This window comes from Anopheles funestus, chromosome 3RL (assembly GCF_943734845.2).
Source record: "Anopheles funestus chromosome 3RL, idAnoFuneDA-416_04, whole genome shotgun sequence".
Lineage (NCBI taxonomy): Eukaryota > Metazoa > Arthropoda > Insecta > Diptera > Culicidae > Anopheles > Anopheles funestus.
This window is the reverse complement of record NC_064599.1, coordinates 37164984-38110688: the sequence shown is the minus strand read 5'-3', so window position 1 is coordinate 38110688 and position 945705 is coordinate 37164984. Positions and strand designations below refer to the sequence as shown.

General features: G+C 41.2%; 24 protein-coding genes and 3 long non-coding RNA genes across 63 annotated transcripts; 13 read left to right on the top strand and 14 right to left on the bottom strand.

Moving 5' to 3' along the window:
* The first annotated feature begins 25780 nt into the window (after positions 1-25780).
* On the top strand, positions 25781-31355 carry LOC125767601 (TBC1 domain family member 9). The gene is made up of 12 exons (XM_049434357.1): positions 25781-26014; positions 26247-26422; positions 26670-27499; positions 27579-27727; positions 27799-27907; positions 27977-28645; positions 28719-28874; positions 28946-29109; positions 29184-29448; positions 29529-30246; positions 30318-30415; positions 30490-31355. Exons 1-12 carry the CDS (start codon positions 25971-25973, stop codon positions 30706-30708), a joined length of 3597 nt encoding a protein of 1198 aa, XP_049290314.1. The 5' UTR covers positions 25781-25970; the 3' UTR covers positions 30709-31355.
* A 210-nt stretch (positions 31356-31565) lies between these two features.
* LOC125767650 (polycomb group protein Pc) lies at positions 31566-38281 on the bottom strand. Its single transcript, XM_049434450.1, has 2 exons — positions 37472-38281; positions 31566-35397 (listed from the first exon to the last, which is right to left on the bottom strand). Exons 1-2 carry the CDS (start codon positions 37535-37537, stop codon positions 33976-33978), a joined length of 1488 nt encoding a protein of 495 aa, XP_049290407.1. The 5' UTR covers positions 37538-38281; the 3' UTR covers positions 31566-33975.
* A 330-nt stretch (positions 38282-38611) lies between these two features.
* Positions 38612-40839, top strand: LOC125767637 (probable tRNA (uracil-O(2)-)-methyltransferase). The gene is made up of 2 exons (XM_049434426.1): positions 38612-39089; positions 39154-40839. Exons 1-2 carry the CDS (start codon positions 38627-38629, stop codon positions 40647-40649), a joined length of 1959 nt encoding a protein of 652 aa, XP_049290383.1. The 5' UTR covers positions 38612-38626; the 3' UTR covers positions 40650-40839.
* Positions 40840-41117: 278 nt separating this feature from the next.
* Positions 41118-42596, top strand: LOC125767680 (uncharacterized). Its single transcript, XM_049434506.1, has 2 exons — positions 41118-41515; positions 41588-42596. The coding sequence occupies exons 1-2, from the start codon at positions 41299-41301 to the stop codon at positions 42373-42375; spliced, it is 1005 nt and encodes a 334-aa protein (XP_049290463.1). The 5' UTR covers positions 41118-41298; the 3' UTR covers positions 42376-42596.
* A 47-nt stretch (positions 42597-42643) lies between these two features.
* On the bottom strand, positions 42644-44758 carry LOC125767638 (trichohyalin). Its single transcript, XM_049434427.1, has 2 exons — positions 44550-44758; positions 42644-44483 (listed from the first exon to the last, which is right to left on the bottom strand). The coding sequence occupies exons 1-2, from the start codon at positions 44636-44638 to the stop codon at positions 42644-42646; spliced, it is 1929 nt and encodes a 642-aa protein (XP_049290384.1). The 5' UTR covers positions 44639-44758.
* A 327-nt stretch (positions 44759-45085) lies between these two features.
* Positions 45086-48998, top strand: LOC125767662 (isocitrate dehydrogenase [NADP] cytoplasmic). 2 transcript variants are annotated; one of them, XM_049434469.1, is made up of 2 exons: positions 45086-45242; positions 47533-48998. In XM_049434469.1, exon 2 carries the CDS (start codon positions 47548-47550, stop codon positions 48787-48789), a length of 1242 nt encoding a protein of 413 aa, XP_049290426.1. In that variant the 5' UTR covers positions 45086-45242; positions 47533-47547; the 3' UTR covers positions 48790-48998. The 2 variants fall into 2 exon arrangements, with proteins under 2 accessions (XP_049290426.1, XP_049290425.1); XM_049434468.1 differs by lacking the exon at positions 45086-45242 and adding an exon at positions 45971-46162.
* A 154-nt stretch (positions 48999-49152) lies between these two features.
* LOC125767627 (uncharacterized) lies at positions 49153-52137 on the top strand. 3 transcript variants are annotated; one of them, XM_049434412.1, is made up of 2 exons: positions 49153-49494; positions 49603-52137. In XM_049434412.1, the coding sequence occupies exon 2, from the start codon at positions 49611-49613 to the stop codon at positions 51765-51767; it is 2157 nt and encodes a 718-aa protein (XP_049290369.1). In that variant the 5' UTR covers positions 49153-49494; positions 49603-49610; the 3' UTR covers positions 51768-52137. The 3 variants fall into 3 exon arrangements, with proteins under 3 accessions (XP_049290369.1, XP_049290368.1, XP_049290367.1); XM_049434411.1 differs by having other exon boundaries at positions 49573-52137; XM_049434410.1 differs by having other exon boundaries at positions 49157-49524.
* On the bottom strand, positions 52131-53412 carry LOC125767673 (snurportin-1). The gene has a single exon (XM_049434499.1). It carries the CDS (start codon positions 53309-53311, stop codon positions 52196-52198), a length of 1116 nt encoding a protein of 371 aa, XP_049290456.1. The 5' UTR covers positions 53312-53412; the 3' UTR covers positions 52131-52195.
* A 334-nt stretch (positions 53413-53746) lies between these two features.
* Positions 53747-55611, top strand: LOC125767654 (deoxynucleotidyltransferase terminal-interacting protein 1). The gene is made up of 2 exons (XM_049434454.1): positions 53747-54199; positions 54275-55611. The coding sequence occupies exons 1-2, from the start codon at positions 53945-53947 to the stop codon at positions 55442-55444; spliced, it is 1425 nt and encodes a 474-aa protein (XP_049290411.1). The 5' UTR covers positions 53747-53944; the 3' UTR covers positions 55445-55611.
* Positions 55612-58089: 2478 nt separating this feature from the next.
* On the top strand, positions 58090-652807 carry LOC125767667 (RNA-binding protein Musashi homolog Rbp6). 13 transcript variants are annotated; one of them, XM_049434480.1, is made up of 17 exons: positions 58091-58387; positions 59937-60008; positions 60208-60607; positions 147586-147626; positions 301165-301246; positions 321382-321435; positions 321921-322005; positions 326983-327024; positions 464499-464591; positions 574291-574339; positions 615540-615622; positions 615696-615780; positions 621436-621468; positions 624006-624089; positions 645226-645291; positions 646290-646531; positions 646618-652807. In XM_049434480.1, exons 3-17 carry the CDS (start codon positions 60537-60539, stop codon positions 646684-646686), a joined length of 1179 nt encoding a protein of 392 aa, XP_049290437.1. In that variant the 5' UTR covers positions 58091-58387; positions 59937-60008; positions 60208-60536; the 3' UTR covers positions 646687-652807. The 13 variants fall into 13 exon arrangements, with proteins under 13 accessions (XP_049290438.1, XP_049290437.1, XP_049290435.1 ...); XM_049434478.1 differs by having other exon boundaries at positions 59877-60008; XM_049434475.1 differs by having other exon boundaries at positions 58091-58375; positions 59877-60607.
* Positions 186545-188377, top strand: LOC125767716 (uncharacterized). The gene is made up of 3 exons (XR_007418814.1): positions 186545-186574; positions 186630-186739; positions 188126-188377. It is a non-coding gene; the product is annotated as an uncharacterized LOC125767716 (long non-coding RNA).
* LOC125767715 (uncharacterized) lies at positions 375841-420061 on the top strand. Its single transcript, XR_007418813.1, has 3 exons — positions 375841-375966; positions 377595-378557; positions 420047-420061. It is a non-coding gene; the product is annotated as an uncharacterized LOC125767715 (long non-coding RNA).
* On the top strand, positions 536014-537864 carry LOC125767717 (uncharacterized). Its single transcript, XR_007418815.1, has 2 exons — positions 536014-536267; positions 537594-537864. It is a non-coding gene; the product is annotated as an uncharacterized LOC125767717 (long non-coding RNA).
* A 55279-nt stretch (positions 652808-708086) lies between the features above and the next one.
* On the bottom strand, positions 708087-782478 carry LOC125767607 (uncharacterized). Of its 2 annotated transcripts, none has more exons than XM_049434377.1 (10): positions 779114-782476; positions 713441-713861; positions 712843-713352; positions 712174-712404; positions 710846-710994; positions 710469-710664; positions 709560-710390; positions 709243-709472; positions 708985-709165; positions 708087-708888 (listed from the first exon to the last, which is right to left on the bottom strand). In XM_049434377.1, the coding sequence occupies exons 1-10, from the start codon at positions 779226-779228 to the stop codon at positions 708564-708566; spliced, it is 3189 nt and encodes a 1062-aa protein (XP_049290334.1). In that variant the 5' UTR covers positions 779229-782476; the 3' UTR covers positions 708087-708563. The 2 variants fall into 2 exon arrangements, with proteins under 2 accessions (XP_049290334.1, XP_049290335.1); XM_049434378.1 differs by having other exon boundaries at positions 708730-708888; positions 708990-709165; positions 779114-782478.
* LOC125767670 (toll-like receptor 6) lies at positions 729940-765510 on the bottom strand. The gene is made up of 4 exons (XM_049434490.1): positions 763628-765510; positions 753424-753700; positions 752596-753359; positions 729940-730455 (listed from the first exon to the last, which is right to left on the bottom strand). Exons 2-4 carry the CDS (start codon positions 753450-753452, stop codon positions 730091-730093), a joined length of 1158 nt encoding a protein of 385 aa, XP_049290447.1. The 5' UTR covers positions 753453-753700; positions 763628-765510; the 3' UTR covers positions 729940-730090.
* A 3463-nt stretch (positions 782479-785941) lies between the features above and the next one.
* Positions 785942-802338, bottom strand: LOC125767669 (3 beta-hydroxysteroid dehydrogenase/Delta 5-->4-isomerase). The gene is made up of 4 exons (XM_049434489.1): positions 801487-802338; positions 789845-789952; positions 789354-789767; positions 785942-787857 (listed from the first exon to the last, which is right to left on the bottom strand). Exons 1-4 carry the CDS (start codon positions 801527-801529, stop codon positions 787250-787252), a joined length of 1173 nt encoding a protein of 390 aa, XP_049290446.1. The 5' UTR covers positions 801530-802338; the 3' UTR covers positions 785942-787249.
* Positions 802339-811461: 9123 nt separating this feature from the next.
* LOC125767664 (protein rogdi) lies at positions 811462-816890 on the bottom strand. 2 transcript variants are annotated; one of them, XM_049434473.1, is made up of 5 exons: positions 816097-816890; positions 814255-814633; positions 813371-813574; positions 812795-813283; positions 811462-812245 (listed from the first exon to the last, which is right to left on the bottom strand). In XM_049434473.1, the coding sequence occupies exons 1-5, from the start codon at positions 816105-816107 to the stop codon at positions 812177-812179; spliced, it is 1152 nt and encodes a 383-aa protein (XP_049290430.1). In that variant the 5' UTR covers positions 816108-816890; the 3' UTR covers positions 811462-812176. The 2 variants fall into 2 exon arrangements, with proteins under 2 accessions (XP_049290430.1, XP_049290429.1); XM_049434472.1 differs by lacking the exon at positions 816097-816890 and adding an exon at positions 815818-816065.
* Positions 816891-819157: 2267 nt separating this feature from the next.
* On the bottom strand, positions 819158-841771 carry LOC125767590 (nuclear receptor coactivator 6). 7 transcript variants are annotated; one of them, XM_049434323.1, is made up of 13 exons: positions 841340-841771; positions 840361-841172; positions 839359-840059; positions 834357-835674; positions 831131-833311; positions 829892-831048; positions 829117-829783; positions 828438-828639; positions 828129-828366; positions 827906-828001; positions 827272-827439; positions 826396-826624; positions 819158-826309 (listed from the first exon to the last, which is right to left on the bottom strand). In XM_049434323.1, exons 4-13 carry the CDS (start codon positions 835024-835026, stop codon positions 825774-825776), a joined length of 6144 nt encoding a protein of 2047 aa, XP_049290280.1. In that variant the 5' UTR covers positions 835027-835674; positions 839359-840059; positions 840361-841172; positions 841340-841771; the 3' UTR covers positions 819158-825773. The 7 variants fall into 7 exon arrangements, with proteins under 7 accessions (XP_049290280.1, XP_049290281.1, XP_049290275.1 ...); XM_049434324.1 differs by having other exon boundaries at positions 841486-841771; XM_049434318.1 differs by lacking the exon at positions 840361-841172 and having other exon boundaries at positions 839359-840360.
* A 276-nt stretch (positions 841772-842047) lies between these two features.
* Positions 842048-843270, top strand: LOC125767689 (enoyl-CoA delta isomerase 2). Its single transcript, XM_049434514.1, has one exon. It carries the CDS (start codon positions 842428-842430, stop codon positions 843214-843216), a length of 789 nt encoding a protein of 262 aa, XP_049290471.1. The 5' UTR covers positions 842048-842427; the 3' UTR covers positions 843217-843270.
* On the bottom strand, positions 843231-844154 carry LOC125767698 (28S ribosomal protein S28, mitochondrial). Its single transcript, XM_049434527.1, has 3 exons — positions 843749-844154; positions 843559-843680; positions 843231-843490 (listed from the first exon to the last, which is right to left on the bottom strand). Exons 1-3 carry the CDS (start codon positions 844028-844030, stop codon positions 843325-843327), a joined length of 570 nt encoding a protein of 189 aa, XP_049290484.1. The 5' UTR covers positions 844031-844154; the 3' UTR covers positions 843231-843324.
* Positions 844155-844176: 22 nt separating this feature from the next.
* On the top strand, positions 844177-846525 carry LOC125767640 (regulator of nonsense transcripts 3B). Its single transcript, XM_049434430.1, has 2 exons — positions 844177-844961; positions 845019-846525. The coding sequence occupies exons 1-2, from the start codon at positions 844370-844372 to the stop codon at positions 846335-846337; spliced, it is 1911 nt and encodes a 636-aa protein (XP_049290387.1). The 5' UTR covers positions 844177-844369; the 3' UTR covers positions 846338-846525.
* A 163-nt stretch (positions 846526-846688) lies between these two features.
* On the bottom strand, positions 846689-849281 carry LOC125767620 (exocyst complex component 6). Its single transcript, XM_049434397.1, has one exon. The coding sequence runs from the start codon at positions 849164-849166 to the stop codon at positions 846866-846868; it is 2301 nt and encodes a 766-aa protein (XP_049290354.1). The 5' UTR covers positions 849167-849281; the 3' UTR covers positions 846689-846865.
* A 512-nt stretch (positions 849282-849793) lies between these two features.
* LOC125767671 (tsukushi) lies at positions 849794-856150 on the bottom strand. Of its 6 annotated transcripts, none has more exons than XM_049434493.1 (5): positions 855009-856150; positions 851962-852225; positions 850981-851124; positions 850494-850908; positions 849794-850425 (listed from the first exon to the last, which is right to left on the bottom strand). In XM_049434493.1, the coding sequence occupies exons 2-5, from the start codon at positions 852205-852207 to the stop codon at positions 850085-850087; spliced, it is 1146 nt and encodes a 381-aa protein (XP_049290450.1). In that variant the 5' UTR covers positions 852208-852225; positions 855009-856150; the 3' UTR covers positions 849794-850084. The 6 variants fall into 6 exon arrangements, with proteins under 6 accessions (XP_049290450.1, XP_049290451.1, XP_049290449.1 ...); XM_049434494.1 differs by having other exon boundaries at positions 851962-852251; positions 855415-856150; XM_049434492.1 differs by having other exon boundaries at positions 855415-856149.
* Positions 856151-856414: 264 nt separating this feature from the next.
* On the bottom strand, positions 856415-858936 carry LOC125767656 (probable hydroxyacid-oxoacid transhydrogenase, mitochondrial). Its single transcript, XM_049434458.1, has 4 exons — positions 858764-858936; positions 858624-858702; positions 857524-858558; positions 856415-857461 (listed from the first exon to the last, which is right to left on the bottom strand). The coding sequence occupies exons 1-4, from the start codon at positions 858814-858816 to the stop codon at positions 857237-857239; spliced, it is 1392 nt and encodes a 463-aa protein (XP_049290415.1). The 5' UTR covers positions 858817-858936; the 3' UTR covers positions 856415-857236.
* A 958-nt stretch (positions 858937-859894) lies between these two features.
* LOC125767604 (uncharacterized) lies at positions 859895-885530 on the bottom strand. 5 transcript variants are annotated; one of them, XM_049434371.1, is made up of 10 exons: positions 885397-885530; positions 884775-885090; positions 864840-865175; positions 864679-864764; positions 864533-864595; positions 864180-864314; positions 863706-864053; positions 862324-863625; positions 861940-862257; positions 859895-861864 (listed from the first exon to the last, which is right to left on the bottom strand). In XM_049434371.1, exons 3-10 carry the CDS (start codon positions 865159-865161, stop codon positions 861073-861075), a joined length of 3366 nt encoding a protein of 1121 aa, XP_049290328.1. In that variant the 5' UTR covers positions 865162-865175; positions 884775-885090; positions 885397-885530; the 3' UTR covers positions 859895-861072. The 5 variants fall into 5 exon arrangements, with proteins under 5 accessions (XP_049290328.1, XP_049290330.1, XP_049290331.1 ...); XM_049434373.1 differs by having other exon boundaries at positions 861949-862257; XM_049434374.1 differs by lacking the exon at positions 864533-864595.
* Positions 885531-895619: 10089 nt separating this feature from the next.
* Positions 895620-938765, top strand: LOC125767633 (protein windpipe). 4 transcript variants are annotated; one of them, XM_049434419.1, is made up of 3 exons: positions 895620-895783; positions 918701-920049; positions 934911-938765. In XM_049434419.1, the coding sequence occupies exon 3, from the start codon at positions 934942-934944 to the stop codon at positions 937072-937074; it is 2133 nt and encodes a 710-aa protein (XP_049290376.1). In that variant the 5' UTR covers positions 895620-895783; positions 918701-920049; positions 934911-934941; the 3' UTR covers positions 937075-938765. The 4 variants fall into 4 exon arrangements, with proteins under 4 accessions (XP_049290376.1, XP_049290378.1, XP_049290377.1 ...); XM_049434421.1 differs by lacking the exon at positions 895620-895783 and adding an exon at positions 916245-916268; XM_049434420.1 differs by lacking the exon at positions 895620-895783 and adding an exon at positions 916281-916420.
* Positions 938766-939257: 492 nt separating this feature from the next.
* Positions 939258-943573, bottom strand: LOC125767611 (uncharacterized). Of its 2 annotated transcripts, none has more exons than XM_049434386.1 (5): positions 942780-943573; positions 942266-942443; positions 940874-942196; positions 940534-940793; positions 939258-940465 (listed from the first exon to the last, which is right to left on the bottom strand). In XM_049434386.1, the coding sequence occupies exons 1-5, from the start codon at positions 942872-942874 to the stop codon at positions 939391-939393; spliced, it is 2931 nt and encodes a 976-aa protein (XP_049290343.1). In that variant the 5' UTR covers positions 942875-943573; the 3' UTR covers positions 939258-939390. The 2 variants fall into 2 exon arrangements, with proteins under 2 accessions (XP_049290343.1, XP_049290344.1); XM_049434387.1 differs by having other exon boundaries at positions 942982-943573.
* Positions 943574-945705: the final 2132 nt, after the last annotated feature.

The following is a 945705-nucleotide window of genomic DNA, read 5'->3' as shown; positions in this document are numbered from 1 at the left end:
GATACTCTCGTTGGGCGGGGTGGTGAGGGTGGAGCATATAAATGGGGTTGGCCATGTTGGGATGTTTACTTTTACATGGTGCTGAAAGTTCTCGCCATTAGTAGTTGGATGAATGTTAGCTACAGGCTATCAGCACATAGACGGAAACATTGTTTGTCGATTTGTTTGGAGAAGAGCCCAGAAAAGTCGGTGGTAAAAGGCATTAGGAATTCAGATCAACATTTAATTCGTTCAATTTAAGATCTTTCGATAGTAAACAAAACCTACTATACTGAGAAGTAGCGAAAGTAATATTGGCAAGATTTCTTCGAAATCGTACATTAAACTAAATCAAATTAAGTAACTGAGATAATAGAACATTTGTACATTTTTATAATACAATGCTGAACGATAACAAGATAAATAATTACTAATTATAAGTTCTGGGAAATTGTGGGGCGTGGGGGTGGTGTATGTGTTAAACGGCCACGGTTCACACGGCAGGAACGGGTATCAAATTCCATCCGGACCGTGTCCCCCGTAGCAAGGACTGACTATCTGATTACGTGGTAAAAATAAGTCTAATAAGCCAGAAATGGCCGGCGTGACCTATAAGGTCGTTAAGTCAAGAAAAAAAAGCTGTGGGAAACTGCAAAAGACATCCTTGCTCTAAAAGTTTGTTAACAAGCTTGATCGTATAAGTTGCTTAGTTTAAGCTATTCGTTGTATTACCTGATTATTTTGATTATTATGATGGTTATTGAATGGTGTAATTGGAAATGGAAGAATCCAATACAGCTTGAGACAGTATAGTCAAGCTCCATTAGATGTGCAGCTAAAACGGACTTATGATGAATTGCTGACTTTAATTTATAATAAGAAAAAGTGAAACAAATGCATATGAAGAAATGATAGAAAAGTGAATAATATTAAATAATATTTAATTAATAGAATAGCTAAACTGTTACGATGTTTAACGTTGCTTAAACGTTGTTTAACATTCACGCAGCTATTAGTTTGAGCAAAGAAATTTTTCTTTAATTTTTTCTATTTTTATAAAAAACTAAAAAATAAAAATTTATCTTTTATTAAAAAATCTTAAAACGTAAAACACGACCTCTGTAACATACATGTGCAACAATTAAATTTGTGTTCAAAAAAGAAACAAAAATAATAAACACTCGGAAATACAAACATTTTTGTTTTTAATTTTGATGCTCTGTTGTTATTAGTTACTTGTTGTGTGAACTACTTATAAAATTAGCATAATGTTATTAGATGTTTAATAATGTTAAACATGTCTTTGTTTCCTTGTTGACATTGCCCGTAAACTTTCTTATTTTTCAAATATATTATAGTTTGCTACCTTTACTCATTTTTATTTGCACAGAAAAGTTACTTCTTGAACTCTTAGCTTCCATACGCTTAAAGAGCAAAATTATTCCATCACTTACGGCCAGGGTTAAATGAAATCAAAGACAAACATAAACATATCACAGCTCCCATACCCAGAAGGCAAACACACTTCCAGCACCACCGAAAGCATCCTGCGGGTATTAAACGGATCGTTCCTTCCCCGGGGACGATATAATGGCAATTGAAAATGGAGCATTCTCATTACAGCTTCCGCTGAGTGCGACAAAACGGGCCCGAAATCCCCATGGAGACAGGCGGACAAAAGATGGGAAAACTTACGCACAAAGGACACGGTACGGTGGGCACCATTCCGGTGAGTACCGTGTGCTGCCACGATGAGTTGGGCTCGTAAGAGTGCAAAGCAATGTCTTTTTCAATTCCTTCCCTTTTTGCAAACGGCTCGGGGTGTTTGAATCCTGATCGTTCTGGCGCCGCGCCCTGTTACCGATTTGTCGGAAATTTCGTGCCTAATTATTTTAATTTTCTCAGATCATTATGCTAATGCTACCGTCTTTGGACCGTGCAACCTTCGTCGGTGGGTTGGTACGTTTTTTTCTTGATTGTATGCGTCTTTGTGTTCTGTCAAAGTCAGCACTCGAATTTCTTGCTCCACCATCTTTGGTCCCTCGCGGTGCGTCCAAAATTGACTTTTTGGGTGAAATTTGGCAAAGTGTTGACAAAATTGAGTTCGCTTTTAGGTGGAACGTAAGGTGGAATCAGAAATCATAAAAAGTATTAAAGCTTTTCCATCGGCAAATGGTGATAAAAATCTCCTAATCAAGCGATGGGCTAAGCTTAAATACATGAAACTGCATAGAACAAAGTATAGAAGAAGCTTTTATAACTTTAGATGCAAGTAAAAAAAAGAAGTCATGTGTGATTATGTTGTTCAAAACAAAGTATAAATAATTATCTTTAATTAAAATGTATTAAAAAAGGAAAAAAACATTTTTCAACATAAGTTATATTTTCTTCAACATGAGATGGCAATTGATTGGCGTCCAAATGTGTCATTATATAAATATTTTCGAAAAGGCACACAAATAGCGTTTTCCAAACCATTTCAGTGCACAATTATCAGTAATTAACACGAAAGGTATACAAGAATCGTTTCATTCGTTGCATCAAACGTACGCCATATTGTGGAACAAATCTTTATTTCCGCCAAAAAGAAAGATCATCCGCGCGAGCTGCTGTCCCAATGGCTATCAAATGTTTCCACAACATGTTCCGCTAGGACTCGCGCTCGTTCGCAGATGATTGCTGCATTTTCCTTCTGCAAAGCAAACACAGAACACAGCTGGCATGAAGCAAAAAAAAATACGAATCACACAGACAGTTGCCAATGAGCATGTTTCACCACACGAAATCACTCCAACAGCGACAATTGGGCGTCCCGCGTCACTTCGTCCCCCATCCACCAAATGGGTACGAAACAAACGTGCCACATAAATGAGCGTTCGTTTGAAATTGAACCTAAACTCGTTTGCTGTACAGGAAAGGAATGGAAGAGGAAAAGGCATGAGCTTAACCGATACACCGCCATGATAAGCCAGCAAGTCGTTCGCTTACGGAGAGGATGGTTGTGGTTTAGCGAAGGATTCCCCATTTTCCTTTGCACGGTTTTATACGCTCTCATTGCCACCACCTTCATCGACCGGACGGCTAGTTATGTGTTGTCACCTTTTTCAGATCGGCTTTGCCCGTTTTCTCTCCTGCCACCATTGAAATCCCCACGGGTATGAAACAAGAAAGAGATTTTCCGGTCCATAGTCAGCTGGTGGAAGACGACAGCACGCAAATGGCCGTGATTGTTCGGCTGCGATTATGAAGGTGTTGAAATGGAAAGGTTTGCCATTGGGTTCCGGGTTGTACTACCGGTGTGGTTGGCTTTCGAAACGATTGTAGCGCTGTGATTTGACCATATGGTGGACATTCAATCCGTACCGAAAACGATCTCCAAAGGATCCACTTGTTATGGAGTAAGGTTTTGCACAAAAATGCCATTTTACTGAGGTTTAATACTTTGGTATGGTGACAATCGAAAGTAAATAGCTTTCGAGATAACTTTTAGACACGTTAGAAGAAATATAGAAATGCGGATTCCAGCAACACAATTGCTTATCAGAAAATTAAGATAAATCAGAGAAATCAACCTAGGAAAAAGCCTAAAATGATGGTGGCTCTAGGAGTTATCCTCCTTATAAATGCCGATTTAAGCTGCGGTGATATCCATTAAAGTCTTCCAAATGTCACTTATTTTGGGGCGAAAGTCAGCATCAGTGTCAAGTCATTAGTGACAGTAACTGGATTCCATGCAGCGTAAATTCACATAAATAAAAAAGCATAAAGCACCGCTCTGTCTTGTTGGAGTGTCAAGTGCACGTTACTTGTCCTGGAGTCGCTGAAACAACGTTGTAACGCGCAAAGATTATTCGTCGCAGGGCTGTATGACTATCGGATCGACTCGCTGGCATTGCTCTTTGGAATAAACTTTGGCGCCTCTGGTCCAGTTCTTGTGATGTGCCGTGAGTTTAACGCCGTTAGGAACAGGAAATGTCGCGTTCGGCTTTTCATAATAATATTTGAATTGCGCGGCATTTTATTTGTTAAGGGTATACGAACAAAAAAACGATTGAAGGTGAGCACTGGGTCGCTGAAATTAACAATAAATTAGAAATTATGAACTAAATTTAAATACACGATAGGATGCTCACCACACCTGTTGTGGCGGTCATTTATTTTACTGTGTAGTTCATATATAGTTCTATATAGTATATAGTATATACTATGCGTATATACGCATTGAGACATGGACGATCTCGAACAATGACAAAAATACCTTGGGGCCTTTCGAGTAAATGACTCAAAGAATTTTTGGCCCCTCATATGTGGAAGGACATCAGAAGAGTTGCTACAATGATACCTGATATATCAGTAAAACGACATCGGGCGACCCGATACGAAATTATTTATACGCGACTTGAATTAATATAGAGTTGATGATGATGAATGTTTTATAGAAACAAATAATACTACAAAATCGTAAGAAAAAAATTATTCTAGACCATGCATTTGTGGAATTTAATTCGTAGTATATCTGCTACACATTTAAATATATAAGTTTCAATATTTGAAGTTTTCATCACAACGATGAATACGAAGCACGAAGCAGAAGGTAAAGCAAAACGCGGAAAATTAAATAAGCAGAAATTCAACCAAAATCCATAAAATAACAAACCAATGAATGAGAATAGAAAACCAGTCAAAATAAGCCCAGGACAATAAAACATGAAATGAACTAAATAAAATCAAGAGGACAAAGATAATAAAAATATCGAATACTCCAGAAGGATTGAAACATCTCTGCACAATAATTAAACATGAGAATTTAAAATTGAAAAATAACTTAAATACCAAAAAGGTTTATTTGAATAATATTTTTTAAGTTCCAGATTATTATAAGACCAACACAAAGGATTGGAAATACACCAAGTGATGGACGAATAATACGAAGTTCGATAAAAATATGAATTTTTACAAGACTACAACAATTATTGTTGGAAAAAAATACAAGGTCCTTTTATTACTCTTCTTGCTATCTGAATTACACAATATCGATAATTTAATAGTTCGATGTGCCCTAAATTGTTTGCCAGTCAATCCTCCAATCAAATCTGAATTTAGCTATTAAAACAACGACAAACAAACTAGCCTGAACTGAAATTTCTACCTACTAGCACTAATACTACTAAGACTACTACTAAAACCGCTACTGCACTCGATGTGCTGCTAATGAGTCTGTATTCGATCTCATAAGCAAACCCTCACACAAACGCGTTGGGTTACGATGCGGTGAGGCAATTTTCAAATTGTTTCATATTCAAATGACGTTCATTCCATTAACATTCGTTAGCTGGTGAGTTAGGTGGTGGTCATCCCCACCGCCAACCACACTGGCGTTGGTTGAGCAAAATTGATGCAGGATCCCGTCGCATGAACTTTACGCTGTTGACAAACTCGATTTGCCGCTTAGCGGTACGCATTCATACGCAAATGTACGCTGGCATTCGTTGCGCGCCACGGTGATGAATTTGATGGGAGCAAAGGAGAAGCAGCAAAGATCGAAACCCTCACCGTTTCAAAATCAATATCAAAACTCGACAAATGGCAAACAACACACCACCAGGCGTCTCCATCCGATCGCGGGAATTATTCGGGTGGGAGAATTTGCCGGGAAAAAGCTAAAAAAAAGAAGAGAGCTTGCCAGTATGTTCGAGTGCGGTAACTTCTTCACATCCGAAATCCACCTAGCGTCACACCAGCGTCACACACGTCCGTTTGATTGGTGAACGATTTGACGGGGTAAAAAGTTGGACAGGTACCAAATCCGTACACAACCATTTCCTTTTTGAAAAGCAAACTGGCCAGCAAATGTGAAGCATGTTGAGGTTTTCCAGCCGTTGGCCAAACGGTCATCACACACACAGACAGACACATACATCGCGTATCCGATGCGCGGGACAATTTTAATTAAACTTCCAAATTAAACATTAAAATCGAGCATATAATTAACTTATGCCACCAGTTCTCCCGGGGAACATCCGAGATTGACAGATTCGAATGCGTGGTCGTTGTTGTTGTTGGATGCGATGTTGGGCCGGTTGGATTCTTCTTCGTCATGTAGCGATGCAGTTGGCGCGATGGTCCCAGAAGGAGAATATCACAACCGAAGCGAAGAGCTCCCGAGGGCAACCGGAAGCGTACTCTTGGAGCGATAGAGAGAGTGTATTTGTAGATGACTGGATGAGGATGTACTTTTACGGGAGCATTAAAATTTGATGAAACTTTAATCTTCATAAAAGCGTAGTACCATCGGTTCTCGAATGGTATGGGTAAAAGCATGCATGTAAAGGTAGTTCGAGGACCGTATGGAGGGATCTAATGTAATGATGTCAAGTTCAACTTCAACAACAACGACGGGGAAGTTGTAAACAAGCGAGAGAAAATTGAACATGGCATGGTGTCACGTGATGTTGACAAGTTTTAGCAAATTCAGCCCATTTTCTCAAGGATGGTAAAGGATTTACTAAACAACCTAGCTTAATTGGCATCAATAATTTAAAATTACGAGAGGAAACAAGTTTACTCAGGCAATAATGCTATCAAGTCGTTATTATTTTTGCAGTATTAAACAAAAACTACACAATTAAGCACCGCTACAGCTGAGAAAAAAAACAGGTCAAATATTTTGTAGAGCTCCTCTCTCTTTCGTTTCTCAACAGTTTCATTTACCGCCAGCTGGTAGAACATAGTCGAACGGCTGTGCAGCACCATTGAATGTACGCTGGTTTTACGCCATGTTGAACTACTGCATTGTACATTCCCACCTTTCCAATCATACGGTGTTCGAGCGGCTTCCCAACCACATACGGGTGAATTCCTACGAGTATTGCTTTGGGTTTTTCATCTGCTTTTTTTCTGTGCATAGAAAACTATCTCAGTGCACAAAAAAGGTATGTGCAAACAGCATGTATCGTGACCTGCAGAACGCCTCGGACTAACAACTTTGAACTCAGGAGCGGTGTCTGGTGTGTGTGTATGTAGTTGGAAAATAAAATAGACAAATTGTGCACAAAATTGTTTCATTGGAAAAATTTTCTTTTTTTTACTTTTTTAAGTAGATGAACAAAACAATTATGTTGTTTATGAAAAGCATTAAATGTTACTAGTTCTACTGAGTTGTGCCGAAACAAATGTGTCCGAAATTTTAGACCCAAAAACCGTTCATCTTCAACTAGTTCAACATTTCCCTTTATATAACCCTTAATATTGCTCGTTTACTTTCCGCTTTTCATTGATACATTTGATTGGTACATCTTTCATCTCGTTTCGTTTAGCATCAAACGAAAACTTCCGACTCAAATCGAGTGATGCATTTATCTTGCACTTCGAGTTGTTTTTTTTTGGTACCAGCGAATGGATAGAATGATTGAAATTTTTCCGATCTTCTTTCATATTTGCGTCAAGCATTCGTTTACGCTAACGACCACCATCATGAATAGCAGTTCGGTTTGGGTTTTATTTCTGTGGTTTTGCTTTCTGTTTTGCTCGATTTAATATTTCTACCGGGAATGAAAGGAATGCTGTAGTACTGCTTTTGCTCATTTATTTTGAGCATCATTGGCAAAGGTTATATGTTTGTCGATCAGCAATATGAGCTGTCTAAATAAGATGGATCAATACAGAACTAGGTGTGTTATTACTTGTTAAATTGATTTTAATTGCATTTTTCTTGGGCAAATATGGTGGTTGAGGTAGGTTACTAGTGCGTAGACATGAATATTCTGTTGCACTGAATGAGAATGGAAAATTAATTGAGTTCCCAAATTTTATTGATTATTATTAATATATAATAAATAAGAACTAAGGATCAAAAACCACCTTAATATAAAGTATTGCTACAGTTAAATTATCTAATGTAGTATCGAATGAAAAAAAGCGAAAACAACTATGAATAAAATTGAGACTGACGTATAATTCACGAAGCTATTTGCCTCATCTTCTGTATCGAACGAAAATAGCTATCTTGACAGGTAAAATATTCTACCATCCAGCACAAATGCATTTAAAATGTATATCCGCCAGCCGTCACAATGTTAGGACCGGTTAGAAGAATTGTATCGACTACCGGCAGTGGCCGTTGCTGCACCGTCGTTCCCATTCTGTTCGCCACAAAATAATGATAAAACGTTGGCTGCATGAAGGTAGAGAGACCCGACACGAAAATGCACTCATTTTACGGTTCGCTGAATTATCGGTTGAATTATTTATTGAAAGTGCATTAAAACGTAATCTCACGGATACGTGTCGATACGGTTGACAGTAATAGGAATGTGCACGGTGTTTGCTGTTTGCCGAAAAGCTTTTAAAAGCTTCCCGAAAGCTTCCCTCCCGTTGCAGTCTTCCAAGGAAGGGGTGATAGGGTAGTGCGGGGTTTTTCAACGAATTTAAAACGTACCAAACGACCATTTTCTAAATTTAGCACTTTGTGTCTGCATGAAATATTAGCAATGTCACACTTCGAATGATGTGTTGAATAATTTGTTCACGGGTAAAAAGTGTCATCGAAACGCCGTTGACGTCATTTCATTGAAAATAAAAAAAATAAAAAACGGGAAATTTGGTGTGTGTTGCTTGCAGCACGCAGTTGGGTAGTGTCGTTTTAACTGACTTTCATTGCAGATCCGATACGCCTAATTGAGTTAGCGATGGGTCAGTCGATTCCGGATCGATCCCCGGAAGCTAAATGTGATAAATAATTTACTGCATTAATTGATTTTTTCCTGGCCGCATTGTGCTTCGAGGGGAAATTCCGAACGAAATGTTATTTAAATTAATTTGAAGCATTTTTGTGGGGGGAGGTTGACAATTTTATGTTAATCAATTTCGATTGCGGTTAAATTGGGAGTAAGTTGTATTGTTAATAATAATGAATAACGATGAAAAGTGGTTACGGATGCAACTATTCGGGAGAGTATTTGATGATTTTTTTATTACATTAAAGTACATTTTAGGAAAACAAAAATTCAGGGTAATAAAAAAAACTTTTTTTTTGGGCGGTAAAGGTGGCGCCCGTCCACACGGCAGGACAGGGTTTAAATCCCATCCGGACCGTCCCCCGTAGAATGAACTGACTATCCTGCTACGTGGTAAAATAAGTCTTGATACGGCCAGGCCGTTCTAACCGAGCAAAAAAAATTTTTTTCTTTTCTTGTTACCAAACGTTCCAATTTAGTAGAACCTTTTGAATACAGTGTCAAAAACAAGTACTTGTCCACGGAATTACTTCAGCATTGAAATTACCATCCTTTTGATGGAAAGCGGAAAGGAAACCCCAAAACGAGAAAAAAATCCATGCTGTTAAGAGCATTCTCAGAAACCATGAACCTTGAGAGGGAAGGACCACTTTTGTTCATTTAACGTCTGACAAATTCATAATTATCTCATAATTGATGAGAACGACCAACGTACCCGTACCCATGAGAAGGACGGGTTACACTTATGTATGTGGGAAACGTGTTGCCATGTACGTGTGTTGCCCAAGAAGTACGTGTGTGATGTTTACCACGAACACGATACAAAGCGCTTATCAACATTCACACACACTTTTCACATACCTGGAAACACTGTTTTTTTTGGCGTCGTTGTACACAGGTTGAAAGACTTGAAATTAGAAAGGTAAATAATGGTCCTGTGTAATCGTTACATGGCACGCATGCCACTTCCCCGTAGGTAGATTGTGTTTGGCACGAAGCAACGTAAATCCGTACGTGATTGTTTTATCAGATTTACTGGATTTCCTGTTCCATTACCACAAGCTTGTATGCGGAAGTGTCGTTCTTCTTTTAGAAACGGGAACTTCTTCTAGCTCTCTCTCTCTCTCTTTCTATAGAGAACTTGCTATTTTACCTTTTCCACCAAGAAGTACATCGTTTGTTGACACTACAGTCACTTTCTTTCAGCTTCTATTGCTGCTGCTGAACGCACATCCGTAACGCACTCGAATAAACACGTGTATTATCGTCATTACAACTTCTTTTCAGTTCGTTCGTTCGCGTAACCACCGCCGTGTCGGGGGAAACCGAACAAAAAAAAACGTCATACCACCAGCCCAAGAAACGATAAGTCTGATCTTCTACTGCATATTCTCGTTCCTGGTTTGACTGTTTCCCTTTTTTTCTGGCACATAAACAGGATAAAGTATTGCAAACGTAACGTAACGGGTAATAAGGTTTTATGCCAACGATGGCGTCGATTTCGTTCCTGGTTGGGGATTGTAGTGTTGGAGAATTTTACTTTCACATCGCTATTAATTCTACGCAGAGAACGCGTCCGTTGTTGTGTTAATGAAATTGCTTTCAATAAAAACCAACAACCACTCCACAGGGAAGGAAGTATTGGAAGGATATATGTATGGGTGTGTTTGTGTGGGAAAAGACGATTGTTTCTCATTGTAACATAATTATAGCTTTTTTACATGATGTTGAAACGAAACATTGGTTGGTTTGCATTTGTAAGTGAGGGGATGGTTTTGAGTGCTTATCTATTTTTATGGAACTGGAAGAGTGTATTAAGAAGGAAAGAGTGTACATTTGTTTGTTGCTGACTTACATGCTGTCTTTGTTGGATCTTTATTCTTGCCTAGTTCTAACGAACCAAGTATGAATAATGAAGATAAGAGTGATCTTGACGTTTTATGTTATGTTATGAAGTACTAGCGATATGCGAAAATGTGTTGCGATTATTTGAAATATTGTGAAAAATAATATTCCGCTGAGGAAAACGTTGTAATAACTGATGATCAATCGACTGGATGTAACCTTTAGCCTGAATCATCAATTGATTCTATGTTGTACAATGTTTTTTTTTTTCATTTATTTATTTCTTTATCTATTTTATTGTTGCATATGTCAACACCGTTAATGTTGAATTCTGTGTAAAGCTTACAAGATATTTTTTTCGAAGTACTTTTGCAAGCATTTATGACGATTTAAGGTGTCTATCGTATGATCCGTGTTGAGTATGCTGTTTGACTGTGATCGTAGCTTTTGTCTTTGAGGTTTCTGTCTTGAGAGGACTGTAACAAAACGATATGGCTTAAACTTACATAACCATCCAAACTGAAAAATCTGCCACACTTTAAGCTGGCGCTCTAAAAAATTTGAAACAATTGAAACTACGACAAAAAATATATTTTAAAAAAAGGAAAGTTAGAAAAAGGAATCAAAGGAGTGGTTGGAGGAGTGGGAAGAATTGAAAAAGAAGTTGAAAAAAGAATCATAGAACGATAAAATGAGCCTTATAAACTTAAGGTCTTTACAGTATAATATGTCGCGTATTGAAGTACCCGGGAGTCTCCAGATCAACTCCGTTGGATTCTACGACAATGAAGGTTTAGATGTTTCAAACTCCATGCAAAACCAGAAGAAGAACCACATTGAAGATTAATCAAGACATTGTAGATGTCCATTCGGAGGAAATTGATTAGAAATCAATCAAGAAACCGTTTTGATGAAAGCAATATCTACAGCAGAGCTGACTAACCAAAAGATGCAGGGAAAGTTGCGGAGAGTGAGCTAATTTTCAACTAATAATATAGGAAAAGATGTCGGGAGGTACGAAGAAATCGTTTGATACGAATAAATAGCAGATTCTGGGGTCAGCTTCTAGTTTTTGGCAATGGGAAGGAACCCACTTCCAACATCATACTTCTTGTTTTGTAGCACCACAACCTCAGGATGCCTTATTCTGACATTTTTGGCTTTCTCTGAATATTAACCTGTGAAACTGGATCAAAGTGAAAAATGATTTACTCTAAATGTATAACAAATAGATATTTCAATCGAACATGAACTACACTTAAAAAGTAAAAAAAAACCCTCTCACATCCAAATACTCGATGTTGCTCAAAGCTCAAACAAATCACATGTTGCAACAACCCATATCCATTACAACGAACGCTGCAACATAATTGAATCATACCTTAACGAATTTCACAGTACCATTACAAATTGCCCCACTTTTGCCATTGGCAAAACGATACGAACCACCGTTATCTGAACCAAATTCCACTTTCACCGTCCCCTGTGACGTTCTATTGCTGTTGTGTGGTGTTGTATAAAAAAAAAGCGTTCGCGGAAAAGCTCGCGGGAAAGCAATATCATGATTCGCTCGCAGCATAGCTTCATCCTTTCCGGATCCTATTTGAAATGGGCAAAGAAAAACAGCTTTTCGTCTTTATGCGGTGTAACGAAATCATCGTCAACACAGAGCGTTGAATTGGCATCACCTACCATGTGTGAAGGGAAACGACTTGCTTTCGGGATTCAAAAACTATCCAAAAAGATAGAAAAAAACTCGAACTTGGATATGGGTTTGGATGTTTTACAGCTGAGAGTCAGGCGTTACGTTGCATTATTTGTGCCATGACATTGGGCTTCTTCGTGGCCGTCAGGGAGGTTGTAGCCGGGTCGCTTCGCTACACGAGATTTGTACTCTTGTAAGATGCCGAGGGCGTTTTGCCATGATGCATCGCTTTTCCAATAAAAGAAGCTGTGACGCTGAGCTTGGGAAGGATTTGTCGCAAGATACACCATACTGACACGTAGGTTTGATCCTCTATCTCACGAGCTGAGTTAGTAAATGAACCAGAACTGATGCATTGTGAGACTTTTTGTAGATTTTATGTTAAAATCTGTATCAGAAAGTTGTATCTTTTAGCTTAGTTTTATACCTCTTCTAAAGCACTAAATCATTGCATTACATTTTAGAAAATGAAAAGGTAATCTGCAAAACAGTTGAGCTAAGGGGTTTTCCACAAAATCATTAAATCAAAATTTTACAATTTTGCTAAACTCACTTACTCACGCTTCAAGCGTATGTTTTCGTTTTTCATATTATACCCATTTTGTCTGGTCTGTTCCTTTTCGAACCAGTCGGTTGTTTCGGTTACGGCATCTTTCTTGCTGGGTTGGATAAAAATCTTTTCTTACGATGATTAAATTACCATACAGATGAGCCATCGCGTATCGCGCCCGGAGATAATCATCCGTAATCCCAGTAAACTGGAGGCGATCCATCGGTAAAGCTTGTCGAGATACTAATGGAAGCGAAGGGAAAGTGAACAGGTCTGCAGGACGTCTTTTTTCCTTAGGTACAGTGCAGGGGCTATCTAGAAGCCAGCTCAGCAGGAAACTCCCCAGCTGAGTTGAAATATTGGTGAAGTTGTGCAAGCTGATGGCCTTTGTGCTACCGGAACGCCACCGGAGAATTCATTTCGGCAGTAGCCGTTCGGGAAGCCTTTGGCAAAAAGGGCAAGGGAAAGCGGGTGACTACGAGTAAGTTTACGGTTCCTTTAATTTTGTTTTAATTTGCCCCTGGCTTAACGCCAGCAGCACCAAACGGAGTTCCCACTGAGCACTTTCTTGCTTACGCCACCATTTACCGAAGAAACAAAACACAAAGGATTTGGTCCCGTCTTGAAGGTGGAAAAAAGTATATAACGCATGGCACGAAAAAGGGAAGGGTAATGCCATGTGCAGTGAAGAAGCGGCCGTTTGTTGAAGGAAGTAAGCGCACGCTCTCGTAGGAATTGTTGAGAGCACCAGCTCGAAGGGTAAAGGTAGGAATAATTTTAATTTTCTCGCGCGCACATCCGGTGAGGCTTAGGTTTTATTGAATTAATCAAAAAACTTTAGGCCCCGCTACAGTTTGAAGCGTTCGTCGTGCTGCACGCCGTAAATCATTTAACGCCCAGGATGGTATGTGTACACGGTTATGCTTAATGGGTACGAGGCGTACGAAATTGTTCAGTGAATTATGTGGGACAACTGACGAGATTAACTTTTTTTTCTTTTTGCACAATTGAGCGACAGTTAGGCGTGGACGTTGGCCACGTTAAGCGGTTGGAAATGAGATTGATGAAAAAGAGGATAAAGTGGTAAGTAATTACATCTAATTTCTGTTCTATGATGTTTTTTATTTAAAATTCGGAGGTATTTTTTTGAATAGTTGTTTTCAATGTACATCGATAGCTTGTTGTTGAAATAAACAGATTAATTTTAATTGTATTATATTAGTTTTAACTTTATATATTTTTTTTGTATATTTCTATTTCTAACTCCAGACAGCGACAGCAGACAGGAAACAAAGACTTGTCGATATTGCGAAGTCTGAAGGAGACCGGACAACGGTATCGTAATTCAAGTTGGGTTGGACCTTAGCCCAATGATTTGTAAGTCTTTCATATGACATGTTCTACATGGATATTGAATGAGAGCATCCCATCCAACCATCCTCATTAAAACGGTCATAATGAGGGTTGAAGATCAACTCATATTTAGACAATAATTTGCACCATACTGCACCGGCATCATTATTGGATTTTAACTTTTAATTCCCTTAAATTTAATATTAATAAAGTCAATTAATCCTAGCTCAGTTCTTTTCTGGTCTATCGTGCTATAGATGCTGTTCCTGCTACTACTGATTCCACTAGTAATCCTGACTGACGATTGTTAGTTATTTAGGAATGTCCAACGACTGAGGACTTTGCTGTTTTATTATGAAAGTTTTTTTTTATTTTAGTACCCACTAAAATACATTAAATTCTACATAATCAATTGTTTTCACCTTTTTCTGTTATGATTATTAGACATCAGTTATGTTGATTTTTTCTGTTGTCAAAACAATTTGATCGTCAAAGTATGCAATTTTACTTCCAATGTAACTCCATGATCTTGTGTTTCAAGTTCCATGATCTGGTATCTCAAGTTCAGGTTCGATGTATCGAAGATTACGAAACGAATTTAAACTCAAGCCGGTAGTTCTCTTTACAAAGAAGAACTCTTCAAGAATCTCGCCGGTCCTGAATTGCATTTGAATGTGTTTTTTCAGGCTACTTCGAAAATTTTTTAATTGGATTCACTGATTGGACTGAATAATCAGTCACTCTCTCTTCTTGGCTTACCTCTGGACCTTGGACAACCTCTAAGATCATGCCGGCCATTTCTGGCTTACTAGGCTTATTTTTATCACGTAACGTGATAGTCAGTCCTTGCTACGAGGGGACTAGTAGTCAGTCTGTCCTATATGAATAACGGTAGACGAAATTTAGACGAAATTTAAACACAGATCACACTTGTGACGTTCATTAGTAACTACACTCTCTCTCTTCTTGGTTTTTAACGACCTTACAGGTCACGCCGGCCATTTCTGGCTTACTAGACTTATTTTTACCACGTAGCCGAATAGTCAATCCTTGCTACGGGGGGACGGTCCGGATGGGATTTGAACCCGGTCCGGCCGAGTGGACTGGCGCCGTTTATCACATGCACCACCCCGTAATTACACTATTTTATCGCATTTACATATATGAACTGTTCACATCTGTCACAAATTAAACATTTGTTTTTGTTAAGATATTTAAACATTATGTTTTTTTTTATTTATATGTATTTTATGCAATAACTGCGAAGATCTTAGCAACATAAACTATTTCTGTGTAACATCCATATCGTTTTAGTCATATTTCGTTCTGTCATCACAAAAATTGAAGAATTATTCATTCCATCAGTGTGATAGCGGGTAGTACATCCTTTTTTTCCTACCATTTTATCTCACACCGTCAGCAAACGATAAGGATAGGTATCAAGGAGCATGAGAAAGGATAACAAAACACATTCCTTCCGCTTTTGTTATTCATCTTTCTTTCGGTCTCGTCATTGGTTCATTATTTTCAATCGATTTCATTCGAACAATCAATGCCAGAGAACTGGACGTTCTTTTTCTTTTTTTTTTTGGTTGGGATGATTCCGTTCCGTTATCTTCTACGTCCGATCATTTTCCGAGGATCAAGCCACAGTGAAAATCGGCACCCAAAAAAGGAAAAAAAACCCATGCAAGCGTTCGGTAGCAAATAAAGGCAAAATGAAATCGGAACGTATAAAATCCAATCCAATTTACGGTCCATTTCCCTGACGCAAGAAAGAAGAATGTAGCATATCTCGTGAAGCTACGTACCGTAAAAAGCCCATGGGAATGTACAGGCAAAGAAAACAAAAAAAGAAATGGAAATCTGTTCCTGATCCTGATTCTGGCCACAAAATGAAACACCATGATGCATCTAACGGAAATGGCAGACATGGGAAGGTACTGTACGTCGCCTAGAAGGATTGTGTGTGTTTTTCGCAGCGATCTTGAAGACAGAGCTGCTGCTGTCCTAAAAGTAATCTCTGCAAATGTTTTCTCACTCACCTGCACCTGACGCTAGTGGCAAGTGGTGGCCTTATGAATCAACCGGACGATGGAAAACTCTTTCAAGCGAAACAATCCCCAAACCCGGCAACTACAAACCGCTTCCGTTCGTTGGTTTGTAAATATTTCACACACCAAGGGAAAAGAGTGGCAAAGAACAAATCACTGCGCACTCGAAATAGACGATGACAGGCGTACCTTTTTGCTTAATATTGCCTGAATCTCAACAATCCGGTTGCGTGTGACGTTTGTTGGCCAGTTTTATCACTCGCTGGATTTAACGCTTTGACATGGTTGTGTCCTGGTCGATTATCACTGGCTCATAAGAGAATGGAAACAAACTCAGGATGGAAGAGTTTTCTTCGGCGGACCATTTTTTACCACTTTACTTTAGGCCGGAATTCAGCTTCTTGGTTTTTTTTTTTGCTCGTCAACAGAAATCCTGGACCGTATCACACTGAAGCATTTATCACGCCGTGCGCTAGTGTTTGTGGCACCCTAAAAGGTTGTCAGTCAGTTTACTCCCTGCTGGCGACGGGTTGCGGCTCATAACTTTTCACTTTTCCTTTCATTCCGGCTCGGGGATCGTTTTTTCCCCCCACTTTTCCCTTCGTCAAAGACATGATGGGAAGTTTTATGGTGGCCAAGTTTCCTGTTTTTTTGAGTTGAGAGTTGATTTTGGGACAAATTTCTCCCTGGCGGAAAGGCGAAGACAGATATTTTCTCTTGTTTATTATCAACTGATTTTCCCGCTTGTCGAAAACGTTCGCACGCAGCTGACAGCGAGGTCAAATGGCTTATCATTATCGTGCCGTAACGTTTGACCTTTACGGGAGGGTTCGCGTAAAGGCTCAAGGCCCAGTTGCGATCCAATCGTCCTACGGGGGCTACAACCGTAATGGAATCCATTTTTCATGATGGGTCAAGCGTTTTCGTTTTTTCACTCTTTCTTACTCGTCGTAGACGAGTCACGCGAAAGTAGCTAGTAGCTTGCTCACCTTTAGTGGCCGCTTCTTGAAACACAATTATCTATTCGTCTTCACTGGCAGAATCTAAGATGGTTTCGGTTTACCCGGTGGAAGATCTAGTGTCCTTGTTCCTTTTCGGGTTGTTGAACATTTATCAAGCCAAGCAGGAAGCGAACAGTGTCCTCGAAGGACTTAAAGAACGCTTTCCAGGGTGCGGCGTTTGACTTGTCGGAGGTGATGAAACAATTTAGCAAACGCTAGCAACCAGACTTCTCATCAGGGTTTGAAGTGTTGGCAGAACAGTTGTACGGATTATGTCCAGCATAAATACAAGTTCTCCATCGTACCAAACCAACCGAAGTCACCAACCAAAGCGAATAACCGTTGGCCAATCTATTTCTACTTTTTTGTTGTTGTGTGCAACATTATAAGTGTTGACTGGTGTCTAGTTGACTGTATTGTCCCGGTAAAAGAGCTGCTCTGTTGAAAAGCTTTTGATATGGTGCGAGTTCTTTACGGTGCAGTGCATACGAAGAAAGACAAACGAAACAAAACGATGTCTGTTGGAAACAGGATTCATTAGTAATGCGTTTCATTACGCAAACGTTGAGAGACAATCTGTGCGGAGCGTAGCCATGTTCCGATGGTTCTTTGAGTAACGCAAACCTGAACAGGTGCGTGTGGCTGCGTAGGAACAGTTTTGCTCTAATGAAGCAACCGAGATGGATGAGCTTAGGAATAATTCATCATCTCGGAATGTCTAATCAGCACAATGCACAAATTAATGCCCTCTGTCAGCAGTGTTGGAAAGAACATTTTAATCATTGCGAGCTGATGGAAATGAGCGATGATAATCGAATTATTTGTAGAAGTATTGTAGAAAGTTGTACAAGTTACGATAATGAGCAAGGAAGGTATATTTAAATGTTTTTAATAGTTCAACAATAATTTTTCTTAATAAAATAAGTTTTTGAAACAAATTTATACACAACATTTATATCTATATTCGATATGGACTTAAAAAATCTGTAAATCGCTAGTTTACAGTAACGCGATTTGCATAAACATTAAAAGATTTTATGCATTGTAATGCGCATAAATTTTTGAGCATTTAAAAGATATTTGACATATTCTGGATTTTTGGTTACATGTTATAAGAATGGTATATTTTTAATGGATTATATCCATTTCTTTCCTTGATAATAAATAATCCTTTCTGGGATAACTTCATAACTAATCCTCTCTTCGCAAGCAGAATATTTCAAACAAACTCTTCTGATCTAGAATTACTGCGTCACAAAGAGCTAGAGCAAACTTAAGCACTAATTACACTATCGATAAACTCGTACATCATGCCGGATTGGGTGCATTCTATCAAAAGCTTAAAGCTTTCCTATCGTGCTGTCGAAAATCCTGAGGTCACTCCGTACATCCCAAAGGGGATAACTTTAAATCAACTGGTATTTTACTTTACATATGTCGAACCGTTTGTTAACAAGCAGCAAATATCCTCGCCAAATTCAATCCCAATCCCTTCGGCCTCCCCAAAACCCATCCAGACGAGGGTCAAGAGCTAGGCCTGAAAGGTTTTCCATTTCCTGTACAGGAGAGTGTGCGTTATTTTTTTTCGTTTTTTAGATTTGCTCCAGTGTTGGGTGTATGTGTTGTTACTCATTGGTTTATAGCCATTCTTCACGGCAATGGCTAACGGCCAGCTCATTCCTCATGGCGAAAGCCAATGCAGGCTAGATTATCGTGCGGATGAAACTGGCTAAAAGAAGGCCACACAAAAAAACGGACTCCCTCCTGTATAGTGGGGAGCACCATCATCATTACACCGAAGCGCATACGGTTTGGAAAATCTCATTTTTCGCCTGCTCCCCAAAAACCGAGAGGAATAGAACTATCTGACAGCAAAAGGGCCTTAACCTCGGCCGCCCGAGCAACGGGATCAGTTGAAGAGGAATTATCCTTCGAACAGACAACAAAGAACGTTACAACTGGTACTGCTGCTACCGGGACCGGGGTACACAGTTCTTGTGCAAGCAGTCCGAACGGATGGTCGTCGGAACACTGGAGAATTGGATGCCATTTTCTTTGCCTTCGCTTTTCCACTTTCCCCACTAATCTGATACGGTAAATTATGCTCTAACCGAAAGCGACAGAATCGATTTTCCTCGATCAACGGTTTGTCGAGCGATTGTGCGGCTGAACGGTGGATTTTTTCTCCTACGTTCGGGGGTTTTCTCCCGCTTAATTTCCTTCTTTTTTTGCATTGAACTTTATTTTGCTCGAATGCTTCGAAGCATCGAGAGTCCACTAGGTGAAGTTTTACTATCTCTCCAACTGCATTTCTCGTACCGTTTGCAACACTGATGAGGAACTAAATCTTTGCATTTCGTATTCATCCACCAGAATCTAAAGTGAGTGAAAATTCCGATCGATGCTGATCGGGTACCAACAAAACGCAAAAACCCGCTCCATATCCGTTCCGAATGCTTGATGGGTTGTGCTTTTTTCCCTTTTTCCTTGTTTTGTGCTCAATTTTGTGCATTCGAAAGAAAAATTGTCCCCCCAAAGCAGTACTTTAGGTAATGATTCTGTTTTTTTTCTTTCATTTTCTTTTAAGTTTTTCTCAACGCTTTCAGTAAAAAAAGACTCTCTTTTTGGGTTTTTTTTCTACACCCGTTCTTCCATTATACTTGATGTTTTCCTTCGTAACGAAGACGACCGTTACAGGCTGTACTGGACGTGGTGCTGCTGCTGCTGCTGCTACAACCGATGATGGTAGATCTATTTCCTTCAACCTTTTTTTTCAAACTCGTTCCACCCATTCCATTCCTAAATGAACTGATTTTAATCTTGATGTTTGCTTCCATTACTACTGCTCACTTTTATCACTCTGACACATTCTACGGGTTCACACTTTTTTTTGCTTCATAGCAAACGGACATTTGTTCTTTTCACCGAATAGGAAAAAAGAAACCAAACTTGCAACTTCCAAATTGAACTACCTACCTTAAAATAGAAACTCACAGCACGAAAGCCTCCGATGGCCATCAGAGTAAGCAAAAAAAAAAAATACATCTCCGATCCCAGGTCAAAAATTTCGCTACAAATCCCTTCAGAGTTACGGACAGAATTCGGTACGGAAATAGATAGCGCTAGGCAACCACTTTTCTTATTTTTTAAGCTTTATGTGTGTGTTTTTTTGGCGTTAAAGGATTTAATGGAAAACCCTCGTTTCGCGTTCACAAGTAATTTATTTCGCTTCAAGTATTTTTAGCACTTCCCTTTTTTTGGTGTGTTTTCCCCATTTTGTACCGACGTTTGGAGGAGAAAGTAAAGAATGATTTTCTCACCATGTACTTCATTGGTCCAATTAAAATGGAAGCGAGATAAATTGGAGTGATTTTGAAGATTCGTTTTGAAAAATTATTTAAAACAAAATGGCGTTTGTTATACTTTACATAATTTACTCAAATTTCGGTAAATAGTCAATCCTGCTATTGCATTAGGAAGCTTTATGAAAATAATTTCAGATGTAATATATTCCGAATATTTTTACCTAAATGTAATTTAGAATAAATACGATTATAAAAAAAAGAAAAAGAAAGAAAAATTTTTGTCGCAAAATTTCACAGTTTTAAACAGTTATAATTTAAAAAAAAAACCTATATAAATGTTTACGTTTATGGTTTTATATCTCCCATTTTTTCCCTCCTTCAAATATAGGATCTCTCTTTGCACAGTTTCACTTCACTTTCCATGAATCATTGAGAAATCGAACGTTTCGTGGCACGTGCTGCAAAAGCGCGTCCGAGCGTTCCAGAAATAAAACACCCCAACGGAAAACCCTCCTCACTCGATGATGCAGCGGATTCAGTTCCCTCCCAACACATTCCCTTCCCTGTGAAGTGATAAATTATTAACTGCAAGTGTTATTACGTGAGTACTGCAGGACAACAACAAAAAAATACACACAAAAAACAGAGGGAAAAACGAAGCAAAACAAACATGAATAGATAAACGCAACATGATTCGAAATGCAAGACGTATAAAAGTGAAGCTGAACGCCTTCAATATGAATTTCCCTCTAGCGGAAGTAAAATATCATCACAATGGGAATACTTTCGAAATCGATGTAGCCGAATGCTGCTCCATGGTAATGGTTTCGTGAAGTGTTAAGGTCGTAAGTATCCTCACTGGAAGTGCTACAGGTTTCACGTACATCCTTTGCCCAATTATCAAGCCACTTGTGAATGGCGCACCAACGCGGAACTATCTTTTCAATCGTGAAAAAACAACAATACTCTTCCGCAATCCTGAAATGAAATTCTCGTTACGTACAGTACGTACATATCCTTCTGGGGTTTGTCAGTACACCAACGAAAAGTGCAGCCAACAATAACTGGGAATGGAAAGAAAAAATGCACCGCAAAGCACCGAAAGTGTATAAAAGTATGGTTTTCGAAAGATGAAACAAGATCTGGGAAATCGTAAAGAGCGCTTCCTACAACATCATCATCAACAACAACAAAAGGAGGAAACAAAACAAAAAAATACAGAGATGTGAAAAACAACCAAACCGCATCAGCACAGCACCGTGCAGTGTTGCCAGATTTCGATCATTTGTTCCATTTTCTTATCCCCCGCGAGAGCTACTTGGATGGGTTTTTTTTTAAATCCTCGTTTCTCTGTTTTGTTCATCCCTTACCGGTGTGCACACCGGGTGTGACTGAGCAGGGGAATTTGTGAGCCAAACCAGTGCATGCAACTTTTCTGTTCAGCCATTTTGCTTTCCAACCAGACGCCATCGCCTTTTTTTGCGGTTCCCACGAGTGCTGTTTCCCGCGGTACAGCAGAGTGTTTGCAATCACTGTACATATATGGATGTGGGTGAGTTTTGTGTGTGCAATGCATGTGTGCTTCTTTTAAAAGCAATTGTTTCAGCACGTACTAATTGCCATTTATCACACTCATTCTCAACTGACGCTTTGCAAAGGCCTGTGCGAGATGGATGGACGGTTAAGCCGATACGAACAGAAAACCTGATGGGAGATGGGCGAGATGGGGATCCTTTTTTTTGTTTTTACTGTACTTTTAGGATTCCACACAAGCAATCGCTTATTTATCTCGGTTTACATTGAACGGCAAATGAAAACACGAACAAGGGGAATTGAAAAGCTCGTTGGTGAAGCAATGAAACAGTTGAAACAGGCAATCAATCTACCAGACACTATTTTTCACAGATACGTGCTAAAAACGAATCGAAATTTGTCTTACCGATGCGATCGAAGTAAAACCGGTGAGATCAATATCGAAAAAATTGCATGAAACTTTAAACATTTTTAAACTTATTTTTGAACTGAAAGCGAATTTATATATAAAAAAAACTCCATAATGTACATAGACCATAAGGGAAGAAAGTGTATATTCAAACAGACTGCGACATTTTTAACCACCTCATACTCTTTGCAAGGGATTACACCTTATCAAAAAAGGAAGACACTACCGGTGCTCCAGGTGTGGGTATTTCGAATAGACGGCTTGTCAATCGGATACCACATCCAAAAGGTCGTGAAGGTGTTTGTGGATGTGGAAAAACCCATCTAAATGTGCCCCGAGCAAAGCGATCAGCATAAAGCGTACGAGACAGCTGCAGGGGGAATAATATTCCGTGTAAATATTATGAATAATAAATGGATTGTTTGGGTACCTGTTTGACTAAGCAGCCGGGCAGGCACGGGCAGTGACGATGGGCAAACGCGAACACATTATTGAAGACGGCGGGTTCGCTCACATGCTGCTCACAGGAAATGAACCGGTCCAGTGTTTAGTGGCCGTCTTCAGTACGATATATACCCCGCGGTGACTTTCGAGCGTGTAGTGTATAGATCATTGCAACGAGGTCTACGAGTACTTTTCCTAATTGTGTGCCACTACAGTGAACTGGACCCGAGGACACCACCACGAAACGATTATGGAACAGAGAAACCACCGAAAGCCGAAAGTGGTTTGTGGTATGAAATTGAAATTTTACCTATCTACCCACAATTTCAAACGACTCAATAGGGGGCACCCGAAAGCTTTTGCAATTTCCGAATCAAGAAGACCTGTTTTGGGACGCGGTTTTTGTTTATTTTTTCTTTGAAAATGAAAGAAACTGTTGCATGGCATCTTAGTAAAGATTGGTAAGATTGTATTTTGAAACCAGTGTTATAAAGCCCAACATTAACCATAACTATTTTGAGGATAGACGAATGCGCAGGCCGTATTGCTATTAGAGAAATATTCATAGATTATGGGTGATGTATGTGATAAACGGCGCCGGTCCACACGACAGGACCGGGTTTCAAATCCCATATGGACCGTCCCTCCTTAGCAAGGACTAACTATCCTGCTACGTGGTAAAACAAGTCTTGATACGGTCAGGCCATTCTAACCGAGCAATCATAGATTAAGTTTCTATCTCAACGGCAAATACACCCAAAATCAGGGCTCGATTAGACTGACCGTGGAACATGGCTAAATTTCTCTCCTCTTGGCTTAACGACCTTAGAAGATCACGCCGGCCATTTCTGGTTTACTAGACTTGTTTTAACACGTAACCGGATATTCAGTCCTTGTTACACGCGGGACGGTACAAATGGGATTTGATATGCGGTCCTATCGTGTGGAACCGACCGCCTAAATCTCTATGAAGACTGATATCAGGTGATTGATTAAAATGGAACATTTTGTCCACCACTTACCTTTCAGCACCACTAGTATCCATACTTAGGATTCGGATTAGATTTACTGCTATTTCACTGTGTGCTACGACAAAACGAAGAATTAATATACACAGTAGTACACTCAATAACAAACTCTGCCAGGGTTATTGTCCTGCACCCTGTCTTCATTAAAAGAACTGATTATCGTAGGTAAGAGTAATTTAAGTAACAGTTTGTCCAGCTATAAGAAATTGTAAATTGTAAGCTGGATAGTCAGTCTTGCGTACCGTGGAACACGTCAAGACGGTGTTTGGCACCCGTTCTAACACCTAAACAAATTCGAACTCTCTGAAACACTTGCCTACACCGAACTGTAATAATATTAATCAAACATATCACTAGAAGCAATCGCTTTTCCGATAATGAAAACTTTTCCACCCGTGAACCATAATCAGCTGATTTTCGATTTCAAACACAACGGAATCCTACGAAACCGGGAAACTCCAAACCAACCCAAGCGACAGAGCAAGCGATATACGACGAGTTGAAATGTCATTTGCTCTACGGCTCACACACACATGTACATTTCAAGCGTTTAATCTATGTAGGCTGTTTGATGCGCTAACGCAACTGTAGTGTTGATGGTAGAATGCGTTCGTTTGTTCGGTACCCACAGAAATGGTACAGAAACTATTACATTTATTTAGTTTTTTCAAGTGATTTTTGTAGTAGTTGCGTTTTATCAACAATTCCTGACATAGTAGCGATCCAGATAATGGAGAAAATAAGTGCTAAATAATCAAAAGTGTGCAAAAATCATTCCGATGCGTCGGCATCGGCAAAAGTGAGAAGCACTGCATTCAAAAGATGTAATATTATTCAGGATCAAAAACGAATTCATCCAGGAATGACCAGTGTGGTGGACGAAAATGGGTACCTTCCCGAAATATATTCGCAAACCCGAAACAAATCAAGGATAACATTCATTAACGATGGTAGAAAGTGCTTGCGTATCAGAAACGGTGGTGTGTGCGTTCACAGAAAAAGAACTAAAACACACCGTCAGTACGACACGAAACAGTATTTATTTTTTTCTATGGGTTCAAGAGATACGGTTGTATTGAAAAGACAGAAGGAAAGAAAAATAAATACATATGTTTTTACATTGTTTACCGTGTAACAAAAGTGTATACAATTATTCATTATTTAATACATATCTAACATTGGCAACTAAAAACACAATCGTTACACAATGTTTGCCATTTCGAGATTCAGGTTCGGTTATATTCATCGAACCCGAAATTAGTTTCAAATTCCTGCATTGAATTCAACGTTCATTCATCTTTTGAAATAATATTGCAGCAGGCGTGCTTCTTCTTGTGTTGTGCGGTGCTCTTGCTTTGGAATATACAAACTGCTCATTTTCATCACCCCTCTCTATGAAGCAGCGTATTCAAATCAATAAATGCATTAGAACCGATATGTGGGGCCTTTGATCAAATCCAATATGAAACACAAGATAGGAATATATAGAAAAAGTTTTAGTTAGAGTTAAAAATAACATAACAGGCGTAGGTGAAGGAGAATGAGGAAGCAGAGTGAGGAGCGTGAGAGTGAGCATAAGGGGGTGGGGTGGGGATGAGTATTTTTTTTTCTCATTTCGTCAAGTTTTGATCTCGACACTATAAACGTACAATATTCGTCGAAAAAATACTTCCCTTCGACGTCGAAACGACGTCGTTTCGACGTCGGTTGCTAAGCGTTTTAAGCGTTTTTTGTCGGTTGGGAAAACAACATTCCTATCCGTTTATACGGTTCGCTCCATTACTGTACGCTCTCGTTTTGCAAATGTCACAACATCACCCACACACATGCACGCCTCGTTTGACAGTCGCTCTTTACACACGGAGAAGAACAACAAAAATGTCGAATCGCTTCACTGTTTACTAACTGTGCAATTCATGTAACTTCGCGATTGTACGTAAAATTAGCTATTTGCACATCCCGTCTATTGTTTCGCGACGCTACCGTAAACGGCCTGCACCAACAACCGTGCGGGTTCATTGGAAACAGCATGTGGATCCCACCGAGAGAATGTTCGATGCCATTCGCATTATGGTACGTATAGGTGGCTGGAAGGTGATGGTATCTCCCCTGTGGTCTGTGGCGCAGTTGCATTGCCCAGCATCAACGCTGTCCACAGGGGGGTGGATGATTCAGATTGATTATCGCACATGATGTGACTAATGTTGCTTGTGCGAAAGATAAACAATTCCTTTCTCTCGGATACTTTTACTTTGGAGATCATGTTTTTTATTTGTGACTATTTTTTTGTTGTGTTTTTTTAAAGGGTGAACGAAACAACGAAAGTTACATCCCGCTATTTCCTGTTGCAACATCGCAAAGGTCATGGGGGATTGCGAGGATTCTCCTCCATGCTGGTGGGAACGTTAGACAACGTTCTGGACACGAAACCATCCCCTTACAGAATTTTGCATTACCAGCCTTCGACGGGTTTATGCTATGGTAAGTGGAACCAGCGCATATGAGTCTGTGTGTGTATGCATGTACGTGCGGTTTAGTACGAGATGAGCTTATCAAATGTGAGCAAACCAGTCCAGACTCGAAACAAGCTAAGCGATAAGCAACAACCGTCCCCGTTTGAATGGATGTGCCTTCACCGAAGCATCCTTTCCGTCGACGTACATAAGAAGGGAAAGTCATGTCATACTTTTTTTGGTTACAATATTCCTTTTTCATTCTCTCCTCCTAGAAATTGCTGCTGACATCACACTGGAAGCGATTATGCTGGATTGGGATTGGCTAGCGAAGAACTTGTTTCGCGTAATCAACGAGATGGAAACGGAGGAAGAGATCACCAACTTTACCATCTGCAAGATCCAATCGCTACTCGCACACAGCTCCCGGCCGGCCGAAGAACAGAACGATCCAACCAGCTTTCAAGTGGCGGTGTGCAAATTTCGCGAAAAATTTCGCATGCCGGAAGATGAGAAGCTTGTCAACTACTACTACTGTAGCTACTTTCGTAAAATACCACGCCAGGGTCAGCTGTACCTGTCGCTCAATCACATCTGTTTCTACTCGTACATACTCGGGTCGGAAAGTAAACTGTGCTTCCGGTACAACGAGCTGACGGATATCAAAAAGTCGGGCAACACAATAACGGTGCGGGCGGGACAGCAGGGTAGCAAGGAGTACACGTTCGTGTTTCTCTACTCACCGGGCGAAGCGTACCAGCTGATCGAACAGCTCAGCAAGCTGACGATGCAAAAAATGATACAAGATCCGGACCGTCCGATCGTTGATCACGATCCGGTCATCCTGAAGAAGATGGAAAAGAACGTTGCACAGAAGACGCAGCTGTTGCGGGACCTTACGGCACGCCAGCAGTCGGACGAATATCGAATACACTTCCGGGTGCCAAAATCGGAGATACTGGACGGGATGATAAAGGCATCCCTGTGGGCACCGTATACGAAGAAACACGTTAATGGGGTGCTTTATCTGTCACAGAACTATCTGTGCTTCAAGAGCGATGTTTCCGCGATGGTGGCATTGGTCATACCGTTGAGCAAGATTGTTGTACGTTGATGTTTTTGTAATTTTGTAATGTTTTTTTTTTATATTACTAATTTGACCCGATTTGTCATACTTTTTACAGAGCGTTGAAAAGAACGACGATCCACACAATCGTTTTAGCAATCGGATCATAATAACCACATCGGACGGCAACATCTTTGTGCTGCAGCACATTTTGGATCGAGAATTTTTGATAAACAAAATCTCGGAATTGCTGTCCAAAACCGTCCTGTAAGTTCTTTCTGTTCTTGAAGTATTTAATTTTATTATAAATTTTTACAATTGGTCGTATTTAATTCTAGACCCGCGTCACGTGTCCACGATGATCTGGATTGGATAAAACAGGAACCCTTGATGTATCTCTACAAGGATCCAAACAATCGTGCGTTCGATGATTTACAAGCTGAAAAGGTAAGCGCATAGAAGGGGAGATTTAATTGGAGGGGATTGAGGGTTCGATGTAATTGTCTATTTTTGTAGATGAAACGCTGGGATGAACATTTTTCCCTATATGGACGAGGCATCTCTATGTTTCGAACAACCGACACAATTAACCTCGTAATCGAAGGCATTCCGGATCAGTTGCGGCGTGAAGTGTGGCTCATCTTTTCCGGTGCAGTGCACATGAAAATGATGCAACCGAACCTTTACCAGGAGCTGGTGGCGAAGGCAAAGGACCAGAGCCCGGTATCGTTTGAGGAGATCGAGCGTGATCTTCACCGATCGTTGCCGGAACATCCAGCCTTTCAGACGAGTATCGGCATCACGGCACTGCGGCGGGTACTGCAGGCGTATGCACTACGAAATCCCGAGATTGGCTACTGCCAGGCGATGAATATCGTTTCGTCCGTGTTTCTCATCTACTGCGATGAAGAGGATGCATTTTGGATACTGTGCTGCCTTTGTGAGTCACTGCTGCCCGACTATTACAACGATCGGGTGGTAGGGGCTCAGATTGATCAGGGTCTGCTGGATGAATTGATTTCCGGCCATTTACCGAACCTGCACGTAAAGCTGACCGAGCTTGGTATGATACGGATGATTTCCCTCTCCTGGTTTCTTACCATCTTTCTCAGCGTAATGCCATACGAAAGTGCCTTGCACATTATTGACTGCTTTCTGTGCGACGGGGCAAAAGTGATCTTTATTGTAAGTGAACCGTGTGTTTGCTTTTGTTGGTTTTATGTTTCGTGATTCATTTGTTCAACTTTCGCATCTACAGATAGCTTTAAAAATTCTCGAATGGAACCAGGAAAAGTTGCTGAACTGTAGTGACGATGGGGAAGCAATGCAGCTGCTGTCCAACTTTTTAATGGGCATCTTTAACGATGAAGTGCAACGGATCAAGATCGAGGACAAGGAAAAGCAGCAAATAAAGGTATGAAAGGAATTATATGAGCTAAAATTGTTTATAAACTTATCTCGTTTGTGCATTTAATCTTTTACCAGAGTCAATCGGTACAGACGCTCATCTACGAAGCATATCTAAAGTTTGGAAAGGCCATAACATCACAAAAAATCGAAGAACTGCGCAATAAACATCGCCGACTGACTGTCCATCAGCTGGAGAAAGATCTGGAAAACAGTGTGATAAAAAATTATAAAGACAATGGGTAAGGATCGATCGTGAAACACGGCGCGGTGGGAGCACACTAACAGCGAGGAACTATTGCATTTTTATTTGTAGTTATTTCGATGGCGATGAGCTGCGAATGCTGCTGTGCTACACGAAGGATGAGAAGATTAGTTTAAAAAATCGCTCGCGGCCAACCTCGGTGAATGGTGGCGAACCCGTGTACGATGTCACTGTGTTAAACGACGCAAAGAAACGGTTCCGCGACAATCGGTACGATTGCTTCCGAGTGGATTATGACACGTTTCGTAAGTTGTTCGTCGATCTTACTCCGTGGGGTCACTGTCAGAATATCGATATATCTGAAAAGCTGTTCCGGGTAGGTAGTGATGGAACTCGTATTAAGAGGAAATGATATTGTGAGCGGAATGTATATATTTTACCATTTTCATTTTTCAGCTGATGGACAAACAATCGTGTGGTTATCTCGAGTTCAAACAGCTGATCTTTGCTATTGGCATCATTTGTTCGAAGCGAGCGACGGAAAAGCTGAAATTGCTGTACATTCTTCACCTCCCACCGTTATTAACGGCCCAAGAGCTGGAATCTAGCAGCGCCGGTGAATCACGCGACTCGGACACGGAAGTGGCCACCGAAGCGGAGAGCTTCTTTAGCGACAATCCCCTCGAAACGCTCAAATCGCTACCATCCCCAATAGATATAAGTTTGGAGGCGTCGTCGGATGTGGAAAATCTGTCCCTGTCCCAGTTCAATGCCACCACACCGAACTTGTCGATGGATGATTCCCATTCGCACAACGCAGAAACATCGTCCATATTTTACGTTGAGCTGCCGGTGGCTAGTACAAGTGGTGGTGCCGGAGCAACGAGCAACGCGTCCGGGGCGAACATCGGCGAAGCAGAATCGTTCGGTTCCCGATCCGACATTAGCGATCTGGGCTTTCAGCGGTACAGCAGCCTGGATGAAACTACAAGCCGCCGGCACGAGGCACGTAGTATCAGTGGGCTGCGCATCTTTCTAGACGAACCCGATTCGAACTTTACGTACAAAACCATTCCCAACATGACACAGAAGAACTTCATCTCACTGTGGACGACGCTGCTAGAGATTTTGAACAAAGAGCGCAAAGTGACCGATCAGGAGGTGCAAACGTCTTGTAAGGATCACTCTTGTTTTGAGTTCTTGCACACTTCTATTAGTAACATTTATGCAAACGTATGCTTTTAGATAAAACACTAATATCGCTTGGAGAGGATGCTCTCGTGAGCCGGCGGGACGATAGCAACGATAGCTTCACACAGCTAGCAATGGAAGGTGCCGAAGTGGTAAGTGATGAACAAGACTGTAATTCTTCTCTGCCAAACATTTTACCGACACCACCCTTACGACTGTTTTTCAGTTTGACCCGAATGGTAACCCTTCGTCCTCCAGCTCGGAACGTACGCCGAGACACAGTTCGGCAAATGCTCCACCGGAAGCGATCTGGGAAATTTCACTCAACCAGTTCGTGGCCACCGCCATGTCTGTCGGCATTATCGAGGAACAGTTTTCGCTACCATTCTCGATCAAATCGCGTGTCGAGACGTTGCAGAAAAACCGCCGAAAGTGCAAAAGCTAGATCTGTCTCTCTTAAACCTTTCCCACGCTTCCTCTTCCCTTACGCGGCGTGTGTGTTTGTGTGTATCTCTTATCTCCCTGTGTCTCTCTTTATTCCTGCGGAGTAGAACAAATGCTAAGTTCGATCCTTACCGGCTTCCTATTTTTTCACCCCTGTAGGCAAAATGTGTTACTGTTAATGTGCGAATTGTTGCCCTAGCTGGCTGTTGGTCCTACCTTGGAATCGACAGGTGCTAATTGTTGATCATTGTGGCTAAAAGTTGTTATAGAGTAAATCGCATCGTCTTCACATGTTTGGTTAGAATGAAAATCTTTTCTGTAGTTTCATTTCATTCCTCTGCGCAGTCCTATGAAGTATTGTACCTTCTCCCGTGCTGCTCAAACAAAATGCCTTTTTTCTTTAGTTATATAAAAAAAACTCCGATTGCATAGCAAAACAGACAGCACTGTGAAGAAACTGATTGTTAGTTAGTTTACCGAATGGAAAAGGAACGTGAAACGAAGCACTAAGTACGAAATTAGCGAGCAATATTTTAAGGGGCTTTTTTCTCATTCTGTGCGGCAATCGGTTCCGCTTGGATGCGACTATTATATACACATTCTATAGGAAGCTATTTTACGAGAGTAAATCAAGTGATTATACGCGAAGATATTGTCCACTCGTTTGCTGTTTTATTCGACATCCGAATGTGTTAAAGTGAGTGAATTAACAAAAAACAAAGCTTAAGCACCAAAATTGAATCGATGCTGGAATAGTCACGAATGCCACAAACGTGATACGTCCCTTGCCGACCTAGAAGAAAGCTTCAGTTTGAATAGGAGAAAGATTAACAGAACAAAAAACGCAACAATATGACATTTCTGGATTTCCATACGCCTGTTTTAATTACTTGCTTACACTATGATAACAGTAGATGTTTTGTTTTCTTACTATCAACTACGAAAGATATTAATGCACTATTCTATAGATAGCAGAAAATGCTTTGCTTATTGTAAGGTTGTTTGTTTGTCTGTTTATTCTTTTTGCAGTTTGTTGTTTTGAGTTCCCCTTCGCGGTGCTAGTATAAATCGCACATAAATTGATCACTTTACGGTCTATCCACCGGTCATTGGATAGTTGTATTGCTCTGTTGCGGTCCATACACATGCCAGCTTACGTACACCAGCTGACGACAAGTTGCTGTACCTATCCTGAAGAGCTTGTTGTGAAGGTGTTTCCTTGCTATCCTCTAGAAAAAAGGCTAATGTGCCCGGTCTAATCAAACATACAACGAGATAAATACGCCCCCAAACGGTGCAATAATTTAAACTCAAAGCGCACGAGTAAATGCTGGGAAAATGGTGTGTTATAATAAATTAAAAGATCATACATCATACCATACAGTTTGTGACCACATTTACTTTCCGTTATTTTCCGTTGAGCATGGTGTTGTTATTTAAAAGGAGATATACAGTCAGCATGTTAAAAAAATAATATATTTTTTTAATGTTCATTCTTAGGTCGAAACGCATATGTTCAGTTTGTTTTGCCTTAATAAATCTTTCAAATCGGAACCTAAATTTTATTCGTATGTTCTGTACACAATTTACTAGTACTTGACGAGAGTTTTTGAATATTGGTGATCATTTCAGTTAAAAATTGCTTTTTCAGCTTTAGACGTTTGCTATCTGTTCATAAATTAAAATAAAAAAAAAATTCTGGCCAGCTTCCGAATGTATATCTCCCCTTAAAACGATAGCTTACAAATAAAATCTTTATTTCTGCCTCTAATGCCCAAACTAAATTCTAACAGCGAAGATCGCTGGCATATTAAATGAGTAACTCGTTAGACGATTACGATTAATAGGGTTTCAAGTTTTGGAACATTCTTGCCATTCTTCCGGAGATGGATCTAGGCGATAAATTAAGCATATGTGTAGATCCGTATTGAAGCCTCTTTAAAAAGGATTCTTCGTACGCTTGAGACCCAAACACGCATTATTCTGCGCACGCTCATATGCCCGTTTGCTATCAATAAATAATATTTTAAAAAACAAATCGCTTAGTTACTGAACAAAAACCTCATTGCAAATTTTTCAACTCAACTGACAACTTATCGCTACAAACAAGAGGAAAATGCAGTTGTTTTTTTTTACCGGAATACATTAACACCTCCAATGCGCAAAGTTACTTAAACAAAGTGAGAAATAAAAGCTCGATAGTTGTTGCACTGGATTGGTTATTCTTATGTTATTATCTAAATTATAAGCATATAGCGATAAAAAGATTCGATGGGCGAAACCAACCGAGCAATTTAATTAAAAACTACATTATCAAAATGTATGTATGGTACCTTCATTAGAGAGAATATTTTGCTGTGGAGAAAGTAAGCAACAAAATCGAATAGCAAAATAAAAAGAGAGAGGTGTGGCATGTAGGAACGGAATTTCTCATTTAAAATATATCTATTTTAACGCAGAGATTTACGAAATTTGTAAACCGTTTTACCGCATAAAATTAAAAGCATGTCCTTTCCCTTAGCACGCTTTATGCTAACACTGTCAGCAAAGCGCACGGGGAAAGGATCTGAGAATTGTGGAGGAGAATTATCCTATAGGTTCATATTTGCCATCAAAACGCATCGAATGTTGCTGGGTTTTGAGAATATTAAAAATTGTACGCTTAGCTCCACATTAGCATTAAATGTTATCCCACTTGTAGCCTCTGCCCTTGTTCTAACATCGAAAACTTCCCCTAAACGTCTATATACATGCACAAACCACACCTTACACTGTTAAAAGGAGTAACTCCATTCGAAATGGTGATGATCGTTCTGACCTAATGCAGCCCATTTCAATACCCTTAGCCGCTCTAGAAGGCTACCTTACGTTGCGTAGTATGTACATTATTTTCCCTTTATCCCTCCTGTTTTCCTGCATGGCTGCTGCTTGGCTTAGTCCACTACTGGCTGACGACCTAAAACGTTAGGCTTGTGCCCTAGCCAGATAGTAAGTGTGCTAGCAACACCATCGTGGATCACACATGGTAGCCGCCACCAATACAGAAAAAAGGTACCTATCGTTATTGTTTGATTTCCGTTTTTTTTTTGCAAATTGCAGAACTTTGGCCACATTCCCCTTTTTTTCTGGTAAAGAGCGTTATACATAGTAGAAAAAAACCATTTCCCAACATAGCCAAAAATGCATCGCTCATTTTTACAGGTACAAGGAAAATACGTAAGACGATCGACGTCATATGATGATCGTAGTAAAAATACTATCTTGCTGCTTAATTGCTTAGAAGATCACCGACTCGTGGTTGTTGCTGTTGTTGTTGTTGTTGCTGCTGCTGCTGCTGTTGTTGCTGTTGCATGTCACGCGTTTTGAAAAAACCCTCCTCCGTCTTGCACTCGCGTATGGTAACCGTCTCCAGGTTAACAGTCACATCCGTAATAAACACCTGGTTGGTCGTTTGCGCCTTCGGAAGCCAAAGACGGGGTGGAGCCGCCCGCGGCGAAAGAGTTAGATTGCTGACATGTTTGTTTATATTGTTATTGTTTATGGTTATATGCATATTGTTGTTAGTGTTGCTGTTACCGTTGGTCAGCGGAAATGCGTCGTTATGTAGTCGCGCGTTGGCACCATTAGCTGCACCGTCCTGCTGCTGCTGCGGTTGTTGCTGCTGCTGTTGCCCAGCAACCTGACCTTCTAAAGGGTTTGCTTCCTCCCTGCCGGCCGGCAGTCCGCCCGCCGCTACTGCTGCTGCACCGCCGGGAAGCGCATTGGCTTCGGCCGGTGGCGGAATGTTCGATTCGGGCCGGGAAGCGGGCGTATCGGGTGATAGCGGAGCAACCGCTTTCAGATCCAACTTGCTGAAAGTTGCACTGATCGGCGTGACGGTGGATCCGGATGCAACCGGTCCCGAACCGGACAGCGGACTTACTTCAAGCCGCTGGGCCTTCAACAGACCGCCGGGTGATTCGTCACCAGGCGAAGATGTTTTTATGGTCACACCAACTTTCCCACCCTTCGAAAGCACTTCGGCCTTTCGCTTCGTACCGATGACATCCTTATGGCTCAGCGGTTGATCATCGCTCGAGTTGGAGTTGGTGTCAAGATCGTTTCCCAGCTCGGCACGATCGGTGGATATCGAGATCTTCAAACTGGGTAGTGGTTGTACACCGCCGGATGGAACTACCGATCCACTTCCAGCAACCGATGGTGATGCACTGTCGCTTCGCTCGATCCCTGCCGTTGTCGCCGCGTGTCCCGATGCAGTTGATTTTTCTTTCGTCGATGAACTGCTGCCAATCGGACTGATGCTATTGTTTCGTTTTGTGCTTTCGGTAGTACCGGTGTTCGTGCTGCTGCTTGATACGGCACCCGCACCCGTTTCCTTTTCCTTTTTAGATCCTCCTTGGTGATGTTGTTTATCTTCACGATCTTTCCGACCGGCGCTCGATGATGGTTCCTTACGTTCGTCTTTCTTCGGCGGATCCGGCTCGGATGTCGGGCCCATTGTACTGGTCGGTTCCTCATCCTCATCCGAGTCCTCGATTATGGCCTTCTTTTTGCGCTTCGGTGTTGACGAGCCACGTATAGACTTCTCGAATATTTCTATCAAACGCTGGTCGAGAATGTTTTCCTCCGGTTCCCAGGTATTGTGCCGCTGGCTCCATCCTTTCCATTTCACCTGGTATTCTGCTTTGCCCTGTTGAATCGGAATGTAGAAAAACACGCACATTAGATTACGAAGGTACATGTCATATTTATTTTTTTGGGTGTTACGGTCTGTGGTTTATTGTCCAGTTAGTCCTCGACTAGGGTTTTACATTTTTGGTAGGCAATTCCCTCTAAGAAACAGAATTATCCCGGTCATAAGTATTTTTTTGAATAATTCTTTATCAGTACCAGATGATATTTGGTGAGGAATGGAACACAGCAAAAGGATTCCACAATCCAACGGTCGTGCTTATTCAAGAACTGACATCTAAGATCATAAGGGACAACATCTAAAGTTTTTTTTTCATTGCAAACAAGAAAAGCTAACATTTAATTTTAAATTCGAAGAAACTAGTATTTATGATAGTAACAATTCAATTAAATGCTTTGACTTCGAGTGAATGAGATTTGAAGATCTAACAGACATCAACCATTTCTATTTATTTTGTTCTTTGATTTGCTTCTTAATCGGTTTCGTTTAGCCATTCACGCATGAGTAAGTAGTTTAACTAATTCGTAATCTAAATCCCCGAACGTGAGTCAAATCGTGGATGAGTTTTAAAACCTCTTTGTGCAAATTAGAAAAAAAACTAGCTCATTGGTGGGATTTAAATCACTCATTCATTCAGCGAAGAGTATCCGGATATATGCTTCCGGATAACAACAAAAAACATATTAGGAAAAAAACCACACCATAAATAATTAATACTATATTGCATTATTGCATTACAATGTGACAAAGCAATAATAATAATATTTATTCAAAATCAGCATATACTGGTGAAAGTACTTTTTCTTTTTCAACAATTGCTAATTTGGCCTTGGCGTCGGTCAAACCATTATTTTATTGTCAATTATTGAAATGGCTGCAATTGAAAAAAAAAATACAACGTCATAAAATGAAGCATCACCACATGCAGGTGAAAAAGGTAGAAATTGCCCCATCTTGCGTGCATGTGTGTGCTGGAAAAACTAATACGCAGTATGTTATTTTTTTTTTGCTACACCGGACACACGTGTACACCCCGAGCACTTTCGTTTGGTGTCGTGCGGCTAAAAATTGTCTGCAAAAAAAGGATCCATTAAACGAAACAAAACAAACCGGCACCGCCGTTACCTTTGCCGGAGTGTATCCCTTTTTCCTTATAGTGTTACAAATGCATCAGCGGGCGGTCAAGAGGGCTGGGTTGGGACAAGAGAGACACAGGAAGGTTTTTAAAATGTGTGGGCAAACGACGACGCATCCGGCGTGTACCGGCTTCCTACAGCGTGAGGGAGAAAGCAACAAAGCACAAAACGGAGTCGCAAAAAGCTGAATACGCCGCCAGAATGTACAGGGAGATGTACACACAAGCTACACCATCGCTTCTGATGCATACTCCACAGTCACAGGGAAAACCAGTCAAGGTCAGCTGCATTCGCAGAAAAGCGGCCTAACGCTTGTATCTTGCTGTTTCTCTGTCTCTCTCTCTCTCGCTCTTTCTGCTACATACACCGGTAGTTATATATCGCTCTCTGTTCAACTATTGTAGAGCAACCCGCTGGTATTGGTCGCATGCAATTTATGCTACGCGAGTGTGATCATCGTTCGAGATCGCATCCGTTTGCGGGTGTGTGTGTTTGTGTGTATGTGTGTGAGTTAGTTTCGCACATCTTCGCCAATATCGCAGTGTGCATACGACGCGACCACCACCTGCCTACTTCGATTGTTTGCTTACGCTTAACGATACCGGCAGTGGTAAAATTATAGTAAAAATTCCCAAAAAAGAAGAAGAAGAATTGGTGCACGTTTTGGTGATGCACCTTGCGTTCGTATTCGTCATTTAGCAGAACATGAAAAAAACAGGCAACATGAAGACAAATACTTTGCCGCCATGAAACATCCGGTTCTTCAACGAACTCATTCCTTGTCTGTTCGTTACGCACACAAACATGCATACACATAGAAACGGTTGATGACGTAATGGGGATGCGATTGTAAACATTTTATGTTTCGATGCAGAACGGACGCATTTTCTTAGCAAGCCACCATGCAACCACTAGGGAGGTACCGCCATACTTACCGCACGGACGCGCTTTTTCATAATCTTCTCCGCTGCATAAACCCGATCATCACCACCGTTCTCCATCTTGTAGCTTTAGGCGTAACACAACACCAACCCTGGTTATGATGTTCTAATCCTTTTTTTTCTTTCGTCTTCTCTGTACACCTCTTAGCGGTACACTGTCACCTTTCTCTAATCCAGCACGTCCACCATAAATTGCCCGTCGGTTCGTCCCGGTGAGATTGTTCAACCTTTCTATTCGTATTCCTCTTTCGCGTACGGTGATTATTATTGCTTCACACTTAATTCCTTATTACACCTCGCTGTGGGAGCCGCTATACCAGCAGTGGAAATTTTTTGCAAACTTAAGACAACTGCACACACACACACAAACACACTCACACATACGCAACGACGATGTACAGCAACCAAAGGGGAATCTTCTTCGTATGCACTTGTGTGATGAGATTATCGATTACTTCGCCTTCACTGTTTAGTCACCTTCACAGTTTGCGAATCGGTATAACTGATCAAACGCTTTAAATATTGCATCATACAACCATTTCCCTGCGGGAAATTGAATTGCTGTTTCCCTTCGAGTCGCACTACCGCTTTGCTTTTGCAGGCTCGCTTCTGCAATATATAGGTACGGCTTGTATTCTCAGCTATACTTTAACCAAAACAAACTTATAAAATACAAAACAACTTGCACCTCGATACGATTACGGTTTACATTTTCGAATGTTTACCGATGATAATATTGCTGTGATCCGTACGGCACATTCCAGCAACTCCTCGGTCAAGCGTCTAAATTTGCGTTTTGTTACGACCCAAACAAAAACTGAACTGATGTTCTTTTTCTATCGCGACATTTAGAAAAGTGCTACAGCATGGGCTACATTCACGCACTCAGCAGATGGCTTTTGGGATAACAGGGTTGCCTGTGGGAGTGTAAGCAATGATCGCTTGGATGACAAGAGTGGAATTTGTGTTTCTTTTTGTTTGCTGTTGTTTTTCCAATAGATTTTCTTTTTGTATTGCTTATCATTGTTTCATTCAATTTATAGCAGTCATATTAATCACAAATTCTAAAAAAAAACACTGTGTTTAACCATTTTTTAGACTCAATTTTTTTCATTTGTGGCAGTGAATTTTTGACATGCTGAATTGAACATGCGGTGTTTACGTTTTCCTTTTTCCATTTGTTTACATCCCTGTTTTAGTGCAAATTGTTCCGAAATGTTCGATCACGCTATTGCTAAAGCTTGTGTTAAAAAGGATTGCCTGCAAAACTTCTGGAAAGCAATCGATATTTATCTGTTCAAAACGCACGTCATAAACAAAAAGCTGTTTGGTGTTAAAAATGTAGCAATTCTACCATTCACAAATGATTCCAAGTCGGTGGTATCGTGGGACAACGCACTAGATCAAATTGCGGAAACGAATCCCGACTGTTTTGAGGCAGAAACTCGAAAGATTCTCGTAAATCAAGGATATAAAGTACAGGAAGGACAACCAGCTAGTAGCTCCATCGATTATCTGTCGCAATACGATCATGATGGAGTGATCGTGTTCAATCGTTTATTGCCAAAAAACATCGGTGTCTTTCATCCAATCGATGTTGTTTGCTTGATCGGTAAGTGTGGAATTGTTTTCGAACCTAGAGACAGGTTTTGCATTATCTAATGATGAATTAATAGATTTTAGATCGTATCGTGTGCAGCTGCAATGCCTTCAGAAAGATAAGGTTACCAGTTTATTTCCAACATTTCCCTTCTCGCTAGAAATGTCGCAGACAGAACTTTCAATCCGTTGCCGATCTAGCGATACTACCGACGAACGATCGATTTTTTGGCTGCGGGAAGTTCTGCTAGAAAGGATGCACAAATGGATGGAATCGAGCATTCCCACTGATTCGACTGGAACGAGTACCGCTTCAATTCGATCCCTTGCTCTTGTAGACAATTTGGAGGAGTACAATTGTTTGTTTAACGAATTGAAACAAAAGTATGGTTTATCGATGGTATCCATTTGGCCGGAGTGTACCGATCCTCAGAAATTTGTCTTTGAAGACATCGCAATCGCAGCGTATTTGCTTATGCTGTGGAAAAAAGAGCGGACTGCCAACGGCACCGACAATCTCCAATCCTTCGTAGATATTGGATGCGGAAATGGGTTGCTGGTCTACATTCTCGCATCGGAAGGACACCGAGGGTACGGTATCGATTTGAGGAAACGCAAACTGTGGGATCTTTATCCAGCCGAACCGAAGATTGATTTGCGCGTTGAAACGCTCGTACCTTCGAATGCTTCCTTGTTTCCCACCATCGATTGGATCATTGGCAATCATTCGGATGAGCTGTCGCCTTGGATTCCGGTCATAGCAGCACGAAGCTCTTACAGATGTCGATTCTTTCTGCTACCCTGCTGCGCTTACGAGTTCGATGGACGTAAATATCAACGACAAAATGGTGCTCTTAGCCAGTATGGAGACTTTTTAAATTATGCTGCCGAAATTGCAGGTGTTTGTGGGTTTCACGTAGAAACCGATCGTTTACGAATACCAAGCACCAAACGAACTTGCCTGATTGGCAATAAAAGAACGTACGCTGAAACGGAATATGAACGCATTGACGATAAAATAAAAGCATTCATCAACGAGCGGTCGAAAGGAGTAGATGTGAAGGACACATTGGTGCAAACTGGAACGGAAGATAGTTGGTCGGCAAATTTCAAACCTAGGGAAAGTGTTGAAAAGGTACGAAACTGTACGAAAATCGATCGATCCGTGGTGGAGAAGATTGTTACGATTGTGTTCGAAGAACTACTTGCAAAGCGACGGGTTCCGGAAGAATTCGCCACACGTAACTGGAACGCTGGTGGAACGATCGCGTTAGAAGCATTAGTAAAAGTGATACCGCAGGAGTATTTAGTCGCTCTGAAGGCGGAATGTGGTGGGTTGCAAACGTTACTGCGGAACAATCATCAAATTTTTCGAGTGGAAAAGGGAACGGTACAACTTCGCATACCGACCAAAGTGTCGGATGTGATTGACGAGGCAGTTGTGAGAAAAATGAAGAAGGTCAAGAATTTTAAACCCGTCAATTTTAAGCAGCGGGTCTGTTGGTTTTTCACCAATCATCCGGACGGTTGCCCGTTGGTGGAGAATGAATGTAAATTTAACCATGGAAGTTGATACGGACTGGGCCTTTATCCTGTGCACGGGGTTACGGTTAGGATAGCATTTGGTATCGATCCTGTTGTATGTTGCGTGTGTTGTGTATACCACTAACTAGCGTTATGAATGAAAAAATAGTAATAAATACTAGATACACTCTAAATGCTGAAATACTTACCTCAAAGAAAAAGATCGTCGAAGACGGATTCGCCCTGTATTCCTTTACAAATTATAAAAATGAATTAAATCTGGTGATTCATGGTTCTTTTAGTAAAAAGGTTCTATTTAGTGTGACTTAAATATTTGCCACAAAGCGTAAACATGCTCCATTACTTAAATTTCCAACAAGAATATGTGTTGAAATTGTAAACCCAGATATTTCGAAAAAAAATAAAACCGTTGGATTTGAATTTTTAAATTCCCGCCGCTGCTAGCTCATGGGATTTGAGCTATCGAAACGTCAGATCTGCATCTGCATTCTGTACACGCATATAAACAATAATAATCGCGTGCCTAGTAGTGAAGTGGGGGCGAATAAATAAAGTCGCTATTTAAATACCTGTATCGTCCTGTAACGGTACAGCTCGGCTGTAAAAACTGTCCGACTAGAAGTTCGGCAACTAATTGAAAGCATGCCGGAAAGAGAAAGTATCCTGCGGAGCTTAAAATGGTCGAGTTAAAGTCGTTTGTGTTCTTCGACCTGGAGACAACGGGGTTACCTCACCTGGAACATTTCCGCACCAAAATAACCGAACTGTCCATGGTGGCTTGTGCTCGGGGCCATCTGCTAGAGTCGAGTACCGATCTACCACGCGTGACGCACAAACTATCGCTTTGCTTTAATCCATCGCGTATGATAACACTTGCATCTTCGCAATCTACAGGTAGGGTGGTGTTGCAGGGTTGGTACCTTACCGATGACCTTTAACCGAAGACTCAAACGTTTTTCCCCGTAGGGCTCTACAATGACTTGCTGGAAAAGGAATCAAGGTTCGACGAGGACGCGGGTCAGATGGTGAAGTTGTTTCTTGAACGACTTCAAAAACCCACCTGCTTAGTGGCGCACAATGGGAACAGATTTGACTTTATCCTGCTAAAGCAACACATGCTCCGGATCGGTGTAATACTGCCCACCGATTTGTACTGTGTCGATTCGCTACCGGCATTCCGTGAGATAGAGGCCGACGTGGAGAAATCCTACTACGAGCACAACGAAGGCTTAGACAGTGAAATTCCCGAGCTGGAGTATCAGGCATTACGCGTCATGGAAGAACTCGAGCAAGCTAACGATTGGCTGACGGAACGGAAAAAGATCAATGAAACCACACCGCAGAGCGGCCGTATGGAGCAAAAGTTTAAGCAAGCGCTGCGGGAGTATCTGTCGATTGTGCCGGTTACAACACAACCGTCAACACAGGAACCAGCCGATGCGTGTAATGATGATGACGGTCAAGACGGTTGTTATTCGCCCTCACGTTCTCGTAAAAGGTTGTTCGATGCATCGTTTTCCGATGATACGGAAGACGTGAAACCGTTGCCAAGCTCACAGGCTTCGAATGGCAAGAAGCGGTACAACCTCTCTGATCTATACAAACGAACTGTAGGAAAGGAGCTTACTAATGCGCACCGTGCGGAAGATGACACGGTGGCCCTGATGAACTGTGCCATTGTCCACGGTTCCCGGTTTGTTCGGTACGCGGAAGTCAATTGCGTAGCGTACGAAGAGATGAAAAGCAAATTTTAAATGTTTTTTTCCTTTGAAAGGAATTAGAAAGTCGACAATGAATTACGCAGTATGATTATTGCTTACTTATGGTAATAAGAAAACAATTATTCCATTTTTACATGAAAATACTATCGCCGGGTATTATGCAAAATTTAAATCAAATAGTGTGATTGGTTTTTTTGGTAATATATTATATTTGAATGACTCGTGTATAAATAAAAAAGGAAACAAATTGAAAACATTTTACAACAAATTGAGGGACACAAAAGAAACACTGCCCATCATGCTAATCGGATATGTTTTGCCTCTCTGTATCCCTGAAGCAAACATCCATTAGCTCCTTCATGATGGTTTCGCAGCTTTCAACGTGCTGGCGTAGAATGGTCAGCTTTCGCTGTCTTTCATCGAGCGCTTGCCGGCACCGTTCTAGTCCCTCTTCCATTAGTTGCTGCTTATCGTGGGTTAGTTTTTCGATCGCTTTCAACTTGCTTTCTAGCTCTTTGCGGACCTGTTCCATGCTTAGATCTAATTTCTTTGCCCGCTGCTGGCTGGTTTCGCGTTCGTTAACACGTTCCGCTAAAGCAACAAGTTCCCTGGCGATCGTTTCGCGCTGCTGCTGAAGCTGTTGAAGCCATTCGGTTTGTTTGGCTATTTTCGATTCTAGCGGCGAGATTTTCAACTGTACATCGGAAACCTGTTGCTCGAGGTGTACTTTCTGTTGGCTGAGACGCAGATACAGATCCCGATACTGCCGGAACACATCCGTTAGCTCCTGCTCGAGTGCCAGCAGCGTTTGTTCCAGTTCGGGATAATTACCGGACGTTAGGCTTATCTCGTTCGGGGTAAATTGAATGTCTGGTTTGACGGCGTTGGAAAAGTTGTACAGCTTGGAGTTCAGCTCAGAGGCCAAATTAATCTTTTGCTTGATCAGCCTCGACAGGGTGATCTGATGATCGGAAGATTCTTCGTCCAGACAGGCAATTGCATTACGCTTGGCCGCGATAAGGTTTCTGCTGTGTGCGATTAATGTCTGCAGATCGTCCCTTTCCTTGGTCGTCATCTGTTGGTTCGCCAGCTGTTCCTTCACTTTTTGGATGGCGTTCTCGCAATCATAGTACTGATCCTGTCGCTGATAGTATTCCTGTTCGAGACGCTCGTACTGTTTCGATAATCGTTTTGTTTCCTCCGATAGCTGCTTTACGAGACGTTGATTTTCCAGCACTTCCCGTTGCACGCCGTCAAAGCTTTGTTCGCGCGTTTTTCCCTGCGACCGATCAGCATCGATGGCTTCCAGCTGTTTCCAGATTTCCTCCGTCCTAACACGCACCTGTTCCTGTGACAATCCACCCGTTTTGTCCGCCACCAACCGGTCGACCATCGCTTCCACCTGTGCGCCAAATTCCTCCTCGCGCTTCAGATTCCACAGATGGAAGCTTTCGATGGCTGATTGAAAGAAAAACTGCGTATAGTCCGGGGATGGAAATTCGGCAGCATGATCATAGTTTGGTGCCCACTCGGACGATAGTGCTGGTGGAGCGGCAAGCTGTATCAGCCAGGAAAGCATCGTCACCACCTGATGAATTGAGTGTGGTGCACTCGGTGTTTTCAGCATCGATTTGTTCACCGTAAACGGACACTGCAGTTCTGTGATGGCTTTCATAATGTCGTCGATGAAGTTGGCCCCGATTTTATACCGACTGCCACCTATCTGCCGCAACAGGTGGGCAATGATGATGAGAAACTGTTTCATCGACATCGCCTTTATGTTGGCACGTTCGATAAACTCCTTCGGCAGGTCGGGCACGTTCGCCTGTGCCAGGTAGTCGAATACTTGGCGCGCATCTACCGGGCAGCGTTCACGTTCTATCGTGGAAGGAATTGAGAAGGGTGGGATATTTTCTGCATTCAGCACACTATGACCCATGTTTCGCAACGGCGTCCGCAATTGTGGTGTAGCACTGCTGCTGCGAGGGTTAAGGGATTTTTTCGTGGCTGTTGACGGTCCTCCCACAGGTGGCACATTAAGCCCGCGTTCTACCGATCGGGATCGACCATTTTCGCCAAACTGTCCCAAACCGGAAAGTTTGCTGGATTTACGTACAGGTTGTGCAATTCGGCTTACTCGACTGGAAAAAATGAAGAATGTCTTTGTTTTGGATGTTCATATGGAGCGTTGGACTGATTGTACTTACGATTGTGGCTTTTTCACCGATGATTGTGGGGCCGGTATATCGAATTCCTGTGTACGTCGTGGCATAGTAATACGCTTCGTAGTAGACATGGTCGCTGCGGTCCAATCAAGGAAAAGTGCAGAATAGTGAATAATTGTGTGATTATATAGACACCGAGATGCGAACGCTGCAGCGTCTTTGTAGTGTTTTCGTTTAGCTTTGAAAGTGAAGCGCTGTGTTTGAATTTACAACTGTCATAACGACCAACAGTAAACAAAACCTATTGAAAAAACTACATCAATTCCTGATTTGTGTTCTAAAACAGATTTCTATCGAGAGTTTATCAAACGATACCGAAAGCCATCCATAAAAGAGATATTCTGTGATTTTTTATGAGGTATATAATATTTTGTGAAGTATTCATTCCTATTCTAATACAAAAAAAGTAAATACATAGAGTTTAAAATCCGTTGACGATACCACTGTGCAGATGGCTCATATAATTTGACATCCCAACACGCACACACATCCAACTTCAACGATGAATGCAACAGAGACGGTGTAATTTGTGAACAACCAGAGCCGGCAATTGTAGGCAATTTCCTTGTCCAGTGTCTTGTTTGTGATTTGTAGAAGTTTAAGTCGCTAAAAACTGCAACATATTTCGTTTGGCGGATTGTGCAATTGTTTCTAAACCTAATCCAAGTAAAATAGGTAAGTGTAGGCAGGTATTTCATATCCTTAACCTAGAACGAATGGTGCCCTTATCTTTCCGATGGTGCCGAACCGAAGAAAAGTGTTTTATCACCGTGATGAATAAAACCAGCAAGCTTGAAATAATAATCTAATCAATATTTGCTACCTGAAGAGTGCAAAGTCAGTAAAATGCCGTCTCATTACATAATGGCGTCATTATTGTGGCTGCTAAAATAGTGGCTCCAAAATGAGAAGCAAAAGGATTAGGATTCCTTTTGGAATCGATTTTTCGAGAACAATGATGTTAAACTTTCAAAGGATATGATTAGTATACAATGTACAATGAGTACAATGATGTACAAATGAGTAAAAGTTCGCTAAAGCATACAATGTAACCGAACTGTAGTTGAACCACGGAAGATAGGAACAGGAGTATGTGATGATGGACTGCCTAAAACCTGCCCTTGCACAATTCGCGAATGCCGGATGCAATCTGGTTTATTTATAAATACCCTACATACATCGAACAGTATTAAACAAAACAAAAAAAAAAGAATTTAAAAACTTGATTCGTATTTCTATTGAATGTCGTTCAGCAAGATTTCAATGCTTGCTATGTTCACGCACTGTCTCCCATTCGTCCGTCGTACGTTAACTCCCCCCTTTTCTGTATTGCATGTTCGGGTAAGGAAGGGGTATAATGGTCGGAACCAAGAGGAATGTGGCGTCACAAGCGCCTCTAGAGATTGCCCAGTGGACTAACGCATTCATTCTTCGTTCAGTTCCGGTCACTAGCGGTCACGTCAGCCGGGTGTATCTTCGTGGCGTTCGAACGTTTCGCTTGATCGTGCACAAGTTGCTTTGCATATCATACCTCTCTGTAGTGCAGTGAAGTGGGCTACGTGATTTTTTTGCCGTTAGTAGAAGCATAAATTAGGGTAAGTGGAAATAATGTGCGGTAGACAAACGAGTTGACTATCCGTATCGTGTGACGTGTCAAGGTCTAAGATCAAGAGTGGTATAGGCAACTCGCTTCCCGATGAAACAAAATAGAAAGTTGGATGCTTCTATTGAAGCCATGCAAGCTTTTCTAAAATGTCCCCCGTGTAAAGTGTCCGGCAGAGATTTCTTTTTCGTGTGGATGTACATAAGCGAGGTAGCAACATCGCTGCTAGTGCGCCGGTGTGTGATAGTAATGGTGGGCAGTTAAATGATCCTACGAGCCCTCATCGTTCGCTTTTCGGAAGGGGTGTGTACTGAACCCGATCGACGAGATAATCACCCTTCCCGTGACGAGACGGTTCGAAACTGGTTTTTTTACGACCACCTGCAATCTTTTACCTATTACGTTTCCTCTTTCTTGCCATAGGGAAATGATTACGTGGTCCAACGTAAGCGTATGATCTTTGATCCTTTACTTTTTGCGAGCCGTCATGCTTTTTTCAAGCATTACCAATTATATGGTACCAAAATTGCGCTGTAAGCTTCCAAACGTTTTAAGAATTTAAAGCGTTATCATTAAGGTTAACTACAACCAGAACCGCAACCACGACTAACTCTACGCCATCTGGTCTAATCGGGCTTATCAGTCATAGTGACCATCGAGACAACGTCTTTTTGTGGTGCGATAAACATGAAGATTGTTCCTAGCACTTAACTCAAGTTGCTGCTATGACTCTGGTTGTTGCGTAGCAACGTAGATCAATTAGACAAAGTCGAGTTGCTGTGGTTCATTGCATCGTTGTCTTGGCGAACAAATGATTAGAAGAAGTCGTACGTTGATGTACATAGCACAAAATTGTGTCCATTGTTTGATTCGATCCGATTTATGATGCTGTGACCATGACTGACTTACTGGGTAGGTTGTTATGAGCAGAGATAATAAAAGCATACGATCGGCATAATCCATCGCGTGGTGCGTGCATAGAAAGATCGCTAGAAACGTCACTAAAGGCAGCCGTTGATGGTAATGAAAATTTTGTTTGGCCTTCATTTGAACGGAACGATGAAGGTTCTTGCCTTGGCCTGGAGAAGCATGGAAGTTTCTTCTAGTTGAAAAAACAAATACTCATCGTGCATTGTTAAAAAAAATTGTTGGCTTGTTTGTTACCACTTGATGGATATTTGCGCATTAGCCGACGGACTTCGTTAAAAAAAGACTAAAAAAAATGAAAAAAGAAAAGATCATTTGAAGTTTATTTAAAAATTTATCCATGCTGTTTATTTCCTTTTTGTTAACATAAACCGATCGTTGAAAGTTTAAACATCTAACAAACTGTGGCTTATCGTTGACTTTTCCATCCAACAGCAACCCTGCAACGAAATGGCGTCGAAAATTAAGGCCGGCCCAGTGGTGGACATTCTTGGTGATGAGATGACGCGCATCATCTGGGACTCGATCAAGGAGAAGCTGATCCTACCCTTCCTGGACATCGAGCTGCACACGTACGATCTGGGAATGGAACATCGGGATGCCACGAACGATCAGGTGACGATCGACTGTGCGGAAGCGGTCAAGCGCTTCAATGTCGGGATCAAGTGCGCCACCATCACGCCGGATGAAGCGCGCGTAGAAGAGTTCAAGCTGAAGCAGATGTGGCGCTCACCGAACGGTACGATCCGTAACATTCTCGGTGGTACCGTGTTCCGTGAGGCGATCATTTGCAAGAACGTGCCACGGTTGGTGCCTGGCTGGGAGAAGCCCATCATTATCGGACGCCACGCGCACGGTGATCAGTACAAAGCCACAGACTTTCTGGTGCCCGGTCCTGGAAAGCTGGAGATGAAGTTTACCCCTGCCGATGGTAGCGAACCGCAGACGTACGTTGTGAACGAGTACAAGAGCCCGGGTGTGGCAATGGGCATGTACAATCTGGATGATTCGATTCGCGACTTCGCCCATTCGTCGTTCAAGGTTGCGGTGGACCGCAAGTTCCCGCTGTACCTGAGCACCAAGAACACGATTCTGAAGAAGTACGATGGGCGGTTCAAGGACATTTTCCAGGAGATTTACGACAAGGATTATAAGAAGCAGTTCGAGGCCCTCGGCATCTGGTACGAGCATCGCCTGATCGACGATATGGTTGCGTATTGCATGAAGGCCGAGGGTGGCTTTGTGTGGGCCTGCAAAAACTACGACGGCGATGTCCAGTCGGACACGGTTGCCCAGGGTTTCGGTTCGCTCGGTCTAATGACATCGGTGCTGGTGTGCCCCGATGGACGCACGGTAGAATCGGAAGCTGCTCACGGTACCGTCACGCGGCACTACCGTCAACATCAGCAAGGCAAGGAAACTTCCACCAATCCCATTGCGTCGATTTTTGCTTGGACGCGCGGTCTGCTACACCGTGCCAAGCTAGATGATAATGCCGAGCTGAAGCGATTCGCTGAAACACTCGAAAAGGTGTGCATCGACACGATCGAGTCAGGCTTCATGACCAAAGATTTGGCCATTTGCATTAAGGGCATGGCCAATGTGAAGCGCTCGGATTACATGGAAACGTTCGAGTTTATGAGTAAGCTTGGTGATAATCTGCAGGCGGCCCTCACTCAGAGCCGGCTGTAGAGCGGTCGGAAGGACGGACAGTTGGTGCAATCTTTCGGGGTGGCAGGTATGGAATGCCACCGGTAGCATTTACCCACACACAACGCAGCGTTTTTTGGTGCATTAATTCATCCTGTCTTATTAATGTGTATTCGTGTTTAAGCAAAAGAAGAGGTGTTTTTCGCTGGTATGAGAAATAAATAAACCATTTTTGGGACATTTATAAGTAATTTATTGTATTTTCATTGCTACAACATATCATTGGGTATCATTACATCACAAGAAACAGCATTCTTTCCGTTTGAATCATTCTTACACCATTTCAGCAACCGGTAATAGGCTGCTATTTCAGCTCCATCGGGTTTGATAGGTTCAGAAACGATAAGTTAATTTTTTTTGGTTTTGTAATCTTCATTTTTGAATTTTTACTCAATCGATGACAATAGAAAACGTCACAGCAAATGTCCACGGCATCAGCACAGTGAAGCTTCCTGCAGACAACTGTCAAACCAATTGGAAAACAAAAAAAAGAGACTTGTTTAGCCAATGTGTTTCTTTGGCTAGTGGTAAGGCTAACAAAACATTATAACGCAATAATATACACGAAATAACGTAGTTGTGGTTAAGGGCCGTGCAATAGAGCAGTTCTGCACATGTTTGTGTACATATAGACTGCTGTCTAAGAATCGTGCACACTACGAGTAAATTGGTTAAACTAAGCCACAGGTAGCTACGACAAAAAGACTTGCCAGTGAGGTATGTCGTTCACGAAAAGTGGCCTCATTAGTGTGTTAACAATTGCAGCATCTACATTGCTTTAATACATACTTTTAGTAATAAAAATGGCAGATCAGCGACCAAGCACTTCTCAACAGCTACCGCGCCAGCAGCAGCAGCAGCAGCAGCAACAACAACAGCAGCAGCAAGAAAATCGTCAAGGTCGCAAACGTAGACTATCGATGAATCGGAAAAAGGGCAATAAAAAGGGTGCTCGAAAACAGGACGAAAGTGCGGAACCAACTACTAGTAAGCTCCTTCCTTCGGTCATACAAAGTTTAACTACTTGTCCCCCGGAAGGTGAAATGAGTGCGCTCATTGCTGCTCTGCAACCGTTACCCGTGGAGGTGGACACGGCGCTCAACATGGTTAAGGACGATTTGCGTCCGGTGCTTTATCTACACAACGACCAGGCCACCATATATGAGTTCGGTTCAACTAAATCGGGTCTGCTGCTGAAGGACAGTGATCTGGACTTTTACATACATTATGCGCGCGAGAAAAACAACCGTGAGGATCAGACGAAACTAATCCACATCATTTACTCGCGCATGGACAAGGATCCTAACTTTAGCAGTATGGTAAAGATACTGGGCGCGAAGGTGCCACTGCTGCGTGCAGTACACGTGCGTACGAATCTCCAGTGTGACATAAACTTTAGCAATGCGCTCGGTTGTTACAACAGCAAATTCATCCACGCCATCATGAAGTTCGATGTGCGTATCCATCAGCTCACGCTGATAGTGAAGTTTTGGGCACAGTGTGCCTACATTCTAACGCCCCAGAAGCAGATGAACTCGTACTGCCTGATCATGATGGTGATATTTTACCTGCAGACCCGTAAACTGCCCGTCATACCGTCCATCGAGGACATGCAGCAAGGCATCGCACGCGTCAACTTTGGCCCGTGGAATTTGGGCTATCCGCAGGAGATTCGTTACAAAACGTGGAACGTCAACAGCGTGCGGGGACTGCTGATGGGCTTCTTTAAGTATTATATGGAGTTTGATTTTGCCAAAAACGTTATCTCACCGTACGTTGGAAGGTTGTGTTCGCTGGAGGAGCTGGAGAAGCGGACAGTCCGTGAGCTGGCCCCGTACTATAGGGCGGTGGAACGTGAAGACTATCCGGAGTTTATTGGTGGCCCGTGCATATCGATACAGGATCCGTTTGAGCTAAATGTGAACGTTGGAAAGGTGATGCGGATGAGCGCGTTGTTCGATCAAATGAAGCTGAGTTTAATGCATGCTTACGACCATTGCCAGCGGTTTCAGAGCAAGGATTTTTCCAAGCTGCTCATAGCGCTGTTTACCGATGTGCAGCGCTGTCTCAAGAAGACGAAGGAAACAAAGGATCCCAAAGCTCCCGTACCGTCCACTTCGTCTAGTGCGAGTCCTACTGTAAAAATGATCAATGGTACGGTAGGGCCACAACCGGGACCATCCACTGGAAGTAGTGCACCAAAACCCGGCTGCTCGTACACGTGCCGGTTGCCACCGTTCGAGAACGAGCTATACCTGGTGAAGCAGATACTACAGGCACGGGATCCGGATCGCAAAATAGTCATCACGGAGGAACGGGTCAAACAGCTGTGGTTAGAATGTATGCCCGATTTTATCGTGGACATACTGCGCAAGCTGTACATGTTGCAGGTGGAATCGATCGATACACCCGGGACGGGTGAACCGTGCACCAATCGCACGTATCAGCTCACGTGCGAACGGCAGGTATTTATTGCCCGCAAGCGCATTAGCATTTCAAACGAGGCAGATTTGAAGCGCGAAATTGAAATATCCAAACTGAAGTGGGAACGAAACCATGCGTTACAGTTTAGTACGCGGGCGGAGATGGTTGTGGTTGACGGTGCGATCGAGCTGCGGGTACCGAATGATCAGCCAAAGAATGGTCCATTTCGGTTGTTTATCGATACGTGCTTTCTTGTGCACATTCGCAAATGTTTGAGGGGCTACTTTATGGTGATGCTGGCGAAGACAAAAGAAAAAGCACGACAGCCAAAGCAGCACGATCCGAACCCGGGTGTAGCGGTGGATGGATCGGTTGAAATACTGCCAGCACAATCGAATGTTTGCGAAGGGAAAGCTACGACGGTTAGCACTAATGTAGAAAAAGAAATGGATAGCTCACCGGCGTTAGCACCGCTGGAACAGCCAATGACAACTAATGGTACGGGTACGACGGTCATAACCACCCATACAAGTTAATGTACGCTATTATAGTACTTAGTTTCGTAGGATGGTTAATTGTTTATTTTTTAACCATATTTGCTTTACTTCAGTTTAGAATAGGACACAGAGGGTGAATTTTTTTTTCGTTAATCATATATTTTATATTTTGTTGTACCATCCTTTCTTTTTCTTTTACAATCCCTACATGGTAAATTACGTTAAGCACAAAAAATGTATCACTTTCTCACCGTGCCGAGGAGATATGCTTTTCGCATTAATAGTGACGATATAGCAGGAAGACAACACAAAATACGAACGCAACATGCATGGTGGTGTTGTGTGAAATGTGTGAGAAGACGTATCTTAAGCTGATAATAAATATGATTCAAGTGTTTCTTTTACAACAGTTCATTTGTTTACATTATTCTTAACTGAAACGATCTTCTCACGATCTCTTCTTAAAGTTACTCCATTTCAAGCTGTCGCATGGCATCCTCTTCCTTTGGTCGTAGATCATCATCATCGGAATCGAGTGGGGCCGCTTCCATTGCTTCCCAGAGTGTTGCATCGGGTTGATCGTCCACCGATTCGCCCGTCGTGTCCATCGTTTGGGTCGTTTTCTTGGCGCGTGGTTTGCGTTTTCGTTTCGCCTGCATACGATCGAACTCTTCGATGTATTCCGCATAGTTGCCGGTGTAGCGGGCCGGTTTGTCCGATAGATACTGTTCATTTACTAGTCCCGCCGGAAGCTTCAGCACGTCGTTCAGCATGAACGCAAACAACCACACCACTAGCGGTGTCTTCCCGTACACGTAGTGGGACTCTTTGTGATAAAATAAATAGCCATCCAGCTTCGGTGTACCATTCGCAAAGGCGGGATACTGGGACCAACAGGTTTCCAGCGCTCCGTGATGAGCTAGATCGTACGAAGGAAGTAAACTTAACCGAAACCCTTCCTTCCCGTTGGCCGTTTTCGTCTCGAACAGCTCGCCAAGACTGTGTTCGTAATATTTCGACTCGATCCATGCGAACCGAAACTGGCAATCACAGTTAACTAGATCTACCTGTGCGAGCACGAGTGCGTCAAGTATGTAAAAGGTGCGATCTTTCGCCAGGATGCAATCGAGCACGATCGCATCACGCAGCGCACGTTTCAGACGAATCGAAGCAATCGAACGGCCTCGCTTATTGAACGCTATCACTAATCTTTGGCGAAACACCAACAAACACCGTTGCCCTACGGGACACGGTCGTACAAGCCACTGCTCAAGATCGTCCGGTCGTTCGTGCATCCATTCGGACTGCTGCACCTTGTTCGCGAAAAGCTTTGATGTGATGATGCGGATCCGTTTCTTCTGTTTGGTTTGATTTTGTTGGCATTCCATCGACTCGTCCGCCGGCTGGTCCGTTTCGAGCTCTTCAAGCAAACCGGGCCGACCGGCATCCAGTTCCAGCTCGCGACATCGCTTCTGTTTGTCGAGCAAACGCTGTCGTCGTTCCTCCTGCAGGATGGCATCAGTTCGTCCATAGTTTTTGTACTGGTCAATGAATTTCGAGGCCGGTTCGTCAGTATCGGACATTCCGATGAGGGATTGGGTGATGGTGGAACAGTAATCACTACAAGGAACAGGAATTAGCGAACACAATTTGTGATTTGTTTTGATGTTGTATTTGTTTTTAGTTTAAACAGTGGGTGCAATCAAATTCTCCAGTGTGTGGCCATGTTTATTATCGGGTGACAGCAACGAATCTTTCATTTCATTAATTATCTATTTTTAGCTTGACAAATTCGCAATTTATATGTGTCGTTTCATGCCTTATGCCTTATTTTCATACATAAATGGTTTGTATTTTGTAACGAGAAGTAAATTTAGTTTCTGCAATTCCGAAGTTAATTATGGTAAGTATATGTTTGCATTTCCCATAGTGTAACAACCGAACTGACGTGAAAGTGATTCGAACTTTCAACCACCGCGTATGAACGCTTGATTTCAAGTTCATGTCATTCGGATTGCATAGCTGTAGGTGTTTTGTACGCCCCTATAGTTAGCCTAGCCAAGTAGCACCACTTCCTTCCCAACAAATTTTCACACATTTTGATTCGCTTTTCCTTCTCCCGATTAGTCCCGTGTTTTGGTAGTGTTTAAAGTTGTTGCACTGCACGTTACAAAACTAGTCCCGTAGTATTCGAAACGTTCCCGCCCAGCGTTAGCATGGTAATACAGCGCGTTTGGCGTAGTTCGGCTGCTTCTGCTTCGTCGCTCAATGTACCATCAACATCATCATCATCATCAGCTGCTGCGACGGTGGCCACTTCCGCCATTTCCTCGACGGGAACGTCCGTGGCAACAACAGTTGCAACAAGTGCCTCTGAAACTTCGTCAACAAACAGCAGCAGCACTGGTGGCGCTTCGGTAAACGCTATCGACCCAGAAGCCAGCGTCGGGTTGCAAATGGGCATGAGACAGGTACGCATGAAAACATGCCCTCCAAAAGCTTCGGATTTGTTTCATTTGAGAACGGCTTTTCTTTGCGTGTTTCAGAAGCTGAAAAATACCCTTTCCGGCGAGGCAACGTTGGAGGCATTGAAGCAACGCTACGGTACGGGCCGTTCGTTCGTAAGCCAAACGGCGAACGATGCGGCCATCAAATCGCTGGAACTTTTGCGTGCCAACATCCAGTGTTACTTCGACAAGGAAGTGGATACGATTGTGAAGAAATTCCATCAAACGTACTTTGTGCCAGCGATTCGAAATATTAAGGAAAATCTTGGCGAGGGCGCTATTTCCGATGAGGCACTCAAGAGCGTGTTCTGTTCCTTGTTGGAAAACACAAAGGCCCAATACGCAAGTCAGCTATCCTCGCCTGCAGGCAATTCGCTGTCCCGTGCCAACACTCCCGGCATGGAGCTTAGTGATTCCGATTCCAGCACCGACAATGCGCCGGCAACGGGAGCTGCCACAAGTTTACTGCACCAAGCGTTGAAACGAAAACTGCCCGAACCGAACCAGCCGGATTTGTTCAAGCGGCAGTACTTTCTGCACGGTCCTATTTTCCCGCACGCCCAGTATCAAAGTTTAACCACATCCCAAGCGAACAGTACCAGTTCCGGATCGAATATCGGAACCGGTGCTGTAGCATCACGAACAACGCACGTGTCCTTTCCAACCACCGTCATCACCCCGGAAAGCCTATTCATACTGGACTTTAAGGCAGCCCGTGTACTAGGTATTACGGACTTTCGCGATCGTCTGGCCAACAAACATCCCGAAGTGTTACGCTACTGCCCGGACACGCAGGATCGGGATTGGTTGCTGCAACAGAAACAGGTAACACCACTGAACAAGAATGGTCGATTCTTTCTGCTAGCACTGGACGATGTTAAAAAGCTCATCGAACGAAATGCGTTTGAACACGCTGTAGCTGGCCGGTCTGGTGACTTGCACGGTTTTAAGGTGACGGAGATGATTTATGCAAAAATACAAAAGCTGCTAAAAGAACTTACCGAACGGCAACGGGCAACGGATGGTTTCGAATCCCCGAAGGTACCCGCTGTTTCAACAACCAGACCACCACGTATCTCATCGCTCAGTTCCTCGCATGCGACACTGACGGCACTGCTGTCGACACCACACGCGCAGACAAGCAGTGAACCCGTAAGCAGTTCCTCTACAGTACCCAGCCTGGAGGGTGTCGAGCTAAAGCGTAGCTAAGTCTGATTCTAGTTCCTCTGTACATATCAATCGAGAAGCGCACTATGTACATTGTGGCGCGTGGCCACGTCGGTTTCTTTACGTCTACTTGATCGAATGCTGTGTTGTGTACGCTTTCGGTGTATTTTGGTGAGTTTTTCACGACTAAATATATATATATATATATATATATGTACAAATGGTGTAACGGTAACAGGGTTGACTTTCATTTCCGTAATTTGATGACTCTGCTTTGGAAGGATGATTCTTTGGTGCCATACCAATTGCATACATGTAGGCGTTTTTGAAATTTAGATCATATTCAATGAAGCGGCGAATTTATTAAATTATAGCAATAAACAAATTGAAGCTTAACGAACAAATAGTTTTAAATAAATTTCTAATATTTTAATATCAGTTAAATTTATTTAGAAATAAAAGAGCTGTAATTACATTTCCAACAGCGTTTTAGTGCATCATTGTGTTCGGGACAGACTCGAATGCCAAAAGCTTCTCAGCATGCGGAAATGATTTTGTGTTTTAAGATTTTCTCCTTCATTCCTCAACATACTCTGTCCATAAGCGCTCTACATTTTTGGAGTTAAGGTAGAGTTAAGGGAGACTTCCGACATGGAGAAGAGTAAGGAAAACTTCGCTATTTAACAGAAGAAAAGGAAAAAACAACGTACAAAACAAATCGTCTGAGAGAAAGAGAGAAGAAGAAAATTAGTTACCAAATGATGACAGGAGGCGGTGTGCGTTTATGTGGGAGATGAAAAATGAGATAGCGATAGTTGTCAGTTGGGGGTGGTGGAAAATGATGCACTTTTCGTGAGTGACCCGACCACACATTTGGCTATGTGTTGGTGAGCAAATGGAAAATGAGTGTTTCGTGTGGTGAGTGCGTTAAGGAGAAAAGTTACGATTGCACCTATTTTAGACGGGTTTCGCAAAGCATTGAAATTTAAATTCAGTCTTAATATAGGTAGTTGAATAATTAAAATTGAGAAATTAAGAAGCATAATTTTAAGAAGCATTAAGAAGCATTGGGTTTTTTTAAAAGGGGCCGGTTTTATTTAAGTAAATTTATTCTGTTTCTGTTATTTCTGTTCTGTTTCAGTAAACTTTTCAAGTGTTTCATTCATTCTCTTCATTAAGTTATTCTACTTATTCAGCTATTACATTTCTTCTTAAATGAAATAGGATATTAATGATTTTAAAAGTTTTTGAAAAATTGATTTCATTTATTCAGTTTTATTTTTATACACATATTTTTTGTGATTTTCTTTCATGAATTACTTTTCATTACCTTAATTTCCGATTCGTTCTTAACGTTTGTTTATTTAATTTACTTGCATGTACCCATGTTTTAATTTACACCTTGTTTACTACAGCCCTCCATTGAGACAAACATAGATTCACAAGTTCTCGGCTCGAAACTAGACTTAAGCTTAACGTAAACGGAACCATTCCCCGTTTCACATTCAGCTATCATTTGCTCCAATTGCATCGCTTATTTGCATGCAATTCTAGCAATAAGATGAAACAAAAACAACGCAAACCGAACGGTGCCCCCCTGCCACGGCCGCCAAACAGGCAGATGATCATCAGTCAGCAGTGCTGACTGAGTGCCCGCAGCAGTCGGTGGGACAATCAAAACAACTTCACCACTCGCAAACCATCCGTTGCGTGGGTGGTTGTAAAGGATGCACACGGGGTCGGGGTTTCTCCGCCGCCGAAAGGATGCTATAAACACCGGCAAATCTGGCCCCGAATGTACGGGAGAGCGGCAGAGCGTATTATGCCGTGAAAATCCCGGCCACTTTTAATGCCGGGCCGAATCGCGGAGAAGATGTCGGGCGCTAACACACACGTGATCGGCTGGAGCGGCTGGTAGTTGCGCAAATGCGTACTGGCTGGCTGAGTGGTGGGTTTTGTTGTGTTCGGTGTGCATCGGTATGCGCAACATACACACACGCGAGAGCCGAAACGCACAGCCGGCATTTGTTCGGTTCATGCGATGCACACGTGAGTTCTCCGGGGTGGGCCGTACGCGTACCGTACGGGTAAGCGAGATGGGAGATGGAATCCGACGTACCAAACGGGCAGATGCGCACTTATCGCGCCAGTGGTCTTGATTACGTACAGTGGTGGTAAGCAATCGGGAGTTATGCTTTAGTTGGGTTTATAGGCATTTTTTATTATTTTATTTTTTATAAAAATTAATATTCAAAATTAGAATGTTTAAGTAATAGTAAAATGTATGTAATTACCTTTAAAATATTAATTCCTACTGTCTATGAACACTGTCACAGTAAAGGACATATGCTACACTAAAGTAATTCATTACTCATGGCCTACTATTATAGCTTTCTTGTTAGCAATTGTGGGACTTATTGCGATCCAGCCTCGTACAGACCATATGAATTGCTAGTGTTTAAATATAGAAATAATTTCCAAAAAACTCATTATTAAAAAAATCTCAACAGACTTATAAGAAAACAATTGAGAAATAAAAAAAGAGCTTAGAAAAACAAACGGAATAGAAAAAAACCTCTTTTTTAAGAGTGAATAACTCAAACGACTGTGCCTAACATTACAACCATCACTGTACAACACACGGCTGTGGGATCCGAACGGTAGCTCAGTTTGCCGCGTGCGCTAGCGAGCGGACGGACTCACGCAGCAAACGTTCAGTTCATTCATCGCTTTGGTAGTTGTCGAGTGTGTACTTAGGTCGGGTCCGCTTTTCCGTCACGACGAAAATCCGTTTTCGCTCTAAAAGTCACCGTGTTTATCCGAAGTTTAGCAAAAGATAAAGAGCAAATAGCAGCAAATACAAAGAAAAAAAAATCGAATTCAACTCTCCGTTTTCGGCACGTCCAAGTGTATCTGCCGTCGAGTCAAATCCGTCAGTCGTAGTTTGACCACATACGCCTAAGAGCACTAGCGGTATATTAGTCGGTACGGTACCTACTTTTCCTTAATCGTCGCGTATCGGTAGTGACAAAATAAATAGTATACCGTGTCAGGCTTAGTGAAAGCACACGCACCAATTGCACACGAATCGTTTGTAAAAAAAAAAAAAAACACTGCGTAACCGGTTTTCCATGCGAATCGGGCTTCGCTCGCCAAGTTTTCGTGATCGTTGCCATTTGCCATTGTCCGCATCCCATTGTCCGAGTGAGAAAGGACAAGCGAAAACACCTTCTACGACGACGGCAAGTGTGTTTGTGTGCGCCGTGGTGCGGGTGATTGAGTTTAAGTTAAATAAAAATGCCGCATCGCATCGTTGCCACCGTCAAGGATGTGCTCGGTTTCGGTCGTCGTAGTGGGTTTTGCTAAAGCAGGGCGACCAAACCGAACGAAAGCGTCCGTCCCGGGGAAGGGGAGTGCCGGAATGCGTGTGTGGGTGGGTGGGTTGCGAGAGTGAACCGGTCGGGCAGCTCCTTGCAGCTTGCGGATTCGACTGTTGTGCAACGGCACAAATCAGGCAACCGTGCCTAACGTCGTTCAAAAAGCACCAGAAACTACTACCTGGAGAAGAGCTTTAAAAACATCTAAGCGAGTAGCAGAATTCACTGATGTCGAGTGCAACATTGCACCGGTTGCTATCAAAAGCTTAAAGTGGAGCGACATGAAAAAAAATCTACCCCCCCCCACACACACACACACACACACAAACTGAAAGGGTGACCGAAAACGTGGCAGGAGTCTAGCACGTGGCCTTCGGTGGAAGCTTTAATCGATTAACCGGCATACCGAAATATGTTTTCATTCACGGCAGTCAGAAGTTTTGAGGTGTTGGAAATGGAAAAGTGGAATTTATTTCGAAAGCAGCATTTTACAACGTTTGATGTTTTGTGTTTGCAATGCACTTTTCATGGTTGTTGAGGGAACAAGTGTTTTTTTTTTAAACAAATTATTATAATTTCAATTATGACGGCTTTTCACCCTATTTTATAGATATTTCATATTAAAGTTTTTTTTATTACAATAAGGAACACTAAACTTTCGGATGAATAAATTTAATAACTAAGATACATAGATAAAAACTTTTTCAAAAATTCTAATATCAGAGAAATAAAATTAAATGAAATAATTGAACTAAAAAAATGTTCCTCATAAAGGTTATTTTCAAAACGTTAATGTATTGCACGAACCGATTTTTTTCGCGTTGTCGTTTCGTAAAATTTGTATAACATTAAGGTCCAGCAGTGATCAAATACACTGCGGTTAAGATAAGAAAATTTCAAGAAGAGTATTATTTACTATAAAAAGCAAGTGTTTAAAGAATTTTTCAATTGTTGCACATGATTTCCACGGCAAAGAAAGAGCAAAAGCTGCAACCCCAAAACAAATGCATTATCAACCTTCTTGTGTTCGTGTGTTAATAGCTAAAGAAAAATAAAAAGAGTTTTATTTGTTTATGCGCCCTTTGTGAATTTTACAGGCCGTCAGGACATTATTAAAAGCAAATAATAATAGTCCCGTGCGTTTTGGCTGATTTTAGCAGTAGCGGTAGTAGCATTTCCGGTGCTTTTAGCCACGTGTGTGATCATCATCATCGGTCGCGGTTATAAAAGTGTGTATTTTGTTTTTGGTCAAAAGCAAGAAAGCTTACACGGCTCTGTTCCGAATCCTTTGGTAGATTACCGTGTATTTGTGTGTAGTGTGCGAGTGTTTATATGAGTGATTTGTCGAGCTTGAAAATTTCAGCACCCCAATATAAGTAAGCGGGTGTTAATTGTATGTGTGTGTGCATTTTTTCCACCGTGATTTAGTAGCGAGTAGAGGTAGCGGGAAAGAAATTGAAGAAAATAAGCTTAAAGAGAAATAATTAAAAATAGCCAAACCACCCGCCCCCACGGTATTACCAATCGAGTGATTAGCGAAAAGTTTTGTGTGCACTATCTCCAAATTTATAGTGCATCTGGAGAAGGTGAAGCGATAAAGGAGTGAAATACGTATCGTAAGGAAAAGCCATTTCAACGTTTGCTGTCAACCAGGAATTAATTGTCCGTGTCGTTGACGTACCGCGTGTTAAAAAAATAACCACCCAAAAAACCTTCGCCTCGTAGATTACAAGCCGAACAACCGCGCGCAAAACAATATGGAGCACCAGAATCAGGACCTCGGTGTGCACCCGGGCAACAATCAGGCTGAGGTGCCGAACGATCCAGGGTAAGTGGAGCTGGAAATTGAATCATTCTAGATCTAGAAATCTCGCTGTACCGTAATAGTGGGACAGAAGTAAAAAACGAGGTGAACAGTGGCAGAGAAAACACAAACCATTTTGAAACAGACCTTTCAGAGCGAACGGCAGGATTAAATATGGTGCACGAAGTTTGTTGTAGCTTTTATGCTGCACGTCCATATAATGTTACCCAAAAAGATGGACTGCTTCTTCTCGAGGTCTAGGCACCGTCTAAGAGGTGTAGAAGAGAGTTGAAGAATTCCGTACCAGGTTCTTGATTATTTGCTAGCAGTTCCCGGTGGAGTTCTGGTGGAGTTCTTGTTTGTATTCCACAGACTTGGTGGGGGATTGAGAAAGTCTTACCAAAAAACATAAGATCTCGTGTCGGTAAAAGATGATCGTACAACTCGTAGTGTGGTTAAGTTTGAAGCTAATTCACAGACTGATTTTATTTGGAATTTCTTGTTCCCCATTTTACTTCACAAGTGAAGTGAGATGGATTTGATATGCATTTCAAATTCATGCATTCGCTTGGAACGGGTTTTTTTTCGAGAGTTCCTGACCAATGGTAGCATCGTGAAGTAAACTCTCCCAAAGGAAGCATCTTGCCACGGGGATGTTAATTTGTACGATCAACAGCTCGATCGACGAGACGACTCATCATTTGTTTGTACAGTGCCGGATGAGCGGAACAAACTGGGGTAAAGAAACTGAACCGGTTGCCACTTGAAAGCGGGTCGAAATCGTTCTGAATCTTTTCCAAGCGATGTGGCAAAGAGGTATTGGTATTACTTGATTGCGATTGCTAACTACAACATGCGCCACTCGCTGCGGCTGTATCCCATGATCACCATACGTCACTCTTCTAGCCTGGTCACGCAACTCCACTGCAAACTGAAACGCGTCGAACGTCAACCTGGCGGAAGTGACGTGCGTGTTTTTCTCGCCCATCGTATCCTTCATCCTGCGTGCAAAATGGCAGCAACAACAAAAAAAAACCGCAAGTCCGGTAAATGTGCTCTAATTAGATATTTTTACGACACGTTGGAAAATGGAAGAACCCAATGGGTGGGTATAGACAGAGGAAGACACCGACCAAAATGCGATGTATTGGAACGCACGCAAGCTCCCGGCGACGGAGTGACTCCAACCGGTAACTAGCTCATTAGAAAGTAGTCTCTATTTTTAGGGATACAACCCAGCCTCGGTTCACGAAGATTTAGAAGGAGGAGGAGCAAAAAAAAAGAACAAATTTGGCACGTTTACTTGTTGGAAAGATCAGATGCACCTATACTGCTGCTGCTGCCGTACGATCGTACACTCTGTTCCAGGGTGACGCATTCGGGCGAGTTTGGAATCGGATTGAAGTGATCGTTTTGATGTGATGTGTGTGTGTTTCTTCTTTCTCTCAAAATATATTCCAAACATCCCCAATATCGGGATGTCGGCTACTTAACTCCATCAGCTATCGGGTCGGCCACATTTTCCACAGCAGATGCGCCGGCTAACGAGAAGCGCGTGACCTTTCTTAGCGCGTTTTTCGCGTCATGTTTTCATGTTTTACGTAACACCGCAACAAACGTGCTTCGTGCGACCGAACCGTTGTTGTCGATGTGATCACTACTGGTACGTGTGCGGAGGGGAAAGAAGAAGACGCGATCGCGTTAAGCGTGCGAGATCACATTTTGCCCGTTGGCATTTTCGGTGCTCGTCGTCGTACGTACGTACAAGGCGAAAAAGAGCACCCGCGGCCGATGATGATGTTGATGGTGGATACGGACGTCAGCCTTTTCGGTGGAAAATTGCCCGACGGATGCGCATGCGCCAATGGAGTAACTCGCGGGAAAATTCACGTTTACTTGTGGATGGTTGGTTGTGAAAATGAGAGCCCGCGTGAGTGATGATCAGTGGTTACCAGGCAACAGTCGGCTGCTGATCAGTGGATGCACAATGTTCGTCACAAAATACACATTGACACACACAGGCACATGCGCCCTGCTAGCACACAACAACTGCATCACAAATTGGCTCATGGTTGCAGTTGCAGCGAGAGCCGGCGCAGGGGACAGTAATTTCCGCAATACATACGTAGGCCTCCATGCTACGCTTACTCCACACTTTTGGTGTATTCCATTCGCTACTCACTAACGGCCGAGTAGACCTTCGGTCCAGCACAAAATGATCATAGATCATTGCATTTGTCCGCTGTAACGACAGCGCGACCTTCGGCGAGAATAAACACTGTGTGACACTGTGTTGTTGGTAATTTCGGAACTAACAGCTTACAGCCGTTTCCACCGGTTTTGTTCACCGCTGTTCCGCTGACCTTTCAGTGCAATCGTGATTTGTGCACGCGAATATTATGCTTTAATCGATGTACGAAATCTAATTTCCCAAAATATATTGCATTAGAAGGCCGCAAGGCTTGTCGCAAAGGTGGGATTGGAAACCCGATGACAGATTAATTGAGTTTTCCGGTATTGGGAACGGGGCCGGGCAAGGCTAAGTGACGCTCATTACGGCTGGATGTGATGATATGTGTGTAGGATTGAGAAGAAGTTGGAATAATATAATTAATCGACGTCATTACTTGGTGCAGTTGGTTTGGCATTAAACATTTACCTCTAATCAGCGTAAAGTGTTGTTTTTTTTTTAAATCGTTTGATGCCATTTCGTTTGCTATTTAATGGTTTAATTTGATTGTTGTATGGGCAATATTAATTAATCACCAATGCTCTCAAAGTTTAGATCAAGATCGCTCACGCTATTCTCGTTTTGTGTATAAAAAGCGAAATGAAAATAAGAAGAATGCAGTGATGTTCTGTGATTATTAAAAAAAATGATATTAGTTAAAATTTTAATGTTTATAAATAATTGAGGAATTAAAATGTGTCTTTTAAATCTAATTTTCATTGTTAGCTCAATTTTTATATTTGGTTGAATGGACTTTCCTTCTGTTTCTATATAAAATAAATGAAAAGGATTCGATATCATTTTTTTTATTTTCTTGAGGTAAACCTACTCACTAATAAAAAAAAATAAAAAAAAGTTAACTGTAAGAATAAATTATACACTTGTTAAAAATAGCAATACCAAATTAACTAAAGAAAATAAACGAATAAAAAAACATTTAAAAACCCTGTTGTAAGACACATTTCCACTTTTCCACTGGTTCCTAAACAAAACCACTAATGACCCATCTTGTGTGCCTCCACCCCCCCCGGGGGTGGTGAGGAAATTTATGCAAGCAACAAATTTGACCACAACTGATTGGTGTGCCTTTGCTGCATGCAAATAACGCCAGCACTTAACCTCCACTGTCATATGCAACGACACCATCCGCACGGCACCACACGGTCATGCACACGCCGTATGGAAATTGTTTCCCGCTTCCCGCCATTATCATTATCCGACGATTATCGTTATTACTTTGACAGTGGCAACGATGCATAACGGGATGCATCCCTCATGGTTTCCCGGTGTTGTCACGCTGCAATACGGCTTACCACAACCAAAAACACCACCGTTCGAGGGGTTGCCAAAAATCTGTGGAAAATGGTGTGGATGCTTTTCTTACCACCGCGTTGCTTGTGGTTGTGGAATCTTAAGAGTTGTTGTGCCTGTGGTTCCGCGTTTTGTAAGGAAGTGTCTTATGCAAATACATATTCCCATAACGTAACGTGTCGTTCAATTTGCATTGTCATTTCTCTGTGCAAAACCACAACGTTCGCACGGTTTGAGTATGTTGGCGGGGTGTGGTGTGGTTTTTTCCCTCTCGTTGCCACCTATTTGGTGTCGAATGACATTTTCGTGTTGTATTTTTCACATTGGCAGATGCAACATGCTGATCGAGGAACGCATCAACGCATCCAACCGTTTGAGCCCTGTTGGAAAAGAGGGACGTTGGAGGGAAGGTGTGCAGAAATGAAAGAGGGAAAAAGGGTAGCACAGAATCTGTCGTAGTAACGCATTTATTTCAACACCTTGTTCGTGAAATTCGCACGTTTAATCAATCGTGCCCGGCTAACGGCGGCCCAACTCGGCTGGCAATGGCAGTGACAACGGCCGTAAAATGGCGTCAATGCAACCGGTGCATTCACATACATACACCCATACGCTTCATAATCTCGCGAATGCACCTGTGCTATATATCTGGGATGCATTTCGCACGATGGCCTCAATATGGCCATTATTAATACTACATTACTGGTGGTGGTACCACGAAAACGATGCGATCGGCTACCATTTCGATACGATGCCAGTTGCAGCTTTTGTATCGTAGCATAATAGTGTGGATACAGGCTGCGAGATGTACATGACCACGTGCCATTGATGAGTGTGATACGCGCAAAGATCTTTGTGAGATCTCGTGATTGATGTAGGTACGCGCTAGGTTTATGCTTCTACCGCAACATGCGAAACGGTACGCGGCCCGGTACGTGGTGATGAATTATTTGCCATCGAATGTAGCAATCCCTGGCCCCAGCAGCCGGCATGGTGTGTGCGTTGCAACGATACAACTGATCAAATTAGTATCTTTCATAAATTAACCATATCGGTTTGCATGGTGGTTGCACAGCTGCAGCTGTTCTCGTGGTTGATGTGCCCGAATGTTCAATATCGTACTAATGCCTAGTGTGGTCAATTGACAAAGTCAGTTAAGCATATCTTGGAATTAGAGGGTGCAGATGTAAACATGATGTGTCCTGGAAATAAGAGTAAAGGAGTTTTATTCGTGTAAACATATTTTAGAATAATTGTCAAATTATCTCGAATTGTTAACAATCATGGTTTTATTTGGTTATTATAATGAAGTACCGGGGCGGCCCGGTGGTGCATGTAATAAACGGTGCTGGTCCACACGGTAGGAACGGGTTCAAATCCCATCCGGAACGTCCCCTCGTAGCAAGTACTGACTATCCGGCTACGTGGTAAAATAAGTCTAATAAGCCAGAAATGGCCGGCGTGACCTGTAAGGTCGTTAAAGCCAAGAAGAGAGAGAGAGAGATAATAAAGTACATATATAATTTTGTATACTTAGATTTATCGAGAGTAGTAATTTCATAAAAGTTTTAGTATAGTCCAAAGGAGAAAAGGCGGAGTTCAAAGATTAGAAGATGGGCAGTATCATTGTAGGTAGGGAATTGGTCTAAAAAACTCAAGGATATGGATTAAATCTCATCTACATCGGTACTTCGCTGTATACAAGGTGGTCAACATTGAGCTAATAGCATAAGATACTATAATTTAACAGTATATAAAACATATAAAATAAGATACAAAATTGCATACGTATGTTACTCAAAAAAGCAGTCCTTACTTTTGAGTTTGAGAACAGTAGATTTAAGCATAATAAATATTTGCCTTCCTATCCATTGGCCTATTTGTTAGGTCCTTTACACCAGTGCTCTCCAATCTTTTTATACCGCGGACCACTTTTTGTTCGACATAAGTATATCGGGGCCCACATGTGCTGTCTATGAAAGGATTTGTAATGTATGTATACTGCTGTTGAGGCGATTTTTTAAATGATACATTAGCAAAAATTATAATTGTCTGCAATCTGACACATGAAGAAGCGTAGAATGATTTCGTCACGTAAAATCGCTTGAAAGGGTAAACAAAAAGTATAAAAATAATCGGTCCAACGACCGAAAATTTCTTCCGCGAACCACTTATGCTTAAGCCTTGGACCACAAGTGGTCCGCGGACCATAGGTTGGGGACCACTGCTTTACACGACAGAATAAGTAACAATACTCGTCCGGATCGGACCATTTTTTCGTAAGGATCTACTGGGTCTATCAGTCTATCAGTCAGTCTGTCTATGTCCAACAGTCAGTCAATAGTTGTCTAGCCAATTTAGTATAATTGTGACTAAATTTAATAGTTTATGGCGTATTTAGTTCCCATTTTAGTCGTTTTTTGTACAACGTTTTGATAACTATATCTTGCCTGGTACTTCAAATCATAACTTCAAAAGCACTCAAAAAGCCTTAAAATACATTGATAAAAATACATGAAATAACCTATTTTTGAACCTAGACGACAAGTTTAGCATCTTTAACAATTACCCATCAACCAAAAAAAACCGTCTAGTCCTTCCATACTATTTCTTTTGTCTTGTCTTGTTATTCTTCGCGTAAAGTTAAACAATCTCGATGAAGTTCAATTAGCAACAAAAAAAAAATGTGATTGGTGCTAAGTCGGGCGTTTTGTTTTCTTCGAAACTCATCTTCACCTACAATTTGCGTTCGATCACAGTCTTGGCCCAATCGCTATTGCTTAGTACAACGAGAATAACCTTCAAAAGTGGAGTTCTGGGGAGGGAATCAGCAGAAGGGAAAGCTTGGCACGACTTATCAATCAAATCGGAGTGACAAATCGGTGCAGCTTCATCGCAGACTTTACCGCTCCCCGGCACCTCTCACACCGGTAACCGTTTTTAGACACACCAACACCGAGGAGTATATCGAGCACCCTCAGGCTATTTCCTCCGTGTGCCATGTGCCGTGTACAGTGTCGTGTTTTCGGTTTGCGTGTTACAACCGTCGACGGCGATGTTTCCCCGTTAACCCCGTTTTTGCGAATGCCCTGCTACGTGCGGTAAGCAACCAACCGCCAAGTTTGTTTGCTCGGTGGATTTTCAATTATTATCGGCAGGAGGTTGGGCCCACCGAGCAGAAGACGACGGTACGAGTGGGCCGGAAATGGCCAGAACCGGGTGGGATGTTGATGCTGCGGTTGATTACAATCGCAATAATTACTTTCCTTTCTGCTAAGGGACGAGACGCATCCGGCAATGCAAAAAGGGCAAGGATTGACGGATTTGCGCCTAATCAACGATTGCGACTTCTGGCGCAATGCGTCTAGGAATGAATGGTGGTTGGTGTTTCGGGTGTCCGGGTGCCGAAGTTGATTGTGTTTATCCATCAAACAGTCGATTTACTCGCTGACGGTGGATAGGTTTCGGATTGTTCGTTGTTTAGGGGCCGTTTGGAGGCACGATTGCTGAAAGATTTTGGTTGCGATGACTCAAGCATAAGGGGAAAGCTTTTGGATGAGATGGCAAGCTAATTGTTTATTGAAAGCGAAAGATTTGAATGCCTTCTTGTGAAGAATCGTTTACAGTAGACTTATTAGACGATTGTTACCATTTGCCGGTAGATGGCGCTAGTGGATTAAGTAATTAAAAATGACAGTTGTTAAACGCCATACGATAGTAAATCAAAATCCAAATTATAGTTTTTGTTTTTAAAGAAATGCTTTATCAAGATCACACTGTAACGCATCGATGTTTGTCACATCAGTCGATCGGTTCAGCAGGAAGCACGCTCACGCTAGCAATAGGGTATTCCGGCTATTTTAGGATCAGTTTGTTCTCGGTTGCTAGCAGTAGTAGCTCCGGTATTTTCAAACTTCAAGCTGTCTGTCGTGCTTCTACGATTGAGTGATTGAAAAGTGACTCGGCTTTCGGTGACTTTGGTTCGCGTTTGATTTTTGGTGCTGGGTTGGTTTTGCACAGCGGTGCGTTATTTTCGACCAGCCAGACGCGTTGAATGATCGGAAATACATTTTACAGAGAGTACGACCGATGCGAAGAGCAAAACCCCAAGAAAACCGAACGGGGCACGTAATGTGGTTCTAATGTTTCGGGCACAATGTTGTCGATTGAAGTTTATGGCTGTGGATGAAATTTGATCTACCATCGGTATCTGCGAGTTTGGGGGGTTTTGTTTCCTGTTCGGTGAGACATTTTACTTACCAAAAAAAGAAGAAGCAAGAGTTAGACACAAAAAAAGAATAGTACGCTTCAAACACATTTCTTTACTTGTCAAAGTAACTTGGCGCCAATATGATCACTACTTATGGTTTGCTTTAGCTTTTTTACAAATAAAACTTAACCGATCTTAAGTTTGTCTCTCAGCGTACGTCTTGATGACTAAATTATGTCAAATGTTTGACCCTACAGACGGTTGGGAAAGCTGCCAGTGCAACATGCATACGCTGTGTAGCAGCGTTTGTTTTAAATTACTTTTTCTTTTCGTTTCAAACAACTCAACCAATCAATGTAAAGATCGCACTCTCGCACTACGAGATGAAGACGATCGGCCTGGTGGCTGGTGAAGTATCTACCGCAAAGCAGCGAAGGTTGCTCTAACGCATCCATGCTACAACAAGCCACGTGCTAATTGCTTTGTCATGCATTTGTTAAGTGGTAGGAAGCTTATGTTTAAAAAAAACTCGTCCGGGTACTAGGCACCGTGCCATGATACACCCGATGGGGATGCGCTTGCACTGGCACAATGATGGTGAGCTGAATGAAATTGATACTTCTTCGGATGTGGCATAATGGATGCGGGCGTCGCGTTGATCAGCAACCAGCTTAGGAAGCGATGTTTCAGACAGAATCGGTTATGCTGGTTGGCCATGTATCGGTGCCGTTGTCTGTAGATAAATCAGAAGGGGGTTGATCCTTTCCGTGCGATGAAAGATCCAGTTCGGGAGTGTGTAATAATTTATTTTACCCCATCTCACAGGCACACACGGACAGACTGTAGAGTGTATAAGTGTCACATTAATTACACGATGCGATCCATTCTAATGTGTTCGTCCGTCGGTTCTTGTTCAAGTTTAAACATTCTCACAATTTAAGAGCTCAGAAAGAAACAAGGGAAAATATCTGCATGGGTTTTTTTTTACTTCTTCTTCATGCACCACAGCAAGAACTCACACGCTAGTGGAACTTCATTTCGTACACGTAATGGTTGCCAAATTACCTTCATTTTGATTTCGCATGGACCTAAATTTAAATATCGAACACACGGGGTTTCATACACATACACACACCCCAAACAGCCGAAAGTGTACCCCGAACATTGGAGCCGGTGCCGGAGCGATAAAGTTTTATTTCTTCTCGCCGAAATAAATCGGACACGCGGCAACATTGGGAAGAGTGTGTGGAAATCTCCTTCGGCACACACATACGCACCCTTTAACCGGCTTTTTTGCGGGGTTGGATACTGGTGCTGGAGTATTGGAGAGGAAATGGAGCACATTGGGTACGAGTCGAGTCGTTTCGTGCTGTTTTATTGTCTATCGATGTATCGGAAATCGGAAACAGAAGTAACGCGTGCTACGTACGTTTGCTTCTTTTTTTTTGGGGGGGTTTGTATTGCGTTGATGTGGTGGCACCGGCACGAGAAGAAGAACTCATGTACAGGCGGAAAGTCAAGAGGAGAAAAAGGATAAATCCCTTCGGAGTCTCATAAGCGGAGAAACGGAGGGAATCATCATCACGACGGCTCGGATGGAAGAAATAAAAAAGAAGACAGAAAGCAAAATGTTCTGCATAACACAAAAAAAAAATGTGAGGGCGGCTAAAGGCGACTAGCTCAGATGTCACCAATAAAAAAAAACGAAATGTAAAAAAGTCCAACAAGATGACCTCGAAGATGCCGGTACCCAAAATGCCCGGATGCTACGAACACTGACGCCGGTTTCAATGGTAGCACATTTTCTTCAAAACCCAAGCATCGTGCTACCTTTACTGCGACCATACCCGAAACCCTCTTGAGAGACACTCACCCACCTGCCTCGTACTGCTCACTAGAAACTGTGGAAGGGAAAAAAAACTCACAAGAGATCGTTGTGGGATTGCTTGGGGCTCTAACCTTTGGGGATCTGCTTGTTGTCCCTTTTGCCGGGACGGGATTGACCTGGGGATTGTTGTCTTGCTTTTGGGGTGAACTTTTTTTTTCAATCACTTCCGTTTTTGCCCACTTACTTTCGGCGGGGGACGGATAGGGTCAGCATGATATAGAGCAGTGGGTGGATTTTATTTGGGTCACGGTGAAGACATTCCGGGCCCAATGTGTCCGGGATGCTCTCGAGTCTAACCGTTAAAGGGCATCATCTGCAGCGGCACCTTCGGATGCTGGCTGGTAAGCTTCATATCCGTACAAGTCGCCGGCCGAGTGGAATCGTATTTCATCCCAAGGCACCACCGTACCGTACATGCCGATAAAATCCCTTGTGCAGCTAGTGGAAGCTTGTATTGTTCTTCCGCTTAGCGGCATTTTGTCTGGGGAGGTTATTTTTGGGGAGCTGCGGAGATAGAACGTTGCCCTGCGGTTGCTTGCACTTGGCGTATGTTTTATTTATTCTTCACTTTTCCACCGATGGTGGTGCAGTGATTCTTCTTCGGAAGCATCCGACGCAGGCTGTTGGGTGGATCGATCGAAAGGCTTGCTAGAAGGCAGTTGAGACCGGGCGTTAGCCGGGCGAAATAGTGTTGTAACAGTAGCTGTAATGACGATGGTCTCGTGCCCCGTGGGCAAGTCCCGCCACAGGCTGATAAGACGGCACCGGGCAATAGCAAAAACTGGGAAGAAACAGCGCCCAACAGCCATTTCCCGTTGATACGCAGTGGAAGGCAAGTTCGCGAAACGCCACTTGTGTGCGGTAGTGGACCAGTTGGTAGTTATTGTTATTCGGTCCTAATGGTCAAATGGCGGGTGGCACAATCAGGGCACGTTACTGCAAGGGAGGAAAGGCTGAAGCGTTTTGTTGTTACATAACAATAACAATATAAGCAGAAGCCGCTATCGAGCAGCAAGGATCGAGCTTTCGGCGTAAGTCGGGACAGTCGGGACAGGGTCGGAGAATAGCTGTTATACCATCCCAGTTGTTAAAAAGGAACGCCTGATCCGAATCCCGCATCAAGCCAGAAGTGAAGCGGATTCTTAGGGATGGTAAGTTGGGTGGCAAGTTGGGTAGTGTTGGTTGTTTTCTTCGTCTTTGCCGGAAAAGCACGCCCGGTCGGAAGTCGGTCGGATTTGAACGCTTCAGTGAAGGAGGTTTAGGTCTGGCCTTGGCCCATGCCCGTTAACACCGTATGTCACCAGCAGGAAGGAATGGTTCCTGAACGGTTTTCACTTGTTTGCCATCCTTTTGCTCATCTTGGCTTCCCCACCCCGTTAGAGCTGACTTCCCGAAGATACCTCCCGTTTGTTCCAATTACTATCACACTGAGCTTCGGTTCTCTCGTTCCTCTCTCTCTCACACACATCCACAGGCGTGCAGGCGTGAGTGCCATAAAACACCCACGATTTTTGGGACAGATTTTGCCTTTTCCTTCCGGCTTTCTTGAAGCTTTATTTTACTTCCGGCTTGTACGCACTTTAAAACGGATTTCCCATCTGTTTGGAAGCTTTTCTTTAAACTGCCCGTGATGCCGTTATTTAGCGAATGATCCGACGAATCGATGGGCAAATGGTAGAGGTTTTTTTTGGGGAAATGGAAAATGGACCACATAGACAGTAAGATATTGAAATCTGTATCAAGTGGATGGACATTATGTTTTTTATCGTTTGGTCGCGTTTGGAAACATGTTGTAAAGAAAGCTAAGCTTAATGACAAGAGTATGCATTAAATTATGGTAATTTGTACTTGAAATCTGCTGTAGATTACCTCGTTTTGAACATAATATTTAAATTGCTAGATCGTGATAACGAATAACGAGATTAAAGAACTTTAGAATGTGAGGGCAATGTTTTTAAATAATAAAATAACTGCGCAAACAGAACTCTTAAACAAGTTTTTTTTTAAATTGATTATTACTATTACGGTCATGTAGCATTATCAATTATATTCTTGCCTAACTAAAATAAAATAAAAAAGCTTTTGAATGTGCTTTTTGAAATTTTTAAACGCTAATAATGACTTAATGATCTGATTTAATGCAATTTATCACATAATTGAAATAGGGAAATCATGTCAAAGTAATGTTTATTTTTATGTAAATTTATTGGTGTAAATTATGCACTTGCATGGTTGAACAATCGTTGAAAACAAATATGACGTGATCACTATGTAAGTGAAGACTATTAAAATATTTTTTTTTTATTATGCAAGATTTTGTAACAATTAATGTACGTTGTAATCCTTCCTATGTTATTCGCGGAAACAAACATATAAATTGTTTGGTTGCTTATGATTTTTTTAATCATTTGCTTTTTTAATTTATTATGCTTTTTTCTTTAGCATGAACTCATTCAGGTTTTGTCATACGGCCTGGAATTTCTAATGGAAATGAAAAAAAAAAACTCTCGGGTGAAATGATAATAAAACCTGAAGAGTCTTATATTTAACGCCTTTGCAGTAAATGAACGAATCGCCACGCTCAGTTAGCAAAAATGCTGGTTTGCTACAGTACATAAAAGTAAATCTATTATATTTACTTAGATTAGTGCAATAACAAAAAATGCACAAAAACACTTGAAAATATCTTTAAACAAGAATAAGGTGGAATTAATAATTAATGGAGAAAAAGGTGTTATGTTCAAATTGATTTTTAAGGATAAAAGGTTGTTTAATTTGTTTCAATATTTTCAACGACCTACACATTGTAATAATGCAATTAACAAGTGATTTTTGTATGTTAATACTCTGAACAATTTTTGTATTTAACTTTTTGCCATATTAAATTGCATCCATTGCAACGAAAGCAATCTTTGCTCTGAATAAAGCTAATGGATGTAACAAGCAATGGATAAGACGCCAACCATCGTTTTTGTTTTGGACCACTCGGGAGAATAATCGGTAGGAAGAATAAAATGTGAAAAAATTACGACCTGCCAAAAGCAGGATTGGCCAACTGCGGCTGCGAAACATGCTGCCAAAAAGGTAACCTTCCCCAACCCGATGATTCGTTCCTCCCAAAAAATGGCAAACAGCCAATAACGAATGAGGCGAATGGACGATAAAAACCGACCGATTATCGAATATGATTGCCATGCGTATCGAGTTCCAACCGGGCCAGCCGGGCTTTGTGGCATGTGTTTTATGCTTCCGTGCCCTTTTTTTTCTGAGCGGATGGTGAAGCAAAACTCTCGACTGACTGGACGCGTGACAAAAACGTGAAACAAATGCAGTGCACGACCGCAAACCCCCGCGAGACTTCCCGGTCGCCATGCCGGTGGAAGCGCGTTCTTGCCCTTCTTGACTTCACGTAAGAAAAATGGCGGACTTAATTAACCGTTGCAACGTAATTTAGCCATCCGTGCCGGCGCAAAAGGATCCCGGACAGCGGTCGAAAAGGCGCGTCTATCCTTCGTGTAGCTTTGTGTTTCGCGTTTTGTGTGCCGCCTTTGCCAGCACATTGTGTCGGGTACGGTACAAGAAAATTGTACTCGCCAAGAACGCAAACGACACTGCCGACACGGGGGAAGGAAAACGCACTACGACGATCGCGTGGTGGCCACCAGCGGCGGTTCCACTTTCGTTTGCCCGGCGCTTGGAACCCGGCAGTCGATTACTTCATTAAGTTTCACTCTACTCGAAAGTGCCATTAATTTCAGGGCGCTTTCGAGCTGCCAGTTTAATATTATTAGCAATAAATTCAAATCTTTTGCCCAGTTCCCGGTTAATGAAACAATTTCATTAGCTTGAAGGGGAGGTTTTGGATTAGGGCTACGATGGTTCCGATGGTTTCTTTAACCGTGCTTCCTTAATGTTTTTGGTCGGTTCCTTCTGCCCATGTCAAGTGGCCGATTGTTGGACATTTTTTGTGAGGTTGGTGCAGAAGTTTGCTGCACCGAACGAAGAAAGTTGCGTGAATCGTAAGCACCGCGAGAGGTTTTGACGAATAGCAAAAAGGACTATTCCAAGCGGATAGATTTTTCGTACCACCTAACAGCGAGAAAGCGAGCAAGGCTTTACGCAAATAAAAGTGAAATTATGAAAATTTGCACCACACACTTCCGTTGCCCCACCGTCCGTGGGGTTGTTGTTGTAAACGGAATTGGAAGTGCGTAAAGACTATGTCCTTTACCGTGCCAGAATCGAAAGCACCCAAAGAACGGTGTGTGTTTAATCCGGTTAGCAAAATCTGGAATTTTTCTACTTCATTTGTGTTCGACATGCGAGGAAGTAGTGTGAAAGGGCCGGCGGACGATGGTTTTGCTTCCTTCGAATCCTTCGTGTTAAAACCGGTCGACCCAATTTGTATGATAAATTGTTGGAAAACGCCTTCCACCGCCTTCGGGGCAATCGTATCGAGCGGAAAACAGTTGCGTGAGTTGGGCGACCGAACGAAAGGAAGCGTATAGGTGTGCGTTTATTTGAATGAAAAATTAGGCTCCCCCCCCGATGAATGTGTGTATGTACACGTCCTTGATGGATGTTGTCACACGTTTCATTCAATAGGCCGGCGGCCTTTTCGTCACTTTCACTTTTCGGGCGAAGGGTGGAGATTTTTCCACGATGCGGAGGAACATGTGTGGATGGGGGCGAGTTTTTGCGTCCGGAATATTTATTTATCGAGTTAAGTAAAACTTTTCAACCGGTTTTGCTGCCCGGGACCACGTTGTTGGTTGTAGAATTGTGCTAGAGGACCACGTTTAGGGCATGTCATTAATGTGAACATTTAAAGCCTGGTGGTGGTGTTTTATTTTTAGCCGGAGAGCATGTTGGTTTATGTAATGAGCCTTTTCCTAGTTATCCTTTTATTAACAGTACATTGTTTCCGGTTGGAAATGGTGGTACATTTGCGGTACAATGTTTTTATAGAAATATGAATGTAACTTCTAAGATTTGAGGGTGAATTTTTTATGAGTTACTGACGATTAATTTGTTTAATAATCCTTTGTAAATCATCTTTATAATAAGTATATAAATGTTACACAATTTTAGACGGGTTTTTGATGATTTATTTTTAATTTTATTTTTATTTTTATATTTTTGCTGTTTTTAAATGCTGTATTTTTAAAATTATTTTCAACCAAATTGCAATTCTCCAGAACCTTTTACTCCTTTTTCCATTCTTTTTTTTTATAATTTTTTTTGTATCACGTGCATAACATAAGTGGAAATTTCCATTTACGGAATTGTTTTAATTTCCGTGCAGCTCGAGATACATGAATAGCAAAATGGATGGTCCGGGACCAGGTTCAAATCCCATCCGGACCGTCCCCCAGTAGCAAGGACTGACTATCCGGCTACGTGGTAAAAATAAGTCTAGTATGCCAGAAATGGCCGGCGTGACCTGGAAGGTCGTTAAAGCCAAGAAGAAGAACATAATCCGTGTACCTTAAACAGCTCTCATGCATCAAATATTGAAGACTAATATTTATTAACGAGAGAAGATATTACTGTTATCTTTAATATCCGCTTATCCGGTTACGGATAATTTATAGTAATTAATGTAAATTGTACTTAATTAGGTATAACATTTTTGATAAGAAAACAATTTTAGGAATGAAAATTAGATCTATAAACAATGCAGAAGTAAGATGGAAATAATAATATTTAATAGGTTGTAAAACAATGCTTAAACATTTGTAAAATAAAACCATGATATGTTGTAGTTTGCGCAGTGTTACTAACGTGCGTGTAAAGTGTAGCAATAATTTCTTCTAAGCAATCGTACACATATGCTTAATATGTTACAAGTTGCATCAAAAAAGGGATACGCACTGCTAATCATCACGTGATCTGTTCCCACCTTTGGAGCGCCTCGTACCGACAAATGCCAACGGAGGTAACGCAAGATGAACGGACGTAAGGTTGCTGTTTCCGCTCGAGACCGTTTGACGCCGCATGGTACCAAATTTCAATTTCTCTGCACTCAGCGTCAAAAACAATGTAATTACAGCCTCATAATATCCTCGTCGCCATATCCGAGTGCGAGTACATGCGGTACCGCTGTGTTGGTGGTGATGCTAAGGGTAAGACCATGCGACTGACATGGCTCATGGGGCTAAGGGTTGTTCGGGTTGTCGGTATGCGTGCGGTACCCTCCCCGGTGAGAAAGATGATGATAATGGTTACGGTGATAATGAAGGTAATGTTAGTGATGCTCTCGGTGCTTGCTTGACGGTGGTGATGCATATCACGTCGGTAATTAATTTTCGCTTTCACATTTCAATTTGCACCCAGTAGTGTGCACGTTTGCATCCCTCTCTCTCTGTATCTCTCTTTTTCTCTCTCCAATGGTTGGGAGGAGATGGGATCTTATTAATGGAACAGTTTTGATGGGCTTGATGGGCGCGTGAACCTTGATGGGTGAACGTTAAGGAACAGGGATTGCCACATGCCACAAGAGACGAAACCATTTTGTTGGTGATTTATTGAATGTTGCTACAAAAAAAAACATCGAGATATAAATCACTGATGAGTTGGCAAAACCGAAAAATGGGCAAAATATTTTCAATCTGAAACAAAGGCTATAATAAAACAAGGAGTACAATTTATAAAACAATTTGTTCAGGTTTTGCCTCACTTCCCACTCTAAAGCACCGGTGGTAGTTTGAATGAGCCATCCCAAATTCCAATCTCGTAGTTTGCGTATCCTTTTTTGTTTTTTTTTGCGTCCCATTCCATTTTGTTCCCGGTTCACTCTGGCCAAATAAAATCGGTCAATATTTATCGCCGAACCGTGCTGATTCTCTCAGCAATCGTGTGCTATCAGTTCATTGAAGGGAGGAAAGCAAACAAAAAAAAAAACAAAACAAGGGCAAGCGTAAAACCTCCAGCAAAGGGAAATACATTGACCGGCTGTGTGGTAACTCGATACATCATCCGAACGAACGAACGGATAGCCATGTTCCCAGGATCCGGGACAGTTGCATACGGGCGTGATGGAATTGTAAGCCCACATTCCGTTGGGATCATGAATTTCAATGAATATTATCACGTCACATCAACGCGCCCGGCACTAAGGATGAGACGCAGTGTTGCGGAGTTTTGTTTTTGTTGCGTAATGAAACGATTATGGTTACGAGTTTGTGATGGATTTTGATTGCTTTAATGGAATAGGGACGCCTCCGGGTTTCGGGTGTAGCCATTCTGCATCCAATTGATGTGCAGATGAATTTTATTTACGATCGAACCATTAAACAGCGACCAAACAGTAAAGGAATTGTCAGTTAGAGCGATGGAATCACATTTGCAGCTCATAACAAAGCATTTCAATAATTGTTGTAAACGTATTATGAACGATAAGTGTTTTTGCAATTATGATAGATAGCGAAGTACAAGGTTTTGTTTTTTGGCGAAACAAATTGCCATTTACGGGAATTGGTTTTAACTTAAAAACAATAGAACACAGATGGTAAGGAACACGTGCTTCACAGTGCGTGGTCAGTGAGTTTAGTGAGGAACCAGAAATAGCAGAGAAAGAAATAAAAAAGGTAAAATAATAAAACAATATGAGTGAGAGCAACGAAGGATAATGAAAGCGAAGGAGAAGAAAAAATTTTTGAGAAATAGGAACAAAAATAAATAAAAAATAAACTTATTTCGTAATGAGTAAAACAGAACCAAAACAACACTCAAACGAACAAGCCAAAGAAACTGTAACTTCAAGTAAGTTGGAAGGAAAAATAATCATAAAGAATGAAAAGAAATTCGATTTTTATTGCTCTTTGAATTTAAAGTAATACATTATAAACAGTATTATGAAAATAAAATTTAAAAAAAAGATCATGTTAACCACCTTGTAATGTATAAACTTACGAACAACTGCAATCGAGCAACTGCAGTTCACTTTACCGAATCTGATCCGAATTTATAATCTGGTAAGATGAAATCTTGCCTCCAAAACAAGCAAAGATTCGCCTCAACACCGAAACAGCTTCTACGGGGTTTTCCGTTTTTTGCTTTTTCTGACTAACAAGATTCGTTGCTTTTCTTTCCTTGTACGGTTCGATGCGCTTGAACTGTAAGCAGAACCCAGGCCTTGTTCGTGCGTCTGGTCTTGGTTCGGGTTCGGAAACGTAAGGCAGATTTGATGACATCGTTATTTTAAGCTATTGTATCGAATTTAAAGAGAGTTTTACAGGCGATCAAAATTTAATTCATCGCCATTAGCCTATTGGCCCCATTAAAAGCGTTCGAAACGTAGAAGGATTTTTAAACAATTTTATAAAGTATGGAAACTGATAAACTGCAGGAAAACAATGTCAATGAGTGTGATTGATTGGTACCACAAGAAGAATGTTATTATGCTTGGCGAAATGTTAAAAGTACAGGGCAATAAGGAATGGGTTTTTTACTCGACTCAAAAAGCGATCCATTTTAGCCTTGTCGACAGGTATAAATTTGTTTTCCTCATCTCTATAATGGTGAAGTCCAAGGAAATGTGTGAAGAAAACTCATTCCCAACTCCTTACCTTTGAGACGCTTACGCTTGAATGGTTTAATGAGCTTTTGCCTTTGAAGGAGCAGCACTAAATGTTTAAAGGTGGTGGAAATTTATCGAAACCAATCTTGCATGTTTTGTGTTTTTTTTCCTTCTTCATTGTTTAAAGCTGTTGCAGGCAAACGAACAACCTTAAAACAAGTGCGGTGTACCGTTTTGCGGGATGGTTGAAAGCAGCTTCGCTCATCTGTAGCGACCACTTTCATTCATCAGTGTGCTGCGCTTCCGTGATAATCGATAACTCAGTCGAAAGGAAACAATTTTATTTCGGATCGACAATGTAGAACGAAATCCAAAGTCTTTCGGTGGTTCGGCATAGTGGGACAGAAAGACAGGGAAAAGGTGGACAAATCCTGCTCGTGGGTGTCGTGCAATAATGAAGGGAAAAATGTTGAAAACAAAAAAAACTCAGGCACATACACACACACATACACCTACATAAGCACACTAACAGGTTCGCGATTTTAACACACAACCCAAATGCGCGCTGAACGGGAAACCAAAACAAGCAAAATTAAATCAGCCTTTTTGACGAATCCATCCATCCGTCCATCGCGCTGTTCATTCGTTCATCATCGAGTGTGGAGCCATGTTCGCTTCCGCTGGTGTGTTGGGACAAGGGATGAAAAATGTATGCGGTTTGGTTTGGTGCTGTGCGCGCAAAAACAAGGGAAAAATGTTAGCAAAAGGGCAACATGGTAAGAAATGTGCCATCTGGCCAGAGTGAGAGAGAGAGAGAAACATCGGTAGCGAATAAATGGAACGAAGAAAATCAAACAAGGATCCCTGCCGGTATTCGTGGCTGCTGTTCGGACGATTTAAAATGGATTAATTTGTTTTGATGTTGTCGTAAAAAAAATCCCCGAGAGAAAGAGTCAGAACGAGATGGTCGTATGCTGTGGCGGTACAGGAAAGGGTTGGACGGGTTGGTCAGCTGAGGTAAACGGTAGGAAAGGGAACGGTGGGAAAAAAGCCAAATTTTCGATTAAAGCGAACGCGATAAAATTAATGGTTCACACCGGGAGGGAAATTTTACCACCTTCAATCGATTGCAATCTAGAGCAGCGACCATCGTTCAGTAAGCTTCCGGTAGATGGTTTTTACTCGTCGTTGAATCCATATTTTTCCCGTACACGATCTACGTTGTTTTTTTTCGATTAGAACGAACGGCAAAGAAATTTCTTTGTTTCTTTTTTCTTCTATTGAAGTGTTTTTGCCCGATTGGGTAGAATTTAAACTGGTATCAAGTACCATTCAATGTGGAAGCTGATTATGTTTATTCGCGCCAGCCTTATCGATAGAAAGTGTCGATAATGTAAGAATGCAATGAATGATCTTCTTGTTTGTTTAATTAATTGTTTAGATAGTGCGAATGTTGATACGTGAAGAAAAAAAAAACATAAAAACGACACGTTAGTTCTTACCAGGATTGTATTTAAATTTATTGCAACATTATTTTGATATGTAAATATTTCGTTAGAAAAAATCATGAATTTATTCCTTTATTACTAACGACTTGTTAATACTAATAATAATAATTTCATTTTAAAAGTTTTTTTTTCTGGACATATAGAGACATTATAATTTTTTTTTCTAAGTATAAAAACATACATTATTCCTCTGAAAATCTTTTATATACCTCATAAACCTAATCTTAATCTTTTCTTACTTAATCTTTCTTACTCATTTATGTACTTACTTACTTACTTACTTACTTATTTACTTACTTATTTACTTACTTTTTTACTTACTTATTTACTCACTTACTTATTTACTTACTTACTTACTTACTTACTTATTTACTTACTTACTTACTAACTTACTTACTTACTTACGAAGTAGAAGCAGTTATTTACTTACTTACTTACTTACTTACTTAGTTTTTTCTTACTACTCGACATGTACTCGAATGGTTTGACAATATTTTCCCACTTTTGTAACTTACTTTTTCAAATTACTACTACTTCGTATTACTTACAAAATTCGTATTCAAATTACTACTACTTCGTATTACTATTAAATTGGCCAAAACCATAAAGTGCAAGGTGTTTAATTCTGTATGAAAATTCGTTAAATTGTGAACAAGTTGTGCAACAGCAATTGGTAACAAAAAGGACTAAAGACATCATCAATGTCAGCTTCCTACCAATTATACTCCAGTCATAAGAGTCTTGATGGAAATCTATTAAGCTTAACATTACTTCATCCAAACAACGAAAAGTATGTTCGAAACTGAAATTTAGTCTTCAAACCATTACCCAACTTCCTTTTCCCCAGGGCGGGGGTTTACGCTTGAAAGATGCTCCACATCCTGCATGGTCAAACACGAGCGTGATTGCATCCCCAGACCTTCGGCGTACAATTATTGACTGACGCATTACGGGAAGCAAACAAACTCCGGCACCATTGCGGTCTGTCCGGGGGTAGTTAGCTTGTACTAACATCGCACTAACTGACAATGCAAATAAACATACATACCGTTTAGGGCGCGGTGTGCGAGGTGATCGGATGCCGGCAGTAAACAGTCAAGAGGGTGGTTGTGATTTTTGCTACCCTGCCGCAGTAATGATTACCACCTCACCATCAGGGGAAAATGAAACTAATAAAGATTAGTCTTGTTCGTCTTATCAGTTCATTGCAAGCAGGTCAAAATGCTGGTATGTGCATATATGTAGGTAGCAATTATGATGTTCTGTCTTCGTCTTCATTCATACGTCTGCGTGTTCTTTAAGAACATCAAGGGAAATATTCTTGTTTAGCAATAATCAAAGCACGAATAGGTTTTTTATTAATAAGAATATGGTTTTCAAGAAAAGGATAATGTTAAATAAACACATATCGAGCCTTCTAAACGTAAACATTGTTTAATGAAATTAGCAACAGTCTTCAGCCAAAATAAAATCAAAGACTGATAAATTAAATATTACTGTGAAAATAAATCTAGTCCACAAAGATAAAACGCCATGCTTATCAAAGCAGAATGTCGTAACATGCACAACAAATGGCAAACTTATCTTTAGGAAAGGATAGTAGATAGATAAACGCGATGTGTGTTTCGTTTATTAAATTGTGTGTAATATATCGGATACAATGTAATGAAAACTTAACATTTATTGCCATTTATATTATAAGCTTCAAACAGAATGTCTTCCACTTGTGACAAAAGTTGGACATTTGAAACGTGCCGTGATGGACCGATGAACGAAAAGAACTCACTACTTCACTCATTGCCTCACTCACACACACACAGCGTGTGACGGGAACGGAAGGTTCGAAGGAATGATTTATGAACTGTTCGTTTGCGATTGTCAGTGCGCCATGTGCTGCGCCACCGGCCGCAATGTTTTAATGCGTATGTGATAAAAAAATGGAAGGTTTGGCAGTCATATCGTGCTTATCGTGCAACACCGGTACGAGGCAACGCGTCGTACACCGGACACCGGAATGGTGGGTACTGGTTCCTTCCTTCAGTTACAGATGTCGGGTTGATGCATTTTTGAAGATGTCTAACAATGGCAAACTTTCCCAGTGCCTGTGTATGATTTATGTGTAGTCTGTCTAAAGAATCTAGGGTGTGGTCCGGAAATTTTGGGCTGACAGTGTAATTAATTAACCATTTTATTCGCCATTTGCATATCGATTAGGTGTGCGCCAGGTTTTGCGGGGGGAAGGGGAGGAGGTGGAACGTGACGTACACGACCAGACACTCTGGTCTCTGGAACCGGTCGTTCACATTCCTTTCCGATACTGCACAATCTGCAGCGTCGGACGTGGTTGGCTTTGGTAAGGGAAAAGGCTCGTGGTGGGCAGACATGTAAGTTTGCCGCTTAAATGACGCAAGGGTAAACCATCCCTTATCAGCACTGCGGCTCGGTCATGATAATAATTGAAATAGAACACAGCACCGAGGTACAAAATCCGTACACATCCGCTTAGCTGGTGTGCCTATCGTCCGTTAGACACAGGAACTTGGTGGATTTTTTCCCCACATATTACCCCGTGAAAGAGAATATTTCATCGCCTGCCATATCTCACACACGGGTTACGACGAGTGTGTTTCGCCAATGCGGTTAACGAACTCCGCGAACTACTACTGAAAATGTAGAGTACGTGAGGTGGCATTGATGCTGGCAAATGTGTTTGCTGATGATTTGTTTTGTTTCCCAACAAACTCGGGATGTGTTTAGAGCGCGTCTTGGTCGCGTTGGCACACTATATTGTGCACACAGTTGCAGCCGGAAAGTCACGTGCCGACCGGCATTCGGCTGGGTGGCGAAGGAGTGCGCAATGAACGCACGAGAATCTGCGATAAGATCCCATCCACCTGAAGTACATCCGATATTATAGCGTCTCGAGCGCGCGAGCAAGATAATATCGAGTTCGGTCGAACATTGAAACATTTCCACTAGTGAGCGGCACTCGCCACAAAAAAATAAGGAAAAACGATTCTCGAGGATGAGAAATTAATAAAACTTCCATAAAAGTCGATTTCAGGAATGGGGAGCAAAATTTTAATAATCTGCTGCGCCTTGTGCAATGGTTGGTGGGGGCCTCGTTTGAGGTACGATAGCGTGAAGCAAAAATAAAAACTCCTTACGCCAAAAGTAGACTCAGACGATCCCGCCTGAGCAGAATCGAAAGCTGACGAAAAGTATGAATAAGACTCCACCTTAAGGATTGCTATCAACGCCCTGGCAGATGGTACAGACCAGTTTTCTCTAGTGAACAATGGGAGGATAAAAATGTAGATGTTGGTTAACAAAAGAAGAAAAAAAAATCCCAACACACCGAGCATCAAGCACGTGGTTGGAAGCATTGTGTATTAACGGCTTGTGGCTTGCGAGAATCGGTTTGACGGTGGTTGGATACCAAAACCGGGGAAACAAATTCAGCAGCAGTGAGTGTGGTACTGGGTGCGAAAAACACTCTACCAGCGATTGATGCAAGCTGTGAGAAAAGTGGACCAAAATTGGTACACGAGGATGTAGAGCAACGGGGTGGAAGTATGGCAAAACATTATCGGATCGTTAACGTTTATTGGGCTATTTGTACTGTAAGCAGTGCGGAAGGGGTGTTGTTCATATCCTTCCTTTTATAATGCTGCAGTTTGAAAATCTAATCGAAAATTGTATTCCACTTCCGGTTTGAAGTGTACGAGCGTTTATGCGTACGTAATAATCGTTGCTTGACGCTGGTCTTTGCTTAACGACAACGGCCGTTGATTGTTTTCCGCCCCGTCACAAAAAGGAGTGGAAAACTCGGTGTGCGGCACGCACGCACGCACGCACATGTGAACAAAGCGGGTGGGCGGCACGTCGTCCTTCGTTTAGCTATCGGGTATTTAGAGTGGTTAACAATGTATCAAAATGTGTGCCAGGGTTTTATATCCTTTAATGTGTCAATTGGTCTGGTTTTTGTGAAGGTGGCAGAGTTTGCAAAAATTCGGTTTTACATTTCATTGTTTTTAGCATTGTCTTACTTTTACTTAATTTTGAAGTAAAAAAGGAATTCTTTCGATATTCTTTTTGTTTTGTTTTCTACGGCAGTAATTCCCATCCATCTTCATCACACTCAAGGGTTAAACGATTCTGGTGCACGCCCGTACCATTTCGTATCTCCCTGTCTATGGTGTGCACGTAATTGCTACCGAGCACGTTCGTACCGGGTTTTGCCATATCGGCCTTCGCCTGCCCCACACCGTACTACTGCTACGTGGTGGACGTGAACCATCCAACCATCATCGGATGGTTTTTACCATCCCGTAACCCAAAAGCCAAATCCCATTCAGCAAATCCCTTCAGATTTTCCCGGTGCGACATTGGCCGACGGTGGAAGGGTGAATGGTGGTTTTTGGAAGCTACACGAAGTCAATTTTCAGATTCCCGGGAGACTTATTAACATCATTTAGAAAATATCACCATTTGATACGTTGTATCGTTTCCGGTTTGTTGGGTTTTAGTGTGGGGAAACGGGAAACGAAATGAGGGTGGGGTTTTTTGTGGTTTTAAATACATTTATTAAGAAGTTGTTAAATCACAATCCGAGTAATCGAATATTCTATCTCAAAGGAAAAACATTTGAAGTGAGACAAAGGGCAAAACCATGTTAGAACCTGTGATTTCATGAAAGATGTAGCTATGTTTATGTTAACTTATCATAGCCATATTTTTTATCGGGCTCGGGTTCCACACGACAGTACCGGGCATCAAATCCCATCTAGACCGTCGCCGTTGTAAGGATTGATTATTTAGCTATGTAGTAAAAATAAGTTAAATAAGCTATGGCATAACCGCAGAGGTCGTTGAGACAAGAAGAGAGAGAGAGAGAGAGAGAGAGAAAGAGATAGTGTTTGAATGTAGGAACAGAGACTTTTTAGATTTTCCATAGGTACAGCTGGGATTTACAGACAAATAACTCCACGAGTGACATGTATCTCCAGATTATTACTTCCCAGAGTATTATTTCAGAAATAATAATTAAAGATGAGCACCACGTTTTGACGTCACTCGAAAACATATGTGGATCTTTGGTTGCAGTTAATATGATTCTTCGAATCTACTGATCTACTGTTTGTATAGCTGGATCTTATCCAAAGGACTTAACACCAGAAGTATCAAAGTCAGAGGCATTGTTCTGAACGTCAGTTGGGCGTTTTATGTGGCGTTATGACATTGAATATATTGAACACCGAATTGACATTGAAGTATAAGACTCATAAACTGAAAGTGATCCTCAAATAAGTCGTCCAAAAACGATGCAGATCCATTTGTTGTTGTTGAAATATTATAGAGACTTTAAAACTCGGTAGTTTTTTTCGTCTCTCGAGAAAAAAAAAATACAATAAAAACAAAATAAAATAAAATAGATAAATACAATAACTAAACTAAAGAGATTGAATAAAAAATAAAAAAATAAAAAATAAAATAAAATAAAATAAAATAAAATAAAATAAAATAAAATAAAATAAAATAAAATAAAATAAAAACCCAATAAAGTATAAAAAATAAAATAAAATAAAATAAGGTAACGGGCTGAAACCTGGAAAGCAAGAATTACCGTCCAGTTACCTGCAGCTTGAGTTGTGCGGTAACTCGGACCATTTTCCTAAGTGACGGTAGACTAAGTTAATTTTAGTCGAATTTATCACAGGATTTAATATTTTCCTCTCTTTTGTTATGTTTTACGGATTTAAATCCTTTTGTATCCTTATTTGTTATTATTTATATTTTTTTGTCTAGTTCAGTTAGGCGGATGAATTTTAATACTTTTTTCTGAGCGGTTAGATCTGAAGAAAGTATCGTATCAATATTATCATCTAGATCACATATTTTTCTTTCGGCATTATATGCTAAACATTCCGTTAGGATATGTCGAACTGTGATTTGTACACCACAATTGGGACATGTCGGTGGAGGTTCTTTGTTTAGTCGATAGCTATGGGTCAGTCTAGTGTGGCCAATTCGCAACCTAGTTAGTAGTCTCTGGCTACTATGACATGGGTGATCTTCCCAGGGAAGTATTGATAATTTGTTTGTTCTTAACAAATTGTCCAATTCGTTTTGCCAAGATTTTTGCCATGATTTGGATAACAGAAGTTTGCATGATTTGGTAGCATCTTTTTTGATATCGGGTGATGGTTTATATTGCTGGACCTTCGGCCTTCATTTGCTAGTCTGTCGGCTACCTCATTACCAGGTATACCAACATGACTAGGAATCCAGCAGAAGGATATATTATTGAGTTTAGAGGATAGGTCTATTGCTTGTATGTGTGGATCTCTTGTACATCCGTATTCTAACGCTGTTAGAACACTGGCGCTGTCGGAGAAAATTACGTTTGGGGTGTTTTCTTCTGTATCTTCTTCAATAGCTAAACCCACAGCAATTGCTTCGGCTGAAAACACAGAGGTGTTATCTGGAAGCTTGATGGCACAGTTTGATTTTAAAGAATGAATTCCGCAACCAGCTGATTGATTGTGGATAGATCCGTCTGTATAAATTTTATAATGGTTTTGATAGTGTTTATGTATGTGATCGCAGAATGATTGAAAAAAGTGTTTTGTGTTGAGCCGTGATAGGTTACGCATAGTCCAGTCGATTTTTGGTAATGGTTGATTCCAAGGACGGCCGACTGTGCTGGGAAGTTTAAGGATTCTTGGAAGGGGTATGCCTGTTAAATTGTAGAAATCTGTATTAGCCCGTTGTACAAGGGGAACTGAATGGAGATTTTTTTCTATGCAGCGAAGTGCTGAATTAACTAAGTGTTGGGTTATTCGGTAGGCGAAAGGAAGTTGTCCACTTTCACATAGCAGTGAATTTATGGGACTCGTAATAAATGCTCCTGAGGAGTACCTCAAGGCTGTGTGATATGCAGGAGCAAGAAGTTTATTGAACCTATCTTTTTCAAGTGAAAGAATTTCAGTTCCATATAAGATTTTAGGTAACATCCAACAGTTAAGTAATCGGAGGAGAATCGACCGAGAGGCTCTTATACTACCACCTCCTAGTATTTTGAATAAATTCATGCTATATTTTGTAATTTTTTTTATGTTTTTGAAATGAGGATGGAATGAAAGGTTAGAATCAAATGTGATACCTAAAATTTTTGCTTGTCTGGTTTTTGGAATTGTTGAGTTATTGTAGGAAATGGGTATGGATTTGAATGATTTGTTCTTTTGTTTAACTGTATTAATATGAAGGATTTTGCATTTCTCTGGAGAAACTTGAAACCCTGTTAAGCTGCACCACTGTTTTATTCTATTTATCCCTAGTTGTAGTTGGTTGATGGATAATGAATTTGTGGATGCCGAAGATATAAGAACAATATCATCTGCATATATGAGAGGTGTAATGTTGGAAGGAATGAATTGGAATAATGATTGAATGCTGATTATAAAAAGGGTGGGAGATAGTATGGCACCCTGTGGAACTCCGTTTTCTAACGTATGCTGTTGTGATAGACATGATCCGATAATGACGGAAAATGTACGGTTCAGTAAGAAATTGGCAATAAATCCCGGTAAATTACCTCGAAAATCCCAGTTGTAAAGTTGTTTCAGTATTGCATGGCGCCATGTGATATCATAGGCTTTCGCAAGGTCCAAAATTGCAAGGTTAGAGTGCCAGTTCTTTTTGTTGGCATTTGACAGTAATTCCTCAAGTTTTGCAAAATAAGTTTCTGAACCATAACCTTTACGAAAGGCATGTTGGCTAGTGTGGAGTAGTTTTCTTTTCTCTAACTCATGGCATAATCTTCTGTTTACCATCCTCTCTAAGATTTTTGCTATACAATTTATCAACGATATCGGTCTAAAACTATCAACATCGTGTGGATTTCTGTTGTTTTTGGGAATTGGGATGGTGAAGCTATTTTTCCAATGATTGGGAATTTTTCCGGATTTCCAAATATTATTGTAAATTTCTAAAAGGTAATTCAAAGCGCATATTGGTAAGTGTTGTAGCAAAGGGTAACCGATTCCGTCCGGTCCAGCTGATTTACCACGACATTTCTTAAGAGCGAACTGGAGTTCTTCAATAGAGAATGGATTGTTGTATTCTATGTTACAGGGTGTGACGAAAGAAGGTGTTTTAGATTCCGATTTAGTTTTATATTTTAGGAAACTATCAGGGTAGCTATTGTTTGAGGAGATGGAACTGAAGTGTGTCGCGAAAGCATCGGCTATTTCAACAGGATTTGTTATAGGGTTTCGAGGATTTAAAATTGGGATAGTTGGTTTAGAGCCTTTCCCTCCTAGTTGTTTAACTCTTCTCCACAGTTCTTTTGATGAAATAGATGGATTCATTTCATTAACAAACTTTTCCCATGTTTGTTCCTTAGCTTGTTTGATCATGTTTTTAGCGATTTGGTTTGCTTCTTTAAATTTGGCCAAGAAAACATTTGCATTATAAGCAATGTTGCCAGTTCTGCGGTGTTTCGTTAGTTGACGGAGACATTTCCTTCTATTTTTTATTGCTAGAGCAACTTCTTTGTTCCACCAGGGTGCGAACTTTTTTGGCGGAATACCATTAGTTTTGGGAATGCTACTTTGAGCTGCTTCATGTATCAGCTCAATTAATCTAGTTTCGTTAACTGATATAGCATTCCATGGAATATTTTCAAGAAATTTATAGTATTCAACCCAGTTTGCTTCCTCATACTTCCATCTGGGTCTGTTAGAAAGTTGTAAATTATTGATTGGGATTTCATTTATTTGGACTATTATTGGAAAGTGATCACTACCATGCAGATCTTTAACGGAGAAACTAGAGAATTTTGCTGCTATTGCGGATGATATAATGCAATGGTCTATTGTTGAGCTATTTCCAGTACTTGGATCTATACGTGTAGGAAAATTATGCGTTAATGTGAGAGCTTGGTTCAGCGTTAAAATATTTTCTATATCTGTGCCACGTGAAGTGGTGATGAGACTTCCCCACTCTTTATGTTGGGCATTAAAGTCCCCTATTATTAAAATAGGAGATGGTATTTGAAAAAATATTTTCTGAAATTCGGAACTTATGTCGCAACTAGAATTAGGAGAAACATATGTGCATACTATGTGTATATTAAACGGGGTTGTTATATGTATACAAAGTGTGGGGATGTCGGTATTAATAGGCATCTGTTTAAAAGGTAATTTTTTTTTAATTCCTATAGTGATGCTATGATGTGTAATCGAGGATTTTTTTGAAAGCCAAGTATAATTATTAAGCGGAGAGTGCGTCAGGAATCTATCAGAGATGTAGGATTCTTGTAGTGTAACAATTTCCGGTTGATATTTGAAAACTAGAAGTTTGAGTTCGTCGATATTTTTGTTGAAGCTACGGATATTCCAATTCAAGATAAAATTTCTCATTGGATTTGTAACTCTGTTGTTGACGTTGTCATTGACATTGCTTTTCCTTACTGGATCCACGACGAAAGGTAAAAAGACATATTTTGTCGCAATCTTATTGGAATATTTGAGTATTGTGTGAGGTATCTAACTGTTTTTTTGCTTTTTCTTGGTTTTCTTTGTAGTGGTTAATTCTTCTTGTGTCTCTTCACTAGAGGAGCGTTGATGTTTCGGATTTGTAGTTGTATTGGTGTTGTCTGGGAGATTGTTATTTGTGATGGTGGTGTTGTCTGAAATAGTGTTACTTGTGTCAGTTATTGCAGTGCCCGAGGAGTTTACTTCAATATTTGTATCACTCTTTTTGGCGGTTAGTTGTGTGATTGTAAGTGTGAGATATGCTATTTCTGCTTGTAATTTGTTCACTGACTGTGAGAGTTGTTCTATTATCTTGTCTTTTGGATCAGGAATCTGAGCTGTGTTTAGCCTTTGTTGAACAACGCTAGCTACTGTTTCCACGTTATGTTTTTGATGGGATTGCAGAATAGTGCGTGCTTCGCGGAAAGAACAGTTGTGATCTATTTTTATTTTGATCAAATCAGTCTCCCTTTGGTAGAACGGACATTTCAGGTCAAAAGCGTTGTGCGGGTTTTTGCAGTTTAAGCAACTGATCGGGTTGGAGCAATTTTCATGGAAATCTCCTCCACAGTTCGAGCAAGCCTGATTCTTTTTGCAAAACTTTTTGGTGTGACCGAACATTAGGCAATTATTGCAACGCATAGGGCGAGGGTAGTAGATACGCGTCTTAACACGTTCCATGCCAATGTAGATGTATTCCGGTACCCTGACAGCTTGCATCGTAACTACGTACGAGTTTGTTTGTATTTGTTGTCCATTTGATTGCTTCTTGAACCGGTAAACGTCTGTTACATTATCTCCTTCCAGATATTTTTTTATTTCCTCAGTGGACATTTCTGAGATTGAACTGCATGTGAAGACAAATTTAACAGAGTTGAAGCTCGGGTGGGGTTCAATGATTATCTTTTCACCGGTCACAAGCGTATTCACTTTCTGTAGCTCAGAGAATGATTTTTCGGATCGCGTTTCTAGAATGTAGTTGTGAAGATCAACCGCATGCCCGCTTTCCACTTTTCCGTTTACCCTCTTGATTGTCTCACTGTAGATCCACGGATTTTTGGGTAGCGGTTTGCCCTCCAAGGACCGTAGGATCAGATATCTCTTTTCCCCGTACTCATTGTTTTTATCCATATATGATGGAAGAGTCCTATCTCTTTTCTCCCTCCCGCCGAGCGGGGGGAAACCAGCATTTGCTGGTGCCCCCTGCATTTTTTAGTTCCTGTTAAAACAGGCTGTGCACTACTCTATACGTTTCTTGTGTTCTCTTTAGTGTTGGTGTCTGCACCACAAAACAGTTCGATCCCGATCGCACAAACACACTTGAACTAACGTCCTCACACAGAAACACCGAATTCCAAAACTGAGTGTCACACTTTAGGACGGAAAGACAACCACTCGCGTTGACGTCTCACCAGCAACTGGATGCAGATCCATTTGGACTCCAGGGAAACGTTGGTATGCAGATTCATTTGAAAGTGTCTTCAGACTTTCATTGTAATTCTTCTTCCCTGGCGTGCTCCATGGCCTGGTCACCAATCCGTTTCTAGGAAACTCGGTCTATGGGTGTTGTCCTCAACACACGGCTGCTTTCGATCACCGACAGGTTCGACTCCACCTGATCCTACCAACGAGCTCGCTGTGCTTCTCTCCGCCACGTGCCACGGATCGCTGACGAGCACCTTCCTGGTGGAATATGGGTCCGGCATCCTCATCACGTGCCCCAACCTTACGGCTTTGACAAGTGTCATGATATCTGCACCACCAAACAGCTCACTTAGCTCGTGGTTAATTCTCCTTCTCCACACGCCCTGCTCGCATACACCGCCAAAGATAGTCCTTAGAAGCCGCCGTTCGAAAATAGCGAGTGCATTGGCATCCTCCGTTAGCAGAGTCCAGGACTCGTACCCGTAGAGGACTACCGGACGTATCAGTGTGCGATATATCGTGCATTTCGTGTGTTGCTGGAGCCTTCTGGATCGCAGGAGTTTGTGGAGCCCGTAGTAGGCATTTCCCTGAACAATACGCTTTCGGATTTCACTGCTCATGTTGTTGTCCGAAGTAACGATCGTGCCAAGGTAGCAGAACTCCTCTACCACCTTGAGATCGTCGCCGTCAACTGATACTCTGCTTCCGAGTCGGGCTTTATCACGCCTCCGTCAGTGCCTCCGACAAATAGGTACTTTGTCTTCATCGCATTGATCCTCAATCCAATTCTGTCGGCCGCGCGTTTCAGTCGGGTGTACGCAGATGTCCGTCCGATGATGTCGATCTAATCCACGAATCCAAGTAATTGGACAGAACGGGTGAAAATCGTACCCCGGATGTCGAAGCCCACGCTTCGCATGACACCTTCCAGGGCGATGTTAAACAGTAACCAGGAGAGTCCGCCCCCCTGCCTCAGATGAGATTCGAACGATTCCCCGTGCCTTCAACAGCCGTATCAGCTTCCCTGAGAATCCGTACTCCTGCATGGTGTTCCATAGTTCGGTCCGATCTACGGTGTCGTAGGCCGCTTTGAAGTTAATGAATTATGCCTTTTAATTTCAAAGTATTGTTAAAAACTATGTTGAATTTCAGTTTTGTGATATAGAACCAATGAAGTGTAGCCTCAAGCGCTAACATTCTCACTTTCCGACTTGCTACTTGGTGCTCTTAGTATTTACAAATGCAATAGTATTACTTTCCAACCGCATAGTGTAAATAACAGAACTGATTCCGAAACTCACGGCACAATGAATACACAAATACGGTATGGAAAGTATTGCTTCAAACCATTTGTTTACACAGCAGCAACATTGTACTCTTGCCGAATACCTTAAGGGCACCGGGAAAGTGCAGATTGCAACGTGGTATAAATAAAACAGTTTTTATTCTAATTTTATCAGCACGAACCTACGACGAAACTGCAACTGACCGGAGGGGGCTGCCTTATTTTCGATTGCATCGCACTCCGAACATGGAATTGAATCGGATTAATTTCTATTTTATAGCGCAGTATTATGTACTTTAATCAGATTGGAGGTTATCTCGGCATTTTGTTTCTTTCGCTCCCATTCGAACGCTTCAGACCACTTATTTTCCCTCTCAATCGGATGAAGAAGAGGAGTTGCTGGAAGGAACGCTTACGAATAGAGAAGCTCTACTAAAAAGGATGTACTAAGGCCGTTGGAGCGTGAAGTAGTAGAGAAAGAGCGATATGAATGTGCCACATACACACGTATACACATACATACACACACACGTACTGCAGCTGTTGCAGAGGCGATTGTGATGCACTTTATGCGACTACGGCTTTAGCCGCGGTGCAGTAGTAAGTTTTTAGTTGCAATTATTGCGAACATTTTCGGTACTCGATTAGTTGGTGTGCCGCGCCAGGATATGCGTTCGGCAGTTTGGCTTCATGATGCGGTTCGAACGAATTTTCCGGTGCTTCAACCACACCCGATAACCATTCCCTCACGATTATGATGCTCACACGGCTGCAATGAACCAGCAAAGGCTTCATTATTATTATATTGAACATCATTGTACCCGTTTGGATGCTATTTTTCCACCGTTCTGGCGGTAGCGGCAGTGGAACGCAACGGACAGTGATGACTATTATTGAACGGGGTTGTAGTCCGGGTTTGGTGTCTAAGGTTTGCTGCGCAAGAGTGTGTCCCGGTAGGCTTGGGTTTGGTTTTGCAGCTGGCTTAGAGCATCTGGTTTTTAATAGCAATTTCGATAACCGGCTGATAATGAAGCGGCTCGCGAAATTTATTGTCTCGTGTACACGTTCGGTTCGGACCGGCCATAAATTGGCCACTGGTCGCGTTAGGTAGTGGAGTTCGCAAATTGGATTTGGGGATTTCGCTTTCCCGTGTGCCGCGAGCTGATGCATCGAATTCAATTAGAATCGTGGTTATACGAGACCAGCACTGCAACGGTTCCACCGTGCGTTTCAGTGTGTGGAGTTTGAACATTTGTTGATAAAATCATAAGAAATATAATTTCTCATGGTTTATATCTTGGAACACGTATTTTTTTGTTGCTCAAAATCCCTAGAATCGATCATCGCTGTTTGCGTTACGATAAATGGTGATAGTTACCAGGCCCAGGTGAATCTTCTCCTTCTTCTCACTAAGTCAGACATGATGAACAAAACGCAAACCCTTAGTTGCGTGCAGCTGTTGTGCACGTCACACCTACCCGGCAGACCGTCATTCCATCACTGATAAGAAATGTGTAACAACGTTTGCGGATGATACGCACGAAGATACACTCAAAACTTCGTTCGTGCGGTTGACAAAATTGACCGGTACCAGAAAACTGTGCTCCAAGATTGTACTGCAGGTGTGTTTGTCTGTGTGCGTGCTGGAAACATAACGCACCGGTTAACCATACACCAGCCAATGCTGATGAAAATGATAGTGGTGATAAAAATGGCGTTTCACTTCACTCCTTCCCAGCTAGCTTTACTCTAGCGAACGTGTGTCTGGTACGATGGGCATGGGTTTAACATGTGTTACAAGCGTTCGTACAACAGAGACCTGGAGCCGGAAAGTAAATATTTGAACGGTTTGTTTCGGTGCTTAGGAAATAGCTGGGAGGTTTCCTTCTCGGAACAAGATAGACTTTTTTTCTCCTTCGTTCGGTTGTGCATGTCTGAGCAATTATCAAGCAGGGATTTTGGTGTTCCAGGAAAGAAATGTAACATTTCTTTTTAATTTTTAAAAATGTTTCGAATTAAGCAACATTTTTTTGCATTTGAAATCGAAATTATGTGTTCGTAATGATTCGGCTGGCAATGGAAGTGTGACCCAGGTTAGAAAAACTGATAGTTTTTTCTTAACACTTTGCGAATCATTTGAAAAAAAGTACCAGGAGTCTTGTTTTATTTTTCCCTTCGGTGCAATTATCCATCATAAAAATTAATACACTCTCCTAAAATGCCATCGTGCGATCAAGCTAGAGTAATATTGTGTCATGGTTTCAATAGTTCGAATACCAGTACCAATGACATTAATAAATATCACGTTCAATATTAATGATTTATTAATAAAAATATTAATAACTAATATAATAACAAACTCTGAATGCTTTGCAATACAGTTTCTTGAAGCACTTGGCTTACCGGATATAATTTTAGTGACTTTATTAGAACCGTAGTTGCAAAGTCTCAGACTAATCAGGACTCTCAGAGGCTAGTCACTACATATGGAACACCAAGACGGATGGCTATATATGATACAATTAAGTTAGAATGAAAGATTGTTCATTCTTCTATAGCTTCAAACTCAACACTGAAAAAAATCTAATGAAAAAATGTTTAATAATTGTTTAGTCCCAGAATGCTACTAAATTTGATAGCCATGTTACTTGTTACAATCATATCATTTGCTTCACTTTTATGGCAGTTTTGAAAAAAAAAATGTTGTCTAATAGACAAAAATAAAAAAAAAAAATTAACACGTGTTACACGTTTTTGTATATTTTGATTTGAATACAAAATGTTATCTTTGGAGTAGGAATAATTTATGATTGTTAACATACTATAATAATGTTCCGAAAAAAAATTCTCACTAACAGTAATAAAATTTAATTATGTTTTTATTTCACCATCAACGTGATGTGGCAAGGTTTTTCACATGTAAATTTACCCACTTGCTACCATTCGGTACTGGTGCAGCATATGCCCGCCTCGCGTACGATCTGTACGGTTCTACCGTCCATCCACCGTCGTCCCGGTAGATTACAATCAGTGCCACAACCACGTGATGTGATAACGTAACGCCTTTAGCGCATCTTCGCAACACGATCGTAACCGCAGACCTGGTGCCCGACCATGCCGAACAACCTCAAATATCTCTCGTTGACTCGTCTACTCGTGGTGGACTCGAACGTACTCAGCGCATCGTCTGGCCATCTAGCGGCGGTGTGGCGATGATGTCGACGGTGTTGAACAACGTTGTCATTGCTGCCGGTGCCGGTGTCGCTGTTGCTGTCACCGTGTTCCAGTGTTTATCTTGTTGGGTTTTCTGTTTGTTCACACGGCTAGCGAAGTCACACCGTTGGCTCGAGTAAACTGACTCAGTCTTGCAGTGTTTGGAGAAGGTGCTTTGCTGGGTACGAGGTTTTTTTTGCTTCCTTCTTCAGACACTGTACCGTTGTTCAGGATTGTATCTTCCTAAACAAGATAACAGACGCGAGGTATCGAAATTTCCTCCAACCTGCCCTAAAGTATAAGGCGGGAATTGTAATAAGAAGTCCAGTGAGAATTTTGAAGTAAACGCAAAACAGGAAATGCTCTTGATTCTTTCGTCACTACGACACTAAATTGTAAGGGAGTAAATTGTTAGTCATCAGTAAAAGTCGTCGGAAATAATGAGAACTGCATTTGATAGCTCACTAGCGAGGGTATGAGAATCCTCGTACACCGAGCACTCTATGACTGTCTGTCACGGAGTGTCTGTTTTTGCTGGTGACATTCCATCATATGTTCGCTTTATCTTCTTAGTCCACAGATGATCCGTTAAGACGTGTACGACTACCGGCAAATTTGTTGATCTTGTTCCATTTCTAACCGCTAAGACGAGCAAATCGTTTTGTGCGTTTTTCTTGAGCGCCGTGCAACCATCGTTCAACAAGAACTCTTGGCCCCTCGGATCTTAGTCACTGTATGTATGTGTGCGTTTGTGTGCGAAAGATTTTTTTCTGTCCCCCGTTGAGCAGTACTAACTTGTAGACGACCCCGAAAGTGCACCCGTATTAGGTGTCTGGGGTGTCTTCTTTGGACGACCAGCTCTCCGCAGATCTGGTTTACCGCAGATCGAAAGAACTTTCCCAACGAGGGACGGCCATGTCATCAAGAACCCATCAATCAAAAGTCTTTCAATCACACTTTCAAACACATTCGTTCCCCTCGTGTGACGTTTCGTTAAGGTTCGGTCACTTTTCCTTATGCGTTATCTTCGTTTCTTGGGGAAAAGTGAACCATTTTTTTGTGGCCGTTTTCCATTCTCCCAAGAGGTTTAGCCATCTTCTAGCCTTGGCCGGTCATTATTTAGCTACCGTACTGAGTTTCGGTGGACAGAAGCAAAAACTTACCGAGAGGTTACGACTTTGTACCAAAACCTGGGAAGGACACAGGCAGATGCTAATGTAATGTCCGCTTTCGATGACACACATCTTCAAAGTGGTACAGGACGGGTACGGTTCGAAGGTTTCGTCACCGTCGTCTTCTTCGCGGTGATAATGGGGTGTGGGTAAACTCGGTCGACCAGACATTCGTACATTCGCTCGCCAGACACATCACTCATTTGTTCGCGCGTTGATGTTCAACCCGGGGTCGTACGACACAAGATATGCTAACAGGGATGAACTTATCCGGTCTGTGGTGCCGTACTTTTCCGTATCGAATTTCCTCCGGTTTGACAAATATTTTCGGGCCCAAGAATGCCGCGGGAGGTATGTTCTTTCGTTTGCCTTCTTTGTAATCTGTTTTGTGAGTTTTTTTTGTTCGTACTATACCGAACATTGTCACGTCGCACAGAGAAGGGAGCGAACGAAGTCGGTGACACTGGAAATGATCGTGGTGGTATGGTGCGTTACGCTGACTTCGTGGGGATCTTCTTGCTTGAGGTAGCGGCAGTTCATGATCAGGATGTTTGTAGTGCTCAGCTTTCTTGTTTGATTTGATTTATTGAATGTTTACACACCAAAATAAATGCACCACGCGATGAATTAAGTTGTACGGAGAAAGGCGACTAATGTGTAGCTGTGAAGTGGGTATGCAGACGGTTGGTTGTGTGACAGATTTTGTGATGAAACAAAACGAGTCATTGTTGTGAGATCACAAAAAAACTTAAACGATGGGATGTGCATGTGAGAATGAATTAAAATGTTGTTGACTTTTCATCACGTGTCAATAAGTATTATAATGGAAAGCATTAATTTGATGTAAACGAGGTTAGTTTGATTGTAAAATATGAGTGTTTAAGTAGTTTTTTTTATTAATTGACGACACCATTAACACGTGGTTGTTCCTAATTGATCTGAAATAAATTAATGTTTTAATTTTAATTGTATAACATTCTTTAGTACTACCAATTTTAATATCAACGTATTAAATTGCAGAAATTATGCTGTAATTAAAAGCAAATTATTTATCACTTACTTACCCACATCAACATCAACCGCACAACACTTTCACTGCAATCGCTTTATCGACGGTGAAGATCATATCGCGATTGGCGACTTAATCGTTTGATTGCACTCTCCTATAAACGTTCAATTCCGTTTCGTTACCATCGTCACTGTTCTAAGCCGAAAATACAACATGAAGCACACATGTTATGTTTGTTTAACTATGAACCGTGGAAGGGAAAAGATTTGTAATGGATTGTTATGGCTGAACAAATACGGTGACCCACGTTCCATCCCACCCACCGGTCTGCCTTCTCCGCAACGCAAACAGCTAGAAGAGCAGTAGGAGATCTAGTGTCAAGGGCAGTCGTTGCAGTTGCAGGGTTGTGTACTGTGCACAAATTGGTCGTGTTCTGGCACGTGGCCGTAAAGTGGAGCGAAAAGTGCCCCATGTTTGCTGCAGGCGTAGATCGCAATTGAATGCAAATTTTAACGAACCAGCGGGGTTTTGTCCCAATTGAGATGGATCTTTGCACGAATTGCTGTTCTGGAGAAATAAGAACTCGACAGTGTGTCAGTATGTGAGGTAAAAGAAAAACGAGCTGTGATAGTATTATACTCCTAAAGCTATAAAATCGTCCTCACTGGCGGTTTTGCTGTAAAAGGGATTATTGAATGGCGTATGGTGATGAGCTTTGTGGTTTTGGGATATCAATTTGTACGGAGTTTTCTATGCATTCACAAGTTAGATGTTCCGTTGTTTTTTGTGATGTTTGCAAAAAAATGTAGAAATTTTATAAAATATAAAGAAACCAAAAAAAATATTAAAAATAATATAAATATTAAATGTTTAGTGTTAGTTATATTTTTTATTTAATATAAATTAAATAATTCTACCCCAAAGTTTACTGCTACAATAAAATGTTTGTTTTTCTCTTTCTTCTACAGGTATGTTTTCTCCAGTGTCCGACACAGTGGTAGAACCAAATTGCAGTAAGATTGTAACTAATTGAAACAGCACACCAAACTTCCTGTACCTTTGCGTATCAAATCCGGGATCAATTGTACACATGATAAACTGCAATTTGCATTGTTCGATGCAATGAACATTTCTTCCAAAACGAAGAAAAGGTGCCAATGCACCAACAAATTCCGATGAATGCGGGTTTGCCGCGTTTCCATTCCGAATGATCGCCAATTACAAACACCATCAGCCACCAGCGACCCAGAACGATGTCACAGTGTGTGTTTGCAAGTAAGGGGTTTTTGTACCCAGACATAACTACACTGCAGCAGCACAAAATCTCTGCATTCAAAGGTTCTTCCCGTTCGGTGGCATCTCCAAACTTACTGCAACACATTTGAGACGCATTCGGGAAAAAGCGACCACAGAGCACAGTGAGTTCTGAAACCATTTCTTCGATTGCTTCTACGGCGACTGACAAACGGCTCACGATGGTAATCGACAGAAACAAATAGCCACCTCGTAAGCACAGACGCAAATGCGGCGGGGGAAGTTTGTCTCCCGCGCCAGAACTAGGCTTTAGGTGTGTCGTAGCAAAGAGGATTGTTTTTAACTGCCATTTGAAGAGGTACTGTTCTGGAGCGTACTACACGAGGAGAAGGTACGCGTATTTCACTTCTAATGCCACCCAATTTTTTATTATCTAGCCTAGCCTTGGTTCCCTTGGGCCCGGGTGTTCTTCTTCCGCCCACGTGCACGTGAGTGCATACATTCTCCCAATGGCAGGCGTAGAAAGAAAGCGTTGGCAATTTTTGGCATACTGCTTCACAAGACCTACCACGAATGCTAGTATTGCGCTCAAAACGTACACCTTCAGCAAGGGTCACGGCTGCCTGACTAGCAACTCATCTGCCAAATCAGCAGAAGTAGCTGTCGCTCGGTGAGTGCAACGGGAGCAGAAATTTCAAATGCAGATAATATATAAAAGTTTTATTGGATTTTAAAGATCTTGTTTATTTGAGGTGGCCTGAGGTAACGGGGAGCGGAGAGTTTCCTGGAGCGGGATGGACGACGATGCAGTAGGAATGTAGCAGCACCAAACCATGCTTTGCAGTGCGTTGGCGAATGTTTTCTTTTTGATTTGTGGCCCTAGTACCGATGCAGTTTTGATGTTTTTTTTTCGTTTTGTAGTTCTGGTGTTCACGATGTGTGCCCTATGAGTTGGCAGTTTAGGCGCTTCTCGACACGGTGCCAGTGACTCCCCGTGCAGGCAAACTGCAACCATAGAATTCCTGTTTACTAGTTTCCTTGCCTACTGTTTCGAATCCGTATCCGTTTTTCGCAAAACGATTGGGACTTTTTTTTTGTGCCTCACTCGACTTTTAACCCAACGGAACAGTTCGGAAAGTGCTACTACGAACTTTTCCACTAACATCGTTCCCGTACCACGAAATGGCACCGGGTTGGTGGAACATTAGCTGTGGGTGTGTGTGTATTTTTGTTTTATTTTTCCCCTTTTTGCTCCTCAAACCAAGATAGCTCAGCCAGACAGACAGGAACAGATTGAACGGTGATTGGTATGATTTATTTCGCCCCTTTTGTGTGCTGTGGAATGGGGGATGAACTTTTATGAGCGGCCATGAAAAGGAAGTTCGTTGCACAGCGCCCCGTACAACATGGACGTCGCCAGTCAAACGGTGGAAGAATCAGCTAAGGTCAAAAGGGGACGGTTGAGGCTTTTGGTGTAGGTGGAAGCGTTTGGACTGACCCAGCAAAGTTGTGTTGTTGTTTTCTTTTTCTTGGGAAGGACTTCCGATGATAACATCGTTATTTGTAGCGCTTGCACGCGAATCTATCAGAGGGATGAGAAATGTTCCGTTCCGTCAAATGGGTTTGCTAGTTCCAAAACAACATGTTTCGCAACAACGACAAAAAAAATACGTTGCAGTGTTGTGAGAAAATTAAGGCGAAAATGAAGAGGAAAAGTCCCAAAAGATGCATACTAACATACACACAAGTTGGCGCGAGTGTAGTTGATCTCCCTATCCTACCGAGCGGTGGAGTTGATAAAGTTGACAGCAAACGTTCTTTTTTCTCAATCGTTTCGTCATGCGGACGAAAAGGGGGATAAGCTAAAAAGTTTTATTTTAGCTCATTTAAGTCACTGCGAAGGGGTTAGGGTTTAGGCTGTGTAGGCAGTGTTGTACGGAGTTGGGAAAACTTTTTTTTTGCTCCATTCGTCTCTATGGAGTTCTTGTTGTGTCTTTTTTTTGTTGGTGTGTGTGTGTGCCTAGGGCTGTACTCATTCTTAGAACTCCTTTCAGCCAGGCAATGAAGGAGCCAGTTTAAGGTCAATGTGAGTGAGCTTTTCATGCTTACCCTAAAATCGCATTTCCGGTTGTCGGGAATGTTTTTTTTCTCTCGTTCTTTTTCTACTTCGTTGATTTCCTTTCTCTACAGTTCTCACCACTTTTCCGTGTCGTGTTATGGGGCCTTGAATTCTTGGGTGTTTTTTTTCCTGGTGTGTGCTACATTTTTGGAAGTTTGATTTTGAGATGGGCAAACAGCAGGATTCAACCGGATAACCGTATCAAGCTACGAAGGAAAAAAAACGGTTTGAAGTTTTACTTGTTGTTTTTCATGCTACTACTTCCCGGCACTTTACCCAAAAAAAGGAGAAAATACCCGTGCACTGTCACGGGAGCTGCTAGAAGTCCTGCTCGATTATATACTGACACTGCAAAATAGTTTTAAATGGGATAATATTATTTCCAAGACACTGACTGGCGTGTCTTGCCCGGTGACATTCGAGGCAGCGACACTTTTGGTCACAGTTCCGATTTACGCCCGTAACGAACGGCTGGAAGCGATAGTGGCAAAGTGGAAATGCCAGCACTGGGTGTGCTATGGGCACAACCATTTATTGCAGTGCAGTCCGCTTTAGTTGGGGGGATTACTTTTTATCGTTTCCAAAACGAAGTGGCGGAAAAAGTGTGTGGGGAATCGGACGGGAGCGTCCTTTTTAAAAATCCTTCACTTCGCTATCATTTTGTCACACGTGCTTACATGGAGGACAGATAGGTAAAGAGGGGATAAAGTAGTAAAAAAAAATATGAAAGGATTATTATTGTTGTGTGAAAAGCAACCCACAGAACATAGGCTTACGCACGCACAAAATGGTTAAACAAACTACAATCAAGCAGCATAAATGGGTAGAAAGAGGACACAATCGAGTGAGCACGATTTCCAAACTTTGAAAGTGGAAATCTGCAAAAAAAAAAACACACACACACACACTAACAGACAACTCGTTTCGTTTCCGGTTTTTTGGGAAATGGACTGTGAAAATGGCAAACCATGGGGCAATCTTGTTTGGCTTCCAATGTGGCAAAACAGTAAAAAAAAGGAAGATTGTCGCGCTTTTTGGCATTCCACATGTCTAACGATGCTTCGTTGCTGTTCCGACTGGTGGTGGTCGGTGGTCTGTGGTGGTTCCAAGATCACCATTTTGCTATTTTACTAAAACAAAAAAAAAATAAAAGCGAGAAAAGGAAACAAAAATCATTTGCAGTAGTTGGGAGTGAATTCGGGTCGGCCCATCCACATCGACGACCATCAGCAGAAGGAAACTATTATCTCGTTAAAGCGTAGATAATGTCTCAGCATATAAGCAAGAAAAGTTCACCAGGCCAAAATCATGACCATCATCATCATCATCATCATCATCTGCGGTGTCATGCAGTATGTATAGTTAGCTTATGTATGTGTGTTTGCCTGTGGCTGTTAGTATTCCAACCGAATGGTGAGACTCGCGAGTCAAACGCGTCGTCGTCGTAAAGTGTTGTTCCTGTTGCATTTTCCGTTTCTGCAAGCCAAACTAGAAGCAATGTTTCATTCGGAACGTGAACAGAAAAAAATGAAATAAAAAGTTTCGTTTTAATGCGATATCATCATCATAAAGCAGGAGTGATTGTTTTTTTTCTCCGTTTCGTCTACGTTGCTTGTTAAGTGATTCAATAAAAGATGGATATGTTTCGAACGTTTCTGATAAAAGAGAAGCAAGTTTTTGTCAAAAAAAAGTTTTCTATAAGTGAAATGGTTGATGATGATAAGGATTGATTTTTTTTTCGTCAAGATTAGGTATTTTATTAGGCTATTCCATTTCGTATTTTAAAATTTAATTATTAAGCGTAATTTTACCACTTTAGGATTGCTTTATTAATGGAGACAGTGGAGTTCAATTTCTAAGACCACGTTTTTAGAAAACGCATCCATTAAGCAGTCATTAGCACCGAGGCAGTGACGTTCAGTCCAGCCTCGTGTTGGGAAGCGACAATTTCGTGCTATTAATAATAACTCCAAAAATAATTAATGACGTTGTCAAAACTCTTCGGCATTAAGATGTGGCACCTTCGCTCCCGGTAAATGCATCCAGCAAACTTAAAACGGCACATTAAATGCACATTAGATTGTGCCGAATCTGTCGTACGGTCGTGGCGTTTTGTGTGTTGGCTTTAAAGTTTTGCATAACTGGAAGGCTGGTGCTGGCCTTCGGCACCGACTGCTGTGTGCAGCTGTGGGCTTGCTGTTCTATTTAACTCTTAATGAACATCCGTTGCTTTTTCGGAAGCGTATGGCAAACAGAAGTAGTGAGTGGAGAGAGCGAAAAAAAAGAAGCCACTGTGCTTCATTATGCACCGTTATAAACTGTCGTTGATGTCGTTTCAATCTTGTTTTTATTTCTTCCTTTCTTTCGATGACTTGAAATCGAGCAAACTTGAATGAAGGCAAACAGGATGTCCAAAAAGGAAGAATAAAATAGACACTGCATTTTGCACAAGCACATCAGCTGTTGAAGCATATCTCTATCTGCTTGAACATGAGTGTGTTTATTTCTTTATGCATATATATTTGTTTTTTTTTTTTCGTTTGCCCATCTCGCGTCTAGTGGCATAGTGGAAGGCACAAAAAAAACACAAACTAGTAGCTTGAAACCCATCAGAATATGCAACAAAGTTTGGGTTAAACGGGCGACTCACTTGTTGTTGTTGTGTGCAGTTTTCACACAGGTCGGGATAAACCGTTGCGGCAGCACGCGCTCGGTGGTGGTGTCATGATCCGTTTTAGTTCGGCGACCAGCAGCTACCAGAGGTCTCGGAAAAGTATCATTATTCTTCCCTTCACATAAAACTCTCAACCACAGCAGCAACAGCAGCCGACTGGGACAACCCTTTAGCGAGAGTCGAGCAGTTGTCTAGTCGCTTCAGCAAAAGGGTTTGTGCTGCCCAAAAGGCGGGAGCGAGCGAGAGTTGCGACGTTTGTCAAAACCAACTGACGGTTGGTTGAGTGATAAATTAAAATTCACACCAGCCTTTTGGGGTTTTTTCCCCTCGAAGCGACGCTCCTCTCGAAGCGCATCTCGTGTTGATCCGTTCATGTGGACCATTTCATCAGTCTTTTAGAATTTTACCCATTGACCAGAGACTGCTTTTCGGTTCGATAGAAGGGGTTTTGAGGATCAGCAACCAACAGGCAGCATCACATGAATCACGGCATCGTAGTATTGCTGTGGTCTCTGTTCTAGTTTCCAGATTAGATAGCGGGTAGGCCCGAATAGAAAATTGGGCAACGGTTTCCAAACGATGGAGATATATTAATCAAAATATTCAAATTATACCCTTGCATGGATAGCTTCGAGCACAAAGGAGAATATGTTAGCGATACCAAACGATCTTGAACGTTGCGATGTTAATAGTTGAGGGGAAAATTTAAATGAATTTCATTTCTATTTACAAAGATTGAGTGATATAAGTAAAATTAAATAACTAATTAAAATACTTCTAAAATGTTTTATTATTTTAGGTTTGGATTATAAAACAAAAAAACAATCTTACCTTTCCAATCAGCAGGAATGGAATGTATGACATGGATCAGTGAATCATGAGTAGTCGAATATTTTTTGTGTGTTGTTCTAAATGAAATAAATAATAAAACCAACATGCGTACAACAAATATGTGAGTAATCGTCCAAATTAAAGCATTTTTTGTTTATTTATTTTATATTGAGAATTACGGTCGTATTGTCAACCTAATAGTGCTGAAAATACCTAATACCACATATACTATAGTATATGAAAGGCCCGTTGGTGTATGTGTTAAACGGCGCCGGTTCAAAACGACAAGTCTGAGGATCAAATCCACCGTAGCAAGGACTGACTATCCGGTTATGTGGTAAAAACAAATCTAGTAAACCAGAAATGGCCAGCGTGACCTTAGAGGTCGTTAAGCCAAGAAGAAGAAGATTATAATACAAGGCATTTTCTTCATTCTGTTTGCTCAGTTAGAATGGCCGTATCAAGACATTTTCTGCATTGATTTTATTATTTATTTAAATATTTAAACAATTTTAACAATTATAGTACAAGGCATTTTCTTCATTGATTTTATTATTTATTTAAATATTCAAACAATTTTTATTTGTTTTGTCCAACGTTGACGTTGATCAGCCAAGCAGTCTTAGGTGAAATTTAAAAATATTTTAGATGGGGCAAATTTTTATTAAATATCTAAATTTGCAACCATAAAAAAACCTTGACTATTGTTATAATTTTTACGAAATAATATGAAAAGTACTAAATCATAACAAACATTCAGAACAATTTCGAAAAGAAATTGTCCTCGTTAAGCAAACAGTTAAAATTGAAGGTTTTTTTTCGTATAGAAAAAGCAAAGAAAATGAAAGCTGTGACATGATTTAGCATTTTTTCCGCATTTTGGTTTGTTGTTTTCGGAACCACATCGGAAAAGAAAATCCTTTCAGCGTAGTGCTTGATAGAATTGTACGGATGTGCGGATGAGGATAAAAACAAGCACGCCGAAACAAAATAACAGGAGTAAAAAATCGCTCTACATCAGCTTGGAAACTGCAGTACGGCCAGTACGTGTGTGTATGTGTGTGCGTGTTTGATCTTTGATAAGCGCCACCGGGTGCTGCTGCATGTGTGTAGATAGACCGTCACCGACACCAACGGTGGGCTGTTTTTCTGCCCTGTTTGGTCGTTCGTTCACTTTGCCGGTCACCAGATTCGCTTTGATGTTTCCCCGACCCATCGATGGAGATGGTTCATGCCTTTCATGCGCGATGTGTGCCGAAGGTCTCTCGGGGTTTAAATGCCTACGGTGTGATGGAAGCGCTTGAGAATCCATTCATCGACCGATGGATGCAGTATGGCTACCGGTTGCCATTAGGGAGAAAAGTAGATGCATGTTGGGCTGGAAGTGTTTCTGCATGAAGGCGACGTAGTATGGGTTCAAGTTTTGCTAAAGTTCTGGTAGTGATTTTCGGTACAGCGAAGAAGCAAAAAGTCACCAAGAAACCCGTTAACTATTACGATGCGTTTACGTACGATGTGCTTTCTGACGTTTTGAGTTTGTTTGATATCGACGAGCAAATTTACTTCCCCATTTAAAAGTCCATACCGTTCGAAATGGTTTACTAACACTGTTTAGGTATCTAAGTGTCAAAAAGGCGTTCGATCCTTGTGTTTTTTGGTGTGCTCTTTGCATGCTCCTTATTCCCATCATTTATCGTAAATGAGTTGAAAACGTGAAATCATAATTTAGATCACAGACAGAATAAGCAAACACATTGCCTCCATCCAATGGTACACGAAGAAACAGGAACAATCAATTTAAAGCCTAAAAGAGAAGCATATTGTATATAACGTAAAGCACAACTGCATTAGCATAATTATATAATACACACAGCAAGACGTGCAAGTAATTCACACTTTACGCCTTATGAATATTATGCTTCACACCACGGCCCGAGCGCTTGGTATGGCAGGCGTACGACGCACATACGGCATGCCTTATCTAGGTGTGTATGCACACGCACTCTGATAAAACCAACCAGCCTCCGGAAGTGTTCCGTGCAAGGTGTGTGCCGACACCTTGCACCGTGGCGATTGCTTTTGTTGGCCGTGTTTGGCACTAATGCAATCAAGAGCGGCAACTTCCGATTGGTTGGATGATGGTGCTGTGGTGGGCGAACCTTTCCCACATCGAGCAGGGAAGTGATTTGAATATGGAGATGAAGTAGCGTACTTCGGTTGCGGGTCGTATTGTTATGGAGGGTTTTTTTAGCTTTCTTGCTGTTTGTGTTACCTTTCGTCCCTTTCCAGTCGAGCATTTGGTTTAGGGTTTCCGAGCGTATCAGCGTAAGCACCAGTACGTATAACTGCTGATGATGTTTGGTTTAGGTTTGACAAGCTTCACGCACAGCGAATGTTACTGACCCGCGAAACCTACACCTGACACAGGTGAATTATTAATGTTGTTTTTCAGTGAGAAAATTTTGTCATTTCCGGAAATGCACTGTTTTCAGCGCCAGCAGATGAAGCGTTTACGGTGATGAACTTTATTGGTTTTAGAGTTTTTCTATTTCTCCGAATTGTGATGCACCGTGTCAGTGGGAAAGTGTGACGTTCCCGCTGTTGGTAGGAAATAGATTTCCCCGAAAGGATATTGATTGGTTGGCACAATATGTTACGGTGGGGGTCAACGTGAATATAGATGGTTTTTGGGAAATTAGTTTAATGAAGGATTGATGAACTGTGGCTTATATAATTAAGTTGTCCAGGGGATGGCAACTGGTTTGCACCCGAAATGAATAAACCAAATATTCCATTTTAAATTAGTTTGATCTATTGAACCTACCTTCAATATTTCAATAGTTTCAAAAACATTCAAAAATATTGTTTTATCCATTTTAGATGGCTGAAAGTGCATTTTGTGCAAGTACTCACTTTTTAAGTTTTTTCCCCTCTCTCTCTTTCTTTGGTGTCTTGTGCATAGTTGTGCTCCATGTGCTTAGTGAGAAGTGTGGATCGTACGGTTGAAGTTTCCATCACATTTTAATGAACCAACATAAATCAATCATTTACGGATCACCATCAACGGCGGTTGTTTCTTCAGTAGTTTGAAAAGGCTTTGCTCGTTCGTTGTTCGGTGAGCGATAGAGAATCGTTACGTCGTATTTATAGTTCTCGTCGGCACGTTCAGTTGTGTTGCTTACATTTTTCACTTACCTTCTGACGACGTACTCTGTCTTTGCTATTTTGTTGTTTTTCATATTCTACGGTGCAACCAGAAGTGGAACATTTTTTTTACACTTAGAACCAGTTTTTAGGTTACACTTTCATCTTGTTTGAGCGTCAGAAACCGTTCGTTATGTATCCTCTTTGGTGTGAAGTTTTTCCATGCGATGTCAATGTTGACATGGAGGCGCATGGTGTCTTACGTGGAATGGTCTCTTAGAATATTACAAAAAACATGAGCTGTTCACTAATATGATTAAAAATATTTAAAATAAATTCTCAATTAATTTGGAAATATATTTTTGTTAAAATTATTTTATTTAACAAAGCATATAAAATTTCCTCAAACAGCACATGACACTGTCTTTTCCCCCATCGAAATCTCTAGTAAAAAAACTGTCTATTGCCAATTGTTGAACTTCATTTGCACAGCTGGCAAATGGCAACTGGTAATCATACTTCTAGGAAATATCACAACCCATTTTGAAACACTTTTCAATTAACGTTTTTGAATAATAATGAAGCAAACAGCAAAACATCCAGTAAAAAGAAGATTATTAAATTCTTCAACACCACAACTGCCTCCGGGGCTGGGCTATGTGAAGTGGGAGAGTTGGGGAGAGGAAAGGTTTCGTGCATGAATTTTAATGATCTATTCTCCTGACCAGCGGGTAAGGTAGCGATTGTACGGTGAGATGTGATTTTTTGTTGCTTGTTGTTTGTTGCTTACAACAAAAAAAAAAATGAAACAAGATTAGTCTATGCCGTTCGGATAGCTAACCCTCATTAGGCAGGGTTGCCTTTAGGGCTTTTGTATAACATTTTTTTTTCGTTCGACACGCAACAAAATCAAGAGTTTAACCCGTAATCTCGACACCCGTTTGGACAAATTGATTCAAGTGGGCTGTTTCTTCACACATTGACTGTTGGTTTGGAATTTGGTATTCCTTATGATGTACTACAACCAAAGAGGAATGTGGCTAATAGATGGGGAAAACGGGAAGAAACGGTTTTTTGTTGTATTTGATTTTTAATTGTATTATCGTTTTGAGCGATGAAGCTTAAAGTGCTTGTTGGATGAAAATTATGCCATCTTTTAAAATGAGTTGTACAGAGTATTTTATCATCTAGTCGTAGATAGTCTTTTTGTGAAAATTTAAAATTTAGTAATTAAGTTAAAATTGAGTTATTAAACATTTTAATACATTTTTTAGTAAAGATGGGAAAAGCCGTTAATTAACCAATACATATTTTTAACGTAATAAAACCATTTTTCTCCCTGGCTAATTTGTGCAATTTGAATCCATTCGTGGATTGCGTGCCGCATGTTCTATTGTACCACACGGGGCACAAGTATTTGCTACAAGCCCGTACCAGTTTTCCGACGTAATATTGTCGCTGGTTTTTGTGCAGTTTTACGGCAGGGTACACACGAAACGAGGTGGTTTAATTCATCAAGCTAGTAATTCATTGAATGCAGCAAACAACTGACCTTTGCCTGTTTCGCTTATCCCAACCCTACAGTCATACGTTCGGACTTACACACTATGACACACTTCTCACTGATTGTACCCAGTACGTAAAGGGGAAACTGGGCGTGTGTGTGTATGTGTAGTTGCGTGGGAAGTACTCTTCCTCATCTGACATTAAAACATATCTGAGAATTGAAGGGCAGATAGGGAAAAAAGGCTGTTGTCGTTCGAGCTGGCACACAACAAGAAACCGTTATCGTGGTCTCTCAACGTCTTTGTAACAAACTGTTCGGACATGGCTTTTTTTAATGTCCACTTTCCAGCTTTACAAACAATCAATCGTGAATTTTTGCTTCAACGACAACAGAACGAACGGGAAAAGACAAAAACAGCAGTAAATTCTCGATCGACCACACGCTACAAAAGCATTTTATGCATGTTTTTATTTTGACTGCCATGCCAGGTCAGCAAATAGTCACCGTGCCCCGTTTACGGTCATGGTCGAACAGGAAGTGGGTGCGTATGCGTATTTCAGCCCGCTTGGCCAGTTTTTCCCCCTTTTGCTGCGTGCCTGAAATCGGTTGGAATGTTTGTGAACAATTGGAAAATGATACAGCAATTATGTAATTATATGTTTCTTTTTTGTCGTTGCATGTGCTCTTATGGCATTCAATCCAAGCTGAGAGTAAAAAAATAAAAAAAATACGTTGATCATGTGTGCCGGAGGTCAGTACATCTCGCAGTGAATTCGTTGACGTGTAGAAATGCACTGTTTAAGGGCAGAGTTTAATTTCCGTTCGTTTTACGCATCATTTTGCACCATATTTCCTGACTAAAGCATCGCAAAAAAGGATGCACAGTTTTTCTTCTCTGTTTGTTTGCCAATTGGGAAATGTTCTCAATTTCTCACGCTGGCCGCTTCTGTTACCTGTAATGTACTCGGCTGCCTGTGTAACCTGACCTACCCTGTAACACCGGTTCATATAAACCCGTTACCCAAAACACACGGTATCTGATTTGGTTGGGGGTTTTCCATCCATTTTTCTTTTCACCAATCATATCCCCCCCTGAGGGTGCGAATACGATTGTATGTTTGTTTGTTTATTGGCAATTTTTCATCATCTACACGGAAAAGCGAATCACTCATTTTTCGTGGTCGAATTCTCGCCGACAGCTCGTAGGTTCATTGATTGTTTATGTTTGACGTACGGACTGCAAGCACCTGCCTGCCTGCATTGGACTAGACGTTTGAATCGTCGAATTATGTGATGGTTGTCCCGGTTCCACTCCACACCATCCGGTGCGCTAGATTGGATGGACCAGTTTCATTCATCGTTTGTGTTTGTCTTTTTTTTCATTGGGTCTGCGGTCAGAACATTTGTGTGTGTGAGCGTGTGGGGATTACGAAGAATGACCACAACGTTGGTTGTTTGCTGCTCGTTTATTGATGCAACGGAGCGTTAAATTTTTGTGATGAGACGAAGTAAAGTTGGGTGGGAACATTTTGCGGGGACAAACAATGTTTGTTTGCTCTCTTTGATAGGTTGAACTTTTGAACGATTTAAAGAACAATTTTAGGAATTCCCCATTGGACGGTTGAAGTTGGTGTTAATTGATTTTCCGAGATTGATAATCGTGTTACGATGCGGAAGCGACGATTGAACGAGTCGGTTAGAAACATTGTTTGTATGGAATTAATGATAAATGTATCTTTTTTTTTATAATACCTGTATTTGTTTTCAAGTTAAAATTTGCTGTTAATCATATTTCCCAACAGCTTTTCTAGTATTTTTGCCATTTTTTATTACAAGCGAGAAATTAAGTTTATTTTGTGCAAAAATTGGTAATAATGCAAATAAAAATTAAAACATAGATACGTTTGCTTGTTTGTTTGTTTGTTTGGGGAGGCCCGCGGCCCGTATTATGTGATAAACGGCACCGGTCCACACGGCAGGACTGGAATCAAATCCCATCCGGACCCGTCATCTCGTAGCATGGACTGACTATCCTGCCACTCGGTAAAATAAGTCTTAATACGGGCTGGCCGTTTTTAACAAGCAAAAAAAAAGAAAAAGTTTGTTCAATTCATAAAATTGTTTCCCAAAGCCAATTCTTTTGAAGTCTTATGATAAATATTTAATGGTCAAACAAATTGATGACCGGCGGTCTAATTTCAGAGACAAGCGATTATACGCTAGCTGGTCTTCAGTTTCGAAGCAAAAATGCTTTATTGATCGAATGATTACCCATAAACTGAGCACCAGTCATGCATCCACAAAATCAGCTTTTCTTGCTGTTGTACGTCGCCATAAAAATGTATTTATTTAGCGCGTAAATTATTTTATTTTTAAACATTTAAACATAGCAAACCTTTATCGATAAAACGTTGTATGTATTTGTTATAAATGTCACGTGGAATTTTTTGTAAACTAGTGTTAAAATTCGGACAGACATCCAGCTATCGATCGCATCTGCTTGCTCAACCAGAAGTCAAATTGAAGGAAAGCTCGCTAGACAGCGGGCAAAAGGGCAGGGAAATGAAAAGTCTGTTTCTCTTTTATAATGCAGAAAGCAATAAAGCATCGATTGAATCGATGATAATTAAATAAATCAATCATAATCAGTGTGTGCGCCGAACGCAGCACTTGTGCCGGTAGTGGCTGGAATGAGTTGGAGAAGTAGAACACGTGGTGTTCCTCTCTCTCTTTCTCTCTCTCTGTATGTGGGTGTGTGTGAGTGTATGATGAGCCCAAAGTTGGCCCACTGAAAATCATGTTGCCGGGGCAATCGATATAGGGGTAGGCTATCGATGTTTTCGAAGTTGGTCGGCCGATGGGAGTGGTTGGCGCAACGGAGGAAAAGCGAATGGTTCGGTGTTCATTAAAGTAGCAAGAGCGAAATTGCTGTACAGGCTGTGTGGGTGTGGTGGTGATGCTTGATGGCAGTTGAAGGCTAGGCGGTAGTACACTGTTCAAGAAGGGAGTCAGAATTGATTGAAAGCACATGCACACGGCGTCGTCGTCGAGGTCGTTGAGTTGTCTTCGACCGTTTTGTTGGAGGATATCTTTTTCGCAAAAGGGGGTTTTGGGCGAGAATCCGAGGAGGACATGAAACTTCTCACCGATGGACAGTGTCGGCCCGTTGTACTAGTGCCGCAAATGGTAGCATAGCCGTACCGTATGTTTTATGGGCCACATCGGGTGTATGTGTGTGTCTTTGTGTGCGTGTGTGCACATTGAAGAAGAGGCAACTTATGATGGAACATGTGTTTCGAATCGAATGTCCAGACGACGTGTAGCAGCTGCAACCGTGCCGACACTGCAACTGCAGTAGAACATCGGAAGCAAATCAGCAAAGTACATCCATTAACTGGTGCACCAGCAAAGCCGTTGCCGCGTGCGTTGCAGTACGCGATGAATGATTGGAAAGATGGGGGGAGATTTGCTGCCCCGCTTATGTCCCGCTGCAGTTGTGCAGTTGACCGGCAATCATTGTGTATACGGTCTTGCGGATGAGTTGTTTAGACCGAAACCGATTTGCGGTTTACCGTTTTCGGGGCGGGATGGGAATGCAAATGAAGCCAAGTTTGAGTTGGATGTAATTTTTGATCCATTGTTTGGCGGTGAACGGCATTCGGACGTGTATGTATCAACTGCACACAAAAGATGGTGGATTGTCGGCTAATGTTTGTAATTGCAACAATTGTTGCATCAATTGTTATTTTTATTTTTGGAATTTCTGGGAACTTTATAAAATTGTATAAGTTTGAAGATACTTTATAAAATCTTTGACTAGTGGAGAATCTTGCTTCAATGTCCAATTCAAAGAATACTTAGAATTGCCTTCCCAAAGCACTTAACAAATCTGAATTTATTTCTTAAGCACTGCGAAGAAAATAAATATAAAAGGGACGCTATTACATTTAATGCCCTACTAACTATTGACCTTTAGGGTTTGCTATTTCATCTCTCTCTTTTCTTCCAATTCTATCTGCACGCCGTTGTACCTCAAGAAAATCTCTATTAGTGGCATCTGTCAACTCCTCAGACCTCTTGCGACCCTTTTTGGGGGTGAAACAGCAATGGTAAAATTAGCATCCATCTCTGCACAACATCGTCTAAATCGCGCTAATCTACCATTTTCCCGTGAAAACCCTCAACCATCGCGAAACACTCGGTGGTGCGGTGGACAAAATATTCAACGATCAAAACGACCGCGTGACAGCACTGGAAATGGAAACACAGGCTCACCGGCATGCGTTTTTGTATGTGTGTGTGTTTGCCTGAGTTCTAATTTTGAAACCCGTACACTCATCCCCATCAGATCGGTGACTTCTAATTACTTTAATTAAATGTGCTACCTTACCGAATGAAGGAGATCCTTTCCATTCGATGGGACTTGTTTTGCCGCGTTGGGAAAGAAGCAAAGCATATGGACTTTAGAAGAGAGAAAAGTTGTTCTTTTCTTCCAATCAGCATCGACTGTTTCGTGGTGGATACATTTTGATTCATCTGTAACGCCATTCAAGCTCCAAGGAGGGTTGTGTAGGTTGTCCTCTCTCTGCGATAGGTAATTTAATTCTGGGAGCAAATTTTGAATCGAAACCAAGATTCTGAGATGCCTGAGCAGGGCGGTTTGCTGGGTTGGAGGTTTTCTGTTTTTAATTTCTCCGTAGGAAACGGTTGATGAAGTACCGAATGCTCTCATCATACTCCATTTCACCTTTCCAGCAGTTTAAGCAGCCAAGCCATTTTCAACGCCAACAGCTTGACGTGCTCTGGGGTCTTGTTAATTCTGCCCTATAATCACCGTCCCATCCAGGAGACGGGGCCGTGTATTTTGTGCTCGTTAGTCCACCCTTCAAAACGTGTGTCGCACGGCTCTGCCTGGTAGTTCTGGCACACTGGGTTAATTGATGTAAAATTACTTCGCGCTATACATTTCACCTGTTCACCGGGTCGGAGTGTTATCTTGAGACGAGTGGATTGAAACTCGTCATCCGGCAAACGTAAAAAAAGGTCTTCCGGAAGCTGTAGAATGCTGAAGGATGGGTCGAAACTGCCGCTATACTTACTGTTCCAAGTATTGTGTACTACGAAATGCCATCAGAGTTACGTAAAATAAGGAAAGAAAAAGAAACAGTCACGGTTGGTTTTCCAGGCACATGGCAAAGTAACACATACCCCGAAGATATGGGAATTCCTGGAGAACCTTTTTGAAAGATGTGAATTTAGCGTTTCACGCGAGAAAAGTTGTCAAAGGGTGGATATCACGTATAATCGCAGGTTTGTGTAAATAATTAAACCTTTAAGGTAATAATATCCTAGAATAAGCCACAGTTCTTAATTAAAACTACTAAAACAGCATCGAGTTACTAAAGCAGGATAATGGTTTGAACTTATCAAATTTAAATGCTCATTACAGATGGCGTTAGAATATACTAATTACCTTCGCCTATATTTGGATTACAGTTTTGGGTGAGAAAAAGGTCAAAAAATCATTTGATCCACAAGGTACACTTTAACCTTTAAGTCACAACAAGTTTAAGCCATTTTGGAGCAGTTCGGTCAAGCTTCATTGGAACATTTTCCTTAATCAATTTTAATTGGGGAAATGTAGTGTGTACCATTCCGATGTGAACGGCCACTACGTACCAAACCGATTAGATTCTGGCATACACATTAGCTTAATTTGGCTCGTTAGAGGATTTCACGTTAGGAGTTGGGTTTTTGTTCATCGTTTTTTTTGTTGGTTGCAAATGCTATATGTTGGGTGGGAGATTTCACTCGCAACAAATCCCCCATCCAGTGCACATTCTGAGCCACAGGCTCACAGGTTGAGGTAATTAAATTTAAATCTGTCACACTGTCAAATATCACCCCCACAGGCAGACATAGACACACACACACACACACGTATGGGTTAGTTCCAACTCCGAATGCGCATTCTAAAGCGGTGTGCAAGATAGGTGGAATCTCCCTCCAATTCCATTGGTATGTCAGCACCAGTACCAGGTTGGTCACGTCACGTGTCGATTGGAAGCGCTGTCCGGCAAGCAGGTTGTGTCATTCTGCGGTGGCCCGTTGATTGTCGTTTAATTATCCGCCGTGTCACGATACATTAAAACCTGATTATTTAGAATTCACGCTCTATTCGGGTGGTGTCGGTGTTGGTTTTTTTCATTTTAAAATTAGGTGTGAAGGTGCGACTGTTTTATTTGTCATATGCTCTGTCTTTTTACCAACCGTTCATTTCCTGTTTTTTGTATAAGTTTTTTGCGGCAAAGTGGAGAGTTTTAGGTGTGAACTGGATTGGAAGCAAATTTGCTACTTCCGAAACAATGCTTTCCATTTGGAAGCTTGGTTTATTTCATTGATCATGTTGGTCCAGCATTTGGAAGTTTTTTTTTTGCTATGTTGAATTAAGCTTTTTCTTTCTTGAATTTTTCCTTCTATCTTTCATTAATTTGCTGTTTGTGTGTTCGTTCATTGGATTTAAAACATCAGATAGATAGAGGTTTTCCTGTTCCGTTTTAGTCGATGTAGAGTTTTTTATTATCTAGAATCCATTTTTCTTCTTGCTACTGTGCAATCACCGACAGCAAAAAATAGAAACAAAAACCTCCAAAGGGTGAAGAAAATCTCTTTCTCTCTCCTAATCGGTACCGATAACGACCACCGGCATTCGTGCTTTCCAATCCTTCCATTTTCATACCGGCACGTGACACAATCGGCAATGTTCGCTTTTACCCAATCATTTTCTTTTTCTGGCTATGTACACTGTATGTGGAATGAGCCAAGGCTCAGCTGAGAGAACATCCATTAATTTTACACTTCCACCGGTGCTGTGGGAGGTTGAAGGCTGCACACTACGCCCAAGCAGCCGAACATTGTGGTTGAGTGCAAATTGTTCCCACAAGGATTGGAACGGTGGCAAGACATTTGGACATTTGGAGTGTGCGTTTGTAGATCAACCGAACAAGAACCACATGATGGGCCACACTGGATGGAAAGAAAACAAACAGTCAAGAGTGAAGCATTTATGTGCCTCAATTTATCTGCACTCATTATTCATCTGTTTTGAGCATTTGGCAAATGGGCATGGTCTGGTACAAAAACCAATCCTTGTTTGGCCACATTTTTTTTTATCATTGTCGGTGTCGGTTGAAGCACTTAATGCCACCACATGTGGGTAAAAATGGGCCTCTAGGGCTTTATTGTTTGTCTTTGCGTTGAGAATTTTCCTAATCATAGAAACGAGTTATTTAGTTGATTTAGGTAAAAACTATAAACAGTATAAAAAAAGATGTACTAAATGATGTATTAAAATTAGTGTACAATTTTCTACATTGAGTAGAATGTTACAAATCTTCAGAAAAGCAAGATTAAAACGACCTTCTGTCATTTGTGTGCTTTCTCCATAAAGTAAAATGCTTACTCTTTGGAGGAAAAACGCAACAGAACAGCGTGCGCCGTACTTTGTGAGCAGACGGGTGAGAAAGTGCGAAACGGAACGGCAGCCAGACATTCGAGCGCAGATTGATTGCAGCAGATTACATCGCCATGGAAGGAAAAACGGAAATGGAGATGAACGTTCGTGTGTGTGTGTGTGGGGAAGTGAATGCGTACAAGCATGGAGGACGGATTAAAGAGAAAGCTAGCTTGTGGTAGGATGTAATGTGTGTGGGTGTGGTGGAAGCAGCATTATGGGGAACGACTAGAAGACGAACGAGCCACTTGTTATTGGGAGGAACTGATACGATTGTGGGCAAAATGCGAAGGAACCCGATGTGCAATTGTACGGGAAATGACATACCGTGTCGCCTCGCCTTTCCTTTCATGCCCTGTTTGCCCTTTCCGTTATCTAGTAAGGCGGAGTGTGCTCTAGAACGTTAGAAGATTTCTTGTCGAGCGTTTCGGACGCTATTCCGACAGTGCAGCAATTCGCCATCCGCTACTGATGCATTCGCTATGCAAATGAGGAACAACTCCTGACAGTGTATACCGTTTCCCCGGGTTCCCCTTTTTCGTCTGCTTGTGTGTATATGTGTGTATTGTTCAATTCTGAGCCATCTTGTTTCCAACTCTGGATGCCAATTTGAAGTTCTTGAATTTGAACCAACGAAACGGAGACCGACTTCGAGCATGGAGTTACGAGTTCCGAGATGCTTGGAGTACACTACAGCGACTGTTGCTACTTCTTGGGTATAGTTTCACCGACAGTGGTAAATTGTAAACTGACCAGATTGCTGCTAGCAGCGCTGTTGCAAGATCTCGATCCCGAAATCTGTTCAATACACAACGGAGTCCGGAGTGACTTGGACAGCTGTGCTGGTACTGAGACAGTTTTCCATTCCCATACAAAAAAACAAAACCTCATCGCGAATTGCAAGAATTCCCTTTTTGCAGGCGTGGAACCGAACACTAGTGCCCAGACTCATTTTAGAGCGAACTCCCCTCCTCTGAGAAAACAACTTGCCACAACAGCCTTTGATTGCATCCGATGGAAGAAAGTTCAACAGTTTGGTTGTTGTTTATTTTTGCTGCTGCTGTGGCGCTCAATTCAATTCATTCCCGGCGCAGAACGTTTCCCAAGATGCGGCAATGGTGAACGGGATCGTTTTCTTTTCGATTTAATTCACTTCATCGCCCCCCGCCGGTTGGGATATTGAAGGTTATAAACATATAACCTCAGCTAATGGTCGATTCTATCGGTGCTTGAACGCAAGTACGCGTGGAGTGGCGTAGAAATAAACACACCGAATTGTGGTGGAATCCATTTGACAACATGTAAACGCCGGCAGAAGCGACCAGCGCGTGAGGGTTTGGTTGGGTGCGTTGATGAGTTGTGGAGCACTGTTTAGATCGAAGTCAGACAGGCGGGGTTCTCGTTCGTTTTTCTCCGTGCTCGAATGCTGCAAAGTGAAAACGATCTAATGACAAACCCAAAACCTCTGAAGTGGTGGAATGTTGAATGGCAGAATACCTTTCGCGATGGTCTATCGATGTTTCTCGTCAGCTGTTTCTCATTCCAAGAGACGTTTTTTTTTTGGAGGAATAAGAGACCACGAAGGATGTGGCAAGTGAAACGGTTTTTCGGTGAAGGTGTAAATTTGAACCGAACGCTTAAAGTGCTTACTTTAGTCCCGCAATTACCACACAATACCATCGCGGGGTTGGTTTGGCCGCACTGTAGCTCCACCGCACCACCGTAGCTCAAATCCTTTTTTCGAGATATTTTCGTGCTTCGCTTACCGCACGAAACGTGATACTTTTTTAACGCCGGCAGGAAAAATGTTCCTGCAACACTTCATGCCGCATGCATGGAAAACTGGTTCACTTTTTCTTGTACGCGGTTGTACGTGGAAGCGCACGGCGGAGGGAAGAGTTTGTAGGAAAAGAAAGGTGGCGGGTGATGGGTTTTATACTATACACCGGCATTCGTTTCAACATTGTTTGTAAATATTACACGCTCGTTGTGTTTTTCCCCACACTCACCCCCCACCATGGGGTGGCGGTACACCGGCCCATGTGCGTGTTTTCCGGGTGTTTCATTTTTTTTACTTCTACCCATTTTCTATCCCTTGCTTTCTTTCACTTACGTGCCCGTTTCCTTCGGGTTCGGTTTTACGAGCACCGCAGATAAGTTAATAAAAGTTAAATTACTCCTTAATATTCCACTCATTTTTCTTTTCGGTCGCATACCGCTACTACCCGGGTCGGTGCTTCACGCATTCCTCCACACGCCACTCCGATTCTCAAGTGAACGGCGATTTTCCGCCTCGTCTACGTTCGCTGGTATGGGTAAAAGAAAATGGCAGTGAGATTCTTCTATTGCCGTTTCGGGGGGTTTTCGCCTTACACTTGGTTTGTATCTTGTGCATTTTACTCTGGCGCCCGGGAAATGAGAGTTCATTCGTTTCAAGTATATTTTCTTGGTCGTACGAATTGGTTTCTTGGAAGGGAAAAGCATTACAATCATTTGGTGTGATCTGTTTGCTGGTGGTTTTAAGGGTTGAAGCTTAGTACAATGGAATATATCAGATATAATTCGATAATTTTTTTACGTATTTATTGAGTATAAAAGTATTAAGTATTTGGAGTAAGTATCTTTATAAATAAATGAATAAAATTTTATGTTTAATTTTTGTTAAACTGATAACAAATCCGATTCGTTGATTGTTTATAAATAAAAAGGAAATAATATTATATTCCTTCCTTTTTAAATTGCATTTTTCTTCGTCATGTACAATATTCGCTTACAATTTCTACTTGGAATATACTTTCAACCTACTGCCAGCTCATTTTACGAATAATCGTATTTACGTCCTGATGCTGCCATGCTTTTAAAAAGTAAATATAAATTTCAACAACACAACACTGGAAACGTTTCGAGCGAGCATTAGCGAGCTTTGATTTCTACTGTTTGCCGTTCTCTCTACCGTTGTCTACATCCATCAATCGTCTCTCTTAGATCGGATGCTCCAATGAATGTGAATGGTGGTAGCGCGATAGGAAACGAACCGCTACTATCATTTTCCAGTAAAATGCTAATAAATTTATTGATAGAAATCCATCCTACGTACAAGCGAATGGCAGGGCAAACACGGACTCGCTTCGTTCTGGATGGTTTCAGTTACCGAGTGCAGGGCCGGGGGGGTCAGCAAAGTAAAGCAAGGGAAATGGAAAGGCAAATTAAGCAGCGTTGACGATGCGCCGAAGGAAATTGGGGCGAATGAATCTTAATGGAAACTATTCTTCATAAAAGTAACGCCAAACGCTTATTGGAAGTTTTTCTGTGGGCCTGTTTTTTATTTATCTGCCTCCCCCCTGGTGCTTGCGTGGAACGACGTTGGAGGACAGATTGATTTCTTCCTCGAGCGAGTCCATTAAGATCCATCATGTTTGCTTTCGCGAGCAAATGCGAGCAATGCACGGCAACGGGCGGCGCAGATGGAACGTAACAGATGCCCCCAATATAATGATGTCCCGGGTTCCTCGGTTACCGTATTGTGTCGTATCAGTCGCCTGGCATTATCGCTGTTGCTACTACCGCCTGTTTCCCCTCCCACGCACCACATCGGGATCGGGCACTTTGGATGGGTAGCGCCCTTTGCGAAAGCACAACGGAACTACACGCGACCGTGTGCGCGGCACACAATCAGTAACGCGCAAGGAAGCGCCGTCCGCAATCTGGGTGCGTCGCCGTTGTGTTTTGATTAATTTATTGTTGATTTGTTGAATCGACACGCGGGTTTGCCGTACGGGTTGGGAAATGGTCGTGGAGCCAGTCGAATAAAATATGTCAATAATTGAACTTGCGCCAATGCGTGCGATGCGCTTCGATGATTGTTGTTATGTTTATTGAGATCAGTCACAGCACAGCGAGAACGAACCGAGGGGGGGTTTCGTGCCATGTCTACCGTCCGCACGCCAAGTGTGCTAATGGTGTTAATTTCGAAAGGAAGTGAAAGGGAAGGTTAAATTAGGGTAAGCACTGATAGCTTAAGGTTGCTGTTTTCCCTATTGGATATTGGGGTGCCCATTAGAAAGCCATCACACACAGCTATCGTGGTATATATAAAAATGTGTAAATATCTTCCCCCCTCTATGTTTCATTCTCAATTAAGCATTAGCTACAGTTTTATTTAACAAAAGCAGTGATTGGAGGGATGAGAAACCCGTTACCCCGTTACCCCGTTACCAAATGAATCAATAGCTTTTGGTGTGTTTCAAAAATTACGAAAGTTTAAAGGGGATAGTGCGCGATGTAGTTAAGTTTACCTTGGATATATTAGATAATTTACCATAATAAATTTTTATAACATAATTTTTTGCTAACAAAACGTGATTAGTTTTCATATGCCCAATATTAAAAAATCAAGACTTGTGTCACATTAAATGTCAAAAGTTCTCTTTACCTAATTTTATTTCTATTCTATTCCAAATTTAAACAAAAGCTAAAAGTCGTAGGATTTTGGTCTTAGAAACTTTTTTCCTAAAGATCAAATTTAAAACTCTGTGGAAATATTTATAAAGTCAAGCAACGATTCTAATCCTCGATTGCTCCATCTTTACCTTAAGCTAAGGCGTTCGTTTGCATGTTTGTCTGAAAGCAGAGAGAAGAAACACACATACCTACACAACTAACTGCATTTTTCGTGGCCTCTAATGCCTCTTCTCAGATCCTATTGAAGGTCGTTAAACATTAATCGAGCAAAATCAATTCAATGAAAAAAGGTCTATTTATAGTTGGCAAATGGTTCCAAGCGCACGGTACTGCCATGGTTCTGGATTCGGAAACACCCCGTTAGGCAAGGAACGCGAAGTCGTCTTCACTCGACTGCGTACTGCGTCTCTCGAAAGGCCGCGAGTGGCATGAGTTTCGTGTCCATGTTCTTCTTCACGATGGAACACCCTGGTCGGTTCGGTTAGTTGCGCCCGTTTTCTTCCGTTCATTTTCCAACGAAGACACTTGCCCGTTTGCTCCATGCGCATTTCCCAGCCTAAATTGCAAACGTAAAGGTGTGAGCGTGTCCATCATGTGTGTCTGTCTGCCGTTGGTTTTGTGAAGGAGGAATAAAATAGGGGCGAAGGAGCAAAACACGGTAAGGAATGAAATCAGAGTTCGATAAATCGATGCGCTCGCAGCACTGCCCCTAGCACAAACGCTTCTAGATAGATGATGGAATTAGCTTGCAGCGGAATCGCCTTTAGTGTAATAAAAGCAGAAGGCCCATCTTGTACGGTGCGGCCGAATGGTTGAACGACGAAGAAGACCGACTATGGGAGAAGATATTACATTTCAATCGATTTATTTCCCCACCATCCGCGAGTGCCGTTTTCTCCGCGTGGTCCCTTTTTTGCCCAAAAGTAATATCGGTCATTTTATCTGCTTTTCCACTTGGGCGCGTACGGGCGCTGCAGTGGGCAGCAATTGAATTCGAACGGCGAGTTTCTCGAGGAAATGGTTGTTCGTTTCCCTGCTCAATGCTCTAGCCCTAGGACTGTTCGCCGTTCGCCAATTTCTGGAACATTGGCCAAAAGGTACACGTGTGCACCGTCTGGCCGTGGTGCGCGGTTGGTTGCGGTAGCTTAAGATTGTGCCGCCAGAGTAAGGGTGGTGAAGTTGCTGGTCGGACCGGGGTCCGGTAATCAGGACACTTAGCTCTGTAATCCGTTTAGTAGACAGGGATAAGAGACACACTAGTGGGTAAAGTTATTTTTCCTTCCGAAGTTGCAAGTGCTTCTGCATTGTGTGCTACATGCACCGGACGGCAGTTCCACAGTTGGTGCGGAAAAGCATCCGAAGTTGCGATGGAGCTGCACCGTAGACACGAGTTTGTGATGTGGTGTCTTTGCTGTTGCAAATGGTGGCTAGGGTGCCGGTAGCAAACGGGGAAGGATTGAAGTGGAAAACTTCATGAAAGGTTAAGAAAAATCAGCTAAACTAGGATCTGAAACTCCGTCCTGTTGGGTAGGTGGGAGTTTTTTTGTGTTCTTCCGAGTTCTTTCCTGCAGGATCGATTGAGTCGCTTTTTTTTGGTTAGTTTTTTAGTTTGGGTCAGAAATGAAGCAATTTAATCGCACAGTTTATAGTTTTGCCGAGAGGATATGAGTGATCAGAAGACGAGGGGTGGTCGAAAAGGGCAGGAGCAACTTAAACGGTTAAGTGAAAGTTTTCATTGTCTTGCGAAAAGCTCACCGACCGAAAGTGTACTCCAAAGCACGTCGGAAGCAGTGCTCAGTTTTGAATTTTCCCTTCACTTCATCTGCTAATTGTTCTTCCGGAGTTGCAATTGAATTTTGCACACGGTGTTCGAATGTTATTTTGGGTGGGCAGCCAAAGTTCTAATGCGATTGAATGTATCGGTCGGAAAATAACTGCCTGATTCGATACAGCATGACAGTAGCAACGGGCTAATAATCTGAAGCCAACGATGGCGATAATGAGAATAAGAATGGACAGAATCGTTGAGACATTTTAGAAATTCAGAATTCAGAGAACATTAGAAATGATCTTTTTTTGGCTCCTATTTTGTTAAGAGTTTTAAATAAATTGTTTAACGTTTATGCTACTTTTTCGTGAAATTGTCATGAAGATCTACGATGTAATGATCGTCTGTATTTAAAACCATCAAATGGGTAAAGCTGCAGTCTAGTTGTTCGTCGTCAGTGCTAATTCTGTCACGACATATAGTGTGAAAGCACTTCGTGAGGTAAGATGAATGATTTACATATTAAGTGCAGACAGCTTTGGAAGCAAAAGAAGAAAAAACACACACTCGAAACTTAAACAAAAACTGTCGTTGATGAAGATCTTAAGCAATGAAAGGTATCACCATTTTTCCAAGGACCTAGTGCTCGAACCATCCAAGCGGTGGTAAATGGTGAAGACCTCGAAGAATGTGCACATAATTGAATTTGCATGTCAGAAGATAGTTTGCTTCATCCCCAGCATGTACCTCCACGCTTTGCCATCGCTTACAGTCACGCAAAGCTTCCCGGGACGTTCATAAGACGAAAGTGAGGCACGATTTTTGGGTATGGTTGCCATTTGATGTCTTTAAAATTTCAAGACAACCAGCTACTAGTACGACGCTAGGTATCGTCATCGGAATTTCGTTACCCGCACTGCCACGAACACTCTGACCAGACGGGAGTTATCGGGAATTGAGTGAGTGGCAGCCAAGAAACTAGTGCTGTGGTAAAATAATTTGTTTCGAGTACGAATAGGCCGCCGGGAAAAACGGAAGCTTTCTTGAGGAACTGGTTAGAGAAGGCGAGGATTTTTTGGGAGGTAATTATGGTTCGGTTGGACAAATTTTGAAGCTTTCCATGGTGCATTTCCAATGTTGAAAGAATTACATAAGAATGCGAATAATTTACAGAATAATTTATTCATGTTTTTAGGAGTTAAAAAAAGTGTTTTTTTATCAAACAAATATTTTATATTGTTCCCTGTTAGAGATTCAACTAACAACGTCTAAATCGTGATCACTTTGTGATTAAATCACAATCGCTTCATCGGATTTAAAGTATAATGTTTTAGAATAAACTAATGAAGTTAAATTGAAATTTGGTGCCGGAATTTGATAAGGTTATCTGATGGTGATATAATGACAATTGAGCTCACCGGGAAGTGTATAAAAATAAGAACCGAAGCACAAAATCCTCGGATGGGCACGTATTTTTTAAGTTGATCCCAGCTGGTCCAACGAAACGCTCAAGACGAGCACCGGTGACTGGTCATATCGGGCTCAATTTGGTACAGATTCGCCCTACAATCTGTTCTTCCTGGTTCGCTTTTTCCCGAGAGTGTTTCTTCTAACCATGAGCTGGCACCATATGCAACTTTATTTGTTCATCTATTTTCTCACCTCTTGGCCTAGGAATACACACACACACGGGGGCACGCTCTCTACATGCTGTGGAAGAAGCAACGTCGACCGGAGCTGGAAGGAAAATGATTCTATTCCATCCATCCGGGACGGTTCCCGATACAATGGTGCATCCATCGGGAACTGAAGATAACTTTTAGTTGAATAGAATAGCAAAAAGAAAATCCTCCCTACAGTGCAGCTTTGAATCATTTTACTTCAACGGTAGCACATCCTGCTTCTCCCAATTTCCATATCAACCCTTTTCGATTATACGCTTGGAAAGCTTTGCATTGAATCATTCTCATCCATTTGGGTTCGTGCATCGTGTCTCTTTCTACCGTGCATGGGTTGGTTGGCTGCTTCGTGCGCACAACCGCATAACCTGTACACAATTGCAAATTAAATTTCGTCCATCAAATTTGAAAATGGACTTTTTTTGCCATTTTTTATCTCCACGGTCACAAACGCCACGTTTCACTGTCCATCTCGTTATGCAACGGTGTGCATTCCAACACCATACCTGACGGTGGTACGACCGATGGACACCTGCCGTGGTGGATCCGGGGTTGGCTGAGGCAGGATGTCCGAGACCGTGACACTCGTGATGGTAACGGTTGTGATTGCAGTTGCACTTTTAAGCAGCACAGGTCCGCAGCTTTGAATAAATTAGACCAATGGTGATCATTGCGGTTCGCATCCGGGATGGATGAGCCATTAGTTTCTACCTTTTTTTGTTTTTTTTTTGGGAAAAAGGAAAGTGATGTGCAGATGATGGGGAAAAAAGGCTTTCATCTTTCATGGTTTATGGTGCGGGTCCGTGTTAGTGTGCCCGTGTTTCATCTTTCCATCATTTCTATTAGATCGTCCCATGTCAATTTGCAGCGATAGTGCCCATTAAAACGGGCACAATAGTTTACACTTTTGAAGCACTTACGTGAGTGTGGTTAAGCATATGGGTTTCCAAAAAAGTGGAAAGATTTTTAATTTGAAAAAAAAAAAAAAATCAAACTAAAGTATGTTTCAGTGAACACAATTAGTTCAGTATTTTTTTAAAATCCCTTTGAAGTTTAGTTGATAAAAAATTGTTAGCAATATTCTGTCATCGTGTTCGGAGAAATCAGTTTTTATTGCATCTCGAATCAAAGGGTTTGACGAATATCTGACTTTTTTCGGATTATCAATTTCAAATCAATATACCGACCGAAAATGAAGTTATAGTTAAAGCGATAAACAAAAAAACGTCTATTTTCAATATTAAACCCATTAATTTTTGAAGTCTAATGAATAGATTGAGTTAAAATTATGAGTTATGTGTTAATAAAAGAGTTTTTTTTAACCCAGCTTTTGTCATGGCGCTGTAAATTAAACTATTCTAATAATTAAAAAAGTTAAAATTTTTTTCAAGAATTTATCAACAAAAATCTCATCCACTCACTACTTTAGAATTTGGTAAAATGTAAGTTCTTCATCCTATTCTTAAACTCTGAACGCAAACAGCATATAATCCCAATATGGTAATAAAATGTAAACACGTGCTGAAACCTTTTCCCGTCAAGCGACAAGTGACCTCTACGGAGGCGGATGGAATGAAGCAGGGATGAAGGGGAAATTGGGGCAAATATTTTACCATCATCATTTATCATCCATTTCCGGGGCACCAAATTGGATGGTAAGTTTCGAAGACTTCTTCACTCTACTGCACCGCATCCGATCGATGCGTAGAAAAATCCTTTCGACAACCTTCGCTTACATCAAAACTTCAATATTTATTAATCAATCTCCTTCATAACCTACCCCGGGGTAAATATTTCCGCTCCGGGAAGCTTCCTCCTATTTCCATTCATTCTTTCCCTCCAGCCATATGACCAAAATCCGTAAGGGGCAACCAAAATCCGTAAGCCGTTTCGATCGGAAATCAGGAAGTTATTTCAGTGGGTTGCATTAGCGTCCACAAGCCTAGGATACAATTTGTTCTCCAGGAGAGTCGGCTGACAAGAGGGACAAAAGAGAAAAGAGAATGAGAGAGAGAGAGAGAGGGAGAGAGAGAAAGATCGAAAATAGTGTTACAAAATACACCGCAATGGAGCGATGGTAAAACAAGACGCGAAAAACGGACAGCCGTGTTGTGTCCTTTCGCTTTCGGGGAAAGGTTGATGTAGGCCGGCGAATCATTTCCTCACCATCTTCATTCCCGGGTAGACCCCCGCACAGCAACAGAACTGTCTCTTTTTCTGGTGTAGTTCAATTTTATTGCTTTCGCCCCTAATCCCCAACCGAGAGATTATGGACAGTATTATGGCGTTATCCGTTGCAAAATGGATGGTGCTGGGGAAAAAGCTCAGGACAAACAGTCCGAATCGATTATTCGGTGGTGAGTGCTTTCGAAATGGACAGATTTATTTTGCTGATGTACTGTGAGCTCATTCTCCCCCTTTTCCCACCGTGGGCTACGATAATTTGCGTGGTTTTTTTTCTGCATGGAGCGTTTCAGCAAATGAGAGACGGATGGGCAAAAAGGTTCATTACTTTCTTGTGTGAATTGTGAGCAGTGACATGAAGTCAGCACTTCCGTTTACATCTCTCAAACCCCTCAGGGATTAGGCGAGATTGTCTTAGCTGTTGGGTGAAGTTACTTTCATTGGAATGAAGTAGTTTTGTTTGCTGTTTAGATTTGTGTCTTATCACATCTTTCGAAAAACTGTACGCTTAGGGTGTTGGGTGATCTTTACATGATAGGGCTGGTGGTACCACATTCGAGAAATTTCTCCTTGTACGAGGAAACAATGTAAAAAAGAATCAGAATTGAAGGTTGAGGTTAAGGCATCTATAAATAGAATAAGATGCCTTATCTTTGGAAAGGAAAGTTAAAAAATTTGTTAAATATCTTGGTTTAGTGAAAGAATAGAGCTTCATTAGAGTTGTCCATATATAGCATTCAGTAACTATTCAGGTATTCACGCACATTATACTTACAATTATCCTGGGGACACTTTATTTAACAGGATCATAATTATGATTTACCATATGAAGTTGAATCGTCATTGTGCTGTCCAATTAAGCTAATATCATGCATTACTTTCTCTCAGCAATTGCTAGGAAAGGCATCCCTGTAGACGTATGTACTAATGATGGTCATCTCTGTCCTTGTTTGCAGTGAAGTTATCGTGCCGATATCTATTTACCTTTGCTTTATGATCCTGTGTGAATGGTGTCAATTTTGCGTCCTTCCACAAATCTGGCCCAATATCCCAGTCACGTCATAAGCCTGTTGTGCGTGAATCCTTCCCAGACACTTTTCCGATGTTCATTTTGACCGGTCCAGCTTCGAAAAGGGGAAGAAATTCCTCTAAAGCTGTTTTTTCTGCCCCCTTCGCAACCGGTCGTGTTGTAGCTGGGTAGGATAGAAGTGCCTAGTGTGAAGTGTGAAAATGCCAATCTTCCAGTCACCGTAACCTTGTCCGCGTGTGGGTGAGTGGGTGTAAGGAAGAATGTCCCAGCACAAACGGTTAACATAGCACCGGGAATACTTGGTGAACATTGCTGGAAGGTTTTGCAAGAGTGTACATTCGCACTGCTTCGTAACTCCGGCTATCAGTCCGGTCGGGGCAACAACATCTCTCCAGGTCCAAGTGCTGACCATTTTGCCTACACCTTCAAAAGGAATGCTTTCATGCTGTTGCCTACCTGTATTCTCACCAGGCTACGGTGTGGACCATTTCAAACCATCCAACCAACCGACCATCCATCCATCAGCATTCGATGTTGGTTGCATAAATATTATGCTTTCACTCGTACCGTCCTGACCACGCCGGAAACCTTTCGTCCTTTCATACAGAGAACACGGGACAAGTCACTACGGTACGGTATCCGTTTAGGTGGATTGTTTGTCAAACGACACCTACTGTCCCAGGGTGAAATTTTGTTCACCCCCACGAACCCCCCACGTTTTTCGCTCGGATCAGCACCGGCACAAATAGACAAGCAAATTTTGCAGATTATGCATTCCCCTTTCGGTTTTGCGCTGGCTGTAGCTAACACCGGCTAGAGGTCACACGGTGTAGTAGCTCCAGGGAGTTATTAAATACTGTTTTCATTTGCACCTTGCACAACCCGTTTGGATGCAATTGCAGTTTGCCAGTTTTTTCTCCTTTGTGTGTGCTTTACTTTCATCCGCGCTTTGTTTGTTGTCTGATTTGGACGAGGAACGTACATTAAAGTGAGGAGAAAACATCAGCAGCGTACGGATGGTGCTGAACACCGATGCTGTAGAGTGCTTGCACGTAGGCGTGTTCCATTCATCAATCAACGTACTGGCGATGATGGAAGCGTTTCTGATGTCGGCAAACTTTGCACAATTAATTTCCAATTGACGCACACACGTCCCAATTTATTGGCTGGTGATGTTGTGTACCGTTTTGTGCTGCTGATTGAACAGTATAAAGACAGACAGTTGCAAGTTTTATGTCCGGATAATGAATTAGAGATATGTCACAGTTTTGCTTACGTAAAAACAAAGGCAAAATGGCATCGGCTCTCGCATTCGTTTCTGATCGGTGCAAAATTTAGGAAATTGAATCAAAGCGGTGTAAATTTATGCTAAATACATTTCCATCAAATGTTCGCCATCGATCGAATCAATCCAATCCGCTGATCCCGGGTAGGGTTAATGCTTCCAAAATCCCCGAAAGTGCAACTCATAAATCAACCTGCTCGTGGCACACCCACACAAACACTGTCACTGGGATTCGGGGCTGTGTTGATGTATGGGGACACACACACTCGTCCCGCCTCCCTCGCTAGAGGTTAGGATCATAAGTCAATGAGGACAACCCGGGTTGAACTGGCACTCGAGAGCTGTCTGCCAAATAGCAACCGGGCGCAGAAATGTATTTACAAAATTGGCTACCGGTTGATCACGAATCCCAGCTTGGAAGCCTGAAAACGGGAATCAGGCAGTGATTATTTGTGCTGTGCACATTTGGTACACTCCAGTGGACGTTATATGCGTTATACCCGAAAGTGAGGGGAAATTGATGACAACAAATTTATGTGAACACCCGTCTCGACATACCACATAATGACATGCGTTTAGAAACGTTCCCATGTATCGATGCTTGATCGTTCGATACAAACGGGGGTTTTGCGTAGGTGCATCGTGATAATCATGTGCGAACTAGGGATGAGTTATTGCGAGATCAGTCAGGTGGGCACAACCCTTGTATGGGTTTGCCGGGATGAATTGCGAGACGTGTGTGTGCTAAATTTATTTTAATGTTGATAATTTGTTTGACGACCGCAAGCGTTCGGATGCGTCTAAATTTCAATCAATGAGTTTGCTGATGAAATTATAATATTGCTAAAGGGATAAATTGAAGAGCATTGTTGTTTGGCTAGGTATATTCAAGAGGGTTTGATGATTGATATTTAATGATAGTTTTTAAATCTTAAAAAAATTAAAAGTGATGTTAATAACAAAAATGAAATATTTGTGTGGGAAGCATGGAAAAAGAGTTTTTGAACTAGTTTTAGTTATAAATAGTTTTCTAGCATTAATTAACATGTAGCGTGTACATTAATTTGCATGTGAAAATTATTTGCTACCAGTACGGCTACACGAAACTTCCCGGACCCCGTGTGAAAGTCGTATCCATTATGTCCCTTAAATTATTGCACAAAAACGCTACACTCACTCTTGCCCAATAACTTCTCTTGCGCCCATTACGTCATATGCAGTGGAAGAGAGCAGTTAAAGCAGAATTGTTGCAAACGATCGCACACATGACAGCAACGATTATGAGGCAATTTCACTTGTCGTCATAAGTTGGTCATTTAAATCCAAACTGCTCCTAAAGGTTGCATGATCGACGATCTTCAGCTCGGCAGTGAGCCACAATGTGGCTGTGGGAAGAAAAGCGGTCGGGCCGTGTGGGAATGATTTGTTTGGAAACTATTATTTTATTTTATTTTTTACGTGATCGTTAGCGGAGCGGAGAAATATATTTAGATTGCTTCACTAAAGCATTCACACACACACGCGCGCGAAAAAACCATGCCTCCATTAGCCATTTTCTTCCTTCATCCATATGATTTCATCTAGTCGCTAAGCTCGCCGCATTGGTGCGGTGACATTTTGGCGGTAAATTTGCGAATCACCATTCAGCCCCATCAACCTGACAGCACCACACTTGGGACAACGGGGAGTGACACGAAAGGGGAGGGGTGTGACACGAAAGGGTAAAACACACGGCAAAGGACAAAAGACAAAAGGACGACAGCGCACAAGCCCGGCCGGGACGCATGTATACACATGGCTTTGGAAATGCCGCGGAATCAAGCGTGACAGAATGATATTTATGCTCGTCGATCGTTAGTCGGTTTCCTTTACATTACGGCACCGTGTAGCCGGGGAAAGCCGAGCGATAGATCTGCAAGCGGTGTACGCACCGTGTGTTTGGAACGGTTGAATGTCGATTTTTTGTTGTTGCGCCACTTGTACGCGTTCAAGTGCATTTGCTTGTGCCCGGGCCTGTCAGAATTGATTGCTATCGATGGAATATAAGCGACAGCGTGGTTGTATAATACTCACGCCATGAAGGACGGTACGTGAACTGTCTGTCTGCGTGTCTAGGTTCGATCTTTACCGCTTAGTGCGCTGCTTGTTATGCAAGGTTCAACACAATTGTGATACGCAAGAAGAAAAAAAAAGATGGCTATGTTTTTGGGGCGACGTTTGTGTAAAAAGTGCCTAACTTAGGCGAAAATAGATGACTGTTTTTTGTTTGATAATCGAACGGTAGTAAAATGCATAGAAATAGATAGTAGTAATGTGATAAAATATTATCCTTGTTATCTTTTTTATTTTGAGACATTCCGAGTGATTGTCCGTACATGTTTTGTTCAAGTAATTTTTATACAAATTTGAAATACAATTGCAGGTAAAAATTAGATTTTTAAATTATTCATTCAGCAATACGGCCAGGCCGTTGTTTATGAATAAAAAAAAAAAAATTATTCATTCGATTTATGATAAAAATCCGATAATCACGCGTTTTCCGTAATAACACTTCGATTCTTATCATTTCTAAATCTTATTTATGTTATTTATTTATTTACGATTTATTATATTTATTTATTTACTTCTTTATTAATTTCTTATTATTTATATGTGTTATGTTATTAACATTATTTGACTGATCGTGGTTGCCTTTTATACTACTTTGTAGAAAAACTTGCAATGCCATACCAATAAAAACGATAACCAGCAACAGATCGTTTCGAATGATAATGCGTTGATTCCCTGTTGATTCTTTGTGGCAAAGGATGCTAGTGACGATGGTAAAATGCTGTTCATCGCTAACGCACCCGATGAAGTGGTGGTAGGCCAAGAATGAAAAGCTAAAATTGTCACAGTTGACCTAAGCTGGTACATCAACATGTGTACTGGAGTGTGGCACCATTTATAACTTCAAGAGCGAGATTTCTTCCCCTGTAGAAACCCTTGCCTATGGGGTTACGATCAGAGAAACAGGGTCTTTGACCAGCTGTGCGGGTTTGGTGTGGTTTTTTTTCCTCACTGCCTTCCTCTGAACATACATGGTTCAAGTGGGAGAAGAAAAAAAACGCACAACATGAGGCTAAATTAATGTGGGAAATTTTATGCCACCGTCGTGTTTCTGCTACTACTTTTGCTAGTTTTTTTCGTTGTTGCTCTCGCCCGAAGCCGAATGTTCTTTTGGCTTGTCTTTTGCAAATAAACACGTGCTGTTTGGGGTCGTTTTTTTGTTATTGCTGCCCCTTTTATCATATGTAATCCACTGTCTTGTGGATGCTCTGCCGCTCCCGACCATTTCGTTGCGATGAGGTTGGGGGATTTTTTTTTCTTCTCGGGTCTCATTTCCAATTTTCCTCACGCCGTTGTTCAGTTCTTTATTGCACTACACAGAGGATTGTGGCATGTTTGTGGCAATTTGTACGACAAAAGCATACCCGTGTTTGTGTTGCATACGTTGCGAAATGCATATCCGTTCTTTTTTTCCCCCCATCGGACGCTCGTTATCAGGATCGGTTCGGAATGGTTTTGTTTCATGTCATTTTATGAGATCTTATGTCCTGTTGTTTGTTTGGTCTGTTGTAGTATGCTGAAAACTGCATGTTTAGAATATGTATTCCGTTTGAGGAGCTGTCTGATTTTTGGTACAGTGTTGTACATTGTTCACCATCTCCCGTACGTGCAAGCAGATTAACAAGTTGTTCTCCACGACTGAACGGAATCTATTAATCGTTAGGTTGTTGGGTTGTCGGTTTAAGAATTCGAAACATCGCTCTGGAGATGGTGTAATGATCGGTTTTCTACCACATGTCATGCTGGGCTGAAGGATTTTTTTCTACATACATTTCCTACTGTTTCACTACGTAGGGGAGATATCTCGTTTGCTGCTTGTTTGCGCGAAGGTTCTAAATATCTTTAAGCATCGTTAATGGATGGAACGTGCTAGGGCATGGTGACTGAGAGGTTCACATGTGTTGCATCCTAATGCAGAATATGCACTACGCATCATTGCATTCTTACCGAACGGTATACTGCTTACGTTTATCACGCGTTAATGCGAGAAGAAACATGGGACTACAGAAAAGGGAACTTTAAGAAGTGATGTAGAAAAATTCTTCGTTAGCCTAGATGTTTTAAAGCTTTGAAACAAACAAATATTTTGAATAGAATTGAAGTTGTCAGATGGAAGTAATTCATAGATGTAAACCACTGTTTATTGTTTAACATACGAGTTTAATCTTCAAAGGAAGTGAATTTCAATCTGAATTCTTGAAGTCAAATTCGATCTGATACAAATACAAGATGGATTAAATCAATTCTAGTTTGGTAAAAGTAAAATGATAAATCCAATAAACAGAAATAATATTGCGAAAGGATAAAATGAAACAGAAAAAAATATAAGTTTATATGCCTTGTTGTATCAACTTACATCGAATTCATGGTTAATATACTCCACAACAGATAAGCAACACGATTGATGAAGTACGATGATTTGTTTCGTTTTTATTTAGCGAATGTACTGACGTACTTGAAAAAAAATACTAAACCCAGCTGGGACCATCTGCTCTCGATTGAATGCTGCTATGCATGGGCAACACTTTCAATGCTTTTTCCACAAGTTTTCCCTACCACTGCCCATCCGATCGAAGGTGTGGAACGATTTATTTTTATGATGACATGCAAAGGACTGAAATAAATAACGAAACCCTGATTGTGCAAGAAAACCTAGCGGCAACAGTGGCTTCCCACAGCCAAAGATGTCAAAGGCAAGATTACACGCGCGATGAATTACACGGTGATAGCTGACAGGATAGAAAAAAAAATACTCCTGAATAATGTACTGCTACAAAGGACGGAATCATTACGCAGAAAGGTTTAGCATGTTGGGTAAGGATGCTTTACAGGCATTACCCGTCAAACGGCCACGTAAGCGGAAAATAATCGTTCCATATTTTGGGGGGATTCTTTGGTTAGGCGGGTATTAGGTGGGGCATACAAATGGCCGATATAGTATGAGAGGCATGCGATGATGAGGTTGTAAATTTTATATACACTCACTTTCTAATGTTTGTAGATTTGGAAAGGAAGACGAATCAGAGTGTATTACGATGATTGAGTGTTTTGCTGCTATTTGCATACGTGCAAGATTTGGTATGCTTTTTTTCGTTCGTTTTTTATTTTGTGTGTGTGTGTGTATGAAAGGAATGCACAATCAGCACTTTTTCCGAATACATTTCCACAACTCATGTTTGCAAAATTTCGATGGAAAACATTCCGTAAGGTAGCTTTTATTTTAATTTATACGATCTGAAGCTTACAGTATAAAGAAATGGTACAACAACTGAAAAAAAATAATACCACACTTTCCGCGGAAAACAACACTTGACGACGTAAATTAAATTTTCATCTGGTGCCGCGCTTTGACGTGACCCTCGAACGCCAGAAGGTGGAGGATAATTTATTTAATTATTCACTCGAACGCCGCACACTGCCGGCCTGGTGTACTGGGCGTGTATGTGTGGGTTTTGTGCGTTTAGTCCCCCGATGGTGATGGGGTTGTGTGACGGATTCTGGCTGGAAAGTTTCCAATTCTGTAGAAATTGCTCTGCTTCCCAAGCACCTCCTGCATCACGCAAGGATGATGACGAGAACGTCGATGAAGTGCTGGCTGCATGATTGTATGTATATACGGAGGTCGAGTTTTTGCTGTCAAGTTTTCTGACCCAATTTCGGGCAGTGGGGTAGTTTATCTTAGCACATCTCTTCCTCCCTTACGCATCGGTCAGACTTTAACCCCTTCTTCATCTGGGCGGGGGTGAATGAATGTGAGTATGCAAATGGTGCGTCGTAAGAAGGGAACATTTTCTAAATTGTATTTTGTGGAGAAGCGCAACTTTGGCATCGTGGTTTGTGATGCGATTATTTAAAAAAAATGTTGGAATAAGTTGGCAAATGTTATTGGTTTCTTTCCGTGCAAGAAAAGTGTGTTTAAAATATCTTTGGAAATTAAACTGTTTGCGTTTCGTTTGTGGAATAATAATAATAATTGCAACTGCAGTAAAATTAAAAAAGCTACATCTGCATTTTAATATAGGGTAACTGCATGAGTTGAGGAGATGATTTTCGATCTCGCGAGTTGAAATGAATTTAATGTCAGATTGTATCCAGCAGAGATATCTCCATCTAGAATGTGATGATATCGAAGAAGTTTTTTTTCTTCCTTTATATAACGTGGTCAAATGGAGTTGTCTTCATTCTGGTTTGGAAAATATTCCGGAGAGCCATCTTCAAATGTTATACAGTTCGCGTTTTAGACTTTTACATGCAGGTATTATGGTGCAGGTATTAAGGATTAAGGTGACAGCATATCGTGCAACTTATGTTTTTAAAGACTGACATAGTTTCTCTCATAAGTATGCCCATCGTCTCCTCAAAAACCGTATCTGACTTTTTGACATACGATCGTAAACGTTGCCATTTTGTAAGTTTTATCAGGGAATAAGACTTAGTTCACTAAGAGTTTAAGAATGAAAAAGTGTGGTGAATGGTGGAAAATCTATTCACTATATTATTCTTGAGCGAGATAACATGGAGATTATCAGAGAGAATAACGAAACTTACAATAAGCCAATGACAAGATCTACACTATGCAACATATTCCGTGGGGGAGGGGGGGGGGGGGTGGTATGAATGTTTTATTTTAAAGCTTCTTCTTAGAATTCCAGGTTGCATACAATAGTATAGAAACTATAAATACAGGCGACAGAATGAGTTCTTCTTGAAACCTCCCATAGTAAACCTTGTCTAACAGGATGATAATGACCAACGTTACTCCAAGAAATGGACTTCAACTTAAGTTGATGAAGATTTTTCCGCCTCTTGGACATGAAAAGCGTGGTTTATGCCGAATGGAGAATGAAGGTTTTGATGAAACTATTCAGAAAAGCATTTCCAGTACACCAAAGGTGATTGCAGCGTCTTTTAATCAACATTTAAGTGTTATTTTACTTGCTTGTTTATTCTCTTGAACTAGGGCCTTGCATTAAATAATAGTTTTATTTTTTTGTTGGCTTAACGACCTCTAAGGTCAGGCCGGCCATTTCTGGCTTACTAGACCTATTTTACAACATAGCCGGATGTACCATCTTTGACATGACGAAAAGTCTAGCAAAAAAAAAAATAGAAATCCTATCGAACTAGCTTAATCAGTATCTGGGACCAATGTTAAAATGTTCTATTGATGGATCGCCAACAGAAGTTCTTTAAACTTTGGTTTAATGACTACAGAATGAGTATGTGAGCATGGGATAAAACAAAACTTCATTAAAAGTAAGGGTTTCTATACAGGCGTGTTGAATATACAAAAAAATGTAGTAATTGAACTCTTGATATTTTACTGTGATATGAAGTGATGTGGAGAATCTTAAATTGAATGAAAGTTAATTAAACATGCGTCTAGATTACTTAAAGCATGAATCAAATAAAATTATTGCTATAAGATTCACTAAAGTGCAAAAAAATCAACGAAAATTTTGTTTTACTGGCATATTTTAGTTTTACCAAAAGTAAGCTTCTTATGGTTCCGTACCTTCCGGCGACACGTTCGCGTCAGGTATCGTCTCACCAATTTCTTGCACATTTCTCGCACATCGGTTACGGTGGTTCACGGGGTAGTGTTTGCAGACCACCATCGTTGATGGCGTACGATACGGCTTCTGAAACGCCGGAAACACAACATTAGATGAACATTTTTCGTTCGCTTCGGAAACCGACGGATTCCCTCTACCTTGCAATGCGCCCGAGCGCAGAACGGCAAAGGTTCTTTTGCCTACTTGAGACCATAACCTCCAGACAGTGGCAGGGGCAGATTAAATTGCTATAGACCCATGAAAAGTGGTGGCGCGAGTAGGGTGCAGTTGTCGCGATGTTGAAAACGGAAAACACTCCCTGGTCCTGACCGGTGCAGCAAGTGCAGGGCGCCGGGGGAAGGCAGGCATACATGAAAGGCTTTTCACTGTACGATGAATTATTTCATTCGTCCGAAGCGCAGTCGCAGCGACGAGTTCCTGTACACCGATTCATGGTACCACTTTCGGGTTTGCATATTTTACGCCGTGTTAAATCGTATGTACCGCATTGCACATTGCACGGTGCCGGGTTTTTTTTTGGGGGGGTTTGGATTGGGGTTTTATGGGATGTCAAGTGCCGGTACAGGAAATATTGAGTATTTTCGGTGGGAGGCAAATTCGTTACTAACCCGAACCGGTCGCCAACCGACCGCTTGACCTTACTTTAAATGGGCTAGATTTATGGAAAAGGGTTTTGCCCCAAGGCTCGCTAAAGTGACGCTAGACCCCACTGCAGGGAAATGGTTTCTCTTTCATTCTCGCTCGACGCAGCTTGTTTTCGACCGTTGTTTTCCAATCAATGAGCCAGAATGAGGTTTCGGGCCCGGGTATATGAAGTCATTAGGTAAACATATCCCCGTAAAACATATGCACGTACCGGACAACACTGACCCGTCCCGGTTGCTTGGCTGTATCGCTCCCCTTCATCCCACACACAAAAATTGCTTTCGTTCTTTCCGTTTAGGAACTCCGTACGCCCCCGCTAAAGGCTACGGGTACCCCACCAAATTCACGCTTGGTTGGGTGTGAAATATTTCCTGCAGCGGAATGCATTACATCCTCTTCACGGTCGTCGCGCTGACGGTAAGAGAAAATGGGGAATTTTTTGAGCAAAAATTTATGCACTTTTAAGTGAGACAAACATTGAAAACTCCCCCACCAGAGAGGATGAGACGGGGGTGGTTGTGATGGTGAGAGGTTATAGTTGGTAGGTGGCGTGTATTGGAAGGATGGAGGATGTCTACAATTAGCGATGAATTTATTTTGACATTTATGAGATGTTCACGCCATCAGGGCAAGCGAGAGTGGCATGCCGCTGCTGCTGCTGTTGTTGATGAATTTTCTTTACAATCTACTACCGGTCGATCTTTGTGGCATGCAGCAGCCAACCCGTCCGGTTTGTTGGTTTTATTTACTCATTTATTGTCAACTATGTTCTACCTTGTGGAGGTAATTTGCTGTTAATTGAGAGTGTAAAAAAGAAATTTTGAAGAGCTTTGTTTATAATAAATTATTTATTCACTGTGTTGTAAGTGAGTGCTTTGCATTCACAGCAATCTTTTATAATACTTATGATCGAACGATGTAATTTCGGTATTTCTGGCGGAGACTACAACACCATCACTCGACATATCTGTAGGCCTATTACGTTTGCTAAACTTAGGAGATGGGACGTCTGTTGTCTTTTTAATTACATATACCACAGATCGGAATCCGAGTCTAACGCACCGGATATTCCGGAGTCTAACTCATTGAATGACAAATGACTGGAGTCCGGAGTCTAACTCATTGAATGAGAGTGAGTAGATCGTACAAATCTTAGAGCATTGGGTCAAAGATCCTTCATAAACTGTTCCTAGCGAAAAGGGCTAAATCGCAAATGAAATGAGCCATTATGAACAAAACGAAACTTCAAGTTTCTAGTTAAATTGTTTAATTATTAAGATATTTAAATAAACAATACGACCAGGTCGTTCCTTATGAATAAAAAAAAGATATTTTAATAGTTTGAAGTAACCAGCAAATAACTTAAAATGATAAAGATAAAAACAAAAAAATTATAACACTACAGACTATTGAATTAGTTCATCTTATCCTGTCCTGTCAACTGTTGCATTTAGCTATTGCCTTGGAAAACACTTTAAGCTTTACGCCATCATTGTTCTAGCGCCGAACAAACCAGCGCAACATATGTACCACCCCTTGCCGAGGTTAAACCGAGACGAATCTAACTGCATGGTTCGCCAACCAACATTACATCTGAAATTGCCCATACGTAATCGGATCGTTTAGAGAAGCCACGAGTCTCATTTAAATAATAACGTCCTGGTGTGGTGCTGTAGAGTTTTGTTCCACCCCCAACCGGCGGCGCACGGGCTTAAAAAGCGAATCTCGTAACCGTCTTCAACACGACGCAAGTTAACAAAAAACGATGAATGAATTGAATGAAATGAGAAGCGAAGACGATATTCGTTAGTTGGCCCATTGTTGGTTTGCCAAGAAGATTGGCCACTGGTCGCGGAAGACAAAGTGCATCGCTGTTACGCTTACGGCCCGGAATGGTGAAACGGGAACCTAGTTTACGGATCGTCTGTACCAGATACCGGTACGGTGACGGTGAAAAGAAGCAGTGCAGCACATTAATCAGCGCCCGATCTCGGCGAAGACGTTTGAAAAAGTGGATCCAATCTTTCCGCCTTTCTTTTGTCGGGTGACGAGAACAACCGACAGCTAGCAACCCGCAACCCGATGGAGAAGGCTGGTCACTCGTATCCCATGGAGCATGCAAACATGGTTATAAATACACCCGGTACGGGCACAGGAGAGCAAGTAGTAGCGAGGTCTTAGGTTATTTGCTGCTGAACAAAACGTTGCCTCGTACAGGGTGAGGGGGTGGATGAGTGGATCGGAAGGAAAAAGGATGAGGAAATGAGGGCGTACAACTTCATTCTTGAAAATGAGGTACAGCTACATTCCGGGCGACGACGACGGGTTCGCCGACGTTGACGATGATGCCGTACCGCAGCGCTAACGAGCTGGAACCGTCGTGCGGTACAGCCGGGTGAATGTTTCTGCGAGGCACTGTTTGCAACGTGTTGACGCGTAGGTCATGGTCGCATGGGCTACAAACTCGTCGCGTGTCCCTTTAATCGTACGTTCATTTCGGTACTTTCCTCTTGTTCTTGTACCGCGGCAGGGTGGATGCGAATAATTGGGTCTCCGTCGTTCGGTCGGTGGATGGATGCTTATTTTCCCTGCATAAATAACGAACCCGGGGGAAATGTGCATATGTGTGCGAGCTGTAAAGAGAAGTGCATCGTTTTATACATATATATGTGTGCGTGTGTGTATGTATTTGTTTGTTGATTAACAGCTGTCTTTTTGGGGTAAAGTAATGCTGACACCCTGTGGCATGATGGATTTATGCACTTTTCGCTCTAAAGTTCAATGTAACATGAAGGCGAGCGAATATTATATTATGCTGAAGATCAGTTCCTCTTTATTAATAATGTTTGAGAAATATTGAAACACCTCATTTTATTTAGATTTGATAAGTTATATAAAAATTTATGTAAATTTATACAAATTTTCATTTAACACCAGAACTACCAAGGGTTTTAAGCGTTTTCGTTCGTGGTTAATTTTTAAACATTTTCGAAGAGGTGGAGTACATTTTGTAGTTTATTGCAGATCGTACTAAACAAAATATTGATTGGTTAAAAACATTTTTCAACTATCGTAGGATTGTTTAACCTCAAAAAATAATGTGATGAAAATGAAGTGTTCCAGTCCAGTTTATCACATACACCACCGGACCTCCCCGAGTAAAAGCATTTGAATAATTTTGAAATTTTCTTGGTTATTTAACGCTTAATATTATGTTTTTCATTTAAATCCATTGCACACAATAAGTTCCAGTATTTCAAAATCTGTCCTCAATCTGTCGGCGAAACATGCAGAATCTCAAAAACAGATTGTTGTAATGAACACTTAAAAGGAAATTTTTTTCAATTATAAAATTACTACTATTTTCACAAAAAGCTGATAAAAAGTCAAGTATAAGGATGTGAAGTATTCACTGTAAATTTTGTCTAAGAATAATGTTAAACACTGGTGCAGTATTCAATGTCTGATCCTAGTAAATTGTCGATAGGACATTTCATAAATATTTCAAGTCACTCAGATCCTAGGCTTTCGAGAATTTGTGGGATTTGTTCAAAATCCGTTTTTTTTATAAAAGCGCGAATTGAATTATATGTGATTTAACATGAAACGATGTGATTTAACCCGGCCGGGGGCGGCCCGGTGGTGCATGTGATAAACGGCGCCAGTCCACACGGCCGGACCGGGTTCAAGTCCCACCCGGACCGTTCCCCCGTAGCAAGGACTGACTATCCGGCTACGTGGTAAAAATAAGTCTAGTAAGCCAGAAATGGCCAGCGTGACCTGTAAGGTCGTTAAAGCCAAGAAGAAGAAGAACATGAAACGAGATTATTCCTTGGGTTGTAAATTATTCGCGAGATATTCTTTAGGCTTTGGGTTGTTCTTTGAAGACGTATAGATTTCAGTTTCTTCGCAGGAGTTCAGTTATTTTAAAATTCAAACTCTTTTTAACTAACTCCAAATTTGCAGCATTAGGATCCTTGTCTTTGCGCAGAAAACAACAAATATAAAACAACTAAAAGTCATTTGCAACACTTTCGTTGTTGTGTTTCATAAACGCAAATTAGTGTTCCTTCCTCACTCGCATAATTGATTTGCTTGGTGGTTTTTTTCTTCAATTTTCATTCCGTAACAAACGTTGATACGCTATTGGAAAATGTCCCTATCCACCATGATCACAGACCAGAACATAAAACTAACAGTGACACCTTTCCTGTACCGGTAATGGTAATAAAATTTCCGTTTTACGACACTTTTCCTAACCTTCCTTACACCAAACGGCGGTGGTGTGTACTAAATTTTCTCGCCTGGCACCAGGCCCTGTCACATAAGGTTTTGTGTGTCTTACGCTTGTCAGGTTACGTCCGTGACCGGCAGTGTTGCACTTTCGAAGCATCTCATTTGCAACATTTCTTTCCCCCGTGCATGGTTTTGGGGGGAGGCGGTTAGTTTTACCGGGTCTTGAGACACTTTGCTTTTGGGCCTGGCAACGATAAGGCAATCCGGCTGAGTAAACAGCTTTTTACGGTTATGGAATAGCGAGACATGGTGGAAATATTTTGCTGAGCTGTCGCATGATGCGTGATGATGCTAAGATACTGTTTCTCTTCTGGGATCTGTACTTGTGTTGTGTTGTGAAGTGTGATGGGTTTTCCTTTTTGGCTTGATGGATGATATAAGGAGGGGCTGTAAGAATGTCAAAAGAAGGAGTAGACAATGAGTCCAATTGATTTTTGTTTTTGAAGTTTCACACTAGACCTGAAACTAATTTAATAAAATAAGACAACAAAAGTGCAACTCATTCCGGTGAGCAGACGGTAAATCCATCAAGAACCGCACATCTATTTTGCACATGTTACACTGAATAAAACATCGGTTAGTAGTAGATATGGCCCCGTGTGCCAGTGCAAAAATTCATTCCATCAAGTGCGGTTACTAGGGTGAATGTAGTAATTTCTTTCCCTTCGTACCGGTAGTTCGCGTGGCTCCAGAACACCGACCATTGATAAGCCGCGCGTGTGTGTGTGTGTTTATCAGAATGTTCCAGTAAGCACCGAGCAAACATTGGTCAAGGATTGGTAAACATAAATTAAAAACATGTTTGCATGAGCGCGTGGAAGTGAAGTGGAACACAGAAATGAAAGAGGAAAAAACGCCAGACTATTGGACACTACCATGAAGAGTAAAATGGTACACGTGGAGGGGTTGGGTGGGGGAAGGGAAATGAGAAAAAAATACTTCAGATCGAAGCACGACACACGTGCACTCAATGTGCGGTGCATAGTTGTGCTAACCGGAAGCGTGGAAACAGAAACAAACGGCCGGTTATGTATCGCCCGTCACACCTACAGCGTGCTAAGTGTCCTGGGGTTCTGAGTACGCTGACGTTCATAGTTAGTAGTCGGCGATGCTTGAGAGATATTGCAGTCTTATCAATGCTATATATTAGGTTTTGTGTGTGTGTGTTTTTTTTTGCATCTCCTATTCTCCCTCCCAACACAAGCTTGCTAGAGTTAGTGAGCGGCCTGTCTGGAAGGGGCTGGTCCTTTCGGTCTCGGAGGGTCCTGTATTGGTAGGTGGCTGATCGGTTCAGTAAATAAAACCGATGTTTATCGATTATCCTTCCTTGTCCCCACGGTGGACGAGGATCGGGAGCAGATAGTGCCAAGGATTGTTTGGTTTGGCAAGGTATGGTTTTATTTTGCATCGTTTGTTTCCGTTTTGTGTCGTCGCACTAACAGGGAAAAGGAAAAAGCTAGGGGTCTTTTTTGGCCTTTTTTGTTGTTGCTATTCGTCTGAAATTCTCGAAGGCAATATTGAAGTATCTCACAGAGTGAGCATTTTTTTTTATTGCTACCTTGAGGTTAGTGAAGAACGTCCTGGAAGTCTGCCGGTTGTGGCAATAACTTATGCTGCCCCGTGGGTTCCTGCATTCGGAATAAGTGGCCCTTCCCATGGGTAATAGCCCACTGGCTACTTCACAGAAGTGAGATAAAAAAGCTGTAAAGTCAAACTATATGGTAAAAGAATAAATTTTACTTTGGGAAATAGCATATCGTAGGTCATTTGTGCTTTAGTACGTTAGTTTTGCATGTGATCCGTAGGACAGAGGTAAAGTGATCATCATATCATTCAACATTCAAGACGTTTTCGTAATAATTCCTACCGGTGGTGACTGGTTGTAATAAATTATCATAATACAGATTGGATGTTGACACCGGACGACGGTGTAAGAGTTGTGGCAGTTAGACCAACCATTCCTTGCCATACTGCAGACATGCAGTTTTGCATCCAGTAGGTAAATCGTTATTATTTTTGCCCTACCACCCATCTACCACACCAGCAATTGAAAGCAATAATGTGCAGTTGTTGCAAAAAACCCGACCGACCGGTGACAATTGAGCGTAATCGACCAGTTGGCATGGCTTCTGGTCTCGTACGCAAAAAAAAAACAAACCGCAACCCGTAGAAATGATGGGAGAAGTTTTGTGAAGGTGAAATTTAAATATTTATTACTCATCGTAAACTATTCCACGGGCAAGGTGCGTTGTAGCGACGGATAGCTTAGGTTTGATGCAAAAACCCCCGAAACGTGTCACACCGGTCCAGAAGGAAGGTGGTAAGTTGGTGGTAGTTGAAAAGTTGTGCGACGAATTTTTACGAATTCAGCATGAATCAATTTTCGCACAAAAGTTCTAATGGATGTACATTTAATTTGGTCTGGTGGAGTTGTTGGTTGGCACACAGTTTATACACCCGGTCGAAGCCAAAAAGAAAAGAAACACACTTTCCAAAGATAAATTGATTACGCTTGGTTTTGTTGACAGGAGGAAGAGAAGTGATTGTAAATTTATGAAGTATGACTTTTAGACTAGTGTACAGAATGTTGTTCTTTTCATATACTAACTGTCTTCTTTTTCTGCTCACGGGATTTTTCCTATTTCATAGGCGTTAGATTTATATTGTTTTATATTTCTTTTATAGTGTTTATTATATTTGTAATATATTTCTATTTATACTAAGTTATGTATTGTTAAACCCCCAATGATATTAAAAATTATGATGCGAAAAGTTTTGAAATATTCATTTGTAGGTGAAAAGGTTTGACATTAGGCTTGTTACACGGTCTCCTGTTCAAAAATTGCTGCATAAATTAACAAACGGAACAGAACGCACGGATGAACTTGATTGATCTTTTCACTCATGCTCATGGTATGGAAGCTTAAAGACTGTAGGAATTTTCTGTGGTTCTGTGGTTTGTGGGTGTTGGATGCAACTCAAACATACCAGTATCGGTCCCAGTTCAACAAAGTGACAGCACAGGAAGCACCACATCCTCGTTCGACTGCGTGTGACGGAGGTACAGAAACAAAATAATGCAACAAATGACGGCTCAGCAGGGATCGAACCGAGCCGAGCCGAACCGAGTGTGTTGAATGATTTGACACGGTCGGATGCGATCCCGGCAGGATCCGGATGCGAGTCTAACCCATAAAAGTGGCGTAGTACTTTGTGCCCATGAAGCGTTTTGGGAGGAATATTATATCGCTGTCGTCACAATTGTTGGATAGTTGGTGTCAAACACCAACTTCAAGCCACTCCAAGCCACTCGTAACTGTCAAACATTCATCATATGTTTAAAAAAAAACATGTAATATTTTTTACATTTCATTCATTTTAATTAAATAATCTGCATTATTCATTCTCGTACAGAATTGTTATAAAACATATCGTGCAATTCTTCCAAACATTTACAACTACATCATGTGGTTTTAGTAGCCACAGCTCGTTTGCTTGTAACAATCGTGACGGTAGTTTTTAATAACTACTTCACCCTCACCCTCTCTCTTCCTCTCTCTGCTTTCCACTCTCACGCTCTATCCCTCTGAACGTCAAATGCCAACGTCGCGAAATAGAATACGTGACATTCCGCTGATATGGCTTCCGACGCACTCCATATGGCAGCCGGTGGCACCCATCATCACCCATCCGTTCGTCCACCGTAGATTGTCTGGTGGCGATGGCTTAGTTTGTATTATTAACGGCTTACCATGGTAGAGCTGGAAGGATTCACCATTCGCTGGAGGTAATAGTAATGATAATAAAAAAAGGATAACCAACGAGACAGACCCCACCATGGTGTTTGCAGACATACGCAGGAAGGAGCGAGAGAGAAAATGCGCGCGTACTTCGCCTGCTGCTAAGTCATCGCAAACACGTGGTTGAAGGTTGATGCGTGTGTGTTGAGTGCGCGATAGAGAATGTTATCATTATTATTTTTCTAGCTCACTTTTCTTAGGTGCTGGAATGTTGGGAATGTTCGTGAAGCAATCCTGCTCCTCGGGAGATGATGTTTGGACTATGGTTTTTAGCGTAGCCATATTCCTTTTTTGTTGGGAGTGTTGTAAGGCGGTCTTCTATGATGGTTGACGAGCGTGGAAGAGCGATGGGAAGTTTGTAGGATGGTTTGGTATGTTTTGTATATTTTTTTCCTTTCGCTTCAATACGAATTTCCATCGCTGGCTTGTAGCGGGGGTTAGGAGAACTTGTGACACTGCATCATCCCCATCATCGTAAGGCACATCCGTCAGCGAATGAGTGGAAAGCATGCACAGCTTGTTCTCGTGCGCTAGGTTTTCGTTTATAATTCATAAATGAAATTGTATACAGTTGTCGCTCCCGTTCATCACCGTGTGTGTGTGTGTAGGTTTCAAGCATCCCGGCCGCAAGTGTATCACTCTGGCTTTTCGCGACGCGTCCCATAATATGGCCTTCGCAGGATGGCGTGTCCAGCTGTCTGCAAGCGTTAAGGCGGAAGAAGTCACGTAAAGCGGCCACCGTTCGACACTTTGAATGCTCCCCCCCATCTTGCCCCCGAAAAAGGCATTGAAAGCCGAGTCTCGGACGCTAGAGCGAATAGCCTCCAGAGTTGGCCGACTTGGGTTTGACAAATATTGCACCACATGTACCACCAAACCCTAAGCACACTTGTTTCTGCCTGGTCAGTCGACCGTTTGGTGTGATCTTTGCGTGTTTTGCATGGCAGTTTTGTCGCAGCTAGAATTTAGGAGACAGCTGTGTTTACCTCGGTGTACACGGAATACATTAACGCTGGTGTCGCATATCCACGGCCACCAGAGACGTCAAAGGCACCGTCCTCCACGTTGATTCGTGGAACGTACCAATAGAATCCCGCTAGCTAGCTGCCGGTCGATGAATAGAAGACCGTGTCCATGCGCTAGTGCAAAAGAGACACAAAGTCGAAGATAAATAGAAGTACGTTTTACGCTCGCGTCTGAATAGAGATCGTCTCGACCGTTCCGTCCATTCTAAAATAAAATAAAAAACCGCACCGAACCTTGGCCGGTGAAAGGCGTCCAAGGTGTGTATGGAAGCTAGATCATCGTCTATACTCTTTTACGGTTTTAATGAATTTTTATTGAAAACGGTGAAGCTGTGCAAGCAATGATGTCCTAGCAGGGATATTTATTCATGGGACTCGCCTGGCCCCCATGCTCTGGAGTCCTTGGAGCGCCGTCAGGGTTTAAACTTTTATTCATGCACACTTTAGTCCATCGCTTGAGAAGCTGTCGCTGTTGTTTCTTAGTCACAATTCGAGTGTACATAACATAAAACGGAAAGATGAGGGGAAAAAGCATAAACGTAAGACCGTCTACCATTCACTCAGCACAACTCTGTTTGACTTTGTCCCTTGCAGTAGAGACGACACTGGGACAGTGGGAATGTAAATGCAGCATGTTAATCAAAGACATGGATTTTTTTTTGTCGGCTTCCTCTTTTTATACCCCTGCCAGCACACAAACACACATAATCTCTACTCATTTCACTGTTAAATTACTAATGTTTTTCTGTAACCGGTTTTTGTCTTCTTCTTCTACCATCTTCTATTTACAGAAAAATGTTCATCGGCGGTCTCAGTTGGCAAACAAGTCCAGGTAAGTGGAAATTGCAGCAATTGAACCCGAATCCCTGGGCACCTCGCCCATGCCATCGGTGGTAACGGCGCGTGAGTGTGCATGCGTGCGTCGGCGTATAATGGCTAGGATGGTAATTGCAAGATTAGAAGCACCCGGTGGTGATGGCCAACGGAATCAGGTGGACGCATTCAAATGAGTCCCCGTTGGGGGCGGTTGTAGGATTAAGGGTTTGAGTGTCGTGAGTGAAATTGGCGCTGAGGAAAGTTCCGGCTCCTGGAATGGTAGACTGTGGCAGGGTGGCTTTAATCGCACCTGTGTGTATTCTTGTGATGGCCTGACTGTATATCTTCATTTTATTTACGTGCAGGGGTAACAAAACGGTTTGACCTAGGTTTGGTTCCTTTGTGGGGTGTTGTGGTTGGATGTGGCTGTGCGAAAGAATGGTTACCCTTGATGTATTTCATTCTATGATTTGTTGTTTTCATGTCAATGTGCTCTGAATTAAATTTATGCTTAAGTTTTGTAAAGAATGACACAAAAAATAGTACATTCCAAAACATTTTAAACTCTAATTTTCTTTAATTTTATGGTAAAACTGAATTGCATAGCATGGCTAAACAAACAATTGCTTTTAATAAATAATAACAAACTAATGAAAAGATCATTCAAAAGAAATGTTGTAGTAGATTAAACAACTAAAACAGGATTTAAGTTTTGCATTTTTTTACGTTATTGAATTTTCTTTAAAAATATTTTAAACAAAGTGATTCAATTTTGGTATATATAAATTGTATTTTTTCAAGATTAATTATGCGATTGTTATGTTTAGATTTTTAATGCTTTTCTATATTTTTTTTAACAATTTTTTCCACTTAAAAACAAATGTTTAAAATATGCATTAGAAATACTGGTTAAAACCACGGAGATTTAGTAAGCAAAAGTTCAACATGGAAACAGTTTGTATAAATTGTAATGCAAATGAGAAAAGGTATGAGAAAATGCGGTAGCAAAAATTTAAAACTTAGTTATGAATGATAATTTATGATATCTGTATATGACATTGATTTGAATAAATTTTATAAGTGTTTTTTTTAGATTTTCAAGTGTTCGCATTATCGAAATAATGCTGAACACTTTAAATTAATAAAAAAAAACAAAAATCATTCATTCACACTTGACTCACATGTCTAGCACGCAGATACTCGCATTGCTCGCAGGAGTCGACAAATTGCTCCGGAATTATGCTTCATCCGGTGCAAAATTGAAAATCAAGCCACATTAACATAGGCCCCTGCCAAATGAACCTCCCGAAAGGTAAATCTTGCTGTTGGAGAAAAATATTAAGACCCCATGCCACCGGCAGTATTACGGCTACAGCCACTTTACCCTTGTGGCAATGCTTGCACTTCGTATGTGAAAACGTTTGTTCTCACATCGCAAAAGTATGGAGGAAAAATCGATTCAACGAGCGCAAACAGCAAGTATGAAACCGACGAGGTAAAAACAGCTGTAGAAATCCTGGGGTGGCTTTTGCCAGGGCGCCCCACCAAAAAGGGGGGGTGTTGGAAGTAGGGTCGAAAGTATCAATCGTCTTAGCGTAAGCTCTGCCTCGAGGTTAGATACCCGCACGATTGCTTCAATCCCAACCCCGAAGAAGGTTTGGGGTGATTGTCTTGAACGGTTTTCCACCAGGTTTTCCACGGCGGTGTTTGGTAGATGGTGTGTTTTATCGATGAAAGCTCTTCAAAGACGCCGGGTGAAATCGAGCGCTCGCAGGCACGTTAGAAACTGGGACCGGGGCTGGCCCTACTCATGCCATACCCATATCGACCTAGTTTTTGGTTCGCTACCGGTGTATTTTGGTGTGCTACCTGCATCGCCCATAGTCTTGGTTGCCATTCCTTAAAGAAAACAGGACAAAAGAACAATTCAATTCACAGGTTGGTGGCTCATCGGTAAATTCACTGTTTGCAAATTTTGCACTCGGCAGGACGGTTTTTCGGTTTGGTTTGGAGGATGGTTTTTGGGAGAAGTGATGTAGATTTTTGAATATTTTATCCCTTAAACGATTCTGTCGATTTATGTAAACACCCAAAATGGCTCACGGGACCAACCATGGGCATGGTTTTTCGGGGCGGGCACTGAAGTTTCACTCTCTTTTACCTTCAAATTTTGATTTTTTGTGTAATTCTCGAAGCTACGGGAAGAAGTGTTTTCCAATCTGCACTTACGGCCTTACGCTCCGTTGTATTTTTGGGGGAGTATATTTTTTCTTCTCCAACATCCTTCTTCAAGCTTGGTTTACGGTGAAAATTGATGGATGATTGGCGAATCCAATGAAGTTTTGGGAGCATGCGAACATGTGTGTGTGTGTGCGTGTGATGTAGCAAATGAAGATTTATTTTGTAACCAACCAAGGAACGAAACTGATCACCTGCGGCTTATCGATGTTGCTGATTGGGATTTAGTCTCCCGCCGGTACATCCCCGTGGGCAAGTGAAAATTGTTCACACAATCACAATCGTGCCCCGATGGGATGACGGCGAATTTTCCATATATCAATGCAAATATTATTTTATTTACCCCCGCCTGGTGCGGATACACCGCCAAGGAGTTTAGATGGAAATGATCTTACATTTTCGGTACTTTGTGTAAATTATATGGCAACCATTTTTCCGCAGGGAATTTGATAACATATCGCTACTGATGGTGTGGAATCGATGGAAAATAAAAAATTGATCGACTCGTACCATTTCTGGCGTATGGGTCTGGCCGGTAGCTTTGATGCGATTTCACTTGAGCACTCGGTTTTAGTGGCATTATGGTGGGGCATAGTTGTTTGAAACAAGCGTCGAGAACGTGCGAAACTCTTGCTGCGCTTCGGTGGTTCATTGAACTGAGGTTCCCGATTCAGGATAACATACAGCACACACACACACAGCGCCAGCCCGAGCATACCGTACGAAACCAAACCGACCGCGACGAGTAGCGAGGCGAAATCGCTAATTTATTGCACACGGTTGCAATTCGGTTCCGTACATTATATCCTCATCGATTTCCGTACCATAAACAATGCCGCGACCAACCGCGCTCCCGGACCGTGAAAAACCGTGGCCGCTTTTCCGATGCCGTGCGGCCGTTTTAAGCATCGCTCCAAGCACTGTCGGCCCTCGGGGGGGTCTTTTGGGGAAGCATACCCAGGTTTTCCCGGTACACTCCGGTGTGTCGTACCGAAGTTGCAAGAAGCATGGCACAGAGCCGAACACAGCTCACAACCAGCGCGCGGCTGGTGCCCGTTGAGTCTGAACCTATCTGACAGCCCGCGGAATGAAAGGACTGCAACCATACTGAGGATAATAAAACTCTGCGCTCCGTTGAACAAAGGCACACACAAAAAAAAACGCAGGACAAAAAACCGTAGAGGGCCATTTTTGGTAGCGGGTGGCATGTTTTCCGCACTATTGGCGAAAAGCAGTCCCATTTGGCATATTTCGATATTGGAAAGCGTTCTCTTATGGGTTTGGTTTTTTTTTTATTTGGGGCGAAGGGTTGTACCTTTTATTTTTGTTCCTTCTTTTCGTATGTTATGCTGAATAGGTTTCATGGTTTTTTTTGTTTTGTTTTAGTTTTGTTTTTGCAAAATGGAATGTGATTTTCGAACGAGTGTATGCGAACAGTGAAGTTGGAGTACCATTTCGAAGTTGTACCAAATTCGCTTCGAAGCTAAAATCAATGCCATGTGTTTGCTTGTTTGTTTGTTCGGTGTGCAAAAAGGGGCGAACATGAACAAAAATGAAAGAAAATAAAATTCGTTATTAGTTCGGGTCGCTGCAGGACTAGTCTGCTAGAGAAGCGAGTGGATTATCACTGGTTGAGGTTTATGAAAATGTGGTTTTCAATTTTAGTTGGTTTCAGATTTCTTTCGTATGGGACACTGATAGATCGTTCTATGTACTAGGAATTTGAAAAATGGAAATTTAAATTTTCTTTTTCAATTTCTCTGTGAATTTGGATTAGTTGATTAATTTTGAAGGCTCCGATAGTAGTTTGATTTGTTTCTGGTTTGTTAATGAACTTCATGGACGTTTTTTTTTCTTCATCAAAACCTTACTGTTTTCAATCTTGTTTTCCTTACAGTTTTCCTAGCAAACAAGATGCAATGACGTTTCTATCAATGTTATCCTCACAAGTGTAACAAATTCCCGATTAGCAACAATTTAATCCATTGTGCAAATATGGCTCCAACTGGTTACCAGTGTGAAACATACCGGAAAATCTACCAGCTTACCATCTTTTGGTGTGCGAACCACCTAGCCACTACCCGTTTTCGTGAAGGTTGACCGGTTTTTCACACCAGCTCATGTGGTGCTTTCCCACATGCCCAGCCAGCCGGACTGGATTATGTCAGCCTTGTGTACACTTTGGTTACGCTATGTCAAGCTTGTATCCGGATATCCGTCAAGTGGCCGCACGGTACCATCAACCGGTGCAACCACCGATACGTTTGTGTTTTGCCATTAATATTCTTGAAACGTGCCAGCCATTCCAGGATCAATTAGTTCTCGGCCGAAGAGAAGCGAGGCGTCCGCGTGTATGCACTGTTTCGACTTATCCTTACGGTGTGTGGGCCCTCGTATTTGGGTAAAAGGATGCTCAAATTTTAATGTCCCGTGCACGATCCCAAAGTCTAGTCGCTTCAAAACGTTCCAATGCGGGAATCGTACCGTGCCCACTAATGGGTTCTTTCGCAATGTTAGCGATCACGCAATGTTAGTGATGCAAATATTTTCGCTTATCGCGCGTTAGCGGATCGTTCCGTTTGCTTCCGTGCCGCTAGGTGAGCAGCATTCGGATTCGCGAAGCGATATATTGATTACTTAATCAATCGCTCGCCACCACTAATGACCGTTTGGGAAGGGAGTCGAATTTTGCAAAAGAAGGTCTTTCGAAGGCAAACTCGCGGTTGCACAACCGGCTCGGTGAAGGTACGCTTCATCGAAAAAGGTTGGCTATTTAATCGAATGTTGGCCGTGCACGATCGCTACGCACAAGTGAGGCAAACGTTGCGTAATTTGTGCTTGTGTCCTCGGGCGGAAAATGTGCTGATACGGGAACGAACGCATCGTCCTTTACCGTCCTGACGCGGCTGTTTTATATTTCGTGTTCTGTTCTCCACTGTTGAAGTGTTTGTTGGTGCTCTTGTTCGGTCGGATTGTGCTTGCAGAAGTAAATGCAATTTTTGGGGGGTGCTACCTGATCACCGGACACGGCAGGCTGGTTGTGTAGCTTGCAACAGTAAAGGGTATTCTTTTTGGAATATAAATTAGCAGATTGCATCAGTGGCGGAAAATTAATTTTAATTTTCCCGGCTTGACAGGTCCGCCTTAAACGATTAAAGACTTATACCATACAAATATCAGATCCCTAGATTGGATAATCATTAGCGTAATGCGGCTGTTTGAGTGCTTTAGGGGTTTTTATTTTAAGGGACATACAATCGTTTAATGTGAGAGCATGTGAAAACGATTGTTGATATTATTTTCAGCTTTTTATGCTAAAAGTCTTAAGAATATACAGGGTTCTTTAATTCAAGTGATCATAGTCACTTTTGAATATCTTGGGTCAAAATTCAGCATTGAAAAATGATGGAGACAATGTCTTGTCGCGATATTCGAAGCAGGAATTATATAAAACATATTTAGTTCCAGTACGATCTAAGATACAGCTCTGAGACATGTACGTTGTTCAAATTTGACGAAGACATTTTAGGCGCGTTCGAGAATAAAATGTTCAAAAGTATGTTCGTACAACAAATTAGACTTCGCTTGGCTGGTCATGCTACTAGAAAGACACCGTACGATTCAATCCGTAGATTCAATTTACATTTTTAAAGGATTCTTAACTAAGGATTCTTGGTGTTGAAAGTCCAATTACTGGGATTGAGAGATGATCGGACTTGACCGGCTAAGGTTTGAGAAATTCTGTAGTTTGCCAAGTCATCGCAGTGGTTGTAGCAGTTCTTAAATAAGTGAGCTAACATCCAAGTGGTAAAGTGGAAAGTGTTGAGCTATAATGTTTCCAACTCTGTGGATCTCCCGGTCATCGTCTAATTTAATCTCGAGTAACTCAAGAACCGGGATGGCTTCGTAGTGTATGTGAGCGGCGTCCGTCTTACAGAGCCCCTGCGGACGCTGAGTGCCTCTAGCAGTATCTTCTTCTTTCCTTTCTTAACGACTTTCAGGTCAAGACTTCTCGAGGTTGTAATGCCACAAAGAAAAAAAAAACTTAGCAATATTTTTCGCAGTCATTTTCCTCTGATTTTCTTCATGCAGATCAAACTCGGTTGACTAAACGAATATCTTGTAGAGCGAACCTTTCGGAAATATCGAATACCTGGTCGTTTATAATCAAAATATTGACAAATTTTAACTCAATAATTTATTTTTAATGTAAAAGTTTACCATTTTTTTGTATTAGATACATAAAAGGATTGTAATATTCTTCTTCTTCTTCTTCTTCTTTGCTTAACGACCTTAAAGGTCACGCCGGCCGTTTAGGGCTTACTAGACTTTTTTTACCACGTAATATTATATGTATTGTAATTGTAATATTATCTTCAATAATAATTCAATACTTAAAGCAAGTTAAGAAAAAATAACGTTTTTCTCCGACTTTGACAGAAAATCTTCTTTAATAGAACATTTCAAGCCTTGATCACCCACATCATTTGATAAATTTATCCATTTTCTCAGCATATTTTGAAGAAAAGAAATACATTAATCCTTAGCCACTTTCATTAGCATTCAACCATAGGCATCAGAGAACAATCCGCTAATCGTTCATTAAGATACCATACAGTGAACGATTTTCATCCGCTCATCAATAGCTTTATTAAGCATTAAACCACATTTGAAAAGAGTGAACGTTTGGGGTTTAATCTTCCCTCTAGCAGTAACTATTACAGTACAGCGTTGGAAAGATTCGTCTCCATCAACTAATCCCGCGGTGACAAGCTTTTTATCCAGGAAATTGAATCCCCATTTACACGATGGCGATCATGCTAAACGAATCGTTTATCATTTCGCTTCGATGCATGGGCCTGGTGTTCGTACCATTCATCGATTTGGAAGATTTGGCATTAATTCCTCTCCCAGTTTTCCATGAGCGAATCTGTCTCCTTTCTATGTGGCACCTTCGCCGCGGTGCGCTACCCGGTTCCACCATTTAATCTCGAATGTTTTGCGGTTAAATTGTGTAATTAATGGATTGCGTTAAAAGAAGAAACGCTTAGGTCGGTAGGCTAGGGTATTCAGTGTATCAACGCAGGGTTATGCTATTCGGAAGTGAGTTTTAAAAACTCGTCACTGAAGCGTTTCGATTGGAAAGAAAGCAGTTCTTCCTAAGAGAGAGGCCATCAAATCATGGCACCATCGTTGGAGCTTTGCCGGATCAACGGTAGCCGTGGCAGGCTAATCATGCTTTTGGGCTAGAATTCCAAAAACAGCGGCCATGTTCACCATGATGGAGCACCGCAGCACAGTGAGATTGAGCGGTAATTACGTTTCGGGAGGTTAATTAACCTAAATTAATTATGTCGACGGATGGACTCGTGCTTTGTTTCGTGCTTGTTTGTATCATTAATTTTCCTCGCTACTCGAACTCGGTGGGTTTGTCATCCGGAACTGTCCTTAAATCTGTTCCGTTTGTTGATCACTTTGGTGGATCAACCGCTGATGTGTCGGCTTGTTTGTATCGCACCTCATCTGTATTGCTGTGATAAATTCTGGTTGGCGAACATCACTTTCCACAGTGTGCAGTGTAATGACGTTGCTTGATGGAATGGAAATTCGATTGCATTAATGAGAATTTCAACATGACGCATAGAGAATGTTAGTCACTAAGCATCCTGAAACAACGGATGAGAGACTGATGTGTTTGTCTTACTATTTCATTTAGACTATTACGCCTTGTGCCAGCTGACGTCATTTAGGTAAAGTTATCGTTTTCTTAAGGGCTCTCCTTTTCTAATGAGACATTAAAAATACTCAAGCTTAGTTTAATTAAAAAAAGTTACCATTCTAAAATTCCTTCTTCTTAATTAACTCTTTCCTTTGCCGTTTGGGGCAATAACTTTCTGAAACATTTATTGGTACCTATTGTGCTTGTCCCCTAGACGACATGGGACACGTTCATTTTGGTATCATTTATCTCGCGAAATCTTTGAGAAGGTATACACTATAAAGGTGCACATTCCTGAACATTTTATTCCAGGTTTTATCCTTCCCTTTAGCAATCTTCTCTAGGTATTACGGTCACAGAAATGCATATTAAAAATAAAAACAAACTTTACCCCCACGCTTGCTGGTTTGAGAAACTGTCGAAGGGGTTGGAAAATGGTATTGTGCATTTTTATCACAGATTCCACCCCACACAGCAGACGGACGCCATACAGCAAGGCGAATGAACCAGCCAGCAAGTGAAGCGTGTGCAAAGACTGTAAAGGAATGTAAATGGATGATAGTAACGAGTGCTAGCTGCGCACCCTAGTCTACGAATTGTTAAAGCATAGTTATGCAAAAACCGTAAACAAAAGGTGAACGCAATGTCACCGGATTAAACGTCCGTAGACGCACTTGTCAGCCAGTTGGAAATTCCATCACAAGTGACTTGTACCATCTTGTGCAATGTATTTATGAGCCGCTTTACTTTCAACCTGGCAAAAACCCAGCCGAACCAACCGAACCGACGGCAACCAGAACAATTCTAGCCATCCAGGAATGATTTGGTGGCGTATGTCACACTTTGGCAAATGATGGCTACGTGACGAAATGTAATTAGCACCCAAGCTAACGCATGCAGTCGCAGCCCTGTCCGCACCTGTCACGCGGTTTTTTTTTGGGCGCAAAATTCATCCATCCTTCTCCGACCTTCTGTTTTGGCACTTTTCATCCGTGGAGGTAGTGGTAGTGGTAAGGGTGGCAGCCACTAACTCCTTAGGACTGGCTTTTTTCAATTATGAAAAGTCGCGCCACGTCAACTGCACGTCGCATAAGGGTTGTGGTGGATGTGTGTGAGTTTGTGTAAAAATTGAGCCTTCCAGAGGATGGGGACCTCTGAGTGCTTTATCTTAAAAAGCGCTATCCTCGTTGGCAAACATGAAAAGCGACGTGTACTTTTCATCAACGGTTGTGTGGCGTACGTTGCTTTTGTTGGTTCTGGTAGTAAAAGAAGAAATCTTGGCTAGAGAGCTTTGAAGACCAGTTTTCTTTTTTTAAGGTCCGTTGTAAGGACCTCTGGGCAAGGAAGCAAGTGAGCTTGGGTACGACAGTGCTGCTATTATGCCCGAACACGTCATTCGGGCAGGACACGCGCGTGTGTTGCGTTTGAATCTTGCTGAGTGACAACATTGTTCCTTCGGTGCTGTAGAACCCGTTGCATCTGGCCGTGTAGCATGTACTACTACTACTACCCCATGCTTTGTATCAACCCATGAAGGGCTCGAAGAATCGAGGTAATGACGTAATGGTGTCTGAGAGTGGTGCATATATGCAACCATGTGCCCTGTGTTCCCGTCATTGGCGTTGGCGTTAAAATGTCAATGGGGAGAAAAAAACGGCAAAGAAAAGTCATCATCGGAATGAGGTGGTGAATTATGACCGTTTCGGTGGAAGAGAGTATGGGCCAATGCACCGGCAAACACACTGTGCTCGTTTGGAATGGTTGGGTAAGCGAAGATCCCCGGATCACCTACAGTACGCGTTTCGTGCCAGGAAGCATAAATGAATGTCTAATGACAGCCAGGCAAATGTGTGTATGTGTGTCTGCTTGCGCATGTGTTTGTGTGCATGTGTGTGTCGGAAAGCCTCCATTCCAGGCTGGGTTGGCTTTGGCAGTGGCACTAGCAGCACAAGGCTAGGCCTTCGCTTTCCGAGATGATTTGTTGGTGGCAACTGCAAACCGGGATCAACCTTTTACGCCTTGGTGAATCCTTTCCATTCGATGTTCGAGCTGGAACGGTGACTTGGCTGGCGATAAGCAAACGGAGAACAGAAACAGTTTGAAGGAGCAGTATCGTTTGATGGTTACACACATGTTTGCAGAGGAGTTTATGGGATGGTTTTCGTTTGGAGCAGATTTTAATTTTCTTCGAAAAGGGGATAAAATGCATGAAAAGAAAAGTTGCCCGATAGCATCGCTTGTGTAGAAATGTAGATTGGAAAGCTGCATGCGAAATGATGGGTTGTACAAGAATCGTGGAATGTCAAGTATGAGTTCTTGTACGAAAACAGGATGTTGCTCTCGAAACAATTTGAAGAAATTTTTTAAAATAAAAATAAAATTATATTTTTTTATCATTTATTTTAAAGATTGAAAACCTAAAATTTAATAACTAAACAATAATGAAAGTAATCAAAATATTTGTATTCACGCGAAAGAAGATGTTAAAAAATAAAAAATCCACATGATACATGCATTTCCTACGTGCTTAATGGTACTCTGGACGAAGAGAAACCTTTATGATTACTGCTCTTCACTGCACTCTCCACACAACTGGCTTCAATCGTACAAAATTTAATAGAACAGTTAGACACCATCATCCGATGGAGAAAAGGTAAAATTTATCATTTACATTTATGTCTAATGCGCTCTCACTAAGGGTGTCCTTTTGCACAAGCCACAGATAGGAAGTGGCGTGGTTGCCATCCACCGTCAAGCAAAACCGTTGATTCCGTTGGCAAGCAAACACCGACAAAAGCGACATGCACATGCATCTACAAAAGTCACATTTAAGCGCGTCAAGCTGCTCACGTATGCACACTCGCGTACATCAACCGCGGCAGTACCGGATAAGGACACGGCGTGCGACAAAATGCCAACATAATCGTGTACCGTACCAGCAGGGCAAGCGTTTTGTGGCGCGTCTCGGCTGTGACACACGGGTTGGGTGCGCCGGCCTTTTTGGACTAGCTAGCGTTAACGTGGATTATTATGTAGTGAGATAATGAGGGAAAAATAGATATTTCATGTCCCTCACGGTAAGTGAAACAGGCACTCGTACTGGCGGGCACTTTTCATCCTTGATGAACGTTTCGGGCGGTTCGTCTTCGTTTTCCTGAGAGTTTTCCCCCGTAGGGTTTGCTACTTTGAACGAGTGTTTATGCGCGTGCAAATTTGATTTGTGGTGGCCAAAAAGGACATGATGAACGGCGTGTTCTAGCGGTAAAGGAGTTTTTTTTACGTGCGCTTGTAAAAGACAAACGAAGAGATTGCTTATTCGTTACCTACGGAGGTGTGTAAATTAGGTGGAAAAATTTTTTAAATTAGCCTAATTTGGTACACATTGCAATGCAAATGTTAATATGTTGTTTGCATGATGTACCTGCATTTAACATACATTATGTTGCGACGTAATTTGATTTCGTCAAGGCAAAACAGATCGAATATTTGATGCATCTAATACAGTGATGTGAAACTCATTTTGGTTTGCCAACAAAAATGAATTTGCTGGCAAACTTTAAAAATATCACATCTGTGTTGTAAAACCTACCCTATTATTTACTTCAATGCAATTACATTTTCAATTTAAGCCCGCCAAAATCTGTCACTTTTTCCTTCAGTTGATTGTCCTTATGAGCAGCAAGGTCCGACACTATCTCGGCTATTGTGTTTCTGGACAGGCTTAAAATCCAAATTTAGAAGCTCGTCGCAGTCGGAAGGAAATATAACTAAACAGATGTTTGGACAAGAGCGATTCAAGAACGTGTTAGTTATGTGTAAAAAGAGTATACACACAACAAATACAAACTATTCCTCAATTTTAAAAGCTACACCTCAATTAAAGCCGGATAATAATCGATGTTCTCGTAATACCTTTGCTGGTCCTTGCAAAAACCTCCGTATGTCCGTATGTTTGACATGTCTGATCTAATGCATAAAACAGTGAAATGTATGGCTATAAGGACATAAGAAAGGAGATTTTGCTATTTCCGAAAGGTTTCTTGTCTAGTTACCTACGGGGTGATGAGTTTTATACCAAACAGATCGTACATGGAGTCTCACCCGAAAAGAAATATTTCCAGTGTGATATTTTTTCCTGTCTTAATAGGTAATTAACGAAGAAAATATAAGAAGAAAAGCCAAAATACACTTGAAAACATAAATGAAAAATACTTATCAAATCGCAACCATACATACACATTACCATTGAATGGCAACAATAAATGAGATTTAAGCGCCAAATATCAGCTTAATGAAATATTCCATCAGCAGTCACTTATCTTGGAACACTAATTTTTCGACTGTAACGTGCCAGCACGCGATCGAACGCGACGTTCGGCCGCTATCAATTGAAAGAAATGCTTTCCCCATTCGTTCCATTCGTAGATGGTGAAACAAATGAACAGAAAATGACGACTGCCGAATGTCTTTTTACCATTCTGTGCATTTTCACCACCGAAGTTCGAAGTTCATTTCCTTTCGGAGGTAATTACTTTCGACGGTTTTTTTGTTTGTTGTTTTTGGTTGGATGTAATCAACCGTATTCGTCGTTTGCGTTTTACGGTTTTATTTTAGGTTTTCTTTTCGGGGTGACTAAGAAAGTGCTAGCGAAGGCGAGTCCGGCAAAGGCAAGCGTTGGTATATCAGTTTTATGGTGTCGCTTTTCCTTAGATAATACAAATGGAATTGAAATCCCATGCACCGATGGTTGCTGCATGGTGATGGTGATTTGAAGGATCGCCAACAGCACCGGGCGGGTACGACGGAGTTTGTTGGGCACTCCCTTGAATTGCTTACACCCCACTCGGTTGTATTTTCGATTCACTGTTTCAACAGCATTTTTGTGTGTGTGTTTTGTTTTAAGTAGATGGTGCAAAAATGAGAATCTTATCGCTTTGGTGTAGTGTCTTCGGCCGTCGGTATCTTTTTACCCGGCTCGATAGCATTGCTTCTTCACCACTGCCGTTACCGGTATTGGTGTAAGCGATCGTATCGTAAATTTTTCGTACCACACTCACTGGCTGGGAGGCATCTTGGCGTGTGAAGGATCTTCCGGTGAATGACAATCCACCATCCCTGTTGGTATGGAGCGGCAACTTTGGGCAGCACGTGTCCGTGTAGGGAAGGGAAATTTAATGGGTTTGAGGCGCGAAACAATTCGAAGCATTTTTACGGTCATTCGATATCTTTTTTGCTGCTGTGAGAATGTTGTCCAAACTTCCCATCGTACCGAGCACTTCGGTCGGTTAGACAAATTTAGTGGAGCTTTTTTTTTTCTCCAGGAGTTTACTCTATGGTATCCTTCATGGATATTACGGGGAGTCTCATCTTATAGAAACGCTTCAAAGGTTGATGTTTTTACTAACAATATAAGGGTAGTGGTGATTTAATTTTCCTGTTTTACGTTTCTTTTTTATACACAATTCCATTTCTTGATAAAAACAGAATAAAAAAGCACGGTGAAAAAAGTACAACCATTCAAAGAAATCACTCTCATCATTTAATACTCCGGACGAGGGATTTAATCTGCCCGGTCTGGCGGACGATGTAAATGTCTTGGATGTAAATTGATAAATTAATCATACGCCAATTGCCAAGTGGTGGGAAAATTGAATTAGATTTTTGTCGGTAAAAAAAAAAAAAAAAAAAAAAAAAAATGGCGAATAAGGAAATGGTAAAGAGATGTAAGCAGGAACAAGTTCCAAAAAACGGAATTGCCTGGGATTGTTTTTGTTCTGGAGGGAAACAAGGGGGAAGGGAAAGATAAAAGAGAAAAATGAGAACATTTGTTAGAAAAGCGAGACGTAAACGCATGCTTTAGTATCATCTGTAAAAGCAAACAAAATTGGGGAACTTTTATAATACTAGAGCACACGCAATTGTTTGAACTGTAGGAAAACTGTAGACCACTTAGCGTTAAAGTTAAACTCATTTTCCTTGTGAAAATATCTCTTCTAAATCTTCCAATGTTTAACATTGCCCTTAACAACCTTTTGTTAAATCACTCCAAACCTTGAACGACATTGAAGCGATCGGAAAGATACGTCCGCAAACATTTGTACTTTCTTGGATAAGTCCATTATCCTAGAGCAAACATTTTCCTTTCCCAACCGGTGTCCTCGGATACGCGTCGGAACAGGCGGAACAGATCACGCTGTTATCCGTACGAAAACCGAAAGAACAACGAAAGGTGGTTCAGGTTCAGGCTGGTTGGATGGGATAAAAAATCATTTACACTCACTTTCTACTATTTGTGTGCGTGTGGTAAGGTTTCGGCTTTGGCCACTCATCCATTTTCCCATGCCGCAACCACACTTACTCTCGGTTTGCATGCTGATGGCGGGTGCGTACGATAACTAAATTCGACACAGTACATTTACATCGATTATTTCCTCTACGGCGATCTCACCGTGCAGCGAGTCTCGCCATGATTGTCGGTCGGTATCACACGCAGGACACGTGCCTGTAGATTCTGCTTGTGGTGAAGATTTATTCCATCCCATCGTAGTCCGTGCAGGGAGGAAACTGAAGGGTGAATAGCTCTTTTTCGGAGATGTGGTGTACCGGGTTATCCTAGCGGTGGACCTTTTTTACCAAACGATCGATTGTGGGAAAAATGAATCACTTCGCACAGCGATCAGAGCATTGTCCGGTGCAGGAAATTCCGACAGCGGAAACCATGGTGGTGTAAAAATCATCATCCTGTAAGTTGCCCGAGAATCACTCAATTTCAATCAAGGGATGCAAACATTCTTCCTACCGATTCCCATTTACACCGCAAGTTCCGGTTAGGGGTTGGGCAACAAATCGAAGCATGATGTTGAGGATGATGTTTTATTCTCTTCTTCTCTTTCTCTCTCTCTTTTTCCTTTTTTGTAAAATACAAAAAACCTAAACCATTTCACCCATACCATCCGAACGGAAGCATTGATTGCGTGATTCGTCGGTTTTGTTAGCACCTTGCCTTTTTCCCTACGCACGTGTTTGCACGAACAAATCTTTGGGGATGGAGCAAAGAAAAAAAAAGGACCGCTACTTGGCTGCTGCACTAGTTCGGGCCTTTTTCCAGAAATTGACTTCTCAACCATCATAGGGGCCAGCTCTAACGCAGGGTGTTGCTCTATTTCATTGCTAACGCTTCAAAATGAGCAACACGGCGGAGGGTTGGCTGGTTGCGCTAGGTACAGCGCAGATGAAGGATCGCTCTCCTTCGGCATTGCGGCACGTTTTGATAATGGATTTTCCAGCACCGTACGCTTACCGTCCGTTTAGTTCTAAGGGGTCTAAGAAAAATATTAGTGTAGTAAACGATACGAGTACGGGGTACGGTGGAAATCACGAACATATTTTTAGTAGGAAAAGATGAAGTTAAAGTTCGATGGCATACATCCCTATGCCAGCGGTCGGTTTCCCATGGTTCCTCGTTGCCGGTGCCTTTCATGAATGCTGACGTAGCGAAATGGTGTAGCAGATAAATCTCAACCACGGGTGCTTTCATCGCGAAAATGATCGTTAATAACTTATCGATGATGTTGTCGAAATGGTGTGAATCAGCGTTTATAACAACCAGTCACAGTGTGGAGCAAGAAGTCAGCCGAGTGTCATGAATAACTTTTTGCTCTTCTGCCCTCACCGGTTGGGTGAGGCTCAAATCCTCGATTCGAATGTTACACTGCCCTCCAACTGGAAGATGGGAAATGAAAAGGATCCTTCCGGTAAGAAGGTTCCGAACTAGATGCACAGGAAACGGAAGCTACCGAACGTCAGTTTTTGGGGTTAAGTTTGTTTTCCATCGTTTAGTGTCGTCTCCGTAACACGGTAACACGCTCGTATGGTCACGTCAGGGAATTATGAGCAATTACGGCACGCAAAACGGAGAGTTGCTTTCGTGTGTTGTCCGCGAATCCGAACCGGGCGGGGGAACGATATAATTTATGGGATGACCATAAAAAAGCACTTTGAAAGATTTGGATGTTATCCTCGGAAGAATTTCGACCAATGCTGGTCAGCCGGTTGCTGTGGCTGCTGTGGATATTAAACCACAGCCATGAACCATCCAACCATCGCGTCTTCAAAATGAAAAGAAATCTTTTGTTCATTTTCGCTTGCGTTACGATGGTTGGATTTCAATTTTCGGCAAAAGACGGGTACACTTACCCGGAAGAGCGAATCTTAAAGTTATCGGCCTAAGCAAAACTGGCCGTAGCTACGGCCCATCAGCATCATCGTGCCACGTACGAAACTTTGAGCAATCAAAACGGTCAGATTATCAACCAGCTTGAAATGATATATTAATCATTTGTTCCGGTACGATAGGTTTTCCGTCGTGGAGGGCCCTTTTGTTGCGTCGCCGTAGCCCAACCGATCAACTCCGAGATAATCATATCCAAGTGCAATGTGCGAAACCGAGGCGACGCACTGACACACGACCTGTTTAGGATAGTGAGATCTCTGTAATGGATGTCCCCCGGGCCGCAGCACTGAAGTGGTGGCACCGAATGCTGCATTTAATGGGACTGACTGGAATCATTTTCCAGTCCACTGTTTTTGTCATGTGTCGCCACGTCGACAGCAGCCAGGTCAGCTGGAATGGATTGGAAATAGAAGGGTGCTTCGGAACGGCCATTGGCAGTGGTAGTCAGGGTTTTGAAATTTTTGTCAAACACAAGTTGATTAGGGATGGAGGGGTAGCGGTATTTGTGGGCCGGGGATATTCTTGAAATAAGAGAAGGGTGACGATTCAATGTTCTGATCCTGACCAATCGGAACAGTTAGAGCGACGTGACGGTTTATGGCATTAATTTGGTGTGTGGGTTAGCAATGCCAATGAACGTGACGGTGAGAAATTATATTATCAGTTAATAATGTTTGTTCATGAAACATGTTACCCAGCGGTACATTTAATCCCAATAAACAGATAAACTGATTATGTACGCATTTTTCTACACCGGAAATGTAATTGAAAATGGATTAGTGCTGTACATATTGATGGATTCTGTGTTGTGATTAGCTTTAAACTGTCACCTCAGATTGAATGGTACAAAATGCAGGACTTCTTCTATTGTTTTTGAAACTGTTTGTTTTTATTCACAAAACGGGATAAGGCTCTATAACAGCGTTTAATGTGTGTGTTGTTCGTATTAAAGTTTAGTATATTTTAATCAATTTAGTGCGGTTGTCCTATGAATGAATATGTTTTATTCAAGAAAATCATGTTCTTGCCAACGAAATTCGATTGACTCACAATAACGCTATAGGATCTAGGATAGAGTCCTAGAAGCCCAACAATGGGCTTTAATAGATTTTGAATAAAGATCACCTGGCATGCAACGTTCGGCTGGATCATACTGACAAGTCTAATTGGCATGGTTTAAGTTTTTTTTTAGATTTCAATAAGTTGTATATTGATAAAATATAACATTAGTCGTCCGTTGTCTTTTTTGTGACTCTCATCATTTAGATAAGGTCATATGTGTAACTCCTATTCCGTCTTCTCTAGGGAATCTTTCTTATACATATAAGTCCCTTCTGATGATGCAATATTTTAACAGAGCAATTCGTCTTTTTTATATTAAGGAACGTTTATTTTTGGTTTAAAAAGTTTTTAATATTAGATACATAGAAATATATTTAAATCTTGTACGTAATTATCAAAAACAGTTGAAAAGCTCTAAGCAAATCTTGAAGAGCATTTGACATAAAATAAAGATTTAACTGTTGAGGTTATTAACGAAGTTTTTAATTTTACTCTGAAGAAAAAGTCAGTAAAAATGTTCTAATTCTAGAATAGTTTATTGTATGTTATTATAGCAACGTGTTGAAACGTCAAGCTCGTTCTAGACATGGCGGCATCTCTTTTATGAAAAGCTACAAAATGGAGTGAGCAAAGCTCAGAACCTTCAAAAGAAAAGCCTATTAACAGCTGTGTTTTGCACGCGCTTTTGCTGTTTTTTTTCAAACCAAGTCTGCTCTACACTCCAGACGAATTGTTGACGAAGCAAGTCGGATTATGACGCCTGCTGGAGCAGCCCTGCGGATGCTGCAATCTCCGGTTTTACCGGAAATGGGTACCATACTCACCGTGCCAGCGTTTCGCGTATACGCGCACAATGATACGGTTACGCACTTGAGTATTTTTCATGCAAAATACACCCAAAAAGAAAACGCAGGAAGAAACACTCACACACACACAGAGCGCAAAGGTAGCGAAACACTTCTTGCTGTGAAAATATTTTAGCTTTCTTCTGAATGGAATTCCTTTCGGCAGCAAACCGCCCCTCGTCACTGTGGTGCGATTCGGTTTACTACTCTACTGTACGGCGTACGGTACGATTGTGTGTATAATTTCATTAAATATTTACTCCGAAAATACACACGTTCATTACCGGCCCGCATATGCCTGGCTTGGCTGGGTTGAAGATTCAACCGTTGTGCCGTACGCGCACAAACGTCGTCTTGTTATGAACGAACGGCAAGGATTCTTTCGGCAACGGTACGAAACACCTTGAACGGTCGGACATGAATCTTACATCTCCTGTGTGCGCTTTTCAACGGCGAAGAACTTCCGAAGAACCGCTCGTGCCACAACATCCGCAGAAAAGCTCGCTTCCGAATGCTTCACTGACACAATTACTGACGGGAAATGGAGGCTAGGAAATGTGTGCGTCAGCTTGAAATTGAACGGTGTAAGTATTTTATAAATGAGCGAAAATCAATTTTACGTGTCGTAAGTGATTTGCGTCCTGGATGCGTGTAGTTTGTAAAAAAAACTGGAGATAGAAATTGAATGAAAACTTATATATCACTTGTTGAAAGTAGCATTATAACGGGGAATGAAAATATCGCATCGCAGAAACAATTTACTCTAATTTAGTTTTCTTTGCTGTTGTATACAGTTAATGCAAGTAAGTACCCACAACAGTAAACAAAAGTTTACATTCCTTTCCCAAAAAGCAAAAAAAAGCCAAAACAAGAAATTTGGGATGGAAATGTGTTGGTCGTAAAAGAAAAACTACAGAATACCTCGAGGGTAAAGTCAAAGCCACTCAAACGCAAGCGTGGTGAAACAATTGCAGCCCTCCCGAAGAAAAAGCACCTTCAATTTCCGGCATGGCATAGTTCAGCACTACTCCACCGTGTACGGTAGTGGAAAAGCAAAGTTGGAATAAAAGCGCCAGGACCTCTTCAAGATTTCCGATGCGCAGTGTACCGGTGTTTAGTTGTGTGCCCTTGCTTTAACTCGCCAAAGTCATAACAAACAAGGCCTTGGCAAGAAAAAAACGAAACAATTGAAAAGAATTGTGGCAAACGGTGGAAAGAATTGTCCTGGAAACAAATTTTACCCTACGGGCGTAAAAGAGGCGTAAGAAAAGCGGATGAAATAAACTACAAACACACACAAATGCAAACAGACAACGATGAGGCGGAACAGGATGCTTTGTCAGCCCTCTACGATCGGGATGTGACCGAGAATTACAAGAGTGCCCGCGCTCCACTTAGGTGCCAAAAGTACAGAGTGTCCGGGCGTAATGAGAATGAGATTAGTTCCACGAACCCTTCGGGCCAGACTTCTTCAGCTGGTACGGTGTGGAGCTTCTTCAGCTCCGGATGGGGGAAAAAGAAACAAAAACATATCAAGCGATGCTACAGGCCAATGTGTATGAGTCAGTGTGGATGGTAGGTAGGGTGAGATTCTTCGTTTGGAATTCGTCCGGTTGATATGAAATCTAATTAGCACCTGAGTGTTAAATCAATTAGAAATTGGAAAAAATGCACCCACTAGCTCTTATTTGATAGGTTCTCACTTAGCCGGTGTGTTCCAATTTCGGGGGTGAAGTTGTTTGTTTTCTGTCAGATAATATTATTCGTTTCTGTTCGATTGCATTTGGTTGAAATTCCAGTTAGAAAGTGTTTTCTGTTACGGAATTAGATTTATTGCATCATGTTTTTTTTAAACTACTGCCAAAAGTTTATGTGCATTTATTTGAAAATTCCCATTCCCGTCAACTCCAGCATCTTTTGTATACAATCAATCAAAGTTCCCGAAAAAGTCGTCACAACAAAGCGTTCAACGGTGCGTCCTTCTTGTGACAGATCCGGATATCGAATGTGTCTAATGTGGAAATGACTTTTAGTTTTTTCCTTACTTTTTATCAACTCCAATGCCAATTTCTCGTTCCACAAAATATGCGCGAGGGTTATACCGACCGGCACGGATGAAGATCACCAGAGAGGGTTGATTTATTTTTCTTCATTTTTTTTCGTTTCGTTGTTTCGTTTCGGGACATCACACGGAACACAGCCGAAAACTTTCCGCTACATTCGCTCGCCGGCCAGTGCTAAACACATACGGGGACAATAACGACCAGTTGCGTAGCATGCGTCATCCGATGGTTGCGAACGTATCGTAGTGCTGTAGCCGTCGTCCTGACAATCTTTTTCAAACGTCCAACCAATTTAGCCGAGTCCGCAGTTACGCATGAAGTAATCTGAAGTGCCTAGTGGTGGTAGCATTCGGATGGAAGGCGATAGGCTGACCAGAGTGAAAACAGGACGCAGTACACCGGGCCGGTGGATGATTGTTTCCGTTTCGCTTGAAATCAACCCATCAACGCGCGTGAGTGTTTCCGGTTTTTGGGGGCAGTGAAGAGATCTAACCGTCCCGATGGACCACATTTGGCCAAACACGGGAAATAGGCTGGTGTAGCGGGTTTGTTGTCGGGCGGCTTTGGGTAAACGAGACAGATGACGAACTCGTCACCAAGAGCGGCAAATGTCTCTGGTTTGATGGGGGATACTACGTGCCTCCCTTGAGAGATGGTACAGGCGCACCCGAAGGAGGTCTTGAAGGATTGGATGGTGGGAAGTTTTTGCGAAGTTTTTGGGGTGGATGCTTGCGGCATGATGAAAAGTTAGATTTCAGCTGGGCAATAGAGTGAAGGAAATTTATGAAGTTATGTTTTTTTTGCGGGAAGGTGGATATAAAAATATTGGTATTCTTTTCCATTTGTAAAAGCAAATGTCGGAAATTCTGGAAATAAATAAATTATTTAAGAGGTTTAAACAAGTTGAGTAATATAACAACAGTTTAAGAGTTTGGCATTATTGTTTTGGCGTGATGTATGAAGATTATTTTTGAACTTTAAATTTCTGCTGATTGCAAAACAAAACTCTGACGGTTTATGTATTTGATGACATTACACCACGATAACCTGGTAGAATGTTAGTAGAATCACAATACAATTAATAAGCTAAATGTATTGATGAGAGATTTTAGAGAAAGATAAAACTTCTGTTGGGATTAAAATATTGATTTATGTCATTGGCTTAGTTGAGAACTAAATTGAACGTACTAATTAAAGTCTGGTTGGTAATTAAGTGTTAGTTTTATCACTCTTTTGATCGAATGCTTTAGAATAATAAACATTATAGTTTTAAGAAGAAAGTGTTGAAAACTTTTGTATGAAATGGTTTGTTGATTCTCCAGTAAATTTATAAAGACATTTAAGGCAATACATTTGGAAAATTTACGGTAGAACGTTTAATGACAACACACAAACAAAATGCTTCCACTTTCTTGTCTATAGGAAAAACCTTGTTCCACACCACGATAAATAATCCCACCTTCGTACGCACGGATGGGGAACAGATAGCTGCAAGATATCGACATTTTCGTGACCTCATAACTTTTGCCCCAAAAGCCAGCTTGAAGGGCGTACACGACGCCGAAACATACGCAAATGTACATTTCGTGCCACGGCCAAACAGAACCACCTGCATAGCCCATCCGTATTTTTTTTTCGTCCGGAGTGTCAATGGTGAAAGAATTATGATTACGGTTGAAAGCTTTTTATTGCCCAACCCGGATGTCCGACTCGGAGTTGGCCGCACCGATCTTACGGCCTGGCACAATCTGGACGGTACTCTCGGGTGAGCTTGGATGTTTAAAAAACAGGAGAAAAGGTTGTGGGTTTGTATTTTTTTTTCTTTCCCCCAGTACAACGAAAACACACCTTCCTGATTATTGCCCGTTCGTTGGTTGAACGTTCCGGCAAGGCAGAACAGGAAGTTGGAGAATCTGCTTGAATAGCAGCAGCAGCAGCAACAGCAGCAAGCGAGCGATAGGCGCCACTAACGAAGGCAAATAAACAACGGAAAAGGACCCGTTTTGGCGTTTTGAAGAGTTCACCTGGCAACCTGGGTGCCGCGCTGTGGTTGTTAGTGCTGTTAAATTTTATGGCACATAAACATGATAAAATGGCTCGTGTGAAAATAGATTGTCACCGGATGAATGGGACGGTGGTATTTGAATGGCAACGAGGGCATAAAGAGAAGATTAGAAGAAGAGTCTGTTTTTTTTATAAAACAACTGCCGAACTGAAGAAAGTTGAATTCATTGATTAAAGTGACTCTTTCAATATTCAATGGCTTTTCCATGAAGTAGTTAAAGGTACGGGTCAAGGGAAAGCTTTTATTTTATGGTTTACTTTTGTTGAACAACCAACTGGCTCTTTTTGTGAATGGAAATCCTTTATTCAAATTATAAAACAGATCTTAACTTCCCTGGAATTATGGATGAAAGAACTACTCAGCCAGATGAATCAGTACGATCGGTACTTACAGTGAGTGAAGTGTGTTTAAAAACTCTCCTAAATTTAAAACTTGCCTCGTCGAACGCCTTCATAATGCCACTCCGCCCGGTCGGAAGTTTGATCGTAATTTTCTTTACCCGGTCCATAAGCTAGCCAACCGGTGTATGCGATTTCCCACCATGGAAAGTCTCAAGCTACCGTCGAAAGTTCTCCTGTTGGCATGGGGATGGATATAGAGACTCCCTTGGATGTTCGCTACCGTCCAGACACATTGATAGAATGTACGCTGCAGCTTGAGTGGAATTAAGGGAAAACCGGCAAACAGGCGGTAGTAGTAGTTCGATAAATTTACATCGGTAAAACTTTTGAAAATCAATAGAAATAACAAATCCCTGGGGCGCTTTTGCCATGTACTAATCCCAGTTCGGAATGATTCAGTGTGGTTTGCCGGATTGTTCGATGGGTCGCCGGTATCGTTTTGGGTAGGTAGGAAAGTTTTGTTGGAATAGTAGTGTACAATATTATTAAAACAGGATCTAACCTTCTTAAGCCGGAAGATAGAATAAAGAATGATTATAACATTATAAAGATTAGTATTGTATTCGAAGCGAGTATGGAATGCATTCCTTCCACATCAACCTAATTTAACAATGCAAGTGCATCATCTAAACTCGCAATTGAAATAATTTTCATTCCTTGCGCACATGTTTCGCTATGGCCATCCAGCTCCTCCGAGCTGTCCCGGTAAGCCTACCAACGTGCTTCTCTACCAATAGCAAACCAACACAGCATCAGCAATCGCACTTATAAAGAGATTATTTAATGAAAAGCGCACCCACCGGCACAACGGTGCGGTGCGGTGTTGCATTATCCTTCGTCTTTCTCGAGGTTTCGGTGTGTCGGGTATTCACCCGGAAGGTAGCTCCGGTACAGGACGTACCATGGGAAAAATGGAACACCTTCACCCGACGCGGTACGACGAAACGCGGTAGTGAGTAAGGCAGGAAAAGCCAATGGCGCTCATGAAAGTGTCGTTTGCTGCGTTTTGGGAATTTATCATCGTCGTCCACATCCGAAGAGTCGAACGATTCAACCCCTGTAGATGTGGATACCATGTGGTTGTGTGTGTGTGTTTTTTGTTGTGTTTAGTTAAGATAGAGCCTGCCATTTCCGGTTTCCAACAGGACGGTGTACGGTGTGACACCTTCGCTGTATATCGCTATATCGTTGAGCATATCGTTTAATCCTCGGTTGTTTTCACCATTGCACTATGGGAGTATTTTTTCCCAACCTTGCTTTTCTTTTCATACATTTGTTTTTTTCTTTTTCTTTATATTTCACTCTTGCATTCTTGTGCCCTTTTTGTGCCTTTACTTTCGCGCAGTACGAGACAACGGGCTGGAATTAAAATCACACTGAAATGAAAAGCTCACTTAGTGAACGATCTTCCGCGTGATCCTATTGGAATGGCTTCACTGGGCGTCATGCACTGGCACTGGTACTTCCAGCCGGAATTGGGAAGTGAACTTTCCCCGGAACTATCGTATGGGATGAAACGGATGCCCAGCATATGCCCGTCGGGTGAATCCTTTTTTGTTCGTCCCGAATCAGGTTAGCAGTGTGAGCGTAGCGCGTAGGAAGTGTGGAAAATAAGGTCGTAGTCATAGTGACCCGGTATCATTCATGGTGCCAGGAAACGAAAGAGACAATGGATGGGCACGTCCGGCCGGGTGATGATGATGGACTCTTCACACAAATCCATGCCGCTTGTCTGAATTCTAGGTGAATTTATTCTCACCTCCCATGTACACGGTTGACCTTCTGCCGCCTAGTTGTGTTGACTCGTTTTGTTCTATCCGGTTTTTGTGCCTATTTAAATGCTCCCCCTTTTTTGTTTTGAATTACCAGTCGCGTGTGTCGCTGGATAGTTTGTGCGGTTTTAAGGATCTCATCATGATTGGATTCATTTTTATAACCAGTCTTAGCCGCCCGGGAAAGAGATGAGATTTTAGCTAGTGTAATGTTAGTAGTTTTTCGAGGCACAATCAGATCGTCATCATGATTATTCGGCGAACAAAGCATCGAGGAAGTAAACCCGAGAGGGATTTTTAAGGATTGGAACCCCTTTTTCCCACCATCTACATACATACGTGACCCAGTTAGTGTGGGATGAGATTTTCATTTATTCATCAGCAGCACGGCTTTCCAGTCGTAGCGCCGTAGGGAGGGATGTTAAAATTGTCCTTTACTGGGTCACCAGTGAAGTTTGGACGTTTTGGAAAGTGGATGGCGATGTCGGTACCATGGTCGGTAAGTATGATGTTTGCTTATCGCTTTGAACTTTTTTGATAGCCAAAGGGACATTAGGGTGTGAAGCAGTATGTTGGTGTACTCATCTCAACACGTACGCTTTGTATGAGTTCGTTATGAGACACAGAAAAGGAAATTGGTAGGAAAGCCAACGTTGAGCTGTTCTTTGATGTTGTTCATAGATTACGGTTTTTTTGTTGCAAAAATAGTTGTCTATGATTAAATAATCCTATCGTTTTTTTGAAGATTGAAATGAAAACAAAAATGTTCTTTTGATCGATGCACTGTTTGTCGTGATCTTCTAACTTATCGACTCTATTTTTAAATTATCCGTTAGCTTGAAAATAGCAGTGTGTTTCGGCGATACCTTGATCGTTGATCGTACATTTTTTCCAGACCACTCTGAAGGTCGTACTTATTTTCATACTTATCAGGCGCTACAGCCGCTCTAAATCGTAAGCGACGTCGTCAGTCAATCAATTATTTCAACCTTTCTGGCCGATGCATCAATGCCTTCACTCCTTCTCAAGTTTGGCTTACCGCGGGTCCTCTGTACATGTGGATGACCTAAAAAGGCTTTACAAACTGGATCTTTTGATGCGATTCGAACGATATGACCAGTCCACCGAAGCCTGGCGAATCTAATTCGATATACAATAGAGAGCTCATCGAACAGCTCATAGAGCTCGTAATCGTAGTGGATCCTCCATTGTCCTTCCACACATCTGGGCCAAACATTTTTCTGAGTAGCTTGCTCTCGAACGATGCTATGAGGGTTTCGTCAGTTTTGGACAGATCATATCTCAGAGGCATATGTGAGTACTAGAAGTATGCAACTTCTATATATTCCCAGCTTCGATCGTTGTGACAGGTGTTTGTGAGGAGAAATTTCCTCAAAGTTTAGAAGGAACGGTAGGCATCTAGCACCCTTTCGCGTATTTCAACATCAATATTGTTTGAAGCTTACGTTTGTCCCGAGATAGGTGAAGTTTTGCACTTCAAAAGTGCGGTCATCTATGTATTTGTTCGTCACCTTTGCGTAGGTCAAGATTTATTAGCAGACCGATGGTGGTGCTTCTATCAATTTGGTTTTTTGCACGTTAATCTTTAACCCGAGGTTTTGCAGCCGTCTGCTTAATCCTTTGGTATGCCACATTATATCTACGTTATCAATATATACCTTGATCTGGATTGACTTATAGAAGATGGTCCTCAAAGTTCCGCCTCTGAGCCGCGGATGGTTGTCTCTAGCCCTAAAGGTTGAAGAGTAGACAAGCTAGCTCATCAACTTGGTGGTAGCAAAAGAGTTCTGAGAATTTTTTTGGTCATTGTCTTTCTTACAAGTTTGTTAAGATTGGCTGAGATATCAAAACAGTTCATCACATCGTACAACCTTGTCATTTTGCCTTGTCATATGCGGCCTTGAAATCATAGAAGAGTTTAATAGAGTGGAGCAGGATGATTTGAATAAGTATAAAGAAATAAGAGTTTTTTCCCTATTGTACGTGGTATCTTTTCACACTTGATAGCTAATGCATATGTACTACCATAAAGTGCAAGAACAGAATTTAGCCAGATCTCTACAAACAGTATATCTCTTTGATTGGTTTCGCTTAACCCCTAAAAAATGTGTATGAGGTAATGGCACACGTGGGACCCTTTCTGGCGTTGGACTGCTGTGCGTAGTAAGCAATCGCCGATAGCATGTGCTAATATAAGGAAAAGAGAGGGAAAAAACAATAACACAGCATTATCTTAAGTTTTCTGGATTGCAAAACAACCCTCAACGCATCTCCGATACTACACATTCCAATTCTGAGGACGGTCTGCGTATAAGAGCGGTCTGTATCTTCTTTGTGTCTCTGTCAGCAGACCGGTTCGTATTGCGGACTGCTCTACACGTCAGTTAAGAGGATTGTTTGGATCAGGCGAAGAATTCGCTTCCGTTCATCTCTTAACGGCATCCGCTGATGGTTGGGTCGGGTTGATAAATTCCGCTGTGCAGCGCTCGTTTGACAACACCATCCTCCATTGGCACCTGTGCTTTTGCTCATTCTTTGCCCGGACGATGTCTGACAGATCATAAAACGAGAACGTTTCGCCACAACCCATCAGAACACAGGCCTAAAAGGGGATTAGTGGAAAGTGATCGGTATTGGTTGGTGAAGCAAAAAATAAAACAAAAAGAAGCACGATACATGATGCTGAAGTGCGTATTTTAGTGGCCCACTTGAAAAAGGTGTTGGAAGTGGATGGAGCAAGGTGCAAGGAGCCAAACCACCAGCCAATAAAGTGCACACCAAGAGAAGTCTTTCAAGCATCAAGTGAAACTTGATGAAAGAAGCTCAGAAACGGAAACGAGAAAAAAGGGTAGCATATTTTTGTGTTGGTAGGAGTCCGGAAGTGGCTTCCCGGGGCTTGCCTTATGTATGTATGTGGCACATTTTTCCGATGAGGTGACATTGCTGGAAAACGATCACCGATTCGTCTCGCCAGTCAGTGTGCATGGGTGTGTGTGTTCTTTTCTGCTGGGAAAATCATTTATTGCGGATCAGCCATTATAAATCCGGTCTGAATGCATTTTCTTAAGCAGCGAGACAACCAATATACACCCGGTGGGTATATCGTCTGGTAGGGATTATCTTACGAGGATTAAACGATGTGGGGGATTTGAGAATTTTAGGATTGATTTTCTAACGATCGATAAATACCACGTATGATTTGTGTGTGTGTGTTTGTCGTAGGCTTTCACAGTGATTTTCGCGATTTTCGTTTGAGTGAAAAAGATGTTTAAATGGAGTGGAATAATGTGTATTTATTGACACATTTTAGAGTAAATCGATTTTTATACTTTTAGTTAAAATAATTAATGTAGAATAACTATTTTATGTTTTTCTGTTCAGCGTAAAATAGTTTTTTTATTTTTTGTCTCAACTAGAGATTTCGGACCGCTATTAATATTAAGATATTAAGTAAAATAACAAAAGGATTAAATTAAAGAAAGCCAAACAATGAACAGAGTTAAATTACCAATTAACGAAGTATTTTTTGTTAGTCTTAACAGCATTAAGGTTACTGAACTTGAAATTCCCTTGATATTTTCTTGGGGAAAATTGATATTTAATGTCTTTCATCTGGTTCATCTCTCATGTCTGGTTCTTTACCAGTTGAAAACAAAAAATGTCTATATCAGTTGAAGCTGTTATTTATATAAATTTGTTCGTCGAAGCCATATGAATTGTAGAAACAATCAAATCAGCATTGTGTTGAAAAGCCATATCAGTACAACGAATAATTTCAAAAAATTGTTTAAATTTTCTTATAATACTCATTTCTAACCCAAACTACCGTTTAAATTTCCACGAAAAAAAAATGCACCGACACAAATGTTTACAAAACCAACCACAAAACCATGACGCATAACGGCACCACTGTGTGCGAATTGTCCATGCTTCAGGCAAATTTTCATCGAAGCGTGGTTTGGTATCGGGTTTTTCGAAAAGTTTGTCGTTAGCATGGAATTACGGTCATCCCGACGGGAGGGCGGGCAGTCACCAACCAACCTCGATTCATGTTGTGATTCGAGCTAGTTGTCTAACTTGTCGTCATGATTTTCCAGTTCCTCTGGTCTCTTTGTTTCTAGCCATCTAGCGCGCGCATCCTTCCTGCTTCATTCCTTCCAGGACAATTTCACCTACAGAAGTATGCTACAAGCGTACAGTAAAGGTAGAGAAATGGTCTTCTTACCACACTGTTCCACCGTCCGCAGATATGGCCGGTGGAACGGACCACACCGGTTCGGGTGCGAAAGTATGTGTTGAAAAAAGGAAAATGTTTGCGTTGGTGTTTTTAGGACCACTGTGAAAGACGCGACACTGGATAAGTCGTAGCTCAGAGATCATGTTTTGTGCATAGTTTTGAAAGTCAAAGGAGAAGGAAAGTGAGTGTGTGAGGAAGAGCGGTAAAAAAACCTCGTATAATCCAAGCATAAAGCATAGTAAAAATAGTTTAATTTTTTTGTGGGTGTGTACATGGTATGAAGCCAAACAACTCAGACGAAAGGGAAAAGGGTCCCCTTTGCAAGCAAGGGAACAGCAGTTGCAAGTGGGAGAAAATAGTCGTGAAACAAAGTTAAATAAATTTTTCCATCCGACGTCGCGCGAAAAATGGCGGTTTCAATGGTGTGCAATAAAAATGAGTTTTAAAAAAGTTGACTCCCTGGTACGTTGTTGACAGTGGTGTGTGTGTGGCGTGGAAGGTTAGTTGTTGTTTGCCACACTGTGTTTTTTTTTTAATGCAGGTCCTTCCGATTCGGTTCTCTGTTTGTTTGTGTCTTTTCCGGGTTAAAAGTTCAAAACCACTGGACGTACGTTTCCTTCCCTGTTTTTCAACATTGAAGGTGTAATAAGGGCGGCTCTATGGGGTGTACTTCAAGGTTAGTTAGGATGAAATAGTATCCAGTGATGTAATTGATTTATGTTTTTTTCTCACAATTAGTTATGATTTTTTTAAGTAAAATAATATTTTTTAAATTTTTGTGTAAAGTATAAAATGTGTGACTTTTGCTAACAAAATTATCAAAAATATCCACTAAGAAATTTAAGATTTTCCTGACGCTAAAAACTTCCTTCATAAGATCACACACACACAAAAGAAAAAATCCCCCATCAAAAAAAAGCTCGCCTCCAAATGTTCGTTTGGTGCACGGAAACTAACGTCACAATCAATTACGCAACCGTTATCAGTGAAGTGTTCCAGCCGGTTCCGAACGTTAATCCAGTCCACCCAATCAAATTACCGACGACTAGACCGTGCGGTTGCCCACGGGGCCTGATGTGCTCACACACTTTCGTGATTCCATTTTTCATCAGTTCAAACTACCAACACGGCGTGGTAGCTTTGCGAAGGGAACGGCTCTTGAGGACAATTCTTCGTTTGTGGTTCCGTTCGTTTATGCCACGATTGGCAGTGGACTAACCACTACCGTTTTGGATTGTATGAACTCTAGCGATGGCATATTTTTATCTAACGTGTGTGTGTGTTTTTTCTTCTTCTTTTTTGTTCTGGTTTGCCAACCGGTTCCGGTTGACACTATCGGGCCATCGTCGGACAGAACTGGTTCGGTTTCTCACGAAACGAAAATCGCCAACATCAACAGCCGGCCCATTCTCCACTGTTCCAGAACTAACCAAGATTGATGATGTAACGCGCCGTGTATGTATGGGGATATTCAGCGAGTTGCAATCGAACCATCGTGCTTGTGTCACACGATGCTTAGTCTTACACCCAACCACACACCCGCTTAGCAGTACGAATTGTTCCACGATACATGGGTGAAGAAGCGATGGTATCTTTTACGGTGGAACCATGTATAGAATCGTCTTGCTGTTGTGAGGATTCCGCACTGTGTACGCTCCAGTGTCCTTGCAGGGTTTTGTAAGCGGGTCTGTCTGTGTCATTTTTATCAGTTCCGGTTGTATTTGTCAACGCTTAGTCTCATTTACTGGAGTGATTTTTTTCCTCCCATTTCCCATTAGAGAATGTGCAGTGAGCAAATGGAAAGCTTGTTTGGTAGAGGATTTTTTTTCAGTGCAATAAAAAAGTCTCTAGTTATTGTATTTTGTAGTAAACAATAAAACTATATTTAGAGATACAAAAAAAAAAAAAATAAAAACCCAAAGAAAATAGAAACAAATCTTTGGAAATAAAAACAAAATCATTGAAATGGTTGAGAATCTTAGTAGAGGTTTTTTTCATGTTAGAAGGATCTTAATGAAAGAGAAGAACGCGAGAGAGAAGCAAAATATTTGTCTTACAGTGATGCCTTAAACCTCACAACGAAAACTATTGTAAAAGATGTTTTGTGTTTGCCAGCTTTGATGCCTATTCATGTATTGAAATCCTTCAGCCCAGTTTTGTGTTGAAATAATAAATTTGGAAATCATCCTATCATTTTTCCGCACACCAAAGCGGTCATACCACGGCAATGACAATGCCAATGAAGCTATTTTTCATGCCTGTGTAACAAAAAAACCAAAACAAAACAGCTCATGGATTGGCTTTTCCCAGCACAGCAAAACATCCGATTGTTATCTTGGGTTGTGGAGGTTTTCCTGAAGAAGTCCGTGCCTCGTAAGCCGTACATGCACCACTCCAGTCATGCCACTCGGCATGATGCAACCCTGCCGAGAAAATGCAGCCCCACAAAGATGAAGTCGACAAGAGGGAACAAGAGAAAAAATGAGAAAAAAAATGGTAAAAAATGTACCACCGCGAAAATGTCGCACGGTGCGGTTTTTCCTCGCTTGTAATTTTGCTGATGGAAAATGAATGGTACACACGGTACAATGGGGTAGAAAAATCCCGGTACCGATGACTGCAGCATACGTTCACACGTAAACACCAACCCAAAAGGGACATTTTAGAGGGTAGGAGAAGGGGAAAAGGGTGGTGGAGGGAAGGACAAGGTACGAGGGTGAACATTCCTTAGTGGTGGATTTAGATGGCGTTCGCTTTTCCGCGATTTTTCCCATCAACCGTTGTCTGGTTCGGAAAAAGCCACACGCCGGATTGTCGTTCACGGTGAGTTCTGATCCATTGGATTTCTGATTCCCTTTCTTTGTACCGTGCGCATACCATTGTTGGTCGTTTTGTTGTTTGCGAGACCACAAACAAAAAGCTTATACGGCGTGGAGCACAAACGAGCGTAGAGTGTAGAAAGCCGAGCAGTACGGCGGATGAACAAAAAAAAAAAACCTTTCGCCTATTGTCTTCGAGAATTCCATCGCTTCTTTTACCTCTGGAAATGGCTACCCGATTACAAAAGAAAAAAAAAGCATAAACAGAAAATGAAAGAAAGAAGCAAAACAACAACAACAAAAAAACAACAACACGAACAGATGGGACAAACGGCATGAAAAACTGCATTGCAAGTAAAGGCAACAAAACAACAGGCAGCGAATTCGAATTACTGTGCGGTAAATCGTTACGATGTGCGAGGATATTTGTGTGGTGAAAAGGGGGGGGGTGGGGGGGGGAGGTAGGTAGTTTAGACCAGGGTGGAGGGAAACTTTTCACTTCCATCTTTACGACAATTTCCGGGCGGCCGAATGATGCGACATTCGGTGCCGATGATGACAAACCTTTAGGAAAAGCACACGAAACCGGGGTGTGGGCGAAAGGAAAACTTACTCTATTTCGCATCCCCCGTTGATGGTGACGGTGTTTGTGTGTAGTTACAGCCAAGGAAATGGCAAACGGGAACTAGGGCCTGAAGATGGATGGAAATAGAGAAGAAGAGAGGAAAAAAGCGAAAAGAAAAACAGACTGGAAGAAGCAATGAATGAATGGGAAAAATCATAAATTGGGTAATTTATAAACGTCGTGTCATCATTAGCGCTGCTTCCTGTATCCTGCGTGGGTTGGGTGGATGGGCTTGGACGGGAGGGTAAATGGGTGGTAATGGGCGAGTGGGTTGTCATTGTTGTTGTGTTGTGCTTTTGGCGTCAGTACGCCCAAACCGAGATAGGGCGCAAAATTCGTCCCACTATCCGTAGAAACCAGTACGAACTGGCAGGACGCGAAGGGTGGATGAAGTTTTAGTTGGTTAAAAAATGATGCCAAAATGACTTTGCAAATGTTTAGCGAAAATGGGGCGGCAGCTGCAAAAAAAAAAATTGATAAAGCTAGTTGAAGAAAGTGACGAGAAAAATGGTAGGAAAATAAAATGCTTTATAAAACTTGCCGGTCAAACGAATGGGAAGGAGGTGAGTAAAATTTGATACACATTAAGCGAGCACGTCCTCACAACCGAATGCGTATTTTCCCACAGTAACGCAATGCCAAGTGTGTCAGTAAATCGCCATTTTACCGATTGCGAGTTTGTACTCCTTGTCCAAACCGGCGATGGCTTTTTTGCTTTTTTGCCCTCCGAAACGGATGTCTGTCAGATGAAGCTTAAATTAGCTGCTATAAAGCATACCGGTGCCTAGCAATTACTCTTCATTCATTGTACACGGGCAGGTTGCGTGTAGGGAAGTGGATACCATTTCGATTCACTTTTGGGGAAAATGCTGGTCCAGTGCGGTGAAGTGAAGCTTCCGAAAAACCGCGTACATATCCCTTCAGGAGTACTTTTGCTCACACCGGCACTGGAAGGTTGTATCGGTTCTTATGGAAACGATTTCGTACCATACGTGTACATGGTTCATTTGCAATTGGCTCGACGTGTTCGGTTGATTCGGCAGTGGTTGCTGCTGTTGTTGAGTGGGTTTGGATCCGGTAAAAGGACAACCGTCGAATGTTTTGCTGTGGCTGGAAAAGGCAAATTTATTTTGAACCTCGAGCGTTGTTTTATTCGAATGGTTGTCTTTGTACAGTGTAGTGAAATTTAAGTAAGTACGGTTACGCTTTGTATAATTTTGTTAATTAGTTATTTAATAAAAGTTTTTTTTTATGAAAAAACTCCACACTAAACATTTTCTTTTAATTTAAAGAAAATTACAAAAATCTATTTTAATTCTCATCAGTAAGCAAACCGTTCCAATTCATCTAAACATATCTCTTTGCACTGTATTAGCACCGAAAAAAAACCTTTCAAGCTGCCATTGCTGCTATCATTTGCATTGCCCAGTAACTGACACAACCAACCGTAACAGTTGACACCATCGTTTTGTCTTTTCAAACGAGCTTCCGAGCCCGGGTTCCGGACAGAAAACCATCGTTGATGTGGTACGTTTGCAACCTAGATTGTCTACCGTATGGGTTAAGTAAAGTAGCTATTTGAGCGACGGTCAAGCCTTTTGCCGGTTACCGGTAACGAATGAATCTTGCTCGCCGGCGTGCCGGCGAAGTAAACTAATCACTACCGTTGTAATGGTCATTTTTCTAGTGACAGGTGTCTTATATTGCTTTCTTTTTACATTCTTTTTTTTCTCGTTACAGGTAAGGGCAAACTAAGGGTCATTTGTATTCCAGCTACGATCTACGATACATTGTAAGTTAGATACGTGTGATTTTTTTTGGCTGTGTTCATATTATAAAAATGAATAAAAATTTAAATCACTTCCGGGTGGGAAAAAAGATTCACTAAAAAAAAATCAGACAGGTGTAAAATCGTATAAATTCAAAATTTGTCGGGGCCCATAAGAAGGTAATATCCACATTTTCGGCACATACACCCGCAAATTGTTTCCTGAAAGCATAAGTTTTCCCATATGTGGCGTTTTTTTTTGGATGAAGGTTGGAAACTATCCCAACAAGAATTGCAATAAAACAAGATATTAGAGCAGCAACAACAGAAGAAAAAAAATGATAAAACGTGGACCGGAAGCTATCACGTTTTGATTATATATCAAAGGGAAAATAAAACTGCGAAGCTGAAGAGGATATTGCTCCAGATGAGGGTTTGTACACTTTCATAGGATACAAAATAGGGGTAATAGTGTGTTTTTCTTTTTGGTAATTTTTTTCCACTCTTGGAAAAAAACATATTTATGTGTTTGGCTTTGAAGTGCGTTTTGAGGTTGAGGGGTTTTTTGGATATATTTTAAAAGAAACTTATCGTACAAAAACAGAAGTTTGCTATCTTGGCAGCTTGATTTGATTATGGTTTGCGCAATAGGCGTATTAAAAAAGTTTTTATTCTCTTTTAAAGCTTTTTGGACGAGCCATCAATGCGTACGGAAAAGAACAAATAAGAAATTTTATACCCCTCGTGTGTTGTTCCTTTTTGCATAAGCATATTCTGTCATATTGCCAAATGGTAAAAATAAAAATCACACTTGTCTACTCAAATCGCACAACGCTGTGCTTCGGTTTGCGAATGTGAATATTATGGATATTTTCTACCATTACGGGCAACCCACTACCAAGCAAATATTGTTTGGAAGAATCAATATTGGAAAGGATTGGAAGGTACATTGAGTATTTGGTTGTGCGTTCATTTCTACACCCTTCACCCTGGGAACGAAAACTCAAAACAACAGCAATCGCTTTGCGCACGATGCTCTTGAGTGTGTCTTGCTCCGTGTTGATGCTTCGTTCGTACGATAGTTGCAGTCAACGAGTGGATCATTGAAAGGACACTTTGTGGCGTCCTCGATGCTATCGTTCAATACACTTTTCGGTACCGTTCGAAACCCCCGTCCGGTACGGGGACTGGCTGGATGAACGGATCCGGATGTCGCCAACATTCTTTCGCACCTGCCATAAATTTGGGGATGTAGAATATAAGTTCCCTTTTACCCTCTCCTCTTGGAGGGTTCTTTTTTTTCTTCGTTTCGATCGAAGCTAAAAGAATGGGTTATGTAGGCTATATATTTTCGGCTGAGGGTATCTTAAGCTTGGGATTTTTTTGGGAAAAGCTGGAAGAATTTTTCAATTATGAGGTAGAAGGTGTAGAGCTTCTGTATTGTTTCGTTTCTGGTGAACAGAATTAGGTTTAGTTGAAGGTACAAATGAACCGTAATAAGACAATAGTTTTAAGATGTTCAATTGGCATGTCAATAATTTATTATTATTTCAAGCTTGTTAGTCACATATTGAGAGAAACTTTATATATTTCGTATACATTGTTTTGAAGCCAATAATTTATTAAATTCTTATCTGCTCCTTTCATTAATTCTAATATTTTTTAAGCACATCACACATCAGCAGCCCTTACGGATAATGTTTTAGTTTTAAATCGATTTTAAATCGATTTTTTTAAAATTAAACTAATTAAGTTTTGTACTTGAAAATTATTTAAAACACGCGCATAAAATAACAGGTCCTTCAGGAGCAGAAATTCAAATATCTTAAAGCAGTCTTAAGTGACCAAGTGCAGATCTTCGCATGTATTATACTCAGGAAAGATACCAAAAATATCTGAATTTTTAGCTGATGGTATGTGTTAATGCGTTTTAAAAAACATTCAAATAGTCTTTAGTTAAATTCTTGATTTTAATCGCTTTTCCATAAAAGATGTTAAATTGGATTACTTCGAACATTTTAAATTTTTATAGAAACAGATCAAACATTCATCTCCATTTGAAATTGATTTTTTTTGCTCACTAGAGGAGTAAAGTCTTATAGCAAAGAAAAAGAAATGGTTTGTTTTTAAATTTGTTGAGCACCTGATCAAAACTTTTATAAGAAAGACTATGTTATCTAAAAAAAAACCGTGCGTTTGTATGGAAAACTATCAGCAGATAAGCCACCAAACGTAAAAAAGATTAATCTCAATGATCAACACTTCCTTTCCTTGTGTATTAAAATAAACCTTTACCAAAAATAATTCTAATCATAGTGAAAAATGAGCTGGTAAACCCTGTAAAGTGACCTTATTCCTTGCTCGGCACCTTTTATAGCATTTTGCTTTTGTGGTTAGCTAATGCCTTCGAATTTCATGTTCTGCTCCGTATCCGATCTTGTACTTGTACCCGATGAACAGCTTCGCGAAATTTCGGATCGATTTTTTGTTGCGATATTTACCAAACAGGTTGTAGTTTTTCGAGGTTCCAAAATGTAAAGGATTTATTCCATTTTTCTAGCCCTATTTATAAGTTTTTTCATGAGTGTTCCTATCGTGAGAGACCATCTCACTACTCACTATTTTCTCACTACTCACTTGACGAAACTAGCTTTCGTCAAATGGCCCTCTTGACGTCTACGCGTCAACATACCCAATCGGACGTTTTGAATGAACTTCGGCATAAATTTCGACCTATATTTCGTATACCGAAACGTTTTCCGCTATTTGTTCCGACAATCAGTCAGTCTCGTACAAACAGCAGGAGGACTGCAGGATTTTTGCTGTCATCGTGCGGATGTCTAGCAAAAAGCTCAATTTCAAAATTAAAGCAAAAAAGCTTGTCACAGCCGTTGCTACATTACTTTTTTTCTATGTGTGGCGGTCGATCGTCTTTTTTTCTCTTGCTTGCTCCTGCTAATTCTAGTATTTGTTCGACTCGCGAGTTCTGTTCTGCGCTGGTGTGTCTTGCATCGCGTTCGTTCGTTCGTTCTGCCTATGGCTTGTCGGTTTGTTTCGTTTTGACTAGTGGTATAGGATTTAGACCGTACTATTATTTTAAGGTTAGGGTATCCTCGCGCGATGTGCGCAAGGGTAAGTATGATTAGTCATATACTGGAGTGATATTGCCAGCTCGCCCATGTGTGTTTTCTGCAAAGATAGTAATGGTAGGAAATATCGGGAATCGAACCCAGACTTACATTTGGAGGTGGTGTTTCAGGCGTCCGCGAACCGATGGTACCAACAATTTGGCGCCAAAAGGATTGATACGGACCAGGTTTTGTTCTACGTGCAGTGCCTCGAACGAAGTACCATCAGTTGTTCTGTTATGGTTCTATTGTTGGTGATGGTTCATGCGCGATGCATCAAAATGTTGTGCGCTGATCTGAGCGATAATGTTTTTTAGGTTGGTGTATTTTGTACGAGTGTTTTTATTTTTGAACATAGAATGGTGATCCTCGCACACGGACCGTTTTTACGTAGCTTTAGTTTGGCGATTTTACAATGATATTTGTTGAATTATGTATGGGTTTGTTGTTAAAATAAACATTCCTTTTTTCGTAGGCATTCGTGACATCTAATATGCAAAGCCATACCAGAACATTATCAATCGTACATATTCTTGGCTATTGCTTGATACCGAATAGGATCATTACAGATGTCGCGAAGTACATTCATGTACAGTGCACTGTTAAATGTTTCATTGCGTTTCAATTTCTACACGCGCCTTTTATTTAAAGTGCCTGAGCATCTTTCGAACGGCATCGATTGCTGGTAAGAAGGAAACGCTAGAGAATGTTCCAGGTGTTCCATGTTACGTTCAGCTGTGTTGTGATATGTTTTGCACTTAATATTAGTTTTCCAGGAAGTGTCGCTACGGTCGCATCCTACAGAAACAGTTCGGCTCACGGGCTTAGCTGGTGCAATGCAATCCAATGCAATGAGCAATTGAATGAAAGGATCGATGGCAAATGAAATGTTGTGATCAGCAACTCTGGCCGGCAAAGACAAGCATTAGAAGAATGCTTCGAGGAACACTGGCCACGCATTCGATTTGTATTAAGAGAAATGCAAATAGAATTATTAGACATATTAAACTGATACAGCCGTTTATCTTTCACAACACAAAGAAAGCTGTAACGTGTTCCAAAATATGTTATGAAACTTAAAAAGAGCTACATTAACACATCATAGCTGTGTGTAGATATTTCAATTCACAATGACTTTCAATGTTGTTTTAATTGTATTGTTCAGTCTATTATGACTATTATTCCACAGCCATGCATACATTCCTTAAGATAAAAATATCGTTTGAATCATTGGGATCACCATGCATATGCTTCAATCCATATGATAAGACGTATACACATGATACAAATGTTGGGATAATTCTGCAGTGTGAGCATATGACGAACTAGTACTTTGGTGGCTCATTATTTCACGGTCGTATAATCAAATCGGATTCCAACGCCCAAAACGTCTATTAGCTCATAACAAAATCGTGGTAGAAAACAGCAACAGCTTCGACACATGAGCATGAGCTGTTGTTTTATTTTTGTGTGATGCCTTTGTGCATTCGCCTCTCTTAATATGAACTAATAATTATGTTAATAATAATGATTAAAATTAAGAAAGCAAATGTACAGCGATTCATCAGCGATTCTGTATACGATCCCGCGAACAACTCGGATAGCTTCGATTTGTTGTTGTAAACCAATGCATTTGTTGTTCTTGTTGGTGTTTGGAGCAGTCTGACAACCGCTCGGATTGTACACTTTTGTATCGACGGTAGAACGAGCGTGAGTACGAGCAAGAGGGCATAACGCAAGAGAAGCGAACGGCATGAGAAAACTCATCAGACACGACTCGAGCTTTCTGACCGACTCTCGCTCAGTGTAAGTGCGAGCAGGCACGGAATATTTTTTAGAGGGAGACGTTCTGTCATTTGCTCTTGACAAGTCGAAACTTTTTGCTTGGGATACTCCCCCCCATGACAGAACGTCATAAAGAAAACAAAACAAGTTACACGTGCTACTAAGCAGACGGCTTCGCAACAGGTAACAGACAAATTTTAGTTACTGGACGCGTAATTATACCTTTCGCCGTTTTCAGCTTCACTACACGCGTAAGCTGATCCTCTCCGGGATGTATTTCGACAATGCGTGCGAGGGGCCATCGGGTGATGGGAAGCGAATCGTCCACTAGGATGACCAGTCTGCCAGGTACTATCTCACTACGATTCACCACCTTGTTATCCTTCTGCATCTCCTGCAGATATTCTGTTGCCCAATGCTTCCAGAAGCGTTGAACAAGCAATTGCCAGCTCTGCAATTCGTCTAACGTGTAGGCCTTCAAGCGGGTGTAGTCGGGAACAGGCACCGCATGCATCGACGTGCCAATAAGGAAGTGCGCAGGAGTAAGCGCCGCCAGATCATTCGGGTCATCCGTCAGCGGCAACAAAGGACGCGAGTTCATTGCCGCTTCTATCTGCTGCAGAATGGTGCAGTACCCTTCATACGACAGCCTCGAACTGCCTAGGTGCCGATAGAGATGTCGTTTGGCCGTCTTTACCGCGGCTTCCCACAATCCACCGAAATGTGGGGCCTTAGGTGGGGTAAAGTGCCAAGTGATACCCAAGTCGGAACATTTGGATGCGATGACGTTTTGTAGCTGTTCGTTCTGAAACAATTCAAACAGTTCATTAAGTTCGTGTGCTGCACCCTCAAAGTTTTTCCCATTATCCGAGTGTATATCAGATGGTAATCCGCGCCGGGATGTAAACCGATGCAAAGCGGCCAAGAATCCTGCAGTGGTGAGATCGCCAACCAGCTCCAGGTGAACCGCCTTGGTTGAAAAGCACACGAACACACACAAGTAACATTTAGTGGCAGCAGCTCTCTTGTGTGTTGGTTTGAGGTAAAACGGCCCGGCGTAGTCCACTCCGGTTACGGAGAACGGCCGGCTTGGGGTGATGCGTTGGTACGGGAGTTGTCCCGTTTGTTGTTGCGTAAGCGACGGATCTTGTCGTATGCAACGAAAACAATTCCTTACTATTCCTTTCACTAGACGTCGTCCGTCGAGTGGCCAATACTCCTCTCGTATCTGGGAAAGCAATAGTCTTCCCCCGCCATGCATAAGCTTTTCGTGGTAGTGGACTGCGATGAGATGAGCTAGCTTATGGTTCTTGGGGAGCACGATGGGATGCTTAGACTGGTAAGGAAGCTGTGCAAGCTTCAAACGCCCTCCCACTCGTACTATTCCTTCTTCGTCGAGAAATGGATTCAACCGTCTTAGAGGTGAGTGTTTTCCCACGGTTTCTCCTATTTTCAGTAGTCGGATTTCCGATGAAAACTCGTCTTGCTGCGCCAGTTTGCATAGTACGATTTTCGCTGCTTCGATGAACTTGGGTGTAATCGACAATGCAGCGGAGGTAAACGGTGCTGACGGTTGCGTACGTATCTTGTGTTTTGTGTTGTGTATAAAACGTGTGCAGTATGCGATTATGCGTAACAATTTGGTATATGACGACGACAAATTGAACCAAGGGTGAATGGTATGTATATTGGCGACTGCAGCACTCACCTGACGAGTTTCCATATCCGTTTCAGTAGCCAGTGATGGATTCGAAATAGGCCAGTTAGAGGCAGGTAAAGCCAACCAATCGGGACCACAACGCCACATCGAACTTTTCAGCATCTCAGCTGCGGACATCCCTCGGGACACCAGGTCTGCAGGATTCGATGTACCGGGAATGTGCTTCCATTGTCGGGGATGCGAATAATTCTGGATCTCAGCAACACGATTCGCCACGAATGTTTTCCAGGTGTTGGGTGGAGACGCAATCCAGTTTAGCGTCACAGTTGAATCCGACCAGAAAACCGATTCGGTCGCATCGATTTTCATCGCCCGTCGAACACGATGATGCAGATGTACTGCTAGCACGGCTGCGCAAAGCTCCAATCTCGGTAACGTAACACGTGTCAGTGGAGCCACCCGAGATTTCGACGCGAGCAGAGTCACTCGTACCTGTGCCTGCTGGTCCTCACAACGAGCGTAAATACAGGCACCATATGCAACCTCTGACGCGTCTGCAAATATATGGAACTGTATTTCAGAGTTAGGTAAAAGCACATAACGTTCACTTTTGAAGTCAGCCAAATCCTTCCAGTCGTCAGTAACCGATTTCCATTTGTTGCAGATATGTGCAGGAACCGGATCATCCCACCCGATTTTCTGCAGCCACAACTCCTGCATCAGCAGTTTCGCGCGTATGATGACTGGAGCGATCAACCCAAGAGGATCAAACATTCGAGCAATGTTTGACAATATGGACCGCATGGTGATGCTGGTGGTTTCCATTGTTACCGTCGACTCGAAACACAAAACGTCGAGTTCGGGCTTCCAAGCGATGCCAAGTGCCTTTACCGTCTCGTTCGGCGCAAACTGCAGCGATGACTGTGTGCCGATGTGTTCCACTGGTAAACCGGTAAGCACGTCCAAACAGTTGGATGTCCACTTTCTGAGCTCAAACCCTCCCTTGGATAGCAACTCAGATAGCTGCTGACGAAGCTTGCGAGCTTCATCCACGCTGTTGGCTCCACCAATGAAGTCGTCAACGTAGAAATTGTGTTTCAGCGCAGGTGTAGCAAGTGGATAATCAGCACCTTCATCTTCCGCCAGCTGCAACAATGTACGAGTGGCCAAGAACGATGATGGAGACAAACCATATGTCACAGTATTCAACTCGTACAATTCAATCGGCGAATGCGGTGAGAAGCGGAAGAAGAGGCGAACCAATTTTCGATCATCGGGATGCAAAATGACTTGCCGATACATTTTTGCAATATCAGCTACAACAGCGATCTTGTAGGTACGAAAACGAAGAATGATGTCGATGAGTTCATCCTGAATTATGGGTCCAACCCGTAAAGCTTCATTCAGTGAATGTCCAGTCGACGTTTTAGCTGAGCCATCAAACACAACTCTAACCTTTGTAGTGGTACTTGATGCATTAAAAACTGGATGGTGTGGTAAATAATAAGCAGCTGTATCGTCACATTCAGTGCTTATACGAGACATGTGCCCCAGTTCCAAATACTCCTTCATGAACGTTTGATATGATTCTCGAAGTGCAGGATCGCGTTCCAATCTCCGCTCAAGAAGCTCGAAACGACGGATGGCCTGTAATCTAGAAAGGCCGAGCTTTTGATCGAAGTCAGGCTGCTTTGGTAGGCGTACAATATATCTGCCGGTGTCGTCACGTTTGGTAGTGGTCTTGTAAAGGGTTTCACAATACCGTTCATCCGGTGAGTATGCGTCATTCACCGTTAAATCTTCTAATTGCCAAAATCGTTGTAGCGACTCCTCCAAAGATGCCATACAGACGACCCTATACGAAGCGTTGGAAACGGTTTTAGGTGCAGAACTTCCAACGGACGTTGCGCCGCTCACTACCCAACCAAAGACACTATTTATCATGACGGGTAGATGAGGTGCTGGATGGAACTGAGATGCATTCTCGAAAACTGTATGGTAATGACGAGCGCCAAGAATGATGTCAACGGGGGCAGCTTTATCGAACAACGGATCTGCTAAAGCGAAACCAGGTGGTATGGTCCAATCGTTGCGGTCAATATCGCGCGTCGGAATATTCGCAATCAAATTGTCTACGATCAACAACTCGGTGTTCACCGTAAACGAACTGGATCTAGAGACAATCTGGGCGTGTACGGATTCACGTACTGTTTTTGTAGATTGCCCAGCTCCAACAATAGTAATGTTCACATTACTTTTCTTTAAACGTAGCCGATGAGCGAGTCGATCGCTTATTAGATTCGGCTGCGATGCGCTGTCCAACAGCGCTCGCGCAGGATGAGCTATTCCGAAATCATCAATAATGTTGATCAACGCAGTTTGGAGTAAGACCTGCTCGGGTGCTTGCTGCAAAGCTGCTGCAAAAGTGCGTTGTGCGTTGTTGGTGGCTGTGTGATCTCTAGTGGTGTCGGGTGTGTGGTGCGGAAGTGCAGTAGTACTAGTGGTGTTGTGTACGTAGTGCAATTTCGTGTGGTGTGCCGCATTACAGTAACGGCATTTGTGCGGCGATGGGCAATCACGAGCCCTGTGATTCTCTCGCAGACAATTCAAACATAAACGCGCGGACATGGTAAAACGGTGACGCTCCTTCGGGTCCATCCCTTCGAATTGCGGGCATTTAAAAAGATAGTGCGCGGATTTGCATAACGTACAATTTGGCGTTTCATTTGATGTCGAAGCAAAACTGGCTTGGCGTGAAAAGGACATTCTCGGTGAGTGGCTCAGGTCATGAACCTGTGACGTATGACGGTTGTTTACTAACAACGTCTCCAATACACGCATACGACGGTGAAGGAACGAAATTAAACTATCGTAACTCGGATCGGCGTTATTTGATGCGTGCTCTTCCCAATCGCGTAAGGTGATTATTGGGAGTTTAGTGCATAACAGATGCTCAAGAATGCTACCCCAAGTGTCCGTGTCTTCTCCCAAGTGCTGTAGAATCTTTTTATGCCGCTCAAATTCATCCACAAGATGGTGCAGTGTTGAAACGCTTTCCTTCTGGGCAGCAGGAATGGCAAACATTGCTTGCAAATGGCGTTTTCGCAGCAAATACTCGTTTGAGTATCGCTCGGTTAGCGTGTTCCATGCTAACTCATAATTAGCTGCACTTATGGTGATAGATTCTATCACTTGAGCCGCTTCACCTTTAACCGCGGCGCGCAAATAATGGAACTTTTGTATTGCCGGCAAATCTATGTTTGCGTGTATCAGGCACTCAAAGGTATCGCGGAATGTCAACCATTGCATATAATCTCCCGTGAATTCGGGCAGTGCAATAGTGGGTAGTTTGATGCCCTTTAACGGATTCAATCCGGTGCTCGTTTGTGGGATCGGAACTTGTTCTGATGGTAACTTAATCTGTAACTGCGATTGTACGTAGATCAGCCTATTCTCGAAATTCTCCCTTAGAGCAGCATTTTGCGCTATTTCTTCTGCAGTGGCAGCAGAATCTTCCAAACCTTGCTGAACACTTTCTAGATCAAGGCATAGCTTCTCGAACCTTTTTACACGTATTTCCACCTCTGCTTGGTCCCGTTCAGGAACGAAATCCTCCAAAAACTTCTCGTACCGCGAAAGAGACACCAACAAAATTGTCCGTCGGGACGCCAAGACAACGGGTTGCACGGGCATTGCGTAAGTGACTATGAGTGCGTGGGATTGACAGTGTTTTGCGTGCGGCGGCAAAATCAGCTGTGCGTTTCACAAAATCACGACGAATGTGATACGAAAGCAGGAAACGATGTTACGGTAACGGTGTGATGATCGAAATTCGCGATTAAAAACCAGGAGCAAGTACCATCCTGGTCACGGCACCATGAACAGCTTCGCGAAATTTCGGATCGATTTTTTGTTGCGATATTTACCAAACAGGTTGTAGTTTTTCGAGGTTCCAAAATGTAAAGGATTTATTCCATTTTTCTAGCCCTATTTATAAGTTTTTTCATGAGTGTTCCTATCGTGAGAGACCATCTCACTACTCACTATTTTCTCACTACTCACTTGACGAAACTAGCTTTCGTCAAATGGCCCTCTTGACGTCTACGCGTCAACACCCGATCTTGTACTAGTCGACGACGACAATGCTACCTTTCCGTTAGGCCGTACAGTCAGATTAGATCTTACCATTGACTTTTATCAATCAACATAATTATTAATTGATTATATTTAAAAATTAATTTAAAGAATAACTTAGTAACATTTAAATTTCAAGTTGTTGTAGTGAACTACTAATTTAGCGTCACATTACAGTGAAAATAGTTAATAGATGAAAAGTGTTGGACATCTGTTCTATTCTTTTCTGATTATTTATGAAAATGAGTGTTAATAGCATCTTTTACATACGCACAACCCTCCTGACACTTGTATTATCATTTTCTAAAAAACAAACGAAATGTTTAACAATGTACGAGAGGAGCTAGGGAACTCTCTAAGCTAAGTGTAATGTTCGAAGCAATTTGGCAATACTTTCTATCATCAGCCCTCGCCTTAGGTGGCCTTAGTTTCACACCGTGCACTTCCCACAGCGCACCAACACGTCGTGTTATAATTCCAATCGAATCGGACAGTTCATGTGGTTTCGGGAGTGTTGTTGATTGTTGGCCAAACAACACTGGGTGCTAGTGTGGTTGGAAATATTATACATCATAGCTGTCTTCTTTCGCAAGTGCAACCAGCTTCCTAGGGCACATCGGAATCGAAATCTGGCTCCGTATTTCTTACTGATTCATGAGATTCGAATGCCTTGGCGAAAGCACATCCTTGTGCCTTCTGCATTCTCGGGGACCTGCCGCAATTTGTCTTATTTGTGGAAAGTAAGATATATTTCGATTTATTTTTTTGTGCTTGCGTCTAATATTTTTCAAATACAAATTTCGGCGAGTACTTCGTTCTGCATGTACGCGTTTGAAGCTGTCCAAGATATTGGAAAATTGGCTGTATGTACATGCGGTAGTATTTGCACAACTTCTTCATCTCGGTTTTTGCTCTCGCACGAACACCGCCAGAGTAAACTTTCGACGCTGGAACCATCGCGATATCGCCACACATTTCGTAATGCATCCCATCGCCCGGTATGCGTCGGCTGAGTTGGTGTAGCGAGCGCAAAAACAAGATTTTGAAAAATGTGGCATCGGTGAGCAGTATCTTGACTGTTTGTTGCTGCGTTTTTTTGGCCGCGCATTAAATTCCCACGATCGGACCAGCTTCAGAGACAGCTTCATTCCAACTTTTAGACAGCAGTGTACAACCGTGCAAACATGACCCATGACCGAACCGCCCGAACCGACGTCTATTTGTGGAACGACAGTTTGGATACAGGGGGCCGGGTGCAACATGAAATATCTCTCCTGGGAAGGAGCTCGTGTCTACTTCACTAGATTCGCTCCGTGTGCTCTTGCAACGCCAAAGCTCACGGGACGGGATCGGGTACATATGTGAACATGCATAAAGTCAATGCGTTTTTGTTTTCTTGCACACGCCGGTACGGGTTGTTCGGGTGTGGAAAGCTGTCAGAAAAAGTTATATTGGCAATGGTTTTAGATTGAAAAGCGTCCAAACTGTGATTGCTGTTTAGCTTAAGCCGCTGGAAGGTGATGGCACACTGGAGGAGGTGCAGTCGTGATTGTATGGCGCGGATGATTGAAATAAGAAAATAAATTGCAACCGATAAGAAGGGTTTTGTGCAAGTGTGAAAGAAATCCAGGGAGAAAAGTAACGATCCAATTTATTGGAAAAGAAAATATGTTTTTCTTCTGTATTGTTGGAAGGAAAAGGATAACATTTGAAATGGGAATAATTAAAGAGAAAATGTAAAAGAAAATGGAGGTAAAGTGAGTGTATCAATTTGTTAAATTACAGGGCAATATGAGAAAGCTTTTTGAATCGTAAGAAAATTTATCTTTCCTAGGAATATTCTATTGTCTCATTAAACTTTATGTCACAAGCGATCGATTGTTGAGGCAAACTATCGTTAGAAGATATTGCAGAAGAACATGCAATGCGAATGGTCGAGAAAATTATACTTGTTTAATTGACTATGCTTGAAAAATTTAGGAATAAGCAATACGGTCAGTCTCTTCTACATGAATAAAACAATTTGAAAAATTTGTGAAAAAATAATCATAAAGCTAAATAGTCAACTATCAATATTACAGCTCGAAAAATTATCTTATTTTAATGAAATATTGAGCACAGTTAGCGTTGAAATTTATTTTTCTCAAAACAATTTCTTGTAATTCTTGAAAACCTATAAATTTGATGATTAATTTAAAATTTCCGTCAGATATTTTTTACACAATTTTACGAAAGCTTTAACCATACATACATATATATTCCATGGGTTTCCTTGTTGTTTTGTGTATTTCTGATCTGTCTACGTTTACATTAAATTATTACTTATGTAAATAAAGAGTTAGTTTTTTTTTTATATAAAACATTTTTTCCTGCACAATTCTTGTTACATGAATTTGAGACTTATTCTACTCTTACTTTAAACCTATTTAGCTATTTTAACATTAGCAAGCACTTCAGAAAATTTTTATCAATTCCATTTGAGATTTGTTCTTCTAAGATGGATATTACGTAGTTTATAAAGAGTGACATTATCTTATACCTATCTTTTTTCCTCATGTTATTTAATTCTGGTTTACATAGTTCTTTGAATGTAGGTATTACAATTGATTGTTCTTGAATTATTTCGATACATAATTTCCAGACGTTATTAATAGTGTTGCATTCCTTAAACTTGTGTTCAAGGTTTTCAAATTCTCCGCAGTGTTCGCAATTCGGGTTGTTTCGCATGCCAAAACTGAATTTGAGCTCGTTTGTAAATAGTTTTTCATTGACCATTAGATAATAACAACTCCGTTGCTTGGAATTTAATTTGCTGTTGTTTATGTTATGCCAAATTTTGTTCCATTTAAGATATGGTTGTTTTTCCTGTATTTTTGGGAGTGGAAGCGAATTTGTCAATTGTTTATAGATATCCTTAGCTGTGGATTCGTCTCGAGTTTTGGTTCTAAGATAAGCTATTTCGATTTTAATTAGGGTCAAGCATGGATAACTTGGTGGCATATCTGCGATGTTGGGTGGATTTCCAGTTATTTCGATAAATTTGGATGTGTACGACATGCTATCTATTTCTTTTATATGCCTATTTATTAATAACGATTTTAATTTTAGTTCAGGTAATAGTAAATTCAAGCCGCCTTTAGCTTTTTTAAGCGCTAATTGGTACATTTTTACACGGGGACCTCCGTCTGACCAAATATTTGACCTTTTAAATATCACGAAAATGTTTTATAACTTGTGAGGGTCTATCTTTCTTCAATTTTATTTTTAAACAATTTTAATTTTCTGTCAGCCTTAAACTAATGTTAGCTTTTGTCTTTTTTATTTGTGACATGTGCTCTTCTCTTTCAATTAATTAACCACAATTAGAAAGCAAAAATAGTAAAGTTCAATCAGTCGACTTGTGAACAGCAGGACGTTGCATAAGAGTGCAAATGTTCATACCCATGTTGCGCATGAATTATTCGCACATTCACATCATCGCAGCTACTCCATAAAATGTGTACACATGCTGGTTTTTTTCTTTGACAATGTCGGCTAGACTGTTGAGCATGCATTTCCATTTTCAGAAATAACATTATTCATAGCCTGTACACGAGTACGAACCAAGAACCATGCGAATGCACCCCCGCCCGGAAGTGGATAGTTCTTATCTCTAAGACCAACTCCGACAGGCAGAAATAGACAAACACAAATAACTTCACGATGTGTGGGAAAAATAAAAGTTTCAACTACATTTGTACATCGTGCTCATCTACGGCAGCTAAAGGAGATTAGTTTTGCATAATTGCACCATTTTGCCGATGGAGAACGACGCGGTCGATTTCCTGCGAACGCGAACCTGGGTCGGTTCCTTCCGGGTGAAGTGTATAAATCCACAACGGCGCTGTGGATTTGTGGCTCAACTGGCGGGCCAGATTTATGTTATGGGTGGAAAGTTTTCCGATAAATTTCACCCGAATTTATAAGTAAAAAGTTTTCCTAAAACCGAACCATCTTGGAACCGCATGCATGGGTGGTGTTTTGGTGGTAAAATGGACTGTTTTTTCCCGATGTTTTGCAAGATGACATGTGTTTTCCGACTGACTATTCTATCGGTACTGAACTTTGGGTAGTTTTGTCGTGGTCGAGCTTACCATGACATTTCTCCCGTGACGAGTTTTTAGTAAAAGAAGTGAACAAAACGCACATGATAATGGACACGAAGAGAACCATTTCTTGTTGGATGTGTTGACTGCATCTTAGATATTTTTTTTTTGTTTTCTTTTACCCCTCCGGACGTTGTCTTCGGTATTAACATTTAATGGAAATTTGTCTCCGATAAAGATGTCTGCAATGAAACGGTAACAGAAATAAAATAAATCTACTATGAATCAAAACGCCAGACGGCAAGTGTCGTGGGGTAGAGAAAGTTTTCTCCCTTCTCTTCCGCAAACCAATTTGAAAACGTTTTGCAAAACCGCATCAGACGTGAAGAGACAAGAAAAGATGCTCGAAAAAACAAAAATGAAAATAAACCTTCCCCCCGAGATGAAGTCAGCCGTGCGCAATGCAATGCGGAAGTAATGAAGGAGTGGGAAGGTTGTTCGGAAAGCCATCCGGATGGACCATCATTGTGGGTGGGGTGGGTGAAATTTCCGACGTCTTCGGCAATATGCCTGAAAGCTGTACACGGAAGGAGTAGAAAGGCAAGAAGCTAGTTGATGGTTTCCGGAAGACGGATGACAAATCAGAATGCAACGGATGTACCTGTAAGAGGGATAGACGAGAGTCAGGCGGCAATGTGACGGCTGAACGGTGGACAGAATTGTAAATATGATTATTTAATATTCCGCAAATAGTTGAAGAAAAGCGTCAACAACTCCGGCCTCGTAATGCCATTGCTCATACATTTGCTCACCAATTTGTGGGAAGCTCAGCGAGCTTCCTATTGTCACGCTTTGGTGTGGTTACATCGTTTGCTAGTGACAGTTGTAACTAGACAAAAAAAATAGATTTTATCCTTTAGTGTGGTACCGTGATCCCATTTGTATCGGGAGTTAAATTTGCTTGTCTCGCAGGTACAAATAATCGGTTTTCGACAAAACAAAACGTCACCTGAACCCCTTTTGGTACGGTGCGGAGAAAAGCAATCTTTTCTTTCCCGTCCCACGGCACAGCCCAGGATGGTTGTGAAAAGGTGAAAGCTCAAGATGGTTTGTTACAGAACTCGTTTATATCTGCATAGTGGTTCCTTCATCCACTTAAAAAAAAGAATCGCGGCAAGTGAGAATGGGTTAGGCAAGGTTTTGACTTGTTTTTTTCTCTCTCTTTTGTATTTGCTTAACTTCCTCCTGTGCGCACCACGGAAGCTCGGTGCTCGTGTCAAGAATGGATTTTATTCTATTTATTTACCTTCCGAGAAGCCAAAAACTGCAAAGATGATGATGATCATTGTGGCGGTGTTGGGATGGTTGACTGCTGTCAATGGCAAGGACAGATTCGTCTGCTTTCGTCGACAGAGTCGGCGCTCGGTGGGTTCTCTGGTGACATTTTCCGGCGGGTTTGAACTGGAGGTAAATGAGCACCAGGAACCTTTTGAATGCAAATAATAGGTGAAAGGGCAGCACCCGCAAGGAGCTAACCGAGCCGAGGCCTTGTTTGCGATACGATGGTGGTCGGTAACAGAAAAAAGGATTTTACTTTCCCGTTGGCTTAACGGGAACGGGTTTTAATGGTGTTTGTTGACTAGCGGGAAACAAACACAAAGACGGATTTTGGGAATTCGGAAAATGAAGGAGAGAAAGAGGGTAGAGGATTGGTAGGGGAATTTTGAAAAGAAAATTACAACATTTTCTCCATTTCTTGTTCCTTCCCGGGAAGGTTTGTGTCTTTAAATTCGTTTTGTTGAAAGGGTAATGAAATCGATAGTTGGTTGTGACAGCTTTTGGAGCATTAATTAACTTTTTTTCTTCAACATTTAGTATGTATAAGGAGTTTATTTTAAACTTCTATTAGTGTTGTTCACAAAAAAAACTATTTAAAAAAACACACTAAAAGATCATAAGCGTATGTTCTTCAATTTAAGAAAAGGAACGGCCTAAAGAAGCCAAAACTTAATCAGCAGCACTTCACCACAAACAATCTTTCGCTTTTGTCATTTTGGATCATTATCCCTTTCGAACGTCAAGTACGGTCAAGAAGGTACGAATGGATGTGGGTGATGAACAAACCAAACTAAACGTGAAAAAAAAAATTGCGGAGAAAAGAAAACACTTTCCCGCTGGCACGTTTTGTCTGCATTTTATTACTTCACTAACGCGCTCCGTAATCGTAATCTCATTTCCATCCCGGGTCCCGGGCTAACCGGATGGAAAGCGAAAGTATGACCATCGTTCAGGGCTGCGTTTGCCATCCGTTTACATTCGAGAACGGTTGAACGGATGGACTTGAAGTGGATGGTAGGTGAACGCAGCAAAAAAAAGGAAAAGAAACAGAAAATCAAAACGAGAGGATCATCTATAACAAACTGCGAAACGTCCAGCAGTGGTGATGGCCGACACACAAACTGACATTTGGTCTGTGCGTAGATTGGTTGCGAGACACCGCAACCGTGGGTTGGATGATGATGAAGGAAGCAAAAGGGACACCGTGGACATCATCATCACGATGGTCATAATCATAATTTTCAATTCCAAACCGTAGCCGTAACCGTGGAATGGATTTGGGAACACTCGATGTCTATAGGTTTACGAACGGATTGGCTAGGGGAATTGCTGCTGGATAGGTTAAGATGCTAGGGATTGAAGGGATATTTGAATGTCACATGACGGTGGCACAAAATCAAGCATCACTTTTAAAGGTCCGATTTGCGATAACCTCTACTTCCACAGGCACAGCCATAACTACGTTGCTCGAAAGTAGAGCAAGTAGAGTAAACAGCACTAACAAAAAAAAACTAACGACCTGCTAACGATCTTGGAAATGGTTTGAACCTCACCAGGAGGTCAAGTGATAGTGCCCCGAAAATTGTATCTGTGTGCTTAAAATTTTAAAGTAAAATTTGATTTTTTTTTCTTTGTGTCACTCAAAGTTCGTGCACCAGCATAACAAACTTTGTCCCTCATGAAGGCACAAAGGAGAAAAGTGTACAAAAAAAAGGAATTTAAGGCACAAATTTTTTACTTGTTTTGTTTGCGTTCCATCTCATGATGCGTATTAAATAAATATCTCTAAATGTAAAAGGAACGCCAGTGCTCACGCAGCATGAGGCATAATTTTAAGTGGAAGAAAGTTGACTGGCAGATTATTTCGTCACAAGTGGTTCCGAGAATGAGGTTTGGGGAAGACACCGAGGGACGTTCGAGATGTTATCGATGTCATGCGATTTCACCACTTCCCAGCGAATGGTTGGAAAAATATGCCTCACGCTTTACGCGTCAGTTTCTCAAGGTCCGAGGGTGATGAGGCTTTGTTGATGCTGCTGCTTGGACGAACCTTAAACGAACGCGTGTAACGTAAATCAATCAGAGCTGCCTCTCGATGCCGAGATTGATGGAGATTCGATACCGTACCCGCAGCATTGGGCTAGGTGCTTGAACGAAGCATAAGTGGATGGCTGGATGGTTTTTCGGATGATGCTCTAAGTAAAAGCCATCAGCAATCAATAGACTAGCAAATCGGATTGCGCACACGAATGCTACCCCCCCACCCAACGACTCCGCTGGTATCCATCATGTTTCGTTCCACGAAACGAAAGCGCGCCACTAAGGAGGGAAGCAATATGAATGTAGTAGGGGGCCTACAATTGTGAAGCATTTCTTACTTTCAAGGCAAAAGAAGAAATAAAATGCTCGACAACTTCATTGAAGATCCTTAAATCGGCTCAAACATCGAACGGTTTTTAAAGATTTGTTTCGCTTCGGCTCACCATTAAAGGTAGGCCGCTTTTCTTGCAAAGTGTTGGCGCCGTTTCCCTGCTGGAGAATCTTTTCCTACCTAACCGCATCCCTGTCCCGTCTCACCCGCGCGTGGGTGAGAACTTTTCCCTGGCGCACGGTTTTTTTAAATACACTTCCGAAAAGAATTCAAATATGCGCCCATTATGATGAAAACGAAAAAGTTTTCTCACTTCTTTGCCGTCGCCTGCGTCGGAGCAGATTGGAGGAGTTTTGCTTTCAGTTTTTTTCTAACCCCCCGCCATGGTGAATTGTTGAGGTTGTTGGGAGGTAGAGTTTCCCACAAAAACCGTTTGCCGTGCAAAGGCACCCACTCACACTCGCACGCACACGCCTCCCCTTGGAGCGAATGGAGATGCAGGAGTAATTTAATTAGAACTCAATTATATGATTCTTCGGTGCTGGGGAAGAAAATGTTTTTCCTCCCAGGCTCGGTATTGTGATTTTCGGGGCACAAGTTGGGTATAAAGAGAGATGACTTTACTTTTGTTAGTAAGTTTTCTTCTTTGGAAGGTGTTTTGTTGTTGTTGTTTTTGAGTGGGTAGTTTCAAGTGTTTGTATATTTGTCATGGATTTTTTTTTGGTTTTGTTTGCTTGTGACATTTTGTTGTTGAACAAAAGTAGCTTAGCCCCAGTCTAGGTGACATTTAAGGTGAAATAAGAAAGAAAGAAGAGCGTTAGAAAAGACTTAATATTGTCCATATAAGTTTTCTTTTAAGATTGATGGATGAACACTAGAAATATCGGACCAATCTTTTGGACCGCAACACTTCTTTTCTATTACTTTAATTTTTGGGGTTAGACAATCCTAAAGCAGTTGATGTATAATTTTCCAATATTCATTTTGTAGTACTGTCTCCAAATATACTGCAGCTCTTTGATTTTTTTTTTAAAAATACCTACGATTGAAAAATGCTTATAAATGTTGATAGTTCAAGTGTTAAAGCAAGCAAGATTAAACAATAAAAAAAAATCGAAACAAATAAATAATTAACAGAGAAAACAATGACATAGAAACGGTGTCGTATTTCATTATTCAAAAAAATAAATTACGAAAGCCGTACTGGGAATGAAATTTCCCCCCTATCATTAACCATCTCGAATCTAATCTGGAATAATGCTTTGGATGGTCATCAGAAACAGAATACCATCTGCATGTTACAAGAGATATATTTTCATCCATCCATTTTCACCCGAGCAACGACCAACAAACGGTGAACAGTAAGGCAACGATCACCATAAATCGTTGTCCAATAGCTTTGCAGGAAGCTTTTACTTGGTTAGGCATGTAAGAATTGTCGCCGTGGTTTTTTTTTCTTTCTCTCACTTTTATCTCTTCTGGTGAGAATTATATTTATTGACTGTGGTCCAAAAACTGGTCCACTCACCGGTTAGCCATTTGCCGGTAGAGAATGGTGTCCACGCTACTGCTGTGGCACTTTGGTGGATTTTTGCAGCATGTAGGCTCGATGCCAGGTTTCGGCACCAGCAACAGGTCAAGGAGTCTTTCACAGTAATCTGGTTTCCTGCCGGCGTTTCCCACAGGGAACGTTGGCACCAACTTTATAGATGGTAGTAAATGGGTTCAGCTTAAGGAGCAGCCTGTACGAAACAAAAATCGAGCTGTTGCCAATTGTGGTCTATTATTTGCAGGCACTTACAATAATTTATGCGAAGATGAAGCAGTGTGCCTACTCGGTGGAAGGCGTTGGCTAATTGGAGAAAAATGAGTTGAGAAACGTTTCTACGTTGAAGGAAACATATTTTCACGGTACAGAATTTTTGAACATTTTTTTGAACTTTCTTCATGTACTTGAATGTGGATGTTATACCTTTTTCCTGAGAAATAGACGCTTTACAAAAAGGACAGAGAGACGGAGAAAAAATCCCGCAGTAACTCTTCACCAACGACACGAACAAGACAATGCATTAAATATTGTTTTCTTGTAAACTTTATTTTTCATACCACGAACATCCACACGTTGTACTGACATGTACCTGTTCACGCCTGATGCAGTCACAGTTACAACTCGTGTTCAGCACTCGTCCGTACAGGTTGTGTGGAGACAACTTTTCACTTTCACAACCGCTTCGAGCGGAAGCGCACCTTGCTTCCGGTGGGAAAAATGACGCCAAAAGTTGATCGTTTCGTACGTCTCCGTACGATTTCCCAGCGTACGAAGTGACGCTACAGCACCTCACCTCATGTTTGGCCTTTAGCAACACACCGTGTGTCGATTGTCACGATTGCACCTAGGCTGGGGTAAAGCACGAGAAGCGAAACGAAAGTGGATGGCTAACCTTCGTTCCAGTTTTTCCACTTTTTGTAACAAATTGTGTTCTCCTTCTTCGACCCTTGACAACTTTCGCGAAAACTTCAAGTGGTTCTGCGCCGAAGGTGTCCCGAGCCCTGTGGTGACGAGAATCGGCCGTACGATCCTTTCGCCCCCCAAAAAGAAAACCCGGTAACGATTACTCTTCATCTCTCAGCGGGAAAGCCGAAAAATGTTACGACGAGCTTCGACGTGCGAGGTGCCGTAGTTTATCGTCTTTTGGTGGTCTGAGTAGCGGCAATATTTGTGCCTTTTGTGTGAGAAGAAAACAGCAAAGCACAAACGAATATGCTTTTCGATTTGTTGTCTTCATTTTGTTCACTTTTCTTTACCTCACACTTTTTGGTCGCGTTTTCCACTGGTCGAAAGTTTCTTGCGTTGGTTGAACGAACCGCTCTGTAGTCCACAAGGGGCAACCGGCTCTTACCTCACGTACCGTACAGACAGACAAAAGTTTACAGCTCGTGAAACAAAGTGGAAAGTTGTTTTTCCTGTCGATGGTATGAATATCATTCGGAAATGAAAACAACTTTTGTTGGCTTTTGGGTCGGTGTCAGGCGATGACGTTTTTAGCACCATTCACGGAAGCATGGATACTCACGGACAGTTCGTGGACAGTACGGAGAATGTTTCGATGCAATGGTATGAAATTGGTTCCTAAAAGTTGCATCGCAAAATTACAATGACGTGTAAAATGTGTCCAAGCTGTATTATGCATTATCCGTTAGCTTTCAACATTTGCTTCTAGCGTGAAGTTGGGGTTGTTCCATAAAAATGAAACGCTTGCAAAAGATTACAATCGCAATAAATGTGTCAGACAGCGTATGTGCGAACTGTTGAGCTGGGTTGCTTTCATTGTGCTCACATGTGTTGAATTGATCTAATAAGTAGCGTCTTGTGTGGTACCACAAGTGTTGCTTTCAATGCAAAAATTTTACTGATCAGTAGTGAATTTGGAAAATTCGGTTTCATTTCTATTCTTTATCAGGTTCGTTCTGTTGTTGATAATCTTGATCTTTGTCAGCAAATGACTTAGCTTTGTTCAGATGGTTTCAGAACGGGAACAAATATAGTACATGCACTATTGATTTTGATTGAAATACTCCAAATATAATGTAAATTAAAATTTTCCCCAAATGATGAGATGTGGAAAAATACTAGTGAAGAATCATTCCGAATTATATTTTTTAATTTAAATTACTCATTTAGTTGAATACTTGACTCTAACGCTAATGTTTGCTGACATAACATTTTTTTGGTAGGATTCGTTAGTCTCAAAATAGTTCTTAGATTTTTTTATAATATTTATAAGCTTTTCCACTCAAACCTCCTGACGCGACGATCGCAGCTGGTATTACATAAAACTTATGTAGATCATTTACTCACATACGCCTCTGAGACAAAACTGTCCAAAACTGAAGAAAACCTCTTAATTGCGTTTCGAGAGGAAGACGCTCAGAAAGATGATTTTTCCGGATGAGTGGAAGGATATGATCACGAGCTCTATGGCAGGAAGTACATGAGACCCCCACGCACTGCCCACGTCCGCAACTAGCTTCGTAAAAAGTCGAAACGTAAAACCATAAACAGTGCATATGCGGATCACAGATATAATTCCCCAATCCTCTTTCACTTCGCGATTTGTGGACGTGTCCAGAGCACGACTCAATTTTTTTGAAATTACTGTACGACTTAGAGTTTTATGGATGTTGTTGACGACAGCAGTGTATAATCAGGCCAGTAACTGACCAAAATATAAGTAAAATAAACATGGCCTAGTAAGTACGTGAAAAAGCAACATGGCCTAGTAAGTAAGTGAAAAAGCAACAAATTGTAAAACTGCTGATCGCGATCGATCAGCAGAAAATTAGTATATAAGTTATGTTAAGTTAAGAATAAAGCAACATTTCAAACGAGAACTCACTAAAGAACAGTGTTTGTTTTGTTCACCAGCCAAGTCGGACGGTTAATCCTCCTGTCTTGGTTCTTCCCAACGGATTTAGATTCGTTGCGGAAATTTTAGATGTCTCATGAGCCTCCGTGTGCACGGGGCCAGTGAGCTGTCCGATGAAGTTTATAAAGTACAACGAATTAGTCTCATTTCCCATTCGAATGGCATCGAACAACCCTACCCGAAAAGTGCTTTTAGGTCGCCGACATGGTCCACATATAGGACCATTGGTATATCCAATTTGAGATGAAGCGAAATGAAATATTGCAACATTAAACAAAATAAAAAAAATGATTTTACATGTTGAGACACAACAAATTTATGTTTGCATAAACTTGTGATCTTTCTAATGTAATTTGTCAATTATTATTCCATGATTTCGAGTTGTTGTAAAATAATGCATCTGTTCTACAATTCATGTATTCAATTGATAGCATGTTTACCATCATTGGTATGTGAAGGAGAAAGAATTGCATTCAACTAACGAGCCAAACCGAATTTACACACTTCTGCTAGATTTACTCCGGTCAATGCATTTCCCATTTCGCAATTCGTCATCGCAAAGCAATGATAGCACTTTGCACTACATCTTTACGCTTGCGGGATGTGGAAACTGGCGAAAAAAGGGGTAAAAGTCATAAAAATTGTTCTCGTAGAAAATTTATCATCCGTGCAGGAGCGCCACAGCTTACGTGCTGTGGTAAGCTGGCAATGGAAAACCTCGTTAGAGTCAGCTTTATGACGGTGGATGATACTAAAATTCAAATAACATAGCCCATTGTTTGTGACCCCAGTTACGATGCAGCTGGCCGTCTTGGTGACGAGATTGTCTTCGGTGCCGTGTAATATGTTTTCAATCTTCATTTGCTGCCCGGGTTGGATCGAACATCGTACGGAGCGTAATGAATCATTTGTGTGTAATTTCCAGCATTAGATTATGTTGTGAGGAAAGCTTATCAATCGATTAAGCAGAAATTAACAATTATCTTTCATACATCGGTTGGCTGACCTATGGCTTCACTTCGCATCACCGTACGAAGATGCTGTAAAGTATATTAGCGGGAAGGTACATAAGCTCGAAGAAACATTTTAATCGAGCATAGATTGGATAGTATACTGCACAGCACAACGCAGCTAAACGATCGAATGTGAAGACGTATTGTGGCAAACCAGGTGATGCCAGGTGCGAGAAGGGTCGAGTTTAATAACGAAGCCCACGTAACCGATCCTGATTACAGCAGAGTTCGCCATTGATAGTGAGATGATTTGCCAGATCGATTGATTTTTCTTATTTCATCCAAGTTTTTCCTTCTTCTTTGCCTTCCTCCTAACCCCATCCCGATGATATCAACGGAAGCAACGTGTGTTTGGGCTTTTATAAGAAAAGGCAAAACGAATCAAACGATCGCATCTGATCGGAAGGGAATGAATCGGCAAGCAGCGTCTTGCAAGCAACGGATGATGTAGCTGAAATAGATACGGACATTCACTATCATCACCATCGGGTGATGCGAGCACCATCGGGAACATGGTACGGTGTGATGATAGCCTTCTCATGCGCTAACCATTCATTCAGCAGTGTGCCGTGATTCACTTTCCTATCGATTGGTCGCATTCGGGCCGAGTCGTACGTGCCACTCTGCTTCAGTTTGAAGAAGTGTTGCAGGATGGCAAAGGATTTGTCCTCTCCGTGCCTTGGTTGCGTCCGCATTCTGCTCGAAAGTTCTCACGAGTTTCCCTAATGCGCTTTTGGTCCCGGGGTTCCAACGATTGACTCTTTGCTTATTGCTCACCGGCTACGGACTGGATCTTAAGGTGATGCTGGTGTTGCTTTAAAAAGAGGAAAAAAAACCCTCATTCAGTCTTCAATGATACGATGCGCTATTTATAAAGCTCATCCTCGAAGGAAAATTCTATAGCTTTCACCCAAACAACAATATGCGGTGGTTGGTAGCGTTGGTAGGTAATATCGGGATGGAACATTCATGTACGTTGATGTGGGGGAACCAGGGAAAGGGGGTCCTGAGACTTGTGGTTTGAAGCAGAAAAGGATATCAACATTCGGTACGAACACTTCGCTTATGTTCATCGTCACTGATTCTTGACGTTGATGCTGTCGTTTGGTTTCGATGTACGATGGAGACGCCTGGTAGCTTGTAAAAGGCGAAAGCTAAGCGGTGCTTACATCACCCACTTTGTAATACCGACCAATTGGGAAGCGTACCTACGTGTAGGGTTGAATTGATTATGTCGGATAATTTTGTGTGTGTTGTTTATTGTATAGTTTATAGGCAATGAAAATATGAGATATTTTTTGTATTTGAAATTATAAATTAAATTAAATATTAATATATTTAGAAGCATTTCTCAATGGTAATATGCTTCCATCAGACGAAGCATTTTATTTCTATCACAATTTGCATATTGAAATCCATCGTTCACCCGACAGACAGATGACAAATACTTCCCCATCCAGTGAGTAATAGCGAAAGATGCAGCGGTAACCACAAAGTACTGCAATATGACCGTTTCACATGGATTGCAATTTGCGTTGCATCGTTTGCACAACCACGGACATGCAGCAGCTGTGGTTCCGTTCCACACTGGAAGAAGAAAGCAGACTACTAAACGAGCTTAAACCATCGCACTTCAAAATGCACTCTTGATTGCCAGGGACGTTTCTACTGCTACTGCTACTGTTCCACCTGTCCGGATGGCCGGTGATGGTGAAACACCGCTAAGGGTGTAATTTTATTTCATTGCAATTTCGGTGGAAAATTTATGAAAATCCGAGCACCGAAAGCTCCGTCATCATAAATTTGGTTCCCACATCAATCAGAAGTTGTGGGTTACTTTTAATGCGCCCGGTTTCTACGGGGCCACATCCCCGGGCGACATTCAGGTAAGGCGAAGCTGGGAAATATGTGATGGAACTTTGAAGCCATTCAGGTTACCCATGTCCTGCCATCCGTGGCCTGTGGTCGAGAAGACCTTCCTTGCCCTATCCTCAGACAGCTACTCAGCTTTCCTGTCCTTCTGCACCTTGCACCAAGGTAACGGGCGTGCACTTACTTGGTTTGCCTTTGTGCCAAATCTGGCAGCAAATACCGCAACCATTACCAAGTCGTTGGCTGAAAGGTGCTAGTTTTGCCCATCCCTACCCAATGCCACGTTGTTTGGGATGAGTGAGTTTGCTCGGTCTGGCAAAAAAGGCGGGAACTGCCTTAACTCGAAACCTGGTGTTGTACGTGCACATGCCTACGGTGGAGATTGAGATACTCAGGTGCTAAATAATAGAGTTCTTAATCCGGTCTGCCGGTGACGATGGTGCGCCATGTCCGTGTGCCGTGCAGAGTTTTTACCGGCCGCGCGTTCTCAAGTGTACTGAAGCAGAAAAGGTCGGAAAACCACAGGTGACAAAATTATAGTAGTCCAGCAAGGTGGTTTCGGGCAAGTTTCGGGGTCAGATTGGAGCAGGGAGTGATTTTTTCCCCCCGTGTTCCCTGTATAGAGTTTAAATTAATACTTGCAACAGCTCAAGTTGCGGTATTTATCTGCTGTGCACACAAGAATTAGAATGAACATTTTATTTCTATGTGTCGATCGAAAGGCTTGTTAAAAACTTTGATTTATAAAATATCTTTCGTTTTGTTTATTTAACGCTAATTCAATCGTTACAAGGAAAATTTTAAAATATCTGCTGTTCATTTTTAACATTTAACTCTTTCGGGCAAATATTTGTTGAAATGGGCTTTTGTTGTTGAAAAACGATTATTTCGTTTACTTTTATGTTAACCCTTTCCACATCAGCTTTACTTAACGGGATGGCAAATTATGTTTTATAGTCCTTCCGAAAAAGGAAACCTTCTTCTTTATCTTTGCTGCTGCTGCTGAATGAAGATAGAAGAAGCAAACAGCAAGGTGTTTGGTAAACAAGAAGAACACAAGAGTGAAGAAAAAAAAGAAAACGTTTCCCTACCGAAATTTCCTGTACCTTTGTTAAGAATTTTTACGAGCACCTAGCGTTGGTGAATGAGGAAACCATTGTAGGAACGGTGCTTGATGGTGCTTGAGAGATACCAGCCGTGAACCTACCATCTGCCATGGGAACATAATGACCACTGAATTATGGTTTTTATCGCCTTAGGAGCGTTTTGATATTTTCAATTAAAATTTTGCCTCACTAAGCTTTTTACTGACCCGTTTAACAGGTGATGGGCCCGTGCTTGCAGGTAATATTAGCGTCAGGCAAAGGTATCGTGTTTTTGAAACGAAAATATGCTTGAATGCTATCGAATTGTTAGGAATTGTTTGGTAGGGTGATTCCATTTTATACATTGAATTCGGTAAAGAAGCACGAGGTAGCGTTCAATTTTTGTAACGAGAAGCATTCAAATCATTGCGCTTCAAATTTCATGTCGTGATTTAAAAGCACGTAAAACAGCTTGATTTTCAACGGAACAAAACTGTTTATTTTACTGTATTTTCTTTCCCTTCCCTACACTACACGGTAGCATCACCAATTAACATTGCTCAGCACATTATCGAAATTAGTTATTCCAAGCATGTTGCTTCAGTAAAACGGAGGACCCCAGCCCCAAGGGGAAGACGTTTCGCTCTCGCTCTCTACAACCGCTTGTTCCAAGATCCATAATCAAGCATGGGATAATCTGTGCGATGTAAACGATTTCAGTCATGTTTGAGCAATCGATTAACTTAATAATCATCATTCATAAACCGTACAACCGCTCCGTACACGGTCGGTATGCATGTTGCTGCTCAGGTCGGTGATGAGATTCCTTCGAGAGTAGTGGCTTCCTCTTGGTTGTTGTGATAATAGTACCGCACGGAAGTGTATTATGCTTTGTAGCTTTAAAGGTATCAAACAAGCGCATCATTAATCTCGAAAGGGAAAGTGGGAACAGTGGGGTAATTCCAGACCCATGCCAGGTATGCAATACGTTTAGCATGCGTAAATGCATCATTAAAGCAGTAAGACGCATACTGCGACGAAGGCAATGGGGTTTGCAGTGGAAGTGTTGGAAATAAACGGTGGATCTGAAACGCCGGGCGTTTGTGCGCTCATCGATAGTACAAACATAAACAATTGGTTTAACGCTCAGCTCAGTATGTTTTGGCAAATGTGTATTATCAATGGGAGATAAAATAAGGATTAGTGTTGTTCAACGTTTGCGTTTTGCTGATGCACAGGTGGATAAAAAATGCAACAAGAGCATAAATAAGCATCGATGTTGCTAGAGAGTTATTGTAACACAAACGAAAACTGATTGAACTGATTAAATGTTGATAATACTAAATTACGAACACGACTCGATATTAAAGTAATAGAAAATAGAACAAATTAATTAACTTAAATCTTTTTGAAAAAAAAAACTGAAGGATTATTATATTTCATTGGGATTACGCGAAGGAGGTTTATGGTTATGTGGAGAGGATTCGTATCTCATATTGAGTTTTTAATGAATTTATCTACTGGTTTATGATGTTATTTTTTATCTACATAAATTTTCCTCTTTCCATTTTGTGTATTAATTTTGCTTAAATTTTATATTCCTTATTTGGTATTTTTCCAATATAAATAAATCAATTATGCTTAATAAATTAAGCAAATTATGTTGAGTTTATGCAGTACGATTGAATTGAATTAATTAATGCTTCATAATGATACGCCCTCTAACTAAAATTCAGAAAACAAACCTGGTTTTTGGTCTGTATACTCATCAAATTCGAATAAAACTGTCTATATTCATTCCTTTACAAATTCCATTCCACTCTTTACGCATTGTGCATCAACATCATTCGCAATTGCGTTTAGCGCTTATCGTTACGCCGATGAATGTAAGGTTGATTTTTTTCCTCCGTTTATCAGTTGAAACTCCTACTTCGCTAGGACCATCTCGGTCGGTTGGGTGTGTGGTTTCCCTGCCCCTGGAGTATGTGTGGTGAAATTTATATGCTAATTTTTGCTAATATTGAAATGTATTATGATACGAGAGACACGAGAACGTGCTATTGCTGGTCGGCTGAAGATTGGTCGAGTGGTGCGTACTCAGGATGTGACACTCGGGAAGCTTCTCATCGTTGAAGAAGTATGTACCATTGCATGCGTGTGTGTGTGTGTGGATTTGCAGTGTGAAACACGCGCCTGTTCGGGATCGGCGCGATGATTCCGTTGGCCAGTGAAGGCAGACAACGCTCGAAAGCGAAAAGCCTCACACCGAGCCTTGAGCGAACTAACACCGGTAGGTGTCTTAGATTGGCCCCTCCGTACTCTTCACGCGCGTGTAAGAGCCGAACTGAAGCACTTTTCCTTGTTCCCGTTGTTCCATGTGTCGGTACGAATGGTTTTTCATTTTTTGCCCTTTCCTACACAATGCTGTTCAGCGCAGACGAGCGGAAGAAAGCTGACATCGACGGCAACGGCGAAGATGACGAGAGCTTTCGACTTCGCACACTCGACTCGGCATATATTGCCTTTTTCCCGGTGTCTTCTACGTTGAGGTTCTGCCAGCTTCCGGCTTCGTTCCGAGATTAAATTTACATATGCGAACAACAGCCTTCCCGGGCAGGGTTGCACTGGGCAGAACCGGCCACATTTGAATAGAAGCAACCTACCCTTCGCCATCTCGAAAAACGTTTCCCTTCGGCTGGAAGCGCCTTGCTCTTATGCTCTCGAGACATTTTTTTTCCACCTTTTTTTGTTCAACACTTCCAGCATCCCCAGCACCGCACATCGGTGAGGCGAAATAGGGCGAACAGACAGGCTGGGAAGGTGGCAAAATAATATGCTAGATTTTCAATTTGAAATTTACATTCAAAAGTTGTACCCTGCTTCAATATCCTTGGGTGGCTTCCTTCGTGTACTGTACACCAGGCAGCCAAACTCGCAGCTCAATATGTCTTGATAACTTCCGGCCTTTACATGGCTCCGCTGTGGGTTTAGTTGCAGTTGAAGATAACCTCCCGTATCTGGCTGCATATGATGCTGGGCGACAAATTTGTTTGCGGCAGCACAGCAACAAGCTGTGTGTCGGGTGTGGTGTACTATAAATATCACTTGCCATGGAAAGCTGCTCATCGATTTGTCCCTTTTGGTGCGGAAAAGGGTTGACTGTTAGTGTGACACATCATTTACATAGCTAAGGCTTTCATTTGTTGCGAATGATAATCGAGTTGCATTATAGTGAAGTTTTAGAGAAGCACTCCATAATACTGCCATTCGGTTGTATGCAAAAGTAGATGAAAGAACTTGTATAACTTTTAATGAATTAGTGGTTCAATTTTTTTTATTTATTTTGTATAAATTAATCTAAAGTTTTTTTTCCAATGATAAAAACTATAATTAATATTGTTCAATTTAAATCAAAAATACTTTGCTTTTATTTGCTTTGTTGTATTCCAAATGAGTTTTCCTCCAATATGCGTCACATTGCAGAAGAAAAGTTCAGAGCAAAGTTTGCGTTTTGACGAACGTTGAAGTTTAATTAAACGTTGTGTGCAACAACGGTCTTTGTTCAACCTCAAAAACCGCAACAATAAGCTTGACCTGAGTGTTACGCTTTTCCCAGCGGAGATGGCAGATTACGGTTTGTGTTTTCTTTACCATGATTGCTATCTATTTAATTGCGGTTAGCTCGATTGGTCACGGAAGACGCAAGAATGGTTGGAAAAGTGATGAATGATTTTAGTGATTTTAAACTATTTATTTTTAGTTGCTTTCAGGTAGAGAGAATATGCCTGTTAGTTGTGTGTTTTGTTGGGCAAAAAATATGCAAAATGGTTATATTGAATTTGTTGGATAAATCTCTTAAAATATTTTTAAAAAATATAAGCTTTTAAAATGTTAATTTCGCTGAATATACTTGTAAATATGAATGGAGTTTTTTTTATAGCTCAAAAAGTAATAAGATCTCGGTTGCACCATAACAAGAATTAAAGGAGAGTCATTTGCCTCGTTGAAACCCCGTGTCTGAGTGATGGTGTTATTTTTCTTTAGCTACTCCTAGATATACGACTCGTACGCCTTAGACAAGCCAAATTTCTCATCCCATCTCCCCACAGGAGAAACCAAGAAACCAAGCAAGAATACGCCACCATCCATGTACCGGAGGCAAGTGTAGAAATGACCCAGTATGGGCAGCGGGTAATTCCGGCGTAAACTACGCTACACGTTTCACCATCACTTACGGGCTTTCCAGAGTGCGGTTTGCTTAACTAAATACCCTTGGTGGTATAACTTTTCCATGTACCGGTTTCCCTTTTTCGTTCCCGACTTTTTCCTTTCCTGTGTGGGGGCAAAGCATGCGGCAAATCCTTGAGCCAAATCCTGAATCTCAGCTAGCTTCTCTACCACCCAGAGTAGCTCAGCAGCAGTGTTTGGGATCCGGGTTGTACGGGTGCGTTGGCTGAAGTACGGATGAGCATGGGTGAAGGTTTGGTTCGGTTGGTTGGTGGTTTTTGTTTTACATTCACCAAACACTCTCCGCGACACCCAATGCCACGCTGTAGCTTGGGTTTGGGCCGCGAGATCCTTGATACGGATATGGTTTTGTGCGAGAGTTTCGCCTACCGCTTCTTGACTAAACAATGACTGGCTTCCGGTTTCCGTTTTGCTAGCGGATGTGACTACAATGGTAGAACAGCCGTTAGTTTCGGGCCAAACATCCAGCCCGCGTAGAGATGAGGGGCACTAAAGAGGGGCACCCGACGGTAGAGATTTAGCTGGTGTCTCTTAATCGCTTTAAATTCGTTTATAATACAAACTCCACCGAGCTCGGCCAGTCGTAAAGACGGGCAGCAACACTGTGGCACAGCATCATCTTGGGAGGGTTGTTTCGTGTTTATGTGCCGAGAACAACCACGGTTTTGGGAAAGCGAACTTTCGCTTTATTTACATCTTTTGCAAGCGACCGGGAGCGAAAAACGCTACACAGGGATAATGAGGAACGGTGCGTAAAGTTCACACCGAATGTCACATTGTTTCGCATCTACCGGGCATTCGTTCGCTGTAATTGGGGTGAAGGGAGTCACAAACTTTTCCCTATTTGTGTTGCTAGGTTCATCATTTCGGGTAGTTCTTTTCTTAAGCTTAAAGAAACAAAATACCATAAGCAAATGGTGAAAATTATTTTCCCACTTCCGTTTTAAGGTGTTCTTTAGGAGTAAGTTATAAGCTTACGTGAGAGAGAAACAAATCCTTCCGATCCTAAACTCTCCGATGTACCTTTCGCCGCACAACACCTGCCAAACGGGAGACTCTCTGTTTACATAATTTTCCAGGAATTACGAGGACACACGGTTCGAGACACTGTCCTTTTCGCCTGACTGGTTGCAGGATTATTCATCTGCCTCGGTGTGAGTGAGTGCCGTCGAAAAGTGCTGAAGAGTTCCAACCCCTGTTTGGGTACTAGCGGGTGGATGGTTAAGTTCCCGTAGGGTGTTGTGCTTTTGCGCCATTCACCGCAATGCAGTGAGTGGCGTTCGGACATTTCGGGCTCTGTGTGTTTGTGGCAGTATAGACTTCTTTCCGTTGAGTGCTGGTTTGTTTTGAAACATGACCGCATCGTTTCCAGAGCAGGACGAAACGTTGAAGCACTCAAACACCGACGCACGCAAGGGGGAAAGAGCAGCATTCTGAGTAGACATGTTTACAAACACCAACCGGACCGGCACAGGCACGATGAATGCCAGATTCTTGCGAAGCGACGGGTCCTTTTCGTCGGAAAAGCGAATGAAAGTTGTGTGAGGATTGTACCACTACTATCATCCTTTTGAGGCACTCACATTTCGTGTCGGTGGTGAAGGTGTGCGAAAAACGATGTCATTTTCTCACCTTGTTAATGGGGTGGAGAGGTAATTCCAGAAGTTTGGAGATAAAGAAACAGAGAGAGAGAGAGAGAGAGAGAGAGAGAGAGAGAGAGAGATAAAGAGAAAAATCATAAGAGCTGGAGAGTGTTTTTCGTAGGGGGGAAAATACAACAATTTTCCGGTGAGTTTTTGCCTTCGGCAAAATTCATTCGAGAGGAGTGAATTTTGCAATAGCACAAGTTGGAAAATTGTTGCGAATGAAAGAACGAAAGGTGAAAGAAATTGTTCGTCCAGATTAAGGTCTAAATTACGATTTTACATTTTGAAAATATAAAGTAAAACTTGTTTCCTTTTAATCCACTTTTGGGCGTAAAACATATCTCCCGTTTTTTATCGATTTGCATGTTCCGTGTGTCGGAAAATCGGAATGATTCAAAGAGACAAATTTCTTTCACAAAAATGTTTTTTTTTCTGGGTTAACCTTTTTTCGCCCGTTCTCTAGACCCAAAATCTTGGTCTGGAATGCGTGAATGGCGAAACAGCCAGCTGGATTAGGATTGGCTATTCTTGTTCTGTTTATCCTAGCGTCTAGCTGCAGATTATTTCCGTTTCGTTTACGACCATTTCGGGATCAGAACCTAAACCGATTGCAGGACATCCGGCGTCACTCGAGCGTGTACAGAGTTTTCGCTTGGCGTAGAATCGCCAAGCTTATGGCATGTGTTTATCTTCCGTTTAATTGGATGCCCAGTTTTGCTTCGCTATGCGTTTTGAAAGAGCACCTACAATTAGGGGGCAAACGAGATTCATTTCCTGTGGGTTTGTAGCTGAATGTGATCGTTATTTAAATCGCGTAGAGAATGTAATTTTAGCTACTAGAATCCGATACAGACACTTTTTACTTTGCTTTTTTTTAGTTTATTTGAAGCAGTACATTAAGGTCGAACAATCGAAGAAATCCCACTTTGTCAGTTGCTTATCTCGTTGTTTTGCAGTTTGCCGTACAAGAAGCGGGCAAATAGAGTAAATACACTTAACCAATTCACCAGCCAAAAACGATCACCACAAGGTAAACCCCATTAACCGTGATGTTCTTTGGGAAAATAAAACGATGAACTACGCCAATGCCCGCTGACAGTGATTGAGTGTCCTACACGGTGGAGATGCCGTCTTTTGTCTTTTTGTTATGTGGAATCGTTCAGAACTAAACGTCTTTGAGGCACGCGTGTGGCACGCTTACGTGTAGTATCGAAGGGATGTCGTAAAGATTGGCTGCACTTGCCATACAGTGCGTACGCACCATTCGATGGCAAAATTCGGGCAACCATTTATTCGATTGCCGTGATGCGAGAATGAACATTAAGCAAATGGGAATGATTGGCGACAGTTTTACGGGAGAGAAATCGATTGTATAAGTAGTCCGTGGCTCATAGGAGCGGTTTTGTCTTGTGTGTCTATTTTTATGGTCAGTTGTAGTGTTTTGTTTTCCTACCAATCGGCCTCTACCTATTACGAGTACTAATAATAGTTGCTTTCCTTATTGGAAGGTTGATCTTATGATAAATAAATCTTCAAGTAGATGTATTGTAAGCAAGTTGGTTTTTAATGACAGATATTAATCTTGACAAGAAATAAAGACTTGTCAAAAGTTTTGTTTTCAACAAAATTTGTTGTTTGATGAATTGCCCTTCAAAAGAGAGTTTAAAATTACTTTAAGTTAAAACAATTTACAACCATACCTGTCCTTTTTCATCTCCAAAGAAAGTTGCTTTTCTACTGCAGATCGTTTCTACATGGTAGTAAACATCGTCACTTACTCCCATTCGTCATACTATTTGTTTCCGCTTTATCCAGTACCATCGCGTTCGGGATACTGAAAACGTTGATTTATGGAACAATTTAATTAGCGCTGCTCACCAGCGACACACTACACCTCGACGTACAGGTAGTCGACGAGACGGTTGAAGAAAGTATAGTCGGCAAACCGTCGTTGACATTTGGAGAAAACGATTTGAGGTCCTTGATCCGTCTTCACTCGCTTATGAAGTTGATGATTTATTGGCAAACATTAACCCTGGCCTGTGTGTTAGGGTCGCTTAAGCCACGGAGCCACGGATAGCCACTGGTGCTATTAATCTCGTTGAGTTATGACCGAACAGGTCGTTGATGGCAGCCCTTTGGCACTTTACATTCACTGCAGTTTGATGCACTTTCGGGGGAAAAGGTTACTTGGTGGCGAACTTGATTGGTGTGTTGTTTTAGGTTGTATGAGCATTTGTATCGAGCATAATTTAGAAGGAGAAAATTTTGTATAAATAAACTTTCTAACCTTAATTTGATTTTATTTGTCATGATTTCTTGTGCGATTCTTTTTTCCAAACTTGAATCGTTACCGTTTTGGCGCTGTGTTTAAAATTGTCTCCAATTTCATTTTGCCACCTGATTGCCCATCACTTTTGCCATCGGGAAAATCGATTGCAAATGTCCTCGTTCTGATTTTTGTGTGTTTCCCGGCCCGTGTGAAGCGGTTCTGTTGTTTTTTTTCCACCACTCTCCCACCATCGATTGGAATGCGATTTCCGCAATGAATAATCAATGAATGGAGACAATCAAAAGGTCCGGTGATATTACGGTGTACGGCATTTTGATGCGGGCCCATAGTTTCGTCAGATGGTTTTTCTTCTTCTTCTTCTTCTTTTGCTCTCGTTTGGTGAGATATAAAAAAAGGAAAAAGCAACTGAAAATTTTTCTCGCTTTATTTGCATTTTTCCGTACGATTAGCAAAACCGTTTGGAGGATTTTTCCACAATCACGGTCAGGATATTGGCACTGGTTTCAAGAGGTCACAATCGCACTTTCTTACCTGTTTCTGTGGATTTCCATGCGACCCCAAACCATTATTGTTTCCCAGCTAAATTTTGAATATTTTAAAGAAGAAAATTTTAATTGAATTCTAAAGTATCCTTGTTGGGTGTGACAGGATAGATATCTTTCAATTTTACCATTGAATGCAATCATCGGGAAGCTTTTCCATATTCATCGATTATTTAAAAACTTTGAGAAATGAGAATCCGTTCATTTGTTTTTTTTTGCTTTAAAAGTTTAAAACTGATATCCGGGGTGATGTTCCACGTTTCGCGTTTTTACCACCTGGTCCATTTTGACCACCAAACGCCTTCGATAATCACGACTGTTGATGAGAAGCAATCAGCCGACGGGCTGTGGCAGCAGAAGCACCAACACTTCGGTTCAACTTTATCCAACGGTTTGAGCTATTGTTTCCATTTTTATCTCACTTCCTGTAAATGTAACATCACCCACCTGAATACCCGGAACACCGGAATGCCGCCGGTTCCGATCGTAGCCCGAGCAGGTGCAAACGTGATGGAACAATTTTATGCAAAAACAATCAGTGTGATTCGATTAAATTGACTAATTTTAAATTGGCCATGAGTTCATCAGCCCCATTGTAGGTGCCATTGTCAATGTGCAGTCGGTGCAGACAGTCTGATAGATGGGCATTGTAAGTGGGATAACCGGAAATAGCATGGAGCCGCATAAGCGCTAACTCTTTTTTGTTGTAATTGTGTGCAAAATGGTGGAAAAAGTGTCATCCGAATAGAAATGGGAAGTGATAAAAAATCGCTTAAGGCATTCCTTTGCATTTCTTTATTCATTTATGGGAATATTTTTACGGTCAAATGAATCGATGCGGTATTGCGATGGAATTTTGTATATTAATGAAATGTGTTCGCCGTGTAGCGTTTTTGATAAAATGTTGTACATATTTATGTTTTTCTTGAATAAATCCCAAGCTATGTTATTTATTACTAAACAGATCCTAATTATTCCTTCGACTTTATAATCGATTTTTAGTTTTAAATTAAAACTGTTTTTTTTTTTCAAAATGCCTCTAAAATCACTGTGGCGATTTTCTAAACTCGTTTGCATTAAAAACCATCTCATATTGTCCTAACCTTACGAACATGAAAACAAGAGAAGTAAACAAAAAGGAAAAAACTCCAGCTTTTGTACGCAAAATCATCGCCAGATAACTAACCGCTCTTAACAGCATGTACATCCGCTGGTGGGACATTTTCTGGTTTTGCCAAATCCCACATTCACATCGGCACTTACAATGTCCAGCGTGTCCATTTCTAAACGCAAAACGGCTGGACATGCCACTCGTTGTAAACCAGACAGCAAACCAAAACAAAAAAAGAGAGTAAAACAAAAAAAGAAGGCAAAACAAAAAAAAAAGAAAGCAACAAGATATAAAATCCGACTCACAAAACGTTTTGAACATTTTGAACGGTTGACCCTGGTGCTTTTCACTTTCACAACATATTTCCGGATTCCGTAACCATAACGGGCATAGGGGGAACATCGTGAGCGACTGCGTCGGGGTTGTGTTTTTTCTTCTTTGCATATATGTATGTTTTGCTCTACTATTTTAGTGGTTAAATTTTGTTTTGCTCCCCAGCACGAGTTTGGGAGCGTGCGTTAGAGGTTTTTTTTTCATTCTTGCATTCATTTTCTAAAAACGAATGCTATCGTCAGAACATTTTCATTTAGAATCTGTTTTATGTCTCACTTGCGCTGGATTCTATGTACATGATGGCTTGCCTGTTTTTTTCAAACTCGTGCGGCTTCGCCTGCATTCATTACAGTACGGAGTGCGATAGAATAGCGAATAAAATTTTGGACAAAAAAATAAAGGAAACAGAGGCGAGCGTAGAAAAGAAAGAGGCACGTAAATAAATTCCTTGTGCATTTGCAATTCATTCGCTTTGTTTCGCACCTCACGCTTCATCTAATCCGTGCAGCGAATGTGTACGATTTTTTGTTTTGTTTTTGTTTCTGTTAGGTCAATTTAAAATGTATCCAACAGGATTTGCTTGAAATTGCACCAGCGAGTTATACGATTTTAACGAGCTTTGTGTAAGTTTTGCTTGTGTGATTGAAAGTTAACAATATTTCAAGTCTCAACTGACATGGTATTTAAACTAGGTAACACATTATTTGAAATGACTTGGACCTGAACGAGTGTTTCTTTGCTAGTTTTGCAAATATGTAATCTATTAAATGCTAAAATTCCTTCAACTTTTCTAACATAGTTTTGTTTTTCTTTCATTTCATTGCAGGTATGATCTGTTGAATAACGATAAGGGACGGATTAAGTATTATTCAAACTGAGCGGCCAAAATGTGGTAAAAGATGTAATAATTGCTGGACCTTTCGATACTAATGATTAAATTGATTAGGATATCTTTATTTTGACAAATCCACCGAAGATTGAAAACATGAATTAAATGGATAATTCAAGATTTAAATGATCACATACATAATAATTGCAAAATGAGAGCAAATGTACTTGAAATGATAACTTTTAAAGGAATTGAAATAACCGATAAATCGTATGATTAAAATAATAATTCTGGAGCTTGAATCGTATTTCAAATGAGAAGTAATATGAAAATGGAATAAGAATTTGAACTTGCACTAATCAAGTACAAAAAAAGATTTAAATTTCATTCTAAAGTGTACTCGAAGCACTGGAATAGAATTTATTATTAATCAATTTATAGATTCTGCTAAATATTTTAAAGTCTTTTATGCTTAATGAAAAAAAATCAATTTTCTTATCTTAGAAATCTTTAATTGTGATCATTATTTTTTATAAATAAAAGAGAAAGAATTAATTAGACACAGTTTTTTGTGTGGAATATTGCTTCATTATTGGCTAACTCTGTCATTTATGCACAAAAAAGGTATGTTGCAATGTTGGGTTCGTTTGTAAAGTTGTTTATTTCCTCCCACCCTGTGAAACAAAACCCGGAACAAACATTATGCCAACTCAGCAGCATTTCGTCAACCACGCGTCGCACGAGTGTATGGTAAAGCAAATAAAAGCAGAAAAAACCCATCACTAAACATAAACCCGGCAATGTATGTGTTTACTGTGAAAAATTGCGACCACTTAGCGGTTTCGGGTGCTCAAGTGTGATGCGCATGATGTGGGCGCCATTTGTTTTTCATCACCTTTTATTTTCACCCCGGGCAAAGCAGCATCGGATGGAGGCTGTAAAATGCAAACCCCCCGATCAGACTTTCCCTTTTTGCTGGTTGGTGTGTTCCTGTTGGTTACTGATTGTTTCGATTGGTATGCGGCCGTGTGTGTGAGTGTGGGAGAAGTGAGTTGGATGAACGATTAGGCTGCAGTAAGCATTCCGAGAATGCCACTGAAGTATTTCCTGGTGTTTCCACCCCATTCCATCCCGAGAGTATTTGCTGGAACACCTCTTCACAAACTGGAACGATCTGCTGACGTGCCAGAGAGTGGCTTGCGAAGAATCAACCATCTATTGACTGGATGTTTTTTTTTCTGTGTGTGTGTGTGTGTTATTGCTATTGTGGCGTAAAGGGACGTGTGTATTTGCTGTGCGACTGTTGGAGGGATAGGACAAGGACAACGGCAAATACACGTCCAAACAAAAGGGAACCACCTCTCTGCATGGGATCGAACATAAATCATACGCAGGGTGCGTGTTTGAGAAATGTTGCCTCGACCGGTTGATGTTTGAGCACTTGACTTTGGCTTAGAGAAGCAAAAACGTCGAATCGTACTAGCAGCAGAGGGAGGATAGCCACTTGTACCAGCGGAGAACTTTTGCGTTTTTCCGGTGTGCTATCTGTGTTGAAATCTTCTGTTCGGAAATAACCGAGAGGGTAACATTCGACGGGGTGGCATAGATCGAGCGTCAATATAGCCGTTGGGGTGCGAAGGATGAGGTCGAACATCTCAATTGAAATAGCTTTTAAAACCTTAAATCATTCAGGAATTGGCCGTGATTTCTTTACCTTTCTCTATGTCTCTTCCGTCCGAATGTTCCTTCATTTGGTTCTGGTCATGTAAAATGTTTCACTGGCGTACTTCGAACGTTTTCAGGGAGGTGGGTTTGGTGCAAAAATGTGAAAATCGAATTTAACCTTCATAATCAGATCGGTGATAAAAATCAACCACAAAATCTGCAACCACCACCTGGGTGGGTAGTAAACTGTAAAGCAACAGTTTTCATCAGTCCTACGAGATGACTTTTAAGGTGTGAAATTTTCCGCTTAGAAATATCTAGCGGAATGGAGTCAGAATGAGGAGACATGTCACAGACTTTCGAGGCACACCTGCTTGCCTGGGTCGTCGCATTTTCCCCGGTTCCCCTCGATCGCCGTAACCCATCCAAACCGAGGTTCAGTGCCGAGACAGTCGTACACCGCCATGCCGTGTCCTCATCATCCGTCATAATCGAATCATCTTCGAGACGACGAAACAGAAATCCAATTTAAAGCTTCCTATTGCTTTCGATTTCATTTTCGCCTGCCAGCGGCATCGCTTCATCATCGGGCGCTTCACCGGAAATGGATAGGAATGGTTTTTGGATGCTGCCGGGGTCGAACCGAAAATTACATCCTCACTTTTACAATTTTTCCTGCACCGTACACACCGTACCGTTGCAGCAGGCGCAAACGGATCTTCGGATGCGGGGCGGGTTCGAGAGCTTAAATTGAATTTCACGACAGATTTTCATTCCAGCTCAACCGTGCAGGAATTTTTCCCGCACCTGTAATTGCGAGCGACTTTGTCCGGGTGGTTGATACTTGCTTGCTCGGGTCGGGGTTTTTTTCCTGTGGGTTTGGTCGTGGTGACTGGATTGCTTCCGGGTAACCGGAGGCCGATTTCCTGCTGCAAGTCAACGGCAAGAAGGATGGCCGGTCCGGTTTCGGTTCGGCTGGACGATGATGATGGTTGGCTGGTACCTGCGTTGCTAGTGGGCTTTTCGAGCTTGATTTCCTGCAAGTGATTGATTATGATTTTATAAACACACTTGTCGTGACACGGTGCGAGTGTAAATTGGATGTCATTATGAGTGAGATTTGACGCGTCGGGGTTGGACGGATATTTTAACTGGAGTAGAGTTGGGATGATGAAATTAAAGTTGGGGTGATGAAATAAACATGAAGTTGGGAGAAATTAAATGTTGTTCTCAAAGTTTTTCAAAAAAAAAATATAAAAATATTTTAAACCATTTTCACACATGTCAAAATGTTGTACTGCAAAAAAAAATCAGATCAGAAAATAAATTGCTAAACTTATTGTGAAATCATTACATTACCAAACACTTTGCTAATCATATTTACCTTTAATGAATGTGCAACGATATCGTTTACTTTTGTCGACAAATACAAACAATCCCTCAATCGGGTTCCGTTTGTCCGCTGCAATCCTTACTCAGCATCAAAGCTTTTCCGATTACAAGCTTCAAAGCAGCGAAGTAAAAACAAACTTTCACACACACCGTAAGACGCCCGTTTTTCCTGCCTGTTTAAAAGCTTTCCCTTGTTTGTAACCTCACAACGGATTGATAAGGCATATCATTGCCCAGGGTAAGTTCGACACCTAAAAACCCCACAACCCACACACCGGGTTCGGTTTTTGACTGGTTGACTGGTTTTTGTGGCCAGTGGTTTTGATCTGCTGACATTGCTGCTGAGCATTGAGGTAGTGTTGATGTTACTCCCCCAAAAAAATAAAACTAAGTATGTAACTACATATTTGATAGTGAGCATCGGCTGGCGGGAAAAACGTAGGATATTCGGAATGGAAAGGGATTTGGATTTTATCTTCCTGTTGGAGTCGTCTGATTGCATGTCTGGTTTGTGGTTGGTGGCAGCCAGTTGAATCGATGCCGTCTGCTCATTCCGGACCACCCGATCGGGCTTTGTCGGCTTTGTTTGGCGGGTTATGCATCGTAAGGTTGGTTCGTTGTGGAACATGGTTTGTAACCCGTGCATGATCTAGCCAGGCTTCTGGCACTGTCATCGAAAATGAAGAGCTATCGTCGGCACAAACCGGGCCCATTGATTTGTCCCTTTAGCCTCTCGAAAGAGGCCCAGCCACAGCTGCCTGTAGGGACTGCACCGGAGAGCCATACCGGGAATGGGCGGAAAGAAACGAGGAAAACTTTGTAAACAATCAGTAAAAAGGATTTGAGTTCTTACATAAATATGCACTTTGCGTTTACCGGAAGTGTTTTTGTAAGGCTTTCTGGTGGCTTAGAAACAAATGCTTTACGCAAGTCAGAAAAGCGAACAATCAGCTTCTTAAGAGCTTCAGTTGTGCGCTGTGCGTGTGGTTCATTATTATCACGCAAAAACCACATCTATTGACGGAGAGTAGCAATGAGAGTCGTTGTGTCGAATGGAGTTTTGCTTATAAACACATTGCACACGCTTTGTGCAATCTTTGTGTTGATTGAAGCATATGACAGCCAAACTGATGCTTTGTACGTATACGTGTGGTTAAATCTTCCCTATCTTACGACTCCAGTCGAGGGTGCAGTACGCTAATGCCAGCATTCTAGCGCGAAATTCCATTCGTAAGGTGTGAAAAGCACGATGTGGTTCGTAATTATAATTATTGTTGTTGCAACCTTTTCCAACCTGTTTCAAATGTTTCCATTCCAGACATCGGTGCCAGGGCATTTCTGATTAAGATAATCTCTCAACACTCCATGACTCGCCGTAGCCACATTAGGTTAGACGAAATTAATGAATTGCATTGCCTAAAGGCAAGAGAGGCACGTGCCTTTTCACCTTGTGCAAAGTTATGCAGCATTTCTCCCGGCATCAAATTAAGCAAATTTTTGGTAAAGAAAACGTAACAATGTGCCGCTTGGTGGTTGCTGATTACCGATGAAACGACCCGTTGAGGTATAATTTCATCTCCGAAAATTGTGCCTTTTTTGTTTTCCTCCAGTGTACCGTTTTCTCATGTACCATAAATTAAACCTCCGCGAATGACACGCGTACACAATGCATTTTCTAACTTTTTACCAGTAATGCAAGCATTCCAGTTAAATCTTTTTCCTTTTTTTTAATTCTGATTCGAGATAGTTTGGGTAACATATTACTTTCAAATGATTTCATCCGCGAACCGGGACACCACCAACCTTCCAGCATCCACGGGTTTCGGTGGTATTGGCTTATAAAAATAGTTTTAGAAAATGTTTTCCAACACCCCCCTCAACACTCGAGGGGTGGCCCGGTACGGGTAGTTTTGGTCGGTACCCGACCAGCTCAGGACGATTTGCCACCGTTTGAAAGAAGGAGTACGACAAACGCAAGACCTCGTCGGCATCATTCTGCGTTCTTCGGCGCTGCCTTCGGCAAAGGTCGTTAGTTAAGGGGGTCCATAAATCTCATCAACACAATGAGTAAGGAATTTAATTTTCCAAACAACGTCTCAACTGCAATTGCTAACGGCAGCGGGCGTGGGTGGGGCAGGGCCATGGGTGTGTCCTGGGTGGGCGGACAGGCATAATTTCATGTGCATGGGTAAATTGTGCTGCAGTGTGGCGAAGGTAAAGATTTACCACCGGTCGTGCTTGAGTTTGGTGTCTAGAAAATGGTGGCCTTTACTCCACTTCTTGGTACTTTGATGAGCAATGGATCGGGGGCATGGAAGAATGGAAGAGGTCAAGGGGAAAAGGAACGAGTTTGCAGGTTTTCGGGCACTTGTCACGCGGCTGAATCTACCGCTCGTTTGCTGTCCAATTGCTTTTCTCGGAGCTTGCGCTCTCTTAACTACTTTGGCATAAATGATGTTCATACTGCTGCTGGAAAATGGGTGTGCTGAAGTGTTTGCAGCTTCATAATTTAAGGGAGACAATATAGTTCACCTTTCGGTAGGTGAAACTTTTCATGCATTTCTTAACTGTTTAGCAATTCGAAACTGCTGAAACAGGGGTTTTATTTGTTCTGGCTGCACTATATGCATTGCACTGTTTAGTTTTGATTGTGTTAGCATTTTAAATTGTGTTATGCTCATGTGTCTTTTTGATATATTTAACATGCTTGGTGGAAAATAAATGCCAATCGTGCTCCGCAGAAAAGCTCTTGATTGTTTCTTTTTTGTTTGTAATTTTCAATCGATAAAATAGCTTGTGATGAATTACATACCACCGATTTAAAGATGTTTTAGTATTCGGATTCAATCAGATGATAGAGTTTTTAATACACGATTCATAAAAGATATTCAGATAAAGAATAAAAAAATCTGGAATGTCATTTTTTGACTGCCATATGTCCAAAATATCTATTAATAAAAAACTGTTGAGTGTAGCAACGAGTCCTTTTCCTATCTTTCATAAATCCGCAGTATTTTTTAATGTTACGCATATTCGTATATTTGTGAACATACTGACGCCTCGACTGTATTTTTTAGAAAAAGAGTCCTGGTGTCCCTTTTTAACGTATTTTTATGATTGCTCTCTATGACCTTGCAAGCGATTGCCATCATTAATCCTTTGCGCAATTTGTCTGATACTCGCAACGATCTTTTAAACCGAATGAATTTCCACTATTCCTTCGATGCAGCCATTTCTTTGAATGATGTTTGCATGACCTCATACTGTTGGCCATTTTCAAAGACTTCATGAATTGTTTTCTCCAAATAAAATCCTTTAAATCAGCAGGCCTGACAATTTTCTTTTTGGAAATACTCTTTTTGTCTTGTTTTTAAGACTCTTACGTAGCCGAAAATTTTCTCCAGATTAATAATAAGCTGACAATTCTTGAGAATAATGCTTTCTTTAGTTTCAGTTTAAAAACTTATTTTATATTAATTTAAAATAGATTAAATTTTGTTTTTATTGTGCTATAAAAACATAAATTTACTCATATCAAGATACATTAAAAAAACATTTCATCTAAATTTTTGATGAAAAATAAAAATATTTCCTTTAACCTGGTTCTCGTTTTAAGACAAAGAGGAAATAAAAGATTGATTCAAATCCATCCACTCTAATAATACCGGTTTGCAACGTTTCATTTTAGTACGTTCTATTGGATGCATCTTATGCAAAGTAAAGTAGTTCCACTTTCTAACAGCAACTCGGTGCAATCGTTTCATTTCTTTGGAACCCGCCGTGAACATACACACACCCACTCACAAAAAAATGCCACAAAACGATATGATTTTACTTGATGGCGAGTGGAAAGACTAAACGACTTGCAAACGCGCACAAACGAATAAACGATTATTTCTATCTCGATAGAGATCATCATGTTTTCCTTTTGGAAAGTGATAGCAGTTTTTTACGTCACATTTCACAACGCTTCTAAAGCATATCATTCCAAACTAGAGTTTTTTTTTCTCTTTTGGTTTAGCAATGTTCTCCAATGCTACTATTCCCAGTTGAGTAGGAAGAATTCTCAACTTCATTGTAATAGAAAGTCCGCTCGTCGTGCTGCACTGGTTTGTGTGCGTCCTTGTAGTAAGAAGCCGTTTAGAAGGAGAACCCTTCCATTTTGCCAAGATCAAGAAAATGTAGACTGGATGAGAAACGAGCACGATGAAAGACAGCCAAGGCTGCATCTCGTTTGGAAGCTGCAACCGCCTTTGAGCCACACAGCCATTCATTCGTCGTATTTGCAACCAGTGTCGTCGATGCAAGACGAATTGGAGGAAAATACTAACCAATCTCTTCACCGTGCCGAGGAAACTTTACCGATTTTCCTTTGATTCGTATGGCGGTTCATCCGAGTGGAAAGGAGTAGATATCAGCTGCAAAGCCAAGCACTCGTAAGATATGCCTTTTTCCCCGGGAAAGACACTCAGCGCGCCAAAATCGAAACAGTTTTCCTTCTTGCCGCGCGTTCGATCTTGTGGGGTTGTGTTCTTTGGCGCGTTTTCACTTCCCTAACAATGGTAAAGGCAAAGGAAAGGTTGGTTTCTTTACCAATGCAACCAACGATATCCCTCTTTACGTGTAATGGCCCCCCTTATATTGAGGAGGAAGAACAAGAAACACAAAACGGTAGTCGTCGTCCCCTTTGCTGGAAGAGATGGCCCGGGAAAAAACGGAAATAATAATAAAAATCTCTCATGTGCACATAATACAAAGGAAGGCTAAGTTAACAAGCTCCAGTGTGTTTTTTTTTGGTTTGTTGCCTCTGCTGTACGTGAATCTAGAGCTTTAGTGCAAAGTTCGGTAGTCTTTGGGAAATTTTCACGGCACTGGGCCTGGAAAATTCAACCAGGGGTTGGATTTTTCTGTGGTAAAAGAAAAGCAAGAACTGGGGCACACTCATCCAGATGAATCCCGGGACTCTGGAATACTACTCCCTGGCGGGTAGTACGTGTAAGTGGGAAGCAACACACAATGTAAGGCCCGTTCTTTTACTACTTCTGGCAGCAGGATGTTAGACGTCTGTGTGGCTTTGCCAAACGCGGAAGTGATCGAATGCGAATCACTTTTTTTTCTTTTCATTTGAAAACTCTTATTAATGTTGAAGTTTTCTTTGATTATGTTGTAAATGTGGCCGCGGCGGGGTGATACGAAGTACAGCTTTGAGCTTCTGTCTTTGCCATTCTGTTTCTGTTCGCCTTTCTGCCACATCTCAGATAAATCGTTTCGAACGGGTTGTCTGTAATGATGGGACTAGAGTTGTATGTTGTTGTGCGCATTTGTAAGGATTTTCACTTCAACATTCTTGCAAAGCCAAGGTGTCAATGGTGCGTTCGGATGAGCGCTAGCTTGAGTGTCCTTAATCGTTGCATCTCGCTACATCAACAGGATCAAGGATATCGTAGCAATGAAACGAAACAATTATTGAACCCGGAACTCGGGTACGATACATCCGTCCGGCTTTGTGCACCTTGGCGAAGAACTAAAACCAACACACTCAATATTAGTGTCCACGAGAGGACGCTCAATTAGTGATAATAGGTGATTAGTGTTTCTCTCTAGTGCTCACCGGAGGGTTTGCTCATCGCGTAACGATGTTGTCTTGTTTTTTTTTACACCTTTCCGTATCCATTTGCCACGTGGGTACACCGCCGTGTTCGAGAAAGGAGACGTACTATTATCCTCCGCTTCCTTGGTTCAAGGGTAACCGCGCTTACAGTGAGGTAACAACAAGTTACAGACCTAACCTCAACTTTGCACCCCGTTGTCTCTTTAAAGATGGTGGCCATAAGATAAAGTCGGCAGGGTTTGGCCCTGCCGCCTCGAGATGTACGATTAATACAGTGCAAAACAGTAACAGGAAAGGAACGGTATAATACTTGCCCGAACTGCTGAGTTGGCTTCTTGCACCTGCTTTTGACGGTGGCTGCTAGTTGGTGAGCGGAAACGGGGAACCACTTGGCGGTAGCCGTGATTAATGATTTTGATAAAAAGTTTAACGATATCCCTCTCCGCCGATATTATGATCGGAAGAGTAATGGTGCGGCACTTTTTGCTATCGTACGGAAGCGTGGAGCGTGTGTAATGGGTTGGTTCTAATTTATTTTTATGTCACTTCTTCTAGAAGTAGTATCGCTTCTTCTACGGAACGGCACTGCTGAGGCACTGTTGGGAGTTTGTAGTTTGGACGCTTTAAACACAGGCACATAGTTCCTGTAATTCTTCTTAAACGAAGAGGATTCTCATTTGTTAGACATTCAATTAGGGAATGGTAAAATGTAAAGATTTAGAAGATATGTTCCGGTGAATCGTATATTTGCTGGAAAGAGGAGGATGTAATTGATTTAAAAATAAAACTTTAACAAGAAGTTCGTTTTGATTATATTTGCGTTTGGCTGTTATAGGAGTTTAAAAAAATGTCATAAAAACTCTCTTTTTAGACGGAGAAGAAATTGTGTGTTTACCTTCTAATAACGCACGGAATTATTTTTTCGTTTATTCAATTATGTAAAGAGTTGTTTTAAATTATATTATGGTTCCTTATATTAAACAAAATGTTTTTGTCCAGTGTTCCATCATAACAAATATTACTATCATGTAAATTTGAGGAACACTGAAGTAGACCAACAATCGAAATTTATTTTGTTTTTTTTTTAATATTGCGGTTTTTCAGTTCAGTTGCATTTCTTTTTTTAACTCCTCAAGATTAGTTTCGAGTTTCGTGCTTTCGAGTTTCATGCTGAACTTCTTGTGTACATCCAAATACTGCATCATGTTATGTTTTTTTTATGATTTTTTTTTGTAAAATTAGTTGTTTAGCTTATGGAACTTGCCTAAGTAATATCTATCAGAGCCTTAAAAATCCCATTTTTCCTTTTTTATGTCCTTAGCAATAAAATCTATTCATGAGTTCAAAATGTTTTTTCTATCCATGCATGAGATTTGGTTGTAAGAGTTAAAATTTAAATATAAGACTTCTAAGGACATATTAGTGAACGCTGGTAGATTATATAAGACTGTTTCTACATTTAGTTTATAAAAAATAAAAGTGAATATATGTGTATTCAACTTCGTTTGAAATAATTTATTCCAAAAGTACATTCTCACTTCATTGAATGGATGAGTTTTCGTGTTCTTACTACACAAGAAGTGGTACATATTCTGTGGATAATTTTCCTGTTTTTATTCAAAAGGATCAAATAATCAGCCCGTTATCACATCGTTCCCGATAAGCGCCGCACGCGTGCTAAAACACTTCATGCAATCTGCTACATCTAACACACAAAATGCTGCTGTGGACGGGCTGGAAAGCATCACCCAGCTAGTGGAAAATCCATTTGCAACGCAACATTCACCTTGGAAATCTGTGTCAAAATCTTGCCAGCACATTCCTGGTTGCGTAATTACCAATATTATCCCTTACCAACTGTATGCAGCGTGTTTTTAGCTCAATGTGCTTTTCTCGTGGGTTTGTTTTTTTACCTTTATCCAGCTAGCTACTACCTCCATGAGTAGGATTTTTTTCACCATGAAAAGAGCACCGAAAGAGCGTACCCAAAAAGCACCCAAAAGTGGAAAACAACCTTCAAGGAAACAACAAAATAAAGACGAAAAAATCACTCCCAAGTGGCGGTCTCGAACGTAACGAGATGGTTTGTATTTGTTTTTTTTTTGTTGGATTTAGCTTCCTCCGCTTAAAGGAAAAATCTACGTAGCTTGGCTGCGAAAGTAGTCCGATAAGATTTTAATGAAAATTTTATTCACCGACACGGTCGTCGGAATAATTAATATCACTAACCTTGCGCTCCCGGTACGCGGTACGGACGCTGCTACGCCGGACACAACCGCACAAAACAGGGAGCAGGGTTTCGTACTCGAGTCCACCATTCAGCAGGACTAGCGTGAGCAGAAGATTACAGTGCGAATGAGCAGTACGCGATAGCTTCTGGAGAAAAAGGAAAAGGGCTAAATCTGGGAATGGAAATCATTGAAGCAACAGAACAGTGTAAAGGAATCAAATTGCTTCGGCAAGGATAAAAAACATAAGCTGCCGGTTGCAACACAAGGATAATACACAGACGATCACGATCATCTCGTAGCGCAACAGAAGAACATGGGCATAGGTGTTGGTTTGTGAGTAAGAAAAAGAATCCCTTTAACAGTCTCGGCGCCACCAATCACCAGCCTACTACCCTTCGAGCCTTGATCGACAAAACCTGAGTGAGTGAAGATAGTGAAGATGTAACAAATAAACAACAAACAGGAACAAAAAGTCCCACCATACTCGCCTAGTAAAAGTACTTGCATATCATTAGCATAAGAAATAGTGCAATTTCGATGTGGTGCATTCATTTTTTTTGCAAACCACTTTTTGCACTTCTTTCTTTCACACTCTTGCGGGCGGTTTGGTTTTTGTTCGGTTGAGGCAATGTGCCACGGGAGAAAAAAAAACCCTCAACTCCAACCGCAGAATTCACAACATTGCATGGTAGTTTCTGTGTGGATTTGAGCGGATTATTATATCGTCACCATTCGCAAAATGCAATGTAATGCAACATGCAAGCTGTGGGAAGCTGTTGCACTGACTGTCTGTTCTGTTCCCTGTACTGATACCGATGGTGTTGTTGTTGTTGTTTTTGTTAGTGATGGCGCTGATGATGATGATACCGGTTAATTATGCGGTTGACGAGGTAAAAATCTCATTTGAACGGCACAATGAGTACACCTTGGTGGTGATTCCGCGTTCTCCGCTAGTTTTCTTCCCCGTGTCTGTATTACAGTTTTGTGGCAGAAGTTGGCTGCGAAGGAAAATGATAATAACACAAAAAAACCCGAGCTTACCCAGAAGCCTGTGTAAACTGTGTACAACTTTCGCATTTAGCTCAAGATAGCAGACAACCCACGGCTAGTATAGCGGCCGGTGTGGAAAATTTGTTCGCGCTGGAAAGAAAATCCAATCAGGAAAGCTTGATTTACCACCGCCCAATCCATTCTACCTTCCGGCACTGACGTTCATGGTGAAGGGTGGGTAAAATAGCTCCCTACCAGGAGCGAAAGTTTCCATCGACCATTTTCCAATATAACGGATATGGGACCGTAGAGTCCTATTACCCCCGTGTGACGGGGGCTTGTCAGCTTAAAACCGATATAGCCTATCATAATTCATCATAATTAAGCGATGATAATGGGAATTCTGATGTAGCATAAAAGCCATCCACTTTTGCAAATGGGGCCAAACCCAAAACTCAACCTGCTCCCACTGCAAAAAGGTAGGTACAACTGCACGGATTGCGATAGTATGGGGCGTTTTCGGTAAAGTGTTTCACTGTAGGGATGATGGTCAATAGTTATGCCACATTTAACCATTTCACGTGGCGGTACGCACATATGTGTATGTGTGTGTCGTAAGTGTTTGTGTTTGCATTTTACCACAAAAACTCCCATCGATTGCAACGCTCAATTCCAGTACCCACTTTGCACTAGAGGAAGTTTTTGGACACTGTCAGCGTATCCGATTTCTCATATGACCTGTCCTCCAAAACATGGTATACTCGGAAGCAAGGCAAAGGACATATTATTAGAGAGAGAGAGAGAGAGAGAGAGAAAGAAAGAGAGAGAAAGAGCGAAAAAACAATTGATTGTGTTTAAAATAAATGACAATCAGATAACACCCGGGCCACTCCAGCAAGCCGATACCCCGGGTGTGAATATGCTTGGGGAAAGGATAAGTGAAGCTACAAAATTAAATCGAGAAAGTCGGTGAAATTCGGTACACAACTTTGGGCTATTAAATTACGGTCCGGTTTAACCGCATGGATGAGGTCCACGGTGGATCTACGATGGCTGAGAGCCACGAATGAGCCCTTATCCCTAGAGGGATGGGAAACGATTTTCTCTAAAACCTGAACGGCGATGTAATCTTTTGCACAATGGTTTTATGGTTTAACACTGCCGGTGAGTGATTTCGGTGATGGTGATGTTTTACGGCAGAGTTATGAAAACCGTTTGCCAGCGTTGATTGAATTTCAAAGTTAAAATGTGCTTTTATGTAACCTTTTTATTTGTGGTTAGTAAAAGAAGTTTTCAATAAAGTGGTCATAATTCAAACTGACTGGGTTGCTTTTTTTCTAGTTTATTAATTTACTACGTATAATATGACTCTTCCGATTCCTTGTGAAAAGGTATCTCAATTCGACAGATAACAAAAAAGCACTCCACAGTGTGGTGGATTTAAATAAGCTTTTTTTTCCACCACTCAACAACGATCCATTTTTCGCAACGATTATCGATGAACCCGCAAACGCATTCACGCTGGGCCAGTATCATCGCTGAAGTGTTAAACGGTGTTCATTGATGAAAATTGCTATTGAAACCCCCTTCTTATTGAAAATGTACTTCAACCAACCCGTGATGTTAAACCTATTGCCTGTACCAATTGTTTCGATGGTTATTTCGGTGCGTATAACTGGTACGGTGTGAAGTTTAATGTTGGCATAATTTACTTACAATAAGTTTTTTAATAGACTGTGGAATACTGGAGAGTTACCTTTGTCACCGAACATGTCATGGTAGTAAACGAATAGAGAGATAAAGTGCTGGTGTAATAGTGAACGAGAGTTCTTTAGCTTTTTATATGAATTGATCGTATTTAAACTCATTATGATTGAATGTGTTAAAGTGCACATTACGAGAATGTTTATTATTAACACTCCAAAGTGTAGTTGAGCAGCTCTCTAGTAATGGTTTCGAGTGATGATGAGTAAACTTTTCTGTTTCATGAATATCTCTTTTCAAAAAATAAATACAAAAAATCCCATAATTCTTTTCCTCTTGTTTGTGTGTTTTTATTTACATTATGTTGTGCATTTGCGATATAACTCACTCTTAATCCCTGTACAAATTTTAGATAGTGCCATAACAAAAAAATAATACATTATTTTAAATCCAATTAGTTTGCAATAAGTCTTACTATCCGTGTATAAAATAGAACAAAAAACACTCTACGGTTTAAAAAAAAATTAAATGGAACATGTAAACAAAAAACGAGCAAAGCTCATGATTCATGATGATACATGAGAGTTGCAATTTTGTTTTATTAACCATTTGCTGACAATACAATAAATTAATGCAACGGCATGACCGTTCGTTTAGCCGTTTTTTGCAGGACGAAGGGTTTATTATCCTCCACAGGGTTGATTTTTTTGTAGGATTTAGTGGTTTTTTTGTGGTTTTTGGCGCTCAAAGTGAATGGTTGACTGGATGATTTTGTTCGAAGAAATTTACTTGGCTTTTGTGGGAAGTAGCTGAAACTTTGTTTGATAGATATGTTTAGTTTAAAATTTATTGCTGGCAATCGCGATAAGGGAATGCGTCTACATTGCAGCAAATATAAACAAAAATTATTGAGAAGGATTTATTTTTGGTTTTTCACAGCAATTTAATTGCACATAATTGAACGATCGTGATGACAGGTTTTGAATTCAGTTGTTCACTGTAGTGCGGAGTGATCATGCATAACGCACACTGATACACTTATAGTAATAGACACAGGATCAGCAGATCACAGCATCATTAGCCTGATATGCGTACGCCGCAGAATATTTCATGAAGTCACTAACACATAAACATCAGTTTTAGATGCGTCAAATCCGGTTTGGTTCAGTTTAGTGCAGAATGTAGAAGAGAGCACATGGGACGGTTTATTAGAAATAGTTATTCTTATTAGTGACGCGTTGTATGAAGTGTGAAGCTTTTAATTGTTATATTTATTACATTAAAGTGACGCATTCTAAGATGCTGAAGGTTTAGTAGCATGATGCTCGTTCATGTGTCTGTTACTTTACCAAGTTTTAGTGGATTATGTTAAAGATCAAGCTTCCAAGCAAGTTCCAAGCAAAGTGTTTTATTTTCATGTTCAATCCTTAGAACCACTTCGTTATCCAAGGTAAGACATTATTTGTCCCTTAAATCTATAATTGTACTACAAGCATCAAATTACAAGCAGCGAAAAAAGAGGCCACATGTACTCAAGCTTTCAATTGTGCAAGTGTATTGATGCCATTAACGATATCGCGACATGTACAACATGCATACATAGTCGTATGAACCCACAACACATATTCAATGCCGTTCGTACCACGGTCACAAATCTTGTGCCACTTGTTCGACACATTATGGCTAGTTGCGTTGTATTTTCTTGCGGCACTTTTTCCTCATTGCACTTTTTTTCGTTAGTTAACATAATTTCCTGGTTGACTTGGTGTGAATTTTTTTTCTTCTCACCATCGATCTACATTCCGTACAAGCCTTACACGCCGATGGTAAAAAAGTATTCTGTGTTCACTGATTAAAAAAGTATTATGCAAAAGAGTATTCGTACAACATGGAATCAGTTTAAAAACGCATTTGTTTTCTGCTTTCGAATTGTTCATGTAACCAGAAAACATGCAAAAACGAAACAAAAAAAAACCTGCTACAGATTGTATCGAACAACAAAGTAAATGGTGTGCAAAGAGAAGACTTCGCAGTAATTATCAAGTTTACAGCTCGGCTTTAATGTTCCTTTTTGAACAGGGAGCCATAAATGGAAGCTTCCTCTTTTGAAAAGCCATCCAACAGCAGATTACCTCTGAAGGAAATCACTTTCCCCGTTTCCACCGGCTGGCCGGGTTTACAATGCATCCACATTCCTCAGCGACTATATCAAAGGCAAGCGGATTTTTTTTTATTTCGCTCCCCATTCCTGCGCCCCCTCTCGAGCGGACCCTTATGAATTAAAGGAAGCATTAATGACGGAGGAAGTGTCCTTAAATGACAATGCGCTCGTCCTTCGGCTGACGGTGCACAGGAAGACCATATATAAACTATGACCAGGACAGGATAAAGAGGCAAAAAGTAGACCAAAGTAGCACTCCAAGAATGGACAAGCTCGGTATGAATGAAGGTACCAAAAGGAATGAGTAAGCAGTGCCTTCATCCACACACACACATTTACGTACGTACACTTGAGTTGATAGTAAAATTAATTCACTCAATCACGTTCGGTGACGTGACGGTGACGGTACAGTGCAGATCGATCGAAGAAAGAGCTGACGAATGCTAAACGCTTTCTTGGACCGGCGAAGTGCCTTGAAGCGTTGCGAGTACCGATTTTAAGGTTAGTTTTTAGAGAGGTGCAGTTAAGTGTCAAGTCTCGTTTCCTTTGCTTCTTTATTAAATAGCTTTGACGTTTTAAGCAGTACGTTGACATTATGTTTGCTTTTGAAACGATCATACTTTATTTGTGGTATACTTTTACTTTACTGTATTTAGCTTTTTAACATACTTAACTTTGGTGTGGAACTTTTGCTTTACCACTCTAAAGTATTAATTCAACATGATTGCTGAAGAAAACTAGAAGCTGGCCCGTTTTGTTTTTGTTTTGCATTCACAGTTTTAGCCCAGTGGTTTTTTTCCAACTTTTTATTGAACTGCAACCGGCATAATAAGAGCGTCCGGTGAAAGAAATCTGCTTTCAACAACCCTAAACCAACCCGTACTGTGCCAGCCAGCAAGCGAGAGAGAAACAGAGCCAACAAGGTGTCAGCGGCAATGAAATGAAATATTATTATTTTTATGATTTATGCAAATGAGCAAAACCAAACCATTCCGGGTCGGAGTTCTGGTTTTGCTAGTCCCAGCTCCATCGAGTAGGGCGATGGGAGGGGTGTTTTTTTTCTACCCCGTGCCACACGCAAAAGGGAATCATGGAGCAAGTTTTTCCCTTTGACCTCTGTACCTTTTTCGCTTGCTCTCGGGTGTTCGTTATGTGTGTGTTTTTCTTTTACCTTTGCCCCGCTTAAGTTCTTGACTTGGGAACGGTTGTGTTTTTCTTCACTGTACAGCGGGAAAGCATTATATCCATTTTGGACTGAATTAAAGTCACTTGAAACGAACGTTTCAATTTCTTGTATTTTTTGTTTAAAAAAACATGAAAAGGACAGCTGTGCTTTGGTGATGAAATGGTAATGGAACGTTTTTCTTTGCCGTATGAAGAGAAAGAGTATGCTGATGATATTACTTCTTCGGTATGAAGATGGGAAAAAAACTCCCAAACGAAAACAGAAGGTGGCAATTTGTTGGGTAAAGTGATCATGTAAATACAAATGAGAAGAAAACCTATAAGTTGAGGCCTTAGTAACATTTTGAAGCATTTTTTAATTTTTTTTGTGGGTAAAGACTTGCTCAATTACATATCTTCTTCTTCTTGGCTTAACGACCTTACAGGTCACGTCGGCCATTTCTGGCTTACTAGACTTATTTTACCACGTAGCTGGATAGTCAGTCCTTGCTACGGGGGAACGATCCGGATGGGATTTGAACCCGGTCCTGCCGTGTGGACTGGCGCCGTTTATCACATGCACCACCGGACCGTCCAATTACATATCTATAAAACAAATAAATCTAAACCCCAAATAGAGGTGCTTTATTGAAGAATAAAATTGCTCTAAATCTTTGGTAAAATCACTGTTAAACATTTCAATTGTAACCACTGAACAAGATTCATCGTTACACGAGACGATCGTTCCTTAAAACTCCTTTACCCATTGCTACCAACGGACACCATCACTAGTGGTCTATTGCATATGCAAAGCTCATTCGTATGATTGGTTGAACCATTACGGATAGTTCATCTGATTGTAGTTTTATGACCAGTCAGTCTCATTATTTCCAACCATGAACATGCGACAGAGGCTCCCATTCTGTACAGTCCACGGAGTCCGGTACTGTGGATATCCGGAACGGCACCTTTTCCATGGGATCGTATCGTATGGACAGTTGTCCCAGTGTCATCATCGGTCCCATACGTCGTCTTGCAAGACCGTCTTATCTTCCTGAAGTGTCACAATCTCGTTGAAATCTTGAAGTGAAATCGCATCATAAACATCATTCCGGGTTGTGTTTCGTTCGGGGTTTGGTTGGGCAATACGGGGTAGACTGTGCTCGTCTTCCTGTGGTGACATTTCTTACCCCAAAACCAAAATGGTAGAGAGAGAAAAGACAGAAAACGATGAAGATTGAAGCAATGGTCAAAAAAGGTTGGGGATGTGTGTGTTCTCGCTCCTTCCCATGGGCACGGTCTGTTGTCGACGTTGTGTTTTCCAAGTCCAATTTGGATTTAAGACATCCATCCGGATGCGGATGGAGCTGCTCTTGCTTTTTGCTTGCGGCACAGGGTCATAACTGTGTGTCGGCTGCCACGAGTGACAGATTCGTAAATGGACAAGGATTCAGCTGTGTGGTGAAAAATCATCTTTTCCCTTTAGTGTTTCGTACCCGCCGTCTGGCGGGGTTTTTTGTGTGTGTTTGGCCCGTTTGGCGAGCTGTTGCTTAAACCAAGTCCATTTGGTTTAAGAGACCACAAACTGTCTTTTCTGTCGGGTGCTGTTTGCTGCCGTTACTACTGCCACTACTACTGTAGTGCTGTTTGCCCCTCCGCATGCGAGTGTAATAAAAAAACGAAATTTTGTTTTATTGCGCGTGAAAATGTGATATATATTTCGCGATTATGCTGTGTACCACCCATCACCACCGCTCGTACCCCGCACTGACGGGTGTGCTCAAATATGTTTTCCTTCTTGGAGGGAACTGGCCACGAGTAGAATGGCAAACATGACAGATGGCACGGGAGATTGCATGGCAAGAAAGCGAAGAAACCTGTGAACAAAACCGACAGTTGCAGAAATTGAATTCGAACGAGCGGCCATGAATTTTCGCCGTTGGAACACTAGTGCAAGGAAAATTGAAATCGCGTGATGCTGTCAGCTGATCTGATTACGTGCAGCTTTCCAGCAACAGATGAATTTTCGTTAAAGGATGGTAGAAATTTGATGCAAATGTACGATCGTGGTATGTTTGCCGTGCGCTTTCGTGTATCATTGCACGAGTGGATGGAAAGAAAAAACAAATATTTTCTTCTGTTACGGTAAACAACGTCGCAAACTGAATATTTCACGCTACGATAAGCAATGTTCTAGAGCTCGAAAACCTTCCGCACATCTTGCCCCATCATTGCCACCCTCTTTATTGCATCCTACTGCAATGCTTAGCAGACGCCATCTATCTCCAAACGAGAGCATACAAACGTGAAATGAAAAACACCATGGTTGTGTGGTGGTTCGGTGACACGGTCTGAACCACGACAAATAGGCTACATCCGGGGGTCGCTGTGTCGTTGTGCCGGGAGTTTTCGGAGTTGCTGATGCTTGCGCCCGAAACCCGGTAGAGTTTGTTGTTGGTGACCAAGCTGTCTTGATCATGGTTCGGTGAGGTTTTTGGCCAAGTCGGGTCACAACCAGGTCCTTAGAATATTATGCTCGCAGTCGCACCGGAGAAAACCCCACGCAGCGATTGCAGTATGGCAAGAAGGCAGGTAAATGACCTATAATTATCTTGTTTGCGGTTTCACGTTTGAATTAACTCGAACCGTTACCGACGATGGTCGGTCATCGCGAATGACGTGGCTAAGGTTTGGTGCAGAGAATCGTTTAGACCGTGGGAGGCCGCACCAGCTAAGCCGGGTGTATTTTGTTTGGATCTCCGTCCATGTATGATGCTGTTGTTGAGAAGCAATTAGTTGAAAATAGTCTAAGAAATGGATGATAATCATTTGATAAAATTAATGTTTATGCTAAGTACTGTTTTTCTTCCAGCTCGCTAAGGGAATATTAAATATTAAATCATGTGTCTTTAGTCAGTGAGGTATGTTACGCATTAGAAAGATATCAAAATTGCCTTATTTTTAATGCGATTACCCTGTCGCTTGGTGGTTAACCAACCAGCCAGTGATGAATGTATACAAATTGTCTGCATATTGTGAAAGTTTCACATCTCTATCGCTTTATTTGCGACCGCTATGGTCAGAACAGTGAAAGAACTTCGATTAATTATGTTAGAATCGTTTGTTCCATCCAGGTCAACAAAAAATCAGCCACTTCGTGACGATCTTATATGATCGTGGAATATTTACGAAATTCTGGAGATGGCGAATCTATCATTTTATGCCGTGTTCCGGCTCGACGGTTTTAATGGACACAAATTAACACAAGTTGAAACAGAATACTGATGGCAATGTAGGCACTTTTTGGGCAAGTTGGCCCAAAAGCAAGTTTGATCCAAAAGAGTAGGTGTGTGTGCCAAATTTGTGCCAAAAAAGTTATCCACGTATGGAAGAGCCAATCTAAGCCATCCAAATAGAAAATTTAAAGCAGTCAAAACTTAATCCGATCGAAATGTTCTGTACTAATTAGAAGAGGACAATATCTTCTTCTTCTTGGCGTAACGATCTCTAAGGTCACGCCGACCATTCCTGGCTTACTAGCCCCGGTCCTGCTGTGTGGACTGGCACCGTTTATCACATATACCACCGCCCAAAGAGGACAATATATGCAAAACAATTTTTGGCAAAAACTACGGATTGATCAAAGACTAAGCAAACTACGATTTTAAACTACTTTTTAACTCCTATGGCTAAAGTTTCGAATAATTGGAACAAGGTGACACGGAAGCGACTGATGTAATTATTTTTTATTTTTTTCATTTCCTAATGAGTGAAAGACAACTTTGTTTGTTAAGATTTCATGTTTAGTTATTTTGTGTCATCCGTTCGAAAAAAGTACCTTTTCTAAATGCGTGTTAGTGAAGTGTTAGTAAAACGAAATAAATTTATTTGATTTTTATCATGTATTACATGTATAACTTCAATGATAATTTCATTTCAAATTGTCTATTTTCATGGTTAATATTTTTCATTTTTTATCTTTAATGTTGAATGTTTTAAACAGCTGTTTTTTTTTTTTTGCTCGGTTAGAACGGCCTGCCCGTATCAAGACTTATTTTACCACGTAGCAGGATAGTCAGTCCATGCTACGGGGAGACGGTCCGGATGTGATTTGAACCCGGTCCCTGCCGTGTGGACGGGCGCCGTTTTTCACATGCACCACCGGGCCGCCCCATTTAAACAGCTGTTATTATTCAAAATATCTTTTTGTTTCGTATGCGCCGTTTTCATCATTATGTACTTTCAACCTACCTTCGTTGTATGTTTATAATTTTTTTTCCATTTGAATGTAAGTATTGAAAAATAAGCTTTTATAACAATTCAAGATATCAAACATTTGCTTATACGTTATCGCTTTGTAAAAAAAAGTTTCAAACAATTTTGCTCCTATCTGCAACCAATGCACTCACATGAGTCCAGCTGGCTCAGCATGCATAAGTAAAAATGTTGCTACAAAAGTGTATAAATCGTCAGGCTATCGAGTTGTCGAGTCAAATCTCACGAATCAGCTGTTTCGCAACGAAGCTCGACAGCGGAACCGGAAACGTGCCAGCTTTATCATTTACTCGGCTACTTTAACTGACTAAGCTTGTTTCTTACATTTCACCCTTCGATAAAAGCGGAAGCAAAAAGCCTTTTGACCAATCGGTGTAAGCAGACGCTGATGGCGATGGGGTCGGGAAATGGGACAAACAACACAGTTCTTACTCGTATGTCCATCGATTAGTTCGGCTTTTGAACTGGACTGAAGGAAGAGAAGAACTTATTCCTTTTTTTCTCTTGTGCTGGACACTTTTTTCCGAATGTTAAAGGCACATGATTTTGGCTCGTTTTTTTTGGCTAGTTCCTCTTTCACTTGTGAGATATCTTTCGTACACAGACTTCGGTTGAGTGTGCTGTGTCGGTTTTTCTACCGAATTGTTGCACTCCTGTCTTGAAACTTCCTGGTGTCCAGTTCGATTTTGCATTCAACTGTTTTTATCTGTCCCGTTTTGGTCGGTCAGGCGTCAGTGCGAAGCAAAGTGCTTAGCATGGCTTTAATATGGATGAGCGTAAATCTAGCGTCACGATCAGTGCTGGTTTTTGTCGCACATAAATGTATTAGCAATTCTGTGTTTATTTTGTTTAGGATTCTTTTTTTTTTAGAATTTCGGCTTCTCTTTAATGTGAACGGCATTTCCAAAACCATTCAGCTGCCTAAATTTGATGTTAGAAAATTTGGAGACCTACAATAATGTGTTATTTAGTTCTAAATAAATTGTATAGTCAAAACATAACTACCACGCATTGCTGTCAGGATCACTAAAATTATGCAATCAATTTCCATTCTCGCACACACTTACTAAAGCACTACGTTGGCGGCATTCGCTACGCTTCCAATCCCTTTTTTCCCTATGAGGTGACAATTTACTTCAAATGCTTCCAATTCGAGGTAAATTATGCTTCTCCTGCACTGCACAATGCAATTGGTTGCCGGGGCCGGACGGAAAACAGAGAACGCAAATCGCACTAGAACTGATACCGTTAAAGCATGTGGAACGTGAGCGTTCCGTTACGGGGTGGTGGAAAAGAATGTGATAGCAAAAAGGAAGATTGGTAGTAAATAATGGAAATGAATTACGACGATGATGGTACAGATTTTTTGTCCAACAGTCTATTTTATTGCATGGTTCCTCTAGTTGCAACCCGCGTGCTGCTAGACACGCGTACAATCCGATGCTGCTGTCGATAAAAAAGGGAAGCAATAAAGACATGTGTGTATGTATGTGTGTTTGTGGGAGGACAAGTTGGTGGATGGAAAAATCAGGAATGGTTAGATTCCAATCACTTTGGTTCATTGTCGGAAGACATGGTGGGTGACAATTTGGACACCGTTCAGCTGATCGTCGTTTGCAAACTGTTCCCTGCTTTCCACGATACCGAGGGTGTAACGTTTCTGTTAGCTCTGATGCACAGTCATTCTGTCCGCGGGCTATCATACTATTTGTAGTAAGGGTGGGGGTTTAGGAAAAGCAAGGTGGTTTTTTTTTGTTACCGTTACTAGTGACTTTACTAATGGAAACATGTTAATTGGAGACATGGTGAACTGGGGAAATGATTGTCGCAGGAATGAGCACATTTATCACAAAAGGTTTTGCAAGTGATTGATTGCAGCAAAGACTCTTACTAAATTCAGATTTTGATTATGTTTGTGAAAGTTAATTTTATATGTTTTTAAAAATTTGTTTACTTTTGTTTACCAGGTTCAATTCTTACGACGTGTTTTTCCTATACCCAAGGAAAATCCTTTTATTTAATTATTTCCGTCTTTTTCACAACTTTTTAAAACTAATTCCAGTTTTGTACTTGCTATAATGTGAACTGTTATGCTTCTGTCAGTAAGAATAAAATAAATTGTTTGGAAAAAGTAACATTTACTGTTATAAAATCTTTAATAAACTATTAAGAAATAAGTTAAAATGTTTAAAAAATTTGAAAAAAATATTTACAAATCAATTTAGATAAATGTATAGTAGATATATCAAGTGAAATATCATGAACAAATATCAAAAACAACTAACAAAAAAGAAAGAAAAAACAAGAAAGGAAATGTTTCTACATTACCCAATTAATCTCATGTGCATTTTCCTTTTTCTCTTTCTTTTCTTTCCTCAAAGCTTATCTAGGTTTTCAAGTGCTTTGAAAACAGATAAATGGGATTGAAAATCATTTGCAATAATTTAAAATAATTTAAAAACATCGTATGGATTGAAAAGATATTAGAAAAGAAATGAAAAGGATTTATTTATTATGCATTTTTCCTTTGTAAAAATTAGTCCTTATGTATCTTGGTTTAACGTTGGCTTATGTTCCGTTTATTAAATCTGTTTTACGTGTTGTTATTCATTATGTTTTTTTCTCAAACTATTGCTCAAATTCATATAAACAATAAGTTACATAACATAATAACAATAACAATATAAAAACATATAAAAGCCTTATATTAAAAAGAAGATGTTTTGTAAAATATTTTCCAAGAAAGCTAACCATTAAAGATAAGACAGAAGCCATCAAAATTCATTAAAAAATTGAAAAAAAAAGAAAAAAAAATCTTAGAAGCTAAACATGAAATAACATAACAATACATTGTTTGCAAAGAAGATAGGAAAAGTTGCGTATACATGTGATGAATGAGCAACTAATTAACACCTTCGCCTGCACATTTACCAAGCAGCGACAATGCTTCGGTTACTCTGCATAATCATGAGCTTGTAAAGTGGAACAAAGTGCTTGTATGTTGCTAATAAATAGATGATGACCAATGAAAAAACAACATGTACCATCATTTAGTAGTGGATCGTTGCAGAAATACGTTTCCTTTGTGTATGGCGCAGTTTAACGCAAGGGTGTAATTTTGTGATGTAAATGGATTTTTTGTGTGTCATGGTTCACTTTCTTCCTAGAATAATGCCACCATAATAAGCGTCTTTTTCATCGTTCTTCCAATACTATCGACGCATCTGCAGCCTGATCATTTGGCGCTTTATTTACAATTGTGGGTTGCAAAATAATAAATTAATTACCATCATCATTATTATGCTACCCTTTTGCGTGTGCCAGCTACTCTGCTGCAATCGCTCATTTTCACGTACCCCGTACAGCAGTAAAGCGGCTGGCGGGTGAAATGATGTAGCATTCGGCTCATGTTGCTGCGTTGTGCCATTTGCATATGTGGCAGGAGCACGATTACCTACCACCTACGCTATCGCCATACGCTGCCGTTTGTACATGAACATTTTCCCGATTGTCGATAGGGGAGGCACACCGCACCGTGTAGTGGACGATATGCTTTGCTTAAGCTTTGACATGAATGGCTTTTTCCTCGCTGGCTTCCTGCAATGGCAGGCCTGGCGGAAGAATTGGGCGACAAACGGACTTTTGCCATTGTGAAAGTGTATGCAATTAATTAACGTCGAATGTCACCTGCATCGGTTTCGGGGTGCACCGATTGAGCTTGACGAGCCCGTCCGTTGACATGTGGTGTGGCTGTAGCTCGTTCCTCAATAACGTACGTGCTGCTCGTATGTAGGTAGGTACAGAGCACAAATGGCGGGTGGGCGAGAAAAAAAAACTTTCCTGTCGTGCTGGATGGCAATTGGATGGAGACCTCCTTCCGGTCGATACAGCTTTCTCGCATGTTGTGCCTAATTTTGAGAACGTGGTGATAAGTGTTTTCGTTTCTGTTTTATAATCTCACCGCACCGTTTAACTGGTGGTTTTGTAATTGATACTGTGGCCACACTGTACGGTTGCGTTGATGGTCGTTGAAAGTATTTATTTTGCAGCTACATTGAGACGTCTTTTTTCAATTTGGAACAGTAAACATAAATTTATAATAAAATAATTATAGTGAAAAAAAGAAGTATGAAAAATTTACTCTCAAACCCTGCAATTGAACAATAATCCATTTAGAAAGGATAATATTTTCCGCGAAGGATATGTCGATTACAAATACATTAGCGCAAATACACTCTTCGCTCTGTGGATCATTGGGCAAAAATTTTGCCCACTCACACAGCCAATTTGAGGCGCTAAATGGGAACGGAGATGAAAAGTCAAATGGAAATTTCCTGTTAAACAGTAGCAGCAATTTTCTTCTACCAATCTCGACTATTTCGAATGATATCCGATCTATTTCGAATGAGTTACAGCAAAGCCAGCATACACGCTGTACTGTTACTAGCTTTTTCTTCGTTTATTTTTTAGTCCCAGAAAATCGATGTACGGTAATGTTTATTTTTTGTTTCTGATACGAAGAGGAAAACCATGCTTTTTACTTTCAATTTTTTGTTTCCAATACACTGTCATAGGACATTCAATTGGACGATACACTGCAAAATGTTTCCATCCACTGACTGTGACCGATTGGGTTAAATTGAAAACGACAAAATTTTAATTGAAACGCAAATGAGCCTGACACGTTCGGGTCGGCTGGCATTCCAGGCCAGTGTGCAAAAATGTATGAGGATATGGTTTCACGAGCAAAAGGATGAATTTGTTGATTTGTTTTGATTCTTTTTTCTTGCTCTATTCAAATGATACAAGCGCCCCGGCGGGAAAGCGTATTTGCATGTACATGTTGCCCGTCAATCTAATCGGGTGGATTGTGTAGAGAAATAGAAAATCGAAGTCATGAAATGTAAAAAAATGCGACCAGGAATGTTGTGTTTCACACGAGTTAAAAAGTAGTACTTTTACAGAGCAATCCTTTCTGGAGAGGACGAATTTAGCAATATTTTTTTGTAGGGAGGATTGCAGCTAATTAATCGGAATGACGTGTCATAATTTTATTTTATTTTCTACGGAGTTTTACGGACTTTTAACTTCCTTTTCGCGATCTTGAAGTACAATTAATTTGAATGTTCTATCAATATCGATAATAGAGCGATAATCCGTTATTCATAAATAAAAAAATAAATATTTGCAAATTAAGAAATTGATATGAAAGAAAAATTAATATAAAATTACTATTTTTCATTCCAATTTCAGTATAAAGGCTTTCGCTTTATTGTTCCAGATTCTGGTTTTGTTTTTCTATTTCTTTATAGTTTTTTTGTACATAAAGACACAATAAGTAGTATCGTGTTTTTTCCTGCAACAAACGATCATCGTCATTAAAAATGAGTATTCCATTTGGCAAACTAAACCGTAGTTGTCACAACGCTTCACTACATCACACATTTTCAAACGCCTGACGGGAAGTCCTAGAAAGCCTCTTTACCAGAGCGTGGCCTCGAGTGGCAGCAAAATCGGTAGCAAAAATTTAATTTCGAACTTTAATTTCCTGTCGATTTGATGCCACAGCCACTGCAAAAGGGCGAGGGTTTTGCACTGCTCGACCAAAAAACTCGAGCATCCATCCATTCCATTTCATCGAGTCGCTTCGGGCAAGGTAACTAGGCGGCACAATTTAGAGGATGCAAAATTCTAGCTGATTTGTTTACCGTACCCGGCATGCGAAAGGAGGCTGAGGTTGAGGCTGTTGACTGGTGTGTTCCGTTTGGCACATTCGATAAATCATTTTGGAGCCGAATAGGTTCCAGGGTGAAGCAAAAGCCGGATGCAATGATGCTGATGCCAGCGAAGGAAATAAAGGGCAATACAATTTTCCCATCGGCAATCGGAAACGATCGAGCGATTAGCAATTCTCTCCCAATGGCAGTGGCTTGTTTAGCTTCACATCCGCCTCTTGTTCGCAACAGAACGGGGTCGAAGGGTTTTGAAGCATTTCTCTCCAGAATGGGTAGTAAATTATTTCGTTTCTTCACATTGTAAGACATGCGCTCCTAGTGCACGGTGCACTACCACGATCACCACCATTTGGTGTACTCCTGTTGGGTTGTGCCACCCAGTTTCTGGGTAGTAAATTTCTGTACGACATCTCAACATCAACTTCCCATGGTATGCATACACGAAGTGGCTGTGTTAGGCTTGCGGAATTGGCTTTACACAAAACCCATACCCCGGTACGGGTGCAAAAGTCAACCATGGCCCGATTATAGGAGAGAACCTGTCAAATGGTGCCTGGTGTCACCGATTGACTTGGGCAAAACTTCCGGTGGCAATAATTCAATCGAACAAATTCTGATGGAATGTTCGACGTACGGTTTCTTACGGTTGCTCGTTCGTCCGGTGAGGTGAAACGCTTTTGTGTCGACTTACAAGAAGGCAATATCTTACCAATCGTGCTCCTCGTAGCTATTGGGGCTGACGCAGTGCTGCAAAGACTAAAGACCCTGCCAGACTCTCGGTACTCGTTTTGTATTATCATCAAGCAAGCGATTCCCAATTTGGAAAGACTGACAGCGACAAGCCACCGTTGTGCTGTGTGCGAAGTGCATCGATGAGTTCTGCTCCATAGCGAGATTTTGCCATTAGCACATGGCAGACAGTGTTTTGGTTTGTTGGGGGTGGGGTGGGAAAATGTCAATGCTTGTATTTTTCCGAACAGCAGAAAAGGTCACACTAACGTCTGGCGGTTAATGGCAGGATGTATTAACGTCATTTTATTGCGCTTTTAATGGACAAGACAAGATTAGATATATTGAAAAGCACAAGTAACTGTGAGGTTTTCTTCAAAATCCCCGGGAAATAAGGGTGACAGTGCGTTTGATGCGATAATACTAAACAAAACTCCAACCCTCCAAACGGTTCGTCCAGATTTAGTGAGCAACTCTCGCAAACTCTGGGATAGTGAAATTTGCATATTAATTTACATTTCACCAAAAGCGTACCACCGTCTGGGTCAAGCGCACTGATTCCTTGAAGGTAGGATTCCTCACGCATGTCACAAAGAACCGTATGCTTCTCTTCATATCTTGTCACTCAGAGGTGGCGCTCGGTACAAAGCTTCTATTCTTCAGTGGTCCAATTATTGTTGCCGTTATTATTATTATTATTATTATTATTGGTACCAATTTGAACTTTGCACGGTTTGTCGTGCGAATCCGGAAGTGACTGGGTGTCAAACCCCATGTGGTGCTGTTTTGGTCCGTGTGCGGGTCAAGTCTCGCGCCAAGTCAATTTAATGTTTCTTCGCCGTAAAGGACCATCAACGCGCGGGTCGTCACACCGGTTGGGTTGAGTCAATATTGATAAGAGACTTGTAAACATGTCATACGCGTGGGAAGACGTAAAGGAAGACGTTACGGACGCTTGCGAGTGGTTCGGGTTGATGAGATGACGAGGTGACTATCATCAGTCGCGACCGGAACTGATGTTGGGAACGGGGCGAATGTGCGCTGTCTGGTCTTTGTACAGGTCGGGAAAGGTTTTGCGATGGTACCACCCAGGAGAAGGGAAACTATAGCCAAACTAGAGTGTTTGGCTGGAATGTTACCGGATGTTTCAATCCCTTCCTCCTTCTCTCTCTCTTTCTCTCTCTCTCTCGCTCTCAGTGCCTACACTTAGCACTAAACACTTTGCTACCCGCCGGTCGTTAATGACATCGATGTTGAAATTACATTACCATAATTTCCTGTTCGTTTCCTACCCCATAACCATGGGGTCTGCCGGTTGTCCCTTTAACTTTCCACCCTAAGTAGCACTTCCGCAGACACATGGAAACATATTGAATTGGACGTGGTGAGAATTTTGCTTCGAAAATCATCGCACATGAAAATCTGTTCCAGTCGGAATCGGTTAGATTGTGCGCGAGCTGCACACAGGTACGGATGAATTAATGCATTAGCAACGATAAATTTGTCAATTAAGCGTACACAATCATGCATCGGAGGTGGAACACGCTACTATCAATAAAGTATCTACGCATACAAACACACGCATACAAGGGACGATTAGATAGTTGATGGTTTTTTCCATTGAAGAGGAAAAACTGGACAGTCAAACTGCTCAGTGCATCAATTAGTGTAAGTTTCGTCCAGGTTTTTTGCGCATGAAAGGAGTCAATTCGATTAGTGGTTTCGGTGGTTTGAGGAGGTGCCGTTTTTTTCACACTTTAATCAGTTTATTGAATTATGTGTAGCTCATGCACGTTCGTTGAACATCGGAGATTATTCACACGCAAAACGGTAACCAAATGGTTGAATGCACACGAGCATTTGATTTGATCGTGCGCACGTGTGAAGCGGATGATGCGGATGGATGTGCATTGCATTGTAGAATCGGTTTATTTTTGTTATCAATAATCAACTGCCTGTTTGAGCATGGCTTATTATGATGCATTTACTGTAAATTGTTGGTTGATTAGGTTTCTATTTGCTACTTTCCAATGAAATTGGTTTCTTTTTTTCGATATGATGTTTATACTTTTTTATAAAGTACTTACTTCTTTATGAGAGTGTATAAACATTTCAGGGAATTAATGTTTTAATATTTAATAATTATCTTATTCCTTTACGAAGAAACACATAGTCCAAAATGTTTGTGGCATTCTAATTAGTGCCCATTATTTATGAAACAGTACTGAAAAATTTAAGTTTATGTATACTTATTCAATTACTGACACTGTTTAGATGCTTGTCCAAACTTGAAACTACTCATTACGAGGTGATTGATTGATTGATTATTTAGTTCCCATCCCAAAAAAAACCCTCGCTTTCTATTGCATCGTATCATTCTCTGCAAAATTGATTACCGTTAAATTGGAACCATTTTAAACTGTGCCCGGTGGTAGCCATGGTTTATGCAGCACTTTAAAACGGGACGTTGGTTGAATTGGGTGAAAAATTTAAACATTTGCTACCGAAAATAGTAAACCACAATGCTTCAGAGTGGCGTGTGAAAACGTCCTATCTCCATGTGAAGGTAAAGTGGGACAAAAACCCACCAAAAAAAAAAGAATTCAGCAAAAATAGAAGCAAATGGTACAGCTGCATCAATTAATGCAAAACCAAGCACCGTTTAACACGCTTAACAATATGTGCGTATGTTTTTGTGGTAGCGCAGATGATGTACATTGCCATATCACGCCTTTGCTCGGTGCGTTCTGTTCTACATTACCTTCCATGGAACATCCACTGGTAGCGATAAATACAATTTTGCTGACAAGCGACCACCAACCGAACCGGCACGACACCAGTCGATAAAAAGCGCTTCCATTTGGAAGGTGATATTAAGAGCCACCAAGCAAATCACGCCAGGTTGTTGTACAACGGCCGATAGCCCCGATCGATCCTCACCCCTGTCATGTACGCGTGTGTGTGTGTGTGTGGAAGCAAAGTGGTGCTCATGAAAATTATAAATTAATTGAAATTATCGACGAAACTAGCTGGAAACGATATAAATGAAGTGGGTTGTAATTGAATTAGTGATTTACTAGCTACATGCATCGCCTCACGACGCACGAAACGACGGGCCTGTATCGATAAGACCGGTCTGCTTAAGGTTGAAACATACATGCTATCGATACGACAGGCACACACCCTTTCCTTTGGAAGGATGGAATCCTGCAAGGAAGGCGGGAAAAGGCACCTGCCCAATTGGAGATCCTCTAACCGATATTGAAAGTCCCCGGGCTTGGGAGAAAAGTAGGCGTTGGATATAAATTTGACAGCTTGAATTACACCACCTGTCCCGTGCACTCTCGAACTGTCGACATTTGTCTGGACCGCTGGCCATGCCATCCACCACCCACCCACTGTAAAAGGGCAACAAAGCCGGGGGTAAAAACATCACCATCGAACCATCGTTTAAGGGGGCAAGGTTTCCGTAATGAGAGCGCGCTTTACTGTGCACCGAGTATGGCCGTTGTACAAGAAGCTGCACAAGAAACGATCAGCAGCCATAAGCGTAGGAATGTTCTTCTAACATCCTGCGCTCTTAACGTACCGGGCCACTTCACAGCGCCATTCGTAATTGGTACCGAAATAAGATTAGCGGTACGGGACCAACCTTCTCGTCTGGATCGGCTGGGACTAAGGAATTTTGGGACAGTGGATAGGAGGCGGCTGGAGGCGCACTATTAAACGCAGTCTCGGCAGAAAGTGGTAGTTTACCGATATCGAGGAGTTTATCGACTGTAAATTGAAGCACTATTAAGGGGAGGTGTCTTGCGGATCTGTCTGTACGAGTGCTTGACGGTGAGTTAGAGATTCTTTCATCTGCGATACGCCTGTGGTTGTTGGAAGCTTTATTTTAGTTTTCTTGATTTATAGTCGATTAGGCGGTACCAAACTGGGTGTGTTAATGTATCATATAGAATCTTTGAAACTACAAACCTGGGGTTTTGCAAAATAATTTGTGGTATATCTAAAATTAATTATCTTTTTTTGGTTTTTTAAATCATTCAATATCTTTGGTATTGTAATATTAAAAACATTTCTTAATCACTATAGAAAAAGGATAAAATTGCTCGCCTCGTATCGTCTGATACCATTTTCAAACGTAGGTTTTTGTCTTGGCTAAACGTCTTACGTTTTTGAACGGTAGCGCTCACGGCGGATAATTTTGGAAACCGCAGATGGAGCTTGTCACTGGTTGCCAACAGATGTCGCTACTAGTAATAACGTCTGGTGTTTTAAAATGGTTGGCGTTCCGTTTGAGTTGGTTTGCTGCGTAAAACTCATTTTCTTATACAAGAAAATATTTCTTCAAGATTTAAAAAAATTGTGTGTTTATAAGACAATTGTTAGGAGAGCATTTATTACAATGATTCAATTGTTCATTTGTATAGTAAACTTTTCGAGATCACCTTCAAAGAATAATTTTAGCATTATTGTTGGTGAACTTGTTGCAGAAAATTAATAAGAAATAATACCATATTTTTCAAACTTGCAATGTTTTTTTTATTGAAGACATGATACAATGTAAAACTAAATTAATATTACATTAATGGTACTTTGAATCGCAAATTAGAAGCCAAACAGTAAAGAATTACACGGAGGAAATACTTTTGCTAATAAAAATAGTTTCATAAAACAAATTTAAATCCAACTTTAGGCTAGCGAGATGACACTAAATGACGAAAGCGAGTATAAATATTATGAAATAAACTATTCAATTTTTTAACCTAAATGTCCGTTAAACTAAATTTTTTTTTCTATTTTGAATTATACTATGTGATTAATTGATTATGTGTGTAAATTGATTGTTGTTTTATAATGCATGCTTTGCGTAAATTGTTACACAATTACACCCCTTTTTACGACTTACATTTAAGAACCGGAAAGATGGTATTCAAATGGGCAAGTTGCACAAATATCTTGCCACTTTGAAGAATTGGCAACAGTTGACGATATCCTTTCTCGAATTGTGGTCGTAAAGTTTGGTTGGTGGATTAAGGAGAATTGTCATATCCCGGTGTTTCGAACTTTTTTGCACCTGGCACTGTCTTACCGTCAAGGTATCGCCTGTCTGTCACACGGATTTCGCGACCTTCTGGAATAACCGATACGGGAAAGAATTTCGGCTCGCAGCATTCCGGTGTCAAAAAGAAAACCGCCCAAGCACTTTAACTTCGAACCAAAAACCGATTGCCTACTTGCCGGTACTTTGCTAGTATTAGTTCCTGTGTCAATTTCCGCATCCGTTTCCGGAATGGTCCGGTTGGCAGAGTGTTCACCAACCCGGCGGGATGGAATCGATGGTGGTGGTTTCTGTCCCATTCATCCGCAATAATCGTACGCGCACGGTGGTACGCTTAGTGCGGGCCACTGCCTAATCGGAAGCGAAAGATCAATCAAACTTTCAAATCCACGCAATCAAAAGTTTGCGACTGTGTTTTTGTTTGCATTTGCCACACGCTGCCAACAGGGCGCTTTCCGATCCTGCTTTCCCGGTGTCGCTTACACACAGACACAAAAAATCGGGAATGCTTTTGCGCCAAAAGAGCTAACCTGGTTTTACATTTTAGTATTGAAACGAAACGATAAAAAAGCACGAGAGAGCGAGAGAGAGAGAGAGAGATACAAAAATACGGTGGAAAAATCCTGTTCAAAGAGTTTAGATGTGGTTTTTGTGTTTTGTTTCGATTTCTGTACTGTACATGTACCATTTTCTCGTTGTTTTTTTTTGAAAGCAGTCGTTACGATTGTCGAACAATATCGAAGGATATATAACGGATGTGTGTGTGTGTGTCGGTTAGGGTTAGAGTTTTGATTTTTGGCGGGAAATTGAAGAGCCACTTTCCGGTCCGATGACTTTCCGATGCGCCATCATTTAAGCTCCAATTGGTTTCGCACAACGAGAAACGAATACAAAAAACAGTCGAAGCATTGTTTTGTAAAGGATATCCGGCAGGTTCTTTAATATGCAGGACTGATCCCGATTGCGGTAGACTGTTTGGGTGTGCTATGATTATGTTAAATTGTGTTGCGGTTATTTAGGTTATTTAGAAAAATCTAAAAATGGCTAAAATAGAAATGTTTTGTGGTATTTCATGTTTTGTCATGATTTTTGCTATTAAAATGTTTATAATTACACCTTGATGCCATTGTTTTTGTATATTTGTTTTGTTGTCAGAACTTTCCTATGTTTTATTTGTTCTTTACTACTATTTGTGATTAAATCTTCGAGTAACTCAATTTTATTTCTAACTATGAAATTTTTTTACATTCATGATTCATTTATTAGTATTTTCTCACTTTTTTGTTTTGTTTGATTTGTTTTCTATATCAGTAAACTTTTTTTAAAGATATTAATTCACACATATTCTATACATTAGAACTAAGGAGTAGAAGATATCTTTGATTGAAAGTTATTAACGACTTTTTTCCTAAATCTCTGTGCTCTTTAATTTTCATAATACAAGAAATTTAGCGAAGAAATGTGACTTGTTCAAGTATTTCGGGATAGGGGCATGTGATAAACGGCACCCGTTCACACGGCAGGATCCGATTCAAATCCCATTCGGACCGCCCCCCATAGCATGGACTGACTATCCTGCTACGTGTTAAAATAAGTCTTGATACGGCCAGGCCGTTCTAACCGAGCAAAAAACCAGTATTTCGGTATATATTTTTTGAATTTGTTCTATTGCACCATTACAGAATGAATTTACCGAATACTTGTTGTGTGACTTGTTCTATAATATTTTGGCACGGTTTCAAATTTTAATAGGTTAAAACATTGTAAACTTGAGACTGGCCGTTCTTAAGAAGCAAAAAAAAAATGTAAATGGGGAAGTATGTGCACTTAAATCGTAAAATAATATTACCCTTAAAGCAATTAGAATTTGCGTGCTGATTATTTTGTCCGGCAAAGGTTTGGAACACATCCAAACCAGGTAAACAAGGTCATTCTTCGTTTTCAGGGTTTCCAGCGTGAACTAAAACCACAAACATTTTTGTTTAAAAGAAAGATGAAAAGAAATGTTTGTCCTTCGATAATGTTCCGCTTCGTATGCCGAAGCCAAAAAATCAAATGCAAATTCAATTACATCTCATTCAGGTGAAAAAGAAAACGTTCTTAAGCGATCGTTTCAGTTTTACGGTTCTGGTTCGCTGTTTTGTTTCAATCTAAAGATATTTTTTTCTATTTTAGACTTTCAAAAAAAAAACATCCCCTTTCAATTGACAGCTTCACTTTCAATGGAAACAACTTGTGTGTTCCGTAAAAGGGGGAAAATATTTACGATCGAACATTTTGCGCTTAATTCAGTTACGTCGTGCAAACAAACCAAAGCATCGAGTAGTTGCTATTCAATGGGTTTAAAAACACACTGATCAAAAGAACTCGACAGACGGTTGTTGGCTTTTTTTGTGTTACCTTTGTACCTGGTAAAAGAAAAAGGATTTTGTTGTGCAGCAGCAACAACAAACAGCACGCTTAGAAGCGCCGCTTATGAGCGCCACAGTCACGTAAGCGTTTATTCGCTTGCACGTAAAAACCGATCCCGTTGTCCACGATTTGAGGAAGTTGTAAGACTTGAAACAAAACAAAAAAAAAACCCCAGGTACGATAGAGGATACATGGTAGCTCGTAGCAGAAGGCAGGCATAGTGGTGCAATAAAACGGACGATAGCAAACAAGTGAAAATAGAAAATCAATTTTCACTTAACGTTCCACACATACTTTGCTTATGACGGGTCGGTTGATCGGTACAGGGGTTTTCGGCTAAACCATGGCATGGAAGGTGGATCATGTTGTGCTTCCCTTTGCTGCCTAACATCGTATTTAGTTGAACGGTTAGAATGTAAGTGAAGGTCTTTGTGTTTTTTTGTAGTTTCACAAAATTCACCACCTGTCTTCCGTACATTCATGTACGGTCGGTGGTGGTTTTCTTTTTATCTTTTTCACTCTTTTATTTTTAACCAAGAACGTGCTTAAGAAAGGGGTTTAAAACTGGCATCACACTAGTGTGGCTATGCTAGTGTTGAACTGTTCCAGAGTAGCATGAAAAGTGAAAAGAAAAGAATGCAAAAAGTAACTCCTGTACACGGTACTACGATGGGGCAATCATAAACATTATGTGTCGGTATAAAATTTTTATCACTTCGATTTCAATTCCACTTTTTGAAATTGAGATGCTCGTTATCCGGGTCTCAAGCCAAGGTTTGGATCTGCTGCTGCCCGGCACAAAACAGTCACCGAAGTGGGAACTGTGGGAAACAAACGTACACCGAGCTTGGTTGTGCTTTATGATATTGTAACATTTTTACTATCAATATTTGCTTCTTGGCTTGTGTTTGTCAAATGGAAAGCCGATCATTATTAGTTTAGGCGCATGAACGGTAGTGAGGCACCTTCCAGTGCGAGATTTGTTTTTACGAGAAATTATATTTTTAAAACATCACTCGACGTGTTCGGGTCGGTTTGTTTTTGCTCTATTCTCGCAGTGTTAAAGGGATATTGGACCCAGATGTGCCACCAATTGAAATCGCTCGACAGGTGCAGCAACGCAATTACCGCCTGTTTTAATATATAAACCCGTATTCCCTTTCCCATCCCTTTGGATATCCATTCGCTTTGTAAATGATCTAAATTAGGTCCGTCTTTTTATGCCCTTTTCTTGTGTACGCGCTTTCACTTTCTCAAAAGATTTCCACTTCTTTATACCCTCAGTCGGTCGTTAATAAATCAAAATTAATTTTCCTCACCCTCACTTGTTAGCGGAAAACGGTAAGGAAAATCAGCGAAGGAAGCGTAGAGACCAATTTTTATGACCCCGTTTCGAAACCCACAAAAACCTTCCATCTTCTCCTTATGCCGATTCCTTTACAGGCTGATAGAAATGAGATCCGATGAGTCGTTCTGATTAGTCGTCATCATGGATTGGAATGTTACGGTATCACTGCACGATGGGCATTTGCTGGGACAAAAGTACAACAATTAATTTTTTATTGCCACCAAATGAAACGTACATATTTAACGTCTAAGTTAACAATTAAGTATTGAAAATATTAGGTCTGTTTGTAAGTGTATAGTTTCTCAAAACGAAGCTGTTAAAGTCAAGCTTTACGTGAAGAGATCGAAGAAAAACTCAGCAAATTTTTTTTCAAATTTTTAAATGTTGTTTCTCATTATTTTTTTATGCTTATTTTATGGAAGCTTCTAAACCAATTTGAAAATAGCTGGATGTAAGCTAATTTATGAAAAAAATCTTAAAAAAATGAAGAATAGCAGTGTTATCAAACATCGATTTCATGTCGTTTTGAAAAAAAAAAACAAAACTTAGTATGATGTCCTCCCATATGACGACTTTCAAAATATTTTACGAAAGTTTACAAACTCGAATTTTGTTATACTTTTGGCTAATTAACGCCTTGTCAAACAAAATGTAGTAGACGCCAGCAAAAATATCGCCATAGATATTAATGGTTATTGTTGTTAATCTTCGTCAACTCACAAAAAAAATCGTTTGTTTCGTAAATGTTTCCAAGTCGTAAACAAGTGGTTTGAATTTGAAAGAACGTGTGAAGAATTGATTTAAAAAAAATTAACACAGGTCACGGGTACAGGTATATGTAAATGGAGTCCAGGAATACCTCTACTGAGATTAAAGTGCCACATGAGAAATTTTTTTTTGCTTGTTTTGAATTAATTATTTGAATTATTGGTCGCTTTAAAATTTAGTCGCATTTTGGGGTGAAATTGCCCAATGGGCGTTTGTAAAGTATAGGTGTGATTGCATTCAAGTCCCTAAAATCAGCAATAAAACGACTTCACCTTTATGATCATGGCGCGGAAAAATATTTCTTCTTTCGGTAAGGTCCGGTGAGATTTACGGTTTACGGTTTTAGGTCTGTATTGGCTCGTAATATTAGGCAATTTCACTATCCAAAAAACTAGTAATAAATGTAACATTCAAAATTCGTCCTAGAAGAAGCGACAAAATATTTAAATTTACTCACACCAACCCGAATGCAAAGGATATTAGCTAATTTTTATCACAAAATTTAAACGAATGCTTCATAAGCTTTCTAAAGAAGAAATAAAATTAACAACTGTTACACCAAACCAAATCTGGTTGTTTCTTGTTTCAAAAAATGGTCTACATTTTCTGCCTACAAATGAGCTCTCTAATTGCAGCGTGCTGCACGACACGAATCGGCAAAACACCATGCCGCACAGCACGCAATACGTTTTAATCATGCGAAAACATGCGTTCAAATTAAGATATCCATCAAGCGTTTCAGTCGCTGTTCTTGTGCCATTTTATTTTGCCTACTAACGGTTCGAAATGTCCCCTCTCCTTTCGGGGCCGGGGTTTTTCATATGCATATTTACCTGTCCCATTACCTTACGCGCTCAGATAAGCTGAGCACATTAACTGCATGGTACGGTTAATGGTTTCACTCGTCGCTAACCCTGCGTTTGCGTAGATTGATATCGCAAATAAACACCGTTTAAGCATCGACGAATTGACGACAAATGGTGGGATGTTTTTATGTGTATTTTTTAGTTGTTGCTTCGTCTATGTGCGCCCTCGCGTATCTGTTGGAAAAGTCACTGGATTGTCATTCGTTTCTTGTTCAGCACAAACACACACACACACACGCACGACGGGCCCACCGCTTCAGCGCTAATTGAAAATTATTTCCTACCGTAATTGGTCCCTGCGCCTTTCGTCGGCCGAGTGTCACGCGATCACTCATCTTTGATGTTGTGTTTTTTTTTTCTATTTTTGTTTCGTTCGTTTTGAGCGTTGTGTTGTTGAGTTGCAAGTGTTTTACAAATTGCATGCATGTTTTGAAATTTTGTTCGCGTGTGAGTTGATATGACGTTAGGTGTTGTTTTTTGTTCGTATCTACTTTGTAATCAGATGAAATATTATCGTTTAGCAAAGCGTGTGAAGAATTAGGTGAGAAATGCATGGATGGGTAAATGGAAAAAAATCACACAAAAACTGTCCTTTGATGTGCTCGTCAGTTGGTGGTGCTAATTGCATTGTTTCATTTAATTATTAATATGAAATTTGTATCATGGAAGTTGACAAGAATGTAGATAATTGGTTAATTGCTTTAAAATTACTTGTGTCCATTAACTTTTTATTGTAATTGTTCAAATTTGTATCCAATACTAGATAAATTGCTGCAATAGATTATAATCAAATATCAAATATTTTTGTATAATTTTGGTAGTTAATGAAAATAATTACTTGAAATCATATTGATTGGGAACTAAACACAGTTAAATTAGTAATATAAATCACCACTTTTTTAATTTTTTATTTAAGAATAAAGCATTTAATCATAAGAAGGAACGGAAGAACACAACTTTTGTCAAAGACAGTTATTTGATTAAGAAGATAAGACAGTTATTTCATTAAATTGCTACTTTAGACAGGAGATAAAAAATTCGACTGGTAATAAAAAGTTTCCAATTGAATTAAATTAATCAATCTAATTTTAATTTAACCTAAACATGCACAGATGCACTTTTGTTGAAGAATCGCATTAAGTTGATGAAATTTACTTTAATGATCTTTTTCTGTTGTTAATAACGTCAATGAAGGCTTCATCTCCCAAAAACTGAATAATTCTCCGAAAGAAAAAAAAACCTCGACACCTTGCGCTGTTAGTGTGAAAGTAAGATCGTTAAGTTGTTTAGTAATTATTCTCTCCTATTTTTGTGCATTTGCTATTGTAACAAAGCTGCCACGATCGTTACATCACATCAACCAGCAAGCAAAACCGGATGGACAGGTGGTAATTGAAGTGAAGCAGGAAATTCAATTGCTTCCAAAGGGTGCCCACGGTGTACACTCCCGAGGAATAATGGTGCACCCGGTACGTACGTTCGTTCGCTCGCTTTCCATCATCATCTCACCAGCAAACAAACGGTGAAGAGAGTAGAAAGGGGTTGAAACTGGTTGGAAAAATGGACTGGTAGGAAATGGAAAATAAAATATCCTCACCACCACTGGCCCCCAAACCACACTTAACCACACTGGGGAACTGACCGGAAGGTGCCTTTCAGGTGGCCATCGCTCAAAGCATGGATAAGAGAAGGTGGGAATGTTTCGGTTACAAGAATGGAAGAGCAAATACACGAGCTACGATTCTTATGCACGCAATCGTTTTCCTTAATGAAGTAAATGCAATGTACGGCTCACCATACACACACACACACACCCTCGAGTGGAACCTTTTTTTCACCAGTGTGGCCAGTAGCGATATTTTTGTTTCCTTCGATTATTTTCCATCCATCCCATCCCTAGTCTTCACTTCTATGCGATGAAGGTAGAGTGCGAATGGACACTCGCTATCGTCCACATCACATTCCGTCGTGTTTGGGACGGTGATGGAGGCGCCCAGTACTAAGATACCGGTTGATAAACCGGTCGTTCGTAAACCGAAAAGTGAAGTGAAAAGCAGCTCGGTGAGTTTCGTTTCGTGGTGCTGTTGTGTGCACTGGACATCATAAACTATCGGGTGTGGGTCGGTTGCCGAGGAACGAAGACTCTCGCATGGGCAGGGGTGCCGAACGCAATTAAATCATGTCCGCCACCCGGTCGTCGTCGTCGTCGACGTCGACGTCGTTTGTGCATAAATTTTCTTCCACACCGGGGAAAGGTTAACACACGTCAGCTAAAGGAATGCCGACGGTCGGTTAAACTTCCACCAAACCGAACACATCAATCAACCTCGCGGATAGTGGTAGAATTCGTGTGTAAGTAAGTGTGTAGGTGTGCTATATGTAAGCTACCGGACCTATGGAAGGGAAAAAAAACTTTTCCAACCCCAGATGACTCTGGACTGGCGGATAGCCAAAGTATAGTAAATGATTTCGCTTCGAGAAGGTGTTGGTAACAAGTGAAGTATGATTAGTTTTACTATGTTTTATAGCACAAAACGGTAAATTAAAGGGAAGTTGTCTTTGTTACTCATATTCTAAGTAAATGAACAATTGAATGTAGTACATACAATTGCTGTCATTTTGGTGTGAATGTTTCCATTTCGCTTACTAAAAGTTTTTTTTGTCTTCTCTGTGCGCTTTTGTATATTACGCAGAATGACACTATTGTTTGAAATTGTTACTCCACGGTGGTTTGAAGGAAGTTTTAATGTCAGTCTTATTTTTTGCTTTCATTTTTTCTCTATTTTTCTCTGAGTGAGGTGACTTTCTTTTTATCAGGTTGTTAGGGTGGTTTTATTCAATTCATATCGCAAGAACCGTATAGCTTGGCAAAAGTTTACTTCACGCTGTACAATACGAGAGTTGATTAGGTATTTAAGAAGGAACCCAATTTCGGAAAGGCTTTGTAATGGTAAAAAAATAAGTTCAAACAAACTAGAGAAAAATGTTAAGATTTTTACGTAAGAGAAAGGTTGCATTGGAAATTGATATCAAATTTTTAATAAAGTAAGAAATATTTCCAATATTAGTAGTTTTAGTTAATAGATATTTCTCTTTAATAGCTAAATAGTAATGGCGATTGAATGATAATTCTTAAGAGAAACTGCTGTATCAATGCAAAATAGTAAATAAATCAAGTGCAGTAGAACGTCGATTATCCGGGGGTAGATTAACCGTGCGCCTAAAATTGACAACTGTTAAACCGTGGTGAACGTTTGTAATGATGTCGGGTTAGTTGAAAGTATTTGTGACCAAACGATATATTTAAAATGTTCTTATTTTACGTTTTAAACAAAATTTTCACTGTTATTTGATAATAATTCGGTCCGGAATCATTTTTGACATCAAAAGGATTAGGCATAGAGCCTTTTTATTATTGGATAACGCTCCGTCTCATCCAGAATCAGTTTTAAACACAGACAACATGTTTTTGGTTAAATTTCTTGCACAATGTGGCATTCTATATACGCTTTATCAGGATATATAAGTGACAAAGGGAACGTTCTAGTGTATTAAACAAAACCAACAAACTATAAATTCACTTCATTACTATTGCACTAAATTGATTAATAATCATTCTGTTTTATTCAATTACATTTCTTAAACAAACCATTTTCAACTGGATTTAACACATTTCCGTTTTATCTTTCTCTCGTTACAGGTACTGTCATTCATCTCTGAAGTCAAAAACTGATATCACTCTAGTACACGAGATATAATAAGCTTTCCATTAGCTTACCGATTTCTGGCCGAGTCTTGCAGATTAAAATGAAACGTTTCAATTGAACTACCAACCATTCCCGAAATCAGAAACACACATTTAAAGCACACGATTGCGTGCAGCGGGCACATTACACGATACCTGTGCCATTTTGACATTGGAAGGTCCGCCTTTTTTGGGGGAAGGTTGTTGACTAAATGACATTTTGTGTTGTTTAATGGTGCGGTGGTCTGTACTGCTGGCAATAGGTGAGTGCTTAAACGATAAACGTTCTTCGCTTTTCCATGCAAACCGTTTGTATGGACGGTAAGGCAATTAGGACGGTTTCAAAATAAGTCTGGATGCGTATTTAATGGTGGTCATTTGCCCAGTGACTGCCCTAAGTACTCCTAGCCAGATGACTCCTACGGAGAATGTGGGGGAAAAAACTTTTGTTCAAATTCGTCAAAATATTCATCTTGAAGGCTGGTGCTGTGTGTATTTATCGTTAAATTTCATATCAAAGAACGCAAAAGTTTGCTCCAAGAGTGGCAGTAGTGGTACGCTGGTCGGTTTTGCTATCTCTTCATTAGTCTTCTTTTTGCGTATCTGTTGTGAAGTTTAAACTTCATTTACAGTCGCCCGTTGCCGATGGTGTACCGTCACATTCTAGTACGATCATTAATCAAATACGATTTACTTACCCAGTTTCAACTGCAAGCAACTGATGGTCACAAAACATGAACCGGCCTCGCGAACGGCACTCGTAGATTCCGGTTTCAACCACTCGAGCAACGTAACTGTGCCGCACTCCAATTTTCCCGTCCTCTAGCCATCCGACCGACTCCTGGGCGTGCGTACGGGCGGAAAAACTTTCAACCTCAATCCGTGTTGTTTTGTCGCACGTTTGGTTGGAACAAGCCTGCCCTAATCGCGAAACCGGGAACTGGTGAATTGAAAATTGGCCAGTAAGGAAAACCGCATAATGAGATAATGTGCGTCATCGGGAGAGGGGAGGGTGAGGACGCTTAAATTTGCATATTGAATTGCGTTTAGTGACGCAAAGTGACGCACGCCCGGGGGCATCAAATATGGTTGGCAAGTGGTTCGCGTAGTGGCAAAGTTTTAGTTAGCAGCACACCGTGTTGACCGTGCCGTTATGTGACTTGATTTGGGCGTTTCAATGGAAGGGTGAAAGAATTCCCTGTGAGGGTTTTTGGCGGGCAACGAATGAGGTCTTTAATTTTCCTTTCCCCTGCCGTGGGACAACAAAACCATTTGGGAATGGTAAATTTTCCCACACTTTGCTTCGTCACATACACACACGCACGCTGGAGGACAGAACGCGTATAGGTGGAAATTAAATATTCTAACTTTTATTTCTAATGGTACAGGCGGTCTCGACGCGGCACGTGGTCATATTTCCAGGACTCACCGGAACAAGCTTGCGGAACTGTTGTTATCGGCGTGCGTTGATTGTGGTGTTTAATTTGCCAGAACCACCACAAAAAGCATGGCCCAGGGTGACACAATATCAGCAAAAACCCAACAGAGGGGAGAGTATTGTCTCCATTTGGAGCATGAAAAAACCTTACTACAACACTGAAAAAAAAAAACAAAATGAAAGGTGAAATAGCAACGAGCAACTTATTGGTTCGTAAAAGTTTCAATTTTCATTCGCACAACTGATTTGAATAAAGCGCTATCGGTGTCCGGCCGTTGCCAATTTGCTTTCCTTTTTTTTTAGCCCGTCCTGGAGGATTTAACAAATCCCGATCCGCTGGTAGGAAAAACAGTGTTAGGGGTTTTGTTCTGATTTCGGTCCCATTGCACGTCGTCCCGCGTCCCAGGCGTGGGCTAATGATGGAAACAAATTAATGAAAAACTTCACAATGCCCTCTGGCTCTGCGTCCATTTTTTTTCCTAGCCAAAGAAACGAAAGTTCCTATCTAGATTTTGCTTCCCGAGGCTTAAACAATCTTTGCCAAGGGGAATGCCTTGAAAATGGTGTCTTCCTCATTTGCCACTCGTTGCATAATCTTTTGAAGGTTTGATTTTTGTTGTCTTACTTTTTTCCACTACCATTTCTTAGGGGGATGTTGACGCTAAAGTCAATTATCATCAAATTCATTAGAGATACTTACTCGTTTGCGAATGTTTATCGCGATCGCCGAACGGCGGGCTGGAAATCGAAAACGAACTGCAAATCTATTAGTCTGCTAAAGGGAGAGATGCAAAGTATGCAGGATTAGTGAAGTCCTCTAATCGGGGATTTTGGGATAGAAACAGCTTTGCCGACGTCACCACAAACTCGACGTGGAGTGCTAGAAACGTATCAGTGGTGAAACTTAATTAAAAATTAACAAAAATACTACTCGACAACATTCTCCATGTAAAGGAGATCAGAAGAAGAAAAAAAAAGATTCTTGGAGGCTCATCTTTATTGGGGTGAAAATTTGACAACTCTCCGCACTGATGTAATCCCGACGAGGATTGAGTTTTGTTGTGTGGGGAAAATTCTCAATTTCAATTCCAATTGCAATGGACGGAAAAAGAGGCCGAAAGATGCTCTGGCCAGTATAATCCTGTTCGGGAGAGTTAAATATAGAGGGTTAAAAGTTCTACCATAGATTTGTGTGCTATGCTTCTAGCTTTGGCTGTTTCTCAGCCAGCGAGAGAGTGCTCGGTCTAAATCGAAGATTTTATTGCGATAATTATCCACTCACGAGGTTTTGGTGTGCCGTGTTGTCCAGAAGTAATACCAGGTTTCACAAGCATTCCGTAAGCAGCAATAGCCATATTGGCTGGAAGGAAGCATCCAGCGAGACTATCTACGAGCAGTGCCATTCGTTGCTCGCGAATGCTATCATTTATCCATTTAACGAGCTAAACACTTTAATTACCACTGTTTTATTTCCGGCCCATTTTGTCCCGAGCCGTACACGGGAACTGCCTCTCCCTCTTTCTCTCTATCTCCCCATATTGGCTAGGGTGCTTGGGTTGTAGTAGCTTTTCCTTAGCTTCTGAACAAGAAGTACGCTGGACTACTAATTTTTCGTCGTATACTCCATTCGCAGTATAGTGCACGGGGAAGAGATTTCAGCTGGCAAGGTTTCACCACCATCGGGACCATCCTATCATGATATCGAATTCAAGCCGCTCGCATATCGACCAAGCTCTTCCGCAAGCCTCTCACGAGCCACCTCCTCTGATCTTCCTCTCGCAAAGGATAAAACCTTCACCGCACAAGGGGCAATAAAGAAATACCTGGTTATAACGATCATGATTATGGGGTTTTATTTCCACCATTAGGTTCGCGTCACTTGCTCCAAGGGTAACGAGCCACATGCCCAGAAGTTGTTGTTTTTGTTCTTCTCTCTCCCTTTTTCCCCTCTTTTTGCGTGAAACCACATCCGGTTCCGATAAGATGCAATGGCTGAAAAAGAAGTCAACCGATGACTGGTTTGGATGAAAACGAAAATTAGTTGATAACCACACGAGTGATGAGTGTGCGTCGTTTAGAATTTGTGGCTCGAGCAGCTTCAGATTTTGGTTGGCCTTTTTTTGTTGTTGTTGTTGGGGAGCATTACTTATTTCACCACGATACAGAGCATGTTTATGTACCACCATTAAGCGCAAGTTTAGTGAGCCTATACATAATGGATAAAGTTGTTATGTGATGTGTATGTTTCGTCCACCATTTTTTTTTTGGGGCTAGATTCTAATCACGCTATGGTACATTAAAACGAAGACTAATTTCTTACAGGCAATTTAGGCATGTTCGAGTGGAATTGTGCTGAACGAGATGTTACTTTTTGAACGCGTAACGCCGAACGTTTGAAAGCGCAAATGACATTTATGGGCCAATACGGTCAGTCCTTCCGAATGTGGAGCAGTAATTTAATTTACCCGCTTTGTCTACCCGTCATAGCCAAACGGTTTCGTACAGTCGTTAAGCTTCTTTTCAGGTGTGGCTTTAGATTTTTTTTCTCTCTTTCGTTATTGTTGCTTTGTGGTTGACGCTCATTCATGTGGACACATTTTTGCATCAGTTGCATACGGTACGGTAGTGTAGCGTGAGCCACAGTCATACACACCCGAGCCGGGTCAGTGATTTTCGGGAAGCTTGAAAATCGCTTAAAAATAACTACCCCGTCAGATTGATTAATTGAAAAGTGCGCCACACATTCCCCCGTTGACAAAACAAGGCGGTGTCCGTGAGTGTGGTTCAGTACGCTGTAGCAGCTGACGTTGTTGGTCGGCTGTATATGGGGTCTTTTATCTCTCTCTCTCTCTCTCTCTCTCTCTCGCTTTCGTCTTCTTTAATTTCCCACCATGTATGCAGTTTTGCATTTGTACGGTTTAATGGTGCGCCGAAAAGATGGCAAGTGGCCCAGTCTGGTGGTTGATTTTTGACCGTAACGGAAACTGGCACAAGTCCGATGCTGTGGACCGGCCCACGTGTCCTGTGTGAACGTAAGTGTGGGTATGTTTGGTTGGTCACATCGCGCCTTTTTCTGGATGTGTGATTTTTTTTTTGTCTTCCCTACGCTGCTCCAAAGCCATTTGCCATCTGTTTGGTTTGGTGCACCAGCATGTGCAAGTGAGCAATATTTCGTGTGATGTGTTTTATTACGTTCGTCCTGTTTTATAGGAGTGTAGTAGGATTTTTTTTGATATTTTGTTTTTGTTTCCTACCAGATTTGATTTTTTTTTTGTTCTCTCATCGTACTGAATTTTTCGGCAAGAGTGAGTGTATCGTGACACTTGCAAACTCGTGAGCTGGAAAATGGTGCAAAATTATCCGAAAATTCGTTTCCTTGCGGTCATAAATAACCTCGAACGAGATCCTTTGGCGGAGCTGTGAGGACCCTCACACACACACTGGCACGGGAAGTGACGTTTTTGTTTCCGATTTTCGAATTTGAATCGAAACATGTAGCGAGACACGGGTGGTTCACTTTTACGGGTGTCTATTATGGGGCTTGATCGTATGGGACAAGGCAACAAAAAACAAAACAAAAAAAAGCCTTACCACCAAAAACCCAGGCGCATCGTTTCGTCGTGCTGCTTGTTGTCGGTAGTCAAAACGCAACGCCTGTCCTTTTTGGCTTTAGCATGGACAAAACGAGAATCTGCTTGCCGCATCGGTCGACTGTTGGTCGTCCGGGAAAAATGAACCCTGGCCGTCAGCTCGACAGGCCACCGGGGGTGACGGTGGCCACTAACAAGCATACCCGCTCGAATGACATTCCAATAAAATTCACCTTAACGCAGGCACGCCATGCCGGTGGTGTCCATTTAGCTCGCGGCAAAGGACACACGGGTACGAACGCGAATCGCACATAACATAAAATCGAATGCACCGAATTCAGTGCAGTTCGGTAGCGAAAGGATGTGTATTTGTGACTGTGACTGGGAAACAAAACAAAAACAGCAAAAAAAAGAAACCCATTGGAAAGACGACGCATACGTATACCATCTGCACACGTGTGGGACATGACACGATCCTATAAAGAGGCCTGCCACCCTACCGGCAACATCAGTACACCGGGAGACATTATGTCTCTTTTTACAAACCCTTTTTTTCTCTCTCTCTCTCTCACCCTTTCCCGTTTCGAAACCGAAAGCGATGAAACAAAACGTAAGTAAAAAATAAAATGAAAATACAAGCGAAAACGAATACGATTAAAAATAACCATCATAATGCATAAATCATGAACCATTCGGAGCTAATTAAATTGGACGGATTTTTAAATTAAACTAATTGATATGGTTGGCGAGAAATGAGAAATAAATAACGAACGCGAAAAGCTGCTGCTCATCGTGAAGGTGACCGTCAAAAAAAAGGATCCCCTTGCACGCCATTCCATCCCCATTCCCGACCGATTGCATCGAATGTGCTGAAATTATTGATGACGGTAAAATGCATTGCCGGACAAATACCCGTAGATGGCATCGGGGTAGTTCGGAATCGGAAATAAAAATATTTCAGTCACATAAAACAAAAATCTTCTCCGTTCACCGGTCTAGTGGGCGATTTTTTTTTCATTCAAAGCCGTAGGGCATCGAATGATCTGTCTGGACTTTTGACCTCGGTCAGTCGGTATCTATCGATCGATTTGGTACCGGTTTGTAGTTTTTTTGCGAACGACTGCAATGTCCGGAAAGAGTATTTAACGCGTTTTAATGTGTTGTGTTGGGATGGGACGCAAGGAAAGGACACCGGAGTTCGCTGGAGTTTCATTGATAGTGCATGGAAACAAATCTTCTTTGGTGATTGTGATGACTATTTTTCAATCCGCCTATCCGGTAGCTGTGGTCCGCGTGGGTTGGAAATGCAATGTGCGTTGAATTATAAACTGCGCCAGTGTATGTGCGCGTCGCTTGCGAAAGCCATCAGTTTGATTGGCAAACCGCCGTTTGGCAATGGGTATAATTTTTGAGTATATTTTAATAAGCTTTAGGAGATAATAGGTTTTAATGGGGTGCAATTGATGTTTTGGTTAGCTTTTACGTGAAAGTTAAATGGAATGATTTAATTACTTATTACACGCGTTGAGGTTACAAATTTGATTTGTAACATTAGGGATTTGATTGTTTATTATTATAAATGCTATAGTTGTAGTTACATTCTAAATGTTTTTCTTTTAGCACGTATAATTCATCAATGTTTTTTTGTGAATAATTATTTTGCAATTTTTTCAGTTTGATATGAAGAGCTAATGAAAAGGGTCGGAATGAAAAGATCGGATAATTTTTATTAATGGTATTTTTATTGAAAAAATGTTATGTTTATGCGATTTTGTTCAATAAATTACCCTACAGGTACATTGGTATACATTGGAGGTGTATGTGATAAAAGGCGCCGGTACCACACCACAGGACCAGGTATTAAATCCCATCCGGACCATTCCCCTGTAGCAACCAACTATCCGGATACGTGGTAAAAATAAGTTAAGCCAGGAAGAGAGAGAAAGACATTGATAAAAAATGGTAACATTTTGTGAATAAAATTTTTGATGAAGTGCACACTTCATCTAATTCAGCATTGTTTTTAATTTGTATTTTTTCTGTGGTTATTATATTTTTCTAATGCTCAAATGCTTAATATTCAACATTGATATAGCTTAACAAAAAACGCGCTCAAAGGAAAGTAAAAGTGAAAATTAAACCAATCATTAATCAATAATATTAATAATATCACATCCTATAATATTAATTTTTAATCTTGAATAGAAAACATTCAGTAGTGTTTTTATTTAAGCTTCTATCAAAAATTCCCAATGATAAACGATTTTAAAGGGGAACACCAATATGGACACCAAGCAAAAAGAAACTAAAAGAATACCGTGCAGCACCGAAAACGAAGCAAAATTATAATCCAATTGGGAAATTGACAACTCCTCTGTTTGACAACTCCTTATGGTAAAATGCATTTTAACAAAGTTAATTAAAGTTTCAGTGATTGTTTGATAAATTTATATCTAGTATCAAAATAGCATTTATTTTTCCATTAATTAATAGATTTCCTTTTTTTAACAAGAATAATTTCTTGTCGATACTTTTTACGTAAATTTTTTTTTGGTCAATATTGCCGCCAATTCGTTTTGCTTCTTTTTAATATTGTCAACTGAAAAAAAACAGATTTCACAACAATAAAAAATCCCAAATTATTCCTACAAATACATCACTCAAAATAACTTCGTCTTGCAACAATGTTGCAGCGCCAGGGATGGCTCTATTGAATAATAAAAAGCATGCCACTACCTTTGAAAAGTTACCTCGTCCCTCGTTCCCTCTATCATCAGAGTACAAAAAAAGAAAGAAAATTCCACAGTTATGCGATTGTATTCCCATTCTTTCGAACGAGGTGATCATTAGCAATGCATCAATGGGGGGGAGAACCTGGAGGTTTCTCAGTTCGATCAATTTTTACTACCGTTCTACGGGTTAAAGACGGGACTACCTACCTGGGACATGGCGGTATGTCCACGAATTGTTTCGTTTCGTGCCCGTAGAACATAGCCCTATTGGCGGTTGCTTAATTTTGTATACCATTCCTCGGACAATATAGTAAAAGGGGTAGAGCGTATTGCGCGTACTATTAGTACTCTCTCCCGCATTTTCCAGTTCCCATTTTGTGTGCCGTTCGATGACTGGCAACCATTGTGCGGTGTTCTAAGTCATATCGTTAGTTTAGTATTTCTTTCATTCCCGATCGATCCGTCCGCCCCTTGCTGCTTGCTGCAGAGGGAGAAGAAAGTGGTGGTAGGTCAAGGGGGAGAGAGAGAGTAAGAGAAAAGGTAGAGTATTCATTCGTTTCCTACCGGTTTTTCCAGCACCGAATGTTGCAGTTTCGTTTTAATTTATTTCCCTTTGCGCCACAGTGTGCGCCCCAATTTTCCGTTTTCCCATTCCTTTACGCGATGGGTCCACCACTGCACTTCCACGCTTCTTCATGCTTTGCCGAACTCACTCACTCTTCCCTCGTCGTTTCCCACCAATTCAGTTCACCTTCAAGGTTTCCAGCCGTGCAATGATATATTTTTACCTTCAACTGCAATCGAATTCGTCCGCCTGCAGGAGACCGGATCGAAATGCGGGTGGATATGGGCGGAAACTATTCCTACCGATCGTTAGCCCGCGGAAAGGTGAGAGGAAAATGCATTTTCTTCATCTCTCACTTGTTTCTCCATTCCTTCCCTCCCCCCTCAACGGCCCGCTCTGTTGCCCATTCAAAACCGACCGAAAACCCTGCCACACGGCGGGGTCATTTGTTGTTGCCATTGTTCCGTGCCGGTCGTATGCTCTTGTTAACTATCAGTTGTTTATCGATTATTCGCTGCACCCTGCGGGAGCTTCCTTTCGGTTTTTGCGGGAAATAGATATGTAGGCTTTTCGACGAGGCATCGATGCAACGGAAACACGGGGTTTGCGCGGGGTTTTTGGGAGGTTGGATAGGAGGAAGTGTGCTGCATAGGCATGTGCAATGCAATTTGGATGTGCGATACGGGTGCATGGTTTCTGGGTGCAAGCAACATTATCAACATCAGGCATGATCATCAACGTTATTTGATGCCATCAGTCTGTCCGTTGAAATGGTTGAAAGGTGAAATGAAATTGCAACTAAATATACACATTCAAAGCACACACACAAACACACAATTTGCAGCCCCGAGGCCTATGCCATTGCTGTTGCCAGCTTTCCAACGAACGTTAGGCCAACGTTTTCTTTTTTTTAGCCGACATAACCAGGCCATGGGTGAGGCTATATTGAACCGAGGTTTAACGGTTCGAAAACGTATTTTCCATTTTACAGTAAGAATGTTTCAAAAGTGGCATAAGAAGCATTCCTTTCGATGTCAAACCGATTGTAGTGTTTTTGCATACACTCCTTCACCAGCACAGACAGTGATGTCCCTAATAACTGCAGCCCGTAAGCTATGCAGAAGCTTTCAAAAATTATGTGTCTTAAAAACGGAAAGCGGAACGAATGTATAATGCCAACACAAGCACATATTTTTCCACCAAAAATTCACTTCCGGACTGAATGATCGGTTTCGAGGCCCCAACGAGCCACCATCGCACGGTGAAAGTGATGCGTTGAAATAAATAAATAACAGCGAACATCATTCGCGCGCGCCCTTGCGAACCAAAAGGCATGGTTGATGGTTTATTTTATATCGACCATCCACTCGTGTTTCTCGCACCCTTTCCATTTCTCTTCAAAAAAAAAAAAAAAAAAAATCTTAAAAAAAATAAAATGGCACACCATTTGGATTGTGTTCCATCGCGTCAGACGAGTTGGGGGGGTATCTTCACGTACTGCCACTGTCCGATTTCTTCACCGAACGCTTCGCAAACGCGTCAATTTGGAGTTTGTTTGTTTGGTTGATTATCACTTTCGCATTGAGCCATTTTTATCGATTTTTTAAACCTTCTCTTCATTGGAGCTTATAGCTTGTTTAAATAGCGCAACCCGACAAAAAAAAGAAACCGAAGAAAAAACACAATCCGAACGAGCCGATATTTGTCATTGAATCACCGTATCTTCTGTATACGGGAATGCAATAGAAATGGATGAATAAGCGTGACGGTGGTGACGAGAAATAAAGAAAAAAAAGCTGGAAGCAAATTGAGTGAATGATGTAACAAAACAAAAAAAAAAAGAAAAAAAAGTTAAACCAATGACGAAAAAGAAATGAACGATTCGTCCATCATTCACTTAGTTTGACAATCGGAAGCACATAATTTCCTTTTTGCGCGGTGGATTCGTACCGCGATTGCGATTCATTCAGCCGTTTAAATGGATTTACAGTACAACTGTTACTTTTTCCTATCGTGTAAGCTATGAGCTTTAAGCTTTTCTGCTAGCTTGTGTTGTACTTTTAAGGTTGTTAGATGGGTTTTCAAAAGGGGAATATCACAACAAAATTCGTTTTAAATCTATAAATATTTGAAACATTTTTATTTTGCCTTAATTAATTTAGCAATGAAATAACTCAAAATGTATAAAAATGTAAAATCAGTAGTCAGTTTGACAAATAAGTGTCATTAATGCTTGTTTAATCAATTTGTTCTTTCAAGAGCTTTTCCTTTATGTTAGATTAAGTACAATTACATGATACTAACCTTTAATATTGTTATGATATTTATTGTAATTGTCTGAAATAAAACTATTTTTCTTATCTTTATTCTTAAGTATTTGTTTTTTTCTTTTTCTTTTAATAAGGCCAGGCCGTTCTATCTATCTGAATAAAAGGTATTTCTTTTTGTATAATGTTGCAGTGACATTAAAAACTGACATAAGTGACATAAAACTGAAACAGCCACCTTTCTGCGATTCTGACTTTTCTTTCTTTGTTATCCTTTGAACTCCTTTGCCTATTCTGTCCGATGACTGATTGGCTAACAAACAGCCCGGCTCGCAATGTGAAATTCATGTACCAATAAGTTAATGACATTTTCTCTAATACTACAATGCACAATACTTGCACATACTCACACACGCTAGCAAAGTTTAGTGGGTGCATTGCACAACTTTTCCCATTTTCTTTAAAATCACCCTTGTGCCTAAGCTTCTTGGTGCACAAAGTAAACCATACCTTTTGAACCGTCAACCATACGATACGGACAAGTGCATGCTGGTGGAAAAGAATGAATTTCCCATTGATATTCCTTAACTTTTGACCAACCTCCCCCGATCCTAAACCGTACAAAATGGAGTGGAGGAGGTTTTTTCGATGGGTGCAATATTGTTTCGCTCAACCAACGGTCGGTCCGGTGAGGGAAGTCAGGGAGCATGTTAAGAAAGCATACGCTGTCTACCGTACGTCAACACACGAGCTGGTAGTTAGTCATCCATCGCTACTCGAAAGTACCGAGGATTTTTTTTGGTGAAAAACTCGTCAGCACGTTGGTACGGAAATACGGTGGAAAGGATGATGGCTGTTACTGATGAAGCAATGGCGCGCAAACCTGCCACCCAAGTCTTAACGTCGGTGTTTCTCCACCCTCCTGGGCACCCGGGGTATGGAAAAGACCAAAGATCAACAAAAGAACAACATGAGTGTTGCTCAATTATTGAAGGGTAAAGTAAGTTTTCTTCATCACAAAACTATCCCTCACGAGTAACCGTGGATGGAAGAAAGGGAATGGTGACTAGCGAAAAGAAAGACCTCGACAGAGGGCTACACATATGCACCGGTTGCCAGTGCCAGTGACCATGGTACAACAGAAAACCATGCACAATAACGATGGGCCTGGTAGCAGCAGAAAGGGAAGCAACTTTCACACCCTCGGTGTAAGGGTTCGGGGTGTGCATTGCACCATCGTCCTGTGTGTGCAATCGTGTGTTACTGAACCGTACGGTTTTTGTACGAGAACACCGGAAACAACCCACACACACACACTTGATCAAGGAATGCCTCACACAAAACGGGTCGTGGTGTGAGATAGATGCCTTCGGTTGCCTTAAAAAACTCATCCGTTACTGACACATCCGTTGTTATAGCACCTACGGGAGAAGCACCAGCACTGGGCGAAAGTTCCGGCAACTTCTCTACACAATCTACCACCGAAAACTGGACAACCGAACTGGGATGGATACGTCTGTATATGGACAGACTGGGAAGAGTTTGTGAGCGAAAGAGAGAAGGTGGAAATGATTAATTGCAACATTTGGTCAAGATACAGCTCAATCTATGAAGAAGATATGTCTTCTACCGCTCGTCTCGAATGCCAACATGCCCGACCGATGGACAGATGGATGGATGGATGGATGGCAACGAGCAAAAGTTGACTGTTGGTGTCATTTGATATTCTTTGAATAAGAATGCACAAGAATGGGAAATATAGACACACCGAGATGGAAAAAAGGGAAACCGAAGAGACTCAGGGATGGAGAATTTGGAAAGTTCGCTAGTGCGAGAAACTACGAACTGGGAAGATACTCCCTGGCAAGAACCACACCATACTTCCAATGGAATGAAAATCGACCAGTAAGAGTAGAAAAGTTCGTTCAGTTTTCCTTTTTTTTGTCTCTCGAAGGGAGTGAGTATGATTGAGTACATTTTTGCATGGGAGTTTGTGAGGGTGGTTTTGCAAAAGGCATTGATTACCTTCTTTCGTGCAGTTGATTTATCCATTGACAGCATTGTCAGGGATAAACTCCTGCAGTGGCGTACCGATGGTGAAGGGTTTGGAGTGCCGCCCACTGAAGCGGCCGTATCATTGTAATTCTTTGAGGCTTTGAGGTAAATGTGTGAAGAATTACATTTTGAATGTTGCATATTGAGATACAGAGTCATCAGACAATAGGGTAGGTTTAGTTCGGTCAATGCAAAGCTAATTTATGCAGATCGAAGTTCATCAAATGAATAACATTAACAAAGGGTTTCTCTTTTCTTAGAAGAGTGCATGATATCCTTCTTCATTCATTCACAAATATTTAATCATTTGAATATTTACTGTGTAAGGCTATTATTTACAAATTTTTACAGTGTTTTTTTGTAAGATGAATTATTTTTGGAAACAATTTAAAACATAAGCAGAAATAAATTACGTACAACAATAACGGAGACACACCATTAACTAAAGCAAATGATCCGTTGCGTGAAGTTTATTTTCCCACGGTTAGTAACGCCACCAGTAAGTTCCCATCGGTACCGATGTGAAAGCAACATTTTCCTCGACGCCTAGTGGAACTAATTATGAAGATATAATACCTTTTCTGTCAAAATTAATTGGCACTCTAGAAAAACAACGATCGATACATTTTTGTGGTTAGAAACGTTTTGTGGAAACACTACAGCAACAGCGGTACGGTACAAATTGTAGGCTCGCAAATATTTACTGGTACGCCAACATTGTGACTTTTTCAAACAGAAACAGAAACAAACAGTAGCGGTAAGGAAAAACAAAAACCCCGAACCCGGGCCAGGGTTTTGCAAAACTTTGTCCCACGTGGATGATTTTTCCTGCTTTTGTTTCCACTTTTCTAGTGCGGGTTGTGGGTCCGAGAAGGGGTTTCGTCGGCACGTACGTACACACATACGATGGGCAAGTGTATCAGCCTCACGTTGGACAGATTACGCTCGCAAGTAGTTTTCGGTCGGTTTGAGGTTTAACTGATGCCTCCTCCCACCTTGAGAGTTGGTGTGGTCTTACGTTCCCGCCGTTCAAAAATGGGAAACCTTCACATCCTCCTCCAGAGCGAGGTCAGAGCAGAGATTACCGCAAAACTAAAAACCCGTTGCAAACCCCTCGCGCTGGAATGCTTTTCCCCCGCGGTTGGCCGACTGTACCAAGCATAGGTCACCTTGCAGGGCCTTTCCTTAGGGTACCTTTACACCTGCACCTTGCGTTGATGGGTGACGGGTATGGCGGTGTGGATTGTACTCGGGATGCTTGACTGCCATCCGTGGGGTTTTTATCGTTCTGTGCGGTTGTCCTGTTCGGCGAGCGTTGCCGAGACTCTTCCTTAGGGTTTCACACGCAAACGTCGTCGTCATCGTCGTGAAGGATTTTTGCATAGTCCGTGAAAATCCCCTTCGGCAAAAGTGATACCAGAGCATCGGGAGCGAATCACCTACCCCAAAAGCCCTGTTTTTTCCTCCACCTTTGCCTGGACATCATCTTTTTGGGTGCCAGGAGGGAGGGTGCCCGAGAGGTCGACCCTGGTGAAGCCCGAGCGGGCACTTCATAAAACCGACATTATGCAAATGAGTCACATGAGTGGTTGGTTGGTTAGTTTTGAGCGTAAGCAGGACCGCACTCGAGAGTTGACCAGCCGAGTATGGTGTGCATACTCACAACCCAGTGTGTGTGTATGTGTATGTGTTCCTGGTTTTTGAAACTCCTGCGAATAGAAGATGCTGTACGAGGGGACGCGACGAAGGTGTGATTTACGTAAAAAGCACCCGGCATATCCCACCAAAAAGGGCACGACGGCAGTGGCGGACAAATATGCGAAATTCTAATGCACGATCATGAAGTTATAAGCTAAGGCATCGAGAGGCAGGAATAAATTACGGATTGGATTAAGTGGTTACGGGTGGCTGATTCGCTTTTTAGAAGACCCGACCGTTTTCCGAGAACTTGGCCGGGAAGTAGCCAAGTGCAGCAGCTATATATTTTAAGGAGTTGCCTTTCGGTCCAGCAACGCACTGTTGGGGTTGAATTGATCTAAGGACGGAGAGTTTTGGGGAGAGGGATGCTTAGGTTTTTGGAGTGGCACAATAGCAGAAAGCGTAGAACTCTTCCGACGGGACTTCGGAGAGTAATTAGAACCGAAACTGCATTTATCTCGTCGTGGCCAGGACTTTTGATTTTGATTCCTTTTCCGTGCAAAACCGACTACTTTTCCACCTCCGCTTCCTGGGTGAGTTTGGTCGCATCGCAGAAGTTTTTTCTACTTTCGTTACGGTACGTCTTTTTGCACTGGCGAACCTTGGCTGGGACTGGGAAACGTTCGGATCGGCCTGAATGACGACTAATCTATGACAGCTGAGAGAGCAACTTTTTATCCGTTCACATGTGACACACAGCTGGTTGCCGGACTGGTAGCAAGTAGTGGTAGATCGTTATGGCCCCGTGGTATCCTCGATACGCTCGGAATTTGATATTCTATTGTTCGGTTTGCAGATTGCTGATTTGATTTCTTATTGATTGGCAGTAAAAACTGGCGTTCTAATTGCGCACGATTGTTGAACCTCAGGGCACCGTTTGAAAGTGTGAGGAATAGAGTTTAAAATATGGTCAACTGGGAAAGATGATAGAATCAAATGCAATAGCAATAGAAAAGTTTTTGGTTATTGTTTTAGGTAATGTTCAACTCTATTTTTGCATGCCGAAACTATTAAAAAATTGGCTTTTAATAGATGTTAAATTTAAAGTGAATATAATTATTATATCAAAGACGAGAGAATTTAAAAATTATAACAAATAGGGTTGAAAGAAACAATCATCAAAACAATGGAAAATATATTATGAAAAATAAACATACTAAATTACAAAAATTAGAAGCCTAATTTTATAAATTTCTCACTTCTGGAAAAGTTCTCATTGCCACAAACGCAGTTTTTTACGCTGACCGAAGAAAACAGAATATTAGATTCCAAAACGGTATTCCTGTGGTTGGTCAGATGTTCGTATTGTGTGAGAGGAAAAGTCATGAAAAAAATTCAAAAAAAAACAAGGTTCATCGTTGTTGTGAGGTTTTGCTTGTGGCTACGACTTTCAGATAGTTGAACGAGTCGGTTATATTTCAATGTTTAACCGATTCCGAGTATTTGTGAGTGTTTGTTTCCCGTTTTATGATTCCTATGCTCCGCGTTTGGGGGAGGAATGGGTGGTTTTCAATACACCGTGTTTCATTCACGGCCGCGGCCGTTTGGTTATGTCCGTTGTTGCGAAACTGCTTCCGATGAGCCACGGTAAAGCCACGCTGTTCCGTTTGTGACCGCGCGAAAGCAAAGGAAGAGCCACCACGAACGTGTACGGACAGTTGTGTGCAAAACGGTAAATTTTATTACTGCCGCAGCGAAAGGACAAGCTTTTATCTTCAGCAAAGATAGATTATGTTGTTCTTTTACTTCTACCGGCATGAGAGACACAAACAACGAAAAACACTATACTAACGCGAGTGTCTTTTTTGTGGATGATTTTCCCCCTACGTTCTATTTCACATACGAGAGGTTACCTCTTTGTGGTTTTGCGTTTGTGTGTGACTCTGCTTTTTTCGGTTGCGTTCAAAAACATGAAAGGTATAACGGTTAGAAATGGTGGGTGTTTTGTTTTTTTTTTGGGTTGGTTCGCTTGCTTGAACCACTTGAAATCTTTTAAACCACGTGCAGGAACGCGTGTTCCTACGTCCCCAAAGGGTGGGAAAGAATTCTTTCTTCTACACTTGCCGCCTTTATCGGTGTGTGCGGGCTCATGGGATAACGAACCGTCCGGACGTAAATAGAACAAAAATGTTACAATAAATCATACTACATAAACGAATTCGTTGTGTTTGGTGGTAGTAATCCCATGTGAAAAAAGAAAGAACGAGAGAAAGAATGAGAAAAAAAACACAACCCCCGACAGGATATCCTTCATTGCGGTGACAAAAGCTTTCGAAGCATAAAGGTGCTCGCAAGTGTCGTGTTGGATTCGTGTTTTATGTACACATTGGTGGTGTAAAATTGGGTAAAAAAACGGGGTGGTATAAGAACTATGTTGTTAGATATGCAGCGATAATAACCCTAAAGCGTTTGTTTGAAGAAGTGAGAATGGGTGAATGTATTTCATTCATAAATGTATGATTGTTTAAATGATGAAAACAAAAGCAATTGTTGCTCGAGTTATTAATTTTATTTCTTTGGAATTTTAAAGAATTTTTTCATTTATTTTAGTGAAAGAGCAATAGAGTAATAAAAAATATATTACACATGAATGGTTTCTTTTTTTGCACGAAATTTGACAATTTGTTTCTGTCATATCTTTAAGACCGGTATCACACGATGACCACTACTAGAAGCTGTGATTGGAAAGCGATGGTTTCTCGCTTATACTTCCCATATTAAAAAGTATTTAAACATCAGAACACCAAGACACCAGGAAACCTTGTTAGCAGAGCAGCAAAACAAATCCGAAAAAGATTTTCCCCCTCACCAAGACTGTGGGAAGGGAAGATCCTGACGAGGATTCTCCATTTCGACTCGAAAATGTATGCTTGGCCAGGGCCGAAAGATTCACTCACCGTTCTGCGCTCCACAAGTTTTCGGGTATGTTTTGGGAAGTGGGCGGCGATGTGTGGCGCTTTTTGGGGGGATGTGCCCAGAAACCTGCTCCCGGTTTGATCCTCTTTTAATTGAAAATATTTATTTGCTCAAAAGCACATTTTTCGGTTGTGTATAGAAAGTGTATCCTTCATCCTTCGGTGGTTCCATGATTTAAGCTCCCAAGCCGGTTGCGGGGTGGGTAGGTGCTTGAAGGCTACAAGGTACAATATTTGAGAAAGGTTGAGCCCTCCGGCAAGCTGACACTTTCCGTATTTTTGCTTCCGGCAGTAGCAGGGGATGTGCGAGTGTTTAATTGTGCTACGGAAGCATTGAGATATCTGAGAGAACGGCGGGGTGAGATATTCAGGATATATTCGGCACCAGCAAAACGCACACAACTTCATCGGACAACGCGCGAAGGGTTCGAGCAAGGGATGGGAAAGGACTTAATCCTCCTTTCCACCGTTCTTCTCCGTCGCGTGGGAGTCCTGTCCCTACCCGTCCTTGCTGTGTGATGCAATGCGTCTCATATTGTGGTCCCATTGCAATGGTTTTTGGCCAGTTGGAACATTTCATCATAATATTTCCTTGGATATTTCCCGAAAAACGCTAGACAAAACACCTGCTTCAGTTTTGAAAGAGACGCTGATAAAATGTGCTTAGGTTCGTTCAATTGTAAAACCCAACGTCATCGTGCCCGGTTCGGGCGGGCTGATAAAGCAGTACAAGTATAAGTCGTTGAACCAATTGGATGGCACATAAAAAAAAGACACACCGGTAATTTGAAGCGTGAACCGACCCTTCGCTAGAATTCCGTTTTCTGAGCCATAGCATTGAAGAGCAAAAAGAAAATGAACATATTAAAACGACCTAAAGCATCGAGGAAATGTGCTGAAAATGCGTTGTGCTATTTTCTCATCTAAAACGCATTAAATGAAATATTTTGGGTTTTTTGTTTGTCAGCGGGCCCTGGCGGTTTGGGATTTAGCTTTCCATTCTATCCACTGCCAGTTCACCAATGTGTGTGTGTGTGTGTCTGGGGGGGTCGGTTGGGGGAGGAATATTTTCTTTGCGACAGTATTCAGGGATGGTTTGCTTTACTTAACAGATAAACTTATGGCACGGTGATAAAATAGATGTGGCACAAGTGAATGACTAGTCATCTGACGTTGTTTATTCTTGAGCGATGGGTTTGGCTGCAAAGTGATCGACATTAATCAGGCACGTTAGTACTCGGTACTTTCGTTTGTGGTTTTGAGCGCAATATCAAGCGTTCTTGATAGTTTCTTAAGCTTCTTGTTCATGTAGAAACTGAATTTGTTTGTATGAGATAGTTTTGGCAACAATCCTTTGTATTTATTGTTTTTTTTTGTTTTAAATTTCACATTTCATGTTTGTTTATCTTTACATTTTAAAATTTCTTAAAACGACTACTTAATGTTGTAATTCAATTTTAATATTAAGGTTTCTTTTATTTTATATCCTTATTTTTTCATTTATTATTCTCACTACCTCTGCCATGCTTTTCTCCGTACTGCTACACAAAAATTTTGTTAAGTCAACTGTCAACTATTAATCACAAATCATTTTATTTCTTCTTTATTTATTTCTTCTCATATTCTTCTGTTTCTTTTTTATTTATTGATCGTTACTTTTATTTCTTTATGATTTTCTTCTTATCACATTTTATCTCTTTTGGGTTTTTGTTTTTTTTTTATTTCTCATGCGTTGCTTCTAAATGTCTTTCATTTATAGGTTTTCAAGTGATTTCTTCTAAATGTCTTTCATTTATAGGTTTTCAAGTGATTTCTTCTTACTACTATCTATGTTTTCAATTCAATTCAATTTTCTTTAGTATTATTATTCATTCATTTCATTTTATGAAAAAATAAATTCAAATTGGATATGAGTACTAGTTTTATATTTTGTATTAATTGTATACTACAAATTATTGTTTTTAGTTTAGCAGATAATGTTTTAAAACTAAATTTAATCAAATCCTTATATTTTGTATTAGTTTCAACATAAAGGAATTTCGCATTTTCTCATTATTCAAACCCACCTTTGTCTGCACGTTCTTATTGACGTATTGCCACATCCTAAAACGCATTAACTTCATTCTTGTACTCATTTGCTGATGCAGCGTAAAATAAAACGCTACTTAACGACTGGCTGATTTATGTTTGCGTACACATTTTACGTTGATTTGTCCCGTCGCTTACGATTGTTGCTTTCCAATCGCTGGCAGAAGTAATGGTGACACCTTACATAAATATCACGTTTTGTGGTTAATCTACCCAAAAATGATACCAATTTCCACAATCGTTAATAACCTGTTCCGAAATGGTCCCCTCCCCCTCGCGTAGTGCCCGGACTTGTCGATCAGCAAATTTCAGCGACTCCACACCGCCGGTATGCGGATGAGAAGCGAGATGCTTTGATTTGCCATACTATCTAGCACGCTAAACTAATCCCTCTTTACTACCTACCACGGTGGGGGAAGAACCATACCAACCGTAACGGCGCGATAAGCCGTGCGTGAATCACGGGATGGAAAACCATCCCTCCGGTGGGTATGGTTTGCGGCCGAGATCTTCAAAGGAACTGTAGGCTTTTATCTGCAGTCTGCAGAATATTGCTTGCCGTCGCGACGGTACGATACAACGCCCGGGCACTGGGTATACCGTCGTACCGAACGGCGATGGCACGACAATTCGTGGTGAATTATTTTATTGCGGATAACAAATTGTTTTACTGGCAAACGCGGAAGACACACGGCTCTCTACACGTCGCAGTGTCGCAATTTTGCACAAAACTGCAGACGTCGGGCAGAATCGGGACGCGTTACTGTGCGGACATATAGCAATGGGCTTGGCCTTTTTTCAGTTGTTGTCTTAAATATATGTGGTTGCTAGTTGTGCGAGGCATGAAAAAAGAAGGAGAGCAACAATTTGCTCTTTATTAGATCTACTTCAATCGCTAATGGTCCAACAATTTGGTAGAAAAAAAAACACGAACCATTAGAGTGAGATGAAGTTTCCATTAGTTTAAGTTTACTCTTTACGAATGCATTTTGCTATCCATACCGCATCCATACCGAATATCCTTCTTAACAATTTCGAAAAAATACTCAAATTTTCAATAAAAATTAAAAAAAATACTTTAATTATCAATTAAGATTCGATTGAAAAGCTTTCAGTTTTATCTTGAAAATCAATCGCTTGTTTATCACTGTAGCAGACACAGTTATTAAGTTCAGATGGTTCTCAACGGATGCTTGTTAATTAAAATCAAATCTCCTGCACTATTTATCACACGTAAAGTGCAAAAATATCGTAAACATCATGTACGGACTCGGTACGTAACCGCCCAGCATATCATCGTACCCGCCGACATCAAGGGTGTCAAGTCAAGTGCCAATCCCAGCAGTGGGTAGCTTGTACACGCGCTTCCGGACCATGCCGAGGGTTGGTTCCGACCATACCGACGTACACCAGTGACATATCGCTGTAGAAGAATTTGTCTGAAACCGGCAGCTTCCAGCTACGATGTTTTAGGTGCAACCAAGCATCAACGAGTTCACCCGTTTTCCTGACCAGTGGGTTTCGCTAGTTGCTAGTGGCTTTTGACTTGCCTTGTGCTGCTGCTAGTTGCCGTTGCCGCATCCGATGCTTATGAATATGCGAAACCACAAAGCTCTCCGCGAACGAGCTACTTCCGCCCTGGGTCAAGTGTTGTGTGCCGTTCGTTACGTCTACATGTGTGTACGATCGTGGTGGACTTAACGCTGGTCTGTAGGCCCACCGTTTCTACCGACGGTAGGTTTACACGCTTCCGTTGGCCTGGTACGCATGGATGAAAGGTTAAAATCAGAACGATTGCCGTCAGTGTACAACGAGGCCAGTGTTGTGCACCGCAGTAATAAAATCCTGCTCACGTACCACGTATGTCTTGCTTCGTTTTGTGAATCGCCGCACAATGGAATCGCTCGCGAAAAACAACACACGCACACACAACTTGGTGTCCTGGCAAGGCGTGCCACGGTGACGGATGGTTGTGGTTGTAAGTTTCACCTGCGTTAAACCGTAAGACCGGCACACTACCCGGTTAGTTTGATGGTGCAATTGCTGCAAACCGAGGGCTGGTAAAGGAATGGGGAATTACATTTTTCATTCTACTGGGCACCTTTAGGGCGATGTTCGCACCTGGCGTGCTGGCACGAGTTGCAACATTGACGCATCGTGGTACTGAGGATGGCTTTAATTAGCGACCCGAATCGTTTGCAACAAACACTTATTATGCGTTATGATAGCAAAATGCATGCCCATACACCTATTATGCTTTGTGGTGTGAATATGCTTAACCAAGCTTATGCACACGTCAGTGTGGTGCAGCTGGCACACCAGTGACTTTTAAGGGACGGAATCGAAAACCATAGAAAAAAGCAATACAATTTAAAATGGAAGAAGTACTTTCGGGTAGAATGTATGCTCAAAGTAGATGAAATGCCCAATTACAATATGAAAAAATCCCAATTAAATACTTGTACAAAATCGCCTAAAAGTATGCAATATGCGTTGCAAACAGTTTCTTTTTATTGCGCTTCATAACGAAGTTTGGTTTTCTGTTGGACAATAAGACAATTGCACCCATTGGAATATAAATACACTTCTATTTAATTGTAAGTACTTCTATATTGTAGTTTCATGCAACATTTTACCCGCAACCACAATTTCTTCCAAGAACGGCAAACGATGAAAGGTAACCAAGAATTAATAATGCTTCAAAACATTGGTACGGATTGATCGGCCTGTCACGGTTTGGTAAGCACTGTGTCAGATACATTCTACCGCAAGATATTGCCACTTGAATTTTTCTTTGATGTTGCTACAGGTACGAAACCTTGCGGGTCTGGGCAAGCCTTGGAAAGCCCGGATGCCGAATAATTGACCATTCATTTCTAACCATTTCGCACAAGTTGCATAATGACACGATCCAAGATGATTGCAGTAATTACACATCCTGTCCAGTAGCAAACATAGTGAACAGGAAGTGTTGTGTACGGGAAACGTAAGGCTGTGTATGAAAGTGAAGAAAATGGTCGTTTTGCTTTTGCAAATCTCCTCGAGCGAGTGCGTGTGTGATTGGCTTTAGCATATTGCAAACCGTACCTGTTAAGGCACTCGGTCTCTGGTGGACATGCTTAAATTTCAGGAAGTAAGCTTGAAGAAGTTTTCTCGCTTCCTTTCCCGTTTAGCCTTTTTCGGACGAGAACGATCTTCACACACACACATACATAACACGGAATTCATTCCCAGTGCTGCGTCTCGGCGTGGTTTTGATCGAGAGTTGCTTTCGGGTTCGTTAGCTACTTGCCAGCCAGCCAACCATCATCAACAACCGGATGGGCATGGTGGGTAGTGTGGACGGTAAAACAGTCTCCTAAAATGGAGAGAAAGAGAGAGAGAGAGAGTCACCAACGGGAGACCAAATGTAATTAAAATTGAATCCTAGCTCTTAACGTTTAATCTGTACCGAAACGAATCAACCCAACCGCAGGGACGCAACACGGAAGGCCCTGGAAGGCGGATTCGCAACGGGTTGGTGGCAGTGAGCTTTGATACCGTCGTTTCATCGATCCTACTCTAGCACAGCATCTCCATCTCCAGCTTCACATACTGATGCTGTCCGGAATCGGAACACCCGTCCCGTCCGTTTTCGGGTGTGGAGTTGGAGGTTGGAAGAAACTCACAATGTGTGCCATTAAAATGGAAATGGAAACATATTTAATTTCCCAGTCCCATTATGTGTTATTACTTCTTAAATAGTTTTATTGTTGTGGTGTGGCTTTCTGGGTCTGCATGCAAATCTGGGAACTTTGTCTCAGCGTTTCCGAAAGGAGTTTCTTGTTTTATGTCTTCAATGTTTTGGAGTGTGTGGGAAAGGGTTGTGGGGGTGTGTGAAGGGTGAAATAGAAAAAGCTCCTTCAGCAATCATCAATTCAGTAAGTTTTGTGTGTTCTGCTGTGTGTGACTGTTTTTAAAGAGAATTATCTCAAGTATACCGCCAGTACAAATCCGATTGAAGTAATTTTTTTTGTGTTGGCTGTTTCGTCTCTTGAAACACAATACAAATCTTTTGATGTGAACTAGTATCAATTTGTATAAAGTCCTTCTTTGGTTTCGTTTGATGAAGAAATATGATTTAATTGTGTTTTAAAAGAGCTAAGACTGCCTGCAAGGTAGGGTTAAAATTGTGTAGAAAATCACATCCCCATCACAGCACCAAATCAAACAAAGCGCATGTATTACAAGAAATTATACAAGAGGTACTTGAAATCTCCTTACCACAGCATGAACCTCTCAACTTTCTCAGTAAACTACCCGACCTGCACTGGAGCAAGCAGCAGCAGTGTTTAGCTACTTTTCCAATTGATTTTAAAGTCCCCCGAGACCATGCACGGCGGTGGTAATGTTTGTGGAAATTTACATGTCGAACTCGGTTCCCTGCCGTATAACGCTGTTGGTCTCTGTTCGGGTCGTTATGGATGGAAAGTTTTCGGGTGCCATAAATTATACTGCTGATCTCTACCCAAATCAACCGGTCACCGGCGAATGGAGTTAGAGTCGTTTTGGGGGCGCACAGCTGCAACCCACCACCCGTGTATGTGTGTGTGGTATGGCGCATTTTCTTCGGCGCATACCTCTTCAAAGGCAATTATGGTGGTGATGTTGGTGAAGTTCGGAAATGGTATGGTTCAACTCACAAAACAACTGGCCTGCTCAAAATGATTTCCATGTCCACGCGGTACCCGTTCCCCAATTCCTTTACTCCGTTTTTTCTATACGTATGCTCGCCTGGCATAGATAAAACATCCTCAATCACAATCAGAAATATTGGAAGAAGTTTTTGGTACGGACGCTTCCGAGTGGGAAAGGATCTTCCGCCCGCCCGGTACGGTCTAATTTTGTACGCCTGATGATGATTTTATTTCTTGTCAGTTGTTGGTCAACTTTCGAAGGATCAATGTGGCTGTATGTGTGTATGGGTGTGTATGGATATCTTCATACTACGGCCATGGAAATAAACCACTGCATACAAACTGACTCAAAAACACGGCTTTGCATACGATACGGTCAGTTTGGTGAATCTAATCACTTCTCTGCTCGTGATCGTTGACCATTTTTCGCTAGATTTTTGCAGTTGCAGATGCGGAACCCGCATTATGCGGGGTAAATGCGGTTGGTGGCAATGTTTAATGGCTAGCGCAAAAGCGTTCCGTCTGGTGACAGGAGTCATGTGCAGATTGGATGCTTTATAATTGGTGCTCACAAAAAGTGTTTGAAAAAGATACGACTACTGTTTTTTTTATTTTAAAGATGGCGAAGTTTACCCAAAAATGCTGTTGAAAATTTCATGCAAATTATTATCTTATTTTTTATTCTTTTATTAATTGAAGTTATTTTAATTTATTGGTAGTAAGTAATTTACTATATCCAACAACATCTTGTTTCACGTCCAAATGCAAAAGGATCGAACAGTCACTCCCCGTTGATGGAGTCAGTTGTGGTTTCTGCGAACCCTACAATCATCACAGCACGGTTCGTCCGCCATTCCACACATTCGGACCGTGCGTTAGGATACGTTAAAGATTTATCACTACAGGGAAGCACAGTCACCGGGAGTGACAGATATTTATATATCGACCCTTTTGCGCGCTTAACATTCTTCGGACGGATCTACCGTGTTGGTCAGCTCGAATGGATGGAAAGCTTCGGTAAGATCTGCACCATAATCACTACACGCGGAATAGAATCGCGGGTGAGTGGGGGTGAGCATCTAGCCGACTTTAGACATGCCTACGACGGGACTGACAATCGTACCAAATGTTTCTTCGTACATCAAAGTGTCATTCGCTGCTGTTAGTTCCTGGCAGGGTTGGGATTTTGGTCGTGTGAATTCTCAGCTGCAATGCCGTGACAGGGCTTGCTGTCTTGCAGCGTGAATTGAAATGTTGTTCACGGTTTAATGAACCCATTTCGTGCCGAATTCTGGAACGGTGGAACTGGTTTTAGGGGTGGAAAGATGTACATTTGGAACATGTTTGAAATCTTTCTAAGGCTTTATCTAAATCAAACGATGTAAATAAAATATAGTACACTTTTATGAACCTGTAATGCAACATAATACCGTAAAGAAAATGTTCGTTCCATACCCATTTTTGGTGGTAAGTTTTCCCCCGTTACTTCTTCAATCGGACTACGAAACAATGCAAAACTAATTAATATCACTATCATGCAATTCCGTACGTAAACCATTCCGGCATATATGCAAGCCGGTTAGTTTTTGGGGCTTCACGAGTGAGCTAGGAAACCTTTTGCGAGCTTTATACTAACGGCAAACGTATGACGTTGCATGGTTCTGCCGGTCGGGTATACATTTGTAAATGCACTCTTCTAGCTTGAGGCATTTTCCAAGGCACACATCCATACACATGCAATAAAGGTATGTGCCATAACTAGCGCGAACGCGTAATGTAAATGTGGTAATTGAATTCATTTAATTTCCTTCGCACAAAACTCCTGAGAAACATGAGTACAATTGCCGCAAAAGTATCGCCCGGTAGCTGTTGCTGCTTAACTTTGACGTACACAGGATCTCGAGTTTGTGTGAGGAGAAAAGCAACAACAAAAAAAGAAATAGTTTTCAAATTGTGGCAATGTTTGTAACAAAAGTGAACAACACAAAAAAAAAACAAGAGATGAGTTACACATTCCATGTAACATGATGAGGAATGCCGGTGAACATTGGGGGTGTTATTTTTGACAGACAAATGAATCAAAAACCATGCTCTGACTTTACCTTCCTCGGTACAAATAGGTGTTTTGTGTGCTTTATGCTTGCTTTTATTTGATGCAACACCATCACCTTTTGTAAATGGTGCATCGTAGCGTTCGTGTTGAATCATGCATACGTTATTCTAGCTGACTGATATGAGCATTAGTAATGAACATTATGATGTGTCAGTGTGAAACGTTCCACTGCTTTCGAGAATAATAGGGTTGTACACTAGTTTCGCTTTCCGGGCAATAATTTAAAAAACAACCGTGGGAGAATATTTTATGCTGTGCTGCTCTGTACAAATTTTGCAGAAACGTTAACCACATGCTAAAAACTTATTTTTGAAGAACATCGCTTCTCAGAACTTCGGCACGGACGGAGTCAAAATGTCAAGTGATGAATTTTTAACCATCGCAAATGATGCGCGAAGATAGCCCGCGCACCATACGGCCAAAGACGCTGGGAAAATAAATTAAGTCAAAAGTTGATGTTGATTTGTCCAACTCTCTTGTGGGGCTGTGAGTTTGTCGGCGTATGAACGTTCATCGGTACAGGATTTCACATTTATCAGCGGATCCTAGTCTGGCGGGAAATGCATTTGCCGAATCAAGGGCGAATAGGGCGGAGGGAGTAAAAACTCCCTCATCATACTACTAGTTCAACCAAGGGACGTGCCGGCAAACCACAACGCCACAAACATAACTTGTCCTCCTTTGGTCGTTGAAATGACTCACGGTCGACGCTGCGTTTCCCTTTGAACGGGTTTTCCATGTTTAGAAGGAGGGGGAGGGGGGTTGGTATTGGGCAGGGGAAGCTTTCCAGAAGGCTGGTAATTGCAATCGAGTGAAATGAGCTTTCCAACTCTTATGAATGCTGCCACGACGAATCACGGGCTGTGTTTCGTCGTTTGCTACAATCGTTCGTTTCGTTAACCTTTTTTAAACCCGTTGTGCGTCCCCCTTCCCTCCTTGTGCGATAAACTATAAACAACAAACAGCGAAATGGAACGAAATTAGAAAACACCCGAAAGTTTCACCGGCGTCCTTGTGTATAGAGATGCGCTGTTTGTTAAACATAATTTCGTTTCAAAAGAAGACAAATAGACACGAAGTGGGATGGTTTTTTGATGGTGGCCGTTGAAGGGAGTTGGCGTGGATCGTACGATTGCGAAAAGGACGGGGTTGGTTGGTGGAGATCCGAAGCGTAAGGGCCGGCTTATCATGGTTTCTTAAGCGATGTCAAGACCAGGAACCAAAAGTGAAGTTTCAAGCACCTTAATGCTTTATGCCTTCCATACGTACCATTTGTTTAAACAAAACCCCAACATCTTCTGTCACGTCAAAGTTCGTGCTCGTATTGACGATTGAAAGCGCTTGTTAACAGTGAATCCAGCATTTATCAGCATCTTTGTGATTTAAAACCAAACTGTTACGAGAACCTGTCCATTCTGATCGAGTCTTTAAAATCATGCCCCTTTCCGGTCTGTGTGAAGCCTGTTGTCGTTGTTAATTTTTGCATTAAATGCATTTTCCTAACCACAACCCGGGTGCTTTTGTCCGGCCTGTCTACCGTACCTGGTTGACCACAGAGCGTAGTTAAACGAATAAATTTTCACCACAACTCTGAACAACTCCACAATTTTCTGGTCAATCCTCGTCCCAATTCCGGGTTCCGAGAACCGAACCTGCTCCCCTCGATTCCATGCCAAGATTGTGTCTCGATTCCACAGGCAGAGCAACACACAAAAACCCGAGACAGCAAAACGGGAAGTTTGCTTTCCTCTTTCAACATGCAGCCCGTTTCCTGGGCCCTGGCTGTGAGGGAAGATGTAGTCTTGAAAATTAGTAGCGAGCTTGCACTTCGCTACAACACAAGCAAAACCGGGTTGGGTTTGAGTGAACAATTTACACTCCACTTCTACCATGCCCGGGGGCGTTGTGTCTGAGGCTGCAGGATTCACCTCAAGATTTATTATCGTCTAAATATTAAATTCTAAATACTTTGGACGTTCAACAAGGGAGTAAGAAAATGAGGGTGAATCCATGTTTGAAATCGAGACAATCTGAGATTCCTTGTTGGCAAGCTTGTATGAGAAAGCTCCCACCCCGCCGATCCCTTCTGGATTCTGGAGCCTTTTGCAGTGTGAGTGCACTAACACAAACGCATCCCAGCAGATGTACACCTTCATCGGAACCATACCGCTTGCGGAAAACTGTACTGCCCACGTGTACTGTAGAAAAGTGCAGACAATGCTGTTCCTGTCTTCCGGCCATCTCCGGTAATTAATTGTACTTTGTACAGTTTTGGAGAGTGAATGGAAGGAACGGGAAGGGTAGGTCGTTTAAATTCTCCCACCGAACAGGAAACGCTTTCTGACACAACAGACAGGCTGCGGAGGGATCTGCTACGAATCCGCAAAAGAAAAAAAAAATCCCAGGACCTTAAACAGCTGCTTGTTTCGTGAAAATGGGACTTATCGCGAAAGAAATTAAAATATTATTAAATGTACATCGTGACTAAATTTATCCGCTTTCAGCAAAATCGAATTGCGAATCATTTGCAAACGCATCACCGTTGGGTGGTGTGATATGCACCCGGCCGGGATCTTCTCGGGATAGCGCTCGGCACCAAGAGCGAACTCTCTATTGGACATCATTATCTGTGCTAAGTGCTGCTACACGTTGAAGTCGTGCGGCGAACTAAAATGCCATTAGCTTGTCGATTGTCGCCCAACGGCCAAACGCATCTTTGCGGAGCTTTTGGGTGGGAGTTCTCCGCGTGCAATGCGAAGATGAGGAATGGTAGAGCGGGCCGGTGGAAAACCAATGGTGGTGTGTATTAGCAAGTCTACAACTACATCAATTGTCACTTTGTGAGCTCATTTGTGGCCATTTGCCTAGGAACCTTGGGTCGACCAGTAGGACCCCGTTGGGTCCTCTGCTGGTGCTGCTGCTGCTGCTGCTCAGCGATCGAATGCGAATGTCTAGCGGAGAAAGGCGAAGGCTTTCACCAGGGCGTGCGTATGATGCGACAGCGTCCATATTCAATGTGGAGTGGAATTAATTTTCTCACATCCTAATTAATCACATGAAATGTGCTGAATCGGGTGACATGCATAAGTCATGATGCCGTCGCGTTCGTCGCGTTTGGAAGTTCATCGTGTACCATCGCTCATCCGACACGCAGTCCCCCCAGACTCCCCCAAAAATACTCGGAGTGGAGTTGCAGTTTTCCGTTTGGCAGGTAGGTGCACCATCACGTCCAGCGTCGGGATCGATTTTCTCCCTCTGGAGGCAAAGCCAGTCATACTGGCGTACGGCGAGTGGCCGTCGATTGAGTGCCAATTGCAATTTTAAATGGCTTCGCTTGGTGCCTAGCTTAGCGCATTCTCCCCCTCTATTGGCCTTATGCACTTTTGGGAGGTCCTGAAGTGTTATGAAGCGCTTACGCCGTTATCCCAACGGTGTCTGGATGGGATGTGATGGGTTTCTCCCACTTTTCTCCCACAGGGAGCCAGGAAGCTAATTAGCGATTGGTCAGTTAATTGATTTCGATAGCAAGGTTGTGACAGCTGAAGTGAGTTATTTCGTTACAGCTGAATCGATGGCATAAGCGATCAATTTCATATTTTGAATAAAAATGTTAGGTTAATGTAAATAGTTTGAAGTATAACACAAATCTAGAATATTGTTTGGTAATTCTTCAAAAATAAAAGTATGTTTAATTTAAAATAATAACAAAAACAATAATAATATACAATAATAATAATAACAATAACAATAATAATAAAATTATAGTTAAAATTATAGTTAAAACAAGTTTTAATTACGATTGATTGGAAAAACTAGGATATCTTGTAATATGCTCAATTAGACGTAAGTCCGTTGTCCAACATAGCATTACAAAAGTAAACAAATTCAAGTAAATAATTATTTTAGATATAAATTTTTAATAATCTTACAAAAAATACAAAAAATTAAGTAACTTTAATGAAGGAAGAAAATATTCCTTTATCTTACAATCTCGATCGTATTCCATCAATCAATCAGCGGTACGAATTTTTCTCACTAATTGTAGCACATTAATAAGCATAATGCTATCGAACAATTTGAGACCACTTTACCATTCACGACTTCATCATTATTGTTGACCGTACCACCCGCGACCGTTCATTTGCCGTTGGCCCCATGAGCTGGCCCCAAGGTTTGATTGCCCATTTTCCTCCCATTTACATTTCAACGTTGGTACGTATAAACCCCCTGGATTGCTTGCCGATAAACATCAGCTAGCAAGGGTGAACGTCACCGGAGATTGCAGCTTACCACCAACGTTCACGAACATAATACACACACACACCGTCACGACACACAGCTGGAGCCTTCCTTTATTGATTAGTCAGTACTTTTCGAATCGGATCGATTGGCGCAACTGTTTCGTTTGTGTGCGATTCCTTCTCCACCGGATGGGTTGCGTTCGCTTAATGATTGCATTCTGCTGCGATGGTAGGATTTCGCTTATCAATGTCACAGTTTCACAGCAGGTTACCGCACACGATGTGGGCATCGGTATTAGTTGCATGTTCTGTCCACCCAACCACCAAACCCGTGCCTTGAGGTTCCGCTGCTGGGACTCGTGTCAGGATGCGTTGCATATCACGCACCATGTAGGCAACCTGCTGCGGGTGTATCAACCGTGGCCGGTACCGAAAGCATGTTTGCAGACAGCGGCTATCGGGCTTCTGGGTGACGATAATGGGAAAACGTGTGCCGTAATTATATGTGCCTGGTAGCAAATAGTGACGGTAATTATGCGATGCAATATTGACAATCTATCAAAATCGGGGGTGATTAGCGAGTTGTTGTGCTTACTTACGATAGCGTAGTGCATGGTATCCTTCACCGGTCGGTGGATACATTCCAAATGATGGAGTAAGCAATAGGTATTGAGTTTCTAAAAATAAAACAATTTGATTGGTACGCGTCTTTTGGTAGATCTGTTCTGAGAAAAAAAAACGCTGGATTATGGTTGCTTCAACAGAGATTGATTTATAATGCGCAAAACTGCTAAACTTAACGTTTTAGAGATCTTTTTTTAAGTACTTTTTTTTCTTCTATAGAATAGATTCATTAAAATGTTTTATGGTTCAAAAGAAGCAGGAATTATAATTAGAATTGTTGAAGGAAAATATAATTTGATTTTTTAAATATTTTTTTAATTTGAAAATCAAAATAATACAAATTTAAATCTTATTCAATTATGAACTTAGAATTAAATAAAAGAAAATCTCAGAATAACAATCGCTTAAGTTTAACTTCAAAAAAGTTGCCCACAACTTGAAACTGAATAAGTAAAACTTAATACTAAAATTTGATATCGTGTTCTACATATTAATGTTTGTCAATCTTATAAAGTAGAAAATACCAAGTCTGCCACTGGTTGTCATCAGTAATACACATTTCTTACCTTACTTGTTTCCGAATGAACAAAATAAAAGATTCCTTCATCTGATAATCTTCGCCACATTTGCCATTGTAATAAAACACTAAGCTTTTAAATCTGTTTCAATATACCGTGCGTCATGACCATTTGTATCCTGTTCCAGCTTATCCAATGTACTCTGATTGCTCATGCACGTTTATTTCATGAATCAGCAGGTTCGTTTGAAGCGATTTGAATGGTGAAAGTGCTTCGATCAACTTCAATTACCTTCACTCATCCTGATCTCATTATTGTTCATCACCACCACCAGAAGATTGGCATGGAATGGTGGTTTTTTTCCCTCTCCTCCCTCGGTTCGTCTTAACGATACAACGGGTACAATTGATATTTACACCTACTTCAGCAATTTCAGCAACTACCCCATTTGGTAGAATCTTTCCACGAGTCGATGAAAAGCATCCGTCAGACATTTAATCTTACACGTGAAAGGTGGCAACGAATAGAGGAGTGTCTGCCGGTGCCGAGTATTTCCAGTGGAACAGTTTTGTGCGGCATTTGCCATATGACAATCCATAGGTGAAGGAACCATTGAAGGTAATGATGGCAATCGTATCAGCAGTACATTCATTTTGGGATACTTGCAATCGTTAAAGTTAACAATCCCGAACCGAAACCTCGGATGAATGGGAAACAGACGCACGCAATGTATGTGTGATGGTGACTGTATCAGTCAGATTCTGTTCGCTGTTAGGAATGGCATCGGAATGTGTACTACAGCTCATGAATTGTTTCATTGGTTTTATCGCTCGTACTGTGTGTACTGTTTTAAAGCGCAGCGAGTAATAGTTAAAGGTGAACTAGTTTTAGGGAGACTCATATGGCTTTAACAATCATAATGACTCACCATTAACTATCTACCAGGAATAGATACCACAGTCCAGCCCCGTTGTAAGCAGTTTAATCGAGACCGGGAACGCATTGATTGTTGGTCACTTCTGAGAAATGTTTGTTGTAGAAAATGCTCTCCATCTCAAGTGTCCTGATCTCCCTGAGCAGCAATCACGCATCGTCTGTCTGGTCTGGGGTAAGTAGGTTATAGGCGTACACTAGGTACCACACGCACACACGTCTAGTTCAAACAAAACATCATTATCCTTAACACAATTCGCACCACCGTCAAGAAGGATCTATGCTTGCTCATCCCAGCTTAGTTTCCCGCCACCATCGGACAATTCAAAACGATGGAAGCACGCATTCAAACACCTTCGGGTTTATTTTTTGTTGGTGCGTGTTATTGGTTGCTTCTGTTTCATTCCATCATTCAGCTCACCAGGCATGGCATCATCCATGCTTGTTGGATGATGCTGGACGACGACAGCTAATGGTCCCAGGCGATGGTGTTCTAACCGCTTCTCGAGTGTGAACGTGAACTGATAGTGAACGATTTTTTGATGCTCCTGGGAAAGTTTCGCTTTGAAGAGGGTCGGCAAAACGATGGATGATGGAAACGAAGATGGTTTGGTAGATAGAGGTTTTTTTTTAGTTCCATTTTTCCCCCTCCAAAACGAATGACTTTTACACCCAATGAATGACTTTCATCCCGTCCAATGAAAGTTTCCCGACCGGCCGGGCAATGATGACGACGTTTATCATCAAAGGCATAACAATAAAATCGTACAAAATGATCGCCTTCTTACTCCATTTCCTTCAACGGACTGACCACTCTCTATGGTCTTATTTTTCCTGCTGGTGGCAAGAGGCAAGGGCCATCATTCAGCAGCACGTTCTCGCTGGAAATAGGGTGATAGAAATTATGAGAAAAAGTAGAATAGAAACTGAAAGCCAGCGGAAGTGGGGCCTGCCTCGTTTTTACACGTTCGCCAAAGAGTACTTATGTCTTTTGCTTAAGAACTGCCGGGCCGGTATGGCCGAACGAACTCAACCAACGGGGGCACAGCTATCAGTGGCCACTGGAGACACCGATGGGATACGCAACGATTACCGAGCGACGAATGACCACTTCTGCTGACGTAGATCGGAAAAAGTAATCTCACTGGTTGAAGAGATTCTTCATACCGTCGTGCCTTCCTTTCTATATCCCGGTTTCACTTCTTGAAGCTGTGGCTGTGGTTAGAATTTCCAACCAACGCACAGATGCTGCACAGACGGACAGATGGAAACGATTCCTAACGAGGCCCATCTCGATAAGAATCCGAGAGTGATTTATCTCCGAAGACAATGGGAGACAAACTGGTTCCGTTTTTTGGAGTTGGGTGATACTCCGTCTTTGGACGGTATGGAGGAACTTCATCACCCAATCTCCCTGTTTCATGCACATACACACACACATATGTACCTCACCCTTCGTGTATCTTCAACACGAACTGGCCAAACAATAAAGCAATGTATAGGTGGTAGGAGGTTACTCTTATTAAAACTTCTAGCCGCATCAAGCCTTAGGAAGAACCTTGAAGGACAGTTCAGATTTTTTCTTCTTCTCCATGTGTGTCTATCTCCAAGCAGTATACAAGGAAACACAAATTCCTATATTTCGGTAGACTAAAGCTTTTTGAGTACTTGATTCTCTTTCTTTTGCTCCACAACAAGCAACCAATCAAACAGGGGAGCTGGGTGTGTGTAAAGTAAACTAGCTCCACTTTTGGATCTCGTAACGTCCAATTATGATGCTAAACTTCTCAAGTATATTATTTCATATCTGTCACTTAAATATGTGGTACCATTCGCTTGGTGTGCCCATCGGACAAGTGAGTTCAACTTCAAGGGTAGGATGGCCGAAAGCTACACATTTATGCGTGTCAAAGAGCATCCTGTGACAAGCGGCACACATACACGGTCCAGTGTTACCCACCGAATCGAGTGTACACCAGCTGTTACAGGCAGGGTTACAGTGCATTGTCGTTTAAGCAATGTTTAACTTCCTGTCCGAGCCAAGTGTACTCGCCTCGTATGAAAATGGGGTGTATGAAATATGAGCCTCGATCAGCTTTGTGTTTAACCGAGCACCGGACACACTCATTGTCCGTTGATATAGTAGGTACGGGAGCATAATTCTTTCTGCGTACGAGATTCAAACTGCCGGTGCATGCTATTAGCAAAATGGGAAAAGCTATCGACTAATTGTACCCAAACGATTTGTGCCCTGTTTGGGTGTGAGCGAAAAAAAACGGACCAAAAAATCATATTTTATACCGATAGAATACACTTCAATGAATTTGAAACAGTTAAGGAAGGATGCTAACTTAATTTACAATTATTTTCTTAGTTGAAATCAACTAACTGCTCTGTGACCTTATGCTTGGTCCCGGATGAGCGTAATCATGACACGAGTGAACGAATTTTCACTAATAGAAAATGAGTTCTTTTGTGCTGAATCTGTAATGGGGTACACCCACACCATACAAATGTATGAGTTCTCCCGGTTATGAGACAAGCAAAAAAAAAACACACTAACCTCCTCCCAAAACGCAAAAGGATTAATACCACCTACAAAGTATTACCGCACAAACAAAAAAGCCCATCATATCAGCGCCTGAAAGTATACTCATTGCCATTTCCCAACACAATGGCCTATTGTTAGTCGGCCTTTTGCATTCGGTGCTTTCCGTTGATAGTTTCACCTATTTTTTGTTTGTTGTGTTCTCTAGCATGTTCTTATGTGTAGCGTACACACAAACGCACACATTTGCCACTTTACGCCCGTTTTATGATACCGTTTCGGTGCCATACAGTGCAGAGATAGAGAATAGAACTCTCAGACTCGCCTCTGCCTCGGTAATTGGCTAGCCTACCTTCCTGCCGTCGCCGTGCTCCACAAAGAATGCTGGGATTAGTAATCTGGCCTGTTGGCCGATGGTGTGATGATGATGCTGATGGGGTCGATGATCATGCTACACTAACCTGAGATAGGAAAACTTTAATGAAACATAGTGAAAGTACCTATTTTTGGTTTTAAAACAATTTCTATGTTCTACCGATCCCCAGTAGAAGAATTTGATAAAAACCATTCTCTACTAAACAAAAAAAAAACATCCCACTAGCACCACATCCTTTTTCCCACTCGTTTGTGCAAGGGGTTCAAGTTAGAGAGCGGTACGAGTGTGTGGGCCGTGAGTGTAAGTTTAGTAGAACATCATCCTCTTTTTCTCTCGGTTGGGATTTTTTTTGGGGTTTCGGGTCATCTTGGACGGGTGGTGATGAGATCTTTTAAGTGAGCCTTTTTCTAGTTCAACGCTACAAAGGGATTTCCATTGGCCACAACGAGCTAATGCTCAAACCGCAGACAACGTACACACATACGAACCGCAACCTTTCAGCCTACAGAACCTTGCCGGGAATAACATGTGAGTTGCGAAGTTGGGCAAGGAAGTGGAAGCAAAAGGTGAAAGAATATTTTACATACCAGTGTAGTAGCTAGGGGTATGTGTGTAGTGTGCAGATTAAAAGACTTTGCCGCTGAAGAGATTGTGCGTTGCTGATAGTGTTTTTTATTTAAATGCTGCCAACACTTCGGAAAGCTTGGTGTCCATTTTTAATCGCCATTAGTAAAGCAGGTTGTTAAGAGACATGCTATAGAACCAGAAAAAAGGTTATGCATTTGAAGACATCATTGTGTCATTGTGTTGGTGAAGCATAAATGAAACCGAAAAATAAAAGACGCAAAAATAATGTAGCCAAATAGATATAAAACAAGAGTTACAGCGCATTTTGCGTTGATGAAGTTTTGGAGATTAGTATTCAATTCTACAGCACATGTATGTGTAATTGAACGCTATTTAAACAGATTTGTTAAGGATTTTGGTAGCTTATATTGATAGACATGATTTGTAAGGGATTAAAAATTTATAATTTGGTTACCTATTGGTAAGATCTAGGTTAAAAAAGTGGTGTTTTAGTAGAGTTCCATTAGTTTTATAATAATCGTAAATAAAAGCAGCTAGTTAAATAAAATATAGAATTTTCTTTTTAAAAATATACAGTTGTTAGAACGAACAAAACTGTCGGTTTTTGTTATTTACTAAGCATATTGCCTTAATACCTTTTCTACACGATAATACAGTGTGTAATATTCATACAAGCCAATAAATATTTTTAGCAATAAAAGAAATGGTGAAAAAAATTTCAAACGACATTTTGAATATAGGCCTGAACAATTCATTGGCCGAAAATTCGTTTATTTTTCGATTTGAATTACTATTTTAATATTCTTTCGACTGGTTTTGACTCAAATATGAAAATTTATTTTTTTGCGTGAGTTTTTAAAATGTGTGATTTCTATCATTAATTTATCAGTCAGCTTATTGCGATACAAAATATTGCATACATTGTTTTCCTACAATATAGAAAAACACAAGGACATGTTAAAAACCGATTGAAATTGATCTGAACTCGATGCAAATCAAGTTAAATGTTTTTTTTAAACAATTTATTTGAAATTATAAATTAATATTCTTCTTCTTGGCTTAACGACCTTACAGGTCACGCCGGCAATTTCTGGCTTACTAGACTTATTTTACCACGTAGCCGGGTAGTCAGTCCTTGCTACGGGGGGACGGTCCGGATGGGATTTGAACCCGGTCCGGCCGTGTGGACTGGCGCCGTTTATCACATGCACCACCGGGCCGCCCCATAAATTAATATTATTCAGCATGAATTTATGTTCAATTCATTATACACCTAAATTTTATTCTATCTCTTCAACTTTTTCTTTAAATCACATAAAACGAGTTATCTTACACACACTGTATTGTAAAAGGTCCATATAATAAACCATATCAGTTTTAGTAAACCATGTTCAAATTAAGAAAAGATCCAATTATCATTATATAACATTCTAACAAAAGAAAATTACTATCAACATTAAACCCCGATACCCGATTGGCCAATACTGTTCAATAAGACTAACGAACTCTTATGGAAAAGGCAGGAAACTATCTTCAACTATTCCGAAAGAGATTACCATTCATTTGGTTAAAAAAGGACATGGCATCTTTGTAAATCGAAAGCATGTGCTGCAACAAAACCTTCTAACGAAGAAAATGCAATTCTCTTTCAAACAACATACCTTTCCCGGTCGTTGTACGCTCGATCCCGATCCTTCCATTTTAAAAGGGGATGGCTGCTTTTTAATTGTCGCCAGTCCCTGTCTTCCCCCTCCTGAACTTTCCCACACACACAACGGCCGACCGAAAAACCTCACTTGCGTAAACGCTGTGGTCACTTGTGAAAGCTTTGTGTTGTTCTAATCTTCATTGCTAAATTTAACACCACGCTTCTGGTGGTTCTCCTTCCTTCCGCATCGCACATCGAATGTGTTGCAATTTTCTTCACCCATAATAAACGCACTTTTGCAAAGTATTCTAATTTTAATAAATCTGCTCTCCATGTGCATGAAGCCGGGCCATGGAAGGTCGGTTTTTCCTAGCCGGCAGCAGCAGTAAGTGCGGGCAGATGGGTCCGGATGACCCGTGCCTCCGCCGGTATGGTGTTACCGGTGCCACAAACGAACCCGGCTAGTGGTAGTAAAGTTTTACCCCTTTTTGCGTCTTAAGTGCACGCAAACCCTCTGGTACGGCACCGGGGGTATATCGGTCTCGGTGGGCCTTTCGTTCGTTTGAAGTTGGGAAAATATTCAAATTAATATCTTTACCATAACCGTTGCCCGTAGCTCGGCGTAGTGTTGCCACTTCCGAGTACGTTGCGTTACGGATATTCATATAACAAGGGTTGGGGGGCAATGGGATAACAGGAGAGCTGTGGGGAGGGGTGAGAGGTTGGTACAAGTTTGGCTATGTATCTTACAACCCGCACAGTATGCATGTGAAAGTGGAGAATAATTTCATTTACCCAACAAGCGTTCATGGAGCTGTTGAACGAAGAAAGGTACCCCCACGGTACTGAGCACAAACTTTACCGCAATTACCTCCTTTTGGCCGCATACGCATACCTACTTCTGCCTGCCTGGTTGCCCACACACCACAAACCTCACAGAAGATGCCTCACACAAGCTTAAGGCGTGTTAAGACAGTGGAACACAGTGGCTTTCCCAACATTTGCTTGCTTGGGCGGACAGAATTAAGTGTGTTGTGTGTGTGTGTGTGGAGGGGTGGTAATTTAATTCCTATAAAAGTAAGTGTTAAATGTTTCGAAAAGATTAATCTAGGAAAGTTTAAATGAATTAAGTAAGTTTATTTCTAATTTGAATCACGAGCCCTCTTGAATGGGACTTTTCCGGCGCTTTTCTAATGCCAGGGTTCGGGATCATCGTTCGGGATCACGGTTTCTTAATATCTCTCAATAAGTCAACCGTTCCTTCAGGGCGTGCATCCATCTTCATACCCACCCCTTCAGCCTCGGACTTGCAGATGAAATAAAGGCCAATCGTGAAACAAAAACAATCCACCTTCGTATCCCTTCACGCGCGATCCGCGTCCGAATGGTAGTTAAAATGGGGTTTCTTTTTCCCGTTGTTTTATGCTGGGTGTCCCTCTTAGCAAGAAGTGGTTGTCCAGGGGTTTTAGAAAGTTTTTGGGAAAATTCGCACGATTTCCCAATTTCCGGTTGCATTCGCTTGTTACATTGGCTTACACATTGTCACGTTTTTTTTCACCCAGCCCGTACCACTCGAGGTTTGGCCCTTCGTGAAGGAAATAAATAAGAGTACGAAATGCCGAAATGCCAACCAGGCAGATTACCATTGTCACCGACTGGACTGGATGAATGGAAGAAAATGGATTATGGCCGGCGCATATTTTCGACTGCCTTATGGGAAGGTGTTAGAATTCATAAATGTCAGGCCATTAAAAAAGTTTTATCTTTTCATGGGCACCCACCATCTTGCGCATCTACCCTTCCGAGTCTCTGCTTTGGAGTGAAGGATGTTACGTTTTGTTAACCTTTTTCCGCGATTTTACCAAGGCGCTGAGGGAAATGGTTCGCTTTTCGTGACGATATTATGTTTCGTGAGGTGTTGTTTTTATTTATTTTTTATTTTCGTTACGCTTTGTCTATCACTTCTTCACCTTAATTGAGCAACGGAAAGGTGCAGAAGAAAAGGGAGGAAAATATTTATGCTAACGAGAACATTTCAATCCATTCACGCATACCTTCGTTCCGAAATGTGAAACGGTTGTGTCACACGTGACACACGCACACCGTCCAACGGCAGTATGTTAAGAGATAAAATGGCGAATTGTATAAGTGGTTTATTAGGGTATTAAATGCAGAACCGGGACTGTGCAAAGGATAAATGTCGTCTTTACATTGTGTGAAACATAATGTGTTTTGTAAAGTTTTTCTTTTATTAATGTTTCTGGACGCATTAAAATTATCACGTTTTCTTCTTTCTTTTTCCTCTCTTACAGAAAGTTTGAGAGACTACTTTAGCAAATTTGGCGAAATCACAGAAGTTATGGTTATGAAAGATCCCACCACGAGACGATCGAGGTAAGTTTGAGTGTAAGGTTATCATTATCTAAACATCAATTGTTTACTTGTTTCGTTTATTAAAAATGCTTACAATGTTATGTTTTTTTTGTTATGTTTTACCACTTTACATTTTGAGCCAAATTAAGTTATGATTTATATGTATTTGTATTCGTAAGAATTATTCATATTATCATACTTACCACCGATGAGTGTTGCTTGTTTGTTGATATAATAATTGATAATGCTTTTGATTGGATACTCGAAATTTGAATGACTTTCCTTTGAGCAGCAATTATTCTTAGCAACTGGCGAAGAATAGTTTCAACCAACCGCTAAGATGCACCAACCCTAGCACGGTACGGCAGGTGAAATAATTAGAAAATAAAGAACTTTCACCATGGTCATAAATTTCAACCACTAATCACACTTCCCACTTCCCACGTCCAACGTTTGCCAAGTCGAGTTTGGGAGGAAAAGATTTGGAAAATTTCTTTCATTATCCCCTTTTTCTTTGGGGTTTACACCTTTGCGTTTATAAGTCTTTTGGGGGCTAATGGGTTTTCGGCTCGGATGCTGTCCTCCATTCGGTTTCCTTGCTGCCGTGTGCCTAAATGAAGCTTCCGTGTGATACGGTCCCCCGTACGACTGTGTGCGGAAAATCTCTGCTAGTAATTAACTGTTTCTCGATACCTTTTGCCCGCTAATGGGTTAGTTCCCCCTAGAGGGGATGATGAACGTGAATTATGTTTCGTGTGTAAAAATCGGAACGGAAGGTGCTTTCGCACATTCACACAGCAACACACACACACACATAGACACGCGATTGCCTGCATATACCAGCCATTGGCGAACTGTGGTCAAGCTCTTGCACAAATGGCCGGATGCTTTCATCCGGCTTAGTACCACGTTCACTATCAGCGGACTCATATTTTATGACATGTGTGAAAGGGAGGTTTATGCGACTCTGAGGAAACATTTCCGGCGTAAATTGAGGGCGACAGTGCGGTTTGTCTAAAAGTCATTTGAAGCTGTTAAAGTCTGTTTGTTTAAAAGTTTACCTATTCTAGGGGTTATATCATTCGTGTAAGCTGTCTGTACAGAGATCATAAGTTTTCATTTGTTTATGCTTTCGCGCGTCTCGGTACGAGTACGTTCCCTTTGTACTCTATTCCCAGTACACCTACAAAACAAGCCTACATATTAGGCTGTACCTTATTAAAATGAAGCGTTCTTCTACCGGGTGGGGAAAGAAGACGAATAGAAAATACACACAACGAAACAAATCTTTTTGCGCTGTAAGCTTTAAAAAAACGACAAACAAATATGGTAAGAAAACATTACCGAACCGTAATGGAGTAGCCATGCTGCTCACGTCTGAATACTGAAGCTCTGCCGATACATTGCAATTGCTTCGAAAAACAATAACAATTTGTCTTTCGATAATGATGATCTATTGTAAATGGGTTCCCCTTTTTGAAGGATTTTCTCACCAGACCCAATTTGATTATAGCCGGGCAGGAAGAGTTGTGCTGCTCAAGCAGTTAATTTATCGACTTGAAAATGGAAAAATGATGCTGCAGGCTTCGTTAGGTATTCTATTTTTTTTTTTCGTTCCGTTTGCTCAGTTTTTCAAGCAGTAGACACAAATTCGTGGGAACTCCTTTGTCATAAACATGAACTTCCGGTCGGTTCTTTAGAACAACTTAAAGAGACCCATTAATGATGTGACCAAGCAAAACTGATGCACTTCGTGGGTACTAAATACACAAAGACACAGAAAAAAACCCTTCCTTTTCCCAAGCACTTGCATGCGACGAGAAGTTTAGAATTTATCACTCTTAATTTTCTCAAAACTCGGTCCGGAGACATTTTTCTTATCAGTTTGACCGCAAGGCCAAAACGAACCTGTTCCTTCGCGTCTCGGAAACGACTCGTCTCATCGTATCGGTAGCTACGGTTTCCATGAACCATCCTGCAACTGGTTCAATTTCCTACTTAGCGATCTTTTGGTTCATTTTTTATGTCACTAGCTAGCTATAGCATCTCCCATCGCTTGAAGGCGATCCGCGACCAGGATGACTTCCTGCTTACGTCCATCCTGTCACGTAGCGGCTGGGAAAACGGAAATGGGAATTGAACTTTAACGTCCAAAAAAAGGGTTGATCCCGTGACCATGATCGGTACGCGGAATGCACTCAACTTCGATATCCCCGGTGGCCATCATGATTTCCGGCTACGGTCCCAAGTGAGAGTAATAAGGAATTGCAGCTAACGTTGGGTTTTGCTAAAAAAAAGGAGTAGGACGGCAATCTCAATTGGTTCATTACTTATCGCTAGGTTCAGGTTCATTCCAATAGTTAGACAACGGAAGTAGGAAAAGTATCATGATGGTCAATAGCAACCAGTTGGTGAGGATGGGCAGAGCAGAAACGATGGAAGAGTGCCGTACACACAGGATGGGTGACTCTGGTGCCGGGGATAGATATATGAAACGGGGCAGTTGGGAAACTTAATTCCCAACAATTTATCGATGGTCGGCCTTTAATCAGAAGTTGGGCAATAAGTTTGAGCTGATTTAGAAGAAAAGAAATGCTTTGTTTGGCGTTAGGAATAGTGAACTGAATCATTCAGTCTTTGACTAAATTGACTAAAAACAAAAAAATAATCTTTTGATTAAGAGTTTATAAACTCGAGTTAAAAAAAATTTAAGATTATTTTTTTTCAAATATTTCAGTACTAATTCATAATTTTTCATAGTGGATGTTGTGTCTGCCTTCTGATTCTTCAGAACGCTTTTATTTGAGCCAACCTCAAAATCACCCAAACAGTAGTGCAAAAAAGCGAGAAGAATTTTTTTATGCTTGTGCAAGTATTTGGAAAAATTGTTTTATTTAAGATATTTTCTCCTTGATAAGTATTCGTTTATTTCCTCTCACCAAACCATCGGTCAAGATTTTAACGCATCTTGTATGAACAATGACGTTATCGCAAAAGCTTCGATGTGGTACCTTTTTCATGACCGCTTCGATCGACAAAAAACTAAAATGTGACTGAGGTGAGTAAGTTGAAAGCTTTATCGCAGCGTAGCTATGGACAGGAAACCAAAAGAAAAAAAAAGGTGTGCGACAGGAAATTGAAAAGCAAGCGTCTGTTTCACCATTACATACTTTCTGGCAAGGTCCGTTCGATAAGGAAAGCAAAGAAATCACCGCAAGGATGCGCGATTTGACCAGCCATAAACGATTCATCTAAGTTGTTCCAGCAGCTACGTTGAAGAAATTCCCGAACGGAAGTCAAAAGTGGACGCGAATAAAACCATCTCGGCTCTGGTGTGATGGTCACGGTTACCACAACCCGTCCACTCTGTCGTCTGCCCAACAATCAGTGGACATCGAAACACAATCAAAATGTATCGCCCACGATGGACGGTGGAAAAGGAGTTGGGAAGCTGACGGCGGTAACGATGTGACACGCTGATAGCCGGGCTCCAAAAAGCTCAATGCTGCCGGTGCAGAGCGCGTAAGAAGCGAGCGAGATGGAGAAAGTTAGTAAGCCAATTGAGCAGAATTAATTGAGTGTTGGTAATGCGATAAAATTTAACGAGTTTATAGGAAGGCTAAAATATATTGAAGTGCAGGGACACGCTGTGCTGACGTCGTGTTCCGGGTTGGACTGAACTTGGCAGAACTTGGCGCTTGATGAGATCGTTGCTCGATGCAGTGTTAGTTTTTCATCAGCCTAACAAAACTGATGGGAACAGTTTTTTTGTTTTGTTTCGAAACGGTTTCAATCCTTTGGAGTAAGGGTTTTAAGGTATAATATGTTTAAAATGGAATTTTAGACGTTTAAAGCATTTCATTTTTTGGCCTCAGAATTGTGCTAAAATTTTAACTATGAATTTTATTATTAAATTATTTTTATTTTTGTTATTTTTTATTATTATTTATTGTAATATTTAATGTTTATGTTTTTGTTTTTTTATGTGTTTCATGTTAATTTTTTATTAAACATTTGCCATTAATATGGTTTAAAGAAAGTATTAAATGTGTTGTTATTAATTAATGTTTATGATTTTGTTTCTTTAAATATAATTTATTGAATTATATTATTATAATTCTTATCTTAATTTTTTATGTTCCTTTTTTTAACTGTTATAAACTGAATTTTATTATGTACATCTTACGTGGATACTTATCGTTACTTATTATAAAATTCAAAAAAATTGTGGTACGTAGTACAATCTTAGGTCTACTTTACATGTATAACATAATGTGATCCGTAAATTTTTTAGGTATTGTGAAATTCATGAGTCTTCTAACTGGTCTAATTAGGTTATCTATTTTAATGTTTGGGACTCCTACCAGTTTATACGCAGTACGTTCTATGTCCTTCCAGCTTTGTATAACTTTCGAACAGGTTACAAACTTATGTTCTGATTTTTTTTATTCCTTTCAATAGTTGTTCATTTACTTTTTTTTAAATTGCACTGAACAATTGTAAACCAGATTTCCTGATTCTTATATTTTAATTATGTGTTTTTTCTGTGTCTCATGGTAGCAGTGAATCAAGTATGTAATATACTTTTTTTTACTTTGAGGAAATGTTGATTACACCACCAAGCCGGCTGGTGCTAAATGTTTGATAAATCTAAATATTTATTGGTCCCTAATGAACCAAACTTTAAAATTGAGTTGGTTTCAAATGTTAAAGGATCTTGTTTCTTGTTTTATTTAAAATTGATATTTGCTGAAAAAGTTGAAGCTCTCTCGAAATCTACCGAAAATACCCTCCAAACGCAATTTCACAGGATATTCATATCTTTATGATAGATACTGTATTACTGATAGATGCATTACTGCAGCAAAATTACAGTTGATTGTGTTGCAGTGTCTAATCTCTGTTTAATTTTATTTAAAGTCAGTATTCGTAGCCAAATGTTATTAAAATAATAATGCACTACCAATAGTTGACGAGGAGTTGAAGAGCGATGCATAAGAGTTATACAACAAACTCCTCATTCATTGGCAAGAACATTGAGTTGAAAAGTTGGCATACACTTATTCTATACTTGTGGTTAGTATAACTCAGTATGGACATCATTTTGTGACAAATGTACAACAAAGTATCAATAAATTTTTTCTAGGTACGCTCATAATAACCGTTTTTAAGGTTTTGGTAAATTTGAAAAAGAAGAATAGTTTGGTGGAAAGTTTTACCTAAAAAATATTTTCCAATGTTTTCTCCATTCCAGTTTTTCTATTCCATTTTTTTAAAGGTAAAAATAAATAAGTTTCAATTAAACAAGGGACGAATTCTTTGTTTCGTCATTAAATAAGAGCGAGTGAAAAAATAGTTAAAAAAGAATCAACAATTATTAGATTGATGAACATACAAGATATACCTTTACACATTAATGCAAAAAAATATAGTTTTCCATCCTTTCAAGTGTTTATTGAACGCATTTTTGTATTTTGTTGCATTATATCAATGTACATGTAACAAGTTCAATTTATCACTAAAATTGTGCTAAAATATTTTCCCCAACCAAATGCCACATAAGCAATGTTAGCCGGAACCATTTATAGCCAATATTTAATCATGAATCTTGTGACAATAAAATTACCATCGACGCAAAACCTTTCAACAGCACCCAGTACCCACGCAAAAACGCATATGCATACCCATGTAAAGGAGCTGTTACGCAAAAACCCATCATTTGCACCCGTGCGTATTGTTTTGTGTTTTTTTTTGCTCTCTTCTACTCATTCTGCTTTTTAGGGAAATTACAATTTCGGATTTTTTGTGCGTACTTTTGTTTTTGCCCTATTATTCCTTTGCCTTTACGCATACCAACATGCGCTACGAGCAGGACATCATCATTCATTTCAGCATACGAATCGTTTTTCCCAGTGAGATGAGGCCCCGAGTTTACCGGGAGGTTTGTTTTAGAGCGCTTGTCCGCCCCGTACAGGGTGTGTGTGTGTGTGTGTGTGTGTGTGTGTGTGTGTGTGTGTGTATGGGCTTTTGCCACTGGATCGCGGCCGTGCATTTTATGGGTGCGTATTATTGCCAAGCTCGTTGGCCCCGAGTACTCTTGCTGCTCTTTGGGGCGGGCCGGTGCGTTACCGATCGATCCGGGTCCACAAACTGACGCTGGTGGCGTTCAAGCGCAACATAAACAAACGCTTCCGAAGAAACTCCCCCCCAGGCCAGAGTTGGCGTGCTTCATTTGCCTGCGCTTTGGGTGTGTTTTTTTTCTCTTCGTTCTTTGTTTTTCGTGCCACCGACTGTGGCACCGGCGGGCAAGCCTTTGGATCCATTTTACATGAGCGAAAGCTGCCATAAATTAACGATTAATAAAAAAGCAATAACAGCTCCCGCATGATAATGATAAAATTATTTAAATTTATTATTTCTGTGCTGCGTCGGTGTGTCTGTGCCTGGTTTTTCGTTTTTTTTACCAACGCCTCGCATTTGCTATTTTTCCAAGCCAAGGATTCACTTTTCTCGCGTTTTCTTTTTTTTTTCTTTTGTATGTTGCTTTTTCTTCGTCCTTGTTTCATGCATTTATTTGTTGAAATGGATTGAATGGGGTTTGCAGAACACGCTGACGGAGGGAGAGAGATGGGGTTGGAGGGGGTAAATGTTTTCAAAGCACTGCTTTTAACGAGCTTCACGAAACGGGGCTGGTGTTTTTATTTATCCATGTAACAAAAAGTGATACCGAAGGCAGCACTTTTCATCACGTGCCTCTCCAAGTGTTAAAGGATGATACGAAGGGTGTTGGCTTGTACCGTGCGTAGGCATTGGGAAATCCGTGATGATAGCACAGATAACAATAAACAAATCCAGAGCGTTTATGCAATGGGAAGGTGTTGTATGAATGTTAATAAGCATGCTGTAATGGATATTCAATTGTGATTTTTTTCTCTCTCTCTTCTGAATGCTGTACGTAGTTAGTCATAAAAGAACGTTGAAGAGATGGAACAGCTTCGTACTATTAATATTATTAATAATGCCTAGGGTCAGTTTATGTTAGCACCCGATAGTGCATCCGATGCCATTAATAGACTAGTTTCCTGCATAGCTATCGACGGAAATGGAGCATCTTCCGCAAGGTGGAACAAAAACATTTCACTTCGGGAAGTGCCAAAAAGGATGGCATGTTCTGTGCGGTAAAGGCAGAAAACATAAACAGCAGATAGGTTGAAACAAAAAAAAAACAAAAACAAAAAAAAAACACACACACACAGGAAATAAAAGAAGCAGCGGCAACGATGAGGAAACGTTTATAAAAAAAGGGTAATAACGGAATTTTTAAATGCCATAAACACAATCTGTGACTGTGACACATACGAATAAATGTTCAACTTGTGACCATGATGATGATCGGGCCTCTGTTCCCATAAAAATTGCACGGGAACCTCCATATCCGCGTGGCGCTTTGTCGCGCCCTGAAGGAAGCAAAAACAGTTTATTCTTACTGTTTGTGTGTTTGTTTTGGTTTTACTTTCGCTTTTGGTTTCACTTCTGCTTTCCTTTTTCAACGAACGAGTTTTAAACATTCCAACAGCTTCCGTTTTATCGGGGATGAGAAGGACACCATGAAAGGCAAATCTGGTGGTGGAAGGATTCCGGAAATGCTTTTTGGGGATGCGACTCGTACACTTTACCTCAACACGTTAGCACCACACCCGACTGAAGTCGAACCAATCGGAAGGGTGACAACACGTCGGATGGTAAGGGTAGGAGTTCCACATTTTCGGGGACAAAACCCATTAAGAGAATGAGTGAAGCGGGTAGCTGTCCTTTTTTTTTGCACACCGCATGTCAAGAACAAGTGTCATTTGCAAATGCAAAAAGTGGAGTACACTTCTTTTTCACACTGATCATGGGCAATGAGGTTTCGGTTTGGTGACAATATTTTATTATTGTGTGAGTTTTTTTTTGCCTGATGGGAATATTTTTTTCCAGCTGTACTAATCATATTTGCTAAAATAGTTGTGAATGCATTTTTACATTGCAAGGTGTCAAGGTATTTCCATTTTCATTTTTATAATTGTAAATTGGTGTCCGCCATTAATGCGGATATTTTTGTTTTTATACTTTCATTTATTTGTTTTCAGTTAAAAACAAAAAAAAAATCACTGTGATAAGAAACAAATTGAAAAAAAATCCTGTTGCGATGATAGATTTTTAGAAAGACAAGGGACAAACAAGTTTCTTAACTACTCGGATAGGCTATCTTTAATTGTGCTTCTTTTCAAGCTATAAAAACAAATAAATTGGCCAACTTTTCCAAACCTAATGAATTGTTTGAAATGATATCCTTCTGTGAGAAACACTGACCATCATTAAGGTGTTCCTCCCGTCAAATCAGCTACTAATGAGCGTCAGAGCAAAATGTCAACAGCCATTTATCCCCGATCCTGATCTTGTTTCCACGCCACCGTACTAACCTCATTATGCAATCCACCTCGTCCGACGATCAGTTACACATCCCGAACAAAAGGGGTTTTGATGGTGATGAAAGTTTTCCTCTGGAAGAAAGAATCGAATTGAAAGCGCTGGAGAGTGAATGGAAAGCAAAGAACTGTTACCAGAAGATGGCAGTTCGGTTGGTGCTGTTTCAGAGCACGAGAAAAAAAAATACAAATAAAAAGGACGAATGAAAAAAAGCAAAAATCGACCGCACTCGATTCCGGACACGTGTCAAATTTCTCCCAGGAGTATTTAAAAAATCATCATCCATCCAGCCTCCGATGCCTTGGACGCGTCACACGGTGCCGCACAAAAAACGGGGAACTTTGTGCAAAACCCCATTAACGGAAAAACTCAGTCCCAGAAACATTTTCCGACCTCGTGCCCAGCTGCGAACGGTTCTTCAACATGCTTCCACTTAGCCGTACCGGCTGAAATCTGCCAAACCACCATCATCCGACCAATGTACGACATTTAATACTCGGGGCCCGGTGATGAAAGATGTCCTTTCTTGTGAACGTTGGTGCTTCCGGGATGAAGATAACAGCGGCACAGCCAGATTGGGCAGTAAGATCAGACGACAGCGGCAAACGATGCGAAACAGACCGAATGACGGGCACCAGAAATGCGGGTTGCCGAGCGAAAGAAAAGCGCAAGTAGCTCACCGGAATAGGCAGGGATTTAAAGAGGGTCGAAGCAAATCATCAAAACGATAAAACCAAGATGGAAATTGAGGAGATAATCTCTCCCGATGACATTTTAATAAAGTGTGGAAATATTTTATTCGCCCTGAAACGACACTTTCCCGTCCCAGTTTGGCCATAAGTGTGTGTGTGTGTGTCTGTGTTTTTGTGTGACGGTGTGTTCTGGACATTGGAATGGTGGACATACAGAAGAAAAAAGAAATTTGAGAGAAGTGGCGTGCCTGGTGCTGGGCAACGTTGCTGGTATATTTCTTTGTTTCACTTTTCTTAACTGCAATGTCCATCGGAAATGGACAAAGCATTCGATTATAAGAAGAAAAAATAAAACACACAAAGAAGGAAATATTGACAAGAGAACTCTGCTTTGGTGACAACACGAATTTCAACCGATTGCAATGCGTTCATGTTCCCAGCGTAAGGAAACGATTTATTTCCATTTATCGGTTGGACCGGATTATTGCAGGGGGTTAAATGGAAACATCCTGGCAACATTCAGCAGCTTTGCGGGAGCAGGATTTAAGTGGATGAAGAACACTGTAAACTGTACTGTGACAGATGTTCAAGTTGTCATTATGATTGATATGCATTACTGAGGAATTACTTTAATTTAATAGATACGCTTCTATTGCACAGTGAAAAATGCCTGAACTTCTGAAAAGAAATGGTTTTTTAACCCAGGTTAATAGGCTTGTGGTATTTATATTGTTAATAAATATTAACTGATAAAAGTAGGTTGCCTTTAGCACATAAGAATACTGAAAAATTTGGATTTTTGACCCATTTTTCGACACATTAACACGGAAGTCATAAATTCATCAACCACCGAAACGTAATGTAATTTTCTAAGGCAACCATTTGCAACCGATACTACCGACATTGGTTGTCCTTTCTTTTTGCACGAAACATTTCAATCAAAACCTGTCAAGGCAAAAAGCAAATGATTAAACCCACAATAAATTTATTTCAGGAATAAGATGCATTTGTTTATTTTCCCTTTGCTTTGCTTACATTTTTGTTTTCCATAGTTCAAACAGAAAAAAACCTATCCATCATCGGGTCACTCGGTGTTCCGTCGTGTTAGAAAAACAGCAGCCGCAGCTTTTAAAAATCACACCACAATCCTGCAAATTTTTGAGACATTATTACCTTCTTTTACAACAATTCTCCAGCGTACAATAATTCTTTGCGCATTAAACCAATGAACTGAGGGAAGGTTTTCAACGCTGTGTCTTGAATGCGGGACGCACCGAAGAAATATTTTACAGGCGATACCATCATGCTCAAATCAGTAATCCGCTAATAATTGTGTTTTGAAAGATGTTTTTGGAATGTTAACGCGTAGAAATGTGTTTTGAGCGTGATTTAATGTTGTTTTGTGAAATTCGCTGTGGATTTTGGTTTCGTTGCAAACTTACTTTAAGAAATGGATAATTATAGGGATCGATAGGAGAAGATTTTAATTCAAATACTTAAAGGCATTATTATAGAGAATTTTTTGGTAAAGCATATATAATCCTAGCTCATCCTGGCGCTCTTGATATTTAGTAAGCATTCAATTTTGCTGGCTGCTAAAAATGGTTTTGAACAAAATTTTACTAAGAACATTTTCCTTTTGTGGTTTAAATCATACTTCCAGACACTTTTTTCATACTCGCATGCCATTAAAGTTATTTATCCAGAAAAAGGGCGCATGAATACATTTGAAATGCATTGTTTCTGATTTATCGTTTGCATAACAAAACAAAAAATTGCATCAGACAATTCGTCTGTTTCTTCTATTTCCGTTACGATGATTGAGTTTTTCCGCTTAAAATTTCCGACCCCCACCTTTATGCACCATGAATATTGTAAAACCTTCACTCCACGATCAATACCAAATCTCACCTTTCGCCATAAGCCGGAACTGAAATCACCTCCGCTAGGTGGGGAAAAGTGTTTCGAACCGTAACTTGCCACCTCGATCCTTCCCAAGGATCCGTGGCAGTTCACAGACTGGTGGGTTGAATAATTTATGCAATAAAATTTAAATGTGCTGCTTACAGTCGTTTTGGAGCGCATTATGATCGAGCTTCTTTAGAATGATTTCCATCGCAAACAGCGCACATTCATTGTAATGTGTTCGGCCAAGATTCATTTCACGGCACGGTGTGTGATGCAAAGCGCAATACGATCCTTCCTTATGTGCAAGTGAGATGTGATGGGGGAATAATTTACTGCATGCGAAGTATTCATTTTTTCCACATATTTTAGAGTGTAACGAACAAACGTTCTCACATATAATGGTGAAGGAAAAAAACATGCTTATTGGGCTTAAAAATAATATAAAATTGTATACAAAAAACTAATAAAAATAAAGCCTTTAGTAGCGAAGCTATGAAGCCACTTATTCAATGCCCAAGGTTCACCAAGATCGCTCATTTGCTCATTAATGTCAGCCATTTGTTTAATGTACGCCAAATCAAACCATTTCACCACTGCTTTAGCCATTTCTTAGTCAATTTTGGCACACTTCTTCCTCGTAGTTTCCTACCAAGGGACACATCATTCATCACACATACTAGGAGTACGAGGAACAAAAAAAAAAGTTCCATTTCCGTCCTAGTAGTGACTGATAAAAAAGCATTAAAGATGTGATTTGATGAAGAACTAGTTCATATTTTCGCGCTTTCCTCTTCGTCACACAGCCAGTCTCTGCCAGTGCATGCAAGGTTCGTTGAACAAGGTTTGGAAGATTGTGCAGTCATTTTCCAGTTAGGGAAAGCGTTGGATGAAAAAGAAAAGCAAGTCAAGAAAATCTCCACTCAGCGGGAATATGATGAGAGTGCAAATTTCATCCCATTGCTCAATCACCGTAGATGGTGTGGGTGCAGGGGACGGTGGTCGGGTGCGTCGGTATGCGTATATGTGCATTTCCCCGAACAGAACGGATAGACACGGTGGTGGTGAAAAGTCTCCTCGAAGTAGTATGAAAAATTACTCATGTTCTTACTCAGAGACTAGAGGAGACAAAAAAACGTTTAGGAGCAGGCAATACAATTTTGAGACGGAGAAAAAAAAAGAAATAAGATCTAGAGCCGAAAAGGAGACAACAGCAAAAAATGAATTTGCTAACGGAGTGACAGAGCAATAGTATTCTACTAGTTCGACTTTGGACCGGAAGTAGTTTTTGAGATGCCTTTTTTGTGTTTCGCATTGCACTTTCCTAGAGGTAACAAAAAAATGGGAATGATAGTGCCTAAACGATATCTGGCCCGGGAGGGGTTGTAGTGGCGGGCGAATCAGTCAAAAAAGATTTTTCAAACTTTATCTCAACTTTCCTAGTACTACGTACGGACGGAACTCACACAAAATGGAGGAAGCATTTTGGGCGAAGTTTAGCAAGAGAAATGGAACGACAATACGGTACAGGTAGCAATGCAGAAGAGTGATGTGTAAAGAAGGAATAAAACCCCAATCGTTTATCTCAACTGAAAGATGACGAAAAGCGCATCTAATGCATCCACGATGTCTCGAGGAGTTTAAAAAAAATGTCCATAAATGGCAGAGACAAATGGCGGTGTGTAGATAAAAGTTAATGTTTTGCTCATTTATTTCGATTAAGACCAAAGTGTCGGTTTGGCATTTTGTCTCAAACTTACGTGGTATGATTTTAGAAAAAAATGGTTTATTGTCTTCAAGTGATATGAATCATTGTTGAAAGTTGTTTTGCCAACAGGGGTATTGATTTGGTGGGGCATAATTGAATTGGTTTGGCGATATGAGAACCAAAAAGTCTCTTGCACTGCTTGAGGGAATTTATCCTTTTTATAGTAGGATGTACTGTGGTTGTTTGTGCCGGTCCGTTATCGAAGAAGCGATCAATCCAAACACGCTTGTATTTCTTAGTCTGGGCTATCATGTGCCAATCTCTGTTTGTATATTATGATAGGGAGAGAATTTTCTTTTTTTACTTTCAACAACTTAAAACATTCGACGAATAGTTGAGCTTTGCAGTGGTTTTTATTTGGCAAAGCTATTGATGAAAACTCTTGTCTGATATTTATTTTCATAGAAAGAAATACAGCAATCTGGTGTTTGTTTTTCATAGTAAAATAACTCCACATCAGTACGGAAGGCAAGAGCTTTGTTGTTTTTTCATTATGTAGATATTCTTCTAAAATAAAAGCATAATTGGCATTTTTATCTCGTTGATTTATGTTGGCATTGAAGCAACGGGAGTTTTTAATATTCTTTAAAAATGTATTTTCCATCTTTCTAACTCTACCGAGATCTCCAATAAACGCAACTGATCCCAGCGCTATGAATGCGTCATCTCAAAGTACTCTATGTGTTTTTATTAGAATTCTTAGCAAGACATCGTACAGGTTAGTATAACAGCGGGATTTCTCGATCTAAGTACCATTTTATACATCCAGGACGGCCAGGCCGTATGACTTAATAACATTTTATTGCAGTGGGCGTAATTAATCATTTCATTTTTTTAACTAAAAACTAAAAAAATAAACTCAACCAAAAAAACACCCAAATTTCTGAGTGTTGATGATTTGGATATTTGCTCAAAAGTATTTTTTTTTTTACAAATTAATTTTTCAGAAATCCTGCCGGATTATTCCGAATAGTCCATCAAATTGGTTTAAAAAAACCTTCGAGCTCATTACATTTGATATGCTACATATGCGATGCCACTGCGCGATCTGGTGGAAATGTAGCAGTCAGCACATTTCGTGTTTTTTCACGAGATTAGGTTACTTTGCGAATTGCTATGAAATCTATTTTATGATTTGTAATACTTGAAATTTGTTTCTGTCGATTATTCTTTTTATTATAATAATATCGTATTTATTAGGATTTTTTCTTCCTTAAATCGTCCGTATCAAAATGACTATTCTTTACTGTTCGGATATTCGCTACAAGTTACTGATATTTTTTCTTTTTTATAATGGTGCTTAAGTCATGTGTTCAAATTGTTTGACTAAAGCCAGCTTCAAGTGTACCACTTCGACGTACGGTTCTGATTAAGCAAATGAGCGCCGTTCTGTACAACGAAGAGAGGGAAAAACCATGCCTTCGAAACTACTACCAACAGACCTTTTCACATGGAAAATCTCCCGTCAGGCAGGGTAATGCGACGTTCTGGAGGTAAATATTAGCCCTCTAAGCGCATCGGTTACAACGGCTGGAGGATGATGGAGGTGACCCGAAAGTGGAACTCGAAGGCTGTAAGAGACCCTGTAACCATTCGACAGGATGCCCTTCGTAGCAGAGCGTGTCGCTGTGTGGGTTTGTGTTTGTGGATGTATGTATGGTACATCTTGTGCGTCTCGGGTCGGCGCTGTAAAACTGTCGACTGCAGCAGATTTTCAATGTGATATCGATTAATTAATTTAAACAGGCTGACAGCTTGCGAAGGATAAGCGTCCACCGTCGCTTTCCGCCCGGTTCTTTTCACCAACGCCGGACGCCTTTCCGGACACATCGATGAGTGGACGGGAACGAAAGAGTGTGGGAAAGAAAGCCGCAGTTTCGAGTCGAGTAAGCAGCTTCGAGTTTGGTGGTTACCGAACGGTGGAAAGCGCACGTTTGCAGAACGGATCGGAAACGCAACGGCACTTTTGCGGAGCGTAAAACAGAACACTACGTATGTGCGTTTTGCTGAGCTAGCGCCGGTTTTTGGCTCGTGTCCGCAGATTGCTGAAACAGGAGCAAACTAAAACCCAACATTAGCATTGATTGAACCCTTACAGCCAACTTCAGTGCTGCAGATCCTTGAACCGTGGTAGGGTCGAGATCCGTAGTAGGATTTCGGGAAGATGCGGGACAGTGTGGTGCGGTCTGATGATATAAACCAGGGCGGCCGATTGCGCTTGGTGATACACCGTACCGCAAAACTGGAACATCACGAGTTTCGGTGTAAAGTGAATCGTTAACACACTCGAGCAAAATGGTTCGGTGTTCGGCGGTGCGAACCAAAAGTACGACTGCAAGCTCCAGCGCCAGCTGGTGTATGATTATCGATCCATAATTAGGATGCAATAGACGATGATGCCCATTGGTTTGGTTTGGCCGGTTTGGCCGGCAAATCGTGCCGCGGGTACTAGACGAAGCTGGTAAACACTTTCGCCCAAGTGCGTTTTGGGTGAAGGAGTCGGGACCGGCAGCCTTCCGGTTTTAATATATTCCAATGAGTCATAATGACTGCACTAGGTAGGCGAACTATCGGCGATACGCGGTCGCTGTAGAAGATGTGGTAACTTTGCTTCGTGTAATTATGGTGAGAAAACGGTGCGTACGAGATCCATTGATTAACGATCAGCTGTGATATTATCCGTTCGCGTGTTTAGCTTGTCGAAGTTCCCTACACAAGGCGTAGGGTAAAGTTATGATACAATCAGAGATGGAAAGGGCAGTCCACATAGCTGCAATGTAATTTGTCAGCTTTGGTGTCGAATTAATGCTATCGATAGTACACGAACTTCTCCACAAAATTTAATCTTAGGGTTTACATACTTTTTTGAGTAATATTTAGTACTAAGATTTGTGTTCTTGTTGTTTCCTGTAACTTGCTGGTAAGTGTTGTTTGAAGGGGATATACACGCTCATCAGAACGAGAAAAGTATTTTTATAAATGTTTTAGAAAGAGCACTCCCTCACTTTTTTATATTAGAGCAAATATGCTCAAGAAACGCAGAGAAAATGTACCACAAAAAAAGAATAAGGAAATTATTTTGAAGAACACAAATATTGATCCAAAATATTACAAACATGGCAAACAATCCAAATTAAACATGTTAAATGAGTGAATAAAATGAATAATTGTCAGTATGTTTTTAGAAACTAAAATAAAACATTTAGTAATATTTGGGGGCGGTCCGGTGGTGTATGTGATCGGGTTCAAATATAAGCGTTTTTAAGCTTGGACTGTAACTTACAGTTTGGGTTGTATGCTCGGTTTTCGCCAGTCCATTATTATGTTTTTATTTATTATTTATTACGGGGTTTGTCGTACTATTGCCAACCATTTGTTGTCCGAAATTATCCTTCATATTCCAGATATTCTCAAGATAGTTTCTTGGACTACATGGAAAACAAGGCAATATTTGAATAAAATGAATGAAATACTGAAACTTGAACAGTGCTGTATTTTATTTAATATGGAAACCTTAGATTTAATGTGATCTTGTTTTGATCTTCTTTTTGAAAAAGAATACTAAAATGTAAAAGTATTACATTTGTAATTTTATTATTACGAATATAAACTATACACTAATATACTACATTTATACACTAATTATAGAAATTTTCCCAAATGAATAAACATATATGGAAAAAATCTTCAAAATAAGAAGAAAAACATTACAGGGATTACTGCTCCAGATTTGAAGATCATCTGTACTCTTCATTAACATTTGAAAATCACCTTTAGCTGACAGAACTACCATGTTATTTTGATAAAGCGTTCAACATAAACATAAACATAAATAGGAACATTTTAAAATGTTTTAAAATATTTTGTCCATACAGTTAACAATGAATCGTCACATTCAGAGTGCAACCCCCACTAACCATCGTGATTCGATCCTTCCCATGTTCGATCAAACAGATTGGCCATCACCGGTTCGCAAACACCTCACTAGATGGATCGACAGACAATTAACAGCACCGTTTTGCAGATAAAATTATCCAAATTAAAGAATGTTCTGAAAATCAACCCTAGGTTTCGTCCCGATTGGTAAGAGCAAAGACACACAGTTCTCCAATTTAAATAATTAGCATAGAAGTGAGTGAATACAAAAGGTATAGAAAAGCATAGAGCTGTAGGTGGAAAGATAGATAGATAGATAGATAGAAAAATATAGCTTGAAGAATTTGTATTTATAGGAAGTAATGATTTTTCGAAAAATAATTTTAAAATTAGCTTGTAATTGCTGTCTCCTGACTGCACCATACTGAGCAATAAAGCACCCACAAACTAGAGCCTGACGTGAGAACATTGTACAGAAAGCTGAGATAAAGCGTCATAATATTTACACGACTCGTGTCATATAAGAGCGGCAGCAAGGCATGCCACAAAGCTCACAATGTGGTTCGATTCGTTGTTTTTCTGTTATTTTGTGGGTGTGTTTTTTTTCTTCTTTATTTCTGGTCTCTATTCATCCATAAGGAAAACATTTTCCACTCCAATACACAACAGGGAGCTTAAGCCATTTCGAGCCAGTCAACTTGAAGGCTCCCGATTTTTTTTCCGATACAACGAATCCCAGCGAATGGATGACAATAGCGGGATTGAAGCTGCGCGGTAAACGAACAGTTGTTTGCCTTTTTTGCTGGGCAAGTGTGTGTGTGTATGTCCTGTGGTAAAATTGATCACTAGCAAAGAGATATGATAACACACAGCGCCACACAAAAACACCATACACACGTGTTCGGTCACCCTCAATGACTGAATATGAGCAAATGATGGAAAAATATCGCTTGATGGGTTTTCATTACCAAACGGCAGCAGCAGCTGCTCGCCGATCGTTGAATGAATATTGGTAACCACACACCATTCGTTCACTTGCTGCCAACGAAAAAAATAATGTAAAAAAAAGGCTGAGAAGCTGAGCATAAAAACGCGATAAAATGAATCGAACGTGAAAAAGGATTCTCAAACGCTGACTCTGCCTTTCAGCCCGCAGCATATCTACAGCCCTTTACCATCGTAGCTCGTTTGGTTCGTTGGCCCAAAACCGTGTGGCCTTATTTTCCATTTCCAAAGATACCACCGGGTACCGATTCACTGTTAAAATCGGTTTTCATAACTTCTTTTTTTGCCAGTTCGCTGTTGTTGATTGTGTGCAAGTCGCGAGCCCTTTTTCCACCACAAACGCCAAAGCAATTGCTACGTTTTGGGGAGTTTTTTTTGGTGTGTTCATTTACCACGAGTTTTTCTTTTGACGGACCGCTTTTTGTGTGTATGTGTGTGGCCGCTTTCCTTTTAGCCTCCCATAGCAAATAAAAAAGGCCTGCAAAACAGATCCTTACGATCGCCCACAATGACAGAGTGGAAAGTAACAAATTTTCCGTATGTTTTCCCTGCCGCATGTGTCATGTGCGGGTTCGTTCCTTCCAAAGCCACTGGAATGGTGATGAGACGCAAACGGTTTTCGAGGGGGGATTTTTTTTTCTTCTATTCAACATCAAGCTTTCTTACCGTTCCTGTTTTGTTTTGAACTGCATACCGTTCCTTCCTAGGGCGAAGGATAGCAAGAAGAAGGAAAGAAAACAACACGAACCCAATTTTATCCCATTCCACCCGCATCAACCGCAGCCCTGGAATGAAATGAGACGTCACCGAAAAACGGAAAAACTACGGCAAAATTGAGAGAAAAATTCATTATCGTCATATGATTGATGAGATTTTTCTCGACTCGTTGTTGTTGCTGCTGCTGCATCAACTTTTATCCCTTTTTTTGTGGTTGCTGTTGTTGTTCCTTTCCCGCCCTGTCCTTTCCCCCCATTCGGTGGATTCCTTGTCCGCTTGTCAATGGAAGGATATTTTACCTCATATCCCGTACTCAAAACCGCTACATGGCCCAATGGGTTTCCTTCGTTCTTCCCATCTGCAGCAGTTTATATCGCCTTCGGGTTGTGTGAGTGTGGGTAAAAGGATGCGGTTGGTCTGTAAGATTGTTCTTTATTTTCAAATATTTTTTTCATTCTTTTGAGCGATTTTTTTTTCTTCCTTTGCTAGACCGTATCTTTGCCTTCGAAAATAACCATCATCAGCGGCTCCACCGAACCGCTCGGAGGCTTAAGGGAAAGGTAGAAAACGAAGATATGCGGTACACCAACAATGATTTACGCTTACGACTCATTCGAGCATTCGTGCAGATTCGTGTGGATGATGCGATGTCCGCGTGTGTGTATGTTTGTGTATGTGCTTCATATTTTCGCGTTATTGTTGTTCCATTGTAGCATTTCTTCTGCAAGCTTTTGCTGTCTTTTTGCGCGCTTTTACCGCCTGTCTCCTTCTTCATTTTCCACCCAGCCCACCCATAACCGTCGATATCCTTTCATCTTTTTTAAACACTTGAAACGATACGAAGATCGGTTAGGTGGACTGGAGGCAAAATGAGAATTCCTTCGAACGTACCATAGAAAAAGGACGAGAGAGAGAGTGAAAAAAGACACACAGAAAACCTGCAACGAATTGGTCGAAAATCCTTGTACATTCTACTTTGTCAGGATGACGAGATAAGGAAACGTGGTTCTTTGTCGAGGAAGGAAAGTTTGGGGTGGTATCGCGCGGTGTGATATATTGTCAGGAGTTTAAATCTAATCCATGATACTTTAAATTGATTTAATGCTTTCCTGGTTCGGAGAGCGTGTATGGGTGTGTGTATGTGTGTGTATCGAGAGATTCTCATTCTTCGACCGGACGTGATGGTTGCTTCATTCATTTTGATAATTTAAGAAATTTTACGTTACCTAGATCATAGCGATTTCCTTTTTCTTGCCGCTTTACTGTACACGCGATACTATCTCTTTGTTTGTCTTTATCCCTATCCTTTGTATTAATTTTTTTTTGTTTTCATATTTTATTACTGCTAAGTGTGCAATTGCTTCATGGTTTGTCTATCAATGAGGTCGTTAGTTTTGTTAGATTCTATTAGTAATTTCAAAGCTTTAATTGTTTTTTTTAAATTATATTTCTTATTACTTTTTCTTGTTTGGCCGAGTTTTGCTTTAGTTTGATATAAGCTGATGCTAAACTAATAGTACTTTATTCTTTATTTGCTATATTTTCTTTTCTTAGTTTCATATTTTTGTTGAAATTTAAATTTTAGTGTCAAAATTTTTCTTTATTTCGAAAAGTAACTTACACATGCATAAATTTATATCAATATCATACAAAAGAACTGATAAACACATAACATTTGCTATCATGCAAAACTGGTTTGAAACGAGTACACCATTCTCTTTCAGCTCGTCTGCGATGGGATTGGCTGATTCCTCGGCTCCTCTGTACTCGCGACCAAGGTAGGTGTGCTCCATTCTTGTGTAACAAATGGTATATTTTTTCCCTCGTAGTAGCAAACCGGTACTCCACCCAGTGCAGTAGTTTTTACAAAACTTAGCGAAAAAGTAAGCCCATGAAGCAATTAATGCACAAGGAAGCTGTGTTAAGTAAATTAGAAATTTTCATTAACAGTCGATTTCAATTATCACTCGGTGAACAGGTTTCTGACATGATGTAAATAATAAAAAAATACAAATAGAGTAAAAAGAAAAAAAAACGTAATTGCATTAGGTTAATGAATTCAAAAGAAACACTAAATAAATTACTAACAAAACTACTGCTTTGACATAAAACGTCTGAGAAGCTATGACAAAAGCAGAAAAGATAGAAACATAATGAAGCTACTAACGCTTTCTAGTTTGGTCAGAATGTCTAAATGAATTAAGTCGGTTAGGGTTTTTTACACTCAATGCTTATAATTGTTGTACTCTCGTTCTCATTCCAGGGGTTTCGGCTTCATCACATTCGGCGATCCAGCCAGCGTAGACAAAGTGTTAGCACATGGTACTCATGAATTAGATGGCAAAAAGGTAAGATTCATAACTCATATCAAAAACAAAGAAGTGTAAAAAAAGAATACAGTGTTAGAAAAGTTAAAATAATATTAACTTAATATAACTTAATAATATTAACTTAACAGTGAGTAGCAATGCTTGCAACTATCTAGTTGTTGGGCTTTATTTTAGGACCAAAGTAACACAAGTTTTGGAGTCTTTTTCCTTCAATCTGATTCATTCATTAGTTTTGGAAAAATAAGTGTCCCCCATTGCAGAATTCGGCATTAGTCTTAAAATATCGCCAAGGGTTTGTTCTGCCTATCTTACTCATAAAAACTCAATCGTCAAGAGGAACTGAGGTCCAGAAGCCATTCGATGTACGACGTACGAGAGCGTACGGCAAACCACCAAACCATGGGTCTATGTGGCCACCCAAATTGCGATGTACAATGGTTAAAAATAGACGACTAACAAAACCATCTCTTCATTCAGCCATCATCCGTCACCAAACAAATCATCCTCGATTTTCTCCAGCGGAGTTCAAACATTCCATTTCACTTTGCACACTACCAAACGGGTCATAACTGCCGCCCGAGGAAATCACTCTCAATCACCATCATAAGCGGTGAATCCTTCCAACCCATAAACCCATTTCCGCATCGCAGCGCTGAAATAACAATCAAATTTTATTTTCTTTAAATTATGCTGCGAATGTGTGTGCTGCGCACTGGACGCGAACCAAACCGGCAACAGCGCGGGAAACATAAACATTATCTTCCCTTCGTCACCAAACGAACACACACGGACGTGGTGTTGGGCGGTTTTTTTTTTTGTTGGGAAAAGGCTCCCCCTTTCCATATGCCAGCTCGTTGTGATGCGTGGAGCTGTTGGCGGTGGTGAAGTTGTTTGACCATTCTATTCTTTCCGTACCGGGTCGACTTTCTATAATATAATCCACGAAATAGCCTTGCGTGTGTTTTGTGTTGGTAATGGCAGCGGGATGAGTTTATGGAAGGATGTGCGTTTGAATCGTTTGTTTTTTTGTGTGTTCCCCTCTTGTTGTTGTATTTCGTAACGGCCAAATGCTACCGTTAACGATTGCTTTATTTGTGGTGCCCAGTTTACACTTTATAGGGTGCGTTTGTGTGCGTGCCAGCGATTTTTGTTTTATTGCTTTTAGCCATTTTGCTCCATCAATGACGTTTTTCTTTATCGTTATATGGATGGGTTTTGTGCTTCTTCCTTTTCACCAGCGCGGATGGAAATTCGCGAGGACATCTTTGCCCGGTCGTTGACAGGGTGCTTTTAGGCATCCTCCACTAATCTTGAGACTTTCCGGTCCGGGGTCCGATCTACCGTCCGGTTTTGACAGTGTGGCGTTCATGCACGCGCTTTTCTAAAGCTGCTAAATCCCGAGAACAACAGGCTGATGGAAAATAAATATGCTTCCCTTTTGTACACCGCGCACTGAAGCGTCCCACGGCCCAGAGGAAACAAAACGGGGTTTCCTTTTATATTCCCGACCGCCCGGTCGGATTATGTATCAGGAGTTTAGAGAACCCAGAGAGCGTTGCCTCTGTGCGAGCATCTTTTGTTTTGTGTCTGTATTTTTTCACCCCCCCCCCCCCCCCCCCCCCCCCCCCCCCCCCCCCGCACGAACTTATTCTAACGTTGTTGTTGGATGCTAAAGTGGGCTCCGCTTAGTCCGACAATCATAAAGAACCGCTCACCGATTGGGTTGGCTTGTTTAGCAAACTCGCTTCCCGCCTTCCGACTGCTCGGGACGAATTCGTAAATGGTGCGAAGCGTGTTATGTCACCCACATGTTTATCTTACGATTTGTGTTCCTGGCCTCTTCCACCATATTCCGTACCCACGTGTGGCACTGAAAAAAAACCCTACCTCAGCCGACGCGATGGAGCCGGACATTTTTGATGGTCACAGCCGTGTACCGCGCATATATACGTGCGGGTGTGTGTGTGTGCTGGTTTCGAGCAAACATAATTCTTGTTAAATCATCTCCTGGGAGGACAATATTTTTTATTATTCATTTTAATTTCACTCTCCGGGTGTCTTGGGTTCTTTTGCTTGGGTTGCATGGACCGTTTCGAAAGGTTCCATCGTTTTGCCGATGGGTGGGTTTGTTGCTGTTGCTACTAGCATTGGCATGGAACCTTCGACAAGCAGTGTACACAGAAATCTTGTTTTATTATTTGCAAAATAGCCAAAAAATGCTGACTTCTCGTAACACGTACCGCGGCGGGTATGAATGGTTAAGTGCTGCAAAAGGTGACCGTGTATGACGTCAGCGATAGACGCTATGCAGGGGTTGCTATTGTTAACACTTTTTTACTAGTGGGGGCATACAAAAAATGTGATAAATGTCTTTTTTTTACAAAATAAACTATAAAAAGTATGTGTTGTTAATAATTGTATTCAAAAGTTTTATTCGTGTTTATATCGTCCTATAACGAAAGTAAGAATTTTTAGATATAATATATTTTAAAACGAGAATAAAATAAAATTAAATCTGATAGATTATGGGTTTTGTTTTGAATTATTTTAATTTAAATTGTTAAAAACTAAATAAAGAATCGTGTTTAGATAATTTTGCAAATGATATTCTAATGAGCATTACTACCAAGTCAGTAGTCAGTTAAGTCAGCATTATTACTTCGATATTTTTTTCGATTTTACCGTTTTGATTCGAAAAACGGATAGCATCAGATTCTCTACATAAATTTTATTTTTACTGAATGTGTCCGTATCCGGATTATTACAAAAAAAATTAATCAAACACGGCAATGCTGTCGTTTAATCGATTCAGGACGTACAGTGTTCAGCACGTTTTAATAAATTGGACCTCAAGAGATAAAGATAATAATTAGTCAAAACCTAGATAGTTGTGGTTTTAATGTACATAGTATGTGATGTTTTATCTATATCGACGATGTTTCGATGCTGTCCAGAATTTGAATCAAAATATCCGTTATATGAAGCATGATAAAACATCAACAATGTCCAGAAATTAAATCAAAATGATTTATGGTTCGTTTCTTGAAAAAAAAAATTGTTTTGTTTATTCGTTTCTTGAAAAAAAAATATTTTTTGTTGTTTAGTTTGAGATTTGCAGAGGTATGACCAATTTAATTTATTTTGATTACTTGATGTTATATGCAAAAATGCGTAAAATGTCCTAAATTTGAATCAAAACGGTAATTTTCTGATGCTTCTCAAAACCACCGAAGCTCAAAGAAAATAAAAATTCTGATTAGATAATTTTAAAAATCAATTTTGAGTGTCAAAAAAAATTGTGTAAATTTGTTTGTCTGGTTAATAAAGAGCAAGTAAATATCACCTTCCAACCCTGTAATAAATAAAAAACAGAATTATAAAAAAACAATGGTTTCAACTGTGACATTAAATGCGTTCTTTCACAGGATTCATTTTTTTGTTGTTGCTTTGAGTTGAGTGTTACATTCCAATAAAACATTTCAACTTGAGACAAATTTCCCTATCTCATGCTCTTCTTGGAAAATTTTCGCATCTGACTCTTTAATCAACCGTGTGACCGTTCCTTTTCCGTTTACTGCCGATGTATTTGACCTGTATTTTGGTTGAACATTTCTGTTTCATTTTATGTACTTTCAATCACCTGCCTGGTTTGGGGATGGATGGAACGATTGATGGATGTCTTCTCTTGGTTAAAGGTGAAACCACACAGATACACAAATACATACGTGCGGAATCATCGAATCCCGCTAAGGTCGGTTCGATGAAATTTGCATCCGAAGGGATACCGCTGGATACTGAAATAGTATGGTGTGTTTGCCTTTGCGTACGGCCACGGCACATTTCTTCCCGTCCGCTGTAGGCCTTGAATATGTAAATTTCTCGTGTTTTTTGTATGTAAATCGTTTACCGGCTCACCGGATATACATTTTTAATCGAACCGAGAGCACCGTGAGTGAGAGGTTTTTGTTTGAAGTATTTATAAGATTTACCTCACGCGTCGGTGTGTCCGTGCGGGACGCTGGAATCGTTGCGGCGGTCCCGATAGAGTTTTTGGGGTTTTGGTAGATTGTGTTTTGTGGGCCGTATGTTCCGAAGTGTTTGTGCTGGTGGGTGAAGATTTTTATGCGACTTTTATTTTGAACATCGAGAGTGTTCTAAACAATCCCAAGGGTTGATTGAGTCGTTGTAAGCGTGAAGGGTGTCCCATAAAAGAAGTCACATATATTCGGTTGCGAAGCAATACAGGATATGGATTAGCTTCGAACGAACAAGGAAAAAAACGACCGATTGATTAATAAACGCAGTCGTAGCAAAGGGATTTAAATAATTTAGATATCTAAAATCTCCCACTTTGTTCAAATATTTCCAATAAAGCATTCAAATCATTTTGAAGTATTTTACAAAAAAAACCGTTCCATGTAAAGCTGTTTGAATGCATGCAAAAATAAAAACCTGGAAACATAGACCAGCGCTAACATATTCATTCGATATGCTTCTATAAAAGTTGAATAAAAGATATTTCAAACCAGAAAAAGAATTTTTCTCTGCTCGCGTGAAACGTTTCATTAGGCGAACCCAAACCGTAAGGGTTCGTACTATCGTTTTTACATATTATTCATTTCATCACTTTCCCATCAGATGCACACGCACGGAATAGCGAACAAGAAGTGGTTTTCACTAACTCTTGTGGCTGTGCTTTGCGGTGCCTTTATTCTTTTCTCCACCTTACAATAGACGAACACTTTTTGGTTTGCCCTTTACACGCGGGTGCACGGATGAATGGTGCGAACAGAAGTGGCGAATGAAGAATATTCGTGCATTTGCATGAAAATCAGCTCATTTAAATGATTTCACTTCCCATTCGGTGCTTTATGTGGACCATCGCCGCTCGTCGTCCATCGGGTTTTTCTTGTTTAATGTTATCTCACTCCTGCTGATACGAATACCAATAACGTTCTCGTTTTTTTGTGCTATTCTCTTTCTTTTTTCTTACAGATCGATCCCAAAGTAGCATTTCCAAGGAGGGCACATCCAAAGGTAAGTAGAAATGGACCAAGGCACGTTTTTACCAGCCGCAGGAAAAACGATGTAGAGAGAAAGAGAGATAGAGAGAGAGAAAGGTGAAGAAAAAGATGAAGAATCTAGAGTACATTGCTGAATTGTGTGTTTTTTCTGGTCGGTTTGTTTATTTCGCTACTACAAATTGTTTTCCAGATGAAGCATAAGTTATTCCATAAGGCAGATACAACATTTTCGCACACAAATCACTAAACGAAATTTGCCTTTTCTTCCTTATTTTCATACATTTTTACTATGATTTTATCGAAGTCGGGTTTTATGTCATTTGATTCCATATTATTTTCAAAATCATCCCGAAATGATATTATAAGAAAATGATTTAGAACAAAAATAGGAAAAAAATAGATTTATCGTATTTATTTTATAAACCATCCTGGAACTTACTGCAGAAAAAAGGAAAAAAAAATCTCAATACGGAAGAAAAGAAAAATTAATTATCGATCGACAATGCCGTTAATTATTTTAAAAGCGGTTTCGTTCTAGCCTAGGAAATGAAATATGAGTATATAAACAAAATCGAACAAAAAATATAAATTGCATTGATAAATTTTCAGATAAGCTAGAGCTTTCTTCGAAACATAACACAGGTTAAGGTTGTTATAACAAAATCAATTCAAAACACAACATCAATTTTAGCAACTAATAGCTATACACGATAAACAGCATAACAAAACGCTTTCAATGAGCTAAAGAATTACGCTTATGTAGCTAATTTTGTCCGCTGTCTACATACCCTTCCCGCTATCATCATCGAAAACGGGAACGTGAGTGTGTCCCAAAAAATGACGAAAAGTGTCACTCGAACACTTGGCATGTCGAACATTTGCTCTCAATCAACCTTTTTCCTTTCGGCACGCTCCGGTACAGACTTTTCGTTCCCGTTCTTCACCGCACTCCAACGATCATGTCATTTCGTTCACCCTGCATCGTCCTTCTGCCATCCCAATGGCCGCGGGGCCTTCGTTGTCACCGACAGAAAGTATTTGGGTTTGCTTGCTTTACAATTTTCCCTTCTCTATGGTCGCCCCATCAGACGTGATGCTCACTCGGGAAAGGAACAAAAAAAAAACATATCAAACACAAGATTCTTTCCACCCTTAGAAATAAGGGATCTCCCCACGAACTGGCCATCTAAGTTGCATCATCAGGATTGGATAAGAATTGAAAAGCAAAGCAAGTGAAGGTTACAAATTTGTTGCAAGGAGAGCAGAAAAAAATAACCAGCATACACAAATAAGTTGAGTCCAGGAGTGGGCCACCAACTTTAGCAACATACCAGTGTGACAGCATCATCATGGGACGGTGGGTCTAAGGAAAAAGTTAACTTTGAACAAGACTTTCAACTTTACATACTCGGTTTTGAGATCGTTCCCGCTTGGTAGCCTATCTCTCTCTCTCTCCCTTCCACCCCGAACGCCTCGAGGGACCTAACTGACCAGCCAATTGGTGGGGGGAGGGCGAGAATGGCCTTTCGAAAATGTGTTTCATTCCTTTACGTCCACCAACAACGAACTGATTTCTTGTGTTGCAAGATGTTTTCCATCATATTCTACGCGGAGGGGATCAATTTTTGGATCACTCTTTTCCTTAAGGGGGAGCAGACACTAAAACGATAGGGAGTGCAAAAAAAAACCCTCGCAACATGTCACAGCGAAAGAAAGCAAGTATTACCCTCGGGAAGGGAAAAATCTGCTCACGCGAATTCAAGTGAACCTCTCGTACCCAACTTCAGCCCTGGTGACGAGGGACATCAAGGACACGATTACTTCTCATCAACAATCTAGCCTTCTAGATGCCTGCAGGGGACGAACAGTGCCATGTTTCGGTTTGTATCGGTGAAGGCGACCGCACCAAACGATGGCCTTCAACCTCTGAAGGCTGTTTGAAGCCGTATTGAAAGTGTAGTTATTGGCGCATACATACACCGTACAATTTTCTCTTACACCCGCTCCCGCCTCCGACAATGACGGAAAGACAAGGTCCGATGGTAATGGTGCTTTAGATGGGTTTTGGAACTGTTTTTTTGTTGTTGTTGGATTCTTTATCCTCTCAAAGTGAAAAGTGCTTCGAGGTACGGCGTTAAGCTGTGACACGAACCCAATTTCTTCGTGGTGCTTTGCATAGGAAGATGGTGTAGTACTCCATAGTACAGCGAACCCTGAAGCTGGACGCTGTAGGTATCGCGTTTAGGGAAAGTGGTCAAGTAAAGTTGTATAACATATTTCGGTGAAAAGAAAAAAAGTTATGTACACTGAGTGCGACGCGTTTTAATGTTAAAGCTAGAGCTACTCCATGGGGCGTTTGAAAAGAGCAAAGGGGGCAAATTTGCACTTCAATTCTTTGTAACGCAATTTTAATGGTGGTTTAAGCGATTGCGAGGGATTTCATGTAAAACAAGCGTAAAGGAGAGATACATTTTTGTCTATCCTATGGGATAGACAAGTTGGTGACAAAGTTTGTATTTTTGGTTTGCATCTTATGATTTACAAAGAAATTACTTTTTGGTTCGTTTATACGATGAGTTCCAAAGACGTGTCTAAACATCTAAATAATTGTCGTTTACTTCTTTCTGAGCGAGTAGGCGTCATGTAAATTGTTCCGTTAATGCACACCGCCTCACTATTTACACCTGCGACAAGCTTGCACCAATGTTCAGAAGCATTTCCCAGAAGCTCTCAGCACAAATGCAAACCAATAGGACTGCCAGAGTTCACACTCTGCCAGGCTAAGCCACGAGCTGGTACAGTCTGGCATGCCCGCTTACTGAGCTACCACGAATTCGCCAAACAGGACGAATATTCCACCGTATTGATCGATCGGAGAAAACCCCCGATATCCGGGCGGGTGAGCAGTAAGAACCTTCGAACTTCTGATCTCTGCCATCATAAATCATTGCTCGAACCGAATACCGTTGCTTTGTCGGAAGTTGCCACCCGGTCGCCCTGAGGCCTTTGCCTGCGGCAGCGGCATCTTCTTTTGCTCACCACCTATACCACCATGCCAGTTCATTCTGGCGGTCGTTTGATCCGCTATCATGGCGCGCATCCCGACCTCAAACATCCGCCACAGTTCCAATCTTCAATCTACCTCCCTCAACGGTACGTTTCACGTGGTGTGATCAAACAGTAACCAACCGACGGAGTTCCAACCCCCATCAAGGGGTTACTAGGGACGGTAGCAGTATCCGGGATGGAAGGAGCGGGGTTTATCGGCACCAGGTTTTTATCCTTACGAACTGGGCCGAGACAGTGAAAGGAGGATTGAATGGTTTTTCTTTCTTTTCGAATGTTTTCAAGTATGAATAAATTTATCTAATTCAATGAATTTGCGTTTCGATGCTGGTATCACAGTCGGGTCGGTTTTGTGCAAGCGGCAAACGAAGCAGAATACGGTGTGTTGCGAAACGGGAGATAGATGAGTAAAGATTTCGATTCCACCGACGATTTCCACCAACCAGAGGTGACGATCCAGGGTATTGGAGCTAGTGGGCGAATGTGTATGCGTGCAAACACGCTGGAGTTCTTTAGATGAAGAAGTATCTCTTTCCTTTCGAATGGATGCACACTGAAAGCAATCGATGCAAATGGAGAGTATACTATCATTGCTTTCACCTTTGCAAGGGTTTGAGGTTAGCCGGTGGATGCTTGTGGAATTAAGTTTGGATACACGTAAGAGCACGGATCATCCCTGGTTGAAGTATTGCGGCAGGCAATTGGGGAGTCGTTGCTTAATTTAGCGTACGTTATTGAATTGCAATATAATTGGTACATTTCTAGGTTGCTAGCAGACCCAGAGGAAAATGATTTCGGTTTAGCTTGGACTGGAGATGATTTAAATTGCGTTCAAATTGTTGCTTGATAACTGTGCTACATTATTGCAGAGGAAGGAAAACTAATCCGGAAAGGGTTTGAAAGTATATTTTTATAATTACTTTTATCTAAATATTTATGGAACATTCATCCAACAGTAATTATGTGAAATCATAATGTTTTTATACATCTTCAAAATTTTCGTATTATCTATGCGTTTCAATCAATATTATGACTTATATTAGTTGTTATTGATTAATCATAAACCACCCAACACCTGGAAATTGCCTAACAACGTAACCAAAGGAATCTCTTATCGCCTCCTTCTGAAGGCTTAATTGACCCATCCTCGAAAGTTCGTCACTGTCATGACATCACCGTTGATGATAATCCTTGTCATTAACTTTTTTTTTTGTTTTACGTCATTCCCCTGCCTTAGTTGAAGAAGTCCTCAGGCATCAGATAATAAATATAATACAAAAAACGCACACACAAACGATAGGAAAGAAAATATAAAAACTATCTATCTCCCATTGTGCAACTTTCAGCATGAAGTTGGTCATTAATTTTAATTACTACCGCGCGCACACCGGTAATAAAGATTGACAAATTAATTAATGTTTTAACTTTCCTTTTCCCAATTCCGCCCGCATTGGTTCCCAGATTAGAGCTGGCGTGTTGGTGGGTAGAGTACTACTATTGGTGCACCCACCAGGAGGAGTAAGCGGCATAAGTAGAGAAAAAAGTTAAATGAGTGTGAGGTGAGAAAATATTTTGTACCACACCCGCGACTCAGAATATTGCACACGCACCACCCGATGTGATATCTTCATTTCTGATACCGCGTTTCGCATTATGAAAGTCATCGAGTGGTGCACGTGCCCGTGTGTGTGTGAGTGTGTTTTTTTTTCTTCCTTTCATTCGCTTCTGTGTCACTGTTACCTCTTATCATTCATCATATCGTGGGTTGTTGAATAAAGAAAAAAAAAAACGAAAATGTATGTTAGTGTTTCTCCGCGATACGCGCTCGGTATGTGTGTTAGACGATGAGTTTTTGTTCCTGTTATTTCTCCTATTTTGCTAGATCTTTTCCACCGAGTTTACCTTCTTTAATTAATGTCCTCCAGTACTCCCACCAGCTCTGACGAAAGCTGCCAGGTCGTCGATCACTCATCGTGCAACGTAAATGACAACTGTCCATTATACTGAACCATCGCATGGGTACGCTAACAAGCAACCCTTAATAGGAAACCGAGCGCTATAATGATGGCCCACCGAGAGAAATAAGGACAAAATGTCGGTACAGCCTACGGGCTAATAAGCGAGTTTGTGGGTTCTGTTCCTTGTAGTACTTTTTTTTTTTGGTCCACAAATCCATAAACACTTGAAAATCGTAATGACACTTGAAGTACCTGTCAAACATAAAAAAAAACCTCAAGTCCTTGCATGATACCTATTCTGATATGGGACAGAGTTGTTCGGAGAAATACATATTACGAATCGAATCAAACAGGCATTCGAAGATGGCAACCACCTGGAAACGTTATGCTTTTCTGATAGTACAAGGATTTGCAGCAACAACAACACATCAACAAACAAAAACTCAACCGTTCACCGGAAGGCAACGTTACGGCCGAAGCACCAAAGATGCGCACATGAGAAATCATCCAACTGAGCCTATTGCTAAGGCCGGCCGTCCCGACATAACCAGAAGAAATCGAAGGATAATATATCATTCCGAAACATCGGCCAATCCACAATTGTTTTCCAAGTTCTCGACGACTTTGTCGGTTTCCACTAGCTAGCCAGGATGATCACCATTCCTTCCGGCGTCGATGGGTGTCGGGTTATTCTTATCACGATGCCGGAGGGAAATTTTGCGCAAGAAGCCAGAACGGCCGACGGATGGTTTCGGGAGGGTATCTAGGAGTGGCATCCTTCGTGCTCGTATCGGTGGAAAACCCACGGACCCCCGGTTACGGTTATTGGTAACAATTTATTAACCATTTTTGCCCCATCACAAAACCGAAAGACCGTTCTCGGGGTTTGAAAAAGAATCTTCTTGTCAGAAGCAGAAACTCGGCTCAAGTGTATGTGTGTTTTTTTTTTGGTCTTCGCATCTGATCCCATTCTCCCGGCCAGACCAGCTTGTCTCTCACAAGGCAGAAGAAAATTCGGCAAAAGAAAAAAAAAAAACAATCTGAACCAAACAAATGGAGCAAAAAGGATGTGAAGAAGTTGTATGGGTTATAGCTTGACGAGAAAGAATATACAAACCGGTCGAGCACGGGCTCGAAAACACACGTATTGAGGTCGAGCAAATTGGTGGCCATGCAGAACTGTCATGTTAGCGGAAAACTGAGAAGTCTCTCTAGCAGAGGAGAACAAAAAAAAGGTTTTCAATCGATGGAATTTGTTTTGGGAGGAAAATATCAATTGATTAATAATTTTCCATCGTTTTGAGTTCGATTTGGTGTACCGTTGAGGTGGATAGCTATCCACGCCCGGTATAAGTGGATGCTTGTTAGTATCGAGTGGATCTTGGAATGTTGGAGGTGCGTGTGTTATATCTTTGTTGGGGAGAATTACAAAATCTTTTACTCACACATTAGAAATGTGTGTGAATGTGTTTATGTCGCGATTGGAAAACCTCCTGATGTCCTGCGAAAACAAAGCATATGTTTAAAAAATATATTGAAATCCTTTAATTTAACTCTTATACTTAGTCAAAACAAGAGTGATAATCAACATCCACTTAGTCATTGAGCACACATATCAATAACACAATCTCGGCAAAAAAGAAAGAAAACATCTTCCAACGACAACGCTTCCCCGAAATGGAAGATTCACAACAACAGCAGCTCCAACATCCGACGGCTTCTAGTGTATTGGAAAGGAGATGAGTAATAGTGGGCCACGTTGAAATATTAATGCAAATATGTTTTGTTTCCCCCGGTTTCTTCCGGATTGTGCTTTTCCATTCCATCTTGGGTGGGTGTGAGACCCACACTGCCGTTTGCGGATTGTGCTGTGGATGCTAATTCCATTTATCATATCTCTTATTGGTTTTGTTGTGCCTTTCCCCAAACTCTTCCCGTCCCCCGAAGAGACTTTCCCACGTGGAGCGAACTTCCCTTGCCCATGGTGTCAGTGATCGCCTTTTCTTTCCAACAAGGCGAAGGCGAAAACCGGCACGGCCCGGTACTATTGAGCACGGTTTTTCTCCGAATGGGCCACCGCTTTTCTGCGTTACTCCTGCCGCCTTGGAAGGTTATGTTTTTGTGGCAGGATCTTCCCATGGATGTTCGTTTTTGGGGAGGTTCAGAGGGGACGCATAAGAAGGAAACTCCCCAGTGTGTGCCAAAGCGCAAATCCGAAGCCACCGGGGGAACCACGATTCGCCAAACAACCACTGGGAACGAATTCACTGGCCAATGGGTGCACGGTGGAGGCGTGGGCTCAGAAGGGGCAGAAGGTTTGCCGGATGTGCCTGGGGTTCGTGTGGCTAGGGCACTATCCATCTCACAGACCGAACGCCGGTGAATGCCTAAGCAACCGAAGCCTTTTGCCAACCTGGAATGCTTCCCGTACGCTGGCAAGACAATGATGAAAGTGCTATTAGTTTTCGTTTCTCGGGCGTGCAGTTTCCTAGTCTGGGGGCTGTATTATAAATAAATAATATGATAATTTATTAACAATACACCTATAATCATCCAGCGTTTACGGTTGCTTGGTGTGTGTGAGGCAAGGAGCTACTAAAACTAGCCCGCACTGTGCCGGGCATCCCACTACCTAGGCAGGGGCAGAGAAATGGCTCCAAAGTTTATGCCCGACAGTGAACTAGAAGAAGCGAGCACGAAGATGAAGAATGGGAATGCCGTCGAGCGTGGTGGTCTAGTGAGGCCAAATTATGCTACTTTAGTGCTGTGCCTTTGACTGGTAGCGTGCTGGCATTCGGACGGGAAGTGTTTGTTTCTGGTAAACATTCGACACGAGGTGCTCGAAAGGAAGTCAAAGCCGGAGAAACGAACGCTCTCAGCATCTGCTCGAATGTTTGGTTAAGTGTGGCGTCATTGCCCTTACTGTGTCTTTGCGTACTAGTAGTACGGACACACGAGAAGGAAAGGTAGGAATGTGTTACTTCCTTACTGTCCCACCATCTTACCGACGGCCAACGCGTCTAAGAAACCTCTTCGACTGATTTCTAGTACGGATGTGGAGTACTGTAGAGCTGCAACGAGCTGACTTACAAGGCCGGTTTAAATTTTCCAACGTGTGTAACGTGAACGGAACCATCGATTTCCGGTTTGAGCAGTGTTCTCTTCCAGAGAGGTGTACATATGTCGAATCTATAAGAAGAAGCACTGCTTCAAGGCATTGTACCGGGCACTGTTTTCTACTAATCAATACGGAAATTTCTCCCCATTAGCCCCATTTGAAGGTTACTACTATCTCAAAGAACTGGTAAGAATCTATCGATCGGTACGAAGGTATAATTCTTGCTTAGGTAAATGTCAACCCAGCTTAAATTTACAACCAAAGTCCCATTGAAATGCTTTTTCCGGGACGTGTGTATCGTGTGCAAAAGACAGTACTCTAGTCTAGGGCTGCACTTCAAATGCTTCCCAAAAATGGTTGCACAGCAGTATTGCAAGATGGGTTCAGCTGAAGTATGCACCGGAAGTGGTACTACAACCATTCGCTTGAATTAATTAATATCCCATAAGCCATCCCAGACACTAGGCACGAAGAATCACACTCTCAGTCGAAGGTATAGAATAAGAATGTTCCACAACAAAAATAAGTTCTGTTAGTAAAATTGGTCCCCTATCTTCATCACCAATACTGCTGCTGCTGCTGATGATGATGAAAACGAATGTCCAGAAGGGAAGCAGTTCATTCGTAGGCAGCTTTATTTTGAACGACAGAGAATTTAATTTTGGGCTTTCAATTTAACACACCATCAGCTTTGGTTGCAGGAAGTGTTTTTTTTTCTTTCTTTGGACAAAAGAGCATTGGAGCAGGGAAGGGGGGGGGGGCATCATTTTGTCTTAACAGCATAAATTACTTGGCTGTGTCCAAGAATTCAGCATACGGATGTGTACAGATTAAATAAAGATAACACAGTTCTGTCCGTGCCCGAGTGCATTGTTTCGCAGTGAAGTACCCCCAGCTTTAGGTATTTATTTCCTGCATGAATGTGTGCCTAGATTCGGTGTATTCTTCAGGTGCTGTTCACAGTTCTTTACTGAACAATTGTGCTTTTTTGGGGGGAGATGGGTGGGAGATGATGGTGGTGGTAGTGTCTGTTCCAAAAGCTTGAAAAGCACGTTCTCATGTACCACATACTAGTGCCGGTGTACCAATACCGAGGCACCAGCACCAACCGGATCCCGGTACGTCCCGTTGCTGGAGAATCAATTTTAATTCCATCATGTCACTAGACTAAACATGTTACTTGTACAAACTGTCTGTTATTGGACAAATTATGTGTCGCCGCACACCACCGCCACCGTCTTCGGGCCGTTGCCGGATCACTACCCATTCAAACCGTAGAATTAGTTGGCTGGCATGAGCTGCCGGCGGAAGTCCAAAATGGGGTAAATTTTCCCATAGCATTGGTGCAATGATGCTGCACCGATGTAGAGCGGCCCGGTAGGAATGGTGGCTAGCGGTGGAAAAACCATGTTGCCAACTATGGCATGCTCCAAGCATGGAAGCGGTAGGACTAGGGTGGCGCGAATGTGGAAGTTTGGCTGTACGGTTTGAAACGACCAGTAACAGTTCGATTCAGCATTTTAACGTGTCACTTTACCAATTTTTCACGGCGGAAAGGCTCCCGGGGTTTTTGGAGCCCGGTGAACGATTTAGGTGGAACGGCCGAAGCTTAAAAACATGGTTGTAAGACAAAACCAAACCATCCTGTGCGGACGGTGCGAGCACAAGAGTGTTCGTAATGCCACCAAAAACATTTTCGTTTCTGCCATACATTTTAAAAAGGGGTTTTAGAGGTGCTTTTAGTGGGCTGTGTACAGGGTAGGTTTTGTTTGCAATTCGGCTCGGTGCCGCACTGCAACATGAGTGCGTCATGTTTCGTGTACGAGTACCAGTGAAGCAGTATAAATTGAGCCATTTTACTGTGCACAAAGTGTTACTTGTGTTCGCGAAAAATCAAATACAAATTCGAATGTTTTTATTATTTTTTGTTTTTGAGAAATTTAACAATTTTTATAACTGTTTGCAGGAAAACAGTTAACTTTGTATCATCATTTATTTGTACTCTGTTCGAATCAAAAACTATTCGAGTTAGATTAAATCATCTTAGGCAACAAAACATAACCGTTCTACCTGAATAAATAATTAGCACTAGGAAAAACACTGACTATTAAACTATTTCACGATTTCTGAACAATCCCGATTGAGGGCTCTGTGGTGTCCAGGTTTTTTGTATACGGCGAAATCGGAGGGAAAGTGATATATTTTCCTCCTTTCCATTTATTTTTTATTATACGCTATATTTTCGAATACAGCGTAACTAAGCAGCAATAAATATGAACGATAAGATGTTGAAATTTTGCTATTGACTATTCTGTCATCATATAATCTGATGTTAACTTAAAAGAAAAAAATCCTTTAGTGTTCCTCCCAAGGGTATCTTATCATGATTTCGTTTTGTTTCTAAATTACGTTAAACATTGGTTTTCAGTGTTACCAATTTTTTTAGTGTAAATCGTGTCGCTTTTAGGATGGGCCTATTGGCAAAGAGACAATAACGTGGATTTTCACATGACAGAACCGCTAGAAAATCCAAAATGAATTACGCGTTACTGACTATTCTTTTTTGATCAATTCTTGCAGACATTTTTTAATTGTGTACATGAATGTTCAGATCAAGTTGCATTGCTTTCGCATCAGTATTGTGCATAAATATGTAAAATAGGTTAATTATTCTATATGTTTTTTTAAATTTTATGTTTAATGGTACCCACTATGAGAAAAAATTGAAAACCAAATTTTTGTTGAAATTTTTTATAATATCAAAATTAGTTTATTTGGTATTACTGTTAAAATATTGATTTTACATAAAATGAGCGAAAGATGATATTAATGGTTGCCATAGTAGGTAAAGACCGATCAAAATATTTTTCCTAATCCGAGCATGACTTGCATTATTTCAAAGATATCACAATATAATAAACATAGAAATAGAATCATAAAGAGATGTAATAGAATCGAACTAACATAAACAATTACATCTACAAAAGGCCAATTAAGAACTGATTGGATCAATGATATTCGGAGTATTAGGCCGATTACAAGAAATTCAATCAGGTTGGAAGTGGGGAAATAAAGTCCAAATAACAAATATATCATAGTTTTTATCTCGTTAAGGATTAAAAAAAACTATTTGGTTTAATCTAAATAATGTATTGCTTTAAACACAATTGTATTTAAAGATGCAATTCGTTCAATCATTCTTATTGCATTTTTTCTGCACTTTACAGTTGCTGTAATGCTATGAAAAAAATACACCCTGTGGAACACTACTTTCTGTACTCATAAACCTTGAGATGCAACTTACTTACATTTCCTTCACAGTACCCGTCTCGAAGCGAGAGCCTTCAGCGCAGTGCTACGAACGATAATTACCTTTGCTCATTTGTCAAATAAATAAACAACCAGGCACTTAAGTAGCATGCCGTACCGTATACCGTCAGCTTCCCACCACCGGCACCGGCCCAAGGTTATCCTTTCCGGAGCATCGTAATCGAACGGAAACCAATTGCCGCACAATGGCGTACACATCCTGCTTCGCAAAAAACCGGGCCCTCTTCCTAACCCCACCACCTTAGCATAAACAAAGCGAAAAAAAGAAAAAAAAATGCTAAAGAAAGGAGTCACACCAGGGAAGAAGACCACCACTTACGTCACCTAGCCGCTCAATTACACTAAGCAGCTGTAGGCAAAGCTGAGAGAAGAGCATCGTGTTTCGAAATGGCCGAAGCGGGGAATGGTGCACGGGTTTTATGAGCTGCAGAGGACGATATCGCATAACTTATTAAAATCTCATTACGAACAATAATCTGAATAATGTTGTTCATAAAAGAGTCGTTTTCCTTTAGTTTCATTCCGAGCGCGCCGAAAGTGATGGCGGTGGCTGTACGTTGGCGGTATGATGGCAAGACACTTTCCCGAACCGTTTCTTCAGTTTTCCTGGGTGAGAAGGGTGGTTTTTGGGGACGCTGGTGGCCATTTACTGCATGGCCATTTTCCGTTCCTGGTCTCATTTGCTACTGCTATCCGCCTCGATGCTGTGGGCGCGCTGTGTGGGCGTTGGGAATGGAAAAGTTTTCCTCCTCAACCTCTTTCTATCCACCCATTCCATAACTACTACTCCATCCCACGTCCACCCGGATACACTTGGCATGGGTTATCGTCTCGAGCGAACATCTCCACTGGCTTGGTTGCTTCAGAATGCGATATCATCGATGAGAAAACTCGAGTGGCACTGGCAACGACAACGTGACTGGCCGGATCGAACCTAGCTCGCTGTAGACGAAACAGAAATAGTAATATAAATGCAATTAATCATATTGAAATGAAACCTTTCGCTTCGGTCTGCAGTGAGGAGAAGATTTCTGTATCTGTTCTGTTTCCTTGTTTTTTTCTTCTTTTTGTTGTGTGTTTTTTTTTTGTTCTGACTACTTGTTTGTCTGCGTGCTTTCTATTATCGCTGGCACGTCTTTAGTAGGGCAAGATCTACAATGATGAGGGCGATTGGCGATGGAATGGCGGAAGGCAAACGGTTTGGATTTGTTAATGGTTTAAGTGGGTGGGCCAAGGAGTCATGATAAAACGGGAGATAAACAACGTCTCATCAAGCAAATAAGAAAATTAGATGAACCAATGTTTGTGATGTGGAGTAGAGTTTAGTATTTGAAGCTTTTTTATAGCAAATTTTGTATTTTTGAAGTGATTTAAGTTTCATTTCACTTTGTTAAATAATTCGAAACTTTTGTGTATGTTAGTTAAGTAATATGAAATATTTTTAACGAATCTATTACTTGAAGTATGTGCTAGTGTTTTATCGTACTATCACTTCGCTTTAGTTCACTAGTTTTCTCTTGCAAAGCGAAGTGGTCTCTATTTCCTACGACGTGCCATTCAATTTAACCATCCACTCAATAAGCCCACAGACAATTGAAGCTGCGGTTAACTGTGGCCGACTCCACTACCGGCTAGGGATAGGTTGAAGGCTGAACCTTCGCACCAAGTACTGGCACACGAAAAACCGGCTCCGGTGTTAATATATCAAAAAGATTGCCCGTGATTGATTTATGAACAAGCGGTTTTGGTAAACAATAATAACTACATCTGTTTTTCGCCGCTCCATCATGAAACGATCGTGGCACGGATGGAGAATATACATTCCACAGAACCGCAACACACCATGTTCAATCGATGGTTGTTGTGGGAGGCCTGTGCGCCAGAAGAGAAAGACAACGACAAAAACAAAAACCCGAAACACAGCTTCACGACTATTGCTTACCGTCGTATGAATGTTTCAACCGTACGATAGAAACAATCGACAGCCTGCTGCTGTATGGAAGTCCGCAAGCTATCTCAGCAGAAAAAAACGTGAACCACGTGTATTGGGATGCGAATATAGTAAGGCCCGGACGTGGAATGTGATGCTTCGCCAAAGCTTAGAATCGTGTGAACGAATGCCAAATGTGGATGCTAAAGGTTCGGTTCTAAGGTATGAACAAAAGCCAAAAGCATAAAAAATCGTCCTTTTCGGTCACAACAAACGCAGCGGGAAACTGTGCTGGATACGTTCTGTTCGTTGGAGCACTACATGCGTCCTTTGTAAAAGTGGGTGAATCTTTGAATGGATCTTCCTGCCAAACAGCGAGTGATCGTGTAGCACGAAGAGCAAAGACAAATAGAAATCTATGCCATTGTGTGGAACAAAATTGAAACCAAATGAATGTTTTAGTACAGGAAAATGCCTCTTATAGAACGCTGTTGTAAAATGATCATGTAAAAGGTTTAACATCATCAATATCAGAAAAACGAAAATTTAAAAAGACACTCTTCAGAGAAAGAAAAAAATATAAAAATGATTTTGTTTGCTAATACCTACATTTTTTCATCCATCAATGAACTAATTAAAGAAAGCTAATGTTAAGATATTTCTCAGGATTCTTTTGTTCTGTTCTTCCTGTATCAATATTCTGCTACTTGCTATTTTTGTGATATTCTCTTTCGAAAGCACTGTAAACTAATGTTCTGTTTAAATAAATAATTTTAACACTACTCCTGTCGATCAAGCTTTGAGTGAAATATGCACTATTACACTACATCACCTGCATTTTCTACGATGTAAATTTTTTTTTTTTTGAAAAATACTACACCAGGTAGTTGTGTGTATTCTATCCTGTCAAAACCCACTCTAAAACTCTGGCCCATGCCCATATCCATTCAATTTCGTTCCACACCCTCTATATTCCCAATTTAACAGACATCACCCGGCACGAAGAAAAACGTTTGCGTCGAAAACAAGATGCACTTCTGGTTGTTGGAAAATTTACAATTCATTGACTATCGATGCTCGGATTTTACACTTACGCGAGCGGTGGTTCGGTGGTAAGTGCATCCTAGGTCTTGCCAGCACAAAACATTCCCAGTGTTAGGAGCGACCATCATCTGGTACTCTGCACGTTCTCGGTTAGTGAGGTTTTATCCGTCCCGAAAAGCACTGTTGCGACGGTCCGAAAATCGTCGGTCGAGAAAGATTGTACCAGACGCTCAAGCCGATTTGGTGTGCACGCTGCAGCAAAATGGTCCCGAAGTACAATAGATTGCTGGAGCGTCCACCGATCATCATCATCATCATCATCATCAGTATACCGTTGGTGTCGCCTTCGTCCGTGTCGGTATCGGAGTTTGACATTGGCCAATCGAATGCAAGTGTGTTATGCAATGGCACTTACAACGATGTTCTCGTTCACGGGTACCTCGGGGGTGGTGGTTAAATTTTCAAATTTGATAAAATACCTAGCCCATCCAGTTTGAGCCGTTTCGGGCTGAGAATTGTACGTTTGCTGGTACAAAGTTGCGGGCCTAGGAATTTCTTTGCAGGCGAAGCAAACAAATCAAATCGTTTGAAGCGAACGTTTTGTGCATGATGATGATTGGCAGGGTTGTCTCGGCTCAGGTGTGTATGTGTGTTTCGTACTTGACCCATGAAAATAAGTGTGTTGGTAAACATTGTACAGCACACGACAAGCTTTGGTGCAAGTATGAAAAGAACAGATTTAATCGTAAACGATTGTGTGCTTTTAAGGATAAACTGCTTGCCGGATGATTCCCTAGTATTTATTTCTTACAAGTGAATTATCTGTCTTTTTTACAAAGTGTGAATAAATTAAAAATTATTATTCTTTTTATTCTTTATTCTTTCATTTTATTTCACTTTTTAAAAATACAAAAATATTTTAAGGGCTAACAAATAGTTACCATTTTACTACATACTACAAATAGATTTTAATCGGAACAAATTTATTTTTTTATGACTTTTTAACTTTAACGACCTCAAAGGTCACGCTGCCCGTTTCTTACTTACTAGACTTATTTTTACAGTGTATCCAGATAGTCAATCGTTGCTACGGGGCGACGGTCCGGATAGGATTTGAATCCCGGTTTTGTCGTGTGGACCGGCGCCGTTTATCACATACACCACCGGGCCGCTCCAATTTTTTTTATATTTTTTATATTTTTTTTCTATCTATTTTATTTTTTTCAATTTCATATATTTTCTAATCGAAAAGCGCTTGTTTGACGCATAATTTTGAAAATCTGGTCATATTTTATGGAAAGTCAGTTGGTTCCGCACACTTGGCATCTTTTGTAGCGCTCCCAAGCAAGGCCTGTCAAAATGACTATTTATGAAATTTTTAAATAAAGTTTGCTTTATGAAATATAAACAGAAAATATTTTTGGACGTGGGAATAAGGGTCTCCTATAATCTCCTGTTTTCATTGCATAATGATTTAATTTTTTTCAATAAAAACGATTTCTTCTTGTTCAGAAAATTACAAAAAAATTATGTCTTCAAAATTAAATAGTATTTTCAGCAATGTGAATCGTTGCATTAAAAACTTGTTTTAAAAATATTTAAAAATCACTTTTTTTGTAATGTTAAACACTAAATAAAAACATTTCCTGTCAACGAACTTCATAGATTTATATTGTTGCTAGCTTCTGAATGTTTATAACCTTTCAAGTTGTAGTAAGGATATAAAAAATTCAATATGTAAAATGCTTAGTATCTTTTATTCTTCAATTGTTATGAAACTCATAAAAAACTTAAAAAAAATGTTTTAAACTTTGTCTTTGTTCTACTGCCAACGCTGCCGTCTATCGAATATAGAGAAAAGCATGAATATTAATCAACAAAACCTAATGTGTAACATACGTATCAGTATGTAATTGCAACAACGAAAAAACATGCTGTCTATACGTTGTTTGTTTGCATATTCACACCTTACACAAACACACAACGAAGAGAAGAAAAAAACATAACAAATGTTCGTGCATCAGTCACGTGGTACGTGTGTGTTTAGAACATGGCAATAGAAAATCAATATCTTTGCGAATCAGCACGCTTTCAATAAACAGAAATCTGTTTCGATTTTTTTGTTGCTCCTGCACACCACGCTGCCCAAGGCAATCCGTGCTGCCTGGCCACCATGCTTAGGCATTGAGTTATTGACAGTGCTAACAAAATACGACCAAATTGTACCATCGAATGGGATCGATTGGCACAACACAATGTTGGCCCGGCATTGGGGGTGTAGGGGTCAGACCAAACCGGGAAGGGAGCGAGTGCAAAAATATGATTGCGATACAGCGTTTCTCGGACCAATTAGCCTGTGCGACGAAGAAAATAAACTTTGGCGCAATGATATTAAACTCCATGGAACGTCAATGTGAACACTGGTTCCTTAATTAGCCACCTCGGCAATGATATTAAAATGGCGCGCAGATCAATTGGAACACTCGTTGCGAGGCGCTGTAAAATTGACATATCTTTTTGCACCGAGGCGTTGAGGGGCCGTTTGATGGTGCAAATATTTTTCATCGGGGTTTGCCCGGGATTTGACATCTGTCAATGTGATATTGACAATATCGGAGTAACAATACATGCTAGGAAAACGGTTATATACCTTACAACGATACGCAAATATACTCGGCATTTTTTTCAATTTGCTAATATTCATAATTGTTTATAATTGTAATATTTGCTCATTAATTCAATAATTCTCATAATTGTTTACTACTGGTAATTTCAAACGGCGCCTAAATGGACCGGTGAAAAAGATATGTCAATTTTACAGCGCCTCGCAACGAGTGTTCAAATTGATCTGCGCGCCATTTTAATATCATTGCCGAGGTGGCTAATTAAGGAACCAGTGTTCACATTGACGTTCCATGGAGTTTAATATCATTGCACCAAAGTTTATTTTCTTCGCCGCACAGGCTAATTGGTCCGAGAAACGCTGTAATAAACCCATCCCAGGCTGCCGAGGGCAGAAAAAAACCCCAAGCCCTGGCAAAGGGGTCTAGCAACACGGTTTCCGGAATGTACGCAAAACAGTAAGCTGCCGGGCGGCTGGGTGATGGTTGTGTAGAGAAAAAGAGGGGAGCAAAAAACAAAAAAAGGCCAAAGCACAATCAGAACACAACCAATACATTCAGTCGGTAAGCGCGACACAAACAGTCGCCTTGCCGTAAAACGAAAACAGCAGTCCATTGCTTAGGGTACGGAAAGGTAAAATGAAAATCAGCACATCAACCACGATTGATATCGCCACATGAGAACGCCCGAAAGCAAGTTGTGTTTTTATTTTGTTTCTATTCGTGAACTATAAAAATACGTAAAACTACTGTCTGAAACAAAAAAAAAGGAATTAGAAAAATATTCACATTCATACATAAACAAAAAGGTAAAAAAGAGAAACAAACAAAACAATAGAAAACAAATCGAAAATGAAACTTTTTTTTATGTTTCACTTTAATACGCGAGACAAAAAACGTTTGCACCACACGACGACAATGACAGTGGGGCATGCACCACTGTGTAGTGGCCTCAGCGTAGCCAAAAATTCGAAAATGAAGTGTCTATCTATCAGTTGGAAAATAAACAGCCCGTTTTGTTTTGACAGCATAGGTTTTTATTGCATAAAGTCCATCTACGTATTTTGTTTCTGTTTCGCACAGACGATACGATGTTTGTGGGTTGCGATAGTGTTGGCGGGCAAGCACAAGTATATGTGCAGTTATTATTTTTACTTTACTGTACCAAAGCTCCTGTGCACGTCAAAACTAAAGAAACTCATTGGAAAACGATTCACTCGTTCGCGGGATCAGCCGGACGTTTCGTGTTTTGTGTGAATGTTTTGTGTGATTTTGTGTGAACAGCATCGTTCCATAGTTTTGCATAGTTAGAGTTGTTTTTTTTGTTATATGCAAAAAGGAAACAATCTATAGCTCGGTATGACAACAATCATAAGCTTTTCAAACAACAATGTCGCCACCATACACAACAGAGGACCGAGATATTTGTTACGCGCTTTCATCAGCTGTCGTTGCAGCTATCTGGCTATGCATGATTAATTGTGTTGTTTTGTGGTTGTTGTCGTGTTAGAGCAACCACAACTATTGATGATTTGTTTTGTGGTTTTGTTACTGTTTTGTTTTTTTTTTTATTTAGTACAGCCTTTTCTAGTTTACTATTAGGTACTAGTATTTTGAAACATATGCATCACAATATGTGATATCAAACAATGTAACGTTTAAATTTTTAATTGTAAAAAAATCATTGTTCACCTATTGTTAAAAATTTGAATGTTAGTTTGTTAAACAAACTCACAGTAATACGTCGAAAAATTTTATTTTAGTGTTTTTTCTACGAAATGCTTTCAAAGGCACTTTTTTAAATTGGGAAAACTAAAGTGGTCTTCATTTTCATCAATCATTAGATAGTGCCATTATTATACAATAGATAATAAATTTTGTCTGAAGCAGTTGCTATAGCTTTCATTTTCATATAACACTGAGTATGTATGTAATATTTATTTATATATAGAATTTCATAAAATAATTATAAATTAATATTATTTAATCGTCTAACACGACAGAACCTGGCTTCAAATCCCAACCAGATCCTTCCATAGACGATAAACGGATTTATTACGGATTGATGAATGAACAGGCTTGATTCAGTTACAATAAAATTGTCTTACAAAAAAGAAATACAAAAGTCTATGTTAAATTATCAAATGTATTTGCTAATGCTTATTGATCTATTCCATTCGGTATAATAAACTTATTTAAATTTAATCCTTTGAATCAATATTAATGATGTTAAATAACATGAGAATTTCTTCTTCTGTTTGTTGAGTGTTTGAAGACCACAAACAGAGAGCAACATAAAGTACAGCTGCAGAAAATGAAAAAATGTTCTTTTCATATTTTCAATTCTGTTTTCCCATTTCTTAGAATTGGTTAAAACATTTAATTTTTTAAATTGATTTCGTTATGATTTCAATTTCAACTGCCTAGGGACGAAATCTTTCAGTGCGATCTTGGATAATTCAATTTTCATTTTATGCATTTATAGCATTTGCATTTTATTTGTATTTTAGTATTTTCATACTATTAGATAGTTTCATTGAATCGTTTATAATAATTTAATATTTAATAATTTGATCCATTTTGCTAAGAACTATTTTTGAAATGTTTCATGATAAATTAGAATGAATCTAGTTTATCAAATTAATCTACTGCAGCTCGAGCTTCCATTGTGTTCAAAAGAGTAAAATTAAAAAAACGTGGAAACCATTGTACTTTTTTTAATAGTTCCACCTAATTTGTTTGAACAAACTCATCTTCCAGCTGATAATTTACGAGCGCTTCATATTAAACGGCAATGTCTCAATCAAACAAAAATCCCATTGCGATAAACGCTCAAACATGTTTCCTCAAACATTTACCCAAACAAACAATTCATCGTCTGTGTACACAACCACAATGAAGCAGCATATGAGCTGCACCCGAATGCACTCGGAAGCTGCATGTGAAGCAGCATCAATATATGATATCCACTGCTGAGGGCTATTAACCGACAACAAGCGTGTGTCCCGCAGCAACATCCGTTTCCCTCCACAAAAAGACTGATCCATTAGGTGGAGATGGACACACACGTGAGATGAACTCAAAAAAAAATCGTATGGGCAATCGATAGATTGGCGGTTCTATGAGGAAGTGGTTCCGAAAATAGCGTCGCATTCGAGACTAGGCAAATTGACACATAGTGTTTAATGAATAAATTGAATTGCGCCTTGGCATGGTCCCGAAATCGAGGCCTTAAACCAGCCGATGGGGTCGGTGTGTATGTATTTGCAAGGAATGGTGGATTTACGTGGCCATTCGGTTGCTCCAATCACACCACCAAACAATAAGCTTTTCAAACGTTCCCCTTTCCGGTCAATACGGAACGTCGCGGGTGACAATATGTCCTGGGCTGCCCGCATTGAACCGGTGTGTGTGTGTGTGCTTGCTGTTCCTAAAAACCTGACACCAAAACCCAGCTAGCTGGGTAGCTTTTGCAACAAAATCGGAGCACCTCAATATCCGCCTGGGCCTGTCTCACGCCAATACCATTCCTCCGTACCGAGCGAGTGTCAATCGAATCATTTTTGGCACAAAGATAATAAACGTTAAATTAAACTGTGCACCATTTGGACTGGATCCACACGTCCTGTCCCCCTCTCCTTTTCTCTAGTTCTTCCATCGTATAACCAAGGAGAAGGGGGCTTGGTGAAGGATCGATCGAACCAGATCCCAGCACCGAAAGTGCAGCAGGGGCCAGTGGTTGTCAACTCCAAAAGGTTTTGCTTCCTTCCATCGCACGGTGGAAAAGGAACTCACAGGCCCATACAAACACACACATTGTTCGGAGGTGACGGTGATGTGATTGTACTAAATTGGAAAAGCGACTGCAAATATGCGCCTCCATTCGAAAATGGGCAAATGGAGTGTCGCTGGGGCCTAGTGGAAAACCGTACAAAACGCTAAACGCGCGAGAGCGCGCGCGATGAGTCAGCAGTGCAGTGTGTGCAAGCTCGGCAAGCTTTACAGCGTATAACGCCGGCAGGCTTTTCCATCACTTATCCCATTTTCATTTATCACAACCATCCCATCCTAACCCATTGCAACGGGATAGCCGGGAGTGCACACAACACATCCTCTCATGGCACTCATGAGGATGTGAGGGATCGGTTGTCTGCTTTGAGGGGGCTGGATAGGGTTTCGCAGAAAATTGCACTGCCAGCCAGTGTGAAACGTTTCAATATTTGACAGGAAGCGACATTTTATTCAATAATTCAAACCGAAGGAAGATCGATCTGCCTGCACACGAATCCCGTATCGCTATAGTTCCGTAGCGACAAAGATAAACTATTGGTTTTGATGAAAATGATACAATTCGGCAAAAATTGAAATAAACGATCGGGAAACCTTCTGAAGGTGTGTGTGTATGTGTGTGTGTGTGTGCCAATTCCGCAAGCAATCGGATGCCGGCATTGTCCTGTCATGCTGGACCGAAACTGACTCATGGGTACGAGGGTTCACAACGCCTTCCATAAATTAAAGAATGATTGGGTGATTCTGCGACATGCGGTCTACGGTATGCACCAAACAATCGACCTAATTTGCAGCGTTTCCCATAACGGTTCCCCGCGTGCGCTCGGTTAAAATAAATATGCACCGTATGAATCGCGGCGGCTGAAGGTGAGCTTGAGCTCGGTTTTTTTTCCGTGTGTTTGCTGCTCTTGTGCTGCACTGTGGGTTTAATCTCGCACCATGGCCGGTTATGAAATTCAAATGACATTGCACCGTCAATGAACCCGCGCCTTCCATGTGGCGCATTATGCCATTTCGTGGTGGATTTTAGGTGAGTTTGGTTTTTATGATGGTGCCCTTTTAAACGTTTTCACCAGCGTTTAGATCCTTTCCTTCGAGAAGACTGATGCGGTGGTAACGGCATGGATGGCGTCGTTGTCGTTTTCCTTACGATGTGTGTCTGTACGAACCATTTCAAGCCAATGAGTTGGGAAATTTGTTGAGGAACAGTGAATGGTACCAGAAGGTTTCGGTACGAGCGCGAGGATGTGAAGCGATCGGTGGGAGAACGAAAAAACTTTTTTTTTCCTAAACTCACCTTTTCCGCTTTCCCGAATCAGCGCTGAACTGGGATAAGCAATAGGGGAAGGGAAGAGGTAGAAACTAGCAATGCAACTAGCGAAATGATATCTTCGTGCAATCGTATAAGCCGTTGTCGGTGATGAGGAAATAGACGAGAGCAATTCCGTACAATTCCGGTGGATGGTATTTTCCAAACTAAGCAGTTTTCCTTCCAAATGCGTTAGGTGAGGGGATGGGGAAGAATGGTAACGAATTCCCGTCGGAAATGGAGTTCATTTCTGTACGCTAGCTGTGCTGTGTCTCATAAACTTGAACTCGAAACGTTAAACCGAGCGCCAAAACTTTGATGCAACTGTTTCCATCCTCATGCACGACGATGACATTGAGGGAAACGCACCACACACACCCTCACACATTCACATATTGGGGGAAAAAAGTAAAAAAAAGAAGTAGATCTCATTGGACAATTTGCATAAAATGCAAACCAGGACCAAATTAGAGTTTGAATTGCAATCTGCCCCAGAAACTCGCGCGGGAGCAATCCACCGAGAAAATGCAACCCCAACCAGGAAGAAAAGGGAGGCGAGGAACAAACCTAGCATTCCTTTCCTTCATTCCACTCATGGGCATCATCTTCCTTCCTTCCCTTAGAAGATGTGTAGTGGAGAAGGGTGAAGAGACGGTTGAAGTTCAGTCTCATAAGTTGCAAGCACGCTAGGAAGGATAAGGATCTTGGTTTGTCTGTTGCTTTTGTACGGACCGAGTGGACGGTAAAGTTCTATGTCCATGTCCGAGTGGTTCTGTTCTTCTTTTTTCACGCTCTTTTCTGGATCTCTGTGTGTGTGTGTGTGGTTCTGGTTTTGAAAGGCTAAGATCTTGAGTTCATTTTTCTTTTTTCGTCTGTATCCTACCAAACAAAAGCTGCAATGTTCTCGCTGGATCGTTTCTGGCACGGTGGAGAGAGTGATAACGAGCACTTGGAACAAAACCACCGGGACGCAATCCGGGGAATCGCCTTGGATGACGGGGGTTTAAAAGTTATGCAAGATAGTGTCGCAAAATCACTTGTTTGTCGACTTTGTTACGAGGTCAGATCGCGCTAGAAGGACGACGCGTGAATCGTTTTCAGTTCTTAAAAATGCCATTATGATGCGGAGTTGGTGATTAAATTAAGCAAAAGTATGTGATATTTCTTACCCTATTATGGGACTCCCCCTAGTAGGTCCCAAAAACGAGACCAACTTCGCATTAAATTCAGGTAGTTTCATTAAACTTCTGGTTGGAAGTGGTTCCCATACACGTGAGATTTACAAGTCTGCAAACTTTCCACAAATAATTAGCCACTTAAAGATGGGTTTTTTAAAAGGCTTTCGTTTCGCAATACTTTGAGTAAAAAAAAATAAGGATCCTAAAAGTGATTTCACCAGCCAAAGCAATCCGTGCCCTTTGTATAGCTTTACACTACAGTTTGCAAAAAAAAACTTGTTACTTACGTAAATGGATTGGGATCGAAAGAATTTGCCTCGTAAAAAAATAATAAGACATTCGCGACCGTTGCGGGGAAAATGTCACGATTTTCACTTATACATGACCGGAACGTACGGGATGTGCATGTGACTCCGCTCGGGATACATGAGATAAAAAAGGGCAGGAAAACAAACGATCCCCCGGCACGTTATCTTTAGAGTCGGTTAAATTTCAATTGCGATCGAGGTAAGGATTTTTTGAGTTTTTGATATTTTTTTGTGTATACTTCACGCTGTCCCAATCTTTTCACCCAGTTCGGTCACTCTTAAAAGCAATCGCCAATTATCTGGCCCCAACGAGGTTGGCTTGCAAGATTTTAAACTTTAATCGGTTTTTCCTTTTGTTTTTCATGTGCCACAACCGATTTGTACAAAAAGGCTCGTGAAACTCACGTCGGTTGTATTTTCGCTTTATTTCTGTACAGAAAAAAAACCTTCAGCGAGCAAATTCAGAGGAGCTGAAAGCGTACAATGTTTCTTTCATTTCGTGAAAAATCCTTTCACAAAAATAAAAGATAAAAATATCGAGTCTGTAGCCACCTTGCAGCGCTGGTGGCTATTGAAAATTTCATTCGCAAATAACTTGGTCGATGGTATGGAAAGCGTTTGGTTTTTCCACTATAAAAGCATCTTTTGTGAAGGGGAAAAAATAGTAAAATTCCTTCTTGGTTGAATACGAAGAAGAAAAAAAACTTAAGTACCACGCAACATGCTTCTTTGCTTTTACTAGCAACAGAAGGAATGTCATCCGTATGAGTCTTCCCATTCCAACAAGGACACCAATCGGCAATCGGTATTTGCCGTTGAAACCGGGTGTGGCGACGTATTTCTGCACCTAAATTTCGTCAATTACCAAGAGAGTGTTTCGCTGTAATTGAAAATCTTGTAAGCCGGTGTCATACTTTATTCAGCGTGGTCGTTTAAATATTTACGTCAATGTTGCCTGTCTACCGTTCCAGGGAGGTTTTTTTGTGTGTGTGTGTGAGTCCGTTGCGCTATTTTATTATTCCGTCCGATCAAATCCTCCATTGGCTTTGGTTCGGTGTATTTTATATCCCGATTTTTTGGTTCTTACCTGTTTTTCCATCCGGTGATTTCAACGGAAGATTCGTATTCTTATGGCTTACGGGTACGAGTGTGCTTTTTGATTTCTTTCCATTTTGATTTCGGGTGCGGATGAAACAGTTCAAGAAAGTAAATAATTTCTGGGTTTTCTGTTTTTTTTTCTTCGATTCGATAGATAGCGAACGAAGTGTAGGGATTGGTACAGCAAAAGGTGTCATCATAAGAACAGGTGTCACACTACTTGTCATGACAGGTCACTGTCAAGTGGCTTTTACGGTATACTTACGTGTTGCGATGTACGCTTAACAAAGGAAAATTTATAACCGTGTGAGGTAGTTTATGTGTCCGATACAAGAAGAAAGATGGATATTGTTCAATTAGGTAAATATTTTATCATTGCAGATGTCAAAGATACGCGCCTAGAAGTATACGATGCCTGCCAGAGTGCTACATTTTTAAGGCAGCGTGTTTCAGTAAATCGAATATATTATACAGCATGGGTTCGAAAATTATTGTTTCAACAATGTTTGGTAGAAAACCTAAAGAATATTTGACGATAATAATAGCCATACGAAAATTGTTTAAAGTGTCATTCGTTTTTCCAATTAATCATTCTTTAAATCGTTGATCAAAGTTTCTTCAAGAATTTCGAAAGAATCGTACGATTAAACATATCAGACAGGCGTTAAATATACCATTTACTAGTCAACGATTTTATTTCAAAATTGCATCCCTTTTTTATTACCAGAATAATTACAAAGTTTTAATTATAACTCTCTTATTGTGCTTTAAACGTCTACCATTTACTATTATTTGAATTGTTTAAATTGGCTTATTAGTACCATCATAAAATTTCTCCTTTCTTAATAGCTCAAATTTCTATTATATTTATCTCAACGCTCATGGACACAACAAACATATTTTTGTAAAAGCTCAGAAATAAGGCTAGTCATGTCATAATGTTAATTTTGGTGGACTAAAAATATTAATTTTTTTTCTAATATGTTAATTTGCTCTTGATGACAGGGCCGGTTCAAAATATTAGCTTCTTAGGTTCTTTATAAAACTTCTTAAAAAACAGAAATTTTGAGCTGATTACGTCTCATTATTATAATTTTTTTAAACTTTCTGATGATTCGCTTGTAAATCGATATTTTGTAGGTAAATTAATGCATTTGTGTATTTATTAAAATAAAAATTAAAAATTACATTAACGCAAGCAACATATTTATAAAATATTATGCTATTAAATTTCAACATTGCATCTTGTAATAATTATGAGCACAATAGTATTAACTATTTACTAATCACTGCAATTAAACTCACCCAAAGGAACCACTTTTGTAAACAAAAGCTTAACCGGTACCGAAACTTGTCCAACAAACGTAATCCGAACGATTTGTTCCCACACTGGAACCATTTACTGTTGTACCATTTTCGTTCAGGGGTGCACTGAATGGGTTTTTAATGTATTTTTCCATTCGATTTTACCACGCATTTTTTTTCTTTTCCGCTTCCTAAGTTCCTTTTTTTCTAACAAACCAATTTTCACGAAACCATCATTAAATTCTCGACTTTCACTTCACTTCCTTTCGCCGTCGTCTGGTCGCGGTTCGGAAATTTTTGTTAAAATTAACGGACGAAAGATTTTATCGCTCATTGGTTCGTACTTTTTTTTTCGTTCGGGGTGAAAAGTGCGAAAGCATTTTTTCGCACCTAGCATCGTTTGCCCACACCATCGCGCCAGGGTATCATTTACGAGTGAAAGTACTCGAAATGTGCGATCCCTTCGGTGCAAGTTATAAATATAAACGATCCCCAAAATACGGGAAGATGCAATGCACTGGCATACACACACACAACCCATTCGCTCTTAAGAAGTTCACCTTCCGGCCCCTTGAGGGTTGGCGAATGTGCGTAGAACAACTGGGAAAACGAACAAAAAAGAAACAAAACAAAACAACAAAAAATCCATCCCACTCTTCGCGCTCAATGGTTTAACTCTAAAACGAACACTTAAAAGTCCAATGAAAAAGCAAGTTTACACGCGAAATCAAATGCGTTTTTGGGGCAAGTGGGCAAGAAAGAGATTGTGTTTTTGTTGTTGTGTGTTTTGCTTTCTATCGAGTCTAAACTGGCCACTGGGGGTGGAATAGCGTGAAGCAAACGCTAAACCCCTTTTTTCCAAACGAACGGGCAAGTCGCTAAGGGGATGATGGTAACTTCCGTTTTTATGACCGGTTCCGCACGCACCTTAGGGCCCATAAAACGAATCATTTAATTTAATTGAAAATTTTTAATGTCCCCAACATTCTCTCACAATCCGAGCATGGGTTTGGCGTATCCGTTCGAGGGAGGGGTGGTGCAAGGTTGGTGATGGTGAAAATTGTCCATTCAGGTAGAACGACTCTCCGTGGCGTCTTATCCCTAAGCAATGTGACACTTCTATTTCTTCTTAAAAGTCTCTTTTAACGGACATCCGTACATTAAGCAGGGCAAGCTTACCCGTCGTTAGTCAACAAACAAACTTCCACTTATTAGTTGCCGCTTGATGTAATACAGTGAAATTTAGTTTCTAGCACGGTGTGGTGATAAAGCGTTATCAATGTCTACAGTTAGGGAAGTGTTTAATCCTCGTTATTACATGCTCTTAAAATGGGTCCTATCCGTACCGGCCATCGATTTCATTCCCTTGATGGATGGGCACTATCACTCAAGAGATGTGAAGATCATGCTCAGATAAAAGGGAAAACTTTCCTAGCAGTGCAAACACACTTCCTTGGCCATGGTGTCGTGTTTTAGTTAGCAGAAAAGGTGCTTCAGGTGACTCACCCTGCAGACCGGGTAGGGTAATCAAACAACACTTCACACTTTAACACAGAGACGACGCAATATTAAGGTATGGTTGAAAGCAGTAGTACTTCTTCCTTGTTCAATCTATACACTACCGCTAGTTGGTGGGAAAATGTTTCTTGAAAATGTAGCCATAAGAATGAAATAGCATGGTAGCGCTTCCGGGGTTGGGTCGTATTTTTCTTCAAACCGACAGTTACAGTTTCTTCTGTTTTGCTGCTGCAAGCAAGCAAGCGGAAGAAGTGCATAGTTTTGCACCCTTCATTTTCTATTTCCCATATACCTCACGCCCTTCTCGCCCCCGGTAGCCGGTAAAAAAGAACCCACAAATGGTATCGGGGTCGGAAGGTGTGTAAATAAATTTGAAATATTTACTCAATATCGCTTCTGAGAACACCTTTCCGTGTTTCTGCTCGACTACTGCTCGAATGTTCTGCGGGTACTCGGCAGTATCTATTGCCTTTGGGGGGTGAAGAAAATGTAACGCCTTTACATTACATTGAGCACACTCTCATACCGTACTTACATACCGGGTTAGGTTAGGTTATGTTCGGCTTTCGATCCCCGGGCATGTAATATACCTCTGCCGCCCTGCCAGACGACTCCCGTTGCAGCTTGCAGCGGTTCCGATCTGGTGATGATGATGAAGAGCCAACAGTCTTATCATTCTCACCCTTTACGGAACGGGTTTCTACAATCCTCATGCAAGATGTTCCCGTCAATCTTGGGCTTCGTTCTCATCGATACCGAACCCTCACATGGGTTCAATGATGTAGAAACTACTCACCGTACCTACCTCAATCATCTAAAAATCACACGAAAATGAAGCTTTCATTCTAAGCCGCGTCTCAGAAAGGGAAGTCGTAACTGCATGTGGTGAGCTTTTCCCAATGCTTTTACCCCAACATATACTCTCGTCCTTATAGATTCTTGGTCGCGTGTTGTGATACTTCTATGTATGTGTGTGTTTGTGTGAGGAAGATAAATTTCAAGAATCCATACCAACTATTTTAGCACACGGACGTCAGTCATGGGGCGCCACGGTTTCTCAACCCCTTTCCATTTCGTGGGATTGGAAAATATTTTGTAAAAATGCAGTTGTTGCACCCGCATCAACCCGTGTATGTAAGCTGCTTCGTTTCTAGTTTTCTTTCCCATTTGTGTTTGTGTGTGTGTTAGTATGTGCGTTTTTCTTCTCATTTCTTTCCGGGAAGCATCCTTATCATTCCATCTTTTCTTAGACGAACCGAGGCGCCATAAGTGCTGAAAGATTCGCGTCCTAGTCTCGGCTCCATTTCGAAAGGGGATGTTTTTTTTTTGTTTCCTTCCTCTTCCCGAACAGCCGGTTGATTCGATTTTTCTCGCCCCATTCGTCCAACACCGGTTTACCAGAACCGATCCAGGAAATTGCATCGAGTGACAATTTATTTTGCTTTCGAATCAATTGATTCACATGAGACGCCAGCGTCTACAGGGGTGGCAAATAAGAAAAAAAAGTCCCAGCCACCTTCCAAAGATGTCCCACGGCACTGGGAGGCACATTTGGGCGCCACACGTATTACGGCGACGATGCACTTTTCAGTGATATTGGAATAAAGTTTTTGCGTGTGTATGTGAATTTCACCTTCTACTAGAAAGTTTGCTGGCGGCAAAATTTTCTTCCACCTCCCAGTTCAAGCTATGAATATGAAGCTGGAAAAGAGCCACCTCAAAAAAAACGGGGACAAAACTGATAGTTTGCGCCGAAACTACTGATCAAAGAAAGTGAGCAAGTTTGTGACTTTTACGCGATCGAACTCGACAGCGATGCGGGAGCAATGGAGCAAGCAAAAGATGGACAATGTTTTCTTTTATTATTGTTGGCGCTTTTAAAAAGTTTTACTAACTGTCAACGATTTGAGGCACGAGCTAGTTCGGGTAGTGTCTCACAGGGTTCAGTTGCTTCACCGCTGCACCGTTGTGTAGTACGCTTCAAAACAAACCCAATCACTCCTTCTGTCCGGACATTTTTGGTGCATTTTACTCACATTCCCCCCGGGGGATGGACAGCAATCACCGAAATTACTTAAATGCTCACGCTAACATGCTTTCTTGTTCGTCATGCTTTTGCTAGCGAAACAATCGCTTGGTGGACGAGAGAATGTGATTGAAAAATAAAAATAAAACACACACACACACACGTCCAGAGTATGGCTGAAATGTGATGGAAAGCTGACAGTGTAGAACAACGATCTAAACTCACTCAGGAAAACAGTAGCGAAACAACAAAATAACATTTCGCCAAAAAGAAAGTAAAAAAATATATGATCGTATCGGTACTCAGTGAGAAGGCTAGGGAATGGAAATACCGGTGAATAGTGCGGGAAGAGCACGTGACAACACAATGACTTCCGTTCCGTGCTCATAACCTCATCAACCAGCATGAAATGATGAGAAAATGGCTTCACGTGCACGTCCGAGTGGGTTTTGCCGGACCTTACCGGGGGGATTTATTCCCATCTCCACACCCTTCCAAAAAAGCCAGAACCAAACTGCATCGGGCTTGTGGCCAAACTGTCAGCCACCGGAAACTTACTGCCTTTACTGAGATGTCAGCGAAAACCAGCCAACCCTTCCCTTTCGGGGCTTTCGGAAGTGGGGAATGCTTTTCTTTTCTCTCAACCCACCCGGTCAACTCAACTTCAAAAGTTTTCACTCGTGCAACGGTCTTGCTCATCACCGACGAAACCATTTTGCTTCCGGTTCAGCTTCCAGCTACCTTTATTGCATTGGCCCGCGCACCATTCGCATAATGTACGTTTGACTCTGCCGAAGCGGAGGGTTTTTTCTGCTTGTGAGTATCATTCGGGAGAATTATTTCGGCGTACCGATGCAGCGAAACGATGGGTGAATGTGAACCCAAAAAAAAATGAGTAAGATCTGACAATGTTTCTGGCGAATGGACCTGATCGACTGAAAGAACTGTAGTAGAAAAAAACACACCCCCACCTCGCCCAAAGTACAAGAAAAACGAATAAATATACATGAAAACGATAAAAATTTCAAGCTAAAAAGAGCAAAAAACCCCTCCCCAGTAACGAACTTTTTCGATGGCGAACAACGTAAATGCCACCGGCACTGTACGAGGACGAGATATCACACGTTGTAACGTAAAACCTCGAAACCCGGGCACGGGTACGAAAACAAAATAAAACCAGTAAAGGAAACATTGCAACAAGAAAGAAAAACATCTCTGACAAGAAATGACAAGAGAATGAAACAAGGTTCACATGAAAAGCGATGAGATCGTTCAGACACACACACACAAAAACGTAAACGCTCACAAATACAATTTGTTCATTCAACCGCAGAAAATATTAAATTAAAAAGGAAACAACCGAACCGACCGGGATGACCACAGTGGGTTGGATGGATGGACAAAAGGTAAGCGACAGGAAGCGAGAAAGCCAACTGAGCCAAGTGATCCGATAATGTGCCACTTTCGCCTCGATCCATACCATTTCGTTTCTCCTTTCGTGCCTTTGGTACTCATTGAAGTCCACTGTTCTGCATGTGGCACGTGGGTTCCATAGTGGACGCGGTGGAGAGTTTCGTTTTGGGGGCTGTTTTTTTGTTGCACCTTTTCTCCTGGGTTCGTTGCAAAATTCGTGTGCTGCAGTGCGCCAGCAGTAGTGGACAGTACCCAGGTACGATTGGTCCAGGCTAGACGGTAAGCTGGGCTGCAACCCTTAATGTGAAATGCACTCAATTGTGCACCCGATCGCCATTGTTACCGACTTATGGACCGACGTGGTGCCAAACGAACCGATGGTGATGATGATGGACGGACTGGGCAAGATAATAATGAAGATGGACTTTTCTCCTGGTTTGTATGTGTGTGTGTGCGGTATACCGGTCCCGAGCATGTCCGTGGAATGAAATAAAAACAAGCGAAGAAGAAGTATTGTTTACGGATGAAAAGTTTGGAAAAATAGCGCGTTCACTTACCGCGAACGGAATGTGCGCGTGGTCGAAGCGAAAAGGGGCAAATAAAAAGGCCTCCACCGATAAGTAATTGAATAGAACCAAATGGGTTTCCTTCGGTGGGAAGGTATATATGAGATACGCGAGGTATGGTACAGAAATGATATCTGACAAAAGTTTCATTTCCTTTGTGTGCGAAAGTCTATCAATCTCTTTCCTTTTGATGGTCTATGCGAAATTGTTGGGTATGGAATTTTTTTTTCATTTATTTATATTTTTATTCATTCAATTCAGTTTTTATTCATTGGGGTTTTTTTGTAATTAGTTTACCCATTTTCAGATCCTTTTCTATTCAATTTAATTGCAGGTATGAGATTAACATAATTGTCATCTATTTATTTAAAATGCTTATAAGAATCTAAAACATATATTGTCCTTTATAATTTCGGCTATGGTGGCATCTACAACATTTTCATTAGACATAATGTGATGCACTTTTATTTAACAAAATTACCAGAGACAGGGCTTTTAGCTTTGTTTTTTGTGTACTAACATTATAGATATATTGGAGAAACTAAATATTACAATGAATTTGTCAAACCTTTTGACACAACCTGCCGTAACAACAGTAATGTTGGTTGACGAAAGAGGGCGCCACTAACGAACGTTATAAAAGAGGGACACGGGAGAAAAAAGGGCTCTCTCGTTACAACACCACGGAAAGGACAATAAATTTCGAACGCGCTTTAACTTTAATAAAACGCAGTTAGAGATATTTTCCGTATAAATCCGAAAGTTGTAACAGAATTTCTAGACCTAATGTGCGTTTAATTTCTCAAATTATTTCAATTTGAGTTTATGTAAAATAAGCAATAACTAATATCATACAATGAAATCGCTTTGTAAATGAATTAATTACTAGCCAATGATTTTAATGTGCTATTGTCTAAAAGCTATGTTATTCATAAGTCATTATTTAGTTTGCTTAATACATTCCATTGCTGAATATTCGTCAGTCAATTTATTATCGAATATTCGTCAGAAAGGTAATTAGAATAATTTTATTCTCTTATTAATCTTATTCGAGAAAATGGTTAGAACGAATGGATGATAATATTTTAATGAAATATGTGGAATATTGTTAATTACAAAATTAAAAACATTAAAAATCTGCTGATCGCTTCCGCGACATCTTGCGCCTTATAACCACAGGCTAAAAAAATTGCCTAAATATTTTCCAGTACGATTTTCCGCTGTACGAAGGAGATACCCATACTGTCACCAGTTTTCCGTTTCAGCTTCTTCAGATTGCAGAGGACGCTTAACACGATTGGATGACCAGAACCAGGTTTTCAAACGATGGATTTTCCAATCTCTGGACATGCCAGAATCTTGTAAATGTTTCCGTGATCTTATCCGGCCGACATGAAGTGTGCCACGATGGCTGGTTTTGTTGATGAATAGAACTTTACTCTTATCCGAATAGAACTGTACTCTTATATCCATAGCGGACGCCATTAAAGCTATCGAATACAGAGCTATCGAATTTGCATAGTATATTGACAACTAGTATACAGTTGGTTACTGATAGGTTGGCTACCAGGGGGCAGAATAATCACACAAAATGCTGCTATTTTTAGTGCATACGTTAGAAGCACATTCTGTGGAGAATGTCAAACGTTACTTGCACCCTATAAGAATTGATGTTTTGTTCTTTAACGCTCTTTATTTGTTGTATTTGTCAAATTGTCGTGTGCCTATCAGAATATAAAACCCATCATACGTTTTAACTACTGACCATCGAAAACATCGAAAACTTTCAATAACTATCTCAAGTTTAAAACAATAAAAAATAAAGATAAACTTCAAAGCCATAGTAAAACTAAAAACATGATAATGAATTTAAAAAATGAAACTATTTCTTATTTTTTCAATAATTTCTCAAATGTTTATCACAAATTGAAGTAAATCTTTTATAAATGGTCTTATATAATAATAATGAAAAACGTGTCTAAATAGCGTTCATAAATATTTTTTTTACAAATAAATCTTGTCCCATTCAAAACATAACGGTCATATGGCAATGAAGATGTTTACTCGTCTTTGAACACGCTATCGCTACTCTAATGACAAATGACAGCGCTGACATAATGACAAACGGCAAAATTATGCTAAACTTTTGACAGAGACCATGGTCTTGAACACAAAAAAAAAGAAACATGAGTGTGTGAGATAAAGCGAGCGCCACTAGCCAGCAACGGATTGTATGTATCCGTTCGACACATTTGACCCAGCAAAACCGGGCACAGCCTCAGACGTCGGGGTGTTTCGTGTATGCGTTCGCGTATATGTACTTGTTGGATCATCCTTCCCGAAAAGCAACCACACCCGTCCAAAGAGTTGTTTTGCTCTGTAATCTTCCCTTCGTGGTTTCACCTCTGTCCCTCTGCACTATCAGCCCGGGAAAGCCGTTTTCCCGAGCAAATACGCTCAGCATTCTGCTTTCCATTCGTCTCCCCAGGACTGGAGCCGAAGTCAATAAGAACTTGATTTTCTGTTTCGCTGTACTTTCCTTTCTGAAAGTGAAGGTTTTTTTTGGTTGTTTTGCTTGTTTGCTGATCATATACTGCCGCTTATCTTCGGCGTAAAGACGACGAGGCAAAAAGGCACTTCCCACTGTAATTCACCAATTTCGGCATCTCGGCAACGTTTCGAGAAATAGTTCACAATAATAATATATCATTTTTCCTTCGCTACAGGAAAGTTACCGATGCTGCTTTACGTATATTTTTATGCACACGAAAGTAGTATGTTGGGCTTACGAGTGTGTAGCACCAGAATGAGAGCGAAAAAAACTCCACAGCTAGGAATGGCCGCATTTTCCAAAAGCATATGTGAATGAGATCGTCATCCATAAGCTGAAATACTTTTCAGCTCACACAAACCATGGTTCGAAGGGGTTTTTTCTCGCTCTTTTTCTATTCATTCCCAGTTCGTGTCACCAATGTTTCCACCCACCCGAGTAGTTTCGCTCACCAAAACCAAAACCCAACATTCATAATGTGACATTGGAAAATTGGAAAAACCTTCCAATTGATGCGGACCGAGTTACCGCTTGATATGCGTCAACATTAGCGTTGGGCAAATGTACGACTTTGTGGGTGCGTGTGGGAAGAAAAAGCACTGGGAAAAGTGGGACAGAAAACACTGACAAAACCGGCTCCAACCGATCCTTTCGGCGCCCAGTCAACCGAAAGAAGCCAAACGAATTCGTCTCACGCTCGGTGCATTTGGGGGATGGGTGGGCGCGCGCACTGCAAAAGATGCACAGACGGTGCAAACATAAATGGGTGAATATGTCTCTTCCGCGCAAAAGACCTCAAAACTCTGGCAAAAGCAAAATAATAAGAATATCAAATACACATTCACTTTGAGCGCTGAACCATCCTTCGGAGTGTGGTTTTTTCCCCTATCGTGGCACGTTTTGCACAAAACGACCCCGGAAACGTGCGAGGAAGTTTGAGAAATCAAAATTCAAATTTAGTTTATGTTTTTTTTTTCTCTCTCTCTTTCTTCCCTTCCCGTTTTCATGTATCATTTTCCTTCAGAACCCGCAGTAGAAAATGGTACGGCACAGTGATCGCTTTCCACCGTCCCACCAAAAATGGACGAACATTTTGTTCGGTAAACTGTACTTTTGCCACTTCCACCCGAATGGGGGTTCCTTTTTTTCGGGATTTATATGCACCACTTTTCTTTATTTGACAGTGGGAAAGTATTTGCGGAAGTTGACATGTTTACTGCATATTAATAAAAATGATGTTTTCCGACTGGGTGGTCCGGAAGTTCGATCAAAAGTAAATGGTTTAATTGATGGTTGACTGGTAAGGATTGATTATGGAGTGTTCAATCACACACAGGAGTTCCGGGAACCGTTTTGGAAGAGTAATCTTCGTTCTGTTTTCGAGCGTTTTAAAAGAACGTTTATTCGCTAATGGTACATCTTCGTATGGAAAATGCATTTAATATTGCCATCCGTACCGATACACACAACCAGAGATATACTGTCTTTCATCTGTCCGGTACAGGGTGTACGTGATATGAAGAGTTAAGGCTGTGAAGCGGGCGGGAACAGCATTAGATAACATCAGCTATCAGCTTCATCCGTGATGCCATACCGGATGGACATGTACCGGTGCGCATATGACTGCTGGTGGTATTGACATTTTCCGGTTCGATTGCCATTTTGATGCGTTTTAAATTGAAGAATTTGCCACTGGTGGATACCAGTTTTCCACGATGCAAGATGGTTTATCTAGCGTATTCCTTCGTTTTGGTACATGGTAGGTGGTATGTGCAATTTGAAAGGAAAGTTTTTTTACGACATGCAATCATGTTGTAAGTAAGAAAAAAATTGCTGAAAATGTTTGAAAACATTGTGATTTTTTTTATAAAAATACTGTTAGTTTAGGTAAATAACGACAAAATAACAAGTTTGTACCATCAAGTTCAAAAGTTATGTAAGTTTATCAAAATGAAATTGAAGCATGTTGTTTAAACACTATTTAATAAAAATATAAACAATGGGGGCGGCCCGATGGTGCATGTGATAAACGGCTCCAGTCCACACGGCCGGACCGGGTTCAAATCCCATCCGGACCGTCCCCCCGTAGCAAGGACTGACTATCCGGCTACGTGGTAAAAATAACTCTAGTAAGCCAGAAATGGCCGGCGTGACCTGTAAGGTCGTTAAAAGCCAAGAAGAGAGAGAGAGATAAACAATTTAATTCAGTAGGATACAAGAATTAGGCACAGGAATTTTTTATTATATTTACGTCAATAGGGTCAAACTGAACTAGATAAGTTAGCTCCGTTCGTGGCATAAGTCGTTGAACCGATCGTTTTAACACTTCATTCGCAATTTCTTGCGATTTTTAAAGACGAATTTTTTCTACGCTTCTCGAGCCGTCGAACAAAACAATTGTTAAAAATAGTTTTTCTCCAAGAAGTACCTGACAGATGTTAATTCTGATATATGCAGATTTTGAATCACTTCAGCGAAACAAATTAGTAAAAAAGCTATTTAATGCCTTTTAATATAATCCAATAAATTTGTTATAATTTTTTTAATGTTTTTTTTTAACAACAAATTGCAAGTAAGTGGAATAAAACATACTCCTTGGTATTAAAAATGTTTGGACATCTTGCGCAGTAAAAATTACAGTAATAAACTGTTTGGGGGCGGCCCGATGGTGCATGTGATAAACTCACGCTTTTGATTATTTTCCTTCGGTATGAAAAATTTAAAATTAGTAAATAAAAATCGTAATAAATGTAAAATAAAGTTTGTATTTTTTGTATGTTTAATATTTGTAAAACGATCGCTTTAGTTTTGTTTACAAGTTTAGGTTGTGTGTCAATTATTGATCATTTAGAGCGTAGTTTTGCGTAGCAAAGTTGCTTTTAAAGCACAATCCATGAATTTATTGCCTGGTAAAACGCACTTTAAAATAATTTATTTCTGTGCGTGTGAAGATAATTGAAAACAACGTGTTTTTTTTTTCGACACAGTTACACAACACGGTAGTCGCCTAACATCAAACAAAGAGTGAAGCAAAACTATTTTCCCATCATTTCAATCCTAATACGATAGTGTGATTATGTAACTTGTTTATCGGATGAAAGTAGTCAACATCATCCTAAGCTTATAATTTATTCAATGCGATTGCTGCATTATGCTAAAACTGGAAAAACACTCCACAAGCCGCCCGTTCTCTCTCTCTTTCTCTCTCTCTTTCTCTCGCTCTCTCTCTCTCTCTTGAACCGATAACCGATGCAACTCGAACACGGTATGCATCAGCATCTGGGGTTTGCAATTATCAATTATAATTTATACCGTGTGCTTATGCATGTGCAATTTTTCTAGCCTTCGGCAGCAGCCTGTACATCATTACTAATTTACCATTTTGTTTTCCTCTTTTTTCTCTCTCCACTTTCTTACTTATTTGCATTATTTGCAGGTAGGTAAACACTCCATCCGGAACAGCGCGAACGCCCCAAACAAGCAATGCGGTGCGGTCCGGTGTAAAGTGCTTGTAATATATTGCTCACAGGACACCATCTTATCACGCTTCTATTATGCGAAATCGAACCATCACCCAGAAGGCAGAGCCGGTAATAAAATATTCCACCTCAATCGTACGGGCCATCCTAGCAGCAAACAATGATTGCTGCACACGGATGACGATAGGTTGATCTTTGGTCGGGTTCTTCAAAAAACACTGCACCACGCAGCGGAATGGGGATGTGAAGCCGGAAGTGGTTGCATCTGTATTATTTTTCCTTTCCTTTTTTTGGGGGGGTTATTTCTCAAGAACGGCACCGGAACATGCTCAAGTACCCGGTACGGGATGAACCAGCATCCCGTGTGAGTGAGGTAGTTGCCTTTTTGTTCTAAGGCCGTACAAATGTTCCGGACAATGCGTGGCTTTGTGTACGTGCTTGGTGTTGATTTTTTTTGCCTTGCTTCCTCACTTCTCGTCTTTCGTCTAGCCACCAGTATTGGGGAAAGGATGTACTCGAAAAGATATGCTCTTGAGGCACGATGCTATTCCTCGTTTTTTCGCCTTCCAGAAGCCTTGAAAGTGTTACCTAAGTCCACAAGGTTCGGTGTGGAAAGTAACTGTTTTGCGCTCACGATGACTGCTGCTACTGGCGATGATGATGATGATGGTGATGATCACGATGATCAACTTTTGAAACGTCGCTGTCTACGTCCGGAAGTGTCACCTATGATTTGATCTGGTGAGCGAGCAGTAGAAGTGCGAAAACTTCCGACACCGGAGAAGTCCTACGACAAGCAGCCGGCGACCGTCCTACTGCTCCAGCTGATAGGATAGGGACGAAGATTGCAATTTATTCTTCAAAGCCTCCAACAACGAAATACAAAAAAGATACTCTAAAACGAATGCTGCCGACCAAAGTCCAGTGAGCCATCGGTGCACCCAAGAGTGTAAGGTGGTCTCACTTTTCCGAAACCTTCACTACGGAGTACAACTTGAGATGTCGTTTTTAGTGTGGGAAATGATTGCACAAGAAAACAAGTCCCAACTTTGCCCATCCAGCAGTTCAGTGCCAGAGGGGTCGAAGGGTTGGACGCTACTGCAGCGGCTGTTCGCTTCCTGTTCGGGAGCAATTTTCAACCGTTCCGTTCTGGGAGCAACAACAGAAGCACGAAAAAGAAAAACTACACTACCCAGAACACAGGAACACGACAGTGATGCTCGATGGTGAAGCTCACACAGAAGAAGAAGCATAAAAAAAATCTTCCACACTGTGGAAATTTGCTCCCATTCCAGTGCCACGGCTCGGTGGTATAGTAATAAACGCAAGACGGGATTGGAAGTGACAAGAAGGATGGTGAAAAAAAATCAGTCCACCCAGCGCATCCCTGCGATCCAAGCGAGAAGCGAGGGCATGATGCCGGTAGTAGTGATGCCGCGTAGGAAAAAGCTTCACGTCGCTGGTACGAGAGCTGTCAATTAATTGAAGTGATTTATTATAAACTCTCACTGCTCTGCCATTTTTCCGTTTCATTTATCGAACGTCGGGATCGGTTCGTACGGCTCCAAACTGGTTTGGGGTTTGTTTCGAGCGATGGAGCATGTGGACAGTAGCGGCAAGGGGAAAAGAAGAGCAGTAGAAAAAAATACTCACACACTACGAAGCAGTGATGGAACAACTTTCTTACACGTTTTTCCGCGAAGCATCGAAAACGGAAACGGAACCCTTGAGCGAAGGATGGGCGAATACCTTCAATGTTGATTTCCATCACGGAAGCGTCACACGCTCGGCACACCGAAAATCATCGTTATTATCATCATTTAGTACAACCAGAAGGGGTGAGGTGGAGGAGCATGAGTGGAGAGGAGCGAAGGAGGATGGGTTGTCGTGTGGGTGGCGTTTGTTCCGAAAGCACTTGGGCTATCATCATCATTTTCATCACGGAAGCAAGTACACCCTTTTCGACCTCTGCTGTCCATCTGAAGACAGAGAACCTCCCTAAACCATCACCCCCAACACACGTCAGGTTTTGGAGGTGTGAGTCCACTTCACTTTCACGTCCAGCACATTTGATGGGCGCAGTGATGCTGCCACCTAAAGTTACGTTACCTGGCTTTTTGTTCCAATCTTTTCTCGGACTTCTGTTTAGTATCACTCCTTCCGTCACTTGATGGTGACCTTTTCTTCCTTTCTCTCTCTATCTCTCATTGGTATGGAAGAGGGAAAAGGGAGTGAAAAAGCAAACATAACCTCTTCACGGGTGACACTAGTCCTTTAATTAATCTCCTCCAATAATGATCTCCAAGCTATCACCATCAGCAGCTGCTGTTGACCCCTTTCAAGAAGCGACACCAAAAGCTATATCAATTCACCTCAGCACCGTTGCCAAACAAGAATGGTTTCTACATCATCGCTGACGGACATTCGTGTGTAGCGTGTTTTTCGATTTTGTGCCCTGCCCTGTCTGAATTGCAATATTTTAATTTAGCTTTTAAATCAAAAGCACAATGGAAATGATGATTTATTTTAGAGTTGTCACCTTTAAAGTTTTTATTGGGGAATTTTTGGGAAATTGTTGGAGAATTATTGGGGAATGCAGTGGTTTATTTAGTAATATGCGACTTCCTGATATACAGGAAATCTTAACTAACGCATCATTCGAAGAAATCGAATTCCTGATGACTTCACTACGGTACAATAATTGATTTCCTCAGACATAACTCAAAGTCCAAAATCGCCCACAATTCGTCATCCTTTTCTGCTCAAAGCTTTGAATTGGCAACATAATGGATATTAAAGAAACATTTGTAAATGTTTAACAAACGCACATATTACAATGTTAAGAACCTTCTCTACTTGACACACCTTTCACGATAGGGGAAGCTAAGACTGTCCAGACAATTTTAAGTGTCAGTGCTCAGTTACCCTTCTAATGCATCTGAAGTGCATTCATTTGATATTTAACTCTTTATTTGACTTACTATCGTCTTACAAATAAAATTCGTAAAATATTAGTGAGTTCTACGTTCGTTGTATACGTTATAAGTATACGTTACAACTTTTATATAAACATTACTTTCGTTTAAATAATCTTTTTCTGATTCTTTTTTGTGTAAATATATTTTTTTTACTATAAATGACTGCTTGTTAATATTTTTTAATTTTTTTTTTGTTATAACCTACATGATTTTCATGTAAAACCGATCAGAATGAAGTAAACAATTTGACATCACTTAATCACGAACAATTTATTCGGTATGTTGGAACGTATTAATCACGATCAGGAGTGAGGTAGACTGTAAAAAGAAAAAAGATAGTTTCTATCGTTTTCTCCCAAGCTAAATTTGTTAAATAATAACCATAGTTATGGAAATAACACGGTTTCTCACGGTGCAAGATATAATTATTAAGTCATCACTCTCCCGTCCCCGTTGGTGCCCCGTTGGGCAAAACCAAAAGTGTAGTCGTTGCAAACGGCTGTGACACCATTTCACATCAATTAAACACACTCGAAGCTTCGGTCGTCGGAGTGTCCGTAAAAGTCTCCCGTATATCCTGTACACGAAACAATCGTTCACCCGTGCACCCGATCCCGGATCCAGCTCCCGGTGTCCCACTGGTACAGTTTAAATATTTATTTTACAAGCAAGCAACTTTGCTACGACGGCCCACCCGTGTCGCAGCGGTTCGAGCTCGGTGTCCTCGGCGTCTCGGATTCATGGGACACCGCCTGCTTGATTTGGTAAAATAATTACAGAAAAGTTGACCTTAACATGCTCCGGTATCGTCCTGAGGGGTGGTTGCGGTAGTAGTTGTTGCTATTGTTGTGAGTTCGGGCTGTCTCCGCCAACTGTCCAACTGTGTGTGTGTGTGTGAGTGTGTCGCTCGGCATTTTGTATTCCGGTACGGTTTGACTCCGGCAGACCCTTCGCCGGTACAATTAGATCAATAAATCTCATCTGCTCCCGGCGGCTCCCGGTGTTTCCATCCACACCGTAGCTTTCCCGTAGCGCTCCCGTTTTGTTTGTTACCAACACGCGAGCCTCCATGCCTGCCGAACCTTTGCACACGCCAGGCTCAGCAGGCTTTAGCGGCATCCTTTCGGTGACCCTTTTTGAATGAGGTGGGCGGATAGGAGGCGTTTTCGAGGAAGAGTGAGAATGGAAAACGAGTAGTTTGTGCAGCAGATGATCTCCCACGTTACCTACCATGTGTCCTCGCTAGGAAAACCGACGGCCTCAATCGTAATGTGCCGAGCCTTAAAGAGGCAAGTTATCGAAAAGCAGCCCTACCCTCCCTAATGCAAAACGACTAGAAGAGCACATTCACACGAACGATGTGAAGTTCCCCCAGTTTCGGGCACGTACCAGCGACACAAAGACACACACACACACATTCCCGTGATGAGTTGGAGTAGAATGGAAGAAAATCATGGGGAATGGGGGGGGGGGATGCATGGAACCAACCAGCAAACACACACACATGCCGTTTCTAGTGACAAATGTAAATCACTTAACCATGTGACCCCTTGCCTCGATGGACGTACCGGTTTCGATGCGAAACCGCTCGAAAGCGATGGTGAACAATTGTCTAACAAAAGGCGAATCGGATGGAACGAAATTTTCCACCAATTCCGATTCAAATACCATTCGCAAATGGTTTTCCCAAAATTGCTTCGAAGCATTTCCATCACCACCAGCATTATGGCGGTGGAAAGCTTAATTTCCGGGTGTGTTGGGAGGTTGGAGAGATTTTGAAGCTTTTTTTCGATTCAGTAAACACATTGTTTTACTAACTTAGAATAATCATAACTTTAAAAATAATTTTATAACCCAAAGTCAAAGTAAATTTCCACAAAGTTTGCTTAAGTTACTGAAAGCTTTTTCCCGCGCTAGACAACAGGAAACATTACAACGGAATACTAAAACACATCATGTGACAACTGACCTCGACTGTTAGTGTCTAAAATGTTGTGTGTCTGCACGCTGTGTGACCTCGCGGACACCAATGTTCTGCTGGCAGCGAAAGAAGCGACATGACGTGAAACATTTAAATTAAATGTTGATCTGTGTAATGCTTAAATGGTAACGCGCTGGTGTTACTGTTTTCGTTGCCATACGCTCGTCGTCGGATGACTCCGACTTCCGACCAGCACACCAACGGCTCATTTGTTCTGCATTTGTTGCCAGCTGAAGCCTACGGCACCAGAAGCATCAGCACATGGTGATTGCGCGTCGACTCACTGTAACATTTATGGCGTATCAATTCGATACATTGCCCGTCGAGTTCGTTCGCGTGTTCCTTTCAGGGTTTTCTCTTCCCGCCCGGTAGCTGGCCTGGACAGCTAAAGCAGCTGTTTGAGATGTTCTTTTGGTGGAAAATGACTCACAGTGACTACCGCGCGCGCACACACACCCACAGACACGCTCCTTCCTTGCGGCGTGTTATCAGTTGAAGCTCTTGAAACTGTTGACCTAGCAAGGACGATGCGCGATACAAACATTCCAGCTTTTGGGTTTCTGTCGCTTCATTCCCAGAAGTCGGTCGATGTTGTTGGATGAAGAATTTCGGGGAAGCATTGCAACAAACCTTTGAAGGTTGGAGACTAAAAGGGGGGTGGAGGATGCACTGCAAACGAAAGGTACAGGCTTGAGTGGATTGACCATTTATGTGTACGATGATGACGACGACGGTACCCGGTGGTTGGACTGGCCGAGTTACTCCAAAACCATTCCTGTGGCCAATTCTGGTTCTTGCGAAGGGTAAATGTAGTGCATGCGAGAGCAACGAGGTCAGCACAGTAAAGAGCACAACGAGCTGCGATTGTCATGTTTGTCCATTTTATGTGTGCCATGCAAAATGCACAAATTGTGCACTGGTGCACTCTGCATGCAAAATCCTCTTCCACAAACTCTCTGGTACTGGTAGCTCTGCCAGGTGGGGGTTTTTACGAGAATGCTGTAAAATGAGGGGGAAGCGGAACCCCCGGTTGGGCCTGTGTCTGATGTGCCTTTTCGCAAATGCGATTCATTTCGCTGGACTTGCTTGTCGGACTGGTAAAGACCCAGAAACATGTGAATGCCTTCCCACTCACACAAACTGTCATAATGGTACAGAACAGTAAACCAACCTCCCCGACCAATGTCCGATGGATCTCAATCGTGTACGAAAATGGATTGTACAAGAAGGAGCAGGTTTTGTTAAGGGAAGTGACGAGCGACACACAATTGTTACAAAACCCCCTTTCGGAGTTATTCCTCCTTCCCTTCCTTATCCCCACAGTAAGGCAATGTCAAACATCGCGTCCATGTATCATATGCTTATGCACACGACAACGACGAACTCCCCACCGAACGACGACGACTTTTCGTACCCATTTTGCCAGTTGCAGATGATGGAAAGGTCTTCCATCAGGCCCTTTAACCATCATCCCTTGGAACCCGGGGGAGAAACACAGGAGCGGGACGAAGGTTACATCGTTTCATTCAGGACAATTTAATTGTAATAACGTTTCATAAACATGTAATTGTAATGGGATTATAATGCAAACCCCATTGTCTACGATGTGGTCAATTTAGCTGCACTTTGACGGTAGCATTTTTGCATCCGTTACGCCTGTAATGGTGCCGGTCGCATCATGCTGCGCTTTTCACAGCTTGATTGTTTGTAAGGTGAGTTTTTTTCCTGTCCTGCCTGTGTGAGTTTTTTGTTGTTGTTGTTTTGTTCTATGTATGCCTGTGTATTTCTAGTAAAGTTACATTGGGTTTGATACATTGAGGCAATTATTTATGTCGCGCCAGGACGCGAGCCGAACTGGATGTGCCACGTTACATTTCGCTGACACGTTCATACACGTTGGTAAGCAGGAATAAAAGTGCAACACAGCTTTTTTGAAAAATTTTTGCTTGTTTCGTTATTGTTGTTTATTATTATTTTTTTGTTGCGGACAATGTTTTCACGAACATCGCTCTTTTACATGGATATGGATATTATTAATTCGATTAAGTAATAATGGATGGTATTACAATGGAATGCTTTACGTAATAAACGATTGTGGTTTAGACAGTTGAAAGAGGTGCAAAATGAGTAATTATTGCTATTTGTAGCGATTGGTTACAATAAACAATTATTAGTAGGTGATACTCATACATATGCGTTACAACAGTCATTGTAACAAGCACAAATATGTGAAGTAGATTTTTATAACACTTGCTGATTGATGATTGAATGAACGATTGGACAAAGGAAACAGAATACAATTTGATTTGTGTTTAATTTTTTTTACTGTTTATTATCGGCTTATTTGTACCGCGTATTAGGATCGTCAGACCTTGCTAAGCGAGGTTTTATGTCAAATATTATTTATGAGTGTAAATTACTGATGCATTAATACCTAGGTTCAAATGCAATCCTTGGGTGGATACAGTCATATTTGTAAAAATCGAAAATAGTTTGTAAAATTTGGGGCAAACTTTCTAGACTTCTTTGGGTGTAGGTAAAATTATGATTAAGCGGCAAATAGCCTTCGAACTTAAATGAAAATGCAATTTTTAAATCATTCGTTACAACTCCTTAATTATAAATTAAACATGATTTAAAAGAATTTTATCGCTGAATTATAAATTTTCTAAATGTTTCAAGGGATCGAGCTCACCCGTTACGTTGAGTCTGAATCCATTGCAATATTTATGCGTGTTTCAATCATCGTAGCTATAATATTTCATTGCACTCGTCTTATTGTTGTGATATAATAGAGCAATAATTCTATATAAAAAGGGGTGCATTTAAAAAAATAATTCTTCGTGTCAATTTATGTGCCCAGAGCATTGATCTAATACCCATATCGACTAAATTCCATCAATTTTACATGTAAGACAACATCTTAGACCCTATCCAACTTATTCTTATAGTAAGTAATTAGTTGTGTAATATATTAATCTGTATAGTTGTGAAAGTTTTTAACATTGTAAATCCTATAAATGCGAACAATTTATATACCTTCAATACTATTTAATATATAAATCATTAGAGCCTGATGAGAAGTTTTTTTATTAAGAAACTCTCAGATAATTTTATGCTTACAGTGTTTGAACACCGTATCTTTCATATGTAATTTTTATTATTCTTAACGCGTTACATTAGTCTGCAGAAAAAATAATTCATTCGATTTAATAGACAATTTTATGCAACAATCTTCTCCTCTCTCCAAAAGAAGCCAATTTCAGTCATTCATAAATCCATCAAATCGGATCATTACCATTATGAAAGTTTTGCGTGAGGATTAAAAAACTTCTCTTCCATCGCTGTTTCTAGCGTGCATCGGAAATTCGTCTACGCATGCATACGACACATCCCGTCCATCCATGGTCCCTGCGACATTGAAAACGTTACGACGCAATTTCGAGCAGCAGCAGCAACACAAACCCTCATCATCAAACACCATCGGCACCGGCCAACTCCGAGGTTCTTCCGGGTTCTTTGTTTTTTTTTGTGCCATGTTGCATTCTGCACCGCGTAGCTTAAACGCATTCGGTGCATCCGACCTTTTGCACGAATGCTTGATGCATAAGCGTTCGAACCTTCCCTTTCAGGCGCATAGCATAAACACATACCGGAAGCATGTAACATACTCCCTCCTGGTCGTGGAAAAACCCCATGCTGATGTTTTGCGTGTGAGACAACACAAGCGAAGCAAGGAAAAGTGGAGCGTGGAGCGTGTCTCACGGCGTGTGTGAGGGTGTTTGCTACATTCCGAAGCTGCAATCCGCTTTGCATTCGGGTTGAACTTTTCTCACCTGTACCACCAAAATTCCGGTGGCGGTGGAGCAAATCGGTTGAGCCGTTCCCACACGCACAGGGCTTTCGTGACTTCGCGTGAGTGAAACGGCGTACCGTGAGCCCGCTTGTTCCCACCGATGGTTGCCGGCTCTCTGTCCCTGTGCCTCGAGGAAATCACGTGGAAAAGCTACTTAAGACGGCTGCATGGCAGTGCGCGTGAAGAGTGTGGCCATTTTTCAACCGATAAGGATAACGGGCACTGCACTGGCCGGAAAATGGTGTGCGAGCGAGAGCTGTACTGTTTCGTCCGGTGCGTGCCGTCGGTCGGTGCCGCCCGACGGCACACGGACGTTCGACGGCACTCGCTGGTGGTCGGGTTGTCCCGTTCGCTCTTGTAACCCGAGCGCGGGGGGGATTTTTCTTCATGCGTCCGAGGCGTTACTAGTGTGTGGGTACCGGTGGCATTGACTGTACGCGTGCGTACTGCTGTATGTGTGCGTGCTCGTACAGGGGTGTGTTTGTGGGAGGAAAATGGAAATTCGAGCAATTTTCCAACATCACTCGACTCACGTTTAGTGGACGAATTCGACAGGAACGCATTTACATTCCAACGAACGCATGCACAGGATGGGTTGAAATTTCGTCCTTTAAAGATTTGTATATTGTTGCGACGAGATGAAAAGTCTTAATTAAATATAAATCATGAAATTATTTTTCCCACATATATAAGTAAATATATTATTAAATTTTTCTCGAAAAAAAAGAAAAGAAAAACACTTTCCTTCGGGGTGTGGTGTATTTTTCCTGCTTGGGAAAATGTGTTTGCCTCACGTGTTTAATTCCACTTGCATTCCCATCATTCCTCACCAAGAAGGCAGGGAAGAATCACTGCGCCATGGTAAGGAGTTCCTTGCCACAAAACACGCTCAACAGTGCGTGTTTTAACTTGCCGTACATCGGATGCCCATACCCAAGACCTGCTGCTCCCTAGTGTGCAAGTGCGTTGTGCGCGGCACCCGTAGGGGAAATTGCGTGCATTGCGTGCGTACGTTCCGACATTCGTATTGGTGAAACATTCCACATTTCGCACGGTCAATGTTAGTGAGGCAATGATGTTTTTTTTTCTTTTCTCCATTGATGTTCAAATTCCTTTAAAAGCGATTATCTCTTGTTGTTCGGATTTCATAAATAATCGTGACGTAAAGTGGCTTAATTCTATTTCTGATAGAATTTATTTTTGACTCCTAATAAAAATTGAGGAATACATCATTTAAACGAAAAATATCACTTAAATTTTTCTGCACCTTCATTAAGCATCTCGAAAGCGAAAACATATCAAATCACCAAATCACGTACTATTTACACAAACGCTTCTGCGTCCTACCAGAATCGCAATACTCAACCTCACTGTCACAAAGTGGTCGCCTTTTTTCGGTTGTTTGCCAATGTTCCGCGAAAAAAAAATATACAGCCTATTAGAAGCAACAAACATTACTGCCACGAACCACCCAACGGTTTGCGAAAGTGTAACAAATCTGACGCGACTTCTCTGTCCATGCCCATTCCCGGTTCGGTACAGATCTATCGGTCTCTCGCCTTCAGCTGGCCGAACGGTGGCCGGTCACCACCGGTACGGATCGTGCGTTCCTTTCGGTTTTCTTCTGAACGGTAAGCAGCCACAGCTGGTCGTCCCGTTTCATCGTACAGCGTGTTGGGCCCGCAGAAGCCGTGGTGAATTTAAGCGCACTCTTACACTTCAAACTCACCACCAAGTTCGAAATCACGGTGTTTGATGGTGAGAAGAGCGTGTTTCGAAGTTCGAAAACCCACCGGTTTGTACCACCGGTTCCTTGGTGCACATGTACATTTTGCAACACCGGGGCAGCCCGATAGCTCCGGGCGTACACGGTAGTGCGTCGGCACCATCGGGCGCTGGAAAATGGACTCGCTCTCTCGCTCTCCCGGGGCAAAAGGCTTTCCCCCCAAAACCGCTCCTGTTTTTCCGCCCCACATTCGTATCCTTGGAAAAATGTTTCTAATACTAACTTCGTGTACGGTTCGGTTGTTCGGATGCATCGTTTCGGAGAACGGGAGGAAATACCAGCTTCGGGCTGGTAGGAGAATAAAAGCAACAAAAAAAACACAACTTCGATCAGTTCGGGTCGGTTTCGGCATTTTCCATCGTCGCACTTCGTGCGCTCCAACATCCGGGTTGAGGGTGGTGCAAGCAACCAAACCCGAATCCTTCCCGATCGGGAACGGGAAACAGCGGGACAGGCAGTGACAGCGCAATCCCTGTGTGTCCTGTGCATGTGTGTGTGTGTGGGTATGTGTGCACGAGGAATGTCCTGGCTCGTGCCGCTTTGGGCCATGTACAGGTTTCGTATAACCCCACTTTGTTGCTACCCTTATATTGTGGTGGGCCCTGCCCGGAACAGTTAGTACTCATCGTATCCTCCTCATTCGCTGTTTAGCGCTAGTCGAGTTTACGTCGATTAACCGTCCCCGTTGTTTGTTGATTTTATTGCCATACACATACAGGCACGAAAGTAAAGCGAAACGTGTAGAAGGTTGGCATTTCCAAAAAAAAAGATTAGGCAACGATATAGTTAGAGAATTTAGAAGAATAAAAGGAAACCTACAATTGCACGAAACATACAAATATCATACGCGCGGTTTTTGGCCACACGTCTATTTTCGCGTGTTTTGCGTGTGTAAATCCTGTACGTGAACCGCTGCCCAGTAAGACCCGCGTGACACGAAACGCACTCACGGGGGTTGTGTAGGGTTGTGTATCGGTTATTGTAGTTTCATACAGAACGTGACAGTAAGTTAATAAATCCTGTTTTTGGATTTGTTTCGTACGGTGTAAAAAAATTTTCGGAAAATCCTGTTGTTTTCCAAGATCCAAGAGAAAAAAATAGAAGAAAAACAAACGTTGTGATTTCAAGAGTTTGGTGACCTTATGTGTGTACGCGTGTGTACATTGTGAACGGATAGCCTGTGTGTTGCCATCCGTTTGTTCGTTTGTATTCCCGAGTGGGTGTTAAATCAGCAACAACCGTGCGTAGAAGGGCTTATTCGACCGTATCAGACACTTCGCTTCCGATGAGAACATAATTACACACCGTCGTGAACATTTGCGTGGAAAAATCACCAAGCAATGTCTTTAGATCGTTCTTCCGTGGCCAGACCGAACTAAGTCCTGGGATGGTGTTTCTGGAAGCAATCATTGCGTGCAAACCATTTCCCAGAAAATGATATTCTTTTTGACAAAATAAATTGGACGTTCGTCAAAAAAAAAAAAAAACAAAACAAAAAAAAACGCAGAAACCAAAAATAAAACAAACTGAAAGCAACGAAAGATCAACTTTTTGTGTGTTTGTGTACCAGAATGTGTTTGTGTGCACACGCACTGAGCCTGCACAACAGACTGTGTGCGAGGTAACCGCTGATTGCCAGTTTTTCCCGTCCCCGTTCGATCCGGTTCGTTAGTAAGTGACTGTGTGCAGGGTGTGTTAGTGTGCTGCGTACGTGTGCACCTTTTACCCCTCCGCGGCGTGGAGTGTTTCATGACAGAAAAAAAGAAAAAAAAACGATATTAGAACGAAATTTTCCTCCAAATCATGGTTCGTTTCCTTCTGCGCCACCCACAACTCCAGCGAACACGCGAAAACGATCCTTTTACTAACGAACGAAAATCCCTACGACGAGGACTTTAACTAATGTTCCGTTTCACTAGTAAATACAGCGCAATGTAACACCGTGCTGGTGCGCTTTTGACAGACCAGGAATTGAAGTCTCCGCTACACATTAAAGTTGCGTCGTGTGCAGGGACTGTGCCGGAATTAAGTTCGCTTCTCAGGTTCGGAGTGAGGCAGCGGAATTATTGCGAACAAAATGCGATTTTTTAGGAAGTGATCTGCTGTTTATTTGTTTAAATTTCATTTAAATTATTTCAAAATTAAAAAAATAATTTTTTGACTATTTCATAAAAAAATACAAAAGGCCAGGCGTCTCCATTACTATCACTTGCCATGAGAACAAATTATCAGATTTAAAATTACTTCAAAAAAATTTAAAAATATTTAAAACTAATTTTTAAAAAGAAAAATTAAGCGAAGGTTAAAATATTATTTTTTTTTAAAGACAATATTCAAATTGAATATCGATAAATCATATAAATTTTCTTTTCTAGTACAGCTAAAGTAGTCTTCGCGACGTTGTGCTAAACCACTAGAGGAAAAAAAAGTAGTTCAAAGAGTAGTCAAAAGTTGTTTGGCGTCCTGTATTTCGTGGGCCAAAAAAGGTTGGGTAAGGAAAAGTGTGCACTTTTTTCTTCAATCACTCAGCAAATATATTTGCAAAACCAAGCCGTAACGCAGCCGTTCACCGCCCGCAAAATCGGAAAGTAGCTGCCGTTAAAGTTGTTTAAAGTTTACACTGTGCGAGTGTTGCCACCAATTATTCCGCGTACCGTTCGGTTGTTTAAGTGTTGTTCGAAAGTGAAGTTAATTACGCGCGCGTAGTTTGGAAAAGAATATACCCCCGACCCACGTTAAGCAAAAGAGGCAAAAGAAGAGTCGTAATACCATTTTTTGGGGGGTATTTAAAATACCGGTAAAGCGGAAATAGAAAGAAAGAAAAGGTGTTACTGTGTATTGTGAGTGTGAGCGCTAACCTTCTTCGTAAGCCCGTTTCCCGCATCAAAGGGCTGTTCTGCTTTCCGCGTGCTGTTTTGCTGTGTCCCTACTCATAGGGCATTACACACATACACACACAATTGTGCCGTTGCCAGTTGCAGGAGAAATCGCAAGAAATCTTACAGCAACGAAAGGAAAGGAAGAAAACAACGAAAAGCCTAGCACAATCCCATCTGCTACACCGTTCCGACGACCTTACCTTCGCATCGGTAACAGGAAACTGGAGCCGGATCTACAGCGGCAAGCGACCATAACCCAACAGCACTACGCATAAGCGGCAACACTTCCTTACCGTAAAGGGAGCAGGCAAGTGTGCGAGTGTGCGATCGGGTTTTTTTGGGGAAAGGAAAATTTTCGAGGAACGACCCCGGTACGACGCAAACGGCCTCAAGATTTTCCCGTCCACAATTAAGGAAATAACGGCGCCAGTAAACTACTTCCTAACGAAAAAAGTCATTGTAAGTGAAACGGTTGCAATGCACGAACATTGCCTTATTTCTTTTACTCAAAGTGTCAAACTTTCGCTTTTGTGATATTTTGCGTTTTTTTTCGGTGTTATTTTGTACCTGTTTTAAAATTGAGCCATTTTTGTTTTTTTTTCACTACAATTTTCAACTCTATCTTGCTTTCTCTTTCTTGATGTGCGTGTGAGATGTTAAATGTGAGCTTTACAAATATTTTCGCTGCAATTTGTGAAAATGAAGATTTTTATCATATTTGTCTTACTTTTTTCTATGTCTTGTTATCAAACATGTGTCTCTTGGTACTAAATCTCAATTCTACTGTAATATATTTTAAATTAAACAATTTTTAAAATATCTTCATATACTTAAGTAGCCCTTATGAAATATCTTTCTGGGTGAAGTTTAATAAAATTCTTTAAAATATGTTACCTAAAAGCAAAGAATACCTTTCGACGGGAAACATGTCGGTTCGGTTACGGTCGCAATCGTGACGACCCTCGAAGCGAACATCGTTACGTGGGCCACGTAACTTTCCTTTCCACACTCAACCTCGTGTACCTTGGCCTCGTTGAGAAATGTGAACGACATTTTTCAAGCGACGAACTTGACGACGCGCACGACGACCAAAAAAAACAGAACTCCCGAAAAAAGTGAGCCCCATCTTTTAAAGCTGTGCAACAACGTACACGTGGACACTCACACAGGCCGTATACCTTACGGGGAAGAAGCAAAACAAAAAAAAACGCAGAACTTGCTGCTGAAAATATTCCTTCGTCTTCAGCCTTGAAGATACTTGCCTTGGGTATATTCATTCACCCAGCAGGGAATCATAACAGTGTGGTGGAGAGTGAGAAAAGGGAAGTTGAAGGAGTTGCGAGGGACGTTGTGCAGTAACGAACGCGAAGAATAACGAACGCCCCGGAATGACGGTGACATTTCCGTTTCCCCCATTGATGCCGCAAGGGGTTCCTTCCACCGGGGGAAAACCTGCTGTATCGCTGTAAAATGTCCTTTTTTGTGTCCCGTGTGTATGAGTGTGAGTGCGGGTTGCAGTTCGCACCGTGGACCATCACAGCCGGTGACTGTTGAAGTGTGTTTGGTTCGCCTTGTGGTGCTTTGCTCGATGAACCAGAAAAATCCACCACTCTCGGTGGGTGAGAGCACTCTTTACCGACCATTTTCACATCCCTCTGCCGTAAGTTTACCAACCAAACACACAACAATAGTGTGGAGTGGAGAGTTTTTGCGTCCATTTGTTGTCGCCTAAATCTTTGCGTCAGCAAATGCGAACCCTGAGTCGAAGCCGGGTTTTCTTTACTTTCAAATTTTACGAATTTCTTTACCCACAATTTAGGGGTGCAGGACAGGGGGCAAGAGGCGGTTGGGTCTCACTTCGTCTCCTGTTTGATTGTGTTAGTGAGGATATGCATTTTTTTTACTTTTCTGCTTTGTAGGAGTTTACAATTTTTCGGTTTTCGGTGATGTTCTGTATTTTTTGTTCTTCCTTTAGTACAGTTAAAACGAACCAAAATACTCAGCTGCTTTAAAGTTCGTGAGGTAACATTTGGCTCCGGCAGGGCAAACGTTTTCATCAAGTGCTTTTTTTCTTCTCTTCTTCGAATGCCTTACCCGGTTGGAGGTCGCGCCGTGCAGTTATTTCATTTGAGATCACGCTGAAAAGGGAATTGAAACGCAACCGAGTACAGCAACAACAAAAAATCAGAGAAAACTTTATGAGCTAAAGGATCGTAAAAAAATATTTCCGTTTTTTTTGGTTCGATTCCCGGTACCCCATTCATGTTGCATTCCAATGTTGAGCATTGGTGGACCAATTTTTTTCGGGGGTAGTAATCGACCACCGGCCGCAGGACCAAAACCCCGTTTCAGTTGCAGACGGAAATATTCGAACGACGAACGCACTGCATTGAAATTGCTTTTTTTTCGGTACAAGACGGGAAAAATTACGAGTTTCTTCTTTTCATTTTTCTGATCTAATTTTTCCCATCTCTCTCCATAAATTCGAGCAAAGTCCGAATGATATCCATGCTCGCTAGATGACGGTTACCGACGACGACGTCAACGATGGCCGTTCATAACTTTACCATCACAATCGGGCGACGCATCGTTTGACCAGAAGGGACCTAAAATGTTTAACGATGTCTATGTTTTATTTTTTCTTTTTTTTCGGTCAGTAGTATCAGCGCGGGTGCGATTGATTTTCTCGTTGGTGTGAAAGGGATTTGCGCATTTCAAGGCCACCCTTAGGAAGCGAATCGAAACATCCATCGAAACTCATCGATGCCCATCGAAGCCACAAGCAGGTTGATGGAAAAGTTGGGCTTGGAAAAGTTTCTTTTTTCCCAATGCCATGTACGGGGGAGGAATTTATACACACCCCAAATTGACGCTATTATATGCTGCTGCTGTTTGTGTGTTGTCCTAAAGTGATATTTCTTCACTTCACTGCCTGGAAAAAGTTGACCACAACACGGTGAGTTCGTACACAGGGCGCTGACCCCGGTATTTTTGGGGGTGAGAAATGAATACAGTAAAGGAGGGTTTACAAAAAAAGGAAACAAAAAACGACGAATAAATTACCGTTTGGAAGAGATTTTTTTTTGGTTCGTTTCGAGTTTTGTTCCAATGCAGCCACCAAGTTCCGATCCGATCACACTCCGATTAATATCGTTCGTTTGGAGTTTGGCAAAAAGTGAACCAGTACGGCAGACGGCAGACCAAAGTAAAAGGAATGGAAAACACAACAAAAACCATGGTTCCATGTACGCCCATTGCAATATTTCAAAGTAGAATTTACCCCAAAAATCGAAACAAAAACTTAAAGCGGAGGAAAAAAAACGATGAAACCCAAACTCAGCTAAACAAACAACACAGAGGGCGATAAAAAATCGGCAAACGTAACCAAAAAAAAAAAAAGAAAAAAAATCCACCCACGATACAAACAATCCGGAAATGACCTTTCAACCCCAGCGGTCTCACCAAGCGTGCCCTTTTCCCTTAACCAAAAGGGTCGATTTGAAAGATTCGTTCTAGCGTGTTTTGTGTTTGAAGTTGTTTTTTTTGCACTCTTCTCCCCTTCAAATGGCCCACATACATACACAAACATACATGTGCGTTGAGGAAGAGGAAAAAAACACACAACGATGCTACCTAAGTATGGAGAATGGAGCCTTCGGGAAAACAGGTTCGTTGCTTTGGACGATACATGCAAAACGGGTTTGACCATCATCATGATCGTAGCCATACACAAACACATATAAAGTAACAGTTATCGGGTTCAGTTTCGGCACACCTAGGGCTAGAAATGGACACACATTTAACAACGTCAACTACCCCCCCGGCCATTTGGCCCCAAACACACATAGACACAAACGCGAAGGAATTCCGTCTCGGAAACGGTCAAACGGGCGATAGATCGGCGCTTTCCGTACAGACTGGCCACACAGCTTGAAAGGCAAGAAAAATGGTTCTTTTCCGCCTCTATTACTATGTTTGCTGTTTTGCTGAATACCTCTGGTACGAAGTTTTGGAATGACATCAAAAACAAACGGTACGGAATGGCTTCCTTTAAAGGGTTCTGTAAGGAACTCGTTACGTGCACGTGTAAGTTTTGCAGTTTGCTGCCCATTTACTGTGCACACTGTCTATCCTTCTGCTAGCCTGATCAGTCATTCCGTAATCGGTTCGATCGAACAAGACGACGCCATTCTTTGCATCCGACAGCACCGTCCGTAGAAGGGAAATCGTTTTTTTTTCGTTAGCACTTGAAACGGAACTACTGATGTCACCTAAAAAGCGGAGAGTAAGGCGACTTTCTTGAAGTTACATCACAACACGGCTTTAACTGTTCGTTTAAGGATTTTTTTTTAGCTCCAAAGGAAAAGCATTCAAGATGAAAACTTCTTCGGGCAGTGAAGATTCGATCGTTCCCTGTGAGGGTAATATCAATTTTTCCAACCCTTCACGGACAGCTCCTTAGCAAGCAAAACTTTTTTGCAACACTCCTTACGGTGGAGCAGTGTTTTATGTTTTGTTTCTGTGAAAGAACTCTTCGGAAGAACTTCCTCCCATCGGTGGCTCCTGTCGAGTGCCTTGGTTGCCTGGTTAAAGATAGCTCCCGGTTTACCCATTTGCCCGTACGCCGTTCGGAGCATATTCGGTTTCACTGTGAACCAACGTGACCAGAAGTTTGCGACCTCCTGTGCGGACACGGATCGGTTGTGGTCGTTCGCTTGTTTGTAAGTGTTGTTGAAGCACTGCTACACTATTGCTTATGGGGATGTTTCGTCTTCCCAAATCCGACCACCCTGGGCAGGTTTTTGTGGGTACACGCCTGGGTTCGGGAATCGGAACGAACCGAAAGGCCATAAAGGTTTCGTGTTCGTGGTTCACATTGTTTGTCTAAAACACTGACCCCGTAGTTTTTTCCCGATACTGCAGTGAAAGGTTTCTTTGGTTTTTGCGTGTGGAAAATGTTGGGTAAGTGATTTTATCCACTTTCGGTGTAATTCAAGCGATTTACAGAAAGCACACCCAGGAAAAAGATGCTTCTGCAGAACAGCAAAAACGGACAGAAACAAAATGAACGGAAGAATTTAGGGAACTTTGGTTTTCTTTATTTGGATTTGTGTGCCAAAAAGGAAGACACGTACACCCGCATACAAACACAAAAGAATCCTCCAAAATCCTTAAGGGGTTCTACATCCAGGAAATCTCCAGAGATAAAAGTTTTGGTGCGGAAACTGGCCACCTTTTTCTGTGCACTAGACACAACAGGAAATGGATTTTTAATCTCGCTGGATTTGGACGATCGAACCCGTTTTCTGGGTGCCATGGCTTTGTGAGGGATTTCTTTCGAAGGAAGCTAAAAATACTCTCCAGGAAATGTGATAAATTTTAAACTTTTGTTTCGATTTAATAATGGATACTGCACACAGAACACGTGTTTACTCTTTTATCCTTCTGAGAAAAACATTTTTCTAAAACAAAAAGACAGGAAAACAAAAAACATTCACAAGAATATTTAATTTGAGAACGATTTTTTTCCAAGAGGATCATAGTTAATTCTCTTCTCTGAACCATTGATCTGCATTTATTGGAGGTGTGGAATTTGGTTTCAATATTTTTTTCCTACACAGACAAACAATTTAGCCTATTTTGTCATCTAAAATCCAAAAACTTTCTACGTTTTCTACTCAGTTGTGCACAGTTCTGTCTTGGATCTGGTCCACTCGTAAACTGTCCCCGTTGTGAAGGAGAAACTTTTTCAATATCGACACGACATCGATCCAGGCCCTCACACTGCCATCGTCATCATCAAGTCGACCGAACCAGAATGCATTCGGATGTAAGTGGAATCGGCTTCGAGCAGAACATTTGCGTCCAATCGATAGCGAGTTCTGGGGTTGCTTTTTTTTTCTTCAATTTCCACATTCTGTACGAAGGTTTCACAAAAAACCGAAACCTAGAACGATGACTCGAAGATATCCGAATGCCGAATGCTCGAGTGCTTTCGATGTTGCATTAAATTGAGTCTGAAAGAGCTGCCCGGCTGGTACGTATTCGGTGGGAAAATATATAGGTCAGGTGGGAAATTGAAAGGAAAAACGGCATTCTTCGAGGCATGTGAATAATTAATCCTGCAATTTCGCGTTACGAGATCCGATTCCGGCGATGATCTGGTATTTTGATGGAGTTAAGAAATTGAATTAAATTGGAAACGGAAAACGTGGGCGAAAGGTGAATGCACGGTCAATGTGAATATTCTATTTCGAATGGATTTGACGCGCTGCAATTGCTCGTTGGATGAAGAAACTGTATCATACGATTGAATATTTATTTTCTTCTAACAATTTACATTTCATCAGCGTTTTTAGAACAGCGTAAATAGAGGAAATTTCACATAAAATATAATAACTATCACTCAAATTACATTTTTTTAAAGTCATAAACAACACCTTTTTTCATGCTCCACAAAAACGCAAGCAAGCAAAATAATTATGCGGCTTGATTTCTACCTCAAATAGAACGGAAGTACCGGAACGCGTGAAATATTTCTTGCGTTAATGAACTCAAAATGAGACGGCAAATTGGCATCTGTTTGTTAGTGATAAATCGCACCAAAGCGTTGTGGTTTTTCGAGCTCATGGTGTACAAATACAAAAAAAAACAAGTAAGAAACAATCCTGCCAAGGTGTGCATGGATGTGAAGGGATGGTGGGAAAGGAGACGATACATTCAAAACCGCGACCGCGAGAAAATAGCACCCATCTAGCGCCACACTGGAGGCGAAAGTTTAACATTTCACTGTCAAAGTTGTACGATTGCAAGCGAGAAGCAGAAGCTCCCGCCTAGCCTTAAATTAGGCAACAGGGTAAAGTGAGTGGGAATCATTCAACATTTAAAAAAAAGAAAGAACCTCAGTCCTCACAAGTCCGGCAGTGAAAAGTTCGCTCATTTTGTGTCTGAGCTTGGTACCAGATTTTACCTTTCCTTCCCTGCCTAGCAAAATGCACGTGAAAATTTTGTGATTCAGTCCAAACTCATGGTGCGCACGCACACACAAACGACAAGGACAAAGACGAAATAAAAAAATCCAAACAACATTGTTTGCGTTCTACCACGAAAAAAGCCTCTTTGTAGAAAAGGATAATTAAAACCAACGACCGACAGCAATCGTCTGTCCGGTTCGGAGCAAATTCCTGAGCCCGTCCTTTTCCTGTCCCATTCGAAAATGGACGACGTATTTTTTTTTTTAGTTCTCGTTGTTGTTGCTGGCCACCTCCACTGCTTTTACTCCTTTCACTAGATGGGAACGGGATTGTTTCTCCCGCCTTCATTGTGTACCTCTCGCGGGAGCACTTTACTTTCAGTGTTCTGTCCCTTTTGTGGTGAGCGCGACGCGACGCCGAAAGAAGCGGGTGGTGGGGTAGTCTAATTTCCCTCATAAAAAATGAACACACCAAAACGAGAAGAAGAAAAAAAATCCCCACGAGCAGTATAAAACAAACGGCCAAACAACTTTACATGGACTATATTAAAGAACGATTTTAATTTTCACTCCTAATAAAACTTGCTCACCGGTGGCGAAAATGGTGGTTGGCGTGAAGAGGAAGTACAGTATAAAAAAATAGGAAAGTAAGGAGAAGAGGGATGTAGAAACTTTGCCAGAATGTGCACACAAAATGGTGATGGCAGGCTAGGAAGTGCTGCAAGCGGTGGAATGGCCATGAAGTGGAAAACGAATATCCTTCCGTCATGCTGTCGAGTGCGAAAGACATTCAGCAAAGTTGGAAAACATCCCCCATCTGGTCGGGAAGGTGAGTGAGTTGAGTAAAGGAAAAGCAGCTCGAAGAAACATGCGGAAGGAGAAATGGCCGATCCTTCACCCAAAAACAAGGCGAAGCATAGAGAATGTTCTTAAATTTGCTGAATGAAGTCTACCGGCTACCGGTTGCCCAGGGTTTCCAGGCCAGCTTTCTTACCGAAAATTTTGTGAAGCTCACCAACACACAAAGAGGCAAATCCGCGCGAAGGGCCGAAGCAGCAGGGAGAAAAGTTCGTCTCATCGTACCGATTTACCTTGCATTTCAGTTCGCTTTTGTTTTCGCCGGTAAACGAAATGGAAAGCTGGAGCCCGGAAAAAAGGGTCAGCAAATGGAGGCACTTTTTACCAATGTCCGCTCGTGGTTTACTCCTCCTCGGAAGGAAAATTTCTTAAGCCTGGAAGAAAAATAAAACAAACTCACTAACGAACCATTTCAAAGCGCGTACCCGATTCTTGGAAACATTCAGCATCATAAGGCCGATTGTGCAACTTCCTGCTCTGGAAGGTTTTCCTCCAACTTCCGCAAACGTGTCCGCGTTTCAAGTGCGGCAAATGTTTGGAGTTTGTGTCCATCGCGTGGACATTGCTCGAAAAAACCCCCCGGAATAGAGACTTAATTTTTAAGCCATAATTTTACCTTTATTCTTTTTTGTTTTCTGATACCTTTTTTTGGTTCTGCAATGTCTTTTGGTGGGAGAAAATCTCCCTTTCGTCTGTGAAAACATCTTACGCTGCATAATTCAAACGGCCACAATGAATCGCAATCTTTTTTTTTCGAAAAACCTTGGAAAACGAAGTTTTTCACCCTTTTTCTTCCACGGACCACCGGGACAGAGTTTTTAGGACCTCCCGTACGACCTTCTAGCTGCTAATGATTATGTACGGTAAAAGCGCGGTTCGTTCACGCGTTTCGTGAAATCTAATCAAATGATAAGCACTGCGAACATCGTTCGAGCACCGTTCGTTCGGCGGTCTGCCCCATCTCCGTCTTTTGCGGGTGTTGTTTTTCTGGTGACATTAAATGAATGTAATTTTGTGTGCCGTTCTGCTTCTGCTGAGGTGACACAGTTTTGATGAGCTAATTAAATGGAAACGCATCCCTCCCTTTTCCCTGGGTTTTTTGGTTTGGGATTTTTTTCCGCCCTTTACTCGAACGTGCCTTTAAAAAGGTAATATCTTTACCATTTGATGAGCTGTATACCGGTGCGAATGGGGTTGATGGAAATGGAAGTGGAAGATGAATGGAAGTTCTGGTTTGTTTGGTGATCTGTGGAAGAACAGGCTTTTTTGTTTCGTTCATCTCCAGTCTTTGCTCAGGCATGCGAGAACGTCTGTCGGAACTCGGGGCTGGAACAATATTTGTTCGCGCCTTATCACGCTAATCGTCGTGCACCGTGGTGGCCTGGTGCTAGAGAGCTACCTCACACATACAGAGACAACGAGACAACTCGCACAAATACACATACAACCATTTCATGCCCAAATCCCTGCCCAAGGACTACGTTGTAATGGGCTCTTGTGTGTCTCTCGCTCTCTTTCGCTAGTTACGGGTTGTTGCGTACCGGTGAACCGGTTCGATTCGGATCCCAACATTGGAAGATACCTTTTGAACACGGAACACGTACTAACATCAACGCATACATACAGCAAGCAAACACCCATGCGCTCGTGTAAATGCACACCAGGCCCGGTACGGCCCGTTGGAAGAAACGTCAAAGGTCCTCGCTGGTCGCCATACGGGAAGTACGGGACATCGTCCCGTGTTGGAAAATGGCCGCGAGCAACCGGCACCCGGTACACAGTCGTTTCAGCACCGCATCTCGTTCACTTCCGCATCGTTTGCTGATAGTTTAGATTAAAACCTTTCACTACCGGCGACATCATTCTGGCCAGCTATCCGTACGTAGACTGGAGCGGTCATTTGAAAGCGGCAGGCCTTGTTTGCCTTTGGTGCGCTCGCAGCACTGCAAGAACATAGTTGAAAAGCAGCCTTTTTTTGTGTGTGTGTTCTTTTTCCTCTTCCAAAGCTCTTTCTCTCTTCGCTTACTTGCATCTGGTACCGGTGGATTCCATCACTCGGATCGCTTTGAATCGATATCCCTACCATACCGCGGGAGTACGCTTCAGCAGTGAACCGTTCGCCGAGCCCGGCATTGCCTTCACGATGAGCACACGACGGGTATACCGGTGCTGACCTCCCGATGTTTCACTTCGAATCCGTTCCCGCTTTCGTGCCACGCACCTGGTAGCAGTATTGAACATTTTTCACCTGATACACCTGCTACCATCCGGACGTTCCATGTGAAGGGGGGTCTACCATCACGGGGTAGCATCCTGCGGGTTTTTTTTGCGTTCCATTTGATTTCTTTTGCGCTTCCAGGCATCGCTTCATCGTGAAAAGCGATTTTCCTCCAGCACGTTTGTGTGCACGTGTATGGTTGAAGGTGTGTGTGTGTGCGCGAACACATGCACACACAGCTAACGGCAAACGATGCCCAAACTGGCCAGTGAAAGGTACCTCTATCTCTCTATTTATTCAAACCCGTCTGTCAGGGGAAATTTAGATTTCCCGTGCCCTCGTGAGACTACCGGAGCATCCGAGTTGGTTATGGTCGGTTTCTTTACCCGGTCCTCTTTTTTTCCTCCATTCCAAACCCGCCATTGCCATTGCGCTGACTTTCGTCCTTCGATTGTTTTACACCGAGGACATGGACGCAATGGCCAACGCACACAGCCATCACGGGTATAAGAGCACGAACGTTGTTCTCAACGAGCTTGTGGGTGGATTTATTTCGTACCCTGTTTGATCCGGCACTATCCGACGTTCAGCAGATCCCGGGACATCTTTTGCCACGGAGACACGACCCTGCAGGGAAGTAATTAACTGTTTAGCACAACGTATCGAGTCCCCGCTTCGGAGGTAAACGCTTCCGGAGGGTTGCCTTACGGGGTGGACCGGTTTGTCGAACGCTTGGTAGCCGATGGAGTACGGTTGGATTTTGGAATTTTGCACGGCTGTGCGAATAGATTATGATGGTATCCAGTATCCTGGTAATACCTTCGCTAACGGTGGTACGATTGCAGTAAAACGAGTGCTGGAATTACGACACTTCGTTTCGATGTGAACATTGAACGGAGAGGTTGGTCGGTTTAGAGTCCGATCCGACCAACTGGTTTCGCAAATAGAATGCATAGAAACGTAAATAGAAATGTAAAATTCCGATCTAAATGTGGCTACAACTGCGTGTCAGGAAAAATGTCAATCAGCGCGAGAGATGGATGGTTACTCAGTCCATTGTGAATTGGGGGGGAGTTTATCTCGTTACTGTTAAAGATAGTATTGAAAAATGAATTCAAGTATCTGTATCGAGATTTACTGAAAACAGATTGTTTATTGTACAGCAAAAATTTATTATTTTTTTTTTATTCATTTTAGTCCTAATTAGTTCAAAAAGGTTTAATGATCTTCCAATTTGAATTTCATTTTGAAGAATTTTAATTTTAGGTTCAAAAATCAAAACTATTGCTAGAGTATGTTTGAATTTTTATTTAATATGTTATTATATTGAGAATTTTGAGAATTATTGAGAATTGTTTTTCTGCAATTTCATGCATTGATACTAAAGCGAACAAATCAATTCAAACCTATCCGTTATTGTCCTCCCAGAAGCTAAACAAATCCGCTCAGTCAGATAATCGATTTAAAAAAAAAGAAGAAGTTACTCGCACCCCCTCGAATAAAGCATAAAATTATCCATTGTAGACATGAAACGTGAAAAATTCTCCACTCAAAAGCATAGCTTTACCATGGTTTATCCCACCCAGTTATGTGGCTCGCTTTCTCAATCATCATTGGCAACGAAGTACCAGAAAGGCACTACATTCGCAGCAGTGTATCGGCATTGTTTATGTAATCCGATCACGAGCATGAAGTACATTTTGCTTGAGGTCAGCTTTGTGAGTTGCCGAAACCACGGCTGGTGAGGTTTATTTGTTGGTGTTGCACCATATGCTGGATTTGTTCGATTCGAATAAATAGTGAACTGAAAAAGTATAATAGTTCTTTGAAATCGGAATGTTTGCTACGTCTATTGCGCTATTGATCTTTTATGATATTTATTCTATAGATTTGCAATGAATTTTGCATTGCAAAAGTCGAATTAAAATACTTTATTTGTAGCTTAATACCGATTTGGATTATAAACCTGAGTTGAAATGTATTTGTAAATCCATTTTCATATTTTTTGTTACAACGTCTATTCGCTTCTTAAGTCGCTTACATACAGCTTTGGAATACCTTTTCTCCCCAACAACAGTAAAAAAAAAACATGAAACCAATCTGAGTTTTCACATAAATCATGTGCTTCAAATAAATCAACCTCAGCGAAGGTTTTGGCCTCAGCAAAACATGGCTGCAATTGTAGAAACTGGTTCCTGCTGAATGTTGAATTCTAAGAATACTTAGCTTCTTAAGCTTTCGATTAAATATATCGCAGCGTTTCATTTTTGACTACCTTTAACAAATCCCAACCCAGCACAATTCACAATGCTTCACTCGGCAAACGTTTCTTCCGGCTGGAAAGTGAAGCACTGGTTTGTGGTAGCTTTAACAAACCTTCAAGCGGCAACGAAACTGTGCACCAAAAAATGAGTTATTTTGGGAAGTTTCGTTCGTTCGGCAATAGGCAGCAAATAGCGAAAGCAATTACATTTTGCCGAAATTATTGCTTCGAGGTTCCACTTCCACGTTAAACCGGCAGACAGTTTTGGCTGTGTCTGAGGAAAGCAGCAAACCACTCACAAAACCACCGAACAGAGAAAGAAAGCGAGGGGAAAGGAAAAATCCACCCACCGCGCGCATACGGAAGCATTTCGGTTAAAGAGGCATGCTTTACGCGTAAGTGGCTGGTAAAAGAAGAAAGGTTTCTTTCTCTTTTTATTGCACAATTCTTTAACCTTCGCGTCTCATTTGTACTACCCAAAAAACTCACCAGCCCCCCGGGGGTTCTAGTTTCTGTCTTTTCTGCCACCCTAGGCCGAGGCGCTTATCACGAAGCATGGGGTGGAAATTCATTTTAGCTGACTTAAAGCAGTTTTTCCTTGCCACGAACGTAACGCGAATCCGAAACTCAACACCCACGATACACATGCTATACTAGGCGTCCTATTTCCTCCCTCAACTAACAAAAAAAGGGGGGAAAAGAAAAATCGAGGAAAAACTCGACCCAGACACTTTGGCTGAGATGTATTTATGCCGCTACGGTACGGTGTAAGCATGTCGTGAGGTTACAACGAGTGCGACGACATGTATGTGTAAGTATATCCGGATTGTGCCTTCATCGTCACCACCGAGCCACCACCACCACCATTTCCTCCTTCAAATGGTATCATCTTTTCAACCCCGAAGGACATGCCCCGTTCGTGGGCATCCGTGAAAAACTCGGCGAATGAGTTTTGTTTTGTGTAAGCGATTTGTATGCTCTTGGTTTTTGCTTTCCTTTCGCTTTTTTTTTTTGGTTTTGGTTAATGTTTTGTTTGCTTTCTCTCCCGTGTCGTGTAAGCAGTTTCTTCTACACGCTACACAGTCGGTGAGAATGTGGTGAGTCTCGCCTAGTCTCGTCACTTTCGGGAGGGGGTTTGCCGGGGGAAGGTGGGTGGAATGGATGGATACCACCATGTCTGGAAGATAGTGTGGAACCACGTGCGGACCGAAACATTTGTGAATTTGTGCTCCACTTTTCTTTTTTTCTTCTTTCTACTAGCGCATGAAGCTAAAGAACGCATTTAGAACGCAACAAACCAAAGGAAAATGGTACGGTTCCCATTTGTCGCTCCATGTGTGTGTGTTTTGTGGGGGTAGTTTTGTGCCAAAAGATTTTCCTTTCGACCCTTGTCGAGGTGGTAAAGTTGGGCAAGTGAAAGTTGAATGCCGTTGCAAATGGTTGTGCGTTTCGACTAGGGGCAAGAGCTCACGTTATGAGCACGCATAAGCTGCACAGGGACAGTGAAAAGGGATGAAGAAGGAAAAATCCTTTATCCCTGTGAAAACGCTTAACGAGTGCTGGTGGTATGAGCGAAAATACACACACAAACGCACGCATATCTATGAATATGAGTGTCTCATGTGTCTGGAAGAAGCATTAGCAGCGTTACGGAGGCGAATAGGCCGCAAAGCGGAAGCAAATGTGGCATTGGGAAGTTTTTTTGGGAGGGAGCAAAAGTTTTTGGTTGTGCCCGTTGTTTTACCTCTTGCTACCTCAGCTCCTCTGGAATGAGTGCTGATAGGAAAGATAACAGGGAGAGAGAGAAGGAGAGAGTAAGAGAGATAAACAAAGACATACCAAACACATGTGGAAATGGAATTCTCTGGCGATTCTAGGATGAAGCCAAACAATTGCCACACGTTCCTAGTTGTGTTTTTTTTTTTGTTGGTTGATGGAAACTTACAAACGTTGGTGGAATCCATTACGCTTACTTTGCCTCTGGTCTAACGTTTCGGGGGGAAAACCCCAAATCGCAGGAAGCGGACAAAAACGCACACACGAGTGCGCATAGATTACACGTACACGGTGTTCGGGCAAATCGCACCGACAGATAACGGAAAATTATTAGACTTCGAAAGAGAGAGAGAGACGGGGTTTGGGGGGAACCATCATTTTGAAGGGTGAGGGAAAACAGGATACGAGTTGGAGTTCGATTTTCCAACACTAACAACAAAACGAAACCACGTGGCAAATTTCGGAAAGGTTCGCTGCTTGCCTTCTTCCACCCAAAACGACGAACCTTTCTCGAAATGCGCACGCACTACATGTGTGTGTATGTATATAATTGTATTTATTTATTTTTCACCCACCTTAAAGCACATGGAGAAAGGAAAAAAACAATCACTAAACAGAAAGCCAAAAATAGGAGCTAAGGAAAAAAAACAGATTTCCACGCAATTCGGTGAAAGTAAAATAAATGGTTTCCAATTTTTCTATTTGTTTTAAATTTAATTTTTGTACCGAACATTTCTGCTTCTCCCGCCAATTTTACTTTCCTCGTTTGTTTGACAATTTCAGGTTTTTTACCTTATCAAATGTTGTTATTACTTTTGTTTAGCAGAGCACACCGGCACATTGGGCTTGATAGGATAATTGTCCTGCCCGAAGCACGCAGAATGTATGTCGACATTAGATTTGAATTTTTCGTACATTTGCGAAAGGGACTTGGAGGATTTGAGTTGTTTAGCTTTCGGAATAAAGTTTTGTGCCGCTATGAACGGGTATGAAAATGTGAGAATCTTGTTTGGTTTTTCACATTTTTTTTTAAAAGCGTTTTTCCTCCTAATTTTATTTCGCTGTCGCACCTAACGAAATTAAAAAAAAAAAAACAAACGATCTGACAGTAAAACTCATTGATTATCATCACACGAGCAGTAATGAAACAAAAAAATAGTTCGAACGAGCATTGCCCAAACCAGAACTTCGAAAATGGAAAGTATGATGCGCCATTCTCACATGTTTAGCCGGATTTAACAATTCCTAACTAGGAAGGTAAAGCTGGGAATAAATACCGAATCCGATTGTTTCTGATTAGACACACACAACACCGTGTCTGTGTACAATCCTTTTTTCGGGGGATGAAAAAACCCCCCCTTATGTTTGATATTTAAATGAGCTGTTTGTTTCACGCTACCATCATCAGTAGCAGTAGCAGCCCGTAGTACCTTTTGCCGCGAAAACCGAACCAACTGTGTGTACAAAAATAAAGCAATCATCAAAGCACGTGCCACCAATAGCACAAAATTAAGCCAAATACGAAATGGAAAGAAATCAGAAATGGATTTCCATGAAGCAAGCGATTTCTATTTTTATTGTTTGGTGAATTGTTTTGTGCCAAATAAAAAATGAGACGTTTTTCCCCCGGTGAAAATAATCATCCAAAAAGAACGAAGCGACACAACGCTTCCCGGCTTCACGTGATTGAAGAGTTTAATTTATTTTCTAAAAAAAAATACTCCCTCTAGAAAATCCAAATAAGAAAACAACAATCCTGCCCCACTGCGAAGATGGCAAAATCACATGGTACGACGGGCCTTACTTTGCTTCAGACTTTTCCTTTCTTAAATCTCGACCTTCCCGCAAAAGGCGTGGCAAAGGCGCGTTGTTAAAGTGTTGCTAGCGAAGGCCCGAAGAAAAAGGCCAAATTTCTTCATTAAAGTTGGCAGTGTGTGATCGTTGATTTTCCCTGTCCCACGTGGGCCAGCTTTCCACTGTAATCGCTCCGTTAGGCTGGCTGGTGGTTGTTTGTAATCCTTGTTGTTAAGACGGTGCCCTACATCATCACGAGACGCGCATACACATAGAAACAGAGCAAAAAGAAAAGAAAAAAATGTTGGAAAAGAGAGAACGGAACCTAAGCGCCATTTTTATATATGGATCAGTGCTGTACGAAGCGTGGGACCGCGTGTAAAAGTCAATATGTGAAAGCCGCCCCCACCCCAAGTATGGTGCGTTGCGTCGTCCTTCCATCATTTCCTGCAAACAAAACCATTCATCGCCGTTTGGCCGATGTCGAGAGTTTGAAGTACACTTTTCAAAATGCCATTCTCACATGACTGGTAATCCATCTTGCAAACCAAAGCCGCTGGTGAAGTGTAGTGTTGTAACCGCGCACATCCCGGTAGGTCCCTGCGATGGTTCACGATACAACCACTCGGGTGTGTCACCCGGCTCCTTCAATACATCGTCCCCGTCTCACATACGGTCCCGCTTTTTTCTTTACGCCGTTTCCCCGGGTTGAATAGATTGTGCACGCGCACCGTGAATGATCTGTCCGTTGGTTGGTGGAAAACGGTTCTCCATTACCGTCTATAGTCTACAGGCTCTTGGTTGGTAATGCTTTTTTATGATTTTTTCCTCCTCGCAAAACGTTGCTTGTGTTTTCAATCCGCCCAAGATTTAGCCAACCGTGCCTTGGTCGAGATGGCTCTATCAGGGCTTTGTTTCAATGGGTGTGCACAACACAAACGCACACACACACACACTCTCTGGATGGTGCGACTAAGCGCGAATAGGTTTTTGAAGAACGTACGGGCTTCTTCAACGTTCACCGTGATGGATGAGCGTTGAATGAAAGCGAAAGATGTGTGATAGCTGGTGTCCGGTTCAGTCTCTTCCTGGCGAACATCTCTAGTGGCGATTGATTTCGAGCAAACCTTCACGGGAGAGCAGATGTTGGTTCCATATTTGTGCGGACGGTTTTGTTAAAGTAATGTGGAGGGAAATTCGCTCGAAAAATAGTTCTATATACAATTATTGAAGACATAATTTGTAATAATTTCATTTATATTGAAGTTTATCGCTATATGTGTTTATTACTATGCAAGAAAATATGAGATTTTTACTAAAAACTGCTTCAGTTATTGATATGAGACACAGATCTCAAAAGTATATCACGTCATAAATTTTTTGAATATTGTTTTGGAAAGTTGATCAAATATACAAACATCAAACATGTTTAAATCATTTATAATTTCTAAATATTGTTTTATCCTATTATATAAAATTTCATAAATTTACCTAAAAGCCCGTTAACTTTTATTTACACAAGCAACAAGTACTAGACGAGAGTTATTATATTCTAGTACCTAGCTTTTTTTATTTGGAAATTTTTAATGACAATCCTTTAAATCCATGAATTGTGAATTAACCAGTTCAACCGCTAAGTTCCTATCGCATTTTCCACTTAAAAGCATTGTGATGGTTATTGGCCATTCTTGTTTGTTTTTTTTTTGCTCCCATGTTTTCAACCGCTGTAAATTAAAACTCATTCCCCAGCGAGGGTTACACTACTATCCGCTTCCTTCATCCCACCTGGCAAGCAAAAATAACCAATCAGACTGGCCAGACGGTGACCAGCGTGATGCCCGGTTGCTAGTTAAAGCTTCGCTAATCCTTGAACACCGTTCGAACACTAACGCTAACGAGAACGATCACACGATCCGTTCTGCGTGTGGTGCGCTGGTACATATCAAAGACCTTACCGAGGGCCTGGCAACCACATTTTGCGACTCAAAAAGACCGCTTCATGAAGCGCGGTACGAACGCACGCATCGTGTGCATTTGCATTCGGTTGCAAATAAGCTCGAGCTTTAGCTTGATGATGATGATGATGATGGTGACGGTGAACGGTCGTTTGCCACATCCAAATCCAACCACAAAGAATGTGGACACGAATTATGTGGCTGTGACGGTGCAGTGAAGATGGCGGAATCACACCATCTCTGGATCGCTCGACGAGCGATGAAACCCACAAAATGGGGGGTTTATAAAAGGGACAGTACCGAAACCGCGTACTACACCAACAAAAAAAACCCTTTTTCCTCGTTTTGAAAAGAATATTAAAAGGTAGATTTTGCATCTAGACGAGATTTTTCCATATCGCGAAACGATACACAGCGAGGAATGGACGCAAAAAGGAGAAAAAGAGGATGAACTTTTGTTTTCGCCGGTGTTTGCATTTCCGCTTTCGAGACCTGGATCTCTCGAGGGGTTGTACAACGGTATCCAGTCCGCTTCCGGTTGCGTTTAATAAAGCATGGCAGCATCCCTTCCGCCGTGTGCTGGGAACATACAGCAGTCTAGCGTGGTGATGCTGCTGCTACTACTTTGCAGGACATGGCCATTGACACTGACAAATCGATTAGTGTGCAGAACCACTTTGCAAAAGTGTCGCTGTGTTGGTGATGACTTGAAATCCCTCCGAACCAGGAAGTGCACCCCTACAGGCGCGCACACACCGAGTGAAACTCCGGTACAAAACGCCGGGGACCAAAACGTTTGGTGTGGGTTGCTGTGAGTGTGCGCGGGACCACCCTGGTCGAGGGTTCGTAAATAATTGCAAATTATGGAGATGTCTCCACCAAACTGCGACACACATCGCACGTCGCACTGATCGTCGGTACAAACGATGGCGACGACGTGGGAGCTTCCAATTAAATGATGTTATGCGGCTCGCAATTTCATATACATTTATGCAAGCAAACGTAAGGGCCCGCGCTACTGTTCATTCTCTCTTGTGTTCTCTCTCTCTTTCTCTCTCTCGTGCTCTGGTTTGAAGCGTCGTACAGACACCGCTCGGTCCAGACCGATTCCGAATCCCGGAGGCGACAGTTGTACGCGTTATCGCAGTGCAGTTGCGTTTTACCAAAAGTCCTCGTTTTTCCCCCCAAAAAAACAGACAGAGTTACGAGACGAATCACCCCCAGGTCCGGCAATATCACTTCCATGTGCGCACTGGTATTCGTTACTGTATGGGTGTGGGTGTGTGTACGGCTGCCCTCCCAGACGGGTCGCACTGGGATGGAAATAATTTTTCCATTTGATTCTCGTGTGTCTCCCATGCCGTGTGGAGGGTGTTCCAATTTTTATTTCCGATTTCCCAACCCGCCCGTATCGTAAGCCGTGTGCTAGCGTAAGCAGAATGTTTCCATACCATTACTGTACCACCACAACACTGCCACGAGACCGACCACAAACGCACAAACAGTCCGCGTGTGTGTGTGTCCATCGGGTGTGGTACCAGTGATTTTGATTTTCACCATTTTCGCCATCTCTGTTCTGGTTACGCTGGCCGAGATGGAGGCCTCACAATCACATTTTTCATTACTTTTGTTTGCTGCAACATTTTTCTTCAGCATCCAATTACTGCACCACGAGGTACGCGATAGGAAGGCCCCTTGTGATGGCGATATTTATACACCGCCAACAGGGCCCCAAAAGGGGGCTCGAGGAGTAGAAGCATTGGGCAGGTGGCTTGAAGCATTTATGTTTTCGCTTCTCGCTTGTGCTGTTTTGTTGAATTTGTGAATTTGTTTTTCACTGCGATGCTTTTGAAGTTGAGTGCCGAAACAATTTTTTTTTTCGGTGCCTGGTGGGTCATTAAGGTACCGAGCACCATTATCATTATCGTGTTTGATCATGGTGACCTTCGAGAGATGGATGTACGAGTTACTACCGAAGTTTGGTGGTTGACCTTTGGAGGATTTGCTGGTGCCAAGATAGGAAGGATTTATTGGTGTATGTGCTTGAGGACATTGCAAGAATTTTTAAACATTTTGTTTCTATTGTATGAAGTAGTGATGTTGAATAATAATTTTCTTTATATAAAACAAATAAAAAAAAATTAAACCTCTTTAAAATGAAGAAAGGAAATTGTCAAACTAATCTAAAAAGTCTAAAAATTTATATCATTAATTATCGCCAGCAAACCATTCAATCAAGTAACAATTTCGACTGACATTGCCACAGTGCCGATAACATCATTACAACACTTTATTAGACGCTCACAATCTTAAACGTTCGCCTTTCGTTGTGTGCCAAAAATCGTCATCAATTGCCTATTTCTCCCACACCAATCAATTCACATTGCACAGCAATCACTTTTTAGCGTGATCTATTGTTTGAATGTCAGTTTTCGAAAATGGAAATTGTTTTTGCACGCATAATTTGCACGGAAAACGCAAACCTTTCTGCTAAAGACTTGCGTGAGAGGTCGGTTTTTTGGTTGGAGGTGTTTATTAAACTTTACACGTGATATGTTGGGGCAGATATTAAAATTGTGTTTCGTGCTTCTATTTGTATCAGTCCCAGCCGGACAGGTAAGGGAATCTGGCCCATTTGCTTACCAATACAAGTATGCGCGGGTTGGTCTTTTTGTTTTCTGTACACTTCCCATGAAATATCACTTCATTCAATGTCGACAGTGTTGGTTTATGCTTAACATTTTTAACCAAAACCCCAAACCGCCCTGATGTCGTTGTGTTTTTTGGGGAGCGGTGGTCGTACCATACTCGCGAGAAAAAGTTCAATAAACTGCTATGCTGCTGAATATTCAGCGACTCCATCAACGTGACGCCTTTTCTTTTTCGTGCTCACGTGTGTGTGTGTATTTTCCTTTCTTCTTAAAGGTTCTTTCGTTTTTCGTGAAAAATCCTCTGTTGACGGCCTTGTATCGTACGTCAGTTGGCACTCGCGCGTCGCTCTTCGTACCTTCGATGGTTTTTTTTCCGTTATTCCCAACAGCACGCCAATTTTCCACCGATTCGAACGACACGCGAATTATGATGGACTATGGCAAGAGGCGAAACTCGCCCTTCAGCGATGCGTGGTATGGAGTAAGGAAAGGTCCTTGGAAAGGGGGAGGTAGGGTTTTATTTTTGCCGCTTTCGTGGCAACGAAAATTGTAGCTTCGGTACATTTTTTCCCTCTTCTTTCTTTATATTTATTTCGGTATGTTTTCCACTCGTCCTTTGGGGTACGTTTGTGGATAAGAAGACATGTGGGTGGGAGGTTGCAGAATTTCTCCTCCGGGTGACTTCGGGGAGGCGAGCTTACACCCTGCCCCCAAGAGGGGTTGATGGTTTGAGGGTGATAATGAAGTAATTTTCGAAGGAAATTGCTTTGTGAACCGCTTCAAAGAAGCGAAAAGTGCCCCGAAAGTGTGACACGAAGTAGAATGGCCTTCCGAGGCGCGAGTTCCAGACAGGGCCGGTTACGCGTTTTGGCCGGAAGTGACGGGATGGCGTGAGGATAAAACAACAGACCTTTTCTGTTGCGACTGTCCCCAGCCCTTCGTCCCCACACCCTGGGTGGAGCTGGCAGGAGTGTCGGAAGTTTTGGAGGAAGAATTTAGCGAGGATTTATTCTTTCGTTGGGTGGTTTTTAGGTTCGAATTCTTTATCTCTCCTTCCTTCCGTTATCATGTCGCAATGGCGCAACCAAGAGTTGAGGCTCTTACTGCTCTAAAGAAAATGTTGATTTTTTTCTCTCTCGTTTGTTCGCATGTTTGGCGAACAGAAGAAAATGTTGTCGAAGCGCATCAAAGACTTCATCATCATCATTGGAGCTTCTTGCTGGGAGGGCTTTTGATTGGCTTTCCCTTCCCGTTGGGATGTTTCGTGTAGGCAACGGCAAACTAGAAAGGAGGGAGACACGCTGTCTTTGGTCTGGTACTGGAAAGCACGCGGGTGAGGTCATTCACAGGCCAGCATCCAGATCGATGTGTGGATGTGGATAGCGCTCTGTTTATTTTATTTCATCGTGTCCGGTCTTTGGTTTTCCACCGGCTCTCAGTCACGAGAAACTGCTGCGCGCCACATTACAATTCTGTGCACGTAAAAAAATGCGGCACCTTTAAATCTTCCGCAACACTTCACGATACCGATCGTGGATAGGAGGCAATCGTTCAATTTCGCTTCCCCTTCCCCACCCAGCATACCCTGACCCCGTCCGGGTGTTATGTCATCGATGGGACGAAAGTACTGATCGAAAAGAGATTTTTGTTTTTCGTCCTTTCGCAGCGCGCACAACATTCGGGTGAGGAAATTCGATTTTTTTTACTGGAAAATTCAGGTCGCATCTTTGGCCGCGTACTTCACTGTCGAGTCCCGAGACCGAGCGGTATTGATTTTATTTATCGATGTCGTGCGTCACAGTGTGAAAGGGAGAAAAAATGGAGAAACAGAAAGTTCACTGTATTCACGTCCACCCGTAGGCGGAGACGATACTTCACGAGGACCTTTTCGGTCATAATACCAGTACTTGTGCGCCATGCGCCGAGAATTGATCGGTACGGGGAAGAAAATTGTCCTTTGAGGTATCTCCTTACGGGTGTGCGTTCCTTGCTTTCATTCGGAGGGTTTTTTGTTCCCCGGGAAGGGCGGCTTGAGTAAAAAAAACACATCGACTGCACCCAACACGCCATGATGGAACACCAGGCCCCAGAGTTAAGTTTTGTGGAGCGTTGTATCGGAATGAAGTTCCTTCCATAGGGTGGCAGGAAGCAGGGAAAGCCGGGAGGAAAAGTCCGAAAGTAATAAGAAATAAATCCCAGCATACCATAAATATTTATAGATTCACTTCGGGCATGCTCGACCCCGGCCGGCACTGCGGTGTTTGGTTTGGGCCCAATTGGTTGAAGGGTGCCCAACACACGATGTGTCCCTTCGTGTTCCCTCTTGGTGCTCTGGGACACAAGCAAGGAATTAAAAAAGAAACGCGCAGTACAGGAACATGATCATGCCTTGTGCCTTCCCTTAGCGTTCCCTTTTCTGTTTGTTCCCCGATACCATGGCGTAAATGTTTTCGTTCAACAATCACGCACGCGAACGCCTTTCTGACTTTCCATCTTGCGTTTGGTGGTGGATTTGAAATTAAATTGTGTGAATGTTATTCGTTTCCGTCTGTAACTAACTCCCACGTAAAAGCTACACACTGACGCAGTGTAACAAATCGTTCCTTCTTTAGTAGGGTAAAATTGGACTAAAATGTACTATGAAGAGAAAAGTAGCTTAACATGTTCCTTAATATTCGTTGAAGTCACTCTTAACTTCTACTAAAAAAAACTAATAAAAAAATAGTAACCATCATTTTTAGAAAAGTTTAGGAGAGTTAAAAAATACTAGTTTAAATTAAATTATTTATTATGTTCACCCTAAAGCATCGCATCACTGGTAACATGTTGATCGAACGAGACAAAACAGTCAATCAAAATGTCCGGATTTATGTAATTTTGCTTCTATCGGTCCGATACCTCACTATGCTATGATCCGGCATCATCATGATAATAAAACAAAGTAAAATTAAGTCAGGCAGCAGTATTTACGCTTAGCGGATACACACCACACGGTGGGCCCCATTACGTGAACAGACTTGCTGGTGAGGTCAGCTTCTCCTGCTCCACGCACTGATTATAGAACAACATCATTGAAAATGGCTCATTCGAACTCACATTTCACATTTTATACCACTCCCAATACAACCGCCAGCCAGCCGAGAACGCCCAACGAAGACGACGTCAACGGTGGCCCAACCCCCAATGCATAAGAAAGCAATAAAAAGCAATTCTCCTGCCAAAGCCACACCGGACTTTAAATGGTTTGTGGCATTTTGCGGAAGCTTGAGGTTGCACACAAGCGCGCGCTCACACCGACACACCAACCTTCGGGAAGGAACTTCCGCTTCCGGGGCAGCTTATTGCCCTGTCCGTCCGTTCGCCGGGGCGGAAGCGTAAAGTGTCGTGGCCAGGGGACGCTTTGGATCGTTCCGAGGGAAGAAACGAATGGAAAGGTTGTAATATTTTTTATTGCCCATCCGCGCACCCCTCCCCTCTCCAGAAACGGAAGGAGTTTCTTTAGCCACACGATTTTCTGACCAAAAAGGTGGCAGTCGGTGTGTGGTACAAATAAAGTCCGCGGGTAAGGCATTTTTTTTATTCGCTGGAAGAAATAATAAGAATGTCCGTTTCGACCATCGGGGTGGCAATACAAAAATTGAATGAAACGAAAAAAAGAAGGCAAAAAACAAACTCCCAAAACATTCCCCAAAATGGTCCGAATGGTTTTTGGGTTTGATTCGAAAAGCAATCGTGGTGGGTGGCCCCCGAAAAGAAAAAAAACCGTGCTCGTTGTATGTACCACGTGTAAGAAGGAAGAAATCCTGCTGCCTTGCCCTTGGTTCCTTGGTCCCCGGTCCGGCGCTGCGTGCAACCTCGCACCAAAGGGACACTTAATTCGGTGTACCGGATTTTTATGACTTTCCGAACGGTATTCGGAGTGTTTTAATTATCATAATGCACTTTGCCGTGGCTGCGGTTCTGTCGTTATTATTATTGTACAATAATATTGTTATTTTTCGCCCAGCTTTTCCCATTCTTCCCCGTACGATGTTGTGTTTCTCTCTTCGTGCTAGTTTATTTTCCGTTTTTTTTATTACACCACGATTACTGTAACACTGCCACCCTGTGGGAAGGTAAAATGCGCTGGGCTTTGTGTGATAAAGGTATTTTTTTCCTGTGTAGTACAGAACGGTTTGGCTTTCGGGTAGGGGGAAGGATTATATAAAGAATGGAAGCGTGCCATGCCGATGGATCCCGATGAAATTGTGAAGAATAGAAAGGAATGGAGTTGTTTTAATTGACAGGGAATGAAGCGGAAACATTGATAGGGGAAAATTATTCGATCAAAAAGGAACTTAGTATGAAAAGCAAATTTGATGCTAAGATGCGATTAATGTTGAGTAAATTTAAACCGAACGAGTATGATACATTTTTAAGTATTGTACTAGCTGATTTACTCTTCAAATTGAGTAACCACCGCTAGTAACCAATCGCTCCAGAACCTTTCCCGAGCGCGAGAAGTGAAAGTGAAGGCACAGATTAAGATAATTAATCATTGCTGCATAATTTACCACAAAAATTGCAACCGGAACCATGAACGTTCTTGGTTTTCATTCTTTCATCCTTCCTTGCCAGCTTCCTGAGCTCTTGTTCTCGAAAGAAGAGCAAAAAAACAAAAACGAGATATTATGGACAATTTTCATTCAAATTACACACCGAACTTCTTCTCGGCAAGCAACTGGGAAAGGAAAGCAAATTTGCCAAGAAATATGAGCCTAAGAAAGGAAAGAAAACCCTAATTCCAAGGTCGCTCAGATGAGGCAGTGGGTAGGCTTGGCTCGAAGGATGAACGATAATGTCTTAAATATTGAAATTAATTACCGCTGAACCGTAATTGTTTATTATTAATTAAAAATAAAGGAAGCGAGAAGAATAATCGCGCGCATCCGAAGTGTACCTTGGGTGTCGGCTTACGGTCAACGTATCGAATGGTTCGGTACCGCCAGTACCTTGGGATGGGAAAGTAAAATCAACCCAAAATCAGCGGCAAAAAGCGGATTTTCTTGCTATGTGTTTCTTGTTTGTCCGAGGCAGTATCAGAGCTACAGGTATACTCAAAGATATTCAACCTGTAGCCTGTAGCATAGGATAGCAACATCAGCAAGAAAAGCAATTCCCAGTACGGTCGGGAGCCTTGCAAATACCTGCACCGTTAAGCTGAACTGGAGAGCATAATCTGTATTCGCGTGAATCTTGCGTGTGTTTGCGTGGAAAATGGAGATGGTAACGTGCGAGCGGTCGTGTAGCTAAATGGGCTGAATCCTTGCGTACGGGCACGGTACGAATATACCGGACGCCGGACCGAAGCCTTCCATTAAGGGCACAACCACGCCACCATCATGCTACGATCATTAATAAGTAAAACCGTTCATATAACCGTAAAAGAGAAAACGGAGCTTACCGGAGCGAGTGAGAAAAATTGCATCCTTCCTGGTCGTTAATTTTTGCCACCTTCTGTTCATTTTTTTTTTGGTTTTTCATTCTTTTGTTGCTCCACCATCGCAGACCTTTTGTTTCACCTTATACATTGGTCCCGGATACATTTCCGTCGCCACGCGCGCGCCAAAGTTAACCGCGGTCCGTGAGAACGCACGAAGCTGCACGGTAATTTCTTTTCTCTTTGCGCACACCGGACGGACGGTTTGTAGCATGTCCCGGGTACAGCCTACCCAAAACCCACCACCCACAGTGGTGGAGGAGAGTGGTAGTATTTATTTTTCTGATTAGCTAATAGACACACGGACACCTCGGGTCCAGCGAAGGGAACGGTGGAATTACGGGGCAAATAATTGATGGCCTTAATGGAGACGAAGTGAAGCGGAGTGGGATCGGTGGGTTAGGTTTCAAGCGGTGGTCAGTAATTTGTTTTATGCGCCACATTTTGTATCGTGCATGGTGTTGCTTTAGAATCGGACAGAAAAAAGACCATCCGATTAGACATCATTTAAAATTTCCCCCCGGAATGAGCATGTTAAAAATTAACTCACAGTGCTGCGATGTGGTTTACATCATTTTCGATACTAAAATCAATCATTCGGAGATGTGTCACACTACATCTCTAAATCATCGTCAAAGAGAAATGATTCGATTTTCTATCTTGTCGGTATGGTTTTCTTTTTGTGTGTGTTGAATTTGTTAGACGTTTGCCGGACATGTTTCTCTCAATTTGTGTCCATCATTGCCACCATCATTGTCAACGCGGGCTTAGTGTGATGGTGCTGAACTTGAAGATCGGTAATTGTCATGTGGATACGACGGAAAATCCATCAGTTCAACAGAATTCCCTTCCGCCACCGCCACTGATACCATTTGCCATGATTTAGAACATTTCGGGAATGCAAAAACAACAAAAAACGTAAAGCCAAAAGAACCATGACATCGGAAGCGTTGGGAAATGACACTACATTCAATGTCAGTCAGCGTTCGCTTCGACCGATTCGTGTCCTTATCAACTCCTCCACAGATCCGCCGGCAGTGGCCCATGGATGAGTGTGAAAACTTGCCCGTGAAACGAAAAACAGGGAGAAGTCGGGAGGTGAAAAAGTGTCAGGATTTTCCAAACATTCGTACGGAATGTTTTTTTTTCGGTTTCCAAAAGCGAAAAAGCCACACCGAAATGGAGTCACCATGTCCGGCTGGCATTCCTATTTCACAAAACGGCTTGGGCAATGGGACGAGGACAGCGTGAAAAACGCGCCTAATGAAGACGTCCATTTTGTGGACGCGGTGGTGTTTTCCCTCCATGCCGCGTGGCCGCGTGTGTGTGCCGGTGTTGGATTTTCCAGAACGTTTCCCTGGCATGGGGGCCGGTTTCTGATACAGCTTAACGGACAGTTTCTTCTGCCCCGTTCCAATCATTAGTGATTACGGATCGTTAATTGTCTTTTTTCAACAGTGGCAGCTCAGCCTGGTGGAAAAGCACAATGGAAAAGATGAATTTCCTGTGCGTGAAACAGGTCTTTTTACACACGCACACGCACAAGCTTCCCATGTTCGTTTAGCCGCCCAACATGAAGCTAATGAACGTTGTATCAGGGTTTTTTTTGTTTCGTTTGGTTCCAATCCAACCACCCAATCCAAATACGATCGAAATGGGAAATTATCGTTTCGAATAATAATCAATGATAAATCGACTCGTTGGCCGAACAACCAAAGCGAGGTTTTCCTGCATTTGTGTCCAGGAATGCGGGTGAAATGATAAGGCATTCGGCTGATGGTTCACTGTTGTGTTTGTGTCCAGTATGACGCCACCATGACGATCCGGCTCTGCAGAAAGATTGATTCGTTCGATTTAGCACTCTCGTTTTTGTGATGCGCGATTGACGTTCGACGTTCTTGGAACGCATTTTCCTCGTTGAACAGTTGGGAGGTGAGGGAGAGGTTCAGTGTTTGGAATTAGATTTCCCACTTTTGCATAACACCGACATCAACCACGACGAGCCATTCTCTTTGCATGATATTTACCATACCCGGGCAAGAATCAGACCCGACCGACTGGTTGCCGAGTGGTTGGTGTCGCTTTTTTCCGCGAAATGAAGCCACTCTTAATAAGCACGGGCTTCGGCGTTAGGCAGGCAAATTAATTTAAAAACAAACGCCCAAAAATATTGGCCCCGGCCATGATGCGATGAGTCCGACGCGCTCTCTGTCCATAAATTAAACTTTTAGCACAAACTTAAAAACCAATTATGATAAAATGACTGTTTATAAATTCATGGAACAGAAAGCCTTCCTGCCTTGTGTGTAGCACAAACGTGGGCTTTGATTTCTCTTTTGTTTTACACATTTTTTTTTTGTTTTGTTTGTTTCGTAAGGAAATTTTTCACCACCTTTTACAACTCCCAACGTCAAACCGCAGGGTCAGACAGGTGAAACGGTGGTCTCTATTTTTAAATTGCTTTTCCAAAATTTTCCCATCTCCAGTGTCGCGCACAAAATAATCAATAACTCCAAGGGACGCACCCAAAACTGGGTGCACCCACCCAGTGTGCGCACGGACGCACAACCGTTGACAGCCGTCGCGACAGCGCGCGGCTTATTAGCTGCGAAAATTTACTTTTCAATTAATCTTCCAATTTGAATAATATTCTCTTTTAACCCCGGAGGGTAACCGAACCGGTGAACGGTGCCGAACGTGAAGCAGTACCGTCGTCAGCTGGTACGCACTTGTGCTCAGTGGTTCCGTGTCCGCACGAGTGCAATCGCACTTTCGTTCAAGCGTTCAAACGCTTTCGGTGTAGAGATTTTCGATTGGCTTTTTACGGAATCTATTTTGCGATATTGAAATTTCGATGCTTCCAACACTGTTTCGCCCGTGTCGGTGCATTAACCCGGGGTGGTGAATGGTGAAATTGATCGTTCATTTGTTCAATAATATGAATCGTTTCTTCGTTTTTGTACGGATAGGAACGCAAGAGGTGCTGTATATAAATGCAGACAAATAATCAACAAACGGGTGCTTCGTTTCCATCGCAAGGATCGTTTTGGTCAGCTCATAGCTAGGGAAAAAAAAGCTGGAGCTCCAACCACAGACCGGTCACACTAGAGGGCGTATCAATCAATCAACCTGCCACGGAAACTGACGATCCGAATGATTCGAAACGCGTCAAAACCTCGTTGCCCGTTCGTTTGTCAGTAGTTTCACCTTAGACAAGGTGCGTCCGGGTGTAGAAACAAAAGAAAAAAGTAATGAAAAACATTGATTTATATTTCATATTAGACTTCTTGCTGATAGAAGGATTTTTTCTCCCTCGGTTGATTTTCCGCATTCTTGCACGGTTAATGAACATAATTACAAACGTTGCCCAATTTCAGGTTTTCCCCCCGATTCGCTTATGGGGGAGCACACGGAAGGAAACCGTGTGCACCTCGCTTGGTGATTAAATAGCACGTTCTGGTGGGGTGCTTAAGCGAAAAGGGTTTCACCCGAATGCCAAGAGACGAAGGAAAAGAAAATGTCCTTCATGGCACTGTATGAAGGCGGGGGTTCGAAAGGAAAATCGCTACCGATCGAAGGACCCGAATTTGAAGCCCTTTTGGTCACCTCGTTGTTGTTGAAGGACACGATGTTGCCGTTGTTCCGGTTTCTTCTATCCATCTTTTCGCCTGATGTGTTTTTTTTTGTTGGTGTAGCATTCTTAATAGCATTCCATTTTTTATTCTCACCTAACCCAAAGTTACGCCACGCCAATGTCGCCTACGGGTGCCATAAGCACCGGGGCCATGCTGGGTGCTGAAGGTGGTGCACAAAAGTGATTAATATTGTTGTGCTCGTCCTTTCGCTGCTTTTATCAATCCGAAGCTATCAAAACCGGATTTCGCTTTGGCCGGCGAAAGAAATCTTTCGGAAAGTAAGTTTTTATACCAAACCAACCAAAACATCGCGTAGGGATAAGGAAATAGTGTCCGGGCTGGATGCCGGCAAATGTATCGCTGGGTGACCCGGGTTGGCATGTAGCAGCGAAACACGGAGGACGGATATGAAAAAAGATTAATTTAACTGTGGTGGGCTGGTGGTGCTTTTTTTGTTTGTTGGTGAATGGTCAGATCGACGGGAATGGATTGGAAGATGTATTCACCATGTGTGTGCATGTGTGACGCAGGACAACAACGTAAGAATGAAAAAAAAACACGGAAATAAAAGAAGGAAACAACGCCCTATGCGTCATCATCAGCATTTTGCCGGTTAGCCAGCATTTTCGTCCCTACGATATGAAGGTATCCTGCTGGTGCTTAGGCTGGGAGTTCCGGTGGTACGGTGGCAAATAAATTTAGCCACCAACCCCACTCACACACACACGCATGTGCGTGTGAATGCGTGTGATGGGAAAAGTGTAAGAGTGATAAATGATCCAACGCTCCTCATTAGACAATTGTGTTTGGCATCAGGGGTCGTTCTCTCGGGTCTCCAACGACGATAGCACTGATGATGATGATGACCGTAAGACGTTCCGTTGTTTTGGTACCGAACTGGGTTTCCTTTGCTATGGATTTTTTTTCAAGCAGCAAGGAAAAAAAAAAGGTTGAAAAACACCCCCAAACGGGTAACAACAACCTCCCGACAGTCCCCACAAGGACCACCACCGCCACAAACTAGCCGGGCGCGTCAAAGTAACGAATCGTTTACGCTTATGAGTCATGCCTTTAATCTTTTCTCGGTTCGCTGATTACTGGTGTATATGTGGTGGATGATGGTGTTCTTTTCTTAATGGTTTCTTAGGATGGATTTTTGCTATATATTTTTTTCTGTTCGCTCTCCATTTGTGCCTGCTTTCCGACCTTGTGTGGGAACCGAAGCGACACGAAATGTTTTACTGTGATTAAGAATAGTTTTTAAGGCACTCGCTATGAAGGGAAACGGAAGGACTTCAATCGTGGTACATACACCTACACTCTCACCAACCGGAAGTCGTCTGGTATAAGGTGATGTTTTGTGATTGTTGACCAAAAATATCGTTTGACGCACGCATGTGTGTGTTGGTGTATGATGAAAGGTTTCCTGCATGGGGTTTTAAAAGTCGCTAGAGTAATTAACTAACCCACAGCTAAACGCACCATAACGCTTAAGATATTGAGCAATGTACGGCCGGTTAAGCGTTACTTGTTCGTGCTCTTTAGCCCCTTTAACGAGGCGAGTGAAAAAAAGAAACCCATTTTCTTGAAGAGGAAAATGATTAACCCTGTGAAGAGATATTCGAGTTAAGTCTTGCTGTGGGCAGGTTTTGACTCTTCATATGGCAGTACGTATACCATGCAAGATCATGACCAGACGTCGGTCGGGTACTGTTAAAATATTTTCCCAACATGCATGTTATCATAACCGATTTTCCCTCGCTCGAAGGTGCTTATCATGGTAACACGCTCCACACTTTGGTGTTGTTTGAAATAACATTTCATGTGCGTTCACAACCGGTACGAAGCTTCACATAGAAAATGGTTATAATAGTAGCGTTGGTAGTGAATTTAATGAGCGATCTATTCGCTGCACGTTACATTGTATCGCACGGAATTGTTTAATGTCTGTTATGCTTGCTCAAATTTAAATATTTCGATTCCTGAGCTAAATAATTCAGAAACATTCAAACGCACATTTTATAGAAATTTAAAGTTCAAACTAACAAACAAATTTTCCCCACATTGGAAGCTAACCTTTAATTCACCTTAAGGGTAAAGAAACCCGTTTCCAGTTTCTCCGGTAGACTATTTATAGCTGAATATCTTCACAGACACCTCTTCCAAAGGTGTTATCATGCTAGTCAGAAAGGTGACAGCACCGGTTCGTTTATTTTATACGAAACGAATAAAGAATCCCTTTCCCAGATGAACGTTCTGCTCAGTTTTGTGACGTAAATGAGATGATTCTTGGAGACCCGAACGAGATCTCCAGGATACTAGTGGCACTGACGTCGATTAATGTTTTTTTCCTCCTTTTTCCCATTGCAAATATTATTTTTCACACCGAAAATTTTCTTTTTTTTCCTGCTGCACTTGAGCCTCGAAAACCATTGCCACCTACACGTGCGTGTGTGTGTGTGTACATGCTACATTAAAGCTCACGTGGTTGATTCGTGTGGTTGTGTTGGTTACATCCTTCTTAAAACAAACTTTTTCTTCACTGTCGTTGTGAGTGCGGTGAGGAAAAGCCTGTAGAAAGAAAACGAAATATCAAGAAAAAAAACTCTTCCCCCGCTCGGCATGGTTCAGTGCGACCGGTGCCGGTGAACCGTTTAAGATAACGAACATGTAACACATTCCAAACGATGCTACATTTTCACTCAGCTCATCATCTTGTTCGGTTAACGAAACGGACCGCACCAAGAGCAAGCAAGCAACCAAAAAAAAAAAAAAGAACCGAAACGAGGACGCTTCAGCTTTAGGTTGAATGGACCGTTCGACCAACGGCCATCCGCACATGCACATTCACTAAATCTGGCCGGATAGATTTAGCCACTGGAGCTGAAGGCAAAGCAGCATAAGCCTATTCAGAGTGAAGTAAAGTGTGTGGATACAAAACACAAAACAGAAGAAGTAGAAGAAGAAGAAGGAAAACACGTGGAGGGAGATGTGGGCAAACAAAATTGGACACTAAAGAACCGTTCTCGGAAGGCGAGAGATGTTGGGCTACAGTTATGAAAGGACGACTCGTGCAGAGAGGCCAAAAACGTAATCTCGTCGCCCGTCTCGTGCCGGAAGAAACGGCTCTCAGTTGGATGCATACAGAAAACCCTGTCCCAAAACAAAACCCAAAAAAAACAGATCCCTCTCCCACACCAACAAGCGACTCCAAATCTTTGGATCCAACCAGTATGAAGTGGAGGTCAAAACAGCAGCCCCAAAAAAACTGGAAGCCGAAAAACCATAGTGGCATGGTGTGGGATACAAAAATCCCGTTTTTCCGTAAGATATGAAGCGTTATCAATCATTGAGCTGACGGGGCGAGAACTCACTCACTTCACTAGAAACGGGGGACACTATTTCTTTGGCAGCTAGATTAGTGGACGTGAACACTGAGAGGAGCGCACCGAGGGCAAAGAGGTGTAAACCTTCTAAAGATACTCATCCTGTTTCTTGTTGCACTTGATATCCAATATAGTAGAATTTTCGACTGTACGGTTCATCATCATCATCATCATCATCATCAGGCTAAAGCGCCTTCTGCTTTTTTTCACCCAAAAAATTCCCTCTCTCCGTATAACGGCCATCCCTTACTATTCATTGGACCAGTTTGAAGGACAAGCACGGTCGAAGGGAGATGTGCGACGTGTTGTTATCGTTCCCTGCCTCGTGTCCCAAAAATTCACCCGCGTCCGCTTCAATCTTTCCGGACCGATGACCATACAGGCATACCTCGGGAACTTCCCCATTCATTTCCGTTTGCCGTGAAGGAGTTTATCAAAATTTAGAAACACTCCACACACACCGCACCGGGGCAACACTGGCTGGACGTGGTTCATCGTCCAGCCATCCGGTTCGGTCCCGTCCGGTTTTTGTATGTGGCGCTCATCATGCTGCTGCTGCTGCGGCTGCTGCGTTCCATCCATCCATCCATCCATTCTGCCTTTTAGTGTGGAGCGCCTAAAAAAAACGGAAAAGTAAAAAAAAAGCTTCGAACTCATCCTTTTGAAGCACAACACGGGCGCATCGTTTCGAAGCGGTTTATGATTTTCATGTCGAGCTGCTTTTCTTCCACCCTTTTCGTGCCACATTTCCTCAAAACTGCTCGTACTGCTTAAACAGCATCAGCCATCATCCACCGCTTACTCATCCATATTTCGCTTGTATCCGTACAGGAGGAACTTTCGCCGCTCTTAGTGGGCGCGCTGGAAGAAAGAAAAAACACGCGTGGTTATGATGAGATAAAAATATGTTCATGCTCAAAATGCCACACCAGCCCCCTCCCTCCTCCCCCTCCCCCCCCCCCCTCCCATACACACGCGTTTTCCCGATCCGGCACGTCGGTTTGTTGCGCTGCATTGCCTTCACCCCGAAAAACACAGTATCGACGAAAGACTTTGCCGGTGCCGGTGAGAGGTGAAATATGGTTTCAAGTGGTTGTAAAAACAAAGTGGCCAAACTCATATATATACACTCACACTCTCTTACGGACCGCGCGTTTGGTGGAAGCATGGTGCGCGAGATCTGCTAGCCACCGCGATGAAAAGCTGACTTGCAGAAAGTACAGGAAAAATCTGGAAACAGTCGGCCTTGCTGCCTGGACGGCACGCTGGTTGTGGTTTGTTCTGGCATACGGCACAGACTGTGCCGGAGGATGGATTTATGAACGTTGTAGCTTTATGATGGAAGTGTATGAGGAAGGTGGGTTTACTATTTTTTCCCAACACTAGATTTTGATGCCGATGCTTGGCCACTTTGGTGCGGGCTTGTCTAGGTGGTCTGCTGTCTAGCCCCGGATATTCGATGTAATGGTAACGAGACGTAAGCTGCGATGAATGAATCAGTGTAAAGGAGAGAACTTGTTGAAGCTTACCACCGCAAATCAAGTGAATGGATTGACGAACTGTCCGTGCGCATAAATTCTTCCCTGGTAGTGCTGGAAGAAAGGAAAAAAACCCAGTAAATCACCTCAAAAAGGGAAGTTCTGTTAGTGTCCTAATTTAAACACTAATCAATGTAACGGTTTCACCGTGTGCAACTTCCTATTGCTAAGTAATTGCTTATCTAACGCAATGTTTGTATCATTCAGCATGAAAAGAGATTGTCTTTGGTTAGAAGTTTTCCACTTTGCCAGTCCTTAATGTGTCCCTTTCTTCAATTTTAAGGACACTATCTGAAGCGTAGCAATCGAAGAAACTCGAACAAAAACTTCCCACTTGTAATCGGCTAAACAGGGAGAAAGTTTTCTTATACTTCTGACACTTTTCTGACACCGACTTTTCATTATTATCGGTACGACAAAGGCACCAGTAAAGTTCGAAGCTGATTGCAATCAGCATTCGAAATGTTTCTACCCCTTTTCCGATGAGGAACTAATACTCATACCATCCCCATCGCTTTTGGTTCTTACACAAACCTTGCAGCAAAATAAATGAAGCCTTGCTCTTATCAACTCTCATTTAAATCAGTCAACAATCAGTTCCAAAAAATCGAGTACCCACTCACAGGAACACTGACGATGCTTCCGATGAATCCGTTACGCTGAATGTGTCCTGGTGGTGCTTCTTTCGGTGTTGAATTATGTTTTGCGACGTACGCTTGCCGAAATACACACCGGTGTATATAATGTTGATTGTATGGTTCCGTACTGTGCCACATTTAAAGAACGGGTACTTCTTTTAAGAAGGGCACGTGTTGGAAGAGTGCTACCGATCACACCATAACCGTCGGCATCAGCATCAAACCGTATGCGGACGTGTTTCGATTGATGTTACTTTGGTGTCTGGCGACAGCCTAAGGCATCCGAAAGCATCAAAGGTATCTTCAAAGGCGTCGCACACAGTTGGAGGGAATATATTTCTTTTAACAGTTCTATCGCAAGCAAATGCAAGTCTTACCGTTCGGTGTGTGTTCTTTACTTTTATTCTTCACCCAAGAAAAGATTATACCTTAAAAGCAAAATAATACTTACGTGTTAGGAGTGGATGGTTTTTACAGGAAAATTGTACGATGCACAAGCAGTTGATTTATGGGGTGTTTTTTTAAATTTATTATTACACTTCAAGTGAAGGTTAGGATTTTGGTCGCTTCAAGGATCTATGCTTTTTTTCCTGTTCTTAGAATGTATCAGAAGATATTTACATAATCCGTGATTAAGTACCGCAAGTTCACCAAGAATTCGTAGAAGAAAATAAAGTTTACTTTAATTATCATCTCAAACCGAACCGAATGGAAGATATTTACTGGAAATGAAAATCCTTTTCTTTTCTAAAAAAGTTAAGCACATCGATACAAGGTTTGCTATCGTCCTGACCTTATTGCGTTATCTTTTCCGCATCGTTACTAAACACTGTCGTCCAGTGATTTTGCTCAATTTTCTGTACACGGTACCCAAATCCACTTTCCAAGTAGTGTGGGTGTGTGTGTGTGGTATCAGTCGTTACAGCCGAAGGGTAGTAATGGCTACGGCTTTACGATCACTCTAACGCATCCTTTTTGTAGCACCCCCAGGATGTGGAAGATTTCCGACCAAAAAAAAAAACTGGAGTCTTCTTTCAAAAGAAGGCGTCCCCCCGGTACGCTACGACACCATTGACGTTATCACACCGATGTTTAGGTGATTGCCAGTTGACAAGACCGCGGGAACGGGAAGTAACAAGGGGTTTTAGCGACTCGGCGAACCGTTGTCGATGATCCGCTTTAAAGCTAGCTGCCATTTGTAATGATTATGCTTTCGTCCATCCTTACCGCACGTCACGTTTCGGGGCCGGTGTGTTCGTTCGTGTCCCAATATTGCCGGAACCCGTCCACCTTCGCGGTGGTATACCGGCAGAGAAGGCATTAAAATTTATTCCGGATTAATAAGCGCCTTGACATAATCATTTGTCGCTGCTGGAAATGCTCATTCGCTGCTGGGGACGGTCTGTTGAGCTTGTGTACGAAATGTGGCCGTGTATGGATGCTTCTATGGCGCGTACCGTAGGGAAGGTTGGCAAATTCTGACAATGTCTTGTCTGACCTTCGAAGTTGTCGTTGCGTTGATACGCAAGGAGTAGCAACACGATGTTCTTTGATGGTGGTGATTGAGATTGCTTGGGAAGATTTAGATGCGATAGGGAAGAAGTGGTAAGTGATCGGGTGAAAGCTTAACTCCAGTTGACAGGTGTGTTTTGAGCGAAGCTCTCACACAAAAGCTGGATCGATTCTGTGCGCCCTGTCCTGGACAAACCGGGGGGGGGGGGAAGGTAATCGAACGGCGTAAATCATGTTAATCAATTGTGGCATTTTGGAGGTAGAATCCAGTTCAAGCGTGCATTCTTGATGGAGTGTATACATTCCGGTATAAACCCTCTTGGAACTCGATCGAGATGATGTCGGTGCGAAAGGATTGATGAAAGAGGGCAGTAAGAGACACGACGAGTCAGAGAGCGAGTTTTAAGCGATTATGCTGATGTGGGAAATTTCTCACGTGACTTAGCATTACGGATTCCTGCTTCTTCTTGGTGCTAGTCGGACCAAATAGCTGCACCATCTTTAAACTCGATCCTGGTGAACGTACCGGAGTGCGTATTAATGTCTGACGTGTGTAGTGTCCTGAGTCCGCTCAGGGGAATCAGTCCGGATACTGATAAGGAATTAAAGTTATCAGCCATGATCAGAAGGTGGGATTTAGCTAAGAGGACTTATCCTTCCTTATCCCGTTGTAAATGATGGGCATCTTCGAGGTGTGTGCGTGTGTGCATATGAAGCGACAATCAGGCTCAATGGTTCTCTGGTGCTTCTGGTTCGCTTCATGCTGAGTTGCAAAGGACGCCCATCATCGGCTTTCACAGCCATCTTCCGTGCGAGCGTCTTCCAGCCGGATCCAGAGTTCCGTTCTTTCCAGTTCGGTAAACCGAAATGAAGACGCGACCGAAAGCATATAGCCGTCCCGGGTACGACGGTGCATACATGTGGCCGTCTGTTGAGTTTTATGCGCTTAGATGGATTATAAAATATGATAAGACCCAACCCTGAAGCCACCATGGGTTCCGGCTCGTCCTTTCAAGACCCACCACAGACTGTAGCTGCTGCCACATTACTTGTTTTTTTGTTCACCCCAGAAACCTGATACCGAATGCATCTGATAGGTGAAAGCTAACGGATTATCTAACGATGAAAGCGCCCAAGAGTAGCGAGCTTCTCCACTTTGCTGCTCTTTAAACGGGGTTGAGGCAGCGATAGCACATATCTGTTACAGCTGCTCGATGCTGTGGAAAAGATTCATCCGTACAAAGTTTATGGGCGAAACGGTATGATGAAAGAGTTTTCCGAAGCGAATTACAATTTTCTGCCGACGATTCCTTGGTTCGCTCCCGAATGCAATGGGGGGCTTCTCGTCAAAACGCCCCCCAACTCTATTTACAGACGAACCCTTCTGTGACCCAGCAATCATGTGTGCAATAGTGGAAAGTAGTTCCTTGCGGTAAAATGGGCTTGAGTGTGAGTTTGTGTGTCTGTGTGGTTATGTTTGGGACTCGTATCCCCAAAAACCGAACCGGTTCCGGTTTTCCTGGCCGAATCCCTTTCTGTGTGATTACATCTTTGTGCGCACCATTTTCGGGTTTCATGGCCAATCCTTTCTAGTAAACCCTTCGGTTTTTTGGGAATCCATTCTTCCGGCACAGAAATGTCCTTTAAAGTAGCACGATCCTCGAGAGAGAGAGAAAAAAAAGAACACACATGTACGTCGACAACGACATGTGCCTAAATCTACACCATCCTTGCGTGTAACGTTCGATGGTGTTTGATGATGGTGAGATATATGTCAGAATTCCCACAGCGTAAAGCTTTTGCCCAATGTTCGTAATTTCAGGTATTATCTAGAACGAGCTTATCAATTATGTACCACAGTTTCGTCGCCGCTTGACAAAAGTTTGTGAAGCGATAAATTCTGATTATCGAGCGACTTGTTTCCCATCGCACCGGGTGTAAGGGTCTTTCCGGGGGCGTTGTAGTTGGGTAGCGTTTGAAGACATTTTTGGGGGCAATCCCGTGTCAGCGGTGGTAGCGAAAGTTTCTTATTGCTGGAATGTTACCGAGAAGTTTTACCATTTTATCTAGTGTAGGATTGCGGAAAGATTGTGCGGAATTAAGAGTTAAGTAAGATTGAGTTACGGTTAGAGAGTTTTTAAAGTATGCACTTTAAGCAAAAAAAAAAACCCTCCCAACTGACTAAACCTACATAATATTGTACACACGCGACAATTACCACAAGCATAAAATAAGCCAAAAATTAAACCTTTCCTCCCATGTAGGATTTTCCCACGACAGCAAACTTTTCCCTTAAAGTCACCTTTACACTCTGGCTTAATGTTTTGCATCTGCTGTACTTACTGCTGGTATGTGTTAATATGTGTTACCACGCAACTACACGTGCAGTAAAGCATCCATACTACAACCACCATTTTTGCTCATAAAAAATGAATAAGAAGAGGGAAAAAAACCTAAACTGGAAGGTTTGTCAAATTTATTGTCAAACAAACTAGGTGGGAAATGTTTGAGGGAAAAGCAAAACAAAACAAAAAAGCTTTTCACAAGCAACATAAACTGCAACGAAATTCCTCTAGTTTGGGTTAGTTATTTTGGGTTTAAGCTTTGCACAAAAACTTTCTTTGTAGGTGGATTTAAAACCAATAGCAGTAGTAGTAGTAGTAGTAGTAGTATTAGTAGTAGTTTTTATGGTGAGGTAAAGGTAGGTGCACTTGAGCGTGTGAGCGTGTGTACGGTTGCTGGAAACGCTATATGCTTATGCTGTTGTGGTTTTTCTCGGTTGAGCGAGTTAGGGAAAAAGGGTTTTCCAGCAGTTTTGCAAAGCACCATAAACCTTGGATCTGGGTTTTTGCAGCCACCGTGTGCGCTGTGTGTTTGAGCACTCTTCCAAATAGTGTTGATAGTTACGTGTGTGAGTTTTCGCATTCGTGCCCGTCAACAGTAGTGCAAAACCCAGCCCAAGGTAACCGGCAAATGAACGGATTTGGTCCGAGTGATGGTGGTGGCGAGGTAAAATTTGGTTGCCACAAAATTTTCTCCACTTTGACATTTTTGGGACATGGTACCGTTGTGTATTTAAAATGAGTCACCCGTAAACTAAAACCAAAACAAAAAATCGCTTTTCCCTTAACTTTCGATAGGTTAGTAGGAGCCATTTTTCGGAAAGGATAATGTTTTGAAATTTTAAATAGAATAATAATCTGCACATTCTGTGTGCATAGGTCGTTGCTTTGCATGAAGGTGCAGGTTTTGTGCTTACGAACGCATTGAGCCCATCGACGACGGGGTGAGATTAGAGTTCACAGGAATTCTTGTGATAGGCTTGTTTGAAGTTGCTACATGCTATTGTTGCATGGTTATGTCTACAAGTCTTAAGACTAGCCTGCCGTAAAGGGAACGATAATTTTCCATTGAAATGAGCGACTCGTAGGTTTATGAAAGGATTCAAACCAGAACTGGGGATACTGTGTTGTTAGTATGATCTCCGCACAAAAGCTTCACCACAATCTCTAACAAAAACTGCTCAGCCCAATACAGGGGCATGGATTTAGTTTTGGAAAACCGTTTGTCCAGCGATTCGATTCGATCAGGAACGATGCTCTAAAAAGGCTGCACTTTTGTTGAAAGTAAATCAGGTACAGCGAGCTGAGCTGCACAGCATGATACCCGTTGGTGGCTGAAACGATTCTTCCCCAAAATCGAACCCAGACTGGCTAGCGAGATTTTAGATTGTAAGTAAATAAACCGATGAACGTATCATCATGCTTACTTGCCGAGATGAGGGAATCGTCCACAGGTATATACTTCCACACAACCAATAATGTCACCATTGTGCGTGTGTTTCACTCAGTACGGCCGACGATGCTCAAATGGGTATTACTTCCCCATCGTTCGGAAACTGACTCGTCCAAAACGACGAACCCCGAACCAGAAGCTTGCAGCTGAACGATGCTTGATAACGAGCGAGTAACGTACCGGGACATATCGGGTCCATTGCTTCCATCCACCCATTCTACCACCACCCAAACGGGGATGGAGAACAAGAAAAACACAGGGAAAGGTACACAAAATGCCAAAACCCAACCTCGAACACGGTTGGACAGTTTTGATTATTTCATTTATCGTTCGGTCACAACAGGGATTATAAAATAGTAATTATATGGGAAACGAGCGAAACCAGCGAACGAGCGAACTCTGTAGAAGATATTACTCTGCAATGGTGACGCCACCGGTGTTCCATATATAAGGGTGTGTGTGTGCTTATGTGTGAGTGTTTCTACTTTTTGCACAACTGGAAAGCTAACCGCTGTGCTTCTTGGTGCGCCTTAGTAGCATTTGCCTGGATCAGAATAGAGAATAGAGACTGGGAACGATACTGCGCGTTGGCTGGAAGTCGTCTTCCACTCGCAATCTTATTTCTGTCCCCTTGTTACCCACCCCATGGGGGTTGGGTGTTCCCATCACAGGGTAATGATCGGTTTTTTTTGCTGCCCATTTCAATCTTGGCAACAGGTTGGTTGGTTCCAACTAGCCGGTCTTGCCCTAACCTTGAGAAATTAAACCTATCTGCTAGGCCCCCCTGCTCGGGTATGTGTACGTGCCCGCTTTTGCACTGAAGCTCTCTAGCTCTTCGTGTTTTTGGGTCTTTTTTTCTCCCTCCTTTTTTTGAAGTTGCGCTCGCCTAACTCCCGAAGGGTGTCGAAGGGCGATCTGGCCAGATACGGGGGGTCTAGGGGGTGGCTGGGTATGGGTTATAATTTAAAGATTTTATTGCTTTGCCTTCGCTACGAGAAAGTTTAGCACACCAGTCAACCAGAAAGGAAAAGATTGTTTTTTACCGACCCCAATCTCGCTTCGCACCACCCACCGACAGGTTTTGCACAAACAAAACGGCTATTGTGTACCGCCGTGTATGTGTGTTTGTTTGGAGAAGTGTCCTTGCGTGAAAAAGGAAGCGCACCTTTACCGGTTGTGTGCGCAAGGTGTTTCAATGGCATTTAGAAAAACCCTCACCGCCCCCCCCCCCCCCCCCCCCCCTTCTTCAACATTTCCCACCAACCTCACATCGGAATCAGTCTGTGGGGAGTACTTCTAACTGGCCAATATCATTAGCTTTAACTTTCTGTTGCTCACACCACGCAATCATTCGTTTATGTATGTGTGTGTATGTGTGTCTTTTCACGCCGTGCTGTATGTTCGAGACTTTATTAACTAATTAGTGTACGTTTTTTCTTCTCTTTCTCTTCTTTCTTCTACTCCTATTTTCTTCTAGGTAAGTGGTCCCTAAAGTGTGTCCCGAAGGTTCCTCTGCTTGCGGGCAAAGAAGTGTCCCACGGTTGTCGGTCGCATTGTACCCTAATCAGATCAGTAATAAAAACGGTAAGAGAGGGTATTTCACCCTCCACAGGTATTTTCTGGTGGACCGGCAACACCGCCGGACTGCTTTTGCCAAGTGTCTTTAGGGAGGCCAACACCGTACTAATTATGAAATGGTCGTTCCATTAGGAAACGAGTGTGTAGCAAACACAGCGAGTGCGTTTGTTTGCTCGTTTATTTTTTTTTTGTTTTGGATTTGTGTGGAACAATCTCGATCATGCTATTGTTGTTGGGCGTGGATGATGAATTTGCAAATAATGCTTATTACACTAACGACGCAGTGTGTTTACTTTGAATCTACATAATCATTACAACAATAATTATTTCCTAAGTTATGTATTTTTTTAAAGTAGCTGAAAGGGTTAGAGTTTTTAAAGATGTACGACCAAACAGCTAAGTTTTTTTTTCCTTTCATTAATTCATTTCATGTGGCAGACAACATCCAAAAGTAAACCCTGGCGAACGGTTCCATACTTCGTAATGAATTTTCATATTGTGTTTGTCCCTGTCACCTGGTACATGCTGACATACTTTCAGTCTCGCGCTTATCGCCTGCAACGCAGTACACAGTCGCATCCACCCAGTTCCTCCATTTATCCTGTCGCTTGGATTCCACCAGCCCTTCAAACCCTTCCCGAGCCAGGTGTACATGACACGTGCGACGGAAGTGCCGTTGCCACAACCCATGGCACTACACTATCGGCCAGAGTTTATTGATGTTTGTGTGCTTCGGCATGTCCACCATGAGCTCTCCCACACCCAAAAACCAGCCGCAAAAGATTCATGCGCGTTTGTACAGCACGCGTTGCTCTTGACGTTAATTCTATTGACACTTTAGAGATAAGCCAAGGTGGGCTGAGTTCGTTCGGACAAACCGTTGATGTTGTGTGTGTGTGTATCTGTTTGTATATCGCCAAACGCTATCGAGCAAGATAGGATAGGAGATGGGATGGGAGTGTGCACTCGTGGGAATGTTCCAAAAACGGATGCGTATAAATTGTGGAAGTTGGAAAACATAATTCTCTCCCCGTACCCTTTGCGGCGGAAGTCAACCAATGGCCATGGAGACATTTACCACTTGAAGGCAATTGCTGTATCGCTTAAGCTATTGAATGTAAGCACACTAACACGTTCGCTTAAGATCTTGCCATACTTTCCACTATCGACAAGAGGTGCCAAAAGATGTTGCGCGTTATGCCATTGGTAGATAGTATTTGTGTTTGATTAATGTGTTTGAGTGTGTTGACGTTATTGGCAACTCAAACAAAGGGCGAAGGCGTGGGAAAATTATTGCGGCGTGTTAAGTGTGTACATGTATCGGATTAATTTTGCGGTGCGTTTTCCGATTGATAGTGTACCCGTTACTTAATGTTTTTTTGCAAAATAGTAGAAAAGGATTATGTTAGATAATTTCTTTGATTTAACATTGAAAAATAAAAACTGAGTAAATTTAAATTCAATTCTTTCTTATTTTTGTGACATTACTACCTCAAGCGGTCAAGGTGTCTACAATTTCTTCTACATTATTTACCTCTTAGCAGAATAGTAAGGTTTTAAATTAAATGTTTCTTAATTTAAATTTAAAGTATAATAACTTCATCACATCTTGTTGCGGCCGTTTGGCTCGTCTGTGTCTGTCGTTCAATGATATTGTAGTTTAGTTGTAGTAGCTCATAATAGAATGCTCTCTGCTGGTCCCACCATTAATGTACAATATGTTCTTGTGACGATTATTATTTTCTTTCTTGTTTCTTGTTGATTTATTTTGTTCTATGATTTTTTCTGTGATACTGAAGAGTTTACAAATCCTCAGTCATATTCAAGGATACATCCACTCCTTTTAGGCTTTCGTCTAATAGAATCATATGTATCTTTTTTCATTCTTCTACCTTCTTCCGAAAATGATTATTCATTTTGATAGTCGTAAAACGGAGCATGGACCGATGGTTCATGAGTGTCGGAGTCCTTCTAGCTGTTGTAGCTTCAAAATTGCTCTACACACACAAAAAGTAAAAATTACCGATTCATTCATTCACCTAAAACATCCATACAAGGGTGATTATCACTGCTTAAAACGTCAACATCCCGACCGAATACACAAAAAATTAAAGAAACTTTTACCTTCCAACCGTTTAAATTCCGCGAACGCAATCTTCTTACCGCTCGTGCAATATCAAAGCACTCCAAGCACGAGGCATCAAGGCTCATTTTGAGCATAAAACTCCCATGCCCCGGGTGCCCAAAAAATATTACTTTTCCCACGTTCCAGTCGCTTGCCGCGTGTACTGCCGCGAGGCAGCGTAGGAAAGCATTTGTCAGGACGCGGTCGTTTTTTACGACTTCCCGCATCCTGCTCGGCAAAAGTCGCTAAAACCCCTTTTGCCGTGTCGGAGACAAAAGGTAGTTTAGTTTGCCATTTGGAGAGTAATTTAGGGGTTTTTTGGCGAGCGCGAGGCACACACTCGGGACACTCATTTTGGGCACGCGAGGGGTGGCGTACGCGAGCATGATAATGATGCTGAAATACGATACCGGGGTTGGTTTCGTCGGTGGCGTAGGCATAGTTTTTACCCGGTTTTGGGCAACGCTGAAACGTGCACTGAGAGGAACGAGGAAAAGCCACGAGCGGTTACTGAAGCGGAAAGCGATTTAAGCGTTTCCTTCGGCTATGGCATCTTTTGCAATGTTTTCTAGGCGCCCTCCAAAAACCAGTAGGCGGTAAACAGGTACTTACCCCTTCGTGGGGAAGGAAACTTGAGACAAGGATTCGCGCAAAACGATTCAGCATGTAGTTTCGGTTTGCCGTTCGCGGATCATTTTTCTCTCGCGGCACGAGAGAGCCCATTCCGGTACGGTTTTGTGTGAAAACGGCAAAGGGTGGTGAACCGAAATTATGCGCACAAGAAACCACGCCACCAAGCAGTGTAGTGTAGACATCTTCAGCGAAGCAAAGGGAAGACGATACATTCATACATGACCACAAGGATTTAGTGGGAGTTACGGAAGGTGCGAGTTGAGTTTCGTGGTGTGAAGATATCCAACAGTATCTTCTCACGCCCTTCCCCGACGGGTACAAAGTTATGTTTAGCCGTATACTCAACAACACTCTCCAGAGTGCCGCAGGAAGATAAGCCGCGACCACGGCCTAGACCGCTGAGTTACGGGTTTTGCGTGCATGCGTTCAAAAGGATCGCTTGCGTGGGTGCGTTACTGTACGTTTAATCGTGGGAGTTACGTGTGGGTGTGCGTCATATAACGCTCCGCGTCCGAATTCTTATCAATCTTGTTCGAGAAATTGTCGCGATTTCGTGAACAATCCCTTTTGGTTTTTTCTGTTGTCTTTTACAACATAAGAACAACTTCCAGTGCGAAAAAACACATGTTTCTTTTCTTTTGTACGACTGAGCAAAAATCGAAGACAATCGCACATACACACACACTCTTGCTACCAATGGCACATATGAGCACCCTCGAGCATTTCCGCTCACGGAAGACCTCGATACGTTTCTTGTTCGTCGCATCAAGAGGCCGCTCGTGGTTGATGATGAGCGGTACAGTATCCTCTCGAGCGGAATTGGAACGTGCCTCAAGAGCACGTGTGTATGTGTGTGTGTGTATGTAGTCTGGGTGTGGATGTAGTGGGTCGCATTTTCCAGGACGACATGTGTCACCTGGGCCGAAAGGCCGCGGCCGTGCTTTTGCATTCGAGCGCAGACAACACGAAACACCACGTCATCATTATCGCTTGCTCGTGCAAAAAGCTTTGTGCCCCACTTTGTCGCCACACATTGTGTGTATCGCCGTATGCGGTTTCAAGTGCTCTTATCCTTACCCGCACGCCTGAAGGATGCACCACTTGCGTGAAGGATCGTGCCTGGCTCTACCCTATACCGTGGTGGGCTACACAAGCACACTAACCTTGTCCGCGGTGATGCACGATAGGATGGTATGATAATGGGTTTTGCAGGAAACGGAACACGCGCATACACACACAGCCACACATGCAGGCGGTCGCGTAACAAAATGCCACAAATTTACACCAAATAGTGAAACTGAGCCACGGGAAAAAGGCCTTTTTCGCTTGAAGAAATGTTTTGTCCTTGGTTTATTTTAGCTGTGGTAGCAAGAATATTTTTCTTTTCCTATATGAATTATCCACTGTTTTTTTGTTTTGCATTATTTGTTAAGTTTTAAAATCTTTACAACGTTGTCTTATTTATTTGTTTGTTTTTTTTTTGTGTTAGTTCTGCATACAAAAGCATTTTACTTTAATTTTGTTTATACTTTCAACTGTTCTGATTTTTTGCTTGAGTTTTACAATTTTTTAGGCTAATTTAAATGTACTCATTTTTTTTTCTACCTGCGGAAAATTTTTGTTAAGTTTATCTTCAAATAGTATTTATTTTATTTTCCAATTTATTTTTTCATGTTTTGATAATTCTTTAATTAAATTTTAAGTAAATTGTGTTTTTTTTCTACTGTGTACCCTTTACGGTTTTAATTATTGTTACAGTAACGCGCCTTGTGAAACAAAATGAAACATGTGTTAATTACATCCATAACATTTTCTCACACCGAATCTGCCATTTAGCTGTTGCAACCGTACACTTTTACTTTCCTACTCCTGAGCTGCAGTTAGCGCATTTAGAAATCAGAACCCCGGGTGGGCCAAACGCCATCCAAACGGCGGGAAATGGGCTGATGCACGGTGGGGTTGGTTCGTGTCCATTTTGCAAACGCGAAATTCCAGTCCAACACTTTAACTAACACTTCCTGCACACTGACGAGTGTGCCAGCGATACTGCAAAACGTTAGCTCAAGGCAGCACCCAATTTCACGCTCCCAGCGTGAGCAGGTTAAGAATTTAAAGAATTTCTTCGCCTCGCTAAGTAAAATTCAGAACAATTATTAAAGCGTTCACGCAAAATGGCAAGCATGAAAGTGAAAGTCGCTTCACGGGGTTTTCGAAATGTGGCTCCTGCCTCGAATGCGGAAACAGATGGTGCGCTACTCAAGGGAAGTGGTAGAAGAGAAAAACTTCCTAACCAACTCATCTCGACTCCCCGCCTGACACGACTTCCTCCCTGCAGGACCACCAGATTACCAGTCGGGATGACGGTAAAAGGACCTGGAATCGTACAAAGTGTGCCGGTGTTTGCCTCATTGCCTCGTTTCGCTGAACTGGTAGAGCGTGGAAAATGAAAATTTGCTCCCGTGGCGCCCTGTCGTCATCCCTAACGCATCTCTCTTCCACGTGTCTCGCCTTTCCCCGCCCTCCTCTCCTCCCCTTCCGGCTCCCCTTCACAAGCATTCCGTGTGGTGCGTTTGGGAAAATGGGGAAAACGCTACGCTGACGCAGCTGCTCCATTCGCCCGTAACGCACCAGGTTCGCCCGGTTTTGCATGGATATTTTTAATGAATTTAGCGTAATTTCAACCAAACCATTCCTAAACGGGGTTGTGCTGTGCCAGCGAACGCAACCGCGAAACCAAAAATCCTCCAACTTTGACGTTGGTCGGAGAACGTACGCGTCGCGTTCGACATCGACAGTGTGCGGCAATGAGTTGAGTGCCCGAAACCGGAAGCGTACAACGTAACGTTTCGGAACGCGAAATGGAAGCCATGATTGCTGATAGTGTGAGAGAGAGAGAGAGAGAGAGAGAGAGAGTGTGTGTGTGTCTGTGCGTAAGCTTCACGTTTTGAAATCGCACCTTGACTGATTACGGGCTTCCTGCATCAAATACAGAATATATATTTTTTCCTCAGAAAATTGTTAGCGCATGCTAGTGCAGCTGTTCACCTTAAGCTGATTGTGGATATTTTTTTCTCTCTTTCTTCTCTGCACACCTTTGCTTGCACAGCTGCCGTCTTTTAATATCGTCTATCAAAGCATTTTTTTTGCGCAATACCACCGGGAAAGGTTGAAGCATGAAAAATGAGCATGAAATTAAACAACGCACTGGAACTGCCGACTCGTTGGGTTTTCATCCTATCTGCAATACCATTTGCACGAATCATCCACTTTTTTTCTGGTACGCAGCGTAACTGTGTACGTGTTAATGCTTTGCCACGGTTTGGTATGGATGTTATACATGATGGAAAAACTTCATCAAGCATTGCCGCCTACACAGCATGTACGGGCACGCATGTTAGGATCGTTTATTATTAATTAGAAACTTAATTGAGCTCTAAACCTGCGGCCAGACTACTACTCCTTGGGGAGTTATGTATAAACACGTAATACCTGAGATTGTAGTTAGAGAAGCGGTTATTGGAAATTGTGGAAATTAAGCTTTTTTCTTAGGATGGCTAATGTGAGTGATAAGAATTTCGATAAATGATTTCACTCTTGATTTGCATACAACATTTATTATTTATGCAAATAAACTGTATTCGTCAAAATGTAATATCCACGGAAAATCAAAAATTGTTTGTGTTATGGCTTCAACTAATGTTTCCTCTGTGTTTTGCTATTTTAAGGCTAAAAAATTTGCATCAGAAATGAAATTTAAGATTAAATTTTTATTTAGCCGAAACTAGAGAAACTAGTTTTGAGATCTTGTTCAACAAATATTTAAACAAAGTATTTTTCAAAGTTGTTAGACAAAATTTCAACATGAATTTAACCTTCTTCTTCTTGGCGTATTAGCCTCTGAAGTCATGCAGGTCATTTCTGGTCTACGAGACTTATTTTACCACGTAGTTGAATAGTCAGTACTTGCTACCAGGGGACGGTCCGGATGGGATTTGATCGCCGGTCCTGCCGAGTGGATCGGCGTCGCTATCACCAATACCACCAAGTCGCCCCACTCCAGTTAACCTTATGTTAATTACTTAAAGAAAACATTTGTGCTTGCCGATAATTGAGTTTATATTCAGTTTTTACTTAATAATTGAGTATAACAAATGCGTCAAGAGATTTGAACAATGTTAATTTATTAAATTAATATTAATTAACAAATAATTGATTTCAGTTAAATTAATTACTAAATTAGATTATTTAATTTAATTTCATTCATTTCAGTTCATTTCTGTTTGCCATTCTAATCGATTGCTTTAAGGTTTTTCCAAAACATAATTTTTCTCCATGTGTATTTCCAAGGAAACAACTTCATATTATGGGATACATAGATAGATATTTATATTTGTCTTACTGAATTGTTCATATACAAAGTTTTTTTCTTATCATGCTTATCATGAAACAAATATGTAATCAACTACCATTCAAAAAGATTCTAAAAAGATTGATCAATCGGCAATAACTCAGAACATTTCTTGTCGATAGTTCGTAAAATTGATCCAGATCTTTTAGTATGTGAAGAACTATTCAGTTCTTAGTAAAATTCTAATAGAAAAATGTTTCTCTTCCTATCACTGACATTGCCAATCTTAGCACAGTATATTCTAACCGGTTCAGAACTTCACTAAAAACACGCACACCAAAGATAAACCTCTGTTTGCATTATTCGAGTGCTAACACACGCACGATCTACTCACTTAGGGCAAAATGGGTATAGCACTACTGAAAGCGAAGTTTTCTGCACTCACTCAGCCATGCATTCTTTTGAATGCTGCTTAGCGATATCTTTTGAATGAAAGGTGCTCTTAGATGAAGCAACATCAACTACTGCCGTGCTGCCGTCCTGCCCGTGTGTCGGTGCTATTTTTCATCCACCACAAAAACGGAAAAGTTTCGTACGTTTGCTTGAACATTCAGCACTCTCAACTGCTTGCTACAAGTTCGCTTCCTTTGAATGGTAAATTTTAAACAAATAAACTATTTATTGAAATAATATTATCAAAATAAACATCCATTAACTCCAGCCATCGGTGGATAGGATGGGATGGGTTTGAGCATATCTCTATTCGGTTTCCGAAATTCTACCGCCTGAAGCTAAACTCATGCTTCTTTTTAAACCCCATTCCAACTGCTTTCTCTTTCATCTGCATTCGAGCTGTATGAAGCTGTACGTTTCATCGTGAGGCGAACATGCAAAGCAGCGGTGGAAAAACTTCACTTTTCAGGCTGATCGTTGGTAGTGTTTCGTAGGAAGATGCTTCAAACCATCGCACGTTTCTGCTGCTGCTGCTGCTGCTGCTGCTGCTCGTGCTTATCACGAACGATATAGTCTTTGTCGTCGTCGACGTTGTCGGTCTGTGCTCTTATTGATAATGACAACGCCGATGATGAACAGCTTTACCTTCTGGAAGCTGTCAGTTTGTTGGTGGAGCGCGTTGACGGTAGATGGATGATGCTTTTAAAAATACGAATAGAAAGGAAAAACTTTACATTCTACTGCAAATGGAAATGCAAGTGGCTTTTAGTGCACAGTGTGCACAAGAAACGCTTGTTTGTGTATTTTGAGACACACATAGCGTGTGTGTGGTGTATTTTACCACGGTAGAAACTAATATATTGTTGCCTTAAATACCATTTTCTCCAATCGGAAATCACATATCATCAGTAAAACGCAACTAAGAGAGCTTTAAAATTGTCCAAAAACCTGATCAACTATAGTTTGGTCTTTAAATTTCATTCATTATAATGCTGCTTTAAGATACTCCACTGCTTGACTGCTTTCCTTAGTTCATCAAAGCAGTTGGCCCTTCATTGATACGTACTCCACACAATCAAAACCAGGTCAGAATGGTACGAAATTCCTAAGCCCATTTCACAATGCTTCCTGCATCGGCGTAAGGCAATCCTTCAGCAATCACCACTAATGGTATCACTACACCAGCGCAAAGCAAGATATCAGTCACATCAGCTGAAGCGCGAAAATATCGGTTCGTTCCACCCGGATACGACCACCAACCCCCGATCGCACAACCAACTCTTGGTTCTTTTGCTGGAAATTATTGGGCGGGTTTTTTTTTTCTCCACCGTCCCAAAAACACATCCATTCCGGAGCAGAAATCGAACCATCCAGAAGTAAAGCATCAATTCCGCAAATGGAAATGTGTGCTCGTTGTGGATTTCTCGCTTTCCCACTGTGGGAAAAGGCGCGTCAAAAGAATACCTTCCTGGGAAGAATTACTGCCCAACGGGTGGCTCATTCTCCACGTTTTGCACACATTCTTGATGGGCAGAACGTGCTGGAATTGGAGGGAAAAAATCATTCACACATACACAAAACACCCACACATACATTTTCAGCTGAAAATGAAGGAAAACTTCGGCGTCCATATGTTCATCATGTGAGCCACCACAGGCTGCAGAATAAGAACCAACCATCAAAAGGATCCTCACCGTGCGCTGGGTGGAAGTGTGCTGGTGTGCAATGTACCAGGCATATATCGAAGACATATGCCCGTACCCGGTCTTTACATTTACGCCCACGGTTCCAGTTTTCTGATTTTACTCACCCGAAGCCGTGGCCGTTCCATTCAGTCATTAAATATCGATCCCTTTTATCCATTTCCCATGGCGTATCCGTTTTAGCAGTCCGTTTGTGTGTTTCATTGTGCGTCCTGCTTGTTGCCTACCGCTGCACACTTACCCGCTTTATCCATTGTCTTCCATATTTGATTGCTTTTTGGGGTCTCGGAACTCGGAACGGTGCAAGGATTTCTTCGCCAGTGTGAGTGTGTGTGTGTTTGATTTACTTCCCCAATGGAGACGCCTGGTTGTTCGTTATGGTTGCGGGAAAGGAAATCCATCCAAACGGGACGAAAACCGACACATTTTCACGCATCACTTTGTTTCGCGTGCTATGAAACCGGTGCTTGAATTGGATGGTTTGAAGGGCTTGTAGTTTGGTTGTGTGTGTGTACTTTTTGTGTATACTCGGTTTCGGATTTGCAATGTTTTCATCGGCTTTTTAATGCCGAACGTCATGCACGCCCGTTGGGGAATTGTTTCGAGCCCTAAATATAGATCTTAATTCATTGCATTTTTTTCCATCAAGAAGGGCTGCGTTTCTTTGTTATTTCCTTACAACACTGCGTAATCTAATGCATTTGCAAGAGCTTGATTGCTTTACAAAAAGGTTCGTACAAGTGGTTGGGTTTAAAATGCAAAAGATTTGTTTTTGTTGATAAAATGAAGTATTTTAACTCGTGGATCCATGTTCGGTATGGTCACATTAATAAATGCTTTCATGCTGTTAATTAAAAGGTTAAAATTTAAAGAAAGCATTTTTATGTAAACATTAACTACACTTTTGTTATACCTTCGTGACGCAAACAAACTCGGGCTTTCCGGTTTCAGGACAGGTAAAAGTGTTCGTTTGAATTAAAAAAAAGAAGCTTTTTTCACGGCACCTTCTTTCTTGCCACACATGCAAAACCCCATTTAAATAGCATTCATTTTCATTTCCTTCCCGGTAGGGGGGGTCGCATTCCGGTCCCGCTTCCGCTTACCTTCGCAAATGCAAAATCAGTTAACCTTAAAATAGCTCACGTTTTGTGACCTTACTCCACACCATAGCTCCAACTGGGTGAAGATGCCTATCGTCAAACTAAGCCGCGATTGGAGCGAAAAGATAACAACATCACTCAGCATTAAACAATTCAAGACCCATTGCTTTAGCACGGCGTATGAAAGCGAAGCGGCTTCGCGTTTATTTGCCACGCTGAAAAAGTACACATTTATACGGTGTAGCAGCAGGAAAATAGTAGAAATGGGTTTTGTTTTTGTTCAATAAAAAACGAAAACAAAAAAAAAACTTTTACTTTATAAGCCGAAAACAAAACCTGAACGTGTTGTTTTGAGGAAAAAAAGCCAATTCTAATGATTGATGTTTGGTATGGAAACTTTACAATACAAACATAACAGCTCCCATTCAAAGGTATGCCATTAGAAACATTGTTGGTTTCGGAATCCGGCATGAGGTTAGGTATTGTTCAATCATACATTCATTTTTTTCTACTTTATGTGGTTAATATACCACAGGATTTAGGCTGTAGCGCTGTGAATAGAGAGCCGATGAACAATTGATTGGTGAATGACGATTACAATTTTTTTTTTATTTTAAACTATGCCTCACAAATAACTAAAACAAAAACATTTACAATTAGTTACAAATGTTTCAATTGAAACAAGTAATGTTCGAATTAGTCGAGAAAATTAACCAAAAATATCGTTTTGTGTTTGTTTTACTCTTGTAATCATAAAGTATAGCTCCAATTCTAAAAGCTTATATAAAAATGGATATTCGAGTAATATTTTGTAGAAAACATAAAATTTTATATAAAACTTGCGCTGTAAAATTTCACTTTAAAATCGCATAATACAAATGCTGCTACATTAATCCATCATAATATCGTTGATTCATGCTGAAAAAGCACTATCGCACAATAGTACACTCTTACATCCCCGAACCAAGTGCCATTTGCTTCCGAAACAGGTGGGCCAAATCCGGAAAATCTTCCACAATCATCCATCTTGTGCGTTTTGTGCAGCGGAAATGCATCCTTTTTGCTGGTGTTGTTGCCTTTCCACCGTTCTCTATAACCACACAACACCATCAGTGCCACTGTCTGTAGCCGCCCGATGGTGCAGAAAAATGCTCTGCATCATCACCGTACAGCACTGTTCCATTCCGTCCCTCCACGCCATTTTCCGACTAGTGCGCATGCAAGAGATTGAGCGCGGGAAATGATTTATACGTGATTTTGATGAAGAAAAACAAATTTATAAATTCAGATCCAGGATGTTGGAAAACCCAACCCCACAACGACCACCGCGATGTCACTTCGTACGTTGGAAAGTCTTTTTCCACCAGACACACACACACACACCGTTGCACGTTGCAAAGTCTTATCTCGCTTTAGTACACTGTTCATTCTCGCTTATCCTGCACCATTCGCGTGGATCTTGACTAGCCCGTGACTGTATTTTCCAATTGGATTGACAAGGAATTTCCTTCGCAAGCAAAGAAAGAAAGAAAAAAAACACACCAACGAGCGAGCGTAAATAGGGCGGCGCACAGCGGAAAAACTGCATGAGTGTTTGCCCGTGTTTTTCAACCCGGGGTCAAAGTTGGGCTAGTTTGGATGCCATTCGGATTTGCCTTCCGCTTGTTATCGTTCGACATTTTTCCACATCCTCTGCCAGCGAACCTGGCCAGCGGTGGCTTGAAGAAAAGTTGTGTACCGTCCTTGGGATAATTCTCTCTGACAAGAATGTATTTTGTGTCCCTCTTTCTTGCTTCCTTGCTAACACATACACACACAGAGAAAGGACAGCCTGGGTACATCTTCTTTGCATTCTGCTAACAGTACGGTGTTGATACGTTTCTGTTCGTCTTATCATCAAACACGGCGAGGATGTGACTTCTTTCCAGCATCGTGTCAATATGATAATAACTTTTTGATTGAATTATCTTTGATTTTGAACCATTCGCTTATTGGGGTATGTGAAGGATAGAGCGGGACATTGACGGCTTCACCGGTAGCGGACGTAGGTAGCAATCGTGAATAAACAAGGGATTGTGTCACGGTGTGAACTAGGAAAACTTTACAGACAGCTGGCATACATAACAACACACGAACTGGAGTAGGTTCCTCGTAGTGCACAAGCTTTAAAGTGTTGCATGAACGGTGGTACCTTTTTTGGTAGAAAATACAGTAAAAAAAACGATGCAGATAGCTTAAAGTTATGTTTAGTATTCATATCAGGATATTGAACTGATATTATTATAGATCTTAAATTGTCGTCTCAAAGAAAGGAACTTGAAGAATTTGGTACAAAAGATTACAAAAGATTTTAATTTTTCCCCAGCACACATTAAATAGCTGCTTTGCTTTTTGAAACAAAAATGTTCCTTAACAAAACTAGTTTTGAACAAATATTTTAAAAAACTAATTTTATAACATCGGTATTGTCATTTTCTCGATAACGGCGTATGCTATCGTTACTCTCTAGTAAGGTACAAGTAAATCAACCGACCACACGTGCAAGATCATCTCGCTTTTACAATTCCCCGTTTCCTCGTTGTAACCATTCATTTTTGATTTCCGTTCTCGATGCAGCCGCCGTGCAATGCCACCATATCGTTCGTATCGACTTGCTTTAGTAAAAGTGCACACTTCTCTACCTGGCCACAGCGTACCACACAGTGAAGTGAAGACTGTAATCCTAGAAATTGCATGACTTGCGTTCCCGTCATTCAGGAAGTGATTTTTTTTCCTTCTTTTGTTCCCTCTTTTCATGCTAGACCACTTTCGTCGACGACGGACGTCCTTTGCTTTTCTCCAATGTTTGACGTTGCTGTTTGGTGCCACACGTGTCCAGACGAACAACAGTCCGGGCACTGTTCGCTCACTGCACACTCCCGCACTGATTGCATTGCTTATCTTCTGTTTCACTGAATCGTTAGAATGTATAATCGCAAAATATCGTAAATATCATCGTGCACTCAGCAATTTTTCCTGTAACTTTATCGAGCCCAGGTACGCAAGGGCTAGGGAAACTGGCTCTATTGCATGCATGACAGGAACGGGCCATAGTCACGGGCACCTTGCAGAGGCTAGAAACATGTCAGCGAAATACGCGATTTGGCAGTTCACCAATACAGCTCGAGTTGTCACCGACTCGGTGCCCTTATCATACCGAAAACCACGACCGATTTGCTGCCATTTGCTGTTTCAGCACGCATTGCAAACTGTACCACATTTGAACTACATCGATAAAGTGCATGCAATGGTGTTACAAAAAAAAAATACAACCTGCAACTACCTGTGAAAATGTCCAAGGGTACGTGAAAGCCAAGTCAATGTGTAACGTCACAAGTCCCGATGCCAAGAATTGCTCAATCTTGAATCGTATTTCTTAAAGCATTATCCCATTGCCCACTACCTCGTCGCGTCGAATCATATTAACCGACTGAGACAAACATTCCTTGGCTGTTATCTTACCTTCATTCAATTCACATCGTAAAGAAAGAGAAGAGAGCGAGAAAGAGAAAGGGAAAAAAGGACAAACATTTTCCGGCTGCTAGCAAAATGGGCACAAACGGTTGCGCTGGTTGCGGAAAAATGCATGAGTCCGGAACGTCAACGGTGTGCTGGGTTTCTGCCGGAAAAGCGATTGTCGAATGGAATGGAACTCATAACACTGCAGCTGGATGTTTCCTTGAAAACAATGGTACCTGGGAAACCGGATGTGGTTTGCAGGGAAATAAAATATTACAAATGTTTCGCTTACCTGCCTTTCGAGTGTTACGTTGTGGCCGGGATTGTCACAGTATAGGTGTGCTTTTTCACCAGGAATTTCTATGATTTGTACTGTCGATAGTCAAACGTCGTTGGTGGTTGCATCTTCGCACGATGATTTATGTTCAGTTGGATTTAGTTTTTTTCTGTAAAAAGTAATTCTATTCTTATTTATAATAATATGAAATTTTGCATAAGCATCGAAATCATTCTTTAAATAGTGTACTCCAATATCTTAAGTCATTAGTCGAAATAAAATCCTTGTGCTTTTCAATAGCGATTCGATTCGACCTTACCTTACCCTACCGGCCTTACCGATTCGATACCTTACAAACCGCCTTCCAAAATTTATTTATTCAAAACCAGTGCGGAAATGCTTTGCTTGTATAGCTGCATACCTTTACACGTCCGCACGGTAAATATCACGTCCAGTTCCAGACCTCGTAAGACGCAAACGGTTTCAAAATTCTACCGAGCTTACCCGTCACTGTAGATTCTTCCCGGGCAATCATTTGGGATGCTATTGTGGAAGAGTTTCAGCCACATTTGCAGCCATCGACTGCATTGCAAACTGCAACCCAGCGTTGGTGATGATTGCCCAAAGCTTTTAGAGGCAGTGCATTTTTCATTTGGAAGTAAAGCGAACGGCTAAAGAATTGGTACAATTTTCATTTTCAAACATACATCAATTTACCGGTTGAACCGCTGCCAGCTGTAAAGAGGAAAGAAGTCACCTTTTGTCATTTATTTCCTATGTCACCCATTTTCACACCTACTCCGCAGGATAAGGTGTCTGTAGGGAGGAGAAGTAAGTAACTGTGCGCTGTGAAGTAATATCCTGCACACACCGTTTGCTTACGTTGGTCCAAACAAACTGCCTGAGGGAACACGTCGGAATAGAAAGAGAGTGAAAAATTCGTTGTTCCGTCTGGAAGTAGAATGCTTTACACGTGGCAAACGTGGCAAACAGGATGACAGGATATTACAGCGAAAAGGCTGTACCATGCAGCACGGGTTTTCACCTGCAGCAGTAAAGTTTTGTGCCCAATGTGTGACCTTTTTGAAGTGTGATCTTGTGACTTGCACCGTGGTACAGATGTTTGCATTTGTCTCAATAGGAAAGTCATCATGGGGTCACAATGCCCATCGCTATCCGTATGAATTATGTTGACACAGCTTACCCTGCACCATATGGTAACTGCTCAAGCGTCCATGTCACTTTATTGCTTTTATTACGGGAACTTACATGTTTTAAATTAAAAATATTTATGTTATTGCTAAACATTTTAGTTTTGCTTTTACTATTTCATTCCATCCTTAACTGTTAGTTCTTTCCACAGTAGCAATTAAAGCATTCATCCCTTATACCTGGCTTAAAGTTAACAAACTCCGCCTGATTAGTTTCACAAAGCTTCTGGAGAGGAAAACAAAAAATAATTTCATTTCAACACGACAAATCTTCTCGCTCGCTCCCTGCCCCAATCAGCTTTACCCGTTTTTGTGTGTCGCTGAATCCTTCAGGAAAAGGAAATGAATTTTCAGCACGAAAACGGAAAAAGCTCAAAATCTGCCTTTTCTACCATTCGGGCTTAACTCGATGCATAATTCATGCGTGTGTACATGTTTGAGGCTCCCTGATGCCCACTTTTCGAGGGGGGGCTGTGTGTGCCTTTCATTTTAAGCAACAGCATACACACCGAAGAAGTAAAGGAAAAAAAACTCCATCCCAGAATGAAAACTACTTGTGTCCGGTGTGTTCGTTCTAACCGGCATCACACATTGGTTCGTTTCAACTTCCAAACAAGCAGATAGCACATACGTGTAAACGGGAAAGTTGTCTTAAAGGTTTGCCCAGATTCGTGTACCCGGTCGACGGAAGTCACTTCAAATATTAATGCAACCATCCCCCTTTACCATCTCCACCCCCAAAATGATGGCCCGTGCGTGTGTGTATGTGAGTGTTTCTGCCGTCGACTAAAACCGGGGCGGATCGGCTGCGAATGACCAACCAAGAAATGGGTAATGCAAGGCCAACAAGAAAAAAACAACCCACAGAAACAGTCTCCGTTCTATATATGCCGGCATTGAGCTTGCGCATGTGCGTTCTCATAAGGTGCGGCCTGGCAGCGATTTGCTGCGAGGCGGCGTATGTGTAGCCGTCCCGTACGGCTCGGTTCTCGAGAAGGTTGGGTTTTCTTCCAACGTCGGCCAAGTGGACGACAAATACGAACGACCACGACCGGCACAACCGAATATGCCACCCAAAAACTTTTCGCTTTATTGTTCATGATTTTTATAACCCCACCATACGAGTGGTGCAGGTGGGGTTGATGAAAATTGTTGGCCACCAAAAAGCTTTGTTTGTGCCCTTTGGATGTGTGTTTTTTTGTTTTGTTTTTACTTAAGCAACTTTCTGGCGAAGGTCCATTTGGTGTAATATAATATGCACTACAATAATATGCAACTCAATGCCTTCCCGTGCGGTATCCAACCGGGTGAGAAATAATTCATTCCCGAGAAAAGTTAGGACCCGGTTTGGGCTTTTGAAAGAACAGCTCTAATAAATGCGTCCATAAACGCCAAATTAGAGACGATCTTTCGATGGAAATAGAAAACGAAAAAAAAACCATAATACAACTGAAACTGTTAACTTCTCACTCTTCCCATTTAATGGACGCTGATGGTGCCTATTGTATGGGATGACCTACGGCAGTTTGCCTTGTTAGTTAGAACCCGCCTACCCACGTCGGCCACATTTTTCCTTCCCAAGCCGCACGAGGACGAACATATGACAGGTAGGCCTTACGGTTTTGAAGGACCTTTTGCATAATAGATCAAATCGTTTGCGAGCCAACCGAATCAATATTGCCGTCGGCGACACAATCGAGCTTCCCGGACTATTGCACCCGTTTCACCGTACTCACCTTTTCTCGATCGAAACCATTTTACTAAAGGGCAGGACATTCGTTGAGAAGCCCCAACCGGAAAACGATTTGAGTTCTTTTATACCCACACACACTTATGGATACAAATCCCCCCCACCTTTTTGTTGTCGTCACACACACTCTCATGTGCGTACCTTTCCAAAACGATTCACAAGAATCGTACTTTATCAGTAAAACTGGAAAAGAACTTTTGAAGCTTAGAAGCAAATAGTTCCCCGATACCGTTTGTTCCCATGGTAGGCCCCTCCACCCCTTTACCCCTCGTTACAGACCCCACTGGCAGGACATAAAATCCTTTTCACCATGGATGGATTGCGTATTGTTCGAACCGGACAAAGGATTACATGAATCAATTCCTAGAAAGGGGCTTCTGCTTTGACTAATTTATGATGTGCCTCCGGGCATGAAATCAATAAAACCACCACCAACGCCCCAAAACCTATAACGGGTAGTGGGTTGTGATTGCGGGAAGAGACAGTAGAGGCAGAAGCAGGAGAGAGGAAACCGACTCAACGGAGGTTGAGTAAATTTTTAATCGTCCTGAAACTATATGTGGCTCGTGTCTGCCAATTACAATGTAACAAACCAATTGCAAAGCGTGGTTGATTGTTACAGAATCTATCTACGGAAGTAGTAATTGTGCATGAAGAGTTCTTTATACACGGGATAGAAGGATGAATTACGTTTTAATTTTGAATAAGATTTGTACGATAGATTATTCTATTTGTTCAGTAAAATTGGGCACTGAAAATGACTTTTTCACTTCTAGTACTATTGAAGTTATGATTTTGTGTAATGGCTAGTGGATTTTATTAAAACTAGTTAATAGGCCCGGTTACATGCCCACACAACAGATCTACGTAATGCCGAGGTATGTTCTATGGAGTTTTCGTCACATCTAGTAGAAGTTTTTTTTATCATGCTGAAAATGTTCTGATATTATTACGGCTTACGTTGGCGATACTACGCTACTTACAGTGAAATCCAGCCTTAAAGACTGAACATGCCAATTTGCTTCGAACATCAGGTATATTTCATCTGCTACAACCAAAAGGAAAAATAACCTGTGAAACAATTTTTCATCAAATCGAATGATTCCTTACCCTCCACCGCGAGCCCCTAATAACTGATTTGAGAATTATTCGTTAGTTTTGAGGATTTCAAAGTTGGCCAAGGCCAATGTCAGCCCGGCCATCGTGGGTTTTAATTGCTTCTGTTCAACCATCTAAAATGTTCAATTTACTATCTTGGCTCCTTCAAAATTTCTTTACAATAGTTCTGCTACAATCGCCGAAACAGGGAAAATCCAAACATTAAAGATGTTGATGGAAGGCTTAGAAAATTCCGTTTAAGATGCACATCGGGTGTCTCCAGTTTTGGTTTCATGATGTGCCATTGCAGAATCGACCACGGAAAAGAAATATTTTCGGAGCGCATGACATGTATATTCCGTTTTCTACAACCATTAAACATAGTGAACTGTTGAATAAAATGTCTAATCAAATTCAAAAATTCCTTACCCCTTACCGACAGCAAATCAGATCTGTTTAACGCAGTATATTAATGGATGTTTTCACTGTTTTTCAAAATTTGCTGTGGTCAATGGTGGCCCGGTGGCCCGGTTGCCCGGTCCTGGCAATATTATCACCATCTTCACCAGCTATTCCTTTTCTCCTGTATGGGCATCACCATTTGCTCTCCTTCTTTTTTTAAATTCACTACAATTTGAAGAGGTCTTGGCCAGCCATTGCTTACTTTCCTTGGCTTTATTAACCCGTAGCGAGACAGTCTGACTTGCGTACGGAAGTTTAGCCCGGAAGGGATTTGATCGCCCGTTCTGTGGTGTACAAACGCCGCGCCGCTACCATTCAGCAATTCCCGCTCAGCAATTAAAAAATGACAAATCTTCGTGGAATTGCTACAAACTAATATTCTGCTGTTAAAATGTGGTTGATTTTGCTTTCTTCAACTTTTGCTTATTTTCATTTGGCCAACACACTCTGGAAACCGTACCACTTGTACCATTTGTTGAGCCAGCCTACTTTGAAATATTTAACATCGTCCTACCGTAAAATATCCTTTTGTATGATCCATTCACATTTCGAAAAGTTGAAGTAGGCTAAGATCCTGTACAACAACCAAAAACTACATCAATCTAGTGAACATGCAGGGTTTGTTGAATGAGCTTTCATATTGGGCAAATTAAAGTTTTACAACAATGCCTTAGAAAAACCGATATGCCAACACTGCAGTAACGCTGCGTTACTGCACGAGTAGAATTTGTATATAGATACTTTTTTGCTTTTAGTTTTCATTTTTATCTCTAGACAAGAGCGGTCTTACGAATATATTTTAATTCCTACGAAAAAATAAATTGTCTACACTTTAACGTCAATTTATTTTAACACTAGAACTACGAAGCATGGTTACTTTTAAAAAGCATTTCGAAGAATTACATTAAGCTACAATTCTTTTAGGATTTCGCATTATACGAAAGATGTGTAATTATTCCTCAAACGCTCCAAAACCAAATGTGAAGAAAATGAAGCAATCCAGTCAAAATGACTAAGTCGGTAGTTTCAGTGTTAACCAGCTTAACGTTGTAGTGCTATTAACTCCTTTTCTAATTGAATTTTCAATCTACATAAACGTGATACAAGAAAAAAAATAAAAAAAAACATGCAATGAAGTGAAATAATTATTCTTTAATAGGTGGATGACAGTACCATTAATATTTGTAAGCGTAACAAGAGCTTCCATTGCATACACAGCCATTCATTGGTTTTTTTTCCTGGCAAATAAATTGTTTTCGTTTAACCCTATTGGTGTTGGCATGTTCTACAAACGTTTCAAGTGCATGTTACGTGGCATCATTTAACCAATGCCAGTCGCAACCACCTTTATCATCATTAATATCCTTTTTGCGAAAGGACACAAAACATACAGCAGCAAAACATTACATATGACGCCATACGTGGATGGGCATCGCCACAAAACACATTGCTTATTTTTCGTAGGATCAAACCCAATCCTAAATCCACCTGCCCATTGGCGTGTGTTTGTGTGATGGTGGCGTTTGGTAGTGTCGAAACGAAACCGCAACATTTCAACAACTCGCTTGTTTGTTGCTGCCCAAGGTTCCAGCTGTTACAGTGTGATGTTTGGCCCGGTTTCCACACTTTCTGCCACTAGCCACTTCCAGTGCAGATCCTTTCCGAAATGTACGATTTTTTGCTGTTATTACACTCCTCTGCATTTGTTTGGCCCTGCTCCACGAGCGTCCTCACATTTGCCTTTCGGAGTGGCTGATTATGCCTCATCACGTTCGTACCGATTGGATTCGATAAGCAAAGAGTGGTCCGTCCAGGGGCAATGGCAACGAAACAAAAAAAGCCGTTTGCCAGCAGATAAAAACAAGCTAGAAAACAAACTAATAGCATCTGGTCAGGGAAGACAAGAGGGAAACGGATGAGCTTGGTTTTCGTGTTTCCTCCTGCTCTTCTTCTGGTCCTTTTTGTTTCATTCCTCTCGCCATGCCATTACTTGCACGGTGCTTTTGGATGTTTCCCAAACCCAATTGCAATGGTTGGTGCCTTTCTACCCCAAAAGCCAGCACAGCAAAGCAACAAAGTACAAAACTCTAACAGTGCTTAGGACGGATTCGGTTGCGCAATTTCTAGGGAAAAACGTAGAAGATAGAAAAAAAACCAGGACAAAACACCGAAACCTCTTGGCCACATTATGTAACACAAGCGGGCCCGCGGTCTCTTCACAACAATCGATCTAAAATTTATGATAAACTCGATAGAAGTGCACTTAAGCAAACAAATTGATTGACCTTGTTTTCGTAACCACCATCATGACCGGTTCTTCGGGGTTTGGCGCTTTCTTTGTCTCCCTCTCTGTCTCTCTGGTCGACGTGTGATTTCAAAGGCTAGCAAGAAAAAAAATCTCTAGAAACATGTTCGACTCCGTAGGACATGTTTCTGGGTGAACATTTTTATCCACACAAAAGGCCTCTTTAGCAATGGAATGGAAGACATTTTATCCCCGTGGGTTTTGTGTCAATTTTTTTTTCTCTTTTTCGTTCGGTTTTGTTCCTACCTTGCAGAGACAAACAAGCTTTCTCTGTTTCAAAGCTTTTCTTTTTCACATAACGATCCTCACAGGGTTCTGGATGCTAGAAGTGTTCCTCTTTGTGTGTATGTGGCCGAGGGCTCTTGTGGAACTCTTACTTTTCACTGGCATCAGTCCTTCAGCGATGGTCCACAGATGCTCGCTATCGAACCATCGAGAGCTGGGAATTGTTTTGCAGCGAGAAATATTGAATCGACCAGTCAGTGACACTATCCGGTTGCTCTAGCTCTTAGAATCTCTTCTTTTGGGAATGTAGGGATTCTTTTCTTTTTTTTTGGGTACTCCCTTTCTCCACTCCAGTTCACCTTCCCAAGTGATCCAATTGTGCTGTTGAAGTGCAGTGTATGCTCGACGAACCTTTTTTTGTACAGAAGCGAGCATATGTGGCCACTCTTTTGCATTGCTCTGTAGTACTGCTGTATGTTTGTGGACGTACAAAATGGAATCGAACAATTTTACCGAACAAAATTGGCTACCTGCGGCAGTTGTACTTCACCCTCTTGAGAAGGGACAAAACGAAGGACTACTATACAGCGGATGACCATATTTGAATGCTTCAGTCAAATGGAGTGGCGACTAAAAAGAAGTATGAAGAAAAGCATTGAATCACTGTAGCAAAAACAGACCAGAAGTTATTGCAAATAAGTATCCAACGTTCGGCGGCAGTAACAACCGGGGAGCGTAAGGATTTGGGCAGCGTTCTTTTGCATTGGTAGATCGGTACAGATCGGATCGGATGTTTGGTTGCTGACGATAGTGGTTTTGCACCGAGGGTTTTTGCGGGGGAACCTTTTTCCAACCACACCACCACACAAGAAATTCAAATCCATAGAAGTTTGGAAACGAGAGCTTGTAAATCCTGTGTCCTTCACCTTTCGAATCCGTAATTGGGCGTTGTCAGGGTACTGAAGCACCGGTGTGAAGATCCCTGTCCGTTAGGTAAATTGTTTTCTTTACGAATCGCTCACAATCGTTATGGGGGAGCGCATCGGTAAAGTTCTGTTACGGGTGGTTGTGTTTCCTTTCGTGTTTCGGCCCCTATCACCCTAGGACGGAAAGGTTGCAGATCGCCCTCTCCAAAATGGACGGACGCCCTTTTATCGATCGGAGGAAATCGAGTGGAAGGACCGGAAAGTAATTGGACAGCAGCTCGATACCAAATTGGGGAACGGTTTCTTGTAAAATTGAACTATTTGAGCGTGGCAAGGTACCAACGGAAAGTTGAATAATAAAGTTACACGTTAGTCACGCAACGGGTTAAGAACGAGTTGGAGCGTGTTTGTTTTGTTTACAGGCGAAGCCGTTGAAAATTAAGACGTTGAATTAATGATATTTCTTCAAAATAGGAATCGTGGGATTTCTGCGTTAAGTAATGTCAACTGTAATTTACCCGCAGACAAATGAAATGGCCATACGAAAGGTACCAAAAGGATGAATCAATTTATGGCTGGAAAATAGTCCTTTTTTATAAAGAATTATCCAAATATTACTTGTTTCTTTTATTACATTCTATTTTCAAAAATTAAGTTACAGAAAAGCATATTTGATAAATTCCATGGTACTTGAGATCTTGCATTTTTGCTCCCATTTTACATATTTTTTAAACATTGTTGATCATTTCGACTACTGAAAACTCGTTTATTCCACACTGCCATTAAAATCTTAGAAACTGCGTATCACTTTAACCTCATTTATTACACATTCAAGTGCTCACCGTACTATTTCAGTTGTTTTCTGTTGTCCTTCTCCTAGTCTTTTTCTGCTTTCCTTGGCAAAGATTGTCCAACCTCAACCGAAAATCATTACAGAAATCATAATTTCGACCGTCGACATCCGGAGACACGGGTTCAGTTTCACCTCTTATTTGTTCCGGAAAAGCCGTTTAAGAGTAGCGCGGGCTAAAGGAATTGGAATATCTCTCACACAATAAAACTTATTCCACCGAAACCAAGGTTCTCCAGGTTCTTAGCTTTCGTTTGAACTAGCTTTTGCCCCGAACATACCGCACGCTTTGCAAGCAAGGTCGGTTTTGCACCATCCGGCGATGGCCGTAAAAATTTGCATAATGAGACGACTTTTGGCTCATTCTTTGGCTTTGGTTCAGTGGCGTGCCGGTTTTTTAGAAGGATCGTTTAGCAAACCAGCGACGGGTACGGGTATGCTAAAAACGGTCTCAACTTCAATCGTACTGTCTGTGTTTTGTAATACTTTCTTAAGAAGTTTTTATGAAGCAGAAGAAAAAAAACAGGCATTACAGGTAAACATACTGTTCCGGTGAAGATTTTCTCCGTGATTAACGCACCAAAAAGGGAGACCAGTACCTCTTTTATTTTCTTGTCTTACTGTGTGAAATATTTACTTTCGCCATTGAGTACGCTCCATTTGCATCGCGGCACCGCTTGTTTCTCATTGGTCTGTATCTTGCGGAACTCGGAAAGTACTGAAGCTTTGCTGCCAACAGCAAAAGGAGTCGAAAGAAAAATTGGCACAAAAGTCTGCAATCAGAAGTTATCTTACGGCTCATGCTGGTAATCGTTGTTTTTGCGAGGATGCTGAAAATATTTTTGGCAGCCGTATTTTTTGTGTGCTCTTGGGCTTTTGTTGAGCTTTTTGTTGGGCAAGACGATGCCTGGACTGTTGTTGGAGTTTGCTCACAACTGTGCAAGCATGCAGTTAGGGGTTTTGTTTATGCTTCCACAGGCTTGAGAGGGCGTGTCTAAGTAGATAAAAATATTAGAATTGTGCTGCAAGAAATAATGAGCAAAGGTTTTAATATTTAGTGTCGACATTTTGCATTCATTATGCAAAAACTGTAATTTTTTAAATATTTCCTTGTTCCAAAAAATTGATTAACTTTATATGAATTAAAAACTGCTCTCATATAAAGCCTGCTCTTTTAATAAATCTTTGTTTTTGCTTACAAAAAATAAATAAATCTGTTAGAAAGAGTTACCGTCCACAAGATAAAAGCCACTGATCAGGCTACTTTCACAATGGTGATGTCCCATGGAACTCAAGAACGCGCACTTGTGGATTGTAAGAGATAAGAATGGCTCTGAGGAAAAGTTCAGAAGTAGAATAAAAAGGGAAAAAATATTCTACTCCCATCAAGCCGGCTAGAGGGACCAAATTTTCAGTCGCTTGACAAACCTACCGGCCTGAAGGTGCGCGTCCCGTAATGGATGATTGTGAACAGTGTCCTTGGAAGAAGGAAAAAAAAATGGCAAAAAAAAATCAAAAACTGACTACAGTCGACTCGACTAAAAAGAACGAACCGAGTGTGTTTGTGCGCGCCATGGCGCGAGTGATGATGGTGGTTGATACAATGTCTTTTAATTTATCAAGTCGTTGCAAAAAGTACTAACCGCTGGAGCAAAAAAAAAACGAGAGAAAATTTTCCCAGTACACTGGACATTGGACAGCAGCAGAGAAGTAAAGCAGCTTGAGTAGAGAAATAATGATAGTATGCAAGAAAGTTGAGTGCACAAAAAACCCAGAACCCCCTGGGAAATGGTTGGTGGTGATGGGAAATTTTGCGGTAGGTAATATAAAAAAAAGATGCACACAAAAAATATGCTTAACTTTCTTCTGCCGACAAGATGGGCAAAGGACGCTGGCACAGCAAAGTGATGGGGCATAACTCGACGTCGTGGTGAAGTAGGGACTAGATGTGCCCAGGAAGCGGAAACTCGCGAAAGGTTCCAAAGGGGATTTCCAACATTGGGTCGTTATCATATTTTGAAGATCAGTAGCACAGACCACTACCGACCTCGGGCATCTCCATCTTGGTGGAAGAAAAAAACTTTCTCTACCGGCGCGAACTGCAATGTCTAAAAGCGTGCGTGCGCTTCAGCGCGCACAAAGAATGACCGATTTGCAGCAAAATGGGAAAGATTATTAAAAAGCAGCAGCACCAGCCGGTCGGTCGGACACCGGCTAGTAATAGTAGTGAGAGAGTGAAAATCGTCCACCGCGACTTCTGGGTTTGTAGCGTCAGCGAGAATTGTGTTTTTTCTTCAGTTTTCTCCTTCCTTTACTGTTGCTTCTGTCGCTTTTCCTTCTTTACGCTTTTCCGTTTTATAACGAACGCATCGTTGTCGGTCCCTGATGGTGAGTGTTATATAAATTAAAGCGAAATCCTTATGGACTTCTAATTGAATAAGGGAACGGTGCTTCCGCTAGTTAATGCGGGAACGGGAGGATGTTTGTAGTGATGGGGATGGTTGGCAAATCTTGCTTACGATGACGCTAGTATTTGAGAATCATTTAACGATGAGTCTTAAATTTTAAGAGTGGCAAATATATTTTATGACTCGGTGATGCATCACTACGGCGTAAAGTTAAACATAGAGGATCAGGGTGTACTAGAGCTTATTTTTAAAGGTTACTATTCAAATGTTCTATGTTCGATTATTAAACTTAACAATGTTTTATTTATTTCTTAATGTATCAAATATAAAATTTAAACTTTTTTTATTAATTATGTCTATGTGGAAAATACATAATTAATAAACCATTCCTTTCCTTTCTCTCTCTCTCTTCCTCTCTTCCTTACAGGTAAGTTCCAAAGCATCACAGGATCCAAGTGATGGATTGCGTGAGTATTCACTCAGATGACTGGTGATTGATTCTATTCAAGCTTCGCTTTTATACCATTTGCACCATGTGTTTCATAAGATTCACTTTAATATTAAAATTCCTTCTAAAAGATACTGCTTAATTACTGCATTGTTGAACACTTTGTGTAACACAAATAAAATAAAATTCCATTTAAAAGAAGATTATGAAGGATAGCTTCCCGTCGTGCTAGATATTAAAATAAATATTAAACGCAGCAGAAACAAATACCTTTTGCTCGTAAGAATTCGTAACATCGTAATTATGTTGCTTCGCCTGAATAAATCCAGCGCACCAGTAGCTTTATTTTAATGATACCCGATCGGTTTCATGGGTGAGATTAGTGTAGATTTGCCTCGATCAACATTCTCCAAAACCCATCAAAAGGTAACCAACCAAGGTATCCTAAAAGGGGGAACGGGAAAAACACGGAGCTGTAACTTATACCAAAAAACCTACCATCGTATTCCATCCGAGGGCTACGAACCATCGTAAAACCAACATTCTGGCCGGAGGTATTGGTTGTGAGTACGTGTAAAATGATCCTTTTCTGTCTGTAGGTACCGCTACCGTTTCATCCACATTCTTATCCACATTCTGGCTCCTGTTTTTTTGAGGATGGCCGAGAGCACGGGACGGTATGATGAGACAAGCGATTTTATTGCCAGCCTGCGTAAGCTTTTTATATTTTCTAATTACAAACAATATTAAAATCAAAATTTAAACAATATAATGAGAAAACGCACCGGAAATGGCTGGAAGCAACTGGCACGTCACGGTATTGTAAGGGGAAGCGTCTCCTTTTTTTTTGTTTTTGGCAACCAAGGATGTGTTAGGATAAGGCATAATGATGTGAAGGAATTTGCCGGGAATCCCCCCATGGCACACCATCCAAGGTCACTCGTTACTGCGTGGGTTGGTACTGTGTTTCGGAGGCCTGTTTAAATATTCGTCTCGCTTATACAACACACCACCGTACAAAGGTGACGTTGTTGTTGTGCCTGGTGGTTGTGTCCTTTATGGGTCTTGGGTTACTCGTCTCCATTAAGGTTTCATCGGCTATGTGCGAGTGTGTGATCTGGTAACGGGTTGTGCATCCTTTCAGAAAACGCAATCGACAATCGACCAACCAAAACTGGGTGCTGGCGGGTTTGAGAGTGCCATTGCCATAAAATCTCATTTTATTACTGTGAGCAGCCACCCGGATAAGCGGCAACCGAGTCGCTCTTATCTGCGCTTTTGTCAGAAGAGTTAGTACTACGAGGTTGGGATTTTTGAATGATTTTAAATGGTAGTGGAAAGATTTAAACATAGCCGTTTTATTTGTGGCACCTCTTTAAATGTTGCTAAAATACTTTTACTCATTTTTCGATCGGTTGTGAATGATTTAAAATCTTTCGTACTCTAACGTTCAAATGGTTCCTTATAAAACTTCCACTAATGTACTGTTTAAATTTTATTCACTACAAAAAAACACAACAATGATCCCATCACAATCGGGTTTCCCTTGTCATAAAATTAAAGGATCTCGCTGTTTTTACTCTTAATCTACATTATGGACTCCTACGCTCCTTCTCGGAAAGTTCCCTGTTTTTTTTCGCTCCTATTATTACCTTCCAATGTGCTTTTGTTCTTCGAAAACAAAAGTCATCTTCCTTCCTTTCGCAAACTACACCGGCACCGGGATCCCTTTCCTTCCTGCCAGCAGTCTTTCCTACCCTTTTTTTCCCTTGTGCCGCTGATGTGTGTTTGATGGGGAGGAAATTAACGGTACAAACTCTCGCATCCCTGTCAGTCAAGCGTTGGGGACAAGTTTTCCTTTCTGCTGGTGGCTGCCGCTTTACTGCTCTGGTTTTGTGCGAAGGCAGTAAGCCGGCAAGTTAACTCTAGAACATTTGCCGGCTTTCAGGGTTGGTTGGTAGCCACGCGGTAGATACGCCAGAAGGCAACGATTTAATCGACAAAGTGTAGACAACGGGTAAAGGAGGCAAGAAAAAGGAAGGGAGAGAGAAAGCGATGAGGGGAGAGTAGAATGAGGTATGATGGAGATGGTTTTCATTGTTTTATGGGTACACTATATGCAAAATAACAATAGAAAACACCCACACGACGACTGTGAACGCGCGCGCGTACTACCCTGGGTGCGGTGTGTGATATCAAGATCACGCAAAACCGTACGCATCGTACCGGCACGCAGCATACGAAGCAACAATGGCACGAGGCAAGACGTCGAGATTGTGACGAAACGTTGGTCCTGATCCTTTGCTGTAAAGATTGAGAGAGAGAGAGAGAGAGAGAAGAAGAGAACGTAAGACACCGAGACAATAAACAATGAAATATGATTTTTGCTAAGGGAAAATTCAATTAGTTCACTAGTACTAGTGCGAGAACCTACCGTGCGTTTGATGGTGTTTGTCGTCGGTGTTTCCCAGCGTCCTCGAGGATGATGAGCTCGATGGGAAGCAACTTAGTAAGGGTGCAATGCGAGGAGCACACAGAAAAGCCGGGTGAGAAATTTTTCTTCCCTGCTTATGCTATCCTCTCGGATAAGCGTGTACGGCAGCTGGATGAAACCCGTATGAAGAACGTACCATTTGGCGGATGGGGAAGGTTTTTCAAAGTAAATTAAAATGAACCAGCTCTTCGTCCAGCACACGACGGAAGTGAAAGCTGAGAAAATTAATCTTAATGTATGTTGTATGTTCGCGTGTGGCAGCGGCCCCGCTTGTATCGTCTCGTTCCACGCTGGTGTATAATACGGTAGAACAGATCCCATATACGATGCTGGCACCGGAAGCTGCCAGAGAATGATGAAGAAACAATTAGTACTGGTAAGTACTAGGGCAGTGCGGGAGGTATCATGGTACTGTGGTGAAATACCTCAAGCAGGAGGAAAATGACTACGCTAATCAGTGTATTTGGGTAGGGATGCCGGGGCGGATACGGAGAAGCTTCGAGGTTTGGGGAAGGTTTTTGTGTGGGAAGCTTTCCAGCTGGTCGCGGAGAAGGTATTTCCGTTGATATCCACCGGCTGGTATCCGGTGACCGTACCCGTATGCTGTGGTTCTATGCTAGTACCCAGAGAAAGAGACCACGACGCACACACACACACTCACATGGTGGTGGTACGATAAAGACTCAACATACCCCGTTTTATGGTTATGGCTGGTAAAAGACGAAGAAAGCATTTCGTTGTTAAACTGTCAACTGGTCTTTCGCACACACACACACGCGCCCCGACGCATGTAATGTCCGCCATGGAAATGGTGTTAGCCTTGGAAAGTGACGATGGTTGGGGAGCGGTTGCGTTAACTAAACTTGAGTGTAACGTGATCGTAATGAGTAGAAATGTTCCACAAACTAACTCGTAAAACCGTTAGCAATTTAAGGGGATGCGTTGTTTTAACGATCGTTCTAAAGTTATGCTCATTATAATTAACATGCCGTAATTTACTGACAATTGTTTTTCAAACAGTTCTAAAATAATTAAAGTTTCAGTGTAACATCGAAAAAGGAGCTTTTAATATTTTATTTAAAGATCATTAGAGACGAGTCAGTCTCCGTTATTCGTTCGAGTATTCATTCGGTACCGAGATGAAATAACTTCGTTCCACACTAAAGATTTCACCAATCGGGAAGCTGCTCGTAATATATGATGTCCTACTGATCCCACCATATGAAGAATTTTTTTTGTGTTTTGGATATTTTACTTTGTTGTCGATTTGTGTTAAGGATTGTCATCAAACACCAAATCAAATGTTTCCATGTTATTGACAGATGTTCAATCTTTAAATATGATACCTGAAGATTAGTTTTCTTGCCCCTAAGGTATCGTTGCAAATTGTTTCTTTTTTTACCGCTTTTAACTTATTTTTCGCACCAAAGATTGATAAAAAAAAATAATAAAAAGAAAACTTTTTCTCTAACACACATACACAAAGCATGTTCAAAGTAACTTTCCCTTCAAACAACAAGACTTTCTTTTTGGACACGCTTTATTCATGAACACGCGACACGAGTACAACGGAACGAAATGCGTACCACTTTAAGGGAGGGAGAAAACGGAAAGTGAGGTTGTATACACATTATGCTTGGCTAATATTTGCACAGAATTTATGTTTAATTTTATTTGCTCATGCAAAAGCCTCCCGCCCGCCTCCCCTTTCGGGGCGGTAGAAAATGGAAGGAAAATCAGAATGAATTGGTGTACGCGTACCATACACAAAAATATTCACCCAGCACATAAACTCATGCCGACCCTCCGCCCTTTTCTCGAGTGGCGGGGTGAGAAAAGCGGTAATTTAGCGTTTTCTTTCCCCCTGCTCTAACAACGTGCACGTGGAAACCTGGTTGTAAATATGACGTGTACTGACTTGTTACGGCTGGCTTTTAAAGAGAGAGCGCTGCTACCGGCGATCGTAGTTGACGCCGTTGTTTTTATTAGAAATAAATAATAGTGAATTTATGCTCAAATTACTCATCATGATGAACACATTTGCGAAATTTCCGTTCACCATCCATCCATCCAGCTGGTGGTAAAATCGGTGCGTTGTGCCTTTTTGCTAGAATGTGCCACGAGTTTACGGCCATACTTCCGCCCGCATGATGAAAACACTTGCTGTACTGTGGTGGGAAGTAGGAATGGGGAACGGAATGAAGGGAAACCAAGAGAATGGAGCCGGGTCTTACAAGTGCCACACGACCAAGAACCGAAACCGTCAGCGAACGAACCTAGTCAGTTTGCCTGTAAGTGGTATTAGGTACAAAAGTGCTAAGACTTGTTCTAAAATATGCTGACTAAATTGATGCGAGGATGTGAGAGGGAAGGAAGAGAAATATGGGCGAAGCAGGATACGAGCAAGAGTTGTGCAAGTGAAGTATGCTACCATCGTGTGGCGTTCCGTTTTTGGAGATGCCTAAATTAATTTAATGTCGAGCAGTAGTAGCACTAGTACACCAGCGAGTACGGTTCTACGATGAACGTTAGGAAACGAATCGTCGCCTTCGTTGTTGTCGACGCAAAGCGTCATCGTCATGATCCTCTGCCGTTGGTGTGTGCAATACCCCGGTACCGGAAGTAACTGTCGGTCGGCTAGGTAAAGACAAGGCAAAAGCGGAAGAATGGTTTGGCCATTTGTGGTGCTTGTGCTTGAAATATGGTGCCAAAAACTGAACGAAGAAAAATATAATCACATCCAAGCATGTGCGCGACCCGGTTGAAGAAATGGTGACCTGAAGAAACGGAGCACATACGTCAACTAGTCAACAAGAACTCCAAGCAGCGGAAGTTTTCCTTCGTTGCGCGTTCATTGCACGGAACATTCTTTTGAAGTAAACTATGACAAAAAATACGATAAAATGAGACACTAAAGAAGCACAAAAAGAGACTTGATGAACAAAAAGAAAAAGACACCTTTTCGCACAGCACAATGTGTAACAAAAACAAAAATTGAGAGTAGCAAAACAACTCTCACATTGTGCGAAAAGTCAAGACAGATTCCAAAAGAATGTAAGAAAACTGCCTAATCATGGTTTCATCCGTCCGTGACTTACTTCATATCGGGGAGGTGTTTTTTTTGTTAGTCTGTTTATTTCTAGTAGGAAGCTTTGCTTCCTGCACGTATGATAGGCGATGACGTTCTATTGCCGCTTGGCATACGACGTGCCGTCACGGTACCACTCACACAACGCAGATCACGATGATGTATTTGGAGATAATGACCGTGTTTGGCAGGCTATCCAGCCGGTAACAAACTTAAGATGTCGATGGTGAAGAAGCTTCTGATGAAGCACGAGCCATAGGCACAACCATCGCCGGTTGGAGGGTCCACCATTCCTAAGCACCGAGGGTGCCGCCGGTGTGATTTGGATTGGAAGTCTCTGCTTAATGATGAACTGATTTCTCCTTAATCATGCCAATCGCCATTGCCATCGATGTGTGTCAAATTGAGAAACAGTAAGCCTGTCGCACCACCCCAAAAAAACGCCGCCTGTTGTCCACCCGGAATCCGTGTTGGAAATGGTAACGCTTCTAGGAAATGAAAACACGCCCTCGAGCCACACGATGAACGTGTCCCCTCGAGCCCACGGACGGTGTAAAATTCTTCTCACGCACATCATCTACCCCGATGGTGGCGTCCTTTTGCTCAGCGTAAAAACGGTGCTTACATCCTTCAGTACAAAAAGGAATCCTGTAAACGTGGGATTCATCTAATATCCCGAACAGGAAGGTGACTGCGTTGGGTAGGTGTTAGGCTTAACACTCCGAAAGAAGAAGGAAAGAAAGGAACGAAGGACACATAATTATTTGACATCGTGGATTCATTTGAAATTTAAATATGTAACTCAGGCGCGAACTTGACACGAGCCGTGAAAATTTCTCTTCACGCTTCAGTAATGGCGAATATTAAAACCGGTGAATTTAATTCCGTGTCGCGTGTTAGTGGATAGGGTAGCGCGAGTATTCTCCCCTTTTTTGGGAGGTGGTTTTACAACGTGCAGTTTAAACTCGTTTTAGAAGAATGGTGGTGGCGAGATAGGTATGTTTTTGAAGGAAAAAGTAATTAAACGAGCCATGCATACTTATATATTCTGATTAATTTCACTATAATAAGTTACAGGAAATTCTTTGTATTACGGCATGCATTGGACAGACCATGGACTTATATTAGCGCTTTTTGTCTACGAGTTATGTGTCACGTAGCCATGAAGCCAGCTGAGCATTTTTCTCACTAACGATATTCGTTCATTTGTAACAGCCACTACGAGAACAGTCAGGCAGCTGCGTTTGAAGAGTTTGAAGGGGTTTTAAGAACTTCGTGTCCACCGGATATAGTCGATTTGAATGACCTATTGTCAAACAAAAATTTAGTTCCAACTGGTCGATAATTGTCATAAACTTAGAGCGCAACTGAACTCAACTGATGGAGATCGATTGAAAATTATCGTCTGATTCGCCCAGAGGCCGAAGTAAGCGTCCAAACAATCATGAGTTACCTGTACAAGATGGACTTTGTTGAAAGTATCAGTTGAGGCAGGAAACATGTGATCAGAAGGGAAAAAGGGAACTCCAAAAAGTATGTCTTCGATTGTCAAAAAGTATGAGATCGATTGAAAGTGATCTTCTGATTCGCCCAGAGGCCGAAATAAGCGTCCAGACAGTCATGAGTTACCTGTACAAGATGGACTTTTTTGAAAAAGGGAACTCCAAAAAGTATGTCTTATTGATAAATTGATTGATGAATTAAAACCGACGAAACACGGGTTACAATGATTGACGAGACTTTTTGAACATGAGAGGGCAACGATTGGGATTAAGACAGAATACTTTACATCACCTTTCAAGACGATTAGTAACAACACTTTTCGTCCGGTTCCTGCACGACGCTATTCATAATTAAACGATGAACGAAATAGAAATGTTTCTTGCTTTGGGACTTTTGGTGATTTGTGGTACAGTCACAAAATGTCTTAGCAAATTACCATTTTTTACCAAGACCATTACCAAGACCGTCAACTCTCTATATAGCTCTTAGCTTCGACCAACGGAGCCAGAACGGAATCAAAGTAGATCGCTTGTGTCACGAAAAGTCTGAACCAAACGTAATTATTTTTCCCATCGATTAATGTTAAGATGGGGGTGCACTTTTCTAGAAGATGGATAGAAGATTAAATGGAGGATGCAAGTAAAATTTTCCTCATTTACTAATCTGTTCCTGCATTACTGTGTTCTGTAAAGTGTTCCTTGAACTACATTTCAAAATCTGGCAATTCGTGTAATGAGTGATTTCATTAAGTCGAGCTCTGAAAATTTTTCGGAAAATCGTGATTTACATTTAAATTATTATTGCCATTAATTCGGTAAAGTGCCAACGTCACGTTAGCATACTGCACTTTAGGTGCATCTCAATTCCGTTACTGCGAATCAACTTACCAAAGCTGAAACGCGTCAACACGAGATCGGCAGATTTCGGGTTGATTTTGAGTGCAAATTTCTGTTTCGCAAACGTTTCCACGTACTTTCCCAACGATTCCACCAGCTGCGCAATGCTATCGATGGTGTCGATTTGAAAGTTGTTACCATTTCATTTTCTCGCTCTCTGGTATCGCAACGGAGTCAGTGCCGCAATGTGGATAGGATTAGTGGAAATATGAACTAACTGAAGTATGAAGTGAACAGCACACATGCACACACGCCCGCGCACAGATATCGAACCTACACGTTAGTCAACTGCATCAGATCCGTGTGCCACAAATGGTTCATTCCCGTTCCTTTCCCACCTACGTGGCCACATGGTCACAATGTCGCGAACGGGATCACGCACCCAAGCACGCGAGTATGCAGAATGCAAACTGCAGCTGCAACAGCATGCATCAACGCCCCCGTGCACAAACGCTCTCCTACACACACAAACAGTCCCGAACGCAGGTCGATCACATCCAATCGAGTGTATTCGAGCTGCAATGGGTGCATATTTGTCCCAGGTACAAATGAAGAATGCAACCCGAAACTCGCACCCGGTCAACCACCGGGTTTGGTGCATAATTTATTTTCGGCCACCGTTATTTTGGCAACCGCGAATGTCCATTCGTCAGTGCGGTCGCTTTTTCATCTTGTTTCTTGTGTGGAAATTTGGAAAATTTAAATTCAGATTTCCAACAGTCCCGGCGTGTTCACGGCTAGAGCGTCAAGTTGCTGCGCATTGGATAGCAAAGAGGTGTTTTCCGATACGATGATGATGGTAACGAATGATGATAACGCTACCGTGGTACCGATGACGATAATGATGATGATGCATGCACTAAGCGAATATATGGCAACCGAATCGCGTTGGCCCTGCACCAGGCCGCGGTGGATCGGTGGACGATGGTAAGGGTAGTAAAAATCCTATATTGCAAATATCATGCATACATGCATGTGGCTGCACATGTGGATGGTAAAAACCGCGTGTACGACACACCACGTGCGAGAATGTTATTACGCACAGTGAAGGGGAGGTAACTCTGCAACCCACCACACGGAGACCCAGGATCCGTATGTACGTGCCGTAGAGTCCATTTGCAGAGGCGAAGAAAGTGATGCGATGTGATTGAGCGATGCTGCGTTTATTGCGTTCCGAGTCGTTCTACGAGCAACACGGCCCTTCATGCCAACTCATGCCTCATAACAACCAAACCCTTCCAAAAAAAAAAAAAAAAAACTAGGGAGCTGACCGTAAAGTACTCGCTACGCACTCTGCAGTTAGTTCCCGCGTGTGGAATGTGTCGCGGTTCGACGCGGAATGAGATATTTTGTTATTTATTATTAGCATTCACCGTATGAATTTTCATACAATTTCAATTTTGTTATGATTGGAAAATATGTTAATTTAAATATTTTATGTGTGCGTTACGCATACGATTGGGTGTTTGTGTGTGTACGCGTGTATTTTATTTCCCTTTCAACATGGCTTTACTTGGGTCCCTTTTTTCCCGTTTCACCAACGATCTTATTTCCTCTTTAGTTTTTGTTTTTGTTGTGTGCGTGGTGAAAACTTCAAAAACTCGTACACGGTTGAGACTGACCATAAAGCGTGGCCGCAGTGAAGCGCTTTATAGCTTGCATCAAGCAAAGTGTGGCCGATTGAATCTACTCGGTGCAAAACAGTTCGGGGTCTGCTGGTTCACAGTGGCGACAGTAACCAATCAGTTTGGTTCAGAAATTGACTCGATACACTTGTCCCTTCCCGGAAAACTCCACACCGTCCCGGTTCGGTTTTCGGTAGCCACACTGTAGTGATTTTCTTCCTATCCTCTCCCGTGGGAGTGCAAAACAGGGAATGGCAAAAAAAATTACTGAAAAACACATAACGAACCGACCGCGCAGTAGCACATTACGCATTCATTTTGCGATAATTTATTGATGAAATTTTCGATTTTTATATCGCTTTAACGGGGGAACCCTGGTTCACTGGTGGGAAATAAACAAAATATTCTTGTTGCATTCGGAGGGAGGCAATTTCAACCCCTCACGCGCACCTTCATTCCCCTTCCATCCTATCCCTGCCCCTGTGGTACGCAAAATCTGATTCTCTTTACGCCCCACAGTGAGGTTCTCGATTTAATGCTTCCAACAGGCATACGTAGGAACGGGTTTTTGGGGGGAGGGGCACCGATTGAGCAGTAAGAACAGGGTGTGGTGGTTTGGGTTCCGTGATTGAAACTCTTTACCACATCGGGAACTTATTGCCACAACCATTCCCATCCATTCCAAGGTGGGGGTTCGGTTTGTTCGGGATGGTTTATTTATTAATATTTTTACGACGCTGTCACACAGTGGAGAAAAATAGAGTGTAATTGAAGTCGAATTGCTTTGAGGAATGACCCCCACGGAATGGTGCGGAAGGGTGGGAAAATTGAGAGGGATAAATAAAATGCGAAACGGAACACACACAAAAAAAAATAAAACTACGCTGAGCTCAATCGTTTTCATCAAATTAACAAGCGGAAAATTGATACCAAGCGTGGGCTGCAATTTGACCAGTACGAAATTATGCGAACGATGTAGGTGCGTTGTATTGGGTACCTACATACACACGTAGGCACTCAGCCGGGAAATATAATGACACATAAAAAATGCAACTCCAGGCATTTTGGGAAGCGGGGGTCAATTTTCGAGGAAAGCGCTCATTTTAACATGTTCGAAACGATCGAAATTGGAAACGGAAGCGTTATGTACGGGATGTTCACAAGAAATGTGAATTATTTTGTTAAAAAAGTTTTCATTGTATAAAACCAAAATAAGAATCGTAGATAGGTTATTTTTTTGAATAATTTTAATTTTGAACAATAATGAAAAAGGTATGTTTTAAGTTATTCTTGAGCATATGTTTTAATATCGTGGTAATTTGTCATTATTGGCTTATTTGTTCGGCGCTACGATGGCAAGCACTTCGTACAACTTATTCAGATCGTAATTTCAGTGGCAATGAAGTTCTTCCAAACATAATGAAATAAAATTCCTTTCGATTAACTTTCTCTCGTATGCCGCTGAAAGTGTGTCTTTAGTTTTGGACAAAGGTTATAGTACTATAGGTCTACAGTCTCGTCTTCGACTGACACTATAGTTTTTTGAATGAAAAACTTTGCTTGAACATCAGAATAACCGACGTTATTCTGTTATTCTGTTACATTAAGTTACAGCCCGATTACCGAAGATTGGTAAAACTGTGGTACTCACCCAAAAATGTCAACCAATACGTAAACCTTACAATTTTCCAAATCTCTGAAAACTACAAGCCGTAATCTCTTAGGATATCCGCCTAACATCCCACAACATCATATGAAAAAATCGCGATTGACTTATAATAGTCACTGACGTCGAATGACCTTCTTTATTGCAGGGTTAAAGAATAGAGGACTTGTCATCTCAGTGGTCCGGACATTCGGTGGTTGTAAAGAATTCCGACAGCTTTGCATCAATCATTACTTGTCATATGACTTTGTACAGTGTTTTTCTTTGAAATCTGTTAACATGTTCAGAATTCCAAGAGAAGAGTCCAATAGTATTCGTCGTAGAAGAGTTCGTCGTATAGTATTATTCTGACTATCATATAGGGCCTTGCAATCATGATTGATTGCAGATAGATTGAAGCAGTGAAACATTTTCTGCGCCATCTTTTCCAAGATCTGTCGCATGGTGAAGATCTGTTCAATAGTTGACTTACTGTTCCGGGATCCTCTCTGATAGCTACCAACAATCTCTTCTACGAATGGGAAAAGCAGATCGTACAGTATTTTGGTACAACATATTGCTGATTGTCTAAGTGAAACAGCGTAAAGAAATAGTTGAAAGATGAAAGCAATCACTTTCGTTAATACATTTTATTTAACAAAATCATTTTTAATGTCGCCTAATAATCGATTAAAATTTGAATAAAAATAACAAAATATTTTACAAAAACATTTGTTTTTTAGCAAAAAAGCAATCAATATAGAAATTTTGAGTAATTACAACCATAAATTAGTTACGAAACGCTTGGCACGTAGTCCATACTGTCCACGAAAGCATCACAAGTCTATTTAGCCTACAATCCTCTTTAAAACAAGCCCCGTCTATTGGCCACTTGAACAAATACGCTTTCATGCACACAAACACAAAGTCCTTCAGTTCATTTAGGTTGAAATAAACTTCAAGCACATCGGTACTATCGTAGCTGCGCCATGCGCGTCAGCTTGAATTGTGAAAGTGAAAACCGGCACAATAGAACTAAAGCCGCAGCTGTAGTGTGGGGATGGCACTCATTGCGGAAGATGGAAAGCAAATCCGTGCGGTAAGATCTTCGGTCTTTTTCTTCGGTCGCTGTCTTACGCGAACGCACCACTAAAGCAGACAAACGATTTCAAGGGCTGTGAAAAATTTGTTGAAAAAACCGACCCTGCCGAAGCATGCTTAAGTATACGGAGCTGAGAGCAGATTCTTTTCGGGCGTCATTGGTAATTTTGTGCTCGAGCTGTACCGTTAGCCGGCTGCTAGTCGAAGACCTCATCCCACCGTTCATTTTGCTTTGCTTTACCAACTGCATTTACACACGGTACAACGGTGTGTCTTCATTTTATTTCATCATCCAAATCCCTAAGCATGGTATTATTATAAATACAAAATGAATTTCCACTCACCGTGCGCCGGGAGCACTAGAAGTGGATGAACGAACGAATAAGGGGGGAAAAACACCACGGACACGATCGAAACGTACATCTTCAAACCGCCTGGCAGAAACCTTCAGAAAATGGTACGGGCAAAATGTACAGAAGCGGGCACTTTCGAGAAGCCTTTCTTCGGAGCGATAGAATCCTTTCACGCGGTTTTTCAACCTCAATTGCCGCACACCCTCTTCCCCCTTTCACCCGATGTATCCGCTTTGGTTTTTGTTTCCACTTGGTTGGTGATACAGCTTTCTTAAAGCTTGTCGGATTTTCCCTTTCGCTGGTTTCGCTCGCTAAACGAAAGTGTGCCAACCATCTGCGCTCGCTTGCCCAGGGTAAATCCGGCTTTTCCCCCCGGTATAGAATCCTTCATGCCACGGGCGAGATGTTCGATTTTTCATCTTCACCCTGTACAGAGACTCTGTCTAATTTCGACTACATTTCTTACTCCCATGCGCTTGTTGCTGGTCTGGTTTGTTTCTTGTGTACGGCGCGCGAACAATCATTTTTCGGTGGTTCATCCCTTTTGTCACGTACCACGCAGGATGGCTTGGGTGGCGTTCGCTTTTCCGCCCACCCATTCCATATTGGCGACCGTCCACCATTAAGTATTCATAAAGATATTTTTTAAATTATTATTTTTCAATTTTACCCTTATAAAAAATCACATAACTATAAATATCCGATCCATCGTTTTGCCCATTTTCCGCCGGAACGGTTTGGCGGCAGCGAAGGACTAAAGTGACGGGCAGACTGTCAGGGGGGAAGAAAAAAACTCAACCACCCCGTTCACAACATCGTACGGTTCGGGGTTTTCGAAGTGCCAAAATATGTTGCCGACTGTGGGCACGTTTTTCACCTTTTCATGAATACGATAAGACCGTCGTTGTATCGATTGGTTTTGTTATAAGTTTTTTTTTCTATGTCGCTGCTAGTCTAGCTGCTATTAGGAATAAAAAAAAAACACCGTTTGCATAATAGACAAACGAGAGTGAGAGAAAATGAGAAAAAGGGAATAGATGGGTAAAGAAAAAAGGGAAACACTCTAATATCATTATTTATGATCGACACCTCGATTCAATTAACCCAATTTTAGAAGCAGCGAAGCGTCGTTAAGCGGTGAATAAAATAAATTTTCACCCAACGTCAGTAACGATTCCCACCTTCGCTAAGTACGGGGTTTTTGGGCGTGGAGTGGATTGTGATGAAATTTAAGCGTTTAGCTTTGGATGAGTATTTTAAGCTTCGGGACGGAGTTTCTTTTTGTATTTCGTTCTTTAGCATAAGCCTGTCTCCGAAACGCTTCTTGTCATGCATGTGTTAAGGTCTCCCATTTTCTCTTGTTTTATGCGATTCAACCAAATACTACCGTATACGATGGCAAGGTTTGGTCAAATGCGTACACCGAACTTCGTTTCCATGTCAGAAATGGGGTAAATGTGGCAATGAAAACCTTCTTTCTCATTGCGCGGTTGTTGGCACATTGCACATTGCTTTAGCAGCCGAAAACAGCTACACAGTTACCGGATCATCCCTGGTTCGTGGGCGACACACACGGCGGTGAGGACATCCACTTTTTGGGGGGAACATTTTGCATGCGCTACACGTCCGAAACTCAGCCCAGCCAGCGAGCATCAGCGAGCCACGTCAGCCTATACACGGCACATAACTATTTCACCATACATATGTAAATGAAAGTTATGCTCGGATGCTCTTTTCTGCCAGGCTTGCGCTCTTTTCCCAATGGTTTGTTCGTGGGTTTGGTACAGCTTTCGTTTCCATCGTCTCTTTTTTTTGTTTGGCTTTATACTTTTACTTTTTACTCATTCACTTCTACGACACTTTTGGAGATTCCTCGCCAACCAAACCGTTTGCACATCACGGGAGGATAGTTGTGTTTTGTTCTGTGTTCGTACTTGTGTTGTGGAATAAAATTTGATCTTCAACTCCTTTGGAGATACGGTCGGTAAGTACACATCACACAACGGTACGTTCGCTTGGTGCAATTTGGAACAGGTCAAGTTTTGGTTTCACTTACGCCTAAATCCTTTCGGTCGTAACCGGTTCCGGCGGCTTCGGGTCGGGCCGTGCTGCACTTTGAAATTGGATTGTTTGTTGCCACCGAAACTTGTTCGCTTCTTCCATGCCGTGGTGTGGCGTTTGCAGCTTTTGCTCTCAAATTTCATCCCTACAGACCATTTGCCCGTCCCGAAACATTACACACTCAGTGCACGTTTTTCGTTTCACTCCGAATGCGTCTCCCTCGTCGTTACCGTATGCAAATATCCGGTACGGTGGGAGTGTGAAACATAGAACCTTGCGCTGCACGTTCGGCTGAACGTAAGTCCCGCATCGAGCAAAACGTAATCTAACGCCCGAAGATAGTTTCGATGGCTTGCAGGGCTATGGAAGAACTCAACATTACGTCTAATTTTAAAATGAAAGTTGAAGTTCAATATACCTGGATATTTGCATCTGATGTTGATTGCTGGACTTGAAGCAATATTGTTGATTGAGTGTGCATAATACTATTCTTTTGGTATGGTGAAATTATTCGTTTTCTAATATTATGTTTCGTTCTCATCTTGGTTTGTTGTAATTTTTACATATTATTTTTGAATTATTTTCTTTAAATTTGCGAAGATGACAGACGTCCAAAATGGAAAATACGATTCATCTTTTCTTATTTTAAAGGACACTTTAAGCCCTGAGTATTCGATGAACAGTTTTAATAATCTAAAGATCTAAAGAAAAATAGTTTTGGAAAGCAACTCGATTGAAAAGGGAAATTAAACACAAGTTTTTGCGTATATTACTGACATCTTGTATTATCTCTTCGAAAACCATCGTTTTTAATTTTGAATTTTAGAAGAGCATTAACTCAATAAAACAATAATAAAATTTAGTGTATTCTACAAATAAAAAAGGAAATCTTTTCAAGATTCCATGCCAATTGATTTGAAGGCTCTTGGTAGTAAATTTTAAGTAATTTGTATATTTTCGTTATTTTTCGGATTATAGTTTTAATTATTGTTAACAACTATTCAAGAAAATGCAATTAAAAATATTAATTTCACGATTGAGAAATTCGTTTGCTTTCAAATATAACACGTACAAAAAGAAATTCTAGGTATTTTTAGGTAAAAAGTAAAAAACGGGAGTACAAAGTATATTATTATCTTAACACTTAGCTTATTACGGTAGGCTTTTTTGTATGTTAACTATGCCGTGATGATAATTGAAATAAATTTTTCTTCATGCTCCATCATTACGTCAAGTACGGCTTGATTGTTTCCTCGTGCAATTCGTTGCGCTAAAGTGTGCAGTGGAAATTGAACACTCGCCCTCGGTATAAACGTCCAAGAAACGGTTGCACAGCCTTCCATTAAAACACTGCCACCATCGTCCCGGGGAAAGCGTTATTGATTCCGTGACGGACAAGCGCGTCCGCGGGTCCTGATGCACCCGGCGAGCGGTTCGGCGAGCTCTGATGTAAAATTCATTCGGTAATCACGCATACCCACTTTGCATCCTTCGGGGCTACGGTGGCTCCGGGCTACGGCCGTTTTGTCAATCAGCTCCACTAATTTGCCCTCCCTGGAGTCAATTTCCTTCGCTGCATCACCTGCATTTCCCGCACCGTGCTTACCATCGCCTCCATCTGATGCCCTCCGGGAAATGGCGATCCACTTTCGGTTGTGATATTTGGCCAGAACAGATAGCGGACGGACAGCTGATTACATGTCGGTTTAATAAAATAATGCAATAATAAAGTAATGAATTAATCAAACATGGAATTGAATTTCTTGCTCTTTGGCGCTTTGGCACCGGGAATGGGAACTGGGCAACGATTCTCGGTACAATTCGAAACCTGGGCCGTAGACATGGAAGCGATAATTGTCAAGGTGATAGCCGGGAGTAATTTTCCGATTGATCCACTCGCGAGAATTGCCATTTGCGCTCGTTACCATTTCTGGTCCGTCGGCCATTCGATTCGTCGCTTCCACACCTGTCGGGTCACCAGCCACTACGGACTACGGAGGTTGGGTCTTGAGCGTGGATGTATTCGGGCTGGGAAGCGAAAGGAATCAGAGGGAGAGGATCCAATTTGCTTACAACCGTGTGCCTCGAAATACGGTGGAAATGATCAGCTCAAGGAACCAAATTTAATTATCATCTACGAAATGTCGTGAGTGTTTGCACACGATGTGTTGCACCGTTGAGAGTTGACTCGTCGCATGTAGGTATGTGCTCGATGTTTAATGGTGGCACAAAAAGGAGAAGAATCGGACAGGAAGGGATAATATTTACCACCTGGGTTACGTTAAATGTTTCCCCTTTAGTGGGGTCCCTTAGCGGGGTTGATTGAAAATTTGCTCTTACAACTTGATTTACTAATATCGTTTGTCGTAGTTCATTGTGATTAGCAGGTGTCAAATACACCGTCTTTGGGGCAATCAACGATTGCCCTTCGTGTTTGATTGGAATGCGTGTGTGACTAGCAAAGAAAAAGTCGGGAATAAAATTTGTATGTAGATGTATGTAGCTAAACAATGTGAGTAAATAATGTATCGACAATAAAGTGTTATTTTTAATACTTTGTATTGCTTTCAATTTAATTTATAACATTGACAATGTTTTAATATTTCCTTGTTTTGTTAAAAAATATTGTTTATTATTAATTTTTATTTTTTTTAAACCTTTTTCTTGATTAATATGTCTATTATTATGCACTTAAAAATCTTAAAGCACTCACTAACCTCAACGAAACTTCAGCAACTAGCGCCGGCGGTTTACCTTTTGACTAACAAGTGTGAAATAAAACGCCTCTTCTCCTTATTCACATCCGTACCAGAAGTTGAGCAAATTCTTTCCGCTGGGGGTCAAAATTTCGCGCCCTGAAAAGAAAGCTCATGTGTGGCTGTGTGTGGTTTGAGCGCTTCCTGAACGGAAGGCATTCATTTTGGATGAATTCCCATTTTTCCTCCGGTTCGTTGGTAGGGAAGGGGGGGGGCTTTTCAGTTTCGCTTCCGTGATCCGTGATTTCGTCCACTGTGCTGCCTTGTGGAGTACGACTTATCCTCCCATTTAGTGGCGAAAGGATACGGCTTTAGGCGCCGGAGACATATTGCTTCAGATTCGCTTAAATCGAATCGCTTGTCGAGGGGAATGCCAATGTTTCCGATTCATTCTGTCGGTTTCTTATTCTGCTCCTCCAATCGCTTATGGCTGTACGTTTCATTCCTTTGTAGCACATTCTCCATCGCCATATCTGTCACGATTGTTCAATAAAAATATGTTTTGTATTTATATGGTCCGGCTGGTTTTATGGGCGCTGTGCAATTGAAGATAATTTATAATCATCCCATCGACCGAATGTAACTGTACGTTCTACTTTCTTCCAGCTGAAAATGAGGGACGAAACGAAACCCATAAATAACCTGCGTGCTGCACAGATAGTAGACACAGTCAGCGGTCACAAACGTTCAGCTGTCGATGGTTCGATTTCCGTCGGAATTTACCATCATTTGTCTGCCCCATGTTGGATGGACGAAAGAAAGCAAGAAAAAAACACACAGCGCTGCCCTTTGCATTTAACGTCCCCAATCATTTAGTGACCATCAATCGTAACGCATTTCTTTCTCATTCGCTTCTCATACGCTTAGCTTTCGCTTTATTCCATCGTTTTGCTAAATTGATCGATCGATGTATCGACGGTGTGGTTCGTGAATTTGCGGCATGCAGTTGTATTTGTGGCCATTTCAATTAATATTTGTACTTTCTTGTTTTTGCCTTTACCCTCCACAGATGGTGACGAGAACGAAGAAAATATTCGTGGGCGGGCTCTCAGCGCCAACCACGCTGGAGGACGTTAAAAGCTACTTCGAACAATTTGGACCGGTAAGTACCTTACGGGCAAATAGCCATTTCTTATGATGTTTCATCATTGCGAAGCAGAAAGTAAGTCGCTTCGGTGTCGACTTTTGTCTGGTGGATTACCATGCCAGTTGGTTTTTTTTGGCAATTGCTACCAGCGTTCTAAATAGCGTTCTCCCAAAGCAAAAAACCCGGTGTCAGTTTAAGTAAATCCTTTTTCCAGTACCGGAAAACTTTTCCACTTAAGCTTTAGTGCGGTTTTAAACTTTTTCGTTGCAAGAAGTCGCTGTTTTTTGTGTTTCTGATATTGTGTTATTTTAAGCCGAAAATTTCTTTTAGTGAAGCGACCGACAGCCGTTGTAGCTGTGTACCTTCCTTCCGGGTGGGATAGAAACATTAGATAGGATAATTGCATTCCATTGCGGAACTGATGGTATACTCTGAAGGAAAAATTGTACACTTCCTTTTTCTTCCCAAAACTCGCGCTAATACACACGCCTAGAGAAGCTAGAACCCGTCGAGATCGTAATCATTATTTTCATCATCAAGTGACTCCGCACCTGCAGCATTTGGATAGATATCGGCAACTGGAGTGAAAACACGGAAACAGGTTGCTTGACATAATCCAGCCGCTGGGAAGTTGGTTGAATTTCTTCTTCTTCTTCGTTCGTTCGCTGCTTTCCCGGCCACGATGACACCCTGCATACGGTGATGCACCCTTGGATTGGTGATGTTAGCATTTATCCAATTGTCCAAACAAATTCCCTAAAGCCATTTTAAGTTTCTCTTTCTCTCGTGCTGGGTTCGAGTTCGAGATGTACTGATTCCCAAGTACTGGAGAACGGCATGGATGGCGGAAGAACTGTTGACCACGCCGTCCCGCTGAGGCCCAAAGCGCTTGGGAAAAGTCGGAAAAGTTAGTCCTGCTTCGAGAATCCGACCAGGATCAGCTTTTGACCGTGTGGTTTTATTTCATTTTCACCTTGTGTTTTTTGTTGCTGCTCCAGCACTGCTACGTGCGATCGCACACTCTGCACACGTGACACCGCGGGCAAATAGCTACACCGTACCGTTGTACCACGACAACCAAGGCAAGCTTCTCATTTCACCACACATTATGCCGAAGGCTGTTTTCCACCTTCACACCTTAGCACTGGTCTAAAGGTGGGTTTTTACTTCGTTCAAGCGTTGGCTTTTTTCCGTATCATCACACACACATATATACGTTGTTCAGGTGAGAAAAGTAAAAGGACAACACTTTATGTCTCGAGACAGCTGCGGTGGGACTGGAAGTGAAAACACAAACACAAAGTCGAACATGAACCCGAAGCAGCGAAATGGGATGAAGCGGCTAGTGCAACAGGAACAATGGAAAAAGAGAGAAAAACAAATTAAACAACCCGTAAAGTCATATCTCGGAGACCACCGGCGAACCGGTGGGGGTGTCTTTGGCTTTGGCGATCGTCCACTCGGTATGCTAAGCTCCCACCATGGGGGGTGGCAGGCTTTTCGCGAATGACAAAGTGCGGAAAACAGCTAATAGCGTTTAAGGAAACTAAAATTAAATTCATATCAGTTGAGAAAGTTTGCTTTCGCTCTGTTTGGGTGTATGTATATGCCTTGAGTAAGCTAAAAGGAATGCTCAAAGGGAATACAGTAAGCAAGGACCAAACAAAAATCAAAACAAAAAGAATACGAAAAGCAGGTACTTTGGCGTTATCTATCGCAACCATGCAAAGGGTTTAATTTTGAATTTAACGAAAAAAGTTTATGTGTGATAAAGGGAAGAAAAAAGCGTGCAAGGTAATTAGGAGATCGAGCTATAACTTTCTGTTTAGCTACAAGATTTTATGTTGTATTGTATGAAACTGAAGATAAAATTAGTTTTATCGATGTCAGTTTTATTTCAGATTGTTGTGACACGTTTTATATATGATTAATATAAAATTGCGTACAACATAACAGGGGTTTTGCTTGAAACTACAAAGGGGTTTATAAAATCTGTCACTTGTGTTGTGCATGCGCTGAATGCTTTCGGTACGAACCGACAATTCCAGTTTAATCTGGCAGTACATCACCTGGTTCTGTTTAAGATTTAAGCTCTCTAATTTAAATATTCATAGATCAAAAAGTTAAATCATATTTTAATTCTTCTCATGTTGAGGTGGAATGAGTAATAGTAAAAATAAACTTTTATTAATTTATTCTGTACCCTACGCAAACTACAATTGATTTTAAACCAAGCTTTCTCTCCTGGTATTGCCGTCACTTCAGACATTCATTTTTCCTCTGCAAAATCTCATTATCTTTACAAGAATTCAGAAATTGTAAGACTGTATCTCAAACTTCCCTGTATTTAAACTATAGACAAAGTTAAAAATTGTGATATTTAACTAATCATTACAAAAGCAAATTTAAATTTGAATGACAAATACAGTATAAAACATTGCGTATATTGTACGATACAAAAGCAATGCGTTTGAAGACATTGATTTAAAACATACAACACCAGTATGACAAAAGTTTCAATGCATCCATACAGCTGCCTTTGCATGAGCTCATAACTAAATCAATATTCTTCAAAAAGGCTCCATAGAGTCAAATCGAACACACACAGGAAAAAAACCTCTAGATTGAATTCTTTTCAAACGAGCAACGAAAGGCGTCCCCAAAGCTTAAGCAATGCAATGTTTTTCGCTTCCCCGACCAAATGTTCGCGCGATTGCACAAATCCGTTTTGTGCATGCATTCAGGAATTCTGCTGGCACGCACATTGTATGCCAGCTGATGCCGGGCTTCAGCACGACACACATCTCCGGTTGCGACCGGGTCGCAACCATAATATTGCATCCCAAGTTGTCAAGCGCAATCGTACGAAAAATGCTATACTTTAGCATTCAATCGGCAACGAAGCTGGATCATGTTTTTTGGTCGGTGGGGTAGCTAAAAACCCGGGCAGGTGCCGTAGACAAAAGCCGTACCAACTGGCAGGAACACTTGTTAGTCAGCAGTGCTTTCGAGCGTCTATTGATCCGCCCGGTTGTTGTTTGCTCAGTCTGCAACCATGTTTATTTGTTCGTTCGAGCACGGACGCCCGATTGCCTTTCTTGCACGTTTTTGCACCCGTGGATCATCATCAGTGCTTCATTGATAATGGTGCGGAATTTGATGAAGTAGAAGAAATGCTGTACAGAACCAAGCAAGCAAGCAAGCAAAGAGAAAAAAAAGTGTTGGAAACAATCGTATATACACATGTGAACTAGTGGCAAAGCATGTGCATGTGCTGGATGCAGCGACACATTGGCCAACAGTGGAAAGTGCAACGGAATTTGAACAATTTCCCATCACAATAACCAACTTTTCCTTCTGTTGGCACACTACGGTTTCCCATTCCCAATCTGCAGAGTCAAATCGCGCGCTCACTCTCACTCTCCCGGTTCTCTTTGCTTTCTAAAACGCACCCAGCCGGTCTTAAGATCGGATCGGGATCGTCTCGATTGGAAATGTGGCGTCTTCATCGTACGAAGCGAAAACATCCCGTTTCGCCCCAAAATGGAGCACCGTGGAACGTGCTCGTTTGCCCGGGATTAAATTCATGTGCAATTGATTTTCTCAATTTACACTCTATTTATCGCCCGCCTTTCATGCCTGTGTCTCTCTGTCTGCCACACTTACCGCATGCATTCGTCTTTTACTTTCACGACCATTTTCATTCTACGGGAAGGTATGGTACGGGTGGGCGAACACAACACACGGCCAGTGTGCATCACCAGCCATCCCAACATAAACCAACATAAATGGGCAATGTTCGGAACAGATTCTATGCTAGTGCCAGCTGGGTTCTTCCATTCGGTTTCGGAAACCTCGGGGACAAAACTCCCCCACATCTACCGTCGCTACCCTCTCCCTCCCTCCCCTCTTGCCCAATACCTTTTGTGGTGAAGTAAAATCCTTTCAATATATGTGCGTTTCCCCACAGTTTCGCAGTGCATGTGCAGTTTCATACACACACAGACGGCGAGCCTGCCCCGTCGTTCAAGTGTTCGATAGATTTCCACCCAAATAGCGTGGGGTTCGCCACTTTCGCTTCGGGAAACTCGCAATAGCTTTTCACTTGAGCGAAGAATGGATCAGCTTCCAGCTGCTCAGTTTTGCCCGGAGACGGTGCCAGTATAGCACGGGTATATCCACTCGATCACCATTACCATCATCGCCGTCATCATCGGGTTAGGGGTTGTCTTACCGGTACGGGGCGGTGGTGAGGTGGTGCACGTGCACATAATGCGAGTAGTGAGATGGAGAAAACACGGCGCATTAGCAAAGAAAATCGTGAACCGAACCGTTCAACGGCGGTCGATGGTTGGGCGGACTTTGGCAGAAAACGGTCCGGGATAGGATTGTCGTACGAATTTATTGCGGTTTCCCATTAGATGGTCCGGATAAAGGCAGTGCCTTCTCGTTTGACTGGCTGCTTAAGTGGGGGGTTCATTTTGTTGCTTTCGCAAACGGTGGCTTCCAGGAACCTCCTTTTTTGCATGCGGTTAAGATCGTTTCAAAATATTTCCGTTCCATCCATTGGAACATTTCTTGTAAAAGCACTATTTGAAGGAGGGAAAAAACTCCATTTACCACAGCTGCAAAGGGGTAGAAAATGCACTAGAAAAGGGATGAAAAAAGCTCACTTTTTATTTGCCTTAAAACCCACATTATCACCGTCTACATCTTTCAACAACAAACCCGCCGTGATGTCGTTTAACGGAATGTTTAATCATGCATGTAGCGTATTTAAATTACGTGACGACGAAAAAATGAATACCACACACTCATTAATTAAACCCAAAGCTATGCTCGATTGAATAAGTCGCCGCGTTACGGGTGTTATTACGATTTGATTCACCGTAAGAAAATTGCTAACAGGAGTTGATAAAACAGATGACGTTGATGGTGTTGAATTGAGATTTTAAAATGAGCGACGATTTAGAATACGCTCGAAATTGCTTTCAGAAAACAGTGCAATCTGTTTTATGTAATAAATACGCTTGACACTTTTATTAGGTGTTAATAAAAATTATCAAAGCTGAAAAAGTTCGTCTATGAAAGTAATTAAAATTCCAATGGATAGGAACAAATAATTTACATCCTCCGTTACAAGAACGAAGACATTATCGTTGAAGTATTTAAAAAAAACAATTCCTCAATTCGTAAAGTAAAGTGTGCATTCAAGAAAATGAACAACTATCTCATGCTTAGTATCACAGTATCAGTATTTTTCGTCAAACACGAGTTCTTGGGCACTGATCATTAATACACTAAGAACATTTTGTATCAAATTCGTCTCAGCACAGGATCTTCTCTACTCGATTGCATCTTCTTTGTATTTCTGAGATCATGGTACTGAGTCCCAAAACAAGAGACTCAATATATGACTCAAGACTCACCTGAAAACTCATCAAAAAATTAGTATCGTAGTGATCTTCCAGATCAGTAGACTGTCCTCAACCGCCCCTTAGCTACTTTTACATGCAAATTTCTATATTTTATAAACTGTTTTTGTAAACTTGAGAGTAACAGGTGAAAGCTCAGAAACAGAATAGACGACAGAATAGCCAGAACTGCATAGAAACAGAAAAGAGGTGATCCTCTTTTATTATGAATGTTTTCTATCTCACATACTCTACTGGTTGCGTCAAAGTGAGCTATAAAGTTCATTTTAATGCCCAATAAGGATACCAGATAATTAATTAGAGAGACTCTATCAATTGATACCTTGTTAATAACGAATAATGATGGTAGACCTCCGATAACTTCAGAACCTCGAAATCCAGTCTAGAGCCAATCCAATTAGCGGATACTATTTAATTTCTTTCGAGTTGATTTGTTGATTTGTTTTGAGTTGAGTATTTAACATTTCTTTCGAGATGATCTGTTTGTAAAAAAATCTTGCAGAACAGTTTGTTTACTCAACTAGGATAGCTAAATATTTTCTAATGTATTCACCCACCTGTCCTGTTGAAAGACAGTCAATTCGCTCTTTTATACTACAATAGTTATTCAAGTTTTTATCTTTGCAAGTTTACAATTGTACTTTACAAATATTTTTTTAACAAATAACATGTTTGCCATTTAGTCTAACCGTCAACACTTGCGAGTTGGCGTAAATGAGGCACGCTGAGATAAAAGAGCATAAGATCGCCTTTCTTACCTCAATTAATCACCAATTTTAAAACCACTTCCGGTATCATAAACATACCGATTTTACGTCACAAATCATACACAACAAGAAGCCCGGAACTTCAATGTACAATTTAATCCTCGCCTTGCCACCAAAGCAACAACTTGTCAAATGGGTCACACGCAACACAAAACGAACGGCACACAGAAACGCACGGCTGACGGCGACATGGTTGTGTTGTGATATTGAATTCTATGCGCACCGCAGCGTGCACATAAGTATTATGTTGTTTCACATCGTCGTAAACGTTGGCACAACTATTCCACTCTTCTTTTTGCGCCCGGGACGATACTTAATGTATGCAGATCGCTCTATGAATTTTGCTCAAACCGACAAACAAATCCAACTGGGGAAGGATAATATCGCGCGCGCGCGCGCCCTGCTTCTTTTGCACCAGCCATCCTTTCCCCCGGGGGACCCATTTATGGTTGTGTCTCCGGTTGCTGGCTTACTTGGTGTCAAATCACTTGGATACACACCACGAAATGGAGCACTTGCTTCAATGCTTACAATGCTTACTCCCCCCTCTGCTGTATTGCAATGCTTCCTTTCCGGGAACGGGGTTTGTTTTGGGCTGCCTTTTTTTACGAGCCGCCATTTTCGTTTCGCAATGTTGTATGATAATGTGTGAAATAATTGCAACGATTTGCGTTTTCCACATCCGTCTGCTCGGTCTCGGTTTCTTCACTTGCTCGTCCCGCGTTATGATGGGGATTTTGCTTACAGTACAAACGGTTGGGAAGTAACAAGTTTTGTTATAGCTGAAATCTTACAATCCTTTTGGCATAGTGGTACTGCTGAATCTTTACCATTCGCCGAACGCACGTACACTACGGGCTTTTATTTTTGTATTGGCTCCTTTACACATTCCTCCCTACACACTCGCCGTCCACAAGGAGATGATCCTCGTACGGAATCCTTTATTCTACGCGGTCTGTTTGTACACTTGATGGGTGGGAAATGGGTATGGGAGTGGGGGTTGTTAGAGCACGGGGCATGAAAGTGTTATGTGAACCATACGACAATGCTTCCTTGCAAAAACATAACAACAAACGTACAAGTACGCCCTAGTTCCCGTGAAACGGAGAGCAAAGTTTTGCAGTAGGAAGAAAAGTCATATGCATATGCGGGAAACTATATGCTCACACGTGTACGACGGCACACACACACACACCCACTGCTGGTCGTATTCGTACACGCACCCACTATACCACCCTCCCACAAGTCGTGGGTAGAATTGCTCCTTTCAATTCCTCCGATCGTTTGCATACTCGTCTACTACCGCGCAACTAGCTCGACATTGTCGAATGGACGTCGAACGGGTATAGTTTCTTATTTTATTTTATTGAATCATTTTATTTGCATATATTATTGCACATTTGCGTCATGCCAGATATGAGCTTCGGTATCAGAAGGAAGCATTGTGCTTTGCACCCCGACCTTCCCCATCTTCCTATCATTCTCTCTTTGTGTTGAATTCTTCCACTCTCTACATAATCCAATGTATGTGGGGTGGGCAGATGGGTGTTTTTTTGCATTTGGTTACCCTTAACTTCCAGCTTACTCGAAACTATTTGCAATGATTTCTCTGCCGCTATAGTTTTTGTCGTTTTGTGCTGTTTATGTACGTTTGTGTATGTATGTTCTAAGGCTTCTGTGTTCTATATCGCTATTGGCTTCACTCTTCATAGCACTATTACCAGACTAAGTCCTTTTGATTGGGTGGAGGTTGGGTTTTATGCAGGGTAGATGCGTACACTAGACGGTGAGGAAAGTTCAAACCATTCTCCCAGAGGGAACAAAGCAAAAACCCCTCATATCAAACCTATCGTGTTGCTTTACAGTATGCACACACACACAAAAACACACAAAGTCACATAAGGATCAAGAGGTAAAGGAATGTGAAGTAGTACTGGTTGTTCCTGCTGCACAATTGCCAACAGCGCAACATCACGCAGCGAGTGGGAAACACACATCGACCACTGTTTTATTGCCACTTGATACATTCGTTTGATGGTGTCGTATGGTTTTCGATGGACAAACCGAACGAGCTTTTGTATGCACGGGGTGAGATTTTGAAATCAATTTTTATGTTATAATTTTTTCTGCCTTCCGTCACAAGTGCATCCTTTACCGCCTTTTCTGTGGGTGACCATCAATGTTGTGAATCCATCCATTTCGTGGAAATAATCACAAGAAATAACAAATTGTTGGTGTCACTTTAAATAGTTTAACATTGAAACAAGGTTAAAACATTTAATTAGAATAGGTAAGAAAAACTGATTGAATATTTATCTAAAAGGTAGCTTGAATGAAATAAGCAATGGGATTGATTTTAAATTGATTGTTCGTCAGTTCATGGTGACGATAAAATGTAAACTAAAAGTAAAGAACATTTTCTAAAAAAATCTTCCCATATCCGTGGCCAGTCATCAGCAAATCATGGTATCCTAGGTTCTGATAAACCGAAGTTTCATTTTTTGAAACTTCGGTTCATCAAAATTAGAAAATTTAGGAAATTTTGATGCCTATCCAGTTCCAAGCATTGACTATGACTGGTCTATGGTACTTTAATTGACAAAGATTAAACAATAAGTTAATTATAGGTTTTTGAATAACAACTAAGCATATGTCAAGCAACCGAGAGCATGTTCAATTTTCATTATCTTGCTGAACAATTTAGTTAGTCCAGCTGCCATTTAATGCGATTATACCGAAGGCATTTCTTGAAAAATTTTCAAAAAGATATGGGGAATATATGAAGATATAAATATAACAAAATAAGATGTATAATTAACATAAATGTATCAATTTTGTTTTTAATTAAATTATTCATCGTTTGATACATGTAGTTATGACCAAATTTAAGGTCTGCAAAAAGAGAGCTTTGCTTTAAAATTTATCGAACAATTGATCCATTATTTTAAAGCAAATGCAGTATTGTATGGTTTGGAGGCTAGCAGGTTAGGAGATTTGGACGATATAAATATTAATCAGAAGCGCTGAAGATATTGAATCATAATAGTTTTTTTTAATTAATAAATCAAATAATATAAATAATAATTTAAGATTCGTATAAATCTGTTTGGCTTCAGTTTTATTCAACTCTTGTTTGTTATTTATTCTTAATTTTATAAGGCTTTATATCACAAATCAATCTTCAATTCGTTTGGATCGTCAACGCAAAAATGCTACAATCGTTTACTTATCCAAATTATTTACTTTAATTAAAAACGCTAATTCAAAACTATAAAATAACAAGCTTCCACAAAAGCTCTTTTTCATAAGAAAAAGTATGATTTTTTTGTTGTGTAGGTATAGATCCTAGAAACTTACTTTGTTTGCCATTAAAATTTGCCTTCGATTATAATTTTTCACTACGTTTTTCACTACGTTTCAAATATCAGCCACGACGATTGTTTCACTCCAATCATTCGATTGCGGTGCTTTCGGTGGTGTAAAGTGAACAAATGAAAAGTAATAACGAAGGATTTATCCTGTACCAGAAACTGCATCGTTTCCTCACTTTTATCCCTGTGGAGGAACGAAACTTCCACCATGAAAAAAATGAATCCAATAGCCGTTGAAAATCCTTTTTCTCGCTTACGGGCTTCCCAAAACGGGAGCTACTAAAGCGCGCTAGCTTTCCCTCCCCAAAAGTGCGATCGCACGAATGCATGACGACTATTTCATTTGGATTTTCGACCAAATTGCACGAGCTGGTCAAATATTGGTTTTCCCCACCTCGTTGTGAATCCCTTGTCCAGCATGAAGCACACTTACCATCAGGGGTTGAGAAAACGAACTGGGTGTGGGAGACAAAAAAATCGCTCACAGACGAAGTTCTGGATCGAACCATCTGATAAGCGTCTCGAAAACGTGGAATCCATCAGCGCGTGTGTTCCGATAAATGGTATTAGCTATTGAATTTTTTCCCGTCGTGTTTTCTGCGCTCCTCATTGAAACATCCGTCCATCCGAGGACTCACTCGCTGCCTGTCAGCTGCGTTATGCTGCCGATTAGTTCCACTGTTATCGAGGATTACTAACGGATGCACATAAGGATTCTGGGTCGAATGCTTGCCTTCGTCGTCAGTTTTTTCGGTTGGCGGTTTTTGCTTCATTTCTTCCACTCCTTTGTATCGACGGTATGCGCAACTACGAAGAAAAAGTTACATTAAACAATTGAAACCTCTACTAATCTGTGGACATTTTACCGTGGAAACGTTCGCGAGGAAAGGTAAAGCGAAACGACCAACGCCAGACGCCACGAACGCTGTAAGGATTCGAATTAAAAATCAATATTTGAACTGCAGGATAATTGATTCGTTGCGACTTATGGTTTGGAGATGATATTGCTAACCAGCGGCAAGATTAAATTTCATCGATAGAGCAAGCCGGATTAAAAAAGAATCTAGTTGGGTTGTGTGTATGTACAATTTTTTGTGGAGTACTTTTTAATGAAACAGGAAATTAGTGTTCAGGAAACAAGGAAAAGTGTTTCATGTATAAGGAACATTTTTTATAAACTAAACTTTTTATCTTCCTCCGCACATATGCAATATCATATGCATTTCAAAGCTTTATTGCATTCTCAAGAAAACACTATTCCAGCTACGAAATAGTTTACTTAACCTGATTTAAATTAACTTTTGCCTGCTAAATCCACACCGCGACTGGTGGATAGTCCACTTTAATGGATTATCATTTGACGACTGAGAAAAACGTTGTGGCTTATGAGAATCCTTCGTCAATTGCATCGTACGGTGCTGAAAGTATAAAAAGTATTCAAAACCCTTCAACCACTCACCACTGCCATGGTTAGCAATCATCCTGCGAGAGCGCTTGGTGCAATAGAAATATTGAAACTGTCCACCATTGAAGCTGGCAACCGTTGTACATGCTAGCCGAAGTAAAAATAAACACTGACCACTTGAGGGCAGCTCATGAATCCTGATGTCCTTCTAGGGTTATGCTGCGCGTTTCACACTTTGCCTTTACCGACGGACGGCGGGTTGGCATAAACAACTGCAAAAACGGAAAACGCAGACAGTTAACCGGCCAAGATTAAAAGCTCAAACTCTTCGGTCACCTATGGCAGGATGCAAAAAGAAAAAGGTTAGGTCAGCTTTTAGTGTAGCCCCATATGCAGACATGCAGAGAGTCAAATGATTGGAGAGAAAGAAAGAAGAAAATACGGTACAGCTTCTGTTCGGTTTGGTTTGTTTTTTTTTTTTTGTATCATGGCTAGCAACCATTCTGTTTTGCTGCCGGATGCTTCAAAGGCAAACGGGTGGCACATAAATAAGAATGTTTTTAAAATTCATAAAGCATCAGAGGTATGAATTTTTGCTACGAGACAAACAAGGTTGACAATATGATGGGGCAGCATTTGGTGTTCTTGTTTACGGGTTTGTAAAATGGAATTGGCAAAAATTAAACTACGGCAAGGATTGATGCTTTTATGTAAAATAATTTTTTTGTGGTTGATGTATGATTTTTTAAAAATGATTGCAATTTTTTACACTTAACATTAATACTAAGCAATCTAACATAGCAGTTTATTCTGAGTGAGTTTATTATTATTATGAGTTTAAAAGGATCTTCTGTTTTTTTTGTCTCCAAATGTAACCTATTTACAGTTCAACCCGCATCAGTGATAATGTGCATCAACTCGTAAAGCATCACAAATTTTACACCGTGCCATCGGTTCAGCACGTATTCAGCACGGTTAGATAGATAGTTTCCCGTTCCCCAAATTAATGGTTCAAGTTTCCACTTGCAACACTCAAGATTTTGTCTCGCTTTGACCGCATCTTTCGGTTACTCCCATCCACATCTAGTCAATGGGGAAGGTGAGCTGGCAGAAATTATGTTACCACTCGTGTAGCACTTATTCCTGTAGCTGGCATAGAAAATCCTACCGTCACACACCATCCCCATAGGCACCATCCGTTATTCGCGCGTTGAAAAGAGCAACACCCTCCCAGTGCGACACGCGCAAAAGCGCAAGCAGCATTATCCACCCTCGAAAAGCGCTACCAGAAAGCGGCACCTCCGTTTGTCGTCTCTGCTTTCCGTTACGACGCTAAGTGAGTGCCCGTGCCCCGAAAAACTTTCCCGCACAATATAATAATAGAACATAAATAAACTAAATCATTTTAATGTTTATGATCATTATAATTATTGCTTTTAAAGTATGTATAACCATTAGCGCACGTACGGACCGTTACGACCGTAACGGTGCAACGAAACCGTTCCTCCTTCTTGTTCGTCCTGGCAGAGGGAAGTAACCTTTTTTTGCCGAGCGCAGCATCTTTCGGCGAGTGAAACATTGTGCAAGAACATTCTATCAGCATCAGCGCCCTCCCCATTCTTACCGAGTGCCTAGAGCAATTTGATTTTGTACGTACGAGCGTCTATTTCGCGAGCGAACTCCCATGCTTATGGTGCCGATAATGATTGTCCCGTTGGTATGTGTGACGTGAATTGCTACCAGCTACGGTTGGTTCGTCGTAAAAAAAACGAAGCATGCAAAGGTACAAGTGTCATACTACCTACCCCCTGTACACTTTTGGTGTCGTCCAGGGCTTTAGCTTTTAGCTTAGTGGACGTAAGATATTTCGTAAATGGACATAGGACGACCGTCCCCGTCAGCAACGATAACGACAACGATCAGCAGTACCGACATGACCGCTTTTCACTACCGTCAACGTGCGGTGCTGCAACGGCATTCAGTTGAATTCAATAGCGTTAGGTGAGCTGAAAAGATAAAAGAGGATAGGTTGAATGAAGGTTTTAATTTTTTAAAACATTTTTAACATTCTCTGCTACTATTGCAGAGAAGTAAAAAACAGTTTTCGAAAGACTTAATAATTTTGAATGTGTCAGTAACTGAGAATTAAAATTGTTGGATTTTAACATCTAATGTGAAAGAAAGAAAAGATAGTTTTTGAGATTAAAAAATTCTAAAGTAATTGATGAACTTTAAAAAACTTCAAATCCAACTCTTTGAAATTATTTGCAGAATAACCATTAATAGAAAACACCTCATACGCTTTTTACATCCAGAGCTGATTAGAATAGTGTGTTATTGTAGGTAGTTGATTTTGAGTACAACAAAAGAAGAATTAATATAGGTTACTGCTTTTTTTATGAGATTTATTTTTACCTCATATCCTCAACATTCTGACGGTTATGTTTTGCCAAAATATATTTAATAATCATCTAATGAATGACTCACTTTTCCACTAATGCTCCAAGATGCAACCTTCTTCCAACAAAGCAAATTGCATCATTTTCAAAAGAAGAAAAAAAACTTCATATTACACATGACATCAAATGTATGGAACAATATCTTTCCATCGAAACAAAGAGTTCACGATGCGTTTAAAAAAACGAAACAAAACAAAAAACCTTCCAGCCATCCAGTCGTCAGGATGTCGGCAATTTCAAAAGGATGCCCCTATTTGCATTCCAACCAATTTTTTTCGTATTTAATCTTTCCCTAGGCTGATGTGCCCACTGTGAGCAAAAGCGGGAACTAACAAAACCAAAAAACTCCCCGATTCAGTTTTTTTTTCGATTTTTCACCATATCACTTTACTAAAGGGGTTTCCATGATGTGCAATGCATTCACCATTTCCGGAAGGGTCTTGCTTTTTTTTCCTTTTATTTTATTGTTGCTGGCTAGATTGGCCACTGAAATTGGATGCCTTGCATTTGCTGTCCGCTTTTATGTTCGGTTTTCCAAGAGATTTCCGACTAGGGTGCTGCAGAGTACGCACCCCGTGTACCGGGTTTCTAAGCCGTCTTGAAACGTTTCGAGTTGAATGCCACTCGGTTCTTCGTCAGTCGTCAAAGTGACGGGAAAAGCAAAGGTAGCAAAATAGCAGGAAATGCCTAGGCTTGCATCTTAACTTCAACGCAAGGTAAGAGATCAACCTGCAAGAATCTGAACGCTTCGTATGGTAGGACATTGCACAACGGCTTGCATGTAACCGCCTGTCTGCCTGCTCGGTCGGATTTTTTTTTTTACAGTTGAGCTGTTTTCGCTTTCCTGATTGAAGTAGTGGCACCCGGGGAGTGGCAGAAACGTGAATATCGTTTTCATTCTCTTTTTTGAAGGAAAATTTTCTACCTTCTCCCGGTGTTTCGCACACACGTCCGGATGCGGATAAAGACTGCTGATGTTGCATTCAAACAACTGGTTAGGTTCTAGCATTTTTTCCTTTCCCGTTTTTTGATAGCCTCCATCCCGGAAGTGTGCTGGGAGAGATTTTGATGTAATGGATGCACTGAAAGACACAGAGCGAGAAAGTGAGAAAGAAAGAAAAAAAACCTTCCCCTTGTGGGAAAGGAAGCGAAAAAGCAACGGGATAAAGGCTAAGCTTGTTACACGAATCCTCTTTTTCAAAGGTTGATTGTTTGAAGTGGATGTGAGCCAAGAGTGGGCCAACTTCACGAGACAAGCCGTGCGGTACACATGGGTGCATCGGACTACTTTTGTGGCCTTGCAAACAAACGAACAAGTGCCTCGTAAGTGCGGGAACAGTTCGGTTCGCCCGGGATCGGGCGTTATAACACAGTCTGCATATTGTTTCTTCTTCTGCCTGTCTATGTGATGTTTACTGATGATGGAGAATGTTCAACCGGCCCTTACCCTTCTGCCGCATGATGATGATCATCACCGTTGGTTGTTGCTTGACAGGGATGCTGCTACCAAGCTACCGAGACCCTTGCGATACAGAATAGGTGAACTGGTGCTGTAGGTCGAAGCTCGTCGAAAAAATGTACCACAGGTGCAGGTTCCGCGGAGAAGCGTACGTGTACGTGTCATTTTACAGTAGATTTAATTGGGAATGGTTGATGACGAGGATTGTTAAGGTTGCCACGAATGCATGTACAGATACGTGCTGTCATCGACGCTGACACAGTTTGTCTTTATCATAGGATGGGTTGGATTTTAAATTAAATCTCGTACTAGAGCACTCATTTCTGTTAGGGGAAAATGTTTGTGCAAAACGCTAGAAGCAACTCGTTGCCTCTTGAAAATCAGTTATGAGAAAAAGGTATGCATGAGCTGTTGCTATTGTAAAGAATTACTAGAACCAGGTAAATGTATTTGACATTGTTAATTTTATTACACTTACGTCCATCTACCGAAGTTGTTACAGGTTTTTTTTGTTGTTGTACGCTTGTAAGGAGTTACATCGCGCTGTAAACCTCTCGAAAGAGCTTGTTCAGGGGTTTTATGAGGCTGTTTCAATTTTCACCACTTGCCGCTCGACTTGCCACCTGTCTAGTTTGTCCAACTTGTTTTAATATGATTTAACTGGAAGCCATTCTTATCACTTCCATCCTTTAACGAGCCATTTTCATAATCCACACAGGGGACCCATCTGTTTCCACTAGCGAGGAGCAGGAGCCCTTACGAGGCACTCCCATCCAATTCGGTTCGGCAATACTTGTCCTACCGGTCGGTATCATTAAACGTAACTGCTCGTCAACAACTGCCTTACGATAAATGGGCCACTAAGGCACCGAAAAACCTTTACCACCTTCGAGAAAACCAAAATCGGTGGCGCAATGTTTTCTTTTGGCCCATTTCTCCTTGTCCTATTGTTATTTCAACGCACAGGTACCAAGTGGTTATTTCTTTTGCTAGGTGCATTAGAAACCTAAACATTGCTGCCGACGAAACCTTCCGCCGGCAAACCGAAACTGGGAGCGCAATTCCGCAAATAACCAAATCATCATCAATCCCGAAAAACGAGAGCATCATCGGCCATTAAGCTTAACGATCAATTAAAACCTGATCCGGAGCGAAGGCAAAAGGGCTACCGGCGGTGTTTGTTCGGTTGACGTGGTAGTGGTTGTTTTCTAGCCTGGAACAAAGCGACAAACAATGATGATGGTAAAGGTAGCACGGGCTATCTCTGTAAGATGCTGGCACGCATTGCGTACTACAATAATTTTGTGGACGTTTGTTAGTTTTCCTTACGCTCTTGGTTCCTTGCCTTCTTGGTTCGTCGGCTGGGGCAATTGTTGTCCGCAATATCGGCCCTAATCTGTTCCTCGTAAAAGCAACGGGCAATTTTGCCCCAAACTCCCACCTGAAGTGAAAGTGAAGTGAAATGGGCAGTTTTCTAATGAGGATCCACCATCTTCAACCTTAACGATCATTTCTGACATCATTTTCGTATTATTAGTAACATGTTGACATGTTCATTTTTTGTGTGCTAATTCTCGAGTGTTTACCATCAAAACATAACAATTTTAATTTAACACATCTTTTCCATTAATTCGAAAAATAAAATGCACAATCAACACATTCCAATATGTTTAATCATGTGAGAAAACTTTAATACGCATGAACACCATTACAGTTGGTTCAGTTTTGTAAGAACATTTTGTCTTTTGAAAAGATATCTCATAAGAAATCCTTTAAACGTATTAAGAACCATCTTATCACATGTTATGGATACCTATTCTGTAAACTCTAAACCACCTTCCCATTACAATCCACCTTCGTTAAGTGTGATGACGGTTCTGCTTAAGCGTCACATTTTAGCACTGTTGTCGCATTGTAAACATTCCCCTTTTGTGGTATCACAATGCTGTTGTTTCCGAAAATAACGAACGTCAAATTAACCGAACACTAATTTTACTGCGTCAAGCGTTACACCCGCAACCGGCATGAGGTACCAGGCGCCTCCATCAGGCGAAATCAACCACGTGAAACATAAACATCGCGAGACAAGTTATGTTTCGCTCGGTTTCTGTGTATGTGTGCCATATAGCCATCGTTTCTACACTGCATTAACCTGCTAAGCCGACTTTCTTTAATGAGACTAAAGTTTCGTACGTTTAGCAAAACACTCTTGGCCATAAATACCTGAGTGTTTGTGTGGGTATGTGTCTCTCTTACTGTGTTATAGGGTTTTTGGATGAGCCGGCAACAAGACCATAACCGTCTCTCTAAATTACCCCTTTTGTTTTGTGCGATGTGTGAACAGGTGAAAAGTTGGTTGTTTTATGTGCGACTGAATGCCGTACGGTTAGTGTGTTTGAAGAGCTACCGCTACCAAAGGAGGATAGATAAAATTGGAAGAAATTGTGAAGGAAGCGTGCTGGCTGATGAGATGCGGTCGAGATGTTGATGCCGACTAGTCGCCATTATACGCTTCCGGTGACCTCTGGTCTTGACGGGTCATCTTTCTACGTGAAGATGGCCATCAGTTTGCGTTTTCCATCCGGCAGCAGGGCGAACAGAATGTAGCTGCATGCAGAAAAGGATAATAGCACGGTAACGATGGTGAAGATCTTGAAGCTGGAAATGATTGTTATGGTGATAGTCGATGGATAAGGATAATTTTCCAACCTCACATGCGCTGTTCCCCACCACCGGACGGAGAAGGGAAAAATGGGATACGAAAATAGCTCTGCGTTCGCAGGCAGGTGGTATTTTCACAGCTAAACTAACAATCGCACAACTATCGCATCATCTCCGTGGTACGCTACTACCACAGAATCACATTGACTGAAGGATCTCGTGATGGTGTTTCTCCAAAATTTATCCACCATGCTTCTCGACCGGAAACCTTGTCCTTTATTACATTCTTATTCATTTCTCCAGCGACAAGATCAGAGGTTTCTATTTTTGCCCGTTTCGCCGTTACCAAACTCGACGTGTGTGTGTGTGTACGGGTTTTGACAAGCAACTGTACTGTAACGCTCGGTGGAAACGAATGGGACCACTTGAACAAACTGGTTCCGCCTTCACGATGTTCAAACGGGTGTAAATCTTACAACAACCTTTGCTACTACGTTCGTTAACCTATGTACATGCCTTTCATGCGGGTTACTCTTAACCAGGGGGCAGGCACTCTTACTCTCATACGAGCAAAGAGCAACAGCGCTACAAACAATTCCCGCCCGACCCTAAACCAAGCGTCTTTTCTTCAGCGGAAAACTTTCCATCAGTTCCGGGCCGGTGGGATTTGGCTTTTCTTCTTTCGATACGAATGCACGCGCGGCACAGTTCGTTCCAGTGGTACGTGGGACGCACTCACGCACTCACCTGTGCACACAGTCGCGCGAAACACAACAATCTAATTAAAATTTAGTTTGTACACGCTGTTTTCTCGACTCATAACCGTGGTGTTAGCGCTTGAGGCAGCCCAGCCCCCACACAACCCCCTCCCCGTGGCTTGGATTACTGCAGCATGGCCTCACGGCGAACAAGATCCGAAGGGAATAGCAACCCCAAAAATTAGTGCACATAGTCATTATGGTTGTAGTACCTTTGTTTGACTGCTTAGTTGCGATGACAGCGGTACCGGTTTGTACGGTTGCAGGCGCTTCAACATTCGAGAATGGCTGTAGAGAAGCGGAAAGCATTAAACATAATTATATTAATAATCGTGACAGGTTAAAAGCATGCTGTAACGCATTTTGGGCAAATAGAACGTTACCGTACGTAGGGTCCTTAGCGAGGTGTTTTGATTTTCCCAACGGAAGTGGTGGGTTTTTTTGTTGTTGTTGTTTGCGTCTTATCTTCCATGTAATAGTCGTATGTTGATGTAATGTTGGGATGGTTCTTAGAAACAAATTAAATGAACATATTCATAAATTAATAAAGCTACATGTTTAAAATATGAAAACATAACCTCAAGAATAAGAGTAACCATATTATTTTTTTACAATTTTCGAAGATTTTTCCATTCAAATGAGAAAGATTTTTTTTCTTGTTAATGTATAAAAATAAAAAAAAACTTTCATTATTGAACATTTCATTACAAGAAACGTTGAGGAAACATAATTGAGAACCTTTTGTTTTTTTTTTGGTTAATTTAAATCAGCTCAAAGTTTTTCCCAACAACAAACTTCTTAGGAGATGTACTTTAGATTGTAAATGATTCGCCCCAAATGCCAAAACTTACTAATTATGTATTTCTTTCTTCCACAGGTGAGTAATCAACTTCAATAGAACCCCCCCAAACTTGACGTGAGTAAAACAGCATTAAAACAAAACCTTCCCAACTCAAGAAGTTTGAAAACATAAAGTCATCTCACTGTAACGCAAATGACTGTTCAAGGTTTTACCTTCCCTATCCAACGTTTACATTTAAAAAAAAAGAGAAGAAGTGATTTTAAACCCTTTTCCTTTTGACGCTCTTCAACACATTATGATTTGCGCTAACAAAACCGGGCACAACACATCCAACAACACATTGCACAAGGTAACGAAGGAAATGAGTTTTACTGACTTCGCAGAAAACGCAGTTTTGGCTGTTGCAAAATGTGCTGAGCCTAGTTTTGCTGCTGGCACGCCAATGTATCTAACCCCCTCGAGGGAGGGACTTTTTTTTTAATATTTCAAGCCTTGAAACCTGCAAAACTTCGCAGTTCGACACGTCCTTCCACTTTGTGGTACCGACACAAAAACGGGGGCCCCTTCTTCTTCTGTTTTGGGAAGGCCGCTGACGTCAACCGTTCGGCAGGCGTCACTCTCCGTTTCCTTTCAGTTTTTTTTGCCCGACGTTTGGCTTGAGTCTGTGTTCGATAGGTGCACATAACAACAACTACAAAAAACCCTCCCCTTGGTGATACCCTCCGGGAACAAAAGACCAGTGAAAACGGGAGTCAAATTGGAAATTAGAATGAGAAATCAGTTTTCAGCTCAAGTCAACCGAGCGAGGGACGAGAAAATGGGAAAATTCCGGTTTTCTGAAAACACATTCTTTACCGTTTGCATCGTTTGGCAGGTTGAAATGCTGCCTTCGCTGGCTACGGCTAATATGTGTACTATAGGCCCATATTCGAAAGGTTCCACCTTTTGGATAGGTTTTTGGTGGGAAATGATGGGGAATTGGAGGAGGGCAGGAAATAGCATCGCTGCCGAAACCGAAAGGAGGAAAACCTGTCAACTTTTCACCAGTCATTCTACCAAAAAGTTGCCTCCACAGTGTACTTACTGCCTGCCTTATACTGATGTCGTCTGAACCTCGAAAGTCGTGGAAGTCGTTTCTCCTTGCTGCTTGCAGGAGTACGGTGCGTATCAATAATAACACAGTTCCGAAGTAGACGTTTTGTGTTTTTCCGAACGGAAATGATTTTAAAGCGGTGATGTTTATGCGAAGACAGCTCACACAATCATAAAAAAGTAATGCACGAAAGTTTACCGTTGAAAGCGGTAGAAGTTAGTGGAAATATTTTCCTCTATATCGTTGACTCTTTCTTGATGATTAAAGTAAGATATTTGTATGATTATTTCAATAAATAAAATCTATTACAAATATTCACATCTTGCCTCACCGGATAGTCGTATTTCATAAAGTGAAAATTGCGATCGCAACTGAAACCCATCTCAAACCTAAACGTACGAATGTGATTCGATTGCCGAAATCGTTCTCATCAACAATGGTGCACTTTTCCAGGGCAGAAAGCCTCATACCAGTACGCAACTACCAGCAAATGATTAATCGTCAGCAGTGAAATTGCTTCTCCGTGCTGTGGGCTTCAATATTTATCTTCTTAATTACCAGCGACCAAAGCAGCAGGTGGCGGGGGATGCTTTACCCACCGATGAACGGCCCTGCTTTGGAACCGTTTGCGCACTAATGTGTTTCGCTACAAAAGCGACCGATTGTCGAGAAAACCGGAGGCAAAACGGGGACTGGCGGATTGCGTTCGGTGAAAGGATTCCTGTACAGCCAACGTGAACTCGATCGAAATAAGTGTGTGCATTGAGTCGTAGGCACTGTGGGCCCGAATGTTGAATGCCTACTGTTTCCTTTTTGTCCAAGCGCACGCAGCACAAATGCCTACAGCCGAAAGCCGTGGGCGAAACGCAGATAAATCGGACCGATCAAAAAGGGAGATCCGTTTTTGGTTGAAGCTTCTTTGCTTACTTTTTCACCACCTCCTCCTGGTTCGCACTCACATCCGCTTGGCGCTTTGTGTTCCCGTTCTCGGCCGTTCGTTTTCCGATTCGTACGCTTTGCAGCGCGCTGTAAGAAAACTGGCAGCGGCATCGTTCGAGTACGGGGAAATATGGCCGAACCGGAAAAAGGCTAGAATAATGGGAAAACAGTGATGCGGAAGACGACTACCGGAGAGCGCCCTAGGGAACACATCACTTAGACGAAGGACTTCACTCATCACCGTGTAGCCGGTGTTCTGTGTTGCGTTGCGGCAATGCCGTCACCACCATCACCGGCCGGACGATGAAAAACTGTCGTCATCAAGCACTCATTAAAAGCAAATATCAATCAAGAACACATCTCGTGTTCGTTGTCTTTGCCATCTTGTATACGTGTGCGCGCATGTGTTTGTGTATGTTCTTATGGACGTTTTTTTTTTTGTTGCCTCTTCTCCTGGTGTGCCTTAGCTCTATCACTCGAGAACGGTCCCCAAACCCGCGTGAAAGGAAATCGAATTCCTCGTTGAATTTGCTCCCTTCCTTTTTTATACGCTCCGGTCCTCTTAATCTTCGGCCTGAAAACCGTGGACAGCTATATCTCTTCTGCCCTCGATATCGATTTTATCCGATCCGTCTTCGGACGATTGATTCGATGTTTCGATCCACAGTGAGGAATCCTGACACGGGTAAGGACGGGTAGCACACGGTACGGGACAAAATTTATTGAAAGCAAATTCCCGATTGTTGATAAAAAAAAAAGATTGTTGGTGGTGATTGAGTAAGGAGAGAGGTATGGTTCATATTGGGCGTATTTCTCAGATGCTTACTCTCGCACAACGGGAAATATAATCGAAAGCAAACAATTGTTGTACGATGGATTGGATTGGATGCTTTTCGGTAGAAGGTGACGGTAAAAGGCCTGGTTTTTGGTTGGATGGGAATTTTGTGCTTATTTTCCCAAAAAACCTGTGTGATGCAAATGATGAAGTTGCTTAAAGGTAGGAGCAATGATTTGTGGTTGTTTTTTTGTTTGTGGGTGATGAAAAATCCATCGAAGAAAGAAATACAACCGGAATGGTAAGCATTTTGTGTTTTGTTTTTTTTTCCTTTTTGCATGTACGATTTTGGCGAAAGGAGCTTAATTTTTCTAATCCTCAGTAAGAGTTCAAAAGTTTTCTCTTGCATCATCAAAATAATCTCGCTTATAAATCAGTTACTTTTATCGTTTACTTCGTTTTATCTACCACAAATTACCACACGTTGCAAGTTCAGCGTGTGCAGCAAAGCAAAATCCCTTTGCAGCAAGATCGCTCAAAAACCCCGGTATTATGCATAAAGTCAAATTTAATTTCAATCTATATCGTATCAAGCGGTAGTCGACGACCACGATATAACCTCAAAATTGATTGAATAATATAGCAGGGTATCATCATCGTCATCATCCTCATCATTATTACCGTGTGCCATTCGTAGTTTTCTGACAGCAAGTGTTCTCGCTCGTCGCTTCGACAAGCGTCGAGGAATACGGTAGCGACAACACGGCAGCATGCCCCCGGCACCGGTGGGCTGGGAGCTCACGGAACCACACGTACATGATACCTCGATATAGATCCGAAGCTATCCTCCCGATGGGGCAGATTTCGAATCCATATATTATGCATGAACCGAACACAGACACGGGGGCATCGTAGCGATCGTCTGCTGCCACTAGGAGCAAGTGAAGATATGTGCGAAATAAACGTCTACGACGTCTCTGTATTGGCGTACCAAACACCTAGCTAACCAAGTACTATTTCTGCTAAACTTCGTTCGGTGGGAACGCTATGGTTAGTGCTGAATACTTTGGCAAAATGTCACGCAACCGGGAGTGGTTTACCTTTTTCTTTGGCACAACATAACCGTGCAAGATTTAATGATTTTACGTGTAATTAGGTCTCATGCGTGTGATCTGTACTGAGCCGGATTTAGTAACCTTATTCTCACGTTGAGTCGAAGTAACAAAAAATACACTTAAATCATATCAAATCGTTCGTTCAAAGAATCAAAATTAAATTCTTAATCTTATCGTCATTTTTTGACTTAGACATGAATGATACTTTACCGGCATATTCTAATTCTAATTAAAATTGAAAACATTTTACTGTGCTTTACTTGGATGTTATTCCAGTTTCGTGACTGGGTTTATTGAATATGATGCACCTTTTTTGTCGAAATTTTTTTTCGAATTCAAAGGTGCATCTTATACACGGGTATCACTGTAGTAGAGAAGGAATCTTTGTTAAGTGGATCCTCTAAGACATGATTCATCATACATTGAAAAAAATGATGATATTTTTGGATGGGAATATACAAACACAAATTTCGTTTTACAAATAATTTATAGTCTATTTTTGATTTAGTATTACGGGATTAGTAGTACGGGAAAGTACAGAATTGATTTTTATTAAATAAATTTACTTATTGTTTAAGGCTTTAGTATTTGTTTGTGCGTATTTGTGCTTTATTTGCCAAAAATCAAATTTCTACTATTTTACATTATTATTTGCTTATGCAACTTGTTGCTGTAATCATTAAAATAGTTAAATTCGGTGGAATTTAACATCTGTAAAAATGTGGCCCTTACTAAAGCTACATTTTTTGTATCATAAATACAACAAGCGGTAAGATTGACAGAATGCAACCTGCTGGTCGACCACCGTTTTTGGCAAAGAAGCTGCTTTTAATACATTCCCCATTTCTTTATTTCCGTTCTAAACATCAGTGCAAGCTGGAAGCAGTCACCCTTGCCACAAGTGCCTCAAGTGTAAATGCAACCTAGCCAGTGCACACGGTGCAAAATATAACCGGCCCAAGCCCTGTATCACTTGCCACGGAACATCTCGCGAGAGAGATGCCTGAGTTTCCGGACCGTAGGTTCTGTGAGCGTTTGCAAAATTTTTATCGCCGCTTGTTGCTTGTATGGACGGGGGGTCGGGTTTAGTTCCGTTTGATTCATGGCTGGTTCGTGCTTTTGAAGAAAAATCGTCAGCAGGTTAGTGCCACGATGCCAAGACTCGAAATGAAGAGTGGAATATCATAATTTCAAATTGTTGTTGGAAGCTTTCAGAACACTTCACTACAGAAGTGTAGTTGTCGAGCATCGTGGCCATTGAAGATGATGGGGAGGGCTGGAAAAAAACGAACGAAAATAAAAGTACATACAAAATAGAACCGCGCATGTTATTCAGTGTATTTTTTTCACTATCAGCATGTAGCGTGAACCGAGTGAATGGGAGATGGACATAAAATGTGAGAGAAACTGGCAATTTAACGAAGCGTTGAGAAGTTGTTGCTGGTTAGGCGGATTTACATACGCGAGCACTGCTATACACAAAAAAGAACAAAAAATCATACACAGACAACAACAACAAAAAATGCAAAAACATAGTAAACCATTCCACCAGGCATGGTGGCAAGCGAGACCCAGACCGAGACCGAGTATAACGAGCGATGGGTAAGATTCAAAATCCCTTCAAAAGTCAGCGACTCGTGCGAATGTTGAATATTCATACTCCGTATGAATTTTTCAGTGTGAAAAATATGTTTCCTTTTGTTCTAATTTTGCAGCAGCACTTTTTTATTCCATACCGACCGAACTTTCACTTTATCTGCCATTGAAGGCTTTTGAAATCTCTTGTTATATGGTTAGTACTGGGTTTTTGTTCATCATTGTATTGCCACGTTTCCCTACATGAAAAGCCTTACTTGTAACGATGAATTTCTAAAGTATGCATACATTTTAATAAAAGCATTAATTTTGTTAGTTAGTTCGTATGTTTTAATTTTACCTATATAAACTACTGCTTATATTTAAAATTTGGTTAAAGTTTTATACCCAAAAAAGCTATTTCCATATGATGATTTTTACATATTAGAGGTTTTATCCTTCGGATTATTTATTTTACAGTTTACAGCTATTGTCACTAATTTTTTTTTCTCAGTTAGAACGGCCTAGCCGTATCAAGACTAATTTTACTACATAGCAGGATAGTCAGTCCATGCTACGGGGGGACGGTCCGGATGGGATTTGAACCCGGTCCTGCCGTGTGGACGGGCGCCATTTTTCACATGTACCACCTGGCCGTCCCTTCACTAATATTTTTTTATGTTAATTTTTTTTAGTTGGAGTCATAAGACCAAAAATGTCCACTATAATAAAATAAAGACTAGCAAAAAGTAGTACAAAATGAATATTCGAGCTTCAATTGAGTGCTTTTATTTTCCAACTGTAATTCAATTCCCAACCATTGCATTACAATAAAAGTACATAAATCCGCAATGTTCTAAATGAATGATGGAGCAGAAAATTTATCCTGTTAAACGGCACATAAAATTCTTTCGTTAGAACTTTACACTCAGAACAGGTTAGGTAGGATAGTTTGGAACGCACAGCAACGCAAGGTGTAAAGTGACGCAATATTCTCGACACTCTACTCACAGACACTCGTCTAACTCGTTCGGTTCATCCTGACACAATGCCACATGGTCAGTGTGATCTGCGCGCGGAGCAGGAAAACCAGTGGAAGCGCTAAGAGGATTTTTAGGTTTTTAGTTTCTGACCATCACTCAAAAGTTGGTGAATGTTTTGCTCTTAATTTCCAACCACCCGTGTTGCTATCCATTCAGCGAATAAACTAGCATTTGCTTCCTGTCATGGCTTCCAGTTTTTGGCAGTTACGAGCTTAGGAGATCCATGGCGAGCGGTCCGGCTTTACGACGTGGAAATACATAGTTTTGCTGTTTGGTCCCATTTTTGGTGGCTTAATATTTGATTTCTGCTTCTTCTCGTGAACTTACGCCCCTCATCACTCTGTTTACTACCTGCCGCGTACCGACGTGAACCATCCTTTTAACGAACTCGAAAAAGTATTTTCAGGAATGTGCTTCTACTTCAGGTTCCTCCCCTTCCAGGATTGGACGGAAACTTTCCGGTTCTGGATCAGGGTTTTAACTCTTAACCATCAAAGAGCATTAGATTGTGGTATTTTCTGAACCGGTTCCTTTTTATGGTTGCCCGGTGGCAGTTAGTAGCGACATTCCTTGATCCATTTGATGGCCAAGTGAATGATGTCACCCTTTTCCGCACTGGCAGTACTCTTTGCGCTCGGAAAGGGATTATTTGGGGCGTGTACATTAAGGGAGTTGTTTGGCGATAGAATTGTGCCCCAGAGGTGCGTGATTTTATTTTCCAATGATTGGGATATTATGGCAGCTGAAGAGCTTTGTGGTGTAAATGAAATAATACATCATACATTTTGGAGGGTTCTTTCAGAATACTCTTTATAATGGGCAATAATTTTTAATTTTATCAAAATTGCACTGTTGTCAATGTTGAGGAAGATTTGTTTTTGTTTAATTCAATACATCTATTTGTTACCAAGGATATCGGTTTCATTCTCTCGGCATATAGCAAGAATCAACTTTCCGACCCGATTCACTGACGTTAAACGCAATGAGGAAACTAAAGCTGATCCACTTCACAAATGGAAATGATCAATATTTGTTCTGGAAATTCGTAGTTTTTTATCGCTTTTGCTAGATATCTACAGCAATCGTTCCTTTATCCACAAAGGCTCAACTAGCGCCGCTTTGCCATGATCGTTTTGTGGGGAAATTGGGAAATTCGATTCAATTGACTTTTATGCAAGAGCTTCCTTTCTTTTTGTGTTTAAAAAAAACTCTTGACAAGTACTCCACGATCGGCTTCAACGGTCAAACAGCAAAGAAATAAAAACAATCAACAGCGAATAAAATATCACCCGCCCGTAGCGGTACATTTGATTGAGAACGAAACGTTCGTCCGCTGAGAATTGTTCGGTCGACTGTAAATTGCATCTCTTGTCTGACCCTTGCTTCAGTGCAAATGTTGCTGTATATGTAGTTTTTTTTTGCAGCTTTGTTTGTCATTGTTGATCGTTCTATATTGGCATCGTTGTGCCTGGAAGGTAAAAAAAGGCCCAACCCGTATCACAACTAATGGCGCACACTTCGACAAGCGCTTGATAATCGATGTGCAAAAGAGTATTAATCTGTTTGTTTTTTTGTTTGTGTGCGTGAACCATTCGCAATGAAAATTGGGTGTGCGTGTTGGGAAAATCCACGAACTGCAGGTTTTGGCCATATAACCGTGTGTTACCCAACGAGTGGTAAAAACTGTATTTTCCCATCAGACACCATGCTGCAGTTGGACGAGTTGAAATGAGCTGCGTATGGCGGATGTCGCAACAGCGGTAGAGTGGATCGAAATTAAATGAGTGTCTCTCGGGAAACTGCGTTAATTTTGAGATTACAATTTTCGACACCCATCCTACTACGGACGATCAGAAAGCTACCGATGTACAGGTATCCTTAATTTACGCATTATTTCATTGTCAACATAATCGACTTTGCTGTTTCGGGTGTATCGTTTTTTAAGCCATTACGGCTGGGAAAGTTCGACTACGAAGTAATCCGAGTAACAATGTGTGTAAGGTTGTTTGTTGTTCTGCAAATGCAAAAGCATTATGTGGGAAGAACTTTAATTGCATGTACGGGATATGATTCTACCACATATTCTCAGTCTAGTGAACGCTGTTAAGCTATCGAACGAGCGAAAGCTACAGTACATCCGGTAATGCTCCTCCTCCCGGTGCATTATTCCACTTAATTATGAGACAATGAGCAACATCGTTCATAACCTGCCGAGACACTACACAAAAGCTTGCTGGAGTGGAGTGGAGAATCGCTGGTAAATACGGAGTTGAATTACTGGTAATCATGCTGGCAATCGATAACCGATACCGAAATCTTAGTTCATCATTCTACCTCATCTTGTGCAGCTCTTGGCATTTGTACGCTTGAAGGTAAGGTTTGCCACTCCTAACTTTCCGAAAAGGGTAACGCATCTATCAAACCCTTTATCCCCTCCGAGGCCATGTAGCTCGAGCTACTAAGCAGACGAACAAATACCAACCCGACATTACCGAATGTATAACCGCGTGTGCAAATCACGCCATTAACCCATATTAGAAAATTATACGATTATAAGATGATCTTAATTTAGGTTGCATTATGCAGAGATAATTACGTTTTCGCCGAGCGCTTGCACGAGGTACGCGAATTTGTGCACTCAATCAACGACGGTTTGCCCGGTTGAAAATGAGCAAATGTACCCAATCGTAATCGTGTGCGAAAAGACATGTTAGCCACGCGTTCTTAACACGCGCTGCACACGATGAATTTAGAAGCTTGCAGATTCTAGTGGCGGATGGTATGGGAATTGGAATTGCAAAATTGTGCTTTATTGAATGTTAGATGCCCTACGAATGCAATAATTGTATTCACTTTTTTACTATTAATTTAACTTTCTAAACACGAAAGCTTTCTCTTACTATCTCATTTCATCAACTAATGGTAATGTGCATAGAAACTGTGAACTGTAGATATGAACAATTTACTTCATATTAATGATTTTTAATAAATTTTTATATTTTTCTCGTTACAGGTAAGCAAATAAATCCCAAATGGATATCCCTCGCATTTTGCACAACAAAAATCGTATGTATGTAACTCGAATTCAATTTGAAGGGAAAAGGATTTAGTTTTGTTCCATTTTCAAAAATCAATTCTCGCTATAGATTTCAACCTTTTTTTGCTAAAAAAAATTGGTGATGAAAATGAACAAGTTGTTTAATATAACTAACTTAAAACTTATAGATCCTATTATTTCAACCATTCTCGAGCGTGTTGTCCACACGTTACTTCCAACGCTTTATGACGACTTTTCGCATCGATCGTGCCAGTTCGAGACTGGTTCACTAATGGTTGTAAATGTTGCTTGCCTTGTCGAAAAGACATCGGACCATAAGTACAGCCAGTAGCAGCAAGCCATTCCACAGCGCGCGTGGCCAACGATATATGTTTCGTCATTATCATTATCCCGTCGACGAGATGCCCGTCTATGCACGTCGAACCAGAGTGGTACTGTTACGGAAAGTACTTCCGGATTTAGCAGATGATGCAGGCAATGGAAACCATATCAGTTAGCCGTTGTGGAACGGCTTTATTCCATGCGTCGTTGGATGCGCTCGATGCAGGCGAAAAATGTGTATTTTGCTCCTTTCGTATGTCTGCGCATGAGAACAACCGATTTGTTGTCTTCTTGCATTCGTTACTAACAGCCATTACTGGACAGAACGATGAAGAAAGATATAGCGATCTGTCTCGCAAGAGGTCGGGTCGGGGTGGGTCATTTTGAAGTGGGTTGTTTCGTACGATGAATGTACGATAATGATGCAATGTCAAAAAGGGAATTCAGGAAAAGCCATTTTCGGATGTTGTAATTTGGAACGCCTTTCAACAGCAGAAGAGGAATCGTAATGACAAAAAAAGAGCTGACCCCGATGAGTACACAAGTGGCGTCTGGTTTAAATAAAATATTTCCCTGGAGTAGTTCCTTCAAGTATAAGCCGTTTTGTTGGGCCACAATATTTCGGAATAATTAGCAGTATTTGATAGTAGCGAGAGAGAGAGCAAATATTCCTGTAAAAGAGAGAATATTCCATACTAATTTGTTTTTAGTCTATTAAAATGTGTGGATTGGCCAGCGTTGACTACAAGAGCGAGATGCTTAAATGGTATTTGTTGCTTAACATAACAGCCAAACGTTCCAAACGGTCATTAATACCGTCTGTCGTTCGAGCGAAACTTTTCTGTGTGCACGCTAAACCTTAAAGTACTGCTGAACCTTCACCACTCTCCCCAACTAATTGCATTATCCTGTTTTCAACCAGTCTGTCGTGTGCAATTTCGCTCAATTTGCAACAACACCAGCATCGGGTGTGCTGCAATCTGAATTCCAAACTTGCTCGGTTCTGCTTTCCGACACCTTGGCATCGCAATGAGATTGAATAATTTGAAAATATTCATCACCCCATCAGCCAATACCATTACCGCCGACACCTTCGAAACATCGGTTTTAAGATCGGATAAGAAACAGGTTGCCAGTTTTGGGGTGTTTCTTGGGGCTTTTTTTCGTAACTGTCTTTACCTTTTTTTCTTTCCTTTTCTTCCCCTTTAATGCCACGAAACAATTCTCAGCATTGGAAAGAAATTGAAGAGGATGAACTTTTCGGACGCCTGAATTAATTAAACAACTTTTTTTCTGTTCCCCCTGCCATACCTGTGTGTCCATACCTTGCCCTTGGTAATGCTTCAACTGAACTGGTGAAACAGTGCTTGGAATGTTTGAATTCTTCCCTCTGTCGGTACACAATCTACACAGAATCACACAGACACACGCTCTTCGTTCACCTAGCACAGTGACCAGTGTACCAGGAGGGTGAATAGCCGTAGAACATGTTCTTCCTTCCCCTATGCCATTAATGCAATGTATACAGGTTTTATTATGGCACGTAGCGAGCAAATGCTTCGGGAGCAGATTTGTTTCGGCATCTCTTGATGCGCGTAGCCTACGCAGTGCTAGAGGTTTGTTGAACGATCGGATCGAAATACAATCGTCCGAATTTGGGGGGTTTTTCGTTGGAAAGCAGAGGTTAGGTGAATGAATTTTGGCATCGTTTTCATCTAATTACACTCGTTCGTCCAATTTGTTCGCTTGTGTGCTACAATTGTTCTTCTCCCTGCCCTTGGTTGGTCGGTAGGTAAAACCTTGCTGCCAGTACGAATATCGAATACCGAACGTTTCTAAAAGAACGAACCAAGCTTATCGTCACCTTCAGCATTGATTTTCGAGTCGAGTCGTGTGCGGCTGGGTACGAATTGAGTGCGCTTAGTTTCTCGGCAACCAAACGTTCACCCGATTAAAATGGATTTTCATGTGGTCACTCGTTGGTTCGGTTCAGTCTTGTCTTTGGTGAGACCTGGTTGGATCTAGTCAAGGGAAACATTTTAACGATTTATTTAGAAATTCAGCACAGACGAATAGATGGAGGTTCAGTTTTGTGTTGCATGTGAAGCCATTATTGTGTCCCAGTGCATATAGTGAGAGGGGGGAGCAGAATCAAAATGGCATCTTGATTGCGTTAAGCGCTTTCGACTATTTGTTGATAATTACCAGAACTTAATGCATCGCTAGGAATCATGCAATGGTAGAAAAGTTGCCATATCCTATGTGGATTATTGGGAAGGAGAATTTAACCCGAATGACTACCTGAATGGTGCAGCTGTTGACAGTTATCGTAGTAATTAAGAAATTCATTAAATATTACTTAATCTAGATGCTCGGTTTTAGAATAGATTGGTTCTGAGATACTGTATTGCTTAACTACTAAATCCATTTAGGTTTATTATCAAGGAAACGTAGACCGTACATGACGCTACGCAATATACCAAAGGATATGCTAAATAAACTACTGCCCATTTTGATTTGATGCTAGTGTTCTACACTGGAAAATTTCCCCCAGAATAACATATTAAAAGCTCACCCAACAAAAAGTGTTAAAATTCGACACTTTGATGATGGCTTTTTAACGATTCAATGCTAGCTACCGAACCCCCCGAGCTATTTGTTTTCATTGTGCCTGTCCTGGGGATGATGTCCAGAAAAATGAAAAACCACATATTTTCGGACACAGTTTGGAAGCAATGATGTCTTCCTGCTTTCCCGACACCATTGTTATAGCAGGTTTTGTTGCTACATCCAGACTGCAACCCTTGTGTCAGGTTTGTGCTGGAAACATACAGCTCACTTCCCATCTTACATTACACTGCCGTATCGAGTGAAAACATCCCGAGCAGCACGGCACAAAAGGTAATTCCGGGGAAAATTGAATGTTACAGTGTCATCAAAAGTGCACTAAGTACGGATTTTAAAGCTCCCCGCACAAGCACAATTGTAAGGTCGGAATATCCGTACCGGCATGGTGAGTGAGTAAGGCGAAACCTCGTGTAATGAAACCGGGCACTGTAACAGTACGGTGTAAAGATATAAAATTACATGACACTCTTCAAAGTGGGAGATCCTGCCCTATGCTATGGGGACAGTTTGACCACAGCTCGGACGATGCACTGAAAATTGGCTACAGAAAATTAGGTGTTATCATTCCGTTACCTTACCTCGACCGAAAGCGTCAAAGGCAACACGGTGGCACGAGGTAAGCACTTCGAAACGGAACCGGTCGGTCCGGTCGGTTGGTTGTTGTCTTAAGCGAGCTTTTGTTACCGCAAAAACCTTGTCCCGTTATCACACGCTTTTCCAGCCATCGACATCCGGGCGGGTGTCACACATTGTCACCCCGGTTTGGTTGGGGTTTTCGGGCAGGTTGGGTGTTTTGGATTTTGGGCCACACTGACAGCAAACAGAGTGGTGCTTGGCTTTACGGTCGATTTGATGGCGCGTTCGCGCACGCTCTTGTTTGCGCATTTCATGTCTTGTTAATTCAATTTTGGCTGAAGCAATTTCACGACCTTGGCGTCTCCGCTCCCGGTCCAAGCAGCAATTGCTTGTGCTCTTGTGCACGCCGAACAAAGATGATGATGATGATGGCGACGGCGTTGACGGTGAAGTAAACCGTCTTTAGCTTCGTTACTGTCTCCCGGTGTGTCGTTGCGGTTCCTGCCGAACCGTGGTAGAACTGATGGACCATTGATGTGTACGTCCGAACGTCTTTGCAGCTTGAGAAACGCTACCTTTCGCCAACGGAACGGAATGGATACAGTTTATTTGCTACTCGTGCCTTGCGGCCCTCCGGTGCTGAGGACGACAACGATGTTGCAACATGCTGCTTTTAGTGGATTTCACGTCCGGCAGTGTTTGGCCCATTGCATGATCGCAACCGGTTGAGCGCAGCAACCTGAAGCGAGCATGATGTGAGGCACGGTGACCTAACCAATTTGTTCACGATGTTGTTGGCCATTGTGTGAAGACGGACACTTTGTCCACGCTCGAGCCAATGCTCAATGTCGACTCGCAATGGATGATAAAATGCTGCTCGTTGTACAGGCAGCAGCATTCGTGTGTGTCAAGTGAAAAGATTGGAACCCTAGTAAGGGAGCGAACCTAACATACAGGACGCTCAGAAAAAGCAATCATCAAAACGAATCCTTACACACTGGTCGCTGGCTGTGTGTGTCTTTCAATTGCTGATTCATTGAACCGGGCAAGAAAACGGGCAACGAATCTCGTTTTATATTGTTAGGAAACACAGCTTTTTTTTCTTTCTACCATTCATTTCCGTTCCATTTGAACGTCTGCGTTGGAGGTTTCTTGGTAAGCGGACATCCGGATGGTTTTGTGCAAGTAGCCAAATGTGCTGTGCTGCAGTTCGTGAAGGTGTTACCCAATCTCCCAATCGAATCCAAACGAATGCAATTGAACACTGACTATGCTGAGGTTAATTTTACTCACTTCCCATCACATCAAGCACTTCCTTTATCCGCTGGTTTTGGTTTGGTTGCTCTTTTTTTATTGATTTCAATCATTTTACTTCGACGCACACACTGGCCAAGGTTTTGCTGTGGTGGGTTGGGTACCGAAACGTGCGTTTACGAATATCCCCACCCACCACGTGTGTTCCAACTAGAATCGCATCAGCAAGAGAAAACGTCATGTGCGTCACGCCATCATCGACCGACCATCGGTCAACGATCGATGTCGTTTCCGATTTTATGTACTTTTTATGGTCAACCTGGGGACTTCGGTTTTAGTGGTTCTCCTGAGAACGGTGGCCCGGTAAATGGGGACCGCTTTTGCTACAAAAACCAATCGGTAACAGATTGCACACACTGGCACACTGTTACGCTTCCGCACGTTAGCACCAACTTGTCGGAATTGGTGGTAGATTTAGCATTGATTCTAGACGTTTTATTTCAAAGCGAGAAGCTGGATTTATACTATGGGGGGGCATGCAGGGCCCTGAGTGCGCCAGTGGGCATACATCTTTACGAGCACCGGCAAGTTTGCATATTGGAATTTCCTGCGTTGCTCAACTTGTCGTAAATTTGTTGCTCATTTCGAGGTCAGAATGGTACTTCTGGTGGAAACCGTTTTTGTATGTCCATATGATTAATAGTTTGTTTGTTGCAGGAATTCTTTGATATAAAAAAATGTAGCATTGCATTAATTCAATTTAATCAATTCGCAAGTCGATAATTTTAAAAATTCTCTACAATATGCATGTTGTCAGAATGAGCAACAAGCTGTCTAACAAGTAATCCCCAATATTTCGTTACCGCTGTCCATCATTTTGTATTCGCAAGATGGCAATCATCGCAGTACTTTCGTGGCTTTACAAAACCAAGATCTTAGCATGGCCACCAATCATGCTGTTTACATTTCTTTAACTGTCGTACCAAGTTCCACCAATGGTTTTGCACATGGTGGTGAATACATTCTCCTTTTTGCTGGTGCTTTAGATGGTGGTGGTGTAGAAAGGCCTCCGGAGCAACGGCGGTAGTCCGAGAAGGCGACCGGAAAGGACACGGTGGGGAAGAAAACCATTTAGCATCCGCCGCACGCAAGGATAACAAATTCTACCCTTGTAGCGTAGACCATCGTCGCCATCGACGTAATAGCGAGGAATGGCGAGGAACGAGTTCTTCCTACGCCAAACCATTGCACAATCCGAGACGCGGCACACACATAATTCGGGTGTACAGCGACTTCGTCCATCCTGCACGGTCGTTCGGACCGTCGGTTCCGGTACCGATTGGTACCTATCAACGGAAAGCCGTCCGGTGCACGGGGATGTAGGTTTTTGGGAAGAAAGAAAATATTTTCATAAGCAAAGTGGTATTAAAAGATATTATAATTTGATGCGCCACTGACAGACGGGCGGAGGGCACGTAAGCAAAAGTGGCTATTCGCATAAGCACGTGTGTGTGTTTGTACGCCCGTACGTCATAAGAGTGGAACGTTTTTTGGGGCGTGCGTATGTTCCCCACGAGTGGATGATAGCGAATGCGTGCGTGTGCGTGTTTGGATTTCCTTCCGGTAGCTTTTATCCCTTCGTGGTTTTTTTTCTTCCTTCTCTTCACCGGTACTCGTGTTTACCTTCATCGAAAACGGATCCGAAGGAATGCATGGGACGGGAAAAACGCCCTCAAGGTGAAAGGCGAAAAAGTATCAATTTCATGCCAATATCAGTATTCGACCGAAAAGTAGGTCTACCGTGTGTGGGTTCACCGAAGCGTGCGTTATTATTGCCCTTCGCCGTTCGTTTTGGAAGTTTTTTTTTCCGCCACTTTCGCTTCTTCGTTGTGGTTGGTGGTGGTGGTGGTGGTGGTGGTGGTGGTGGAGAAAAGGATAGGTTTTCCTTGAGGTAATGTTTTCGACCGAACCATAGCCCCAAAGGAGTCGCGTACGAAGAGTACGAGGAGAAACGTACTACGTAAACACTCGCATGCTGCATATGGGGATCCTCCAAGTGTTGTACTCGGAACAAGACACCCGTTACCACATTGGGAAAACAAAATATTAAACATGAAAATCGGTGAAGTACTCGCTGGAAGCAAAAAAAAAACCAAAACCGCTCGTCAGAATTTGAATGGATATATTCGTTCCGTACAAGGAATGGGCACTGAAAGTAGAAGTAGAAACGATAAGATGCTAATAAAACGCTCGAACGTCAAATTCATTCGTGTGTTCCGTTTTTTTAAGCTTGCCGAATCGAATGCCAACGAGTCAAACCAAAATACGCTGCGCTTTGAAGAATACTTTTCCTATCGTCTACCTTCTGTCGATCGTTCTGCTTTCGAAGGACTTTTGCCAGTACAAGCGAGTAAATGTTTAGGCCTCGTTATATGAATAAAACACAAACTACAGATTCTTCAGCAAAAAACACAAGAAGTTAGGCAATGGGAACAGCACAGCTTTTGGGGCCACAAGGGAAGCGGAACGATCAAATATGACTTACAGTTTTGGTACGTTTTTTTCCTTCTTTACGGCGTGAGTTGCTCTCAACCCTACAGAACCCCGGGATGGCAATTGATGTGCGGGCAATGTGTGGGCGCACGGAGCAGCAATATTTTCCCTTACTCATCTCATATAAGTGGATTAAGGAAATTTGATTTCTCAGAAACGGTAGCAAATTCGAACGCGTCGGTCAAGCATTGAGTCGTAAAGTGGAGACGTAACAAACACAGTAGCAAAGTGTATGTGTGTGTGTGTGCGTTTGGTTGGAGGATTGCGTAAAAGATTTTCACCTCGTTTGACTTTGTAATAATGTTGGCGATAGTGAGAGAAAGAGAAAAAAAAATCTCCATAAAAATAGCAATAGAAAAACCCAAAAAAAACACAGTTTAAATGTGACCTGATCCTGGGCACGAAACGAGAACCTGCTGAATTTGCTGCCCGAATTGGGTATTAAAGCCAAAACGGTCGATTGCGATGATGGAAACATTTGGTCACGAAGCTCTTGAACGGTGGACCTTCTAATTGCGCGATACGTTTGACGTTTTCTTTAACATCCTAAAGTTGCAGTTAAAAGCTAACGTTTCGTTAAAGTAAATGTGACTGTTTCGTTATCTCGAATATCCACTCGCACAGGAACCGAGCGGGCGCTTGCACCCGCAGCCACTAATCGCTTAAATCCTTGAAATGCGTTTCCCGTGCCCATTTCCCAGACCATAAGCACAAATCCGAGCTGACCGCCGGCAGTGACGCTGATAAGTCTAAGTCGGTGATGATTTTTTTTTGGTTTCATTCTCTCGTTCTCTCTCTCTCTCTCTCTCTCTCTCTATCGCTCCCTCTTTACCATCTCGGAACTGCCGCTTTAGTTCTTGGACCGTTTTTATACCGCTCCGAGAGATGTAATTATCACACTCTTAAGGTTTTTATTATTATAATTCCGCAGCAGGTCCAGCCACCTTCCAGCGACCGGAAGAGCAAAGGATACCGTAAAAAACGCCGTAGTGTGTCCCACTTCACGGCCACAACCTTGATAGGTTCGCCGAAGCTATAGCTCCAGAAAAACTGTACTCACTTCCAGTATGACGGTTGCAATGCTTTCCGTTCCAGCCCGTTTCGTTTGTTCGGCTTTTTATGAGAAATTTTACCTCCTCCAGCACTTCTGCCCTTCTTACCACCACCCTTTGAAGTTTGTGTTTGTCCTGCCCATTGGCAATTGAAGTGAAAGACGCTGTCGTTGGAAGAAGCGTGAAGGTCCAGATGGGGAGTAGATGTGCGGGTGAGAGTTTTTCGCATAAATTTAATAAGCATTTCGTCTGTATGCCCTGCAACGATGCTCTCGGTATGGATTCGCAAAGTTGCACTTGTCGAGCGCACACCGGTAACCCGACATGAGGCTGTATTCGGCTTTGGAATATCAGGATTTGGCTCCGGTTGTTTCGAAGGGGGAATTTGGTGTTTTTTTGTTAGTGCCTTTCCTTACTCGGATTTTCTCACCAAATTCGTGAGAAAACAACGTTATACTTATCCACTGCTTTGTTAGAGAAATTTGGGACGAGAAGTGGGATGAATTTCTTTTCCATTTCCCTCTGCATTTTTTCTGTCTTTGTTTTTCTCATCCTCATCCGAAGGCAAGTTCATGACGTTTATCTGCACCGAACATTTCGCAATGGCAAACCAACCGACTGGTCGGGAGTGTTTGTGTTTATCCGCCTGGTACGAGGACGTAGGACTTGCTTTCTGGAATGGCTTTTCGGCTAGTAAGTCGTCCGGCTAGGAAGTAGATTGCAATGGAGAGATTTTTTCCCCATTTGCAAACGATTGACCATCCGCAGCATTCGTACATTTCCTTGCAGCACTAACAAAGCACATGGGCGAGAGATGGCATGGATACTGCAGCTGGAACCGAGTGGAAGTGAATGGCATATACACACCAAAAAAAAAAATCCCCGAAAAGTGGCAAGAAACGTGATATTTTCTCGGCGTCTCCTCTGCAACACACAGCCGGAGATATTGCTTGTGCCGGTGTGGTCCTCGTGTTATCTGCAAATAACGAGAAGATTTTTGTTCCGTTGCTTCATTCTTTATCCATTCGATTTATCCCTTCCAAGCGGTGCACACACCGGGGGGAAGTTCTACCATCACCGTCCTGATCTGGTCTTGCTACCGATGGGGAAAGAATCTACCAAAAATACTTCTCCTTAAGACATGGGGGAAGGAAAGTGGCAACTGTAGGCGGTCGGAAGGTCGGTCGGTTGGACTGTGAAGTCCACTTGGGACGCAGTGAGAGCTCTGCTAGATGGAAAGTAAATATCGTAAAAACAATATAATCAAACCTTTAGGCTAAGAGCTCATTCTTATTTCATAAGATGCTTTGGTCGTAAGCTGTGAACACGGAACAAGGGCACAATATTTGAGGCTATAGTGTGGAGGAGAAAGAATACATTCGTACAAGGTAGTAGTTGCGTATTTCCGAATTAGGAACAAGATTTTGGCTTAGCCGATAGCAGCGTCATTGGTAAAGGTGAAATTGCTTTCGTGCATTTTGTGATTTGCTTAGATTTGCAGCAAAAGATTTGAATGTGAATATTTGTGACTGTGTTAAGATTTGAGAAACATACGTTTTACATACAAACTGTTGCGCTTCGATGGTCAACTTTGCCACTAAAAATTAGTTTGTTATCGTATTTTGGCTTTTATAAGGTTCAGTGAAATAACATCAAGTTTAACGTAAAATTCAAAAATTGCCAAGCATTTCCTAAGCGAATTATCATGTAAAAATCTCTCCAAAATTTTCATTGTCCCCAGATCTTAGCATCCAGCATCGAACAAATAAATTTAAAGCTGGAAAGCTAGAATATTTATTTTTCTACTACTGTCCAAGACTATAAAGCATAGAACATAATAGGAAATTCAAATACGAAGCAGTTATTGCATAAAAATTATCAAATCCATGCTGTCCAAATCAATTCCTTTAAAAAATTTACACACATTCGCTTTAAAAATATGCACCATGAAAGCACTTCGATGCTTTACAGACAGAGCTTGAAGAAATTCTTCAATACCAACCACACTGAAACAAAATGCCACCGTTGGCTAATGATGCTTTAAACAACAGCAAAAAACTGGCAACCTTAATAATGTCACGGACTGACGGAAAATCCCGCTCATCACTGGTGATTTATGCTGGACGACCTTTACAATCGCGACCCATCAATGCCACGAATGCAAACCATACACACACCGTCAACTCCATCCGCTTATGACCACACAACTCCCTCTCGCAGGTCAAACAGGAAGCAATTTGTTAGCAAAATCCTTTCCGTGCTTCAAAAAACCAACTTTTCCTTAATCCTTGAATGGCTTATTCGGATACGCTTGTATTACACCCAAGCGGCCACCCGTTTCGCTGGTGCCTATGATCTATGAAATGACTTAAATTAACCTCGATTGCATTCGATGTCTTCTGTGCTGCTACGGTTAGACGAGCGCATCGGTGAAAGAGACATTTTTCTTCTCCGAACGAAGAAACAAATCGAACACTGTAAAACGGGGTTCCACAAGATGTCGTTTTGCTGTTCCAACCACTTGTGTGTGTGTGTGTGTTGCTTATGACGAAGGAGCTTATGGTGGTTGACAGGAATAAAAAATCTCATCATCATCAAAGCCCGGTGTGTGGTTGTGAGGCGGTCGATTCGTCGCCTTCAGTCGACGGTTTCAACGCTGCACGCCAACCTTGTGCTGTCGAAATGTTGAACGATATTGACTTTCTCTTTGACCGTTAAGTTTTTGAAAGCCATAGAAGTCGTCGGATGGAAGGAAGGTAGTATTGCGGGGAAGGAGGAGAAATCTGGACAACAAATAAGGGAAATGGTTTGGGGGAAGAATGAAGGATCGCCTGGTAAACATTCGCCACCACCAGCTCACACACACACACACACACACACACACACACACACACACACACACACACACTCCCACACACTAATTCCGTTGAAACTGAGTCAACCGAACCCAATCCCGGACCCGAAGAAACACAAAACGTTTCCTGCTTCGCATATCAATTTCTTCCCAGTTACAACTCAATTTGTAAGTCATAAAATTTGCAGCACATCAATATATCCTTTCACTTCGCCTGGGTCTCCTGACTATCCGTCCGAGGTTCTCTCTTTCTTTCTCACTCTCTCTTCTACACTTTGTCATTCGTTCGTTCATTTGGCTTTTCCGATCGATCGTCTTACATAGTGCCCCGCATTCTCAATTCGTTGTCGAAGAGGGAGTTTTCTTGTGTTTTCTTTTTTTTGGGGCAGTACCTTTTACCCCACACTGGGTGTGCGCTTCCTTGCCACTATTCCGGCGCAGTAAAAGAATCAGCTTTCCGCACGATTTCTCAACGTACTTTGCTTCTTCGCTCGCCCACCCATTTCGTTCTGCACCATTTCAAACTTCCACCGGTCCGGTTTGTCGAAGAATATTGACTTTTTGGTCATGGCATTTTCTACCGGCGAGTTCGTTCGTTCCACTCTCCCATGCGTGTCCCTTTGCATGGCCTGCAAATTCGTGAAAGGGGTTTCCAATTTAAGCTCGTAGAATGAGAAACAAACGCACGAGCGATGGTAAGGAAAGGCGTTTGCTCTTTTAGTCTCAATAAAAAGCAAAAAAAAGGAGTGATGCGCTGGGTCATGAAACAAAAATGTACACAGAATCTTGAAGTCACTAGCGACCGGTCCATCACCCACACGCCAGCATGTTTAGAAAACTAGACTATCAAAATTCCCCACCGCACACACACACACACATACACACTGGTAACTGGTAGGAACCGCAAAATAGATAAAGGTTTTACTTCCTTTCCGTTCGTGTTTGTGTGTGCGTTGCGTGTCCGGATTGAAAATGTCGTAAAAAATTGATTGATTTATCCGTTTTCGAAGCCGCAACGCAAGAAGGGATGATATTTGTACAGAAAACCCACCGAAACGATCCGCCCGTTTGGTGGCTGACCTGCAGATTACCGATTCCTTATTGCGACCCATATTTGTACGGTTCGCTTTAACTGTACGCGATGTATGACTTGATGTGAGTCAAAAGTTTCATCGATCCACGTAATGTTTTGCTTTGTTTTGCCGTTGATTTACTGCTTTAAATGTGTGTACTGTTATTGAAGTTTGTTTTTGGAGTTTGACATTGATTCCACATTTTGATTGACGTTTTTGACGTTTTGAAATTATTTTTTTGCTTATTTTTTGTATTAATTTGTATCTTATTATTTTTAACTTGTTAAATTTAAAAAATCTTAACATTTTTACTTATTTTTTATTCGTTTTATTTGATTACATTGTAAGTATTGTTTTCTTTGTTTTTGTTACAGTTTCGATTTTTTGTGTTGTTTTTTAAATGTTTATTTATGTTTTTAATTTAGTTGTATTCTTTTATTAAATCTTCATTTTATAGTACCATAAATTTAAACTCATTCAAACATTTCTTTACACAATCTTCTAAAACTTACATTTTTATCATTTTATTAAATTTAATTCATTTGTATTTTAAATGCATTCTCTAGAACATCACGATTCCTTCACAAATAAAATGTTTGTTTTGTTTCAAAAACAAAAAAACTAACGAACAAATAAATGAAAAAGTACTCAGCTTCCGGTGATTGCCACCCCGAACACTAGCTCGTGCCGTAGAAGCATTTCAAGACACCCGTGTAACGGAAAAAAGGCACCTTAATCGTCCAACTTTCAACAATCGTTTGTCTTGAAGGAGGTCTGTCCCATCGGAAATATAGCTCGTGTTCTAGCCACGGTTACATCACACCAAATGTACTTAGCACCATTCCCAGCGCTGAACTTCCCAAAACAAAAACCTCCCAGCCCAGTATAGGCCAAAAAGTTTTTCGCACGTTTTTACCGCCCGTTATGTGTTATGGAACGCACACACACACCTTGCAGCTTGGGTAGGAAACTGCACAAAAAGTGACAGGAAGTGCAAAAGAGCGTTTTACAACTGTCTTCCCGGCATGACTCACACCACCGCGATCTCTGTCTATTTCTTCCCTTTCGTGTGTATCTATCCGGTTTTGTAGGAAGGAGGTCAAGTGCACCTACCGGATTATAGTTAGGAACCGATTTGAAATATCCACACAAACGGCAATACGGAATGGAGCTCTGCAAAACGTGGCCAAATACCGTAACCGTTCGCTTTACGCCTGGTAACCATTATTCCTTCTGGTTGGTAAACAGGCAACCGTGACTCAACCGTGTACAGGCCAAACGGTGGCGCAAGACGTGTGAACATATGCAAGAAGCATTTTCATTCGCCCTCATGTCATCACCCACCCCAAAGGAACAATCTTAAACTTCCTGTCGTTTCGGTGTTTTACGCTTTTCTAACTAAATTGTCGACTTCTTTCGGTCACATTGCAATGGCACGTGGTAGGTTGAGTAGAGACCGGAGTGGCTTCAACGGTATCAGCCCCTGCCGTGCTCTGTACAACGAAATTGTTTCAAAAATTTGTTTTATTGATAAAGTTTATGTATATTTTATTGCTGCCGTGGAAGAATGCTGAAAGGTGTATTATCGCGTTCCCGATGGATGGGTCTGTTGCGAATGCTTCGTCAAGAGGTGTTGGTGCTCCGCACGATACTCTGTGCTCTGTCGCTCGTTCACAGCGACGAAGTACGAGCTTTGGCTGACGTCCTTGAAGGCGACCAACATTTCTCTTCACTTGAACCCACCTCCGTTTTGCAAGCGGATCCTTGATGGTAAATCTTAAGGTACGTTCGGTATGGGTTGGAAGCTTTCGGCAAGCACTTTGGCGAAGAGTTATGCGATTATTTTGAAAGCCAAATGGTGAGTGATGCAGCGACGAGGTGAAGAAAAAAAGCTTCCCAACCCGTTTTCTTCGCCATCTTCGCCATCCACCAACGGTAGAAGTAGCAGATCATCTTTACTGATGTTTGCGAGTTTTTCGGCGATGCACTTTAGTATTTTGTCTGTCGGTTTAAGCAGGAGTTAAGAAATTTTCCACCCAGCTACGTGTGCAGCAAGGATCGAGTTTTGTTTAATGAAAGAGGGTTAAATTTATTTCACCTTTCCAAAAAAAAAAAAACCGCACACTTCACACCGACCGGAGACGTGGCATGGTTAGAATGCATGCGCTGGAATGCACTGGGTGGCACCAAATATTATCACCACGCGCCCGGGAATGATGTTTCGCGGGTGTGATAGATGGTTGCATAAATTTTAGTTTTTACGATCCACCAATCCAGCAATCGTGGCATCGCCAACAAGGGAGTACACAAAACGGCAACGACTTACCTTCATTTCTGTCGAGTGGAGTACCATTTCCAAAGGACTATTTATTCACGAGACCCCAGTCGTGTTCGCGTCGGCAACACAAACTGTTGGGCAGGGGTGCGTTTAATCTTGCGATGGACCCACGCGATGGTTGGAATTTATGCTGTGCTGTTTATCGTGGACACGCTACACCTCCATCTCCACTGTCTTCATTGCACACCACACTCCCCCAAAAAGCAAAGCCCATTTTCCAAATTTAATCTCACAATTGTTGTTCCAGCTTTTCTGCACGAAACCGTCCTCTGGTCCAAAACATGGAGCTGTGTTGTTTTGTGCTGCAGAGTGTGCGCTGCTTAATCTGCTTTGGATTATGCTCTGATTTCTACGGTCCAAAGCGCATAAGTAATGCCATTTTACTACTACTGGCGCACACCCTCCAGCTTTAATCTTGCCCCACTCCAAACCATTCGATGGGCGATCTTTCATCGCCAAAGGAATGAATTAATTTTTCTCCGAAGAAAAGCGTCCTCTTAAGCACCAAAAACGTACCTCCGTTTTGTACGCCAGTGTTCGGTGGGTAAATATTTAAGCTCAAGCGTACCTTCCCTTGCACTACCACTCACCAACCGGTTGTTTACGGTGAATGTTACCAAAATTTTGGGTTCGTTTTGCTTTCACTTCTGCCTTGGTCGACGCATTTCGTTCATCTTCCCCTTGTGCCAGAGGCGAGGATCAAGCTGTTTGCTGTGCAAATTCGCTTTCTTTGCACAAATCGCCTCGCAGAGATGTCTTTGAATGTGGCTGACCCTCCGCGTGTATCATACCTGGTAGAGGGCTTGTTTTTTTTTCGAAAAGTGAAACAAAATCTTAAAATTAATATATTAGCTAGGCGCTTTGCTATGAATCAACGACCGCTCGAAGTATCATATTTTTGTAGGCATATTGCTGAAATTTAACTTCTTTAAATTGAAATGTATTTTGCTCCTGATCTATAAGTAATTTCTTCTGTCTAAATAATGCATATCTGTTAAAATTTATTTAGACAATAAAAATCATCAAATATTGTGCTTTCTGTACAATTTCACGCATTTCACATTTCATCATTAAATTCATTGAAGCGTGGTTGTGTTCTTTGACGGCAACAATTCTGATTCAGCTTCCGGCATTTGAATCGTCTAACGAATGTTCAAATCCTACAATCGTAGAGACTAGTATCGTATGAATGCCAGCACCATGCTTGCTGGTGACGTGTTTACCGGCTTCGAAATAAAGTAATAAACTCAATTTATTTATGTGATTTCGTTTTTGATTACATCCACTTTCTCATACTCAATCGCACACTCGAATACAGAGAGAAATACTAATGGGAAGGGTGCATGTCCGAACATTTAGAACAATCTACTCGTAAAGTACTGTTTGGCGGAGATTGAAGTTAGGTAAATAAGAAAATAGCTCAACACTGTGAACAGAATTCGATTCGACTTCATTTAAAAAACCGCTGACAGAGAGCGTTGGTTAACAGTTACGAGTTTGTTGTTGTTTCAGGCAGATGAAACCCACGCTGTACGAGAGCAGTTATGAGAATTGTCTGTGGGGTAGAACTCACTTTATGCTTTTTTTACGCTATTGTTTATATATTTTTTGATAGTTTTATTTGATCGGAAACGGAACATAACAATACTATCTGGCTGACGTCAACTTGGAAATGGCTTATTCCGCCTGTTTTGTACGAAAGCCCACCGGTAAGATATCACTGCTGTACCGTATATTTGAAAGCACAAGCAGTGGAGGTTTTTCTGTGGTAAATTCAGAATTCTTCCGAACGAAACCCGAAACGATTGACTCCGAGGTTATTTATTGCATACGCCAAAAAATCCTTCTCGACCCGCACACTCACCCATCCAATACACCAATTCAGTTTCGTTCCGTTTGTAAGAGATCCCTGTCTTTGCTCGGAAAATGCTACTCCCTACCGCACTATATCTCGTGGGACCCTGATACCACTGGTGCGTTCCGATTCCATTTCCGTTTCCCTCAGTATCGGCATCCGATGGTTGGGTGGGGCGGTAAAGCAACCGATTGCTGTGCTGGATAAAATCCTTTTTCGTGCGTGAATTGCAGAAGCACGAACCTAGCAAAACCTAAGAAAAAGCAAAAAGGAAACAAACAAGACGCGCTTCGTACCGCCATGGCCGGGCTCGTAAATCATTTGTCAACCTGAGTACACCGTAAGCAGGCAACCTACCTGCTTTATCCATTTTTTACGTGTATTTTGTGCCCTTCCTATCTTCCGGGGTGTTGGGGTTTAGGTTGGACAGCGTTCGGTGTTTTGCTGAGGAGTGGACGAAAACGCAGGAAAGGTAAAACCGACTGTATGATTGCGGTTGCGGGCTGGAGAGAAAAAAACCTCTCCGAAACTCCGATTTCATTGCACGACCGTTGAAGAATGTGTTCTGTTTCTGATTTTGGGAACGGTTGGGCACCAATCGGTGGGAAATACGTCACGTTTTACCGATCGACAAAATATCGATTGGCCCCCGTTGGTCAGGAACACACGTACTAGGGTTGAATTGGGTGAACCGGGGGCGCGACACGGACATTCGTCGCGAATGTCCCCCATACGAATCCCACATAGGTCACCAGCGGGACTGGACTGGATGATTGCTGTCGAGGGAAAATCCTGCGTTAATCAAGTAGCAGACCACTTTAGGAAAGCTTCTGTGGATTGAAGCTTTTTTTTGTTGTTGCTTCCTCTTCTTGTTTTCATTGAAGCTAAGCACCAAAGAAAGCGAGTTGAGAGTGCGTTTGTTTGTTTCTTGATTTGTTGTTTGATTGGTGGTATGGCACTTCCATGGCGGATGGGTGAAAAAACACCACTAGCAAGGATCTTACCCACACATTAATCAAGCCACATTATCGACCGAAAAAAGAAAAGATTGCGTTGTCGTAAAAATGTGGAAGTGATTTTTGTTCACGTTGTGTTGTTTGATTGCTTTTTGGAGGTTTTGTGAGTCACTCGGCAATTTTGTAAAAAGCCCAATCCATCAATATATTCGGCGGTTTTCAGGTGGACAGTAAGTTGGTGGTAGGCTTAGAATAGATTCGTTTCCCCCCTGATATGGTTAGTGTGTACGATTGCTGGTTAACGAAAGGGCTAGGTATACCAGGAAATCAGGTAGAATGGTTATTTATTATAGCCCAAGATATGGTATGGCAGTAAACCACATGATAACCTTTTGTCTAAAATGATAGGGTTTTGTGTTAATGGTATGTGGATACTTTTTTATACCTTCCGAACTGATATGACTGATAGAAGCCATAATAATTATTCCTAACCAAGGGCTTCTTTCATTAGGTGAAAGTGTTTTTGTAGAAAGTTTCTCTACATAATATTCAGGATTTCTCTACATAATATTCTGCGCTTGAAAATGCTAGAACCATTCTTTATTACTTTATTTGTAGAATTCATTAGATTTTACAATGAAAGTGACATTAGCTTAATTTTCATGCCTTTAAAATATCTCTTTTAACACGTGCTTTATGGTTACGTCCCAAATTACATCACACAAAGACATCTTCAAAAATGCCGTGAAAGCATTCAACGGTCTGTGTTTACGATGCAGTTCTATACGGCCAGCTCAATTTTTCTCTAAAAGAGAGTAATCAGCAGTTGTATGGTATTTTATAGAAAGTTTAAGTATCCATTTGCTTATCATATCACGCGCCCTTTTCACCTTTACGTTCACGAACCGCGTTGGAAACAAAAGCCCATAAAGCAGCAGACTTTGCACTCTCGCCACAAAAAACACCATGGCCCGACCCATAGTCTCGATGTAAAGCCATAAATGTCTTATCATAAACATTCGATATTTCATTTATTGATATCTCATTCGGATTCACGACGATTCTTGACGATGCGATGGCTTGCTGGATGGTGTTTTTTTTTTCTCTTCTTTCTTTCTTTTAGGCACCCGCTCACACAAAACGTAAATTGACCTACGATAATAACTAACCGACCTGGCTTTTCAAAAAACCCTCCAAGGCGCTGGATAATGTCCAGACGCTTTTCACCACGATCTACCGTTACTTCCGACCTTTTTCTGCTGCATAGTAAAGAAGCGTTCTGAGGGTTTGAAACATAAAACAGGAACAATGCGCAAGTAAGGGGGATAAAGTTGTGCCATACCATCCCGCCAGTATTTACTGATTGGATAAGGCAACTCAACCATAAAACATAAAAGTAAAAAAAAGACAGAAAAATAATCCACTCATATCGCAAAACTCATAAATGCATCAGCGTGGAAGTTCCCTTTCCTCGATGGTGCTGAAACGAGAAGCATCCCAATGACACAGGATGGACGGTATAGAATCTTTTTTTTTTTTTTTTTTGGTGAAAAGATTCCGACCCGGTGGCATGATGGGGCACCTAACCACACCTACAATCCAATAACGATGACTCGGGAAGCTCGTTTTCAAAAGCCAAACTTATCGATAGAATCCAGCCCCAGCAGGATCTGTCCATCGTTAATGTAGCAATAAAACAATAAATTTATATTCCAGATATCCTCAAAACACGAAGGAAACGAACCCCCGGGCGATGGAAGCAAGAGCAAATGTGTGGGGATTGACGAAAGCCATGGGGTGCAAATCTGCTCACTTGTGTTTTTTGAGGGGTGGATTTTTTGTTTGCAGCTGAAAGATACCGTCGATGTGATTATAGGTTTTTCAGGCCTGTAAACGATGTTGGGGAACAGTTACAGTGCGATTAAAAGATGATAGTTGCTGTTATTTTTAAAATGAGAAACTCATCACAAAACGCATGTAATGTAAATCGTGTTTAATTTTACATCATTTACTCAACACAGAAATATTCCCTTAAAGTACGCTTTACTTTAAGCCTTCAACCAAAGTTAGTTAAACTTGCAACCATTTTACTATTCTGACATTTTAACATCCTGTTTGGCAACCGGGCACTACGAGCATCACAAAAATTATAGAAAAGAGAGAAGCAGAAAAAAAACCTTCTCATGTAGCTAATACTTTGGGTCTTACATCATCATACCCCAAAAAATCCATTCCTTCCAGGCAGCACTGCCACAGAAGTATTTGCCGTTTAAGGTTCACGGAATGTCTCTTCGTGTCGTATCGCACCGTCCTATCAGACACACCTGAGAAAAAGTTTACCTTCTTTTATGAAAATGGCATTTTTCTTTTCCGGCTTTTGCCACAGCAACTGAGAATGCATGTGTCCTGGCCGATGTTGCCTCTAGCCAACCTGGCGCCAAACGCACACATTCTTCAGCTTGCCTTGCTTTGTGCAAATGCTTCGAGGAAATGTTTTTCACTCGCCGCACATTACACGTGTATGCCTTCGCCTGGCCCTCTTAGGGTGTGTGTGTGTGTGTGCGTGGCCCTGCTTACGCGACTTCCCGGCAGGCATAGATATCACTGTATAGCCAACCGTGTTTTCTCCCCTACGCTCGGGGCACAGTTTCCGGAATGAATCAACAGAAAACGATGCGCCGAAAGGAACTACTACTCGCCCATCGTTTTCCCGGGGCCAGATAAGTACGAGGTGGAAAAACTTGTGAAAACTATACCCGATATCGCTACTCTTTTCTTCTCCCCCTTTCTCTCTTCTTTTTCTCCCTTTCCTTCACTTACTCCCTTGTGATTTCTTAGTTCCGTCGAAAGTGGACCATTGAGAAATCACAAACAAGCCACATTCGAATCGCTTGGGTGGGTGGATAAAAATAAAGCAAATCTAGACCAGTTTCTCTCGCCCTGTCTACCTTCGGGTGTTGCGGGGATGATGGTAGAGGAATTTATACGTTACGTAAAAATGGGGAAAAGATCGCAAACAAAATCGTATATCATAACTTTCCTTTCACGCAACGTACCTTCGTACGCCTTCCTGGCACGTTGTCCGTTTCCCCCATTTTTGGTGGAAGACTTTCTCAGGAATACTTTGCTGGTTTGCCACGGGATGGGATTTGGGACGAGCCTTTGGATTCTTTTTTTTTTTTTGCTTCCTGATAATATCATACGTATACGTTTGGCCACACAATCTAAAGCATCTTCCAATGGTTTGTCATTTCCTTTGGCTGTATCAGTAGGAAAAAAAGATATGGGGAAAAATAGTTCCTTAAGGCCATACGAAATCTTTTAGTGGAATTTCTTTCCTTATACAGGGCAATGTGTGTTTATAAAGCTTTAAATTTGCCTTCTCCAATCCGATCAACAACTTTGCGTTATACTAGCTAGGAAGTTGAGTCTCAGTACAATATTGTACATTTGAGATTATATTTTAGTTAATGGTAGGGTTAATGATTATGGTAACGATTTACTTTAATGCTTAAATCAAATATTTCAATCGCTTTCTAAATATTTAAACTCCCTCATCACATGATTATATCGTCTAATAATGTTTTCCTTTGTATTTTCCTCTCTTCACAGGTACGTACCACAATTTTCCACCATTTACTAATTACGTGTAAGTAAAGCTTCTCACATAACAAACCCCAACTTTAAGCAGAAGTTGATGTTATCATCGGTGCAAAAATCCGGCACAACTCTCAGCAAATCTGATCTCTTTATACCGGGAGCTTACCTTCGCGATTGGTCCAACTATACGTATCGTCTTAAGGTTACAATCTTAAAACCCCTAGTTCCTACCGAGTAAAGCTAACCCTCGTTGACATCATAACCGACCAACGAAGCGGTCACGATTGCTGGGCAATTATGATATTCCTTGCACCTTCCAACTCACCACTTTTCTGCGCCGTCCCCTGACAGACTGTTTCCAAATTTTGTAACGTGATTGTGGAAGCTGAGCGCAAAGTGCGCTGATGATACCGAGAATGCCATTGCTACTACTACCTTATGGACACTTCATAGCCATCCTGGCAAGTGGGGGATACACTTGCTGCACACCACAACCCTTTTGCTAAAATGTTTGTAGTTAGCTCTGTTGAGTGCCAGGACCGCGACCAATAATGTGATAGTGTGGTGTGCCGGTAAAGTGAAAAAGATTTTACGATTATGAGATGAAAATAGCGGAAGCTACTTTTCGACCAACCGCTTAGCAGAGGACAATTCCGTACAAGCACCTGGACAACGACATGTAACAAAAAAAAAAAGAAACAACACCAAACGGGAAAAGTATAACCTAAAGTAACGGCTTCCACCTTACTGAGGTTGTTTGTATTTTTATGTGTACTTCCCGCTAAATGGTCTCAAATCTCGTCCCCCTTTGGTGGAGCCTTTCTCTCTGCTTCTGGTTGCCGCATGTCCCAAGCATGGTGTGAGGTTTTCGACTGACAAAAAACAACCAACGGGGGGCAGTTCTCATTATGGACTTTTGGGTTCGTGCAGATGGTAGTTACTGAATATTGGGACCTATACGGTGTGTATAGGGGGTTGGTAATGTTTTGTTGCCTTCTACCGCCCTTGCAAACAAGAAGGACAGTCCGCCGTACGAAGTAATGGGTAATGGTGAGTGGAGTTTCGAATGAAACACCACAGTCATTCTGTATTCCGAGCACAAATTCATAAACTCACACAGAGATATACACGCTCAACATACACAAACCATCAAGCACACGCGTCCTCGACACGAGCAGCAACTTGTATTACGAGCGCGCATCGTTGCGGTTGAACGTACTGCTGTACGTACGAAATAGGTACCCAAAAACCGTGCTGCCATGCTTACTGTCACACTTCACTCCAGTGCCAATGATCAGGACACGTTCTGCGTGTGAGCAACGTTTCACCAACCGAGGAAGAGTTTAGTTCCATTTAGGCGAGAAAGAAGACACCCATTACTTTGCGAAGTGCAACGGAACCTTCGGGTTTTTGTGTCCTTACTTTAAAAGGTATACACACGCGGAGGGAAAAGTCTTCACGAGGGTTTTCTCCTGCAACCCACAAAAGCTTTTTGTTCACCACAAAATGAAGGGAGAAGGTGGAAGAAACAGGCGTCTTTCTTTTGTCCTTCGTGGTCAATAGTCGTGGAACGGTAGGTGCCAAAAGCAGTGAAGGAAGGTGTCACAGACGACCGCTTCTTAACCAGTGGCTATTAGAAGTAATTAGAAAATGGTGGAACGAGGTTATTTTTCGAGTGGTGTGCAAAAAAGCTTCTGAAGCTTACAAAGGATAGAAAAACTGCGGAGAAGACAAGGTATTTTCATATGGTTTCTTAAATGAAATTTTGAATTTGATTTTAATCAACACTATAAAAAAAATAGAAGCCAATTTGAATCATTTAAAAGAAATAACTAGTTAATGTTTTTTAAGATAAATTAAAAGAATATAAGTTATAAATAAAGTTAAAAAATAGCATTTTGTGAATGATGAAACATTTTCTTTTTTTGTGGCTATCGTTGTTGTAAATATAATTAGTTACTCATTTTTTCAAGACTTAATCAAACTAAAATAGCAAAAAATGTGATTGCAAATTTGATATTTAAGCAAAACAAAAATTATGTATAAAAACTGGAAACAAAATGGAGTTCAATATTGCCTACAAAAACCCTTCAAACAAACGGATTTAAAACGAAACAGATTTTTTTTAAACATGCAATCATAACTGCTGCTCACTTGTTCATCTTGGCATTGTTGTCAGCTGGAAAAGAGATAAAATCGAGTTGCCTGAAAGCGTTAAAACCAAGAAAGTAAAAAAAAAAACGCTTGTGAAAAATTGAAACGTGTTCTGGCGAAAAGAAAAATCTTGCCCATTTCCGGGTTATTGACTGAGGAAGGGAATTTCTTTGCCAGCCTGAAGCGCACACAACTACTGGCAGCCGCAAAGATAACAAGAAAATCATTAGGAAGTAAGTGGATAAAACGGATCGAAAATCTATTCTCCCTCGAGTTTTTTTCGAAATAGTTCAAACACGCCCGGACGAGCGCCACGCTGAATCGTGGCGTAATGGTCGATAAAATTTTAAAGCGGAACTATTTGAGGCTCATTTTCCGGCGACCGCAATTCCGTAAACCCTAATCGGGCACGTTTGAAAGGATCGAAGCGGGTTTTGTAGCGGAATTACTGGTGTCCGGTAGTAAATGTGCATTGTTGGTGCTCGGCGCCGGTACAGAATGTCTGCCTAAAAAGTAAAAGTTATGAAAAGAGAGTGGCCGAACAAGAAAAGAAAATGGTTAGAAAAAGTCAAATTTATTTTTCCTTTCGGGCAACCCATTTTTGTTGCCTCTCAAGTAAGCCATTCGCAGTAAGTGAAGTCGTCTCCTTATGTTCTGTTTTCCACACACACAAACATTCATTTGACTATCTATCATGTGTTTTGCCATGGTGTTATTATTTAGCCTTGAAAAATTGTCCTATCAAACTGTTTGCCTGCTGGTCTGGTTTGCACATGCAAAATTCTGCCGGCAAATTCGGGAGAAAGCACACACTTTCGTATTTTATTATTCCTTTTATCCCGAAAGCTGTGGTCAGTTGCGAACGATCGCTGCATGGAGTGCATGAAGAGCAAAACAAAGTGCTTAACATTTAAGTTTATGGGCAAGTTTATTTTATTATCGATAAATAAAGCCCTCCTCAAACGAACGAACCACAAACCGTTGTCGGTGTTTCCTTCTGATCGGGCGACGCATTTACTCTGGTCTCTGGTGTAAGGCAAGTTATCCCGTCTAGTGACCGCAACAGCAAAAAGGGGGAAAAGAAATATATGGAAAGTGCAAACAGATAGAACGAGAACGAGCAGAAAAGGAACGAAAAACCATCAAAAAGGGATGAAAATTTTATCTTCCCTGTTTGACTCTTGGCTGACGGTTGTTTGTCCTGCACTTTGTGGTGTTGTTTTACAGTCACTGTCCATGGCTTTGCTGGATGGCAGTGCTTTCGAATGTATTTATTCCTTTTTTACCCCTTTAACCGAAACCCGACTGCGGTCCGCACTGGTTTGGTCAGCTTTTCCAATCGAATGTCAATTTCTGCTCGCTTCGGTTTCGAATCCTCGGCGAGCGCACACAACACGGGAATGCAATGTTTTATTGGCATTTTTCACTAAGAACCACACCACGGTGAACTAGAATATCAGAATGGAAGGAAAAAAAGCAAAACAAACAAAAGAAGCTCAACCCAGCAGGAAATGGTCGGGTGGTTGGGTTTATGGTATCTACCCAAAACGTTCACGACTTCCCTTTGAAAGCTTCCATTTTGAAGCATCAAACCCATTTGTTCTCGTTCGTAATGGGCATGTATCACGATACGAACCGAGAGGCAGCCGGGGTCGTGTCGATAGTTTTCGTGATCATTGAAATCACCATCATCATCAGCATTATCGCCGGAGATTATTATCCTGTGATCAGGGTCGAGGGTCCCATTTTATGATCTCGGGAATGGAAGCGCACGAAAATGTGGCTTTTATTTTAAATTGCGTGTCCAGCTGGATGGTTAATTTCTGATTTTTTTTTGCTGTCTTGAACACGAAAAAGCTTAGGAAGAATTAAAATTGTTTTTAAAATGTACCTGTCCGTTCAAAAGTAAATAAGTTATTGTAATTATTTATTTTAGTTTATCCTAAAAAATTTTGCAACATGTTAAAAACGTGGTAATCAAATATTTTAGCCGTTGTAAAATAACTTGAAAAATTACTAATAATTATTTATTTTCAAAAGCTAATGAATTGATATGACACAATCGTTTTCGAAATGCATATGGGAAGTCAACTTTCTCCACACAAAAAACAACTTCATTGGTTACAATCACGACCCAGTGAAATGAATTTCAATATCGTCACATTTCTTTTTTTACACTCATAAATTGCGTCCAAATCTCCATCAACACGCCCTGCTTTGTAGAAATGCAAATTCCTCCTCACGGTTAGTACCTACTCGACAACTACTACCTTCACTTCGCTCACAGGCAGTGATCGCTAATGCTTTAAAGTGCTGCATCTTAGGTGTAGGAGTCATGGGAAGAAAAAGTAAGCAACCTCCTTTAAATCATTCCACCTTCTTCGATACGACAAAACGACGTTCGTCACTTTACCTAAGGCTAAGGTAGCGAACAACAACCAAACACATTAAAGTTTCCGTTCGAAGATCGCGTGTGAAATAGATCCGTTTGCTGAGACGCAGAATAAAACATCCCGTCATAGCGCATCGTGTGCCTGGAGTGTGTGCCCTTACCACGGGCCACTCCTTCGAAACGCAGGGCCGGAAAGCTTGGCATAAAATTTGCATAACATTGTCATGAAAATTGAAATCACAATTCTCTCAAATTTCATCGCCCTGGCGCCCTATCGGTACGATTTCGGTGGGTGCACGTTTTCATCGTTAAGCATTAGGCGCATTTTGGGGCGTTGCTGGTACGATTCGTCGAACCGTTCGTGAAAGCAACATTCCTGGTGCCTGTCGAGCCGACGAAATGGAACATCTCCATTAAAACCGTACGGAAAAAAAACTTCCGCCAGCCGTGGGACAACAACAGCATCGAGCCGGATGGTAAATAAATCGCAAAAAAGATACCATTCGCTTTCCCCATTCGAATTGCAACAACGTTCAGCTGCCCTGGCAGCGTTGGCAAGCGTAGATCACGGAACGCGTTTCGGCGTTTCGGATTGCGTGTCGTCTGTGATGCCGGTAAAGGCACGACATCACAGTCACGAAAAACGTACACGAACCAAAAAAAACGAAAGACACAACACAGTGGAAGAAAGTGAAACATGTACTTAAGGTTTCGCCTTTTTCGCTTTTCGTGTGAATTTTTAGTCCATTGCGAAAAGCAAGGATGCGGCCGCGAAGAATGTAAGGTCAATCGGTACAGATCGGACACGAGGTATGTTGCTGTACGCAGATACGACGGATCTGAAATACAACACATACTTACATTGTTGCTGGTAGGAAATTACCATCATTAGCATGCAAATTGAATTGTCACTTTTCTTTGCGCGCTGCTGCGTCGTTACGTTCGAAAGAAGAAAAAGGGAAACTGTTTCCTTTGCTCCGATTTTCGCCATCTTCAATGGTGTGCGATAACGGGGCAGATTTTTTTTTTCTTTCTTTTTGTTCATTCTTCAACGGAACGGTACTTGATGCTTGGCTGAGATTTATCACTGTGTTACGTTTGGTTGTGGCTAGACACCGCGTAACGATTTGCTCGCAAGGGCCCGTTTTTTGTACTATTAGTTGTGTTTTAAGGACTTTGAAAAGATTAAAACGTGATAAAGATTTATATTAAAACTAAAGCACTCCTTGTTGGCTGTAACGGCCTCTTAAAGTTACCTTTTTGAAGCATTCAAAAGTCACAATTACTATTATTTTATCTTTTCACTCATGAAAATCCAATTACTACATTCTGATAGCGCTTGCGATAGCAAGCAGCAGTACGAGCGGCCATGCATTAATAATGTTGAAAATTTGTCACGAATTTCTGCCAATTTTGCAGTACTCAGTAACTTACCTTCCCATGGCCCATCTACGGCATGATGGATGATTTCACGCCCCGACGTGCAGGAAGACGTCAGCGCAACAAACCGGGCCAGAAAATAGGTTTCATTATACGTTCAATTGCACTTGCGTCAGTCAGGAAACACAAGTGTACGTTTATTACCTGGCCCTACAAACGGCTAGGACACACTTCGGCGCGCTTGAAACTGCTCTAATCACGCATGGTGTTCGGTAGGAAGCTTAACCAAAGAAAAAAAAATCTCTAATGAAATTTGTTGATCTGCTATCGTGAGAAGCAAAACAAAAAAAAAGTACTGACATGCTTCTCCGCTATCTGCCACATCCCCATTCCGCGAAACGAATCGGTAAGCGCATAGAAAAAGCAGAAGCACCAGGCGCCTCCATCGCTTTTGTGGTGTATCCTCTCGAGGGATATTATCGTGTTGCCGTTGCGGGAGGATTACGCGCGTGCCTCCGCTTTCTTGGGCATGCGTGTGTGAGTAATGTGTCACGGTAGAGAAATTTTCCGTGATATGTGATGTGTTTGCTGCTGCCGCTTTGTGCGCGCCCGGTTTCGACACCGGCAAAAAAAGGAGACAACGGATCGTGCGAAATCAATTACGTACTGATTACTCGAGAGGAATGACTTAAGATGTAAGGTTCCCCGCGTATCGCTTATCGTTATTTTCAATTACGAGCATAATCGCTTTTGCCGCTTTTTCGCGCAACATCGCGGACAACGCGCTTCGTTGTCGCTTGTATGTCACGTTCGTAACGAGGGTTTTTTTTTTATTTCTCCTCTCCTTCTTCGTTTATCGCTATTTGACATTTTCTTTTCAAGATGGATGAGCGGCTTTGCTGATGGAATACGTTTTTTTGTGTTGTTTTAATTTTTTTTCTAATGCTTTTGAGGTTAAAAGGATTTTTTACATGCAAGATTATTGATGTATCAATCATTATTCGCATTACAACGTTATTTAATACTGTGACCATCGTCTGTTCAGAATTGAGTTGAAGTTTTTAATAAAATGTAGCCTTTATTTTGCTTTCAATAAGCTTTTTCAACTTTTAAATGAATGCAATAAAAAAGCAGTAATTGCAATTCTTGATTATAAAACATTGAATGTCGTGATATGTGTGCTTGCGAAAAGCCTGAATGATAGAAGAACTGTTCCTGATTTTGTAATCGGATATCAACTGATCCATTTTTTTTTGTTGTTCCTTTCACTAACCTGCTTCACAAGCAATTCTTTCTAATGTTAAGGCTCGCTATTGTCTAAAGACGGCAGCAAACGATAAACGGATCAGTACAAAACAGTTGAGCTACCGTAACCAGACCGTACTACGGCTACTGTATAAGCGGATTAGAAACAACTCACAAAAAGACGACAAAATACTTCCGAAATCAGCACCACCACTGTTCTCCTTCTCGCCGTAGTTTGTCTTTTTGTGCCTTTCATCATATACATTTTTGGCCCTTCCACTCAACACTCAACCGGGTACGATTCCTAGTGGGTAGAATGTTTCCCGTTAAACATTCCACAGAACAGTGAGAAAGCCTCCTAAGAAGGGGCATAGGCACACATACACACACAAGAAAAACAAAACCATCCACCCTCTAATACAGTTGCGTTGAACAACTAAGACGAATGCTACACACCATCAAACTCTACGTGGATTGAGGCAAGCTAACAACCAACCCGGTATGGGGAACAAAAACTTATGCAAAGCACTCGAAATGAAAAATGTCTGCGTTGAAGGCAAACTCCTCGTATCTGCGCTTCGTCCAGATTTGCATGGACGAACGGTTTTTTTTTGTCCCTCCTCGGTTCCATCGCATCCGCCTGAACAAGAGTTTCCGCCTGAACTGAGACGGGAAACATATCCACTGGCATCTTCTTTGCCTGAAATAAAACCAAAACCAAGTAAAAAACAGCAAAATTGTGCGTCAGAACCTCTATCCCGAACCTGCCAAAAACAATGGTTTGTGAAGATTTTTCTTTTCTCGCTTGCAAAACCAATGGCCGCGCATCGTAGCACAATAATAAATAGGATTATTTATGTAGGAAAGTTTCTTCGATCTGTTTTCTACTTGGCTGGTGCAGTACGTTGCGTTAGCATACTTTTTCGTGTTTTTTTTTGTTCTATGAAAAAATGAACTTTAGTCTTTATCTTTATATTTTCGATTCCACTGGCTTATGATCAATAAATAAATGTTTAAAAAAATATTTTTCAATTTTTTTAATGCATTTAAATTTACTTTATTTTTAATGTTTTTTGTTGTTAACTTCTCACATCCATTATACGGATTACATAAAATAGATATTTGTTTAAAGTAAATTGAAGAGACATATCAAATCGGACAAGGATTCCAATTCCCGTGGCGCTTCTATAACACTAATTGGGCCATAAAAAGTATTCTTTGCTTCGATTGCTTCTCACTGCAGAACCCCGCATGCAAATACTTTGCGCATATTTATTTTAATAAAAGTAGAAATACCGTTGGTTTCCATTTCATTTCTGCTTTCGGGACTTGGAGGGCATCTCGTTTCAGTTGTTTTCTCTCAGAAATGTCCTTAGCCAAGTTAACAAGTTCGCTGTACGAAACGGATGAAACGAAAGTATGCAGATATTCAAAATATGCATTGAAAGGCGCTAATTGAGCCATGCTAAGCAAAAGAAGTTTGCAATGTTTTACCGTTCCTTTTGATACAACGTTGTTATGATATTTTTACTGCATAAATTGTTACTAGTGTTTCAACAATTTCTCGTTCCTTAAGTGTCCCGGTCGCTACGCTTTCAATTGATTGTTGATAGCTGCCTGCTGGGGACCAGTCGTACTATGGAAGCTTGCCACAAAAAAGGGAAAGGTTTTCGATGAACTAGTAGCATAATGATACAAGTTAATTAATGCGCTAACCTGAAAGTCAAGTCAAGTACCTACCGTCAACTTGAAATATTGGTACGAATGAATGAATCTCCTAAAAGAAGAACGTACAAAAAAATGGAAAACTATTCAATGTCGTTCAAAAATTTGATAAGTTCAAAATGAGTGGTTTTAATTTTTCCAAATACTCTTGTACAAAGAGTCTACTAAAAAAACTAACTATTTCACCACCTTGAATCGTTTGCGCTTGTTTTACTTATCGCTGTCACAGTTAGGCGACTGCATGCAGCATCATGAAGTTTTTATGCTCCGCGCTTCAAGCGCGATAAACTGCAACCATAAGCTGCGCAACGATCGTGTGGTTTCTTTTTTTCTGCCGGATGAGATTGTTCATTCGCTCGTTAAATGCACCACCATCGACACTTTGCGCGGCTAATGATATTACTCATAAATAATCATATTATCGTAAACTTGGTTATGTACGATTTTCAGGTTGACTGGTTAACCGTTTTTGTACCGGTTTATTATTTTTTCCATAAACATTTTCACTCGAAATTCTGTAACACCTTCACACGGGACACGTGCTTTATCTCATTCAATCATTAAACTTTCTTTTTTTACGATATTTTGTATGAAAACAGACTAATTCTTTGATAATGTTACTTGAGTGTTTATAAGCTTATAAAAAATTTTTAAACTTGAGGATTACAGTATATTAATTTTAAAAAACAATTACTTTCAATTTATTTGAAAGTTTGTGTTATATTTATACTGAATATCAGTCGAATGAATGTGAATTTCATGAAAAAATTTCACTTCAACCACCAACTAATTTTTAAAGTACAAGACTCGGAACATGGTTTTGTGAGTCGCATCCGAAGGTAAAACCATGATGGGTGGTATAAATGGGGCAATAATTTCAAGTTCATCTCCTCCCGATATTCGGAATTGATGCTTTATATTAAGATAGAGCGGGAGAGAAAGAGATGTATACCGGCAGAAAGAAAATAATGCCCATGGAGGGCCAACTTGGAGTATCTTCGGAAGCTCATCCACCAGGTAGTGTCGTACGATGGGTTTTGTGTGTTGTGTAGCTGCAGTCAGGATGAACGTTTCACACCCAAACAACCGATCGATGCACACATAAATTCGCTGTCGAAGGCGTGAATGGTTGGCGGTAACATATTTATGTCATCAATGTGTGCAGAGGGAGCAGAAATTACAGTATTTATTACCTTACAGCGTCTGGAAGCACCTTAACAGGCGTGCGACACCACAATACGGAGTAAATTTAATGCATACGCTTTTTGTGTTTAAGGAATAATTAGAATGTTTATAGTTTTTTCCGAATTTTATGAAAAGGAAAATATATTTTAAATAAAAAATTTATTTCAATTTTTTTTATTAAAAAAAGGCTTCCAACATTTTCTTTAGAATGCCTGGTTACAACTCGGTATGGGAAAATGGGTAAATTTTTTTGACAAATTACATCCATAAGAATCCATACATTTTTGCATAAATAAATCTGAAAATAGAAAATAACAATGCTACGTGCTTATAAAGCTTGAATAATAATACTTGATGATAAAATTATCAAAAACATTTGTTTCGAAATGAATGGAGCACACGCACACTATCTTACCTCAGGAAACGAATCACTAAAAGGGTCAACCTCATTGAATTGAATGCCTCTAAAGTTTTGCTCTAAGTTTTCGATCACCCGATGCTTTACAACACTGCTGACCAGGATGTTTTGCGCATTCTTTTTGCTAACGCAGGAAAGATGTAAACGTAAAGGTAGTAAATCGCAGCGCATTGATAACAGAAATAGATCAGCATATTTTATCCTTTCCACTAGCCAGTCTTCCCTCGGGCAATAGATCACATTGGGGTTAAGGGTTGCTTACGGGGTAAAAGTTTCCTACAGGACAAGGGTTTCCGCAAGAAAGAAGGGATGCTTCCGAAATGCCCCAGAAGATTTCCTTTCCAGCAGACATTAATCTTTCCTTCTACCACGATACACCCAATCATTGGTAGGTGGCCTTTTTGAAGGCTGTTGTTCGATTGGAATTTAATATTTGGCTTCTTTAACAGATGTGCCGTTTGCGTCACGTTGGTATTGCAGTGAAAGGCAATCAATGGCAAAGAATCAATTTCAAAGGAATGCAAAATGAACGATGGCTCATTACCTCTAGTTCGCTTTTTTTTTAAACAAATGCATAGATATGAACAAATGCGACTGTCCAGCTCACGATGGCAGATGAGATCGATCTTCGTTAATATCAACAAAACGGAAGTTCAGTTACAGATCTACCCCGAAAAGCTAATGACGGTGATGATGATGATGCCGATGATGATGAGGAAGGGATATTGTGTAACAGGAAAATCGTAAACATTATTAATGCGAAAAAGCCGTTGCCAGTGCGTGCGGCAGGGTAAATATTTATATTTATGGTTGGGATCAGCAAAATTATTGATTTTTATGTGTTACCATTTCTACTTGTTTGTTCATATTGTTATTCCTGCCAGCAAACTCACACAAAATGTTTCCACTTCATCAAAGCAAAATTCCATACCGGTCGGTACGAAACGAAACGAAACGCCATTACAATGAAACACTGGGTCGAAGCTTTTCCAGCGGATACATACGATATGGAATACAGATTTATCATCCGTGCTTGGGTTTTTATCTTAAATCATTTAACCCGCTGCAACGAACCATCGCACAAAATATGCTACATGACAAAGATAGATGAATTATTAAAATTAATTATCACTTCAGCATCAGCAGAAAATCCACTTAAATTTTCCATCCAGCCGCTCTCTAAAACGCAACCATGATTCGAGGTCGAGTTTCGAGCACCACCACGGTATATCGGTAAATGGGACCTTAAAATATGGAAACCCATGTCCATAGGTCATCTTTCGCTCCCTCCCCGTGCTCGACCATTCAGCCCGCCCGCCTAGAACCGGTGGACTGTGAACCTGCTCGAAAGATTAATATTCACAGCTCCGTTTGCGTTGGCACCGTACCAGAAGGACACGGGCGAACGAAGGGTTTCAATTTGCGCTTGCGGTTTGCCTGAAGTCTGGCAGTCGGCACCCTACTCTCGGGGGTTGCTGGCGATCTTTTTAATGACCTGGTTCCGGTTCGGTGTAAGACGTTCAGTGTCATCGGAAAGGAAAGCTAAACCAAGAGAGAGGACCACTTTCACTGGACTAGCAAACACCTTTCGCTCGGTGGGCAGTTGGGAGTTGTGAAGTTGGTAGTACCAGCTGAGAATTCTCGACGGTTATAAAAAGGTTCCCTCTTGGGTAGGAGGTTCCTCTTCAAAGCAAAGTTGCGGAAAAGGAAAGGTTTGGTGGTAGCACCATCGTTTGTGCGAAGTGACGAAGATCACTTCGGTGCGAGCACTCGGACGAACCCTAAACAAATATCATTAACAGCAAGAGTGTTCCAGCGTAGCTGGTCCGCTCGAGCGTCCCGCAATAAGTAGCGAAATACTACGGTTATGTGATACCTTTTTTCTAAGTCTCGTTTTCCTTTTCCCAACTAAACACCCACTCTCTCTCTCTCTCTCTCTTTCTCTCTCTTCCTCTCTACGTCTCACCGTTGGCTGCGAATTCTTGAATCTTTTGCTTTGTGTCACCAATCAAGCTGATTCACCACCGATCGGACCTTCTGGTTCTGTGTTGTCCCCAGTTTTCGGTCGGTTGACACCAATCGCTACCGCCCCACAGATCCTTTTATTATACATATTTTTATGTCGCTAGTTTGTTTGGACAAGGATAAGAAATCCTCGGTACAAAGTACACACATCGCCAATGGAACCGTCAACACTGGTTCCGAGATAGGCCGAGATAGTCTTCCGTCTTGGGATGGGTATTCCGTCGTGCAAACAACGCTGCAGCTTCATGGCTGTCATGCGACATCAGCGAAGTCTTTGCTTGGGCTTGGGCGTTTGAAAATATAGTAGCAAAAAATTATATGAACGAAGCAGTAAGTACGCAGTAGCCGAGAAAGTTTAAGTCCCAAAAGTCTTTCCCGGGCTTTCAGTTGAAGCTCTTGTGAAGCTCCATCGTTTGCTCAAGAAACGGACGGGACATCGGTCGAAAACGATCGGTCACAAACGATTACGGGTGGAGTTCCATGAATGGCTTATGGGTGGTATGTTAGCATCCCTTTACCTTACTAACCTGCAGCTCACCAGAGTGCAAAGAAGTCCCTCCCCACCGCGGGTTGCACCCCATTCTACACACTCCGTATAAAATTCTGTGTTTAACTGGTCGTTAGAATGTTTGTACATGTCGTCCAGGTGAACGACGTCAACTGGGCTGGCCGGGTTTTGCAGTAATGCAGGCCGTGCTGAACGAAAAGAAAAAGGCAACGTGTGTCTAAATGGTGTGTCGTACTCCTTCCCGTCTGTAATGGTCCCCGGGGCTGGGTAAAGAAATAGAAGCATACCGAAGCCTTAGCACACACGGACATGCCTTGGTCCTCGAGTACAAAGGCTTGTTATTGTCTTGGACATGTCCGGTTCTATGGGTTTCCACTTGAAGATTGTTGTGTAGTCATCATATTATATTACCGATCCCGAACATTCATCCAACCGTTCTCTACTTCCATACAGACCTCGAGCGCCATCCCTTCTAACACACCAGGAATGCAAATATTTATTGAAATCATCGATTGAAGTCTATCCCTAATCCCTTCCATAATCGTTGGTGACAGTTTTAAGGGTAGAAACGTAAGGTGACATGCGTATCTTGTTTTCTGGTCAGGATCAACTTATTACTAGCCGGTGGCAAGCCACTTGAAACCACATTACCGTGCCGATCCATTCTCGAACCTTTTCGTAGCAGCATCTGCCAGGCATTTGAAAGTAATAATAGCCACAGCAGATGCTTAAAATATGCGCAATCGAACCAATCGTCGTTTCGCAAAAATGGGAGCCAAACCAATGGTTTAACGTTAAACGTGCTCTGAGGAATGGGAAGTGATAGCTTGTGAGGCTTATTGCGGTAGATAAATACAATTTTTTTTGTCCTTCTATACCATATTTTGCCGATAGTCGAACAACAGTTTGCAGTAAACGGGCTTGACAGGCCGGTTTTGTGAGTGGCCAGGGTTTATCGTAAAATACGAAACAAGAAAAGACTATACATTGTGACGGTCAAGTGTGGATGATAGAAACTGCTAGAGTGTTCCAATAAAATGGGATCAAATGGAAGAAAAGAATTATTTTGCAATCTTGCCCAGTACGTTGTAGACATTTCGTGGAAAAATGAACCATATGTTCGAACACTGACACGATTTACGGTCCAAAAATAAGTTCTCTTTACGTTCCAAACATGTCGCCTAGTTGATAGGAAGGCTTAATAGGTTTAGGACGATATCGAAGGTGACTGAAAATACATTAAATGACATGCACATGCAATCACCATTTGATAGGTTGTGCATCGAAACAGTTACTGGTCCGTACGTGTCATGTATACTCCAATAATAGCGTGTTGTTTAGACAACAGGTAGAGCAGTTTTTTTTCTGGGACACGAGGACACTCTCATGACGAAAATAACTGGGCACATAGTTCATGAGTTTCGGCACTGTCAAAATGACAATAATGACATGTACTAGCATGTTGAGGGTGAAATACCTTGAAAGACCTATTTGGCAAAACTTCCAGTATGGATACGTTACAATATGATATGAAATGGGAAAATTTTCGGCAAACTAAGAACTCTAAATTTACTCAAGAAGAGCAGCTTTCTTGCTTCCGTTGAAATAAAATAAATCGCTAAAACAAACTTGAAAGCTATTAAAAAAATTGAAATTACCAATAATTTTTTGAAATATGAAGGATCTAAATCATTTTTTGTTTAACACATTTCAATAATTTGACTTTGAAAGCCATGTGGTGGAACAAACAAAGACAGACTGTAAAATAGCAACACAAATTTTGAACCGAAAAAAATTCTCATATTGTTACCATTCCTTAAAAGTGCACGATGATTTCTTTGATCCGAATGTTATTCCTCATGTGGCCACGGAACGGCTCAAGGATGGGATGCTCCCCGCTTTTTTCTGCTGTCACAAACTTTCTGAAGTCAAGATGGAATTGAAATAGTTTTCCCAAGCTTCCCTTCTGCTTATGATGCTCCAGTCGGTGAGTTGCACACCTTACCTCACTTTCTCACTACTACAACTTTCGAACAGGAAGGCTTTTCTTTATGTCTCAAAATTTTCCACACGGATGGCTGCCGTCGCAAAAATTCCTCTTCCCATTTTTTGTTTAGTTTGCTCAATTTTTGCTACTGTTTCGGCTTCTCTAAGTTGTCTCTAAGTCGGCACACAACTTTGAATACCTTCTGTGAGGTATACGGCCAAGAAAACTTCATTCATTCGATGTGCGCTCACTTGCACCTCACCGAGGAAGACCGTTTTGGGGGAGCACTCACTAAACTGGGCGCAAAAACGATGCATTTGCCATGGATGCAAAAGTATAAATCCGTCAAAAGTTTATGTCTGCGTGAAACGTGAGTTGAAATGTATATATTTGTGCGGGTTTCGCTTGCCATACAGGGGCGCGAGTTGACGCCATGTTTTCGTGAGTCAGTCTGTCGGTTTGCTTTTTTGCCTGCCGTGGAGACAAACGATGAGAATGTTATCCGCTAGAGAGAAAAAGAGGAAGGGAAAACACGCGCGGAAGGGGAAAGTTTTCCACCGAGTTTTGATATTTTTCAGTTTCATCTCGCTGGCTGGTTGTACTTTTGCTCCGTTTTTTTGTCATCCCTTCATCCGTTTCATTGCTAAACTGTAGCAACTTTTGACGCTCGGAAGCCGTGCATAATTTTGCTTCCTGCTGTACATTCCCGTAAGTCAAATAGTGCATTAATGGACAAATTGGAATATAATTTCATGCATCATTTACTGTTGCGGAATTTCTTTGCCACTCTTTTATGATGTTCTCGGTTGTTTGGGCAGTGGTTGTTACTTTTGCAAACTGTTGATGACTGTTGCGCACCTGGCGGGTTTAGCGGTGGTACCACTTTCTGCTGATCGTCATACTTTATAGAAATAGCTTTCAGTTGCACTTTTCTACATTCGTATTCGTACATTTGTTGAGTAAAAATTCTTGTACAAAATAATTAATCAGCTTTATTTTTTTTTCTCTTTACAGGTAAGTTTGCTGAGCTTTAAAGAGTTAGACGACGGAAGGATTAAGAGATTGAAAATTGTCCTCAAAGTTTCGTGCGTCTATCGAACGTAAATATTATACTTGTAGTAATTCAGTTTTATGTTCCAGTAAATTATTTTATGCTTGAACAATTGAAACCCTCTTGATAGTTGAAGCATTGAAGCATATTAAGTACATCGCAAATGGAAACAATTATATACTTATAGCATTCAATTTGATGCGCACAATATGTACCCACACTCTGGCGAATGCTAAATCAATCCCTTATCTCAACCGCACTCATCGTATTACCATACCGATGTAAGATTTATGTTCCATAGTACCTATGTACATAGCTCCATTATCCATTTACCTCCCGTGTGTGTGTACGTGATGAACTCTGTACCAAATGTCGTGACAACAGTACCCGTGGGATCAGTTTACACTCCCCCCCTCTTTCGTGTGGAGCTGGTACGGGAATTGATAATAATTTTCCACCGTTCAAACGCCACACACGCACACACAGCGTTCGATAAATGAATCGAAAATGAATAGAGTTAATTGAGCAATTAGTGGAAATTTTCGTGAAATGATTAATGCAAAATGACGGATCCGCTTCACCCACCGGTGGGGTTGGGTTACTTTTACTGGGCCGAAAGGATCGATATGATTGGAATGGTTTGGTAAAGTGTAATGGACGGTTGGCCCTTTTGGTCGATGACTTCTAGAATAAGTTTTCGTCTCTCTAGAGACGTCGGTACTTGAAAATATGGTTTTTGGTCGTATTGATGGTTGCCCCGCTTGTTGGACTGCTTTGGGTGGGACGGTGAGAGACAGTTTTATTTACACACGAGAATTTCATGCTTCATTAGATACTAGTAAGTATGTTTGTAAGTTTATTTGGGATGCAGCCACGATGGGGTTAGTGCAGGGTGTAACGCAAATAGGTCATTGGATTCATTTGATTCAACTGATTTATTGACCTCACCTAACCAGGTCTGCTAAGCTAAGACATTTACTGGCATAAGCGATACATTATCGGGAAGGTGCATCTTAATCAGTAGTAAATTTCATCAGCTTCGACCACTAGCTGTAATTAAACCTTGTGGTTGACGAGTGGATTAATGTTGACAATTGCTAATGCGATGGAAACGATCGGTATCTAAATTGTAAAGAATAGTAATGGCAATTACCTAATTCAATCTAAATATTAGATCTCTTTAAGAAGAGCTATACGTTCATTTGTAAATTCTTCATTTGAAAGTTGTTGAAGATTTGAATATTTTTTATTAAGTAAGTAAAATACAGACTCCACCAAATAGATCTTTCTAACTGGTTAAAAAAGATCATCTGAAAGCTATCCTAACGCAAGCACATGTTGCGAGTCAACCAGCAATTTGCTGCACGTGCTCTAATGCATTCTGCTTCACCGTACGGTACCACCAGCAGGAAGACAATTTCCAACCCCAAGCCAAAGGGTAGTGCCTGCGAAACAAGTGGAAAAATTTCAAACACGATGCACGCTTTGGTGCATTCGTTGCGCTTGACGCTGCTATCAAACTGGTACAGTGTGCTTCCACACCGGCAACTTCCAACCCTCAGTTCCTGACTGCTCAGTTCATATGCATGCCAATTAAATATTTAAATAACATTAAACATATGTTTCAGTGTAGCGAGGAAAATTTCAATTTTTCCCAAACTGCTCACTGGTGGAAAGTGGGCAAAAGTAGCCGTAATACATTCCGTGTGCCAGTTGCGTTATAATCGGCAGGCAGGCAGGTACACTCTTTGCTCACCGCGGCACTACCTTATCGGTCTGGCTGCGGAGTGCGTTTGTGCGGAGTGGCTCGGCAGTTATTTCATAAGGTTTTGCTGCGCCGCTACCGCATCAATGCAGCATGTTGCGCACTTCCAAAGGACATTATCATTTTGGATTGGACGATGATGATGGCAACGACGCGACGCGTGTACCGTATGGCTTTTTCCTCAATTTTTGTTGCTTCTTTTCTTCCCCTTCAATGTTTAACTAGCCGTGGCTGGTACTCTTGCCACGCGCTTCGGTCCGTTTTTATTGTCATCATTGCATATCGGCCGCATATGTCGCCCTGGCACCGTTGGCATGCAAGTGTAGAACTGCACCCAAACGCTGGTGCGCTGCGTTGAATGACCTGCCAGCGCTACACGCCAGTTCCGTAAATACGCGAACTTCGTCCACCCGGGTTAATAGAGAAATTCTTCACTTTTTCCACTCAGCGACACGCTGTCACACGCTGTCGGGGATGGCTGGTGGGTTGCATTCTTTTACGTGCGGGTGGTTTTTTCGGTGGAAAGCATTTACGGCATATTGCATCCGTTTTGCAAAAGCGCTCATGCATGTGAGTTTTAGAACCGATGGTACGCTTCATTGCGCTCGTGTATTTTGAGAACCGCGTGGCGTTGCGTTATTAAAGCGACATCTCCATAAAACTTGTTTGGCGAGGAAAGAATATGGTACATCCTAATTCTAGGTATGATTAATAGCTTGTAATATTTTAAATAATTTTGTTAATCTATTTCGAATTTAAAATTTTTATCATAAACATTATTGTAAATGGCTTACAAAACTTTCAAGACATAAATTTAAAAAAGTCTCGTAGGCTGTTAGGACAATAATTTATTTTCTTTCCACAAATATTGCATTTCATGGATATAAACACTTTTCATGCTGCAATATTTGTACCCCTAAAGAAAATTGCATTCGGAGTTGTACGCCTTCCTCAAGCGAGCCGTCGTTAGAATGTTTGGTAAGAAATCGTTTCGAATGTCTCGTCTAACCCTCATCATGATGGTAGAAGCTTCGGTAATTTGTGTACTCATCACAACCAAGTCCACCGATCTGATGTGTGTATTATGCTTTACCGTGTGGTAAAGGTACGATCATCGTGTGCTATTTTACCTACTTTGAGCATTAGTATCGTGGCACAACAACCCGCAACGGTGAATTCATTCCGTACGGATTATGGCAACATTTGCCATCGTTTGTAATGGAATACGAAGGGGGACAGCAAAAACTCGTTAGAGGGAAAGCTAACGAGCGTACCGGGTTTTCGGTTGTATATTTTATTTTTGCTAAGAGTTATGCAGGGAAGGGACTGAACGGTTTGGCTTATTTTGAGGCATCGAAACTTCGCCAGAGATCAGCGCATCCTGCGCGGGAGCCGGATGTGCTCTGCAGCACACACGGTGTCCAGGTGAATGGATCGCTGTGCGAGTGCGACGAGTGCGACGTTAGCGCGTCCGCATAACAACATCCACTTATCTGTGCTTTCCGCATTCCGGTTTCCGGTTAGCAGGCGATTCGAATCCTTTACCTAACCGGCCACGCGAATTAAAAAAAAGTAAAACCTTCCTACCCAGCGGATGCAGAAGACTGATGGACAGCTTGTGGTGGAACTTGGGAGTCGCCTGTTTTTTTCTTCTTCTCTCTGGCACACCTAGCTTCAGTCCCAGTTTCCCAAAGTGCTGTGGGGAGTATTCATGTTCCTCCTCTTTTTTCTGTTGTTGTTGAAAATGAAATGATTGCGGTCCTAGGTTTGTACAGTTATAAATGGGCACGGGGTAACCATTTGGTAGGAGTTGTGTAGGGCTGGTAAGGAAAATTGGAGTGTTCGCGCTCCGTTTAGCGTAGTTCCGGTTGGCAGCCAGCGTGTGCGGCACAAATGCGCGTCCCGGTTTTGTTGGTTGAAATGAGATAAAAAAAGCACACACACTCAAACGAACGGCTTCATCTCCAGTAACAGGAAAGTGGAAAACGGCCACCACACATCGTCTGCTTTGACGTGCCATTTTGTGTACATTTGTTGCGAGCCGCCTCGGCCAAAGGAGTGCCTCCATCAGTGGAGGAGTATGTTGTGTGTGTGTGTGTGTGTTTGTGGGAAATTCAGTACCGGTACCAGATAAAAATGTACATGCATAATGAAAAACGCAAAAGAGATGTTTCGGTTCATGTTGGAAGGCACGAAAGAGGAATGTGTCCTGGTAGCTTGGAGCGGGGAAAAAATGGACGCTTTTTTCTTTATTTTGTTACCTTAAAAAAAGAAATATACGATTGGAAGGAAGCATAAATGGCACATCATACTATTTGATGTTTCATCAAAGGGTTAGCAAATGTAGAGTTCCGTTTGTGATTCAAATAATGAATAAAAAAAGAAATACTTTTTAAAATGATTATAAACAGTAAAGTTCTGGATAAAAATCATTGCGCTAGAGATGATAAAGCAAACCATATTTTAACTTTTTCTCTTTAATGAATTGCAGTATTAAGCACTGATTGAATTTAGCTACATAAAAAGCTTATTGTATTTTTCACGTGAAAAAGATCCGCGGATGATCATAACTGTAAAGCTTGTTATTGCATTACTGCATTAATCCAAACCGTACATAGCATATTCCCTAGCAATCACTTCAAACCAATCTCTTTTGCCAGCTCCTCTACCTAAGCTACCATGCCTTCTTCCTATCCCGGCCAAGCAGCATCGTGGGATGAAATTTTAATAAATTTAATTCAATTGCAACAACAAACACGCTATCGGAGACGGTTGGCGTAGCTTGCGAGGGAAAAACGAGGAAAGCGTACCTCACAATCGAGAGGCCAATAGTTGAGGCTGTCGAAATTACGTAGAAGGTTAGCCTTTTGTAAGGGAAGATTCAATTGAAATTTATTCATTTATGCCACCATCATGCCGATGGTGCACGCGTTTACCTTTGCCGGCTAGTGTCCCGGGCCGGCATCTTGTTGCTTCTTTGCGGGAAGCAGAAAAAACGCTCCACGCGTCCTAAAGCCTTTCACTATCCGACTATCCGAAGCTTGTAACATATGTGTGTCTCTATGCGAGTTCCGTACTTTTACACCCGTCCCGTTGTTTTGACATCATGCACAAGGCAGCAATAGCAAGCGAAATCAGTACGATAGAACCATCCCACAAAAGACGCTCAATGCCTCGCGTGTGTGTGTCTGTCGTCCTCACGGGTTCGCTATTTCTTGTGGCATTACGCTTCTATTGTTATTACAGCAAAATTTTACCAACCATCGACGAGCAATATTGATTTTATCCAGCCGTTGCTTCACTGTTTGCCATTGCCTTCCACCCTGCACCTGGCACACACCGTGAGGCGGAACTTCCTTCTCATCGACAAATACATCCGGGCACCAAAATTTGGTTTACCGATTTGGGCCAAGATACTTCTGTAGTTTTGCTGTCTGCTTATTGAGTACGTTTCGCTTTCTTCGGTCAGCTCGAACTAGATGCAGATGGTAAGTTGAATGCTCTGGTGGAAGATTCGTACGCTTCTCTTTCGCCCCCTAGTCTCTTTCGCCCCCCTTTTTTCGGCAGGGCGAGCGTTAGCGGATAAAGGTATTAGATAGCTTACCGCCATCTACAAAATGCTTGAAAGATACACACACACATGTACAACGGCACAACCCTCCCATCTGTCCCAAAACGCTAGCAAAACGCCGTTCGGTCGAGCGTGCGAAAGGAAAGTCAATTACAGATGGAAAATAGCCCTCACCAGTTTCCATCCCGTACTCTCCATACAATGACGTCGGTTGCATCGGTTTTGGTTCAGGGTGAATTTTTTTTTTGGTATTTGTTGCCACCATGAGGGGGGAGAGTTGCTTCCTTGAATCGAAAGATGTCGAAACATGGGAGGAAAAATACACATACACGAGCGAAGATTGGATTCTTGCCGAGTTTGAAACCGAGCGCTTGGTGCCACTAGATTTCCTCTTCGCCCCGAAGGAAATCGGGCTAAGCAGTACTTGTTGTGTTGTGGTGACGGTGATTTGGACCGAACTCTAGAGCGTGTAGTGGCAGTAAATTTATATTGCATGCTGTTGCTTTCGGCGTACGTATCGACCGACAAGAAAAGTGCGCTATTTGTTCAGCGTGAATGTGATTGAATTTTTGCATATGTGGATCCATTACGTTGTCATTTCGAATGATATTATGTGTGTGTGTGTGTATTTGTATTTGTGGAAGGAAAAGATTGTTTCGCATTGTTGCTGTATTCCAAAGAAATCTTTTTTCACAAATGCAAATTGCTATTACATCATAAATTTGCTCCTGATAATAATCTTCTTGAAAAAAGAAACAAGGAATAATTGAAAATTTAGTTAAATATCACATTTTGTAATTTAAATCCGTGACAACAATTCTATTAACTAATGATATTAAATGCAAAAATGCACATAACATGCAGCTACATACTACCATACAAAAAAACAAGAACTTATGCTATTCAAACCCATATATGTTCGGTTTCGTGTTGCTTCGGTGCTGCTGTGTAAAATTATGTTTCAAACCCTCACTCTCCCTCTGTCACTCGTCTTACTCCAACCACATGTGCTAAGGGAAGTTTTTGCAAGTTACGCCCCAAGCAGTAAACTCAAAAATCCTACCTTAACATCATTAAATTAAAAGTTGTTCAAAATGTATGAGACGATCATAAATAACGAATGATTAAATTAGCAAATCTCTGGCGCATAACGATCCGAGACCCGACTGCCTCACGTACCCATCGGTCCGTGACTTTGCACAACTCTTCTCAGCAACGTACATTTTTACGTGGAGAATGTGGAGATGATGTTTCTGCATGCCAGCCGAATTACCGAGTTACCGGGTTACATACCCGGTACCATACATACTTGAGAAGGCTTTGCTCGTTATGGTTTCATCCCCTTCGTTCCGTCGAAGTTTGTCTTGGTGGGTAGGTCGGTGGGTGAGGGAAAAATTCGGTGTAAAAGGCTGAAGCGGAAGCGATGACACCATACTTGTTAAGATTTTTGCCAACCCCTTACCTACCCTTCCATGGTCATGTGTGCCTGATCGTTCGAGCACGTGTATGTGTATTTTTTTTTGGACGAAAGGAAGCAACAGAAATTAAAAGTGCTGACTGTGAGTGCGACGTACAAGTTTCAATTTTTGTTGACATCTTTCGCTTTCGTGTTTGATTTCCTTCTTATGAAAAAAGCGGAGGGTGAGAGACAGAGAGACAGAGAGAGAGATTCATGTTAAACCCTTCTTACATGTTTGCTGATTAACACGAACACAAGACAACGCTTCAAATGCGGGTTTTTGTTCCTTTATCCAAATAAATAACTTGTTGGGAGTATTTTTAAAATGATAAAATTTTTACGGTTTTTTCTGGATCAAATAATCCACCTTTTTTCAGTTAACAATTGATAGGATTGATAGCGAGCACTATAAAAATCTTCCCTCATTCTCACATCAAACCTTCCCGGTTGGGTTGAATGTTAAAGTTTGCCCGTGCAACAACAAACCCATCATCGTTAACCTTCGATAAGGACGACGGAATAAACGATGGCGAATCCCACCAGCAATGATGCAAACCAAGCGGCGACACCAACCAACCGCGACTCGTCAGCCGCGTTTGTTACGATATTGTGAAAAAGTAATTAAAAATTGTTAATGAAAGTATGAAATTTTGATGAAGCTGTTTTCTTCTACCGCTCATTATTGGCCTCGTACCTCGTAAGTGTTTAGGGTGGCGCGAAGGTAGTTTACCCCGAAAATGGGATGGGCAACCCACTCCCCCCGGCTAGCGTCCAGGTGGGTGCCGAAGACTTAATGCTTTTAAACGAAAAAATTCAAACAAGCAAGATGGAAGACGAAGAAGTTGGACGCTTGCCAATCTGCCTTGCGGTGCAGTGACTGAAGTGGCTCTTGGAGTGTCTTATCAATGTGGCAAGATTTAAGGGATAGAAAAATGGGGGCGATTAATAGGGAGACGAGTTTGCTGCCATATCGCAACGGTTGTACTGGCTCGTTCTGTACGGTAGTTTGGATACAATTATCTGACCTGAGGACGCACACATTATACGGGGACGGTACTCTCCTTCGGTAAGTATGTGGTTAATTTCACTACCACGTTGTAAAACAGGGGATAAAATCTGTGCAATACTCTGCTTACATGCATCTAACATGAACCTCGTTTTTTTCTCGTGTTTGTCTGCCACAAAATCAGCCTCAAGCAAAACGGAAGCATTTCTCTCCTTTACACATACACACGCTTTGTACAGGACCTGGTAGTCAATTTAGAAACATTCTTCCCCAGTGACAGATTGTGGTTTGGGCACACATGCTGTTGACAAGATGGAAACATTCTGCACATATGTTCTAAACCTTCATTCAAACCGCCCCCTCCCAGACTGTCCTTCCTCTTGACCATTACCTAAAGAATAATAACCGCGTGCGGTGGAATGGTGCCATTTGACTCAACCACTTGAGGACACAAGAAAAAAATGGTGACCGGCGATTTGTGAGATCTAAAGTGCGAGCAATATGTGTTGCTGCATAATTGATAACATGCGACCATGTTGCTTTAGAAGTGGCTTTTCCCTTTTTTTTTGGTTGGGTGTGCGAGTCTCCAGTGGACATTTCATTATACCGTTCGAATGGGGTTTTCACTTTCGCTCTGACTACCACGGTTGTGTCAAAATGTGTGGCACACAAATATACACAAAACGTTAATCAAGTGGGTGGTGGTGGAAGCTCCCTTAAGGGATGCGGTGAAATGGCATCTCGTAAAAAAAGGTTAATTTTAATTATCATAAAACCGAATATGAAACAAACCGAAATGGCGCACGTTAAGGTATGTGCAAGAAAGCCAAAAATAAAAAAAGAAAGCAAGAAAAACACACAAACGAAACGGTCCAATTTAGCTTCCACGAACGCACCTTGACGATGTTCGGATGGTGCGCTTTGTTCGAAATTGACGATCAGTGTGTGTGTGTGTGCAGCGTGGGGTAAAAGCAGAAGTTTTTGCACCACTAACTACCACGCAGAATTACCCCACTAGAGTACTTCAGTCATTCGCCGCTTAATGGTTAGTAATCATTTCGCCGAAACAGAAGTCAACGCACCGCGCCACACAGCCACTGGCTGCTGACTATAAAATGAAACACTTTCACCGCGTCCAAAAATCATAGCTCATGCTGCTGTTTGGCTGCTGCTGCATCAATGCCAACAGTGTGTTTGGGTTTTATGGGCTCTGTTTCTGATTGCTCGGGCGTGCACTTCATCATCGGCAGAACTTTCGGTGCGACGTAGTGCACAAGAGGGACGACCCAAGAAACAGAACCATTCATTGTGCTTCGAGCATAAATCCACATCCACGCACACACACAATGTTGGTTTAAATCTTTCGCTGTAAAAATGAGGTCTGGAAGAGAAGGATGAGAGAGGAAGGAAGGTGGTGACACAAAGATGACAATGGTGGTGGCAATGCAAGAAAGCTCATTTTTGAATTTTTAATGCTTCATCTTCAACGCACAGGGGGTCTCTCTCCTTTTTCGGGAGCTAGTGGTGGTGGCATCCTCTAGGATATAATCTTAGAATTGTCAGACCACCGTCAGTCGTTAACTCTGTGCCGTTTGATGAGCTATCATCTGCTTGATGCGATGCGGTTTAATTGATGATCGTCGGTTACTGGCGGTTACTGTAGGTCAGAGACAGATGGAAATTAGCAGCGGTATGATGTGGCTTACTTGACGACTTTGTGGGTAATGTTAAGAGATGTAAAGTTGTACACTCTGGGGACGATTCCGAACTGCAAGAAACCGGTGACAATCGTAACTGCAAAGATGTCCGTACATTAGCATCCTAGACAATTTTTATTGTTGCATTCTTAACTTCTTTTTCCAGAGTGTACAGTTTTATAGTAGTTACTTAAACCCTAATTTAATATTCAAAGAAAATACATTTAATCTACTTTTTTTTAAATCATTTTCTATATTTTGTATAAAAGCGACAAGAATTGGATTATTCACGACACATTAATAATTTTAAAACACATGAAATATGCGATTAGTGTAGTAATTGTTCATCAGACGGTGATAATTATGTTCTTTAATCGTTGTTTAATGTAAAACCATTTTTCCTCCCATTTGTTTTGCTTATTTTCACAACATCTCGTTCCGAAACCAAAAGCTTCGATTGCTACTTAACCATTCTGCTCCTATATGCACCAGCTGCAGACGACAGCACCATTCAAACGGTCGGCTTAAACAAAGAGACAACAAAATGCAAAGAATCTTCCCATTTGCTGTCTTGTTTGTCGCACGAGTTTAATGGCAGATAACGAGCTTTACGGTTTTAAGCATCCAATACGCGAGCAACAACCAAAGCAAAATAAAACGAAAACTGCAACCAAAAAACCTCACAAAGATCTTGCTTATAGCTTCTTTGGACCTTGGAAAACACTGTGCCAGCGAAAAGAAACCATGTGAAACGATGCGGCATTGGGGAAAGTTGGACAGGGGCAGAAAATAAAAGTTGTAATTAAAAGCATGACGCTGCTTCTGCACCCGTGTCCTTATAAAGCGTTGACTGTTCATAAAAGTGATGCGACTAAGTGAGTGCCCTTCCGTCCGGTTTTTTTTTCCAGCATCCAGCAGCAATGTTGTGACTACTGCTAGCAAATCCAGCCACCAACGGCAACTTACGGAGAACGAAATTAAACATAAAATATGTTAATTTCACATGCGATTCTGATGTTGTTTCCATGTTTACTGTCGTTCTTGGAGACGGTTGATGGGGATTGGTAATGCGAGAATGGCAAGACGAAGCAAAGAAAAAAATGTGTAAATACCTTTTTGAAGCAATCTTTGCTTAATGAGAATGAGAAACATCAGTATTAGTTAAAATGTGTTCTTTTAAGGAATGTCATGTTGAGTCGTACAGTGTTGTGCTGCTTCTGTCGGCATAAGCTTGCGGTATAAAGGATATTAAACGCAACTCTAATTGTAGTTTACTTTCATTTTATTAACATTACTTATAATTATAAGCATTACCTTAATATGAACGCATATGGAGACTTAACAGATGTTACGTAATGAGCTTATTACTCCTTTTATTGAGATTTTACGCACGATTAACAAGTTTGTGTAATATTTTTGGGTTCTTAAACAATACCTTCCATTTAAGCGAAACTGAGGAATACATTATACCATCTATTTCTTTGGAACCTTTTTATTCAACATACAAAAGGAAATACTTTAACTGAAATCAAATGTAGCTTTTGCACGCCTCCATTAACACTGAGTATACTCCATTAATATACTAAGAACCGGCTCGTTCTGGTTTACAGTAATGAGTATATCTCCTCAATCTATGGTACTAGCTCTTAACGAGTTGTATGTTTTAAATGTAGTAACCTAATTTGAATACCCCTGTTTAAAGGTACATCGTTGTTTCCATCATGCCTGTTTATGTTGCGAAAAAGGAAACCCGTACCATCAACTTTTACCTCCTTTTTGCAATTGACAGGCTTTCTCGCAATTGTCAACCTTTGCACAACCTTTTTGGGGTGGTTTTTGGCCGACGCTAGTACAACCCTTACCATTCCAGGTGCCTACGGGGAACGCTGCCGACAAATTAACTTTCACCTGTGCTGCTGCATCCGTCAGGCACTGACGGCATCCAAACACACGACACAATACACTCCCGAGCCTTTCTTCCGATGCTGCTTGTTTAAGCATTCATAGCATCAGCGTAGCGACCCGTCCAGAGGCATTGCTTCTTTTGTGCCACACCGCTCTTCCATTCTGACAATAGTTTGAAATCTCGTTACTCCTTCGCAGCACCAGCGGGCTCAAGGGTTTCGTACATGTGTGGTGAAGGCGTTGTGCTCACAACCTCACCAATAGTGATGCATGTGCGTGTGTACCCGAAAGCAGAAGTAACTCCCTTTGGTTTTACCATTTCATTTCGCATCCAAACACACCCATCTCGTGGAGACACTATTGTGGGTGTAGAGTCGCGTGCCCGGGGACGTTATTTGCTAGGAATTTGACACTTACAGCCTTGCACAGACCGTACACCAGACCTACGCCACCATTCGCCACATCGCCAAAAATGTACTCTACCCCATGAGTGGAAAACTCGACCGTCAGGAAGGACGACTTTCGTGGTCGGCATTCGACTGAAATGTCTAAGGTCCCCCCTGGGGATGGGATTCCCCACTGCCTCAAGACAGCAGCGTCGGCTTGCCGAAACGCGAGTCACTCAACCAGTCAGTTAGTTTTTGGACCAGTCACTTAACGGCACCAGTCCTGTGTGGCACGTTACTATCGTTGCAGACTGGGAAATACCAGCAGGTTTATGGAACCAGTTATTGTAGATACTTTATCAAAATGAAGTCTACCAGGAGCTGGTCGCTACCAGCAAAACGAATGGCAATACGGGGCGGCACACATTATGGGGGGGGGGGGGGGGGGTTGCCTTACCTTGAATCTGTCGCGCGACACTTCGCGACGATTTTCTGAGGCTCTCCGAATGGAACAACGGGAAAAGGTAGTTCCACGCACACACACGGAATACAAGCCGTACCTTCCACAAATCATGCCTAAAGCTCACCTTTGAGCTCCCTGCTGGGAGTGTGCGACGTGTGGCAGTAAATGGCGCGCAAAAGAACGATTCCATTTCGTCGTACCCGGTCTCGGTGGAATTGCTCTAACTCTCGGAGATGTCGACGCACGGTTCCGCCGCACACGGTTGTGCCAATCTTTCATAGAGGTTTTTGGGGCGGGTGAACAAATCTTCTTCACGGTAGCACAAAACCACCGACCATCAAGCCTGCGAGTTGTGGGTAGGATAAGGTCGTTCTGTCTGAGATATGGCACCAGGACAGCTCGTTCACCGGGAGTACCAATTCGTACCATACCAAGACGTGAATTAAGCGTGTGTGTGTATGTGCATTGCGCGTAAAATCGCAAACCAGTGTACTTTCGTTTCTCCACACATTCTAGCACACAATCATATATCCTTTTTTTCTCTCCACACTCACTCACACACAGATATAGTGGTTTAATTTGATAAACGACTTGACATTTCATCTTCCCGCATACATGCAGGCAGCAGCTATTACTTGCTGTCAGTTCGCCCTGAGTAGTATTTGTAGCATGTGCAAGCACCAACCATTGCTTTATTATTGCTACGCTTTAGGTAGCCTAAACAGTGAAACCTCACCATGGAATGGTAGTAGGAAACGTACAAAATGGTAAGAATGATTTCATCGAAATTATAGTCACTTTCGTTGAATCGTTTTGTTACTTGGTAAATCGTTATTCTTGCTGGAGGATTGCAACAGTGAGCAGTTAGTGTGGGAAATTTCGGTATCATAAATAGCTGCCATAACGATATTATTTATTTCCTTACTTTAAGAACATGGGAGCAAGTGTTTTTGTTGAACGCCTCACAATGAGGTAATTAAATATTTTTCTCTAGTATGCAATTTTTCTAAAGGATATTTTTAACTATCAAAATGATTTATTAATAGTATTTTAAATGTAATAATTTCCTGTTGGTCGTCACAAGCTTACGCTTTCTACATAACTTTCAATCGTCACGATCAGCTTTGTGTTTCAAATTAACTCAAAAGCACCAACAACCGTAGCCTCTAGCCCTATGTATTAATGTTCACCGTGCTGATTTAAACCTGTGAACAGCTGAAGCACCATAATAATGAGCGATATAAATTATACGAGCTTTCGTGTATCGTGTCAGCAGGCCCCATGCTACTAGCTACTAGCAACAAAACCAATCCTTCTGCCTGTTGTTTAACGTTTGCACCTATTAGCCACATGCACATGCCAATAAAAGCATATGCGTTTTGAAAATCTAGTGTTACACAATGGCTTTGAATGGCAATGTCATGGTTGCGATGATACGCTATGACCTCAATCGGTTCCATAAAACGACACTTCAGTTTATGCAGCGCGTGACGGTAGCGATGCTTCATAAAATCCGCGAAACACTTGCCAGTGCAGCGATAAATCATACGAGCATAAATAAAGACCACCACTCCAAACAGACTAGCCGGCGTTGTTGAATACGCAGCTTTCTGCGCTTGAGTTATGTATGAATAACGCTTGCGACACGGGGTGAACCGTTTCCCAGTGTCGGCGGGCGAAGAAAACATTACGGAATATAGTAGCATGAGTATGTTTCTAGTGGCACACAATTAGATCGATTTGAAGAGGCAAACTCACAAAAGCGAATGATTAAGCATAAAGGGAACCGTTTCTAGCAAACGCTACTGCAATTGCATGGGAAGCATTTTTTTTGTTTCGATTAAGTGTTGTGCAGTCAATGAGCGATTTACACATATAAACAAGAATATTCTTTGTGTTTTTCAAGCAAAAAAATCTCCGATAGATGGATTTAACACAATAGGAAAGCTTTAAAAATTACCTTTGTTTTTCTCATTATCAATTAAAGAGCTCGAGAAAAAGCTTTACAAAGGAAATGAAATCCAAGACTAAAACATGTCAAATGATCCTGGTACGCAAATCAGCTTCGTAGAAATGCAATCCATTCTGTCAATAAGAATTCCGAATTCCATTTCAAGAACATCCTGCGTCGATTTTTTCTTTCACACAATCACACACACACTCAGATACATGCGTACTTTTTCGATTTATCTACTTATCTGGGATGGTAAAAGTAAACCAAAGGGGAGTCAAATCCCTCCCTTTCCTAAGTGGGCGAAGGAATGGACAGCTGGGCTACATTTACAACGATCTAAATAGGTCGTAAAAGAAATGTGATTTATGAGGGTTTGCCCGAAGCGAGAGGTTTCTTCCACAAGTTTGCTACCTTGGTATACGTCCCACGGTGCCGCTTTAGCTTCCGCCTTTCGTCAATAGAATTTCGAAGCGGGCGCTACTGTGCCGAAGTAGCGGTAGCCGGCCCACCTTTGGTAAAGTGTGAAAGGTCACCACCGTACCTTTTTATTGTATCGGGGCTCCGTGGGCCGAGGATTTGCTAATGGAGACGAGGATCACGGGTAAGAAGCACAATTTAGAAATGCCAATCCTTTGACCCGTACAAACCGGGAAAGGCATCGAATCGGACCCCCAATCTACACCAATTGACACCCAGTGTGTTTGGTGGTGTGTATATGTGTGTAATACGGAACGGTTTGGAAAGAAAAAGGTTTACGATTACAAATGATGCCCCATCGATGAGGGACGTTTTTTTTACCAATATTTAGCCGTTTCTTGGCCATTTCTTCAACTGCTCGAATGGCCGACCAATGACGGGTTTCGGAGGAGAGAGAGAATATTTTAATGTTGTTCGAATGCAAGACGACCATCTTGTGATACCCACCCACCTACAGCGGAGGCGGACAGGTCAAAACGAATATAAGTCACCGATACGCGAGCTTTCAGTTTTGGGTTACGGAGTAGTTTGAGTCTCGCACGATTTCAGTTGACCTCACGTCAATATCCAATTTGTTTATTTGCACCGTTCCGAACGGTGTACCGTGTTTGGTTGGGGCGCTGGTCAGGAAGGTTAAGGGGTAGTAAGATCGTACCCTTCATGTGGCTCGAAAATCAAATAACGGGTGGTAATAGATTTTCCTCTTCGAAGCACGAGCCCATTTGCCCGGTGTATGTGTGTGTGTTTTTGTTGCTATAGCACAACGGTAAGCAACACGAATGATAAAGCAGAGGAATGTCGAGAACATAATCGGGGTTTTATATAATACGGCAACCGGTGCGAAATCAATTTGGGTCGAAAGGAAATGGACCCGAATAAATCCCGTTCCCTTTTTTTCCCTTCGTTCGATAGTTTTTATGGCTGTTTTCCTTTTTTTGTGCGCGTGTGTGTGTGTATATGTATCAATCACTCAAAGGTACGCATTTGTCTGTGTTTTGCGGTGTTGCGATTGATGAATTGTTCTTTGTTGTAGTTGGCAAATGGATTTGTTTATTTTAAACCGGAAAAATAATGGGAAAAAAATATTCCCTGATGTGCTAGACATTTTATTACTTGAGCACTTTTAGCTTCATTGGACTGTTTATAGTGCTCGTTGGCTAAGTGAATGGGTGTTAAAAAATCTTCATACAATTCCTTAAAACCTCACGCAATAAACATTATCCCTATTCCAATTGGTACAAAGACGCACAGATGGGTATGGTTCATTAAAGCACACTACGAAATGAACGCTAGTGGAGGAAACGTTAGAAACGATCAGAAATTGTACAAGCTGTTTCTAGCTTGAAGCTATGACTATAAAATCGCTTTTTACGACCCGATTTTCAAGAAGCAAATAAAAAACTTTTCATGCAACAGTTGCTCCAAACTCAATCACTCCAACCGAGAGCGGAAGGATTAAATCGTGCTTAAATCCGTATGGTGTTTCGCGTACAGCAGACAGTAACAACACTAACCAGACAAAGCACTGTACAAAATCTTCAAAGTTATAGCCCACTGCGTGGTGCCTTCAGAGAGTCATCTGTTGCAAATAAATGTGCGATGTTGATGGTCTGGAAGGGTGGACTACTGCTCACCCGAGCTGCAACCGGTTGTCGATTGAATTTCCGATAAATAACCGATTTTCTCAGGCGCGTATAACCATTCCATGTATGGAATAAAGAGCGAGAAGGGGAAAAAAGTATTCCAGCAAACAACGTACAAAAAGTCGGTGCCGCAAAGATAGCTCCCGAAAGCACTCAAAATTGCCCGCAAGGGGATAATAAAGTTTTTGCTTTTACCCCCTTGGTTTTTATTTATTTTTTTCAGTTGAAGAACCAAGCGTAGAAGAGTTAAATTGAAACGAATTCGTATAGCAAAAAGAAAGTCCAGAAGCAAACAAAAAAAAATCCCCGCGACGGTCTTCGCCGTCTTGTGAAATCACCAAAGTTCTCGGGCATTGAGCCGTGCATCAGTTTTGTTCTAGCCGACTTTAACAGGAACCACAGCTGGGAATGTGATACGCTCGCGGTCAGTACCCCGGGTGTTTGCGAATGACGTTTCAAAGTGGAGTGAAAGAATTGAAGAAAAAATATAGATACACATCACGAACCACCATGCGTCTCCATCGGGAAAAAGAGTATTTGAAAAATTGCTCTTGCCCCAGCAACTGAACTTTGGTGCAAAAGTTCCGCTACACTCGCCTGATTGGCACGACGGTATGGGAAGCCGTCCAGTGTACGAGGTAAGCGAGGAAAAAAGTTGTGCTAGAAACGGAGAACGAAATAAAAAAAAAAAACTCAACACTACCTGCCCGTACCCGTTTTCCCTTTTTGGCTGCCATTTGCCGGGACAGCATTTTCCGGCCACCGACCACCAAGACCGTTTGGTACCGGCGAGCAGATGGGCCACTCACTCTTTTTTAATGATGATGGGAAGCAAAACGAGCGCACAGTGTGCAACTGAACGTGTTCATTCAGTGAATTAATTTGACAGCTCAGGTGCTTTATGATTGTAATTAGACATGCCTGGCACGTCGTCGTAGTCGTCGTCGTCGTCGTCGTCGTCGTCCTTGCCGATGATGTCCTGCTGTGTTCCGTGTTCGTACAAAAGAAGAAAGATCACCCATCGGAGGTAAGCGCCTGGCAGAAGGGGAGGAGTGCGGGTAATACCAAGTGCACGGAGACAAGTTTCCTTCCCTGTTGATGTACTATCAAGCAAACAGCGGAAATCATCTCAACCCACGGAAGAGAAAATCGTATTTTCTTCTCTGTCATTATTTATGTTGCAACACACCAACAACAACGGCCTGGGGGTTGGCAAGTGCACGGCGTGGAACCCATTTCATGTTCACCCATTTCACACGGCGAAGCTTTCGAAATGGTTCCATCCAAGATACATCATCGCACCGCTGCTCGATTGAGTCTTTCTTTCGTTTTACTTCATGATCTCATCGTCTTGGGAGAAGGGCATGTTGGTCTTTTTTTTTGTCTTCTCCACACTATAACCTGAAGCGACAGTATGGCTTGGGAAACTGGATCACTTTAAATGCAATCGTGATAGTTTATTCGATGCTAGGTAACAGCAAACAGCGTTACGCTGACGATGGTTGATAGCCCATTTGTGCAACAGGGCTACAATGATGAGCTTTTCGAAGAGAATAAAAACTGATTTTTCATTTTATTCTTATGCTACGTTAGCTAACTGTTAAACAGAATCGTGTTTGTAATGACTTATTGTAGTTCACTTGGGACAATTTTCTTAATGTGTTACATGCGCGCTTTTATGAGCCTGATCAACAGTTTTATATTAGCTTGCCTTAAAAAATACAACAGTATTAATTGTTTCAAATTGTTGATAACAGATAAGATATTTCAACAAAAATATAATAAAACACTGTGAAAAAAGATCGATCTTCACCACAAACTACCATGCGCCTCCATCGTTTGATCAATGAACAAATCCGCTCATGTAATATTCACAAACTACCATGCGCCTTCATCGATGACAGACGAACTTCGATTTTTTTATTAATTTTATAACATAATTTTTAACGAAGGCGTGTTTGTTTTCTACATAAAAAATTATATATTTTTTTGGCTTCATGACTCTACGAAGTACGATTTATGAACAAAAGAGTCCATAAGCTATTCGTAAAAACTAAAATAGTGACCATAAGAAAAAGCAGTTTCATTTATCGCTGTTCTCACTGTCCATTATTAGCTAAGTTTCTTATATATTCTTCCATCTTTAAAAGTAAAATCAATAAAGGCGTCGCTTTTCTAACCACAAAACGAAACAAATACACATAATCGAGCATCCCCAAGCGATCTTTTGACCTCTTTCCCCCTCTTGCACACATTCAGCTGGCTTTCGAGCGAGCAAACAGCATTAAATAAATTGAATAACCCATCAAACTGTCAATTAATATTTTGCCTTTTCCTCTCGGTACAAAAACCCGCAGGTCTTCGACCTGCAAGACAATCGCCGTGTAATCTGATGATAAATTGGCAGAAATAATTATTGGGCAGTGAATGGTTTCCAATAAGCAAATTATATGTCCCAGGTGAAATACACACAAACACACACACACGTTCATACATGCATTTGAAATTGAAAGGACCGGACCACCGAACTTTGGCGTACAAAATTTTCCGAAAAGGCTGTCGAGGAAGCCTTCCCAATGCCCAACCTACCCATGCATTTGCCTTCAGGCTTTTGAATAAGCTTTTCATTGAGGTTCTTTCGGAATGGTGTGGAGGGAGCTAGGGAGAGATGGGACGATCATTTTCTAGCCCTACCATTCCGTTGTCTACCGGATATTGAAATTGGCAAACGTAGTCAATAATCAGACACCGCTTGCGGAGGTCGATGTGGAATGCAATCAAGGGGGAATTTGTATACAGCTTTACGAATTATCAGTATCATCGTTCTGAGCAGCATTAGCCATACACGGGGACATCAGTGCTGATCGAGATCTCGCACCATGATCTCAAACCGATCGAACACATCAGCTCTGTTGTGGTTTGAGTGAACCCCGAATGCGATGGTGCACCCATTTTCGTCAATAATAGAATACCAATTTTCAATTATGATGTTGCCCATCGCAGAGATTTCTATGCGGGACCGTGTGCCGGGCCCGTTTCCGGACGGCTGTCTGTTGCCAGAATAAATCTCTCTGCGCTTCCCTTCCATTTGCACCGTTGGGCATAATGTGTTGGCTGGTGCCCGGTGGCGTTAGCCGGAACTTTGCAGTTGTTTCGATGTGCAAATCTGATTTTATGAAATCCGGTGGCATGAGGCTAATTTTGGTTCAGTCACAAAGGGTTAAGCACCCAATTGGCTGAGTGATGTTGCTCGCGGTTTGCTACTAGTGCTGATGCACGAATGTGCAACGTTGCGGCTCCATTGCATCCGACACCACACAACGAACTGGATGACCTCGGGAGGTAGAAGGGTGGGAAGGGATAGTGGTGCATTTTAAAATGACGGGGAGATTGGATCCGATGCACGCTGATGCATACAGAAATAAAATATCGAATGGCAACAAATTGAACTGCAATTGTCTCTAATTAAGTCGTGAACCGTGCTGATGCTTGGCATATATTCAAGGACAGGCACAATTTTTCAATAGCTCGGACAACTTTGAGCTACGTTGCAGAAAATTAATATAATCCAACTAAATTGTTGAAAGTGTATTTATGATTTATTTATTTAACGATTTCCTGTATGCCTTGTAACATTTATTGAAGGAATATTTTATTTTTATTTTGTCTTTTTTTTTTAAATCATATAGATTTCAACGAACTAGTTTATTTCTACAATTTATACTGTTGCGTTTTTTTAGTTTATTTTATTTGAATATTCGACTTGAAAAACCTCTTCATATGGCAAATATGCATGAACTAATTCATTGTAGAACCAGACAAATGTTGCAAATACAGTTGCATTCATCACAAATAAAGTTCAATATGAATTAATGCACTTTTTTATGAACCCTTTCGAAACTACCCATCGATGGATTAAATTTCTTCATCTCTTAGTGGATTCAATTGTTTTACACTCCATTACCCGGTCGTTCTTCAAGTTCTTTTTGCTGCTCTGGCTACACCTGCTGTGAATGCATCAGCAGAAGCTAACGGGTTGAAAGAAATCCATATGAGTCGCAGAAACGGTAGAGGCAAACCAAGCGACTTCGAATATATTTATAACCTTTTGTTCAAATCTGCATAGATTTATTGCGAATCCGAAAGATTCACGTACCAACTACACCGTCGAACGGTTTGCCGTCCTACGCCGTAGGGTACAACAACATTCGAGGAAAACTGTGTGGATAGTAAAACCGCGTGCTGCAATGAATCGATGGTTGGACAGGACCGTTTGCACAGTGTCGTAGATTTACGTACGACCGCGCTGGAGTTCATCGTCAGCTCGCTAAGCCAACCTAAGCTAGCTCATAACTAGACCGTAGACGGTGCAACCGTGTATGGGAAAGAGAATTGTACGCTCGATGGAAAAAGGTCACTATCTTATTCTGCAAAAGCAGAACGGGTTTAACGGCCAGAACGGGCGCAAAAATAAAACAAGCGCCAACCAAATGCGCGCCACTTTTCGCACTCGAATCGTGACAACTATCCCCCGTGGTAGGGGTTCGTAGTATTGTAGCAAACATTCACCATCCCAGCAGCAACCATCGTTTACTGTCTGTGTTAGCTTTTATATTGTCTTCCATCTTTTTGCCTTCCAAACGGGGGCTGTTTAGTTTTGTTTATGCACGAATAATATTCGCTCCATAATTCCTTCACATTGTGCAAAAATATGGGACCGCGTTTTAGAAACACAAAAGAGATATTTTTTTAAACCAATCTGTGTTGATGGAACAAGACATATGAGACTTCCTAAATATTTTTTAAAGGAGGATTTTTTAAATTGTTTGTAAAAATCCTTCATCTTTGAAACAAAACATAGATTAAATACAAAAGATGGAATGGTTAATTTGTTAGCGTTTATTGCGACGGCTGAAAGTTAAACAAAAATGAATTTTTGCAATATTCATCAATAAGGGTAGATATGCCTTTTATCGGAGTCATACGCTTATCCGGGCAGGGACGAGCTCCAATAAGCACGGATTATTGGCGTTCCACTGTCTGTAGTTATTCATTCTAGATTCTGAGGTATATTTTCTTTTGCTACGACATAATCATTTTATTTTTTTTTCAGATTTCCATCTAATTTACTTGACAACAATTCCAATTAAAAAACTAGCTAATTTTATGTGTAGTGCGAAACGTTTTCCCATTTTACCATAATGAAGTGTTGATTTTCATGCTCCATTCAACCGCAATGTAGAAATGTTGCTGTTTTTGCTTTCATTTCATCGTCAAAACAAACTGTTTATTCCGTGAATCCTTCGTCGGGGGTAATAATCTCTTCCGATGGATTCCCGGCGCCCCAGCGGATGCCCATCACGGATGAAACTTTTCACGTTTATCTTACCTCTTTTCACTCATCATCATCGTCATCATCAACAAACGATAAGCTGTAACAGTCCAATGCATAATGCCGGCATTGCCGAGGCCCGTGCCTTTCTCGCAAACCCGGCCAAACATACGGCCACTGCAAAATGGGAAAATAAATACCACGTGCACAAGCAGGTGGTATGTTCCGTATCGGCCACTAGGGGCTGTCGGTTGGTTATTCAAGCGATGTTTCAAATTTTTAACCCTGTTTGCACGCATATTTTCCAAATGGCCTGGCGCCTCCAACCGTACCGCACACCGGCACACATAGCGGTGGTCAAGAGGGAGCAAAATTTTCCAACGACGACGTCCGGCAACCATCGAAATGAATAAATAAATTATGAATTTTTATTCCCAGTAATGATAATAATTTGCATATTATATTAGCCGCTCCGTGTTCCGGTTTTATGAACATACATTCCTTCCTGTTTTCAACACCACCACCTTCTTTGTCACTCTTGCCCACCATCACACATGTGTGCGGCCACTCGCACCCTCCTGCTCGAGCTCACAACATGCTGCTGACCGCGCACTTTAGCGATGAATTTTAGAGCGTACGCGATTTTCATTCGTTAATGTTACCCTTCGCTGCGTTTTGAATCCCGGGAAAACTTCGGCTGCCCGCCCCTTCGAAGTGAGGCCCATTTTTCTCGCGGGAAAAGCAACACTCTTCCGGACCGGAACGCTCGAACCGTTTGTTAGCTCAAGTACCGCCGGCATCCTGTCGAATGTAAGGCCATTTTACGGGTAATTTCGAATTTTTCCACGATCGTCTCGTCGGTCAGGATTTATTTATCTATTTTTGTTTTTTTATTGCGCCAAAGGTTGACCATGTACTTTTGTGTCGAGAGGATTTTTGATGGTCTCGTACAACTAATGGAATGTAATGAAAGGTTGTTCATGGACCGCTCGTTCAATCAGGTCAAATATTTACCATCTGCTTCAATGTTGCATTCTTTTCTACCAGATGCAAAAGTGTAATGTTCACTTTGAGAGATAATAAGACTCATATACAAATAGAAAAATATATATTTACCATATCGAGTAACAAGAACTGGTCGCCTAGCTTTATATTTTATACAAAAAATATTTGAAAAAAAGAAATAGTATTTAGAACAGAAAAGCATATTCAATCCTAAACACAAAGCAAATCCAATATAACGATGAAATGGAGAGTTCCCAAATTGATTGATATTGATTATTTACTGCAGGTTTCAGTTAGAACAAAGAAGAAAAACCCTCCTAACAAGTTATCCAAATAGACAATACGGCTAAAAGCCCTAATAATTAAAGAGAACTTATTTATACATTTGTAATCCAATTTATTCCAATTATTTATATTCCTATACAAGTTTGAGTTCCATGAAAATTTCATTTTCTTTTTCATTGCTCGGTGCCAAAGTTGAATCATTGCCATCATAACTTTTGTATCCTATTCAAAAGCTGATTTGTCTGATTGAAAGCCGCTTATATTACTTGCTAAAAAAGGTACACAATTTTAATTCAAAGAATAACTATGTAGAAGGAAGTGCGAGATTTCATGTTTAGAGGTTCTTAATAGAACCTTCGCAAGTCAGTTTTTAAATTTGTCTCTGTATTTTGGTTTTCTTCCTCTAACACATAAACAAATCCCTAAATAAATCTTTTGAAAGACAAATCATCGTTATGATTTAAACTGACTTTTGCTGTCCCATTTTACTGGATTAATGCACACAAAAAACACATTGTGACCAATGTTGCAACATAAAGTGACGCTGACGAAAAAAAATGGCTCCCACTCACTTCCAAAATATTATTGTTCATGTTCAACGATCTGAAAACTTTTTTTGAAATTTTTGTAGATGAATGAATATCTTTTTGGTATCCCTGGGCGACATCATTATTCCTATTATCAATCAATTTCTCATTAATTTAATTTCGTAAAAGAGCTAAGCCAAAGGTAGAAGCTTATTACCGTAGTTTAGTTGAAATTGAGAATGCTTGTATTACTTAACGTTAGATTAATATTTTAGTTTGATAAACAACAGAACTTGATAATGCACTTGTTAATGAGCTCGTGGCAAATGCTCACGAATAAAACTATTTGTTTTGACTGCTTTAAACATAAATAGACATCTTCATTAAACCTTGTCTCCTCAAATATCTCACCATAAGTTAAAACGTTACAAGTACTTTCCTGCTACTGCATACGACAAGCTAATCGCAACCGGAACCCGGTGAGCGCACAAAAAAAAAGAAACGAAGCAGCAACAAAGATCCAAACTGTAAATGGAGCAAATTTCCCTTCCCACGCTTCCGATTATCTGGAGCAACTTGATTAACGTGAAGTAAACAAGCCAATAAATTACCGATCACCGTTGGCTGACTATGGTCATTACTGGTAGCATGGCACACGTCCACCGTGACAGTGTTGTCGGGTTACCATCGCTATGGTTTTCACCATGATTCCGTTTCCTGTTGCAGCGCCAGGATGGGAAAAATGTTGACGCCCGGTAAAAGTGACACATTGCGACCAAGTGAATGAACTCAACTTTTCCTATTCACTTAAACTCACCCTGTTGGTTAGTTAAGTATTGGGGGAGAGAGAGAGAGAGAGAGAGAGAGAGAGAGAAAGAGGAAGAAAAACACACGATTTCATTCCTTTTTTTGCCTCCGTTCATGCCTGGCATGAGATTCCATCAAGCTCTTGGATTGATTTTAGCATGTACAAGAACGGTTGCGTTTTTTTTCGCCTTCTTTCCCTATTAGAACAAGGTTGTAAGGTTTTCTGCAAGCAGATTACACAACAAAATGGAACACATACACCGAAAGAATCGAGCAGCATTCTGTTTAGTGCTGCTCCGGATGCTTGTGGGAAGGAAGTACAACATTTTAGCGTTCGGTTACGTTTTATCAGTTCTCGAAACCGAACCGAGGAAGCTAACAGTGATATTGGTGGTGTATGTAAAGCTAGGTTGAGCTTGAAAGCGGCAGGAAATGGAATTAGGATAATTTTATTACGAATCTCACAAGTCCAACGGACTACCGGTTGGTTGGTACCCTCATCGTTTGTACAAACGTTCCCAACCCTTAGCTGTGGTAGAAACCATCAAGCAAAAGCCAGTAAAACACGATGAAACCCAGGGAAACGATCGGAAAATTGTGCCTGTACAAATAACCGATACCTTTACGGGGTTGGGTTCTGTACCGAAGGGTGATACTAAAATACTGCAGCCAAAGCAAGAAATCGTAAGAAAGCGATGGAAAAGAACGCCAAAAACACGGCACAGCGCAATGCATGTTACCGATAGATAGCAACACTGTCAACGGGCACACAGCATCGGAGCATCGGTTCCGTCGGCACGTTCGATGAAGAAAATGTAATTGACTCCCTGATGGGTTGATTTGACTAGCGGGATATTCATCAGGATTCGTTTCGGATGTTCCCATGGGGAGCATCGTTCACCGATTCGGTCCATTCCGATGCTTCCCGGGGCAGGATGATTACCTTTGCCAAGGTGCCATTCCTGCCCCATTTTGCCATTGCTTTGTTTGATTCGTGACATTCGTTGCATGTAAACTGGGTAGTCTGATGGTATTAACCTTCGCGTCGAGTTCAGGGTTTGTGATCAATGTTTTTTTTCGCTCTCATTTTATGGAATAAGTTACAAAATAGCTTTTAAAAATGATTTTATACTTTAAATGATTATTCTGTTTTCCGAGTTAAACTATAATAGTTTTTCTTTTTCTATCTTTCTCTCTACTGCAGGTATGTACACGAAACGATCGTAAAAGGAAGGATTAAAATCATCTGCAAATCATGGTATCTGTATCATAAATATGCATTCACTCTGTCAGGAAACGATTCTCCTTAATGCACAACAAAAGCAGGAGCAACGAAGAAAAAAAACTTCCCATCACGACACAATAATATTATGATGGAAGATTAAACAACACAAACGGCGCTTTTCTTGCGCTGTCAAACGATTGACAGTTTCTTGACGGGGTTGCTTTTACCCATCCTGTTGGACAATTCCTGCAAAAGCAACAACAAAAAAACCTAGAAAAAAGCAAGAGTCTATTTTCCAGCCCACATTCACAATCGTACATACACCCAGAAACACACACACAGAGATAAAGACAGTGCGACACAACGACTGTCACTCGAAACAAACCGGATCCTCTTGACGGGTCTGCCGGAAAATCCATTTCCCTTCGCTGTCATTTGCTTGGCCGCTTCCTCCATTCGCACATACACACACACACACACACACACACACACACACACACACACACACACACACACACACACACACACACACACACACACACACACACACACCACAGGCCCACCTTTGTACGGATCTTTTTTCGGTCGAATTTCAATCCGATAATCAGACCGGTTTTCGAAGACCGACGTCAACCGACGATGTGTTTTTTTTTGTTTGGTTCTTTGGTTGCGCTTGCTGGTTTGTTCATTTCTCGAATGACCTCGTCCTTGACGTATACCGCTACCCCGCATTCTCAGCAATTCTTCTCGATTTGCAATCCGATCTGTAACCGGATGCTCGAAAAACGGCTACGATGGCCAGGCTTCGTCTGCACTGTTGTGGATCCAGGTTGTGGGTCGGCAGCAGGTCAACCGTATCGCATCCGTTCTGTCATCCCGTCCAAACTTGACACCGAACCAGCTCGAACTGCTTCGCACAGGGAAGGCGAACTCGGCTTGTGATAGAGTTGACACCACGTGCCAGAAACGATTCCACCCACCCACACAATCACACACACACACGTACACAGAAGCGTACATTTACACAGGTTTTCACTTACGGCCAAACAAAACCAATTGACCGATGGTTTTGGTGCGTATCTTCATCGCGGTTTGGTTGTCAGCCGATGGCGAAAACTTAGCCGAAAACCGCTCCGAAAACAGTGTCTGACAGACAGTGGGAGTCCCTTTGCTGTATCACTGTCGCCCCTTGTCGATTTCGAGCTGTGTGACACATCTCGTGTTCAAGCTCGGGCCCGGTCACAAATTTATCGGTTCTTGATTGGCGCGACCTGTCACTGGAGGGGTAACTAAGGCGTGGGAAGGGAAAGCAAGAGAAAATCGATGGAAAATCCTTTTCTCTTCCCTGGTGGATTCGACACGATGCGATGGCTGAAGGGGGCGTCGAGCGCTGTGCGTGCGTATGAAGGGCAAGAAATCACTTATTGTCAGGCAAGTGTTGGTGCCAGAAATCATTCCCTCGCTTTGCTTTGTTGATGTAAGATGGCTTATAAGTGTTCTTCACTAGCAGAATGAGCCCGTTCGCATGACAACTCATGTACAACGCAGAGCCAAAGAAGTATTTCGCATTACTTTTAATCATCTTTACTGTATAACTTCATGCTGAAGTTGAAGTGGATTGAAACGTCCAATTATTCATCAAAGCGCATTGCAAAGAGCCATTCTTTTTTTCGCTTGCAAACCATATTAGATTGCAACATCAAACAAGTGAACAAAGGTTTATTGGAAAACGGAAAATCACTTCACAAAAATCTTACAAAAACGCACAAAAAATTGTAACTTCTGTAGAAAAAAAAAGAAAACAGTTCCATTTATTGTACATGTTTCTATCCCCTAAACAATACCGTCAGCAATCGTCGTCTTGCTGACACCCTTCTAGTAACAAAGCAACAAAAAAAAGAAAACAACCGATGCATGTCACCATATACAGCTCGCGACAACTTTTGGTGCCGTGCGGAACGTTTGTGTGTCGGTTTGGAAATTTATTTTTCCCGCATTAGCCACCAACCACGACGGCTGTCCCGTCAAAGATTTGCTTCAAATTGAATCGTACTAGTCAAAAGGCAGACGAATAAAACGGCTGCCACGAGTTGAAAAAAAAAATGGTGCGTTGTGAGGAGCGAGCAAATGAGGCAAAGGAATTGACATGGAATAGCTAGTAACCGGGAATTCATTGCGCACGGAATTGTTACTTCAAATGTTTTGTTGCTTGCGATCGTAAAAGGATTTGGCGTGCGATTTTTTCTTCTTTTTCTATTGTTTTTTTGGTTCTTGCATATTGTAAGCGAATGGCAATACGCGTATTGTTTGTTATCAAGGGAAGCTTTTTCCTTGTTTTTTTTACCATCTTCATATGTGATATGGTGGAGTTGGATGAAGTGCGGATGGAAATTGTTTTTCATTCTCAATTTTCGGTTCCAATGGTTTCTAGCGCGAGGTAAATGGAATGCGTACGGTAAGGATATCCTAACGATATTTTTATAGCTTTGCGTCTGTGTGTATGTATGTGTGGTTTTCGTTTAAGTTTTTTACCCCATTTTTGAACGATCTAATGCGTGTCGAAAAAATGCTATTGAAAGAATGACAATTTTTGCTGCAAAGATTTTATGTTTTATTTGTTGCGATTTCTCACCACCAAAGTCAGATTTAGTGTGTGCCTGTGTGATTTTGAAGCATAATTCATTTTTGAATAAATGTTTCAGAATTACGGCAGAAGTACCCTTACTCATACTTTAAGGTTATGTTCTTTATACGTACCACATATAGCTATTTATGAAATCGTAATTTAGATGAAGGTTTGATTAAATCGACACTTGGCTCGTTACAACAATTACTTCTTCTGGTTCGTACACTTAACCGGCCGGCTACGTCCATGTGCGATGGAAAGGAATTATTAATGGATCATTTGAGTAACGAAATTGAATTCATAGCCTTACACTCCGCCTCCCCTTTCGCCACTAAAACTAACCAACGGGTAAATGAACCTATTTCCCGTAGGGGATGACACCCTGCTGGGGCTTAGGCTTACTTACCCTGCCCTGCAGTGGAGCAATGGAGGCGCCTGATGCGTCTAAATTCCCAACCATTCGGTTAGATCTCTCGGCCGGTCAGTTGAGGTTGATTGAAACCACATCAAAATGTAGTTACTAGTTTCAGTGCGGTTTCACATTTCATCTCGTCTTACCGGAGCTTACACGACATGGCCGGGCATAGGATAGGCCTACCCCATTCCACTGTATCCCATTTATCACTGCACTTACGCACCTGTCTGTGTCATGGAAGGCAAAAGGGACCATGCGGTTCACAAGATGCTGACGGATGGATCCGGTTTGCAGCATGGGCTGCCGGTGTCTACAACCGTCTCCTTCGTTGCGCTTTGGCTCGGTTTAACGGTGTTGATACCTGAGCTTTTGTACCGTGCACTTTCCTATTCGCCCTGGCAGGACGAGATTGGCTTTTTGCAAATGGGAACTGGAAAATGATTGATTGCCTGTCATCGGTGAGACTGTGTCGAAAAGAGCCTGCTGCCAGCGGGCACCAATCGTCCGTGTGCCGGCCAAACCCGTAAAGAGTGATGGTTATTCGATAGCCTTCATACCTGAAGCTCGTTTGAATAACCGCAAAACCCTGTGCCTGACTGTCCACCCAAAAAGAAGTTCGTATTTGTGTGTGTGTGTCTCGGCTTTTTTTCCAGTTTCTGTCCCAAAACCCATTGCTGACGGCAGACACGATCTGCTTCCCTTTTAAATGAACACAACGGTAGCTGCTGCAGCGAATCTGATTCCACAAAACGGCTACGAGTTGGCAAAAATGGCAAAATGCAACCATAACTTCCCGGCCCATGGCCATGCGCCACACGGGAGACGATGATGGAGTGTTTGCTCCCGATGGCATTTGCAATGGCTGGAGGCTTCAAATGGCTAAAAGGGATTTAATTAAATATTCAAATTTGTTTCATTTTATTACGACGTGTTCGAGCGCGTGTTCCGTGTGTGTTGGTCACGGGTAGGTGGATATGACTATGTCACGCACACACCAGCGCATCCGATGACATGTGAATCTGTCCTTCTCTCTGTCTTCCGTCCTTACTCCCCTCCTTCGGTGACATTCCATTCATCTTGTGTGTGTGTTTGTATGTCTCTGATGTGCATTTACATTTGAACGAAGTTAAACCACAACGCTCCTGCTCTAATACCTGAGCTCTGTTGCGCAAAGTGATGCAATGGTTTTTCTTTTCATTTCCACCTCGGAGATGATGATGCTGTACAAGTGAGTGTGAGTGACTGTGTGGTTTCGAGAGCTTTGAGGACTTTATTTTAAGGACAAGGAAATGCTCATGTCATGAAATTCTTCTCCACCCCGCCGCCCCGGGCCCAACCAAAAGCTTTTTTTGTTCTGGTTATGCCATGAAATCAATTTAAGCTTTTTTTTTGGCTACATGAGCATATAGATACACACGAGCACACGAGTGTTCAGTTGTATTTAGCGCTAGTTTTTGCATTTTTTTCCCGTACGGTACTTCCGGGTTGGGGGATTTTCCATTTATCAACAACCTTCAGCAGTAACCACAAGCTCATTCGTCCATTCGTTTGCTGCTCGTGCTGTTAACTTCCTAGGGGTTTGCTGCTGTCGTCAGAGCAATGGTTGGTCATAGTCAAAATCGTTTCTGCTTTTTTTTTGTTTTGGTCGGATTGTAGCTGACTCGTTGGCCTGATCTAATGAACTGGTATTGTTCAGCGAGCAAATGAAGAGAGCAACATACAATAGAATACAAATGGAACGATCTAATGAAATGTTCTTATCTCTTTTTATGCTACTTTTACGAAAAATCATAGAAAAAGAATTAAATCGAGGAATACAAAAAGGACTTAGAAGTGTATTGTTGGGTGTTCAAAAAACTTTCTAGTATTTTTTTAACTCTTGGCTTTATTGTGCGAGAATTGTTACATATGTTTTAATCACAAATAATAACATCAGAAAGTACAGCATTTGCTTTACTTACTTCTTCATAATTTATGTTTTGTCTTTTCAACGCTTTAAACAACGAATTACATACCAAGACAAACTATAGTCTGTTCTATGGGTTCAAGAACCAATTGAGCTTATTCACGCGTCTATTGACTGAAAGATCTACACTATCTATATCTTACACTATCTTTCAAAAAGTATAAGAACGAAACAGCAATTGTTGTGAGCGAAAATGATTGACTCGTGTTAAAGTCTGATATTATGGACGTTTTCCTGTAGTAAAATGAAAAAAAAAATGAAACGCTTCAAATGAATTATCTGGACAAAGTTTCACACATTAAATCGGTAGCAGCTCATGCACCACTGGTCCCACAATGTCTTTCTACGAGTGTATATGTTCCGAACATTACAAAATATTATCATACCCATAGAAATGCTCGAATATCATGAAGTAATCGTAAGTGATAAAAAGAAATTCCTTGCCATAGTAGACCAGTGGCGTTGGCATTTATAAAACGATGGCCTTTAGACCTTATACTGTAAACCATAAACCAAACGGTCTCCGTATTTTTTAGCTATCTTAAAAACTTTACGCAATTGTTTTACTAAAACTTCTATTCTCCTTGCTTTTGGTAATATAATTTCATTTACAACACTACCAAAATCGCTCAAAATTACTTTCAATTCAAAGCTCACACACAAGCGCATTCATTTTCGAAGCAAACACCTGTCATACCTTCATTGAAGTGCACTTCGCACAAATGAACTATATTTATTTTGCACCGTGGAACTTTTATCATCACGCATTAGGTAACCAAACGTACAGCAAGCCAGCCTCCGGCAAGAAAAAAGAACCCCTTAGCACACCTTTGAAAAATTACCCGCTTCACAATCCCCATTCAAAGTAAGTGAAACGGTTGCGTGAAAAAAGCGAAAACGCTCACCTGACAAGACTTCCAAGACCTTAACGAGAACTTAACACCATTCCGGTGGTGGGCAAAATGAACCGAGCAAAGGAAAGAAAGAAGGAAAAAGAGAGGGAAAAAAATGATACACGCCTGTTTGAAAAAGTGAACCGATCTGATCCCGACGGCCGTACCGAAATGAAATCCACTGCCGGCCTACTCGCGTTGCGCAAATACTATCGGAAGGATGAAAAATTGCATACAATTAAGATCGCACTGCTGGCTTTTCTTCTCTTGCGCCACGGCAACTGTAATGCCCGCTTTCACCATTGTAAGAGCCGCATTTTGTGCGAGCCCTTAGGATGAATTGCTCCAAATTTGCACCTGTGATAACCTTTAGCGAGCGTTTGTAAGTTATGGGCACGGCCGTTTTTCGTGCGTTTCAGCAAACCAAACCGGGAGTGAAAATTATTCACACTTACGTGCATTTTTTACGCCCTTCCAAACGTTTCCCAGACCCTCTCCATACAGAAAACCAGGAAGATTTAAATGCTTTCTTCAAAGCATGTTCTTCCCACAGCCTGGCAGAGATGGAAAGGTAACGAGATGGGAAAAAATGAACTTACAAAGAGAAACTCACTTCAAAAATTTTTAGTGATGCCATACCGTCGAGCCCCAAAAACGGTTAAGAAATGTTACTACAATTGAACGCCATTTCTCACGTACCTGCCCTGACACTGGCACTCTCGTGAAAGGCGTTATAAATTTGGCTCCATAATAAACTGAAGCTCGACTCGCACTCCGTCTGTCACGGTAAGGTTCTTCTGTCGCCACCGACCCGTATGTGTAAGCTTCCCATTTTTTCGCCTCAATCATTCGAGCACGATAGCGCGAAGCTGTGATGCATTAAAGAATTGTTCCGTGAGGTACCAAAAAAAAAAAAACAAAAACGAGCGATACTCCCCATCTTGATATGGCCACCAAAATAGGTAAGTAGTGTCACTTTGCGCAAGGATCGTATTTCCTGCGGCATCTCGTAGATTGGAGCTGGCTGGTTTTCTACCGAAACAGTGTCGTTAATTCATCGCAACCAGACAGTGCACGTGAGTGCAGTGGAAAATCTTGCGGCAATTCGGTGAAAATTTATTTACTCCACCCTCGGAACGTGCGAAACATAAGCGTTTTGCTCTTGCAGAAAAGGTGGACGAAAAACCCGAAGAGTAACATAACATCTTCACATTTCTCCAAAAAAGCAGCTCCATTATTCTCAATACAGAAAAATGGGAAAGATGAAACCCCTCGTTCTCGCACACTTACGGCACGAATGTCTTTTCTTCCTGTGGTTTTCCCCCCTTCATTTCTGCTGTCAGCTACAGCTAACGGTAAGGTAGAGCGTAAATGGAAACCGTACCTACATATTTGTGCCTGACAGTGGAAGATGGGAACAACGACTCGAATGGGAAGGTTTTATCTATCTTAAACTGTTGCCATATTTCCTACAACCCACTCCGTGGTGACCATGGACGGAAGAAAAAAAGGTGTGAAAACGACAAAATGAAATAAATTACTAGCCTTAAAATATGACATCGATATATTTTAAGTCGCATCTCGGGTTCTCTGGTTTTGACATCGGCAAACAGCAAACTACCTTTGTGTCTTTTTTTGTTTAATTTTAGAAAAAATTGTCTTTAAATATTATTTTCTCACTTCAATGTAAGGAATGAGACTTACAATAAAATAGTTTTACTTTTCATATTTTCTTTTTGAAAACCTATTAGAGAAGTTTTTCCAACGATAACAATACACGAGAAAAAAATTCACTTTGCTCAAACAAACCAGCAATGCAGCATGCACTCGATATGAAAGATGCAACTGATAAGATAGTTGGGCTAGTTTGCTGTTTTTTTTCCTCCCTTTTTGGAGCTTCTCCCACTAGTAACTCCTACCTCCATAGAAGTTATTTGAAACGGCCAACTCTGTAGGTGCCAGTTTCCACAACAACATTAATGGCTTGCTTACAATCCTACTGCATACTAGTAACACAACAAGAAAACGACTGGTACGGCAGAAAACTTTACTTCGAATGAAAAGCAAAAGAGCAAACAATAAAGAATATTGAATCTTTCTCTCTGTTTTGCCTTTTTCTGCTTTTCTGCTGGTTGAAAACCTGCAGTACCATGGATAGTGAAACTTTTCTACTCAAGAAAAGTCTAGCCAAAGGAATGACGCCATTCCCTTCTTTTGATGCCGTACCTGCCAATGATGGTCGACGATGGATGGATAGGTTTCATTCATACCTAATTGGCGACACTGATACGATGACCAATGGTGATGGTAAAATAGTTTCTTCTTGGGAAATGGATAAGTAAAGAAAAATAATTCTTACGGAAAAGATTAATTGAGGCTAAAAATATCCAATCGTTGGTTGAATTTCAATAAAAAAAATATTTAATATTATTTTATATAAATTAAAAACTAGGAAAATGTATTTTAAGTGACTTAAATATGACTAAAAAGCTTACCTTTACTAACTTACAGTTTACGTTTATTTCTTTTAGATAATACTTAACTCAACTTGTCTTTTCAATAACTTACATAAATAATATCCGAAAAATGTTTCTCTGAGTGGATTTTTTTAAGTTTAGTGATTTTGTTTATAGTATAATTCGAAGAATTTTTCCTTTTACTAACTTCTTATACATCTTATTCAACACTCTCTTTTCCCTATCGAGTAATGGGAACACCTGACTAAAACAAACCTAAATCAAAGCTTGTTCTCCCTTTCTTGAGTGGCAGTACTCACAACCAGTTTTCCATAAAACAACAACTTTTCATCTAAATTGTATAAGTTTTTAATTTTCATTCCACCGGAGCTTGCTTTCATTCATTTTGCTTTGCTGTACCATTCGCAAACCATGCAAGTTTTTTGTTCCATCTGCCAAACCAATCGGCTCCTGCAGTACCAACCATTTCACTTTGCAAAACTGACGACATTCTCGATGCTGTGTCTTTTGTTACTTGCTCAGTTTATCGTTTTTCGATTCGACAAAATAAAAAGTGCGCTGTCGCCGGTGCCGTGTGCTACACGCGATTGAGCATAAAAAGCACACAAACACAAACTTACCATTAAACAACAAAACATTTAACATGCACGCAAACGCGACAGACGGTTGTGTTAAAAATGGGTTTCTGGTGAAACAAAACAAAAAAAACAGATGGAAACAGAACGAAACCAAACGCAAGGCTCAACAGACATTGCAAACAAACAAAAAAAACAAATAACGGAAAGGAAAGTAAATGGGAAAGTTTAAATTGACTATTTAAATTCCGCTGATTAAAACAGATTTCATTCGCATAACAACTACACTGGCCGACTGACTGGCACGAAACAGCGAAACATTCCACAGCCGAGAGACACAACAAACACAAACTGGTAACACTGGCAGGACTCACCCGAACTACGAAATCGTTTCAAGAGCTTTGCGTTTCTTGCGCTGTTATTCGGTGTTTGTAGCAAGAGCAAACAGTGGGAAAAGGAAATAATTGTGAAACGGTGGAGTCCGTTAAAAAAGGAGGGGCCGCTAGTTGAAAGGACGTTTTATTAGGGCTTAGCTATGAAGGGGAAAGGAAAATATGCACGTTCAGTTGCTTTGGGTTTGGTTTATTTGCTTCAAATCACAACACGTTTTGTGCCCGTTAAAATGGAATCAAATTTGATGACCGATTTTAACTCCTTCAAGGTGGTTACCAAATTTAATACTGGTCAACGTCACCGATTAGAGGCGTATTTTAGAGAAACTGAAAAAAGGAGACAAGATGATAGGCTTTGTATTGGGATGATTTTATTTTAGATTTGTATTATATTTATTACAGCTTTAAAATTCAAAGCAATTTTTGGGGAAAAAAATATCCAAACGATTCCAACAATTTACAAGCGAGCTAAATGATTTATCCTTTACCCTGTCCGGTGCTATTCCACACTCCCAAAAGAGCGTGTTTTATTGTAGCTCTAATAAGCGATCCCAATAAAAACCTCTCTGATTTCCTGCCCTGCTGTCATGGCGCGCATCTTGGCGACCATTTATTCTATTTCCCAGAAACCTTTTTCCCCGCCGCGGGTGCGGGGTTGATCGTTTTCCCCACAATCCTTTGCCGGAACCGCGCAGTAACAGCAGCAACCGGTGCCTGCCAACACAGCCTGCAAAGATATAAATCTAACCCGACCGCTGTTGTGTCGGTTTTGCTGTGTGGAAGGGAAATTTATTTTTCATTACTGCTTCCGTTTAATGACTTTCGAATTCCAAATGAGCCCAAAATACGAATGGAATATGCTGATGATCGCCGCCAATGATGAGGGTGCTGTACGAAAAGGGAACCTACGGGACCGTGGCTTCTCTGGGTTGACCTCGAAAGAATGCCAATAGTTTTTCCACCCAGCTTCAGCTTCCAGAAGCGTGGAAGCGTTGGCCAGTGTGGCCTAAATCTCGCTCAAATGGTGGTGGATAAATTTATTGCTCCTGGGAAAACTTGTTGCATTTGATTGCTATCGTCATCTTTTGCCACGGTCGTATTCTGCTTTAGCAATGTTTTATATTGTTTGCTGCAGATGATGAAAGTCTGTCGGCGCTACCCCATATATTACAAAGCGGAAGATATTGAAAGTGCCTCTCAGAGATAGATAATGTGGCAAAACTCTTTCTTTACGCAATGTTTATTGAAATATTTTTTAAAAGAAATTGTCTTATCTTCCAAAGTCTGCTCGTGACGGTTCACGGATGGTTAATTAGATGATTTATACTGCATCCCACCCCATTATTTTCTTCCGTTCGGTTCTTGCGCTCTCTTGCTGCCATAGAAACAGAAGCCACCCTAGTGAAAGGTGCAGTTTGCAAAGATAACGTTGCCCCGCCGCCAGTAATTAAGAGCTCGAATTACCGAAAACCCATTCATTACCGAGCTAAACCAACAGAAGATAACAGGAAAAACTCCGATTGAAATGATCGGGAAATCGGGAAGCAGAAAGAATGAAGATTAGTGAATGATTAACCCAACCAGTCTGGGAACTGAACGGTAACAATATCTCTTGTCGTACCGGTAAAACTGGCGAGAAGCTTGTTCTTGTGTATCTACTCATTGCAGGATGGGTCTTACTAACACCAGATAAATATGATTTTATTGTAGGCTGAAATTAATTATATTCCAAGAAAAATCGCATCACCAAACACCGAGCCGTACTCAGGATCATTAATTAAAGTTCAGCATAATGTTGATGTCACAAAGCAAAAATGGTGCAATTAGTGATGTACCATTCGTGAAATGTGAGTTGAATATTAATCAAGATGTAATGAACAGTATTTATATTTTTACTGTGAAAATTTGTTTCAATTTCTAGCCTTGTTGACTGTATTAATTATTAAAATTATTATGTCTACATAAACTACAATCGTATTATGCGCACCAACATTACATCATGTAAATGGGAAAGGGTTCACATGACTATCCCCTGGAATGATCGTACCTTACTAAACCTAAACCGCTTTAACAATTATTATTTTAATCTGTTCGCCCATCTCGAATGCATCGCTAGTTCACGAGTTCACGATACCGTGCGTTTGAAAAGCGTGAAAACTACCTTCAAATTGCTCATCAGCGTTTGTTTCGCAACTGCCCGCCCCCACCCAGTTCACCCAAGGGAAGTTCAACCATCCCGTTCTGCCTGCATATCCTGTTCGCCTGTAGTCACAGAAACCCATCCCGGATCTCATCGGGGACCAAGATTATAATATTAAGCGTGTAACCCTTACCGAATCGGAAAAGGGCCCGACCGACCTGATTGGGTGCACACCCAGTGCACCGAACGCCATGCCTAGCAGTTAATGAACGGCCGTACTAGCGAATTTGCAAGCGCTTACCAGATTCTCGGCCTCGGCCAAAACCAAACCACGTTCCTAGCACGCTCGGTTGCGCTTCGCGGTAGCGATTATCCCGCTGTACTGCTTTTTAGAGCTTTCCTCCGTAAGGGCTCTGTTTCGACAAATTATATTTTACACTTACCAGCCCGTTTCATCGCGATGCTTCTACGCTTATCCTGTACCACCTTTTACATCCTACACATAAATAGCGACTGTGTGTGTTTGTCGGTACCCACATTTGGTACTGGTAAAGTGGATGGAAAAGGTACGTTCGGGTTAATTTTCCGCTTATCGGCAAATTATGATCGAACGGGAAAATTTGTGAATTTCCCACCATACGCGGGCGGTGGGTCCTTTCCGCCCACGTTGTAAACTTTGGCTCCCGGGAATGATACGCTTCTTAACGACCCGCACTGCCAGGATGGTCGTTTAGGGAACGGTTTTTGTTGTTGTATGATGAGAAATGCCACAAGACAAACTGGGCCCACGGTGGGGTTCCATCGTGTAGCGGTAGGTGGTAGAATGCTTTTGAGATAGGAACACAGAAAAAATATAAAACTCCCCGTTGAAGTTCACCTCGGCTAAAGCTTTTTCTATCACCATGCACACTCATCGTATGATGATAGGACGCCGGATGCACGTTGCATACATGCGCAATGCACCCATACTTACTTGTATATGTGTTATGGAGAGGCTTATAAATATGCCTCTAGGGGTATTTTAATGGAACCATCCCAAACCATCCCCAATTCCTCTTCCCCGACACACAAATTCTCTCCCACGCTCAATCCGGAAAGCCAGAACACACACTCACACACAGTATCGAGGGCAGTAAATCGATGATCCTAAGCTATCATCTGCCGGAGTATTTGCAGGCCATCCCTACGTCTACGGTGGTGCCTTCGCTTTGTGTTATTCGACCCAGAGACCCGGACGAAATGAACTTGTGCCTCGCGGGTTTGGGGTGGAAAAATAATGGAAAAAGCTCTTGGTAGACTTGGCTGCCGGGAATCGATGGTAAAATGGATTAAAATATCGTCAGCAGCTTCACTGTGTGGGGAACATGCAAGCCGTAGCAGAACGAAGGTTGTTAGATTTTCGTTACTAACTGTCTGCAGTTGGGGATACCGATCGTTTGTTTTTTTTTACTTCTGCATCCCGATTTTCCTCTCCATTTTTTTCCTCTTCAGGCTTCCTTTAATGCGCACTCATTTGCTGGCGTATTACATTCTGTTACAACACCGGAGGCCACAACTACAGGAACCGGGCGGATCCAAGCGAACGAGTCATTTTCGTATCATATTTTCACCTCACACTCGCACACACTCCCTTAGGACTGCAGCAATGCATTGAAGGGGAGAAAAAAAATGAAAGGAAAATTCAAGCAACGGTGGTTCGCGGGGTATCAACCCGTGAAGTTCAGGTTCGGTGCGGAAAATGCAGTGAATAGTATCACCTTTTTCTCCAACCGGATAGTCCTCCTGCGCTGTTGGATACCCGCGGGGGAGGAAGCAAAGATCACGCTTCCGGGAAAAATGATAAGTACTGCAAGAATGATTGCGGGAGAAAAACTCCCAGAGGCCCGAAGACCTAGAGAGTGAGGTCACCGGCTAACTTCGCATTCAAATGGTAGAAAGTTCGAGGGGAAGTAATTCTTTTTTTTGTGTTAAAGCGTGAATCCCATGCAGCGCTAACCAATTTTCCGGATGGTCCTACCGTTTCGTTCTCTCATTTTCTTTCCATCCTTGGCAGAGCAACCGCCGGGAACGGGACTTTTACGCAACGGTTCACTACCGATACCGATGTAATAGTCAGTGCGAGGGTTCACATTGCATGTGATTAGTATGTTATTGCAGTGAAAGAAAAAGAAACATTAAACGATGAACAAAACGAACGTGTGTGTGTTTGTGCGGTATCGGAAAGGGAGATACGAGCGAACCCAAAACCCGCCGGAAAGTGTGCAGCGTCCGGATAACGAGCAGTTCGTTCATTCATTTGGCACTATATGCGGTGCGAAGGGTTAAACGGTTCGGGGAATGGGAACAGGATGGTTTCCTTTTAAATCTCAACCAACCGATATTACGACCTGCGTGATTTTGTACAGTTTCATTTGTAGATATACCTACATGAATGCGTACACGAAGGGAACGAGTTGGTGTAGACTTTAAACAGGAAAATCACATTAAGTGTAATTATGTTTAAATTAGTGCAACGCTTCTCTTTGAAAGCTAATATTACACCATTTATTATAAATTGTACAAAAATTACTATTCATACTATAATACGATCAACTCCCTCACAACGAGAGAGTTTGAAAGCTGTTTTTGTATATTGAGCATAATGAAATTAGCTTTTTCAATTAACAAAATCTCCCTTTAATTTAAAACAAAAAGTACGACTTTTCATAAAATCCACCCATTAAAAATACGTTAACCAATTTGAAACATATTATCTTTTTCTATCATTTGTTTCTCTCAGTGTAAGAAGCAAAAACAAAGCCGAAGCATTCTTATTTGTTCACTCCTCTTTAAATCTACTCGAATTCTTAATGCTTATTCTCGGTGATTTTTCTGGTCCGCAAACTATTCACAGTACAAAAGTATGGAGAAAAAAGGTTTTGTACGGCCTATTTAAGGAAGCGATACGAAATGGTGGTAGAGAAGGATATAAACCCTAAATTTATAGGTCAAGAGAAGATAATCGTCCGATAATTACCAGGGACGACGGCCAGATAGGGTAAACTCCAGAGTTTGCGCTTCTCGAGCAGGAACTTCGTGTTACTCTTCAGGATTTCTTCTGCATGACAAATATAGTTTTCAAATTGCGAATGTGTTTTTGAAATGCATGTATTAAAGACATTCAGAATTGATTTTCTTATCTAAATTGTCATTTCCTGACGACACTTTGCTGGGTGTGAAGAATTGTTTTTTTTTTTGTTTTTTTTTTAAGTATTTATTCATGATAAGTTGAAAGTCTGCGGCCATTCATCAACTAACTTTGTGTCTCATTGAAATTCGTTCGTTTGTCTGAGTTGTCCTAAATTTTCTTTGTTCTTCTCATAAGCCCACAATAACGATACCAACATGTTGTTGCTTTAATCGACACATTAGACCAAAGCGCAATAAACTAACATCTAGCTGCCAGAAACGTAGCTTTAATCGCAGCTGTTTCCCACAATTCCGCCCCAAATGACGATAATTAAACGTAAAGATCTGCGCAAGATTTTACGCGCCCATATCACGTTCCTTACGTCCTTTTCCTTCCGTTTAGTTTCCCGCTTTCCCGCATTCTGTGGATATGATTGTGCGCTTAAACCGTCATGCTTCTCTGGCGCCAAAACTGTGGTCGATGCTAGCAGAATGGGTTCGAAATATGATACGACACGAACGACGCCGGTCAGCATCGTAAACGAAACCAAATGTGTTGCCCTGCGAGATGATTATGATCGTCCTGTGTTCGTCGATGTTTGTGTGTTTGTGTCAACATGTGTGCGTGTTTTCGCCTATCACTAAGGGTTTTTGTTTTCTGAACCTAGATAAAATAGAACTAAAAAAAGTGTTTTTGGTTCAACGTTTCTTCATGCAATAGCAAAATGAACTCCCTAATAAGTAATAAAAAATAGGTATATGTGCTTAACAATTGTATGACTATTGGTTCACATCGATTGTGTGTTAATTTGTGTTATATCTGCTTTTGATTTAATGGAAATTTACTTATATTAAAGTCTTAGGTAAAGTACAATTTTATCAAGCTATTTTGCTGTTCAACCAGCAACTTGAACATTAACTTGATATTTAACAATAATTTAAGCCGAAGCTGTAAATGAGTCATTAGAGCATGATTGAAATGGCTGTTAAATGTTCAAGATAATCCACCCATCTGCTTCCAACCACTCCTAGCTTCAATAAAACTAGCAACAATATGCACCGCGGTACAAACAACTGCCCGCAAAACGAACATTGAACGAGAAGTAAACTTGACGTCTTACGGAACCTCATTCCAAAGATGCTTTGGCGCTTTATTTTACAACTTTCTAAAGCTGCCACCTAAAGTAAATGAAGCAGCAATCGTAGTGGAAGCTTTCTTTCAAACGAAACTTACGCCCAACCCCGAAGCCACTTACCGGGCGCTGTTCCGTTTTAACAAAGCCCATCCACGTGCCCATCGGACGATCAGACTTCGCCTGACAGCCTGATTTCCTGTTCCGTTTAACCACAACCGGTGCTCCCGTTGGTTGGTTGGTGTGCGGTTGGTTGCCCGATGATGGGCGTTTGTTTCGGTGGTTGGCAGAAGATACTTTGACCAGGCCCCATTGGCCCAACCGTTGTTGGGTGAAAGCGTCAAGGGCGAAAGTTTACCTTGGTCGCCCCCTGGACACAGCAACGTTGAGTGGTGTTGGGAGCCGGTAGCCTGTCAAAAGCAAAAACCTCGAAAGGAAAGCATAATATTCGTTACCGTTCCCATCCATCCATCCATCCATCGAACCCATCAACGGAACGGAACCGGGCCTTTTTGTTGTACCCGATTCTCGGAACCAACCTTTCCGAAGACGCCAATCGGCAAAAACCGTGGCCGTGGCCTAACCTCAGTTTTCCCCTTTATATCTCTCTTTCTCTTTCACTCTCTCTCCCTCTCCCTCTCTCTCTCTTTTCTCTCTCTTCTATTCTTAGCCTACTGCCCACAATGTGTTTAAAGATGTTTTTTGATGATCGTCTTTTTCGCATAATTAGAAAACTTTTATTATTTATGAAATCACTTTAGGAAAATGCTTTACGAGCAAAAAGCAAACTTTTGAACGTTCGGCTTTCTGGTTCGGTGAGCGTAAGCCTTTCTCTTCCACGCCCGTTTACCATTCAACACAATTCCCGTGGCTTTTCCCGTCGTTTTGCGTATCCAGTGCTTTCATTCGTTTTCCTGTACATTCGGTTTTTCTCTCGTTTCACAAAAGCATCTTCAACAAAGTAGAGTTTCTTTTGAAATTTCTTCGGGAACAGGGTGGTGTTTTTTATTTTTTTGTTTTGCCACTTTCTTACGGGTTGTCGAAATAGTAGGAACCGGTTTAAGGCTACCGACAACGGAGTTCCTACCGGTACCCTTATGTTACGCCTGACCAACTTATCTGAAGAAGCAACCAAAGTGTTTGGCATGCTGATGCTGGCAGGGAGCCGTAAGTTTTACAAAGCAAAAGTGTTCGTCCAACTGGACCAAGGAAAAAAAACGGGTCAAAAGGGTATGCACGTGGTGTGTGCGTGTGTGGTAGGATGCTAACAATCGGATAAATTTGACCGAACCGAACGGAATATAAAATCATGGTGGCGGTTGATGCGACAGAGTGGAAAGATATTGATTTTTTCTTCCTCATTTGCCAAAATTGGTTCGAAACTTTTGTTCTCGTCAAACCACATTTCTGTGACGCATAGAGAATTTTTACTATTACCCGGTTTTAGTTACCGAAGTAAAAATGTTAAAATGCGCGTATTTGTAAAGTAAAGTAGTAAATTTAAAAACTTTTCAATAGCCTAAACTAACATTCAGCTCTCCCTGTTAAATGGAAAATATTAAAATAAACCCTTGTTTCTATCACTTTAAACTCGCACAAAACTCGCAGCGCTTTGGCAGTAATATTTGAATAAATCAGACACCTAAGCAAACATTCACTCTGACTTTAACTATGAGTCTAGGTGCACATAAAAGAACTCAAACTCTTCTCCTTCCTCTCTCATTTAGTGGTGCTACTTTACTACCAGATGAGGCAAAATTGCAATAAACCTCAAGTTGAACAACGAAAAGAACAAAGGGTTTAAGGTTGCGTTTAACCTCATCCATCTGCTCCCAACCTTGGCGAGCTATTTTCGTGACCATTCTTCAAACGGACCTTACTGTTTGTTTGTTTCTGTCGGCTCTTGTACCGCATCACTTTTCCAAGGAGAAAGCCATTCTTTCACTTTAGCTCTGTTCCACCGTAAGAAGAAAAACCTTCGCAAAAGATGATAATCTAGGTCATTGGCGTAAAGAAATGGGAAACATTCCGGATCCATCGTCTATCCCGTGGTGTCCTGCATTTGTGTGATGTAAAGTTATAAAATGCAAAGTCCGTTAGAAGTCTTTTAAGGTTCACACTTGTCTTTCTGTTCCAGGAAACATTCGATTCGAGGTGTTTTAGTGCCACATTTGACTTTTGTTATTAGTGCCAATGGGGAATTACACGTCGCAAATAGAAAGGAAAGGATTTTTTAGGTATAAGGTTATTGAATTTAGGTTTAGGTTATAAAGTTAAATGAAGAATGAGTATTCCGTAGTTTAATATCATTTAATAGAAATATTTAATAGTAGTTTATATCTAAACAAAGAATCCCAATCTCAACTAGACCATGCACCCAAACACTCAGTAAAGTAAAGACAGTAAAGTCGGCAAATAGTATGATACATAGATTAAACGAAGCAGACAGGCGTCTACAACGTTAATTAAAAAAGGAGATAAAAGTTCATACAAACAAACTAATTATATAATCATTTGATTAGTCATCCGAAGAGGTGCAAAACTAACTTTTTTTCTATTTTCCAAATTCTATTTCAGATTGAAGATGCGATGCTTATGTTTGACAAACAAACCAACCGGCACAGAGGTAAGTGAATTATTAGTACTTTATTTTATTATCGACAAATGAAAAGTCTCATGGAATGAAGATTATTTTAAAGTTATTCTTTTAAAAAAATACAAAAAGAAAAATTTTGTACAAAGAACGATTTCATTTGAGATGCAAACGGAGTACGGTACGCACTCCGTTCTGAAGAATTTGTCCCGTTTTGCAAATTCTTTCGAAAAGCAATCCGGCAGTGAAACACATGGCCAACGCATGCATCAGGCAAATGCATCCGGGTCGATGCAGATACTGCAGCCAACAACAGTTTGAGTTTGATCTGCACCGAAGCACCGGCAAACAAATCAGCACGAATTCAACCAATCGTAAACAAACAACAATAAAATCCAAGCACATCATAAACAAATGTCAACAGTGCCACCACTGCTGCCAACCCCCGCACTTTGCTAGCCAGGTGGTCGGTATACTAGCTACTACGACAAGCTCGACACACACACGTCATGCATATACCGTTTTAGCTTCATCGATAGCAGACGAAATCACAATCGGTTGCTCTTGTGCTGAAAGGCTAAGCTTTGCCATCGAAAGGCAAAAGGGGAAGAAAGGCGGTAAATTTGGGGGAGGTGAGGTAGTTGGACCCGGTTGGCTGTTTACCCATTGCACTTTCGAAGTCACGCCAACAGATGCATCTCCGTCGTCTGGCAGCCCCGAGTGCCATTCAGTGACGATGCAAATTTGTCCACCGGACAATCGAACAGCTCTGTTTACCATCATAACAACTATCATCATCGAACGGGGGACTCAGTGCCACCGTCGTCACCACAACCGCCTCGAACTTCATCATCGTTGCATCTTCGTGTTCCGTCAGCATTAACATCGTACACCAACGTTCCGGCACTTGGAAGCAAACTGTCAATCGTCATCATCGAATTTCGAGACGATGGAATGTACCGAAGGTTCTTCTTTCGTGTTGAAATCGCAATGGTACTCGACACAAATGGAACAAATGGAAAATGGTGCTCCGTTTGCGATTAGTGACGGTCGAAATGGGACACTTTAGATGCTGTAATGCTATGCTCGTTTCACTGTGTGGTTAATTTCATTGGAACTATTTTACAACTAGTTGAATAACTTACAAGTTTCATGCTCGATGCTAATAATGCGCTTCAAAAATTCTTCATATTTTAATCTTCTAAATCACTTCGCTTAAAATTTGTATCAAAAGAAATACTTTGAAAATTATAGTCACATAATTTAACAGCTTTATCATGCATACAAGATTTATACGGATAGCCGTGTGTTGCTTACCAAACCTTTTTTTCCACTCGTTCGCCTGCAGCAAAGTGAAACCATCAGTGGAATTGCATTGCTACTGCATTGATTGCAAAAATGCATTAAAAATATTGCGAATTTCATTGCTCCAGTCTATGAATCATAAATGCAGCATTTGAGATAAAAAAAAACACACACACATTTTGCGTTCAAAAGCTTTGCACAGATGCATTTCCAATCATGCTGTAGTTTTGAGGTCAGCCAACAGTTGGTCATTTGCTGTTTATTTTGTTTGATTTTTTATGTTGTTATTTTAATTTAAAAGCAACATTAAAACTGAGGTTGAATTTTGTATGTACTCTTTTGGATGATGTGTATTTTTTACCTTGCTATGTAATGTAAATGTTAAAGTGGATTGAAAAAATCAATTTGCGTGTCTGTTCATCAATCGACAATGTAAATTCCGCTACAATAAGTTGTGTTTTTTTTTGGTATTTTTTTTTCTTTTTTATGAGAATTTAATACAACTATCTTCAGCAGTTGTTTGGTTGATAATACCTATCAGCAAATGAAATTCGTCTCCATTGTGTGCCTTCAAGTCTTATTGTCGGGAATCCGAATGTGTAATCACACGAGGGAAAGCAGAAAACCAACCTTGTTATTGACACCGTATGTGACTGTGACAGACTCTGCCACTAATCACTAAGCTCTTGGCGATGGTTTGGTGACACTAAATGGAATACAATCAGACGAATGAACGAGCAAACAAGAAAAAAAAACCTCAAGCGCAATGGAAAGGAAATCGTTTCCCGTGTTACTTACCTCAGCGAACCTTAGCCAAGTTTGGTCCGAAATGAGGTTTCAGCACGAAGACACGAACACTGCTCGATTGCACTAAAGTGCGACCGAAGAATGGCACGAACAAATGGTAAGCCCTACAGCGAAAATGGTTCCGAGTGGCTAAACACCATTGATCAGAAGTGAAGCCAGAGAACATCATTCGGATGGCAGCCGTGCAACGAGTGAAATGATACAGAAAAACACAAAAAACCAATTCGGTGGGAGGAATGAGGAAAACAAGGAAACAAGGAAAAGCAGCAGTAAAATGGCGGTTTAACAACCGTTTGACCATTTGTGTCTTGGAAAGGGAAGGCTTTCCTATACTCCGATGCTCCATTTTCCCAATTTCCCACCATTCGAAGAGCCTCGTGAGGGATGTTCTAACGTGTAAAGATGTACTCACTCTCACACACATCGGCAGGAACTCTTACTTCGTACGCTTTGCGGTGACAAACTGTAACTCGGAACGAGACAGGATTAATACTGATAGAGGAGGATTTATTTAATTCTTTTTCCCCAACCTGACGGGTATCCGTAACGGTGAGAGGCCAAAAAGAAACAAAAAAAAAATCCCCCCGAAGGAAATGTGTGTTTTAGTTTAGCCCCATCCAGAAGTGGATCACTTTTTCGCAGACGACAGTCATTAGACACTGTCATTCGGTAGATGGTGGTCGAATCGGAGTACCGGAACAGATCTTAATATCAGCGGGAAATGGAAGATTGAATGGTTTTTTCGCACGTTTTATTTGTAATAGTGTGATGATGGAATAGGGGCTTCGATATTTTGTTGGTTTTTTTTAGAAAAAAAAAATACGTAAAATAAAAAAGGTAGTTTTCAAGGAATTTAAAACAATTAAATTTAATATCTGATCTTAATTTTCTTTAAAAGTTAGTGCAACGAATTAATCGATTCTATTCTAAAAAGTTTTTTTAAATAATTTTTACTTCTACTCTTTCAAACGTTTCTTGCTCTCGGGTTTCTTAACAACTATACAGAGATAAAATTGAAGGCTTCCTATTTACAGACGAATACTTGAACATTCTGGCAATCGAGCCATATTTGGAACCCACACACACACACACATCAGAAGAAAGACACATCAAGCATATTGTTTTCAATTACAATTTATTGAACTGTACAGATTATATTGTTCTTAAAGCTTCCATGGTTAACTTGCTTACTATCGTACATATTACAAACCTTCCCATTCCCATAACCTTCCGTGGTGCTTTGTAGCCGGCATTCAATTGTTGTGTGGCCGGCATCGCATCACCGAACCGGTACGAATCTCAAGCCAATAAGCGCCATCGAATAGTATTAACTTTTGCGAGTTTTCAATTATTTCTCCACCCCCTTGCCGGGTGCACTGAAGCTACACGATGCACGGCACCGGCACAAAAAAGGAAATCCTTTCCTCATTGAGAAAAGTGCCCCAAACGCCAACTTTCCCCATGTGCCAATAGTTTTCGCCTTCGCCTTTGGATATGAGTGGAAAGTCGGCTGATCTGACCTCTGTATGCGTTGCTGGTGGTGGAGACGGGTTGACAATGGTAGCGGCCGGGTACTTAAGTAATCGAACCAATTCCTCAACCCCCCTTGGGGGGAGCTCAACACAACCGGACATTTTTCCCGGCTCCCCATCCCACAAAGGATTCATACCTCAAATTATACTTTTCCGAACAAAAGGTTGCACTTCGTTCATTTCCCCCCCCCCCTCCCCCCCCCCCCCTTACCCTTATGGAGCTCGGCTCCTGTATGCTGAACTTTTGCCTTTCGAAAAACGCAACCCCGTTCCTCTCGCCCTCTCTCTTCTCCCTTTTCTTCCTCGTCCCCTAGTGAGTTGGGCTCATTTGAGATTGGATTTCAATTATAACTTTATCCTGCACTCTTTCCTTGCTGGCAAAGCGACGAAAGCGGCAACGACCATGTTTTCGGTGCATTTCACCATAGCAACCACGCCACTATAAAAGTGAGCTTCGTTAAGATCCGTTGAGGTTTTCGGGGTGGGGTGATGAATAAAAAAAAATAGAAGAAGCTTTCGATTTTCCCGTGCGACATTTCACAGAAAAGGTGGAAATCGCAACGAAAAATTAAGAAGAAAGAAAAAAAACCAACGCACTCCAAATCCATCCACCGCGTGAGTAAAACGAAGGATTTTGAAAGCATTATTATGCTTTTATCGCTTGCCAGACATGGAGCAGCCAAAGCGATAAAAGGATACGGGAACTGATAGAAAGTAAAAACCGTCTACCACAACTTACCGCTCAACTGCATTGACTTTACTTTTGGGTGGTAGAAAGCGAAAGAAAAAAAGTACAAAAAAAACCCCAATAACTTTCATTCACGATAGCTTCATCGAGAATGGATTAATAGGAAGCTTTCCCGAACACAAGCGCGTTCGGATGCATTTTCGCGAATTCGCTTTATAGTTATTCTCATTATTTTCTCGATTTCTTACTCGGTACGAGCTCAATTCGGAAGAAATTTTTAACCCGGAAAGGATACTTTTGATGAGGGAAAAATCAATTTAACTCCAGAACGGGAAACGAATCGGACATGAAGGGTACCCGAAGCACATGGGAAGGAGCATTCGCAGAAATGTTTCATTGGCTCAATGCGTTAAATTTGAAAGCAATTGTTCAATATATTTTCTAAGAAAAAAAAATATTATCACCGGAAGAAATAAAATATATACACCAGAATATGCAGTAATGCGTTAATTTATTTACTCACTATTTAACATTTCATTCGAGAATTTTTAAAATGTTATTGAAAGCATTGTTCTTACATTAAGCAACAATTGAACCTGGAAAAAAGGAAAGCAAAAAAAAAAGATTATCACTTTATTCTGCTAAAGTTCCTTTAGTTAGTATCATTGCCAGCAAGTACCACGCGTTTGATCAATTCCCTTAACAAAACAGAATATTTTGCTTCGCTTCCACTGAAAGCGTTTCCATGCGCGCAATCGGTGTCTATCAAAGAATGGAAGGCACTTGCTGGAAGAGCACTTTGCGTCATGCAGAACATGGATTGCTCTTACGGTTTTTTCTTTCTTTCTTTTCTATATTATTTTCTTCTTTCTTTCTTGCATCCTTTCTGCCGGATATCTCCCACAAACCGGCTGTTCGGTTTGCCGGTGTGGTGAAAATGCCACTCATCTCTAAAAGCATCCTCACAGTGCGATAGCGTTGAAGTGATGGTTCCCTGATTTTTTTTTTATGGTATGCCATCTATTGTTCGTACCGTGCGTTTTCCTCAAAGACAGTTGATGATTCAATCAAGCTGACGATTGGAATGGTAAAGCACCTTGAGCCATGGTTGTTGCTTTTCTTTCTGCACACAAGTCGTTTCCTTCCAGCAATAATATACCAGCAAAACCTGCCTGCCAGTTGTCAATCTATTGCTGTTAACATCTTTTTCACACCCAACGCCCAACACTTACACACACTCACGAAGGATTTTTGTGTTCCATTGGTGTGCACAATTGGGAATTGCGTTTCGTTCGGACATCATTCCGGTGACTTGTTTTGTGGATTTTTGTTGTTGCTGGTGCTGTTACCTGTGATGTCTTGCTGCAATCATGGTACGATGTATACGGCTGTGTTCATTCGACCCGGTGATGGTTCAATTAATTTTCTTTCTCCCCCTCCCCAAAAACTGATGGACAACCAGAGCGCTCGAGATGAGCCTACAAATCACATGCGAACCGATTTCACTTGCAAAGTTGCGTTTTTGGTGTTGCGACACTTGACGTACCGAGTGGACGAGATGGAGATTAAAACTCCTCACTGCTTAGGGAAGAAAATTATCACACTCAAACGTCATTTCGATATTGCTTTGCTGTGTGAGGACCACCACTAAGCTTATCGAAACGGATTGCAGAAGTATGCCCACTAGGTCAAGGAATCGTACGGATTTTGACAGTGAATTTTCGAGCGAAATTATCCTGGTAGAACCGAAGAGTCGACTATTCCCACCGATGCCAACACCGTGGTTCGCCGGAATGGGGCACAAATTGATTGATGGAAGGATGGACGGATCCAATCGATGGATGGATGCGCATTGTACCGATGAATTGACAGATGGGATATAGATGAATCCTTTCGCTTTGTGTTTGTGGGTGGCTGACAGTGTCGACCTTGGGTAGAATATTCCTCGGGGGAAATTTTGGGTGGAAAATCTCAAAAATCGAAAAACAGAAAGATAAGGATCGATATTTCTGCTGGCAAAGAGATGTTTTTTGGTTGAATAAACCAAGAGATTGTTTCAAGTTTTTATTTAATTTTGAACCATCAAAAAGATAGTAAAATAGAGAGGCTTAAAAATTATATTTAAATAATAGTTGGTATATCACTATGCAAACTTATGCATTTAATAATCAATTATTTATTTTATATTAGTTTAATATTTACAGATACGCGTTTTCAAAATCAGATTTGTTGACTATGTTAACCAAAATGACATCCAGCAAAATATTGGATAATCCGATGTAAATTATCGTAATGGTTTGGTCAGATGAGGAAAAGCAACCTTTAGGCCGTGTACCTGCATCATTTCCGGGAAATCATTTTCGAACATTGGTGCGGTTTTCCTGTTTTCCGACTTTCCTATTACGTGATTTGATTAGGAACGTTCCGTTTGTGTAACCATCAGCTCTGTAGCAATAGGAAAATAGGAAATTCTAACAATCAGCCACATACAACCACTACCTGGCAGTTGACCGGTTACGTTGCAAAACATGTTAACATGCAGAAATGTTAAACAGAAGCTTATCGAAACAGTCAGAACACGTTCATGAAAATCCAAAATCAAAACCTTGCTCCCCATCACAATTGTTCCACCCGAACCGTACATGACCGTCCTTCAATTTCTGCTCATTGTCAATTTATTTTCACTTACCCCTTTTTTGCTACGAAAATATAAAAAAAAATCTACACCCACTTCCTGTTATGCTCAAATTGAATGGAGATAATATTGGAAGCATTTGATACACACCCTTTCCCTTTCGGAGCTGAGGCCCCGATGGATGATCGGCATTCCCCAAAAATACACATCGAACATTATTTGTATTTTATCAATTTCCGAAAATTATGCGCCATTCGCCCAATCATCATCATCGTCCCTTTCCATCAAGTGGTCTGAATGGATGGCTGATGATTTTTGCTTCGCACACCGCATCGGTTCCCAATTTCGCTTGAATCGTGCCTTAATTGGTTGGGCGATAAAAAGCAGCCATTTTATGATGCAGTACCACGGCCGGCCACCTAGTGCCCTTCAGCTGATCCGCAAGCAAAACAAACGATTGCGTCCGGTTGCGTTGCTCATGTGTACGTGTGGTTGGGACAGGGTATCTGATTCATGTGATTTACTGATTAAGCTGCTTGAGGGAAAGAATATTTTTTTGTACAATTCCCTTTTGTGTGTTTGAAAATTGAAGAACAATCATTCATGGTTTGGGAAAAATTATCCACCAACAGTTATGGAATTTATTTATTTGCGTAAATTGATGAGATCATATTTATTCAGTCTTAATCGTATCTTTCTTGGAAAGATAATTCAATTTTACGACAAATTTCGTTGTAAAATTTGAGTGAATGTTTATGCGGAAATAAACATTCTTTTTTAGTTGCTCTTACTTGGCTAGTAAAGCATCTTTATTGCATTTCAATTCATGATTTTTTGAGACATTCCTTCCTAAAAAGGCACGCTATCCCGGGTTTGCTTGGCCGTAACCGAGTTTTATTGAAATCATTTTAAAAATATTGTTTATGGATTTGAGTTTGAAATCGATCGAATTGTCAACATTTGACCGTATGATCATAGAAAAGCATGAATAATTCATAATTATTCGAAATTAAATATTGCAATATACAATTCCAAATCACTTCCAAATTATCAAGCATAAAAACGACCAGCCTGTTCTACCTGAATAAATAAAAATTGTTCAAGTAGTCAATTGTTAACCTAAATCAACCACATTGCAGCTAATTGTACAGTGATTCAGCTTCGAAGCCTCTTGCTGCGTTCTCAATAGAAAAAAACGATAAATTTGAGTGTAATCCACGAACAATCGTTATTCAATTAAATATCAGCATTTTTTTTCTCTCGGTTTTATTTTACTTGAATTTCTCTCGTGTAGCAATTTTTTTGTGCGATATGTTTTACATTTACTTTCATCGTGTCCTATCACCATCCATTTATCTGCACGTTAAAAGATCTCTCCATCAGTTCGGTTTTGAGCAAGTCAATATTTTCTACAATTTATTTCACTCCACACAACCGAAAAACAAAAGGAACGTACAGTCAATATTAATGTATCACTCGATTACCTCTGGCAGATATTTGCATAATCTCGCAATTGTGCCTTTCGGTAACGAGCAACATAATAGTGACGAAACAAAACAAAAATGAACTCTACTATGTGTGATACCATGTACAGTAATTTACTTTTTTTAAACGATTTTGAGGTTCTTGTACGTGTCCTTTTGCTTAAGTCGTTTAGAACGGAAATGCTTATCTTGAAATTCATGGCCATTCGTTTAACGGCAGCTAAATTGGTCTCTAACTGCAAGCCGGGAATAATTTCAACAAAAAAACGAAACACTGTCCCAATTTTGGTGCCGTTTTCACCTCACAACTGTATCGTTACGATGGAGCTGGGTAGCTTTCCACGTAACTACTTTGTGGATTACTGCCAAGCAAATAAATGGTAATTTTGGTACTGGTGACGATTGCCCGATCCCCAATGACAACCCGCAACGGGAACCAGGGGGAAAAAGAAAGATTTGTGCCGCGATTCACTTAGTAATAAAATGGTATTGTTTGTCGGATAGGTAGAACTGAGATTGCAGCGTTGCAGACACAAAACAATGATAAAAAAATAACCGAAGGAAGGATAGATAGAGCGAAAAGTGGAAAAAGATACATATAATCACAGGACATCTTGGAAGCCACTTATCGTGGCTCATTATGCGTTACTTTGTGCCGGAGTAGCCTCAACAGGCGGGAGAAAAAGTAAAGACGACACTCCGATAGCGGTCTCGGTGTAATCACCATCATCACCCAACCGCCGAACCATATTCCATGGGAACCGAGCAAACGCCTTGAGTGTCTATGGCTGTCCGGAAAGGAAAACTGCAGCGCAACAGTGGAAAAAAAGAATCCTTTGCATTCCACTGGTGCAAAACTTACTCCCAGACACACTGGAGCAGTAGACAGGCCGTGTCGCTTCAACACCTCACAACAAACTTCGCATCCACATTGCAAACAGGCAGCATGCTCAACGCTGGGGAGACGAGGACACACTACAACAACAAAAAAACGATACTCACCATAACAATTCCGGAATTCCTTGAAGCTTCCCGCACGCCAGGAAGAACTGTTTAGCAGGATAGCTGTGGGTGACAATAAAGCAAGAAGAATGCAGTGCGAGTATCGCATAGTGCCGGCACAGTTTAGCCCGGAATCTCCCATCCCGCCAAACCCCATTTAGAGCCAATTGCAATGCCATTGGAACGTTTTTGCGAGGAAACACGAACGCGAGGGCAATGTTTGGTAGTGATGTGATGGTAATTTTACAACATTTACTGGGCGTCATTCCGCGACTTCCGGTCTTGCAGCGTGCGAATTTCCATTCCACAAACCAACCAGTTGCTTGGGGTTCGCCGTTTGGTCCTGTGTATAAAGGGGGAATTAAAACTAATTGTAAATAATAAACCTCATTTTACATGATAAGGAAGAGTTTACGGTTCGCTCTTGCGATTGGTCGGATATCTCATCCCTCTATGGCAGTGGACTAAGCAATTGAAACGAATCGCTACAACGATGTTACCAGTAAAGTTCTCCCCGTTTGTTCCCGTGTGACGATTTAATGCAAACCTTCGTTCACGAAAGTGCTACTCGAATTCCTTTAAGCGATTCGTGCTCAAAGTTGTGCTTGGGTTTAAATTTAAGCAGCAAAAAATAAACACACCCTATGTATCCTTTTTTTTGTTGCAAAGTGCCATTTCAAATTAGTTTGCTTTCTTGTTTGGTATCGACAAGAGAGAGAGAGAAAAAAGAACCAGCTTCCACATTCCAGTCACAGTCTTGCCACTAATAGTGTGCAAACGTACTAGTAATGAGATTGAGACGAGACGAGACACTGTCACCCTGGTCCGAAACAGTTGTCATTTAATATTCTGGTTCGTTAGTTTTGCCTGAAAGCAACTCCAATGTGTGTTTGTGTGTGTGAGTAAGTATAGGTATGTCCATTGGCAAAGCTCGTCCGGTGCCCTTTCACTACCGAAAAGGAAAACTATCCGTATTCCAAATTTGGAACCACACTTCTAGCTCAACTCTGGCACATAGCTTTATTTTTTTTGTTTTGTTCATCCCTTAGTATTGCGAAAGTCACAAGAAGCTAAATTTGTAGCTTTTCGGGTGTTTTCTTTTTTTCTGCTCTTCTTTATTTCACCGTTTTTGTCTGCCTTTGACGACAAGTTAGTTGAACTCGCTCGAGTGTGAATAAGTGCAACATTCTTTACTTCTCACCGTCACGTCACTTTTTTCATTCGTTCACAGCAGCATCTCGTAAGAAATGTGATCGAAAGTTGATCCCTTTTTTTGTTGGTTGTTGGATGAATGTTGCTTTTGCTGTTTTTGGTTTGGTTTTTCTTTTACTAAAGCAACATGTTTGCTTTGAACATTCCAGTCACAGATCACAGGACGGAGTGTGTGTGTCAGAGAGAGAGAGAGAATCAATATCGTTCACAGCACATACAACTAAATATTAAAACTATTACATTTGTGATTTAAATAAATGAATGAAAGATTGTTTTATTGGAGGTTTTGGACACTTAAAAAACCAAATTTTGAGAGGGAATTTCAAATACAAATTTTTTTTCTGAAAGAAACAAACTAATTCAATTAATCATTTTTAAACAAACAAATCATCATAATTGAAAACATTTTATCATTATTATTAACTAGTGCAGTAAATCTACATTTAAGTGTAGTCACCAATTATTGATAGCCTAAGCAAAGTATCAAGCTTTGTTTGGAAATGAATTATGGTGATTGTTTTTGCCATTTCATTCAAAACCAAACAAAAACCCACAAATTTAAACGTTAAAATTGTTAACTATCCATATCCATCATTTTTGTTTAAACCATCTATGTATAAGGTAATACCATGCCAATAAATCTCAAATTCTTTTCGTGAAGTAATTTAAGCATACAAATAAAATTCTTGCATTTCAAGTTTTCTTTAAAAAAGGAAAACTTCCCACAACAATCGGAAATTTATGTTACAAAGTTGCACACACAAAAAACCTGATGCTTCACGCAATATTGTTTTAGCAAATAAAAAAAAACTTCTCCATAAACTTTTGTCCACGGTGATTTCATGCCGACTAAGAAACAATGTATTATCTTAGCGGTATAGAAAACTCCAAACCATCCCCATGCCCTTGCATTTATTTTCACCTTACCTTCATTCAACTCGCTTTCAACCTGTCGATTCGAGGCACTAAATTCGTCCTCCGCACCACTAATAACTGTTACGGACAACTGGTGCGAGATGCTTTCGGAAAATTACAGCAATAAAAGCTAAAAAGAAAGCAGCACCGTGTAACCATCCGATACATACTGGAAATGGAAGCTACACGCAACGAAAACGTCGAAACACCACAAAATGAGCTACGCACACAGAAAACGCCACCTTTCGCACGGTGTACGTTGTCGCAAGTAGAGCGCAGGGATGCGGCGCATTGTCTTCGGATTCTGCTTGCGAACCATTAGCGAAAGAAGCGAAATGTGCCCGCTGACAGGAGGAAAAACAAATGAGCTTCTTTGCCGCGTTTGTATGTAAGGTTTGAGTGTACGAGAGAGGCATCACGATTCGGTTGGGCACATTCGTCGTCGTCGTCGTCGTCGCACGGTGCGATGAAATGTTGCGCATCGAAGTGGGAAGAGTGTTTCTTTTCATTTCGGGATTATTTATGGGTAATCTGGAAAAGAAATGGGATACTTTGTCTCCCTGCCTGATGGGGACATTACCAGTGGGTGGCTGGGGGTTTTAGTAGAAGCAACCCAATGAAATACAACCGGGTGTTGATCTTGAGAGCAGTTTTTACTCACCGTTGGTAAGATGAGCACCAATCCGGCAATCTACCGGTGCCGGTGTTTGAGTTCGTAAAATTATATGGATTTATTCTACTGGCCCTGTTTTTCCGAATACTTACCTGCGTACAATGCGATTGTAGTGAAGAAATCAGGGTATAATTACTCTGAAATATAATGAATCTTACTACCATCCCCAATTACTCACCTTTACCTTGATTGGACATGCTTTTTTTTTGGTCCTTCTGTGATTAATATTTGTGTCTCATTGTACCACTGGAAAATGTAACCAATAGAAGCAATTCACCCATATTGATGTGACCCTAGCTGTGATGATGTGTCGCATCGATGGGATTCAAATGTCCAGGGTGATTATAAATCATGTCAGCTGTCATGTCACGTCCGGTTTAAAAAGTGGTGTTGCAATCTAAAAAAGAAACACAAATCTAAACAGGCACAAATCTAATACCATAGTCACATCAAAAGTGACCTGAGCATGTCACAAAATGACATTTGATATACGCATTATTTTACTGATGTGGTTGGACAGTGCAAAGCTTTTACCTTTCACCATTCAATATATTGCTTTGTTTGACGCAAATGTTCGATGTTCGATAGTGCACTTTTATACATATCCATATTTGTGACGAGTCATTGGAAAAGTATTTTTTTTCTAAATAGTCGGAATCATGATATTCTAATGTGGAATTTTTGTTCATTTTTCGACACAAATATTTCTACTATCCCAAACAATTAATTGCCCTTATAATGGGGTTTTTGTTGCAGGAACTCGAAGAGGAAATTTATTCCAACGCATACCAACATTTGCTCATTTAAAGCAGACAGCAAACCGCATCAAAACCCCTCTAGCTACGAGATGTGTATTTTTCATTTCAAATTGCTATTATCTGTACGTCGTGGAACGCAGCAATGCTGCTAACTAGACAACTATTTTGAACAGACACGCTAACAGATCACACCGTTACGCGCGCAGTTTGTGGCCATTGTAGCAACCAAGAGTGGAATGTCAAAACTGCAGCAAAAAATCAACCGCCCAAACTTCCACCACCAAAAAAAAGAACATCGTTAGAAAAGACATGCTCATGTTTTAATTGCTTCAAATGTACACTTCATAAAAATGACGCAAAGGGTTGGTGATTTTTTATTTTATTTTTGCTTTGACGGTAAGGACTCATGTTTATGTCACTTGTTTTCCCAACAATGTAAATGCGGTACAACGCTGCGGAAGCATACCAACAGCACCCAGTATGCTGATACTGTCCACTGGAATGAAGAACACTTACCAAAATATAAAATTCTCAGACCCAAAAAAACAAAAACGACTGACACAACCGGAAGGTTACAAAAATTGTCTGCATATCGCTCGGTCACGATGGTCGAACGATGATTGAAGATTGGGTTTTACAAAACGAACTGACCATTTCATTGGTATTGGTTGGGGTTCATTTTTGCCACGAACAATTCATAACATGCACAACGGCTGTAACAACGGCTTGGCACCGTGACGGGTAGAGGACCACATTTTTATCAGTGAAGTCCAAACAATCAGCAGCCTGGAACGAACATACGGAAACCGTTTTCCATCCAAATGCCACTCACACTGTGTATGTGGTATGTGTTCGAACATGGTTCTCTGCCTCCCTATCTCCCTGTAGGACAGGTTGAACTATTGTGGAATGTACCAAATAAAGCTTCGCGAGCTACCGAGAGGTTCAAAAATGCACTCCATTCTGCGGTCATACACAATGGTGAAGGATTGTTAAGCTTATTTGGAACGCCGTTGACGATGTAGCCGATGCGTTGTTGCAGTTAGGAGAGTAAATTTTTAGTATTTCAAAGAATCTATCCGAAATTATGTCTTCCTCTTTCAAACCTGTTAATACCAAAATATGATTTTTCCAACAATAAATCATTGCTTTATATTAAAATTGACATATCCTTTGAAATGGTCCTTGCACCAAAATCTGTTCCATCTTAATCCGGAAAAGCTTCCCAGTTCGATAAAACTCCAGAAAAAGCGATTTCGCTTCATTCCACAGCAGTTTTTCTTCTCCGCACGAAGCAAAGCTAATGAGAGCTTAAACGGTTCTCTGCGGTCGGATGGTGATGATACAATCGTCCATATCCTTTAGCAAACTGACCAAAAATGGTCCATCCCATTTATGCATTCCCATCCGGGGGGACGTTGACGACGACAACGACAACACACTGATGCACGGTTCGTTCTTGTTGTGGCACTTTTTACTGGTCCCATTTCCCTGAAAAACAGAAAAAGCTGTACGACATTGCTAGAATTCTTGTGGCTTTGTGGTGCTTTCGTGTTTTTGTGCACTCATATTCCTGTCTCCGTGTGTGTGTGTAAGCATCCTGTTTGTGTGATGATAGCATTTAAAAGCACATTTGCTTGTCTTTTTTGGTTGTTGCATGTAGGTATGTGCTTCTCTATTTTCTTCTCCACACGCCAACTCTAGATATCTCTCCCATGCTAAGCACAGACTTGCCTTCTTTGCTATCCTGGTTTAAGAATTGTCTACCATTTCTCGAAACGTTCCACAGTGCTGGAAACATTCGGGAACCCAATCTTCGATTTGGACTGCCAGTGGAAACGAAAGCTTCCGGTGTGTAGGATGCTAGGCTAGGTTCGTTGGAGCACTTCTGCTCCTTGTTTATGGTCCCTGTGCGACGTGTAGAAAATTGTCTTGTACACATGAGAGAATTTGCTCCCGGACTCCCGAACAAACTTTGCAAATGAAACGAAAGTGAACGACAATGACAAACACACTCGTGTGAGTTTGGTTTTTACTTCACCACACCAATACCCTTCTTCTGTTTCTTCATTCTCCTCACCCTTTGAGGTAGGAAGAAAGACGATCCAAAAAGTGTGCAGCAGTTTGAGTTTGTCACTGTACGAGATGGATCAAAGGAAGGAAGGATCGATGCCGGGTGGCGTGCAAGCAGTGGAATGGCAAGGCAAAAGCAAGGGTTTATGGTTCATTTCTACCAGCAACTGAACCACACCACAACTATTTGCTGCTAGTTCTATGCCATTAAAGTAAAAAGCGCCCAATACAAATGTTATTAAAAGTCCTTTCCCGCCGAGCCTGTGTAAGACGGTGTGATAGCAGCCGAAAGCTTCCGTTTGTGTTGTACCGTTTTCATGAAGAACCAAATAAAAAAACAACAAAAAGGAGAGAAAATTTAACTTTCCTAACCACCCGGTCCCATAACAATTGCGACAATTGCATCTCTGTTGTGCAGTCACTAAAGATGCAACTGGGAGCAAATTAAAGTACCCACAAGCCGTGCCGTTTGGTGCCATAAGCTTTCGTGTTGCTGTTTACGGTGGTAAAAAGAGATCAAAGTAAGATCAGGACAGTTAAATGATCTTTTAATTCAATCGCGATTGTTGCTTCTCGCTTTTTTATTGAAAGCATATTTAAATATTTAAATGAATGCAAAATTGTACGAATATAAAAAGTTCGATCAATTTAATTTAATTAAAATCCTTAATTATTTACAAACTATTGCTATTTTAGGAAATATTGAGCTCTTTGACATTATTCCCAGGTTATTTTAAAAACTAATCGATTAGATGAAAAATCTCGATATATTTGGAAATATACAGTATTTTTCTGTAAGGTTCTAGATTGATAGATTATTTAAATAATTAGCTATTTAAAATGATTGAATTTTAATTTTGGCCAAGTATGCCCAAATTTTAAAGAGGCAACCGAAAGCGACCTGTGATACAATTTAAAGAGTTCCTGTACGCAGTACAATCATGCTTCAAATAACAATTACTCTCAAGCTGCAGATAGCTTCCGAATCACCCATGTTATTTACTTTTGGCAATCGAAACACATTATACACAATTACGTCGGAATGCTAAATATGTTGTCTCATTGGATGCCATACTGCTTTCAATATATGAAGTCTTTTGTAGCATCGTTCTAATCGTCAGAAAAATGAATGGTAAAACATCTCCTCGTTGAGCGTTGTTCGCGAGCGTTGGGTATAGTGACATTCTACTAAATGCGTCCACCCTTAGCGGCGAAACGTTTGTGTTTGAATGTAAGGGAAAATAATTTACGAAATAAATCAGTTGGAACAAGTTATTAGTACCTTCTGCTTCGCGATACGTTCGCATCGCAGGCACATGACTGGTAACACAGAAACACACACCCTCACCGATATCCGCTTCCATTCATTTGACTCCCCTTGGTTTGGCTTTGAGCGAGCTGGAAATTGGAATTTCTTATTGGACATGCTGGCAAAATCCAAATAAATAGCTACCCCCAATGAGTAACGGTTTCAATATTTCCGGATTGAGCAGGTTCAGTGGAATTTTTCGTTTTTCGCCGATGCTTAATTTGTTTGCTCCTAAAAATGGGTGATGTTGTTAGTGTATTGTTTCCTTCTTTCTTCAACCAAACAAACAAAAAAAAACACATTTTATGTTTTCTCTTTTACTTATGTTTCCCTATGGCACAATTTTCCTACCAACCGCTACAGTAATTACGCAGTACCACTCAACCTCTCGAAGTCGAAAAGCCCTACAAACGGAGCAGAAATTAGAACAGCATCCATATTTCATCTTGATTCACATCACTCTGTTTTGCCGGGGAAAGGTAGTTGCTACCAGGGGTGGTGGGTCGCGTATTCCTGTGACCGGTGGAATGCGTAACTAATGGGTGGCAAATGTCGCCAGAACGTGCATCAACTCAGATGTAGTACAACGATGACAGGATCGGTACAATCTTGGATCGCTTTCGCTTCACGGTTGGGTGGACCGTTTAACCAATAATTTACCTTCCCGCTAATCATCGCAAAACGGACACAATGCTCGTCCCTGAAATCCCTTCGCATTGCGTACTGGATGGGTGGTCATTTACCTTTCGCGAAATCGAAACCACATTCCTCACTGGAGCACGGTGGCTGGTGGTCGTACCTTTCCGCGAATCAGAGAGACGCCCACTGGGAGTGCGCGCACCATAAGTCAATGCCAGAACGGCTGGTGGTCGTCAATAAATAATCACAGCTTGATTTCAATTACCTTTACCTATCATTATTTATGTTATTAATATGTTGATAATTTATATCATCACCTCCCGCTGTGCGAGAGTCGGCCGTTTCAGTCGACCGTCATCGTATAGCATTAGCAGCGGGAGCTTACATTCGATTTCGAAACCAAAAACGATTCGGTCTGTTGTATCCTGTGTGTTTTCACTGTAGGCCATGTATGTTTACCGGTTATTAGACTATTTGAGCGGCTTTTTTTTTGTGTGTGTGCTAAGGGTCAAACAGGTGAACCAATCTTATTTTTCTTCCTCTACTTGGTACTTAGAATTCCGTGTTTTCTTATTGCAGCACGGTGAGAAAATTGATTACGGCTTTTTTCCCTCCCGGTACGCTACATGCATGTACCGAAGTTTGCCAATGTCCTCGTCGGTGTGCGATTGAAATTGTGGTCGAGCTAAATCGGTAGAAAATTTATTGTTTGCGTGTTTGTTGGGCTTTTTTCCTCCCCTGCCGATGATTTTTCCTTACGAACATAAATCGCACGGTAGGAAACATTTATGTTGGTGCCTATTTTATTGTTGCTTTTCAATGTTGGCGTAATTATCAATACAGGATTGGTCGGTTTGTTAGACGCGTTTTGGTAAGACAAGAATTATTTCTTCGAATATCCCACAATACGAAACGTGATATAAATAAGCAATGACAATTGACAATTGTTCGCCCCGTAAAAAAATCGAAAATTATATTTATTACATTTTCTCAATAAATGTCGCCTTGCGAAACAAGAAATACCTAATATTCTAACGAGTATTTCTAAAAACAGTCACATATCGAAAATCTGATTACAGATTGACGTGAACAAATTGCTTGTGTTATTTTCTTCGGGAGTTATATTCTTAAACTTAGTTGCTTTTTGTTTTATAGTCAAAATTTTTTTAGTGGAAATTTTTAGTGAAAATTTTTATCTCAACCTAAGCCGTAATCCTTCAGAACATTAATTAAACTTTTCGTTATCCTGCACAAAAACTACCAGGTGTAGGTATATTATTATAAATTCTTTATAAATTTTGTATTTTAATAATCTTTTTCACAATGTCAGTGTGTGCCATTAAAAGCGTCATTTTCTTAGATTTTACACATTTAAAATATATTTGCATTTAAATTTTTATCTATTGTAAAAGTTAAATAATTTGTTTATCTCATTAATATATGTTAATATTTTTAAAACACAGCATACAAATCTGTTTGAGATTGTGTTCTAGGAAAAAGACAAAACGTTATAAATTATATTTAATTTAATTTTGATTTTATTATTATTAATGTAATCTTTAAATTACATTTAATAATTTAAGTAAATCTTTTAAATATTGTTTTACTTTTGATTTTATTAATCATAACTTTATTCTAGGAAGATTTTTAGTTTCGTGCATGCAAAAAAACATAGTCTAGAAAACGTACTACCGGAAAGTGAAATCTTCTAAGAACTAGTGATGCTTGTTCTACCATCGAAAGCAAAACGAGTTAAAGGCGGATCCTGTTGTTTTGGGGTGTTGTTGCAGGAAATTGCGTTTGGCCAGTAAAACCAGGAAGATGAAGTTGAAATGAATCATTTTTAATGGTCGGTCTCGGGCAGTTGTGGCAATATATCCACCATCGGTACGGGATTGACGGGCCGTGGACCATTATTTCCACCACTATCCGTAACCCGCCGTTCCGGACCACTACTGGACAAGGTTCGTTTCGTTACAGAATTTAGATGACAGAATTATTGTTCTCACCGATATTTTATTTCCCTGCACAACGGCAAAGGGAAAAACACTACCCAACGTGAAATGTTGGAAACGGTCGAACGGACGGACGGGGGAAAGAGGGAACCATCATTTAGTATGGCGTGGCGTGTGGAGCGTTTCCCGAACAGGTCACGCATTTTGTGTCATATTTTAATTAATCATCAAACATGTCACATCCAGATGGAAATGCTACTGACGTGCTATCCGGGGTCGAGCGTTCCAACCATGCCGTCTCCTGTTCCACACTTCCTTCCATAAGAGTGGTTGTTGGTGGTTTTGAAACAGTGTGCACTGTGTTTGTGTGTGAATGTGATGCTTTTTTCTTCTTCTTCTCACTCACCAGAAACAGAACATTATTCTGTTTTTTTTCTATACATTGATGGGTTGTGGCGATATCTTTTGCCTTTTCTTTGGGTGCAACGTACTGGGCAGGGTTGCGTCGAGGGTACGACATTTTATCCATCTCGCTTATCGGTGTTTGCGTGCACAGACATTATTCTGTGCTGGGCAGTTTTGCGAAGGTGTCACCATTTATTGCGACCGTTTTACAATTTATCGGTGACCAATATTGACGACGAACCACTCAATGTAGATGACATTAGGATGATAAATGGGTGCATTTGCACTTATGGAACGTTGCATGCGATGTAGAAGATACAAACAAAAAACTACAAAACTGATTGCTGCTGGATCGATTGTAATAAATTTAATTTAAATGACGGGCAGTATAGCGGGCAGCATGAACGATGTCGAAACAATCAACGGTGATAAGCGCTGATTGTGTCAAAATGGATTTAGATTAAAACGTTGCATTGTCCAATTTAAGCTTCCGCTTCTGATCAACGTAGCTTTTAAAGCTTTTTCTTTATAGCTCTGCAATTTAATTAATTCTAAATGTCGTATTACAAGGAAAAAAAATATATTAAGCCACTCAAATAAGCCGTATCTGATGGGTAAGATTATTTTAGGAACAATCAAACTAAATGATGTAAGCCCACAGTAGACAAACACTTTGCGTTATTACCCATTTACAAACAGAGACGATGTTCAACACACCCGAAGGTCAAACAGAAAAATGTGTTCTGGATGATTACAGCTCCCAGTAGTGCCACTCTTTTGTTGGCACTTGACAGCTGGTACAGAGTCCGACCGACCGATAGCAAACAAAAAGCATTAGCCAGCTGTACACACACAGCTACAGAGCGCATTGCAACACCGATTGAACTGGGAGGATCATTTTTCAAAATCAAATCAAAATTGATTGAAGTCATGGCTTTCCGTTTTGCCAGAAAACGGGCAGAAGAAGTAAGGTGAAGGGATGGATAAGAATTTCCTTCCAATACCCACGCGCAAACCTTTGTCGATTGAACGAAGCACAAAAAACGACACACACTCACACTTTCTGCCGAAGAATCGAAAAAGAGCTTTCGAGCCAAATCGTAAGCTCGTTGCATTATGAACGAAACCGGATAAAGCGACCGGTTGTGGGTGAGAGTTTTGGCACAATCTGTATCCGGCATGTTCTGTCTGGATGAGATGTTCTGAATGGTAAACGAAGGAAGTAGTGGAGTCTCTATCTCTCACTCTTTCTAGGTGTAACATTTTGGTAGGGATTTATCTCCTTCCTTATCACTCGCAGCAAGTTGCTCCTCTCGTATCCAAAAGTTGCGAGTGACTTTTTGGGTGATTTTCATACGCCAGCAACTGAAACTCTTAGGACCATTATTGATGGTAAAGAAACCCAAGGAAGAGGGAGAGAAAAAAACACCACTGCACAACATATGGCATTTCGGGTGGGTGTGATCCATTCGCCCCTTCCCTCTTGTTCCCTTTCATCATTCCCACCGTAACTTACCGTTCACGTTGGCCAGGTTCCTGTTTTTCTTTTGTCGTGAAAAATGCCTGAAACCGGGTAGGATGGCAAGATTGGGTGTTGGAGCTTGCACTTTGGAAAACATTTATCTTATTCGACAGATTTTGTGGTGGAGATGGGATGAGATGCGAACCGACACCGATCGCACCCCGAAGTCCCCCCCTCGGGTGTGACGGGTCGTGATTGGAGAGTGTTTTAAAGTCAGCACGAGGATGGGGATGGTAATATGGATATTCACCCAACGGTTGCCCTTGTTTTTGTGCTTCCCGTCAGAACAGTCAAATTCACATGAAAATGCATGGCTGCTGCCGTTCCCAGCTGTCTACTGGTGACCTTTTTTCTTTTGTTTTTATTTTTTTGGGGTGGTTCGTCAAAGATTTTTGTTTAATGTGTGGCTAACATTTCATGCCTTGTGTGTGTGTGTTTTTTTTGCCGAAGTGGTGCCAAATTGATGATGATGAAATAAAATATGACGGGCGGGGTTGACTCACAGGAGATGGATCGATGGGTTAATAGATGGATGGTTAATATGTTTTGATGTGCCACTGGCAAAACACCAGTTTTTCTTCATCGCACGTTGTATAGCTGGAAGAATTTAAGTAAAAAAGAAATATTTACATGTCAAGTGAAAATGTTTTATGTTCTCTCACGAATAAACAGATGAGCAAAACACGCTCATTTTCCTTTTCTTTTTCTATAATTTCTATTTTTTGGTAAATTTATTTTTAAACTAAAGGTTTTATATATATTTTATTCTACAATCATTTTTTAAAACTACATAAAAATATTTAAAAGCACAAAGAATACGCTCATCTCTATGTAACAATACATAAATTAAACACATTTTAAAATATTTTTATTGTTGTCTTATATTATTGTCAACAAAGGCGTAAACATTTATGTTTCTAACTAATACCATTCATTTTAAATCGATGAATATCTGTTTTATAGTCAACAACCAATAAATATTGAATCCAATTTAACTGGTCTTCTTCTTTTCTAATTATATTCCAAAATGTGATTTAAAAAATCAGGCTTGGAAATGAATAGATGAAATTATCTTCTTAAAACATTTTTTTTAATACGATTCCTCAAGTCGAAACGCAAGTGGGTTTTCACACCAAAAAAAAAGACCTGTTTAATAGATCATATTTGTTGATTTGCATTTATTTTACGCTCTAGAAAATTTTTATTTTTATTTTTTTTACCTTATTTGTTAAAACAGTAATATAAATTTTACCCGTTAAATCTGTTATTTAAATGCCTTTTTAAAAATTCACAGAAATGATCATTTTCCGATTAAGAGTATGTACGTTTGCTCTATAATAATTGCATTTCAACACTTTTTACCTTTCTAGCAGGTTCAGGCGATAACCTGCATTACAAAGGAAAACCCACCTTGCTGTTTTCTGCAATCGAATCTACTTCACCGTTTGCCATCATTAGTGAAATGCATCGCAAAACACCCACGCTTAACATGCATAAATACAAGGTGTTGTTATGGACGTATTTTGTTAAGAGGGTGAAAATCTCCATGTACTAACACGCATGAATTGTGAACTAAGCATCCTCCGGTACACTTCCCCGTACCACGGAAGTAAAAAACCCAAAACAGATTTTGTATTCAACTTCAGCATCGCTTACCTTTATCATACTGGAAAAAAGGTTTAAAAAAAGTGCACACGATTTGTGCAAAAGCGTGAGTTTTGCTAAGGCAAGCATTATTCAAATTTTTACCCTGCGTTAAACCATCCCATACCCCCATCGGGTAACACGAATACGACGATGGGTTTTGCAACGATAAATCGCACGGGTTAGTGAGACTTGCCTCCTGTGCTCGTATGCCCCAGCTTCCCCTAGGGTTGACTTAAAATTATTGCCGTTTTGTTGAGCCTGGTTGCAAAGAGAGCTGAGTGTCTGATTATACGATACATCGTTTGCACTAGCATTCAAGATGCATCGCTCCTATATCACCGCTTCAGCAGCCACTGACTGCATCAAATCACGGGTTCCACCCTTCGTCCTTTTTTTTTTGCTCACAAGCACAAAAACGCAGTCGGATAAACACATGAGATGTATGTACACATGCTGTGTGTAGTTGCACTTGCAAGAGAACAACGCATGAGCTTGCACATCGCACATCGAGTGTACGACATTATCCGACTTCTTTCCCATCGAAGCGATAAAGGCGAGAGAAAGGCAAAATGTAAAAGCAAACCGGATGTAAGAACAGAACCATGAAACGAAAAAGGAACCTTCCCCACCCCACACACAGGGATCCATTCACAAAACCTCCATTCCCATAATGCTAAATGTGCCCATTGTCCAAACGGAATCTCGTGCCGGTGCCCTAGCAAGGACGATGCTGCCATTGCCTGCCAGGCCAGGCACACACTCTAATGATAATCATTTGTCGTCAACGTGATTATTATGCTGGTAGTACTACGATCGTGCTTCCGGAGTACGGCCTTTCCCCCTATCCCCTGTCGGTGTGCGCCTGTATTTATGTGTTTCGCACTAAGTTTGGGCTTTTTCTGACATGCACAAGTTCCTAACCCGACAATGACTTCCGACGGCTGTTAGTTGTTCGGTGAAAAACGCCGGCCGTTTTGTTGTGCTTAAATTACGCGTGTTGCAAGAGCATTTGGGTGTGGATAAAGATTGTGTTTTTTTGTTTGTTTGCATGTGTGTAATCTTTACAAAGGATGGAAAAGGCATTACTGACAATTGACAACAACAACAAAAAACATTATGTTGAACATTATGTTGAGTGTGATTGTATGCAAAACATTCTTAATCCATGCTGTCAGCAAGCAGTGGAATCAATTTTTAAATGCCGACTGGAAGGTGTATGTTTTAGTTTATTTTACAATCTCTTACATCATCGTTGGTATATTTTATTATTCCTGTCAGGAGCACGCCAGCGTGTTCGTATTGAAGAGGATACTACAAATAATCTCGCGCAAAGCAACTGTGTTTCAACTTTTATTTTGAACAAAACTTTCCACCGATTTCGGTTCAACTTCAGCCTGGGGCCGGCTGTACTTGCAGCTCGTCACGGTGGCCTCCGAACCCGACAACCATAATTCATCCTAATTGGGCAATGTATATTCCAGTGTCATACCGAAAAACCAGTTTCCGTTTTTCCAAATACCACGGCACCGTAACATTGCCGGTACTCGGTCCGGTATCTGTATCGGAAAAGTTTCCAGCATGTTTCCTACATGTCACCTGGCTGTATGGAATATATATATATTTTTTCCCCCAAGCCCAGCAAACGAAAAAGGATCGTTCGGGTGGCTTTATAACGGAGAAAACACACGGGGAGAGCACCCATTTTGGGCTAGTGAATGGCATTAATGTGTGTCCATTTTTGCACACGTATAGAGCGTTCAGATCCTACCATTAGCCCGGTTCAGGACGGTCAGCTCAAGGTTGTGGGAGTTTCGTCCGTAACAAAACGAATGGATTGCAACAAAACTTTGCACACTTTGTACCAATCTGCTAACGACGACGACGATAGTGGTGGATCCGGGATTAATATCCCGCCACCAAGCAAAACCTATTGCCCGAAACTTCTGACCGGGTGACGCATTGTCTCGGTCTGATGTTCATCGCAACAAAATACTACCCAACCGTTCAACCATCATATATCCTCTGCTGGCGGGCTCGTTAATGTAATTTAGAAACATTTTTATAAGATTAAATTTCATCATAATTTATGCTTTTGCCAAACGCGTGTGTTTCGTTCTGCTCGCGGATTGGTCTCGAGGATATTTCGCTGACTGGAGCTTATTTTTACCACGAAACCGAAAAACATTCCCATTCCGAAACGAGTTCTTTAGCAACATTTTTCTTCCCATTTGCCTTTCTTTTTTTTTTATTTTCGTACCAGTACGACACGTGCACATGTTTGTGTGATTGTTACCGCCGCGTGGTATACCGCTCTTTGTGTAAGTTTTTGCCGGTTGTGGGTCACCGAACCGTTGCAAGATTTATGCGCACGGGTAGAACATTCCTACCGTGGAAAATGTACCGGAAAACGATGATACTTCCATTCCGTCTCGTGGTTCCTTGTGGTTCTCAGGTACGGAATGGAGGGCAGCTACTGAGCGACACTTGCTCTAATATGATTATGAAGGATGCAAAGGTACAATGGGAATTATTGAACACAAAATGGTGGCCTGGACTGGAATGGTACTCAACTAAATGTAACCAGATGTGACTGGGTTATTAATCCTGTCGATACAGTACGATGAGACAAGCGAGAGTGTTATAGAATAAAGTACGAAAGACTTCAATTGATAGTAGGACGGAAACTTATTTGCTTTAATAACATTTTTTTCTATTTCCTTTCATTTCAGGTGAGTTTTCAATAATGCACACAGCACAAAAAGCAACTTCTCGAGGTAAACTCTCTAATTAAAATATGTTAAAATCATAATAAATACAAAATAATTGATTGGAGTAACACTACTCAATTACAAAAAAAGTTACGAGCATTTAAAAATCATAATCTGGAAAGGATAATCACATTAACCTTTCCTTCTAAACCAATTTATGTGGCTTTCCTTTGCTTCAAAAGTCAGGATTTACTTTTGACAACTCAAATCTACTGCTAACAATGAAACGTTCGACTTAACGTGGTTCTTTATTGCCTCGAGGTAACTAATTTTCAGCTTCAGCAATATCAATTTCAATCAATTGAAGCGAACGAAAACCATGACTATCCAGCCATATTCGACCTGAAACCCGTCGGTAATAACATGTGCTGCCGAAAGCATCTCTTTGGAGCATGCTTAAGACGTTTTTTTTGTTGTATTTACCTCACCCTCACAAAGGATGCGAAAGCTGCTGGCTTAATTAACGAAACGAAGATATATTCTAATCAGCTTTCCACCGCTGCGTCCCTTTTTTTATTCATACATGCTTGTGTGCTTGCATTCATCCTTTTTGCCATACATCAGCCATCTATTCAGCTTTTGTAAGAAGATTTCATCACTTACTGCGTACTGGGACGGGTCGAGGGTTTCCAGCGAAAGGAAACACGCCGGCACTTAAGAATTAATTTCTCCAAGATGCTGCTGGTTGTACACACGGCAAAGTTTGATTGACGAAACACACCGTACAGCGCAGGGTGACCAACTGAATGTGCAAACAGACACGTCTTCGCCAGTGCGCTACTACACCGGTCGATCTTAGATAATGGAAGTTGGCTGGGAAGATTTCCCGACAACAACAAAAAAAATTTAATAGGATGCCAACGATTGTCATACTCTTCGTTCAGGTGATGAGAAAGCATCCGTCTCTCGGTGTGAGAAGAAAGGAAAACACATCTCGCAAAGGAGCCAAACTTGAGATTTGTCTTTCGACTTTACACCTTCTTTTGCCCCATGATCTGTTTGTGTTTCGGCTGCGTTTTCCACCCACCGTGCGTCATAATCGCTCCAAACGCTTTTCACGCACACGAAGACGAAACAGGCGAATTTCGGACCGAATAATCTTCATCCGTACTTGTGTCGTACGGTAAACAAAAATCAAAGTTAAAAAAGATGTTCGCAAATAAAACATATCCATTTCGGTGCTGTATAACACAAGGGGGTGGAAACGATTTTTGTTCATTCTTCCCATTTCTTACCCCTCATACAATCTTGCACTAATTACATCGACTGTTCACTTTAATCTGATTCGTTTCCGCGCAACACAAATACACCGACAAACAAACAGTGATGCTGCTAGAAAAATTAACCATATCCTTACCATTTGATGTAGGCCTTTCTTCTTAATTGTCTTTTTTCTCTTTCGAAGAATTTTAACCCTGAAAAGCTTCCTTTTTTGCCTTATCTTTACTATCTCGGAATGGGAATTCTTTTACAAAAGAGGAGGAAAACCCCTTGCACGCCTAAACTCAACTTCGAGTGAGACGAGGCGCAAAGGAATGTTTATCCTTGCTTTTATGCATTGTTCAAGCATCCATTTTTGCGACGCTTTTCACCACCGACTCCGGCACCGGTTGACAAATGGAAGCGGCGTGATTATTTTTTCATGCACCAGGACAATTTTGTTGCTCTTTCAGCTCGCAGGCAAAAGATCGTAGAAAGATGATTCGCCTTATTCACTTGTTTTTTTTTTCTCTCTTTCTACTACCGAGAAACAGAGTCTTTGTGTTTGGCTCTCTGTAAATCCGCTTCCAATATGCGAAAGTTTTTTGCCAACCAGTTATGAAGGATAGCGCTGGCCGTACGTTGCCAGGTAGTGCATGCGGAGCAAACGAAATATACTTCTGCCCCTGGTACCGAATGCACACACTACTCTTTTCACTGTGAAGCACTCCCTACATGTACCAACAGGCCTTCCATTGTTGGTGGATCCATTAGTCCAATGAAAACTTTTACCTTCCGACAGTGATGCGGCAGCTGAAGGAAGGAAGAGTGTAGACTGAGGTTTGTGCTGCACGTTTTTTTGAATGTTTTTCTTATTTATTGTACATCCATCTCGTCACTATTTGATGTCAGTTGAAACCGAACTTCAAGGTATGCAAGCAGATTTATACCTTGTAACGATTGCACTACCCCTAGATACCTAAGAAAATATATAACAGAAAAGAAGAGAAAAAGTAATCTCAACGGTATGAAAAAACAAAACATTCTTTACCATAAATGACTCATCAAATAGGATAAGTGTATTAAAACGTAGACAAAAACATGCAGCAACTTACATGGAAGTTCGCGAAGTGTCATGGCGATAAAAATAAGTAAATATCTCAAAAAAGGAGCAAACAATTTTGACAAGTCATTTTTATGGGCCGACTTCACTCTATTTTCGGTCCCGTGTGAATGGTGGAAGCTCCCAAAGGTCTATAGGAGAATAGAAAAAAGAAGGAATATCGGCAAAAAAAGAGATCCCTTTTAATTACATTCGACCGAAAATATGATGATGGGAAATTAATGAACAGTTTGCCTGTTGTTATCTGTAACATCGTTTGGATCGCTGTTTGGGGTAGCAAGAGACTTAAGCTTCAAAAGTGTAAAGCATGTTGAAGATGATACAAAGTTTATCAGTTGATACGAAAATAAAAAATCATGACTCATTGTAGATTTGTGCTGGTAAAGGTTTTTTTTTATTTTCGATCTTATTTTGCAATGATTTGGTGATATTTTGATTCTATCATTTGATTAAAGTTATTTGTGTTTTTTTTAACTCTTTATATTTTTTTGTCTCGTTTAATAATTGTTTTCGTTTAATTTATAAATTAAAATTATTTTTCGTTCCTTTTAACACGTTTTTAAGTTTTTTTTTAACTGTATCAGCAGATCTTTTGTTTTTGTTTTAAGAAACATTCAAATTTGTCTCTCTTTCTTGCATAAACTTACATTGAAATCATACAAATATGCTTGTTATTTTATTTTTTTATTAAACTTTATTCTTTCAACAACATTTCATAAATGATTCCAACATATTGTATATTAAACATATTGTATATTGATTTTATTAAAATATGTTTTCAAAAAACAAACGAGCGCAAACAAATTTTACTGTACAATTATGTGCAACTTTTAAACTGAAATAATTTTAAATTTTATTCTCCCCTCAAAAAAGGCACCGATTAATCTGCCATTACCAGCGCTTCAGTTTTCCCATGTTTGCCATTTCCAAACGTTCGTCCCAAAAACGGCACTCAGGATCAATTGACAGCAATATGTCAACCTGGCAGTGAAAGCATCCGAGACAGACAGAGAGAGAGAGAGAGAGAGAGAGAGAGAGAGAGAGAGAGAGAGAGAGAAAGATGGTGAGATTTTGGTCTCACCTCAAACCATTCGACATGAAAATGAAAACAATCCAACCCCGCACGAAAACGTCCGTGTCAGAGACAGATGAAATGACGAATGTACGCAGTTTTCTCGTTTGTTTGTTTTTGTTTTCATTTTCTTGTCCCACGGTTTCCCTCCCTCCGTACCAACCAGACCACTTGCCAACAGGCCAGGCAATGGCAACTGTGCATCTCCACCACCGTGTGGTGTTGGAGAAATATTGGTGAAATCAATTTATCAACCGGAAGCTGGTTGAATTGAATTTTAAATTCAGATTCACCTAAAGTGTACCCAGACCCCGTTGACAGCAGTGTGCGAATGTGCAATAAGCTACTCCACAACATCAACATACTATTTCGCACCGAACGGGAATGGATGAGTAAGTCGGTGTTGTGGGTTTTTTGCGCTGTGAATGTCTTCCTACAACTTCAGCGAGTAAAGGGAAGCTTGCAAATGTTTGCTAAATTGCAATCGCCTTCGATTGCGTCGTCGGGCACGATGCTCATGACTCGCGGCCGGGAGAAAAAGATTGATGTACACATCAATATTCGTTCGACGGGTGTTTGAGTTGAGTAGGGATGAGTGTGGCTTTTTTTCCTCCCCTTGGCAACTTCTATTTGTTTACTGTTGTTTTGAACTCAGATCCGCGTTGACTTTCACAGCACACATCAATGTGTGTAATACTGATGAAAAGTAACAAAAAAAAAAAACGCTTTCAAGATTCACTTCCTTCCATGCCATTGGAGAAACATTAAACAGAGGACGGATTGGTTGCTCGATTTGCATTCCATACGAATACGTCACCCCGTGCATTCGTACAGTACCGGCACGTCGTTCCGTTTGGATCGTGCCTTGTGCTTATGTGTGCATTCCTCTGCAAAACTGCAAGTCGTAGCGACTGACGATTGACCGTTTCCTATTTCATCGGTCGGTGTTTTACGTCCCAGGATCATGTTGTTCTGCGTGGTGTTTCCGCGTAGCTTTTGTTTGCTTCTGGGCAAAAACCCCTGCACCTGGGCAGTGTCATACGAGGATGAAACAGTACGCCCGTTACTGGAGAAGAACTGCGCTGTTGTTGACGATGATGATGATGATGATACTTGCAAGTTTCGATTGGTTTTAACCCCGCAAGCTATCAGGCAACATCAACGCCTTTTCCGAAAGTCTCGTAAGTCTCCATCCGTCTGCGTAATGCCTGTCAGGAAAATCGTTTACGTACGTGCGCCCTTCACAGTTCATCATGGTGCCTGGCGCTGGCAACGATTGTTTCCAATCGTGTGTTGTTTCACAAGCACCGTTTCAAACCCCTTTGAGGATGGTTTTTGGACATCGAAGACATTCCTGCGGACTTGCACGTCGACATTCCAGCTAGCTGCATACGGTCCCGTACATCGGAATGCAATTGCGAAACGTTCGACGGATGGGACGTGCTTCTGCGGAGTCGCCCAAATCGTAGTTCGCGATCCTTCAAGCTACACATCTGTCAACGGTGGATATGTTACCCTGTGCATCGCTTAAGGAATGTGCTTGTCACGCTGATGAACGATAAATCATCGGCAAAAGTGTTCATTTTAGGTGCTGAGCTTCACCGAGATGAGTTTACTGGTCGTTCGATGACAGATGCAAAATTGACATCGGTCGGTGATGCCTGGTGAGGGATTGAAAATCTTACCAAAAACAGTAATACGTAGACGTGTCGGCATCGTAAGACAGATCGTGTCAAATCGGTGGTCAACGTTTTGTGCGGTGACATCAAACGGGAAACGGTGAGTTGATGATCACGGTGCGCTCGAGAGAAGATCTACATTTCGGTGCATCTCCACTTAAAAGCTGTTTTGTACCTGACAAGACCACTGAGGGTGGCATGGAATCACAGGTTATAAATGTTAACCAGTTTGCTCATATGTAGTGTTAAATGCATGTTTCGGTTCGAAAGTTTACTGTTCGGATAGTAATCAACTTGATTGTTTAGGTACTTTCATAAGCAATGACACTAAACTAAACCGATGCGAATGTACATTCGTTTTTTGCCGCACGGCTTAGTTGTGGGTACATTAATATATAACAGCCGCAGTTAGATTCATCCTTTTAATCCGGCCGCATATCCTGCAGGAAATCAACTCCCTTAAACCCGTTTCAGATTTTGTGTCCCGAAAATCCCTGCCCCAGAAACCCGGAATGCCCTGAACGCCACACCGAACGGACACTGATTGACAGCTTGATTGACTGGCTGGCTGATTGATGTTTACTGAGCAACCACATATTTTCCAACCGGAAACTTATCGCTCTATGACATGGAGGCGATTTTGGGGATTTTTTTTCCTCTTTTTTTCTGTGTGTGTGTGTGTGTCCTTCCGTACTCTTAACCGTGATCACCACCCTGCTGTGAGATGTGATCGATGGTGGAAAAGAATTCGACAGCTGAATAAAAGCATGATGTAACACTAACACGAGGTGTTTCTTATCTTTCCCTTTTGCCGTACATGCCCCCCTTTACGGGGCATGGTGGCTTGAGCTCTTACGAACTATTACTCAGCAAACCATTAGGTACGAACTTAAACTGTCAAACTCTCTTGACGTTATGTTTTCTTGTTCGATCCCGTGACATTACCATCGGCACAATGGAGCACAAGTAGGAGATTTGTGTAGTTTGAGTACTTTTTTTTCACTGCCTCAATTTGACAAGAATGAAGATGTACCACACTTTGACAAACTTTTCACTTCCAGCGCAGGTGAAGTTTGGGAGAGGGGGGAGCATTTTTTGTGTGGATTGTTGTGCTTTCTGGTATTTCTGAATTTATCATGAGCTGTGCCGCAGCCGTATTTTCCAAGCGAGAGGATATTTTCGCCACCGCAATCTGATCCAAAGAAGAGCAAATAAATTGGAAACAAATTTATTTTTAGCTACTCTTTTACTTGGCCATTGACTTCTGAATTTTTGGATCGTACAAACAAACATCTAAATATGCGTGACCGGGAGATGAAGCACGTGTTTCATTAAATTTTTCCGATCGAACGGTTCATCACTGTTATTGGCCAGATGTAGCTTCTGTTGATTGGAAAGTGAGAAATTGTTTGAAACTGATATACAATATAAGGATTTTAATCTAAAACCAAACCAAATTTTAACAATACCGACTGGGAGAAAAACAAATTGCAAGCAAAATTTTGCATTTCGCGTAAAACATCACTCGTTAATTGGGCACATACCATTGGCCGTTCGCTTCCCACGGAACGGCTTAGCTAAAGTGTCGGTCAGCGCTTCCCAGGCAATTCATCCAACTAACGAGCCGTTTAAAGCACACAACCTCAAACTCCATCATCCATTACTGGTTTCGAGCGACCGGTTCGAGATGCATGGGGAAAGATCTTACGACATGGCACAACCATCCAAAGAGGCTACCAAGGAACCGCGACAGATGTCGGCAATGACATTTTAATGCTCTTACTTCTCGTTAGCTTTTCCACCCCGGACACCATTACCCAATGCATCCCGTTTGCAGTGTCGTGAGTGCGGAAAAAGGAACCGTTTTGAATTTTTTGTCCCTACCTCCAACGGTTTCAACGGTGGCGGCAGTCTTTCTTTCCGGGACGGATTTCTAAAAGTGTGCGCACAGCAAACTTTCTCGCGTCTCGCTTTCTGGCGTGTAGGTGCTCTTAACGCTCGCCAAAATGAATGGTACTTGTTTGTGCTGTGCAAAGCACTCGCCTGGCTGGTGTGCCACCGGTGGCGCTGATGCTGTGCTGCACGAATGTTGTCGAGTAACGGGGCAAAAATATTTCCACGAATTTGCCGTTTTGGACGCGCGCCACTGTTGGTCTTTCTGCTGGCTCAGGAAATTTCTTCACGTTCCCGCACAAGTGTGCGCATGCTGCTGCTTATGTTGCCCGGTGGCCACCCCGTCACCCGGCTGCTACTGGTGCTAGCGCTGAACTTTGACTCAAACTGTCATTTGACGGATGCCCCAACTACTCGAGCGTTTCAATGGTGCGGCAAGTGATGGCGGAGCCATAAACCCCTCACCGATCCCGCGGGTCGGTCGGTACCGCGCAAGCATGAAATTATGACTACATCTGACTACCTTTCGTTCGCTTCATAAAGTAGTCGCGGCGTGGAAAAGCATAAATCTCCAAAAAATAACTACACCGAGAAGAAAACTCGAAACCGTCGCACCACCGTTTTGAGAAAATTGCACAGCATCTTAATTGTACACTTGCCTGCTTCTGTCCTGTTTTTTTTATTTTTTTTGTTTTTGCTGTTGCTAAGTTGAAAAAGTAAAATCTTTTCCCCATGTTTCGGTCTTTCGGTAAAGTGTCCCCTTCGTGGTTGCTTGCCATTTCGACGGACTGTTGTTTCACCAAAATTGCAGCGCTAAAATATTTACCACATCAACTTCCACTTCAGTCGACTCCTCGCATACGCTCTACCATTTCCACTGTCACTGGCTTACAGCGCACAAAGCTCAATAAGAAACAGCAAACTTTAACATAATCTTAAAGAACAACAGGAAAATCTGTTACATCAACAGAGGGATTCGTACAGTTGGCAGTCTCGCGTAGCATTTAGTCTCCCGAGGTGGCTGTTGATGGGAAGATGAACAAGAAAGGACATAAATAGAATAAAAGAATCTGCAACAGAAGAAATTGTAATATTTCATTTTATAGCAAGCAATGTTTGGCGAAAAATGAAACAAGTCTTTTATCAGGGCGAAAGTCTTGTTAATTGATGTGATCTAATTATTCGACGCTTGTAAATTTCAATAACGAAAAAATCCTTACTCCCATAAGAATCTCGTCGTACCACAAATCGTAAAGGAAATTATTATGAAAAAAGTTAAATAATAAGGAGTTCATCGAAATTTCAATCATAAAACATAAAATCCCTACCGAGTTCTATAAAACGGACAAAGCTTGCAATCAAATTTGAAAATTCTCAAATTATCTTACCTATTTAGATCAATTTTCAGCCGGGTTTAAGATACAGCACGTGACAAATGTTATCCTATTTGATCCATTTTCACGCTCAAATGAAAACAAGAAAAAGATCAACAGAAAAAGGCAAGTTTTATCATAATAGCAGCTCCAAACAAAAAATCCCCAATATTGTGCTGCAACAAAAAAACAAACGAAACCAAATACAGACACACGAAAGAAACCTTCAGTGCAGCACACAGTACAAGATAACACGGGAATGATAATACATCACCGTCATCCAAACACCCAGCACCAAACTCCACCCCACCGATGGGTGAAGGTTGTGGGAAACATATCACTTTTCCCCAGCACTGATGCACATCAATCGCGCTGGAAACTCATCACTCGCGTTTCCTTTCTTGCTCGCTACTTTATTTGTTTCCATTTTTCGTTTATTTTATTTTTTTTTGCTTTTGTTGCCAAACTCCCAGTACCGGCCAGAGATTCCGAACCCACGAGATGTGCGGATTTTAAATGAGCATCATCCATCGCATCATTACGGAAGAGATAGCGTTAGTTATTTTTGTTATTATGAATTTTGAGCACGCTAGACTGAATTTGAACAAAAACCCCCCACGAACGAAGCGCAACGGGAACAAAAGGATGGGTGGCCGACCCAGCTTGATACGGTTGGAATGCGCTCGGCAAAAGTTGCACAATTTAACCAATCGGCTCAGATGGTTTGATGGGGGTTAGGATGGGAGTGTGGGATGAAGGGTGGGAAAGGGATGAGTTGAATGGTGGAACAGACTGAGCATGGGGAATTTTACAGTTTGCCCCATCAGCTGGCAATGAATATGGGTGAGATATCCTTCGCCTTTTAATGGCCACTGTGCCAACGGGAATGTGAAACCTGAAACAAGATGGCTAGGAAGATTGAACGAAACAAGTTCTGACGCGTGTGTGTTTGTGTGTGTGAAAGAGGGAGAGAACCGGTACAGCGGAGCATGTTTTTGTGTGCCGTTGAAAATCTATCCCGACTCGACCTGTACGGGAATGAAAAGATGGACGGTAGATTGTAGATGGATCAAGTTTCAACCATTCGAAAAGTTTTGATGTATCTTTAAACTTAATCCTTTTCAGCATTCGGAGAAGGTGGAGTTGAGGCGTCCTTCATTCACGCAATCGTGTATGTGCGGCGCGCTGTTGGGAACCGAGCCCAGCTAAAGGGGATAGGAAAAACCCGCATGTTTTTTCATCGATTCTTCCCCACGCTAGTCCTAATGCTTTGTATGGGAAATCTTGTTCCCTTCAAACCCCACCACAGCACGCCTGGCACTCATCAGCAACCGAGTACAATACGTTGGACAGATGTATATGCTGAGAAAAAGAGAGTGAAAAGGCAAAGGGAAAGGGAAAACTTTTCAACTCCGCTTTCCGTTCATTGCTCAAGTTCAATGAAATAGATAGCGGACTTTTCAAAGGATTGCCCGAGTTTCCCGAGCGGCCGACAAAACAAACAACTCCCGTAATCATCCGAAACGGACCCCTCACTGTGTCGGCATGGGACTCACCATCAGTTTTGCAAAAACCTTCCCGAAGCACAATTGAGCGAAAGCAATCAATCGAAAATTGCTCCTACTCGAAACCGGGGGAAACCGAGCGAGCATGTTGGGCAGCATTAAACTGCCCTGACTCCCTGACAGACATGGGAGAAATTTATTACACCGTCCATCCATATAAATTGCTCCGGGCACTGTGTGCAGAAAAGCATTAGCTCACCGTGCGGCCATCTTGAAGTCCGGCCTTACCGAAGAACGCGAAGGAATGGAAGGATTATGCTCTAAAGATGGGAGTGCTTAAGGTTTTAATCCTGGTCGTGATAAAATTGTTTTGATTCACCTTCTGCATTGTTTGTGGAAAACACATCGAACCGTTATAATGATATTGTATTGACAAACAAAGATTGTTCATTACAATGATAAGTTTTACTTCGGCACAGACTGCCGTTGGATATCAAAACCGAAATCAAATTATGATCTAGCTACGGATTTTATTTGAAAAAAAATGCCTTGCCTCACTTAAATAATTTCTAGCTATTTTTAGCCGCTCTTTTTGCAAGCCAAAACAAAATCGAAACATAAACTCTTGCCAAAGTGAAACCGTTTTACGTCATTTAACATAACGCCTCGTCGAAGTCGAACGATCATTACTTGGCACTGGAAAGCAGCATGAAAAAAATGGCGAAAAACAAAAACCTACTTCCACCCGCCCTTCCTCCTCCAAACCCCAGCGCACGGAAGTAAATCTTCTTCGACAGCAACGCTACCAGGGCGCGCGCTCCGGAATCGATAGCAAATTTCAGCATCATTTAATTTTAATGATCCAATTTATTTTTTCATCCCCCGCCCTTCCAACAACAGTGCTGCCACTGTTTGTGGCTTTTGCCGGCACCGTTTGCAGGGTTCCCGAACCCAAACCCGAACGAGCGCCACGAAGCTGAAAGATGATATTTCCTGCCCCAGATGGGAAGAGGATTTTTCTTCAATCCAATGGGATGGCTTCTTATGAGTGGTGTTCCTTACCAGCTTACCAGCGGGATGGTCGATTTTTGTGTCTCTTTTCTTTCATTGCAACCAGTTTCCACTTGTCATTGATTTGTTTCTATCTGCCGGCGAAAAGTTCAGCCTTATTGCGTTTACTTGTCGGTCATTACTGTCATCGCGTATGTAGGTAGGAGCGATTCGAAGGTAATTTAAAAATTGATTATCGATGACATTGATGATTTCTGTGACATTGCTGTGAAATGGTTTATTGGGGTTTTCATAAACAATCAGTGGTGGGCTTGAATTTAATGTGCAAATGATTTGAAATAAAAACAGATACAGATACGCGGTAGCGGGTAGCGTTTGAGCAGAAGGTTAAGGAAGGTTGATAGTAGGAGTTAACCATTCAGTTATTAAAGAGAAATTGTTCTTTCAAAATGAATTATAGTTACTGCATTTGTTACATTAATATGATTGTTAGAAAAATATTTAAGAAAGCTTTGATACTCTTTTCGAAATTTTCGACACACGGTTTGTCCGAGGATCGGTAAGATTCATTTGTAGCTGTAGATATGGTTAATTAAAAACAGGAAGGAAAGAACTGTTTTGCCTTCCTACCGAATTAAGACAAATAATAACCAGCAAAATTATTATTAAAAACTACGAAAAACACGAAATTACAGTTCATCTGAATCATCCACGAAATAGATCGATGTTTAATGGAGGCGCCTGGTTGTTTTTAAAATATGAGTTCACGACAAGTCCGAAGGAGAATGGTACGTCATGGAGAAAGCTACAGCAATTTTCATCAACGTCTTTAAGATATAATTTTAACGTATCTTATCCACAAATAAATAAACCTTTAGGAACGAGATAAATAAATGATACTAAAATAACACAATTAATACCCATACATGGTAAATGGAGGCGCCTGGTATTTTATGGATACAGGATAATTCCAGTAGGACCGAAGCTTCATATGTGAGTCTTACTATTTGAAAACAGATACATATAATAAATCAAAACCAGAACAAAGACAAAATAATACTTATATTGTATGAGAAAACAAATATTAGTAAAATTGTTCTCAGAGAACAAATCCGTAAGTTACAACGTGAACCAAGAAAAACTTATCAGACTTTGCAAAAAACACAAGTTACTGTAGTTCTACAATCAAGACAGCGATTATTAACTTAGTCCTTACTTAGAATACTTGATGTATTTATGTTTTATTTCCGTGTGTAATGAGTATTCATTAAAATAATTTTAATGTTTATATTTTAAAACCTATCATAGATAATGATCCTGATTCAGTGAGCCGATAATCAATATTTTTCCTACTCTATGTCATGCCAAGCGCCCCGCACATCGAAACCTTCCACTTTCCAAACGGTGTTTCTCTTCAGTGAAATGAAAAGCAATTTTTATCCCGTTCGACAAACAGCACATAAAAATGGCATTCTCGTGCCACTAAATTTAATGACATTTGCAACACTTTCACCATGAGACAAAGAAAACTGTTTTCCCATAAGTAGTATCCTTGAAGGGGCACCACGGCAAGGAACAGCAACGGACGGAAGAACGCTTTCGAAAGAGAGCGTGCGCCTTCCCTTTTTACTTGCGCCATTTTGCCACATTTCTGTACCCATGTGCGTACCTCAAACGGCCGAGCAGTGTTGTCGATCGGACGTTGCTCGGTGGGATCCGTTTGTCTAAGTGCATAAAAATGCAAAATGCTTTTGTTCTGCACGGTTGAGTTTCATGATTTTTCTCACCATTTTCAAACGGTGAAAAGAATGACAGGAAGAGAGAAAAAAACACATTGCTAGAAGCACCCAGTCCTGGCTAGACAATTGTCTAAAAAGTAGCATGCTATTTTCTCTGTATGTTTGTGTGTGTTTGATTCTTTTTGCTATTCTGTATGCTAGAAACCATTGCATCTTACGCTTCATATTCTCATTCGATTGAAAGCATTTTGCAAGTGATGTGAATGAGTGTTTTTTTTAGTTCTTTTGTATGTATCTGTGTGCATGTTAAAGCCATTGCACAAAATAGGAACGTAGCGAATGATTCTTTTAAATTGTTTGTATTCGAAAAACGGGACCATAGCAAATGGCGACCAAAATGGACCAAATGGTGCTACATATGTACAATAAACCTATGCTTCACTGTGTGCTTGCTTCGGAAACTAACAATTTCCCACTAGCACTGCGCTTCGCTGTGCAAATGTTGGGTTTTGTATTAGAACCAGGCCGTCTGATTCATACGAGTGAGTAGGTGGATCTGCAAAAATGGTTCGCATGAATAAGTAACAAATAAGCGAAAGACCGTGAGACACACGCGCCACCGTAAAACGAAACCATGTCTGTATGTATGTGGAACGTGAATTTAAAAGCCAGAAAGAATCATCACATACGTCGAAATGAAAGCCAGTTGCGTAACGTACCACCAGCGTTCTTCGTGCCTTTCGGGTATTCTTCTGACGTATCCAGACTGGAGTGAAAAAGAGAGAGTGAGAGATAGAGCCCAGGAAGCGCTTACCTTTTCCCCTTACAAGGTGAATAAAGAATGGCGCTTGAAGCACTACCATTCGCGAGACAAACCCCTGTAAAGTGTTGGTTGCAAAGCGCGGAGGCAAAGAATCCTCTAAACATACTTTTTATTGTTGATAAAAGCAATTTTCCTTACACGACAGAGCTAAAAACATGATTCCCATGCTACCAGCAGCAGTTTGAAAGGGTTTTTTTTCCTCTTTGGTTTTGTGCTTGATTTGTTTTTCCCTCTCTTTTTGCTATTTTTCTGTGGTGCTTTCCTTTTCTTCACTACATTTTCTGAACGGGTTTCCGAAAGGCTCTTTCATATTGTGCCTGTTCAACGAATTTCAAAGTGCTCGCATGTGGGGAAGTGTATTCGACATGGTGTTATTTTTTCCTCTTTTCTTTGAAAGATTTGCACAATTTAAGCACGTCGGTGGAAGCTTTCTATAAGCTTCCTTTTGCTGGAGGGGCTGCTTGCTTTGTATGGAGTGTCATTCTGGCTTTTATCTTTTTTGAGTGCAACTTTCACACATTGCAAATAATAATTCTATTACGAAAAGAAAAAAAATGCTAATAGAAAACAGTTCAAATGTTTAACTGGTCGCTTAGGTAGAAACAAAGAAACAGGAAAGTTTATATTTATTTTCAATGTATTGATTTTCGTTTATAGAAAATTTTAAAAATCCTGTCAAATTGTCGAATATTTCCTCTTTAATGAAAGGAAATCACCTTTGTGCGGAATGTAGTATGAAAAGTATGTATCAAAGACTGATCTGTTTTTCTGTAATCATTTTCAATCTTTGAGGACAAACTATTTTTATTAATCCTATTATACGAAAATCAAAAAGCACCTGCACCTGGTCAAGATCTTTGAAATTGTGAGTACGAAATTATGTTCATCTTTCATCATAATTCGCTTATAAGTAATATACTTTATTCCAAGTATCTTATCAACACTACCATTTACTGTTCACTCGTCTATGTTTATCCATTTTCCCAAATCTACCAAAGCCGCTGAAACATAGTTGAATTACCACTTGAAGACCACCATTGCTTTTCCGGCTATAAGGAAAAGGTCACCTTTATTTAAACCACAATCATGATCACCAACCGGCCACCGGGCATCATCATTAACTTCGATCCTATTGAAATGTTCGATCGATCGACAAACAGAACATCCAGCCTGGCAGCAACAAATAAAAGATAAAATCATTCAATTCGTCTCAAATTGTTTCCCGGCTCGTGAGCCACTCGAAGTTTATCCGCGTAATTTACCTAGCCAAAAATATTCCTTTCGCGCCCAAACATAAATGTGTGTAATGAGTGATGGACGGTCCTACCGAAATAGAAGGAATTCCTGATGCAAAAAAGAAAATCGAGAAAGAGAAACAAATCCTACCCGAGTTGAGTTAGGCAAATGAGAAACAAATCAATTCAAGTGCTTTGAAATAAAACTCACACAACCACACACACACATACCCATAACTTCTGGCCTTATTCGGGAGGAACGAGGCTTCGGAGGGAGACCGGAAGAAAGTTGGACGAAAAAAAAGATCGCCCATAACACAACGATGGACCGTTGATGGGCGAAGGAATCATAAATAAAACAAGCGACATAATTTTCCCACTTTTCATTTCACCTTCTGATTCTGATTATTTCAATTCTTGCCTTCACTTTTACACCACCTCCAGCGACTAACTGCGTAGTGGTAAGAGGTTTTTACAAAGAAAAGTATAGAAAACCAACATCATTCTTTCCTGTTCGTTTTCGATGCAATGGGACATAATTTCCCAGCTCCTTCATTCGCCGTTGTAGAGTTTCTATTGTACAGCAAGAAGCACAAGCGTTTTTCCACCGAACGGACGGACGCACGGAAAGTTCCGTTACTTCGTGGCAGCTGCCGTGCCTTTTGCTATCTTAATTTATGCGCTTCCACCTAGCCACTCTGATGCTAATCGGAGGAGTCGAAGAATAAACCAACGCAACACAGAAAAAAGCCGAAACACGTTTAATTAGAGTAAGCTTTTTTCGTGATTCGTTTCCGGTGAAATAATAATCGGATTGTTTCCCGTTGCGTTTTCCCGGTACCAAGTCACCTTCGTGGTGGTGGTTCCTCGTTTCTAGCTGCGTGGTGCATAATAATGTGAACAGTGAAAATGCCGAGAAAAAATGAATAATATAAAAGTTGTTTATTGACGATTTAGCGGTACACTCACAAGTGGTCCTTGAGATTCTGAAAGAGATGGTCAAAAGATGTGATGCTTGAAAGCAATACTTTTTTGGTAATTCATTTATTAACACTTGAACTATCACAAATTTTATATATTTATTAATTAATTAATTTGGCATATTTCCCATTTCTAGTGTTAATGAACGTGAAAAAAATCTAACATTTCTACATAAAATTAAGAATACTTCCCACAAAGTCAAATGTTGAATATGATTTAATTTTATAACATTCACTAACGTTTTTTCTCTCTTTTTCTTCTTCTGCGCAGGCTTCGGATTTGTGACATTTCAGAGTGAAGATGTAGTTGACAAAGTTTGCGAAATTCACTTTCATGAAATCAATAACAAAATGGTAAGTACTGTGCCGTGAAGGTTCCTATTGAAAACAATAAAATGCAATAAATCTCGATTTCCTTCTCATTCAGGTCGAATGTAAAAAAGCACAGCCCAAAGAAGTGATGCTTCCAGCGAATCTGGCCAAAACGCGCACCGCCGGGCGTGGGACATACGGTGAGTTTGTAGTGTTGAGCGGTGCAGGTCCCTCCTCCAGCTCGCTCGGGTCGGTCGGTCCCTCGACGAGCTCCACGGTCGGCTCCACGTTGCGCTATGCCCCCTACCCATTGCCCGCCACTATAACGAGCCAGCAGGCGGCCGCGGCCGCCGCTGCTGCAGCCGCTGCCGCCGCCACAACCACCCACATCTTGCCCCTGTCTGCTGCTGCGGCTGCGGCTTCGGCCGCTACACCTTCACTACTGCAGTACGCAGCGGCAGCCGCGGCCGCTAACGCGAACAGCTCGCAGCAATCGGCCGCACTGGCGTACGAACATTCGCTCAAGCGGCTGCTGGCGGCAAACGCAGCCGCGGCTGCCAATGCACTGCGACCACATCCGGCCGCCGTAGCAGCCGCTGCAGCTGCCCATCCGGTGGCTGCAGCGGCTTCGGCTGCGGCTGCCGCACACCATCATCATCATCACCATGCAGCCCATCATCATCAACCGCGAGCCACGGCCACACTGACCTACCCGATAGGGGATCTTCTTGGGGCGCAGGGTCTTGATTTGGCCAGCATGTACCCACTGCAGGCTGCTGCCAGTCTCGGTCTCTGACAGCCAACCACCACCATCATACAGGTGCAAAGACCTCAGTAAATTGATGGTTTACCATTTTGTGCCGACGGTTTATCCCGAGGCCGTTCCATGTAGAGCAAGAAACACTGAGAACTCAACGTATTGTTTCCAGAATGCATTTGATTTCCTTTTCCAAAGAGCTTTTCAAAAACGAAAAAGACTTGCCAGTCGTAGAAAATGGATAGATTTTTTTAACATCTCAAGTAGTGGCAGTTGAACTGAGGGCAGACTCTATTTAGTGCTCATCTTCATGGGCAAAGTTTTGAACGCGCCATCTGCATTCTGTTCCGTTAATTTTTTGTCGTAGCTAAACAACCTTGATAGCACTGACTGCAAGGTGACCTCATCGAACCATTAAATGCCAAATGCTGTGACCTGACCTTCAAAATGAGACCACTGTAGTAGTGTGTAGTTTATACACGAAACCCCATTGTGGAGCTAGCCACGATTGGTGCGCTGTGTATCGGTTCTAAAGTAGTCTTCTGGCCACTTTTATAGGGCACAGAGATATTTTTTACCAACCGTAGCCCTCACCCACAGAGGGAATCATATAGTGTGACGATAAACGCGTATACAGGCAGGCGTATACAGTACAAAAACGATTTTTTATCAGCTAGGATACCAACCATGTACGTTTGTTATGGTTTTCGTTGTAGTAGCTTTGCTAGAGTAGAATTGTTACCCAAAAACAAGTGGAAAAGGCACGATGCTGATTCATTCCAACTAATTTCCAACTCTTCCGACAAAAGATTGTTCTAGTTAAGGTACTTCAAATCCTGTTCATCAAATCATCATAAACATTCTCTTCCGTGTGTCAAGGTTTCGTGTGGAAAAAGCAATAGCTGCACCGGTGTATGACCTTTATATTAAATATCTAGCACCTTCCCCGAAACGCAAGAAGAAACACACACCGCGAACGAAATGCGAATAGAATCGAATGAATGGAATCATTCGAAAGATATGCTCTCGTGGGATTTCTTCAAGATTCTTGTGAAGTTTTGTTTTCGTTTTCTTGATATTTCTTTGCTACCGTACATCCCTCTAAGTGAAGCTCTAGCACAGCTTCCTGTGGATCGCTGACTACCTATTGGATTCGTACATTGTTCGGAAAAGTTTTTTAATAAACTCAAAGGCTACCCACCTGCCCACGTGCATTGTGTCCCTCGGCAACGAGTGATCTTCTTATCACTCTCCAAGCCAATAGACAAACCATCAGCATTCTCATTAAATCTTGCCGCAAAAAGGGCATTGGCGAAAGTTTTCCTCTTCCGGTTTGGCTAACCTTTTTTTTTGGGTCAAATCTTATTGCTACCCAATGATGGTCGCGTAAAGCAGTTAGCTTAGGATCTGCTTAAGTGTTGTGTTTATTGCTTGCCATGTGGATATGGCAAAACCCAAAATCATCTCTACTTTTTCGTTTCACCTTTTTGGTAAAATGTAAGAAGAGTAGAGGAAATCACAATTAAACATTTAATCGTACAGTGTTTTTGTTATTCTTTTGAAATACTGTAAAAATTAGTCTTTAATATTTTCTTTTCGTTAATTCCTTAATTAATTCTTTTCGTTTACTAAAGGATAAAAAACTTCGTTTTATAATTTGTCCGTGGCCGTGGCTTCAACGTTATGTGATGGAAGGAAATTATAACAAATCAAAAAGTGGTCAAAACACAGAACGAACTTTACCACAATAATTAAATCCATTATCATGAGTCATCCAATTTTGTACACCAGTCGTAATAATTCATTCACCATCTACCTTTTTCCATACTGCAAAACTGATCACTCTGGTCAATTTGTTGACAAAAAGCAGTATGTCTTCCCTAATTGATGAAACACTCCGTCAACCACTACAGTTGCATATAATTTCGTTTAAAACTCGCACTCTGTTGTTACTGGAAAAAAATCAATGAATATCACATTTCAACTATTTGATATGCACTCTTGCACAAAGATTGTCTTTAGAAAGATAACAAGATAAAGCATAAAACAAAATCGAAAAATTTGTCTTCAGAACCACAAAATAACCATTTAGAAATCATTCAGTGTCGAATTAAATGATTTGTTTGTCATTATTTGTTTAGTTTCACTGTATCAGATGAATCATTCCAATGATAAAGTTTATTAAACAATAGAATAAATATTCTAAACATTGAAGCGTGAAAAATGTTTACCAGACCCAACACATTATTTGTGACCATTACATACTTTCCCTACAAGAAGTGAATAATCTCTAAAAGCAGAAAACAATAGAGGGAAAAAGATAAATGTAAAAACATGCATATCCTAAGCATAACATGAAAAGCCAATGCAACGAAACATTTACTTATAAATGAGGTATGATGTGCGTAAATTCATATATTTGTAAAACATATAATCAAAACACGATTTGCATACTCGCAGAATATCTACAAGCTTTAGGAGCGAACATTCAACATAGCTGTGAAAAGAAAAAACAGCAAATCTAGTTAAAATCACTTTTATCGATGTCAAATGCTTCCCACACACACAATGTGCTTATATAAGCATAGTATTTTAAAATGAAATCTCCCAAAATGTGATCTGTTAGATATAAGTTAAACTTTCGTGTGCAGCAAGATTTGGTTTTCTCAGTTGCAAGTAATAATTAGGATTTTTTGTTTATCCTTACTTATTTCGACTTTGTTGACTGTGACGTGTGAGATGTTTATAATGCACAAAAGTTTTTTTTTTAAATAAGTAACATACCTCCGCCGACTGCTGTAACATCATCAAACGGATAATTTTAAACATCAAAAAACCGAAACAAACTACTACAAGCAAAGAATTGCAAATCAAAGCAAACACAATCCTTGCGGGGATCTTCCACCATAGGACAATAATGCTAGTGCTTAAGTTAAACCAAAAAATCCCTAGGAAAGTATTTTATTCTTGTACCTTGATTAAGGCAAATAATTGTAGCACTTTACTACTAGCGAACTCGAGTGATTAGTGAGTAGGAATTTGTTGAGTGAGAGTGCAGCGTGAGCAATAGTTTGCAGTTTGTTACCTTGTTTGTTCTCAATCTTCGTTCCTTGCGTATCATAATTATTAGTACCGTTTCGATAATGCACCATGTGCAAATTGTTAACATTTCTCTCATCTTTTTATTGTTTTTTTTTTTACATGGGACACGTTTATATTAGAGTTCCTTTCTGTAGTGTTACTATTACAACAACTAACATCTCTACTTCTTCTTTACACAACCTAGTACGTAAGCTAAGTTTAACATACACACACGAGGTAACGTAGTGCTTGTTTGCAGAGCCATTTTGGAGAAGATTTCCGGAAAAAGTAACTAACCGTCCTGTTCGGGGCCAAGGTGAGAAGTGATGGAATGAAGAAAAAGAAGGAAAAGAAATATGTAGTTAAACAAAATGGAAGCCATAAGGTAAGTGGTAAACTAGAAGCAACAACTCCATATCACTTGTTTCGCAGTGCAGTTCTAAGCAGCAGTGTAGCGAATACCGTACCGTGTACTGGGATCATGCTGGAAGTCACTCCGGAAATCACTCCAGCAACAAGCACTAGTCGTGGCTAGACGAAAAAATCAAAAGCACATTGATTGTAAATCAACCCCGTCGGTGGTATTGATACCTTTGAAGCATCAATCCCAATTACAAGTGATACATGTGGTGTGATATAATATTAGTTTACTTCTTTAGTATATCGATACGCTTTTTTCTTCGCTAAACATCGAAACATTTAGAATAGATTTAAATAGTGTGTTTTAAGCAACAAAGTGCGTGAGTTTGACTGCATTTGAAGTTTTCTGCCATTGAATATTGTTTATACTATTCAATTGTTGACCTTACGATTCCTACATATCCGTTTTGATATTATTCATAGAGTGTTTGAGAGTAGTGTGGGAATACAATATTGGCGTTTTGATATGTGTTTTGTGCAACAACAACAAAAAACTTATAGATAGATTACAATACGACGGGTTAGACAGCTAAGACAACAACCAAATACAAATCATTAGATAAACTTAGGTAAAACATAAACAAAAAATTGTAGTAGCTGATAGCAAATCATTCTGTTTGACACTGTTTGATATTAGTAGTTTATAGCGTTTACTATACCTATTCCTTAACTTCAGAGTGTGTTTGTGTGCGTGTGCGTGGTTACATATGTGTGATAGTATCGTAACGCCCTCTAGCAGCAGCGAACATATTCAGTCCTGCGCCGCCGTCTGACCAGGGACATCATGTGGGTGAAAATGTTGGATGTGCGTGTTGATGCATAAGGCTTCAACCGAACGATTTAGCATAAAAAAGCATTAAAAAGAAATGGTTAAAAAAAGACAAAATTGTTTCCGCGCCCAAAAACCGACCACCATCGGTTCCTGAGACGATTCTCGCAATCCCATACAACGCCTAGACGTGTTCCTCTCTGTGTAAACAAAATCAAGCCGTAGTCGTTGCTGTGTTTATTTCTACTAGTTACTACCGTTTGTTTTCCGTTTCCATCCACCAAGCTCATCCCATTTGTTTCTGATCGATCCAGCCGCTCGTTCATAGTGTTCTAGATGCAGTTTTTTCCTTGTGTTTTCCGTTTGTTGTTCAAAGTTTTTTGTATACTGGATGTAGTGTCGCTTTGCTATTTTTATACCATTTTGTTTTGTTGTCAAAAAACGTTGTTTTGTTGCCAGTTTTCTTCGCCGATACGATCGATCAGCCGCCAAAACGCTTTCAACCTAAATAAGCCCGAAATTACTCAACGCCTATTACCATGCCCGGTGGAATGATCTGATTTTTAAGCCTACCCGATCTGTACCGTTGCGTAGATCGGGTAAGAAAGTGAAATGGCGATCCTACGATTAACCCATCCAAATATCGTTAAAACTCTTACGTTTTGGTTATTTTGCGACAGAATACCCAAAAACAAACAAACAAAAAACTCTTGTCCTTCTTGCAATTATGTTTCTTTTCCGTCTCGTAATCAAATTGGTAACAAAATCCCCGTTTTTCACTAGAAGGTGTCTAAACGTAGCATTTTTTTTCGTTTTCTGCATTTTTAGATTTTATGTGGTCGCTGGGGACATTACCTGATGGTAAGAAAATTTAAATTTCTCTCTTATTACTACTACCAAAAAAATAAAAACAAACAAAAACTCTTCCTACAGTACTTTTCTTCCTTCTATGCAAAACTGTTAAACGAAGTGAATTCAAAAACAAACCAAACAAAAGTAAAAGTGGTTTCGTTTTACGCGGTACAATTTGAGATAAAAAAAAACAAAGAAGCAATTGGAAAAACAAAACAAATAGCAAAAACTGAACTTGTTTATTCAAAAACTGTCTCTCAGCAAAACAACAAGCTCGTAACAAAAGACATTAGCAATTTTTGCAAAAAGAAAAACAATACATATTAGTAGATCAATTAATGGCAAAAGTTTTAATTTTTCTTACTATCAATCTATCAAAAGCTAATAAAAAAAAACAAAACAGCGAACATTTCCTTTTTGTAACTAAAATTTGTTTTTGATTATTTGTATATTTATAGTTTCATCAACATCAACCAGAAGGTGTTGTTGTACTTACAGCAACACTCACCTATATCAATCTCCTTTGTAGTCTAATGTTTTAGTTTTACTCATGAAAAGAACAATATTCATTTGAAATTAGTTTCTCTTTTTTTCAATCATATTTATCTCTACATTAAATCTTCATGTTCAATGAACGAAAGCAAATGTAAATTATCTGAAAACTATTGCATATCTCTACAAAATGCAATAATAAATCATTAAGTCGATGTGTTTATTTGGGTTCCAAACCATTCTCAGTGTGCTTTAGATGGATTATTGTTTTAGCTAACATTTAAATTATAATTCCATTAGCTTTGAATGTACCAAAGCGATGCTGCCGATCGTTCACTGTTGTTCGATCGTGGAAACACTTAAATGCAGAAATACAGTTGTTTACAGCATCGTTATTCATGTGCAAAACATTTACACTTCATTGTGTTTTAAGTTTAGCAACCAAAAACAAAAAAAAAACGAAACTGTTCTTTTCATCCGTAACTTCCACCGCAAAATGCTTGCACACTTTTCCTTACTGTTTTTCTTTTTTGTTTTGTTATATCCGGAAATGTGTTTCTACAGGACAGAAAATTACAACAATTTTGCAGATAACACACCACCACAATGTAGCTCGTTCTAAATGTTCGCTAGTTGTTTAATTTATTTTCTCTTCTTTCTTTATTTAAACATACTTATTTTTTGTTGATGTTGTTTTCTTTTTGAATAGATGTAATGATTTCGTTTAATTAACGTTTATCTTCTTGGCCATGATCCTAAACTAGAATACGTTACCAAACACCAACTGCAATACATATGTTTCGTGCTTGAAACTACAGTATCATTTTCAAACTTACAGGATGAAATCAACGAATGATTTGCCAATCGAATGAAGTGTACAAACCTTCGTTTATGTGTTGGCCAGCGTGTAAGTATGCATCAATCTGATTAGACTGAGAAAATGTTAGTTGGCAGTCACCGATTAATAGTAGCTTTAAAAGTAATGATAAAAAAAGCAAAAATAAATCAAACCCTAGAGTACTTGGGCGATATTTGGTATTCGCCACTAGCCCAAAAACTGAGAATTGTTGCGTTCGAATTTATAGCAAAAGTGTAAACAATTCATCTTTAGTGCGTCTGTACAACACCTTCTACATAAACCAGAACTTCAATACGTAGATTATAGATATCGAATATAACATTTAGCAAAAATAATTCATTAGATTCCAAAGTATAGGTGATTGAAATAAAACATGGCGTTCCGTATGGGATCCATTTAATTAGTTTACTTTTATTCCTTTCCCTACATTTTGTTTTCGTTTTTTAGTAGTATTGAACATAGTTGCCAGAAAGTAATCATCAATTATCGTGCAGAAAGCGCCGAAGTTAACGAAACGGTTTTAAGCTCACATTTATGTTCAGCTATATACATATATACAGGACCTTGACTAAAGCAAAAAAAATCCCTTTGTAAACTGATTCTAAACAGCAGTCGCAACTCTTTGTATCTGTGTATAAATAAAATGTGCAACTTTAAAAAATCTCTAAATCATCAATCGTCTAAAATCACCGCGAAAAGGAAACAAATTCCATATTTATACAAATTATGCTGTAAATGATAGTGTGCAGAATTTATACGATTTTCTTTACGCCACTTTTCGCCGTAAAGGTAATTTTCTAAGTCTTATTGAAATTGATGCATATAACATTCCGCTCGTTGATTTCATCTGTTGCCGTTTGTGCTTGTGTAAATTCGACGTCTCAGTTTTGCTAACATTGTTTTCCCTTTTTCGACTTTCCCACTTTCGATTCCATTTTGCCGATGCCTATCACAATCGGTGAAAAGAAAATATACGAAAACTGAAACTAAAAAATAATCCTTCACACTGACAATTAAATATGGAAGAAATGCTTTTACTTTCACCCACAACAAAACCAATATAAATGATTGCTAATTAATGTTTTTTCTCTCTTTCTCTCCCTCTCTCTTTCTCTTATTTCCTTTCCTCCTTTTTATCTTCTTGCTCCTTTTTTTATGTTTCATTTCCTAATTTTCCCGCCAAATAACATTACAGGTTTCCCCGCTGCCGCATACGCTGCGTACGCAGCCGGTCGTGGCTTCTCCGGCTATCCGAGCTTTGGACTACCGTACCCAACAGGTAACCTTAACTTGGCGAGTTTGCACGCACACTTAACAGGCAACCATCACTTGCACCACCACCATCACAACAATCCTTCTCATTCGTCCTCCTCTTCCGCCGGTGGAGGTAACTCGTCAACGGCTGCGGCGGCGGCTGCGGCAGCTGCTGCGGCAGCCGCCGCCGCAGCCATCCATCATCCGTTGCTTTCCTCCACCGGTGCGACCGTTTCCTCCTGCCATCCGTTACACCATCACCACCACCATCACCATCCGTTCGAACACTTGGGGCACCTGTTTTCGCACCATCACCATCCGGGTGCGGCTGCAGCAGCAGCTGCCGCAGCCGCCGCTGCAGCCACCCACCATCACTCACTGCAGTTGTGAATGCAGCCGAAAGCGCGCCCATCGACGGCGCTAGCCCTATCGGTTGCGGGCTCTGCTCGAATGCACTCTAATTCTGCCATGTCCACGTACACCTCCTCCACTACGGCTACGGTGACTCCGTCCGATGCATCTGTGGTAGAGCAAGTGGATGAAACTGACCCATCCACTGGTACGCAAGCGTCCGAAGCTACGACCGAAAACGCTTCGATTAAAAAAGAGTCCATTAGCAAAGCACTAATCGCTAAAGCTACATCAAACACCATACCGAACGAAGGGAAAAATCGCTCGGGATCTAAATGACGGGGAATGATGACGAGCGGCCCAGAAACGTGCTGTGGCATCGCCTCGTTCGATCATTGTTGCACTTGTTTTGTTTGCGATCAGCAGCATTGTTGCGACTGTTATCGCTAAATCTGTTGCAATTCGACGCACACTGATTGCCAGTTTTGCTTAAGAATATAGTATTACAATACGTCCATTTTGAGGCTTCTTAAGCCAGCGAACCTTTTGAAGTAACGTTAAATCGGCAACGCTTGTTGGAAAAAAAATTATACAAAAAATTAATAAGGACAACATTAAGTTAACATTACAACAAATTAGACAAACCAACCTTGTCCACCAAATAGTAAAGGGAAATTGCTTCTTAACGCGCAGCACAATATAATAATGTCCATTGGTCCATAGCTTAAATAAAAGTTTCTCTAATGTCTAGAAATGATAAAAATAGCTTTGAAAAATAAAAGGAGAATATTTAACAAGTTCGTTTAGTCTACAAGCTACACAAAGTACTTAAAATAGTATACCAACTCCCATTGTAAGCTACCTAGAATGTAACGTTTCCGATTCTTTCTGCAAACGAAACTTAAAGTATTTCTTCATAGCTCAGATATTATGCCAGTTTTGCTAAACTGATAAAGACTACATACATTAGTGTCACGCTTTAGAATTCTCTTCGTGTTAGCGTTGAAGCAAATGGCGCATTTAAAAATCCACATGTAACTTAGCTTGCTCTGTTGCTACATGCATAATGTGTGGTAAATTTGTAGCTGTAAAACAAACTTTCATAAAAAGAAAACATATGTCCCGCTAGGATAATATCATAGTTAGCACAATTTAGATAACAGCAAATATATCAACACTTCGTAGTAAACAATAATATTAATAAAATAAATGCCTAGTGGGTAGTAGAAAAATAATTTAGAAAAGGATCATCTGGAAAGATAGGGAAAAGGATAAAACAAATGTTAAGGAATTAAAACAATACGTCCTTTAATTAAATCGCTCATGTTTCTGGACAGACCTTTTGTTAGGAATTACGACAAAATGTCCCCTGCTAAGTTTATATACATCATGCTCACTTTTTTTTTGTTTGGGATATCCTAAACATGAAAGTCTTTGGATTTTTAAACACGCAGTGTGGTTTTGTCCCCTACAAGCATCCATCGTTGCCGTTATCTCGAAATAACACACCACTGACCACCGGTGACGCGATTATTTCGCACTTAAACAAACGCATTAGGATGACATTTGGGATTGTTTTTTGTTCGGATGGGCCTATTTCGATTGGAAGGTTGCTGTTTCTTTTTTTTTTGGTGTGCGGTAACACATTTATAATGAGGGATGATGATAGCCGACAAAATGCTGGATCATTTTGACGATGACATAATATTTTTGGCCCCGCTTACCGAAATGATTATAAATTTTCACCACTCACTCAGGTATGGCAGGGACATTTGATAGCTGAGCAAAGTAGCAACAGCAACAAAAAAATAAACTTAAAATCCCTACACGCTATCACGACTCTACCAGTCATCTGGCCACACCGTTGACAGGTATATTTTGTATTAAGTTTTGCCCGATATTTCACCCCTTTTTTGATATGGAGCAAGGGATGAATAACAGTAAAAAAAACAGTCCCACCCCGAGTTCAAAATAAACACTGCCACCACACAAAATCTATCGCACATAGAATGTCCTAGCGGTCCGATAAAGGCATTTGAGTGGGCAAGGGACGTGGTTGGTAACGTAAATATTTACATAATTCATAAAGTGATTATAATGCGCAGTGAAAAATGGCCACACACCACCATGTTTGTTTTGGCCTATGACACTTTCAGTAAATCCGATATGGCTCCTACTGGTGGGGGATATCGTGTGGGGTGTATGTGTGTGAATTGTGCCGCAAAATGTCTACAAATTATACCCGCCCTCGTATGGTTCAAGAAAGGTGTGACCTCACGATTGAAAGCTTTCAGCGAGAACGCGTATTAGTACATCCCGTTTTATCGTACCGTGAAATGGATTAAGAAATTTCTTTTCGAACATGTTCTAGAAACTCGTGAACATTGGTGAGGTGCAAATGAGCATGTCATATATTATATCATAAAACAAACATCTACACTACTTGTGCCGTGCGCGCTACACAAAGTATGGCCACGACAAACGATAGCGAGAGTGTCAAAAGGCTTGGGAAAACTAATAACAACCCTCCAGAACGCCATCCTCGTCCTTTCGTTCCCGGGCTCATGTACACGCCATTATTGTTCGCTCACACACACACACACACAGCACAAAGCATACCGGAGAGTGTGTAAAGTTTATCACCATAAATTTACATATAATAACTGACGGCATAGTTAGACCGGGATCGAGCTTTTATACACCGCTCACCGATGCTCGGTGGAATCGGTTCCATGTGGGGTTTGGCCCGATAATAAATTGAATTCCACCACGACCGGATCAAGCAAAGTTAACTTGGGCGGAATAACTCCTGCGTGGTTCCGTGAAGTGTTGAATCTTAATGCTAGTGTCAACGCTTCACAGAACGTTCGTTGTTTGTCTCATGGATAGTCGAGTAAAAAAACAAGGACACAGGCACAATGCATCCTTTCATGTCAATCATCTACCGGTGGGGTAATGACCGGGGTTGAAGAAGGTTCCCTTCATTTTGTTTATCTTCCCTCAAAGCGCTAATCGCAATTATTATCACCTGCCAAGGTTAATCAAAGTCTAGAGGTGATTTAGTTACGTGGAGAAGACATTGGTAATGGTAGGTTTTGTGTGTTAGAAAAGGATCAAATATTTTAGTCAATGCCAGTCAGCTGTTAAAACCATGCGACATGGTCTGTAACTCTCTTATGCTGGATGGAGAGATGGATTAGATTTTTTCAGAAGCGACTATAATGACTAGCTTTATCAGTTAGTCATGTTATTAAAATGATTCCGAACAATCCGATGCGTAAAATAATTTCAGCGATTTATATCCAAATTGAGATTGAGGATAGATGACGTTGTGACGATACCTTCTTAAAAGCTCAGAAGACTCGTCAAACCAGGCCAATACCGCTCGAATGTAAGTTCTAAGACAAAGTTCTCCACTATCATTTCATTAGCTGAGATCAAATCTATATAATTCAGATTTAACCTTCCACAAGGATCAAAAGTCTCTCTTACTATTGCAAGTCTCAGCTAAACTCCAACTCAAAAGTACTGTCTGTGGGAAATTACTTAACCACATCGTTCCGCATCCAACATCGGTATATGCGGTTCCACTAATGTTCACTCACCAGTACTGACCAGTCGTGCATTTAGGAAAGCTAAAAAGATTGACGACTATCGCCATCGTGTGGTAATTGAGTACGGGTAAACACCTTCACCGGTGGCCCTTGTTTTTCACCAAACGCGTTACGGTGATGATATGATTTATAGGAAAACACCTGCCCCGAATAGTCTCCGCAAAGGCCAGTTCACATCGGGTTTTGCCGTCTTCATACTACTTTACCACCTTTACCGAACCCCAATGCCAGAAATTGCATCCCGGGCGGTGTAGCTTAAGGTGTAGATTTGCATTTTAATTAGAGGTAGTTAACGCTGCTGCCCACACACCAGTAAATCGCTGAACCTCCTGGCCGATGGTTTTCCGACCGTGACGCGGTTTTGCTGAAGCGCGTACCTAGCGGGCGCTCAGTCCGCACTATCGTCTGGTGAACGCAGGCACTTCTGGAGTGTAAGTTTTCCCGACAAACGCTTTCGCGACGCGTTCAAGATACCTTGCAGCACACAATCCGTTAAGCACCAGCGACGCCTCGAAGTGGTAGGCGAAGTTTTATGAGTATTGTTAGCGAAACGATTTGGAGCCGGTTGTTCAGGTTAAGTATTTTTAATGGACTATGGAACCGACGGTACGGATAGCCGTCTTGTTCGGCTGTGTTTTGGTGAGGGTGGGGGGTCTGTAGGATGTGGCTATTCTGTGGCCCGAGCAAGCGCTAACCATCACCCGGTCGTACATGTGAGATAGTGGCTGCTTTAGTCCTCGACGTTTATAATCGTTGTTAAAATACAGGCCAAGCAAGCGGTATGTAATGGTTCCAGGAGGCAGGCAGGGGCGTTTGAAAGTGATGGGTGGAAATTTAGCAAGACCACCGGGCAAACGAGGGTCAGGAAAATTAAAACCAAAAAAAAATACAACACGAATATTGTAGTCAACCACGTCGCAAGCATGGTCGCAGCCCTTAAAAGCAGGGTAATGGGATGTTAGTTTTCATTTCAATCAGATAAGCTAATTGAGCAATTAAGCGGTCCCGTATGCAAGTGCGAGCAAATATTCCCGGTTAACAGTGGTTTTGTAAACACTATCCGGTTGTTATAACATGGATTTCATTTGTTTTTTTTTCGTCATTTTTTTTTGTTATTTTATTAACGTTTTATTTATGCAGCTATTTGTTCACTATCGCAAAGCCTCGCCGCGTATTAAATTGCGTGGCAGCAACTACAACAGTTCATTAACATAACTCTAAAGGATGTGTTGTTACAGCAACCGAAAAAAAATCAATTAACAAACGATTTTGAAATTGCTCACCCATATGAAAGCACAACGGACAGTAAAGCCATAGTAAACTTGACTGCACGGTGTCAATTTTCCAACTAATTTTTTCTCTCTATTTGGACAAAAAAAATACATTCGGTACAAATGATACAGACCGCAGACTAGTAACTACTCCCAACAAAGCGCTCCTCCTCGCAAACTAAGCTACTTTTACGAGCTGTCGTACTTTATTCGCAGCGTAGCTTTTCTTCCCTAACGAGCAACCCGAGTTCCATTACCAAACCAAAGGAACACCGCCCCGAATGAAGCCATTCCGATGCATCGCTAGCCGCCCTACCCCAGAAGCGGTAGCTTTCCAATTCCATCCCGAAACAAACACCATATTCCCACATGGAAATGGGGACCAAAAATTTCGCGTTGAATGAACCACGTACCCGACCGCGGGAATCTATTGCCCGACGAGCCTTATCTAGTGTACGACGATGACGCTGTTTGTAGCTAGAATTGCTTGTGTAATATACAACGCTTGTGCTGGTACCGGAGCACTCTTGGCAGGGCAGCAAAACCGGCAGCAGACCAGCATGAGCATATGCCATGTGTTGTTGTATGGGATGCTTCTTGTATGTTAATGTGCGTTCACCTAAATGGCTTTTATTGTTGCACAAGACAGTTATGCTGTCTGGGTAACATGGGTACGTACTATCAAACAAACCCAATGGGGCCCTCCGGATGGGTTTTTGCTTTAATTGTAAAACGGGTTTTTGTTACGAGCAGATGCGCATTCTCGCTGGATTTTTTTTTGGTTTTTTTGTTCTTGGTTGCATTTCAGTTCACCTTGATTTATCCTTTGCCGCACACTTTTACATGACCACGTGTCCTTTACAGATTGCTTAATTCTACTTTCGTGTTTCGTGTGTTCTTTAGGCGCTGTGTTTGTCTAGTTTATTAGTTTAACGTGTTTTGTTTTTCGCTTAACGTGTGTTTTTGAGTTCGTTTGTCTGATGTGTTTTCTGTTACTTTGTATTTTCGCTTTTCTTTTCCACTTATTTTTCACTATTTCTTTTCTTTCTTCTTCTTCTCTTTCTTTTTCTTCTTCTTCTTCTTTTTTACCTTTTCGTCTAACGTCTGTTCAATCGCTTCGTCACCATCGTTTCGTTCATGTGTCACGTACTACTTCTGCACCGAATTCACTTTGCGACTACGCGACGCAACAGGTGTGATGGGCGTTATGCCCGAGAACCGTATCATCATGGGTGACTATCTGAGTATGGGTCCGTCGACATCATCCTCCTGAGCACGTTGGTTGGAATTGCGGGTTGCGATTGCACTTTTTGTTACGAAAAAACAAACCATTTTTATTTTAAATCACCGATAGAGAAAAAAAACTATTTCAATCAAGATTCTTACAAAGAGGTGTTATAATTTTCACGGAGAAGATAAAAAAACACACACACAGTTTGATAAAAATAATTTAACAAAATCCCCTTTAAACACAACAACAAAAATGTCACGTAAATGATGTAATAAAAGAAAAAAATATCTTAATAAGCTTTGAAAAACAATTTTCATTAAGACAAAATGTCAATCAAATAAATAATAATTTTAATGATAAAACCAGTACTCCTTTTTGTTATTATTATTTCAATAATGTATTGGATGTTTTAAGTGTATAATTTACATATTATCAGAGCACAGCCATCCCAATGTATGTGCCATCGCAAAAATAAAAATAAACTTTCACACCATTATTATATGTACTTCGAAGTACTTTCCAATCAATAAAACAAATACACTACATCACAACGTGCACAAACACACATACAGGCACTGTCAAAGTATTAGGCTCCCGAAAACTAAAATGGCCACTAGTTGGAAAAACATTAAATTTGCCATGCACGATCTCCACTGGAAATGGTTTGGCAGGTTCACAAATAATGCTGTATTTGCAAATATATTTGCATGCGCCTGCTCACGTACCGATTTTCCACAAACATGGAAATCGGAGCTAATCCACTCACGAAATCGATAACGCAAATTAAGTCATTACGGTTGCTGGCAATTGCCAATTTGCATTTCGATCTACACTGTGTATGGTGAGCGGTCTGTATGTGTATGTTCGTTTGTGTATCCACGTGGAATGTACAGCTTGACCCCGGGAATTTAGAGTCGAGTGGCAGAGTTGAAAGAGTATGGGAGGGCAGACAGAAGGTGTTTGTTTTTTGATTCGTGCTACCACTTTTGCCCTAATCAAGTGGAAATTTGTCATTGTTTCGAACTAACAGACGGAACTAGTTTGAACGGAAGTAAAAACAAATCAAAATCAGTTCATGCAGGAGATTGGAGTGAACTTGTTTTTTTTTTCTTCTTAATTCGCTTTGTACATCTTTCAACACAAATTTACTAGATTCTACGAGCTCTTTCAATTTATCTAGTCCTTATCAGCTTTGCATGCACTATCGGGATAGTCCATGTATATTATCCTCACGCACACTGTGCAACGATGCACGTTTAATGCGTGACAAACTATCACACATCTAATGCGTGATCCGGCAGCAACCATGATAACAACCTGGGGGTCAACGCGGTTACATGGTAAAGCGGCAAGATAATTTCAAAACCCATCCAGTAAGGATGGTGGAGCCGGCGAAAGGGGTGGTGTTTGGGCGAGTAAAGTGCGAATGCATTTTAAATGATGTTTTCGGTTTGAGGGTAAATTAACATTTTCATTACAAATTCTAACATCGTGATGAATACCGGTCATCACCAGGTTGCCTTACGAAGGCGAAAATTTGCCTAACGGGTGTGCAGCTTTCGCCGCACAAGTTGTGGGTGTGTGCATGTGAGGATGCGGTTGCAGGTGAGCAATTTATCGGGACAGGCAAATGGAAGCATCCAGAGCAAGTCCAGGGGATGCTGGTGATGAGTGAATTCGTATCGGTGGTCAGGGGAATGATGCTACACATTTACGACATGAATAATAAATGATGCTGATCGAAATAATTCACCATTCGAAGCGAACAATCGTGTATCGGCCACTGGGATAGGTACAAGTGACCGGGTATGGCGTTGCCAGCCCGCATGTGAATTTTGGATTCTGCGTGAAGACATGAAACATGGAAATGGAATTAAACGTTTGCCGAGCTTGTAGCAATGATGTAGCTTCTGGAATGAATGGGTTAAATCTTTTTTTAGTTGAACAAAAAGAGAAAACTATTTTTTTTATTTGAAATTCACTAAGTGAGTGTGTGTTCATTCCGGTGGTTATGGTGGTGAAAAAATATGTTAATTTTCTTAACACTTTATAAAGTAATTATTATTGTAACGAAACGGTGCCATCCACAAGTCATTGCATTACATCTCCTTTCTCCTTCATTCCTTTTCCAAATTTCCACATTTATCATACACGGCATAAAAACACGAAAAAAAAATATACTTCGCTTCCACATTGTTGACTTTTCCACCTCGTTTCTCTGTTGTGCTGAGTAAAACAAAGCAAACTAAAAACAAAAAAAACACTACGTTAATGACTTTTCATCATGTATTTTTGTTAAGAATAATCAATCATACAAATATCATCGAAATGGAAAAAAGCATGTACTGAACATGAATCACATTTAAAATGGGAGACAAATGTACCAAACGTTTGAGTACGATTTTAGTCAGTGACAGCAAAAGAAAATAAAAATTGCAAATTTGGTTGCAATGCTTTTCACGAGATGCTTAAACAGTAAAACAGGTTTAATTTGAGAAGTCATAAGAGCATTAATGTGTGAAAATAATTTATCACTTACATCTCAAAGTTAACAGCAAAAAATTTTGTAATATTACAAAAAAGTATAAAGTACACCATGCACTTACAATGAGTAAGAAAAACAACAATTACTTGTGTTATATACACACACACGAAAAAAACCATTTCAATCTCGAAGAAAAAAATCACACAAATCAACGTAAAAAAACGTGAACGAAATATCAAACCATTTGCAAATCCGCTGGTGTGAATAAATGAAAATGATGAATAAATGAATAAATTCAAACCACACATACACATCAGCCGGTGTCGATTGCACCGAATCGGACTCCCCATGCCTTTTCCCACCCCACAGCAGTGGGTTAAAAATTTGCTGGTCAGGAGATGTTTTCACCCATTTGCTTTTTCTACAGTTTGCCAATTTTTATAATACACAAAATAAAAACACCAAAAAGACAGTGTTGGAACAGAACATTTATTTTGCAAATAAATTTTCCACATTCATTTTGCTCACGGGAGCATTGAAATAGGGACAAGAGTGGGAGATATAACAAAAAAAAACAACAACACCATCTTCCATCGGACGCATCTGGCACAACCAAAAAGACCAGCCCGGAAGCCTGGCGGTTAGCCCTTGATCATTAATGCATGACCGAAAAAAAACCGGACCTTGCCTTGCCTAAACCTTTACACACCGAATCTGACCGATTTCACCTGAACCATTTCATTGCGCATTACCGCCACCGATGCCATACACGGACGGGTTTTTCTCCCCCCTTTTTTCTCCGTGCTGCATTAATTGATCCACCATTTAGGTGATAGTAAGGTTGGGCAAACGATGCAAACCGCCCGGAAGCGTCAAGGGTGGATGGAGGAATGGATGAAAAACACCACGTTATCATGCTTTTTCCCGTATGAATATTTAATTGATTTTGACGATTCTCTTTGCTCGAAGGGTTGAAACCAGGGCTGAAGCCAGGCTTGAGCACAGCACCGCAAACACGTGCACCAAGTGCAATTCGGGAACTAATTGGGCAAAATCAAAAATTAACATGCCACTTTTTCGATGTGTTATCAGTGCGATTTTGATTTTTTGTTTTTCACTCCTATGGTGGATGTAATGTTTTAATTTTTAGCTTTTATCATCACTTTAAATTTTAATAGGAAAGGAGAAGATTTTTTAATTGTTATGTAAGCAAACAAATAAATAAGTATGATTCAGTTCTCACTTGTTAAACAGTTGATGATGTTACAGCCGGTCGAATACGATAAGAATCTTGTCGAAAAAAGTATAATTTAAATACATAAAATAGCACATATTGGGAGAATTTTCGTACCATGTTTTTCTCCAATTCATGACATTCTTTTCAATAATTAAAAATATCATCAGAAGGAGCTTCTTTTGCATCTAAAATATGTTACGAAAAAGCGTTAAATCTTTGCCAAGAAAAAACCCTGTCTAAAGCTAAGATAAATCGCATGTAATCAACTTAAAAATGCCAAAATTAACACACAACGAACACACGAATCAGATTGGCAGATAAGAACATACATAACAGCATAACGCACACTGTTAAATACAACAGCAAAACAATAAACAGTTTTTAGCGAAATTTTATATCTTGTTTAGGAAACGATGGCTTGATAGGCCCTACCTTCTGCTTACAAACTATCGCAAATGATATCAAACTCTAACAAGCAACATAAAACCACACTGTGGATGCTTAGCTAAATTTGAACAAGATTGATATGCTACATAAATAACAAAAACTCAGCAGCAAACACAGTAAAACCGAAAAAACGCACAAAATGCCAAAGTTTATGATATGAACTCAATTATCAATGTTTAACAACAACAGTTTTACCATGAGTAAAATGCACGCGCGTGCACAAATATTAAATCGTGGAAATTTATTTGCCTTTATTGCATTCTTTTTTTAACTTATCATGAAACTTTTGTTTTCATATTAAGCAGGACGTTTGAAAGATTGTTTTTTGTGTAAAAAGAACTGTAATCGACATGAGCAACATTCCAAATCTAAAGCGTGCTTTTAGACTTTTTGTTTTAAATCACCGTTAAATTCACCCATTTTCACACTCGTTGCATCATCGCTTCTCGTGCCAGATGTTAGCACTAAATTAAACTTTTGAACCCTTCCAAAGCGCCCTTTAAGATGCGTACATCAACCAAAAGCCGTACGGCTAGCGAAAGGTCTCTCCGAATGGATTCTAACAATGTTAGGCAAAGCGAGTAATTTCCTCACCGACGACAAAAACCCACGGGTGCACATTCCGGAAAGTGTCGGAACCGTTTGGCATCTTGTTCCGCCCTATCGAGGTGTGTGTGTGTGTGTGGTTTGTCTCTAAAACGTTGTCATGAATCAAATTTTGGGCACTGCTTCTCCGTTACCACCCATCAACCTCTTTTCCGTTCTAGGGTCATAGACGGGGGCTCGTTCGACAGCGAGCGAATGGCACCTTATTTGGGTTGGTTCGACTGATTACGACATGTGTCGCAAAAATGTCATTAGAGCGATGCCCGTATCCTATGCGCTATGTGCTTGTATTTTAAAGGCATGCCGCAAGATCCTTCATCAACCGTTGACTTTCCCGCTTGCTGACACCTGACCATACATTTGTGTCATTGTGAACGTTTGTATATGTGTGTGTGTGTGTTTGTGTGAGTTTCCCGATGGAGGATTTACGCTTTGACGGTACCATCGTACCCTTGTTCAAACATTGACATTCATCCTCAATCGTCCTAATTACTATCCAACTCTTTATCACCCTTGATCATTAAGGGGTTCGTTCAGCTAAGCGCATTCTAAAGCTAAAAACATACTCACACACACATACATCGTGGTGTAAGAATTCGAGTAACACATGAACATCCAACACGGTCATTTAGAGGGCCAAGGATGAGAAAATATAAGTCGTATAAGCTATTACACACAAATGTGTCCATTTATTTACCAAACAAAAAACCAAAAACAACGGACACCTTAGTGTGTCACCTTTCTGTTCTCGAAATCGCTTTTCTTTTTCCCCACACACACACAAAAACATAATAAACAAAAACCCACTTTAATCACTACATCATGCCATCTTCTCCTATAAAAATTTGACCCAGAAATGTGTCTCACTCGATGTGACATATTTAAAACAAATTTCAATGTGAAAGTAATATCTTTTTTTATCCACAAAAACAAAACAAAAAGCCTAAATATGAAATATGTTTGCCTTGGCAAAAAAGAAGCGAAGGGTTTTGCCAAAAAAAAAAACCAAAACCCCATAAGACGCAACCCTAAACATTCAAAACAAAATATCCCTTGTCATCACTAATAGCCGTAAGCAGACGTAAGTCCCTGTGGATTTTGCACTAGAACGAAGGGCGCTTTGTAACTCCGCTCCGGGAATGCAACAATAAAAACAAAAACAATATCCACGAGAGAGTCAAAACTGTCACACCCAAATTTATGCTGTCCAAGATTATTGTTGACACTTTATTTATTTATTTTTTTTTGTTTCGTGTGTCATGATTTGCAATGAAGACTACGGTCCCATATTCACCTCTTTTCACATCTTTTGCTTCGCAAATGTTCAATCTAACATGACAAGGGACTGTACACCTTCGATTATGATTACCTGCTAGCTAGCTTTATGTGTTCTTTTTTGGCCCTCTTTTATTATTTAAATTGATTTGTTTTCGCTAAAAGAATTTGTCTACGTTTTTTTTCTATCTGAATTGTTTTACAGGGAATAAAATATTAATGCAGTTGTGTCTTACCAGCTTACGCGCTAAGTATGCTTTCTTAACGATTGTTCCATTTATTTAACTTTTTACAAGGAAGTTTTATCACACCAACACGTTCTATTACACAACCTACTGTTGAGATATTGACAGCTGCGATTTTATCGCAAGATAGTTAATTTTATTCGCGCCCCATGTTTCGAGCAGCGAAATGTTTTACGCCCGCAAACACTTGCTAAAAACCAACCGACGGGGGTTCTTATGTTTGTGTGGCCTGGTTACCTAATACCCGTACCGTTCCCAATATAAATCGTTTGCCACTGCGCTTCATTACAGCATCAGGCTCAGAAGTGGTGCTGCTTATGCGAACTCACGAAGAATGTTACATAATGTGAATACGATACAAGATTTGCATTTTTTGGACAATGAAGCTGTGTGACGTGCTTTCCTTTACGGAGCGAATGAAAATGTTGCTTTCACGCCCGCTTCTTAATGTTGCACGGACGGCATCTTCACATCATGCAACTCCATTTTTGGCAGACCTTTTCTTCACTCGCTGCCTAGGGTAGCTGCTGGTATTACTTTCGATCAATGTTTACCTTCTGCTGATGCTGACGGTCGATGGACGAAAGGATCAGGATCGTGGTACCGGCAAACAACCGAACCAGTACCGGTATTGTCGGATGAGAAATATTGAATGTTACAAGAAGCGACGGTATGCCACCGACAGCAGTTCCGGTTCCCATCGTTTGCCAACTTTTCTTACAGCTCTTTTCGCTCATCTCATCAGGCGCGGTTTCCTATTCCACCAAAATCTTGTAATAGCGAACTGGTAAACGGTATCGGACCAGGCGGCGGCTGCACCAGCCTTGCGTAATTACGTTGAATTTCGATGAAATATTGATGCCACGTCTGGTACCGAAACACTTTTACTCGGGAGTGTAGGCAAAATAGGGCGAAAAGGCGTAAAGCAGTGCGGAGTGCGTTTTTCAACATTTCCCTTTTTGGCCCAATGGGGAAGATATTCGTCATTTGCTTTCGCCGAACTTTGGCTACCTAATGCCTTCGCCTAACATCTTCCAGCAACGAAAGACTTCAACTCGCGTTCAGCTCCTGGAACACCTGGAATGAAGTTTTTTTTCTTTTTCCATTTTCCTTTGCACCTTACCGGTGGTGGTGCGCCCAAGATGGAGTGTGTTACAGAAATTCCAGGAGATAAATTTTCCCGCAAACACACACACACAAGCACAACAGAAGTTCTCCCATTTCGTTACGCGATGTGCTCATCTTGTGTTCAATATTTGTGGCCCCGCGGAAACTTTTGCCACATCCATCGCCAACAGCAAGGAGCGTGGTGAACTTTTTTGGGTAATAGGCGCGGGTTGGTTTCGTTGTTGGAATCGGATTACTCGATTCGCGCCCATCAAACATTACCATCCTGCTGTGCTATTCATTGTACCAACCGCCAGGCAACACGGTGGCAAATTGTTGGGAAAAATGGTACGAAACGATCTTGTATGTGAGAGTGTGGGTTTTTTTTTCGTTCACTCGTTGACTCACCTTTTTTTACTGCTACCAACGTAAACCACCAGGCGCCTCCATTCCGTTACAGAGAGAGCAGCTTTCGATGCATGACTGCCACGTAGTAACGTTGGCTACCGCTGGATGGGTGTTTAGTTTTCTTATTTTATTATCCAAACTCATGCCCAACTTGCTAGCACATGCCCCGGTAGCGCAGCAGGAGATCATTAATATAATGAGCAAAATTGTGCACTCGTCGAGCATATTACATGATACCTGGGGAAGGCCAGGGTGGGTGATTCCTGTCAAGGGTGGCTGTAAACGATACACGGTGAAAACTAGCTTGATGAATAAAGTTGTGCGATTTATAAGATTTTTGATGAATACATTACGCAGATTTTCTTTCGATTATAGCAGCGTGAGCTTGGAAAGTGAGCCTTATCGTGTTGGATTTTTGTTGTTGTTGAAAGTTTTAAATTTGCTCCTGAATGAAACAGATCGAGTTTTGTAATGAAGCATTATTTTTAATGATCTTTTATTATCATTACTTATATGCTATAATTAATATGCTTATAATTAAGTAAACTTAACAATGTTCATGACATAACGCACAATACTCAATACAGAAAAATGCTGCTCAATTTAGTCATTTAAAGTTCTGATGGAAAAAAACGCACTCCTATTCAATCAATATTCTATGACTGTTATTTACTTTACTCTTCGCATCGAAAAAATTCTTTCAAACGTCCACTTGTTATTCATGTAGCCAAATCTCTTTTTATTTCATGTTTCGTTTATTCCATACCATTTTTGCTGGGTATACATCATTGAGAATTGCGACATCGTGTCTTTTGACGAACAAAACAACATGTGCGAGACAAGCTTGTTTATGAATTTTCATAACGTTCATTTCCGCTCCTTTAAAAAAGGGGTCTCTACAACGCTAGAAAGAAACCATTGTTTGGGTGTATCGATATGGAATTGGAAAAACGTCAATTGAACAACGATTGCGTCGAAATAGATGAACTCACTGCAGCCGAATAACGTCCACTGATACGCAAAAAAACTCGATGCAATGGCGAGCTAGTTGACAGCCAAACAAACCAAACGTCGAACAACGCATTCGGATAGTTAGCTACCTCGTCCGGCGTGATTATTTTCCGACTTTCGAAATGCTTAAAAAACCATGTTTTGAAGAAAGAAAACCGTACATGGTTGTAGAATTATAACAAAAAAAACCGAACAAACGAGCGTCACGAAAGAAAAAAAAGCAAACTTGACAGCTCACACTTTCATTGGCATACTAGGGCCAAACTAGCCAAATGTTCATCATACACAAAAGCGTACAGTGTCGGCATGTATTGATAAGTTAAAAGTAAAAAAAAAAAGAAATTGATTTTATTTTGCTTGTCAATCCAGTTGAAACCTCTCGGGCAACGTGTTTGCGTTGTTAGTTTGATGAGAAGGAAATGTTCATAAAAATGTTCGTTGTTTTTCATTTCCTGTTTTTTAGTGGTTTGAGTTAAATATAGTAGAAGAGTTCCATTGTTAGTTGGTGGCTTAAAAGAGCTGAGTTAAACATTTAATACATTTCAAATTTTAAGAAATTGATACATATTAATGTGAATAAAAATACAAACAAAAGAAAAACAAACATAAGATAAACGATGCATAATCGTAAAGCAGAAAACAGAATAACAGAAACAGGTACAAAACAGTAAAGGAAAGAAGACGATAACACAACCGAATCGGGAAACCGAAGCCAAAATCGTTCGTTAGCCGATCTGACTCTCACTAGTACCATCGATCGGAGAATATATTAGACTCGTAAGTGTAAAGTGTGCTTTCACCAAGACTGGGTTTTTCGTTTTTGTTACTAACCATAGTTAGGTGATAAAATAGATAAAGAAAAATTATAGCCCACGGCTCCTCGCTTCAGTATTTATGGATAGCGAAGCGATGCGTCTAGTGTGTGTGTGTGTGTTGGGTATAGAATTAGTTTATAGCAACAATAATTGAGCAAACAAACAAAAAAATCTGCTGGAGAGTAAAGTGCCTTAAAATGGTGTTTTTTCTTATTAGTATAGTGATGAAAAAAAATCGCAAACAATCTATATCATTCCATTGCTGTCGATGAAGTTTTCTGCGTGCTATTGTTTTTTTTAAACAAAACTCATTTCGTGCGTTTGCGTATGTTTGAAGTGTGCGTGTGTGTAAATGGTTTGGGAATTTAAGAACATTTTTTTAATTATAGTACAAATCAGAAGAAAAATTAGTCACTCGTAGACATAATTGGAAAAACTTTCCATCATTTCATTTACAATATTTATATATGTGTGCGTGCGTGTGTGTTTGGATTTTCTTCTTTACGAGTGAATTTATTCCTTTACCTAAACATACATTCATAACAAACATATCTTCAATTTTGTGAAACAAAAAAACAACTACACTTCGTAGCAGTGATTTCTGAGAGTGTGTTCTATAGAACAATCTAGATGAAACATGTATTCATTCCACTGCAAAAAACAATCAAAACATTTGCTAGCAAATATACACAGACACAACCTTTCGAACACTCTTCTAGAATAGCTCCCTTTTGTAGTGATTCAAATCCGTTTTTACTGAAATATTCCTAGAATAGCCGTTTGTTAATTATGCGTTTTGTGAACACTACTTAACACAGGCATTAGAGAGTGGTGTTACCATTTATTTGTTATTTTTTGTTTAAAAATCCTTTTAAAATTTATCGCGTTCCAAACATTTTACCCCTTACACATTCACACCACATTGTAAAACCTTATAATATTAATCAGTTGAAAGTTTTCCAAATATTTGAAACGGAAGCCGTAGTTTGTGTTTTGCAAAAGAGAGCAAATGTGTCTAATCGTATTTACCCTAGTAATAATATTGGTTCATTTCGTTCTGAGAAGACAGAAGCAAGGAAAGCGATTCATTTCTCAAACCAATGAGCGATGAGTCGTTTTACCTTCATTTCCCCTCCTTTTAAAATATACGATCGGAAGCAGAAGCAATTTGGTTAAGCTCTTCCTATATCATCTGTAGATACTTTAACATAAAAAGGTACCATTTGAGTACGGAAAACGTTTTGTCCATAGTGAATGTAGCTGCCGTTTAGCAGTAAACATACCTATTTTACCTTTCTTTTTATCGACAGTATACATATAAAGCACATAACGCCATTAGCGTAGGGAGTTTTGTTACGTTTTTTTTTAATAATGTTTTTTTCAGATTAACAACAAGCGTATATTTAGTTGGTTTTATTAACTTACAAAATAATATACTCCATTTTATGATCCCCCTGTTTTGTGTACTACGGTTTTATGTAAAGCAAAAATGATACTTACCTACATATGATACAGCCAAGTAGCTAGTAAACTTACTACATAGATTCAGAAGTTTGTTTCACCAATTCAACAAAAAAAATATGGTAACAACCATAATATCTCCTGGTGCAACAGGAATCAATGATGGGCACATTCGTTTCCTTCCAGTTGTGTTTAATGGGTGCGAAATCGATTTTTCTTCACTAACATAAGAAGAGAAAAAAACAATGCGCTTGGTAGGTGAAAACTTTCGGCAAACTATTAATATTCACCCTCTTCCGGGGGGGAAAGGTACATGATCAACCTATGGAATCTTGTTATTATCATTTTTGTTTTTTAAACAAACCAATTTACTTTACGTGGCCGAACACCTTACGCCGAACGTCAACGAAAGTCAAATATTCACGCAAATTATCTGTCCCTTCGTACCATAGTTTTATATATATTTTTTTCTTGGCAAATTTTATAATCGAAATGTCAGCACCGAAGCAACGAAGGCGGCGTAAAAACAAAAATTTCGTGACCGGTGGCAGTTGAACACGTCGCGGTGAAATGGTTTGGCACCTCGTTGACGTTACGAGTGAAATTTTAACCAAACTGGCCGTCAATTTTGATGGTGTTGATATAAACTCGGAACGGACTGTTTTTTTTTAAATAATTTTACTTCATAGTAGAAATTATACTCACCCAATTGTGTCCCTAACTAACACCAATTAAAACAAGCAAAGAAGATGCCCTTTAAATTAGGTGTCCAAGTAAGTTTTGGAAGAATAATTAGATTTCAGATGACTTTATTTAAAATAACCTATTATTGGATTAGGTTTATCACTCTCGCTGAATGAACTTCTTCGCTCAAAATCACCATGCTTTTTGATGTTTTTTTCCATCAGATTCGTCGACCTCGTTATTTGAAGTAATCCAGTAATCAAGCCATTTGTCAATGTTTTTATATGACTTTATATGACTTTTATATGACTGCTGGTCAGCCAGTAACGGGTTAGACAAAATCTACCTTCCCACCGATTCCATGTAGGTTTTCACCGATTTGGCAACAGAAGCGCTGATATTGTGCTCTTTTATCGCATAAGGCTTGGTTCAATTTCGATAGATAATTTCAGTGAAGATTAAATCCGATTTCAATTACTCATAGTAGATTACTAATATTTGTTCCCACCAATACACATTTACTATAGCAATTGTCTCAACTTGACTTATGTTGCATTGGATTCTTCAAAATTGAACTAAAATTTCTGCTAGCCCAATCCATTCCAAAACGGCCATCACTTACTTGCGCACCTAATACAAAACAACACAAAGTGTGCAAAAAATATTAAAAACCCCAAACCATTTTCCCCCCAACAACTACTGTATGGCAATTATGTTTTGCGCTGCGTTAAACTTTCTCGACCATGTTTCTTTCCAATTTGTTTTTCATTTGTAAAATCCACATCCACAACATGTTGGAAACTTTTTCGCTACTAATTTATGGCAACAAAGATAACAAAAAAAAAAATACAAGCAAACAACATAACGTCATCGTGTTTTTCCCCATTTCCCACTATGTTCGTTTTTTTTCCTTTTGGGGTAAGAAAGAGAGTAAAAACAAATCAGTGAAAATCATTCGTTAAAACTAATTTTCTCCCAGGGTTCCTGTCGTTCCTTGAACGGTCTCTCTGTTCGATATTCAAAGCACCCAAAAAACTCAACCGTAGCCAATGAGCAGTAAACGCATTACATTAAGTATATTAAAATAATTTCCCTTTTGTCGTGCATTGGCCTGGAGAGTGCTGCGCCTTCTGCACAGGCTGGTCGAACCAGCAACAGCAAACAAACACCACGAACCGCTGTGATTCTTCTTTTCGCGGTGGGTTGTGATTTGGAAGAAAATAACACCCAGCTACGTAAAATGGGGATGGAAGGCTGAGCAATCCCCGACAACAAACAAATAAGACAAAATACTACCGAACAGGCGCGGCATTCAATTGTACGGCGACTTTGGTTTTCTCTGTGCTCCTGTTGCCGTATGCAATGGCGACACATACTTTCTCGCAAGAAGAAAATAACTACGAACTGCCTTATCTTAGGTGGGGCACATACTTACACATCCACAAACAAGCGCAAGTTCAAGTGGAGCACAGTGCTGGAATGCGTGCGAGTAAGTGAGCTAACGAAACGAAAGAAAATCCCGTGGCGTAAAAAGTTTATCGGCGCCAGGAGTCTGTTTTTATTTGCCAATGTCCAAAGTATGACTTTTTTTCCTCCCGCTCTCTTACAATCTATGTTGTTCAATGATTGTGTGTTCAATTCCCACCTTCTCCTTCCCCTTGCCGTAACAATGTTTTTAACAGCATAAATAGAACGCTCTTGCGCTTGATGGCGCTCACACACAAACACGCCAAACGGGATCATCTTATTTTTCTCCCGGCAACATCGCTATGAATCGAGATGAAAACATGCCGAACGTAACGACAGCACAACAGCAGAAGCTTTTTCACCGCTGTGCAAGTTTTGCTTTTTATAGCTACCCGAGCTAATTCCGATCGTTTTCTTCTAATACGGGTTGGATGTAACCTATTGGAAAACGATTGCATCCCCGGTGAAGGCGAAATACGAAACTAATTGTTTGAGAAGTAAATGATCATAATAATTACACAACTGTTGGCGCTCTGTGCTAATGCTTCCCATTAAATCTATCACACCGACTGTGATGCACCATTAAAACACAACTGGAATAACGATACATTATACGAGTTGCTATAAATTGGCATTCTAGCGAAGCCGATGTAAATAAGTATGTTTATTGAGCTGTCGTAATAAACATGTTCAAAGTACCGTAGGCTTACGATGATAGATTACACCTTTGGCAGAGTCTGTTTTGGTTTTCCTTATAGTTTCCTCTCACTGTCTCTGTCGCTCTTTATCTGTCTCTCTTTAACTCGTCTAATCTCTCCATCGATCGATTCCGATTCGGTTTTAAGTTAGCATTATTTAGCTCTTCGGTTAAAAACAAATGAAACAGTCAAATATCATCGTATGCAGCGAAGCAAGAGAGGAAAGTTCGTAGTCTTAAACTAAAACTCAAATAAAATAAAACAACGCATCAATTAAAATTAAAACGAAGAAAGCTTATCTAAGGAAGAAGAATACAGCTACAAAACGTTACAACGAAAACAACACAGGACATACGTTAAACGCATTTGCTTTTGGGTTGGCGGGGGAAAAAAAGGTTTTCATCCCCAACCCCAAAGGGAAACACACATATCCTTTCAAACGTTTGGGAAACTGTGATTTTACAACATGTGTGTGTGTGCGCGCGCATTTGTTAAAATGTTCTTCTTTTTCTTTTAATCATTCCAATCAACACACTTAAACTCTCTTTTAGAAGTTTTGGATCGTTTTCTTTTCTTTTTGTTTTCTTACTTGAATATCATTGTTTAGCTTTGGAAAAATTGTATCTTACTTGCTTTTATTTTCTCTTGCCTCACAATGCTAAGGCTGTGTTTCTGCTCGATTACTAATGGGAACGTGTCGTTTCGTTTTCTCTGCCTTCTTTTCTTTCCCACCCCTTTTCGTCTACAGTTGACATCACCAATGGGCAATTGACACCAAACAACAACACACCGTTACTGACGCAGGCTCTTTCGGGTAGGTGTGCAATGCTGTGTGCTCGTTGCTTACTCATTTGAGAAGAATTTCGATTTTCTCTGTGTGTATTTTGTTTGTTTGTTTTTTTATCTTAAGCTTTTCATTATTTTTGAAGCTTTTAAGCGAATAATGCTCTATTTAGGTGATTAATGGTTTTGTTTGATTTTTTTTAATTTTAAAACAATCAAATAAAAAGCTGCAGTTTGATAAAGTGATTTTGTTTCCTCAACTGTTTTATATACTTACTCGTGGAATTAATCAACTTTATCGTTGATTTTGTTTTCTTAATGGAGATACTTTTTTTGTTCCATCAATTTTGTGAGAACCCATTTAAACAGAACTTTCATTACCATTGTGTTACACATTTTAAAGAAAAATATTGTATTTGGTTTAAATTGAATTATTTAAATAAAAACTAAATACATTAATCCTGTGAACAGAATTAAAAATGTTTTAAGCTCAAGGAATAACTTTGAAATCAGTTCCAAAAGAAAATATATTCTTAGAAGTTCGGAAAATGCCCAATTCATGATCATTTATTTTAATCTTTAGGCTAGGTTTAACGAGAAAATAAAGTAGGTAACAAACTAACCAATTTTGTATGCATCAAAAAGGTAAAGCAAATCTTAAAAGGAAAAAAATGGAAAAATACGAGCGTTTTTAGCTGCTCTGTAACAAATTACTAGTTTATATTTAACTAGTTATTTAACTAGTTAAAATTAAATCAGAAAGATTGAAGAAGATTAAAAACAAAGAAAAACTTAGGATTGAATAAGTGCAAGCAATATTATATTACATAATTTTGTAAGTTTCTATTATATTTATTCATATTATATTTTTGAAAAAAAAAAACTACTTGAAAGATATTTTAGTAAGTCTTTTCATATTTCAATAAGAATATGTTAGTAATTTTTGTGTTATATTCGCAAATATTCTTAAACTTTTAATGAGTCTAATTACATTAATTTTATTTTCTCGTTTTTGTTTACCATATCCAGTGATGAACAACTATCAGGCCGCTGCAGCAGCTGCCGCGCAAGGTTTTGGCCCGCCAGCATCGCCCCATACCACCACCACCCGGACCGCAGCCGGCTTCCCGAACGCCAACTCGCCCGGACCGACGATCGACATGTACAGCTCGAGCGCGGCAGACAGCGTCGGATACGTTCAAGCCACCAGCCCGCAACCATCCGGATTCCCAGCGATCGCCGTCAGCCGTGCCCCGCTAAATTACAGCCCGGTAAGTTTAGGGATGAAATTCGATTAATTGATTTTAGGTTAAAAACAACACACACACTAACACAAAAGCAACCTCACTAATATCAGGGAACTTCGTTGTACGAATCGTTCCAGGGCCAACTAATTCCAGCGGCATTCACCAATGGCTACCATTGAAACAAACTAAGCAATATTTGATCACCATCGCTAGTACTTTGGACTGGAGTTTGATAACAGTAAGCTTGTAAACCGTGAATTTTGCTGATAAACCATTAAAGCGACGTGCATGGGAAGGGCAAGAAGAGAAGGGAAGCGAACCAAAACTACAAAACGCAGCAAAATAGCAACATCCTTTTACAGAGTGTCAGTTAAAGCACCAACAGCAGCAGCAGCAGCTGGCCATCATTCTCACCCTCACCATCAATGCCATCATCAACATCTCAGCTGCCGGTGATCGTAACGACGCTAAAATGGCTGTAATCGTGTGTGCCAAGGAAGTGGTTGGATAGGAGAAGCATTAAAACATAAATTTGGTTGGATTCGGTGGCAGCAGGCAGACTCAGAAGTGCAGAGGAAGAAAAGTACGGTATGATTCTTTATATGATCGAATTGCTTTAAATATGCGGGATGCGGTTTTTTAATGCGGAATCGAAATGAATTGTTTGTTAACAATTATTTTTAAAACGGTGACATCAGTTGTTGTAAGAAATTTAGTTATATTTTCAAGTGTGCCCAGATCGTTAAGAGGATAGCAGAAAAAACAACGTTTTGGTATAAACGCTAGGTAGCTTAATGAAGGCTACAAACATTACGTTTGATTTAATGGTTGCGTAAGAGAATGTTTTAAAAATTCATACAATGCCTTATGGAAAACACTGATTTTGTTCAATATCAATCCGCGGTATAATAATAAGGCCATTCTTTTGTTTTTAGTGTTATTAAGCTAAGCAATACTTTCCTTGTGAGCGAACAAATATTATTTCATAGATTTATTGGCAGAATATTTTCCAAATGTTGTGTGACCAACCGTTGACGCTACGATTACTGTGAATGGTCGCTAAAAAAACCCCCATTTTGCGCTGTGTAGTGTTGGTGGTGGTTGTCAATTACAACATAATTCCACACTTGTTGCTAGTATAGCGTGCACAACGAAAGCAGCAAGCATAAATGAGCCCACCTTTCCCCGTTCTTGTGCCACAACAAAGCACAGAGTGGAGAAAAACGACATTGGCTTTGAGTGTGCAAACATCGTTGCAGTTTCTCATATATCTGTTTTGCTTTTAAAGCATACAATACATACAAATAAAGCTGCTACTGCTGCTAATGCTGCTGCTGCTGCTACTGGTTGCTGTTGACACGTTCGACTGTGCATTGTGTAACCCGTTTGTTGTGCCCATGCACGGTGTTTGCTTCTTTTTCTCCCTTTTAGAAGACCAAAATACCACCCTCCCATGCTTAAGGTGAAGCCTGTCATGCTGTTTTGTGTGGTCTGGGGTCGGGAGAGTAATGGGCAATCCAGAAATTAATTTAAGAAAACACACACACAAACTCACTTAACATCGAGTGAAGCGGCATGTTACAAAAATGGCAATTTTCATCAAAAAAAAAAGCAAGCAAACAGCAAATGGTATGAGAAGAATGATAATGGATAATCGAGTTGAAAATAAAATTATTAAAACAAACAACAAAACAACAAACCCAAGTTGTAGCCCAAGTTACGCGCAGAAAGGCGTGCAGAAATAAACGATATATACAACTCGATATACTAAATTGAAGAAATAAGAAAAAAGGAGAACAAAAAAAAACACACACATTATATATATATATACGTTAAGGTGAACAGAAAACTAAACTTCATTGTTTAAACTATGAGCTAAACGAAACAAACATCAACACGATTTGTTTTCAAAACCCCAAATTTGTTATTACGAATAATTACTATTTACTTAATGTCTTTTTGAATTTAAGCCAATTTAAAAAACAAATACTTAGCTAAATGAAACAAGAAGAAAAAACAAAGAACAAAGAATACTACATCATGCAAAAAAAAGGAACAAAAACAATGCAAACAAAAGTGAACAAAAAATCATCAAAAGAACCAAAAATTTACCATTTCTAAATGCAACACAAAATACAACACACCACCCTCCCTTTCAAACGACGTACACTACGCCTTCCCTTTTCCTTTTTTTTTTGTTTCCACCAACAAACAGACCACAAGCGGACCGCACTTAGTAGTGGAAATGGGAATGCACTGGTTGCACTCTCCCTGTGCGCTCCATTTGGGATGCATTGGCCCACTGCACTAGGCAGCAAGGGTAATGCAAGTGAACAAAAATTTACCATCAGTGCATCACCGTTGTACAGGCGTACCTACACGCAGACTATTTAGCAGCTACTGTAAGGATAAGCCATTTTTTATCCCAAGCAGATTGCGGGTATGTGTATGTGTGAGCAGTGACAGGCTGTGCAGTGATGCGTATTTCAACTTGACACGGAACGACACACAAAAAGAAGGAAAAAACAACATAAACGAATAAACCTACCTTCCCCTCTACTCCCTGTTGCAACCTGGTCCTTATTAAAAAAAACCAAATATTACATTGACATAACGAACACACGAATACACACTATCAATTATTGAACAATTATTACGTTTGCTACAAGCATATTAAGATTAACGTAACTTTTTTTATAATGTAAAACAAAAGGAAGCTAGTGGTCTTAGGTATAAAAATATAAATATATGAATATATATATTTATTGAAGACAAAATGAGGCGAAAAAACAAACAAAATACAAGGGCGAATGATAAAACAAAAGGAAAGCCCTTACTACACCACTATATACAGAAACACACAGGAAAACAGGATGATAAATCAGGCAGCAAGAGAAATACACACAGACAAACTTACAGGAGTGCAAGTGGGCAAGCAAGTAGTCGAGGTGCATAATCGAACGACAGAAATAACCAAACGTTACAACCCGTTTTTCAAAACTGTACACATTTGTGCAAAAAGCCACCCCGAACTTGTCAATAAAGATCGGGATGACAGTTTTGCTTTTCGTTGTATTTTTTCGATTGTTTGTTTGCATCCACTTGCACCATTTTTGCTACAAAGTGTGTGGATTGGGCCGATGTGTTCTAGCCACAGCTAAGCCGAAAAACAAAAACAAAAATTGCAACCGAACGAAAGCAAACAATGCTCGATATAAAGATATGAAATTTTACCACTTTTAATCGTCGCCGTTACTTTTTACTGTTTCTTCTTCGTTTCTATTCCTGTTTCCATTTTTGCAACACGTGTAAAAGGTGAAACAAGCAAGGTAAAAAATAATATATACAAGGACGAGAGGGGAAAAGGTTCAAAGGCAGCGCAAGCCGAACAACAACACTTTACAATAATAACAAGAAACATAACACACAAACACACAGAAAAACAAAACAAGAACACAATTATAGTAATTGAATTTTTCCCCTCCCGAAAAAAAGTCGAAAAAAGATTGATGTTTGTATGAAATAGATATGGAGAAAATATTAAGTAAAAGCCCTGGAAACGTGGATGGTGAAAACGCAATAATTGTTATATTAGTACGATGAAGAAGGTGGCAGAACATGTGCAGAAGCTAGAGCAGGAGAGCTAATATAAAAGTGCTGAATGGGACGAAAGGTGTCCGATGGGCTATAAAGTCCATAAGCTAATTAATTAAAGTATATGAAATCGAGACAGGTGGAGCAGGATAAACAGCCACATTCAGTTCGGTGGTTGATCCCCGTACTGTCTAAACTTTCAACACACACACACAAACCCTCATAGTCACTCACTGACATACTCATTGCAAGCTGGGTAAACATGGAAATACATAAAACAATTGAACGTCGACATTTGTGAGGTTCGACGATTCCCTGTGCATTCAAGTTCAGGCTATAAGATTCATATACCAATAGCAAGGATATATAGCATCGACACAAACTTCCCATTTTCACTACGAATTTGGGCAGCATTTGGGAAAGATGAAACTCTTCTACTCATAGCACGTACACACATACACACAAACGTGAACAGAAACTCAATGAAATTACACTCAAGCGGATGGGAGCGTTTCGGGGAAGTAAAAAATCACAACTTTTACACCTTTAACCGGAACAGGTAACCACACGCAAATATGCACACGATCATCACGTCACACATCGTTTCACATTGTGCGATAATAATGGCAACGCAGCAAAATATTCTCACCTTCCTCCCCCCAAAAAACCTTCTCACCATAAGCAAATTTCACGTTATTTTAAGCGAATCTTACGATACCACAAAACGATTCAACTCATGAAACTCAACCAAATTAAGAAAAAACAATGTAGGACAGGAGAAAAGAGAAGGGATACATCTTTAGTCATACATTCAAACGTAAAAAAAGAAGGAAAGAAACAGAAACAACAGCAAACCAAAAATAAACAACAACAAAAAATCACACTTGTAAAATATTATAAATATATAATTATGACGAAGTGACGGATGGAAAACGGGAAAATTAAAAGCATTAAAACAAGAAAAAGAAGAAGCGGGGAAAAATAAAAAAAAGAAAATTCATCGAGCGGATGAACGTTTAGGTTAATAGTATGGAAGGATCCCGTGCAAGGTAATAGATAAAGTAAACAGGAGAATTCAACAAAAAAACAGAAGAAGCAGAAGCAGAAACATAAATAGCAAACCAAACGATGATTAACAAAGCAAAACAGAACAAAAATTACGTGAAGGTAAAAGTAATAACAACAGCAGGATTATAAAAAATGGAAAGCAAATGGTAAAAGAATTCCCCCAAAAAAAACAACACACACACAAGCAAGCGAAGATGCAACGCGGAGGGAGAAAGAAACAAATCTTAGTTAAATATAAATTATATTAAAATTTAAATTAAATAATTGAAGGAAAAAAAGTAAAACAAATATTTAAAAATACTATGATAATAAATTACAATTATTATAAATTAATTTTTATCATAACTGAACAAAAGCAGGCACGTGCAGTTATAGATGGGCCACAAAACCGTGCAAGTAAAACACGCCCCTGCAGACAACTGTTCCGCGGGCATGTGTTGAAATGCGGAAATCTGTGCGGTCTAGGAAAGCTCTAGGGTAACTTTTTGCCAAGTCTGTCTGTCTGTCTGTCTCGTGGCGGACACAGTACTCACCCGCGCGTGAGCCTTGTTTGAGTCGGATTCTGCACGCAGCAGAATCATCATTTGCCTGGTCAAACTACCTTTTTAGAGTCCAAACCGGAAGGGTATCATACGTGGGGGGACACCAAAATACACACACACTTACACATACATATATACACACACACAAACACACCATGAGGGGCGTAACAAGGACAAGTTAAGACATAAATAAGTAAGCACCAACAAATCTGTGCCGTGTTTGTGCGATCAAGCCGAACGCATCAAGCGCATAAAAGTATCTGTTTCTCTCTCTCCCATCTGATAAGCGAATGTAAGAAAACCAAACACACACAGAAATACAGCAAGAAGAAAATAGGGAAGCAAACAACATAAGAAAACAAAACCAAAAAAACAAAAAGGTAAGAAACAAAACATTTTCTCTAACTCTAATGCTAAATAATGTAACGTTTAAAACCACATCCCAGCAAAACAAACCCAAAAACCCAAAATGAAAAATAATAACAAAAAATGGCAAACCATACCGTACCGCGCATTAAAAAAAACACTCTATACTGCAAAAAAATGCCTGATATGTGAAGGAGAAATGGGAGAACAAAAATAAACAAAAGGAAAGCAAGAAACAAACGAATAAAACGCTAAAAACCCCACAATTTTTCTTCTAACAATAACTTGCAAGAGGAAATCTATCTGAAATAAAACAACAGCTAACAAAAGGTAAAACAACAACCAAACAAACATAATACACGCATACACACACTTCCTCACATACAAACTTACGGAATGAAACAAATACAAGACGAAACAAATAACAAAATGAACAAATACAATTAACAATTGTGAATTATGATGATTATTACAATTATTGCTAGCTAGTAAAAGCAGAAAGAATCCAGATACCGCTCACAGAGGTAAAACAAAAAGGTACCATGGTACTCATGGAAAATAAGTAAAAGAAAAAAAAGGAGGAAAAAACACAAAAACAATTCGATACATGGAGATACATTTACGGGAGCGCATGCACACTTAAAACATATTCTACTTTTATTAAGCAAAAAAAAAACAAACAAAATGAAAGTAAGCAAGTCCCCACCAACCAAGCAAAACGAAAAAACAAAGTAAAACAAACAACCAAACAAAAAAATGAAATCAGAAGAAAAATACACACACCCCAACACATACATAACAAAACTCGTTCACGGTCATGTGCAAATTAGAGCGTGAGATAATGCGACTAGGGATGAAGTATAGCAGTTAAAGGTGTGACCGTGGTCTAGCTTCGGCACCAGGAAAGGACGACCAGTTGAACTCACAAACACACATACATACACAAACATACAAACAAGTGCGCGCGAGTGCGAGCCCCCGGGGCACTAGCAAAACCGCGGGGACCAGGCAAAGCAAACAAAAACAAAACAAAGTAAGAAAAAAGAAGAAGAAGAAGAAAACAAGCGGCGAAGGCGCACAGGCACGGAAATTGCGGAAACCAGGAAATCGAAGTTACAAAGTCGTAAGAGAGTACACTTTTTGGGTGGGCGAATGGCATCACAAGGTGAAAAACAAAAAAGAGCGAATAATAATCAATTTCACACACATCAAAGACAAAAAAAAACCAAAAAAAAAATTCACAACGTGTTGTTGCGTGTTTTTAATTGTTTTTTGTTTATTTGCTTTTTTGTTTGGATACGAAAGAAAGTAGCATTGGCGTCATTTAAGGGTTGCTTTCGATGTTCATCGCGGTCTGCTTCGTCTGTGGTCATCGTGATTTTCTTCTAGTTGCAAGTTTCAAATTTTACCGAGCGTTAAATAACTGGTTCCGAAGATCAAATTCGTTGTTTCGATCATTAAAGTTGTAAGGATCCGAAATGAGAGAAAGGTAAGGAATTCCTTTGAAATGTACGATATTTGTCATCTTAACGTGTTTAGTTAAGCTAAGCAGAATGGCAAATTTATATTTTTTTTATTTTTTTTTTATTTTAAGTATTATTTTAATGAAAAGAAACTCATTTCAACAAATTCCCATTAAAATACATCAATTTATAAATTTTGTAACATTTCTCAAAAAAAACTATTGTATAGCCATTCAAATTTAAAGATTTTAGAACAAAAAATTTTTTGATTATTTTTTTTTATTTAAAGCAAAATTTGAGTTAAATTAAAATTTATTTCAACAAATTCGCATTAAAATATACCAATTTTGCTACATTTCCCAACAAAATGCTTGGGCTATAGCCTTAGGAGAATTTCAAATATATAGATTTTCTTATTTTTATTATTTTTTATTCGTTTTTTTTGTTTTAAGCTTTATTGGAGTAAAAAGAAAATTATCTCAACAAATTCGCATTAAAATACATCAATTTATAATTTTTGCTAAATTTCAAAATAAAAGCTAAGGCTATAGCCTTAGAAGATTTAAAGATTTTCTTTGGCAAATGTCCACGAGATGAAATTTTTTTTCGAATTTACAGCCATTCTTCCAATTTAAAAAATAGTATTTTCATTCACAATAATTATATATAACAAGGACATACTTAAAAAAAAGACACTCGTTTTAAACATTACAATATTTAATGACACTCAAAAGATCTAATTTTTGAATTTGTATTTGTTTACCTCGTTATTGCAGCAAAATCGAGCTATCCTTACCGCCATTACAAAACGCTGTCATGGCGTCAAGTCGCGCTTCGAATAGTTTAGTTTTATATGGAGTTTCGCAAAAAAATTCTGAATCGCTTTCTCAAACCCGACAATTGCTAAGCGTTTAGTGACGGGGTAACGCGTTGCAACCGATTGCGGCCATTCCACTCTTGCGAAATTCATCCGAGCCGCACGGATAGCCGTACGGATACAATAATTTACAACTTTACAATAATAACACGAAACATAACACACAAACACACAGAAAAACAAAACAAGAACACAATTGTAGTAATTGAATTTTTCCCCTCCCGAAAAAAAAGTCGAAAAAAGATTGATGTTTGTATGAAATAGATATGGAGAAAATATTAAGTAAAAGCCCTGGAAACGTGGATGGTGAAAACGCAATAATTGTTATATTAGTACGATGAAGAAGGTGGCAGAACATGTGCAGAAGCTAGAGCAGGAGAGCTAATATAAAAGTGCTGAATGGGACGAAAGGTGTCCGATGGGCTATAAAGTCCATAAGCTAATTAATTAAAGTATATGAAATCGAGACAGGTGGAGCAGGATAAACAGCCACATTCAGTTCGGTGGTTGATCCCCGTACTGTCTAAACTTTCAACACACACACACACACCCTCATAGTCACTCACTGACATACTCATTGCAAGCTGGGTAAACATGGAAATACATAAAACAATTGAACGTCGACATTTGTGAGGTTCGACGCTTCCCTGTGCATTCAAGTTCAGGCTATAAGATTCATATACCAATAGCAAGGATATATAGCATCGACACAAACTTCCCATTTTCACTACGAATTTGGGCAGAATTTGGGAAAGATGAAACTCTTCTACTCATAGCACGTACACACATACACACAAACGTGAACAGAAACTCAATGAAATTACACTCAAGCGGATGGGAGCGTTTCGGGGAAGTAAAAAATCACAACTTTTACACCTTTAACCGGAACAGGTAACCACACGCAAATATGCACACGATCATCACGTCACACATCGTTTCACATTGTGCGATAATAATGGCAACGCAGCAAAATATTCTCACCTTCCTCCCCCCAAAAAACCTTCTCACCATAAGCAAATTTCACGTTATTTTAAGCGAATCTTACGATACCACAAAACGATTCAACTCATGAAACTCAACCAAATTAAGAAAAAAAATGTAGGACAGGAGAAAAGAGAAAGGATACATCTTTAGTCATACATTCAAACGTAAAAAAAGAAGGAAAGAAACAGAAACAACAGCAAACCAAAAATAAACAACAACAAAAAATCACACTTGTAAAATATTATAAATATATAATTATGACGAAGTGACGGATGGAAAACGGGAAAATTAAAAGCATTAAAACAAGAAAAAGAAGAAGAGGGGAAAAATAAAAAAAAGAAAATTCATCGAGCGGATGAACGTTTAGGTTAATAGTATGGAAGGATCCCGTGCAAGGTAATAGATAAAGTAAACAGGAGAATTCAACAAAAAAACAGAAGAAGCAGAAGCAGAAACATAAATAGCAAACCAAACGATGATTAACAAAGCAAAACAGAACAAAAATTACGTGAAGGTAAAAGTAATAACAACAGCAGGATTATAAAAAATGGAAAGCAAATGGTAAAAGAATTCCCCCAAAAAAAACAACACACACACAAGCAAGCGAAGATGCAACGCGGAGGGAGAAAGAAACAAATCTTAGTTAAATATAAATTATATTAAAATTTAAATTAAATAATTGAAGGAAAAAAAGTAAAACAAATATTTAAAAATACTATGATAATAAATTACAATTATTATAAATTAATTTTTATCATAACTGAACAAAAGCAGGCACGTGCAGTTATAGATGGGCCACAAAACCGTGCAAGTAAAACACGCCCCTGCAGACAACTGTTCCGCGGGCATGTGTTGAAATGCGGAAATCTGTGCGGTCTAGGAAAGCTCTAGGGTAACTTTTTGCCAAGTCTGTCTGTCTGTCTGTCTCGTGGCGGACACAGTACTCACCCGCGCGTGAGCCTTGTTTGAGTCGGATTCTGCACGCAGCAGAATCATCATTTGCCTGGTCAAACTACCTTTTTAGAGTCCAAACCGGAAGGGTATCATACGTGGGGGGACACCAAAATACACACACACTTACACATACATATATACACACACACAAACACACCATGAGGGGCGTAACAAGGACAAGTTAAGACATAAATAAGTAAGCACCAACAAATCTGTGCCGTGTTTGTGCGATCAAGCCGAACGCATCAAGCGCATAAAAGTATCTGTTTCTCTCTCTCCCATCTGATAAGCGAATGTAAGAAAACCAAACACACACAGAAATACAGCAAGAAGAAAATAGGGAAGCAAACAACATAAGAAAACAAAACCAAAAAAACAAAAAGGTAAGAAACAAAACATTTTCTCTAACTCTAATGCTAAATAATGTAACGTTTAAAACCACATCCCAGCAAAACAAACCCAAAAACCCAAAATGAAAAATAATAACAAAAAATGGCAAACCATACCGTACCGCGCATTAAAAAAAACACTCTATACTGCAAAAAAATGCCTGATATGTGAAGGAGAAATGGGAGAACAAAAATAAACAAAAGGAAAGCAAGAAACAAACGAATAAAACGCTAAAAACCCCACAATTTTTCTTCTAACAATAACTTGCAAGAGGAAATCTATCTGAAATAAAACAACAGCTAACAAAAGGTAAAACAACAACCAAACAAACATAATACACGCATACACACACTTCCTCACATACAAACTTACGGAATGAAACAAATACAAGACGAAACAAATAACAAAATGAACAAATACAATTAACAATTGTGAATTATGATGATTATTACAATTATTGCTAGCTAGTAAAAGCAGAAAGAATCCAGATACCGCTCACAGAGGTAAAACAAAAAGGTACCATGGTACTCATGGAAAATAAGTAAAAGAAAAAAAAGGAGGAAAAAACACAAAAACAATTCGATACATGGAGATACATTTACGGGAGCGCATGCACACTTAAAACATATTCTACTTTTATTAAGCAAAAAAAAAACAAACAAAATGAAAGTAAGCTAGTCCCCACCAACCAAGCAAAACGAAAAAACAAAGTAAAACAAACAACCAAACAAAAAAATGAAATCAGAAGAAAAATACACACACCCCAACACATACATAACAAAACTCGTTCACGGTCATGTGCAAATTAGAGCGTGAGATAATGCGACTAGGGATGAAGTATAGCAGTTAAAGGTGTGACCGTGGTCTAGCTTCGGCACCAGGAAAGGACGACCAGTTGAACTCACAAACACACATACATACACAAACATACAAACAAGTGCGCGCGAGTGCGAGCCCCCGGGGCACTAGCAAAACCGCGGGGACCAGGCAAAGCAAACAAAAACAAAACAAAGTAAGAAAAAAGAAGAAGAAGAAGAAAACAAGCGGCGAAGGCGCACAGGCACGGAAATTGCGGAAACCAGGAAATCGAAGTTACAAAGTCGTAAGAGAGTACACTTTTTGGGTGGGCGAATGGCATCACAAGGTGAAAAACAAAAAAGAGCGAATAATAATCAATTTCACACACATCAAAGACAAAAAAAACCAAAAAAAAAAATTCACAACGTGTTGTAGCGTGTTTTTAATTGTTTTTTGTTTATTTGCTTTTTTGTTTGGATACGAAAGAAAGTAGCATTGGCGCCATTTACGGGTTGCTTTCGATGTTCAACGCGGTCTGCTTCGTCTGTGGTCATCGTGATTTTCTTCTAGTTGCAAGTTTCAAATTTTACCGAGCGTTAAATAACTGGTTCCGAAGATCAAATTCGTTGTTTCGATCATTAAAGTTGTAAGGATCCGAAATGAGAGAAAGGTAAGGAATTCCTTTGAAATGTACGATATTTGTCATCTTAACGTGTTTAGTTAAGCTAAGCAGAAGGGCAAATTTATATTTTTTTTAATTTTTTTTTATTTTAAGTATTATTTTAATGAAAAGAAACTCATTTCAACAAATTCCCATTAAAATACATCAATTTATAAATTTTGTAACATTTCTCAAAAAAAACTATTGTATAGCCATTCAAATTTAAAGATTTTAGAACAAAAAATTTTTTGATTATTTTTTTTTTATTTAAAGCAAAATTTGAGTTAAATTAAAATTTATTTGAACAAATTCGCATTAAAATATACCAATTTTGCTACATTTCCCAACAAAATGCTTGGGCTATAGCCTTAGGAGAATTTCAAATATATAGATTTTCTTATTTTTATTATTTTTTATTCGTTTTTTTTTGTTTTAAGCTTTATTGGAGTAAAAAGAAAATTATCTCAACAAATTCGCATTAAAATACATCAATTTATAATTTTTGCTAAATTTCACAATAAAAGCTAAGGCTATAGCCTTAGAAGATTTAAAGATTTTCTTTGGCAAATGTCCACGAGATGAATTTTTTTTTTCGAATTTACAGCCATTCTTCTATTTTAAAAAATAGTATTTTCATTCACAATAATTATACATAACAAGGACGTACTTAAAAAAAAGACACTCGTTTTAAACTTTACAATATTTAATAACACTCAAAAGATCTAATTTTTGAATTTGTATTTGTTTACCTCGTTATTGCAGCAAAATCGAGCTATCCTTACCGCCATTACAAAACGCTGTCATGGCGTCAAGTCGCGCTTCGAATAGTTTAGTTTTATATGGAGTTTCGCAAAAAATGTCTGAATCGCGTTCTCAAACCCGACAATTGCTAACCGTTTAGTGACAGGGTAACGCGTTGCAACCGATTGCGGGCGTTCCACTCTTGCAAAATTCATCCGAGCCGCACGGATAGCCGTACGGATCGGATAAATATCCCAAATACCGTGCTAGCGACCGTCTCGCCCTACTTCTGCTGCCAATCCTTGGGCCGTTGATGATAAACATCAATAATATTTATTTGCCTTCACCTCCATTTACATTTTTTATTAAACTTAGTAAAAAATACCTAGGTCTGTTTCTTTTTCAATTAGCTCTTAAAGTTACTTATTGAAAATCAAAAAAGTTGTTCCCGAACTACTGAAAATATCCGAAAATAATTTGTCTCGGTTCAAATGCATTTGATTCTAGTTTTTATGATACATAAATCACATGCTTTTTCTTTGAATTCATTCAAAAGTCCCAAATTTTTTAGCAACATAATCTTGATATGTTCAAAGGTTTTTCTTTAAAATAAAGTAATGTATTTTCTAGGACACTGTACCTAATGTACTTTAAAGCGTTACTTTCCATTTTTTCTTCTTGGCTTAAGGACTTCTAAATTTATTTATCACATGCACCACCGGACCTTCCGGTAATTTGTACTATTAACGATAATTTATAGAATGGAACTACAGCACTGAAAAAAAGTTATACTTCTTTCATTATGAAACGTGTAAAAACAACTGTACCAACTTTGTTACGCTAATATTGTGTTCTAAAAATGGTGCAAATGCGATATTCAATTAACATACACTGCAAAACAACGCAACAACAACTAAAAAAAACTCTAGATCCAAATAGAATAGCTCATATGGGGATGCAGCAGGGAAGCGAACCAACGGAAAGGAAGCACACGGTAGGATGAAAACAATCTATCCCACCATGAAATTAAATTATCCAATCCAATTAGATCGATAGGTAATTGAAATTAAAATTCTTCCCCTAACCCAGCAAGGGAATTGGGAGGGAAACGCACGTAGGGTCTATTTGTTCATACAGACAACGTCGCACACATACAGTTAATAGTGGTAGACTAACAACAGCAAAAAAATGGCAAAGCAAACAAAACCTCAACACAACCCCCGGCCACTGGGCTGAATCATTCCCGCTGTGATAAAGACCGTATGGCTTTTCAATGGAAGTTGGCTGACCAACGGATGTACGGAAGGACATATCATCATGATCGAAAAATTGTGCCCATTGCACACACACACACACATACAAATGGTAACAAACACAAAAAACGCATACATTCATCCCATTTGATATGATTCACCATGAAATGGCCATTCCAATAGGGATAAAAGCCGCCAGCGCGGTGAAGGCAAAAGAAAAAAAACGCACCCGAGCCAGTTTCATCTCCACGAGCCTGTCATTGATTGACAGAAATGGGAGCGAGTTTTAGAACGAATCCAGCTACAGTCAGTCCAAAAACCAGGTCATGCAACGTAGGAAGCGAGAAGGGCAAGTAAAAAAATAAAGAGGAAAATTCTTCCAACCAACTAAAAAAAACTAAATCTCCATTTTCATTTCGAACGTTGGAAAGAGATTCCTGCACAATTGGTGTATGTATTCGTTCCACACTGTGTTTGAATTGGAAATTAGAAACTATCCGCACCGGGGAAGCACGCAAAAAGGAGTAAGCAAAAAAAAGCAAAACAAAACAAAAAAACACAACATTCTCTCCATTTCGAGCAAATTAACATAATCGCAATACGCGATCAATGATTGGTTGACAGGTTGCATTTGGCTGACGAGTAGTGGATGCCACATCAGGCTGACCATCCGAATTGATTTGATCCTTCCATTTTTGATGCTGTGCAAACTGGGAATGTAAATGAGATAGTAATTATTTTTTTAGAAAATAAACAGATAACTAACATTAAATACACTTCACAATACTGCATTAAGGAACACTTCCCAGAAACAGTGACTGTTTATCCACTGGTGTGCTAATGAGGTTTGCAAAATATTGTTTGATTCTTTAGGTTTTGAAGACTTATTGTTATATTTGCTACAGTTTCATTACTCATTATTATAAAGTTTTAAATTTAATTTTTATAAGTCGTTTTCATCACTTCGATCACTGTTGACTTTTTTTAAATAGAGAAAACGCTACCATATGCATTCTTTTCCATTTCTCTATCCAGTCATTTGCACGGTTAGCCATTCGAGCACATTTTACTTGCAAATGCATCGGCAAAAAAAAATTAAACCAAATACTTCATAGTAAAACACGAAAATGTGGATCGAAGATCGACTGGAAAAATGTGTTGATTTTGAGTGCCTCGTTTTATAGCCATTTTTCCTCCTTTTTTTAATTTGCTGTTAAAAGAATAAAACACACACACACACTCATACCTACAGTGTGAACAAAGCGCCCTGACCGGAACGGAACAATTGGAGCAATTTTATTTTTAATTAAATTTGCTTATTTCTTTCGTTCGGCTCTCTGTTGGAACACCACTCTTTTCTTTGTGCAACGAAAAGCATGCGAAAAGAGAAACATTCACCTCATCAGTAAATTTTTCTTTCCTTCGTTTTCAGTTTAAAAATAACAGAAAGCAGTTTTGCCGCTACTGCAGGCTGATGTGTCGGTATGAGACGTTTTCTCATTTGTTTTTACTTTTTATCTTCACTTAAAGGATGTTGAGCAAAAATTAAATTAAAACAAAAAACCATAAGCTTCCAATTTCTTACTTGCTCACAGCGATGATGAAACGTCATTGACATTAGACGAACTTACTGCTGCACGTTCCGATTCTGGTTCTGATCACACGTTTCGTGAAGGTGTTTCGTACAATGGAAAAGCTCTGGCGTTTTGTGACGCAATTAATGCTTTTCAAATCGAACTCTGAAGGAAAATTTTTCTCCTTTTCAAAGGAAACTATTCCACTCGATTCGCGTTCATTCTAACTCGGTAACCAATTTTTCAGTTGAACTTTTAAAATGTACTGTAATATAAATGATAGATATATTTTATTGGTTATTCAAAGATGTATTTATTACACATCGCTATATAAATTCTACTCGTGCAGTAACGCAGCGTTACTGCAGTGTTGGTATAGTTGTTTTTCTAAGCCAGTGTTGTAAAACTTTAATTTGCCCAATATGAAAGCTCAATCAACAAACCCTGCATGTTCACTAGGATTGGTTTCGTTTTTTGGTTGTTGTACAGGATCTAAGCCTACTTCAACTTATCGAAATGTTAATCGATACGATTAAATGCTCAAAACGATGGTTTACGGTAGGACGATGCTAAATATTCCTTAGCAGGCTGGCTCAACAAATGGTACAATTGGTGCGGTTTCCAGAGTGTGTTGGCCAAGTGAAAGTATTCAAGAAAGCAAAAGGAACCGGATTTTTCCACCAGAATATTGAAGCAATTGCACGAAGATTTGACATTTTTGAATTGCTGAGTGGGAATTGCAGAATGGTAGCGGAGCGGGTTTCTATACCACAGAACGGGCGATCAAATCCCATCCGGGCTAAACCTCCGTACGCAGGACAGACTGTCTCGCTACCGGTAAATAAAGTCAGGAAAGTTCAGTAATGGATGACCAATATCAGACGATATTCATCTAGGCGGAAAGGAACAGCTGGTGAAGATGGCGATGACATTAGCCGGACCGGGCCACCGGGCCGCAATTGAACACTGCCAGTTTAAAAAAAAACAGTGAAAACATCCATTAATATACTGCGTTAAGCTAAATTTGTTGTCGGTGAAGGGTAAGCAATATTGGAATTTCCTTAGACATTTTATTCAACAAGTTTCTATATTTTTTGGTTGTAGAAAACGGAATACATGTCATGCGTTCCGAAAATATTCCTTTTCCGTGGTCGATCCTACAGTGGCACATCATGAAATCAGGATTGAAGAGACGCCCAGTCTATCTCAAATGGAGTTTTCGCAGGCTTCTATCAAAATCTTTCATATTTGAATTTTCCCTGGTTTGATGATTGTAGTAGAATTATTGTGCGCAATTCTGACGGAACCAAGCCCGTTGCGCAAGAGTAAATTGAAAATCTTAGATGGTTGGAAAGAAGCAATTCAAAACCACGATGGCCGGGCTGACATTGGCCATGACCAACTTTGGAATCCTTAAAAAGAACGAATTATTCTCAAATCGGATCTCAAGTGCTCGCGGTCGACGGTAAGGTACCTTTCAATTTGATAAAAAAAATGTTTCAAATGTTCTTTTTCCCTTTGGTTGTAGCAGATGAAATTCACCTGATGTTCGAAGCAAATTGGCATGTTCTGTCATTCATATTAGAATTACACATTAGAACACAACAGCTGGTGAAGATGTTGATAATATTACTAAGACCGGGGAACCGGGCCACCGGGCCGCAATTGAACACTGCCAATTTTGAAAAACAGCGAAAACATCCATTAATATACTGAGATTAACTGATCTCATGCGTTGTCGGTAAGGGTAAGGAATGTTGGAATTTCCTTGGACATTTTATTCAACAAGTTTCTATATTTTTTGGTTGTAGAAAACAGAATACATGTCTGCGCTCAGAAAATATTCCTTTTCCGTGGTCGATCCTACAATGACACACCATGAAATCAGGATTGAAGAGACGGGCAGTGTGCCACAAATGTAGTTTTCGCAGGTTTCTAACAAAATCTTTCATACTTGCATTTTCCCTATTTTGGCGATTTTATTAGAATTATTGTGCGCAATTCTGACGGAGCCAAGTCCGTTGCTCAAATGGATAGTAAATTAGAAATTTTAGATGGTTGAAAAGAAATAATTCCACGATGGCCGGGTTGAAATTGGCCGTGACCGACTTTCGAATCAGTAAAAAGAACGTATAATTCTCAAATCGGATCGTTTCTTTTGGTTATAGCAGATGAAACACATATGATGTTCGAAGTAAATTGGCATATTCAGTCTGTAAGGCTGGATTTAACTGTAAGTATCGTAGTATCGTCAAAGTTTACCGCTGTATCGACACAACACTGGTCAAGTATTGAAAACGCTGCCCTTGATAGCTTAATAACTAACTAAGTGCTTCGTTTGGGCAACACGTTTGAGGTTACAACCCAGGCGAATCCATGCCGATAACAGGTCGCAATGATATCGCGACGCAACCTTCTACATGTGACGAAAACTCCATAGAATCGGCATTACGTAGATCTGTGGCGTAGCCCTGTAACCGGGCCTATTAACTAGTCGCTATATAAATTCTACTCGTGCAGTAACGCAGCGTTACTGCAGTGTTGGCATACCGGTTTTTCTAAGCCAGTGTTGTAAAACTTTAATTTGCCCAATATGAAAGCATAATCAACAAACCCTGCATGTTCACTAGGATTGGTTTCGTTTTTTGATTGTTGTACAAGATCTAAGCCTACTTCAACTTATTGAAATGTGAATGGATTATACCAAACGATGTTTTACGGTAGTACGATGCTAAATATGTCATAATAGGCTGGCTCAACAAATGGTACAAGTGGTACGGTTTCCAGAGTGTATTGGCCAAGTGAAAATAAGCAAAAGTTGAAGAAAGTAAAATTAACTACGTTTTAACAGCAGAATATTAGTTTGACGCAATTCCACGAAGATTTGTCATTTTTTAATTGCTGAGCGGGAATTGCTGAATGGTAGCGACGCGGGTTTGTACACCACAGAACGGGCGATCAAATCCCTTCCGGGCTAAACTTCCGTACGCAGGACAGACTGTCTCGCTACGGGTTAATAAAGCCAAGGAAAGTTAGCAATGGCTGGCCAAGACCTCTTCAAATTGTAGTGAATTTAAAAAAAGAAGAAGAGTAAATGGTGATGCCCATCCAGGAGAAAAGGAATAGCTGGTGAAGATGGTGATAATATTGCCAGGACCGGGCAACCGGGCCACCGGGCCACCATTGACCACTGTAAATTTTGAAAAACAGTGAAAACATCCATTAATATACTGCGTTAAACTGATCTTATTTGCTGTCGGTAAGGTTTTTCAATTTACTTAGACATTGTATTCAACAATTTACTATTTTTAATGGTTGTAGAAAACGGATACATGTCATGCGCTCCGAAAATATTTCTTTTCCGTGGTCGATCTTACAATGGCACATCATGAAACCAAGACGGAAAAAACCCGAAGTGCGTCTTAAACGGAATTTTCTAAGCCCTCCATCAACATCTTCAATGTTTGAATTTTCCCTATTTTGGCGATTGTAGCAGAACTATTGTAAAGAAATTCTGACGGAGCCAAGATAGTAAATTGGAAATTTTAGATGGTTGAAAAGAAGCAATTAAAAGCCACGATGGCCGTGCTGACATTGGCCTTGACCAACTTTGAAATCCTGAAAACGAACGAATTATTCTCATATCGGATATTAGGAGTTTGCGGTGAAGGGTAACGAATCATTCGATTTGATGAAAAATTGTTTTACAGGATATTTTTCCTTTTGGTTGTAACAGATGAAATTCACCTGATGTTCGAAGCAATTTGGGATATTCAGTCTATAAGGCTGGATTTCACTGTAAGTACCGTAGTATCGCCAACGTAAGCCGTAATTAAATCAGAAAATTTTCAGCTTAATAAACAAAAATCTACTAGATGTGACGAAAACTCCTTAGAACATACCTCGGCATTACGTAGATCTGTTGTGTAGGCATGTAACCTGGCCTATTAACTAGTATTTGAAAAAACAAAGAAAATTTAAATTCTGCGTACGATAAATACGATAAATACGACAAGTATGATAAAGAATAAATTTTACAAAAAAAACCGTTGCGTATTTCTTATTACACAGCCGTGCATAAAAATGAATTTTGATTTTTACAACAGGAGTAACAGGAGAGCATCCAAATAGGCTAATGAAATTAAATTACTTGTGTGTTAAAGATATGTGGCTTTCTCATGTATACTAATTCAGTACTAAACTAGTCCAGCGTAATTCACTAAAGAATTGAAATATTACAATCATGATTTTTTTTTTCATATCATAACCGAAATATAGCAAAAGAGTTAAAATTTAGTGCTTATATTAAAAGATTTTGAAAATTTTGAAATAATTTAAATATCTTAGTCGTGATTTTGTTTTATACCAAATGCGAAATATTGCATTTAAATTTAATTTATACTAACGAAGTGGTCAGGGTGCAAAAATCTGAAATTTCGAAGTAATTCAAATATTTCGTTTTCTTATTATTATCGATAGAATGCAATGTGAGATAAATTTATGATTACTTAGTGTTTAGAGTTAAAAAGTTTAGAGAGCTCCCCGACCTTTTTAATACCGCGGACCACTTTTTGTTCGACATAAATATATCGGGGCCCACATTTGCCGTCTATGAACGGACTCGTAATGTACATATACCGCTGTTACGGCGATTTTTAAAATAAAACATAACCAAAAATTATAATTGTACACAATCTGACACATCGTGAATAATTTCGTCATGTAAAAACGCTAGAGATGGTAAAAAAAGTGTTAAAATGATCGTTTCAACGAAGGAAAATTTCCTTCGTGGAGGATTTCTACTTAAGCCACTGGCAAAAGTTATTTCTTCTTATTAATTATTATTTACCATTATACTTAACAATATAATTATTTACAGTTATAATAGTAAGTAATAATAATTAATAATAGTAGATAATAGAATAATAATTAATTATTTACTATAATGTTGTATTTTTGATATACGTACATTACAACGTACCTATTTCTAAACATCACATATTTTAACAAATTCTTCTTTTCAAAATTTCTGCCAAACAAGAACCTAATTAAAATTCGGCACATTGGTATACAGGAACTACATTTGTAAATAATAAATGTAATAACTGATTAAATCTTTTCCTGCCTGAAGTGCTATGAATGATGGCTTGTTCTACACAATGGTACCAGTTCTTTTGCTTCTAAGCAACTTCTTTCCATCAGTTCGTTATGATTTAAAGCAAAATCAATATTCGTGCATTAGCGTGTCATTGCTGTCCACAGTTAATGCTTTCAAATAAAATGGATTAACGAGAATCTTTGCTTCAAACCATCCCTTTCGGCAACCTTTTACCGGAGCTCTGTCCGAATTTCTAATCAAATAAAACTCTAACTTTCGACAGCCCAAAATTTGATTCACTTCTCTAAATAGAACAATTCTTCCCCTCCCTCCATGATGTTTCACAAAAGAGTTAAAACGTTTGTCTCTCGAAAGAAGAAAAAACGATAGAGAGAGAGAGAGAGAGAGAGAGAGAGAGAGAGAGAGAACAACGAAGAGTAAGCATCAATTCGATTCGGATCAAAACTGAAAAAAGTGGCTGCCGGACCAGTTGGAATAATGTACCAGATCCGAGAACTCACAAATCAAATCAAACGCATACACGTGCGAAGGGAACTTTTTGCCACACTTGTGGTCGATCGAAAGGGGGTGAAAAAGTTTTCAAGACAACAACCCACACTGACGCACACTGTTATGGTCTCCACACGGAAACTATATGTTTATCGACGCTAAAGGTGTCTCCCTGTCTGCATAATGTGATTGCCACTGACCATTAGAAGGAGTTGAACCGGAGGGGTTTTTGGTATTGGGAGTTTGGTGGAAATTAATTGGAGATCCGGTATCAGAAATTGGATTGATGTCTGATTTTTCCGGCCCCGAACATCGAATCAATCCGAACCATCAAAGTGAACCATCAGTCACATTAGAGGATAAGGATGGGTTGGAACTATCTTCCACACACGGATCACATCAGTTTGCGGCCCTCACCTAATCCCGTTTCCCTTTGGGGATGATTCAACTACTACGTAACACTAAAATTGTGAATTTTTCACCACCTTCCTCTCTATCCTAACAAAACGTAACGCTGAATCCTCTCTCTATTATATAACCCCTTCCCTTCACTCCGTCCAGCTGTCCTGTATAAAAAAAATAAAAAAAGACTACCACTGGGACTTTTTTGTTACCATGCTGGTGGATCTTTTCGATACTTTTGATCTGCCATTATGTTAAACGATCGTATCACAGTGATTTATTGAAAATTACTCAGAAATTTTGCGTGGTTTGTATGCATTTGTAATAATGTTAAATCAATAGTTAATTAAAAGTTTGTTAACATTTCCATAATATAGAAACCATGGCCGTCCGGTGGTAAAATTCATCATTCGAAATAAGAAAAGAGCATCCCACTCTAAAGTAATATAAACTATTGCTAGGTACTGCTTTTCAATTTTCCCAGAGTTCGAGTAATCCGACGTGGGGCTGATTTAACTCCAACATTATTGACGACCGGGGGGGTTAAATCAGTTCACATTGTTGAATCAGTTTGCATGCAGCACCGAAAGTAACTCCGGAGTATTCCGTAGTACTCTGATACCAACTCTGGAGTAATTCGGGGTCAACGTCGGAGTATTTCGGAGTTATGGCTTACGGTACATATTGTGGACCGAGGGAACTTCTTTCCTTTTTAACACAATGATAAACACAGTTGATGATGTTGCTTTTGCTGATTACTAGTGATTACTATTTTTGTTGATCATGTGCCGTTAAATCCACAAGCCGCAAATTAGTTTGTGCATTGATTTTAATCGTAAATAGTGTAAAATAATTTAAACGTGTTCGTTATCCAAATTTAGGCAGACAAAGATCGTGTCTTCGTCCACCTCGTTGACCTTGTTTCGGAGCTCCTTTGTTTTGTGCTGCTTGTCCGGATCTTTCGCACACTCGAATCGTATGCAGTGGAAGATCTTCTATCAGTGCTTCTATCTGTTTCTGCAGGTGTTTACTGAACGATCATGGGGATATTTACGGAAGGAAATAGTCGAACAATACTTTAATTTTCATCTTACTTACTCCAACTATCGATCACGTGTTTCATAGCTGGATATATAACACACATGCATAAAAAACAAAAATTTGAACCATCCGTCACCTCTATGTAACAAATCGTAACGCTGACTGTAACCGCCCCAACCCCTTCCCATTGTTACGTAATATTTGAATGATCCCTTAATCTAAGAGAAAAGTCCGGTGCTTCACACGTTCTGTTTGATATTTTGACCACATACATACGCATACTCACACGGACGCAGGATGCAGTAAAGAAAACCAATACCTACCTATGCCCAATTCGACCTTTCTCTGTTGCTGCGTGTTATTAAATTTATCGATCCTTTTGTGTCACTGGTACAAAATCTCACCCCACTAAGATGGATGGTATACGGTGGCGTCATACTTCTTACACAAGTTCGATAAAGTTCACACAGCAGCGAAACAAGGGGTAGTGGTAGATCAAAAGTTTTATTGAATTTCTTGACGCTCTAATCTCTGGTAAAAATGCTCAAAAGCATCAACATCAACACAATGTCAGTGGATTGGACGGTGTGCGTTGACGGGATGGGAAAATGGCCAAAAATCGAATGACGAGAGATTGGGCGTATTTTCCACCCTTCTTACATCGGGTTTCCCGTTTTCTATCCTGCACCATCTACTGTGAATGTAAGGCAGTAAAAAAGCAGTTGATTTGAAGCGCTATGTTGTTGCGTCAGAAGTTTTGCCCCAGAAGTTGAGCTGTGTGCAAAATTGGCCGTATAAACATATCGGCTCAATTTGGTTCACTCGCGCGTTTGCTATCAGTAGTGAAGCGCAAAACGTACATACAAACACCAAATTCAAAGAACGAAAAACACCAGACACAATGATGACTTTGCGATTGATATCGAAATAAACTGAAGACGAAGTAGGAGGAAAAAACACCATCCGACAAGCGAGCCCATGCGCAAACACAAACATCTTTTCCCACGCGTAAACATGAGGCCGGTGAATAAAATGGTACGACGGCATCATTGCCAAATGATTGATGGTAAAATGATACTACTGATTTTTTTCTTCTGCTCGGTGACTTCAAACAGCGCCAGTAAGCGAGAGAAAGGGAAGTGGGAGAATGGCCAGAACGCTGGTCCGGCTACAATACTCCACATGTCCCACTGTTGATTGTTGAGTAGAACGGGAGAAAAAACAAGTTTTCAGAAGCAGCCACGGGAATATCACGAACGGTATCAATCAAAACAACAGGCACCAATTTTTGGAAAACTTTTTTCTTGATCGGAAAACTGTAGAAGAAAGTAATTTATGAAGTTGTTTGCATTTGCAAGGCTTTGCGGGAAAATTGAAGCTTTGCGTTCCGACACCTGATCGTAAACAAACAACTTCCCGATCGATCAGATCGCGGTTCTAAAACTGTATATGAAATATATATTTTAAGTCTCACTCATAGAAGTTTTCCGCAAAAAAGAAGCTTTTTGCTGCCACTTGTTTAATGATTAAAAGATTAGTTGTGGATAAAAACAACGTTTCGAATCGAGTGAAGAATCTCCAAAGCGTAGGATAAAACTGAAAAATGACTTTAGATAAAACTGAAGGCACATTATGCTTGGCGAAATACGGTAGTTTGTTCGGTAAACTGTTGTTCTAGAATTTACTTTTAGTGTCTAGCTTTAATGTACCTTAATGAGGAATATTAGATAATATATTCCACCCTTTTATCAAACACATCAACGATCGTTAAAAAAGTAAAAAAGAATAATATAAAATATGGCTATTATTTAGATAATAGACTTAAAGATATTTTGTTCAAAGAATATTCCTGAAAATAGAAATTATTTACCAAGCAATTTTTAACCATTCTTTGTTGTTGTTGTTTTGTTTAATGAAGTAATTAAAAAACGTAATATTCATAATGTTCACATCACTCGATCTATTTACTCTATCGATCGATCGCGGTGTTTGATAGTAGTCTGACACTAACCTGAGGAAATTAACCCAATGTTAGAAGCAGTGATATGCAGGATGAAAGATAGGATTTAGTTTTAACTCTTCTGAAGATCAACTGTTCTTATTACATCCCACCATAATTGCCAAAGTCCTGTAGAAATTTGACAAAAATCAACAGGAACTTCAACGAAAAGAAAGTTAGAACAATTCACCAAGCTTCATTAAGTGTAAATACACTATCGAATGCTCTGTACTGTTCGTTTATTGGTTTTTTACGGCTTTAGCAACACATAACTCAACTTCGTTATATACAGTCTCGTTGGAGCCGATACATTCCTTGAGTTTCAGTAACATCAACATTAACATAATGAATAATAAAAAATAATCATTGATCTTGATTGACAGCTAACTTCTTCTTACAGTAAGTCTAGTTTTCTATTATAAAAATACAGTTTCAGACTTATTATTGCGCCATTGGAAAGGAGATAACTATTGCAAACATCAACCCGCAATAAAAAAAGCCCAACGCCACAACCTTCATTTGATTAACTGGCGGATAATTTTCCCGTTTGATTGAGTTGCGATCATCTCACGCAATCCACCACTTCACAATCACCCACAGCCTCACTGCTAATCCGTTTTGAAGGCAATACCAGAAAAAAAAGCTCGTCTCCCTCAATCCCCGATAACGCAACAATAAGCAAATGAAGATGAAAATCACCATTCACTGTAGAGCGAGAACAAGAGCCAGATTAACTCACCCTTCACCGTTATCCTCCTTGTGAAGCTTAATACCCACAGCGCAAACAGCCACAGCAATGGCAGTACGTGAACAAACAAAAAAAAAACAACAGAGCAAATGCAATGGCCGTTCATCGGGTGGATTAATCGAAACAAAAACTATTGCTTAAGCTCAAGCCCTTCACAAGCGCCCCAGTTTCGCCGGAAACGAACACCCAAATGCAATCCAATTTCCATCAATTTGTCACTCAAATGGACTTCATTTCGATGGAGCAAGTAATGATCGGCGGGATCGTATCGGAAGCAGGAAGATTTGGTTCCAATTGGTAGCTGTTTTTTGTTTGCTTCACATTTTCCAATTTATCTATATTATTACCTTTTAAGTTGAAAATAAATGGAACCGACCATTTGTTTTATAATATCGATGTGTTTTCTTTTTTTTTTAAAACAATATCTTTCAACACAAAATTTGCAAACATATTCATAATCATTGTTTTAATGTGAAAAATGATGCTGTAATTGTACATTTCTTGTGTGAAAGATTTATTAAACCTCATATTTGTTTCTTTTCTTTAATTGGCTATTGATCTACAAACTTACGAATTTCTTTAGTTTGACTGAAACATATAGAGACATTGAAAACAATAAAAAATATTTATTTTGCTCGGTTAGAACGGCTTGGCCGTATCAAGACTTATTTTACTACGTAGTATTATAGTCAGGCCATCAATACGGCCAGGCCGTTCTATCTGAATAAAAAAAATATATATAGTCAGTTCATGCTACGGGGAGACGGTTTGGATAGGATTTCCAGTCTTGCCGTGTGGGCCGGCGCCGTTTATCACATACCGGGTCGCCCCAGAACAACGAATTCATCTGCAAAGAAGCCGAACTTCGATTCTAATTAAAAAGATTTCACTTAATATGAAGACAAAACAAATTATCAAGAGGTTTCGACGCATATTGATCTTGAGTCCCCGCATTTTATAAGCTAAGAATCAAAGTTGTTGCGTTAAATGTACACCCTTTTTATAAATTATTGCTTCATAGCAACCAATTATTGACAATGTTAAATATTTGACTTTAAGTCATAACATTTTATATCCTTATGCCATCTTAAGTATAATTTAAACTTAAGGGTGAAATATTAACATTTGCTAAAATCTAGAGTTCTGTTTTGTTCACTTATATTAAAGTAGCTGGATAGACGAAGCATTACGACAAATAAACCGATCCAATTCGATCCGATCCGAATTCTGATGAAAAGACTGGTTAAAACTGGTACTTCTTCCACTAATAAATTAGACTTATTTAATTGTTTTCAACGATTAGTAGATTAGCACACAAAAAAGAAGTTTATTAAATATTTTACTTAAAATTAATCTTTACAGCATTTTATATCACTTTGCACAGCACACAACACAAATCTTGTGCTATCCATTTCGACAATCAATCCTTGCCTGGGAACAGTGATCCAAAATTTAGAGACTTTCCTTAGACAAACCGGATAAAATAATAAACCGCTTCGTCGGATTATGATTGAAATACTTCCAAATACAAAGGATATCTTCCCTAAACTGGGGTGAACACCATCTCTCATCATTTCAAAGATCCTTATTGTACCTGTTGGTTAGCATCAACATCGCACACGGACTGTTATAGCAAAAGTTAAATCGAGAGTCTCCAGTCTGTCCAGTATTTTCCTAGGTACAGACCATGGAGCACTAGTTTGCAAAGTAGTCTAGAATATCTTATCCCTGGAGCACACTGCTGAAAGAAATATCAGTCATCGGACAAATCTCTGAAATTTCTTTTCTATCCTCTTACAGTAACATATTGTTCTAAGTAACATTAGTTTAAATAAGAAGGGTCTTCTCCATCATTTTTGTAAACTACGTCATCCGTTGTTGACACATTGTTGGAAACAAAAATGCTGTAATTGATGTGACAATCGTTAAAGTTTTTTTTTTAAACCCTGTACGACATCCGTTCGTGTTCTTCGTCTATTCTGTAAACTTCTACGTAAAATGTTATTTAAAAAGCACTTTTGTTGGAATACATGCGTACCGCTGTATTCCGACACTTGTTGTCAGCGGGACCCAGCACTCACGATCGCAGAGAGCGTACGAGGGAGAGTGAGTGTGGGATAGTAGGGCAGTGCGTGAGAGGTCAAGGATCAGTAGCAAGCTAAAAGATTAGAGAAAAGGACTAATATCTTGGCGCACGTAAACACTTGCCTAAAATACCAGAATCTAGCTCTCGTCAGCTTCTATCTCTAACAACTTTTGTTAAAAAAAAATTGAAAACCACAATTTAAATTTAAAAAAAAAATCTTAATTTCTTTGATTTGGAAATTTTGTTTTCGTGAGTATGAATTTCATTTTCGGCACATACTTTATTTTAGTGAGCAGTTAGACGAACTAGGATAGCTTATGATCTACAATATATTGTTTTTATTGCAATTGCAATTTATATATAAAATAAGTTAAACTAAAAGAAGCGAACGGACAACTGGTTATTAAAGTGTATTATTAAAGGGAAGAGAATAAAATAAACTAGTTTGATATGTACTTACAACAAACATACAAAATAAAAAAATAATTTCAACAGCTCTACAAAATATAACACAATCAATGAAGGTAATGGATGGATACTACCATAGTAGCTGAAACTACAAGAAACCATCGGAGCCTAACCAGCAGAATGTGTCCCCACGGTTAAGCGCGGATGCTGTCAAATTGAATTGCAACGTGAAAGTGGGATGTAAAACAGCATTTTTGAACTCTACCAAATTGCCAGAAATGAAATAAAAGAAAAAGAACATTATACAAAACACAGAAATTGAACAACAACATGTACCCAAATCACTCGCCACGCAGAAATAACAAAATGGAACGAGTCGAAAATGTTGTGCGAAATAGTTGACCTCTTCAAGTCACACGCACCTACCCTTCAACACTCCTCCCATCACCGCATGCCACACGACTATGCATCCACACACATACGCTTACATACATTTGCACATTCCATTATCAATGCCATTACGCTTCATTTTCCATTGCAGCATTTCACTTTTCCCCGGTACGGATGGTAATTTTTGTGTGCGCAAAACACACACAACACGCTGCTGTTGCTACCCGATCCGGCTGCAAAACACATCCCATGTTGACCGAAAAAGTGACGCCGTAATTAATTCCCTTTGACGCTACATAACTTCAATTAATCGCAAAGCTGCGCCGTGCAAAACACACCGTTGGGTACCGCGTTGAAACAGGAAGTGGTGACTAACCGGACGATGTGTAAAGCTCTCCTGAAACACACAATAGCCGCACTGTTGTGTGCGCTTTTTTCTTTGGTCGGCTTTGTTTGCTCGAATCGACAGTGTAATCATCCTTTCCATACCGAAAGCTATTGCAATTGTTACTAGTTTTTTATTTAATTTTTCGTTCATTTCCCTCATCATCTTCATTTGCATTCCCCTGTGATACGGTTTAAATGCCAAAACTGAACTTTTCTATTGATAATGTTTTTCTTTATTGTTGTAGTCATTTGTTAACTTTTATTGACGTATTTTTTTAACTTCTCGTATGATGATCAGCTTAAATTTGGGTTTAGTTTGGCAGCTCCGGCTGACTGGTATTGTTTTACTAAATTAGGCTGACGTGTGAGCTAATTCGGGACACAATAGGACAAAACATTCGGCTTAAAGGGTAGTCTGACAGCATGAACACACGTTGTTCGAATAGAAAATTGATTTAGTATTGCGTGAAAGGAGGTGTGTTTTTCATGTAATGTGAGGAATTACTTTGTTTACTTTTTTATTGAATTGTTTTAAATTTACAGTTCTTGAGATGTTGTGCAAAAATTGTATTAAATTTCGAGCCCCAGGTGGGAGAAGCTTATTGAAATTTGAAAAAAAAGATCCAGATTTCAAAATAAAGATCCAGTATTAAGAACACCACCATCGACACTGCCTCTATTTTTTTATTTTTGATTTGATTTTTTAGGGATTGAGGGGACTGGTGTAACGTATCAACGTTAAATAAAGTAAATAAAAGATGAAAAGAAAATGCAAAGTATCAAAACTCTTATTGAAAATCACAATAATCCCGAAATGATGTTCAAATGTTTAAAAAAGAATTGTTTTTAGAGACGATCTACTAAACAAAATTGTTAAATAATTCCTTTCTTGGATGATGGAGCTAGTATATTAAGTATTCTTTTTGCCTGAACGAGTTTGTAATTTTTCGTCACAGGTGAATGAAAATTCTTTAAATTAAATTAAATTAAATTTAAAAGAAAAAATATTAAAATTTTTAATGTAAAATTAATTTAATTGTAAATTATTCACTCTAGTTTTTTTTTTTTCTTCAATAAAGTAAGTGTTGTTTCAGTATGTCATTTTTAACGAAAAACATGTTTTGCTTTTCGTTGTTTTTAATTGCGTATAGCCAAATAATCTAATTTATAATTACGAACCCAAATTTAATCTATATTTGTTTATGATACGTACGTGTTGTGCTTGTAGAAAGTGTATATTGGTCAAGTGTCATTGTAATAAAATTTTATTATAATGTAAAAAATTATTTAAAAATATTATTTTGATTCCACTAGCCGTGAAATGCCATCGGAGTGCAAAAATAATCAAATATCTTACTAAGAAGGATCTAAAATCCACGAAAAGAACAGGTCTGAAGAAGGACGAAAAAAGGACTAGATTGCATAATTTGAGGAAATTGTAGAAGGTTAAAAAAACATTTTTCCTTGAATATAATGCATCAAATAATTACCGCTTTTTTCTTTTTACCCAGGTATTGTTATCAGTTATGCTATTTAGTGTTAACAGTTATTTTAAAAAACAGAAAGTCTACTTCGTGAGAAGTTTTGTTAATGTTCAAGATTCATTTTTTTATTCAGGTAGAACGGCCTGGCCGTATTGATTAAAATGTTCAAGATTCATTGGTTTCATATACATTCAAAATCGGTACATTTTTTTAAATTAATTCACTACTTTCCTAGGTTCCAAAATTCCTCAGTAATAGCCGTAACAAAATACCAGTGTAACATGCTTTAAAAAGGCGAAATATTTTCTATAAAAAAAATCCATTACATTACGTTGGCAACGAATTTGTGTGTGCTTCAGTACACACTCGATCGTTTTTGTTATTCACCCTGTAAAGACTCTTCTCATCCCATTCTCAACCGCGCAAAACACGTTCGAGGTTTCACGATCAACTAAACCTAACATCACCACATATGCGCTACATACACACACACACACATACCTCTTCAATGCACTTAAACGTATGCAAAATGGTGGAAAAATGTTAGCTGCGATTATTCATCACAAGCGATCGGGCAGGAAAAAGCTGACACTATGCATTTCCCACTGTTTTCCATTCTGCGTACATTTAGGCTTGTTTTACAAAAAAACGCATACATTTTTAACGTTCACTTCCCGTCACACACCCGTCGCCATGGAAAAGCATTAACGTTAGCAAAAGAGAAATGAACAGAACGGGAGACAAAAAAAAAACATGGACGACTGTTCGCGGCGCTGGACCGCATCGGGTCGAGCCGGTTCGCCGGTTGTAGGAAATTGAAATAATAATTGAAATGAATTTAAGCTCACACAGATGGATTAATTGCTGCTGCCACTGCCGGTGCGCGGTGTGATGGAATGTGACGTAAAGCAGCAAAACCTCATTCACCGTTCAGCCGGCAGAGCAGAGTTACTGGTATACGGATTTGCTAACACGAAACAACAAAAAAAGCTACCCAACAAATGACACACCCAACGTTAAAGTGCAAAAACAAAAGGAATACTTCGTGTTTCGCCTTCGTTGAGATTTGATTTTATATGAAACGTTTTACTTAGTTTGCACAAAAATTCAACATTTCTCACATCAAGTGAGGGGGGAAACACACACAAAAAACGTATAACAAACGCTAAACCCTCCAACCGTACCAGCCAAAGCTTAGTCCGATCGCGACAAATGATGGTCATTACACGGAACTGCTTTTATGCAGTTCCGGTGTGCGAGAAATTCATTTCGAAGCAGCAAAAACGGCAATCGCCCCTCGTACGGCAACTACCCTTCGATAGTGAATGTTAATCGAACATGGCTGAACGCGCCAGGACAGAATCGTACACGCACACGCTACCACCCCCGGCTGGCCAGCAAGGGAAGCGAAGGAAATGGAACAAATTTTTGAACTGTTTCCGGTTTTGTATCCGGTCACTCCGGAACGCACCGTTGATGGGCACCATCATGGTATTTTGAGATGGAGGAAATGAAAAATCCCTCCCAGCTCCCAACACCTTCCATCCACCGACGGTCAATTCCTTTTTACAGTGGTACATCCCAACCCGGGGACGAAACGTTTTAAAAGTCGGTACCGAAACAGTACGTACAAAATCACCGAATCAATCAAATGGGTAACGCGTTTCGGAACGCTTACGGGACGTGATTCGATTTGGGACGCGTTTTTCACTTCGGCACCTCGAAATTGGTTTAGGCGTTCGACGTTAAATCGTTCAGCAAATGGATCGCAACCGAAAACAAACACGTGTGTCGGCTACATTTTTGTGAAAGTTAACTATTTACCAAAAACGGCGCGTGATGTTGATGGTATGTATTTATTTTTCTGATTTCTAACAAATTCGCGAAAAAACGTTTTAATTATAAATTGCGAGTTTTTTTTATTTTTCTGTAATATCTGTAATACATAAATTAACAATGTTTATATGGAAGCAGTTTGTACATCGTATCAATAAGATAAATACAATTTATATATCCAATAATTTTGCATCGAAATGTAAGAAAATAAATCTTTCCTTTACTAGACATAAACTGGATCAGCCCTCGCTACAGAGAACCGGAGAGATGGGATTAGACACCCGGTCCTGTCGTGTGGAACTGGCACCGTTTAACACATACACCACCAGGCCACCCTCAATAAAAAGTCTAGGAAAGGCGATAGCGCCAGGCATATCAATATCTCTTAAGGTTGCAGTACCGGGGTGGCCCGGTGGTGCATGTGGTAAACGGCGCCAGTCCACACTACAGGACCGGGTTCAAATCCCATCCGGACCGTCCCCCCGTAGCATGGACTGACTATCCTGCTACGTGGTAAAATAAGTCTTGATACGGCCAGGCCGTTCTAACCGAGCAAAAAAAAAAAATCAAATTAAAAAAATATTTCAATCTTATCCTAATGTTAATAGCATGTTAATTGTATATGCAAGCAAAAGTAGCCATCAAAGTTTAACTAAACTAGTAAAAACAATAGCCATGGACCAATCTTGATAAAATTTGATAAAAGAAATAAACAACATTTTTGTACTTCACGTTTAATCAATATTCCTCTATCACTAAACCACTAATCCGACCGTATGCATCTGTCATATCATTCACACTATAATAAGACAAATCCTGTCATTATAACGAATTAACGTAACAGAAGATTTCCAGATTTGTTTTCCTTCCTTAATAATCTACAGCACAAAATCTGTTTTCTTTCTTGCAAATCATATCGAACTAAACCCTTTGCTAAGTAATAAGATACGATTCATTCGTAATCACGTTGTCTTACCATGCTGAGTCTCTTGACTAACACTCATATGTATCATAAATGCAACTACTGCATCTTTCCTACCTCTCTGCACATTCACCATCTACTATTTACTCGTACGCAATTTACTCGTTTATTATTTTCATCCATGATGCATCTTACCTGGAATTCATACACAGGCACATCTGCACATGCTAGTGTACCCCGATTTGTCATCATCATTCACCCACTTTGCTGATAAAAGAGACTACGGACTAAGGACAAAGCATTCGCCGAATGAACAACGGAACACAAAAGAACAGGACGTACGCCAGTTTGTGGCGACAATGTAATCAGTAAACTTCTGCCTGATTAAACCTTTTCAATAGCACTGACGAATGTGTAAAAGCGGTACGGTCCAGCAGCTTCGTCGAGCATTTGTAATGGAGAAATTTTATGGCAATTTAAAGCACGGTTGAATGTTTCTACCCAACCTCCTGCCGAGAAACAAAAAAAAAACGAAGTATCACAGCTGAAATAGCTTAGAAATGTGTATGTTTAGTGGTTGAAAGGAGAGAAATAAATTTTTGGTGGCACCGTCATGAAACATTTTTTTCTTTCCATTTCTAGTGATTGCTGTATAACCGATTCGACGTTTGAGAGAGCTTGAGTGTAGTTAAATGGTTCACAGAAGACAAAAAAAAACTAAACTCAACTAAACTAAGCACCAGTCTAAATTTATCCCACAAAGTCGTATCAGAGATGGGAAAACACCACGGTGTCCCGCAAAAGTGCACCTGTCATGTCAAATGGAGGACCTTCACTGTAGAATACCGATTCCCATCATATCAAGCAATGATGTTGTTGTGTGTGATGCCACATCTCCCTTCACCCCACATACACACACACATACACATGAAGAGCGACAAGCTTAACCGAGGTGGAAAATGGAAAAAGTTTTATTCACCCACAAACACACACCGTGTCCAGCGGCAGCTGCCCTTGCAGCGAGCAGCTTTTCCATTGCCAATCGACCAAATACAGAATGAGTTAAATTTGTCTGTGTGTGTGTCATTTTTTTCACGCTTCCCACCAGACACAACTATAAATTGGAAAGCCAAGAACTGCAGGTGCTTCTTACCATGGTTGAATGGTATTTCCGAACCGAAATAGACCAGGTGGATACGGATGAGATGAAAGTAGTCGTCAAAATTCCAACACATATTGGACAGTTAAACGGTGCCATTTTCGAGCTTACTCGCAATGAACGATGCGAGAAATAAAAAACAGGCACTATGAAAGCACCTTCTTGAATGAGTTTAGTGAGTTAATTTAGTGGCACGAACGAACAAATATAGCCAAGACTGAGAAGACTGAAGCCACAAGCAAATGAGTTTTCTTCTGAAATCGCCGACACGCGAATCAAATCCGTTAATGACCACAAGCTTCAGCAGGACGAGAGGCAATGAAACAAGACAACGCAGATGTTTGGTAGCAAATTCGGAATCAAGATGAGTTAGGGAAACAAACAAAAAGACAGCAAATAACGCACACACACACACACATACAATAACATCCCATCACTCCATTCCAGCTCAACATTCCACCTGCTCAAAGCTGATCGTCTGCCAAATTTTGCCACAGGACACACAGGTTATCGTTGCAGCCGTGTAGCCCTGGCAGAGAAAGCCACCCGACGACTGGACCAACTGGAAAAACTAGCGTCGAAAGTTTTAATTAAAAACATATTTCCATACGAATAGTGATTCCTGTCGTTTCGGGAACTTTATTATATTTTTCTCCCCTTTTTATTTTTTGCCCTTCCGAAAGTGGCGAGCCTGAACAAATGGGAACCTCCGAACGGGACAGATGCTGGCGCGGGATGAAAAACAATTGAATGTGTTTTTTTTTGTCTGTTTCACTTCTCTTTTCTTATCTTTCTATATTTGACTGTGTTTTTGTATGACAAGAAAAAAGGAAATTTAAAAGAAGAACCGAACCTTCGGACTGGTTGACTACTTGAGAAGTATCGAGCAATCACAAAGGAGTACGATTGCATCAGGTGTGATTGCGCGTTCGAGTGACCAATTGTGGTGCATCGTTTGGAACAAATGTCAGCGTGAAACAAAGAAATATCTCTACCCTAATGGAGTCTTCCTGGCGGAAAATTACAATATGTTACTGTAACATTTTCCTGGGGTTTTAATTATCTTCTTTTCTGCCTTTCGCACTATTGTGCTGATAATGGAAGAAGTGAAATGAAATATTTTTCCTTCAGAAACATTTTATTTTTTGACAGCTTTTTTGAAGAAACATTTAATGGTCTAAATGCTTCGGAAACCATTAGTAACTTATCAGATTCAACAAAAGCAATTGAGATGAAAGTACAACAATTCTCAATAAACTTTCACACAGTTTGTGCAAATTTTGTTTCCTATAATTATTAATTAATTCAAAAATGGAAGAACTACACACTTAACGTAAACAGGAATGCATACATAAATTTATCAAGACAAATTAAAACATTATACTTATTAACATTCAGTTAACAAAAATTTGTGTTAATATGAAATGATTACACTTTATTTATCAATTTGAAACCTGTCAATTTAATTAAGTAATCATTTATGTTTATTGAATCATTTAAATAATAATTCTTAATTAAAATAATTATTAATATCGCTGTTAAACTTGTTTATGTTCTGTTATTGTGTACTTACTAACTCATTTTTACTTTCCTCATTTAATTCTTTATTTATTACTTTATTTTTGTAACTATTTCCACTATGAACTTTAAATTTGTTTTTCCATAATTACCCAACGATATGATCGCTTTTTTATCTTCTCGTTGTTTTCTATTTACATTCTTCTGTTAAATTTAAATCGTAATAACACCTTCATTTTCCACAAGTTCTTTCAATGAACAACATATGAGAAGCGAGTGAGTAAAACGAAAACCCCGACCGGTGGTTAATGGGCTCGATTTAGGATGGAAAACCACAGAATACCAGAACGAAAAAGGGCCGGCACACAAAGAACAAAGCGAAACTGTCCGGAAAAGTGCATCGAAGCTTCGGTTCGTTGGTCGAAAAACTTGGCCGTAATGAAAAATGAGCGAAAACCACCAACTGATTTCTGCTTCTTTGCTCTCCCTTTTTTTACGTACTCACACACTAACCACCAAGATTCTGATGACATTTTCCGTTGCCTTGAATTTTGTTCCATTCCTTTTTTTGTCTGGCTCATCATCGTCACACAATTTTCACGTGTTTGCTTTTGTCATCCGGGTGCTTTTGTTTGACCGCTCGCTGCCACTACTGGCAGGTTGTGTGCGAAAGGATTGGGTTGCAAAAAAAGAAGCAGCAAAAAAAACAAATAAGTCAACCAATAAAAAGCTGTAGCTTAAAAGGGGTCGCACAAAAAAATATCCCCACAACCTCAAAGTACCGTGAAGTGAAGGAAAAGACGATAAAGAATGGACCCGTTGGACGATGGTCTTTGTCGATTTTTGCTCCCTTGCTTCACTGCCGGCGAACGGGTTCAACTGGTGTAGCATCACCACATTGGTTGGCAGTAAGGAATCGGGAGAAGAAAGTTGCCCAAAAAAAAAGAGGTGACTATGGTGCACTGAAAAATGTCACCGATAGCAAACTTCAGCCCCAATGATAAATAGTGTCTATTTGTTAAGATCAAGATTTTTATCCTGGCCATTTTCTCTTTTTTTCGGGTTGATTTTTGTATCATGCGGAGCTTGACTTGAATAAAAAAGTTTCAAAGAACGTGTATGTGTGTACAATTTCTCAAACATCAAAGTAGCTCTTTGTGGTAATGAGTAACTCAAGTGAGCGCACTGATCCAACTAGCCTGCATGTGACACGACCAATCTTGATGCTCTGCAAAAAACCACCAGACAAAACAGAGTAATTGCGACGGGAAACTCTCGAAAGATAAACCCGTGCTTGATGATTCTTCCATAAAGTTCACTTTATGTGCTACCGTTAAACTCTGTGTTAAGCTCGAAAAGCGAATTATTATGCTTCATCTCTAAACTCCCACAGGAACCACATCGAGCTTCAATTGTTTCGTACGCCTTCATACACATCCGTCCTTCACCGTAACCTGACAAACTGCATCGATAAGGTATCATAAAACAAAACCTCTCACAACCCTCAAAGCAAAATGAGTAACACACCTTCCCTTTTCTGGCCCTCCTTCACCCTACTCCCATTCCACTAATAGAACTTCACCAATCAATCAGACAAGAATCGATCGTTTGATGCGCTCCTCTGCGCTAACGAATCGAATTTCTTCTTGCCCGAGAGCACCGACTTTACCAGCTTCGTCTCGTATTAGTTTTGCTTGCGGCATGGCCCGGTCGGTACCATCACCTGCATAAAACAAGCCAGGATCCGAAGGGATGCCGCAGGGATGCTGATGATGGCTGAGGCAAAATAAAAGTTTTGCTAATTAACTTCATTAGAACTTTGCCTACCTTCATACAGCTCGTTGGGTGCGCCTGAACACGCTAAGGATCGGCATATGCCAAGCGGAAAGCAAAATGGTAGTAACTGTCTTTGCTTTAATGCGCGGAACGATGCAGCCTCATAAACATGTAATTATGCTTCACTACATCGAAAGTATCACACACTCACACAGTTTTGAATCGTTTGTGGAAAGTTTTAACGATTCTTGTGCAATATGTGGTAAGGAATATACTTTTCACAGCCCTTTGTTGAGCTACATTTTGACAAAAAGTAAAAGCAAGTATCGTACTAAGACTCAATTTAAAATCATTTTAAACAGTTATGAGTTTCATAGAAATAACATTTAACTGCTACACATTGCAAGTAGCTAGCAATTAGATACAGTTTGAATATTATTATGATTATAATTTTTATTTTGTTTGTGCTTGCTAAGACTTGGTTTGGTTGGCCATGCCTTATTATTAGGAGTTATTTTACCACGTAGCAGGAAAGTCAGTCCTTTTTGAAGTTTGGATATTATTGAATTGCAAGAATTCAAATATGTTCAAGTGATTCGCAAAAACTGGTCTAGCAGTTAAAAATGATACAAAACGACCTTGCAAGGCGGTCATCAATATTGAACTTAATCAGTCAATACAATTTGCCACTTCATCATCCTTTTAGAAAAAGAGTTCACAAAAATGCAAACACATCCATTTCTATTTCATTTTGTTTCTTATCTATATTATCCATTATGTCTTTATATTATCCATCCAGCGTCGGTGTGAAAGACTTAAAGTTGACTCTTCCTCCGCCTCCTACATCGACGACTCAGAAAATTGGTGTCATGCCAACGATATGATCAATCTATGGTTAATAGATCCTGTCATTTTTACGCCAGTTTTATACTCCTTACTCATATAAAAATTCTATTTTAAACGCTATCCAAAATATACACACATGCTCAAACATTTCGTTCATTTGTTCTTGTGCAAGTGTATGTAGAAACATGTTTTCATTTGTTTCATTCAATTATCTTCATTCGTTTTTTCATCGCCAATTAAAATTAATACTTTTTTATACATACGTTACATAATCACTTTAAAGACTCTTTTGAAGCCTTACAGTGGTTCTAGCGAAGAACGCAACACAATCTAATGCTTTTTTGCAGGACAGGAATGTGGAAAATACTGCTATTAAAATAGAAATAGAATAGTAAATAACAGTCTGTTTAATAGTTTAACAGTCTGTAAATAACAGTAAATAATATTTTTTACATATTTTCCATATTATGCACCTAATATTTCAATATTGTCAATGATTACAATATTTATTTCCCAAAAGGCAAAGTTCTTCTATTTTTTCATAATTTTGATTGGCATTTCTTATCTCTCACTACTAGAAAATCTAGCATATATGTATTCGCATTGGTAAATACACTATTAGATGCTAGTTTGTATTCGATATAGTTTGTCGAATATGTCTGTTATTTCCCGGCCTTACCACACCATATTGTTAAGCAGTACGGTGTACCACAGTGACCAAAAACTGTGCCATTTTCGATACATTTTTCCATCCGATAAATCTTCCCATTATCAAGAAATGGAACACCATTCACATACCCATTTTGCGCAGCTCGGGCGCAACGATGCTGGAACCATCACATGATAGTATGTATGGTACTGGGCGAGTGTTTGGAATGCTACACATAACGAAATCGGAAAGGAAATAAGATGCCTGATAAAAGGATAGTGATTACTTTTGCCGTGTCCACCGCAAGCATCCTAGCCGCGTCCTGCCACATGTTATAAAAAGCTCCAGTCTTGAAATGAAGAATGGAACAAGGTAAATATTGGTGATCTAACCCTGTTTCGTTATCTTCCTTGCTCTCGATTGCTGCTCTCTTCTTCATGTCTCAGGGGAGTCCTTGAACTCACGGGAGGACCGAGTCCAACCAGGAGACTACTTCGATGGCATCGCTCGAGCAGAACGCTTACGCTTGGCCGAGCGAGATGAGTGAGGATGCGAAAGTAGCACATCTTTTCTTATAATAATATCTATTATCCCGATTATCCTACTACAACAACAATCCCCCACGAGGATCCTGCTAAACCGGGATTTCCCCTCGAGTGAACCCAAGCAGGATGGTGGAGCCTGCTGTGAAGCTCATTACTGCTTATCGAGTAGCATGTTCATGCCTCACGTTTTCTTTGGGAATCAAGAAAACAGGTAAAAAATATGCGTCTTATTTCATACGAGATGTATCAATTCGTAAGACCCTTTGCATGAGAGGTTCCGATTGAATAATATAAGAAAAAAAAACACAGATAATAATAATTCGCTAAGCTTTAACCATGATCGTGAACGCATGAGCTCAGTTAATAACATCACAAATAAACGAAACAGTGACTCCGGAAAACCGGAATGGACAAAAACCGCCACAAATGATAATGTGGTCAGATTCATCAATGGAGATGGTGCAGGATTTGTGTGAGATGAAAGTAATGAAAAATTCACCATCGCAATTAAAAATGGCGGTAAGTTCAATTGATAGAAGCGTTAGTTTGGTTTCCCGATTCCAGGTTTACCTGACGTTTTTATTTTATTTTTGCTGTTTCGAGTTTCGGTGACTACATGTATATGTGAGTGTGTTTTAGTTAAAACCACCATGTCGACTTCCTGCCCGCCTCTCTAGGTACAGACCGAACCCATCCCAAACTATCATTGTTTCATCATTTTGTTAATGATATCCTGTACATACGCTTAACCCGGACGGATGCTTGTGGTGGATCAAAAATTTCCGTTCAAGCACTTCCCCTGCAACACACACTGGTCGTGGTGGAAAGTGGTCGTCGGTGGGACAGGAAGTTAATTTGTTTTTTTTTTCTCTCTCTCTCTCTCCCATGCACCGTACCACAACTCATCCCAATACACTCTCCACCTTTTTTAAATCGTCAACCTTCGTGACGTGACACATAAGCTGAAACGATGTTGCTCATTTGTTGGCCACTGACCCATGGTGGCCAATCACGGTACAGTGGTGCATCCTTGCTGCACAATGGATTAATTTGCGCGCCCACACACACGCATGCACGCAACAAACAACTTGAATAATAGCGGCAGCGGTAACGATTGATGGAAATTGCCATCAAAGAGAGTCACCAAAAAAAACCCGTGGAAAAAATCATTAAATAGGAGCTTTGTGCAGGTTAATCGATGGTTTTTCCTACCGCCACGCGGATTAAGGCAAACCAGACGGTTCGGTTAATGAGGAAAATGGACCCGGAACGGTGAAGGTGATTTAATTTCGGCCAACGAACCACACACACGCGCGCGTGTACGTCCACGTGCAGTGTTTGGCACAATAACGATATAACGTGGGCTTGGTTCTTTTTTTGTTGGTTTGTTCCCTCTCATATGCGTTACCTTTTTGCTGATTAAAACGTTCGCCAAATAATCATGATTTTTCCCCGGCGTTCATTTTAATAGCTTGCTGCTGTTTATTGCACTTTGCCGTTGAATATTATTGCGCACTTTGCGCCAGTTTGTGATAGTTTTATTGTACAGAGCGATCATAGATGGGGTAGAAGGAAATCGTACGATCGTCACGCGTTTCACAAACTTGCAGTTAATTCAACTTTATGCAGCGAATGATTTTATTGTTTTGGTTGGAGATAAAATGGTACGCAGCAAGAGTTTTATAGCCAGATTCAAATGAACTGCTTATAATTATAGGGAAGTTTGATATTCTACGCTTTCACAGAAAGGTTAAAATACCTCTTCATTTTTATTTAATTTCACACTATCATTCAAGGTGTTTTTTTAATGATCATAAACGTAGGATCGTAATATTTTTGTTGCATAGCTTCAGGTCTGAAATTTACTATTGTACTAATTTATAAGATAACCAAGACTTACATAATTTTGACTTACATTTGAATCCATTTCACTTCATGTATTTCTGATTGGAGCATTTATAAATTAATTTACACCTTAAGTTTCAGTTTAGTTAAGTTCTTCTTTCATTGTTTTCTATAATTTAGGGTTACTTAGCAATAAAATTATTTTTTGTAATGGGTTTGTTTAACATTCTTTATTCAATGATGTAACGTTTATTCTTAGTATTAGAAATATTTAAATATTTTATCATTTTTGTTATACAAATATGAGTGAGAAATATTTTTTTATTCATGTAGAACGGCCGTATTGCTGTGAGAGAATAATTATTTACAGAAAAAAATCACAGATAACAGAAAAATTAATTAAATTTCTAATTATCTTATCGTCCCCAAAGCATGTAGTTCATAATAGGGTGAGAGTTTGCTTTACCATGAAGATCAGTAATGTGGAGGAGCAACATTTACAGGAGCAACAGGAGGAACATTTAGAATTATTTTACGTAATTTGTTTCTCAAAGCTTAAAATTTTTGAAATTCGTTTTGTTACAAATGGGTGTGCCGTACGTTACTTAGGATCTAAAGCACAAGTTGCAAGAAAGTAATTTAATTTAGAGATCTAGCTTAGATGTTATATGTATTCCAGAAAATTCCAAATGCAACAGGATTGAATATTTATTGTTCTTGTACACTAAAAGCGCACTATTTTGGGAGTAGAAAAGGCTTTCGTGCTCTTGCCGATCATTTTTATTCCTTATTTCCTTATCCTGCTAGTCAATGACGACAGCGTCCGATCGAACGGATGATTTTTATCAACAGCATTAATAGTTTGCGAGATTTTCCTGCGAGCCTCTAGTTTCCATTTGTTGCAAAATTTACTGGATAGTTTTAAAGCGTTGTTTATAGATTTTATTACTTTTCTTGATTGTTTTGACGAAGATGTGGTAGCTAAATCTTCAGTTTAAATATGACTCATAGTTCCTTATAATTGGTTTATCTGAAATATAAATTTTTAAGGGCCAGTAATGAGAATATGAACCCTGGTGATTCCAGCTTTTCGTCAATATCTAGTTTCTGCTCTAGTGTTTGCAATATGTACTCTCTTATGTCTGTTTTCAAAGAATGTTTGAATGAATATTGTCAAATATGGTGGTTATTTGTATGCTATGAGTTTTTTTTATTATGCCTTTTTACCGTCCAACCAAGTAGTACCAAGTAGTAGTAGAACCAAGTCAGTTGATGTTATAGCTATACGAAAATTCAACTGAGATATTAAATTCAATTGAGATATTCAACCTAGTATCAATATTAAAAGCATCTTTAACGATAATAAATTAAATGATTTAGCATGATTTGAATTTAAATTTTGGAGGTGTATCATTCCAAAATCCCATAAACAGTTAAATATTTTGCAGAAGCTTTGTTCGGAAAGTCATTCAGCGTATTTTCGGGCCACTTTCTTATTTTACTGTAACGCATTATAAAATAAAAAACAAGGTTTTGTGTCACAATTTGTTGTCTAAAAGGAAGTAACATTGAAATCTCCAAAAGCAAATCTATTCATTGTATGATTGTATTGTATTTCATTGTATGAAACTTCACAACAGCAAATGAGTTATAATTATTTTGCCTAGTTTAAATTTCCTGAAAAGCTTCCATTCACTAGTCAATGCGACATTGTCTAATGGTGACGATTGGGAAGCAAATACCTTCTCTACCCCAAATACCGCACAGAACTGGCCGAGTGCAGAGTTTATTTAAATTATCTAACTAGATTCATTCATTTATTTATTGTTTACCGCATGTCAGCATATTGCATAGATGGCAGATGGAAAGCATACTTCACTCTCGATAAACTGGCTGATCAGGTTGTTGCCGTTCCCAACAAACGGCACACTATATGGTTTGTGTGCTCGAAGGTAGACACGAATGCAATGATTTATTTGTTTACTTCTTGTCCAGCATTCCGGACACATTTATGCAACTGCACCATATCAGACGGCTTTTTGTTTTTGCATTCGCCACCGGGGTAGGAGTTGAGCCGGTTGAGATAAATATAATTCTAAACATTGGAAATTTGTCGTCCACATTTGCACAACTGTTGCATCTTCATCTCGGATCAAGACGGGTGAAAACAACTGGTTGAATGGTTTAGTTTGCTGAGACTGGAGGTGAAGGAATGCTGCAAAAAAAAGTAAAATGTGCTTCGGAAAATATCGGACACTTCATCATCCAGCGTCGGGTGACGTCAGTAGGACAGAATAACCTGAGCTTGACAGAATGACATTATGCAATCCAGGTTTATTAATAATGCATTATCAAACAACACTTGACGCCCGGTTGCAACGTCCAGAAGGAGAGGCGTAAGCTTCCGAACTTGAATTAACCTTTCCCCAGTGCTCCATGGTGGCCCATCGGAGGCTTCACATGGAGGACACATGGGTCTTTCCCGCAATACAATCATCGGTTCGAAGCGATTGCGGATCGGATTCAACTTCTCTCGGCAGATTTTCGCAATGAAAATTCATCACTTTCAATTCTTCCCTGCCCCCTACCCTCCTAGATGGTACAGCCCGATTACCTTTCGTGCAAAACCGATGGAAGCATTTGCCACACCAACCAACCGCTCCAGCGTACCGGTGCAAGCAAAATCCGATATTATTTCACATAAAGCGGCAAATAAATCATTTATGATTGCATAATCTAGCTGCTGGTTGGGTCGGTAAAACCTTAAAACTACACTGCACAACCAGTGTGTGGCATGCCAAGTGTCCGGTAGAATGCCATTTCCTGTGTCCCTTACCTGTGTGCACTTCTAAACCCGCTTTTTCATCATCCCACGGAGAATGGGGGAGTTCTGTGTGTGTATGGCCAGCAGCATGCGGTGGATCTGTTCACTTCCTGCCAGGAATGCACATACATACATACACACACCAACACAACTAAAAAGCTAAAACTAACGCTTTCCACCCTCTTAAACACTTGCACACACTCCACAAACTACGGGATAACTCTATAACGCCATCATCTTTACACCCGTATTGGTAAAGTTCCATTTGCAAAGGATGGTCGATCCCTTGAGGGTTTGGAGTCTGATAGTGGTGTAAATAAATTCATTGGCCGCATCCTCCCAGTGAGATTCCGATGGTCCGGAGAGGGAAAAAAAACTGGTGGTCGAAAATACGCGCACCACTCCAATCACTTTCGGTACCGCTAGCTCCATTCCATTGAAGTTCCATTTTTCTTGCTTCCATTTTTTTTTTATTCCATTTTCTGTTTGTTGTGATATCTACGAGTGTTTTCTTTAACCACCATTCTACCCCTCTTGATAGTGTTCCAATTTCTAGTGCGAACGTGACAGTGTACCATGTATGCGGAAAGATATAAAAATCCGCTTTTTAGGCAACAGTAACAAGGAACTGTTATGAACACTCTATTAGGTATTTAAAGAGAATATTAAGTCACAATATACAAAAACAAAACAATTAGATGAAAAAATTGAAAATAAAAAAGGAAAAAGAAAAAACCTGAAAAGAAAATCATAAAGCTAAGAACACAAATAAATCATTTTAAATAATTAAACAAAACTATTATTTTATGTTTCAATCAAAATTGAAAATATTGATTTGAATAGTTTTGAAAATAGTGTTTTAAAAAACACACCTCATGCAACAATATTTAATTCAGTTGTTATTTAATATGTTTCTTATAACGATAATTCACTGTCCACTACTGAACAGTAGGAAGGTTCAAAATAGCTACAAGGAAAAAGCTCATATATTTATCCACTTTTTATTTTCCGTTAGTCTTTCCATCATTACAACGAATGTAGTATGAATCGACGAAGATTGAGATTGTTTTGCAGAGAGTTGAGTTTTGGCCAAAGATCTACGTCGTCCATTTTTGCTTCAGTTTTCGCACCCCGATTTTCGAACCTCGAATAGACACACCCAAGCAGAGGAAACATAAACATGCTATCGTTATTATTTCCACTCTCATTGATAACAACCGGACAGGTAAACGAAGCTCAAGCACGTGAAATCCATCCTGCCACCCGAGTTTGGGGCTGTGGTACGTGCTCACAACGTACAAAAACAACCCTTCGTTAGGGCTGTTCACGGATTGCCAAATGCTTCTCCACCAGCTCACCACCTCTCGGGGGAAGCGGGTTGGTGGAGAGTGCGAGAAAATATCTTTATTTGTTCATTTGCCGTATTTATGGTTTTTCACGCTCTACATCAACTCGGTCGAAAAATGGTTTCGGCCACGGGTTCGCATTCCCGGGGGTTGAGTTTACCCGTTTTGGAGGAAGTAAGATAAACAACCGGAATGCACAGTGCCAACCATCGCTACTGGGTGGCCCAGAAGCATAGGACCATTTTTCCAATGCTTTCTTTATTTGTAGCTCCATGCCTGGCGGAGCTTTTCCGGAAGGGTGTTGCTTTCACGCACGTTTTGATTTGGAGCTTCTCCTATTTTTCGTACACGGGTCGTGACAAAAAAAAAGTAAAGTACCAGCTATCCCGATATACGTATACAACCAGATAAGGGATTGCTGGTTACGATGAACCCAACGAACGAACACATCATCATCGATGAATGGTTAATAATAGTAACGGGTGCGCAAGTGTGCCATCTTTGAAGCCACAAACGCATGTTTCAAGTGAATTGAGTTTGTTCGGTTGATTGGTACCTAGGTAACACATTTCGTGGTAGGATTCGTTTATTTTGCTAACACACCCTAATTTGTAATACAAACAGAAAGAAGGAATTGTCAAGTATGTTGGCATGATGTGAACATCACAACATTAAATCATGGCTGATTATTTTTGAGCAAAATTCATGGTTTTTATGTTTAATAATTTAATTCTATTATGCTCTAAATTTTGTATTTTCATTTTTTATAATCTGGCATTCCCCTTTAATAATTTGTATACGAAAATTTTTAGTAAATTTTAAATTTTACTTATTATTATTATTTTTTATTTTTATAACTTAAGCATTATCTTTTAGTGCTGTTTTCTCAAGTACCTATAAAATAATCCAAAAAAATCATTTATTATTGGTACAAAAAAGAAATATAAAATAAAATAAATAAATGGCTAAATCTGTTTTTTTTTTTCAAATGCTTTCAACATTTCCTAGCTTCCATTTTTTGCAAAAATATTTAAACCAAAGCAACGATTTTTTCCTATACACATTCACGATTAAAAGAATGTCCAGAGTAATGACCTACGGTCTTGGAATTTAATCAACTTCCACGAACAAATGTTCAGCAGCCTATAATGGTAAGTTGTACATCACCTTAAGCTTGCCATTTTTCCTCCAGCCATAGTGATGAAAATTGTTTTTCTTTTGCAACCCCCCAAAAACCACTGCAAATTCCGTTCTATTGTTGTTTTTTGTCTTCCCGATTTTTCTATTTTCTTTATCCTGTTTTTTTTCTATCCACTGTTGTTCGTGTACAAATGCAAATGGCAGTTTACACCATCTTCTGCCTCACATTAATCTTCCAATGGTGGATGAAACTAATCGGTGAGTGATTTTAATTAAAATATAATTAATTACACCAATTCAACACACTGTGGCAACATTCTGTCAAGGCAATTCATTTATTCCTTGCCGTAAAGAACTCTTTCCTGTGTGAGAAACGAAAGCGGAAAGAAAAAAATGTAACGCGAAAACGGGGGACTGCCATTTGCTCACCGTATCGAGCTTTGCCAGTACGGATCAGGTGAATTTGCAAATAATTCTCACCATGCCGAACAAACCTTGGGAAAGACCATGCTAAACCAAGCGTGCAGGTGTGTGCGTGTGTGTTTATTTGCACCTTTAAACGCTTCCGTGGTTTTGTTTCAGCTGAGTGAAGAATTTTGATGAGCTTTCGTACGTACGCAACAATATACACGGTGAAGCTTTTGAGCTCGATGTTTTTTTTTCATGCTCCTTCTTTAACTCGCATACAATCCATTCCTGCCAAAGCCAGCTAGGGTTTGAAGTGCTTTTCGGTTTTGTTTTCTTTCTTTCGCCCTTATTTGGCTTGTAGCAGCATCACTTGCTAACACCACGTAAGAGAGCGATAGAGGAAAAATGAGTTGCGAAAATTGAAAACAACCTCATCGGGATTTTGTAGCCCTTTCAGCCGATCCAAAAGCCTTCACTCAGCGTTCGGATCAGGATACATGTTGTCTGATCTTCTTGAGCCTTTTTGCCAGTTTTGCATGCCATGGTGCGGTGGGTGTGTTTTTTTACCGTTCCCAATTTTACAGCGAGTTTTAAAATATGACCCACCTACTGAATCCTTCGAACGTGTGAGCTCTGGAGTATCAAGCCAAACCGGGCTCAAACCAATGACGTACGCCGGTTGAACGGATGATGGTAGGATAAAGAATGTGTTTCACCAAGCGCCAACCCGCTGGATTCGTTTTAATCTAAAGACTTACCCCAAAAGGTGGGAATTACTAACCACCTTTTTGGGGGAGGTAGAGGACCAAGGACACCTTGATATTATTTTGTAAAAAAAAACTCCCTCCGTATAGCCACTGACCAGCAGAAGACTAGCTCTTCGCATACACACAAAATTAAGAGCTGAAAAGAGATAGACGTTAGAAAAGTGGAAACAAACACTACAAAAGGAGATGATCAGCTCAACAAATAGGGACCAAGAAACAGGACAAAAAAAAACATACATTCACCTCCCATCGGTGTGGTTGGCTCCCGGGTTTAAAACTATACCTTGACCATCGGGTTCACTTCAAGCTAACGGTGCTACGGAACTACAGTTTTTGCCCAGCATTTTTCCCCATTAACCCAACGTACTACTCTACCATGCAGCCAAAGGCCGGTCGTTTGCTATGTAATTTCATTTTTGTAAAAATAATTGGATTTTATCCAGGATTTTGATACTGATACTTTGTGGGCTACTGCTTTCTACCACCGTATGGATGGAGCAGGTAAGTTGTTTTTCGTTTTTTTGTTGCTGTTTTTCCACTTTAGATGCATGTAATTTCCACCTTCTCAAGAGCCACATTCAATGAAGCCAATGAAATCAGGCATGCAGATCTCTTACTACCCAGACACTAGCCCCGGTAAGACTTTGGAGTCTTTCCTCCAACTTCGTTTGGACGTGATCGTGCCCGATGGTTGAAGCAGGTGAAAAGAGAATACAGACCCGTAGAAAAAAAAGTATACATTTCACCATTTATAAAACGAGACCCCTGTTTAGGTGGTTCACGATAGTCTAATTTCTATCCACGTTGATGGTACCTGTCGCTCGATCTAACTGATTCTAATTTTTCTCATTTCCCATGTCTTCATACAATCGGTATCGAAGCGGAATCATTGTCCACACACATATACAAACTCGCCGATCGAAAGCCATCTCTTTGTCCGTAATGGGCGGGACACGTGAGCTGAGCATGAAAAGGATTAATTAAAAAATACCTTTTTGCAGAATAAGCGAACCAAAAAGGCAAACGAACCGGTGCCCGGTATTTAGCGGTAAGGTGTAACGTGGAATGAAACATGTAACAGGGAGAAACATAAAACGAATGTTCGAAGTGCAAATAGTGGTCAAGGATCTAGTAACGTTCAGTGAAAGTGTGAGCAAACGAAAGATAAAAGTTAGACTAAATGTTGCAGTTTTTCTTGCGCAGATGTGTGAATGGGTCCGTTTAGCGTTCAAAAAGGTCAGCTTTACTATTTCTACAAAGAAGTATTTAAAAATTAAGATCTAATAAATCTTTGGAGTGTATATCGGATTATAAAAAATTAAAATATTCATTTCAACATGTTTGATGTAAAAGTTTATCTTTGATAATGTGTCCATCGAGATCCATGTCAGCGCAATCGAGGGCCTTAACCTGCTAGATTTAAAAAAGCTGCTGCAACTGTTTCGAGGCTTCTTAATGTTTTCCAAATCACAACAAAATCTGCTCTACAATTACACTGCTATATCAAGGTTTTTTTTTTTATTTATAACGTCTATCCGTTTATACTCCATATCCTCATCAAGCTTCATCTTGATGACTTAATCGATTCTTTCAGTTGGGAACTTTTTTCGCATAAAATGTAATTTTTATTTCTTAAGTTTATACAATTGAAACCTAAATATTGACAAGTGTCAATAATACATCCTTCAAATTCCAATACATACAAGTAAAAATAAATCGAAAAAAAAGTTGAATAGTAGTAGTTGAAGCATAAAAATCCCCAATAGTTTTACAAGTTAGTTGAACAAGAGCACATTGAAAGGAGATGCTTAAAATTGATGATTGCGGAATCATCGAAATTGATGATTATTATGTTTCAAAGTTGGAAATGATGCTCTGCAACATATTTGCGGTTGCAAAGGTTCACTACCGGTCACAGTTCAGCATACCTTTCACGAAATAATCATAAACGATAATAAGCTTCAAAAACATAACCCCCATCACATGAGCGTTTTATAAATGTCATAAACTCAATCGAGGGGGAAAAAAGGAAACTGTACAACAATTTCATTTGAAAATCATTACAACAAAAGATTCCCGTGTTCATACACCACGAACGATCTTCATCTTCATTACAACACCTATCAACAAGATCTTAATTTTGCTGACCCTATCCCCAGCAGCAGCTCGAACAGTTGTCCCAACGCATTACTTTCTATTGAAATAAAAATGTCATCCCAGTCGCTCCCCGAATCGATAGCGGATAGCGAACTTTAATTCCATCCCTATCTTTCCTTTGCCCATGCTTCAGCACCACAACACGGCTGGTGGCATAATTTTCCAATTAACCAAAGAGCTTCCCCATCCTTCCACAATCACCAACTCACCAGCGCATGGCGAATATGCTGTCCCGATAGGATGCCACATGTTAGGATAAAAGAAACGAGCAGTTTGATGGTGGTTTTCTTGCTTAACGCTTTTTTTTACTCCACATACACATACAACCGAAGATATCAATTTCATCCTTCAGCTGCAGGAGAAGAAAAAACAAATGGTGGGAAGGGATTTTAAGAGGTTTATTTAATTATTTCGATTTCGGACACTTTATCTCGAGGACAAAACCATCGTAACGGTCCTCCACTATCGACCTCCGCAGTCACCGCACCACTTGACTTGGGTTTGATTTTGTGGAGGAGGGGAGATGTTTGGGAGCCCTTTTTTCGACCTCTCTCGCTCTTTCTCTCTTTTTCTTACTCGCAGTAGATGCTTGCTTGTAAGCTTTTATGCTTTGTTTTAAATGAAATTATTCCTTCCGTTTTGATTATTTTTTTCTTTACTTAACAAAAACAAAAGTAGAAAAATGGATAAAGTTGGAATGGGAAAAAGGATACAGAGAACGATTTTAAAAAAAAAGAAACACAAAAAACCCCTTCGAACACGGAATTGCTGCGTAAGTTGACCGAATGGAGCCAAGAAAAAACCATGAATTTCAACTTTTCTAACCGGGTAACACATTCCAATGCCCCCGAGAGGATGACCCTTGTAGAACTTTTGATCAAATGAGAAGCAAAAGGGACACTGCGTATAAAACACTCTACCAGTAGGGAATATTCCCTCTACTGAGGGCGGTTGGGGTTCGTATTGATTTTTTGCCGATACATTTTTCTGATCGCGTACAGCTTCAACCTAGGCCTAGAAACTAAACTGAAGCGACAAACAAAACAGATAGCAAAATAAACAAACCGAAAAAAAGGTTAACACAACACACCGAACAGAGCAAAAAAAAAAACACTCAGCAACATCATCTAATCTCTAATGAAACGCAATTTTCCTCCTCACGATACACCGCCGTAAACCGACGATCCGCCATAAAATGCGTCACGCCGTATCGCAACAGGATGTCCACGCGGACGCAAACCTCGAACTGAACAGAACCTGTAGCGTCCTTTTTAGACTAAATAAAAATAATAAAAAAGGAGTACACCGAGTCGAAGATTTCCGATTTTCACCGCCCGCGAACCTTTCGATAAATTTACAATATTTATTCCGCTCAGCTTTCTGGGTTGGCGCACGGTCCGATTCATCTGACCGTGCTGAAAAGTTGAAGCTTGCCGAACTTCTTTCGCTGGCAGGGCCTTTCCTTTTGCCGCTTTGCCAGTGACGTTTCCATCCCCATGCCGTCAATCTGCATGGGGGAGTCAATATAAGTACAAGAAAGGGAATAGAGGGAAAAAACAACCTTACGGATTGGGTGACGATGGTGATTTGGCGAGGATCAAGGCCGTTTGCTGCTTGTACGTTAGCGCTGTTTCCCTTTAGTTGAATCTTCCTTCCGAAACAGCAGAAAGAACATTCCGCCCTGTTTGATTTCCACACCGGGCACGTATTTTTATCCTTCTTCTGTACTGTGTTTTTTTATCTGTCCTTCCGTTTTCCGGATGGATTTTCTTTTATGTTGGGGTCAGTTTCTTTCTACCGCTTCTGCCTTTCAAAACAAACAGATGCATGAGTCCGGTTCGACATTACGTTCCACGAAGTAAGGAAACACGCTTCAGATTATACCCAAGAATGGGGTTTCGTGACAGTTGGAACATTATCGAAAGCCTACCAAATGTCCGAGATGGCAGGCAGGCAGAAACCCACCGTCGTGAACCGTAAAATTATTATTATGTGCAAAAAGAGACCCCCAAAAACCGAAGAACACACGCGCCACATGAAGCTCGAACTTGAAAACAAATGGGATACCGAAAGCGGACGATAATATCAATTCGTTTTGAATTTTGTTACCTTTCTTGCCAAACTGACTTCCTTCGTGTGTGTGTTTTTTTCTTGTTGAGTCGCGAAAAAAGGCACACCATTAAAAGATGATATTAGACAGGTTTGCTATACATGTGCAGTACTTTACTAGCTTCGGTCGACATTGGACAGATTTTCTTCCTGAGCCTTGCGGAAGAATTGTTTTCCCGTAAAAATCTTCCGGTTTTCCCAACCCACCCCCAAGCAGTGTTTCGATTTTTGCGGCCTGGTTGCGCAAATTTACGACACTGTAATTGAAAACTCGGAATTTTCCCAACCACAATCTACCCGGTCGCCCATGTCTGCGCCCACTGCTGGAAGGTGTGTTGGAATTGAGACCGAAACGTATAAAACTGTCAAACCCAGAAATATCGGAGCAATCTTGAAGAAAATTTTTCCCCTCAGCTTTCCCCACCGTTGGGTGAATTGTCGACCTACAAACGATGGTCGAGGAGGTGGAGTAGGTAATTAAATAATTATTTATGCATCCTGCCTTATAGGAAGCACCTGCGTATAGCGACATTAGACGAATCCTTTTGCCGTAGCAGGACACATTCGTGGCATTTCTAGCGCAAAAGAAGAAGAAAAAATATGGAATTCTACTACCACAGAAACCGACCGGCTTTCGCTCGTCTTTGGTAAAGAAATAATTATGCAAACAACTGTTTTTAATTAAACTTTGCAATAAAACCGTAACCAGCGCTACACATCGTAAGCCTCTTGTGTGCGCCTTTTGCGCGACCACCTTCCTTTACGCATCCATGTGAGGTGGTGTTGTGTGTGTGTGTGTTTGTGTTGGTTTGTAAGCGTATGGTAATAACTTCTACCCAAAATGGAAGGTACAGCTTGACAGAAAGTTTTCCAATCGTAACCATCATCGTCGTCATCAGAATCATCAGCCAAACATTAGTTGGCGGCAGAAGAAACGGAACGGAGGAACCATGCAATAGAGCAACCCTTAAAAAAGAACCAAAACCAGAAGGAATTTGACTCCTAAATTGATATTAAAACACTGTACACGATTACAGTTGCGTGCGTGCGTACGTACACCAGTTACAATTCCTTTTGGGGCTTCCTAATCCTAATGCTACCTTCCGAATTCTAGTTCTGGTTCACTCTGATTTCCTTTTGCCAACAGATACATACACTCACTGATGACTTTTTGTTGTACAAAAAAAGGGGTTTACAAAATCAGATCCAAATATAGTTTGTCCTTTTTCCCCATTTTTACGTCGCTCTGGTCAATCAGTTCCTTATTTTTGGTATTTTAACTGGCGACATACGAGCAGAAAGTCCTTTCTCCGAGGTAATCATACAAATGGATTTCGGTTTGAAAGTTTTGAATCCATGCTGGAGAGCTTTTTTTGGAAGAGGATGAGAAGTACGGTTTGAAGCTGAGGAGGTAAGTACATTTCGCATATTCCCGGTGTGTATTGTACGTGTCGTGTGTCCAAAGAACGGTTCGTAGGGTCATCGATTTTGATCTTTTATGGCACATATTTGGTAAGTGAAATTATGCTCATGATTGTGAAGTTGGTGGGGCGTTGGAAATTTATTTCATTTTGGGATTTTGAATGCGTAATCGTTAATATTGGATGTGCCTTTTCCGGTTTATTGTGTAATGGAATTACCTAGTTTCATTCTACTGGATACCTTCAAATCTGACTAAAACTTTATCGGCATCATCGAGGCAAACAAATTTAAATGGACTATAATAGGTCCCAACTGCTATTGATACGTTCGCCAGCAGCACAAGAAATTGATGTTTGATGACCAAATGGTTTCAATAATAGTCAGAAGATCTCAAAGGGGTGAATCAAAAGAGAGACCTGGTGGTGTATGTGATAAACGGCGCCGGTTCCATACGACAGTACTGGGTGGCAAATCCCATCCGGACCTTTCTCGCGTTTCAAGGACTGACTATAGGTCTACGTGGTAATATAAATCTAATAGTCCAGAAGTGGCCAGCATGACCTTAAGGCCTCTCTGTAATCCAACAAGTAAGAAAGATAGAGGGAGAGAAAGAGGAAGAGAGAGAAAGAGAGAGAAAGATCTCGATGAATGCCTTACTTGTTTCTAAAAATACTTAATGATCCTTGCTGGTTCCATAAACGGTCTCACCCATTACTCTAGCAGATTTCATATATAAGTTAATGTTCATTAACACCTTTAATATACGTCTAAACACCATAAAAATACAAAGTTACATATACAACCAAAATTCAATTCTCTTTAAAAGGTGTCGTTTCTTATCCGATGTAAAACGTTAAAACAATGTTTCATGAAGCTTCTGAAAATATTTACCAGAAGCTCGCGTCAGACAGTAAACTGGATAAAAAAACTGTTCAATAAAAACTGCCAACAACGTATATTTTTCCATGCTTTTTTTTGGACCCTAAACCAAAAACATTAGTCCTCAACGAGAATTAATTCAAGTGACAACGGCTCACATATCAACCATCGTTTCAATTGCAGTTTGTCATGACTAATCCCATCGAACCGATCTGGCTCAAGTGCTTTCTCTCCCAGTGGAGAGATTGTGGTTTTGCAGTGAACATGAATTCAATTAGAACCGATCCGAATCACCAAACGGACGTTTCAAACATTTCAAACGAAGTAATCGATTGCTACTGCCACCGTATGAACACACTCTTAGCACAAGCCCATACCAGCGCAATCACCCAAATCACAATGGGAAGTTCTTTCAGGTGAGAGCACTATGTTTGGTGTGTTTGTGTATTGTTATGCACATTTTTATGAAATTTCTCTCATAATCGCTAAGCCTAAACCACTCACGGAGCATTAGCGAACACCACAGCTAGAGTAACTGATGCACACCCGATGAACTTGTTTGCGGTCAGCCTATCAGGACCTTCCCCGTAAATGTGTCAACTCCCATGCTGACATGTCCCATAGTCTCACGCTCACGCCGAACATCGGGAACAACAACGGGAAAAAATCGCTGTGTGCGGTTAAACAGGACAGGAACCAACCGATGGAGGTGTTCCCGATGCTGCACCGTTCAACACATCCTGTGTAGAACGCTAGAACAAGGCCACACAAACTTCCGGAACGTGGGGAAGTAGCGATAAGGCCACACACACACACACATACGAACTAATTTTCGGCCAAACCCGTGTACCGTGCTACACAGTACACCGGGAAGAGAAATGGTTTCAGTTGCTATGAATTAATGAATAAAATAATTCATTAAACAGTTTGCACCAACCGGCCACCAACGACGACCTGTGCAGCGGCTATGCTTGCCTGATGGTGCTCACTTTTGGCCGTGGGTGGTACCTGGTTAGGTACCTGAAAATACTGAGCATCTCCCGGGTGGAGTTGTGGCCAGTTACCGCAATTTGCCTGAACGGTTGTCTACCGGGACAGGGCGGGGTGATCGTGACACGAGAGAACGAGGGAGAAACACAACGCTTCCTGGTTACTCCAATGACCGGTCTCGCAACACTTGCCCTAATGTCGGTAGGCACAGGCGGTACAGCGATAATGAATCAATGACGCCAAGCTCAAATAGCACTAATTCAAAACCCGAAAACCATTCCACACGCCATCACATGCCCCCATTCGCCGATTGCGCTCGTGTTCCCGATTTCGTGGCACTTTCGCGAATGTTGTGGCCGGCATGACATCCATCTATTCCGCTTGTTCCCCACACCATTCACTTCACACCGTTTTACCGTTGCTTGTAACGTGGAAAAGCTCGCACACACCCCAAAACTTGAGCCGTTATTTAAATGGTCCATCATTAGCTGCAACTGCTTTAATTAGAAATTAAACTATTCATTCCGTCCAGCATCCGTTTCGGGCAAAAACGCACACCCGTAAGGATCTGCTGTACGATCCGTGCTCATTTATTTACCGCTGGAGCTTTTCTTTTTTTCTTGCTCACAAAACAGGAGGCTGTGGACGACCAAAGAGCTTTTTAGGTTTAGGCAAAACCGTAAGAGAGAGAGAGAGAGAGAGAGAGAGAGAGAGGGAGAGAGAAGCTAACTAATTCCCGTTTCCGTTCCATCGTGGCGGTCGGCAGTAAATTCTGGTTGTGCGCATTTGCCGTGGAAAATGTGGCCGTTCAATTAGGCAAGGTTAGAGCTGGTTTGCTGTGTCGCGAATGATGAAGTGAGTAAGGGAAAATCGTCCCAAATCGCAATGTACTGATGCAGTGAAGGGAAGCCGTTTTTTTAGAGGTACATGCGTATATGTATGTGTGTGGGAGTTCCTCTTCTTCAACTGCTAAGCATCGCGCTGGCACCATAGCGACTACGACAACGACAACGACGACGACGAATGACGGTCTGGTAATGGATGGCCATTTCATCGCTACGATTGCTGCACAAATGCAGTCACCGAAATCCTACCTCGAAATGGTGGTCGTAATGGACGGTGGCATACACCCGTTGCGAACAGCGAGTAAGTAGTAGTTTAACTAGTAGGTAGCGAGTAGGCGGGAGAGACAGAAATCATATCCATTTATCAAGCACAATTTGCAAGTTTAATGAGTTGAAATTATTCTCTCCCAGTGCCAGGAACCTGCACGGTACGGTGAGCTTCTCGGTTCTCCGTTGATGTTTCACACTGCTGTCTCCATTCGCAACTGCTCAAAGAGTCACCAGCCTTAACCAGGCATATGAGAGCAATAGAGTTAGGATCAGTTTTCTCGGTCCTAATCCTTCTGGCCGTTCTGCTCACAAAGCCTACCACCTGCATTACCTGGAAAGCGCTGGAAAACCAACTTAGCTCTTTCGTCTGTTGCCTCAGCACAGCTCACAGAACGTTGAAGATTTAATTTATAGTTTTCTCCAGTTTCAGTTTTCTAGGAGGAAGCGCCGTCCGGTGAGAGGAAGAGAAGAGTAAAAACGGTGGATCTAGAGAGTCATTCGTTGTGTCTTTGGAGGATCAAAAGATTGTCCAAAGAAAAGGGATTATGGGAGTTGGGTGAGGGGAGGGTGTAGAAACATCGTAGCCCTTGCCCGTACCTGGTTTCCCTGGGGTTTTCCAGGTGGGATTGGAGCCGACTTTGATGAGAGTACTGTTGGGGCATGGTTCGAATGATCCTTGGCAAATGCCACCCGTTTGTTCCCGTCCCGTCTCGTTTGATGGGCAATGAGTGAAGTGAAGCGCACCACTGCAAGTCGACTGTCGTGCAAGTTTCGGTGAAACAAACCGAGAACAAAGAAGTTTACGGGTCAAACACGAAATTATCTCACTCTGATTCGCTTTGCTGTGATCCGCACACCGAGTGCCTTGAGTGCCGGCGGGGTAGAGGTCTGATTTACCGACCCCTGGCGGTTCCGAATGTCTCCGGGAGCAGAGACTTCATCTTCGTCTTCGACTGTGTTCCGAGCCGGTCGGCCGATAATCCGTCAAGACATGGTGCGCATGGATCCCGTACCGATCCGGGCACGGAATTGGCAAGGAAACGAAGAACTCAACCTGTGACCTTTTCTCTTCTCTGCCACTGCACTTCCAGGGACCGACTACCGAAAATTGTCCCAGTCTTACCATCGGACCGTGTTGATTGTGCAGCTGGGCGGAAAATGATAACGATGAAAAGGAAACGAAGGATTCCTTAGCCTGGACGGTGCCGGGTCTTGATGGATCATCAACATCGTAACGTTGGCGTTCCAGTCGAAACACGTTATGGCACGTTTCTGCCGGCATCCGGTTTCTTCGGTCGGGAGCCAAAACAGAAACACACAACATCAGGATAAGTGTGGCAAGGGATGGAGCTAACGTTGTCTGGCCGGAGGTCAGACAAACCGACCATAGTTCGAGTGCAATGTTGTTCGACCGACAGCGACTGCTATCATCATGCATCGATGATAATTTAAGGACGAAAGCATTGCGTTTCTACATGGCAAGAGGGTAGAGAGGAACGTGGAAAAGGGAGCGAGAAGGGGTTTGCATATTGCGAAATGAGGTCTTTGGAGGATTCGGATTTACGATGGGGATTGAAGTGCACACAGCAGACATCTTGTTCGGTGTGCATTTCGTATTTTTGCTGCTTGGTTCTCAGCCACTGAAGCCATTGACAGGTCCGTACCGTCCAATTGCCAGCCATGGTACCTAGGAAGGAATCGCTTCGTCAAGCATGCTCTTACTTTTGAGCTTTCAAATTTTAGATCTTCCACTGCAATTAAATTAACAGTTTTTTTTTCACCAAGAGAAGCACTGGTTTTGGGGAAAAAATTACAAAAAAATGCTTAGTATGGCTGAGGTGGTTTGAAACAATTCGAGTTTGGGAATAGAAAGCAAACTTTTTGTAAAACAAATGATGACAATTTGTTATAACAAGAAATAAAACGCAAACACGAAAAAGAGAGCAGATGTCTTCGTTAGTGCTGTGTCCAAAGAAAGAAATAAATATTTCTCAAGTGAAAAAGTGATCATCATTAGATTCTGGATTAATGTCAAATAACGGCTTTTCATAGATTCAATTCATTGTGGTCCGTTGACGGCACTATTTCTCATTCCGAACAATGCAGTAAAATTGCCCATACTTTAATCCATCAAGCGTTGCAATAAGAGCTGAGGAAGATGAATTAGGGACCAAAAAAATAAGCGATCTTTATGGTATATGAGCTTGAAATGAGCCCCCCTCAAAAAGTCTTGCAGGTGTGTATGTGTTCATGAACCACTAGAGTTCTCAAGCCGGGATCAATGGCCATTGTCAGCTCTTTTTCTGTGGTTCTTTAACGTGCACAAGGAAAACTTCCCGTTTTAGGTTTTGCTACTGATTCCGCTTTGGATGATGGAAAGGCAACACTGACACATTTCCCGAGAATGAGGATCAATTTTTCCAATCTTCCAATCCGTAAAGTTGTGGCTTCGGTTGTGGTTTTTGTGGGAGAGCACTGGTTCATCTGCTACCTACGCAACAGCAAACTGCATTGCTGGAGCGTATTTCGCTCCAGAGATCTTTGACCTAACGAGTTTAGCTTGAAGAAATGAGAAAGAATGACTGATCGGAGTACATAGGGATGTGGAGTAAATGGAAGCTTTGGAGCTTAAAATGAAAATAAGACCATTTTCAAATGCATCTTTTATTTCACTCCATCAATACACTCCCATGTTCTCATGCAGGTTCAACGACGGTGGAATAGAACAGGGTTTGATTCATTTTTCCGTAATCCTACCAATCCTCACGGTTGTTCTGCATTGCTGGGTCAACTTTCGTTTGCTTCAATTTCAACCTCTATGCAACAAGAAGATAGATAGCGTATCGTCTACCTTTTGCCAATCAATTTCATAGTTAAACGATATTGCCTGTAGATTGTTATAGGGCTTTTCACAATTGGAATTCATTTTAGTAGAATGAAATTTACAGCATTTGTGTATTGAATAATCAGTGATATTTCAGTGCTAATCACGCTGGTCTTAGTTTGTTGTTCAAAGATTCCAGACTTCGAACCGGAATAAAAATTCCATTGAAATGTAAGAGGTTCCAAGCAAATATATGTGAAGCACTCGTGTAAAACTGTATACCATTTTATTATAAAAAAAATAAAATTTCAGCAAAACGATATTTGTCTTCTTTTTCTTGGTGTATCGTCCTGTACATTATGCCGATGTAGTCGAATAGTCATCAATCTTTGCAATGGGAAAAAACCCTATACCTCAGCCCCGTAGTGTCAAAAGACCGGCACCGTTATCACTAAACCATCTGAATATAATACCAAACAAGCTAGGTATCCTTTGCCAAGTTCACCTCGAAATGCATCATTTCATGTGGCCATTTTCTGCAACAACTTTTACAATTACTAAGGGACAAGGATCACTGTGCGACTGAAAATATCGGGTTTTTCTTTTGAATTTTTAATTTAGATATATACAAATATCAATAATAGTAATATAAATAAATAGACAAATATTAGAGTATAACAGTTTTTAAACATAAATAATTCGCATTTCAAGCATGTACTAAGACTTCAAACAACCGTGTTAAATATGGCGCAAGCATCGAAATCCATCTCATCATGTTTCTCATGAAGCATCTCGTAAGGCACTCACATCGCACTACACGTTTCAACATGTTTTTATTCATTAAACGAAACTTTGACTCGTGCAAAACTATCAACTTCCATGTAGTGGCGAGTGCATTACATTTGGATTTGATTTCCGTTGCAGAAACTATATCTGTTTGCTATGCAATATTCAGCATCAGGACAATGGAAGCTCAGGAACAATCTCACACTTGACTTGCGACTCACGTTACAAAAACAACCACCATCCTGCTAAGTAGGGGATTTAAGTGTGAAAGTTTAAATACGTTTTGAAGAAAGCGTATGTAACACTACCACACATCTTGCACTAAAACGTGCAGCAAAAACTTTTGTGCCCAGTGCCCAACCGTACTCCTTTTGCTGCACTATTTACAGGGATAAGAATCTAAAATCAAAGTACAGCCAAAGCTCACGGTTCAACGTGAAAGAATGAAACAAAAAAAACAAAAAAAAAACAACAAAAAACTACCCAACGTAGATCCGTGTCCAGTATGGTTGTGGTTTGCTGGAAATGAAACACACAAGCACCGAAGGATTTTCTTCTAAAGCTTCTAAAGTGAAGGAAAATCCTTAAAAGCAAACCACGAGCTGATCAAAGTAACCGAAGCTTTAGCTCCTTAGCGGAAACAGTCCGGTACACATGTGGACACTGTTTGCCAGTGAAAGAGGTCGACAAGTCGGGCATTTGCGGACAAATAGCGATTGAGCTGTTACATGGTCGGAAAAACACACCTCATATCACACAAATAGCAAATTGTTCCACCAATCGATTCCTCCGATCCTAAGCTACCCTTTTGCCGCGCTTTGGTACGCCGTAAAGCGAAGCAGCTTTATGTCAGCAGCGCCCTGGCAACATTTATTACTCGATATGATTTATTGGATTAAAAAGAAATAAATTATAAAATAGAATTCGATTTGATGCTGAATGCGGGTCGGACCCGTCCATGGGTTGTTGCTCGTGCCTGCACCTACTCGACAGTTGTTGCCGTTATAGTGTGCTGGCCGATAATCCTGACCGCTTCCAAACAACAAGCGTTATTAAATCCGTATCATTTCAAAATTATCTTCTACGGTGCATAAATTCGAATGAATTCATTGAATCAAGGTTTTTCTGATTTATGGTACGTTAATCGCTAGCTTTGCCCCTTTTTTTCCTCTTCCTCTGTTCCTGTTGGTGTCATTTGAATGCAACAAGTGTACGGTGTAGCCTGGTGGAAAAATGTGTCCCTTTTATGTTGCTGAATCATACACTGTTTTCAACATTTTCTTTTATTCTTTCTCTCGCTACACTTTTTCGAATACATATTTTTTTCATACATCTAGCTCAAGTGATTGAGACTAAGCTAGGAGTAGGGCGTTACCATAAAATGCGAAAAAAAAAATGGATTATTTTTTCCCATCCGGAATCCGGACAAACGGCCGAACCGCAACAGGGTCAACAGCAAATCGATACAAACGCGGTGCGCTTTCCACCCACACGGGCGCACTAAGAACGACGAGAAGTGCCGGAAAATCTAACCGGGAATTGGAAAATATTATTATGTGCATGGTAGCCGAATTGCGCTCGAATTTCACACCGTGCATGACTTTTATGATGCTTTGAAAAATTGCCGCTTTTGCAGACAGACACACAGGCGCGCGCGCGCCTGGGATTTGATAGTAATTCGTTACCGTTCTTTTTCCTACCGTTTGGTTTAGTTTTTCAGCCATTTTATTCACCATTTTTAGTTTCCAACATATTTCGGATATTAGAATATTTTTAATTCGATTTGTACTCCACCGGATTCACTTTTTTTTTTGCTAATGCCTATCAATTCTTTCAAGTGTCGGATTTTCAGTACCACACCCTGGAACAGTGGGACCAAAAACCTGTTTAAAAAATAGTTTAATTCCTTGAAAAAAAAGTGTCCACCAGGTGCGGATTTATATTTGCTTAAAATTCTACGCATTTATCCATCCAGGGTTGGTTGTTGCTTCGTTTATTTGGAATCTGGAATAAATTTACGTGCCATACCGACACTGACTAATGCTACCGAATAGGACCGGCGACCGGGGGACCGCAAGCGTAAAAGGTACAAAACATTTTATTCGACACGTTCGACAGCCTTACCAGCGAACCAGACCACCTACTAATGGTCACGAAATAATCAAAACCACGAACACCTGTTCCGTACCCTCCCATTCGTCTGGTATAAGCGATATTTTACAGTACATGTATAATAGTAGCGTGTATATGTATAAATATACGTATATAAAATCCATTTTCCATTAACACGGGAAAAGGGGGCAAAAAAGAAAAACTATCTCCTACACGATATTGCTTTTCAAGGATCCATCCTTTCAGGTGTGGATGTTCCTCGCTTATTGCTCGTTGCGAAACCGTTTCAACTCCTGCATGATGTTTTGCAGCAGTGGCGCCGTTGACAGTTCCGTCGATTGAAGAACACTTTGTGGTGCTGTAATGCGCGTCACCTCCATCCCACCGACCGGTCCCGATGGTGTATGGAACGGGCCGGCACTCATTGGCCGTACCATTGGTGAGTGTGTCCCACTGCTCCACGCTCCGCCACGCGTTCCTCCCGGTGTTGGTGAGACAGAACTTTCCAATCTCGTCCCATCGGCGGGCTTACGTACCGGAGCGGCCGTTACCGGGCGTATGGTGGCCGATGAAGAGCGGGATGTTTCTCTGGGGGAAAGATATCGCAAGAAACGGTACGTTTATTGAGTAAGGCAAGAAAGCCGAATGTGAAAAAGCGAATTTCGGTCCTGGTACCGAATCTACCTTACAACGACAGCTGATTTTCCTCGGTTTTCCACCGGCCGTATAACGCCGGGCAGTGGGATTGAGTTCTTCTGTTCTTCTTCCCGCTCGGGACCATCAGTGTACAGCTGGATAGCACCCTCAAGCAAACCCTCGAAACGATTTCTCGTTATCACTGGATCGCGCATGGGACTAGCTATTTCTGCAAGATTTTGAACCAAAGAAGTGTTGTAGTTAAATACCCGTATCAAACCAAGTTGGGTTGGGAGTAATTTCTACCATCCATTTCTTTTTTGTGCATCTGCCATACGATCGGTCCAACAACGCCTGGATCAGCGCCATCACTCTGAGTTCTTGCTAGGTGAACTTCCGTGTCCGTATTGTACTGACTAGTACCGGCCGTATCAAGCCTGGTAGACTTCATACCCTCAACGTACGCATCCGATTGATCAAGATGAGTCATGGTAACTGGTTCCAGCACACGGCTCAGCGGTTCTGGCACAAAGCATCTGTTTGCGAGAGGGGAAGGAATTCTAGTTTTAGATTGTCGTATATACGTACAACATTTGAGATTCTGAGATTCAAACTCAGCTTACCTTGGAAAACTTTTCACCGAAGCCATACTCAGGTACGATCCAATGCTACCGGAATCCACCGAAACGCCACCACCGCCGCACTGCTCCAGTATGCGGATCTTGTCCCGATTCAATGCTTCCACCGGCAATCCATGGCCCTCGCCATAACCTACCAGGGGCTTACGTTTCAGATAATGCTTCAGGATGACATCCGTGTTGAAGGTTTCGCTGTGCCCGTACGGGCCAGGCACCAGCTTCGGTTCACGATCGTCATACGAACGATCGCTCGGACTAGCGCTGCTGGCGGTGGTCGTCGTCAGTGGACTCCTGGGCGGTACCAGTCCCGCACCACCCTCGAACGATCCGACCCGATTCTCGCCCAAGTACTTCCGACGCCGCTTGTTTTCCTTCTTCGGCTTCTGGACCGATGCGTACACATTGTCCTGTCCACCGTGCACGGTCAGCAGCGATTGCAGATGGAACTGTTTCTGCAGCTTGTTGCTCAGATTGACTGACTTCTCGTCCAGCAGTTCATGCTGCTGCTGCTGCTGCTGTTGCTGCGAATGATGTAAATGTTGATGATGATGATGATGATGATGTTTCTGCTTGCGCTTCGGATAGTACACGGACGAATCGGACGAATAGCTCGAGGACGAGGAGGTAGGCCGTGTCATCGGTGGCAGTGGGAAATGGATCGTTGGGGAGGGTTTCTGTGCTATTAGGCTCACGTTCGCAGAGGGATCACGAGTGTAAGGAGACGGATGTCTGCTACTACCGCTTTCACCCGTTTTCAGTGCATTCAACTCCTCGGTTATCGTTCCCGGCATTACGAGTGCCTGCGTTGACTCCAATCTGCAAAATGGACACAAACATCAAATGTACCTCCGGTAAACCACGGGAATCTAATCCAATGAAATACCGTTCACTCACTTCTTCATCTCGCCAATGTGCTTCCGTTTGCCGCGTGCCAAAAGAAACAATCCAATGCACAGCACGGCAAGCAGCAGGGCAGCCACACACGACACCACAAACAGGCTTGGGTTTTGGCCGATCAACGCTATCACGTTACCGCTACCGTTCTGAGTCGACGGAATCAGCGGTGTCGCCTGGGGCTCCTTCAGATACGCTGCAAGTACGGAAAATGGGTACAAACTTCAGTACACAGCGCACCACCGAAAAAACCACGACAAACGAGTTCAAGTTCTGCGGTTTTTACGGCACCGAGGTCCTTTTTCGGTGCGTTAGGGCTTGTTTGATACTAAGCGTGACCCAGGTCAAACCTGGCCCACGCAAACTACGGTACGTACGGTCCGCTTTGAGGTAAACCATCGTTTCCAGCACGTGCTCCATCTCGTCCTGTGACATCAGCTTCATATCTTCGGCGGCCGTTGTTGCTAGCACGGGTAAGCCTCCCACAAATACTGAGTAGATTATTTCGGTTTGATTCAGCGTGTGGCTGGGACAAGATGGGAAAAATGGTCAAATAAAGGTTACCTTCGAGCATTCATGTACTGCGACGGAAATATGGTGTCCTTTTCCAGTTAGCTACGTACAGACCACAATTCAAAGTAGTTGTTTTAATACGCTTAACTTCTAACGGAGTAACTCTCCGTTAGAAGGAAAATGAGCTTCGACTAGGCCTTACGAGGTATAATTTTGATAGCCTTCAGGGAAAAAAACATACCGAATAATATATTAAATAAAAAACAATTTTCTAATTAATGATACTATTTTGAAAAATGAAATCAGTTAAATAAGAATAAAAATCAACACTAACAATGTGAAACGATAATTTAGTTACAGATCTTAGTTACAGTGGAAATCATTGAATTTTGGCAAGCCTTTTAAAGCGGCACAACAAACGTAAGTTGAGATACTCATTGAATCATTGAATGTAAGTTGTAAGAGTGTAAGTGATGTTGTTACTTTTCCTGCTTTAATTTAAAAATTTAGGAAAAGTCATAACAGGTCTTTATTGACCTGATAAATAGTGAACTTGGTAAAGAATTCAATAGGTAAAGGTTCACGGTAAAGGATCTTAATATTTATTTCATAATAAATCGTGTATGTATACTAAAAATTCAACAAGAAATTCTATAGTTGTCTCGATAGTTTCAACAGACGTCTTGAAAATCGACGTGTTTTTACCGAAATTAAGAGCATACTTTATGTGTTAACAGCTTACAAATTTAAAAACTTCATTGGAATAAACTTAGGAATTTATAAATTTTAAATAAATCTAAATAAACATAGCATAAGCGAAGTTGTTTAGAAAGTTTGATTACCCACAGTCTGAAGAAAAAGGCAATCGCTTGCTATTGTTAACAATATTTCGAAAACGATTTCAAAAATTCTCCAAACATCACTAAACAGGCATTAAAAGCTAACCTTACTGCCCTTATTTTACTGATCACCTCTGTATGGAACGGAAGCATCCAATAACAAACACTCCATCCATGCAACGGCAAAAACAAAACCCTCCAAGCAGGATCAAAAGCATATTTTTCGGTTTTTGCTCCCTCAGTGTACCTTCCTACTGTATGGCCGAGGACACTCTAGATTCCTGCCGCCTATTAGCGCTACACTGCTCGAATCCACAACCGACCACTCCGTACAACCACAAGTACGCACTTACTTCGTCATGCCCGCCGATCCACCACCACCACCGCCGCCAGCCCGGATACTTTTCGACCGATTGTTGTCCCGACCATCGTCATCCATTGACAATCGATCCTCCTCCCGCAAGTGGGTGGTATTGTGTATCAGGATCCGCACCTTCCGCCGACCGGTCGAGTATGCATCCTTGTCGTGATTGCGCCTAACCACCGTCCGGTCGGGGCCTCCATCGACGGTACCGTGCAGCGTACTGGAACGATTACCCAAATACACACAATGCTACATGTACACATGAAAGAGCACGGAAGCCATTTGTTCAAATATCGAGCAAATCGTTCGAGAGGATGCGCTCCCAAGTAGGTTAGGCCGTTTGGAGTCTTTGTCTTTCATTTCTTTTTTTTTATTTTGTGTGTTTTGTGCACCATTCACTCTACTCCTCCATGCACGCAATACGGAGAGGCTTGTTTTAAATTTTTCGATGTCAAGAGAACACCACTCGGCTATAAGCGGAATGCACTGGGACAAGGAATAGTAGGTACAACTACAACAACAAAAATCCGACACACACACACACACAAAAGAAAACAGGACATATGGCAAACAAAAGACCGGGAAACAAATCGACAACGACGGTACACGGATTGTGGGACAGTTGGGTGATTGGATCGCGGTCTCAACCGTAACATACCGTAACTGTTCTTCGGATTCTTCACCATTCCCACTTCCGCTACCAACTCCACCTGTGCCGCTACCCTCCTGTTCCTGCGGGTTGTGTCCTCCGATGACTTCCACTACCGGCGGTACCGGTAGAACGTCACTCCCCGTCCCATGGTCCACCTGCACCAACCGGACCATCTCTCCCGTGTCTCTTTTGTGCAGGATTTTCCGTCCCCGACGTTTCCGCCGCCGACGTTCCACCCGTTCGTACGCGATGACATTTCCATTCAGCAGTACACGGGTACCAGCATGGGGTGAGTACCCACCGGAAGGTAGCTCAGGTTTCTGTCCAACTGCAGCCTTTTGTTGTTGGCTTGGTAAGCCTTCTTCATCCTGGCGGGAATTTCCGTACGGTAGCACACGGCGCTTAGTACGGTGGCCGGTCCTTTCACTCTCGCCCATCGACTGTTGCTCGAGTGTATTGTTGTTGTTGTGCTGGTTGTTGCTGCTTCCGTTGATACCGAGATGTAATGCCTGTTGCCTGCATCGCACCACCCGGGAGGAAAGGAAATCTGCGTGAGTGATCTTGTCTACCGTGAAGCATCGTTCTGTCTTTTCCAGTGCCTTACCTTGCGAATGCAACCCGATACAGCTTGGCCAGTTTACCCTCCAGTGCCGGATAGTCTTGCCGTCCGTACAGCCCCCCGATGACGGTCATCAGCCAGAAGCGTCGATCCGTGGGCGTAACGTTATCGACGGTGTGGCCGTAGTCGTCTTCGTCCACCGGCTGCTGGTCCGTCTCGTCTCCCCGGATGCCGGGCACGGATGGGCAGTCGAAGATGCACAGATCATCGTACCCATCCGGGCCACCGTTGCGATCGATGTACACGGTGGCCACAACCGTGGCCGTCTTGATGATGGCATCCTCGCTGATGGGAAATCGTTCGAAGGGATTCAATACCGAGCTGGGACCATCGCCGGAACCGGTCCAAAAGAAGTCTCGGATGTCCTGATCCGTTGCCTGTAGATAGTTACCGATGATGTAGCCATCTAGCGGTGAGTGGATGAAACGATCAATTTTAAATCCGATTAGTAATTCGAACTTTAGGAAAGTTTCTTAATCAAATGTGTTATAAGATCACTAAAACAACTTACTAATATGCATTCGTGCTATTCGTTAATGCATTGCCTCTAACTGTACAGAATTTGTTTTGGGGCTAAACTACCAGTAAACAAACTCATAAAATTCCCATTTACATGCTCTTATCTTCCCCTTGAACATTCCACGTACTGGGAGCAACAACAAAAAAAAGAAACATCACGTCAAATCGCTCTCGTGAGCGCACTCTAGTAAAACGGGCCCATGATTTATTGCTCCCGAGCAATTGGAAATCGAATCAAAATAATATTAATGCATAAAGACATGAGCAGCAGTTTTGCTAACAGCGGATCCGTGTAAGATTTATGCGATTGTGCGTAGTGTTGGACGGGTGAGTTTTTGGAGTTCCGCATACCCACACCGTACGTGTAACCCACCCATTTCACCGCACTTAGCAGACAGCATTCAGCCAGCAGGGCGATCTGAATGGATCCGATAAACTAGAGCATACTGTCCTGACTAAATGGCAGGTTTCACAGGCAGGAAACATATTGCTTACAACAGCAGTAGCAAACAAACAACAATAACATGGCAGGAGCACAAGCGCGCGCGTACATAGAGCGGGTGGTGATGGAGTTTATGGGAAAGTTTTCCGCTTATTCGCAGTCAAAAACTGCGGCCCCCGCTACTTCGTCCGGATTCGCTGAACCAGCAGGAAAAACTCCCCGAACCGAGTCGGTGGTTAAGTGAAGGGATTTTCTGATCCACATCCGGACCGCCAGCTGCTTAACCGTCATCGTCGCCGACCGGGGACTTTCGTCCGGAAATTGAACGTACGGCAAATCGGGGGGCGTATCGGATAGCTGGCATACCGTGGCAACCTAAAAGTTTACCGTACGCAAGCAAGTTATGAGAAATTGCTTCGTTTTTGGACCCTATTCAGTGTGGACCGAACTGTTGTGAAACTTCCCCTAGTGGATGGTAGGCCGTCACGCAGGTAGCTCTGGCACCCGTGCCGGTAATATCAATTTACTTCCGCATTTACACCGGTTATCGATTCAACAAACAGGGCACGGGATCGAAGACGGAGCGTAATACACATCGACAGTCGAACAGAAACAAACGGCCGGTTACTTCGGCAACATTGATTCATCGGGCTCGGAGATAGTTCCGACACCCTTCAGATTATGGCAGCCACAGTACGCGTTCATAATTTATCCACTGTTTTCGTTAATCGAGTTACGGACAAATAAGCATAAGCAACAACTATCACAACCGATCGAACGATTAAGATACGCAGCAATCGACATGAGTTATCTAAAATCATTGATTAAGTGGAAATGGTTTCCCATTATCAACCGCAATCAACGGCGACTTCGAATGTCGATCAATCAGGTGTAGATTTGTAGCTAAACGATTCATTATTACTTTCGTAAATGAAGTTTAGTTCTCGTGAAGATATTCGAACATGAGGTTTCTTCTCGTTTAAGCATTCGAAGGTTTTATCATGAAATTTTGTTTTGATGAATAGTGCTTTTAGGAACTATACGAATGGAAAAATAAAGTCAATTTAAATCATCAATCAATCAAGTTAAAATTCATTCTAAACAGAAAACAGTTTGACAACATGTTCTTTCTTTGGTTTTAATTCTATGTCAATTTGGTAATTTGTGTTAAGGTCGTTGTGTATTTCAACTTCAATTCTTTCAAATGTGCATTGAAAGTTTATTGTTATAAATTATAACAATATATAAGCTAATTGTTTTAGATGTAACATTAATTTCGTTCGCCAGAGACATAATTCTTCTGCTTTGATTCCTATCCCAATTTTTCCTCTTTTATTGTTATCAGTTGTGTTGTATTAGTCTATGCATGTTTTTGTTTGTAGTGCCTTAACCAAGCCGTTGAGGAAACAGTCGCCTTCGAGAATAACACCAGAGCCGCATTTGGTACTCCCCTATTGGTACTCTCCTCCACCACCAACAAACAATAGTACAAATACGTACCATACGTATTCAATAATACTGGAAAATATGTAAAATATAGGACAAAGCAACCAACAACAAAAGCACCAAAAACAGCAATAACCACAAATCTCAGTATCACAACCGAGTACGCCTGCGATGAGGCAAAGTTCAAGGAGGAAATGTTTTGTGAAAATTGTACACTTCAGCCTCTCAACGCAGGCTAACAATAAGGCTTAATGACGTAATAGATAAAAATAAATCAATAAATAAAAAAGTCTAAACTAAAACATTTTGAAGCAGTCATATGTATTTAAGAAAAGATCATCTCTTTAGTATAATTTGTCTTATGTGTTTTGGATTTTGGGAGAAAAATTGTATCCCATTGGAATATGATTTTTTCCTATGACGAATATGATGAAATTTTCTAATGTTCGTATATTCGTAACACATTCTATGAAAACTCAAACCTCAAACCCTAAATCCGAATGAAGATGTTTAAATGCCTGCGCAATGTGATCAAGTTTATCGCAAGGAAACATTTCTGACAGTTACAAGCCTTCGATACAAATCGTAGACGCTTAGAGCATAAATACGGTCATCCCTTCCGGGGGCAATCAATCATCACGACCAATGGCGCATTCCAACTCCCCCGGACGGATCGCAAATTGCGGCAGGAATAATGGGTGAGTGTGTGTATTATGGTCCAACTTGCCACTACAGTCGGTACTTTATTTCTGCGAATGGAATCTGTTCACCCCTAACAGGTCCATGGATTTCCCGGGACGTTTCCGCACAATGTCTTCGCCATCGGATTCAATATCCGATTATATTTTATTCTTGCCCTTACTGTCTACAAAGCTCATCATCAATCGACCAATGAAAATTCTATTGGCCATATATTTGTAACATATAAATGCGTGCCACACGTACACGCACTGTCTCAGGCAGTTCTCTTTACCCACAAGCCCCTTTCCGGCTGACTGCATCCAATCCGGTGTAGATATTTCACTGAACGTAAAACACGTAAGATGAGTTGGCTAGTCTCACATCGTTCCGAAAAGGATACCGTGAAAAAAAACAACATGGGCAAATCGGTTACTCGGCTAGCAAAACGCTTAGTTTATTTCCGCTAAATTAATAATTCTCTTCCCCCCAGCAAAATCAATCGTTCAACGCTAGCGGAATGACACGGTAATACAACGTTACGTGGGGTAACGGGTATGAGACGGAATGAAAAATTGAGCCGGATGGTTTAGCAAAAAAAAAGCGTTCCCGGGCAAAACACACTTAAAATTTATCATCACCAGCCGCACGAATACAACCAAAGCGGATGATGGATTTTTCGGAAATTCCATAGAGGACACCCATGCGTAAACGATTATGAACTTTCCACCGTGTACGCTCTAAGCTCACAATATACTTTTCGATGGTTGTCCAGTGCCAGGCACAAAGCATGCTACATACATTCACCAACAAACAGTTACGTCATCTCAGTAATAAAACACTTATCTTGGGATTAAAATCTGACGACCGATTGAATTCGCACTGTTTCTTGTTCGACGCGGTTGGTGATTGAGTACGGGGTGGAAATGAAACTGTTTTAAATAGCTCACACTGGACACTTTGTGCACTAAATTAACTTCCATCGCAATTTTCATCAATCGTCCCTTCGTTGTTGCCTCACGGTGAACGTCTGGTTCGCATGATGCGATAACGACTCCATCCGTTCCCATCGACAATCGGGCCACAAGTACCAAACAAAATAACACAAAAAACAGAATTTCCTATCCGTAGTCTCATAATTCTTTGCTAGGGAAAATTCAATCGCTTTCAAATACTTCATCTTCTCCCCCATAGCTCTATTGTTGTCCCGTCGATCAAGCCGTTGCATCGGGCACAGATCCTGCAAAACATCCGATCGATTGATCAACGGGACGAAAGAGTCGATAAATTTGACGATGATTGTGTAGATGCATCCCATTTTTTTTTTTTGCTTTCTCCTCTGCATACGCTCGGATTCAAAATGATTTTTCCTCAACATTTTTCACATGCATCCACATACACATGCAGATTGGGAACATATTTGGGTCCGTGCCAACAAACAAAGAAAAAAAACCTAAAGCCACCTACTGAAGGGAATGTGTGAGCGAAAATTCGTTCCGTGATCCAATTCATCCTCGCAGGTAAGTGTGATTTAAGTGCCGCCCAATAAAATCCATCATCCCAGAACGTTCGAGCATTCTCCAACGCCTCCTGGTTTTACCTTACGTCTATGCCAAGCCTGAATCGGTATCGCTAAATGTCAGTACGTCAGGAAGCTTGTTGTTCCTGTGGGTGTGCATATTCGCACCGAAATCGAAACCGTCCAGCCAGTGTATCGGCCGATATCGATATCAAATCGGCATCACTCATCACCTGGTGACGCGGTTTTCGCTGTGACCAGTATCGTTGACAATCTACGGTACGCTGTGGAAAGTTCTCACGGCCAGCTGCTACCAAATCTGCGTGGCCTTTGCGATGAAAAGCACGTTTACAGGATAGCGTCTACGGTGGTTCGGTTTTGGACATCCATCGCTCCAAATGGTGCCAATGATCCGACGCCACCACTCACATACAAGCCTTTTGCAACCAGCCAAACCTTGCCTTCCTGCCATACACAGTGTCATCTTTGTATGTGTGTACGTTTCACGTCTAGCGGATTAATATCCGTTGCCAGGGCATCAAAATTAGATCAACGCTCGTTGAATCGAAATTTGTCAATAGACTCGACGGCAACAGTTGCCCCATTTTGCTCCTCGTATTTAGTGGATAGATGCGTGTGGTCGAACGCCATCAGCAAATACGCCGCGCCTGCAGCAAAAGTGGAAGTGACTAAAATGCCACCTTCCCTATCCCTAGCGGCATTTCGCTCGAGGGTGAGTGCACAACAGCTGTGCGACCGCTGCTGCCATGGCGCAGGGTGAGCAGCCTGTGCGTACACAATCATAGCGACCACGTGTATCAGTAGATCGCTTTATAATGGTTCATAATAACCACCCGTGTGAATGTTGTTCCTTGCATGAGCAGTACCAATGGCCAGAAGCAGCCGAAACAAATCCGAAAACGGTTGTATTGCTGTGGTTGCACGAATAAGTTGCTACAGCCAGATTGCTACAATCGGATGAGATCCATTCGAAGATCAAGTGACAACAACCTAGCCAAACTCTTTATAGAGAGTATAGTTTTTTTTGTATGTATGTATATAAAATATAAATAATTTTTTATTTACATACAAATTCTAAGAATTAATCAGTTATTCGCTTAGAAACGAAAACCTTTATTTCGCAAGTTTTATCCCATAACGAAAGAATCTTAAACCATCGATAGGCACGCGTAATAAGGTAAATTCTTTTGCCCTCGTTGACGAAATCAAAACATTGAACTAATGTCTTGATATGGAATATGCAGGAACATGAAAATATAATAATACTTATTAATATTTGTTCTGTCATATTGTCTGCCACTACAAAACTTCGATTTGCAAGCTGGAATGTTTGTAAGATCGAAGAAAGCCGACGACACGTCAAGCCATAGACATCGCTCTCATCAATGAATCTAAAATCGGTTATACAATTTAGACTTTTGGCTACAGTTTTATATGGACGCTGTGGCGATTAGAGGCCCTAAAAGGAATGGTTGGGAATGAGGAAATAAAGCCATGGAGAAAATGAGGGGGATCACTGACAGCCTCCAAAGTTCTCCAGGAATACGGTGGACGGAGAGTGGTTAAGGGCTCTTTTTAAATTTATCGTTTTTCCCAGGTCTAGGTTTTACAACAGCTTTATGCATTAGAGCAACCAAGATGAGTTTATAATCTTCAATCAACTGTATTCGTTTATTGTCCGCTTCGAGTTACAAAATATTTTTAAACGTAGAATTTATAATTTATTAAGAAATTTGAGTTTTCAAGAAGTTTGAGTTAACAAGATGCAAAATACAACTAAATACTCTACTGAACGTAATCGATTCCTAAATGCTGTTTTGCCAAGTTTTCGTTAAATTCAAACTTCTCGATTAAGGTGTTAAATCTCCTGGGTATAGAGTAATTACAATTTGGTATATTTAAAACTTGCAACACTACATTTCATTACAATCACTTATACAAACAATCTTTTGAAAGTTCATAATCATAAACAACTGTTATGAGAAACTTGATTTTTCATTAAATTAAAAGGATCCAAACGCTATCGGACGTTCTCCAAAGTGTAGGCGGATTCGATCAAATGTTCCATTCGGTACGCTTACTATCGGATTTTCATACAAATTCAATTCGACTAATATTGGAGGATATAAACTCTCGTTCAAAGGGATCGACACAATTTTGTTGTGTGACAAATCTATTATTTCTACATTATGTAGCTGTTCGAAATCTTCTGTTCCGAAACGATCTATTTGGTTTTTCGGAAGTGAAATCATCTTAGATCTTTGTGATAGTATTTTATAGAGGCAACGAGGTACACGAGTTAGATTGTTGAAGGATAAATTTAAAGTGATTACTTGTGTCCCATTCCAGTTGCAGAAATCTAATGCCTTTAAGCGGTTGTGGGATAGTATTAAATTAATTAAATCTGGATTCATTAGCATTTCAACAATTGTGTCTATCTTATTATTACTCAAATTGATTTGTGCTAATTTGTTTAAAGGCCAAAACACCTCGAAATTGATCCTCTTAAGCTCATTGTAATCCAATGATATTTCTACCAAATTTGGCATACATGAAACGTTGGATGGTCTTGGAATGTAGGTAATTTTGTTTTGGCCTATATCCAAGATTTTAAGACGTTTTAAGGTGCAGAACAAATTCAAATCAACACTTTCAATTTTGCATATTCGTATAGTGATTTCCTTAATATTGAGTAAGTTGCTCACAGTTGGAGGAATACTGCGCATTGGACTGTTTTTAATACTAAAATAACGCATAAAAATGTTTTGTTCAAAGTTAATCCGAATTATCGATGACTTGAATATTTTAACAGCAGTCACAGTGCAATCTTCCGTAAATGATGCCGTTTGTAACATGGGTGAACCTTCAATGCTAAATGTTTGAAACACTTTGCCCAACTCGATGCAAAATTGCCCATCAAATGCCGACGCTTGTAAGTTGCGTAACAAAGCACTAGAACTGTTGGCAAGTGTGAATGGTAGAAAGAAATATCCTTCCTCAGACGGGTTCCAGTTGTCGATCTTACATGTATCGATTTCAATTATTTTTCTGCAATCAAACTTGAAGCTCCCAATATGTCCCAACAGACCGGCGATGGTAACAACACTGCAATGTCACACACAGAAATTAATGAAAAATTTGCAAATATCACTCTTTACCACCTTAAATACCACAAAGGAATCAAGCAGCGTGACATCATTCGACTACAAATAGTTGCTAAAAACTGAACTTAAACCGTGAACTACTTGTTCTATTAAGCATCATTAGCTGGAGTCGATCTTTTATAGCCAGTTGGTGGTTTGACAACAATTTTAATGACTGTAAAATTGAAAAGCCGACAAACAGCAAATTACAACTCAATTTTCTTTTTTCTTTGTGTGGAAATGTGTTAAAAGGACATTAATATGTTCTATTCTATTTGCATGAATGCTAATGACAACCAGGGGTACTAAACGCTAGATGAACATTTGTCAACAATTTTTGCCAATCAATGTCAATTTTTGATTCACCAACGGTTAAGACATACGTCAGCTCAGCGGATACAAAAGCATTACTCTGGTCAAGATGAGTCCCAACTGCCCTTGGAAGTTCGTCTTTACTGTACTTTGTTTGTATGTGTTTATTGTAGTCTTGTGGAACTAAACTAAATGCTCTTCGTACATTTATCTACACCCTCGACGCCAACGTCATCATTTTTTACAAGAAGTTTACGACAGCAACATTTCACTTCCTGATTACAACGACATTGTAATGTCATTGGTTGAAAACGAAAAGGTCGCGTCTGATTAGAGAAATAGCATTCTCGCTCTGAGGAGCTCGATAAACAGTATGACGACTGCTGGGAGGCTCTCAAAGGCAATTATGTAAAATTTTACTATATCACACGAGGTATGAGTTCTCTCATCGATCGTTGTAACGTATGATCTACACTTAAAACTCGCTTACGAACGTGTGGCTTATACATACTACCCTTTTCTGAATTCAAATCTCTGATGGTTCGAGCCTGCCTGCGAACCGAAATAATCCCGAGACCTCGCAGCAACCGTTAGTGCCCAATTCTTCTTCTCGGCCTGCTCACGGTCGAGCACGTCACGAAGAAATGGCCATGTCAACAATCCGTTTCCATGAAACTTGATCTAGACGTGAAGTACTCCATCCACTGCTGCATCCGATCTCCGCAAGGTTTGACTCCACCTGATCTAGCCAACGAGCTCAATGTGCTCCTCTACGTCTCGTGGGGACGGGACGAGTACCTTACTGGTGGGACATGAGTTTGGCATCCTCATCACGTGCATTTCGCGTGTTGCTATCAAGGTAACAAAACTCCTCTACCACCTCGTCAACGTCAACTGATACTCTCCTACCGAGTCGGACTCTAACACGGTTAGGGTCTCCGGCAAGCAGCTACTTTGTCTTCGTAGCATTGATCATCAACCCAATTTTATCGACCTCGCGTTTCAGTCGGGTGTCCACGTCCCTGCGATGATTTCGGTGTCATCCGCGAAGGCGAGAAATTGAAGACAACGGGTGAAAATCGTGCCCCTGATGTCGAAGCCCGCGCTTCGGATGACACTTTCCAGTGCGATGTTAAACAGCTAACAGGAGAGTCCGTCCCCTTGGCTCAAAACCCCTATGAGATTCAAACGATTCCGACAGCATGTTCGATACTCTCACATTGCACTGCACCTCGAACATTGTGGCATTCAACATCCGTACCAGCTTCCCTGGGAATCTGTACTGCTGCATGATGTTCCATAGTTCGGTCCGATCTATGGTTTCATAGGCCACTTTGAAGGCAATGATTAGGTGGTGCGTAGGGATTTGGTGCATTAGGCACTTCTGGAGGCACTTCTGTCGTAGATTAAAGATTTGGTCGGTGGTCCACTTGCCTCCAACGCATCCAACTTGATAGCTTTCGACGCAATCTATGCCAGCCCAGATTCCACTCGTCCGGTAGTTAAAAGCTCGACCTCCAAATCTCGTTCGTCAGTTGGAGGGCGCTGAAAGTTCCTATGGCGGTTTATTCAAAACAACCCTTCTCTCGTCCGACCTGAACATTAAAATCTTCGACGACGATCTTGACGTCGTGTTGTGGGAAGCGGTCGTACTATCTCTCCAACTGCGTATAGAATATCTCCTTATCGACATCGGCGCTTCCATCGCACCTACGACCAGGAACGCTGTACCGAGTTCATCCTTTTCACCACCGCTCTGGTAGATGATGCTAACACTGCGGTAGGAGCGCTCCGTAACTCTTTTCCAACGAACCTTCTGCAGTGCTACTATACCGAAGCCTCCCTCACCTCGTCCGAACGAATGCGAGTACTTTAGGTTAGGGCAATTCGATTCTTTCCCATGAACGTGAACAAACCAGGTCGTACATTCATTAAACGATCTACTTTGAACTGAAGAACTAGCGAGAAGAACGACCTAGTAGAACAGGACGTTCTTTAATTCGACGAGTAGGTCATGCATTCATTGAACGACCTACTGTGAACTGAAGAACTGTAATACTTTGATCAAATGAACGTAGGTCCTTTGTTCTTTGCAATGAACTGAGCGAACTGTACGGATCTGATTCTTTAAGCACATTTCCAGAGAACTTCCGGGAGCTGTGAGGGATCGGCAGTTCCATGTCTCGAGTTGCGTGAGTCGGTGTCCATTAATCCGACTCGAAATTTCTTGGTATCTCTTTCCAATAATGCTGTGATTGATGTAAAAATCCTTAAAAATGCTTTGTAAACCCTGTTTTCTATTCATTGTATAAACTAGTATGAAGGATGTTTTCAATAAATAATCAACCACGAAATATAAAATTTAACAATCACGGAATAGTTCCTTTGCAACATACAATTAGGGATTCCAAAATTTCAAATCACTTTGCCGCAAAAAAACATTTATAGCGATAAATTCCATCCCAATAACGACACATTCTGAGTCCCTAGTATGCAAACACTGACCCACTGATTAATGGGTCTTGAGTTTGAGACTGTAGATTGTGTTTGAATTAGGAATTTATCCATTGCTATTCTGCCTATTTCACGAACTGTAGATCAAACTGTTTAATCAATTTTATTGCTCTTTTGTAACGACGCTATTACTACAGCGCGACGGCGCTTGTCCTAACCGTTGTTTCACCTCGTGCTAAAACGTTTTTCGCCCCTGTCACTCTTCGTGCCTATCTGTCAGTTGTGTTAGTAATGTCAATACTAGTCTGGATAGTCGAAGTCTAAATAGAGAAAATAAGCCTCTGAATACGGGAGTTTGGACAAGAGTTTGAACGAGCATAGGAGGGCAAAGCCTTTCTCATAATTTGAAGAAGAAGAAGAAGATTGTCAATGGGTTATTACCTGTGCTTCGAACCGTCACTCAGACGATACCATCGGTGATCCGCGTGAGGTGCGCAATGTTACTACCTGCGTCATCTTATCAGCTCCGGTGCGCAGCTTCACGATTCGGGTTAAAGGCCAGCGCATAGTTGGTAATAAATCATCTATCAAGATGGCTATTCTATCCCATTATACGTCGTCATTATTGCGATGTCATTGTTATCATAAGGAGACTCAAGTCTCCTAGTCGTGACGGCATCCCTGATTCTGTTTTAAAATTGTGGAAGCTAGCCTGGCTGATTCCTATCCTTACGAAAGGTAATCCTTCCGATATATCAAGATACAGCGTTATACCACTACTGTGCGCTCTATCCAAGGTTTTCGAGATCATACTCCATTCCTTCATCACTCAGCAACACGGTTTCTTTCCCAAACGCTCCACAACCTCAAACCTTTTGTGTTATACCTCTTTCCTCTGTGCAAAATTAGATTCCTTCCCTCAAGTCGATCCGACTTCAAATCCGCATTTGACCGTGTTCCGTTCCACATGGCACGGAATGAATCCCATCGCTTACTCCCCTCTCTAGTGCATGCCCATCCTTAGTAATGCCCATCACTACAGCGTCCCTATGACGTTTAGAGTTGCCACCAATTTTGGGGCAAATATAAGTGAGCGCGATCGAGGAAGGAATACCGTTGTAGTTGTATTAACGTTGTTTTCCGTTGGTTGCACGTCGTTTTCCGCGTCCGTGTTACCGCGTCCATTTCCAAGTCAGAGAAATAAAGCAAACCTAGTTAGCCTTGAACCGAAACCAAAGTGTTACAGTCCACTTTAATTTCAACTAAAACAGCAGTTCAGCTCACCCTGCCGGAATTTGAACAAACCGCATTCCCCATTCCTTATTGTTACATAAACTGTACAATATCGGTCTGAACAATTTCCTTATTCGTTTGTTTGATTCTTCCTTGATTCCTTCTCTTCCAATGCCGATTTTCCACAAAGAAGTGTCTTTAGCCGTTTGTTATTTGTTCTGTTCATTTACGATCTTTGTGATGTCTTACCCGCCGACTGTTTCCTTTGTTATGCCGACGACCTCAAAATTTTCCTCCCTATTGTTCCTTCAACGGCTGTATGTATCTCCAAAAGATTCTTGATCGCTTCTCTTGGTGTGTTCGTAATTTGCTTGTCCTGATAAATATAATGTTATCTCGTTTACCCGTTCCCGTAATCCTATAGTATAGTCCTATTGCCTTGCCAATCAGCGAGTGTCTCGTGTCACTTTAATAAAGGACCTTGCCGTTTGCTTCGACAGTGGCCTCACTTTTCGCCATCACCTCGATTCGGTCGTAAGCTCAGCTCGTCAAATTATCGGACTAGTAAAACGCATTCCCCGCGACTTTAATGACCCCCTGTGTGTCAAGGTGCTCTTTTGCTCACTGGTTAGATCGAGGCTTTAGTACTGTTCAGTAATCTGGTCTCCGACTGCAACGATTCACATCAAGCGTGTCGAACAGGTACAGAGGTCATTCACCAGATATGTTTTATGCTTACACTCTGATGAACCTTCCTCTGTCCTGCCCGACTATGAGTCCAAGTGCCGTGCTTTGGAACTTTAGAAGCCCGTCTTTCTACTGCGCAATCTTCCCTGATTACGGATCTCCTGTTGGACTGCATAGACGCCCCTGATCTGTTGTCTGCTTTTCCTCCGTACACTCCTACTCGCTCCCTCCGTTGTCAGCCCCTTTTAAATATCCCCTTATTCCACACTCCTGTTGGCCGCATCAACCCTCTGTTACGTGCCATATATGTGTTCAACTCCTCCTGCCATCTATTTGATTTTCACCTGTCTCTGTCGTCCTATCGTGCTCGTTTCCGATCCTCTCTTTAGACTACTTTTTATTTTTCCTTCTTTTCCGTGGTATCCTAAGTTCAGTATATTTTCTATAGCTATAAGTTCATGTTTGTGTAGCAATTGTTGCAGACAAGCAATTCAATAAAACCAGCTCGTTCTTTACACCCAAAGTTCAAAGTTTTTCCCGTTGTCGGAATGCATGTGTGCAGGCAAACCTCGCCGAGACGTAAATAGATGCAGCCATGAATCAGTTGGTAGTCAATACGCTTCAGATACCATGATACTGCGTAGTCGACACCAGTTACTGCAAATGGTCGACTAGGAGTTGTTCAATTGTTCACAACGGAAACAATGATACGCCTGGAGGGTGGACCAAAGACTTGGTCGAGTGTGAAGGGAGTTACATGTGATGTGTTTTGCTTTATGTGCTATATGTGTCAGTGTGTGTGAGTGTCGGTGAGTACTTGTGGGTACTGCGAGTCTTGTACTGAACCCTGAATGTACGTCTCCTTAAGGTGGTAAGTCTAAGGTGTTAAGTTAAGGTGTTGACTAAGTCCATTGTAGAGCCCCACTCGTGAAGTTATACCGCGAGGTGATCCCGTGGGTGGTGGCAGCAACACTACGTGGCCAAGGAGAGTTTTTTACAGGGTAAAAAATCCCATGTCACCGTTGGTGGTGTCTAAGAAGATTTCTCTCTCCTTGAAAAAAAAACGGGAACAATGTCGAACTATTCCTTTTACCAAGTGTCTTCCACTCAGTGGCCAATATTTCTCACGTAAGTGCGATAAGAGGAATCTTACTCCACAAGGTGAATAGATTCACATGTAAGTACTCTGCTATTCGTAGTGCAAGTGGATACTTTTTGGCAGCAATACTGGATGCTTGGCCTGATAAGGGAGTTGAGACAGTTTTAGTCGTCCTCCAACTAGCAATAGTTCGTGCTCGTCAAAGAAAGGGTTTAATCTTCTTAACGGTGAGCATTTTGCTAAAGACTTTTCTTTTTTCAGCAGTTTTATTTCAGCGTTGAATGCATCTTGCTTGAGTCAATTTGTCTTCGGCAGCAAATCTGACGACAAATATCCATTCAACCGCTGTTCCAAATTGCACCAGATGGTTCGAGTTTTCTCTTTTATGTTCACTACAAACCTTCGACATTGTGCTATGACTGGTACCAAACTGGTGGTTTCTTCTTCTTCTTGCTCGGTTAGACGGACGAAAGGATGAATAACATTCGAACCAAGGATGCACTGGTATTGTTGTCGTCATAGTGGCTGTAACTAGTCGCTTTTCCATATCTGCATCACAGATTTAAGGAGGATTCGATATTGGCCACGTGGGCTTCGATGACACCAACCAATTGGAACCATTACGCCATAGTTTGCTCTCCACGATCTTCGAAACAGACATGCCACGCAAAACAAGATCCACGAGGTTTTCCGAGCTCGTTATTTGCCTCCAAACTCCGTCACGAGTGAAATGCAGTATTTCGACCACCCGATTTGCCAAGTACGTTTTCCAAGGATTTCGGTTGTCAAGCGATTCTTTGCAACGTGATTATTGACTTCGGCCAGAACCATGACTTAGCGACGCAGAACCATGAATGCGAAGCGCTTTCCAGACTTGATCATGCAAATGTGCGACCAAAGCAGCAACCAATTCAACTCCAAACGCGGTAACGTTAATCGCTTTAGCAAAGATACGCAAGATTTAGAAGCCAATAATGATTCCCTAACGTTTCCTTTACCATCTGCACAGCGTGCGCAATCACATCCACCATACGCAGCTTCCGAGGCATCGCTAAAAGTGTGAAGTTCTAGTACCGCATTCGGTAAAAACGCCTATCGTTGAAGCACATATCCTTCCTACAACGGTATTTGCCTAGTGAACTGGTTCTACCTAACTTTCACCGGTTCCTCTAAGGGTTCATTCCATCCGCACGATACTTGTCACAAATATTGTATTAACGACTACGACATCTTCTGACAGGCCGTGGAGCACTTCTAAATGGTTAGACGTTCACTCACGCAACTCGAACTCGAAACCTCCCTTGGACATAAACTCACCGAGTTCGTTACACAACTTTACGGCCCCATCAACGCTACTAGCACCGCCGATAATGTCATGGACGTAAAAGCTTCTCCGGATAGCAGATTCGATGATGAATATCATCTTGCACCACACGGCCAGTACACAGTCCATGGTTGTGAAATCAACGTCAACGGGGCGACGTAGATGTGGCAGGTAATATACAGGTGCTGGCTGATCTCATTTCCCGATGGTACGGTCCATGTGTCCATGAATCCTTCTTTCAAGCGGACATCACGACGAAATCCTGATAGCGCTGGAATTTCTAGTCGTGTTTATTTTTGTAGTAGTAGTCCTTACAGTAGCTCTCTTCTGTTGAGGTAGAACGATTTAGGCACAATTCTTCACTTTTCCAGAAACGCTCTAACTTCTATTGAAGGGAAACCATGCATGCTGCAACAGTAATAGCTTGTCCTGAGGTTTCGCAAGATGAAGCCGCACCTTTAATGGTCTGCTCTTGCGTCACCATTAGCGATTCCAACATGCACATTCGTCTACACAGATATTTCACTAAGGAATCGTAATCGGGGTTGTCAGCTGTGGTTGCAAAATTCTTCCATTCACGCAAGGTGTCCATCGGTAGTTTTGTGGTAAGTAGATGCTCCAATAGTCCGCCCCAATGCTGAATTCGTAATTGTCGGTGCTGAGCAATATAGATTCGATTATTTGGACGGCTTCACATTTTAACGCGGCCCTTAGATATTTCTGAATTTCGGGCTCCTCCGTATTATCATTTTTAGGCCTTCGTAGGTGTTCCGGAACGGAAGCTTCAAACCCGTTAGCGCTTTAGTAGCACTGACGACAGGCAGTTTTCTTTCCAACTCCGACTCCACTCTAAAACAAATGTTCTCGTATTCAGCACGCGTTTCATGGTTGCAACTGCACATTCTTCGGTTGCATGTTCTTCCAGCTGCAACTGCATTTCGTCGAGGTCAGACCACAACTTCTTCAATCGCTCTAATCGCAATGATACTTGAGCGATATCGCGCTCTTCCACAAAGTCTTTCGCGAATTGATCATACCGTCCTAAAGACACCATCAAGCCGCGACGGTTCAAAGTCCAATTCACTTGATCGGTCATTGCGAAGAAAATGTTCCTTGAAATTTGTCGGAAATTCACGTACCCTACTACAAATTTCTCGTCTTATGTTCGCGCGCTACTCGTGGACATGTTTTATTGCGAGAAATTTGGAATTATTTGTATACGCGAATTTTCACTGTTTGCTCCTAAGTTGTGTTTTTTATTCTGCTCCTTTGTAACTACGCTTTTACAACGGCGCAATGGCGCTTGTCCTAACCGATGTTTCGCGTCGCGCTAATACGTTAATCGACCCTGCTATCCACGCAGCACCCTGCTATCCATGAAGGACTATAAAAGGAGTTGTCTTGTGTTAAAATATTTTAATAAAGACTCGAATTCCCCCTCCTTTTTCATACATGTTTATTGCGATAATTAAATCGATACGAAAATTTTAATGCTTAATGTATGGAAGGTAATATATTTATCAATTTTCAAAATCAACAATATGTAAATGCATCGTACCATGAATCCAAAATATTTTGCAGATAAAAAAATATGCAGTACTGCTCGTAAAAAAGAAATAGAAAAGTTTATTGTTTTATAATGAAAAACAGATACAGTTAGTGATTTCACAATAAAAAGATTATATTACTTATTTAAGTATTAAGATTACGCATTTATTATGACCAAACCATACAAATGCACACTTTCCCTATAATTGTTTAAATCTTGAGTCTTGATCTTAAGTAGTAACTTGACTTCATCTGGGCAGGAGTTTCCCCTAATCGTACGCGGATCCTCTCAAATGTTCCATTCGGTACACTTACTATTTGATTTTCATACAAATTCAATGCTACTAACATTGGAGGATATAAACTCTCGTTCAAAGGGATTGACACAATTTTGTTGTGTGACATATCGATCATTTCTACATTAGGTAATTGTTCGAAATCTTCTGCTTCGAAACGTTCTATTTGATTAATCCTAAGTGGAATCATCTTAGTGTTTTTTGATAATATTTTGTACAGGCAACGGGGAACACGAGTTAGATTATTGGACATTAGATTTAAACTGATTACTTGTGTACCTTGCCAGTTGCAGAAATCTAATACCTTTAAACGGTTGTAGGATAGTATTAAATTAGATTCCTTTTGATTCATCAGCTTTCCAACAATTGTGTCTATTTTATTATTTCTAAAATTGAATATCGTTACATTCGCTAAAGGCCAAAACACCTCGAAATTGATCCTCTTAAGCTCATTGTAATCCAAATCAATTGATAACAAATTTGGCATGCATGAAGCGTTGGTCAGTCTTTCAATGTAGGTAATTTTGTTTTGGCCTAAATTTAAGCTTTTAAGCCTTTTTAAGGTGCAGAATAAGTTCAAATCAACAATTTCAATTTTGCATATTCGTATGATGATTTCCCTAACATTGAGTAAGTTGCTCACAGTTGGTGGAATACTGCGCATTGGACTGCTTATAATGCTAAAATAATCCATAAAGCTGTTTCGTTCAAAGTGAAGCCGAATTATCGATGACTTGAAAATTTTAATAGCAGCCACAGTGCAATCTTTCGTAAATGATGCCGTTTTTAACATGGGCGAATCTTCAATGGTGAATGATTCAAACACATTGCCCAATTCGGTACAAAATTGCCCATCCAGTGTCGATGCTTGTAAGTTGCGTAGTGTAACACTAGAAGTGTTTTCCGGTGTATATTGTAACATGAAATAACCTTCTTCGGACGGGTTCCAGTTGTCGATCTTACATGGATCGATTTGATGTTTTTTTCTGCAATCAAACTTGAAGCACCCAATATGTCCCAACAGACCGGCGATGGTAACAACACTGAAATGTCACACACATAAATTAATGTAAAATGTCTAATATCACTTTTTTGGACCTTAAATACCACAAAGGAATTATGTAGCGTGACATCATTCGACTACAAATAATTGCTTCAACTGAGCTTAAACCGGGTAACTAGTTGTTCTGCCATGTTTCATAAGCAGTAATCGATCTTTTATAGCCAGTTCATGATTTGATAACAATGTTAATGACTGTAAAAATAAAAAGGCAGTATAACAGAAACTAATTACGGTATCTGGTTTGGCTTTGTGTGAAAATGCGAAATAAATATCATTCATTTTTTATACATTAGGTGCAGTTGATTGCAAAGAACGAACGACATATGCTCATTTGATCAAAGTACAACAGTTCTTTTGTTCACAGTAGATCGTTCAATGAATCATCCTACCCGTCGAATTTAAGAAAGTCCTGTTCTACTAGGTCATTCTTCTCGCCATCACAATTTGAGAACGCCTGGATACACATGACGTTCATTCTGTCGAAACAAAAAATTAACTGCATAAACCCCATAGCAAATGAAAAACTTGTGTGAAGAGAAAAGCGGCGCTAGGTTAGCTAAGCTCCCGGTGAAAACAGTGGATCACTGATGAATGGGGAATGAAAGAGGAGGGAAGAGATGCCAAAGCAGCGATAGACCTGACAAAAACCAGAGGAACCAAAGCTTTTGTCAACCAACAACTCTCGACTCTAGAAAGAAAAGTTATATGCTCATTTAGGCGAGACAAACGAGCGTGGGCTAACTTCGTCGTTGACAAAGGTAGAAAAAAGCCGCCGCTACCGGGGACGTTCGCCTCCTATACGACATCTTATGACACCTTAGCGGAGTAAAGATAAGTACTAATATACCTTTGAAAGCTTTAGCTGAGCCTCCAACGAGGCAGTGAAGGCAGCCATGGAGGCCTACCCTGAGGTTTTTAGAATGCTACTTCAGTGTCCTCGATCGACAGGACAATTTCCATCAATTTGGAAGAGGCAGAAGCTGGTATTGATACCAAAGCCGGGTAAACTAGCAGGCGATCCATCAGCTCTTAGACCCTTGGGACTCGTCAGCTCCCTGGCTAAGGCGACCTTGACCTTGACAGGAGATACCAATCCTTGACCGCCTGGCAGTCTATACTGCGGTAGGAGCGCTCCGTAACTCTTTTCCAGCGAACCTTCTGCAGTGCTACTATACCAAAGCCGCCCTGACCTCGTCCGAACGAATGCGAGTACTTTAGGTTTGGGCAATTCGATTCTTTCCCATGAACGTGAACGAACCAGTTTTTTTATTTAGATGAACTAAAGGCGAATCGCGGTTCTTTCGTTCACATAAAATAAACGTTCTTAAATTCGACAGGTAGGTCGTTCATTCATTAAACGACCTACGTTGAACTGGCGTTGAAGAACTGGCGAGAAGAACAACCTAGTAGAACAGGACGTTCTTTAATTCGACGAGTAGGTCATTCATTCATTGAACGACCTACTGTGAACTGAAGAACTGTAATACTTTGATCAAATGAACGTAGGTCCTTTGTTCTTTGCAATGAACTGAGCGAACTGTACGGATCTGATTCTTTAAGCACATTTCCATAGTACTTCCGGGTGCTGTGAGGGATCGGCAGTTCCATGTCTCGAGTTGCGTGAGTCGTTGTCCATTACTCCGACTCGAAATTTCTTGGTATCCTTTCGTTGCATTTGTATTGGGGGTGGTTTACAAGGCCTTTTGTCCAACCCCCTGTCTCGTAGGACAGGGACAGACCTTGGAGCACTAGTTTGCAAAGTGCCCCAGAATATCTTTTCCTTTGAGCACACTGCTGCAAGAAATAGCAGTAATCGTTCCGGACAATTCTCTAAATTTTCTTTCCCTCTTTTTGCCCGTTCTTAGTAACACTAGTTTAAGTTAGAATAGTCTTATCCATCGTTTTTGTTTATAAAATACGACATCCACTTTCCAATAATGCTGTGATTGATGTAAAAATCCTTAAAACTGCTTTGTAAACCCTGTTTTCTATTCATTTTCTAAACTAGGATGAAGGATGTTTTGATGATGATGATGATGATGATGATGATGATGATGATGATGATGATGATGATGATGATAAGTCCCACCTCTTACCCCAGACAGGTTTGAGAAGGACGGATATTGTTACTCTAATAATAAAAGCAAACAACGAGGAAGTGGTGGCATCAATAAACATTTTGAAGATTCCGCTGTGTCATTCATGCTTCCAAAACCAATGAATGGAACTGTTTCACCATATTTAAGGACAGCTGCAACTTGCATATGGCCAGTTCTGCTAATACCAACAGCTTTTAGGGCACTACCTTCCGAAGCAGGGGAATCCAATGCATCTGAAATCAGTCACGTTCAATCATCAGTGTGTGAGTCTTGCTGTGACCTCTTAGATTGTGCACACCGTGAACTCTTCACAATGAAATCAACTGTCCACTTTTCACGCGCGTGTCTCAAACTTGCGTTGTCTCATTCTATTTATTATTATTTTTTAATCAATATTTTAAAATTAAAAAATCTTATCATCATCATTAGTTCATGATGACAACTGCAGTTATACAAAACAGAGTGACATAGGACATCTACACCTATTTAGCATTACATAGTTTGTTTAACATGCACGGCACACCCACGCTTGAATTCTTATAAGATACTCGCATTCTCTTGGCAATCTGTTGTACCGTTGAATCCCCTTCAAAAACAAAGAGTTTCTAGCACTGTGAGATAGTAAGTTCGGAATCCTGGGTTCATCTGCCCTGCGTGTACAGTACCTATGCACATCAGATCCTCGAACTATTCTCTCTCCCAGATACTCCGGTAATAGGCCATTTAATAATGTCTAATAATGGCCATTAATTAATAATAATGTCTGATACACAATCCTCTGTTCTACAGACATCCATTGTAGAATATCTAGCATAACAGCAGACGATGTACGTCGACCAGAACACAATATTAACTTCATAATACGATTTTGCAATCGTTGAACCCTAATCATTTGCCCGTTATTGCCAAGGGATTTGTAGAGGTGAACTTTCCCGAAAAAATCAAGATCGTTCGCCAACCTACTAATCACTCCACACTGCTTTGCCACTTTGGTGATGACCCAGTGTATGTGAGCGTGGAACTTCAACTTGTCGTCTAAAATAACCCCCAAGTATTTAACCTGGCGGGTTCTCTCGATTCGTTCCGCATTGATAACGATAGATGGTGGGTTGTACAATCCACCGACAGACATTACCATGTAGCTGGTCTTTTTAATGTTCAATGACAGTTTTTGGTACTTTAACCACCCATCTAGAGCGTTTACATCGAGATTAAGGAGAGACTCTGCTTGTTTGATGTCTTTATGCACGATATACATAACAGTATCGTCAGCAAAAAGATTGATCTCGCAAAAAATTAAAACCTGTTTCATTTCATTGGTATACATGATAAACAAAATTGGTCCAAGACCACTTCCTTGCGGAACTCCAAGGGTGGTTTCTATAGCCTCTGATTTTGAGTTTCCAAAAAAACGTTCTCTGAGTTCTGTCTTTTAAATAATTTTCGAACCAATTGAGCTCCCTCCCCACAATACCAAAACGCTTTAGTGTTGCTAAAACTAACGGCCTTGATATTGTCTCAAATACTCGTTTAAGATCCAAGAAAATAGCAATTATCGTTTCCTTCTGTTCCATTAACCCTTTCCACCTCGCTAGAATAAGATTCAAAGCAGTTTCACAAGAGTGGCCCTGCCGATATCCTGACTGCTCGTGAATTCATAACTCGTGTCCATTCAGAAATTGTACCAATTGTTCTTTGACTACAATTTCAAGAATTTTTTCGAATATATATAGCATGTTGATGGGACGAAAATCCTCCGCATTGACAGCTCCGTTCACTTTAGGAATAGGTATTACCAATGACTCCTTCCATGTTTTAGGAAAATATCCGCTCTTTAGCGATTCATTAATCACCATAAGAAGATTTTCTCCTATTACATGGAAGCAGTTCTGAATTGTGTGAGAATTCACATTCCCATACCTGCCGTTTTAATCAGGGCCAAACAAATCGTTTTTCGAATCGAAACAAACAATCGAATTGTTTGTGTTGTTTTAGTTCTCAACAAATAACCAGGCTCGCCGACAGAACTAATTTTTTCATTTATATTTAAAACACTGTTTACAAAAAATGAGTTAAACTTGTTACTTATAATGAAATCATCCGATTCAACCAAGTTATCAAATCTAACAACAGAAACGCGTGACTGATCTGATCTTAATCATACTTTTCAGTTCTTTCCAGAGCTATTTACTGTTACCTTTGTGCTTAGATATCTCATTACAAAAGTATTCCCTACGTGTTGTTTTGAGACTCCTGCTGTATGTATTCCTAAACCTAGTATAGTCAGACCAATCGTAAGCTGAGTTTGTTCTAATAAATTGCTTGTATGCCTTGTCTCTTTCCCGTTTAGCGCATGCAAGATCCAAAGTATACCATTTACTAGTCTCTCTTGTTACGATTGTCTTCTCTTCTACCAAGGCGTTCATTGCATTTTCCAATGTATTCCATAACAAGTCGGCAGCTTCGTCCAAATTGGATGTTTCCTGCTGAAGACCTTCTGACACATTGATGCAAAGAGCATGTTTCGAGTACCTATTCCAGCATTTTACTTTTCGTTGAACTGTTTCACAGCGTTCATCGTTTATATTTAAAACAAGAGTTTCATGATCTGTTATTTTTAGTAACGGATCAGTAGCGACTTTAATGAAGTCTGTGCTACTATAAACGTGATCTATCAATGTTCTGCTCTGTCTAGCATTACGTGTGACCTCAGTTACTTTTTGTTTCATATTTACTGAATCCATCAAGCTTTTTAACTTGGCAGATTTTTCAATATTTAGACAATCAATATTGAAGTCACCGACGATTACATTTGTTCTCCTAAAATCAAAGAATCTATCCAACCAATCTTCTAAAATTTCAACAAACCTTGAGTCACTTGCACTAGGGGAATGATATAAAATCCCATAAGTTCCTACTAGTCTACCCCGAGAGACTGCTACACCAAGAAACCAATTGCCTTCCAATGATTCATTGAAAATCACTTTAATGGCAATGTCGCTTCTAGCATACACAGCAACTCTTCCTGTGTGGCGTGAATGTGACAAACACGATACCACTCTATAACCGGCTAAAGTCTGAAACACGACCCCCCCCCACTCACGGTCACCCATCTGCGTGTCAATTTTTCGTACAGGGTGGTTCGGAGACTATGCAATGTGGCCTGAATTTGATTTTTTTTACAATTACTATTAAATTGTAAGGAGGTTTTCGCATAGTGAAAAGTGATTTATTCATCGAGGAACCAAGTTCCATACGCTGTTTGTGAAACCGTCAAATTTTCCTCATTTTTAACCCAACTTTGCCCCATAGCTCCGCCGGTATCCAAGATATCGCCAAACTTTCTTCTGGCCATGGCTAGGTGGCACTTGTGGCGGCTAAAGTCTGAAACACGACCCCCCCCACTCACGGGCACTCATTTGAGTGACTTTTTTTCGTGCAGGGTGGTTCGAAATCGGTTGCGTGTTTTTGAATTATGTTTCGAGACACAGACACCTGAGGGCATGGCCGTCGAAGAAGAAAATGTAGCAATTGGTGCCATCTATCGACCACAGGTCAAAGATTGGCGATCCGTTGGAGCTTTCGCGAATAGCTCCGGCCACAGACATGGTAGCGATTAGTGGTGCATGGACGAAATCTAGCCACAAGTGCCATCTAGCCATGGCCAGAAGAAAGTTTGGCGATATCTTGGATACCGGCGGAGCTATGGGGCAAATACGGGCCAAAAATGAGGAAAATTTTACGGTTTCACAAACAGCGTATGGAACTTGGTTCCTCGATGAATAAATCACTTTTCACTATGCGAAAACCTCCTTACAATTTAATAGTAATTGTAAAAAAAAATCAAATTCAGGCCACTTTGCATAGTCTCCGAACCACCCTGTACGTAAAATTGACACGCAGATGAGTGACCGTGAGTGGGGGGGGTCGTGTTTCAGACTTTAGCCCTTGTGGCAACATTTCGTCCATGCACCACTAATCGCTACCATGTCTGTGGCCGGAGCTATTCGCGAAAGCTCCAACGGATCGCCAATCTTTGACCTGTGGTCGATAGATGGCACCAATTGCTACATTTTCTTCTTCGACGGCCATGCCCTCAGGTGTCTGCGTCTCGAAACATAATTAAAAAACACGCAACCGATTTCGAACCACCCTGCACGAAAAAAAGTCACTCAAATGAGTGCCCGTGAGTGGGGGGGATCGTGTTTCAGACTTTAGCCGGTTGAAGTCTAAAATAAAAACCCCCCAACTCACGGTCACTCACCTGAGTAACTTTTTTTCGTGCAGGGTGGTTCGCAATCGGTTGCGTGTTTTATTAATTATGTTTCGAGACACAGACACCTGAGGGCATGGCCGTCGAAGAAGAAAATGTAGCAATTGGTACCATCTATCGACTACAAATCAAAGATTTTCGATCCGTTGGATACCGCCCGAGTTATGGGGCAAAGTTGGGCCAAAAATGAGGAAAATTGCACCAAATACCCGAAAGAGTGTAACAGTTGCTTTCGCGAATAGCTCCGGCTACAGACATAGTAGCAATTAGCGGTGCGTGGACGAAATGTAGGCACAAGTGCCATCTAGCCATGGCCAGAAGAAAGATTGGCGATTCGTTGGATACCGACCAAGTTACGAGACACACTTGGGCCAAAACTGAGGAAAATTTTACGGTTTCACAAACAGCGTATGGAACTTGGTTCCTCGATTAATAAATCAGTTTTCACTACGCGAAAACCCCCTTGCAATGTATTTATAATTATAAAAAAAAATCAAATTCAGGCCACATTGCATAACCTCCGAACCACCCTGTACGAAAAATTGACAAGCAGATGAGTGACCGTGAGAGGGAGGGTCCTTATTTCAGATTTTAGCCTTTGTTTTAATTTCCAGTACTGCTCGTAAAAAAGAAAAAGAAATATAAATGAAATAGGAATAGAATGAAAAACAGATACAGTTAGTAATTCAGTAATAAAAAGATAATATACAACATCTTAATAGTAGCATTTCTCGTTTATTATGACGAAATCATGTAAATAAGTACTTTCCTCTAATTTTTAACATAAACATTTGTATTTACATAAACAATTTTTTGAAAGTAGATCATAAACAACTTTTATTAGAAACTTGACTTCATATTAAATTAAAAGTATGTTATCCCAGCAGGTGGTTCCCCTAATCGTACGCGGATCCTCTCAAATGTTCCATTCAGTATGCTTAATATTGGATTTTCATACAAACTAAATTCTACTAACATTGGAGGATATAAACTCTCGTTCAAAGGGATTGACACAATTTTGTTGTATGACATATCGATCAGTTCTACATTAGGTAACTGATCGAAATCTCCTACTTCGAAACGTTCTATTTGATTAACCTGAAGTGCAATCATCTTAGTTCTTTGTGATAATATTTTGTACAGGCAACAGGGTACACGAGTTAGATTATTGGACATTAAATTTAAAATGATTGCTTGTGCACCTTGCCAGTTGCAGAAATCTAATATCTTTAAACGGTTGTAGGATAATGTTAAATAAAATTCAAGTGGATTCATCAGCTGTCCAACAATTGTGTCTATCTTATTATTACTCATTTCAATTAGTGCCAGTTTTTGAAAAGCCCAAAACACCTCGAAATTGATCCTCTTAAGCTCATTGTAATCCAAATCAATTGATTCCAAATTTGGAATGCATGAAGCGTTGGATGGTCTTTGAATGTGGGCAATTTTGTTTTGACCTAAATTTAAGAATACTAGATTGTTTAATGCGCATAATAAGTTTAAATCAACACTTTCTATTTTGCACATTCGTATAAGGATTTTCTTCACATTGAGTAAGTTGCTCACAGTTGGTGGAATACTGCGCATTGGACTGTTTTTTATTTTAAAATCTCGAATAAAACTGTTTTGTTCGAAAGTAACTCGAAATATTGACGACTTAAATAACTCAACACCACTCACATTACAATCATGGTAGAATGATGCCGTTTTTAACATGGGCGAATCTTCAATGGTGAATGATTCAAACACATTGCCCAATTCGGTACAAAATTGCCCATCAATTGTCGATGCTTGTAAGTTGCGTAGTGTAGCACTAGAAGTGTTTTCCGGTGTATATTGTAAAATGAAATACCCTTCCTCAGACGGGTTCCAGTTGTCAATCTTACATGGATCGGATTGATGTTTTTTTCTGCAATCAAACTTGAAACTCCCAATATGTCCAAACAGACCGGCGATGGTAACAACACTGCAATGTCACACACATAAATTAATGCAATATTTCTAATAACACTCGTGTGCACCTTAAATACCACAAAGGAATTATGTAGCGTGACATCATTCGACTACAAATAATTGCTTCAACTGAGCTTAAACCGTGGACTACTTGTTCTATTAAGCATCATTAGCTGGAGTCGATCTTTTATACCCAGTTGGTGGTTTGACAACAATTTTAATGACTGTAAAATTTAAAAGCGAATTATAATTCTGTTTTTGGTTTTTCTTTGTATGGAAATGTGTTAAATGGACATTAACATGTTCTATGCAATTTGCATGAATGCTAATGACAACCAGGGGTACTAAACGCTAGATGAACATTTGTCAACAATTTTTGCCAATCAATGTCAATTTTTGATTCACCAACGGTTAAGACATACGTCAGATCAGCGGATGCAAAAGCATTACTCTGGTCAAGATGAGTCCCAACTGCCCTTGGAAGTTCGTCTTTACAGTACTTTGTTTGTATGTGTTTATTGTAGTCTTGTGGAACCAAACTAAATACTCTTCGCACATTTATCGGTCGAGCACGTCGCGAAGAAATGGCCATGTCAACAATCCGTTTCTAGGAAACTTGATCTAGACGTGAAGTACTCCATCCACGGCTGCATCCGATCTCCGCAAGGTTCGACTCCACCTGATCTAGCCAACGAGCTCAATGTGCTCCTCTACGTCTCGTGGGGACGGGACGAGTACCTTACTGGTGGGACATGAGTTTGGCATCCTCATCACGTGCATTTCGCGTGTTGCTAGCAAGGTAACAAAACTCCTCTACCACCTCGTCAACGTCAACTGATACTCTCCTACCGAGTCGGACTCTAACACGGTTAGGGTCTCCGGCAAGCAGCTACTTTGTCTTCGTAGCATTGATCATCAACCCAATTCTATCGACCTCGCGTTTCAGTCGGGTGTCCACGTCCCTGCGATGATGTCGGTGTCATCCGCGAAGGCGAGAAATTGAAGACAACGGGTGAAAATCGTGCCCCTGATGTCGAAGCCCGCGCTTCGGATGACACTTTCCAGTGCGATGTTAAACAGCTAACAGGAGAGTCCGTCCCCTTGGCTCAAAACCCCTATGAGATTCAAACGATTCCGACAGCATGTTCGATACTCTCACATTGCACTGCACCTCGAACATTGTGGCATTCAACATCCGTACCAGCTTCCCTGGGAATCTGTACTGCTGCATGATGTTCCATAGTTCGGTCCGATCTATGGTTTCATAGGCCACTTTGAAGGCAATGATTAGGTGGTGCGTAGGGATTTGGTGCATTAGGCACTTCTGGAGGCACTTCTGTCGTAGATTAAAGATTTGGTCGGTGGTCCACTTGCCTCCAACGCATCCAACTTGATAGCTTTCGACGCAATCTGTGCCAACCCAGATTCCACTCGTCCGGTAGTTAAAAGCTCGACCTCCAAATCTCGTTCGTCAGTTGGAGGGCGCTGAAAGTTCCTATGGCGGTTTATTCAAACCAACCCTTCTCTCGTCCGACCTGAACATTAAAATCTTCGACGACGATCTTGACGTCGTGTTGTGGGAAGCGGTCGTACTATCTCTCCAACTGCGTATAGAATATCTCCTTATCGACATCGGCGCTTCCATCGCACCTATGACCAGGAACGTTGTACCGAGTTCATCCTTTTCACCACCGCTCTGGTAGATGATGCTAACACTGCGGTAGGAGCGCTCCGTAACTCTTTTCCAACGAACCTTCTGCAGTGCTACTATACCGAAGCCGCCCTGACCTCGTCCGAACGAATGCGAGTACTTTAGGTTAGGGCAATTCGATTCTTTCCCATGAACGTGAACGAACCAGTTCTTTTATTTAGATGAACTAAACGTGAATCGCGGTTCTTTCGTTCACATAAAATAAACGTTCTTAAATTCGACGGGTAGGTCGTTCATTCATTAAACGACCTACGTTGAACTGAAGAACTGGCGAGAAGAACGACCTAGTAGAACAGGACGTTCTTAACACTAGAACTACCAAGCGTTTTAAGCGTTTTTCGTTTGTGGTTAATTTTTAAACAATTTCGAAGAGTTAGAGTATATTTTATTGTTTATTGCAGATCGTACTATAGAATATATATGTGAAACTCATGTTTGAACTACCTTAGAATTGTTTAACCCTAAAAAATTATGTGATGAAAATGAAGCGTTCCAGTCAAAATGACTGGTCCGGTAGTTCTAGTGTTAAATTTGACGAGTAGGTCATTCATTGATTGAACGACCTACTGTGAACTGAAGAACTGTAATACTTTGATCAAATGAACGTAGGCCGTTCGTTCTTTGCAATGAACTGAACGAACCGTACGGTTCTGATTCTTTAAGCACATTTCCAGAGTACTTCCGTGTGCTGTGAGGGATCGGCAGTTCCATGTCCCGAGTTGCGTGAGTCGGTGTCCATTAATCCGACTCGAAATTTCTTGGTATCACTTTCCAATAATGCTGTGATTGATGTAAAAATCCTTAAAAATGCTTTGTAAACCCTGTTTTCTATTCATTGTATAAACTAGTATGAAGGATGTTTTCAATAAATAATCAACCACGAAATATAAAAATTAACAATCACGGAATAGTTCCTTTGCAACATACAATTAGGGATTCCAAAATTTCAAATCACTTTGCCGCAAAAAAACATTTATAGCGATAAATTCCATCCCAATAACGACACATTCTGAGTCCCTAGTATGCAAACACTGACCCACTGATTAATGGGTCTTGAGTTTGAGACTGTAGATTGTGTTTGAATTAGGAATTTATCCGTTGCTATTCTGCCTATTTCACGAACTGTAGATCAAACTGTTTAATCAATTTTATTGCTCTTTTGTAACGACGCTATTACTACAGCGCGATGGCGCTTGTCCTAACCGTTGTTTCACCTCGCGCTAAAACATTTTTAGTCCCTGTCACTCTTCGTTCCTATCTGTCAGTTGTGTTAGTAATGTCAATTCTTAAGATATATGACTCTGGATAGTCGAAGTCTAAACAGAGAATATATGCCTCTGAATACAGGAGTTTGGACAAGAGTTTGAGCGAACATAGGAGGGCAAAGCCTTTCCCATAAAATAGAAGAAGAAGAAGATTGTCAATGGGTTATTACCTGTGCTTCGAACCGTCACTCAGACGATACCATCGGTGATACAGATATCTTAGTGCTCGGACGAACAATTTCTCCGCGTGATGTGCTCAATGTTACTACCTGCGTCATCTTATCAGCTCCGGTGCGCAGCTTCACGATTCGGGTTAAAGGCCAGCGCGTAGTTGGTAATAAATCATCTATCAAGATTGCTATTCTATCCCATTATACGTCGTCATTATTGCGATGTCGTTGTTATCATAAGGAGATTCAAGGATCCTAGTCGTGACGGCATCCCTGATTCCGTTTTAAAATTGTGGTAGCTGGCCTGGCTGATTCCTATTCTTACGAAAGGTAATCCTTCCGATATATCAAGAAACCGCGTTATTCCACTACTGTGCGCTCTATCCAAGGTTTTCGAGATCATACTCCATTCCTTCATCACTCAGCAACACGGTTTCTTTCCCAAACGCTCCACAACCTCAAACCTTTTGTGTTATACCTCTTTCCTCTGTGCAAAATTAGATTCCTTCCCTCAAGTCGATCCGACTTCAAATCCGCATTTGACCGTGTTCCGTTCCACATGGCACGGAATGAATCCCATCGCATACTCCCCTCTCTAGTGCATGCCCATCCTTAGTAATGCCCATCACTACAGCGTCCCTATGACGTTTAGAGTTGCCGCCAATGTTGGGGCAAATATAAGTGAGCGCGATCGAGGAAGGAATACCGTTGAAGTTGTATTAACGTTGTTTTCCGTTGGTTCCACGTCGTTTTCCGCGTCCGTGTTACCGCGTCCATTTCCAAGTCAGAGAAATAAAGCAAACCTAGTTAGCCTTGAACCGAAACCCAAAGTGTTACAGTCCACTTTAATTTCAACTAAAACAGCAGTTCAGCTCACCCTGCCGGAATTTGAACAACCCGCATTCCCCATTCCTTATTGTTACATAAACTGTACAATATCGGTCTGAACAATTTCCTTATTCGTTTGTTTGATTCATCCTTGATTCCTTCTCTTCCAATGCCGATTTTCCACACAGAAGTGTCTTTAGCCGTTTGTTATTTGTTCTGTTCTTTTACGATCTTTGTGATGTCTTACCCGCCGACTGTTTCCTTTGCTATGCCGACGACCTCAAAATTTTCCTCCCTATTGTTCGTTCAACGGGTGTATGTATCTCCAAAAGATTCTTGATCGCTTCTCTTCTTGGTGTGTTCGTAATTTGCTTGTCCTGATAAATAAAATGTTATCTCGTTTACCCTATCCCGTAATCCTATAGTATAGTCCTATTGCCTTGCCAATCAGCGAGTGTCTCGTGTCACTTTAATAAAGGACCTTGCCGTTTGCTTCGACAGTGGCCTCACTTTTCGCCATCACCTCGACTCGGTCGTAAGCTCAGCTCGTCAAATTATCGGACTAGTAAAGCGCATTCCCCGCGACTTTAATGACCCCCTGTGTGTCAGGGTGCTCTTCTGCTCACTGGTCAGATCGAGGCTTGAGTACTGTTCAGTAATCTGGTCTCTGGCTGCAACGATTCACATCGAGCGTGTCGAACAGGTACAGAGGTCATTCACAAGATATGTTTTATGCTTACACTCTGATGAATCTTCCTCTGTCCTGCCCGACTATGAGTCCAAGTGCCGTGCGGGCTTCTAAAGCCGCCGTTCTACTGCGCAATCTTCAATGATTACGGATCTCCTGTTGGACTGCACAGATGCCCCTGATCTGTTGTCTGCTATTCCTCCGTACACTCCTACTCGCTCCCTCCGCTGTCAGCCCCTTTTAAATATCCTCTTATTCCATACTCCTGTTGGCCGCATCAACCCTCTGTTACGTGCCATGTATGTGTTCAACTCCTCCTGCCATCTATTTGATTTTCACCTGTCTCTGTCATCCCATCGTGCTCGTTTCCGATCCTCTCTTTAGACTACTTTTTATTTTTCCTTCTTTTCCATGGTATCCTAAGTTCATTCTAGTTTCTAAGCCTAGTTTCGTTGAGTCGTTATTTCACGGTAATTAATGTTAGGGTACTTAGCTATAAGCTCATGTTTGTGTAGCAATTGTTGCAGACAAGCAATTCAATAACCAGTTCGTTCTTTACACCCAAAGTTCAAAGTTTTTCCCGTTGTCGGAATGCATGTGCGCAGGCAAACCTCGCCGAGACGTAAATAGATGCAGCCATGAATCAGTTGGTAGTCAATACGCTTCAGATACCATGATACTGCGTAGTCGACACCAGTTACTACAAATGGTTGACTAGTAGTTGTTCAATCGTGCACAACGGAAACTATGTCGAACTATTACTTTTACCAAGTGTCTTCCATCCAGTGGCCAATATTTCTCACGTAAGTGCGATAAGAGCAATCTTACTCCACAAGGTGAATAGATTCACATGTAAGTACTCTCCTATTCGTAGTGCAAGTGGATGCTTTTTGGCAGCAATACTGGATGCTTGGCCTGATAAGGGAGTTGAGACAGTTTTAGTCGTCCTCCAACTAGCAATAGTTCGTGCTCGTCAAAGAAAGGGTTTAATCTTCTTAACGGTGAGTATTTTGCTAAAGACTTTTCTTTTTTCAGCAGTTTTATTTCAGCGTTGAATGCATCTTGCTGAGTCAATTTGTCTTCGGCAGCAAATCTGACGACAAATATCCATTCAACCGCTGTTCCAAATTGCACCAGATGGTTCGAGTTTTCTATTTTATGTTCACTACAAACCTTCGACATTGTGCTATGACTGGTACCAAACTGGTGGTTTCTTCTTCTTCTTGCTCGATTAGACGGACGAAAGGACGAATAACATTCGAACCAAGGATGCACTGGTATTGTTGTCGTCATAGTGGCTGTAACTAGTCGCTTTTCCATATCTGCCTCATAGGTTTGAGAAGGATTCGATGTTGGCCATGTGGGCTTCGATGATACCAACCCATTGGAACCATTACGCTATAGTTTGCTCTCCACGATCTCCGAAACAGACATACCACGCAAAACAAGATCCACGAGGTTTTCCGAGCTCGTTATTTGCCTCCAAACTACGTCACGAGAGAAATGCTGTATTTCGACAACCCGATTTGCCGAGTACGTTTTCCAAGGATTTCGGTTGTGAAGCGATTCTTTGCAACGTGATGATTGACTCCGGCCAGAACCATGACTTAAACCATGACTTAGCGACGTCAATGCGAAACGCTTTCCAGACTCGATCATGCAAATGTGCGACCAAAGCAGCAACCAATTCAACTCCAAACGCGGTAACGTTAATCCCGTTAATTAATTAGCGGAGATACTCGAGATTTAGAAGCCAACGTTTCCTTTACCATCTGCACAGCGTGCGCAAACACATCCAACATACGCAGCTTCCGAGGCATCGCTAAAAGTGTGAAGTTCTAGTACCGCATTCGGTAAAAACGCATATCGTTGAAGCACATATCCTTCCTACAACGGTATTTGCCTAGTGAACTGATTCTACCTAACTTTCACCGGTTCCTCTAAGGGTTCGTCCCATCCGCACGATACTTGTCACAAATATTGTATTAACGACTACGACATCTTCTGACAGGCCGTGGAGCATTTCTAAATGGTTAGACGTCCACTCACGCAACTCGAACTCGAAACCTCCCTTGGACATAAACTCACCGAGTTCGTTACTTTTGTGTTCTCGTCAAAGTATTTAAAAACAAACTGACGTCACAAATTAGAATAATATCTCAACACATTTATTCCAACGTAAACTATACTACAGGACAACCACGACTTGTCGCTTTGGCGGCCGGCGATGAAGAGAGCTAAACGAACGGTGCGCAAGCCGATAACTGCCGAAGCGATACATCGTGTCCTGTCACGCAGTGACAGGACCGAGTAACGGCGTTACGCTTAGCGCCCACGGTTAATACACCCGCACACAACAACTCCCCCTTTTAAGTCAGCTGGTACGTGTCGAACCTACGAGGCATTCTTCTAGGCCTAGAAGAACGTCGTGGTAGCCGTGCCAGCTGATGGATGTTGCTGTCGATGGTCGCGAGTGCCTGCGGCGCCTGTTGCTCTGCTGGCGCTGTTAGCGATGATGCTCTCGTTGTATTCTCCTCTATTCGTGCCGGTGCTGCTAGCGATGATGCTGGCGTTTGTTGCGTCTCTGCCCGTGCCGGTGCTGCTGGCGATGATGCTGGCGCCGCTGGCTGCGTTGTGGTTGGCGGCGAAGAGCACGATGACTCACGGGACGAATGATGCGGCAAGTCCCATTCATCCAACAGGACATGAAGAGGCAGCTGCTGTTGATCCGGCTCGGCCTGATCCGATGGGTCAGCAATACGACGGCGGAGCTGATTTACGTGCCGTCGATGTCTTCGCTGGTCCGACGTAACTATCTCGTAGATTACATGGCCTACTCTGCGAACGATTCTCCCAGGAGCCCAGCTCCAAGAGTTCATCCGGAACATCTTCGCATAAATGAGGTCACCCGGCTGCCATGTACGAAAGTTGTTCGACGTCGTAGCCTCCGATGCTGCTGGAGGCCGCAATAGATGATGAATCGTTCTGCTTCTTCTTCCCAACATAATTTCAGCGGGGGTGCGTTGATCTAACACAGGATTTGGCGTGGATCGGTACGTTTGCAGAAACAGATCCAAAGACTCTTGAAGCGTTGCAGTTCCCACTCGTATTTTTCGCAACGCTCGCTTAAAGGTGTCCACGAAACGCTCAGCTTGGCCGTTCGATTGAGGATGAAACGGCGGGGTCCGGATGTGCTCGATACCGTTACGTTCGCAGAACTCCTTGAAAACTTCACTGGTGAACTGGGTTCCATTGTCGCTGATTAAAGTGACCGGCGGTCCAAACCTAGCAAATATTCCTCGCAAGATTGAAATCGTAGACGATGAGGTAATACTTGCCGTTTTTACTATTTCGGGCCACTTAGAGAAGGCATCTATTACAACCAGGAAGTAGTCACCATCCACGGGGCCAGCGTAGTCGATATGGACCCGGTGCCAAGGACCAGCTGGTTTTGGCCAGTATGATGGTGCTTCCGATCGAGGGGATTTGGCTGCAGCTTGGCACGCATCACAGGTTGCGACGCAATCGGCGATGTCGTTGTCCAATGATGGCCAGTAGACGAAACTGCGCGCGATACCTTTCATCCGCTGGATGCCCGGATGTCCTTGATGCAGCTGGGTCAAGCATCTTTTCTGCAAAACAGCAGGAACCACCACCCTCTCTCCGAAAAGAATGCACCCACCGACGGTCGTAAGTGCTTCCTTTCGGCTGTAAAAGCGGGCCAATTCCGCACCATAGGTAGTGTTTCGAGGCCAACCCGCCAGGACGTACCGACGTACTTCACGCAGTAAAGCATCGTTTTCCGTAGCAGCTGCAACTTCTCTAAAACGGATAGGGAATTGTTTTAGCGACTGTATGGCTACGGAACTTACAACCTCTTCGAGCTGGATACTCGCGATCATGTACTCCGGTTCCGGCTTTGCGTGCTTGCTGATGAGACGCGATAATAGATCTGCATTCCCGAATTTGTCCGTTGGTATGTACTCGATCTCGAAATCGTACAACTGGAGTGTTAACGCGAACCGTTGCAATCGATTAGCGGTATATACGGGAATGCCCTTTTTTGATCCAAAGATCTGCAGCAATGGCCTATGGTCGGTTTGCAGGCGGAAATGCCTGCCGAACAGCATTTTGTGGAAACGTGTTACCGCAAATATGATTGCCAGTCCCTCGCGGTCTATTTGACTGTAAGATTCTTCTGCTTTTGTTAGGGCGCGGGACGCGTGCTGCACCACCTTTATCGATCCATCCGCGAATTTATGGCTAATGGTGGCTCCAAGTCCCACGGAGGAGGCGTCCGCTGCTACTACAATTTCGGCTCTAGGGTCATAGTGCGTTAGCAGAAGGTTCGATTTTAGTATGTCTTTGAATTTGTTAAAAGATTTTTCGCACTGCTCTGTCCAAACAAATTGACCTTCGTTTACTAATAATCTGTCCAGGGGGTACCTCAAATCCCGCATCCTAGGAACAAATTTGCCGTAGTAGTTGATAGCGCCTAAAAATGAGCGAACTTCATTCACATTAGTCGGCGCAGGCAGCTTAACAATGGCTTCGATCTTCTTTGGATTTGGCCGGAGACCTGCACGGTCAATGATGTGTCCGAGGTACTCGATTTGATGCATCTTGAATGCACATTTTTCGGCCTTGATGGTAAATCCAAATTCTTTAATACGCTGAAGCACCTTGCGTAGGTTATCATCGTGATCTTTTTCAGTCTTGCCTCCGATGACAACGTCGTCCATATAACCAGACGTGTCGCGCAACCCGGCATCGCATCCATGATTTGCTGAAATGCGGCTGGTGCTATTTTTATTCCGGGAGGTAGACGATTGTACAAGTAAAGACCTCGAAGCGTGTTTATCGTCAAAAAGGGTCTGTAACGCTCCTCAATTTCGACCTGCAAGAATGCATCCGACAAATCAATCTTACTAAACACTACGCAATATGCTAGCTTCGCAAAAATATCATCTGGCAGTGGCAGCGGGTATTCATGCGGTTGCAACGCATCGTTTAACCCGGTCGAATAGTCTCCACATATTCGAATTTTGCCACTGCTTTTGCGTACAACTACAAACGGGGCCGCCCAATCTGAATAGTCGACAGGCGTTATGACATTCATCTTTACCAACCGGTCCAGTTCTTCCTCAACTATAGGCTGCATTGCGTAAGAGACCGGTCGCCTTGGACGGAAAACTGGGCTGCAATTTTCCTTAAGCTGCAGCTTGATCCGCGCTTTCTTACAAAGGCCTGTTCCACTAAACACTTCCGGAAAACTATGCTGCAACGCTTTCGGAATATTCGTATTGGTCGAAATTTTGGCGCAAAATTTGTCCATGGGAACGGAACCAAGAGCAAAACGATCTACCAAATCTGCTCCCAGTAAAAGCAAGTCCACCTGGGCCACGCGGATGATCGCCGGTTTGGTAGTATCGCATATTGTGATATCTGCTTCGAACTCGCCCAGCAGCTTCAGTCTCTCGTTAGAAGCGGATTTTGCACTCACAGTTGGCTTCACCAATGATGGCTTCCCTAAATTTTCCCATGCAGTCTGCCCTATGATGGAAATATCTGAGCCAGTGTCTAACTGCAATCGGGTGCTCACTCCATTGATGGAGATTTGTACAAATTTACGACTGGCTCGTACACTGCACACTCGCACGGTTCTGGTAAAACGCGATGGGTGGTATCTTCTTCGACCCGCACGAGGCTTTTGCTTGCGGCAGCGATCTTCTCCATGACCAGCTTCGCCGCATTTTCGACATTTCTGACTAGATTTCGGACAATCCTTCACCCAATGCATGCCACCGCATAGCCAACAAGCGTTACTTGGCTTGTCGCTCCTTGACCGGTCATCGCGATACACGCGACGCGAGCGCGATCCTTTTCCGTTCAAACTGTCATGGCTGCGCTCTCCATTTTTTACTACCAGCACACGCTCTTCCGTCCCCCCACCGATCATCGCATTTTCCTTCTTTAAATTAGAAATGCGGTTACACTCTTCGGATATCTGCTCTAATGTTATGTCAGCCCGCCGTTCAATTCGAGTTAGTATTTTGACTCGAAAGTCTTTATCGCATTCCTCTTTCAAACCGCATACAAAAATTAAGCACTTAAATTGCTCCTCGGTCAAGCGGGCTAGTTTAAAATCCTCGCACGCCCGATTCACGCGACATGCGTATTCGAGGAAATCTTCTGCTTTGGTCTTCACAAGCTGCATACATTTGTGGCGCTTACTTAAAAGCGATTCCGACTTCCCGAATAAAGATTTCAGCCGCTCTACAGTTGCCTCGAGTGTAAAATCACGCGGATTACGGGGTAGGATATAATTCACATACCTTTCGTGCTCCAATGGGCCCAGCTTCCGCAAGAGCAATCTCACCTTCGCTGCATCGTCAATCCTTGCAGCGTCCCTGCTGAACAAATCTTCGTAGCGCGAGTGCCACTTCTCGAACGTTATACCGACGTCGGTCCATGTGTCCTAGGCGGACCCTTCTTTCAAGCGGACATCACGACGAAATCCTTTTTTCAAACTTGGCTAATCGCTGATAGCGCTGGAATTTCTAGTCGTTTTTTTTTGTAGTAGTAGTCCTTACAGTAGCTGTCTTCTGTTGAGGAAGAATGATTTAGGCACAATTCTTCACTCTTCCAGAAATGCTCTAACTCCTATTGAAGGGAAACCATGAATGCTGCAACCGTAATAGCTTGTCCTGAGGTTTCGCAAGATGAAGCAGAACCTTTAATGGTCTGCTCTTGCGTCACCATTAGCGATTCCAACATGCATATTCGTCTGCACAGATATTCCACTAAGGAATCGTAATCGGGGTTGTCAGCTGTGGTTGCAAAATTCTTCCATTCACGCAAGGTGTCCATTGGTAATTTTGTGGTAAGTAGATGCCCCAATAGTCCGCCTCAATGCTGAATTGGCTCTCCAAGCTGCCCCAGCGTTTTCCTATGACGCTCGAAGTTATCCACCACCATGTGAAGGGTTATGGATGTCTCTTCCATTATAGCAGGGGTGGCAAACTACTGGAATACCGACCCTTTAACAGGTATTCATTTGAATACTGTGACACCACCGAACCCCACGCTAAATCGTAATTGTCGGTGCTGAGCAATATAGATTCGATTATTTGGACGGCTTCACCTTTTAACGCGACCCTTAGTTAGTGAAATTTCTGTACTTCGGGCTTCTCCGTATTATCATTTTTAGGCCTTCGTAGGTGTTCCGGAACGGAAGCTTCAAACCCGTTAGCGCTTTAGTAGCAATGACGACAGGCAGTTTTCTTTCCAACTCCGACTCCACTCTAAAACAAATGTTCTCGTATTCAGCACACGTTTCATGGTTGCAACTGCACATTCTTCGGTTGCATTTTCTTCCAGCTGCAACTGCACTTCTTCGAGGTCAGACCACAACTTCTTTAATCGTTCTAGATACATTTAATCGATACATTTAATCTTTAATGTATCGTTGTGTTTTTTATTCTGCTCCTTTGTAACGACGCTATTACAACAGCGCGATGGCGCTTGTCCTAACCGTTGTTAGGCGTTAGGCGAGGCGAAGCGCTAATACGTTTTTCGCCCCTGCTATCCACGCAGCACCCTGCTATCCATGAAGGACTATAAAAGGAGTTGTGTTGTGTTAAAATATTTTAATAAAGACTCGAATTCCCCCTCCTTTTTCATACATGTTTATTGCGATAATTAAATCGATACGAAAATTTTAATGCTTAATGTATGGAAGGTAGTATATTTATCAATTTTCAAATTCAACAATATGTAAATGCATCGCACCATGAATCCAAAACATTTTGCAGATAAAAAAATATGCAGTACTGCTCGTAAAACAGAAATACAAAGGTGTATTGTTTTTTAATGAAAAGCGGATACAGTTAGTGTTTTGTAATAACTAATAATATAATAAGATAAGATAATATTCCTTATTTAAGCAGTAAGATTACGCATTTATTATGACCAAACCACACAAATACACACTTTCTCTATAATTGTTTAAATCTTTAATGTTGATCTTAAGTAGTAACTTGACTTCATCTGATCAGGATTTTCCCCTAATCGTACGCAGATCCTCTCAAATGTTCCATTCGGTACACTTATTGGATTTTCATACAAATTCAATGCTTCTAACATTGGAGGATATAAACTCTCGTTCAAAGGGATTGACACAATTTTGTTGTATGACAAATCTATCATTTTTACATTAGGTATCTGTTCGAAATCTTCTCCATCGAAACGTTCAATTTGATTAATCCTAAGTGGAATCATCATAGTGTTTTTTGATAATATTTTGTAGAGGCAACGGGGTACACGAGTTAGATTATTGAACATTAGATTTAAACTGACTACTTGTGTACCTTGCCAATTGCAGAAATCTAATACCTTCAGGCGATTGTGGGATAGTATTAAATTATGTACATCTGGGTTCATCAGCTTTCCAGAAATTGTGTCAATCTTATTATTTCTAAAATTGAATTGTTTCAAATTCGCTAAAGGCCAAAACACCTCGAAATTGATCCTCTTAAGCTCATTGTAATCCAAATCAATTATTGACAAATTTGGCATGCATGAAGCGTTGGTCAATCTTTGAATGTAAGTAATTTTGTTTTGGCCTAAATTTAAGAATTCTAGATTGTTTAATGGGCAGAACGAGTTTAAATCAACACTTTCTATTTTGCACATTCGTATAAGGATTTTCCCCACATTGAGTAAGTTGCTCAAAGTTGGTGGAATACTGCGCATTGGACTGTTTTTTATTTTAAAATCTCGTATAAAACTGTTTTGTTCAAAAGTAACTCGAAATATTGACGACTTAAATAACTCAACACCACTCACATTACAATCATGGTAGAATGATGCCGTTTTTAACATGGGCGAATTTTCAATGGTGAATGATTCAAACACATTGCCCAACTCGGTGCAAAATTGCCCATCCAGTGTCGATGCTTGTAAGTTTCGTAGTGTAGCTCTAGAACTATTTTCCGGTGTATATTTTAACACGAAATACCCTTCCTCGGACGGGTTCCAGTTGTCAATCTTACATGGGTCGGATTGACGTTTTTTTCTGCAATCGAACTTGAAGCTCCCAATATGTCCCAACAGACCGGCGATGGTAACAACACTGAAATGTCACACACATAAATTAATGTAAAATGTCTAATATCACTCCTTTGGACCTTAACTACCACAAAGGAACTAGGTAGCGTGTCATCATTCGACTACAAATAGTTGCTCCAACTGAGCTTAAACCGGGTAACTAGTTGTTCTACTATGTTTCGTAAGCAGTAGTCGATCTTTTATAGGCAGTTTATGATTTGATAACAATGTTAATGACTGTAAAATTAAAAAGACAGTATAACAAAAACTAATTACGGTATCTAGTTTGGCTTTGTGTGAAAATGCGAAATAAATATCATTCATTTTTTATACATTAGGTGCAGTTGATTGCACAGAACGAACGACCTACGCTCATTTGATCAAAGTACAACAGTTCTTTAGTTTACAGTAGTTCGTTCAATGAATCGTCCTACCTGTCGAATTTAAAAAAAATCTGTTCTACTAGGTCGTTCTTCTCGCCGTCACACTTTGAGAACGCCTGGATACTTAGGACGTTCATTATGTCGAAACAAAAAATTAACTGCATAAACCCGATAGCAAATGAAAAGCTTGTATGAAGAGAAAAGCGGCGCTAGGTTAGCTAAGCTCCCGGAGAAAACAGTGGATCACTAATGAATCCTGGAGGCAAATAGAGGAGTGAAGAGATGCCAAAGCAGCGATAGACCTGACGAAAACCAGAGGAACCAAAGCTTTTGTCAACCAACAACTCTCGACTCTAGAAAGAAAAGTTATATGCTCATTTAGGCGAGACAAACGAGCGTGGGCTAACTTCGTCGTTGACCAAGGTAGAAAAAAGCCGCTGCTACCGGGGACGTTCGCAGCCTCCTATACAATATCTTTCGACGCCTTAGCGGGCCAAAGATGAGTACTAATATACCTTTGAAAGCTTTAGCTGAGCCCCCAACGATGCAGTGAAGGCAGCCATGCAGACCTACTCTGAGGTTTTTAGAATGGTACTTCAGTGTCCTCTATCGACAGGACAATTTCCATCAATTTGGAAGAGGCAGAAGCTGGTATTGATACCAAAGCCGGATAAACTAGCAGGCGATCCATCAGCTCTTAGACCCTTGGGACTCGTCGGCTCCCTGGCTAAGGCGCAGGAGATACCAATCCTTGGCCGCCTGGCAGTCTATACTGCGGTAGGAGCGCTCCGTAACTCTTTTCCAGCGAACCTTCTGCAGTGCTACTATACCGAAGCCGCCCTGACCTCGTCCGAACGAATGCGAGTACATTAGATTTGGGCAATTCGATTCTTTCCCATGAACGTGAACGAACCAGTTTTTTTATTTAGATGAACTAAACGTGAATCGCGGTTCTTTCGTTCACATAAAATAAACGTTCTTTAATTCGACGGGTAGGTCGTTCATTCATTAAACGACCTACGTTGAACTGAAGAACTGGCGAGAAGAACGACCTAGTAGAACAGGACGTTCTTAAATTTGACGAGTAGGTCATTCATTGATTGAACGACCTACTGTGAACTGAAGAACTGTAATACTTTGATCAAATGAACGTAGGCCGTTCGTTCTTTGCAATGAACTGAACGAACCGTACGGTTCTGATTCTTTAAGCACATTTCCAGAGTACTTCCGTGTGCTGTGAGGGATCGGCAGTTCCATGTCCCGAGTTGCGTGAGTCGGTGTCCATTAATCCGACTCGAAATTTCTTGGTATCACTTTCCAATAATGCTGTGATTGATGTAAAAATCCTTAAAAATGCTTTGTAAACCCTGTTTTCTATTCATTGTATAAACCAGTATCAAGGATGTTTTCAATAAATAATTGCAATCAACCACGAAATATAAAAATTAACAATCACGGAATAGTTCCTTTGCAACATACAATTAGGGATTCCAAAATTTCAAATCACTTTGCCGCAAAAAAAACATTTATAGCGATAAATTCCATCCCAATAACGACACATTCTGAGTCCCTAGTATGCAAACACTTACCCACTGATTAATGGGTCTTGAGTTTGAGACTGTAGATTGTGTTTGAATTAGGAATTTATCCATTGCTATTCTGCCTATTTCACGAACTGTAGATCGAACTGTTTAATCAATTTTATTGCTCTTTTGTAACGACGCTATTACTACAGCGTGACGGCGCTTGTCCTAACCGTTGTTTCACCTCGCGCATAAACGTTTTTCGCCCCTGTCACTCTTCGTGCCTATCTGTCAGTTGTGTTAGTAATGTCAATACTTAAGACATATGACTCTGGATAGTCGAAGTCTAAATAGAGAAAGCCTCTGAATACGGGAGTTTGGACCAGAGTTTGAGCGAGCATAGGAGGGTAAAGCCTTTCTCATAAAATAGAAGAAGAAGAAGATTGTCAATGGGTTATTACCTGTGCTTCGAACCGTCACTCAGACGATACCATCGGTGATATAGATATCTTAGTGCTCGGACGAACAATTTCTCCGCGTGAGGTGCGCAATGTTACTACCTGCGTCATCTTATCAGCTCCGGTGCGCAGCTTCACGATTCGGGTTAAAGGCCAGCGCATAGTTGGTAATAAATCATCTATCAAGATGGCTATTCTATCCGGTTATACGTCGTCATTATTGCGATGTCGTTGTTATCATAAGGAGACTCAAGTCTCCTAGTCACGACGGCATCCCTGATTCTGTTTTAAAATTGTGGTAGCTGGCCTGGCTGATTCCTATCCTTACGAAAGGTAATCCTTCCGATATATCAAGATACCGCGTTATACCACTACTGTGCGCTCTATCCAAGGTTTTCGAGATTATACTCCATTCCTTCATTACTCAGCAACACGGTTTCTTTCCCAAACCCTCCACAACCTCAAACCTTTTGTGTTATACCTCTTTCCTCTGTGCAAAATTAGATTCCTTCCCTCAAGTCGATCCGACTTCAAATCCGCATTTGACCGTGTTCCGTTCCACATGGCACGGAATGAATCCCATCCCACACTCTCCTCTCTAGTGCATGCCCATCCTTAGTAGTGCCCATCACTACAGCGTCCCTATGACGTTTAGAGTTGCCGCCAATGTTGGGGCAAATATAAGTGAGCGCGATCGAGGAAGGAATACCGTTGAAGTTGTATTAACGTTGTTTTCCGTTGGTTCCACGTCGTTTTCCGCGTCCGTGTTACCGCGTCCATTTCCAAGTCAGAGAAATAAAGCAAACCTAGTTAGCCTTGAACCGAAACCCAAAGTGTTACAGTCCACTTTAATTTCAACTAAAACAGCAGTTCAGCTCACCCTGCCGGAATTTGAACAAACCGCATTCCCCATTCCTTATTGTTACATAAACTGTACAATATCGGTCTGAACAATTTCCTTATTCGTTTGTTTGATTCTTCCTTGATTCCTTCTCTTCCAACGCCGATTTTCCACAAAGAAGTGTCTTTAGCCGTTTGTTGTTTGTTCTGTTCATTTACGATCTTTGTGATGTCTTACCCGCCGACTGTTTCCTTTGTTATGCCGACGACCTCAAAATTTTCCTCCCTATTGTTCCTTCAACGGCTGTATGTATCTCCAAAAGATTCTTGATCGCTTCTCTTCTTGGTGTGTTCGTAATTTGCTTGTCCTGATAAATATAATGTTATCTCGTTTACCCGTTCCCGTAATCCTATAGTATAGTCCTATTCCCTTGCCAATCAGCGAGTGTCACTTTAATAAAGGACCTTGCCGTTTGGTTTGACAGTGGCCTCACTTTTCGCCATCACCTCGATTCGGTCGTAAGCTCAGCTCGTCAAATTATCGGACTAAAGCGCATTTCCCGCGACTTTAATGACCCCCTGTGTGTCAGGGTGCTCTTCTGCTCACTGGTCAGATCGAGGCTTTAGTACTGTTCAGTAATCTGGTCTCCGGCTGCAACGATTCACATCAAGCGTGTCGAACAGGTACAGAGGTCATTCACAAGATATGTTTTATGCTTACACTCTGATGAACCTTCCTCTGTCCTGCCCGACTATGAGTCCAAGTGCCGTGCTTTGGAACTTTAGAAGCCCGTCTTTCTACTGCGCAATCTTCCCTGATTACGGATCTCCTGTTGGACTGCATAGATGCCCCTGATCTGTTGTCTGCTTTTCCTCCGTACACTCCTACTCGCTCCCTCCGTTGTCAGCCCCTTTTAAATATACCCTTATTCCACACTCCTGTTAGCCGCATCAACCCTCTGTTACGTGCCATATATGTGTTCAACTCCTCCTGCCATCTATTTGATTTTCACCTGTCTCTGTCGTCCTATCGTACTCGTTTCCGATCCTCTCTTTAGACTACTTTTTATTTTTCCTTCTTTTCCGTGGTATCCTAAGTTCAGTATATTTTCTATAGCTATAAGTTCATGTTTGTGTAGCAATTGTTGCAGACAAGCAATTCAATAAAACCAGCTCGTTCTTTACACCCAAAGTTCAAAGTTTTTCCCGTTGTCGGAATGCATGTGTGCAGGCAAACCTCGCCGAGACGTAAATAGATGCAGCCATGAATCAGTTGGTAGTCAATACGCTTCAGATTCCATGATACTGCGTAGTCGACACCAGTTACTGCAAATGGTCGACTAGGAGTTGTTCAATTGTTCACAACGGAAACAATGATACGCCTGGAGGGTGGACCAAAGACTTGGTCGAGTGTGAAGGGAGTTACATGTGATGTGTTTTGCTTTATGTGCTATATGTGTCAGTGTGTGTGAGTGTCGGTGAGTACTTGTGGGTACTGCGAGTCTTGTACTGAACCCTGAATGTACGTCTCGTTAAGGTGTTAAGTCTAAGGTGTTAAGTTAAGGTGTTGACTAAGTCCATTGTAGAGCCCCACTCGTGAAGTTATACCGCGAGGTGATCCCGTGGGTGGTGGCAGCAACACTACGTGGCCAAGGAGAGTTTTTTACAGGGTAAAAAATCCCATGTCACCGTTGGTGGTGTCTAAGAAGATTTCTCTCTCCTTGAAAAAAAAACGGGAACAATGTCGAACTATTCCTTTTACCAAGTGTCTTCCACTCAGTGGCCAATATTTCTCACGTAAGTGCGATAAGAGGAATCTTACTCCACAAGGTGAATAGATTCACATGTAAGTACTCTGCTATTCGTAGTGCAAGTGGATACTTTTTGGCAGCAATACTGGATGCTTGGCCTGATAAGGGAGTTGAGACAGTTTTAGTCGTTCTCCAACTAGCAATAGTTCGTGCTCGTCAAAGAAAGGGTTTAATCTTCTTAACGGTGAGTATTTTGCTAAAGACTTTTCTTTTTTCAGCAGTTTTATTTCAGCGTTGAATGCATCTTGCTTGAGTCAATTTGTCTTCGGCAGCAAATCTGACGACAAATATCCATTCAACCGCTGTTCCAAATTGCACCAGATGGTTCGAGTTTTCTATTTTATGTTCACTACAAACCTTCGACATTGTGCTATGACTGGTACCAAACTGGTGGTTTCTTCTTCTTCTTGCTCGGTTAGACGGACGAAAGGACGAATAACATTCGAACCAAGGATGCACTGATATTGTTATCGTCATAGTGGTTGTAACTAGTCGCTTTTCCATATCTGCATCACAGGTTTAAGGAGGATTCGATATTGGCCACGTGGGCTTCGATGACACCAACCAATTGGAACCATTACGCCATATTTTGCTCTCCACGATCTCCGAAACAGACATGCCACGCAAAACAAGATCCACGAGGTTTTCCGAGCTCGTTATTTGCCTCCAAACTCCGTCACGAGTGAAATGCAGTATTTCGACCCCCCGATTAGCCAAGTACGTTTTCCAAGGATTTCGGTTGTGAAGCGATTCTTTGCAACGTGATGATTAACTCCGGCCAGAACTACGACTTAAACCATGACTTAGCGACGTCAATGCGAAGCGCTTTCCAGACTCGATCATGCAAATGTGCGACCAAAGCAGGAATCAATTCAACTCCAAACGCGGTAACGTTAATCCCTTTAGCGGAGATACGCCAGATTTAGAAGCCAATAATGATTCCCTAACGTTTCCTTTACCATCTGCACAGCGTGCGCAAACACATCCACCATACGCACCTTCCGATGCATCGCTAAATATGTTAAATTCTAGTACCGCATTCGGTAAAAACGCCTATCGTTGAAGCACATATCCTTCCTACAACGGTATTTGCCTAGCGAACTGATTCCACCTAACTCTCACCGGTTCCTCTTAGGGTTCGTCCCATCCGCACGATACTTGCCACAAGTATTGCATAAGAATTTTGCCGGTTATTACTACTGGTGCTATGATCCCTAGCGGATCGAATAAACGCGCTATATCGGACAAAATACTACGCTTAGTTGGCTGATTACTATACGACATCCGAGACGCACCGAAACATAACACATCAAGCTCTGGCTCCCAGGCGATCCCGAGAGCTTTAACCGTGTCATGTGGTATAAATTCCCTGACAGATTGCGTTCCTATGAGCTCTTCTGACAACCCTTCGAGCACTTCTAAATGATTAGACGTCCACTTACGCAAGTTGAAACCTCCCCTGGACATAAGCTCACCGACTTCGTTACACAACTTTACGCCTTCATCAACGCTACTAGCACCGCCGATAACGTCATGGACGTAAAAGCTTCGCCGGATAGCAGATTCGGCCAATGAGTAAGCTTTGCCTTCATCGTCGGAAGTTGCAGCAGCGCCCGGGTAGACAAAAACGAAGATGGAGACAGCCCGCATGTCACGGTAGCAAGCTCATTCGTGTCTAGAGGTGCATCGCTGTCCCATCTAAAAAAACTCGAAAAAACAGTGATCATCTTTGCGTACCATTAGTTCCCTGTACGTTTTGGCGATATCTCCAATGTGACTCGATAAGTCCTGAACCGCAGCATGATGTTTAGGAGGTCACAGTACACAGTCCATCGTTGAGAGAATGCCCCGTTGACGTAGATGTGGCAGGTAATATACAGGTGCTGGCTGATCTCGTTTCCCGATGGTACGGTCCATGTGTCCTAGGCGAATCCTTCTTTCAAGCGGACATCACGACGAAATCCTTTTTTCAAACTAGGCTAATCGCTGATAGCGCTGGAATTTCTAGTCGTGGTTTTTTTTTGTAGTAGTAGTCCTTACAGTAGCTGTCTTCTGTTGAGGAAGAATGATTTAGGCGCAATTCTTCACTCTTCCAGAAATGCTCTAACTCTTATTGAAGGGAAACCATGCATGCTGCAACAGTAATAGCTTGTCCTGAGGTTTCGCAAGATGAAGCAGCACCTTTAATGGTCTTCTCTTGCGTCACCATTAGCGATTCCAACATGCACATTCGTCTGCACAGATATTCCACTAATGAATCGTAATCGGGGTTGTCAGCTGTGGTTGCAAAATTCTTCCATTCACGCAAGGTGTCCATCGGTAATTGCATGTGAAGGTAGGTGCATGTGAAAAACGGCGTCCGTCCACACGGCAGGGACCGCGTTCAAATCCCATCCGGACTGTCTCCCCGTAGCATGGACTGACTATCCTGCTACGTGCTAAAATAAGTCTTGATACGGCCAGGCCGTTCTAACCGAGCAAAAAAAAAAAAAAAAAAAAAGATGCTGCAGTAGTCCGCCTCAATGCTTAATTGGCTCTCCGACCTACCCCAGCGTTTTCCTATGACGCTCGAAGTTATCCACCACCATGTGAAGCGTTATGGATGTCTCTTCCATTATAGCAGGGGTGACAAACTACTGGAATGCCGACCCTTTAACAGGTATTCATTTGAATACCGTGACACCACCGAATCCCACGCTAAATCGTAATTGTCGGTGCTGAGCAATATAGATTCGATTATTTGGACGGCTTCACCTTTTAACGCGGCCCTTAGGTAGTGAAATTTCTGAATTTCGGGCTCCTCCGTATTATCATTTTTAGGCCTTCGTAGGTGTTCCGGAACGGAAGCTTCAAACCCGTTAGCGCTTTAGTAGCACTGACGACAGGCAGTTTTCTTTCCAACTCCGACTCCACTCTAAAACAAATGTTTTCGCATTCAGAACGCGTTTCATGGTTGCAACTGCACATTCTTCGGTTGCATGTTCTTCCAGCTGCAACTGCACTTCGTCGAGGTCAGACTACAACTTCTTAAATCGCTCTAATCGCAATGATACTTGAGCGATATAGCGCTCTTCCACAAAGTCCTTCGCGAATTGATCATACCGCCCTAAAGACACCATCAAGCCGCGACGCTTCAATGCCCATTTCACTTGATCGGTCATCGCGAAGAAAATGTTCGTTGAAATTTGTCGGAAATTCACGTACCCTACTACAAATTTCTAGTCTTATGTTCGCGCGCTACTCGTGGACATGTTTTATTGCGAAAAATTTGGAATTATTTGTATACGCGAATTTTCACTGTTTGCTCCTACGTTGTGTTTTTTATTCTGCCTCTTTGTATCGACGCTATTACAACAGCACGATGGCGCTTGTCCTAACCTTTGTTTCGCCTCGCGCTAATACGTTAATCGACCCTGCTATCCAAGAAGGACTATAAAAGGAGTTATGTTGTGTTAAAATATTTTAATAAAGACTCGAATTCCCCCTCCTTTTTCATACATGTTTATTGCCATATTTAAATCGATACGAAAATTTTAATGCTTAATGTATGGAAGGTAGTATATTTATCAACAATATGTAAATACATCGTACCATGAATCCAAAACATTTTGCAGATAAAAAAATATGCAGTACTGCTCGTAAAACAGAAATACAAAGGTGTATGGTTTTTTTAAATGAAAAACGGATACAGTTAGTGTTTTTACAATAATAAGATAATATTCCTTATTTAAGCAGTAAGATTACGCATTTATTACGACCAAACCATACAAATGCACACTTTCCCTATTTAAATTTTGAATGTTGATCTTAAGTAGTAACTTGACTTCATAATAAATTAAGAGCTTTTTATCTGGACAGGAGTTTCCCCTAATAGCACGCGGATCCTCTCAAATGTTCCATTCGTTACACTTACTATTGGATTTTCATACAAATTCAATTCGACTAACATTGGAGGATATAAACTCTCGTTCAAAGGGATTGACACAATTTTGTTGTACGACATATCGATCATTTCTACATTAGGTAATTGTTCGAAATCTTCTGCTTCGAAACGTTCTATTTGATTAATCCTAAGTGGAATCATCTTAGTGTTTTTTGATAATATTTTGTACAGGCAACGGGGAACACGAGTTAAATTATTGGACATTAGATTTAAACTGATTACTTGTGTACCTTGCCAGTTGCAGAAATCTAATACCTTTAAACGGTTGTAGGATAGTATTAAATTAGATTCCTTTTGATTCATCAGCTTTCCAACAATTGTGTCTATTTTATTATTTCTAAAATTGAATATTGTTACATTCGCTAAAGGCCAAAACACCTCGAAATTGATCCTCTTAAGCTCATTGTAATCCAAATCAATTGATAACAAATTTGGCATGCATGAAGCGTTGGTCAGTCTTTCAATGTAGGTAATTTTGTTTTGGCCTAAATTTAAGCTTTTAAGCCTATTTAAGGTGCAGAATAAGTTCAAATCAACACTTTCAATTTTGCATATTCGTATAGTGATTTCATACACATTGAGTAAGTTGGTTACAGTTGGTGGAATACTGCGCATTGGACTGCTTTTAATGCTAAAATAACCCATATAACTGTTTCGTTCAAAAGTAACTCGAAATATTGACGACTTAAATATCTGAAAACCACTCACATTACAATCATGGTAGAATGATGCCGTTTTTAACATGGCCGAATCTTCAATGGTGAATGATTCAAACACATTGCCCAATTCGGTACAAAATTGCCCATCCAGTGTCGATGCTTGTAAGTTACGTAGTGTAACACTAGAAGTGTTTTCCGGTGTATATTGTAACATGAAATAACCTTCTTCGGACGGGTTCCAGTTGTCGATCTTACATGGATCGATTTGATGTTTTTTTCTGCAATCAAACTTGAAGCACCCAATATGTCCCAACAGACCGGCGATGGTAACAACACTGAAATGTCACACACATAAATTAATGTAAAATGTCTAATATCACTTTTTTGGACCTTAAATACCACAAAGGAATTATGTAGCGTGTCATCATTCGGCTACAAATAGTAGCTCCAACTGAGCTTAAACCGGGTAACTAGTTGTTCTGCCATGTTTCGTAAGCAGTAATCGATCTTTTATAGCCAGTTCATGATTTGATAACAATGTTAATGACTGTAAAAATAAAAAGACAGTATAACAAAAACTAATTACGGTATCTGGTTTGGCTTTGTGTGAAAATGCGAAATAAATATCATTCATTTTTTATACATTAGGTGCAGTTGATTGCAAAGAACGAACGACATACGCTCATTTGATCAAAGTACAACAGTTCTTTCGTTCACAGTAGATCGTTCAATGAATCATCCTACCCGTCGAATTTAAGAAAGTCCTGTTCTACAAGGTCATTCTTCTCGCCGTCACACTTTGAGAACGCCTGGATACACAGGACGTTCATTCTGTCGAAACAAAAAATTAACTGCATAAACCCGATAGCAAATGAGAAGCTTGTATGAAGAGAAAAGCGGCGCTAGGTTAGCTAAGCTCCCGGTGAAAACAGTGGATCACTAATGAATCCTGGAGGCAAATAGAGGAGTGAAGAGATACCAAAGCAGCGATAGACCTGACGAAAACCAGAGGAACCAAAGCTTTTGTCAACCAACAACACTCGGCTCTAGAAAGAAAAGTTATATGCTCATTTAGGCGAGACAAACGAGCGTGGGCTAACTTCGTCGTTGACCAAGGTACAAAAAAGCCGCTGCCACCGGGACGTTCGCCTCCTATACGATATCTTGCGACGCCGAGCAAAGATGAGTACTACATAATATACCTTTGAAAGCTTTAGCTGATCAGCTAAAACGATGGTTAGAGCACTTCGAACAACTATCAAAAGTATAAAATCTTATATAGCCTCTGGAGTCGTTCGCATATCAGCTGAGCAGCTCTATGCTGACTCTATGATATCCGCTGAACTGCTGCATCGACTATTTCGTAAGACATGGTACTGTGCGACTTCTCGGGCCAACTGACTAATACTGGTACTAGTGATAGTACCCAGAAAAATTAACCTCAGTGTTTGCGATAAGTGTCTAAGTCTAAGTGTCGTTCTCAAAGTCTTATTCAAATCCAGGAGAAGATTAAAGAGACACTCCACAGACAGCAGAAGTACGTATAAACCTGGAGCAAGCCTATCAATTTCAAGATTACCTATGCATGGTGTATCTCTCTTTTCTTGGTTTAACGACCTTTAAAGTAATGCCGGCCATTTCAATCTTAGTAGACTTATTTTACCGCGTAACCGGATAGTCAGTCCTTACTACGTGGGGCGGTCGGAATATGATTTGTTACCCGGTATTGTCGTTTGGAATCGGCGTCTTTTACCAAATACACCAGCGGACCGCTCCATTTATACAATTATCAGTATCATCTAATTTATACATTTTCCTTGCAATAATTAAATCGGTACGACAATCTTTAAGCTTAATTTACTGAAGGTAGTTTATTAAATTCAATAATATGTATGTAAACGCATCGTGGACCGCACGTTCTTGTTATGATTCCAAAACATTCTTCCCATAAAAAATACCCAGTACTGTTGGAAAAACAAAAATAGAAAAACTGTTGTTGTAACGGATTCAGGCAATGTTCCTTTCCTCCAGCGAACAATGCTACTCCTTTTTTGGCCAATCACTTTCTCAATTTGATGCACATTAAAGTCCCTTTATTTATGTTACAAATACGTGAACGTGTGCCAATAACAGGCGGCGCTATCGATAGTTAGCACTGGATTTCGTCTTTCCCTACTGTCCCTGACTGATTTACACTTCTTTCCATACTGCGGTCCACGACGCTAGGATCCATTACGCATTTGTGTTAGTTGTTGTGTTAGTAGATTCGCACGTTAGATCGGAGGATCGATCATCGCACTCATATCAATAGCGCATCCACGCACACAGAATCGAGCGTTATGGCACGCGCAGAACGTAGTTAAGAGGCATTCTACCGCCAATCCTAATTGACGGAATTCTCTCTCTTCTTGGCTTTAACGACCTTACTGGTCACGCCGGACATTTCTGGCTTACTAGACTTATTTTTACCACGTAGCCGGATAGTCAGTCCATGCTACGGGGGGACGGTCCGGATGGGATTTGAACCCGATCCTGCCGTGTGGACTGGCGCCGTTTATCACATGCACCAGCGGGCCGCCCCAATTGACGGAATTACTCACATTAAATTAATTATTTTTTATATTTAATTTTTGGTACGATCGCTCTGTCAGCGACAATTGTTATTTAATGAAAAACTAAAACAGCTAATGATTTCATAATAAAAATGGGAACACCATCAGTAAATACTGATTATACATTTCTTGTGAGCGTACCGTTCAAATGCATAATTCCGAATAATTTATGCAACACTTATTCAAGAATCAAGTTTCGAACCCCTTTGCGGCATTGTCCGAAGGTAATGCAAATGCTGCATCTAACCCGGCTGTTCTAGATCAGGCGACGATGAGATCATTAAAGAACCGGGAGTACTTTATAAAAAAGTACAACGGATGGTTCTAAAAGCTAAAACTAAACCCTTGGCACCAAAGCGTCGCGGGTAAAATGGAACACTCTCCCCCGTCACCCCAAAACGTGACGCTGCTCCTTCTGCTGCTCCTCCACAAAATCCCAGGAAACAGCCCAAGAGTAAGCGATCCCCTCGGACCGATGCTCCTGTGGAATGCCTGGCTTTCTCCACAGAGCCTAGGAACTTCCCGAGAATCCCTGCCAAATCCCTTTCTGAGATCCTCCAGTCCCTCCTCATGACCCTTAACCTCCCGCAACCTTTGCAATTGATCGCTACTTGGGCCCTTCCTTACCTGAAGGGGATGATCAAGCAGTGGCTGGCTCAATGATGGTCCGATTGGACGATTAATTCTCCAATGGCTACCTTCATACAGTGGAACTGTAGAAGTTTGCTCGGAAAACTGAATTCCTTTAAAGCACTTGTAGGCGAACATAATTGCGATCTTTTCGTCCTATGTGAAACTTGGCTATCGGACGACATTACGTTAACCTTCCCGGAATATAACATAATCCGTGACGATCGAATTACCAGGGGTGGGGGAGTACTGATTGCTATAGGAAAGAGTCACACCTTCTCCAGAGTATCAACACCTAGGCAAGAAATGATGGATACTGTCGCAATACAGGCCAAAATAGGTGACCTTCACGTGGCAATTGGATATGTTTATATCCCCCCGATAGCCAACAATGAAAGTGACAAAATTGAAAAGTTCAAAGAGGATCTTGGAAATTTAGCAGTGATCTTGCCTGGTCCGCTTTTAATCCTGGGAGATTTTAACTGCCATGGAGTAGAATGGGCGAGGGGGGGGGGGGCGTTACGGATGATAACCGCGCCCCCATTATCCGAGAAATCTGCGACAGGTATACATTTTCAATTCTTAACTCAGGAGAGGCAACTAGGATATCGACCCCAAAGAGTAAGGAAAACGCACTGTACTTGTCTCTATGTCCATCAGCTATGGCCCTGGATTTACAGTCCTGTGCAGCACCCCAGCAACGAGTGACAAGACCGCTATTGGTGCACTCACTATATTCACCAGATTCACCATCAAACAATAGAACCAATATGGACAATTATCCACATGTATTCAACAACAATACGCACAAAAAGCAATAGGACTTCGAACAAATCAACCCACAACAACAATAGCATCAACAATAGCAATAACCACAAAACGCGCTATCACAACCGAGTATGCCCGGGATAAGGTAAAATACAAGGAGGAAATGCCTCGTGAAAAATGTACTTCTTCAGCTTCAGAGGCTGACAATACGGCCTAAGCCGTAATCATTACTTATAAATAAATAAATAAAAAAAATTACTTCATATTAAATTAAAAGTATAATATTGCATCCGAAGGTTTTCCACAGTTCACGAGAATCCTCTCAAATGTTCCATGCGGTACACTTATTATTGGATTTTCATACAAATTCAATTCGACTAACATTGGAGGATATAAACTCTCGTTCAAAGGGATTGACACAATTTTGTTGTACGACATATCGATCAGCTCTACATTAGGTAACCGATCGAAATCTTCTGCGTCGAAACGTTCTATTTGATTTATGTGAAGTAGAATCGCATTAGTTCTTTGTGATAGTATTTTGTACAGGCAACGGGGAACACGAGTTAGATTATTGGACATTAGATTTAAACTGATTACTTGTGTACCTTGCCAGTTGCAGAAATCTAATACCTTTAAACGGTTGTAGGATAGTATTAAATTAGATTCCTTTTGATTCATCAGCTTTCCAACAATTGTGTCTATTTTATTATTTCTAAAATTGAATATTGTTACATTCGCTAAAGGCCAAAACACCTCGAAATTGATCCTCTTAAGCTCATTGTAATCCAAATCAATTGAAAACAAATTTGGCATGCATGAAGCGTTGGTCAGTCTTTCAATGTAGGTAATTTTGTTTTGGCCTAAATTTAAGCTTTTAAGCCTATTTAAGGTGCAGAATAAGTTCAAATCAACAATTTCAATTTTGCATATTCGTATGATGATTTCCCTAACATTGAGTAAGTTGCTCACACTTGGTGGAATACTGCGCATTGGACTGCTTTTAATGCTAAAATAATCCATAAAGCTGATTCTTTCAAAGTGAAGCCGAATTATCGATGACTTAAAAATTTTAATAGCAGCCATAGTGCAATCTTTCGTAAATGATGCCGTTTTTAACATGGGCGAATCTTCAAAGGTGAATGATTCATACACTTTGCCCAACTCGGTGCAAAGTTGTCCGTCAGGTTTCGATGCTTGTAAGTTTCGTAGCTTAGCACTAGAACTGTTTTCCGGTGTATATTTTAACACGAAATAGCCTTCCTCGGACGGGTTCCAGTTGTCGATCTTACATGGATCGGATCGAAATTTTTTTCTGCAGTCAAACTTGAAGCACCCATTATGTCCAAACAGACCGACGATGGTAACAACACTGAAATACCACACACAGAAATTAATGCAATATTTCTAATATCACACGTTTGCACCTTCTTCTTCTTCTTCTTTTCTGGCCTGCTCATGGTCGAGCACGTCGCGTAGACATGGCCTGGTCGCCAATCCGTTTCCAGGAAACTCGGTCCAGGGCTGCAGTCCTCCATCCACGGCTGCATCCGATCTCCGACAGGTTCGACTCCACCTGATCCAGCCAACGAGCTCGCTGTGCTCCTCTCCGCCTCGTGCCGAACGGATCGCTGACGAGCACCTTCCTGGTGGGGCATGAGTCCGGCATCCTCATCACGTGCCCCAGCCATCGTATCCTTCCGGCTTTGACCACCGTCAGGATATCTGCACCGCCAAACAGCTCAGCTAGCTCGTGGTTCATTCTCCTTCTCCACACGCCCTGCTCGCACACACCGCCAAAGATAGTCCTTAGCACCCGCCGTTCGAAAATAGCGAGTGCATTGGCATCCTCCGTTAGCAGAGTCCAGGACTCGTACCCGTAGAGGACTACCGGACGTATCAGTGTGCGATATATCGTGCATTTCGTGTGTTGCTGGAGCCTTCTGGATCGCAGGAGTTTGTGGAGCCCGTAGTAGGCACGATTTCCCTGAACAATGCGCCTTCGGATTTCGCTGCTCATGTTGTTGTCCGAAGTTACGATCGTACCAAGGTAGCAGAACTCCTCTACCACCTCGAGATCGTCGCCGTCAACTGATACTCTGCTCCCGAGTCGGGTTCTATCACGGTCAGAGCCTCCGGCAAGCAGGTACTCTGTCTTCGTCGCATTGATCCTCAATCCAATTCTGTCGGCCTCGCGTTTCAGTCGGGTGTACGCGTCGCACACCGCCGCAGATGTCCGTCCGATGATGTCGATGTCTGTTGTCAGTGTATGTAGCCATACCGCACTGATATGGGTATGGATCCGAAGCCTCTAGAAGGATAATATAGGCACTCCATACCCTACTCCGACTCAATACGTCCCCGTCGTACAGAATGGTAACATATCTCTCCAAATATCTGAGCTTGGGTATACGGGGAAACCCAACCCCTTGGGAAGATGGGGTATATGGCTAAATTGAGCGGAGGGGGACAGCCAGCGTCTGTTCTCCATGTTAGGGGCGGCTGGATGTCCCTTCTGTCCTGGCACCCTACGGGACTTTAAACAGCTAGGTTGCGTAGGCCCTCCGACGAGACAGGGGGTTGGGGGAGAGGCCTTGCAAGCCACCCCCAATATAATTGCAACGAAAAGTAATCAAGAAATTTCGAATCGGATTAACAGATACAGACCCACGCACCGAAACAAGGACAACGATTGGAAACTCGGGACATGGAACTGCAGATCCCTCACGTTTGCAGCTTAAATACCACAAATAAATCGAGCAGCGTAACATCATTCGACTACAAACAGTAGCTCCAACTGAGCTTAAATTATGAAAATTTAGGCTCGATTAATATTCGGCTACCGAAAAATGAACTCAACGCATGAACTACGAATGAACTTGTAACCGGACAGAATAAAAAACAGTAGCAAACTGACACTCTAACGTGCAACACATCCTTTTTCTAAATATCACTCTAATTCCGATTTTCCGGTCAGTGAAATTCATACATTTATTTACGGCATACGGTTCTACTGAATATCACAAGTGTTAGTCGATCTTTTATATCCAATTGAGAGTTTGACCGAATTGTTAATCTATTATTTTAAAAAGAAAATATAATAGAGAATTGTTAATCTGCGTATTTTTATTTTTTATTGTTTGACATTTGTGTTAAAATATCATTAATATGCTATATTCTATTTGCATGAATGCTAATGACATCCAGCGGATGAATCTCCACGCTGGATGAACAATAGACCACAGGTTTTCAAATTTTCAGTCATCAATTTCCAAGATTAAGCGGATCAGCGGAAAAACATTTGCCAAATTACTTGGGCAAGATAATTGCAAAATGCCCTCGAAAATCGGTATTGTGTTATCTTTGTATGTTTTTATTGTCTGATTGGAGTTACAGAAGAGTCTTAGACATAGATGCATCCGATTGTGCAGTTGATAGACGTATCTCTTGTTCTACATAATTATATATTTTACACAAAAAATATATTAACAATTTCAAAATTGTAAAAACAGAATAATACAAAGTATGGTTTTTTCAGGATTGCACAACACATTTTATTTAGACGAGAGAAACGGATACAGTTAGTGATATTATAACAAATAAGAGAAAACACGATATTTCACTCTAAGTTTACGCATTTACTATAACCAAATCATACAAATGCACATTGCACAAAAGTTTTTAAATCACGTAAGTATTTCACTAAGCAATATTTTCAAAGTTTATCAGATTCCATACGACTCCGGACGTTCTCCAAATCGTATGCAGATCCTTTCAAATGTTCCATTTGGTACGCTTAATATTGGGTTTTCATACATATACAATTCTACTAACATTGGAGGATATAAACTCTTGTTCAAAGGGATTGAAACAATTTTGTTGTACGACATATCGATCATTTGTAAATTAGGAAGCTGTTCGAAATCTTCTACTTCGAAATGTTCTATTTGATTTCCCGGAAGTACAATCATCTTAGTTTTTGGTGATAATATATTGTAGAGGCAACGGGGAACACGATTTAGGTTGTTGAAGGATAAATTTAAAATGATTACTTTTGTACCTGACCAATTGCAGAAATCTAATACCTTCAGGCGATTGTGGGGTAGTATTAAATTAAATACATCTGGGTTCATCAGCTTTCCAGCAATTGTGTCAATCTTATTATTTCGCAAATTAATTTGTGACAGTTTTGCAAAAGGCCAAAACACCTCGAAATTTATCCTCTTAAGCTCATTGTAATCCAAATTAATTTCCATCAAATTTGGCATGCATGAAGCGTTAGATGGTCTTTGAATGTAGGTAATTTTATTTTGGCCTATATTTAAACGTTTAAGATTTTTTAAAGAGCAGAACAAGTTCAAATCAACACTTTCAATTTTGCATATTCGTATGATGATTTCATACACATCGAGTAAGTTGCTCACAGTTGGAGGAATACTGCGCATTGGACTGTATTTAATTCTAAAATATTGCAGAAAAATGTTTTGTTCGAAAGCAAGTCGAAATATTGATGATTTAAATATCTCAAACCCCGTTACATTACAATCTTTCGTAAATGATACCGTTTTTAACATGGGCGAATCTTCAATGGTGAATGATTCAAACACATTGCCCAATTCGGTGCAAAATTGACCTTCGAGTGTCGTTGCTTGTAAGTTACGTAGCGTAGCACTAGAACTGTTTTCCGGTGTATATTTTAACATGAAATACCCTTCCTCAGACGGGTTCCAGTTGTCGATCTTACATGGATCGGATTGAAGTTTTTTTCTGCAGTCAAACTTGAAGCACCCAATATGTCCAAACAGACCGACGATGGTAACAACACTGAAATACCACACACAAAAATTAATGCAATATTTCTAATATCACACGTTTGCACCTTAAATACCACAAATAAATCGAGCAGCGTAACATCATTCGACTACAAACAGTAGCTCCAACTGAGCTTAAACCGTGGAACGAAGGTCCATCTTATGATCGTGCTTTTATAGCCACGAGCGATGATTCGACACCGATGATAATGACTTAATAAATTACAGAATAACGTAAAAATACATCTGTTGTTAGACAATTCAATTTAAAAATCATTAACTTTTTACACTCGAAGACATGCGATCGAGCGTTGATAAATAAACCTTTTCCCACATCATTAAGAATTTTACTATTATGATTTGCAGCAGCCTCTAGATCATTAAATTCCAGCTTTGATTCTTCGATGTTACTTTCGGGAATCATTCTGTACGAGTCCGCAAAGTGAGCCCCAAACGCCGATTGGCTTCGGTTCATTCCTGAAAATGTGTGAAATCTTCAAACTGTTTTTCAATTTGTAGTTTCCTCTGCTGACATAGTCAGCATACCTATACCTATATCAAGAGTTTAACTTAATGTAGAGATTAACCATCCACGATAAACATATATGAGATTCAAAACAAAATGCATACACATTAATTAAACAACAACTCAAAAACTTGTCAGCATACTGTAAAATACATTCGTACATCAAACTAAATTAATTCAAAAAAATACAAAAAAAGGATTTATTTAGGCAGAACCACAAAGTGACTGTTTACTATCCATCCTATTATTTCGTACAAACCGCATGTTGGCTTGTTACATTCAATGAAAGCCTTCTCTATAAAGTGTTCAAATGACCCATCAAAAGGTTGATGGTATTTGCTTTCAACTCTACCCAAAACATACACAAAAATCATCTATTCTAACATGACCACACACATCACATTCGGTTTGGCAAGTCCAAAAAATGCTAAACTAACTACAACAAATACCCCATGTTGCAAATGAGAGCATTTCGGTGCAAACCAACACATTGTTCGATTATTGTTCTACCCTCCAACATTACCCTCGAGAGCACCGACGACTGACAAACGAAGAATAGCGCCACGCGAAATCTGCTGCTAAAAATCAGACCACTAAAAAGTCACATGAGCATCATTAGCCCTTAGCAGTAATGGGAACAACAACCATCCATCGGAACGCCACCAAAGCGGGGAATCCAAGCCTCCAGAGACCGATCATCATCTGGTGCAGTATGGAAGCAACAGCACCATCAGCAGCAGCAGCAGCAGCAGCATCAGTGACATAGCCAACAACGTCCAAGCCACAATTCAATTCCCGTATCATAATAATGCCACTCGTACCCACCCACCAACAACCACCCTCAGTCGCATTCAAATGAACACACCGGGAGAGAGATCTACAAAAGATAGGACACCCCTCACCGCGCACCGGACACGCACCTTTCCACCTCTCGTACACCGACGTGCATAAACACTAATGTTAACCCCGGCGCGACATCAACCGTGAACTACATCCAAACGAGCGGCATGCCCGTGGCCCGTTCCGACCATCATTTTTGGGAGGAAAATAGATTTGCTGTTAATTTATTTCTCGTGGCCATCGGTGGCTCCATCCATTCGGCCCACTTTTTCTCTCTCGCTTTCAGATCCGACTGGCAGATCCGCACATTTAATGCGATTGTGTCGGAAGTGATTGTCCCGGGAACCGTCACACACCGCGGGCACTCCACCAAAAACACTTTTTTTATGTGCGGAAAATTATTACTTTATTCCCGATGGTGCTTTTCGGGGAGGGAAAATTCACCAAATTTGTGAGTTTGTGTCATGTACGGTTTTTGGGGGACAAAATGATTAGCGTTTTGAAGAGTTCTCGAGAACAACTGTTGAGCCTGGGTGCGTTTGATGAGTCGCATTTTTAATTCCAACTTTAAGTATTTTTCTTATGTTCTCCTAAATCATTTAGTGAGGAAGTGTTTAACAAATGACAACAAAATATTTCTTCTCAATAGTTAATAAAATAAAAACACTGTCGAATTACAGGCAACGGATAAATTCAGTAGAATCAACTTTATTGCAGGTTTTATATCATGTATTCCATAAATTTGGAAGTATGATTGAAAAGAATAATTTAAAATTAAAATATAATACTCGAAATTTGAAAACTTTATAGATGTAATGAAAAGATGGAAACATGTTTGGCATTCACTGAACACACTATGGCACGCCAGTCAGATGCTGTGTGTTCTATGTATATGAATAACTTTTTTGCAGTAAAGACTATCTAGTAAAATAACAATTGTGTTTGTATGTAACATTCATGTTTAAAGTATTTTTTATTCTGACTAAAAGAAATCTTCTCTGATAAAATGTTGTAATGTGTAGAATGACCCCAGCACATTGCTTAGTTCGTAAACAGTTTCATAGGGAATGATGGTATTGTGTGAATAGAGTTTTGTACTGCTGAGAAATCATATTTGAAATTTTTTTGTAGCTAAATACTTTAGATAAACTATATTTTATTCTTTAAAAACGGCGAACGAACGAAATTCTGCTTAATGGATGGAAAATTTGAATTGCAAGTCCATGCCTGCAAAATACAAGACAAATTTAGTAATGAGATCAAAAATGCAGTTTAAAAGGTTGAAGTACATTTTAAACTAAAAAATTTTAATCCAAAAAAAGCACAAAAGAAAATTAACAATATATTTTAGTAAAATTACGTACAAAAACAGTTCATTGCTTAATTAACAACTAGGGAAATATAATTTTAGTTTTTTAGAGAACCAGTACCGTTGTCACTTACACCACCGGGCTAAGCCCTATCTGATTATTAGTTCTGTTTATCATACTTAATTACAATAGTGATGATAATAATTAAAATACAAATAATTTCCCCAAAAACTTTAGTAACAAATACAATAAATGAAAAATTTATAATTGATATTTTACATTCCGTTCTCAAGTATGTTTAGCGCGCATAACGCAATGTTATCTTTCGCAATCACAATTGCGCCCTTCAACAGTAATGTCCCAATGTTCTAAACAGTCCCAACATACACCAAACCATGTTTATCCTCGAACCTGCGCGTCTGCTTCAGTCAAATAATTGAATTCCACCCCGATAGTAGCAGAAAAGTATCACACACCAAACGGCAGTCCCAACCCAGTGGGCTCGCGCACTAGCATCACAATAATTCCGCTACATCAACGAGCAAACGATTAATTTCCAATCATTGGCAGTTAAGCATGCCAGCATCCATAACGCTCATTTTCAAACTCCGAATCATCCATACCCGGGTTTTGTGTCCGGCAATGTTTGGTGACCGAGGGAAGACGGTACCATTGGACGGTATTCTCGTTCATCGTACACATTTGCCAACCCAAAATGGTGCAAATAGATCACCGCAAATGTCGCAGCATCGGCATCGGTGGACCACCGGCTACACTGCACCCAGCCGGTGATTATAGGCCACAAACAGCATGAACAATTCCATTCGTTCCAGTCGGCTGCCCGGAAGCACATCACCGGCCGTAACCGAATGGCCAGTTGTTACGGCCCGGGAACCATTTGACTATTCACGCGACGGTATGTGTGTGTGTGTGTGCGTGTGTGTGTGAGTGGATTAATCGTAACCGTCCACTGAACGAAACGGCCAGTAATCATGGCTAGTGATCAGAGGCTAGGCCACTCAGCGCTTCAGTCCGTGACTCTACCGAAGGCAGGGCAAAGAGCGTCCATATTTGCATATATTCAATATATCACCCGAACCGACTGCGTTGCTGAAAATGAAATTAGAGGATGAATGTGAAACTCGACGGTAGCATCGAATACGCCACCGACTAATACGCTGCTAGACACATTATTTCGGTTGGCAAACACGGTCACACGGGCACCGTACCGGAACCGACCGTCCAAAAGCCCGATTCCATGAGGAAACTTTTGATTTAAGAAGAACCATCCCCAAATTCTCCCGGGACACACCAAAAACTCGATCTTCCGATCGGTGCGAGCTGCCGATACGGGGCACGCAACCATTCGCGACCTTTTCACCTTTTTCCCATCCGATGGGTTTGTGAGCCGGGTGGAAATGTGTCGCCATTTGCGCACGAACGCAATCCATTACCGGCGTTTTTGTTTTTCGTTTTTTTTTGCTTTAAAAGAGACAGAGAGGGAGAGAGGATGAGATGGAACAAAACAACCTTTCCTAGGTATTACGAAGGAAGACAAGAAGTCCTGAAATCTATTTTCCCTACCATTGATTCATTTGCAAACCGATACCGTTTGCACTTCCGATAACGGAGGGGGTGTTTTGGGGGAGGTGGGAAATTTGGAAGAAAAACATATTTCTTACCCATTCCCCATGCATACCGTTCAGCAACGGTAGGCAAATTCGAACCCCAAAAACCATCCGGCCCATTTTTATTCGGCAACCTTTTGCGCACATTTATGTCGCTTATTTATGGTGCGCTGTAACGAAACTCATTTTTATACGGCTCATCCATCGGTACGGTTCTTTTTTGTTTGCCGCGGTAACTGATCTAATGGTTCCCGAGGGATAGAACCAGTTCGATTCTTGGATATTCCAAATCGAAGTTTGGCCCATTGCTTCTTCGTATTGAGTGATGTTTCTTTCGATGTTTGAATTTGTTTTTTTTTTCTTTTCTTCGCAAGGTAATTTGGTGCCTCTGTAGGAAAACAAAAAAGGTTCCCCTTTACGACAGTTCACTGTACCTTCTACTGCCGTGTATTTTGTTTCCTAGTGTTGTCATCTGTATATTTCTACATCACGGACACCAAAGGCATTGAAATGAGGGACGGAACCTCATCCTCTAGGTTCTCTTCTTTCCCAAAACAAACTGAATGACTAATGTTTCTTGGCCGGATTGCCTATGAAAAGTTGTGGCAATTTGTTATACCTAAAGGTTTTACCTTTGAACTTCCTTATATAACATCAAGAACACAAGGGGGGGTGTTCTTATCCGTGTGTTTTAACGATTTATTTATTAGTTAAAAAATATAATAATACTTGCTCAATTCAAGGGTAAAAAAATATTCAATAATTCTTGTTTTCCCGTCGGTTGAAATAGATTATATAATTGTAAAATATATTATATTACATAAAATTACACTTACATAAAACATAAAAATTGGGTTTGTCAAATTTTAATTTTTTCCCCATTAGGGTTGGGCATACGTCATATTTGAATCAATCTTTTTTTTTTATTCAGGTAGAACGGCCTGGCCGTATTGATATTTGAATCAATGTTATTGTATTTTCAAAATCGATTGATTTTTTACACAATTTATGAACTCCGGTAAACAAAATTAGTTTAATTTTTAAACAATTCTTTACAAATTAAGTCGAAACTAGGCAATGTAGTAGATTTAAGATTTGTCAAAGTTCCTAAAAAATTACCCCTAGTAGTACTGTAAAAAGTAACATAATATGAAAAAAGTTTTAAATTTTCAATGCTTTATGTAAAATTACTGGCCATTCCCTCCTGAAAAAATAATATAATATAAAGCGAACTTACTATATGTAATGAATACGATATATGATATAAATAATGAAAAAAGGGTTTAAAACCGTACTAAACAAGTTTATTCTTAATGAATTAAACAACAGGAAATAAAGAAATACATGTTCGATTTTTTTTTACTTCTTAAGAACGGCCAGGTCGTACCAAGACTTATTTTACCACATAGCAGGATAGTCAGTCCATGCTACGGGGGACATGGCACGGAAGAGATTTGATACCACAATGAATGAGGATGAGACAATGAATGTCCATTGAACAATATACATTATAATAATAGTAATAAGATATAATAGATAATAACAACGAATAATATTATATAAACCATACATCCATAATGCTCCATAACAATCAACAAGCACATTGCAATTACACTCACAAACCCGAACCATCAAATGTTGTATGGAAAGATTTACTGGCAAAAAAAATCTCTTCAAAATTTCACCGTCACTAACCAATTAGTCCTTAACATCGTAGTTGCATCTGAAGATATTACGCTTCATTTATGCTGCAACCATTTATTCGTGCCCAATTGGATGCAGTTACTTCAGCTTCCTAAAAGGTGCCCAATTTGCCAAGGAAGCAAACTTCGTCCGTACGTACACACTCGCAAACAAATCACCATTCGTTAATAGAAGAAAGCAGAACAGCAGCATGAAAAACAAAGCATCAAAACACATTCTTCCTCTGTCTCTCATCTAATGCCGAGCTGACTGTCGTTGTGGTGCAGCTGCTGCTACTGTCGCTACTGGGCACTGCGCTACTAGCAGCATGAGGGGTCTGATTTGCACTTAGCTGCAGCAGCTGCATCAACAGGACAACCATGACGCGGCAAACTACAGCTCGCGCGCGCTGGACAACGCTTAATTCAATTAAGTTGTTGTTTTGCAAGCGTAATTAAGTTGTTTTGCTTCGGCGCTCCGTCCACTGTACGGATACGACTCACCGGCATTCTTCTATCCCATCTCGGTTTACCTTTCTTTCCATTCTTACTGCTGCTCCATCCAAAGAGTTTTCCCTTACCGAAACCGGTACCAACTGTCATCCGTTTATTTTGCCAGCAAAAAGGATGCTGCCGATGCTGCTACTGCTGCAAGAAGTGGTAACATTCCTGCAGTGTTGTTGTGCACGGCGTTAAAAAAAGTCGTTAGTCATTGGCGTTGACTTTCACGAAGCTGGCGCCCGAATAATGTTCCCTCTTGTTTTTTTTTTGTTTGGTGCCGTTCATCCTTAAGGTCTTACGGCACCGTTCGCTCAAGCATTTCAATTATCTTTGTCAATCAATCAGTCAGGTCCGCTTTCGGGGTTGGCGAAAAAAAAACAAAATAAAAACCCACACCCCGTAAAGTGGACAGCCACTCGCGTCTCTAGGCTCCTAATTGGCAGATGTAATGCAACGCGGAGTGATGCAGATGGCAACACACATTGGATGCATCTCGGAAAGATGCATCCGATCAAGCATCACAAAACGGACAGCGAAAAAAAAAATACGAATCGCAACATTACCATCTCGATGGGAAGTGACCGTAAAATTGCATTCCCTCGTCCTTGTGCGAGATTGTGTTTTTTTTTTGTTTATAGTAAAACATCGCACAGTAGATAGAAAAACGTAAAGACACGTTAGAGAGTGAACGAGGATTAAAAAAAACAGGATAGTATCACCCATCACCCGAGTCAGTTTCCGTGCCAGAATCGGAAGACTTCACTTTTTTTACTTTTAATGTGAAAAGAAAAAGCGAAAGCTTCGCTTTTCCGAATCGTTTGCTGGTTTTTGGGATGGAAGCGGGAAAAAATTACCTCGATTCTCGAACAGATGTGGATCACTGCTATATCCTTGGACTACTGGTACTGCCACCAAGCTTAACACTAGTCCGCCAGCCAGCAACGTCAGGTAACGAAAATTGCACTTCATTATTTCTGTTTGCCTTCCTCATCAATCCGATGAGCAGCGCATTCGACTCGCGGCAATATCTTTCCTGTTTTGAATGGTTTGGTAGTTTTGCATTCGCATGCCCACACTATCGCCACCAAACGGTTCCGGTTAATCGTTCCCGTTCGCGCTGGATTGAGTAATGGCGTACGTCATTGGCAATCTTTTCTTCGCTCAATCACTAGCTAGGCGGGATCGGCTGCACTTACGCGTCGGACCAAGAAACACAGATCCTTTCTCCGCCGGTTCGATACACGGTGCTTCACTCTACTGATCGCTACTGCAATCGATGATGCCTGCCAAAAAGCGTCAAAAGCAAGCACGGCACGGTACACACAATCGCTTCCAAAGCAAACACAACCAATAAGAGAACATCAACCCTACGGAAGGTTCGGTACGCGGCCTGTTCTCACGTTTTGTTTACACTTATCCATTTCCTTTGGCTCACTTCAAAAGGCGCCTCCGACGCGAAGCTGACGGGGTTTACCGTATCACTTAAACTTCAAACGACTCTGCTTCACTGGTCACTGGAGTTGGCGAATCTAATTAGAAGGTCACCTTTGCTGACGCTTTCAGTTGTGTTTTTGTTCACTTCTTCTCACTTCTCAACACAAACAACACAACACTAACTGTCATCGGGTAGTACCTATGTTTTCCGGCAAATCAATGCACAAAAATGTGTTCTACACGTCAAATGATCCACTAACGAACAGCAAACTCTTATCACATGTCGTGCTCGCGATTGTGCATAAACATTTTTCCAATCCACATCAAACACTTTTACATTCTTTGCGCTTTAAATTAATCAGCTAAAGTATCAAAAACATCCCCTTAGGCACAATGATCAACGCGACTCGAAAACATACTGATCTTCGCTTGGTAGAACACTTCCGAAATTTATGTCAATTCCATCATTTATCCACATTTGATGGCAAAACATTATTTCACGCTATGGTACATATCCTACAGTATGTCAGCAATCCGATCCGCTTCGTCGTAATTCAACCGTACCGGGGAGCACTTCCAACAAGACTGCCTTGTGTTTTTTTGGCCAAATGCCTATTTTCACCTGTTCCCCTCATTCATTGTAGGGGCACCCACACTCAAACACACTAACACACACGTGCACCTCTCTCACTGAGGGGTAGTTTTTCTTTAGATTTTCCAGCCCCCAACTTGCAAAGACTCCTACACCTGTGTATGTGTGCTGGAGTTGCTGGACCCTTGTGTGCGTTTTTCTTTCTATCTTCTACGTGTTTATTCACCATTCTTGTGTTGTTTAATTCCATTGTTGTCATGGAAACTGAGTCCGCATTTTAGAACTCGCTTTAGGTGGTAGTGAGGGTTGGGGACAGAGGGGGGAGTTAAAGCAAAAAAGGGGTTGATATGGTTCCCTTTGTACCGGGAGTTTAATGGACCTCATGAACGATGCACCAAACAACTCTTGCCCAATGTTCAATTGACCCGGGACAGCCGGGATCGTGTGGTGGGTGGATAGGTATGGCCACTATTGTTATGTTGCTGTGCTGTAGTTAGGCCCTACAACCGTAGGTGTGTTACCTGTGTTGTCAAGGGAACAAACAAAGCGTAGTGTACGCCTGTGGCAACACACGGTAGGTACGGCGACACATGTAAACATGTTACCCGTTACAATTCGGGGTTCGCACACTACGCACACTGCCGCACGGATCGGTACATCGGAATTAAAATGTATCGGAAGGTTAATAAACGAGGGCGGGATGGGGAAGGAAGGTGGGCTACCATGACGCCATGATTATAACTTCTCGATGACCAATTGTAGCTGGGCGGTAGCACGTGAGTGACGCAAAACATCGCCCCCCTGTTCGATGTTTTTTTTAGTACGCGAAGCAAAAATTAGTACAACTGTACTTTTTTTTGTTTTCCACGCAATGTACAATTTAAATAGGATTCCCTACCGCTTGTTTTTATCTTTTTTTTCCCACACCTGATTAAATAAGCACACATTTCACTATTTATTACACGGTGCAGGGTAAATTAGTCCGCAATATTAAATTGAACGAATTAAATCAACCGATTATATGCTACCTTGGTAGCGGTGTAAAAATTACACCCCAGCACCAGTGCAGCTTACGATCGAGTGAGGGGAAAAAAACTTAAGTTGGTACTATGTAAAAACAATTTGCACCACATCAGATGACATGAGTTGGGTGAGTGTCACACTCACTGCAAGTATGCGATAGTACACCTGAACTAATTCCATTTCATTAATTACGTTTTCCATCGGGTCCGTTATGTGACCTTTCTAACTTGTGACCGCAATCGAAAAGAAAATCCTATCACTTCCGCTGACCGATGATTTAATTTTAAATGATTAAATTATTATTTAAACAGCAGCTGAGTGCGGATAATTTTTGCTACCACCATTGTAATTGGGCACATGATGCATTGGAACGGGGGGAGAAGCTTTATAAACCTCACACATAAAACGTGTAAGCTATATGCACACAATTGAGTTGATTGGTAATTTAATTTGTGCATGGTGTGAAAAATTCCATGCCGAATAGAAAATGGTACTGATATCGTGGTGTAATTTAATTTTAGCTTTTCTTTATCTACTTCCTATGATTCATTGCTTTCGTGCCTTTATTTCTCATTATATATGATAAAGTTTGGTGTTCTCTTGTACGATCTACCGGTCGTATCATTATGCACAAAATATTTTAGCTTTACATCGTGGTTCTGTTTGGCGTCAGCTTGCTAGTCAAACTAACCTAATTCATTCCTGTTCTGACCTGCCCACTTCTGGGTGAAAGGAAGTGTGGCCCGCTGCTGTCTGTCAACTTCGGCGTGGAAAATCGGTGTCACCTAGATACGCGGAGTAAATTGCATCGAAACCCCGACCGGCAAATAAATGCAGTTGCGACCGACTCGGCACAGAAGCACACCTCGGGCCACACGCTTGCAACCGGCACTCGGTTTTTGTAATTCGAATACGATCAAATTGTGAATGGACTACTGTTGGCCGTTTGAATAGTGCATCGGAATGTTTGCAGTGCTGTTTTATTTTTCCTTTTTTTCCACCGTAGTACTATGACCGTTTGCCGAACCGGAGCGGAAATGAGGACGATAATGCAACCTTCGCATAGTTTTGCATATTTTCCACCACCAACACGGGATTGATTTCCGTGGTGATTTCATTCACCGAAAGGCAGCAATGGTTCGAATGGTTCAATGGTGGAGGGATGATCACTACCACTAATGTTAGTAATGTTGTAGAAATTTCATTCATCACCACTAGAACAATAGCTGTGAAGTGATTCTAGAAACATTACCATACCCTTACACTGTCAACATGCTTCCGGAAAACATGCCATACATGTGTGAAACACAATCACAAACATGAAGTCAACTTCAAAGCTCATTAATCGCTGCTTAACGGTGCCAATGTACCGCACAGAATTGGTATCGCTTATTAACCCCTAATGAAAGTGAATAAATGCCTACAATCAACCCATCATTTCTCATCATCATCATTCAATAGCTTTTGGCTAAATTTAAAGTTATATCTCAAGTCTTAAGCCAGGATTGATCCATCAATCATCAACCTGAATATCCGCCCGGGCGATTCAAGCGATATCTACACAACTCTCATCCGCAAACCGAACCGGTGGGAAGAATTAGAATGCAAATTAATATTATAAACCACCGCACAAATGAAGTGACTCAATTATAGTGCTCATTTACCATCATGGGTTTCGGGGTTCATAATTGTTTTTGCCTTCCCTTCCGTGGATAATTATCAACCATTGCTAAGGGCGTGGGTCATCACCTGAACTAAATGTTTTGCGTGAAGCAACGGAAATATACTTTTTTTTCTTTTGGCTTCCACATTCACTCAGAAGACTTGCTCACCTAACCACAAGATCTACCAACACCTTTTGGTTGTGTTGGGCACGGAATGCCTTCCACAGTGCCAACTCCTAAGCAATACCTAAGCGGACTTGTGGTGCGTGAAATTTTCCAATATTTAGCCACACGCGAGGGGTAAAAATGAAGATGAGGTACTAATTCATCTCCCGGACAACTTCGTGACATCATTATCGCCCGAAGATACACACGAGCGGGAAACATTGAAAGCTGGGAAGGAGATGTGGAACTCCGGGTGCTGTCTTGCGTTTATATGCGGATCTTCAAAAACCAACCTTCCATCGTTTCTCGAATATTTCAATCCAAAAATGCTCAAGTTCCTTCAAGAAACTGTCACTGTCGCGCGGTATCGCGCACGTGATGATAATAAATTCAAATCACAAAAACCACGCTACGCATGCGGCAGGCTACTGGGAGCGGATGGGCAACGGGTTTCGAAAATGGAATGGAGTTAACGGGAAGGGGTTTCCCACTCAGGAAGCACCTTCTACCGCTGCTCGAAATCTCATTATCATCATCACCATTTCGGGTGGGTCGCATCATACGAATGCAAAAAGGCTATTTTGGCTATGGTCACCGATTACCGCTCGAAGTCCCGGAAACCTTGCCCACATCTCTGTCTACCCTATATTTTCGGCAAACCGACGAACGGCGAGAAGTTTATCATAATCGGGAAACTTAATTCCAAATTAATTTGATAAATTATTTATCAACCGGCTTCATCTTTCGTTACATCTTAATGCTCCGGCAATTATAGTCAGTCATCCAGGCAACCGGTTCCAGTTATGGTAAAGCCTTCGTCACCTTGGCTAAAGTTTGTGCAATTTTTCCGCTAGAGGGCTTACGGAGGAAATCAACTTCAAGTTCTACGGTGCTGAGTTGTATTGTGTGATATCTTTCGAATTTCTCAATCGTTTCTACCGCGTTTCGCTGTACCCGTGCCATCGGCACTAGTCGGCAAACACAAACACCCGCCACAATGGTTGTTTTGGTCCATTGCAATCCATTTGATTTGTTGATGATTCAGCGTGGTAGATGATAGCTTCGCACAATCGTTCCCTATCTAGCTCTATATTGGTTTCATTTCCATTACTGGGTAAGCGGATCGCATCAACTCCGATGGAAGCTAATATTAAAGCTAAGCCACGAGTATTGCACGGAAGCGTGTTTATCGTCAACCACCATCTTAAATACACACAAATCAGTCCTTTGGAGGTACACTCAAGCGGATCGTATAGCTACGCGCGAAAGGACACCAGTACTACTAGCAGCAGTGGCGCCATCTATGAGCTGGGCCCCGAGGAACAAAATGCTGAAGTGTGAGTGTCCCTCACGCTTTGGTTTTGAAAATCGTCGTGACGCTACTAGTCACACCCAGTGGAAGTACGATGTTTATTTGTTTTCCCAACACTCAGCCACCAAACTTCGAGCGGTACCGAAGTTGGTTCTGCCTCTTGTTGCTCGCGGTCACATTGTTTTCCCATCAACACCAATACCCGGTGCCGGTATTACTGTACGCTGCAGAGCCTAGCGCCCGTTCAAAGACAAGCGAAATGATGCCATCCCATTCCGTGCTTCAGTTGTATCCTGTTTTTTTTACCGCCCATTGCTCCACCCGGTTGATCAGGAGCGGGTTTTACAGCTTTTCCGTAGCGCACCGACAGGCAACACATCGAGCAAGGCGCAAAGCAAATCGGTGCTTGTTTTTCGAATCCGCAGGCGGTTTTTTGGTTTGGTTTTTGTCACTGGTGGAAAGCTGAAAGGGGGTGGAAAACTCAACACCTCCCGACCATCCAGCCGAACGTTTGGTAAACCCGCTGCAACAGCATCACACTTTCTAGGCGTCTGAAAATCTTAATTTGTCGATTTCTCGACGCTGCACCAGCACTATCTCGACGAGCCAATCTATTCTTAAATATTTACGAGCGTATATTTATTTCCAATCCTCACTCGGAAGCAGCATTTCGGCTCTCCTTGTAGACAGTTTTTCTTCCCTCCCTTTCACAATTCATATCGGAGTTTTGTATGTCTTTCTTTTTCTCTCTGCTCCCAACTGCTCCGTATTCTATTCTTGCACGGAACCCCCCCAAAACCTCCAACACACGGTGCTGTCACGTCAACGATCCACGACGATAGGATTACTTCGTTCGATTGGCTTCCGATGGCGTTGCCTCAAGGACTGCCGAGTACCATTCTGGGTTTTCTTGGGTAGTGGAAAGATTTATTGCTTTTCAGCTACGTTGATTATTTTCCCCTTCGATGCCATCAGCACTCACAGCCACCTCGTCCCAATGTGCAGCAAGCGGCAAAATATCGAAGAAAGCCCTCTCGAAAGCTTCTTTGCACACACCCACACACACACTCGTGGCAACTGCCACTTGTTTGGGTGGGTGCCCTGGATGGATGGATGGGGCGGACGGATCTATTATTGCTTCATCTATTTAGAGCAAGATTTGGTGCTGGAAATTTTAATTCCCGCTCGTAATCTTTGCTGTCTCAGCTCCTCGGGGCTGTTTTCTGTGTGAAGATAATGGACGATGGAGCCATCCGGTCGGTTGCCGTACGGTGGTAAGGAACTCATCATTTTTCCTAAATAAATCGGTATGCAATAACAAAACCAGACTTTCCGTGGACTGTCTGTGAGATCTGCTTACGATTGGTTATTTTATACACAATGATGCGTAGAAATTAAATTTGTAATAATATAATTAAATAAAATAGCTTTTTCCTTACCTTTTCGAACCGAATTATTTCCTTCACTAATAAGCTTCAGAACGGCAGCAAAATACCAGACCAATATATTTTATTAGGAGTTACTTCCTTTGGGATCACCTTCTTTGCAGTTGATTGTGTTGTGTCTTGGTTACTACAAATATAGTAAAATTGGTACTAACTTACTAACCAGTCCTATCGCTATTGCCCCACCTGAATATTGTGTCTTAATTAAAACCTAACTAAACCCTTAACCTAAGCCACTGATAGGGTACGGAATGCTACATTTTTATTGTAATGAATTGATCTTTGAACCTCACCAAAGCAAAACAAGGACTTTCACTTTTATTTCAAGCTAAAAAAACATTGCGAAATGGGGAACAGTTTAAAACGAGAAAAAAACCGTCGTTAATTTCTTTTCCATCCATCCAAAAGCTTCCGCTAAGGGTTTTTGCCCGTCCAGCAACAACGGGATAATAATGGAGATTGGAGAAGAAATAAATAAAATGTACATTAGCATAACAAACGGCACGGATCGTACGGTGCGTCCGCGTGAGATTGTCAAAGATTATCGTGATTATTGAAGAAGGTAATTAGATTTTGAAGCGTATCGCGTCTGCATGGACGCCCTTCGGAGGGGCACCCCATCTTCCCTTACCAAATACACATTCACACACCCCCAGGCGCGCACACTTTACAGAGAACACATTCCATGTGCTATGCCAAAACAAGTTTAATTAATTTCTGTACGATCGATTTCAGCCGTCTAGGCGAGAGGAGCCTGAGCAAACGTAGCAAACCTCGTGGGTGGTTTGATGTTGAGATGGAACACCCAGCACCATGAAGGTACGAACCTAATAATCGTGAAGTTAATTTTAATTAAATGGTTTTGCAAAAGACACGAGAAAGCCTTGGCTTCATTAGGTCGCTTCCGAGAAGCGATTTGGGGTATGCGTTTGGTGCTGGCTGATTTTCCAGACAAATCAAGCGTGCACCAGGTATGCAAAGGGTAGGGAAAGAAGTGGCACGGATGGTGGCAGTGGCCCAATAGAAATAATGCAGTGAAAATACTTCCTATACATGATGGGCTCACGGATTTAGGTGAAGAAATCCTACCATCCGGTATGCTAATAGCGCGTGCCCAATGGAATGGACCCTAGTGAAGAGTGGAATAGGAAGAGCGAAAAAAAAACCTAACCTCCGGCTGGACATTTGCCCTATCGTGCAATACTGTTCGGAATCTATTTACGACCGATTTGCGTACGGTTCGGAGAAGAAGGAACAAACAAAAAAGGCTACATACATCACCACTCACGGCAGATAAGGGCCGTGAGCAGATTGATGCTATTCCTGGGAATCCGTGCTTGCGGAAGCGAATATTTTCACTTGACTTTCAGCTTCTTCAGACTGTGCGCTTGGCAGTAATCCTGATACCAACGCTCGTACCACAGTGCACTGTTTGTGACGGCTTTCTCCTCACTGTAGATCGGCTCGTAGTCCAGGTAGATCGATGCGCGGATCCGATTGAACAGCATAATGGACGACATGTACGACAGCATCCCGCACGGTGGAAACGGGAGCCGGATTTTCGCAAACGGATGCAGCGCTTTCACCAGCAGCTCGAGCAGAAACGCCAGAAAGAAGGTCAGAAACAGCGGGATCTGATAGTTGGATGGGCGCAGCTTTAGCGTATCGTTGGCGCGCGAGATCCGCTGACAGAAGCGCGTCGTATCCTCGATGCCGGACTCGTCCGTCACGAACACCGGATAGCCGGCAATGTTTTTGGCATTCTCGACCAGGGCGTCCTTCGCGCGCACCAAGCACCAGGCCGCATTGCCCGCGTAGATAATCTGCTGCTTGCCACCGGGCCCGGCCAGCTTCGGGATGCTGCCGTTAAACTTTAGTGCCACCTTCGTGATGGACGGTACGAACCGTTCGTCACACTCGCCGAACATTACCGGTGGCCGGATAGCGATGGTTTTCAGCTTCTCTGCAAGAATCAACACAGACACACAACCACATAGAGGGGCGTTTAGTGAAGATGTAGTGGGTTTTAAGGGTTGTTTATGGCATATGGTAAGAGCTTAGTAAGGAGTTGTTAGCTTTAAACGTTATGTTTAGTCGGTTTAAAGTGTTTGAGGTCCTTCCAAACATGATGCGTTTGTAAGTGTTTAAACACATTAGTGTATTGTTTCTTATTAAATTTTATACGTACTTATTTACTTACTCACAATTTATAAGGGAACTGAAAAAGTAAGCTAACATATAAAAAACTTCGCTAACTATAAAAAAGCATCGAAAGAAAATTATTTGAAATGAACGTGCTTAGCCTATTCTTATTTTCGTTTTAGTGAGTGGAAAATGTGATTATATGTTAATTGATTCTCATGTTTTTTGTTCTGTTTTTTTATAAACTAACAGCTTTGTAAAAATATGTTATCAATGTTACATAATATTGTGGGGGCGCCTGGTGATTTGATGGTAGCATCTCCGGAATCCTCATGTTCGCGCCTTTTAGATAGGCAATACGCAACACATATACATTAGTAGAGATGAAGTATAAACGCACGTATTTTTAAAGGGTAAATTTTAGCATGAAGGTTACTGGTTGTAAATTTAAAAAAATAAATCATTCACAATCAAATCATCATCGAATCATAATATTACGAGACTAAGCATACGCCATACAAATGAGTTAACACAAAATCTTTTCCATAAATCTTTCCAAATTATAAAACAAAATATAAAATATAGTCAAGAATAGCCAGGAATGGAAGTCCAAGTCCACAAGAGATCGTTAGACGAAAGGAAGCGGAAATGAAAATCCAAAATAATATTAATTAATTCAAGGTATATTATTCTTTTGTTTGGTATTAAAAAGTAAATTTTTTCACCAGGCATACAAGACGGTCAATTACCCTAGAATTATTTATTACCACCGAAAAAATGCAAAAAATAACAAAATACTTAAATGATAAAAATTGTAAATAAAAACTATCCGATGATAATTTTTTAAAATTACGATATTACTTTTAAATAACAAAACGATTTCAAGCCTTTTCTGTAATAAGTTCACTAGGAATATTAGTAAGCTTATTACAAACTATCAAAATTGTAATTAAGTTTAATTAAAAAATAAAATTACACTCGCAATTTGCACGAACCATTCAATACAGCAGGTGCGGGAATCATTCGGGCCAATAAATACATTTCTTTAGGTTTTACCTTTTTTAAAACACCTTAAAGTGCATGGGACACATCGGTATTTCAATCCCGTCAGCTATTCCAACCCGTTAATTATCATTTACCCATTTGTTGTTCTCGTTTCATAAACAACATACTTTATTGCGCAGAAATTACATTCCCATCCCCGTGAACCTTTTGGCGAAGTGAAGAAAGTGAAAGGTAATCTTAACCATCTTCCAACCGAACCCAAATTAACCTTCTCTCGCACCCCAGAATAAGGATTTCATCGCACAAACTTACCACCATTCGCAAGCAGTGTGTCGTTGGCTTCAATTGCAAAACACTCCGCCCTCCACTTGGAGGCCGCATAGCCCGGTATCTGGAACTCGCTGTCCTTTGTCGGGACCTTCGTCTTCGGTTCCGTCTGATTGCAGATGATAGTAAAGTTGGCCTTCCCAAGGTACGGTGTCATGTGGATGAGACAGTCGCTGGCAAAGACGAACCGGGGCACGCTGTACTTGCGGCACAGCTCGATCACCCGGGCCGTTCCATCCACGTTGACCCGCTGCAGCTCGTCATAGTTTGGCGGAAAGTCGAAGTTCATGTACGCGGCCAGATGAAACACGCAGTCAACGTTTTCGAATGCGTGCTCGATCGCTTTCGCGTCACAGATATCGCCGACGTACGAGACAACTTTCTTGCTCTCGGTGTGACCTTCGGAGAGGTGAAAAGAAACGGAATGAGCAGAGTGGCGATTACCGGAAGATGGCAAAGAGGGCAATGGTTCATACCGAGTCGGTTCTCGTAGGGGTTAAGGTCGACCACTCGTATTTCGCCCACCTTGCTGTCCCGCTCCTGCAGAACTCTGATCAAGTGTTGGCCGTAGAATCCGGAACCGCCTGCAAGTAAACGTGAGTATAAAAAGAAAGAATTAAGACATCGATCAACATTCAAAGATGTAAGGCATGTTAAACATCAACACTTAAGCCGGAGCCAGGAATGCTGTAAGTTGTCAGCTTTTAAAAGCTTTCTGTTGATTACCTACCAACAGACATATTTTATGTAATTAAAATTGTCACAATATGAAATGTTCATTCCACGGTCGCACATTTTGCTTTCATGGTGGTACTATTTCGCCGTAACCTTGCCTGCAGTATCTTTTTTTTACTGCTGATTGGGACTTCTCATCCTTATTGCTAGTCCGTGCTCGATGGCCTAAATTTAGGCGCCCAAAAATCATTGACCGGCAATCAACTGTCAACGCGTTCATCGCCTTTGGAACCCTTGGACGGAACCATGACGAATAATCATCCACCTACCCCATGACGGGCCCCAAACAAACAGACAAACAAAACACAAACCGATATGAAATACGGTTCCTCCAATGGGGTCAGCAAACTCTTCGCAAGCTTAAGGGCAAGACAAGCGAGACAGCGGGAGAGAGAACGAAGGATGCATCCGAATGGGGTCGAGGAAACGCTACCCTTAATTCCTTGGACGATTTTCCACCGAAAAAAATTGCTGACTGCAGGGAAATTTATCTAGCAACAAGCACGGGAAGCATCGCTGGCACCATACTGTATGGATGGGAAAAACCGCGCGGCAAAAGGCAGCACTGGGGTACGGGTTGTTTGTCGTCTGTAAACAATTTTAACGAAACACAGTGCTTCCCATTCCCATCTCTACCAAAGTGCTTAAGGTTTCACGTTGGGCACACAGAAATGTTTCGAAAAAAATCCCGCACGTCCCAAAAATGTTTGTTACTCGCACGCAGGCGACAAGCCATGGATGGCAACAGAGTCGTATAATTTTTGTCTTTGCCAATAAACTTGCTCAGCACCGAACGCAGCAAAGGATAACTTTTGTGTACAAACAAATAACAATCTTAACGGTAAATAGGAAGGTTAGCATCGGAGTTTTTAAAAAGAAATGAGGATAGAAGTTTCTGTGATGTATTGTAAAATAAAAACAACATACATTTGAAAAAGTATAAGAAGTTTTTAAAAAGTATAATAAAATGGTTTTGTCTTCATTTTATTGCCACAGTAAATGAGATTCCTCTAAAGAATCTTGAGTTCCTTAAACAGTTGTATGTTACGTTTCTTGTTGGAATGGTCCTATTCTTGATGTATTATGTTGAAAGTTCATCCTAACTCCATATCCTAACCCCTACCTAAACTAGGCAAGTTTTTTAAAAAGACAAGTCAGGCCTTAGTCTGCAATATCCCATAAACCAAACTGATGGCATGGTAAATCATCTGCAAGAATTAGGTGTTGAGTAGGATAAGGTGATCAATACAGAAACATCATTACGGACAAAGCTTCACTGATTTTGTTTAAGTTTGTTTTGTTTAAGTTATTATGTTATCTCTAGCAAAGACTAAGAGAAAATGATTAAATAAATAATAAGAGAAAATAAAGACTAAGAGAAAAGAGAAAATAAAAAAGAGAAAATAATAATAAATAGTAAGTGAAGGCTTTTTAAACCAGCATTTCCCTAACAGAACACTGTCGGAAGATATCAGGGCACAATAGAGAACGATCGACTACGACTTTAATAACAATAATTCAGTTGGCGGGTTAAACCAACAAACTTCACATTCAAGTACTATTATGAGCACGTCAAGGATGGATGATGTCCTGAAGACAATATTTAACAAAAAACTATATTTAATTTTAAGTTTATGTGTTTGTACGTTAAGGACTAGTTCAAAATTAGTTGAATGTAAAAGGTTTTGTTTACTTTTTTATGACAATTATTTTTATGATAGTATGACAAATCTTCTTCATATTACCAGATCCATTTAAATTAAATTAGAGGCATTGAGCACACTCAAAAACCAACTTCCATAAAGAATTTAATACCACATTAATCTCAACTCTTAAACTCACGAAACCATGCCTGTCTCTTCGTATGATTGAGCTACATTGAAACGATCAGTCACGATACCGGTAAAATTGGTAAAAAAATAAGCCGTTACGCAACATGTAGGATATCCTTTCGAGTGCAAAATAGACAAAAATGTACATATTTTACATTCATCAGTTTCAAGTAAGCAAAAATATAAATTATGCCTGTGCGCAATGTACTGTCTAGAAGCACTAACATGTCTGACGCTCACGATAACGATGTTCATGGCTCGGATATTGAATTTGTTGCGAATTAAATTGAAACCCCTTTCGGTGGTATTCTTCCATTTACAAGAAGAACGTATATCCATTTTTCCATAATCCAGTATCACACGCTGATATTAATAATTCCATTCGAAGCTTATGTACGGAAATCTGTGTTACATGATCTGTAGCACCAAAAATCGACACACGTGTTCAGTAAAAAGGTTTCCCAATTCTGCTCGATTTTGGGAAATGAATGAAGGTAGTTATGAAAAATATTTGGGTTTAAATAAAATTTTATGAACTGTCTGCATATGTCGATGAAATGTTCGCTAGTATGCTAAATCGTATTAATAATACTAAATGAAAAAGTGAACAAACTGCAGGTACGTAAAAAACGTCTTAAAACTACTTTCCATTAAACAAACCACAAATAGATTGTGTATGTTTTATTAAATAATTATTACACTTTATGCTCAAAATAAATGCATTGCTGATAAACTAACAATAATTTACTAACGAGTGTCATGGTTCCTTGGAAAACATACACCAATAATTATTGTTTGTAATGCGTTATTATTTTCAACACCAAATATGAAATGTAAAGATAAACATTTGAAAATATGCAAAAAAAAACATATCCAACCTCACAAGCAATAAACCAAATTTATCAATCTATGAATCAGTGCCCAATTTACTGTTCGCACTTAAAATGGTTTAATTAAGCAATGCCAATGCTCGTTTCGTCCACCACGTCCACAAAATGCACTGCGCGGTGTTTACCGATGAAGGACATTATACAACTAATAAATGTGTTTCAATATTGGTAAATAAAACCGATTTCGGAAAACTGATTTTCGGCACATGCGAAAGCGCATCCAGTTGTGGCTGCTGCAGTGGTGAATGGTCCAGTCAGCCAAATCCCCGCAGCAGGGAACTAACAGCGTAAACCCGGAAGGAAGGAAGGAAGAAAGGAGTGTGACGAATCCGATTTTATTCACCTAACTTTTCATTCGATCCTGTCCGCTAGCTACCATCCCTATTCCCGCTGCTACGAGCAAACAGCAGCATCAGTTTATCTGTGAAAGTAAACAGCAAAGCACCAGTTCACAGAAACAACATCCAGCAGCATCAGAGTGCGACACATGCGGACCTGGAAGGGTGGAAAATGCTCTGAATGCTACAGCTTCCACGACTGGTTGCGAGAGAATTTACAGAGGCGCATCAAACCGGCAAAGTACACAAACACAAGCGCCAAAGCGAAGTGAAAATGCGTTCACTTTTCCTCCGGGTGAAGGATCAAGTGGGGAACAAGGCAAGGATTCATGGATGGATGGATGGGTGTGAGAGATAGCGAAAAGGAAAAACCATTCCATCCTGTCTGCCAACCATGTCCCCAACCTCGATTCGTGGTTCGTTCTCTCAACGGTGCGTCGCCAATATTACAGATTCATTATGTTGATAGAATCATCATCATCGTTTTGATTTTGTATTTACACATAATTTGAATTTTAAATAAACCGCTCATGGAGCGACTGCTTTCGGCGGCTTCTGGTCCGATCCGGCCATCCAGCCGTTTGTCGCTTGGGGAAGCCTATAAGCCCTTCCAAACTAGTGTCTCTGCTGGGACGGCTTTTACCGTACGTACCATCATGGTTACGCGCTTTCACAGTTCCGTGTCGTACCGGAAATCTATCAACTCAAATCAACCCACAGGTTCAGTGCTCACTGCTCGATGCTAGTTACTAGGTTGAAGTGTTTCTCAGCCCAACGCAAACGACTGGCAATGTGCGCTAGCGTTCGTCGACAAGTACCGATCTTTAATCCTTTACTTGCCATACCGAATTCCGATGACAGTGACAGTGGTAAATGAGAAACTGTGAACTGAACTGTATTGCTAAGAACACAACCGGGCTTCGGGAATTGGTATGCTAATTCACATCATCGTTCGCACTTTGCCGCTGGAAAGCAATGCCATTGTTTCGGATTTTCGACTGATCATGGCGCTCGGATGGTTGTGATTTATCGCTTTCACTAAACACACGCCTAACGGAACGGTAAGAGAAAGCTATCTCGCTTCTATTAGAATTTGAAACCATATGACAGCAAGGGGACAGCAAGCGGCAAATAATAGAATGATACTTGTATCTGTTATAAGTAGCTGCTACGCTATGTAGAAGTAGCCCTGTCATGAGTGACTTCGTCCTGGGAAGGTATTGCAAGTTTTTAGATTTGGACGTAATAAACGTGTACGAGATTTGCGTATTCTTTCATGAACGGATTGATGTTGTCTGAAGGTTCAGATTCAATTCGTTTATTCTTTAGCGAATGTATGTAAAATTCGTCTCAACTTCATGGTAATTATTCCCTTAACCTGGTTCGTCTATACTTGCTATTTCATTTCTAATTGGGTTCATCAGAATTGGGTTTTAAATCCCATCAGAACCGTACCATCGTAGCAAGAACTGACTATCCGGCTACGTGGTAAAAATTAGTCTAGTAAGCCAGAAATGGCCGGCATGACCACAGAGTTAGTTAAGCCGAGAAGAGTAAGAACGAGAGACCAAAATGCATGATCTATTATTTAAGACTTATTTTGTGCGCAGTGTCTAATGTCTCGGCTTTAGGTCTAATATGCCAGCTTGTCAGCTCCACAAACCAAATATTGACTAATCTATTTACTTTTAAAATGACAGACATGAACTATTATCACGTTAAGCAAAGACTAAAAGTATCGAAATATTTTCAATGTATATATTTTAATAAAACGTTGATGCATTTTTTCTTATTCTATCTATCATTTCACATAGACTTGTTGGATCATTAAGTCACCTTTATACCAGAGTACTACAAGACTTTTAGCATGTAACAAGATCAGTACTTGACTTGACTTGATATGCACTATATTATGTATAGTAGAGTAATAGTATTATTTATTAATATCATTTGCTTTAAATTAATCAATTTTTATTTTAATCAACTCTTTGAGGTATAATAATAATTATATTTAAAAATATCTCAAATGTGATTCCGTCCTTCCAATGTCGGACATTAAAAAAAGTTTGTGTTACTAAATAAGGATTTTCTCTCATCAGTAATAAACATGCGAATAAATATTATACTGATTTAATAAAATAACCAAACTAAAGAAGGACTCGACAATTTCTATTCATCTGTTTCGCTGTTTTTCTAAACAAAAAAAAACAATGAACAAAAACTTTCTGACTTCTGTCACATTCTGTAACTATTTATCAACTTAAAGAGAGTAAAATAAAACATCGCGTAATAGAGTTGAGAAATGATTGTACTGAAGTATATCTAATAATAAAATATATATCATTATTTAAAATGGACCAGAGATGTCACTTGAAAAACTCATTCCGATTGTACATTTATCAAACTAAAGACGATTAAAAGCGGTGACAACACGCTTAATCTCTTTTTCCCTACTTTCCCTACCTCCTTTCTCCTTTCCCTTCCCCAAAACTCCTTTTCAAATCGAACTGATCGATTTTAGGAGCCGAATGCCTTCAGACCACCGTTTCCCAAACCTCAATATTATGCCGCGAATGGAAAACCGAAACGAAAAATGCAAATTTTACTTCATCCAGAACCCTACAGCACAGCACAAGCCGTGCTATTTCATCAGCGTTCTGCATTCGGAAGTAAAAACAACAACAGCAATCGCACAAATCCTTCGGAACAAGAAACAACCCGCGTAGATTGGGAAACAGGAAATACGAGCGCGGTGGCCAGTGTTTATCTTGCAGGATAGGATTTTCGCTGAATATTGAATTTAAGCTAAACGACGCTTCTGTTTCGAGCAAACGGCACACAGGATGCTACACAGCGGACACAAACCACAGGGAAAGTCAATCAAAAAAGCACACCCCAAAAATGGCTTCCACGTTCATAGGGGATGGAAAAGAGGAATTAAAAGACACATTGAGCCATTGAGGGAAGGGATATTAAAGTGATCGTGAGCGTTACTTTCCTGCTTCCACGGTGAACATGTACCCAACTGTTTGATGGAGAGTGGCATTACTTAACGGTTCAGTACAGAGCCCGGATGGTAAAAATGAAGAACCTTCTTTTTGGGAAGCTTTTTTTTATTGCGACAAAAACGGAAGCTTTTCCTTGAATCACTCTATTTATCTACCTCAAACAATCTATCTCATTCCACGTGCAGGAAAGCGGTAACACATTCTTCAGCCCGTATGTATGAGATGAGTAATGAATGTTACCGACAGCAATGAAAAAAAACACCGCCCCATGCTACTTTGGGGGTGCGACGTGTCGCTCATTCACACACACACACACTCGTGTACATCTCTCTGGTGAAAAGCTGTTAAAAATTGTAACACATAGCCGATCCTCTCTGCTCGGTGAAAAATTAGGAATTTCGTTATTAAATTTCCTCCCAGTCACGTTTTTGACTTATCAGATTTGTTCGACGACATCGACAAGCGTTTGCTGCTAGACCGGAAAGGTGTTAAATGTTCTACCGTTGATGGCATTCTTTGTGCTGAGAAAAAGAAACGGTGTAATGTGTGCGTTTACAGCAAAGGAAGATGAAGAAAGTGCTCGAAGAATGGGGAACTGGTAAAGGGGACACATCACAAAGATTTAGAAGGTATTGACAATCATACCACAACTCGGCGAATTTTCAAGCAATTTAATTTGAACTCTGTCAGCGATACTTCACTTCCAAGCCCGTTGGGATCATATTTTGAGCATTTTGTGTTTTTTTTTTTTGGTGAAAAACTTTCGCTTCTACGTGACTCTTAAAATCTGATCTGGCACATAATCAATCAATAACACGTGAAGGGTGAGAATGGCCTGAATTTATGTGTGAGCGTGTGCGTCTGTGTATCAATAACAAATGAAAAATGATTAGAAATCTTTCACATTACGTATGGTGCGCGTTCAACGTTTGTCCGTGGACGTTGAAGATCGATGTACTGGCAGGTTCACAAATTCCTTTGAATCTCGGGCTGAGTGTTGGAGACAGTACGACAGAACGGTACAAAATATGCTAAAGGATTAGGACTTTAGAATATTATTTCGCCATCTTATTCTCATGAGGTATCTATAAAATTTTAATTTAAAATTTTAATAGCAAACTTTATTTTACTCTAATAACTAATAATAATAAAACTATGGGGGCGGCCCGGTGGTGCATGTGATAAACGGCGCCAGTCCACACGGCCGGACCGGGTTCAAATCCCATCCGGACCGTCCCCCCGTAGCAAGGACTGACTATCCGGCTACGTGGTAAAAATAAGTCTAGTAAGCCAGAAATGGCCGGCGTGACCTGTAAGGTCGTTAAGCCAAGAAGAAGAATAAAACTATGAAGCAATACGGCCAGGCCGTTTCTTATGAATAAAAAAATAATAATAATCAAACAATGAGTAAATGGCGGCATCCATATGCTTTTTGAAGAGTCAGCTCTATCATTCACGCTTCAAAGAAGCTGCCAACTTAATTTCATCGAGGAGAAACGGGCCTCACTTTACTATTCCCTGACATGGCGCTCCAGAACCAATGAATGGAACTGGTTTGCCTTATTTAAGAACACGGCTGCCACTTGCATATGGCCTGTTCCTCTAATACCAGTGGTTTTAGAGTCCTATCTTCCGAAGCAGGAAAATCCAGTGCAACTGAAATCAGTATGAATCTTGATGTGACTTGTTGAATTCTTCACAATAAAATCAATTTGCCACTTTTCGCCCGCGTGACTCAAACTTGCGTTCTCATTCCAATTGTAAACAGTTATCAAACTTTAGACTAATAGTGACATTTGTAGAATATATTCTCAGTGTAGTTATTAAATTGCTAAACATTCAGAATGAAATATTCAAGTCTCTAATGAATTTAGTAAAATAAATTCACTCAAAACAAGGACAAAGATGATTTTTTAAACGAAAATTTTTAGAGTGAGCCTATGATTAGAGTGAGTATATGATGGAAATTGTGAAAAATAATATTAAAAAATTAATCGCTACTAAACATTGCATTATGTTGCAGTCAAAAGAGTCCTTAAATTAGCAAATACTCTACACCTACCAATAAATAAGTGGCTATTTCTTAAAACATATTTACTGGAGTGAAATCTGACATCAAATCTATTACTACTTAAAGCTGATCTACTTCACCAGGAAGTTGCCAAAAATAATTTCCCAGGCACTTACGTTTGCAGTGTATAGAGATTTGCAACACTATGTTTTCCACAGAAAACGAAAACATTGGAATACAAAAAAAATTGCTGAAAACTGTAGTTTCTGGTCGTGTTAGAGATCAGCTGGTTATCTGTGTATTGTTTAACGGCGATGATAATATAGTGACGAACGAATGCAAACGAAAGAATAAAACAAGCAACGAACCCTAGGAATAGTGACGGATCATCCACTACACAAACTAAGCGGCTGCGCAGTGTCCCGAAGTGACAAGAAGTTCCATAATTTGAGAGATCTTTAGGCTTTAATTTATATCTATCGACGTCTAATATACTAGCGGGTGATCCGATAATAGCTTCTTAGGCTCAGGGAGAGTTCAGCCTGCAGGTACTTCGTCAAATCGGTACCCTGAGTATGGTGGCTTCCTGCTCACCAGGTCTTTTCTTCTGAAAGGTAAGTCCCTATGAAGGCTCGATATAAAAAAAGAGTTTAATTTACATACTTCCGGTGATGAATTTAAAGGTGGGTTCCCAGAAGTTTATAATATTATAACCTCTTTATATGACATACATAAGCCGCCAATAAGCTAAACAAAACGAAGAATTACGTTATCTTTTAAATCAGACAGCTTGACAACTTGATCAGACAACATTTTTTGGTAGTAAAAAAAACGAAGTTTAAAATCTTGATGTTTACAAACTTCGATTTCATACCCCACATTCATAGCTTAGAGAGTTGTACGTTCAACTCTCTTTCCTGCAACGTATTAGACTCGCCAGGCTATGGTGGGCTGGTCATGTCTTTAGAACGATATCGGGTGACGCAGCCTGCATAATCTTTTTAGGTCGTCAACCTGAATGCAACAAGCGCCGTAGTCACAAAATTGAGATGAAGCTATGACGTTGATGGGATTAAAAAGATCAAGAAACAAAGTCGATCGTGAACAGTTTGAATTTTTATTTTTTTTTCAGCAACAAATAAACCTCGTGCCGACGTTGTAGTGCATGTTATATTTTAATAAAATCAAGAAAAGTTACGAAAAATCGGTATTTTTTACATTTTTGTAACAAATGCATAACAAACAACAAACTTTATAAATAGCGCTTCTATGCTTGCTTTGGCTATTTACACAAAGTAACAATTTTACACTATTGTTCCCACGATATGAAATTAGTTATTCCACTCAAGTACATGGAAACTGACAGCGTGGGTGGTTGAAACCAGAGATGAGCCAACTTCACTCATAAAGACACCGGAAATTAATGAGACAAGTCGCACGAAGATAAAACGCAACTTACGCCACACCTCAGTTGTGCAGATACTACGAGCAGCTATTTAAAACCAGTTTTAAACAAGAATGAAGATGCTTAATTGCAGTCGTTAAATAATATTATGCTTATGTACCGAAAGTGTTGTAGCGAGTTTAAAACAGTTTCTTTAAAATAATTACTTTACTCACTGATTTTATGATCTTTAACACAAAAACACATTTTCTTCTTAAGTTTAATACAGACCCATGTGAATTGACTTATTTTATCTGCCCACCAGAGACATGTTCGTAACCGGTTCTTTTTTTGCAGATACAATAAAAAAAAATATTTCCTTAGCATACTTCCGCATGTGCATAAAATTGGCAACCATCTATCGGTCTCCCTGGGTATTATATTACACAAGATCTACCGATCTACGGCGTCCCTTTTTAATATTCAACCGCGTCATAATATGCATAACAGTTGGTTCGAATCTTTAAGTCTCCGTTTTTCCTTCAGCAAATCTTTCTAACATTCGCCTATTCCAACCAACCAAACTTTACGTAACATTGACGGTGACTTTTTTCGAATACGGTCATCAAATCACTCACCCGGACCAAACCAGGCTTTGAAAAAAAAAGGTCAAAAAAGATATGCAACAAATCACGGAACGGTTGCGTGAAAATGAAACACATATAAAATGAAACGAAAATCAGCTATCAGCTAAGGTTAGCTCAGCGCGTTTCGTAAACAGCCTTCTCCAAAAATTCATCTCGCTCGGGCCCATGGTTTTTTGTTGATTTAGTAACACCAAACTCACACACACACACAACAGAAATCGCTTGTCCTAAGGTGGTTTTAGGCTTAAACTAGTCACTGTCGAAGCCGCTGTGGAACGCTGTTCGGTTGCGAAGAAGTGAAAGAAGCGCGATACGATTAAGAAATACACCCGAAACTTGTGATCGAATGGCCAAATCACACCGATGCTGTGTAAGAAAACGGTGCGAACGAAACAAAATGGTAAGAAAAAGAAAACACACACAGACAATCGAAAAGATTTCTTTGTGCAAGCCGCATTAACTAACCACGTTAGCGGAAGCAGGAATATTTTTAACTTTAAAACTCCACGTCCGTCCACGTGGTGACGCGAATGGGACGGCCATAGTATTGTCTGCGAGTCATATCATAGTGCACAGTGTCTCGCGATGAATGAAACTAAATATCTTACTGAGACAATTATATTGGGAAAATTTATTTCAACCACTTTTAATTGTAACCGCTTGAAGTAGTGAAAAGAACGAAGCGGTGGTTTAAATTAGCAACGCTTTGTTATACTCTTAAGTAACGATGAGATGTCCCATCATCTTACCTTCGTCACACTAAAAAGCCCTTTCGCCCTTATTTCGTTCGCAAGGTCGAACAAAACCAAGCACAACTAAATGCACTACAATTCTGTGTAAAAGCATCCCAAGGTCAACGGTGTGAGCTTATTTTCATGATTGGCAAACTACAAACATCATCACGATGTTAATATTAATAGTGCGCGAGTGATTTAAAATTGTTATTATGACAAAACTTAAACAAGCGTGGCGTCGAATTTGTTTCGACTTAAATTTGTATAGCGATGCTAATCCACCAGTTCCCCCAGTATGAATCGGTGAGGTGGTTAAGAGTCATTAATCATTTCCCTTAAGCAGCCGTTTAAATATCAAAACACCGTGAACAAAGTGAAAGATTTTGGCCATTTTTGGTTACATAAACAACTCACGTCATTGGGTTGCAGATATTGATCTGCTACAACATAAACTAAACAAAAAAAACACAATTTTATAAATAAAATAGTTTAATCTAAAGCTAATAATGCTCGTGATCGGACTGATCATCGCTACATACCCGTAACAAGCACTATTTCTTTCTTATCCATTTTCTCTGCCATTTAGGTGATAATTTTTCTTCACTTTGTATTATCACTATATGCACACTATCACACGGTACAAAAATTATCGATCGCTTATCAATTTGTACCCTCCCAGCAGGATGATACCATACACATGCATACACGGTACACACTCGTAACGATGTGGTACGTTGTTTTTGGGGGTGTTATCGATCGCCACCCTGATCAGTTCACATAACTCGTTTGACACGTCTTCACACCGCAAAGGCTATATACCCAACAACCAGCCGTAGACACACAGTTGCACAATCACACCGAGTTTGATTTTTCGTTCGTTTAATGTGGAGCAGATTGCAACAAGGTATCAACACTATTCGGACACGTTGAGGATCACTAGGCACAACAACGCGTGTGTGGGAAGATACAACAACCAATGCGGTGTAATTTTTCTTTTCTTCAAACTGTGGAAACTTTTTTGTGGAAACACACACACACACACTCAGGTAATGTTAAGAATTGCAAACGGCATCAAATTTCTGCTTGTCTAAACACAATTTTGCGCATTGATTAAACAGTGAAAACAATTCAACAATCCCGATCGGGCACGCTGTAAATTTGCTCGTCCACCACCGTTTGCTGACTGTGCTGGATTTGGAACAAAAGGCTACACTGCTATCTGCACCGTAAAACGCGTCCAAGCTACGGGCCGTCAACCGGACAACTGATCGAACGTGGTCCTACGCACCATCGCGATCGCGAAGAAGTTATACATATTATTTCGTATCCGTCCTTCTTTGTTCGCTTAGGTGCGATATATCTTCATGCTTTGGCCGAGGGTGGAGACGGTTTGGCTGAGATCGATGGTGACACGGCCACACTCACACGGACGCAATGAATAGGACGGATTACCGAGCTACCACCATGTGACTCCGACTGTGAAGCTTCTTTTGCGCTGTTATCAACAACTCCCATTCCGGTGTAAAAGGGTGAAGAAATGTAGGGCTTTCAAGGTGAGATCGTGTTCTGTTTTCTTCTTTTGTTATCCAATCCTTTCTCTCTATCTCGCTCTATCTCTCGTTTGCTCTCTATATGTTGGTTTTTTCCCACTGGTCAATGGCATTGGCCGCACCGGCACGCTAGTCTAACCAGCCACTATCTCCTACACCATACACAAAAAATTATGCAACGTTCGTTCGAATTTTCGTTGCAGACCGATCGGTCGCCGGCTCGGATCGGAAGCTTTGTGGTGAATTTTTGGAGGCTGAAGGTGGCTTTTGTTGTTGTTGCTGTCTGTTTTTTTGTGTTCTCTTTTACGTTGTTTGTGTGATACACTTTTCTTAATGGATTTACCACTTTACGCTTCTCTTCGTTTCTTTTCGTTTGTTCAAGGCGGATGTTCTGTTGTAATGATTGTTTTGTTTTCCATCTTTTTTTTGGTTTCGTTCAGTGAGATGAGTTTGTTTTGTTCGTTTGTTTGCTGCTTGTTATTGGCATTGTTTGGTGGTGGTGAGAAGATTAATCAACTTTTATCCTCATTTGCGTGGCCTTTACTTTCCTTTTTCCGTTACTTTTGTTTTTTTTCATGTCTGTATGTCGTTCTTCTGCTGTTTTTCGTTATCTACTGTCTGAATTCTTCGGTGTTTTTTTTTTGCTATGAGAGTATGAAAATGCACTGGATGTCAATTAACGCGTGATAGTTTTGTGTGTTAAGAAACAAAACAATTATTTTTAATTAAACTTGTTGGCTAATGTTGTTTATTGCGTTAATTTTTAGTAGTATGCTTTTTTTCGGATCAATTACTTAACTATTTTTAAATACGATATTTTTGTTGATATTTCACTTTCAAAACATGTCGCTTACCATTTTCTTATGTTTTTTTTTTAAATAAAATTGCTGCTTGCTCTAATAATTTTAAAATTTGATTACACATGTATTTTCTTTTATTTTGCTGCACAAATTAAGACACAATAAAAGCAAAAGAATATTCACAAATAGCAAGTTAAAACATTTCAAAATGATTAAAAAAAACAAATTAATTATCTTTACACAACTATAATTACCATTCACATAAGCACAACCGTTCGTTGCTGTTGCACTGTTAAAATAAAACACTAAACATATTGCAAATAACGTTGCTAGTCGTAATCATCATGAGTATATTTTACGTGAAAAACAACCTTTCCTTTTTACATCATCTACTATAACAACGGATAACATGCTACCTCCACCCAAAAGTGCAAGGTTAACCAGTGAGCAAATGCAGCAAATCGTTGTTAATTACTTAAATGTAGATCGATACCAAAACGTTTCAATGATCTTTTTTTTTCCTCCGCATGCCAGCACAAAACAATTCCACACCCGCGACTACTAGCGATTAGTAGACGGCTCCTCTGCTTTACCGCACATAATCCCAATCAATTTCACACACTAAATGATTGAGTTAATCATGCCACTCTAGCAATGGGCACACGCGCGACGCATTTATTAAACGTAGTACCACATTAGCCACTTCCACCAGCCGACCGGTTTGGTGATGCTTTAATTTTATCACCAAATAAATCACCTCGCCAGGGTATAACGCCGGTTGCCCGATCCATTTTATTGACCACCTTTCACACAAACTGTGTCTAATCCAATCCCATTTTGCATCATATTTTTGGAAAATTTGCATTCATCTGCACACGCACAAACAAACACGGTGTGCAGTAAAATTGATTCATCCCCGAAAATTTGGCCTTCCATTTTCAGCCTGTTCCGATGCCCGCTCCTGGGGAAATGGCCGTGCAGAAAGATGCAAAAGCGCACCGGTTATAAAATGTGCACTTCCGGCCATAAAATCGATGCAAAATAGTGATGAATTGATGAATCTACTGACCGGTGCAATTGCGCTTGCAGCATAAAAATGGTACACAAATAGTCTGTAGCTTTTAACGTCTACCGCCAGCTCGTAACACGGACGTGAAACGGAGAGACCGTTGGATTCTATTGAACTCAATCAGTGGACTCAATCGAACATGTTAATGCTGACAATAATTTTCCGAATGAAATCAATTAACACTAATTTTAATTAATTTTATCATATTTTATCGTAATTATTTATGCTCAACCCGGTACCCGTGTGTGTGTGAGGGAGAGGCCCATTTCCCTTTATTCTGCTCTTTTAATGTACCAGAACCTGCAGGACGTATCGTGCGTATCAGGTTCGCGGATACAACCCGGTTGGTTCGTACTCGAGCTTTGGTATTAATTTTAGTTGCTCGCTTATACTTCTCCCATGCAACCATTTTTGGAGCGCCTCCATATGTTATTGTGCGATTATTTTTTCCTATGCAATCTTTCATCTCGTTCCGCTTGCCTTATTTATCTTTTTATTACTATTTTCCACAAGTTTTTTTTTCAATCAATAGCACCACCCGTACATTGCAAAGTCGTTCAAAAAATGCACCGGACTGTGTTTCATTTTGTTTCCTTTGTTTGCTATCTATCAGCATTTTATTCGACTGAACGCATCCTGCACGGTGCTGTGCATCCGGTGTTTCGGTGTCATGTGTAGGGAAAGCGACACTGGCAATCGCGGTATTGATTCCCGGGGCCAATATTGATAAAGCAATCTGTCAGGTGCAAATGCTGACGTTCCATGCTTGATAGAGGTACGGTCGCATCAGTTAAAGCTAAAGCGCTGGATGAATGTTACACAGCAGCGAAAGCGCAATTTGACCTCAAAGTATAACGACTTTATTAAGGGACGGTACTGTTATTTACTGTTCTACTTTATGGTGTAATTGGAGTTCAAAAGTAAAATGAAGGTGGTAATATGGATATCCGATAATAAAGAACAATCGAAAAAGGCAAGGTTAATAACTTGTAATGATTTAAAAGCTAGGCACAAATTTTTAAAAACATCCTCTGTTATTGAGCCATTTTTATGATGTGATTGGATGAGTTGTGTATTGTATATCTATTGTAGATCATCATTGAACCACCAAAACTAGATAAGAGAGATTTGCTTAGTTTAGTCTTCGTGAACTATTCGCGGCTTATGTTTAAAGACTCAGACTTGATCTTTGCGACATATTTGCTAATTAATAAACTATCTTAAGAGTGATATGACCCAGGTATTATCCGGCCTGGACTAAAGAATTCATTAATATAACAAACCTGGTTGAATTCGTTAATAACTGCTATACACCATTCTCTTCTGGAGCTCAGATGGACAACTGTATATAGCAGTCTTATTTACAGGCAGTTTTTGATCGCGTGAACTACCGCTTGTTGATCGCTAAGCTTAACCTTCTTGGATTCTTTGCACCTCTGTTAAATTGGTTCAGTTCCTTCGTCAAAATTCCTTCGTCGTCGTCGTATTTACTACGTGCAGATTGACGACACTTCTTCATGCGAATTGGAGAGTTCTTCTGGTATTCTCCACGGTAGCAATCTGGGTCTTTTGCTGTTCTAAACGACGTTATACTGATCAATACAGAGTGAGGCTGTTTCGTCATGTGCGGTGCGTTTCCGATTGTTTTTGCCCACAACGATCAGTCGTTGCACAACGATCGTTGTTGAGACGACTGCTGCAGAAGTTCGGCACGAGACGTACAGGACCACAGCTAGCACGTTGGCTGGATCAGGTAGAGCCAAACCTGCCGGAGATAGGATGCAGACGTGGATGGAGGACTGCAGTCGTTGACCGAGTTTCCTGGAAACGGATTGGCGACCATGAGCAGGCCAAGATGAAAACGAAACAAAAAAATATACAATATCGCTAAAGGGAAGATTTGATAGTATATTTACTACATTTCGTAACTGAACTAATATAATCAGACGATTTCTTCAACAAAATCATTCGAGTAATTGAAGCTTTGTCTTTGCAGAAAAACAGTGAATACACATTACGTCGATAAGACGTCATAAAGAGTTATGCCATCGTACCTTCTAGACATTGCTTCTGTCTGATGCTTCTGATGATTATTTTCAAGTCCGAGAGCTAAGCATTCAGTCTCGTTTGTTTCACAATACCTCAGGTCTTCTGATTGGTATTTATTGATATTGGTAAGACACTGGATCAGAAAATTTTCGAAGTCGTGCTGCTGAATTCTTGAAAAATAGGCAGGTTGCTAATTCTTCTTCTTGTGTAGCACTACAAACTCAAGAGATTTGTTGGTGCGCCATTTCTAGCTTTACTTGACTTTATTTTTCCGTAGCTGGATAGTTAGTCAGGATGGGCTTTGATAGATGTTTCCGTTTACAATTTAATTCCCAATTTGTACTTTATATTCAATCCTTGAGAATATCTTCCTTCCGTAGGAATATCTTTCGTTACATTGTCTGAAACCCCAGTACCGAAACATCCGGATGTGTTGCATCGTATTTCTATTGCAATCTATTGACTAGTCAAACATCGGAGCTCCTGTTTGATGGAAGTGGTTGAATTTTACTGTAATGATAAAAATGAATTTGGCTGTACTTTTTTTCTGATAAAAAAAAAACTAGGCAAGTCTAATTGCATATGAGATAAACGGATTAAAAATCGAATTCCGAATAATCGATTATTACTGTTTTTCGTACCTGATTAGCAATTTGTTCCAGATAATTTAAATATAACCAATCATCAGAAAGGCAAACATAAATCAGATCATTCCAAACCTTAAGCCACGAGTAATGTTTGAAGAATAAATGCTTTCACTTCCCAATCAACTTAATACTTCTACGAATTTAAATACAGATTCCCCGATTACGATAAAATGACGAAAAAAAGCACACCAACATCATCATTTTTCCTGCCTTATCACCATATTGTTTGTAAATACTTATCAATTTTCTCTTACCTCAATCTCCAATCGATCGGAATCAACCACACCAACCCGTTGTTTAACAACTTTCTTTCGGCGAATTAACTCGGCGACTTTTTATTATATTTATTTTGGTTGTTGTCCCTTTTTGTTCTGCACTTGCAAATTGCATTTTAATTATCAACACGCATTAAACCCTTGACGCCGTTATGCATTTGCATTTTTTGGACCAATTTTGCCATGTTCTCACCACCGTGGTCAAGAGCCAACGAAAATGTGCGGAACGTTTCCCCGGTCTATTGTTGAACTCCAAAAAGAATTTCTTTTCAGTTGTTTTTTGTTTTGTGTGGCATTTGGATGTTCTTTTTTCTCAATCTACCCGGCAGTAAAATCCAATGACCCAAAGAAAAAATATGATTTCAACCTTCACGGTACTGGACGCACACGGGCCAGGTGGGTGCGTGGTAGTATGGTTTTCATTAACACCTGCGCCGCCAGACACCGACCAACATCATTATTATTATAATTACAGTGCGATTTTCGGTGTATCTTTAAAATCCCATTCAATCTGTGTTTGCAAAACAAAGCCCACCCGACATCCACCTCGTCCCGAGCACCATTACGACCATTATGCTGCGTCGATACTTTACATAATAAACCAAAAAAACAACGGAAGTAAAACAGTGTAAAAAAAATGTTAACCCCAACTTTCGGTGTTGCACATCATTGCGACACCACTGTTTGCCGGACTGTGCAAGGAAAAGTGGTTGACTCAACTGGAAAAGCGGAAGCCACAATGCTTAAAACACACAACTTTTACTGAATGTGCATTCACTGGTTGTATTTATGTCTCATACAGTACAATCATTAAACTTGCTTTGCTTAATAATTTTATACTTTGTACGTTGACATTAAATATATAAATAGTATGGAGCAGTCATTGCAAACAAAGACGGACGGATGATTATACTGAATGAGAAAAAAATGTGATGAAATGCAACACAGCTAAAAACAAGAAATTAATAATTATTTAAAAAAGAAACATGAAGCAAGATGTTTATTGAGAAATAAAACATATAACACATAGCAAAAGAAAATCAATGAAAAAAACAACATGAAAGACGAACACCAATAAAAAAAAAACAACGAAAAAAAACAACAGAAATCAAAGAACATATTCATGTGACATGAAAAAAGTTAGCATAATCTTTTATGCTAACTTTAATAACAAATAATAAACACTTTAATGAAACAGCAAAAGAAAAATGAGAAGAAATAAATGATTTACTTTACTAAAACACTAACCCTAAAATTTTGTTGCTTTGCTGAGATATGTTCGCCGGAATAGAATTGAAAGATGTTTTTTAATTCTTATAGAATTTAAATTGCCTCTTAATTTACTTCCATAAACCAGAACGCGTAGAGCTTCTCGATTGGTTGTGAACTTGTGATGTGATTAAAAAAAGTCACTTATCACTAGATCAAACCAGCTCGTTACAGAAGCTGAAGTTTTAATTACTGAAGGGGAAAAAACATTACTACGTACTTTGTATGCAATTACCTGCTGTACTTGCTGATAGCATATCCCATACTCACCATAATCCGATCATACTGATTCATTGTTTATTGTCTCACTTTCATCGAACACAACGAAAGCTCATGGTACGTTCACTTTCACCGTCGTGGTGAACTATTACAAAAAGGTCTTATCATCCAATCCAATTCAGAGATGATGGCCCAGTAAAGACTACCGTATAATAACGCACCATTCGATAATTGCTCTCCTCTGTTTGGGAAATGAACTTCCGAACAATGTTTCGGCTTCAATGAAAATGCGCCATTACGCTGTGAACCAACAAACAAAAACATCCAAAAAGTGACCATTAAATTAGACCGATGCACACGGGTACAATATATCACATCGTTTGCCTTTGAAGCGTGGGGAGTTGGGTTGCGTTACTATTGTGTCGCTCGGAACCACGAGTGCAAGCATATATTTGGTTCAATCAAACTTCACCCACCGTCTATCAATCGCACGCATGAACACACAAACACATTCGATATTTGTTTTGTTTTTCGTTTTTTCCCTGTTATTATTTCAATTAATTATTATTTTTGTTATCATGATCAATGCTATTGCTATTGCTAGATTCGCGGCCATTATAACACATACCGCCATATGTAACTGTTACAACTGTTACTTTCGCTGTACCTGTTCCTTACATTGTAGAATGTTCCAAATGCGGGACACATTTCCTGTTTTATCGAAGGGTTGAACGATGTTTGATAAGGGTTTTTTTTTGTTAACATTTCGATCGCCTTCTTTACAATGTTTGTCAAGCTAACACTTTTTACCTGCCAGGTAGTGCGAATTTTTTCTCTGACTTTCTTTTTCTTGACATGCATTAGCTTAATGTTGACCAATTTCTACCATATTTACGTCAGCAGTTTGTTACATTATTGTCCTTACTGTTCGCACACTTTGCTGCGAAGCTCTGTTTGCCAGTGAACGTTTGTTCAGATTCAGATAAACAGAACAAACACGCCTAGGGTGTAATGCGGGGGGTTTTTATTGCTATATACGAGAGAAACCTACACGATGCACGGTTGCCTTCTAAGGGATACTTTTCGAGAATTTGCGTGTTGTTGCTTTCTTCTCAAACTGAACTTTACAGTTTAAGATTTTATTTCACGTTTACAGAGTTTTGGGGATTGATCGTCTATGATTGGACACATATTTCAATTTCTACCTGTTTTTTTCTTTCTCTACAACCGTTTTACCATCCATCAGCATGATTTAGCTTCACGCTTGTTTGTTTCAATATACTTATCATTAGTTTGCTTTAATTTGAATATTTTAGTTATTCCAGTTTAGGATTTAATTCAACTTGGATTTAATTATACTTGGAAACAAACAACCAGAATTTTTCAAAATTCTTTGCAAAAGGTTATGTAGGATAGTATTCCGAATGATATACCTTTTTTTCTAATGTAACAAACCTGAAGCTAGTGAGGAAAATTTCCATTTTGGATTAACAGTAAGGATTAAAACGCTCTAACGCAATTGACTTTGAATCATTTGTTTTTTGCAAATTTTGTTTAAAACATATCCGTCACCCCTTGATTTGGGCTCGTTCTTACCTTAATATTTGTGCCTTAATATTTGTATACCGTCGTTTAAACATGACTAGATTTGATCGTTTAATGTTATGTTTCGAACAGGGTATTTTCATTTTTTGTATATTTATATATATAAGGGTATGAGATCTTTTCTTTACATGCCATTTTAGAAGGCAACAAATATTTCCTACAAAGCACATTCAAACGAAAGTAACAGCAGAAGCATCTGTGCTTAACTCATCGTTGCCGAGTAGTTAAGAAAGGAAAGTTTATTAAAAACAAAAGTAATAAGCAATGTCTTCCTTTTCAGTTTGGTTAGAAACAATCGAATTTGTTAGCGTTGCGGTTTACGGTTGTAAATGCTATACAATATTAACATATTTCTAAGCCATCGTTTTAAAAATCAAATGGAAAACAAAAACCATGTACGAAGTTCGGTATAACGTAAGTGTTGCATTGAATAATCGAAATAAAACACTGAAAATAATTCTTAATTTCATTTAAAAAAAACTAAACAAGTGCCATATGCCCATTACGCTCGAGCATCACTTACTGTACTAATGACTGAAAATCGAACCACAAATCCAACAAACAACTAGATAATGTCCAATGTTTGTCCTAGCTAGCTAAATTTTTGTCACGCGCTGCACTCAAAATATTAACCTCGAAAAAGCCCAACGTTTAAGCAATAACTCGTGTTTTCTCTTATTTTTTTTTGTGTTGTATTTTTAAACCATTTTTTGAGATTCAGCTAGTCCAATGACGTAAACATCAGTCATATTGTAAAACGGTGCATATATGCAGCTGCACCGTGCGGTTCTACCCTTTCGCCTAATAATATTATTAGCATTTGTTCTGGCTTTTTTGGCGTTATCACATGTTCAGTGTTGTATAATTACATCATTAACCAAACGACAAGCTGTCGCCTCTGGCGGGTAGATCGATAGCCACGGTCTCCAAAAATTCCATTTTTGTTTAATGTTCAGATTTTAATATTTCTTTTCCTCTTTATGTTTTTTTGTGTGTTTTTCTATTTGGCAAACTACTTTTTTCGGCTAGCATTTCTTTTTTTTTGTTTTGCTTAATTTTACACCTTTCAATATTTCCTGCCATATACATAAGTACAGATACGTCTTCTAAAGGTCCATGTTAGTAGGAATGGATTTTGTATGGTTTTGCGTTTCTTTACCAGGCTACAGTAACCGATGGGATGCCAATCACATTTTTTTTTGTTAGCGGAACCACCCCCTTTTTCTGGCAATACCGGTACAACACACGGTACTGAACCGATTTCTCAAACTCCCATCGTCGAACACACCCATAACGGGCCAATCAGCAAAAGTTATTCCTCCATCGAACGGGTCGCTATTCGCAAAATCATGGCACAAGGAATCGCATTTCGTGGTGAGCGAGCGTCACAGTTAAACAGTGGGTGTAATGATGCGGATTATACACCGGTGTAGCCGTAATACGATGATGCTAGCTTCGTATCTGCTTAATCTAATGCAATAACAACGGGTAGCGCTTGGGATAATAACAAACATCAAGTATCAGCGCATCAACAAACACGAGTACTCGGCAGAGAAACGGGGGTCCGATAGCGGGGGGGATGAATATTTCCGCGAGTCTTTAAGAAGAACGGTTGTTACCATATCCTGCTATCAATTTGCCATCTTAGCTGCTTAACACACCATGAACACGACGAACAAACGAAGGACGGTTTTGCTATGTCTACGATGGACATGGTATGCAACCGTTAGTTGAGTGAACGCGGCATCAGTAGGACAGAGCGGAAGGCGAACGGGAACCAACTGTGAAGTCCTTATACTGTGAGAATACTGATATCTAAAAATGGAGAGAAGAGAATAACGGTTAAAAAATAAAACTAGTGTGTGTCGTAGCACTAAACGAATGCTTTTACTAATGTACTTCCTAAGTAGCTACAATAAAATAAAATGACAATGTTACCCTTAAAACCCTCGTCATAAATAAGAATCGTTCGAACAGTAACGGCTTCCATCGATGAATCAACCGAAGATAAGAATCGATCCACAATCAGATGTCTCTATTCCCATCGGAAGCTTATCTGGCCCCAATGGATGGCTCTTATCGTATAGTTAACTAGCGCTTCAAAACAAAAATCACTGCCACACATCAAAAACCCTGTTACCTGTCGATGCAAAAAAAACGAGTAACGACGATGATGCAAAAAAACGAAACCCCGAGTGGTGAAAGACCCACCAGCAAACAGTCGCCAATTGACTTCTATTTCCCCATGTCAATCATTTGCATCTAGTGTAAATTGGTCTAATTGACGTAACTACTTATTAGCGAGACGAAGACGCGCAGCGAGGCGTGAAATGAATGAACCGAGAGTTTTCTTCAAGCGCCTACCTTATCCTTCAGCTGCTGGCACAGTTGTAACGCAACGGTAAACAGCACCAGCACCTCGTTTAACCACGGTACGGAACATTCCGCCTGGCAGGAATCAAACTTCATCGTGCCCTGAAAGTTCGTCAGCTGATAGGCAACGAAGATGAGCTTGTGGCTCTGTATGTAGAAACTGATCGCCAGATCCTCGGGCAAATTCGGTGACAGTGCTTTCATGTTTCGGCTCTTCATTAGCTCATCGATTGGCTTCTTGCGTGGCACTACCAGCGAGGTACGGCCACGCTGCAGCGCTCCCAAAATGTTGCCCAGTATGTGCAACACCTCGTCGGATGTTTTGAAATGATAAGCACTGTCGACGTTGTCGATGTGGTTGATCGCTTGCTGCAGATGGTTGGCTGCATCCTGCACTTGCTGTATCTTCCATGGATAGTCCTGGGTGATGGAGGTACGCTGAATTTGTTGTTGTTGGCGCTGTACCTTAAAGTTTATGTCCTGATAAAGCCAGAGGGAAGAAAAACGCAAATGAATGTTCCACCATCATTGCAAAACAACGCCACAATTACAGCAGCATGTACTTACCGCATGTGTTATGCTGTCCCCGGTTAGCGTGACGATACACTTTAGCTGTTCCGGTGCGGCTGTAAGCACAAACTTGTCCTGCTTCTTGCCCTCGTTACCGTACAGCGGAACCGGAAATCGGTGGGCACACTCCACCAGAATAACGTGCAGTTGCTTCAGCACCGAATGTACCTCCTCGTGCAGTACCCACTCGAATTCCACCTGCTGTGACGATTACGAACCAGCAAAGCATTACAGGAGAAGCAAAACATGAATGGCCCAGCAGGAACCAACGCCACACGGTGATCGGAGAAAAGAGTTGCAAGGGAAACGTTTGTTAATATTACATCGTTTTTCAATTACATTAACACGCTTCTGTGTCGCATGCTATCATTGCGGGAAAGGTAATTGTCTCTAGCGCCTTGACACTAACTTTCGCATTGATGGTTCCAAGAGCTGTATCAAAACATCCTTAAATTTCTTCGCAACGGACAATGATAAGCACATTGACGAGACGCGAGTGAACAACCTTGCGAGATAAAATTAGAACACTCGAGTCTAGCCAACCGTGGGGTTTGCCGCTTGGAGATAGGGTTTGTGTCAGGATCGCTAGAGCCCTACGTGATGCAGTAGGTCTCGAGCCATAAATCGATAATGACGGTACGGTTGAGCACCTTTCCAGCATGATAGCGCTCGCGCTTCAATCGCAGCGATTATGCATAATCACCAGCGATAAACGACATATTATTGGCATATCATTGACCAACTCGCGCCAAGGTGACGCCCCCCTATATTATCCCACACTACGATTCGGCGCTCGTCGTTAGCGCACTTTGCATACTGATAATGAACTTCTCCACATCTCTTCATACCGCTGCTACTGTCCATTCCGTTTGCTTGCTTACCAGATTTAGGGCTTCCTCCTTCTCGCAGTCGGCCATCTTCTGTCCTACTTTTCGCTGTGGCGGTGCCCGTCTATTGTACGGCCCACTGCTACTAACCGATCCGAAACTCGTGTTACTCTGACGAAAGCTACTAGCACGATCAAACTCTGACGTAGATCGGTTTCCTCCCGATCCGCTATTGCTACTGCCAGCGGATGGAACGAAGATTTGCTCCAGATAGCGCCACCGATGCTGACCGGACACTGAGGGGCTCGGTGTGTTCGGTATACTGCTGCTGCTGCCGGAACTGACCGTATCGAGCTGGTCCGAGAAGGTTACCTTCACTTTTTTCCCGCTCTTCCGCCGGGAGTGTGGCTTAGTGAACCAGTTCGATCCGCTGCTGTCTCGATCGAACAAAACGATCGAAAATATAGAGAAAAACGAGAAAAAAAAGCCCAATTTGCAAAGTGAGTTACATTTGCATGTTTCCTTTCACCAAATCAATTTGTGGTAATATGTTAAAAGTGTTTCTTGTAGATTCACAAAAACTCCACCTAATGCTGTTCACTTTTTTCTAGTTTTAGTTTATTTTTTCACAAGAACTATTGCATCCCTCCCAACTGATAAGTGACAATGTCACCCACTACCATGGAGGTGGCCGGACACAGATAGTGAAGCGAAAGCAAAATGTTCCACGGTGACCGCACGCTCGGTCCACAAACATAATCGACGGAACTCTGATTGGCCTTGGCCAGAAGTACGGTGGTCTATAATCCGTGAAACCCACGAAGAAATCCTAAACACGAATGCGCCCAGTTCGGATAGGAAGCTGCCTAACTGTTTGTGAACTAAATTTTCCACAACTTTTCAATAAAGAGTAACCACTCAACCTACCGTTCTTACTTTTACACACTTTCACACCGATTCTAGCTATCTTTTGCAGTAACTAAACTTTTGTAACCTTTACGTTGTGCAAGCACTTTTTCGTAAACAACTTTATTTTGACAATGCCGTCGTAAACAGTCATCGTCGGGGGGTGACGTTTATAGTGCAGAGGCGAATGCTTTTAGTGTGGATGTATGCCCGTGCACTTCTTGCACGTGCTTGAACCGCTGAGGCTGTGTTCTGTTAAATGTATTCTCTAACGACTTTTGTTTGATTTAATTATCTTTTAAAAAAGTCGTGTAGAAATGCGGGCTTATCGCTAACCGGTGTGAATAATAATATTTTAAACAACATACATTTTAAAATATAGATTTCTTTCACTAATCGTTTTTTTCAAAGTTTTGAGGAAGCCTCGAGATTTCCTAACTGTGGGATATTTTTGAAAGAAATAAAACTTTTATCAAAAATTTAATTCAGAAAAAACTTTTCAACTCTCCTTCGATCACTTCGCACCTCGCTATTATCTTTTCAATTGGACGCAACTGAACGTTATCAACCAATGGCTCACATTGAAGGGCTCATGTAAACATCATTTTTTGTGTGTTCTGCTAACCATATCTCGTTGATTTATCATTGCATCTTCTAAAATTAATAACACGAAATAAAACCACCCTTTCTCGAAGCGTATCATTTGATTACCACCGTTCCACGTTTCGTTCTCCATTGGAGCTGGTACAAAGGGGAAAGATGTTGCAACATTTCGAACCCATGTTCACGTTCTCGGCACGATCACAACGAACTTTATATTAAAGAACAATCGGTATGAGCCACTTGAGCACCACTTGAGCCAGACGAGAGTGAAAGTTAGATCCCGTACTGACCGTTGTCCACTAAGTACTGCCAACCGAGAGCAACCTTACTGGGGATAACTATGCCTAGGCAGAAATAGTTAAGCTGTTTGAATGAGAAAATACTTACAATCGCAACATTTGCTCAAGCTGTGTGTTTGCTTCGTTGGTAATTGTTTAGAGCCGAAGTTCGTCCAATGCAGAAGGAATGCTTTCACCTTTATACAGCGCACTGTACAAGTGTCGCCAATTTGCAACCAGCCCCGATCGTGAAATTCCAATACACTAGTGGTGAAGAAAACGTAAGCCAAAGAAAAATAAACCCACCCAACTGCTCTTCACAGAGATCGTCCACTGGAATTCGTTTTGACCGTTGCCCGCGTGATCAGTGGGCTCTTGTCGTGTTTTTTTTCTTTTCTTGCTTTTGACTACGCGCGACAAATTTGGTTCGATAATTATCAAAATCAACAGCACGATAAACAACAGAACATTGGAACGTGTGCTAGCGTTCGGGGGCCTTGTGGGGAACGCTAGACGTGATGATAACCGAACGGGATGGCCTCGTATTCACGCACAGCACGACACACTTTGTTTGGACACTTCGATCGTACGAATGCGACAATTGATTTGAACTACAGCACCATCAGATTGCCGCCATCGGTGTGTTTTTCAGTACCAACACACAACGCGGACTATGTGCATGTTTCTCGAGCCGGTTCCACTGATTGACTAGTTTTCGTTTTATTCATTTCCATTCCAACCATCCCCAAAGATCGACCTCCGGAGCATTTCTTCTTACTGTCTACCGTCTAAGATAACGTAACCGGTAGGGGCGACACGGTTGTAGTACGAGACACGGCCAAACGAGAAGACGTTCCCCGCCACAGCTTACCGGCATCTTTATCATCAGCTGTTGAGCTCCGACATGACTATCTTCCCGGTTCGCTGATAAGCTAACTGTTCTATTCGCCACCTTTTGAATGTGTTTGAATACGTCTTCCTTCGCTTTGCTACGTTTCGTGTTTGTCCGGAACCGAGCTAAACCATGTGATGAACATGAACGCCAGTGACCTTCGTCACCCGGTGACTCGCGGAAAGTGCATCAGGTGATGGAGCGGGACAGCTTGTTGGAATCGAGATATGCATGACACATCGATTCGTTCCGGTGGTCAGAGTTTTGCACTTAATTTAAACTGTTCATAAGATGACGTTGTTATTAGTGGCGGTTAAAATAGCATTTATGCGATTCATTCTAAATGCAAAAAAAAATCATTATGTTTGTGTAATAAAAATTTCAATGACGAGCTAAAGGCTCTATTACCAATCTGATTGCAAACAAGCCATCATTTAGACTTAACATACTATTATAATAACTTTCACCAAAATGACGTCAAAAGAGCTGATAACTTGCACCCATCGGGGGTTGAAACGGCGGCCATTACTTAATGATAACAACAGCATGAATTCAATGTTTTGTCATCCAAAAGCATTTTGATTAAATTTTTGAAATAGAACTGCAATACGTAACAAACATGTTGGACAGACAATTGAATCAATCAACAGTAAACTGCCATGATCGTATCATATACAATTGGATCATTTAGAATCGATTGGATACGATGCTGCGAAATACGCAACCGATTACGGTCTGAACGTAGAGATGCACTTGCATTTTATTTCAATAATTTTTAAAAAAATTAAACCGTTACAAAATGTGAAAAGTTTATGTTTGAATTAACTAGAGAAATTACAAAAGTTTAATTATACACAAACAAATCATATCATATTTGTATCATTTCATTGCTACAGCTTAAGCGGTTTATGGTTCAGATTTTTGTAACACTTTGGCATAATGTGTACTTTGGCACAATGTGTACACTACCAAGTACTGGGCGTCTCCAGCGAATTTATATTTTTATACAACAATCTGCACCAACTCGCCTAGTTTCGTTACATTGATAGAATCCGTAAAATTATAATTATGAACTATTGATAGAAAATCATTGGTAGTATTTGAAGGTTGTTAAGCTTCTAACTAGCTTTTTGATAAGGTTGACTTGAATGTTTCAAGAATGCGTTACATAGGGCATGCGATGAGGATGTAGAATACGTGCTCAGTGATCTTGCGAGGTGAGTTTTCTGAGTACCTCACGTCTCTTTGAGCGCCTCACGTCTATATGACCAGCTTAAAAATGACTAACCCACCGGTGCCTGATTTTAGACCGTTGTAGAATTATGATATTATCATGCAGCCTTTAAATATATTTCCACACATAAGCGGAATTCATAAATCGTGCTGAGAAATTTTCTCCCCAACGCTGTTGTTACGCATAAAGAAAGAATACAGAAATTCTCATCATCCTCTTCTAATTCGTACCACATAAAAGATTAATTCCTGTCCCTGCAGTCTGGCGAGAGTGTCCAGAGAACCAGACCCCGGAAAAGCCGTCAAGTGAAACAAGACGGAATGATCATGATTCAATTAAGGATTAGTCCTGGAGCACAGAATTCCGCTCAAAATATTTTAGGCTTGTACCCTAGCAAGCAGGAACCTTAAATTTGCACAACAAATGAGATATATAAACTGAAAAAAATAAATCTAACTTTACCTGACCTTCTAAAGGTGCCCAAAAGCTCAAAGCTTCAGTAAAACAACTAATTAACATCGCCTCATAGAGAATACACGGTCCAAGCAAAAATCTTCCATAGAATTTCTAACATGTGTCATAACAAAAAAAAATTGTATCTCTCCAACAATCACCGTTATAAGAATAAAAAGAGGTTTCATTTTAGTGCACTTTTATCTTGAAAATAAGGACGTTGTTTTAAGAAGATTTTCCCGTATTAACAACCATAAAAAGCTGTCCGTCAGTTTTGGATAGCGGCACCAATCTCGCACATGACAGAAAAATCCTACCTGGAAAGTTCCCCCGGTACAAGGTCTGCATATTAGGCTAGCATAATAAAAGAAAGTATGGTAAACCAATTATGATAGACATGAATATTTGGAGGTTGTTGCGTCAAGAAGACAGAAGAATAACGTTAGTTCCAATGCAACAGTAAAATTTGTTGTGTGACTAAACAATATTATTGAACAACTTGTTTAAAATTAAACGTTTTACTACTCACCTTTTATATCGCATCGTATAATTTCGTAATGTTACAACAGTAAAATGCACAACAAACCTGGGTTCTTTTTATAACATACTATTTTTTTGTATTAATAGTTCTTTTTTTTCTCTCTCTCTTTCTCGGTTACTATGCATCTTCCATTTCCAGCATATGGTGTTCGTTTGCTTGCACATTGTTCCTTCACCTTCGTTGTGTTATACTACACAACTCTGTCTATTTCCTCTATACCGGTTTCTACTTTACCATCTACTGACTCTTTCTGACCCTTCTTGTCTACCTGGTTCACTGTTTTTACTCTTCTTCACTGTTTCTTGCATAAACGCCACCATTAGAATGCATTCTTATGTCCAGAAATGAAGGTTTCCTCGAACAAAACAAAATGGGCGCCACACATGAAGATATTTCCCCTATTTTTGCCATTCTTTGTGTGTAGTATGTTTCTTTAAATGGGATGTTCATTTTATTTACGCACAAAAACAAAAGAACTCAAAACATTTGCTGGGAGCGTGTTATTGTTGGAGGATTCTTATGTTTGTTTGTTTGTTTGTTATACTAGTTTTGTGTTCTGTGGTACTATTTTCATAATATTTTCTAGCGCTTTGCTTTGCGGGTCTGTTACTATCGCTTTACCTGTTCCCAGGATCATTTTGATCTATCCTAATAGTGCTAAAGACTTTTGTTCGTTACACCTTCATTACCTTACGTCTTCTTAGTTTTGTTTTCCAAAGCCATAACTACGTTTTTGTTTTTTTTTTGTTTTTACTTTGTATAATGGTGTATATATAGAATATACCGTTTTACTGCTTTATTTCCCATTATGCTTTCACTTTGTTTTTACCACATTTCTTTTCTTCATTTCTATTACTAACGCATTTTAACCAGACATATTTGCAATATAATTTTGCAATTTTTATTTTTTTTGTTTAGCTTTTGCCTAGCGGGATGTTTATAAATTATACACAGTTCTCGTGATTACTGCACCTTTTTTTTTATTCATTTTACCTTCTTTTATTTATGTTTTGTTTAGTTCTCTTTGCCCACGTTATTGACTTCACGAATACGTCTTTTTTACTTGCACTTTTGAGTGTTCCTTTCTGGATTTTGTTTCTGTCCTTGATTTTGAACTAAGCATTGTTGTTGTTCTGGATTCCTTTAGCTATTAAACTAGGGCTGTGAGATGCGGAGATTCATAACGTATTTCTCCATACATTTTCCTTTTTTTATTTGTTTCAGTTCGTGTCATTCAAATGATTGATTCACTATTATAACCGGCACGCAATAATGGTTCAAAGCTTGACCATTATTCGACTGTTGAAGGAAAAAACCCAACAAATCACATGAATTACGTGGATTAGTCGTAACATTCTTTTTTTTTACTTGAAGGTCTCCGCGAGAATAGAAAAAAGCTTTACTAATAATAATTCAAAAACGAAAATCATATTTCCTTACACTTTTGCCTTTTTTATAACCTTCCCTATCTCCACAATTGTTATCACAAAGCGTGGAGTCAACGGATTTTGGGGGAGTTGCCTTTTTTTGTTACTCTCTTTTATCATCGGCCTGCAACAACATAATGTTTGATAAAAATGTCGAGGCAGGAGTTTTACTCACATTTTCCCTTTGTTAAACTTATGCTACAGCTTTGTCAGTTATCGGATAGTTAAACAGTGCCGTCTCCTACTTTCTACTATTCCTTTCAATGGTATTTTCATATCCCGATGGTGAGCAGTTCAGAGAGCCCCACTACAGTCGATATAGTAGATCATTCAAAAACGTACTTATAAACACTTACTTAGTTACGTGATAAATGAACAAAAAAAACATATGAGGCATAAAAGAAAACAAGAAAAAAATAAACAAAATACATAAATAATAGTTAAGGGTAATGATAGTTAGCTAAACTAAACACCTCACCAATGCACACAGGGTGAAAACATAAATCAACATTTTCTGCAATTGTTTCTCGCTTGAGGACAAATGGATGTGTACATACAAGCATTCGGCGTATCAGTACAGTTTGGGGGGTACGCAGCATCGTGACATGCAAACAAACGATGTACATACAGAGGAGCAATTCATCGAATGAGCCACTTGAGCGATTTGAATATTCAAAATATTGCCGGTCACGTTATATGCCTGAGTTAGAACGTGTTTGGAAACATAATGCACGTTCTCACCAATTTTTTTTTGTTTTCTTCGTTATCCTACAACTATTTACAAAACAATCCCATTGAACAACAAGATTAGAAACAAAACTAAACCAAATAATCCCACAAACAATTGATCAAAAGCACATAATGGGAAGGTAATAGAAATAGACCAAGCAAAACTGGTTCATACTTTAATCCTTAGCTTTAGTGTCATTAGTACGAAATATAGGAAGTTGCTTTTAAAGAGCAAACACACAAATAAACTTATATTTTGCAAAAATGTAGAAAATAGGAAACACAAAAAAAATCCATCTCTAATAAGACACATTCTCTCCTTCTCTCTATTTTATCCCTCCTCTTCATGTATTATCTTCACACAAACGCGCATTGCAATTATAAGCAATGCTCTTATTTTGTTAAAAAAAAACGCAAAAAAACAGAATGTTGGTTCAGAATATTCATGTCTATCGCGTGATCTTCCTTTCCCCACACCCCCACGAACCAGTTCATCATACTTATGTTTTATCACCGAAAAAAAAAACAACTCAGTCCTTCACACCTTGGTTTGTTACGATCCTACAACAACGACATTCACAGACGGTATACCCTTCTTCTAATCCCGCTTTTTTACGATTAATAAGTGCACTTATCTAAAATGTAGATTTTTGTTTTATATATTAACGCGCACAATCTGGTTGCACTTTATGCGCATATTGGTTTGGTTCGTGCTTTCGACACACATACACACTCACACACTGTTACACACCATCAATCAAACAAGGATTTTCGACTACTGGGTGTTAGTAGCTAGTACATGAGTTTGCAGCGGTATATAGAGGCCTAATGTCTGCAAGGACGCGTCTCTGGTTTGGTAGTTACAATGTTCTAATGCCGATTCCCTGTTTCTTACTGGACGCGCAACTATAATTTTCAATGTTTCGATCACACAATCTTGGTGCTTAGTAATCGGGTTTTGTTTGTTTGTTTGCTTTTGCTCTTTGCATTACACGCCTATGGAAGCAGGTCAATACTACTACTAAACCAGTTCAGTTTGTTTTTATTTTATAGCTGTGATTGTTTACGTCCTGCTGTGTTCACTGCGTACTGTGTACCTGTGCACATATCCCATCAACTGTACGGCGAGGTAGCAGCAGTCTGGCACATGTGTACTACATTTCCCGCTCATTGGTACCTGAACGATGATTTCCTTTCATATTTGGCTAGTATACTGGATTTAGTTATACCCTGCATCACATTCTAATTCTCCATTTTCGCCTCACTTCTACTATCATTTCAGTATTGCGTCTAATTATACTTCTGTTCCATGCGTCTCCCCCTTTTCATTCTGTGGATGATTTATGTTATCGTTTAAAAGTCGTTAACAATCCGCTGGTTCAAAACCTTTACACGTCTGAGAGAGTATATAGATGTTGTGTGAGTGGTCTATTTGATGTATTTCTTTATCTGTTGCTTTCAACACATAAAACCATAATGGGATTTCTATTTCTTAAAAAGCGCCCCTTTCAAAAAGTGTGTACTAGTGTTCGATGCAATCTATACCTTGGAGTGGTGGTTCGTTTTACGCATTTCTTCCGACATCGGTTTCTTCGTACATCGGTCGACAATGTAAGGTGATGTCCATTCAATACACTACAATTCGCTTTAGCAGCTCTACATCGATTGGTTTTTCTCGTTTTAGCCCCATCTCTGTTGATCGGTTTCATATGTTCTGGACGCTCTGTCTCTTGGAGGATTATATTGAGCGCTGGAAGTTAATTCGTTATACTACGGTACATGTATATAAAATCCTTATCTACATCATTAAACCGAAGATAATGATACTGACAAACAAAATTCAACAATAATTTTGTGTAATTCATTTTGCAAAATGATTATAACTGTTAGCAAAAAGCAAAACCTCAACCGTACGAAACAAACGAAATCAAACGAAAGTATAACGATGCGTGGCTATTGAATTGTTGTATGACTAGCCTTAACATATAATCCACTTCACCAGTCCCATCAATCTAAATCTAATGCCAAAGCCAAACGCAAACATACTGATGTCTAACTCCTATTTGCATGTGGTAGCGAATCGTCACCGTTCTATCGCTCCTGCTTTACAAAATACATATCGTGTTACCGTAATATGATTAACTTTATACACAGCCCTCTTTCTATTTATAAGCGTTTGCTTACTTTCGCTCCATTTCTCTGGCTCTAGTTTAGTTTATGCACATTCGCATATGCATTTGGTTGGTGACGACTCATTTCATTATTATGTGTTTCGTGTAGCTCACTACATACCTTTTATTATCCTAATATATTTTGCTTCCTTTGCATGAGTGTTCCTAATGTCCTGAATGTCCCCTTATTGATGTATTTTCTTATAATTTGTTTCAATACTAGTTACATTGCGATTGGCACAGTCGCAAACATCGGCATACAGTTGAAGGATTTTAACAGATAAAGTTCGCTAAAAAAATAGCTGAGAAATTTATCAGAAATTAACCGTATCGCCATAAGACAACCAAATGGGACCGATCGGCGACAAATTCAAGCGAGTTTATTTTTTGAGGACATTTTAATTCAGTGCAAAAATTATAGTCATACATTTTCGTTTACTACTTGATGACTATTTCATTGAATGTTTTTACAGCAATGAAAACAAAATTCATGAATAACAGCTTAAATTTAATTATTATCATCCATTTTGCATGATTCCATGTTTTGTAAGCCTTTTGAAAAGAGCAAGAAGCCAAACACGAAAACAGATAATCTGATACAAAAACCAAAAATCTCTGCAAACCTACACTACACGGATATTTTAGCGCAAGCTGCGCTCATATATCTACACCGGAGATGATACGGTTATTAAGGTGACGACATGGGTTTTTTTTACATTACATGCTTATTTTATCCCACATATTATACAGTTGCATTACTATGTACACGTTCTTCTTTGTTATGCTGACGTCCGCTTTTAAGCTGACTTTGCCGAGGCAGATGATTTCTATGAAAGCGTTTAACATTATTACTACCATAAGCGTTGGGGGAGGTATGGAGCAACACAAATGTTACGAAAGTATGATGGCTCCCTTTTCAAATTGAAACATATTTTCCTTTTTTCGCTCTCTGTGCTTGCTTTTATTAGTTGGTTTTTGTGTACGTGTGTGCATTTTTTTTAAATAGATATCAACGAGTTTAACATTGTATGCGACGTGGCGGTCCGATATTGTCCACATCAGTAAGCCGCTCTTTCTTTGCTTGTTGCATGTACATTTTTATCATTTCTTTTGTATAAACGCTTGTTACTTTTCTGAGAGTTTGGGAGGAAGCAGCTCGAGTTGAATGTTGCAGCATCAAAACACAAATCATGCTACTTCCTCCCAATCGTACAGCTGCTACTAATTGAGCGTGAGTTAATAACATCATAACGCCGCTTGCAATAACTACATCTAGACATATCTACAGGATCAGTGACTCGGCACGACTCGTTTGCAATTTTACCATGTACTACCGGACTACTTTTTCGTCTCCTATAGCCGGTAGTAGCTAACGCAATGCATTTTTTCACCTTTAACATGTTGTTTTAGTTTGTTTGCGTGTTTTACCTGCTTTAATAATTTAGCATTCTGCGTTTGCAGATGAGTCTACTTCGCCTTTGTTTTTATTAGTTGCATTTCCCTAACATGTTTTCGATACCTTTAACTCTGGCTTGCATAGTTCTATAACGAGTTCTTGTTTTTAATTGGGGACTTTACTTAATATGCTATTTTTTCTACGGAACACTGTTCCGTGAGACTACGCTACGAAAACTTTTGTATGCAAGCAAACAAATATGTATGAAAACAAAAACAAACCAACCTATACTTTCTACATTCCTGCACTATTTTTTTTCTTTAATTCGATTTTACGCCTTCGCTTGGCGACATTGATTTGTAGCTTAAGTTCGTCGACCTTTCCTTTTCAACACTCACGTTTATTCTTCTATGAAGCCACTCATTCTTCGCATCTGTTGGATAGAGAGCGTGGCAGTATTATTCGATCGCGATCAGACGTCTTTTCAAACAAAACGAAATTCCCGTCTCAGACAGATGGTAAAAAATATAGTCCGGAAATATTCGACGCAACTACATGCACAGACAGCAGTTTCCCCGCTTCTTCAGATAGTTTACTTATCCGTATGTGACTTGCACTATCCACTGCACTGGTTCCGTTACATTAACACAGAGCAGAATACACCGTACACAGAATAGCAGCTAACAACACTGTGTGCAATGAACTGCTCAAGGATCGTCAAATGTTTAAAACGTTCTGACTGTTCTTGCACACGATTTAACAACGACCTGCAGCCGTAATCACGCACAGAACTTCTTGTGTGAATTTATTTAAGCGTCCCCAAAGCTCATTGGAATAAAAACCAATCGATCGTTTCAGCACCTTTGACTGACAGATTTTCACTATCGACACTATCGACCGACAGTTCCTCCGACCGACAGTGAAATGTTTTTGTTGTTTCGTTTTACTTAGAGCTGTAATGGCCACTGTTACCCTGTCCCCCACTTCCATAATGACTTCCACCACTGTTACCGTGAACACTACCGTAGCCACTATTACCACCGTAACCGCCACCACTTGTTCCACGACCGTGATCGTTACCGTGATGATGATGTACATTTTGACGATCGCTCCTTTCGGAAGTGTTAGAGTGGGATGAGCCTCCGCGGCCACTGCCTCCTCCACCACCAGTAGCTCCACCTCCGACAATGCAATCACCACCACCACCACGGTCACTATTTGAGCCATGACTCTGGGTGTCCATTCGACGGTAGTACAACAGATACGGTACACGTGGCGCTCGAGGACGTAAAACATTGTATTCCGGTATCGGTTTCACGGTACTATCATCGTACCGAATCCAGCTGCCATAACCAGAATGATACACATCGGTAATGTAGTGTCCCTTGGACGCTTCCTTGCCATCGTGATACACCACCGCAAACAGCTTATACTGCTTCTGCTTGGCTGAATAGCTTTTACCCTTTGAGGACATCAGTTCTGCAAAACGAAAGCAATGAATGTGTAATATTATATACAATGGTAATGGAACGAAAGTAATGGTTGAACAGTAGAAGTTGACTTACTTGAATCGATCTTCAATTCTATCGGGAAGTCCAGTGTTTTTAGTATTTTGGTGCAGCCGTCCATTTTGTAGTCAAAACACTTCAAATGGAGAATCAGTACAACAGGAAGTTCCTCCAGCGTTACTTGTTGCCAAGCAGCTACTTCCTGCTTGGTTTTCGAACATGTAACACCCTCTAGTTCGTCCCGACCTACCAGCTGTTCAAGAGCTTCTTTCACAGATGCCGCTTTCTGTTAAGAAGATATAATGTATAGTAATTAGCGAAATGGTAATGCATCACGAAATTAAGTAATTAGAAAATTTATATGAATGAAGCTAAAATAAAAAAAATTATAAAACAAATTTTAATTGGGGGTCCGGTGGTGTATGTGATAAACGGCGCCGGCCCACAAGGCAGGACTGGGGTTCAAATCCCATCCGGACCCTCTCCCGGAGCATGGAATGACTATCCTGCTACGTGGTAAAATAAGTCTTGATACAGCCAGGCCGTTCTAATCGAGCAAAAAAAAAATTAATTGTTTTTTTTTAACAAGCATTTAACTAAATGCTTTTAAAATTCTTCAAAATTGGTAACATCAAACATAAAGGTTTCCAATAAAAAAAATCTAATTATAATATAACAGATAAATTTTTTAAGTATTCATTTGAGTTTAGTTTAATTTACAGGATTTAAAAATTTCTTCCTTTCATTGTTAAATTTAAAATAATCGAAACAAAAAATAATCATAAAATTGGATATAACGCACACAAAATTCGTTCATTCAATTCTATTTTTAGATTGCGAATGAATTCCAATGATTCTATTTTTAAAATGCACCATTCGAATGAACGTTCAGGATGAACACAACACGATTCTAACGAATTCATCATTACATACCTCTATATCCAAGGGAAGCGTGAAGAATGGTTGTATGTTGTACGTCGGTGGTACACCATCGCGTTGCACGCGGGATCGTAATTTGCCTCGGAAAATATCGCTTATCGGTGAACGTCCAAAATCCGTTGTACGTGTCACCGTACCCTTATTGCGATTACCGCAAATAACCTGAACAAGAAAAGTTTTATATGAGAAAACAATATTTTAATAACAAAAAATATAATATGTTTAAAATCAAAATAAAATCAATATAGTGCAGCAAACAACAACAAAAATGTCCAACGCGCAATCTTGAAATGAAACTATCAATACATATTATTATATATAACACATGGTAAGTTACATTTCTACACACTTCAACCGTGAGTGGATTTTTATTTCCCCGCCATTTTGCAACAGAAACAGATCAAAATCATCTCTGCTTCGGCCGTTACCGGTATAGAGGGGTGGCAAATATGCAGAAATAAGAATTTCTTCTCCCTTGATTCATTTTTTTTAGAAAGAGCGAAGAAGAAACAGGAGATTTGAACTCATGCTTGCCGCACGCACAAAAGTCACGACGAGACATTTTGCCACACGGCTATCGAGCTCAGTAAGAACCCTCCGCGCTATAAGCCAATTTTTACACACTTACCATCCAATCATCTGCATCTTCTTCGCCGTGAATCTCGCCGTTGGATGGTTCTTCGCCGTTCACATTTCCTTGTTCGGGTTTGTTGAATTTCATGAACTGGTAATATGCGTCAATAATAAAATTATTATTATAATAATCGTAAAGTTATTAATCTCCGCCCATTATTATCACTTCAAGAACATGAAAATAACGAAAAAGTAACTTGAAAGTATCAATAATTTACCTCTATCATTTCATCGTTAAGGCGATTTAATACACATCCTAGGAACTCTTCCGCATCTTCCTGACGTCCTTCGATTTGGAATATGTCCGAACGAATCCCATTTAGCATCTTGTAGATGACGGTCGGTTCGAACGGCGTGTCGACTTGTATTTCTGGATTTTCGTCCTTCTTGCTCTTATCACCACGCTGCGGCTTCGACCGCATAGGTAGCAGCGAAAATTCGCTCACCAACGAGCACCTGTGTTAATTGAGGAAACATCCGTTTACTATCTAAAGGCTTGTGTGTAATGTTTCTAAATTTATTCTTACATCGCGTCGATGAACGGTTTCGGATGCTTGGAATTTTTCGCAGCTGGAAGATTGCGAATCGTGCGCATTAAATGATAAAACGGTGGACAAGCCACCAGTGCCTGCAGGATTGTATTAATGTAGCAATAGTTGGATCGATTGATCAAACCACGGGGCGTTATGCTGATGCTACTATTGTCAATGCTGTATCCGCTGAGAAAATCTGAATAAAAAAATAAAAAAAAATTCTCATTTCATTGGTTTCAAGTAACAAGGAGCAACAAATATACAAAAATTGAAATAAAAAAAAACATGTTTGTTTCAACACTAATGCCACATTCCATTGATACTTCAGTTGAAAAGGGCAAACTCTCCGAGAAACGGGGTAGGTCGACGCTAGCAAGTAAACCACAAACCAATCAGAACGATTGGTCGGCGTGGCCACTCAGAAAACGTAACCTGTAATTATTCTCTCCCATTTGTGTAACGCGTATATTACTCCACGAATGACAGAGTAGTTCGCTGACTTCCAAATGGAATCTTTTTTGAAAACTGTTGTTATAACATAATTTAAAACTATATTTTTTAAGATCATTTCGTTTCGAGAGTTCGAGATTCGAACTCATAAACTAGCCTTTACAAATTACATATATAGTCACGCACTAGCACATTCGGCTATCCCGTACGTACTGCTACTTACCTCCAAATTTCAAAGAAAAATCATCCTTCTGATCTCCGATGGACGGAGCGGAAGTTGCGCCTGCTGCTGCATCAGCGGTTGATATCTTTTTCGACACGCCTGTTTGAGTGGCCTTTCCTTTGCCGGACGTCATAGCGGTTGAGCCTCCTGTGCCGCTGGATGGAGTTGAAGCCGCTGCAGATGAATAGGACATCGGGGCACTCGTTGTTAACGGCGTCTGATGGTTTCTTTCATAGGGCTGCACCTTGGCCACTGGTTTTTTCGCACTCGTTAAGGACACATCGGTACTAGACGGCGGATTATTAGCCACTCCAGGAGCCGCCGAAGCACCACCAGTCGTCGCTGTCGCTGGTCGGATTGAGGATTGCGCAAAGTTAACCGCAGAGGTTCCTGTTGCGTGATGCTGAGAAGCAGCAACAACTGCGCCTGTACTAGTAGATGTGCTACCCTGTGCGGCTGTCTGTCCAATCGTTCCCGTTGACAAAGGTGCTGAAGTTCCAGAAACTGCGGATGCTGTTCCTTGCGCTGCTGTAGAAGCCAAAACCGATGACGCAGTGGACGACAACGCGGAAGCCGCTGACGCCGACGACGATGACGATGAAGACGACGTTTGGAACAGGCTGGCCCAGGTTTTGTTGGGTTGCGGCGGCGCAGCACCGGCTGGTATCTGTGGCGGGGGCACAATTATGGGTGGTGGAATGTTTAGTGGATGATCGGGTGGCGGTATGTTTAGTGGGTGGTTAATGACAACCGGTGCTTTGGTCGCAGACTTTACCGTGTTAGTATTAGTAGAAATGGCAGATGATGTAGTAGGGGGCCTAGGTACAATTACCACATCTTGGTGGTGTTGCTTCGTCGTTTCCGCAGCTCCGACCGAGCTCGCCGTGACAGCTGCAGGTGCAGTCGTCGGACCCGTACGCTGTGGAATCGCTTCCACCTTTTTCGACTCCATCTGTGGCGGCACGACTGCAGTCTGTCCGCTGCTGGCACTGCTTACTCCGCTAATGATTGTTCCGCTCGCCGACGCGGCACTACCACTGTTTGCTGCACTCGAAGGACGCTGGTTGTGATCCGAAAACGGTTTCTGCTGTTGTGACTGTTTGCTGGAAGATAACGAAGTCGAGGAGGTGATCGATGATGATGGTGTCGCTACGGTTCCAACCAATGTTGTGAACGGCACCGGAGATGTATTTTTATTCTGATGACTGCCCGAACCGGGAAACTCCTTGTTCGGTATCGCTGAAACTGAAACCGAGGCGGTACCCTTCTTTGGTCCCACGCCGCTATTATTTACCCACCCACTTCCTGCATTAGATTGCCCTGCCGATTGCGGGGCACTACTTCGTTGTGGATTCACTCCACCACCAACCACAGACGCTGCAGTCGCCGTACGCCTTTGTTCCTGTTCCTTGAGCGAGAGTTTCTCCATTCGTTCATTGGTACCCTTCACGGATTCCATCTGTTCTGAACGACTCCGCGGTGCAGGTGCCTGTGATGCAACAGCCGCAGCATATCCTAGAATTGGTGGTGGTGGTTGTTGCTGTTGCTGCTGATGATGTTGCTGTTGGTATCCCTGATTTGGCACATTGTGTGATGCATTCGGCTGTTTGGTGACAGAAGCATTTTCTGCCCCCCGGGTCGGCATCGCCGGCGACGTCCCTTCGTTTTGTTGGGGGTTTGGTACAGTGGTGCTAACATTTACAGTGGACGGCAGTGGCGCTGGGTTCGTCATCACAACGGCATCAACGAGCTTCGGTGAGGTAGTGATGTCCGATTTACGGTTAACGCTGCTGTTGTTATTCGTATCGTTTCCGTTCGCATCAACCAGATTACTTGCAACAACTCCAGCTACTGTCGATGTTGCCATGGTTGGACCCGTCTGTTGAGTCATTGGGAAAGTTTGATTGGTGGTTGATGGTGGAGAGTCCGTCACTGCACATACAAATCAGGAAAGTATAGAGATTATTCATTAAGCCCAATGGATTAGTTTTCTGTCACACCTTACTATACTTACTATTCATAGCAGCTCCCTGCGGTGGTTGAACCTGTTGATAATGCTGCTGCTGATGGGCAGTTGGTTGTATCAGCGCGTGGTGTGATGGTGGAGGATGCGCTTGAATATACTGCGGATCAACGATGAAATTGTTGTTCATTGGTTGGGTTCCACCGTCCATTGCTGGCGACGATAAAACTCCTGATGCCGAACCGTGCTGCTGTTGATGTTGCTCCGGTGTCACCATTAACACCTCCGTAGATCCTTCCATCGGCATCGGTTGTGGAGGAGCGGCTCCAACCAGATAACCACCGCCAACCATCATCTCCTCTGGTTGTGGAACACCTCCAACGAGGTTATGTTGTGCGACCGAGGTAACCACTATCGGTGAGTGCATGGTAGATGTTGCGTTCGAACTCACCGGAATGTTGCCGTTTCCGTTGTAATCTTCAACCTGTGGCTGAGATGCTGTCCCTACATGCTGCGGTTGCGGTTGCATACCATATTCATCGGGAGCTGACATCGAAACGACTGGAGCCGGTGTCATCTGCATCGTGAAGCCGGGAACATTCGGATCCAGTACGTGACCAATTACTGGCTGTATCGTTTGTGGTGGCGGTGGACCCTGGGCTAACATACCACCCGTTGCGCCGCTACCATCATCTTCATGAACCGGCAGATATTCTCCCGTTTCGGGATGATAATCAAGCGTCATATGCGGAGGTTGTGGCCACATTGCCCCTGGGTGTACACCCGGATCATCATGACCTTGCCCCTGTCCACCATGCGGACCTCCACCGTCATCGCCTTTGCCATCGTCGTACAACTGATATTCCGACGGAATATAGGACGGATACACCAGATTGGGATAACCATGCAGAGGTGCATTATAGTACATCTGCATGTGAGGCGCGGCCATAAACAGTGGTGTACCAGTGGCATGTTGAGCCATCGGTGGCAACAAATAGAAACCACCGTGCAGGTTGCCGTACTGTGCGCCAGCGGTACCCATCATCGGTGGTGCTTCTATATGCATCAGCTCGGGCGTATGTTGCTGAGGTGGATGTGGTGGTTGTTGCTGTGACATTTGCTGCGAATGCTGACCTCCTCCACTGACGGATGCAGGAGGAGTTTGTTGCTGACCACCACCTTGACCTTGTTGGGACTGTTGCTGCTGCACCTGATGCTGCAATGAAGGCTGTCCTCCTTGATGGTGTGAGAGCGATTGCATTACACCCTGCTGTTGCTGCTGCTGTTGAAGACTCTGATGATAATTCTGGGCGTGTTGCTGCTGATGGTGGTAGGATTGCTGTTGCTGCTGTTGCTGCTGATGTATGTAGTGCGGTACGTATCCTCCTCGGGAGCGGGAATTATTTCCACCGCGATTGTTTCGTCCGCCACGTCGCATCGTTCCACGTCCCGGCATCGATACCGGTGTCGGTGGCATTAGCTGCATCTCAGGTCCGGTCCCAACATCTGCTTGCATGTAGGCTCCTTGCGGCGCAGTAGTCGTAGCTAGGTACGGTGATATCGCTGGATACCCATGAACGCTCACGTTCGCTGTTAAATTACCGACGAAAACGTTGTTCGGTACCTGAGCTGCCGTTGGTGGCAACATTTGTACCGGGTACATTCCATGCGCTCCCGGTGGGATGTAAGCTGATGCCGGAATTGGGGTGTACATGTGCTGTAGCATCTGTTGCTGGTGGGGGTTCGATACAGCAACGGTCTGTTGTTGCATTTGCTGATTGCCATTGTCTCGATCAGCGTTTCGTCCACCGGTATCGCCCGTACTGTTGACTCCACCGCCCGCACCGTTACCACCTCCGTTTCTACCACCAACATTATGCTGCTGTGGTTGGTTCGGACCTTGGCCAGGCTGCTGCTGTCCTCCTCCTGTCTGCTGTTGTTGATTGTTAGCTCCCGAACCTAACTGCTGCTGCTGCTGGTGTTGCTGCTGCTGTTGTTGTTGCTGCTGCTGCTGCTGCTGCTGCTGAAGGTGATGCGGGTTGTTGGTGTGTGGAGGCATAGTCGCAGCCGTTACTACGGAAGTCCGTGCTATGACTTCTCCTCCTCCTCCTCCTACACCGCCTGCGACGCTCGTGGTCGTCGACTGGATCGAAAAACCGATCCACTGTTCTCCACTGGCAAGCACCTTCTCCGTATCGATGACGAACGAACTACTACTGTTGCCTTCGTTTACTGCAATAGAGAGAAGCAAAAAGGTGTATTTTTAATAGTAGCACAATCAAAAACGTGCAAAAAGGCAAATGGTCAGAGAGACCGAAAGGAACACAACGGCGGGAAAATAAAAAAAACATACGCAAACAAAAACCAAAAAAAACAATAAACCAAAAAAAAAGAAAACTTGCGTACAAAGCTAATCGAAGGTAGTACAATATAAATGCGTCCACACGCATAAACAATAGTTGTGCCATTAACAAACACGACGAAAAATGTCCAATAGAATGGAGGAAAGAACAGAAATGAACAGAAAAAGAGATGAATTTATAAACCCTTAAGAAAATGAATAAATATATGGTATTTTGTGCCATTTTTTAGCCGTTTTTTTTCTTCTAACAACCCCAAAAAAGTTTGTTTTAAGCAAGTGAGTTTGCTTTATTTTATTATTTTATTTTCTTATAATAACATCGATAAAGAACGGTGTAAATATCAAATCAGTCTTTTTTATACATTTTCTCTTGTCGAGCCACATAGCAGATGCCAATTGCCAATAGCTTATAGTTTAGAGTGGTCAGAACAAAAAACAAATAAGAAAGGTGTCAGTAAAATACATTTCAGTCAGTCATTAGAAGAAAACAGATTTTTTTTATTTGATAAGTTATTAAACATTTAAGTACAAGCGTTTCAAACAATAATACATGTCGTGCAAAAATTTAACGTTACAACAATACGAGCAATAAACTGTATAATAAAATGACATTAGTCAAGCAGGTGCAATTGAACCTATGCTAGAATGACAGCGTCATTGAAAGATCGTGCTGCGTGTGTGTTTTGCCATATTAATTAGTGATTAAACCATTTTCGATATTAAGATTCTTTAAAGTGTGTAAAAGAGTAGAAAAGCTTAAATCGTAAATAAGAAGCCAGATATAAATATTCGAACATACGAACACAAGGTTATTAAAAAAACAAACAAAATATAGCAACCTGGCAAATAAATAATATCAACAACATAACGTTAATTGGATCGAATATGTCTTTTGGTTTAAGCAACAACGCTTACCGAAATTCGGCAGCGGTGGTGCTGATGTTGGCGTTGAGACGATCGATGCAGTTCGAAGTAGACCACCTACTCCTTGGGACAGAAGCGAAGCTCTGCCAACAAGTTCCACATTACCGACAGTCGAAGGAGTGGACAACAGTGCTGCTGGCTGATGCTGTGGTTGATCCAGCAACGCAAACGGACGACTCGAACTTGACACTAACGACTGTTTCCGCACGGGAACGATCATCATTCCACCAGGCTGTTGTGTTGGTGCCACTACTGGTGCTGCGTTTTCTTGTTGCGCATATTCTTTGCCGTACGAGCGAGGTTTGCCAACTCCACCAACAACGGCCGACCTGGGCAAAAAAACTACCGGCACCGGATCGAAGGCTCGTGCGTTCGGGTTTAATCCGTTCAACTGTGTCAACTCCTGGGGAAGCACTACAGGCAACGGCTCTTTCCCATCTCTTTGCTCTACCTCCTTCGGCCTATGCATCGGGGGAAAGAATGCTACGCGATGTTCGCGCACCGAACTCTGCTGACACGGCAAAGACGCTTGGGCGGAAGCATCAGACGTGGGATATAATATTCCCATCAATGCGGACGCCTCATTCTGGCCGGCATCGGTGAGGTCTAGAAACTGATAGCTGCTACCTTCTCGCGTATCGTCCTCGGTACACTTCATCATCCGTCCCGAGGATGATGAGTTGGCGGCTGTGTGACGGCTGCTTTCGTTACGCACCCTTCACGACCGCGTAAAGAACGGCGATCGACGCGACGATCCCGACGGTGACGATGGCTGTTGACGGTGTGTTCCGGTGGCGGATTCCGGCGAATGTTCATTTTCCCGATACCCTCGGCCGTGGAAGGCACCGGTCTCCGAACCCGGTCCAATCGCGTCTATTAGTTAGGAGGCGCACTTGCCTTGTTCTCTACGTTCTAATGGACTGTGTGGCTGTTCTGGACGCCACAAGCATCATCAGCTCTTTTTGCTCTCTGTACAAAAGGATCCTCTTTGAACATCCGTTTCATTCCAACACATTCGTAATCGGTACCGTTTGCCTACACGTACACATTTAAAAAAGAAACACTCACTCTAATCCACCCAGCTTAACATGATTTAACTAAACATTACAACATGATCGACTGACAACCATCGGCCATGACCAAAAACCATCGAAATGTCCCATATCGGTCGCAAAATTCGCGGCGGATGCAGATAACTTTCATAAGCATGCACACGGATATATTGTAGAGTGGTCGCGCTTCGCTATTTTATCAAATGACAAGCCGGCACTAGGAAGAAAAACATGGGGAGCTAATTTGCTTGCTTCAACTATTGGCAATCGTACATCACACGACGACAAGAGAGAAAGAGAAAGATAAAGAGAAAAAGAGAAGAAACAGTTGTTGGAAGGAAAGAAAAGAAAAGAATACAAAATTACAATTACAACATACAGCATTGAACATGAAGAAGAAAAATAAAACAGTTAAGCTTCTACTACGGACACAGGTTCGTGAATATCATCAATTATGATCTGCTCCCCAAAACATATCTTATCATTGTTCAGCTCTTCTTCGTTTAGGGTTGATAAGCAAAACAAAAACAAGATCTGTGTGAATCAGGATCCAATGAAATGTAACAAGATAACTTGGAACGATTGGTTCAAATTATTTCGTACGCAAAACATGAAATAATCACGAACTGACAATTGACAACAATTACTAAACTAAAGAAACACTTTCATAAACAACATATCAAATCATTTTATTTTAAATGATTGACAATAAGAGTAGAGGTATACAAATTTATCCATTTTTGTAATGTCTCCATTCTCAGAGAAAAACCACCAACGATGGAAGAAAAGCCGTCCAATTTTCCATTTCTTAACTGACAACAGTGTTCGAAATTCCATTGGATGCGCGCACTATAAGCAGGAAATGGAAGTGTTACCAGCAAAGGAAATCGTCATTCGTTCACTATCTTCCGCAGCTTCACTGTGGCCAATTTCCCATTGCTGTTTCGCTTTACACAAAACGATTTGCAAATGCAATTTTTCATCCAAAGGTAGACTGGATCCAACCGGTGCGGCAGTTGAAAGGTAAGGCGATATAGTCATTAAAGCTTCACACATTTAACACACTCAGGCGTTTGGGAAAGGGAATAAAAAGGACAGACGATGGGCACTTGATGCACTTATCTATATTTGGCATACGGGTATATTGAGGTCATCCCCTCATGTGGCGCATGTCGATAAAAGAGAGACAGAAAATAGGTGTAATGCAATGCGGTCCCGTAAACTGCTGATGATGTGTGTCCATAATGTTAGCATATTTTGGCTTCTTGAAAATTTGTAAGCAGTTGCCAACAATGATATCCGAAGTATCCGGAGCAACATACGAGGTTCAACGTAATCCAACTTTTAAAAAACACACATTTTGCGCTATCGGATCAATTCAGTCTACAGGCTACCACACCCTTTCGATGTTTTGAACGTCCTGAAGGATTTGCACGAACGTTGGTGGACAGTTTGGTGTCACTTTTCTAACGTGACCATCGTCCGTAGGCTGCACATGAACGATGTAAGTTCACTAGTTGATAAAATACTTAAAACATTAAGGACATCAAGAGTTTAGCAAAAAGGCCCTTTGGAAAGTTCCTTGAACGAAATTCGTTCCTTTCCTATTTTCTGCAGACTGCGTTCCTATTTTCGGCAATGCAAATAAAAGGTTTTAAACCATTTCTTGCAACGTAAATAATTTGAAATAATTTTTTAAAAACTTGTCGATTCTTATTAAGATGAGTTTGTTGATTTGAAGTAGTTAAATAAATAACTGACCATTTTGAAAATCGATTATTGAGCAGATTTTGGCATCTTTATGATGGGAGTTGAGTGAAAGGACAGAATTCCATCCGAAATGTAAATTAATTTCCATGCACTTTAAAGCCAATCTATCATAATCTTTCAAAACACAAGTGTCTGTGTAATTGTTGCGAAACTTCGTATTTAAAGGATAATAAATAGTATTTACGTTTTGAAATAATGTTAGTTCTCAATTTATCGCACAACTTGGCATGACTTAGCGGAAATAGGTAGACTACCTCATGGTACTGAATTCACTCTGCCGAGATTTTTCTCGTTATCAATGATAGCTAATACGGCTTTCTTCGAACAATTAACTTAATTGAATGACGATAACAGACGGTTATAGACATAAACATAAAACATCTTCCAACACAAGTTAATTAGGATCGTACATCTCAAAACACCGATAGGAGGCAGGATAAGCACGATTATTTGGGATTGTTTTGATTTCTTCAGAATTATGCATCAATACACAGCAGTTCAGTAAGTATTATTTTCCAATCTTTATGATAAAACCATATCTGACGGAAAGACGCATTGGAGACTTTTCTTTAAACGGTTTAAACGATGATCCACGATGACCTAATTGGCTTACTAATGGTTTTATTTTTACCACACAAATGAACGATCAGTTTTTGTCACAAGGCAACGCTTCAGAATGGATTTGATACCGGTCTTTTCGTGTGAAAATGAAATGTTATTTTGTTGGAAAATCATTTCACTCAACACCTGAAGATGATGTCTCACAAAAGTATACAATTGCATGATTTTTTATAAAAAAAACGCTTCACCCTTTTCAGTACTATAAAGGCTTTCTTTCCCTCTCATAACACTCCATATTGTGAATGAGAAGACTTAAGGCAAGACACGATCGTATATTAGACGTCATAAAATCCGTCTTTTCCGAGAAGAATCTTTTTGTAGCCTTTGCCTTTTCTTTTTGCTGTCTCCTAGCTTACCGACGACGTTGCCCGAATTTCCCATTACTGGTTAGTGTGACAAAACGCATCAAGGAATGTGAACATGCAATACCCAAAAGGCACCCGGAAAAGAGACATCGCACCGACGAAGACGTTGACGTCGAATGCTGCGGTTTTCATACTGCGGCATCTGTTTTCGCCATCCGCCACAAAACGTAAAAGAAACAAAACCGTTCGAACGGTCGGCCATCCATCGTGTCATCGGCATACACCAGTGAAGTGTTTCGTCACCGGTTCTCTGCCATCTTGATCCACGAACTGCCTGTCCTGACTGTCTGCCTTGAGGTTCCGAAAATGGTAAATGGTTCCCAAAAAAGGGAATCAACCAAGGCCTTATACAAAACCAACGGTGCCACATTGGACCCTACGATGGGCTTGGTTACTAGTATTACAGCGCAGTATGTGCCGCGAACCATAGGGTTTTCTATCTGTCATTTTCTGCCGATCTGTGATTGTCACCACGCTGTCGCCATGATGACGTTCCGGATTCCAAAGAAAAGGTTTGTGTGTGTATGTGTTTTTTTTCTTTGCTACAAGTTTTCTATCCAAACACACCGAAATTCATAGCTTTTCTTTCCGGTTTGTTTAGTGGTGTGTGTGTGCGTGTGTTTGTGTTAGCACGTGGAGCAATGTAGGGAATTGCAAGCGGAAAAACGCTTCAAAAGGCCGATACAGCAGCATCCATCTTTGTTTACCTCCCCAGTTCATGACGGAAGACTAATGTTGTGAGAAGGAAAAGAAAACATAACAGACACACACAATACTGACTCCGACCGGCAGAACGGTTCACTCTGAAGCCGGTTTTTGCATTCATTCATACACCAACACATACACACTAAGCACAACAAACTGACGTGTTTTTACAGAGCGGAAAGAAAATTGTTAAATAGAGAAATTAAGAAGATATTTATAGTAAGGGCACTGGGGAACTAGAAACGCTATGCAAAACTATAAAAAAAACATTATCTCTTGACGTTATGTAAAAACCACCATCGATGTCTCTTGCAATACCAAACAAAGAAGGACACATCTTATCAAGAACCGATAAACCTCCAACAAACGCTAACTTCAAGCACCATAAGCTACCTTCGATCGTTTGACACCGTCTTCTCTCGCGTCTACTTAGACCTAAAAACATAACCACACACATCAGAGGGACAATTGACAACTTACCGTTTTAAGCCGTTGCTCCATCGCATGGGGACAAACGGAACAGTACATCCGCCGTCCGTACGGCCGATGCAGGGTGCTGCTGCTGGCGTTGATGTTGATAATGATGGCGATGGTTAGTAGCACGATGAGCTGAAAACGATGACGAAGACATTCGTCAACACTGCAACGCTGCTGGGAGAGTTTCCTTTTCGTGTTTCTCTTCGTTAGGGTATTGGGTAGAAAGGTTTGCAAATCGAATCGATGATACTTGATGCTCCAATCAACACATTACACTGACCTATGCGGACTGCTAGCATCAAGGGCTCTGGATTACTGTGCCGTCTTCCACGATCGGCCGTTTGGCATGTGAAATGTATCAACAGCTCGATTGCACGGTTTTGATGGATGGATATGACGGACTTCAGGATAATTTTCGAAGGAACACACACAACGTGGGGTATTAGTTACGCGAAGGGGAAACGAATTTTCTCCGTCAATTTTTTTCCAATCCGTTCGAATGGGCCGTTCTGGCTGCGGAAAAGTGGTGCTACTTTTTTTTCTCTTCACTACACTACACACACTCAAACACACACACTTCACACTATCGTAACACGTACGCAACACACATACATTTATATGCACACACTATCCTGAACACGGCGAATTCACCATATGCGAAAGACTATGGGACACCACTCCTTCCGTTCGAAGTTTTCTCGAAGCTAAAAAAAACACAACATGTAGTACACCCACAACAATTCGTCCCACAGTGGAGATGGCAATTTGCGAATTTTCACACCGCTTTGGATGGATGCTCTTTCACACCCGCTTATCAATAAGGATGCTTTTTCACTTTTGAGTTGTTTTAATCAATCGAATACCGCGACGAAAACTCATTCGTAATGCTAGGAAACTAGGCTATTCGTAATTTCTTTTCCGTATGCCGCGTATGAAACGGCTTACTGCGATTGGAAAATATTTCCACAGAAGGGTTTCTTATGCCACACCATGCACACTACCAACCTGTGGAGAGAAACAGATTTCTGCGTGAGTGAGTGTGCTGCTTTATGTTACGCAGTGATCATGTCGTTCCAACTGGCACAAGGGCAACGGTACAGCCGGTGTACTTCCGGCGGGAAGAATCAAATTCGTGATGAGACACTGAGCCGCACATGGACACATTATAGTGCAAATGATCTATTTTACCCCATAGCATGACAATAACTTCCTTTACCATCGAAACAAATACACGTAAAGAACAAGAAATTCCTGTACAATTCTTTGAAAACTCCAAAAATGTGGATAAAATGGAGAATTTGCAAAAAAAAAACCTACACGTCTTCCTCTCCACTACCTATACATGCTGATCGAAACCACACACACACACACACACATACACTAACGCACGATTCCACGGGCTACTTAGGACAGAAAACGGCGAATCTATTCTCCCTAATTTGGATTACTTCTTGCTGCAACTAACTGAATTTATTTTGTGAACAAATGCAAGAAATTTCCCTTTCCCTACGGTACGCAATTCAAAGCAGTTCGCAATCGCTGGCATTCACAAAAGAGGGCCACTATCGCTATTTGACAGCTGTCTTCGCATGGCTATCTAATTAGAAGCAAATAAATGTTCCCGACCCGTCGCTCTCGCATTGCGTGCCGCTACGTGTATATGTGAATGTGTGTGTGTGTGCATTACTGCGATACTCTCGTCTTCCGTGGGGTCGTCCACTAAGGCCGAAATATGAAACCTCTTTTGCAGTAATGCGGTCTAGGCATTTCAGGAAAATCGGGAAGGATTTGTCACCGGAAAGGCGGTCGCAGACATACTGCAAAGAAGAAGAAAAACGATTCAACTTGCTTTCTCACTCGCTCGTGGCTCGTCCCCAAAACTGCCCCCACGGACGGCTCCCTTAAAGGAAAGATCTTTTCCGATTAGGCAACGACGGCGTAAAGGTCGAGCACAGAAAAGTAGGCTCCCATGTTCTTTTCCTACCCCTTTGTCGTTTCACACACGCTGACGCACGCACCGGCACATTAGCACGGTCCGTGCTGGCCAGAATCACCGTCGAACACCAGAGCGAGAAAAAAATGGGGTGGTGCACTTCTTTTCTTCTTGCTTCTTCTACTTCACACACTCACTCGCTTGCTATTTGCTGCACGAAAAGTTGAAGTCGGCTTCCTTTTTTTTCACTATACACACTTTAGCACAATCGCACTCTCCGCTGCCAAGTTAGCGGAACCGAGGAACCGCCACTCGTTGGGACACGGTTATCCGGAACAGTTTTCAACCCCGGTGGGGCCGTCACGGGTGCTTCTGGGTTTGCGAACGGTTTGCAATCCTCGGGTAGTGGAAAAAATCTGCTTTTCCTCGCTCTTCGACGAGCCGACGTCGTACCGGATGTGAAAGAGTTTGTAAAATCGATGAAACGCGAGCTGTCAAAAAGCGAGGCAACTGTCGATGTACATTCACATTCATCGAGAATATAATCGTGCAAAGCCAATCGTTGTACGTTTCGTCGATTGCGATCATGTAAAAACGAACGGTGGTCGCACGATTAGGACAAAAGCTTTCAAAACAGTTTTGTAAAAATATTTTATCATCGAACTTTTTTATTTAGATAAAGAATGAATTCGTGTTTTTGCTAAACATTCATATATTTTTCTTAATTCTTCATTATCTGCAGCCAATAATCTTAATTTAAGTATTTGATGGTGTCTTAAATTTGTGCAATTTTTAACTTTTGCGCAGGATGTGAATTCCTTTTTTGATAATTTTTCAATTTCTTGAGTATTAATTTCGACAGTATTTTCATGGCAGCATAAATAACAGCAAAGATTCCAAACTTGCCGTTTAATTTATCCTGCCCAATGTAGCACAACATATGACTATAATCCTATTCCTTCTGCATAACAAACGTTTTTGACCCTTGCCCATTGCAGACCTCCAGCACCCCCATAAAGTCAACAGGTCGTTATCGTTTCTTCGCCGTTATCAGCGTGAATTGTGGTTTTACCTCTTCAGTGCGAAAACACCACGGGTCGCGAACGACTTTAGAACAGCGATTTACAAGGAAAGTGAACATGGCCAACGCAACACAACCGGCGCATCTGAAGCTGGAACGTTTCGGAACCGTTCTACGCGTGACCATCAACAATCCGCGCAAAAAGAATGCGCTCAACAAGCAGGCATACCAGGACGTGACCGACACTCTGAACGCAGCGAACAAGGACGACGGTATTAATGTGGTTGTACTAACCGGTACCGGAGATTACTACAGCTCAGGCAACGATATGGTATCGGCAGTGGCCGACGAAGGTTCGGTCGAAGAAAAGCTTGCTCGTGGAAATGCTATTTTGCGGGATATGGTGCGTGCTTTTATTTCGTTCGACAAGCTACTGATAGCTATCATCAATGGGCCGGCAATCGGAATTGCGGCCACCACTGCACTTTTGTGCGATGTAGTGTATATGGCTGATACGGCCTACATCTATACGCCATTTACAAAGCTGGGCCTTTGTGCGGAAGGATGCTCCTCGTACACATTCCCCTTGCTGATGGGTCGAAGCAAGGCGTCGGAAATGCTCCTACTGAACCATCGGATGTCTGCACAGGAAGCGTTACAGTTTAACGTGGTCGCAGCGGTGTTGAAACGTGATGAAATGGAAAGCAAACTGTGGCCTCAGATACTGGAGTACGGAAAACTACCGATCGGATCAATTAAGGCTGGCAAGATGCTGATCAATCGCTTTCAGCGAGACAAACTTCACGAAGCGAATGATCGCGAAACGGAAGCGCTAATGGATCGTTACCAGACGGAAGAATCGATGAATGCGGTTATGGAATTTATGATGCGGAAAAGCAAAATGTAACCGAAAGTCATCTTGAAATGCAAATACAGTTTTGGGTATGGTTATGGATCGTAATATTTTCTACATCTTATGTACGTGACTGATGACTGTGTGCTTTCACTTGATCAACTACGCGTTCCGTGTTTGCTGTGACCGGGTAACGGGAGAAGAAATTAGTCCTAGCAGCTGACAGTCGGCCTCCAGCAGGGTTAGATCTTTGTTTGATCCTAAAAAGCGTGTAGACAGTTCGAGATCTTTAACCCGTAGTCGTACTCGGGCACCCCTCACGTAATCTCTGTGTAAAAGAGGTTCCAACTTTAGTGAGATAAAGGACAGGTATTTAAAAGCTCTAGTTTTACTTACTCGCCATTCTTTGTGGGACGTGTGCAGACGCAATGAAACTTCCAGCCAAAATCTATGTAAAGGTCATTCTCAACTATGTGAAATATTTTTCCCGTCACAACCTTTCCTTCCGGATCGCCAAGCTGAAAAGAAAAATAAAGCACATAATGAGATGACCATTTCCCAAACAATAAAAAGCTCTGGTGCTTACATCAACAAACTTTGAATGTCTCAGCAAGGCGGCGAACGTCTTTGGCGGTTCGTTGGGAAGTTCCGGGTTGAGTGATTCGCTGTGTTTTTGGTAAGCTTTTGCAAAACCACCAATTTTTGGGCTACCTTCAACGGAAGGTTTTCCTTCGGAAGAATCTGCTGAGGACGGTGTTGGTGGCAATCCTCCCGAACTGAATGTCCTCCACGATCCGACTCGAACCGGTGGTTGCATTAAAGCCCCACATACAGACCGCTGACTGGCGAACCGTAGTAAGTGTGCCATTGTGCACTGTTCTCACTTCTACTTTAAATACCGGCTTTTGCTGATACGGTGTTTGCGAAAGGTGGAAAAACAATTGCACGAGCTGAATGTTTTGCTCGCGCAACGAGCGGGCGGTTTGACAGATGACGTTGACGTGCTGACATTTGCGCGCTGTCAGAAGTACGAAAACAAACGCATCGTCGTCGATCTTTCTTTTTGCCGAGTTCCAGTAGCCTCGATGCGAATACGTGTGCGGGAAAAACTGAAAGCTACAAACCGATTTCTCGGCTGGTACGGTTCACGGATATCGTAACAGCCCTGGCGGTCATCGGCCGTGAGTGTACTGCTGCGGCCGGACAGATGGATAAGTCCAAGTCCACCGCCACACGCGCCACCGTATCCGGCGGTGGAGGTCGCGTTAAACCGGACAAACAATCACGCAAGGATAAGAAGGACAAGGGCGGCAAGTCGGGCGGTTCGAATAAGCGCAACAAAAAGAACAAGAAGGATGGCCCACCACTCATGACCCGGGTGGTCATTCGCCGTTTACCACCGACAATGACGCAAGCGGTGTTCTGCGAGCAAATATCGACGGATGGGAAGATGCCGAACAATGACGAGTTTTACTTTGTTGGGCCCGACTGGACCCTAGGACACAATGCATCCTGCCGGGCGTACATTAACTTTACGAATTCGGAAGACGTGTTCCGGTTTACCGATAGCTACGATGGTTACACGTTTGTCGACGCCAAGGGTATGGAACATCAAGCCGTGGTGGAGTACGCGCCATTTCAGAAACTGCCCAAAACCCGATCTCGCCGAAAGGATCCCAAATGTAATACGATCGAAACGGACACGCACTTCCTAGCGTTTCAGGAAGCCCTGGCAGCGGAAGAGCAGGAAGCGTTGCACGGGCGGGGAACGCAAGAGTTCAGCTTTAAGATAGAGCAAGGTAAGTCGGCATGAGCGTGGCCTTAAATCCGATTCATGTATGCTATGTACATTTCAGAGGAAAAAACCACGACAACACCTTTGCTCGAGTTCATCGCACAAAGGAAGCAAGAGAAGCGCGACGAAAAGCGCCGCAAGCAGGATGAAAAACGCCGAATGCGCGAAGAGGAACGGCACATGCGGAAGACGCAGATAGCAAGAGCAATGCCGGACGTTATCCGCGAAGAGGAGGTTAACGAAATAATGGAACGGACGGTTTTGTCACGTCCATCAAATACGATTCAAAATGTATCCAAATCGGGGGCAAATTTTGCCACCAAAGGGGGACCGGACGGAAAATTTAAGGATGATAAGGATAAAAAGTCCAAGAATAAGAAAGATAAAGAACGAAATCGGGACAGAAAGGGCGAGGATACGAAATTGCCACAGGAAGGAGGAAAGCCGGATGGTGATAAAAATGCGTCCAGCAAGAAGCAACAAGATCGCGATAAGGCTGGTAAAAAGCTGAAGGAAAAGCCGGGCAGAGATGAGCCCCGATTCAGGGAGCAGAACCAGCCACCGAAAGGAGAGCGAAATGAAAAATCGAAGAAGGAAAAAGCACCGGTCGGCCACGCTGGTGGGAACGGTGAACAGGCGTCAACGTCCAAGGCCAGCGTGCAACCTGCAAACGATGGTGCTGGCAAAAAAGAGGTAAAGAAGTACAGTGAGCGACGTAAAGAAACGCGCGCCCGTGCCGAAACACGGTTCGCCGAGCAGGACAACAGCAACGAGCCAAATTCCGCCAAAGACGCTCGTCCGCCGGCCACTGATAAGGTGGTGGAAGTGAAGAAAAGCATACTCACCGCCAACGTACCACCGTTTATACCGAAGGAGAAAACGACCATCCTGCTGGCCGGTCACACGTCGACGGCGACGAACATTCCCGCCGATCACAACAAGCTGGTGGAAAAGATGGCAAAAGTTGCGTTAACGGACAATGGCAAAAAGTCACCGTCACCCGATGGTGCGGACGGTTCGGTACCGGCCACAAAGCCCAAGTTGTCCGAAAAACAGAAGGAAATGCGTGAAGCACGCAAAATTCGTAATAAAGATCGTCCATCGATTGAAATCTATCAGCCCCGCAAGCGGATAGTTTCGGGTGGCACGGGCAAAAGTGAGGACGATCGTGGCCGAAGCGATTCCGACCGCCCCTCGGACAATGTATCGGCTTCGGCATCGGCAGGAGCTGCCGCTGAGTCGGGAGACGGTGCGAAAGAGCGCCGCCATAAGCTTACAAAGAAAGCGTCCGATCGGCAGCAGCGGGAACGAAAGAACGGAAGAAAGAACTCGATGGAGGCGGATAGTTGCAAGGATACAACGCCCAGCAGTGTACAGTAGGGTGAGCTTGGAAACAGTTGTAAGCCGCCGCCAGTTCAGATGCGTGCAGCATAGAATCGCCCACTCGCAAAGGTCCGGAACTATATATCGACAGTAGCAGCAAACGCGATGCTAGAGATGTTGGATGGAAAAGCAAATGGCACGGCTATTAGAAACCTTTTCCCATTTTGCTGATTGTGTTTCTTAAAACGGACGCGATGAAATGAAATAAAATGGAACACGTGAACAGTGTTTTTTTATTGTCTCGCGTGAACATCTTGAACATCTTGAACCAAGAACTGAACATCTTGAAAACTAACGATCACAAGAATTCACGGAAATTACCAATAAAACTCTACCATTTACTGAGGATTAAATAGCTTAATATTTTATTCGTATAGACGTACAGCGGAGTAAGTATGGTTTTGTTCAAATATTTAGTTCATTAGTATCGCAGTGAAGATTAGTGTACATGTACAACATAAACTTAAAACAATATTCTAAATACGCCCTCTAGCACAAACATAAGGCCTCTTTAACGGATTTGATTTAATTTTGCCTCTCTGCAAGCTGCTTCAACTGTCGCAGCACCGTTTCCAGCAGCTTCTTCTTGTCACGCTCCGACTTCGATTTCATCAACGAAAGCATCGATTTCTTGTCCGCTTCGCGCAACTTTTCCAACACCACTATAATCGTCGATGGGTGTACGAGCGAGTATCGGTTCTCGTCCTTGCCGAAATCATGCAGATACGCACTCCAATCCTCCGAGATGAGCAGATCGAGCAGTTGACGAATTTCGGCGAAATACTTGGAAAGATCACCCTCGCGCAAACCAGGCACCGGATCGGACGACGCAAACAGCTCAAACTGCATCAGATCCAGATTGATCTGGTCGAGTGCACCGCCCGAAATTTGTCGTATGTCTTCGGAAAGAATTAACTTCGAAATGGTGGTGGCGATGTGTTCGCATGCCTTCTTACAGGCGGCCTGTGCCACGCCGGGCAGAATGTAGGAGAAGCTTTGGAATGTGCTCTGCAGGAAGGCAACCATGTCCGTCACGAACGGTGATGCGTGACCGTACGATTCCGGCAGTATCCAGTCGTAGTTTTCGAGTTCTTCGAAAAACTCATCCAGCTTGCAGCACAGCTTCGTCGATACCTGCTGTTCCGCTTCCGAGCGTGCGACATGAAACATAGCCGAAGGTGTCTGAGTGACGCTCTGTACCGTGCCGGTCATTTTGCACACGAACGAATCCAGGAATGGGCCGGCCTTCTCGAGATATTGCGTGTCTATGATGATCTGTATGACTTGCATCAGCGCCAAGCTGGGGCTACGGAAAACGGCCGATAAGCATCCGCTAAAACTTCGTGTCAGAAGCAGATTGGCGGCCTTGCGAACCATGGCTGCGATCTCGTTTGGCGACAGCGTTAGCTCCTCGGAAAATTTCATACACGCGTACATGAATTCCATTGCCTGGTGGTACACCTCCGGAACCATCCGCGAGAAAGGAAACTTCTTCGGGAAGGGTTGTGCTTCTAGTTGTTCAGAATGGAACGGGAATCGTTCCAGCACTGCATCGTACTCTTCCTGATTGTGTGCCTCCAAGGGAAGGAAATCACTCTTATCCAGAATGTCACGGAATTCGTTTACCCAACGCTGCAGTAACACCTCGTTGTAGTGATCCCGCATTTCGAGCAACAGGTCCCATAACTGCGTCACGGTGTAGCCATAGTTTTTCAGCGTCGTGATACTCAACATGATCAGATTCTTGATGCGCAACAGTACGTTCGGATCGGTACAGGAAGACGACGACATGCTGAGCACATTGACCGCGCGTGATAGTGAAGACGACCACAGATCGTCCAGGTACGTTTGTGTTACGATGTCTCCCCCTGTGTTCATGACGTGATCCTCTACCACAAAGAATCCCACGATCGAGTAAATATACGTTTTGTACGCTTCCAGATTATCGTGCATGGTTTGCGGTGCTTGCAGAACCAGCTTCGCCTGATCGCGACGCTGCTTGCGATAATCTTTCTCGAAATATTCCTTATCATTTAGCACCGTGTAGATGTGCAGACAACGATAAATCGGAGAAAAATCGATCAGATCTTGCGCATTAACGTCCTCATCATCGTCACCAAAATCCGAACTGATCGGTCCACCTTGCTCTGCCAACGCCTTATACTCGGCGATGATCGTTTCCAGATCTCTCTTCTGCAGCTCCTTCGTGTGCTTCATTGCGATCTCGCCGATCTTTGGTGAAAACTTGCGTATGTTCTCCAGAAACTCCCGAAAGTCTTCCTCAGACGATTTCTTAATGTTTTCCTTCAGCTTCGGTATGGTGTCGCGCATTTGCTGCGAAAAGCGATATCCGGCCACCTTCGGCAGGTACTCACTTTCCAGCACTTCGAGCGTTTTCAGTGCCGGATAGTAACGCTTTTCGCGCACCTGCTTGAGCAGCTTGCTGTAACATTCCAATACCGGCAAACAGCTCGATAGACCCTCGATGGCACCCGCAATGTTTCCCTCTACCTTGCGTGCCTTTACCAACTCGTTACCTTTAGCGATTACCCCCGCAGATGCTTTTCCCAGGCCATCGTTCAGTGTGAGCACTTCTTGGTTAAGGCCTTGTGCCTGTGATTTCACCAGCAACAGTTCACGGATGGAATCAATAAATCCTTGATAGTACAGATTGCAGATACGCTCGATGTCTTTATCGTGCGAACGGATGCGTGATTCCAGCTGCTCGGAGATTTGATCCTGTGAGTTTCCTTCCAGAATGGTGCGAAACGTTGGTCCCCAGTAATCATCCACTGCCTCGATGTCTTGCATAGATATGTTGGCCATTTTCACTGTTAAATGAAGGGAAAATTTCACGCCGCACTACGTTTCTGCTGCGTTTCCCTGCGTGTAGGGAAGAAAATTGCGTGTGATGAGTTGTTTGTTGACAATCTTCAGTGCACATAGGGGTGCTATCGGTCATGGATTGAAACATACAGTTTTAATTTTGCGATACAAATATCAAAATGTCCTCAAGAATAATTTTAGTTTATTTTTAAAATGGCAAAAATTCTAAAATAGGACGAAAATTTCTGTTTTTATATCTTACCTTATGTAAAATTTTAAAATCAAGTTTATCATCGTTCATCATCATTGTCAACCCACTGTGCGCTTGAGGATAACGATTCTCACAGTACCTTTTTAATGTTCGCTCTAATGTTTATCGTTTGAAAATTATCTGATTATTGCATTTTTACCAATAAAAAATATGATTCGCGTGAGTCCGTCTTGCTTTGCGTTTTTGTCCAAGAAAAATATGATTGCCCTATTATAATAGTGGGCACTGTACTATCATTGCCGTCTAACAACAGCATGACTGTTGTAGTGTTCCGCAACTGTTTGCAAAAGTATCACGATTTTTTTAGTAGTAGGTAAACATTTTCTAAAACTTGCGATGTACAAAATTAAAACGAATGAAAGGTTGGCACGTTTCGTTTTATTCGGTTCCGGTCGCCATTTTTCGTTGATACATGTTTAATTATTTTACTCAAATATGTGCTATGTAGATGTAGTTTATTAACGATTAACTACTATCGATACCTAAACAGAGTTCTTAAGTTATTTCATGGCAACGTGTGTCGTTAAATCGGTGTACAGTTTGTTTCTAAATAATTCCTAACGGCTATGTACAGTGTATCTTATCAACTAATTCTTGCGGCTTCTTGCTGTTAGTCTTATGAAATGGCTTTGAAAACAGGTGCGTCACTAATCACATTCGCTCAACAGTTTATCACACTTGGCATGTTCCGTGGGCACTTCTTCCTGGGCACCCGTTTGTGGCACCATCACACGGTTAATGTTTTTCGATAGTGCTTTTTTTGGATTTCGTTTTGCTCTCAGCTTTTTCGCGTTGCGCCGATGCAAACAGAACAGTATGGTGGCGAACAGTACGATGCAGCCGGCCACCGCAGCCGATATCTTCATCCACGTCGATTTGGCTTCCGTATCGAGCTGCCGTGAATTTCGGATCTCCATACACAGATGGAAATCCGCTACCTGGCCCGCATCGATCTCTAGTCCCGCTTCGGCATTGCAGAGGTTTTGCTCTGTAAGTGGAAATGATCGCGTTAGGTAAGTAAGTTTTGACTTTCATTGAGTTCCACCGTAACCTCACCTGACGATGTTAGCGGAATGCAGTATAATGGCGGATACATAATTTTGGTTCGCCGAAGAACGAGCTCCGCCGTTAGCACCTGACAAGCGCAGATGGGAATCTGTGTGTTGTTGAGATCGACCGTTTTCAGGTTGCACATGGGCGAGAACTGGGCCAGCGTGAGTTCTTTCATCGGGTTGGAGGATATGTTCAACTGCCACAGGTCAGGAAGGACTCCAAAGTTTGGTAACCGCTGCAATCGGCAGTCCGCTAGTCCGAGTACCTGCAGCGGAGCTTTGATAGGCTTTTCAAGGTTTACTAATGTGGGTTCCAGCTCGTACAGTGCATTGTGGCTAACATAGAGGTTACGCAGGACGGGTAGCTGGAACAGTTCCAGTGGTATACTTTTCAAGGCGTTATACGAAAGATCGATGGCCTGCCAAATGGATAAAAAAGCATAACATAAACAAACTTCCCATAGGGTGATACTCTTCTCCAACCGACCTACCTCTAGGTTTGTGAGGGAACTGAAGGTATTTTCATCAATGTTTTGGATCATGTTCTCAAACAGATACAGATACTTGACCGCTCCGTAGCGGGCGAAAGATTGGACAGTTAAATCTCGGATCCGATTGTAGCTGAGATCGAATATCTGAAATGAAATAGGGGGGAATGGACAACAAGAAGCAAACATTAGTAAAATCGTGAAACGAATGATACACCGTGGAATGAACCCCATAACCAGCATCTTTTTCTACCAGGGACTAACAAACCATGCATCAAGTGGTTGCACGAAGAAAGATCTCACTCGCACTTTTCTTGATCGCGAGCTCGCATCACCACGCTATTGGGTTAATTGATTTAAATTGGTTTGTTAGTCTGTGCTCCTTATGTTGTTCCCAACTTGTACCAAGCGTGCTACGGAAGAACTGAGCCAAAATGTTGATCGAGAAACTAACAGACGAACAAAACACACAGAAACAGAGAGAGAGAGAGTGTGTGTGTGTATAAAGCTAGAATTTATGTGGTACAAGTATAACATCAATATTGGTCAAATTTACTAGTATTTGCCTAACAGAAAAAAGAGCAATCGATTTACTTTAACTCTTAATGATGCCGGATGTGTTGTGGATCACGATCCCCGGTGAAGGTGATAGAATGTTTACGATGATCTTGAAATACGAAATACTACACTAATCGTGCGGCCTTCAAATTCGTAGATTTTTGAAATTCGGGCGCCGGAATGTTGATGCTTGGTGGATTGTTGAAGCTTTTCCAACAAAAAAATAAACTCAAGTAATAAAACAATTTTAGCAGATCCACTACCATGCGCGATCGTACTGCTCTTGGAATTTCGCTGTTCGCTGTTCATATTACGGACACGACGGAGTAAATCAATTGACCCTCGAAAGGATCACCAATTGACCGGAATTATACACGCACCGGCACTAGATCCATCTATTCCCTCCGCCGGATTCACATGACTTACCTCCAGACTGGACTTGAGCGTTTGTGGAATTTCCTTCAGATTTAAATTCGCACAATTGTAGCCAACCATTTTGTACGTGCGCTCGAGCTGACATCGCTGGGTTCGATCCAATTCCGTAGGTAACGTTGCGAAGCCGTTTGCATAGCTGAGCGTTAGCATAAAGATGGCCGTCAGGGTCAGGGTCTGCTTGGTGGCGGATGATACGCCAGTTTGTGTGCGTACGATCGGATGCATTTTATGTGGCATCGTTTAAAGCTGTATAAACTGTATGAAAGAAGGTAAAACAAAAGCTGTTTAAATAGGGGTTCCATTAGAATGGGCTATATTCATTGACATCGACTGCGATGATGATCCGTCAATTGTTACATAGATGGTTTTAGAAATACTACACAGAAACGTAACGCAGCATTTGTAAACGATTTTGCACGATCATGCCTGTGTTTGTGTCGTAATTAAATGACTGTTACGTTTTAGATTAGTTCTACTCCGTACTTTGTGTGTTCTTGAGTTTATGATTGATAAGTACAACTTCACTCGTAATCATGAGATTGATAATCAGCTTTAAATGTTTGTAAAACACTCTTTGATTTGTCATAATGGGAAACGAATGTGACTTAATATTTCCTTATCTTATATTTACCAAAAACACTGACAGAAAGACTAAGTCTCATTTTATGCACCGCTCTTACACTTTCAAGCAATCCGAATCTTTCAAACGTTACGATCACACTAGTCACCCGTTAAATATAACGATCTCCAAAACTATTTCCCTTCTAGTTACAGCTTCTAGATCAGTCACCAGTTCCACTTACTGTCGACTAATCGACTTTATGGGTGTGGCTATCAACTGTCCCAATTGCCGGCGTTCTGGATTGTTGATTCCAAATGGTGAATTGTACCGTCAATCAGCTCCATCAAACAATCGATTCGATCGAAGCCAAAAAAAAATCTATGTCTATTAATGTTTTTGGGGATGGTAACGGTAACTTCACAAATCCCTTAAACGGCACTGGATAGCACGAATTCGCATCGTTTTAATTTAATTTTATGAGGTCACACACAATTAGGCGACACTAGCACACAAAAGGGATGGCTTACAGCCGAAACGATACACGGGTGTTGCCTTTATTGTGTGTTTATTGACTGTTGATTGCCGGAAGGTTTGCGTGCGCCACCAGGGGACTCCATTGCGGTTGTCGGTTAACGATATGTGTTTTGTTGTGTCTTAGGCAAAACGCTTTATTTTTTAAAAAAATGGTGTCGTAAATTTAATTCTGTTTTATATACTGTTCAAAATTGCAACACAAACGTGCAATTACTATCGCACTTGTTTCACACTGAAGAATAGCCGCTGCCTGGGAACTATCGCAAGAGAAAAAGGTTTATAATTGGTATTCTGTTTGTATTTCTGATACGATTAGATTGCATACTATCAGAGCAATTACCTCGCATGTGAACGCACTCAAGTAACAATCCGGATGCACTGCACATAATATATCCATCAAGTGGATCGCATTTTGTAGCTTTGATTGCACTGAACTAATTAAGCCATACCCAACCGGTGCAGACAACTAATTAGCACCGATGACATCAAGCATATGTTTAAACTTTACAGCTTTAATGCATCGATTTGTCTTCTCTTCTCCGTAGCACGTGCTTTCTAGTTTACTGCTCAATGGCGTGCATTTTGTTCAATGAAGCGTAAAATAACGTAACACACCGAAAAAAAAGGCCAACACTACACAACGGCACGTACGAGCGGTTTCGTGACATTCGACATTCGCGATCCTGTTAAATGCACCGGAAACGCCAATTGACTGTCGGACTGGCGGTTGCGCGCTCGGCAAACGGTCAAAAACACAATAAATATTATTAACTTCCGAATACGCGGTCCGACTACCCAATTAGTGTCGGTGTCGATCGGTTAGGAAAGTTTGGACATTAACTATACGCTGCCCCACGCTAGAACTTGTTCGCTGATGTCCGAAGGTCGAGAAAAACTGTACGATCTATTTTTCCAATGTACTCCGGCTTGCTCCACCCAGCGACCCAGACGCACTCGTGTGTCTGTGAGACGTCTGTCTGTGAAGATCAATATTTGCTGCCCCACATCATGGTTTGCGTAAACTGGGAAATTTCTCAACTTAGCGTCGCCCCAAAAAAAAGGGGGAGCATCTTCGTAACTGTGAGACTCCAGGGTGGAGAAGCGAAAAGTCGGTTAATTGATTTAATTTCGCTTAATTGAGTCAAATACGTGTGTCGATTGTTTGCGTTGGATGTGCGTTGTAGGCACACCGGGAACAGCGTCTCACGAGATGTTAGTATCGGCTAAGGCTACTAGTTACCATCACATCATCACGGTATGCTATTGTTTCGTTACGGGCGAGACGTGATACACTTCCAATGCATACAGCCACCCTCCGCCCAACGAATTAACCTTGGTCGGTAAAGTGTAGCAAAATTATGATCGACAGATGGCCGTATATCAATCACGGTAGCATGGCGATCGGATGTAGCGCATTGTGGATGAAGTAAACATGATGCAGTTTTTGAGTGTCGTTAACTATCAACAGATTGTTCTACGAATTCTAACGATCGGAAGCTGGGACACATGACAAAAGCGCTGTCATCCGCGCTGTGCTACGTGCTGTTGGAGCATAAATAATAGAGGAACAATCTTTCTAGAGTGATGATTTAACGGGTAACGGGCAGTTCGAGATAGATGGATGACAACAAAACGCGTCCACAACACACGTTCGTTTATTATCAGGAAGATAACTAGTGGCATAAATCGATCATCCATCATCGAGCGTTAGATAGTGGTGTTTTAGAGGTTTAAGAACAAGGCGACTTTAAGGTCTACCTTAGAAAGATCTCAAACTAACCTTAAAACGGATTGCAAGTGTTTTTGTTCAAACATTTACACAACTTAAAAGCAAGTATTTGTGTCTCCTTAGCTTGTCCTTGGCTAGAAGGATTCTTTTAAAAATCCCACACCATACTTCGCTGAGACGTTTCTTATCACTCAACAAATATAATCCCCGTACCTCTTGAAACGAAGATGACGCACACGGAAACACTTGAAACAATGTTCGTGAGGATGCAATTGTTACTACACAAGCACTTTTACTTCCAGTATCAAACATAACACTAGAAAGCGTGTTTCTTTTTTTTTTAAACGTCGCCTCGGCGATTGCGCAGTACACTTAAAAATTCTTCATGATCGTGTGCTCCTTCAGGGATTAGTTTTACTGCTTGGATTGGTTTTATATCACACTATAGCGCACAGGCAAGTATTTATTCTAGAACTGTCCACACTCTCTGTTAGATAGTGCTTCACTAGAAAATGTTCACCTGTTCCACCCCAAAAAAGTGTCCAAAGTTCCGATGCATCTTATCGTAGCATTCCATCCGATACTGGGTATCTATCATTCGTCACTTATAATTACTCACACTGTTTCGTTGCTTTCGTATGCTTTTTTCTTTATTTCGTTGACCGTTTTAGGAAGTCACGATAAAGCACCTTGCCCAAAAAGCTGCATACTAGCTGGCACCCTTTTCGTCTGTAGCATATCTTTACGATTTAACATTACGGTTTCCGATATGGTCCGACACTGTGTATCACCTGGAGATTTGAACACTACACGTCCCTACAGTCTTATCAGGTTTTTTAGAAGCTGAAAAGTAACTAACACTACTAGACACTCGGTCCACTTCTTGGTGATCGGGTTGCTATTGTTTGCTCCACTTCGTTTGTTACGTGCTGCTCTTTAAATCACGGTCATCATTCACGAATTGATGTTAATTAAACATCCATTTAGCATTGCACCAGGCGACAGTTACATATTTGCTTGTCGATGGACTCGATTGTACCGTGCGACAACCGTCCACTACACCGTTTGTAGCATATGTGTGACCGTACCGGACGCACTTCCAACTGAGACTGATTCAGTAACGGACCAATTCAAAATCATTCTCCCCGTGTTGACGGTTATTCGCTGCTGAGCATGCGGCGTGCGTTAGCGTATGATCTCGTGTAGGGCGTATGTTTTGTGAGCCAGTTGTGATTCGGGTAGCATCTCTTCCTCGGCTTGAACTTATCAGCTACGCTGAAGGATGATGAGCTGGATTATCTGTGTAAGACTGTTGTGTACTTCGTGGCAAAGGTACAGTGCACACAAACGAACGTGATAAGAATTGTTTCGTTACTGATGATTGTTGGTTTGAAATGGACGGAGATCGTGTTGCCGGATCGACGAGGGCCAGAGGTGTCAAATCCATCCAGAACGATCGGTACCTGCACCACCGATCAGGTAGAGAGGTACACAATTCTGTTGTGACGATCGTGACACATTTCTCCGTAGACATTCTTTTCACTGCGTTACCTGTTCCGTTAGCGATCGGTAATTCTAATTGCTTCAATACTTTCTTTCCCATTTAACTAGCCTTGAAATGAAGCCTGCTACCATTTATTAAAAAAAGAAAGTATGCTATAAATCACTTACTGCATATCTATTCTAGTGTGAGAGAATGGTACGATATTTCCAACAGTTCTCTGTTTGTCTCATTGTAAAATGTAGGTGCGGTATATGATACAACTGAAAACATTACACCCGTCCATATTGTTTTGCTGTAAAATTTAATACGTTTGCCGTAATTTACTGCATGCCGCTTTTTTCATTGTGTACCACCGAACCCCGAACTATAAGATGGCTCACTGATGTTTAGTTGTCTTCATTTGTTCGAATGTAACTATCTGTCTGCTTCCTAAATAGCGTTGGCGGTTGCAAAAATTTGTTGTTATGACGAGGTACCTGCGTAGAACCCGTGTGTGGGAAAAGGAGGAGAAAAAAAATATGACCGAAATGCTTCCGAACGCGCTTCCCCGAAGGGTAAAAACAGCAAGTGTAAATCTTTCAAACCACCAAGAGCATCCTTAAGTAAACAACAGCATCATACTCAAAACCAAAGGGGGTGTAGAAATGTGCGATCATTAGCTGATGTATGTATCATCATTACCCGTGAATTGATGCCGCAAGGGTATGACGCGAGTGTACTTCACGTAAACATCAGTCGGCATGTGCCATCATGCTGGCACGCAGAAATCATTCACGGTGTCGTGCGTGAAACAGTACCCTTCATCAAACGGACGCCAGCCTGCTGCGAACTGGTTTGCACTTCCACGCTTCTTTCGCCTCAGGAGTTGGGATAAGAAATATGAACTCGTGACACCGTTCCTCCATCAACGACTTCCGTCCTTCAGCTTCCGCTTCCTCTAGTACACGGTAAGCGACTGTTCGAACAGCCCGGCAAGATCCTCCTCCGATTGGCCACGGGGAGCTAGTTTTGTAATACGTTCCTGCGGTAGCGTTCCTTTGACGAGCGCTGGAATATCGGAGTAATTGAATCCGAGTGCCGACAAACCATTTTCGATGTTTAGCTCGTGCATGTACCGGCGTACGATATCGGCAAGAATGGCTCCTGCATCCTTACGGTGGCTCTGCAGAAAGAAAATAAGCATTAGTAATCCTTTCTTAATGTATTTTCCTTACGCCTGCAAACCTTGGATATATCTGCTCCTAGTATGCTGGCCGCCTCTAAATGCCTATCTGGACAGCTTGCTCCGGTAAACCGAAACACGGCCGGAGCCGTCATCACTACCGACAGCCCGTGTGGTATGATTGGATGGCTACCGGTGTAACCTTGTGGTACGAATTGCTTCACCAAGCCTGCAATCGGGTATGACAAACCGTGGCACAGATGCACACCCGCATTGCCAAACCCAACCCCTGCCATGGTTGATGCCAAATGCATCTGCGATCGTGCCTCAAGATCATCCGCATGAAACACGGCACGCCGGAAATGTTTACTGATGGTTTGCAATGCGAACCGGGCCCAAACGTCCGAGATGGGGTTGCTACCTTGGTACGGTGGTCTGAGCTTCGGGTTGGACGGTGCCGGTCCCCGTTCAGTGTATGGTATGGCGGTGAAACTTTCCAGCGCGTGGCAGAACACATCAAATCCGCAGTATGCGGCCACCTTTTCTGGCTGGGACAGTGTGTGCAGTGGATCGACAAGCCCTAGAATAGGTCGAAGTGCTTTGCTGGAAATTCCCGTCTTTGCATGTAGTGGTTTATGGTCGAAGATCGCAACACCGGTCGTTTCCGAACCCGTTCCAGCTGTGGTTGGTACCGCGATTAGCGGTTTCAGTGGGACAGTTACCTCCTTTGCCTGACCGATCGGAGCGTTTACATAGTCGAGAAATTCTGCTTCACGATCGGCACTGTAAAGGTTCGCTACCTTGCAGGTATCGATCGCGGAACCACCACCGATCGCTACGAATGCATCGAACTGGTGTGATCGTGCGAAATCGATCGCTGTCTGTAGGCTTTCGTTAGTCGGTTCCACGCGTACTTGATCGAACAGCACTGTCTCAATACCGGCACGGATCAATGAATCGAGTCCCGTCTTCACCGAGGCCAACTGTAGCACATTCCGATCGCTTACAACGCAAACATGTTTGGCGTTCAGGTTTTGCAAATCATGCCCTAGCTCGCGCGTTACCCCTGGTCCGTAGCGGATCGTCGAGGAAGACATCTAGCAGCGGATAAGAAGAAATGACGTCCGTTATCATAAGTAAGTCCACATGATTTAACACTCACTTCAAACGCGGTATCATTCTCAGCCGATCCGGACTGCAGGTTGACGGCGACGGGTCGCGAATGTGCTGGACAGGTACAGCTAAAGCAGAAGATGTTACTTTGGTAACTTTTGGTTGAAATATAACTATTTTTTCACCAACCTGCCACCAGATACCGTTCGCATTAGGTTCACGATTCTGCCACGGTTCCACATGGTTGTTGCGCTATCAAATGAAGAATAAAAGTATCGCCCTAAACGCTATCGCAATCTCGCGCACAATAACAACGCACTCTTCATCAACACAGCTGTTGGTTGATCGTTTGTTGGTAGACGTGAGATCGTTAAACGCAGCGTATAAAATTATGAGCTTAGGGGGTGGTCCTGCACTGTAGCGCACAGTTCCAAGTGTTTCGCAATGATATTTTTGATTAAATAAGGAATATGTTTTAATTAACTGAAAGATTTTTAAATTTCAACCAATAAAGCTTAATAATGAATGAAACTTGACACTTTGAATTAAATGGGTAATTTTGGCTTTTAAATTACATTTGAGTTGAGAATTTGCAAATAATTCTATGTGCGTATGGTACACAAGAAAAAAGGAAGAAGCATTTTAAAAATATATTTAGAAATAAGGAAGTTATTGCTTTGTAAAGACATAATATTGAAATAATAAATTAGATTTAATCACAAGCTCACCCGAGTAGAATATTTTTCATTTCGTCCTCCTCGCGCTCAGCACGGTTGCGTTACTACCCCCATCCTAAGTTCTCCAAATTATTTGGTATCCGGAACAACTAGGTGTAAGTTTGGAAGGCCTTGCTCAGGCAGACTTCTTTTCTAAAAGTTCAATTTAATGCTGCCAGCGATACTCGTGCTTGGAAATCATTTCGTCTCGGGGCTTGTTCGATATCCTTAGCAGGCAGCAATAGTAAATATTTGACAAATCACACGCCTGACATATACAAACTGGATTGTCCGTTACGGCTCATCTTTCATCTTCAACAGGATTTCCAACGTTTTGTGTGTTTTCGGGAGCTTAGCTGAACTATTTTTTCTATTGACAAGCTGCTCGGTGTCATGCTCATGACATGACCAGCAATCGTAATGGGCTGCATAACTTGTGATGATGGGAGATAACGAAAAAACGACCTTCATTGTAGTAGAACAAATGGGAGCAAAAGTGACCTTTTAAATCACGTTTTCGAACTACAAGGGTGTAGTAAGTTCGGATAGAAGGACTGATAATTAAAATAAAACAACCATTTTTTCCGGTTTGATAAAACGTATATTTCATCAAATCCTTTTTGTTGGTTTATTTTGGTAGACACCTCAATAATTTAAAAATAGCAGAATTATAAAGTAAATACACTATTGCTGCGAATTTTGGACATTTTTTGTGTTTCGCTGAAATGCAGACGGATATATTACGATACTGATCTTTTGTGTGTATGCACGTACGTATTGCGCGATTCCCTGGGATTATATCGAAATGCATATTTTTGACAGGGGGTTTTGGATGCTTTGAATGATGCTGCTAGCGGCATTAAGTAGAATACTTCCGGTGATCGAAGATGATGAGCTCTACTACGATCGGTGTGTTTCTTCCCGATGTGTTTCGAAAACAAAATGGCACTAAAACGAAGCCTGTTCTGTGGTGCATGTTTATAAATATTACCGATTCACGTTTGTTAGTTTCAGGTTGAATGTAACCAAACTTTGATCACAACGTTAGATGCGAAAAAAAATATTCTGATATGTTTGTTGTTTTCTTTTCTTGCAACCGGAACTAGGAATGTTGTTCAGATGGTGAACCAAAAACATGTAAAAAAAAGTATACATAGCACTAAACAAAACTAAGCTACCACTACACGATTGCTACCGGCGGTAAGTACGCGCACATAGTAGTATACAATAAAGGCTCCTTAAGCGGATCGATACGGGGATACGAGATGCCGTCCGTCCAACGGAGCCGTCGTCTCTTCGATCGCCGGAGGTACATTATGTTGGAATCGCAAACAAAGCTACCTTGGGCGAGTCTGCCAAGCAAGACGGATCTTCGTCTTGAGGATCAGCGCAAGGAGAAGAAAGTATTTGAAATCAATGCTGCTTCGATGGTTAGAAAGTAAGAACTTAATAAATAGAAAAAAATATCTGCATCGTTAGCTGCCCGATCTGTTATTTGCTTACTGTCCGATAAGTACATCATAGCTGTTGCCCGAGACACGCTGGTTCCCAGCTTGCTGGTTACCACTGATCGGGAAGCTCGGTGATCTTGTGTTTTGTTTAAGTATGCATTTTGTATTGTTTGCTACTGCTATAACAGACTGTATTACTGTTGCATGTTTTTTTTTACGAAATCTAAGAGCACACCACGTGTTCCTGTTGACTTTGTGCGTGGCATGTATGTGTGTGAGTGTGATCGCGCATGGAAACTCCATCTTCAAATTCCATCCTAATTTCTCACATTTACACCTGGTTGATCGGTTCGTACCGATGGACCTTCGGGTTATTCGGTGTAACAATATCTTCCGTCAGCTTTTGGTAGACGAACGAGTTCTTCGATGCAAGCAATGCCTGACGGTAGCGTTCTCCGCGTCGTTTGAAGATCAGGGCAACGATTCTAGCCACCAACATCACCATTATCAAACTGCCGATTACGATACAACCAACCATCAGTGCGACAGTGGAAAGAGCGAACATGGACGCGTTCTCCAATATGACGACTTCATCCACGTTTGTGCCCTCGTTATCATCCTCGTATTCACCATCGTCCTCATCGTCCTCATCGTTGGTGCTATGCTTGCCGGTGAGAATATCCTGTTCGATCCTCTGGATACCGTTGGCGGCATCAAGGATGTTTTCACGCTCCTGCACGTCGTCCTCCTCATCATCGTCATCTTCGTCATCATCGTCATCTTCATCTTCGCTATCCGCATCCTCATTATCATCGCTATCATTATCTACCGATTCGTTCGAGTATTCATCCAACTCGTTCTTGCTATCTACGATCTTGTTTGATTTGGCGTTCGCTTCCGCCATCACATCAGCGTCCGCGTCCTCGGTGTCTTCATCATCCTCATCATCGTAATCTTCCTCCGTTTCACTGTACGAGAGCGTATTATCTGGATCACCGTTACCGCCCTGGCAGATTTCCCAGGCAAATTGTCCCCACTGCTTCAGTGTGGCCGAGTTGTCCGTGCGCAGAACACTCATCTCAGCGTGTGTCACATGATCTTGTGCGGTATCGGCCATCGAGATCTAAAATGGATAAAAAATGTAGTCATTTTGTAAGGAACAATCTTTTTTTATAGATGTAATATCCTAACGCGTTACCTCTCTTACCTGCTTCTTTTGCAGCCAATCGATTAGCGTTGGCAACCGTTCGTTGCAGCTCAGTGAGTTGTTACGGATGTCTAGTACGCGCAGTTTAGCCATCGTTTCCAGATCCGATACAAACACCTCCGCGATCTCGTTGTACGATGCATTCAGACGCTTCAGGTTCGGAAGTACTTCCTCGCGCTTCGCCTTGACTGACGAATCGTCCCAGATGGTGCGCAGATCGCAATCACTGATGTCCAACTCGCTGAGATACTGCAGCGGGTGGAATATCTTGCTAGCAAGGCTAGACATTTGATTACCGGACAGGTTCAACTGTAAGGAACGGATGTTAGTTTTTCTTTAAAATCTTGCCGAGATTGCTATAAAAGCAACACTTACGCTGTTAAGATTGCGATTGTTCTGGAATGTCTTCTCATCCAACTCCGTGATCATGTTGTTGCTCAGATCCAAATCCATCAGCTTGCTGAGATGAGCCATAACCGGGGGCCGAATGGTTTGCAGATTGTTCCACGCCAAATTCAGTCGCGTCAGCTGTGGCATCGTCTTGAACGTGTTATCCGCCAGCTCAGAAATATCGCAGTTCGAAATGTCCATGAAATACACGTTGAACGTACCATTGTACGAGCTTTCGAAGCCTTCGTTCGGTAGACGCTTCAGTCGCGGGTTGTTGTTAATACGGATGATATCCAGCATCCTGTTTGCGATGAAGGTTTGGGCGGATATTTGCTCCAAATTGTTGTACGACAGATCGATCTGACGCAAGCTGTTCAGCGAGACGAACGCCATCGGCTTGATCTGTTCGATGTGGTTACCCTTCAGGATCAGATTGGTGAGTCCCTCCATGCCCTTGAACATTTGGTTGTTGATCGTGCGAATCTGGCAGAAGCTCACATCAAGCTTCTGAAGATCGGCCGTTACGAATTTTACATTGTTGCTGATCTTGTTGTGTTTCAGGTGCAGGATCGCTAGCGACGTCTTGGTGAAGATGTTCTTCGGCAGCTCGGCAATATTGTTCATCGAAAGGTCCAGCTCTTCGATGGTTTCCACGTTATCGAAGATTCCTTCCGGCAGGTTGCTCAGGTTATTCTCCGACAGGTTGATGTAGATAATGTTCTTAAGCTCATTGAACGCGTTCGGCTGGAGTTCCTGCAGCTTGCAGCGCGAAATGTCCAGCTCTTCCACGGTCGGTGCCTTTAGCATGTAGTCCATGTACGGAGTGTTATGATTCACGCTTTGCATAGCGCTCAAATCGTTGCCCGACAGTGTCAGCAATCGCAGCTTCGTGTTGTTCGCGAAAGTATCCGGATGGATAATATCAATGCCCGAATTGGTCAAATTAACGGAGTACAGCTCGTCCAGACCGGCAAATGCTTGCGGGCTTATGTAAACGATCGTGCAGTTGGTGATTTTGATCGAGACGACGTGGCTGAGACCAATCTTTTTGAAGAACTCCGGTCCCAGTTCGATCGGGTACTTGGGTCCTACGTCCAACACCTGCAGATCGGTGATGTGTGAGGTGAACTTTTGGGTTTCCAAATCCAAACGACTGCACGTGGCAACCATGTATGCATGCATGTTGCGCTCGCAGATACATCCCCGTGGACAGTATGTACTGTTTGACGACTCCACGTTATAGTCATCATCGTCATCATCATCGTCGTAGTAATAATATTCATCATTCTGTAGTACAAGAAAAGGAAAAGCGTGTATAAAGAAGGTGATACTAAGATATAAATTTACTTAAACGCATAAATACTTACACCCTTGTTGGTCTTGTTCTGATCCTTTATCTTCTTAACTGGTCTCGTTTTCTTCTTGGCTTCGTTGTTAACGTTGTTACCAGGCTTCTTCTTTCGCATCTTTATCGGCAATTTTTCCGTGTCCTCATCATCACCATCATCGTCATCATCATCATTATCCTCATCATCGTCATCGTCGACGTCATAGTTGTACTCAATATAGTCATACTCGTCATCGTCGTCATCTTCATCATACTGGTCACGAACATTTTGCTGGTCGACATTCTGCTTGCCAGCGGTGGTACTCTTCGGTTTCACGGTCGTGCTCGTTGCTGACGATTTGGTCGACTTCTCTGCTGGTACCGGTTTCTTGGAAATGATTGAGAATGAAAGATTTAATTAACCAATATGCACAATGGCTAGGATTTTTTAATGTAAAAGCAAATGAGAAAAAGATATGTTGGTTTCCTTTCTGGTACAATGTCGTTCACTTACAAGTGGTTGTGCCAGAACTTTGTCTACACCGGAGAAATCGATCTTTTCGTCCGATTCATCATCATCGTACTCATCGGAAGTGTCTTCGTCTTCCGTTTTGGTGGTAGGTTTAGAGGTGGTAGTTTTGGAAGGATTCTACAGAAGTGGTTTCCAACGAGGAGTAGTAGTAGTAGTAGCAGTAGAAGAAAGAAGTAAATAAGGATATTAAAGTGATGGAATTAATAGTTGCCGCTGGAGCATTGAAGAAGATAACGATGGTGATGAAGTAGACGATCAGAACAGAAAGACATTGACGATACGGCACGTTACGTCACGGTACACACAGAACACGACATGAATGGAGTGTGACTTACATCTTCATCGATGGTATGAACTTCACTGCTTAAATCCTCCACTTGATACCAATCATCAATGTCCTTCGTCAATGATGGAATAGTTTAGGTTTAATATTAACTCCCTTTAAATATTTTTTTTCCGCTAAACCAATCCGTTTACTTACCACGTTCTTGCCGTTACCCTTCAGTAGTACCTCCTCGTAACTGTCGATATCTTCGTTGATTTTTACCTTGTTGATAGGCACCGAACCTATCAGTAAAGTACGTGATAAGCAGTTAATCACTAACCTTTTTTTTGCTTTTTCTTTCGTTCACGGCTACTTACCAATGGTTGACACTTCTGGCTTAACTTGTTTGCCTTTTTGTGCATACATTGGATTCAAATCGGCTGCCTTTTTCGGTAGAATATCATCGTCCTCCTCGTCGTCATCATCGCTGTCGGTGTCGATTAGATTTTCGTCCAAATCCGGCAGCATCTTGTTGTAGTGTGGATCGTGTGCATCCGGTACGATGCGGGTGCTTTCGGCAAGCATTTTATTGAACAGTGGATCCTGCGCCTTCGGCAGGTCCGGCTTGACGGCCGGACTGGAGTTCACGGTAAGCACACATAGTGCTACCGTGACCACCAGTAGGTACTGGCATCTCATCGTGTGGATTGAACCTGTTTGTTAAGAGAGAATGCAAAGCAGGGAAGGTTTAGTCTAAGGTAACAAATTTTTAGACGCTAGAGGAAGCATTTGTTAAAACAAATATTGTACTAGTGGCGTTTGCATACGGTCTGCGAAACTCCGGAACATTCATGATTGCACTCGACATTCTTGGACAATATCGTAAGCGTTTCAGGGTATTACAATAGGGTTCCTTGTACGAAAATAGATATAATGTAATAATCTTAACCCCCGGATGTAATAGAACATAGTTACTTAATCATTCTAGCTTGGATAATTTACGTCAATTCACTCACGGAAGTATCAGAAAAAAGATTATACAGAATCTTGTGGTATTTTGTTTATTTTACAACGATTAAACAGTCAGTACTTGGCAGCCAGTAAAAAAGAGTAGCTTAAAGACATAATAAATCTCAAAAATATGTTCATAACGTCAAGCACCGTACACCACATTAAATGCAATTTATGTTCCTTCTTCACTACCAAAATGAGCGTGCCGCCGCCCGGTCAAGGGTGTATCGGAACAATTTTTGATTATACTACGCTACTGCCCACACAGTCTGAACACCACCGCATGCACTACTGATCATGTTGTTGATTATTTTTCACACATCAAAACTGAACGCACACACTGGCCGAGGAGAGCACGAAGTGTTTACATGAAAGGCGGCAGTGGGAAACCGTACATGGACCAGAGCACATGGTTGTACTGTTATTTCAGCTTTGATTCTAAAACACCGAAAAAGAATCATTTTATTTAGGCACTCTGTTCGATTCTGGCGCCTTCGGCTATTCCAGTTTTAGCTTTCGAGACTAGCGTGTTTGGCGCGCTTCCGAATGAAGTGGTTTCGTGTAAATTAATGCTCTTAATCAGCTTATTAGTATGCGCTACACCAGGTAGGCACCTTGAAGATGGTGGTTGCCAAACCAAACTTGATTATTAAAACGTTCTTACCGTCTGCAGGTAGTAGGTAGAAGACTGCTGTGGTTCCAGCTCGTGTCGACTAAAGAGGCAGCGTTAAATACGTCTTTTCACTGCTACCCAGGTGTCGCGCAACGTTGTTGCCGTGTGTATATGGTCAAAAAAACTTTTAAGCGTACAAACAGCGAGAATGATCACGACGACAGCGACGACGAAATAGATAAGACAGCCTCGCTGAATGGTAGCGATAACAGGGCAGGCAAACAACCGGTGCGATAGTCACGGGCTGCTATCTCAATCGGAACCTCGCATGGAATGCTACACACAAACACACGATTCTTCGTCCCGTCCGTCCCGGTGGTGGTGGTGCAAGTAGTGTAAAATTACGCCACGCACTGAAACTTTCCGGAGTGAAGATTTCGCATACACAAAATGTCCATGGACCGATGGTTTAAGCGAAAACGAAGGGTCGTTCTAGTACATCTCACTAGTTTTATGAGGATCTAACTTAAAGATGCTAAAAGTGCTTTTACCCTGGAGAGTTGCAAAACTTCCTTTCACGTGTCCATTTATTTTTGGACAGCTAATGACACACTGCAGTGTATCATCGCAAACAAAGGGTAACAATTTCATTGTGCTTTTCCATAGATAGTTTATGACGTATGATTCCGGCACACCATTATAGGCGTTCTCCACTTCTTCGCAACTAAGTACCCTTTCAGGTTTGCTAAAGTGCACCCTTACCCGATCGTAGACTAGTTTTTGCACATTGTGCTTAACTTTCAATAGATGAAAGGACTTTCGAGCAGCTAGCGTGATCGTAGCTTATTAGTCGCCAAAGTTCCCAAAAACTTTGTCAAGCAACCGGTTCCACTCATTGTTTTGCATGTGCGACTGTCATTTGTAAAAAGATCCACTCCCATTCGAAGGCGAAGTAAGATGATGCATCAATGTCGTTACGCAATCGACACTGAGCTCACCGACCCACGGTTGCAAAGCGATGCAGAGAGGGAACGCAAATGCAAGATCGTTTCGTTATTTTTTGTAGTGTCTGCTTCATAATACCCTGCAACGACGACAGACGCGGTTACGATCAATTAACATGACATCTGGGTCCGGGTAATGGACCACAATCCATCAACGCGTCGTCCACCGGCCCAAGGAAATGTATATTTTGAGACGTTTCCCTGTGCAATATGTCTTCTTCAATGAGAAATTTTACCTTTTATCCGCCTGTCGGTGGAAAATCGATTTCCTGCTCCAATATCTGTAGGGAGCAAACTAATTTTGAGTGCATTTTTGTTTTTACTGCTTCTTTTCACCCTTGATCAGACACGATCAAGAGATCGTATTCGAAAATAGTTCGACAACAGGGCGCAGATCTATTTCCTGTGCCGACTTTGATGTACGATCTTGGAACGAAGAGAAGAAAAAAAACCGATTTAACTCGTACCTTCCAAAAGCATTTCTTCTGAAGGGTGTGGAGACCGCTTGTATGGCAGCTCCAAGAAGTGTAGGTTCCGGTACGGTAAACCATCGCCGTAAAGCGAAAGTTGCTAAACGATCTAGTGTGTACACTTCAAGCCATCCACTAAACACAGCCACGGTCTTCGGACGTGTGTTTTTTCGATAAACAATTTCAAATCTTGTTTGCAAGGGCTTCAGCTAAAGGTGTGATCTGTGTACTGTACCCATCACACAATGGTACGATTGAAGGTTGTTGGATTACTACCGGGACATATAGGGCACTCAATAAAGTACTATAAACACTGAACGAATCATTATGAAAAAGGCCACTAATTGACCAATTCGAACGTTAGTAAGTATTTGCATAAAATCTACAAGTCTACTTTATGAAACTGCACCGTAAAATGCATCTCCGTGCACAATTGTACGTTAACTTCCTTCTTTGCCCTTGCTGACTTTGTGTGAGTTAGTTCGAGTTTCCTAATATGGCGCTACACGGAGTTCTAGAACAGTGGTGCCGATCGTTGGTAAATGTGCAGCGGTAAAGAGACGGAAGGTATGGTATATTTTTTTTCCTGAATATTAAATTACCACCACTACCACCTGCTGTACAAGTCCTCATTTTGCTGGTAAACTAATGCAAGAGCGCTTGGCACTTGAAAAAGACCGCTAGACTGCGGCAATACATTGCGCGTACTAGCTTCAAACTTCAGTTTCAAACGTAACTAATTGAGCTGAGTAATTGCATTTTAATATTCGTCTGCTCAGAGTTGTAAGGATGGGGCAGAAATGCAAATACGGAGATTCAATTACGGTCAAGCGCGTAAGCTTTCGGTTTTGCTAGGCGTTGGAAATCTAAACTGCAGGTATTACAGTCAGCGCTTAAACCATTAATACCGAGAATTTGTTTCTCAATGATTGAGATAAACTAATAAGTTTAATTATGCTTATCTTATGAGAATTAACCACAACATTGACTTTATCTGGTAAAACCGGTGGTAAAAAGGACTTTTTCTCTATATTGAGATGAAGATCTAATCTAATAACGAACGAATAATTGGAATGTACAGTAGTACGCAGAGTATGTACTATGACAAATATAAATAAAACCATACTTCAACATTAATTAGTAGGATTCGAACTCACGCTCTTCGATGTACCGTTTCTACACCCTTGCATTGCTCTGTGTCAGATATCGAATGTTGCGATGCTAAATAAGCATCAGTTTGAAATTACTCTCCCATTTCTCCAACTAGTCCAAATGAGAACATTCGTTTATAGCGATGAAAAACAACACACTTAAATTCACCCATGGTTCCATTAAACAGTATCCATTCATACTGCTATCTCGAGTAGCAGACACAAGCTGGGATGCAATTAATAATTCGTTATGTCTTTTTAATATCCCATCACCGTTTCGTTCGCTACTTCCGTTCTGTTCGACACACACACCTACAGTTTCCCTCCCGCTCTTTAAATAAACGATCGATAATGATCGACAATTGTAGCGTTTTGAAAGGCTCGATCTGTTCATCAACCCGGCGTCAGAAGTGTTAGACCCATTAATTAATGTTGTCGCAAATGGGGCGTGATGGTACAATTTCATACTGGAATCGTCATCACGATCGCGCTGACGATGTATCGTGGAAACTAGTTGGTGTGTTTCTTTCTTTTTTTATTTTTCCGTCCCATCCAATGGTTATGACACATTAGTGTTAAACAGAAGTGATTGAATTATTAGCTCGGATTTGATGGACCTTTAATGTGTCTGAAAACGATGGTTCAAATACACGTCCGCGGGGGAAAAATTCTTTCCTACATTACTTCACGCTTATCTTACGCTGGAAGGGAAACGTTCTAATGAAGTACCGTTTATGTCAATCTGTGAGCCTAGCTTCGTTTCCCTTAAGGGTGGCCTGATACCGTACCTCTTCGATAAATAAACTCCGACGAGAGATGCTGATACGGGATCGGCTCTTAATGGAAAGGACCCGTCTGCACCTGTGGTTCGCTGTATAATTATTCTTATCGCAAGTCGGTTTATGTGGTGTGTTTGGAGCACTTACTGTGCGCAGATGGTTTAAAAAAGACAAAAACACACACACACTGGTAGCAACTTAAGATGGGAACAAGTACGAACAATTACTGCTACCCAGCAACCTCTTCTTTAGCTACGGGTGCGTTTCTCACTATCTTTCTTTTATCCGATCGCGGAACGGTTGGTTAACCTCTAGCGCTACCATAACCGCTATCCGCTGCGGTGTTGTTCCGAGGCCATTTCCGACTCGCACACTGGTTTGCGCTTTCGGTGTACAAACGACTCACCGAGGAGCGTTCTGGAAGTAGAAAATTGCCTTCAGCGTTCATGTTGATGCGTATGTGTGTAGTTGTATGCGTTGGCAACGATCGAATGCGCGTACAGATACTGATGCACTTTTGTGTCGGTGCATAAATATACACGCACGCACACACAAACCCATACAAATGGGCGAGATGGGGAGTCGCAACCGCAACCGAACGCACCTTTACCCACTGATCAGGCGTTGTTCTCCACCAACCCCTATTCGGGGCTAGATCATGCTGTTTAATTGCAGTGGCGTGTTTTCTTTTGACCGCGAAACCTTCCCAGGCAGTCCAACTTTCGACGCTTCTTTTCATCATCATCATCATCACATCGATCTTCACCCCGTTACATGGTGCCCAGCCAACTTCTGTATTCATACGAGTTTAAAAGGTTACTCAGAACCGTGAATTTTATGCTGGTTGATGAGATCTGGCTGATCATATCGTGCCGCGCGTCGCTACTTGATTTTTGTGTACATATTTTCCTCTTTCTCGCATTTGGGCGTCTCCAGCAAATGTCCGTCCATTAATAAATTTATCCAGTCCCTTGAGGGAAGGTTAAGATTTTAAGGCAACACATCTCATGCGGTGAACCGGAAACGAGGCGCTACAGAGAGAACGCACCGCGGAAAAGTAAGGGACAGAAATGGACAAAACCACAAACTTCTTGGTAGCTGGAAGCAGTAGCCAAAGATGATGATGGAAAGCTGCCAATCGAGATGAGGTTAGTGACCTTATTACGGTACGGACAAGAAGCTGCAACCTGCCAAACAGGCGACCAATGCAGCAGCTGTTGATCAGTTGTACATAATATGTACAAGGCAATTACTCGAAAGAAAATGTAATTGTTCTTAAGTAATACTTCCATTTTGGACGATCTTTCGAGAATATGTTCCATGCGTCTGTCTGTCCCAAGAGTCCTGCTAGGTGCGATCTTAAATGATATCCATATTACGACCAGTTAAATAAACGTTCGTTTGCTTGAAAGAAATTGTACATATCTCATCAATATAATTGTGACAAGAATTCTGGAACAGTAAATATGGCCAACAGAACATTAACAAACGCACTAAATTGTCAGATTAGCAATAAACACATAGCTTTGAGCAAAGGCAATTTCGACACCTCCACGAATTATCTTTGGAACTTTATATTCATCAAACCATCTTCCGTTTATGGTCTTTAAACCCATTCTAATACCCAAGCAAAATTCCCTATATTATGATCAGAAGTGGGAAAAATAATTATAAACGTACCACTGTACGGCAACAGTAGCATTAAATTCTACAGCTCCCATCCGTCATGCGCTCATCAGCCATCGATCAATGCTCGCCACAGCCAACAGTTCGGACCAGTTGCTGTATGGTTGGTACGTGATCCTTCTCCTCCTAGTTTCAACGCTTGACCGGGTAATAAATTCCAGTCTCGGCGTAAACATTCGTACATAGTTATAACTGTTGCGGAGAACTGTTCCATTTGCCACTGGTCTCACACGTTCGTTGCCGGTTCGTTTGGAATGCATCCAAAAACCTAAACATCTCGTAACACTTTCTGAATGGATGTTCTGGTGTTTTACGCCTCATTCCTAGTGAACTCAAACGGGGTTTGCTAAATGTCGCAAGAATTCGAATATTTATTGAAGGTGCGTTAGGTCTCTTCGAAGAAGTAAATGATGTTGCAGTTCCGCCTAACCGATAAGACTGTCGACTGAAGAAGACCAACCAAAGGCCAACAAAATCACCCACCCATTTATCGTATCCTTATTGGGTGCTATATTGTGGTTTTTGTCACGCGCTGGGACAATCTATCTTGGCTTTCAGTGCAGACAGTAAGCTTGCCCTCATAGCCGAGAGGCGCCTGTGGAGCTTTTAACGCTTCTCGATCGGATCGCATGAAAGGCTGTACAAAATGATCTGTGATAAATGGAATTCAATACACCACATGCTCGTAGCTCATTCTCCAATACGCCAATGCACGACGATTTCGATGGCAACGGTGGTTGACAGCTGCGATAGGGGTAGAATATATCAATCACACGACAATCTCGCCCACTGAAACCGACGGAATGAAAGGTATGGATAACAAAATTCCGACTTTCATAAGGCTAGACAACAGGACGTAGCATCTAACTCGGGGAGAGCTGTACATACGGTAAGAGAGCCTAGCCTGATTAGAGCTAGTCGCCGTTGTTTGTGCGAGATGAGTGCTTCTATTGGAACTCCCAATGAAGCCTAAGTTGTGGAGCCGATAGTTGTTCGATTCTTTGGAGCTGTAAAAACACTTGCGTGATGGATACAGCGAGAGTGGTGGTGTCGTGTTGGCATGTAATCTTACACGGGGTGTAGTAGGGAGGAAAGCACAGTACGTATGGTGGGTAATACTAGTTTACCGGCACGCAAGCATGACACTGAGGCATTGCGTCGCAACGCTGACGGTTTAATTAGAATGCGATGCATGCGGGCACGGTGACGCGGAGATTGCTTTAAGCCGACGTTGGCGACACCGGTGGCCATAAATTGTACCCCGTACGGTAACAGAAGCATTGTCCCTTGGCGACGGCGAACGGAAACGTGATGCCGATGGTGGAGAATCGGTGATCGACGGTCGTCTAATCGATCGTCGCCGCTATTCGTGGCGTTCAATACTTGCGTATCTTGGGTACATGCGTGAGTGGGGGTTAACGAACAATATTTTACGATCCTATGTTCGTTCGTGCAACTATTGCCCTAACATTAGTGTCTGTGGTAACACAGCGGAGCGGTAAAGTCTTAGTCACAAAGACAAACAACCCACTGGGAATTTTTTTTTTATTTTCTTCAAAATTCGTCCGTAGGAAACGATGATTTACCGTTTATCTCCTTTGCGGAATGATGATCGAACCATGCCCGACAAATAGACGATCGAAAGTTGATCAAGGCGGTTCCCCAAGCAATATGCTGTCCCCCCACCATAGCTACTATCAGGCTAGACAGATTGATTTTAAACACTCATTCACATACACACATACACGGTGAAGACAGAAAAACCCGTCCGATTTAGAATCCATAATTTATGAGCGCGAAGTGGGAAATAAATTTGATCATCGTCGTTGCGGTTATTTCGTTAAGTTTCATCTTGCCGTTCCCCTGTCCGTTTCATCTTAAACTGAGCCTACCAAAAACAATCAATAAAATGATAGTACTATAAACACATAAAGATGGATTTCGTTCAAATCTAAAACAGGCGTGTGTCTTTTCGTGATTGTTCTGATTCAAAAATTTTCATTTAAAAATTGGATTCAAGTCTCCCGCCGTTGTTTACGATCAGCCTACAATTATTTGTTGCAAAGAATCAAAAGCAAAATGATTTTTTTTACAAATCGTTTGACGCATGTTAAACAACGGTGCAAAAACACCTCTCGATACTATAAATTAATTACCGGGGAAATTGGTGTTCTTTCTTTGCAACGCGCAATAGTAAATCGGTTCATTTGAACAAGGGTTTGTGTATCGTTTGTATGACTTCTGGAAAATCCTGTGGTTCGATATAATAATGCATTGTAACGTGTTCGTTCTCGGGCTGATCGTAGCACGTGCGTGCGAGAATTTCCTTGTTGGCAAATAAGCAATTAGCAGCCATTTAATATAGGGGATAGTTCATAGAATGCATTTGCTCCCGTTTGACTAAGTATACGCGATCGTATACTCCAACCCACCATTCGAGAAATCCGTGAGAGAATATATCGCCACAATATGCATTGAAAAATCCACATCTCGTTCAATGCCCGTGATGCTACCGTTCGACGTAACAAGTGTACAACAAGTAATTAACACTGACAGCTTTACAACGTAGGAGCGCGACCTGCTAGCTGGGTAGTGCAATATATCTCCACTAATATCAAAACAGAAGCGAAGGGAAAAGTGCACTTTCTTTTAGCATCAGCTATATCCCCATCCCAGCTGCCGTGTGTCTGTTTGTGGTTGTACCGGATTACCGGAAAAAGGGCGAATAGTTTCCGCGCTGTGTGTGGTTTCGGATGGTATGTTTAACTGTTGGCGATGAGGGACTGGTGGCAAGGCCACGCGGATTAGAATTCCAACGAAGCAAGCTAAAATACTTAAGTTTTACGCATACACAAAACTCTGAGCATTCATCTCAAGTGGACAAGGTAGGGAGCAGATAGGGTAACCAGGGGAGAACTGTTTGCAGTACAGACGTCTGTCGTTACGGTGTACGACTGTTGATGCGACTGAGAGTTCACGTACCATGATCTTGAAGAACTTATCCCGTCATTTAACTTCACGAATGGTGCCGTACACCATTGGTGGAGTCGATCGTGATGGCGTACAATCAAGTGTCGCATTTTTATGTAAATTAAATTTACTAGCACAATGATGTTTGGTGGTGTTGGGCTTATTTACATGATCAACAATATGTTGTGGTATGGCATGAATTAGTACTGGATGGTGGAAGGAGCGAATTATGCCGGATTGAACATGGAATCCTACTTAATTGTATTCTTGGAATAAAGCGATAAATAAGTCGAACGTGAATAAGGATCACATATAATCTGGTTTCTAGGACATTTAACGATAAATAATACTGTTAGCAACTATCTTTCCTGCTCTTTGTATCTTAAAGCATAACAATAGACTTTTGGAAGTCTACTAAACTAATGTATACACCAAAAGAAAAAAATGAACTTTAATGGAAGAGTTCACGCCTACATATTAGGCAATACGCATAACGCAGTAAATAAGAGTTACAGCAATTTATCACAGTTCCTAGAATTGGAAGGCTTCTCATCTTCTCAGAACTCTTCAAAATCGTTGAAAAACCCATCAGCTGTGTACAGCTATGCAGCTGGATACGTATGGAAGTACAACGTACAATTCATTAAGCTCGAGATAACGCCCAGGTTGTGCGTCAATTTCAGCTGCATGTTAATTACAATGGCAAATAATAGATTCAAAATATTTACGAAAGGTGTAACTGTTAAATACTGGGAAGAGTTCACTCCCAACAATACCTTGTTGATCTTCTCAGAAAGATACTGTTTCGATGATAACTTTCATAACTATCTCCCGTTGAAATGAATCATTTAAAAAATCACAACTTTGGACGACTACAGATTTATTACCTGGTAAAGTAGTCTTGACGTAACAAAATGGTTTTGCTTTTTTATCGCTAAACAGTGATAAAAAAGCAATACATCTTTCCTAACCGATCGAGTGACATTCACTGATTAACTTCCGGAAATAACAAACTTTTAGGTGCTGTAACTCGCGAGCGTGTTCGATGATCTACATGATTCCATACTACCGTAGATGAAATAGAAAATGCTGACGAAAACCATACACTTCCGGTGACGGTCAAAAGTAAGGAATTGACGCTGTCATCCAGAAGATTTAGGATACGCCCTCCACAGACGCTCACGTTCGAAATGAATGATGCATTATTATGGTACAACTGGACACCCGACATTAGACATGCAAATGGAGCGGAAGGTAAGTAAACCGCAAGTAATACATTGCTTCTCCCATGCCGATCCATCGGACACACGTGTGGTCTCTCGATCACTGTCCACACCGCACTGTAGTTCCAGTGGTACCCTAAATCTATCCCACTGCAACTAGTAAAGGCTAGGTGTTTCGAATTCATTCGCTAATACCAACCATTCCTTGTGGAGTACGAGTACACGGTCCATGAGCCCGACATCTCTGGTGACGGCCCGACATTCCTCCTTCTAAAGCGGGAAGGTAAAACAGTGTGCGAGATGCAGTTTCACCTTTTCTGAAACGCCGCCGTGTTGTGGTTTTGGCTTCCACCCGGTGAAGCCACATTTCATCGTTTGCAGCAAAAGGGGGTTTGATTATTTGCATTTTTATTTACTGCACCTTCACGTGGCGGTAACGGTGGAATAAGGCCCACCTCGCCGTACGATCGCTTTCGGGAGAGGTTCGTGCTCTAGACAAATTAAGGAGCGGACGACCATTATTAACATGGGGAATGTAACGGGGAGCGCGGTCCGCGTGTTGGGGTTTATGTGATCTTTGACATATTTATGCCGATGCAAGCTATTTTACGAGGCGAAACTGCACCACGACGAAAGCGAGAAACCGTACTGAGCTGCGAGCTGATGGAAATTTGAGATGATGTATTGTTTTTTATGCTTTCTTTTTCTTCTTCAATCGCCTTTTAACTCTCCTGTCGGTTGGAATCTCCATTTGTGTGATGCATTTGGTGCATTCTGAAATCACACCAGAGAAATATGATGGTTTCCGGGCGCTCGTGTACTGGCAGAAAGGGAAACATATTCGTATCGCCTGCAAATGGCGAAGATTTATGACTATTGTGCATATAAATTAATTCTTTGTTGCTCTACGTGCACTATCTATGTGTGAGTAATTTTTGACAGCTCAATAATAGTACTAGTGAAGAGTAAATGCAGAAATGTATTAGGAATAAGACAAATGTGCACCTTTCCCTCATCAAAAAAATTAACCACAGACATCTAATTATATACTATGCAAAGTCAAGTTGCCACACGTTAGTGCATGGGATTATCTTGAAGATCTTTTAACTTCCGTTACGATCGTGATAGGCTTAAACGAAAAACACCAAAACTTATCGGTCTGCATTTGGGGATGGTTTTCATGATCGGAATTTCATTAGCGTTTAGAAGCAAAGTGACGATCAGCATTGCATATCAAAATACATTCAAATATACCCTTTTTCTAAACCACAGTGCATGCATTATGGAACGAAACGTTGAATCACAACCAACAATTCATCCTTACTGACACTGAGTGACTACGGCAGTGAAAAAAAGCCACAAAAATGTACTGAAAACAAAGAACAAAATGTTACCGTCATGAATATTGATGAGAAGGTTCAAAAAGAACCTCGAAGATGGTGATGTTGATTGGGTGATGGGGTGTTTTGAAGGTAGGGAGATCGTTTAAAAAGGTGTGCTCTCTGGTATAAAAATCGATCTTTCGTTGGTTGTATGTGCATGATCAGTTTGTTTGGAACGAAGATCGTTCCAGTAAGTCGTTTATTTTGCTTCAAATTTGTTTGTTAAACCTTCAATGGTATCTATGGTCAGAAAGCATGGACCCTGGACCTCGTATCTAAGCGGATTGCTAGTAGCTAGTACGTGATAAAAAGCATTTTAATGAAGCCGTTAGTGCTTTCCTAGCGAGACTACCCAAACAAACAAAGACGTTCTTTGCAGTGTGGCTATTGGAGCAAAATCAGGTCATATCCAGTCTTTGTCTGGCTTCTTTCTCCAGTGGTAAACCTTTTTCTACGATGTGTCTGTACGTTGAGAAAAAAATGTGTTTTTGCTTTCGAGAGTCAGCACACACATAAACCATTTTGATCTGCTAGAACTGCATCACTCCATGTATGCATTTTGCATAAGAGAGAGAACAAAAAATAAATCCATTGCTACAGAGGATCGCAAATGATTCGCCGGTACACGGCTGAAGGTCTTCTGAACTGGAAAACTTCATTAGCCAACTCTCGATCCAGTAGGAAATGTCTGGAATACCAATATATGCATACTACCTCATTCTTCGTCCCATTCCCTCATTGAATTTTTTCATACTCGTACGAAGTTTTTTTTTCACCTCTCCAAGATTTGAATTCACGGAGTCAGATTCACACTCGGAGGTTAACCCACGCATCCGAAACTGGCACTCTCGGAGTAGGTACCGGTTGTCTTGTCTATCGCTTTGTGTCATTTCTTGTTTCGTGCCCGCTTTGTCCGCCTCCGAGATCTTCGAATGTGGTAGTACCTCGCGTAGTAGTAATCTCTGGGACTGATGATTCGAGCCGCAGCTTATTCTTCTATCGCCAAACCGTGTCTGGTGTGGTTTCTCCACTTTTTAGCATTTGAAGAAACGGGAGCACCACATGAATACCTCGCAAACCGTACCTATCCAAAGAAACCCTCACTGTTTTACGAAAAGCTACATGACCTAAGCCCTTTCAGTCTTGCTTATGGAGGTCCTAGTGGTGCCCGGTGCGAGGCTGGAAGTTATGCCGTTGCAGAAAACCGGTTTACAAGAGTTTGCTCCCACATTGTCATAGTGGTGCGTCAGACATTGGCGGGTGATGTTTGAAAGCATAGGAAGAGATTGATCCGGATCGGATGAAGGAGCTTTTTGAGATCGTACTTTTCGTATGCTGTGGTTGGTACCATATGGCATGCGAGAGTACAAAATACTGTGAGCAAATATTTTGTGAAACGCATGACTTCTAGAAGAATATTCAGCGCGATCTTTTATTTATATATTCAGAGCTACAATTTCTGTATGTCTACAACACTATTTCTCGAGAATTCCAATACATGACGGAGCTACAACATGACACAATAATGTTTGTAATTTCTCACTGTGGTTGTACAAAAGCTTGTGCTCATTCTTCGTATCACAGTCTTGAGCCGACAGGCTTATGTTGCATTCGTGCACATTTCGTAAAGCAAAGCTTCTACTTACTACCAAAGGGTCCTCAAGTCTCTCCACCAGGAAGGCGTCAAACTTATCAAAGCGAATGTCGCGCTTTCTAAACCAACAAGCTCGTGTTAGTCCATTTTTCTTGTCCAGGTGATAGTAACGCATATATTGTTTACTCTGCTACAAATGCAATCGTGCACACGAGGACAGAACTATAATGGGTACCTTGATGTCTTGCTACCATTCCGTTACTGTGTGGACAAATAAGAACGTTAATTAACATAACTTTCAACCGTGTACTCCATACCTTCATGTGTGGGGGTAACGATTCTTATCAGTCAGCTAGCACTGTTGTATTCATTCTATGCTATGTTCATTACTTAGATAATGTTAATTGTGAGGTTTTAATCTTTTGCTCATTCGATTTATGTTAATTATAGACCATTGGCGGACCTTTAATGTAGCCCTTCACCCTGTTTTTGGTTTGCTGTTGTGAGTTATCAATTACAATAGTGAAGAAAGGTTCAGTTGAATTCGATTTTGATGGGCATGATATTAACAGGATACTGAGATTATTGTCATATGGGTCGAAATTAATTTAAACTGTACAATCTACCTCAGCTGATTGTGTTTGCTCAGTCTGCGTCAGCACTGTTGGGTAGGGGTAAATTTTCTGAAGGTGATAAACTAGTTCGATGCATTCAACACGATGCACGTTCCATGATAAATGACGTTCGCAATGTGACCCCCTTTATGATGGGAGGGTGGATCACGCCTGAATGCGGTAGGTAAACAATTATCAACAATTGCAATCAAAATTCCTCTCACGTCTTCACACAGCTCTCTTGAAGTATTTTTAGTGATAAGATGCGAGAGTGCGAGAAAGGGAATCAGTGAGGGAAATGACCGAAGATCCCATCAAGCTCTTTTTGTACTCATTTCCTATTCCAACGGGGTCTTTCTTTGTTTCCAGAAAACAACGACAGAAGGTGGTAAGTGCTCGAACAATATTTTATCAAGTTACGTGTGATTAAGAACTGTTGATTTGCGGTTGGTCCTGCTAACACCGTTATACTCTTATCACAGATACCGTGATGAGCTTTAGTTCATCTTGACCAGCCACATTGAAACGGTTTTAAAAACCATTTCCTTTGATAGCAAGCAAATGGTTGATATGAAGGTTTGGGATTTCCAACAAAAGAAATGGTTTTAAACCACATATCTAGTAATGGTTTGGAAGATGTTTTTTATTGGACTATCGTGATCGGAATCTTGACAGTCATCTAGATAGATCACACCCTGTAGACAACAGCAAACCAGGCCATGGAAAAATGGCGAATTATCTTCCTGTTAATGATTGCAAAAGTGATAATCAGTTACGTGTGATAAGCATGATTGATGTCGTGAAATTTCTACAGAATTTCTGGCTGCAATACTTTCAAGATCTTCCAAAAAAAACACATAACGTTCAAGTACTGTTCAGTAACTTGCGTCTTGGAACGATGACAATCGGTTCCATTAAACCACCACGCGCCAGCTGTTTCGGGCCGTGTCCTAAAAGACTTGAACCGTATGTTGTGAAATAGCAACGCCACGATAAAACAAAACACAAAACTTGCTGCCATTGCGAAATGTCTTCCCTGGTTGCCGTGTTTCTATTGCGTGGTTGGAGCCGGTTGTCTTTAATTCATGTTCATTTCCTTTCCTTCCTTCTTGCGTATTGGTAAGAGTTTTTGTTTCGTATGTGCTCTGGGGAAGTTTGAGTGCGGTGTATACAGTCAGATGATGCCCAACGATCACTTCCCTTTGACGTGCCGAGCTCCAGTTGGGGTAAACGGACGATTAAGATCGTTCCGTCGTGGAAGTGCACAGGATGTGAGGTTAGGTGAAAGGAAGCCCCACAGGATCATTTCGATCGCCGACAAATGGCGTCTTTCTCGATCAACATCAGTATCTTTAACCCCGCTTGCTCATCAGATGAAAACCGATGGGCAGAATGGGAGAAAGTTTGATTTACATCAAAGAAGGTTTTCTCGGTGCCGGTTGGAGTGTGATCGCTTTTTTCTCCCATTTCTGCTTTATTTCTTTCATCGTTTTTTTTTTGCAAAGCAAACGATCGCATGTGCAGCATTCCGAGCTTCCTGTGCCGTGTGTCAAACACGCGCGATTTCTTTGCACATGATCAGCGGCGCCATCTTCGTGACTGTGTGTGTACATGTATATTTTGGAATGATGTCTGCTGCTTGCTGTAGTCTTTCTTATCCGTTGATGGAACTATGGATGAGTCTGAAAATGGCGCACGGCGATGTTGGACGGGCGATAATACCTGGTTCACCTTGAATCATCGTCCTCATCATCAACGGCGGCAGCAGTATCGTTTCACGTACGTTGCTAGGGTGAAGTCACCGGCTACGTTCCGAGTACACAAATCGTCAGCAGGTGACAAATATTGGTTCTTCATTCGGAATGCTGGAAGGCCATCACGCTTCTCCGCGTATCGAATTTCTAGACATTCGTCCACTGGAGATTGAATGGTGGAAGGTGCAAAACCTGCACAAGACGCCTGCGATCAGTCGATCTGTACAGATGGGGATTTGTTGCAGACATCTGCGGCGCATTGTAAGTTTACAGTTGATAAACTTCGGCTCTTCTGGTTGACTATGGAAAAAGAGGTTTTCAAGTACCAACCGTGAGAGTACCGTTATCAACCATGGTCAATTGGTTGGAACCACTGAGTTGTTACTAGGAAACATGAAAACTAATACAACATTCAATCTCCCATATTCCAGGAAATTATTCTAGAGCTACACATTCACACGTTCGAACGCCCTTGGGTATCGTGATCTCGAGTGTACTTCAATTGAAAAAATGCATCACTCATGGAATGCATTTGGGCCTGTCTATTCCACAAAAGTGATGAACATACACGATCGACAATCGGGGAGAATGCAATAATATCGCCGATCATAACGATTATGGTGATGGCGATCATGCGTTGTCTGCACACTCATTGGAGCGAGATTTTATTATAATGCTCTCCCAAGTGCAGTTCATGTTTTCAAGTATAATTGGTAAACACATTGAAGCTGAAAGTAAACTGCATGTGTGCTGCAATGGCATCTTGAAATGGTCGGGGGCAATGCCAGACGATTTTAATCGATTTTGCTCACTTGAGTGGAAAATTTATGAAACTTTTGAACTGTAAGTCGCCTTCCGCTTCGGAAAGATGTGAATCGTTTGTATTGATTTTTTTCATTTAGAGTTTTGGGAAAGAAACATAGAGCAGAAGATTCTTTTGATGTCCTAGTGTTAATGAAGCATTCTAACGTAAATAGCTGTGCTTCATAGACGAAATATTTTTTCTTTGTTTTTCGATCCATCTTTCCTGTTTCTCTTTACCTCGTGAGTAATTTTAAGAGAAACTACCTGCTTTAAAGGAAAAATCAATAGATCAAAACCTAAAACACATCCTGATCCTTTTTCTATACATCCTATTTCCCGGTACACTGTGAAATTGTCAGATACATGCTGACAAACGTGTAATATGACGTCCGGCTCTTGCTAAATCTTTACCGGCTGAGCAATCCATCTTTAGGGATCTTCATCTTGTTGGCTTTGTTTATTCGACTGCACTGAGAAACAGATTCGTTTCGCCATAAGCTCAACAAAGCCCACAAAGAATAAAAGAAGCATTGTACGTCACAAAATGAGGTCAGCGTCCGAATCGTCAGCTAAATGTGATTCCCTTTTGACGGTTTCCACAGACTGCAGAATAATGTCACCTTGGGTTTTAGAATGACAGGATGGTCCTTAAGCATGTGCAGGTTGTCGTAAAGAGAAAGATCCTCGGCTATCTACCTGTTCAGATTGATTCAAAAGAAGGCACGTGAAAAATAAAACTTCTTTCAGATGTCCCAACTGTATCGTCTTGAGCTGTTGCACATAAGAAACGGCATAAAATTTGCTACCTAGAAACCATTCTTCATGTCTTGTTCTGTTCCTGTTCGCCTGGCAGTCCTCTGCACAGCTGCCCAGAAGAAGGGAGAGTGTATATGCTCAAGACGAAAACAGAATATAAAAAAAACCGATCCCAGTTTTGTGGCTCGAGAAACTCGGGAAAGCGTTTGGTACTGGAAGATGAAACAAACGAAGCAGCAGGCGCAACATACTTCTGCGAAGCGGAAAGAAAACTATATGCTGCACGTCAAGAAACGGGATGTTTGGCTTATGCTTTATGCTTATGCTTCAGATGGCTGTACACAAATACTACCACACTGTGAGAGCATAAAAGGGCCGGATTTTAGCTGAAGATCTTTACCAGCGTTGTTGCTGGTGTTGGTGAGATCACACTGTAAGAAGATCTTGGCCGCCTTCCTTAAGGTTTGTCGGCCTACACCTTTTCTTTTTTCGCTGCATGTTGCGCTCTGCGCTGTGCGGCTTGAAGAAAACAACAACAAAAAGGGCCGCCTTTGGCGAAAACGGAAACCTTTTTCTTAACGTCTGCTGGGTGGGTGGGATGTGGATCGGTAGTGTGACGCGGTATTGGTGGTGTGTAAACGGACGAAACAACCACAAAACAACACGCAACATGGCGGCAGTGACGACGGCGACAACGATGCATCAAGCATCGGCGCATGGCCAACAGATGCACCGATGGATGATGTTGAGGTGCAGTTCCGAAATGGGTTTCAGTTAGTCGTAAAATGTAAGTTTGTTTTTTTTTGCTAACAATTCGCGGAAGTAGAAAATATAGAAACATTTAAATTGTTAACACGCCGTGCGTGCGGGATGACCGAAATCGAGACGATCGAGAAGGAAGCGTTATTAAGCGAATTACATTTGAGTTATTTTGAGGTTTTTCAGAATACATATGTGCCTGTCACTTAGTTTTGTACACGAAATTGCTATGCTTGTGTTCAATTTTTCGACATATTTCATTAGTAGTTAGATTAGTAATTGATTCTTAAAATGTCCTTACAAGTTATGAACGCATTCTCGTATTTAATAATTATTATCAAAACATTGTACTTTTGTTGTAAATATTTTCCGAATGTATTAATTTGTTTATATGTTTATGATATAAAGCCGTAAAACATAAAGATTCTTGGAGTATTTGATAATATTTTAACTAATTGATATTATATTTTAATCAAACAGAATAAGACGTAAGTATTATTATACTGGAACATATCCTAATGATTTTTATTTCGATTGTACGGCTGTTGAATGTACATAAATACCGATACAAACTATACTCGTGTTCCTAAAATTATGGCAAAGTAACGCCATGAATAACGCACCTTCTACTAATCAAGTAACATCTTTGTTTTAAAGATAACAAGTCTTTAATTCTCTGGTTTTATGTCTCGGATTTCGGGGAACATACTGAATATGATGAATTGAATCTTATCTGACCCAGCTCTCCACATAAAAAAGCAACAAAGTACAATTAACAAGTGATCAGGTTGTAATTTTTTAGCTTGAAATTACATTTAATTCGGTTGGGAAAACATGTGCTTCCAGGAAATAGCCAGCACGTTGTCTTTCGATGAATTTCTATCAGTTTCTTGCTACAATGTGTTTAGGAAGGTTTTGTTCCATGGTCATTCAACGGTTAGTTCCGATAAGCGATTTACCGTGTTGTGGCCATACTCTTGCTAGTGGAGGAAACTGCTGTTGCGTTGATTACGCCTCTACTAAAGATGGGAATGTACTCCACTATAAACCTTTCTTCTATCAGCAGAAGCTTAAAGGGTTTACTTTGTCACTTGTGATATGTTTTATGGCATCTATGGCTTCGTAATGGGGAAACTAGATATTAGCTACTTTTTTTCTTAAGTATTTGGGTTGTGTAGCTTAACTGTGTGAGTGTGAGCGTGTTTTTTTGTCATTTCTTTACAGCTCAAATAGCACCCTCATAAAACCAGCCAGATCCACAAGGTGTAGGAATAATAGAGAGTCTGTTACTTATCACAAGCATTAGGTAGACTGAGATTAGGTTTGTTGTATGCAGAGAACCTTTGAAGCGAGATTTTTGTTTTATTTGTCAAATCGAAACAGTGAGACAACCCGTGACAGTGCCATTGTTGTTGGACCAAACACGATCGGTTGCAATGTTCGATCGTTTCAACTTCCAACTCCCCAAAACGGGGCATGGTACGTCCCGCCCGTGGTTGCAATGATCAACCATACAAAGGGTTGTGTGCGTACGATTGAAGGCTCCAGCACCACCACCATCGCCAACATTACACGTGTACACATACAACTTCACCTGCACGCTTTACCTGGCGAAATAAGTTGCTTGCGCAGCGCAATCATGTTCCGCGGGTCGACTCGCTGAATGCGTGCCACGGGTTCCGTGTGTGTCAGTGTAAAGCAGATATGAGTGATGATGACATATTGGGTCACTGTTTACTCACCTTTCTGGGGAGCTCTACTCCTCCAGCTGCAGCAGACGTGAGAAAGACGAATGATTTTTCGATACGGCGCAACTTTCCACAATACTTGCACGCACACACACGCGGACACCACACTCACACCTGTGGATTTGTCACACTAACTACTTGCACAAACACAAGTGCAGACGGGCAGACGGTGTAATTCCGGAAATTGCTAGTCGTCGATCACTCGATGCTTATCTTTATCGATGAATGGGGAACTTTATTCGACCTCTGTAACGCTGTTGACGCTTTTTGCTTGACACTTGATTTTTTCAGACCCGAACCGAATCGGAAGCTAGATAGCAAGGAAGGTGTTAGAAAAAGGGGTGGATTAGACTTAAGGCAAAAGCAACAAAAACAATTAACAAATATGGACTATGAATAAAAATTGTAAATCAAACAATCCGAAACAGTTTCACACACACACACGTCCAACGCACGTACACAGAGACACATGTGCACAGAAGCATTCACTTTCAAGATTAATTTTGCACTAGAAAATTCACGATCACAAAGCTATAACATACTATCAAGGCCCCTAACTAATGTATTAGTAGGTTTTTGATAGCCAGATGTAAACTCAGTATATATAAATACTAACTTTTCCAATCGGTGCGAAGAAATTGTGTTCGGTGCGGAACGCGCAACACACGCGTGCGTTCACTTTGAAAGGTATGAGAGAACTGGATTTTTCTCTACGCATCCAAACAGTATGCATGTGATCATCTTGCGTTTCCCGTATTGTGGCCACTTGAGTCCATTGTGCGTGAGAGCGAGAGAGAGAGAGAGAGAGAGAAACTGCAGGCGTCATGTTTAAGCGTACAGTGGTTACCAAATGATTGCGCGAGAAGTTTACAACTTTTTGTGAACCGCATTACAACAAAAAGGTAAATATCAAGTTATTTAACGGTTATAGTGTAACAGATGTAGTACAATTCGATCAGACCGTTCAAAAGAAATAAAAACAAAATAATAAATCAGCTATTGAAAGCTATAACAACCTATAACAATATTTAAATTATGGTTATATTATAACCTTATAGAAAGATTTCTGAAATAAGTAAAAACAGAAAATAATGTTTAACGTTTGCGATTTGAAAAACGAATAGGTTTGAATTCGAATCGGAAGGGATTTTAAATCGAAAATTAGATGTTATTCATAAATATCGATACATGTGAGTGTACGTGATAAACGGCGCCGGTTCCACACTGCAGGACCGGTTATCAAATCTCATCCGGACCGTTCCCACTGGAGGACTAACTATCCGGCTACGTGGTAAAAATAAGTTTTAGTACGGCCTGGCGGTTTCTATGAAGTAAAAAAACACTAGTATTTATATCTTATCAGAAAATAATACCATTTTGCGTTCCTTGCGGCCTTTTTGTTTCCCGTTCTTCTCACTTCTTCATAAACAATAACCTCGTAAAGAGATTATCAAAAATTGTTATTATAGTGGGACTAATTATTTGTGTGTTTCTTTAACTGTTATTTGTATTATATTTAACCGATTGAAATAAGCGAATCTTTGTATAGGATTCATGGTCTAGTTTAGCTTTGAACACAGATCGGTTGTGCTTTGATTGGCTCTGGTTTCCAAAGTACACAATTTTAATATTTTCGAATAGTCGAGTCTTGACGAAGTGTAGTTGAAATAATATTTTTTCTTTTTATGAAACTTCAAATGATACGATCATAGACTGCCTGGCGATCACTGACGAATGCTGAACAGACTTATTCAAACGCAATGAGCTTTTTATTGGTTTATTGGAGCTTTACGAAATATTTCAAAGGCGTGAAACATTTCACCATTATTCGAATTCAAAGCATACGTACGGTTTTTGTTGCCGCATTGTAAAACAATTCAAACAATCTAAAGAAAATAAAGGAAGAATGAGCGAAATTAATTTATTTTCCCCTCGCCTTATCGCATTTGTTATTGCGTACACAAATCGAAACGGGAAGTGTCAAAAACGCATAAAGACGAACCTGCAAAAACGTAAATGGAAACAACTTGTCATCATTATTCAGGTAAAAACACAATCCGCAAACCTGTAGCAGTTTGCAAAAAAAAACTGCTTTCTTCACTTCGATTGCGTTCGAATTGCATCTTGTGCATGTCCATTTCTGGACTGCACATCTCGCCGCACATCGGTTGAATCGTTCTGAATGGTGGACAGCTGCACTCTCTTGCAAAGCTCTTCGAGGTGGCCATGACAATGCGACAAGCGACAGTGTCCTTTTATGGTAGAACAATGTGTAACCAGAATTCACTTCTTCAGGAACGATTCCTTTTGGTCGTGTTCTGATCGAAAATCGAAAGTTTCGTTTTGTTGATTTTATTTCATCAAAATTATAAATTAATTTACATCATGAAACGGTATCAAATTTGCAATGCCTGCAGCAAATGCTCAAATTAACTTCCAAATGATCGATTTTTGTGGTGGTGATTATTTTTTGCATACCCTTGATGAAATGGCAGTGGAAAGGAGGATAAAACTCTCTTACAGCATAGCGCACAAAAAGTCCCTTCCATTCCGTCAGCCAGGTAGTATGCAAATCGGATTTGATTTGCTGACGGTTCCCGAGCGCATTTGTTGACGCTTCACGTGGATTGCACCCTATTGGGCAGGTTTGTGCTTTTTTTGCATATGTGATCGGATTTTGTTGGGATAGTCTGATTAGTGGGATAAATTATACAACCATCCTCGTATAGAGCTGAGTGGAAAAAAAGGTTGCCCAAGGGAAAAACTAAGCAGAGATTTGACTTTTCATTTTTCAAAACCATTTTCGGATCAAGTTAATGCGCGTGCAAATTGACATGATGAAGCAAATAAAAAAGTATTCAATAAGAAATATTTAAAAATTTATATTAATAAATTTAATTTGTTATTTAAAACTAACAATAATTTTTTGTTTGCTTTTTTAAACCTTTTAAACTATCAACCTCAATACCAAATAACCGTGACAAAATTTTTAAACTAGATACATATTAATTTAAGCTTTTATCAGCTGAATTTATTTAGAACATGGTTATGATATTTAACTGTGCATTACAAATTCAACTAAAAATGTGGAACAAATATATACAAATTACACACATGTGCATACAAATTACAGCTACAAACTAATAAAATGCATAAACACAATTGAGTAGCTCTAACAACACTAAATTTATTAGTCAAAAATAATATTTGGCTAAAGTAAACATTAATAAGCAGAATTTATCGAGTTATGAGAAAGATAATGATCAGATTATGAGAAAGACATGAATTATACGCACTAGTATGCCTTTATTAGCTATTTGATTCATGATTAATGCGTCAATGTTACTTCGAGCTCATCAAACGTCCCTCACTGATCGGAATTATCCCGTATTCCTTAACAAATCCCATCAGCTGAAGCAACATTTAATTAGCTTCTAATCATATTGAAACATTTAGGATTGCGCTAAGTTATGCTACATAAGGTAAATCAATTTGATTATTCAAATATTTCTATTACAATGTACCAGATTCTAGCGAAACCACCATTTCAATCGCATCCAGCACATTCTTGATTCCTGTTAAGCGTGTCAGTGGATACGACTGATGGTTAGGATTACACACATCAATATTTCACTATTGAAAGTATTAAAAGGGTCCAGAATACACCCACATGAGCGTCCGTTTTAGATTGTATTTGATGTTCGTTTTTCATTTTTTTTAACCTTCTTCTCGACTCAATTTTCCAATTTTCCGCACCACCATTACCGGGTCCACCTGTACGGCATTCAGGATTGGAAAACAACTGCAAAATCAATAGAACGTGTTTCCCATGGTTCAGCTTTTTTTTGTTCTCTTCCTAAACTCCTATCCTGCATCATTCGATGCATTTTGTACAGAGGACAAACGGCTTATGCAATTCCGGCACAGTCCTTTGGTGTTATTTCAGGGGTTTTTTTTATTATTTTCGCTTTGTTGTTGTTGTAGTGGGTGTGAGCTGAGGTTTTTCCACCCGTGTTGTGTTTGGTTCGCATTTCGTTTTGTTTGGCTCCTTCTCTACCACTTCCATCTCGTCGCTACATTCTCCTTCAATGGGGGAAGGTAACTTCGTTTCGGAAATCCGATACGCAGAATTCGATTATGAAAGTTCGATTTCCTCCATTATCTTACCTCGGGGCAGGTTTTTCCGGTCCAGATTTTCACACTACACGTACACACACACACACACACACTTATCTGCAGGGATATGGAGTACATTCGTGTTGGGGAAGGTTTGATTTACGTAGAAACAAATCGTTCAAGGTTCGAAACGGTACTGCCTCCGCACGCATTCATTTCCAAAACGGACGTAAAGGTGGAATTTTCATGCGCTAATTGCATTTAAGAATCCTACTGCACCAGTATACACCTGACCTGGCCAGTCTCAAGGTCTCGGGAGTTTATATGTATGTGTGTGTTGGTTTTGGTGCATTACATAGTATCCGATAGCAGAAGCGAGCCCCTTAAGCCTAGGAGTAGATAAATCCAGCTCGACGAGCGTTATGATGATTGTGATTAAAAAATAAATAATACACTGCATTGGAAATTTGTCATCAAATGTAAAAATATAATACAAAACGATTAAAATACGACAAAATGAAGAAGAAAAAGAAACAGACAAGCTCGACTATGAGCTCGATGAAGCAATCTCCTCGCGACAAACAAATTGTGCAACACTCGCACGTTTTTTCTTCGGCTGGTGTTTATTTAGTTCTTCTTTTGGGGTTCAGTTTTTTTTTATTTATTTTTGCTCAGTTCTTTCTTGTGAAATGATGTGCTGTGGAGGTTTTGTTGCAAAGTGGTTTTTGTATTTGGTAGGAAGTTAAGAATGATTATTATTCACGCGTTCGTGCTCCTTACGTCACCTGCTTTCTGTCGTCTATCGGACAGCAGCAACAATCGGGTATGCCAGTGGGGTAGGATAACGCCACTAGCAGCAAAGAAGAGCACCAAAAATGGGCTGACTGGCGTTTGAATTTCCGCTTCTTGCAAGTCCGTTTTCGATGCCACCCGCGTGGGGTGAAGAAGGCAAGATATTAATATTTCAACGCCCGAATGCATCGGCATGGGTTGCAAACAGGGAATGAATACGGAATGTATACGGTACTGCTGCACTGGTTTATTTTTGGGGACGCGCGCCGAATGATTCAAACGGTGCGCCTGGGACGCCGAAATGGATTGAAACACTCCATTTGTATTCGCTAGAATTTAAATTGCATCAAACAAATGGAAAGGCATAGAAAACGAAATGGAAACGGGTTGGAAGTAATCGATGAAAACTGATCGTAAAAAATTATAACAACCGTAGCGGCGAGGGGAACAAGCGATACGGAAAGGTGGTCTAATTGCTGAAAGAACTCCCGCCTGGACGAGTCCATTCTGGAATCGTGCTGTACCATGAAAGCTTTGCTCCACTATTCCATCCCAGAAGCACGTGTTGTAGCTTCTTTTCATCAACCTAGTGCTCAAGTTCGGATACGTTTTTTTCGAAACCTTCGGCGATCGATGATTCGTACTGCTGCATGTTCTCAACATGTATGGCGGGAAATATGTTGAGCTCGCGGGTCCGCTTCTAAAGAAAACAACAGAACCGAAATCGAAATGGAATGGTAATTATAAATGATGCGTGTAAAGTGATCTATTTCTATCTTTCCACATCTTCTTTGTTAGGCTATGTAGCTAAAGGACCTACCGCAGTCTGTTACCAAGTGTGTGATATGTGGTTTGTAAGGAAATTGAAGTTGAAAGCTTTCGAATATAGAGCATAAAGATGAGTAATTAAGGGCACGTGCTGTGGTGAAACAAGTTGCAAAATATTTATTCAAACACAACGGATGAAGAAGAACAAGTCCAGTGTGTGTAACAGCCCAGTTGAAGATTTAGTACTCAGCTTAGCGTTCTTATTTGGGTACTTGGCTTTTCGTTTATTGTTCTTTTTTTTATTTAATTTTATGTTTTACTTTATTTATTTTATTTATTTTACTTATTTTACTTATTTCATTTATTTATTTTTTTTACTTTTTGGTATATAATAAATTTCTTTCATTATTTCGTTGGTGTATTAGGTGAACCAAAATTCTAAGCAAAATAAATTTGAGAAATGTAGAGTAAATGGGATTTGCCGATTTGTGTTAATAAAAATTAATTATTTAAAAAAAGTATTCTTTATTTTATTATACCAAACCGGTGGCGCTGGGCTTACACGACAGGATTGCATTTTAAATCCCATTCGTAAATGTTGCGGATATAACTATCCGTTTAAGTAGTTTTTTCCCAGGCGATACTTATCAGGGCAGCGCTTTTATTGAATTATTTTTATTTCATTCAGGAATAGTGTGATTTAAGTTTTGTTCATAATTTTTTGTTACCTTTTTCATGCCAATCTGCATATGAAAAAAAGCTTCCAATAAGTCACCAGTTCGTTCAACTCTTTCAACTTGATATATCGACATCTTCCCGACCATCATCAACCCATTCCAACACTATCTGATTAGTCATGCTGGTAGCGTCCAATGTTTGCCGTAGAGCGCGGAAATGATGTGTTCCTGTGTGTGTGTGTGTGTGAGGACGCTTTCCCGAGCATAGATTTATGGCTTATGATAAATGGAGAATGGGACGATTTCGTTGCTGTCCACGCTGGAAACCCATCAGCTGATGCTTTTCTATTTGGTTTCCTGAAAAAGTGAACAGATTGGAAATAAAAGCAAGTACACGAAAAGGGAGTTCCGATGCTACACATTTGAAGATGCCTTATCGGGGCACCGCGTACATTACGTTTTATGATGTTCGTTTTAGCATAAGAATGAAGTATGTTTTTCTTTTAAATTTTAACGACATTATGCTGTGTTCCCAGAATCCAGGCGCATTGTACGGTAGGATACGTTACACGGCGCTTACAAACTCGTCTAATCTAAAACGAAACATTTCTCATCGAGATTGTCCCAGCGAGCGGCAGATTGTTGGTTCGAAACGCAAACCATTTAACAAATAATCACACTAAACTGGATTCTCGTTCTCATAACGAGATGAATATTGTTTCTGTTTTCTTCACATTTTGGAACATTTTTTTGTTGCTGTTTGTAGTAAATTCTACCCTTTATTAAGCAGTGACGTGTGAAAAATGTCCACAACAACGAAAAAAGTAGGTGTTATATGTATTTTCATGTGCTCACTTCAGTAAAACGATCAATCAATGGTTGGTTAAATTGTTCGTTACCTTTATGGAGGGGTTTTTAGCTGACAGTAAAAAAGCAGTAACGTAACAAACAACGGCAAGCATCATTGAGCGGGGGAAAAAACGGAACAAAGCTTCTCTTTAGAACACCACTTTTTTTAGGCTCCTGTGTATGCTTGTACCTTTCTTCGTTCTGGGCCGCTACGAAATCCTCACAGGTCACTGTACGCCCTACCGGCTACGGGCAAACAGATACAGCAGAAATGAAATCGGAATGACACTTCTGAACCAAGCAAAGAAAAGTACGATGGAACCGTTCGAACGAGACGCAGCACAAAACCAGCCAGGTAACCCTTCAACATTCAAACAATAAACATTCCACCCTGTCGGATGCGAAAATCCCTACGCAACGAAGGCACGCAAACCACCGGGTACGATGGTGCCACGGGGGTTGATTGGAGCTCGTCCATTTTGCATCGCTTTTACACGTGTGCATAATATGTGGGCATGTTGTTTTATTTGAATCGAGTTTCGTACACAAAAACCCGACCGGTAATGAAGCAATGAGCAAACTAGCCCCGGCGATAAAAAGGCGAATAAAAGTAAAGCAAGAAAAGCGGCAGCAGCGTTGAAAAAGATGATGCTGCTGAACGCAAAACTATTTTGATGATAGTCGACCTGTTTCTGGATGCTCGAAAGGAAACACCAATGCAGTCCGTCTAGTGATGCGTTTTCGCTGTAGGTTTATTTAGACTTAGGCAGACACAGAGCAAAGAGTACATTTTTCTGTGGAATATGCTTGAGCATCGTGCCGGCGATAGGTCGGGCACGAGGACACCGGGCGGTGTGCGTGTTATCATGTCGCGAGCACTTCGTAATGAGTTTGTGGATGGCCTTAAACATGCAAAGGTTTTGCTTGTTTGGAAATGACAAATGAATGTTTTATTAGATAGCTTTCTCGGAGGTGGTTGTGTGTTTTATTTTGTTTTATATCCTACATGCACAAGGGCCAACAAGGTTAGATGATAATTGTTTTTCGGTATTTTTTTTCTTACGGAAAAAGAGGCAGGTTAGCGGCTTGCGAGGTTGATGTAACAAAAAAATTGTTTGAATAAAATTTTAAAAATTAAATAATCTAAATATTTTTTGCTAAAAAACGCCCAATTTTATCTTCTGTAGGAAATAAAAGAAAGTTTCCTAATATGCTTAACTGTCTTTGAAAACCGCCAGAAGTTATGCAATTCGCATAAAACAAAATGCACAATTTGCACTAAACTTATTCCTAGCACACCAATGTGCATGTTGTTGCTGTATCCGTTAGCATAAAAATCATCCGTAAAACGAAGCCACTGTGGTTGAAAGTCGTTTAGCTAACGCTCACCTAAACTATTAACTTCAAACCCAAGCTCGAACATGATGCCGAACCGTGCACTAGTAAACCGACAGAAGACGATAGACGAAAAAGTTCATCCGAGCGCAATGGCACTGCAGGTGTTTGGAGTTGTTCCATACCGTGTACAGGAATGTTTTGTAGATTGACTTCTTGCTATTGTGTTTGGTACAGGATGGAAATAGAGTTGAGGGAGGACTAAAGGATATTTAGGAAGTTTTTTTTATGTTTTGTGTTATTGTGTTGTGCACTTTTTACGCTCTACCATTGTGCACTTTTTGTGTGTGCCTTTTTCTACCGCACAACCTGCCCCTTGTAGGCTCGTTTATATCTTTTCTGTTGGTTTAATACTATTTTTGTTTCATTCTACTGTCATCCTGTGACCCACTAATGTACGTTTCGTGGGTTACTGGTTTTGTTTTCAAGCGTAACATACTGCACCGTTTGTTGATTTTTATTTCCGCCAACACACGCCACCACGCTGCCCGTAGTGCTTCTGCTTCTACGGTAAGACACATAAGAGGGAGTATTGCATGTGCTTGCTCTCATTTTCGGGCTCTGCAGTCTACCATAACAGGTGGGATGAATAGGAAAAGGGCTTACCGTGGGCACTGCGATAGGGCTTGGGGGCGCCAATCAAATAGACGACCCAGTGCAGACTGCAGAGGAGGACACGTACACGCGAAGGCCTCCAAAAGATAGCGTGATGATGATAGGTGAAAACCCACAAGGCTTGTCCCTCCTGGTGCTGGGGTAATTTTTTTAGCTTTCAGCCAGTGTTTTGTCTGGCGTAGAAATGGGACCACAAAATTAACAAAAAAAAATTGTGCCAATAAAAAATGCCCTGTATGTGAGTCAATTGAGATTTCGTTCCAATAGTCAATGGTATACTCATACCGTCTGTCTGGCGATCTCCGCAAAACCGCGAAACTTGCTTGTTTGGTGAGTTTACTGACCACTCGTCCAGTTCCCTCGGTCAAGGTACTTCCCGCCTGAAAGGGCCGTAAAAAGAGGAATTAAAAAAAGAACGGGAGCATTCTCGCTGCACATAAAGCCAAAGGGAAGGTTAAAGGGGAAAGGCCAAAGGGGAAAGGGTTGAAGAAAAACGAAAGCTTACTGGCTGAAAGGAAAGGTGAACAAACGATAATATAAAAAAAACACGAACCAAACGAAGAACGTTCACCACCTGAGCCTGGTAGGGAAGAAAGAAAGCAACACCAGTGAAACATAACTATCTCGAATTGGGCTAGAATGACAGCGATGATGCCCTTACAAAGGGATGCAAACGTCCCACTCTTTCTCCTCTTCCTCCAGTACCGACTGATCAACCTGTCTATTGAAGGGGGATCCTGGTGGACAAAGTCTGGCTGTCTGGCTGGCTGCTTGCATTGGTTTCGTATGCTCGGCCGAGTCAGCCAAGCACGAGACGAACCGAATGCTCTCTTAAAAGCACTCGGCAATGAGTGAGAAATAGAGAGAACGATTGTGGGGTGTAACCATAAGTTGTTTATGGAAATATTTTAGCTCATACCGATTGACTGCGCAGTGTAAAATATTTGGTTTTGAAAATTTTAGCATTTTGAGATGAAATATTAATAACAAAATATTTTTAAACTAATTAATATTGGCGTTATCTGGTGTAGCCGAACATTTGCATGACAGAATTGATACCAAATCCCGCCCGGATCTTTAATTTTTATACAAGATTGATTATCTTGGTGATTGGCTATAACATATATCGAGCAATTTTTGCATGACATAGATAGCGATAAATGACAGGCGTAGACTTTCGAGATAGTAGTACCACAAAAAGGGAAATGTAAACGCAAGATATATTTTTTGTTTGTTCCAAACCTTAAATATTTTTTGCGGGGCACATGGCGTAAAGTATTTTACATCAATTATCAAAAATCGCTTAACAAAAATAAACCTAAAACCATCCCGGCCGAGTCTCTTAACAGGTGTAGAAAAAAAAGTAAGAATGAAGCGTTTTCATATTTATTGTTATATTGTTTGGAGATCAGTTTAGATTTGCTTTAAACTATCCTGAAATTTTATTTTATTAACTCAATCCGAGTTTAACACGATCAATCCAAACCAGTGAGGAATAAACGTGAAAAAATGTGAACTTTCTCGCCTCATCCTCACGCTGATGAATCGTGCACATAACTTTTGGTTTTACCCAATCGCATTTAGCGCGAGATCACGAAAGCTTCCCGCTTGGCTGCTCTGCTACACAGTCAGCAGCATGTAAGCAGTGTGAATACAGACGGCGAACGTAGCGGTTGTTGCTTGTTGCTGGAGAGCAACAACTTGTTGTTGATTTCGAGAGTTTCGTACCCGTAGGAAAACTCTAAAGAAAGCAAACATTCTCCAAAATACTGCGCGGGATAGTTTCGTGGGGTAATGCGGTAGTTTTTTCGTAAATAATTGAAGAGAAAATACCGAGCAGTAGTTTTTCCTCTGTGTAGGGTACTTCATTGGACAATTTTATTTAAGTTTTTTTTGGTGATGTGTATTTGTGTGTGTAAAATACAAACAGCTACAATATGAGCTAAAGGGCGTCGAAAAGTGGACGGAAGCGTGATAAATAAACCTCGTGGTGTACGGTGTACGTGTGCTTTTAACGGTCTATTGTTTCGGTGTTTGTGGATACAGCTTTTATTTTCTTGTTATAAATTGAATTTCCCATCCTTAAGACAATGTTTGACATTGAATAGCCACGATCACGCGTGTGACCAAAAGGGGCAGCCGGAAACGGACCTTCTACAATTGATAAATAAAAACTTTACCTATTCAAAACGTAAGCAGCGTAAATGTTTCACGAAAAACGCGCACAAAAAGTTGGTAGATTTTTTTTTATTTGGTAATCGACTGGGTAATCATGTGGTCCTACGCGAAGCATAAAACACTTGAACAAAATTTTCGCGTCGCGATCACCGTTGTGCGATGTTTCTTTACTCATTTCTATTTCGTTAATGATCATGACCTTCACGGTGACGATCGCCAAGATCGAGGGCTCGGGGAGACATTTTTCCACATCCCATTTGAGGTTCGGGATGTGAGAGGGGCTGTAAATATCACTTTTCTTTTCGACGGTTGCCAACAACCTAAGCACTTTGACGATATGATCGTGTACGTGCGATCAGGTGCGTTTTAAGCGATTGTTTTTTGCTTTATTGAATCGAATGTTAATTTGAAGTTATTTTTCTACTACTTTTTTTACTTTGAAAATCTGAAAAGGAAGTATTTTTTTTCGCTTTCCTCTTCCGATCATGCATTGGGTAAGGAATAAAAACAAGAATGGGAAAAAATCGTAGGTATGGTGGAAAAAATAACAAATCCACAATTCCATTCGATACAAAAAAAAAACAAATCCTACATATCGTGCAAATTGAATGCGCTGGATTTCATTACTTTATCCTAGCAGTTCCCTCGAATTTCACCTTGAGCGAGTCCGGTGCGGTTGGAAAATGAATTTCCCAGCATCAAATGCTCGGACGATACGGGTACGGTGTGGATTAATATGATAAACAAATGCCGAAGTGTTGCGGTTTCGTAGCCTATTGGAAATGAATGTGGTGTTGGGTTTTTTTTTTGGTGTTATGGTGTTCTTGTTTCTGCGGCTCTTTGGCTGCGGCTTCTCACACGGGGGTTATGTTCCGAACCTTTATGCAGTGTATATCTTCATGTGTTTGTGGCTTTATGTGTTTATTCTAGTTTGCAAAGAGTGGGTGTTTTTTTGTGTGTGTGTCTGATGTCCTCCAAAAAACTAACAGACGGTGATGCGAAAATACAAAAAAAACCTCCGACACGTTGAGTATTGTGGCAAAATACACCCCCAAGAGACCGGTGCGGTAGGTGAGAGCACAAAACAAACATTTTCGGGAAGTTGGCGAATGAGTTTCGCAGATCTCATTGCAATTTTTTTTCATGAAAAAAAGCAAGAAAATAATCGAAAAACGCCAGAAAACAAACACGCACACGTACACCTCACCCAATCAGTAGACTGCAAGGAATGTGTGAGATTCGCGAAAATTGAGAAAGAAAAACAGCGCGGTGGTAAAAATAGTGGCCAACAGAGTGAATTATGGTGAGGTGAATTTTTCAACCAATTTTTGGTTGTTGTTGTTCTGTTTTTTTCCCCATCTTCCTCTCTGTACCCTCTGTTGAGGGTTGTGCGGGGTGGGAAAGAAGGTGGTAAAGTGGTAGCGGAAAGCGTGTGAAAAATTGACCGGAGAAATTGGGAAAACATAAATTGACTCCTGTTCTGTACAAGCGGACCACAACCAGCGGTCGGGAATGATGGCGTCCGGAAATTTCTCAATTTAACTGAAGCCCACAAGGTGGCTTCCCTTAGCAAATGGGAATGGGTTTCGCGGTACATGTTTCTAGTACAAGGCTAAATGGTACAAACAACACAAAACACCAGCGCGTTGACAAATTGTGTGAGTGGGAGATGAAAATTTAGCTGCGTTATTGCGTGTGTAACAGGACAGGCAAATGGTGACCGACGACCGAACGGAAGCGATATGCTGTTTGTCTTCTGGTCGCCCTTTTTGCCCATAACGGAAGCAAGTACCGTAACTGTGTGACGGATAAGCTGTGCTGAGGTGCTCGGTACTGTGCGCCAGACAGCAAGCGCCCAGCCGCGGAACGGAACCATCACTACCACCGTCAACGATGGAACCGATCGGCCAACTAAGGCATAGGTGAATATTTAATTATAGTTGTTTATTTTTACCGCCTCGCGTTTTCCGTGCAACCGAGCGTGATGTTCGTCTAGGAGGGGTAGTTAGCGGGTGGAATGTACGCTAGGGGTTGGGGGTACGAGTGGTGACACGCATGTATCCCCATCGCAGTGAAGTGGACGTACGCACTCAGGTTTAGTTTTGTGAACAGTAATAAACGTACATCTCACATGTTTCGGTCGTTTAGAACTGTTGGGCCCGTTGGAGTTCCGACCAGACGGGAAGGAATGTCCGAATGTCGCAACCGGGAAACCCTCGTCGTTGAAGGACGACTTTTGTACGATGCAAGAAAAAAAATTGTGTGAGAGAAAGAGCGTGTAAATATATAAAATTCCCCTTCAACGCGGAGTGGTTTGAGGGGAAGGAAGGATTTTCGAAAATTGATAAAATGCGTGATTGTTACTATAGCACTAGGGGGTTACTGGGTTTTTGATATGGGTTTCAACTTTTTATTTGAAAAGGACGTTGTATATGTCTGTCATGAAAGCAATTTGTGAATTTCATTATTAAATATATCACCTGTTGATTAGGTATACTTTCCGTTATAAACTTATTACAATAAAAACAGTGATTTGATATATGTTTTTTTACAAATGAATCACATTGATTACTTTCTCTATACTTTGTCGTTAAAACAGAAAATCCTTTATGTGTTTTTCTTTTCTTAAACTTTAATAATTTTGTTTAGATAACTTACAATTCGGACAATACCTGTATCAAGTTCATAGAAATATAAATTTATATCTAATTATCCTGTGAAATCGATGTTACTTGGAGGAATTTCCGCATGATAGCAACCAACCCATAAACATATCATTGTTAAAGATTAATAGAATGGCCAAATTTGCATAGCATTCATTTACTAATATTTGAACAACGCCAATAAAAACGGAAAAAAATCGTAGAGTTTCATTAGATCGTTTTGCGTCATCCATTGGGTAAAAATATTTAACATCCGTACCGCATTTGCCTTGACCGTAAACCTTGTGAAAACAATACGTCGGTTTGCTAATTTACAGCGAGATAAAGTGAACCGCTAAAAACAAAAATTCATTTACAAAACAAAGTGTAAGTCGCATGTCATCTGCAAATTGCTTCCATATTTTTGTACTCGCAGAACGATACACATCTTGGCCAACATCCGTGCAGTGTTCCAGGAAGGAATCCCATTTAGTTCCGCAGGGTTTGCAAAACGAAATCATGGTCCGGGCGGCAAAACTGTTCTAAATTAGAGATCGTGATCAACGCGGTGGGATTGGTACGAATGCCGGCGTGGCTCCGATACGGCTTTGATTCGGTTCTGTGACCCATCGTCACAGGTCACCATGCGACAAACAACCAAGGCCATCGGCTACATTGAGGGTTTGAGATGCGTGATAATTTGTGTGTCGGATATTTTGGGTCTCTCGCCGCGCTGTTCTTGTTGCCGATCGTGTTAGCGGTCGGATAGCAACGCTGTTCCAATTATAGTGTGTCCATCGAAACAGCGTGTGCGGTTTGCCAAATATCGAACCTAAAACCTAACCGGCGGCGGGTATTTTGGTGGCTTTGGCATCGATCAAAGAGCGTACAAATTTATCGCGATCTGTTCTCGGTAGCTGATGGGCTGGGGTTTTGTTTTGTAGCTGGATGTAGGGAAGACATCAGGAGATTCGGGGGTTTTTGGGATGGTGTAATTAGCAAACGCCAGGAGGCGCCTAGTTTGCCGCCATTCTAACTGCACACCTGGTGGTCTCATTTTCGTCGAGAGTCTCCTTCGACAGGTATGATTGCTTTAGTGTCTGTAAAATCACTAGAGCGTAAAGTCGTCTTCTTACTTAAATTCATCCCGAGGATTTATAGGATCGCGTGACGATGATAAACTGTTCGTGATGAGCTAAATAGTTTTGCCGGATTTATTTATGTTTGACATGAAGAGGAATAGAGATAAACGATGATGAAGATATGTATGTGTACCAAAATTGATTTGGTTTGATGTTTAATTTATAGTTGTAGATAGAGAAGCTGTAATAAATAACTTGAGGAGAATTATTTTTAGTGCACTTTTGATAGTAAGTTAGGAAAAAAAAATCTCAATCAATTCTCAATCATCATCAATCGATAAGGCATGATATCTTGTTAATTCTCTCCACATGTTCACAATTGACAAATTTCTTAAACATACTTTTTAAACGAACGAAATTTAATTTTTTTATGAGTAAATCGAGGCCATACATTACTTATTTTGTACCATATATCACTTTCGTGGAGTATAAATGCATTCCGAGCACGAGTCGTTTGTAACGAACGGTAGAAGAAAAAATACTCCTTATTGCGAAAGGTTGTTTATGGCAGATTGTTTGTTCTGGGTCTTGGAGCTTCAATCTGGGGAAATTGCATCAATGCATCCGATTGATGATAACCAGAACTGTTTACTAACATTGCATCATCGCACAAATAATGCTGATAAGATTGCAAGAACAAGAATTCATCCTTCGGCTTCGCTTATTTTCCAGCAATGTGAATTTCTAGAACGGTGAGAATTATTGATTGGACTTTATTTGCTCGATTGTGTCGACATTGCTCGTAGTTGTTTATAGTTGGTACCGTCGCCAACAAAATCATCATCAACCGGTTCCACTATACTTAATTACTGACCACCCTAGTGACCCGGTCGAGTGAGTAAATGGATGGAAGAAGGGTTTCCTAGTTTTTAATACACTTGCATTAATGTTGTTAGCAAGCTGGGAATTCGTCTAACGTTTGCGAAATGACTCCAAAAGTCAACCCCTGAAACTTCCATGCGCTTCGCGCTGCGTCATCGTGCGTCACTGTTTCCGTAGTCGTCAGTCACTTACGGAAGGTAATATTTCAACTCTACACCACCGGGACCGGGTAGGTTTGTCGGTGGTAGGTTTACGTCATCATCATTGGACGCGTAGCTTCGAGTTGCCTGACATTAGGACCTCGGGATTTACGAGAAGCAGTAGCAAAGCAAAAAAAACGGGGAATTTTACCTCGATCTTACCGGTACGACTGATTGTGGACCATTACTGACCACCACCAATTAACCGACAGTGGTATGCAATTTCCATTCCTTGTGGATATTCCCGGCTTAAACCGGGTGCTTCCCAGCAGTTTCATTTGGAAGTTTTCAGCACCTTGTGTGCAGAAGATTGCTAATTTTTGCAGATTTATCTTCCATCCTCAGGTAGGGGCGTCGTCTTCGTCGTCTTCAAACGGCGTTCTTTGCCTTTGCTGTAAGTCATGAAGATGGTAGTATAAACTTGGCACACATAAAAGTACATGGTCGGGAATAGGTAGTGAGGATGGACACCTTTGGCTACCGTGAGATTGTGAGTAATGGAAGACAAGATCACTAACTTCCTCCCTTAATCAGAAAAGCTTAACCATAGTACATGTTGCGAATACAATCATAGCGAATTGAGGTAAAGCAATTTGCGAATAAATATAAATAAAATAACAATTTCCATTTTCCTCGTCCGTTCTTCCCTGTGAACCGTTCAATGGCAGTGAATCTCCCGGATCTATTTTGAGATTCAATTGCGAAACAGGTACGTGGAATGTAAAATGCGGAACAGAACGTATTTTTGCGGAACGATTTCCACTCGATAGTTTGCTAGAATTCGATTCGAAATTAGGTTGATGTGCTGAATTAGTGGAAGCTTCCTAGCACAGTGTAGCAAGCTTAGAACATCACCTTCTACATCATTTATCACCGTAGCACCGTCACACCGGGGCATGTGCACTGATTAGCGTGAGCAGTTCGCGCGATCATTCACGGTACGGTAAAAGGGTGAACTCGGTAGAGTGTGTAGAACTCACCGGTAACTTGGTACAAGGCTCGCTACCATACCTTGTTTAGACTTACGATCGTACGATCGTTCGGTCATACGGTCATCATCGGGTTTCGTCAGTGTACCCCTTACGCAGCGTATTTTGATTTTTTTTGTGGCCTAAGGCGGGGGTTATGGCAGTGCTACGCTAGGTTAAGTCTGTTGGCGGAAATCGACAATTAATTTGTTGCACAGCTTTGCGCAAAATGCGTACACAACGATTCTGGCGTGTTTAAGGTATGGATACCGAGCTGTATAAAAGTTCCGATAGGAATCGTATTAGCATAGAAATATTTAGTTGTTCACGGTGTAAAATAGACGCATGAGACACCCCGTTGTGAGTATGGCTGTGATCTTCATCTATCTTTTTAAAGCCGCTTTGAAACTTGCCTCGGCCTCAAAGCACGATGTTCGGGTACGTCCATTTCGGGTGTCAAAAGATAACATCAAAAACATGGAAATTGAGGATCGTGTGAGCTACCAATTGCTTACCCAACCCTCGCGTTGCAAGATACGGTATCTGATTTCGGCTACTCCAATGTAGTCTTCCGCGAGGGTCGTACCCGGTACGACGTACAATTAAAACCAACCTTAAGATGAATGAATCTCCAACATCACTAGTACGCACACGTTGTTTGGTAGTTCCCGTTCCCTGGGCTTAGATCGTTAACTTTACGGCGATGACATAAAAATCTATTTTCTCCTTCAAACTGTTGTTATTGTTATTATGGCCGGGAGTTTCGGTTCTGGAAAAGGGGTTTGCTTATTTGAAACAACCTGATGCCGACGATACCAGGTCAAACATCCAGCTTCCGAGCAAGTTTTCTGGGGTACGCACGTCTTTTCTTTAATTTATGATCAATTTCTAAATCGGATCAGTCTCACTTTTGTTGCCGCCATACCAAACACGGCGCAATGCTGCACGCGAGATTATGTTTGTGTCGCACAATAAGGGCCCCCAACTCATTGTCATCAAAATACGCGTTTGTGTATATGTGTGTGTGTGTTTGTCAAGGCCCCGATCAATTTTCTTCGTCTCGATGCACCGAACCGTGGTGGATTACGGTGTGGAAATATTTCAATTTTTTACAAAAGAAAGTCAGCAATTGGGAGTTGTCCCCAGAGTCATTGGCAAAGGGAAAATCGAGACCGAAACTATGGCTGGTTCCTTTAGGTACGGTAGTTACTGTGGTGGAAACATAATACGTGGCGCGAATGAATGTTGGTGGTTCCGTACCATGAAGGGAAGGAGCATAAGTGATCTCTTATTTAGAGAAAAAAGAAATGAGAACATCGTATTCAAAGACGTGGGCGATGTAGAACTCGTCGATGGAATTGTAAGGGAGGGAAAAATAACTGTGTTATTCTCGCAACAAAAATGATTAATGTTACCGAATAAACCCTTCATCGTTCCAAAAATACCTTCAGAGAAAATTGTGGAAGAAAGTTCTTATTGGTAAACCACTTTAGTAATGTGTTTGAATTTTAAATGTCCAAACATTTGGCACTCGTATGCAGATTAAAGTGTGGATAATGTGTTACACAGTCGGCATTAAGTTACTCCCAGCAAACAGGTACCACATCCAGACTATAATGATCGATTAAAGGGAGAATAAAGCTTGGTTAAATGCTGCACCATAAAAGCCTCAACTAAATTTTGATGTGAAGTTTATCCGGAGTGTGATTTAAGGTTATCTTTGCTAGTAGTATATTCGTTCACAGTTTAGGGAGCATCGTTCTAGCTATAATACCTGTTGCACGCTACATGAAATGACTGTCCTTTCGTACTTCCTTTATCTGTTATACGTCGTTTTTTCGGGAAGACAAAACGGGGCAATCAAATTGTTTTATTATCACCGAACACATGTTTCCCGGTACTTTATGTTTATGGTTCCAAAGGTGCGCACGTGCGGGTGTGTGTGTGTCTGTGAATGTGTGGAACAAGACGACATATAAACGGTTAGATCCTCCACCGGGGTGGCAACTACTGGAGAAGCCAGTCCCATCGATATTTTCGTCGTCTGTTTAGCTATACGCCGTAGATAGACGATTTCCAATTGACTTCCAACAATGGTGTGTTGTCTTGTCTTCTTTAGGGGTTTTTTTTTGCTCCAAGACACCTCCAAGTGTCTTCCCCTTTCCGATCAAATCGTTTGTTGTTATGCGTGAAGGGTTGTATGTAATAAAACATTGAACCAACAACACAGTACAAAAAGGAAACCAAATCGTCCCAGTGTCGGTCACGGGAACCACACCTTGGCTTCCCGATTGCTGTAAACGAAAGACATCCATTTCTATATATCAGCACTTCGCGAGATAATGTCTACAGAAGAAGTGCACTTTCGATACGGTGCAGGCCTGCTGATGGGACTAACCTCCATCAAACCCGTCGTTGATGAGGAGAGTGGCACTAAAAAAAAAACTATGGTTGGCAAACGGAAATGGAGCATAAAGTTACCCAGTTGGTAAGGTAAGGAACGCCACTAAGCGGTATGTAAGAAAAGCACCCCGAACCCTTTGATAGCGACTTGCGGATGAATGGAATGGTAACGATCGAACCATTTTTCAATCAATGTGATTGTATGTGTAGAGTAAAGTTTTTCCTTTTATTTTTCCCCATCTTGGAACACTGAAGGAGTGCATGTGGAGGTGAAAAAATAAATACTAGAGGCGATAATCGGTTTTTAGCTTGTTTTGTCGTATGCTTCCCACCATTTCTTATGCATTTAGAGTAAGAAAGATCAGTGCCTTTATATGTCCTAGATAAACGTGGAACTGGACCGCCAACGCGGGAAAAAAGATCTTCGAACGAAAGGGGCACATTTCGGTTTCTTTTAAGCCAGTTGCATTGGGTGCCCATCATAATCATGATGATAAACCTTCACGAAGGTTGATGATGTTGGTGCAACTTGACGTCTCAATTATGCTCTTGTTTTATATTGGGTCTGCCTTGTTCCGACACACTGACCACCGTTCTGGAGGATGCATGATAAATGACGGTCTCTTGGATCTCTGAATGAGAAGACCACCTGACTTGAGAGAGGTTGTATGTTTCCATTTTTTCCATTGGGATGTAATGAAAAGGGTTTTAAGGGATCTCTCAACCATTCGGTTGAGATCTCCCAGGAGATCGCCAGGCAATATTTACCCGAGAGGTAGTCGTCTACTCCACCGGCCACAATGTTCACAACACTTCAAACATCAAAACTCACCATCTGTAGGATACTTAAATAAGGGGTGACGGGGTTTTTTTTGCCCACGTCCAACAAGTCAACCTATTTTGGGATGTTTTCTACAAAGCAGCTCGCATAGAAAAAGGGTTTTGTGATCATGGTGTTGACAACGATATGTTTGCGGTTTCCCTGAATGCACTAGGGTTAACTGTCATTCAGCGACAGCTTGGGTGTGGTGATGTACTTCACTCCCCGTTCGGTGCATCTGAAGGGCAGGAAGGGGCTGGGTACCTACAATTGTTTATCTTGTCCACCGCGACAAACACATATATGGAGGTTGAGTAGTTTTTTAGCCTTTTATCTTGATTATTTGTCCCGTGTCGGTTGGTTTTTTCATGTTTGAATATAAGTGAATACATTGATCGATTGAGACTGGTGTTAAGTGTCTGTGTGTGTGGATCTTTCAAGATTAGATAAACTATTGAAAAGGGAAAAAGCTGGAGCGTTATCATATCTTGTCGATTCTACTGTGGAAAGTTTTTTTCTTCCAAATGCTTCCAAACAACGTACTAAAAAACTTTGTGAATTTAGCTTTGTTTTACCTTCATCTGCACACAATAAGCAATGATGCGTTGGAAAACTTCGGTGGTGACCTTTTCTTGCCTGCGTTGGTTGTTCATGATTTAACTCAGGTGGGAAAGTTTGGTAACTATACGTACAACATTCCAAACCCAATCAGCGTGCTTTAGAACGTGGTACGCACCTTGACATTTGCGAAAATGCGCCTGCCATTTAATGTTGGGTATGTGCACTGTACGAAACTCTTTCACGTGAGTTATCACACTTCATAATGATGCAGAAGCATAAAACATAGACGAGAGTTTGAAGTCAAAATATGCAAATGAATGCAGAAACAATGCAGTATCGGTCGCACAACACCGCACCGGCATTGTGATGTATGTGAAAAAGTCAGTAGCGAGTATATGGCGAGATGGAAATGAGATGCAACTTGTATCGACGTTATATGATGGGGTTGCAGATGAGCTACGCGCTGTCTGGAGCATAAGTCGAGGGTTTGAAAATTTTGAAGCATTTACGATAACTGTAATTCTCCAATGTACTGTAATGTACATAGGTGTTAAATAAATAAGTGTTTTTGATTAATAATTTAAGACTTTTAGTGCCCTGGATTTCGTACCTAGTAAATATAAAATAGATGCAGTATAATAATACTAAAGAAAAATCAGTTTAACAAGTTTAACAATCTTTACCAAGAGGCATTTTTTTTCTTTTTAAGGTTAAAAATAGTTATGAAGTTCATAACTACCTGTAGTTTGCCGGCCCCTGACATAAAAGGTTGGACTTGGTATAATTTTCTAAATACTTTAACGGAAAAGGTTAGCCGTTGTAACCGTACAACTATCATTATTTATTAGATAGAAATTTTGAAAGGAATCCAATTTTACAACCCCCCTAAACAAGACAACCCAAAACATTATGGTTACTAGTTATCTCCTTCCTTTAAGTGGCCTTTTGTATCTTTCTGTAGTGTTGCCGGTAAACAATTCAGAGCCCAAGAAATCCTATACGAACGACTTGATTGACAACTTAATGTAAAATTTGTGCAGAATCCGGAAAAATCGAAATTAGCGCCGATGGTTAGCTAGTTAGTTAAGGTACCGGTACCGAAAAAAGTAACTGTCTCCATATCTCAACGTTAACGAACTCACTTAGAACTCACTTTCATACGACGCAATTTACTGTCACAGTTCGTGTGTTTGTAGTGTGAAGTTTTGCACAAATTTGCTTCGAAACACTTTAATTAAATATGTCTTGTTGCACACTTGAGTGGTCAATATTGCAACATGCAACACGCGGTATTCCATCGGCCCTTTTGGAGTGGACGCGTGCGTACCCTCTCGAGGTCGGTGCTAGTACACTGGAAGCTGCCGTGGATTATCTGTAATGGCGCCTTGAGGTGTAGCAAATCGTTACTGTCAGGCACGTTCGCACACCTGATTAGCTTATGCAACGGTTGAGAGGAAAACTTTAGTGCTGCAGTGGTTGCAGTTTGTAGCATGGTAATGAGCGAAGGTAATCGGTGACCTCGAGCAGAGTGCTGGGGTAACTCTCCTACATTTAGCTGCACGCAATCCAGTGTCTGTTTATCTTGGTCTGTGTCGAAGATCAGTGTCGAGCGATGCGTATCTTTAGTGCATTACGAGATGCTTGCTGTGTGGTTGATGAAATGATTAAAGTATAGTAAATTAACATGCACATAATAGAAAACGAAACAAGGCTATTTTGCTGTTTTTATTTTGTGTAGGAGTCCGGAACAACGACTTCACTTTCGTGGCCATGGTCAAGGTCAGACAGAAGGAATTAACGAACTATGTGTTACCGCCTCGAAACCTTTGATATTTCTTCGTATTTTCGACCTTCGTTCTCCCATCTTCACCAAGTTCGTGATTGTTTGGTTGTGTAGTGGTGTGATCTCTTTGCAACGATCATCGGTCATTTAGAGATCGGAGTTGGGTGGGACTTTTAGGAGATTGAACGAATGTTAAAAAAACCCAAACCAGGTGCGCTTCTGAAACTCCGAATCAGGCAGGCAAACAAAACTGATGAATCATGGCTAGCCGAAGCTTTCGCATAACCGGTTGATGACTAGTGAGTTGGTACGGCGGTTTACTTCTTCGTAATCGTCTGAAGATCGCGCCACGATTCATCTCGCTGGATGGTACCGAAGAAGGCTATCGACAGCTGATGAAAATCAGTGCCAGTCAGCGGGAGAAGGAGTTTTGATTCATCGAAATGTGTTGTTTGATCGCACTTGATGGTGGTTTTCTCATCCAATTCTGAAAGAAGTGTTTTGAAAAATCGGAAGACACATGTTTGGAACAACATCACAAATGTCCCGAATGTCTTCATTCCACAAACTATTCGATTCACCATGCCGGTTATGAGCAGACAACTAAAGTTCACCAGTCCATCGTCACGCAATGCGTACCTTGGCAGTGGAACGAAACTCACCTTTCATGATTATGGTCTACATGCCGAACGTCGAGATCGTACGATCGGTCACCTGATGTCATTCGGTGGTAAAACTACCCTCTCCACCAACGAATACGCAGTTCATCACAGGAAAACCCCTTTCAACCGACAGTGTGTCTAGGGTCTTGTAGCGCCTACTGAATCGGCACATACCCATATAAAAAAGACTTTAAAACCCCACTGCCCACAGTCAATGTGATCGTGGCAGTTCGAAGCTTCCTCCAAGCAGCCAGATAAGTTGCATCGAGATACTGAGTAATGAGTAGCCTGCAACGGTTGCATAAAAACGTGCCGCAACAATGTTCAAGGTAATGTTGCCTTTTTCGCTCCAGCAGTAAACTTTAAACGAACTTTCGCTTCTCCGATTGTGGAGATCGAGAAATTAAAAAGCAAAAATAAAAAAAAACTGAAGCAAATTAAAAAATTAAACTAAATTGTGCACCGGCCATACATTAAGGTGAGTGTAATATGCAGTTACGGAGTGTCATTTCACCAAGGCGTTCCTTGCAGCCCTATTTTGGAGCAGATTATAATGCGCTTGGTAAGCTTTTGAACTAAGGCGTGTCTTAAGGTCAGGCACGGTTACTCTTTGGAGGTGGTAGCATTATGAAGAATTAGTGTCCCGTTGTTTAATTTATGCTTCACGAAATAAGTATCTTAAGATAGACACTTTCTTTCACAATCCCTTTATGCCGGGTCCGTGTGATGCTGTAAATGTTGGCAGGTTTTAATCTATTTTTGAACACAAATGGAGACGATTCCGATCGGAAGTAAAGATTATTTTCTAATCCCATGGAATGGCAGAAAGGATTTAGACATCATCTCAAGCCCACTCCCAACATTCGACTGTCTAATGTTAACGCGTGTGTGATCTTTGAGCAGAGATCGGAGATGGTTTCCTCAAGATGACACTGTAGCATCAGTGACCGCTAAAGTACCGTTGCAATCCGGGTACGACCGTTAAGCCGGAAGATGCAAATTTTACCGTGACGAGTTTCGGTCTCATGTCTAATTTATAGCCAGCAGATCTGTTCACGAATGGAGAATAGCCACAATCGGAACATATCACCAGAATCGCTCGAGATCGTCATTCCTGTGGTGATGAACTTTTAGGGGTTAGTGTTTTCTTGCCTCTGTTTTTGTTTTTGCCTTTGTTTCTGGTCGGAATCAATTTGTGCCTTTGCCTTGTCCCCGTTGTGGTGCGGCAAGCTGCATGCTCGAGCGACCATGACCGGCAATCTGTCGCTTAACGCTAGACGTTTTGTGTTAAGAAACGATTGCGTACTGCTTGCGCTTGCCTGTATCGCTCCCGAACGGAGCGGGATAAATCCCGTGGGTTCTACCAGTAATGCAGGCGAAAAAAAAATGCAATCTGCAGTGTTTTGTGCCTGTGTAGAGCAAGAGGAAGAAAGGTTGCATGTGTGTATGTGGTATGGTAATGATGATGATAAGTTTATGCTAACGCTCTTACGAGCACTGTTATCCAGGGAGGGTAACATGTTGCGCTACTGGGAAGTTCTGAATGACTGTGCCAACATGTGGCCACTTATGGTATAAACGCGAAGCAATGCAACTGCTTGGGAACGAAGTCGGAAGGGCTTTGAGGTTTGTTTCTCTGTTTTTACTTCCCGAATCCGATACATAAAATCTGGGATCTGTTAGAAGGGCATAACAAAAACTTGGATAAGGATAAGGGACGGAAGGACCAAAACTGTATGAGTACAGCAATGGGATACTTTATCTGTGGGAGGTTTTTTTTCTCTTCCCTTCTGGGAAGAGAACCATGGGACGTACATGTTGACGTGCCAGACGTTTCGGATTCAGTGCCACCGGTATCGGATATTTGTTTTTAAGGAAGGCAGCACAAGAAACGGACATCCCGGGGGAATCGGAATCTTGACCTGTCTGCCTATTGCTGGAGTGTGCGGCGCAAATCGTTTGAATACACATTGTGCACTGTAGAGTCATCCGAAACCTAGCCGACCGTCCGATAGGTAGGTCTGGTATGATTAAACGATTCCTGGAAGTGAGATCTCCATGTTATATGCAACGGAAAGCAGTAGGAAAGAACAACGTAAATAGCACCCAAAGCTCACTTCCCATAGGCCCACAGTATACAAGGCAAGTGATTGAATTAATTATCGGACGGATTAAAACTTGAAACAGAGTGTGCCGCCGAACCCGCTCCGAACTGACCGTTAGAATCGATACGAATCGGTTGCGCTTTTAACGTCAGCTTGTGGGAAGAAAAAACTCCATGAGCTGTCGACGATGGTACGTAAAATCGTGTGATAACCTTTACTTCACTGGGAAAAAAACTGGAATGGGAACCCCCTTCGAACCGTTTTACGTCGGGACCGGGATCCCTGGTGTGGAGTTAGTGTGATTTAGGGTGATTAAAATTAGTCACCCGATTGGGATTGGATTATAATTCTTGAATGCATTTTGGACACTTCAGCTAGGGTTACGCTGCAGCAGTCTGCTCATTGGAATTTGGGAACGCTATTGAGAACATTCACAACATGCAATCGTTATCGTTAGTTTGCTCCCAGTGCAATATTTCGGAGATTCGGTGTTTTCTTTTTTCCAGTTTCTCTACACGATTATGGAGCTATCGAGTGGAGTTGCTTTTAATGAGGTGAACGATAAGAATGTGAGGAAAACGACTTGAACTATCAAAACAAATCATTCTCATATGTTAGCGTTAAAGCGCTATGGGAAAATTATGCCGATATTTATAAGCGGGAACAACTTGTCGCGAGTCTGCTTGATTCGTGTTCCACGAGATATTTTGGAAATGCTAGCGAGGTTGTGCTTTCTTGTAACAGGTATGATGAGAATCAATTTTGATGCTATTTTCAACATACACTGAACATTTTGTTGTTGTAAGCATCATGGCGAAATTTAAAATTGAGGATTTTATTAATTAAAGTCACTCCCAGAACTATTGAACAACATTCCCTTCACTGTTTTATGTACAAAAAGAGTCTTCACAATTTCCCCAACACGTAGGATGAGATGTGATTTCAGCTCCAAAGTGTTTCCAGAAACATTTGCCACTTACCACTATGCCGGCATTGGTGTAATGTTGGTCGTTGTTGTTAAACGTCCCAAGTCTAGGTAGGAGATGGAATGGGAGGGGAGTCAGCAAAGGAAACAATGGTGCGGTGCATCTGAGACAGCGGACATGGAATCACCATTTGGATCAAACCACCCAAGTCCCCGGGTTAATGGTGGGAAAGTGACCGACCAGATTCCATTACGCTAGAAGTGTCTGTGGTTTTTGGCGCACACGAAATAGCCAACCAACTTGCTCTATAAAAGTGATGCGATTTGGAGTGGGTACGTTCGAGGGTGTATTATGATGTCAAGACGTATTGCTCAAGAATGTCCCACACGAACAGTGTGGTTTGAGTTGCCGTGCCCGTGACGAATGAACCCGTATTGAGTAAGATCGATCGTGCGGAAAATCATCTCCACCCTGCGACCAGCGATTGTCGTTTACTGTTCGTGCAAAGAACGTTCTAATTGTGAGTCCCTTGGGTAGGTATTAGGATGATTGTGTTTCGCTAATTGGTTGACAATGCTTGGCGCAACACGTGCGAAATTGTCATTAGGTGTTTGTAGCGACGCTGTTTGCTGTCGGAAGCTGGTGTCGGAAGATGTTATTCTCGGACATGTCACAATACCGACGTTACGACAAGAGCAAATTGACCCTTTGGTCAACATGATGAGGGTGGTAGATGTAGAGGTGTCAGTTCGTTTAATGGTAGACTATTGCACCAAAAGTCACCCAGTAATAGGGAAGGAACGCGTTAAAATGACTCTTGAGATTGTATCACGCCTAGGAAAAACTCTTGAGATTTTAGGTTATCCAATAAATTTTTAAAAGCTAACATCCATCAGAATGGCTTACATGCCGGTCAAAATAAACAGTCCATTTTTGAAGCGTTTTCGAAACCAAAACAAAAAAAACGACGATCACTTAAAGAATGAAGCAAAAAGTGCAATTGCCTTTCGAAACATCGCATAAACTGGCCGAAAATAAAAGCGAAATGGAAGTGAAAAAAAAACAAAAAGAAACACACCCGTATGGGCCGAATGTTTTCCAAAACATTGCCAGCTCATAAAACAGAACCGGAATGATCGGACGCTTCCGAATCGTACCATTTTTGGCCTCAATCTTTACCGCGATACCATTCGGTCAAAGCCCTGGAAAATTCCTCCTCTCTCTCTCTCTTTCTCTCTCCGCAATTACCTTTTCTTCGATCGATCAATACGATTGCTTCGAAAGTGATGACATTACGGAAAAGAAGTAAAGCAGAAGTATAGTGCAAGAAAAGAAATATGGAGAACCTGCATATAACAACGGTAGCCACTAAGGCACCACGATTTTTTGTTTTCGTATGCTTCAATCACGATCACGCGATTGCTTTCGGTGCGGGACAGCTTTATCGTGCTGTTTGGTATTGTTTATTAGGAAATAGTGCCCAGTATTGAATGTGGCTGATTAGCGAATGGATTTCGTGTACTTTTTAAATTTATGTTGCAAAAGTTGGCTGTTTGAAATTCTGTCAGTTTTTACTTTTGGCGTTTCCTGCCATGCCTCTAATGGTGGTATGATGCACTGATGTCATCACCTTCCAGAGTGCCATTCCATTCCACTTTCTGTTATCGTTGGTTGGTTGGCTAACCTACAATTACGCTGTTCAATTCGCATGATGGAGCTATGGCAAATAGCGATTTTAAATAAATTTTACTCGTTGCATTATCGGTCGATTGTAGATTTTCTTTGCCTCAATTCACGCTGCTGCAGCTTGAGGTTTGTTCGCATCATAATGATGCGTGTCCGATCGGCACGCAACCAAATCAGAACACTGACAGTTCATTGATTGGATCGACGACTGGTGACGATCGCTGCAACCCAGTTAGTTGTGCCGTAAATAATTGCTCCAATTACGACCTGCGCCGCACAACGCCCTCTAGTGTGTGGAACACACCGGTACAATGGCATCGCTTGAAATGGGGGTGGAGGAAGTTCCGTTTAAGTCTCGAATTCCCCTCGCTATTTCCGGACATCGATCACGCATGATCGGTTGTCAATGCGAGTCTTAATCAAATTGTCACGAACTGTACAAGATCGGGCGGAGTGCGTAGAAACGCTGAATTGTTTTGGCCAGCTAGTCTGTCAAAGGATCCGACTGGTGATGCTATTTCTTGGCTTTTGCGTGTTCGCCGCAAATTTTCCGTTTTTGGTAGTGATTATCATGTTTGTTTGAGCGGGATCGGGTTCTAGCGGTGTTTTACCGTGTGTACGCTATTGTTGTGTTGTTATCAGCTTTATGTCATGTTTGTTTTAGGCAGACATGTTTGCGTTATGGCAATTTTTATGTCCTTTCAACATAGAATTTGTTGTTTTCCAGGGCTTGTACACATAGTAGAAAATTAATTTTAAAACCAAAGCAAGCTGCGGTTAACACGAGGATCATCGTTAATCTTGCTCGTGTTTACCTTTGAAAGGTGATAAAAATGGCTAGAGTAAACTAATTAATGTTGCCACGAGTGTTTGCGAAAGTTTTTGCACCTTAGAACGAAGATATTCTTATTAAGATAAGAAGAAGAGATATTCATGATGTTGTCTTAATATTAATAATTAGCATGGTATATGTGGAACAGTGCGATAGTCTCGTGGCGTGGCCGTTGGCCTAATATACCGACAGTTGTGGATCCGAATCTGATCTCGATCTCACGATCCCTCGCTCGATAGCAAGATCTGAATTTGAATAACAATGAATTTATTTCATGACTCCTCCAATATATCTATCTTGCCGTTTATAAACATTTGTATATATTGCAGTTTTATAAATGATTTTAAATGTATAATGCAAATTAAAATTTGTCATTTAATCCCCTCATAGCCTCAAACCCTCAATTCCACAGCTTATCCTCTTCCATTCGATGGTGTGCATTTACAGAATCTCCACATTGCTGAAGCAGAAGCGATCTTTAAATCAAATTTGCGACGGTCAATAGTGAAGCGTTTGTAAATGTCAGCTACTCGAAGCAAATGGAGCTTGCAGATCACTTCAGCCAGAATGCGGTAGCACCAAAGCGGATCATCGTCTGGTACACATTCAATGAATTTATTTAGCTCTTGAGCTGCTCCGATGGCAAATTGTCCGTCCGGTCCGCAATATTGACTGTCAATTGGTGAATTGAACTGTCTGTCCTCACAGTTCTGGAGCCGCTATATTCACTTATTTACATAGTACGTGTGTACGTGAATCGAACCTGTACCGCATGTTTGTCCTGATCTTGAATGAGTGCGACCGTGAGTCAAGCAAATCCAATGCCGTGGAATGGTTTCTTCTTTAGCCGCTGTGTGGTGATATTGCAGCTAGTGTAGTTCAAGGGTAGTGCACGTGAACTCGGCGCTGAATTGGATATGCAGTTTTCGGACACTGCAAGGATAACGGCCTCCCGCAGGCAAGGCAAATTTCCTATTTCCTTGAGTATACAGCGCCGCTATGATCGCGCGACCTCCAACCATGGTTTGTTGGGCCAATGGTGTCTAGCTTTCTTGTGCGCAGGCGTTCCAGAATGTACTTTCGTGGGTTTTGCGGTTACGAGCTGCATGGAAGCGAAGTTCCTAGGGATAGTGGCAGTGTAGAGCAGCAATAGTTGAGTCAATTTATTTGTCTCGCACACCGCGAACGAGAAATCGGACAAGTATTATTAAACAATTTAGCTGTCAGCAGCGACACAGGAAGGCAATTCCGTTCCTGGTGACAGTGAGATACTACATGTTTGTGTGTGTGTGTGTGTATGTGCATTGTCGTTTCGGGTATAGGCTGTCAGTTTTGCATATTTATGGGATGTTCATTCGTTTGCCAGGGCAGGAGACATCGAAGTGGGGGTTTTTATTTGCATGAAGATCACCAAATGCATCCTGATGGAGTTTGAATCTCCGAAGGAGAGCAGAAATAATTGTCAATTATTCAATTAAATGAAGATTCATTCATGCAGCTTACAAATAATAATTGTCACGCATCTCATTAAATGTCGTTTCGTGTTAATGAATCTCGCAATGTCCACAACGGTTGCAAGATATTCTCGGAATATCCATTCGATCATTGATTTTGATATCGAGTAATGGAAATATTTTTCTTCCAATTTTCCTGCTGCAGTGCAGCAAAAATCATTATCAGTTAGTCGTGTGTACATTTACGCTCATTTACACACCGACATTCGTCTTCACCTCTTCCACATTATCAGTGATACTGAGTGTGCCATTATGTAAACATTTGCGCATTTATTTTCGTACTAGCCGGCAAGGGGTATGGAAGTAGTAGGGGGTAGTAGGCTTTCCTGATCGAAACACACGTTCGAAGTCTCGGTACAGTTTTCGGCTGCAAATAGGGGAGAACACGATGTGCTCACTGTTTGTATTTGAGTATCTTGATAACACGTAACACGGGCTCGTTGTTTACTGGTGGAATGGACAAAGTAACGTTTCGTTTCGGGTTCCAAGAAATGCGCCAATCTCGATGACACTCGGCAAACTTCCGGACATAAAATGGCAGTAGTGTGCTGACTTTTGGGGTTGTGTTGCTTCAGCTCTAGTCTTTAACCACGCCTAAGCGTAAACGGTGGCCAAAATTTGGCGTATGATTCAATCAAACAATCAGTTACCATCTCGGATTATAGCAACATACGCTCCATAATCTTGGACGGAACTTTGACTACATTGGATAAATACCCTTAGGATATTCGTTGTTTGAAAGCATCTATCGTGAGAAGATTTCTTTCCGGGTGGGTTGGAATTGTCTCTCCAGCCAATGTATTCGCATTCAGATCACTTACATGTTGCAATCTAAAAAGAAGAGATTTCAACGCTATCTATTCAATTAGGAGTTCCTATCTAGTTGTCTGCATAGCAGACTCTCCGCCGATAAGATAGCCCTGCTGTTCTACTAATCGTTTGCACATTCAAAAGCAATTTACTAATTGAATTCCATTTTCTTGCTGCTCTCTTCTCTCCCGTCCATAGATTAGCTGCAGTTCCCGATCGGTGGTACGATAATCGTTGGATCGTATCGCGGTGTGCGATCTACCGGACCGATGCACGCTCGACGTGGCACGAACGCCACGCGCATTCACATTCCTCGGATCATGCTACGGCGAGAAGCAGAAATCCGCAAACGACGAAACGATCGTAATTAAAAGGTTAAAAGATGGACGGAGTGCGATGGGATAGAAACAGCTTCTGTGCTTCGACTATCGTCTAGTCTGATCATCGGTGAAATAGATGTGCCAATGGTGCGTCGGACACATATAGGAGGAATGTCGGTGATGAAGTTTTGTGAAAATTTACACTCACATCCGATGTCACACGCGTATCTTACCGCGCTATCGCTCCCAGATGCAGTGTTTTAGTGAGCTCAGATTTCTGCCACTACGTGACACACCCTGTGATGGGACGTCGGTGTATTAGTGCCAGCAGCAGTGCCATCTATCGCTATCGCAAATGTAGCGTTGATGTGATAACGACCCTCCGAAATAACACCCCGTCCATCGGTTTTTTTTACCCCTTGAACCGTTAGGGAATTTTTTTTCGGAAGGGTGCGGTTTTAGTTGTAACTGGTGCACTCACTGTCGACGCCCGTTAGCGTTGAGGGTTGATAGTATATCTGGACCCGGAAGTGTAACTAACCGTTATCAGCACACCACCAATTTCTTTGCTGACCACATTTCCGACACTTTCTTATCTAGTTTATAGTTTAGGGAGACTTTGAAATGTGTGGAAGTAGTACACCTCATGGAAATGGAATTGCTCCTATTCAATTAACTTCAGCCCATGGGGACACAGTAAATTATTCTTATTAGGGGAATCATTATAAAATTATTATAAAATTACCTTTCATTCGATGTTTGTATGGGGTGGGGCCAAAGGGCACATCGTTATCAGTGCATACGGTAGCATTTGAGTCTGTGGCGCTTTCGATGGCCTTGGTGATGAACTTCTCATCTCGCAGCTACGAATAATCCAGAATAAGAAGTGGCTACGGCTTCTTCTTATAGGTGGTTGGCAACTTTCGGCATGAATGAATGTATAAAGCCGGTCTGAAGACGGATTGTTTCAACGCAACTGTGGGTCACCGGTTTCGTAATGAGCGCACCGAGCTTGTAGTGTAATCGTACCCACGCTCACTAATACCTGCGCTTCATACACTAAAGGAAAAAGAAACAATCGGTGGACCTCTTAACATTACAAAAAAAGCCAGTGCGAAACGGTGTGCGTTTCGGTTGTGCGCAAGACCTACGAAACAGACGAAGAAACATAAAACACACTCATATGAAGCTTATACCGGTGTGTAGGCCATCGAGGAGTTGAAAAGATGCGAACGTGCGGGATCGGGTGAGTTTAATCACACCGCATCATCACACTGTCGTACCGCACCGTACGGCTTCGGTAGGCTGATGCCGGTGATACATGGGGAGGGAGGGTTTTGAATCGCGTTTACCTCGCGAACAAATGCGCTAGGGTTAAACGCCATGCCGGTACGATCGGGTACGCTAGTGTAGTTCCGACGATTGGCGCAACGCGACGCGCGTAACGCAACGTCCGTTTTCCTTTATCGCTACGCATTGCGCTTTTCGAATCGATCCGAAAAACGAATCCTTTCTGTGGGGTGTGGGGTCAGATATCCTTCCGAGCACGGAGGCGTGCACGCATTATCGGTTAGAACGACGCTCAGCAGTGAAATCACGTAAGATGTAGTGATCGTGTGTGGTGAACATTTCGCGATCAGTCCCAAAAAAAAAACGTGGTGCTAACTTTTTGACAGCTGTCAGACACAGGGATAGTAGTAGTGTGTTTGTGCCACAAGTTTATAAAAAGGGGGGTGGGGACCGATGTTTACCTTGATTTGTAACTCCCTTTACCCCTTTAGACAGGAATTTGTGATGAGTTAGTTTTGAGGGAAGATTCGTTATCATCAACACCCACTCGCCTATCTTGATGTGAAGCGATGTACAACCGAAAACGGAGGTCACCTTTCACAACTTTTCAAACTGTTACCAGGCGTATGTTAGCCTACTTTGATAAATGTGCTTCAGCGTGTTGATGGATATACGGTCGCTTCGTGTAGGATGATAAAATGAAACAGTACCAAGCAATTTGTATCAACCAATTAACTGTAGTTTTCTTTTGTTTATGTCTGTTTCGTTAATGCCGGACGAGCCCGAATGGCACGAGCTTGGAAAACTGTTCACTTGTTCTTATTTTTCCTTTGACCGAACGCAATCGAATAAAGCTCACCATTTACGTTGGTTTCTTTTTAACGTTGAGTAGTTTTATTGGTTGCCATTTCATTGTTGCGCTTCTTTTACCATCTGTTTTAACTACTTTTTTGCCAGTACGTTGAGTTCTTGTGCTTTTTAGCTAAATATTTAACCATTTCTATTTTTTCTCCTTCCCCTGGTTGGGTTTATTCCTGATTACAGAGTTATTGCAGTGCTAGATGGGTTTTCTTTCCTTCATACACCGATTTTCGTATGAAGCTGTTCAAACATACACACACAAATGCTAAAAACACGTCAGTGCTAAATGAAGGCAGAAAAGCCCCAACGGAAAGAAAAACTCGACGAATAAAATAGAAAAAAACCACGTCCCTCGAGTGTAACACTAGGGGTGGGGAAAATTCGAATAAAGTGAAAAAAGAGTAAAACAACGAAGCATCATTCGCATTAAAAAAAGGCAGTGTAAAAAATTGTGAAGAAAAGTGCGGTGCACGGAAAGTGAACGAAAATAGGCGAAACAGTGGTGAACGAAATCAAAACAGAAAGAAGAAAAGTCGTCGGCACCACAAGCAAAGTAGGCCACCGTGGAAGTGACGTTGCAGTTGAAACATCACACCCATCACACTGCAATCAGTATAGACGGTGTGGTGGCAGTTGGCGGTGCGAAGAAAGTGATCAAGAAATCAATCTTTCCGATTGCACAATCTTCCGACACGTCGAACATCGGTTTCGTTTCGTTGCAGAACGCAAACCATCAATGCATTCCGGCCGAGCGTGAAAGTGTACTTTTGGGTGAAAAGTTTGTCCCTCACTTCTAGTGTTTTCCGCGTGTGATTAAGTGCAGTTGGAAGTGTGACGCAAGAGCGAAGTTCCAACGAAAGTGAAAAGAGGATCACTTATTGGAGCGCTACGAGGGCAATTCCGAAAACGTCCTCAGGTGAAGCATTTTCACACTCCCTCCCAATCCATCATGATGTACGGCGAACGGATCGTTTACAGCTGGAACGGGATGTACCTAAGCCGGTCTGACTGCTGACATGAGTCATTGGAAGTGATCTCGCGCTATGTTAGATGCCATTTCTAGACGTAAAGAAGTGTTCTTGATCAATTGCAAACGCTTGTTGCGACCGTGTGTGTGAGTGAATAGTGGTGATTTTATTTTTTCCTTGGTATTATCTCATGTTTTTTTGTGTATTTTCCTGAGAAAAAAAAACACAAACACTGTCAGTGGCCTTCATCTATTGAAGGGTGTTCAACTTACATCAGAAGAGGAAGACATTCGACATTTCTTTCCCCGTGTGTCAGGCAGAGGGTGATATCGCGAAGACACCATCGGATTGATGCTTCACGACACGCGACCGCAGCAGTTTTCTTTTCTTTAAACCTCGAAGAATTTAAAGATCATCAATCGTCGGCGGTGTGGTGTGATCCGGTGCATAGGAATCTGCTCGATATTCGATTTACACTTGACGCACGCGAGGTACTAACATCGCTGCAGCTTCTACTGCTACTATTGCTATAGAGAGGATCATCTCAGCTTGGTTTATTTGAAGGTAAGTCGTGGGGAAATGTTAAAAAAAAACCGTCAAAATATTTGAAATTAGTATCGAAAATGTGCTTCATTTAATTTATGGCATGCTATAAATCGTTGTGCACTAGTGTGCGAGTGAGGTTTGTTTGTTAGTTAAACACGACAAATAACGTTTGTAACTAGCACGGCTATTGATCTATCGTTGTGTCTATTTCTGGAGCACATACCAAAGTCTCGTGGTCCTACGGTGCAGCTGAACCCCTCCAAAAAGATTGTCCACTGTTTCTAGCACAGCCGTGGCGTTGCGATCGTTGTGCATGGTAACACATTCATTCGAGCGCATCCACATCTCTGATGAGGATTGTTTAAAAATTGTACTGCTGTGCCGGTCAAAAACACAACGTGTGGACGACTCACCTCACCGCAATATACCGATAACAGCTTATCAGCAATCAATTAGGTTCGAGGACTTGGCGAGAATGTTTTTCAATTTGAAAATTATGTCTCTCTTTGGCGGTGCCCGGTATCTTGCAGTAAGCAAGATGCGATTGCCTGACCACCGATGACCATTCCACTGTGTGGTAGTTGATTGCAGGGTCAATCCTAAAGCCGAATCACCATCAAAGCGGCACACGATTCATTCGGTGTCCGGTCGCTTCTTCCATAAAACCATCCATCAATCGACAATCAATCCATCGTCGTGACGACGCTCGGTGCCGCATTGTAGACCGTTCGTTTGCGCACCCCATTAACACGTTACTAGACATCTAGTGGTTGGGTGTGGGGTTTGCTACGCCCCAGAGTTTGCAGAATATACGGGCATTTGTGTAATCGTTCGATCGTAGTTACACTGCCATAAAATGTAAAGATCCTCGGAATTACCAGCTCAAAGTCCTGGTAGTAAGCACCGATCGTATTTATGGAAAGCTACTTTAGCGTCATCTTTCAGCAGGAAAGTCCACTTAGGTCCAAGAACAGCTCACAAGGGAACTGATGACTTCACTAATCGATTTCCATTACGTCTGTTCGATTGACACAATAACACAACGATGACGGAGACGTTTCCCATGAGTCACAGTGGTAAATGGAACCATTTCTAAGGCGTTGCTGTCAACCTGACAAAAGAAAATTTTTAGCCATTATCAGATCACTTAGAAGATGTGCACTGCAATTAGCTTTGTGTACAGTAAACGAACTTGATAGTACTTAAGTAGTTGGTGTACTATAAAAACCTTTCAGCGCCATATTACGCTCTTTGTGACAGATTCTGTTTTCAGAGTCCATAACAAAGACTAATGACGATTTTATAGAATTGGCATGTACAACAAAGTCATACTAATCAAGAGCTTTCAAGTAGTGGCTAAGGATTCAGCGTTAAAGTTGATTACCAACTCAAAGTATTCCTGTCTGTTGGCTTAATACTTTAATGGAATTGAAATGGAAGATTTGGAATGGACATAGCTTACAATAGCACTGGAGTATGTCTTCCAAAAGTAAATAACAACAAGAAGATTCTGGGATTTACCCATTCACCACGAAGGCCATCAACTTCCGATTGTTGATCTTCACAATTCATAAACCGGCCGACACGAAATCTTCCACAATGATTTGCTTTAGTCTGACTACTGTGGAGCTTTGTAAGCTTAGTTTCGCCTTTATTTTTGCTTGAACCTTGACTTTAACCGCGCGATTAGCGCCATGGCTGGTGTTGGTGTCGAAAGTCCAGTCACATTTACACAATGAGCAGAATCTGATTCATCGCAAGTTTCAACCTGCAATGAAGCGGGCGGGTCCATAAACATTCGTAGGTTATGACCCTTTTACCCAACCCGGTATGGAGATTTGTGATAACCTCGTTCAGTGTTGAAGAGAAAAAGCAACAAACGAAAAAAAAGCACCCATAATTTTGCTTCGGCCTTAGAGAGTTTTATTGGGAGGATCGTTGTAGTGTGTTGAGGTTGTATATGTACTTGTACTATACTCTCTTCTACTGAACATGGGAAGGAGAGTAGTAACTGAAGCATTGGGCCGTAACAAGGACAAACTTAAAGATTTACGATCTCATACTGAACCTATCGATGCAGAAAGTTGTTTTCACGTACAAAAATAAAGATTTAAAGGAAAATGCATAACCATGCAGCAAACTCAAAAAAATCTTTATCTTATACTAGGAAAGCGTTAATGCTCTTATGTTTCCAAATAACATTACGGTGGATCACATGTTTCGTTCAAAAAGGGGTTTGTTTTATTGTTGTTATCAGCTGGTAGTTTTTCCTTGAAAAATATAAACGTTGAAATACGAAAGCCATCACTGATATTGGTTCCTATTAGAGAGATATCGTCAACGGGATCTGGTACAAAACAAACCAGCTACGACAAGATGCAGGAAGGGATCGTCTGAGGGTCAGACGCGTAATTAGCAATATGTTATGGCGATGGTGAGTTTTCTCATCTCATGTAACACAAACGAGAAAAGGACACGATGTGCTAGAGCAACAGTAAAACACACATGGGAATGACGTTTAAGCGCTAGCTAACCTGAGTGATGATGGATGGACAAAAAATGTTCGCAGCCCATATAGGTGATCCCTCGACCAACGGCGATGACGACGATCAACGACCTTGATAAGATATGCGTTACACCAGAGTGTAACACGCTCGTTGGTGTTTGGTGTGGTACGTTTTTGGTCATCGCATTGAGCAATGTGGGAAGCTTATCAGCATCGGTCACTCGTGGTCAATGGCACCAGCTAAACGGCGGATGTGTACGTAAGCTGACCAACGCATCGAGACGGGATGTGAATGATGAGGGTACAAAGTTGTCATTCGCATTTCCTGGGAAAGCGTCTTGGACACTGATGAAAGTTGTCGATTAATCAGCAAACAGGAATGTACAACGGACAGTTGAATTGTTTGTCGGTGTGAGGTAGAGATTTGTAGAAAGTGCGCCATATGGAAAAGATCGTGGCGCTTGTTTCTTGAGGAAAAATTATCAAGAGGGATGGTGGCATACAGAAGATTACAGAGAAAACGCGGCTGACCTAGTAAAAAGCCATTTCAGAAAGCTTCAGAAAAGCATTAGATGTTTAACAAAACTGAACGAAAATAGGTTTTAAAATTAAATATTTTTTAAATGAATTGTATTTCATTTTGGGTGTATTTAATCCACTCTTATTGAGCACAATATTCAGGCAAAATAGAGAAGAAGAAAAAAATCATTCAGTCTGTTCTGGCTTGGTTCTTGATTGGTTTCCTCGCCATTCTCGGCTATCAAGCCGACACTTTGACATGTAAATTATCAGACACATACTTAGCATACTCATGAGAGACTTCCGCTGCCTGCACCGAAACCACAGACCACTGGAACAGATTAACCGCAAGTACTGGACACATCGCATGTTGCTGTGTGTTTGTTTTCTGTATATTTAGCGAGATTCGTGATGGGGTAATCTGATACACAAAGGCAATATGTTGCATAAAAAAGTATCCGAACTCACCTATGCACTTGCTTGGTTAGAAACTATGTCCAATGAGAATGCTGAACTGATGACTGACAAGTGATATAAAATGTCGTTGTAGAATTAGTAAAATATGTTAAGGCATGTCATTGATGATTGAGTGACAATTTTGGTAATGTTCAGAATAGGAGCAAACCGTTGAATTTAATGCATCTCGCTGTGAAAATAGAATATAGAAACCAAAAACTGTCTCATACATAATGGCTCTCGTCTGGCGATCAAGTGTTAATGGCGCAGATCTTTAGCCAACAGAACATCTACCAAATCACATAATGCTATTTTTCTGTACATAGTATTGACATTTAAAATAAAATAAATAAACTTTACGGATGCTGAAAATGTTGAAACAACTTGTAGTCGCAGGTTGCAGTGCCGTAAAGAAAGGAAAGCTATAGGTATAGCCAGTACTTGCTATAAGCAGTCGATCCCGATTGAATTTAATTTACGTCTTTCGGTCTATTCATCGACCAATCGTCGATACATCCATCCTTATCTTCTTATATACTAGAAAGCTTATATTCATAGCTCGTTAGTATTCTATCAGGAAAAATATTTTCCAACGAGTGGGCTCAACTTTGTAATGTAGCTTGGTAGCTTGTTTGTACCGTTTCCCTCCACTAATCCGTCGATTACCGATCAGACGTGAGCAGTTAAACGTGAGTGAATGGATTTTGTAATTTCAATTACAAGCCATTTCTTAACCACTTCTACCGGCGGATCAAAGGGTAACGTTTTGCGCAAAAAAAAGTCCATTTCCTGCCAAGATCGATTCTGACTGATTAAAGTTGCGAGAACCACGTGCCAAAAAGCTTTCAACAAGCAGTTTTTATGTTCGTTGTTTTTTTGGTTGGTTTAATTCTCCCATACTCTTACCGCGTGGGGGTTATTCTCAGGTGCTGCAATCATAATTTGTAATGCACCTGGTGATTATTATTCTGCATGCCTCGCATGCATGCATCACACCGTATCCTGATGCGGTGTATACCGCAACGAATGGTTTGTCGACGAGATCAGTATCGTGTCCCAGCATGGTATCTGCTGCCACTAGTGGTAGTATGAATGAAAACGAAATCGCAATAAGAACACATCGCATATCACGCCATTGTCCGCCGTACTGATGATGGTGGAGAGATTTGCGGCAGTATAATCATTCCATTATGCTTTGTTTTCATTCGTGCGCATTATGTGGTCAGCATCGTACTGCCTCACCACATTACGCGAACCGTTCCAGGCGCGGGTGCATTTGAGTGGAACCGTGACAGATCTGTTTAGGGAGGTTGGCAGGCGTGTTTGTTTGTTTTAAACTTTGAAGGCCAACAGTACGAGTGTATAAGTGTGTGTGTGTGTGTGTTATGATTACTAACTGATTTGTTTTTGGTCTCTGGTGGTGCAGCATAAAACAAAACACTTCAACGCGCCTAGTGTGACGAATGGATTAAACGTAAGAAAGGGTACAGTTTGTGGTTTTTTATACCTGCAATAATGGTAGCTCATTACACTCTTGATAAAACGAATGCAAGGTTATGGTTGTAGGAGGAATTTCGATTACAAAATGAGGAATGTAGTTTATGTGGTTTAAGAAATAGAATTCCAACATAACTTTGCCAAGTTCAATGTCGAAGAAACATGCGTTAAGTACAATTCAACAAAGGTATTGTTTGCGGTTTTGCGTTCCAATGTTGTCTCAACAACTTGGTTCCAGTGCTGCTACACATAAAATTTGAATTTATCAAAATAAAAATAACGAAGCCGCATTGATATCATTTTCTCTTCTCAAAGAAAACGCTCAGATAAAATATTACTGGATAATGATACGGAAGTAGCGTGGATTGTGGTTTCGACTGCCAATCATTCGAAATTGGAGAACTGTTTCGTACACGAACATAGATCTAGCAAAAAAAAATTGTTTCTTGACAGTTTTTGTGGGTTTTCGTACGATCATTGAAATTTGAAACTGATCCGTTAGAAGTTTGGCCGTTGACAAACCCGTTGACGTGACTGACGCCATTTGATTCCTTCTGCTAACATGGCCAATTAAAGTATGTCCTCCATCTAACACCTTTCTCTAAAGAGTCTTATGGATACCAAGGAAACGATTATTGCTAAATGATCTATGCGAACTTCCAGCCATGGATACTAATGCGAAGGTACATCACGCCATTGCTGGAAATTGGAGAACACGGCAGTGTCGATCGACATTGAGGGCCAGCACACTGTTGTTCCAGTGATGCCTTCTCCCTGAAACGACTAAGCCGTTGACGCTCTTCTTTACGCATGGAGCGATTGAAATTGTTCTCCGCTCACGGTGCCGGTTAATTAGGGTCATTAGCAATTCCGCAGGGCAGCCGGAAATTGAATGCTCGGGTAAAGTGCTCAGGTTCCAACCGGACACCGAACTGTACGGGGTGTAAACGTTCACTGGAACAGCGGTTATCGTCAGCAGAAGTGAATCGGTTGTGGATTAGTGCACCCGCCGGTGATCACATGGTGTTCAAAGAGAGAGAAGCACGTGGTAGTGAGAAAAAAAAGCTTACGAGATGTTTTGACGAGGTTCTAATTACAGACAAGGCGAATGTTTTCTGATGTTGTATCCTGTATGTACTGGATCAACCGCAGGGTGTGAATCCCCTGAGTTTCGAGCGAGGTTTGTTCGTTTGATATGACTTGACAGATCGTGAAGTTCCAAATAATCGTACAAGATAATAATTACGCGGTACACTGAGCGAACGATAACACGGCAGAGGTAGAGCAAACGTTTTGGAGATATCTTGAGCCTTCAAGCATTAGTCTTTCAAATTCAAGATATAAGCACGACATCACAATCCGCTTTAGGAAGGCCGAGGTTTTTGGGTGCTTAAAAATGTACCGTCTCAACGACATTGAAGTAAGTAAACTGATGTTACTTAAACGAAAACCTTGTGGGATATTCAGTAGGATTTTTGAAATAACAGAAATTTTTTGGATTTTATTTTTATTAAATGCATTATTATATTTCGTTTTTTTTTAACTAAAAGAGCTGTTGAAATTTTAATCACCATGCAATTTCATTAAGAAATACTATGTGATTATAAATTGCTAATCTGTTGGTTAGCAAACATGTTGCTCCATAAGTTTAACAACTTTGTCGAATTAAAATATAACCATACCACTCGCTACTATCGCTCTGGCTAATCTCGCCTTGCAATACGGCACAGCTGTACCTGAGTTGCATAACCACCTCAGTATCCAAAGCTGGACACGGGCTCGAAACGATAGTGTGGACAGGTGTTGTTTGTTAAAGGTTACCACAAAACTATGCTTGACAATATTGCCTATTAAACAGTTACTTTTTCGTCACGACCTGGTCGTCTAGGGGTGATTGGTGCTTTTCCTCTGATTGACAATCTTGTGAACAACCTTTTCGTATCGCTTTATTTGTCTACAGATCGTTGTTGGATGACAAATTGCTCGTTATTGGGCTGTATCTTTAAGACCTCCCGCGAGACACATTATAAACATGATCGAGCAACATCGGCATCGAGCGGCACACTTGACGACGATCGTACAATATAATGCTTAAGCATTACAATTATAACAACAAACTCAGGATGATGGAGTGCGTGCCACGGACACGTTGGTGTCCGAACCATGGTGTAAGCATTTAATTATGCAAATTGTTTAATTATAATCTGCCCCGAATGAGCCAGGCGTTAAAGATCGCGATCGTGTGTGTGTGGTTGAGGACAGTCGAAGGTGTCTGAAGGCGTACCGTTTTGGTACTACGGTGGAACAGAGCAAGTGTTTAATTTGTGATCGGTTTGTTAGAAAAGAGTGTTCTTTTTTATCTCAATAAACCATGCGGCAATTGAAAAGCAATACTAATCGTCCGAGCGCTAGAAACGCTAGACGGGTGAAAATAATTATGGGTTAGCTCCGTGACCAGCAACATATTTATTGCACTCTATCGGAGTCGTTACATGGGGATGCAGCAAGAAACTGACATAAATCTACCGAACAAATTCCGGTCGATTTCGGATGAAAGGAAACGTAAGGGAAAGCGTGTGTGTGTTTATTTAAATTGGTGTAACTTGATTTGATATAGTAAGTAGGAAAATGCACAGAAAAAGGGAAGGGGAGAAAGTGAATGCTTAAGGTAAAAATATAAATCGTTTACACGCAAGTCTTGCTGGACGATAATGGTTGATTTAAATCGATTTTGGGTGTTGTACCTATCGTATCACAGTCGAAATATGGAGAACACTCTATGAGAAGCAAATAAAAGACCCTCGCTATAAAATTGTCCTGAAGCATCATACTGAGGTATTTACCAGTAATGAGCGCAGCGTAGGTGCATTAAATAATGGACCGATTTGAAACTACATATGAAGTATGTGCTCCGTACACCGGTGAAAGTGGTATGATGTCTTTCATCTATCCCTTCCCTCCGGTACTGAGCACCTTTGGGACCTTTGGGTGATTGCACGATAAAAGGAAATTAATCTCGCGAAAATGTGTACGGTTAAAAATGGGCGAAGAGGAAATAGCCGGAGGAAACAGCTCGTAAAAAAGCCGCCCAAGCAGCTAGACCAATGATGCACTAACATCGGTTTATGGTTTGGTTCGAATCACTACGTGCTGCGTGTGATTATTTGTGTGCAGAAAATCCGGTCATAAAGTATGTCTATATGTGCGCCTGGAGGGTTTTTTTTACGAGTGGCCGGTGCGTGCGTGCTGTCGTCTGCGTCTGCCAGTGCTGACTGGAAGTCTTGGAAGAATCTACTTGGGACACGGATGATGAGTGCCTATTTTGGGGCCGGTAACGAACCGGTAACATTTTAATTACAACATTTCTGTGCCAGGTGGTGCTTCTGAGTGGCGAATTTGGCACGTCCAGCTTGACGGATTTTCGTCTTACTGAGGGATTTTATTTGCGTGCTTCCGGATCCGTTGGGATGAACTTTGCGTTCCGTTAAGTCCTGCTGAAGGCATCCGCTTTATCACCTTTCGCAAACGGTGCACTTTCTAAAGCGATAAATTTCTAAAACTTGCTAAATTGAACCACCCCACGAGGCGGGTACTCTCGTTGGAAGTGCTTTCTCCAGACGCTAGTCATCGCTTTGCCTGCGTTGCCCAGGAACCGAAGAACGCGCGCTAATTGAATGTCGGTGATGATTTACCCGTCCAATTCGCCAATCCGCTAGGGGTTAGCTTCTTTCACTGCTAAGGGTGCAAACTTCGCAGCAAAAATTGGTTCGCCGACGATGGTGTTTGTTGGCGGTGTTTTATGAGTTGCAGATTAGTGCCGTAAAGCCACCGCAAATTGCATCGCCGGCGAATGCAAATCGGAATCGCATATGTGGCATTGCATGCAGCAAAATCTTCGTCCAAACAAGTGTGCCAGATGGGGTACAAACAGTGCCGCTCTCCCATGACATTCAATGGTGTGTGTCCTGCTTCGATGTCTCGCAAGGGGGTTGGGTAATTATTTACAAGTGCGAGAGTTTGCTGTACTTTCGTGGTCACGGAAATGCATGGGAATGCTAGAAGTGCGCAATAAAATTAGTAAAATAAATCAAACTTTACTGGGAAGCTTGGTCGTACAGTTGTAAGAGTTTCTAACTTCTGTAGATAAATAACAGATTGCTACAGGGGAGTTTTATGTATCCAGAAGCTTCAAAATTTCCCCAGCAATGACTTCATCGCTCGGCATTATCACGGAAGTTGACGTCTTTGTTAATAGCCGGTGTCCGGCAAAGATAGTCGCATTTGATAAGAAGTGTCAAATTTGCAGAAAAAGCATTACTTAATTGTGACTCTAGCGCTGATTCACGACGTCGCCGGCATCTTGTTTGGAAAATAATTGTAGGTGTGCTATTTACGCAAGATGTTTGCGACCACTTGACGACGCGTGAAGTAGCCAAGATCACGTTTCGGTGGTTGTTTGTTTACGTTTCCGTGGAATCACGTGCAGCTGATGCTGGGTGTAAATTGGCTAGAGCCGACAGTGAGTGTTGATTGACAAACCCTTTTTGCTGGTATCATTGTTATTGGGTGTTTTGACTAACACTAGAAGATGAGGTTTGTTGTGTTTTCTTTAAATACTTAAGAGTATTCTCGAGCACAGGCATATGTGTTTTAAAGAAATAAAATTAAAACTATAATTATAATATCTTACTGAACACTTCCTGGGTTGGCGATGCTGACAACGATCATACTCGGATGGTGCGATGGTTACAACGATTGACCTGTACAGGTTTAAAGGTATAATGTCCGTACATAGCAATTAACGAGCTAATTCCACAACAGAACCCGATCTGGCGACGACGGCCGCGCACCGTGTATGTGTTGGAATCTAGGAAGTTAATCAGTTGATCGATTCTGTCACCTTACCGAGCATGGAACACCTTCTTCTTCATGCTATGGTAGTAGTCTAACCGATGAAGGCTGACCCACGAGGTGGTACCGGCAGTAGAGAACTCGCACGTTTTCATCTGACCAGTGACGTCCGCGGTGTGTGAGAAGAACGTCTCGTGTAAGGGTTAGAGAAAAACGGATGGCACGTGGCCTAGAGATCAATGTGGGTTTGCGTGCCTATGCTGATTAATAGACCCTGGCACGGCAAGGTGCTTCTGAACGCGTCTAATTACACCTAGCGACGAGATGCATTTTTGTGCGATTAGATGAGCTTATGTTGTCGAAATTAATCGAGAATAATACAAATTTGTACTACAAAGAAAGAAACCTTGACATCTTCTTGATTGTTACTTCCATTATACGATTTGCATGAAATATCCGAGAAGGGTCATGGATGCCATCAATGGCAACAAGCCTAACATTGATCTCCATAATCCTTTTACGGATAGTATGGTCTGACTGCAACGGTTGCATCCACCTGTATGCATACAGCTTAATGTCAAGTCCATATTAAAGGACGGTTCGGTCTCGGGTCATTCGGTTAAAATGTATTGCAAATGACACAATGTCAACACTTATGGGTGTTATGCTTCGGTCTCTGATTCTGGCTCCCAGCAGGCTCGTACATATATTTCGTTTGCCTTCACTGATGCTAAGGTTGTGCTGCAAGGAATGCATTTTCGAGCCAGTTATGGATGTTGTAGGTTTTTTTGCCTTTTCGGCCCGAGCAATGTCACGGATGAGAATGTTTCCTGGGCGGGCGACATTTTGTTGATCTTGACAGACTATAAATGCTTGCTTTAAGGTCCATTGTTCAGATGTCGCTGAAATAATGAGCGTGATAATTAAAGAGATTTTACTGTTTTTTCTTTTATTTTCCATGGCAATATGTCCTTACTTGTTCCTGAAGTTCATATTTGGAATTGATTAATTGCTTAATTGGTCAGTATGTTTTATTTGTTCGAAGAAGTATTATTTATTCTTCATCACGACTTAACCCTTTATCACTTTAACATGACTAAATTAATATCTCCGCTTGATTATTAAAATGCTGCTTTCTAAATCGATCCAATGATACTTTTAAAGTGCACTCCATTAAAACCCATTTATCATCATCATCATAATCATCCTCCGCTAGAGCATTATCATTCGAATGCGTACAGTTCATTACGTCCAGTTAAGGTACGAATAGTCCCGCCGAGTGACAACAGCAACCGGATTCCTGCAATTATTATGTTTTGCGGTATGTACTGAATGCGTTTCCTTGCGGGATATACGATAATATGGGGCCATTTTTAAGTTGAGTGATGTGTAGATCACATTCATCTTCGAGACTAGTGACAAGGTGGTTTCAGATTTGACGGAAAACTACGCAGTACAGGCGTGGCTCCTTGCTGTCAATATTTAAAAAAACTATCGTAAAATTCCATTCCTTTAAGAACTGGTTCTTTACATGAAAGTTTAGTTCAACATTCTTTCCTTTTTTTAACGATTTAAATCGTTTTAGATCCAATAACAGGAACATCGTTTTACACGGCAAACATCCAATGTCACGGTCATGGTCGTTCGGTGATAATAGTTACTTCTTGAAGCCATCCAATAACGCAGCATCCCATCCAACCGGTCCAACACAACCGGGCTGGTAACGTGTGCTAAAATTGTGTCCCATTTATTATGGTCAGTATTTTGTTTGCTCACTCTCGTGCAGCTCATGAATGTCTGCCCTTTAGCACGTTTTTGAACGGTCCCATCTCGTTTGCCCGTTTTCTCGCCAGGGAAAGGGTCACTGTCGTCCAACATGGATGGTGCATGCGCTCGTGCCGTCTGAATGTAGGGTGGCAGCCCGGAGACGGCTGGAGCCAATGGTCAATGGTTGTTGAACGTTGATTGTTGTTTTGATTAGGGCAAATAGTAGATGATCGTTATGTATGGTAATAATCGGTAATGCTTACGACCAGAGACAGCGAAGAGGGAGAGACCTTCAGAGACCTGAAGGGACAAGATTCGTTGCCTCTTCTTCACAAACAGCGCGTGACGACTCTGTCTCCATTCGTAAGCTCCTCTGTTTCCTTCATCCTCTCTCTTTTTGGGGGGTCATATTGGAACTGGATAGTAATGGGGAATCGGGGGTTGGTGGGTGTAGTTCTTCATTTCTCGTACGGAATAGAACTGAACACAATCAATGCTTCGCATTAGAGTAAATGAAGAGAGTCCGGCTGAATCTGGCGTAGAATCGAAGCTGGGTGGAAATGGTTTTTAATGACACTTTATGCGCCACTAATCATGCTGATGTTCAAGTCTATGTATTTGAATGGAGAAGATTGTCCGACAAGGAAGACGTTTTCATTATTTTTTACGTTTAGGAAGACAAGTATTTACTAGTTTGGTACTCGTGCTCTTAACCGTTTTTGATAGAACATGACTAGTAGGCAGTGTATGTTTTACAATCAATATCAATTAAAGTTGCTTAGAGGATATTTTGAATCGCTTTTGACTTGGACGAATGCATTTTAGGTCATGCCTGGTATGTAATTCTACCATAGACTTATTGTAAGTGATATTAGTTCCTAGCAAAGTTGATCTTCTATTTGTTAGATTGAATGATTTTAAATATATAACAATTAAAATCAAATTCTCTACTACAACGAGATATCCAGGCAGACAACCACTGGTATTGTTTTCTGTTCTCTGTTCAAACCAAATGTAAAGCTGACACTAACCTACAAATTTGCTTGACTCACCCCGGCATGACTCATTCTGACACTGATTCCCACAAACTTTGTTTCCTTGCTGTTGACTTCATTCATTTCTTTACTAGCAATGTATTACCCTTCCGACAGGGGTGAAGTCTGGCTCGCTAGTTGCATTTTAGATATTTTCCACCGTGTCAAACCGACTGTCCGTCATACCGATCCGTCATGTGATGTCCGACCTTGAATTATACAATTTCTTCAGACACGGGCAGGGCTTGTGTCACGTTTGTGCCAGGCGCCCACCAATTCACCCACCCCGAAATGACACGAAGCGACTTGCAGTATGGTCAAATCTGGTCCCGTCCTACGCGAACGGGTGTCAAAAACGGTGCCACAAACATACAGCACCACCATAGATTGCCACCGAAGCAGCCGCACGCGAGAGAAATTTTCCTTTCGATGGTCGTTTTTCTTTCACTTTCAAACGCGTCGGTGCAGCTAGTGTTCCGATCGATGGTAAGGGGTGGTAAAGTACTCTGCTACTGCTCTCTCCCCGCTGTCGTCAAATGTCGTCAAATGGCAACGACAGTGACCTTTCTTTTTCGCGTGATTTTTGCTTGCGGTTTGCTGTTGATTCCACTGTTCGTTCGTACTGCGTCGAAAAATCCGTTCGTCTGCTGCTATTCTTAGTGAGGAATCCATACCGATGCCGCTGTGTAGAGGGTGGGGAAGGTGCAGAGGGCTGCGGTTGCATTTGCCGTACAAATTGCATCGCGTTTTAGCAACACGGTTGGCCTCGATGTGTTTTTGACAATGGAAGCATTTTAGCGGGTAGGTTAAGTGAAAAGGAAAATGAAACAATTTTCCTTATCTAAGAGTGGCGCCACTAGCCCAGGCGTCCATCGACCATCGGGTTGCGGGAAATGGACCTCGTTCGTGCGGACAAAGTTCCCTCACTAGCTTTGCAATACATGTACATCATTTGGGACAACACTGTAGACAAGACAGTGCGATACGATTGTCAGGTAGCGATAAAAATACATTAGCGTTCAATGAATTACGCAAACCGGGTGTGTGTGAGTAGTATTTTTTTTGCGATACGTGATGAGGGATCTGATCGAAACATTGGGGAGGAATTTCTCGACAAAGGATATCATATGTACAGATGCGCTAGCGTTGTTGTTTAAATAATAAAATATCCCGCGGTGTCATTGGAAATGAAAGCGACATTAGAATTTGGCTTAATCAAGGGCGGCAGCAAATTTCCATTTGCATCTTCTTCGCTCATTTTTCTAGTCACTATCCAATGTTTTAGAGCCTTTGAATTACCTACGAATAGGCAGTTCTAAGGGGGGTATAAAGTAGTAAAGTAACTGTTGCTGACTGCATTATTGGGCAGACTTCATTTTCAACTGTTCGTATATCAAATGCTGTTTTGGTGGCAAATTTCTAATGAGGATAAGTATCATTGTTTGTACTGACACCGAATTCTCGCTTAAGATCGATGGTTAAGATCATGTTTTAACGAAGAATGTTTACTTTTCGTTCAGTTCTTAGGAACTCTGATGAATTACGATTGGATGTAAATACACTTTCCTTGCAATAACATACTACTAAGGAGAGATGAAAATGGATACGGATATCAGCTAGCGTTAAGACCATGCATGTTACTTTTAAATCTCACTTACGCAATCGCCATCGATCGTGTGAAGGTCGATACGATTTTGAATATCTCCATGCAGCGGCAAAGAAAGTATGGCTTAAGCGTTCTACTTAACCATTCCTACTAGACGGTGACCTTGGAGCAAGAGTGTGCTATCGAAGCGTAGCATTTTATTCGCTTCCGTTACGTTTGATTTATTGGCACTTTGAGAAAGAACACTCGTACGATCATGTTTTGGAAGTAACTTGTTGTAAGTTACGCAACATTGGAACCGCCTAGAATGAGAAACATACTTCCTACTTGAAACACGTTATTGGCAACACTTTTGGGCAACAGTTTGGTCACAGACGGTATACCAAGCGCACAGTGCTCCGGCGACCCTGAACAGCTTGTAACAGCGATAAGCGTCTTATCAGCTGCCTAAAACACAATCGATAACGCTCTGCTAGTGTTGAGAACTTTAGGGAGAGGTTCGTACGGATTCGTTCACTCTTTGCACCAGTCGATCTGTCGACCATGCGCCCTAGGGAACGTCCCGTGAGCGTTATCTTTTTTCTTCCAGCGTAACGAAATTGACGAAATAAATATATATTTCAATTTTGGCTTTTATTTTCAGAGTTCCGGAGTTCGTGCGTGCAAGGAGAGAAATGATGGCCAAAAACTGTTCAACATGGTTGGTGTTATTCGCCTTGCTAGCGACTGTTTGTTTGACTACAAGCGAGCCGGAAACGACAGCCACGACGACAGCAACCAAATGTCCACAGCAGTGCACTTGTGAATCCAACTCTACGATCCGATGTACGAGTGTGGGCGGTTTGAGGAGTTTGGACAAGTCGCTACCGATCGCTCGATTGGATCTGTCCGGGTTGGAGCTAACGAAGGTTCCGGGCGCACTGGAGAATGTGCGGAACATTACCGAACTGGACCTTTCGAACAACAGGCTCGCGGAGGTGAACCACTTAGGCAAACGCATCCGCAAGCTCGATCTCAGCCATAATCGAATCACGTCGGCTAAGCTGGCCCGCATACCACCGTTCGTGGAGTCGCTTAACCTGACGTACAACGACATTACCTACCTGCCACTACACCTGATGAAGCTGAAGAGGCTACGCTATATCGAGCTGGCTAACAATCCGATCAACTGTACTTGCGAGACGCTACACATCCGCAATTGGCTAACGTCCCGGCACGTGTGGTCAGACGAACACATCAAGTGTATGGCACCGGCCGAGTTTAAGGGTCAACCATGGTTGCAGGTCCGTCAGTTCGATGTATGCAATCCGTCTGTGGTGGAGGAGCGCAAAGAAGGTTACCGTTGGGATGATTACGAGGACGACAACGAGCTGATGTTGGGAGATGCTGCTCATCAGGAAGCAAATGACGAGGACGAAGATGATTTCAAGCGGGAATACTTCCCTGTTGGTGAGAAAGTGAAGCGTAATGAACCACCAATTTTAGTAAACAACAACGAAGATGAAGATGCTTCTGGAGGTGGTCCAGCTACTGGTGAGGAGTCTTCCATCGGGGAAGAAGAACGTCGAAAAGTGTTCGACGGTTTGGCAGATGAAGGCAGCGGTGAGGAGAACCTTAGTCCACGTTTGATTGATGATGTGGTGGGTGATGGTGAGGGAGACGAGGACCAAACGGATGATGGCAGTGGTAGTGGAGGAGGCTTGCTGGTTGGTTTCGGACATATCAGTCATGAAGATCCTCATGGTACGGGTACCTCAACTGAAACACCGATCGACGATGGTCACAGTGTTGAAGAGGAATCGGAGGAACCTCCGATGGAGTTCCCCAGCCTTAACGAAGGCCTTGGTATTTTCCGCGAGGATCAAGAAGAGGTTTCACGTGAAACGGATTCGACCGAGACTACATCGGAGCCATCGAATGCTCGTGTAATGATTGGACCAGCTGGTGTAATGAAGACGGCTAGTGAAACGGGCAATACTGGCGGATCCTCCGAGACGCCCATCCTCGCGGAGGATGGTGCTACAGTTGCAACACAATCTGAGGAAGACAACCAGAAGACGTACATATTGCTTGCCATTCTGGGCATCATCGTAGTGTCGCTGATCATTATGGTGGTGTGTAAGCGAAAGCCGGATTCACGCAATCGGCGCGGCAAGTATGATGTAGAGACGGCCAACGGTCAGGGACGTGAGATGAAGGAGATGAATAAGAACCTGCTCGAGAAGGGACCGGGTGATCGGAATGGACATGGTGGTGGTGTTGCTGGAGCTCCCGAACAGACTCCACTCATGTCGCCGGACAAACCAGACTACGAGCGGGTCTTTGGAGATCCACAAAAGACCGCTTTCAGTCCAGTGAAACCAGTGCGAACGTCACTCGAGAAGCCGATGGAATCGTTCAAACCGATCGCAGCCGAGCGGCGAACGAACGAACCGTTACAGGGAGCACCGGCCCCGGACAACAACAATACGACCGGTTTACCGAATGGGAACGGTGCACTACACAACGGTGATGCACCAGTCGGTGTTCACAAGCCCAACCATGTGCCATCAACGAACGGGGACGTTACCGATCCAGACGGTCATCTAGCGGTCCCGATGGAGTCGCCCCGTTCAAAGCGCTACAGTCCAATTTATGTGCCTACCTCGCCCAAATCAGATCGTTACAGTCCGGTGTACTCGCCTGAAACGGGTCGCGTGAAAATTAAGCTTACCGAGACGCCCAAACCGAAAACTCCGATACTAGTGACGAGGAGTCGTTCGCGGGCGGGCGATATCATTACCACGATGGATGACCAGAAATTCTAGGGAACGGTTGCAAAGAGGTGGCTCAAGCAGAGTAGCAGTGACAAGACAAGGTCTCGTCACACCTCGTGACATACCGACCGTGGCTCGTGACCATGTGTGACGTTCGCTCCGGGATATCGTGTTATCGGGGTGTGTCTCGATTGAAATCGCTGCTAATCTACTAATCCTACCTCGACTAAGGTGAACTTCTGCGTATAAGAATAAAAGTCGAGATCAAGCACCCGGTACCAGGATGAACAACTTTCATTGCTTCCTCTTGAGCATGTCATCTTCATCGGGTTTTGTGTGATGTTTCGTGATTTCGTGCGTGCTGGCTAATGCACAAAACCCTTATTCATTGCCTTGGTGCATACCATCTTTCCACAAGCACGTACCGTAGTCCCGTCTGTAAAGCCTGCTCACAAAGGACCGAGAGAAGTGATACTGTTAATATCATCATGTGTAGCGTTTTTCTAACCAATCTGATCTATATTCCTTCTTCATGCCTGTTGCGTCACGTTAGTGAACCATAGAAGGAAGTGCTTTAAGTCAGAGCATTATGTGTCCTATTCAAGGTGTTGACTCTATCGCGACATGATAAATGAAAATGTAAATAGCGTTTAGGAAATGAAAGGGACAGTGAAATCGATATGGGATAGGTGTAGAGTAGTAGTAGTAGCAGTAGTGGTAATAACACCGAAACACAACACACATGTATTCTAATTTGCCAAAATGCCAATTGCGTTCGAAGAGAGAGAGAGAGAGATGCCTACAAAATTGATCATAAAATATGAAGCGAACCTTTAGAGAAAACCAGCGAACCATCGAAAAGAGAAAAAAAGGAACCATTAGTATGTAGATTGGAATGTAGAATGCATAAGTCAGGAGCAAGAAATTGGAAACGTATCGGTAATCATATTCAGTAAGACATATAAGATCGTGTAGGATATTTTACCGAATGTTTCAAATCGGGATCAAACGTTCGATAACAGAGGGAGGAAGAAAGTGGCATGTTTTGGAAAAAGTTTATTGAAAAGTCAGCAATGTTATAAAGAGAGTTTTTCTAGTTCATGAAAGAGAGAAGAAGCGAGAGAAATCACGTTTACATTACTGTGTAGTTCGATTTAATGGTGCGAGCAGCCTAAAGAGTGTAAGGAGTTGTACATTAAACGTGGGGATCATCAGGATAAACACATCAACACATACAGAAACACACATACACACAGATACAATGGGAGGATGCGAATAGTTAGAATAATTATGTGCGTGGTTGGGAAATCGGATGGTCTACGACGTATACGACGAGGTCGGTCTTTTTAATCGAGTCTAGGTTGTTGATGTTACTTGTTGCAAAGCGGTATATAGATGCGTCTTTTATACGGAGCCCTGTTTTATACAGTCTGCCGGGTTGTCATACACATATCCTTCGTGTCCATTGCTTTCATCACTTGTCCGTAAGCTACCATCAAACCAGAACAAGGTGCGACACACTGCTGGTGCAATTCAGATACGTTTCTATAGATGGAACACCGCTTGCCAGACAGAAACGAAGAAGATAACCGAGTCAAACCGTTTTCTTTTCTGCTTCGTGCGTTTTTTTGTGTAGGAAGAATTGTATTTAAAAATTTTATAAATAATTTATACTTCGCGTGAGAAGCTAGAGACCGATTGTGAAAAATAAAAGCGACTAAAAAGTTGTAGATTAAAATTAATGATTGTGCTTGGGGTTTTAGTGTTGTAGGGAATGAGGAAAGAAATTAGATGCGGAATTTTGCTGTTTGAAATATTTACATAAATGCAATTATTTTAGGGAGGCTATTAAACTTGAGAAAATGCGGAATTTCTATATATGTTTAATAGATTTTCTAATAAAGAAAGACATAATTTTTATAACTGATTTGAATCAAGATTCTGGAGGTTCATTGGTTTCGTAAATTATTTGATAGCGCCATCTATTGCGAAACAATGTTGTGTAACATGAAGCGCCACCTGGCGTTAAAGTTGGAAAACTCGTATAAGATGCTTCGTAAAAGCTTTCAAAAAGTTTTTCTCAACACAGTGGAGATGTTTAGTGACATTTCGTGCTATTATTTTAATAACTTAATTATGTTTAACAATTATTTAAAAATACGGTTCTGACTTATTTATTTGTTTAATCTACAACAAAATTTAGGATGTGTTTATTTACATTCGTACGTCTTCCATTAATTGATACAAAGGAACTTTATTAAACATTCACTTAAATGCTATCGTAATGAGCAACAGAAACGGCTCGCTTTTTCTTGTTTTAAACTAGTAAGTTTATCCGCTTTCCCATATTCGGAAAATGGCATCGCTCTATTTCTTCAGCACCAATGGTGCAATAATTTCTATACTGCTGGTTTCACTAGAATCACTCGCATTTCGCATTGCATCGTCTTCTATCGCTAACAGGATAGGTTTTGTCCTACCCGAGGTAGATGGTTGCGGTTCGCTATCCCCTCCAATGCCCGTACCGGAACCATTAATCTGTATCGGTATGACGGCATAATCGTCCAGCTCATCGATGATGCGCTGCTGATCCGTCGGTTGGAAGTAATTTTCAACTAGATTGATCTCGGACGAACGGGCCGCTCCTGACGTCGGAATGGGTGGCGGTGGTCTGTCTGGTAGCGGAGGCAGCTTTCGCGTCGGATCTCCGAAGCTGGACATCAGTGGGCCACGCCGTTTGGCATACGGACTCGACTGTCTGTCAGCGAAATCGGTAATCTCCTCGATGCTACCATTCGGGTTAAGATGTTGGAGAGGTTTAACTTTACGCTTGGCATAAGGACTATGGCTGATGCCGGTGAAGTTTTCAAACGGTTCGTTTGGGATTGTTAGGCCGGAACTGAGCCGGGGCGGTGGTGGAGGTGCCGAACGTTCACTAGCGGATGAGGGTTGATGGTTAAGGGTTAGAATATCGATCGAATGGTAGTGTAGCTCTTCATCTTCCTCCCGATCGCGCTGTTCCAATGGGACCGGTGTGGACATGTGTACCTGTGCTTCCGTTAGCGAAACGACACGATTTGAGGTAGGACGTTCGTAGATCGATCGTGCTGAAAGTCGATCAGGTGCTGGTTCCTGCGAGGTAGTGTCTTCGAATCGACGCGATAGCACATCCTCGCTGCGAGTTCTCGTTCGCTGACGCGCTTGGATGCGCTCTTCCTCCTCAATATCATCGTCATCCTTGGCCTCGGTTCCGGATGCACGGCGATTACGGCGCCGTTTGCGGCGCTTGCCACGCAGCATCAATTCGTCGAGAGACGCGAACGAGGCCGCATCTAGCTTGGGAAGCAGTAAGGCATCTTCGTAGCATGGTGGTCTTGATTCCCTTGCATCAGGAGCATTCTGGGGTGCATCGTGCTGTAAACGTACACGGTTCTCTCGAGCACTGAAGGGAAGAAGAAAGAATTAAATATTAAAATTAACGAAAACTCTTCTTCCTGAGGAGAGACTTACATTTCTCGTAATTCTTGCAAGTTCTGTTCCCGATCGCGTTCGGCAGCTAGTTTCCTGCGCGACGAGATAAATTTCTTGATCGACGAGATGAGACAGAACAAACCGAAAAAGGATAGCACGCCCACCATTAGCCAGGTCCAGATACGTTCCGCATTTCCAATCGTCTCATAAGGATACCAAATTGACCGACAAGCACCTTCCCACGAAGCACCAAAAAAGTCCTCCGGTGTGTTACACTGAAGGTTCTTACGATCACCAATCTGTTGCATTAAACAAAAAGTGAAAGTGTCCCCTTAAGCATGTATAAGCTCAAGAAATCGAACAAAACGACCATACTTACCCTTCCCGGTGGATCTGTAAGAAATTGGAAAAATTGAAAGAACTCGTCACTGCGGCAATCACACCGCCACGGATTGTCACCCAGCCAGATCTCGCTCAGAAACGGATTCTTCTCGAAAAAGTCCACCCGAAATGGGGTGGTGAATCGATTACCAGATAGGTTAATGCGCACCAGCTCTGGCAACCCGGAAAGGGTTACGTTACGCATCGACGACAGTCGGCACATGGAGAGATCGAGCGTTTGCAGCGTAGCCGAGGACAGTGTGTCCGGTATGTCGGATATAAGATTGTTGGAAAGGTCGAGCTCGATCAGCTCACCCATCGATGCGAATGCATCCCAATCGATCGTGAGAATTTCGCACCAGCTCACGTTTAGATAGACGAGCGAATCGGCCGAGATGCGGCTAAAGCGACTGATGTAGTTGCGGCTAAGGTTGATGTGCGTTAGCAGATCGTTCGTTTTGAACAGCTTGCCATCGATGCGCGATATCGTGTTGAAGGAAAGATCGAGCGTTTTGAGGTGTTTCAGCGCACGGAACGCTTCCGGATGGATGCTGCTGATGGAGTTGAAGGAAAGGTCCAGATGTTCCAGCAGTGCCGTGTCGGAGAACGAATCACGATCCAGCTGGCGGACCATATTGCCACGCACGATCGCCGTCATGAGGTTTGGGAAACCGTGCAGATCCAAGCTGTCCATGTTGCAATGGGAAAGGTTAATTTTTCGCAACGTGCCCGACTGGACAGGTGTATCACTGTGCGGTTGTATGAGCGAGAGCCGATGGTTACGGGCCAGATTAACCTCCTTCAGGGCGGTTAGACCGGTAAAGATGGTTGACTGCAGTGCGGATAGCTTGCAGCTATTAAGCTCCAACCGTTTCAGCGAACTCGATTGCATGTCCGACACGGATACGATCGGATTACCGGATAGCTTCAGGTGCTCCAAGCTGCGCAATCCTTGTATAACTTCGTTGCCAGAGATTTTCGAAATTTTACACTCACTCAAATCGAGATAGCGCAATGACAGGCTCGTCAGTACGAGATTATCATCGTTGCTGGAGAAGCTTGTGAAATGATTTTTCGCAAGGCGTAACTCCTTCAGATTGCCTGCCGGTAGTAGTAAGCGATTCGGATGAATGTCCGCCCAGTTGGAGATGTTATTTTCCGACAGGATCAGTATCGATAGGGAAGACATCCCAGTGAGTGCATCCTCCTCCAGGCGTGTGATTGCATTCGCCGATAGATCCAGATAGTGCAGCCTTGGAAACTGACCCAGCTCGGGCGGTATCGTTGTGAACAGGTTGTCGGAAAGGTCCAGAATTTCGATCTGCAAAATAATGTTTCGTTTCGGTACGATTAGCCACTGTATAGAGGTCCCGTACGGTAGCTCACCTACATTAACGTCCGCAAACACGGGAAGCTCGGTTAGGCCACGCCCGGAACAATCGACACACGCCATGCTTTCCTCACAGTCGCAGCTGCACGGTTCGGGGCATACTTCTTGACCCGAGGCACCGAGAAGTACCAACGTCCCGAGCAGAAACACTATCACAGGTACCATTTGACGTTCCATGCTGTCGAAACGGAACGGAATAGACGAACGGATTACTTTCACGTCAATATGGTGTAGATATTTTGCAATCGCTCGAACGCACTGTGGCACAATGAGATAGGAAACTTCGAAAAAAATAGGAATAAAAATGAATCATAACACCGCGTTGGGGAAGAGACACACAAACACACCAAGAACACAAAACTCTTTTTTATGTGTGTGTGTTCTGTTGGGATTCCTCCTTAAGGGGGGTTGCAAGCACGGTTAGCGTTCACCGTTTGGAGCCTATCACGCACCCAAGATAAGATAAGCGATTATCTGTTACATTTGCTGGGTAACTTTTTTTTTGGGAGCGTACATGAAGCGTTCTATCGGCACGGTTTCGATCGGAATTGTCGGCTGGTGTTTTATCCACACCACCTTCATTTTTGGACGGGATTTATCGATTACCATCCCATTTCCGCCCTATTGTATAATCGGGGTGTGTGTGTCGAAAATCGGGCTCTAAACAGGAGACGCAATTTCTTGGACACTTTGCACAATCAATCCGCAACACTTACATTTGCTCATGATAATCTCAATTCTCGTTGTCACACACTTGAACACTTTGCTAAATGTAAGCAACTTGGAAGAAGGACGTTTTGATATTGTTCTTTCTTAATTCTTTACACACAGACACACATACACGCGCGTAGTAACAATAAAACCGCTTAGCTAAGTTGAAGTAATGGAAAGGATGTTGAAAATAAATAATTCAAGTAAACCGACACTACACGCCTACCCATGGCCAGAATGCGACTTAACTAGTGACATGGTCGAACAGTGCGCTTGGAATGGGACGTCGCTCGCTTCTGATGGTTGCGAATCGTGAACCCTCTCCATTAGGGGTGCCCCCAATACACCTTTACCAGTTGTGATAAGTGTGATAAGATAAGGCTTGTTGAGGCGTGCTTTCCTTAACAAAAAAGCTCGCCTTTCGTAATGAACCCATCTCCATGGTGATTAAGCTTGGTGGTGAATATGATTTAGTGAACCATTTTCGAAACACACACCACGGGGTGAAACATTATGGTTGAGTTCTTGAAGGAGCGGAATTTGGATGGAAACGGCGTTCCATCGGAAAGAACGACGCACGAGGTGCTTAATCGGAAACCATAAATTGTACAAAATCTGACAAATTCCACTCATAAATTTATTAATCACCAAACTATGAATGGATGGCTAAAACGGGGCAAGAAATTGCGCCTCTTATTGGTGATAGTTTTTCGTTTAGTCTTAGTTCGTTGCAGAAACATTTCGCTTTCCGCCCAGCGAGGAAGGATGATAATTAAGTGAGCTTATGATTTGCTCATTGATTTTAATGAGCAGAAAATCACCCCATTTACGTCACTAATCGGAAAATGGGGACCCAGCCGGGACAAATAGCCTAGAAGGGGACTGGGCGAATAATGGGGATGTCGATCGGGTGGGGTCGGGTTTTTATGTGCAACATTTACTATTTCGGGCTTCAGGAAGGCAAATGTCTTCGGCACGTTATCGTTATCGGGTGCAAAACTGAACGAAAGAAACATAATTGTATTGCACCCTTGACGCGTGTTAATGTTTTCCCTTCTTTTCTGTGGGTTTGCAGATACACGCTGGGGTTGGGCCTGAAAACCCGGTATGTAATGACCAAGAAGGATAAAGCGTTGCAGGACAGTTCGAAGGGTGAGCTCGAACGGAATGCTTCGTACGCGACCAGCCGAGCGTACGAGCTCGTGCCGAAGCAGTGCTGGATTGGGGTAAAGTGAGATAAATATAATCCTTCGTGCGACGTGCGCCTTAAGATGCATGTTGTGGATGTTGTGGAGTGTGGCTAAGGGAAGAGAGGTAACCGGTGGGTTGAAATGTTCCTGCCCGTCGTGGAACGGGAGACGGAGTGATTTCATCGGGATGGATGAACGGAACCTGTTGGAAACGTTTGATGTTATGGTTTTGTTGGGTAGGATAAGTGATTGAGAGTGAAAAATTAAAAGGTAAAGATGATTTCTATATTTAATGTTAGAGAAGTTGTTGCATATTTAGAATTTACTTTAACAATATACATTTTTTAAATATTTAGCGTTTATTGAAGCGTTTTACGCCAAAACAAATTGTAGTTTTGCAATACTGTCTTTTAGCGTCATGTGCACTAAGAAGAAATTTTAGACAAATTTGTTAAACAACAAACAAAAAATATAAAAATTGAATGGTGAATATTTTTTGAAGTTTTTATTGCTAGTTAGTTTTTTTTGTTGATATTCCTTCTGTATAGAAGTTTAAACAATATAAACAAATTTGAAAATACAAACTTAAAGAATAATAACCAACATAGCGTACCCTTCATAAAGAAGCTAAATTGCTCTTTAGATAAAAATCGTCCAGTATGGATAAATAAATAATAATGATATTCAAAGAATAGAGTGTTAGCAAATCTAACGCAAATCTAATCAAATAAGCGTTTGATTTTTATGTTAACACTAGAACTACCAAGCGTTTAAAGCGTTTTTCGTTTGTGGTTAATTTTTAAACAATTTCGAAGAGTTGGAATATATTTTATTGTTTATTGGAGATCGTAGATCGAATATGTATGTGAAACTCATGTTTCACCTACCTTAGAATTGTTTAAGCCTAAAAAATTATGTGATGAAAATGAAGCGTTCCAGTCAAAATGACTGGTCCGGTAGTTCTAGTGTTAAATAAATTGTGGGGTGTTCTAGAAAGTTTGAGCTAAATTTTTAGGCACGTTTTTTTTTAATGACGTTTTTCAACAGCTGATAATTAGTGTATATTACATTTACATTTACATTTTACATTTTACATTACATCAATCTATGAATCTATGCACTTAATTTTTTACCCAAAATACGAAGCTTTTCCCCGTGACTTGATTGAAAAGTATGACGCGGTGTCTGATGAGTAGTAATGAAGTTGCTGTTAAGTCGACTTTTACAGAATAATTTTGTGAAAAAATATGGTTAGACAAGTACATAGAATAGTAGCCATTTCGTAGCCAGAATTCGTAGCCAAGGATATGAATATAACTGTCCAAACTGTTCCCAGGCCCAGATCAATTGAGACGTATTTGATCGTGGTTTTCGCAAAGAAGTACTTGCGGAAACTCGTGTGTGCAATGAATTCCATCGAAACGTTTAAAAAAACAGGAAATAATATTAAAAATTGAATTCAAATTCAAATTCAAGCCGAACTATACTAGCAAAGTAGCAAAGCATCGAAGCTCATATTTTTATTTTCAAATCGTGCTT

Coding starts and splice junctions, on each gene's coding strand:
- LOC125767601 (XM_049434357.1), top strand. CDS start 25,971: ATGTGGATCCCACCGAGAGAATGTTCGATGCCATTCGCATTATG. Junction 26,015..26,246: donor TCGATGCCATTCGCATTATG/GTACGTATAGGT, acceptor GTTTTTTTAAAG/GGTGAACGAAACAACGAAAG. Junction 30,247..30,317: donor TCAGGAGGTGCAAACGTCTT/GTAAGGATCACT, acceptor GTATGCTTTTAG/ATAAAACACTAATATCGCTT.
- LOC125767650 (XM_049434450.1), bottom strand. CDS start 37,537: ATGGAGAACGGTGGTGATGATCGGGTTTATGCAGCGGAGAAGATTATG. Junction 35,398..37,471: donor TGAAAAAGCGCGTCCGTGCG/GTAAGTATGGCG, acceptor CCGATTCAACAG/GGCAAAGCAGAATACCAGGT.
- LOC125767637 (XM_049434426.1), top strand. CDS start 38,627: ATGCGGTGTTTACGTTTTCCTTTTTCCATTTGTTTACATCCCTGTTTT. Junction 39,090..39,153: donor CGATGTTGTTTGCTTGATCG/GTAAGTGTGGAA, acceptor ATGAATTAATAG/ATTTTAGATCGTATCGTGTG.
- LOC125767680 (XM_049434506.1), top strand. CDS start 41,299: ATGGTCGAGTTAAAGTCGTTTGTGTTCTTCGACCTGGAGACAACGGGG. Junction 41,516..41,587: donor TGCATCTTCGCAATCTACAG/GTAGGGTGGTGT, acceptor TTTTCCCCGTAG/GGCTCTACAATGACTTGCTG.
- LOC125767638 (XM_049434427.1), bottom strand. CDS start 44,638: ATGTCTACTACGAAGCGTATTACTATGCCACGACGTACACAGGAATTC. Junction 44,484..44,549: donor TCGGTGAAAAAGCCACAATC/GTAAGTACAATC, acceptor CATTTTTTCCAG/TCGAGTAAGCCGAATTGCAC.
- LOC125767662 (XM_049434469.1), top strand. CDS start 47,548: ATGGCGTCGAAAATTAAGGCCGGCCCAGTGGTGGACATTCTTGGTGAT.
- LOC125767627 (XM_049434412.1), top strand. CDS start 49,611: ATGGCAGATCAGCGACCAAGCACTTCTCAACAGCTACCGCGCCAGCAG.
- LOC125767673 (XM_049434499.1), bottom strand. CDS start 53,311: ATGTCCGATACTGACGAACCGGCCTCGAAATTCATTGACCAGTACAAA.
- LOC125767654 (XM_049434454.1), top strand. CDS start 53,945: ATGGTAATACAGCGCGTTTGGCGTAGTTCGGCTGCTTCTGCTTCGTCG. Junction 54,200..54,274: donor TGCAAATGGGCATGAGACAG/GTACGCATGAAA, acceptor TGCGTGTTTCAG/AAGCTGAAAAATACCCTTTC.
- LOC125767667 (XM_049434475.1), top strand. CDS start 60,537: ATGGAGCACCAGAATCAGGACCTCGGTGTGCACCCGGGCAACAATCAG. Junction 60,608..147,585: donor GAGGTGCCGAACGATCCAGG/GTAAGTGGAGCT, acceptor TTCTATTTACAG/AAAAATGTTCATCGGCGGTC. Junction 147,627..301,164: donor CAGTTGGCAAACAAGTCCAG/GTAAGTGGAAAT, acceptor CCTCTCTTACAG/AAAGTTTGAGAGACTACTTT.
- LOC125767670 (XM_049434490.1), bottom strand. CDS start 753,452: ATGATGACACGCTACCTAGTTCCTTTGTG. Junction 753,360..753,423: donor CGCTACCTAGTTCCTTTGTG/GTAGTTAAGGTC, acceptor GTGACATTTCAG/TGTTGTTACCATCGCCGGTC. Junction 730,456..752,595: donor AGATTTCTGCAATTGGCAAG/GTACACAAGTAG, acceptor GCAACTGGCAAG/GTACACAAGTAATCAGTTTA.
- LOC125767607 (XM_049434377.1), bottom strand. CDS start 779,228: ATGAAGTGCAATTTTCGTTACCTGACGTTGCTGGCTGGCGGACTAGTG. Junction 713,353..713,440: donor TATCGGGTTGCATTCGCAAG/GTAAGGCACTGG, acceptor GGTGCGATGCAG/GCAACAGGCATTACATCTCG. Junction 708,889..708,984: donor AAATCAGCTGTCGTTGTAAG/GTAGATTCGGTA, acceptor TCTTTCCCCCAG/AGAAACATCCCGCTCTTCAT.
- LOC125767669 (XM_049434489.1), bottom strand. CDS start 801,529: ATGGCAGAGAAAATGGATAAGAAAGAAATAGTGCTTGTTACGG. Junction 789,953..801,486: donor AGAAATAGTGCTTGTTACGG/GTATGTAGCGAT, acceptor GTTTACTTGCAG/GCGGTTCCGGATTCTACGGC. Junction 787,858..789,353: donor CACACTGCTTGCGAATGGTG/GTAAGTTTGTGC, acceptor TGATTCTTGCAG/AGAAGCTGAAAACCATCGCT.
- LOC125767664 (XM_049434472.1), bottom strand. CDS start 815,888: ATGGGTTCGAAATGTTGCAACATCTTTCCCCTTTGTACCAGCTCCAAT. Junction 814,634..815,817: donor GAACGAAACGTGGAACGGTG/GTAATCAAATGA, acceptor CGATCGAGACAG/CAGCGGATCGAACTGGTTCA. Junction 813,575..814,254: donor AGGAGGAAGCCCTAAATCTG/GTAAGCAAGCAA, acceptor TAATCGTCACAG/CAGGTGGAATTCGAGTGGGT.
- LOC125767590 (XM_049434323.1), bottom strand. CDS start 835,026: ATGATGAAGTGTACCGAGGACGATACGCGAGAAGGTAGCAGCTATCAG. Junction 829,784..829,891: donor TTTCTACTAATACTAACACG/GTAAAGTCTGCG, acceptor CCCCCGCCACAG/ATACCAGCCGGTGCTGCGCC. Junction 826,310..826,395: donor AGAATTGAAGATCGATTCAA/GTAAGTCAACTT, acceptor TTCGTTTTGCAG/AACTGATGTCCTCAAAGGGT.
- LOC125767689 (XM_049434514.1), top strand. CDS start 842,428: ATGGCCAACGCAACACAACCGGCGCATCTGAAGCTGGAACGTTTCGGA.
- LOC125767698 (XM_049434527.1), bottom strand. CDS start 844,030: ATGGCACACTTACTACGGTTCGCCAGTCAGCGGTCTGTATGTGGGGCT. Junction 843,681..843,748: donor GACATTCAAAGTTTGTTGAT/GTAAGCACCAGA, acceptor TTTTCTTTTCAG/CTTGGCGATCCGGAAGGAAA. Junction 843,491..843,558: donor CGTCCCACAAAGAATGGCGA/GTAAGTAAAACT, acceptor TCTTTTACACAG/AGATTACGTGAGGGGTGCCC.
- LOC125767640 (XM_049434430.1), top strand. CDS start 844,370: ATGGATAAGTCCAAGTCCACCGCCACACGCGCCACCGTATCCGGCGGT. Junction 844,962..845,018: donor CAGCTTTAAGATAGAGCAAG/GTAAGTCGGCAT, acceptor TGTACATTTCAG/AGGAAAAAACCACGACAACA.
- LOC125767620 (XM_049434397.1), bottom strand. CDS start 849,166: ATGGCCAACATATCTATGCAAGACATCGAGGCAGTGGATGATTACTGG.
- LOC125767671 (XM_049434493.1), bottom strand. CDS start 852,207: ATGCCACATAAAATGCATCCGATCGTACGCACACAAACTGGCGTATCA. Junction 851,125..851,961: donor CGCTCAAGTCCAGTCTGGAG/GTAAGTCATGTG, acceptor ATTTCATTTCAG/ATATTCGATCTCAGCTACAA. Junction 850,909..850,980: donor GTTCCCTCACAAACCTAGAG/GTAGGTCGGTTG, acceptor TCCATTTGGCAG/GCCATCGATCTTTCGTATAA.
- LOC125767656 (XM_049434458.1), bottom strand. CDS start 858,816: ATGTGGAACCGTGGCAGAATCGTGAACCTAATGCGAACGGTATCTGGT. Junction 858,703..858,763: donor CGAACGGTATCTGGTGGCAG/GTTGGTGAAAAA, acceptor CTTCTGCTTTAG/CTGTACCTGTCCAGCACATT. Junction 858,559..858,623: donor AGAATGATACCGCGTTTGAA/GTGAGTGTTAAA, acceptor ATCCGCTGCTAG/ATGTCTTCCTCGACGATCCG.
- LOC125767604 (XM_049434371.1), bottom strand. CDS start 865,161: ATGAGATGCCAGTACCTACTGGTGGTCACGGTAGCACTATGTGTGCTT. Junction 864,765..864,839: donor GCCAGAAGTGTCAACCATTG/GTAAGTAGCCGT, acceptor CTTTACTGATAG/GTTCGGTGCCTATCAACAAG. Junction 863,626..863,705: donor AGAACAAGACCAACAAGGGT/GTAAGTATTTAT, acceptor CTTGTACTACAG/AATGATGAATATTATTACTA.
- LOC125767633 (XM_049434419.1), top strand. CDS start 934,942: ATGATGGCCAAAAACTGTTCAACATGGTTGGTGTTATTCGCCTTGCTA.
- LOC125767611 (XM_049434386.1), bottom strand. CDS start 942,874: ATGGTAATCGATAAATCCCGTCCAAAAATGAAGGTGGTGTGGATAAAA. Junction 940,794..940,873: donor TTACAGATCCACCGGGAAGG/GTAAGTATGGTC, acceptor TTAATGCAACAG/ATTGGTGATCGTAAGAACCT. Junction 940,466..940,533: donor TTGCAAGAATTACGAGAAAT/GTAAGTCTCTCC, acceptor TCTTCCCTTCAG/TGCTCGAGAGAACCGTGTAC.